The sequence below is a fragment of the Geotrypetes seraphini genome, chromosome 2 (genome assembly GCF_902459505.1).
Source record: "Geotrypetes seraphini chromosome 2, aGeoSer1.1, whole genome shotgun sequence".
Lineage (NCBI taxonomy): Eukaryota > Metazoa > Chordata > Amphibia > Gymnophiona > Dermophiidae > Geotrypetes > Geotrypetes seraphini.
Genome location: NC_047085.1, coordinates 269,411,146 through 270,382,956, shown reverse-complemented (window position 1 = coordinate 270,382,956; position 971,811 = coordinate 269,411,146). Strand labels below are relative to the sequence as shown.

At 43.5% G+C, this 971,811-nt stretch overlaps 3 protein-coding genes across 13 annotated transcripts; 1 reads left to right on the top strand and 2 right to left on the bottom strand.

Moving 5' to 3' along the window:
* Positions 1-26,338: 26,338 nt before the first annotated feature.
* INVS (inversin) lies at positions 26,339-546,166 on the bottom strand. Of its 7 annotated transcripts, XM_033929649.1 has the most exons (19): positions 545,473-545,619; positions 527,495-527,693; positions 474,421-474,556; positions 398,877-399,043; positions 302,775-302,948; positions 300,237-300,404; positions 288,142-288,322; positions 274,254-274,363; positions 263,845-264,016; positions 181,377-181,532; positions 168,875-169,104; positions 158,946-159,052; positions 143,668-143,880; positions 122,242-122,534; positions 89,056-89,848; positions 67,094-67,326; positions 62,877-62,957; positions 49,821-49,874; positions 26,618-26,747 (listed from the first exon to the last, which is right to left on the bottom strand). In XM_033929649.1, the coding sequence occupies exons 3-18, from the start codon at positions 474,524-474,526 to the stop codon at positions 49,864-49,866; spliced, it is 3,195 nt and encodes a 1,064-aa protein (XP_033785540.1). In that variant the 5' UTR covers positions 474,527-474,556; positions 527,495-527,693; positions 545,473-545,619; the 3' UTR covers positions 26,618-26,747; positions 49,821-49,863. The 7 variants fall into 7 exon arrangements, with proteins under 7 accessions (XP_033785536.1, XP_033785537.1, XP_033785539.1 ...); XM_033929645.1 differs by lacking the exons at positions 49,821-49,874; positions 545,473-545,619 and adding an exon at positions 546,042-546,166 and having other exon boundaries at positions 26,339-26,747; XM_033929646.1 differs by lacking the exons at positions 49,821-49,874; positions 545,473-545,619 and adding an exon at positions 545,764-545,826 and having other exon boundaries at positions 26,339-26,747.
* On the top strand, positions 545,813-782,471 carry ERP44 (endoplasmic reticulum protein 44). Of its 3 annotated transcripts, none has more exons than XM_033929651.1 (12): positions 545,813-545,934; positions 591,407-591,479; positions 598,620-598,659; positions 610,798-610,913; positions 637,414-637,595; positions 645,650-645,765; positions 654,696-654,753; positions 661,448-661,564; positions 713,059-713,170; positions 719,454-719,595; positions 731,460-731,562; positions 781,724-782,471. In XM_033929651.1, exons 1-12 carry the CDS (start codon positions 545,890-545,892, stop codon positions 781,826-781,828), a joined length of 1,209 nt encoding a protein of 402 aa, XP_033785542.1. In that variant the 5' UTR covers positions 545,813-545,889; the 3' UTR covers positions 781,829-782,471. The 3 variants fall into 3 exon arrangements, with proteins under 3 accessions (XP_033785542.1, XP_033785541.1, XP_033785543.1); XM_033929650.1 differs by having other exon boundaries at positions 637,411-637,595; XM_033929652.1 differs by lacking the exon at positions 781,724-782,471 and adding an exon at positions 739,032-739,183 and having other exon boundaries at positions 637,411-637,595.
* On the bottom strand, positions 782,209-970,797 carry STX17 (syntaxin 17). 3 transcript variants are annotated; one of them, XM_033929654.1, is made up of 8 exons: positions 970,670-970,797; positions 959,141-959,312; positions 938,456-938,521; positions 866,518-866,743; positions 848,314-848,435; positions 841,044-841,094; positions 783,854-783,940; positions 782,209-783,268 (listed from the first exon to the last, which is right to left on the bottom strand). In XM_033929654.1, the coding sequence occupies exons 2-8, from the start codon at positions 959,261-959,263 to the stop codon at positions 783,029-783,031; spliced, it is 915 nt and encodes a 304-aa protein (XP_033785545.1). In that variant the 5' UTR covers positions 959,264-959,312; positions 970,670-970,797; the 3' UTR covers positions 782,209-783,028. The 3 variants fall into 3 exon arrangements, with proteins under 3 accessions (XP_033785545.1, XP_033785544.1, XP_033785546.1); XM_033929653.1 differs by having other exon boundaries at positions 959,141-959,309; positions 970,670-970,785; XM_033929655.1 differs by lacking the exon at positions 970,670-970,797 and adding an exon at positions 970,348-970,547 and having other exon boundaries at positions 959,141-959,309.
* Positions 970,798-971,811: the final 1,014 nt, after the last annotated feature.

Sequence of the window (971,811 nt, the reverse complement as noted above, 5' to 3'; positions counted from 1 at the left end):
GTCCTTAGTGCCCCCAGTGCCTCCTTCCCATGTCCTTAGTGCCTCTTCCTGTCTTTAGTGCCCCAGTGCCTCCTTCCCATGTCTTTAGTGCCCCCAGTGCCTCCTTCCTATGTCCCCCCTCACTGCCTTCCAGACTTTGTCCCATCACCACCCCCGAAGCCAGCCTGTCTACCTCCCTGGCCAAAGCTAGCCTGCTTGACTGCCTACCACCTTCCCTCCCTGTCACGCAAAAAAAAAAAAAAAAGCCTTTCTCCTTCCTTTCCCTGGTCCGCTGCTATCTTACCACCCTGCTACTGCTAAAGCCTACACGAAGTCTTCTTTCTGACATCAATTCTGACGTCGGAGACGACGTTCTGGGCCAGCTTTAGCAGCAGAGCGGTAAGATAGCAGCGGACCGGGTAAAAGGAAGGAGGGAGGCTCTTTTTTTGTTTTTTTGTGCGACCGGTAGGGACAGGAAATGATCACCTGTCCCGTTGTCCCTGAAAACGGGACAGTTCAGTGTCCCAAAGCTGTGTGTGGAGACATTGGGACAGGAGGTATGAAAACGGGACTTATGGTCACCTTAATCTTGCTGGCCCTGTGTGGACCGGCAGAAATTTCCTGCGGACCGGCGGTTGAAGAACAGTGGTCTAGAGCAGTGATTCCCAACCCTGTCCTGGAGGAACACCAGGCCAATCGGGTTTTCAGGCTAGCCCTAATGAATATGCATGAGAGAGATTTGCATATGATGAAAGTGATAGGCATGCAAATTTGCTTCATGCATATTCATTAGGGCTAGCCTGAAAACCCAATTGGCCTGGTGTTCCTCCAGGACAGGGTTGGGAACCACTGGTCTAGAGAACAGCTCTTCAACCACCGGTCTGCGGACCGATGTCAGTCCGCAGGAAATTTTTGCCGGTCCGCACGGGGCCGGCAAGATTGACTCCCTTCAATTTCCTGCCGGTCCGCGTTGGGCCGGCAAGATCAACAGCTGAAGTCTGCACTGCGCTGCCTTGGAACTAAAGAAAATGGCAAGGTCATTTGATGTAGGTAATGAAAATGAGATAATTGTGTGTATCTGTTTGAATTGAATAGATCATTAACCAACTGAAATAGTCTCTAGAATCAGGAGTGGTACCGGAGGACTGGTGAAGGTCCCTCTCCACAAAAGTGGAAGTAAGGAAGAAGTAGGGAATTAGGCCGGTAAGTCTGACTTCTTTGGTAAGCAAATTAATGGAAACACTTTTAAAACAGAATGGTCAAGTTCTGGAATCCTGTGGCAACATGGATTCACTGGAAGTAGGTCTTGTCAGACAAATCTGATCAATTTCTTTCACTGGGTGACCAGAGAATTGGATAGAGGATGTGCGTTAGATGTGGTGTATTTAGATTTAGCAAAGCCTTTGACAATGTTCCACACAGACATCTAATAAATAACCTGAGTGCCCTCGGGATGGGTCCCAAAGTGACGGGCTGGGTCAAGAAATGGTTGAGTGGAAGGCGACAAAGGGTAGTGATCAATGTAGATTACTCTGAGGAAAGGGATGTTACCAGTGGTGTGCATCAAGGTTCTGTTCTGGGGCCTGTTCTTTTTAACGTTTTTATAAATGATATTGCTGAAGGGTTGGGTAAGATTTGCCTCTTTGCGGATGATACGAAAATCTGCAATAAAGTAGACACACCGGATGGTGTGAATAACATGAAGAAAAACCTGACGAAGCTTGAAGAATGGGCTGAAATTTGACAGCTAAAATTTAATGCTAAGAAATGCAAGGTCGTGCATTTGGGCTGCAAAAACCTGAGGGAAACTGTACAGATTAGGGAGTGAAGAGCTTATGTGCATGACAGAAGATTAGGACTTGGGTGTGATTGTATGTGATAATCTTAAGGTGGCCAAATAGGTTGAAAAGGAGATGGCTAGGTTGCATAGGGAAGAGGTATGGACAGTAGAAAAAAAGAGGTATTGATGCCCCTGTATAAGACTTTGGTGAGACCTCATTTAGAATATTGTGGAATAGGCACGTGGGATCTCTCGGAGAGAAAAAGAGATAATGGTTACTTCGGATGGGCAGACTAGATGGGCCATTTGGTCTTTATCTGCCATCATGTTTCCATGTTTCTTTATTTGGACAACTAGTTCACATTTGCATATTCCAAAATCCCTTCTTGGACCCTTGAGGAAGACTCTGTCAAAACACGGCCTGTGTCGGGTCTGTGCAATGTGGATAAGTTGTCAACATCATTTGAAGATTTTTGCAAGAAATAAAGAGTAAAGTCAAGAACATTGTAGTTTCCACAGTCTTTTTGTGTTTGGATTGCTCCTTCTTCTGTGGAAAATTGGTCTTCTTTTTTCTGATTTACCACTGTGAATATTGCATCAGGTTCTAGAACAGGGGTGTCTAACTTGCGGCCCCGTGAAGTATTTTATGCAGGCTCAGTCGAGGGCGATGCAGTGTTTTCCTCTGCTGTCCCCGGGTATTTACTGTCTTGCCGGCTCCCTCCTCTGTCTTGCTGCAGCGTTTGCGCATTTGTGCGGCCCCAGAAACATTTTTTTCGGCCAATTCGGCCCAGAGAAGCCAAAAGGTTGGACATCCCTGTTCTAGAACATTAATATAATACCTATTGAGTAAACAGAATAGACCTGATGCAAGATTTCTTCACAGAAACACTCCAATTAATAAATTTATAATGAAATATTGTTTTCTACCTTTGTTTGAATATTTTATTTTTCCATTTGCTTTGGCCACAGTTTCTCTTTGGGTTTTCTCTATTTTGTCTTTTGTCTTTGCAGGGTGTCTTGTCCATTTGACATATCTTCTTGTCTACCTTCCATCTTCCTTCTTCATCCCTATCTATCCTGTCTAGCATCTACCCTCTATGTCCTTGTCCCTTTTGTATCCTTGTGACCCCTCTCCATCCAGCATTCTGTCTCTGTGTCTCTGTCCCTGATCTCCCTCCGTACCTAACATCTCTGTGCATCACCTCTATTCTTTTCTGCCCACACACCCCACCCAATACATAAACTCTCTATTCCTTGCTTTCCCCCTGCAATCTGTATCTCTACTTCTTCCCCCAATCCAGTCTCTCTCCTCCATTTCCCTCCCCCAGTTGTAATGTCAACCTTTGTGGTTTTGGTGTTACTGATTCCCTGAAGAAGCTATGGTTGAAACGGGTCCTGTTGGGATCATAATACTCCAACCAAAGATAAGTTGCATATATATTATTTTGATTCAGAGAAATTATGTTCATCCATCTTATAACATGCAAAGAAGATTTTTATGACTCAAGATTACAAAATGACCCATTCACTTGATCAGCTTCAGCTGCCTGACATGATTTGAAGAGTGTATGAGGTCTTTTTCCCTCTTTTTGCAAATTTACAGCCAGGATATATAGTTATAAAGAAGAATTTTATTGTCATTGATGATTTACAATTCTACTTTTGATGTTTATCTGCTGCTAGTTGTCTGTAGAGTTTTTTGTCTATTTTTTGGTTTAGTTTACAATACAATGTCAACACTTAATAGACCAATTGTACCAAATCCAGGAATAATTTCCATGCATATGTGTTGTCAAACAAGTAGAGCAGGCCTGAAACAACATACAGGCTGTAAACTACAGATTCAGCAACAACCTATAGACATTTTATGACATGCATTGTATACTACAGCCAACATCATATGCTTTATTGCTTTCCAAGATTACTTCATGAACTTTATCTATAGTGAATTTTCTATCCATGAAACTACATGACATCATTTCTATTACTACTGAACTGTCAAAATTCAAAGACTGTTTTACTTTCATGGGCATTCACTTTCTGCATTTATGTTACCTACTGAAGCTATATTTACCAGGCTGTATTTCATTATGTCTGACTTTTATGCTTGTTTGCCTACCTGATTTATTACTGTAAAACTATTATTTCTTTTCATATTCAGTACTAGCATTCAATGTATTAGCATTACATTTATCCATTATTTGTTGTTATTTATAGCTGTTATTTTAAGCTGTCGGGGGGTTGGGTGTTTTTTTGTTGTTTTTTTTTAAATCTTATAGACCTAGCGCACACGTATGATATAATTTAGCCAGTTTTAAGATATGAGGTTCCATGGACACCACTCACTTTAAAATATATTTAGTGTGTTACAGACTTTCCCTTATTTCCAATCTATTAATTCTGGCTTGTGATGTCATCAGACTGCACTGTGCTCTATGCTGAAATGCTTACTTTGCACCTAAAAAAAGGCTCTTGGCTGTGACCCTGGTGCTTTCAATCTAGAGCAGTGGTCTCAACTCAAACCCTTTGCAGGGCCATATTTTGGATTTGTAGGTACTTGGAGGGCCTCAGAAAAAATAGTTAATGCCTTATTAAAGAAATGATAATTTTGCATGAGGTAAAACTCTTTATTACATTACATTAGTGATTTCTATTCCATTACCTTGCAATTCAAGGCGGATTACAAAAGACGATATCTGGCAATTTTCAGGGGAGATAAAGAGTAGATCAGGTTGCTTCGGGGAAATGGGAAGGTGCTTGTGGTATTAAGTCGATTTCAGGAATTTTTTGAAAAATAGAGTCTTTATTTCTTTTCTGAACGTTTTGTAGTTTATAAATCTTTCCTTTTGGCTAAGTCTTAATAATATTGTAATTTATAGCGAAGGAGACATGATCAAGAAACTGTTTTATTTTACTTTTGTGATTATGATAAACATACTGAGGGCCTCCAAATAGTACCTGGTGGGCCACATGTGGCCCCTAGGCTGCGGGTTTGAGACTACTGATCTAGAGATACACCTGAATCAATCCTTGGGCAAGGACAATTGCTGAATCAGCCCTGGACCACTTGGTATGACTTTCTTGTGGTCTGCCATAACTACAATAGGTCACAGACCAATCACCTATCATGATGGTATCTATATATGTATAGTTTGCTACAAACAACCCCCCCCCCCAACTAAGTGCAGACTACAATCAAGAGGAGTAGGTATATCTAGAGAAATTACATACCAAGAAACCAACAATAATTTCTCAAAGAACTTAACCAAGTAAGCTTTAACAGGGAATTCTGTTACGTCCCTTCCGGATTCCATACTCTAGGTATTCAATCCCTTCCTGCAAACCAGGAGTTTCAGAAATCCAAACATTTTTCTGAGCATGTGCTCCTTTTACCTCAGAGAGTGAGTTAGAACCCCTTACAGTTTCAATTTCTGCAAGCAATTTGTGCAGAAGTCTTTTGTTCTGCTCTGCATCTTTTTCTTATTTTTCATTTTTTTTGGTGATTCCAGTGCCGTGAGACCCCTTGCAGTGTACTCTTGCCGAGGAAATGATGCAGTCCCACAGAGCTGAACTGCTGCTTCATAGAGAAACCGGTGAATCTGTGGAGCCAGCCTGCTTATGCCACTCTTCTCAGACTAGGGGATCCACTCCCCTGGGAATTTGCTTGCCCTCTGACCCTGTCATGGGTTTAAGCGCAGGCTGAGTAAAATATCCCTCCAGGTTTCAGGGCATAGACTATTTCCCACCCCCCACCCACCCCCCCCAGTCACATGGAGAGTTTCCGTGGGAGCGGAGGATACAGTCGGTGTCTGACTGGCAGTCTGAAGATCAAGTTTGGTCATTTAGAGCAGTTTCTGAGGCATAAAATTTTCTTCAGCTGCAGTGCAACAGAGGTGGCAGGCAGGCACTTCACAGATTGTAAGTACACCCCCATTATTTCCTATGGAAGCTTCAAGGGTGGTCTGTGGAACTCTGTAAAACTTATTTTTCAGAGTTTCTGAGGGTAGAGTTCAGGTTTCCCACCTCCCCAAACCCCCAATTGCTATTTTTTATTTTCAGTTTCTCTTTATTTTTTTCTTTTTGCGCAAGTTTGCTGGCGGTGGCCATCTTGGATTTTAATCAATCTTTTTTTCAAAGCTTTATATCTGCCTTAAAAACTCCCAATTTTGTTGCAAATTGTTAGGGATGGACTCCTCAGCCCCTAATCTGTTGACTGCATGTATGGATTGGGCTAAATTGGTGCCAGAACGTTTGTGTACCGCATGCCAGGGGGAGGGGAGGGAGCTTTGGGCTTCACCGCCTCTGGGTTCTACAGGACTGAGGAGCCAGCCTGGGCCTGTGTTTTGGGCTAAAAGTCTCACCCACTGGCCATTCTGGACACTGGGGATTCTTTTGGCACGGCACAGATACCTTAGTGACTGCGGGGTGTGCATTTTCCCCATATTTTCGTTGACTCTTTTGTAAAGCATGCTTTTTTGATACAGTTATTTGATGGAGCTGGCGGGCGCAGCACCATCTTCCAAGTGTCGGAGGTCCCTGTGCTGGAGTTCTCTCCACCGGCTATGACTCATCTCGATTGCATTAGTTGTTGCACAGATATTATGCCTATCCTGTCTCCTGGCACTGTCTCATTTAGATACTGATGCTGCTACCCTTGCAGGGACTTGTCAGATACTTTGGAGTGTCTGGATTTGGATGAAGACCCCACCATCCACAGACTTTTTAGGTCTATTTCTGTGCATCATTTTATGCTGATGACCTGAAAGGGCTTAAATTGGACTTTCAGCCTTCTACATCTCAGTGTTCGTTCATAGACCATTCTAATGTGCTGTCCTCCTTTTTTTCCGTCCCACCCATCTTTTCCATCTGGTGATGAGCCAGTGGGATTCCAGAAAGCTCTTTCAAACTCTAAAACTCTGGCTACGCTTTCTCCACTAACTCCTGCTGTTCAGCAGTTTTGAGCAGCCAAAGGTGGTTTCTGCCGTGACACAGGTCAAGGCCCTCCCGTGCAGTGAGGGTTTACTGTTTAATAACTCTAAGATCACAGCATGCTCATTATCTTGAAACGGTTTTTTAAGATAGCTTCAGGTATCAAGGCTGCGGCGGCAGCCTCCTTTGTGGTGTGTGCTTGTCTCTTGAGATTGTGCCGTATACCCTCTGTGGTGGAGGATGCCTGTCCCCACATGGTGATGGATGGTGTGAATTATGTGGAGGGCAACCTTTATGATTTCTTCACTATTCTCAGTAAGGTCTCACTTTAACAGGTGTTGGCACGCCAGACTCTTTGGATCTGTAATTGGGCTGGGGATTCTGCCTCCAAGGCAGTAGACTTTACAAAGACAAGCTTCTTTTTGAAAAAGGCTTAAGTGTCCTCCTGGCCAGTGTTGCTGACTGGACTTAGGGAGGGGACCGTGGTACGTTTGTACCTCCCATAACTTTCGTCAGGGATCCTTGGGCTCTTCTGCCCACATATATATTCCCAGGGATACCATCCCTGTTACCACACTTCCAATTCAAGACGTCCTCAGGTATCTGGATCCCGTGCTGCTGCTGTTAACCCCTAATTTTAAAAAAGTCCCAATGATGCCAGAAGTTAGATGGTGCTCCCTCTCTCAGTTTTACCAGGAGTGGCCTCACGTAATCTCAGATCAATGGCTGCTGGACATTGTTCAGGAGGGACACAAGATGGTCTTCTTTTGCTTGCCTCCGGATTTGTTTCTGGACTCTCTGGCAGTTTGGCCGGAGCAGGAGCAGGAGTCAAAAGTCTATTTGTGACAGTTTTTCCTCCTGGTCTCCACTTATGATCTCTTCTGGTTCTGGTACATTGGATGTGTCTTCGCTCGTGAAGACTGACGAGAAGAACTTGTTTAACCTCTCAGCTACCTCTTTCTCCTCCTTTACCACTCCCTTTCTGTCTCCATCATCTAACGGTCCTACTTCCTCTCTCGCTGGTTGCTTCCCTTTAACGTATCTGTTACAATGCTTGGGCTGGATTGTCAACTTCCAGAAGAGCCTGTTGCAGCCATTGCAGACCTTGGAGTATTTGGGCCTTCTCTTTGACACCCTGCAGGGCCATGTGTTTCTTCCCGAGCTACGCAGACAAACTTCAGAAGCAAATCAGAGATCTGGCTCTTCCAGTTACCTCAGCCTGGCATTATTTGCCATGGCAGCCTTCTTGGCAGTGGCCCCTGGGCCAGAGTGCACATTAACCTTCTACAGGAGTCTCTCCTCTTTTGGTGATTTCCACAGCATCATCCCCTTGAGATGTTGCTCCCCTGGATGGAACCAGCTTGCAGCAGTCTCTGCTGGTGGCTTCAGGGGACCGCTTAATTCAGGAGCAATGGACCACATTAGATGCGTTGGTCGATCTTGGGGTGTTAGTGTCTGAAGATCTAAAGGCAAGGAAACAGTGTGACAAGGTGGTGGCTGTTGCCAATAGGATGCTAGACTATATAGAGGTGTAACCAGTAGAAGAAAGAAGGTGTTGTTTCCCCTGTTTAGGTCGTTGGTGAACCTCCACTTGGAATATTGTGTTCAATTTTGGAGACTGTTTCTAGCAAAAGATATAAGACTTGAAGCAGTCCAGAGAAAGGTGATGAAAATGGTAGGAGGTTTGCACAAGAAGACATATGAGAAGAGACTGGAAGCCCTGAATATTTATACCATAGAGCACATGTGTCAAACATAAGGCCCGCAGGCCGAATCTGGCCCGACTGGCCTTTTTATGTGGCCCAGAGCAATGCTCCGGAACTTCCCCTTCTCAGAGCCCAGCGTGCCCTCCCTCCCGCGCCGGTCTGACATTGCCGTCATGTTGGAAAGTCTGTCAGCTTCGGGAGTGTTGTCCATGGCTCCCCCTCCTGCCTTCCATCTGCTGTGGTCCACCCGGATGGAAACAGGAAGTTGCGCATCATTGGAGTCAGACCACGGCAGGAGGAGGAGCCATGTACAACACTCCTGAATCGCTAAGACTGGCAGATTCCTCGGCTTGGTGACATTGGACCAGCGCCTGAGGGAAAGACACGCTGGGCTGTGAGGAGAGAGGGACCAGTGCTGGAGAGAAAGGCATGCTGGGCTGTAAGGAGAGACGGACCAGCGCTGGAGGGAAAGGCAAGCTGGGCTGTAAGGAGAGGGGCTGGTGCTGGAGGAAAAGGCAAGCTGGGCTGTGAGGAGAGTGAGATGAAGGGAGAGAGGTTGGACCTGGGGTAGTGTGGAGAAAGAGGGAAAAAGATACTTGAAGGGAGAACCGTTGGGAAGAGAAAGGGAGAAATGGTGGACCTGGGGGGAAGGAGGGAAGCAGGCAGATGGGGGGGGAGAGAGATGGGATGGGGGCAGTTGGGAAGAGAAAGGGAGAGAAGTTGGATCTGGAGATGGAAGGGAGAGAGAAATGTTAGGCCTAGGGTGGAAGGGAGAGAGATATGCAGCATCTCTTTTTTTTTTTTTCTTTCCATCTCATTTTTCAGCATCAAGAGGGGAGGGAAGAAGAAGAACAGAAAAGAGATGCTCAAGGCCTAGCCCAGCCAAGAGGGAGGATCTTCGGCCACGGCATGTCCTGGGCATTGGTGCTGGTGCCGGTGCCAAAGCAGGGTGAGGGATGGTGTTTGGATGGGTATAGGATAACGGATCGTGGGGGGAGGAATGCCAGTTTGGGGGGGCATTTGCTGGCGGGGGGCGATGCCAGTTCTCGGGGGGGGGGGGGATGTGGATCAGCGCCGGTGACCTCGAGGGTGGTGGGTAAGGAAGCAGCATCAGTGGCCGAGGGGGGGGGAACAAATCAAGTGAGTTTCCATTCATTTCTATGGGGAAACTTGCTTTGATATACAAGTAAATTGGTTTATGAGCATGCTTCTGTAATGATTTATGCTCATAAACTAAGGTTCCACTGTACTTGAAATGTATTAACATAGAACAAAATCTTTTCCAGAGAAAGGAAAATGGTAAATCCAGAGGGCATAATTTGAGGTTGAAGGGCGGTAGACTCAAGAGTAATTTTAGGAAATTCTTTACGGAGAGGGTGGTTGATGTGTGGAATGCACTCCCGAGAGAGGTGGTGGAGAGGAAAATGGTAACAGAATGTACAGTTGGGTAGATTAGATGAACCATTCGGGTCTTTGACTGCTGCCATTTACTATGTTACTATGCTTCGGGCAATTCTGCTGGCATTTTCTTGCTCTCCTGCCCAGTGTGGCAGGGAAAGAAGTGCAAGTGTTCTTCAACAATGCCATGGTGGTGGCTTATGCGAATCGTGAAAGAGGCACTAGAAGCGCTCCCATGGGCCAGGAAGCTTGCATGCTGTTTCGCTGAACAGTGTTGCCTTACGTCTCTCTGCAGCGCACATGGCCAGAGTCAAAACTGTATGGCCAGTCTTTCTCAGACAAGTTCTGAACTGGGAGAATGGTCCCTCTCATTAACAGCATTCCATCTTATCATGCAGCACTGCGGCCCACTGAAAGGCGCATCACTTGCAACCTCCCTTGCATCTTTCCCTAAGTGGCATCTTAACCTCGTTCTGAAGGGCCTTATGGAAGCCCCATTCGAGCTACTGAAGGATGCTTCTCTTCTGGATCTGATGATTGTCTCAGCATGATTATCTCAGCATGGTATGTTTCAGAGCTTTGAACTCTTTCATGCAGTGAACGCTTTCTACAGATCATGGAAGTGAGGGTGGTTCTCTGTACAGTACCTTCTTTTATTTCAAAGGTGATTTCCAATTTCCATGTCACCCAGGAGGTTCATTTGCCTGCGTTTCAGTTTGCGGGATCGGTGTGAAAAATCTTTCACAAATTTGACGTCAGGAGAGTCTTGCTGTACTATTTGGAGAAGACTAAAGGCTTTCGGCTGTCTGATGTTCAAGCCAGGCTGGAAGATTGTACATCAAAGCCAAAAGAATTGCCAGAATGGATTCTCTCTCCCACATGATTGAGCTAGAGACTCCGTTCTGTGAATTCAAATAACAGACGAGGAAAATCCATGTAAAAAACAAATAGATTTTATTGACAGAGCTCCCATTGTCTGGAAGGAGCAAGCCCTCAGAATTTCAGTGCTCTTCAAACAGAGAAAACAAGGCAAACAGATTTATACCCTATGTGACATCATTTGTAATAATTATCATGCTTTAGAATACATAAGAACATGAGAATTGCCGCTGCTGGGTCAGACCAATGGTCCTTCCTGCCCAGCAGTCTGCTCACACGGTGGTCCCTGGGTCAAAGACCAGTGCTCTAAATGAGTCCAGCCTCACCTGCATACGTCCCAGTTTAGCAGGAACTTGTTAAGCTTAGTCTTGAAACCCTGGAGGGTGTTTTCCCCTACAACAGACTCCAGAAGAGCGTTCCAGCTCTCCACCACTCTCTGGGTGAAGAAGAACTTCTTTACGTTTGTACGGAATCTATCCCCTTTCAACTTTAGAGAGTGCCCACTCATTCTCCCTACTTGGAGAGTGTGAACAGTCTGTCTTTATCTATTAAATCTATTCCCTTCAATATTTTGAATGTTTCGATCATGTCTCCTTTCAATCTCCTCTTTTCAAGGGAGAAGAGGCCAAGTTTCTCCAGTCTCTCACTGTACAGAAATTCTTCCAGCCCCTTAACCATTTTAGTCGCTCTTCTCTGGACCCTTTCGTGTACCGTGTCCTTCTTCATGTACGACGACCAGTGCTGGACGCAGTACTCCAGATGAGGGTGCACCATGGCCTGGTACAGTGGCATAATAACGTTCTCTGATCTGTTTGTGATCCCTTTCTTTATCAATGATCACATGACCTCCTTTCCAAAAATGCCTTACATCAATGTTAACATTAAAAGTCCATTCTGTTAAGTTTTTAAACCCAGCAGGTGCAAGTGTTTCACTTTTTCTTTCTAAATCACTTTTGATCTCTGACCTTTTAAAATATCAATCATGTCAGTAAAAAGCCCTACTTCCTGCAGACATATCTTAACTTCTGTATGACCTTCCAATTAGTATTGTATTTTCTAATTTATAAGAAACAGATTCTCTGTAAAACACCCAAATTTCCTGTTCCTCTGAGAACCTTATCCCTATGGATATATATGAAGAATGGTATATAAATCTATGTCTCTTAAGAGACCTTCTGAACTTCCTAGCATTAGCTGAAATGTGGAATCAGCAATTTAGACAGGGGATGCCAATCTGTGAGCTTAATCTCTTTATTACAAGGCCTCAAGGCTGAGTTTCCAATATAATGTTCAGCTACTGTATTTTAATTTATTCACGTAATTTTGAGTCATTCACAATCTCTGTTTTCATATCATCAGTGACAACTATCACACCTGTAAATTCCAGGAATCTTCAACACTGATCATCTATTTACCTGACTATTCTATCTTGGCAAGGAGGGCTGGCTTCTAAGTCCTTGATCATCCATTGGATTTGTATGGCCATTTCTGTGACTTACATCGACCGCGGTAGGCAGCCGCCGGTTTCTCTTTTGGCCCACTCGACTAGACATGTAGGTGGAGTCTTAAGCGATTCATCTAGATGAAAGTTGTAGGGCAGCTACTTGGTCCTCAATTCATACCTTTACCTAGTTTTACCGAGTGGATGTTGAAGCGAACAGAGTCCGTTTCTTGGTCCCAAAACCGCCCTGCCCACACCCTGTCGCCTGGGTACAGATATCCGGAGGCATTCCCCTTAGAAAGAAAGGATATGCAGACAGTGTTCTAAAGAGATTGCCTAATCTTTTATTAGTTTACATCCAGCTTTATACCTTTTTTTTGTACAAGGGTTAGTGGTAACCAACACAGGAAAAGGGGGTTGGACAAGAGAGGGGAGTGGGTGGACGAGCAGGATATGTACTTCATTGTTTAAATCTAAAGGTGTTAAAGCTTCCCTTATCTCTCTCGGTACATGGCAGTGGGGGGGGGGGGGGGGGGGGTGTCGAACCTCCATTGTCTCAAAACAGTTAACTTAATTAACAAGATTAAATGGCCTTTTCCCAGGACATCAAGAGAACAAACACACACACTGTCTGTGTTTTGAGCACCTCCAGCACAGACAGAAACAAAAAACTTATAAGATATATGTGTCCTTTCAAATATGGCTGCTCACTCTGATGCCGTTCTTGGGACCATGGTGTTGTGGGCAGGCTCTTCTGTCCCTCCCTATATGCTGCCATTGCTTTGGTACATCACCTAGAGTATGGAATCCGATAGGGACGTAACAGAATGTAAGATTCGATAATGTTCTTTCGGTTAGTCCCTTTCTGCTAGTCTTTCTCTGCAAGTTCCATTGTTTCGGAATCACCTGCATTTCTTTCTGCCTCTGTAATTCTCCTTAATAGGCTGCAAGATCTTTCAGCAAGTCGACAGATCCTGGGGGCAGTTTGCTCTTCTGTGAGTATGTATCTTGCTGATGACTGTTTCAAGTGGGTGTTCATTGACAGAGCAGGTTCATTCTACATTGTTCCTCAATGTCTTTTCTGTGTTGCTTTTACTGTTTATTACTTGTTTTTATATTTTGCAGAGCTGATCTTAACAAAAATTGTTATCGGAGGTTCCCCTGTACCCTCTTATTTGTCATGAATTGGTTCTGGTATGGTTGCTTGGCTTTGGGACTGAACTATAGGGGGCTCTAACTCACTCTCTAAGGTAGGAGGCACACATGCTCAGAAAAGTGTTTGGATTTCTGCCACTCCCAGATTGCGGGAAGGGATTGAACACTTAGAGTATGGTATCCTACAGTGATTAACAGAAAGAAGATTATCGAAGGTAAAAACTAATCTACGTTTTTGCATTTCTCTTGAAACATCAGGGAACATTTGAATTTTACAACCAAGGAATTCCTTCTGTTTATTCTTAAGAAACAGTCTCAATAACCATGATTTATCAATAGAAAGAACCAATGTAACAACTAATGTTGCCGGTGTTGCCACCTCCGTGTCTGACTTCTCCAGAATCTCAGTGATATTCAATGTTTGCCCTTCAGTAGGTTCAGGTTGCTGTTGATGCGAAGTTTTGCTAGGGAGATAATACACTTGAGAAAATGATGGATGATTCCCCTCCGGGACTTCCAAAATTTCTAATAAATATCTCCTAAGCATATCTCTAGGTGTAACCATAGTTACTCTTGGGGAAATTTATCAGTCTCAGATTGTTAATACACGCCTGGTTCTCTAATGACTCAACTTTTCTTCTAAGATTCAAATTGTCTTTAATTATAGTTTCCTGGATTTGTTTTACTGAAACCATATCCTGCTGAGTCTTTTGAAGTAAGTTTTTGGAAGAAGTCATGTCCAACTTTAATTTTTCTAACTCTTCTGAATGGTGAACCAATTTATTTTCAATTTGTTGAAAATTGGGGCAAATTGTCTTCCCAAAATTTGCTACCAGGTCCCAAAGGGCTTTTAAGGTCACCTCGGCAGGTCTATCCCAAAAAGAAGCTTGTATTGAAGTGCATAGTCTCTCACCTTCTTTGGAATATCTGTGGCTTTGAAGAGGATTCTGTGGGAATTACAACAGCAAGAGGTTTGATCCAGAAGGAACAGAGATTACTCGAACCGGGATCTCCATTTCCAGGCTCCCTGCTGTTATATTGTCTGACTCTGGGAATAGGACCACCCCTTCCTTTGGGGTTTCCTTGCCCCTGTGAGAACTGGCTAACTGTGGTGGAGGAGGTGGTGCCCTAATCTCTGGGCTGAGAGTGGTATCAGGCCCAAGAGAGATCCCGCCGGTCTCGCCCACACCCAGGACCCTCAGCGGGCTAACATCCGGAGCAGATCTTCGATGTTGCCGAGAATTGGCCCTCCCAAGCGCCGCGAGGCACCAGCAGTGCTTCGGCCTCTCATCTTTGGCATTGTGTCCAGGCAAAAGCAGAATTAAGCTGGAAACAGCTGTCACCAGCAAGAAATCAAGTAAGTAGAGAGCTCCAGTCAGATGCGTGTTACCTGATTATATAGGCAGCAGCCATCTTGGATCTGCATAGCCCTATTTTATAAATAGTGCCCAAGTCAGACCACCAATATAGAACAGCACCCAGTGCACATTTTTTTGAGCCCAAATTTGGTCGCTACTTACTGAATTTAGCCATAAGTAAATTTTCTCTCAAATTAATGACCTCTGACCTAAATGTAAGAAGAATGACATTCAACAGCTTATGGCTTGATAACAAAAAGATTTTAAAAGTTTTGCCAATGGTAGTGGAGGATCAAAAAGTCCTTTGAGTACACCGCCCCTCACCTCCCCCCCCCCCCCATACACACACTTTTATCAAGCTGCACTGCTGAGCAATGTGCACTAAATGCCGAGCTGCCCATTCTAATCCTATGGTTGAGAGTGTGGTGTAGTGGTTAAAGCTACAGCCTCAGCACCCCAGGTGTCTTAAGTAGCCTGGTGGATGGACTAATGAGCCATAGAGAGGAGGACCCAAGCCTATAAGACACTAACCACTACGTTTATGGGAGAAAGTGTGAGTCCACCAAAACCCATCAGAGGCTCAGAGATCTCTGAGCCTCTGTACCACAATAGTATCTGATTAAAAGGCAAGGTTAAAAGGACAGGATCAGTGCAGGGTGACTCATCCAGGAGCTGTAGCTGGCTGCTTTGTCTAACTTTCCCACAGGAAAATTTACGAAGAGATCCAGAAGGGGTCAAAAGAATTATAGCTTGTACCCCCTCTTGAATGACAACCAGCACCTAGCAGTCTGAAGAGATCCACATCAACATATGTGAAAACTCTGCCAGCCTGCCCTCCACCCAATGCAGGAGGCTACAGGCCTGGTGTTGGTGATGCTTTTTGGGGGATGCAGTAGAGTGGGATCTGGTGATGTGTGTGGAATTTCATGAATGTCAATGCCAATTTTGAATATTATATAAAACCTACATAACACAAGAGCAGTTTTTTAAGGTGGGAGGGATGGGCACCCCACTTTGAAAGAAATGTAACTTGGATTTTAATTCTTTTTACCACACATTTTGGGGATGCTCAAAAATAAAGCTTTTCTGGAGAATCATCATAAGCTATTTGGAAATTCCGTTCACAGCAGCAGGCCTTCCTTTTGGAAACGCGAGCAGAACAGAAAAGCTCCTACAACTTTGCCAAAAAATAAAATTAATTCAATTGGGCAAAAGTTTTTGTGTTGCAGAGTGGGGGGCAATCATTTTATCCAAAAAGATGATCTTGTTGGTAAAAAAGTTATCTTGACTGCTTTCAGGCTTTCAGGGGTGTCAAAGTCCCTCCTCGGCTGCAATCCAGTCGGGTTTTCAGGATTTCCCTAATGAATATGCATGAGATCTGCTTTCATTGTATGCTAATAGATCTCATGCATATTCATTGGGGAAATCCTGAAAACCCGACTGGATTGGGGTCCTCAAGGAGGGACTTTGACACCCCTGGCTTGGATTAATATAGCTTCCCCTTCATCATGGAGTTGGCACAACAGGTTCTATAATTTGATGTTAATGGAACAAAATGGTACCTGGACAACCCTTAAGAGGAAGAAACATTTTCTTTCTATATGGGGCCATTATATTCAGCCCCTCTCACCCACAGCTTGCAGTTTAATACTCAATTCCCTCTGCTTGAGGCGTGAGTGAAATTCAAGTTTGGATGCATCTGTTTTAAGTTGTTATCTGGTCAAGTACCTAACTATCTTGTAGACTCATTCACTTTTGCAAATTTTATGCATTCCCGAAGTACACATGCCCTATACCAAGCAGCACTATGGGATAAGGATCTTAAGTCTATGTATTGATCTCCAGTTCTTATCAACACTTTAGGAAACAATTGAAAGCTTGTTTGTTTACTAGATTTGGAGGTAATTAATGTATTTCATCTAATTGTACAATTATTCTTTTTTGTAAACTGCATTGAACTTAACAGTATTGTGGTATAGAAATGGATTTTTATGTTATGTTATGATTTTGGTTAAGAAAGGAGAAAATTATTGAAATCAAACTTTTTTGGACTGGCAGAGGAAGCAGTAATGGTGCTGACAGAGCCGTGGTCTCATGCTGCTTCACTGCTCTTTTGTTTAGTTGCCTTTCAGTTACACAAATCGTGTCTGGTTAAAGGGAAAGGTTAAAAGGGCAAGATCAGTGGAAGGTGATTAATTCAGGAAGTGTAACTGACATCAGTTTCGAAGCTAAGCTAACAAAAGGTAACCCAGATTAGAGAATGAAACAGACAAATTTGTCCCCACAGGAAATCATTTCCATATCTCAATTTCCGTATCTCATCCCTGCCCCATTCCCATAAGCTCTACTTTAACTGTACTTATGATTTTAAAGTGTTTGAGACTTCTGTAGATGAGGACAGAGCTTGAAGGAATAGGACAGGGACAGGAAAAGAACTCCCAGGGATGGGGAAAATTTGTCCCCGTGTCATTCTCAAATCTCAACTGCTCCTCGTCCTGAAAAGGTGCTGAGTGAGGATCTGCTAAGGGACAGAAAAATTCCATTTTGGAATATCTTACCTGCTGGTATTCAAACTTTGGAAAAGGTAAACTTGGGTGTCAGTAGGTTATTTGTCTTGCTCTTTTACAGTTCAGTACTCTGTTTTTAAATAGGGTCTCATTTTCAAAAAAGGAAGACGTACACAAAGAGACATAAAGGGGCAGCTGGATGTTTTTCCTTGCTAAATCCCTTTTCTAGATGGATATCTATGCTGTTCATCTAAATCTTAAGAGGGCGTGGTGTAGGCAAGACAAGGGTGAGCTTATGACTGCCATAAATGAACATTTAAGAATACATCCAGGACACAATTTAGTCATTTGGGGCTAGATGTGTTTTAATAAGTGCCAAAAAGGTGCCCAAACTGACCCCCCCCCTCCCCAACACACACACACTCCTGCAGTGGTCACTGACATCCTCAAAGATGTAAATGAAATAGTACAGACCTGCCTGTATGCTAATTAGAAACATAGAACATGACGGCAGAAAAGGGCCACGGCCCATCTAGTCTGCCCACACTAATGGCCCACCCCCTAACTACCTCCATGAAGAGATCCCACATGCCAATCCCATCTTTTCTTAAAATCTGGCACGCTGCTGGCCTCAATTACCTGTTGTGGAAGATTATTCCAGTGCTCAACCATCCTTTCAGTGAAGAAATATTTTCTGGTGTTGCCATGAAATTTCCCACCCCTGATTTTCAATGGATGCCCTCTTGTTGCCTTGGGTCCTTTAAGGAAAAAGAGATCCTCTTCCACCTTGATATGGCCTATGACATATTTGAACGTCTCGATCATGTCTTCCCTCTCTCTGCATCCCTCGAGTACAGCTGCAACTTACCCAGTCGTTCCTCATACGGGAGATCCTTGAGACCTGAGACCATCCTGGTGGCCATTCGCTGAACCGATTCAACTCTACGCACATCTTTTTGATAATGCGGCCTCCAGAATTGTACACAGTATTCCAGATGGGGTCTCACCATGGATCTGTACAATGGCATTATGACCTCGGGCTTACGACTGACAAAACTTCTACAGATACAGTCCATTATTTGTCTAGCCCTGGATGAAACTTTCTCCACTTGATTGGCAGTCTTCATGTTAGAGTAACAAGCAGGTGTCTGGAATAGCCAGGTGGTTAGTACAGTGAACTTTAGAGGAGACCCAGGCCCATATCCTATTCTAACTACTATACTTGTGGTGCAAGGTGTGAGTCCACCAAACACCTACTGTACCATCATATAGGTGATACCTGCAGGCATAAGGGCTATTAGCAGGGCTGGATTAATGGGTAGGCCCAGTAGGCACATGCCTAGGGCCTGAACAGCAACTTACCATGCCAATTTTTTTTTTCAGACAGTGAGCGGCCCCACACAGACATGACAACGGGCCCCCCCCCCCCACCGCATCAACACCGACCCTCCACCCGGCATCGACGGACGGCAACATGGTCTCCCCCCGCATCAATGGCAATGTGGCTGGCTCTGCTCCAGGAAGGTCCCGTGATTACTGTGTCTGCCAGTCCATCCCCCTTTGATGTCACTTCTTTGGGCAGATGCAGTCATTACGGGATCTTCCTGGGGCAGAACCAGCTACGTTGCCGTTGATGCCGGGGGGGGGCCCGTTGCCATGGGGCCATCACTTGCCCTGGGATGGCCATTGCCATTGGGGGGGGGGTGTCACCGTTGCCATGTGGGAAGGGTGGTAGAGGAAGAGAAAGGGGGCAGAAGCTGAGGGAATTGGTGTGCAGGGAAAGGAGAGACACAAGGGGGTAGAATACTGGATGGAATTGGGTTGGAGGGAAAGAAAGGGGGCTTATGCTGATAAAAGTGGGGAGAAGGGAAAGGAGAGAGAAATGCCAGACCATGGGGTTGTGGGAGAGGGAAGGGAAGAAGAGATAAGAGAGATGCCAGACCATTGGAAGAGGAAATGGAAAAAGATGGATGCCAGACCAATGGGGGCGAAGGGAAAGATGGAAGGGGGAGGCATACAGTTTCTGAAAGTGGCATAGAAGGACAGAAGATGCCATATAGAAGGGGCAGACAGTCGAAAGGAAGAGAGTGACAAGAAGATGAGGAAAGCAAAAACCAGAGAAGACAAAGGTAGAAAAAAATTTCTATTTGTTTTTTTAGCTTTAGGGGACATGCATTGTTGTTTCAGTGGTGTTGCATTGTATGCAGAGTTCAGCTTCTTGGTGGTTCAATTTAACCTTTGTCTACGTATTTCTATTTTATCTACCCCTTTTACAAAACTGTAGAGCATTTTTTTACACCAGCTGTGGTGATAACAGCTGTGATGCTCAGAATTCTATGAGCATCTGAGCTGTTACTACCGTGGCTAAAAAACATACTAGTTTTGTAAAAGGAGGAGAGTTTGTGATTACATACTATATTCCATACTAGGCAAAGGTGTTTTCTGTGTTCTGTGTGAAAGACATGGGTTTTTGTTAGCGTTGACTAGCCTTGTTGGCAAAATGCATCAGGCGTGGTTCTTGGGAGCACCTTGAATAAACCTGATTTGAATCTCCTTATTTTCTGCCAATCTTCTTTTGTTTCATGTTGGATTCTTTGGTGGACTGCTTGCCTTGTTTCGATACAAGTTAACATACATGGAGTGGAACATACTAGAGGAGTTACTGATTTGGTTGTTTATACATACATATGGGTTACAGTTGGTTGACGTAGAGTGAGGCAGTTGAGAGGCGTTGTAAATATCTAATATAATAAAACGCTAGGCCGCGCATGCGCAGTTCCATCGCGTGGGTCCGTTTTCCGTGAGATGTACAGCATCTCAGACCGAAACACTCTCTCTCCTCCCCCGAGACGGATGTCGGACACGGCGGCTGTTGGCCCGTGCTGTTTTTTGATCTGCCCTGCTCCTTGCCTGAAGTCCTCTCTCCTTCCCCGAGGCTGATGTCGGACGCGGCGTCTGTCTCCCCCGAGGCGGATGATCTTATGGGAATCAATGTTCTTCGCTCTGCCCTGCTCCTTGCCTTGCTATATTTTTAAGTTGAAAGACCAGGCAGCGGCTCCTCTCAGGATCCCCACCTGCGTCGGAAGTCCAATGCAGTCGGGAATCTTGAGAGGAGTCGCCGCCGCCGTGTCTTTCAACTTAAAAATATACTAAGGCAAGGAGCAGGGCAGAACGATCTTCAAAATGGCGGCAAATCGATCTCCGTTCCTCCGGGGGGGGGGTCTGGGAGGAGAGGGATCGCGGCCACACCGAGGAGCCCAATAACTTTCCGCTGTCCGGGACCCGACTGGCGATTTAAGCAGCGTGTCAGCAGTCTTCACACGCTGCTTCGGGCCCTTCTACTGTCCTGATTTACTCTGGCATGTCCGGAGCAAATCAGGGCAGTAGAAGGGCCCGAAGCAGCGTGTGAAGACTGCTGACACGCTGCTTAAATCGCCAGTCGGGCCCGCGGTAAGGGAAGAGGGGGGGCCGCCAAATGACTCGGGCCCGCGACTGTGGGAAGGGAAAGAGGGTAGAGGAAACGCTAATGCAGGCACAGGGAACTGGTGTGGGGGGAGGGAATGCAGCTTTGCACAGACAGACGGAGGAAGGAAGACAGAAAGACAAGACACAGGGGCAGGTGCACAGGGAACTGGTGTGGGGGGAGGGAATGCAGCTTTGCACAGACAGACAGAGGGAGGAAGGAAGACAGAAAGATAAGAAGAAAGACACAGGGGCAGGTGCACAGGGAACTGGTGGGGGAGGGAATGCTGCTTTGGACAGACAGACGGAGGGAAGGACACAGAAAGACAAGAAGAAAGACACAGGGGCAGGTGCAGGACAGCGGGAGTCGCGTCAGGAGGGGTGTGGGATGCCGCAGAGGGAACTTTTCCAATGGGTGCAACTGGGCGGCTGTCGGGAGCCTCTGATCACGGGCAGAGCAAGGTAAGTGTATCATAGGGATAAAAAGGAGAAGGGGGGGGGAGAAAAAGGAAGGGACGCCTACTGCTGGACAGGGGGAGAAGGAAAGAGGTGCTGATGGACGGGGGAGGGGGTGAAGAAAAAGGAACGGAGGCCTAATGTTGGATAGGGGGAGAAGGAAGGTGCTGCTGGACAGGGGGGAGGTAAAACAAAGGGAGAAGGGCTGCTGCTGCATAAGGAGACCTGTGAAGGGGTGGTGGTGGACACAGGGGAGGTAAAAGGAAGGGAGAATGGACAGGGGGAGCAGGCAAGGGGTGGTGATGGACAGCCAAGGAAAAAGAAAGACAGAAAGAAAGAAAGCGGCTAAGGAGAGAGAGAGAGAGAAAGAAATAAAGAGAGACACACACACATATATTCTAGCACCCGTTAATGTAACGGGCTATAAGACTAGTAGACTTATATTTTGGATAGTATTACTGGTTTACAATATATTTGAACACTTTTATATATGTATGGAAAGAGTTCAAAGTTAAAGTCCTGGGTAAGTAGGTGGGAAGGGAAGGAATGGGGGATTTGTTCAGAGATGTTTGGGGGTTGCATAGAATAAAAACTGTGCACTGGTATGCTAATCTTTGTTTTGAATTAAAAAAAAAGAAATACAAGTGGAAATAAAGAAGTAAATAAGAAAACAGATAAATGGGGCAGGGTGTACTTGTGTGCCTAGGGGCCCTCGAAGAATTAATCCTGCCCTGGCTATTGGTATGGTGTACAGTTGGGTACAATAGATATTTGGATTTTGAAGGGCTCCTTATACACTGTATAAGGGGGTTAAGGTGAAATATATACCTGGGACCCCTTATTTTGAAGTTCACTGCAGTGACCCCTGCAGTGACTGCTGGGATGTCTGTGGCCAGTCTACTACAAATGCTGATCTCTCCTACATTCCAATGACTTCTTTTGTGTGGTTTTCTTTTGGACATTTTTTTTTAATGATCCAGAAAGATAAATGCATATCTGAAAAATGGCCATTTTTTAAGAAACAAGATAGACGTTTTGCAGTTTGAAAATGGACATGTTTAGTACTGGATTTTTGTGCGTCTTTTGCAAAACGTTCAAACTTGGATTTGGACGTCATATTGAAAATGGCCCACATAGCTCATACATTACCTTTATCAAATAGGTACCTTTCTAGAATGTTCACTTAGGCATCCTGTTATAAAATCAAGTCCCATATTCCTGAGTTTTATGATCCTCTATGGAAGTGATTTTGTAGCTAGCTCCAATAGCTAATACAATATTAACATTCATTGTTTAGTCTCTGACAGTTATCTCATATGACAGTTTTAATTAATGTAAAATACGAGGGTCATTTCATAAATAATGCAGATTGGCAACATTGGAGAGTGGATGATGCAATTGCAATAAACCTTGTTTCACTTTCACTTCAGTGTTTGAAGCAGCAGGACGTGTTCTTAGGAGCTCTGTAGTGTACAGAGTGTGATTGTGACAAGTGTAGGAAATGGAGGCTGCAGGTGTCTCGGGTACTATGTCTGTTAACGATCAGAGGTTGTACATTAAGATTGAAACTATTTGGCAAAAACCCGACAGAAATCCATAGTGTATTACGTGAAGTTTGTGGTGAGTTAACAGTGGACCGTAGTACAGTTTCTCAGTGGGCAACTCATTTTTGGAGTGGTTGTGTGAGCATAGATGATGATTCATGACCAGGAAGGCCGAAATCAATAATCGATTAACGATGTGTGAAAATCATGGCTGATGCTCTTGAACAAGATTGTCATGCGACATATGAGGAACTTTCTGAAACCACAGGGATTCCACCGACATCAGTATACGGAATTCTGACAAATGATTTAAAAAAGAGAAAAATTTCTGCACGATGGGTCCCCCACTTCTTGACTGCTGAATAGCAGCAGAGACGCCTGGACAATGCAATTGTGCTGAAACAAAGATTCGACGTTGAAGGTCAGGCATTCTTGAATCATATTTTTGCTATTGATGAAACGTGGGTCAGAGACTTTGAGCCGGAGCTGAAATCACAGTCCAACGAGTGGAGAGCTCCATCTTCCCCACAACCAAAAAAATTTTAATGAGCTCAATCAAAAGTCAAACAAATGATTTTTGCTTATGATCATGAAGGCATCATTATCACAGACAAAGTTCCATGTGGAAGATGTGTCACAGCAGTGTATTATCATGATTTTTTTGCAAAAAAAAATGTGCAGAAAAATGCACAAAACCCGACCTCAGTTGCTTTTAGCTGGGCCACTCATTCTTCACAACGCTTGCCCACACATAGGAAATATCGTCATGCACATAGGAAATATCGTCATTGATAACTACATGGATACTGGGAAGTGTTTACCTTTTGCTCCCCACAGTCCAGATATGAGTCCACCAGACTTCGACCTTTTTCCAAAGTTGAAACAACCTATGCGTGGACATCGTTTTGCATTTCTGGAAGAGCTTTCTTCCACCATTATCTGAGCCATTTGGCAACTGAACAAAAACAATGTCTTGGATGGAATAATGAAGCTTCCTGGACGTCGGAACTCGGTCATTGCAAAACAGGAAGACTATATTGAAGGATTGTAAAGAAATACTTGAAAAAAAATAAAACATGTAAATTATGAAATGACCCTCGTATTTACATATCAACATTTACTAGCAACTATGGACACAATCAAACTCAGACTGATGGTCAGTATTTTTTTAAACAGTGGACCATTTCTGGATACCAGTACAGAATTTCACGATATTCTGTGACCACCAAAAGTTATCAGCATATTGCCAGTTTTTAGTATTGGTACCTGGATAGATATTCAAAAATGTTTTCCTCAGTACTACCTGGATAGTGCAAATGTGGTCTGAGTCAGATGTTATTCAAGAGCCACCAATATTCAACAAAATAGCTGTCCTGACACAATATTCAGTGGCATTATCTGGATAACCAGCTTTGAATATTGATCCCTTCTATTTTGATTTTTCTGTTACATCTCATGCTCTGTAAATGTATACATATTTTTTCAAGCCTCATTTTGTTTCTCCAGCTACCCTGATGTGCTGCTTTACTCATGCAACACCACAATAGCATGAAAGCAGAACACTATTACACAAGATTTGTAACAGAGTAGACACCGAAGAGGGAGTGGAAAAGATGAAAGAGGATCTGCAAAAGTTAGAGGAATGGTCTAATGTCTGGCAACTAAAATTCAATGCAAAGAAATGCAGAGTAATGCATTTGGGGATTAATAATAGGAAGGAACCGTATATGCTGGGAGGAGAGAAGCTGATATGCACGGACGGGGAGAGGGACCTTGGGGTGATAGTGTCAGAAGATCTAAAGGTGAAAAAACAGTGTGACAAGGCAGTGGCTGCTGCCAGAAGGATGCTGGGCTGTATAGAGAGGCGTAGTCAGTAGAAGGAAGAAGATGTTGATGCCCCTGTACAGGTCATTGGTAAGGCCCCACTTGGAATATTGTGTTCAATTTTGGAGACCGTATCTGGCGAAGGACGTAAGAAGACTTGAGGCGGTCCAGAGGAGGGCGACGAAAATGATAGGAGGCTTGCGCCAGAAGACGTATGAGGAGAGACTGGAAGCCCTGAATATGTATACCCTAGAGGAAAGGAGAGACAGGGGAGATATGATTCAGACGTTCAAATACTTGAAGGGTATTAACGTAGAACAAAATCTTTTTCAGAGAAAGGAAAATGGTAAAACCAGAGGACATAATTTGAGGTTGAGGGGTGGTAGATTCAAGAACAATGTTAGGAAATTCTACTTTACGGAGAGGGTGGTGGATGCCTGGAATGCGCTCCCGAGAGAGGTGGTGGAGAGTAAAACTGTGACTGAGTTCAAAGAAGCGTGGGATGAACACAAAGAGTCTAGAATCAAAAAATAAGATTAAACATTGAACTAAGGCCAGTACTGGGCAGACTTGAACGGTTTGTGTCTGTATATGGCCGTTTGGTGGAGGATGGGCTGAGGAGGGCTTCAATGGCTGGGAGGGTATAGATGGGCTGGAGTAAGTCTTAACAGAGATTTCGGCAGTTGGAACCCAAGCACAGTACCGGGTAAAGCTTTGGATTCTTGCCCAGAAATAGCTAAGAAGAAAAAATTTAAAAATTTAAATTGAATCAGGTTGGGCAGACTGGATGGACCATTCGGGTCTTTATCTGCCGTCATCTACTATGTTACTATGTCAATAAAGCACTGATAAAGGACAATCTCTGAAGAGATTTGGAAGGAGATATTTAGAAATTAAATGTGAATTTAACCATAATGAGAGATACACATCTTTTATCTTAAACTGTATGAAATTGTTGAATAAAATCCCTAAAATAAAATCTATTGTAACAAAAAAGAAAGAAAACCTAAGAACAGTACCCAGAAAGGAAGCAACAGTTTTGTATTCTGATCATATCCTATATGCATACTGATTAGAGTCAGCACAGTAACTTAGATTCCAGTTTTCAAAATAGTGGGTGTAGCAAACTATGGGAAGCTCACAAAATGTCTTATTTCTAGTGATCTTTAAGTGGTAACTGTTGCTTTGGGAATATGCTACTTAAAATAAGAATGATTAGAACAGCTCTTCAAAATTAAAATATGGAGTAAACAGGGTGATTTTAATGATTCTTAAGTTCCACCTGAAGCACTTCAACTTTTTTTGGCTAGTACAGCTACATTCACGTTGAATTCTAAAGAACAACTTATCAGCAAAATAACTTGCATTTAGAAAAAAAAAAAAAAAGACAGAAATTTGAAAGCAGGCATCCTCACTCTTGCTAGAAATCTTACAGAGGAAAATCGTGCATTCTTTACTAGTGAGTTGTTGTTAGAAAAATGCTATGATTCTCTTCCATGCCTTGGCACGGCTGCATGTGGCACATCTTGCTGCTGGCAATGGGTTTTACATCAAGAAAATTAGCCTGACATTTTAACAAGTAGAAGAGGGGGAGGTGCAATGCTACAAGAAAATGAAATGACATACTATTTTTGTAAATTAATTTAGTGCTTGTGTGAGATGCCAGATTGACAGTACTGGAAATTGAAGTCTTAGGTTTCTGCTTGGAACAAGTACAGCACATGCAGTGGCAATATCTGTTCCCCCACAGGACTTATTATTTAAAGAAGAACCAAGTTTTATTTGAAGTTTGACTAAATGATTACTGTACTCTCATTCTTCAGTCTGAGAAATATATGTAGGGAGGACAGGGAATAATAAAGATAACTGTATACATATAAAAAGTTACGGTTCTCTGTAAACATGTAGATACACATAATAAACATTTAAATATTATATTTTAGAAGAGACTCAGATGAGCACTTTGCACGATTCTTCTCAAAATTGTATGCCTCCTGTAAACAATCAAGTATTTCAGTAATACATTAAAATACAAATAAAATTTTTAGAGTCCTTGTTTATAACATATTTAAATTGCTAATATAATATTTGTAATCTGGATTTCAGGAATGGCTAAGTTTTGCAGATCCGTAAAGATCAAATAGAAAACCTGTCATCTTTCTGCACAAAATAGAAGCAATTCTCTGCAGTTCAGCTCTTCATCCTACTTCATTTGTTCCTTCTGGTTTTTTGGGTTTGTTTTTTGCAGAACTTGCTGGTCCCATGTTGTAAGAAAACTTTTTTGTTGCCCAAGTCGCATCCAGTAAGTTAATATACCGTAGATTGCTTTCTGAGGAAAACATCAAAAATATTCTCATCAATAAGCTAATATATAATGGATCTCTTTATGTTAGCAATAGTACTGCAGAAAAAGGAATATTTGTTTCCTTGTGTAATAACAATAGAAAACTAGGTTAAATATTTGGGGGTTGATATTCATATTGTGAGAGGCAGCCTGGCTAACTCCTGCTGTCAGCAAACCCAGAAATTCAATTCCAGAGCCATATCTAGCCACTGGCATTCAATTTCTGGTTTAAGTGCTCGTAGCTGGCCAAGCCGATATTCATCAGCCGGCTGGTTGTCACAGTGGCCAAAGGTCTATCTGGCTGCTAGGCTCCTTAGCTGGTCAGCCAAGGAATATTGGCGTTAACTGGCTCTGTAGTGCGATGTAGCCAGTAACTGGGATATTCAGTGGGAGAGAGCCAGCTATCTCCTGCTGAATCTTGGTATTTAGCCAGCTGGGAGCTGTTCCTGACAGGCTAAGTACCACTCAATATTGGGTAGTTTGTTTATAGCAGTAGAGTGCATCAACAGATTAATCTACTACAAGATTTAATACTGTCCCCAGAATTATGTGAAAATCAGCACTAAAAAATTTTGAACCTGGGATAGATGCAAAATATTGTTTCTGTTCCTACAAAAAGACATTTTTCATAAACTATTACAACATACAGAAGGTATTAACCTAGTATCTTTTCTAAATTTATTCACAGCTGAGCAAGTCTCATTGGTCTTTCCTCTGTTCATAAGCCTGTCTTCTCTCTTTTTCATCTAAAAAGTGACCTCAGTATATAGTCCAAATGTTCAAGTCTTTATTCAAGACTTTTCCCTCATACATCTTTACTTCTCCAGATCTAGCTTAGGGGAAAATAAGGGAGAACCCAGTCTCTGGTATCAACTTGGAGGGGCCTCAGGCATCGGAACCAATCAGGGACTTAGACTTCTCCCTGTGCATCACATGATGCACTGAGAAGGGAAGATCCACCATTTAGGATCAGCAGATCTTGAAGGAGGAGAGACTGTGTTTCCCTCCTCCTTCCAACACTAAAAGGTACCAGGGGGTGGGTGGGTTTCAGAAGAGCATCACTCCTGCTTTTTTTTTTTTTTTGGGGGGGGGCCTGAGTTATCAGGGCTGTTTAGAATTAACAAATCTGCATCAGGTTCATTATGAAGAAACAAGAAAATCTGCCTTTTCCCCAGCAGGGCCCGAAGAGTGGACTGCATTGCCCTCGTATATTTAGACCACAAAAAGAGCAAAAGAAATGTAAGAAAATCATTGAAAGGACATCAGTTCTGGCATTCTAGGAGATGCCTAGTTTGAGTGGTTAGTTAGTCAATTTTAACTTATATTTACTATTTTATGATTTAGATCTTGTGCTAAAATAACCCATCTTAGATGAATTCTCCCCTTAGTGAAATATACAAAAATTTTGGACCACTAGAGAAGCAAAAAAAATTGTGTTTGAATTCATCAAATGTGTAAATCTAATATAATAAAATGGTAGGACGCGCATGCGCACTAAAAAAATCGTGTTCCCTGATCCCGTCGCGGAAACACGATTGCGCATGCGCGGCCCCGGTGACGGCTTTCAAATTAAAAAAAAAATTTCCATAGCTGCGGCGGCCTTCCTCACCCCCGGCTCCTCTCTCGAACTGGACGGTCCCCGCGTCTGCCTACCCTTCCCCCCAACACAGCGAATTTTCCCCCCCCCCAACGAATCAATAAATCGAGCCGGGCCGCCCTCCGCAACAGACCAGAGGAGTTCTTTGCCGCTCACCCCCCTTCCCTTGCCGCTGACCCGAATACCTACCCGGCGATTCAAGAAGCCTGTGCAGCAGTCTTCACACGCTGCTTCAGGCCCTTCTACTGCCCTGATTTGCTCGGCAGAGCAAATAAGCGCAGTAGAAGGACCCGAAGCAGCGTGTGAAGACTGCTGCACAGGCTGCTTGAATCGCCGACTTACAAGGGAAGGGAAGGGAAGGGGGGGGCCCAAGGACTCTATCCGAGTCTGCGGCGGCGGCTTTCAAATAAAAAAAAACAGGTACACAACTGTGGCGGCCTTCCTCACCCCTGGCTCCTCTCTCAAACGTAGGCAGCACTATAAACACGCTGCTTCGCGCCCTTCTCTGCCGGGTCTCTTATGACATCATCGGAGACAGACGCGGCAGAGGAAATTGCCAGTTGAAGGCCGCTAAGCAGCGTGTTTAAAGTGCTGCCTACGCGGCTGGAGTCCCGAGGTTTGTCGGCGGTGGGAGGGTCAGGAGCAGGCCGGATCGACAACGGCAGTAAAAGAAGGGGGAGGGGCCGAACGGAGCAGGGAAGAGAAGGGAAGAAAAGGGGGAGTGGCGGAAAATCCTGCTACTGCTTCTACACAGGAAAGGGTGGATAGGAGGGAAATGCTATTGCTGCTGCATAGGGAAATGGGATGGAAATGCTGCTGCACAGGGAAATGGGGAAAATGACAGGGGCAGGGAGAGGGACAGAAAGACAGACAGAGAAAGGGGGCCAGAGAGAGAGTCAGCGGGAGAGGGAAAGGGGGCTGCTTTGGGGGGAGGGGTGTGCTTGGGGCAAACAGCCATGGAGAGACAGGGAGAGGGATATGGGGCTACTTTGGGGGGAGGGGTGTGCTGGGGGGAGACAGAAGGGGCCATGGAGAGATAGGGAAAGGGGACAGACAGCTTTGCTCTGGGGGGGAAGACAGAAGAGGGCCATGGAGAGACATTTGGGAGGGAGGTGGGTGACAGAAAGATACAGACAGCGGCCAAGGAGAGATAAAGAAACACAGACAGACACATCTATTCTAGCACCCGTTAATGTAACGGGCTTGACATAAATGCTGCATAGGGGGCAGAAAGAGAGACAAATAGAAAGAAAGACAAATAATAGGAGGGAGGGAGACAGAAAGAAAAGAAGAAAGACACAAGGGCAGGGAGTGAGACAGAAAGAAAGAAAGACAGACATACATATATTCTAGCACCCGTTAATGTAACGGGCTTAAAGACTAGTAGAATTATAAAATATTAAAGTATTCATTGCAGTCCAGAAACCAGCTCTTCCCACATTCATAGTTGTTACAAAGAATAGCCTTACTGGGTCAGACCAATGGTCCATCAAGCCCAGTAGCCTGTTCTTACGGTGGCCAATCCAGGTCTCTAGTACCTGGCCAAAACCCGAGGAGTAGCAATATTCTATGCTTCCAATCCAGGGCAAGCAGTGGCTTCCCCCCATGTCTCAATAAGAGACTATGGACTTTTCCTCCAGGATATTTTTTTTCCCCCAAAAGTTACTTTTGTGTATTAAATTTAGTAAAACCAGTGAGGAGTAGCCTAATGGTTCGTACAGTGGCCTAAGAACCTGGAGAACCAGGTTCACTTCGCACTGTAGCCCCCTGTGACCCTCAGCAAGTCACTTAATCCTCCACTGACCCAAAGACAAAACTTAGATTGTGAGCCCACTAGGAACAAAGTACCTGCATCTAATAAATGTAAATTGAATTGGTTGTATTCATAGAAAGGCAGCAGATCAAATCCACTTACTTACCATGTTACAGTGCTGAAATGAGTAAGAGACCCTTTTACTAAGCTGCAATAAAAATATGTGCTTTGTGGCCCTTATGCAGGTCTTTCCTGTGTGCTAAGCCCATTTCTTGCAAGTTGTGAAAAAGCCTTTTTTAAATATTTGCTTCATTTATGGCCATGTGCTAATGTTCCAATTAGCTTGTGGTCATTTAAAAAAAAATTAATGCAGGAGTCCTTACTGTCTCCTGAGCTAACCTTGTGGTAACCAGTTAGCATGCGCTAATTTGCACAGGCTTACCAATTATCACTTCCACACCCATTCTCTGCCCATTCTCCTCCCCTGACACACCCACCCCTTTTAAAAACTACAAAAATGAAATAATACACGCATGATGCTTTAGTGTAGGGTTACCATATGGCTCCAGAAAAAGGAGGATAGATTGAGACATCTGGATTTTACTTACATTGCTTTCAATGGAAGTACAACTATTACTATTTAACATTTCTATAGTGATGTACATTTTGACATGAACTGGACAGTCCCTGCTCGAAAGAGCTTACAATCCAACCTGGACAGACAGACATGACATAGAAGGTTGGGGATGCAGAACCCAAGTAAAACCTGGAAGTCTCAATCCGTCCTCCTTTTTCTGGAGCCATATGGTAACCCTACTTTAGTGCATCCTGTGTTAGGCCATTTTTACATAGTGCCTAATGTAGCTTAGTAAAAGGGCTCCTAAGTTAGGAGCTTGTTACAGTGCTGCAGTAGTTTAAGCAATTAAGCAGTTTTATTGTGATAATGATTCTGAGATGAACAGAATGGTAAAGTTTACTTCAGATGGTGCATTAGTGATGCTTGGAAGGAATATAAGAATTGCCGTTGCTGGGTCAGACCAGTGGTCAGTCGTGCCCAGCAGTCCGCTCACGCGGCGGCCCTTAGGTCAGAGACCAGTGCCCTGAGACTAGCCTTACCTGTGTACATTCTGGTTCAGCAGGAACTTGTCTAACTTTGTCTTGAATCCCTGGAGGGTATTTTCCCCTATGACAGACTCTGGAAGAGCGTTTGTTTTCCAATACTCTCTGGGTGAAGAAGAACTTCCTTACGTTCGTACGGAATCTATCCCCTTTTAACTTTAGAGAGTACCCTCTCGTTCTTCCTACCTTGGAGAGGGTAAACAATCTGTCTTTATCTACTAAGTCTATTCCCTTCATTATCTTGAATGTTTCGATCATGTCCCCTCTCAGTCTCCTCTTTTCAAGGGAGATGGGGCCCAGTTTCTCTAATCTCTCACTGTACGGCAACTCCTCCAGCCCTTTAACCATTTTAGTCGCTCTTCTCTGGACCCTGATAAGATTGCTGCAGATCTTATCAGCCCATAATAAAGACCTCATGACAGTTACAATAAGATAGGTTTATTAGCAATAAGCAAAAGGCAACTCACATGAAATAGCAAAGTACAGCATATTGGCTATAAGGATAACATACATACGAAATAGCAATCTGATGTTCTTTTGGGTCTGACTCCTCTCTCTTCTCTCTCCTTCCCCCCCAATGCCATCCAGCATGTCCCTTATATACATTATTTCAGTAGCCTAGGGTACCTCCTAGTTACTCACTTCTCATTGGTTTGTCACGGTCTATACACTTATCATGGAGCCAAAACTGGTGCCAAAACTGATCTTTCTATATTTCCCTGACAAATGCATTCCCAATACTAAGGCTAATAATTCCAGAGAGCAAGCCCCCACCTTCCTGAGTTAAACTGTCCTTTGCTAGTACTTCTTAGGAGGACTTCTTATCATGTACTGTACTGTTCTGAAAAGTCCCAAAACAGTGATGCCACAGTCAGGAGATCTGACTGCTGGTTTCTGGAGCAAAGGTGAATCTGTCTCTTACTGGCAGAGAGGAAAATGACTGCTTAGAAGTTTTAATTCATATGCACAATGTCTCTCTTAGAAATATAACTATTTGGGGTTCTCAGGGGTCTTTGCCTACAATATATGCAGGTCTTATGCTTGCATCTTCTTCCACCTACATTTTCAAGCAGGTCTTACTCCCAATTCTCTCCTAATTTGTCCTCAACCTTTTCTAGCCTGATTTGTCCTCAACCCTTTCGAGTAGTACTGTGTCCTTCATGTATGGCAACCAATGCTGGATGCAGTATTCCAGATGAGGGCGTACCATGGCCTTGTACAGCGGCATGATAACCTTCTCCAATCTGTTCCTGATCCCCTTCTTAATCATTGCTAGCATTTTGTTTGCCCTTTTCGCCACTGCCACGCATTGCCAGATGGCTTCATTGACTTCTCGACCAGTGCTCCCAAGTCTCTTTCCTGGGGGGTCTCTCCAAGTACTGCACCTGACATTCTGTATTTGTGTATAAGATTTTTGATACTGACATGAATCACCTTACACTTATCCACATTAAACCTCATTTGCCATGTCGTGGCCCATTTCTCGAGCGTGTTTATGTCACGTTGCAGGTCTTCGCAATCCCCCGGGGAAAGACTGGAACCTAGACATGCTGCAGTAGGTAGACCAAGTTCCTGGATGCTGTAGGTGATTATTTCCTGGAACAACTTGTCAAGGAAAATATGAGAGGAAACGCAATTCTGGACTTAATTCTAAATGGACTATGGGGACCGATGAAAGGTGTAGAAGTAGAGGGGACGCTGGGAACCAGCGATCACAACATGATCTGCTTCAACCGGGATACAGGGGCAAAACATTGATCTAGAACGACGGCCACGGCACTGACCTTCTGAAAATGGAATTACGAAGGGATGAGACTCATGATGGGGAAGAAGATTAAGAAGAGGATAAACACTGTAAAGACACTAGAGCAAGGACACAGTCACCGAGGCGCAAAATCTGTATATACTGTATATCAACAAAGGATCCAAGAGGAAAAAGAACAAGGAACCAGCATGCCTCACATTAGAAGTGAAGGGAGCGATCAGAGACAAGAAGACTTCGTTTAAGGAATGGAAAAGGTCAAAAATGAACGAAAACTGGAAAAAGCACAAACATCAAAGCAAGTGCCATAAGGCGGTAAGAGGGACCAAAAGAGACTACGAGGAAAAAATAGCCAAGGAGGCAAAAAACTTCAAGGCGTTCTTTCAATATATTAAGGGGAAATGACCCGCGAAGGAAGCAGTGGGGCCATAGGATGACCATGGAATAAAGGGAGTGCTAAAGGAGGATAAAGCCATCGACAACAAACTGAACACATGTTTTGCTTCTGTGTTTACCGAAGAGGATATACACAACATACTGGAAGCCGACAGGCTTTATGCCGGAAACAAAGACAGGAAACTGACAGGGTTGACGGTCAGTCTAGAAGAGGTATGCAGGCAGATTGATAGGCTTAAAAATGATAAATCCCCAGGACCGGATAGCATCCATCTGAGGGTAATCAAGGAACTGAAAGGGGCTATAGCTGAACTACTTCAACTAATAGCCAATATGTCAATCAAATTGGGAAGGATTCTGGAAGACTGGAAGGTGGCAAACGTTACACTGATCTTCAAGAAAGGTTTGAGGGATGATCTGGGGAACTACAGACCAGTGAGTTTGACCTCGGTACCGGGAAAGATGGTAGAGGCACTGATAAAGGACTGCATCATTGAGCACCTTGATGGACACGATCTGTTGAGGACCAGCCAGCATGGCTTCAGCAAAGGAAGATCTTGCTCGACGAACTTGCTGCACTTCTTTGAGGGAGTAAACAGGTGGATAGATAAAGGTGATCTGGTCGACATTGTATATCTGGATTTTCAGAAGGCGTTAGACAAGGTTCCGCATGAACGACTACTTTGAAAAATTGTGAGCCATGGAATCGAGGGTGAAATACTCACGTGGGTTAAAAACTGGCTGGCAGATAAAAAACAGAGTGGGGGTAAATGGACAATACTTGGACTGGAAAAGCGTCACCAGTAGAGTGCCGCAGGGTTCAGTGCTTGGACCCGTGCTCTTCAACATATTTATAAATGATCTGGAAATTGGTACATCGAGTGAGGTGATTGAATAACTTTGTATCATCTTCAAATTTAGAGTAAGGCTTTATATTCTTCCGAGCTTTATTCAAGTAAAGAAAAAGATGGGTTAGAATTCTTAAAGTTAATTCAAGGGCCAAAAATTTTCAAACATATAAAAAATTATCTTGAAGCACCTATATCGCTTAAGGAACTTCAGGCAGCATTGAAGTCCCTCTGAGTTGGGTCCGCTCCGGGTAGCGATGGATTCACTGTGGAGTTTTTCAAATCATTTCAAATTATTCTCATACCTCATCTTCTAAATTTATATCAGGCACAACTAACTAAAGGTTGTATTTCAGGTACTATGGAAGAATCTTTGACTGTTGTTTTGCTGAAGCCAAATAAAGATCCCATGTTGTTCTCAAACTACAGGCCTATTTCTTTAATTAATGTAGATGGAAAACTTCTTGCTAAGCTATTGGCTTTAAGATTAACCAAGGCTTCTTCTGCCTACATTTTCATGCAGGTCTTACTCCCGATTCTCTCCTGATTTATAATAGGTATGCACCAAATGGGGTTCATTGCTCAGAGACATTCCTCAAATAATACCAGATTAGCTTTACATATGTTAAATTTAGCAAAAACAATGGATGATCCAGCCTTCTCTGTTTCACTGGATGCAGAGAAGGTCTTTGATCGGGTGAAATAGACTTTCATGTATGAAGCAATAGATTGGTTCGGTATAGGATCCAGATTTATTCAAATGATTCAAACTTTGTATAGTTTCCCTTCTGCCAGGCTATATTTTGGATGTCCCTTGTCTCCTTTGCTTTTTGATATTGTTCTAGAACCCTTGTTACTGGCTATACGGCAGGCAAAGGAGATACAGGGGATTCCTTTTGCAGGTCGGGAATATAAGATCTCTGCTTATGTAGATGATATTTTGCTTCATTTGAAAAATCCTGAATCCACCATTTCACATTTACTGGAATTGATAGATCGATTTGGTAAATTCTCTAGATACAAAATAAATTGGAGAAAATCGGAGGTTCTTCTACTAAATGTGCATTGTACAAAAGGACTATTTGATTCATTCCCTTTCCTTTGGAATGAAGAGGGTATAAAATATTTAGGTATTATGATTCAGAAAACATTGGAAGACACAGTGACAGTAAATGAAAAATCTTTATTGCTGAAAGTCAAAGAAATGTGTGAGCATTGGAACCCATTACATCTTTCTTGGTGGGGGAGAGTCCAAACTGTAAAAATGATGATTTTGCCTGTAGTTTGTTACCAAATGAGCATGTTGCCAATTTATTTTCAGGGGTCCTTCTATAAAAAATTGAATGGTATTCTCAGGAAATTTATTTGGCTGGGTAAAACTGCTCAAACTGCTTTAGTATCCTTACATAAACCAATTGTGGAGGGTGGGGTACATTTTCCCAATTTTTATAGATCAAGCTTTTATAATGCACCAGGGTATGTACTAGATCCTTCCTGAGATCATGGAACATCTCCCTGATTAGCTTTACTTAGAATGGCAACCTCTGTCTCCATTGCGATTGTGTTATGTCCTACCTAGGTTGTATAAGGACAACAAAATCTTACTATCTACATGGCAGACATTAAAATTTATGAATAACATAACACTATTCCAATTCAATAATCCATATGTCAGTCCTTATGGTCAAAATCCAAGATCCTCTGGAAGCATTGGCTGCAGACGGGCATATGGGAAAATGCTTGACTTTTCACGACTGCAACAATCATTTGGTATTTCAAAGTCTCAAAAATTTAAGTGGTTGCAGTTGAAGCAGGCCATTCAGAAGGGGTTCCCTGATTGGCGAAACATAAAAACTCAGTAGTTTGCCGGGCCTGTGCTTCCAGACCGATTTATTAGGGCATCAGGCCGCCAAGTGGTATAAATTAATTTTGGAATATTGCAATAAGAAACCAAAAACTAGTCTGAGACATTTGGAGCATTTAGACAAAGCAGCATCAGCATCTATGAGACAAACTTGTTTTTTTCTGTTACATAGAGTTTTTTGGACCCCAGTTCGTTTGCAGAAGTTAGATAGTTCCAAATCTAATAGATGCTGGCACTGTCATCTTGAAATAAGGACACTGGATCATTTGTTGTTTTTTTGTCCTTTGATACTCAACTTTTAGAAATCAATATGGGGACAAATCAATTTGATTTTGGAATCTTCAATTCCGCTGTCTTATGAGGTGGTTATTTGTGATATATTGTTGTCACCTATATTTGAACAAATATAAAAGTAGATTATTTTCCATCATGACTGGGATAGCCATGCAAATGGAAACTGGAAAAATTGGGATCAACTTAATTTCTCCTTTTGGTGGGACTCTTTATGTTTATGCTACAAATATGAGAAAATGAATTCAGAAATGTGTAATAATAAGTAATTTAAATTAACATGGAGTCCATTGACAAATTTTGTTAATGATGATTAGCTGGATTATTCTCCTGATTTCTTATTTGATTTACACATTCAGGGTGGGTGGGCGGAGGGGTATTATATTTTGATGTTATCATTGATAAATAAGTTCAATATGATTTTCACTATGGGCTCCTTTTACTAAGCTGCGCTAGCGTTTTTAGCATGCGCTGCAATGCCATGCGCGCTAGGCACTAATGCCTCCATTGAGCTGGCATTAGTTTTTCCGTGTAGCACGGGGGCAGCTCACGCTAATCTGCAGCGCATGCTAAAAACGCTACCGCAGCTTAGTAAAAGGAGCCCTATATGTCTGAAATAATGCATTTTGTTTTTGTTCTTGTATTGGGGTGGGAGAGGGAAATGTTTTTGAAGTATTTCTATGATTGATGTAAATGCAATTTTGAAGTTAATTATATGTATATTTTAATGCATTGTTTTGGAATGAAAAATTAATAAAGATTTATAAAAAATATATATATTTAATATATTGTTTTGCACTGCAGACTCCTGATGCAGGCCACATAGGCCGAAACATGTACGTGTTGAGTCTTTAAGTAAATAAATTGTAGAATACAATTTTTCTTTTTTTTTTTTTTTATTTCTCCGTTGTGAGAAAGAATTTTCTCCTGTGATTGTTGCTCTGCCTTTCTGGAAAACATTTCTGATTACAGTGACTTTGAGGCTTACATCTCAATTTTACTAAATCAGAGGCGTTGGTCTCATCGGAGGAGGCGAAGGGTCAATTGGGGCCTACTTTTCCGCTCTGATGGGTGACTAATTCATTTAGATATCTTGGCATTATTTTAACATTGTCCCCTAGGCATTTGATTGCTGCCAATGTGGAAGTACTCTTGAATCAGACTAAGGACCACATATGCAAAAATGACTTTATAAAATTATTTTCTAAGTGTTTAGGCATAAATTATTAATGTAAACCCATAAAACTTGTGAATATCTGAAATTACAGTCTAAAAAGAATAATATTTGAGTAGACATAACATTTTTCACAGCAACTGTCATCAAACTCTCTGCCTGTCTCATCATAACTTAACCCTCCATTGTTCTGACCGGTTGAGTTAAATGATTTGATTATGGTATCCTGTGGCAAACTTGTCAATGAATGTTTTGTTTTACAAGTCCAATGAATGTTAAAACTCATACTGACAATTATTCTTCACCTTCCTGAATGCACCCCTCTACTCAGTGGCGTACCAAGGGGGGGGCGGGAGGGGCGGTCCGCCCCGGGTACCAAGCCCTGAGGGGGTGCTCCCGGTCCGGTCCAGTTCCCCCCCCTGCGCCGGGTGTCGCGTCTGGAAACAGCCTGCAGCAAGATCGCGATGCCAGAGATCTTTGCCTGCTTCGACTGTTTCCTCCGCCACGGTCCTGCCCCTCCTCTGATGTCATCCCGGGTGCCGCCTTAGGGGGGGGGGTGCACAGCTGGCCCGGTCCCTATTGCGCTTCTACCCTCCCAGCGAAAGCAGCATCGGCGCCATTATCGAAAAAGGTAATGGCGCCAGGCCTTGGAGCACCAAGGCAGACCGCTTCTCCCCCCTCCCAGCCGAAACCCCGCTGACCATCCTATCTCTCCCCCCCCCAAGTGAACCTTTCCGACCCTCCCAGCGAAAGCAGCAAACCTCCCTCCAGTAGCGTCGGCTTTATCCTCCCTCTGCCGCATCACTGATGACGTAATCAGTAACGCGGCAGAGGGAGGAGAAAGCCGCGAAGGAGGTTTGCTGCTCTCGCTGGGAAGGTCGGAAAGGTTCACGGGGGGGGGGGAGATAGGAGGGTCAGCGGGGGTTCGGCTGGGAGGGGAGAGAAGCGGACTGCCTCGGTGCTCCATTACCTTCTTCGGGCAGCAGCAGTGTTTACAATTCGCTGCTGTTGCCGGCTTCAGGCCTTGTTCTCTGCCGGGTCCTGCCTACTTCCAGTTTTCATGAAGACAGGACCCGACAGAGAGGAAGGCCTGAAGCGGGCAACAGCAGTGAATTGTGAATGCTGCTGCTGCCCGATGAAGTTCAGGACATCAGGACATCGGGGAAGGAGCAGGGAGAAATCGGCTGCTGGCTTGGGGGTGAGGGTAGGGAAAGAATCGTGGAAGTGGAGAAATCGGCACGATGGCTTTGTGCGGGCTAAGGGGAGAGAGAAAGAAAGGAAAAAATAAAGAGGGGGGCCAGGAGGAGAGAAAAAGAAAGGCAGAAATAAAGAGGGGTCAGGGGGAGAGAGAAAGAAAGGCAGAAAGAAAGAGGGGGACCAAGGGGAGAGAAAGAAAGGCAGAAATAAAGAGGGGGTCAAGGGGGAGAGAAAGAAAGGCAGAAAGAAAGAGGAGGGCCAGGGGGAGAGAGAAAGAAAGGCAGAAAGAAAGAGAGGGACCAAGGGGAGAGAAAGAAAGGCAGAAATAAAGAGGGGGGTCAAGGGGGCGAGAAAGAAAGGCAGAAAGAAAGAGGGGGGCCAGGAGGAGAGAGAAAGAAAGGCAGAAATAAAGAGGGGAGCCAGGGGGAGAGAGAAAGAAGAAGGACCAGAAGAAGGACCAGAGACTCATGAAATCACCAGACAAAAAAGTAGGAAAAATTATTTTATTTTCAACTTAGTGATCAAAATGTGTCCGTTTTGAAAATTTATATCTGCTGTCTATATTTTGCACTATGGCCCCCTTTTACTAAACCGCAATAGAGTTTTTTAGCGCAGGGAGCCTATGAGCGTCGAGAGCAGCGTGGGGCATTCAGCGCAGCTCCCTACGCTAAAAACCGCTATCGCAGTTTAGTAAAAAGGGAGGGGGAATATTTGTCTATTTTTGTATAGTTGTTACTGAGGTGACATTGCATAAAGTCATCTGCCTTGACCTCTTTGAAAACCCGCGGAATATAAATGATAATTAACATTTTCTCTGCGTACAGCGTGCTTTGTGTTTTTAAAATTTTATTGTTGGTAGATCATTTTGACTTGGCCACAAAGGTAAGGGGGAGGGAGGGAGGGGAACTGCTGAAAGACATCTAGTAATCCTTGCAGGCTTGACTGCAGGGAATTATTTTTGTAAAATCATGTTTTGTTATGTGACTGGCATTATCTAGACTTTAATTTCTATGAATGAATAGAATGAAAATGATATAAAATTACTTGCTTGTTTTTATGTGCGTGCGCTGAAGGAAAGTGGAGAGAGAGTGGGCTGAGGATGCTGAAGGGAAATGGGGAAGAGAGTGGGGAGAAGACGCTGATTTATAAATTGACAATTGTACAGAATATTGTTTCTTTTTATACTTTAATATAAACAATTCAAGGCTTGTGTGGATGAAATCAGGTGGTTTGCGGGGATGGGGACCGAGCTTACAGGGATTAGTCCAATAAAATGGTATTTTTTTATTTCTCATTATTTGTTTTATTTTTATTTATTAATTTATAAAGTGGTGATTGTTATGTATCAGTTTTTTCAAATTTACATCTACTGTCTTTATATTTTGCACTGTATTAGAGGACATGTGTTACTGTTTTTTTGTGGTGTTGCATTGTATCCAGGGTCTGGTTTCTTGGCGGATCAGTTTAACTTTTGTCTACATATTTCTATTTTTAGTTTGTGATTATTCCATTTTGGGCGAGGGTGTATCTCTGTTCTGTGTGTATGAAAAAGACATAGTTTTCAGTTGGCATTGACTACAGGACCAATTGACTGTGCGGGATCTGGCTTGTTTAGTTTTACAATGTATGTGTTGGTGTTCTAGTGCTCACTGCAGTGTTTAAGATGCAGCCTTTTCCTAGGTACACTCTTGTGGTGCGATATGTAGATTGGTACTAAAAATCATATTTTTCATATAGATGGGGGGGGGTGTCAAAAAATGATGGGCCCCGGGTGCCACATACCCTAGGTACGCCACTGCCTCTACTATATTCTGACCTGTCGAAGGCATACCTTCCTCTGGCATACTATATCTGGCATTAGTCACTGACAGCTCTGAACTTTTCAGCCAAACTTCATACTGTCATCCATGAAAGGAGGCAGATGGAAAACATGCTATTGTCTTTAAGCTAAGGCTAAAGTTCCCTAAGCTCCTATTAGGTGAATTAAAGTGAGCTCTGTTTGAAAGGAATCAGGCAAAGGTCCTATCAGGTTTTCTTCATTATTACGATATAAAAGCTAAAGGCTACTCAAAAGTGCAAAAGAATGCTTTCATAATTTGAAAGGAACAAAGGTAAAACTTTTAAAACAAAACATGAAACAATCAAACCCTAAATATAAAGCACCAATAAGACTATTTTATGTAATCATATACATTTGATTTAATCTTAGTATTGTTATTGAATTTTTTTATACAAATTTGGAATTAAAAAGTATGTTTATGTTTATTTGTGTCTGATAAACTGAGTCAAAGCAGTTTACGCGATTAAAAGAGATAAAATTACGAGATGACCTCCAAATTAAAACAGGAAAGGGGCACATTAACAACCAGAAGGGAAAAGGCTAAAATAAAACAGTAAAAATATCAAACTACAACTAAAAGTAAAAGTCTCTTCTGTATGTCCCTGCCCCCCCCCCCAAGTGCTCCCCAGGCTGAATCAGCAAGGGTAAGGAATTGAAGAGACAACTAGATTAGATGGAATATAAAGTCAAGAAGGCCCCGGACCAAATGCTCATTCGAAAAAGTAAGTTTCTAACAAAATCTTACATTTCAAGACACTAGTTTCCAAAAGGATGTGGAAAGGAAGGTCATTCCATGATTTAGGTGCCACAAAAAAAAGAATGCAGCTTTTCTTGTAGATTTGAAATGTGTAGATGTGGTTCTGGAAGTGTCAGATGATTTGCATTGATAATTGAAGTGAAGGGATATAAAGAATGACTAGCTGAGAAAAATAAAGGGTATGACCAGAGTGTAATGTTTTATGAACCAGATATGGAATTTAAAAAAAGAAATCGATATTGGACAGGCAACCAGTGGGAATGTAGAATAGCATCATGCACAAAAAAGAAGACACAGCTGTGTTTTGAAGAGTCTGTAGACGTTTCAACTGAGAAGTTGTTAAACCAACAAATACGGAATTACAATAAGCTAATTTAGATGTAATAAAGGCATGTATGAAACAAAGCAAAGTCAAAGAATGAGTGAAGTGGGCATAACTGACATAATTTGAAGAATCCTGATTTAACAGTTGTTGACACATGCTCAGAAAAAGACAACTGATAATCAAAAATGACCCCTAAATAGTGAAATGAAAGAACTGTTTGATCAAACAAAATTGGGGTTAGGGTTGGTTGAGGGAATGAACCTGTGATCCAGCAAGCATCCATTTTCTCTGGGTTAAGGACAAGCCAATGATTAGTTGACCATGAGGCAAGAGCTGAGAGACAGAACTGTAATGGGGACAGATCAGGATAGAAAGGTGAACATGGATAGACCAGAAGGATGTTTTCTAATGTTAAATAATTGGATATCAGTGGCTAATGGACTGATGAAAAATTTAAAAAAGGATGGGGAAAGTAAGGAGCCCTGAGGAACGCCGCAGAGGAGATTTTGGTTCTTAGAAACTTTAGAACGATTGGAAACTACAAATGAATGTCCGGACAGGAAAGAGGAAAACAAGGTATAAACTATACCCGAGATTCCATTCTCCTCCAGCCAAAATAAAAGTAGACTATGTCTAGAGACACATTGTTTGAGTTACGACCATCATATCTTTCTAACCTGGTGTTGTTTTATGTGCCTAGGCGTTTATTAAGATCTTTGAATGTTCCCCATATTTCAAAGGCTCATCTTGCCTTGACTAGAAATGGTGCATTTTTTTATTTAGTCCCAATATTATGGAACAGTTTGCCGGTGGAATAGAGAAAGGAAGAATCATTCCAAAATTTTAAAAGACATCTAAAGGCACATTTTTTTCAAATGGTCTTTTAAATTGATAAGCTTAATTTGGGACTGTAATCTGCATCTATATAATTTTATATTTTTAAAATCATTTTTATTAATTAATTTTTAGTTTTATTTGTTAATTTGGTTGTAATAGGGTATTATGTATTAGAAATGTTAATTTCAGTTTGCAGGGAGGTGGAGGAGTGGGAGGCAGGGGTACAGGATGGTAAAGGTAGGGGGGGAGGACTTTCTCTCTGTTGATAGGCTCGTGGAATGTTAATGGCTTAAGATTTTGCAAGAGGTGAGGGACACTATTCAGGACTATCTGCAGGTGAATGATACTGGAGCCATGGGGGATGGTGTTCTATGGGATGCCTTGAAAGCAGTGCTCAGGGGCTTTTTGTTAAATGGGGGGCACTTAAAAAAAAAATGAGAGGGCATGGCGATCCTTGGGCTTGTGGGAGCGGTTGTTGGTTTTGGAGCAGAAACATAAAAATGATCCCAACTTTCAGCTTTTTGAGGACCTCCGAAAAACTAAATTGGACCTCCATCAGCTGCAATTTGAGGATCTAGAATTTAAGAAAGCACAACTGAAGCAGGCTTTGTTTGAATCTGGGAATCGCTCTAGTGCAATTATGGCTTGTTTTTTACGGGCAAGGAGGGTATCCAATACTGTGAGGAGTGTATGTAGTGCAGTAGGGGTCCGTTATTGGGTGGATCAAGATATTCACAAGTTGTTTGTACATTATTTTGGGGCTCTGAATAGCCAGGGTCCGTCGGGTAGTATGGCGGAGATACAGGAGTTTTTGGCTTCGATTCATCTTTCTATGTTGTCCTCTTTAGAGAAGGAGTGTTTAGACTTGCCAATCATGGAGGTGGTGGGAGTTATTAAACGACTGAAGGAGGGTAAATCTCTGACTGAAGGGGGTAGATGGCTTATCAAACACTTTTTATAGCATTTTCGGGAGCAGGTGGCTTCGTTGTTGGTGCGGGTCTGTAATGGGGTGAAGAATGGAGGGGACACTTCCCTCCTCCATGGGAGAGGCTGGAATAACGGTGTTGTTAAAACCAGCAAGGATCCAGAGGACAGAGACCAGTGATACCGGTACCATCTCCATCCCGGCGAGGTCCCCAGCTGAAAAGGTTCTGGTCCCAATACTGCCTTACACATATAATCTGTCATCTCTGGACCGATGCAAAAAAAAGAGCGGGGGGAGGGCATCTCATTAGGAAGAAAAGAAAACACATGCAGACTATTACATGGCAAAAGAGATGTGTCTTTATTCAGAACAACAACACATATTTATAGTCCCCCCCCCCCCTTTGTACATGCCCTGTCACAAGCTAATAATGGGTGTAGCTTATGAGGAAAGATAAGTTTCGTTTCTCATGGAAATGGGGAGGGGGAAGGGAAATTCCACAGCAAGTAGTCATAGTTACAGATAACAAAAAGAGACAATGTTTTTATGTGATTTCTTGCATAATAAAATAAGCTTATAAAGAATATACCCTTACAGACATACCACCCTATCTCGTTAAATGTCGACGCCAAAATTTTGGCTAAGGTATTGGGTTTGGGATTGGGAAGGGTACTCCCAGGACTCATCCATATCGACCAGTCGGGGTTTATTCAGCGGTGCCGGGGGGTGGGGGGGATAACATTGGCAGGACTTTACATTTGGTATGAGAAGCACAACAACTTCATAGTAACATGGTGGTGTTATCTATTGACGCTGAAAAAATGTTCAACAAAGTGAGATGGGATTTCTTGTGGGCTGTCATGCATAAGATGGGGTTAGGCGGAGGATGTGGGCAGTGGATTCAGAGTTTCTATGCGGAGCCACAGGCGTGTATTAAGATTAATGGGTCTTATACAGATTTTTCCCCCATAGAGTGAGGCACTAGGCAGGGGTGCCCATTATCTCCCTTACTCTTTGGAATTTATTTGGAACCGTTAGCCTGCTGCATTAGGGAAAGGGGGTGGGGGACGTTTGGGGTATTTTACTGGGGGGGAGGGAACATAAGTTAGCGCTTTTTGCTGATGATATTTTGTTTTACGTGAGGGATCCCGGGCTTACCTTTCCAGTTCTGTTTGAGGTGTTTAAGAAGTTTGGTGAGCTTTCTGGGTTTACAGTCAATATGGACAAATCGGAATTTTTAAATATTTCCTTAGCATTGAGGGGGGTGGAGCTTGGCTGCATTCTAAGATGGCTGTGTGAATCTGCCCTGATATTTTAAAGCTATTTTTGAAGTATTGCAGGAGTTGCCATACAGCTTATTATGAAGAACTGGAAAATTGGGACAGGTTAAACTATAGTTTTTAGTGGGAAATATTGTGCCAAATTTATAAGTTTGAACGTATGAGTGCAATGCATTTGGGACATTATAAGAAGTTCAAGGAAATTTGGGACCCATTAACAAAATTTTGTAACAATTGATTATTAGTTTTGCCCTTTGATTCTGCATATCCAGGATGGGTGGGTGGGAGGGGGTATGTAATTAATTTATTATTTGATTGCAAGGTTGTTTATTTTGATCATTTGCATTATATTAAGTGTTTTACACTTTTATGAAGGGTGGGTGGGGATGGGGAGGGGGGTTATATATTTATTGTATCATTTGAAGGAATTGAGTCCTGTCTATTGTGTTAATTGATTGATAATATGTTGCACTTTGTACTGGTTTTAAAATGAATAAAGATTTAACAACAAAAAATAAATATTTCCTTAGCGGACAGTGAGGAGCAGAGGTTAATGGAGTTTTTTCCCTTTAAGCAGGCGCGAGGACATTTGCGGTATTTGGGCATTCAGATTCCGTGTGATCTTTCTTGCTTGTATGATCTTAACTATTCTAAGATAGTGCGCCCGGTGCAAACTGATTTGTAGAAATGGCAGGGGGTTATGGCTGTCGTGGTGGGGTGCCGCATAGCGGTTATTAAAATGAATGTTTTTCCCTGTTTGTTATTTTTGTTTCAAACCTTACCTCTTGCAGTGCCCCGGGGGATGTTAAAGGCCTTACATAGGGAATTTAGTACTTTTATTTGGCAGGGGAAGCACCCGAACCTTGGTCAACAGATGCTTTGGTCAGCAAGGGAGGAGGGAGGTAGGGCAGTACCCAATCTCTTTTGGTATTATTTGGCGGCGCAGCTTTGCTTTCTATTAGATTGGGCGATAGCAGCATTTAAGCCTGGGATCCAAATAGAACAAAGTTATGTTCTGAATTGCATATTGCAAACTTGGTTATGGGCTTCCTATTCTGATTGGGACTGGCTGCGGGGGATGCATAATCCATTTTTTAGACATTTAATGCAAATCTGGGGGACAGTTTGTAATAGAGACCAGCGACTTAGGGGGCTTTCTACGTTGTCTCTAATTAGAGAGGAGCCACAGTTCCTAGTGGGACAGAACAGGGTGTTTTTCATACATGGGAGGCATAGGGTATAGTTACTTTTTGGGATATGCTCATTGGGGGCGTATACCTACCTTTGATGAGTTTGTTGATTAGGACCCAGGGTTCCCAGGGGATTTCTTTGCGTATATGCAGCTTCACCATTTTATACTTTCGGCAGGCTGGGGTGGGGGGAATCCGCAGGGGAGGGAACACTTGGAAAATTTATGGGTTTTATTGGGTAAGGTGCCTCAGCCAATTTCAGTCCTTTTTAAGTATTTGAGAGGACAGGAGCTGATTCAATATCCTTTTAGGCTCAAATGGGAGCAGGACTTACAGCTGCAGTTTACAGAGAAAGACTGGCTTCAAATTTGTGCTGAGGTACAGAGAGCGTCTCACTGCATATTGGTACAAGAAAATGCATATAAAATTTAACATGATGGTATTTAACCCCAGAGTGCTTACATATTATGTATCCCAATGTACTTAATATTTGCTGGCGGTGCGGGACGGGACCTGGTTCCTTGTTACATATATGGTGGGATTGTGGGAAGATAATACTACTTTAACTCAGTGGCAAATTCTGTCACAGGTCTGTTTGCTAGGGGTTACACAATGTTCGAGGTCTCCCTTGGCAGACTAAGCTTGTGTGTATGGGCTTAGCAGCTGATAAGTATCTGATTGCAAAGTATTGGAAATGTACGGGTGTTCCTACTGGGGAGGAATGGTTGCTTAAGTTTAGCCAACTGGCCCAGTTGGAATATCTTGCTGCGAAGCATTATGGTTATTATGAACAGCAGGAAAGATCCTTTTTCTAATCATTTTTAAAGAAAATTCAGGTTTGAAATAGGATGATAATTGGATGCTACAGTTAGATTTAAAGATGGTTTCTTTGGAAGGGGCCTAACAATTACCCTTTCCCAAATGGAAACTATCTGCCCTAAAGAGAGATTATCATGACTCATCAATGATATATAAGGAAGAAGGCCCTGAGATAGTGAGTTTAGCCAGGAAACTGGTAACACATCAAGGGAACAAAATGTAGGGTGCATATGAAGAGAAGTTAACAAAGGAAGGTTGAAAGTAGTCCAACTAAAAGATCCTGCTGAGTTCTTCCTTGGGGAAGAGTTGGTATGGAAGTCCTGACTTAATAAGCTCCCAACAGGAGAAAGCACAGGAAGAGAATCTCTGAGGTTGAGAACTTTCATTGAAAAGGCTTCAGCTAAATTACTGGCTGAGGGAAGATAACTCTGGTGAAGTGGTTCCAATGGCTGTTGAGTAAAAGATGTGACAAAATGAAATAAACAACAAGGATTGTTGAAAGAACTCATCAACTTAAACAGGAAGCCTTAGCCTGTTTAAGTTGAAAATTAGCACAAAAAAATACAACCCTTTGGACAATGTTGTTGCAAATAATGTCCAAAACACTCTTAATCCCTCGGGGAGAATGTTTGAACTTAAAAAAATATAAAATTATTACAAAAGTACTTTAAATAATGGACATCAGTATGAGCCCTTGGCATGCAAATGAGGGATTATGGGCTTGGGCAGGACCTCATAGGTGGCCAGCACCAGATATAAGTCTAAATGAGAACTGCCCCATACATTCCTTAGCAAACTTTTGGTTTTGGTTCCTTATTTTCTGGAGGGTTTGGTTGTTTATTTTATTGTTTTTTGTTTTTAATGAGCAGAGATAAGGGAGAAGCATCCCTCTTTGTCTGTTCCCTTTTAGTTTTTTTTTTTTGACTAGCTAAACTCAGTGCTGTAAAATATAATCTATGAGGTAAAAGAGACACAGGGGAGAGCTGCGTCCGTTATGATAGCTGAAGAAAAGACTGTCAGAACAGGGGGGGAGGAGCTAGGTAAGTTACAGTGCTGATACATACTCAGTAAGTGAAAAGCTTACTGTAGCTAGGGGAGAGCACTGACACACAGACTCAGTCTGAGGACTTCACCATCAAGTGTTCCTGCATTTCTCCTGCTTGTCTCCGGAGAACAATATTTAGTCCATGTTTTGGCAAAACTATGCCTTCATCAAGGGTCCTTATTGTTGGTTTCTAAAGACTGTCACCAGCCGGTCCCACAAGGAAACTGCGGGGGATCATCTACTGGTGGCAGCACGATCCTGGCGCGGCTTGATTCGATTCATCCTATTGAATTGGTTTTTCAATTCGATTCGATTTTCCTGCCCAATTGGGTGGGTTTTTTTTTTTTTTTTTTCAAACATCCTGGTGGGTTTATTTTACAGCCTCTTCATCCCCTTTGCCTTCTCCTAACCACACTGGTGCTGTGGTGTAAACAAAATAAACAAACAAAAAATACTTTTCCTCTCTCTGTTAAATCCTAGCTCACGTTTGCGGTCTAACACCATCTCTGGCAGGATACAAATTTCAAATCTGACATATTGTAATCACAAAACAGAAAATAAAATTAGTTTTTCTACCTTTTGTTGTCTGGTCATTATTCAAATTTTGTTGGTCTCAGGCTCTAGTTGACTTCTGATAACTTGCTTGCCAGGGTCTCCTTCTTTCTACTTTCTCCCTGCTAACCATCCATCTTCCATCTCTGTCCTCCCCTTCCATTTCTCTTCCCTTCCAAGGAGGTCTGGCATCTTTCCTTTTTTTCGTCTCCCTCCACAGATCCACCTTTTCTTAACTACCTTTCATCCGGCATCTCTCCTTCCTTCCCCACCACCCCAGAGTCCACCATCTCTCCCTTTCTTTTCCCAACTACCCTCCTATCCAGTATCTCTATCCCCCCTTCCACACCATCCTTTGCGTCCAACTTCTCTCCCTTTCTGTTCCTTCCCTCCCTAAATCCCATTGTCCATCATCTTTCTCCCTATCTCCCTCTCCTCTATTTTCAGACCCATTTCTTCCTCCCCAAAGTCCAGCATATGCACATCTCTTTGAACCCCCCTTCCCTCCCTCCGTGTACTTCTATACCTGGACCCCCCTCCCCTGAAGGTCTTTCCCCCCTTGAAGATCTGTCCCCTGCTGAAGGCCTGCACCCCCACCCCTAAAGGCCTGTGCCACCATCCCTGAAGGCCTGTTTCCCCCTTGAAGGCTTGTCCCCCCCTTAAAGGTCTGCATCCCACCCCTGAAGGCCTGCCTGTCCCCTCCCTTGAAGACCTGTCCCCCTTTGAAGCCTGCCTCCCCCCTTGAAGGCTTGTCCCCCCCCCTTGAAAGCCTATCCCACCCCTGAAGGCCTGCCTGTCCCCCCTACAGGCCTGTCCTCCCCCTTTGAAGGCCTGCCTCCCGCCTTGAAGGCTTGTCCCCCCTTGAAAGCCTATCCCACCCCTGAAGGCCTGCCTGACCCCCTAAAGGCCTGTCTCCCCCTGAAGACCTGTCCCCCCCTTTGAAGGCCTGCCTGCCTGTCCCACCCCGAAGGACTGCTCACTCCCCCCCCCAGCGTCCGGCTTCCACCACCCTGGCCTTCTGCTTCCCCCCTGGCCTCCCCGCACTGTTTACCTTCCAGCCGGAACAGCCTGCAAACAAGATCGCGGTGTTAGCGATCTTAGTACCACTTCGGAGCTGGTTCCTCCATTGCAGTCCCACCCCTCCTCTAAAGTCAGATTTGAATCGATTCATCCGAAGTGAATCGGTGAACTGATTCGAATGGTGAATCGGGCAGCACTACTAAACAGTAGTGACGTTCTTTGGCTCTACAATAATAATACTACTAAGCCAACATGTCCTCAGTCTATTGCAGTATCAAAAGGAAAAAACAACAAAAACGATTCCACTGGCTTTTCCTCCTCCAACAAACAGTTCGTAGTAGCCAGATAGTAGTCCTACAAACAAACTTAAGTTTTGTCCCAGGTAAGTAATCATATGTTCAAGGCAATCTCCTGGCAGTTTCACTCAGCTTCAAACTAGAAACAAAACAAAGGAAACACTTTTATACCTCTTCCTAGAGTCCTGGGCTTTCTGTAACACAGTCCTGCTCTTTACCAGGCTCCTGTATAATAAATCACAAAATAAAAGTTCAGAACAATACAGCTTGTAAATTTCTCCTCTCTACGCTGCAGCAACTCTCCAGTCTCTGGAGACTGGGAACAGAATTACTGGGTCTACCTTTTATTATTGGCTTTTTCAAGCACCCGCAAAAATCCCATCCCTAGGTCTTCGGGGAACCCTCCCCAATTCTGTAAGATGCAGCAAACAAAAACACAAAAAGTAAACCACACCAGCTTCCTTCTGGCTCAGTCTCAGCTGGTGTGCAGCAACTTAATTAAGGCTCTACACAGCTCAAGCACCATATCTGCCCAGCCCCCACTGCTGTGCCCAGCCCCCCCCCCAAAAAAAAAATAAAAGATACTCAAAAACAGTTCCTTCAGTACATTGTCCCAACAAAAATCCAAAAAGGGCAAAATAACTTACTGGCAAGAAACTGTCACACTCACATCTATCAGTTCCACTGCTTCAGCTACAGGCACTGCAAACTTAGCTATGTCCATACATTCTCCTGGGACCTCCAGCTCTGTAGTCTCCTGGGGTGCAGAGCCTTCACATTCCATGGGTTCCTGGCTTGTGCCTTGCCTTTGTTTGGCCAGAAGAGCCCTATCTGCCAGGTCTTCCTGTGCTGCCTGCTTTAAAGTCTTTGAGAGCTGTTTTAAGGTGTTCAAGCCACTCCCTAGCTTACATGGCTGGGGCACAGGTTTGAGTGCTCTCTGGCTCCCTCTCAGGTCACTGGGAATATTATTGTTAGGGAACTGATTAAACTTCCTAAGGGAGCTTACTCTCCTAACAGGCTCTGGTTCTAGCATGGATTCCAGCTCGGGGTCAGATTCATGCTCCTCAGGATAGGCAGCCCTGTCTTCAGCAGTCTCTGAGGGACTACCTTTAACTTGTTTCCTGACTCGGGGAACTGGTTTAGTGCATGTCTTACTTCTGACAGGTTGATCATCCCTGGGGATGGAAATGTCACAAGACCTAATGAAAACCAATAGATGTAGATCTTTGAAATGCCTGTGTGAGATGTGAGAAAAATTACTATACGCAATCATGAAAAGAACGCTGGGCTAAAAACATTTTTATTGGCGACCATAGTACAAACATTACAAACAGGTTTGATAATAACATGATAGATAACACATAAAATCTATAGATAATGAAACTGCACTTCATCGCTATTTTTGTATTTAATCAATCCTCCCTTTCCCTCCTTCCACCTCTCCAAATTCCAAACCCTACATTCTTCTTCAAGATTATCATCAACAAGTTAGAAAATGCTGCTAGAAAACTGGAATTCTCTTCCAGAGTCTGTCATAGGGGAAAACACCCTCCAGGAATTCAAGACAAAGTTAGACAAATTCCTGCAGGTAAGGCTAGTCTCAGTTAGGGTGCTAGTCTTTGAACAGAGGGCCGCCGCGTGAGCGGACCTCTGGTCTGATTCAGCAGTGGCACTTCTTATGTTCTTATGGTACAAAACACTTTCTGAACAAAATATTTAATATTACTAGGGAGCTTTGATTATTATAACCCTGTAGGCTGACATCTACCAGCAATTCTCTACTCATTTTCTAAACAGCTTCCCTTCCCCCTCACAACTCTCCACCCCCCCCCCCTCCTCCAGTTCCAAAATTGAAGGATTGTTCAAGACAATTGCCTAAAGACTGGCATAACCTGAAGAAACATGTTGCATGAAAGGGAAATCACTTGAGTATATGACTTCTTACCCCCGCCCTCTATGTTATATCCCTTCCCTCTATCTCATTTCTGCTAAGATTATGTAACTTTTTCCCTACCTCCCCATTTACCCTCACTGTCAGGTCCGTTTGTATGTTTTATATGTTGTTATTTTTCTCACTAATCTTCCTAAATCTCCATTAAATATGTCATTTCTTCCTATTTAAATTTTATTGTTAACCGGCCAGATATTTGTTTTATGGTCGGGATATAAAAAACCAATAAACTTGAAACTTGAAACTTAAATGTAGCCCCCTCCCCCCTACCATACAGGGTAGAAGCACTTCTAGTGTTTAAAAGTAAGGCATGTCTTTCAGAGCTCCAATAAGAGTAGGTCCTACTGCACAAATGCCAATGAGAAGGAACATTCCCTTGTATCCAGTGGTGTAGTATACTTTTTTTCCCCAGTATATAAACCTTCATTACCCAAACTTGACTACCCTTGCCTCTTAATCCCATACTAGAGGTTTGACCCAAAATGATACCCCCAAGAGTAAAATTAATGATTTGTTGGACTATGGGGCTCATTTTCAAAACAGAAAAACATCCAAAAAAGGCATAAAGTGGTATTTGGATGTTTTTCTTACTAAAAGATCCAAATCACTATTTTATAAATCCATATTTTGGATGTTTTTCTAGCTATTCATCTCCTGTTCATCTGAATTCCACAGGGGTGTGTTGAAGATATGTTTTGGGTGGGCTTAGGACTTAGGTGTTTTGCCGTGATAACATTTAACAAGAGGTCCAGGGTGTCATTTAGATGTTTGGGGGTAGACCTGTTTTATAAATGAATAAGGGTCAAAAAGTTGCCCAAACTGACCAAATGACCACCGGAGGGGTTAAGGCATGATCCCTCCTTACTGCCCCCAGTGGTCACCGACCCTTTCCCACCACCCAACGATGTGAAAGAAACAGTACATACTAGCCTGTATTACAGCTTCAGATGGCCACATGAGCAACTCAGCAGAGCTAAGGGGCATTTTATTGGGTACTGCAGTGAACATCACACAAAAAGTCACAGGCACACATGTTATGTGCAATCTTATATCCCACTGAATCCTCATTAATTAGAGTTCTAGGTGAGTTACAGACAACATATTGTTACATAGAATTTTGTACAGAGTTAAATATGTTACAAAGAATTATATATACTATATAAAGTTATCAACTCGTTATCAAATTATACATACAGTCTGAGGTAATATATCATAAATAGCAGCTGTTTACTTTCAGGAGTCCAAGGTAATATAAATTCCAGTGCTTGAAGTTTCAAAAAAAATATAAGATTCCCTGGTTTTAAGTTCAATTATTCAAAAATTTTCCTCTAAATTCTTTCATCTACTATAATAAAACACTAAGCGCGCATGCGCATTCTTACCTGCGTGTTCTCTGATCCCTGATCAGTATGTCTGTGGCAGGTAAGAGTACGCATGCGCACTCAGGGTTCTATTCTAACAACCGGCGGCAGGTAACACGCTGCGATTCCCCCCCCCTGCGCCGACCCTACCCAGCACACCCAAAACCCCTGTTGACCCTCCCACCGCTAGACGGCCGACAAATCTCCCGGCTCCAGCAGTGTCCGAGGCACAGTAAACACGCTGCTTCGCATCCTTCTACTGCCCTAATTTCCTCTGCTGCGTCTCTGATGATGTCATCAGGGACGCGGCAGAGGAAATCAGGCCAGTAGAAGGGGGATGGGAGGCAGGTAGGCAGGCTGGCATCGGGGGGTGGGGGTGGGACAAAGTCTGGAAGATAGTGATGGGGACATAGGAAGGAGGCACTGGGGGCACTAAGGATATAGAAAGGGGTACTGAGGGCACTAAGGACATAGGATGCACTGAGGGCACTAAGCAGGACACAGGCACTGGGGGCACTAAGGACACAGAAAGGAGGCACTGGGGGCACTAAGGACACAGGAAGGAGGTACTGGGGGCACTAAGGATGTAGGAAGGGGTACTAAGGACATGAGAAGGAGGCACTAGGAGCACTAAGGACATAGGAAGGGGTACTAAGGATATAGGAAGGAGGCACTGAGGGCACTAAGGACATAGGGAGAGACCCAGACAGAAAAAATGACAGACAGGTAGCGTCCAAAGAGAGAGCGACAAAGAAAAAAAAAACAGAGAGACAGGGGACAGGGGGAGAGGGGGACCAGGGGAGAGAGAAAGGGTGCTGCTTTGGGGGGAGGGGTGTGCTGGGGGCAGACAGCAATCATCAGGAGGGAAACAGAAGGGGGCCATGGTGCACGCAGGCATGGCACAACAAGGGGAGAGGGAAAGGGTGCTGCTGGGGGGCACAAAACAATCATGCTTTGCTCTGGGAAGGGGGGGAACACAAAAGGGGGCCATGGAGAGACAGACAGGCATGGCTCAACAGAGAAATACAGGTAGGCAGGGGGCCAGGGAGAGACACAGACAGAACGAATGATAGACAGACAGCGTCTCCCCCTGGTCCCCTGTTGTGCCTGCCTGCTCCATGGCCCCCTTCTGTTTCCCCTCCTCCCGTTCTTACCCTCCCTCCATCCATGGTTCCTGGTGTCTTGGCCCACCAGCACGAACCGCTGCCACCGCTGCTGCTCTTCTTCAACAAAGCTCTGCCCACCCCCCAACGTCACAGCCGAGATCCCCCATAAAAGGGGGCAAGGCAGAGGGTCCACATCGCTTAACCAGCCAAGGAGCGCCTTCTGTAATCAAGCACGTGGGGAGCCGAGAGCGGAGAGGATCGGAGGTGCTGTGTATGTGTGTGCTTGATTTCAGGTGCTGAGGGCTGACTTAGCGGGCGGAAAGAGAGGAGCAGAGAGGGCAGGAGAAGCGCAGGAGAGTCGGAGGAGGCCATACAAGGGGGCGGAGAGGAGCGGAGAAGGCAGGAGAAGAAGCAAAGGGAGCGGGCAGAGGCGCGTGGTAGCTCCGCCCACCCCCGACGTCACGGCCGAGATCCCCCATAAAAGGGGGCGAGCCAACGGCGCACAGCTGTTTGGCGCGCAGCCATTCGGCGCACGGCGAAGGTGAGCGGCAAAGGCGCTCGCCTTAGCGGAGCGCCTTTGCGAAGGGCCTCGAGAAGGGCCTCTAGGAGGGGCTCCAGAAAACTGCCAACGTAGAATCCAAATACACATCAAGGCAGAGTACTGATAACTAGCTTATTAACCTTTAACCCAGCTTTTAAGCTTTTAAGCTTTCCCAGCCCCTCTATAACCTTCTATCACTAACTTTCTTAAACTTGCTGCTTAATTTCTAATTTCTTCTTACCAGCAGTAACCCTATCTTCCAACTTGCAACCCACTTAATTGGTAGACCTCCCTAGCCAACTAACAAACAGGCAGTCTTAACTAACAATTAGCTGACACCCTTCATCCTTCTAACCTTCAACTGTCTGACAACTAACGAATATCTGATTAAGTAACTTACAAATATCTTAATAAAAAAATAAAAAAAAAATGGCAGGTAGAACCAGAAGCAACAGGACTACAATCAAGGCAGGCGGTCCAGTCACCAAAGGGATTGAGGGGTTGGCCACGGAAACGGAGGGAGAGCTGGGACAGAGCACAGAGGTCTCTGTACAGACCGAGGCCATCCCCACAAAAATGGCTACAGTTTCTACACAGACAGAAACGACGGATGAACTAGACAACAGCCTTCTACAAGAACTGAATAGCCTGAGAGAGGAGGTCATGCGCTTAAGAAGTATCCGGGACGACGAGGCCTACATCGACGAGGTCATCCAGGAACTGTCCCAGATCACCATACTGGAACCTGGCAGGACCATCTTCGGGACGCCCAAAACCACCAATCCTGCAACCTTGGGACCAACAATCGGAATTCAGGAAGAGGCTGACGACGCTGACTCCTGGCAGCTGGTAACCTCCTCCACAGGCAAATACAGAAAACCTTCCTCATATACTGTCTCTTTTTCTCACACACAGGGTAGTTCTACATCAACCCCGCAAATCCCATTGAGGAACAGATTCCAGCTGCTTCAGGGAGGACCTGACAATGAGGAACAGGAAGATATCCAGCAGGAGGTTCCGGTCCCAGAGACATCAGATCGCCCCCCCCCCCCCCCCAAGAAGCGTAGAGTGGTGGTAATTGGGGATTCAATGCTGAGGGGCACTGAGGGCCCAATCTGCAGACCAGATATTCAATCCAGAGAGGTTTGCTGTTTGCCAGGAGCCAGGATCCGGGATGTAACCACCTGCTTGGACAGACTCATCAGGCCCCAAGACCACTTCCCCATGCTTCTTATCTATGTCAGAACCAACGATACCGCCAGGAACACCCCGGAGAGCATACCTGAGGACTTTGGAGCCCTGGGTGAGAAGCTGAGGAGGTTGGATGCGCAGGTTGTGTTCTCCTCGATCCTTCCAGTAAGGGGCAAGGGAAGAGCCAGAGAGAATTGGATTCAGAAGGCAAACGACTGGCTGCAAGGATGGTGCAAGGAGATGAACTTCGGGTTCCTGAACCAAGGAAAGGCACTACAAGGACTACAGGGACCAGATGGGCTGCACCTGTCCAGCAGAGGGAAGAACGTCTTTGGACACCGATTAGCCTGCCTACTCCATATGGCTTTAAACTAGGTAAGTTGGGGGAGGGTACGGGCACTAATAACCTACCTAACGAAGTAAGCTGCAAATACCATTTAGGGTCTGAGGTATATACACATAGCAATCATGGGTCGGGATCTGAGGCGCTAACACATAGTTCTAAGTATGGGTCTGGGGGGGTGCTCACATTTCCATGTTCGGGGGGGATACTCACATTTTCGAGTCCGGGGTAAGTTCACACTATGTTTCAGGGTCTAAGGAGAATACACACATTGCAAACAATACCAAAGGAGCCGATGGAGCTCAATCGGGAATATCACTAGATAGCCATAACAAACCTAAGATTTGGAAGGCTATGTACGTCAATGCCCACAGTTTGGGCAACAAGATTCTGGAATTGGAGACAGAAATGAGGGACGCCGACCTAGATGTGGTGGCGATATCCGAAACCTGGCTCACGGACTCCCACAGGTGGGACATGGTCATACCGGGTTGCAATTTGTTCCGCCGAGACAGGGAGGGCAAAATGGGAGGTGGGGTAGCACTATATGCCAAAGATGGCATCAAAGTTACCAGAATCACAGACGTTAGGTACACAGGGGAATCCCTTTGGGTAAATTTGGCCAGGGGAAAGGACAAATGCCTGTACCTTGGCATAGAATACAGACCTCCAAGACAACAGGAAGACCGTGATATGGAATTAATCGAGGACATAGAGAATATCACCTTGCGTGGGGACACAGTATTGTTGGGTGACTTCAATATGCCTGATGTGAATTGGAACACAATTTCCTCTGCGACCTGCAGCAGCAGAAGGCTATTAAACTCTATAAAGGGTGCAAGACTCAAGCAAATGGTTTTGGAGCCAACTAGGGATCAGGCAATTCTAGACCTAATACTTACCAACGGAGAAAGTGCCACAGAGGTCTCAGTGGGAGACACGCTGGCGTCCAGTGACCACAACATGACATCATCACATGACCACAACATCAGACCACAACATCACATGACCACAACATCAGAAAAAGGTTTCACCAAATCCAACACATTAACCAAGGTCCTCAGCTTCAAGGACACCAAGTTCGAGAACATGGGGGAATTCATCCATCAGTCGCTGCAAAACCAAGCAGAGACAGATAATGTAGAGGAAATGTGGTCAACACTGAAAGCTATTATATATGTATAAACATACCACTTTATAAGGACAGTGCATCTACTAACATCACTTTTTATAATGTCATATAAGAAATAAACTCAGGAAAAGGCCTCAGAATCAGAGCCTACGCACAGTCCTGATCACAGACTGAGATTGTCAGCATAGTTTTTTTAGCTCCTTAGCTCCAGTCATTGGCCGGGAAAACCTGAGAGTCTGTTTTAAATGTTTTTAAATAATTTTTATAAATATTTTTAAATACTTTTAAATAATTTTTAATAAATATTTTTAAATACTCTAAATGACTAAATATTCTATAGATAGATGCAACTGTTCTTTAGTATTGAAAAACACCAGCAACTGAGCACTTATCTCAATCTCATGTGCTTCAGTATTGCCTCAGCTTCAGATGTTACATTGTTTGCTGTTAAATTGTTGCCACTGGCAATGACATTATAAAAAGTGATGTTAGTAGATGCACTGTCTTTATAAAGTGGTATGTTTATGCATATATAATAGGTTGAATCCTTTGAGCCACTTTGGGTGATATTTTTTGAGCAACACTGAAAGCTACCATACACGAAGCAACAAACCAATTTATAAAATCAGTAAGTAAACGACGAAGAAAAAACAAACCGCAGTGGTTCTCTACGGAGATCTCCAACCTCATAAAAGAGAAGAAAAGAGCATTCATCTCCTTCAAACATTCAGGGAAGCAGGACTCCAGGGAAGACTATCTGGCCAAGTCAAGAGCCGTCAAAACAGCAGTCAGAGAGGCTAAATTGCAGATGGAGGAGAATCTAGCAAAGAACATCAGAAAGGGCGATAAAGCATTCTTTAGGTATATTAGTGATAGAAACAGGAACACAGGAGGGATAGTACGCCTTATGAAACCAGACGGGAACTATGTAGAATCGGACTCCGAGAAGGCTAAACTGTTAAATGAATACTTTTGCTCAGTCTTCACCTGTGAGGCGCCGGGATCCGGCCCTCAGCTACCAACAGGGGATAGCTCGATAGACCCGTTTTTCAACTTCGAGTTTACGCCCAGTAGTGTCTACAGTGAACTATCCAAACTCAAGGTTGACAAAGCTATGGGGCCAGACAACATACACCCCAGAGTACTCAGGGAGTTAAGAGACACCTTGGTGAAACCACTATCAACACTCTTCAATCTCTCCCTTAGCAAGGTAAGAGTCCCGCTAGACTGGAAAACGGCTAATGTCATTCCACTCCACAAAAAAGAATGCAGGACGGAAGCTACGAACTACAGACCAGTGAGTCTCACATCAATAGTGAGCAAACTAATGGAAACTCTAATCAAACACCAATTGGATACGGTCCTGAACGAGGGGAATCTGCGAGATCCCCGTCAACATGGGTTCACAAAGGGGAGGTCTTGTCAATCCAACCTGATTAGCTTCTTTGACTGGGTGACGAGGAAGCTGGATATTGGGGAGTCCCTGGACATCGTGTACTTAGATTTCAGCAAAGCATTCGATAGCATACCACACCGCAGGTTGTTGAGCAAGATGAACTCTATAGGTTTGGGTGATACCTTGACTACATGGGTGGGGGACTGGTTAGGAGGTAGACTTCAGAGGGTGGTGGTGAATGGCTCCCCCTCAGAAATGACAGAGGTGATCAGTGGAGTACCGCAAGGCTCGGTCTTGGGCCCAATCTTATTCAACATCTTCATAAGGGACTTGGCTGAGGGGCTTCAGGGTAAATTAATGTTATTTGCCGATGACGCCAAATTATGCAATATAGTAGACAAGAACACAACAGGACCTGACATCAAATCCAAGACCGATAGTATGGCACATGACCTCCTCCTACTGGAGAATTGGTCCAGGACCTGGCAACTAAATTTCAACGCCAAAAAATGCAAGGTCATGCACCTTGGCAACAAAAATCCATGTAAGACGTACAGTCTTAATGGTGAGATCCTAGAGAGAACTGTAGCGGAACGAGACTTAGGGGTAATCATCAGCGAGGGCATGAAGACTGCTACTCAAGTGGAGAAAGCTTCATCTAAGGCCAGACAAATCATGGGTTGCATACGCAGGAGTTTTGTTAGCCATAAGCCCGAAGTCATAATGCCATTATATAGGTCCATGGTGAGACCCCATTTGGAATACTGTGTGCAATTCTGGAGACCACATTACCGCAAAGATGTGCTGAGACTTGAGTCGGTCCAGCGATTGGCCACACGGATGGTCACAGGGCTCAGGGATCTCCCGTATGAGGAACGGCTGAATAAATTGCAGCTCTACTCCCTAGAGGAACGCAGGGAGAGGGGGGACATGATCAAAACATTCAAATACCTCACGCGCCGTATCGAGGTAGGGGAGGATATCTTCTTCTTCAAGGAACCCACGTCAACACGAGGGCATCCGTGGAAAATCAGGGGAGGGACATTGCATGGCGACACCAGGAAATACTTCTTCACCGAGAGGGTGGTAGATCAATGGAATGGTCTTCTGATACAGGTAATTGAGGCCAGCAGTGTGCCTGATTTTAAAGCTAAATGGGATCGAAAGGTGGGATCTCTTCACAAAGGGAGGTAGGGGAGGGTCATTGGTGTGGGCAGACTTGATGGGCCTTGGCCCTTATCTGCCGTCACTTTCTATGTTTCTAAAGCAGCCTGCTGAGGTTTGCCAGTTGTCTGTAGCGAACCTCGCAGGCCACTCTCCACATCGGTAGCACGTTCCCTCTAACGCGACTGTACAGATCCATGGTGAGGCCTCATCTGGAATATTGTGTACAATTCTGGAGGCCACATTACCAAAAAGATGTACTGAGAGTTGAGTCGGTTCAGAGAATGGCCACCAGGATGGTCTCGGGACTCAAAGACCTCCCGTATGAGGGAAGGCTGAATAAATTGCAGCTATACTCACTCGAAGAACGTAGAGAGAGAGGAGACATGATAGAGACGTTTAAATATATCACCGGTCGTATTGAGGTGGAGGATGATATCTTCTTTTTTAAAGGTCCCTCGGCCACAAGAGGACATCCGCTGAAAATCAGGGGTGGGAAATTTCATGGTGACACCAGGAAGTTCTTCTTCACCGAAAGAGTGGTCAATCGTTGGAATGAACTTCCGCTTCAGGTGATTCAGGCCAGCAGCGTGCCGGATTTTAAAAGGAAATGGGATACACATGTGGGATCTCTAGGGAGGTAATAAAATGTAGAGGGGATACACACGTGGTATCTCTAGGGGGGTAAATTCAGGGGGTGGGGTTGTTAAAGTGGGCAGACTAGATGGGCTATAGCCCTTTTCTGCCGTCATCTTCTATGTTTCTATGTTTCTATGTTCACTACAGCCAGCCGGCGAACCTCAGCATGCTGCTTTGAAGAGGAGCAGCAGGGCTGCTGCGGTTCGTGCCTCTGTGTTCCAAAATGGAATACGGCCAGGAAAGGACACAGCACGCCACAGGAATCACAAAACCCTAAGTGTGCATACGCACTTAGGGTTTTATTATAGAGGATATATCTATAATAATAAAACACTAAGCGCACATGCACACTCTCACCGTGTGTTCCCTGAGATCTGATCTGTCGGGATGTGCCGGCAAGAGTGCGCATGTGCACTTACTACGTATCTGAAGGTGTGCTACAGACATGACAGGCGCATTCGGACATTTAGAGGCAGCCACAGAGGGGGAAAATAAAAGTGTACCATAGTCGTCAGAGGGCACGGGGCAGCAGTCCAGGAGTGACAGAAAAGGAGAAGCGAGAGTTGGTGTCACTCGGAGACGGCCGCCACAGCCCCTGTCACTGCCTAGGCCTCCCGGCTACTCACACGCACCCTCCAAAGGGCTGGGGCACAAAGAGTGCCTCCTGCCCCCCCCACTCCCCGGGATGAACCGAGAAATAGAGCCGGCCCGGCCTCCGCGACAGACCTGAGGAGCCCAGCAACTTTCCGCCCCGGCTCTTGCGCTGACCCCGCCGTCCGGGACCCGAGTCCTTTGCCGCCGCCCCCCCTTCCCTTCCCATGGTCCCGACTACGAACCCGGTGATTCTAGCAGCGTGTGCAACGAACCCGGTGATTCTAGCAGCGTGTGCAGCAGTCTTCACATGCTGCTTCGGGCCCTAATTTGCTCTGCCGCGTCTCTGATGATGTCTGATGATGTCAGGAATGTGCAAAAGTAAATCAGGGCAGTAGAAGGGCCCGAAGCAGCGTGTGAAGACTGCTGCACACGCTGCTGGAATCGCCAGGTTCGTAGTCAGGACCGCGGGAAGGGGGGGGGGGGGGGGTAAGGGACTAAGGAGCCGGACAGACCGCAGGAAGGGAAAGGGGGGTAGAGGAAACGCTACTGCTGCTGCACAGGGAAGTGGTGTGGGGGGAGGGAAATAGAGGGGGAGGGAATGCTGCTTTGGCTGATGCACAGGGAAGTGGTTAGAGAGAAATGCTGCTGCATAGGAGGCAGGGAGAGAGACAGATAGATAGAAAGACAGACAAACAGACAGCAGGAGGAAGGGAGACAGAAAGAAAAGAAGAAAGACACAGGGGCAGGGAGATACACAGAAAGACATACAGACAAAGGGGGCCAGGGACAGAGACAGACAGAAAGAAAGACAGCGGGAGGGAGAAAGAGACAGAAATAAAGACAGACAGACATATATTCTAGCACCCGTTAATGTAATGGGCTAAAATACTAGTATATATAAGTGCTCAGTGCCCAATCTCCTGCATTGTAGCTACAGTAAGATCAATTAGGGACCATCATTACACTTAAGATCTTAATATTGTTCAACCTGATCTATGAAACCACCAGTGCATACTTATAATTCTATGTAAACATTGTTGTTGAAGTAAGTACTTACTTACCCCCTAGAGCAGAGGTTCTCAACACATGATCTGCATACCCCACGGGGTATGCAGCGCTGGCGCTGTATGTCTCCCACCCTTCTTCTGCTGTCACATATCTCCCGCCTTTCTTGTATTCTCTCCCCTGCTGGGGGAGGGGCTGGGGAGGTGTTGCTTTGCAGTGGCGGTGGGAGGGAGTGGGCATCCCTCCCACCGTCTTCGTTTTGGGGTCTTTTTTATTTTAACTTACGAGTATTCTATGCATGTGCCGATCATTATCACCAGTGACAAATCCCATGCAAATTTAGCGACCCTGCATGACTCTGCGAACCTCATTTGCATGCATGTTTTTTTTTAAAGAATGACTTGTCTTGTTTAAATTGTTACAATAGCAGCCTGTCATATTTTACCACAAACATTAGAGAATCTTCCCCTGAGAGTCATCAAGTTTAGGCAATTGTAGGCAAGAGAGATACATACTACTTTCTAATCCCATATCCTCAGAAGGGGCACTCAATCTGGTAAAGAACTCCTTAAATATTTGATTTATGTCTTCTTCTGCTCTATCCAGAGTCCCTGATTTGTTAGCGTGTTTAAACAACTGATAGTACAGTATAGATTTTTTTTAACCCAAGGCATGTATTACCGGTAACTGGTTAAGGGTAGATTGTGAAGCCAAGAGTCTGGCCTGAGTAACACCTCTTTGCTAAATATTTAAAAACATTTTTTCAGTTATAACTTCTACTGTTCTAAAAGGGCTTTCTCTTACCTGAAATCAAATCTCTTGTGAACAGTTTATGCTTTGAAGAATGTCTTGATGGATAACCCCGTTTTCCTTCTTGACAATTCCCTTTAAAAAGATAAATGTTATATGTAGGCAGAATTATTTACATATATTTATCTTATGTATACTATTCATAAGGCCTATTTCGAATCTCTCTGCTGGTCTAGTGGGGTCTACAGGCAGAAGCAATGCCTACTTGCTCCTGGCTGCCATGGCTCCTTTCTTAACATGGCCACTGCATCCCCTATTTAGTACTCCAAGGCTGTTGATAGGGGGCATGGCAGTCATTTTGAGAAAGGAGTGTGTGGGCATCGTTTCTGTCCACAGGACTATGATAAGACCACCAGGGGGAGGGGGAGGGGAAGTGAGAGATAGAGAGGTGAATCAGAGAAAGTGAGGGAATCTGTTCCTACTTATGTGGGTTCCAGATGATATTTTGCTAGAGTACACATAAGTATTATATGTGGCTCTCAGTTGAACACTGGCCGGGACCTGCATGAGCTCTGGCGGCCAGCACATGCAGAATTTACCCTGGATATTCGATGCTTGGGCCCTGACAAAGGCTAATTCTGCCTGCCCACTTGCCAGCATTAAAAAAAAAAAAGCTGACTTCTACCAGATGTCTGGATTTCACCGGACATGTCCTCCCTTTGAGGACATGTCCAGGGATCCGAATGGCTTTTCAAAACCCGGCACTGTCTGGGTTTTGAAAAGCTTCTGGCAACAAGCGACGTCGGAACAGCATGCGCGGATGCAACGTGGTGATGTCACGCGCATGATGTCATCGCGTCATACCAGCGCATGTGCGAATGCTGTCCGACGTCATAGCATTCACATTAATCATGGATTAATTAGCACTGATATCTAGACAATGAGTGGCAATGAATATCCATGCAAAGTAGGGAGTGCTGCAGCTATTCAAAAGACCCACCAGATAAAATTAGGGCAGCTGTTTTCTGTCTTAGCTTTATCTAGGGAATTATCCAGGTAACCATCCCACTTTCCAGATACCTTGCTGCTCTGGCCACACATCACCCTGGCACTATCCAGATAATGTCAAAGTGGCCTTTGTAAGGATATTTAGGGAGGAATTCATCAATGTGTGGTACTGTTAAGATGGGTTATTTTAGCACAAGGTCTAATTGGATAAAATGGGACCCTGTGCTTAAATAGCACGACCTGTGGTAAAATAACCCATCTTCACAGTAGAACAAAATGATGAATTCTCCCCTTAGTGCCACTATCCAGATGTATTCATTTATTTGATTCGATTTCTATCCCGTCCTCCCAGGAGCTCAGAACGGGTTACAAACCAACATTCACAGAAGTTGCATTGGACAGTACATTTGGCGATACAATACAATACAGTCACAAAAGGGCAAGGATGCGCAGAACAGTAACTTGAGGTCATTCATAGGGAATTTCTGGAGGGGCATTACAGAAGATTGATAGTGCTGTTGAATATCCACAGTAGCAGCTGCTGCTGAGAAAAATAAATATCTGAATATTTCCATTTGAATATCAACCAGCTTGCGTGTTCAGCAAAACTATCTGGAAAGTACCATTGAATCTCCCCCACAGCCTGCCTTAGCACTTATCTGCAAAGTGCTAGGGTGATATGGGGTGTTGGAAGAGCAGGAAGTTTTCGGGTTGGCAACAGTAATAGCGCCCCCCCCCTTATTCAGATAACTAACAGGATAAAGGGCTAGACACACTAAATACGATCGTTAAGACCGTGTGGGTCGCTGTGGGCCGATTTTTTGGCCGATTCCAAAACAGCGATCAATGCTCAAACAAGTTTGCTTGCAAATGATTTACACGGAGGTTCGCCATAATCCCCATCCAATCAATTGCTGTGAGAATGACTCTCACGCATGCGCAGAATAGTCCAGTTGATACAGTGACAATGTACACATGCACCAGATTTACTACATCAGCCATAGGTGCCATCATCATTTCCTCTTCCTCCCAGGAAAAGGGCAGCCTGCATAAAGCAGAGCCTACAACCGCCGTCCATAATATTGACTGTTGGAGCACGAAGCACAAAGCATAAGCGGATAACAAATGCTGGTATTTCACATGATTTTAAATAGTACAGCGAGGGCAATCCTTTGATGCTGCACGGAGGGGGCGGAGAGATAGCAGCAGACTATGCAAATGTGGGGCATAAATTAGGGTGGTACTGTATAAAGTTCTGGCCCAGCTCCTACATATTTTAATCATGAGTGGTCGAAAATTTTTGCCTGCTCTCGCTGGCATCCATATTTTTGCAGCCCTCTCTTATATTTTACACTGTTAAAGGGTGCACATAACACAACCTTCAACACACGTGCTCACAAAGTGCATATAACACACATATACTTCCTTATTGCATTGTAAAAATTGTATTTATGGTATAAATCAGTGGTTCCCAAACCTGTCCTGGACGACCCCCAGCCAGTCAGGTTTTCAAGATATCCCTAATGAATATGCATGAGAGAGATTTGCATATAATGGAAGTGACAGGTATGCAAATCTCTCTCATGCATATTCATTAGGGATATCTTGAAAACCTGACTGGCTGGGGGTCCCCCAGGACAGGTTTGGGAACCACTGGTATAAATGTTATAGATACTATTATTTTCAGGGCTGAACAGTTGGTAAAGACGTGTAAGTGACTGGTCTTGACCTGTTGCTTTTTGGGGGATTGCTACAGGTGATCGCTATTTTTGGTGCATGGTTAACCGATGTTAGAGCATCGATTGGTCAGCTACTATGTATGGCATTTTAATATTAACAACCTCATTTGCATGGCTGGATTGGTAAATGAGTGATCACATGGAAAAATACATTTTGTACAGTGCCGTAACAATTGAGTGCAGGACAAAAGTGCTCCGACAACTGTGTGCAAGATGTATGCGTGCCACCGGTCCTGACGCTTTAAAACCTTACTGTTAGCGATGTGAGGGGGATATAGGGGGGAACCTCCCAGTACATGTACAAGTCCTTGTGCTCCCGTTGGGGGGTGGTTTGGGGAGGAACCCCCAAGTACATGGAAAACTTCCATTTTCCTTTTTGGTGGTCAGCAGTTTTTCAGTGTAGTGGGGGGGGTTCCCCCCCCCCTCAACGGGAGCACGAGGACTTGTACATGTAGTGGGGGGTTCACCCCCTCATGCCCCCCTCACAGTGCTAATGGTAAGACTTTAAAACAGCAGGACCGGTAGCGCGCATACAACTTGCACATAATTGTCGGCGTGCCAAAATCCAGCGTGCTTTTGACGGGTCACTGTTTTGTGCATTAGATCGGAAAATACGATCACTTGCTAAACCGGTTTAGTGATGATCGTTAGATGATCAGAGACTTTAGTGTATCTAGCCCAAAGTTAGGACAACAAATACACTGAAAGAATCCAGTTAGTTAACAAGATCAACATTACCCAGATTGTACTGGCACTGCTTGAACTGTACAGATATTCAGTACCAGATAAAGTCCAAATAATGGTGCTTATTATCTGTGCTTTATTTAGTTGTTGCAGCTGGCATTTAGAAACAATTCTGATCTCAGTAGCTGAATAATAATCTGAGAGGTTTTCCCATGGATAAACAGCTGTTTCCTTGAAAGCAAAAACTTGTTGACAATTGTTCCTCATTCTTCCACTGTGTAAAAGCATCCAAACTATTCCACATGCATCACCACTAATAGGTTTTCAAATGAAAGCGTCATGTGGGGTTTCCCTTTGATAATATACTTGAAGGCTGCTGGGTACAAGACATCTGTAAGCATCGTGGACTGTTTAAAACAGGGGTGTCCAACCTTTTGGCTTCCCTGGGCCGCATTGGCTGAAAAAAAAATTTTCTGGAGCCGTACAAACGTGCAAACCCTGCAGCAAGACAGAGGAGGGAGCTGGCAAGACAGTAAACAGCTGGGGGCAACAGAGGAAAACACTGCATCGCCCTTGATCGGGACAGCGCAAAATACTTCACGGGGCTGCATGCATCCCACAGGTTGGACACCCCTGGTTTAAAAAGTACCTCAAAAATTGAACATAGATTTGTGTGTACAGTATTGAAGAAAATGTTTTCCAACTCTGGTGCTCTAATATAGTTTCCCTTTGCCAGCACCAAACCTATTTTAAAACTTAGGAGGTCACTTATGGGCACTGTTTGAAAATGTAATCTATACTCTTGCAATATAAATGCCATGCCATCAGGCAAATATTTACCATATATCTGTTTAAGGGTAGATGGCTGCTTGCTGCCTTTTGTAGAAATGCTCCTATTCATAGGCCTGGGATTCTTGTAGGATGAAACTGATTTTGGGGGGCTGTGATTCAGCTGCTTCTTCCAAATGATCTGTATAAGGAAGGCTAATGCTTCTTGCTTCCACTTGCTGTCCTCATCCTTGCTCTGCTTCTTGGCACTAAGAAGCTGGGAGAGCTCTTGCCGTAGCTGGTATCTATAAAAAATAAAATAGAAATTCTTATTTTAAGGGACCTATCTACATTAATCTTAAAACCTTTTGCCCTGAGCTCGTTGGTATGTAAAGTTAAACCCCATTCTTGCTGATGTGATGACTGAGTGCATGAGGAGTACTGGCCTAATACAACAAAGGAGATCATTTTAGAAGGGGTGCATGTCATCTACACATGTGAATCGTGATATTGAAGATAGGTACATTTAAGCTAGCCTGTGCCAGGCATTTTACATATTTTTGAAGATTTTTGATACATCCCTGCCAAACCCTATTTACTCTATGCTATATCCAGTGCAAATCTGGACTAAATATGATGTATACTTGTCTGAGGAGTCCATCCTACCTAATTTTAAGCAAAATCGAATGTTTTGAGGCAGAGACTTTTCTTTTCCAAATCAGAAAATTCAAAAGAGCCACTGCAGCAGCGATTTTAGTGGGGGGGTCAAAAAATAACAGATTTTAGGATTTTAGAGGTAAGGGATCCTAGCTCTAGTCCCAGAACCAAAAAAAACCCAACAACTTTTCAGGATCCCCTGATTTTTTCCCCAAGCTGTCAGTCTTGTACTCACTATGCCATGCTTGTGCTGGGAGCTGTCTAGGCTGAAACTGTAGTTAGAGAAAGGGAGAACTTCTACCTCAAACAACCATGGAACTGGACTGCTTGCTTCTTCTGACTGCCTCTCCAACTCTCCAACCAGCTGGAGATCTCAACCCCCCACAGGACCCACCAATGCAGCAGGGGGAGGAAATGCAGTCAACCCCAATTCTGGTTTAAAAAAAAACAAACCTCCACAGAGCCACTCAGCTTCTGCTCAAGCCCACTACATACAAAACCTGGGGCAAGCCTTGCTCCCAAATGAATGGTCCTTGAGCTCCTGGACTATTAGTACACATTGGCCAAGTGGATGCACTGCAAAGCAGTCTGCCCCTTGGCAACAGACTTCTGACCTCAGATTCTGAGCTCTCCTATGGTCAGAGATGTCCCAAACAGGACGCTTCTGCAGCATCAACAAAAAGCCTCATGATTGGATGAAAACCCCCCAAATTAAATGAAAAATAAACTTGAGCCGAACAGACATGCTTCTACAATTTTGCTTCTAGAAAGACAAACTGAGGAGGTGCAGGACAGCTCAGAGTGATGGGAGGTGGAGTGAAGAAAATGCTAATGAGGCTCTCTACACAGATCTCGCGGGAAGGGGTTGACTACCCAAAAGTTCAGGAATGATATATGCCTATTGCACTATAATAATAATTATATATCTTTTTTTTTTTTGCTTGTTCTTATTTGGTCTCTTGCTCTGGTCGTTATTAAGGACTTGTAACAATAACCAGAGAGGAGGAAAGGGAGTCCAATGAATACCTCAGCTCATACCCAGAAGTTATATGGGCATTGGCTGATATTTAGTGCTGAAGTCCAGTTAACTCATCATCTAAATTAAAGACAGTTTTCTGCCCAGCCTCCACCCAAGGAGTGGCCCAGTGCTTAGAGCTACACCTTCAGCTCTGTGGAGCCCGACGTGTATGGCAGCTTGAGACTCTTGCTCCTGCTCACCATCAAGAACCAGGCAACTAAGAACTATTAATCCTTTGCTTTCTACTTTCAAACTTATATATTCTGTGCCGGAATACCTGCCCTACCAGCTGCTGATCTTAAAAATTTGTGATGTTTGCCAACAAAGTAGGGAAAAGGCATAAACCAGAGCCTGCCTCTCCCATGAAAACTCCACTTCTGTTGTTGGAGGAAAGTAATGCTAACTCAAAGGCTATAATGGATGAACTGAAATCTTTAAAAGAGCTGTTAATCGACGCGAAGGCTGAAATCAAGGAAGATATAGAGAGTCTCACATTGGAGTTTATATCTTTCAAGACATGTGTCTCTGAGCTTGAAACCAAGATGGATGTCACGACGAACAACGTGGCAGAGCTTCATAAGCATGTTAAGTGCATCAACAAGCTGGAGAAAGAGATGGAAGTTGCCAACTATAGGTCTCGCTGCTGTAATCTTAGAATCCTTGGATTAACTGAAGGGAACAACGATGGTGATTTACTGAATTATCTCACGAATCTCATCCCCAAACTGTTGGATATATCTTTCACAAAAGATTTCGAGATTGAGAGGGCTCATCGAGTGCCCTCCCACCGACGACAAATATCCCCATCCGGTGGTTATTAAATTCCTATGCTACCAACAACTGCTTGAAGTGATGCAAAAGGCAAAGCACAAGGCCCCGATCCTGTATGAAGGCCACTCTCTCCTCTTTGTTCCTGACTTCAGATCATGGCCTGACTTCAGACCACGGCCCGGCGTCGAAAATAACTACTGGAATACTGGCCTCAAATTAAAGCCATGAATGCAAGGTTTGATTTACTTTTCCCCACAAGAATGAGAGTGACGTACAACAATCAAACTAGAGATTTTACTGGAACCGGAGGACCTTGCCATTTTCATAGAACAAGTTTGCCCAACTCCTATTAACAAGGTCTGAATGTTACCTCTGTCTTCTGCTGGCTAGATTGTATGCTTCTCATCCGATGGGATATATTATCCTGCTGCATTTTGCATGACTTATGACGTTTACCCGACATCTTATTCCCTTATACTAGGTCTTCTCAACGGTATGACTTTAAACAAGGTTTGACTTTTGTCTTTGCTTTCCTCTGGCTTTTATGAGTAATTACCTACAACGGGGTATTCTAATTCTCTGCCCTGGCATAATCTGCTTGACTTTTCAAGCCTTACTCGTTGTTCTCCTCCTAAAAAATGATATCAGCGCCAGGTCTCTGATCTACTAAACTTTTAATTTGTCAGGTAATTATTTAAATCATACGGATATGGTTGTCTCAAATACAAATATATATCTGTATTGCTGCCCCCCTATTGGCTGCAGCCTACACAGGTTGTAATCTCTTTCACTATTATAAATGTTTTTGTTATATCTCTTTCCTTTTATATACTCCGAAACGATTTCCAGAATATTTGTGTTTTTCTCCTGCTGGCTGACCTACTGATACTGCTATATTTTGATTACACCTATCCTCAAAGATCAAAAAGCATCAATTGCCCTGAAATCCAACTACAAGCCTATAGTGAGCATCCCACTGTTTACCAAACTCCTGGAGGGATTGGTTAACTTAGAATTAGTGAACTATTTAGATAAATTTAACATCCTCAATGAACATCAATCAGGATTTAGAAAAGGTTTTAGCAGAGAGACAGTTTTAGCTTCAATTTTAAATCATTTGTATGGTTTTTTTAGTACAGGCACTAGTGCCTTAATTTTACAATTGGATTTTAATAGCGCTTTTGATTTGGTTGACCATGAAATAATGCTACATTGCCTGGATGCAATGGGACTCTCGGGAAGAGTCTGGAACTGGTTTCAGGGTTTCCTGACGAAAAGAACATACCGAGTGGTCTGTGATGGGAAAATATTATTGCACTTGGAGTAATCCATCTGGGGTACCTCAGGGTTTCCCGTTGTCTCCAACGTTGTTTAACATCTACATTTCACCCTTGGGACATCTACTACAGAAATTGAACTTACATTTTTTTATATATGCAGATGATATCTCCATTTTAATTCCTCTAAACAACATAACTAATGAAATTTTAGAACAAATTTCTCAAATTATGACCGAAATAGAACAATGGACAATCAACTTAAAATTGAAATGAAATACAGAAAAGACAAAAATTTTTCTAGCAAGTCCAAATGATAAAAGAACTGCACAATCGCTTCATTTAAATGGTCATGATTACCCAATTTCAAAATCTATCGAAATTCTAGGAGTCATAAGCACATAAGCATTGCCTCTGCCGAGTCAGACCATAGGTCCATCATGCCCAGCAGTCCGCTCCCGCGGCGGCCCCCCAGGTCAATGACCTGTAGTGATCTATTACTCTAAAGCATTTTGTACTGTTTAGTAACCCTCTAATTGTACCCCTGGATCCCCTTTTCCTTCAGGAACTCGTCCAGTCCCTTTTTGAAACCCAAAGTCGTACTCTGCTCTACCACCTCCTCTGGAAGCGCATTCCAAGTGTCCACCAAGTGTCCACCACCCTCTGAGTGAAGAAGAACTTCCTAGCATTTGTTCTGAACCTATCTCCCTTCAATTTTTTTGAGTGCCCTCTAGTTTTTGTTGCCCCCGCCAGTCTGAAGAATCTGTCCCTCTCTACCTTCGCTATACCCTTCATGATCTTATAAGTTTCTATCATATCCCCTCTAAGTCTCCACTTTTCCAGGGAAAAGAGCCCCAGCTTCTCCAGCCTCTCAGCATATGAGAGGTTTTTCATGCTGTTTATAATTTTTGTTGTTCTTCTCTGGACCCTCTCAAGTATCGCCATATCCTTCTTAAGGTACGGCGACCAGTACTGAACGCAGTACTCCAGATGCGGTCGCACCATCGCCCTATACAGCGGGAGGATAACTTCCTTGGTTCTGGTAGTGATACCTTTTTTGATAATGTCCAACATTCTGTTCGCCTTTTTTGAGGCCGCTGCTCATTGTGCCGCCGGTTTCATTGTTTTATCCACCAAAACCCCCAAGTCCTTTTCTAGGTTGCCTTCCCCCAGTATTACCCCCCCCCCCATCGTGTAACTGTACATCGGGTTCCCTTTCCCTATGTGCATAACTTTACATTTCTCTACATTGAAGCTCATCTGCCATTTATTTGCCCACTCACTAAGTTTGTTCAGGTCCCTTTGAAGTTCTTTACATTCCTCTACAGATCTAACCTTGCTGGAGAGTTTTGTGTCATCCGCAAATTTTATAACTTCGCACGTTGTCCCTGTTTCCAAGTCATTAATAAATATATTGAATAGCAGTGGTCCCAGCACTGACCCTTGTGGGACGCCACTCGTGACCCCTTTCCAGTCAGAATAGTGTCTCTTTATTCCTACCCTCTGTTTCCTGTTCGCCAGCCAGTTTCTGATCCATCTCTGTATGTCCCCTTCCACCCCGTGGTTCCACAGTTTCCTTAGTAGGCGCTCGTGAGGTACCTTGTCAAAAGGCTTTCTGGAAGTCCAGGTATACTATGTCTATGGGGTCACCTTTGTCCAAATGTTTGCTTATCCCCTTGAAGAAGTGCAGCCGGTTCATTTGGCAAGATCTTCCAGTACAGAAACCATGCTGGCTTGTTCTCATCAGCTTATTTTTTTCTATATGCTCATTGATACTGTCCTTGATTAATGATTCGGCCATCTTCCCCGGAACTGAGGTTAAGCTGACCGGTCTATAATTCCCTGGGTCGCCTCTGGATCCCTTCTTGAAGATAGGTGTAACATTCGCTATCTTCCAGTCTTCCGGTATTACCCCTGTTTTCAAGGATAGGTTGCAAATCTGCTGCAGTAATTCCGCTATTTTGTCTCTAAGTTCTTTTAGTATTCTTGGGTGGATTCCGTCCGGGCCTGGAGATTTGTCAGTTTTTAGCCTATCTATATGCTTGAGTACGTCTTCGTGGCTTACCTCCATGCATGATAATTTTTCCTCTTGGTCCCCCTTGAAGAACTTTTCCGGTTCCGGAACATTGGATGTGTCCTCTTTCGTGAAGACCGACGAGAAGAACGTGTTTAATCTGTCCGCTACTTCCTTTTCCTCCTTTACCACTCCTTTCCTGTCACCCTCATCCAGGGGTCCCACCTCCTCCCTCGCCGGCTGCTTTCCTTTCACATATCGAAAGAAGGGTTTAAAGTTCAGTGCCTCCTTTGCAAGTCTCTCTTCATACTCTCTCTTTGCTGTTCTGACCACGCGGTGACATTCTTTTTGGTGCTTCCTGTGCTCTTTCCAATTTTCGTCGGTTTTATCCTTCTTCCACGTCCTGAATGATTTTTTCTTATCCCCTACCACCTTCTTTACCTCTTTGGTTAACCATGCTGGGTCTTTTGCTTGATTCTTTCTGCAACCTTTTCTAAATCTGGGTATATACCGGTTTTGCACCTCGTTCACCGTGTCTTTGAATAAGGTCCAGGCTTGGTCCACCGTCTGTGCCTTTCTGGAGCTGTTCTTGAGTTTTTTCTTTACCATTTGTCTCATGGCATCATAGTTCCCTTTCCTGAAGTTGAACGTTGTTACAACGGTTCTCCTCCCCTTTGGCATACTTAGTTACGTTTTTACATTTTCGCCTCAACTCGGCTCTCAGTTCTTCATCCATTGCTTTTGTTTGCCCGGGTGGGCGGTAGAACAGTCCCATCTTTATCTCGGTTCCCTTTCTTCCTGGTATTTTAACCCATATTGACTCCAGCTGGCCATTTGTTGTTGCTGCGTCCACACAGGTCAATGGAATGGTATCCCTTACTTAAAGTGCTATTCCTCCTCCTTTCTGATGTGTCCTGTCTCTTCGGTAGAGCTTGTACCCTGGTAGTTCTGTGTCCCATTTGTTGTCCTTGTTTCACCATGTTTCCGTGAGTGCTATGATGTCTAGATTCTCATCTTTGGCCCTGATTTCTAGTTCCACCTTTTGGCCACCTATTTTAAGAAAAAAGAAAACCGTAACCATATTTCTTGCATCCATACCCACTCCAATGATCTCGTGGTGGCTCCTACTGATATAGCTAATTAGTTTCACTCGTTTTATCAAAACCTATACACCACAGAGCTCACAAATGAAACTCTTGACTTCAATAACAGATAATCTCGACCACCCTATTTTAACTCCCTCAGACAATAACATTTTGGATCACCCTATCACACAAGAGGAACTCTTAACTGCTTTAAATAATATGGCTCTAAAAAAGACCCCTGGCCCAAAAGGTCTCATACCTGAATTTTACAAATCCTTCCATTCGGTCATTCTGCCCCATTTCTCACAATTTCTTAACCATATCATTGAGCATGGCCAAATATCAGGATCCTTTACTGAGGCCATGATTATTGTATTATCAAAGCCGGGAAAAGACCCACAATGTGTACAAAACTACAGACCTCGTTCCCTAATTAACACTGATGCCAAATTATATGCTAAATTACTCTCTTCTTGTCTCCAATCTGTTATAAAGAAATTAATCACACCCGATCAATCCGGTTTTATTAATGGCAGATTATCTTTTAATAATACTAGACTCCACTCTAAAATCCTTAACCATCTTCAAACAGATGATCAAAAGCTGGTGGTCATTGGATTGGATGCTGAAAAGGCCTTTGATCGTGTGGAATGGCCTTTTTTATTTCACATCCTTACCTGGTTTGGTTTTCCCTCCGGTTTTATTCGCATGATCAAGGTTCTACATATTTAACATGCTCCCTTTTCCATTGCCCAAATCCTTCTATTCATCTCTTGACTCTATTTTATCAAAATTTCTTTGAAACAAGAAGCAACCACGAATTGGTCTTCACAAACTTAAGGCTAATAAAGTTTCAAGAGGGGTTAATTTTCCTTGCTTTTATTATTATCACATCTCTTTTCTACTTTGCCAATGCTCATTATGGTCGGCTATTACAGGGTTAGAAGACCCACCGTGTTGGTTGCTGATCGAATAACCCGGCCAATGTGCTTAAGGCCCCGCCCACAGGTTCCCTCTTGGGTTCCCTCTTGCCCCGAATGTAGTCGGGGTGCCGCTGGGGCAAGAGGGCTTGGGCTCCCTCTTGCCCCGAACGTAGTCGGGGTGCCGCTGGGGCAAGAGGGCTTGGGTTCCCTCTTACCCCGAACGTAGTTGGGGTGCCTCGGGCCAGGAGGGTTTGGGCTCCCTCCTGCCCTGATCGTTGGGGGAGAAGGGTGGATTGCGGCAGGGTAGATGAGCTATCTCTCCTGCCGCAATCATTGCTGTAGGGGGTAGGCAGGTTGCTGGGGCCGCTGAGCTGATCGCAGCAGCCACGATCAGCTCAGCGGCCCCTTTTCAGCACTTATACCTGTTTTGACTTGGTCTAAGTCAAAACATATAAGTGCTGACTAGACAACCTGTCTAAAGTTTTGGTTATACTTGCTGTACGCCTAGGTGTAGTTCGGCCCACCTCCTGCCCTTTCCCCTCCTCTAAAAACGCCTCTTTTCTCTCTGTACATTTAGAGGCAGGGGAAAGGCCTAAGCTGATTTTAGATACGTCTAAAACCAGCTTTGATTATGGGTACTTGGACGATCAGGCTTTTTGATCGTCCAAGTAGCCATTTAGGCCACTTTTTAGACGTTTTTTTTTATTATGAGCCCCATATTGTCTTCTCTCTTATATTATTTGGTAATCATGAAGCCACTCAAGTGTGTGACTATTCTGATGCCCAGCTCTTTCGCATTCTGACTGCGTTGGCCCTTCAGAATATTCTTCATAATTGGAAGAATTTCAACAATGTAGAGTACAACATTTGGTGGAACTCTGTATGTTTAATTGCTAAATATGAAAAAATTAATGCGGAAAGACGTAATATGTATAATACTTATTGTTGTATATGTAATTCTGACTCCACTATTTGATCTTGATCTGTTAACTATGACACATGAATAATTCAGTTCTGATATTTCCTGACCTTTGTAGGTCCACTCAACAGAGAAGAAAGGCCTTTTTGGCACTTAAACTAGAGAGTTGCGCGGGGACAGAAATCCCACCCGTCCCCACCCGTCCCCGCCAAAGTCTCACCCGTCCCCACCCGTCCCCGTGAGGAATCCCACCCGTCCCCACCCATCCCCATGAGGAATCCCTCCATCCCCACCCGTCCCTGCGAGGAATCCCCTCCGTCCCCACACGTCCCCGTGAGTAATCCCCTCCGTCCCCGCCCATCCCTATAAACTTCAGAAATAGTTATTTCATTTAATTATGCTACTGAATTAAAGGCTCTGGTAGAAACCCATTTACAAATAAGCAAAAAGACTTTATTAATTTGGAAATATTAATTGGGAAGAATACATACTTTGTAAACGGGTTTCTACCAGAGCCTCTTTTGTTTATAAATTTTTATCAACACAACTAATAAACTACTTTATCCTGAAGCAAAAAAAAAAAAAGAAATAGAATTCTTTTCCTACGTTTGTTGCCTGGTTTCTGCTTTCCTCATGTTCTCATTCATTTCCTTCCATCCACTGTCTCTCTTCCTTCTGCGTCTTCCATTTGCTCTGTTACTGTGCCTCTCCCTTTCTCCCCCCTTCCAAATTGATCTGGCACCCATCTTCTTCCCTCTGCTCCCCCCATAGTCTGGCATCTCTGTCTTCTTCCCTGCCAGGGTCTTCTCCCCACTCTCTCTTCTCCATTTCCTTTCAGCGTCCTTCTCCCCCCCCCCCCATCTTCCCCCATGTCCTGTCAGCATCCTTCTTCCCCCTCTGTCTTCCCCATGTCCTTTCAGTGTCCTTCTCCCCCCTCTGTCTTCCCCTTTTGAATTATTTCCTGTCTTTCCAAACATCTTGCCCTAGTTTTCTAATTTCCTGTATAATGAGGTTTAATAGAGTTACTAAATGTTAATTTTGGTTACTATTGATTCTTATTATAATTTTCTTTAATTTGTAACTCTATTTTCATTGTCAAGATATATGCTTGTAAAAAATTGAAAATTTGATAAATAATAAAAAAAAACAACAACAAAAAAACTATGACATGTATTTGTTCCACATGTTTTTAGATTGCTTACATTTGGTAATTAATCTCTATTAATGCTTGCAGCTTGTTATTGTGCCTCATTACATAGTGACTTGAGAGCCATTTTGTGTACAATCTACTGTTATTGTTTCATACTCTTTGTGACATGATTATTATCATTTACTAGTCTTTTAGCCCGTTGCATTAACGGGTTGTAGAATATATGTGTGTGTGTCTCTCTTTATTTTTTTCTCTCTCTCTCCTTAGCCGCTTTCTTTCTTTCTGTCTTTCTTTTTCCTTGGCTGTCCATCACCACCCCTTCCCTGCTCCCCCTGTCCATTCTCCCTTCCTTTTACCTCTCCTGTGTCCACCACCACCCCTTCACTGCTCTCCTTATGCAGCAGCAGCCCTTCTCCCTTTGTTTTACCTCCCCCCTGTCCAGCAGCACCTCTTTCCTTCTCCCCCTGTCCAACATTAGGCCTCCGTTCCTTTTTATTCACACACACCCTGTCCATCAGCACCTCTTTCCTTCTCCCCCTGTCCAGCAGTAGGCGTCCCTTCCTTTTTCTCCCACCCTCCTCCTTCTTATCCCTATGATACATTTACCTTGCTCTGCCCCTGATCAGAGGTTCCCGACAGTCGCCCAGTTGCACCCATTGGAAAAGTTCCCTCTGCCGCATCCCGCCTGACGCGACTCCCGCTGTCTTTCTTTCTGTCTGTCTCTGTCCCCCTTTGTCTGTTTGTCTTTCTGTATATCTCCCTGCCCCTGTGTCTTTCTTCTTTTCTTTCTGTCTCCCTTCCTCCCTCTGTCTGTCTGTCTGTCCGAAGCAGCATTCCCTCCCCCTCAATTTCCCTTCCCCCACACCAGTTCCCTGTGCACCTGCCCCTGTCTTATTTTCTTTCTGTCTCCCTTCCTCCCTCTGTCTGTCTGTCCGAAGCAGCATTCCCTCCCCCTCCATTTCCCTCCCCCCACACCAGTTCCCTGTGCACCTGCCCCTGTGTCTTTCTTCTTTTCTTTGTCTCCCTTCCTCCCTCTGTCTGTCTGTCCAAAGCAGCATTCCCTCCCCCTCACCAGTTCCCTGTGCCTGCATTAGCGTTTCCTCTACCCCTTTCCCTTCCCACAGTCGCGACTACAAACGCGGGCCCGAATCCTTTGCCGCCCCCCCCTTCCCTTCCCGCAGGCCCGACTACACATGGCGATTCAAGCAGCATGTGCAGCAGTCTTCACATGCTACTTCGGGTCCTTCTACTGGCCTGATTTACTCTGGCACGTCCGGAGTAAATCAGGGCAGTAGAAGGGCCCGAAGCAGCTTGTGAAGGCTGCTGCACATGCTGCTTGAATCGCCAGTCGGGCCCGCAGTAAGGGAAGAGGGGGGGGGGGCGGCAAATGACTCGGGTCCCGGGCAGCAGAAAGTTGCTGGGCTCCTCGGTGGGGACGCTGAGTGGTCGTGATCCCTCTCCTCCCAGACCCCCCCCCTCCGCTGGAGGAACGGATATCGGCGGTTACAGCTGCTGGCTTCGGCGTCTTCTATTCACTGCGGCCAACCCTAGCGGAAAGAGGAAGTAGTCAGAGAGGGCGGCCCGCAGTGGATAGAAGACAGCAAAGCCAGCGTTCTCTTCATTTAAAAGCGAGTGAGCCGGCGAGAAGGAGGAGGTGGTGGTTTTGGCAGTGAGTGAGGGCGGGAGGGGGGAGTCGCCGGCTGTGCTGTGCTTTCCCGATCGCAGTGGCGCTGCTGTTGGTGTCAGAGCTCGCCGCCTTCTCCGACCTTCACCGGGCCCTTTGAAAGCAGCGCTAGGTGGAGAGTAGGGAGGCTGTTGTGAGGTAATACGCGCGCATGCGCACTCGTGCGGCCACATCCCGACAGAAAAGGGATCAGGGAACACGCTTGTCGCGAGTTCGCATGCGCGGGCTAGCATTTTATTATTTAAGATTATTGTTGTTCATATTTTCGCCTTGATAAATAAATAAAAGTTTTTGAACTTAAAAAAACCCACTACAGGCAAAAGGTAGATAATCTCAATTCACTCACACAATCCTTTTATATATGTGATTGAAAAAGCTTACAAGCACAACTACCTTATAAAGTAGAGCGGCAGGTTGAAGTCTGAGGCGTTTCCTCCTCTTCTCATGAGTTACAGAGGTTATTTCTCAAGGCATAAACACTTCCTCTTCATGGAGTTCAAAATTACCTTTGCTTATGTTTTTTAATACATTTTTCCTCCTCTTGTCATAAGGTAGTTGGGCCTGTAAACTTTTTCAATCATATATACAAAGGGATTGTGTGAGTGAATTGGGATTAAATGAATTGTCCAGGGTCACAAGGAACAGTGAGGCTGTAGCTTTAACCACTGCGCCACATACTCCCCTTTATTTATCTCAGTAGAACGTGAATGCTTTTCTAATCCAGCATATGCAGTGATTTTTGTCTGGGAGAGTCTGAAACGTAGGATAAAGCACTGGCAATACTATTGCATTGACTGATTAATGTAGAAATCATTTGATAGGAAGGAATAAATAATGCATATTGCACCAGTTTTATTTAATCATTTTTATTGCGCATACATAAGAACTAACAATACAAAAAGAATAGCATTATAAATATCAAATATTAAGCTCAATCAATTTTCAATAACAATCATCAATCCCATCATATCAACCCACTCCCCCACCCATCTAATCCCCCATTACAGATGTATTGAGTATATACAAAATCTAGCAATACAGAAAGAATATCATTGCTAACATCAAATATTAGGCTCAATGCTTCCTACACTTCTGCCCTTATCAACCTACAGAAACTTGGAATCGATTCTAATCAAGTTCTTGTGGAACAATAATACATCCAGAATTGCTCTCCATAAACTGAAACAAGGAAGAAATAGTGGGGGTGTGAATTTTCCCGATCTTTTGGATTACCACCATGCCTTCTTGTCTCGGCAAGGTGTTAGATGGCTGCTTTCTGAAGATTTCACAACTTCTACCAATCGCTGGCTTGAATTTGAAAGAGAAAGATATTCTCCTTACAGATTACAGCTCCTTCCCTTCATGTTGCCGCCTACAACTCCTGTCATTAGGGATCACATTCTGCTATCCATGATTCAGGTCTTTAAAAGGTTAGAATCCTCACTTGATATTAAGTGGTTGGACACAACATCTGCTCCCATTTGGCGCAATAGTTCAATCCGTATTGGTAAAAACATTGTAGATTGGAAGATGTGGCAGTCTGCGGGAGTACACCAAGTAAGCCAGTTGAGGGATGGGGATCAATGGATCTCTTTCGACCAATTAAATGCTACTTATGGTTTAAATAGTTCTCAACAATACCGCTGGCTACAGCTCAAGCAAGCTATTGCGTCTCATCTTAAACTCCAATCACTTCTCAATACAGTGCCACCACTGCTTTCGCTATGTGCGTCTTTTCCCACCCTCAAAAAAGAAGCATCTACATGGTATAAATATGCAAGACAACAGAAAATTCAACATCCCCTTGAAACGGAACACAAATGGTCATTAGATTTTCAAATTTCATTAACTGAAAAACAGTGGGAACATTTATGGTCACGTACTCATACTATTTGTAAATCTGCTTCCTTTCTCCAAACTTCCTTATTTCTCAACCATAGGGCCTATTGGACTCCTAGTCGACTAGCTCGTTTTAAAGCTGGAGAATCAGATAAATGCTGGTCCTGCAAATCATCTCAGGGCACCCTTAAACATATGCTTTTTGACTGTCCGTTGTTACGTCAATTCTGGTCCAGTGTCATAGCCGATATTAACAAGTTACTTCATACCTCCATTCCACTATCATACAATTCTATTATTCTAGGAAGCGTCAATTCCTCTGATGTATTTCACAAAGATGAAGACTGTCTCATTCATATGCTTCTCCTGATTGCTGTCAAGATCATTCTTTCGAACTGGAAGAATCTGGAGCGAGTTTGCTATGACACCTGGTGGAACACTACTTGTTTGACAGTTAAATATGAAAAAATAGCTGCGGAAAGATTAGGCCTGATGCATAAGTTTAGAAGGCTTTGGGGTCCTTTATTACAATATGCTGATTCACCATTTAGCTTTCCAACTTAGCCCTTGTGATTCATGATATAACTACATCAACACGTCCTTTGACTGTACTTGATATTAATCTTCGACACTCATTATTCCTCTATATCTTCTTCTCTCAATGTTTTTGGTACATTATTGTGGTATAGGTTTGCCATCAGATTGGTTACAGACTTTACATCATAGTTTAAGTATAAGTTATACTGATTTGCTTATATTCCCCTTTTTCTTTTCTCCCTCTTCCTGGAAATAACAATCCCTCATATTATCGATCCCGTGTTTTGGGGCATTGTTTTATGGATTTGTTATGTATTAGTATATGTACCAATGCAATGTTTGACTGATGTTCAGCTCTATTACTTTCTGTTCTTTTGTAAAACCTTAATAAAAACTTATTGAACTTAAAAAAAATATTAGGCTCAAACAATTTCCAATGTCAATCTCCAAATCTACCCTACCAACCCACATCCCTCACCAATTTTAAATATTAACTAATTATATGACTAATTTCTTCTACCCTTTTCCCTTCTCAGGATTGAAAAAAAAATATATAAAAAAAAAAATATATATATATATATATACTACTCATAAATTCACCGGCAGTTGAGGCAGATTCAAAAACCCACCATCCAGCATTAGTTAAAATATTCAGCGTCGCTGGGTACGCCAGTGTGAAGCGCATCTCACGCTGCACTAGGTCTGTACAAATCAATGAAAACTGTTGGCGCTTGTCAGTCAGGGAAGAGTAGAACAAACTGATCCGGTTCCCTTCAAATGTAAGTAAATCTTGACGTTGCAAATATTTTTGGAAGAGGGCTACTTCATGTGCATAATTATGCACTTTAGCGATTACTGTTCAAGATCGTTGCTGATTTTCAATCTTGCGGCCCAATCAATGTATTCTTTCAAAACGGATAGGTCCAACGCCTGTGGGGAGTGGTAATTCTTTTTGCAGCCAGTCCTCTAGTTGAGACAGTAGATGAGAATCTAATATAGATTCTGGTAGACCAACAAAGCGAATATTATCCCTGCGGAAGAGATTTTCTAAGTCTTCAAGTCTAGCTGAGCTTTTTTACAAAGTCTAGCTGAGCTAGTCTTCAAGTCTAGCTGAGCTTGTATACAAAGCTGCACCCTCAGGGCTGCCATTGAACCTGAGGTAGTCGTTATATCCTCAACTTCTGCCACAAGGACCTCCAGTTCACCAGTGCGGCGGGTAATTTCTGACAGGAAAGACTTCACTTCTGCTATTTGGTCAGACAGCTGGGTAAATCTTGGCTCCAAAGCTTTCACCACAGCCATAAATCTAGGTTCCAAGGCCTGAACAACTCCTGTTGTTACTTATTGCACTGAAAATTCTGAAAATTGACCAGTATAATCAGCCATGTTGCCAGTCTGTGAGTAAGTTTTCTAACTATTTTCCCCCTTCACAAAGGGCTTCGAGCTCATTGATGTTTCAGATCTTAGCAGATATTTTTCCATGTATCTTAAATGAATTGCTGTTAGGATCCAGAAGATTAATTTGCAGCATTAAGTGCAGTTGAGGCCTGGAGGACAGGAGCTCAGCTCAGATATGTCCTGCTAGGCTCACCAACATTTGGAACTCATTACACCAGTTTTAAAGCAACTTCATTGTTTGTCAGTAAAATGTTGGGTACAGTATAATATACTGATGTTAATTCATCAAACTCAATGGCCAGGTACCTTTTCATTTCCATAAAGAACTATCTTTGTATTTGCCTAATAAATCACTGAGATCGGAATCAGTGATGACATTGATGACTGAATCTGTACATTATATATCAAGAAATCAAGCTACATTTTCAGGATTAAGGAATGCACTGCCAGTAGAGAATGACACGGGGACATATTTTTCCCCGTCCCCGTAGGAACTCATTTTCTCGTCCTGTCCCGGCAAGTTCTTTTCCTGCCCCTGCCCCATTCCTGCAAGCTTTGTCCTCATCTGCACAAGCCTCAAACCCTTTAAAATCATAAGTGTTTGAGGCACGTGCAGTTAAGGCAGAGTTTGCAGGAATGGGGCAGGGACAGTGACAAAACTGGCAGGGATGGGACAGAGAAATTGAGTTCCTGGAGGATGGGGCAAAATTTGTCCCTGTGTCATTCTCTAATTGCCAGGTAGTTTGAAGTAATCAACTAAAATGTAGAGAGAACGAGAGGGCACTCTCTAAAGTTAAAAGGGGATCGATTCCGTACAAACATAACGAAGTTCTTCTTCACCCAGAGAGTAGTGGAAAACTGGAACACTCTTCCGGATGCTGTTATAGGGGAAAACACTCTCCAGGGATTCAAGATAAAGTTAGACAAGTTCCTGCTAAACCAGAACGTACGCAAGTAAAGCTAGTCTCAGTTAGGACACTAGTCTTTGACCAAAGGGCTGCCGCGTGAGCGGACTGCTGGGCACGATGGACCACTGGTCTGATCCAGCAGTGGCAATTCTTATGTTCTTATCTGCAGCCCACTAGAATAATATTCTAGAGTAGTGTGCAAACTGTGTGCCTCCTGAGATTCTAAGTGTGCCACGGCACACTGAGGAAGAAGAGAAGCGCCGGCCAGCTGACTTGCCTAGAGGCCGATCTTGGAACATGTATAGAGTGTTGCATATTGCTCGAAGCTCTAGAAGGTTGATTTGGAGAGTTTTCTCTTGAGGACTCTAGATTCCTTGGGTATGGAGTCTGTCGAGATGGGCTCCCCAGCTGAGCTTGTGATAGAGTATGGGAGGCATTTGGAAAGATTGGTCAATGATGACCACCACTGAAGAGACTGGCAAAGAGCTGAAGTCACTCAGCCTAAAGATTGAGAACGTTGAGGAAAGCACAAAGGAGATCATCTCGAGGTGAATGTCAAATGGAATATCGAAAATGGGTTGATGTACTACATTATTTCAACGATGCCTGCCTCAATGTAAATGTTCAACTTTGAGGCATCTAAGCTCTATGCCTCAATAAAGTCTTAGCTCGGTACTTGGACTGAGCTGAGGCTGGGTGTTCTGGTGCAGGTATAGGCACTGAATGAGACTGCAGCATCCCAGCTAGTTCTTTCTGCAACTGTATGCAGAGCTGTTCCTGCAGAGATTGCGCCGGTTATCCAGATCTAGTTGAAACATAAAGAACGAATGGATGAGTGACCAGAACAGCCAACAGTTCAAGATCCAGTTACAGTCTCAGTGAGTAATGCTGGGGGGCATGATGTTCTCCACTGTAATAAAATAGTCCATTTTGCTAGTAAATTCAATAATGGAGCAGGATATAGACTGTTTTATTAAGTTTATTGAAAAAAGTCATCTAATAGAAAGATCTGAGGTGAATAGGGAAGCTGAAGTCTTAAAATGCTGAATCTTTGCTAGAACCTCTATCCAAAATGTCAGTTTTAGTTTTAATCTACTGTCAGTAAAGCATCAGTACTTGTTACTTTATACATATATTCAATGTTGTTCATTATCTAGATAGCAGCACGGAATATATCTGAATAATTTAAATGTTATGGCTATTGTTTAGAAATATCCAACTGTGGTGTTTAAATATTGATTTGATTATTGTTTGCTCAGTTAATGATGCTAAACAGCCTTCCTTTTATAAATCCTGTTTGGATATGATGGATTAAGTATAGTTTCCAATTTTATTGTAATATTTTGGCTAGGGTTATTATGAAGTTATTAACAATATAGGATGGTATGATTCATACTCTTATCTTTTCCTTGCTTACAACTTATATTATAAGTTATATTGATGTCAAATTGGTTTGGGAATTAGTTGTGTACTTTTGAAAAGGTGAGCATCACAGGTGAAAAGCGAACCAGGAATTTTTTGTACCATTCAATTTAGATAAGTTTCTGGGCCAAGGCATTTACCTGAAAGGAGGCTTGAGGCTGCTTTATATATCTTAAACAGTGTAATAAGACCTGCTGAGGTAGTTCCCTGTTTCTCAATTAAAACTGAGAGCTGGATCTTATTTCAGAACGATTAACTTGGGGAGGGGAAGCATTCTCATGAGACTTCTAGAGCACTGTGTAGAATTATGCAACCACAGTTTCAAAAATACATAAACAGAATGGAGATAATCTAGAGCAGGGGTGCCCAACGCGTCGATCGCGATCGACCAGTAGCTCAGGAAGGCAACGCGAGTCGATCGCGGAGCCTATCCCGGGCTCTGTGATAGACTCGTGTTGCCGTCCTGATCTACGGGCCGATCAGCCTTCCTCTCCAGTTTTCTTTCTCCCTAGGGCCTTTTAGCTGGGCGATCCGCCCAGCTGTCATCTGCCGCTGCTGAACAAAAAACCGGGTCCTGCCTTCGCGGAAACAGAAAGTAGGCAGGACCCGGCAGGAAGAAGAACAAATGCTTGTCTCCCGCATTAGCCCGTAGCGAACGCTTGCTTCAGGGCTCTCAACATGTGCGTGCCGGCTTCTCTTCTCTTCCCTCCGAAACCGGAAGTTATGTACGGGGGGGGGGAGGGGAGAAGGGAAGCCGGCGCGCACATGTTGAGAGCCCTGAAGCAAGCGTTCGCTACGGGCTAATGCGGGAGACAAACATTTGTTCTTCTTCCTGCCGGGTCCTGCCTACTTTCTGTTTCCGCGAAGGCAGGACCCGGCAGCATTTCCCCTAATAGGTCGATCGCGATCTTGGGCTGATCAGCCTTCCTCTTCCCGATGGCAGAATTGACGTCAGGGAGAGGAATGCTGGTTGGCCGAAGCAGGGAGAGCTTGGGGCCTGTTATTGGTGGCGTTTGGGTCCTGGTCCCCGATGGCAGTGGCAGTGGCTTGGGGGAGGGCAGGGAGAAAGAAAGAAAAAGGGCAGGCAGGGAGACAGAAGGAAAGAAGAGAAACAGAAAAAAATGAAAGGGAGGCAGAGAGAAAGAAAGGGCAGGGAAGAGGAAGGAAAAGTTTGGGGAAGGAATGAGGTCTGGAGGAGAGGAAGCATACAGGCTAAAAGAAGGGAAGAAAGATTGTATGCACAGTCAGAAGAAGAAAGTGCAACCAGAGACTCATGAAATCACCAGACAAGGTAGGGAAAATGATTTTATTTTAAATTTTGTGATCAAAATGTGTCTGAATTTATATCTGCTGTCTATATTTTACACTAAGGTCCCCTTTTACTAAACCGCAATAGAGGTTTTTAGCGCAGGGAGCCTAGGAGTGTCGAGAGCAGCGCTGGGCATTCAGCGCAGCTCCCTGCACTAAAAACTGCTAACGTGGTTTAGTAAAAAGGGAGGGAGTATATTTGTCTATTTTTGTATGGTTGTTACTGAAGTGATAGTGCATAGAGTCATCTGCTTTGACCTCTTTGAAAACCCTGGAATAGGAATGATGATTAACATTTTCTATGCGTACAGTGTGCGTTGTGTTTTTTTAAAATTTTATTGTTGGTAGATCATTGTGACTTGGTCATTTAAAAAGTAGCTCGCAAGCCCAAAAAGTGTGGGCACCCCTGATCTAGAGAGTGCTGCTTTAGTAGGACTGGCCATAACATCTGAAGCTGGTATGCACTGTTTCAATCACATCTTTGGAAGTTGGGAGGGGGTCAGTAACCATGGAGGGAGTAACAGGGGTCATGCCTTCAATCAGGCTTTCGGCCTGGTTTTAGCACTGAAACAGTTTTGCATCACTATTAGACTTTCTTCATAGTCTGTTCAGCCAAGGCACAAGCGCTCTAGTTTTGCAATTAGATTTAAGTAGTGTCTTTGATCTAGTTGATCATATTATTCTGCTTGACTGCTTGGAGTCAATTGGAATTTCCGGTAATGTGTTGAAATGATTTCAGGGTTTTTTGGGTAAGCGATCGTATCAAGTCTATAGTGATAATAAGCAATCCCGCAGTTGGGTAAACTTTTGCGGAGTTCCCCTTTATCCCCTACTTTGTTTAACATTTACATTGCCTCTTTAGGGAACTTATTGCAAAGTTTAAAAGTAAAATTTCATATCTATGCGGATGATATAATAATAATAATAACAGTTTATATACCGCAATACTGTTAAGTTCTATGCGGTTTACAATAGATTAAGCGAGGTACAAATTGATTGAATTTAAGAGGGGGGAAAAGGAGAGTTAATAGGACCAAAAATACGTTGTTGAGGAGAAAGAGATTAATAGGACAGAGGAATCACTATGGAGGAGAAAGAAGATAAGTAGGTCAGTTGTCTAGTTGTCAGTTGTCTAGATACTTTACTAACCTGACTTCTGAGATAAAGAATCATTTGTCTTTTATTTTAAAGCAAATTAAATTGTGGATGACTGCATTTAAATTGAAACTCAATTCTGACAAAACCAAATTCTTTCTGGCAAGCCCGAATGACAAAATTAAAGATTTATCAATTTCTTTGAATGATCAGGTCTTCCCAATTGACTATTCCATAAAAATTTTATGAGTGGCATTGGATCGATCCCTGACTTTAGATGAACATACGGATACATTAGTTAGAAAATGCTTCTCGGTATTGTGGAAACTAAGATCTATCAGAAAATATTTTGATGCTGTATCATTCCGTTTATTGGTTCAATCTTCCATTCCAAGTATGCTTGATTACTGTAATATCATTTACTTGGAAACTTTTAAGAAAACCCTTCAACGACTTCAAGTTATTCAAAACTTGGCTGTTAGATTGATCTTTGGTTTGAAAAAATGGGAACATATAAGTCCCTATTTTCAAACATTACACTGGTTGCCCCTGGAAGCAAGAGTTCTGTTCAAATTCTCTTGTCTTTGTTTTAAATCAATATTTGGATTGGCCCCTACGTATCTGGTCTCTCATTTTAAACTGAACTGTTCTAACAGGCCTACTCGTAGAATTCATATGTTCACTTATCCTACAATTAAGGCCTGTCGATATAAAATATTCTTTCCAGGCAGGTAAATTAAATGAATGTTTGGGTAATATCATTATGCATTCCTCACCCTACTTCACTTTTAGAAAATTAGTAAAAACAAAATTTAATCGATTTGTAAGTTAAGGTTTTACTGTTTTTACTTTCACATTGTATTTACGTACTGATGATTTTATATTGTGTTTTATTCCCTGATTGTCCAGCACTTCTTGTTGTAAACCGCCTCGAACTATTATGGCTTTGGCGGTGTATAAGAATAAAATTATTATTATTATTATTATTTTGTGACCTTTTTGGTATTTATTCATTATTAAAACAGGCCCAGCCTCAGACATCCAAGTTTTACCCTGGACATTTTCTGCAATGTTCCATTACTGCAGAAAAATGCCCAAATCATAAATCTGCCCTAATTCCCAACGCACCCCCTGAGATTTAAGGCTCTTTTTACAAAGGTGTTAAAATGCTGCATGCGCTAGCCACTACTGCCTCCTCTTGAGCAGGCGGTAGTTTTTCGGGTAGCGTGCACTATAGCACGCGCTAAAAACGCTAGCGCACCTTTAATAATAATAATAACTTTATTTTTCTATACCGCCACAATCGTGCGACTTCTAGGCAGTTCACATCGAAGAGAGCTGGACAAACAGCGAGTTACAATATGCAGATAGACAGTGAAATTACAGTATGCAGAATCTTAAAAATGCATACAGTTTGTTTAGAATTTCAGAGGGGCCCTTTTAGAAAAAGTAGCGAATTACAGAATACAATTTGTTAGTCTCACTTCAGAAAACAGAATAGAAAAGCATCTATAAAATGTTTTTCGAAAATGACAATTTGGACATTTTAGCAAATAAATCATACATATGCTACTTTATGCTTTTTTAAAAACTTTTTATCTTTTGAAAATTTGCCCTTAACTTCCAGTAAAGAGACAATATTCCAATCCATCTGGGAACCATTTTGGAACTCATTGACACCTGTGGCTATAGCTGCATTTTAAAGTACTAACATTCTATGTAACTTTTCTCTTTATCCTCGCACTGTCCCCATTTAGTCTTCCTATAATGGTAGAGTGAAGGAGAGGACAAACTTATTAAAGCTTTATTAAACTGTTTAAACAGTTTCTGCTTAACATTTGACTCAACAAACATATTTTAAACATAAATTTACCCCTACCAGTATTAACCTAATGGTATAAATCTAAGCAAAAAAAAAAAAAAGTTATATACAGTGTTTTTGTTTGATTGTACAAAGCCTTGTGAAAAGAAAATGGATCAACTATGGAAACAGATTTAACAAAATGAAAGCCCTACATGCTTTACTCACCTTCTCCAAGTCCTCTGAATCACAGTAGCTGCATGGTTCTTTTTTCTGAAGGTTTCTTTCCTCGCTCTTTCCTCCTTTATTATTTGCAGTCTGATCTCTACAGGAATGATTTCAACATTCAGATTCTGACAGATGAGAGGCATATGCAGTTGATCATCTATACTTTGGTACTTCATTCTCTCTGGTTTTCCAGAGTTCAAAGCATCATTAGACAAAGTTTCCATGCTTAGGTTGCCCGACTCAAGGCTTTTACTTTCAGCATCAGTGGAAAGCATAGGAGAGGCACTGCTTTCTAATTCATTCGTTGTCATTTTATGAGCATGTGCTTTATTACTTAAACTACTGGTTTTCAAAAATCCAATTCTGGCACTTCCGGGCCTGCTGGAGCCAGCTGGTGAGCATCGCTCTCCATTTACTTCTTTGCTCATTGCTTTCAGTTGCTTTGGTTTTGATTTACTCTTGCCATTTTTTTCATGGGGCCTGGAATTCCTCAGGTTGCCATCTGAAAAGCTGATGTGCTCTAATTCCTCAATTGTTTTTTCAAAATGGCCACTGCTGTCAGTTTGTGTTTGATCCTGTAAAATCTCCCTAGTAGTACATGATTTACTGCTAGAAATAGAGCTTCTATTTCCACAAGAGCCAGCACTATTTATTTTGTTTACTAAATGCTTGCACTTTTCACCTCTGTTGGTCGAAGACATAAACTCTGAGGTAGCATCTAGAGTTTTCTGTTTGTCATCATCATCTTTGCGCAAAGAAGCTAACTTGCATTTGGAGCACTTCCTGGAGAATTCTTAAAAGAAAAAGAAAGTTATTGATAGCAAGTACAAAGTCAATCTGAAATTTTCATAATGAACATAAATGTGAGTTCAAATGTGGATTGTTCTTTCCCTTTGAAACCTCTGCTATTCTTATGTTTAGATTTGATCTACTGCCTTTAACTCTCTACAGAGGTCAGAGCGGTAAATAATAACAAACAATAAAACAAGGAAATGCATACTATAAAACTGACAGGAAAGTACTCAATCACAACAAGGAAAAGTTACAGGAAGGTAGAAATTGGTAGGAACATTGCAGTCTCTGCATCTGTGACATAACAGTCTTCTGTTCTTAACATAACATAACACATAACATAACATAATAACAAATTTCTAGACCGCATAACCCTAAGTTGAATGCGGTTAACAAAGATTATGCTATGAGAAAACTAAAAAAAAGAAAATGTAATACACAGAGATTAGTTAGTCAAAAATCTGGAAAAAAGAAAAGTCCTCAGAAGTTTTCTATAATGTGTATAAGATGTAGATCTAATCAATAATGGGCAAAAATCTTTATCGTACTGAGCTGCTTGATAAGAAAGACAATTGTTTCTTACTTTTACACCCCTTAACTGAAGGGAATGTAAATAGGGCATGAGATTTTCTACTCTTCTCATGTATAGACTAGAGAATGACACGGGGACCGTTTACCGCGGTAAACCGCAGGTCACCGCAGTAAATCCACAGGAATGGAGACATTTGCAACTGGTTTACCGCGGGAATGGGGACAAGACCTTTTACTGCCCCAAGGGAACGGTGAAAAGTCTTACTCCTGTGGTAAAAAAAATTGCACCCGTGTCAGACTTCTCCTCAGCTCCTCTTGTCCCTATTTTACCTTCAGGAGCCAGCCATGCCACGATGAAGACAGAAGGAACTTAAAACCAAAGCCTGAGACCAATGTGATTTGAAGAATAAAATTACCAGACAACAAAAAGAAAAAAAAAAAATTATTTTATATTTTACATAAGAACATAAGAATTGCCGCTGCTGGGTCAGACCAGTGGTCCATCCTGCCCAGCAGTCTGCTCATGTGGCGGCCCTCAGGTCACTCTAAATGAGTCCAGCCTTACCTGCGTACATTTCAGTTTAGCAGGAACTTGTCCAACTTTGTCTTGAAACCCTGGAGGGTGTTTTCCCCTATAACAGATTCCAGAAGAGCATTCCAGCTTTCCACCACTCTCTGGGTGAATAAGAATTTCCTTATATTTTTACGGAATCTATCCCCTTTTATGATTAGAATATTTCAGATTTGAAATATGTATCCTGCTAGAGCAGGTATTAGACATAACTGGGGACCACAAAGTCCAATCTGTGCTTCTTTAGCTTCCAGCTGGCTTAGGGCTCTCTCTCTGACCAGGGGACAGTTGCCCTAGTTGCACTCCCTTAACATTATTCTTGCCATTCTGTTAGCTTGATTTTTCTATGTAGCCTTCTATAGTAATTTGGTTTGTTCAGTTTTCACAATAACGAAGGGGATATTTGTGAAAGGGAGAGGAGATGGGTTTTGTTGAACCTTGCTCTGTTTTATTTGTGTTTATAAAATTGACAATTTTCAGAGGAGAAGCTTCCGCCCACACACACACGACTGCAGGGCGGCATGGCAGGCTTCGCCAGCATCAGTTTCTTTTCTAAAGCGCCGCGAAGGTAAGGGAGAGGGAGGGAGATAGATTTGGCTGGAGGTAGGGAGGGAGGGAAGTGACCGCATGCCTTCCCTCCCTTAAGTTTTTTTACACCGTGAAGGTAAGGGGGAGGGAGGGAGATTCTCGGGCCGCTGAAGGGCGGTGAGGTGGCGAGAGGGAAGGGTGGATGCTGCGGGGACGGGGCAGTGAAGGGGAAGGCGGGGACGGGGCGGTGAAGGGGACAGATTTTTTTCCCGTGTCATGCTCTAGTATAGACAACCTAACTTAAAAATCACCCGTGCCTCCACTGGGAGCCAATGCAACCTACAGTAATAAGTAGTTACATGGTCGTACTTCCTCAAGCCATAAATCATCCTTACTGCTGTATTTTGAACCAAAGTCAGCCTAGCCAAGATTTTCTTAGTGCTTGTCAAATATACAATGTTACAGTAATCTAAAATTCTCAAAAGTAATGTCTGGACTAAACGCATGAAGGCAGTAGTATTGAAGAAGGATCTGATGGTGCGAAGTTTCCACAAGGTATAGTAACCCTTCTGAACTACTTCATCTATCTGATTTTTCATGGTCAAACATTGGTAAAGACCACTCCTAAGATTTTAAATGTAGAACTTATTGTAAATGATACTGAATTGATCTTAATTAATGGTTCAAAGATAATCCTTTGAGATAACACAAAAAAGAATTTAGTCTTTTCCTGATTTAGTTTCAGCTTGAATTCTTGCATCCAGGATTCCATCATGTTTAACACAGACTCAATAAATTGAGTACTGTTAGATAACATATTACAACAAGGAATAACTATTGTAATATCGTCAGCATAGCTGAACAACCTCAAACCCATTTTACTCATCCAATAGTCCAATGAGAGGAGATACACATTAAAAAGTATAGGAGAAAGTGGGGAGCCCTGCAGGACTCCACACAGATTCTTCCAAATTACTGAAAAAGCATCCTTAAATTTAACCTGATAAAGTCTTGATTCCAAGAATCCTTTAAACCATGAGAGTACTTTACCCTGAATTCCTAAAGAATCCCAAAATTCAAGCACTTTTCAATGATCCACTAAATCAATGGTGCTACTCAAATCAAATTGAAGCACTAGCGCATTACTTCCCTTGCTTAAAAGGATGTTTAAATGGTCCAGAGTGAAGCTAACACCGCCTCTGTACTATAATGAGTTCTAAAACCTGATTGAGAGTCATGTATCAGGGAATGAGATTCCAAATATTTTGTTAATTGAATTTGTACCAACCCCTCCTTGATCTTAATAAAGAAGGGGATGGATGCTATTGGTCTGTAGTTTGATGGTGAAGAAGAGGAATCTTTTTTATTTTTAATAATAGGTGTAACAATTATATTACCCTCTTCTTGCTGAAAAATACCTTTGTGTAGTGAATCAGTGATGCATTCTAATACTTTCATTTTAAATTATGGAGGTGCACAAGACATAAGATTAGCTGGGCAGGATTCCAACATGTAATACGATTTAGAAGATTTGGAATATAATCTGGATCGTCAAAAGAGGACCAGTTAAGATCAGCTGGAACTTCATCTAGTGGCTTCTCCCAATAATTGTTTATACTACCTGGACTTGAAGAACAAAAAGTTTGTAAACTCGCAATTTTAGAACTAAAAAAATTGCCAAGTCATTTGCAGTCAGTAATAAGATTTGAGATAATTGTAGATTTTTTTTGTCGTATCAAAAACCTTATTAATTAAGTTAAATAATTTTGGGATGTTAATACTAATGGTGCCTTATTTGAATATTAGGCTTTTCATTTCTCCTTAATTTTTAATTTATAGTTTCCTACTTCCTTTCGCCATATTTCCTTATCAGTAATTAATTTGGTTTTTGACCATTTTCTTTCAAGTTGTTTAAGTTCTGTTTCAGTTCTAGCAATTCAGCATCATATCATTTATTTCCATCATCTACAAGTCTTTTCATGATATGTTTAGGGGCAATTTCATCTAAGACGGAATTTTGATACAGTTTTCATTCTGATGGAAATTCTTGAATATTCTCCATTGCAGTAACGTCTATATTTTTCCAAAATTCAGTTGCTTCAATTCTCTTTCTTGTTAAGAATTCTTGCTTTTTCGATTTAGGCTTAAGAATATAATTTTTCACCCAATTCAAATTAAAATAATAAATAAAATGATCTGACCAAGGAGTAGAATTTCATCTGCCATTTTTCAACTTAATTTTTGTTGTAATTTCAGATTTGATGGCAAGTGAAACTAAGGGCTTCTTTTACTAAGGTGCGCTAACGTTTCTAACGCATGCAGAATATTACCGTGCGCTACACTGCGCGCTACGTGGCTAGAACTAACGCCAGCTCAATTCAGCGTGTGCTATTCTACACGTTAATGCCCTAAACACAGCTTAGTAGAAGGAGCCCTAAATCTAGATGATGGCCACCTATATAGGATTTGGAAAATGATTGCAACAAATAATCTATATAACCACTAATTCTTATTATATTTTCCTTAAACTCTTGTAAACCGTGTCAAGCTCTATCCTTATAAAGAAGATGCGGTATATAAGCTTAAGGTTTAATTTAGTTTAATCTAAAGAGGTTAAAAAGGCTTTAAAATCATTCACTTCTTGATTATTCTCCAATTCCAAATGGAGATTAATATACTCAATATTATCAATATTATCAATAATAAACTTTGAGAAGTGACAAGAGAATTATATAAATTAAATATAAAATCATAAAAAGATTCCTTGGCCAAAGTCCAATGACCAGGTGGTATATAACAAAGTATACAATTAAGAGAATCGTTTAAATCCTTTCTGTTCAAAGTGCAAGATAGAACTTCCAGATCATTTTTTACCACTGAGTCCAATACTTTAAAATTAAAATCCTCAAGCAATATAATAGCAACTCCTCCCCCTCTTTTATCTTTTTGGCAAAAAGGGATGATTTTATAATGAGGGGTGAGTAGATAATTAAAGATTGGATCTTCCTCAAAGGTGAGCCAGGTTTCAGATAGAGTTTAATAGGTTCTTGTATATCAAGCCATTCTAATATCTACAATAATCATAAAAAGGATTAAAGACTCTCTGATAGGCTTGCATCATTTCTTATATATGTTTTAGTAATTTACAGTATATGTTTTTAATAAATTGATTATTCTTGAGGATAGTGTACTTTTTCTTGTGGTAATTGACCACACCATTAAAAACCAATTATTTTAATTGTTAGTTTGGGTTGCGTGTGGAATACTGTGCAGCACCTAACGATGCCTAAGTCAAGGTCCCCTTGGTTTTATCATTGTAAACCGCTTTGGTTTAAAATTTCTGATAATTGCGGCATATCAAATAAAAATAACTTGTAGTCTGGAGGTTATATTGGGTTCTGTGTTGACAATGAAAATGCAGATAAAGAAGGTGATGATGAATTATAAGTTGCACTTGCTGCCAGTAGCATACCAAGGATGGGGCAGTGGAGCTGGTCTGCCTCGGGCGCAGGGAGTTGGGGAATGCTGGAGTGGTCATGACACTGTGGTCTGCCAGCCCCTGTCCCCCCTGAAGTCCATATCCTGTTACGAGGGGGCCAGCAGAGTCAAAGGCTGCGCACAAGAGGACCATGACTCTGTGACCGCTCCACGCATCCTCTCACTTCCTGGAATAGGGGGAAGTGCTCTGGACAGAGGAGGGGGTGCTCCACCCAGGATTACCACCCTAACAGGTATGTCACTGCTTGATGAACAGACTGAAAATGATGCTGCCTCTTGAGGATTTTGGACTGTGTTACACAGTTTGATTCTAACAAAATTTGATTTCTGTAATTCACATTAAGATCTTGGCAAAAATTGTAGCAATCCTTAATGATAGGAATGTCCTTCTTCCAGTGGCCCACTGTCAAAAGCATTCAGTCCTGGCATTGATAATGGGATGCAGACAAGGCCTTTGATAGATTCAGCTGACTTTTTCTTTGTTAAAACCCTGACTCATCTGGGTTTTTGTGGTTGAAATCTGCATATAACATCCAGGCCGCCTTACTTGTTAATGGAGAGAGAATGACTGCTTTCCCTATTCATTGAGACACTTGTCAGAGCTGCCTTCTCTCCTTTACTGTTTCTTCTATTTTTTTTAGAACCTCTGTTAGGTAAATTTGTATTAAAAAGTACACCTCTGTCACTGGGGGTCATATTTCACACTTCTGAAATTATAGCTCTAGCATTTTCAGAAAATATTTTGCAGGTCTTCTAGGATCTACTAGGATCTAGGATTCTTTTAATAGAGACTTCAATGCAAAGATCTGAAAAAATAAGAGTTAATGTTGAGGACAAATCAGAACATATTGAGAATGAGGATGAAAATGTAATACAAGATGTAAATTTGAAAGTGACGGAGTTTAAAAAAGAAATTAAAGCACGCAAAATGAATAAACTGAAATGTGACATTTCAGATTATCAAAAGGGAAACATATCCATGGTCAAGGTCTAGGATTTAAGCTAGATACAAATAGTCCAGATCTTCTTCAAGGATTAAAAATACTTACAAAACTGTTCCAACTCAATCACAGAACACAAATATCACAAATGAACGTAGACGGAAATGAATTAGAAATTGTTCAGATGACATACAATTTAAAATTTAGAATAATGGGCTACACAAATAGACTTACAGACCGACAAATACACAAGGAAAGAGGGAACAGAACTACAATTCAATGTTTTAAAGTACAGAGGAGAACCATATATGGAGAAAACAATAGGGAGGGAAGAGTGCAATCAAAGAAGGAAACTAATATAAAGTTTAAACATAATTTAAAGATTAAAAGCATCTTTAAAAAGAAAACTTTTAAAATTACTTTTAAAACGACTCAAGTCATTTTCCTCTCTTAAATGCTGAGGCATGGCATTCCAAAGCTGTGGTGCCATCACTGAAAACATATCATTTTGTTGTGTTCCAATAACTTTCAAAGAGGGGACTACTATAAGCTTTTGATTAATAGACCGGAGAGAACGCGAAGTGCTATAAGGGATAAGTAATTTATTAATAAATTGAGGTTCATTAGTAGAAAGGGTTTTGAATACTAAAAGTAAAATTTTAAAGGTAATACAATAGTTAATTGGAAGCCAATGAGATTTAATCAGAAAAGGTGTTACATGATCATATTTTTTACTGTTGTGGATGAGTTTAATGGCAGTATTCTGAATTATCTGAAGGCGCTTTTTTTCTTTTTGTGTAACACTTATTAATAGAGAATTACAGTAGTCGAGTTTTGCAATAATTAAAGAATGGATTAATATATTTAATGATTTGGCTCCAGAAACTTGGAAATTGAGCGAATCATTCGCAGCCTATAAAAGCAGGATTTGATAATACTACTTATGTGTTCGTGATAGGAGAGTTTATCGTCGATGATGGCTCCAAGTATTTTTAATGAAGTTACAAGATGCAAGTGAATATTATCTAGACTAAAAAAGGCACTCAAGTTTATTCCCTTCTTACATGGAAAGAGTAGAGCTTTTATTTTCTGTATGTTTAAGGCTAGCATGTTGGAATTTAGCCATTGTCTAATCCTCGCAAGCTTTTTATTAATCTCAAATATCTCCTCTTTATTTTCTGGATTTAAAGGGTGTAAAAGTTGGATATCATCGGCGTATGTAAAGGTGGTGAAGCCGATAGACTGACAAAGACCTAAAAGGGGTGACAAAAAGATGTTAAACAATAATAGAGACAGAATGGATCCTTGAGGAATTCCATAATTAAGAGTGTAGGGTTTAGAAACAGTATCATTAAAGATAACTTTAGATAATCGATTGGAAAGAAAGGAACTGAACCATTCTAGTATTTGGTCACAGATGCCTATGGACATAAGTCTATCATGAAGTAAGACATGATCAATGGTGTTGAATGCTGCTGACAGATCTAAAGAAAAGAGAATGACAGAGTTATGATGATCTAGGTGATAGAGTATATTTGTGGTCAGACCAATCAGTGAGTACTCTGTAGAGTGATATTTCCTGAACCCTGTCTGATTTGGACGTAAGGCATTAGTAGATTCAACAAAATCTAATAGTTGATCAAATACTATTCTTTCTGTTAGTTTAGCTATAAACGGAATATTAGCAATGGGGCGATAATTTGAAGCATCCTCAAGGCTAGATTTAAAGTCCTTTACTATTGAAAAAATTATGGCAGTTTTCCATGACGATGGCAATGATCCAGATTTAAGGCTATTTAGGATAAGAGTGTGTACAAAGGGACTGAAGCATGGAAAAAAATGTTTTAAGATGAACAGAGGGATGATCTCTGATCGGGAGCCCTTTAAATTGATTCTTTGGAAAAGGCATTAAATGTCAGTATAATGAAGGAAGATTGAAAGTGGAACATTTAGCGAGAGGTAAATGGTAGTCAGCTGGAACACTAGGGGGATCTATAGATGTTCACAGGGGTACTTGGCAGTATCGTTAGTGCCAATGTGGATGAGCAGCATCGGATAGCAGTCATCAGGCTTGATGAGTCTCGGCAAGCTCTCAGTAACATCTTGGATTTTGGCTCCAGGCAGACAGCATACCTCTTGTGATATCATGTCTGGTCTGCAGATTGGACGCTTTTGTACCCTCCAGAAGGGAATTGCCAACTACTACTACATTACGCCTCCTAGTGGTTATGGATCCAGTAGTTTTTGGGATTTCAAGCTCTGATCCTTCCTCTCCTTGGATTGCTCTCATGTCCTCTACTTCCAGGACAGCATACCAGTTCTTCAGTTCAAGGGGGGGGGGGAGTCACAGTACCAATCTTGCAGTGTTCCGTAATCTGAGTCCAGCTGTCTTCCCTCAGCACAGCCTCTTTTTCCCCACTACTGGAAATCTTTGACACCTCATGAACCATTTCATTTATGTACATCTCATTCTCACAGATGCTTCTCAATCTTGCCACTTCCTCTCTCAGTTCTTTTACTTCCTTCATAAGAGATTCAAGCTGAAGACAGCTTGTACATGGAACTACTCCCTCTGTCTGGGTAACATTTTCTGTCTGCACAGAGACAGAAGTTGTAACCTGAACAACAGCTTTGGTGATACGATGTTTCCCAGCCATACTGTGGTGGAGAAGAACTTACACCTAGAAGAAAAAAAAAAGAGAATATGGCAGAAAAATCCTACCAAATTAATGCCCTGTTTCAGAGGCAGACAGTACATAAGAACATAAGAACATAAGAACTGCCATCTCCGGATCAGACCCATGGTCCATCGAGTCCGGCGATCCGCACACGCGGAGGCCCAGTCAGGTATACACCTGATGTAGTTTTAGTCACCCATATCCCTCTATGCCTCTCATAAGGAGATGTGTATCTAATTTGCCTTTGAATCCCAGCACAGTGGATTCCTTAATAACCTCCTTTGGGAGAGCATTCCAGGCGTCTACCACTCGCTGCGTAAAACAGTACTTCCTGACATTTGTCCTGGACTTGTCCCCCCTTAGCTTCAAACCATGTCCTCTTGTCCGTGTCGCGTTGGACAATGTAAATAATTTATTTTCCTGCTCTATTTTATCGATGCCTTTCAGCATTTTGAACGTCTCGATCATGTCCCCTCGCAGCCTCCTCTTCTCAAGGGAGAACAGTCCCAGTTTCTTGAGTCGTTCCTCATATTCCAAGTTCTCCATACCTCTTATTAACTTCGTTGCTCGTCTCTGCACCTTCTCCAACAGTTTTATATCCTTCTTTAGGTTGGGAGACCAATGTTGGACACAGTATTCCAAGTGTGGTCTGACCATTGCTCTATAAAGCGGCATTATGACTTTCTCCGATCTACTCGTGATTCCTTTCTTTATCATGCCTAACATTCTGTTTGCTTTCTTTGCCGCTGCCGCGCATTGTGCCGATGGCTTCAGGGTCCTATCTATCAGTACACCCAGGTCCTTTTCTTGTTCGCTCTTACCCAGAGTTGCGCCTGACATTCTATACTCGTATTCCTTATTTTTACTACCTAAATGCATTACTTTGCATTTCTCTACGTTGAACTTCATCTGCCATTTCTCTGCCCATTTCTCTAACTGATACAAGTCGCTTTGGAGTTCCTCGCTATCCTCCTGCGATCTGATTGCCCGGCATAGCTTTGTGTCGTCTGCAAACTTAATGATCTCACTGGATATTCCGTCTTCCAGGTCATTGATATAAATATTAAATAGGATTGGCCCAAGCACTGAGCCCTGGGGCACACCACTAGTCACTTTCTCCCAGTCTGAGAACTTCCCATTTATGCCCACTCTCTGCTTTCTGTTTTCCAACCATTTGCCTATCCACCTTTGTATATCTCCCTCTATTCCATGGCTTTGTAGTTTCCTGAGAAGCCTTTCATGTGGAACTTTGTCGAATGCTTTCTGGAAGTCCAAATATATTATGTCCACCGGCATTCCACTATCAATTTGCTTGTTCACGGTCTCGAAAAATTGAAGTAAATTCGTTAAACATGATTTCCCTTTCCTGAACCCATGTTGACTGGGTTTCATCAAGTCGTGTGTATCTAGGTGCCGGACTATGCTATCCTTGATCAGTGCTTCAATCATCTTTCCAGGGACAGACGTAAGACTCACAGGTCTGTAGTTGCCCGGTTCCCCTCTCGATCCTTTTTTGAAAATTGGCGTGACATTCGCTATCTTCCAGTCCTCTGGTATCTGTCCAGTTCTGATTGTCAGATTGGCAAGTTTTTGCAATAGCTCTCCGATTTCAACCTTCAATTCCTTTAAAACTCTCGGGTGAATTCCATCCGGTCCAGGGGATTTGTCACTTTTAAGTTTGTCGATCTGGTAGTATATCTGGTCCAACTCCACTTCAACTGTGGTGAGGCTGTCTTCTATTACTCCACTAAACACTTTCACTGCTTCTGGTATTTTAGCGGTATCCTCCTCCATAAAGACGGACGCAAAGAAGGAATTTAGTTTGTCAGCAATTTGTTTATCTTCCTTGATGTACCCTTTTCTTCCCTGGTCGTCCAGGGGTCCCACCGCCTCTTTTGCGGGTTTTTTCCCTTTCACATATCTAAAGAAGGGTTTGAAGTTTTTGGCTTCTTGCGCTATTTTTTCCTCATAGTCCTTTTTGGCATCCCTCACCGCCTTGTGACATTTCTTTTGATCATCTTTATGTATTTTCCATGCTTCGATTGTTTTCATGTGTTTCCATTTTTTGAAAGAGTCCTTCTTTTCTTTTATGGCTACCCTCACCTGTCTGGTAAGCCATGCCGGTTCTCCCTTACCTTTTGTTCTCCCCTCTTTGGAGATCCTTGGAATGTGGAGATTTTGTGCTTCTGTGATAGTATTTTTCAGTAGGGACCATGCCTGGTCTACCGTTTCAAGTTTGTCCACCTTTTTCTTGAGTCGTTGTTTCACCATGGCTCTCATGCGATCGTATTTGCCCTTTTTAAAGTTAAAGGTTTTGGTTAAGGTTTTGGCACGTTTTCTATTCCCGATGTCAAGCTTAAAGTTGATCACATTGTGATCGCTCGTCCCCAGCGGTACCGTAACTTCTACTTCTTTTGTCGGTCCCGTGAGGCCATTTAGTACCAAGTCCAGGGTGGCGTTGCCTCTTGTCGGCTCTTTTACCATTTGTTCCAGGAAGCAATCCCCTAGCACCTCCAGGAACTTGGCCTCCTTGCCGCAGTTGGAGGTTCCTAGTTTCCAGTCTATCCTCGGAAAATTGAAGTCTCCCAATATTATTACATTGCCCGTCTTGCATTCTTGTTTGATTTCCTCTATTATTTCTGAGTCAGTTTCCTCCGCCTGTCCTGGGGGACGATAGTAAAGGCCAATTTTCGTGTCAGCGCTGTTTTGGCCAGGAATCTTGACCCAGAGGGACTCTAGCTTCTCTTTCGTTTCCGTCGTAGCCACTTCAACAGATTCTATTCCTTCCTGAACATATAGGGCAATACCTCCACCTTTCTGCCCTACTCGATCTCTTCTATATAGTTTGTATCCCTGTAGTACGGTGTCCCATTTGTTTTCTTCATTCCACCATGTTTCTGTTATGGCAATGATTTCCAACTTATCATGTCTTGCTATTGTCTCTAGTTCCCCCATTTTGTTTCCTAGACTTCTAGCATTCGTATACATACATTTGAGTTCTCTTCGTGTTACCTTTTTGGACTTTCTACTCTTTGCTGTCCCTACTGTTTCTTTCACGTTATCCTTAACTGCTCCAATGTTGTCTCCCTTGTTTGCTGTGCGGTCATCCCCTCCTGTGTCTGAGTTGTCCCTTCCTGCCTTGTCTTCCTTATTTGCTGTCAGGTCGTCCCCTCCTGTGTATGAGTAGTTGCCCATGGCTCCTTCATCGGGGCATCCTGTCGTCCGTGCCATCAACTGGTGGTCGACTGTCGGCTTTCCCCTATTTGTTAGTTTAAAGCCTTCTCGATGGCCTTCTTCATGTTGCCTGCCAAAACTCTTGCTCCTTCCTTGTTGAGGTGTAGTCCATCATTTCTGTAGTACTTGCTTTTTCCCCAGAACGCCGTCCAGTTGCGCACAAAGTCAAAGCCTTCTTCTTCGCACCATCGTCTCATCCAGGCGTTAATAGCTTGCAATTCCCCTTGTCTCTTTCCATCCGCTCTTGGTACTGGGAGGATCTCGGAGAAGGCCACCTTCACCTCCCTGATCTTCAGCTGTCTTCCAAGTGAGCGGAGCTGGCCCTTCATCTTTTCCCTGTCATACTTCCGTCCGCTCACATCATTTGTTCCCACGTGGATGAGCACAGCAGTATCCTCTCCCCTTGTGCTGTCTATGATCCTGGAGATCCTGTTGGCCACGTCCTTCACTCTTGCTCCAGGCAGACAGGTGACGACTCTGTCCTCTCTTCCTCCTGCAGTGTGGCTGTCCACGTGACGTATAATGGAGTTCACAGGTTGTTATAAGTAAAGAAATGAGCTAGGGGTGAGCCTGCCAGAAACTATTTTTAATGCTGATCCTCTACAACCTCTCTCTTAGAACCAGGCTTACTGAGGGTTAGGCACTAGGCCAGCATTCCTCCCCTCAAGGGTCACCTGTGGAGTCTGATCTCTTAAGAAAGCCCTCAGAATTCAGTCTAATCTAATCTTCCATTTGTGTGTTACAATAACCTAATCAGGCTCAAGGTGACTTAAAAAGAAAAGGAGGGAGAGGAGGAGGAGGAGGAGAGAGGAGGTACAGGGGAAAGGATAGGAAAGGTCCTAAAGCGAGAGAATAAATAGGCAAAAGTATCAGTTGTCAAAAAAAGAGTTTTCAGTTTCTTGCAAAATAATGTGTAGCTGGTTTTCATCCTGATTGCTTCAGGGAGATTGTTCCAAGTTTTCACTCCCAGATATGTCAGCATGGAGTTGAAAATTCATCTGTAGTGGAGGTTTTTTATGGATGGCATGTTTAGTTGAATTTTGTTAAGGATTATACTGGAGGTGAACCAGACCGCTGAAAATAGTTGGATAAGGGGAGCAGCTGAGTTTCCGTGGAATATGTTGTGTAGGATGCAAGATATTTTGAAATTTATCCTCGATGGTATGGGAAGCCAGTGTAATTGTTTGATGAATGCACAGCCAATGTAATTGTTTGATGAATGCACAGACTACATTATTTCCATGGACGTTATGCAACCTGCCCTGAATGTACACCTAGACATTCCCATGCTATATCCAGCAAGGTATAATGTGAGCAATAGGCCTATATTAAAAATTAGGCTGAATTAATTGTATTAGCCTGAAAGTATAACAAGAAATGGTAAAATGTATTTTTTTTGTTAAAATGGTACATGATACATAATTTAAAACGTGATTTTTGCGATCAGCAGTCAAAAATCTGTAAGATACACCCGAAAATGTTGAAGAAGCAAAAACTTTGTTGTCCAGTACTATTATCAATGATCGGGTAGCTTTCAGAATAAATTTTCAAAGGTTTTCAACCTTTTTATTCTGACTTCTCCACCTGAACAAGTATGACCCAGATATCACTTAGCCCTTTCAGCTGGAGGTGGATTTTTCCTAAAAATGCCCATTCTGGGTTGACCTTGCCATTTACACAGCATAATTTCATATATGTTCTACTTGTGTTCCCATAAAGGAAATAATCCAGGAAAGGAGCTAGGGGGATCTATAAGGAAGACATTTTGGCTTTTCTTTCCTGGATCTTGGAACCTAAAAACATAACAATAGCCATATTGGGTCAGACCAATGGTCCATCTAGCCCAGTTTCCTGTTTCTAACAGTAGCCAATTCAGGTCACAATTAGCTAGCAGAAACATTCCATGCTACCAATCTCAGGGCAAGCAGTGGTCTGTCTCATGTCTGTCTCAATAGCAGACTGTGGAATTTTCCTCCAGGATCTTGTCCAAACCTTTTTCAAATCCAGTTATGCTAACCGCTGTTACCACATCCTCTAGCAATGAGTTCCAGAACTTAACTATCTGTTGAGTGAAAAAATATTTCCTTGTAACTTCATTGAGTAGAGTGGAGGAATAGCCTAATGGTTAGTGCAGTGGATGGAGATTCTGGGGAATTGTACTTAAAAAGAAGTAATGAGAAAGGAGGCTTATAATATTTTCTAGAGCTGAGTATACGAGCTGATCTTGCTTATACCGTATCTATGCCCAGTTACACTTGCTGTATACCATCTTGGATGGATTTGTTCAGAAAGGTGATAAATAAATCTTAAAAAATAGATAAATTAATAAATAAAACAAATATCCCATAAACTCCATTTGCATAGCAAATGGCAGAAAATAAAGACCTTAAGACTCATCTCAGATCATTGTATAATACAAAGCAGACCCTGATTGAACTCTAGCTTTCCTTTCATTTCTTCATAGCCAAGAATCCTCTGTGAACATTCTACTCTTTTTTGAATGCTATTAATGGTTTTGTTTCCACTACCTCTACTGGGAGACTATTTATCTACCACCCTTTCTAATGTTAATCCTGATTCTACCCTTTGTGATCCTCATGCAATTAATTTTTTTTCCTAGAATCTCCTTTTCAATGAAGAGCATTACTTCTTGTGCCCTAGTTGTACGTTAGTGATATTTGAATATCTCTAATATATATTTACGTCCCTCTTCTAGGATACATATAATTAGGAGAAAGAAGAGAAGTAATAGTTACTGCTTCTGCTGAGACAGCAAGCATCCCCTCTGTCTCACGTTTCAACTTATAATATATATGCATTATTCTTATTTTATTTGCTTGCATATCTGTATTTCCCTGCAATCTTGCACAGGGCAATACAGATATATAAGCAAATTTAAAAAACAACATATTTGGCAGAATCAAGGTTCAACTCTCTGGCCATTGCAGGTTATCTAGTTGACATCTTTAATTTAAATTAAATTACTATTCTGAAGGTTTCTTAGACTTTACTAAGTTATCTTTAAACTCTCTCGAGCTGCTTATCTGAAATATAAACAAATTAGATTCATAGTTTTTGAATGATATAAAACATATGTTTATATGCTTGTGTGATAAACAAGTCATGCAAAGACATCACTTCAAAAAAACTGTGACAATATTAGAAACTGTAGGTGCAGAAACATAATCAGCACAGACTACTAATGCCTTTACTTCTATTGGAGTTCCAGCAAAATGCATGATTTCAGGGAGACAATTAAAAAATGGGACATAGCCACAATAAATAGTATTTGTCATATTCCAAAAATGCCAGCAATATAAAAAATGTATTGGGAAAATATAAAGGAGGAAAAGAAAATGCAGATGCTATTTTTCAAACACTAGGTAAGTCAAAAAGGCTATAGATTTTTATATCAGTAGCATGCGATATATAGATCCATATCATAATTATAACTCCTTTTCACTTATCTATAAGGGTGGTAATCATTGTTCCCTCTAAGCTGGGCGGGAGTCATCTTCCTACAGTCCTGCTAGTGGATGGTGCTGTTTCACTATCACATTTTTAATAGTGAAGGACAGACAAACTTTGTAGGACTCCAGGGAATCTGCTTGACCCTAGTAATTGAAAGAACAATATTGAAGCACCACTGCAGCCAGAGGACTCCTGCTTAGCTTAGAAGGAACAGTGAGAGCAATTTCATAAATGTTGATAAAAATGACCCATGTCCCCAAGTATTAATACAAGAGCTCAGATTCTGCACACTCAGGCCCAGATTCTCAAAAATTTAACGCCGTCACTAAACTGTTTTCCAACGGTTTAGCCTGCACACATTTTAGCTGCGGATTATCAAAACGGCTTATCTCTGTTTTTAGCGAGGTTTCTAGCAGTCTCTGACACTGACATGCAAATGGGCTCTTCAACATAAAAATGAACAAAAATCAGCGACTGGTCCAGGGGTGCCAGTACAGTGAAAGCACTATTTAAAACCCTGGCATAGCAGTGTTGAAGATTGCTAGAAAAGCTGTTTTGAGAAGCAGCGGGAGAAAATGGGCATCTCTCCCACTGCGGGGGGGGGGGGGGGGGTGCAGGTTGGCAGTGGGAGAGATTGAACATCTCTCCTGCTGTTGTGTTGTTTGCATTTTTTCTGCGCATGTACCCATCACTATTACTAACGATGGGCGCATGCAAATTTTGCGAGTCTTCACTACTCTCCGACAACCTCATTTACATGAGCATTTTTTGGAGAACAGCTGCGATAGCAGCCCATTGTTTTTTCATGCGTTTTTTTAACGAATTTAGACCTCAGTGCTGTCTTTTCGTAATTTCTGTGGCTGGTTGTAGAGGGCCTAGCTATTTTGAGGTGGGTCCCTCCTTGATCACCCACTCCTGGTATTTGAGAACTGGCACCTTTTTTGTTAGAAAAAATGCACTGACTATAGAGGTGTGTTTATCCAGTTAGTGGCTACATATCACTGCTTTCTTTATACTTATAATTTTCTGGCCTGCCTTTGCATCTCCCCTAACATTGCCCACAAATATATGGATAATAACTGTATATTTAGCCATTTAAATTGCCCAATATGTTTTTTTGAAAATATACAGCCTTATTATGTGTTCATTAGCACATGCATAATTGTATTTCAATATCAGTCGAGGCAAAAGAGTGAAGAACAAAATTACTGAACACAAAGACAAACATGATTTACTGGATAGAGTCAATAATGCAAACACATCCATTGTGTCAGGTACCAGAATGTGCTAAAGCACTATCCACTCCTTTCGTAACAATGAGCTCAAAATATCAATGTATAAATATAAATAGCAAGCCATTCAAGAACACAAAAGGAGGAAACAGCCTCAGAACCCAACACTTACCATCCAGTGAATTGGCTAAAATTTCAAAGCAGTAGCGAACCTCCCTGGCATAAAAAAAACCTCCTCTGTTTATGAAAAAGCTCTATGCGGTGCAATAGTTCACAACAAGGTAAGATCAAAATTACTTATCTTGTAAGGAGTTTCAGCACACCAACGGTGGCCAGCGTTTTACACCTTAGGGTGTAAACATTGCCAATCGATCCTACAGTGAGAAAAACATATCGTGAACAAATGAACTCCCTTCAACTTACGCAGAGTGGACAATTAAACAACGTACATGTCTGTGGGAACGTCAAATAAAAGTGTCTCCATGCACTCCAAAGACGGCCGACACATGTACCAGTATGGAGGGGCATAATCAAAAAATATGTCTAAGTCCATTTTGGGCTTAAATCACTAGTCGCCCAAAGTCGGCAGTGTCTAAAGTCCATTCTTGAAAAATATGTCCCCCAATTTTATTTTATTTTTTTGAGAATCATCTAATTATACATCCAGCCGTTTGATCATCCAGACAGCTAAGTCGTCTATCTTTATACTCCATTCTCGACCAAAAATTCATCCAAGTCAAAAACACCTAGAATAAGACCTTTTGGACATGGGAGGGGCCAGCAAAGTGATGAATTGGACACCCAGACATGGCAGCACAGTAGTGGGGCACCTTACAGAACACTGCTGCGAACTTCACAAAAAGGGTGCCACATAAACATCTCACCAGAACTCCCTTATAGGTCATGGTGAGCCCTCCAAAACCTACTAGACCCATCGGTCTACAACCCCAACAGCCCTAGACTACTTAAGCCACCTCTGTGCTGCTCTACTAGGCTTTCCTATGCCAGGTACTGATGTTCTGGAGGTAGGTATGTACATTTTTATTCTGATTTTTATAGTGTTGGGGGGGGGGGGCAGTCTGTGTTCACTTGGGTAGTGGGGGGGGGGGGTCTGTAGTTTGTGTCTGCAGTGGTTATCTGGTCACTTTGGATACCTTCTGGGCACTTAGACCTGTTTTTACATTGCCTAAGTCACAACGTACAAGTTCCGTCTAGGCAGTCTCGTTAAACTTTCAGTTATACTTGCAGTACAACTAAGTCTAGCTCAGCCTACATTCCATTCAAACCCTGCCCTCACCACTCTTCCTAAAACGCCCCTTTCAGCTCTATGCTTACCACAACACTGAAAAGGCCTAAGCTGTTTTTAGATATGTCTAAAACCAGTTTCGATTATCGGCACTTAGATGACTTGTCTTTTGATCATCCAAGTGCTGATTTAGGCAAGATTTTAGACATATTTTCATTTTGATTATGAGCTCCATAAGCTTTAAATCACCACTGTGTGACATCATATCCCAGAAGTAAAACCTGACAAAGTCAAAGAATCAGTTAAACAAAAAACTTTATGTCATTCATAAAACTGTTCAAAAAACTGTGTGACATTCAGAAAAACTGATTCCATTCTACACTTGCCCTCCCCATTCGATGTTTCCCCACTTGCGATTTCACATAATCGTGATTTTTTTTGGGGGGGGGAGGGGGGACCCCCCCCCCATTTTTTTGCCTTCCCCCCGGCATCCCGGCCTTACCTGGTGGTCTAGCAGTCTTTTGGGGCAGGAGCGATCTTCCTACGCTCCTGCTCCGTGCAGATCGCTCACAGGAAATGGCTGTCTTGAGTTCCCATAGTATCTCGAGACTACGACGGGAACTCCCTACAGCCATTTCCTATTGGCGATCCACACAGGGCAGGAGGGTAGGAAGATCGCTCTTGCCCCGAAAGCCCGCTAGACCACCAGGTAAGGCCGGGATGCCGGGGGGAGGCGGGGGTGGGTCAGAGCTGGATATTCGCGGTATTTCCCTATTCGTGGTCCAACTCTGCCCCTATCCCCTGCGAATAATGAGGGAGATGTATAAATTTAAGTTAAGATCGTCAGGCTCTTCACTATGTAAAACATTTCTTCCTGTCATACAAGCTCTCAGATAAACGATCGACAATACAGCAGCAAAACTCTTCAAAACTGTTATTATGTTCTAAATCACAGTTCTTCAACCGCCGGTCCGCGGACCGGTGTCGGTCCGCAAAAAAATGTTGCCGGTCCGAGAAAGATTCGGGTCCCCAGCCACAGCAAAAAGTGCCGGCGTCAGCTGATGTGCAACTTCCTGTTGCCGTCGCTATGCCGACACTCCTGCCTTCCACCTCCTACTCCTGCCGCGTGTCTCCGCACCCCCAGACAAGCAGGGGCAGCTTTTTGTGCTTTTAACTTCGGCACACAGCTGCCCCTAAGCAGTATTTTAGCCGCGGTTTCATGAGGCAGCCTCGGGGCCTTTGGTAGGCCGGCTCGTTTCAATGATGCGATGTGGGCCGGCCTACCAAAGGCCCCGAGGCTGCCTCATGAAACTGCGGCTAAAATACTGCTTAGGGGCAGCTGTGTGCCGAAGTTAAAAGCACACAGAGCTGCCGCTAGCCTACATAGAGGAAACATTTGCTGGAGAGGGAAGGAGGGAAGGGAGTAGAGGTGCTCCTGGACAAGGGAGGGGAAGGGGCTACTGCTGGCAGGGGAGAAGGGAAAGGGAAGGGATGAGAGTTACTGTTGGATAAGAGGAGGAGGAAAGGGAGAAGGGGTACTCCTGGACAAGGGAGGGGAAGGTGCTACTGCTGACAGGGGAGAAGGGGAAAGGATGAGAATTACTGTTGGATAAGGAGAGGAAGAAAGGGAGAAGGTACTGATGGACAGGGGAGGAGGAACATTGGAAGGAAACAGCTGGCAGGGAGATTAGAGGAGGGAAGGAGTCAGGATGGAATGGAGAGATCAGATGAGAGAAAGGGGAGAGACAGAGGAATGACAAAGTAGAAAGAGATTGATGCTGGGAAGGGGGATCAGATGAAAAATAAGGAAAGAGGGACAAAGATGCTAGATCTGGTGTAGGAGAGAGAGGCATAGAAAGAACACAGATACCATATGGAAGGGGGAGGGGTAGAGGGCAGACAGTGGATGGAAGAGGCAGATGCTGGATTGAAGAGACAGAGGGCAGACGCTGGATGGAAGAGAGTGAAAAGAAGATGAAAGCAGAAACCAGAGACGACAAAAGGTAGAAAAAAATAATTTTATTTCTATCTTGTGATTAGAATATATCAGATTTAAAATATGTATCTTGCTAGAGCTGATGTTAGACATAACTGGGGAGTGCAAAGCCCAGGCAGTGCGTCTTTAGCTTCCAGCTGGCTTTAGGGATCTCTCTTACCAGGAGGCAGTTGCCCTAGTTCCACTCCCCTAACACCATTCCTGCCATGTGTGACTGTGGTATTCTGTTAGCATGATATTTGTGTAGCATTCTGTAATAATTTGGCTTATTCAGTTTTCTTGATAATAGAGGGGATATATGTGAAGGGGAGGGGAGACGGGGGTTTTGTTGATCCTTGCTCTGTATTATTTATAAAATGACAATTGTACAGAATATTGTTTCTTTTTATACTTTAATAAAATATGTTCAATATAAAATCATAACTATTTGATGCTTGTGCGGATGGGATCAGATGGTTAATGGGACCGAGCTCGCGGGGATGGGGCGGCAATGGGTTTTTTTAAAATTTCAGTCTTATTAGTTTGCCGGTCCATGAAATAATTATTTTATTTCCGCCGCTCCATAGGTGTAAAAAGGTTGAAGAACACTGTTCTAAACAATGTAACACTAGCAGGGCTTGTAATCTATTGTGCAATAAGCAACTCTTATGTTCAGTAACCCGCGTTTTAAAAGAACGTGTAGTCTGCCCCACATATATTCTTAGGCACAGGCAGATGATGATATAAACCACAAAGGATGTAGTGCAAGATGTTCTATGCATTAATCTAAATTTTTCACCTTTATGTAGTTGAAAGAAATATTCTTCATGTTCTAAAGTGATGTCGCATGTTAAACCCTTCTGACACTTGTGGTGACCCCCTGTATAATACGTGGGAGAAGGTACAGTTTCAGTATCTGAAGGGCTCAAAAGCTCTTTAAAGTTATTTTGTCATGTGAAAGCAATCCTGAAATGTGACTCCCTAAATGTAGGGTGCATTTATATTATGTTCCAATGTTTTCGAAGCACTTTTACCACACTATTGATTTTAGGAGAGTACTGTAAGATGCATGAACCACTTCATCGTCAGAAGTTTTATTGTGAGATGAAAATAAATCTCTGTTAAGGCGTTTCACTCTTTTATATAAGAATAACCTCTTTCAGTTAAACAAGAATATAGTTGTGTTCGAGCAGTGCTTGTTGCTCTTTGTACACTGTTTCAAGTTGACCTAAATAAAGATTAAAAAAAAAAGAATATAGTTGTTTACTTTGTTGTTTAATTCTGCTACATCAGAACATATCATCTGATATCTAAAAAACTGGGACATTGGTAGGCTGTGTTTCAAAGGTAAAGGATGAATACTGGAAAACTCAAGAAATGTATTTCTATCAGTTGTCTTCCTAAACATCGTTGTTTCAGAGCCTTTGGTTACTAGGACATCTAAAATGATATGTTCTGATGTAGCGCAATAAGAACAATTTTGGATTCATGTTTTACATAGTGAAGACTTGGAAACAAACAGGAGAAACTGCCTTCACACCAGTGAACAGCAAACACAACAACAAAGATGACCAATTGATGTTCAGTCTCTTTTATTAAGATGGACTCGACACAATTGTGTTTCGGCCCACACAGGGCCTGCCTCAGGAGTCTTTTTATAATCAAATCATACAAAATCCACCAAAATTCAGCACATTCTATAGAAAACTGCAGTTCAAGTGACTAGCCGCAGTTAATGGCGAGCAGCAGCAAACGCTAATCACTTGAGCTGCAGTTTTCTATAGAATGTGCTGAATTTGGGTGGATTTTGTACGGTTTGATTATAAAAAGACTCCTGAGGCAGGCCCTGTGTGGGCCGAAACACGATTGTGTCGAGTCCATCTTAATAAAAGAGACTGAACATCAATTGGTCACCTTTTTGTTGTGTTTGAAGCTTACATAGTGAAGAGCCTGATGATCTTTACTTAAATTTAGAATGGAATCAGTTTTTCTAAATATCACACAGTTTTTTTAACAGTTTTATGAATGACATACAGTTTTTTGTTTAACTGATTCTTTGACTTTGTCGAGTTTTACTTCTGGGATATGATGTCACACGATGGTGATTTAAAGCCTATGCTGGTATGTGTGTTGGCCGTCTTTGGAGTGCATGGAGATGCTTTTTTTGGCGTTCCCATAGACATGTATGTTGTTTATTTGTCCACTCTGTACAAGTTGAAAGGAGTTCATTTGTTCATAATATGTTTTTCTCACTGTAGGATCAATTGGCAATGTTTATACCCTGAGGCAGCAAGAATTGTGAAATGCTAGCCACCATTGGTGTGCTGATCCTCCTTGCAAGATAAGTAATTTTTTTGTATGTCATTTTGTATCTACACTTCCTTTCTCCATCTCTCTTTAGTAATGTAATTAATTTTTCTTCTTTATGTAATATTAATAATAATAATAATTTATTTCTTATATACCACCAAAGCCGTAATAGTTCTAGGTGGTTTACAATAAAGAAGGGCTGGACAATCAGTGAATGGGTACAATCAGCAGATACAGATACAATTAATATATGTAAGCAAGGAACTGGTACAATAAGGGTCAAAGTAAGGAGATCAGGAAGGAAGGTACGGAGGGAGGTCTTGGGGAGCAAGGGTAGGGTAAGGTGTCATTAGGTTACAAATCGGTTAAATAGATTAGTTTTTAATAATTTTCTGCAGTTTAGGTAGGATGAGGTGTGCAAGAAAATATTGCTCAGCCAATCATTTAGATGACCTGCTTGGAAGGCTAGAGTTCTGTTAATGTATCTTTTGTAACGGCAGGCCTTTAGAGTTGGATGGCTGAAGAGATGAGCTCTACGAGTGGGTCTGATTGGCCCAGGCGCCTTAGGCCCCACCAGTAGGCGGGGCTTTGGTACCGCTGGGCCAATCCGGCCCCATTCTTCGGTGGCCTACATGCCGGACGGACGGGTTTGGCACCCGTCTGTCCAGCCAACGACGAAAAGGTACGGGGAAGGGGGGTGGGGGTGGTCGTCCGGTGGGGTCATGGGTCGGCTGGGGGGCCCGATCGGGGGTTCTGGGGGGGCGGACATTGGGGGGAGGGGGGTTCGTCGAGGGCAGGAGGGCCTGGGATCCCTCCTGCCCATAATGTAGTGGGGGGTGTGGGTAGGGGGGTCGCCTGGGCCAGGAGGACTTGGGCTCCGTCCTGGCCCGAACGTGTCGGGGTGTAGGGGGGTCGCCTGGGCCAGGAGGGGTTGGGCTCCCTCCTGGCCCAAACGTGTCGGGGTGTAGGGGGGGTCGCCTGGGCCAGGAGGGGTTGGGCTCCCTCCTGGCCCAATCGAGTCGGGGGGGGGGGGGGGTCGTGGCTTCAACGGGGCAAGAGGGCTTGGGCTACCTCTTGCCCAGATGTTGTCGGGAGGGGGGGGTCGCAGTTTGCCATGGCAGGAGGGCTTGGCACCCTCCTGCCTGGATGGTTGTGGGGAGGGGAGGATTCTGTAACCGGTGTTGTTTTTGACAGACACCGGTTACAGAATTCAGCTTTTAGGCGAAGGACTGGCTCCTCCTTCGCCTAAAAGCCCTTCTGTTGGACGTTTTTGGCTTAGGTGTTTTTTTGTTTCATTATGGCTTAAAAGTGTAGACGTGCTGTGGGGGTACTTTTAGACGTAGTGGAGATTGGGTGTTTAGGCAGGGGAAGGCCATAATCAAAACATGGACGTTTGTTTTGGTTATGGACACTTTCCCTGCTTCTGGGTTGAACGTTTAGGGACTTAGGCCAAAAGGGGACTTAGACACTTTTTTTGATTATGCCCCTCCACCTCATTTCAGAACTTAGTTAGATCTTTCAAGAGATTCAGTCATTCTTTTGTCTTCAAACTGTTTTTACCCCTAAGGGACGGAAATGCAAGTTTTAATTTTTTTGAGCTTCCAGCAAGATGAGATCTATGCACATTCTAGTCTAGAGGGACTAGGGTGATAAAGATGCCAAATAGAATCTTAAATGCAATACAAACACATTTGAATTGGATTCTAAGATACACTGGAAGCCAATGTAATTTCTTAAGCAATGGGGTTATGTGATCGAATTTACTCTTACCTAAAATAAGCTTAGCAGCAGTATTCTGTATCAATTGAAGCCTCTGCAAACTTACCTTTGAAAGACCCAGATACATTTAGTTAAAGAAATCCAACCTTGACAAGATAATTGACTGAACCAATACCAAAAAGTATTGTTGATGAAAGAGCGCTCTCACTCTTCTCAGGATAGGGAGACTGAAAAAACACTTTTTAACAAGAGAATTTTCCCCAGCTGTTGTAACCCCCAGGCATCCCAAATATTTTCTCCTTTAGTTTTCCCAGCTTTTCTCTTCCCCAAACATCCAGCCCTCTCTAGAAAACTTTATTTATTTTATTTGCTTCGATTTCTAACCCGTCCTCCCAGGAGCTCAGAACAGGGTACAAAAGGACATTCACAATATATAACAATACATTACAAGGACATTTTGAAATCATCATACGTACTTCAGCTTTAATTTTCTTACACACACACCCAGCAAGATTCTCAATTCCTCCTCCTCTTGGAAGTGGTACTGAGACCTTTCCCCTTCCTATTCCTTACCTGGAATGTGGGTAATCCTTGACAGCATCGATGGGAATGCAAACACGCTCAGGACTAGCAGCAGACAAAAAACATGGCAAGATGCTGAAGAAGTTCAATGTTCCAGCATCCGACTCCTCTACCCAAGGCACACTGAGATTGAGTGCCTGAAGAAGCATGTCTTCTGGGTGGCAGTTCCAAAAAGGTCTCTATATCTACCAGAGGCACAACTGACATGGGGGGAGAGAGGGGGATCTAAAACAACCTCTGCATCTACCAGAGGCCCAGTGTGCTGAGGGGGGACAGTCCAAAGCTGCAGAGTGGGGCAGGCATCACTGCAATCCTGATGTAGGCAGGAGAGTCCAAAGCCAGCTCTTAGACTTCTTTTTACCTCCATGTGAAGCTCTAGGCTAACTTAACCTATAGGGCTGGTGACAGAACATGCTTAACATTTTGTGCCCTTTATTTCCATCACCCTGAGCTAGTGCCTCACCTGGTCCATAGGGTAAATCAGTACTTCAGGTTATATAATGTATGCCATGAGGATATGTATATAGGGTCCAAATATGGAAATATGTGCATGGCCAGCCTATACATGTACATAAGAATAGGCTAATTGGGCCAGCCCAATGGTCCATCAAGCCTAGTAGCCCATTCCCACGGTGGCCAATCCAGGTCACTAGTACCTGGCCAAAACCCAAAGAGTAGCAACATTCCATTCTACCAATCCAGGGCAAGCAGAGGCTTCCCCCATGTCTTAATAACAGACTATGGACTTTTCCTCCAGGAATTTGTCCAAACCTTTCTTAAAACCAGCTACGCTTTTACCACAACCTCTAGGCAACACATTCCAGAGTATAAGTATTCTCTGAGTGAAAAAATATTTCCTCCTATTGGTTTAAAAATATTTCCCTGCAATTTCATCGAATGTCCCCTAGTCTTTGTAATTTTTGATGGAGTGAAAAATTGATCCACTTGTACCTGTTCTACTCCACTCAGGATTTTGTAGACTTCAATCATATCTCCCCTCAGCTTTTTCTTTTCCAAGCTGAAGAGCCCTAACCTTTTTAGTCTTTCCTTATACGAGAGGAGTTCCATACCCTTTATCATCATGGTCACTCTTCTCTGAACCTTTTCTAGTACCTCTATATCTTTCTTGAGATAAGTAGATCAGAACTGAACACAATACTTCAGGTGAGGTTGCACCATGAAGCAATATAAAGGCATTATAATATCTTTAGTCTTGTTAACCATCCCTTTTTTAATAATTCCTAGCATCTTGTTTGCTTTTTTGGCCACAGCCACACATTGGGCGGAAGGTTTCATCGTATTGTCTACAATGACACCGAGATCCCTTTCTTGGGCGCTAACCCCCAAGGTGGACCCTAGCATCTGGTTACTGTGATTTGGGTTATTCTTCCCAATATGCATCACTTTGCATTTGTCCACATTAAATTTCATCTGCCACTTGGTCGCCCAGTCTTCCAATTTCCTAAGGTCTGCCTGCAATGTTTCACAATCTACATGCGTTTTAACAACTTTGAACAGTTTAGTGTCATCTGCAAATTTAATCACCTTACTTGTTCTAATTTCTAGATCGTTTATAAATAAGTTAAATAGCACTGGTCCCATTACAGATCCCTGTAACACTCCGCTGTTTACTCTCCTCCATTGAGAAAAATGACCATTTAACCCTACCCTCTGTTTTTTATCCGATAATCAATTCCTAATCCACAACTGAACTTTGCCTCCTATCCCATGACTCTTTAATTTTCTCAGGAGCCTCTCATGAGGAACTTTGTCAAAAACTTTCTGAAAATCTATATACACTATGTCAACTGGCTCAGGCTCACCTTTATTCTCGTGTGTATTCACACCTTCAAAGAAATGAAACAAATTGGTGAGGCAAGATCTCCCTCGGCTGAGCCCATGCTGACTGTCTCATTAAATCATGTTTTTCTACGTGTTCCACAATTTTATCTAATATAATAAAAGCCTAAGCCGCACATGCGCACTCCCACCACATGTTCCGTTTTCCGTGCGCTGTAGGGCACCGCAGGTAGGAGTGCGCATGTGCGCGAATCTCTCTCTCTCTTTCTCTCTTCAAGGTGGATGTAGGCCGCGGCAGCTGTCGGCAGCTGCAGGCCACAGCAGCTGTAGGCCGCGGTGGCTGTCGGTGGCTGCAGGCCGCGGCAGCCGAGCATGTAGCCGGGCCGAAGTTTTTTTTTAACTTCAAAGACACTGCAGTGGCTCCTCTCACGAGCCGCTCCTGCGTCGGAGAATGCGGCGATCGTGAGAGGAGCCGCCGGGAAGTTACACTGCTGGGGGCTCGGGCTGTTAGGTCCGTGCAGGCTCCTCTCGCGGTAAATGGAGGGAGAGGGAATGCTGCGGCTGCTGGACAGGGAAGTAGGGAAGGAGATAGGAAGAAAGACACAGGGACAGGGGCAGGGAGAGAGACAGAAAGACAGACAGACAAAGGGGGCCAGGGAGGGAGAGAGACAGAAAGAAAGACAGACATATATTTTACCACCAGAGGGAGGAAGGGAGACAGAAAGAAAAGAAGAAAGACACAGGGACAGGGAGAGACACTGAAAGACAGACAGACAAAGGGGGCCAGGGAGAGAGACAGACAGAAAGAAAGACAGCAGGACAGAGAGAGAGAGACGGAAATAAAGACAGACAGACATATATTCTAGCACCCGTTAATGTAAAGGGCTAAAATACTAGTTTTTTATAATTGTTTCCACCATTTTGCCCAGTACTGAAGTAAGGCTTACCGGTCTGTAATTTCCTAGATCTCCCCTTGAACACTTTTTAAAAATGGCGTAACATTGGCCACCCTCCAATCTTCAGTTACTACAGACGATTTTAGCAACAGGTTACATATCACTAACGGTATGGCAAAACAAACCAGGAAAAAGATCTCCACAATCCAAGCAGAAACAAACAACAGTGGAGATATGAAGTAATGTTGGTGTGCCATTTATTCAACAATCGTAAAAGTCGGTGCGATGGCTCAGTATGCACGTGTTTTGGCCAATGTGGCCTGCCTCAGGAGCCTTATTCAAAATATTCAGTTACTTGAGTGGTGTAAACTAAAATTAATGAAACACCTCATCCAAGTATTATGAATTTTGAAATTCCAACAAAACACAGGTGAAAAAACAACACTGCCAGGCGCAGGCGCCGATCTCTTGTGAAACTCATATATCGATGTTTTTGAACTGCATTTTCCAAGTTTCATTACCGCTCTTTCCACATTTGACACAAAATTCAATCACATACCTCTGGCTTGCTCTCACAGACATATCTTCCTCATCTGCCATGACAAAACATACAAAGTTCTTCCTCTTACTGTGACCCAACAATGAAGATTACGGCAGACCCAACTGCAGGTTCAGAAACACTGATGTATGAACTTCACAAGAACCAACACAGCGCAGCAACGTCTACTTCTTGGAAAGAAAATCAGAGGCAGTTTCATTACTTTTCAATTAGCCCATGGTATGCATGCATTTAAATTAAATCAAATTGCCACCAATAATTGCTTGTTAAGAAGTCAATTATCAGTGTTAATTGGCTCATTATTCAATTTAGTTGCACATCCAAATTTGTGTGCTCAATTGCAAACACCCTATATAGAATTTAGGAGATAATTCTAGATATAACATAACATAAACATAAAATACAGTTCTGTGCAGTTTAACAAATAAAGAAAACTAGCTGATGCCCCGGCGTTGCACGGGTATTTAATTATAGCAATAACACTGTAAATTGATTCAAATAAAGATACTTTATAGTGGTGAATGAAATTATTTTTTTACAGCTTAATAAAAAGTACAATATTCAAATTATAATGTGAAATATTTGACAAAATGAATACAATACAACTAACGCAAAACGTGATTATAAACAACAATTTTAGTTTCACCTCCTGGAGCAAGAACATATAAATTCTTGGGTGAACCCACCCTTGAGCAAGCAACATAGAGTTGTGGGCCGCGAGACCCCCAGAACATATCACCCCAGGTAGTGAGGGATCTGCATACCAAGTTTCGTTCAAATCGGTCAAGCCGCTTTTGAATTACTGTGAGAATGGCAGCTTTTTACATTTTTTCAATTGACATGAATGGGTGAAATCTGATTTTCTGTTTGTAGCTCCGCCCATGTGTGCAGGTGGGCCGCGAGACCCCCAGAACATATCACCCCAGGTAGTGAGGGATCTGCATACCAAGTTTCGTTCAAATCTGTCAAGCCATTTTTGAATTACTGTGAGAATGGCAGCTTTTTACATATTTTCCATTGACATGAATGGGTGAAATCTGATTTTATGTTTGTAGCTCCACCCACGTGTGCAGGTGGGCCGCGAGACCCCCAGAACATATCATCCCAGGTAGTGAGGGATCTGCATACCAAGTTTCGTTCAAATCGGTCAAGCCGTTTTTGCGGATCGCAGCACATACACACATACTTGGATTTCAGCAAAGCCTTTGATACAGTTCCTCATAGGAGGCTGTTGAACAAACTTGAAGGGCTGAAGTTAGGACCCAAAGTGGTGAACTGGGTCAGAAACTGGCTGTCGGACAGACGCCAGAGGGTGGTGGTTAATGGAAGTCGCTCGAAGGAAGGAAAGGTGACTAGTGGAATCCCTCAGGGTTCGGTGCTGGGGCCAATCCTGTTCAATATGTATGTAAGTGACATTGCTGAAGGGTTAGAAGGAAAAGTGTGCCTTTTTGCAGATGATACCAAGATTTGTAACAGAGTAGACACCGAAGAGGGAGTGGAAAATATGAAAAAGGATCTGCAAAAGTTAGAGGAATGGTCTAATGCCTGGCAACTAAAATTCAATGCAAAGAAATGCAGAGTAATGCATTTGGGGATTAATAATAGGAAGGAACCGTATATGCTGGGAGGAGAGAAGCTGATATGCACGGACGGGGAGAGGGACCTTGGGGTGATAGTGTCCGAAGATCTAAAGGCGAAAAAACAGTGTGACAAGGCAGTGGCTGCTGCCAGAAGGATTCTGGGCTGTATAAAGAGAGGCGTAGTCAGTAGAAGGAAGAAGGTGTTGATGCCCCTGTACAGGTCATTGGTGAGGCTCCACTTGGAGTATTGTGTTCAGTTTTGGAGACCGTATCTGGCGAAAGACATAAGAAGACTTGAGGCGGTCCAGAGGAGGGCGACGAAAATGATAGGAGGCTTGTGCCAGAAGACGTATGAGGAGAGACTGGAAGCCCTGAATATGTATACCCTAGAGGAAAGGAGAGACAGGGGAGATATGATTCAGACGTTCAAATACTTAAAGGGTATTAACGTAGAACAAAATCTTTTCCAGAGAAAGGAAAATGGTAAAACCAGAGGACATAATTTGAGGTTGAGGGGTGGTAGATTCAGGGGCAATGTTAGGAAATTCTACTTTACGGAGAGGGTGGTGGATGCCTGGAATGCGCTCCCGAGAGAGGTGGTGGAGAATAAAACTGTGACTGAGTTCAAAGAAGCGTGGGATGAACACAGAAGATTTAGAATCAGAAAATAATATTAACGATTGAACTAGGCCAGTTACTGGGCAGACTTGTACGGTCTGTGTCTGTGCATGGCCGTTTGGAGGAGGATGGGCAGGGGAGGGCTTCAATGACTGGGAGGGTGTAGATGGGCTGGAGTAAGTCTTAACAGAGATTTCGGCAGTTGGAACCCAAGCACAGTACCGGGTAAAGCTTTGGATTCTCGGCCAGAAATAGCTAAGAAGAAGAAAAAAAAAATTTTTTAAATTGAATCAGGTTGGGCAGACTGGATGGACCATTCGGGTCTTTATCTGCCGTTATCTACTATGTTACTATGTCACACATATATACACACATACATACCTCCGATTTTATATATATAGAAGATTGAAGATCTGCAGTGAAAACAAAAATCAGTCTTTCAGAAACCTCACATACAAATAGGCTTTCAACAGTTTCCTAAAATGTAGATAAGAAGTGGACCTGGATAACAAATTGATGAAAATCATACATGTTGCCCGCAAGCCATACAGTCCCTTTCTCTAACTTCACCTTCCCTTCTCACTTGCTCATTATTTAAAGAGACATTATTAAAGTTTCTCTTTCCTCCTCCTGTTGATGTCTCTTCTTTCCCTTTCTTTAATATTTAAATGTAGTGTAGACAAAAAATACTCGCAGGAGGACAGTGAGGAACTCCAGAGCGATTTGTGTCGGTTAGAAAAATGGGCGGAGAAATGGCAGATGAAGTTCAACGTGGAGAAATGCAAGGTAATGCATTTAGGCAGTAAAAATAAGGAATACGAGTACAGAATGTCAGGTGCAACTCTGGGGAAAAGTGAACAAGAAAGAGATCTGGGTGTACTGATAGATAGGACCCTGAAGCCGTCGGCACAATGCGTGGCAGCGGCAAAGAAGGCAAATAGAATGTTGGGCATGATAAAGAAAGGAATCTCGAGTAGATCGGAGAAAGTTATAATGCCGCTTTATAGGGCAATGGTCAGACCCCACTTGGAATACTGCGTCCAACATTGGTCTCCCTACCTAAAGAAGGATATAAAACTGCTGGAGAGGGTGCAGAGACGAGCAACTAAACTAGTGAAGGGTATGGAGAAACTGGAATATGAGGATCGACTTAAAACACTGGGATTGTTCTCCCTTGAGAAAAGGAGACTGCGTGGGGATATGATCGAGACCTTCAAAATACTGAAAGGAATTGACAAAATAGAGCAGAGAAGATTATTTACAATGTCCAATTTGACACGGACAAGAGGACATGAAATGAAGCTGAGGGGGGGCAAGTTCAGGACTAATGTCAGGAAGTTCTGCTTCACACAGAGAGTGGTTGACATCTGGAATACTCTCCCAGGGGAGATTATTGCGGAATCGACAGTCCTAGGCTTCAAAAGCAAACTAGATGCATATCTCCTTGAGAGAGGCATATAAAGATATGGTTGGCTATAAAATAAGCCAGGTGAATGCCTGGCGGGGCCTCCGCGTGTGCGGATCGCCGGACTTGATGGACCGAAGGTCTGATCCGGAGATGGCGCTTCTTATGTTCTTATGTTCTCCTGCACGCATGGGATAAGGTAGAAGCAATAGGTCAGGAGAAAGAAGCATTTCTACCCACTCCCATGGACTCATTCTCTGTAATGCTAATGCCTGTGGTGCTACTCTGTAGAAAAGTGGAGTGGAAGAAAAATAATTCACTATCATACAGTGTGAGTGACTGGAGCCTAGAGAATGTGACAACTCTCCCAAAGTATGGCTATATTGAAAATTATAGGCATCGTGGAACTTTGTACTTTTGGAGCTTCTGTCAGGTGTTTGTGACCTGGATTGACCATTGTTAAAAGCAGAATATTGGGCTAGATGGATCTTTGGTATGATCCAGTATAACAATTATGTTCTTCAGAACTGCTCATTGATAAATTCTTGAGTGTATTAAATAAATATTTTGTTTACCCAATCACCTCTCTTTACAAAACTGTTCTAGCAGCTGCCACTGTGGAAACTGATCTGAAGCCCATAGGTATTGAAAGGGCTTCGGGGCTTTTGCTGCATAGCAGCCACTAGCTCAGCTTTATAAAAAGTGAAGAAGTTATCAATGTGGACTAACGTTAAGATGTATTATTTTTAGTACACACTAATTCTATTAGTGTGTGCTAAGCTCTATTAAAAGGGCATAAAACAGGACCTGTGCTAAAATAGCACAAGTTAGTGGTAAAATAACAAATCCTAATGACAGCCTACCTTGATAATTATGCCCATAAGTATATTTTTGAATTCTGACTAACAATATTAAAAAGATTGTGCATGAATGGAAACACTGTACTCAAGTTGGAAATTTCACATCTTTGAGCTTCTACCAATTGTATTATATATGAAGCTATTAAACTATAAAATGTACCTTTTTTTCTTTTGCAGTCTTCACTATGCAGCTCTGAAGATTGACACTGGTCCTTTGGAGAGGATTTCTTTTGAGAGAATACAGGTGAGTCTATCTTGTTTCCTTCTGCTTGGCTTTTCAAATTTCCACTATATTCATCACTTGGTTTACCAGCCACAGGAGGTGTATTTGGAAATCTACTGTACTTGTCTCTGTTTTCAAGATGCTGGTGTGCCTCTTGGAAAAGATCCACTTGGCTCTGTATTCCTTTCTGCAATTCTGTTTCTTTCTTCTTGTTTTCTTCTTCTCGTTTCCTATAATTACATCAATATTAGGTATTCTTAAAAAATCAAGCACTGATAAAAAGCTCCAGGTTTCTGTTGTTTGATAATCTTTTTGTGCATAATTTACATGATAAAATGCATTGTTTGAATGCAGCCTTATGCACTTCTGATTGTATAAATAACATTATCTAACACTTTTTTAACATCACCCTATCATACTTGCCACATCAAATGCCATTTTTAGCAAGAGAAAACAAATGTTATGTCACCTAATATCGGGGCATGTTTACTGAGATGTGGTAAGCTGTCAGTGCATGCTAAAACCTGAACTAACACCTACTATATGTTAAAACAGCTTGTGTGGTAAAAGTCGGGTGTGGAATAGGGTAGGGACTGGGCAGGGTATGATAGAGATTGGGTGAGGACTACATATTGCAATCTGTGTGCTTATGTCAGCTGAGGACTTCCTCTGAAGGTGTTTCTTTTGCCAAGTTTGGCAAACAGCAGCAGCGTCCCTGAGTCACAAATGATGTCACATCAGTAGCTCAGGGATGCTGCCAGTGACTACTGCGCTTGGTGGAAGTTCTGGTTGCCTTAGGAGGAGGTTCTCATCTGGCAGTGCTTCGGGATCCTTACCAGCCACAGCAAGGGTTAGCAAGTACTTCAGCACTGGAGAAATAAAATAAAAAATGCATTTCCTTTTCTTTTGAACACAATACAAAGACATTTACTATATACATTTTCCAAAGCTAACATATTTCAGTCAATAAATTCTTTTTTTTGCCTTTGTTGTCTGGAGATTTATTTTTCCATCTATTGTTTCCAGTTTCTATTTTTTCTGCTTTCCTGTCTTCTGCAAATTCTTCTTTGACTTCATGTGGTTGCTGTCCATTGGATCCTCCTATCATGGTCCAGCATTTCTCTCTTCCCCCCATTCCATTGCACAGCATCCTATCCTGGATAATTTTCCCTCTTTTTCCACGCCACACTCCTGAACAGCATTTCTTCCTCTTTCCTCCACCTCCATGCAACATGTCTCCCTCTTTCTCTCACTGTCTAATCTTTCTCTCATTCCCTTTCTTTCTGCAAACGAACTGGGGAAAGAGAGAGAGAGAGGGAGGGGGAGGGATCCAGGGTGAATATCTCCCACCCACTCTACAGCCACATCCAATATTTCTCCCTCTCTCATCCCCTGGACCATGTGCAGCATCTTTTGCCCCTGCCTACCAGCCCCATGCCCACCCTTTCTCCTTCTATCATCTCTCTCTAGCACCATGCCACATCTCTCCCTCCATTCCCTCCATCACTATGTCCAACATTCCTCCCTCTTGCATCCCTTTCAATCTGTTCCCTCTCCATCACCATATCCAACATTTTACCCTCTCATCCTTCTCTTCCCCATGCATCTCTACCTCACTCCCTATGCCCAAAAATTCTCTTCTTCCATCTTTCCCTCTCACTCACACAGTCATGCCCAACAATTTTCCCTTTCTATTCCCTCCTCCACCTTCAACATTTCTATCCCTCTCTCCTATGTCCCAAGTTCATGCCCCTTTCCTCTCACTTCTGTGTCCCAAGTTCATGCCCCCTCCCTCTTTCCTTCCAGCCTTTGTCCCAAATTCGTGCCTCGCTCGTGTCCCAATGTGTTCCTTCCATCCTTTGTCCCACATTCATGTCCCCTCTCTCCCTTACTCAATGCTTCCTTCAGGGCCGTCCAGGTGGCCTCTTCATGCCTTCAGCCACACTTGCTTCTTCGCAGGGTTGTGGGCAGCGGCTCCTGCATTTCGCTGACTTGGAAGCTTTCCCGCTGATGTCAGCTCTGACGTTGCAGGAAAGGCTTCGGCAGTGTGCTGGGAGCCTACATGCATCTCTGTGAAGGGGTGCTTGCGGTTCATGGGCAGGAAGAAGGAGATGCTGCTGAGGCTGCTAGTCTGGGAGAGGTACAGGAGCCAAACTGATGGCCGCAGCGGGAGGATGCGGCAGCGGTGGTACCATTAGCAGCAGCAGGGCAAGAGATGATGGTGCCACATACCCCCTGCCACTGATATGCATAACCCCTGGAGTATGTGTACTGCGTGTTGAGAACCTCTGATCTAAGGAATGCAAAACATTAGGGATCAATTTCCCATAATTCAATTTATACAATGCTTTCAAATTAGCTGAAATTTTGACCCCTAAATATTATATTGCTTTCTTAGACCACATGAAAGGTAACTGAGCTTGCAGACTTAAAATTTGGTCACATGTCAGACTGATATTGAGCACCTCCGACTTGGTAACATTAATTCTGAAACTCAAAATAGTTTCACATAACTGGAGTTCTTCTAAGATACACAGTAGCGTTTGTTCAGGCTTGCCCACTGTTAGCAAATTATCATCCGCAAATAGTGAAATTTTATTTTCCTCCCTACCCATTAAAATACCATGAATTGCAAGGGGTTCTACTTCCAGGGCAAACAAAAGGGATGGGAGTAGGGGGGGAAGAGTGGACACACCTGATGGGTTCCCCTCATTAACTGAAAAACTGCAGAGTATTGCTCATTAACTATTTCTGGCCACCAGGTTCATATAGAGGGCAGAGATCCAAACAGAAAGGTTAGTGCCAAAGCCTATACCTTGTAACATCTGAAGCATAAAGCTCCACTCCACCCGATTAAACACTTCCTCAGTGTCAATAGCCAGAAAAACTATAGGATCTTGCCTATCTTTAGCCTGCATCTTACATTATCCCCTATGGTTCTACCCAGTACAAACCCAGCTTCATCTTCCTGCACTAAGATTTGTGGGTTTAAACCCACGCTGCTCCTTGTGACCCTGGTTAAATCTCTTAATCCCTCCATTGCCCCTGGTACATTAGATAGATTGTGAGCTCGCCAGGACAGTCAGGGAAAATGCTTGAGTACCTGAATAAACTCATGAAAATCATTCTGAGCTATCCTGGGAAAACGGTATAGAAAATTGAATAAATAAATAAATAAATAGGGCAAAACTGAATTAAATCTACCAGCTAAAACTTTAGCTAGAAGTTTCACATCCAGTTTTAGTAACGAGATTGAGCAGTATGAACTGCATAGGATGGGATCATATACTGGTTTAGGAAGCACCATAATTCCCACTTCTAATATGGAGGATGGTAAAGACACTCTGTTAAGAATCAGGGAAAAATAACCTGAGAATTTCTTATAGAATTTAGCCAATAAGCCATCCAGTCCAGGTGATTTGCCTGACTTCAAAGTTGAAATAGTCTTCTTAAGCTCCTGAGCATCAATTTCTATATTTAGTTGCTCCCTTCCCCAATCTCACTAGAAGAATTTGATCTAGTTATGTAGATCTAGAGAGGAAGTATGCAACTTAGATGTATACATTTTATAAAAATTAAGAAAACACTGTTTCATTAGATCAAGATCCTATACAGGCCTTTTCTCCTCATTTTTAATAGTTGTAATTTGAAATTATACCTGTGCAGTTTTAACCTGCTGTGCCACTAGTTTCAAAATATCGTTGATTGATCATATCTAGTTCATATTGTATTTTGTCCACCCACAAACTCTGAAGTTGTCTTCACTGTAAAGGTTTATCATGCTCCTGTTTGCTTGGGGACTTGAAAAGCTCTTATTCACATTGTAATATATCTTGGCGCAGCTGTCTACCCCGCTGAGTATGTCTTTTATGAAGCCTACTAGCCCATTTGACTAAATTCCCTCTAATGTAATCCTTGAAATCATCCCAAATCAAAGCAATGGAAGAATCTGGGTTAGTATTATCTATGAAGTAGTTTGTTATAAGATGCATTAGATCTGCAACTACTTCTTCCTCTTCCAAAAGGCTTTCATTAAATTTCCAAAATTGCAACAACTTGTCCATTTTATAGGAATTCCAGGATGGAGCATGGTCCAACCACACTATGGCTTCATTTTCAGAGTGGGATATGGCTGACATCAATGATTTATCACAAATATATAATCAATATGTGAATGATGTTTATGGGGAGCAGAATAGAAGATAAATTTGCAAGATTTAGGATGAAATTCCCTCCATTAATCCACTAAGCCTAACTGGTGTAGCAGGAACTTAACAGCTATTTTGTCCAATCTGTGATGTTGTACAGGTAATGTATTATCCAAAAGGGGATGCAGAGTGATATTAAAGACACCATTCAAACTCTATGTCCCTTGGCTCAGTTGGAGCAAACGTGTCTCCATAGCCAAATAAAAAACCTTCTGATCTTCACTGGAGGCATACACAGACACTATATTAAAGAAGGAACATTTTCTGAAATACTGCCTATGGAAGGGGTGAGGAAAGACTACAAAATTCAGAAAAGTTAAATAAGTGGCTAAAAACCTGATGGATGGGACAATATTTGGAAAAACAAAAGGCTGTTTTGTTATGATGGCCTCCATCTTTCTGACACAGGTAAAAGTATCCTTAGGGAGAAATACAAGCAATATATTTCTAGGCATTTAAACTGGAAGGTTGGGGTGCCAGATGAACTCCGGAAGTCACCCCCACCAAAACCAACAGCAAGAGAGTGACAACAGTGGAGAGAGAATTAAAATAAACCATTTTAGCAAATCACTTTCAGCAAAAAGGTAGATAGGAAGACTAGGCAGAAGGAAAAACAGATGGTAAGAGGGAAAACAAGTAACTGGAAAGCTATGAGCACAAATGCTCACAGTCTATGTAACAAAGTTCATGATGTGCAAGCCCCGATTTTGCAGGCAGACTTGGATATTGTTTCTATCATGGAAACGTGGTTCAAAGACTCCTATCAATGGGATGCAAACATACTGAGCTATACCTTATTTAGAAAAGACAGAGATGGTCGGAAATGTGGAGGGGTAGCTTTGTAGGTGAAAAACAACATTAAAGCGGCTAAGATGCAGAGGTCCTTGGGGAGAGGAAGAAGCAATGTGGATTGCCTTGGAAAGAGACAATCAAACATCTGTCCATATGGGCTTGTCTAACACACATAGAGAAATTAGACAAAGATTTGATGATAGATATTCAAAAGTTGGGAATGAAGGGGGAAGTGCTGTTACTGGAGGATATCAATCTGCCAGATACAGATTGGACGGTCCCATCTACAGAATAGGAAAGAAGCAGAAAGATTGTAGATGCTTTTCAAAGTGCATTGCTGAGACAAATGGTGATGGAACCCACAAGGGGAGAGGTGACGCTAGATCTTTTGCTCACAAATGGAGACGGTGTGTCCAGTGTCTGGGTAGTTGCCTACCTGGCAAATAGTGATCATCATACCATATGATCTGATCTACGGATTAAAGTGGAAAGTGGCCACATAAAAATTCAAAATTCTGGATTTTAAACATGCTGACTTTGTTAAAATGGAGGAGTACCTGAAGAAAGAGCTGAAAGGTTGAGAGGACCTGTGATTCAAACTGAAGGGAGCTATAAAAATCAACAACAGGTCGATATGCAAGGAAGGTTAACAAGAACAAGAGAAAAAAGAAACTGATATGGTTAACCAAAAAAGTTGCTGACAAAATAAAAGCAAAAAAATGTGGTGTTCATCCTATATAATAAAAGGCTAACTCGCGCATGCGCACTTCTATTTGCGTGTTCCGTGCGCTGTAGGTCTGTGGCCGAAGGAGTGCGCATGCGCGCGAATACGTCACCACCCGATCGCCTCCACAAGCCGGACCGCAGCCAGACGACGATCTCCGTTCCTCCTGCACCATGGCACACCAGGCATGTCCCTGCCTCCCCCGCCGCCGGCCTCGGGTTCCTGGGGGCCGGCGGTGCGAGCCGCCCGGCCGGTGCTGAGGCCCCGCCTCCCCGCTACACAGCGCCGCCAGACGCAACTGCAGCGCATGAGAGGAGCCACGGGGGTGCCTTTTAAAACGGCTCCCTTCTCCGAGTGCCCAGCCCCTCTTCCTTTTTTTGCGATCCATCGAGCGGCTACCCAGCCTTCTTCCACCACCTACCGAGCCTGACCCCGCCTCCACGGTTCCAACCGACACGGCGCCGCCAGACCCGGACAGCTTCAAATAGGAGGAAATAACATTAGGGCCCGACACTCACAGACCCGCGAGCAGGGTTGCCATGGAAACCCAGCCGCCATAACAAGACAGCAAGACCGGTCCTGGAAGAGAAAGGGAAAGCGAGGCAGAAAATGGGTGAGAACAGGAGAGCAAAACAGTGAGAGGGGGCAAAAGGGGAAGGGGAGGAAGAGTGGGAGAAACCCAGGCCAAAACCAAAAATAAAAACAACCACTGCCACAGAGAGGGAAAGGGACGCTTCCATTTGGGCCAGGGAAGGGTGGGGCTTCTCGGTGGATTAATAGGCTCCAGGGACATGGGAGAAAAGGGGGCTGGAAGCTGAAAGGAAAAAGATGGGAGAAGAGGGCTGGGGGGGGCCTAAAAAATGAGTTTGGAGCTGGGGCTGAAAATAGGGGACATGTGAAGGAAGGAGGCTTTAACAGGCTTAAATACTAGAGGGGATCAGGAGTGACATGCACAGCAGGGGCTTAGAGGGCAAGAGAGCTGCAGTTGGAGAGACTGAGGAAGGGAATGTTCAGATAAAGAACAGAGACTGAAGAAGGAATAAAATAAAAAAAAAGAGACACCTACAGGGAAACACAGGATCAGGAGCATACAGAGAAAACAGAAGTTTGAAGGAATCAGGAACATATACAAAAAGGAGAGCAGAGACCCCTGCAAGAAGAGAAAAAGAGCAAAGAGACTGGGGATGAGAAAGAGAGCACAGATGCTTGCAGGGAGAAAAGGCTAAGCAGTAATGTTACAGCTTGAGAGTGCAGACTGAGGAAGAAAGCAGAGACAGCGCTACACAGGGAAATGGAGGGAGGAAAGAGACAGAAAGAAAAAGACAGACATATATTCTAGCACCCGTTAATGTAACGGGCTTAACAACTAGTGAAATATAAAGCAATGCAAGATGAGGAACACAGAAGAGATTACCAGATAAAACTGAAAGAAGTGAAGAGAGACATAAAGCTGGCGAAGGCTCTAGTGGAAGAACAAATATCTAGAAACATAAAGATGGGTGACAAGATTTTTTCAGATATATCAATGAAAGGAGGAAGGCTAGAAATGGAATTGTGAGATTGAAAGACATTATAAACTGCTATGTAGATAGTGATGAGGATAAAGCAGAGGTGCTTAACAAATACTTCTCTTCTGTCTTCACCAAGGAAAATCTGGGAGTAGGACATCTGTTGGCTATTAAAGGTGCATCTAAAATTGAATTTTATTTTATTTATTTATTTTAAAAGTTTCTATACCATCTAATTCCTAGGTGGTTTACAAATGTGCACATATATAATAGCTAAAACAGCACAAGAAAGGAATAAAACATCTAAAATTTAAATACACAGTAATTCCTTAAACAGGAGAAATCAGACCCTATAAAAAAGCATTGACAAACAATTGTGTTTTGAGGAGCTTCCTAAAAGTTCCCCTCTCAGTGCATTTTCCTACCAGTGAATTCCATAATATCACCCACAACAGAAGGTCACAGCGCAAGTTTCAACATATTTTGGATTAACATTAGCTTTTAACAAAGTAGAATTTTCAGAACGTAGCAATCTTTTAGGCTGATAAGTAATCATCTTACTCTTAAAATACTCTGGGATTGTATCATACAAAAACTGATGACAAATCATTGCAGCCTTGCACTGTACTCTAAATACTACTGGCAACCAGTGCAATTTCTGAAGCCAAGGTGTAATGGAAGAAAGTGTTTATGAAACACTTGAAAAACTGAAAGTGGACAAAGCCATATGGCCGGATGGGATCCATCCCAGAATTTTGGGAAACCTCAGAGGGGTTTGGTGGGCTGCTATATTCACGTTACCTCTCTCCTAAAATCACTTAATTGGCTTCCCATCCATTTCTAATCTAGTCTTCGATTTATATACTGGGCCATCTCCCAGTGGAGCTTGACTCGGTTTACAAGTAATTAAAGACAAGTAAAAAAACGAACAAGAGCATAAGAGAAAATAAGTGTTGTAGCGCAATCAATTCATTGAATCTTTAGGTAAACTCTTCAAGTATTGTATAAATAATAAAGTTTTTAGGACTTTACGAAATTGTTGTAACTGATCTATCAATCTGACAGAGTTAGGAAGCCCATTCCACATTTCGACCAGTTTATAAGCGAAAGATTTACTGAGTTTCCCGGCTGATTTAATTCCTTTGAAGGAAGGGAACAGTAGTTTATATCTCTGTGTATTCCTCGAATGGCAAGATCTAAGGGTATTCCAGTATAAAGGGACCAAAGGGCTAAGTATTCCATAGAGAAGCTTAAAAATGACGCAGGCGCATTTAAACTGGATCCTAAAACGGATTGGAAGCCAATGAAGCTTTCTTAACAGAGGAAAGTAATGATCACACTTTCTCTTCTGTATTAACTGAAGCCTTCTTAAACTACCCTTTTTGATACCTAGATATATAGAATTACAATAATCCAACTGGGCAAGTACAATAGACTGTACCAGCACTGAAAAATGATCTTGATGAAATAATGATCTAACTTTTCCTTAACATACGTACATATATCTGAATTTCTGGGTTAAATGTAGCTACTGAAGACAGTCAACCAAGTCAATATTTATCAGCTGGCCAGCTAAGCCATAGCGGCCAAAGCTTTTTAGTGGCCTTCTTCCTGCTTCCGCAAAGGCAGGACCCAGCAAAGAGGAAGTTTCCAAATTTTGACATCAACCCTGGGAGCACCCCCTTATGGTCTGCACCCAGGGCAGACTGCTCCTTCCCCCATTGGTACGCCAATGAGTAGAAGGCAATAAAGTGTTGAAATGAATGGAGTTCACTCTGAGGAAAGGGATGTTAAAGGATAGGTTCTTGGTCTAGTTACTTTTTATTTTTTGTAAGCAAAATTGTGAAAGGATTGTCTGGTAAGGTTTCTTTTTTCAAATGATACCAAAAGCTGCAATATGGTAGATATCTTGAATGATATGGCTAACATTAGGAAGGATGTAGCAAAACTTGAAAAATGGTCCAGAATTTGGCAACTAAGAATTAATGCAGTTGTGTGACAGCTGGAGGGAATATTTTGAGGGTCTGGAAGGAGAGTATTCCACCTTTTAAACAGCCATGCCCTGTTCTTTAACTACTACATTTAACTCGGTCTAGATCTGTAGACTACAGAAGTTGTAACTCCTTTTCCTATAGATATGCATTGGATTATTTTTTTTGAGGGCTTATTTCACTAGAACCCTTAGGGCTCATTTTACGAAGGTGCACTAGGGCCTTAACGCGTGGAATTGTGCACGCTAAATTGCCGCACGTGCTAGCTGCTACCGCCTCCTTTTGAGCAGGTGGTAGATTTTTGGCTAGCGCACACTATAGCGTGCGCTAATCCGGTGCGTGCGCTAAAAACGCTAGCGCACCTTCGTAAAAGGAGCCCTAAGTTATCTGACTCATTTTCAAACTTGTGCCTTCTTTTTTTATTGGTGTTTCCATCATGCCAGTTTCATTCCATGCCATTAAATTTTTTGAGATGTTTTGCATCCAGACAGATAGATAAATAGCTAGATAGCATTCTCAACAACTTTTGTGTAATCCTCTCTATATTGAAAATAATTAAAGATTGAAAGGTAAATTTTTAAATCAAAGTCAAAGGTAATTATCATTCAGTTTTACCGCATGCTGTAGATAAGGTTTATCAAGACAGCAAGAATATTAGTTGGTAATTTGTAGCCATGAGATATGCATTAGCCAAGTTTAACTGAAGTGTAGACAGATGGTGAAAACATAATGTCTCCTTTACTTTATGACAGCGACATAAAATTGTGATTAGATTAAATTGCTATATGTGCCAACAAAGTCCCATATATGCACTCTTGTTTTGCTTCACCACAGTAAGATATCTCCACAGTGCTTAAAGCATTTTTATTCTTTTCAACCCAGCAGAAGTTGGAAAGAATTATACAAAACAAGTCAAGAATATCTCTCTGTCCGGGGGTAAAATAACTCTGAAAATTTAACTTAATATGATAACACTTGTCATATGTGAAAAACTGATTAAAAGACACATCAGGTTCAGAAATGAATCAAATTGGACTGAGGGTTTCTCAGAATAACACCCCCCCCCCCCACACACACACACAAAAAAAAGTCTAATACATTTTTATGGCAGGAGTTCCAGCTTGTGTATCATAGAAACTTACAATATAACAAAGCAGTCTTAGGGACTTCATCCTTTCAAATTGCCTCTCCTTGTTTTCCATTCTCCCAATCCCCCAAACTACTCTGATGCATAAACTGCCCACCACCTAAAATTACCCTATGCAATTGCCAACCCCAGAAGTGCCTGATCTCATAAAATATCCCATAGACTGCTGCCACCTCCAAAACTTTGCTGATAAATTATGAAAGTTGGATGTTTGGTCCTCCAAAGAAATAAATCAGGAAAGTCATGTGAAATGTGGAGCATGTTCTATATTACTGTAGAAGGGTCATTCTTTAATCTGAAAAAAGTTAATCAGACTATATCAATACAGTCTTCTACTAATTGTGATTCTAAGAATGTAAAATATTAAATTGCTGTCCCTGTGATTTAGTATATATTGGTCAAACTTCATGTGCCTTCAAGTAAAAAATGAATGAGTATCAGTACTATGTTAATTCAGCTACAGCCTTTGGTTAAACATTGAAATTACATCATAAATTTAATGACTCGCGCTGTACAGCAATTGCCAAGTTAAAGCTGACTATAAGAGGTGGAAATGTTGGGAATCGCTTGAGACAGTTGGAACAACACTGGATATTTAAATTAGATACTATGGAACTGAATGTCCCAGATGAAGCCATTGAATGGGATGCATTTTTTTAATATCACTGTTTCTTTAAATTTTTACTAAGAGATGATTGTCTATTGTCATGATGGCACTTCTTTGAAAGTCTGCCAAAATCTTGTCTTTTTCAAAGTGGAAATTCCTCCTCCTGATACAGCATTTATGCTAGAGAATGACACAGTGAAAAAATTTGTCTCTGTCACCGCCCCATCTCTATGACCACCGTCCCTGTCACTGTCCCGTCCCCATGACCACTGTCCCTGCCCCATCCCCATCCCCGCCACCACTGTCCCTGCCCTGTCCCCACATCCATACAAGCCTCTGTACTGCAATATTTAGCTTATTCCTTCCTTATAAATCAAAGTTCTGGCTGCTGAACTAGAGAAAGAGATGCTCAGCTGGCAGGGCTTTGTTTATAAATTTTTATCAATACAACTAATATACTACTTTATTCTAAAGCAAAAAAATAAAATAAAATATAATTTTTTTTTTCTTCCTTTGTTGTCTGGTTTCTGCTTTCCTCATCTTCTCCTCATTCAATTCTTTCCATCCAATGTCTGCCTTCTCTCTGAATCTTCCATTTGCTCTGTTACTGTGCCTCTCCCTTCCATCTCTCCCTCCACCTCCCCCAATTGGTCTAGCACCCATCTTCTTCCCTCCGCTCCCCCCATAGTCTGGCATCTCTGTCTTCTTCCCTTCCAGCGTCTTCTCCTCACTCTCTGTTCCCCATTTTCCTTAAGCGCCTTCTCCCCACTCTCTCTTCCCCATTTCCTTTCAGCATCTGTTCCTCCCCACCCACCCTTCCCAGTTCCCTTCAACGTGTTCCTCCCCACCCCACCTTCCCCAGTTTCCTTCAGCGTCTGTTCCTCTCCACCTACCTTTCCTCCCTTTCTCCATCCCTGCCCCTTACCTTCGTGGCGGGCGATTTCTAAATTTCCTTCCTACGAGCAGCTGGAGTGTTGAAGTTGTGTGTGGCAGCTCTTCTCTATGAAACAGATGGAGCGTGTACGGATCATCGGCCTCTGACCCTGGTATCGCATCAAAATCCATATCTAGTTCTCCAGGGAACCCAGCTTGAGCAAGAGAGAGTCCAGGGTTGTAGGTCTGCACTCCTTCCTCTTCCTCCTCATCTAAAACTACCCTGCACCGTTTGGCTCCCTGCTGACCTCCCCCCACCCCAAACAGTGGTCGGGCCAGCGTCTCCTGAGCCAAACTACTCCCTGGATTCCCTCTTGCCCGATCTGAGTTGGCCCTTTGCAACAGAAAAGCTTTGTGAAACAAGAGAACAAATTCCGGGGAAGAAGACATGGGTCCTTCCCGTAAAACATCCAGGTCTGCGTTTCCTTGCGCTTTCACCCCCCACCCCCCCACCCTGCAGCCATGGCTTCTTCTGCCAGAGAGGTCCAATCTTGGACCGGTTCGGCCACATATTTTACTTCCATTACCGTATCATTATTGCGGGAAATGAGCAAGTCCTCTGGCGCTATCACCGTCGTACCCGCGCCCTCCCTAACAAGCGGCAGAACAAACACCCGCCGGTGTTCTTCGCTTCCCACAGTGGGAACACCTCTTAGCCACTTCCACCATGCACAGCGCGCTCCCCCCCCTCGGACAACAGGCCCTGGTCCGACTAAAAAAATTAAACAGTAAATCCTACTCACTTGCTCCTTAATTTAAAAGGCAGAAGGAGTGTTTCCTGCTTGCAGCGCACAACTGTGCCAGCAAACCTCCCTGCCCCTTACCTTCATGGCGGGCGATTTCTAAATTTCCTTCCTATGAGCAACCAGAGCGTTGAAATTGCGTATGGCTACAGGAAAGGTTGTCTCTGATGCAACTTCCGGTTGCATCAGAGATGACCTTTACGGCAGCCACACACAACTTCAACTGCCACCATGTCATTCTCTACTCCTACCCCCTCCCCTTTGTTCTATCCTTCTTTTTTGTTTTCTCTCCTTTACTATACCTTATTGTAGTTCATCCTTAGTCCTTTTGTGCCATGTTGGTCCATTCTGTCTTTGTATGTGATAATATGTATTTTTGTTGTGTACCCCCTGATTTTAAATATTTTGTATAATTGCTTAGTATTACGATAGGCAATATATCAAATAACCATTAATCTTGAAACTTAAAGGAGGAGAGGACGTGCTAAAAGAACAGACTGTGGTGTTATATTGATGTCCAGGGGTTATCATATAAAGTCAGTTTTTCAACATTCTTAATTTGAGGAGAAATCCTGAATAAAGAGATAAGTTTTAAGAAGTGTTTTGAATTTAGAGACTGAAAGCTTAAACCTGAATTCAATAGGAAGAGAATTCCATAGGGTAGATGCTACTACTGTTCTATCCCCATTTTATGTGGGCATTTTCTTAGTTCTTGTATAAATTTATTTTATTTATTTAAAACATTTTTAATCCGCCTTTATGCAAGGTGGCTCATAATATTACATACATATTTCAAGACTTGTACAACATAAAGATCCTCTACATCAGCAAAAATCATAAGATTATACCATCTCAACCTATAAATTACATCTCAACTGTTCATCTAATACATTACTTCAATCAAGCAGCACAAATCTAATAACCTGCAAAAAGAGATGATATTCAGAAAGTAAAAAAATTAACTCAAGAAGCAGAATATTAGCTTAGAAAAGCTTGAACAAACAAATGAGTCTTGAGCAACTTTCTAAACTGCAATAGATTTCTACAAAACTGTAAAGTACCACACATGGATAATTTCCTAAAAGAGAAGTCCATAGGTCATTTTTGAGATGGCTTGGGAATATCCACTGTTTATTCCTTGGATAAGCAGCATAAAATCTGTTTTACTCCTTGGGATCTTGCCAGGTACCCATGACCTGGGTTAGCCAATGTTGGAAACTGGTTACTGGGCTTGATGGACATTTTGTCTGTCCCAATATGGCAATTATTATGTACCCTCACAAAAGCAAGAGGAGGGGCTCAGCAGCCCCAACCCCATACCTCCCACTTCATCAAGAACATCAAGAGTGGCTTGGTGGCCCCAGTGGCGTACCTAGGGTATGTGGCACCCGGGGCCCATCATTTTTTGACACCCCCCCCCCCCATGTAAAAAAATGTTTTGTTTTTTTTTGCAATAACCATGAAATGGAATAAATGGTCAGAATAGAAACAGGCAGTGAAAATTTTCTTTTATTGAACCTCATATATGTAACCATTATTCCAAACATAACAAAACATAAATTATGTCTAAATTGTCATGACATTAGAAGTACATATGGAGTAGTTGCAGGCAGTGGCGTACTTAGGGTATGTGGCACCCAGGGCCCATCATTTTTTGACACCCCCCCCATCTATATGAAAAATATTATTTTTAGTACCAATCTACATATCACACCACAAGAGTGTACCTAGGAAAAGGCTGCATCTTAAACACTGCAGTGAGCACTAGAACACCAACACATACATTGTAAAACTAAACAAGCCAGATCCCGCACAGTCAATTGGTCCTGTAGTCAATGCCAACTGAAAACTATGTCTTTTTCATACACACAGAACAGAGATACACCCTCGCCCAAAATGGAATAATCACAAACTAAAAATAGAAATATGTAGACAAAAGTTAAACTGATCCGCCAAGAAACCAGACCCTGGATACAATGCAACACCACAAAAAACAGTAACACATGTCCTCTAATACAGTGCAAAATATAAAGACAGTAGATGTAAATTTGAAAAAACTGATACATAACAATCACCACTTTATAAATTAACAAATAAAAATAAAACAAATAATGAGATATAAAAAAATACAATTTTATTGGACTAATCCCCATAAGCTCGGTCCCCATCCCCGCAAACCACCTGATTCCATCCACACAAGCCTTGAATTGTTTATATTAAAGTATAAAAAGAAACAATATTCTGTACAATTGTCAATTTATAAATCAGCGTCTTCTCCCCACTCTCTTCCCCATTTCCCTTCAGCATCCTCAGCCCACTCTCTCTCCACTTTCCTTCAGCGCACGCACGTAAAAACAAGCAAGTAATTTTATATCATTTTCATTCTATTCATTCATAGAAATTAAAGTCTAGATAATGCCAGTCACATAACAAAACATGATTTTACAAAAATAATTCCCTGCAGTCAAGCCTGCAAGGATTATTAGATGTCTTTCAGCAGTTCCCCTCCCTCCCTCCCCCTTACCTTTGTGGCCAAGTCAAAATGATCTACCAACAATAAAATTTTAAAAACACAAAGCACGCTGTACGCAGAGAAAATGTTAATTATCATTTATATTCTGCGGGTTTTCAAAGAGGTCAAGGCAGATGACTTTATGCAATGTCACCTCAGTAACAACTATACAAAAATAGACAAATATTCCCCCTCCCTTTTTACTAAACTGCGATAGTGGTTTTTAGCGTAGGGAGCTGCGCTGAATGCCCCACGCTGCTCTCGACGCTCATAGGCTCCCTGCGCTAAAAAACTCTATTGCGGTTTAGTAAAAGGGGGCCATAGTGCAAAATATAGACAGCAGATATAAATTTTCAAAACGGACACATTTTGATCACTAAGTTGAAAATAAAATCATTTTTCCTACTTTTTTGTCTGGTGATTTCATGAGTCTCTGGTCCTTCTTCTGATCCTTCTTCTTTCTCTCTCCCCCTGGCTCCCCTCTTTATTTCTGCCTTTCTTTCTCTCTCCTCCTGGCCCCCCTCTTTCTTTCTGCCTTTCTTTCTCTCCCCCTTGACCCCCCTCTTTATTTCTGCCTTTCTTTCTCTCCCCTTGGTCCCCCTCTTTCTTTCTGCCTTTCTTTCTCTCTCCCCCTGGCCCTCCTCTTTCTTTCTGCCTTTCTTTCTCTCCCCCTTGACCCCCTCTTTATTTCTGCCTTTCTTTCTCTCCCCTTGGTCCCCCTCTTTATTTCTGCCTTTCTTTCTCTCCCCTTGGTCCCCCTCTTTCTTTCTGCCTTTCTTTCTCTCTCCCCCTGGCCCCCCCTCTTTATTTTTTCCTTTCTTTCTCTCTCCCCCTAGCCTGCACAAAGCCATCGTGCCGATTTCTCCACTTCCACGATTCTTTCCCTACCCTCACCCCCAAGCCAGCAGCCGATTTCTCCCTGCTCCTTCCCCGATGTCCTGATGTCCTGAACTTCATCGGGCAGCAGCAGCATTCACAATTCACTGATGTTGCCCGCTTCAGGCCTTCCTCTCTGTCGGGTCCTGTCTTCATGAAAACTGGAAGTAGGCAGGACCCGGCAGAGAACAAGGCCTGAAGCCGGCAACAGCAGCGAATTGTAAACGCTGCTGCTGCCCGAAGAAGGTAATGGAGCACCGAGGCAGTCCGCTTCTCCCCCCTCCCAGCCGAACCCCTGCTGACCCTCCTATCTCCCCCCCCCCCGTGAACCTTTCCGACCTTCCCAGCGAGAGCAGCAAACCTCCTTCGCTGCTTTCTCCTCCCTCTGCCGCGTTACTGATGACGTCATCAGTGATGCGGCAGAGGGAGGATAAAGCCGACGCTACTGGAGGGAGGTTTGCTGCTTTCACTGGGAGGGTCAGAAAGGTTCACTTGGGGGGGGAGAGAGATAGGATGGTCAGCGGGGTTTCGGCTGGGAGAGGGGAGAAGCGGTCTGCCTTGGTGCTCCAAGGCCTGGCGCCATTACCTTTTTCGATAATGGCGCCGATGCTGCTTTCGCTGGGAGGGTAGGAGCGCGATAGGGACCGGGCCAGCTGTGCACCCCCCCTAAGGCGGCACCCGGGATGGACCTCCCCCTCGCCCCCCTTGGTACGCTACTGCCCTGGGGAAACAGCCTGCAACAAGATCGCGCGATGCCAGAGATCTTTGCCTGCTTCGGCTGTTTCCTCCGCCGCGGTCCCGCCCCTCCTCTGACATCAGAGGAGGGGCAGGACCATGGCGGAGGAAACAGTCGAAGCAGGCAAAGATCTCTGGCATCGCGATCTTGCTGCAGGCTGTTTCCAGACGCGACACCCGGCGCAGGGGGGGGTAACTGGACCGGACCGGGAGCACCCCCTCAGGGCTTGGTACCCGGGGCGGACCGCCCCCCCCGCCCCCCCCCTTGGTACGCCACTGGGTGGCCCAAGCATAACAGTTCTTACCCCCAGCAGATATAATGGGACTCGGTGACTCAAAGAAAACAGTTCTCTTTCCCCCTATAAATTGTTTCTAACATCTTCCTCTCCTAATGCACAACTGAACATTGCCTCCTATCCCACGACTCTAATTTTCTCAGGAGCCTCTCATGAGGAACTTTGTCAAAAGCTTTCTGAAAATCTATACTACATCTATATTACATCAACTGGTTCATTTTTATCCACATGTTTAAACACACCTTTAAAGAAATCAAACAAATTTGTGAGGCAAGATCTCCCTTAGCTGAACCCTTGCTGACTCTTTCCCATTAAATGATGTTTGTCTACATGTTCCACAATTTTTTTTTTTATGATTGTTTCCACTATTTTGCCCGGCAGGCTTACCGGTCTGTAATTTCCTGGATCTCCAATGGAACTCTTTTTTTTTTAATCAGCGTAACATTGGCCACCCTCCAATCTATAGGTACTACAGATTGTGACACTATTATTTCTTTACATACTCGGTACTTGCATTACCTATATTAGTATTATATCTATCCATGACTTGCTCTTCTTCATTTATTGTTGTACCGGTGTTTTTAGCTATTATTACTATATCATTTGCTTCTAACACATAAGCACAGTAAAACATTTAGCTAGTTTTAAGATGTGAGGTGACCTTGCCACCTTTCACCTTAAAAAACGGGGAACTATAGGGGGTGATCAGTGTATTATCGACTGTCCCTGAAAGACTTATGCCTTGCCTTACATCTTAGGAGGACTTCTGGCTGTAATCCGAAGGAACTATGTATCCAGTGATATGATATGGATCTATCTCTGGCTCAGTTTGGAGGCATGCAGCTAGCCTTGAACAAGGACAACTGTTTATGCAGTCCCAGACTATTTGGACCCTCGGGGGAGGGGCTTCCTTAATCAAGATAACATCAAGGACATTATTGTGGACATTATTGCAGATTGTCTTATCTACAACAATAGGACACAGACCAATTACCTGTCATGATGGTATCATGATAAGAGATTGTATATAAGATGCACCTGCAAAAGGCATGAGAATGTCAACATCATCATTGTCATAATGACCATGATAGGCACAATAAATCATTACCATCATCTTTTACCTGCTGTTCCAGCTGTTATTGTGAGGAGATGACCTGATATCGACAGACTGAAGTCATATAAATATTTTAAAGTCTGTGATCTCTAACAGCTGAGCTTTTCAAATGGATTTAGCAGGTAAGAGGTGTGTATAATTCCATCTGACTTCTGTTCCTTTCATTATCATCCAAAGTGCTTTCATTAGGGACTTAAATCTGTCCTAAACTTTCCTTCTGCTTATATTTTAATTTTGTACTTTATCTTTGGAAATAAATCTTTTTATTGTTGTTGTTTGCTGTGTGTGGTATATGTGGCTGATCATTGAATAATAGGAGGGAATTCTGATTTTGGGAACTTTAAAATAGACATGTTTTCCTCTAGATTTAGTGGCTTTATTTATGTGTTCATATTGTAACTTCCCTGGGAAAGGGGAGGTTGTCATAGTTGAACCTTCACACAATTCAATGGGAGAACCAGTCCCAACAGTTGCTGTACATACACACTGATTTTTGTATCATAGTGATTAAGAAATTGCATCTTTCAAAATTGCCAGCCCCCTGCTCAACTTCTAATCAAGCTTGCACTCTTATACATATCATAGCAAAAACCCCAAGACAAAATATATTTAAAAGACACCAGCTGCACCCCTAGGTTTTATACTGTCCCCAAAATTCACAAATCTGTGGTCAATCCCCCTGGACGTCCTATCGTCTCCCTCAGAGGGACTGTGTTAGAACCTTTGTATAAATTCATTGATTACTTTTTGAAACCTGAGATAATGAAGGCCAGATCCTATGTTCAAGATACAACCTATTTTTTGCGGATTATTCAACAAACCACGATGCAGCCTACCGATTTGCTGGTGACTATGGACTTGGAAGCTCTTTATAGTAACATTCTTCAGTGTGAAGCCCTGGACATAATTGACAGTACTCTTCAAACAGCGTGTAGCTCTCATAGAGTATCCAAACAATTTCTCTTTCAACTAGATCAGCTGGTACTGCAAAAGAATTATTTTGAGTTTGAGGGCAAATTTTTTCTCCAGAAACACGGAGTGGCTATGGGGACAGCTATGGCCTATAGTGTGGCCAATCTTTATGTCACTCATTTTGAGGATCGACACCTATACACTTCCCTCTGGATGACCCATATTCGTTTATGGGTCAGATACATCAACGATGTATTTCTAATATGGAGTTCCACAGAACAAGTCTTATTTGAGTTCCGGGACTGGTTGAATTCTGTGGACCCTAATCTCAAGTTTATCATGTCTTTCCATATGCAGTCTATTACTTATCTTGATGCCCGGGTTACTAAGCAAGACACGGGGCTAGTAACCACGGTATTCCTTAAGGACACCGATTGGAATACGTATCTTCATTTTTCCAGTTGTCATCCTACTAAATTGAAGCAGGCCTTACCCATCAGCCAGTTTTTGAGGCTTCGCAGGATCTGTACATCCACTATTGAATTTAAGAGACAGGCCAGTGCTATGTGGCATCGTTTTGCTCAAAGTGGTTACCATGAATGGGTTATCAAACAAGCTTACACTCGTGCAAAACATGCTAATCCTAGTCTGTTCTTACAACTGACCAGTAGGCCCCCGATGGAGAAACAGGTTTGTGTCCTTACCTATTCTGATCGTACTGTGGAGGTGGCCAATGTCATCAAAAAATTCTGGGGCATTTTGGCAATGCATGATGTTTTTAAGGATGGTCCATGCATTGCTTTTTCTAGACCCAAAAACCTGTCAAACATGCTTACTTCTCAAGCAGTTCCTCAAACCTATAATCAACTTGGGGGCCATGGTCCATGTGGCACGTGTCAGATGTGTGCCATGTCTCTGCAACTGGATTGCTGGACTCATTCCATTAACCCCAAAAGCTATCGTTTGAGAGCTTATACTACTTGTGTGTCATCTTGGGTCATAAATATTATCATCTGTCCCTGTCAAAAAATCTACGTAGGGCGCACAAGCAGACAGATCAGGACTCGGCTGGTAGAGCATAAAAGTAAAATCAATACTGCTACCCTGACCGCCCCTATGGTGAATCACTGCTTGGAGGTTCAACATGTGTTCACTCAATTAAGTTGATTTCTGATTGAGCAAATTCCTTCAAATTTCCATGGTGATCGGAGTGCTAGGATCCAACTGAGAGAACAATTTTGGATATTTGAGCAGCAGGCTGTGAAACCTCTAGGGCTCAATGACATGATAGAATGGAACTCTATTATTTAACTGCACAGTTTTTTTCATTTTGTAATTATTTCTGTGTTTATGCACTGGGGGCGGTGTTTCCCCTCCTCTCCAGGCCCTGTTAGGGTTTATACCTTGTGAATGCTGTTGTAAGCTCTAATGTGATTATGCTGCTAATTACCTGAGAATTTAAAGTTGTTGCTGTGTCTCCAGTTCCTCTCCCTTTTTGCCTTGCCTGCCTGGAATTACTCTGAGCTATAGTCGTGTTGGCCTGTTCGGTTCCTGAGGAAGGGGCTATTGCCCTGAAACCCTGCTGGGTCAAGCCGTGTTGAAAGAGGACTGCACCTTAACTTTGGTCTTTGATCCAAAAACAGCTGGACTCTCCGTGCTACTATTTGACTATAGCACCTTTATTCAGCTAAGTAACTGGAGGGACAAGTGACTAATTTTTTCATTCTCTGTTCAGTCCAGTGGGTTAGGCATTCGGGGCATTGCAGGACAGTGAACTTTTTGCCTTCCACTTTTATATATATTTATTAATTGCACATTGTTTGCACTTGACTTGCACTTTAAAGCACACAGAAGCACCCAGATGATGGTGTGCGGCTGGCAGTAAGTGGTAATCTCTGCTCAGTGTTTGCTAGCTTTGCTATTCTAAGCACTAGAGCTGCTCTTTGAGTCGCTCTTTAAAGCTTTTAAACTCATGCTGAAGGTGCTCCTCATCTTAAAAATTTAGATTTGAGGTTTATATATTTTTGGTGGAGTCTAGGGAGTTAACTTTCCTGCAATGCCCTAGGGCATGCCCAACTCTTATACATACCAACAGACAAACATGCATGCACATACACAAACATAAACACACACCAGCAAATCCACCCCCTCCAAACACACACACACACATGCATTTAGTTGCAAGAGGGGGTTTGAAAGAATTCCATGAGATATGCTCTGCATACTTCCCCACTTGTTTTACCAGTAGTTAAGAGTCACACTTACTTTGCAGCAGCATCCTTTCTCAACTGTTCATGCTTCATTAGAAGATTTTTTCTTTCTTTAAATGCCTTTCGCACTTTGTATCCCTTATAAACAGCCTGGATTTTTGAAGCTGCAATGTCTTGTATGGCAGCTATAGACAAAGCACCATGCTCTAGCATAAATTGAATCACCTCATGGTGTTCTCCGAGCAGCGCATAATCAAGAGGAGTGTATCTAAAACAAAGAGAAAAAGAGATTAGGTTCTTATCTTGATAATATATTTTCCAGTAGATAGGAATGGCATGCTGAACCTTAGGGTACTCTGTTCATTCTCATGAGCATACTGTAGAAAGATGTCAATCACAGCTTTTGAAACCTCTTCCTTCTCCTAGGAGTCCGCTGCCTGGAGTTCACTTCAAAGCTTGCTAGAACACTAGAGTCAAAGACAGGAGAAGGAAGGATATGGGGAACTCCCCAAAACCAAGGTTCCTTCTGATCCACTCATATAACATTATAACAGTAAATAATTAAACTGTAGTGTATAAATGAATGAACATTACCATTGCACAGTAAAACACATCAAATAAAAGAAACAATATTATCCATTTGGGAACAAATGACCTGGCCAACAGTTCCCCACTTGCAGCTCAGAAAGCGTTTCGGGAGCTAGGGGAGAGCTTAAAACCTTTTGTAAACTCTGATAGGACAGGAAAACAATTTTTTGAGATGTTTAGTAAAATTAATTTTTAAAGAAGTTTAGTAGGTTGTCCTGTAGCATATCATCTGCTGGTGGTAGTACTTGTAACTGTTTTTATATTAAACAAGAGAATAATTTCTCCAGGATCCCTCTGCAGTCTGGAGCTGGCATTTTTAAGAGGCAAAGACTGGAGTAGTACCAGGGTTGATATAGATGCTGAGGTGTACAGTTTGTACTTCAGGAAGCTGTAGGAATTACAGATTGAATCCTGTAATTTAGACTATTCTTCTATAGGATGTGAATCAAAATCAAAGGGAAAGGCTGCACAAGTGTGGATGGATCAAAATGTTGACACTTTCTGATAACTGGATGAGGAGAAAGAGGGCCTTAAGAGGTAATGGAAGTATGCAGCTGAAACAAGGCGTTCGACAAGGTTCTGCATGAATGACTACTTCAGAAAAATGACAGCCATGGAATAGAGGATGAAATACTCACGTGGATTAAAAACTGGCTAGCGGATAGAAAACAGAGAGTGGGGGGTAAATGGACAATACTCAGACTGGAAGAACATCACCAGTGGAGTGCCGCAGGGCTCGGTGCTTGGACCCATACTCTTCAATATATTCATAAACGATCTGGAAATGGGTACGACGAGTGAGGTGATCAAATTTGCGGACGATTCAAAGTTATTCAGAGTAGTGAAGACGCAGGGGGATTATGAAGATCTGCAACGCGATCTGCAATGCTCAAGCAATTGACATCAACATGGCAAATGAGGTTCAATGTGGATAAGTGTAAGGTAATGCATGTCAGTATCAAAAATCCCATACACGAATACAAAAGATGTCCAGGGCGGTACTTGGAGAGACCCCCCCAGGAAAGAGACTTGGGAATACTGGTCAACAGTCGATGAAGCCGTCCGGTAGCGGCGAAAAGGGCAAACAGAATGCTAGTAATGATTAAGAAGGAGATCACGAACAGATTGGAGAAGGTTATCATGCTGCTGTACGGGGCCATGGTACGCCCTCACCTGGAATACTGCATCCAGCACTGGTCACCGTACATGACGAAGGACACGGTATTACTCGAAAGAGTCCAGAGAAGAGCGACTAAAATGGTTAAGGGGTAGGAGGAGTTGCCGTACAGTGAGAGATTAGAGAAGCTGGGCCTATTCTCCCTTGAAAAGAGGAGACCGAGAGGTGACATGATCGAAACATTCAAGATAATGAAGGGAATAGACTTAGTAGATAAAGACACATTGTTCACACTCTCCAAGGTAGAGCGAATGAGAGGGCACTCTCTAAAGTTAAAAGAGGATAGATTCTGTACAAACTTAAGGAAGTTCTTCTTTACCCAGAGAGTTGTAGAGAACTGGAATGCTCTTCTGGAGTCTGTTATAAGGGAAAATACCCTCCAGGGATTCAAGACAAGGTTGGACGAGTTTCTGCTGAACCAGAATGAATGCAGGTAGGGCTGGTCTCAGTTAGGGCACTGGTCTTTGACCTGGGGGCCGCTGCGTAAGCGGACTGCTGGGCGTGATGGACCGCTGGTCTGACCCAGCAGCAGCAATTCTTATGTTCTTATGTAAAGACTGTAGCTTTCTCAGAAGTACTGTCTACATATGGAAAAGGAGGGGAAAGAGTTAAAAACACAGAGGACTTCAATAGGTGGCTCAAAGCCTTGTGTCATCAAGAAGGCTTTAGGTACATAGGAGGATGGAGAAATACATGGAAGAACAAGAAGCTGTATTGTACTGATGAGCTACATATTACTACAGCAGAAAAAAGAATCCTCACAGAGAAATTTAGATGATATGTTTCTAGGCATTTAAACTAGAAGGTGGGGGTGGCATATGTATGAAGGACAATTATAGACGCCACCACAAGCAAAAGACAAGATAGGATGGTAGTAAAGATTGCAACATAAACAATATTAGCAACTCACTTCTTAGCACTGCAACGGGAAGCGAAACAAAACAAAAAACTATATAGAAAAGGAGATTACTACTGAAAAATAGCTAGAAAGCAATAACCACAAACACTTGCAGTCTAAGCAACAAAATTCATGATCTGCAAGCTCTGATGTTAGAGGCAGACCTGAATATTGTTGCTATCACAGAGACATGGTTCAGTGAATCCCATGAACAGGATGCAAACATATCGGGATATCATCTTTTTAGGAAGGACAGAGATGGTCAAAAGGTGGAGGAGTAGCTCTCTATGTAAAGATCGATATCCAAGCTACTGAAATGCAAGGGACCTGGGGAGAGGAAGAAGCAATATGGATAGCTTTGAAAAGAGAAGATGGAACTTCTATCTACATGGGTGTAGTCTCAAGACCTCCGACTCAATTGTAGCAATTTGATAAAGATTTGATTGCGGATATCCAAAAATTTGGAAAGAAAAAGGAGGTGCTGCTGTTGGGAGATTTCAACCTGCTGGATGCGGACTGGAAAGTTCCATCTGTGGAATCGGAAAGAAGTACTACTGTAGGGAGATTCTGGATACCTTTCAAGAGGCTCTGCTCAGACAAATTGTAGGGATAGTTCCGTATTCACATCTGTGGGTTAGGCCTCTATGATGTCACCAAGCCTGAACCATTCTCAAGATATCTTTCTGCTGAGCACATGAAACTTTCCAGCATGAATTTTGCAAGAAGAAAGAAGTATACAGCTTTGCTGTTTCTGCCTGATGCATTATGGGTATGAACCAGAATGTTATACTATACAAGGACGTTCATCTGTGCTTTAATAATAGGACAGTGTGAATCTTGAAGAAATTATCCTGTTCTTATCTGTCTAACGGCCCTGGGTCTTCCAGCCTATATGATACTTTTCTACAGAAAGGCTATTCATCCAAGTCTGTTTCTGGATTGGTCCGAGGAGGTCATCTGATGAGATACAAGAAAGACGGCTAATTAATTAATTAGTTAGTCTGTGATAAGGTCCGGGGAAGCTCAGATCTGCTCACAGATGTTCTATATGTAAACTTTTTCTTTCAATAATTAGACCTGTAAGATACCTCGTGTGACTCTCTGCCTAAGAGAGAGAAATTCAGACATTTATAACGGCTCTGAACTCGGCACGGAACGGGACTTATTTGCAGATGATTTATAGCCTCATCAAGGATTGTCAACACGTGTGCCTTTAACAACCGGATTCCTGACGTCTACCAAAGCTGCCAAGAAGTTTTTCCTTCCACCTAATTTCGTCTGAGAGGCTAATCTTAAGGTGAGATTACGGAATTTACACTCTTATCAGCGGGGTTAGATAAGGATCACTTGTGATAAAGGATAAGGGTTGAAAAGATTCATTGGTGATAATATAATCATTTGCTAATCAGGGATTATTATTATAAGGAATTGTGTAGTGTGTGTTTAACAAGTAAAATTACTCAATTGTCTAACAATTAGATTGTGATAATTATGTACTGGGTTTCATTTGTGTAATCAGATATAACAATACTTAGATTCTGCAGCTGGCTTGTGAATTATATTTTTCTATTTTCATAATAAAGATATTTCTCACTAGCCTGGGTTTTGTGTCGTATAATTAGACCATGATATTTGGACTTGAATAAGAGGTTATGGTTTTCCCTAGACAACTTAACAGAGACGTAACGTGTTTATAATACTGCTAAGTGAACCATAAATCCTTCTACAAAATGGTAATTGAACCCACGAGGGAAAAAGCGATATTGGATCTGGTCCTCACAAATCGGGAGAGTATCTCTAATGTTCGAGTTGGTGCCCACCTCGGAAGTAGCGATCATCAAACGGTTTGGTTTGATATATCAGCTAAAGTGGAGAGCGGCTGAACAAAACTTAAAGTCCTAGATTTCAAACGTACAGACTTTATGACCATCTCTGTCCTTCCTAAAAAGATTATATCCCGGTATGTTTGCATCCCATCCATGTGATTCACTGAACCATGTCTTTGTGATAGCAACAATATCTATTAGAGGCAGATCTAGATATTGTTGCTATCACAGAGACATGGTTCAGTGAATCACATGGATGGGATGCTAACATACCGGGATATAATCTTTTTAGGAAGGACAGAGATGGTCATAAAGGTGGAGGAGTAGCTCTCTATGTAAAGATCAATATCCAAGCGACCGAAATGCAAGGGACCTGGGGAGAGGAAGAAGCGATATGGATTGCTCTGAAAAGAGAAGATGGAACTTCTATCTACGTGGGTGTAGTCTACAGACCTCCGACTTAATCGCAGCAAATTGATAAGGATCTGATTGTGGATATCCAAAAGTTTGGAAGGAAAGAGGAGGTTCTGCTGTTGGGAGATTTCAACCTGCCAGATGCGGACTGGAATGTTCCGTCTGCAGAATCGGAAAGAAGTAGGGAGATTGTGGATGCCTTTCAAGAGCTCTGCTCAGACAAATGGTGACGGAACCCACAAGGGAAAAAGCGATATTGGATCTGGTCCTCACAAATGGAGAGAGTATCTCTAATGTTCGAGTGGGTGCTCCCCTGGGTAGTAGCGATCATCAAACGGTTTGGTTTGATATAACGGCTAAAGTGGAGAGCGGCCGCACGATACTTAAAGTCCTAGATTTCAAAAGTACGGACTTTAATGCAATGGGAAAGTACCTGAAGAAAGAGCTGATAGGATGGGAGGACATAAGAGAAGTGGAAAGACAGTGGTCTAAGCCGAAAGGAGCGATAAAAATGGCTATGGACCTTTATGTGAAGAAAATCAATAAAAACAAGAGAAAAAGGAAGCCAATATGGTTCTCCAACCTAGTGGCTGAGAAAATAAAGGCGAAAGAGTTGGCGTTCATGAAATATTAAAAAACCCAAGAAGAGGAGAGCAGAAAGGACTACAGGGTGAAACTGAAAGAAGCCAAGAGAGAGATACGTTTGGCGAAGGCACAGGCGGAAGAACAAATGGCTAAAAATGTAAAAAAGGGAGATAAAAATTTTTTCAGATATATTAGTGAAAGGAGGAAGATAAAAAATGGAATTGCTAGGCTAAAAGATGCTGGGAACAAATATGTGGAGAGTGATGAGGAGAAAGCAAATGTGCTAAACAAATACTTCTGTTCTGTGTTCACAGAAGAAAATCCTGGAGAAGGACCGAGATTGTCTGGCAAAGTTACACGAGAAAATGGAGTAGATTCTGCGCCGTTCACGGAGGAGGGTGTTTATGAGCAACTTGAAAAACTGAAGGTGGACAAAGCGATGGGACCAGACGGGATCCATCCCAGGATACTAAGGGAGCTCAGAGAGGTTCTGGCGAGTCCTATTAAAGACTTGTTCAACAAATCTCTGGAGACGGGAGTGATTCCTGGGGATTGGAGGAGAGCGGATGTGGTCCCTATTCATAAAAGTGGTCACAGGGATGAAGCAGGAAACTACAGGCCGGTGAGCCTCACTTCAGTTGTTGGAAAAATAATGGAAGTGTTGCTGAAAGAAAGGATAGTGTACTTCCTTGAATCTAATGGGTTAAAGGATCAGAGGCAACATAGCTTTACAAAAGGTAAATAGTGCCAAACGTACCTGATTGAATTTTTTGATTGGGTGACCAGAGAGCTGGATCGAGGACATATTCTAGATGTAATTTACTTGGATTTCAGCAAAGCCTTTGATACAGTTCCTCATAGGAGGCTGTTGAACAAACTTGAAGGGCTGAAGATAGGACCCAAAGTGGTGAACTGGGTCAGAAACTGGCTGTCGGACAGACGCCAGAGGGTGGTGGTTAATGGAAGTCGCTCGAAGGAAGGAAAGGTGACTAGTGGAGTCCCTCAGGGTTCGGTGCTGGGGCCAATCCTGTTCAATATGTAGGTGAGTGACATTGCTGAAGGGTTAGAAGGAAAAGTGTGCCTTTTTGCAGATGATACCAAGATTTGTAACAGAGTAGACACCGAAGAGGGAGTGGAAAATATGAAAAAGGATCTGCAAAAGTTAGAGGAATGGTCTAATGCCTGGCAACTAAAATTCAATGCAAAGAAATGCAGAGTAATGCATTTGGGGATTAATAATAGGAAGGAACCGTATATGCTGGGAGGAGAGAAGCTGATATGCACGGACGGGGAGAGGGACCTTGGGGTGATAGTGTCCGAAGATCTAAAGGCGAAAAAACAGTGTGACAAGGCAGTGGCTGCTGCCAGAAGGATGCTGGGCTGTATAAAGAGAGGTGTAGTCAGTAGAAGGAAGAAGGTGTTGATGCCCCTGTACAGGTCATTGGTGAGGCCCCACTTGGAATATTGTGTTCAGTTTTGGAGACCGTATCTGGCGAAAGACGTAAGAAGACTTGAGGTGGTCCAGAGGAGGGCGACGAAAATGATAGGAGGCTTGCGCCAGAAGACGTATGAGGAGAGACTGGAAGCCCTGAATATGTATACCCTAGAGGAAAGGAGAGACAGGGGAGATATGATTCAGACGTTCAAATACTTGAAGGGTATTAACGTAGAACAAAATCTTTTCCAGAGAAAGGAAAATGGTAAAACCAGAGGACATAATTTGAGGTTGAGGGGTGGTAGATTCAGGGGCAATGTTAGGAAATTCTACTTTACAGAGAGGGTAGTGGATGCCTGGAATGCGCTCCCGAGAAAGGTGGTGGAGAGTAAAACTGTGACTGAGTTCAAAGAAGCATGGGATGAACACAGAAGATTTAGAATCAGAAAATAATATTAAATATTGAACTAGGCCAGTTACTGGGCAGACTTGTACAGTCTGTGTCTGTGTATGGCTGTTTGGTGGAGGATGGGCAGGGGAGGGCTTCAACGGCTGGGAGGGTGTAGATGGGCTGGAGTAAGTCCTAACAGAGATTTTGGCAGTTGGAACCCAAGCACAGTACCGGGTAAAGCTTTGGATTCTTGCCCAGAAATAGCTAAGAAGAAAAAAATTTTAAAAAAAATTTAAATTGAATCAGGTTGGGCAGACTGGATGGACCATTCGGGTCTTTATCTGCCGTCATCTACTATGTTACTATGTTACTAAAATGGGAGAGTACCTGAAAAAAGAGCTGTTAGGATGGGAGGACATAAGAGAAGTGGAAAAACAGTGGTCTAAGCTTAAAGGAGCGATAAAAATGGCTACGGACCTTTATGTGAAGAAAATTAATAAAAACAAGAGAAAAAGGAAACCAATAAAGGCAAAAGAGTTGGCGTTCCAGAAATATATAAAAAATCCAAGAGGAGTACAGAAAGGACTACCAGGTGAAACTGAAAGAAGGCAAGAGAGAGATATGTCTGGCGAAAGTGCAGACAAAAGAACAAATGGCTAAAAATGTAAAAAAGTGAGACAAGAAACTGCAGACTGATATGTACAAGATGCAGGCAATGTTTATTTTACCCAATATTAAATGCGGTAACCAATACCACCATTTTACAAACCAAAAGACCCAACATGGTCCGTGTTTCAGAAAACACGCCTTCTTCAGGGGTCCATTGTAAATAAGGTAAACAATAAACCACAATTTAAAATGGATAAAAAACAACTGCCTGTGTGTGCAGTGGATCGACGATGCAGCGCCAAGTAGTTGGACAATTACTCTGCGCTGCATCGTCGATCCACTGCACACACAGGCCGTGTTGGGTCTTTTGGTTTGTAAAAAGGTGGTATTGGTTACTGCATTTAATATTGGGTAAAATAAACATTGCCTGCATCTTGTACATATCAGTCTGCAGTTTCTTTTTTGTTTTTTGCTTGCTGTTTTTATATTGCAGACACTGTTGGGTTTCTTTTGTTGCTTAAAAAGTGAGACAAAACTTTTTTTCAGATGTATTAGAGATTACCTTTGGAATTATAATGTATATTCTTTATACTATTCATAACTGACATATATGTCAATAAATCTTCCTTTGCCCCAGATACATTGGATAGATTGTGAGATCACTGGGACAGATAGAAAAAAATGACTGAGGGCTCTTTTTACAAAGGTGCACTAGCGTTTTTAGCGCACGCACTGGATTAGCACGCGCTGTAGCGGGTGCTACTCAAAAAATTACCTCCTGCTGAAGAGGAGGCAGTAGCTCGCACTAAAATCACTAGCGCGCCTTTGTAAAAGGAGCCCTGAGAGTACCTGAATGTAAACCACTTTCCCATGTCAGGCAGGGGTAAAGATCTGGAACAATTACTTATGCTCACTAATACTTATGGGGAATTTAGGAGACACCTAAAAACATATCTGTTCCTGAAGTATTTAGGTAACTGATCTGTACAATCTTATTCCACCATAGCTGATTTCTAGAGCTGTTAATCATTAACTTTTAACTTTGTTAACTCTATTCAATTTGTAACAACTTTTAATCATTGTAAACCACATAGAACTTCACGGTCCTGTGGTATATAAACTGTTATAATTATTATTATTATTAGAAAACCTCCATTGATAGATAGTACCGTGTTTCCCCGATGGTAAGACACTGTCTTATTTTTTTTGGAAGGCCAAAATATGCTCTAGGGCTTATTTTCGGGGAGATGCCTTATTTACCCATGAAGAAGACTACAGTACACAGTTAATGTTGAAAAAAAACAGAATTTTATTACCTGTATTGGATGTTCTGGCCGTGAACAAACTCCTGCAGTCTCCGTTAGGGAGGGATGAGGGAAGCTGCCTGTGTTTCCTTGCGCGGAGTCACGTGCGCGCGCTGCAGTCCTGTCACTTCCTCCTCTTCACTTCATGACGAGGCGCGGCACGCAGCCATGGAGGCAAATACGGTAGACGGAGGGACCACACGGAGTCACCCACCGTACCACCTGATTCGGGTAAGCGCAGGTATCGGTGGGTGGCTTATTTGCGGGGGGGTGCCTTATTTTACATTTTTTTCTAAAAAGGGGGGGCTGTCTTATTTGATGGCCCTGCCTTATCATCGTTGAAACACGGTATATAAATAAGTCAGAAAGGGCTAAGTTTGTCCTGTATCTGGTAAAACTTTGACCTCAACGCAACTAGAAATTTTGAAAGGGGTCACAGAAACAGATAAAGGAAGAGTGTGAAGTATTACAGTTACATAGATTGTGAGCCCATTAGGGACAGAGAAAGTACCTGCATATAATATATGTAAATTGCTTTGATTGTACCACAGAGAGGCTGTATATCAAATCTCATTATCCTTTCAGAGGTGGAACAGTCTTCCTTTAAAATTTTATGAAAAATATACAAATTCAGGTTTCTTATTTGTAAAGACCTACTTTTTAATGTTATTCCTGATATTTTATTTCTTTGTGCAATAATTTTTTAAGTAATCCACCGATGAAAACAAAAACTGTGGATACAGATGTTCTGTAGATAATTTCTTAAACACTGGCATATAAAACCATGAAAATTCAATTAAAAAAGTACAATGATAAAAAATACTGTGATAAAAATCCAAACGGACCCTACACAGTCCATGGTACGGCAAACACACCTTCCTCAGAGGTCAAATGATTTGCAAACTCACATATAAAGAATTGGACTGAAAACAGTCTATTGTCTTTAAACTTGTGAGCATTTTTTATTTTTTCTTTTGCTACTTCAGCTTGTCTGTGGTGTTCTTTGCTCAGATGTTTAAAGTCAATAAACTGTTTTCAGTCCAATTCTTTATATGTCAGTTTGCAAACCATTGGACCCCTGAGGAAGACGTGTTCGCCGAAACACAGACCGTGTAGGGTCCGGTTGGATTTTTATCACAGTATTTTTTATCATTGTACTTTTTAAATTGCTAAGTTCACTTGCTTAGCTTATGTGAGCCCCGGCTGAATATTAAACATAGAAACATAGAAATAGACGGCAGATAAGGGCCATGGCCCATCCAGTCTGCCCACCCTAATGACCCTCCCCTATCTTTCCTCTGTGAATAGATCCCACATGTTGATCCCATTTGGCCTTAAAATCAGGCACGCTGCTGGCCTCAGTCACCTGAAGTGGAAGATTATTCCAGCGATCAACCACCCTCTCAGTGAAAAAGAATTTCCTGGTGCGCACATTAGGTCAGCAACTGCATAAGCTTGTTTGTTTTTTTAAAGAACTCCTGAATTCGTTCTGCCCCCCCCCCCCCCCAATGCTCGCTCCCTAGGGTTATCAGATGTCTAGGAAAACCCGGACATGTCCTCTTTTTAGAGGACTTTCAGGATGCCCAGAGGGATTTCCAAAACCTGGCAGTTTTTGCAGGTTTTGGAAGTCCCTGAGCTGGGGGCTGTGCCTGGAGAGCCTCTGCGCATGCACGGACGTTGACGCGATGGCATCACATGCACACACGCATGTGCATGACATTATTGCGTCGCCATCCGCACATGTGCATAGGCCTTCCAGACACGGGGCTGGGGTAGGGCAATGCAGAACTGGCGAGGCAGGGGGCAGAATAGGGTGGGGCCAGGTTTCCTCTTTTTTAAAGATGTAATCTGGTTTCAACTGAATTATGATAAATCTTTGGCATTAGCTACTGCCGAAGCGGTGCGATTGGAGTGGCCGGGGCAGTTTCCATTACGGTGGGCGGATGGTGTGTTCAAATATTTGGGAGTGCAACTCACGAGCTGTGTGGGTCGGATATATCGTGCTAATGTAGATGCTTTGTTGGCCGCTACAGAGGGTAGTTTTGCACAGTGGATGTCTCTGCCTCTTTCTTTTTACGGTAGGGTTCATTTGTATAAGATGGTTATTTTTCCCCGCTGGTTGTATGTACTCCAGTTGCTGCCTCTTTGTCTTCGCCGTAGTGATCTTCAACGGCTTCATAGGCAGCTGACCCGATTCCTCTGGCAGGGCAAGAAGTCTCAGATATCGATCTCTTATTTGTTCGGCTCGGGGAGGATCGGTGGTGTGGGACTCCCGGATATCGGCCTCTATAATCTGGCTTGCTTGCTGCGATTCTTGGGTGACTGGTGATTACGGAGAGATGACTATCTTTTTCGGGACTTTGAAAATGCTCTTTTCTCTCCTTGGCACTTGTTTTTGTTGATTCAGTTGCCTGTTCGTCTCTTGCCCCCCGCGCTCCGATCCAATTTTATTCTTTGGTTGTGGCGTTTTTCTTGGAAGGCCTTGGTCGGGTTGCTGGGGGGGGACCATCAGGTTTCGGATCAGTTGTCTATACGGGGGAATCCGCAGTTCCTGCCTGGCTGTGATAACCCTGTCTTTGTGCGATGGACTGGAGAGGGGTTGCTTCTTCTTGAGCATTTATTGGACGAGGAGGGTGCAATAAGACCTTGGGGGAGATTTTCCCATGCTTCATTCCTTGGGTGTGGGAGGTCTGTTTGCATATCAGCAAACTCATCATTATGTGAGGTCCTTGGCACGCCCGGGCTTACGGTTTCGATTGGGTCACCAATTTCGTCTCTTTTTTGCCCAATTTGATGCTTGTGGCTTGACGGTGTCTGCGTTGCATGGGGCGTTGCGGCAGCTTATTCCTCAGAAGTCTTATACGGCTTTGGAGTACCGCTGGGGTAGAGATTTGGGCATACCTGGTGAGTCCTTGAACTTTCCTTCCCTAATTGGTCGTATCTCTTCTATTTCTATTAGTGCAGAACTGAGGGAATGCCAGTTTCGAGTGGTTTATCGAGCATATTTTTCCCAAGAGCGGGTCCACAAGGTTGGGGGCATTTCTTCTCCAATCTGCCCTAAGTGTACGCTGGGTTGCAACTCCTTTTTTCAAGCATTTTGGGGATGCCCTCAAGTGAAAGTTTTTTGGAGAGCCGTACTCCGCTTCTTGGAGCGGCTTGTTGGTCACGCTATTCCGATGTCTCCGGTAGGCTTGCTTTTGAATAGATATGAATCTTTGCGAGTGCCTGCTCAGAGATATCGGTTGTTGATCCGGAAAGGTGCTGTTATAGGAAAGAAGGTCATTCTTAGCGTTTGGACGCAAGACATAGCACCTGCTTACTGGGCTTGGAGGAATCGATTTCATAATTTGATGCTCTTGGAGCAGCGCCATGCTAGATTATCTGTCAGGCGGTCGAAGATTTTCCTGCAGACCTGGGACCCCTATATTTCCTCGCTTTCCCCTAGGGCCAGAAGTCTGGTCTTAAATTCATTTTGTTGCTGATACCCTATGCTCTTAGCTGTTTCCCCGGGTTGGTTGGTAGGTGTTTGGGTGAGTGTGACTGGAGGGTATGAGTGGTGGGAAGTATGTGGAGTTAGGTGGGTAGGGGGGGATTCCATTCTGTGGGAGGGAGGATGGGATTCGGTTGTTTTGTTTGCTATGTGTTGAGCGGCATAAGAAAACAGCTTGCTCAGCATACTCCTTTCTTGCTGGTTTTTGGGTATGGGTTGGGTTTCATGGTGTGGGTTCGGGTTAGGAGTGGGGGTTTGGGCTTTGGAGTGGAGGGGGTTTGGGGTGGATTCATTGGGTGGGGTGAAAAAGTGTTTGGTGGTACGTTTGGTGTTTGCGACCTTGTTGTACTGTTGTGCTGTAATGTATATTTACTGATAGTGCACCAATAAAACATGATTTATACTAAAGATGTAATCTGGCAACCCTACTCCAGCCTGCAGCAAAACCTCCCCTCCTTGGCCAGGACACCCACCTCTCCTTCTCTAAACAGCTGGTAGTCCAGCGTGGAGCATTGGGTAAAGGAGTGCAATTCCCTCCCTCCTGCCCCTTGCCAGGAACTCTGTAAAATGGGTGCTGTGATCTCTTGCAGCAGCTCACAGTACTTCGTGTAGTAATACCCCCTTCACGGGACCGGCAGGTATTCTGGGCCTACCTGAATACACAGGGGTGGGAGGGCATGGCAGGGGAGGAGGTTTTGCTGAGGGCCATGGGGAAAGTGAATCAGGGGCTCTGTTTTAAATTTTAAATAAAAGTTATGTGGCTGGCCCACTATTCAGTCGGAGCTGCATAACTCTTATGTGGCCCTGGCTGAATATTGACCAGGCCGCCCTAGTTATGCCCTGATATTTAGTGCTGATGTCAGAACATGGCCTGGCACTGAATATCAGGGCATAATTTAGCCAGAAATGATCAGCATGTAAAAATTATCTGTGGTGAGGGGGGGGGAATGCATCTAGAAATGGTGCAGAGAAGTGTGATCAAAATGATAAAGTACGTGCAACAACTCTTTATGAAGAGAGGTTAAAATGTATAGAGAGCTCTGCAGCTTGGAAAATAAAAGGTGAGGTGGAACAGTTTTTATTTATTTACAGATATTTGATATGACCAAATGTTGCTGAGCGGTTTACAAAATGCCGGTTTTTGAAAAGCCGTCCAGACCACGGACAGGTCCTCAAAAGGAGGACATGACCGTGGAAATCCGGACGTCTGATAACCTGGGCAAGTCACTTAATCCCCCATTGCCCCAGGTACATTAGATAGAGTGTGAGCCCACTAGGACAGACAGGGCCAAACGCTTGAGTACCCAAATGTAAACCACTTAGACTATAAGTAGTATATAAATACTACAATAAATAAAATGTTGAGTTTGATTTTCAAGTTTTGATATTCTGTAAAGTAGGGCATAAATATGGGTAATATATTTAACATCTTTCTTCCCATTCAAAAAATTCTGGATTTGACATTAAATACGGTAATAACACAAGTATTTTTAACAATATGACTCAAACCATGCATAATTTTATATAACTGTTTCTACTGGGCTAGCTCCCCCAGTCTGCTGTCTCTTGAGCCTGGGTAGGAATTCACATGTTAGAAAGGCAATGTGCTTACTCTGGAAGAGAGGGAAGGTGATTTTTTTTTTTTTTTTTGGGGGGGGGACTACTACGGTTGTCCTGCAGCACACAGGGAGCCATCCTTTCAGCTTTTCAGGCCTACAACAAATGGGTGAGGTCATTCGGCCATACTACAGAGCATTGGTTCCCAAACCTGGTCTTGGAGGCATCCCAGCTAGTGAGGTTTTCAGGATATCCAGAATGAATATTCATGTGAGTAATCTGCATGCAGTAGGGACAACTGTTGTAGGCGAGGGTGCCAATGCAGCATAGTATCAAAGCAAAAGTCAGAAGCCACAATCCCTCAAGCAAGTCCTGCTACTGTTACCTTTAAGAAACAGGTGTCAGATGTCTTTTTGGGTTTTTAAAAATTATTTATTTATATAGTTTTACATTTTCATCAAGCATAACAATCTTGACAAAGGATCAGAATATGCACAAATAGGAAATAAAAATTAACATATGCATACGCATAAATGTATAAGAAATACAAAACAATTATTTAGTCCACAAATAATGGATTCAAGACATGGAAATAAAAAATAATGATACATTCCACTGTAATAAGAAAATTATCCTAAACAGAGTAACAGCCGATGGTCAGGTCATAAATCAATGGACTAAACCGACCCTTCCTTTAATCCTAAAAAAATCTATTAATTGTTTAGGCTCAAAAAAAAAGAAAATTTTTATTTTGATAGGAAATAAAACATTTCGCTGGAAACTTTAACAAAAAAGTAGCTCCGAGGGCTAGGGTCAGATGCCTTTTTGAAGATTTCACATAGGTGCCCTGTTATAAAATTAGCTCTTCAAACCATATAAACAATTATACATCATTTTATTCCTTTTCTGGACAGTGGCGTTTGGTTTTGTTTTATCATATTTTCCAAATGTAAAACATTGTTCTTTAATTGTATCAAGAAGTAAAGCAGTCTGAAATGTGTATATATAGCATGACAAGCAATTTGTAAGCGGAGTCAGAAACAAGTAAATGTTCTGTACCTTTCTTCACTGTTCTCCATTTGATTCGGGAAAGCGCTGAAGCCCAGCAGTAGCTTCACAGCATCTAGGTATCCATTGTTACAAGACCAATGCAACGCCGTCCTTCCCTAACCGCAAGGGCCAAGAAAATGGACTTTTGAGTAATGATGTATTAGTATTCAAATTTACTATATCCAAATATAATCAGTGAAATCAAAGCTAATATGGAATTGATATAAAACACTTTGGCCCTATTCTATAAAGTCCGCCTAAAGTTAGGCACAGATTCTATAAAACTTAGGGCTCCTTTTACTAAGCTGTGATAGCATTTTTAGTGCGCGCTAAACCTGCGCTACCCAGCTAGAACGTCAGCTCAATGCTGGTGTTAGCATCTAGCGCATGCAGCAATTCTACGCACGCTAAGCGTGCGCTAAAACCGCTATTGTAACGTAGTAAAAGGGGCCTTTAGGCACCCATTATAGAATCATGCTCAGTGTCCTAATATTTAGGCATCCCCAATTTATGCCAGGGTTTTCTATGTCTAAAGTTAGGTGCTGATATCACAGCCTAACAGCACCTGATTCAGAAAGAAACTCCTAACTCAAGAACACGCCCATGATCTGCCCCTAACCATGCCCACTTTTAACATAGGTGCCTTCTTTTTATAGATTACACTTCTCCCTCCGGATTCGCGGGGGATAGGGCAGAGCCGGACCACGAATGGTGAAATACCGCAAATATCTTCTGGTCCAGCTCTGACCCACCCCTGCCTTTCCCCTGGCATCCCGGCCTTACCTGGTGGTCTAGCGGGCTTTCGGGGCAGGAGCGATCTTCCTATGCTCCTGCCCCATGCAGATCGCCAATAGGAAATGGCTGCCGTGAGTTCCCATAGTCTCTCGAGACTAAAACGGGAACTCCCCACAGCCAGAAGTGGTTTTCAAAGGTGATGATGTGGAAGAACTGAAAGAAATCTTGGTGAACCTGAAAGACGTACTGAGCCAAATGAACAAGTTAAAGAGTGAAATATTACCTAGACCAGATAGTATACACCCCAGGGTATTGAAAGAATTCAAACATGAAATTGCTGATCTGCTGTTGTTAAAATCATCTGTAGTACTTGAAGATTGGAGAGTGGCCAATGCTATGCTGATTTTTAAAAAGGATATTACATCCAACAGTTTTATTCCTCACATGGGAATCTTGAATCATAATCCACACTGGGGAATGATCAGAGATAACTGTTGGACCTATAATAGCCTCTAAAGTTTTCCCAAATGTCTTATGATCCAGGAGTATATAATCTAAGTGAGCCTGAGTCAAGTGTACCCGAGGTATATGAGTATAATCATGAACTGTTGGATGTAATGCCCTTTTTAAAAATCAGCATAGCATTGGCCACTCTCCAATCTTCAAGTACTACAGATGATTTTAACAACAGCAGATCAGCAATTTCATGTTTGAATTCTTTCAATACCCTGGGGTGTATACTATCTGGTCTAGGTAATATTTCACTCTTTAACTTGTTCATTTGGCTCAGTACATCTTTCAGGTTCACCAAGATTTCTTTCAGTTCTTCCGCATCATCACCTTTGAAAACCACTTCTGGTTTAGGTAGATCTACATAAGAACATAAGAATTGACATAATGGGACAGACCGAAGGTCCATCAAGCCCAATATCATGTTTCCAACAGCAGCAAACCCGGGTCCCAAGTACCTAGATAGATCCCAAGTAGTAAAACAAATTTTATGCTGCTTATCCTAGGAATAAGCAGTAGATTTCCCCAAGCTATCTCAATAATGGCCTATGGACTTCTTTTTTTAGGAAATATCCAAACCTTTTTTAAACCCTGCTAAGCTAACTGATTTTTTTTTTTTTTTTACCACATTCTCTGGCAACAAATTCCAGAGTTTAATTATATGTTGTGCAAAGAAATATTTTCTCCAGTTTGTTTTAAATCTATTACTTGGGGCTCCTTTTACAAAGGTGCACTAGCGTTTTAAATGCACGCACTGGATTAGTGCGTGCTAGCCAAAAATCTACCACCTGCTCAAAAGGAGGCAGTAGTGGCTAGCGCGCGCTATTCTGCGTGTTAAGGCCCTAGTGCGGCTTTGTAAAAGGAGCCCTTAGTAGCTTCATTGCATGCCCCCTAGTCCTAGTATATTTGGAAAGAGTAAACAAGCGATTCACATGTACCCTTTCCACACCACTCAATATTTCATAGACCTCATAACCCCTGAGCCATCTCTTCTCCAAGCTGAAGAGACCTAGTCACTTTAGCCTTTCCTCACAGGGAAGTCATCCAAACCATTTATCATTTTTGTTGCTTTTTTCTGTACCTTTTCTAATTCCACTTGTATCTTTTTTGAGAAATGGTGACCAGAATTGCATAACGATGTCCACGCATAGGTTGTTTCAACTTTGGAAAAAGGTCAAAGTCTGGTAGACTCATGTCTGGACTGTAAGGAGCATGAGGTAACACCTCCCAGCCATATTTGTGTAGTTTTTCAATGACAACATTCCCTATGTGCGGGCGAGCGTAATCGTGAAGAATGAGTGGCCCAGCCAAGAGCAACTGAAGTTGGGTTTTGTGCATTTTTTACAAAAAAGTCACTGCTGTTACACTTTTTCCACATGGAACTTTGTCTGTGATAATGATGATGCCTTCATGATCATAAGCAAAAATCATCATTTGTTTGTTTTTTGATTGAGCTCATAGAAATTTTTTTGGTCTTGGGGGAAGATGGAGCTCTCCACTCATCATTGAAAAACTACATGAATACGGCTGGGAGGTGTTACCTCATGCTCCCTACAGTCCAGACATGAGTCCACCAGACGTCGATCTTTATCCAAAGTTGAAACAACCTATGTGTGGATATCGTTTTGCATCTCTGGAAGAGCTTTCTTCCACCGGTACCCGAGACATTCGGCAACTGAACAAAAATGGTTTCTTGGATGGAATAATGAAGCTTCCCGGACATTGGGACTCAGTTATTGCAAAGCAGGTAGACTATATTAAAGGATTGCAAAGAAATACTTGAAAAAAAAACAAAAAACCATGTAAATAAAAAAAAAATAGTGTGCATTATTTATGATATGACCCTCGTATTTACTTTCTTAGCCGCCACTGCACACTGAGCTAAGGGTTTCAACGTATCCTCAATGATGAAAATTAGATCCTTTTCCTGCGTGGTGACTGCTAACATGGAAGCCTGTATCATGTAGCTATAGTTTGGGTTCCTCTTTCCCACATGGATTACTTTTCACTACTGTTGTATCTTTCCACTATAATTTTATTAATTATCTGCTTAGCTGCTGTTTTACTTGCTTTAATCTTTTATTTTTCCAGATTGCCTACCTGTTCTCTGCCGCCGGTGTCACGTCGTGGGCCCCGCTCCCAAACCGGTAGATGATAGTTAATTACAAGCTCCTTACGGCGCACGCCTCCTGCTCCTTAATGTGCTCCTTTGTGCGCAGCCTTTCTGTGCTCTTAAATCCTTAACTATTAGATTCATACTAGGCCTGTGTTTAACTGAACTTTTCATTTTTTCTCTTTTCTTAATGTTGTATCCTCTCACCATCTTTACAACAACTTCTCCTAGAATAGGTCCTTCTTCTTCAGAAGCCCTCTCTAATATTTCGTTTTTTGGGGTCATGGACCACCTAATATCCCCAAAACTCCCTCTAATCATTTTTCAACCCGATATGCCCTCCCACGTGTGACTCAAATGTTCCATGTCACCCATACACCACCTGTCTCCCCGGGACCTCAACTAAAAATTGGCTCTCTCAAGACTAAATATCACCATATTAAAGATCTCATTACTCAATACTCTCTTGACATTCTTTGTCTAACTGAGACTTGGCTTTCTGACAGAGAAGAAGCCTACCTCTCCTATTCCTGCCCCCTTGGCTTTTCCTTTCTCTATAATCACCGTACTCATAAATGTGGCGGAGGGGTTGCAATTATTTTCCGTGATGCCCTATCTATTTGCATAGAATGCTTGCCTCCTAATTCCACCATTGAATACCTTCAATTCAAAATTAACTCCACTCCTATAATTGATGCTCTACTTCTCTACCTACCCCCTCCTATTACACGAGATAGTCTATCCAATTTACAATCCCTTCTACTAGACTTCTGTTCATCAACTTAGAATCTTATTCTACTTGGGGACTTCAACATCCACTTTGATGAACCTAACAGTGTTACTACCGCTGAAGTTCTTACCTTTATCAATAATCTTGATTTATCGCCTTTATTAACTGACCCAACACATCAGGCAGGCCACATAATCGATATGATCCTAATACCTACCCGTTCTAAGTACCATCTTGGCCCTAGCTGGCCCCTTCCCTGGTCTGATCACTATCTTGTGTCAATCAATCACACAGCAACACCACCATCTATGAAACCAGAATCAAAAACCATTAAATATCAGGATCTTACTAAACTGTCTATGGAAACAATTGCAGCAACCTTTAACCTAACATTCTCTGACACATCTTCGCTATCTGATCTTTCTATGTGATGGCACGAAGCCACGCATAAATTAATGGACTCCTTAACCCCTATTGCCAACCTGTTTACCTACCCTTCCCCAAAGGGATGCACCTACAAAAGATTCTTCAATAGAACTCTCTCATACCAAGCTGGCAGATGGACAAACTGCCTGACCACCCTCATCTCATCTGCCCCATCTTACTCATCCTTCAGAAAATCTCTCAAATCTCTCCTCTATGACAAATTTCTGGAACCTCCCCCATCACCAAATAATCAAATACTTCCATCCTATAACTGATACTGGTAATCTTCTTGACATTCACCCCCTGGATTGGTTTTTGTACATTACTTTGTTCATTATAATGCCTCTCGCACTGCCTCTCCACTATATATATATCTCTGCTGTATATGTACAGTCTCCTGCATGGTAAACCTACACTGTTCTTTGCTGTATAAACACCTTCACTGAAAATGTACAGTTTGCATTGTATCTTTGCTGTAAATGTACAGTCTCTTACACTGTAAACCACTTTGAACTGTTTGTGGTACTGCGGTATATAAAAATAAAGTTATTATTATTTTATTTTATTTCATCACACAAACTTTATAACCCCTGGTATACTACAGAGCTAACTCTATACAAAAAACAACTTAGAGCTCTAGAAAGACAGTGGAGACGGAATAAAACCCTCACTAACTTGAATAAGTTCAAAGAACATGCAATTTTTTATAAATCCAAAATAATCCAAGCTAAAAAGAAATATTTCACAAAGAAAATCGAATGCGCCAAGAACTCATCAGTCTTATATGCAGTATTAAAATCTATTAGTCCTCAACCTCACATATGCAGCATTGCACATTCAGATCTACCCTCAGCCCAGGATTTTTTGCCGAAAAAGTCAACAATATCAGACAAAATTTGTCCTTAAAAATGTAACCTCTAGATACCGTTTTCTCTGCCTCTACCCTCCCCACTTCTAAATGTGCCAGGTTCAATCTCCCTACCTTAAAGGAGATTGAACGTCACATTCATAATATTAACATCAAGAGCTCCCAGGGTGAACCTATCCCTCCATCTATCCATAAACATTTCTTTACTCTTTTTGGCACCTACATTCACATCATGGTTACAGAAAGCTTACAACAGCGTAGCCTACCCAACTCATGGAAAGCCTCCATCATCAGGCCAATTTTGAAAAATCACAAACATAGCCCACATGACAAATCAAATTACCGGCCCATAGCCAATTTTCCGTTTCTGGCAAAACTAACAGAAAAAATTGTTTTTTTCAAAATTTCATAATTCATCGAAAAGACAAATATATTACACCCTAATCAGACAGGTTTTGGACAACACCATTCGACAGCGCACTCATTAATTGGCATGTCAACAGTTGTCCACTACCATTTGGATCATAATTCTGTTGTTTTAGTGTCTCTTGATTTCTCACCAGAATTTGACACCGTTGATCATGATCTCCTCCTAGGACGACTAGAATCGATCGGGATTATTGACCAAATCTTGGCATGGTTTCGTTCAAACTTTACCGACCGCTCCTCTATAATCTCATTTAACAACACTGTCTCAGAAACTTGCAGTACTAATTTCGGAATCCCTCAAGGTTCAATTCTTTCTCCCCTCTTATTTAATATTTTTCTTCCTCCTCTGATCACTCTCTGCCAGTCGATAGGATTCAGTGCATTTGCCTACGCAGATGACATTTAACTTCTTCATCCCCTTGATCCGGAAAATCCCTCAGAAATTTTTTCCATTAATGAAAAGCTTCTCCAAATTCATCACTGGCTTGATAAAAATAAGTTGTCACTCAACGTCAAAAAAAAAACCCCAACGTAATGCTCTTTCCTTGGAAAGAAGGAATCAAGCTTAACAATCCCATTACATTAGTTGGTACTACTCTTCAAACGGTCACTTCAATCAAGATACTTGGGGTCATTTTTGATCAGAAATTATCCTTTCATGAACACATTAGCAGTGTAGTCAAATCTACATTCTTTAGACTGACAAATCCGTTTGGTTTCCAAATGGTTAGAACCCAAATCGCTCAATATCTTGATCCATTTGCTGGTCATATCTAGAATTGAGTACCGCAATGCTCTGTTCATAGTAATCTCTCAAAAAGAGATTAGACGGTTATAGCTTATTCAAAATGCTTCCATCAAACTTATTTGGAAGGTGAAGAAATTTGACCATATTACCCCACTTCTTGAAAAATCTCATTGGCTTCTAGTAGTACACCGAATAAATTATAAAATCTGCATATTAATTTTTAAATCAATACTTCACAAAACCCCGGCCTTTATTGAGGGTGTCTTAATTCCCTATACTCCCATCCGACACTCAGATCTAATAACCAACACTTGTTGGTCGTTCTTACTTTGAAATACTCAAAGACAATATATTTTTTTCTGTTGTTGCTCCACAACTATGGAATTCATTACCAATATATATAAGGGAAGATCATCTTATCAACAGTTTCAAAAGCAAGTTAAAATGTTTTCTTTTTAAAGATGCGTTTAACTGCTAATTTTTCTCTCTTTTCTTAAAACATTAGTATCTTGTTAATATCAGCTAAACTATTAGTGTTGTCATTCCCCCCCTATCATTCTTTCCCTTTTCGTCTTTCTTTCCTCTCACATATTGTATTTCTTCCCTCATTTTCCCCTCTGGGTCTGTTCATGTTTTTTGTTCAGTGTATATCAATCAGGTTGTCCCCCTGAATTGCAAAATGTTTTTATATGTTTTTAGACTTGTACATCGTTTTGCATTACAATTTAGTGATTCATCAAACTTTTAATAAAACTTGAAAACAATACTATTCATCAATCTAAACCAATTGCTGTGTTTTTTTAATATATACTGTGTTTCCCTGAAAATAAGCCCTACCATGATTTTTGGAGTAGGTCTTAATATAAGCCCTACTCCTAAAATAAGCCCTAGTCCCTGCAAGCCTAACCCAAATGTCCCTGGATTTTCCGGCAGCAGCTCTTACCCCACCCCCCTGCCCCGTCCCTCCCGTCTGAACCCCGCCAACCCTCCAACCGCGAGACCTACAAAGAGCAGCATTGGCAGCACTCTAAACAGGCTGCTTTGCGGCCTTCTCCCGCCGGGGCATTCCCTCTGCCGCATCACTGATGATATCATCAGTAACACCTCACACGGAAGGCCCTGGCGGGAGAAGGTCGTGTAGTAGCCTGTTTAAAGTGTTGCTGACTCTGCTCTTTGGAGGGAAGTAAGTAGGTCTCATGGTCGGCGGGGTTTGGATGGGAGGATGAGATGGAAAGATAGGAGGGTCAGCAGGGGTTCAGCTGCGCGGCGGGGGGGGGGGGTCGTCTGCTCAAGGGTTCTGCTGCACGAGGGATGGGAGGGAGGGAGGGATAGAAAGATGCTGTAAAGAAGGGATAGAGGCTGTGCAAGGGTTCTGCTGCACAAGGGATGGAAGGGAGGGAGAGATAGAAAGATGATGTGCAAAGTGCAAGGGTTCTGCTGCACAGAGGGATGGGAAGGATAGAAAGATGCTGCAGAGGGAAGGCACAAGGGGATAGGTGAGAAGGGAGGAAAGATGCTGCACATGTGGGGGAGAGAAAGGAAAGAGGAAGAATTGGGGTGAACGAGAGGAAGGGATGGTCATGTACATGAAAAAAAATTAAACCTACCCAGAAAATAAGACAGTGTCATATTAATTTTGGGCCCAAAATATGCACTAGGGCTTATTTTCGGGGAAACACGATAGTAGAACAGAGCTTGAAATGGCACTTGTCAGTGGAGGAAAAGTTTCAGAACCCCATTGGAGAGGAAACCCTCACCCAATTTGAAAGGGTAAATAACCTCATCAGCAGAAAAACCTCCATTTGTCAAATTAGACAGTACTAATCAGTTTAAACAATTCTGATAAATATACACAGTATCATAGGAGGGGCCTTATACAACCTGGGCCAATCCAGGTGCACCAGGAAGAGGCCTAAGGCTCTGATTGGCCCGGACGCTTTATGGTAAATAGTGGGGTTCATCAATCTAACAACCAATTGCTGTGTGGTTTTTTTTAATATATAGTAGAACAGAGCTTGAAATGGTGCTTGTCAATGGAGATGACACTAAACTGTTCAAAGTTGTTAAAACCCATACAGATTATGAAAAATTGCAGGCAGACCTTAGGAAATTGGAAGACTGGAAGTCCAAGTGGCAGATGAAATTTAATGTGGACAAATGCAAAGAGAAGAACATTGGGAAGAATAACCCAAATCACAGTTACTGGATGCAAGGGTCCACCTTGGGGTTAAAAACTCCCTTGCTGTATTATAAATTATTTATTATTCTTTTCTTTAAAATTTTTTTAATGATAATTCTGTCATCTTTCATTTTCCATGAATAATTTATCTTAAACCCAGCAAAGGAACTGAGCACGCAGCCTGAACTAGGAGTGACACAGCCAAAAATAGATGCAGCGCCACTATTGAGCCCTTGCAAAAGACATTATAAGGGGCAAAACGGGTCCCATCGAGCTATAGATTTTTGCACCTATTTAAGATAAGTCATTCAGTTCCTTTGCTGGGAATTTTAAAGTAAGGAGGGGGAGGTTTAGAGGATCGATGATTGAAATATGGAACCTGTGAGTCTTGGCTAAGAGGTTTATTTATCAACATCCAAGCTGGTCTCTGATATCCTCAACACCCTTTATAAACACTCTGGCCCTGATTCTCCAAAGTGCATCCCGATTTTAGGCATCCTACAGCTGTCTAATCAGCCAATCAGGATGCACGTTTTTTTAAAAAAAATGCTCCCCAGGCAAGCCTGAAGGCACCTCCGGGAGCCTAGGGAGACCCGCAAGATGCCTAAGCTCGTCTAAGGGCCTTAGGCGGGCCTTAGGCTGAACCTAGGCGGCCCTACGCGTCTCCCTAGTAGAGGAGAAGCTTAAAATGTAGGCCAGCAAAATGCTGGCCTACATTGTAAGTAGACGCGGCCGCTATACTTATCGCGGCAAGGGATCTCTCTGCCGCTATAAGTATAGCGGGCCGCGGCCCCCTGACCAGGAGGGTGCCCAAACCCTCTGCCCGAAGACCCCCCCCCCGACACTACCGACCGCCCCCCCTTACAATATCGATAGCTGGCAGGAGGGTGCCCAATCCCTCCTGTCCGAAGACGCACCCCCCCGGCGCTAACCCCCCCAAACCTCCACTCCACCAAACCTGTTCTTAGAAGGGTCTTGCACGTCTTGAGCCGGCAGGCACGCCTCGTCGAAATGAAGCGGGCCCGCCCCTTCCCGGCCCATCCCGCCGAAGCCTAAGGCCTGATTGGCCCAGGCTCTAGAGGCCTGGACCAAACAGGCCTTAGGCATAGCGGGTCCGCCCATCCCCACTAAGTCTAAGGTCTGATTGGTTTTTAAAGAATCTAGGCCTCAGTGTCAGGAGGAGACAGAAAAATAACATACCTCTTTGTCTTGTATGTTGGGATCAGCTTTATCTTCCATCAGTACTGCCATGCAGTTAATGTAGCCTCCATGAGCAGCACACTGCAGTGGTGTTCTTCCTGCATAATCTTGCACATTAGGATTAATTTTATTTTCTATTAATATTTGGCAGACATTAGCATTTCCTCTCAAAGCTGCCCAATGAAGAGGAGAGTGCCCATCTTGATCAACCAGATCTACTCTTGCTCCACCTGTAAAAGTAAAGTAAGACTTTACCATTACCAATGTATTCAAATCTAATAAGCCATAGCTATGACAGTTTCAGAGCTATATATTTTAAACCTTTTATTTTGAATGTCTTTTTCCATGTGATTAACTAAATGGTCCTGTGATATGTGCTGACATAACTTGCATCATGATGTCTTGCAAGGTTATGTATCTTATTCATGTTTCTCCATACAGTATGAACCAGTACAAAAAATGTGAAAAGGAATGCTGTATTGGATAAACAAGCCATATATTAAAAATATGTATTAATTTTTATGGAGGGGGAGGCAGATTTTAGAAAGGACATTCAAATCAGAATTGACACGCTTAGTCTGGAACGTTTTAAGTTCCTCTAGTATTTTAGAACAGAATCTGTTGATATAGAGCCTATTTTAAAATACAAAGAAGAATAGATGACTATGCACCAGTTATGAGTAGCAGAACCATCCATTTTAGAATCATAAATGTCTAAATTATCACAAGGTCAACATGCAACATAAACATGTATATGCTGGCACATACACATATATGTTCTGAAATACCGAAGTGTGTGTATGTGCTAGAATGTAAACAAAATTATTTAAAAAAAGGAGTGGAGGAAAAAACAAAATAATACTAGACGTTTATATCTGCAACAATGAGGGCAACAGTGGATATATGAATTAGAGACAGAGGCACCAAGAGGTTTAAATTCAAACATAGATTGGTTCTATTTTTATTAGTGATTCTCTTGATTTCATTTTGTGTTTCTTTTTTCTGCCTGACCACTGAGTAAACTCAAACTTGCCATGACTGGAATGCACACTGAATGTGATAGACCGATCCTGCCATTCTACAATGACGTGGCGAAAGGGGATTCATAGCAGTCATAGCAACTCAGGCAGCGAAAATTGACCCCACCATCACCAAACTGATGATCAAAACAACAGACATCAAAGTGTTTCGGAAAGAAATCAAAACATTTCTTTTCAAAAAACACGTCCTTACTTAATATTCCCCTCCCCAATCGCACATGCACTCTCCCCAGCAAATAACACACTAGTCATCCCCTTGAACCTCATTTACGAAAAATATCCAAACTCCTAAATAAGCATCTCCCTTAGGTATCCATTTAACCTTCTCCTAAAAAAGCATCTCCCTTAGGTATCCACTTAACTGATTCCTTCAAAGTTAGGTTTCTTTCTTCAGTTGCCTATATTGTTTTCCCCACTGAACCTTGTAACTACTTGAACCCTGTCAAGTTATTCTATCGATAAATCCAGATATCTTATACTTGTATTTCTATACCACAACATGTAATTTACTTAAATCGTTGTAATGTAATTCTCTCGGTAATGTCCTGATCTCTTTTAACTGTAATCCGCTTAGAACCGCAAGGCACAGGCGGAATAGAAATCACAAATGTAATGTAAAATGTAATGTAATATATTAATTGTTGAGACGCCAAATTGAGAACAGAATGACGGAAGGATCAGAAAACAACGTCAGAGTGAGTACATAATTATTTTGAGTTTAACCACTCTAAAGAGAGCTGGATTTATGATATTAAAACTTTTTGGGTGTTTTACAGTGCTGCTCATGAGAACGTAAAAGTCCGTTTTGCCCTGAGGAAGCGGTTTCAGTACCGTGAAACGTCAGCTTGGGAAAGAAGCGCTTTAAATGGCTTAGCAGTACGAGGAAGCATGATTGCAGCTCCATTTTTGTAGAGAATCTGGGTTCTGTTTAGGATATATTTTGAAGAAAATATTTTTCAAAAGATTTGGTAATACGGTAGTCACTTTTGACAAAATTTTTTATGCCGATGATGTGGGCGGTGGTGGTTGAGCTTATGTACACTCACCAATGACCTGATGCTTTTTCTTTCGTCTTATAGTGACTCCTTGGCATGATAGTGGAGAGCCATTTATTTTGAATGAATATTTTGTGCTAGAATATACACATTTGTAACAGCCATTTAGAAATATACATGTGTATTTTTTAATTTTTTTTTTAACTGCCAGTCTGATATTGCTTTAAGGAGGAAATACACTGAGGGATTAAGGGGAGACCACTGCTCAGAATGAGCTATTTTCTAATACTTTTCCTTCATTGTCAGGAGTGCACTATACGAAGATATTAGAGAACTCAATTTGTTATTAAGCTATTCAACTCTGGTGTTCTTTACCAAAGGAATTAAGAACGTTGGACTCCGACTATTCTTTTTGGAAATGCTTGAAGATTTATCTGTTCAAGAAATGCTTATCATGCTCTCTTTTTTTCTTTTACATATTTTTTTATAATTTTGATTCACTTTGGTCCTTATCGGGAGTTGGCAGAATACAAATGATACATTACATTACATAAAACTAGGACGTCCCAATTAGCAGTTGTAAATTCTGATGTTGCCCGACATAAACATGCATTTCCTTTCTGAAGTAGAGAATACATATGTATCTTTTTATCCTACCCTAGTCCCAAACAAAACCATCCAGACCACAACCCCTTGCCAGATGCCTGTTTTAGATGTGTATATCTGGGTTATCTAAAATCAGTATTTAGACATGTATCCAAAGAATTAATACCTCAAAAATTTCAAAATTATGCACTTAAAAAAATAATACAAATTTATGCAAAAGCAAATACTTTAATTTTACACACACATAAATTAAAAAGAGATTATGTATTTAACCTGCAGTAGGATGAAACAGGGGGGAGTCTGATGGTGTAGAGGGAGACAAGTCAGGAGAGAGAAGTCTGATGTTGGAAGTGGGGGGGGGGGGGGGAATAGAGGTCATGTGATGTCAGTGGGGGTCTGTAGGAAGGTATCTGAAAATGTCAGAGAGTGAGAGACCTTAATCCCACCACCAATCTCTTTACCAAATAGAGTATCTGATCTGGTCTACAATATTCCTGGCTGCAGCAAAGCACAGTGTGAAAGGAGGACAGTGGCATAGTAAGGGTCAGGCGTCATCTTGGTGGGATTACTGGCTCCTCTCCATCTCCCTGTACCTCTTTGGCTCTTCACTGGCATGAGCAGCATCTTCAATCAGCTGCTCGCACCAGCCTCAGCTCTCCTTCTGAAGTCACTTCGTGGTTTTGCAACCCAGGAAGTGACATCAGAGGAAAAGAAGAGGCCAGCATGGGCAGTAAGTTGGAGATGCTGGGAAAGAGTTAAAGAGGTACAGGGAGGAAGGGAAGGTATGTGGCGGGGGGGGGGGGGGAGGGTAGGGGAGTCAGGGCAGGGGCGCCACTGTCCTGGACACCTCCTATCCTCGCTATGCCACTGAATGGGGTGCTTGCTCCTGCATCTCTTTTTAGCTATTTTACAAAAGGCTCTACATTTGTAAAATATGTGGGGAATGGAACACATCCAGATCTAGACAAACTACCTTCAACTGAAAAAGAATAATTGACAACCTAGTAAGAAAAGCACTCCTTATAAAAGTTGATAAGATGTGGAAGACTGTGGTGGACATTTCTAGCATTGGAAGTTCACTGTATGCAAGCATAAAAATAAACTGGGGGAAGGCTGAGAGTCTCTCAAAAGAGCATGGTTGGAAACAAGGTATCTTTAAAAGATATCATAAAAGGAAAGACAGAGCATCCTGATAGTGAGATTGCAATACATGTCGCAATAGACCAGGATTCCTTAAATTTAGAGCAGGCTGATTTTAAAAATTGCAAATTATCTATGCCAACTGCTGAGCAAATTGTAAATAGATATGACAAACACTGTTTGAAATGCCTGTATGCAAATGCCAGAAGCCTAAGAAACAAGATGGGAGAGTTAGAATATATTGCACTAAATGAAAAGATAGGTATAAAAGACATCTCTGAAACCTGGTGGAAGGAAGAAAACCAATAGGACGCTGTCATACCGGGGTACAAACTACAGTGGTGCCTCGCATAACGGCCGCCTCGCACAGCGGACGCTGCGCACAACGAACTTTATGTCGTGATCCGTATAACGTACTTCGTTTCACACAACGAAGTCGCCCGAGCTGCATCCTTCCGGGGTTCCTGCGAGGTTGGATCGCAGCGGGGTTGGTCGAGGGTAGTCTCCTTCTCCTTACCTGCCCTGTCGCAGCACACAGCCGAACGGAAATCTTCCCGATGTCAGCGCTGACGTCGGAGGGAGGGCTTAAGCAAAGCCCTCCCTTCCTCCGACGTCAGCGCTGACATCAGGAAGACTTCCGGTCGGCTGTGTGCGGCTGCGGCAGGGCAGGTAGGAAGAAGGCAATGGCGAACGAAAGAGGGGGGAGGGGGCGGTCCGCCCCGAAGAATGTGCACAGCTGGTCAGGTCCCCCGATCGACCGACAACAGGCCCGGCCGACAAACCTCCCTGCCCTGTAGCCGCGAATCTAAATTACCTCTTACAGCAGCTTCAATAATCCAGCTGCTGTAAGAAGGTAATTTAGATTCGCGGGCTACAGGACAGGGAGATTTGTCCGACCGGGCCTGTTCTGTTGTCGGTCGGGTGCAAAAGCGCCACAAAGGTGGAGGCAGGGAGGGAGGAAAGGTGGAGTGGAGAAGAAAAGACGCTTAAGGGGGGAGAAGGCCGCTGAAAGCACATGTTGGAGCAGGGGATGAGAGGGAGGGAGAGAAGGGGAAATATTGGACAAGGGCAGAAGGGATGCTAAATCATAGGGTGACAGGCAGAGAGAACAACAGGAAAAAGAGTGGAAGCAATCTTGAACCCTGAGGGTGAGGGCAGAGAGAAGTGGTGAGATGATTGATCATGGGGAGAGGGACAAAAGGGAATAGAGATGGGATAGGAAGATAGTGGAAGTAAAAGGACAGGGAGATGTATGTTTTTAGATGTATCTAAATAAAAATAATAACAAAAAATTTATCTTTTTTATGTCATCTTAGCATATTTTATGCTGCAGAACGAATTATTTTTTTTTACATGTATTCCTATGGGAAAACGCGTTTCACATAACGAACGTTTCACATAACAAACTTGCTCCTGGAACCAATTAAGTTCGTTGTGTGAGGCACCACTGTATATTGTAGTGATAGGGTGGATTGAATCGGTGGAGGCATAGCGTTATATGTTAAGAAGGGCCTTGAATCAAATAGACTAAAAATTCTACAGGAGCAGAAACACACCTTGGAATCCTTATGGGTAGAAATTCTGTGTGAAAGGTGGAAAAGGATAGTGATAGGCGTGTACTATCATCCGCCTGACCAGGATGAATGGCCAAATGCTGAAATGTTATCAGAAATTACAGAGGCTAACAAACTGGGTAACACAGTAATAATAGGTGATTTCAACTACTCCGATATTGTCTGGATAAATGTATCATCAAGCCTGCTAGGGAGATAAAATTCCTTGATGAAATCAAGGACTGCTTTATTGAACAGATGGTTCAGGAACTGACAAGAAGTGAAGCAATTCTACATCTAATTCTTAGTGGAGCACATGAATTGGTGAGGGAGGTAACGGTGCTGGGGCCGCTTGATAGCAGGAGGTTCAGAAAAAAACAAAAACCTTATTGGTATACAGGCTAAGAGTATTAAAAATCTATATCCAAAAAAAGAAAACCTACTCTTAGAACATCATAGTATCCTGGCCAGAAAAGCAAAACACAATCAATTCGCCACATTAATGGATTGTAGTGAGTTCTCCAAAGTGTAGGAGTCACTGCCCAGGAAAAAGATCTAGGTGTCATTGTTGAGGATACGTTGAAATCCTCAGCTCAATGTGGGGTGGTGACTAAGAAAGCAAATAGAATGTTAGGAATTATCAGGAAAGGAATGGAAAACAAAAATGAAAATGTTATAATGCCTTTGTATTGCTCTATGGTATGGCCGCACCTTGAATACTGTGTGCAGTTCTGGTCACCATAACTCAAAAAAGATATAGCGGAATTAGAAAAGGTGCAGAGAAGGGAAACAAAGTGATAAAAGGGATGGGACAACTTCCCTATGAGGAAAGGTTAAAGCGGTTAAGGCTCTTCAGCTTGGAGAAGAGACGGCTCAGGGGTGATAAGATAGAGGTCTATAAAATAATGAGTAATGGAAAGGGTTGGTGTGAATCACTTGTTCACTCTTTCCAAAAATACTAGGACTAGGGGACATGTGATAAAGCTACAAAGTAGTAGATTTAAAACAAACTAGAGAAAATATTTATTCAGACAATGTGTAATTAAACTCTGGAATTCATTGCCAGAGAATGTGGTTAGTGAAATCAGTTAGCCTAGTGGGGTTTTAAAAAAGTTTGGATAATTTCCTAAAAGAGAAGTCCACAGGCCATTATTGAGATGATTTGAGGAAATCTGCTTATTCCTAGGAAAAGCAGCATAAAATCTGTTTTACTACTTGGGATCTAGCTAGGAAACAGGATACCGGACTTGATGAACCTTCGGTCTGTCCCAGTATGGCAATTCTTACATTCTTACTGAAATGTCTCGGTTTCTTCGCTGTTGTGAACCGCCTAGAACTACTGGTGGGGCGGTATATAAGAAAATAAATTATTATTATTATTATTAAAATGGAGCTTGAAGTGGTAGAAGCCCCAGAACCTTGCAGCATGGACAGTATTCTCCACAGAAATTTTTTCCATACGGGTGGCATGAAAAAGTAGCTGGGTGGGGCAGGATGGGGAAATTTGGTGGTGGGGAAAATTAAGGGCTCCTTTTACTAAGCTGCAATAGCGTTTTTAGCGTGTGTAGAATTGCCGCCGAACACGGCTAGAACTAACGCCAGCTCAATGCTGGCATTAGCGTCTAGATGTGTGGCAATTCTGCGTGAGCTAAGCGCACGGTAAAACTGGTACCGCAGCTTAGTGAAAGGAGCCCTAAATGTGTACTATTTGTATTAGTTAATTATTATTAGTTATTTTTCAATGCCTTTCTTAAGGTTTCACACTTGTTCTATATTTTTTTATTAAATTTAAGAAGTATCCAGTTCTAGAAGTGAATAATTAGATATTTGCCCTCTTTCAAATGGTATAGAGCAGCGTCTCAAACTTTTTTAACTCCGGCACACTAAACAGAGCAAATGTTTTTTGTGGCATGTAAATGCAGCAAATAGTTTTCATGGCTGGAAAAAATTTCTGGGGAGAACACTGTTGCCGTTAGTTTTCAAGGTCCAATCACGTCAAAGACTGATGCTTATCTGGGCAGTTGTATAATAAAAAGAATGGATAAGATAACACGAGAAGTGAAATTGTCATGAATCAGAGGGATACATACCCTGTAGGTCCTAAAAGCAGGTTTGTGGATTAGATATAAACTATGAAGGCAATGGCGTACCTAGCATATGTGACACCCGAGGCCCATCATTTTTTTACACCCCCCCATCTGTATGAAAAACATAATTTTTAGTAACAATCCACATATCACACAAGAGTATACCTAGGAAAAGGCAGCATCTTAGATACTGCAGGGGGCAGTATATCAATACACCTATTGTAAAACTAAACAAGCCAGACTAGTACAGATCAATCCTACACGGTCAATCCTAACTGAAAACCATGTCTTTCGAACACACCTTCGCCTAGTATGGAATATGTAATCACAAACTAACCCCTCTCCCTTTTACAAAATTGTAATGTGGTTTTTAGCCATGGTGGTAACAGCTCAGACTCTCATAGAATTCTGAGCAATTACCACCATGTCCGGTGCTAAAAAAACGCTCTACAGTTTTGTAAAAGGGGGGATAAAATAGAAAAACGTAGATAAAGGTTAAATTGATCCACCAAGAAGCTGGACTCTGCATACAATGCAACACCACAGAAACAGCGATGCATCTCCCCTAAAGCAAAAAAATAAATAAATAGAATTTTTTTCTACATTGTCTTCTCTAGTTTCTGCTTTCCTCATAGTCTTGTCACTCTCTTCCTTTCATCCACTGTCTACCCTCTCTTTGCCCCTTCTATATGGCATCTTCTCTCTTTGTTATTCCACTTCCATCTCTCCCTTCACCCCTATTATTCTGGCATCCATCTTCTTCCCTTCCCTCCTCCAATGGTTTGGCATCTCTCCTCTTCTTCCCTTCCCTCTCCCACACCCCCCTGGTCTGGCATTTCACTCTCTCCACTCTCTTCCCCCCACTTCCATCAGCATCTGCCCCCTTTCTTTCCCTCCAACCCAATTCCATCCAGTATCCTTCCCCCTTATGTCTCTCTCTCCTTTCCCTGCACACCAATTCCATCAGCATCTGCCCCCTTTCTCTCCCTCCACCACTCTTCCATACCACCCTGACCCCCTTTTTCTCCCTCCACCACCCTTCTATGCTCCTCTCTCCTTCCAAATCAGCAAGGTCCCATGATGACTGTTTCTGTTGCCTCTGCCTCTGGAAGATGTAAGTGACGTTGGAGGGGGTGGGCCAGCAGACGCAGGGAGTTGCAGTAAAGTTCCGCAATGACTGCAGCTGCCGGTCCACCCCTTCCAACGTCATTTACATCTTCTGGAAGCAGAGGCGGCAAATGCAGTCATCGGGGGACCTTCCTGCACTTCAGTGCGGCTGCCAACTCTGCTTCAGAATAAGTTCGGCAGCTCGGAAGGTCCTGGATCCAGCCGGCCGTGTACCCCCCTAGGGCTGGCACCCGGGGCGGTCTGCCACTGTATGAGGGGACAAAAAATAATAGAAAGAATGGATAACTTGACCGATTTAGACATGTCGTACAATTATAACCACAAAAATATGTCATAAAATGTAATTCTAAACTCAAAAGACTCCAGACGAAAAGCAGACTATAGAAAGGAAACCAGAAAAGACCAAACCCATAGTACTTAGATCCAAATGCTAAAATCGAACATGTCCATTATGAAGAGACGTGTGGCTCACCGCTAATTATAACGAGTGAGTCAAAATATGAGACGGTAACGGATAGCCAGACCTTGTGGTCGGAAGTGACAAATACTGGAGCCAAAACCAGAGCACCGTGATGAAACTTGAATGGAAATATGGATACCTATTTATACTTTTGAGTAAAATTGCGATGCAAACATGTCATAGAAAATAATAAATAATGTGTAAACTAAAAACCAAGAACAATATATTGTAACACCGAACTCAGAATTAATGAAAAAACATGCTAAAAGAACTTAACCCCCCCTAAAATAGGGCATATACATACTTAAAATGATGACTGGTTACAAACAGTATGCCTAGACTATATAGACCTAAACAGGGCAAAAGTAAACGTATGAGAAATGAACAGCTGATAATACAGTGTATCTTGAAAACAAAAGCCGATAGTAGCTCAAAGACAAGCCGACCAGGTAGATGAAAAGTGAAACCTGGGAAAGATCTAAATTATTGTTCAAATGAGCTTCTATTAAAACCAAAGAATAAAACCAGAGCACTCGGGAAAGTAAAAAAGGAGAGTAAAATGGACTTACCGAAAAGGTCTCTGCACTGATGAGATAAACTCGTAAGCAGAATAAATGTGAACACGCGACAGTGGGGCTATGATATTTGATCCGTTGAAAGAGGCGCCAAAAAAGTGTCGGCAGTGGATTGGATGCACACTGATAGGGAAAGGGCATCGGGTTGTTAAAAAAAGGCTGCTTTAATAAATAAATGAAAATACTGGTGAAAAACTAAATAAAAAACCAAAACCATGATAAAATGCCAAACCTGACTGCAAGTGGTAGTGAAAGTAGCATAAGGCACCCGTAGTACTGTTAGTGCCAGAGCTGCTTAGAATAAAGAACCGTGCTGTACATGAGGAGATAAGATGTAAAGTGCTGGCCCCTCACTGCACCACTTGATAAAACTAAGGAGCGATGTTCTAGAGCAGGGGTGCCCACACTTTTTGGGCTTGCAAGCTACTTTTAAAATGACCAAGTCAAAATGATCTACCAACAATAAAATAAAAATAAATAAAAAAAAACCAACACAAAGCACACTGTACGCATAGAAAATGTTAATTATCATTCCTATTCCGGGGGGTTTTCAAAGAGGTCAAAGCAGATGACTCTATGCACTATCACCTCAGTAACAACCATACAAAAATAGACAAATATATCCCCTCCCTTTTTACTAAACCACGATAGCAGTTTTTAGCGCAGGGAGCTGCACTGAATGCCCAACGCTGCTATCGACGCTCATAGGCTCCCTGTGCTAAAAACCTCTATTGCGATTTAGTAAAAGGGGACCATAGTGTAAAATATAGACTGAAGATATAAATTCTGACACATTTTGAACACTAAATTTAAAATAAAATCATTTTTCCTACCTTGTTGTCTGGTGATTTCATGAGTCTCTGGTTGCACTTTCTTCTTCTGACTGTGCATCCAATCTTTCTTCCCTTCTTTCAGCCTGTATGCTTCCTTTCCTCCAGACCTCATTCTCTTCCCAAACTTTTTCTTCCTCTCTCCCTACCCTTTCTTTCTTTCTCTCTTCATGCCCCCTTTCTTTTTTTCTGTTTCTCTTCTTTCCTTCTGTCTCCCTGCCTGCCCTTTTTCTTTCTTTCTCTCTGCCCTCCCCCAAGCCACTGCCACTGCCGCTGCCATCGGGGACAGGCCCCAAAGCCACCGCCGCCCCCCAAGCTTTCCCTGCTTCGGGCCAACCAGCATTCCTCTCCCTGATGTCAATTCTGCCATCGGGGAGAGGAAGGCTGATCGGCCCATGATCGCGATCGACCTATTGGGGAAATACTGCCGGGTCCTGCCTTCACGGAAACAGAAAGTAGGCAGGACCCGGCAGCAAGAAGAGCAAATTGTAAGCTTCACTGACCTGTCTCCCGCTTTAGCCCGTAGCGAACACATGCTTCGGGGCTCTAACATGTGCATGCCGGCTTCCCTTCTCTTCTCTCCCACCCCCCACCCCCGGACATAACTTCCAGTTTCGGAGGGAAGAGAAGGGAAGCCGGCATGCACACGCTAGAGCCCCGGAGCATACGTTCGCTATGGGCTAAGGCATGAAATCTCCAAGCCGTTTAATTTTTTTTTTGGTGTTGAGCAGCACCGGCGGCAGCAGCAGAATTCACAGCGGATGATAGCCGGGCCGTCATCTAAATTACCTGGGCGGACCGCCCGGCTAAAAGGCCCTAAGGAGAACACTGATGGAGTTTGCAGAGTGTGGGGGAGTGGTTGACCTAGAAGGCATGGAGGTCAACTAAATGCTGCCATTGCTGGAACAGAGCTTGCTGAAAAGAGAAATAAGTTTTGATGGTTTTTTTTTTCTCTGCTGAAATTATTTATTAGAGCTGATTAAGACCCCGCTATTGTTTTGGTTTTGAACTGTGGTTTTTATTTTCTTCTGTTTTGAAATCTCTGGCTTGAGGAAGAGTTTTTTCCTTTCATGTTTTCCCCCCAAGCACTGGGGCACAGCAGCTGTTACAAGCCATTTATGTTTTGTTTTCCATTGCTCATGATTTACCTGGTTTTCATACATTGGGACAAAGCCAGAAGCAGCAGAAATAATGAATATATTGAATTTTGTATGATATGTTTTGTGCACCATTATTGAAAGTTTATGAAACTATGATAAGTGCTGAACTGTGTAAACCAATAAAGCACCTTAAACACCTGTGTGTTTGCTGCCTTTTCTCCACTCTACCTACTCCAAGCCTCGCCTTACCGCTCAGCCGAGGCCCGTGTGCTCCAGGTTAGGCCACAGCTAGGGCCACGCCCAGTCACAACACGCATTTCAACACTACTGGCACCTCTTGACTTGTCGCTAAATTTGGATCGTTAAAGACCAGCACTTCACTTTGGGCATCATCTGGGCATTGATTAAAGTGCTCAATTTAATATTGATGATCTCGTTGTAATCCATTTACATACGATTATCAAAGGCTGCTACAAACCACAGAAAAGACCGCGATTAGCTATTTTGGGCTGAGCAGGTTAAAACTGGTTTAGATTCGATCGTTAAAGGCACAGTGAGTTTTGAGCATATGGGTCTTAGTCCGAAGCACAGAACGCTGGAACCATCCCTTGTGGTGTCTAACAAAAGAGGGCTAGAAGACTTTATGAGAAACTTCACATCAACAATAGAGTTCATTTTGAGTAGCAACTTTGAGCTCCTTTTACTAAGCTGTGATAGCGGTTTTAGCGCGTGCTTAGCGCACGCAGAATTGCCATGCGTGCTAGATGCTAACGCCAGCCTTGAGCTGGCATTAGTTCTAGCCGTGTAGCGCGAGTTTAGCGTGCGCTAAAAACGCAATCGCAGCTTAGTAAAAGGAGCCCTTTATGCTCTTGAGTACAAATTACATAGGCCTACTATATTTACAGCAACCACTAATGGAGAGTTTAATGAAAATATATATTTTCTGTATTATATAATCTATAACTTTGGTGTTCCAATAGTATCTCACCTTTAATGAGTGTCTGTATAACTTCTCTTTGTCCCATTTCACAGGCTCTGAAAAGTGGGGTATGCTTCATCACATCAGCAGCATCTACCTGAGCTCCATGATGTAGCAGCAACTTTACGGTACTGGCATGGCCAGAAAGGGCAGCAGCATGCAGAGCTTAAATAAAAGGAAGCACAAGAAAAGTGAGCAGTTATAAATTAATATGTGTTGTAAGGTAAACATACTGAAATTTTCAACTGATATCCATCTAATGGTGCTACAAAACTTAAGAATAACTTTTTGGATCATTATAGATAGTAACACTTCATAGAGTAAAATTGCTTTCTTGTGATACTAAGCTTTATGCTATTCAATATTGCATATGCAACAGCATCTCACTTGCATAAATAATATACTGCATATTAATTTGGAGTCCCATCCTCTAAGAAGTTTATGTTTTTCTAGATAATTGATTGGTGTTATTACATCTATTACACAGGTCAAGATAAAACATTTGTTACTCTATAGACCAGTGATAGTCACTATGTTTAAAGCTTTACCTTTGATAATCTTCTTCCTGTTCCTCCCTGTAGGATTCCATATGCTAGGTGTTCAATTCCAACTTGCAATCCGGGAGTTGCAGAAATCCAACACTTTTCTGAGCACATGCTTCTCCCCCTTAGACCTTGAGCTAGAGCGATATCCAGTTGAGTCCCAAAGCCAAGGAACATAAGAACAAATCCAGGAGAATGGAGGTATGGGGACAATCCTCAGCAACACAAACAATTTCTGAACTGGTCTGCTCTGCAAAATATGAAACAAGTAATAAACAGGCACAAAGGCAATCCAGCAAAACATTGAGGAACAATGTAGAACTAACCTGCTGTGTGCAACAAGCACCCATATGAGACAGCCTTCAGTAAAGCATATTCACAAAAGTGGAAAACTGCTCACAAGAGCTGTCAACTGGCTGGAGAGACTTCAAGCCTGCAAGACTGAAAGAAGGCAGGCTAAAAGGCAAAAAGAAGCAGGCTATTCTAAACAATTGAGAATACACAGAGAGGGCAAGTTGTAAGGAATCCTAGAGGGACTAACAGAAAGAAGATTATTGAAGGTAAAAATCTAATATTCCATTCTGTTACGGCCCTTCTGGATTCCATATGCTAGGTGATGTACCAAAGCAATGGTAGCAGGTAGGGAGGGACAGAAGAGCCTGCCCTCAACAAAGAGATTCCAAAAACGGCATCCGAATGAGCCATCACATCAACTTGGTAAAACTGGGAAAGGTGTAAAGAAAGGACCAAGTAGCCACCCTGCCAATTTCATCTGGATGAAATACATGAGACTCCGCCTATGACGCAGCAACTCTTCTAGTCGAATGGGCTATAAGAGAAACCAGTGGCTGCTTGCCGTGGGCTATGTAAGACTCGGAAAATGGACAGTCAAACCTATCAAGGAATTGAACGCTGGACAAATACGGTGAGATGCAGCAGTCAGGATAAATAGGTGATCATACAGTCGGAAATCATTAGTCCTCTCCAAATAGAGGAGCAAGACTCTCCTGACATACAAATTGCACAAGGTCTGATCCTGTTGCTTCGAACCTGAGGAAGGAAATGCAGGCAAATGAACCTCTTGGGTGACTTGGAAGGCGGAAACCACCTTCGGTAGAAAGGAAGGTACAGTACGGAGAACAACTCCTGTATCCAGCATTCGGAGAAAGGGTTCTCTGCAGGAAAAAGCCCAAAGTATCGAAATACACTGTGCTGAGACAATGACAACCAGAAGGACAATGACAACCAGAAGCCCTGAAGAACAACGTTAAGATTCCACAAAGTGAAAGGATGACACAAGGGAGGCCACAAAGTGCCCCTCTCATAAATCTGGTCACAGCTGGATGAGCAGTAAGCAAACTAGAGCCTCTGTGTACTCAGAAGCACGAAATGCCTATACCCTGAACTTCAAGGGAGGCCACTAATATAACCCTCTCTACACCTGCTGGAAGAAAAACCTGGACCAATGAAATGAGAGCCCTCTCAGGGCCCACCTGGTCCTTTGAACACCACTGTGAGAAGCCATAGTAGAGGGCATCTCAAATCACAAAAGTGTTGAAGATTACATCTGAAGAAGTGTGCTATATCAAGGCTGAGCGCTCAAGAACCATGTCAAAAAAGGAAAGCACTGTGGATGTTCCATGGGAACAGGTCCCAGACTGAGAACGTAACGACAAAGAGGGAGTTGGAGCCTCCTGTCCCGCTGAAGATGGATTAAATCCACATACCATAATAATAATAATTTATTTTTATATACCGCCTAACCAGCAGTTCATAGCGGTTTACACAATAGGTACTCAGCATACAATATAATAATAGCATCATAAATAATAAAATTCTAAGTAACTAATACAAGCATTAAAACTAATGAATAAAAAACCCCAATATAAACTAAAATAAGTATAGATAAAAAGATTAAAAGTACATTATAACTACATGATAATATGAAAATCAGTAATCTAATATAATAAAACGATAAGCTGCGCATGCGCACTTCCTATGCGTGCGTCCGTTTTCCGTGAGCTGTAGCACACATAGGAAGTGCACATGCGCGGCTTACGGTCTGGCCTCACGCGAGGCAAGACAAGTGGCATGCGCGCTCTTCCCTGCTCTCCACCGCTGCCGGCCGCTAGCACCCCCTACCCTCTCCAAGCTGGGACCGCAGCCATCCAACGATCGCCTCCACAGCGCGCGAGAGGAGAAGGGAGAGGGCTGACGGTTGTCCCGCTGGCAGCATGGCCCCGATCCCCTTGCGCCGCAGCAGCATTGACGACTCCCACCTCCCGCACCAACTGCTGCCGCTCCTGTTTGAAGCGGCCTGATGAGGTTTGCGGCCGGCTGTAGCGAACCTCGCAGGCCGCTCTCCACATGAAGCACGTTCCCTCTGACACGATCAGGTCTTCTTCAGTCACAGACAAAGCTTTCTGCACTGCAGGTCAGTTATTGTTGGCTAGGTCATTTGTTCAGAGGTGGATAATAATATCAGGGTTCAAATTCTTTGCTTCTTCCCTAATTACAGTATTTGTTTGGCATTTCTGGTAGCTGAGGATTCTGGAAGGCATTTCACTATTTTGAGTTCCCTGTCCTGTGTTCCAAGGTTAATCCCTCTGATGATGGAATCCCCTAGCAGCAATACTTTCCTGGTTTGAGCTTTTTTTATATGTGCTTTGGGGGTGCTTTACTTCACAAGTTATCTTCACTGATTCTAGTTCCTCCTCAGTTCTTTTATCTTGAGCATCATAATGCTCTAAAGGAGCAAAGATGTTCAAAGAATCTAAAATACGCTCTCATACTATAATCAGAAATACAAACTACATGATTCAGCTTAGTCAATTCAGCAAGTTATATTCCATATAGAAGCAGTTGAAACATTCTTATGGATTGCTAGGCACGGTTCTTTCTGAGCTCCATATCAGTTCATCAAATCTTCCTAGAAGGTGTAGATAAGCCCTCCAGGAAAGCTTTATTTGTCTTTAACATCAAAGAAAATACCTTTGATAAGGAAAATAACAATATCCCATTAGGAAATAACACCCATAATATAACATAAACTTGTACTACAATAATAGTCCACAATTAAAGAGAGAGAATCAAGTACAATCAAGGGTAGCTGAATTACAAGGAAAAAGGGGAACATATCAATATACTCATTAGTACAGAGCAAATCAGATGTATTATACTAAACGGTCTGGGCGGTGGTATCAGTAGGCATCTGTGAGGCTACGGAAGCAGCTTTACCCTCCAAGAAAAATTGTAATTGATCAGGTTCATAAAAAGACATATCTATTAGTTTGATAATTAATACTACATTTACATGGAAAGCGCAGCTGAAAGGTAGCTCCTAAAGACAGTACTGATTGACGTAGCATTAGAAATTTTTTCCGACGCAATTGAGTCCATTTAGAAACATCAGGAAAAACAGCTATTTTTGAACCATAAAATTCAACATTCTCGGCTCTAAAGAATAGATAAAGAACTGTAAATAGATAAAGGTCTTGTAAAAAAACAAAGGTTACAAGAAGTGTAGCCCTTATAGAAATTTCCGATTGTGAAGATTCCAAAATATCTGTAATATTTAATTCTGCAGGATGATTTTCCAAATCCTGTTTTGTTTCCTTAGGGATATTTAAATAGTATAATTTCTGCAATGGTGGTATAGATGCCTCCGAATAGTTTAGAACTGAAGTTAGAAACTAATGAAAAAGTTCCTTAGGTGATTGTAACTGGAAACAGGAAAATTAGTTAATCTTAAATTTAAGTTCCTATTTGCATTCTCCAGGATTTCAATCTTCCTGGTCAACAATGCTATGTCCTTAACCTGAAGATTAGAAGAATTCTGTAAATCAGAGACCTGTTTTTCAACCTTGTCTAGTCTTTGGTCGTGATGTTGAATTTTTACTTCTAAATTTTTCAGTAGTAGTGAGGGGGTCTGTGAAGTTGAAATAAAGTGGTAGCATAAATTATGAAGGCTTTTGATAGCCTCCTAGAGTGCCTCCATATCTATCACCGGTGGTTTTTTCAACGGGCTCAGGAGGGAAAAAGGAACCTTTGAAAAAACTCCAACCATTGAATCTATATTGAAAGTTCCACCTCCCGAGGCACCTTGAATTCCATGTCACCCAATCGCTGGCGAATGCTGTTGAAGATCCAGTGAGACTGAAACTGCCTCCGGGATCAAAGGTGAGCTAGACAGCGCCAGTGGGGTTGGAACAGTCCCCACTGCTTCCTGCTGCGCCATCAACGTCCCTGACATCATCCCAGGGCGTGGGGGAACTCCCGGACCAACTGGGCTCAGCGAAACTTTGCTGTCTGAGATCGAGGTCAACACCCCTCGATCAGCAAGAGCGCCCTGTGCAACCGAAACAGCATAAGATGTAATTGCTGTCTGGTGCATTAGCGATATAATAATAATAATAATAATTTTATTTCTTATATACCGCTATACCATGAAGTTCGAAGCAGTTTACAATAAAGATACATTTTGACAGTACATAGGATACAAACAGTTTACAATAAAGATACGTTTAGTCAGTACATGGAATGCAAGTGGTTTACAGTAAAGATACATTTTGACAGTACATGGGATACAAGTGGATTACAATACAAGTGGTTTACTATAAAGATGCTTTTTGTCAGTGCATTGGATACAGGTGGATTACAATAAAGATACACAGTGTTTTCCCTAGGGCCTTTCAGCTGGGCGGTCCGCCCGGGTATTTTAGATGACCACCCAGCTAAATTCTGCTGCCTCCGCTGCTGCTCAACATAACAAAAAAAAAAAGCCGGCTTGAAGATTTCACCTTAGCCGTAGCGAACTTATGCTTCGGCTTTCTTTCTCTTCCCTCCGAAACCGGAAGTTATATCCGTGGGGGGGGGGGGGGCAAGAGAAGGGAAGCCGGCATGCACATGTTAGATCCCCGAAGCATAAATTCGCTACGGGCTAAGGCAGGAGACAGGTCAGTGAAGCTTTCCATTTGCTCTTCTTGCTGCCAGGTCCTGCCTACTTTCAGTTTCCGCGAAGGCAGGACCCGGCAGCATTTTCCCCAGTCGATTGTGATCTTGGGTCGATCAGCCTTCTTCTCCAACGGCAGAATTGACATCGGGGAGATGAATGCTGGTCGGCCCGAAGTAGGGAGAGCTTGGGGGGGGGGCAGCGGCAGCCAGCGGTTTTGAGGCCTGTTCCCCGATGGCAGGGACATTGGCAGTGGCTTGGGGGAGGGCAAGGAGAAAGAAAGTAAGAGGGCAGGAAGAGAAACAGAAAAAAAGAAAGGGGGCATGAAGAGAGAAAGAAAGAAAGGGCAGGAAGAGAGGAAGAAAAAGATGGGGGGAGGGGAATGAGATCAGGAGGAGAGGAAGCATACAGACTGAAAGAAGGGAAGAAAAATTGGATGCACAGTCAGAAGAAGAAAGTGCAACCAGAGACTCATGAAATCACCAGACAATAAGGTAGGAAAAATGATTTTATTTTAAATTTACTGATCAAAATGTGTCTAAATTTATATCTGCTGTCTATATTTTACACTATGGTCCCCTTTTACTAAACCACAATAGCGGTTTTTAGCGCAGGGAGCCTATGAGCGTCAAGAGCAGCGCTGGGCATTCAGCGCAGCTCCCTGCGCTAAAAACTGCTATCGTGGTTTAGTAAAAATGGAGGGGATATATTTGTCTATTTTTGTATGGTTGTTAATGAGGTGACAGTGCATAGAGTCATCTGCTTTGACCTCTTTGAGAAAACCCCGGAATAGGAATGATTATTAACATTTTCTCTGCGTACAGTGTGCTTTGTGGTTTTTAAAAAAAATTTTATTGTTGGTAGATCATTTTGACTTGGTCATTTTAAAAGTAGCTCGCAAGCCCAAAAAGTAGCCAATGGTAGACTTCAGAGGGTGGTGGTTAACGGTACCCTCTCTAAAACGTCAGAAGTGACAAGTGGAGTACTGCAGGGCTCAGTCTTGGGCCCGCTCCTTTTCAACTTATTCATAGGGGACCTGACTCAGGGGCTTCAAGGTAAAATAACACTATTCGCCGACGCCGCCAAACTATGTAACATAGTGAGCGGCTCTGATTTACACGATAGTAAGATGCAGGACCTGTTTTTGTTGGAACGTTGGTCATCTACCTGTCAGCTGGGCTTCAAAGCCAAGAAATGCAAGGTATCCATATTCAAGTTTCATCACGGTGCTCTGGTTTTGGCTCCAGTATTTGTCACTTCCGTTCACCAGGACTGGCTATCCGTTACGTCTCATATTTTAAAGACTCACTCGTTATAATTAGCGGTGATCCACACGTCTCTTCGTAATGGACATGTCCAATTTTAGCATTTGGATCTTAGTACTATGGGTTTGGTCTTTTCTGGTTTCCTTTCTATAGTCTGCTTTTCGTCTGGAGTCTTTTGAGTTTAGAATTACATTTTATGACATACTAGTATTTTAGCCCGTTACATTAACGGGTGCTAGAATATGTCTGTCTGTCTGTTTTTATTTCCGTGTCTCTCTCTCTGTTCTGCTGTCTTTCTTTCTGTCTGTCTCTGTCCCTGGCCCCCTTTGTCTGTCTGTCTTTCTGTGTCTCTCGCTGTCCCTGTGTCTTTCTTCTTTTATTTCTGTCTCCCTTCCTCCCGCTGGCGGTAGAATATATGTCTGTGTTTCTTTGTTTCTCTCCATACTCTCATTCATCTTGTCATCTCCCTTTTGACCTCATACAAATGGCTCACCACTTTCAGAATACCCCTCCCTCTCTCCACTGGTCAGTCTATATCTCCCTGTCCCTTTCTCTTCATCCCCTAGCATCTTCTTATCCCAGCTCTCTGCCCTCCCATGGATTCTTTTTTCCTCCATTTTCTGTTGTTCTTCTTCCTTCCCCCCTTGATGCTGAACAATAAGATGGAGGGGAAAAAAGAGATGCTGCATCTCTCTCCCCTTTCCACCCCCAGACCTAACATTTCTCCCTCCCTTCCATCCCTAGGTCCAACTTCCCTCCCCCAGGTCCACCATCTCTCCCCAATAGTCCTCCCTTCAAGTATCTCTTTCCCCAGATCCAGCTTCTCTCCCTTCAGACCATTACCTACCATCTCTGTTCCTGGCCCCATAAGCTGTCCCCCATGCCCCCTGGCCCCATAAGCAGTCTGGCACTTCTTTTACTACTCTCCCCCTTTGCACTTTATAAAAATTAAAAAAAAGTTAATCCAGGGAATTTCCTAGGCCCAACATGTTCTCCCTCTTCTCTCCATTCCATTCCGATATTGCCTTCACCTTCTGTGTCGCTGAAAAATCCGCTGGCCTTAGCTGTGATTCAGGAACGTTGTCCGTGGCTCCCCTTCCTGCTTTCAATCAGCCGCGGTTCTCCCCCCTCCCCCCCCCGGCGGAATGTTTCTGAATCGCAGCCGAGGGTGGTGGATTTTTCAGCAAAACAGAAGGCGAGGGCGACATCAGACTGGTCCCTTTCTCCTTATCTCCTTCCCTACTTCCCTGTGCAGCAACTGCAGCATTCTCTCTCCCTCCATTAACCGCGAGAGGAGCCTGCACACAGACCTAACAGGCCGAGCCTCCAGCAGTCTAACTTCCCGGCGGCTCCTCTGACGATCGACGCCTTCTCCGACGTAGGAGCGGCTCGTGAGAGGAGCCGCTGCAGCGTCTGTGAAGTTGAAAAAAACTTCGGCCCGTTTCCATGCTCGGCTGCGGCGGGCTACAGGTGCCGCGGTCTTCAGCCGCCGACATCCGTTTTGATTTTTTTTTTTTTAGTTGAAAGACGCGGCGGTGGCTCCTCTCATGATCCCCACCTGCGTCGGAAGTCCGACGCAGGCGGGGATCGTGAAAGTAGCCACCACCGCGTCTTTCAAAGAACCATAAGCCGCGCATGCACACTTCCTATGTGTCGCTACAGCTCACAGAAAAGCGGCGCACACTTAGGAACTGCGCATGTGCGGCTTACCATTTTATTATATTAGATTTTTGTGGTTATAATTGTATGACATGTCTAAATCGGTCAAGTTATCCATTCTTTCTATTATTTTTTGTCCCCTCATACAGTGGCAGACCGCCTCGGGTGCCAGCCCTAGGGGGGTACACAGCCGGCTGGATCCAGAACCTTCCAAGCTGCTCTAAATGGCACCTGAAGCAGAATCGGCAGCTGCACTGAAGTGCAGAAAGGTCCCGCGATGACTGCATTTGCTGCCTCTGCCTCAGGAAGACATAAGTGATGTCGGAAGGGGTGGACCGGCAGTTGCAGTCATTGCGGAACCTTGCTGCAACTCCCTGTGTCTGCCGGCCCACCCCCTCCAACGTCACTTACATCTTCCAGAGCCAGAGGCAACAGAAGCAGTCATCATGGGACCTTGCTGGTTTGGAGGGAGAGAGGAGTATAGAAGGGAGGTGGAGGGAGAAAAAGGAGGTCAGGGTGGTATGGAAGGGTGGTGCAGGAGAGAAAGGGGGCAGAGAGACATAAGGGGGAAGGATACCGGATGGAATTGGGTTGGAGGGAAAGAAAGGGGGCAGATGCTGATGGAAGTGGGGGGAAGGGAGAGATGAGAGTGAAATGCCAGACCATGGGGGTGTGGGAGAGGGAAGGGAAGAAGAGGAGAGAGATGCCAGACCATTGAAGGAGGGAAGAGAAGAAGATGGATGCCAGAATAATAGGGGTGAAGGGAGAGATGGAAGGGGAATAAAAGGAGAGAAGATGCCATATAGAAGGGGCAGAGAGAGGGTAGACAGTGGATGAAAGGAAAAGAGTGTCAAGACTATGAGGAAAGCAGAAACCAGAGAAGACAATGTAGAAAAAAATTCTATTTATTTATTTTTTTGCTTTAGGGGAGATGCATCGCTGTTTCTGTGGTGTTGCGTTGTATGCAGAGTCCAGCTTCTTGGTGGTTCAATATATCCTTTGTCTACGTTTTTCTATTTTATCCCCCCTTTTACAAAACTGTAGAGCATTTTTTTTAGCACCAGCCATGGTGGTAATTGTTCAGAATTCTATGAGAGTCTGAACTGTTACCACCATGGCTAAAAACCACATTACAGTTTTGTAAAAGGGAGAGGGGTTAGTTTGTGATTACATATTCCATACTAGGCGAAGGTTTGTTCGAAAGACATGGTTTTCAGTTGGGATTGACTGTGTAGGATTGATCTGTACTAGTCTGGCTTGTTTAGTTTTACAATGGGTGTATTGATGTACTGCTCACTGCAATATGTAAGATGCTGCCTTTTCCTAGGTACACTCTTGTGTGATGTGTGGATTGTTACTAAAAATCATGTTTTTCATACAGAGGGGGGTGTCAAAAAATGATGGGCCTTGGGTGTCAAATATGCTAGGTACACCACTGCCTTCATAGTTTAGATCTAATCCACAAGCCTGCTGATTCATGACAATTTCACTTCTCATGTTACCTTATCCATTCTTTTTATTATACAACTGCCCAGATAAGCATCATTCTTTGACATGATTGGACCTTGAAAACTAACGGCAACAGTGTTCTCCCCGGAAATGTTTTCCAGCCATGAAAAACATTTGCTGAATTTAGTGTGCCACAAAAAAACATTTGCTCTGTTTGGTGTGCCGGAGTTAAAAAAGTTTGAGAGACACTGCTCTATACCATTTGAAAGAGGGCAAATATCTAATTATTCACTTCTAGAATTGGATACTTCTTAAATTTAATATATATATTATGGAACAAGTGTCAAACCTTGAGAAAGGCAGTCATATTAAGCATTGGAAAATAACTAATAATAATTAACTAATATAAATAGTACACATTTAGGGCTCCTTTTACTAAGCTGCGATAGTGGTTTTACTGCGCACTTAGCTCGCGCAGAATTTCCGCATATGCTAGACGCTAACATTGAGCTGGCGTTAGTTCTAGCCGTGTAGCGTGGCAATTCTGCACGTGCTAAAAACGCTATTGCAGCTTAGTAAAAGGAGCCCTTAATTTTCCCCACCACCAAATTTCCCTGTCCCGCCCCACCCGGCTACTTTTCAGGCCACCTGGCTGGAAAACATTTCTGGCGAGAACACTGATACATTTTGTCAGTATATGGGGTGCAGGTGGATTACAATAAAGATACATTGGCAGAGGAGGCAGGAAGACCACCCCTCTGTTTCCCTCTACGCTTAGGCATAATGAAGAGGAATGCTGAAGAAGGTAGAAGTTTAAATTTACCAGTGTAGGGAGAGCCTCTCGCTATGCGACTGGCTTCGTCGCCATCTCGAAACTTTCAAGCTCCAGGAAAGCTTAGCGTCTCCCAACTTCTCGTAGTCATATGTTTGACCATTATGCAGGATCCAACTGCAAGAATTTGATTTTTGTCTCATAGAGAGCACTGCTTTCTAGTGAAAAGGTCCTCCTTTGCATTTGCACTGTTAGAGAATAATCTTGAAAGCATAGCAACTTTCTATTCTCGTAAGAAAGATGTGTCCGGAGTGAATAGTTTGCAAAATAGTTTGCTTATGGGTGAAATTGAAGATCCGTAAGATAACCACTCAAGGCCTTGCCAAATTATCCTTCCATGAAACTCAAAGTTACATCAAGGAGGGACTTGGCAGAAGAAGGGTCTTGGTACAGGTCTCTAAAGATTCTTCTCCATTGTGTGACTGAGGCTCCTGAAGGTAAAATAGGCTTAAGGGTAGCTGGGGAGGAAGGCTTAGAGATGCCGACCTGCATGGAGGGGGTTGCCACTCCCCTTGCTGTGGTTGCTGGACTTGTGGTGGTGGGGGGAGGAATTCTACCGCTATGACCCTTGAGGTAGGTGCTGGCTGGTTCCAGAGCTGAAGGGAAGAGAGAGAACCTGGGTTGGGGGCTGGGGGGGGAAGGAAGGGAAATAGGTGCTGGCTGGCTGTTTCGAAAATGAAAGAAAATATTTAAACTGTATGGACTCCTATGATAATACAATTGCAACACCACAAAAAGGTGGAGAAAAAGAGAACTCAGAATAAATACACCCATATATTTCAGCATAACAAAGTCATGCAAAAGTGGGGCTAAGTACAGTCATCGGTCTCTCAAAGAAACTCCACACACAACTGGTGGTAAAATAACCCATCTTAACAGTAGCACACATTGATGAATTCCCCTCACTTAATTCATCTAAGACAAAGCTTTTATAGGAATGATTTATTGAAAGTGCTCACATATGTTACCTCTGTGAGCAATTACAAACAGAAAAAACTTCTAGAGTTCTGGGAATTATTTTGGACACTCAGTTGTCAATGGAACCTGAAATAAATCATTTAAGTAAAAAGATATTTTTTAAATTATGTCAGTTGAAAGCAATTAGAACTGCTTTTTTCCTGGAACATTTTCATATATTGCTACAGACTACTATTCTAAGGCCCACTTTTATCCAACCACAGTAGAGCATTTTAGCGCAGGCTGGTGAGGTAAATGCTCTGAAGCTCATATGAATTGAATGAGTATCGGAGCATTTACCTCATCATCTGTGCTATAACGCTATACTGTTGTGGGTTTAATATTTAAAATCTAACATAGTTATTGTTCTTCATCACATATTCAATTAATATCTTTTCCAGTTTTTCTTAAACGTTCTCATTTTCATTTTACAATGCTGCTTGGGTTTCCAACTATTAAGAAGGTTCGCTATAGAAGAATTTGAGTTCTTTTACAGTAAAATTAGGAAATCTATTCCTGATCAAATTCACACTCTTCTAGAACAGTGGTTCTTAAACCTGTCCTGGGGGACCCCTAGCTAGTCAGGTTTTCAAGATATCCCTAATGAATATGCATAACTCAAATTCTTAAAACCAGCTATTAAATATTTAATACAAACAAGTATTATCTGAATCAATTCAATTTTAATCTTATCTCTCACAGTTCATTCATTACAGTACTTTTACAACTTACCAATACTTAATTTATTAATAAATATCAGAATAATTTAGTCAGTGAACCTAATCCCCATCACTCACACTCACACTCACTTCCCAACTTTCACATACATACTACAGTCATTGTGATTACTTTTATCCAAAACTGTATCTTGGTTAGTTCATGAGTTCATTAGTCCATGATCATCTAGTCAGAGAGGCTTCAAACTGAGAGTTGCACAACAGTCTAGCACATGAAAATCACAGATTTGCTCTGCTAGCAATTTGGGTGGGTAGTTTATGGCAATATATTCGTGGAAGCTGGAAAAAATAGAACCCATGCTGCTGGGCAGATTTGGGTTCCTGTTTCTAGATTATAACCCCATAGTAAACTCCAAGTCCTGATTTTCTGTTTTTTGCTTCTTAGGAAAATGAAGGCAGTAAACTATCCAGTAAGGAACACATGGGGTGCATGTAACAATGCAGTAAAAAAAAAAAAGCATTGCTGTGTTAAAATGGCCAGGTTCTTCTCTTCCATCATTCATTCTGACGCAGGCATCTTTGTTCACTGAGTGGGAAACAAGTTTTCTTGTAAGTGAAATTGTCTGTGATGGAGTCACAGTGACCAAAGAGATTCTTCAGCCAGCTACTCACAATAGAAATCTTTGTTCCTCTGACAGTCTGATCACTACCCATCATGCCCAGTCAGCGACAGCAGAGCTATAAAGCTGCCTCTGCAATATGTGTGCTTGTCTAGGACACCAAGGAAAAGGAATTCTACTGTTCTCATTTGCCTACACAATAAAAAAAACCTGTTGATACTCTGTCAAACCTTTCGTTTTAAGCGTGATTTATACAAAGTCCTTAAACCAACACAAAGTTTTCCTTTTTAAGGGAGGGACAGTAGAAATTCAGTGTGCTATCCAGTTTAAACCATTAAGCAAATGCATACATTATTGCCAACTTTGTAAAAAGAATGTGAGAGCCTTTGTATGTTGTTATACTTTTTAAAGGACTAACAAAAAAGAATGGCGAATGTAAGGCTTAAGTTTTCAAGACCCATACACATTTCATTTCAAGGTCACTGCCAAAATCAGGTCCAGAGCTAAAACAATTCCAAATTCTTACCAACTGACAACCACTTAAAACCCTTCAAGTAATGAACTTGGGGACTCAGGCTAATTAATTACAATTGCCATTTGATACCTAAGCAACTCAGAGAATTTAGGGTGTGAACTGGTAAGAAAATTCTTAGAGTGCTTCTCTTGAGGTGAGACAAGGCACTGTGAAGACGTCTCTACTGCTGATGTTCATGTTGCACTTGTTCTGGGGGTAAATAGATTATAAGCCAAACAAAACTACTTTTTACAGTTTTGGCTAAAACCAAAACTGTCTGAAACCTTTTGGCCAAAACCAAAACAGAAAACTCAAGTTTGGTTGTGTGAACTAGTGAGGGCTGCAGGGAATTATGCATCCCAATGCTATCCAAGCCAGAATATAATAATTTAAATACTGAAAGACTATTTTACCTCCAAGCAAAATAGTTTCTATTAGAGAATGACATGGTGACAAAATTCATCACTGTTCCCGTCCCCATGGATAACCGTGGGAAACCATCTTCATGTCATTCTTTAAAGAGAGAGGGAAGAATCAGAGTATGAATGGCCAGAACCACTGACCCACATGCTTTGCTTTGAAGAATGCTGGTGTAGAAGGACTGAGGTTGAAATAGACACTAGAAAATGACATGGGATTATTTCCCGCGGTTATCCGCGGGGACGGGAACAGTGATGAATTTTGTCACCATGTCATTCTCTAGTTTCTATAAACATGGCCTGTAGCTAATGAAAACTGAAACTAAAAGCCATAATGCTTTTAAAGTGGTTGTCTTTGCAGCGCACTTGGAGAGACAGTTGAGATCATAACTCCATGGAGAGGCTAATTTCTAAGGAACTTATCATTAAAATGTATAAACTTAATTTCCTGCTAAAAAGTTGTATCAAAAGCATTTATTTAGAGCTCCCTACCATATAAACTATTGTGCAAAATTATAACTGCATTGCTTGCAATCACAGTATATAAAAAGGTATATAAAGAGTAGCCCCTCTAGATTACCTTACATTCCTTAGTGGTACACAATAGGGTTACCATATAGCTCCAGAAAAGAGAGGATGAATTGAGATATCCGGATTTTACTTTCATTGAAAGCAATGGAAATAAGACAGATGGACAGAGACATCTGGGTTTTACTTCCATTGAAAGCAATGGAGTAAAATCCGGATGTCTCAATCTGTCCTCCTTTTTCTGGAGCCATATGGTAACCCTATACATGGAGTGTGGTCAGCATAGGAGTCATAGACAGCGGAATGCTTTTTTGTTTGGGGAGGGACACAGGTTCCTCCCCAGACCCTGCCCAAACTCTGCCCTGACTCTACCCCTATATTAGTACTAATTGTAATGCCATTTTTTCCATTCATTTTCATATATACACACAATATAATCTTATTAACAATACCTAGTGGTTAACCACAAAATTAAACTATACAAAGCACACTGTATGCTTCTCAACATTCATTCCTACCAGAACACCTGGCCTTGGAAACACATACAGAACACAGATAACCCTATGCAAATACTGGACCACAAACTAAAAATACATAAACGAAACCCTAAGATGACACCAGAGAAATAGAAAGAAATTAATTTCTTCCTGAACAAGAAAATATAGACAGCGTATATAAGTTCTCAAAACTGACACATTCAAGAGCAAGCATGGTTCCATTTTAAGGACATGGTCACCGAGGCGCAAAATCTATATACCGTATTTTCTCCCATATAACGCGCGCGTTATACGTGGTTTTTACGTACCGCGCACACCCTTGCGCGTTATACGCGTGAGCGCGTTGTACAAAAATTTTTTTACATAGTTCCCCCCCACGTCTGATTCACACCCCCCCGCAGGACCGCTCGCACCCCCACCCCGAAGGACCGCTCGCACGCACTCCCACCCGCACCCACACCCCCACCCTGAAGGACCGCTCGCACCCCCACAGCCTCCCGACACCCCCCCATCATGTAGAAGCTCCTACCGGTGTCCTGCTACTTCCTCTTGGCGGTCCCGACACGATCGGGGCAAGAGGGAGCTCAAGCCCTCTTGCCCCAGCCAACCGCGGCACCCCCGACACGATCGGGGCAAGAGGGAGCTCAAGCCCTCTTGCCCCCCTGACTCCCCGACACGATCGGGGCAAAAGGGAGCCCAAGCCCTCTTGCCCCGCCGACTCCCCAACTCCCCGACAATATCGGGCCAGGAGGGAGCCCAAGTCCTCCTGGCCCTGGCGACCCCCCCCCGCTAGTTGTTCGGGCCAGGAGGGAGCCCAAACCCTCCTGGCCACGGTGACCCCCCTACCCCCACCCCGCACTACATTACGGGCAGGAGGGATCCCAGGCCTCCTGTCCTCGACGCAAACCCCCCTCCCCCCAACGACCGCCCCCCCCAAGAACCTCCGACCGCCCCCCCAGTCGACCCGCGACCCCCCTGGCCGACCCCCATGACACCCCCACCCCCTTCCCCGTACCTTTGTATAGTTGGCCGGACAGACGGGAGCCAAACCCGCCTGTCCGGCAGGCAGCCAACGACGGAATGAGGGCGGATTGGCCCATCCGTCCCAAAGCTCCACCTACTGGTGGGGCCTAAGGCGCCTGGGGCCAATCAGAATAGGCCCGGGAGCCTTAGGTCCCACCTGGGGGCGGGGCCTGAGGCACATGGGCTCAACCCGACCATGTGCCCAAGGCCCCGCCCCCAGGAGGGACCTAAGGCTCCCGGGCCTATTCTGATTGGCCCAGGCGCCTTAGGCCCCACCAGTAGGCGGAGCTTTGGGACGGATGGGCCAATCCGGCCTCATTCCGTCGTTGGCTGCCTGCCGGACAGGTGGGTTTGGCTCCCGTCTGTCCGGCCAACTATACAAAGGTACAGGGAAGGGGGGTGGGGGTGTCGTGGGGGTCGGCCAGGGGGGTCGCGGGTCAGCTGGGGGGGCGGTCGGAGGTTCTTGGGGGGGGCGGTCATTGGGGGGAGGGGGGTTTGCGTCGAGGGCAGGAGGGCCTGGGATCCCTCCTGCCCGTAATGTAGTGCGGGGTGGGGGTCGCCGTGGCCAGGAGGGTTTGGGCTCCCTCCTGGCCCGAACAACTAGCGGGGGGGGGGGGTTCGCAAGAGCCAGGAGGACTTGGGCTCCCTCCTGGCCCGATATTGTCGGGGAGTTGGGGAGTCGGCGGGGCAAGAGGGCTTGGGCTCCCTTTTGCCCCGATCGTGTCGGGGAGTCGGGGGGGCAAGAGGGCTTGAGCTCCCTCTTGCCCCGATCGTGTCGGGGGTGCCGCGGTTGGCTGGGGCAAGAGGGCTTGAGCTCCCTCTTGCCCCGATCATGTCAGGGGTGCCGCGGTTGGCTGGGGCAAGAGGGCTTGAGCTCCCTCTTGCCCCGATCGTGTTGGGGAGTCGGGACCGCTAAGAGGAAGCAGCAGGACACCGGTAGGAGCTTCTACATGATGGGGGGGTCGGGAGGCTGTGGGGGTGCGAGTGGTCCTTCAGGGTGGGGGTGCGGGTGAGAGTGCGTGCGAGCGGTCCTTCGGGGTGGGGGTGCATGTGCGTGCGAGCGGTCCTTCGGGGTGGGGGTGCGAGCGGTCCTGGGGGGGGTGAATCGGACGTCGGGGGGGGGCATCAGGCTTTCAGGGTGGGGACAGGACTTCAAGGTGGAGAGGAGAGTCGGGCGGGCGAAAGGAGAGTCGGGGTGGCCAGAGGAGAGTCGGGGCTGGCGAAAGGAGAGTCAGGCGGCGACGGGAGAGTCGGGCAGCATGCGCGGTATACGGGTGTGCGCGGTATATAAAAATTTCTGTACATAAATTTGTGTTTTTTGCGCGCTATACCCGTGTGCGCGTTTTACACGGGTGCGCGTTATCTATGTGAAAATACGGTATACTGTGTATCAACAAGGGATTCAAGAGAAAAAAGAACTAGGAACCAGCGTGGCTCATTGTAGCGGTGAAGGAAGCGATCAGAGACAAGACTTCGTTTAAGGAATGGAAAAGGTCAAAAACAGACAAAAACTGGAAAAAGCACAAACAACATCAAAGCAGATGCCATAAGGTGGTAAGAGGGGCCTAAAGAGACTACGAGGAAAAAAATAGCCAAGGAGGCAAAAAAACTTCAAGCCGTTTTTTCTATATATTAAGGGGAAACGACCCAAGAAGGAAGCAGTTGGGGCCATTGGATGACTATGGAATAAAGGGAGTGCTAAAGGAGGTCCTAGATCAAGAACTTTCTTTTCATGATCAGATTAGCTCAGTAGTTAAAAGCTGTTTCTATAAGTTTCATCTTATCAGATCTTTATCAAAAGTCTTAAAACCAGAAGCTCTTAACATTCTCATACACTCTTTGGTCATTTCTAGGCTTGATTATCGCAACACATTGAATCATGGGATAATCCAGAAAGAAATAAGAAGACTTCAAATTAGACAAAATGCAGCAATAAAAATTATTACTAACTCAAAAAAATATGATCATGTTACACCTCTTCTACAAAAAGCACACTGGTTACCAATTTCGCTTAGAATAATTTATAAAATTGCACTGTTAACATTTAAAATCCCAACAAACTAACGCACCAATATTTCTGGATCGTTTTTTGATACCATATTCTCCAGTTAGGACACTTAGATCAACAGAACAGCATTTGCTGACTATCTCTTCTTTAAAAGTAATAGGTACTAGGAGATCTACTATTTTTTCGGTGATAGCACCCCAGCTCTGGAACAATTTACCAATTTATTTACGTGGAGAATCCTCACCAGAAAAATTTAAAAGCTCATTAAAAAGTTACTTATATAAGGACGCATTTGAGACATAGATAGGATTCATCTATCATTAATGCTTATCCCCTAATTCCTAATTTTAATCAGACTTTATGTATAGGTTGCAATTTCCCTTACCCTCTCTTTTAGGCTTAGCCATGTTTTTAAAATTATTGTTTGTTACCCTCCAGATGTTTTTTCCTTAAATGTACCTTTATCTTCTTTAAAGATTGTAGTTCATCCCTCTCTCCTTTTGTATCGGTAATTATTTGTACGTTACATTGTTCGTTTATTTATATAAAATTGTTTCATTTTTTTGTCTCCTAATTTTAAATTGTCATACGCATTGAAGTAGTTGACATTGCATGTACAACAAACTTTTAATAAACTTGAAACTTGACAAAGCCATCGCCGACAAACTGAACACATTTTTTGCATCTGTATTTACCGAAGAGGATATACACAGCATTCCAGAAGCCAACAGGCTATACGCAGGAAACGAAGACACGAAACTGACAGGGTTGATGGTCAGTCTAGAAGAGGTATGCAGGCAGATTGATAGGCTTAAAAATTATAAATCCCTGAGACCGGATGGCATACATCCGAAGATAATCAAGGAACTGAAAGGGGCTATAGCTGAACTGCTTCAACTAATAACCAATCTGTCGATCAAATCGGGAAGGATTCCGGAAGACTGGAAGGTAGCGAATGTTACGCCGATCTTCAAGAAAGGTTCGAGGGGAGATCTGGGAAACTACAGGCCGATGATTCTGATCTCGGTACTGGGAGAGATGGTAGAGGCGCTGATAAAGGACCACATCATTAATCACCTTGATGGACACAATCTGATGAGGACCAGCTAGCACGGCTTCAGTAAAGGAAGATCTTGGTTGACGAACTTGCTGCACTTCTTCGAGGGAGTAAACAGGCAAATAGACAAGGGTGACCCGGTCGACATTGTATATCTGGATTTTCAGAAGGAGTTCGACAAGGTTTACATGTGAACGACTACTTTGAAAAATTGCGAGCCATGGAATCGAGGGTGAAATACTCACATGGATTAAATACTGGCTGGCGGATAGGAAACAGAGAGTGGGGTTAAATGGACAATACTTGGATTGGAAAAGCATCACGAGTGGAGTGCCACAGGGTTCAGTGCTTGGACCCGTGCTCTTCAACATATTTATAAATGATCTGGAAATTGGTATGATGAGTGAGGTGATTAAATTTGCAGATGACACAAAGTTATTCAGAGTAGTAAAGATGCAGCAGGATTGCGAAGACCTGTAACGTGACATAAACACGCTCGAGAAATGGGTCGTGACATGGCAAATGAGGTGGATAAGTGTAAGGTGATGCATGTCGGTAACAAAAATCTTATACACAAATACAGGATGTCCGGTGCTGTACTTGGAGAGACCCTCCCAGGAAAGAAACTTGGGAGTACTGGTCGACAAATCGATAAAGCTGTTCGCGGAATGTGCGTTGGTGGCAAAAAGGGCAAACAGAATGCTAGGAATGATTAAGAAGGGGATCACGAACAGATAAGAGAAGGTTATCATGCCGCTATACTGGAGAATGGTATGTCCTCACTTGGAATACTGCGTCCAGCACTGGTCGCTGTACATGAAAAAGGACTCGAAAGGGTCCAGAGAAGAGCGACTAAAATGGTTAAGGGGCTGGAGGAGTTGCTGTACAGCCAGAGATTAGAGAAACTGGGCCTCTACTCCCTTGAAAATAGGAGACTGAGAGGGGACATGATCGAAACATTCAAGATAATGAAAGGAGTAGACTTAGTAGATAAAGACAGGTTGTTCACTCTCTCCAAGGTAGAGAGATTAAGAGGGCACTCTCTAAAGCTAAAAGGGGATAGATTCCGTACAAATGTAAGGAAGTTCTTTTTCACCCAGAGAGTGGTAGAAAACTGGAACGCTCTTCTGGAGTCTGTTATAGGGGAAAACACCCTCCAGGAATTCAAGACAAAGTTAAACAAGTTTCTGCTGAACCAGAACGTACGGCTAGTCTCAGTTAGGGCACTGGTCTTTGACCTAATGGCTGCCGTGTGAGCAGACTGCTGGGCATGATGGACCACTGGTCTGACCCAGCAGTGGAAATTCTTATGTTCTTAGGGAAATCTGTACGCCACTAACTGGGAGCGCTATGCTGCACAACTCTTATCTTCTCCCAGTATCTGATTGTACTTAACTGTGTTTCCAGGGCCTTCTTATTTGCTGTTTATCTCTTCTTCTTCACTTTCTGCTCTACATCCATCTTTGGCATTAACTTTTAACATTCAACTTTCTTCCATTTTTCTGCTTGCTTCTCAAAATCTATCTACTTTTCCATATCTTCCCTTCCCATCTATCCATATATACTATTTCCTCCTTCCTATCTATCCATAAGAAACATTTCTTCTACCTCTCTTCCCTTCCACACCCATCACTGGATACACCATCTCCTTCCTCTATCTCCTCTTCCCCTCCATCCCTGTGCACCATCTCCTCCCTCGCTCTCCTTCTCTCCCATGGTCTGACATCTCTGTCTTCCCCCTTTCTCCTTCCTATGGTCTGGCATCTTTATCTTCTCCTTCAAAAGCCTGGCATCTCTCTCCTCTCCCATGGTCTGGCATCTCTCTCTCCTACCCTCCCCCTTCCTGTGGTCCAACATCTCTTTCCTTCCTTCCTCCCTCTTCCCACGGTCTGGTTTCTCTCTCCTCTCTTTCCCACAGTCTGGCATATTGCTCTCCCCTCCTTCCCTTCCAATCCCTAGTCTGGCACCTCTCTCTCCTTCCCCTTCTGGTGGTCTGACATCTCTCTCCCCCTCCTTCCATCATCCTCCAGAATCTGACACCTCTCCCTTGAGTCATCTCTCCTCCCTCCCAGTGTAACAGTTCTTCCTCCCATCCTCCTTTCTGACCCCTGCAGTCCAACATCTTCCCTCCCTTCCTCCTTTCTGATCCCCTCCTAATCCAACATTTCTCCCTCCTTTCCTTCCACAATCCAACATTTTTTTTGTTCTGCCTTCTGCATGATTCCTTTCCTCCTGTGCTCATTCCCTCTCCTAACCAACATCTCTCCCTCACCTTCTCCCTCTCCCTCCATGAGTCTAGCTTTTCATTCTTTGCCCTCTCCCCTTCTCCTGAGTATGACATTTTTATTCTCTCCTTTCTGCCTCCCCATCCATCTCCTGAGTATGACATTTTTCTCCTCTCCTTTCTGTCTCCCCATCCAATATCTCTCCCTCTTTCTCTGAGTCCAACACTCTCTGCCTCCTGCATACTTTCTTTTCTCTCTCTCCTCGCCCCCTTCCCTTGAGTGTAACATTTTTCCCTTCTTCCTGCCCCTCCCCCAGTCCATTTCTCCCTATCTCCTTGCATGCTCTCTCTGACATGGCTCTTCTCTACCCTGCCCCACAATCTACCTTCCTTTGCGGCCCAAAGGAGGTTGCTGGTGACAGCCAATCACATACGCTACCCTACTGCCAGCACTGGCATCTCATCTCTACTACGGGCCTACTTCTGATGAAATGGAAGTTACATCAGAGAGGGCGGATCACAGACATGAGAAGACACTGATGCTGGCAGTGGGGCAGCATAAGCAAATTGGCTGCTGCCAGCGAGATCCTTTGGACTGTAAATGAAGATAAAACTGCCCCTGCCAATCTTTTTCTTGGGGGGGAGCATGGACCGTTCCGACACCTATGATAGCAGTGATGCCCCACTCATGGCAGCCATTTTGATAGCAGAGCCATGATGGGCAGGAGTAACTCTTGACCCAACTATACCCCAAACCACCAGGGATTGTAAGTAGGTTCAAGGGGCCAACCAGTGGGGGAGGAGGTGAAGCACTCAAAGGCCCAGGAGGAAGGTCCTGTTTTGGCAGAGGGCGTGGGGAGGGAGACAAATGAAACAAAGCACAAATTTTTGGTTTTCACCAAAAAATACATAGTCATTTTCAGCCAAAACTGAAAACATGGCTAAAAATTAAAATAGCCTTTCAGCCAAAACTAAAACCAAGCAGAAAAAGGATTTTGGCACTATAACCAAAATTGAGCCCAAAATTCGGTTGGCCTCTAAAACAAATGACTTCAAGTTTCAATGTGTTTCACTAATATTACATTCACTTCAAACATTTTACAGCTTTTGAAAACTTTAACTGACACCTGGTCCTTGCTCTATGCAATTTTTCAAAAGCTATGGGGCTCATAATAAAAAAAAAAAATCTAAAAAGTGGCCTAAATCAGTACTTGGACAATCAAAAAGCCAGATCATCCAAGTACCGATAATCAAAGCTGGTTTTAGACATATCTAAAACAAGCTTAGGCCTTTCCCCTGCCTCTAAACGCATAGAGCAAAAAGAGGCGTTTTTAGAGGAGGGGAAAGGGCGGGAGGGAGGCTGACCTAGACTTAGTCGTACAGCAGGTATAACCAAAACATTTTACAGGTTGCCTAGTTGGCACTTATACGTTTTGACTTAGACCAAGTCAAAACAGGTATAAGTGCCGAAAAGGGGCTGATGAGCTGATCGCGGCTGCCGCGATCAGTTCAGCGGCTCCGGCAACCTGCCCACTGCAAAGATCACAGTAGGAGAGATGCCTCATCTCCCCTGCTGCGATCCTCCCCCCCCCCGAAGTGCCGTGGTTAAGGGGGGTGGGGGATCACCATCGTGGTAGAAGAGATAGCCAATCTCTCCTGCTGAGACGCGACCCCCTCATCCCCCGATCCGATACAGGCAGGAAGGAGCCCAACCTCTCCTGCCCCGGCAACCCCATCCCCCCGATCCGATCCGGGCAGGAGGGAGCCCAACTTCTTCTGCCCTGACGACCCCATCCCCCCGATCCAATACGGGAAGGAGGGAGCCCAACCACTTTCATGGTTTTGTAAAAGTGGGGGTAATTTTACAGTGACATTATTGAAAATTTTATTTTCCAAAGGAAGAGAAATCAAAAGCGGAAGAGACTAGAGATGTCAGATAGGAACTAACAAGTGTGAAGAGAACTTTGTAAATAACTTAATGAGGACTTAATTATGCAAACATGAATAATGACAGATCAGGTTTCAAATTTTATAAAAAAAATGTGATATTTTGTTTATCAAGCTTCTAAGCGGTGTACATAAAAATATATAAAAAATATAAAATTGGGGATACATTGACTAAGATGCATAGACTTACTGGAACAAAAGGGAGGAAGGGGAAGAATTACATTTCATATAGGATAGAATGCCAATTAAGGATAATATACCTCTGGTCTGATATTCTCATCTCTCTTATCTCTCCCAACCCTCACCCCTGGATCAACTTAAAACAGCTCCAGGAGGCCCCATGTTCCAAACTTTTTGTCCATCTCCATCGCTTCGCCTCATCTTTCTGGTCTCCTTTCAACATCCAAATATTCCTTTTCAGAGGGGCCCAGGCGTAGCACACATTCTCACAAGCAGCAGGCGGCTGCCCTAAAGCTTTCCCTCTACTGTAAACTGCCCAAGCAGAAACAGGAAGTTGCGTCAGAGGGGGCGGATCATGGCAGAAGAAAGCTTCGGGGCATCCACCACCAGCTTGTGAGAATGTCTGCCGCGCTGGGCGCCTTTAAAAAGGAACATTTGGATGTTAAAAAGAAGACTGGGAAGGTGAGGGGAAGCGAGGGAGATGGACAGAAGGAAGAGAAGTTGACCGCCAGGAGCTGTGGGGTCGACGGCAGCTACCCTGCTTGACCTTACCTAACGCCAGCCCTGGTCCCTTCAAGGATATGCCTCCAAAGTATGACAGAGACATAAGGGGATTTCCTAATCTCCAAATGCTCATCTTACCCCTAGTGGAGACACATTCTTTTCCAAATGTGCTCCTATGCTGCCAGAGATTTTCTTATGGAGTTTTAGCTTAAAAATATTTCTTTATGTATTCCAATTTCTATTCCATGCAATCTAAATATTTATAATTGGAGCTGCATTTCAATGAAAATTTTTATTGCAATTAATTATGCAATGATATGTTATTTATTTACGTATTTTTGTTCTAACTTCAGCTCCTTATGACTCCTATGAGTGTTGGAGCAGTGCTGGAGCATTTAGTGCTCTGGGCTGTGGTAGAAACCTCTATAACAGCTTAGTAAAAGAAGGCCTAAAATAAATCTAAAACAGCACACAGAATAGCTGTAAACAGCCTTCGTTTTCATAGCCTACTTCAGAAAAGCAAGCCTATTAATAAATAATAAAATAATAATAAAATATATACGGTAAATATTAAATAAAATGAACTTAATACAACGGTGAAAAACCAAGAATTAAGTAACAATAAATAAATATTAGTACATTAGTACATTATTCATACATTAGTACATATTCATGCTTGCTGAAATAAAAATGTATTTGATTGCTTTTACAATTCCTTTCCACTAGAAGAAGAAATTCCACAAAAAGGAATCAGCCAATATAACAGGTTATTTTATGCCACCAATCTGTCACCAACTTGTTACTAAAGTGAGGGGGGAGGGGAAGGAAACAATTAATAAAGATATTCCAGTGAAATCATAAATTCCTTCCAAAATTTTGTGACCATTTAGTGAAGCAGCAAGAATCATACACTATAGTTTTCTATGATCAGCTTCAAAATGTGGTTGCCTTCTTCTTGAGTAAAACATTTGTTACTATGATTGTACACCTGACTACTACATAGTGTGGTCTAGCTTCAAGCTACTCTTTTCCTCTTGCTCCTCAGACAAAACCAAAGCTGCCATGTGCTCTTGGGATTTTCATCTCCTTGTTCTCCTCCAATCACTTCATCCCCTCTTCTTTTATGTTGTGTTCCTCTAGCTGGTGTCTTTATCAGAGCTTACTCCTGTATACCTCTGACCTGATTGCTCTGCTGTGCCCTACCCCACCACCATGAATGCTTTTATCTTCCTGTAGTCTCCTCTCTTTCTCACATTAATATGCATTTAAGACTCCTTTTACAAATCCATGGTAGCGATTTCCCCATGGCAAATGCACTGAAGCCCATTCAATTCCTATGGGCTTTAGTGCTCTGCTATGTGCTGTCCTCCACCGCTGTCCCGCCCCCTCCACTGACGTCAGAGGAGGGGGCGGGTCCGCGGCGGAGGACAGCACAAGCAGATCAAGATCGCTGACATCGCGATCTTGCTGCAGGCTGCTTCTACTCTAAATGGTGCGGGGAGGCCAGAGGGGAAGAACCGGACGTCTGGATGGGGGGTGGGAGGGGGGGCGAGCGGTCCTTTGGGGTGGGGCGAGCAGGCAGGCCTTCAGGGGGAGATGCAGGCCTTAAAGGGGGGGACAAGCCTTCATGGGGGGAGACAGGCTTTTGGGGGGGGACAGGCAGGCAGGCCTTCAAGGGGAGGACAGGCAGGCAGGCCTTTAAGGGGGGGGACAGGGGGTGGGACAGGCCTTCAAGGGGGGGACAGGCCTTCAAGGAGATACAGGCCTTCGGGGGGGGTGCAGGCCTTCAAGGGGAGGGACAAGCCTTCAGGGGGAGATGCAGGCCTTCATGGGGAGGGACAAGCCTTCAGGGGGAGATGCAGGCCTTCATAGGGGGAGACAGGCTTTCAGGGGGGGGACAGGCAGGCAGGCCTTTAAGGGGGGGGGACAGGGGGGTGGGACAGGCCTTTAAGGGGGTGCAGGCCTTCTGGGGGGGTTCAGCCTTTGGGGGGGTGCAGGCCTTCTGGGGGGTGCAGCCTTCGGGGGGGTGCAGGCCTTAAAGGGGGGGGACATGCCTTCATGGGGGGAGACAGGCTTTCGGGGGGGACAGGCAGGCAGGCCTTTAAGGGGGGGACAGGCCTACAAGGGGGTGGGACAGGCCTTCAAAGGGGGGGACAGGCTTTCAAGGGGGTGCAGGCCTTTGGGGGGGTGCAGGCCTTCTGGGGGGGTGAAGGCCTTCAAGGGGGCTGCAGGCCTTCAAGGGGGGGGACAGGCCTTTGGGGGGACCCTGGTGTAGAAGTATACAGAGGGAAGGGGGTGTTCAAAGAAATGTGCATATGCCAGACTTTGGGGGGGAAGAAATAATGGGTCTGAAAATAGAGGAGAGGGAGAGAGATGATGGACCACGGGATTTAGGGAGGGAAGGAACAGAAAGGGAGAGAAATTGGCCACAAGGGATGGTTTGGAGGAGGGATAGAGATACTGGATAGGAGGGTAATTGGGAAAAGAAAGGGAGAGATGGTGGGCCCTGGGGTGGTTGGGAAGGAGGGAGAGATGCCGGATGAAAGGGTAGTTAAGAAAAGGTGGATCTGTGGAGGGAGATGAAAAAAAGGAAAGATACCAGACTTTCTGGGGAGGGAAGGGAAATGGAAAGGGAGGACAGAGATGGCAGATGGATGGTTAGTATGAAGAAAGAAGGAGACCCTGGCAAGCAAGTTATCAGAAGACAACCAGAGCCTGGGACCAACAAGATTTGAAAAATAATCAGACAACAAAAGGTAGAAAAATTAATTTTATTTTCTGTTTTGTGATTACAATATGTCAGATTTGAAATGTGTATCCTGCCAGAGCTGGTGTTAAACCGCAAACGTGAGCTAGGATTTAACAGAGAGAGGAAAAGTCCTTTTAGTTTCTTTATTTTATTTACACCACAGCGCCAGTGTGGTTAGGAGAAGTCAAAGGGGGTGAAAAAGCTATAAAACCCACCAGGATTTTTGAAAAAAATCACCCAACTGGGCAGAAAAATCGAATCGAAAAACCAATTAAATAGGCTGAATCGAAATTTTTCTTCCTGAATCGGGCAGTTTGCGCTACTGTCTCAGACTTTAGGACCTGGGTTTGGGGAGAGATGGCATCCTCAGTACTTTATAATGCAAGTGAAATGAGGATTTGGTCAGACTTTTGAAGGGTCTGCAGAAGAAAAATATTGTATAGGCCGGGGACATGAGACAGCAGGAAATGGGAACTTTTCTTCCTTCTATTTTTGTGAATGGAAAGGCTGAGGATGTCAGAGAGTTCAGTTAAAATATGTACTTTATAAAAAAAATATAATAATGTGTTTTATAAAGTTTATAAGCATTGCTGGCCTACCCAGTGAGGTGTTCCTAGTGGTGGTGGTGGCAGTGTGTCAATGTGTTGAGAGGAAGAGGTGGTCTGGGAAATTCTCCTAAGCAAACTCCGGGCCCATTTCCACCCCCCAGTTAGTCCACTCCACTCAACTGGTTCACACACTGAGTGGGTCTTTGGGTATTGTGCCTAGGTAGTTGTTTTGGGATCTCTTCCAGTGGTTTGTCAGTATCTCCTTGTGGTCCAAGGAAGGAAACTTTGTTAACCTTAGCATTGACCTTTTGTAACAGTGCTGCTTGTGTGGCATTAGGCTATCTAGTGATCGAGAGAAAAAAAACAGACCTTTGCACATTTTTGCACTATAAGTGGGTGTATGAGGAGATTCACATTTCCTGCACAGTTAAGTCCGTGTGAAGTTCCCTTGTGTTGTATTTGCCATCTAGCAAGGTCTCTGTTTGGAAGGAAAGATCTAAGCTTAAAAATGAAGTGGCCAGAAGTTATGGTAAAAGCAGATAGCTTAGCTGGTTTTAAGAAAGATTTGGACACATTCCTGGAGGAAAAGTCCATAGTCTGTAATTAAGACATGGGGAAGTGTCTGCTTGCATGGAATGTTGCTACTCTTTGGGTTTTGTGACCTGGATTGGCTACCATGAGAATGGGCTACTGGGCATGATGGACCATTGGTCTGACCAGTTAGGCTATTGTTATGTTATGTTCTCATCTGTAGGGGCCTTTTGTTTCACTTCTTATTTTAATGTATTTTTTTTCTGGGAACTTATCAGTGTTTTTTTATAATGGGAACAAAAATGGAAGAGAATTAATGTGTGTGGAATGGGGGGGGTAACTAATTTCTTCAGCTAAATAATTAAATCCACCTCAATCAGACATAGGAGAACTCGCACACCATTCACACACCCTCCAACCAAAAACGTCAAAAGAAAAAAAACTGTTCGACAACCTCCTAACACTCGACCCCTAACTCTACAACCTATTGACCTCAACCACAGACTACAAAACCTTCAAAAAAGAAATAAAAACCCTTCTATTCAAAAAACACATAAAACCGAACTAACACAATCAGAACTGTCCCAAGCATCACCTGCAACTACTCCATACGTACTTCTGATGTCATGACAATTCAGACATAATTTATGTTATGTTATGTTTGGAATAATGGTTACATATATGAGGTTCTATAAAAGAATATTTTCACTCCCTGTTTCTATTCTGACCATTTATACCGTTTCATGGTTATTACAAAAAATATTTTTTACATGGAGGGTGGGTGGGGGGGGTGTCAAAAAATGATGGGCCCCGGGTGTCACATACCCTAAGTACGCCACTGACCACAGGTTTGTAAAAGAGGCCCTTATTTATGTATTCAAAATACTGATAGGCTACACAGTCTACAATTCTTGGTAGTGTACAACCCCCCCCAAAAAAAATCCATTATAACAAACATAATAAAACAAACCAAACAAAAATAATAAGAGTAAAATTCAAATTTAAATTAACAGTAGACTCTCGGTTATCCAGCACCCATAGGGATTGGTAGATGCTGGGAAAAAATGTAGTTTCTGGTTGCTTGAGAGTTACTATTAAAAATAGTTTTGTCTCCCTTCCCACCTCACCTTTCTGGTCTGAGTCACTCTCTCTTCCTCTCTCTATTATCCCCCCACCCTCACTTGTAGGGCCAGCATCTTTTCCTCCTTTCTGGTCTGGGTCACTTTCTCAAACACCCCCCCCAAAAAAAAACCAAACATACACATTATGGGTCCAGCATCCATCCATCTCCCATACCCTGACCTTCACCCTGCAGGTCCAGCATCCTTGTCACTTCCTCTCCCCACATACACTTTTGATCCACCTCCCCCCCACCTGGGTCTGCCCTCCCTTCCTCCGCATGGGTAAAGCCGGTAACTGTTACCTCCAGCTCTCCCAAAGCAGCAACAGTGGAAGGTCAGCAAGGGTCACTTCTGACACAGCAGAGGAAAGGCCCTGCTGGGGCGGGCCACAAGCCGCCTGTTTACAGTGCTGCCTCTGCTGACTGGCTGCTGTTGCTGCTTCGGAAGCAGGAGGAAGGGAGGGAGGTTGTTGGGTCAGGACCACCTACCACTGATGCTTTGGGGCTGGAGAAAGGAAGGGAGGGGGGCTGGAGGTTCAGGACTGGCTACCACTGCTGCTGCTTTGGGGGCTGAAGAGAGGGAGGGAAGGAGGTTGTTGGGTCAGGACCAGCTGCTGCTGCTTCCAGGGGTTGGCGAAAGAACAATTTAATTTTTGTCGGTTGGCTGAGTACCAGTTAACTGGGATTCTATTGTATCTGGTTCACATTATATGACAATAAGCTGAAAACTAAGAGCTCATTTTATTAAGGTGCACTAACAGCGCACAATGGTGTCCTTTTACTAAACTACGGTAAGCGCTTGCATGCAGGCTTACCACAGGACACACTATTTGCCTATTTAATTTTCTCTAAGGAAGCGTGTTTAGTAATGGACAGTAGGTATGCAACTCTGCACTGCAAAAGCAGACTGTGCACAATTCTGTGTGGAAAAAGCAGAGTATGTGCAGGCTGGGGAGGTGGGGAATTCTGTGCATATTCTGCACTAGGCATTAGCGCAGATTTTCTCCAGGAGTACCACAACTTTTACACTGACTATATATTTTACTTCATTCTCTTTCAAAACCCTTTACAGGCAATTCTATAATTGGGTGCTTGCACTTAAGTGTGTCTCATGTGTGTAAGTGCACAGAAAAACACCACTTCCACACATATACTGTAGTATGTGCACTATGCACTGTTCTATAAGATATTATGTAAGTGTCATAGTGGCTAACTACAAAGGGGCATACACATGCATAGAGCATGAGAGGGCATGGGTGAGTCTCCAGTTTACGCATGCAACATATAGAATACTATAAGTTGTACACTTTATATGATGCACTTAGGCATGTCCTTTTATGACTGCCATTGTCCTGGTGTAAATGATCACACTTAAATTTAAGCTCACCAATTTGAGTTTAAGCTAATATTCTATAATAGCTTCTTGGTGCACTGATGCCTGATTGGTGCTAGCACATGGCATCAGTACTAGAAGGCCATCTTTGTCTTTGGGTCTTGCGTCCTCAGCTGTTAACCTGCAAGAGAGGGGAGAGCCTTCCAGCCCAAAGGTCCTAGCCATCTAAGCCCAACCAGAGGAAATAGAGATACCTAACTACCCTAGCCAGGACAATCTGTAATGAGAAACCCAGGAGCCTACAGCAGAAACAGCAGCCACTGTTTCCAAGTTTATTTAAAATTTGATAAATTCACTTTTTCAGAATTACAAAGAGATGTACAATAAAAATAGGGGAGAGAAACCATTTATTGGGGAAAACATTGACTTACTTCGAACGATAGGAAAGTAATGGGAGGAACTACAATCAATATAGGAAAGAGAATGAAGGGATAAGACATAGGGGAATTACGTTGATGGTGCCTTGCCTGCAAAAAACAAACAAACATTCAGCTTCCTTAAAAAGCATCTACCACAAGTATCCAACAAACTTTTTCCTTCAATGTTAGGTATCTTCTTCTATTACCTGAACATATTGTTTTTCTCCACTGTATCCTGTAAGTACTTGAATCTTTATATGTAATTTCTCAACTATATTATGTAATGTACAAGAATCACTGTTATATAATTCTCTCGGTAATGTCCAGATATCTTCTAATTTGTAATCCGCTTAGAACCGCAAGGCACAAGCGGAATAGAAATCACTAATGTAATGTAATGTAATTAAGTGTCAATGTCAGACTAAACCTGGGATTAATTACCTGAATAGGTAACTTTTAAATTTCCCTTTAAACTTGTCAAGGGTTTTTTCCTTCCTTACCTGGGCAGGTAGTAAGTTCAAAATTTGAGGAGCTGTAATTGAGAAAAGTGTGTTACGCCTGTTGTTAATTGTTCTCAAGGATGGAATAGTGAGAAGGTTTTTATCCTGTAGTCATGGGACAGTAGGGACAGGGCACTCATTGTACCCACTCTTGAAGCAAGGAGAAATAGAGAATCTGAGCATAGTTGTGTATTTCCAGAGGATGAAGAAGCATGAACCTATTCTCTTCTCAAGAAACACTGTACTGGCCTTCCTGTGTTTTACCTCTATTAATATTTATTTCAAAAGTTCTCAAGTGAGTTTCCCAGCCCTGCTGACCATGACTTTCAGTCTATGGAATTTTTAGAACAAGGCAGTAAACTAACCCTGAGGACAGAGTCTGTATTTATTGAACCATCCAGAAGATATCCTGTGTGGATACATTTCATTTTACTGGCTGCATATGAGAGTTTCACCACTGAGGCAGCTTGTTTAGCCGAAATGTGGCTGCTTCAGCTCATCAAAATTTCATATATAGTCAAGTATTGTTCTATGTTTGGATTATAATACAATCACCTTTTGGGAACTCCTGTGGTATCACTGTCTCTTTCTGTGTTAGCATTGCTTTTTTTATCCCCCATCCTTTTCAGTTGCCTTTTCACCCATTATTTGCGGCGGTAGCAGCGGGATATTTTTTAACTGGAGAACAGAAGAAGAGAGAGAAAAAGACCTGCACTGGACCACCTTCCTTCCTCCTCGTCCTCTTTCTCCTAAGGATATGTGCAGGAGCACCCACCGCCCAGTTTGGCTTGCTCAGAACTCCTGTTTATGAGCACACAGGAGGGGACACTAGAGAGGAGTTTATTTGTTGCGGCTTTCCTACGACCATCAAATCTCAGGGACCCCTGAAGAAGACGTGTTGATCAAAACACAGACCGTGTCGGGTCCCTTGGTTTGTAAATATTATATGCAACAAAAAGATTGTCTAAATAAACATAGCCTGCATCTTGTACAATTGTCTGCAGTTTCTCTTTTGTTTTCCGTTCTTTCACCATTTTTGTGTGTGTGTGTTTCCTCAAACCACAAATTTGTGACTTCTATCAGGCTTCATCATCCCCCTTTAGCATTTTTCAAGAAGCATCACTCAATAGCTATGTTACATGTTCTAAGGCCCGGGGGCCACATGCAGCTCACCAGGTACTATTTTGAGGCCCTCATTATGTTTATCATATTCACAAAAGTAAAATATGTCTCTTTAGCTATAAATGACAATATTATTATTAAGACTGTAAAGAGTTTTACCTCATGCAAAATTCTCATTTCTTTAATAAGACATTAACTATTTTTTCTGAGGCCCTCCAAGTACCAACAAATCCAAAATGTGGCCCTGCAAAGGGTTTGAGTTTGAGACCACTGTTCTAAAGGTCTTGAAATTCATTTTGATGCTTCATTATCTTTCATGTCCCATACTGTTGATCATATATTTATTTACATTTGATTTCACTTGTACAATATAAACTAGGTCCAATTCATATCCTTTTGGATTTTATTCATATCTATGTTTTCCAGGTGCTAAAAATTTCTACTGCACACACTTGTTCTCCATGCTGAGTTGTCTAATTCTACTTTACATTGACTCCCAAGTTCAAGAATGAACAATATTTAAACAGCTTATAAAATAATGTATGGCCTTGATTCTTTCTACTTCACTCATCCTGTTACTTGGTACTGCTTATCCATAGTTTTGTTTTCAATTTCAGTACTTTCTTGATTTCCCCAGGTTGCAGACTCCTTCCTGCTTCCCTTGTTTGGCTGTTTCGGCTTCTAGACTACTTATGTCAAATTCATGACTAATGATGGGCTGCTAGGCAGCCACACATTAATCGATGGGCAGAACTAAAATATTCATCCTCCCTATTCTCCTCATTACAATTAGGAGCCAAATTTACTTTATGCAATTAACCAGTTGAATGTACAATAGATATTACAACATGGACTGCATAGAACTTCCCCATGGGCAGCATGCCACATGTTTGACAAGCCTTTTCTAAACACTGGAACAAATTGGTCCCATTATGTCACAAAGCTGCAACTCTTCTTCAATGTTGTATGCTTGAAGATTGATTTTCTTAAAATTGCATATCTGATGCTCAGATTTTTAAATTGTATTTCCTGCTTTGTCATTTGTTGATAATTCCATGTTTTGACTGCTACACACTGTTGTTATGATGTTCAAGTTTTTGTTAGATGCCCTGATTAAGGGCACCATATAAATGCTGGTAATAAATACATACCTGTCCTCCACCAATTGATAAATACTTTTGCAGCTACATATTTTTCACAGCTTTGATGAATGTTAGCTAGCTGTGTGTGTTGATCTAGTCAAAAGAAGGAGATTAATAACAACAATGCTGCAATTTTTTAAAGAAGGTATAATTTATGAGTGGCTTTATCATTTCAAATTTTGCACTGCTTTAGTCCCCAGGGAACAGCAGTAACACTTTATGTACAAATTCTGCAGCTCTATCTCATTATTGTTATTTATATTGAGTCAAGGATAAAAATCTCAGTAAACTTATATTAACCATAAAATATTTGTATGCACCAGAGCATAATCCACACTATAAAGCTGTATTAGTCTTCTAGAGAGATAAAGACTATATGCAGATATTCTCCACCCTTAATGACTCACAAACCAAGTGAGTGAAAAGTCAGCATTATTTAATATAACAGTGGCTGTGATACAGTACATCACACTACCACCCTTTGCAACTGCATAACCTAATTATTATCAAATAAGCTTCTTATAATGAGAGGAACCCTTAATCTTGATCATATCACTTTTATCTGGTCTTGATGCAGAGCTTCAAGAATCATCAATCCCTCCGATAAGCCATGAAAACTATGCATAGTTTGACTTTTACCTTTTAATAATAAGTCTCATATAAACATTTGGACTAATATTCAAATGAAGATGTAAGCACGCAGGTAGATGTTGAATGTATAACTTCTCTATGTATTTTTTTTTAAATAACAAAAAAAGAATCGGAATGAAAAGATGACAGAATAACTCATGGGCTATGTTTGAGAGTGCAAAGAGGCAGGCTTTAAAATAAACCAGATACTATAATAGTGACTGATACCCAATATTCAGATAACTTATCTGTTTAGCTTCTGTGTGATGAATAGCAGGCCTGAACTAAACGGATAGTGTTGGCACAGTGATTGCATTTATACATATATTCAGCACCATTGTTTATACTGAATATAAAGCAGTTGTTATCCGGGGACAGCAGGCAGATATTCTCACAGATGGGTGACATCATCCACGGAGCCCGGTACGGACATTGCCAAAGTGTACTTTCACTTTAAGTTTAGAAAGCTCAGAGACTGCCCACGCATGTGTGAATGCCTTCCCATCTGCCAGCTCGTGAGGTCGTCAGTTCTATGTCCAAGTGAAGAAGCCAACTAGGGGAGGTGGGCAGGATGTGAGAATATCTACCCGCTGTCCCCGAATAACACCTGTTACGGTAAGTAACTGTGCTTTATCCTTGGACAAGCAGGCAGCATATTCTCACAGATGGGACTTCCTAGCTTAACTGAAGGGGATGGAGGGAGAGTTGGCCTCCAAAGAATACATAAATGGTTAGTGCCACACAACAAAATCAGATATATTGTCAGGAACAAAAATCTCATGCACGAATATAGGATGTCCGGGGCGGTACTAGGAGAGATCTCCCAGGAAAGGGACTTGGGAGTTCTGATCGACAAGTCCATGAAGCCATCTGCACAATGCGCTGCGGCAGCAAAAAGGGCGAACAGAATGCTAGGAATGATCAAGAAGGGGATCACAAACAGATCAGACAAGGTTATCATGCCGCTGTACCAGACCATGGTGCATCCTCATCTGGAGTACTGCGTCCAGCACTGGTCGCTGTACATGAAGAAGGACACGGTACTACTTGAAAGGGTCCAGAGAAGAGCGACTAAAATGGTTAAGGGGAAGGAGGAGTTGCCGTACAGTGAGAGATTGGAGAAGCTGGGCCTCTTCTCCCTTGAAAAGAGGAGACTGTGAGGGGACATGATTGAAATATTCAAAATACTGAAGGGAATAGACTTAGTAGAGAAAGACAAACTGTTCACCCTCTCCAAGGTAGGGAGAATGAGAGGACACTCTCTAAAGTTGAAAGGGGATAGATTTCGTACAAACGTAAGGAAATTCTTCTTCACCCAGAGACTGGTAGAAAATTGGAACGCTCTTCCGGAGTCTGTTTTAGGGGAAAACACCCTCCAGGGACAAAGTTGGACAGGTTCATGCTAAACTGATGAGACTGGACTCATTTGGAGCACTGGTCTTGACCTAGGGGCGTGAGCAGACTGCTGGGCAGGATGGACCATTGGTCTGACCCAGCAGCGACAATTCTTATGTTCTTATGATACAAGTTGGAGGACAGCAAGGGAAGGAAATGAATAGAGGACTAACATGTGACATACAACTGTCCTCAGAAAGAGTGAAAGGGAAGAAACCAACAAACCAATGTGTTTGGAGGCTCTGAATAGTAGCCGACCTAATTGTGGCTGGCATATCTGAGCAGAGGAAAGGGATACACAGGAAAGACGTAGGAAGGAACAGTAGAATGGATACTGAAAAGAGGCATGTTTAAGAGTGACCAGACCAAAATAATATTTGTTGGCATTCTTGTCCTAGGTTTGTCACAAATTGGAAACGAAAGGGAAAGCAAAATAGAATCATGGTTCCCATTAAATAGAGTAATGTTATAGGCAAAATGGAAAAGAAAAGATAAGGAGGAGAGAAAACTCCGTGACTATTGACAGGAGAATGTAGAGAAGTTAGAATGAAAATCTGGCTGACTGGAAGAAAGGCTATATGTCAGCAGTAGAATCCCTGAGGCTGCTTGAGAGCTCTGGTATGTCTTATAAAGAGAAGAGAGCCAGTGCTTGAGGGTTACCAAGCAGAAGTAGCACTTCTTAAAAGATCTGCTGGAAAACAGGGGACTAGCGGAAGCAGGAATAGCTGGAGATCAGAAATACCAAACAAAAGTGAACGGAGGATGGAATTCCCTGAATGCTCTCGTTAATGAAATAAGCAAAGGAAGCTCAGGGAGAGGAATATGGCTGAAAAGCAATATTGAAGGTGAATGTATGCAAAACATTCGGCCTTAGGTTCTGTTGAGATATTGAGCTGGAGAACTGGATTCAGAATCCTGAGGACTAAGAAAGAGAAATTGGACCATTTCCTAGTTAAGCAAATATGGTAGAAAAGGCATAAAGAAGAGAGCAACCATGAATCTGGGTGCAATTGGAAAAGGATTATATAAAGAAGGAACTGTACACCGAAGAAAGCTAATTTCAGAATGACCAGATGGCTTCTAGAAGTAGGTATGAAAGAAGGAAGGAGTCAGACAGACAGTAAAGTCAAAATCCATCTGGATACGAAAGAAAATATTACATGTACTTACTAGAAGTGACCTGGGATGTGAACCTTGAACCTTTGTACCAAATACCAGGACTTTACCTCTGAGCCAAGTTTTCTCAATTGAAGATGATATAAAATGGAACAGCTCAGGAGAAGTAGAATGGAAACAAAGGTTGGGCCACCAATAGAAGAATGATGTTTGCCAGGTAGCAAAAGAAAGTGAGAAACAATCATGCAACCAGAGGTTGAAAAATTTAGGTTATCTAAATTGGAGTAAACATGATGGTATGAGGAATTACATAAAAGTAGAAGATAAAAAGATTGGCGGTGGAACAGAAAGTCCACTAGGCCAGTAGGAAAATAGTGGAAACTTGGTAAGAAAACCATTCCGTGTGCCTTGTAAAAATACAGGTAGAATAAGCAAGGGGGAGAGCGCATACTGCTTGAGGTATGTGATCGGATGATTCAGAGGAAGAATTAGAAAATACATAGTGTGGTAATAAAATATAGTACTACGTAAACCAGAAACCAATAGAGCAGTCGGAACTTCGAGTAAGGTGAACATAGTATTAACTGCATACATGGTAAGTCATAATGTATTAAGGAGGTCATACCGATATCATAATGATAGTAAACAATGGAACTTGAAAGAAATATAACTCATGACAAGGCTAGGAACGTGCAATTGAGAAGGCTCGAGTGAAAGATTAGGTTCTTACCTTTGATAATCTTCTTGTAAATCCTCACTTTATTCCAGGACCATTAGGTTATTTCCCTCCTCCCGCCAGGGATCTGTAGGAAGCCTCAAATCTTTAGAAACTTTTACCCCCTTCCTCTCATACCACATCACTGAGCTTACTCCTGTCCACAGCAGTCAGTCTTAAAGCAGCCAGGAACAACTATAGAGGATAAGAACAAGAGAGAGAGAGAAATGGGGAACTCCCTGGCAAGCAAATCAATTTTGCTCATATAAACAAATGCAACAACAATGCAAAACGAAATAGGTTATAAAACATTGAAAACCTGAGTGACAAAACAGTGCTAAAGGAGGACATAGCCTGCACTGTCAGAAGGGGGCACCTGAACTAAGGACCTCCCCCAAATTAAGTGCTAAACCCGTCTGATGGCACTCTTCTAAAGGCTGATCAGAAAACAGAAATCCAGCTTACCAGTACTTGTAAGGCAGACAATCAGTGCACCAGCAATATAAAGGGTGGGTTCCTGGAATAAAGTGAGGATTTACAAGAAAGAAGATTAGCAAAGGTAGGAACCTAATCTTTCATTCTTGTACAATCCCACTTTATTCTGGGACCAGTGGGACTAACAGAGCAGTCGTGAAAAGTAAGGGGGGGAACTGATGAGCCCGTTGCCAACACAGAGGAACCAAAAGCAGCATCCTGCTTGGCTGCCACATTGATCCTCTAAAACTTGGTGAAGGTATGCAAGGAGGAACAATATGCAACATTACAGAGGAATCTGTAATACGCAGAAAGGGATCCCTGCAGGAAAGAGTCTGAAGCTCTGAAACCCTCCAGGCTGAAGTAATAGCCACAAGAAAGACCGTCTTGATTGTGATATCCATCAGAGACACATGCTCCAAAGGCTCATACAGGGGATGAGCCAGAGAGTGGAGAACCATATTAAGGTTCCAGGTTGGACAGGAAAGGTGCAAGGGAGGCCTCAGTTATAAAATGCCCTGCAGAAAAAAAGCCACATCTGGATGAACTGCCAAGGAGCCCCTCAGGGAAGCCCATACACGAAAGACCAGCATCTGAACTCAGAGCGAAACCACTGCAAGACCCTTCTTCAGGCCAACCTGCACAAACTCCAGAACCTAAGGAATTGATGGAAGAGAAGGGTCCACCTGTCTCAGGGTGCACCAAACCTGGTAACACCTTCAAGCTTTCGCATAGGCCAACACTGTGGACTTATGAAGCAACATGGTAATCACTTCCGAAGAACAGCCCCAGCCAGTCAAGGCCGCGTGCTCAAGACCCATGCCGTAAGACCAAAGCAGTCAGGATTCTTCATTGCAATCGGATCCTGCATGAGGAGGTGAGAATGACAAGGAAACCAGAGCTCCCTATCCTCCTGGAGTCAAACCAGGTTGGCATTTCTTCAATAAAGCCAAGGTAAAAGCTGCTAACTCCTCACTGTTTCACTTCTTTAGCTCTCTTCAATCGCAGTGGTCTTCACCAGGGCCATAAAAATTCTTCTATAACTTGAAGGCCTGTGCTTCAACTAGTTTCTTAGGGAAGAAAGGAAGGAAGAAGAAAAATAAATCCCCTGAGCTTTCAGGCTCTTGAGTTTTTTTAGTACCTACTGTTTTGGAAACCCCTTCCAAGATGACAGCAGGGCCTAGGCACCACAATCCTTCCAATTCTCCAACTTCATAGCCTGTAGAGACTCCTACGTTTCTAACAGAGGACATATTTGAGGGTACCCTTACAGAGGAAATATTGCCTTTAAAAAAATAATTATTGTCAAGTGGTACTACGTACATCAAATCTTGCTTCATTTTGCCTCAGGGAATACCACAATACTTTTTTTTAAAAAACACATTATCTACAGTAAACATGGACACATTCAGTTAATTTTGGGACTAGTAAGGTAATAAGAAACAATTAGCAAACCTTTTCCCCATCTTATTGTACTGTGATAACAGCTGAAAACTGAGAAGTTATGCTATGAAGGATCAGAAAAGGCAAAACAATCAGGATCAATGACCATAATCATAAAGCCTACCTCAAATTTGAATATATGCCTGTTGGCAGGATTTATTATTTTATCATCACTAATTCAGTAATATGAATATAGTTATTGCAGTAAAATTAACAAAGCCCTGAAATCAGGGTCTGTCATTTTTCACAGATCTAATTAATTTTGTATTATTATGATCTGTGAACTCAATCCAATAAACTCTGACAGCATGGAAACAGTTGGCTTAGAGATGGGTGTTTATGATCACAATTATTATTTCAGAATTTAATTTGCCCATTTTTACTAACTGGATAATCATTGTTACCTTAACAGTATAAGAACAGAGGAAGTGAGTTGTCATGTTTACACAGTAAGTCATGGTCAAAGTCCTGGAAGTCTCAGCTTTATTCTTTTTGCTTATACTGACCATTACCCCATCCCATTGCTACACTTTATCTAAAATGTGATCATTTTCAATTTAGATTGTCCAACTTAATTTTAAAATACATTTTTAAAAATCATTCAGGTTTCCTAGGAAATATGGCTCATGATTCCTCACATCCATAAAATAGCATCATCCTAATTAACAATGGGTGACTATAATCTTGACAGCTGGCATCTACCATTTGGATTTTTGGAGTTCTTACTTTTAGAAAGAACTGTAAGAAAGTGAACTAGAACTCTGTGTGTGGGGGGGGGGGGGAGGGGGGCCTGAAAACTATATCATACACAGAATGGTTTAAATAGTACAACATTTCAGCGTATATGTGTATGAAAATGGAAATGATTTAGTTCACAGTTTTCCTGTAGCTCTATATTCCATTTCTTGGCTAGCTTCTCAATCCAGTTGGGTTCACTTAGGGAGTATCACACAGAGCACATGTGCTGACAGGATTCATTTGGGTGAATATATTTTGGCACACAAGACAGCTAAATGAATAAATGAATGTTTAGTTTAGTAAAATTAAGAACTCTACCAAGTGAGCTGCAAAGTTGTCTTATATGTGGAATTTATGACACAGCTTTTCAACCTCGAAAGCATGACTATATTTGGATTGGATTGATTACAGTTTGATATACCGTTTGAACTTAAGTATTAAGAGGTTTACAATACTATATATAGGCATTGAGCTACTCTATCCCGAACAGGCTCACAATCTATTTAAGCATACAAAAGAAGACATCACTAACATTATGGAGATATATATAGTATATTTGGTGGTGATCAATTCATAACCCGATTTTGGAATAGAACTTCCAGTCAGATACTTATGTCTAGATTTAGATTCAGAAAGTAGCACCAGGGTGGCATTGCTAAAAAGCAAGGAGCAGAAAAAACATTGTTAGTTAATTAATCTATTTAGTCAATGATTTTCAGAGGATTGTGTTTGTGAGGAGCTAGCTAAACTAAAGGTAGCAAAGTGAAAGGGCCAGATAGCATACATCTGAGGGTACTGAAGGAACTTAGGGAAGTTCTGGTAGCTCCACTGGCTGAGCTTTTCTAGAGTTAGAACTGGTATCGAAGGACTGGAGAGGAGCAGATGTGGTCCCTCTCCACAAAAACAGAAATAAGAGGTAGGGACTGACTTCTATGGTAAGTAAATTAAAGGAAACATCTTTAAAACTGAGAATAATGAAGTTTCTGGAATCCAATGGATTACAGAACCTGAGACAACATGGTTTCACTAGAGGCAGGTCTTACCAGCCAAATCTGTTCATTTTTTTGACTGGGTGACCAGAGAATTAGATAGAGGGAAAGTGCTAAATGTAGTATATTTAGATTTTAGCAAAGCATTTGACATGGCTCCACAGACATCTAATAAATAAACTGAGTGTCCACAGTAAGTGACAGACTGGGTTAGGATCTGGCTGAGTGGAAGATGACAGAGGATAATGGTAAACAGAGCTCACTGTGAGGAAAGGGATGTTAACAGTGGTGTGCCTCAATGTTCAGTTCTTGTGCCTGGGTTTGTTTGTTTTTTAAACATTTTTATAAGCAATATTGCTGAAGGACTGTTTGGTAAGGTTTGCTTCTTTGTGGATGATACCAAAATCTGTAATAGGGTAGACACCCCTGATGGTGTAGATAAGAGGTAGGAGCTTGCAAAGTTGGAAGAATGGTCTGGAATTTGGCAGTTAAGATTTAATGCTAAGAAATGCAGGGTCATCCATTTGGGCGCAAAACCCTGAGGAAACAGTACAGTTTAGAGGGTGAAGAACTTTTGTATAAAAAAGAGAAGTGGGAGTTGGATGTGATTGTATGCAATGATCTTAAAGTGATGAAATAGGTAGAAAAGGTGACAGAAGGATGCTTGAATGCATAGACAGAGGAATACCCAGTAGGAAAAAGGAGGTAATGATGCCCCTGTATAAGACTTTGGCAAGACCTCATTTAGAATATTGTGTATAATTTTAGAGACAACACATTCAAAGAGATATAAACAGGATGGAATCAGTCTAGAGCAGTGGTTCCCAACCCTCTCCTGGAGGACCACCAGGCCAGTCGGGTTTTCAGGATAGCCCTAATGAATATGCATGAGTGAGCTTTGCATATAATGGAGGTGCCAGGCATGCAAATCTGCTCCATGCATATTCATTAGGGCTATCCTGAAAACCCGACTGGCCTAGTGGTCCTCCAGGACAGGGTTGGGAACCACTGGTCTAGAGGACAGCAATTAAAATGGTCAGTGATCTTCATCATAAAGTATATGAGACAGACTTAAAGATCTTAATATGTATACTGTGGAGGAAAGGTGGAAGAGGGGAGATATGACAGATGTTTCAATACCTATGTAGCATAAATGCATACAAGGCAAGTCTCTTTCAATTGAAAGGAAACTCTGGAATGAGGGAGAATAAGATGAAGTGAAAGGGAACAGAAGTAACCTCAGAAAATATTTTTCATGGAAAGGGTGCTGAATGTGTAGAACGGCCTCCTAATAGAGATGAAAACTGAATTCAAGAAAGCTTGGGATGAGTACATTGGATCTCTAAGGGAGAGGAAGGGATAATAGATGGCATGGATAGGCAGACTAGTAACATAACATATTAGATGACGGCAAATAAAGACCCGAATGGTCCATCCAGTCTGCCCAACCTGATTCAATTTAAATTTTTTTAAATTTTTTTCATCTTACCTATTTCTGGGCAAGAATCCGAATCGCTAACCGGTACTGTGCTTGGGTTCCAACTGCCGAAATCGTCGTCAAAACCTACTCCAGCACATCTACACCCTCCCAGCCTTTGAAGCCCTCTCCAGCCCATCCTCCCCCAAACGGCCATATACAGACACACAGACTGTGCAAGTCAGCCCAGTACTGGCCTTAGTTCAATATTTAATATTATTTTCTGATTCTAGATCCACCGTTTTCCTCTCCACCACCTCTCTCGGGAGCACATTCCAGGTATCCACCACCATCTCCATAAAGTAGAACTTCCTAACATTGCCTCTGAATCTACCACCCCTTAACCTCAAATTATGTCCTCTGGTTTTACCATTTTCCTTTCTCTGGAAAAGATTTTGTTCTACGTTAATACCCTTCAAGTATTTGAATGTCTGAATCATACCTCCCCTATCCCTCCTTTCCTCTAGGGTATACATATTCAGGGCTTCTGGCGCAAGCCTCCTATCATTTTCGTCGCCCTCCTCTGGACTGCTTCAAGTCTTCTTACGTCCTTCGCCAGGTCTCCAAAACTGATCACAATACTCCAAGTGGGGCATCACCAATGACCTGTACAGGGGCATCAACACCTTCCTTCTACTGGCTAAGCCTCTCTTTATACAGCCCAGCATCCTTCTGGCAGCAGCCACCGCCTTGTCACACTGTTTTTTCACCTTTAGATCTTCAGAACACCATCACCCCAAAGTCCCTCTCCCCGTCCGTGCATATCAGCTTCTCACCTCCCAGCATATACGGTTCCTTCTGATTATTAATCTTCAAATGCATTACTCTGCATTTCTTTGCATTGAATTTTAGTTGCCAGGCATTAGACCATTCCTCTAACCTTTGCAGACCCTTTTTCATATTTTCCACTCCCTCTTCGGTGTCTACTCTGTTACAAATCTTGGTGTCATCTGTAAAAAGGCACACTTTTCCTTCTAACCCTTCAGCAATGTCACTCACAAATATATTGAACAGGTTCGGGTCCAGCACTGAACCCTGAGGGTCTCCACTACTCACCTTTCCTTCCTCCGAGTGACTTCCATTAGCCACCACCCTCTGGCGTCTATCCGACAGCCAGTTTCTAACCCAGTTCACCACTTTGGGTCCTAACTTCAGCCCTTCAAATTTGTTCAACAGCCTCCTATGAGGAATTGTATCAAAGGCTTTGCTGAAATCCAAGTAAATTACATCTAGCATATGTCCTCAATCCAGCTCTCTGGTCACCCAATCAAAAAATTCAATTAGGTTCGTTTGGCACGATTTACCTTTTGTAAAGCCATATTGTCTCGGATCCTGTAACCCATTAGATTCAAGGAAGTATACTATCCTTTCTTTCAGCAACACTTCCATTATTTTTCCAACAACCGAAGTGAGGCTCACCAGCCTGTAGTTTCCTTGTAGATAGGCCATATTGTCTTTATCAGTCTTTATTTTTCTATGTTTAAATTTTAATATTCTGGAATGGGTCCCCTGAAATGATAAGTCACATTGACATAAGTTGTAATAAGGAAGAGCATGGCTTAAATTTACTCTGCAACCATAGGTGGTGTTTGCTCACTTTGGGGCTGATGCAGAAAGCTACATATTGGAGCTGTGCATGGAAGTCTAAGGGCCTCTTCTATTAAACTGCGCTAGCAGTTTCTAATGCGAGGAGCGGCGCTGAATGGCCTGCGCTGCTCCCGATGCTCATAGAGTTCCTATGAGCGTCGGGAGCAGTGTTGGCCATTCAGCACGGCTCTCTGAGCTAAAAACTGCTAGTACAGTTTAATACAGCAGTCTCAAACTCGCTGCCCGGGGGCCACATGCGGCCCACCAGATACTATTTTGAGGCCCTCGGTATGTTTATCATAATCACAAAAGCAAAATCAAACAGTCTCTTGATCACATGTTTCTTTAGCTAGAAATGACAATATTATTATTAAGACTTAGAACATAAGAACTGCCGCTGCTGGGTCAGACCAGTGGTTCATCGTACCCAGCACTCCGCTCACGCAGCAGCCCATAGGTCAAAGACCAGTGCCCTAACTGAGACTAGCCATATCTGTGTATGGTGTGGTTCAGCAGGAACTTGTTTAACTCCGTCTTGAATCCCTGGAGGGTGTTTTCCCCTATAACAGCCTTCGGAAGAGCGTTCCAGTTTTCTACCACTCTCTGGGTGAAGAAGAACTTCCTTACGTTCGTACGGAATCTATACCCTTTCAATTTTAGAGAGTGCCCTCTCGTTCTCCCTACCTTGGAGAGGATGAACAACCTGTCCTTATCTACTAAGTTTATTCCCTTCAGTGCCTTGAATGTTTCAATCATGTCCCCCCTCAGTCTCCTCTTTTCAAGGGAGAAGAGGCCCAGTTTCTCTAATCTCTCACTGTACGGCAGCTCCTCCAGCCTCTAAACCATTTTAGTCGCTCTTCTCTAGACCTTTTCGAGTAGTATCATGTCCTTCTTCATGTACGGCGACCAGTGCTGGACATAGTATTCCAGGTGAGGGCGTACCATGGTCCGGTACAGCGGCATGATAACCTTCTCCGATCTGTTCCTGATCCCCTTCTTAATCATTCCTAGCATTCTGTTCGCCCTTTTCACCGCTGCCGCACATTAGGCCCTCTTTAACAAAGGCGTGCTAAGTGTTTTAGCGCAGATTTAGCGCACGCTGAATCAATGCGTGCACTAACCCCTAACACATACATAGGATAACATGCATACGTTAGCGTTTAGCGCATGTTTAGCGAGCGCTAAGAAACTTAGCGCACCTTTGTAAAAGAGGGGGTTGGCCAAAAGGAAAGCTTTATAAAGTTTATAAGTTTCACCTCATGCAAAATTATCATTTTTTTAATAAGACATTAACTATTTTTTTCTGAGACCCTCCAAGTACCTACAAATCCAAATTGTGGCCCTGCAAAGGATTGGAGTTTGAGACCACTGGTTTAATAGAAGAGGGGGTAAGTGTGTAGCTTCAAAATACTGCAGCTAATCAATACATATGGAGTGACTTTTTGTTTGTTTTTGGATTAGGGAGAGGAGGCAGCTCAGCAAAAGCAACAATTTTGGATGTCACAATAATGTGTTTTTGTGGGGTTTTTTTACAGTGTGGTTTGGTGATATATATTATATAGAACCTTTATTACACATAATCCTTTATTTTCACCCCCTTTTCAGCCATCAGTCCATACTAAAGGATTACCAATCTGATTGCTTGCTGCCCTACACAGTGTGGTCCATTCCTATTCATACTCCTCAGCCTCCCTACCACCCCAACCTGATTCCTATACCCACCATGCAGCCTCCTTTCCCCTTCCATCAGAAGCAGGAGAAGCACTCAAAGAAACATCTTCTCCTACAGCTGCTTGACCAGTCTTCCAACAAAATCTGTAATCTCACATCTTTTATTGCAAGAGATGACATCTTATTAAGTGCTTCTCTTGTTGCTGTTGGGAGAGGAAAGAAAGCTTTGTGGTGAGGAAAGGGATTGGGTTAGGATAATAAAGAGATTAAGCTATGGGGTCAGCAGGCTCTGTAGCCACAGGGAGCTCCTGTGATAAGGAATGAGAGGATTTGAGCAGCGGTGGTGCAACCCAGTTAGCGCAGTAAGTACAGTAGTAGGGCGCTGGTATTTGGAGGGTGCCAGTCAGATCTTCAATTAAAGTATCATCACTGCCACCGACGACTGTTCTTGTGGCCTTGTCACTGCCACATTGGGCTTCAGTGGAAGGCTGGGTCACCGATCTCCCTTCTGCTGCTGCTCTTGGTTTAATTTGTGGTTACTATCACCACCACTGGCTTCTCTGCCTCTGTTCTACCTCTGTGGCTGAAAAGCCACAGCAGCACTCAAACTATGAATTATTTGCTTCAGTCTTTACGGAAAAAGAAGAGATCTACCTGTAATGGAAATGGATTTCAAGGGTTATGATGCGGAGGAACTGAAAGAAATCTCAGTGAACCTGGAAGATGTACTGAGCCAAATCGACAAGTTAAAGAGAGATAAATTACCTAGACTGGATGGTATATATCCCAGGATACTAAAAGAACTCAAACATGAAATTGCTGATCCGCTGTTAGTGATCTGTAACCTGTCACTAAAATCATCTATAATACTTGTAGATTGGAGAGTAGTCAGTGTTACACTGATTTTTAAAAAAGATTACAGGGGTTATCCAGGAAATTACAGACTGGCAAGCCTGACTTCAGTGCCAGACAAGATATTGGAAACTATTATAAGCACATAAGCACATAAGCATTGCCTCCACTGGGTCAGACCAGAGGTCCATCATGCCCAGCAGTCCGCACACGCGGAGGCCCATCAGGTCCAGGACCTGTGCAGTAGTCCTCTATCCATACTCTTCTAACCCCTTTTCTTCAGAAAGTTGCCCAATCCCTTCTTGAACCCCAATACTAACTAGAAACGCCTTCACCGGATCAGACTTTAGGTCCATCTATTTTGACGACCCACACACGCGGAGGCCAAGCCAGGTGCTCCCAGATGGAGACCCTGATTACCCATATCCCTCAATGTGATTTGCAAGGAGGTGTGCATCCAACTCACGCTTGAAACCCAGAATGGTAATCTCCGTCACCACCTCCTCTGGGAGAGCATTCCAAGCGTTCACCACTCGCTGTGTGAAATAGAATTTCCTGACATTTGTCCTGAGCCTGCTGCCCCTCAGCCTCAGTCCATGACCTCTTGTCTGTGTCACTTTTGACAATGTGAACAACGGTGTTTCTTGCTCAATTTTATCGAATCCATTCAGTATTTTATAAGTCTCAATCATATCTCCTCGCAGTCTCCTCCTCCCGAGGGTGAACAGTCCCAGTCCCCTAGCCAAAATGATTTAAAGGGACAGAGTCTTATCAATTTGCTTAATTACTTTGTGAAGGCATGAATAAACATGTAGATAAAAGTGAACCAGCTGATGTAGTGTATCTAGATTTCCAGAAGGCTTTCAATGAAGTTCCTCATGAGACTCCTGTAAAAACTAAAAAAATCATGGGATAGGAGGCAATGCTCTATTATGGATTAGGAATTGGTTATTGGACAGAAAACAGAGAGTAGGGTTAAATGACCATTTTTCTCAATGGAGGAAGGTGAATAGTGGAGTGCTGCAGGGACCTGTGCTGGGATCAGTACTATTTAACATATTTATAAATGATCTGGAAATTTGAATGACAAGTGAGGTGATTAAATTTGCAGATGACATGAATCTATTCTAAGTTGTTAAAACACATACAGTTTCAAAGTTGCAACATAAATATGGCCTTAATAAATCACAAAGTTTTAAATGGATGCAACTGAAGCAGGCCATTCAGGTGGGGTTCCTGGAGTGGAAAAATCTAAATAATCAATATAGTTTGGAGTTCTTATGCTTTCATGTGGACTTCCTAGGACACCAGGCTGCTCAGTGGTACAAATTAATATCTGGATTTATGAATAAAAAACCAAAGACTGATCTTAGAGACATTTGGAGCATTGAGATTAAGCATCAAATTACTGCGTCTCAATGGCCACGAATTTGGTCTTGGAGGATGAGATGTACAATGTCTGCATCTATAAGACAAACATGGTTTTTTCTGTTGCATAGAGCATTCTGGACCCCTGTTCGTTTACAAAAATTAGATTGCTCTAAGTCTGATAGATGTTGGCATTTTCATCTTGAAGCAGGGACTTTAGACCATTTATTGTTCTATTGTCCATTTATTATGGATTTTTGGAAATCAATTTGGGGCCAAATTAATAGTTTATTAGAAAATCATGTGGCATTATCGTATGATACAGCACTATTTGGAATGTCTATGAGGGCTAAGAGTCAAATATTTTCCAAAAATAATAAACTCTTACTTATTTTAACAGGAGTTGCCATACAACAAATAACATGCAATTGGAAAAATTGGAACTACAGTTTTTGGTAGAATTCAGTGTGTCATATTTATAAAATGGAAAGAACATTAGCTATTCAGAAAGGAAATTTTAATAACTTTCAAGATGTGTGGGGGCCATTAACAAATTATTTCAATGAATAAGTATTATTTTCCCTGATTTGTACAAATGTAAGAATGGGGTGGGGGGAGGGGGGATTTATTATATGATATAAGCATTATGAGATGTTGAAAGGCTGGGAGGGAAAGGGATAATTCTATTTAATATGAAGAATTGTAGAATTTCAAGTGATATATTTGTTAAAATGGTTAATACCTTTTGATGCACTTGATGTAAGTTATAAAAATGAATAAAGAAGTACAAAAAAACCAACAACACATACAGACTGAAAAATTGCAAGAAGACCTTAGAACTGGAAAACTGGGCATCTAAATGGCAGATAAATTTTAATGGGGAGAAATGTAAAGTAACGGCACATTAGGAAGAATAATCTAAATCATAGCTACCAGATGCTAGACTTCACCTTAGTAAGCAGCCAAGAAAGTGATCTAGGTGTCATTGTAGACAATAAGCTGAAATCTTCTGCCCAGTGTACAGCAGTGGCCAAAAAAGCAAACAGGATGCTAGGAATTATTAGGAAAGGGATGGTAAATAAGATCAAGAATTTTATAATGCCTCTGTACAGCTTGTAACCCTCCACATTTTACTGTAAACTTAACTTTTTCCCTAAAAACAGGGAAAAAGTGAAGTTTTCAGTAAAATGTGGGGGGTTACAACCCCCCACAATGCGGCGCGATGTCTATTAAGTAAAGTGGGGGGGTTCCCCCCCACACCCCCCTGTCGGAGCCCTAAAAACAGTAATATTGAGCGGCGCGCGCCTCCACGCTGAGCTCAATTGTCTGGGCGCGCCTTTGTCCCGGCGCGCTTTTGACCTGACACCGGCTGGCCAGCCACCAATGGGCCCATGAACATGGAACAGTCAGTGCAGAGGCAGTCAGTGGCAGTGAGGCAGCAGTAGTAACCTCAAATTAAGCAAGGGCTAGGTAGCAGTGGTAGTAACCAACCATGAATTAAGGGCTGGGGTGTGAGCAGGACTTCAGAAACAGAGGTCTCAGGTAGACCCAGGCCCTGAGTCAGAGAGAAGCACATGTCAAAGTGGCTGTGAGCCATGAGACCAAAGAGAGTCTTTTTTTGGGAGCTAACAATAATGGGCTCCTCCTGCTTTTTCCTTTATTTTGATTTCTCTGGTACTTGGCAGGCCCGCCATCCACAGGTATACAGCACTGCAGTGGAGGCCGCACTGCAACTTAAGGGCAGCAGCAGGAAAGAAGACACTGGGCCAGGCAGGGTCGGGGACTGGAGCAGAGCAGAGGTATGTATATGAAATCTTTTTTAATGAAAATTTTGCATAGACAAATACCCAATAAACAAACTGCTTGAAATCTGTAACAATCACTCCCCCTAGTAGTCTATAAGATTTTTTTCCCCCAAACAATATATTTTCTTCCTCTTCCCACCCAGCTCCCTGTCTCCATCCAAAACAATCTGACAGTGACACACACAGTACTTATGTTGCTTTTATGACAAACAAGAATGTGCTATCTTATGAGGGAGTATGGATTTTATACTCCCCTATCCTCTAACTCAGTGTTCTTAAATACAAGGTCTGCGAGCCAATAGTGGCCCTTGGTGAACTTTTGGGCAGCTCATGCATTCCTTCTAATTTTTTTGGAGGGGCCGTTGGATACAGACTACTGTGTTTGTACTGAAAAACACTGCCCTCTCTCTCTTGCTCCTTCTCGCGATGCCACTGCTCATTTTGGCTGGCCATCCTCGAGTCTGGTGTCTTACACACTTGATCTTCCTAGCAGCAATTCAAGCAAGCTCTCTCTTGCCAACCCCAGGGGCCTTCTCTCTACATGTCCCTCCTATGCGGCAACCGGAAGTTGCTGCAGAAAGAATGCCCTTGAGGTTGGCCAGAAAGAGCTTGCCTGAATTGCTGCTAGGAAGATGACTATCTGATATTAAAACTGCAGGAGGCAGCCCGGCTATCTCCCGCAGTCCACATCAGTCCCAGATATTCAATGCTGGAGCGGTCTCTGGCCACTGGCATTGAAAATAATGGTCAAAGTTCACTGCTGCAGACTTAGCTGACCAAACTGATATTCATTATCTGGCCAGCTAAGGTCTAGCAGCCAAAGACAGACCTGTCTTTTAGGTGGATCTATCTGGCGGTATGCCTTAGCCAACCAGCCAATGAATATTGGCAATAATGGACTATGTTGCACACCAGCTAATCTGGTGAACCAGATATTCAGTGGAAGATAACTAGCTAAGCAGTATTTAGCTGACTGGGAGCTATTCCCGGCTGGTTAAGTACCACCGAATATTGGGGAGCAAGTGTGTAAGACTGTTGAGTAGTCAGGAGGTAGACAGGCAGGGAAGGATGATGGACATGCAAAGTGGGGAAGGAACAGAGGGTGGGAAAAGATAGTAAAACATCAGACCAGACTGGATGAAAGTGGGGCAGGGGTCAGTTTGGGGAAGATGTTGGACTCAGAAAGGGAGGGCAAGACGAATGATGCTTGACCCGGGGGGGGGGGGGCTGCTTACTTTGGGATGCAGAAGAAGAGAGGAAAGAACTTGGCATGTAAGAGGGGAAAGGGATGCTGAATGGGGAGAAAGCATATTGATAGGGACACAGAGGAGCATTGCTGGACAAGGGGAACAGATAAGGAGACAGAGGAGTAATGTGGGATGCAAGGGAAGCAAAGAGAGAGGGAGGACATGGTGCACATGAATGGTGACGATGGGAAGGGAAGAGAGAGGGAGGAAGTGATGCACATGAATGGAGGAAATGGAAGAGAGAGGGATGAATTGGTGCACATGGATGGAGGGGAAAGGAAAGGAAGACGAGAGGGATGAGATGTTGCACTTGGATGGAAGGGAGAGGAAAGGAAAAGAAGGGATAAGATGATGTACATGGAGGGGAAAAGAAGGGAAGAGAGGGAGGATATGGCACATACAGGAGAAGGGATGAGATGGAAAAGTAGACAGATCTGAAAAGGAGGGAGAAAAAGAAGAAAGTAAATGTAAAAAATCAGTGCCAAAGATAGACATAGTTTCCTAAAAAAAAGGTTCATAGTCAAATGTACGCAAGACAACAGCGTGCGGACAAACGGGCGCAAGACAAGTGCTCAATTGTCTTGCGCGCTGATATATTTGCGCGCCATTATGTTTGCGCTGATTTGTCTTGGCGTTTTTGTCTGCGTTCTTTTGTCTTGCGCTCATTTGACCTGTCACCTTAGAAAAAACCAGGGATCAAAAAGTTTAAGGATAGAAGGCACAAAAGAGTCCAAAACGCCTTCCAGGGATTCAAGACAAAGTTAGACAAGTTCCTGCTGAACCAGAACGTACGCAGGTAAGGCTAGTCTTAGTTAGGGCGCTGGTCTTTGACCTAAGGGCTGCCATGTGAGCGGACTGCTGGGCACGATGGACCACTGGTCTGACCCAGCTGCGGCAATTCTTATGTTCTTAATGTGAATTATCATTAAGCAGGTTATTTTAACACAGATCATATTTTAGTACAGAATTCCATTTTATGCATTGAGGCCCTGTGCTACAATTACCCAACTTAATGGTAGCCCACACTAATAATTTCTTTCTTTAATTACAATTGACATCAGGCTACTTGACAATCACTAAACATTCTAATTCTTGCTATACAAGTGAAGGTATTTCCAACAAAGATTTAGAAAGTAAACAAGAACGTAAGAAGTGCATATTAGTGTTTTTCATGAAATATCTATACATACTGTGAACACCTACCACTGATGATACGAAAGCACAATGTAATGGTTTATAAGAAAAATTAACAAGAAAATTAAAAACTATGTTTTTGGATACATTATTGAAAAAGTAAAGGGATAAAAGACAGACCATTTTCTTGATTCATGAAAAACACAGGGCTTCTGACTGGACATACTTTCCACATTGCATTATGTTCTTTATATGGACTTTCCTCAAGATAAATATTTGATATTGGTGAATGATATAAAGGATATGTAAAAAGTAAGTAGGAGGGTTAGGAAATGTATACAGTTGGCCTTTTGGCAGTTAGAAGGACAATAATGAGTATATGTATCTAGGTTTGGCCTTCAGATAGCTCCCTGAAGATTTTCATTATAATAAACTCAATGGAAATGAGTGTAATTTATGGATATCCAAAGCCAGGAATAAGATGTCTTCATTAAAGTCTGTGGATGATTTGTGGATTGGATCCTGTTAAAAGTGAGGCAGTCTATGCATTGTGCTTCTGATGACATAAATTGGTATGGAAGCTGGACTCAGCCATCAAACACTGTAGCTAGCTGATGTACAATATAATTATGATTTTGCAAGGGGTTAGTATGTTAAACTTCTCCTTGTTCACATTTGTATTGTTCTTCATGTTTATATTAATAAGTGAATTTAAAATATATCCGATAGACGATCATGCTAGAAAAGTCTTGAGTGGGTTGTGAAACATATTACAATTACAATACTATATGGATATTCTGCAATTACCATATAAGTTCACTGCAGATCACAATAAAAACAAGCAGTAAAAAACACACACACAAAAACTGGAACGCTACAACATTGACAGAAATTAAATATTAGTCACCTAAATAAAAAAAATGTTTTCAATTCCTCCTAAAAACTTTCCATAATCTTTTTACTTAATACATAAGAATAGCCTTACTGGGTCAGACCAATGGTCCATCAAGCCCAGTAGCCCGTTCTCACGGTGGCAAATCCAGGTCACTAGTACCTGACCAAAACCCAAGAAGTAGCAATATTCCATGCTACTGATACAGGGCAAGCAGTGGCTTCTCCATGTCTTTATCAATAGCAGACTATGGGCTTTTCCTCCAGGAACTTGTCCAAACCTTTCTTAAAACCAGCTATGCTATCCGCTCTTACCACATCCTCTGGCAACGCGTTCTAGAGCTTAACTATTCTCTGAGTGAAAAAAAAATTTCCTCCAATTGGTTTTAAAAGTATTTCCCTGTAACTTCATTAATTGTCCCCTAGTCTTTGTAATTTTTGACGGAGTGAAAAATCGATCCATTTGTACCCATTCTACTCCAGTCAGGATTTTGTAGACTTTAATCATATCTCCCCTCACCAATTCTTTTCCAAGCTGAAGAGCCCTAACCATTTTAGTCTTTCCATTCATAGAGCAAAGCTTTCTGCCAAATAAGGACAGTACAGACATTATGGTAATTATGTCAATCTATGAATGATATTAATTATTAATATATATAATTTGAATAATGCTCATGCTTCTATTGGCCACCAATGTAATATAATATAATAAAACCCTAAGTGCGAATGCGCACTCTTACTTGCGTGTTCCGTTTTCCGTGAGCTGTAGGGCCCCGCCAGCAAAACTGTGCATGCACGCTTCTACTCTACTTCTACTCTACGCTGTCGTCGCCCCCTCCCCCCCCCCCCGTGCACCCTTTCCTGGTGCACACGAACTCCCATTGACCCTCCCACCGCGATACGCACAAACTTCCCGGCTCCAGCAGCCGCCGCATCACACTAAAGACGCTGCTTCGCAGCCTTCCCATGCTCTGATTTCCTCTGCCGCGTCTCTAACCAGTGCCCATGTCAGTCGTGGGCCGCGTATAGGAGTTGCTGCCTGCGGCTTTGAGAAAGAGAAACAATATCTGAGTTACGTACAAATTTAAATTAAGAATGGTTTAAAAAATGGAAATTGTTCTTAATCTGGGGACTGCACGTATAGACCTTTCTGTACTGCTTCTGTGCATTTTTCCTCAATAAATATATTTAAAAAAGAACATCAGAACATAAAGTGTATGCTAAGTCAAAGCGAGGCCATTAAACCCTGCTGCATCCCAGAACAACAAATTATGGACAAGGTGATTTATAGCAAGCAAGGACTGACAAAACTGGTGCAACAGGCATCTGTAGATTCTGTAAGAAACAGTTGCTTATCTTCACTGGTTGCAAAGTGTTAACGGATGGAAATTTTTATACAGAAAGGCACAAGAAGGAGGCACATCTTATTCATTGGAAGCACTAAGCATTACAGCATCAGTATACCAAAATGGCTCCTAGCTCAAAGAACCAGGGCTGACCTTCCACAGCAATGTACAAGGCTCAAGTGACAGGACGAACTAGATGGGCAGGCCTCCCCTGCTGCCACTGAAAAATCAAAAAAAAGAAAGGGCCCTTGGCCTCACCATGGAGAACATAGCAAACAAAACTCCGACCATGGAACAGTTAGTATATAAACTGTAATCCACCAGGCAGGCAGATCTAGAACGTGTCGTGCAGGCACCAAGAATAAGAATTCATGGTGTGCCACCGTACTTCAAGTGGCAGCAGGATTAGATGCTGAAAGTGGTGGGAGCTTCTTGATGAAAGGTTGAGCTCTGATGGTGATTCCATATAGGAGACTTTGTTATTATAGAAGACTCTGGCTCGTGCAGGGTACAGCAGAGAGATGCGAATATTCCTCTTGAATAGCTCATTGCAATAAGGTGCCATAGCCTTCCATCGGGACGCCACTTGAGGGGAAAAGTCCTAGAAGACCAGAACCTTGTGACCCTCACATAGCAGCTCTTGCCTTCTGCGGTAGATAGAAAGCACCTGTTCTTTAGTAGCAAAGTTGAGAAACTTCGCTATAATTGGGTGCGGTCTCATTTCATCTTCTCATCTCTAACCAACACGATGCACTCATTCTATAATAATGGGAGACGCTGAATCTGATAAGTTCAAAACTTTAGGGAGTCATCCTTCGAGCAATTTACACAAGTCCACATTGCGTACTAAATTCAGGATCCCGATGAATCATAAGTTATTAAGCCTCCCACGATTTTCTTGATCCTCAAATCGATCGCAAAGCTGTTTATATGTGGACTCCAGAGTGCGAATACACTCCTTGAAGTTATCCATGCGTTCCTCTTGCCATGCGATTTGGTCCTTAGCTCTCTGTAAACACCCTGCTTGCGAATTGAGGCCCTCCTTGATTTCCTCCATGAAGGTATGTAACTTTGCCAGCTTGTCCTCCATAACCAAGGTAAGAGAGTGAGCGAGCTCCTACACGGCAGCTTCCTGTAACGTGAACACGGGGATTTCGTGGCCCTCTGCCATCTTAAGATTCTGGGATCTCTGCTTGTCCTTAGATCCTCGTTGTGGTTTGATGGACATACCAGGGTAAAACTCCCAACAAGGCTCACCAACAGAAGCTCTGTGCCAAATACATAACATTACATTGATGTCTTCTATCCCACCAATACTTTTCAGTTCTAGGCAGTTTACAACAAGAAATTAGCCTGGGCATTCCCAGGGAGATTACAAGGTTGATAGCTATAGTATGCATCGGGATCTGGGAATGGTCGATACAGTTTGGTTAGATCATTTGACAAATTTCTTGTATAGTATGGTTTTCAGTTCTTTCCTGAATGTTTTGTAGTTGGGCATCGTGGTCAGCAGATTTGAGAGGTGGCGGTCTATTTTTGTTGCTCTGGTGGCTAGTAGTAGACCGTCATATATTTGTTTTGCTTTGCATGCATTTGATTGAGGGGTGTGTTTGAGTTCTCCTTGGTCCTTGTGTTTTTCCTGATTAGGCGGTTGCTCAAATAGCTTGGTCCATTTACATTTAGGGCTTTGAATAAGGTGCAGTAGAATTTGTGTTGTATGCATGCTTGCTCTGGGAGCCAGTATGAATCTTAGAAAGCTGAGTTAATGTGGTCGTATTTTTTCAGTGATATATTAGTCTTAGGGCTATATTTTGGACTGTTTGTAATTGTTTTAGCATGTTGGCAGGGCATGACAGATAAAGTATGTTACAGCAGTCCAGGAGTCCTAGGATTAGCGCTTGGATGCAGGAATGAAAGACCAACTGAATAGGATTGGATCCTGAAAAAAGAAAATGGCGCGGCCCGGAGCTGCAGAGAGGCATGTCCTTTCAAGGATCCAGTATCACATGACCCCCTCAGACCTTTCTTTCAGTACCTGACTGAACCTATTTTGAATCCTTCTATGTTAGGCACCTTGACCACATCCTTTGGTAACAGATTCCACAACAGCTTAATTATGTGCAATGTGAAAAAATGTTTTTTTTCCTACAATTTGTTTTTAGCCTTCTGGTCATTATGGTAGTTTTATAGTATGTTCTTTTAGTTTGTGTTGTGTAAAAAGGGTAAGCAACTATTCCCTTTTCTACTGTTCTACCTCAGTCATGATTTAATAAACTTATCATATCTGCTTGTCAGTTGGTTTTTCTCTAGCCTAAGGAGTCCTAACCTGTTTAGCCTTTCAGAGTCACCAGGCATGCTATTACAACTGAAGTATGTGTATTGGAATCTAAACCTCTGTTTTCTTCTACAGGTGCTCAGGCAGCTGAACTAATAGCTTTTATTCAGGTGTGCATTCTCTCCCAAGGACAACCTGCTACCATTTAGACAAACTCAAAGTATGCATTTGGAATTTGCCCTGCTAGATGGGTCAGCTCTGAAAGGAGCATGGATATGTGACATCATATTCATCAGCATTTCAAATGCAACAAAAGTAAAAGACTGTCTGAAAGCTATATAGCTTCCTTCTGTATTAGCTATTGTGCACTGTCAAGTTCTTACTGGTGAGGATATGGACATTGCTAGGGGTGGTGGCTAAGGTGGATGCTCTGGCTAAGGCCACTGCTTTGCAACCACTCTGAGACAGTACATCCCCACCCATGACTATTGGTACATCGTGCCATTGATGCAATGCATGTAACAAAGCTTTATAAAATGTTTTCTCATACACGTTCAGAGCAAAGATATTGGATAATAATAAAGGTTGTCTATTTAAAATCACATGAACCAAGTGTGTTTCCTGCAAAAAGGTTAAATCCACTTTATTATGGTTTAAAGTTTGTAATATCTTTTGCCTCTTGATAGGGGAGATCACTCCACTCACGTTTCAAGATACCAATTTAACTGGCTTCTAAACTGACAAGTAGAAAGAGGAAAATAAGTAACCAACCAGTTTGCACCACCAGCCTACAACCCCATCCAAACTGCCAAGAATGAGAGGAAGGAAAGACTCCCCAAAAAGGATTTTCTGCCACCATGCATCCCAAGAACACAAAAGACCACCTCAAAAACACACCAAACAAAAAGAAAATGCAACCAATGTGACAAAAACCCCATACTAACCAAAATTTCAATGTAAAAAATTGAAACCCTCCCCCATCCAATCTCTAAATTCCCCAAAATCCTATGTTGCATGTCCTAATAAGGACTTAGAGAGGTGCTTTGAACTACCCAAACCCCTCCTCAAAAGCCTCTTAAAGCAAATTCATCAAGACTCAAGAAATATCCAAAAACCCAAACACCTCCCAACATATTTAGTAACAATATATGAACTTGGATTCTTACCTAGCTTTGTACCCCCAAAGTGACCAATGTCCTCTCTCCCACACAGACAAAAGTTACATACACACACACACACATCCTGAAGAAAGGCATAAAAAGAAGGTGAGGTGGGAGGAAAGGAGCTGCAGGAACACCCAACATCCAGACAGAGGTATTTCAGCTAAACCCAACAAATTATCTTCAGAAAATAACTCTCTACATACAGCAATAGAGTTCCCGCACTTCCATAAACACTCTCCTCATACACCCCCTAATAGACCAAATAACATATATCCTGGAGAATACAAGCTGGAAAGGTATTAACCAACACCCACTCGCACCAGGCATCAAGACCATACCGTGTAGTAATACTGGGTTCAACCCAAGCATACTCCCAAGAAATAGTCTTGAGGTCTCTCAAATAAAAAGGTTGGGAACGGTGTCCCAATCCCCAACTGATAGAAAACAGGCTATGCTGCTACCTTAAAAAAGATAAAAAGTCCCCAAAGCAACACAGCTCCTATACAGGAAAGCTCTCGTGTTCAAAAGCATAGAGTAGGTGCAGGAAGCACAAGGCCCATGAAATCCTGCCACATTCAGAATGAATGGGGCTCAATTGTTGCAATAAAACCAACAGGACCACTCTCAACGTAAAGTGGTGCAAAGTCAAAACAACTGTCAATATAGAGTGACTTTCCAATCAGACATGCAGAGTTGGATCTAAAACTGAATACCATTAGTTGCCAATATAGATCCACCACATAGACACAACTCCGGATCACCCAGCAAGGCCATAGCCACCCTCTAATCCACCGAAGTGGAGAGGCAGATAGGATGAAAGTAAACAAGAAACAACTCTGGAGAGAAATAATCCCCTATCCACCAAATTGACCTTATTAGAAGAACATCAATATACCTCTCTCTCCCCAAACACAAACACAATAAGAATCATCCATGGGTGGAAAAAACCCCTCAAATGTTCCCAAAACTATACATACCACTCCAATACTCAATCACACTCCATTCATCCACATTATAAATATTGTTAGGCAGAACTGGTAAGGAAGACTACAGAAAGTCTAGTAACTCAATATAGCCAAAGTCTGATAATAGCTCAAGGTCCAGAGCTACTTGTTGAAGGCAAGGCTATCTGGTTGATGAATACTTTGGCCTCATTTGTCTTGTCAAACAAATGAGTTTTACCCTCATAGTAGAACTTCAGCTTAGCCGGGTAGAGAAGAGCAAACTGAATGTGTTTTTTGTAGAGCTCTGCACACACAGAAGCATAGGCTCTGTACAGTGTATAAACTTGGGAAGAATAATCTTGAAAACACACCACCACCTTGTTGACATAAGTGAGAGGCCCTCACGCCCGGATGGCTCAAATAGCCATTTTATGTGCATAATTCAAAAGTTTCAAGATGACTACTTGAGGGTTTTGTGGTTTTTTTTTTTTTTTTGGGGGGGGGGAGGGATTAGACATGTGTACAGTCTTTTTGCAGTTTTACAACCACACTCAATGCAGTTTACATACAGGTACTTCAAGCATTTTCCCTCTCTGTCCTGGTGGGCTCACAGTCTGTCTAATGTACCTGAGGCAGTGGATGATTAAGTGACTTCGGGCCCAACCGATGCGCTCTTTCAATATGCAACGGTCCAGCTGAAGATTGCAGAGCCAATGATTCCATCAGCCAGTTTTCTAAGAAAATAATTAACTCAGCTTCTGCAATAGATTCGGGAAGACCCAAACAGATTTTCCCAAAGGAAACTTTTCAATATCAAGTTTATCCTCCAGAGCACTGAAATTTAACTGGATCTTCATATGGGTAGAATCCAAGCGCTGCACGTCATCTTCCAACACAGAAACTCGCTGAAAGTACACCGAAAATTCCCCAGGCAAGGATTCAAGGCAGCCATCCATCACATCCAGCTTGTCTGTTATACTTTGCAAGTGCTTGTCTAATGACGAGAGAATGGCACTCTTTACTTCAGTCACAATTTCAGTTACCCATGTGGAACTTACTGAAGATCTGTCTGGACCCTCCACATTGGCCATCTTGGATTCAATATGCTGCACTTTGTCCTTTTCTTTCTTTTCTTTTTTTTCTGAGGAATCTGTGCAGCCATGATCTTTTCTGTGGTGATACAGGTAAATTAAAAGTTCAAAGTTTAGCAGTTGTAAGAGTTAGTAGAAAAAAATTCCATATAGAGCCTCAATATAGCTGGCCAAGAGAGATGACCGGGAGCCCAAAGCAAACATGTCTGCACTTTAGCACAGTATCATGTGATTCCCCTGATATTTAAATATAGGTACAAGATCCTTTATCCAAAATCCTTGGTATCGGGCATATTTCGGTTTTCTGAGCGTTTCAGATTTTGGAATAGTAATGTTACATCAGAAAAAGACAGACCATAAGACTATAATACACTGAGTGGAATATGCAGCTTTTTGCCATTTTTCCAGCCCTCTGACTTGAATTGCACAGAGAAAAGGAGAAACACACACACCTGCACTGGTTTCAGCATGTGTCATGTCGGGGAAATTCACTACTTATGGTTCGCGTCAAATATTGGTTTTCAGAATTTTGGATAAAGGATCTTGTAACTATACTTGAAAAATATTAATATAGAAATATTTTCCAGAGAAGGGAAAATGGTAAAACTAGACCAGTATTCTTCAACCACCGGTCCATGGACCAGTGCCGGTCCACAGAAATTTCCTGCCGGTCCACAGGGCAAGCACGTGCATCAGGCCCAAAACAGTGTTCTTCAACCGCCGGTCCACGGTGCAATCGATGCGGCGTTATCTTCGAGTCAGCTCCCTCTTCCTAACTGATTCAGTGCACAAAGCCACGGGCAGTGGCTCCTACGGGCATCCTGCGCCTGAACAGGAAGCCTTCTCTCTGATGTTGCAACGTCAGAGGAAAGGCTTCCAGGTGAGGCCCGGGGCGTGCAAGGTGCAATTAGTACTATTAGGGGGGCGGGGTCTGGGGTGGAGATTGGGTAGAAATGGGCGGGGTCTGGCCCACGACTTAGCCCAGTGTTCTTCAACCATTGGTCCACGGACCGATGCCGGTCCACAGAATAATTTTTTTTTATTTCTGCTGGTCCATAGGTGTAAAAAGGTTGAAAAACACTGAACTAGAGGGTATAAATTGGAGGTTGCTGGGTGGTAGACTTAGGAGTAATGTTAGGAAATTCTTTTTCACAAAGAACATGGTGGATGTCTGAATACCCTCCTGAGGGAGGTGGTAGAGATAAAAAATGGTGATGAAATTCAAAAACATGGGATGAACACAGGAACTAAATGAATGGTATAAATTGAAGAACTAAGACTGGTACTGGGCAAACTTGCTCAGTCTGGGTCCCATATATGGCAATTCGGTTTAGGATGGGCTGGGGAGGGCTTTGATGGGAACTCCAGTAATTTGGAACATGAGGGCGGTACTGGGCAGACTATGTTCTGTATCCTACAAATAACAAGTTCCTGGAGGAAAAGTCCATGGGGGAAGCTACTGCTTGCCCTGTATCGGTAGCATGGAATATTGCTACACCTTGGGTTTTGGCCAGGTACTGGTGACCTGGATTGGCCACCGTGGGAACGGGCTACTGGGCTTGATGGACCATTGGTCTGACCCAGTGAGGTTTTTCTTATGTTCTTACAGTTGGATAGGCTGGAGTGGGCTTCGACGGCAACTCCAGCAGTTGGAACCTAAGGGAAGAACTGGGCGGACTTTACGGTCTATAGCCCAGAAATATCAAAGAAAAATGACAATTTAATTTAATCATGAATTTATAATGTGTGTAACTAATGGGCAGACTGGGTGGATCATTCAGGTCTTTATCTGTCATTTTTCTGTTACTATGTAATAGCCTGTTGACTGTTTTTTCAGCATCAAAACTAATCAGGAGAGATGAAATTATATCTCAATGAATCATTTCCAAAAAGGTCAGAATTTAGCAATGATATGGGGCAATTGAACTCTGGCAAAGAATGATTCTTACCAGGTTTCAGAAAAACCACAATTTATGACAATTATAGGGATTCTGGCACTCTCTTCTGTCACAGTACAAAAGGAAGTGGGAATGGACAATGAACACTCCACTTAAGAACACTGATGTAAAACCAACTTGTTTATTTTAGAAAAGGGCACAAGCAGAAGCTGTGGACCCGACACAGCACTGTGTTTCGGCATATGAGGAACGCCTGCATCAGGGGTAACTGTGGCGTATATGTTCACAGATGACAGGTCTGGGATAAAACAAAGCTCGGCCCAACTAACATGCCAGAGTAACCAAAATCAGTGACCCTTGATGCAGGTGTTCCTCAGACCCTGTAAATTTTATTTATTTATTTTTTCAATTATCTTTATTAACAATTGCAAAGGAACATACAACCATGAGCAGAACAAGCAAAAAACAAAGCATCCAGAAACAGCACGGGAGATAATGACAACAAATGGTGCTCAGTACAAAAACCCATGGGTGGATGCCCATCACAATTGACATTTTGAGATATCAAACCCCTCCAAACAAACACACACAAACTCTAAGCCCTCACCACAGACCACAACAAACACTCCGCACTCGAACCTCTAGACATCCTTACTCCTAAATGCTCACTCCCTCACACACACAGATGCAGCTACCCAGGAAAAGCAAAAACAGAAAGACAAAAGGAAAGAGAGCAACAGCACCCTCTAGAAGAAAAATCAAGGGGAGGATTCCGTGCCCACTGTCTCTAAGCTGGAACAGACCTTCAACGCCCGCTGCCACAGATCTCGATAGCAGCGGTGGGTCAGATTCCCAGATCTAGGGACACGGTGAAGCTCGTACCGCCCCACCTCTACCAAACGAGCCCTCCATTGCGGAAAGGATGCCACAGAATCATCCACCCAATGCTGCAACAGGAGCTTTTTTACCACCAAGACAGCCATGTAGAGAACCCTGCGTTGGGGAAGCGTGAGCCCCCCCCTCAATCAATTCACGTTTATCTCCCAAGAGCAGAAAATCATAAGACCAGGGCACAGCTCGTTGGAGAATGTGCTCCAAAAAAGGGAGAGCTTGCAGCCATAATTCAGAAGAAGGGCATTCCAAAAAATGGCGGGTAAGGGTACCTAAGAAATGATTGCATTTGGTACAAACTGCTTCCTCCCAAAGGCCCATACGAGCTCCCTGAGCCCGAGAAATATAAGCCCGATGCAAATTTTAAATTGCATTTCCCTAAAATCCGTGGAACCCCCCAAGGCGTGCACAGTGGCAAAGAGATCAAGAAAGGCCTTACGATCCAGGGTAGTGCCAAGCTCTGATTGCCACTGGGAAGCCAGTCGATCAATAGGTCCCAGGTCTGATGCGTTCTTCAGAATCCGATACCAGGTAGCTAATTTTTTAGAAGCGGGAGGTACCTGAAAAAATTGAACATCCAAGGGACCACAGAGCCAAGCCTCCCCCCAGCGACGGTCTAAGGAAGGTAAGCCCAGAAGTGAGTCTGAGGCTGTTGCCAGTGAGTCTGCAGCTGGGCATATGAAGGAAAATTACCCCCCCCTGTAAGAATATCCTGAAGAGTTCTACCCCCTCTCTGCTCCTACTGCCGAAACCAGGCATGGCCCACTCCCGAGGGAAAGTCGGTATTTCCATACAACTGTAACAAAAGGGAAGCTACCGGAATCTTCCCCTGCCGATGCAGCCACCACCGCCACGCACGCCGCAGAGGTAAAAGATATGCAAACTTAGCCCCTCCCCCCGGTATAGCCGACAAAGGGGTATGTAGAAGGGACAGGACCGAGTGAGGGGCACCAGGACTCCACCCAACCCTGTGAAGAGAATTTATAACATCCCGACCATCCTTAATGAATAAAGCGAAACAGAGCAGCGACATTATAATAGCGAAGATTGGGAAGGTTCAAACCACCCCTATATTTATCCAAAGCCAAGGTGGCATAGCTAATCCTGGCCTGCTTATGACGCCAAATTAAAGAGGAGATAATTGAACGAAACAGACGCACCTCTTTATCAGTAACCCAAAGTGACACAGCCTGCAACGGATACAAAATCTTGGGGAGAAGTACCATCTTAGTCAAAGCCACCCGCCCCCAAACACCCAGCGGAAGATCTCTCCATTTGTCACACAAGTGCTGAATCGCCTCCAGATGACGTGTCACATTGGATCGGTACAGAAGCTTGAGGTCCGGGCTTAAATATACACCAAGGTAACGCATCGGCCCCTTCACCGGTGGTATCTCGAGACTCGCATGCCAGGACTCCACCTTAGTGGACCGTAAGGGAAGAAATTCTGATTTATCACAGTTAACGCACAGACCAGAAAGATCTCCAAAGGAACGGACTAGAGCGAGGACCCGCCCCAAATCCCGTCTGGGTTGGTCCAAATAAAGGAGAATATCATCGGCAAAAAGATTAATGTGTCTCTCCTTGCCCCCAATACGAATGCCCTGAATATTCGGATCGCCTCGAATCCGAGCAGCCAGTGATTCAATAGCTAACACAAAAAGTAACGGGGACAACGGGCAGCCCTGTCGCGTCCCCCTTCCCAAAGCAAACGGTGCAGTAAACTGACCATTGACTAAAAGTTTAGCCTGCGGCTGTATATATAAGCTACTGATCCATTGATGAATAGAACCCTCTATGCCAAACTGACGCAGAACCCAGAAGAGATATTGCCAAGAGATACTATCAAATGACTTCTCCATGTCCAGGCCTACAATAGCCGATTCGCCCTCCAGCCCACACCTGGAGTGAAGGGCCATCAAAGCTCTGACCAGATTCATCGACGCATATCTGCCCGGTACAAAGCCTGCCTGGTCCTCATGTATCAACAGTGGCAAAAAGGCATTCAATCTATGCGCCAAGATCGCAGCAAAAAGCTTAGCATCCTGATTAAGGAGGGAAATAGGCCGATAAGAACCCACCTGGGCCGGGTCCTTACCAGGCTTAGGCAACAGCTCAACATGGGCCATATTAGGAGTCCCCAATCCCTGACTCTCAGAGAGCGCATTAAACGCCCCCGCCAAAGCAGGAGAGATCTGATCCGACAGAATCTTGTAATACTCAGAGCCAAACCCATCGGGGCCCGGTGCCTTTGTCAACTTAAGCTTCTTAATACCAATCTGTATGTCCTCGGAACTAATAGGGGCATTCAGTTGCTCCAACTGGGCTGCTGTCAACCTAGGGAGCTTGAGCCCCTGAAAGAAAGCATCCCTATCAGCATCCGCGAACGGTCGGTTAGCATACAAAGATTCATAAAAATGAACGAATTGCTGTTGAATCTGCCGTTCCTGCGTGTAACAATTGCCCTTCGGGTCCCAGATGGACAGTATAGCCTGACGGATACGCGGAGGCCGGACCAAATTGGCCAACAATCTCCCTGTCTTACCCCCCCAGGCAAACAATTTATACCGTTGAAAATAGATATCGCGGGAAACCCGCTGCGTCAAGATTGTATCTATCTGCCGCCGGACAGTCAGCAAACAGAGTTTATCATCCGCCGAAAGAGAAGTTCAGTGGCGTGCCCTCAACTGCCAAAGCTCCCCCGATAGAGTCAGTAACTCCACATCCAGTGACTTCCGCTTGCGAGAGAGATAGGCAATAATGAACCCCCGCAGAACCGCCTTGGAAGCCTCCCAATAGGTCACGGGATGAACATCATCAGTGTTATTATGAGAACTATACTCCAACCACTGTTTCCGAAGATATTTATGAAAGTCAAGATCTCTATACAGGTAACACGGAAATTTCCAATGTCGCTCCTCAGGTTCCGGCGTAAACTGAAGCTCCATGACAACAGGTGCGTGGTCCAACAAAGGAACCTCCTCGATAGCTATCCCAGACACCTTGGGGAGCAGAGAGGGCGAAACCAGCATATAATCCAACCTAGCATATACATTGTGGGGGTGGGAATAAAAGGTATAAGTGCGTTCCATGGGATGCAAAATCCTCCAAATGTCCAACTGCAACTGACCAAGCAGAAAATTTACCCCCTTAGCTCCGTGGTCCCCGGCCACTGTCTTTGCCAGGCTACAGTCCAGGGCAGGATCCACAGTAATGTTGAAGTCCCCTCCCACCACCGGTTGGTAAGCAGGATACATGGCTATCTTGGCAAGCAAAGCTGAAAAAATTTATGATTATACACATTAGGAGCATACAAATTGCAGAATAACCAGTTGTGCCCCCATAGTTCCCCCAACACTATAACATAACATCCCTCCGGGTCTTGGAGGACCTTGTGAAGGTGGAAGGGCAGTTGTTTATGAACAAGTATTGCAACCCCTCGTTTCCTAGTACCAAATGAGGAATGATAGACCTCACCCACCCAATCCCTGCGAAGCTTGAGATGTTCTGCCGAGGAAATATGGGTTTCTTGCAAAATGCAATATCTGTTCCCCTCCGTTTGAACCAGGTCAGAACCTTCTTCCTCTTGACAGGAGAGTGGATCCCATCCACATTTAAAGTGGCTATAGTCAACTTAGTCATGTAGGAAAGAGACTTCCAGACTTCATAATAAGAAACCAAACTATAAAGTGGATAGAAAGCCCCCCAGCTAGGCCTCCCACCCAGATGAACTGGGACACCAGCACCCCAAAAAGGCCCCAGTGACTCAGAATCAAAACCAAATCCTCCCAAGGGTGAAGCACCACCACACATCCATTCCTCCCCCCCAGCCCACATGCACACCCACCACTCATACCAGCAGACATACACATCTATCAGCACCCCCCTACACCATTCCCATACTCCCAATCCCCCAGAGAACCCCATCTCCAAAGGCCCCCCCCAAAACTCCAGCCCCCCACATAACAGAAAAAACTAAGAACAAAAAACTGCACTCCCAAAAAAAGGAACATCCTAAAGGCCAGGGCTGAACTCTCATAGACCCACAGTCTCCCACAAAGACAGTCTGCGCCATTTCGGGAGAACGGTCAGCTGTCCCCGAAGCCCCCGCTGATCTCACCAGCAGTCCAGACCCACTAGGAACTAGTCCAAAAATACTTGCAGAAGGCAGAGACTAAAAGCACTGTATCCAGGAGCAGAAAATCCATCTCGCAGGACCAGAAACAAACCAGTGGCCCAAACGGAACACCAGGCCCAGAGCCTGCCAGACAGGGCCACATGCCTCCCGCTCAGGGCAACGAATGCCGATCAGAACTGTCCTCAATGGTCCGACGAGAACCAGGAACTGTCGCACATAGAACAGCGCGGCTGATAACAGATAAATTTAAACAGCTGGATCCGCCGCCTGGGCTCCGCCATTCGCTATTACTGGCAGGGAGTCCATAAAATGCTGTGCTGCAGCTCTGTCAGTGAAAGTTTGTGGCCTCCCATCTCTCCAGATGCGCAGAGACGCCGGGTACACAAGCGCAAACCGCACTCCCCGGCGATGAAGTGTGGAGCACATAAGCACTAAGAACAAAAACTCTGCCGAGTCAGACCATAGGTCCATCATGCCCAGCAGTTCGCTCCTACGGCGGCCCCCCAGGTCAATGACCTGTAGTGATCTATTACTCAAGAGTATTTTGTCTTGTATAGTAACCCTCTAATTGTACCCCTGGATTCCCTTACCCTTTAGGAACTCGTCCAATCCCTTTTTGAAACCCAAAACTGTACTCTGCTCAACTACCCCCTCTGGAAACGCATTCCAGGTGTCCACCACCCTCTGGGTGAAGAAGAACTTCCTAGCATTTGTTCTGAACCTATCTCCCTTCAATTTTTTTGAGTGTCCTCTAGTTTTTGTTGCCCCCGCCAGTCTGAAGAATTTGTCTCTCTCTACCTTCACTATACCCTTCATGACTTTATAAGTTTCTATCATATCCCCTCTAAGTCTCCGCTTTTCCAGGGATAAGAGCCCCAACTTCTCCAGCCTCTCAGCATACGAGAGGTTTTCCATGCCCTTTTATTATTTTTGTTGCTCTTCTCTGGACTCTCTCGAGTATCGCCATATCTTTCTTTAGGTACGGCGACCAGTACTGGACGCAGTACTCCAGATTGAGCAAAGTGGCGCCATTTCCTTGCGAAGGGAAGCCACACGTAAGGAATAATCATTGAACAGCAACATCTTTGTTCCTTCATATTCCAGCTGCCCAGATTTTCTAAAGGCTTGCAGGATAAGCTCTTTGTCCTTCCAATTAAGGTATCTAGCAATCGCTGCTCGAGGACAGTTGTTATCCCCCACGCTCTGGCCCATGCGGTGCGCCCGCTCGCAGGTGAACCCAGCTGCCGGCATCTCCAAACCAAGCCGCGTGGGGAGCCAAACTTGAAAAAAATTATAGAGATCCTGGTCCACCTGTAGCTCAGGCAACCCCACAACGCGTAAATTATTCCGGCGCTGGCGATTCTCCTGGTCATCCAGCCGGTCCATCAGTGTGGCCACCTGGGACTGCAGAGCAATCACACTCGCTCGGTCCTGCAGCGCTACATCCTCCCCATCAGACACCCTCTGCTCCTCCGCCGCTATTCGTCCCGCTTGCGCCTCAAAGCGCTCATGAATGCAGTCTACAGCCGACTGCAATTTATGTAGCCGTGGTCACCATGCGGGATATCTCCTGGGCCCATTCACCCCATTGCGCCGTAGCAGGAGCTGGAGTCGAGGACGCCACCATCTTGGGCAGAGAAACCGCTGTCTTGTGCTTTGGCGTTTTCGCCGATCTTACCGGCATTCCGGGCCGAAAGAAGCTGTCCTCCAGTCCCACACACGCCCTCCCATGCGCGGAACGGGCCGGGAAGCGCAGATTCAGAGGAACAGTCCAAAAAAGGTGAGTTAAGCCGGTGTTTGAAGACTGCGGGTCGGAGAGCTCACAAACTCACGTCTGCTCAAGTCAGACGCATCACGTGACCCCCCCCCCTATAAATTTTATAAAACTCAGCCCAAAGTCCATCTTGTCCTGAAGCCTTTTGGGTTGGGTTCCAACAGATTTGATTTTATCTTTTTTTTAAGTTCAAAATGTTTATTGGTTTTATATAACAAACAGTATATAAGCCTTTCTAGAATTTGTAGAGAATCTTAACATACATATTAGATGATGGCAGATACCTGTTACGGTCCATCTAGTCTGCCCAACAATATAAACTCATAACGTGTGATACGATACTACATATGCTTACTTGATTTTTCCTGCCATTTTCAGGGCATAGACCATAGAAGTCTGCCTGGCACTGGCTTTGCTTTATCTAAAGGTGGAAGATTCAGACTTACTAAATAAGTCTCAATTTCCAACAGTTCATATACAGAAAGGCTGCAAAAAAGTAATATAATATCCTTATTTTCCCCCGTTTACCTCCCCAACAGACTAAGAAATTAATCTAGCGATTCTCCTCCCATTACATAGTCAATTTAGCTAAGAGAGAACCACCCTTGTTACCATGGCAATATAGCTTCTATCTATAGTAAAAATGAATTTAGAGGCTCGTTGATGTAATAAACTGTTTAATGTGGCTTGGGAGACAAGCAAATTGCTCTTTATTAAATTGAGAGGTTACCACCTCATAGGTTTTAGATTGTTGACTAACTAGTCACTCTAATCTTAGAATCTTGTGATCCCTGGCCCTCTTCCTATGAGGCATATAGGCAATTAACTTCCCCCTCAACACTGCTTTGGCTGCTTCCCAGAATAAAGTTGGTGTCTCTCAGTGTTGAACATTAAGTTTCACATATTCCTGCCAAAAAAAAAAAATTTCTATCATGATATGGTGGTATAAATGAGCAGGAAATTTCCAGGACAAAAGCATTGCTACTTAGCATGTTCAATATCATCAAAGTGTTTCCTGCAATAACACTATGGACACTTTACTTCTGTTAAATGCCTGCAGAATCATATTTCATTTGGACAAGGCTATTACCAGGGCTCGAGTATAAATAGTCTGGAATTTGTTGTCGGAGAATGTGGTGAAATCAGTTAGCTTAATGTGGTTTAAAAAAGGTTTGAGCTAAATTCCTAAAAGGGAAGTCCATAGGCCATTATTGAGATGGCTTGGGGAAATCCACTGCTTATTCTTAGGATAAGCAGCATCAAATCTGTTTTATTACTTGGGATCTAGTTAGGTACTTGGGGCCTGGGTTGACCATAGTTGGAAACAGGATACTGGGCTTGATGGACCTCCGGTCTGTCCCAGTATGGCAATTCTTATGTTCTTATGTAACATCCCCTCCTCCCCCCAATCCAGGATACAATCCTAATCACTTTTATGAAACCTTTCAGTACCCTAGATGTATACCATCTGGTCCAGGTGATTTATCACTCTTTAACTTGTCAATTTGGCTTAGTAGGTCTTCCAGGTTCACTGAAATTTCTTTCAATTCCTTTGCATCATCACCCTTGAAAACCATTTCTGGTTCAGGTATATATTACATTTTCTTCTGTAAAGACTGAAGCAAATAATTAATTCATTCTCTCCGCTATGGCCTTACTCTCCCTGAGCACCCCTTTCACTCCTTGATCAGCCAATGGTCTCATGGAATCCCTCACAGGTTTTCTGCTTCTGATGTACCTAAAAAAATTATGAGTTTTTGCCTCTTTGGAAAGTTAGAAACATGATGGCAGATAAAGGCCAAATAGCCATCCAGTCTTCTCTTCCACACGATCCACTATCTCCTTTTCTCCCTAAGAGATCCCACATGCCTGTATCATGCTGTCTTAAATTCAGACACAATCTTTATCTCCACTGCCTTTACTGGGAGACTGTTCCATGCATCTACCACCCTTTTTGTAAAGAACTATTTTCTTACATTACTCCTGAGCCTATCACCTCTTAAAGTCATCCTATGCCCTCTCCTTCTGGAATTTTCCTTCATTTGAAAAAACTTCACCTTATATTAATGCCAGGGAAATATTTAAAAATCTCTATCATATTCCATCTTTCCCTTCTTTCTTCTAGAATATAGAATATTAAGATCTCCAAGTCTGTCCCTATAAGAATTATGACATAGGCCATAAACCAATTTTGAAGCAGCCCTCTGGACCGACTCTATCTTCTTTATATTTTTTTGAAGGTGCAGTCTCCAAAATTGCACACAATATTCCAAATGGGGCCTTATCAGAGACTTATACAACGGCATTATCACCTCCCTTTTCCTACTGGACATTCCTCTCCTTATGTACCCAAGCATCTTCCTGGCTTTGACTGTCGCCTTTTCTACCTGTTTTGCCACCTTGAGATCAACAGACAAAATCAAGTTTCTCGTCAAATTCTTTTTTAGCTTTCTTTGCATCTAACTTGTCACTTCTTATGTCTCTCTTTTTTTCTTCATTTGGATCCTTCCCATTTTTTAAAGGATGTTTCTTAGGCTCTAATAGCCTCTTTCACGTCACCTTTTTAACCCTGCCAGCTCTCGTTTTCTCTTCTTTTCACCTTTGTTAATATGTGAAATCTGGTATGGGCTTCCATGATGCTATTTTTAAATAACATCCATGCCTGGTTTACAGTCTTAAACTTTGCCACCAATTCTTTTAGTTTCTTTTTAACAATTTTCCTCATTTTATCATAGTCACCCTTTCGAAAATTAAATGCCGCTACAGTAGATTTCTTTAGTGACGTCACTCCAAATAGCTCAAATTTGATCACGTTTTGATCACTGTTCCCAGTGGATTCAACATATTTCCTCCTGTACTATGCCCTGCATTCTACTAAGGACCAAATCTAAAATATCATCTGCTCTTGTAGGTTCCTGGACTAGTTGCTCCAAGAAGCAGTGATTTATGACGTCTAGAAATTTTACCTCCCTAGCATGCCCTGATTTAACATTTATCCAGTCAACGTTGGGGTAACTGAAATCATTCACATTAAAAATATATCCAATGTTAGAGTTCACACAAATTCATACTTTGCACACTTTTACACTATCACTTTCACTTGTGGGGAAAAAAGCTTCAGATTGAAAGAGCTCTCAAACCATTAGACCAATGCATGGTACATATAAATGAATGGGCTCACATTCTTTCATAAGTTTAAAAAAAATGTCAAAAAATTCCACATGAATACAGTCTTATATATATATATATATATATATACATACATACACAGTCACATTCTCATGTTAGTATAATCCACAAACCTATTCATGCAAAAAAAGAGTTGTGAAAAAATCTCTTGACATCACAAACCGTTGCTTCAGGTACAAATTATAATGCTTCAAATCCACTGGCATTCTTCTGAAAATATCAAGTGGTTTTTGAACTATGAAATGGAAACCCCATCGGGTGATATTTTGCGACTTGGAGGTGGCAAAATTTGGACAGATAAATGATGATGTTTGATTATGAATGCTGAATATGGAACAGTGTTTTGAACTGAAATTTGCCCTTCCTAAGTGCAAACTTTTATCATACTTCATTCCTGTTTCATGTTTTGTGAGTCTGTATTGATGTGGAAGTTTTTGTTTTTTTTAAACTTTTGAAAAAGAGAGGTCACGTGATGCGGTAAGTCGGGAAGGATGTGAGTTGCCTGAGCTCCTGGGCCCTGGGTCAGAATTGTTAATTTAACCATGCTAAAATATTCTCTGCACTTCTCAATCGGCACGGATCCTGGTGCCCGGTGCATAGACAAATATATCACACGATCCAGCGCAGATATGGCTACCAAATTAAATAAAAAAGATAAAGATTGAAACTGCGCTGGAGAGAACAAGATGGCGCCGGGTGCGGGTGCCGATATCAGCCAGTTTTTGGAGGAAGCCTTGCAGGACATCACTCGCGCAGTAACAATGGTGATGTAACCAGGCTTAGATTGTCTTTCCGAACAATTGCAACATTTAGAATCGCTAATCACAGAGCCTACCTGCCGCACGATAGAATTGGGGATGAGAGTTTCCATGTTGGATGATTGGCAGGCCGGTAGGCGGAAGAGCTTCGAGAGCTGCAGGAGCTAACTAAAGTACAGACTGAGCGCCTTGAAGATTTGGAAAATCGCTCTCACTGCTCCAATCTCCGTATTTTGGGTATTCCAGAGATACTGGCAGATTCTTCATTACTGGAGCAATTGGAGACTTCGTTAACAGATACTTTCCCGCTTCGGGAGGGTTTGGGGCCCCTTCAGCTGGAGTGTGCCCATCGACTGGGGCATTTACAAATGCGGGAAACATGCCCGAGATTGGTCATCATTAAACTTCTAAATTAAAACCATAAGGTGGAGATTCTGAAAAAATATAAAGCGCTCAAGGACAAGTTACAATATGATTCTTCACCTGTCCGTATCTTTCAAGACTACTCAGTGGCGCTGACAGAGAAACACAAGCCCTTTTATACGTTGTGTGGGAAGTTATCAGAGAAGAAGATTCGATTCATGTTCATTTACCCTGCAATACTACGGATCTTTAGTCATGGAGTTTGGAAAACCTTATCTACCTTACATCAATACTCACTTGGAGCAGGGGGACTCTCCCCCTTGAGAATCTTCTTTTACTAGGCCTGAGTGGCCGTTTTGTTTACTATTACAGTGCAGTGCCATAGCGGTGAGTTGAAGGCCACTACTTGGTCAGAGGTTTGACTGTTTTGTTTGTTGTGTTCTACTTGTTTTAGAGCTGTACTATGCTCCTGGTCCACTGTTTCTCTTGACTTATTCTGGGTTTACTTTGAACAGGCAAAAATCTGTGGTGTTAGCCTTACTGGCTACATTGTAGGATTCCTGGGAGAGGGAGTTTCCCTTTTCTTGGGCTACCGCATCTTTGAAATATTTGGGGGTCGTGTTGCCCAGGGATTTGTCCCAGTTATGCGCATAGAATTTTGATGTCCTATTGCGTAACACCTTAACTACGATACGTATTTGGGCATCCTTTCCACTGGTAGGGTGGTCCTTTACAACATGGTTCTCTTTCCATGCTAGTTGTACCGATTTCAGGTGCTACCCCTATTGAATACTCGTAACCAGGAGATGAAACTAATTGCAGGGATCCAGAGGTTTTTATGGGGTGGACGGAGGGCACGGCTCTCTTATGCCCGCTCCTGTATACCCTGAGAGCAAGGGGGTTATGGGTTGCTAAATATAAAATGGTATGCCCTGGCATGTCAAGTGTGACATATTAATGACTGGTTCAGGGGTACTTCTTATTTTTCAGCTACTCTGTTGGAAACCTCTTTACTATACCCTACTCATTTCAGTAGTATGTTGCATGCCACAGCTCTAAGCCTTAGCAAAGTTATTTCTGCATATCTTGTTTTTGCTCTGGCTTGTAGGACCTGGTGTTGGCTATACTGTGCTCTCCATGTTTTCTTTAAATCTTCTCCTTACCTACCTCTTCAAGAGGAACAGGGATTTTGTACCAGGTACCCAATGTCAAGCCTTCAAATCTTGGAAAACTATGGGTTTACAATTTCTATTTCAACTGTTTGATGATGAAGGTACTCTTTACACGTTTGCACAGTTACAAGACATCTATGTGTTACCCAGTTCTGATGTATTTCATTATTTTCAGGTTAGACATTATATACATTCTTTGTTCCCTGAATCAATGACAGAAGCAACTTGGGAGGTGATCTCTGAAATGTTCAGCTTTTTAGCACAAAACATCATCCCACTTTGTTTCCATCATGTTGGCTTATTGGAACGTCAGCTGGGGGCAAACTTTGAGATTCTAGTGGGACTCTGGGCTGAGGACTTACATTGTACACTTTTGGAGCAGCATATTAGTAGAGCTTTGAAGAACACTCTCAAATCGACGACTGATATTACCCATTGAGAACTCCAACATAAATTTTTACTTCGCCTTTATATATCTCCTACACGCGCTTATCGGAAGTGTATCAGTCAGTCCCATTGTTGTCTTAAGTGTTCTACCTCCTAGGTCTCTCTGGGCCATCAATTCTGGTGTTGTCTGAGAGTTTTTGCTTTTTGGATGGCCTTAGGCAGCTATGTCTCGACTTTATGGAATCGCAGCTGGACTCCTATACCAGCATCTTTATTTGGACAATACAAGATCGTGACTCCTAAACCACGGGGAATGACAGCCTTTGTGGACCAAGTCATGCTGCTGGGCAAGAAAGCCATATTGTGCATGTAGTTAACTCCTGAGGCACCACTGGCGTTCTCTGCTGATACTTCAAGCGGCCTTGGAGCGTCGATGTATTTCAGATCTTGATTCCCCATCATGACGCGGTTTTTGTGCGTTGTGGGAACCATTTTGGACTGATCTCATGCCGCAGGCATGCAGCAGAATATTGAATATGTAACACTGATGCCAGGCTAATCTTTTTTCTTTTGCAGGATTGCCACATGGATTGTTGGGTGGGGGGGAAGGTTGGGGAATACCGTGCTACTGGTGGTTGGTTATTTTGGATTCTGTAATGATAGTTTGCTATTTGTGTTTTGTTGATACCAATAAAAAGCATTTAAACATAAACTTATGAAAGAATGTGAGTCCATTCATTTATAAAATAATAATAATAATAATTTTATTCTTATATACCGCCTTACCCAGCGAGTTCTAAGCGGTTCACATCAATTAGGTTAGGATCCGCATTGACATGCAGATTTACAACAATTTATCAGGTTTACAACAAATTTAGCCGAACTTGGCAGATGAAGAAGGAAGAAGGTAGAAGAGAGGGGAGAAAGAAGCGATCGTGAAGGAGGAGATGAGCCGAGCGAAGGGCCAGGCGATGCCGGAAGGGGACGGTTAAGGGTCTTGTTTGCTGAATAGGTGAGTTTTGAGTAGTTTTCTGAAGCCGAGGTAAGTAGGAGCCTCGAGTATCATTTGGGCTAGCCATGGGTTCAGCTTGGCTGCTTGGAAGGCGAAGGTTTTGTCTAGGAATCTTTTGAGATGACACAACTTTAGCGAAGGGAAGGCGAACAGCTGAATTCTGCGGGATTTCTTGTTGGTGCAGTAAAGGTTAAAGTGGGAATTGATGTATCTTGGCGAAAAGCCATTTACCGATTTGTAGCAGAATCATGCGAACTTGAAAAGCACTCTGGATTCAAATGGCAGCCAGTGGAGTTGGTGGTAAAACGGAGTGATATGTTCCCATTTCTTTAGGCCATAGATGAGGTGAATGGCGGTGTTTTGGATCATTTTTAGTCTCCTGGTAGTTTTCTTCGTGGAGTTCAGGTAGATAATATTGCAGTAGTCTAGAATGCTGAGAATGGAGGATTGCACTAGTAGGCGGAAAGAGGTGTCAACAAAGTATTTTTTTATGGTGCGGAGTTTCCAAAGTGCCGAGAAGCATTTCCATGCATTGGTCTAATGGTTTGAAAGCTCTTTCAATCTGAGGCTTTTTTCTCCAAAAGTGAAAGTGTGCAAAGTATGAATTTGTGTGAGCTCTAATGTTGCGTATATATTTATATTTTTTGTGAATGATTAGATATCCAACTTCCTCTATTTCTAAAGAGGAAGTAATTGAAATCACCCATTATTATACTGTTGCCCAATTTCCCAGCTTTCCTAATCTCTGAAAACATTTCTTCATTTGTCTGCTCATTCTTTCCCGGGGAACGGTAGTATAACCCTACCTGTATATTCATTTCCTTCACACATGGAATTTCTATCCCTATGGATTCCACACTGCTATCTATGTCATGCAGAATATTTATTTTGTTTGATTCATTTCCCTCTTTAACATATAGCACAACACCCCCTCCAATTTGATATACTCTATACCAGGGGTGGGCAAACTTTTTGACTCATGGGTCACAATGGGTTCTTAAATTTGACAGAGGGTTGGGTGACCGGGGGGGTGCTTGGTGACCGGGAGAGGGGGGGCAGTGCCCGGGTGACCGGGTTTTGATGCGCTGCAGAATGAAGATGGTAAGAGAAAGGGCTAAGGCAGAAAGAAAGAATCCCCCCCCCCCCAAAAAAAAAAAAGCAGACTGATCTCTGGTTTCTGCTTTCATCTTTTCACTCTCTTCCTTCCAGCATCTTCCCTCTCTTCAATCCAGCATCTGCCCCTTCCATCCACTGTCTTCCCTCTCCCCCTTCCATATGGTATCTGCCTTCTTTCTATGCTCCTCTCTCCTTTCCATTCAGCCTGCGCCTCCCTCTCCTTTTTTCATGATTCATTCCAGCTTCACTGGGCAGTAGCAGATGGGTAGTGTTGGAGGCAGAGGATCGCATTTGATGCGACAACAGTGACAACATCAAATTTATATTGTGCAGAAGAAAGGCCCAGCTATCTACTTCTGTATTCTGCCATGAAAACTTGATGATATCATTAAGGGCTCCTTTTACTAAGGTGCGCTAGCATTTTTAGTGCATGCATGAAATTACCACACACTACACCGCGCGGTACGCTTCTAGAATAACGTCAGCTCAATGCTGGTGTTAAGGTCTAGTGCATGGAAATTTAGCGCACGCTATTCTACGCGTTAAGGCCCTAACACATCTTAGTAAAAGGAGCCCTAAGTTGCTAAGAATTGAACATGAGTCAATGGCACCTAACAACAACAACAATAATAATAATAATTTATTTTCTTGTATACTGCTCCAACAGTTCTGGGCAGTTCACAACAGTAAATTGAAACATTTCAGTTAAAAAAAATACAATTTCAAAAACACACAACAACGGTAAATACCACATCAATTAAAATACAGCATCTAATTAAAAAATTCATTAAAAATACATAGCCTAATAAAAACACCACTATAAGTATATAAATAAGAATCAGCATTATTATTTTTCAAATAAATAAGTTTTCAGTAGTTTCCTAAATGTAAGGTAAGAAGAAGCTTGAGCAATCAACGGGCTCATCCAGGAGTTCATCTTCCCCACCTGATATTCCAATGTCCTGTCCAAAAAAGTCTTGTAACGACAGGCCCTAGTGGTAGAGAAGATGAATATACCTGAATTTCTGGTACGTTTTTTGGAAGTGAACAATTTCAGATAAGCTACCAAATAGGAGGGTAATAAACCAAAAAGAGCCTTATAGCAGATACACCCAAACTTAAAAAACACTGGCCCCAAAAGGCAGTCAATGCAATCTGGCATATAAAGGACTAACATGATCATATTTTTTGAGCTAAAGATCAGGCGAACTGCAGCATTCTGAACTAGATAAAGTCTTAATAAAATCTTTTTTGGTAACCCCCAAATAAACAATATTGCAATAATCCAAGGTAGACAGTACAATAGACTGGACCAACAGCCGGAAGGCCTCCATATCAAAATACTTCTTAATTGTTCTCAACTTCCATAATAGTGCATAACTTTTTTGATTAATAAAAGTTAAGCTGTGATCCAGAATTATTCCCAATATTTTCAAAATTGGCACTAATTCAAAGCTTTGACCCTTCTTTGTGATATAATTTGTAACCAGGTAGCATGGTGTCCTATTGACTGTCCTCCTTCCACCAGGTCTCTGAGATGCCTATTATATGTATTTCATCATTCAGTACTATATACTCTAAATCTCTTATTTTATTTTTTTAGACTTCTAGTATTTGTATACAGACACTTCAAATTGTGTTTTTTTCCTTGTATCTACAGGCTGCTGAGAAAATGACAGGTATAATTTGAGTCCTTTAATCTGCCTTCCTCTTAAACATTCCTGGTCTCTTTCATCATTATTGAAACCTCTCCATTGAGACTCCCAATTATAGTTGAGATGAGATGGCTTCCATTGTAGAAACTTCCTGGACAAGGATGTAAATATTTTTTTATAGTATATATTGGGCACATATACATTACATATCAAAAATCAATATTCTACTATTACTTGTGCCATTATGCCATTATATAATGTCCATCCTTTCAAACCACTGCTTTGTGCTGTTCTAGCATCAGATTCTTATTAACTACTTATTAAACATCCTGCCTTCCTACTGAAATCCAAGGCTGCAAAGCAGTCACCCACTCATCATGTTTTCAACTTGATATTGAACATACAAAGTTGTCTCCTGCAACAACACTATGGACATTCTTTCTGTTAAGTGTCTGCAGAATCGCATTTCATTTGGACAAGGAGAATAATTACAACCCTCCCCCCACTTCACACAAGCATTCCAAGATACAATCTTAATCATTTTTATATAACCCCTCCTACTAAATTTATCCAGATACAAAGCTTGCATCCAATCTTCCTAACTAAAAAGGTAGATATGGGTTCTTATAAACATCCATACACCAAGTTCACGTACCCATCCCCCCATTACTAAATTCGCCTTTGGAATTATACCAACCCAAATCCCTGAAAGAAAAAGGACCCACATTTCCTTCAGCTTAATGAACCCTCCTCCCCTAAATCTAGAATCAAAATTAGGCTCTGGCCACATCCATATATCCCCAATTCTCCACCAACTAGTTCTATTAGGACAATAACAGAAACCCACAGCTTCTCACCCCCAACCTCACTGCACACATCAAACAAGTATTTAGACATATATATCATCCCAAACTACTGATGACAAAGGTACAGTAAGTATTTTAGAATGCACTCTTGCTCAGTTAAAATAGTCTCTACTCCTCCAAAAATTCACTTAAAAGTGAGATCACTACAATTAACAGTTACTTGTAAACTAAAGGACAAGGAACCCCCTAATTATTTACAGATTGGGTTTCCCTGAAGAACAGAGGGCTATCCTCAACTTAGCAAGGAGCCAATTATTATGCCAATTATTCTGTAGCAAGCCAAGTATTCATGCATTAGTAGAAAATGATCCAAAAGAGGTAGCAAAGCCAAATAAATGGCATAAACCAGGGAGTGGTGCAACAAGTCGTATCAAGAACAGCCAAACAAATGCTGTATTCAGTTAGGACATGCACTCCCAAAGCTTGTTTTTATAAACATAGGAGTCCCATAACTACCGTGTTTCCCTGAAAATAAGACAATGTCTTATATTCATTTGGGGGCCAAAAAAAGCATCTAGGTCTTATTTTCGGGGTATGCACATGATCATCTCTCCCTTCCTCGTCACCCCAATTATTCCTCTTTCCTTTCTCTCCCCCACATGTGCAGCATCTTCCCTCCCCTCCCCCTGTGAAACATAAGTTTGCCCAACTTCTATCCTTCCATTCCTCCCATCCCTCGTGCAGCATAATCCTTGCCCAGCTTCTAACCTTCCCACCCTCCCATCCCTCATGCAGCATAACCCTTGCCCAGCTTCTAACCTTCCCACCCTCCCATCCCTCCAGCATAACCTTCCCTCCCTCTCATCCCTTGTGCAGCAGAACCCTTGAGCGGCGGTGGGAGGGGGGGGACGGGTTGAAGAGTTGCCGGTGAATCTCGGGACTAAGGCTAATTTTTGGGGTAGGGCTTATATTAAGACCTACCCCGAAAATGATGCTAGGTCTTATTTTCGGGATAGGTCTTATTTTCAGGGAAACACAGTGTAACATTCTAACAGTGTAAGATTCTAACAATGTGCTAGTACTGTGCCATAGCAGAAAGTCTTCCTGCACATTATTATATAAGGTGAATTCTCCAGAAGTCACTTCCTACATGGGACACACCATTCCTTAAACAGGGGATAGTACAAATACATCCTCAATTTCATTAATGATACTCAAGATCCTCAAAGCTTTGATATCTATTATCCTGCAAACCTGTGTTAGTTAAGGGATTTCATTTCCAACTGGACCCACCAAAATGAAGGCCCTCCCCTCAAACTTTCCTCATCTAGACTCCCACCCCAAACCAAAAGGACTTCCTAGTAGCCAACCCTCTGCTTGAAAGTTTCCTGTCCCCCAACTGAAAATTCATCCCCAAGTCAGAAACGCCCCGTCCACATAGGTTTACCAGATGTCCAGATTTACTCGGACATGTTCTGTTTTTAGAGGGCATGTCCGGGTGCCCTCCCACCCAAGATACCCTCCCGCCCAAGATGAGCAGGCTGAGGGGGGAAGGGGGGCTAGGGATGGGTCTAGGGATCTGGAATTTACCTACGTAAAATCTGGCAACCCTAAGGCCACACAAATGGCTCCCTCCCCTTAGGCCTATGTTAATGAAATGCCTGGTGTCTAGTAGTCTAGACACTAGCAATCTCCAGTTGTTCCTGCCAGCATCTACATCCAAAATGGCACCAGTGAGCCCTTGTAGTTGTTTTACAGTACTACTGATTGGTAGTCTGTTTCTGTGCCTTTATACTGAAACATGACCCACTGCAGTACTACCACAAGAACACTGCTAGGGGTTAACAGCTCCATTTTGAATGAAAGCACTGGTAAGGGCAGGAGTGAATGGGGATTGCTTCTGCCTGGACCATTAGACACTAGGAATTTTACTAAGATAGGCCTGGAGGTCCTTCAGAAGTGTGGAGTGGGGGACTGGAGGGGGGATGCTACTTTAGAAATGGTTTTCGTTTGAGGGAAAGGAACCTTTCGGGTAAGGAGGAGTTGGCTTCTAGGGGGACCTTTCAGGTTGGGAGTCAATTGGGGAGGCACTTGATTTGTGGTGAGACTAAGTGGGGCTTATAGCTTGGGGCATTCTAGCCACTGCGATACTATTACTATTTATCATTTCTATAGCGTTGAAAGGTATATACAGTGCTGTACATTTAACATGTAATACAAGGCCCCTGCTCAAAAGAGCTAACAATTTAATTTTGACAGCAATACAGGACATATAGGGGCTGGGGAGTTTGTTGCAGACAGAATGGTAGGATGGACATAGGTATCGTACGGTGAGTGGGAGTTAGAAGTAAGCTTGGATTTGAAAACTGCTAGAAATGGAGCCTGGTGTAATTAATGATTCAGGCAGTCTGTTCCAGGCATAGGGTGCAGCAAGATAGAACAGATGGAGTCTGGAGCTGACAGTGGAGAAGAGTACAAATAAGAGGGTTTGACCTAATGAATGAAGTTCAAGGGGGGGGAGCATAAGGGAAGATAAGTGAGGAGAGATATTGAAGGGCTGAAGCTACTGTATATTGATCCCTTTAACATGTGGCCCAGGAGCATTATGCCACACCTTGGTGGCCCAATGGAATTATGCGGCTTCTCAGGTGGCTCACAATCAGCATTATCTATTTTTCACAGGAGTCAGCAACCTTCAGTTCTGAAATATCTCAGGTTAGTGACTCCCATGACAAATCAAAGTGAAGTAAAATCTTGCCTTTTATCGCATCTTGATAATTTCCCCCCTACATATTAGCCTAGAGGTTTTTATACTTAACCTATTATGAATTTCCCTTAGGGCCTTTTTTTTAAATCAAGCCGAATAGTGTGGGCTGCTATGGTAAATGCACCAAAGCCCATAGGGATTGGATGGGCTTCAGTGCGTTTACCATGAGGTACTTGCTACAACCACTTGATAAAAGAGAGCCTCAGTTTTTTAAAAATATTTTTTTGATCGACTATCTTTATAAAATAGACATAATATAGGCAAAGATTATTTTGACATTTTCATATAGGTAACCTGTTATAAAATTAACCTCAATAGTGACAGTCAGGATTATTATAGCTTTGAAGATAAAAATACAAAACATTACTAAAATGTAATTTTTCTTAAGTTATAGAATTAGTACAATTAACAGCAACATGGGTCATTTATGTTTCTTCAATTTACATATCCATGATGGTAAAACCATAGAAGAAAGCAAAAAAGCTGATTCAATCACTATAAATGCTGTGATTTCTAGAAGAAATACAGTTCAATTTCTATTTTATAGTCTGAGAAAAAAAGGCTAAACTATTTTATGCTTGAATCTCCTGATTTAATGTGCTTCCTTCGTGCTGCTGCAAAACATTATGCAAATTAAACAAAATAATTTCTTCCTCCAGATGTGCCATCCTGTTGCAGCTAATTCTTTGTTATTTGATTCAAAAATTTTTGAAGCATCGGTGTTTTAAGTAAATATTAGATTCTCCCATTTTATAAACATCGACAATGTTAATTTAAAGAAATTTTGAAGTCTCTAGATATTAACCAATAATTTTGTTTTTCAATTAAATTACAACTAAAAATGTGAAAATTTTATTGCTTTTTGTTGTACCTGTTACCTTACCTGTGCCACCATATTTGTCTGCCATGTTTAGATCAATGTCATGTTTTAAATTCAGCATTGTCCTGATCACATCATTGCTGCCTTTTCCAGCTGCCCACATGAAGGCTGTTCTTCCTTCAAGGTCTGAGTCATCTTTCACTGAGGGGTGTTTCAAGAACACTTTCACTGTTTCCTGCAATAAAATGAATCTAAATAAGAATGCAGTAGGAAATGTATTACAATACTTATTTTGTAAAGATAGAGGCGATCTTCACAGCTAACTTTCTTCTAATGTTTAGTACGCTGAAATTTTATACAGTAATTTGGATAGATTTTAAAATGTATTAAATACAAAACAGTATGGGGCTAATAATAATTAAAAAAAAAAAGTCTAAAAAAGTCTAAAAAAAAAGCCTGATCGTCCAAGTACCCATAATCAAAGCTGGTTTTAGACATATCTAAAACCAGCTGAGGCCTTTCCCCTGCCTCTAAACACAGAGGCGTGTTTAAAGGAGGGGAAAGGGTGGGAGGTGGGCCGACCTACACCTAGGAGTACAGCAGGTATAACCAAAAGTTTAGGCAGGTTGTCTAGTTGGCACTTATACGTTTTGACTTAGACCAAGTCAAAACAGGTATAAGTGCCGAAAAAGGGGCCACTTAGCTGATCGCTGCAACTCAGTGGCCCCAGCATCCTGTCTACCGCCTACTGAAACTATTGTTGCAGGAGAGATGGCTCATCTCTCCTGCCCCGATGGTGATCGCCCACCCCCCTCCGAACCGCGGCACTTCGGGATGAGCATTGCAGCAGGGCATCTCCCCTGCTGGCGATCCTCACCCCGAAGTGCCGCGGTTCAGAGGGGGGTTCGCGATCGCCATCGCAGCAGGAGAGATGAGCCATCTCTCCTGCAGTGATCAGCCCTCCCCCGCGACTACAATTGGGCAGGAGGGAGCCCAAGCCCTCCTGCCCGGCAGCACCCCCACCCCCCCGCCGATTATGATCGGGCAGGAGAGAGCCCAAGCCCTCCTGCCCGGTGGCACCCCCATCCCCTGCCAATTACGATTGGGCAGGAGGGAGCCCAAGCTCTCCTGCCTGGCGATACCCCGAACCCCAGACTACGATCGGGGCAAGAGGGAACCCAAGCCCTCTTGCCCCGGTGACTCCCCACGCGACCCCCCCTACAAGATCGGGCAGGAGGGATCCCAACCCCTCCTGCCCAGGCGAACCCCCTACCCCCACCCCACTAAAATACAGGCAGGAGGGATCCCCCGATCGCCCCGCCAAACCCCCTATCGCCCCCCTACCGACCCACGAGACCCCCCCGCCAACCCCTCGATCCCCCCACCCCCAATCCCCCCCAATCGTTGGCCAGACAGAAAGGTGTCAAGTCCGTCCGTCCAGCAGGCCAGCCATCCCTTCAATGGCTGACCTTAGGGCCTGATTGGCCTAGGTGGCTCAAACCCCGCCCACAGGTAGGCACATGGATAAGGGTGACAACAGGACTAGACAAGAGAACTTATAAGAAGTCACTGTAACTGACAAGAATCATGTCTTGATGCAAATTCTGCTGATATGTGACTATCTTCAGAGAAAGTTGAAGGCCAAGATGGTCCTACATAATAGCGGCAACCAGAAAGTGGCATGCATGTGCAGAGAAGTAGCTTCTTGTAATTACTAAGCTGAAGAAGCTATCTCATAATGGTTCTGTCAGTAGCATCACTCAGGTTCAAAGACTTGCTATGCTGCTTGACCTTGGAGAAAGGACTTTCCGTTATGATAGTTCCCTTCCTTCCATCCATCCTTCCTTCAAAGTGGCTAGATGGTTTCATATGTGCAATCTATGACATCCAGCACTGATGGAAAATGGGCCATTTCATAGAAATTAGTAATTATTTATATATTCTGATGGCAGGTAATATAGTCTAAAATGTGAGTAAGAAAGATCTTTAGGAATCTAGTGGTGCAGATTTGTTGCTCTGGTTGAGGCCTGAAGTGACTGCCTAAACAGACTGGAAAATGCCAATGGCTAAAATGGCAAGGGCTTTTGAGGATCTTTAGATGGGCTGGCATAAGCTGTCCCTTCTGTATGGTATAGTCGATGAGAGGCTTGAACTGCAGAGATGGAAGTTGGCTACCTTGTCAAAGTGGAACCTGATGGGGGCATTGGCCATTTGTGAGGTCTAGAAATTGGGACATGGACTATATATGCTGCCTCCTAGCACTCTTCTGTGCTATGTAAGCCTAGTGCAATATGGCCTAAATAAACCATTTGTTTAAGTCACTCATTCTTGCTTCCTCAGTCCTTGCACCTGTATCCTATATGGTTCTCTAGTGGCATCCAGGTATTCACAATAATAACAGGTCACACTCAGACACATACTCAGTGAGTGAAACACAAGCACACACCACAGGTAGCCCCAGACAGTCATACCTGATTGCATGGTGCCAAACATAGAACTGGGGAGAAGCAAGGCATGGATGGTGGGGGGGCACTGAGGGCATGATTGGGAATGGCTACAAGGGAGTATGAAGAGTTCAAGAAACAGAGCAAAACAATAAAAGGTAGCTAAGCACATAGATGACAATCAGACAATTGAACCACAACTAAATTTCCTTCATCCATCAACACCACAGCTCTAGGCCCAAAAGACAAGTGAGTTTGACATTTGTGTATGATTTATAGCAGGGAATGTGTAACACTTTCTCAAATAACACCCCAAAATGTCACAAATGACAGAGCTGAGTACACCTGTCTGAATGAAAGAAAAAAAACCTCAGGATCTAGGTGAGCAATTATGCCACCTACCTATCACCAACCACATTGGCATAAAAAGCTTTCATTGAAAAGGGTTCAAAGCTACATGTGAAACAAGTAGTGCAAAAATCTATGAAGCAAGTGCAAAAAATGCTACAACTCTTTCCACAGCTCACATGTAATCACTGTTTCACTTAAATATTAATGATTACTGCGGATGGGCAGACTAGATGGGCCATTTGGCCTTTATCTGCCATCATGTTTCTAAGACAGATTCTAAAGCAACTATATATCATTGATATATATCTAACATAGGTCATCTTATACATTTTCAATATGTTAGCCATAGACTACATATATATGTTAAGTGGCAAGAGCGTAGATTTCTGAGATACTCCAAACAGCCTTCTTCACATGATAAATGGCCACACACCTTTACTCTTACATGCCAATTTGACAGAAAAGAATGAAGCCTATCATAGTAGCCCTCACCATTAAAATACTATGATCTGTTGTCTCAAACACTGCAAAAAGATCTAGCAAAATTTATACCAAGGAAGCCCCACATTCTACCACAGACAAAAGTGTCAGATAAAGAGACTAATTCTGCCATGTCAGTCCTAAAATTAGCCAAAATACTGATTGAAACTGATCCAATGAGAGTATTACTAAACATGATCTTGTGTGGTTTGAAATAAACTTGCAGGAAGGTGAGAAAAGGCGATTAAGGGCTCCTTTTACTAAGCTGCGATAGCGGTTTTAGCACGTGCAGAATTGCCCCCGCGCACTAGACGCTAACGCCAGCATTGAGCTTCCGTTAGTTTTAGCCACATAGCGTGGGTTTAGCGCGCGCTAAAATTCTGCACGTGCTAAAAATGCTATCGCAGCTTAGTAAAAGGAGCCCTAAAGCTCTACCCCTGGGGGCATGTCAAGATGGTGGACTGACCTGCTGTCGGCATTCTGAGGAGGAAAACTGTTGTATTTCTTCTTTAGGTTTTCTTGTTTGAAAATGCCTCACTGTGAAAGTGAATCCACTGTTAGCACTCTCTCAGAAGCAATCGCCTCTTCAACAGTCCCTCGACTGCTTTGTGGTTAGGATTTCGAGTTCCACAATGCGAAGGTGCCCAGCTGTTGGAAAAGAAGGAGATTCTGTTCCCTTTGGGCTTGATACATTGTTGTCTCCCCCAGCAGTTCAACATCCACTGTACCCAACATCAACATGGGATTCAACGGTTTTCTCATCTGAGGTGGAAGGAGCTGAGGTTGAGACTCCGAGCGATGGAATCGAGTACTGATTTGGATGGATGAGGGCTGAAAGCAGCTGTTGAATGTCCCGTGGTAGTAACTCGATATGATATAGAAGGCAATTCAAGGTTTGAATGAAACGGTATCATTATTATTAGGTGTTTATATACCGCCTATCAAGGTTATCTAAGCGGTTTTACTATCAGGTACTCAAGCATTTTCTCTATCTGTCCCGGTGGGCTCACAATTTATCTAACGTACCTAAGTCAATTCAAAAAACTGCACTTTTAGTAAGAGTTGATTTATTGTCACAAGCTTTGGAATTCTCTAAACAAGCAGGTGAAAGCTTCTGAACAGTTTATAGGAGATATAAAAGAACTTAAAAAATCTACAATAGCTGTTATGAAGGATAATATAGTGTTACATCAGAAAATTGAGAATATAGAGAACTATAATAGAAGATTAAATTTAAAAGTTCTGAAATTTCCTAGATCTGAGGGAATAACCCCTGTGGATTTCTTTAAAAATATCTTGTGGAAGTTTTGAAACTTTCCTCCTCCTCCAATATTCCTCCATTAAACAAGGTGTATTTGCCTTTTTCCTTAAGAAGTTCAGGGACTCAAACAGGAACAAGAATTCAGACTCAATTGAAAGGAAATATATTACAGAATTTGTCAGCATTATTGGGAGAATCTATTTCTGAGGTCTCTGATAGCGCCACACTCCTTGTATCATTTGTTAATAAAAGTGATCTCATTTTGGCTCTCAAACAATTCTTCTAGAATTCATAAATTTTCTGCAGACAAAAGGTTTGGATTTTCCCGGATTTAACAAAAACTACGCAAGATAAGAGGAATCTGTTCTTAGCTTCAAGAGAAGATATTGGGGCTCTTGGAGCCTCTTTTCTTTTAGTATACCCATGTAAATATACGAGGCTGAAATATGTTTGTTTGGGTGTTTTGAGCCACAACATATAAAAACCTTCCTAGAAATGAAGATCACTGGAGTTAATATATTATCTAAAGTTCATTTATAGCTTCCTGGAGCTATAAAAACCCTGAAGGTTGCGGACAGGGTTTGCCCGACATAAATACAGTAAGCAAACGCCGGAGAAACAAAAAACCACAATGGTTCAGCAAGGAAATTTCGGACCTCATAAAAAAGAAAAAAGAAGCATTTATCACCTACAAACATCTTGAGAAAAGAGAGGCAAAAGAAGACTATCTGGTCAGATCTAAGGCTGTCAAAAAGGCAGTCAGGGAAGCCAAACTTCAAACAGAGGAAGATCTGGCACGGAATATAAAAAAAGGGGACAAATCCTTTTTCAGGTACATTAGCGACAGGAAGAGAAACAAAGATGGGATAGTACGCCTTAGGCAGTCAGACGGAAACTACGCAGAATCAGATTATACCAAGGCAGAACTGCTAAACGAATACTTCTGCTCAGTATTCACCTGTGAAGCGCCAGGAGCTGGTCCGCAACTACAGATAAGAGACATGATTCATGTTTCATGATTACGAGTTTACACCCAGTAGTGTCTACCACGAACTTTCAAGACTCAAAGTAGACAAAGCCATGGGACCTGACAATCTACACCCCAGGGTACTCAGAGAACTGAGTGAAGTTCTGGCTGAACCACTATCCGTGCTCTTCAATCTTTCCATGCGCACGGGAAAAGTACCCCTAGACTGGAAAACAGCTAACGTAATTCCACTCCATAAAAAGGGCTGCAGAACAGAGGCAGAAAATTACAGACCGGTGAGTCTTACATCCATAGTGTGCAAACTCATGGAAACACTGATCAAGCAGAAACTCGACGAGATTCTAGACGAAGAAAATTTACGAGATCCACACCAACATGGATTTACCAGGGGAAGGTCCTGCCAATCTAATCTGATTGACTTCTTTGACTGGGTGACCAGTCGTCTGGATGCCGGGGAGTCCCTGGATGTGATATATTTGGACTTCAGCAAAGCTTTTGATAGCGTCCCACACCGCAGGCTGTTGAACAAACTAAAATCGATGGGATTAGGGGATACATTCACTGCATGGGTAAAGGATTGGTTAGATGGTAGGCTTCAAAGGGTAATGGTAAACGGTACCCCCTCCAAAACATCAGCAGTAACGAGTGGAGTGCCTCAGGGCTACGTCTTAGGGCCGATTCTATTCAATTTATTCATAGGAGATTTGACCCAAGGGCTTAGAGGAAAAGTATCACTGTTTGCCGACGACGCCAAACTATGCAACATAGTAGGCAAAGGCAGTGTTCCTGACTTTATGATGCAAGACCTACAGAAATTGGAACAGTGGTCATCAACTTGGCAGCTAGGCTTCAATGCTAAAAAATGTAAAGTAATGCACCTAGGCAAAAAAAATCCACACAGAACTTACTCACTAAATGGTGAAACCTTGTCCAGGACCACGGTGGAACGTGATTTAGGAGTGATCATTAGCGATGATATGAAGGCTGCCAATCAGGTGGAGAAGGCTTCGTCCAGGGCAAGACAAATGATGGGCTGCATCCGGAGGGGTTTTGTCAGCAGAAAACCTGAAGTCATAATGCCACTGTACAGATCCATGATGAGACCCCATCTCGAGTATTGTGTTCAATTCTGGAGACCACACTACCGGAAAGATGTGTTGAGAGTTGAGTCGGTTCAGCGTATGGCTACCAGGATGGTCTTGGGGCTCAGGGATCTCACGTATGAGGAAAGGTTAAAAAAATTGCGGATGTACTCACTGGAGGAGCGAAGAGAGAGGGGGGACATGATTGAGACCTTTAAGTATATCACAGGGCATATAGAGGTGAAAGATGGTATCTTCAGTCTTACAGGGCCCTCGGTAACCAGAGGGCACTCGCTGAAAATCAGGGGAGGGAAGTTTCAAGGTGATGCTAGGAAGTATTTCTTCACCGAAAGGGTGGTCGATCATTGGAACGAGCTGCCTCAGCAGGTGATTGAGGCCAGCAGCGTGTTGGATTTCAAGAGGAAATGGGATATTCACGTGGGATCTATAAGGGAGTAGAAGTCAGGGAGTGGGTCGTTGGTATGGGCAGACTCGATGGGCTGTGGCCCTTTTCTGCCGTCAATTTCTATGTTTCTATGTTTCTATGTGGTGGGTTTTGAGGGTCTATTTTTGCTCTTTGCTTTGACAAGGGGCTGATTTGATAAATCCACCAATCTTCTGCTCCTTAATTCCTAGAAAGGAGGGAAGATTTTCAGCATTGTGAAATTATAGTTTTTTGTGTTTGGCCCAAAGACTGCTTGAGACTGAACTTGTGCTTTGTTCTGTTGATGCCACTATTTAATAGGACTTACCTGGGACATAAGTTGAACACTCAGGAGTTGATCAGACCAGGCTGGTGAGTGCAGCATTGTTTTTTTGTTACAATTATTGTTGCTGATACCTTTGGACTCTTTTTCCTTTGTATTTTGTGCCAAGACTGGATTTTAAATAAATTTGATTTCATTATTTTGGGTACTTACCTGTGTGGTGCCATTCTGACCATTATCCACGGGGTAAGCTCTCCACAACAGGGACTTCCTCCCTCTTGGGGAAGCACCCTGGGGCTAGATAGTAGTTGTGTGCCAGTCCCTGCCTTGCTTTAAGGGACGGCCATGCTACAATGTCAAAGAGATGCTGCAAAGTAGTGAAAACCTTTGACTCACTTTCCGGCCGATCTTCCAGCAAGTCCAGAAACAAATCCAGAGGTAGGCCCCTCCCGAATGTTGTCCCGCATCCATTTATCTGAGGACATGCAAGTCCACTTCTAGTAAAACCCATAGGAAATAATGGTTTTGCTCACAGTTTCAGCAGTGCCAGCCTGTCAGTAGTTCCACAACAGCTAAATAGAGGAAAAGGATTTTCTGCCTCAGAATAGCTCCAATTTGACCACACTTGAAATCTTCAGACTGTCAGTCAGCGGGATACAAACTGAAATCTCCGCCTCAACTGATCCTCTCCATGTGATCAGGGGCGGGAAACAGAGCCTACACCTTGAAACCCATGGGGGTTTCGCTCTGGACGTATACAGCCTGCACTTAAACTACATGACAAGGTCAGCGGGCAAGCGAACTCCCAGGGGAATGGACCCTGAGTCCAAGAAGGGTGGCACACAGCAGGCTGGCTCCACAGATCCACCAAAGTTTTTCAGTGAAGCAGCAGTCCGGCTCAGCAGGACTGCATCCTTTCCTCCAACAGGGGACCACCGGAAAGGGGTCTCAAGCCACTGAAAAAGTGAAATTCAAGCAAAAAAATAAGAAATAGAAGCAGAGCAATTCAAAAGATCTGCACGGATTGCTTGCAGAAATTGAAACTGGATATAGCTCTAGCTCTCAGTCTAAGGGGAAGGAGCATATGCTCAGAAAAGGGTTGGATTTCTGCAACTCCCAGATTGCGGGTTGGGATTGAACACCTAGCAAATGGAATCTGGAAGGGACGCAACAGAATGTGAAATTCTTGGACCGGTGCAAGATGAACCAAAGCGAAAGCATTTGCAAAGAATGTTTTCATTAATCAAGAACAAAAGTCGGAGGTTCGAAGACAAGTAGATATTGTCATAATTTCAACAATAAACACTGCTGACTAGCGATTTGGCAGCATTATTCCCATGACCCACCGAGCAGCTTCCGGGAAACCAAAGTCTATCTGTGTGGATAGAAGAACTATGTGGGTGGAGTTGGAGCCCCCTAACCAGAGTGAGAGGGGGGGAGAAGTATAAAAGGGCAAAGAGGAGACAAAGCAGAGCTTTTGGTCATCCTGATTCTCCTGCCAGAGCCCTAGTGCAGAGGGAGACTCCTGAAAACGCTGACAGCTTGCAGAGGAAAAGTCCATGTGGGTTTGCTAGAAGAGGAGACAGCAGAATGTTTCAGATTGGCAGGAAAATAGTGTGGTCCTGGACTGAGGAGCAACAGTGGGACCTAGAATGACCCACTGAGGGAGTGAACTGGGATTTTGCATCATCAGGAGAAGACAGAAAAAGAATTGTGTGGACACCCATCTCTGTGGGGAAATGTGAGTTTGAGAGACCCTGTTTACAGCAGAACCTGTGTGGAGTGTTTCAGCTTGCTGGGAAGATAGCACAGTCCCAGACTGAAGGAAGAGGGTGAGATCGGAGTGGCTCAGCGTGTGTACAAAAGAAGTTGTATGGAGAGTTTAGGAAACAGATTGGAGGAAACATTTGTATTTACTGTGTTTTAAAGCTTTTATCATCTGCTATAGTCATTTAAGAATAGAACAGTAAATAGTTTGTGAGTTTTGCACCTGAAATCACGTTTCAAGTAAAGTATCAGTTATCCATTCCACCTTGCTCTTTGTTAAAAGATAAACCCACTCTTTTACTAAGCCCAACAGTGCAGGCCATTGTGGTAAATGCTCTTGACACCCATAGGAATTGAATGTGCATCAGAGCATTTGCCACAGTTTAGTAAAAGGGGGCCAAAGTGTGGTGATTGAGCCTACCAGATTATATCCAGCCCTGACCTACACCCAGCTCAAAACAGAACTTTATTTCTTTTTGTGAAGTCAGTCGTGGGTCTCTGACCTAAATTGCTAGCTGGTGCCCAAAGACTAAGTGTGAGTGAGACCACGGTTACAAGCGTATGAAGTGTGAAGACCTATAGAGCATGTTTATTTCTCTATCTGAAAAAACCTCAAAGAAGGGACATTGTTTGTTATTTTAGACACTTTGGAGACTTTCAGCATACTATAGCTACATCTGCAGCCTATGTGGGAGTGAGTATTTAATTGGACCTGTTAATATTGGAGAGCTCTAATCTATCCACCCAAAGAGCTTGTTTCCAAAATTTTGACTGATGCTTCTACATAGCACTTTATATAGGAATACTAATCTGCATGCAGAGAGGAATTCTGGGCATGTTGCCATTTGTGTACTTCCTGCTATCTGCTGCATTGTTGTGCTGCTTTGCCAACAGGTTTGCTTGAGTCACCACGAGAAGAATTACTAGTGCTATTGACCCAGACCTACCAGCAAGATTCTCAATCTTGCTGTATGCTGGGCTTTGTTTATTTATTTCACTACATGCTGCAAATGTGGCTTGCCTCTGCCGAAGTGAAGGAAAGAAAAGCTAGAGCCAGCATGGGAAGGATTTATTCATCAATCTCAAAGCAAAGAGTACCCTGGAATTAAGCCAACTGACTCTTGTGTCATATGCTGCAAAAGAATGTATATTGCGTTAATTCTTCTTTTGAGAAAAGAGGGTTAGATAAATTTTCCGTATGCTGGTCAATCCATCAGATATTGTGGGAGTTGTATTTTTTAGAGGCCTTTGTAGAACTAACAACCAACCAAAATAAAACTACAGTACTAGGAATTATTTTCTACGCCATTCAAACTCCTTTTTACACAAGAAAGTCCTTACCAGTAGCTTTACTAGTAGGCCATTACAATTGTAAAATACTTGAATACTTACGGCAAAATTGCTTTGTGCTGCATAGTGCAGTGGTGTTGCCCCTTGGCTATCTGATGGAATTGTTCCAGATTTATTCCTTTCTAAAAGGAGATGAACAATCTGTGCATGACCTTGAATGAAATAAAGAACATGACCATCAATTGAATGGTCTGTAAAGCAAACTGCATTGCTCATGCAGTTTCAAAAATATACAAAATGATCATTTGTGTTATTCATACCTTAACAACTACAAATAACGCAAGTGATACATATTTAAAAATTATTTAAAAATGTTCCCATCACTCTCCTGGATTTCTGGGAACATATTAATACTTATGTCTAAATTTATTATACTACTTTTCATTGCAAAATATCAAAGCAGAAGTAGCCTCTACAAGTTTACCTGGAGTATAATGTCACACTCTAAATACTGATACAATCAGATAACGTTGTCAGAGAAAATTTGTAATGCTCTCCAAAATATAGGGCTCCTTTTACAAAGGTGCGTTAGGGCCTTAACGCGTGGAATAGCGCACGCTAAAATGCCGTGTGCACTAGCCGCTACCGCCTCCTCTTGAGCAGGCGGTAGTTTTTCGGGTAGCGTGCGCTATAGCGCGTGAGCTAATCCGGTGCGTGCTCTAAAAACGCTAGCGCACGGAGCCCATAGTTTCTGGAGTGGAAAAGAATGGCAATAAAATGGCTTAAAGAAATATAAAAACCTACTAACTTAGGGCCCCTTTTATCAAGCTGCGCTAGAGGTTTTGGGAGCAATACGGTGGGGTAAATGCTTCGATCAGAGCACTTACCTCACCAGCCTACACTAAAAACTTCTAGCACAGCTTGTTAAAAGGGGCTTTTAATGGGAGTAACAAAGTCTGTTTTACATGTAGAAAAGGGCTTTTATAAAATTGTGCAAATATAAATTTATGTGCACAGAAAGCTTACACCTACTTTCCTAAGATCTATGCATAGACATTCTGGGGGCCTTTTGAGCAGAGCACAGTGGAGTTCAGAAACAGACGCTTTTTAAAATAAAATATGTTTACACATGCATAGAGCAGAGCTTCCCAGACTTTGGGTCACAATGCCTATGAGGTACTTACACACAGGACACATAAACTAACATGCCTTCTTGTCACTGCAAGTATTTTTATAGATGTATACTCAGGGGTAATTTGATAATAGCCGTTTTCCTTGAGTAAAACAGTGTTTACCTGTGGAAAACGTTTTTATAAAATTGCCCCTGCAATAATTGATTTCATAATGGTTAGACATGTTGGCGAAAACAGAAACCAAAGAAAACTGGACAAGATGTTCCTGATGCAGGTCTTTATTCAATCAATGAACACAATAAAAGTCCAAATCCAATAAAAATCCACATATGCATAAAATAAGGACCCAAGGCAAACAACAGGGTCTGCAGCGCAGGAACAGCAAGCAAAAAAAACAAAAGAAAACTGCAGACTAATATGTACAAGATGCAGGCTATGTTTATTATACCAAATATTTAGTGCGGTCACTAATATCACCTTTTTACAAACCAAGGGTCCCGACACAGTCCGTGTTTCAGAAAACACTCCTTCCTCAGGGGTCCATGGTAGATAAGGTTTAAGACAAACCGCAATGCTAAAATGGTAATGAACAAATGCCTGTGTATATAATGAATAGCGAGCCGATGGTGCAAAGCAAAAAACAGATGTCGAAGCCAAGCACAGTATCGGGTAGAGCTTTGGATTCTTGCCCAGAAATAGCTAAGAAGAAAAAATTTAAATTGAATCAGGTTGGGCAGACTGGATGGACCATTCAGGTCTTTATCTGCCGTCATCTACTATGTTACTATAGTCCCATACCAAGAAAAAACACAGTGAAATGGCATTACTAGAGCAAAAATCCCCCCCCCCCCCCCAAGAAGCCAATGGCAGCCTATGATCCAAGTGTTACACTGCCCTCCACTTCCAGGAACATATCCCAGAGATCCTAAAATTGTTGCCAGCGCCATGTTAACAAAGCAGAAAGCCTAAATTTCTCAAAAACCCAACCCAATTTTTCCTTCATCATTAACAAAGTGGGTACCATGGAACTCTTCTAATGAAAGACCAGACGAGCCAGTCTATCCTGAGTGTCAGCCACTCCCCCTATTATCACCTCCAATAATGCAGTTTCTGCGCTAAAGACTATCCTACATTGGAGAAGTTGCCCCACATATCGAAACACCTTAGCCCAATACTTCAGTATCTTGGGACACCCCAACCACATATGGAAAAAGGTACCCTTTTGTCCATACCCTCTCCAACATTTATCCGTACATGAAGCATACATTTTACTAAGCACTGCAGGCGTAATGTACCATCACAATAAGAGCTTAACAGCATTCTTCACCAACTGCTGAGTCACCGCCACATGGTGAATTTGCAAGGCAATCTGTTCCCCTTCCTCCCCCGTATAAGTGATCCTCCAATCTTCCTCCCAAGTCTTCATATAAGAAGTCTTCTGATCAGGAGCAGCATGTAACATTTGATACAGGGCTGAAATATACCCTCGTCGCACTGGATCCCCCAGCAGCGATTCAAACCGGGAACACCAGAAAGCATTAGGGTCTACTACTTTAGTTCACATTCCATAGTTTTTTTACCTGTAAATAGGGAAATAAATCACCCTGCTCCAACTGAAATTGATCCTGAACCTCAGAGAATCCTTTAATATTTTCCCCCTCCAGAATCTGGCCAAAGCATTGCAGCCCCCTGTTTTCCCAGCTTTTAAAAAGTCCCCCCTCTCTACCCGGTTGGAAGTCGGCCGCATACAGAATAGGATGAAAATGTAGCCCCTGAACCTTACCCACTAACTTCTGAGATGCCCACTTCCACACCTGCAACGTTCACCTAGTGAAAGGATTAGAAAGGGCAGCCGGATCCAAGATGAATGCCACTATCTGCTAGCTGAGAGGATGCCTTCGATCTTCATCCCATTTTTCCTGTAAAGTGGTGAGAGGTTTCTCTCTATCCATGCCTAAGAGAAGGGGGAAGAGCGGCAGTGGAGCCTCCCGACGCTCAGAACCATCAACTATAACTATAGACAAATTTCTTAGACGACTTCAACAAGGACAGATGCCGTTGGGGAATCGCCCGCTGGAGCTGCCGGGAATGAGTATTGCCGTGGCGGCTATCCCTGGGCTAGATGTCACGCTGAGCCCCGATCTCAGGACTCCGCCTCTACAACCGACACCGCAAAGAACAAGTTTTCCGCGAGAAGAGACTACCCCGGAAGAGAAAGTTCTCTCAACCTCGGAGGCTAGTATTTCGGAGAGCTTGCCTATGGTACCAACACAGAGAGGTTTTTCCTCTCTGAATGGGAATGCGGTCGGGACATCTTCGGCTAATGAGGCACAAGCGTCTCAGGAGGTAAAACAATCTAAAGAAACTGTACTGTGTTACATCTGCAGTAGCTTTTTCTCCTTCTAAACCACCAAAGGTTACCCTAGACGCCCTTTGGGATTTGGTGGCGAATTTAGGTAACTCTCTTAGTCCACGAATAGAGTTTTTGGATAAAAAAATAAAAACTCAGAAAGAAGAAATAAAGCATTTAAAACAGGACACTGGTAGATAGTAAAAAAAATGGATAAAGAGATAACTACAGTTAGACAAAATCAAGATTTAATCGTAAAAGACAATGTTATGTTGAGGAGGAAGATTGAGGCCCTTGAGAATTGTAATCGTGTTAACAATTTACGTCTGATAAACCTTCCCAAGATTCCCTCAATCACTCCACGTGATATGATTAAACACTACTTCATTGAGGTATTGGAAATACCAGAAAATTCCCTACCTATAAGGGTTTATTATTTACCTATGAAGTCTCAAGAAATTCAGGATCATGACCAGCAAGAAGGTCCTTTGGATGTTTCTGCACTTTTGGAGAAATCCGATACAGAAGTAGCTTTTCCAGCTTCTTTATTGCTGACTGTAGCGTTATCTCCAGATAAAGATTGGATTCTTAAATTGTTCTTTAAAAATAGAACTAAGGACTTTCTGGGGTTTAAAATACAGATTTTCCCCGACGTTTCGGGAGAAACGCAGAAGAGGAGACGAGAATTTCTAATGTTCGAAACCAGGGGTGACCCAATTAGGGGGTATTTTCTTTTTACGGTACCCTTGCAAGTGTATTATCAGATACATTTCTCTTAAATATGTGTTTGTAGATCCTTCTCACTTAGTTAGTTTTCTCTCCCTAAAATGCTTGGAAAAGGATGGTGTAACAACAACTACTGTATAGAATGAATAAGTCCTGTATTTCAGCAGCAGTTATACATATCTTTAGTATAAACATACTTCAGTAATTACTCTTTTTTTTTTCTACTTCTTGGATCACTTATGAGGACTTGAGTGTAATTAAGGAATGTATTATTATTTTTATTTGATGAATTCTGTTCAATTTGTTATGTCTTAGATTATGCTTTATGTACAAGATGTAAAGCTTAGAACATAATTTTGAAAAGTTAATAAAATATATTAAAAGAAAAAGAAAGGGCAGCCCTAATCCCACCCACGGGAGATTCCGTAAGGTGCCAATTCCCCTAGGACCCCTTAACAATTCTTGTTCCATCTGTACCCATAATTTGACTGGAGTGGCATACCAATCTACCACTGCCCTAAGCTGTGCAGCCTTATAATACTGTTCCAAATTGGGAATTCCCAAGCCCCTCTCCACCTTGAATTTAAACATGGCATACCTCACCACTTTGGGATGCCTACCCTTTAGGAATTTCAATAGATAAGATTTGAAAGAGGTACAGAAATTTAGGAAGTACCATCATCCGCACTACCTCCATTCTATCCATCCAAGAAAGATACAATTTATTCCATCTAGCAAAGTCCTAGCATTCTGTTTGCCTTTTTTGCCGCCGCCACACATTGCACGAATGGCTTCATTGACTTGTCTACCAGTACTCCCAAGTCTCTTTCCAGTCTCTGAGTACTTGTCTACCAGTACTCCCAAGTCTCTTTCCAGTCTCTAAGTACTGCACCAGATATCCTGTATTCGTGTATAAGATTTTTTGTTACCAACATATCCACATTAAACCTCATTTGCCATGTTGTGGGCCATTTCTCGAGCGTGTTTATGGCACGTTGCAGGTCTTCGCAATCCTTCTGTGTCTTCACTACTCTGAATAACTTTGTATCATCCACAAATCACCTCGCTCGTTGTACCAATTTCCACGTCGTTTATAAATATGTTGAAGAGCACGGGCCCAACACTGAACCCTGTGGCACTCCACTCTTGACGCTTTTCCAGTCCGAGTATTGTCCATTTATCCCCACTCTCTGTTTCCTATCCACCAACCAGTTTTTAATCCACATGGGTATTTCACCCTCGATTCCATGGCTCACAATTTTTTGAAGTAGTCGTTTATGCGGAAGCTTGTCAAACGCCTTCTGAAAATCCAGATATACAATGTCGACCAGATCACCCTTGTCTATCTGCCTGTTTACTCCCTCAAAGAAGTGCAGTAAGTTTGTCAAGCAAGATCTTCCTGTGCTGAAGCGTGCTGGCTGGTCCTCATCTGATTGTGTCCGTCAAGATGATCAATGATGCGGAGCAGTTCAGCTATAACCCCTTTCAGTTCATTGATTACCCTCGGTTGGATGCCATCCGGTCCCAGGGATTTATCATTTTTAAGCCTATCAATCTGCCTGCATATCTCTTCTAGACTGACCATCAACCCTGTCAGTTTCCCATCTTTATTTCCTGCGTATAGCCTGTCGGCTTCTGCTATATTGTATATATCCTCTTCGGTAAATCCAGATGCAAAAAATGTTTCAGTTTGTCGGCGATGGCTTTGTCCTCCTTTAGTAGTGCCTTTATTCCATGGTCATCCAACGGCCCCACCATTTCCTTCGCGAGTTGTTTCCCTTTAATATATCGAAAGAACGGCTTGAAGTTTTTGGCCTCCTTAGCTATTTTTTCCTCGTAGTCTCTTTTGGACCCTTTTACTATCTTATGGCACCTGCTTTGATGTTGTTTGTGCTTTTTCCAGTTTTTGACCTTTTCCATTTCTTAAACGAATCTTCTTGTCTCTGATCGCTTCCTTCACCGCTACAGTGAGCCACAACGGTTCCTTGCTCTTTTTCCTCTTGGATCCCTTGTTGATAAGTGGTATATGTCTGTGTCCTTAAAAAGGGACCATGTTTGTTCTAACGTTTTTACAGTGCTTATCCTCTACTTAATCTTCTTCCCCACTATAATTCTTATCCCTTCGTAATTCCCTTTTTGGAAGTTCAGGTATCCAAGGCAAGGGGGTGCAAACTACAAGGGTCATTTCATAAATAATGCACACTATCTTTTTTAATTTACATATTTTTTTTTTTTCCAAGTATTTCTTTACAGTCCTTCAATATAGACTCCCTGCTTTGCAATGGCTGAGTCCCAACATCTGGGAAGCTTCATTATGTGGTGCAGTGGTTAAAGCTACAGCCTCAGCACCCTGGGGTTGTGGGTTCAAACCCATGCTGCTCCTTGTGACCCTGAGCAAGTCACTTAATCCTCCCATTGACCCAGGTACATTAGCTAGATTGTGAGCCTGCCGGGACAGATGGGTAGGGGTAGTGACAGGTTACAGATCACTAACAGCAGGTCAGCAATTTCATTTTTGAGCTCTTTTAGTACCCTGGGATGTATACCATCTGGTCCTGGTGATTTATCATTTTATAACTTGTCGATTTGGCTTAGTTCATCTTCCAGATTCACCGAGATTTCTTTCAGTTCCTCCACATCATCACCCTTGAAAACCATTTCCGGTTTAGGTAGATCTCTTACATCTTCCATAAAGACCGAAGCAAAGAATTAATTCAGTCTTTCCATTATGGCCTTATCCTCCCTGAGTACTCTCTGTTTCTGTTACTCAGTTTCAGTCTTCAGTCATTATAAAATCAACTTTGTGAAGTGACTTATAGCAGTTTAGTGTAATTACTTGTTTTTTGATGTTGTAAGTGAAATGATGGAAATAAGGTAAATTTTTAAATCTTGTGAGTTGTCTGTAACGTCATTTTTAGATAGCTTTGAAACATATTAAATTTTGTATAGGCCTAATAGAAACTCACTTCATTCACTTCAATCAGCTGACTGGACTCAAATGGATAAACTTGTTATTTTATAATTCAGCAATGAAGAGGAAGAAAATAGAAAAAAGCAGTAGTGAAAGTGAGAGTGAAAAAGACATGAAGATAAGCCGCGTGTAAATCGATGTTATCACATAGTAATGACACCAGTGAGGGATGTTGTGACAATGATTTGGGAAGATGTGTAGGACGTTCTTCACTAATGACCACAAGTCTAAAGATGGAAATATTAAAACACCTGATGAAAATTACAATTTTTCAGCACCTGATGAAAATGTAATTGTAGCTCAATGTAATTTGCCATTAGTGACTGAATTTTCTTTTTGTAAGGGCTCCTTTTATGAAGCCATGTTAGCGGCTTTATCGCTTGCAATTTTTTAGTGCACGCTAACCCCTGCGCTAGCCGAAAAACTACCGCCTGCTCAAGAGGAGGCAGTAGCAGCTAGCGCAGCCGGCAAATTAGCGCACGGTATTATGTGCGTTAAACCGCTAATGTGGCTTTGTAAAAGGAGCCCTAAATGTTATCCACTCAAAAAGAAAATTCAATCACTTATGGCAAAAAAACCTATGTTCCTTGGCTTGCATATTCAAAACATCTAAAAGGAGCATTGTGCTTATAACTGCGTTGTTTTAACTCCTGCTTCTGTGTCAGTGCAAGGTGCCTTGGATTCCTTCACCATTAAGCCATTCATGTCAAAACTTCTAAAAACCACATAAATGTCATGTTGATTTCTGGCCACAAAAAAATAGTTTAAGAAAATAATAATTTCCACAATCATATTTTGTGCACTCATGATCTCTCCCTTAGAGATAAGGCACAACAACAGGAAAGTAATTTTCAGGATTCATCTAAGAATTGAAGCAGATAATGAAGAGACATTTCAAAAAGGGTAATAGAAATGCTATATGTCACCTCAAGTCCAAAACAAATTAATCAATTTGTGTGGGTTGGTGGATAAAGATGCTATAGTAAGTGATGCAAAAAATAAAAAAAAGTATTCCTACAGCATAATGGCAGATGAAACATGTGACATATCTGGAAAGGAGCAATTGTTGGTTGGTGTTTGATTTTTTGATGAAGAAAAGATGGTCATCTGTAAGGACTTTCTTAGGTTTGTCAAACTGAATTCAATGGATATTCAAACTATAGCGACCAAAATAGTCAAATTTCTGAAAAGTGAAGGTTTCAGTTCAAATAAGTGCATCAGACATGGTTATGATGGATATTCAACCATGGCAGGAAATATTAGTGGGGTTCAGAAGATCTTGCTAGATAAGTATTTTTTAAAGAAAAAACTTTGTTTTTTCATTGTGCCAATCACAAATTGAATTTAATTATGAATGATTTAAACCGTGTATCAGAAATCTGAAACACAATTGCCACAGTAAAGAAAGTGATAAACTTTTTTGTGAATCTGTTGTGCAAAGAAAGTATGTACCCGACATTCCAGCCTTATGTGAGACATGTTGGTCTCAGAAGTACAAAAGTATCAGAATATTCAAACAACATTTTATAAGTATTGTTCATGGGTTGGAAAAGCTATCAAAAGAAGGTAACGCTGCTACTCGAAAAACTGCTTTCCAGCTACATTGTTCCGTGACAAAATCTGAATCTGCGTGGGGTTAATTGCAAAGTATTCGGCTCTGCTAGAACCCGTGGCAAATACTTTACAATCAAAAAATCTGAATATGTTACAATGTGTGAACCACATAGAAATAATTTTAACGGTCGAAAAAGGACATTGTGAAGCAGCAGATTAGAATTATTTATGCAAGGATATTTTGTTATCCACCAATATTGTAGCTCAAAACATTGACATTGAACTACAAATACTGAGAACTGTAAGACTGCAACAACATTGTTCAAATCCTCCAGTGTCAATAACTGATAAGTTTTGGAAAACATCACTAATAATTCCTTATCTAGATTCTTTGATATCATTACTGGATGAAAGATTTTCCATTGACAATTTACCCACATTTTCTTTACTATTATTGCACCGTGCTGTTATATTGGATATGTCAGTTGAAGAATTTAGCAAAAAAGTGCAGTGTTTCTGTGATTTTTATAATTTGGAAAATTTTGATAGTGACGTAGAACTCTGGTACAAGTTTTGGAAAGTGAAGAAAGCAAAGAATGTCAATATGAAGGAGTTGACAATGGAAGAATTGGTGAAAAAGCGGTGACCTTTTTCCCATAAACGAAATATGTTCTCATTTCTTTGTCCCATCCATGTACATGTACTACAAGTACTATTATGTCCTATGAGTACTATTAAGCTCTCATTTTGGGCTTTTACTAAGGTGCGCTAGCGGTTTTAGCGCACGCTGCATTGCCATGCGCGCTAGACACTAACGCCAGCATTGAGCTGGCGTTAGTTCTTGGCGCGGGGTTAGCGTGCACAGCAATGCAGCGCGCGCTAAAAACGCTAGCGCACCTTAGTAAAAGGAGCCCTTAGTACCTTGCACAGAGTGAAAACTTGGTTGCGCTCAACAATGATAAAGGATCGCTTGAATGGGCTGTGTATGTTGAGTGTGCATCAAAAGCTGGTTCAGGAAAGAAGGATAGAAATAGAAAAGGAAGTTCTAGAAAGGTTTAGTGCAGATAGAAGAAAAATTGCTTTAATGTAAGTTGAAGCCTAAGGGGTCCTTTTATCTAGCCGCGCTAGCGGGGTTAGTACGTCGGACATTTCAACACGTGCTAACCCCCGCGGCCGGCTAAAAAACTAATGCCTGCTCAATGCAGGTGTTAGCGGCTACTGCAGCAGGCGGTTTAACGCGCGGTAGTACCTGAAGATTGGAGGGTGGCTAATGTTACGCCGATTTTTAAAAAGGGCTCCAGGGGAGATCCAGGAAATTACAGACCAGTAAGCCTCACTTCGGTGCCGGGCAAAATGGTAGAAATTATTATAAAAAATAAAATTGTGGAACACATAGACAAACATGATTTAATGAGACAGAGACAGCATGGGTTCAGCCGAGGGAGATCTTGCCTCACAAATTTGCTTGACTTCTTTGAAGGTGTGAATAAACATGTAGATAAAGGGCTCCTTTTACTAAGCTGCGTCCATTGAGCTGGCGTTAGTTTCTGGCACATAGCGCGGGGTTAGCGCCCGCGGCAATGTAGTGCGTGCTAAAAACGCTAGCGCACCTTAGTAAAAGGAGCCCATAGTATATCTAAATTTTCAGAAAGCTTTTGATAATGTTCCTCATGAGAGGCTCCTGAGAAAATTAAAGTGTCATGAGAGGTGGCAAAGTTCAGTTGTGAATTAGGAATTGGTTATCGGATAGAAAACAGAGGGTAGGGTTAAATGGTCATTTTTCTCAATGGAGGAGAGTAAACAGTGGAGTGCTGCAGGGGTTTGTCTGTACTGGGATCGGTGCTATTTAACTTATTTATAAATGATCTTGAAATTGGAACGAGTGAGGTGATTAGATTTACAGATGACATTAAACTGTTCAAAGTTGTTAAAACGCATGCGGATTGTGAAAATTTGCAGGCAGGAAATTGGAAGACTGGGCGTCCAAATAATAATAATAATAACAACAGTTTATATACCGCAGGATTGTGAAGTTCTATACATTTTACAATGATTAAGAAGTTACAGATTGAGTAGTACTAACAGAGTTAAGATTTAGAGGTCAGTTATTGCGGGGAAAGATTGTTCAGTGTAGCTGCCTAAGTACTTTAGGAACAAATATTTTTTAGGTGTCTCCTAAATTCCCCATAAGTATTTGCGAGCATGAGTAATTGTTTCAGATCTTTACCCAGATCTTTAACTGCCAAATGACAGATGAAATTTAATGTAGACAAATGCAAAGTGATGCACATTGGGAAGAATAACCTGAATCACAGTTACCGGATGCTAGGGTCCACCTTGGGGGTTAGTGCTCAAGAAAAGGATCTGGGTGTCATCGTAGACAACATGATGAAACTTTCTGCCCAATGTGTGGTGGCGGCCAAAAAGCAAATAGAATGCTAGGAATTATTTAAAAATAATACATTATTGTACCAATACTCACATCTGAGTTATTAGCTTTCTTTACTGTACTCAGTTTTTTCCCACCGCTCCTATTATTTTGTCACACGTCTATGTATGCCTTCAAAATTGATTGTACATGCCTGTAAGATTGTAAAATGTTTTTCTTTCTTGCTGTTTGCTTTTTGTTGTATTATGTTTATAGAAATTCTAATAAACATTATTGAACATAAAAAAAGGATGGTTAATAAGACTAAGAATGTTATAATGCCCCTGTATTGCTCTATGATGGGACCTCATCTGGAGTATTGCGTTCAATTCTGGTCTCCTTATCTCAAGAAAGATATAGTGGCGCTAGAAAAGGTTCAAAGAAGAGCGACCAAGATGGTAAAGAGGATGGAACTCCTCTCGTATGAGGAAATACAAAAACGGTTAGGGCTCTTCAGTTTGGAAAAGAGACGGCTGAGGGGAGATATGATTAAAGTCTACAAAATCCTGAGTGGAGTAGAACGAGTACAAGTAGATCGATTTTTCACTTTGTCAAATTTACAGAGACTAGGGGGCAATCGAGGGGACAAACGATGAAATTACAGGGAAATATTTTTAAAACCAATTGGAGGAAATTTTTTTTCACTCAGAGAATAGTTTAACTCTGGAACGCGTTGCCAGAGGATGTGGTAGCGTAGCTGGTTTTAAGATAGGTTTGGACAAGTTCCTGGAAGAAAAGTCCATAGTCTGTTATTGAGAAAGACACAGGGGAAGCCTCTGCTTGCCCTTTATCAGTAGCATGGACTATTGCTACACCTTGGGTTTTGGCTAGGTACTAGTGACCTGGATTGGCCACCGTGAGAACGGGCTACTGGGCTTGATGGACCATTGGTCTGACCCAGTAAGGCTATTCTTATGTTCTTATGTGCTGGGAGTGATTTTTCTCCAACAGCTGATGATCAGCACAAATAGCATAGCTATTCATGTGGAGCAGTGCCAGTAAAAGGGGAAGAGCATTTGCTAGATACAGCTCCTCCCTATACCTCCTGCCAAATTTCTTGCGGCTCTCCCTGTCCACCAATCAGTGCTAGCAGGACTTCCCAAAGCTGCTGATCAGTAGCTGTCTCAGCTGATCGACTGACAGGGAGAGAAGCAAAGAAAAATAAGTGCCCCCTCCCCCAAGTTCCCCTCATGCAGGCCCCAAGGCCTGACCCCCCCCCCAGCTGAGTCTCCTCTGAAAAAAAAACACCTGATGGTCTTTTGAGCCGCAGCTGCAGCCCTCTGACCCCTCCCCCATAACTTTTAGTTGTAAAAGTTTAGCATGAGGGATGTCCATTCCCTCCTGCCCTCATACCGTATATACTCAAATATAGGATGAGATTTTTAGGCCAAAAAAATGGGGGTCTCGTCCTATATTCGGGTCATTACCCGACCCCCCCCCCTCCCGGACTTGATGCAGGTCTCTGGTAGGCCGGGACAGGAGGGATCCCTCACCGTCCTGGCCGATACTAACAATTTTTTTTACCCCCCCTCTTCCTGCATACCTCTTCTTGCATCCCTGGTGGCCCAGTGGTGTATGGGCAAGAGCAAACTTTCCGTGCTTCTGCCCTGCGCTCCTCCTTCTCACCCTCAGATCTCGCGGCCAGCGGGGCAATGGAATACAGGAGTCAGCTTCTTGAGCTCCCGCCTGGCCTTGCGCCGCTCTCTGAATGGCAGCAGCCATTCAGCGAGCGGTGCAGGGCCAGGCGGGAGCTCGAGAAGCTGGCTCCTGCGTGCTGGTGCACTATTGGCTGCGAGATCGGAGGGCAAGAAGGAGGGGCACAGGGCTGGAGCGCGGAAAGTTCACTCCTGCCCATACACCGCTGGACCGCCATTACATCTACTTTTATACCACATTCTTGACCAAAAATTTGTCCAAGCCCCAAATGCCCAGAAGAAGACCTTTTAGACATGAATTGCCCAGTCCCTCCTGCCAGAACACCCGAAGCCGCCCTCCCCAAACCCCAAATGTCTGCAGCTGGAGGAGTGCAGAATTCCTAATGCCACCATCTCGCCGACACATCCACCCAGCAGGAGGGATGCCAGTCCCTCCTGCCAGAACTCCTGAAGCTGTCCCCCCCCGAATGTCCACGGCAGAAGGAGTGCTGAACTGATCGTGGCAGGGAACCTGTCCATCAATTTAGTACTTCTCCTGCCTACTGGCCGGCAGGCCTGCCTTCACAGAATGGCGGGCTTTCCCCTTTCCGGGTGCATTGTGGAATGAACCAGGCACCTATCAGCCTGAGATTCCTTGTCGCGATCGCAATTTGACCTAAACAGAATTTGACCCTTAGACATGATTTTACATCATCTAAGTCACAATGTATAAATTCTGTCCAGGCAGCCTCCTAAAACTTTCGATTATCCCTGCAGTACGACTAAGTCTAGGTCGGCCCACATTCTGCCCAATTTCACCCTCACCACTCTTTCAAAAATGCCCCTTTCAGCTCTGGGTGCACAGCAGCATTCAGAGGCCTAAAAAGTCTTTGGATACGTTTAAAAACCCGTTTTTATTATCAGCACTTGAACGACCTGTCTTTTAGGTCGCCCAAGTGCAGACGACTTGGGCAGGTTTTTAGACATATTTTTGTTTCGATTATGAACCCCCTAGCGTATGGAATCCAGAAGGGATGTAAAAGAATTTCAATTATAATGTGCTGCAAAAAACATTTGCTGCATTTAGTGTGACAGATAAAAAAAAAAGTGAAAGACATTGGTGTAGAGATTAAACGAACCTGAAGACTCTTTCACAGATACTTTGCTTTCCCAAAAGATCAAAAACCAAATTACCTAATAAAGCTGACCAATGTAAAGGAGTTCGAAATAAGTTGTCATAAGATGTTATGTTGCAACCTTCATAAGAAGTCAGAACATTTACTACTGCTTCATTCCCATCAGCAACAGCAAAATGCAATGGCGTTCGTCCTTCATAATCTTGCCAGTTTAATAAAGATTCAGTAGGTGCAGCATCCTGTGTTCAAGAACATCAAAGAAAAAATATTCAGTATTTTTTGGAAATCATCATCCATTTATAGTAGCATTACTAACTAATATCTTCAAAATATCAAATTACCTTTTTCATAGTTCTATTGCTTACCTTCTGTGTTTAATTTCTAGCCTTTCATAAGATTAGGCTATATAACCTCTTAAAAAAATTCTTCATAGAACCTGTTCTTTAACTGTATGTATGATTCACAGTCCTGGTCATTCACGATATTTTCCGATCACAAATGACCGGGCAGGAGAGGGCAGCCGGAGCGCCGGTGAGTGAAGGAAATCATTCGCAGTATGCTCCGACCGTCTCTTCCTGTGCTAAAGTTGGGCCTCACCAATCAGGAGCTGTGTGTCAAAGCAACTCCTGATTGGTGAGGCCTGACTTTAGTACAGGAAGAGGCGGTCAGAGCATACCGAGAGTCCGTTAAGAGTAATCGGAAATCTTTGTCATGATATGCTGCCTGATATTTCTTACTTTTGCAGCCCTTAACAGAAGGAAACACAAACAGAACATGTGATCTTCTATTATTCTTCTGTGGTAGAATATCAAATCTGTCAACCAGGTATTGTGGGGCAAGTCCAAAAGCTACTTTATAGTAGAAACATCCCAACTTAAAGATTATTTGAGCCTCAACCAGAAACCAGTGCAGTTCGATGTAACAAGGCGTTACGTGGTCAAACTTCCTCAAACCGTAAATCAGTCTTACCGCCGTATTCTGCACCAAGGTCAATTTAGCCAGATTTTTCTTGGTGCTTTTCAAATAGACTATATTACAATAGTCCAATAAGCCCAAAAGTAATGATTGAACAAGAGTTTTGAAAGCAGCAGTCTCAAAGTAGGGTCTAATAGTACGTAACTTCCATAAAGTGTAATATCCTTTCTGGACCACTATGTCAATCTGATAAGTGGTTGAGTTTCAGTCATAAGGAAGTATCTGTTACAGCAGCCAAGGCCCCCAGTTCTTATCAGCCGATGGCATCTTCATTTTTACTTCACTGCACTCCACTCCAGCTGGGCAGCAAGGAGGGCATAGGAAAAGTCTCTTAAAGTGGGCAAAGATAAGGTACAGATACAAGATTCAAAGCAGGATGAAAATTCATACAGACTTTTCTAAAAATTGCATCCAGTAAAACACAATTATTTCAATAGGTTTATCACTGCCTTATCATTTCACAAACTTAGTAATATTTCTAGTAATACATTTCTAGTAAAACATTACTTCATAAGTGCTAAAGAAAAGATTAAAACACTAAAACAAGAAGTCCTTAGTTGCATGAAAAACAAAACAAGCTGAAAACTTTAAGGTTCAGTCTCTTAAATTGTACTCTGCAATTGTAGGCTGGTGATTCTGGTGACAACAGTCAATCCTTTTATGATAGCTAATGAAGAGAAAGTCCTAGTGTGGTATGCTGATCCATGTTAGACCTTAGTACTATGGATATTCTTTCGAGGTTTCGGGCACTTGCTAAGCCACTTTCTCTGTAGCTTGCTCTTCTGTGTGGGGAAGTTCATCCCCCCTTTGGATAAACTGTAAATGGAAGACTTCAACAAATGTTACAAAGATGATTCTATAAAAGTGCATCAAAAGTGCAAACAGCAAAAATTAGTTAACAAACGTCACCATCTTCATCTTCGTTTACAATGTGGGCCTTATACTTGTGCAGGCCACATACCAGACAGTCTGCATCAAGTTTCAAGTTTTATTTATTCTTGATTAAACGCTTAATTAAAGTTTTTCTAAGTGAATTACAATAAATAAAATAACATGTACTTTTAACAAAGTATTAAAAATAAGCAATTTAACAAAATAATTAATTATAAAACAAAACAAATGAACAAAACAGTAAAAAAAAAAAACCTAGATAAAAAATACACAAAAAACAATAGATAATTTCAAGGATAAGGTTAAAAGAAAAGATATAAAAAACACATTCCTTCCCAATGTGTTTAATGTCCTTATTGGCTCTGATAGCAACCCAATAAATTTCATTATACTAACATAGTACATGACGACAGATAACTAATTGGTCCATCCAGTCTGCCAATTAGTTATACCCATTATAAATACATGATTAAATTAACTTGTCTCTTCTTTTATATTTCTGGGTCATAGACTGTAAAGTCCACCTGCTATTGTCTTAGGTTCCAAATGCTGAAGTTGCTGACCAAGCTCACTCCAGCCTATCCAACCATCCTGTTTGCAAGATATCTACCATAAAGTCTGGTCAGCAACATCCTAATGTTCCAAGTTACTGGAGTTCCCATTGATGCCCTTCCCAGCCCATCCTACACCAAATCACCACATATGGGACACAGACCGTACAAGTCTGTCCAGTACCGGCCTTAGTTCTTTAATTTACATATTTCATTTTCTAATTAGAGATCCTCTATGTTTATCCCACGCTTTTTTGAATTCCATCACTGTTTTCCTCTCTACCTCGTCCCTCGGGGGGGGCATTCCAGGCATCTACCACTCTCTCCATGAAAAATAATTTCTTAACATTGCTCCTGAGTCTTCCTCCCTGCAACCTCAAATTATGCCCTCTAGTTTCACAATTTTCTCTTCTCTGGAATAGATTTGGTTCTATATTAATACCTTTAAAGCAGTGTTTTTCAACAAGTTTCAAGTTTCAAGTTTATTAAAATATTTGATTGAACGCTTTTCAGGATACAAAGCGTTTTACAAAGAAATAAAATTGGATATATTAAAATTACAAATACATCGTAAATAAAAATTGTTACTTAAAAAATTAAAAAAACGAACTGGGGTAACAAACACATGGAACAGTAGGAAAGGAGGGAAAAGAAAAAATACAATAAAAAAATAAAAAAAACAAGATGAGTTAATCAGGTTGGGTTAGAACATAAGGATAATGTAAGAAAAGGATTTACAATCTTGAAAATCTAAGAGAAAAGGATTTACAATCTTGAAAATCTAAGAGAAAAAAAAAGGGGTATATACTCAGAGTTTAATACAAAACGATAAAATTAGGAATGAACCGAAAAATAAACTTTTAGTTAAAGGCTTCTTTAAAAAGAAAACACTTTAAACTATTTTTGAATTTATTCAAATCTTGTTCAAGTCTTAAATGAAGAGGAAGGGAGTTCCAAATGGTAGGGGCTGTAACCGAAAAAATAAGGTCACGGCGAGTACCTATGACTTTCAAAGAGGGAACATAAAGGGACGCTTGTGAGGAAGATCTGAGAACTCTAGAGGGGCTGTAGGGGATCAGAAGCCTGTCTATAAATGCAGGTGTATTATTTCTTAATGTCTTAAAGACTAATAGTGCTATTTTATAGGGCAAAGGCACACTTGTTTCATGAAAAAAATCACGAGGCACACCACCATTAGAAAATGTTAAAAAATTTAACTCTCTGCCTATATTGACTATATATAAAGTAATTCTCTTGAATAGGAATCAAATAAACACAAAGAAAGTATTTTATAATTACTTTATTACAAAATAAAAATTATAAAATACTTTATTCAGTGCGAAACCTGGGCCTGTTTGGCTGAACACAAAGCTGATATTCTGGCTGGAATCGAAGAAAGACACACACGTAGCTCTTCGTCAACAGCTCTCAGTCTCTCTCTGTATTTGGTTTTTATAGCATACAAAAATAGACAAATATACCCTCCATCCTTTTTATTAAACCACAATAGCAGTTTTTAGCGCAGGGAGCTGCGCTGAATGTCCAGCGCTGCTCTTGACGCTCATAGGCTCCCTGCGCTAAAAACCACTATTGCGGTTTAGTAAAAGGTGACCATATTGTAAAATATAGACAGCAGATATAAATTCAGAACTGTGCATAGTAAGTGAAGGGAAGTTTTCATCTCTGGGAATTTACCCAGTTAACTATTAAGTTATTTGGGCAAATTCCTTTGAAAACTGTGGTAATACTGCCTCCACTTTGCTAAATTTAAAATAAAATCATTTTTCCTACCTTGTCTGGTGATTTCTGGTTGCACTTTCTTCTTCTGACTGTGCATCCAATCTTTCTTCCCTTCTATCAGCCTGTATGCTTTCTCTCCTCCACACCTCATTCCCTCCCCCAACTTTTTCTTCCTCTCTCCCTGACCTTTCTTTCTTTTTTTCTGTTTCTCTTCTTTCCTTCTGTTTCCCTGCCTGCCCCCTTTCTTTCTTTCTCCCTGCCGTTCCCCAAGCCACTGCCACTGCCGCTGCCATCGGGGAACAGGACCCACCAATGGATAACAGGCCCCAAAGCCGACGCCGACGCATGCTCTCCCTGACGTCAATTCTGCAATTGGAGAGGAAGTTCCGCCCAGCCAGGCAGTGATTGGCTGGCCCGAACTTCCTCTCCGACTGCAGAATTGACGTCGGGGAGAAGAAGACTTATCTGCTCGATAGATTAGATCGCCAAGACAAAGTGAGTCCTGGGTGATAGACTCACTTTGCCTTGGCGAGCTACTGGCGCCCCTGCCTCGGGCCCCCTGTCAGCTCCGGGCCCGGCGGCCCTGCGGCACACCAGGCAACATCTCGCGGCACACTAGTGTGCCACGGAACAGCGGTTGAAAAACACTGCTTTAAAGTATCTAAATGTCTGTATCATATCTCCCCTGTCTCTTCTCACCTCCAGAGTATACATATTTAGGTCTTCCAGTCTCTTCTCATACTTATTTTGATTAAAACCCCTTACCATTTTCATCGCCTTCCTCTAACATAGTAACATAGTAGATGACAGCAGATAAAGACCTGAAGGGGCTATCCAGTCTGCCCAACTGGATTCAATTTAAATTTTTTTCTTCTTAGCTATTTCTGGGCAAGAATCCAAAGCTCTACTCAGTACTGTGCTTGGGTTCCAACTGCTAAAGTCTCCATCAAAGCTCACTCCAGCCCATCTACACCCTCCCAACAATTGAAGCCCTCCCCAGCCCATCCTCAACCAAAAGGCCATATACAGACACATGCCTGCAAGTCTGCCCAGTACTGGCCTTAGTTCTTCAATATTTACTATTATTTTCCGATTCTAGATCCTCTGTGTTCATCTTTGAACTCTGTCACCGTTTTCCTCTCCACCACCTCTCTCGGAAGCGCATTCTAGACATCCAACACCCTCTCTGTAAAGTAGAATTTCTTAACATTGCTCTTGAATCTTGAATAGGCCTGAGTTGGCGCATACTACGCAGAAGCATTAGCAGGGCGTGACAGAGACCTTCCTAGTTCTGATCAGATGGTCTTATATACATGCAAACACCTTTAAAACTTTGAAAAAGTCAGGATAATACAGGTGCTTCATTATCTCCAGGCGTCGGGAGTTGTGGGTGATCTCCGTGGTGGACGGACGCCTTTTGAATTGTTACTGGGCCCGGTCCTAAGGAAGGGTACTTTGTCGGCTTTGTATAGATGCCTTAATGTTCGGGGAGATGCGCTCCTGCCTTATATGACAGCTTGGGAGAGGGATTGGGAGTCGGCTATCCCTTTGGATACTTGGGAGGATATCTGGAGGGAGGTGTCTTCCGCGGGTATTGCAGCTTTTTTGGTTGAAAACGGATATAAGGTTCTTTTTCGGTGGTACTACACCCCTCAAGTTTTGGCTAGGTGGCGTGGGGATGTGAGGGGTCTCTGTTGGCGAGCTTGTGGGGAGGTGGGAATGTAGGAGGGTGAGGGATTTGGGGGATGTGGTTTTCCATCATATTTCTCGGATCCTTGGCAGGCCGATCCAAGTTGACTGGAGACATGCTCTTTTATTTTGGCACCACTTGGATCTGGAATGGGGAGCTGCTCTGTTCTGTAAGCTGGCTTTTACTGCAGCAAGATTGGTCCTAGCCTCCTCTTGGAATCAAGTACAGCCCCTCAAATGGCACTTGGTGGAGAGGCGCTTGCAGAAATGGCAGCTTCTCTACCAACTTACAGCTTTGCAACATGGTAAACGTCATGGCTATGCCTCTATTTGGCGCTGTTTTAGGGAGTCTGTTTTATAGGGCTCCCTGGTGGTGTTTGAGTTGGGGGCTCGGTCCGAACCTGGGTGGGTTGTGGCCCCTTTTTGATGCTGGTCTTCGGGATGTTTCTCTGCTATCCTATTTTCTGTTTTGAGCTTGCTGCCCTCTTCATTTAGTCTAAGGTCTGGGTTGTGGGATCTGTTGGGTCTGTCATTGGGGGAGGGGGGTGGGGGGATGTTTCTGCTGGTGTGGAAGGTGGTTGTTCTTGTACTGTAGGGTTTTTGGGTTGTCTCATTATTCCCTATTGGTGCTACTTTTGCTATTTTGTGTATGTTATTGTTGGCATTTGTTGTTTGCCTTTTTCATTGATTTCTCTAATAAAGCTCTTATTTAAAAAAAAAAAAAAGAAAAAGTCAGGATAATAAACAAAAGATCAGGAAACCGATATATAGAATAGGAAAAGGGGAATTCACTATTTCTGTAAGGTGTTAGGTGGGCCAGAATCATAGAGGAAATCAGGTAAAGAACTCTAATGACTCCATTTTGGGGGCAGTGACTTTCTGTCTGTTCTTTGTTCAGTTATTCTCGCTTTGAGCCTCGTGGGTCTAATTGATAACAGATGGGCTTGAGCTGGGTAGCTTGATTTCACATTCCAATACTGGGCATAGAAGAAAATCTTTCTTGCATTAAATATGAATGAATATATTGTGTGGATCTATGGATGAAAGGGGCCCCGAATGAATGATAGATGCTAAGAATGATGTGAGAAAATGATTTGTACTTATATTTAAAGGTTTTGTATAGATATATATAAGATGCAAGAAACTCTAAGGAGAAATCCTGAGGCAACATCTGGAAATAGTTAGAATCAGAAACGCTGTACTAGTCTCTAGCATAGAAAGGGATCTGGGTCTTCTGTGTGTATGTCAGTGAAACTTGAAACTGCCAGTTATTCAGAGCAGGGGGAACAGCCCCTCCTTTTTTTCTGTGCTAACAGGGACATAAACTTTTCAGAATCTTCACAATTGAAGGCACATGCAGGCTCTCTTGAAACAGATAAGCAGGTTTAGATTTAAAGTTTTCTTTGGCTAAGTTATAAAATGTTTTTGCATATTCAGAAATGAATGTAAACAAAAATATGATTTCTGAAACTTTTATTTCATGTTAAAAGTAAGTTCTTTGTCCAAATTTAAGGACCGCCTCTGTTAATGGATTGGTTGACAAGTAATGATGTCATGCAAAGCAAAAGGTACATATTGGGGAGCAATGAATTATCGGGTTGAGATCTTTGTTAGAAAGGCCAGCATTTGGCAGCTGTAAAGATCTCCCGGTGACGTAATAATCTTTTGAGAATATGAATAATTAATAAAAAATAATATTTTGGAACCTTTTACGTCATGTGCCATTTGTCATGTACTTTTTACCCCCCCCCCCCATGAGCAAACCTGGCTGCTCAAATGGAACCCCAGATGGGACTGCTGCTTAAGAGAGCGCTTGTGTCCAATTACCCTGCTTAATCTACCACCCCTCAACCTCAAATTATGTCCTCTGGTTTTACCATTTTCCTGTCTCTGGAAAAGATTTTGTTTCAAGTATTTGAACGTCTGAATCATATCTCCCCTGTCCCTCCTTTCTTCTAGGGTATACGTATTCAGGGCTTCCAGTCTCTCCTCATATGTCTTCTGGTGCAAACCTCCTATCATTTTCGTCACCCTCTTCTGGACCGTTTCAAGTCTTCTTACATCCTTTGTCAGATACGGTCTCCAAAACTGAACACAATACTCCAAGTGGAGCCTCACCAACGACACGTACAGGGGCATCAACACCTTCTTCCTTCTACTGGCTACGCCTCTCTTTATACAGCCCAGAATCCTTCTGGCAGCAGCCACCACCCTGTCACACTGTTTTTTCACCTTTAGATCTTCGGACACTATCACCCCATGGTCCCTCTCCCCGTTCGTTCATATCAGCCTCTCACCTCCCAGCATATACGGTTCCTTCCGATTATTAATCCCCAAATGCATTACTCATCATTTATTTGCATTGAATTTTAGTTGCCAGATATTAGACCATTCCTCTAACTTTTGTAGATACTTTTTTATATTTTCCTCTCCCTCTTCGGTGTCTACTCTGTTACAAATCTTGGTATCATCCGCAAAAAGGCAAACTTTTCTTTCTAACCCTTCAGCAATATCACTCACAAACATATTGAACAGGATTGGCCCCAGCACCGAACCCTGAGGGACTCCACTACTCACCTTTCCTTCCTCCGAGCAACTTCCATTAACCACCACCCACTGTCCGACAGCCAGTTTCTAATCTAGTTCTCCACTTTGGGTCCTGAGGAAGGGGAGGGAAAGTCCTGTAAGCTCAGGTGAAGACCCCTGAGAATTTCCCTGTTGCAGCAGTAGCAGGCCAAAGCAAGGCCAATATAGCTAAGACCTAAAATGTTTGCTGGAAAAAGCAAAATGTGCTCTCTGACTAGAAACTGTCAACTCTGAAAGACACTTTGTGCTCTCTGACCAGAACCCACTTCTGCTTTTTCTTAGAAGCAGAGGCAACCAGAAGGCGCAGTTAGAGAAAAAACCAATTCTGGTGAAAAATATAAGTAGCATGATAACTTTATGGAAGTTTCACAAGAAGAAAGATGAACCACGAATACGAGTGTACAAGAAGGCTAACCACAGAACTAAAAAGCCGTTAGGCCCTTGTGTTTGAGGGAGGTTCTTGATATATTAAGAGAACACTTATGGGGAAATGAGGGTAGAATTAGATGGAAAAAGGCGTGACACAGTATCACTCAATTATGTTAACCAATCCATAGATTAATAAATGAGATAATGAATATGATTAACCAAATGAAAGTGTGAAGTGTAACATGCACCAACGTGGGCCAGAGCTGTCAGAATCATATAAAAGAAAGCTCTTTGAACCAAGGAGTCAGAACTCTTTGGAAGTTCTCCATCAGCCTGGCCAGCCTGGTGTATGCTCTATTACTCTGTATGCTGTGTGATTTGTTCCTGTAAGCTATTGCTATTTGATTATTAAACTCATATTATTTGTATCAGCATAAAGAGAGTCAAGTGGTCTGTCAGTGGAGGCCGTAATAGCCGGCTCTTCAGTCCTAACTTTAGCCCTTCAAGTATTTTCAAGAGCCTCCTATGAGGAACCGTATCAAAGGCTTTGCTGAAATCTAAGTAAATTACATCTAACATATGTCCTTGATCCAGTTCTCTGGCCACCCAATCAAAAAATTCAAGCATGTTCGTTTGGCATGATTTACCTTTTGTAAAGCCATGTTGCCTCGGATCCTGTAATGTATCAATTTATATATAAATTTCCTTACAATTCTTGCCTCTCCTAACACTCTCACTTCTCTTCTTCCACATATGCACACATTCAGGTCTACTTGTAATTTCTTTCTATAAACACATCTAACATTGTATCTTGCAAACATCAATATTATCCCTGCTCTCACAACAGCAGCTAACAAATTGCATTAAATCACATTTTCCACTAATACAATTTCCTCAGATCACTGTCTTTAAGCCTGCTTGTAATACTATCTCAGCAAAACTCCTATTTACACAATTCTTCACCATAAAATTTCCCCTAGAATGGGGGGGGGGGGGGGGGTTTCACTTTCCAGTCCCTCATCTCCTTTATACAATTCAAAACATAACTTTTAATCTCTGGCATTGTAGCTTTCAAAATTAAACTATGCATCTCACCATATAGATATAACTTATATCCTGGTTAATACTATTATTGCGATCATTCCAACTCCCCCTTCCAAATTCCTTAGATACCATTCATATTTAGAGTTCACAGACTGAAATATAACAATTACACATCCAGAGGTTACCCAAACTGAAGTAGATGACTGCAACAATAACTAGCCAGTGCAGTGTCAGTGCGGCAGTACTTCAGGTTGCAGGTACAGTGTCTAATCTCCTGAAGGAGAGTCAAAAGGAGCAAATGAAGCATTGGAAAGAGGGGTTGTCTAAGTCAGAAGCAAGAACCTAACAGGAATGTGCTTGACTGTTGGAAGAAAATAAACTTCTTACAGAAACTTGCAGAGATACATGTCAGCTCAACACTAAGTTTGTTGTGCTGCAAGAGCACCAGGATAAAGTGCCAGAGCTAAGAGCTACATGTACCACAAGACCAGCTGTCAGTAGAGAAACTCCACTGACTAGGCTATATGAATCCAGGAGGGATACGTTAAAGGAGTTGGAGAAGCTGGCTGTCCACTTCAGGAGAGTCTCCAGCAAGGACTACTCTGGTGAAATACACTGAAGGACTGACTGAAGGATACTAGGAGAAAACTTGAAGAGATCTCTCAAGCATGGGATTCCATGAAGGAAAAAGCCTGTGCTTTAGAGGAACAGCATAAGTAAGCCCAAGTGGTACTGAAGGAGGCAGGCTGTAAGAGTAGTAGCCTGGTTGATACTAAAATGGGTGACTCATCTGATGTTCCAGAGTTGTGAAAGAGTTAATATAGAAATACAATGCCACCATTGAGAGGCTGGTAAAGAGAACCACAGTGGAATTCTCAAGGAGTGGCTGCTCTTTTAAGTTTTGTGTTCAGTTTAACTCTGAACCTAGGAACAAGGGCAGGGCCAATGTCAGGGGAGGGTAAACAGGGCATTTAGAGGCTTGGGATCCTATTGGTTAGTTGCTGCCAAACTCTTACTACTCACCTTTATGATTCCAGCTTTATTTAGAAAGTCTGAAATTAATCGGGGTGGTCGGCTCCTGATGAAACTTTGGTGTGAAATGGAGAAGTTCTGTAGAGCGTACAGCAGTTTGCCCGGATTCCATTATGAAGACTGGATTACAGAGGAAGTTGTTTGAATTGTCATACAAAAGCATCTGGATTAAAGCTAAGTTGACTATTTTTACAAAATGTTTTCAATAAAATCCGCTTCATACTTATTAGATTGTGAGTAGACAAAATAGACCATTTTGGAGGTTTTTCTGACTACTGATAGCTTCTATTAAGAGATTCAAGGCATGATAGCTTTTTCTAAGCCTTGTTTTTGGAGAACCTGAAGTATTTTCCTCCATTTTTGAATAACTGGGTGAATAGTCAATATTTTTGGTTTGTTTGGTCATCAGCACAGGATTCAATTCGTTCGTGTGCATAAACTGCTCCTATACCTGTATGCCTATGAATTAAAGCACATATAATTGATTGTAAACATACAATATGCACCTAAAAATATAAGCAGGTGAAAGAAATTTGAAAAATGCACAAAATTAGGGAAAACATTGTTTAAAAAGGTCGAATTTTAGTCATATACACCCTATGAATTAATAAAGTATGTCTTTATTGCATAGAAAATATTAGAAATGTAATTACATGAAAAAGCCCTAAAATGCCCTAAAATTATAAGAAATTACATCCTGGTGGACTATTTTGCCTTCCTGAAATTAATTAGCAAAGTTAATGCTCCACCTACATACACTAAGGGGTCCTTTTACTAAGGCATTCTAGCCGTTTTAATGCGCGCTAAATATTAGCTCACGCTAAAACACCTTGGGCTCCTTTTACAAAGCGGTGCTAGGGCCTTAACGCGTAGAATAGCATGTGCGGCAATTTAGCTCCTTTTGAGCAGGCGGTAGATTTCTGGCTAACACGTGCTAATCCGGTGCGTGTGTTAAAACCACATACCGTGGCATTTTAAAAGGAGCCCCTAGGGCGCCTTAGTAAAAGGACCCCTAAGACGTGTGTTCATGATTCTTCAAAATTATAAACCATTTTATAATCCCATGCCACTTTCCAGCTGGTATAAGAAAAAAGACTGTCAAGGCGTATTCTTCACTTACTTAACTCCTAACTCATGGCTTATTACTTTTCTTTAATTTGTACATGACATCTACTAAACATTTCTAAAACAAATTTTATTTTTAAAAAGTTATAGCAACAAAACAATGCCAGAAGTAAAATCTTTATCCAGCACAAAGAACCATATATAATCTTACCAGAATACATTTGACTGTGTGAACTGCACTTGGGTCCTTATTGTTAGCTGCCCAGTGAAGTGGGATTTTTCCTTCAATATCAGGAATTCCAATGTTAGAGTCATGTTTAATGAGAAATTTCACATGGTCTGGATGATTGTAATAAGCACTCCAATGTAAAGCAGTCTGCTGTGGGATTAAACAAAATTTGGTAATTTTACCAAAGGAAAACCCCCCAGTAAGCTTAAAGAATTTTTTAAAATTTAGGGCCCCTTTTACAAAACCACAGTAGCAATTCTGCCACTCTAAATGCCCAATTTCTATGGGCTTCAGTGCATTTACCGTGACAGCATTGCTACCGCAGCTTTGTAAAACACCCCCTTATATTACCCCCATGTTTTATACTGACCACCACCTGGTCTATTTAAATAGATTGGCTTAGAAATGTAAAAAGAAAATTACATATTTAGATCTATAGCTAAGCTAACTAGATACAGATATAGATAGAAATATACAGATATATCTCAAGGGCACCTCATAGAATAATCTTACAATTCTACTTCAGACCATCCAAAATGCTATAGGGGAATCTGGTGGGTAGTAATGCAATGGGTTTCTAGTTTAAATATGAAAGAAGAATATTGATGTTTATATTTTTTTTTTTTTATATAGAGGCTGCAGCAGGAATAGTTAGCCCCTAATAATGTGGACTTGATAATATCACTATTTTTATTTTTGATATATTTCCTTTACAGTTGTTAAATTACCTGAACTTGTTATATGTTGTAACAATTAATAAATTCATTAAAAAAAAAAAATAAAGAAAATAAGAGAAAGATATTTTAAATTTCAGGAGAAAGATGGGTTCAAAGGAATATTTAAAAAAAAAAATCTGAGAAAGGGAGAAGGCCTGCCTAGAACAAGATAATAAATATGTGATTCATAGAAGGACCAAGAAAGAATATACCATGAGATGAAGGCATAAAATTAAGAAGGCATAGACCATGGATATATTTAAGAATGGGTTTTTTCCCCCAATAAGAAGAAATGTCCATTTTATACTTAAAACAATGCATTATTTTGTGCTATAGTTGGAAGCAGGGCTGAGATTTGGCACCAAGAATAACTACCCAAAGATTTTTCCAGAAAGTTGACCCTGATCCCTCCGCAAAAGGGGCGCAACAAGAAACAAAAGAACTTGTAGAGAGTTGGTGTCCAAGATGAAGACTTTTATTAAAACAAAATAGATAATCCACATAAAAATGTCTAGGGCCTGAACCACTGGAAACATTGGACCCAACATGGTCTGTGTTTCGACACTATATTCTTCTTCAGGGGTCCTCTGGATAAAGATGTAGGTATGAACTTAAATTTTATCTGAATATATACTATCTTAAAGTGAATTAAAACCAATTCCTAGTGAGAAGGCATAAGTGATATGTGGAAATTTAAACAGATATTTAAGAGAAAATGGTGACTGGTGCCATATCCTAGAGAATGAGTGACCTCTAGAGTGATAGGGGTGGTATAGATGGAAACTGTTGGTGAGTGTGAAGTGTCAAGGGGGTGAATAGACATGATCCAGAGTGCATATATTTAAACATGCCTCAAATAAACAACCCTATGGAATGAGGTAGTGAAAAGTGCTACAGCTGAGAAGAGTATAGATAAAAAGAACCCTGTAAAAAAGAACCCTATAGAATAAGGTAGTGAAAAATGCTACAACAAGGAAAGTATTGATGAAAATGTCTAAAAAAAGCTACATACCCTTTGGGTCCTATAGGCAGGCTATAAATGAACAGAAAACCATAAATAGCAAATAGAACATAACAACTTAATAAAACATAATAAAATGCCACCAAACTTTAATAATTGAGGCTAATGAAACTAAAATTAAGTAATAAAACACATAGCACCATGATGTGATAATGCATCATGAGCATGTGAAAGAGACTGATGGAAAACACTGAACCGTAAAAACACAATAGAGAGATCAAACATTATTAGACCCAAAATTATGACTGCACTATATTAGCCTTAAAGCAATGACAAACAAAAAATAGATCTAAGCCCGTACAAAATTTTCTTAGGCCTGTTCACTGTCGGGTGTGATTGTTTTCGTGATTTGGCTTTTGGTTTAAATTTCTGTTTTCTTCTCTCTTTAATATTTCCAAAATGTATATACATATTTCCTAATTGCATATGCCTACTTTATTTTCTTGCAGTAGTTTAGGTTTGGTTTTAGTTTGTTAGTCTTTACGTTTTTCCCAGTTTGTTATTTCTAGAAGGCTTATACCATACATTGCCTCTGGTAGTTGGTTCAGTTCCAATTTAACTCTGGGCTTAGATCTATTTTTTGTTTGTCATGGCTTTAAGGCTAATATAGTGCAGTTCTTTTTTAACTGATTTTATTTGTGTTTGTAAACAATTTTGTTAATATCCATGAAAGGTGATATATAAAATTTTAATAAACCATAAACCATTTTTCATTTTGTGATTGTGTGAACTCAATTTTATAAATGTAGTTTTCCGTGAACAGACAATATGAGAGCTTGTTACCTTGTTTCTGTCTTGTGTGTCTACCTCTCCAGGTGCCATAACCTTTAGCAGCAAAGCCAGGCACTTTGGATTCTTGTGCCGCGTAGCCAAGTGTAACGGAGTCATTTCTTCTAGATCCTTTTGCATCCAGTCTGCTTTCCGTGCAAGCAAAAGTTTCATGAAGCGATAATTGCCCTACATTCAATAATAATAGTATATTTTAATTTACTTTAAAAATTAAGACAAATTTTAAGTAAATTCTGACCATATAATTTATGTTTGAGAGATGCTATTCAAGAGGTAGCTGAGCTAATATATAGGATTTGCTTTTTACTTGCTATCACAGGGCTGTCAAATTACTTCTAAAAACTGCAGGGTGGGTGGCATGTGCCAAATTTACTAGTCATTTAGATGCAATGTCAAGATAAGTCACAAAGAGACAGAAGCCAATCAAGATTAAACACTATCTACAGCGGGAAATCAGTTCAATCAAACTCTGCCACCATATTTTCAGACTTTTAGCTCTGAATACATGCAGTTTGCTGCCAAATCACCAGTGAATATTGACCCCATTACTGTTTGCAAGTGCACCTTGATTTAAGTTGTGCAAGGAAGCTTCTTATTAGATACATGCTAATCTCATGGTGAAGCATCATGATAAAAATTGTAAATAAATATGAAAATAGCACACCAGTGTCCTGGATCATCTATAAAATTAGCGTTATTGCTCAATTTCTGACCCAGATTGCTAAGTTCAATTCATGCCATTGACATGTATAAATGGGCACACACATACACTAAATAGCAATTTTAGAAAAGTCACTACCTACATGATCATTGCATGGTACGGTTTAATATTAAGATGGGTATAGAGAGGGCTCATTCTAAAGCAAAGGTTCTAGACTTTAAAAAAAACTAACTTTGTTCAGATGGGGGATTACATCAAGGAATTGTCTGGGTGGGAACGTCTGGAAGGAGTGGAAATGCAATGGGTAAAAGTGAAAGGAGTAATTGTAAGAGCGACAAACCTTTTTGTGAGGCAAGTAAGAGGAAAAGAAGGTGCTTTGGTTCTCAAAAGTAGTATCTGAGAAGGTAAAGAATAAGAGGTTAGCTTTCATAAAATATAAAAGATCATAGAAAGAGCACGAAAGGCAAAAATATCTGGAAAAGTTAAGAGAGGCTGGTCATGTAGCCAGGAAAGCAAATATGAAAATGGAAGAAAAGATAGCTGAAACGGTAAAACGGGGAGACAAGATATTTTTTAGATATATTAGTGATAGGAAGAAGTGCAAAAGTGGCATTGTGAGACTGAAAGGTGAAGGGGAGAAATATGTAGAAGCTGATAAAGATAAGGCTGAATTGCTTAACAAATATTTCTGTTCAGTGTTCATGGCTGAAGCACCGGGAGCGGGACCATAGAAGACTTTGGTGAGACCTCATTTAGAATATTGTGTACAATTCTGGAGACTGCACCTTCAAAAAGATATAAAAAGATATAAAAAGGCTACTAAAATGGTGCATGGTCTCCGTCATAAGGCATATGGGGACAGACTTAAAGATCTCAATCTATATACTTTGGAGGAAAGGCGGGAGAGGGGAGATATGATCGAGATGTTTAAATACCTAAGTGATGTAAATGCGCATGAGTCGAGTCTTTCATTTGAAAGGAAGCCCTGGAATGAGAGGGCATAGGATGAAGTTAAGAGGTGATAGGCTCCGGATTAATCTAAGGAAATACTTTTTTACAGAAAGGGTAGTAGATGCATGGCACAGTCTCCCGGAAGAGGTGGTGGAGGCAAAGACTGTGTCTGAATTCAAGAAAGCGTGGGATAGGCATGTGGAATCTCTTAGAGAGAGGAAGAGATAATGGTTACTGTGGATGTTCAGACTGGATGGGCCATTTGGCCTTTATCTGCCATCATGTTTCTATGTTTCTATATAACCTTACAATTTCTAGGATGCATGTTCTGGGTGGATTTTTAAATATATGTGTACTACATATATTTAAAAAGATTTCCAAAACATTTATACCGCCTATGAATTATGCATACTTGTGAGCTAACTGCTCATTTAGACCTGGATTTTCAAGAAATGAGGAGGAAATTAATAGTGTCTTTCTGCTTTTAGAAAGACATCAAAAAGGCAAACTTCAATGTCTAGAATTCTGCTCCTTGACTCTTTTCATAAATGTAGTTTTTTAAAAACTTGACAATTCCATGCATAATACCCTATGTGGATCCAATGTGCTTTTGCACATGATAAAATGACTAGTCCCACTAAGGGGGCAATTCTATAAAAGTTAAGCGCCAAGGTCCAAATTCTATAAATGGTGCCTAATTCAGTAGGCACCTAGAAAAGAGGCACCTACTGTATGTCAATCAATGTTAGGCAATGCTTGTAGAATTATACCTGGCTGCACCTAAATCGACTTAGGCGCTGGTAGGTGTCAATGTTAGGCACCAGTATATTAAGCCAGGGTTTTACAGGGCGTAATATACCAGCGCCTAACTCAATCCATGCACAAACTCCACCCCCTAACCATACCCACTTTCCATGTAGGTGCAAGTAGGTGCCTACTGGCTGATTAATTTTTTAAATATTTTTACTTGATTTTTAATGGCACTTTCAATTATCAGTACCAATTAAATCAATTTTAAAAATTAAGTTAGCTGCCTAGATCAGTAGACGCCCCAATCTAGGTGCCTATTGGTAGACACCTTTTATAGAATTAGTGCCCATGTGTATGCCCCAAAACAGGAGTTAGGTGCCCACTCGTACACCTGTTTTATATAACAAATACACAGTGTTGTGCCAATTACCCATAAAAAGTAATTACAGTTACTTTTACTTCTCAACTTAAAGTAATTAGGTTATAGTAATTAACCCCCTCTTTCAAAAAGTCACATTAGGCTTTTTTATCACCAGCTGTGACAGTATTAGCTCTGACGCTAATAGAATTCCTATGAGCGCCGGAGCTAATACCGCCATAGACGGCGATAAAAAAGTCTAACGTGGCTTCGTAAAAGTGGGGGATATATTACCTATCCAGGAAAGTAGACAATTATTGATTTTAATTACCATTTTTGGGTAACTAATTACTTTTCCTTTACAGATGAACATGACATGAATGCAAAAGTTGCATTCAGTCATATAAACATTGTATAGTCATAAGCTCATGACTCTTGCATAGGCAGCAAAATTGATGTTAAGGTGTGGGTACTGAACACTGAAAATCAGATAATCATATAAATAATATTTAAACAAAAGACTATGGAACAAGTGCATATCAACCCAAAGTAAAATTTTGTCTTCCTTTTATCAATGGTTAGAGCTACAGCCTCAGCACCTCGAGGTCAGGGCCGCCATCAGGGCAGTACCACCAGTCCTGCATTCAGGGGCCCGGAGCTGACAGGGGGCCCGGGCTCCCCCAGGGTCCTAGGTCACAGTCTAGGGGGAGAGGCGGTCCGCCCCACGTGGACAGGAGAGAGCTGGACGGGGGACCCGCGGAGTTCAATACATCTCGAGCCGCGAGGCTCGTCTTCTGTTCCTGCCTGCCCTGCTGCTCACATATAGCCGATCGCAAGTGTTCCCAGATGTCAGCGCTGACGTCGGAGGGAGGGCTTAAGCAAAGCCTGCCCTCCGACATCAGCGCTGACGTCGGAGAATACTTCCGGTTGGCTATTTGTGCGCGGCAGGGCAGACAGGAAGCAGAAGACAAGCCTCGCGGCTCGAGATGTATTGAACTCCGCGGGTCCCCCGTCCAGCTCTCTCCTGTCCACGTGGGGCGGACCGCCCCTCCCCCTAGACTGTGGCCTAGGACCCTGGGGGAGCCTGGGCCCCCTGTCAGCTCCGGGCAGGAAACAGAAGACAAGCCTCGCGGCTTGAGCTTCGTTTTGCTGAGAAAGTTGCAAAGATGGGCTGGGAGGCAAACGCGGAACACAAAAGGGGGGAGGGAGTGCGTTTTGGACACAAGGCATGAACTTGGGAGAGAGGAAGGGAGGGAAAGAGATGCTGAGGTGGGGGAGAGAATGGGTTTTTGGACACAAGGCATGAACTTGGGAGAGAGGAAGGGAGGGAAAGAGATGTTGAGGTGGGGGAGAGAATGGGTTTTTGGACACAAGGCATGAACTTGGGAGAGAGGAAGGGAGGGAAAGAGATGCTGAGGTGGGGGAGAGAATGGGTTTTTGGACACAGAAGGCATGGACTTGGGAGAGAGGAAGGGAGGGAAAGAGATAGTTGTGTACACGGGGAATAGAAAAAAGGAGAATTTTTGGTCATAGGTAGGGAGTGAGGTACAGAAAGTGGCATACCAGGGTGGGGGGGGCAGTCCGCCCCGCCCCGGGTTTACGTCCCAAGGGGGTGCACAGCTGGCCACCCTCCAGTGTTCTCCCTAGGCCGGCAAACTGCGGTTCTTTAGTCACTTGAGTGCCACCGCCGCCATCGGGAACAGGCTGGCGCCAAGTTCTCCCTGCTTTTCCCTGTGGGGCCGGCCAACTCTCGCCACTCGCGTCAATTCTGACGTCGGAGAGGACGTTCTGGGCCAGCCAATCGCTGCCTGGCTGGCCTAGAACGTCCTCTCCGACGTTAGAATTGACGTCGGGTGGCGAGAGTTGGTCGGCCCCACGGGGAAGAGAAGCAGGGCGAACTCGGCGCTGGCCTGTTCCCAATGGCGGCAGTGGCAGCCTATTCCCCAGTGGCGGTGGCAGCATTTTCCCAATGGTGGTGGCATAGGGGAGGGCAGGGAGAAAGAAAGAAAGGGGGGACAGGAAGCCAGAAAGAAAGAAAGGGGGCAGGGTGAAACAAAGAAAAATGGGGCATGGAAAGAGAGAGAGAGAAAGACAGACATACAGGTGTGGAGAGAGAAAGAAGGGGGCAGGGTGAGAGAGAGAAAAACAGACATACAGAAAGAAAGGGGGTATGGAGAGAGAGAAAAAGAAAGAAGGGGCAGGGTGAAACAAAGAAAAAGTTTGGGGAGGGAATGAGGTCTGGAGGAGAGGAAGCATACAGGAGGCTGAAAGAAGGGAAGAAATATTGGATGCACAGTCAGAAGAATAAAGTGCAACCAGAGACTGATGAAATTACCAAAGGTAGGAAAAATGGTTTTATTTTCAATTTAGTGATCAAAATGTGTCTTTGAGAATTTATATATGCTGTCTATATTTTGCACTATGGCCCCCTTTTACTAAACCGCAATAGCGTTTTTTAGCGCAGGGAGCCTATGAGCGTTGAGAGCAGCGTGGGGCATTCAGCGCAGCTCCCTGCGCTAAAAACCGCTATCGCGTTTTAGTAAAAAGGGAGGGGGAATATTTGTCTATTTTTGTATAGTTGTTACTGAGGTGACATTGCATAAAGTCATCTGCCTTGACCTCTTTGAAAACCCGCGGAATATAAATGATAATTAACATTTTCTCTGCGTACAGCGTGCTTTGTGTTTTTAAAATTTTATTGTTGGTAGATCATTTTGACTTGACCACAAAGGTAAAGGGGAGGGAGGGAGGGGAACTGCTGAAAGACATCTAGTAATCCTTGAAGGCTTGACTGTGCAGGGAATTATTTTTGTAAAATCATGTTTTGTTATGTGACTGGCATTATTTAGACTTTAATTTCTATGAATGAATAGAATGAAAATGATATAAATTACTTGCTTGTTTTTATGTGCGTGTGCTGAAGGAAAGTGGAGAGAGAGTGGGCTGAGGACGCTGAAGGGAAATGGGGAAGAGAGAATGGGGAGAAGACGCTGATTTATAAATTGACAATTGTACAGAATATTGTTTCTTTTTTATATTCATCCATAGCTGCATGTTAATGATGTGCTCATATGCACTTATTTATCATCATAACATATACATCATCATTAACATGCAGCTGTGGATGTGTAAGGACAGGCTGAGGAGGATGGATGGGAAGGAAGGAAGGTGCACATATCAACATATCGTACATTTTTAACATGCATGATGCAGCTATAGGCAAGCAGAGGAGGATGGGATCATACAGATGTATATGTTCAGATATGCGCTCAGATGTGTAGTTTTTTTCTGATATATTTATTAAGCTTACAGTATTTATAAAAACACATTTAATACTTGTTACAAAAAATATTGTGCAATTGTGATCTACTTCTGGCCTACAAAGGTCAAAAGAAATCCTTAACTGAGATTTTACATTCAAAAGTGAATTATAGCTACTAGCACTATTATTTATTAGTTATTTATTATGCAGATGTTTGTTAGTTTGTTATTAGTTCAGTATTAGACATATGTTAGTTTAGAATAGATAGGTATAGATTAGTTTAATTTAGGTTAGGTTAGGGCCCTGCTGAAAGAGTCTACCTTGACGTGGTTGCAGGCTTACAAATCTTTTGGTCAAAGAGTGCGGCGACAGAGAAAAGTATGTGTGTATTCGGCCCATGGAAGAAGGGGGGGGAAGGGGTGCGTAGGGGGCCCAATAGGATTGCTCAGTAAGGGGCCCAGAAATTTCTGATGGCGGCCCTGCTCGAGGTTGTGGGTTTGAATCCCACACTGCTCCTTGTGACCCTGGCAAATCACTTAATCCCCTTTTCCCCAGGTACATTAGATAGAGTGGGAGCCTGCCGGGACAATTAGTGAAAAATGTTTGAGTATCTGAATAATCTGTAATCCAAATATAATTGAGGGATATGCGGCATATAAATTATTAAAAATAAAAAATAAAAATTGTGATTACATCTTAAAAATTGTGTAAGTACAAACTGGTTTAGCAGCGTCAATATTTGACAACATCACAATATTTTTTTTTCAGTTTATAACAATGTATAATAATAGTCTTGACTTAAAATTGTTAGAACTTTTTTTTAAAATCCTGGAACAAAGTCAGAAATAGGCATTGTTGTTGGCAGGCCCGTTAAAAACAGCTGAAATCTAAAAGAATCCTTCCACAACGCTATTAATCTGAAAAAAAGGGAAGTTTTTTATTTTCCTAAAGTAAAACCTTGTTCCACTTGCATCAAATACAATTACATTAAATTGTTTTGGAACAGAACACTAACAGTTTGTGGGTATCATTAAATTTATATCTAAGTTTAGTTAGTTGGTTTTTACCATAAATTGAAATCTGTGTTAAATTAAGTAGAACACAGGAGACACCCTCAACCAGTCAGAGTAAATTGCCCACTAACCTCTTAACAATCAAGACAAGAGGGATAGGGACTGGAGGCTGGAATACAGAAGTGACTCCCCATTCTGGGTGATAAGAATTGGAAAATAGTCCAGTCTCTATGGGTCCCTGGAAACAATTCTAGAAGTAAAGAGAATTATTTGCCCTGGCCAGTAAGGGACAATATGGATCATAGTCCCTCTGTCCTGCATAAGTTTCAGTAAGGGTTTTGCTATTAGAGGTGTGGAAGAATCTACATACAGAAGATCTGTCTTCCAAATATGAAGGAAGACATCAAAGCCAATCTTCACTGTGACTTCATTCTGGAGCAGTACTGAGGGACTTTGTTGTTGAAATTAGTGGCAAAGAGTTACATTGAAGGAGTGTCCCCTTCTCAGTAGATCTCTCATGCTAGGCCCATGTTGAGAGACCACTCATGTGGTTGCATCACCCAGCTCAGCCTGTCCACCAGACTGTTGTTCTTTTCAGCCAAGTAGGTGGCCCTGAGCTTCATGCAATTTCAAGTATGCCTCCCTGCTTGTTGGTATAGCATATTGTAACCTGGTTGTATTGAATGACACGGGGACAAATTTTTCCCCATCCCCGCAGGAACTCAATTTTCCCATTCCCGTGAGTTTTGTTGCTGGCCCTTTCCCATTCCTGCAAGTTCTGCCTTATCCACACAAGCTTCGAACACTTATGATTTTAAAGTGTTTGAACACTTATGATTTTAAAGTGTTTGAGGCTTGTACAGATGAAGACAGAACATTGCAGGATTGGGGCAGGGATAGGAAAAGCACTCACCAGGATGGGACGAGAAAATGAGTTCCCAAGGAGAAGGGGAAAAATTTGTCCATTTGCATGAGAACAATTTTGTGTATGAGCTAATCGCTGAAAGCCTTGAGAGCATTTCATATTGCCCATAGTTCCAGGAGATTATGCACAACTGTCTCCTACTGTGTGACCACTGATCTGAGTGTGGAGTCCATTTACATGAGCTCCCCACCCCAGCCTGAATGCATCTGTAGACAAATCTTGAGAGAAGGAGTAATTTGGAATAGAAGTCCCATTGATAAATCGAGTTAACTGTCTGCCACAAAAGAGACTCTTGCAGAGCAGGAGTGACATAGATTACATTGGCCAGGTCCCCCATGACAAATAACCACTGGAAAACTAGAGTCCAATGGACCAATCACATATGGAGATGTGCCATAGATGTCAAATGGATGGAAAAGACCATGTGGCCCAACAATCTCAACATCTGCCAAGCCATGACCTGCTGGCTCTGGTGGGCCTGAAGTACAATTCAGACCAGGGTTTCCACATGTTGATCTAGACCAGGGTTTCTACATGTTGATCTGGGAAAAATACCCAAGCCTGCACTCAGTTTAGCAGTGCTCTTATGAATTCCAATCTTTGAATGAGGAGCAGATGGGAAGTTGATGATGACCCTAGCTTCCAAATAGTTCTGCAAAATGGATATGCCCCTTGTTTTTAACTGCTCTTGTCCATCCAATTGTCCAGATAGGAAAATACATGAATGCCTAATCTGCAAGGTGAAGCTGTGACTACTGCTAAACAATTGGTGAAAACCCTAGGAGCTGATAAGGGCCCAAAAGACAGAATGCAGTATTGGTAGTGATGTTTTCCTACTTTGAATCTTAGGTACTTACTGGGACCGGAATGTAACATAACATAGTAAATGATAGCAGATAAGGACCTTCATTATACATCCAGCCTGCCCCACAGTCACATTTATTATCAAGGCAATATTGAACCAACAATCCAGTATATTATTACATTTTACTTGCTAAGTTGCACTATAAGATGTCTTCTCTTTCTCTGAGATAAGCAAGACCTGTACTCAGATGATACTTGCTCCTGATCCATCCCTGCCATTTTCAAGGTTCAGCCCTGCACTGGCCCTATTTCTCCTGCTATTGAGCCAGCCTTCCTGATCTGTTTTCCCACATATGGGACACAAACCCTAAAAGTCTGACCAGCATGGGTTACACTACACCACTTCTGAAGTTGCCTCAAAGCTAACTCCAGACCATCCTGATCCATCTTGCCATGACACAGACTATGGAAGTCTGTCCAGCATCACCTTCACTTCCCCATGGCTGGAGCTGCTGTCAAAACTAACTCATAGTAACATAGTAGATGACGGCAGATAAAGACCCGAATGGTCCATCCAGTCTGCCCAACCTGATTCAATTTAAAATTTTTTTTTTTTTTTATTATTTTTTTTTTTTCTTCTTAGCTATTTCTGGGCGAGAATCCAAAGCTTTACCCGGTACTGTGCTTGGGTTCCAACTGCCGAAATCTCTTTTAAGACTTACTCCAGCCCATCTACACCCTCCCAGCCATTGAAGCCCTCCCCTGCCCATCCTCCTCCAAACGGCCATACACAGACACAGACCGTACAAGTCTGCCCAGTAACTGGCCTAGTTCAATCTTTAATATTATTTTCTGATTCTAAATCTTCTGTGTTCATCCCACGCTTCTTTGAACTCAGTCACAGTTTTACTCTCCACCACCTCTCTCGGGAGCGCATTCCAGGCATCCACCACCCTCTCCGTAAAGTAGAATTTCCTAACATTGCCCCTGAATCTACCACCCCTCAACCTCAAATTATGTCCTCTGGTTTTACCATTTTCCTTTCTCTGGAAAAGATTTTGTTCTACGTTAATACCCTTTAAGTATTTGAACGTCTGAATCATATCTCCCCTGTCTCTCCTTTCCTCTAGGGTAACTCCAACCCATCTTGATCCATCTTGTCACATAGAAGTCCATCCTTCATCGGCTTCACTTTCTCATTGCTGGAGATGCCATTTAAGCACCATTCCTGCGTGTTATAAACAAAGTTATAGCTGTTGGTCTGTCAAATTATGTTTTCAAAAGTAGGTATAAGCATCCTTTAGATCCAGGGAGCATAGCAAATCTTTTTTCTGAATCACTGGGATTACAGTGCCAAGGGAAACTATCCTAAACTTTTCTTTGTCCAGATATTTGTTCAGGATCCTTAGGTCTAAGAAGGGACAAAATCCTCTTATCTGTTTGGGAACTAGGTAGTACTTGGAGTAAACACCCTACCCTTTTTCCCGAGGTGGAATAGGCTCAACCACATTGACCTGTAAATGGGAAGAGTTCCTGTAGAAGCTGGTGCTGAGAGCTTTTAGACACTCTCAGAGGGAAATATGGCATAGTAACCCATGCATACCATCTGTAGTATCTACTGATCTAAAGCTACAAGGAATCACCTTACCTAAGTAGGCTATATAGCATGGTTACTTTTACTGTGGCTATGCTCTTGTGGAACCAGTCAAAAACTCATCCCCTGCTTTAACTGGAGAGTTGAGTAGACTTTTTCTGACCCCTCTTTTGCCTCGGTCAAGAGTAAGAGCTGTGGGGAGGCAGAAGGAAGACTCCTATGCTTTTGAGAGTAATAGATTCTCTGCTGGCCTATGCTGGAATACCTCCTGGAAGAGAACATCATAGTGTAGGTAGGCTAGGAGAGTGACTTCTTGCTATCAGTTCTTTTCTTGAGGATAGACCAACACTATCTTAGCTGGCAAGGACCCAATACCCCTCTGGCCAATGGTGTTGATGCATGACCAACAAGGAGAGTATAGACTTCCAGGAAAGGCTAGATCAATATCATGTTCGATGTCAACACCCTTGATGCCTTGATACCCCAACTCCTTCTGGAGCATGGCCCAGAACTACTAATTGGAGATAGGCACCGGCAAATATGGTATACCTCAAGGCTCAATTTTAACATCTCTTCTATTCAACATCTTTTTAGCATCACTTCTGACACTGGGTCAATCGATCGGTTTCACGATTTACACATACGCCAACAATGTTTAGCAACTGCACCCAATAATCCTAATAACCCAAATGACATACATGAAATAAGCAAAATGTTTGAGCAAATAGGTAAATGGTTGTGTGACAATATTTTGGCATTAAATACTGCAAAAACTAAAACAATGCTGTTTCCCAACAAAGAAGGACTTTCCTTATCTATTCCAATTTGTTTCAAATCCACACGTTTGGAGATAGTAAGATCCGTCAAAATTTTTGACAATAAGCTAACTTACCATGAACAGATTAGTGCTGTCATACAGAAAAGTTTCAAATTAGTAAGACAAGATCTGCTCTCTATTCTTGAAGCACTATGGGCTCCTTTTACGAAGCTGTGTTAGTGGCTTTAGTGCGTGCTAACCCCCACGCTAGCCAAAAAACTACTGCCTGCTCAAGAGGAGGCGGTAGCGACTAGCGCGTCTGGCAGTACACTTCTCCCTCCGTATTCGCAGTTTCTGCACTCGCGGTTTCGCATATTTGTGATTTTTTGGCAGATGACTCCGCCCCCCAAAATTACATCAAGATTAAAGTTCCTTTACTTATGCTGTACTGTAAAAAAAGTTTAGCATTTACCAATATTCACTCTGCTTCCATGCTTTCTCCTTCAAAATTGAAGTTTCAAAACTTTCACCCTGAAAATCACTGGTTCATATACTGTATAACTTTATTTTCTGTTATTTATTTTCAAATGGTTGGTTACAGACTTACCAACTATATAAGTTCCAAGAAGATCCCAATCCATAATATCCTTCGTTGTTATACATACCCCTCCTTTCCTACACTTACCGTATTCTATTCCTAACAGCTCTATGCGCCCCCCCCCCCCTTGCCTCTGACCAATCAGAGAAGACATGAATGACACTGAAAAGGGAGGAGTGCTTTGAGGTTCAAACCCCTCGTCCCTCTCTCTTTACCCTTGCAATTCAAAAGTCCTGCAATTATTAGCTGTCTTGAAAAGCGATAAACGTCTACCAGCTGTGAACTGTAGGCAATTACAGAACCTCTAGATAAAAAAAGCCAGAACAGAGATGGCAGAGACAGCAGGAACAGCATGAGACTAGGTAAATCTCACCGTCCATTTCCCCAGGAAGAGAAAGATGCAAGAGATGAGCAGTATTTTAGCCTGGTCTTACAGTATGTCATGCTTGCGCCTATAAAGCGTAGCTGAAACCTGCTCTCCGCGCGTCCAGTGCCATTGGCACAAGAGCCAGGGATGCACAGCTAGAATGCATGCGGGATCAACACGGTCTGGCAGGAACAATAGACGGCAGGTCAAGCGCACTGTAGTAGTCTTTTCCAAAAACTATTGTATATGTTATTCGCAGTTTTAATAACAAAGACACTGTCTTTTACAAAAAATCGTGAATAACATATACAATAGTTTTACGATCCTTAGCACAGATGGGCCCTTTCGGTAAATTATTCTGGAAGTGACGCAAGATGCCCTGAAAGAAGCTTCAGTGAAAGACTCTTTTAGGAGTCTTTGAAAAAGTTTGAAAGAACGATATCTCGTATGGGAGCCAGTAATCTGGACAGTGCTAATCAGTATTAACCACTCTGGTCCTGATGAAGCTCTCCCATGATAAATGAGAGCAAAACGGAGATCTTCCGTCATAGTTGTGATCAGAGGGCCGAGTATGAAAATATACACCCGAGCTAAGTATCATCATGTTTGCATTATAAAATTGAAATAAGGATAAAAAAACGAATTTAAGAAATTGTATTATACACGAATAGTATCAAAAAAATACAGACAAAGTAATTGATAAAAAGAAAGAAAAAATTTTCATACACTTTAAATTGAATAATATAAGATGCAAGGACCAATGATAGCTCGCTATTTGTTACGAGACAAGACTAGTTCTGTTAGCTTATAACTGTGAGCGCTTGAGATACCAAATCATCAATTTAATTCAATTTGAATTAAGTGTAAGAATTTTTGGGTCTAACATCAGCCTATTTTTTGGAAGGGAATAGTATATTCCCTCTTTAAGCCATATTAATGCAATGCATTCTACAATTTTTTCAATGACTGCACCTTTACTATGGAACGCAATGCCGACCCAACTAAGGGAAGAAACAATAGTAAATCGCTTTAAATCAAATCTAAAAGCCTTTTTATTTAGGGACACTTTTGATGTATAAATGTTCAATTTCAGAATGCTCAGTCCAAACGTCCTTTACCTGAATCATTCCTACAGATGGGATCCCCTATCCTTATATGTTACTCATTACTGTTCTATAATTTGATATAGTTCTATCCCCCTCTCCCTTTTGTCTCAGTACAGTATATCTGTTCAGTTATATTTTATGTAATACCCTTTTTTAAAAAAAACAAAACTTATATGTACTCTGCTTAGAAATTTGATAAGCGGATAAACAAATTTTAAATAAAACTTGGAAACTCAGTTGAAGTGGTCAGGTTCACAGAAAGTATCTGGCCCAAATAAGAAGACTGGTCCCAGCCCAGAAGAGGCTGGCATATTGGCGCTAAATCCGAGGGGAGCTACCCTTAGAGCACAGGTATTTCTTGGGTACTGGTGGTGCCAATGTCCTAGTGCTCTTGGCATTGTGCTTCAAAGAGAATCATGCAATCCCTGATGCACAGCATCAAAGTCAATCAATGCCAATGAGAACAATTTCAAATCCTTATGGATCCTCAGTGCAGAGTCCAAGGATGTTCGGCCCCAATGGACACTGCTGATGTTGGATGTTGAGGTGACCAGAGACCTCCTCCATACTGATGCAATCCCAATGTCTGATTCAGCACCAGAAGCCATGAGAATCGATGCAACCTAGGCTGATGTTGATGGACCAGAATTGTTGGCACCAAAAATATTTTTTGCACTGTACTTAGTGTTTTCTGATGGTACTTTATGACATCTGCAGATAGAGGTGAGAAGAAAGAGCATCATGATCAGGTCCCAGACATGGCAAGCAGCAATTATGAGTGTTACTACACTGGTGGCATTTTTAAAACTATTAAAAGGTTTCTGGGACATGTCAGGGAAGATATTCTGGGCAGATCTGGATGGTCTGAGTCCTGTATATTGTATTTCAGTTTAGGATGATCTGGAGAGGGCCTCAACGGAAACCAGTAATTTGGAACATAAGAATAGTAACAGGCAGACTTTTACAGTCTATGTCACACAGATAACAAGATGGTTTGGATAGGTTAGCTTGGGTTTCGACTGTAATTCCAGTAGTTGGAACATAACGACAGTGCTGCACGACTTCTACAGTCCATGTTCCAGAAACGCCAAAGAAAATGTAATTATGAATTAATGAGTGTGACTGTTAGACTGGATGGATCATTCAGGTCTTTATTTGCCATCATTTACTATGTTGCTATGTTAGTATGTAAGATATCCAAAGTGAAATCAAATAGCTCAATTGTGAAAAAGAAGAAAATCACCTGATCAGAGTGCTCAGGCCTAAGGGAACCTACAAGCCATGGAAAAACAAAGGAAACTTATAAATGCCTAATAACACTAAAACACTAAAGAGAGGTACAGAGAAAGGAGAAAACTGGTCTTGTGTAGCACTTACAAAGAAAATGTTGACACAAAAGCAACTGGAAAAATACACCTCTTTTATCAGCCCTAGAACATATATAAAGTATCATTGCAAATACTACACCAGTTCCTAAAATAACACAGTTCTTATTAGGAAAACAGAACAAACAGAATCTCAAAACAGAAAATATATGCACATACTACATCTCAATCACATACAAAACCCAAACAGAACTTTGCCAAATACAAAACAAGGGATCACGAATTAGAGATATAAACATGAAGATAAAAATTGAACTGGGAAACCTAAAAAGTTAAACTTGGCATATACTGTAACACTGGAGGAATAAAACCATAAATGCAATTCCCTTCTATAATAAACACAATAGCAATACAAATAAATTTGTGATGCATAGTTCTAAGAGCTACCTACTAAAAACGGCTTAATTTTATAACCATAAAATCTTCACTGGTTGGACAAAACAGTAACAGAAGTCCCAGACCGACATAAATTAAGATAAGTTATATTTATTATATAAAGATAAAAAATTCTAAAACAGATGGGGTTATTGTAAATTTTAAACCTTAAAAGTATTTCTTTTTGACACTGATGAAGATTGTGGAGTATAAATCCCTGTGAATGCTTAACCCTCCTTTTACAAAACCGTAGCACATTTTTTAGTGTTGGTCACAGCAGTAACAGCTCAGACACTCATGAGTATCACAGCTGAGATCTGTTAGATAAGAAGTTTGTTCTGGGATTTTGGACTCATATTTCTAAAAGATAATATATTCCAGGGATTCTTAACCAGGGGTCTGTGGACCGCCTAGGGTGCCATGGATGGGTTTCAGGGGGTCTCTGAGAGTCAGATAAAAATTAACATTTATATTCACCATATAGCCCAGTACTGTTGATTTTTCTCGCAGATAATGAGAGTAGATGTAGTATTAATGGTAATAGAAAACATAGTAATAGTAGATCTGTTTTAATTTGCATATGAGATAATTAAATCTCGATAAATAAAGTACATTATATTCATTGCATGCAAAGTTGTGATTATGTTAATATTTCTGAGGAAGGGGGTCTATAGCTTTCATCAGATTCTGAAGTAGATCATATAACTAGAATCAAAAGATATATCAAAAATATTATACCGCCATAATATTTGAGTTTCAAACTTAGGGCTCCTTTTACTAAGCTGCGCTAGCGGTTTTAGCGCACACTACACGCTAACGCCTCCATATAGCTGGCATTAGTATTTTCCACATAGAGCGGGGGTTAGTGCGCTCTAATCTTCAGTGCGTGCTAAAAACGCTAGCGCATCTTAGTAAAAGGAGCCCTAAATCTTTCATATACATGTTCTAAAGATGGACTAATGAAGAGATGGGTGCCACATGCTTAGTGGCGGTTATTACACCCCCAAGCAGTACGGCTGAAGTCTGTTAAGACATATGAAAGATAACATTTGAACTTCAAATGCAGTGAGTCCCAAAAGTCACCATACACTTTTTTTTTTCTATTTCATTCCTTGTATCATTTGGAGAGACTTGAGGCCATTAGCATAAGAATAAGCCCCGTAACCTGGCACAGCTTGAGGAAAGAATACCCAAGGCCTTCAGCGAGGTCAGGGAAGAGATGCTGTAAAACATCAGAGAGGCTTGTGTCTGAAGGTGGCTGAAAGTTATCGAAAATGGAGGCACTCATGTGGAGGTATATAACTAGTCTTCGAGGTGTTAGAACATGATGGCAAGCCTAGCACGTAAAATTGCAACAACTCTTTTGTTGATGCTAAGAATATGAAGAAACTCAGTTTCTTGTGTAATTTTTAAGAATTTATTAAAAGTGTGTAGTAACTTTTGGGACACCCTGTATTGTGATGGTATTATATGATTATTTGAGGTAGAAGAAAATATTTGCAGTACGAGTGGGATTATTCAAAAATATTTTATGCATTTTCCTTATAATAAGGTGGTTCCAAGAGTGCCCTTTTGTAGTAGAACACCAAGCAGTGATAGCATGCCCAATAAATACTAAGTAGGATAAAATGTCACCAATATAATGCCCCCTCTGGTAAAGCAATCATAGGGAGATCAACAAAAATTCAATAGGGGTGTAGAACATGCCAACAATAATGAATCAATTCCACAAAACAGTTCAATCCACACACATAAAGAAGAAAACAAACCAAAGAATGAGTGTTTTCTCTTCATCCCTGTACTACAATAAGTAATTTCTATTGGCAAAGCAGGCTCAATAATGGGCATTTCTGACACAGGATCTCAAATAACCTCTTGATAATGAATATATTTTCAAACCATTATCCTGCAATTCATAACCCTGTAATGAAGCACAAATATACCACAAACATAAAAATAACGCTGCTGGGAGATTATGCAAAGCAGGAGAAAAAGCTCTTTAAAGAAGTAGATCAATAAACAAGGAAAAACAAATGGTAAATGCATAAATACAGTGGGAAATATAAAGTGTTACTCAAGAACCATAAGTGGATCAAGCCCAGACACAAATGCTTAAGAACAGAAGAAGCAAAGCCTAAAAGGATGAGAGATTGATAAGTGAAGCCCAAGATAACATGCTATAGATGAGATGGTTCACAGTAGGCACAGAAAACCAGGTATAACAGATATCTGTAGATTCTGTAAGAATGAGTTGGAAACTCATCACAAAGCTGGCTGCAAAATGCTACAGTGGAAAATGTATATATGAAAAGGCACAAAAAGGTGGCACATCTCATTCATTGGAAACTCTAAACACTGTACTAGAAAAGCATTGGGATCATGATTCTAAGAAAATTGTGGAAAATGAAGAGGCTATGATAATCTGGAATAACCCCATCCTGACCAATAAGTTGGATGTAAGAATACCAGAAAGAGAAAAACAGTAGAACAGTATTAATCATAGGGGTGTCAGTCTAAAGTGAAAACTCTATGAACTGCCTGGAGGGAAGATCCTTGAGTATCAAGAAATGCAGTCTGAGATCAATTCAGGTCTTTATCTGCTGTCATTTACTATGCTATTTTGTAAATATATTCAAACATTTTAGTGCCATTGGCTTGATAAAAAAAAAAAATTCTTAGCATATCTGAATAGGTTGCCAATGTATATTATTACATCTTATAAACTCCAGGAAGATGCTTTTTGGCACAATGCAAGTTCTCAGTGAGCTTTAACAGTAAATCTGAGTCAGAGACCATACTCCATATACCCTGGCTTAGCAGTGAAGTTCATTCCTGTCAAAGTATGTGCAAAACTAATCCATTTGGAAAAATTGCTCCCAGATGAAAAATTTTAAAGAATGAGAAAGGAAACTCTCATAATGAAGTAAATTATTGCACTCAACATTTATTTAATGTAAGATAGTAGACAGAGCCAGCCCATCTCTCTTTATTACTTTAGTTAGATTGTGAGCCTTCGGGACAGTAAGGGAATATCTAAGTACCTATTTTTCTTATAATTTTAATGTACCCTATTGTCTATTTTTTTCTGTAAACCACTTAGAATCCTAACGGAGTTTAGCGGTATATAAGAAATAAATTATATATATATATAATATATTAGAGAATCTAAAAATTCTAATAATCAGTCAGAATCATATTGTAAGTTAGCATCACAAGAATTTAACCAAGTCGTAAACAAAAACAAACAAAAAAAAACCCCTCATCCAAAGATCCTGTCCAAATACAAAAAAATGTCATCTAAAAATCACTTCTAAAAAATTATTTTCTGGAAAAAATATGAACCTGAGGTTCATAATCATCCATATACTGGGTAGAATTGAGGGCACCAAAGATGTCCCCATTACTATTGCGTGAATCTGCTGGTAAAAATTATATTCATAACAAAAATAGTTCTTTGTGAATACCAAAATCAATAGTTTACGTAAAAAAATCAGCTGATAACTGCAACTTCTCATAAGCTGATTGAAGTGCCCCATCTTGTGGTATTTGTGTATATAGAGATATTAACATCCACAGTAACTACCAAAGAGAAAGCTGCATTATTAGGACTACGAAAATCTACTATCAGTTGAAGCAAATGATATATTTTGAATGTAAGAATCCACTTGAGTAGCCAATGGCTTCAAAAACTTATCCACAAATTTCTATAAGGGCTCAAGCAGAGTGATTCTAGTAGACAAAATCAGATGTCTTGGTGGATTCACCAAATATTTATGCATATTTGGAAGAAAGAAAATAAGGAACTCTGAGATGTTCTTCCACATGAAAAACTTGTTTCTTTTCCTGATAATATACCATAAGCAGAATAAGCATTATCAATTTCAGATTGTATATCTTTTAAAAAAGACATTGTAGAAACTTGTGGTAATTTATAAATAAGAGGAGTCTTTTGATCGATGAATGAAAAAGAAGAATTAGCCTACTGTTGTATTTGAGAGAGCTTAATTTCTGAGGTCCTTTTTCCCTCATTAGAGCATTATTAAAAAGTAGTGAGGTCATATTGAAGATTTTTTGGGTGGCAAAGCTTACACCTGGGATAAGGGTCTTTTTACTAAAAATTAACACAAGTTATCTGCAGCAGGGCCCCATAGGAATAAAGATGAAATAAAAGACTTCCATAGTAAGGCTTTTCATATCCAATTAGAATAATGTAAAGGATCATACCAAGCTACTGGTGGTTTGGTACTCAAAGTGCGTTACAATGAATGAAAGAAAAAAAAAAAAAAAAAGCGCAAATTTATTATTACAATTCAATTGGAAATTTTGTTAGTTGTGTTTTTGGTTTTCTATAATTATATGCCCTTAATTCTAGTTTTCTATTTTGCCGAGAGAGAGAGAAAGAGCTGTATTTTTCTGAGCTTAAACATATTTTTCCTCTTCAGGAAATCAAGTCCATTCTGCCTTAAATCTTGTATGAATGACTTGGAACAGATGGGCAATTTCTCATCACCAGCACATGTACATATCACTTTTAGTCTAATTTGGCAGAGGGCTGTGCGATTAATAAGGACAACTGTTTCATCTCTATTTAGTAAATTTCTGTCTCCCTTCTCTTGAGGGAATTATAATGAGCATTGTTGTAAACATGACTTTTGTGCAACAGTATAACAGCAATATAAACACTCTTCAGAACACACCATTATTCACTGAGAAAATACTGTATACTGCTATCAAAGTGACTACATTAATTGCTCAATATGTTAAACATACAAAGATACAAAGCAGAACTTAAGATCTGGCAAGCAGCTACTGGAATTGGTAGATTTTGTAGGATAACAGTTATATATGGTTACTTTGGTAAAATAATTAGGGAGGTGAGGCAGATGAAGTGGAAGAATAGTGAGAGTCAAATAAAAAAATCTATAGAAGTGTCAACAAATCTTTATGTAAGAAACAAATGAAAGCAAAAGGAAAAAGAAATCAATATGATTCTGTAGCAAAGTAACTGAAAAAATTTAAAAAACTGATTAGCATTTCACCCCCCCACCGCCCCCGAAAAACAATAAAAGAAGGCAGATAAAGACCACCATGTCCATCCTGTCTACTCATCTATATTAGTGATTAAGATCTACAACAACTTCTCCCTACCATTATCTACTTATCCTAAACTTTTTTGAAGATACAGTTCTTGCAATCACCTCCACTAGGAGGCTATTCCATACATCTATTATATTTTTTGTAAAGAAGTATTTCCACAGATTACTCCTGAGTCTATCCCCTTTAACTTCATTCAATAACCTCTTGTTCCTTTCAATTAAAAGAGGACCTCTTCCCAGTGGTATACCAAAGAGGGGGGGGGGGGGCAAGTCCGCCCCAGGTGCAGACCATGAGGGGGTGCTCCCGGAGTCAGTGTCATGGTCCAGGAAATTCACTGCTCTGCCAGTGTTGGGCCTTCCAAGACCTGGCAGACAGGATGGGCAGATGTGGCAGAGCAGTGAGTTAAGGCTGTCAACAATTAGAGAATGGGCTGCTTGTGGCCCACCCCACTGGGGCCTTCCCTTTACCACATCACTGATGCAGCTGAGAGAAACCCTTGTGGAGTAGGCTGCAAACAGCCTGTTTGCAGTGCTGCCTGTCAATTCTCATGGGGGGGATGTGTTGGTTGTGTCCAGAGGTGCTGCACAGGGGGATGGGATGGGAAACTGCTGCACAGGGGGATAGGAGGGAGGGGAAGCTGCTGCACATGGGGGGGGGAGAAGAGAAGAAGAATTGTTGGATAAGGGCTGTAGAAGAGGAAGGGAGAGCTACAACAGAGGTAGAAAGGGGTGAGAGGGACAAATCCTGTAAATGATGGGGAGGGAGACATGCATGGAGAGAGAGAGAGAGAGAGAGAGAAATGTTGAACATAGGGTGGAGGGCAGGGAGAAAGAGAAAAAAAAAAGAAATGTTGCACATGATAATGGAGGGAAGGAAGAGAAAGATGCTGCATGGAGGGGAATAGATTTGACCCCAGGTACAAGGCAGGGAGAGAGAGAGAGAGAGAAGGTCGACTTTGGAAAAGAGATGTTGGATATTGCAGTGGAAGGGGAAGTACAGAGATGGAAGATGAATGGTGAGTACGGAGAAAGAAGAAAACATCAAATGGGCAGGAGACCATGGTGGGCGAGTTAACAGAAGACAAACTTGACCGACATTTATTTATTTAAAAATTTATATATTGCATATTTCCTATGCGGTTTACAAATTACATACTGTGATGGGAAATAGGGTGCTAAGGCGCTGTACTGATCTCCCCACCCCCAACACACACACACACACACACTCACAGTGTCCAGCGTTCACTGGAGTGGCTAAGCAAGCCTCACCCTCAATAAAGCACTATAAACTTTGGATTCAAAGCAAAGGTTTATTTTACTTTTCTTCTGACCCTTGCATTCCAAAATAATCAAGTGGCACAAGCAAACATTGTTCCATATCATGTTGTAGAAAGTAATTCAGAAGATAAACCAAAATGATGCCACAGAATGCTTTCAGGAAAAATCTAAACATTTGCAGAGTGTTGAGCACCTGTAATTACATCAGCTGTTCAATCAGCTCCCGGATGCTGTATGTGAAATGCACAAAAGTTACTATAGCCTTTATAACTTTGCTACAGTGCACTGCTTTTACAGTTCTGGATATTACCATTTCCTTGAGGTTCCCTTTAAAGGTTTGTACCATTCTTAACTTTTAAATAAACTCTGGTTTCTTTAGAAAGACTCCACTAGGAGGTCAGGGAAATGCCCTGCCCCCTCCTTCACAGAAATGCTGAGAAATGTTAGCATTCAGTTTTAGATTCACAGCAGACTTTAGTCAAAAGGATATGTTTCTTCCCAGACCATCTCATACTCTGAATCTGCAGTGTTATTTATATCCTCAAGCCCTGCAATTTCTGAATACATTTCAATATCCTGGCTTACATTTTCTTCATTGGATTGGCAATCATCGCAGCTTTCATTAGCCCCTGTCTCTAGCTTGGAATTAGCTATCTGATTCTCTGTTTCTACACCCCTAGCAGGCAGATAAGATTTTACCTTGCTGGTTGTTTGGAGTGCTGGGCTCCCTTTAGAACAGCCTTCAGCTTGATGAGCTTTAGGGCAGCTAGGAGTTCCCACTTGCCTGACAGATTGCTCCTGTCTTGCCACTAGCCAAGGTATGTGTGGTCCAGAGTCTGGCTTGGGCTTTCTCCAGTGTTCTTTCCAATTGTTCTTCCCTTGGGTTGGTCTCTAGGGTGATCCCTGAGGTGAACTCTGTGGTGATCTCCTGCTGTGTGAATCAGCTCCGTGTTTACCCAGGTGAGTAGAGCCACTCAGCTCTCTGATTGGCTGCCTAGCCAATTGTTCCCTGAGGTCTGACATTACTCTGTGTGAAACTTGCACCTCTCCCCCACTGCTTACTGTAGCTTTAAAAGTGGGTGTAAAACCTTTCCTTGCCTGTTGCACACTGCCCTGTTTATTCAAAGGCAAATGAATCCCTGTTCCTGCCCTTTCTAAGTTTACAGGAACTGTCTCTGTATGGTCAAGGTTTGCAATGCTAGTATTGCAACCAGTGGTAGGGTTGTCATTGACTGGCATACTGGATGTCTTAGCGCTTGGCCCTTTTTGCCTGCCACAATACAAATAATCTTAAACTCCATTTACAAACAACAGAAACAGATGATTTGAATAATAAAATGACCAGACAACAAAAGGTAGAAAAAATAATTTGATTTTATATTTTGTGATTATGATATGTCAGATTTAAAATGTGTATCCTGCCAGAGCTGGTGTTAAACAATGCGCATGAGCTGAGACCTAACTGTGAGAGGAAAAGTCTTTTTTGTTTATTTTGTTTACAACACAGCCCCGGTGTGGGGTTGGAGAGGTTGTAATGTTATATCGTAACACTGTGAATGTTAAACTATAACCCATTTTGAGCTCTCTGAGGAGGACGAGATATAAAACTAACTAAATAAAATTATTAAAAATATTTTTATATGCGAAGGATGTAAAAAAAAAAAATAATAATAATAATTGGCCCCAAGTGTCACATATCTTAGAGGTACTCCACTGCCTCTTCCTGTACATTTATACCATGGAAGTATTTAAATGTTTCTCTATCATATCTTCCTGATAGACTGTTGGTTTGGATGTGCAGACTGGATATGTTATATGGCTTTTCTGCCATCATTTTTTTTTCTTTGTTTGAAACTTTAAAAATGAGCCTTTAATTTTGATGTACTTGAAATATATACACACACAGCTAAAGAGCAAAATAAGTGCTGTGGAAGTAGGTAATAATAATAATAATAATAACTTTATTCTTGTATACCGCAATACCATGGAAGTTCTATGCGGTTAACAAAAGAAGAGACTGTACATATACAGTGATGTTACATATTACAGCATTGTTACATTTGCAGTGATGTTACATATATGGTAGTGAAAAGGCTTATAATAAAGAAGGTACTGTTGTACAACTGGACTCACAATTTTAGGGATCAATTAATCAAACTACTGTAAATGTCTCATGTAGTTTTCACATGTGAGATAATTTCCCTATGAGGTAAAGCAGATAGAAGCAGTGAAAGTGTGGCATTATGGGAGCAATAAGATAGCACAGGCATTAACATTTCCCTGTGTTATTGTATTGCATTTGCAGAAGTTTAGAATAATGACATTTATGCATGTATATATGCAAAAAGGCATGTAGATGCCAAATTTCACATTGGGTATGATCAAGGGAGGTGTACATATGTATGGAACTCCCAACTTACATACTGTAAGTTATATGCATTCTTCAGCACTTGACGTTAACACTTACAGTATAATAGCTCTATGGCTGGCATAAGCTCTCATGCCTGACTATTAGATATACAGTATATAGATCCGATTAGGCTGGTATTCTATAAAGAAAAGCAAGCTCATAAATTCTTTTATAGCACAGGCTCCTATCAGGTGCCCTGTTATAGAACTACATTTTACATTCTATGATAAGGTTCCATAAAATCAAGCAGGAAAGAAATGCTGCAGGAAAACTACACTCCGTAATATCCAGGGCTGTGGAGTCGGAGTCGGAGTCAGAGACGAGGAGTCGGAGTCGGAGCAAATTTCGGGTACCTGGAGTCGGAGTCAGAAGTACAAAAAACTGAGGAGTCGGAGTCGGAACATTTATCTACCAACTCCATTCTTGAACTTGGCATACCAATCACGAGCGATTCTTTCAGCTATAGCACCCACTATATACACAGCACAAATGTTGCGAGCAGCTTCTGCGGCCTTAGAACCTTGATTAAAAGCAAAAAGAAGGTGGTGTCGAAAATGCTCATTTCTCTCAACTTGACATTCCATTTTACGATCTGAAAATTAACCAGTGCTGTGGAGTCGGAGGAAATTTCGGGTACTGGAGTCGGAGTCGGAATCTGAAGTACAAAAAACTGAGGAGTCAGAGTCAGAACATTTATCAACCGACTCCACAGCCCTGGTAATATCTATGGATCCAAATTTCACATGTGATGGAGAGGAGTATAGCAGCTGGTACTACTACCACTTATTTCTATAGTGCTACTAACTAGACCTACTTCACTAGAATGGTGCAGCAGATTGGGAAATGCAAACTGAGACTAGATGAGCTATCACAATTCCAACAAATTCATTTATTTCAATATTTAGTCTATCCTATCAAAGACACCCAGGCAAGGTTACATAAAAACTTTCTTAAAATATAAAGAAAATTATAAACACTCATACACACATACCGTAATTAGCAGAAATAAAATACAATTGGTGCTAGGGAAAATGGCATTTCCAACATTCAATATAGAAAGGGTAAAATTATCAGAACAAACTGCTCTGCCAGAAACTTACGGCCTCTTTTACAAAGCCGCGCTAGGAGCTGCCACGCGGCAACAACCCCGAAGACCTTTAAATCTCTATGGGCTTCGGGGCCGTTAGCGCAGCGCAGCCGCTAGTGCGGCTTTGTAAAAGAGGCCGTTAGTCTTTCTATATTTAAAAAACACACCTTTTTGTAACCCAAATAGCTATTTAATAATTCCTTGCCAATTTCTTCCAGCATTCTATATCAGTCTATCAGTTGAATCCCTAGTCATATAACAAATTCTCTCTGCCCTTTATAGCATTCTTTTCAGTCCTCAAAGCTTTTGGGTGAGCCAAGCAGCCTGTAAAGCCTGCCTAGAATAGATGATCTTCTGGGGGCCAACCTCTTACAAAGTTCTAACAGAAGAACATTGCAGGTTGATGTAATTTTATTTCTTGCTATTATGCATCAACTACTCTACCTGATTAATTTTTTTAAAGAGTATTATTTTATTTTAATTTTAAATTGTTGGCTTAGCTGTCAGTTTTATAGAAAGGGATCAGTTTCTTTTTCTGGTCTGGGGTTTTTTTTCCTAAGAGCTTGGTTTCCTGCTTGCTCTGTAATATTGTTTTATATGTTCCATTTAAAGGGAGAAATGACGTGATTAACACCGGGTTTTACTAAACAGCGCTAGAGTTTTTTTAGTGCGGGCCAGTGAGAGGTAAATGCTCCGATGCTCATATGAATTCTATGAGTGTCAGAGTATTTACCTCGTTAGCCCACACTAAAAACCTCTAGCGTCATTTAATAAAAGGAGCCTTAGCTCTTTGAAATCTCAGCATTTCTGAGGTGTTAGTTCACTCTCTTTCAACCCCAACTCCCACCCACCACTTTGTTCAAATTTTACTATACAGATTGACTCATCATTAACTCAATTAGATAGAAATGTTTGCTATTGGTTGAATGGAAATTTCAGGAAATAAACAATTTTACCCAAGCTGAACTAGAGGATTTTAGCATGGGCCGGTGCGGCAAATGCCCTGATGCTCTTAGCATTCCTATGAGCGTCAGAGCACTTACCTTGCAAGCCTTCGCTATAAACCTCTAGCACAGCTTGATAAAAGAGGGCCTTAATTATCTGTTAAAACAGATAACAAATACTTTAGGCCCCTGCCACTTCCCCTTGCTGGATATTGCTGCTCAGACTCAGAATAAACCTCAGGAAAACCCGGCACTCCCCCTCCTGGCTAAACTGTCTCACAACTAGAGAATGACATGGTGGTAGTTACCCAAGGCTAGCCGCGGGTAACCTGCCGAAACGGTGGGGGCGGAGGGAAAAAAGTGCTCACTGTGAGCACGGGGACAAGACCATCCACTGCCCTGTGCAGCAGTGAATGGCCTTGTCCCCGCAGTTAAGGGAGGGAAGGCGTGCGGTCAACGATCGCGTGCGGCCCCCTCCCTACCTCCGGCAAAATCTATCTCCCTCCCTCCCCCTTACCTTTGCGGCGCTTTATAAAATAAACTGAAGCCGGCGAAGCCTGCCTGTGCCGCCCTGCAGTCGCGTTTGTGTGGATAGAAGCTTCTCCTCTGACGCAACTTCCGGATGCGTCAAGAGGAGAAGTTTCCGCCTACACACGGATAGTAACCCTAATCTTGCTGTTCAACTCAAGCAGCTCAAGAAGAATCCATTCTGAAATCATTTAGCTATTTCACTGTCTAAAACAGAGCAGAAGTTTTAGTAATGCATTAGCAAATTGAGAATCTACAATACTGGCCATAAAAGAGGAATCCCAAAGATCTCCTTGTACACAGTGAGTGTTTTGGGTAGGGGGCAGAAACTTCAGGTGATAATGCTTTGAAGGTTTCAATTTGAAGCAGAAGGGTGCTGTCTGATACTGATGAATTCTCTATCTCTTCTTGATATTTTCTGGTCTATGTCCGTGTTTTCCTGGAGTCATCACCAACGCTAAACCCTGTTGCAACTGCTGGGAACTGCATACTATTAATTTGGAAAGTGTCATTTTTTTTTCTGTATAAGCGATTTCCCTATTGAGAAAATTAACTAAGACAATAAAATGAAACAGGATGTTGAAAAGTCCCAGTAACGAGACGCTCTCATTCTCTCTAGCCCCTCTTTTCTGGATGTCTTTCTTTGAATGTTTCTCCCTACACTCCTTCTTTTCCCTTTCTGGTGTCTCCCTACTGAAGCCGGCGAAGCCTGCCTGTGACGCCCTGCAGTCACGTTTGTGTGGGTGGAAGCTTCACCTCTGACACAACTTCCGGTTGCGTTAGAGGAGCAGCTTCTACCCAACACACACGACTGCAGGGCAGCACAGGCAGGCTTCGCCAGCATCGGTTTATTTTCTAAAGCACCGCGAAGGTAAGGGGGAGGAAGATAGATTTCACCGGAGGTAGGGAGGGAGAGAATGGGCTGCGCACGCGATTGGTGACCGTGCATCTTCCCTCCCTTAAGTTTCTTTATGCCGTGAAGGTAAGGGGGAGGGAGGGAGATTCTAAGGCCGCTGAAGGGTGGTGAGGTGGCGAGAGGGAAGGGTGGATGCTGCGGGGATGGGGACGGGGCAGTTGAAGGTGACGGAGGGGACAGGGTGGTGAAAGGGACAGCAGGTTTGGGGATGGGGCGGTGAAGGAATGGCAGGGACGGGGTGGTGAAGGAAACGGTGGTCCGGTGATGGGGCAGTGACGGGGACAGATTTTTTGCTCCGTGTTATTCTCTACTCACAACCATAGCAGCAATGAGAAATAGTTTTCCTCAGGAAGGGGGGGGAGGGGAAAAATTAGGAAACCAGGAAGTGACTCAGGGGAACTTAAAAGGCTGAGCCAGATCCATGTGGAGAGGTGTGCTAGAGGGAACCTAGTAGCTGGAGAAGCTGATGGGAAGGGCTTGGCACTGACAGAATTTGTAGGAGGTAAGACTCTACTGCATTTAAAAAACTGCCTTTGTTCTAGTGCCTGCTAAGACCCCGGGATCAATGCTGCCTAGAATAAAGACTGTTTGGGCCTGTCACACCCTACGGAGAATGGGATTTGTGTTTGGGAAAAGACTTGGGAAAAGCCTAACTGTTTTCTTTGAAGAACACAAACTTATAGGAGCCTGTGAAGAAATAAGCTCTGCACTACTGTCTAATTAAAGAGTTTTTTCTTGAATGCCCAGAGTGTGGTCTGTCTGTCAGTTTGTGCAACTTCTCCTGAGCAAGCTGCCCCGCTCTATCTAAGTCCACTTTTATCAAGCCACGTAAAGGTTTTTTTTAAATCACAGGTTGTTACAGTAAAAGCTCCAACACTCATAGGAATTCTATGAGCATCGGAGCTTTAACCACAGCGGCCTGCGATTTAAAAAAAATCCTTACGCAGCTTGATAAAAGGGGGCCTTAATTAGCAAAATCTTAAAACTCAGAGGTTAGTCTACAAAAGGAACCGACTAGATTTCTCACATCGGATACATAAAACAAATTTCTGAGGTTTGAACAGATAAGATAAATCATTATGAGGCTCATTTTCAAAAGAGAAAAATGTCCAAAAACTGGCATAAAGTGTCATTTGGATATTTTGTTTGCTAAAATGTCCACATTGCCATTTTTGAAACACATTATTTAGATTGTTTTCTATGCTATATGTCCAAAGTGCATCTAAATCTTAAGGGGGCGTGTTTTGGGCGGGATTAAGGCAGACTTATGATTTGAACATTTTTCTGCAATATGGAGCATTGCAGAAACATCCAGGGCAAAACTTGGACGTTTGAGGCTAGACCTGTTTCAATAATGAATAAGTGTCAAAAGGCAGAATTTACTCCCCCAGTGTTCAATGACCCCCTCCTATACTCCAAAGATGTGAAAGAAACAGTACATACCAGCCTGTACAACAGCTTCAGTTGTTATGGCCAGTCCTATTAAAGCAGCAAGCAGGTTCCTGGAGTAGTCTAATGGTTGGCGCAGCTGACTGCAGAGAAGAGGACCCAGGTCCATTTCCTACTCTAACTAGTATACTCTGGTGGAAAGTGTGAGTCTTCCAAAACCCATCCTAAAACTACTGTACTGACATATAGGTGACACCTGCAGGCATAAGGGCTATGGGTGTAGAATACAGTTCGGGACAGTAGGTTTTGGGTAAGTTTGGAGGGCTCATCATACAATGTTACAGGGTTATGGTGAGATGTGTACCTGAGACTTTTTATGTGAAGTTCACTGCAGTGCCCCCTAGGGTGCCCCACTGCTCTGCTGGGATGTCTGTATGGCCAGTCTGCTAATAATAACAAAATGTAAAATAAAATATCGGATTGCACAACATTTAAGCAATTTTTGCTTCAATAAAGTTGATGCGCCCTTAGTAGCCCACTGGAATCAAATGCAGCATAAGTTGGAGGATTTAAAATTCATAGTGTTAATGACAATTAAATTATGGCGTGGGGGAATGTGTCAGAGATCTTATTAGCCAAGGAACAACAATTGATACACCAATGGGATACTAAGGAACCAGGGTTCCTCAATAAGGAAGTAGAGTGGAATTCATTATGATAATGAGGTGATTGATAAAAAGGAGGAAGATGGATTCTAGGTAAGCACTCTTTGAGTGCAAGATGGTGGAAACAGATCATGTCAGTTAGCTGATACAGCCGATCTCAGGCTGCAAAGGTAGATTTTTAAAAGAGGTTTCATAAGATTGTTGATAATAATGTATTTAAAAGAATGTTGAGAGAAAATGAAAAAGATTATTAGAATTGGGGGTAAGAAGGGTAACAATATTGTTTATGTTATGTAATAGGAGGAGAGACTCTCCCAACTTCAGCTCCTGAAGACGCGTCGATTGCGAAACATAGCACTATGTCGGACTGAAAGCTGGATTAGTTGCGGTTGCTTTTTAAGAGGAACTTGAACAGAACATTGACTTTAGAAAAATATTTATAAACTACAATTGAGATTGGAAGACTGTGGTTTAACAACAAGGCAAATTTTGCATAAAAAGGTTTTTGAACAATGAATGAGCTTTTTCTGAGGGGATTGAAAGAGGAGGGAGAGTTTCATTGATAAATGTTGAGTGATTGATAGTATGTATTTATAATGTGTTAATATTATTAAAAAGTATATATTAAATTAACACATGTTTGAAAATTAATTTATTGGAGTTTTAGTAATAGCGGGTAATGAATGGATATATGGTATATATAGATGGCGCTATTTATATATTATAATTAGCTCAATTCTTAGGTGCTTGATATATTTAGGTATAGTACATATTTCTATGTTCGCGGAGGACTCACATATTTGTACTTTAAAGTGAGAATTGAACTTGGATCCTGTTGTTCAAAGTCCAATGCAATGACCACTACATTATTCCTTACATTTGCTTGCCACTCTATTAGGAATAGACATAATATCTGACGCTGTCATCCAGCCTGGTATCTACTGCTATTATCACTGTCACATCTTGGGGGTGGGAGGGGTCAGTGACTAGTGGGGAATAAGGGGGAGAGGGTCATGCCTTAATTCTGCCAGTGGTCATCTAGTGAATTAGGGCACCATTTTATACCCTAGACGTGATTGAAACAAGTCTAGATAAAAATATTCTTTTTTTGCCCTGGACTTTTCTTCCTGTTACATTATCACTGAAAGATGTTTTAATTTCAGCACTGTCCAAAACACGCCTCCAACATGCCCCCTTGCTATTTGGACATACTGCAGTGAAAAACATCCTAATTCTGCCTTTGCAAAATTACAATTTAGACATTTTCAGCAGAAAAACGTCCTTCTGACCCTTTCAAGATGTTTTTCTGCTTCAAAAATGAGAATCGTATCATCAAAATTGTGGAACAATTTCTGACATTTAGAACATAAGAATAGCCTTACTGGATCAGACAAATGGTCCATTTAGCCCAGTATCCTGTCTTCACAGAGGCCAATCCAAGTCACAACTGCCCGGCTGTGAAAGAATAAGGGATTATCTTCCATTAATGCTACCATTCCACATTCATACAGCAGGGGCTGCTAGCCCAAGACTGAGCAGACTACATGTCCTAGTCTGTACTGGGCTTTACAGCTCAGTACTAAAGCCACCTTAACAGGGTAACCTTGCTGAGTCATGGGGCGGGGTTCAGCAGGGTGATGTTTATCTGCCACAGAGGAGAATCATTGGTGAGAGGTACCTACCAGAGAGAAAAATCTGAGGAATGAAGGAGTCCCAGGGGAGAGAGAAAACTTCCCTTTTCTTAGCTGTAAGCTGAGGGAGCCTTAGAAATATTTGGGACGCATGCAAGAACATCCAGTGGCAACTGGTCTCTACTGAAAAAGGGTAAGTCAAGCCCATAAGAAGAAGAATTGTGGAAGTGACTTAAGGCTATGAAAACTAAGCAATTGCTTGTGCTTTTCCCGAGTCTGTAAAAAAACAGACTCAGGTCTCTAGACAAATAAAAGCTTTCTGGCTGTTGCACCTATGTACAGTGGCTGTCTATGCTGTTTTGAATACATGTGTGCAGGACTCCAGGAAGGTCTGGACTAGACTCTGCCACATTGGCAAAACCCCAAATAGTAGCAGCATTCTAAGCCACCGATCCAGGGCAAGTAGTGGCTTCTCCCATGTCTGTCTCAACAGCAGTTTATGGACTTTTGTTCCAAGAGCATGTCCAAACCTTTTTTTAAACCAGCTACATTAACCACTCTTACCACATCCTCTGGCAATGCATTCCAGAGCTTAACTATTCTCTGAGTGAAAAAATATTTCCTCCTATTGGTTTTAAAAGTATTACTCTGTAACTTCATTGAGTGTCCCCTAGTCTTTGTACATCTTAATGCAGTAAAAATCGATCCACTTGTACCCGTTCTAAACCATTTAGTGTTTTGTAGACTTCGATCATATCTCACCTCAGCCGTCTCTTTTCCAAGCTGAAGAGCCCTAACCTCTTTAGTCTTTCCTCATACGAGAGGAGTTCCATCCCCTTTATCATCTTTGAACCTTTTCTAGTGCCGCTATATCTTTTTTGAGATAAGGAGACCAGAACGGAACGCAATATTCAAGGTGAGGTTGCACCACTGAGCGATACAGAGGCATTATAACATGCTTAATCTTGTTCACCATATCCCTTTTCTAATAATTCCTAGCATCTTGTTTGCTTTCTTGACCACCGCTGCACATTGGGCGGAAGGTTTCAGCGTATTGTCCACGATGTCACCCAGATCTTTTTCTTGAGCACTGACACTCCCCTCCAACAAGGTGGACCCTAGCATCCGGTAACTATGATGATCCGGTAGCTATGATTTGGATTATTTTTCCCAATGTGCATCACTTTGCATTTGCCCATATTAAATTTCACCTTCTATTTGGACGCCCAGTCTTCCAATTTCCTAAGATCTTCCTGCAATTTTTCACAATCAGCAAGCATTTTAACAACGTTGAACAGTTTAGTGTAATCAATTTAATCACCTTATTCATAGTTCCAATCTCCAGATCATTTATAAATAAATTAATTAGCACCGGTCCCAGTACAGATCCTTGCAGCACACCACTATTTATCCTCCTCCATTGAGAAAAATGGCCATTTAACCCTACCCTTTGTTTTCTGTCCAATGACCAATTCTTAATCCACATTTGAACATTGCATCCAATTTATAAAAAAAATGCTTCAGAGTAACATAATGCAAGATAACATTTTAGAATTATTAAAAAGAAAGAATATCCATTTTATTTAGTGCACCGCCAGAGTTGAAGACGTTTGTGTCATTAGTCAAATCATTAAGGGCTCCTTTTATGAAGGTGCGCCAGCGTTTTTAGCGCGTGCTACAAAGCCATGCGCGCTAACCCCGTGCTATGCGGAAAATACTAACGCCAGCTCTATGGAAGTGTTAGCGTGTAGCGCGCGCTAAAAACGGTAGCACACCTTCGTAAAAGGAGCTCTCAGTAGAGTAAACCAATGTAAATTATTCTAAATTACTTTTGGTTAATATTCTTTGGGAATGGGACATATTAAAGTAAAACTCACTTCTGAGATCCTGCTGATGTAAATTATTAAAAAAAAAAAAAAAATCACTTTACACTGCAGTAAAATGCATTGAACATTAGTTATATTAAAAATACAAAATCTTTACTCTCGTGTGCTCTTCTCCATGACAACTTTATTCCTCATCATTAAGGGTCTCCAGTGTACAAGAAGCTCAAAACCTTTTGTCTGGCTAGGAGTAAGTTTAGGTATCAAGGGAACTGAACTGTAAACACTACAACTGGAGGTTCACTGCACTAATGCTTGATGTATTAACTACTGAGCTACAACACTATGAAAATCTTCCATTTTTCTTATATTTTCAGAGCAATGCTTTCATAAAAAATAAACTGTTGTCTATTAAAAATTTCTCAAAGTATCTATGTATATCTTTTAGAACTGGCACCTGTATTAACAATTTTTCCATTTAATTTAAAAATCTCATAAAGTACAGTATTTTGAGAATTTAGCTAGCGGCCTCCCAGATTCCAAGCAAAAACCTCACAGCCTGAATAGAAAGCGTCAAATAATTGAATAGCAAATCTATTCATCAGTTTCCAAGCTTAAGATGTTCATCCATCTGGCAGGGTATCCAAGCAATACATCAGCCAAAACCAGCTCTATTATAGGAGACTGATACTGGCTTTCAAGCTCTTGTTTGCTTGAAAGTGAGGCAGCATCTTTAGTTGCTCTGGGATTGAACTCCTACACGATCTCTCCCTAATGCCTCTTACAACTTTGGCTCTGGATTCTTAGTTTCCATAGAGGCAGACAGAGCTATCAAGTGGCACATAGTCCAAGAGTACAATAGAAAAGAAAACACATCAGTTTTATAAAAACCAAGGGAGACAAGCTTTCTCATTGCATCTAAACAAGAATTGGCTAGTGCCAATGGATTAGGACTAGTGGACTTTGGTAACACAGATATTTGAGATCGCTGTAAGTACATACATGCATTTATTTTGTATATGTTGTAGTTGATCAAAAGAAATACTGAGAACCACAAGAAACATACTGTAGAGGCAAAATGGGAAAATATTAAAGATTACTATTAGTAGATGAATTTATTAAGAATGTTTGATCATTTTTCATTTATACACACAATATAATCTTATTAATAATGCATCGAACACCGCACACCGGCAATTGAAGAACACAGTTTTGGGCCTAATGCACATGCTGGCCCTGTGGACCAGCAGGAAATTTCTGTGGACCGGCACCGGTCCATGGACCGGTGGTTGAAGAACACTGGTCTAATGTACCTAGGGCAGTGGAGGATTAAGTGACTTGTCAAGGGTCACAAGGAGTAGTATGGGGTTTGAACCTACAACCTCAGGGTGCTGAGAAACTAGCTCTACCCACTACGCCACACTCTCCTAACATTCAGACGCACAACACCTACATAAAGAAAGCTTAATTTTGGTTTTAGATTAGTCTCTCCCAACTTTTACAAAGCTAATTTTTCAAATATGTGTAGCATGCTAATCTCTTGCAGAGCAAGCAGTGTGGACATGCAAGAGCATTCATAGAATCAAGAGGAAAGCCAGGGAAGCTCTGAATGCTCTACTAGGGCTGGAAAAACCTCTAAGGTGGAGGCTGAGATGGTATAAGAGGAGGAGATATTGTGTGAAATGAGTGTGCTGCACAAAGCAGGGCCCAGCTATTTGTGCTTTTCAATTTCCACTCTTATATTTATATAGGAAGGCGATATAAGAACATAAGAATTGCCGCTGCTGGGTCCATTGTGCCCAGTATTCCACTCACGCGGCGGCCCCTAGGTCAAAGACCAGAGCTCTAAATGAGTCCAGCCTCACCTGCGTTCAAGTTTAGCAGGTAGACTTCAGAGGGTAGTGGTAAACGGTACCCTCTCCGATACGATGGAGGTGATCAGCGGAGTGCTGCAGGGCTCGGTCTTGGGCCCGATCCTATTTAACATCTTCGTAAGAGATTTGGCTGAGGGACTTCGAGGTAAAATTACATTATTCGCCGATGACGCCAAACTATGCAACATAGTAGGCAACCGCACAACAGATGAAAGCACAGTGCCCGACAAAAGCTCAATGCCCGACAGTATGATGCAGGGCTTACTCCTGCTGGAGCATTGGTCAAAGACTAAGTTTCAATGCCAAAAAATGCAAGGTCATGCTCCTTGGCGGCAGAAATCCATGCAGGACTTACATCCTAAATGGTGAGATCCTAGCAAGGACTGTAGCAGAACGTGACTTGGGGGTGATCATTAGCGAAGACATGAAGACTGCCAATCAAGTGGAGAAAGCTTCATCCAGGGCTAGACAAATCATGGGCTGTATCCGTAGAAGTTTCGTCAGCCTTAAGCCCGAGGTCATAATGCCGTTGTACAAATCCATGGTGAGACCCCATCTGGAATACTGTTTACAACTCTGGAGGCCGCATTATCAAAGAGATGTGCAGAGAGTTGAGTCGGTTCAGCGAATGGCCACCAGGATGGTCTCAGGTCTCAAGGATCTCCCGTATGAGGAACGACTGGGTAAGTTGCAGCTGTACTCACTCCAGGAACGCAGAGAGAGGGGAGACATGATCGAGACGTTCAAATATGTCACAGGCTGTATCAAGGTGGAAGAGGATCTCTTTTTCCTTAAAGGACCCACGGCAACAAGAGGGCATCCGTTGAAAATCAGGGGTGGTAAATTTCATGGCGACACCAGAAAATATTTCTTCACCGAAAGGGTGGTTGATCGCTGGAATAATCTTCCACAACAGGTAATTGAGGCCAGAAGCATGCCAGATTTTAAGAAAAGATGGGATTGGCATGTGGGATCTCTTCATGGAGGTAGTTAGGGGGGTGGGCCATTAGTGAGGGCAGACTAGATGGGCCGTGGCCCTTTTCTGCCGTCATGTTCTATGTTTCTATGAACTTGTTCAACTTTGTCTTGAATCCCTGGAGGGTGTTTTCCCCTATAACAGACTCCGGAAAAGCGTTCCAGTTTTCTACCACTCTCTGGGTAAAGAAGAACTTCCTTACGTTTGTACGGAATCTATCCCCTTTCAACTTTAGAGAGTGCCCTCTCGTTCTCCCTACCTTGGAGAGGGTGAACAATCTGTCTTTATCTGCTAAGCTTATTCCCTTCAGTATTTTGAATGTTTCGATCATGTCCCCTCTAGTCTCCTCTTTTCAAGGGAGAAGAGGCCCAGTTTCTCCAATCTCTCACTGTACGGCAACTCCTCCAGCCCCTTAACCATTTTAGTCGCTCTTCTCTGGACCCTTTCGAGTAGTACCGTGTCCTTCTTCATGTATGGTGACCAGTGCTGGACGCAGTACTCTAGGTGAGGGCGCACCGTGGCCCGGCATGATAACCTTCTCCGATCTGTTCGTGATCTCCTTCTTATTCATTCCTAGCATTCTGTTTGCCCTTTTCACCGCCGCCGCCGCCGCACATTGTGCGGACGGCTTCATCAACTTGTCGATCAGAACTCCCAAGTCTCTTTCCTAGGAAGTCTCTCCAAGTACCGCCCCTGTATTCGTGCATGAGATTTTTGTTACCGACATGCATTACTTTACACTTATCCACGTTGAACCTCATTTGCCACGTCGATGCCCATTTCTCGAGCTTGATTATGCCATGTTGCAGATCTTCGCAATCCCCCTGTGTCTTCACTACTCTGAACAACTTTGTATCGTCTGCAAATTTAATCACCTCGCTCGTCATACCAATGTCCAGATCGTTTATAAAGATGTTGAAGAGCATGGGTCCAAGCACCGAGCCCTGCGACACCCCACTGGTGACGCTCTTCCAGTCCGAGTATTGTCCATTTACTCCCACTCTCTGTTTCCTATGCTCCAGCAAGTTTTTAATCCACATGAGTATTTCACCCTCGATTCCATGACTCGCAATTTGTCGAAGTAGTTGTTCATGTGGAACTTTGTCGAATGCCTTCTGAAAATCCAGATATTCAATGTCGACTGGGTCACCCTTGTCTATCTGCCTGTTTACTCCCTTGAAGAAGTGTAGCAAGTTCATCAAACAAGATCTGCCTTTGCTGAAACCGTGCTGGCTGGTCCTCATCAGACTGTGTCCGTCAAGATGATCAATGATGCGGTCCTTTACCATCTTTTCCGGTACTGAAGTCAGACTCACCAGTCTGTAGTTTCCCGGATCTCCCCTGGAACCTTTTTTGAAGATCAGCATAACATTCGCCACCTTCCAGTCTTCCGGAATCTTTCCCAATTTGATCGACAGATTGGCTATTAATTGAAGCAGTTCAGCTATAGTCCCTTTCAGTTCCTTGATGACCCTCGGATGGATGCCATCCGGTCCTGGGAATTTATCGCTCTTAAGCCTATCGATCTGCCTGCATACCTCTTCTAGACTGACCATCAACCCTTTCAGTTTCCCGTCTTCATTTCCAGCATATAGCCTGATGGGTTCCGGTATGCTGTGTATATCCTCTTTGGTAAATACAGATGCAAAAAAATGTGTTCAGTTTGTCCAGTTTGTGCTTAAGAGCCAAGAACTGATCTGGGTCTGAGCATCAGGCAGTAGTGACCTTCTTCCATGGTGGACCTAATCGGATATGAAAGTACACCAGAGGACAAAAGCATTCCGGTTTGGAAAATGCTATTTTAGATCAAGCTTTTTTATGATTATCCTGTGTCCCATAAGAAATTTAAGATAGCATATGTATCCCCAACATTTCACTTATTATATGTTCCATGCAGTTCATTTTATAAATTATTTGGGAGAGAAGCTATCAAGTTACATTACAGCAACAACCCATGTTATTTATGTAACTTACAAGACACTAATACAGATTGCCTTACCCTAACACAGCAATATTTATGTCACCATGGGTTACATAGTAATGAGATACAAAATGTGCAAATGCATCTATGGAAGCTCATCACTATGTAAATATCATGACCTGGTATAAATGGGTGCATATCACATGTCTCATGCCCCAAAATAGTGGAAAAATGACCCCGGCCTAAATCTGGGTTATTTTATCGCCCTGGAGCATCATGTCATAGACCAGGGGTGTCCAACCTTTTGGCCTCCCTGGGCCACACTGGCTGAAAAAAATGTTTCTGGGGCCGCACAAATGCGCAAACGCTGCAGCAAAACAAAGGAGGGAGCCAGCAAGATGGTAAACACCAGGGGGAAGCAGAGGAAAACACTGTATCGCCCTCGACCAGGGCCGCACAAAATACTTCACGGGACCGCAAGTTGGACACCCCTGCCATAGATCAATGTTCCCAGCCATGATCACAAGGTTTCCCTCCTAATCTCAATCCTACCTGACCAAGATCCCCCAATCCCCAAAGGATCCCACCCCCCTTCCTCCATGGCCATACTTTAATTTCCTGGTGGTCTAGAACACTGGGCAGGAGTGATCCCTGGTACCATACCTCAAAATGTGATTACTTCTAGGGCTCATGTTTCTTACTTCAGAGAGGATCTTGTTGGGGGAGGGGGGGAACCTGGAAGTCATGGCTGGGAGCATTGGGCAATGGCTTGGCAGCCCAATGCTCCAGGCTGCTACAATAATGCTGTTTGCAGGGTGGCTTGCAAGCAGCGTTATTTATTGTGGTAGTCAGTAATGTGCAGGACTATTTTACCATAGGCTGGCGACTATAATGGCAAATGAAGGTGCAGTAAAAGTTCAAATTTCCCTTTCAGTATGTATAAAACCTTCATTTCATGATGTAAATAATTGTTTATATTCCTGTTTATTTCCAAAATTGGCTGGAAAAAAAAATAGGAAGAGATAATGGTTACTACGGATGGGCAGATTGGATGGGTCATTTGGCCTTTATCTACCATCATGTTTCTACGGAGTCGGTCCAGAGAGCTGCTACAAAACTGGTTAGGGGTCTTTGTCATAAATCGAATGGGGACAGACATGGGGGACATTTTCAAAACATATGTCTAAGTCCAATTTTGACGTATGGCACTAGATGTCCAAAGTTGGCAATAGGAAAATGCCTATTTTCAAAAGGCAAACCACCATATGCCTAGATTTTTATTTTTTTTTAATCCTCTATCTGGATGTCCAGGCCATTGGGACGCCCAGACTGCCAGGATGTCTATCTTTATACCACATTTTTGACTAAAATTTTGTCCAAGCCCCAAACACCCAGAACAAGACCATTTGGACGTGGGAGGGATCAGTCCTGTAATGGGGCACCTTACAGGGTACTGCTGTGAACTTCACATAAAGGGTGCCCGATAAACATCTCACTAGAACTCACTATAGATTATGGTGAGCCCCCCCAAACTCACTATACTCACCTTTCTTCAACCCAAATAGCCCTTATGGCTGCAGGTAGTACCTATATGGCAGTAGAGTAGGGTTTAAGGGGGTTTTAGTGGGCTCACATTTTCCATCATGAATGTAGTGGTTAGAGTGGCTTATGAGACTTGCTACTGCTCTCTATGGTTCACTAGTCCACCCACCAGGCTACTTAAGACACCTGTGTGCAGCTCTGCTAGGCTTTTCTATACCGGGTGGTAATGTTCTGGAGATAAGTATGTATGTTTGTTTTCTGATCTTTCTGGGTATGAAGGGGTCCGTGAGCACTGGGGGAGTATGGGGGTGTCTTACCTTGATGCATGCAGAGGTCATCTGGTCAGTTTGGGCACTTTTGTGGCACTTATACCCTTCTAAAATAGGTCTAGTTCCAAACATATAAGTTCTGTCCAGGATGTCTTGCAAAATATTTGATTATCACTGCAAGACGTCCATGTCTAACCCACCCTTGAGACTGCCCAAAGCCCGCTCATAACATGCCTCTACCACATCCATCTCGTGCTCTACACGTACAGAAGTTGGAACACCTCACTAGATGTTGTAGCGTGGTCGTCCATTAGGCTACGGCAGGGACCGGCACACGCCACTGATATAGGCCCGGTATGCTTCCCCAAATAGGAGGAAGTGCCTGTATCGGTGGGCTTACCCAGCTTACAACAGTCAGGATGGCATGAAACAGGTAAGCTTTAAAAAACAAACAGAATTTATTTTGCATTCAGATTTGTCTGAGAATTCATAATAAACTGGGTCCTGGAATACAACCAACAATACAAAAACTCAAAGTTTCTCCTGCCAGCCTGGTCTGGCAAAAACCCTAAGTGCTCAGTCCATGTCCCAGGTAAGTTCTGTTTATTTTCAAACCACAAACAATGAATTAATATAGAACACTTAATATAGAATATATGATACACATTAGTGCTGCCCGATTCACGATTCAAATCGGTTCACCGATTCACTTTTTTAAAATTTCTTTTGACCTCTAAACTTACTTCATTGCCAATTTCTATCTGAGAACCTTCAATCCCTCCCCATTGTTTTTTTCCCTCCCCTTTCAGACCTCTCTTTCTCCCTTTTTAGGGAAAATATTTTTGTAACTTTAAATCCTTATGTTCATTCCATATGTGTCATAGTCTGTCAATATTGTTTTGTGTGTCAAATTCCTTTTAGTTAAAGAAATATTATAATACTGTCATTCTACCCCTTTAGTGTTCAATATTATATAATTTAACGATGATTGTTATACTTTGTTAATCGCTTAGTTTGTAATAAGCGATACATCAAATAAAATTAAACTTGAAACTTGAAACTAAAATCAATTCGAATTGATTTAAAACATAAAAAAATTGGCTTCCTGATTCGGACCCTCCCCCCTAAAGCAGGAGCGGCAGCACTGCTTTTGCTGGCTGGCCGCTGCCACACCTGCTTTAGAGAGCGAGGGGGGAGGGTCAGTCAGGAAGTGCTGGTGTCCAGCTTCCCCCTGGCATTCGGCTTTCCCTCTGACCTCCCGCTGGTGTCCAACTTCCTCCTTGGCCTCCCGTGCACCATTTACCTAATATGAGCAGCCTGCAGAGAAGATTGCGGTGCTAGCGATCTTTGCAAACTGCTTCAGAGCTGTTTCCTCTGCCGCAATCCTGCCTCTGACGTCAGAGGAGGGGCGGGACTGTGGCAAAGGAAACAGATCCAAAACAGTTTGGAAAAATCACTAACACTGCAATCTTCTCTGCAGGCTGCTCATATTAGGTAAAAGGTGCGCGGGAGGCCAGGGGGGAAGCTGGACACTAGCGGGAGGCCAGTGTGAATATGCAGGCTTTTGGGGGGGGGATGCGCATTCCTTCGGGGTGAGCGTGGGGGGTGAAGGCCTTCAAGGGAGGGGACAGGCCTTCAGGGATGGTGGCACAGGCCTTCAGGGGGGAAAGGCAGGCCTTCAGAGGGTGCAGGCCTTCAAGGGGGGGGAAAGGCCTTCAAGGGGGGGGGGATAGGCCTTCAAGGGGGGAGACAGGCCTTCAGGGATGGTGGCACAGACCTTCAGGGGGGACAGGCAGGCCTTTGGGGGGTACAGGCCTTCAAGGGGGTTGCAGGCCTTCAAAGGGGGTGCAGGCCTTCAATAGGGAGACAGGCCTTCAGGGATGGTGGCACAAGCCTTCAGGGGGGACAGGCAGGCCTTCAGGGGTGGGGTGCAGGCCTTCAGGGGAGGGGTCCCTGGTGTAGAAGTACACGGAGGGAGAGAAGGGGGGTTCAAAGAGATGTGCATATGCCGGACTTTGGGGGGAAAATATAATGGGTCTAAAAACAAAAGAGAGGGAGAGAGAAGGTGGACAATGGGATTTAGGGAGGGAAGGAACAGAAAGGGAGAGAAGATGGACACAAGGGATGGTGTGGGGGGGGGGATAAAGATACTGGATAGTCGGGAAAAGAAAGGGAGAGATGGTGGACCCTTGGGTGGTGGGGAGAGATGCTGGATGAAAGGGTAGTTGAGAAAAGGTGGATCTGTGGATGGAGACGAAAAAAAGGAAAGATGCCAGACCTCCGGGGGAGGGAAGGGAAACGGAAGGGGAGGACAGAGATGGCGGATGGTTAGCACGGATAAAGAAGAAAGAAGGAGACCATGGCAAGCAAGTTATCAGAAGATAACCACAGCCTGGGACCAACAAGATTTGAATAATGACCAGGCAACAAAAAGGAGAAAAAATAATTTTATTTTCTGTTTTGTAATTACAATATGTCAGATTTGAAACGTGTATCCTGCCAGAGCTGGTGTTAGACCGCAAATGTGAGCTAGGATTTAACAGAGAGGAAAAGTCTTTTTTTGTTTGTTTTGTTTACACCACAGCGCCAGTGTGGTTAGGAGAAGGCAAAGGGGGTGAAAAGGCTAAAAAAGGGGTGAAGAGGCTATAAAATAAACCCACCAGGATGTTTGAAAAAAACACCCAATTGGGCAGGAAAATCGAATCGAAAAACCGATTCAATAGGCTGAATCGAATCGAATCGAAATTTTTTTTCCTGAATTGGACAGCATTAATGCACATAAATATCCAAAACAGAAGGAAAAAGACCTCAAAGAACCCCAGGAGTCCAATCAATAAGAAGATACCAATTTGGGGTTTGGAGTACTAACACTGGTCAAAACCTCCTTATTTTGAATATAGGATTTTATAGAAAAAATTTTTTTATCTTTTAATTTTTAAATATAAATTTTTAAGATAAATAATTTATAGCATTTTAAGATATTTTCTTCCATCATTGATGAAGAACAGAGAGCTGGCAACTAGAGAAAATGATATTGTAAATAAAGCTGACAATATAATGTTACCAATGCTTCTTCAGGGGAAGTGCTCAAAAAGGTAAGAACCTATATCAGCCAGCGAAAGTTTGCAGATATTTGTTAACACAGTTGCCCTGTACTTGCTCTCCCCTGAAGAAGCCTGACAGCGTGAAATGGTTTTGGCCTGCATTGGGATTTAAAGATAAGTACTTGTTATATTTTGCTCTTGGTAGCATTATATTGCCAGCTTTATTTACAATATCATTTTGTCTGGTTGCCAGCTCTCTGTTCTTCATCAATGCTGGAAGAAAATATCTTAAAATGCTATAAATTACTTATCTAAAAATTTTATATTTAAAAATTATAAATTACAGATTAAAAATTTTTTTTTCTATAAAATCCTACATTCATAATAAGGAGGTTTTGACCAATGATAGTACTCCAAACCCCAAATTGGTATCTTCTTATTGATTGGACTTCTGGGGGTCTTTGAGGTCTTTTTCCTTCTGTTTTGGATATTTATGTGCATCACATGCTATACGTGGAGGGGCATAATCGAAAGGAACGTCTAAGTCTGTTTTCGTCTAAGTCGCAAGTCGTCCAAAGTAAAAAACAGCTTAGGACACATTTTCGAAAAATACATCCAAATTTTTTTTTTGTTTCGAAAATCGTCTAAGTATACGTCCTGCCGATCTGATCATCCAAGTCACTAAATTGTCCATCTTTATACCACATTTTCATCCAACTTTTCGTCCAAGTCAAAAACGCCTAGAACAAGCCCTGTTGGATGTGGGAGAGGTCTGCAAAGTGATGGACTGAACACCTAGACATAGCACCTAAATAGTGGACTACCTTACAGGGCACTGCTGTGAACTTCACAAAAAGGGTGCCATGTCATCATCTCACTACAGCTCCCTTATAGGTCATGGTGAGCCCTCCAATCCACCTCCAGAATCCCCTAGACCCACTTATCTACCACCCCAATAGCCCTTATGGCTGCAGGAGCCATTTATATGCCAGTACAAAAGGGTTTTATGGGGTGTATAGGGGAATGCACATGTTTCAATATCAATGCAGTGATTACAGGGGCTTATGGGCATGGGTCCCTAACCCATCCCCAAGACGGCTTAAGACGTCTGTGTGCAGCACGACTAGGCTTTCCTATGCCAGGCTGCCAGGTGATAATGTTCTGGAGGCATAATTTTCAAGTTGTGATTAATATTTTTATGTTCAAATAATTTTTATTAAAGATTCAAAAAAAGTGCTAGAAATACACACAAGAAAACATAAGTGATATCTTACAAAGGTGCACAAAACAATTCCCTAACCCCAGCCCCCCCCCAAACCCCCAACCCACCCATCCCAAAATCTGAGGTTAAACATCAAATCCAGATCAAGCAACCCAAAAGGAGTACAACATCACAGATTCAGAAGTCAACTTCAAGCATGAGGAGTAAGATCCATCCAGAACTGTTCCCAGATCAAACAGAAGCGGCAGCCTGGTCCTGCATCCAGAGTAGCAAAATGTCTATGTTCCAAGGAGGCATGAACTATCATCAATGAGCATAAGAGGGTGGAGTGGTAGACAACCAGTTAGTAAGTATGGCTTTCTTGCCCATAAGCATCACTCTAGCAAGAAAAGCTGTTATTCCTTTTGGCTTCGGAGACGTTATGGTATAATAGCCAAATAGTGCCCGAGGAGCAGGAGTCCATTGTCGGCCCCAATGTAGAAACATAATGACCCAAGCAGAGCCGAATTGATGAATACGAGGGCAAGACCAAAACATGTGGCCCAAAGAGGCATGGGACTGTGCACATTTGGGGCAAGTATGCACCAGTGTAATTCCCATCTGGTAAGCCCGCATGGGTGATACATATAGTCGCAAAACAATCTTCAGTTGAAGTTCCCAATGAAGAACATTAGTGGACACCCATCGCAAGTTCTTAAGGACTTGTTGTAATTGAGAGGCAGTCAAAGAGCAGTGAACGTCCTCCGCCCAAGAAGTAGCCAACACCTCCAGATTAGGACCAGGTTGAGTATCACGTACGCTCACATGGTGAAAACAAAGAGGTATCGATTGCTGCGCAGATAAACTAAATAGTTCAAAAATGGCCTCTCTACAGTCTTCTGTCAAAGTAGCAGCTGGCAAAGATTTAACATAATGTATAATTTGATAATAAGCAAAAAAAAATCTGCATGCGATAAGTCAAAAGGTACGTTGTAAATCAGAAAAAGAGGCCAAATGTCCCTCATCAGTAAACAAATGAAATAAATATTGTAATCCTTTATCAGCCCATCACTGAAATGTTATATGAGTATGCCAGGCAAGAAGTTACAATTGCCCTGAATCGGCAAGTAGGGAGAAGAAACAGAGGATAATTTCAAACAGCGACAAACCCAGCGCCATGTCCGTCGTGCAGGGGCAAAAATAGGGTAATATGCCACCACTCGATGGAGGGCAGGAGTTGAAACATGCTATAAAAAACTAATATGATAAGGAGGTAACAGCGTTAACTCTATCTGAGTGGCAGTATAACAAGATGTACCTCTAAACCAGTCATTAATATATCGCATCTGACAGGCCAGTGCATACCATCGAACATTTAACATCCTATACCCCCCCCCCCCCCGTTCCCTGGGTAAACACAGCCTAGAAAAAGTCTTACGAGGTCTTTTACATTGCCAAACATAACGCTGTAGGCCTCTGGTAAGTTAAATATTGTGAGTAAAGGGAGAACCTGAAACCTATATAACCATTTGGGAAATAAAACAATGTTAAACAGAGCCACCTTTCCTGCCACCGATAACAGGAAAGTGGACCAAATTTTAAGGGAGTTCAAGGTATCTGCCAATAGGGGATCAATATTACAAGCATATAAAGTGGTGATATCCCGAGGTAACCATATCCCCAAATATTTAATCGAGGTATGGGCCCAAGAAAAGGGAAAATTGCCCTCACAAGTGTCTTGTATGGTAGCAGGACACGCTAACGTGTGAGATTTATGGTAATTTAACGTAAAACCCGAGTAAATCCTAAATTCTTCGAGAGAGTGTAAAATTAAAGTAATAGAAGTACCAGGGTACGTTAAAGTAAAAAGCAGATCATCCGCAAAGGCTAACACCTTTACTGTGTGATTAGTAAATGTGAACCCTGAGATTCCAGGGTCCCGAATGATTGTACACAGGAAAGGTTCCAAATAGAGCAAAAACAAAAGGGGGGGACAAAGGACAACCCTGTCTAGTACCTCGTTCTATTGGAAAACTGGCCGTGATTACATCATTTACCAATAAACACGCCACCGGGGATGCATAGAGAGTACATATCGCCTGAGCATACCAACCCGTCATCCCAAATAGTCCAGCACCTCAAATAGATAGGTCCAGTCCACCTGATCAAAAGCACGGGCTGCATCTAAGCTAAGCATCAACAAAGGGATATCTTGAAAACGAGCATGAGCAAGACTCAAAATTGCCTTATGAACATTATGCACCGCCTGCTGTCCTTTCACAAATCCTACCTGTTCCGACCCAATAAGTCGCAGAAGAATAGAGGAAAGCCGATCTGCCAAAATTTTTACCAAAATTTTAATATCAACATTAAGGAGCGAAATGGGATGATAGGACTCGAGGGTAGTCGCCTCCTTGCCCGGTTTAGGGATCAGTGTAATCAAGGCCTCATTAGCCCCCATAGGGAACTCCTCCTGGTCTATAACTTGATGGTAATAATCGTGCAAGGAGACTCCAAGCTGAGAAGACAACAACTTGTAAAACTCAGCAGTAAAGCCCAGGAGCCGCATAATTCTGTTGAATCAGGGTAACCTTCTGTAATTCTTTAATAGCAATGGGTGTATTCAGATAGTCTATATCCTGGTCTGTCAAAGTCGGCAAACCAGAGTCCTCAATATAATCCTGGGCAAGAGGCCCAGCCCCCGAGACCTCCCTCCTGTACATACCCCCCAAATAATTCAAAAAGATTCCAGCAATTTGCTCTGTGGTATGCTGTAATCTTCCCAAACCATCTTTTAAACCTAAAACAAATCTTTGGCCCTTCGCCCGTTTCGTTAACTGAGCAAGTAATTTCCCCGATCGGTTCCCATAGCGATGGTATTTAAACTTCTGATAAAATAACATCTTAACCGTGCGTTCATGAATGTGGGAGTTAAGAGCCATTTCAATGGAAAGTAAATTTTCCTTCGCAACCAGAGTCGGAAATTTTGTATAATGACGCTTAGCTGCCGCCAAGTCTCGTTCTAGACGAAGAATTCCCTTAGACACTCATCTATTTCTAGCAATAACGTAGGCAATACAATCGCCCCATAGGACAACTTTAGTAGTATTCCAGAATAAAGCAGGGATACAACGATATTGACCATTAAATTCCAAAAACTCGTCCCCTTTAGTTTGCAAAAAAGTTTGAAAGTGGGTAACGTGAAACAAGTAGCTAGGAAAACGCCAACGAGCCGGGCCTCTGAGACCAGAGCCCACATTCACGTCTACCCAAATCAAAGAGTGATCTGAAATAATAGAGGGACCTATAACCGCTGAGTCTACATTTAAAAAAGAATGTCTGGTAGTAAGAATGTAATCTATTCTAGAAAGTGTTCCATGTGCACGCGACCAATGTGTATAATCGCGCTCAGTGGTATGGAGCAAACACCAGGGGTCAACCAAATCCAATGCTGCGCAGAGGTAAGGAATACCTCGAGTCCGTGAACCCCCCTGATTCAATCCAGACAAAGAGCGGTCACAGCCTGGATCTAAGACCAGGTTATAATCTCCAGCTAAAAACACTGGTTCTGTTACCCATTCCAGCAGCAACGCAGTTAAGCGTTCGAAAAAAGAGTGATTATATACATGGGTGCATGCACATTCAAAAGGTAGAATGAATAAGCACCCACCGTCAAATGGAGCAGTAAATAGCGGCCCTGGGGGTCACTATCTATAAGGCGGGCTTTGTAAGGTAGAGATTTATGAATCAAAACAGCTACTCCTGCTCGTTTCTGTGGTGAAGAGGCCACAAAAACTGTACCTACCCAGGTCCTACGCAGCTTGGAATATTCGATATCGGTCAAGCGTGTTTCCTGCAAACAAACAATGTCCGCCCTATGACGTTTTAACTGATTTAAAATTTTTGTTCTCTTAACAGGGGATGTTATACCAGAAACGTTCCATGAAATTATTCTGATCGCATGTGCTGAGATCTTAATAGGGAGTAAATGAACATTATATGTAAGTATACAAGTGAAATGGTCTCATCTCAGGTTCCCAGCCTAACCCAAGATGACAGGAAAAATAGGACCTGGATTACAAAACACAGATATACTATGTGAACAAGAATCAAACACATGCTCTTGGTCCACCAGAAAATATAAAACATCAGACAATCCCCAACCCATTCCCCCCTCCATCCCCTTACCCACCCATCCCCCCTTCCCACACAACCCATCCAGAAAAAACACAACCCCAGACCCACTTGAAAGTGGCTTTGTGGACGTTAGGGCACGAAAAGATGACCCCCCCCCCCCTGGGCCCCAAGTCAAACAAGTGCACTGCAGAGTAAAGTAATCACAGTAGCAAGAGCAACAATATTAGAACCACCTAAAAATAAAAGAACACAAGGCGGCAATATAACAAACAATGAATCCTTCATACAGAATAAGACATATTCCACTCTGAATGTAATCAAGTAAGCGCAGAGGATGGGAGCAGATGGGTATTAAGATAATTGGCTGCCTCCAAAGAAGAATCAAAAGTGTGCCACTGGCCCTGATGGTGGAGGTGCAAAATGGCAGGATATAGGAACAGAAACCGACATTTCTTCTCAGCACAAGTGGAGCATAAAGGGTAAAACAGTTTCCATTTTTCAGTCAATGATGCTGAATAATCTTGAAAAATCCGGACTTCCGAGTCGCCAAATTTAAAGTGTCTCTAAGTTGTTTATATTTACTCAAAATTTTCACTTTATGACAGTAATTGAGCAATTTAACAATGACCATCCGCGGCTACGCTTCCTGTTTCATTTCCCTGCCCAAGCGATGGGCGTGCTCCAAACAAATCTGGTCCATACCCTCCCGCAAAGGAAAAGTGTCTCTCAGCCAACCTTCCTAGGAGTGTAAGTCTCAGGGATTCCTAGGAAACACAGATTAGACCTGCAAGATCTGTTTTCCAGGTCTTCCAATCTCTCAGCCTGCTTACGGGTAAGATCTTGTAGTTCCAACAAAGTTACTGCTTGTACCTCCTGAGTGTCATCCAGACGTGAGACCCGCACTTCCAAATCAGTAGTACAGCGATCGGTGTCCATTAACATGGTCTCCAACTGCTGCTCATTGCCGGGCTGAATCGCTAACGCGACCGCTTGTGTGATCGCATTCAGCGCCTCCAGGGAAAGCTCACTAACCTCGGCCGAGGTCCCCGGCGCCATTTTGTCTGCCACTGGAGACGGGCGGTCCCAATCTTTCTTTGTGGTGTGGGTGGCCATAGTAAGCGCCGGCAATTTCAAAAATTTGTCCATATGCCAGACAAGAACTAGCGCTGTCTCCCGGACGGAGTGGATGTGAGACAAGGCGGCAGAAATAAGTAATTGAAGACTTGGGACCTGGGAGCGCAGTTAAGAAGTGTCCACCCAAGCCTATCGCATCACATGACTCCTGTGATTAATATTTTTATGGGGGGGGGTCGGTGATCACTGGGGTAGTGTGTGGGGGTCTGTAGTTTGTGTCTGCAGTGCTTATCTGGTGACTTTAGGTGGGTTTTTGTGACTTAGACCATGTTTTAAATAATTTTTATGGTCTATGCTGTATTATTATTTCTGGTGGTTTTCAATTGTGCTTTTGATCAATAAACAGTTTTGCAAATTAAATACGTCCAAAACCCGGTTTTATTATCAGTACCTGGATGTTTTTGACTGATGATCATCCAAGTGATGACTTATGCTGGTTTTTGGACGTGTTTCCTTTTGATTATGAGCCCCACAGTGTTCTATATTAATTCATTGCTTTAGTCAAATTTTTTGAACACTAAATCAGTTTTTCCACCTGATTTTGCTCAGTATATACTTTTATTTATTATGCAAATCACAAACAAAACATCACTATCATTCAGTTATTTAGCAGAAAAAAAGAAACGTTCCTGCTCAGGCATTGAGAATTCTCCCTTCTCTCAATGTTAACAAGGAGAGCGAGGTTGGTGGATCTGCCAATTTGGCACTTTGCCAGAACAAAATGCAACCCTCAAAATCCCTCCACAAAGATGACGGGCAAATCCAGCCCCCAACCTCTATGTCTCCAAAGTTCCAAAAAAGCAAAATAAACTTTTCAGGCAAAGATAGTCTTAACCCTGCTTAACTGCAGCAGAGTTCCTGCCTGCAGCGGCAGCCATTTTAAAAGGAAAAAAAAAACCTCCAGCAAAAAAAACCAATCTCACTGGAAAGTTTCAAGGAATAAACTTTCCCCTTCTGAAAGTCCCCACAAGTTCTCAAACATCCCAGTAGAACTCACAGGCAAAAAAACTTCCTTACAGGCCAGCAGTTGTCCCAGCAAACAAAACAACAAAACTCTTGCTCCCCAAAAAAACTTTGCATCTCCTCAGAAAATGGTAACTCAGGCAGGGCATTCCATTCCATGGGCTCTGGCAGATTATCCTCTAGAAGTTCAACTCCTTCCTCGGGTGTCTGCATTTCCACGTCCTCTGGCTGTTGGGACTGTGGAGGCTCCTCCAGCATAGGAGCTTCCCTGGGCTACCTCCTTGACTGTGGTTTCCAGGCCTCTAAATGCTGCAGAGCCACGTCCAGCCCTGCATGGGAGATGGTCCCTGCTCAGCTCTGACTGCCTCTCAGCCTGTTTTGCTAGCAATTCCAAAATGGATGCCCTTAAAGGGGCATAACCCTGTTTTCCATGACTGTGCTTTGTGGAATGTAGTGCAGGCAATATTCTGTGACCTAAGTTTGGTTGGGGCTCAGCCTGATCCCGGTATTCCTGATCAGCCTCAATAGGATTGTTTCTGTGCTTCCTAACTGGCACAAGGCTGGTACAGGAGTCGGGCTTGTGACAATGTACAGAAATGGAAGATTAGGTTTATACCTTCCATAATCTTCTTTCTATTAGAATCTGTAGGATTCCATACGCTAGGTGTTCAATCTGTGGTTTAGTAAAAGGAGCCCCAAGTTATTTAGCAAAAATGTTTAACAATTTAATTATGGACATGTTGCTTCCTCTGAACTATTCAAAAAAATAATTTATAAAGCATAAGGGGTTTACTCTGAAGCAAAACACAGTATATAATAGAACAAAAGGCCTACCTTGCCTTTGATACAAAAAAAAAGTTTAGATAATCCCTTCCTTGGGCTGGAAATACCAAATGTACCTGTCTATACCTCTCCTTGAGCTTAGATTTAGGAAAGGCTACTAATCATCTCTAAATTCTAAATGTATATCAGACAACAAGTATTTAAGAAAAAAATATATTGTTTACCTGACATATTACTGAAGCACAGTGTGTGGGTCAGCACACAGATACATAGATATGGATATAGAAAAATAAAATGTTTATTATTTTAGAAAATATATTGATTGGCACATTGGTGGTTCATTATCCTTAAAATGTAGATAATTCATAAATCTCATAAGTAAAACATCCAGAGATTAATAAATGTGCCAATATCATTAGTTTATGGATTTAGCTTGCCTGAATATCTGTGTTAAATGCTTGAATCTGTTTAGTCAATAATTTAACTGTTTAGAGACACCATATCAAACACTGAAAAGCTAATGCTCCTAAACAGGGTGGTAAAGTTACAAAAATTGAACTGTCAAGAGATTTCGTCTAGTTAAAGCCTTGCAAGTTCAAAACATCCTATCTTGTTTAGTATTGATCCAAATGACAAGCCTAAGCAGCAGATTAAAGATGCTGCAGGCACCTAAATCCAGATTCCTGGGTGACAAAGGAATCAATATTAAAAAACCCAACTAATACATGTGTATAGCTATTATCTAGAACAGACTTATCTAACCTTCTTGTATCAGGGGCCACATATTATATTTTGTAACATTCAGAGGGCCAAAATATGCACATTGAATTTTGCCATATGTTTCGTCAAATAGTGGCAAAATAAGAAAATAAGAATAGCCTTACTGGGTTAGATCAATGGTCCATCAAGCCCAGTAGCCCATTCTCATGGTGGCCAATCCAAGTCCCTAGTACCTGGCTAAAACCCAAGGAATAGCAATATTCCATGCTACCAATCCAGAGCAAACAGTAGCTTCCCCCATGCTTTTCTCAATAATAGACTTTTCCTCCAGGAAATTGTCGAACCCTTTCTTAAAACCAGCTATGCTATTCGCTCTTACCACAACCTCTGGTAACGTGTTCCAGAGCTTAACTATTCTCTGAGTGAAAAAATATTTCCTCCCATTGGTTTTAATAGTATTTCCCTGTAACTTCATCGAGTATCCCCTAGCCTTTGTAATTTTTGACGGAGTGAAAAATTGATCCATTTGTATCCGTTCTACTTCACTCAGGATTTTGTAGACTTCAATCATATCTCCCCTCGGCCTTCTCTTTTCCACGCTGAAGAGCCCTAACCTTTTTAGTCTTTCCTCATACGAGAGGAGTTTCATCCCCTTTATCATCTTGGTAGCTCTTCTTTAAATTTTTTTAGAGCCGCTATATCTTTTTTGAGAAAAGGAGACCAGAATTGAATGCAATACTCCAGAACAGTGTCACATCCCCTTCCAATCAGTCTCTCTCTGTCTCATCTACCCACAGCCTTCATCCAGTCAATCGCTTCTCTCAGTCTCTTTCCCCTCAACTGGTTTCAGTTGCTTGACAAACAATGGGCTTCCTGCTTCCCGACCATGACTGCCTCTGCAAGTCTGAGCTGCAAGGTGCTGGAAGTTCAGGTTAGTCTCATGGCTTCAAGTCTCATGAAACTTGAAACTGCAAGAAGAATCCAAAGTTATATAGATCTGAGTCATGGTGGGGAAGCAGGAATTTTGCAATAAGCACTACATGAATTACCAAGCTTCTGAGGGCCAGAAAAAAGCACATGGAGGGCTCGGTTCTGGCCCCAGGGCCATAGGTTGGACAACCCTGATCTAGAACAAGGTAGCTTAGTAAACAATGTTTAACAAGCACATTTATCTCAAATTACAAATACCTTAATATTACATATTAACAATAGGTTGAAAACCACAAAAAGAACATTGAAAAAATGTGACATAAGAACATAAGAATTGCTGCTGCTGGGTCAAACCAGTGGTCCATCGTGCCCAGCAGTCCGCTCACGCGGTGGCCCCCATGTCAAAGACCAGTACTCTAAATGAGTCCAACCTCACCTACGTACGTTCCAGGGCTCCTAGCATGTTAGTGTGTGCTAATGCTGTTATGTGCATTATCTTAACACATACGTGTCACTACAGGGTGGCATAAATCATCCCAAAATAATAGCTTACCACTCCTTTGTCACCTTTGTCAAGCAGTTGATGTGGCTATGCTGCATAAGACACTTTATGAGTGTAGCCAGAGGAGGGACTCTGAGAAGAAAGTGACTATGCTTTTTAGTTACTGCTGACCGCACCGATGCTTCTTCCTCCTGCATAATTCAGTTAAAGGTCTGAGCCACGTAATGCTCTGTAGATATGGAGTATATGAAGTATTTATGTGGTCAGCAGCAATTGTAAAAACTTAGCCAATTGCTTCTCCAAATTTCTCATCTGGCCTTATGCATGAGGTATTTGATCTAGCATGGTTATTGCTATGCCTACCCTGGAACCATATGTCTGCTGCTGCTTCTCCTGTATCTCCCTTTCATCTAGTGTTTTTCATCTACTCATGGCCCTCAAATTCACCAGTGGATGGCAGGAAGCTGCAGAATTAGATCAGTGCTTGGGGAAGGTCAAGGGACTGAGTGAGTGGTATGATAAGGGATTAGATGAGTACCATATTTTTCACTCCATAAGATGAACTTTTTTCCCCCAAAAAAGTGGGTGGAAATAAGGGTGCGTCTTATGGAGCGAATACCGCCCCCCCCCCCTTTTGTAGTCCCAGCGGTCCAGCGCTTCCACAGGCAGCCTTCCACACTCCCACAGTGCTGAGCATGTAGGAGGACTACCCCCCATTCTGATTGGTTGCTCAGAGGTCAACAGAATTGCAGTTCGGAACAGCCCCTGTCTCGGCAGCCAGCTCCACCAGCCCGACCGCCCAGCGGAGTCATTTCCACCTCAAGCTCCTCATCTGCCTGCCACAAGTCTTGGCTCTTTGCACCAGGCCTTTCTCTTCCCGGTGGGCCCCGTTGTCCAGTCTTTGTCCACTGCCTCCCCTGCACATGCATGACTGAAGCAGATGCTCTAAGGCATTGGTGATCAACGGCAGTGACTGAGTGAGACTCGGGCGGAAGTTGCATGCGGCCGCCCCTGGATTTTGCCTAGCATGTGCTGCTCAGAGAAGGGGACGGCTGGACTACGAGGGTGGCAGGCATGCTGTGGAACAGCACACGGGCTGCTGGACAGCAGATCCCCCGAGCCCACTCTTTCCTTCTGTGCTGGATAGGAGAAAGACGCTGGAGACCCGTGACAGTCGCGCAAGGGCTGTTGGACTGTAGATCCCCGAGCCCGCTCCTTCCTTCCGTGCTGGATAGGAGAAAGACGCTGGAGACCCATGAGAGAGTCGTACTGAGGGAGTTGAGGGGTGGGAAGCAACAGTGCGATATACTAATCCCGGAGGGGGGGGAGGGACAGGGAGACATAAGAGATGGTGGGCATGGAAGAAGAAGGGATAGAGGCACAGGGGGGCAATGCTGTTCAGTGGGGGAGAAGGAGGGACATGGAGAAAGAGGATGAAATGCAGGATAGGACAAGACACACACACAGAAGGGAAATGCTGAATATGAGGGCAGATGTAGAAACAGGAGGGAGGAAAGGAACAGGATATAGAAGGGAGATGTTTGTTACACAGGACAGATAAGGCTGCAGGAGGAAGATGGTGGACATGGCTTTTTCGGGTTTTGAAAAGCTTCCAGCTAAAAGAGATGTCGATACAGCGCTGGACCTGCCACTAGGCCTGCCTGCCCTGCGCCCTTTCCCTACCTGCCCTGTGCCCTGCCCCAGCCTACCACTAAACCACTAGAGGGGGGACAGGGTACAGAGCCTGGCAGGGAGGGGGGACAGGGTGCAGAGCCTGGCAAGGAGTGTGGGATTAGGTGCAGAGCCTGACGGGGAGAATTTGGTTTAGAATGGGGGTTTTCTCCTCTAAATCTAGGGTACGTCTTATGGTCAGGTGCGTCTTATGGATTGAAAAATACAGTATATGGAAGGACTTAGTGATATGGTCAGTGCTTGGAGAAGAGGCTCAGGGCCAGATTCTCAAAACTTTAACACGGTCGATAAACTGGTTTCCAACGATCTTCCTAAGATTTAATAGCAGATATTCAGAATATATCTAAAAAAGAAGAAGTTTTTATAACATGCTGAATGTTATATTGCGGGGTCTTCTACAAGTAGAGAGATCCTGGATTCTCTACAAGGAGAACTGTTCCAGCAGTTGGTAATGGAACCCACATGGGATGGGGTCATACGCAGTGTTCCCTCTAAGCGGGCGGGTGTTGTGAGCAAACTTTTTTCACTGTGAGCTAAAAATATCGGGCGCCAGCAAGTTATGAGCCAAATAAATATGTTGCTTTCTACCACAGAACTTCCTTACGTTTGTATGGAATCTATCCCCTTTCAACTTTAGAGAGTGCCCTCTCGTTCTCCCTGCCTTAGCTACTAAGTCTATTCCCTTCAGTACCTTGAATGTTTCTATCATGTCCCCTCTCAATCTCCTCTGCTCAAGGGAGAAGAGGCCCAGTTTCTCTAATCTTTCGCTGTACGGCAACTCCTCCAGCCCCTTAACCATTTTAGTTGCTCTTCTCTGGATCCTTTCGAGTAGTACCGTGTCCTTCTTAAAGTACCAGTGCTGGACGCAGTACTCCAGGTGAGGGCGTACCATGGCCCGGTACAGCAGCATGATAACCTTCTCTGTCTCTTCAGTCCAGCATCTGCCCCTTCCATTCACTGTCTGTCTTTCCCTGCCATCTCTCCTCCTGCCCCCCCCCACCCCCCAATTTGGTCTAGCATCCATCATCTTCCTTCTGTTCCCCTCATGGTCTGGCATCTCTATCCTTCCCTCCCCCCTGTGGTTTTTAGCATATCTCTCTTCTCATTTCCTCCACTCAGATCTGATCATTCTCTGCTCTCTCTTCCCTTTTCTTCTCTGTTCTTCCTTCTCTATTTTCTGCCTCCATCTAAATTAAATTCTTTCTTACTATTTAGTCCCGTTTCCCTCTTTTCACTGTGTCTACACACAGCTTGTCACCCCTTTCCCTCACCCCTCCATTATCTTACTATTTTCTTCCCCCTTTATTTATCTCCTCCTTCCATCCAGTATGTGTTCTTTCCCCACTTCCATTCAGCATCTGCTCTCCCTTCTCAACTGACATCCATCTGCCTTCTGCTCTCTCTCCCTTCTTCTCACTTCCATCATCTGTCCCCTTCTCTCTCTCTCTCATCTCCTCCATTCCATCATCTGCCCCTTCTCTCTCTCTCCCCCCCCCCCAACTTCCATCATCTGCCCCCCTTCCCCTCACCTTTGTGGGTCACTTTCTTTCCCCTGAGGGTGGCTCATGTCACAGGGGAAGCTTTGGCCGAGCAGAACCGCTTGATTGACAGTGGAACTTACTTGATTGATGTCGATGCTGGGGCCCGTTGCCGTTTGAAGGAAAAAAAAAAAGGTGGAAAAAAGGAACCTGTAAAGGCGAGAGGAAGGGAAACCTCCAGGACAGCTGCTTTTTGCCCTCCTTCAGCGGCCCAAGAGTTCAGACCAGCAGCGGCAGCTCTGTATGCTTTTAACTTCGGCACAGAGCTGCCCCTAATCAATAGTTTAGCGCGGTTTCATGAGGCAGCCTCGGGGCCTTTGATAGCCGGCCCGCTTCGATGATGCGATGTGGGCCGGCCTAGCAAAGGCCCCGAGGCTGCCTTATGAAACCGCGCTAAACTATTGATTAGGGGCAGCTCTGTGCCGAAGTTAAAAGCATACACAGCTGCCGCTGCTGGTCTGGAGGTGCGGAGACAAGGCAGGAGGCAAACGCGGTGGAAGGCAGGAGTCCCGGCACAGCGACTGCAACAGGAAGTTGCAAGTCAGCTGACGCCGGCCTTTCGTTGCGGCGGGGACCGAATCCTTCGCGGACCGGCAAGATTTTGTTTGCGGACCGGCGGTTGAAGAACTGTGCTCTACACTGTGTGCGCTGTGACGAGAAACTTGTGCGCTGCGAGGTAATATTTTGTGCGCGTGCGCACGTCAACGCAGCTTAGCGGGAACACTGGTCATACTGGACTTAGTGCTTACAAATGGGGAAAGTGTTTCATGTTATATTGGGTCATCATCTGGCATCCAGTGATCACTGCATGGTATGGTTTAATATTAAGATGGCTATAGAGAAGGTTCATTCAAAAGAAAATGTTCTAGACTAAAAAAAAACTAACTTTGTTCAGATGGGGGATTATGTCAAGGAATTGTCTAGATGGGAATATCTGGAAGGAGTAGAAATATAGTGGGCAAAATTGAAAGGAGTTATTGTAAGGGTGACAAACTTTTTTATGAGGCAAGTAAGTAAAAGTAAGAGGAAAAAAAGGCTGCTTTGGTTCTCAAAAGTAGTTGCTGAGAAGATAAGGAATAAGAGGTCAGCTTTCATAAACTACAAAAGATCGCAGAAAGAAGAAGATAGACAAAAATATCTGGAAAAGTTAAGAGAGGCTGGTCGAGTAGTCAGAAAAGCATAGATACAAATGGAAGAAAAATAGCTGACATGGTAAAACGGGAAGACAAGACAATTTTTAGATATATCAGTGATAGGAAGAAGTGTAAAAGTGGCATTGTGAGATTCAAAAGTAAAAGGGAGAAATATGTAGAAGCTGATAAAGAAAAGGCTGAATTGCATAATAAATATTTCACAATTTCACCATACAAGCAGTAATATCTATCAAAATCTTAGGTGTAGTGATAGATCAGAAACTCTCTTATCATGATTAGATCAGCATAGTTGTAAAAAAAATTGCTTCTTTAAACTATGGATGATAAGATCTTTATCAAAAGTCCTAGAGCCAGCGGCTCTAAATATCTTAATCCACTCTCTCATGATCTTGAAACTAGGTTACTGCAACTCCTAGTACAAAGGCATATCCCAAAAGGAAACAAAATGTCTACAAATAATCCAAAACATGACAATAAAAATGATTACAAAGGAAATTTGACCATGTCACACCGCTTCTAAAAAAATACTCATTGGTTGCCCATTCCCTACAGAATCGCTTACAAAATAGCCCTCTTAACTTTTACAATTCAACAATCAAAATTACCAATATTCTTGGATAAAGTTCTCACTCCATTCTTGGATAAGCTTCCCACCCCACCCAGGACGCTAAGATCTACAGACCAACATCTTCTTTCAAATCCATCTTTAAAGGTCATAAATACAAGGCGTGCAGTAACCACTCCCCAAATATGGAACCACTTACCAATCTACCTTAGAGAAGAAACAATACAAGAGAGATTTAAAGGTTCCCTTTAAAGCTTTCTGTATACAGACATCTTTGAGAATTAATGTGCTCAGATAAATCAGCTGATTTTTCCTGTACAATCATAGATTTGCAACCTCCCTCATTTAGCCCTATTTTTGGCAGCTTTTAACCCCCTAGCTAAATGTTTTACCCTTATCTATTCTTCTTTCCTAAAAGAAATTGTAGTTCCACCCTTCTTTCCATAAGTCCAAGTAAGTTAAGGTCTACGTATGTCTTTATATAATAATATTAATAATAATGATAATAATTTATTTCTTATATACTGCCAAAGCCGTAGAAGTTCGAGGCGGTTTACAATAAAGAAGGCTGGACAAACAGCGAAATTGGTTCACTTATTCATATGTTCACTTATCCCCATTTTTATCAATGTAAATCGCTTATAAATTTTTATAAGCGTTTTATCAAATTCTGAATGAAACTTGAAACCTTTTCAATGCTTCTTTAGAGTCAGGAGTAGTACTGGAGGCCTGGAGAAGGGCGGATGTGGTCCCTCTACACAAAAATGGAAGGAAGAAATAAGAGAATTACAGGCCAGTAAGTCTGAATTCTGTGGTAAGCAAATTAATGGAAACAGTTTTAAAACAGAGAAAGGTGAAATTTCTGGAATCCTGTGGATTACAGGACCAGATGCAACATGGATTGACTAGAGGTAGGTTATGTCAGATAAATATGATCAATTTCTTTGACAGGGTGACCAGAGAATTGGACAGAGGGAGTGCGCTAGATGGGATGTATTTACATAAGAACATAAGAACTGCCATCTCCGGATCAGACCCATGGTCCATCGAGTCCGGCGATCCGCACACGCGGAGGCCCAGTCAGGTATACACCTGATGTAGTTTTACCACCCATATCCCTCTATGCCTCTCATAAGGAGATGTGCATCTAATTTGCCTTTGAATCCTAGCACAGTGGATTCCTTAATAACCTCCTGTGGAAGAGCATTCCAGGCGTTCACCACTCGCTGCGTAAAGCAGAACCTCCTGACATTTGTCCTGGACTTGTCCCCCCTTAGCTTTAAACCATGTCCTCTTGTCCGTGTCACGTTGGACAGTGTAAATAATTTGTTTTTCTGCTCTATTTTATCGATGTCTTTCAGTATTTTGAACGTCTCTATCATGTCCCCTCGCAGCCTCCTCTTCTCAAGGGAGAACAGTCCTAGTTTCTTGAGTCGTTCCTCATATTCCAAGTTCTCCATACCTCTTATTAGCTTCGTTGCTCGTCTCTGCACCCTCTCCAGCAGTTTTATATCCCTCTTTAGTTTGGGAGACCAATGTTGGACACAGTATTCCAAGTGTGGTCTGACCATTGCTCTATAAAGCGGCATTATGACTTTCTCCGATCTGCTCATGATTCCTTTCTTTATCATTCCTTTTATTATTCATTTTAGCAGTCTTTGACAATCTTCCATACACACGTCTAATAAATAAACTGAGTGCCCTCGGGATGGGCCCCAAAGTGATAGGCTGGGTCAAGAACTGGTTGAGTGTGAGGGTGGTGATCAATTTTGATCGCTCTGAAGAACAGGATATTACCAGTAGTGTGCCTCAAGGTTCTGTTCTTGGGACTGTTCTTTTTAATATTTTTATAAATGATATTGCTGAAGGGCTGTCGGGTCAGATTTGCCTCTTTGTGGATGATACCAAAATCTACAATAAAGTAGACACGCCAGATGGTGTGAATAACATGAAGACCTGGCGAAGCATGAAAAATAGTCTGAAATTTGGCAGCTAAAATTTAATGCTAAGAAATGCAAGGTCATGCATTTGGGCTGCAAAAAACCAAGGGGGTGAAGAACTTATGTGCATGAGAGAAGAGCGGGACATGGGAGTGATTTTATATTATGATCTTAAGGTGCCCAAACAGGTTGTAAAGGTGACGGCGACAGCTAGAAGGATGCTAGGGTGCATAGGGAGAGGTATGGCCATTAGAAAAAAGGAGGTATTGATGCCCCTGTATAAGACTTTGGTGAGACCTCATTTAGAATACTGTGCACAATTCTGGAGGCCGCATCTTCAAAAAGATATAAAAAGGATGGAATCAGTTCAGAGGAAGGCTACTAAAATGGTGTGTGGTCTTTGTCTTAGGTCGTATGGGGACAGACTTAAAGATCTCAATCTGTATACTTTGGAGGAAAGGCGGGAGAGGGAGAGGGGAGATATGATAGAGACGTTCAAATACTTATGTGATGTAAATGCACGAGTCAAGTCTCTTTCATTTGAAAAGCTCTGGAATGAGAAGGCATAGGATGAAATTAAGAGGTGATAGGCTCCGGAGTAATCTAAGGAAATACTGTTTTACAGAAAAGGTTTTAAATGTGTGGCACAGTCTCCCGGAAAAGGAGGTAGAGACAGAGACTGTGTCTGAATTCAAGAAAGCCTGGGATAGGCACATGGGATTTCTTAGACAGGAGGAGATAATGGTTACTGTGGATGGGCAGACTAGATGGGCCTTTATCTGCCATCATGTTTCTAAATGTTCCCCAAGCTCTCCTGGTGTGCTAATTGGGGAAATCCTCCACTTATGAGTAAAATGGATTTCCCTAATTACTGTAAGCTCTGTGCTGCTCTTACTTTTCACACAGCTCTGAAAGCAGTAGTAGCAGCAGCAAATAGAAGCTTTATTCCCTAATAACAGATAAGAGCTAACAGGCTTTCAAAAAAAAGATGAAAACTGGGGTTGCAGGCCCAGGGGTGTCTACACCAGAAGGGGTGCTGGCCAAAGTGGAGATGGAGAAATGGTGACCCACAAGCCTGGGCAAAGTCCCCAGGGGACTGAGCCCAAAGCCATAGCCAGTAGCACTATCAAGTGCATACGGGGGACTGTGAAGCCAAGCTCCATACTTTTCCAGGCATGGAACAAACCTATAATCCTAGGATCGGCCCTTAGGCTCAATTATGCTGTGTGATCATGACCAGCAAATTATGAAGCACTGAACAGCAACCTACCACCTAGGCAAAAATACTGGAATATTCCAGGAGGCATCATAGCTTATCCAGTGATGTCACTAGTAGAACTCAGTCTTTTATCCACCTCCAGCTACAGGTAGGAAGGGATAACCCATTTGTGAAGAATGGTTTCGCTAATTAAAGAAAATTAAAATTATCAGGTAAAGCAAAATTTCTTCTTATTTTTTTAGCACGTGGGTAACTTGCACACATTGGGATTTTACTGTGGGGTACTTCATTGCGCACTGCAGTAGGCCCTTTTAAGCTGCTGTAAGCACACATTAGTGCTTACCACAGCTTGTTAAAAGAACCCCTAAATCTTTATGGTAATTCCATACATTGAGCTGGCATTAGTTTTTCCGCGTAGCGCAGGGGGCAGCGCACGCTAATCTGCAGCGCGCACTAAAAACGCTACCGTAGCTTAGTAAAAGGAGCCCTAAGAGTTCATTTTACAAAGCTGCGGTAGAGGTTTCTACCGCAGGCGGGCAAGGTAAATGCTCCAACACTCTTAGGAATTCTATGAGTGTTGGAGATTTTACCGCAGTGGCTGGTGATAAAAAACCCTAATGCGGTTTGATAAAAGGGGGCCTAAGATGATTAGAATGGTGAGCTAACACTAAGAAAATTTTATTTTTTAGCTGACCAGGCGTGTCTGTAGTAATCAGCACAGCCACATTGCCATGTGCTAATGCAATATCTCGCAAACTTTCTGGCTGGCGGCACACTAAATCCAGTGCCCTGGCCGGAAGGCACCCAAAATGCACTGACGTCGATGTGATGACATCATGCATCGTGTTGACGTCCGTGCATGCGTAGAGGCTCATCTGGCCGCGACCCGCTTTGGTGGAGGATAGACGCCAGCCAGGAGGACAGTCATCTGCATCAGCTGACTGCTTACAGGACGTGCCTCTTGCCGCATGAATAACATATCAAGACAATATTATTTCATCCTTTTACAACATTTTTTAATGTGCCCCTTCAGGTCTTCAGAAATGTTAGTATTAGCCAACTGTTTTCAATGGATAAAATATTTCATTTGCACTGGCCTCATCATCAGACCCAGTTGAATACTTTTTTTTTAGATTTTTTTGAAATAATTATAAAGTGCTACATGCTTTTCATTCAATTAAATGATATTTATAAGTTAAACATATCTTTTCTTTAAAGTTGCTTGTATCAGGAAGGGACCTGTTTCACCGTTAGGCTGTGTCCTGCATGAGGTATGTCCAGTAGGCAGTCAGCCGGTGTGGATGACTCTCCTCCTCGCCAGTGTGTCGTGGCACACCTGAAATCTCAGGAGGCACACTGGTATGCCGCAGCAACAGTTTGCGATACACTGTGCTAATGGATTAGTGCATGATTAGCATGTGAGTCCTTACCACCCACAAAATAAGTGGCAATAAGGGCCAACATACATAGTAACATAGTAGATGACGGCAGATAAAGACCCGAATGGTCCATCCAGTCTGCCCAACCTGATTCAATTTAAATTTAAAAAAAATTTTTTCTTAGCTATTTCTGAGCAAGAATCCAAAGCTCTACCTGGTACTGTGCTTGAGTTCCTACTGCCGATATCTCCGTTAAAACCTATTCCAGCCCATCCTCCCCCAAACAGCCATATACCGACACAGACCATGCAAGTCTGCCCAGTACTGGCCTTAGATCTATTTTTAATATTATTTTCTGATTCTAGAGCCTCTGTGTTCATCCCACGCTTCTTTGAACTCAGTCACAGTTTTACTCTCCACCACCTCTCTCGGGAGTGCATTCCAGGCATCCACCACCCTCTCCGTAAAGTAGAATTTCCTAACATTGCCTTTGAATCTACCACCCCTCAACCTCAAATTATGTCCTCTGGTTTTACCATTTTCCTTTCTCTGGAAAAGATTTTGTTCTACGTTAATACCCTTCAAGTATTTGAACGTCTGAATCATATCTTCCCTGTCTCTCCTTTCCTCTAGGGCATACATATTCAGGGCTTCCAGTCTCTCCTCATACGTCTTCTGGTGCAAGCCTCCTATCATTTTTGTCGTCCTCCTCTGGACCGCTTCAAGTCTTCTTACGTCCTTCGCCAGATATGGTCTCCAAAACTGAACACAATACTCCAAGTGGGGCCTTACCAATGATCTGTACAGGGGCATCAACACCTTCTTCCTTCTACTGACTACGCCTCTCTTTATACAGCCCAGCATCTTTCTGGTAGCAGCCACTGCTTGTCACAATGTTTTTTCACCTTTAGATCTTCGGACACTATCACCCCAAGGTCCCTCTCCCCGTCCGTGCAAATCAGCTTCTCTCCTCCCAGCATATACGGTTCCTTCCGATTATTAATCCCCAAATGCATTACTCTGCATTTCTTTGCATTGAATTTTAGTTGCCAGGTATTAGACCATTCCTCTAATTTTTGCAGATCCTTTTTCTCTGTTACAAATCTTGGTATCATCTGCAAAAAGGCACACTTTTCCTTCTAACCCTTCAGCAATGTCATTCACAAACATATTGAACAGGATCGGCCCCAGCACCGAACCCTGAGGGACTCCACTACTCACCTTTCCTTCCTCCGAGCGACTTCCATTAACCACCACCCTCTAGCGTCTATCCGACAGCCAGTTTCTAACCCAGTTCACCACTTTGGGTCCTAACTTCAGCCCTCATGCTAATGGAAATATTAGTGTGTGGCCATTATTGATGAAAATAGAAAATTAGCCATTTTTTAGCCATAGCAAAAAGTGGCCTCAGCACATAGCAAATACCTATGTAAAGGCACACTAAAGCCACTTTTTATTGTAGCTTTGTAAAAGGGCTCTTCAGTAAACTGAAGGTGAGTGTTATCCTACATTTGCCAAGAATGCTACATTCTGATGACGGAGTGTCATTTAAAATACTACTGCTTGATTTAGTCCAGACACAACAGTAAAGATAACTCTGGCTTTCCTCTTCTTAATATATGCTCAGCGAAATAAAAAATATCTTTTAATTGGCAGATTTTCTTTTTCTCCCCCTCCCCCGAAAGAAGCTGTCATCAAAGAAAGATGCTAAACCTGTGAAACTATTTGGCAAAACAAAATGCACCACAGAAGCAGCAGTAGTTGTTCTAGTTTCTTGATATATCACTATTCAAAAATCAATATCAGAATGGTTTACATAACCAAAATGCATTGAAGAAATAAACATTAGGGGTAGATAGATAGCAGCAGAACAACATTTTTATCAACACAACTAATATATTACTTTATCCTAAAGCAAAAAATAAATAAATAAATATAATTTTTTTTTCTACCTTTGTTGTCTGGTTTCTGCTTTCCACATCTTCTCATTCAATTCCTTCCATCCACTGTGTGTCTTCTCTCTGCGTCTTCCATTTGCTGTTGCTCCCTTCACCCCCCCTCCAAATGGTCTAGCACCCATCTTCTTCCCTCCGCTCCCCCATAGTCTGGCATCTGTCTTCTTCCCTTCCAGCGTCTTCTCCCCACTCTGTCTTCCACATTTCCCTTCAGGGTCTGTTCCTCTCTACCCTCTTTCAATGTCTGTTCTATTCCTTTCCACCACCACCCTTCCCTACCTCCTTTACCATCTGTTCCTTTCTACCACCCTTCAGCTCCTCTCGCATGGCTTATCTATCTACCTCCCTCCCTTTTATTTTCGTGGCACGTTACAATGTAATTTGTGCAAGCCGCTGGAGCCTGCGAGCTCGGTCCCTGTCCCATCCCCACAAACCATCTCACTTCTGTGTTCCTATCTTCCCCATTTCTAATATCTCCCCTATGTATCTGGCATTGACCACCCCCCCGTGTCCATATACCATTCCCATGGCATGTCCCCTTTATGTCTCTGACCCTATGCCCCCATGCACATAATTTCCCCTTTTTCTGTTACCTTCCTGTGTCCAGATTTCCCTTATCTTTCTCTTCCATACCAGTGTGTCTCTTCTTTTCAACCCCATCTAGCTTCTTTCCCTCTTTCTTTCTCCGCCCCCATGCTTCCAGCATCTGGTTCACCTGCCTGTCTACCCTTTCTTTCCTGCTGTGGGTTTCTTTCTTTCCCTCTTCATCCCCTTGGCCCAGAGTCTTTTTCCCTTTCACTCCCTCCTTCCTAGTGTGAGCCAGGAACACGCGCAATTGTACGGTCCAGCAGCCCCCACCCGCCCGATCGCAGCATTCAGCCAGCTCCCTCCACCTCACCTTATATTCTGAGTTTTCTGGCTTTCTTTTTCGCCGAGCCGCACGCTTTCAAAAAGCCGCCAACGCGCGGCTGCTCAGTTGTTCAATCTTCTGCTCTGACGCAACCGGAAACAGGAAGCTACAGCAGAGAAGATTGAACAACTCCAGCAGCCGCGTGTGCGCGACTTTTTGAAAGCGTACGACTTGGCGAAAAAGAAAGCTGGCAAACTCGGAATATAAGGTGAGGTGGAGGGAGCTGGCTGAATGCTGCGATCGGGTGGGGGCTGCTGGACCGCGCGATCCTTCATTGCCTCACTGCGGAGACAAGACCATTCACCGCTCCACGGGGCGGTGAATGGCCTTGTCCCCATCCCCGCAGCGACTACTATTTTTCTTTTCCCGTTTCGGCGGGTTACCCGTGGCTATTCGCGGCTAGCCGCGGGTAACAACCACCGTGTCATTCTCTAATCAGAACATGACATGACTTAGGGCCTGTTTTACAAAGCCGCGCTAGCAGCTGTAGTGCGGTAATGGCCCTGAAGCCCATAGAGATTTAAAGGACTTTGGGGCTGTTGCCACGTGGCAGCCGCTAGCGCGGCTTTGTAAAACAGGCCCTTAGTAGTCCTTTTACTAAGGTGAGGTAGCTGATTTAGCACACGCTAAATGCTAATGCACACTAACGCATCTATAGGATATAATGGACACATTAGCACACGTTAGTGTATAGCGCATGCTAAAATGGCACCTTAGTAAAAGGACCCCTTAATTCTTGTAATTTTACTTTCCCATTTAGACCCTCTTTTACTAAGCGATGTTAGAGGTTTCTACCATGGCCTGGGGCTCTAAATGCTGCAACGCTGCTCCGACACTCAGAGAAATTTCTATGAGCATCGCAGTGTTTAGCTCTCTGTGCTACAATAGAATCCTCTACTTCAGCTTAGTAAAAGGGGGGTTATTTTATTTATTTATTTATTTTGATTCTTGAGGTATTTGGGCCAGCTATGTAAAGAGAACAATTCAGAGTATCAACCAGAGGAAAAGGAAAAAGGTGAAAATAAAATGTGGTTATTAATACCTCACATACTGTATATTTTGATATCTGATATAAATTTTAAAAAATGCCAGCCTGCTAATACAATACTTACATTCCTTGACAAACTAACAAAGGCTTTGTGTGGATCACAATTTATAAAATGATAGCCATTTCCAGCAAATTACAAATATTAAAGAAATTTATGTTTCAACCTAAGAATTTAGAGAACAAAAAAAATCTTCAATAGCTCGCTAAAAATAAATAAGAACTAGTATGCTTGAGACATCGGTTTACATGACAGAAACATATTTTGAGGGATGAGCCATTCCCAAGAGACTCATTTTATAGATGTTAAACTTACTGGAATAAATTCAGAAAAGCTGATATTGGTTTTAAGTATGGCTAAACATTCGTAACTAGGCAAGGTTAGGTTCCTGGAGGAATTCTTTGCTTTTATATACAGAAAGTTTAAAGATCCAAAACGATTGAACACATCTATCAATAAAACAGAATTAGAAATACATCAAAGTTAAATTGGCAAGTAACCTTGGCCTATTAGTCTAGGCTCAGAATTATACAAGATACTGAATAGATCAGTAGCAACAAATATTTGAGGATATCATAGACTAGGTGCATTTTTAATTAAATAAAACCCAAACTGGTGATTTATAAATCAGGATATTAGATATAGGAAGCAATGTTAGAAAAAGACTGATGAAAATGATCCCCCATTTAAAAGTTGAAGATCAAACAGAGTTTGTAGAAAGGGATAGTTCTTTCACTAACAAGATGAAAATGTGCTGCCAATTGTAGAAAACTACTAGGTTGAAATGAAACTAACAATATTTGCAAGTTTCAAATGAAAAGGTATTTGATCAGAAAAACTGGAAATACTTAATCTGAATATTAGAACAAATGGGATTATAAAGAAAGCTCCTGGGTTGGATAAAAGTGATATATTCTCAACCCGATGGTCAATAGAGAGAGGAACTTCAAATTCAGAGAGGCACTAGGCAAGGGAGCCTAATTGTTCCCATTACTAACTGTACTCATCTTGGAGCTTTAATAAGAACATAAGAATTGCCATACTAGGACAGACCAAAGGTCCATCAAGCCCACTATCCTGTTTTCAACAGTGGCCAATCCAGATCCCAAATACCTAGCTAGATCCCAAGTAGTAAACAGATTTTATGCTGCTTATTATAGGAATAAACAGTGGATTTTCCCAAACCATCGCAATAATGGCCTATGGACTTCTCTTTTAGGAAAATATCCAAATCTTTTTTAAACCCCACTAAGCTAACTGATTTCACCATATTCTCTGGCAACAAATTCCAGAGTTTAATTACACATTGTGTGAAGAAATATTTTCTCCAGTTTGTTTTAAATCTACTACTTAGTAGATTCATCGCATGTCCCCTAGTCAAAGTATTTTTAGAAAGAGTGAACAAGCCATTCACTTCCACCCTTTCCACTCCACTCATTATTTTATAGACCTCTATCATATTTTCCAAGCTGAAGAGCCCTAGCTGTTTTAGCCTTTCCTCATAAAGAAGTAATCATATCCCATTTATCATTTTTGTTGCCCTTCTCTGTACCTTTTCTAATTCCGCCATATCTTTTTTGAAATACGGTGACCAGAATTGCATACAGTTTTTGAGGTGTGACCATACCATAGAGCGATACAAGGGCATTACAACATTTTCATCTTTGTTTTCCATTCCTTTCCTGATAATTCCTAACATTTTATTTGCTTTCTTTGCAACTGCTGAACATTGAGCTGAGAGTTTCAACGTATCCTCAACAATGACACCTAGATCCTTTTCCTGGGCAGTGACTCCTAACACAGAACCCAGCATCATATAGCCACAGTTTGGGTTCCTCTTTCCCACATATATCCTTTGCACTTGCTCACATTAAATGTCATCTGTCATTTTCACACCCAGTCTTCCAGTCTCTTGAAATTTTTCATAATCCTCTTGCAATTTAACAACTTTGTGTCATCTGCAAATTTAATGATCTCACTAGTTATTCCCATCTCTAGATCATTGATAAATATGTTAAAAAGCAGTAGACCTAGCACAGATCCTAGGGAACACCACTATTTACCCTTCTCCATTGAGAATATACTGACCATTTAAACTCACTCTCTGTTTCTGTCTTTCAACCAGTTCTCAATCCATAAAAGGACATTACCTCCTATCCCATGACTTTCTAATTTCCTCAGAAGTCTTTCATGAGGTACTTTTCCGAAATGCCTTTTGAAAATCCAAATACACAATATCAACCAGTTCACCTTTATCTACATGTTCATTCACTCCGTCAAAGAAATGCAGTAGACTGGCAAGGCAAGATTTCCCTTGACTAAATCCATGTTGGCTTTCTCTCATTAATCCATGCTTACATATATGTTCTGTCATTTTGTTCTTTATAATAGTTTCTATCATTTTGCCCGGCATCGACCTCAAACTCAGGAGGTATGCCGAATGGGATGGCTGGCCTTAGTGCTGACTGGGCATCACTGAACCAGGATCAGAGGCAGGTTCCCCCTCCCCCAACCTGGAAGTATAATCAATGCAGGAAGAGTTGAAGGTTTCCTCTCCTGGGAGTTTGCAGCAGTTAGCCCTAGAGGAATAGTGGTGAGACAACTCTTAGAGGAGTGCCTTGCTGAAGCTATAAGATCGTGCTACCCTGCATTGAGAGTGGAGGAGAGGCTTCTGGAGGTAATATCTTGCAGTTTGGGGAAATGGTTAAGCTTTTTATTATTAATATGGATGCCCTGGAGAAAGCTATCGAAGTCATGGATTCCAGTCTTACGAAGGCAATTCCAGTGTTGAGAAGTGATTGTGGAACTATTTCCTCCAGTTTGGAAATGCAAAAGGCCTTGTGGATGCATGGAGAGAGAATAGAAAAGCACAATTAAAACAACTAGAATCTAACATTGTTAAAAAAGATCTTTCATTTAAAAAAAAAAAGAATATATTGAAAATTGTCAGAGGAAGAAAAATTTGAGATTTTAGAACTTTCCTAGGTCCCCTATAATTCAGCAGTTTAAATGGTATGGAAATATCTTTGTGGGGTATTATTGATTTCATCTAAAAGTATGCCACCTATAATGAGAGCCAAATACAATACTCCCCCGATATTCACGGGGGTTCCGTTCCAGGGACCCTCGCAAATCTTGAAAAACCGCAAATACGGTTTTTCATGGGGGAGACTGGAGAGGGCAATCAGGAACTGCCCCTTCATCAAGAGTAAGATTGAAAAGCCGTCTTTGAAGTGATCTTCCACGAACTGAATTTACAATTTTGAAAGTGATGTCCATGATAGTCTTTGTATTGAGTCTCTTGCTTGCCAAAACTTGCTGGTGAATGATACAATGGTACGAAAGGAAATCTGGGACATTGTCATGCTGTCTACAGAAGGCTATGAAACCCTTAACCTCATCTGTCATTGCTCTTGCTCCATCAGTAGTGGAAGATTACACTTTGTCACAAACGAATGGAAAGAACTGAATATTTCCTGACCGGTAGTTCTCCCTTTTAAATAAATCATTCCAAGTAGTTCTTCTTTAACACGGATAAAGACTAGTAACTGGGCTATGTCTCTTATGTATGCAGATTCATCCAGTTGGAGTGAGAAAGCAACAGAATTTGAAACATCCTCCAACAATTGTTCAGTTGTGTCTCTATACATCTTTTCTGTTCGCCGCACAATGGTATCTCTTGACAATTGTACATCTTGAATAGCAGCTATAATCTCTTTCTTATTTTTATATCCTTCAAAAAGATTGTCAACTGCTTCAAAAAAACAATCTTTTAACAAATTCCCCTTCAATGAAAGGTTTGCATTTCTATGCAATCAGGTTACTGATCTTGAAGGAGGATATGGTTGCATTGACCAAATGTGACCTTGGCTTCGCCATCAACTGTTGCTGAGTAGCCAATTTTGATTTACGTTCTTTGAGCTTCAGTTTACAGATTTCACTTTTGGGTGGAAAATCAGCATCAAACTTATTGCTATGTAGAGCCTTATAATGATGCTTCAGATTACTCTTTTTGGGCAAGGATACTGGGGCGTTACAAATTAGACAACACATGTCTTTCACCATGATGAAGTAGTCCATTTCCCATTCATCATGAATGTGGTAGATTTTACTCTTCCTTGGAACACTCATCTTCATTACACTGGGGTGGCTGGATGTAAGAAGGCCAAATCTGCTAAGTTAGTATAAACACTGGCTGAATCTGGTCCAAAACTGTCATTGTCTCAAAGTATTAAAGATAAACAGGAACTGAAGTCCTCTGGATGATATGCGATACAAGGACTGGAGATGCCAAAACCACACATGCAGTTCTAAAAGTAAAAATAAGAATGCATCATACTGGCACCAATAATCAAACAACAACAAACAATCATCAAAAAAACTCAAACACCTGTCCAGCAAACCAGATAAAATCAAATACCGCCAAACAAGTTCAAATACCACCACATCCGATTACCCAACGTGGACATCTGGAATGCACTTCCAGAGGGCGTAATAGGGCAGAGTACGGTACTGGGGTTCAAGAAAGGATTGGACAATTTCCTGTTGGAAAAGGGGATAGAGGATTACTGCACAGGTCCTGGACCTGTTGGGCCGCCTCGTGAGCGGATTGCTGGGCACGATGGACCTCAGGTCTGACCCAGCGGAGGCACTGCTTATGTTCTTATGTTCTTAATAAATTCTGCACACAGTGTAGAATCAACGCAAAGGCTAGGCAAAAAAAAAAAAAATTGCAGAGGCAAGCAAGTCACAGTGGTTTGAACCAGTTCAAAGGCAAGGCATAGGCAAGTTAGAACAAAATTGGAAAAGCCCACCAAAAACACCAAATTCTTGACACTTTGTTGTGTCTGCCCGAAAATATTTAATGAAAGCGAACTATAAAGCGACCAAAGACCAGCACACTACACAACTAATACGGTAAGTGTATTCAGGTAAAGCCCGGGTAAATCGATATAAGAACATAAGAATTGCCACTGCTGGGTCAGACCAGTGGTCCATCATGCCCAGCAGTCCGCTCACTCGGCGGCCCTCTGGTCAAAGACCAGCACCCTAACCGAGGCTAGCCCTACCAGTGCACGTTCTTGTTCAGCAGGGACTTGTCTACCTTTGTCTTGAATCCCTGGAGGGTGTTTTCCCCTATAACAGCCTCCGAAAGAGCGTTCCAGCTTTCTACCACTGTCTGGGTAAAGAAGAACTTCCTTACGTTTGTACAAAATCTGTCCCCTTTCAACTTTAGAGGGTGCCCTCTTGTTCTCCCTACCTTGGAGAGGGTGAACAACCTGTCCTTATCTACTAAGTCTATCCCATTCAGTACTTTGAATGTTTCGATCATGTCCCCTCTCAATCGACTCTGTTCGAGGGAGAAGAGGCTCAGTTTCTCTAATCTTTCGCTGTATGGCAGCTCTTCCAACCCCTTAACCATCTTAGTCACTCTTCTCTGGACCCTTTCGAGAAGTACCGTGTCCTTCTTCATGTATGGCAACCAGTGCTGGACGCAGTACTCCAGGTGAGGGCGCACCATGGCTCAGTACAGCGGCATGATAACATTCTCTGATCTGTTCGTGATCTCCTTCTTAATCATTCCTAGCATTCTGTTTGCCCTTTTTGCCGCCGCCGCACATTGCACTTCTTTGAAGGAGTAAACAGGCAGATAGACAAGGGTGACCCGGTCAGCATTGTATATCTGGATTTTCAGAAGGCGTTCAACAAGGCTCCGCATGAACGACTACTTTGAAAAATTATGAGCCATGGAACTGAGGGTGAAATACTCATGTGGATTAAAAATTGGCTGGCAGATAGGAAACAGAGAGTGGGGGTTAAATGGACAATATTCAGACTGGAAAAGCGTCACGAGTGGAGTGCCACAGGGTTCGGTGCTTGGACCCGTGCTCTTCAACATATTTATAAATGACCTAGAAATTGATACAACGAGTGAGGTGATTAAATTTGCAGACGATACAAAGTTATTCAGAGTAGTGAAGACACAGGAGTATTGCGAACATCTGCAATGTGACATAAACATGCTCGAGAAATTGGCAGCGACATGGCAAATGAGGTTTAACATGGATAAGTGTAAGGTGTCGGTAACAAAAATCTTATACACAAATACAGGATGTCCGGTGTAGTACTTGGAGACCCCCCCCCCCCCCCCGGAAAGAGATTTGGGAGTACTGGTCAGCAAGTTAATGAAGCCGTCTCCGCAATGCGTGGCGACAGTGAAAAGAGCAAACAGAATGCTAGGAATGATTAAGAAGGGGATCACGAATAGATCGGAGAAAGTTATCATGCTGCTGTAACGAGCCATGGTACGCCCCCACCTGGAATACTGTGTCCAGCACTGATCGCCATACATGAAGAAAGGGTCCAGAGAAGAGCGACTAAAATGGTTAAAGGGCTGGAGGAGTTGCCGTACAGTGAGAGATTAGAGAAACTGGGCCTCTTCTCCCTTGAAAAGAGGAGACTGAGAGGGGACATGATCGAAATATTCAAGATAATGAAGGGAATAGACTTAGTAGATAAAGACAGGTTGTTCACCCTCTCCAAGGTAGGGACAACGAGAGGGCACTCTCTAAAGTTAAAAGGGGATAGATTCCGTACAAATGTAAGGAAGTTCTTCTTTACCCAGAGAGTGGTAAAAAACTGGAACACTCTTCCGGAGGCTGTTATAGGAGAAAACACCCTCCAGGGATTCAAGACAAAGTTAGACAAGTTCCTGCTGAACCATAACGTACGCAGGTAAGGCTAGTCTCAGTTAGGGCACTGGTCTTTGACCTAAGGGCCGCTGCATGAGCGGACTGCTGGGCATGATGGACCACTGGTCTGACCCAGCAGCGGCAATTCTTATGTTCTTATAAGCATCAAATAGTTCATCCACAAAATAGGGTAGGCAAGAAAAGAAAAAATAAATAATTAAAAAATGGAAAAATAGTATCTGAGGGTCATAAGAACAAAGGTCTTTAGATAGCATATTTTTTTGATGCTGATAAGTTATACATATATTCCTCCTATTTATATGTTTATATGTATCGGCTGGGTGTGTATATATAATGCTATACAGATAACATGCATATAGAACTACCCCTGAACTTTGCTGCATTTACTTATAACATTTTAACTTATCACTGGCCCAACCCAGTCATACTCAAATTTAAATCGCATAACTTTACTCATATAACAACTTTTACAGCCAAGCATTATGCATTCTTGGTCCAAGATTTTAAAACAAGAACAAGACCTTGTATGGTCAAAAACTGAGGCTAACTTTTGAGTATCAGTCCCATACCGTACCGCAGCACCATAATAACTAGATAGAACTAAATGAAGAGTAGTCTTGCAAACTGTCAGTCTAAAGGATCATGGTGTATAAAAATAAGTTTGAATGTGAATATGTTTCTACAGCCAGGAAAAAATTATTCTTTCTGCATTGTTAATGGCCAAGAAGTTGATTTTAAAAGAGTGGATTAAAGACTTGACTGTGCTGGCTGTTTGAACTCAGTGGATGTCGAGGCTGGGTTTGTGTAAATTACACTCACATGTTCATAACACCAGATCTTGGGCAAAGACTTTTATCCTCTTATGGAAAAAATGGTTGAAATTGAATGCACACCAGGAGAAAAGATTGTTGGAGGACCTGAACCATTCTTAAGATGTGGTCAAGTTTTATACATGATCTGGTACACATCTGCCAGAGTGAGGGGGAGGGAGGGAGGTAGTGGTTGAATGGAAGGTGGTTGTATGATTAGCTGTTGTGGGATAGGAGTTTATTTTAATTTTCATCGGAATAGACCAGGGGTCCCCAAAGTCCCTCCTTGAGGGCCGAATCCAGTCGGGTTTCCAGGATTTCCCCAATGAATATGCATTGAAAGCAGTGCATGCACATAGATCTCATGCATATTCATTGGATAAATCCTGAAAGTGACAGGTCAAAAGCGCGCGACGACAAAGACGCGCCAACAACCCAGCACAGACAACTGAGTGCAAGGCGGAAGCGCGCTGAAGAAAAACTGTATTTTAAAGGGCTCCGACGGGGTGTGTGTGTGGGGGGTACCCCCCCACTTTACTTAACAGAGATCGCGCCAGCATTTTGGGGGGTTGTAACCCCCCACATTATACTGAAAACTTCACTTTTTCCCTAAAAAAGAGGGAAAAGTTAAGTTTCCAGTAAATGAAGGGGGTTATAACTCCCCAAACCCCCCACAACGCCCCTTAAAATACTGTTTTTCTTCGGTGTGCTTCCGCCTTGCGCTCAGTTGTCTGCGCTGGGTTGTCGTTGCGCGCTTTTGTCTATTAACCAATCCTGAAAACCCGACTGGATTCGGCCAAGGAGGGATTTTGGGGACCCCTGGAATAGACAATGCATTTGTCTTGGGTCGAAGTTCTTCTGGATGAGTCCACCAGAAGGAATGTTATCAATGTCACTGTCAGGCCTACGCATATGCAGGCCCACTTGTTATGATGTCTGATCATTCTATTTCTTTACTTATGTTACATTGTGCAAAGGTATGGTTTGTTGTTTGTTTGTTTTTTACACATTTAGGGGTAAATTCTCTATACTACGTCTAACTTAGGCGTGCTTTAGACGTCCGGAAAACGCAAGTGTCAATCAAATGGTGCTTAGGCGTCCGGTAGACGTCTCTACAGACGCTGGGCACAGGATAGACGCAGGGTTCTACAGACGCTGGGCACAGGATAGACGCAGGGTTCTGAACCGTCATCTAGACGTCTCCAATGGCCCCTTCCTAGACGCCAGATAGACGTCGGTATGATGTTGTTGTTTTTTTTTTTTAAATTATACTTTTTTATACTCTTTACTGATTTATTATCAGTCATTCAGCATTGTAAGCTTTCACATAATTAACCCAAAGTATAGGATGATGAAAAGGATAATCAAAACACAGTATACCTTTTTGTAAACTATATATTAGTTGATCTGGCAATATCAGTGAGGTAGGGAATGGCAGACAGAGAACACTGCTGTGTTGTATCTTTTTCCTCTAGGATATCAGAATTGTACAGTTTACCATTAATACAAGGAAAAAAAATATGTTATGTTTCAAAGGAGAACTAGAAGATGAAACGTACCGAGTGGGTGTTGAACTTACATTATCAGTATGGAAGGTGGGAACCGGTAGATGTATGCTACACAGAAAGCTGTACAGTAATGTCATACTCACCTCCTATTAGAAGTGGAAAGGATAGGACTTTGAACACCATATAGACTTCTTATAAACTTCGTTTAAGTTCCACAAAGACTGGCAGGAAAGGCACCCTAAGTCATCCAATAAGCTTTCTCTGGATTTCCCAGAGACATTATTTCAGAGAGGATAGTTTAGATAGATATCTTGCTCGAAATAACACTCTCCTGGTCTTAAAACATTGCTACAATCAGCTCATTCTTCAGAACAAATGTAAATCCCATAACTTACACTGGCCCAACTTAGAAACAGAATCAAAACACAGATCAGACCTGAATGTGGCTTCTAGTTCACAAGAAGAGGAAGTAGCCAGCAGCACAATGCTGACCTCATTGTGACATCATCAAGGTGCACCTGGATGGTAGATATGCCACAAGTAAAAGACAAGCCGGGAGTTGAACTCACAACCTACGGATGATCGATACAGCGCTTTTACTCACTGACCTACACCAGCTTTTACACCAGTGTCTCTGGCTCCCCTGTCATAGCATACCTTAGTGATATGCTAAGGTATAATCTACTTATCTATCATCTCACAATCAGTTGAGTCAAAAGACTGGTAGCTCAATGGTGTAAAGCACCGCTGTCACGGATGCAAAACCCATATTCTTAAGTATGGTTCAATAAATGTAATACAGAGTCAAATTATGCTGTTTATTTTATCAAACCCAAGCTCAACTTTGTAATGTATTGTGTATAGTCTTGCTAATGTGTTTGTGATGAAAATGAGATGCAATAGGTCTATATCCTATATAATAAAACCCTAGCCGCGCATGCGCACTTACTTGCGTGCTTCTGTGATCTCTGCTCTGTGATCAGTAGGTCCGTGGCCAGCAGGAGTGCAGATACAGCAGCCAGGCAACTCGTTGACACACAGCACAGCCGGCGACTCCCCCCTCCCGCCCTCACTCACCACCAAAACCACCACCGCCAAAGCCTCCTCCTTCTGCCCAGCCGGGAGGAGGGCTCCGAGTCGCTGAAGACTGTCCCTGATCAGCTTACACGGTCCCTAAAAAATGAACCTTTTCATCTGAGGCGCGAGGCTGCAGTGACCTTCCTCCCCCGGCTCACTAAGGTTCCGTCTTAAGAAATTCAAATGCGTTGTTGAAAATGCAAGTGACTGTTCTCTGTCATCCTAGACACCCCCTGCAACACCCCAACAACACACTCCTGCAGCATAAACCCCTCATGTTATAATCAAGGTGCTTCTGGAAGGTAGATATGCCACAAGTAAAAGACAAGCCAGGAGTTGAACTCACAACCTACGGATGATTGGTATAGCGCTTTTACTCACTGAGCTACTTAACTCTAGCCCTAACCCTAACCCTAAAGTAGCGTCTGACGTCATAGAAGCCGTTAGAATTTTGAAATCATTTTGGACGTTCATTGGGTGTTCTCAGATCAAATACACCTGTAGATACTTGCAATGATTGCCCCTTGTCAAAGCTTGTACCTAAAGCCATTTCTGGAGACTCCCATTCCCAAATCCCCAACATAGCTCAGTGCTTAAAAGCACTGCATGTATCTTCCAAAGGTCAGGGGTTCAAGTCCTGACTAAGGATACCAAAGGCATAATATTCTTTTTTTTCCACCCACCCAAACATGCATAGCTAAGCTAAAATATGTGAACCTCCTGAGATTATGCATATTACTTCCCAGTCTTCATTTATTTCATTTATAACTTGTCATTGTGTTTGTTCAAATGTAGATTGTGTGAACTTAAATACATGGTGGGAGGTGAAGTCCCATCAGGTTTATATGGTAAGCTTCTAAGCGTTCTGTTATCCTTTTTTGAATAACAGCGATATCGGCGTGGTATAGTACATAATGTACAGTGTTGATGTAGCGCGGGGCGGATGCTGCAAGCACGCCCAAGCGGCACAAAAACGTCATCGCGTTTTTTAGCGTTGTGACATCATAGAATCGCCCGTTCTTCATACGCAGTTATTTCTCCTAAAATGGCTGCCAGGAGACAGCCAAACTTTTTCACAGCTGACACCAGACTCTTGGCCAGGCTGTTTCTCCCCCGGGAGCATCACTACTTTGTGGTTCCTGGCCACCGCAGGTCATACCTGCAGTATAGAGAGTCCTGGACCCGCCTGACCCGGCGGTATAACAGAAGAGCCTCATGTCCCAGGGAAGTAAGTATTCCAACTCAGGCCCTCACAAATAATCATGTAAAAAGTAACGATGATGGAAACCTGTCTCAATCAAATTGGTCATGTTTTTGTGGGTAAATCTTGATTCCTTTTTAAAACTACAATTGTGCATAATAAATCTTTTACATTGAATACTGAAATTAAAGCACATCCCAAAGGAGCAGTAGTAGGATTTCAAATGACAAATTCAGCTCCTACAAGGCATCTATTCCATTCACAACATGCACACAAGTAATTTTAGGGTCACGAGCATCGCATTTGTAATAGAAACATCTTGAAATCAACTTTGCCAAAGGAAAACAAATATATTAAAGTGCTCCTATGTCATTTCAAGTACCTACAACTTTCCTTTCCCATATGTATCAATCTGCTGGTCTAGGGAGATAGTGGCATGACGTTTAAAGTGACAGCGTCAGTACCCTGACGTCAGGGGTTTAAAGCCACGCTGCTCCTTCTGATCAAAGTATTTTATTGCCCCTGCTGCATGATTGTAAGCTCACCAGGACAGGAAATATTGCTTGACTAGATTAATAAAGTCATGCAAACTGTAATGTGGGGCAGTGCTGATAGGCTACAGCCTCAGCACCCTGGGGTTGTGAGTTCAATCCCACACTCCTCCTTGTGATGCTGGCCATGTCACCTCACCCCTCCCCCTCTCACTGTCCCAGGTACAGTAGAGAGATAGCGATGCCTCCAGCACAGAAAGGGGAAAATGCTGGAGTACGTGAATACATTCATGTAAAACATGTGGCAGAAGGGGTGGAGGCAGGCTGCAAAGCGGATAGGGGCTCTTGGAGGGCAGCGTACTCCATTTTTATGTGCTTATAGAGGTCAATACTTAAGTAAACATGTTATGCCACAGTGCTAGATGGCACTCATCATATCCCTCCCTCTCCGTTCTTTCTCTCTCTCTCTATTATCCAGGTTGAGGATCTCAGGAAACGGGGTCGGCTGCTGAGGCGCCAGGAGCGGGCCTTCCTTGAGGGGGTGAGGGAGGAATTGCGCGCTGAAGCCGGTGAGTAATGAGTCCAGCGTGTGTTTCTTTGTGATCAGCCTACCAGAATAAATAGATGAAAATGCTTGAGTAGCTATAAACCATTCTTAATCATAAAATCTGCAGTAAAGCTGCTATTGTGATATCATGTCACAATGGCTTTATGGTGTTCTACTTGCCTCACTTACGCTACATTTTGATGTTTACAGTGGAGTAGGCGCTTTGCATCCTGTTATTAGCATTTGAAGAAAATAAAGTAGTAAAGAATGTCATGTTCAAAAGTGTTGTGGACATATCTGAGTGTATCCTGTTTCTCTCTTGTCAAGCAGCAGCGCAGGCACCCCCTCAGGAGGCACCGCAGCTGATGGAGGGAGCCCCATCCTGGTCCTCTGCAGAGGAGGAGGAAGAGGAGAGGGAAGAAGAAGAGGAGGGGGAAGAAGAAGGAGAGGAGGAGGGGGATTATTCTCCTTGGCAGCCCTCAGGACCACCCACACTGCCTGCCCCACCACTGCCCCCTGGACCTCCACCGCCTGCCCCACCACTGCCCCCTGGACTGCCTGCCCCACCACTACCCCCTGGACCCCCACCACTACCTCCAGGACCCCCACCACCATCCCCTGTTGGACCTTCCCCTTCCCCCACCCATAGCCCTTCCCCTCACTCTCCTGCCCTTCCTGTTCCTAATCCCATCCCACCCCCTTTCCTTGCTGTTCCCCCCCAGGAGCAGCCCGACCAGCCTCAGGAGGGGGCGGTCAGGGAGATGGAGCCCTTCTCTGCCCTCTTGGAGGAGATGCAGGTATTGAGAGGGTGTGTGGAGAGGAAGGAACATGCCCTCTTTCGGCTGGTAGCCGAAAGAGGGCATGGTTCCAGCAGCCGTAAACCCTCTCAATGACTGCACCTCTTCCGCCCCCCTCGCCTGAGGTAGCTCAAGCTGCTCTTGGGGGGCACCCACCCTCTTTCCCTGCGTTATATGTTATATGTAAATAGTTATTTTTACAAAAGTTTAAGTTTTTAAAAGTTTTATATATTTTAATAAAAAAATTGGTTTCTACTTACTTTAAACTTTCCTGTGTGGTTTTAGCCTTGTAGCATCATCAGTTTAGTGGACAAGTCCAAGGTAGATAGGGGTTCAGGAGGGACTGCTGAATGGGCCCTTTTCAATATAACAACAAGGTGACATATAGAAAGTTTAACAATCTTTATTGGGGTCTGTCATTCATTCTATTACCTGCTAGCCACTCTGATGTAAAATCATTGCAGAATCTAGGAAAGAAGCAAGTGAGTGTAAGGGTATATGCAACTGTAGGTAGATGATGACATCTCAGCTACGATGTGCAAAGTAAGCCAGTCACTGTTCCAAAGTAAATGGCTACATAAGGAAGAGAATATAAGTCACTGTGGTAGATTTGCTGTTGAGGAATAGGGTTACTGCTAGTAAGAGTTGGCTCCACACCAGGAGAATCCAAATGAGACATGTGGGTTTTTCTTCCTTTCACTGAAGGTGATGGAAGTAAAGGCCAGATACCTCAATCTATCCTCCTGGTTCTTGAGCTGCACTATTTTGGTTAAGCAGGTGTGGAAACCACAAAGATGCTCACAGCTGCACTGCTCTCAGTAATACAAAACTCCATCTGACAATACCACAGGAAGAACTACAGTTGCCTGTCTAGGACACCTGAAAACAGAAAAGAGGAGAAGCTGGTTTACACAAGGTTCACAAACAGGGGGTTCAACCCCCAAGGTCCATATCTGTCCTCCCTTCCCTGAAGCAATGTGTTAACCTCATTTATGTTGAGCTGCTTAGATGTCACCGTGGTATAGTTGTTAAAGCAATAGCCTTAACTCGCTGATGGTGTGAGTTAATATCACCTGTAATCCTCCACTGCTACTGTTTAGAACTCATGTGAGGGAATAGACTAACTGAAAACAAAGTTTGTGTGCATATAACAGCAGGAATGCGTGCCATGGTGTTCTATGAGGCCAACATTATCAATTTACTATTGCTCCTGAAAGTCATCAAGGATACCTGTGTGAAGAGAACAATAGAAGTGTGAAACATGTTAGCTTTGTGAACATTTATTTCACTCATCAGAAGAGTGACTCAAGTGAAGAATAGTAGAGTAAGCAAATAAAGGTTACCATATATCATTCTCACCTACAACTGTTTGGCTAGGTGCAAGCTGGTGTGCTGAGCTGCTCATCTGGTCTCTCTCTGGCAAATACACTGGGGTGATGAGCATAGTTAACCTGAAATGAAGAATAGATAGAAACTGTTAACAAAGACCTATGTCTCCAAAATTAAACACTGAAGTTGTGGCAGAACACACACCTAGAAGTAACAGAAGTGCTAACATACCTTTAGACTCCTTATTAAAAATGGCAGCCATTAGGCACTCATTAGGAGTTTTCCACCTGAACCATGTACACTGATTGGATGTCCACTGAATGGACATAGAGCTCATAGAGCTAAAGTTAATTCTTTGTAGAATCAAATTACAGGCAAGTTAAAATCAGGTGAGGAATGGTTCTGTGTACTAACTCATTGATAAGAATAGGTCGGGTGTTCCCCCCCCCCGACCTATTCTTATCAATGAGTTAGTACACAGAACCATTCCTCACCTGATTTTAACTTGCCTATAATTTGATTCTACAAAGAATTAACTTTAGCTCTATGAGTAAACCCTCTCAGATGTGTGAACACATCCATTTTACTTACATATCCATTTTTCTGCCAGCAAAATTTCTACCAGCATGTTCTTTATCAGTCTTATCAGTCATTTTTGTCAGCCCTGTGGAATGGAGAGTAGGAGATATCAGAAATAAAATAACTATTATAAACAATAGCACACAATGAAAGCCCATAAAGAGAAGTCAGTTTTTGCTGGTTGGTTTCTTTGGTTCTATCATAAGGACACCTAAGTAGCTTACAAAATATCATTCTCACCTGGACTTACTATCTGAGCTGCTTCTAGAAAAGATAAAACAACATATTAGAATGACATGTAGCTTGTTAATGGCTCTGTGGAATAGAGAGAAATGGGAGGCAGATATAGGGAAAAAAATGTAAAAGACTAAGACAGAGTAAAGTCTCAAATGGCTGCATAAGCAATAGGACAGAATAGAAAGGAAACACTGCTCACCTGGACCTTCTTATACCCATGCACGCCTATGTAGCATCTGACGTCAGTATGGTGGGAAAACTTTCTCTATGCCTATTGGGTGCAGTTGCTTGTCCCGCTTCCTAACCATGCCCATCACACCTCATTGGGTGTCCTATGGGGGTGTGTTTGAATGTGTTCTACAAGTAGCCTGAAAAGATGGCTGCACCTTGCAACATGGCTCCAAAACGGAAATCAAATTTCTTGCATGGAGAGTTGCAGATCCTTGTGGCCCAAGTTGAGGCCAACTATGATTCCCTCTTTGGGAGGGAAGCTGATAGGATTGGGACAGAAGGCCAGCATGCTATCTGGAGAAGAATCTGCAGTGACATAGATTCAGTACACCATCAGGGCCGTGATATAGAGGCTCTGAAAAAACGGTGGCGTGCCCTGCGGAGATAGGTCCGGCGGAAGCAGGAACTGATTGATGCAGGGTCCTTGCGGCAACCTCCAACTGACTGTCCTGGAGAGTGAGGTGATGGACATAGTGGGTCCTGGAATAGCACCTGTTGTGGGAGCCATTGATACTTCCCTGAGGCACCAAGGTAAAATCACTTTACATAGAAGCCATTGACTTGTTGGTGTTTTAACTCATATTTTATATCTTTCTAAACTACAACAGTACTATACAACCAATGCAATGTTTTGATACTCTTGGAAGCCTAACATGTGGAATAAGTTGCTAATGTTCCAAATCTTTAAGCATTCCTTTGCTTAAACTTATTTGAGTTGATCCTTAAAATGTTCTCTGTTATCATAGACCCCCCCTCCCCCATCCCAACAACCATGAAAAACAGCAAAGTCCACCATATATATAATACTCCTTTGAGAGCTAATAGGTAGCAGTGCAAAAGAGGGATGGTGAGAGTGGGAGTCGAACCGGTGACCTTTGAGATGTTGGATTGGCGCATTAACCTGTTGAGACAGAAATGCTTTCTTTGAGTTGAGTGTGATATGATAGCTAATGAGCTGATACATAGGCAGCTCAGTCAAGTATGATATGAAAGGGTGGTGAGATGAGCCTAAGTAGAAGCAGCTGTAGCTCTATGTGTTAGGAGCCTGTGCTCCTAACTCACATCCAGAGGTTGTGAGTTCTACACCCAGCACATCTTTTAATTGTGGCATACTACTTTGAAGGTGCAGATTGATGAGGTCACAATGAGGTCAGTTTTGTGCAGCTGAAGACCTCCATTTTGCAATGAGGGAAGCTGAATGTTAAGGTGTGTATCTGTTTATTCTCTTTTTAAGTGCTGATAATGTGTGCAATAATGATATGTGTTTGCTGTTCTTTCTTTACTTTCAAAAGAGAGCCGATTGCAGTGCTGTTTGTTGAGAAAAAAAAGGGGGTTGTAAAAGCCATGTGTAAATTATATTATTGTTTGGGCAGAAATGTGGTTTGTTATCCATGCAATATAATGTGTTCTATTGATATGGTGTCATTATATTTATTAGGACAGAGAAAAGATGAAAATTACCTATTCAAACTCACTATTGGAATTATTGATGAAAAAACACAGCGGACGTCTGCCTCGTGTCTAACAAAGAGCCGCAATTACGAAAGTTGAAACTGCATTGAAATCCAAGTTAGACCAGGGTTTCTTACGCCTACATGATACACGATATTTAGACGCAGTCTGCCGCTCAAGTAGCGCCTATCTAGCGTCTCCATTTGTCACGCCCAGAGCACGCCCACGGAACGCCCACGTCCAGATTTGGAGACGCGACTATACTTTCTACAGACGTCTGTCCGTCGCCTATCTTTTGGGGACGTCTATCTGCCGTCTAGCTACGTGTATCTCTCAATTAACTCTAATTAAGACCCTTAACTCCGTAATTATTCACTTACATCGGACGTCTAAAGCACGCCTAAGTTTAGACGTAGTATAGAGAATTTACCCCATAGGGCCCCATTCTATATGTGACACCTAAAAATTTGGTGCCAAAAAGGACAGTGTTTAGTGAGATTCTATAAAATGCCTCCTAAATTATTCGCAGTTTATAGAATCATGTTAGTGCTTGTATGCCTGACTAACTTTAGGCGCATCCATTTTGGCCAACGAAAACCAGGCCTAAATACCTGTGTCTAAGTTGTGCATGGATTGGGTGTATTCTATACCTAACTTTTAGGAATGCCTATGACCCACCCATTTTCCTCCCCTAGCTGTGCCCAATTTTGAGATTCATGCACTAGAATTTATGTACACCAACTGATAGAATATGCTTAGAAAGTTGTCTGTGCTAATTCTAATTAATGACAATTATTACTTGTTAATTGCCAATTATTGGCACTGATTTAACTTGTTAAACAATTAAGTTGCAATATGCAAAAATTAGTCGCACTATTTATAATCAGATCGTTATTGTTTCCGCTGAATTGAAAAAAGAGTTTCACAAAAGAATATACCGGTATATGTATGTGGATGAAAGGAAGAACGGAAAGTGGGGTGTTGAAGGATGGATTTAAAAAAGAAAAAAGGGAGACACATACACGATCTAAAACAATTTTGTGAAAAGAACATGCAATAGATTTTGGATAAACTATGTACTGTGAATGTGATACCAAGTTGTACAGTAGGCTGCTTATATGTTCAAATTTGATTCCATAAAAAAAAATTATTTAAAAAAAAATATAAAATGAAAAATCCCTTTAGAATCATTTGCTTATGTTACACTTGAAACTAGCAAAGAAATGACAATTATTTATTCTCCAATGCAAATCTTTTTATTTTTCATGTTCCATCATTTTATATAAACAATATAGTACTATCTTTTCAATCACGACTCCCACTGAAATATCATTTAAAGGTTATTCAGAAATATTAACTGCAAAGACATATATAATCAAAACAAAAAAAAATAAAGTAGCATTTCCAACTTTTCAGTCTGTTACTTTTTCATACCTTTTATATTAGTGCCGCCTAGTCTATGAAAGCTAACTATCCCTTCCTTTTAGTCTGAATAAACCTGGCATTTGACAGCTTTACACAGCTGACAGGGTTACCCAATACCCCTCCCTACCTATTCTCAATCCAATTAGACCTCTAATCCTCCAGATGAAAAGCCCAACTACTCACGTTCCTCATGACAAGGACAGCTATTGATTATTTGTCACTACAGCTAACACTTTCTCTGTGGAGCCACACTGACAGAAGCAAACCTCCCAAATTAGACAGCATTTTATCCGCCCTAGAGGCCAAATGGCACAAGAAGTAAAGGCTAATAAATGGTATAAAAATGAACAAATCATAACATTATGACAGGTTGATCGTTGCCAGCAGCTTCACAGCTCAGTTGATGCTCTCTTAGACCCTGCTCCTTCTCTTCTCTCCTTCACTGGTGCTCCAACTTTGACTGAATTAAAGGCCAGAACAATTAAGGCATTTGACCAGCAAAGATAAGCCAGGATGGAAGTATCATCAAGGGACACAAATGTCAATAACAGGCTGCCATTTGTCAATATAACACATTCTACAAGATGTAGATTCTTTGTTTCTGCTCTCCACTAGGCTGCAGTGGCTCCCTTCTGAAAAAAATCATTACAAATAACTTAAAAGTAAAACCTGCCAAGTTAAACCTGAGAAAATCTAGGAAATGTTGCATTGAAACAGAAGTTGTAGACTGAATGCAAAACTAGCTCAATATTCTCAGACCTTTACAAAAATGTAGTGTTTAGCATTCTCTTAAGATAATAACATCAAGATATCAAAACTGCTTTATTTGTAAAGTATGTCATTTACATTATTTTCCATAGCAAAAGCAGAATTAGAATGACAAATAAAAGCAACTCTCGGTTTAATGTGACATAAAAACAAAAGAAAAAACCTAGGAATAGTGAAGACAAAGGATATGTATTCTGTCAATGTAAATTATTCACAGTGAATTTTACTTTGTTCATGCAGGAAAAAAATTAAACATTTTATTGATAAATTTACACTAGTAGTTTTTAAAAGTTTGATATTACTTTGAATCCTTCTCGAGATGCTACAATGCTTTTTTTTATTTTGCATGTAGTAGGAGACCTTTTACCAAAGTGGCTTAAAATTGTGCACTTACCACACAGTAATTAATCAATGCACTGACTGGTAAGTGAAAGCCTGTGTAATAATTATGGCATTCCCAGTATTTTCTCATATGGCTACAGCACAAAAATAACCCTTTACTGTGTGGCAAGTACTACTGCAGAGAGCATGAATGCACCTACTGCTACCCATAATTGTATATCCTGTTAGAAGGCAGTAATATGGCAATTCTAGAAAAGTTAGGCATTATATCGGTGCACAAAAATGGCAATTCTGTGATCAAAATGATGAACATGTGCTAGCAGAATCTTATTACAGCATACCAGAGGCATGCATAGGCAGCATTTCCCAAAAATATACATAACAGAAAAGGTGGTGAGTTTTAGCCAGAGGATGGCTGAGAGGAGAGTGGGATCTATAGGAGCTGCACACTACCTAGGCAGTAGCATGTGAACCACAATTTTATTTATTCTTTCCATTTTCTATACCGTTCTCCCAGAGAAGCGCAGAACAGTTTACATGAATTTATGCAGGTACTCAAGCATATTTTCTTGTCTGTCCCGGTGGGCTCACAATCTATCTAATATACCTGGGGCAATAGGGGGATTAAGTGACTTGCCCAGGATCACAAGAAGCAGCATGGGTTTGAACCCACAACCTCAGGGTGCTGAGGCTGTAGCTTTAACCACTGTACCAATTTGTAAATCAACTACTAATAGTAGCTTCATTAAAGAGAAAGCATCTCTTTTGACGCTGAGGGTTGATTGGTGCATACTACTGGCTTCTAACTTTACTTATCCATTATCTAGTCCTCGCCAACTCACCTTTGCTCTAACACCACTTGCTCTCGCCAAATGATTTTTCCTCTCCTGCTTTTTCACAAAGCTCCAACCCTTTCCCCCATTAACCCCAAACTCTCCTTATCCCATTTTACCCTGTTCCTATTTTTCCCCATGGCCTTGACAACATTTAGGGAGAGGCAAGGTGAGGCAATCGCTGTGCCACAGAGAGTGCTGCAAACTAGAGGAAAGTCTTGGAGATGATGTTTCACTCAACATATCCTTGGGCCCTCCTGGCTTCCCCTTGAAAACCAGGGACGATCAGGGGTTCACAAGGATACAGCTGCAGAGGGGTTAGAAGAGGGTATGCCAGGTGACATGGCTACTTAACCAATTGGAAGAGCAAGGAGGCCAGGGTTTTATTCAGGTCTGGAACTCAGCAGCTATGATGTTTAAGGGATGTAGTAAACTGTTGCTCATAAATGTCCCTGTGGAAGCACCCGACTTCCTCTCTGAGCAAGTTGTTCTCAGAGATGTTACATGTCAGAGATTTATTAAAGTCCTCTTCCTGCTCAGGGTACCAATATCCCATGCTAGCTGGCTTTCCATGTCGGCCTTCTTGAGATGGATATCAGATTGTTCCTCCAGCTGGTATTCCTCTTCCACATTCTCCTTTAGTGATGTCACTTTGCCATGTAGCTTTTCTGATATTGTTCCCTATTCTTCCTCCTCTTCAGGCTCCATGAGTGGAGATGCAGATGCCAATCCTTCTAGGTCAGATCCCACAGCTGCAGAGGGTGGTGGAAGATGTGCTCCTCAATCCTCCTTTGTAGAAGGACTGCCATATCCCACCCATCTGCCCGGTGCAGCATCTGCTGTGATACAGAAGAGCTGGACATTAGTACAGATATTTCAGCTACAATACCAGATTACCTTAAATAACTTTTGATTGCATATGTTCCCTTACATCACCTGCATTCCACCCAATAGGCCCTTCTGTGCTTATCTTCACCTTCATGTGTGAGATTCAACACCACCTGTGATTCAACCTTCATTCTGAAATTTAAAAAACTGATCAAAACCGGACTTTTTTAGCGTGCTTTTGGTGTTGACATTGCTTCTCATTCTTTCTGATCGCTAGACCTGCTCTCATTCTTTCCTCATTTCTCTTGTCTTTCTACTTACTCACTGTTTTAACTGTAAACCACTTAGTATTGGTGGTATATTAAATATTGTTAAATAAATAAAAACAAAGAAATAAATTTCTAGGATATAGTAAAGGTACAATGACGTGGTGATGCCTTGGTCTCAAACCTTTACTTGTAGGAATCTCTAGTGTGTAAGTCTACAGGGTAGATATAACAGTGTGATTGAATACAGACTGGAGTCAAAACCCTGAGAACTACTGCATATCCACATTGATAGATGCTGACAAGGCAGGATGAAGCCATTGGAAAAGTAGCCAGTATACAAGGGCAGAAAGGTATATTTGGGACTATGTGCAAAAACTGTATTTGGCAAGCAGGTCTCACCTTTCTTCCTCCCTCCCTTACCATCCCTCAGTCTATCTTTTTCTCCTTTTCTCACTTGAGTCAAACATCTCTCCCTTCTCCCACTTCCTCCCTGCCGAGTCCAATATCTATCTTCAGGTAGCACTGTTGAGGGAGCAGCAGTTACTGACAGATCTAGACCTGTCATTTTTTTTTCAGCTCAGTATTACTGGTTGCAAAGTTTAGTGCATGCCTTTGCGATGTAAGGCCATCGATCGGATGGCTCATTTTAATATTAATGATCTCATTTATGAAAACCATGCAGTGAGCTGTTTTGTACATCAGGTTGGCAAATTTGGTCAGTCACTAAACCAGTCAAAATGGTTTAACAACTATCGGTAGAGGATCAGAGATTTAGTGCGTCTGGGCCTGTCTTTAGTACAAGGCAATAACAAAAGTACTATACTCCTTCTCCAAACAGAACATCCAAGTATGTACCTTCTTTATTTGCTTAAGGGATAACATACTGCTTTATACTATATTTCAAGTACTGAACAATTTGTTTCTGCTGTCTTGGTATACTATATATTGGTTTAAAACTGAATTGTTAACATTTAACAAATAGTGCTCACAATGACCGTGCTTCTATTCCTATCTGCTGATGTAGGGATAAAACTGTGTATCTCAACACCCCAACTCACCCCCAAGTGGTTTGGGAATGATACGGCAGGAGTGATCCCCACTTGCACCTGTCCTGGAAGCTGCTTATCTCAAAATAGCATAGGCTGACTGCTAGACTACTGCTAGAGGACAACTGGTGCCATTTTGAGAAATGCAACCATGGGAAAGGAGTGAGTGACTATTGCTCCTGCATCCATTGTCACCTGTACCCCATGAGGAAAGTCAGGGTACTGGACCTTTAAATTGGAAGAGTGGTGTTTCGGAAGAGGCAGGGCTTAAGGAAGGAGAGGGCTTTAACACTCGTTAGTCCTGTATTAGGTTAACTAGGCCACCAGGAAGATAAGGTTCTGGTGGCTGCATACCTCAAAATAGCACTGACTGACCATCAACAATAGTCTGGCAGTATTATGTTTATGTTTATTAAAATTTGATATATCGCCAAATCTTAACAGAGTTCTCAGTGTTTACAGAAACATCAACATCAAATGTGTAAATTAAAATAAAAAAGGAATGCCATTTAAAATAGAAAAGCACACAGAGGACAAACAAATTACATATTACTGCTAGATGTTAAACTGCACCTTATTTGGCAATATGAGCTCTAGCAGTAGTACCACCAGACTATTGCTAGAGTTAGTTGGCACCATTCAGAGATAAGTAGCGAGTGGGGACTGCTCCTGCCACTACCCGTGAGAACTTTAGGGTAAGCTGGGGTGCTAAAGGGGGGTGTACTGGGCAGGTCAGTCTTTTATATTGAGAAAAAAATATATTTCAAGAAGGGGCAAAGTTTCTGGCAGGGGATCTTCACCATGTTTTAGCTCCTCATCGGGGCTGGTATCAAGCCACCGGGCCACTGGATGAGGGGTTTTGAACAGATCTCCAATTATGCAGTTGGGCCCTTTTAAATTTTTCACTCTGGCATATGCAGAGAGGCATTTTATCAAATTTTTCACTCATTGCCATAGCCCAGCTTAAAATGAAAAAATGTACACCAATATAAAATAACTTTCTAGCTTTCTTCTTTCATAGCTTAAGTTATCATTTTCTAAAACCCACTATAAAAATTTACCGCAGTATATACATAATTGAAACACATTAATAATTCATGTTTACAAAGAGTTGATAAATTAAGTCAATGCAAGACAGATAGATAACCACCTGCTCATCTTATCTCCAAGTTTAAACCCGCAATGAAAGTCTTGGTAAAAGGAGCATGAAAACAAAATGTAAATAAATATTCTAGTATATATGCTCAACCTTAAAATAAATCACCTCAATAAAGAGTCATAGAGGGCTAACAGCATGCAGCACAATTTTATATTCCCTGTTTCTACCAGTTTATATTCAAAAGACTATCCATACAGCATAATAGCCTGTGATTTTATATATAAATACATATCACTTATATAGCTGAAGTTTTATATCATTTTCACTGTTTGTGAATAATCTGAATAAGTCTAACAAATCATCTGGATTTCTGCAGAAACAAAGTATCCTGTATCCTTTAGTTTTTTTTAATATATGTTTTTTGTAGAACCTAGTTGTATTCTAGGCATGCTTTTCTTAAGTCTACAGTAGTTAAACACATTGAAAAGTACCCAAACAATAATATGAACTGAGCAATAAGCCACTGAGGGGCAAATTCTTTAAAGGATGTCTAAACGTTAGGCATCGTTTAAACGTCCAGGAGCAGAATGCTAAGCGCGATTCTATAATGCATAGACACACTATAGAGAATCACGCTCAGGAGTGCTGAGTGAATCTAAGCGCGTCTATATTTTTAGACGTCCTTTGCAGAATCGCCCTTTAGACGTTACATAGATGTCTTATTAACGTTTATAGTGTTATCATGTGTTATCATTATGACATCATTAGAATGGTGATTTTATGCTGTTTTTTTACATTAAAATTGTATGCAGTAAAATGCTGCCATCACTATTATATTTTACTAGTTTTTAAGCTTGTTAAATTAATGGGTGCTAGCAGTCCTTCTCCCTTACTTTTACCTTCCCTCTGTCTAGCAGCACCCCTTCCCTGCATTTCTTTATTTATTTAATTGCTTTCTTTCTGTATGTTACATTACATTACATTACTGATTTCTATTCCGCCTCAACCTTGCAGTTCTGGGTGGATTACAAAAGAGACATCTGGACATTTCCAGGATGATTACAAAGAGACTTCTGGATTTTTCCAGAAGAGTTACAAGAAGAAGAACATTTCCAGAGGAGTTACAAGAAGAATGGTGTAGTATAGTTTAGGGAATGGGATGCGGCAAGGAGGATTGGGCTATTCCAGTGGCTATACAATTCGGGATGCTGTACAGTTAGGATATAGTGCAGTTTCAGTATATATTCAGTTAGGGAAGCAGTTGACAAGCTTGGGCTTTGAGGGGAAGGGTAACTGGTGAAGAAGGGAGGATGGGGGAAGTCACACTGAGGGGAATCCAGGTTGGAGTTATGACATCTGTATAAATTTTTGGAATAGATGGGTTTTGATTTCTTTGCAAAAAGATTTGAAATCGCTTGTTGTCATCAGCAGGTTGGAGATGGCATGGTCCAATTTTGCTGCTTGCGTCGCTATTAGACTGTCAAACATCTTCTTACACTGGGTGCCTTTGAGTGGGGGGTAGGTAAATGGAGTCTTAGATCTTCTTTGTCTAGCGGCGAGTTTTTGGTTCAGGCGGTTGTTTAGGTAATTGGGGGCTGAGCCATTTATTGCTTTGAATAATAGACAGTATAATTTGAATTGGATTCGCGCTTGTATTGGTAACCAGTGTGAGTCTAGGTAGGCAGTGGTGACGTGGTCAAATTTTCTTAGCGAGTAGATCAGTCTGAGTGCAGTGTTTTGGATTGTCTGTAATTGTTTTATCATTGTTGCAGGGCAAGGCAGGTAGAGGATGTTGCAGTAGTCCAGTAGACCTAGTACTAGGGATTGGACTACGAGCCTATATTGCTCTTTGTCGAAGAATTTTCTGATTTTACGTAAATTGCGCATGGTTAGAAATGCTCTCTGGGTGGTCTTGTTGATATGGGCTTGCATTGTGCAGCATTTGTCTATTGTTACTCCCAGGAGTTTAAGGGTGGGTTGTATATGGTATTTGGTGGAGTTAATTTCTAGTTCTGTGGTGGAGGGGTTCTTATCCTTTTCGAGGAGTAGAAATTTTGTTTTGTCCGTGTTCAGTTTCAGTTTGTGGTCTGTCATCCATTTTTCCACTGCTTGTAAGTTTTTTTCCAATTTTTTCTGTAGAAGTGGGGTCAGGAGAATCGAAGGGTAGAAGTATGGTGATATCATCAGTATAGCTGAAAGAGGTTACATTTAGGTTGTCTAGGGTGGAACCCAGAGAGGATAAAAAGAGGTTGAAGAGAGTAAGTGAGAGTGGTGATCCTTGAGGTACCCTGCAGGGGTTGGACCATGGATCTGATTTAAGATTGTTTGATTTAACTCTATAAGATCTGGTTTTAAGGAATCCTTGGAACCAGTTATATACCCTGCCTGAAATCCCTATGGCTTTTAGTGTCTGTAGTAGGATGGTGTGGTCAACCAGATCGAATGCTGCGGATAGATCAAGTTGAATTATCAGCATCCTTCTGCCTTTGCTGAGGTGCTGTTGGGTGGTTGGATCTGAACCCCGATTGAGAGGGGTGGAGAAGATTGTGGTCTTCCAGGTAATTTGTGAGGTATTGGGCAACAAGTCCTTCTATAATTTTGACATATATTGGTATTGAGGCGATGGGTCTATAGTTAGCGGGGTTATCTATTAGGCCTTTGTGATCCTTCACAATTGGAGTGATTATGATTTCTCCTAGGTGCTGCGGGAATTGACCTTCAGTGAGAGTAATTTGGATCCATTGTATGAGGCTGGCCCTAAATTTGGGGGTGGCGTTAGTTATCAGATATGAGGGGCAGTGGTTCAGGTCGCATGAGGCTTGACTGTATTTTTTGTAGAGTCGATTCATGTCTGTCCAGTTTACTGCAGGGAATTTGGTCCAGATCCTGTCTGCTGCAATGGCTTCTCCTATTGGGGGATTTGTTGTTATCTCGACTAGGTGGGGTCATATGTTATTGAAGATAGTCCTGATTGTTGTGATCTTGTTTTTGAAGTGGTCTGCGAGTTGGGTGGCTGTTGGTGGGTGCTTTCCTTGAGCTGCTAAGTAAGGTTTGGTGTCGGTGAGATTTTTTACTAGGTTGAAAAGTTTTTTGAGTTTATAGACTCCGTGCCTACCAGCTTGGAGTAGTAATCTTTTCTTTTTTAGCTAGTCTTGGAGAATTTTACATCTTAAATCCATTAGGACATCTATCTACAAGTATAGGTCCCTACTTGGCAGTCAACAAACTCTCTCAAAAATATGAAGGAATCCTTTTACTAAGGTGCGCTAGCATTTTTAGCACACACACGAAATTACCACGCAATACGCTTCTAGAATAACGCCAGCTCAATGCTGGTGTTAAGGTCTAGTGCGCTTGGCAATTTTATGCGCGCTATTCCATGCGTTAAGGCCCTAATGCACCTTAGTAGAAGGAGCCCTAAATTAGCAGCCTTCTCTCTTATCAAAAAAAAAAGAGTCAATCATAACCTGTTCTCCCCTTGAATCTTGTCCAGTACAATCAAACTTATTTTCAGAGGTCTTTTTAATGAAGTATTGCAAACTTTACAAAGCTCCAAAAAGGCATTTGACGATACAATGAATTAAATTTACTGTGTCCCTCCAACCACCTATAACACTATAAAAGAGATAACAGCTTTTACCGCACCTTTATAACTACACCCCTAAGTTTATCCTTTCATGTGCCCACAGTGCTTGCATTCCTTCTGTTTATGCCCTGCTCTGGCTCCTGGAGCACACTGCGGGCCTTAGACCCCGCCCCGGTGCATCATGTGATGCACGGGAAAGGGCCTAAGACCATGATTGGATCAAGTGCCTCAGGCTCCTCCCTTGGGCGGAGCCTAAGGCACCTGAGCCAATCAATGACTTCCTTAGGTAGGAGTCTAAGGAAGTCCCTGATTGGCCAAAACAATGGCCAGAACAGAACCTTGAGGCACACTATTGTTAATATCTCTTTCCTCAGAGTGATCTCCATTAACCTCTGTCGCCTTCCACTCAACCAGTTCTTGACCCAATCCAAGGGCACTCAGTTTATTTATTAGACATCTGTGTGAAACACTATCAAAGTCTTTGCTAAAATCTAAATACTCCACATCTAGCACACTCTCTTTATCCAATTCTCTGGTCACCCAGTCAAAGAAATTGATCAGATTTGTCTGACAAAACCTACCTCTAGTGAATCCATGTTGCCTCTGGTCATTTAATCCACAGGATTCCAGAAACTTTACCATTCTCTGTTTTAAAAGCATTTCCATTAATTTGCTTGCCACAGAAGTCAGAGTTACCGACCTGTAATTCCTTACCTCCACTTTTGTGGAGTGGAAACACAACCGCCCTTCTCCAGTCCTCTGGTACCACTCCCGACTCTAGAGACTCATTGAAAGCCACCAGAGCCACCAGAACTTCCTTAAGTTCCTTCAGCACCCTCAGATGTACACCATCCAGCCCCATCACTTTGTCTACCTTTATTTTATTAATAATAATAATAACAACAGTTTATATACCACAGGACCGTGAAGTTTAGCTAGCTATTCATGAACACAACCCTCTGAAAATCGATCAGAGTTTACCACTCCTCCATCAGTATTCACATTTGTCTTCTGCGGTCCTGCTCCCGGCGCTTCAGCCGTGAACACAGAACAGAAATATTTGTTAAGCAATTCTGCCTTTTCTTTATCAGCTTCTACATATTTTCCCCTTCACCTTGGACTCTCACAATGCCACTTTTACACTAATATATCTAAAATATGTTGCCCCATTTTACCATGTCAGCTATTTTTCTTCCATTTGTATCTTTGCCTTCATGACTACACGACCAGCCTCTCTTAAGCTTTCCAGATACTTTTGCCTGTCTTCCTCTTTTTTCGATCTTTTATATTTTATGAAAGCTTAACCTCTTATTCCTTACCTTCTCAGCTACTACTTTTGAGAACCAAAGCAGCCTTCTTTTCCTCTTACTTTTACTTACTTACCTCACGAAAAGGTTTGTTGCTCTTACAATTATTCCTTTCAGTTTTGCCCACTGCATTTCCACTCCTTTCAGACATTCCCATCCAGACAACAATTAATTGACATAATCCCCCATCTGAACAAAGTTCATTTTTCTAAAGTCTAAAACCTTTGCTTTTGAATGAGCCCTCTCTATACCCATCTTAATATTAAACCATACCATGAAGTGATCACTAGATGCCAGATGATCACTCACTGTAACAGCAGAAACACTTTCCCCATTTGTAAGCAGTAAGTCCAGTATGACCCTATTCTGCGTGGGTCCCATTACCAATTGCTGGAACAGTTCTACTTGTAAAGAATTCAGGATCTCCCTACTTCTAGAAGACCCCGCAATAGGGATACCCAATCAACTTCAGGCATGTTAAAATCACCTATTAGTAAAACTTTCCATTTTTTAGATATATTCTAACTGTCTACTATTAAATATCTGTCCACTTCTTCCATCTGTGAAGGAGGCCTGTATAACACACCAATGTAAATATATTCACCATTCCCTCTTTCCAAATTGATCCACAGTGCCTCTTCCTTGCCCTGCAGATCCTGCTCTATGGCAGTTGTCTCATTCTGGTAACATCTGACAATGTCACACTAGTGTGGCCAATTTAGTCTTCGTTATTGATGGAGAACATTTTTTTAATAGTAGAAAGGATCACATATATCATAAAGGTAACAATTACAGTATATTTATAACTGCAACTGCAAACTAAAACAGCCAATAGTTATATAAGAAATCATGTGGATTCATCACCATATGTTACACAAATACCTTCCCTCGAACATGAAAAGTGGAAATAAACTTGTGTTCTCAGGAGTAATTATTTGTTCTTCAGGACAATATATTGTGTTAAAGATCAGTTTAACCTTACATATAGGTGACACAAACCTAGATGCTTATTCACAAGTAAAAAGGATGAATTTTGTCCGTCTAATTGGTAAATTCAGGCTGTCCCTATTAAAAAAATTCCAATCTGTGGATGTGTATTGTACTGGTAAATAGACTTTCTCCCACAGCTAGCATTATTGATGCTGAAGAATAAAAAAGGGACATCCTGTCTAGCTTATGCTTATAATCAAGTTTTAAATTAATTTCCTATGATGTACATACAGTAAAATCAGCTGAAGAACTGCATTAATTCAACAACACCCCCATTCAGCAATACTGTAATACTTCTGTTTCCATTTGCTAATATACCCAAAATATTATGTATTTTTTCTTTTTCAGCTTAATAAAATGAATGATTCTTTTTTCTTTATGATTTAAAGAAATATTTTATTGAAATAGGCCAAGCAACATCTTCTTTTACTACACTTTGTTTAATTGTAGAACTCCGAAGAAGGATAATAATATGAATTTAAATGTTCAGCCAAGAATACTGCCTATGAAGCTTTAAGTATTACACAAACTTAAGCCCTTTATTGAGTCACTTTTTTTCACTGACCTTTTGGGCAGCTAGATGGAGAGCTGTCCTCTGGCTCCGGTCAGCTTTATTAACATTTGCTCCTGCCTTTAGCAGAGTCTCAGCGCAATCCATTCTGTCAGCCAGAACACAGTACATAAGAGGAGTTCGACCAAACTGATCTTCTTTATCTTTCAGATCTGGATTCCCTGCAGACAATAAAAAACCCCTCTTAATTGCAAATCTTGTATTGTCTAAATAAAATACACAGTGCACATGCATTTCCCCCTAGTACATAATAATTCATAGTTCAGTACTCATATGGGGTGGTCAATATTTTTAATAAATGGCTGAATTAAAATTCAGATATGCAGCAGCACTATCTTGATAACATCAGGTGATGAATATCCAGATTCAGCGGTGACCATTGCTGCTATTCAGATAGCAGTGATATTGAGACAGCTATCTGGATAGCAAACCAGCCTGAATAGTTATCTAGAGCTAGTAGACTGATTATGGATAACTATAAACTGTGCCCCAAGACCACACTGGCACTAAGGGGACAATTCTATAACCAGCGCCTAAATTTAGGCATCGGTAGGCGCCCTGCCAATGGTCAGAAAAGGCAGGGTTGAAGCGCCAGAATTGCGGCTTTGGGGAGTCCCTGCTGCTCAGCTGATGGGGGGGGGGGGGGGGGGAATTCCCCTGCAGCTCTCGGCTGTTGCAGTCTAGCAGCCAAGATAAACGGCTGAAATGTAAGCTTGGGTTTTCCAGGCCTACATTTCAGCCATCTATCTTAGCATGATTCTGTAACCGGTGCCCTAGAATGACTGACAGGTATTCAGCAGCTGCTTTTAAGACGGCCACTGACTTGGGCGCTGTTTTCAGAATCCACCCTAAATGGATAGTACTAATGCTATCTGTAAGGAAATTCAGCATAGACCCAGCTAAGCCATTTATTAGATTATGGTGTGATCCCTACCTGGAAAAAAAAAAAAGAGCTTGGAATATTGCCCCATCAGTGATTCATTAGAAAATGTGAGCATCACCTTCACAGAGCTTTTAGCTAGTCCTGTAGAGTCAAAAAATTATTCCTAAACCTAGTATATCTGGGTAGCAGGACATAAGGTTATTCATGAAATTGTACACCTAGCCCTCAGTTATCAATATATCATTTGAAGAATACGAGAACGACTACTTATATAAATCAAGTTTCAAGTTTTATTTAAAATTTGATAAATCGCTTAATCATACTTCAAAGCGATGAACACTGATTAAAAAAATTACAACATTCAGGGGGTACCGTATATCAGACGTACAAACGATGCACAGGACTTACCGTACCAAAAGGAGAGGAGGGGACGAAATACAATATTGAATAGGAAAGAAGACAGATGGGGGAGGACAATAAGATGGGTATCATAAAGTAAGACATTGCTTTTTGAAATACACATCAGTTTAGGATTAAGCATTGAAATGATACCGTACTTGCAAGGGATGGAAGCTGCCTTTGTGAAATGTAGGCTATTGCTACAACCTAGGCTGGCCTCTGCGAAGGAAGAAAATTGCCAGGGAAATGTTGTTAATCAGGCCTGGCTGGCATGAGAGCAAAAGCTCACTTTCTGCAGCTCTACATTCTTTGGAGGGAGCAGGGGGAAGAAAGGAAGTATTGAAAGGGAAAAGACCAAGGGAAAAATTTAGAGGGAGAAACAGAAAGTTGATGGAGACGTCTGATATTGGAAAAGAACAGATACAGAGGAGATATGATGCCTAAGTTAGAGGAAGTCAATTGATATAAAAAGGAGGAAGGTTAGGTTAAGGGGAAGCGGAAAGATGAAGAGCTGTATAAGAACCATCACAACAGGTGTACAATATGTACGAAAGGTAGTGTTGAATTGCTGAGAATCATACTATCTGGATAATTCTGTTTGAATTTTTGATATCAACAGAATATTGTCTACACACAGAAAATAACTGATTTCTTTAAACCCTACCTACACAATACAATATTCAACAAGCTGAACAATAACATTCAGCAAAAAGAAGCAGCATCAGTTGCATTTATTCATATTAAATCAACTATATATTGAACAGTTTTTATTGATAACTGCAGAACAAATTAACAAGAACAAATAGTGTCAATGAGATACAAACAAATCCAAGCAAAAAATGTAATACATACATTCAAGTCATCAAAATTTTCCAAACAGTGTAAGAAACCTCCCTCCTCTTTCCGCCGACTCAGATACAATTGTATGAACGACCAAAAGCAGAAAAACCATGCTGATATACAAAGGAAACCAAAACAGACTACTGATTAAACAAGAATGAACAATCAAATTCCATCCCTCCTCCCTGAACCGAGGTATGAAAGGAAAAACAAAGTGCTGGAGAAATCAGGACGAACTCAAAATTTGGCTGCGCTTTTGAGGTGATAAAGAATTAAGGTAAGGGTCCCAAATAGCTAGAAAGTGTTTTCTACGTTTGTAGGTGCCTCTTGCATCCTTAGCTTCCCATCCCAATAACTCATGAATAACCAGTCTCCAACCCCAAAAAGAGGGAGGGTTCTTCGAGGTCCACTCTTTCCAAATTGCTTTCAAACCCCAAGATACCTAGCTTCCAGACCCACAATCTAGCTCCCTGCCCCCGAACCCCATAGGAGCCCCCAACAGCCCCAAAAGGAACACTTCTGGAGAGAACGCCAGGGACTGTCCCAGTGTTCATCTAATAAAGGCTCCAATGCTATTGCAAAAAGATTGCACAGCTGGACAAAGCCAAAAAACATGAAAGAAAGTGGCATCTTCTAAGTTACATTTCAAACAGAGAAACTGGGGCATATCCCATTCAGTGAAACTGTGAGGATGTTACATATGCCCTGTGTATCACCCGGAAGGTGCATTCTCTTAAGCAGGTACTACGGGTCTCAAAGGGAATACATTTGATGCTAAGCTGAATCTCCCAGGAAGACACCAAACCCACCAAATCACCCTCCCATCTGCCTTGAAGCTGAGAGAAGTCCTTGGCAGGGCTCAACTCCAACAATGCCTTGTGAATAACTGAAATGGACAAAATCCCCACTGATATCAGATCAAAAAATTGGCGTAACCTGTCTCCCAAAGGAAAGCTCATAGCCTTACTATCCAAGGAAAGATAATAATATGAGTTGACAAAAAGCATAACAGTCTCCCCATCTAGCCTCCACTCTGCGAGGGAATTCATCATAAGTGATCAGAGTCTCCGCAGGGTTAGTGAGATGCTCAAGCAGGCTGATTCCGAGCTCCTCCCAGTGTTGAAAAGCTTTATTTTCCCTCCTCAGCAGAAAAGCCACGTTCCCCCTAATGGGCAATAAAGTCGAAATCTGCGGATTGCCCCCAAAATGGGATAACAAAACCTAAATCAACTAAATGAAGGACATGACAGACTTTAGCATTGGAGGTACAGTATATTCTCCAGACAGTTCTGTCACTCAGTGAACATACTGATTACATAAAGATTCACTCCCAAATTTTTCCAAACTACACTTGCTCACATGCTGCATAATACATGTAAAGCACTATAGTGTATCTAGAGTTGAATGGGCTCCAGGCAGAAAAATTAAGATAGGTTCCCTATAATGCTATCTCTTTCAAGGTAAGGGGACCGGGGGGGGGGGGGGGGGGGGTAGGAAGGAGGAATACCTTCAGAGCTCCAGTATATAAAAACTGAAAAAAGAAAACACGTTTGAGTACTATATAGAAAACCTGTCATGGTGATAAGAAACTGAAATGCAAGTTATCAGATATACATTTCCCAAAGCTGACATTACAAATTAATAAATTCAGAAAAATACTTTTATTGTTGTATGTTTTTATATTGTGTTTCTGTATGGTTTTACATCTGTAATCCCGCAAAGATACTGCTGGGTAATACTATACTCTCTAATTCGCTGTATGAAAAACTTCTCTTGATTGTATTTACAGTTTCTTTATGGTAAACCGCTATACTCTCTAATTCGCTGTATGTAAAACTTCTCTTGATTGTATTTACAGTTTAGTTTATTGTAAACCGCCTAGAAGTCGCAAGATTACAGGCGGGATATAAGAATAAAGTTATTATTATTATTATTAAATTCTTAATGAAGTGTCCCAAAGTGATGAACAACTCAAAAAGCAAAAAACAAGGGGCACTGTGGCGGGGTCTAACACGTTTCGCCAATAAGGCTTCTTCAGAGAACCCGCTTTAGATGATTACCATTCAGAAGAAGAGCTGCACACTCTCTTGACTTGGTAATCATCTAAAGCGGGTTCTCTGAAGAAGCCTTATTGGCGATACACGTTAGGCCCCGCCACAGTGAGGCAACTTCTATCACCGCTGTGATTCGGAAATGAGCTAAGTTGAAGTTCATCTTTCAAAGTAGTACAAAGTATTTCAAGAAATTTTGAAGAAACTAATATATATATTTTTTTATGAATACATGTCATCTTTATAGAAACATTCATATGGGAAACCAGTGTCAAAATCATTTGAAATACATCACAGGGTTTTTCCCTGTTCGTGATTTCTATACCAGCTAAAGGTTCTGAGCTCCTCTTGTAAATTTATAAAGTATATTTATGATTTATTGAGTGCCCCTTGTTTTTTGAGTGTTTACATCTGTAATGACATTTATTATGTTTGTTGATTTGTATTTCACTTTGTATAAGGCAAATAATAAATAAACACACAATACAATACAATAAACTAGATTTAGATAAATCAGTTACTCTCTAATGGCCCCTTTTATAAAGCAGTACTAGAGGTTTTTAGAGCGAGCTGGTGTGGTATATGCTCCGACACTCATAGAATTCCTATGAGCGTTGGAGTACTTACCTCGTTGACCTGTGCTAAAAACCTCTAGCACACCTTGATAAAAGGAGGGGTAAATTCTTACCAATTTTATAGACAAAATCCAGAAAATCTTCAGTCAAGTATCTCTTAAATAAATTTTCCTCAAATTTACTTTTAGAACATCAGTTTAGACCTATTTCTTGTAAACCAATTTTCTCTTTTTTTACAGTGTCACAGTGACCAGAAATTCTAATTCCAGGTAAGTGTTTACTGTGTGTATGGATGAGTGTCACAGTCTCTCAAACAGAGTTTAAAATGCCCCCTTTTTCTTCTTTCTTTACTTATCTTTTCTTCAGGCCTCTTTGTCTTCAACTCTTCATCTGTAATCTTCACCCTAAACCTTAGTAAAGGGGAACATAATAGAGAGAGTCTGCCTCCCTGGATGTATGTATCTAAAGTATCAGCCTGCCTGCCTGCTCTGGAAATCTATAGACTGTAAGACAAAATACAGCAAAAATAAAATAAATTTATTTTCCTGACTAATGTCCTGGTCTATACTTATTTATTCTTTTCTCTAAAATAACTAAAAGAGAGCAGGATCTTCTTCTGTACTTCTGATGTCTTCAGTTGTTTCACATAATTCACACAATAATCTATTCTCAAAATTCGTTCATACCAGGCATACTTTAAATTAAAACTGAGCTTCACAGATAAAGCTTCAAATTTAAGACTGCTGCTCTTCACCAGATCTGGGTATTAACCCACCACTTGATAATGAAGTATTCAGGGTTTTTTTTTCTATTTTGCTTTAAAAATTTTAATGCTCTTCCAGTAATTACCTTTTGTGACAGGGTAAGCAATATCTGGCAGCTATTATTTACAGGCTTCTTAAAATATCTTAAAAACCTCCATGTTTCTTCAACATCAAATTTCTTTACCAAAACTAGGCCCCCTTTTATCAAGCCACAATAGGAGATTTTTTTAAATCACTGGCTGCTGTGGTAAAAGCTCTGAGGCAGCTGGTGATAAAAAAAAAACCTAACGTGGCTTGATAAAAGGGGGCCTTAATTCTCATTCTAATATAAAGTAACTTTTACCAATGCGTTGTACAGGTTTTAATGTCGGCAGCGGCAGTAACTGTTCCGACGATGATAGGAATTTTATAAGCGTCAGAGCAGCTGCCGGCGCTAAAACCCGCGCTACGTGTTAGTAAAAGAGGGGGATAATTTGGTTCTCTCTCAAATACCTCCCCCTTTTATAAAACAGTAGCACAGTTTTTAACACCGGCCGTGGCGGTAACAGCTCCAACGCTAATAGGAAATCTATGACTGTTAGAGCCGTTACCGCTGCGGCCAGTGCTAAAAACCACGCTACTGTTTTGTAAAAGGGGGGAAATAGAGATTAATTTAGAAGGCAGATAAAGGCCAAATGGCCCATCCACAAAAGCCATTATTTCTTCCTCTCTCTAAGAGATTCCACATGCCTGTCCTATGCATTCTTGAATTCAGACACAGTCTTATCTCCACCATCTTTATCAGGAGACTATTCTATGCATCTACCACCCTTTCTGTAAAAAAGTATTTCCTTAGATTACTTCTGAGCCTATCACCTCTTAACTTCATCCTATGCCCTCTGATTTCAGAGCTTCCTTTCAAATAAAAGAGACTCGACTCATGCGTATTTATGCCACACTGGTATTTAAATGCCTCTATCATATCTCCCCTTTCCCATCTTTCCTCCAAAATATATATATTGAGATCTTTAAGTCTGTCCCCATACGCCTTATGACGAAGACCACGCACCATTTTAGTCGCCTCTCTCTGGACCGACTCCATCCTTTTTATATCTTTTTGAAGGTGCAGTCTCCAGAATTTTACACAATATTCTAAATGAAGTCTCACCAAAGTCTTATACAGGGGCATCAATACCTCCTTTTTCCTACTGGCCATACCTCTTCCTAAGCACCCTAGCATCCTTCTAGCTATTTTCAACCTGTTTGGCCACCTTAAGATCATCACATATAATCACACCCAAGTCTCGCTCTCCTGTCGTACACATAAGTTCTTCACCCCCTAAACTGTATCATTTTTTCAGGTTTTGTAGCCCAAATGCATGACCTTGCATTTCTTAGCATTAAATTTTAGCTGCCAAATTTTAGACCATTCTTCTCTTCATGTTATTCACACCATCCGGGATGTCTACTCTATTGCAGATTTTGATATCATCCACAAAGAGGCAAATCTTACCTGACAGCGCTTCAGCAATATTGCTTATAAAAATGTTAAAAAGAACAGGCCCAATAACAGAAACTTAAGGCACACCACTGGTAACATCCCTTTCCTCAAAGCGATCTCCATTCATCATTACCCTCTGTCGTCTTACACTCAACCAGTTTCTGATCCAGCCCATCGCTTTGGGTCCCATCTAGCGCAATCCCTCTATTCAATTCTCTGGTCAACCAGTCAAAGAAATTGATCGGATTTATTTGACAAGACCTACCTCTAGTGAATCCATGTTGCCTCTGGTCCTGTAATTCACAGGATTACAGAAACTTCACCATTCTGTTTTGAAAGCATTTCCATTAATTTGCTTATCACAGAAGTCAGACTTACCGGCCTGTAATTCCTTACTTCTTCCTTACTTCCACTTTTGCATAGAGGAACCACATCCGCACTTCTCCAGTCCCTTCAGCACCCTTAGAAGTACACCATCTGGCCCCATCGCTTTATCTATCTTTAATTTAGCCCCACAATAGGGATACCCCAGTCAACATCTGGTATGTTAAAATCACCTATTAGTAAAACTTCCCCTTTTTTAGATATATTCTGAATGTCTACTATTAAATCTTTGTCCACTTCTTCCGTCTGTGAAAGAGGCCTTTATATCACACCAATCTATAATAATAATATGCTAAGCGCGCATGCGCACTCTTATCCCGTGTTCCCCGAGTCCTGATCTGTCGGGATGTGGCCGGCAAGAGTGCGCATGCGCACTTACTATGTCACCAGGACTCCAGGACGTGCGGAGCGGCGGCTGCCGGGAGAGGGCTTCGAGGTGAGGCGGCTGTCAGTGGAGGGCAGACGTGCCCAGGACGGAGAACAGCTGCATCGCTGCCGCTTCCACTTTCGAGCCCGCTGTCGGCGCCTGCAGGCCACGGTGTCGGTTTCAGGTCGGAGCGGTGGCTGCCAGGAGGAGTCGGTTTCAGGCACAAGTGGCAGCTACCAGGAGGAGGCCTTCACAAAGCGGCGCTGGCAGCGGCTGCCTTGGCCCTCCTTCAAGGCAGCACAGCTAAAGCACTCAGGTAGTAAATAAATCCTCTGACGCTGGATCAAAGTGAGGCTGCCCTGACCCGCAGCTATCTTTGCCGCTGAGAGTGAGCGTGAAGTTTGGGCACCGACTGTGTATTTGGGTCCCTTGCCCTGATGCTGCCTATGCAAAAGTAGAGACCTAGCAACAGACACAGTGAACTCGAAAAAGATAAGTTCTTCTTCTAATGCATATCTAGCTATAACGCATATCTATGCTAGAATTTGGATGTGTGAAGTTTTGCAAACACTTTTATATTATGAGTGCAGTGGAGAATTTGAGATAACATGGGTATGCTTGGACATTGAATGTACAACAAGGAGGTTTCTCCTAGGACAAGCAGGATGAGTCAGCCACATATGGATGCGGATAAGCTCTCCAATAGCTCAGAGAGATTTTTTTTTTTTTTTTCTCTGAGCACGTGCAGTGCCCGGGCCCCACTGGGCATGCCCAAGCCCTACCCATTTCCCCCTAATCCCCAGTCTTTAGTTTCCGCCCGTTCCCATCGGTCGGATTTTCTACAGCTCTCCATTACAACTTTTCTACTCATCACCTTGAAGATGCCTGAATCATCTAAAGAAATGACTGGGATGCAGGAGAAGGATGAATACACTGGATCCTCATGAATTGTGCGCCCACTGATTGGATCCGGCGCTCGAGGTTTCCGTGTTGCTTGCATTGTGCGCACATGAGAGGTTTTTTGAGCCAGTGAGATGGTATCCCTTTCCAGTATAGCCTGCAAGTAATTTACTGGCGGCATACGGGAATCTGAGTCTTTTTCCTCCTTTAAAAAGATCTTTATTGATGTTTATTAAAGCCATCAAAAAAAATATATGGAAGGGGGGAGCAGGAAAGAGGTGCTGCTGGACAGGGGAAAAGGTGCTGATGGCCGGGGGGGGGGAAAGGAAGGGAGACCTACTGCTGGACAGGGGGAGCAGGAAAGAAGTGATGATGGACAGGGGGGGAGGTAAAACAAAGGGAGAAGGGCTGCTGTTGGATAAGGGGAGCAGTGAAGGAGTGGTGGTGGACACAGGGGAAGTAAAAGGAAGGGAGAATGGACAGGGGGAGCACGCAAGGGGTGGTGACAGAAAAAAAGAAAGACAGAAATACAGAAAGCGGCTAAGGAGACAGAGAGAGAAAGAAATAAAGACAGACACACATACATATATTCTGGCACCCGTTAATGTAACGGGCTATAAAACTAGTGTAATTATATTACCATTCCCTCTTTCCAAATTGATCCACAGTGCTTCTTCCTTGCCCTGCAGATCCTGCAATTATGTGGCTTTAATATGATCTTTAACATATAACACTACTTCCCCTCCTTTTCTTCCTATCTTGTTTTTCCTGAAGAGATTATAGCACGGTATAACTACATTCTAGTCATGGTTCTCTGTGAACCACGTCTCCATGATCGCCACTATATCCAACTCATCTTCTTCCGTCACAACTTCTAGATCCAGAATTTTGTTTTGCATACTTCGAGCATAAACTGCTTTCCAGACATTGCCCCCTTTTCCCATCCATGTAGAGGTATTAAGTGATTTACTTATTTGAGGGCTTAAACTCACCCAGGGGCTTTGATCACCCTGCCCCATAACTTCTAGTTTAAAGCCCTCTTCAGTAGATTAGCCAGCCTGCTGCCGAAGACACTTCTTCCCTTCTTTGATAGATGGATACCATCCTTGCTCAGTAGTCCTTGGAAAATTATCCCATGGTCAAGGAAGCCAAACCTTCTCGATGGCACCATCTACGTAGCCACACATTCATTTCCAGGATGTGAACTTCTCTGACCTGGCCCTTACCCTTGACATATTTTTACTCATAATTTCAATTCCCAGTTTAGGTTTACCTTTACTATACCTGAAGTTCAGTTTGCTTGAACCATCCAATGCAGCCCTATAGAGAGCAGCAAAAACTCAGAACCACAGTAGTGTTCTATAGTAACAACTTCTTTAAAAGACCATCTTGGGAAACTTGTGGAGGGCCATATTCGAAAAGAACATCTAAGTCTGACTTGGACGTTTCCCGCTAAATGTCGAGTCGGAAGCACAGAAACATCCAATTTTGAACAGGATGTCCAATTTATTTTATTTTGTTTTTAACTGCCTATTTGGACATCTTGGCCGCCAAAATATCTAGACTGCCAGGACATCTAAATTTATTTGCCATTTTTGACCTCAAAAATGTCCAAGTTAGAAATATCCGCATGTTCACCATTTAGACATGGGAGTGGTGACCATTCTAATGAACTGGCCACATAGACATACCAAAAGAGCCAACAGGAAGCTGTGTCAAAAGGGGTGGACTTAGTCAGGGAAAAGCCCCGATGTAAGCTGCAGGCAGCCTTTTTGTATGATTGCCTCTGGTCCGTAGAGCTGAAGACTGGATTTAAAGGCAGGCTAGATGTGGAAGGGAGAGCAGCCGAGTTGAGTCTCGGGGGGAGAGTATTAGGTGCAGTGGGGGAGGGGGGTAAGGAGAGATACCAGACCAAGTGAGGGAACTAAAATAATCAGGCAGGGTCAAGATGAGAGGGGGAATTAGGGAGGGAATTGGGCTGGGGCAAAGGGGCTGAGGAAGATAAGTGGACCTAGGGGGCTGTAGAGGGAGAGAGTTGGAATTGGGGTTAGAGAGAGAGAGAGAGCTGGACCTGGAGGTAAGTAGGTAAGTAAGGAGAGCTATAGATCTGGGGATTCAGGTGGGGGGGAGGAGGGAGACAGGACCTGGAAGTGGGAGAAAGGAAGATATTGGGGGGCACTTGGAGGCCTGAGTTCCCTCCAAAGCTACAGTACCTGTTCAGTGGCTGATGAGGTAGCTGAAGTCCCATCAGCTGAAGAAATATGCTGGCTGAGTCGCCCCTCTCCTCCTCATACTGCCTCAGGAGCAAGGAAGTCAGCAGCAGGTCTCCAGCTACTGCCACTTGTACTCCCCAAACATGCTCAGTTCGTGCATGAACTAAGTATGCTTGGGGAGTGCTGGCATTGGCAGCTGGAGACACCCCACTGATTTACTTGTGCTTTCAGACATCAGATCAAACCTATCAAAAGGGATCAGATGCAATTAAGGGACATTCTTTTTCTGAAGGACAATGCTAGCTCTAGTCCCAAATAAGCCCTGTGAAGTGAAAAGGAAACCACCTTGAGTCAATGGGGGGTGGGGTGGACACAGTGGATTGTCATCTTTGCCTAATGACACAAGTACAATACCCCACCTACATTAGTTGTAAGGCATTGTCTGCAGCCTCTTTTCCCTTCTGAGGATTAAGAACATAAGAATAGCCTTACTGGGTCAGACCAATGGTCCATCAAGCCCAGTAGCACGTTCTCATGGTGGCCAATCCAGGTCACTAGTACCTGGCCAAAACCCAAAGAGTAGCAACATTCCATGCTACTGATCCAGGGCACGCAGAGGCTTCCCTCATGTCTTAATAACAGACTATGGACTTTTCCTCCAGGAATTTGTCCAAACCTTTCTTAAAACCAGCTAAGCTATCCGCTTTTATCACAACCTCTGGCAACTATTCTTCAAGTGAAAAAATACTTCCTCCTATTGGTTTTAAAAGTATTTCCCTGCAGTTTCATTGAGTGTCCCTTAGTCTTTGTAATTTTTAACAGAGTGAAAAATCAATCCACTTGTACCCGTTCTACTCTACTCAGGATTTTGTAGACTTCAGTCATATCTCCCCTCAGCCTTTTCTGTTCCAAGCTGGAGAGCCCTAATCTTTTTAGTCTTTCCTCATACAAGAGAAGTTCCATCCCCTTTATCATCTTGGTTGCTCTTCTTTGAACCTTTTCTAGCGTCACTATATCTTTCTTGAGATAAGGAGACCGTAATTGAATGCATTACTCCAGGTGAGGTCGCACCATGGAATGATACAGAGGCTTTATAATATCTTTAGTCTTGTTAACCATCCCTTATAAAATAATTCCTAGCATCTTTTTTGCTTTTTTGGCCGTCATCACATTGGGTGGAAGATTTCATCGTATTGTCTACAATGACACCCAGATCCTTTCTTGGGCGCTAACTCCCAAGGTGGACCCTAGCATCTGGTAACTGTGATTTGGGTTATTCTTCCCAATACGCATCACTTTGCATTTGTCCTCATTAAATTTAATTTGCCACTTGGATGCCCAGTCTTCCAATTTCCTAAGGTCTGCCTGCAATGTTTCACAATCTGCATGTGTTTTAACAACTTTGAACAGTTTAGTCCCATCTGCAAATTTAATCACCTCATTCGTTGTTCTAATTGCCAGATCGTTTATAAATAAGTTAAATATCACTGGTCTCAGTACAGACCCCTGCGGCACTCCAGTTTACTCTCCTCCATTGAGAAAAATGGCCATTTAACCCTACCCTCTGTTTTCTTTCCAATAACCAATTCCTAATCCACAAATGAACTTTGCCTCCTATCCCAAGACTTTTTAATTTTCTCAGGAGCTCTCATGAGAAACTCTGTCAAAAGCTTTCTGAAAATCTAGATACACTATATCAACTGGCTCACCTTTATCCACATGTGTAGTCACACCTTCAAAGAAGTTGTCTATGTGTTCCACAATTTTATTTTTTATAATTGTTTCCACCATTTTGCCCGGTACTGAAGTCAGGCTTACCGGTCTGTAATTTCCCAGATCTTTCCCGGAACCCTTTTAAAAATCGGCATAACATTGGCCACCTTCCAATCTTCAAGTACTACAAATGATTTTAGCGACAGGTTACAGATCACTAACAGCAGGTCAGCAATCTCACGTCTGAATTCCTTTAGTACCCAGGCTCTCTCCCAGTAATTTGCAACCAGTGTACCCCGAAGGTGATCCCTTCCCCAGCTTCTTCTCCTCTCATCCCAGCATCTACTTTTCTCACCCCCCCCCAAATCTATTTCTATTTTTTTTCTCTCCTGTATCCACTGTATGCATCCCTCTATTTTCTTATCCCTCCCTGCCCATTTGCTCTCTGCTCCATTTCCATCTGTAGCCATCCTTTGCTTCTCTCTGAATGCATTGACCCACCTGGGGTCAGCACATGCCTCTTTCCATCTCTCACACCTCTGCCCAGCATTAGCATCATAACAACTGCAAACTGGCCAGTTTTTATATAGCTAGGCCAGCTGCCAACAGAAGATAAAAACCAGCAATGGAAAAACAATGTCTCGCATTGTGGAGATGGGATCGTGCATTTATGAGGCTGTGAGGTGAAAAGAAAAAAGTAATACAGAATAGCTGTCAGTAGTTAAGTTCTGGTTTTTGCAGAACTCCTCCATGGCTTTAGAGGGCACAAGCAAGTCCAGTTCTGATCTGCTTACCTGTGTGTAGGGCATATGTGGATTGGGTGCACCTGACAGGTTCAGCATCCATGTTTGCTACAATCAGTGTCTCCATGCTGGAGACATGATGTCTTTACTCCTCCTGGCTGTCAGAGAACTACTGGAAAAGATTCAGACCCGAGACGGTACTGTCCCAAACCCCCATGAGGACATATTGATGGTTGTGCACTAGTCACAGCTATTAACTGGGATCCATCCAACTAGCAGCAGTCTCTGACCACCATCACATGGAGCCACTGGGGCATGACCAGATCACAGATACTGTCAAGGCCAGCAAGTCTCATGCTGTGAATCTGTGCTCTGTCCATCCCTCCTGTACTATGCATAATCTCTGTCAATACTGACAAGGCCATTAGATCTGCAGGAACAGGAGAGGCAGAGGAGGTGACAGCAGCGTATGATTTCATTTAGGCTTCCTATCAACTTTGCCCCATCCATCCCATCTAAAGGAACAATACAAGACTGCAGAGCTGGTGCTTGGCCTAATGAAAAAAGCTCTCTTTTTGGCTAACTAGCCCAACACAGGCGAAGATCCTGAAACTGAGTGCTATGGGAGAAGGCATCATGAAGCATAACAGCAAGGGTTTTAAAAAAGTGAATACTGGGGACAAGCATGGGAGAGTTTGTCTAATTGTTGGTGTCAAGAGTGGATAGAGACTATTAAGATAAGAGGGGGGGGGGGGCGAAGGAATGCAGATTTGACACACTGCAAAAAAGAGCAATTAACTGTTGAGGATGAGGGCAGAACAGGAGGCAATCTACATGAGTGTTCCAATTCATTACAAGGATGTGTTTCTTTAAATATTTCACATAAAATAAAATAGCTCTTCTATTCTGAAACAATGTGAGGAGGAGGGATGGATGATGAGTATGAGGAACTCTGAATGATGTGTTATATACAGAAGAATTCATTACACTCATACTTTGGATCAAACAGCTTTGTCTGTGGATGCATGGGATATGGTACAGGAAACTTTATTGCTTAACAGACTGTGGGAGAGTCCAGTCCAGACTCATCCGGAGCACTGCCCACATACACTCAAAATAGCACAAACAACTACTGTAAAAACAAGAAAGCTTTTATTTTTCTAGAGACCTGAGTCTGTTTTCTCACAGACTTCGGAAAGGCACAAACAATTGCTTAGTTTTCATAGCCTTAAGTCACTTCCACATTTATTTTCCTTATACCAGGGGTGGGCAACTCCGGTTCTCGAGGGCCAAAATCCAGTTGGGTTTTCAGGATTTCCCCAATAAATATGAATGAGATCTATTTGCACGCACTGCTTTCAATGCATATTCATTGGGGAAATCCTGAAAACCCGACTGGATTCCAGCTCTCGAGGACCAGAGTTGCCCTCCCCTGCCTTATACGCTTGGCTTATCCTGCTTCAGTAAAAACCAGTTACCCCTGGAGGTTCTTGCACACGTCCCAAACTTTTCCGAGGCTCCCTCAGCCTACAGCTACAGTTTCTCTCTCCCATAGGACTTCTTCCTTCCTCAGAGACTTTTCTCTCTTGTGGGAACCTCTCCCCAATGATTCTCCTCAGTGGCAGATAAACACCTCCCTGTTGAACCTCGCCCCCTGACTCAGCAGGGTTACTTTGTTAAGGTAGCTCAGCACTGAGCTATAAAACCCAGTGCAGTCTGGGACATGTAGTCCGCCCGGTCTTGGGCTGGCAGCCCCTGCTGTATGGATGTGGAATGGTAGCTGTCAGCCTAGAGGCCTATGGGAGATTATATCAATCTGGCTCTGGCATGGGAAGGCAGATAGACCCTTAGTGCAGGGAGACTGTGTTAAGTTTCCCTGATATGGTTTTAAGTTTCCCTGATTGAATCATGACTAGCTAAAAGGTGTTAATGTCTGATTAAGAGGACGCCTTTCACTTAACCCCTACCACCTAACATTGTGGGGATGCGACCATCCTTACATTTTATTAAACTGACATTTTGGGGGCTCTGTCTCGGTCCTTCCTGATGATTTCATTTGGGTAAGTAGAATTCAAGTTTTTTTTTCCCCTCCCTTTTATGCACTGTCCAATAGGATTATGTATAGAAATCAAAAGTCCTTGGAAAACCCTTAGATTGATTGTACATTAGACTGGATGACACACTGTTGAAAAGTTCCAGTAATATTGTGGGGTTTTATACTTGGTGAGATTTTATTTCTATTTTTGATTGATAGACAGAGTGAGATAGAAATCAAAAGTCCTTTTGGAACCCTTAAATTGTATTAGACTGGATGACACAATTGTGAAAAGTTTCAGTAATATTTTGGGTTTTATATTTGGTGAGATTTTACTATCAAAAGTCTTTGTAGTTTACCTGTGCCAGTTTGCATTGTATGATTTGCTATTATATGCTTGCTAGGGTGTTGCATGTAAGAATATTTGAGCTGCTCTGAAGAAAAGCAGGGTTCAAAGTGAAAACAGTCACTCAATTAAGACACGCCACATTCTGTAGTAATAACTTTTACTTTTTTTACCTTGTGCTTTTAATTCTATTTCTTGTCAGTCTCTGCCCTGGTGAAAGGCCCAGTGCACACTGGACTGGAACGGACAGCTGACACCTCTGCTCTTCTAACAGACTTCTTATATTTGTTCCTGCTAAACTTCTGCCTGTAAATTTCAGGTACTAACCAGTGTGGGCAAGTGTAGGCATAAGTGTATTATTTTATGCCAATGACTCTTGCCTAACACGCTTTACCTCGCTTTTCTACCTATTAACTAAAGTCTCCCTCCTTCATAAGTGGGAGCATTTCAATCTCAAAGGCTACACACAGACAGGGACATTTAGAAGCCCATTCTCTCTGCCCACGAACCAAGGCAGACTTCTGCAGCCTCAAATATGAACCCTTTTGATTTTCAAGAACTCACAGATATTGTACACAAATATTTTGACAAGAAAGGGGGTCCATATGAGGGTAATTTTCCAGAACACACATGGCACGATATTCAGAAACAAATGGTTTCTCATTCTCAGGAGTTTAGAAAGAAAACAGATAAAAGAAAATGCCTTTTCATTCAAGGCCTCTGTAGAGGACTTATTAGCCTAAGACAAGATAATACTGACTTGAACACTCAGTGCCATCAGCTGTCCAAAGACTTAGATGAGGCACAAATTAATATATCCATGCTAAGAACCCAAATTGTTCAGGCCACAAATTCCTTTTTAACTGTAAATGAACAATTAGAAGAGGCCAAGGCAGAATTAAAGTATTTAAAGTCAAAATGTGCCTCACAGGGACAGGCTATTCTGCCATCTGCACCTGTGCCACTATCACCATATAATCCATGTAGTCAGAAAACCGTTTTTGTAGCGGGTCAGAGAAAGGGTAAACTAGCTACAGATGTAGAACAGGAAGAAGAACGGACAAACGAAAGTGAGGAAAATTCATTACCAGGCCAGAGCAATACCAATAGTACCCCTATAAGTGACACAGCTCCAGTAACTGCAATGCTGCAGGGACATATGAAGGACAGTGACATTGAAAGAATAGTGGAGAAAGTGGGCCCTATGCCTTTTAACATAAATGAATGGTGCAAATGGGCTATTGACATACTGATTCACTGGGGTCTAGGGAAATACAAAAGGAACAATTCAGATTTTGATAAGCTTATGCACCTAGCCCTGGGCCCACATTATTATAAATTTGGATCTCTTGTTCATCCATACCAATTTGTAAAGATGGGCATCGAACAACTATTTCGCTGCACCTCTTTGCAAGTACTTAGAACTCTTTCACCCCTGCCAAGTGATACACCAGAGTAGTTTGCATATAGAGTGTGGGTAATCAACGCGGTACTTAACGAACATGAACATTGGTCCATTTCCTCAGATTATGGCCAGAGAGAACATAAAGAATTCTTATTAGAATTATTATCTCCCGAGATTACTAAACACCTTCTGTTGTTCTCGGAGGACCCTAAAACTACGCCTTTTGACACTTTACTGCTCAGGATTGGGTCTGTGTGGAAGACCCAGCCAGCTCAAATTATTTCAGTCTCAGAAGCTAGAAGATGGCGTGCTGACGGAGCACCCCAATACAATAAAACACCACACACAGGAAATAGAGGGCATGGCAGAGGTAGTTACAGAAATGTCTCCACTTACATTCCTTTCCATGAGCTCAGGGCACAGACAGAAGCATTACAAAAAGAGAAAATGAAATGGGAACAGGATCGTCACACAATGCAGATAGAATTGGACAGGGTAAAAAGTGATTTGACAGCCAGGAAAAACAGTGCTAGTCCATAGGGATGTCCTGACTCTCTGTATCTGAATGCCAAGGTGACTCAGGCCTTCACAGCCCAGCCAGACTCCTTTCACTTACCTGTGGACTCACTTTTGGAGACGCAGGATAAGGGAAAGAAGTCAGACTCAGAATTCAGCTTGAGGTATGTGGCACCTTTGATTTTGGACACTTCCGACTGCCCCAATGTTAATACTACCATAGAGGGTCAGGATAAATTAACTTTGATTGATACAGGAGCTAGAATCAGTTTCACAGATAGAGCGCCTCCTACTGGAGATCAGAAAAATATGGAAATTTGTGAGATTCAGGGTCTAAATGACAAAGCTTCAAAGTGTGTGTCTATCCCACAAAAGGAACAAATGAAAGACATTGTAGAAACTACTGCCAGCACGAGTGAGAATACAGGCAAAGAAATAATTGAGGTGGCTGGTCTTGTATTAGGTACAGGAATTCCTAATGCTTCTAAACCTTTGGTTCACGAGGTTATTCCTGTTCAGTTAGCCACACAATGTTGCCTGCCAGTGCAGAAGCATGATCATAGTGTAACTCACTCAGAGGCTGCAGATCTTTCAGTTTGGGCACAAGATTGTGGGAAAAGGTACACAGAAATTTTGTTTGAGGGCAAAGATCCTGAACCACAAACACAGCATCCTGTACTTCCTCCAGCAACAGAACTGGTGCCTAAGATGGAGGTCTGAGTGGACCTATCTCTTTAGCATTTGGCTCTCCAGCTTGGTCAGATGCTAAACCAGAGGGCTCTGTTAGGCTCACTATACACTCTCGGGCCCTAACTAAGATTTTAAAGCCTGTAGTGCCAGTGGCTGCCTCTTGCTCTGAAATGACTGTGACATTTAACCCTAAATGTGCATTTTTCTCTGTCCTAGACATGACTAATGATTTTCGGAATTTGCCCCTTGCCTCTGAATGCCAGGACACGACAGTGCAGACAAAAGAAGACAAATCTAGCCTGCACCTGACTTCGGCACCGCAGTGCCCATTCCTCCGAGTGCAGTGGGACCCAGGTGGCAGACATGTGGTCCATGTCGGCCTGAATGGAACATGGACAAAGTTTGCTCTAAGTGACCTTGAGGTTGCTGCTAATTTGAAATGTTTTTTTTTCTTTAGCAGCAGTATTTGCAGAGTTAAATTCAGCCCTGAACACTTGACAGATGGAAGACGCCTAAAAAATTAGTATTTTATGTTGTCTGTGCCATGTGGTCTGTCTTTTGTCTATTTGTTTTAGTTTAGGGGGTACCCCAGGATACATAACATTGGTCATTTCTAGAGCTTTTTTCCCCATTTTTTTTTTAACTAGCCCAATTGCGCAATGTTCTTTTTTCCCTATAATTTGCATATGCTAAATGTAGTTTAGTTAGGGGTTATATTTTTAAGAAAAGGTTTTATTCTATATCTATACCGTGTTTATTCTATGCTCCTCATTAGATTCAGTACACATTTCTGACAATTTTTTTATATATACATTCAGTACAGAATTATGGTCTCTCTGAAGTGCCATAATAGTTATATGCAGCACACAAAAACATATCTTTTTGGAATGTCTGATTAAGAACCTTCAGTACCTGAATATTGTCTGTCTTTTGCCATAACTATACCAAGTAAATGCATTAATATTGTTACATGTTGCCACATTCAGTACAGGCAACTGGTCTCTCTCTCTCTCTCTCTCTCTCTATACATTCAGTACTGGCAACATGGTTTCTCCTCCATTTTCTATCTCTTATTTGGATCACACTGGAGTACAGCTGCTGAATGATATTGGGACTCTTTTCAAATCCCTCCCTGTATGCACAGACATCATTTCATCTCAAGGGTGAATACCACTAGTCTCCAGTGACTGAAAGTTCCAGTGACTGAAAGTTCCTGTGCAAACATCATTTCATCCCAAGTGTGCATCTCACCAGTTTAAAGAGACTGCCGGTTCCTGCTGGACTAATTCATCTTCCTGCACCCTGACTGCAAAGACTTTTACACACATGCTGTACACAATGTTTTCTGTTCATCGGATATAGCCACCTTCCTAAGAACGCTTTGCTGTACAATTCCACCTATTTAACCTATTCTATGGACATTCCAGACTTTATTTCATATGCTGTACATCCACTACCTCTTGGAATGGGGAATGAGACATTCCAAAAGCTGCTGAACTTTACTGAACTCCATACTTACATTGAACAACTTAAGAAAACCTCCAAAAAGTGAATCATACTATCACTTTTTTAAATGGACAGATTGCACAAAATTTAATACGAGACGCTCATGTCTCAGTTTGGGAACTTTTCTTTGGGTATTCACCCACTGCAAACCACGTATTTAATGTTTTAATTCACCCTATCATTATCTTAATTATTGTACAAATTTTGCTATGTATTATTATGATTTTCCTTTGCTGTAAAGTGAAACACATGTACATTTCTTTACAACGCTTATCATACCAAGTTCCTTCTAGCTTTTAAGGCAGTTATACATGTATTTCCAGTATCTTCTCTGACACTTTCTAATTTGGTTCTAATTTGGTTTTAATTTGGCATGGCCTATTGCATTACCATTACCAGGGTCAGACATAATATTTTCCCATATCCCATACTTAGATACTCTCTCTTATGACATCTTGGTACCTTTATACCTGAACCTCCTGGAAAAGCTTCCTGCATCCCTTATGCACCATTCATTCGCTCAACGACGGGTAAGATATAAGCATACTGGGATCCCCGCCCAGATGATGGCCTATACAACCTAAGACAGAGGTTTGAACTCATAATGGGAACTGTTTATCTTCATAGCTTGGAGATTCTGCAGCAAAGGGGACGTACGACTATAATATTGGAGGTAAAAGAAGCATCTGCTAATTGCAGATTGACTGTTTAAAGAAGGGTACCACAAGCTTGCCTTCATTTCAAAGAATAAAAATAAAAATAAAAAAATTATGGGAGATGTCAGCCTAGAGGCCTATGGGAGATTATATCAATCTGGCTCTGGCATGGGAAGGCAGATAGACCCTTAGTACAGGGAGACTGTGTTAAGTTTCCCTGATATGGTTTTAAGTTTCCCTGATTGAATCATGACTAGCTAAAAGGTGTTAATGTCTGATTAAGAGGGTGCTTAGGTCCAAGTGCACAGATCAAGCCAGAGACTTAATCCCATCACCATGCTTGCAGATGTCACACTCTCCTTTGTCAATTAAATTGACCATTGTCTCAAACAGTTTGCAAGTTCTAAACAGAAAGATACTGGGAGATACAATATTTTCTCTAGTCAGAATAAGATTCCAAGGTATAAAAGCCTGCTCTCTGCTCTATCAATCTATCTCTTTTTCTATCAAGCTATCAGGAGAGGGGTCTTGGCCCTCTCTCTCTCTTTCTATCTAGCTATCTCTTGGCTTGGCACTCTGGCTCTCCCTCTCTCTGTCTATCCTTCCCTTTATCTATGGAACACAAAGCTTAGACCATCCCCCGTTTCTCTCCCTCTCTGCCTTTCCCTGCAACTTCATGCTTCCTTCTGGACTCTGTAAGGCAGTGAGACTGCTTTGCTCTCTGCTTAAGTGTAATGCTCTCTGCTTAAGTGTAATGCTCTCTGCTTAAGTGTAATGCTTATAAATATTACTTTTCTGTAAGATTATTTCTATAATATATTCTTTATGCAAACACCTCTGGCTATGCCTTCTTTATTCTACTTTCTGGTGCGTCATCGGTGAGGGAGCTGAACCTGGGACCAGCGTTTGTCAGGACGCCTTTCACTTAACCCCTACCACCTAACATTGTGGGGGTGCGACCATCCTTACATTTTACGAAACTGATAGTAGCATTAGCAGAAGATAACCCCTTATTCTTCCACACAGACCTACAAGAACAAATACCACATTTTTCGGACCATAAGACGCATTTTTTCCACCCCCAAATAGGAGGTGTAAAAGGGGTGCATCTTATGGACCAAATACACTGCGCGCCTCCCCCCGGGTATCTTTTTTAGTGGCGGTGGTCCAGTGCAGTCTCCTGGGTGGCTGCCTTTGTCTTAGAACAGCAACGCACAATGCAGGAGCGTGAACTTTGCGCTTCCTGTCTGGTCACGCCACTCTGTGATTGGATGCAGTGAGTTATTGACGGCAGCCAATCACAAAGCGGCGTGGGACCAGGCAGGAAGCGCAAAGGTCACACTCCTGCGTTGTGCGTCGCTCTTCTAAGACAAAGGCAGCTGTCCAGGAGACCGTGCTAGACCACCACCACTAAAAAAAGTACCGGGGGGATGCGGGCAGCTTTGGGCGGCTGTGGGCAGCTTTGGGCTGTGGGTGGCAGATGGCTTCTTGCAGCTTCGGGCTTTGGGCAGCTGCGGGCAGCAGGCTTTGGGCTTCCCAGCATCAGACGCACCTATGTGTAGAGGAGGAAAACCCAAGAAAAAAAAATTCTGAACCAAATTTTTTTTTCTTGGTTTTTCCTCCTCTACAGGTGGGTACGTCTTATGGTCTGGTGCGTCTTATGGTCTGAAAAATACGGTATTTCCTTTTATACAGTACAATACAACTTCTTGTATCCTGCAATTTTCAACATGTAATCAATGTGGCTCACAGCAAGAGGATGTTACACTGGTGATTCAAGATTTGGAAATAAGCGAATTTAACATTGATGCCTCAGGATAGAGGTAGCAACAGACAAGGAAGGAGATGAAGCCTATGGAACAATATTTAGCAGCTACAAGAGGAAACATAGTAACATAGTAACATAGTAGATGACGGCAGATAAAGACCCGAATGGTCCATCCAGTCTGCCCAACCTGATTCAATTTAAATTTTTTTTATTTTTTTTATTTTTCTTCTTAGCTATTTCTGGGCGAGAATCCAAAGCTTTACCCGGTACTGTGCTTGGGTTCCAACTGCCGAAATCTCTGTTAAGACTTACTCCAGCCCATCTACACCCTCCCAGCCATTGAAGCCCTCCCCTGCCCATCCTCCTCCAAATGGCCATACACAGACACAGACTGTACAAGTTTGCCCAGTAACTGGCCTAGTTCAATATTTAATATTATTTTCTGATTCTAAATCTTCTGTGTTCATCCCACGCTTCTTTGAACTCAGTCACAGTTTTACTCTTCAACTATTTCCTGACATGATTAATAAGAACATAAGAATAGCCCTACTGAGTCATCTAGCCCAGTAGCCCGTCCAATCTAGGTCACCAGTATCTGGCAAAAACCCAAAGAGTAGCAACATTCCATGCTTGTTTGTGGAGGGCTGCTGCAGGCATGTAGGTAGCCTGTTCCAGACGTGTGATCCTAGGAACTCAAAGGTGGAGTCATAAGAACATAAGAATTGCCACTTCTGGATCAGACCAGTGATTCAACGTGCCCAGCAGTCTGCTCACGCAGCGGCTCCCATGTCAAAGACCAGTGCTCTAAATGAGTCCAGCCTCACCTACGTTCCAGTTTAGCAGGAACTTGTCCAACTTTGTCTTGAATCCCTGGAGGGTGATTTCCCCCATAACAGACTCCGGAAGAGCGTTCCAGTTTTCTACCACTCTCTGGGTGAAGAAGAACTTCCTTACGTTTGTATGGAATCTATCCCCTTTCAACTTTAGAAAGTGCCCTCTCTTTCTCCCTACCTTGGAGAGGGTGAACAATCTGTCTTTATCTGCTAAGTCTATTCCCTTCAGTATTTTGAATATTTCAATCATGTCCCCTCTCAGTCTCCTCTTTTCAAGGGAGAAGAGGCCCAGTTTCTCCAATCTCTCACTGTATGGCAACTCCTTCAGCCCCTTAATCATTTTAGACACTCTTCTCTGGACCCTTTTGAGTAGTACTGTGTCCTTCTTCATGTATGGCGACCAGTGCTGGATGCAGTACTCCAGGTGAAGGTGCATCATGGCCCAGTTCAGCGGCATGATAACCTTCTCCGATCTGTTCATGATCCCCTTCTAAATCATTCCTAACATTCTGTTTGCCCTTTTATCCACCGCCGCTGCATTGGGCGGACGGCTTCATCGGCTTGTCAATCAGAACTCCCAAGTCTCTTTCCTGGGAGGTCTCTCCAAGTACTGCCCCGGATATCCTGTATTCGTGCATGAAATTTTTGTTACCGACATGCATCACTTTACACTTATCCACGTTGAACCTCATTTGCCACGTCGATGCCCATTTCTCGAGCTTGATTATGCCACGTTGCAGATCTTCGCAATCCCCCTGTGTCTTCACTACTCTGAATAACTTTGTATCGTCCGCAAATTTAATCACCTCACTCATCGTACCAATGTCCAGATCATTTATAAAGATGTTGAAGAGCACAGGTCCAAGCACCGAGTCCTGCGGCACCTCACTGATGATGCTCTTCTAGTCTGAGTATTGTCCATTTACCCCCACTCTCTGTTTCCTATGTTCCAGCCAGTTTTTAATCCACGTATTTCACCCTCAATTCCATGGCTTGCAATTTTCCGAAGTAGTCGTTCATGTGGAACCTTGTTGAACTCCTTCTGAAAATCTTGATATACAATGTCGACCGGGTCGCCCTTGTCTATCTGCCTGTTTACTCCCTCGAAGTAGTGCAGCAAATTCGTCAAACAAGATCTTCCTTTGCTGAAACCATGTTGGCTGGTCCTCATCAGACCATGTCCATCAAGGTGATCAATGATGCGGTCCTTTATCAGCAGCTCTACCATTTTTCCCAGTACCGAGGTCAGACTCACCGGTCTGCAGTTTCCTGGATCTCCCCTGGAACCTTTTTTGAAGATCGGCGTAACATTCGCCACCTTCCAGTTTTCTGGAATCTTTCCCGATTTGATTGAACAACTGGCGATTAATTGAAGCAGTTCAGCTATGGTCCCTTTCAGTTCCTTGATGACCCTCGGATGGATGCCATCCGGTCCTGGGGATTTATTGCTCTAAAGTCTATCGATTTGCCTGCATACCTCTTCTAGACTGACCGTAACCCTGTCAGTTTCCTGTCTTTGTTTCTAGCATATAGCCTGATGGGTTCCGGTATGCTGTGTATATATCCTCTTTGGTAAATACATGCACAAAAAATGTGTTCGGTTTGTTGGCGATTGCTTTGTCCTCATTTAGCACTCCCTTTATTCCATGGTCATCCAACGGTCCCACCGCTTCCTTCATGGGTCGTTTCCCCTTAATATATCGAAAAAACAGCTTGAAGTTTTTGCCTCCTTGGCTATTTTTCCCTCATAGTCTCTTTTGGCCCCTCTTACTGCTTTATGGTAGAGAATGACACGGTGAAAAAATTGGTCCCCGTCACCGCCCCGTCCCCGTCTCACCATCCCCGTCACCGCCCCGTCCCCGTCTCACCATCCCCGTCACCGCCCCGTCCCCGTCTCACCATCCTCTTCACCGCCCCGTCACCGCCACTGCCACCCCATTCACCGCCCCGTCACCGCCACTGCAATCCCATTCACTTTTCTTTATTTACGTATAAAGGAAACATTCTTTAAAACTTTAAAACTTAGTTAAATATTAGTTAATAACTATACAAAAACAAAACACGCAGAGAAAAAATTAATTAATATAAATTCTCAAAACTGACACATTTTGATCACTAAATTTAAAATAGTTATTTTTCATACAGTTTTTCAATCACTAATCTTCCACCACCCCTGGGGCTAGCAATGCAAAAACAAACACGACATGTACTTTAAATGCTTACAATGTTAGCCTATATGGTAATTAGACGCGGCCGCTGTACCTAATCGCGGCAAAGATCTCCCTGCCGTGATTAGCATAGTGACCGCGGCTACGGCTGCAAGTCTCCCCTCCCCCCAGCGATCACGGCAGGAGGGCACCCAACCCCTCCTGTAGACCCCCCCAACGGCCCTCCCCACAATCGCAGCAGAAGGGTACCCAACCCCTCCTGCCGGTCCTCCCAATGGCCTCCCCTAAGATCGCCGGCAGGAGGGTACCCAACCCCTCCTGCTGGACCCCCCCCCCAACGAACCCTCCCACCCCGGAACCCCCTTAGTCTTACTTTCCAAGTTGGACCGGACGGCTCCTCACACGTATGGCCAGCAGGCTTGCCTCCGTCCAAATGAGGCGGGCCCGCCCCTACCCTGCCCAACCCACAGGATCCTAGGGCCTGATTGGTCTAGGCACCTAAAGCCACTCCCGCTATAGGAGGGGCCTTAGGTGCTTGGGCCAATCAGGCCCTAGGATCCTGTGGGTTAGGCAGGGGAGGGGAGGGGCGGGCCCGCCTCATTTGGACGGAGGCAGGCCTGCTGGCCAGACGAGCGAGGAGCTGTCCGGTCCAACTTGGAAAGTAAGACTAAGGGGGTTCCGGGGTGGGAGGGTTCGTTGGGGGGGGGTCCAGCAGGAGGGGTTGGGTACCCTCCTGCCGGCGATCTTAGGGGAGGCCATTGGGAGGACCGGCAGGAGGGGTTGGGTACCCTTCTGCTGCGATTGGCAGGAAGGGTTGATCTGACAAATGAGGAGCACGGTGAAACACAGGTAAATAGCGGTTCCTAGAAGGGGGTACATTGGCCCGCGGGGACAAACCTGTTCACCGTTTCCGCGGTCGGTGAATGGCCTTGTCCCCGTCACCGCAGCGACTGCTAGTTTTCTTCCCCGTTTTCGGCGGTGACCCGCGGCTTAAATGCGGTGGCCACGGGTAAACCGTCACCGTGTCATTCTCTACTTTATGGCACCTGCATTGATGTTGTTTGTGCTTATTCCAGTTTTCGGCTATTCTTGACCTTTTCCATTCCTTAAGCAAAGTTTTCTTGTCTCTGATCACTTCCTTTACCTCTACAGTGAGCCACGCCGGTTCCTTGTTTTTTTCCCTCTTGGATCCCTTGTTGATAAGCGTTATATATAGATTTTGCGCCTCGGTGACTATGTCCTTAAAAAGGGACCAAACTTGCTCTAGCGTTTTTACAGTGCTTATCCTCTTCTTAATCATCTTCCCCACCATGAGTCTCATCCCCACCATGAGAACTCATTTTCCTGTTCTGTCTCGGTGAGTTCTTATCCTGTCCCTGCCCCATTCCTGCAAGCTCCGTCCTCATCTGCACAAGCCTCAAACACTTTAAAATCGTAAGTGGTCGAGGCCTGTGCAGTTGAGGCAGAGCTTAGAGGAATGGGGCAGGGACAGCGATAAAACTCACGGGGACAGGGTGGGGAAATTGAGTTTTTGCAGGGACAACCCATGGGAACTTACAAAGTTTCAGTAAAAAGATAGGTACCTATCACGTGTCAATCATGCTTAGCCGCCTTTTATCAGTGCCTAACCTAAAACTTAGGCACCTGTAATGTAGGCCACGTTTTGAAAAACCTACATTATAGGTGCCTAAGACCTTTAGAAAACTGTGTCTAGCAGCACTTAAGTCACTCTTCATCCCTTAACACACCTATTTCAGTAGTAGGTACTGGTAGGTGCCATGCAATAGGCACCTAACTTTTGTAGAACCTTGCCTAAGAAGATAGGCAACTAATCACCCAATTAATTTTTATTTTTTTTCAATTATGAGCTTGTTAAAGCTCATAATTGAAGCCAATTTATTAATTGAGATATTTAGGTGCCTCTTATAGAATTTGCCCCATAGGGCCTTGTTAGATATTTGATAGGGTTGAATAAGTTCCACTTCAGCACTCTGGGAATTTGGTTGAGAGAATGAGTGGATGGGTGGAAGGGAGGGATAGAGAGAAAGTGGTTGGGAGGGGGGAGAAGAGTATAACCCATTTTGTTAGATTAAGCTAGTGATTGCAGAGAATGAATAACCTGCAGTCACTGGTTTTCTGTAAATTGTAGAGATTTTAGTTTACCTTTGATGAAAAATACACCACAACGTATATTAGAATGTTGTTATAGCCAAATGTTACTTGTATATTCATATGTGTTATGTAATTCTTTCTGGTGTTAATAAAGAACATTTTAAAAAATGTGGAATATTTAATTTAAATAAAGGTTATATATAGGCTAAGGTTTACAGTATTGTGAATTATTAAATTTTTACAATGAAACATAGTAAAATGCCCCCCATTTTACAAAACCATAGCGCGGTTTTTAGCGCTGGCTGTGGCGGTAACAGCTCCGATGCTCATAGGACTTCTATGAGCATCGGACCTGTTACTGCCATGGCCGGCACTAAAAAATAATAATTGACTAGCATACCAAAATATTTAGGGGACAATCAAACCCTTCCAAGAAGTTAAATAATTTTTTACAAGTGGTAAAGCATGTATATTATTGCCTAACTTGTGCATGGCATTCTTTTGCCTACTGAAGAGGGTCTAGGGAGCAGACTGAAAGCGAGTCAGGAAACAGAGCAAAGGGAAAGCTGGATGCTAAGATTTTCTCTTTCAAAAAAGTTGGTCGTTAATTTCTCCAACATGTTCTTTCCCTCATTACTCTTTGTGGGTCTTCCTTCAGGCTTTTTCTTTCCTTTTCTCTAGTGGATTCTTCAGCTTGTTCTCTGGTGGCTGGGCAGAAGGTCTTCTGACACTGCTATCTTCCTATATCAGCAACAATGGTTGTTTAGCATCTCCAGGATGGCATAATTTCCATGATGGCATGGTTTCTATTTCCAGTTTGCAGCAAACATTTTATTGCCTTATCACAGTGATGCCCTAGAAGGCTTGGAAAAAGAATCGCTTGGGGTGGATAAATGCACTTGAGGATGGCAGAAGCTCACTGTCTGCTGCATACAAAAGACTACCCAGCCACATATCCATGTGCTGTGGCAACTCAGTACTTTCTATTTGATGTAATAAGCAGCAGCAAAAAGACTGTGGTACTTAAAGAAGGATCAAAAAGAATGTATGATAACAGGCACTCTTTTGCTTCTAGATATATCTATCACCCTGTACATAGCATCAGAACAATGGAAGCAGGAGGTAGGAAGGTTTTCCTTTCTTTCTAGGGCAATAAACAGGGAAGACTGAGCCCTGTTACTCCAGGCTGAAATATAGGCTAGGTTATCCAGGTAGCAAACTGTGACTGGAATTTGGAAGTTCTTTTTTTCCTTGCAGTACAGATGACTCCCTAATTAGGATGGAGCTCAAGCTAAATAAGAAGCTGTCTGTTGTCTGAGAAAGACTGTCTTTCTAGCACTAGCTTATGTACTCCAGGAGGTAAACTATATCTATTTGTGTGTGTACACGGCAGTTTGCTTCTTTGACTAACAACTTCAAAAGTACTGACTGAAGAGGGAAGTCAGAAAAATGGTATTTCTGCTCCCTAGGAGAGATCCTATCGTTAGAATCCCCAACAGTATGTGAAAAACCAATTCATTATTGTTTTCTGAAGATATAAAATGAGAGAGAAAGATAGCAACAGAAAACAGTTTCTAGCACACATGTAGGGAGCAAATTTTGAAAGGATTTTCTGTGGGCAAAACTGCTTTGCCCAACCAGTATGGGGGAAAAGTATACAAGCTATTAGAAAGAGAAGATTTTTTTAATTTTTTTAATACTCTGTGCACATCTCTCAAGCATTTATATAGCTGCCGATCCCACTGGGCAAGGCATTTTTTTTTTTTTAAAATTATTTATTTATGATTTTATAAATTTTTGACATTCTCACCAGTCAAAACAAGAAAAATACAGTGTAAACAGAAATATAGCCATACAGTACAAATCACAGTTCTAAATCATAATAAAGGCAAATATTATATTACAGAGTATGATTAGTCCACTATTATATAGAGACAGAGCTGAAGATTAGCTGAAGCTTCATGTTTGAAGTTTATTAAAAAAATTTGTTGTACCCTCAATGTCAAGTACTTCAATGCATATGACAATTTAAAAATAGGAAACAAAAAATAAAACAATTTTAATAATTTTAATAATTACCGATACAAAAGGAGAGGGGAGAAACTACAATCGTTAAAGAAAATAAATAAACATTTAGGGAAAAAACATCTGGAGTGTATTAACCATGAAACAAATAACAAAGGAAAATTTAAAGATGAGACTTGACTGCCCTCGAACTTTCCTCACTTAGCGGATTTAAAAGAAACAAACTCATGAAACAGTTACACATTGCCCTTTAGCTGAAACAAATTTAGATAACTGCTGCGGCTCGTAGAAAACATACCTGTTCTCTCTTTATACCAAAATACACTTACAGGGGTATCTCAAAATAAAAGGTGCCCCTAACTGCACAGCCTGAGGTCTCAAAATAAGAAACTGTTTCCTTTTCTTCTGGGTAGGACGAGAAACATCTGGATACATTCTTATTATACTGCATTTGACAAAAAGGGAACATCTTTATGTTTCAAAAACAATTTAAGCATCCATTCCCTATCTCAGTGTTTTTCAACCTTTTTTGGGCAAAGGCACACTTGTTTCATGAAAAAAATCACGAGGCACACCACCATTAGAAAATGTTAAAAAATTTAACTCTGTGCCTATATTGACTATATATAAAGTAATTCTCTTGAATAGGAATCAAATAAACACAAAGAAAGTATTTTATAATTACTTTATTATGAAATATTAAGTAAACAGAATAGTGAAAAATTATAAAATACTTTATTCAGTGCGAAACCTGGGCCTGTTTGGCTGAACACAAAGCTGATATTCTGGCTGGAATCGAAGAAAGACACACACGTAGCTCTTCGTCAACAGCTCTCAGTCTCTCTCTGTATTTGGTTTTTATAGCATACAAAAATAGACAAATATACCCTCCATCCTTTTTATTAAACCACAATAGCAGTTTTTAGCGCAGGGAGCTGCGCTGAATGCCCAGCGCTGCTCTTGACGCTCATAGGCTCCCTGCGCTAAAAACCACTATTGCGGTTTAGTAAAAGGTGACCATATTGTAAAATATAGACAGCAGATATAAATTCAGAACTGTGCATAGTAAGTGAAGGGAAGTTTTCATCTCTGGGAATTTACCCAGTTAACTATTAAGTTATTTGGGCAAATTCCTTTGAAAACTGTGGTAATACTGCCTCCACTTTGCTAAATTTAAAATAAAATCATTTTTCCTACCTTGTCTGGTGATTTCTGGTTGCACTTTCTTCTTCTGACTGTGCATCCAATCTTTCTTCCCTTCTATCAGCCTGTATGCTTTCTCTCCTCCACACCTCATTCCCTCCCCCAACTTTTTCTTCCTCTCTCCCTGACCTTTCTTTCTTTTTTTCTGTTTCTCTTCTTTCCTTCTGTTTCCCTGCCTGCCCCCTTTCTTTCTTTCTCCCTGCCGTTCCCCAAGCCACTGCCACTGCCGCTGCCATCGGGGAACAGGACCCACCAATGGATAACAGGCCCCAAAGCCGACGCCGACGCATGCTCTCCCTGACGTCAATTCTGCAATCGGAGAGGAAGTTCCGCCCAGCCAGGCAGCGATTGGCTGGCCTGAACTTCCTCTCCGACTGCAGAATTGACGTCGGGGAGAAGAAGACTTATCGGCTCGATAGATTAGATCACCAAGACAAAGTGAGTCCTGGGTGATCGACTCACTTTGCCTTGGCGAGCTGGCGGCCCTGCGGCACACCAGGCAACATCTCGCGGCACACTAGTGTGCCGCGGAACAGCGGTTGAAAAACACTGCCCTATCTGAATCAACAGCAAACTGTACCAATAAAGTGTCAGAAACTTGAGTCTCAGTATCCAACCTCTCAAGGAAATTAGATAAATCCAAGCTATCAGCAGAACGATTCTGCTGATTAGGATTTTGAGATTTACCTCTCCTAGGTAAATAATATATTTTTGAGATAGGTGATTAGGAAGACTCAGGTACTTTCAGAACTTCATTTAGATATCATTTAAACATAACTACTGCAGGTGTAGAAAAGACTTCTGGAAAGTTAATAATCTGCAGATTGCATCTCCTTATTGAATTTTCCACCGGTTCTTGCTTGAACTGAAGACTTGCACTATCTTTGACCCAAGTTAGTGCTTGTATTTCCAAAGTTTTTATCCTGGAGTCAAAATTGTCCGATTTATTTTCCAAACTTAGAACCTTATTTTTTTTAACTCCAAACTTTCTGAAAGTACTGTAGTGCATCATAAGGAAAATTACTACATCTGATTTCTCAGGGAGATTTGTAAATTGGATATAGCCTCCCAAATTGACTCCATATTGAAGACTTTAGGCTTCTGTAGGGGAAAAAACTCATTTCTGGCACCCTCGGTTGAAACAATAGTACCTGTGTGTAGGGCAAGACATTTTTAAAGGAAAACTCATGTGGAAGCTTCCCTTCACAACTATGCAGAAAAGACTAAAAATGTTTCCTCGTAAGGACTAAAGGCTATGAAAGTGAAGTCGCTTACCTGTAATGCAGGTTCTCTGTGAATTGCAGGACAGAACATGAGTCGAAGAGAGAGAATGTGTGCTAACAGAGTCTGTTTGTTCTCATGCAGGAATCGAAACATAGCTATATCGAATACTGATTCTCCTGCACAGCTTGCAAGATAATTTATGAGGGGCTTAAAAATAGATTTTGAAGTTCTGTTGAGAAATTGACAAATTGTGTGAATAATGTTAAGTAGTTACAATATTGCTTTATGGCCATAGGAGGAAGTTACAGTTGGCCATTAGATGCTGGCAGTAAATGTTTGCTAGCAACAGCCACTTCTGAATAGTCCAAGAAAAAGCATGAATTGGTTGGATGTAGAGTTTATTTGATTATTTATTACTTTGGAAATCCTGCATACAAGTTTTTGACCTGCAAATTTGCTGCTTATGTATAGGCATGGCATCAAAAGAGATTCAAGACCCGGTCTCAGCAGCCGCTTAAGCGGCTTTTGAGAATCAAACATGGGTATCCTATACAGAACTGCGTCTGTCCACCTAACTCCGCCTAACCACCCTGACTCTAACCAACATCCATATCACAAGTGCTGTTTAGAGAATTGTGTTGCTGATGGGCTGATCGCGGCAAGGGAATCTCCCTGCAGTGATCAACTAAGCGGCAGAAAACCCCCAAACCCCACTGCAAGTTGTCCAGCAAGAAGGATGCCCACTTCCTCCCACCGCCACCCCAGCCCCCCCACATTATCCAGGGCAGGAGGAATGCCGATTCCCTCCTGCCAGAACCCCCGAAACAACCCCCAGCAGGGGGGATGCCCACTCCCTCCCGGTACCCCCTCAAACACGTAACTCCCCAAAGCCCACCTGGACACCCCCTTACCTTTATTAGCAAGGATGGCCAGAGGTATGCCTACTTCCTCTGGTCCCAAAACCAACTCGGAGAGTAGAATTTCCAATTTGGAAAGGGCCTAAATAAAATTTGTCTAAACAAAATTTAATACAGATCAACTTTTAAATTGTTGTGCAAGATTTTAATTTTAATAATTACCTTAGGAGTGCTCAAAACCCTCAGGTAGAGGAACCGCAAACGGGGACACGCCCCAAAATGCGGCCCCCTTGGTCTGTCACTGCACGTCCACCAGTAAACCCTCTTCTCTTTTTGTTCTACTTTTGTTTTTATTTTTTCATTGATTTTTACTTTTTGCTTATATGCTTTCTATTACTCCATAATGTCAACTTTTCAAATATAAGTTATAAATATAAGTTAAACTTTTTTTTTTAAAAGTCCATTGCTTGGCGGCACAGAAAAGGTCAGCTGTTTTTAACAATGTCAGGTTCTAACGCGTTTTGCCATCCACGGTTGAAACATAGAAAAATGACAGCAGAAAAGGGCCATAGCCCATCAAGTCTGCCCACTCTAATGACCCACCTCCCTCGACTTTACCCCCCTAGAAATCCCACATGCGTGTCTCATTTACTTTTAAAATCTGGCACGCTGCTGGCCTCAATCATCTGCAGTGGAAGTTCATTCCAATGATCAACCACCCTTTCGACAATTAACCACTTCTTGCGGCAATCAAGAGGACACCTCTTAATCTTCCGTTCTTTACCACTGGAGTAAAGACAAGTATTATGAATAACTTATCAGTTAACAGTTTAACATCAAACCACGTGCTCGATGTGGCACTGTTAATCAAACAGGTTTCCATAGACCAAGTCAGAGCTACACAGGTTGTGCCTGTTCACCTGCTAGATAAAGAGAACACTAGAAATGAGGCTGCTGCACAGGGGTCTACATTAGAGAATGGCATGGGGAAAAAATCTGTCCCTGTCTCTGTGAGCTCAGTCCCTGTCCCCGCCCCATCCCCGTGAGCTCAATCCCCATCTCCACCTCATCCTCGCGAACTCAGTCCGAATTTCTGCCCCATCCCCGCAAGCTCCGTCCCCATCTCTGCAAATTGTCTGATCCCATCCGCACAAGCCTCGAACAGTTATGATTTTATAATGAACTTTATTTTATTAAAGTATAAAAAGAAACAATATTCTTTAGAATTGTCATTTTAAAATCACAAATAATACAGAGCAAGGATCAACAAAACCCCTGTCTCCTCTCCCCTACACAAATATCCCCTCCACTATCGAGAAAACTGTATAGGTCAAATTATTACAGAATGCTACACAGAAAAATCATGTGAACAGAATACCGCAGTCACACATGACAGGAATAGTGTTAGGGGAGTGCAACTAGGGCAACTACCCCCTGGTCAGAGAGAGCCCAAAGCCAGCTAGAAACTAAAGCAGCACAGCCAGTTATGTCTAACTCCAGCTCTAGCAGGATACATATTTCAAATCTGATATATTCTAATCACAAAATAAAAAATATTTTTTTTTCTACCTTTTGTTATCTGGTCATTTTATTCTTCACATCACATTGGTCTAAGGCTCTGGTTTCTGTTTCCATCGGTCTACTCTTAACTCACTCCTGACCATTTGACATGTCTTCTTTCTCCATGCTCAACATTCATCTTCCATCTCTGTGTTCCATGTTCAGCAAGAATCTCCCTTCTCTGTGTCCTATACTTCCCTTTCTTTTTTTTTTTTTTTTTAAATATATTTTTATTAACAGTGGTGAAACACAAACAACCATGGATCAACTAGGCAAAAACACAAGAGCAGGTACAACAAGTTATACAAGAGCAGATAACATGTCTGAAACAGGCAATAAAAAGAGAACCCTCATGATATGCCATCACCAGAAAGTACAGGTAAGGCCCGTGCCAGGTGTCGGCGCATTCCCCACCTTTTACATTTTCTCCCAAAGGTCCAAAGAGACTGTCCCCCAGACCCCACTCATATCCCCACTCACACCATCCAAACACAGACCGAATGAATCAACAATCACCTCCCTCCCCCACACATACACACTGCCCCCACATTCATCTCTTCCCACCTATCCATAGACAGGAAAGTCACAAAAAAAAAACAAAAAGATAGAGACAAAAAGCCGCAGAGGAGAAAAAATGGCTCAGGGGAGGAGAGAAAACTCCAACCCTCAAGCAGAAGCCCTAAACCAGGCGAGTAGTTAAGGTACTGGCTTCAAAACGGGAGTAGAGGTCAACAAACTGTCCCATAAGGCAACATAGGGATCCTTTTACGAAGATGCGCTAGCGTTTTTAGCGCGCGCTGAAGATTAGTGCGCGCTAACCCCATGCTACATGAAAAATACTAACACAAGCTCTATGGAGGCATTAGCGTGTAGTGTGTGCAGCAATGTAACACGCACTAAGCGCGCACTAAAACCGCTAGCGCACCTTCGTAAAAGGAGACCATAGTATTTATCGAAGCAGAAGGAGCCTTCATACCACTTTTTTTCAAAATTGGCCAATTCCCGCAATTTAGCATGCCACAGCATGGTAGAGGGATACTCCTCTGAGATCCAACAAGATAATATAAGTTTCTTGACTACTAGGGTGGTGTTATAAATAAAATGCCGTTGGGAGGACGGACAAACCCTGTTTGAGAGGCTCCTTTAGCCCCAGCAGCAAAATTCCATAGTCCCACTCCACAGGCTGATTAATGACAGCCTCCAGCAAGGGCAGCACCTCCCTTCATACAGTCAACTTGGAGCATTCCAGATAGGAATGAAGATAAGCACCAGGCTGACACTTACATTTCACATAAAGGGCATCGTCCTTTAGACCCAAGCTGGCTCCGTTCTGTCGTGTGAGATAATATTGTAGATGGTCTGCTGTGGCAGGGGCGCTTGGGCCAGGCCGGTGTGACCTACCCGGGGTCCTGTGCTACAAGGAATAGAGATTGTTTGTGACCCAGACCCTGCCAGTGGCTCCCAGGCCCACTGGTGTACTCCAACCAAGCTTTTCCACTTAGCACCAGAAAGAAATAAGCCACACTTAGTTTTCTCAAAACACAGCCAGTGCTGGATTTAATTGATCATAGTCAGGTCAGATGGCATAATTGAGCGATTGTACAAAACAGTTGGTGCCTCAGGGTTAAATCTAGTCCTTAAACAAAAAAACAATATTTAAAGCTGTGGCACTTCTTATAACTTCACCAAATTAGAACAAGAACAAAAATAACTTTTGGCTTCAAAACTTCATTTGTCCTTAGAGCTGTGCTAGAAGAGCAGCCCCGCCCTAGTCCAACTGCCCAGGCTGTTTCTCCCAGAAGAAAACGTTAGGCTGAGTAAAGAAACTTTCCCTCCAATCCTGGAGGTCTCAGGTCTGCAGTCTTTTCTAAACAATTCAGCAAGTTAGGCAATATTGAGGTAAACAGTTCTCAACCTTAGAAAACAAACAGCAAAAGAAAAAGGCTTTTTTCTTTCTCTGGAGCCCTCTACAGGGTTCCTCTTTTCCACAGGGCTCAGATTAAAGAGTCCAGTCCGGGTTTTTTAACCCCTTTTTAGGTCACACACTTTCCCTGCAGAGGAAACATAGAAAGAAACAAAAGGCAAATGCCAGAACTCTCCCACTTGTAGTGCAAGCTACATTTCCATGGGATCCTCAGCTGCCAGCTCTGAAGGTGAGCTGCTATTCCACTGCATGGACTCCTCTATGGAAGTTTCTTCCTCAGGGCTCCCTGCCTCTGAGCTAGCCTCTTCCATTTCCCAATCTACCAGCTGGGGTTGGAAAGCATGAGGACTATTTTCCTCCTTGCCTCGTCGGCTTGGCTTTTCTTTCAGCTGTTCCTCCTCGGCCCCCCCTCTCACTGTCCTAGCTTTGCTGGAGGATAAGGGCTCACATGTGTCAGGCCCCTCCCCCTAATTACTAACAATGAGCACAGCAGAAGCTTCCTGGCTTGAAGCCCAGGTAATTTTCTGTCTCTTCTTAAAGGAACAGGATTAAAAGGTGCAGCACAAGTCTGTTTAACTTTCCCCAGCTGCACTGCTCTAGGCTTGAGAATAGACACAGGGGAAAACTTAAAGACACCATCCCCCTCTAACAAGAGTTCCTCCCTGCTCTTTCTTCCTGGCACAGGGAAAAATAGAGGCTCTTGGGAAGTGTAGTTTTCTGTACTGCAATGTTTCTGGTTTAAACCTAGGTTCTGTGGAGGGAATAGGGACTTGCCGGGTGCTTGGCACAGGCTTTCTATCACCCTGCCCGGACTCCCTGCCACACTGCGCATGCCCGTCCGAGCCGCAACATTTTTTTTTCTTTAACTTTTTAGCCCAGCGAGCCCATGGTTTTAACCCGCTTTAAAACCCACGGGTTAAAACCATGGGCTCGCAGTGCAGGAGAGATTCGGAGCAGCAGGCAGGAGAGATCTGGGGACGAGCAGGGCAGTGATTCGGGAACAAGAGATTTGTGTGCTGGAGGAAGGTATGCAGATGTGATTTGAATGTAACAAGTTACTACCTTCCTCCAAGAAAAGTTAATCCTCTGCCCAGAGATGCCTGAGCCTAATTGAAGCTGCAGGAAATAGCAACGCAACAGTGCCTGGAGAAAATGTTTGTAGCCTTACTGGCAAGGTCCTCAAAGCATTAAAAGATATTGGACTTTGGAGGAATTTGGGAGGGCCTGAACAGCTGAGAGCAAAGGGAGGCTTGCTTCCACACAGCCTGCAGTGCACAGCTGTGAAAGTCCATATAGGGGACAGAAGTGCTAGTAAAACAAAAGCAGTGGCAGAGAGGACTTTTTTCTCTGGGTGAAGATTGACTGAAGAAGGGCTGGCACCTGTAGTGCTCAGCCAGAACTGGCAAGAATTGTGGCTAATAGCTGCCAGGAGCCCTAAGGCGGGGAACTTGGGAGAATCTGAGGGACTAAAAATCCTGTTTTGATTATGGTTTACATTCTTGAAGACAAGGACTGTCCAGTCCATTAACTAAAGCACAGACATCCTGCACTGGAGCTAAGTGGTAGAAACTGTAGAACTGGTGACTGTGAGAAACCACTTTATGTTTCGAGTAATTTTTCTTTTACCTTATAATAAACCCAGTGAAGTTATTTTACATTAAATCTGGTGTCTGGGTTTTTCCTTACTTGAGCCATACAAAAGGCGCGTTGAAAATCTTACCTGTGGTCCTAGCTAGGTTTTCCCACTGTCACACCCCGAGTTCCTGCAGGAGCAACAAACCCCGGGCAAAGTGACCCAGACTCCAATCCTACGTGTCCCTTGCTACTAAGGGATCCTCCAGGTCTTACTTTTAGGCATGCATGCAAGGAATACAGGTTTCAGTCAGAATGTACAAAATCAAAAATAGCTTTATTCCAGTAATGGTCACATCATTCAAAACAATTCAGGCCTCAGCCTTGCAGTGCAGTACGCAGTCATAGCACATGACATCAAACTCATAAAAGGGCCATCATAAAATATTCCAAAAAAACCAAAATTTGAATAACACTGTATTACAGACAGTCCCTGCTTCTGGGCTTGCAAGCTTATGAGTCTCAGTACTCTTCACCAGAGAAACAGTGTTTTTAAATCAATATTCTTTTATCCAAGCAGTTCATTTTTATGTTCAAAAATCATTGGTATATCACTAGTCTTCAATAGCACTTGTGCGTTTCCCTTCTCTGCAATGGTGCACTTGGGATTAGCCACAGCTGAGAGAAAAGCAACGTGCTGGCTCAGTTTGGCAATCAGCCAGGAAGTACAAACACACATACAACTTTATATAGTTCAGGGCTTTAAAGAAAACTTCTGTATTAAGCTTTCAGGGAGAGTTTTAAAACTGAAGTATCTAAACTTTCAGATTCCCTAGCAGCTCAGAGGAATAAGCAGCATGAGAAAAAAATCCAGGTTTAAATTCACTGTATTTCCATAGGTAATGGCTGGGTTTCAGTGCATGCCTGGCTTGCCTGGGTGTCCATTGCTTCCTCCTCTGGCTTCTCCCAAGGCTCCCTGATATGAGCCGAATCATCTGCCTCTATCATGGGCCAGTCCGAGAGAGTCTGGCTCTCTCCAGCTTCATACCCTCCTGGGTGTTCCTCTCCCGTATGCCTCGTGAGTCTGGCTTCCCTTGGCTGCTTCCCCCTCTCTGTTCTCAGCAGGCTCATTGTATCCGGTGGAAAACCACTCCCCTTCTGAGAATGTGGAGGAAGGGTTTTCCACCCACTGACTTGTTTCCTGCTTTCACAGACGGGATATTTTCTAGCCCTGGTTTTAACTGGCTGTTCAAATTTCCTGAGATATTTAACAGTGGCAGGATAGGGTTTGCATAGAGTGAAACTTTCAAACTTATCCTGCCCTGTTTCTGCTAACTCCATTTCCATGTCAGAGCTAGAGTCAGCTTGATTCATTAATTGATCAGTCACCTGATCCGCTCTCCTGCAACTAGGTGGCTTGTGCACATTCCTGCTCACTGGGGCAAAACCAGGAACGGATTCGGGTTTATTGTGGGTAAGACCCGAAATGGACCTGGGTTTGTCACACCACTCACCTCAGGTCAGGCCCAGCCACAGGAAGTTGGTTTTAGAAGTGGGATATAGGTTTGTAGAGGAATTGCACCAAAAGGAAAAAAATAAAATAAAATTTTGTTGAATTTTTTGGGGGGTTGGAAAAAGTGTTTGCAATTTTGAGGAGAAGTATTGCAGCTAGATACTATGCAGAGACAGGCAATACCTCGGTATTTGGACTCCAGGTTCTTGGGACAATTTGAGTTTTTGTGGAGAAATCTGGAGTGCTGGAAAACAGTGATTTTGCTGACTGGATTTTAAGCCAGAAGCTTGTGGATTACAAATATCAAGCAGGAAAAGAAAGTCCAACACCAGGAGTGCGTGGTTCAAGCATTGGAAACAAGTAGCAGCATCGAGGTGCCCAGGAGAGCAGTCTGCGGTGGAGTCGAGAGGAGTCTGGCAGTGTTCCCTCTAAGGTGAGCGCATGAGCGATCGCTCACTATTTTCAGTGGCATCGCTCATATGCTTTCTCCTGTCGCTCACTCGAGGGCGGGCAGAGGTGAGAGGAAGCGGCGGCAGCCTGTATTTTAAAGTTGAAAGATGCAGCGGCGGCTCCTCTCAAGATCCCCGACTGCATCGGACTTCCGACGCAAGTGGGGATTCGAGAGAGGAGCCGCTGCCATGTCTTCAGTGTCGTACCAACGGGGAGGGGGGGGGCCGTCCGCCCCGGCTGTGCACCCGCCCTAAGGCTGCAGTCGGAGAGGAAGTTCGGGCCAGCCAATCGCTGCCTGGCTGGGCGGAACTTCCTCTCCGTCGGCAAAATTGATGTCGGGGGATTGCTGGTCGGCCTGGTGGGAAGCAGAGAGAGCTTGGGGCAGCTGCAGCGGTGGCTTTGGGGCCTGTTTCCCCCGATGGTGGCAGCAGTGGCTTTGTGGAGAGTAGGGAGCAAGAAAGGGTGCAGGCAGGGAGACAGAAGGGAAACAGAAAAAAAGAAAGGGGGCATCAAGAGAGAAAAAAGAAAGAAAGAGCAGGGAGAGAGGAAGAAAAAGTTGGGGGAGGGAATGAGGTTTGGAGGAGAGGAAGCCTACAGGCTGAAAGAAGGGAAGAAAGATTGGATGCACAGTCAGAAGATGAAAGTGCAACCAGAGACTCATGAAATCACCAGACAAGGTAGGAAAAATGATTTTATTTTAAATTTAGTGATCAAAATGTGTCTGAATTTATATATGCTGTCTATATTTTGCACTATGGCCCCCCTTTTACTAAACCGCAATAGTGTTTTTTAGCGCAGGGAGCCTATGAGCGTCGAGAGCAGCGCTGGGCATTTAGCGTAGTTCCCTGTGCTAAAAACTGCTATTGTGGTTTAATAAAAAGGAAGGGGGGTATATTTGTCTCCGCCCCCCTGCCGTTCTTTCAAGGCCCTTCAGCCGCCGCGTAGCGGCGGCCCGCTGTGGACTCCGCCCCCCTGCCGTTCTTTCAAGGCCCTTCAGCCGCCGCATAGCGGCGGCCCGCTGTGGACTCCACCCCCCTGCCGGTACATGCTCTATAAAATCAAGCACTTTGCGGCGCACGCTATTGTCACTGAAGGCTGGAATTTCACTGCACTGCACCTTTACCTGCTGTTATTTTACTTTGCTTAGATTTTATTATTTTACTGAAGTGTTTTACCTGTGCATTCATTCTTCTTCTCTACAGTTCTTTCAAGGCCCTTCAGCCGCCGCGTAGCGGCGGCCCGCTGTGGACTCCGCCCCCCTGCCGGTACATGCTCTATAAAATCAAGCACTTTGCGGCGCACGCCGCAAAGGCGCGCGCTTAAGGAGCAGGTCCTGCTCCTTAATGCGCTCCTTTGTGCGTTACTGCAGTGCGTTTTCTATATTCCAACGATTATTCCTTACAGATTCACAAATACTTCCAATTCTAATAATACACCTTACTGCTTTTTTTCTTCTCCTGACCTAAATACTAATGATACATATATTACTCAATACTTAGTTCCTAATTTCCATTCATTTAATATGGATAACTCTATTACTTCTATCCCTGTTTTCTGGGGACATAGGCCTTGCAAAACTGCTAACTTCATAACAAATCCCCATCTGCCTGTACGTTCCGAAATTAATGTATCCTCTCCCAAAAGTACCGAAAATCCGCATCTCAATATAGGATTAATAAATGTTCGATCAGTTAAAACTAAACATCACTTAATTAAAGATTTAATTTCACAACACTCTTTTGATGTCATATGCTTAACCGAAACTTGGCTAGCTGATGGAGAGGAAGCTTACCTCTCCTACAGTTGTCCCTCTGGATTTTCATATTTCTTCAATCATCGTCAGTACAAACGCGGCGGAGGTCTAGCCATCATTTTCCGTACATCATTAATAACAGCTATAGATTACTCTCCGTCTAATTCCCCTATTGAATTTTTACAATTCTCTTTTCATACTAAGCCTAAACTTGACGCTCTACTCCTTTATTTACCTCCCCCAGTTAATAGTGAAAATTTAATTTTGCTACAATCCTTGCTCTTTGACTTCGGTTCCTCTACTTTGAACCCTTTAATCTTAGGAGATTTTAACATCCACTTCGATATTCCTACCGATTCTCAAACTAAAACTATTCTAACACACATTGATCACTTAGACATGCATCCTCTCATATTGGAACCTACACACAATTTAGGGCATACTATTGATATGGCACTCATCCCATCATTTCAAATCGATAACTACACTTTGAATTTCTGCCAACCAGTTCCCTGGTCGGATCATTTCCTGATATCAATGTCATATACTCTTAATTTCAAAACATCCACATCTACCAAAAAAATAATCAAATTCAGAGACTTCAATAATCTTTCTTCTGAAAATATCGCGGCCGCACTTCCGTCAGATTTCTTTGATTTAAATTGTACATCATTAGAAGACTCAATCAAATGTTGGATCAAAAACACCCGTCAACTATTGGATACATTAGCTCCTCAACAATCAAAAATCATCTCTGGAAGAAAATCTATTAATCCCTGGTATACTGCAGAACTCAAACTTATCAAAAAGCAAGTAAGATCTTTGGAGCGTAAATGGAGGAAAGATAAATCTGTAGTTAACTCTGAACTATTTAAAGAACACTCTAAATTCTATAAATCAAAAATAAATCTTGCAAAAACAAAATTTTACTCAGGACTAATTCAGAAAGCCACAAATTCCTCCACTCTTTATCGTATATTAAATTCAATTACTCATTTTAATCAACGTAAAAAGCAAGATACAGAAATTAAACTCACTTCTCAAGAACTCGCTACCTATTTCATCGAAAAAATTGACAATATCAGATCCACATTCACTATAAACTCATCAATTAAATCTGATCAAGTACTAACGGAGCTTAGCTCATTTTCTTCAAAATGTTCTTTATTTAATATTCCTACTTTAGCAGAGATTGAAGCTACTTTAAAAACTATTAATTTAAAAGGTTCCCAAACTGATTCTATTCCTCCCTTCCTCCTTAAGCGATTCTTTAAGACTTTCGGGCCAGCAATTCTTACCCTGGTTAGTAACAGTCTAAAAAAAGGTATCATTCCTACGGTTTGGAAACACTCAATTATTCATCCGATCATTAAAAATCACAAAATTAGTCCTGAAGATATGTCGAACTACAGACCGATAGCCAATATTCCATTTTTATCCAAACTAACTGAGAAGGTGGTGTTTAACCAGATTTCAGATTTTATTGAAAAAACTAATATTCTTCACCCCAATCAGACTGGCTTTAGGCAACATCATTCTACAGAACATTCACTAATAGGCATGACTACCATTATTCACTACTTTCTAGACCATCATCAATCAGTTCTCTTAGTTTCTTTGGATCTTTCGGCGGCTTTCGACACAATTGATCATGAGCTATTACTAACAAGGCTCCAGTCAATTGGTATCACAGACCAAGTTCTATCTTGGTTTCACTCTTACTTTTCTGATCGTTCTTCATCTGTTTTTTTCAATAATTCAACTTCCAATACTTTCCCCTCTTCAAACGGTGTCCCACAAGGTTCTATACTTTCTCCTCTTCTATTTAATATATTTCTTGCTCCTTTGTTAACTTTATGTCAATCTATCGGCTTTAATGTCTTCGCTTATGCCGACGATATTCAACTTCTGCACCCCATTGATACCAATAATCCTTCTGACATATCAGTAATCAATACAAAATTAGAACAAATACATAATTGGTTAAACAATAATAAACTTGCATTGAACATTTCAAAATCTAATGTACTACTTTTTCCCTGGAAGGATAACCCCAAACTAAGCCTCCCAATTTCTATTAAGGGTCATCCTTTACAAGAGGTAAACAATATTAAAATACTCGGAATTACTTTCGATCACTCTCTCTCCTTCCATGACCATATTAGTAATGTTATAAAGTCCTCATTCTTCAGGCTTCGACAAATCCGCTCTGTATCACAGTTCCTTAATGCCAACTCTCTAAATATCCTCATTCATTCACTTGTCATTTCAAAGATAGATTACTGTAATGCCCTGTTCAAAGGTATAGCACAAAAGGAAATAAAACGCTTACAGATTATACAAAATACATCCATCAAACTAATCTACAAAGCAAAAAAATTCGATCACGTAACGCCGCTCCTTAAGGAAGCCCATTGGCTTCCGGTGGGTCATCGAATAATATACAAACTCTGCTTGCTCACCTTTAAATCCCTTCTCTATAAAACTCCGGCTTTCATTCACAAACTGCTTATCCCTTATACAGCTAATAGAACTTTAAGATCTGCTGCACAACATCTTCTAACGATCCCATCACTAAAAATAATAAATACGCGACGTCAGTTTATTTTTTCAGTCACTGCACCCCAGACATGGAATTCTCTACCGAGCTTTATAAGGGAAGAATCTAATTTAGGAAAATTTAAATGTAAACTAAAAACATTCCTATTTAATGACGCATTCTTAAACTAACTATGCTTCTAAGTGTCTTTTTTAAATAATCATGAGAATTTTATAAAGTTTTCTTTCGAGTTTCATTTCCAATTTTACTCTCTTACTAAATTTTATCTTTTTAAAATTATTATCATTATCCCTCCCTTATGTGCTTTCCCTTTATGTTTATTCTTTTTATTTAAAATGTAACTTTTTCCCCATACTTTCCTCTTGTCTCCAGTTTCGTCAAATTTGTTTGTTAACCTTGTGAGTATTATCTTCTATGATTCTGTTTTTACATTGTATTTTATTATATTGTACATCGCTTCGAATTTAGATGAAGCGATTAATCAAAAACATATTAAACTTGAAACTTGAACTTGAAACTTGAAACTTGAGATGACAATGCATAGAGTCATCTGCCTTGACCTCTTTGAATAAAACCCAGAATAGGAATGATAATTAACATTTTCTCAGCGTATAGTGTGCTTTGTGTTTTTTAATTTTATTGTTGGTAGATTATTTTGACTTGGTCATTTTAAAGTAGCTCGCAAGCCCAAAAAGTTTGGGCACCCCTGAGCTAGAGCGTTGAAGCTGTGTATTTCTATTTTATCCCCCTTTTACAAAACTGTGGAGCGTTTTTTAGCGCCAGCCGTGGTGGTAGCAGCTCTGATGCTCAGAATTCTATGAGCGTCAGGGCTGTTACCACTGTGGCTAAAATCCACACTACAGTTTTGTAAAAAGGGGAGGGGTTAGTTTGTGATGACATATTCCATACTAGGCGAAGGTGTTTTGTGTTCGAAAGACATGGTTTTCTGTTAGGATTGACAGTGTAGGATTGATCTGTGCTGGTCTGGCTTGTTTAGTTTTACAATGGGTGTATTGATGTACTGCTCACTGCAATATATAAGATGCTGCCTTTTCCTAGGTACTCATGTGTGACGTGTGGCTTGTTACTAAAAATCATGTTTTTCGTACAGATGGGGGGGGGGGGTGCCAAAAAATGATGGGCCCCGGGTGTTACATATACTAGGTACGCCACTGTATGTTGTGGCCGGGCCAGACCCCAAGTAGGTGGGAAACCCCGGCTCGGATCACAGGTAAGATTTTTAAGAGCGCCTTTTATATGGTTGGTCAAAGGAAAAACCCGGAGACTGGACTTCTAGCATAACCTCTTTGGGTTTATTAACATGCAAGCCCAAAACATCACTGCATGCACATTTGTCACAGGACACAGTCATTGAGTTCACAGTATATTACATAAGTCCCGGGCATACCGGATGTGCCTCTGCCTGTGACTGTCAATCTTCCTCAGTGCATTGAAATCATCATTAAAAAAAAAATTGCTTCTGCAGCTTCTTCACTGCCTCCGTAGCGTCCCCTCTCAGGACTAAGACTTCTCCCCCAACCCAAGCTGGTTTACTAATTCACAGCTGAGCACAACAGGTATCAGCAAGCTTTCCCCTATACTTTGTAGAAGAAAAAAAAAAACGTTTTTGGCTTTTATTATTTTTCCTCTTTCTCTCCTAGTCCCTCCCTTTGAAGGACGTTCACAACCTGAACCCAGGTTGTGCGGGCAAACCTCCCTTATGCTAAAGGTCTTTATCACCCACTCGAACATGCCTCTAACATCCAGAATTTTAATTCAAAGGGCACTCAAGAGAACTGAGGTTCAAGGAATTATTTTGGCATTACTTAATTAGGCACTGCTGCCATGCCTTTTCCAGCTCAAGACTCCATGTCCATGTCTTCCTCAAACATGTATTCTCCAGAGCCTTCCTCACTGAGCATTTCCCAGGCTGGCTCCAGGGGATTAGGGCTCTCTATTAAGTCCTGCACTTCTGCTGGTTCTTCCCATCCCCCTCTTTGAATACCTGCCAGCCCTCTTAAATCATTTTCCCCTTCAGGAACACCCTCTAGCTCCTCACCCCAAAACGTGCTAGGAAAGTTATGGTACAGTGGTGCCTCACACAACGAACTTAATTCGTTCCAGGAGCAAGTTTGTTATGCGAAAAGTTCGTTATGTGAAACGCGTTTTCCCATAACAATACATGTTAAAAAAAATAATTCGTTCTGCAGCATAAAATATGCTAAGATGACATAAAAAAAGATAAATTTGTCAAAATGGTGAAAATGGTGGTCTTGCTGAGGCCAAACTCTTTGACGAGGTCACACTGTTTTACCCCACATTCACTCCTTCTAATTATTTCCCGTTTCATTTCAACAGAAATCACCTTCCTGCTTTTTTTAGAAGCCATGATATATAAAAAATATTGAGTTTATCTTAAAAGGACGACTGTATACAGTGAGAGAGGGCAGTTAAGCGCAGTGACTAACGACTGCCTGCAGTGCCTGCGCGGAAGGATGCAATACATCGGCAGCTCGGGCGACTTCGTTGTGTGAAACGAAGTTCGTTGTGTGAAACGAAGTTCGTTGTGTGAAGTTCGTTGTGTGAAACGAAGTTCGTTGTGTGAATCAAGACATGAAGTTCGTTGTGTGCAGCGTTCGTTGTGTGAGGCGTTCGTTATGCGAGGCACCACTGTACTTCCCTGGAGGTAATCTCTCTCCCCTGGTGGGCTGGTGTCCTGAAAGCTTTCTTGGCTGGCTGGTGGAAGAAGGGAGATAGCAGCTATCTTGGTTTGCTGCTGGGCTCCTACAATCAGGAACAGGTGAGCCTCCTCCTCCTCCCTGATTACTCTGCCTTCTGCCTATTTGAGGTTTGCATGGTTGCAGGGCTCCGTGACCAGCTCCACCCCCTTCTACCTGGATTCCTCTAACCTGGGGAAAGGAGTAATAGGGACTGGCCTGTGGTTTCAAGGCCCTCCCTTCCTGCATCCTGGGCTGACTCCACTCCTGCTTTTCCGCCATGTTATTTGGTTGTGCTACCCTGCTGCTTTTACCAGGAGAAATAGGCTTTATTTTAGAGCTTACAGCCTTAAGGGCAGTGTTTCTGACTGGACCCACAGTCTTTTTACCTGGGACAGGAGCTTCCCTGTCACAATGTAAAGATACCAGAAAGCTGGCGAAGCAAAAACTTTAAGTAAATTGTTATTCTTCTAAGTTTTGAGTATTTAACCCTCCCACAATCTCACAGGCACTCATTTCAAGTTTATTGAGATTTTGATTTAAACGCAATATCAAATATTTTCAATGCATATAACAAATTTGGGGGGCAGACCCAAGTGAAGTATTTGGGGAACCAGGTAGGACAGGGGCATATCCAACCTTTACTGGACAAAATAGGGTGTATCAAAGAGTATCCTCGACCCATTAACAAAAGACAATTGAAAGGATTTTTGGGATTAGTGGGGTCCTATTGGAGGTTTATACCACATTTTTCTAAGATGGCAGCACCCCTCATCGATATGCTAAAGAAAATTTTGCCCAACCAGTTGGCCTGGTCAGACAGGAATTGTTTATGTCGAGACCCTGTAGTGAAAGGGGTGGACTTCGAGAAACCCTTCCTTTTGCAAACCGATGCTTCCCAGGAGGGACTGGGGCAGTTTTATCCCAGTTGCATCAGGATAGGGAGCATCCCACCATGTACCTCAGCAGAAAATTGCTGCCACGGGAGAGGGCTTATTCTACAGTAGAGAAGGAATGCCTGGCCATTAAATGAGCCATTGACACCTTAAGGTACTACCTAGAGGGGAGGGCTTTCACTCTGGTCACGGACCACACCACCCTAACTTGGTTGGAGAAGATGAAGGACAGTAATGCCAGACTAACTAGATGGTATTTAGCTCTCCAACCCTATAACTTTAAGGTGATTCACAGACCAGAAGCCCTTCATAAAAATGCAGATGTCCTGTCACACTTAGGGGAAGGACAGTCAGAAGAACCTTTAAGGGAAAGGACTAATAGTGTCTTGAGTGGGGGGGGGGGGGGTGACAGGGAAGATCCTGTCACGGTTAAAAAGACTGCTAGCCCAGTCAAAAGTACAGCCTTCAAACCATCTCTTCCTAAAAATAAGCCTGTACAGCCTGCCAAAAGCCCAGCTGTCATACAGCCAGGGAATAAGAAGAGAAGGCAGGTGATTTACCAGCCAGGTATTCAGGTAGGGAGGGCACAGAAAACACAATCTATCCTCTATTATTCCTTTCCCAGAGCTAAGGGGAAACATAGCTCGGCAAGCACATCAGATTCAAGCTGGACTGCAGGTGAATAAATTAACTTCAGCTGACTCTATCAAGGAAGGCAGGCACACAGGGAATAGCCCAGAAAACTTCCCTTATCAACAATGCAGGAGTTTTGTTCCAGGTCAGGAAGGAAGGGCAGGAATATTCCCTTTAGAGAGGTATGGTAATACCCCATATAAGCCTTGGGAGGTAGGGCTATAGGTTAGCGCAAGCCAGGAAGAATCCTGCTTTGAATCTGTCCCAAACACCCAGGAAGGGGGATGGGAGGTGGAAAGTGAAACAGGAGACCTAATGATAAAGGGTGGGTGAGGCTGAACAAGAGTTCTGTGTGCTGGAGGAAGGTTTGCAGATGATAAAGGGTGGGTGAGGCTGAACGAGAGTTCTGTGTGCTGGAGGAAGGTTTGCAGATGTGATTTGAATGTAACAAATTACTACCTTCCTCTAAGAAAAGTTAATCCTTTGCCCAGAGATGCCTGAGTCTAATTGAAGCTGCAGGAAAGAGCAAGGCAGCAGTGCCTGAAGGAAAAAATGTTTGTAGCCTTACTGGCAAGGTCCTCAAAGCATAAAAAGATATTGGACTTTGGGGGCATTTGGGAAGGCCTGAACAGCTGAGAGCAAAGGGAGGCTTGCTTCCACACAGCCTGCAGTGTAGAGCTGTGAAAGTCCATATAGGGGACAGAAGTGCTAGTAAAACAAAAGCAGTGGCAGAGAGGACTTTTTTCCTCTGGGTGAAGATTGACTGAAGAAGGGCTGGCACCTGTAGTACTCAGCCAGAGCTGGCAAGAATTGTGGCTAATAGCTGCCAGCAACCCCTAAGGTGGGGAACTTGGGTGAATCCAAGGGACTGAAAATCCTGTTTTGATTTTGGTTTACATTCTTGAGGACAAGGACTGTGCAGTCCATTAACTAAAGCACAGACATCCTGCACTGGAGCTAAGTGGTAGGAACTGTAGAAATGGTGACTGTGAGAAACCACTTTATGTTTTGAATAATTTTTCTTTTACCTTATAATAAACCCAGTGAAATTATTTACATTAAATCTGGTGTCCGGGTTTTTCCTTACACCAGCCATACAAAAGGTGTGCTGAAAATCTTACCAGTGTTCCGAGCCAGGTTTTCCCACTCACCTGGGGTCAGGCCTGGCCACACCATGTAGGGGCCAATCCTATCTGCTTCTCTCCCAAAGAGTTTTTCAAGTTTTTTCAAGTTTTAATAGGTTTTTTGATTAATCGCTTAATCATACTTCTAAACGATGTACAGTCTAAAATTACATTTCTTGGGTAACGATACAGTAAATAAAAAAGACTTGAAAAAGTACAGAATTACAATCAATTTAACATACTCATAACATTAGGTAAGGAGGTATGAAATACAAATCTTTAAAGTAAAGAGAGAACATTAAGGGAAATTACAGAAGGTTAACAAAATAACAAAATATAACAAGATTTATTTTATTGGGTTTGTAGAATATTAAAATTAGTTTTCAAAGGCATCCTTGAAAAGAAATGTTTTTAAATTACTTTTAAATTTTCCGAATTCCTGTTCTTCCCTTAAAAATATAGGAAGGGCAGTAACTGAAAAAATGAATTGTCGTCTTGTATTTATAATTTTCAACGAAGGAATAGTCAATAGGTTTTGTTCATTAGATCTTAAAATTCTCTTTACAGCATAAGGAATTAATAATTTAAATAAGAAAGCGGGAGTCTTATTAAAGAGGGTTTTGAAGGTAATTATACAAAGTTTATACGTAATTCTATGAATAACTGGAAGCCAGTGTGCATTTTTAAGAAGAGGTGTTGGTCAAACTTTCTAGATTTTGTTATAAGCTTAATTGAAGCATTTTATATAATTTGAAGACGTTTTATTTCATGTAACGCAATTCCTTTGAAAAAAGAATTGCAATAGTCGATTTTAGAAATCACCAAAGAGTGAATGAGAATGTTAAGTGATTTGGAACATAGAAATTTAGAAATCGATCGAATTTTACGTAATCTGTAAAAGGTAGTTTTCATAATACTACTAATATGATCGTGAAAATTTAGTTTATTATCAAAAATCACCCCTAAGATTTTAATATTATTAACTAATTGCAGGGGTACATTTTGAATAGAAATTGGAGTAGCAAGAGGAAAACTATCTTTCCATAGAAAAAGCATAACATTAGTTTTTTTAATGTTAAGAGCCAATCTGTTTGTATCCAGCCAGTGATAAATTTGGTCAAGTTTTTCATTAATAGCTAATATTTCAGTAGTGTCATTATTGTTTAATGGATGCAGTAGCTGGATATCATCAGCATAGGCATAAACTTGAAAGCCTACAGATTGGCATAAAGTCATTAGTGGTGCAAGAAAGATATTGAAAAGTAAAGGCGAAAGAATACATCCTTGAGGGACCCCATGTGCAATCTGTGTAAGTTTAGAAGAAGATTCATTGAAAAGAACAGTAGAAGTGCGATCAGTGAAATATGATGTAAACCAAGAAAGAACTTGATCTGTAACACCAATAGATTGAAGTCTACCGAGAAGAAGTTGATGATCAATCGTGTCAAATGCTGCTGAAAGGTCAATGGAAATTAACAGCGCCGAATGATGATGGTCTAAGAAATATTGGATGGAAGTAGTCATGCCAATTAGTGAATGTTCAGTGCTATGGTATTGTCTAAAGCCAGTTTGGTTGGGGTGTAACACGTTAGTTTTTTCTACGAACTCTGAAATTTGGTTGAAAACAACTTTTTCTGTTAATTTTGCTAAAAATGGAATATTAGATATAGGTCTATAGTTGGATGGATCATCATAGCCAATGTTTTTATCTTTGATAATGGGACGAATGTATGATTTTTTCCATGCCATGGGCATAGTATGTTGGGTTAGACTTTCTATAACTAATGTATGAATGAAAGGTCCAAAGATGTCAAAATATTGCTTAAGAATGAATGGTGGAATTTGATCAGCCTTGGAACCTTTGATATTCAGAGATTTCAGAGTAGATTCAATTTCTTTTTGACTAGGTATTTTAAATCTTGAGCATTTAGAAATTAGTGATTATGGATTAACCTGATCAATCTGTAATCTGTAAATTATTTGTAAAAGTTTTCCTAATGTTATTAATTTTTTCAAAAAAATAATCAGCGAGTTCTTGAGCAGTGGGAACGGAACTACTTGATTCAGATTGTTGTTTAATATTTGGTGTTATATTGTTTAGGATGGCATAAAGAAGTGATGGATTTTTAGCTTTAAGTATTTTATCGGAATAGAATTTCATTTTAGTTTGATTTATTTTTGCTTTATAAAATTTCGAATGTTCATTGTATTTTTGTAAATTATTTTGAGCTTTGTCTTTTCTCCACGTACGCTCGAGAGATCTTAATTGTTTTTTGAGAAGTGAGAGTTCAGTAGTGAACCAAGGATTACGAATTTTACGAGTAGAAATGGTTTTATTTTGTACCGGTGCAAGTTTATTTAAGGTTGATTGTATGGCTATATTCCAAAGGTTGATTAAATCATCAATTGAGTAAGTGACTGATTCAGAAAAATCTAATTTAAGCGATGCTTGTATTGATTCTGAAGAAAGATCCTTAAAATTCCTAAAAGCGATTGTTTGTTGCTTAATTTTGGGTTTTATATACGGACTGGTATATGCTAATGAAATTAGATAATGATCTGACCATGGAACTGGAAGGCAACAATTTATAGAAAAGTTGTTTCTTGCGGATACTGTTATTAAAGCAGTGTCAATGGTATGACCAGCTTGATGAGTTGGCTGTGTTATTAATGAACATAAGTCTAATTGTTTTATATGAGAAAGAATTGTTTTAGTGTAATTATTGTAATCATCGAAATGGATATTAAAATCTCCCAAGATTAACGGATTTGAGGTGGAACTGCCAAATTCAAAAAGTAAGGATTGAAGGTGAGTAATATTATCGGAGTTTATTGGAGGAGGTAAGTAAATTAATAGTACATTCGTTTTTAGTTTTGTTTGTAAAGAAAATTGTAAATATTCAATAGATGAGTTACCTGTAGACTTATCCACTTGTGATAATAAAGGTTCTTTAAATATTGCAGCCATACCTCCGCCTCTTTGGCATCTCTTTGGGCATCTCTTTGGGAGAGAAGCAGATAGGACTGGCACAGAAGGCACAGAAGGCCAGCAGACTATATGGAACAGAATCTGCAATGAGATAGATGCCATCCATCATCAACACCATGATGTAGAAGCACTGAAAAAATGTTGGCGGGCAATGCGGAGGCAAATCTGGCAGAAGGCTGAACTCACTGCAGCACAGGGTTCTGGCGGCAATCTCCAACTGAATGCCCTGGAGAGGCAGGTCCTGAAGATAGTTGGGGCTGGAACACCGGCTGGTATGGGAGGCATAGATACTTCTAAGGGATCAATGGAAAAATAGCTTGTTCAACTACTCATGCCATGTGTAACTTGATATAAAAAAAACTGTCAAGCAGCTAATAAATGTGTTTACCAAGACCTCAAACACCCAAGACACCACTTGAACTGATTTTGTGTCCTTACTGGGGTGACATATTCATCATCGGTCTTGTTTGATTTTTTAATGCAGACTATGATACCGTATTATATCTATATGGTGCTGTACATAATAATAAATAATTTAGAAGAGCTCTTACCTTGTAGCCCATTAATTTAGAAGAGCACTTAGCTTGTGGCCCAACGGCTACCCAGCCGTTTACTGATATGTTTCTTCAGGGGCAAAAGCTCTTCTTATCAGTGCTATTTTATACATTATTATAAGTACCTTTACTGCACCTCTGTTGATCCGATATTAGCTGCTTGACAGTTTGTTTATATCAAGTTACATGAGGCATAGATACTTCCCAGAGGTGCACAAGTAAGAAAATATAACATATAGCTATATGGCCATTACCTGTTTTTACACTGGGAATGTGGTGGCCCTCTTGCCAAGCTAACATGGGGAGTATGTGGCACATGTTCCATATCTTAGCCTGCATGATACCTTGTAAATGAAGTTCAACTGGAATATATGGTGCTGAGACCTGTGATGCTAGGATGACCCCCCTAAAGGTCATCCTTGCCAAACTGTTAAACTGATTTTAAAGCCTCCTTATTTACAGATGCTTTTATTTCTTCCCTTCTCCCTTATGAGCCCCAACTATCTCTGCAGCCAATTCCCACTTCCCATTTTCCTCCTTCCAACTTTTCCTGTGGATCCTACATTTTTCTCATATAAAACCCCCTCTCCTCTCTACTTATGATATTCACCCCTCATTTACTTATATTGTTAACTATATGCATGTGATGGGAATAAACAGTATATAATAAATATGAAACTAGATAGGAAAGAGTGTTATAGTCTGCAGTTATGCCAACCATTTTTTGTGCTGCTTAACATGTCTGCCTATATTGATGTCTCTTTTTCTGGCTTTCTGCAGATGCGTCTCGGCCTTCAGCTGCTGCCAGTGAGAAGGGGAGGTTGAAAAAGAAGAAGAGGAGGAAGAGCGTACAGGAACATCACAGGCAGCCCCTCCTCCTCCTCTTTCACAAACACCACCACCACCAACCCTTCCCAACCGGATGGTTCAGAGATCAGGGCAGCAGTAGAGGGGGAAGTGGCTGAGGAGGAGGAAGAGGAGGTGGGTGAGATCAGAGACCTAGGGGAGTTTGAGGAGGAATGCCATCAGGGTGATGAGCTGGGGACCCTTGACCTCTACTGGAACAACTTGCCCCCCACCCAAGATGCAAGCCCAGTGAATTGTGGATATTGGCCACGACATCCACCATTCACAAGGCTAGCTCAGGGCAGAGGTAGCATCATTAGGGCAGAGGGTTAAGGGTCTAGGATAGAGGGTCTCGGGAATTGGGGCATCCGTAGATGCTTTCACCAGGGAGGTGTCACTTATTCAAGAGCTCTTCACCTCCCTGGTGGCTGAGCAGGTTGCCATGCTGTGTGCTCAGGACATATACGGTGTCTTCAGAGACCTTCTCACCCAACTGGTCACCCATGTTCGCTCCCCTGGGGATCCTGGAGTTCAGCCCTCAGGCCTCCTCCAGCCAGGCCTCCACCAGCCAGGGGTCCACCCCTGGTATGTCTGGCAAGTGTCCCTGGGGCTTGGGCTGGGGCCTTGAGCATGGCCAGGGAAATGGAAGGGAACCCCATTAGGGCCATCTATGTTCTCTGCCACCTTCTCCAGGGAATTCATGCCGCCATGGACCCTGTGATTCTGCTGGACTTTCTCCGCATCTCTAAGCCACATCCTCTACATCACGGTGGTCTCATTGCATATCTATGTTCCAGATAGCCACCTGATCTGAGTGCCAGTTCTCATCAGCACTATCTCCCATAAAGGGCATCATAGTTGGAAGGGGGAGGAGGAGGGACTTTGATATCTATTTGCAATCTACAGAATGGACTTTACCATATATTTGCAGTGTACAGAAAGGACTTTGCCATTTATTTAGGGGGGAAGGTGGAGGAATGTACTGTGACCATGAAATGTATGCTTTGCAATATGTCAATAAAAACATTTTTCAAATGGAACTGGCTGTGTGTGTCTCTCTGAATCACTGCTTTAATCACAGGGGCTGTTCCTCAGGTGACTCATTGACCTCAATTGCAGTTTCAAATGCTTTACAGCCTCAAGTATGTGCCACCTCAGGTGCTAACCTAAATTTTGACAAGAGGAGGATACTTTGGCTTAGATTCACTAAGGGCACGGATCGATTCCGATCCATGAGGGATCCGATCCGATCTGTGTCTGGGGGGCTGATTCACGAATCGCCCTCATGCAAATGAGGGTGATAGGAATCACGCCCCCCAACCAACTGCCGGGATTGCTCTGTAGCGATCCTGACACATGCGCAGACCGTCTGTAGACATGCAGCTCCTGATTGGTAAGGAAGAGGTGGTCAGAGCATAGAGCGAGTGATTTCCGGTGATCTCCGGCTGCCCTCTCCTGCCTGGTCATTTGTGATCAGAAAATACCACGAATGACCGGGACCGCTGACCACAAATTCGCGGGGGAGCACTGTATATGCCAAAAATATTGAGATGGATTATATTTCAGATAATAAAAGAAAGACTACTCAATTAATTACCTTCTCCCATTATAACCCTCTCCCATTCCCCTTCCCAAGACTGCATAATGAAAAATTAAGGTCTACCTATTAAAACATGACTTCTAGCAGTGGGTGTCATTGTATTTAAAAAAAAGGTTGCCAAATCTAAGCTGTCTAAGCTCCATTGGCTCCCAGTAATCCCCAGGATCCACTTCAAATGTACGTGTCTGGCCTACAAGATCCTACATGGCATCCTTCCTGCCGTTATCCCTCTATCCTGGAACTCCCCAACCCCTACTTCCTCCAGATCCTCCCAAATTTTTAAACTATCCTTCCCTTCCATAAAAGTTATTTCCCATGTAGGCAAACTTGGGTCATCCCTCCCCTTTAGAATCACTGAGATCTGGAATAACTTCACCTCCCCTCTCCGAACCTCAAGCTCCCTCCAACTCTTCCGCAAACACCTAAAAACCTGGCTATTCTCAAAACTGTAACACTTCCCCCCTCTTAGGCCTCTCACCTTCCCCCTTTACACCTAACTCTTTAATCTCTCCACTGTAGTTCCTCTCTCATCTTTCTTCCTGTAAACCGTGCCGAGCTCCGCATTCGTGGAGATGGTGCGGTATATAAACCCAAGGTTTAGTTTAGTTTAGTTTAGAAATAATCTACCCTGATTCATATCTCAATCAGAGTTAGACATAGCCTCCATGAACACCAAGGGCTCCTTTTACTAAGCTGCGCTAGCAATTTTAGTGCATGCTAAAGATTAGTGTGCGCTAACCCCGCGCTACACAAAAATTACTAACGCCAGCTCTATGGAGGCATTAGCGTATAGCATGCGGAGCAATATAGCGTGCGCTAAAACCGCTAGCGCAGCTTAGTAAAAGGAGCCCCAAATGTGTCATACGAGCTCTCCATTGACCATAAGTCGGACATAATGATCTTAGCCATAAATATGGAATAGCTTTCAAACCCATAAGAATTACTCTTTTCAAAAAACCTTTATGGCCTTTAGGTATTGGGTGTTGAATATCAAAAATCCGAAATAGATTATAACTGTTACAATGCCATTTTACCTGCCACATATTACCGTACTTACTTTGGAAAAGACCTCTGACCAAAAACTGCAAATCAAAAGACATTCCCAAAACATATGGGATAATGTCACTTTGGAGTGATTACATTTTAGACAAACCTATAGATATGATAGTTGCTCTATAAGCTCTCCTAGGTGACATATATAGGCGACAAAGAAATTTATACTCCATCTCAAAATAAGAAATGTCAGGTAATAATTTATGTAATAATTGTAAAAAATGTTTAATATGAGTTCTTTGTAAATTTATTTGTAATTCAACATTCCAAGCATAGGCCACTTTATCATAATCTATGAGGAGAAAATTCCAACAATGAATGTCTAAAATATTTTAAAGGTACTATTAACTGAGCCCCCAACCAAAATACCTCTGATAGTCTCATAAATTTTTGAGCAAAAAAATTTGGAGTTCAATGAGGATACAAAATATTTTAATTGTAAATATGAAAAAATGGCCAAATGAAACCACCCATAATCAGAACGCAGCTGAGAGTAAGTTGGGCAGAGTACCATCATCTCTAAGAATTTGATACAGGTAAGTAATGGTCCCCCTCTTTTCTGCTCTAAAACCAGCTGATAACATACCAGGCTTAAAGAATCCATTACCACTTATGGGTAACGATGGAGTGATTTGACAATTAATTGACAACTTGCCACAAATTTGGTGCAAGTGCTTCTTAAAGGAGCCAGTAAAAAGTAATAAGGGTTTCTTAGGACAGCAGATTCCATTCTAGAGGAATGTAAAAGATAACTAAAATGATAAGGCTTCCAAATACTAAGTTCCATTGGAGTCTATGAAAAATGAGATGTAGCAACAAACCAATCATGTATATGTCTCATATGACAAGACTCCACAAATTGACGTAAAGGTAGTAAACCAAGACCATCTTTGTCTATTGATAAAGCCACCGTATTCAATGGAAGATGAGGCCGACCTCCTTGCCAAAGAAATCCCCAAATAAATTTATTCAATTGTATCTCAATTCTTCGATAAAAAATAAGGAGCATCTGATAAATATACAACTATTGAGGTAATAATGAAATTGGAAAGTGACAAAGCCGCACTAGCGGCTACTGCGAGGTAACGGCCCCGAAGCCCATAGAGATTTAAAGAGCTTCAGGGCTGTTGCCACGCGGCAGCTGCTAGCGCGGCTTTGTAAAACAGGCTCTTAGTCTTATCCAACAAAGGTTGTATATTTACTTCATGAAGCTGAGCAAGAGATCTTGTGGGATTATTATTCCAAGATATGTTACTTTATCAGGTGCCCAGGTTAAAGGAAAAGTACCAATCCATTGAGAAGGCAATGAAGAATGAAAAGGAAGAACCATGGACTTCTAGTAATTTAATTGAAATCCCGAATGAAAAATGAACTCGGCTAATACATCAAGTAAGCGCGATAAAGAGCACTCCGGGTTAGTTAATATAACCATAAGATCATCCGCAAATGCCAGAACTTTCAGCTCTTGACCTGCAATAGATAAACCAGTGATATGAACATCACGATGTAAAGTGCGTAATAATGGCTCCAAATAAATAAGAAAAAGCAATGGAGATAAAGGACAACCGTGGCGAGTTCCTCAAGAAATAACAAAAGGACAGGAACAAGTCCCATTAATAAGAATAGACGTATGTGGGCCAGAATATAGAGTATGCAAACAATCAAGAAACCAGCTTGAGAAACCCATGTTAGTAAGCATTGAAAAAAGAAAAGACCATTCCACTTGGTCAAAGGCTGAGCATCTAAACTAGCCAAAAGTCCAGATATTCCCTGCATCTGACCCTTCATCAATGCCATCAGAACTTTACGAACAAGTAAACCTGATTGGCAACCACAAACAAAACCAACTTGCTCTGGACCAATCAGCATAGGTAAATGAGTAGCTAGCCTATCTGCCAAAACTCTAGCAAAGATTTTGAGGTCAACATTAAGTAGAGAGAAAGGACGGTAGGAATCTACAACTTGTGGGTCTTTCCCAGATTTCAGGATTAAAGTTATTCAAGAATCCGCAACACCAAGAGGAAGGGAACCCTCAGGAGTTAAAATATCGCACCAATGATCCTGGGAGATGTTAAAGCAATAGTTTATAATATTCCGCCGTAAATCCATTAGGTCCAGGTGCTTTGCAAGTTGATAATGATTTAATAACCCGCTGAACTTCCATCACTCGTAATGGGGCATTCAATGAATCTCTCATCTGAGAAGTTAAACTAGGCAATATTGAGTCTTCCAAACATGATTTCACTAAAGAAGGTTGCAAGGAGGAGTCAACAGTATACAGACAGGAGAAATATTAACAAAAAATTTGAGAAATTTGATTAGGGTCATTAGTATAAGTCTGGAAGCCTAATAAAAGAAATTAAATGAGGTCCACTCCATGCTTTAGTAAGATGAGCAAGGTAACAACTAGGTCGATTACCAAAACGGAAAACCCGAAATTTACAATATAGAGGGTTACGTTTGGACTGCTCATGAAGAAGAGTATTTAAAGCCACTTGTGCTGCCAACATACCCTCTTTATGAGCTGAGGTAGGATGACGAAGGTAAGTACTCTTTGTATTTTGAAATTGATGCTCAAGACAGAAAATTTTGGAAGCAATGCAACGATTACATCCCATGGCATAGGCTATAACATCCCCACATTGCACAGCCTTGGAAGTTTCCCAAAAAAGGATCGGATCAACCATGTTTTGAATTAAAATGGGCATAATCTGCCCAATGCTCTTAATGCAGTAGCAGCAGAGCTGACATGCAAAAAATAAATTAAACCTAATGCATAAAAATAATCTAAGGAAAACTAGAGGAGAAGAATATGTAAACTAGAGAAAACCTATAAAAATCACATTTTAGATAAATACCTTAAAGGGAAGTGAGAAGTTCATGAGAAAATAACCACTAAACTCAATCTCTATACAGCCTCCCTCAGCTCTCACCTGAATAAACAAGGCATAACCTCCTACAGCTATGCCGATGACATTACCATTCTCATACCCTTCGATCAACCTGAACTCTCCATGACTAACACAATATACCAAACACTAAAATCTAGAGGTCTGCACGGGAACGGGGATCGCGGGGATCCCGCGGGTCCCGCGGGGATCCCGCGGGTTCCCCCCCTGGCCCACGGGACTCCCACGGGGACGCCCCCTGGCCCACGGGACTCCCACGGGGATGCCCCCCTGACCCACGGGACTCCCACGGGGACGCCCCCTTGCCCACGGGACTCCCACGGGGATGAAAACAACCTACCTAAATTCTGGCGATGCAGCTTACAAGTCTGGCGTCGCGTCGGGAAATAGCCATGTTGAGCAGTGAGCTCAGCACGTACACAGATGAAAGCCTTGCTTGCTGATTGGTCCGGCGGCCCCGCCCCACCGTGCCGCCGGACCAATCAGCAAGCAAGGCTTTCATCTGTGTACGTGCTGAGCTCACTGCTCAGCATGGCTATTTCCCGACGCGGGCATTAGGCTGTTTTTTGTCATTTCGGGTGGGGGATGGCAGCGGCAGCAGCAGCCTGAAAAAGAAATCATCCTGGCCGGGTTCGGTGTCATGCTCCGGAGCTTCTACAGCCTTCCTATCTCCCTCTCCCTTCCCCTGCTCCGCGGCTCTCTTCGGCAACTCAGCAGCAGCTTCTGACGTCGGGGCCTACCCTCTGCGAGTCCCGCTTGTTTCAACTTCCTTTTTCCACAAAGGTGGGACTCGTAGAGGGAAGGCCTCGATGTCGGCAGCTTGTCTTGATCACCGCTGCTGACGAGTTGCTTAAGAGAGCCGCGGAGCAGGGGGGTGTTGCCAGGTGCAGGTAGAAGGGAGAGGGCCAGATGCAGGACTCGTGGGTGAGGGAGGAGAAGAGAGAGGGGAGAGAAACAAAAGGAAATATTTCATACTGGGCTGGGCCGGAGTGGAGAGAGGGTGGAAAGATTCTGGCTACAGGGTGCATTAACAAAGGAAAAGGGGGGAAAGCTGAAAATGGAGATAGTGACACAAAGAAGAGAAAGGGTAAGCAGGACCTTCTGAATAAGGATAGAGATACAGAGGGGACATGAAGAGGAGGTGAAATAGAGACATAGAAGTAATGCTGAAAAAGTGTGTGTGGGGGGGGGGAGAGATAAAGACATTGAAAGGGCAAATGGTGAATATGGGGTAAAGACAAGGACAGAGACAAATGAAGATTCTGAAAAAGTGGTGAGATAGGGATATAGGTGAGATGGACACAAAGAAGGGTGATGCTGGAAAATAGGTGGAATGGTAATTCTGACAGACACAGAAGGGAAATGCTGGATCAAGGAGAGATGGGGCTCAGGCTGGATGGAATGAGGAGAAATGCCTTGTTGGCCCGGAACTTCCTCTCCTACGTCAGAATTGACGTCAGGGAGCGGAATGCTGGTCAGCGCGACGCTTCTGCAGGGAAAGCTTGGGACAGCGGTGGCTTGGGGACTATTCCCCGATGGCGGTGGCAGCAAACCGAGTGGCTTGGGGGAGGGCACGGAGAAAGAAAGAAAGGGGGCAGACAGAGAGACAGAAAGAAGGGGGAACAGGGAGACAGAAAGAAAAAGTTGGGGGAGAGAATGAGGTCTGGAGGAGAGGAAACATACAGGAGGCTGAAAGAAAGGAAGAAAGATTGGATGCACAGTCAGAAGAAGAAAGTGCAACCAGAGACTCATGAAATCACCAAACAGCAAAGATAGGAAAAATAATTTTATTTTCAATTTAGTGATCAAAATGTGTCTGTTTTGAGAATTTATATCTGCTGTCTATATTTTGCACTATGGCTCCCTTTTACTAAACCGCAATATTGTTTTTTAGCGCAGGGAGCCTATGAGCATTGAGAGCAGCGCGAGGCATTCAGCGTAACTCCCTGTGCTAAAACCTACTATTGTGGTTTAGTAAAAAGGGAGGGGGTGTATTTGTCTATTTTTGTATTTTGTTACCGAGGTGACATTGCATAGAGTCATCTGCCTTGGGAAATGTATATGGCAGATATCTTTGTTTTGTGTTCAAAAGAAAAGGAAATGCATTTCTGGTTTTATTTCTACAGTGTTGAAGTACTTGTTGGCCCTTGCTGTGACTGGTGGGGATCCCCAAGCACCGCCAGCAGAGGACCTCCTCTAGAGATGGTCAGAACTCCCCTCCACCAAGCGCAGCAGTCGCTGGCAGCATCCATGAGCCACTGAGGTGCCAGCATCTGTGACTCAGGGACGCTACTGCTGCCTGCCAAGCTTGGCAAAAGGGACCCCAGGCCAACTGCAAAGGAAGTCCTCAGCTGACAGTTTGTGGGTTCTCATCAGCTGAGTATTTATATTTTATATTTACATTAGAGGTTCTGGTAGAAACCCATTTACAAAGTATGTATTCTTCCCAATTAATATTTCCAAATTAATAGTCTCTTTGCTTATTTGTAAATGGGTCTCTACCAGAGCCTTTAATTCAGTAGCATAATTAAATAAAATAACTATTTCTGAAGTTTATAGGGAAGGATGGTGACGGAGGGGATTCCTCGCGGGGACGGGTGGGGACGGAGGGGATTCCTCGCGGGGACGGGTGGGGACGGAGGGGATTCCTCGCGGGGACGGGTGGGGACGGAGGGATTCCTCACGGGGACGGGTGGGGACGGAGGGATTCCTCACGGGGACGGGTGGGGATGGGTGGGATTTTGGCGGGGACGGGTGGGGACGGGTGGGATTTCTGTCCCCGCGCAACTCTCTACTAAAATCATAGCAAATTGGATGAAAGATCACAAACTGAAATTGAACCCAGATAAAACGAAATGCATCCTCCTAGAAAACAACAAAATACCAACCATAACCAATATTGAAATCAACGCAATCAACTACCCCATACAAACCACCCTAAAACTGCTAGGAATAACTATCGACAGATGCTGCACCATGCAACCGCAAATCAATAAAACAATACAAAAGTCATTCTTAGTCATGAAAAACTTAAAGACAAGTTCGGAAATTCTTCGAGAAAACTCAATTCCAGCTCATAGTTCAGTCCTTAATACTAGGCCTACTTGACTACTGTAATATCCTCTACCTCCCATGCCCTACAACCATAACAAAACTACAAACTATCCAAAACACAGCACTAAGACTCATCTACTCATTAAAGAAACATGATCATATTACAGAAGCATATCTCCAATCGCACTGGCTTCCGATCCCAGCAAGAATACAATTTAAATTCTACTGCCTACTATTTAAGACTTTATACGGAGACAGTCTAAACTACCTGAATAACCGCCTCATCCACAACACCGCAACCAGACTTAGGAAAACTCACACCCCATTCTCATACCCCCCAATTAAGGAGGTCAAACGGAAAAAACTATATGATAGCCTCCTGGCCACTCAAGCTGCCAAACTAGACAACCAAATCGCCAATCTACTGACGGCATCCCTCGACTACAAGACTTTTAGAAATTTTAGCTGCGCTTCAGCGACATCATTCTGATATTGCCTGTTTACAAGAAACTCGGCTCACTGATGAGGAACATCTTAAGTTACGGCGTTCTTGGGTGGGGGAGGTTTATTTTGCATCTTCGCCTGGACGTAGTAGGGGTGTTGCGGTGTTGCTTCGGAAATCTTCCCCTCTTGGTGTGCAGGTACTTGATAAATCTCCGGAGGGTCATCATCTGCTTTTGAGAATTTCGTTGGGTGTCCGGAGCTATTTGTTGCTGGTGGTTTATGGCCCTAATTCATCGGAATCTGCCTTTTTGCGTGACCTGGTTGCTCTTCATTCCCGGTATTCGGGTGATCCTTTGCTTTTGGTGGGTGATTTCAATTTGGTTAGTGATCCTGAATTAGATAAGTTGGGGCTTTCTTCCCCCTCTACTTTTGGGACTCGAGGACGTCTTCTTGCTGATTTTTGCGACACTTTATCGGTGGTAGATCCATGGCGCCTCTTGCATCCTGTGACTCGGGACTATACTCATCTTTCTAGAGCTCACAATACATGGTCTCGCATTGATTACATTTTTGTGTCCATGGGTCAGTTTTCCTCCGTTTTGTCCGCGGAGATTGGCTCCTTGGTCATTTCGGATCACACTCCAATTTGGATTGATATAAATTTGGATCCGACATATATTCGTTCTCCTTCTTGGCGATTTCCCTTTTATTTGGCTCAGGATGTGGAGTTTCAAACTTTTCTGGAGACTCAATGGGAAGATTATCTACAACATAATGCACAACATCAGAAAGATCCCATTTTGTTTTGGGAAGCCGCCAAAACCGTACTTCGGGGTCATATTATTTCTTTCCTTTGTGCCAGACACAAACGTATCAATCGAAGTATAATTGCCCTACAAAGGGATCTTGGTGCAGCTAAATGTGCTTTTCAGGCTGCTCCCTCTCCCGCTAATCGGGAACACTATCTGTCCGCTCAGGTTACGCTTAATTCGTTACTCCACTCCCGGTCTATGAAATAGGCGGCTTTCCATAAACATAGATTCCACAGATTTGGTAATCGACCGGGGCGATTATTAGCCCTTCTCGTTGATGCTCGGCTGGGCCGTCGGCCGATTTTGACTCTTAGGAATCCTGGGGGGGGGGGGTCAAGTTACCCAAATGTTGAAAGTGGCAGAGACTCTTTTTAATTTCTTTTCTCGGCTTTATGACACACCAGATGAGATCTCGGGGAACCTCATATCTGACTATTTGCATTCATCAGGTATGCCGCGTTTGGCTGAAGATGCGGTGACTCGTCTTAATGAACCTATTCAAGCATTGGAATTACAGATTGCCATCAAATCTCTGCGGTCGGGTCGGGCCCCTGGTTCGGACGGGTTTTCTGGTAATTTTATCGTATTCTCTCTCACCGTGTTTGCGGTCATTTACTTGACTATTACAATGCGGCTATTAATAGAGGATCATTCCTTCGCTATGCTAATGAGGCTTTGGTTACTTTGTTATTGAAACCAGGCAAGGCGGCAGATGATCCGGTGTCTTATCGCCCGATCTCTTTACTTAATGTTGATTTAAAATTATTTTCTCGCATTTTGGCTAATCGTCTTGCACCGCTTCTCCCTTCTGTTATACATGAAGACCAGGTTGGATTTGTTCGGGGTCGACATTCAGTTCGAAATGTGCGCAAGGTCCTCTTTGCACTGGCTCATTGCCAGGAATTGAACATTGATTCGTTGTTTGTTAGCTTGGATACCTCCAAAGCTTTTGATAGTGTTAATTGGTCCTTTTTGTTTCCTACTCTTGAATATGTGGGGCTGAGGGGATTTTACTTGAGTGCAATCCGTTCCTTATATTCCAATCTGAGGGCGTCTTTATTGGTTAATGATATTCGTACGGATTCCTTTCCTATTCTCCGGGGTACTAGACAAGGTTGTCCTTTATCTCCTCTGCTTTTTCTGCTATTTTTAGAGCCCTTACTTTGTACTTTACGTCACACTGATGAAGTGCGGTGCCTTCGGATTCCGGGTGAGTCCTTGCAAACTCTGGCCTTTGCGGATGATCTCTTTTTAATTTTGACTGATCCGGAGGTTTGTCTGCCTTTGGCATTGGAACTTATATCTGAATTTGGTTTTCATTCTGGCCTCTCTTTGAATCTTGACAAATCTTTGGCTTTGCCCTCTTGTCAGGCGGTTCGTACTTCTTGGCGGGGTTTCTTTCCTTTACGGTGGGCGGAATCTGAATTGCGCTATTTAGGGGTATATATCCCTATGGATCTTACCCGTCTCTACTCTTTAAATGTTAGCTTTTTGTTTTCTGCCCTTGGGCCGCGATTACAGTTGTGGCGGGGTCTTCCCCTTTCTTTGTTGGGCCAAGTGAGTCTTTATAATATGCTTGTTGTATCACAGTGGCTCTATGTTTTTCAGGTTCTTCCCCTTTATCTTTCTTCTCATGATGAAAAGCATCTTGAGCGCATAGTACAGCGGTTCCTCTGGATGGGCAAGCAGGCTCGCATACCTTATAGGAGGGCAGCCTCCCCTTGGTACAAAGGTGGCTTGGGGTTGTTGAATTTACGTCTCTTGACGATTGCTTGTGGCATGCGTCATATTAATGATCTTTTTAGTGGTACCTCAATGTTTACTAATACTTCTTTGGAACTTTCTTGCTTTACCTCTACCCACTTTAGTGCGTTTTTTCACTCTTCTTTGCTTTCCAAATGGAAATCTACACCCAGTGCGTTGTTGCATTGCTCTCTTCGTCGGGTCTGGCACTGGGTTTGTAGGTTTCATTCCCTCAGTCCTACTGTCTCTCCCTTTTTACCATTACGACATAATGCCTGTTTTCCTCCTGGGGTGGACAATGCTAGCTTTATGCGTTGGGAAGCAAAGGGGATTCGTTTTTTGTTTCATTTGGTTGATGATGAGGGTCTGGTCAAACCTTTTGACCTGCTTTGTGAGGAATTTTCTCTACCTCGCACAGATGTCTATGCCTACCTTCAGATTCGTCACTACATTTCCTCTTTGTCGAATATTCATCTTTCGGCTTCCTGTCGAGAATTGTTGATGGAGGCCTTTACATTTGGTTCCCAACAGCCTGTTCCACTGAAATTTTACCATAGACATCTGAAAGACGAATCCCCTATGCTTGATTGTCTGAAATTGCGGGATGCATGGGTGGGAGATTTGAATGTGGAATTTTCTGATGAAGTAATTTTGAATGCTATTAAAAAACTGCCTTTGTATAGTAAATATGCTATCTTTTGGGAACAACACTTTAACTTGACTCTCCGCCTATATATTTCTCCTCGGAGAGCTTTTCTGGCGGGGCTCTGCCCGACTGCGGACTGCCGGCGCTGTGGTGCTCCGGATGCTGGTCTTGGTCACATGTTTTGGTCTTGTTCATCCATACAGACCTTTTGGGGCGCTGTTTTTCTTTTTGTGGATGACATCTGGAACATTACAGTTCGGAGATCAGCCCTGGTGTTATTTGGAGCCTCCTTGCATTTTCATCCTCATCGGCCTGGAGCCTCTGCATTCATTCGTTGGATGGCTGTGATTGCTATCAAGTGCATCTTGCTTAAGTGGATGGAGGCGGAGGCTCCTGACTATTCCCTTTGGTGTAGTCACATGATTACGTTGCTTTCTTGGGAACGGAGAGGTGTTCAGGACATTTCTTCTTTGCCTGGACGGGCCTTTCAACGAATTTGGGAGCCTTTTTGGTCTACATTATCTCTGGTGGCTCGTAGTCGCATTCTGAACTGCTAGGGTACTGGATATTATTCTCTTATTTACCTCACTTTGTTTGGCATCAGTGAGAGGGGGAGGGTGGGTGAGCTACATTGTTGTTTTCTGCTTTTGATTCTGATTGTTGTGCTCAATAAAATATATTTAACGATAAAGACCATACTCTTCAAGAAAACTCTGAAAAAAGAAATAATACCGCAAGTCTCAAACTCCACGTCTCACTAAAGCCAACTACCCCAAACAAATGACCTTACCCATTTCTTACTCTTTTTGAAAATGACCAATTTTTTTCTTTTTTTTTGTAAGTTCTTATTGTAATACATCTTGAATAATTCTTTTGTAATCCGCCTTGAACTGCAAGGTAATGGCGGACTAGAAATCCCTAATGTAATGTAATGTAATGCATGCTTTAATGGGAAAAATATTGCACTGAGAATTTTCAGGAAGCTTTAAGCTTTAAGTTGACAGCTCCACCTTCGGCTCTATCAGATAACATCACCCCATATATGAGGGCTTTATGCCCTGTGAGCCACCAGAAAAACAAGATGCTGCTAGAGAGAAAATAAATAGGAAATCCTTTGTATAAGTCTCAGGGGATGCTAAAAAAATAGCATTTAAAGTTGCAAAATACATTGTATCCTGCTACCAGATCAGAAACATAGTATGAAAAGAAATAACAGTAAACATCATCAAAACCCAATAATTATGCTTGTTATTTCACATTTATGCTTTTAAGTTATTTCCTTTTATCACTTTATGTATCACTTTGACAATATATGTAATACAGAGTTCTAGCTGTCATATTGGTCCTAGTGAAAACTAGAGCCTTTGTAATTTGTTTGGCAATAACATTTCTTGAACATAAATCTATTTCTTCTTGTAAAATCCTATTCCTAGGATCCTCCCACATTAAAGTCTGTGATACATTGCTCTTCCCAACACTCATCATTAGCCTGCACCCAAGAGAGCTGCAACTTGGAATCTCTAACTAGATCAGTGAAGAGAAAAGCTTAAAAAAATGCCCTGTGAACCTGTTTTCAGGAGTGCTGCAATTTGAAGTCCTTAGTTTCACACAATAAAGGGATATAGTGCTTCTGCCCGTAACATAGTAAATAAAGAAAGCAAAGAACAGCAAAAATGATATTTCCTCAAGTTTGCCCAGTTAAAGGTTCATATGGGGATAATTTTATAGATATCTGTCCATGTATAAAACATACTTTACATGCAGAAAATTCCTTTTATACATTTGTGTGGCTATGGATATGTACCGGTATATAAAATATGTGCAATCAATCCTAACTGAATCACAGTTAACATCTAATATATGACGGTGTTCAGAGTACAACCAAAAAGTGTTCAAATTAAAGTGAACCAATAAGATTGTTTGGATGGATCATCATCGCAAACGTTTGTCCTGCCACCCGCCGTTCAGATAGTAAATCATCATAGATGTAATTTTAAATCAAAAAATTATCCAGCAGCTATCTAGCGAAACTCAAGTAGGGAGAGAGACTCGTTTGTTGCAGTTTCAGGACTCTGTATACAGTATATCAGTTTCACAGTTATTTATGGCTGTTTTGGTCTGGACCATCCGAAATTGCTCCCACCAAAGGCATACAGCTAAGTGGTTCATTTTTTTAATTTAAAATTACATCTACAATGATTTACTATCTGAACGGCGAGTGGCAGGACAAACGCTTGAGATGATGGTCCATCCAAACAACCTCACTTTAATTTGAACACTTTTTGGTTGTGGTCTGGGCATCATCTCATATTAGATGATAATTGAAGTTAACTATGATTCAGTTAGGATTATAATTTATTCATCATTATTCCTTTTTATTAGTGTAGCTTTATTGCAATATAAAATATGTGCACCAAAAGATTTGGCATTGTTTTTAAACAGATCATAGCATAGCAAGGCATTCTTGGGGATGTAGTTTGGGTGGAACAGAAGTAGCAGTGTAAGTCAAAAGAAATTGGTGTAAATCCAAAGATAAAAAGGACAAAAGCCCATTGGAAAAAAATACTACATGAGTACAAACTATCAATCCATGATGCAAAAAGACCTACTATTGTAATCTCCTACAGAAATTTTCAAACAGATCAAGGAACCCTTCACACTGGCAAAAAAAACTTGCTCACGGTCTCACAAGGAAATCAAAACACCTACAAACCATCTTCAACAGTGAAACCCTCTCCATCTACTTCCAAGAAAAAAAATCAATCGCATACACATAAATCTTGATTCAACACCTCCAAGCCCAGCAAACACCCAGACCCTCCCCCCGAGAGAACCCAGAACCAAAACCCTCAATCATTTTGAACCGGCATCTCATGACGACCTAGCAAAAACAATCACTGTGCTATGACCCTCTGGATCCATCCTTGACCAGTGCCCACCGAATCTCTTGATAGCCACAAAAGACACCTTCATCAAACCATCTCATGATGACCTTGCAAAAACAATCACTGTGCTATGACCTTCTGGATCCATCCTTGACCAGTGTCCACTGAATCTCTTGATGGCCACAAAAGACACCTTCATCAAACAATCTCATGACGACCTAGCAAAAACAATCACTGTGCTATGACCTTCTGGATCCATCCTTGACCAGTGCCCACCGAATATCTTGATGGCCACAAAAGATGCCTTCATCAAACTGATCCTACCTCTAATAAATTCTTCCCTGCAATCAGGAAAGGTACCGCAAAGCTGGAAATCAGCAATCATCAGGCTGATCTTTAAAAAACTAACGCTGGATATGAACGAACCCAGCAATTACAGACTGGTCTCCAACCTTCCCTTCATCTCCAAGATGCTTGGAAAGACTGTACTATTGCAACTCTAAGAACATAAGCAGTGCCTCTACTGGGTCAGACCAAAAGTCCATCATGCCCAGCAGTCCGCTCACGCGGCCCATCAGGTCCAGGACCTGTATAGTAATCCTCTATCTATACCCTTCTAGGCCTTCATCATCAGACAGAACACCCTCTTCCCTTACCAATCAGAAAATTCCATAGCAGAGAAACGGTCTTAGTGGGCATTATTGATGCCTGCTGTAACATACTAGACAAAGGAAACAATAGGCTATTGGTCCTTCTAAACCTCAGTGCCGCCTTTGATACCATCGATCACCACTGCCTCCTCACCAGACTCTCAAATATTGGAATCAACAATCGAGTGCTACAGTGGTTCTCATCATTCCTGAGTCATAGGACCCAAAGCATCCTACTAAGATCTATTCTTTCATAACATAAACCGATAAAATATGGAGTACCACAGGGCACCCTCCTGTCCCCTCTGCTTTTCAACCTCTATATCAGACCAATGATAAAAATTGGCTTAAAACTACACAATTGCCTCTCGGAAATAAAAAGCTGGATGACCCAAAACAAGCTGCAACTAAATGCAGCGAAAACCGAGTTCCTCTGGATACGGAGAAGTAACCTCGAACTCACCTGCCCATCAATCACTTGGGATTCAGCCACCCTGATGGCCAACACAAAGTATGCAACCTAGGGGTGATTCTGACAGCAACCTTTCACTCTGACCATATCTCCCAAGTAGTATCCACCTCATTGTAGTACCTCTGGCAGCTATGGAAAATCAAATGATACTTCTCAGAACTGAACTTTGCTCAACTACTCTCTGCCTTCATCCTCTCTCATATGGACTACTGCAAAATGCTCCTAAATGGGCTCACTAAAAAAAAACACAAAAAAACATCCATCAACTACAATGAGTACTAAATGCTGCCATTCAACTCATAAAGAATCTTCACATACGAGACCTGATCACCCCAGCATTGCGCGCTACCCACTGGCTGCCGATCAACAAATGATGTATGTTCAAAGGCCTAGTAATGGCCTACAAACTCTTCCATGATATGTTACTGGTTTATATGGCCTCCAAACTTCTGCCCGATGCCCTCGAGAAGAAAACTCAATTACACATGCCCTCAGGATGTGCTCTCTGCCTTGAGACCACCCAGAAAAGATCTTATTCACATTACCTATCGTGCCTCTGGAACAAATTACCCACCCACATAAGATCATTAGAATTTATACTGAACTTCAGGAAGACAATAAAAACGCACCTCTTCCCTTGACCCTCTGAGAATGCACCAATTCAAATTTCTAACTATGCCATATTTTGTCATACTATCACAATTTCCTCACACTTTATTATACTATATGTCATATCTTCCACATTATATTTGCCATACTATGTCTACCATGCTATGATTTCTCATTATGTCTCCTACACAATATTTGGTATTCCATGTCTACCATGATATGTTTTATCATGCTATGTCAAAAAAATAACCAACAAATATTCAGAATAGAGCTGCTAATAGTGGAAAGTAACAGGCTGAAAGGCAAGTAACTAACATGGAGAAAAAGACCTCAGTGTTTCAAGGAAACAACCAAGAAACTATATGTTCAGTTATAAACTGCCATACAAAACACATCCCAGGTCAAAAAACTCCATGGAAAAGATTCATAAAGATACAGTTTAAAATACACAAATTAAACCGCAAAAAACAGCAAAAAGCTATGAAAACTTGCACTTATCTTCCATTCATCTCCCACAAGCAGTGGAATAAAATACCAGTTGCTCCAATACGGAACCAAACACACTTTTCAAAGAATGAACTCAGTATTCCCGACTGGCCCTGTTTCGCCAAGTGGCTGCGTCAGGGGAATATCTGAAAAGACAAAAAAAATAATCAATAATAGAAAATATATAGACGCTTAACGCTTTAAAAGTTAAGGTTACCTTTAGAAAGAGAGCAATAGCTTCAAAAAATCTTCCGCGGGAAAATGGCACCCCGGCGTTAGTCAAAAGCTTTAAATACATAAATGCTGACATAAAGTTAATTGGCAAGGAGGACGGCAAGCACTCGAGGCCCCAATTAACTTTATGTCAGCATTTATGTATTTAAAGCTTTTGACTAATGCCGGGGTGCCATTTTCCCGCGGAAGATTTTTTGAAGCTGTTGCTCTCTTTCTAAAGGTAACCTTAACTTTTAAAGCGTTAAGCGTCTATATATTTTCTATTATTGATTATTTTTTTTGTCTTTTCAGATATTCCCCTGACGCAGCCACTTGGCGAAACAGGGCCTGTCGGGAATACTGAGTTCATTCTTTGAAAAGTGTGTTTGGTTCCATATTGGAGCAACGGATATTTTATTCCACTGCTTATGGGAGATGAATGGAAGATAAGTGAAAGTTTTCATAGCTTTTTGCTGTTTTTTGCAGTTTAATTTGTGTATTTTAAACTGTATCTTTATGAATCTTTTCCATGGAGTTTTTTGACCTGGGATGTGTTTTGTATGGCAGTTTACAACTGAACATATAGTTTCTTGGTTGTTTCCTTGAAACACTGAGGTCTTTTTCTCCATGTTAGTTACTTGCCTTTCAGCCTGTTACCTTCCACTATTAGCAGCTCTATTCTGAATATTTGTTGGTTATTTTTTTGATGTTCTGGATATTCAACTTGTATACTTTTTGATAAATTGTTATCATGCTATGTGCCATACTGTCATGTCATACTAGGTTAGCCATGCTTGTAAAAATATGTTTACCAAGCTAAGTCTCACCATGCCATGTTTCGTAATATTATGTTTTACCATGTTTTGTTAATTATGTTTTGCCATCTTTGTCAGACAATGTTCTGCCATGCCATGTTTGCCATCACTTTGTATAAATACACTTTATTATGCATATAAACTTGTAACACGTTCTGAGCTCTTCTGGAAGGATGGGATATACAGCAAAATAAATAAATAAATAATTTTATCAAATATGATGATATACAAATAGCCCTAATTTTATAAACTTAGCAGAAGAACTGTGAGAAGCAAGTTGCGGTAATCTAGGTGAGAGGTGATGACAGTGTAGATGCGGGTCTTAGCAGTGTGCTCAGAAAGGTAAGGTTGGATTTTAGATATGTTGTTGAGAAAGAAATGACAAGTTTTGGCAGTCTATTGGATAAGTGAAGAGAAGGAGAGAGATGAGTCAAAGATGACCCTGAAGTTGCGAGCTGATGAGTCAGGAAGGATGAGGGCACATAACTCTCAGGCCAAATCACTGTGGCAAAATGCCGCACCAGATCCCTTCTGGACACAAATTAAATTCATATTTTTCAGGAACATTCCACAAGGTCCTCTCCTAACTTGGCAGCATACTGTCTATATATAACTCCTAGGGCCTGAGAATTAAATATAGTTTTCCACCCCAGAGAACCTACTGTGCTCTAGCTACTTCTCTGCCCTGCCACTTCCCTCAGGTACTGTACATTCAGATGCCACTCCCTTGGAGACCTGTTGCCTTGGGGCCTCCCTCACAACTTCTTTGAAAAACTCTTGCCTTGGGGTCTCTCTGATATGTTCTACCTTCCTGCCTGAGCCCTTCTTCTCTGACTCAGCAGGCATAACTCCCATCTATCCTAAGGTGTCTCACTCTCAGTCTCAGTAGGGAGTGATCCTATGGAAACCTGACCATGTACCACCCACTCCCTCACATGGACCATGGAACAGATTATGTTATTTGTGTTATTCCATTTTGTTTTGTATGTTTTGTTGTTACCCACTTAGATAAATAAATAAATCATCCTACTATCTAAATTCTTGCAACCTTTTGAGAATTTATCCCACCAGGTATATTTATAAATTTATACCATCTTTGTTATGGAATGTTATGGAAAGCCAAGGAAGTGTATTTCATCTTCAAACAAAGGAAGCTTTTTCTTTTGATCTGGTCTCTAAATTCAATTGCTGGCCCTAAGAACTCAAAATCTGATTCTGAATAAATTACAGTTATGAAGGATTTTGACTCTATAAGGTTATTTATAAGGTTCAGCTATACTCTTCTCTGGAATGTAGACTTGTAGGTTGAAGCTGGGGAGGGATGTGTTGGAGAGGGAAAGAGATGAGACTGTGGGGAAAGGGGGAATGGAAAAAGTGGTTAGCAAAGTAAGGCCACTTTTCCTAAAAATTGTTTGGTTAGTATAGTTTCATTTAAATAAAATGTAAACTTCTGTTATTGGAGGTTGGAATGTTCAAGTATTGAAACAACTAGATTAATTATCTCTTAAATATCTATTTTTGTTGCTGCTTGGTTTAAAAAAATAATTTACATATACACCACCTCTGAAGCAGGTGTAAATTTGTGCATGCAAATTTGTGTGCTATTGAAGCAGGTACTGAGTGCCTATTTTGTAAAATGAAAAAAAAAAATAGGCACCTTTCTCAGCCTTTTCACCTAGGCATTCTTTTATAAAATAACCCCCAAATGCCCTGGATCGGTAGAATGGAATGTTGCTACTCTTTGGGTTTGGCCAGGTACTAGTGACCTGGATTGGCTACCATGAGAACGGGCTACTTGGCTTGATGGACCATTGGTCTGACCCAGTAAGGCTATTCTTATGTTCTTAATACCAACTTCCCTAGCCCTCATCTCCTTAATTCTTTCCTTACATCTTTTCTTCATATAGTAACATAATGAATGAGGGCATATAAAAGACAAGTATGATCCATCTAGTCTCCTCAATAAAGTGACTACAGTTGTACTTGCCTCTCCATGCAGATTACACTCCTTTATACTTTTGCTTAGGGTTGTATCTGCTGTTCCTCACATTTTTTGAAGTGTAAAATTATTTTTGTTTTGATTCCATTATCTTGTTATAGAGACATCCAAATAAAAAAGTCCATAAGGGAAGATTAAGTACATAACTTGATAATCTTCTTTCTGGAAGACGGACATTTGAGTCATATTGAGACATATTGAGTCATAGGTGATATTCTCATACTCATGAGTTGATTGCAGAAGGATGAAATTTATATTCTTCAGCTCTTCTTCCTTCTCCAGTGCTCTAGAGCCCTCTTCAGTTTGTACCAAAGCAATCAAATAGCATTACAACAGAGAAATAATAAGGAGGAATGGGGAATTTCCCTGCTAAAACATTTCTGTTCTGCTCTGTAAGAAATAATTAACAAGGTTAAAAAAAAACCTTAAACAACATAGGTGGAATGAACAGTATAAGAACATACGAATTGTCATACTGGGACAGATCGAAGGTACATCAAGCCCAGCATCCTGTTTCCAAAAGTGGCCAAACCAAGTCCCAAGTACCTAGCTAGATCCTAAGTAGTAAAACATATTTTATGCTGCTTATTCTTGGAATAAAGAGTGGATTTCCCCAAGCCATCACAATAATGGCCTACGGACTTATCTTTTCGGACAACACTTTGGAAAAAGAATACTAAGAGAGAATTTTAAGAAAATCTATGAATGTAAAACCTTTGAAATTAAAATAATGAAATATTTTTATACCTACCAGACAGGGCTTAACAAAGATCTGGGCTTCCTTTCCCACTCCAAAGACATTTTAAACTGCTTTGTCACCTCTCTGTCTCCTGTTCACCCACCCATCCCTCCCTCTTCCTTTAGCAGCAACAGTATGAAATCCCAGGTACCAGGGTTCAATTTTTGGCAACATGGCAACTTGGTGCCCAGGATTTATCCAGCTAGGGGATATAAATGCGGTTCCCAGATTCTTGACAGAGACCTCAGAGCTAAGCAGGTACATCATATTGCAAAGGATACCAGAATACTTTTGGCATGCACTCTGTATTGACATCCCTGAAAGAAGTTGCATTATCTGTATAACTTGGTATACAGCTTGCCTTCACAGAAATAAACATATACACAAACAAAAACACAGCATATAACAATCAACAGTTAAATACCTAGGAGGTCATTTACTAACAAGTAACGAGCACTAACACTATTAACACATGGTAAATGTTGCCTAGCTTAGTTTTATGCAGCATGCCTTGTAGCAAATAATACATGTTTATGGTGCTCGCACAAACAGTTAGTAAATTACTCCTACAGTATCTAACAAATATTTTGCTATCATTTTTCCATCATCTAAACTGGCAGTATAATTTCTTTTGTAAATTCAATATATCATAGAAAACTGACCTGCTGTCAATTTTTGCAGAGTCCTCTTATTCCCATTTACAGCAGCAGCATGCACCTGAGATGACACTGAAGTGCCACTAAGATGGCTGTTTTCATTACTGGTCATACTCTTGTCAGGTACTAGTGCATATCCATCCTGCGAAAACAGTGGTAATCATAATACAGCAATACTTTAAATTCTGTATAATTTTTTCTCTTCTGCAAATGAAAAGTTTTTGTATTTTTTTTATATATTTTACTGAAAGGACTAGAACATTAGTTCCAAAAGTGGGATCATTCCCTTGCAAGGATCTCAGTTTCATCTACTTAACACTGTGAAGGAGCTGGTGTCTGAAGTATAGCACTGATCTGAGTATCAACCTAATTCAAAGGCATGTGCAAACCTGAGATAGGTAAGAATTAAGTTAAGGGAAGGAAGAAAGGGGTAAAGAGAGACAAGGGGCCTAAATCACTGTGCAGCTTGCTGTAGAGGTGAAATTGTGACTCCTCTTAAGGTCTACTGGTTCATTCTAGAAGATGACAGGAGACATGACCGGCATCAGTTCAACAAACTATTCCCAGATTCATAAACTTAGTTTTGGATAAGTTAGATAACAAGGTAGCATTCAATACCCCTCCATATTTGGGGGGAATCATTTTATCATTATGAATCCATAGCAATATGTCACAGAGAAATGCAACATCATTTAAAGTGATGCTAAAACAATATTTGTTGAGACAAACTTCTTGAACTGCCTTGAAATGTTTACAGAATAATTTATATTTGTTGTTGATCTGTGTTTATGAGTGATGTCTGTATTTCTAATTCATGTGTTTCATTGTAATCTGCCTTGAATAAAGGCGGGATATAAATAAAGAAATAAACATATATAACCACTGCTCTTAGATCCTAATGGACCCATTCCAACCATAAACAAGAAAACATAAGTGGTATCAATAATAATAAAATGTTAAGTGCGCATACGCACTCGAAAGTCGTGTTCCCTGTTCCGTCGCGACGGCACGAGTGTGCATGCGCGCTTAACGTCACAGTCTCCTTTTTTTCAAGCCGCTGCTAGCGACGCGTCGGAGCTGGACCCCCCTGTTTACCCTCCCACAGTTACAAGGCTGACAAACCTGGCAGGAGCAGCAGCGTCGCAGGCACACTAAACGCTGCTTCGGGTCTTCTACTGGCCTAATTTCCTCTGCCGCTTCCCTGATGATGTCATCAGGCCAGTAGAAGACCCGAAGCAGCGTTTAGTGTGCCTGCAACACTGCTGCTCCTGCCGGGTTTGTCAGCCCTGTAGCGGTGGGAGGGTCAATGGGGGTTTCGGTTGTGCCGGGTCGGTGGCGGCGGCGGCGGTGGGGGGGGTCAGGCAGGTGGAAGGGGAATGGGAGGGAGGCAGGCAGGCTGGCATCGGAGGAGGGGTGGGGGGTTCAATGGAAGGCAGACAGCCAGGATGGCTTGGGGGGGGTTCCATGGAAACATGCTGCTCAGGGGAATGGGAGGCAGACTGGCATGGGGGGGTTCGATGGAAGGGGGATGGGAGGCAGGCAGGCTGGCATTGGAGGAGGGTGGGGGGTTCAATGGAAGGCAGGCACGCAGGATGGCATCGGGGGGATTTCCATGGAAATATGATGCTCAGGGGGATAGGAGGCAGGCAGGCTGGCATGGGGGGGTTTCAATGGAAGGGTTATGGGAGGCAACGGAGGGGGTGGGGGGTTTTCAATGGAAGGCAGGCTAGCATCGGAGGAGGGGGAGGAAGGAGGCACTGGGGTCACTAAGGACATAGAAAGGGGCACTATGGACATAGGAAGGAGGCACAGGGAGATTCACAGAAAGAAAAAATGACAGACAGGCAGCATGCAAGGAGAGAGAGACAAAGAAAAAAATACCCAGACAGACATCTACTCTAGCACCCGTTAATGTAACGGGCTTAAAGACTAGTATGAAAATAAAACCATCAACACAGATACCTTATCCTCTCCCTTACTATCACAAATTTATTAACAAAACAATATCAATCAGAATAAGCAAAGAAAATCAACAAAAACCAAAATCTACATCCTAAAAAGCACAGTTACTTACCGTAACAGGTGTTATCCAGGGACAGCAGGCAGATTTTCTTGACTGATGGGTGACGGCACCGACGGAGCCCCGGTACGGACAATTTTAGAGTGATTGCACTCTAAGAACTTGGAAAGTTCTAGTAGGCCGCACCGCGCACGCGCGAGTACCTTCCCGCCCGACAGAGGCGCGCGGTCCCCAGTTAGGATAAGCCAGCTAAGAAGCCAACCCGGGGAGGTGGGAGGGACGCAAGAATATCTGCCTGCTGTCCCTGGATAACACCTGTTACGGTAAGTAACTGTGCTTTATCCCAGGACAAGCAGGCAGCATATTCTTGACTGATGGGTGACCTCCAAGCTAACAAAAAGAGGGATGGAGGGAAGGTTGGCCATTAGGAAAACAAATTTTGCAAAACAGATTGGCCGAAGTGTCCATCCCGTCTGGAGAATGCATCCAGACAATAATGAGATGTAAAAGTATGAACTGAGGACCAAGTAGCAGCTTTGCAGATTTCCTCAAGGGGAGTGGAACGGAGGAAAGCCACAGATGCTGCCATAGCTCGAACTCTATGGGCCGTGACAGAACCTTCCAGTGTCAGTCCGGACTGAGCATAACAAAATGAAATGCACGCTGCAAGCCAATTTGACAACGTACGTTTAGAAACAGGACGTCCCAATTTATTCGGATCAAAGGACAGAAAAAGTTGGGGAGATGATCTGTGGGGCTTAGTACGCTCTAAATAGTAAGCTAGAGCCCGCTTACAGTCCAAAGTATGCAGAGCCTGTTCTCCAGAATGAGAGTGAGGTTTCGGAAAGAAGACAGGCAGAACAATGGATTGGTTGAGATGGAATTCCGAGACAACCTTAGGGAGAAACTTTGGATGTGTACGCAGAACCACCTTGTCATGATGAAAGACTGTAAAAGGTGGATCCGCAACTAGTACATGTAGCTCACTGACCCTCCTGGCAGAGGTTAGAGCAATAAGGAAGACCACTTTCCAAGTGAGAAACTTGAAAGGAGTCGTAGCCAAAGGTTCAAACGGAGGCTTCATTAAGGCGGAGAGAACCACATTGAGATCCCAGACTACAGGGGGTGCTTTAAGAGGTGGTTTCACATTGAAAAGATCCCGCATGAATCTGGAAACCAAGGGATGAGCTGAAAGGAGTTTCCCATGAACTGGCTCATGAAAAGCAGCAATAGCACTGAGGTGGACTCTGATGGAAGTAGACTTGAGGCCAGAGTCAGACAACGAAAGAAGGTAATCCAACAAAGTCTCCACTGCAAGGGACGTAGGATTATGATGATGAAGAAGACACCAGGAAGAAAATCTTGTCCACTTCTGATGGTAACATTGCAGAGTTGCAGGTTTCCTGGAGGCATCCAGAATAGAACGAACGGGCTGAGACAACAGAGTATCATTCGAAGTCAGCCCGAGAGATACCAAGCTGTCAGGTGCAGAGACTGGAGTTTGGGATGCAGAAGGGTCTCCTGATGCTGTGTAAGCAGAGAAGGAAACAATGGAAGAAGAATAGGCTCCCTGGAACTGAGTTGAAGTAGAAGGGAGTACCAATGTTGCCTGGGCCATCGTGGAGCGATGAGAATCATGGTGGCCTGTTCCCTCTTGAGCTTGAACAAGGTTCGCAACATGAGAGGTAGCGGAGGGAAAGCATACAGGAACAGATTGGACCAATCCAGGAGAAATGCATCCGCTGCCAGACGGTGAGGAGAGTAGAGTCTGGAGCAGAAGAGGGGCAGCTGGTGATTGTGAGGAGCTGCAAAGAGGTCTATCTGAGGAGTGCCCCACTGAGCGAAGATGGACTGTAGAGTTAAAGGATCGAGAGTCCACTCGTGAGGTTGGAGAATTCTGCTGAGTTTGTCCGCCAAGGAATTCTGTTCTCCCTGAATGTAGATCGCCTTCAGGAAGAGTTGGTGATCTGTGGCCCAAGCCCAAATCTACTGGGCTTCCTGGCACAAGAGGCGAGAGCCTGTCCCCCCCTGCTTGTTGATGTAGTACATCGCTACCTGATTGTCTGTGCAGAGCAGGAGGACTTGAGGAAAGAGAAGATGTTGGAAGGCCTTGAGGGCATAAAACATCGCTCTGAGTTCCAGAAAATTGATGTGATGTTTCATTTCCTGGGCCGTCCAAAGACCTTGAGTTTGGAATTCGTTCAAATGAGCTCCCCAGGCGTAAGGGGAGGCGTCGGTGGTGATGATAAGTTGATGAGGAGGTAGATGGAACAGAAGACCTCTGGAGAGATTTGAGGATATCAACCACCATTGCAGAGACTGACGAAGAGACGATGTCACAGATATGTGTCGTGAGCAGGGATCCGTCGCTTGGGACCACTGGGTAGCTAGGGTCCATTGAGGAGTGCGCAGGTGAAGACGTGCGAAGGGTATGACATGAACTGTGGAGGCCATGTGACCCAAGAGTATCATCATTTGCTTGGCAGAGATGGAACGTTGTGGAAGTACCTGCTGACATAGAGACTGAAGAGTTTGAAGACGGTTGGACGGCAGGAACGCTCTCATGAGGACTGTATCCAACACCGCTCCAATGAATTGAAGTCTCTGAGTGGGGATGAGATGAGATTTGGGTAGATTGATCTCGAACCCCAGAAGTTGGAGAAACAGGATGGTTTGGTTGGTGGCCAGGAGTACAGTCTGAGATGAAGTGGCCTTGATTAACCAGTCGTCCAGGTAAGGAAAGACCTGAAGGTGGTGAGAGCGTAGAAAGGCAGCAACCACAATCAGACATTTGGTGAACACTCTTGGAGAGGAGGCAAGACCGAAGGGCAGCACCTTGTATTGGTAATGACAATGATGAATCATGAAACGGAGGTACTGTCTGGAGGCCAGATTGACCGGTATGTGAGTATATGCCTCTTTGAGATCGAGGGAGCATAGCCAATCGCCCTGATTGAGAAGAGGGTAAAGAGTGGCCAGAGAAAGCATTCTGAATTTCTCTTTGACCAAGCATTTGTTGAGATCGCGAAGATCTAGGATAAGTCTGAGATCTCCTGTTTTTTTGGGGACTAGAAAATAACGAGAGTAGAATCCCATTCCCTGCTGATCTAGAGGAACCTTCTCTATGGCGTTCAGAAGGAGGAGGGATTGAACCTCTTGAAGAAGGAGGGAAGACTGAGGAGTGTTCAAAGCAGACTCTTTTGGCAGACTTTGGGTAGGCAGAGTCTGAAAGTTGAGAGAGTAGCCGTGGCGGATGATGTTGAGGACCCACTGAACCGAGGTGATATTTTCCCAACGGCTTATTTAATGAGCAAGGCGTCCTCCTATGGGTTGCGGAAGATGGGCAGATGGTAGAATACTGGCTATGTCCTGGAGAACTAAGTCAAAAGGGTTGTGAGGACTTTTGTGGAGGTGGAGGCTTCACCTGTTGTTGCTGTTGTGCTGGTCTAGGGTTTTGCCTCTGTTGTTGCCGCTGACGCCGGGGCTGTTGAGTGGCCGGTGGCAAGGGACGAGCCACAAATCGGCGTTGGTAGGCCGATTGCTGCCGAAAAGGTCTGGTAGGTGGGGTCTTCTTTTTTGTTTTGAGGAGAGTATCGCACCTAGTCTCATGAGCTGAGAGTTTTTGGGTAGTGGAGTCCATGGATTCTCCAAACAGCTCATCCCCCAGGCAAGGTGCATTGGCCAGTCGATCTTGATGATTGACATCAAGTTCTGACACTCTGAGCCATGCCAGTCGACGCATGGCTACCGACATAGCCGTGGCTCTAGAGGTCAGCTCAAAGATGTCATAGATCGACCTGACCATGAACTTACGAAGTTGTAAGAGTGATGAAGAAGTTTGGCGAAAGGTAGATCTTTTGCGGTCAGGGAGGTACTTTTCAAAAGTTGACAAATTCTGAATGAGATGCTTAAGATAGAATGAAAAATGGAAAGCATAAAAATGGAAAGCATAATTCCCTGATCTATTAGCAAGCATCGCATTCTGATATAACCTCTTGCCAAACTTGTCCATGGCCTTACCTTCTCTGCCAGGAGGGACCGAGGCGTACACACTAGCTCCCGTGGATTTTTTTAAAGTGGATTCCACCAATAGAGACTCATGAGGGAGTTGTGGTTTGTCAAAGCCCGGAATGGGTATGACCTTATATAAGGATTCCAGTTTGCGAGGGGCTCCTGGGATGGTCAAGGGCGTCTCCAGATTTTTGTAAAAAGTCTCTCTTAATATATCATGGAGAGGCAATTTTAGAAATTCCCTTGGAGGCTGGTCAAAATCCAGTGCATCGAGAAATGCCTTGGATTTTTTGGATTCAGCCTCCAAGGGAATAGAGAGAGAGTCACACATCTCTTTGAGAAAAGAGGTGAAAGAGGTGGCATCAGGCTTAGAGGACGGATCTAAAACAGAAGGATCCTCGTCCGCCGATGAACACTCCCCCTCAGAGAGAAGAGGCTCTTCGGAGTCACCCCACAGATCAGGATCCCTTATTTGAAAGCTGCGGTCTCGGGACTCCGGTGTGGAGGGTTCCAGGTGTCGAGTTTTATGTGTCGACTTACCCGACCTCTGGGAAACGGTACCGGGAGATATTATGGGTTGTGCCGGTGCCGAAGTTTGTACAGCCTGGTGTAAGGACCTCGGTTCCGGCGCTAAGATCGGCATGGATACCAACGACGCCGAATGTACCGGTACCGACAGAGTGGATGCAGAAAAAAGAGGTTGCTCCACTGCCGGTACCGGTGGCTCAGATCGGACCGGGACTGGAAGGCTCGGTTGCAAAAGAGCAGGAAGGAGCTGCTGTAATTGCTCCTTGAGCTGCACCTGCAGGACGGCGGCAATTCGCTCGTCCAGCGAAGGCACCGGTACCGCTTTTTTCTTCTGCGGTACCTTCGGTGCCTCTCTACACTCCGAAGAGGAACCCGAGGTCGAGGGGCTTACCTTAATCGGTGCGGAGCGCTTCCGCGGGCGCCTCGAGGTCGGCAGGACTGGGCTCGCTGCTACTGAGACCGGAGGACGCTCCAGCGGGGAAGGCTTCTTAGCCGGCTTACCTGGAGGATGCGACGCCGGCGCGGTATCGACAAGGTAGGTGCCGACTGCGTCGGGGCCGATGTCGGGGCCGGTGCTGCCGAATCCGACATATCGGTACCAAACAATAACCGCTGCTGGATCTGTCGGTTTTTTAATGTTCTCTTTTTTAGAGTGGCACAGCGGGTGCAGGTGGACGCCCGATGGTCAGGACCCAGGCACTGTAAGCACCAGTTGTGCGGGTCTGTGAGAGAAATGGGCCTCGCGCACCGCTGGCACTTCTTAAAACCTGGTTGAGGGGGCATGAACATAAAAACGGCTTCTGCCAAATCGAAGGCCGAGGCCTCGATGGTGGCAGCAGGCCCCGCCGGGGCAAACCCGAAAAAAGAAGAAAAAAAGAAAATTCTTTTTTTTTTTTTAATAATAAAATAAGAAAAAGAAAAAAGGGGAATACAAATTCCGAAAAGGTTTACGCGAGCGGGAAGACAAATAAGAAAAAAGTTTTCAACAGCCGTTGAAAGTGCGTCTTCTTAGCTCCGCGGAAACTAAGAAACTGGGGACCGCGTGCCTCTGTCGGGTGGGAAGGCACTCGCGCGTGCAGCCTACTAGAACTTTCCAAGTTCTTAGAGTGCAATCACTCTAAAATTGTCCATACCGGGGCTCCGTCGGTGCCGTCACCCATCAGTCAAGAATATGCTGCCTGCTTGTCCTGGGATAATGGATCTTATCACAATACAGAAGTCTCATTGACATGGGATAAATCAAATTATATTTGTATATATTGGGAAGAGAGTGATCAGATCTTTCAAAAACATGAAATTTAGTCCTTCAGAAGGTAATTTTATATAGTCATTTTTACACATATATCCTAATATACAGTATGCAAGTATAATCTCCTATATATTATATACAATATATATAGGCAGAGCTACTCAGTTCTAGTCCTTGAAGTAGAGAATGGCACGGTGACAAAATTAATCATCGTTCCCATCCCTGCAGATAACCGCAGAAAACCATATCCATGTCATTCTTTAAGGAGAGAGGGAAGAATCAGAGTATGAATGGGCCCAGCCACTGACCCTCAAGCCTTGCATTGAAGAATGCTGTTGTAGGCGGACTGAGGTTGAGATAGACACTAAAGGACAAAACACGGTTATCCACGGGGACAGGAATAGTGATGAATTTTGTCACCGTGTCATTCTCTACACCAGGCTTTTGGGATATTCACAATGAATATGCATGAGAGATTTGCATACCAGGAGGCAGTGCATTCAAATCTCTCTCGTGCATATTCATTGTGAATATCCTAAAAACCTGGCCTGATCTTGAGGACCAAAATTGGGTAGCTCTGATAAGAATGGGAAATTTTATATATGGTGACAAATGTTAGGTGCTACTTTTGTGCCAAAAGCATTCTAACAGAAGCATGGTGCCAAAACAAGGCAGAAATGGCAGATCCATGTGACAACACACAACAAGCCCATTTGTACAATAGTGCTTAAGTCTTTCTGCATGGATCTGCAAAGGTCTTGGGTCAGGGACATTCCCTTAAAATGCATACAGTGTTATAGAATTTCGGATTTACACCTGGTTTTAATTGGTATAACTCTAAACTAAACTAAACCTTGGGTTTATATACCGCATCTTCTCCACAAACGTGGAGCTCGGCACGGTTTACAGGGGTTGGGATAGAAAGGAACTCCAATGGAATTATAGAAGTAAGTATAAAGAGAGGTTAGAGGGCTTAGTGTACCAGAGAGGGAAAGAAAAGTTACATTTTAGAGAATAGCCAAGTTTTCAGATGCTTACGGAATAGTTGAAGGGAGCTCAAGTTACGAAGTGGGGAGGTAAGATTATTCCAAAGCTCAGTGATTCTGAAGGGGAGGGAAGACCCTAGTTTACCAACATGGGATTTTAAAGAGGGGAAGGATAATTTTAGTTTTTGGGCGGATCTGGTGGAATTTGGATTTGAGGAATTCCAGGATAATGGAATAAAAGGAGGAAGGATGCCATGTAGGATCTTGAAGGTTAGGCAGGCACATTTAAAGTGGACCCTGGAGATTACAGGAAGCCAGTGGAGCTTGGACAGGAGTGTTGAGATATGGTCAAATTTACTTTTTGAGAAGATAAGCTTAGCCGCGGTATTCTGGATTAGTTGGAGTCTATGGAGGCTTTTCTTTGTTAGGCTTAAGTAGATAGAGTTGCAATAGTCCAATCTGGAAAGGATGGTGGATTGTACGAGGATGGCAAAGTGTTTTTGATGGAAGCAGGACCTCACTTTCCTCAGCATGTGAAGGCTAGAAAAACATTTTTTTATCAAGGAATTGAGGTGGTCATTGAAGGATAGTGAGGAATCAATGGTGATGCCCAGAACTTTGCTTGAGAACTCCAACTGTAGTGAGGAGCCTGAGGACAATGGGATGCAAGTGGGTAGTTGGTCTAATTTAGGGCCGAGCCAAAGTAGTTTTGTTTTGGACTCGTTCAGTTTCATTTGTACAGTGAGGGCCCAAGATTGGAGGTTCGTTATGCATAAGGAGATGTTCGCTGCGAGATTAGTGAGGTTCGAGTCGGTCTCAAGGAGGACCAGGATGTCATCGGCATAAGTGTAAAGTATTTATAGGGGGGATAGGTGGAGGAGTTTCAGGGAGGACATATAGATGTTGAAAAGAATAGGAGATAGGGGAGAACCTTGCGGGACTCCACATGTTGGTTTCCATGGGGAGGATGAGGTGCCATTCTTGGTAACGGTGTAAGAACGGGAACGTAAGAAATTCGAGAACCAGTCAAGGACTGTAGAGCTAATGCCCAAAGTTAAGCATGGATCCTGGCACTATACTCTGTTCTATAAAGTGTGCCAATCCCAGAATGCCCATTAAAGAATACCATTCAGCACTGATTTTTTTTTTCAGCGACAAATTTTGAATGCCATTTATAGAATTTCCCCTATACTGTCTGAATATTAGGTATAGATATGTTATGGGGCAGAGTTTGGGTGGAATTGCAATTTATGCATTTTCTTTATATTGTGCACACTTCTCTCAAGCAAGTACAAATGTACGTTGATTCATAATTTCTGCAGGATGTAGACACCTGAACAACTATGGGCTCCTTTTACTAAGGTGCGCTAGCGTTTTTAGCGCACGCAGGGAATTACCATGCGCTATGTTTCCAGAACTAACGCCAGCTCAATGCTGGCGGTAAGGTCTAGCGTGCACGGCAATGTAGCGGCAATGTACCGCGCATTAAAGCCCTAGCGCGCTTTAGTAAAAGGAGCCCTATGGGTCATTAGAGAACAGGCTGTAAATAGGCATGCTTTATTCTCTGAATCCAGGTAACCAATTATAAAATTATCATCTCTGTGTCCAATTATTTTCTCCACACCAAAAATTTCCCAAATCTTCTTCATCTGAGAATTCACTATGGAAAGAAGGCAAATCTATATATATATAAAATCGGAGGTATGTATGTGTGTATGTATGTGTGTGTGTATGTGCCGCGATCACACAAAAATGGCTTGACCGATTTGAACGAAACTTGGTATGCAGATCCCTCACTACCTGGGATGATATGTTCTGGGGGTCTCGTGGCCCACCTGCACACGTGGGCGGAGCTACAAACATAATATCAGATTTCACCCATTCATGTCAATGGAAAAAATGTAAAAAGCTGCCATTCTCACAGTAATTCAAAAACGGCTTGACCGATTTGAACGAAACTTGGTATGCAGATCCCTCACTACTTGGGGTGATATGTTCTGGGGGTCTCGCGGCCCACCTGCACACATGGGCGGAGCTACAAACAGAAAATCAGATTTCACCCATTCATGTCAATGGAAAAAATGTAAAAAGCTGCCATTCTCACAGTAATTCAAAAACGGCTTGACCGCTTTGAACGAAACTTGGTATGCAGATCCCTCACTACATGGGGTGATATGTTCTGGGGGTCTCGCGGCCCACCTACACAAGTGGGCGGAGCTACAAACAGAAAATCAGATTTCACCCATTCATGTCAATGGAAAAAATGTAAAAAGCTGCCATTCTCACAGTAATTCAAAAACGGCTTGACCGCTTTGAACGAAACTTGGTATGCAGATCCCTCACTACATGGGGTGATATGTTCTGGGGGTCTCGCGGCCCACCTACACACGTGGGCGGAGCTACAAACAGAAAATCAGATTTCACCCATTCATGTCAATGGAAAAAATGTAAAAAGCTGCCATTCTCACAGTAATTCAAAAACGGCTTGACCGATTTGAACGAAACTTGGTATGCAGATCCCTCACTACCTGGGGTGATATGTCCTGGGGGTCTCTCGGCCCACAACTCTATGTTGCTTGCTCAAGGGTGGGTTCACCCAACAATTTATATGTTCTTGCTCCTGGAGGTGAAACTAAAAATGTTGTTTATAATCAAGTTTTGTGTTAGTTGTATTTTATTCATTTTGTCAAATATTTCACATTATAATTTGAATATTGTACTTTTTATAAAGCTGTAAAAAAATAATTTCATTCACCACTATAAAGTATCTTTTTTTGCTTCCATTTACAGTGTTATTGCTATAATTAAATACCCGTGCAACGCCGGGCCTTCAGCTAGTTGTTTATAAAAGTGAGATATAACTTATTTTGCAGCAAAAAAACCTATATAGACTAAACACAGCATATGTTCGAAGTAATCGTGCTGAAAAACTGAGTCAAGAATGATAACAGATGGGTTGCTTAGTACCATAATCCCTGTAATAGAGCACATAATAGATGTTAAACTTCTGCCAAAGACTTTGCATTTGGAGAAAGGACTACCTACCACTTCTTCAAAATCTCCAATCTGCCCACAGTCTTACCAGCAACACTCCAAACATGTTGGAATCCATATCTTGAGTTTAAGGGAAGTGAGATACACTCTTCTGAAAATGTGTTTGAATTAACATTACACAATAAAATTGAGCACTTAGATGTAGATTTCCACAATGACTCCAAAAAATATTTGTTGGGGGTCTTATGAATATTTTCCATGTTTGCAACATACTTAGGTGATAAAGTACAGACAGTGAGCCTTCGGGACAGTAAGGGAATTTTTCAAGTACCTTTCTTATTTCTAATCTTAATGTATATTTTCTGTAAACCGCTTAGAACCTAACGGATGTAGCGGTATATAAGAAATAAATTACATTACATTACATTACATTACAGTGTTATAGCAAGGGAGGTTGGCGCCTGGGGGGGTGGTGTTCAACTGCCTGGGTGTAACATAGTAACATAGTAGATGACGGCATATAAAGACCTGAATGGTCCATCCAGTCTGCCCAACCTGATTCAATTTAATTATTTTTTTAATTTTTTCCTTCTTAGCTATTTCTGGGCAAAAATCCAAAGCTCTACCTAGTACTGTGCTTGGGTTCCAATTGCTGAAGTCTCGGTCAAAGCTCACTCCAGCCCATCTACACCCTCCCAGCCACTGAAGTCCTCCCCAGCCCATCCTCAATCAAAAGGCCATATACAGACACAGACCATGCAAGTCTGCCCAGTACTGGCCTTAGCTCAATATTTACTATTATTTTCTGATTCTAGATCTTCTATGTTCATCCCACGCTTCTTTGAACTCCATCACAGTTTTCCTCTCCACCACCTCTCTAGGGAGCGCATGCCAGGCATCCACCACCCTCTCCGCAAAGTAGAATTTCGTTAAATTGCTCATCGAATCTTAAATGAAATGCATTGTTTGTACTATCCTTAACTGTTGTGAACCGCCTAGAACTTTCGGGTATGGCGGTATATAAAAATAAATTATTATTATTATTATTGAATCTACCACCCCTCAACCTCAAATTATGTCCTCTGGTTTTACCATTTCCCTTTCTCTTGAAATGTTCATCAACGCGAGCAGCATCTTTCACTTGCTGCTCACGCCAGTGTCAGCTCCCTTCTGATGTCACGTCCTGGCCCACATCCTGGGATCCGACACCAGCAAGAGCAGCAAGTTTTACCAAAGACAAGGCAGCACAAAGAAGGTGCACATGGATAGAGAACTTGTTCACTAGCTTCCGGATTCTATATAGGTCACCCAAAGTTGAGCACAGAGCTCACATGCATGCACAAACTGATTAGTCAATTAGGTGCTAACAATCAATTAATGATGCTAATTGGATTTGATTGGCACTTAATCGATTCTAATTTGGATTGTGTGCACATCTGCCTATGTGCTATTCTATAACACTGTGTGACCAAAGTATCTCACATCCAATCCAAGAGGGGGCAGGGCAGAGACATTTCAAAGATCTAGCTGTAGTTTAATAGAACACGACAGGTTCTTACACCTAAGTTGAGTGTGGGAGCCTGGAACTCCCTTTATAAAATAGCACTTAATGCGGATTCTCCCCAGCGCTTAAATTTGAGCACCTGTGATTTGTTCCTTGCTGGGTTTTTCAGGAATCCTGCACATTCACCCCAAACAGTGCACTTAAATCACTTTAGAAGATGCAACAAATGCTTTTATTGAGATATCTACCTGAATCTATTCCCTCATAAGCTCAGTGAAGGCAAAGATATACCCTTAGAGAGGCATAATAATAATAAAAAAAGGCTAAGTCCGTTTTGGGCCTAGGGCGCTAGTCGCTCAAAGTCAGCAGCGTCTAAAGTCCATTCTCAAAAAATATGTCAAAAATTTTTTTTTCAAGCATCGTCTAATTATTGTCAAATATATTTTATTAAGCTCAAAGCATGAAAATACAAAAGCAGCAAGAAATACAAAAAACATGCTCACTTTTTGTCAGTAATAAACAGCTCAAAGCAACCCCTTAAACTTTCCAACCCCCACTGTCCCCAAAGTATTCCCAACACTAAGAGAAAGTGAGAGAGACCAACAACAAACAGGAAGCATCAACCACCAATGTAAGCTCAAGAAAAATTCAAAGGATATTTCCCCAATCCCCCCCAAACCCTCCCCCTCCCCAGTCCTCCTTCAAGTCAAACCCATATCTTCCAAGCAGAGGAGAAAAGTAAATATATCCAAAACAAGCAACATGTACATAAAGTAGGTCAAAATGATAGATCAACAATTCAGAAGGCGGCTACGTGCCACTGGATTCATAGTGTTCCAAAAGGGCTCCCAGGTACGCTGGAAAATGCATCCGGGGAGGGAAGAAAAGTCCTGCACGTCTCTCTGTTCCCACAGCAAAAGGGTGATCAGGCGACTTCGCCAAAGGGAGTAGTCTGGGCCCTCCCGTTCCAGCCACTTGAACAGAATGCACTTAAGGGCTATCACCACAGTCCACTGGAGAAATGCCACAGTCCCTGGTACTCGTGGTGAAAAATGCAGAGGAACACCAAAAAGAAGCAAAGGGGAACATCGGATAACAACATTCCAAATACTTTCCACAAACAGAAAAATAGCTTCCCAAAAGGACTGGATAACTGGATAGGTTCAGAACATATGTCCCAAACTCACTTCAGGAGCGTCACAGCGGGAACAAGCAACAGACGCTCGAAACCCTGAAAGGTGAGCCCTTTTAGGAGGAACATACAAGCTTAAAACCACTTTGTAATGTTGTTCCCAAAAAGTAGTATATTTACAAAATCCAGGCAATTTGCGTTCAGCGCTGAGAATAACATCATCAGGTAAAACTACCAAGAGATCACGAGCCCAAGTGTCTCTCAGTTTAACATGGTCAAGCATGGGGGACGCATCCTTCAAGTGTTTGTGATGAAATTTAAGGGGAACAGAGAGCTGCGATATAAGAACATAAGAACATAAGCGATGCCTCTGCTGGGTCAGACCTCAGGTCCATCATGCCCAGCAGTCCGTTCACGCGGCGGCCCAACAGGTCCAGGACCTGTGCAGAAATCCTCTATTTATACCCTTCTATCCTCTTTTCCAGCAGGAAACTGTCCAATCCTTTCTTAAATCCAAGGGTAAAAGCCGTGGACAGCAGCTCCTGACAAGAAGCTGCCAAATGGCAGGGCAGCAAGGAAGCAATATAATAATGGATTTGTAAATAAGCAAAGCCATCAGTTTGAGGGATATCAAATTCAAGACATAACGTATCAAAGGACTTAATCTTCCCCTTATCATCCACCAACTGAAACAAATAATGAATCCCCCTTGCTTCCCAGCGCACAAAACTGGCTCCATCCACCCCAAGTAGGAAATTCCCATTAAAGCGTAGAGGCAGGAAAGGGGAGACAGTAGAACTAAGAGTGAAATTTACAAACCCATTGCCAAGCCTTCCGCAAAGGGTAGTGTAAGACTTTGAGAGGTAAGGGAAGTGGCTCAGGGTAAGCCAGAGGCACAGAATGAAAATAGCCACTAAAGTGAATTCTATCAAAACAAGAGAGCTCCAAAGAAGTGTTAGTGACATGGGCAGTACCCCTAAAGAAATCATTGATGTGACGCATGCTGCAAGTGGCAAAGATTCAGAAAGCCTAACTCCCCCTTGTACCAAGGAGTAGCCACCAGTTGATAAGGCAAACGAGCATGCCTACCTACCCAAAGGAATCTCTGAACCATACGTTCCAATCGCCTCTCATCCTTTGAAGTCAAATACAATGGGAGGACCTGAAAAACATATAGCCTGCAGGGAACAACAAGCATGTTATACAAACTCACTCTTCCCAGAAGCGATAACAGAAGTCCCTGCCATAACTGCAAATGAGTTATAAAAGCCTGAAACAACGGTTCAACATTCAAAGAATATAAATGAGAGAGGTCAGGGAGGATGAAAACCCTCAAGTATTTTACACCAGCCTCTGCCCACTGAAGGGGAAACGGTCCCCTCCACTGCATATGTACCTCAGGGCAAGAGGGGAGGGGCACCGACTTGTCTAAATTAAGCGAAAGGCCGGAATAAAACCCTTATTCAGAGAGTAGATCTAAAGTAGCGGGTAAAGCTACCTCCGGTTGAGTAAGAATGAGAAACATATCATCTGCAAGCACCAATGTCTTCAGGTCTCTACCCGCGACACTTAGGCCCCGAACATCGTCGAAGAGACGTAGAGTGCAAAGCAAAGGTTCCAAAGATAGGAGAAAAAGTAAAGGTGAAAGAGGGCAACCTTGTCTGGTGCCCCTAAGAATGGGAAAGAAGTCCGTACGGGTACCATTAACTAACAAGTATGCCCGAGGGTTAGAATATAAGGAACGAATAGCTCGAAGGAAGAATCCTGGTAGCCCAATATATTCAAGAGTACTAAATAAAAAGGACCAATGTACACTATCAAATGCTTTGGAGGCATCTAAACTAACAAATAAGGCAGGGATCTGGTGATGTTGACAATGGTCAAGTGCAAATAGAACTTTCCGAACATTGCAAACCGACTGGCGGCCACGGACAAGGCCCACTTGGTCCTCGTGAATTCCTGTGGAGAAATGTGGGGCCTATTAGTCGGCCAACATGCGTGCAAGAAGCTCTAGATCAATGTTTTATCAGAGATATCGGCCGATAGGACCCAGGCTCAGTAGCCTCCTTACCTGGTTTCAACAATAATGTGATAAGCACCTCATTAGCATAGCGAGGGAAGGATCCACTATCAATAGCAGTATTATAATAAGCCAGATGAGGGGAGAGAAGTTTATAGAACTCAACAGAAAAGCCATCAGGTCCCGGGGCCTTCCCCGAATGCAGGGTCTTAATGGCAGACTGCAATTCACTCGCCTGGAACGAACGATCAAGAGCAGTCACCACATCCTCAGAGAGACGAGCATCCCCGACGAGTGAAGATAATCCTCCAAAAGTTCCGCGGAGGCATCATCCAGAGCAGCATAAAGACGTTCAAAGAAGTCAAACAACACCGCGGACACGTCCGCTGTACGAGACACCCTACCCCCACCGGAGCCCAAAGTATCAAAATTGGTTGCCTAGATGTCTTGACGGCAACCAGGCACGCCGGCAGGTGGCCTGGTTTACAGCCAAATCTTTGGAAGCGATGTTTATGGTAAGCAGCCCACCACTAATAGCGAGAATGAAGCAGAGAATTGAGGGCTCCCTGAATGGAGAGATAGCGTTCCCTCATAATCTCCAAAAGGGCAGAGGAAAAAGCCTTCTTAGCAGCTCATAAGGCCATTTCCAAAGAAAGAATACCATGATGTATATGTTTATTCCGAGCTCTAAGAAAAGAAATCACTTGACCCCGAAGCACCGACTTGGCAGCTTCCCAAAACAGGACAGAGTCGTCCTGATGTTGTGCATTGTTAGTCACATAATCTTCCTACTGAGCCTGAAGAAAACAGCGAAACTCAACGTCATGTTCAAGATAAAAGGGGAAGCGCCAAGGAGAGTGAAGGTACTCTGTATCTAAGTGGACATCGATCCAGATCGGGGAATAATGGTCAGAGATACTAAGTGGATCAATTTCCGCCAGCACAACCAAAGAAAACAGAACCGAAGACACAAAAATGTAATCAATTCTGGGCACGGGAAAGATGAGTGTAATCCCGACATAGTTTCACAAAAATCAGCAAGGAGGCGGCCCTTAGCTCTGAAAGGCAAGACTACGGGGCTAGACTTATCACAGTCTGGGTCATAAACTAGATTAAAATCTCCCACCAGAGGGAGGGGATCTCCCGAATAACGCGAATGTAGACACACCAACTGTTGTAAAAAAGAAGATTCAGATGAGTTCGGCCATAAACTACTAGTAACAAGTAACTTTGGTCCCCCAGAGTAAGGCGTAAAAGAAGGTAACGACCTTCCTAAGAGCTTTCTAACACCTGTATACCCAGTGGTGAGGACTTACGGACCAACACCGCAACACCTCCATGTCGCCCCGACGAAGATGCAAAATAAACTTCCCCCACCCAGGATCTACGCAACTTCAGTCGGGTCTCTTGTAAACAAGCAATGCCAGAGTGATAGTGTTGCAAAGCGGACAGGATTTTGGAGCGCTTAATTACTGAAAACAAGAAAAAGAATAGAAAGAACCCCAGGAGCCCAGCCTCCCCCAGGGCCATAAGTATCAAATGTTGTACAGTGTTGCAACTAACATGGAAAAAATAGAGGAACACAGCAATCCACACCTAAATAGGACTGAAGGAGGAATTTCCCACCCCAACCACATCCCACTCTCCCCCCAAACCCAACCCTCTCCAATCCAAACCCCCCTTCCCCCCCACCCACCCTCATACACCCCAATACAAATATTCGCTCCATCTCGTCAAGCAGGCTGGAGCAATGGAGTCATGAGAGACATGATCGGGGCCCCTAGTCCCCCCAACCCCACCCACCCTTCTCCAAGAAACCAGATCGAATCCCAACATGGTATGGGCCATCCTCACCCCATCCAACCACACAACTCACACACTCAGATACACACACAGCTCCACATACACCAGCCAAAGAGAGGGGGGGGAACAAGGATCCCAAGTCACAGAAATCCACTTGGGACTACCATGTCTACCAATCACCCAACATTGTGTCCCCCTTCCCCCCACAGTCATACTTCCCCTCCCGATATCATCCTCATGCTCACCCATATATATTCATGCTCCCACCCTCAAAACCCCAAGCACTCTAAATGTAGCAGAGACCAACTGAGAGCGCTCAGAGAAACCAGATGCAAGCTGAAAAGAATATTCCAGCCATAACAGTAAGCTGTTCCCCTCACACAAAGCCAACTGATTAACAGCCAATGCCCAGGCGGGCGATCCCCCAATCATATGCAAAACCCCCTTCACACATAGGAAACAAGAAACAACAGGGGATCTCGAGATTAAGCCCCGGACTGCACACAAGGAGGCACTTCCAACAAGAGGGCCAGCAACCAGTCACCAACAAAATATGCACTAGGAAGGCACCAGCACCAGCCACAAGGGCAGTAGAATCAAGAGGCCGAGGAAGGTCCAGACTCTCCAGGGAGAGCATCTAGATAGGCCTGCGCCTCCTCCGTGGTTGCATAGTTCTTCCACCCGGCGGCCGTCCAGATCTTCAAGGTTGCTGGGTAAAGCAACATGAAACGCTGTTTGCGGTCGAATAACGCAGAGCGCACTCTGGAAAAATGCCACTGATGCTCCTGTAACGCAGGGGAGTAGTCCTGAAAAAGGCGGACTGAAGCTCCCTTATAGGAAAGAGTGTTGTGTTTCTGTTTATAGTGCCGCATTAATTCCACTTTGTGGGCTGAATTGTGGACCTTAAGAATGGTAACTCGAGAATGAGTATGATCATCCGTGCATCTACCCAACAGGTGTGCCCGATCCAGTCTCAAAGGTCCCATACCAGCCAGCAGCGGCAACTCAGCCTGGAGCCAAGACTCTAAGGTAGATAACAAATGAGAGTCTGGGATCGCTTCAGATAAACCAACCAGGCGCAGATTGTCCCTGCGCGAGCGGTGTTCAAGATCTTACAGCTTGTCTGCCTGACGTTAAAGTTGTTCTTTCAGGGAGACGAGATCCACCGCCGATGTAGTATGCGCATCCTCGACTAGCGCTACACGTGTCTCCAATTCATTGGTGCGCCTGGTGGTCTCCGTTAAAAGTGTCTCCAGCGAGGTGAGCTGGCCCGACAGTTGATCAAATCGTGCATCTAATGCTCGCGTGGTGGACACGGACAGCGCTGCAATGTGTGCCTCAGATAAGGGGAGTGCGGGGCCCGATTCCACTGCCACCATCTTGGAGTCAGGCTGGGAAGTGCACATCTCTTGTTCCTTAGTAGTTCGCATCGATTTGCCACTCATGACCAGGCTGCTAGGCTGTAGGAACCTTTCCATGTACCACACTAAGTGCAATGGAGGAGATGCCAAGGAAGGTTAGACAGAGCAGAAGGGAACCGGGGGTCCCGGAGCTCGAGCAGTACATGTCTCTCCTTGCTCAGCATATCATGTGACTCTCGCATCGTCTAATTATATGTCCAGCCATTTGATTGTTCAGACCGTCAAATCATCTGTCTTTATACCGCATTCTCATCCACAAAAATTGTCCAAGTCCAAAACGCCTAGAACAAGATCTTTTGGATGTGGGAGGGGTCAGCAAAGTGATGAACTGTCCACCCAGACATGGCAATAGAGTAGTGGGACACCTTACAGGGCACTGCTGTGAACTTCACAAAAAGGGTGCCACATAAACATCGCACCACAACTCCCGTGCAGGCCATGGTGAGCCCCCCAACCCCCACCCCAACTATTATACCCACCTTTCTACCACCTCAATAGCCCTTATGGCTGCAGATGCCACATATATGGCAGTACAGTAGGGGTTTTTTTTTTTTTTGGGGGGGGGGTTGGTGGGCTCACATTTTTCATCATGAATGCAGTGGTTAGAGTGGCTTTTGGGCCTGGGTCCTCCTCTCTATGGTTCACTAGCCCACCCCCAGACTACTTAAACCATCTCTGTGTAGCTCTACTAGGCTTTCCTATGCCAGGTGCTGATGTTCTTGAGGCAGGTCTATGTTTTTATTCCGATTTTTATGGCAGTGTGCAGGTTTTTTGACAGAACTGCCTGTCTTTTTTATTCATTTTGTTTCCATGGCCAATCAGGGCCTTACATCACATGATGTACTGGGGTGGGTCCTAAGGCCCAGCCAGATGCGTCGCTGGAGTCGGAGTAGAAGGAGGGACTGAGCACCCCTCCTGCTCCCAACATAGAGGTACTGAAGTGCTGGGCAAGGCCATGGGTGGGCTGGGGGTGGGAGGCCTATGGAACAGGAGGGACTGACCACTCTCCTGCTCCCAACTTTTTGGTGACGGGGGTGGGCCATGCCGGTTGGGGGTGAGAGCGAGGGACGTGCCAGTCGCAGGGAGGGAGGCCTATGGAGCAGGAGCGACTGAGCATCCTTCCTGCTCCCAACTTTTTTATTTCGGGGATATTGGTTTGGGCTGTGTCGATCAGGGGTGTGTGCCGTGTCGGAGGTGTGTGTGTGTGTGTGTGTGTACTGTGCCGTGCCGGTCAGGAGGCTCTTTTTCATTTTTTTTTAATAGGCCTGATATTTTGCAGCCTATTAAAAAAAAAGAAAAAAAAGAGCTGGCAGAAGCCCTGACATCAGTGACAGGAAGCTCCTTCTCCTGTCACTACTGTTAGGGTCTGCGCATGCTCCAGGATCGCTCTCTAGCAATCCTGGCCGTGGGTGGGGAGCGTGTCAACGATCGTCCCCATTTGCATGTAGGCCTTTTGTGAATTTGTTGGCCTGAATGCAATTGGGAACAGATCGGAGACAGACTTGGGGGTTAGTGAATCTAGCCCATTGAGTTTTCTTCTAGAGTTCTGGGCATTATCCTAGACTCATCACTTACATTCTGTGAACAGATAAATTTGTTAGTGAAAAAGTGATTTTTCAGTCTGCGCATGTTGAAAAAAGTTAGATCACTATGCTATCAGGAACATTTCTCATTGTTAGTGCGACTAGTCCATTGTGCTTGCTCAATTGGACTATTGTAATTCTGTGTATCTGGGTATCAAGCAAGGCAGTCTGCAATGTCTTCAGTTGTTACAAAACACAGTGGCGAAACTTATTTTCGGGAAACAAAAGTTTAATCATGTCTTTCCTTTGCTTAGGAAGCTTCATTGGCTTCCTGTTTGTTTTAGGATCCAATTTAAATGCACAAGCATTATTTTCAAACTTCTTTATGGAATATTTGATCCTTTCCTTTATATTGGAATACTCACAGATCCCACTACTTGAGGAACACACAGAAGTACAAATTATCGTTTCCTTCTTTTAAGGTAATTAAATCAGCTGAGAAACTTTGTCAGTCCTATGCTTTCAAGTTGGTAGAGATTTGGAATGGACTTCCTGGTTCTATTAGAACAATAGACCAATTGAAATTGTTTTGAAAAACCTTAACAACCTTGCTATTCTCACAATACCTAAATAGTTTACCTGCAGAATCTACTAATCGTTAACACTGCAATATCTACTGTTATGAATTAATTTCTACTATCCTTACTTCTCCTTATTGTATGTATAGTCTGGTCTCCTGACTACTTGTAAACCGAGTCGAGCTCCAATGAGAGATGACCCGGTATATAAACCGAAGACTAGATTAGATTAGAAAACAGTGTTTCTCTACCAATGGTACGCGTACTCTAGGGGGGGTACGCAGCCTGGCCGCCAATTCCCACCTGTCAACCCGCCGCTGCTACAACAACCCAGGATCTCACGTTCCTGCCCACCCCCACCCCCCATCGCTCCTGTGACAACCTTCTTAGAGCCGCACTTGCTCCTTCAGTCTTCAGTAGTGCTCCTTGGGGTGGGTGGTGCACACAGCGATTCAGGCGCTGCATGCAAGTAGCTGACTTAGAAGCCTTCTCTTTAACGTCAGAGTTGACATCGGCGAGAAGGCTTCTAGGTCAGCCATGTGCAGCGTGTGGATTGCTGCTTGAGTCATCCATTGTGGGAATGTTGTTGGGGGCTCAGGACCGAAGGAGGAGTGAGTGCAGTTCAGACAAGTAAGGGGGACATGATGTTTTGCGTTACATTGCAGCTGAAGTGGTTTGAAGGAAAAATTATGTTTTTACCTGTTAATTTTCTTTCCCTTAGACGCAGCAGATGAATCCAGAGACCAATGGGATAGCCCACATCTACCAGCAGCGGAGATAGAGAAACTGATTAACAGGTGGTCCTATTGGCTGGCACTCCTCCTGTTTATCCAGTATAGCTCATTGCCCAAGCATCCGTAACCATCAATAGGCATAGCATGTAAAAAACTTCTTTCCCATAACAAATCTCAAAATGCAATAATACAGAAAACAACCTGCCATAATAACAAACTGTGAAAGTTGCAAAAGAAAAAAACCAAGAGATAATATCCAGAAAGGGTGGGGTTATGGATTCATCTGCTGCGTCTAAGGGAAAGAAAATTAACAGGTAAGAACATAATTTTTCCTTCCCTAGCAACAGCAGCAGATGAATCCAGAGACCAAGGGGATGTAGCAAAGCAATCCTCAATCTGGGTGGGAAGCAGACGCCGCCTCCACAACAATCGAAGCACAAAACACCCCTACTGCATATGCCCCCACATCCAAGCAGAAATGCGGAGAGAAAGCACTCTCGGAAGACCAATTAGCTGCGAGACAAATCTCCTCCAAGGAAAAAACCTCTGGGCCGAGCCCCAGAAGTACCCATCGCTCCGGCGGAATGGTCATGAAGTTCTTTCTCCAACCGCTTCCCTGCCAGTAAGCAAGCATAAAGAATGTCCTCCTGGACCCATCGAGCGATGGAGGCTTTGGACGCCGCCATATGTTTGAGGCGTCCCTTGAAGAATACAAAAAGGAGATATAAACAACTAAAAGTCATTAGAAACCGAGCTCACGGAGACCGCTACGTACGTATCAAAAAATGTAGTGAATAAAAGCACTGCTCCCAATTTCTCCTCCCAGGAAGAAGGAAGGAAAAGCGAGCATGACATAAAAGAAAGGATGACACCCCCCTAGAAAGAAATAGTGGTACCATCCAAACTGATACCCCATAGTTTGGAAATGAGAAATAGGAATCCCCGTTGAACAAGGCCTGCAACATAGAAAACTGCAGAGCTGAAGCCATGGCCACAAGAAACCCCCATGTTCAACGGCACAGCCCTTTAGAGTCCCATAAGACAAGGATGAAATGAAGCCTTTGGTAAACTGAGAAGAAGTACGTGAAGATTGTACTCCAAACCGGGCTTTCTAAGAGACACATGAATATACCGCACTCTGTTTAGGAACTGAACTACATGAAGCTGAGAAGTAAGCGAAGAGCAATATACCTAGCCCTTGTAAGAAGCCAAGAATGGCACTAGAAGCTGAAGGGAATTGAACGCTAAGTCCTCAGCAATACACTTGTGCCAAAAAGGAACTCTGGAGTGTTTCAAACGTTAAGAAGCACCCAAGAAAGGACAAACCTCCAAAAGGAAGCAGAAGCCACAGGAGAAGACGTCCGTAGCACCTGAATAAGAGAAGAAACAACCTGCTTCGCATAACCCTTACACGTCAGCCAATATTTTTCAAAAAACTAGGTCGTAATACTAAAGTAGTACAAATATCCATGTTGATTGGACCCTAGGCGAGCAAAGCCGGAGATACCAGGAAACTTCTTAGTCCGGCTGTCGAAAGACTCATCAAATCTGCATAGTAAGGATGGCGCCGCCAATCCAGAGATTCTACAAATACTGTGCCCGGAAAGCGAGCTCAAGATGGCAAATCCAAGCCATCATCAGCCAGCAGAAAACACTGAAAAAGAGAAGGCAGAGGCGAGAAATGAGCCAGGCAGCTACCCCCTCTAACTCCCACTCCCTGGGCCCGCCGAAGAAGCTAGGAAGCTTAGAATTGAGAGACGAGGCCATGAGATCTAGGTCAAGGAGATCTCACGTCCATAAAAAGAGCTAGAACGCCTGAGCCACAAATCTCAATATCCAGGATGCAGAAGATTACACTATTACTAACATGCACACTTTCCAGAGCATACACAGCGCTGTACATTGTAACATACAAGAAATGGGCCATGCTCAGATTCCGCGGAGACAAAGTCTATCCAAACTCTTATCCTGATCCATAAAAGGATCTGCCACAGAAGACGAAGATGAGAGTCCACCCATTGAAGCAGAACAACTTCACCTGCCAACTGAGTACAACACCTACTGCCCAAGATGTAGAGAAATACCCCCATCCTAATACTGACCAAAAGGACCCTCAGCGGCAATCCGGAAGAATGATCTGAAGCTCCAGAAAGGTAGCCTGACCCTGCTCAAGAGTAGAAGAATGAACAAGTACTGAGTCGCCTCTGAAGACCAGACTAAATTTTGTATAGGATACTTGACTTGTCATCAAAGAGCATCCTTAAGTGGACATGACTGACCCTTCCACATAGATTTACAGTACTTGTTAATATTTGTGATATATCAAATGAACTTAACACGACAAAAGAATGTATCCCATTTATTAATGCCATGGTACTAATTAAGTGGCAATGTTTTAAGCAAGACTGCTGAAATGTGCACAGCAAATGTGTACAGCAGTTAAGAACAATAACAAATTCTTCCATAGAAGTTTAGATAGTCCGTAGCAAGGAGGAAAGACCTCAGACCATATGTCCGTTTCACATACCAGCTCAATGGCCGTTAGCCAATACAGACAACAGTTTCAATCACTGGCCTTCCTCCACCACCTCCAATTAATGTGCAAAATCATACGTTATGCTGCTCCGCTGTTGTAAGTGGGTATTCGTTATGGTCTAACTACAATTGGTAATTTATGCCTATGTTATTGTTCCTCAGGATAGGACTTGTTGATTTTTGTTCTTTAGATTACATGGCATTGCTGTTTGTTGTATGCATGTAGTATTATGTGTGTGTGAGTTGTGATAGCCTGACCCGTTAAGGATGTATAGAATTTGCCATTGTTAAATCGTTAATGACAACTTTTTAGAAAGGTTATCAGATGAGGTTATTTTGGTATTGCACTGAGCAGCTGGTTTTTTTTTTTTGGTTTTTTTTAATGTTATAGGTTACGCTGATCTTCAAAAAAGGTTCGAGGGGAGACCCAGGAAACTACAGACTGGTGAGTCTGACCTCGGTACCGGGAAAGATGGTGGAGGTGCTGATAAAGGACCGCATCATTGATCACCTTGATGGAATAAACAGGCAGATAGACAAGGGTGATCCGGTCGACATTGTGTATCTGGATTTTCAAAAGGCGTTTGACAAGGTTCCGCATGAACGACTACTTCGTAAAATTGTGAGCCATGGAATAGAGGGTGAAATACTTACATAGATTAAAAACTGGCTGGAGTATAGGAAACAGAGAGTGGGTGTAAATGGACAATACTCGGACTGAAAGAGCGTCACCAGTGGGGTGCCGCAGGGCTCGGTTCTTGGACCCATACTCTTCACCATCTTTATAAAAGATCTGGACATAGGTACGACGAGTGAGGAGATTAAATTTGCGGACGATACAAAGTTGTTCAGAGTAGTGAAGACACAGGAGGATTGCGAAGATCTGCAACGTGACATAATCAGGCTCGAGGAATGGGCATCGACATGGCAGATGAGGTTCAATGTGGATAAGTGTAAAGTGATGCATGTCGATAACAAAAATCTCATGCACAAATACAGGATGTCCGGGGCGGTACTTGGAGAGACCTCCCAGGAAAGGGACTTGGGAGTTCTGATCGACAAGTCGATGAAGACATCTGCGCAATATGTGGCGGCGGCGGCAAAAAGGGCGAACAGAATGCTAGGAATTATAAAGAAGGGGATCACGAACAGATCGGAGAAGGTTATCATGCCGCTGTTCCGGGCCATGGTGCGCCCTCACCTGGAGTACTGCGTCCAGCACTGGTTGCCATACATGAAGAAGGACATGGTACTACTCGAAAGGGTCCAGAGAAGAGCAACTAAGATGATTATGAGGCTGGAGGAGTTGCCGTACAGCGAAAGATTAGAGAAACTCGTCCTTTTCTCCCTCGAACAGAGGAGATTGAGAGGGGACATGATTGAAACATTCAAGGTACTGAAGGGAATAGACTTGGTGGAAAAGGACAGGTTGTTCACTCTCTCCAAGGTAGGGAGAACGAGAGGGCACTCTCTAAAATTGAAAGGGGAACGTAAGGAAGTTCTTCTTCACCCAGAGAGTGGTAGAAAACTGGAACGCTCTTCCGGAGTCTGTCTTAGGGAAAAACACTCTCCAGGGATTCAAGACCAAGCTCGACAAGTTCGGAATATACACAGGTAGGGCTAGTCTCATGGCGCTGGTCTTTGACCAGAGGGCCACCGTGTGAGTGGACTGTTGGGCATGATGGACCACTGATCTGACACAGCAGCGGCAATTCTTATGTTCTTATATGGGTTGGTAGTATGGGTTAGTTCGTCTGAGGTTGAGTGAAAGTATACTATGATGACTGTGTATTTTTTTGGATTATTTTTAGGTACTTGATGTTTGTTATGATTCTCTGAAGAAGATATTGCGAAACTAGCTCATTAGAAACAGAATGAGTTTCTAGAACGATTTGCCTGATACCACTAAGATAAGTGGATTTTTACATTTGATACTATTTATACATTACAAGCGTGATTTTGCACAGTATAACGTGTGATTTTGCACATAATTGGAGGTGGTGGAGGAAGGCCAGTGATTGAAACTATTGTCCGTATTGGCTGAACGGCCATTGGGCTGGTTTGTGAAACGGATATCTGAGGCCTTACCTCCTTGCCACGGACTCTCTAACCTTCTATGGAAGAATTTGTTATTGCTCTTAACGTCTTGAATATGTTTGATAACTGATATATCTAGTTAGCCTTATATTTTGAGTTTGATTTTTGTTTTGATTTTTGTAACTGTTGGTTGTGGAATTTTTTGGATTTTGTTTTTGGGCTTAGCAAATGTGTGACATGAGTTGTATAATTTGTAAGAGAGATGTTCAGTTTATACCTATTTTAATGGGACATGATAGATATAGTACTACCGTATTTTCACGCAAATAACACGCACCCGTATAAAACGCGCACACGGATATAGCGTGCAGAAATCACGATGATTTGCACAAAAACTTTGATATACCGCGCTCACGGGTATACCGCGCATGCTGCCCGACGCTCCTTTCGCCCGCCCTGACTTTCCGTGCGCTGTCCCGACTCTCCGTTCACCCCCCCTGACTTCCGTGCACTGTCCCCCCTTGAAGGTCTGTCCCCATCCTGAAAGCCTGATGCCCCCCCCCCGACGCCCGATACATCCCTCCCCCCCCCCCGAAGGACCGCCGACTCCCCAACAATATCGGGCCAGGAGGGAGCCCAAATCCTCCTGGCCACGGCGACCCCCTAACCCCACCCCGCACTACATTACGGGCAGGAGGGATCCCAGGCCCTCCTGCCCTCGACGCAAACCCCCCTCCCCCCCCAAGAACCTCCGACCGCCCCCCAGCCGACCCGCGATCCCCCTGGCGACCCCCACGACCCCCCCACCCCCCTTCCCCGTACCTTTGGTAGTTGGGCCAGAAGGGAGCCCAAACCCTCCTGGCCACGGCGACCCCCTAACCCCACCCCGCACTACATTACGGGCAGGAGGGATCCCAGGCCCTCCTGCCCTCGACGCAAACCCCCCTCCCCCCCAAGAACCTCCGACCGCCCCCCAGCCGACCCGCGATCCCCCTGGCGACCCCCACGACCCCCCCACCCCCCTTCCCCGTACCTTTGGTAGTTGGGCCAGAAGGGAGCCCAAACCCTCCTGGCCACGGCGCCCCCCTAACCCCACCCCGCACTACATTACGGGCAGGAGGGATCCCAGGCCCTCCTGCCCTCGACGCAAACCCCCCTCCCCCCCAAGAACCTCCGACCGCCCCCTAGCCGACCCGCGATCCCCCTGGCGACCCCCACGACCCCCCCACCCCCCTTCCCCGTACCTTTAGTAGTTGGCCGGACAGACGGGAGCCAAACCCGCCTGTCCGGCAGGCAGCCAACGAAGGAATGAGGCCGGATTGGCCCATCCATCCTAAAGCTCCGCCTACTGGTGGGACCTAAGGCGCGTGGGCCAATCAGAATAGGCCCTGGAGCCTTAGGTCCCACCTGGGGGCGCGGCCTGAGGCACATGGTCGGGTTGGGCCCATGTGCCTCAGGCCGCGCCCCCAGGTGGGACCTAAGGCTCCAGGGCCTATTCTGATTGGCCCACGCGCCTTAGGCCCCACCAGTAGGCGGAGCTTTAGGATGGATGGGCCAATCCGGCCTCATTCCTTCGTTGGCTGCCTGCCGGACAGGCGGGTTTGGCTCCCGTCTGTCCGGCCAACTACTAAAGGTACGGGGAAGGGGGGTGGGGGGGTCGTGGGGGTCGCCAGGGGGATCGCGGGTCGGCTGGGGGGCGGTCGGAGGTTCTTGGGGGGGAGGGGGGTTTGCGTCGAGGGCAGGAGGGCCTGGGATCCCTCCTGCCCGTAATGTAGTGCGGGGTGGGGTTAGGGGGTCGCCGTGGCCAGGAGGGTTTGGGCTCCCTTCTGGCCCAACTACCAAAGGTACGGGGAAGGGGGGTGGGGGGGTCGTCAGGGGGATCGCGGGTCGGCTGGGAGGCGGTCGGAGGTTCTTGGGGGGGAGGGGGGTTTGCGTCGAGGGCAGGAGGGCCTGGGATCCCTCCTGCCCGTAATGTAGTGCGGGGTGGGGTTAGGGGGTCGCCGTGGCCAGGAGGGTTTGGGCTCCCTTCTGGCCCGATATTGTCGGGAAGTCGGCGGTCGTTCGGGGTGGGGGTGCGAGTGGTCCTGCCGGGGGGGGGGGATGTATCGGACGTCGGGGAGTCGGCCGGGCAAGAGGGCTTGGGCTCCCTCTTGCTCCGATCGTGGATGCGGGTGTGGGTGGGAGCGCGTGCGAGCGGTCATTCGGGGTGGGGGTGCGAGTGGTCCTGCCCGGGGGGGGGGGATGTATCGGACGTCGGAGAGTCGGCCGGGCAAGAGGGCTTGGGCTCCCTCTTGCTCCGATCGTGGATGCGGGTGCGGATGGGAGCGCGTGCGAGCGGTCGTTCGGGGTGGGGGTGCGAGCGGTCCTGCTGGGGGGGGTGAATCGGGCGTCGGGCGGGGTGGGAACTATGTTTTAAAACTTTGGTATACCGCGCTCACGCATATAGCGCGCGAGGGGTATGCGCGGTAGGTAAAAACGCGTATAACGCGCGCGTTATATGCGTGAAAATACGGTAATAAGAAGGTTCTAAATAATCAAAGATGTAATGAAAGAGAGAAAAGATCCTGCCAGGAGTAAGGTATGTCCTATAAAACTGGCTGGTATTGGGATTATTCAGAATGCTGTATTTTATTCAATAGGTTTGGTAAGTGTACTTTTATGAGCAAACCTTGAGTTGCAGACTTTCAGGAATATGGTTTATAGTAGATATCACTAACTGGGAGAGATGCAGTGTATCCCTTATTCAAGCTGGACCCCTAATTATTCAGTTGTGTACACTATCTGAAAAGTTAGAGCAGTCAGACTATTTGTTTAATCATAGAATTGTGTTCACCTGACTATTCAAAGCCCTAATGAGACACTAAACATTTTGGGTCTTATAAACTACTTTCAAAATATCAAGAGAAGCATTTTCGATACTGTGTGTAAATCCGACTTTGGACATTTTCCTGCAAGATGTCCAAATAGTGGGGTGGAAAAACATCCATTTTCAAAACAACTAGATGTCCAATTTTTTTTTAAATTACTTATTTGGATGTCTTGGCCCCTAAGGACGTCTAACTATTTTTGGTCATTTTCGAATACAAAAACATCCATGTTCAAAACATCCTAATCCAGACCATTTGGATGTGGGAGGGACCAGCATTGTAATGGACTGACCACACAGACATCCCAACAGAGCAGTGAACTTCATGAAAAGGGTACCAGATGTATATCTCACCATAACCCCCTTATAATTTATGGTGAGCCCCCAAAACCTACTATACCCACCTGTCTACCTCCCTAATAGCCCTTATGGCTGCAGGTGGCACCTATATGGCAGTATAGATTTCCACTCTGCTTATAAGTAGACAGACAGTTGCTGGTAAACTAGGTGGATGAAACTGTGGTATTGCCTCCTTGGCATAGAATGTTATTCTTGGTCACTATTATTGTGCTCTACTAATTCAGCTGCAGCAGCACCACTCCCATTTTCTGAAGCCTGAGACCCGCCTTGTCCATGTATACCAGGGGTCTCAAACTCAACCTTTCCAGGGCCATATTTTGGGTTTGTAGGTACTTGGAGGGCCACAGAAAAAAATAGTTAATGTCTATAAAAGAAATTACAATTTTGCATGAGGTAAAACTCTTTATAGTTTATAAATATTTCCTTTTAGCTAAGTCTTAATAATAATAATATGGTAATTTATAGCTAAAGAGACATATGATCAAGAAACTATTTTATTTTACTTTTATGATTATGATAAACATGCTGAGAGCCTCAAAATAGTACCTGGTGGGCGCATGTGGCCCCCGGGCTGTGAGTTTGAGACCACTGATGTATACTGTCACCCACCTGGCTTCCGCTGGGTAGCAGTAATGCTGGGACATCCTAAATTTTGTATAGGATACTTGACTTGTCATCAAAGAGCATCCTTAAGTGGACAAGTACAAGAGCATTCCCAAAGGAGACATGACTGACCCTTCCACATAGATTTACAGTACTTGTTAATATTTGTGATATATCAAATAAACTTAACACGACAAAAGAATGTATCCCATTTATTAATGCCATGGTACTAATTAAGTATGTCAGTGACTAGGCCGACATCTGCACACCACTCTAGAGGGAGAATAGACCTTCAGAGTGGAAGTGTTAAAACTGCACAAGTCAGCTTCAACACAAAAATTCAAAGAGTAAAAAAACAACTCTAAATCAGTTCTGATTTTTAAAGGATGAGTTCAGTTTTATTCTATCCCCTTTTCAAAGGGGTGGTGACAATCTCAGGCTTGTTTGCTAAGCAGGCCTCATTACCCTGCCAGCAGAAAGCAAAAACAAAATAACCCTGGCTTTTAAACATTCAGCCAAGCCTTTTGCAAGTCTCACAAAGTTTAGTTCTTTCTGGGCTGCTTCCACAGTCCAAGCAGGCCCAGCAACAAATTATCAGTAAAGCAAAAATAATTCACCAAAAGAAAAGTCCAAACTCTAGAACTGTGTTTTAGGGCTGGCAAAAAGGTCACAGCCCAGCAAGGTGCCTCGACTTCAGTAGTCCAAACTAAGTCCTCTTCACCAGGCCCTTGCATGCACTCTCACAGAAACTTTCAACAAGGTAAATCAGTTTATGGTCACTATACCTACCTCTCACCAACATTGGCAGGTGTTCTGCTCCACAGAGCTAATTGCGGGGCCTAAAGTTGCTGTGTAGCTTTTGATAACTTTTTCATCAGATAACATTTATGAAAAAGAAGCCCACAAAAGTAATATATCCCACCCGGACGACACAGCATACAACCCCCCAACTTTATGCAAAACCCAGCAGTGTGCTTTTGGTTAACAAAAAAAAAACCCCTCAAAAGAAACAGTTTCTTGCTAACAGCAAGATGCAATACTGCTAGCAGCACTAGTCCTTCCAACAGTACCAAAAGGACTCAGTCTTTCTCCCCAAGGCAAGAGAGAAAAAAAAACCCCTCAAAAAGGAAAAATTATGTTCTTACCTGTTAATTTTCTTTCCTTTAGACGCAGCAGATGAATCCAGAAACCAATGGGATAGCACACATCTACCAGCAGGCGGAGATAGAGAAACTGATTAACAGGTGGTCCTATTGGCTGGCACTCCTCCTGTATCTCCAGTATAGCTCCTTGCCCAAGCATCCGTAACCATCAATAGGCATAGCATATAAAAAAAACTTCTTTCCCATAATAAATCTCAAAAGGTAATAATACAGAATACAACCATCAATAACAACAAACTTTGAAAGTTGCAAAAGAAAAAACTGACAGACAATATCCAGAAAGGGTGGGGCTCTGGATTCATCTACTGCGTCTAAAGGAAAGAAAATTAACAGATAAGAACATAATTTTTCCTTCCTTAGCAACAGCAGCAGATGAATCCAGAGACCAATGGGATGTAGCAAAGCAATCCTCAATCTGGGTGGGAAGCAAATGCCGCCTCCACAACAACCGAAGCACTAAACGCATCCACCGCATGCACCCCCACATCCAACCGGTAATGCTGAGATAAAGCACTCTCGGAAGACCAAGTAGCTGTGAGACCAAAACTCTGGACCGAGTCCAAGAAGTAGCCATCGCTCTGGTGGAATGGTCATGAAGTTCTTTCGCCAACCGCTTCCCTGCCATCAAGCAAGTGTAAATAATGTCCACCTGGACCCATCGAACGATGGAGGCTTTGGACGCCACCATACGTTTGAGGCATCCCTTGAAGAATACAAAAAGGTGATTAAACAACTAAAAGTCATTAGAAACCTAGCTTGCGGAGAACGCTATGCACTTTCCAAAAATGCAGTGAATAAAAGCATAGGTCCCCATTTCTCCTCCCAGGAAGAAGGAAGGAAAGTGAGAGTGTCATAAAAGAAAGGATGACACCTCCTTAGAAAGAAATTGTGGTACCGTCCAAACTGACACCCCAGATTTTGTAAATCAGAAATAGGAATCCCCGCCGAACAAGGCCTACAACTCAGAAAACCGCCGAGCTGAAGCCATGGCCACAAGAAACCCCCATGTTCAATGGCACAGCCCTTTAGAGTCTCAAAAGACAAGGAGGAAATGAAGCCTTTGGTAAACTGTGAAGAAGTACCTTAAGACTGTACTCCAGACAGGGCTTTCTGAGAGGTATACGAATATACCGTTCTCCATTTAGGAACTGAACTACATGAAGTTGAGAAGTAAGCGAAGAGCAATATGCCTAGCCCTTGTAACAAGCTAAGGATGGCACTTGAAGCTGAAGGGAATTGAACGCTAAGCCCTTGGCAATACACTTGTGCCAAAAAAGAACTCTGGAAGGGTGCAAATGTTGAGAAGTACCCAAGAAAGGAAAAACCTCCAAAAGGAAAAACCTCCAAAGTAGTACGAATATCCATGTTGATCGGATCCTAGGTGAGCAAATCCGTAGATATCAGGAAACTCAACAGACTCATCAGATCCGCATAGCAAGGATGGCGCAGCCAATCCAGAGATTCTACAAATACTGTGCCCTGAAAGCGAGCTTGAGATGGCAAATCCAAGCCATCATCAGCCAGGGGAAAACACTGAAAAAAGAGAAACCAGAGGGGAGAAAGAAGCCACGCTGCTACCCCCCTGACTCCCACTCCCTGTGCCCACCGAAGAAGCTAGGAAGCTTAGAATTTCGAGACGAGGCCATGAAGTCTAGTTCCAGGAGATCTCACTTCCATAAAACGAGCTGGAACGCCCGAGCCAAAATTCTCAATGTCCAGGATGTAGAAGATTTCACTATTACTAACATTTACACTTTCTAGAGTGTACACAGCGCTGTACACTGTAACATACAATAAATGGGCCATGCTCATATTTTGCAGAGAGAAAGTCTATCCAAACTCATAAAATGATCTGCCAACAGAAGAGGAAGATGAGGGACCTCCCACTGAAGTACAACCACAACTTTGCCCGCCAACTGAATACATCACCTACTGCCCAGGCTGTAGAGAAATACTCCATCATAATACTGACTGAAAAGACCTTCAGTGTCATTCTGGAAGAATGATCTGAAGCTCCAGAAAGGTAGCTTGACCATGCTCCAGAGTAGAAGAATGAACAAGTACTGAGTTGCCTCTTATGACCAGACTCCTGGAGCTGAGGATGGAAGGCACCAAGCCCCCAACCCGACAGCCCGGGTTGTTTGGTGCCCATGAGCTAGTCCAGCAAAGACCAAGGCATGCCTTTGAAAAGAGAAATCTCGCTGAGCCATCAAATCATACAGAGCGATGCTTGAGGAGCCTACCAAATAATTGGATCCCTGAGATACCGGGAACCACTGGAACAAAAGCGACTGCAGTAGCGTTATAATGGGAAAGCAAGCCGAAGTTCCCAGTGGAGTCAGCAACATGGATCCTAGAACCTGTACAGAATCCCATACTCTTGGTCATGGTGACCGAAGAAGAATGCAAACCTGAGACTGTGACCCATCACTCTAGTCTCTAGGAAGAAACACATTTCTCTCCTATATGAATAAAAACATCTCTCCAATATACCTATAAGTAGTACAGGAGAAAAGAGTGCTGTGCAAATTCAAAGATTCATGTCCAAAGAACTGAGGAAAAGAAACCACCCTTTTCGTGTCAGTCAAATGGCCAACTGGAAGACGTCCGAATGAAGCAGTCAGTCAAGAAGAAAGTAGGTGAATCGCCTGGTAGTGCCAAAATGGTACCACTGCCCACATTTTCTAAAATGTTCGTGAAGCCTTGGGTAGGCGAAATGGCATGTGCCAAAACCGAAGCGTTGCTCCAAGAGAGGCAAGCAAACCTAGTGCCGATTCGGAGTCCATAGTGAAAATGTAAATATTCTCCCAGTTTTTCTGCAGAAATGTGTAACCCTGAGAAACTAATTCAGCAGAATGGGATCCAGCCTGCCCAATGCCCCCGTCTTGGGCCCCATGTAGTAAGTGGAACAGCGTCCCTTAGTTCCTGAAGAACTACAAGAACTGCCCTGAGGACCAGTAACACTTAAAAGGGAAACACAAAACATAGAGACTCCAAGAACGAACCGGAAACCTGAGGAGGATGCAAAGTTGCAAGCATCCTGAAAAATGTTCACAGCCCCCTGACCTGATATTATAGCGTCTTTCCCCTCATGAGAAAGCCTGAAGAGTCATTGGAAGAAGTCAAGATCCCCTCAGAATGAAGTGCAGAAGGTCAGGGAATGGCAGGATGAGAACTGTAGGATCTGTAAGAAGAAAGAAATTCTCCTAGGAAAAATCAAGTTTCGCAATGTAAAGAGGAGTATACTGGAACCATGAAAACAGTACTAACTCCATGCAATGTGAGTGAAATAGGTATGTCCTTTAAAGTGAATACGTACTAGACGCAATCAAGATGCTGCATCTACTGCCCTGTGGAAAACAACAGCATCCTAACAGGTATCAGACAAAGCTCACATCGCTAATGAGAGCTTCAGGGATGAGGCTAACAGCCACATAGCGCGTGCTCCTCTGCGGGTTTGATAGAATAGGTAACTGGCTCCTGGTTAGAAGGAGCTGTACAGCCCTTCCTGTCAGGTCGGGGGGTTCGTCTAGCATGTGCCATGAGAAAATGGTGACAGGAGAAACTAGCGTGATAAGCATGGAAATCTGAAGTCCAGGCCCCCTCAGAAATAGAGAAAGAGAGTCCTGCCCGCAGGAAGATGCGAAGTGTCATTATGCCCATAGAGACAGTCCGAACTTGGAAACTATTTGTACTACCTCAAGGCATATATATCCTATGCCACTACTAGACACATGCAGCGCAGCACAGAGGCCCAAATAAGGACAGTTACCAACAGACAAAGGCTCAATCTGCAGAGACCACAAGAGAGACAATGAGATACCCGTGTGAAATACAGGGCACTATCTTACTGCTGATCTCACTGTGCCGTGATTTGCCGTATGTCGACCCAGTCCGGAGACAAACTGAGACTGGGTGACCTAGCACAGGTCAGGGTCTCTCTGGTAATCCCCTTGAGTGCTAACCCCAGAGTCCGATTAAACTAGCAGCTTCCTTCAAGTGAATACAGCAGGAACACAGACATAGACATATAAATCTGCCCAAGCTTGTCCCAAAGCTGGTGAAACAAGTACAACTTGTCTGAACCGGAAAGGAGAGAAGCCGCAACATACCCTGACCAAAGTCAGCTGGAAATAAACTACTGGAATGCTGCAGATCTCCCGCCATTGCTGGAGACCCAAGTGCGCGCCTGATTCTCGCCGACAAGTGGCCACTACATCAACGCTCCTAGAAACATAGTCGGATTCAAGCCCCGCAAAATTTACCCTGCCGTGTTCTGCATAGAAAGAAAATCAGACTTGGGGCATAACTAGAAGAACAGTGCGGTGCTTCTCACAGCACAGGAAAAAACATGTCCCATCTCTGCACGTTGCTATAAACCGGCACCTGCACAATCAGCTGCACATGGCTGCGACAAACACAGATGAAAGAGAGTCTCGGAATAAACAGGACTACTACTGCTGCACTGAAACCCAATGAGGAGAACAAATGCGAGCTTGAAATCGCACCGCTACTGCCGCACTGTAACCAACAAGGAAACCAATGCAAAGGGCGGGAAAGTCCCAGCTCCCTCAACGGATTTCTAGTCATAAAACTTAGCCTCAATAAAATATCCATTCCTTAAACGTACGTTGACCGAACCCACAGTACTAAGACTCCCAAACAGAACCTGAAGTTCAAACAACAGTAAAAAATACATACATACTCATAAGCTTGTTGTTAGGGCCGGTTGAAGCCAGTAAGAGCTGGTTGTGCAGCACTAAAAGGGCAGAATGTAGCAACTGTGGTTTCCTTTTTTTTTTTAACAGAGAAGGGAAAGAAGAAAAAATGGAGACCCAGTCTGACCCTCTAGCAATGGAGGGAGGGTGAGGCAGGGCCCTGGGGGGGGGCCTAGGTGTAACCCCTAAAGCCAGCACCGTTCAGCCGGACACCCCTGTCTCACTGAAGAGAACCCTCAAAAGGAGAAATAAAATTGACATCTCAATGAAGAGAAACCTCAACTGGAGAAATAGAATGGCAGTCTCACTGAAGAGAAACCTCAACAAGAGAAAATAATTTTCCAGTCACAGCCAGAATTCAGGAGCTAGTTGAATAGCGACCATCACCTGCTGGGAGATAGAGCATACTGGAGATACAGGAGGAGTGCCAGCCAATAGGACCACCTGTTAATCAGTTTCTCTATCTCTGCCTGCTGGTAGATGTGTGCTATCCCAATGGTCTCTGGATTCATCTGCTGCTGTTGCTAAGGAATGGCTACTTGCCCACTGTGCAGAGGTTTATCTCCATTTTTTCTGTGAGAGCAGGAGCTGGCTCTGATTCACCAATTTCCATGTTTTCAGCTGCTGTGCATGGCTCTGGAGTCTGAGATTCTTAAGAACCCTGCCATTCCATGGGATCTTCTTCCTGGACTTGCTGCTTAGGCTGGAGAGCTCTTCTCAGCCACCGCTCCTGAACTGCTCTGGATAGCTTCTTCAAGCTAGGCTTAAGTCTGGTAGGGCCACATCCAAACCTAGCTGAGGGAGAAGCCTGCTTCCGCTCCCTCTGGCTCCTCCAGTTGTCACTCAGGAGATTTTCCTCCTCTCTCCTAAAAGGGTTCTGCCTAGGCTCAAATTGTGGATAGGCAGTAGTGTTGCCCGATTTAGGAAAAAAAAATTTGATTCAATTCGATTCAGCCTATTGAATCGAATTTTCGATTCGATTCGAATTTCCTGCCCAATTGGGTGTTTTTTTTTGTTTTTTTTTCAAACATCCTGGTGGGTTTATTTAATAGCTTCTTCTCCCCCTTTGCCCTCTCCTACCCACACTGTCCCTGTGGTGTAAACAAAATAAACAAACAAAACATACTTTTCTTCTCTTTGTTAAATCCTAGCTCACGTTTGTGGTCTAACACCAACTCTGGCAGGATACACGTTTCAAATCTGACATATTATAATCACAAAACAGAAAATAAAATGAATTTTCTACCTTTTGCTGTCTGGTCATTATTCAAATCATGTTGGTCCCAGGCTCTGGTTGTCTTCTGATAACTCGCTTCTTTCTTCTTTCTCCGTGCTAACCATCCATCTTTCATCTGTGTCCTCCCCTTCCATTTCAATTCCTTTTCCCTGGTCTGGCATCCATCTCCTTTCCCCCCCCCCCCCCCCATGACCTGACATCTCTCCCTCCATGATCTAGTATCACCTTTCCTTTCCCTCCCTCCCTCCCATGGTCTTGGCATTTCTCTTTCCTCTCCTCTCCCTTCCTGGTCTTACTTCTTCCTCCTTTCCTCTCTCATAAGAACATAAGCATTGCCGCTGCTGGGTCAGACCAGTGGTCCATCATGCCCAGCAGTCCGCACACGTGGCGGCCCTCTGGTCAAAGACCAGTTTCCCTAACTGACACTAGCCTTACCAGCATACGTCCTTGTTCAGCAGGAACTTGTCTAACTTAGTCTTGAATCCCTGGAGGGTGTGTTCTCCTATGACAGACTCCGGAAGAGTGTTCCAGTTTTCTACTACCCTCTGGGTGAAGAAGAACTTCCTTACGTTTGTGCGAAATCTATCTCCTTTCAATTTTAGAGAGTGCCCTCTCGTTCTCCCCGCCGTCCCGCCCCCAAGGAAGAAGGAAGTTGCATCATCGAATGCGGGACGGCCTAGCAGAGGCCCTGAGGCTGCAGAAGGGAATTGACTCGCTAAAGCTACAGAAGGAGAGAGCGGTGCAACTGCTAATCCAGGCTAGTGTTACGGAGAGGGTTTGAAAAATCGCCTGGTTTTTCGGGATTGTTTTTCTTTTTTACTTTCTTTAGCCGGAGTCAAACACAGAACTTCAGGCTGTGCCGAGTCAGGCCGGGGAATCCACAAGCCGGTGAGAGGGTTTAAAAAAAAAAAAAAATGTTTTGAGTGGCGGCGTCTGTGACAGCAGGATTCATGACCGTGATGACAGCCGGGCAAGGGGAAGAGGGTTGGGCCCCGAATTGGAGAAGCCGATTTTTTAAAACTACACATCGATTCGAATCGATTCACTCAAAGTGAATCGATTTGAATCGGAAATCGGGCAGCACTAATAGGCAGCTCTGGGTGGCTTAAACTGCTTTCTACTATAAGATTGCTTCTTCTTATGGCATGGAAGCACTGTTTCTCTCCTTTCTTGTGTGTCAGAGCTGACTAAAAGGTCTGAACTGTCACAATACATTGGAGAGGAAAGGATTTGAGCATGGAGCAGCCAGAGGCCAAAGGGAAGGAGAGAGAAAAGGAAGCTGATTACTGAGCTGTGAAGACATGGTCTCAAAGAACAGCTGCTGGATTGTCAACAGTAGCAAATGCCATAAATGAGACATCTGAACAACACACATTTGCAGTTACTATATCAAGTGATTATTAAACTTGAAATATTGATTCTATAACACAAATATGATATATTTAAACTTGCTTAACTGTGGCTTGTCAACTGCAGCAAATATCATTAATGAGATATCTGTGTCTGCATATGATTTACCAGAATAGCATAAATGATGGCAGATAAAAGACCAAATCGGTCCATCCAGTCTACCCATTAGTTGTTCTCATTAGAAATACATGATTAAGTTAACTTGTCTCGTCTTTGATATTTCTGGGCCATAGACTAAAGTTCACCTGGTAATGTCCTAGGTTCCAACTGGTTAAGTTGCCATCCAAACCCACGCCAGCCTATCCAACCATCCTGTTGTTTGCAGGATATCTACCGTTAAGTCTGGCCAGTAACGTCCTCATGTTCCAAGTTCCTGGAGCTCCCATTGATGCCCTCCCCAGCCCATCCTACCCAAATCACCTCATACGGAACACAACTTGTACAAGTTTATCCAATTTGCTGCCTTAGTTCTTTAATTTATATCATTTCTTTGTTTTTTAATTAGAGATCCTTTGTATCCCACACTTTTTTGAATTCCATCACCGTTTTCCTCTCCACCACCTCTCTCGGGAGGGCATTCCAGCCAGCCACCACCCGCTCCACGAAAAATAATTTCCTAACATTACTCTTAAGATTTCCTCCCTGGAACCTCAAGTTATGTCCTCTAGTTTTACCATTTTCCCTTCTCTGGAAAATATTTGATTCTATATTAATACCTTTCAAGTATTTAAACATCTATATCATATCTCTCCTGTCCCTTCTCTCCTCTAGACAGTGTTTTTCAACCTTTTTACACCTGTGGACCGGCAGAATAAAAGAATTATTTTGTGGACCAGCAAACTACTAGGACTAAAATTTAAAAACCCCGTTTCCGCCCCATCTCTGCGAGCTCAGTCACCTCAGTAACTATAGAAAAATAGACAAATATAGTGCAAAATATAGACAGCAGATATAAATTCTCAAAACTGACACATTTTGATCATTAAATTGAAAATAAAATCATTTTTCCTACCTTTGCTGTCTGGTGATTTCATGAGTCTCTGGTTGCGTTTCCTTCTGTTTGTGTATCCTTTCTTTCATTTCTTTCTTTCTGCACTCAGGCCCAAGAATTGTCCCTTTCTATTCCCTCCCTCTTTCCTTCCTATGTCCTTAGTGCCCCCGGTGCCTCCTTCCCATGTCTTTAGTGCCTTCAGTGCCTCCTTCCCATGTCCTTAGTGCCCCTTCTTGTCTTTAGTGCCCCCAGTGCATCCTTAATTATGTCTTTAGTGCCCCCAGTGCCTCCTTCCTATGTCCCTCTCACTGCCTTCCAGACTTTGTCCCACCCCCACAGCCAGCCTGCCTGCCTGTCTACCTCCCTTGCCAAAGCCAGCCTGCTTGCCTGCCTACCTCCTTCCCTCCCTGCCGCGCAAAAAAAAAAAAGCCCCCCTTCTTCCTTTCCTTGGTCCGCTGCTATCTTACCGCCCTGCTGTTGCTACTGCTAAAGCCGACACGAAGTCTTCTTTCCGACGTCAATTCTGACGTCGGACAGGACATTCTGGGCCAGCCAGGCAGTGATTGGCTGGCCCAGAACGTCCTCTCCGACGTCAGAATTGACGTCGGAAAGAAGACTTCCTGTTGGCTTTAGCAGCAGCAGCAGGTCGGTAAGATAGCAGCGGACCGGGTGAAAGGAAGGAGGGAGGCTTTTTTTTTTTTTTGCGCGACAGGTAGGGACAGGAAATGATCGCCTGTCCCGTTGTCCCCGAGCACAGCTTCGGGACGCTGTCCCTGAAAACGGGACATTTCAGCGTCCCGAAGCTGTGTGTGTGGACAACAGAACAGGAGGTCTGAAAACGGGACCTATGGTCACCTTAATCTTGCCGGCCCTGCGCGGACCGGCAGAAATTTCCTGCGGACTGGCACCGGTCCGCGGATCGGCGGTTGAAGAACAGTGCTCTTGAGCATACATGTTTAGGTCTTTCAGTCTCTTCTCGTACTTCTTTTGGTTCAAACACCTTACTATTTTCGTCACCTTCCTCTGAACTGCTTCAAGTCTTTTTATATCCTTCGCCAGATAAGGCCACCGAAACTGAACACAATACTCCAAGTGCGGCCTCACCAATGATTTATACAGGGGCATCAACACTTCTCTTCTTCTGCTGGTTATTCCTCTTTCTATAAGCCTAGCTTCCTTCTGGCTACAGCTACCGTCTTATCACACTGTTTAGATGCCTTTAGATCCTCAGACACAATCACCCCAAAGTCCCTCTCTTTGTCTGTGCTTATCAGCCTCTCACCTCCCAGTAAATACAGTTCCCTCATATTTCTACCCCCAAATGCATCACTATCCACTTTTTCGCATTGAATTTTAGTTGCCAGCCGTTAGACCATTCTTCTAACTTTTGAAGATCCTTTTTCATGTTTTTCACTTCTTCGGTGTCTTGGTATCAACCACAAATAGGCTAACATTATCTTCTAACCCTTCAGCAATGTTGCTCACAAACATATTGAACAAAATCAATCCTAGCACCGATCCCTGAGGCACTCCACTACTCACCTTTCCTTCCTCCAAGTGAATTTCATTAACCACCACCCTCTGGCATCTGTCCATCAACCAGTTTCTGATCCAGTTCACTACACTGGGCCCTAACTTCAGCCCATGGAGTTTATTCAAGAGCCTCCTATGAAGAACAGTGTCAAAGGCTTTGCTGAAATCTAAGTAAATTATATCCAGGTCATGTCCTTGATCCAATTCTCTGGTTACCCAGTCAAAGAATTCAATCAGATTCGTTTGGCACGATTTACCTTTGGTAAACTCATGCTGCTTCGGATCTTATAACCATTAGTTTCTAAGAATTTCACTATCCTTTCCTTCAGCAATGTTTCCATTATTTTTAACAGGCTTACCAGCCTGTAGTTTCCTGTTTCATCTCTGCGACCACTTTTGTGAAGAGGGACCACATCTGCTCTTCTCTAGTCCTGCGGAACCTTTCTCATCTCTAAAGATTTATTGAACAAATCTTTAAGAGGACCAACCAGAACCTCTCAGAGCTCCCTCAATATCCTGGGATGGATCCCGTCCGGTCCCATAGCTTTGTCCACCTCCATTCTCAGGTATGACTTTGCTAACTAATTGTGGTCCTTCTCCAGGTTTTTCTTCTGTGAATACCGAAAAGAAGTATTTGTTTAGCATGTTTGCTTTTCCTCATCACTCTCCACATAGTGATTCATACTTTCTTTCAGTCTCATAATTCCATTTTTTGTCTTTTTCCTTTCACTAATATACCTGAAAATATTTTTAGCTCCTTTTTTATATTTCTAGCCATTTGCTCTTCTGCTTTCGCCAGACGTATCTCTCTTCTTTCAGTTTTTTCCGATATTCCTTTCTGTACTCCTCTTCTTGAGTTTTTTTATATTTCATGAATGCCAACTCTTTTGCCTTTATTTTTTCCGCCACTAGTTTGAAGAACCATTTCAGTTTCCTTTTTCTCTTATTTTTATTTATTTTCCTCACATAAAGGTCAGTACTCTTTTTATTGCTCCTTTTAACTTGGACCACTGTTTTTCCACTTCCCTAATATTTTCCCATCCAATCAGCTCTTTCTTCAGGTATTTCCCCATGCTACTGAAGTCTGCACATTTGAAATCCAGGACGTTGAGGTTTGAGTGGCCATCCTCCACTTTGGCTGCTATAAGCAAACCAAACCATATGATGATCGCTACTTCCAAGGTGGGCTCCCATTTGGACATTAGAGACACTTTCCCCATTTGTGAGTACCAGATCCAGTATTGATTTTTCCCTTGTCGATTCTGTCACCATTAGTCTGAGCATTGCTCCTTGAAGGGCATCCACTATCTCTCTACTTCTCTCCGATTCTGCAGACGGAATTTTTCAATTGGCATCCAGCAGGTTGAAATCGCCCAGCAGCAGTACCTCTCCTTTTTTCCCCAGCTTTTGGATGTCTGCAACAAAAACTTCACCAATTTGCTGCGTTTGAGTCGGAGGTCTGTAGACAACACCCACATAGATAGAAGTTCCATCTTCTCTTTTCAAAACTATTAATATTGCTTCTTCTTTACCCCAGACCCCCTGCATTTTAGTCACTTGGATATCAGTCTTCACATAGAGAGCTACTCCTTTTTGACTCTCTCTGTCCTTCCTAAAAAGATTATAGCCTAGTATGTTTGCATCCCATCCATGGAAATCACTGAACCATGTCTCTGTGATCACGATGATATCCAAGTCTGCCTCTAACAGGGCTTGCAGATCATGATTTTGTTGCCTATACTGCAAGCATTTGTGGTCATTGCTTTCCAGCTACTTTTCTGTGGCAATTTCATTTTTTGTCTAGTTTGTTTAGTCTCACTGCCTGTTGCCTTGCTAAGAAGGGTTTTGCTAATATTGTTGTGTACATTGCTATCTTTACTGCTGTCACCTCTTGATCTTTGCTGGGGGTGGCCACCGTAAGTGTCTGATACATATGCCATCCCCCACCTTCTAGTTTAAATGCCCAGAAGCATATTATCTGAATTTCTCAGCAAGGATTCTTTTACCTGTCATAGTAAGATGCAGCCCATCATTACAATATAGTCTCTTGTTTTCCATATATTTCCCCATCCTCCTATGTACCTAAAGCCTTCTTGAGGACAAATCGTGGTTCATTTATTTTGTACATTCGTAACAGACTTAAGAGACTGTTTGCAGTTAGTCTGGTCCTCAGTTTTGATTTTAAAACACTCATAGTTGAACAACTCTGTTCACACAAATAAGTGGATCCAAAACATGAAGAAATGTTTCCTGCATATGCATCTCAATATGAATTCTGACATTTGACTTCTTCTATGTACTTATGTACATATGGCACAAGCATAGTAGGTCCTAAACCTGCCCTATGGTGACTACATATGGTGACCCGTCAAAAGCGCACCGACAATTGCGCGCAAAACGTATGTGCACCACTGGTCCCGCCGCTTTAAAGCTTTACCGTTACATGTAGTAGTGGGGGGAACCCACTACTACATGTACAAGGTCTCACGCTCCTGTTGGGGGGGAACCCCCCTCCTACACTGAAAAACTGAAAGGAAAATGGAAGTTTTCAGTATACCCCCAGCCCCGTCCCATACGAACCTCATCTCGTTTTCCCTGAGCTCGGGTCTGTGTCTGGAGAATCTCTGAGCATGCGTGGACGTCAAAGCGATGACATTGCATGCATGCACAAGACGTCATCATGTCGATGTCCGCTCATGCTTGGAGACCCTCCAGATACGGCCCCGAGCTCAGTGAAAATGAGATGAGGTTTGAGTGGGGGTGGAGAGGATGAGAGACGCCGACACTGGAAGTGACTCAATCCCCTGTGGCATACCCGGAATCTCACCACAGCACACAGATTGTGATTCACCGGTTTAGTGCATACTACATCTTCTCTGGAGTCAAATGCAAGTGAAACCTAAGTCTAAATAAAGCTGTTAAAAGAATATTGTTAAAAATACAGTAGCTATGAAAAATGCAGAATGTATGTTAGATCATTCACACCAGTAGGCAACCTGCAGTTTTGGAAAAGAGTTAAGTTCCACCTGCTCTGGAAGAGCAGAAAAATGGAATCTATTTCCAGAAGACTGCAGATGAATAACATTCTCAGCATCCTGCTGCTATATCCATGCAGTCACACTAGTGTCTCTATTGGAGATAAGATGTTGGAATGGACCCCAGCAGTGACAAAGAAAAAGCAAGAACAATGAATGAAAATATGAAATAAATTGAGTGAACAAAACCTGCAGTATATCAAAACTCACTAGCTTCTGTAAGGTAGAAAATAGGAAACATGCTGTACTGGCATAATTCCCCAAAATATCAATCTGGTCTCATGGCTCTATTCCTTTCTCTTTTAGGACTCTATTCTCTCATAACATTATTTTTTATGGTTTAATTCTTTGTTGATATAAGAGGTTTGCTGCTTTTATTGTGAACATGGTTTCTTTCAGTGTAAACTGTATTTTTAATTAAAAATGGCAACTGTATGCCTGGCTGCCATGCTTTCTTATACAGCTTCAGCATAAATTTTAGACACTACATGCTATATATTTTCTAATTTTAGCTCTTCTCGACTGGCCATACTTCAATCTAGTTACTAAACCTAATCAAATCTTACCCCTCCTTCCTAACCCTGTTCCTTCTTTTAACCCCTTATTCCTAAAACCCATCATTTCAGAAAGACAACCAAAACTATTCTACTCCTTTAACCTTATTGGTTCTCATTTGCTCTATCACGAGCAGATCTGAGAAAGTTATAATGCTGCTTTATAGGGCAATGGTCAGACCACACTTGGAATACTGTGTCCAACATTGGTCTCCTAACCTAAAGAAGGATATAAAACTGCTGGAGATGGTGCAGAGATGAGCAACGAAGCTAATAAAAGGTATGGAGAACTTGGAATATGAGGAACGACTTAAGAGACTGGGATTGTTCTCCCTTGAGAAAAGGAGACTGCGAGGGGATATGATCGAGACTTTCAAAATACTGAAAGGAATTGACAAAATAGAGCAGGAAAAAAATTATTTACAATGTCCAATGTGACACGGACAAGAGGACATGGACTGAAGCTAAGGGGGGACAAGTCCAGGACAAATATCAGGTAGTTCTGCTTCACGCAACAAGTGGTGGACACCTGGAATGCTCTCCCAGAGGAGGTTATTGCGGAATCCACCGTTCTAGGATTTAAAAGCAAACTAGATGCATATCTCCTTACAAGAAGCATAGAGGGATATAGGTGACTAAAATTATGCCAGGTGTACACCTGGCTGGGCCTCCGCGTGTGCAGATTGCCGGACTTGATGGACCAAAGGTCTGATCCGGAGATGGCAGTTCTTATGTTCTTATTTGAAATTGATTGCATCACTCCTTGCCATGGAGAGAATATAGTATCTCCCAGAAAATAAAAATTATTCTTTTTAGTTTGGATGATACTGATGCTACAAGTTTTCCATTTACATTAAATAATGGAAGGTTTTACTTCATTTTCAATGGGAAGGAAGATGTGCTTCCCTCCATACTAGCAGAAATATTTTCCTCCTATTAAGAAGTCCTTCTTAAACATACAGCCTGTTTTACAAAGCCATGCTAGCGGCTGCCGCACGGCAACAGCCCCGAAGCCCTTTAAATCTCTATGGGCTTCGGGGCGTTACCGCGCAGCAGCCGCTAGCACGGCTTTGTAAAACAGGCCCATAATCTTGGCCCTTTACCTCTTACCCCAGTAATGCTGGGATGTCAAAGAAGACATGGACACCGTCCACCTTTAATATTCCTCTTGTTATAAGACTTCCCTCATATACCTCCAAATTATACGCCAAAATATTCTGCACCAGGGAACAAGATCAAAACTAATGGCCCTGCATCTCTATTGCTGTTATTTCAGTTCTGGTATCTCTGAGTCTGTGTAAGTTTGGCTTTAAAAGCACTACGAGAAGCTTGTGAGATACATGCCCTTTTTATTCTTTCCAACTTTATATAAACTGATATACTTGGGGTTCTAAACCCAGCTCTTAGGACACTCTCATCCAGTCAGGCTTTCAGAACACTGAATAGATTTGCATGGATGAAAACTTTTAAAATGCAAATATGCATTCATCTTTACCGGCTTATGATACAGATTCACAAGAAATGTGTCCCCTTTTAGATGTTCATATATTTAAAAGAGGGGACATATTCCTTACAACTCTATATCGTAAGCCAGTGAAGAGGAATGTATATTTCCATTTTAAAAGTTTTCATCTAATACCCTTAAGTCCATTATACCTGTGGGAAAATTTTTACGTCTTTGATGTATTTGCTCTTCTCAGGATGATTTTTGTTTTCTATCTAGGGACTTAATGGTTTGTTTGTTTGGGGGTTTTTTTGAGCAGGGCTATCCATACAATATTATTTGTAGAACCTATTTGCATGCTAAATACTCACAGAGAGACCTGATGTTGCAAGGAACAGGTTGATGGAGACAAATTGACAAGACAAATTGACAGCTGTATTTCCTTATTTTCAATATGATTCTATGATTATTGCTTGCCTCATGAAACATTGCCCTTTATCCATGCTTTGGTGTTTGACCTATTTTTGCATTTTGTAGAAGTATCCAAGTCAACAAAATCCAATAGGGAAACACGTCAGCTCAAGGAAAAAAATATAATCCCCCGTGTATACAGGATTATAAATCTCACTTGATTAACTCATATTTTTGATTAACAAATATTTTTGGTGAACGTGTGTTAACAAAAGCTATGAGAACACCAGACTTTGTTTGAGTTCAAAGGCTTACATATTAAGAAAGTCTGCTGGGTTGACGGTCAGCCTAGAAGAGGTATGCAGGCAGATTGATAGGCTTAAAAACGATAAATCCCCTGGACTGGATGGCATCCATCTGAGGGTAATCAAGGAACTGAAAGGGGTTATAGCTGAATTGCTTCAACTAATAACAAATCTATCTATCAAACTGGGAAGGATTCCAGAAGACTGGAAAGTGAGAAGAAAGGTTCAAGGGGAGATCTGGGAAACTACAGACCGATGAGTCTGACCTCGGTACCAGGAAAGATGGTAGAGGCACCGATAAAGGACCGCATCATTGACCACCTTGACGGACACAATCTGAAGAGGACCAGCCAGCACGGTTTCAGCAAAGGAAGATCTTACTTGACGAACTTGCTGCACTTCTTCGAGGGAGTTAACAGGCAGATAGACAAGGGTGACCCGGTTGACATTGTATATCTGGATTTTCAGAAGCTGTTCGACAAGATCCCGCATGAATGACTACTTTGAAAAGTTGCGAGCCATGGAATCGAGGATGAAATACTCACGTACATTAAAAACTGGTTGGTGGACAGGAAACAGAGAGTGGGGGTAAATTGACAATACTCGGACTGGAAAAGCGGCACGAGTGGAGTGCCGTAGGGTTTGGTACTTGGGCCCGTGCTCTTCAACGTATTTATAAATGACCTGGATATTGGTACAATGAGTGAGGTGATAAAATTTGCAGACGATATGAAGTTATTCAGAGTAGTGAAGACACAGAAGGATTGCGAAGACCTGTAACGTGACATAAACACGCTCGAGAAATGGGCCACGACATGGCAAATGAGGTTTAACGTGGATAAGTGTATGGTGGTGCATGTATGTAAGAAAAATCTTATACATGAATACAGGATGTCTGGTGCAGTACTCGGGAGAGACCCCCAGGAAAGAGACTTGGGAGTACTGGTCAACAAGTCGATGAAGCCGTCCACGCAAACATATCGGAGGTTATCATGCCGCTGTACCAGGCCATGGTACGCCCCCATCTGGAATACTGTATCCAGCACTGTACTTGAAGAAGGATACAGTACTACTCGAAAGGGTCCAGAGAAGAGCAACTAAAATGGTTAAGGGGCTGGAGGAGTTGTCGTACAGTGAGAGATTAGAGAAACTGGGCCTCTTCTCCCTTGAAAAAAAGGAGACTGAGAGGGGACATGATCGAAACATTCAAGATAATGAAGGGAATAGACTTAGTAGATAAAGACAGGTTGTTCACCCTCTCCAAGGTAGGGACAACGAGAGGGCACTCTCTAAGGTTAAAAGGGGATAGATTCCGTACAAACATAAGGAAGTTCTTCTTCACCCAGAGAGTGATGGAAAACTGGAACGCTCTTCCAGAGGTTGTTATAGAGGAAAACACCCTCCAGGGATTCAAGACAAAGTTAGACAAGTTCCTGCTGAATCAGATCGTACACAGGTAAGGCTATACTCAAATAGGGCACTGGTGTTTGACCTAAGGGCCGCCGTGAGAACGGACTGCTCGACACGATGGACCACCGGTTTGAACCAGCAGCAGCAATTCTTATGTTCTTATGCTGAGTGTTATTCCAGTCCTCAGATACACACCATCATGGGTGTATACAATGTGCATTTTTGTTTATAAACAGTGAAATAGTGCAAAATCAATCAGTGAACAAATAAATATATTTGTCCTATAACGACCACATCAACTCCCTAGTAAAAAAATGCTTTTTCAATCTTCATATGCTAAGGAAAGTCAGATCCTGCTTCCACCAACAACATTTCGCTGTCCTTCTCCAATCCATCCTTCTTTCCAGACTTGATTACTGCAACTCCATCTACCTAAGCCTAACAAAGAAAAGTCTTATCAGACTTCAGCGGATTCAGAACACCGCAGCTAAACTAATCTTCGCAAAAGGCAAATTCGACCATGTCTCGCTGCTTCTGTATAAGCTTCACTGGCTCCCAGTCTTCCTCAGGGTTCGCTACAAATGCGCCTGTCTTACCTTCAAATCTCTTCACGGCATCCTTACTCCCCTATTTCCTCTATCTTGGCTCTCGAGTACTCACTCCACCAGATCCACTCAGAAATTCAAACTATCCTTCCCTTCTCTAAATGGCATTTCCCATACAGGAAAACTTGGAACATCCCTCCTCTTCAGGATCACCGAGCTGTGGAACAGCTTTACCGCCCATCTTCAGAGTTCGACCTCCCTCCAACACTTCAGAAAACATCTGAAAACCTGGCTTTTCTCCAAAATGTAACTACCCTCTCCCTCCCCCTCTCTCCTTCCTGTTTACCAAGCCCTCCTTCCTTCCATTGGAGTTCCTTTCTTTGTTTTTAATTCCTGTAAACCGTGTCGAGCTCCACTTCCGTGGAGATGACGCGGTATATAAACTTAAGGTTTAGTTTAGTTTAGTTTAGGTTCCTAATATACCAATACTGAAATAGATTTTGCACAGAGTTAGTACTTTATCTCCAGCACTTCCGGTTTGTTCCTCTGTGGATAGCACAATAGAAACCCAAATAAATGTATATAAATAGTCGTTGTTGCTATTCAAATATAATCATGCTGCTATGGTTCAACCAAGCTTAGTTTTGGGGTAATCCTCCCTTATTCAAGAACCCTCGTAGCACAAAACTGAAGCCAGGAAGACACAGTCAAAAAGATCCACCCTGAAGATTCAATTCTGGAGGGGTTGGTGACGCTGTGTTACCTGAAATGAGAGTGTGCCATGAACCGCTTCAAATATGTTCAGATGATGTCATTTTCAACAAACTTTCTTGTCCAAGTCAAAATGCTTACAAATGAAACTTAGGTACAATCAGCCAAAAGGACCACAGTGAAATGGATGCTCGTAGTTTCTGTCCACTGGAAATCCCAAGGACCACAGTGAAATGGATGCTCGTAGTTTCTGTCCACTGGAAATCCCAAGGGATTGAAATATGAAGTGGATGATGTAAATGTAGAAGCCCCAAATCCAACCCACACAAAATATAAACAAACTATCTAAATAATAGTATTCCATTCAATACTTTTATTCAGACCATTGGGTATAACTATATTCAGTTCAAATATCCAATATTGTTCTCTTAATTGAAATAGAGCCTTCCTGTCTTCTACGTATGAATCTGGAATTTGTTCAATGACAAACCACTTCAAGTCATCAAATATATGGCTCCTGTCTGTGCAACGTGGTACCATTGGAGCCGTGTTAACTGTTGTATATATCCTGCTCTTATGTTCCAATAGCCTGATCTTTACTTGTCTGGTAGTACGACCCACATATATAAAATTATATGGACAGAGTATGACATACCCTATCCACGAGGATTTACATGTCGTCTGATGGTACAATTTATATACTCTGCCATTGTTGGAATGAACAAGACTGTTGCAACTCAAAGAAATTGCACAGACAGAACACTGTTTACAGGGGCTGTGATAGCCCGCCTATGTGGAAACAGGAAATTGCTGCTGAATGAAGATTTCTGGGGCTGGCCAACGGCAGCACACTGAGCTCGTTGACGTAGCCCGAAGGTTTAAAATAACAAACACCGAGGAGGTGGTAAGTGTGGGGGAGTCGGGTGCTAAAGAAAGAGGTTGTGAGGCAGGGTCCCGCTAAGGGGGAAGAAAGGAAAGAATGTGATACACACCGACGATTTAACAGCCAGTGGGGGAGCAGAGCCACTGTCAATTTTTGAAGAGGCCATGGCCCTTGTGCCCCCCCCTCCCCCCTGTTCTGACACCTATGGTATCAACAGTGAGATCACTGCCTCAAGATTCATACTCTAACACTGGAAATTGATGAACAATTAAATGTTCTTACTGATGATCACATGGTTCAGAGAAACTCTGGAGGTGTTGCTGCCATGGATGGGGATGGAGGGAGAGGGAAGTACTAATCCACCCTTGCTCTTTACCAATGTTGCTATGAAACTGTCCCAGATTTATGTGTATCTCTGTCCTTTCTCTCTCCCTTTGTTTTAAAAATTTGGAAGAGACAAAGAGACACAGGTAGAGCTTCCAGTGCTTTACCAGATCTTTCTTTATGCATACAAATTTGTTCCATGTCCACTTTGCTTGAAAAAGTTAGCATTCTGTTTTAATGAACTACTACTAACACATATCAAGTGCTCTAGAGTCCAACTACCCTAGGTAGAGCTTTTAAGAAAAGCCTTTGAGAATTTTTTATCCCCTTAACTAACCAAATCATGGATTTAGAGGGCTAAAGTTGTCCTGCAAACCTCAGCAAACCACTTACAGTAACTTTGGAACTTGCTGGGATCCTGATGCTACAGGATATTTACATAACTACCTTCAACTCCTAAGAATGACAACACATTAGAATAAGATTTTCTACTTGACCACAATACTTAGAAAATATATAGGTACTTAGCTAGAACAAATACCAACTTGAAGTCACACTGTTCTTGTGAAGATGGAACAGAAACAAAAGACAGCAAAATAAAACTAACCTAGTACAGAGTCCTATGGCTCTGTACTAGGACTCGCAAAGCCCTCCCTGCTGGGCACCTCCACACACAACAGCACTGGGAAACCAGCTAAACCCATTCACACATTTATCTACTGTCCAGCCACACTACAACCTAGCCCTCTTACCTTGTGTCCTAACACAGTACCTACAGCTCGCACTGTGCCTTTGGTTCATAGACAAAACCGCGGAAGACAAAGACGAGCGCCGACAACTGAGCGCAAGACGGAGGCATGCGCCGAAGAAAATGACAGTTTTTAGGGGCTCTGACGGGGGGTTTTGTTGGGGAGCCCCCCCACTTTACTTAATACAGATCGCGGCGGCGTTGTGGGTGGTTTGGGGGGGTTGTAACCCCCCTCATTATACTGTAAACTTAACTTTTTCCCTGTTTTTAGGGAAAAAGTGAAGTTTTCAGTAAAATGTGGGGGTTACAACCCCCCAAACCCCCCACAATGCCCCCACAATGCGGCGCGATCTGTATAAAGTAAAGTGGGGGGTTCCCACACACACACACCCCCGTCGGAGCCCCTAAAAACAGTTATTTTCTTCGGCGCGCCTTTGTCTTCCGCGGTTTTGACCTGACACCGTGCTTTTTCTTAGTGCATGCATGCAAGATTTCTCCAGGAAATGGAAAATGCCCAGCTAACCAAGTATCCTGTTTCCATGCCCTTCCCCTGTTACAATAGCAGAAAATTTTTTTCAACAACAGCCTTGGGATCAATTGTACCAAGGGCATTCCCAACAGGTGACTTTTACTAGATCTGTCATTTATCTAAGACAATTAAATCCATTGATTTTTCATATATAATCACAGATTTTTATTTAAAGATACCTATCAAAGTATGTATTTCAGAAAGCAGGGACATTGCCATGCTTACCTTCTGAGGTATGTGTTTTTTTGTGGACGTGCAGGATATGGATCCTCAATTAGTCCCTCTTTTAGTCCCTTGCAGAGCTGGCAAAGAAACTTTCTGTCTTCCTGATCCACACAGCGGGTGTATTTGAGGTGTTTATCTTTGTAATATTTGTATGTGAAGACTTTGCCAACTCTTTCACATTTATAATCTCCTCTTGATTCTGTGAAACATGGGGAAGGGGTAAGAGAAACACCATTAAAACACTGAAGAGATTTCCAAACAGCGATCCCACTTGAGGTCACACTAGGCTCCCAATCAGCATTTCTCTTCTGGATAGTTATACTTTACACTGAAAAGTGTGACTCTCCATATCACAGCCACGATGCTTCCGAAAACTGTCCCCTCTCCCATCCACCATCATATAGTATTGATTCTTCCCAAATTTTGCTTTCTTCTGTATTATGACAAATAAAGCTACCAGAGTGGAAGACTCATTGGCTCCATATAATTTAATTCATCCTGGGCGAAGGACTGCAACAAAGAACTCTTGTTCCGCCGCTTGTGCAGTCAGATGATTCAGTTTCTTGACTGAATCCCTTCAATGCTTTTTTTTAATATGATAAGTTGGGCAGGCTCAGAAATTATGCCAGCCCAACCAATCAAATTAAAACAAAAAAGCTTTAAGGGATTCAACTCCAGGAACAGAATTCCTTGAAGGCATGAATGCTCCTGTACTCTGATGATGGGAGGATGCTAAGGAGGAGGAGCCTGAATGCTGTGCTGGCATGGGATTGATCAGCTTTCAGCTGATGGGGGATTCACTAAGGGTGCTGAATCCCCTGATAGCATGACGTTTGGCTTAGAGGAGGAGCCAGGAGCCTGATGCCACATGCTTCATGCTCATGACATCGTTAAGTAGGATGAGGAGCTTTCTGAATACCCTGAAGGCCCTGATGGCACACCACTGTCTTTTGGTCTAGATTTGCATACTAGCAGAGAGAGAGTTTGAAGTATTGACTCAGGAAGTCTTTTCCTGGCATATGGTACAGCAAGACAGAAGGGACGTAATCTGGAGTTGGCAGTAGAAGATAAACCTAAGAGAGGCTTGTCCGATGAAAGGAGCTCTCAGGGAGGAGTAGGAGGAGAGATACTGTGGAGCTGCAGAGTGAATGCATTTGTAAGTCAATAAGAGGAGTTTGAATAGTATGTGGAAGTAGATAGGAAGCCAATGAGTGACTTGAGGAGAGGTGTAATGTGAGAATAGTGACATTGGTGGAATGTAAGTTGTGCAGCAGAATTTTGAACAGATTGAAGGGGAGAGAGATGGCTTAGTGGAAGACCTGTGAGAAGCAAGATGAAGTAATCTAGGGCAGTGTTCTTCAACCTTTTTACACCTTTGGACCGGTGGAAATAAAATAATTATTTTGTGGACCACCAGCAAACTACTAAGACTGAAATTTAAAAAAAACATTTTTGTGAGCTCGGTCCCTGCAAACCATTTAATCCCATCCGCACAAGCCTCAGTTATAATTTAATATTGAACGTATTTTATTAAAGTATAAAAAGAAACAATATTCTGTACAATTGTCATTTTATAAATACAAATAATACAGAGCAAGGATCAACAAAACCCCTGTCTCCCCTCCCCTTGACATATATCCCCCTCTACTATCAAGAAAACTTAATAAGCCAAATTATTACAGAATGCTACACAGAAATATCATGCTAACAGAATACCGCAGTCACACATGGCAGGAATAGTGTTAGGGAAGTGCAACTAGGGCAACTGCCCCTGGTCAGAGAGAGCCCTAAGCCAGCTGGAAGCTGCAATCCCCAGTTATGTCTAACACCAGCTCAAGCAGGATACATATTTTAAATCTGATATATACTAATCACAAAATAGAAATAAAATTATTTTTTTCTACCTTTGGTTGTCTCTAGTTTCTGCTTTCATCTTCTTTTTACTCTCTTCCTTCCAGCATCTGCCCTCTCTGTCTCTTCAATCCAGCATCTGCCCCTTCCATCCACTGTCTGCCCTCTCCCCCTTCCATATGGTATCTGCCTTCTTTCTATGCTCCTCTCCCCTTTCCATCCAGCCTGTGCCCCATCTCTCCTTTTTACATGATTCATTCCAGCTTCACTGCTCTCTTCATTTTTATCTCTCCTACACCAGCTCTAGCATCTTTTTCCCTCTCTCCTCCACGCCTTATTTATCTGCTGACCCCCTCCCAGCATCAATCTCTCTCTACTTTCTCATTTTTTAGTCTCTCCCGTTTCCCTCATTTGATCTCTCCATTCCAACGACTCTTTCCCCTCCTCTAATCTCCCTGCTGTTTCCTTCCTTTTTTGCTCCTCCCCTCCCAGCAGCATCTCTCCTTCTCCCTCCCTCCAGGTCCAGTAGTAGCTCTCCCTTTATTTTCCCTCGTCCAGCAGCTTCCCACCCTCCAACAGTGGCTTCCTCCCTTTCCCTCCGCTTCCCTCCCGGCAGCTCTCAGTACTTGCCTGCAGCAGCGCAGTGATTCACTTAGGCAGCCTTGGGTCTTTTGATAGGTCACGCCACCTCTGAGGAAAGAGGAAGTTGCATCATCAGAGGCAGCCTCAGCAAAAGCCCCAAGGCTGCCGAAGTAAATCACTGTGCTAGCAAGTACCGTGAGCTGCTGGGAGGGGGCTGCAGTCAGAGGCTCCTCATGATCTCGCCAGCCCTACGTGGACCGGCAGGAATTTTTTGCGGACTGGAACCGGTCTGTGGACCGGCGGTTGAAGTACACTGATCTAGCGAACAAGTGATAAGAGTATGGATAAGGGTTTTGGTAGTTGTGCTCAGACAGGAAAAGTCATATTTTGTAGATATTATATAGGAAGAAATGACAGACTTTAGTGGTCTGTTGAATTTGTGCAGAGAAAGGAGTCGAAGATAACCTGATGAAATAGGGAGGATCCTTTCTCACTATGCTAGGTAATGGTACACAATAGAGGTAGATCAAATGAAGAAAAGTCAACAAAACCATTCATTCACTACAACAACTCCACTACCAAGCAGCCTGACATGGCCGTGCCCCGCCTACTCAAAGAGCTGCAACAGAACCACGTTAGGAAATCATAAAACTAATCTCAAATTGTACAAAAGCAATGTCATACCAAGAAAACTTAAAAAGTGTGAGCACATATGAAATATATTCATCAGATTTAAGCAGGCGTAAGTGCTTGTACCCAAAGTTAAGTGCAGGAAGCACATGTCAAGCCACCATTTTATAAAGAGTGCTCTGTACAAAGAGCCCGTTACGGAAAGCTATCTTAGTGTGGATCATAGCAGCACTTAACGTTGGGCATCATTTACTGAATCTGGTCCCTACAAACATATTCAGCATTATTTTTTATATATAAAATAATATGCAGGCACATAAGGCAACTCATGGAGCAAGCACAGCAAACAATAAAAAAATTAATTCCCCCCAGAATACAGGCGAAGGGAACACAGTAGGCATGACAAAGAAAGTATTGAGAAGATCTGATTTTTTAATGAGAATCCATTTTTGTGTGCAACAAAGCAGCTCCAAAGACTCTTTTCAATGAGAATCCTTTATTGTATGCAATAAGGCAGTTCCAAAGATTTCAACATGGACCATATCACAATACATACATATACAAAGGAAAAATTAGTTCTTACCTAATAATTTTCTTTCCTTTAATCCCAATAGATCAATCCAGAGGCTTGTAAGTTATGTCTATCTACCAGCAGGTGGCAAAAAGAGAAAATGCCAGAGTTATCCCATAAAGGATACTGTGTAGCAACTTCTCACTCAATATTTTGATAACAAAGTAGTATGGAAAATCAAAGGAGAAAATCTCCTGCCTCTTAAACAATTTGGAAGCAAAGATCCTTCAAAAAATACAGAAAGAAATAACCAGCACAAACATTGGTTTGGCCCTCAGTACTAGAAAGATACAAGCTTTTCTTTCTTTTCTTCAAAGCAGCCAAAACCATATTTGCAAGGAAAGCAAACCAAAATCTCATAAGAGAAAGAACATATATACATAACCAACAAACAGAAACAGATTGAAAAGGGAGAGCCTCTGGATTGATCTGTTGAAATTAAAGGAAAGAAAATTATCAGGTAAAAACAAGAGAATGACACAGGGAAAAAATGTATCACTGTTCCCATCCCTGTTCCCATCCCCGTTCTCGTCCCCGTTCCTGCAAGCTCAGTCCATGTCCCTGCGAGCTCAGTCCTCGCCCCCGCCCCATCCCCATGAGCTCGATCCCTGTCCCTGCCCCGTCCCCACGAACTCAGTCCCCGTCCCTGCCCCATCCCCTTGAGCTCAGTCCCTGTCCCCACCTCGCAAGCTCAGTCCCCATCTCCGCCCTGCAAACTGTCAGATCCCACCCGCACAAGCTTCGAATAGTTATGATTTTATACTGAACTTATTTTATTAAAGTATAAAAAGAGACTATTCTGTACAATTGTCATTTTAAAACACAAATAATACAGAGCAAGGATCAACAAAACCCCTGTCTCCCCTCCCTTTCAGAAATATCCCCTCCACTATTGTGAAAACTGAACAAACCACATTACTGCAGAATGCTACATAGAAAAATCAAGCTAACAGAATACTTTAGTCACACATGGCAGGAATAGTGTTAGGAGAGTGTAAAGTGTCGTGCGACGCTCTGTTGAGTGGGACTATGGGTTTCTTCTGTTAGGCCTGAAGACCTCCCTTCAGGATCAGGGCTTTATTATCCCCTAGTGCCGATTTTTTTATAACGCTATCCTCCTTGTTAAGAAACTGATTTTGACTTACTGGATGTCGGAGGATTCGCCTCCGCTGCCTTAATGGAGGAGTAGACTCCGGTGGCCCGGTTTGAGCTTCGGTCCTATGCTGGGTCCCCGCATTTGGCTAAGAGGCAGTATGTTAGCTTGTGGGAGCGACTGAGGGAGTTGGTTACTACATAACTGGCACATCTTCGTCTCTTCCACCCTCTTCCTCTTCTTTTTTCTTTCTCTTTTTCTCTCTTCCTTTTTATTAGGTCAGCTTTTGGTTCTCTGCTTCGCCCTGCTTTAGTTGATATCCTGGGGCTAGGGTGGGTGGAGGGGGGGGTTCTGTTATGTCTGGGGAGTCTGTATGTTCTGATGCAGGGTGTAGCTGGTGGGTTGTGTGTGTGTGATGGTGATTGTAGTGGCTGGTCCTTTTTGGAGCAATCCTATATAATAAAAGACTAAGCGCACATGCGCACTTAGGATTTCGTGTTGCCTGCCGCTGTGGTGTGTGATCCGTGGCAGCTAACCCAGTGGCAGGGAACATTCTGGCCACTCCCCTCCTCCCGCCCTCACTCACCCTGGAAGCCAGGCAAGCTCTCTCCCTGCCCGCGTCCTCGGCAGGGAACACACCTTGGCCCTCACTCGCCGCCGCCGCTGATCCTCCTGTAAAGAGCAGCCTGCGATGGTGGCCGGCTTTAGCGAACCTTGCAGGCCGCTCTCCAACCTCGGTAGCACGTTCCCTCTGACACACGGGATCGCGTCAGAGGGAACGTACTACCGAGTTGGAGAGCGGCCTGCGAGGTTCGCTAAAGCCGGTCACCATCGCAGGCTGCTCTTTACAGGAGGATCAGCCACCGGTACTTTGAAACTTTAAAAAAAAAACTTTAGCCGCAGCAGGCCAGCCCGCAGGAAGGGAAGGGGGAGGGGCTGAACGGAGCAGGACAGCTCACAGTAAGAGAAGGGAATGGGGGGTGGGGGGAAATGCTGCTACTGCTTCAGCAGGGACCTGGAGGGGAAAGGAAATATCACTGCTGCTTCTGCAAAGGAAGTGGGGGGGAAGAGAAGGGAATGGGGGGTGGGGGAAAATGCTGCTACTACTTCACAGGGACCTGGAGGGGAAGGGAAATACTGCTGCTGCTTCTGCAAAGGAAAGTGGGGGGGAGAAGGGAATGGGGGGGTGGGGGAAAATGCTGCTACTACTTCACAGGGACCTGGAGGGGAAGGGAAATACCGCTGCTGCTTCTGCAAAGGAAAGTGGGGGGGAGAAGGGAATGGGGGGGGTGGGGGAAAATGCTGCTACTACTTCACAAGGACCTGGAGGGGAAGGGAAATACCGCTGCTGCTTCTGCAAAGGAAAGTGTGGGGGGGGGGGGAGAGACAGAAAGAAATACAGACAGACAAAGGCGGCCAGGGAGAGAGACAGACAGAAATAAAGACAGACAGGGGACCAGAGAGACAGACAGAAAGAAAGAGACAGACAAAGGGAGAGAGAGAGAAAAATAGCAGGAGGGAGAGAGACAGAAAGAAAGGAAGAAAGAGACAGGAGCAGGGAGAGAGACATAAATAAAGAAAGACAGACAGGCATATATTCTAGCACCCGTTAATGTAACTGGCTTAAACACTAGTTCAATATAAAATGGTGAAAGGTTGCAGCTCTTGCTGTCTGTCATATTGCACTTTCTTGCCCTTTGAACTTCCCCTGGACGAGCTGAGCTTTGCTCCATTTTGCTCTTTTGTTCTTCTGAGACTCTAACTGAGTCCAGGTGCGGGGGTTGCTCTTATTCATATTCTTATTTGTGATTGTGCTATTGTTGTTTATCGCTTGTATCTGTCTGATTTCCTCTTTCTGATGTAAACGGTATGTTATGTTTGGTTGTGACCTTTTTCACTTTCAATAAAAATATGTCTAAAAAAAAAAGGAGAGTGCAACTTACTAGGGCTACTGCCCCCTGGTCAGAGAGAGAGAGAGCCCTAAGCCAGCTGGAAGCTAAAGAAGCACGTGCAGCTTGGGCTTTGCGGTCCCCAGTTATGTCTAATACCAGCTCTAGGAGGATACATATTTCAAATCTGAAATATTCTAATCACAAAATATAAAATAAATTAATTTTTTTCTACCTTTTGTTGTCTGTTAATTTTATTCTTCAAATCACATTGGTCTCAGGCTTTGGGTTCCTTCTGTCTTCATCGTGGCATGGCTGGCTCCTGAAGGTAAAATAGGCACAAGGGGAGCTGGGGAGGAGATGCCGAGTCTGACGGGCGCAATTTTTTTTTACCACACGGGGTGGTGAAAGGTTTTGTCCCCATTCCCGTGGGATGGTGAAAGGTCTTGTCCCCATTCCTGCAACAAATAGTGCGCAAACAGAATACACCACACTAACATATGCCTACATAAACATCAGAACTCTAGGTCCAAAGACAGAACACATAAAAGACTGCATAAAAACCAAAAATCTAGACTGCCTCTTCCTCACTGAAATCTGGCTAACCTCAGACTCGGACCCCAGGATAACAGAAGTTTGCCCATAGGGATACAAGATAACAGTGGTCTGCAGGGAGAAAAAAAAAGAGGAAAAGATCTAGCCATCTTAGTCAGAAACTCCCTAAACTTAAACATACTAGACAAAACATCCACCCCATACATGGATCTACTAGCCTGCCAACTTTCATGCACCACACTAAAAGGATCCATAACCTGCATGCTCTGCTACATAACACCAGGGAATTGGAACACAGCAAGACCAGAATTCGAAGATTTTATATACCGAAACTCACTCCAGGCAATTACAACCTAATCCTAGGAGATCTAAACCTCCATCTCGAAGACCATACCTCTAAGCAAGTAGAAAACCTACTATCTTACCTCAAAGCCTTAACCTACAAGATCTTAAACTCAGAAACCACACATGAGAAAGGTCACCAAGTAGACATTGCAGCCTTCATGACCCAACAGCCCATTCATAGAAACATAGAAACATAGAAATAGACGGCAGATAAGGGCCCACGGCCCATCTAGTCTGCCCACCTTAATGTCCCTCCCCTACCTTTGCCCTGTGAATAGATCCCATGTGCCGATCCCATTTGGCCTTAAAATCAGGCACGCTGCTGGCCTCAATCACCTGTAGTGGAAGACTATTCCAGCGATCAACCACTTTTTCAGTGAAAAAGAATTTCCTGGTGTCACCTCGTAGTTTCCCGCCCCTGATTTTCAACGGATGCCCTCTTGTTGTCGTGGGACCCTTGAAAAAGAAGATATCTTCCTCCGCCTCGATGTGGCCCGTAAGATACTTGAACGTCTCGATCATGTCACCCCTCTCTCTGCGCTCCTCGAGCGAGTATAGCTGTAATTTGTCAAGCCGTTTTTCGTATGGTAGATCCTTGAGTCCCGAGACCATCCGGGTGGCAATTCTTTGCACCGACTCCAGTCTCAGCACATCCTTGCGATAATGCGGCCTCCAGAATTGCACACAGTATTCCAGGTGGGGCCTCACCATGGATCTATACAATGGCATAATGACTTCCGCCTTACGACTGACGAAACCCCTTCGTATGCAGCCCATGATTTGTCTTGCCTTGGACGAAGCCTGCTCCACTTGATTGGCAGACTTCATGTCCTCACTGACGATTACCCCCAAGTCTCGTTCTGCTACCATTTTTGCTAGGATCTCGCCATTAAGGGTATAAGACTTGCATGGATTTTGGCTGCCCAGGTGCATAACTTTGCATTTTTTGGCATTGAAGTTGAATTGCCATGTCCTAGACCATCGCTCCAGTAGGAGTAGGTCGTGCATCATGTTGTCGGGCACTGAATCTTCGTCTGTTGTGCATTTGCCCACTACATTACTCAGTTTGGCGTCATCGGCGTCATTCTACCAGAGATTCAAACCTCAAATGGAAAATGGTCGAGATCAATCTGTTCAGACCATTACACATACACCTTCAATATTAACTGGGCCAAAGGCAAAACCAAACCAAAATCCCAAAGCTTATCTTACAAATGACGTACAGTGGTACCTTGGATTACGAGCATAATCCGTTCCAGGAGCATGCTCGTAATCCAAAATGCTCATTTATCAAAGCGAGTTTCCCCATAGGAAATAATGGAAACTCGTTTTGATAGGTTCCCCCCCCCCCCCCGAGGCTAGCAGCGCTGCTCCCCCCCCCCCCACGAGAATCGGCATTGCTCCCCTGAAGGCCCCCCCGCGAACCAGCACCCTCCCCCCCGCCGCCATTGGGCACCCCCCCCCCCCGCCGTGATCTGAGGTCCTCCCAACCCACCCGAACCCTCTTCTTACTTTGCTGTAGCCTCCGCAGTGGCACCGGCACCAGCATGTCCTGTGCATGGTGCCGGTGCCTGAAGATCTGTTTTCCTGTGCTGGGCCTTGAGAGTTCACGTTCAACAATTCACGCAGTAATAACTTAAGGTTAATTAACTTTCCAAGACTTGAGTTAGTAACACCTAGAGAAATGCTTAAGAGATATCTAGTAGAGAACTTAGAGATACCGGAAGATTCATTACCACCATTTTCACGGGTTTATTATTTGCCTGATAAAGAACAAAATCAACAACTAAAAGAAAAACCTTCAGATCAAGAACTTCCAAATATATCACAGATTTTAGAAACATCTGAGAAGGATCTAGCATCACCAGCCACCATGATTATTACTTTAGCTTTGCCAATTGATAAAACTTGGTTGTTAAAACTTTTCTTTAAAAATAGACAAAAAAGCTTTCTTGGTTATAAAATACAAATGTTCCCAGATTTGGCACGGGAGACGCAAAGGCGTCGCCGTGAATTTCTTCTTTTGAAACCTGGGGTTTTATCTTTGGGAGCAACCTTTTATTTGAGACATCCGTGTAAATGTATTGTATATCACCATACTCTTAAATATATGTTTTTTGAACCATCACAATTGATAAACTTTGTGGCTATGTCTCGCCTGAATGTTAACAATCTTTGAGCCCTATATTTAGGATATTGTGACCTCATCTCAGTGCTATAGTTCTCAGCTTCTTTTATAATTTTCTTTTTAGATAATTTCGCCAATTTTCAATAATTCTTGGATCCTAATTGTGGACTTGAGCATAAATAGTATATTTGTTTAATTTAAGATTTATATTGCTTTGTATTTGATATCTATCCTATTCTTGCTTTCTGTACAAGTGTAATACTTGAAATTTAAGTTGAAAATAATAAATAAATAATAATAAGAAAGTGTGAACCGAGGACCAAGTGGCAGCTATGCAAATTTCCTCAATAGGAGTTGATCTGAGAAAAGCTACAGAAGCCGCCATAGCTCTAACTTTGTGGCCCGTCACTCGACCTTGTAGAGGAAGACCAGCCTGAGCATAGCAGAAAGAAATGCAAGCAGCCATCCAGTTGGAGATAGTACGTTTCGAGACAGGACGTCCCAACCTATTTGGATCAAAAGAAAGGAAAAGTTGAGATGTCCTGTGAGGTTGAGTACGTTGAAGATAAAACGCCAACGCACGCTTACAATCTAAAGTATGTAGAGACGCCTCACCAGGGTGAGAATGCGGTTTAGGAAAAAATACTGGTAGCACAATAGATTGATTGATATGAAAATCAGACACTACTTTAGGTAAGAATTTTGGATGTGTACGAAGAACCACCTTATCATGGTGAAAAACCGTGAAAGGCGGGTCCGAAACTAAAGCTTGCAACTCACTGACTCGACGAGCCGAAGTGAGAGCAATCAAGAAAACAACTTTGCAAGTAAGATATTTAAAATGAGCTGAATCAATAGGCTCAAAAGGAGATTTCATCAGTTGAGCCAGAACAACATTAAGATCCCAAACCACAGGAGGCGGTTTAACCGGTGGATGAAGATTAAAAAGTCCCTTCATAAAGCGAGCAACCAGGGGATGTGCCAAGAGAGGTTTCCCGTCCAAAGGTTGATGAAAAGCAGCAATGGCACTAAGATGAACTCTAATAGAGGTGGATTGGAGACCAGACTGAGATAAATGAAGCAAGTAATCCAGAACTGAAGTCAAAGGGGAAGATTTTGGTTGAAGACTATGATTGGAACACCAAGTCAAGAACCTGGTCCACTTTTGACCATAACATTGACGAGTGGACGGCTTTCTGGACGCCAGAAAGACATCCTGAACCGACTAAGAGAATTGAGAAGGATCAGTCAAGTGGAAAGGAACCAAGCCGTCAAGTGAAGAGACTGCAGGTTGGGATGAAGTAAAGACCCCTGACTCTGAGTGAGCAGAGAAGGAAAAACTGGTAGAAGAAGAGGTTCCCTGATGCTGAGTTGAAGAAGAAGAGAGAACCAAGGTTGACGGGGCCACCGGGGTGCTATGAGAATCATCGTGGCATGGTCCGACTTCAATTTGACCAGAGTTTTGAGAATTAGAGGGAATGGAGGGAATGCATAAAGAAACTGACCCCTCCAGTCCAGAAGGAAAGCATCCGCCTCCAGACGAAGGGGCGAGAAAATGTGGGAACAAAACAGAGGTAGTTTGAAGTTGTTGGGTGACGCAAAGAGATCCACCCGAGGAGTTCCCCATCGAGCAAATACTTGACGAAGTGTAGGGGTGTTGAGCGTCCATTCGTGAGGTAGAAGCAGACGACTCAATTTGTCTGCAAGGCAATTCTGTTGACCCTGAATGTAGACAGTCCGAAGAAGGATGTTGTGAGAAATCGCCCAATGCCACAACCTCAGAGCTTCCTGACAAAGGGAGTGGGAGCCCGTCCCGCCCTGTTTGTTGACATAATACATCGCTACTTGATTGTCCATCCGAACAAGGACTACTTGGTCGTGAAGGAGGTGAAGAAAAGCTTTGAGAGCAAGAAATATCGCTCTGAGTTCCAACAGATTGATGTGACATCGACGATCTGTAGCGGTCCACAACCCTTGCGTACGGAGACCATCTATGTGGGCTCCCCATGCGTATTCGGACGAATCTGTTGTGAGTACTTTCTGATGAGGGAGATGTCGAAACTGCAAACCTCTGGAAAGATTGGAAGAGAGCATCCACCAGCGGAGAGACTTTTTTAATAAAGGCGTCACCGCAATACGACGAGAAGGCGGATCCAGGGCCTGTTGCCACTGAGACGCCAGGGTCCACTGAGGAATGCGAAGGTGGAGTCTTGCAAAGGGAGTCACATGCACTGTTGATGCCATATGCCCGAGAAGGACCATCATTTGGCGAGCCGTGAGAGTCGACATTGAAACTACGCGATGACAAAGGCGTAGAAGAGTGTCTTGACGATTGAGAGGAAGAAAAGCCCTCATGTGAACAGAGTCCAACACGGCGCCAATGAATTGGATCGATTGAGTGGGAACCAACTGCGATTTTGGAAAATTGATATGAAACCCCAGGAAGGAAAGAAATAGTCTGAAGGGTCGTTTGAGTAACCCCTGGAAGAGAAGGAGCTTTGATAAGCCAATCGTCGAGGTAAGGAAAAACCTGAAGGCCTTGAGCACGGAGGGCTGCAGCTACCACAACTAGACACTTGGTAAAGACCCTGGGAGAGGTCGCCAATCCAAACGGAAGAACCCTGTATTGAAGATGAAGGCTCCCCACCTTGAACCGGAGATACTTGCAAAAATTCGAATGGACAGGAATGTGAGTATAAGCCTCTTTGAGGTCCAGTGAGCACATCCAATCTCTCTGATCCATGAGAGAATACAAAACTGGAAGAGAGAGCATGCGAAACTTCTCTTTGACTAGAAATTTGTTGAGAGCACGGAGATCCAGAATGGGTCGCAAATCCCCCGTCTTTTTGGGAACTAGGAAGTATCTGGAATAAAACCCCAGATTGTGTTCGGAAGGAGGAATCTCCTCCACCGCTCGAAGGCGAAGGAGTGCCTGAGCCTCCTGAAGAAGAAGGGGGAGTTGCGAGAGACTGGAAAGACACTCTCCTGGAGGATGATCTGGAGGGACCTGAAGCAGGCGTAGAGAGTATCCCTCGCGGACCTTGAGGACCCAGAGGTCCGATGTAATGGTTTCCCAGACAGATATAAAAAGGGAAATACGGCCTCCGATGGGCAGGGAGGAGTTCGGATGCAAGGCGGTTGGAATGCTCACCACTGGACCGTCAAAAAGACGGAGCGGGTTTGGTTGTAGCAGGCGTCTGGGACTTCTGAGGACGCTGTTGTTGAGGCCTTCTAGGTGGAGGCCTAGAGAAAGCTGGCGTGGACTTCATGGGGTTTCTACGAGCCGGAGGCTTGTAAGCCCTAGATGTAGAAGGTTTTGGTTTAGGGCGAATAAGAGAGGCGAAGGAGCGTTCATGCTCCGAGAGCCGTTTAGTAGCCGCCTCAATCGAGTCATCAAAAAGCTCAGAGCCCTGGCACGGTAGGTTTGCTAACCTATCTTGTAAGTTGGGATCCATGTCCACTATTCTGAGCCAGGCCAGATGTCGCATGGCCACTGCGAACGCCGATACCCGAGAAGAAAGCTCAAATGCATCATAAGATGCCTGCAACATGAAGAGACGCAATTGTGAGAGAGATTGAATAATTTGTTTATACTCAGCAAGGCGTTCTCTGGGCCAGTCTGGGCAAAAGGATGACAACTGCTTCAAAAAATAATTAAAATATGAAGTGAAGACATAGTTATAATTTAGAATTCGGTTAGTCATCATCGAATTTTGATAAAGTCTTCGCCCAAATTTATCCATAGTGCGACCTTCACGCCCTGGTGGAACTGTAGCAGACACTTTAGAAGGATGAGCTTTCTTCAGGGATGATTCCACTACTAAAGATTGGTGAGAAAGTTGTGATTTCTCAAACCCCTTGCAAGGCACAGTACGATATCGAGACTCCAACTTAGATGGGATCGCTGTCACAGAGTAAGGAGTCTCCATATTCCTCAGGAAAGTCTGCTTCAGCACAGGTGTCATGGGCAGACGCAAAGTTTCCTTGGGAGGATGGAAAAGTTCCATATCCGCCAAATACTCAGGTGTGTATTTCGAATCTGAATGCAAGTCGATGTTAAGAGCCTGGCCCATGTCGAAGACAAACTTTGCGAAGGAAGAAGACTTCGACGTAGAGGCTAGGCCTAGGCCTCAATCTCCCAACCCGACGCAAAAAAACAAAAACTAAAAGTTTTACTTTTTTTTTTTTTTTTACTTTTACAATTAGAAACAAATCAAAAAACACACGGGAACTAAGTCGACAAGTCTTCTCAGCTCCGCGGAAAACGTTGAACTGAGGATCCTCACAGGAGATGCGCCCCCTAGTTCGGGCGGGAAGACACGCGCGCATGCGCGATGCAGCACTCGAAAGTTCGAGATCTTCAAGCAAGTTTGCTTTCGAGGCTGTCCGCTGCGGGGCTCCGTTGCTGACGTCACCCATGTGTGGGAATATGCTGCCTGTTTGTCCTGGGATAAAACTGCTTATCCCTTTTGGGCAGCAATCTGGTTCTCTTTTGTTTTTTAGGGGGGGAGGTTGTTTTTAGGCAGGAGATTATTATTCTTTTCCCCTCCTGGGAAATGTCAGCTAAATAATCAAGGGGGAAGGGGAACCTGGAACCAGCAGGTATACTCCAGTCAGATAGGCTGATTCCAGCAACTGAAATTAAGGGAAGGCCAGGAGCAAGCACCACACAGACAGCACCATAGGCTATGTCTATCCCCCTGCTGAGATAAAAATAATAAGTCAGCTCAATACAATGTCAGGGAACAATCACTAATATGAGTGTAGAGATCAAAAGGTTTTACTATATCAACCTAGCGATGATCTCTATTCAAGGGAATAGCCTTATGGCCTCTTTTACAAAGCCACGCTAGCGGCTGCCGCGCAGCAACAGTCCCGAAGCCCTTTAAATCTCTATGGGCTTCGGGGCCGTTAGTGCAGTGCAGCTTTGTAAAAGAGGCCGTTGGTAGATAAAGACAGGTTGTTCACCCTCTCCAAGGTAGGGAGAATGAGAGGGCACTCTCTAAAGTTAAAAGGGGATAGATTCCGTACAAATGTAAGGAAGTTCTTCTTCACCCAGAGAGTGATAGAAAACTGGAACGCTCTTCCGGAGGCTGTTATAGGGGAAAACACCCTCCAGGGATTCAAGACAAAGTTAGACAAGTTCCTGCTAAACCAGAACGTACACAGGTAAGGCTAGACTCAGTTAGGGAACTTGTCTTTGACCTAAGGGCCACTGTGGGAGTGGACTGCTGGGCACGATGGACCACTGGTCTGACCCAGCTGTGGCAATTCTTATGTTCTTATACTGCCCTAACCTGACCTGAGGCAGGAGGTTTTGGCCTCTGAAAGCTAGTCCAAAAATGTATTAGGGTAGTCTAATAAAAAGGTATTATCTTCCATTTTCAAGTGATTAAACTGAGCATACTTAGGAGTGCTGGCGACAGAGGCTGAAGCATGCTACTGACTTCCACACTGCTCAAACAGCATGATAGGAGGCTGGGAAGTGGAGCTCTTTGGTTTGTGGGGCTTGGGAATCTCCACCAATGATTCAATCAGTGCAGCAACGTTGGAGGGGGCTTAATTCCAAAGTGGGGGCGGGGGCCGAGGCCCCAGATGATTATGCCACAGGGAGAATAGATGCTGGATAGGCATGTAATAGACTGCACTGAAAAACTTCCTTTTACTCATCCCTTCTGTCTTTGGTGCAAATAAGGTATTTTTGGGAATGGTCATGGGATTGAGGTGTGTAAGGAGCTGGAGCTATGGGGTAGAGTGGATGGGGTCAAGGCAGAATGGGGCAGAGTGGGGCTGGGGCATGTACTAAAATCGCCCTCTCAAAAATTGAGCTCCCTTAGCAGCTTTGTACATATGTTCTAGGAATTCACAGGGAGATTCACAAAACTCTGGCGCTGTTCCCCTACAGTGCTGGGAAAACTGATCTTTTTTCTGTGACCAATGCTCATCACTAATAGCATGCTAATTATATTCACCAGTGGTTCCCAACCCTGTCCTGGAGGAACACCAGGCCAATTGGGTTTTCAGGCTAGCCCTAATGAATATGCATGAAGCAAATTTGCATGCCTGTCACTTCCATCATATGCAAATCTCTCTCATGCATTTTCATTAGGGCTAGCCTGAAAACCCGATTGGCCTGGTGTTCCTCCAGGACAGGGTTGGGAATCACTGATATACACTATGTTAATGTTGAATATTGGTCGGTAAAATATTCCTATAGCATACCCACAAGAACTGTGTGGTAGGCATAGATCTTGTGCTTATGTCCAGCAGACCCCTCCTGACCGCAACTAAAAAAAAAATATCTCTGGTGGTCCAGCAGACCCCCTACTGACACCCCCTTTCAACAATAAAATAATCCCTGGTGGTACCCTCCCCAGAAAAATTGCCTTGAGGTCTAGTGGGCCCCAGGGCCAGGCCAGGCCAGGCCCAACCCCCTAGTCACCACTGGCTCTGACCATCTCCCAAGATCCTTCCACCTTTGGAAGGAGAAAGTAGGGTTGCTTTCTTCCCCCATGCCTTTGGGTCTGCCCTCTTCAAAATGGCAGCACCCCACTCCTGCCTGGTGCATCCTGGGGTTTGGACTCAGCCCAGGGGCAGCTGGTTTGAGTTGATGGGCCCACTGGACCACCAGGTAATATATATATATTTTTTGTGAGGGATTTGCTAGACCACCAAGGATTTTCTTTAGTTGGGGGAGGGGGGTTTAGGATCTACTGGAGGGTTTTTTTTGTTTGTGGGGAAACTTTGGCTCTGGAAAAGGTCTGAGTAGAGGCGACATGGTGTGCTGCTGTGACTTTCCTCGTACTAGCTGTGAACAACCTATGTATACAATTCTAATTGTCACAAGACCTCAAACACCCAAGACATTACTCATGTAATTTTTCATGCCCTTACTGGGGTTGAATATTTATCATAGGTCTTGTCATTTATTCTATGCAGGCACAATAGCTTTTTAATTATTTGTATGTGGTGAGCTGCTATATTTAAGAAGAGCACTTATCACCACATACAAATAATTAAAAAGCTATTGTGCCTGCATAGAATAAATGACAAGACCGATTATGAATATTCAACCCCAGTAAGGGTATGAAAAATTACATGAGTAATGCCTTGGGTGTTTGAGGTCTTGTGACAATTAGAATTGTACACATAGGTTGTTCACAGCTAGTACAAGGTATATCAGTTGAACAATCTGAGTTTCCTTTTTGCAGTTTGGGCTCTGACTTTCTGAACCAATCAGCCCTCAGGCACAAACAGGAAAGTAAAGCACAGATCAGTTGTCATTATTTTGGCAAGGATGTTTCCATACACTGGTTGTTCTGGGCATTGCTAAGCTGTTTTGATATTACCGAGCTCATTAGCATGGGACTTTTGATCACTGCTTCCATGCACTGTAAAGCACTAGCTGAAAGCCTCTCTGTACATTGGCTGTATCAATAATGTTTGGTATAGGCTCTACATTTTGTGCATCACCCCCTCAATCTTTTAATCCCAATGTAGTTTTTAAGTGCGATACATGATCAGACTCTCAAGTTACACAAGTTCTTAAAGTTTCTGAATGAGCTGATTCTAGGAGTAAAAACTTGGAAAGGCCTTACAGAAACGACCAGAACTGAACCTAGCCACATCATCTTCCGAAGAAAACTGAAAACCCACCTGTTCGACACCTAACCTAACCACTGTATCCTCTCCTCCTCTGTCCCCTCCTACCTAGCCTCCTCCCTATTCTCTCCGCTCTTTAAGTCGTCTTGAGCCTGTATAGGTATGAACGACGCACAAACAGAAGATTCGATTAGATTCTCTTCATATCCCGCCAGTCTTCCACTTTTCTTAAAAACATTTTTCAAAAACAGTTAACTCCTTTTAATTAGGCCTTATGTAACTTCTCTACCAGAGGCCACAGACTCATTTCATGCATTCGTTTGCCATCCGAACTTTGCCTACATGAGCATCTCAAATGTTAACAAGTTGTTCTCTACAGTAGAGTAGACTATACAGAATGGAGCTTGCAAAAGTCACTGCTCATTCAAGCAGCTCCTTCCTACAGCTCTAAAAGGGCAGGGACCCTCCATTTACATACATCAAAATCATACTTGTTCCCAGAAACACTTTTTGTGACATCTGCAGTGCTATCACGATCATCTTAATCGTTACTAATGTAATGTAAGTAATCAGTAGGAGAGTCACGCGCACTCCTTCGCCTGGTTTGACTCTGCTTCGGCTCGGTGGCTCGAGAGAAACCAACAGGGCTCAGAAGAGACACTAGTGGGAAGAGAGGGCGACGGTATACAGTCTATAAACCTGAGAGGAAAATTTACCATTCACTCCTCTTACCTTTGGAGGTGCGGGAGACATCATTGCAAAGAATTATAAATTGTGAGGGGAGAATCCCCCGCAAATTAAATTTGACTCTACAGAATCGCTACAAGAAACTTTCCTGCACCTCGAGAATTCTGGGAATTGTAGTTTGGTCAAGGGGAGGGATTTCAAAGGTACGCTCGAAATACAGTAGCAATAAGTAATCGGAAGTCCCTGGGCTGGCACTGGATTTCGGGATAGGTAGTCTTTCAAGTTTACATAGTCAGAGTAATCTCGGAGCTGCAAGACCACAACTCCCATAACAACCTGTGACATCCGGAAGTGTGTGACTGAGAGCCCTCCCTCTCTCCTCGTTCTCTTAGCTTCCTGAAACCGGGAGTAGCAACAACGACGGTAACATCATCATTAACAGCTTGGACCAAGGCTTCCGCAATGTTCCTCCCCTTATTAGACCCCAACTGTGTTTTGCTGCTGTTGGTGAGTGAATCTTTCATCACATTCTATCTCCGAAGCAAGCGTCGACCAAGGGCCAGGACCTCCTTTTCCCCTTTCCCTGTAATTTGTTGAGGGATTACAAAACATACGTGCGAGACCTCTCTCTATGGCCCTGTGCTGAGCAGTTTTAAAGTTGATTAGCTCGCTAGGGTTTCTGATGTTCCCGTGCCGGCTCTAGGCTTAGTGGTGCCGCTTGAGGAAATGTTCTGTTGTGGCGGAACGTGATTGGTCTGGAAACCCGGAATTGTCTCGCAGGACCGGCAATATTGTACCCGGATGTGGGGGAGGAGGGAAGAAAAAAAGTTTTGTATAGCTTTGTTCTTACTTGCCTTAATTTGTTTTCTATCCCGTTTTCCCCAAAGAGCTCAGAACGGGATGTACAGTTAAAGTTAACATCAATGAAAAGATTTGCCATAGATTCAGTACAAATTTTACCGTACAAGTTTTTAGCCTAACTTGACACATACTAGAGTTCTAATACCAATACAACTTTTTATTCTAATGACATACCAGAATCTAGTACCAATGTACTTTTATTTGGTCATGGGCAGGGGAGTTAGGTGAAGGGGTATATTTTTAAATTGCTTTCCTAAAGTTGAGGAGTACTTCAATGGATCTGATCTGCAGGGGCAGTCAATTCCAGTAGCTCGGTATGAAGTGGGAGTAGGAACTCATTTGGTAGCTTGCAGTTGAAGGACAAGACCAGGGGGCTTTTTGAGTCGTATTTCATCCTGGAAGCGTAGGGAACTGTTCGGCACATATGGAGGGAGCTTGGTCATCATGTAGTTCTTCTTAGGCTTTCTCCTTTCTGCAGACTGTTTGTGTTTATACATGTGTATGTGATATGTGTAAAGACACATGCAAATGCTAACAGTTCTGGGTTTAACCCATTCATTGCAAGAATCTGTAGCTCTGATCTACAGTAATATCTACAGTGGCCTAGTGGTTGCAGGGCTGCCCAAGTGCAGTCCTCGAGATCTACTGGCAGACCAGGTTTTCAGAATATCCACAATGAACATGCATGAGAGAGATTTGCATACCAAGAAGGCAGTGCAGGCAAATCTCTCTCATAAGAACATACATAAGCAATGCCTCCACTGGGTCAGACCTGGGGTCCATCGTGCCCAGCAGCCCGCTCACGCAGCGGCCCAACAGGTCCAGGACCTGTGCAGTAATCCTCTATCTATACCCTTCTATCCCACGCGGTGGCCCAACAGGTCCAGGACCTGTGCAGTAATCCTCTATCTATACCCTTCTATCCCCTTTTCCAGCAGGAAATTGTCCAATCCTTTCTTAAACCCTAGTACCGTACTCTGCCCTATTACATCCTCTGGAAGCACATTCCAGGTGTCCACCACACGTTGGGTAAAGAAGAACTTCCTAACATTCATTTTGAATCTGTCCCCTTTCAATTTTTCCGAATGCCCTCTTGTTCTTTTATTATTTGAAAGTTTGAACAATCTGTCCCTCTCTACTCTCTCTATGCCCTTCATGATCTTGTAAGTCTCTATCATATCCCTCTAAGTCTCCTCTTCTCCAGGGAAAAGAGACCCAGTTTCTCCAATCTCTCAGCGTATGAAAGATTTTCCATCCCTTTAATCAGATGTGTCGCTCTCCTCTGAACTCTCTCGAGTAATGCCATATCCTTCTTAAGGTACGGCGACCAGTATAGGATGCAGTACTCAAGATGCGGACGCACTATCACCCGATACAGCGGCAGGATAACTTCTTTCATTCTGGTTGTAATATCCTTCTTGATTATACCTAGCATTCTATTCGCTCTCTTAGCGGCCGCTGCGCACTGTGCTGTTGGCTTCATTGACTTGTCCACCATTACCCCCAAGTCCCTTTTTTGGGTACTCTCATTCAATAACATCCCTCCCATCGTATAGTTGTACCTCGGGTTTCTGCTTCCCACGTGCAATACTTTACACTTCTCAACGTTGAACTTCATCTGCCATCTCGTCGCCCATTCCCCTAGTTTGTCCAAGTCCCTTTGCAATTCTTTGCAGTCCTCCTTTGTTTGAGCTCCACTAAATAGTTTGGTGTTGTCCGCAAATTTTATTATCTCACGCTTTGTCCCTGTTTCTAGATCATTTATGAATATATTAAATAGCAGCGGCCCGAGCACCGAGCCCTGTGGAACACCACTCGTGACCTTCCTCCAGACCCTTGACAAGTCACTCAATCCTCCATAGCCTCAGGTACGTTAGCTACATTGTGAGCCCAGCAGGACAGATAATAATAATAATAATAACTTTATTCTTCTATACCGCCACAATCTTGCGACTTCTAGGCGGTTTACAGTCAAGGATGCTGGACATTCAGCGAAATACAATATGCAGATATTCAGAGGGAATAAAGAGAGCAGAGACCTTAAGAAGGCAATAGTATAGAATACAATTTGCTGATCAAAATATAAGATGTACATTTTAAGCAACGTAAAATTGTGATTAGATGAAGATAACAGATTATATATATCACAGTGATGCAAAATCAAGGGGATAATTGATGGGGGAGAGAGAGGGGAGAACGGGTCAATTGTTTAGGTATTTCTGGAATAGGTATGTTTTTAGGCGTTTCCTAAATTCCCCGTAAGTAGTGGGCGAGAGCAGTTGGTCTAAGTCTTTGCCCATAAGGCTGCTTGGTGGGAGAGAAGGTGTTCGTGGTGTTTTTTTCATTTTGCAACCTCTAACTGGAGGGGAAATTAATTTTGAGTGTGTTTCTCTTGTGTTTGTTATTAGAAAAGGAGAAAAGGTCGATTATGTACTTGGGGGTAAGGCTGTATAGTACTTTGAAGTAGAGGCAGGCAAATTTAAGCCTTACTCGGGCTTCCGTTGGCAGCCAGTGCAGCTATCGATAGTAAGGTGTCACGTGGTCGAATTTCTTCAGGGATCTCAAAGTCCCTCCTTGAGGGCCACAATCGTAAAACTGCTTAGATAATCTTGTTAGGCGGTATACAAAAACCTAATAAACTTGAATTGGTAAGGCCAGCAAGTTACAAATGACACTTGTCATTTTCAGCCATTTTGTCAGAGGTGCTGTTTTTTGTCTTTTTTTAGTCCAGGAGGAACTGAATAGTGCTGGTCTGATTTGGAAGTCTTGGTCTCAGCCATGATAGAAAAGAAGGGACATTATTTGTTGGTAAATTTGATAGAAAAAATCCAGTTATTTTCTTGTAAAATAATCTCTGTTCACAGGAGTTCTCACACCATGTTTTTGGTGTCTGGGTCAAGCTCTCAAACTCCACCCCAGTGAAATATTTATTGAATGAATGGACCTTAACATACTTTACTACATGCATTATTAATCTCAGTCTGGATTATCAAAATATGGATTATGTGGGAACATTATACAGTAATATTAAGCACATACAAATCTTATGGAATGTAGCACTCGGGATACTTGGAAACATTTGCAAGTATGATCATATTACCCCTCTCTTCAAGAGATGATATTGGTTGCCTGTTCAGTTTAGAATTCATTTTAAAGTCCTTACAGTTACTCACAAATGAATTGCTACAACCTTATTCTGAGTACTCTAGCTATCATAGGGATTTCAGAAATTCAAGATTGGCTTAAAATCACCCTCCTAGAATCCAGCTCTGCACCTGGCTCCAGATTCATTGGCAATATTGACCCAGTCCATGGTTTACCCACTGCCCTCAGATCATTGCATGGCCATAGAATGGTTTTACTACCCATATTTTAGTATGTCATGAGAGACAATACATCTGCATTTTTCTGGTTGACTCCAATGCTCTGGCTTACAATATTCATTTGTGCTGAAATGAATTGGAAAAATGATAGTTCTGTTAAAGACCCACATTTCTCTCTGGTTTTTGACATTTATCCTGAAGAGGAGCAGCGTATAATATTGATGGTGAATGACTAATGTAACGCAAATATCCATTTTCAAAACCTCTAGACATCTATTTAGAGATTTTGGCCCTTAAGACATCCAACCATTTTGGCCATTTTCAAAAAGAAAAACGTCCAAAACCAAGCCATTTGGATGTAGGCAGAGCCATCATTTATACTACACTGGCCACACAAACATGCCAGCAGAGCAGTGGGCACCTTAGGGGCACTGGTGTGAATTTCAGAAAAAAGGTGCCAGGTGCACATCTCACCGGAATCCCCTTATAATGTATGGTGAGCCCTCCAAAACTCCCCCAAAACCTACTGTACCCACCTGCCTACCACCCCAATAGCCCTTATACCTGAAGGTGTCACCTATATGGTCTATCATGTGGCCAAGTCAGAAGCATTAGAAAACTTAAAAAATTAAATTAAATTTTCTACTCCCAAATTAAGTACATGTAGCCCAGGCATTACCACAGGGAGAACACAAGGACCTGTGCATCTCCAAGCAGAAGCAGCAACAGAAAGACTGGTAAGTTTCTCAGGTCCCACTAATGGAAATTAAAGATGATATGAAATAGCGGTGGCTGAAAGTTTAGCTGAGTTTACCTGGCCCTACTCGCTGAAAAGAACATTTGAGAGGGGGATGAATTAGAGGGGAGAAGACTGGCTTGAAAGATATAAAGCAGGGGTCTCAAAGTCCCTCCTTGAGGTCCGCAATCCAGTCGGATTTTCAGGATTTCCCCAATGAATATGCATAAGATCTATGTGCATCTACTGCTATCAGTGCATATTCATTGGGGAAATCCTGAAAATCCGACTGGATTGCGGACCTCAAGGAGGGACTTTGAGATCCCTGATGTAAAGGGAGGCAGAGAGGAGCAGAAAAGGCAACTCCTACAGCTCCCCCACCCCACTCCTCCAGGAGGCTGATTCTGGGTTAAAGATGAATTGGTTATGGATCTTGTAGTATCATGGGAAAGAGAAAAAAAAAACAAAACAGGCATAAAAATCCTCATTGGTACTAAACTATAACTTAGCTTTGTATACTGGGACCTGAATCAAATAAGAAGCTCGACTCGGTTAACAATAATTGAATGCAGAAAAACGAGCTAACCATTTATTCCTCTTCTAGGCTTGCATTAAAATCCCAGTGTTAGAGAACTCTGGGCTCAGTCTTGAGATCTTCTATGTTTATCCAAGCTTTGTAGCTCATGCACAAACTCTTTATTTATTTATTTTTTTTACATTTCGCGCACACAGAATTGTGTGGTAAGCTTGAGCTAACCTGCATGCAAAGCTTAGTGCACTTTATTACATTTCGCTCTTCTGGTTTATAGGCTCCCTCTGTTGTCTGCCAGAGCAGGTTACTTGATCAACTGAATTTCCCTAAAGATTTTAATTGTACTATGACCATATACTGGGCTGGCAATTTCTCTGCTCTGGTGCCTAAAAATCATCTGGAACTTGCTACTTCTCTAGTCCTGATCTAGACACCAATGTGTTGAACATGACTGCTATAGGACTCTAATGTCTCAAAATAATCACTACTGTGGGAGGTCTGGAAATAGTTTAATGCCTTTGCTGTGGAAGCATTGATCTTGAAAAGAATTTAAATGCTACTGTTGTAGGAGGACTGGGAAGAGTTGCATCTTACTATTGCTGCATGAGTTTGGTCCTTCTCCCCTCTCCCTCCCAAAAATATAAATAGAAGCTGCTTCTGCCTGTTCAGACAAGAGAAGAGGAATAGTCTTGAAAGAGTTTAGCAGATTTATAAGAAGGAAGAAAGAGAGAGGAAAAATATTATATGGGAACATTCCTCTACCCATCCTAGATAAACATAAGAATAACCATACTGGGTCAGGCTGATGCTCCATTTAGCCCAGTATTCTGCTTCCAGCAGAGACCAGTCCAGGTCACAAGTTCCTGGCAGAATTCCAGAGTACCAAGAATGTATGTTGCCAGCCTTGGGTATAAGTAGTGGCTTTCCCTGTATCTACCTTAATAGCAGTTTATGAACTTTCCTCTAGGAACTTTTCAAAATTTTTTTTTTTAAAACCCAATTTGTGAACTGCTGTAGTACTAGCAGTAGTTACTATATCCTCTAGCAAAGAGTTCCATGTCCATATTCATTGACTGAAAACATACTGTATTTACTTGAATATAAGCCAGTAATTTGCATCTTCCCCCTCTGCTGCTGCCATCACCGCAAGCCCCCTGAACCAGCAGTCTTCTGCTGCCACGGTCAGTACGTATCCACCCCCCCCCCAACCAGACCAGCAGTGTAGCATTCCCTCCCTCCCTATCTCTCGAACAGACAAGAGTACCCCCCCAGATGTACCTTACTTTCCTGGTGGTCTACTGGCTGGAAGTCTCAGCAGCCATTTTCACTGCAGAAAGCATGGGCAGGAGCGAATAGGAGTCACTCGTGCCCCAACACACCACTAGACCACCAGGAAAGTACACTATTCCTGGGGGTTTACTCATGCCTGTTCAGGAGGGAGAGAATGCTGTACTGCCGGTCCAGTAGAGGCATAGGCATGTGCTGACCGTGGCAACAGATCTGCCGCTTTGGGGGGGGCTAGCTGTGGCGGAGGGGAAGACCAGAAGTCTGCTGGTTTGGGGGGGGGGGTGGCTTTGACACACAGCTCCTGATTGGTGTAGCCTGACTTTAGTACAGGAAAAGGCAGTCAGAGCATACCGCGAATTACTGAGTCTGTGAACTGCGAATTCATGGGAGAACACTATATATAGTATTTTCTCCTGTTAGTTTATGAGAGTATAGTATTACCATGTAACTTCATGGAGTGTTCTTTCTTTGTACTATTTAAAAGAGCAAACAATAGATTCACATCCAGCCTCACTCAGAATTTTGTAGACCTCTATCATATCCCTCTCATCTATCTCTTCTACAAGCTGAAGAACCCTAACCTCTTAATCCTATCTTCGTATGAGGGGAGTTTGTAGCAAGATTTATGGTACACTAATCAGTTACATAAACAAGTTACGTGCCTGTAGTTTTTCTAGGGAATACCATAATATCTCTGCCAGGTCCAAATTTCTTTGTCTATTTATACGACACAAGACCCAGGCTAATGAGAAATACTTTTATTATGAAAATAGAAAAATATACTTCAAGCCAGCAGCAATATCTAAATATTGTTCACAAAATATCTGATTACATATATGAAACTCAGTACATAATTATCACAGCACACTTCTAGATAACTAAGTAAAATTACTTCTTACACACACTAAACAATTCCTTATAATAATAATAATCCCTTATTAGCAGCAATCTATTACAGATTATCACCGAGAGTAGCTTTACAAGCCTTATCTTATATCACAATCGGATGCACTTATCTAACCCCAGCTTAAAGATAATAAGTTCCTTATCTCACCATCTAATTAGGCCTCAGCACAAAATTAGGTGAAATGGAAGACGTCTCTTCAGCTTAGCAGATGTAAAAATCCTATGTTTACAGGAACAAGTGTTCGTCAGCCACTGGTAAAGCTGTAATTTATTGGCAGCAAAAGTTTCCTTGAAGTGATGGAATTCAGATCTGTTTAAGGTCCGATTCACTCTCTCTCAGGTAGAGAGTCACACGAGGTAACTGTTCAGGTCTTAATTATTATGAAAAAGATGCTTGCAGAACACCTGTGATGAGATGTCAGTTTCCTTCCATCCCGGCACAGACTAATTATAATTATCCTTTTCACTTGGATCACGTCAGATGACTTCCTCGGACCAATCCAGAAACAGATAAATAGCCTTTCTGTATAAAGTCTCATACAGGCTGGGAGACACAGGTGCCGTTTGAGAGATAAGCACAGCATAGGAGTATCACTTCCCCAAGATTCACAGGCTAAGCATGAAGGCATAGATGGATGTCCTTGACTAGAATACCATTCTGGTACATACCCAGAATGCATCAGGTAGAAACAGCAAAGATGTGTTCTTCTTTCTCTTCTTGCTAGGTTCAGGCTGGAATGATTTCTTGCAAATAATGGTTCAGGCTTAAATGATGTAGTCTTAAAGGGGGTCAGTAGACTTAAAGGGGTGAGTCAATGGAGTGGGCAGACTTGATGGGCTATAGCCCTTTTCTTCCATCATCTTTCTATGTTTCTATAGAGGCCTAACCTTCAGGTGCAAATAAGGAAACACCCCTACAAGTTCCATCCCTTTTATCATTGTGGTCAACCTTCTTTGAACCTCTTTTTTTTATTTTAATTCTACTATCTTTTCCAAGACACAGCTACCAGAATGGATTATTCTTCTCAGTGTGCATCACTTTGCATTTATCCACATTAAATTTAATTTGCTATTTGAATGCCCAGTTTTCCAATTTCCTGGAAAACTGCAACAGTCCTCCTGCAATTTCTTACAGTCCGCATGTGATTTACAGTAATATATTTGAATAGTTTTATGTCATCTAAAAATTTAATCACCACGCTCATTTGTTCATGTTTCCATATCATTCTTCTTCTTCTATATATATAAAATCAGAGGTATGTATGTGTGTATGTATGTATGTATGTATGTGTGTGTGTGTGTATGTGCCGCGATCACGCAAAAACGGCTTGACCGATTTGAACGAAACTTGGTATGCAGATCCCTCACTACCTGGGGTGATATGTTCTGGGGGTCTCGCGGCCCACCTACACACGTGGGCGGAGCTACAAACAGAAAATAAGATTTCACCCATTCATGTCAATGGAAAAAATGTAAAAAGCTGCCATTCTCACAGTAATTCCAACTACCGGGGGTGATATGTTCTGGGGGTCTCGCGGCCCACCTGCACACGTGGGCGGAGCTACAAACAGAAAATCAGATTTCACCCATTCATGTCAATGGAAAAAAAGTAAAAAGCTGCCATTCTCACAGTAATTCAAAAACGGCTTGACCGATTTCAACGAAACTTGGTATGCAGATCCCTCAGTACCTGGGGTGATATGTTCTGGGGGTCTCGCGGCCCACCTGCACACATGGGCGGAGCTACAAACAGAACATCAGATTTCACCCATTCATGTCAATGGAAAAAATGTTAAAAGCTGCCATTCTCACAGTAATTCAAAAACTGCTTGACCGATTTGAACAAAACTTGGTTTGCAGATCCCTCGCTACCTGGGGTGATATGTTCTGGGGGTCTCGCGGCCCACCTGCACACGTGGGCGGAGCTACAAACAGAAAATCAGATTTCATCCATTCATGTCAATGGAAAAAATGTAAAAAGCTGCCATTCTCACAGTAATTCCAACTACCTGGGGTGATATGTTCTGGGGGTCTCGTGGCCCACCTGCGCACGTGGGCGGAGCTACAAACAGAACATCAGATTTCACCCATCCATGTCAATGGAAAAAAAGTAAAAAGCTGCCATTCTCACAGTAATTCAAAAACGGCTTGACCGATTAGAACGAAACTTGGTATGCAGATCCCTCACTACCTGGGGTGATATGTTCTGGGGGTGTCGCGGCCCACTTGTACACGTGGGCGGAGCTACAAACAGAAAATCAGATTTCACCCATTCATGTCAATGGAAAAAATGTAAAAAGCTGCCATTCTCACAGTAAATCAAAAACGGCTTGACCGATTTCAACGAAACTTTGTATGCAGATCCCTCACTACCTGGGGTGATATGTTCTGGGGGTCTCTTCACCCAAGAATTTATATGTTCTTGCTCCTGGAGGTGAAACTAAAAATGTTGTTTATAATCAAGTTTTGTGTTAGTTGTATTGTATTCATTTTGTCAAATATTTCACATTATAATTTGAATATTGTACTTTTTATAAAGCTGTAAAAAAATAATTTCATTCACCACTATAAAGTATCTTTATTTGAATCCATTTACAGTGTTATTGCTATAATTAAATACCCGTGCAACGCCGGGGCATCAGCTAGTCATTTATAAATAAGGTCTGTTGCACTGATCCCAGTACAGATCCCTGTGGTATTCCATTATTTATCCTCCTTCACGGAGTCAGCATTGAGGAAAAAGGAGATAACAGGTGCACTAGTGAACCTGAAAGAAATTGGAAATTCGTGTTCTAATTTATTAATATATTTTGTAATTAATTTTTGGTGTTTTGTTCCTGCACCATATGTGCTTTGATGTGAAATAGTTTGGAAAACAATACGCATCAGAAATTCAAGCCCATCCAGGGCACCATACAGAACTTTCATAACTGTATATAAGACCAGTCTGTCTCTTTTTCAGACTTCTAGAGAGAGTAACATAATTTATCCCAGGACAAACAGTCAGGTATTCTCACTAATGGGTGAAGTGATCCAACAGAGCCCCGATGCGGACGCCTCAAAAGCAGTCTTGCTTAAAGAAACTCGAAGTTTCGAGTCGCCCGCACCGCGCATTCGCGAGTGCCTTCCAGCCCAGTGCAGGGCGCGTCTCCTCAGTTCTTACTTTTCCGTGGAGCCGAGAAGTCCTTCTCTCTGCGTGAAGTTTTTTCACTTGTGCCTTCTAAAGTCCGTGGTTTTGGGTTCTTTTTCTCTTAATCGCTGATTTTCGTCGTTCTTTATTGTTTTAAAAAAAAAAAAAATTTCTTCCATCCGTTCGACCAGGCAGGCCACGTGGCCGCAGCCTCGCGGCTTCGATCTTGCGGCGGAGCTTTTCCGGCCTATCACCGGTTTTAAAAAGTGTGCCAAGTGCCAGCGCGCGATTTCACTAATGGACCCTCATCGACGCTGACTTCGGTGTCTCGGGCCTCAACACCTTCCGAAATCGTGCCGGTCGTGCTCCACACTCACTGCACGTGCTTTCAAGCATCGTTGCGTCTTGTGGGAGTCGCTGTTCATGGAGTCCTCGGCAGAGCCATCCTCATCGAAAGGCCCCCGCCTTCGACATCATCCACACACCAGTCTCCCACCTCTGCGGCCTCGAGTCTCCTCAAGCCCGCCTCGTTCATGCCGGCTCAGACTCCAGCGCCCGCTGCGATGCCTTCCTCGGTCTCTTCAGGTCAGGTAGCACAGCAGCCCATTCCACCAGTAGTGCTAAAAGTGCCCAAGGCTTCTAAGCCCAAGCACTCACACACTGCCTTGAAGGAGCGCAAGGCCCGTGCAGGTGGTCCCATTGCTGATGCGGATCCATCCTTGCCGGCCTCATTCCAGACCTTACTGGAGAAGCAATTCATTGAGCTCTTCACCACCATGGGGCCTAAGCTTCTCTCCCAAATCCAGCCTGGGCACGCGGAGGCCTCCCGCGAGGTCGAGCCGCCTTCGGTGCCTCAGCGATACACACACTCTCAACAGGGAGCAGAGTCTCTGCGAGTGTCTGGTCTGGCATCGATGCATGCATTGCAAGGAGCAGATTCTTTGCCCATGCCTCCGTTGGAACCGATTCACTTGATGCAAGGAGTAGAGTCTTTGTGAGTGGCTCCATTGGAACCGATTCACTCGATGCAAGGAGCAGAGTCTTTGAGAGTGCCTCCAGCGGAACCAATCCATTTGATGCAAGGAGCAGAGTCTTTGTGAATGCCTCCATTGGAGCCGATTCACCCGATACAAGGGCTTGAGCTTCTATGAGTCCCTCGGGGCGAGCCCAGCCAACCACCTCTGCTTCGATCAACCGCTTCCAGCCCCATCCACTATCTGGGGGCCTCAGCGAAGACCCACTCGCCTCGTCCATCGAGGCCGGTTTCCAAGCACAGTTCGCATCATCGTTCGAGGCATTCATCGAGGCACTCTTCCAGATACGCCTCGCCTCATCGAAAGCAGCCTTTCCTCGAGTATTCTCCACCGGCTACTTCACCCCCTCCAATGCCAGAGCTCGAGGACACACTGGGATCTTTATCACCACCACGATCCCCGTCCTCATTGGATCCAGAGGCCTCGACGTCCTCAAGCCCTTCTCGAGGCCCTGCATTGGCTGACCAACTGTCATTCTCCTCGTTCCTCCGGCAGATGGCAGCTGATTTAGACATACACCTGGACATAGGGTCTAAATTTTCGAAGGAATACCTGGAGACTATGCACCTTCTTCAACCTTCGGCTGAATCCCTCAAGCTTCCCTTACACAAGCTACTGGACCAGACCTTTGTGCAGTGCCTTGAAACACCTTACTCCATTCCCGCTGTGCCGGGAAAATTGGATACCAGGTACCGCACGGTTCACCACAAAGGGTTTGATGGCTCCCAACTCTCCCATCAATCCCTTTTGGTGGAGTCATCACTGAAGCAGTCTCACCCCTCCCAGGTCTACGCCACCGTTCCACCTGGTAGGGAGGGCAAGACCATGGATCGATTTGGCAGGAGAATTTATCAGAACTCCATGATGATCTCCAGAGTTCTGAATTATAACTTCCATTTCATCACATATTTTGAATTCTTCTTGTCTGTACTCCAGAAGTTCATGCCCTATCTGGACCCCAGGGCACAGTTTGAGTACCAGGAGGTTCTGGCCTCGTTGTCCCAACTCCGGCTCCAATTGATGCAGTCCTCCTATGATGCTTTTGAGCTCTCAGCTCGGGCCACAGCATGCTCGGTGGCCATGCGCTGGTTGGCGTGGCTCAGGACCATCAACATGGACCCCAATCTCCAGGACAGTCTAGCCAATGCGCCGCTACCGACCTCTTCGACGAGTCCATCGAGGTGGCAATCAAGAAGCTCTCAGACCACAAAAAGTCTTTTCAGTCCATCCTGCGTCCGATGCCCAAGCCTGCTCCTCCTCGTCCATCATGCCCACCATTGATATACCAGCGGCGTTACCCTCCAAAACAGGCTCTACCCATCCAACAGCCTGTGAAGAGGCAGCATTCCCAAAAGCAGCATCAGAAGCCTCAACCATCAACGGTCCCCAAGGCTCCTCAGCCCTTTTGACTCTCATAGAAGGCATAACATCTGTCGTTCTGCCATTCTCAGTTGCTCCACCGATTTTAACACCACTCTCCATCACTTTTAACACCAATGAACGACTATCACCACCGATCTATGGGTCCTCTCCATCATCAAGGAGGGATACTCTCTTCAGTTCCATCAAGTTCCTCCGGAACATCCTCCAAGAGAGTATCCTTCCAACTTGACCCAGACCGCCCTTCTTCTTCAGGAAGCCCAGGCCTTGTTGCAGCTCGGGGCTGTCAAGCCGGTTCCTTTGTCACAACAGAACAAGGGTTTCTACTCCCGGTACTTCTTTATTCCGAAGAAGACGGGCGATCTGCGCCCCATTTTGGATCTCAGGGTGCTCAACAAATTTCTGGTCAAAGAAAAATTCCGCATGTTGACCCTAGCATCCCTGTACCCCCTTATCGAGCAGAACGACTGGTTATGATCTCTGGATCTCAAGGAGGCCTACACTCACATTCCCATTCACCCGGCCTCCCGTCAATAACTCAGATTCAGAGTGGGACATCTTCACCTTCAATACCGAGTTCTCCCCTTCGGCCTGGCCTCGTCACCCAGAGTCTGAATTATAACTTCCATTTCATCACATATTTTGAATTCTTCTTGTCTGTACTCCAGAAGTTCATGCCCTATCTGGACCCCAGGGCACAGTTTGAGTACCAGGAGGTTCTGGCCTCGTTGTCCCAACTCCAGCTCCAATTGATGCAGTCCTCCTATGATGCTTTTGAGCTCTCAGCTCGGGCCACAGCAGAACGACTGGTTATGATCTCTGGATCTCAAGGAGGCCTACACTCACATTCCCATTCACCCGGCCTCCCGTCAATAACTCAGATTCAGAGTGGGACATCTTCACCTTCAATACCGAGTGCTCCCCTTCGGCCTGGCCTCGTCACCCAGAGTCTTCACCAAGTGCCTGGTAGTAGTGGCCACAGCACTCGGGAACCATGGCCTCCAGGTGTTCCCCTACCTGGACGACTGGCTCATCAAGGATTCAACATCTCAGGGAGTTGTCCTCGCGACCCAGAAGACGATTTGGTTGCTGCAGCATCTGGGATTCGAGATAAAGTTCCCAAAATCCCATCTTCACCCTTCCCAGACTCTCCCCTTCATCGGAGCTGTCCTGGACACTACCCAACTCAGAGCGTTCCTCCCTCCTCCACGCCGGGAAGCTCTCCTCCACCTCTGTCACTCGGTATCCTCTCGCCGTCCATCTCGGCGAGACACATGATGATCTTTCTGGGCTACATGGCCTCTACAGTTCACGTGACTCCTTTTGCCAGACTTCACCTCAGGATTCCTCAGTGGACGCTGGCATCTCAGTGGACGCAGGTGTCCAACCCTCTGTCTCGACACATCCAGGTCACTCCTGCTCTACAACAGTCTCTTCGTTGGTGGATGCTATCCTCCAATCTATCCAGATGTTTACTGTTCACTGCGCCCCGTCACCAGAAAGTCCTCATGACCGACTCGTCGACTTATGCTTGGGGGGCTCATCTGGACAGCCTCCGCACCCAGGGTTACTGGACCAGCACAGACCGCCAGTGCCACATCAATCTCCTGGAACTCAGGGCGATCTTCAACGCTCTCAATGCCTTTCAACATCTGATTCACGACCAGGTTGTCCTCATTCGCACAGACAACCAAGTCGCCATGTACTATATCAAACAGGGAGGGACGGGTTCGGCCTCCCTCTGCCAGGAAGCTCTGAAAGTGTGGGATTGGGCGATTCGCTACAACACCTTCCTCAAAGCTGTCTACATTCAAGGGGCGGACAATGCCTTAGCGGACAACTTGAGTCGCCTTCTGCAACCGCACGAATGGACTCTCCACTCCATGCCACTTCATCAGATCTTCACTCAGTGGGGAACACCTCAGATAGACCTCTTCGCAGCCCCCCACAACTTCAAACTGCCTCAGTTCTGCTCCAGGATCTACACTCCTCAGCGCCTCGAGGCAGATGCCTTTCTTCTGGACTGGACGAATCTCTTCCTATGTACATTTTCTCCATTCCCTCTCATTCTTAAGACTCTAGTCAAACTGAAGTCAGACAGGGCCACCATGATTCTGATTGCTCCACGGTGGCCCAGACAACCCTGGTGCTCCCTTCTCCTTCAACTCAGCACCAGGGAGCCGTATCCTCTACCTGTTTTTCCCTCACAACTTACACAGCATCAGGGATCTCTGCTTCATCCCAACCTGCAGTCCCTACACCTGACAGCTTGGTTCCTCTCAACATAACTCCTCTCCAGTTTTCCCAACCTGTGTGAGACGTCTTGGAAGCTTCACAGAAGCCTGCCACTCGACAATGCTACCACCAAAAGTGGACCAAATTCTCTACTTGGTGTTTCTCTCATCATCATAAGCCACAACACTCCTCCTTGTCTTCGGTTTTGGACTATCTTTTGCACCTGTCTCATTCTGGCCTCAAATCTACATCGATACGAGTCCATCTTAGTGCTTTACATCAGCCGCTTCAAGGGAAACCTCTCTCTGCTCATCCTGTGGTTTCCAGATTCATGAAAGGACTTTTTCATGTCGATCCTCCTCTCAAACCGCCTCCAGTGGTTTGGGACCTCAATGTTGTTCTTTCTCAACTTATGAAACCTCCCTTTGAACCTCTTCACAAGGCTCATCTGAAGTATCTCACTTGGAAAGTTGTCTTCCTCATTGGTCTCACTTCTGCTAGACGAGTCAGTGAGCTCCAAGCCTTGGTAGCTGAGTCAGTGAGCTACAAGCCTTGGTAGCCGATCCATCTTTTACAGTGTTTCATCATGACAAGGTGGTGCTTCGCACTCATCCCAAATTCCTTCCTAAAGTTGTTTCGGAATTTCATCTCAACCAATCCATTGTTCTTCCAGTGTTTTTTCCAAAGCCTCATTCTCACCCTGGAGAATCAGCTCTTCATACTCTGGACTGTAAGCGTGCTTTGGCTTTCTACCTGGAACGCACCAAACCGCACAGAACCGCCCCTCAACTTTTCATCTCCTTTGATCCGAACAAGTTGGGACGTCCTATCTCTAAGCGCACCATCTCCAACTGGATGGCGGCTTGTATCTCTTTCTGCTATGCCCAGGCTGGATTACCCCTTCACAGTAAAGTCACAGCCCACAAGGTCAGAGCAATGGCAGCTTCTGTGGCTTTCCTCAGATCTACACCTATTGAGGAAATTTGTAAGGCTGCCACTTGGTCCTCGGTTCATACCTTCACTTCTTATTATTGTCTGGATACATTCTCCAGACGGGATGGACAGTTTGGTCAAACAGTATTGCAAAATTTATTCTCCTAAGTTGCCAACTCTCTCACTATCCCATTATGGTTAGCTTGGAGGTCACCCATTAGTGAGAATACCTGCCTGCTTGTCCTGGGATAAAGCAATGTTACTTACTGTAACAATTGTTATCCAGGGACAGCAGGCAGCTATTCTCACGTCCCACTCACCTCCCCTGGGTTGGCTTCTCTGCTAGCTATCTGAACTGAGGAGACACGCCCTGCACTGGGCGGGAAGGCACTAGCGCATGCGCGGTGCGGGCGACTCGAAACTTTGAGTTTCTTCAAGCTAGACTGCTTGTGAGGCGTCTGCATCGGGGCTCCGTTGGATCAGGTCACCCATTAGTGAGAATAGCTGCCTGCTGTCTTTGGATAATAACTGTTACGGTAAGTAACATTGCTTTTTAGGCATTTGCTAAGCGCTGTAAGACCTTATGTATACATTTTAGTGTATGAATTAAAGATCCAGAGTAGAGAATAACACAGGGACAAATTTTTCCCCGTCCCCATGGGAACTCATTTTCCTGTCCCGGCGAGTTCTTTTTCTGTCCCTGCCCCATTCCTGCAAGCTCTGTTCTCATCTGCACAAACCTCAAACACTTTAAAATCATAAGTGTTCGAAGCTTGTGCAGTTAAGGCAGAGTTTACAGGAATGGGGCAGGGACAGTGACAAAACTCGTGGGAACGTGATGGGGAAATTGAGTTCCTGTGGGGACGGGAAAAATTTGTCCCTGTGTCATTCTCTAGGTCAGAGTCGAGCTGCAGGATGTTAATTACCACTATCTAGTACTAAACCTAACTTTGTCAGTAGTTCAATAAACAAACTGAAATTTTTACTTCAGATCAATGGGGTCAATAGAAACAACTTAATTGATTTTCATTATGGCTATTTCACCTGCAGATGCATTGGCTTTTATATGGTATTGAGTAGGTTGGTAATTGCTAGTGGGAGCATCTCTATGTGAGCAACTGCAGAGCAATCCATGTTATAAAAGACATCTATTGTGTACAAATATAGGGGGTGGGAGGCTTGCTGTTATCAATCTTCCGCTACATTTCACTATTCATGCTTTTTGTGACCTGGTGGCCTTTTTTGCTCAGTGGTTATGATTAATTTGACAGTAGCTACCTTTAATGTAGACACTATACATTCATCAGTAAAAAGTAAAAAAAATCTTAACGTGGCTTAAGCAACGTCATATTGACATAGCTCACCTTCAGGAATCCACCTCACTGCCCTTCAACATGAGAAGCTGCATAGGGATTGGGTGGGTGACGTATGCTACTCGGCCTATAATGGCAGACAAAGGTGGGTTGCTATCCTAATCCATAAACAGCTGCCGCTGAATCTTCACAAGATCATTCAGGATAAAGAAGAATGCTATGTCATCTTGCTCGGGGAACTTTGGGGTTTCAACTTCCTATTCTGTAATATCTATGCACCCAACATTTACAGTCACAAATTTTATTCTGGGTTATTGGGTGTTCTTGCACAATATCCAACCTATCGGTTGTTCTTGGGCCTGGTATTCTTGTGGTTAGTTTGCTTTATATGTTCTGAGTGTCTTACAGAATTTTGTGTTACTTCACCAGTTGTCTGGCAATGGAAGCAGCGTGTGGTGTTATTTCTGTAGTGATGCAACAATTTGCATTTTTTTGTGCGTTTGGCAAGTTTTAAGTGAAATTATCCTAATGTCATTTTTTGGAAATTTAAACTGAAAATGTATGATTTATAGAGTTAACGTTTTGTCCAGTTTTGTCTAGGATATCTAGACTTCACTCCCATTCAGAATTGGTTGAATAATCCTATCAAATTATTTTGCCAGATGACTAAAATTAACTGGGGTGGATGTTTTTTATGCCTAGAACCCCTTGGATCTTTTTGTGTAGTGTCTTTTATAATTTCTTAAGTGTGTGTGTGTGTGTATAGATGTATATACAGTATATTTTGAGGGAAGGGGTGCTGTAATGTAGTCATGGGCATGATGGAAATGTCACTTTGGCTTTTCCCCTTCTAAATCCATCTTGCCCCTCCTGTCCTCTAATCAGTTATGTCTAGAAATACCACTGGACTTACTCATGCAGTGCTGCTATCTGATACTAAAACTGCTACCTTGCATTGTCACCATCTACCATGCTTTTTTTCCTGCTTCCTGCCAGCAGACCCTGCACCCCAATACCTTTTCCCACAGCAGTAGTTCTCTGATTCTTCACACTTGTAGGGCATGTGTTCCATCTTCTTTTTGCTCTTTCCCTGCATCACTTGGCACCCTCTCCTCTGCCTCTTCTTGTAATTGCTTGAAACACCAATGCCGCTGTATAGAAACTGACCAAATTTTGGGTTCAGTTAACAGTTCCAAAACTGGCCCAAAATCCTTTTTCTGCCTGGTTTCAGTTTCAGCCAAAAGGCAGTAGCCATGGTTTCAGCTTCGGCCTGAACTGTGTAGGTTTTTTAAAATTGTAAGTCAATAATTTGTGTGTTGTCTTGTTTTTCTCTCCCTCTCTCCTTCCTGCCTCCCCTCCAAACAGGGGGCAAACAGGAGTTGCCTTTCCCTCTTGCTCACCTGTAGGGGATCCCCTTGGGCTCATCTTACAATCCTTGGTGTTCTAGAGGTGTAGTCAGGGCAGAAGTGATTCTTGGTGGCTCCTGCATATGCTGGCTCTGCTTTCAAAATGGCTGCCATGACCTCATTATCATGACATTGCCACAAGAAGTCACAGCAACCATTTTGAGAGTAGAGCAGAGCGACATGGGTAAGAGCCACTGGGGTTCACTTCTGCTCTTATACATCTAGACCAGAAAGGGATTGCAATATAGTCTTGAAGCAAGGAGATACTCTTTGCATTCTCTCCTTTTGTGTGTAATTTGATTGGCAAGTAATACTGTTGTGATCTTGCATAATAGCTTGTATAGTAAATATAATGCTCCAAATAAATGCTTTTCATACAAAGGTTTAACAGAAATTTGTCCATAAATTTTGGATGATAAGCCCCTTAGGAATTAGCCTCTTTTGGAGATATGACATCAGCTGTCACTCCAAATATGGTGCAAAGTCAGCAATTATAAAAGGACTATGGCTGATAATCATGTGTGTATTAGACTAGTGCTGCCAGATTTAGGGAAAAAATTTTTGATTTGATTCAGCCCATTGAATTGATTTTTCAATTCGATTCACTTTTTCTGTCCAATTGGGGGATTTTTTTTTTTTTTTTTTGGGGGGGGGAGGTTTCCCCTCAAACGTCCTGGCAGGTTTATTTTGTAGCCTTTCCACCCACCCCCATTTGCCCTCTCCACTCCTCTTTGCCTTTTCCAACCCCAGATTGGTTGTGGTTGGAATGGCAACTCATGTCTCCATTACGCCTTTGCCATGTGCTCAGTATCAAATTGCCTAGTTACAGTAAAGATAATAGAATATTAGCTGATACATGGAAAACATTGCGATATGTAAGTAATTTAACAACTATTCCAATTTACAAATCTACGAATCAATCTATTTGGGTGAACTCCAAGATTCAAATTGGCGGAGAAAGGCTCGTCTGGAAGCATTGGATGATAGCAGGAATACATATATTAGATGACGTTATTTCAAAATGGTAAAATGCTTGAATTTTCACAGTTGCAACATAAATATAATCTTAATAAATCAGAAAGTTTTAGATGGTTGCATCTGAAGCATGCCATTCAGGCGGGGTTCCCTGACTGGAAAAATCTTAATAATCAATATAGTATGGAGTTCCTGTGTTTTCAGGCAGACTTCTTGGGTCACCAGGCCGCCCAGTGGTATAAATTATTAAATGGGTTTATTAAAAATAAATTAAACACTGGTTTAAGAGACATTTGGAGCATTGAGATTAAGCATCAAATTACTGCATCTCAATGGCCACGAATTTGGTCTTGGAGGATGAGATGTACAGTGTCGGCATCTATGAGACAAACTTGATTTTTTTCTGTTACATAGAGCGTTATGGACCCCTGTTCGGTTACAAAAATTAGATAGCTCTTAGTCTAATAAATGTTGGCACTGTCATCTAGAAGCAGGGACTTTAGATCATTTATTATTCTACTAGCTCTTTAAGCCCGTTACATTAACGGGTGCTAGAGACGCTTCCTCCCTTTCCCCTTCCCCTTGCATTTCCCTTTGCATGGTCTCCCTCATGATCAGGAGGGGGCTGCCGGCCGGGGCCAGCGGAGAGGAGCTAGGCGGCTGGAGGAGTAGCAGCAGTTGCTGCCAATCGCAGCCTCCGTCCTACCTGGATTTGCTTTTTTTTCTGCATCGGGAAGGTGGAGAGTGGCCTGCGAGGTTCACTACAGCAGCTGGCGAACCTCAGCAGGCCGCTTTGAAGAGCAGCGGCAGCGGGAGGGAGGAGTCTCTGGAACACGCGCCTCCAGCTAGCGCAGGTGCCTTGAGGTGTGACACAGAAGCACACCTCACGCCACCAGGAATCACGATCTTTGAAAAGCGCATGCGCGCTTAGCCTTTTATTATTATGGATTGTCCATTTATTATGAATTTCTGGACATCAATTTGGGACCAAATTAATTGTTTATTAGATAACCCAGTGGCATTTTCATATGATACTGTGCTATTTGGTATGGCAATGAGAGCAAAAAGTCATATTTCTACAAAAAATAACAAATTATTACTCATAATGACTGGTGTTGCCATTCAACAAATTACGTATAATTGGAAAGATTGGAGTAGATTAAATTATATTTTTTGGTGGAATTCTTTATGTCATGTTTATAAAATGGAGAGATTTATTACAATACAGCGGGGTTGTTTTAGGAAATTTCAGGATGTGTGGGAGCCATTAACAAAGTATTGTACTGATTAGATGAGTTTGTTTCCCTTAAATTTACAAGTTTAGTAGTGAGGGGGGAGGAGGGGTTATTTTTATTATTACATATTCTACAAGATATTTGATCATATGTTAAGAAAGGATGGGAAGAGGGGGGTGATTAAGAGTTTATGATTTGTATCATTGCTGATAATTAAGTGAAGTATTTATTGTTAATTTGTTTGAACATTTGTCACACTTATTCTAAGTTTGAAAATGAATAAAGATTTATTTTTTAAAAAAGATCAGTGCCTGGACTTCTTTATCAATTAGTAAGAATTTATATCATATTTATCCTTTTTCAGTTTCATAACTAAATACAAAAGTGAAACATCTCAATGCTACTTTCTCTTGTTATTTGAGCACAGTTTATTTAGGTAAGCATAAAAAGCCTGGTAATTATGATTTCTTTTTTTTTTTTACAAGGTTACTGTCACAGAAGCTATTTAACTACATCTGTATTGACTTGGGAACCTAAATGTGCCGGACTTGTTGAGAAGTCATTGTTAAAATGGTTCTCCTAGTTGTCAGCCTGTGAGTTTAGCAGAGGACTATTGACTGCAAGCTTTGACAATTCCCAGTGAGTCTCATTGGTTCACATTCATACAACCAAACTTTAGTTTTTGGTTTGGGCAAAGTTGAAAAAAGCAGTTTTGGTTGGCTTTTACCACTGTACTTGTAATTGGATTGACCACCTTTAGAAACAAGGTTCTGGGCTTGATGGACCTTGGTCTGATCTAGTATGGTAATTCTGATGCTCGATACCTCTTTCTGCTGGTAAGAACTGAAGTCTAGAGTTATCTACACTACAGTATCTGTTATGTTCTTTTTTATTGGGTGAAACAATTGGCTTCTGATAATATGCTGGAGAAAGCATAGCACCGAAGGCAGCACCTTTACATTGTGGTCATATGCTACTAGCTCAGTTTAAAAAGTGGGGATAGTCTGCAGAGGGCAAAGCCTCAGTAAATTCTGAGTCTCAGTATATTTATCTTGTACCTGTATCATTTCTTGTACCAGGCTAGGGTTTCACTTTTTTGATACAGCTGCTTGTCTGGAAGGTTAGGCCAACAGCCCTAGTTTTGCATCCATTTTATATATGGTCTCTTTGTTAAGAAATTGAAATTGCATGTCCCCTGTATTCAATGGAATAAAAGAAAGACTGGATCAGCCTCTCCTTAGTCATGTGCTAACCCTTCTCTAGGCTAGTTACACTATCATTCCCATCTTCAGACCACACCACACACAGGTCTGACAACTCACCCTAGTTCGACTGAACAAGTTAATTCAGTACTGGTGTGGCATTGATAGATTTATAGTTCCGATTTTCTCATTGCTGTCAGTTAACAAAACAAGAACTACATATTTGAGTGTTCAGTAGAACAGGAAAATTAAGACTAGATCAGCTGGTTTAGTTCAGTTGACCAGGCAAGTTGGCAGCTCTACAACTGGTGCTCCCACCTGTATCCTGGCTAGACCTGCCCATCCTCATTTGTGCAAATGAAAGCTGTTTATCCCAAGCTGGGCTGTGCAAATGTCCCTGATTTACCACTCTCTCCATAATTCTAAAATCCAGAACATGTCTTTACAGCAGCCTTTCCTGGTCTTTGGGTTCAGGGACACCCTCCTGGTAAGGAATGATTTGAGGAGAAGTTGGTAATCATAGTTTAAAATGAAATAAGCACATGGATTGTGGTGACCTTTCAGAATAGTTGAACATTTTGAATATATGCTGACGGTTCCAAAAATAGGAAAATGTTTTAAATGACTCTTTAGGCTAATATTGTGTAGAATTTAATTCAATGAGATCTGAATACTGTGAATGCTGGGAGCAATATTTGGCGTGATATGCAAGTTTAGTCCTTATTATAACTAGCTTATTTCAGATAGGGCCTGATTTCTTTTTTTTTTTTCCATACAAAAATAATATAGATGGCCCATAATTAGAAATATTAAATTATTTAGGGACCCTTTTATTAAAGCTTAGAGTAACCTAATGGAATTAGTGCACACTAAATGCTAAGAAGCCCATACATAAATGACCTCCATACCATTTAGCATGCATGCACTAGTTTCATTGGCATGCACTAAGCTTTAGTAAATGGGCCCCTTATATTGGAATACCTTCAAATGCTTTTAAAGTCCAGAATGTCTAAAGTACGGTATATTGGTAGATGGAAAGTGATGTCTTTATTGTTTAGTATTTTTTTTATAGCATTTATAGTTTTGAATGAAAAAAATAAAACCTAAGTCAATTACTAGGTGCTAAGAGTGGACAGTTTGCTTTAGTATAGGATTAATGGCTACAAAGAGCCATTCTGCTTTTCAAGTGAAACAAATGGGCACATATAAAAAAGTAGAAAGAATAGCTTGTAGAAATGAAGCAATGGGAAGTAATTTTGGCACAGTTAGGCTTGACAGCAGCTTAGAAATCTCATAGCGGGCAGGTGAGAATTAAAGTAAAAGACGAAGAAATTTCAGGAGACCACACAGGTGGAGTGGGAGCACTGAGTATCAGCCTGTTCTCTGGGATGCAGTGGTACCCATAGCAACTCATTGCACTCCCTGGGCGGCAGAGGCTGAGAGGGCTCACTTTCTTTGCTCAAGAAATACTAATTTTAAGCTCTGCCAAGAAAGCCAGTGTGTCTGACTATGAAGGTGGGAACATTTGCTCTGTTTGTATTTTTTTTTTTTTATAAGTGTGTGTGAAAGCAAAGACAGCTGGAATTTAACAAGTAACAGAAAAAGTTAATTGATAAAAGGCATACTGTCAGCTTCCTGCTGGCGTAGTTTTAGCCCTTTTAAACTGAAGGGGGAGTAGAGTTGGCAGTGTTTGTGGTATAAAATTCAGTTGTGTGTATACTGAGACAAAGCTTTTGTGTTAAACTCCTCAAGGGTTTTTAGCCTGTGGTGCAGTGTCAGGCAGCACAAGAGGCATGCGTATTTGTCGCTGGTCCAACAGACTGAGAAATATTTAGGGGTTTTATTATCAGAAGATGGGAATGAATGGCAGATAGCTCCTGAATATGAGCTACTGTAGCTAGCAGAAAAAAAGCCCAGGAGGCTTTTCTACCCTGCTAAATAAACTTGAATTATAAACAAACTCGTGTCCTCTTGTCTTATTGCAGAATTTGTGATCAATTCCCGCAGTTACCAAGGTTACTGATGTTTGTTTATTAAAATTTTATATTCTGCCTGGCTTCATTAAATCATCACAATTTACAATACAAAACAATAAAATTTTAAAAGAAAAAAACTCCATTAATCAAATAAGAAAAACAGAGTATAACAATAACATTCACACATCACACTCACCAAAAACACTTAAATTTTCTTCTGTTACATATACACAGGAGTCTATACATTAGGTAATCAATCCATGTTCGCCAATCACTTGCAGAAGGGTATCAATCACACCTTGCAGCTCCTTCACCAATGGAGTATAACTCCCTTTTTGGTTTTTCCTTCCGCCATCTTGGATTTAAACAATCTTTTTTTTTTTTTTCTAAAGCATCAATCTGCCTCAAAACTCATCGATTTGGCTCACAATCAACTGGGATGGACTCTTCAGGCTGTTCTAACTCTACATTGTTCCAGTTTTGCACTGGATGGTCAGACGAGGAGCATCCGTGTACCACGTGCCATGGTGCCCACGAGAGAGGTGTGAGAGCCTTGGGCTTAGTCTTCTCACCGACTGGGGGAGGCAGAGGCAATTTTTGTCCCTCACAATGTTCCCACAAATTCTATGCAGGTTCCTCTGCTCAGAGATCTATTGTTTAACCCAATGTTCCATTTTTTTTTTTTTTTTTTTTTAAATCTCAGGGCCTCTGCATTCTGGAGGGAGTGGAACAAATTTCCTTGGACCACTAGGTTTTAGATCTTATTTGAGTGGGTCACAAGATCGAGTTTTATTGCCCTCTTTCAGATCTGTTTATTGGCTCTCCAGCTGGACAGCCAGAAAAAGAGGCAAGGGTTTGAGTGACGGTGCAAAGGTTATTCAACATTCATGCTATAGAACCAGTTTCTGAAAAAGAATCGGAAACTGACAGATACTCCAAATACTTCATAGTGCCCAAGAAAGGTACCAAAGATTGCAGATCAATCCAGTTGTGGTAGTATCATTAATTATACGATTAAGATGAAGTGGTGTTGGTGAATGTACAGTTTGATTAGTCATCTGCTATCTCTGTTGCACTGTACAAGGGGTACTTTTTAATCGCGATTAATCACGTGACTAAAAATTTAATCACGATTAATCAATGTACAGCCCCAATATATTTTTGCTTTCCTGACTTTTATCAACTTCTCTTAGCACTTTCAGATATTGTGGCCTGAATTTTTATTTTTGTGATCTTAGCCTTTATATAAGCTATGCTCTAACTTCTTTTTAATACTTTTAGCTACTATTTTTGAGAACCAAAGTGGTCTTCTTTTCATCTTGTTTTCATTTACAAGTTTTTCCCTTATAAAGAAGGCTTGTTGCCCTTAAACTAGTTCCTTTCAGTTTTGCCTTCTTCTTTCCTCTGTCTTCTAGATATTCTCATCCAGCTATCAACTCCAGGCTTGGGCTGGCAAGCAGGAGGCAGGAAAAGAGAAGGAGAGAAAAGCAGAGCAAAGAACAGAAGAGGGGGAAGAAGGAGCAACAGAAGGCAGGAGAGAGCAAGGGGCATTGGTGAGAGGTAGCTCCGCCCACCCACTGACATCATCCACCGGAGCTCCTTCTTAAAAGGGGAGGGGCCAACGGAGCTCAGTTAAACAGGCTTGGGCAGGCAAGCAGGAGGCAGGAAAAGAGAAGGAGAGAAAAGCAGAGAACAGGAGAGGGGAAGAAGGAGCAACAGAAGGCAGGAGAGAGCAAGGGGCATCGGTGAGAGGTAGCTCTGCCCACCCCCTGACATCATCCACCGGAGCGCCTCCTTAAAAGGGGAAAGGCCAACAGCACTCAGCTGTTCGGCGTGTGTTAAAGGCAAGCGTTAAAGGTGCTCGCCTTAGCAAGAGCGCCTTTGCGAAAGGGCCATGAGAAGGGACGAGCCACCGTTAAAGGAGAGCAGAAGGAGACCACAGCAGACGCAGAGGACACACAACCAGGCAGGCGCAGAGGGCACACAACCAGGCAGGCGCAGAGGGCACACAACCAGGCAGACACAGCAGGCGCAGTGGACACACAAACAGGCAGACACAGCAGGCGCAGAGGACACACAAACAGGCAGACACAGCAGGCGCAGAGGACACACAAACAGGCAGACACAGCAGGTGCAGAGGACACACAACCAGGCAGACATACCAGGTGCAGAGGACACACAACCAGGCAGACACAGAGGACACAGCCGGCGCAGAAGACAGCCACAGCAGACACAGAAGACATCCACAGCAGACCGGCAAGCAGGCAGCAATGGAAGCAGCAGACAGAAGCAGGATGTTGAGTTACTCAGTTTTCTGCACTATCTGCCATATGTATAATTACCTTCCCTCTGGGAGGCAATCTTACATATGCGCTCAATGCGGAGAACAGGAGAGCCTGTAGAAACAAGTCAAACTTCTGGAGGGCAGAATACTGGAATTGTAGGCACTTCAAGTAATGGAGGAGGAAGACAGAGATGCAGAGAATATCAAGACAGAGGACACCATCGAAGAAGAAGTCCGAGAGCTGGAGAAGTTCATAGAAGAGGCATACAGGGAGGCCGTGGAAAATCGCCAGAAATAGTGGAACTGCCGAGATACATCTACAGAGAGTGTGGACCACCCGACAGACAACCACCAGGAAGAAATGGGTGACACAGCAGCGAGATCTGGAAACAGCGAAGGGGACCCTCAAGAAGACGAGTCCAGTGTAAGCCAACGCCAGGATGAGAGAAAATGGATGGGAACGAAGGACATGGACCTACAGCTGGAGAGATAGACATACACCAGGGACTCGGACCTGTGGCTGGAGAATCAAGAGAAGATAGAGAGGACAGCAATCGTGGGGGACTCCATTATCAGACAAGTCGACAGCCACATAGCAGGAAGAAGACTGGATCGGCTGGTGACTTGCCTACCGGGAACCAAGGTAGAAGACATAGTGAGCTGCATCAACAGGATCATCGACAGTGTGGAAGAAGAAGATATGGCGGTGGTGATCTATGTGGTGACGAACAATGTGAGTAACAGGAACTACAACAGGGAAGTACTGAAGGACCAGATCTGGATGCTAGGAAGGAAGCTGAAGACCAGAACGCAGAGGATAGCATTCTCGGAGATCCTGCTGGTACCCAGGGCCGACGAGAAGAGGCAGATGGAGCTGCAAGTAGTCAACACGTGGATGCGGTGCTGGTGTGAGGAAGGAGGATTCCACTTCATGCGCAACTGGACGACGTTCTGGGGGAAGAGCAAGCTATTCAGGAAGGATGGTCTCCACCTCAGCAGAAACGGAAGGAGGCTACTTGCAAGCAACATCAAGAGAGACGTTTTTAAACTAGGAAGAAGGGGAAAGCCGACAGTTGACCGAGAGAGTCGATGGTTCGGGAACCGATATACCCGGAGGATACCATGCAGGAAGATAGAGGGGAAGACTCACCAGATCACAGGGCAAGACAGATCGAAAGGGACACAAGAGTGAAGGAAATGCAAGAAAGGAACAGGCCACAAACTCAAGTATATGTACACGAACGCAAGGAGCCTAAGGAATAAGATGGGTGAATTAGAAGCTGTGGCACAAAAAGATAACGTGGACATCATCGGCATCACGGAAACATGGTGGACTGAGGAAAACGTCTGGGACACTGTGCTACCGGGGTACAAACTATACCGCAGAGACAGAGTGGCTCAAAAAGGTGGGGGCATTGCCATATACGTCAAAGAGGGAATTGAATCTACTGGAGAGAACACGCCACAACAGACAGATAAGTTAGAATCTCTATGGGTCAAAATTCCGGGAACAAATGGACTGGAAATGAAGATCAGCATCTACTACCGACCCCTAGGGCAGTCCAAAGAAATTGATGGAGAAATGACGGACGAGATTAAACGCAACTACAAGGGAGGCAACGCAGTTATCATTGGTGACTTCAACTATCCGGGGATAGACTGGAACCTAGGCACCTAGGCAGATAGACAAGGGCGACCCAGTTGACATTATATATCTGGATTTTCAGAAGGCGTTCGACAAAGTTCCACATGAACAACTACTTCAGAAAATTGCATGCCATGGAATTGAGGGTGAAATACTCACGTGGCTTAAAAACTGGCTGGAGCATAGGAAACAGAGAGTGGGGGTAAATGCACAATACTCAGACAAGAAGAGCGTCACCAGTGGGGTGCAGCAGGGCTCGGTGATTCGACCTGTGCTCTTCAACATCTTTATAAATGATCTGGACATTGATACGATGAGTGAGGTGATTAAATTTTGCAGACAATCCAAAGTTATTCAGAGTAGTTAAGACACAGGGGGATTGCGAAGTCTGCAACGTGACATAATCAAGCTCGAGGAATGGGCATCGGCATGGCAAATGAGGTTCAACGTGGATAAGAGTAAAGTGATGCATGTCAGTAACAAAAATCTCATGGACGAATACAGGATGTCCGGGGCGGTACTTGGAGAGACCTCCCAGGAAAGAGACTTGGGAGTTCCGATTGACAAGTCGATGAAGCCATCTGTGCAATGTGCGGCGGCAGCAAGAAGGGCGAACAGAATGCTAGGAATGATTAAGAAGGGGATCACGAACAGATCAGAGAAGGTTATCATCATGCTGCATTCTCACCTGGAGTACTGCGTTCAGCACTGATCGCCATACATAAAGAAGGTCACGGTACTATTCGAAAGGGTCCAGAGAAGAATGACTAAAATGGTTAAGGGGCTGTAGGAGTTGCCGTACAGTGAAAGATTGGAGAAACTGGGCCTCTTCTCCCTTGAAAAGAGGAGACTGAGAGGGGATATGATCGAAACGTTCAAAATACTGAAGGGAATAGACTTAGCAGATAAAGACAGATTGTTCACCCTCTCCAAGGTAGGGAGAACGTGAGAGCACTCTCTAAAGTTGAAAGGGGATAGATTCCATAAAAAAGTAAGGATGTTCTTCTTCACCCAGAGAGTAGTAGAAAACTGGAATGCTCTTCTGGAGTCTATTATAGGGGAAAACACCCTCCAGGATTCAAGACAAAGTTGGACAAGTTCCTGCTAAACTCGAACGTACGCAGGTGAAGCTGGACTCATTTAGAGCACTGGTCTTTGACCTGGGAGCTGCCACGTAAGTGGACTGCTGGGCATGATGGACCACTGGTCTGACCCAGCAGCAGCAGCAATTCTTATGTTCTTGAGGTATTCCCCCATTTCAGCAAAGTTTTGTTGTTGGGGTTTTTTTTGGTTTTTGGTTTTTTTTTTAATCTAGGACCTTCACTTTTGAATGAATCTTCTGAACACCTGTTTTAATACTGAACCACATCATTTGAAAGTTCAGTTTGGCTCCATCTTACATTGCTGGCTCCTTTACCATTTGCTAGAACAGTTTTCCCTGTAGACAATCCAGGATCTCCCTATTACTGTACTTCTAATCTAGATGACTCCACTTGAGGGATACTCCAATCAACATCTGGCATATTAAAATGAGCTATTAGTAGTACATCCACTTTAATAGCTATATTTTGAATGTTTTCAATTTAAAGCTCTGACCACATCTACCTGTGAAAAAAGCCTGTATATTTACACCAATAAAAATACCTTTTGTTGAGAACAAGCCAGACAACTTATTCAGATGTATGGATGACATCATCCAGAAACATGAGCCTAACACAGAAACTTCCCAGTTTCTTTTCCAGAAGCCTTTGGAAGCCCCCACCGTACATCGAATTTAAGAAAGCTTTGTAAAATTGTTAAACAGCAGGCTGCTGTGTTGAATAGGTAATACAAATGACTTATAGGTTTAACAGATTTTAACTTAAACAGTAACATATAGCAATTGGCTGGCAAAATTACATGTGATAATGGAGTGGATACTGCGCCATTCATGGAAGAAAATGTTTATGAAAATGGAATGTGGACAAAGCCATGGGACCAGACGGGATCAATCCTAGGATATTGAGGGAGCTCAGAGAGGTTTTGGAGAATCCTCTTAAAGATTTGTTCATTTAATCCTAAATCATTAATCTTAATCATTTAAGAGACAGGAGAGGTTCCTTGGGACTGGAGAACGACAGATGTGGTCCCAGATATAACATGACATAAAACTCACTTCTATATCGCAAATACCGTTAAGTTCTGTGCGGTTCATGAAGTCTAGTAATACAAATGAATAAACATCCAATATCTAACTTCCTGAAAAAAATGCGTCTTTAAGGCACGTCAAAATTGTTCATATGAATTTGAGAATGTGAATATTTGAGTTAAATCCTTAGTCCATAAAGCTACCTGAAAAGCCAGCAATCGTTCCTGAAATTTCTTATATTTACATCCTTTTACAGAAGGAAATGAAAATAATGAATGAGATTTTTTTTAGAATGTTTAGAATTTGTAAAATGAAAGAGTCCATAAGATACTCTGGAATTAAACCTGCTAATGCTTTAAAACAAATACAGCCGAGCTTAAATTTAACCCGTGCCTCAAATGGAAGTCAGTGCAATCGGCGATAGAAATCAGTGACATGGTCATACTTCTTTAAACTATGAAGCGGGAAACTACAGGCCAGTAAGCCTCACTTTGATTACTGGAAAAATAATGGAAACATTGTTGAAGGAAAGGATAGTGAATTTCTTAGAATCTAATGAATTACAAGACCTGAGGCAACATAGCTTTACTAAAGGTAAATTGTGCCAAATGACTGATTGAATTATTTGAATGGAAAACCAGAGAATTGGATCGAGGATGTGCACTAGATGTAATTTACTTGGATTTCAGCAAAGCCTTTGACATGGTTTCTTATAGGAGGCTCTTGAATAAACTTGACGGGCTGAAGTAAAGGCCAAAAGTGGTGAACTGGAATAGAAACTGGTTGACAGACGACTCTAGGAGGATGGTGGTTAATGGAATTCACTCAGGGGAGGGAAAGGTGAGTAGCAGAGTGCCTCAATGATCGGTGCTGGGGCCGATTCTGTAAATATGTTTCTGAGTGACATTGCTGAAAGGTTAGAAGGTAAGGTTTGCCTTTTTGCTGATGATGCCAAGATTTGAAACAGTGTGGACACCACGGAGGGAGTGGAAAACATGAAAAAGGATCTGTAAAAGTTAGAAGAATGGTCTAACGTCTGGCAACTAAAATCAATGCGAACAAGTGGAGAGTGATGCTTTTGGGGGGTAGAAATCTGAGGGAACTGTATGTGTTGGGTGAGAGGTTGATAAGCATAGGTGGAAAGAGGGAGCTTGGAGTCAGGGGAGACCCTATAATGAGGCCAACTGAGATGGCGGCTTCAGGCAGCAGTCATAAGGGAGTGACATCATGCTGCCAGCCAGCCTTCCTACTAGTTGGCTCTCTCTGCCGCTCCCCTTCCCAGCATCTAATCTGTGTTTGATAAAAATTTATAAACAGGAAATGGAAATAAGGCAATCTTTATATTGGACTAAACCCCCTTCCTCAGGTCAGGACAGGATACCTTAATAGCAGTATACTGTACTGATCTGAAGAAGGAGGATTTGGCCTCTGAAAGTTAACTGAAAAATTGATTAGTCCAGCAGTCTCAAACTCAAACCCTTTGCAGGCCCACATTTTGGATTTGTAGGTACTTGGAGGACCGCAGGAAACGTAGTTAATGTCTTATTAAAGAAATGACAATTTTGCATGAGGTAAAACTGTTTATAGTTTATAAATCTTATCCCCACCCCCGAAGACCTGCATGTTCCCTTCTTTTTTGCAACATCCTCCAGCTTCTCCCCTTGTCTCCCAGTTTTAGTTTCAGCTAATTACCGCAGCCCGCAGAGAGGATCACTGGTACTGTAGCATTCCTTATAGGCTGCCATTGGCCTCCGCAGCACGTTCCCTCTGCCGTGGTCCCTCCCCTCCTCTTGACATCAGGAGCAGGATTGCAGCAGAGGGAATGTGCTGCTGAGGACGACGGCAGCCTGCAAGGATTGCTACAGTACCAGCAAGCCTTTCTGCAGGCTGTGGTAATTATCTGAAGGTAAGAGTGGGAGGCCAGGGGGGAAGCCGGAGGACACTGCAAAGAGTGGGCAGAACTAGTACAGATAGCACTAGTACAGATCGCGGGCCGCAAAATAGTACCTGGCAGGCTGCATGTGGCCCCCGTGTCGCAAGTTTGTGACCACTGGATTAGTCCAATAAAATGGTATTTTCTTGTTTCCCATTATTTTCTTTATTTCTATTTGTTGATTTTGTAAAGTGATGATTGCTATTTCTCAGTTTTTTCAAATTTACATCCGCTGTCTTTATATTAGGGTAGAACAAAGTGTTTTATTTGGAATTTATTTGGGAAATATTTATTACAAATGTCTTTGTACTGTATTCAGTACAAAATATGGAGCCCCTTTTCAGGTTCTGTAGTTTTACAATGTGCCTGGTAGTGGAGATCTTTGTGTTGCTATTGCTCATATAACATGAAAATCAGGATTATTTTTTTGTATGGTGACCTCCAAAGAGAAATGTAGTTCTGATCTGCAAGTTGTAAGGAGGTAGAATATTAGCTCTCATATAACTTAATTTTATTTTGGTGTGTTAAATTGAGCTTTTCTTTTCTTTTACTTTTTCTCCTTGTTTGCTGAAAAGCAGGTTAAGTATGTGTGGCAAGAAACATGGTTCTTTGAGTTTGGCAGGATCTGTTGTTCTGCTTTAAACATGGGTGACCTGGGCCTAAAAGGAATGGTGTGTGAGGCTCTGCTGTCATTTACTGTGTTACTGAAGCTACTACCCTCTAAGAAGCTGCTTCTATAGGCAGCTGGCCAGTCTTGCCTAATATTGGGGTAGCCCTTGCCCCACCTCTAATTTGGATGCTTGGGGGGGGCACTAGCTCATCTCTCACCTCAGGCAGCAGATTGCCTTGAGCCGCCCCTGCTTGGGGTGATAGTATCTGAGGGTCTGAATGTGATGAAACAGTGTGATAAGGCAGTGGCTGTAGCCAGAAGGATGCTAGGCTTTATACAAAGAGAAGTAACTAGCAGAAGCAGAGAGGGGTTGAAGTCCCTGTATAGGTCATTGGTGTGGCCACATTTGGAGCATTATGTTCAGTTTTAGAGGCAGTATGTGGTGAATGATATAAGAAGACTTAAAGCAGTCCAGAGGAAGGTGATGAAAATGGTAAGGGGTTTGTGCCTAAAGAAGTATGAGAAGAGACGAAGACTTGAATGTGTATACTCTGGAGGAAAGGAGGGACAGGGGAGATATGATACAGACATTTAAATATTTGAAAGTGTTAATATAGAACCAAATCTTTTGCAAAGAAGGGAAAATTGTAAAACTAGAGGGCATAAATCGAGGTTGCGGGGAGGTAGACTTAGGAGTAATGTTGGGAAATTCTTTTTCACCGAGAGGGTGGTTGATACCTGAAATGCCCTCCTGAAGGAGGGTGATGGAAAGGAAAATGGTGATGGAATTCAAAAAATTGTGGTATAAACACAGAGGATCTGTTATTAGAAGGTATAAATTGAAGAGCTGAGGCCTGTACTGGGCAGACTTACATGGTCTGTGTCCAGTATATGGCGATTCGGTGCAGGATGGGCTAGGGAGTGCATTGATGGGAACTGCAGTAACTTGGAACACGAGTACATTGTTGGGCAGAGTTTACAGTATGCATCCCGCAAATGACGAGATGGTTGGATAGGCTGAAGTGAGCTTCAACAGAAACTCCAGTAGTTGGAATCTAAGAACAGCACCGTGTGGGCTTTACAGTCTATGGCCCAGAAATATCAAAGAAAACAGACAATTTAATTTAATCATGATGAATTTATAAGGCGTGTAACTAACGGGCAGCCTGGATGGACCGTTCAGGTCTTTATCTGCTGTCATTTACTATATTATCTGCTGCTATTCTACATATGCCTAAAATAATGTATATTGAAGCTTGTATCACAAAAATGATGTGAAAATAGAAAAATATACTTTTAAGACATTTGTTTGGGCATACTGTAAAAATCTAAATAATTCATATACTAATTTACTTTGGGAGCTTCAATGTATTTATTTGTTCCCTGCAATAAACAGCAAACACATGTTTGCAAAAGTATGCAGGAAAGAGCAGTTTTAAATTGGTTTACCAGGTAAGATATATTTTTTCTTTTTCCCCTTCTCAGAACTCTATGTTCATTATAAGGCTTCCAAATTTATAGTTCTCAAACTGAACTTCAAGGGCTCTTACAGCTCCTGTCAACTTCAGAACCACTCTTTCCCAGAATGACTTGTATCTTCTAACCTCCTGAAGCAGACGGCAAACCAGTGTGCTTCCTGTTGCCTGTCGGCTTAATGAAAATCTCCAAGAAGCAGATTAGAACAGTGCAGAAAGGAAAATGTACCTAGGGACGAAAGGCAGCCACAAGGTCCTGTGGGGCCAGGGCTTCAGGTGGTAGTTCCAATGTGTCAATCTGGATTAGAAAAGAGGATAAAGCTGTTTGCTAGGCACAAAAATAATTTGCTGGTACAGGGGAGAGGCAGTTTGCCACTGGCTTATTAGTATCCTCCAACAGAAAGAACAAGGTAAATGAAAGGGTTAGGAAGAATAAACTAAACTATTAAAGTAGGCTGCCTAGCAGCTGTAATGCTAATTAGAAACATAATGCCATGGGGAGAAAGGATTACTTGCAACCTCCAGACAGCTCACATTGGAAGTGAAGACCTGTATTTTTATGGAATGAATAAAGAGAGTATAGAAATACTAATACACTTGCTAATTTTGTTCACAGCTGAATGGTTCTATAGATACTTGAGAATTGTTTACGGATAGAACCAACAACATATTTGCTGTTTTGTTATGTTTAGACTTAAAACCTGCCGATTCCTCACGAAGCGGAGTTCTAAGCAGATTACAAATAGCATACACATTGCAAAGAGCTTATATACATAACAACGTTATAAAAAGCTTATATATATAGATATATAGATAAAAATAAAAATAGGTAAATCAAAAAGTAAAGGCAAAATTCATTTAATGGCTTTAACAGAGCAATTGAACATATCTCTTTTCCTCATAGTTCCCCATATAAAATGAATCATTTGTTGCATCGTTCAACAAGCTTCTGCATTCCTGCAGAAAAGAAGTTTTTGGGCTGCTCCCAAAGCCAGGCAAGCACCACATCCTTTTCTTTATCATGTTTTATCTCTTGCTTTCCGGGTTGCAGTGATGCACTCATGTCTAATCACCAGTGACAATTCTCTCCAGAATACTCAGATCTTCTTCATACCATCTCAGGAGCTGGGTCACAACTAGAGAGTTGCGCGGGGACAGAAATCCCACCTGTCCCCGTGAGGAATCCCCTCCGTCCCAATAAACTTCAGAAATAGTTATTTCGTTTAATTATGCTACTGAATTAAAGGCTCTGGTAGATACCCATTTACAAATAAGCAAAGACACTTTATTAAATTGGAAATATTAATTGGGAAGAATACATACTTTGTAAACGGGTTTCTACCAGAGCCTCTAATATAAATATAAAATATAAATACTCAGCTGATGAGGACCCCCAAGCTGTCAGCTGAGGACTTCCTCTGCAGTTGGCCGGGGATCCCTTTTGCCAAGTTTGGCAGGCAGCAGTAGTGTCCCTGAGTCACAGATGTTGGCATCTCAGTGGCTCATGGATGCTGCCAGCTTGGTGGAGGGGAGTTCTGGCCGTCTCTAGAGGAGGTCCTCTGCTGGCGGTGCTTGGGGATCCCTACCAGCCACAGCAAGGGTCAGCAAGTACTTCAACACTGTAGAAATAAAACCAGAAATGCATTTCCTTTTCTTTTGAACACAATACAAAGACTATCTGCTATATATATTTCCCAAAGCTAACACATTTTAGTCATTAAATTCTGTATTTTACCTTTGTTATCTGGAGATTATTTTTCCATCAAATTGGTCCCAGTTTCTTTTTTCTGCTTTCCCATCTTCTGTAAATTCTTCTATTGCTGTCCATTGGTACCTCCTACCATGGTCCAGCATTTATCCCTCTCTCATCCCCCGGACCATGTGCAATATCTTTTGCCCTTGCCCACCAACCTTAATGCCCAATATTTCTCCAGCACCATGCCACATCTCTCCCTCCATTCCCTTCACCACTATGTCCAACATTCCTCCCTCTTGCATCCCTTTCAATCTGTCCCACTGTTCCCTTTCCATCACATTTCTCCCTCTCACTGTACCTCACTCCCTCCCTATGACCAAAAATTATCCTTTCTTCCAATCCCCATGTACACAGTCATTTTTCTTTCCCTCTCACTGACACACCCACACCCAATTATCTCTTTCTATTCCCTCCCCCACCTCAGCATCTCTTTCCCTACCTTCCTCCATCCTCTCTCCCAAGTTCATACCTTGAATTTCTGTGTCCCAAAACACACTCCGTCCCCCCCTTCTGTGTCACGCATTTGCCTCCCACATTCGACCCCTTCTGTGTCCTGCGTTTGCGTCCAGATAACAGGGGTTGGAGGCAGCTCGAGCCGAGAGGCTAGTCTTCCTTTCCTGCCTACAGCACGAACATGTAGCCGACCGGAAGTCTTCCCTCAACGTCAGAGCTGACATCGGAGGAAAGGCTTTGTATCAGTCATGTGCAGCGTGCAGGGCCTATTTGGAAATACTGAGCGCCCATGAGCTTGTGTCCTGAAAACTTTCTTTGCATGGCGGATCCATTTGGTGTCCACAAGACACAGTATTGATTTCTCCCCACCCCCCAAAAAATATATATATATATATTTTTTTCTTTTCAGTGATTTTTTTTTTATTTGCTCTGATTCACCCGCCATGCCTGTCCCCGGCATCTGGCATCGTCCGGCCTCTCTACTGCTGCCCTTCCTGAACTGTTGGGTGGCGTGCCAGTTCCTTGGGGAAATGGGCATTTCCATCCAGGACCACGATTTCTGCCAGCCCATCTCCATCCCCCTGTGCATGGACATCACCTACAACCAGACCATCATGGCCCTATATATTGAACATTTTTTCATAACTGGCATCACCAAAATAAAGCAGTAAAAGCCCAAACAAACCAAGTATGGTTGGGTTTTAGGCTAACAAATTCTCTGGTGCCTTTTCAGTACCTGGAAATTAACTGGAACTGCTGGGCCACAAGAACCAGGAAGACACCGGCCTGGAGGTGCACCTGTTCTACCCGCTGGTGAAGGTGCACTGTTCATTGGAGCTCAAGTTTTTCCTCTGCTCCATGTATGCCCTAGTGTGCACGGTGCTGGAGCTGGCCATCCCGCCATGCTGGTCCAGCTACGAACGGGTGCGGCAGGACTGCGAGACTCTGATGAACACATTCGGCTTCCAGTGGGCAGAACCATTCTGAAGACGACGGGGAGGGGGGGTAGGCGCTGCTCTCCACCACCGCTCCCCCGCTCTACGGAGCGCCCAAGTACGCTACCTCTGACCAGCCTTTCCATTGCTCATGGGTGCTTGGAGGAGAAGGACTGCACGGCTCCCCCCCGAGCCGGCCAGAGGCGACAGCTACGTGTTCTTCAGCCAGGAAGAGATCTGCCCACTACCCTGCACGTGATTGAGTGGAGCCTTCTCTCCGACGCCAGTTCTGATGTTGAAAGTTAGACTTCCAGTCGGCTACGTGTGTGTGTGTGTGCTGCATGTAGGAAAAGAAGAGGAGGCTCTCACCTCTCGCTGCCTCCAACCCTGCGGGATCCCCGCGACCTGAGGTGGCATCCCCAGGGGATCCCCACAACCCAAGGTGACATCCCCACGGGATCCCTGTGACCGAAGGGGGAACCCATGGGATCCCCGTCGTTCCTGTTCCTGTGTAGCTCTCTAGTCACAACTTCCACATGCTTTTGCTTGTGCAGATCTGTAAGCTGTTTGGGATCCCATCATGCGCAGATTTTCCTGTATCCCAAGTCTTCATACATTATGGCAAGTGCAGATCCAAGGCTGATATCCAAATTTGTAGCCAATTGAGGCATGATTATGCATCGATCTTCTTTAATCAAGGCATCCGCTCTATTAATGTGCTCTTGTGTGCATGATGTTGATGGGTGACCAGAACGACCTACATCTATTACACCTGTTCTTACCACTTTAAACCTTTTTTATCTATTCATAAATCTTTCGTTGATTTATGGTGCTATGTCCATACTGAGTCAATATCTGGCAGTGAAGGTCTAGGTTTGAAAACAGAGCAGTATACCACAATACAGATATAGAGTCAGCACAGTTTAACTAAGTAATTAAAAATTCAGAGAATAGATATCGGACAGCAACCCCTGTAACCAGACAGATTACAATTATAACAAAATCAAAAGAGCACTTATCAGAGTTGTGGTTCAGGTTTTTCAATGAGAGCACATGGATGACAATTTCTACTCTTTTCGGTTTCCAAATGAACAGGAACCATGAGCTTACATGGAAACCATCTGGAAATTTTTCCTATTTTATAAGATGCTACATGACGTTTTCAATTTAGTGGGGTATCAAGGCCACAACAGTGTTCTCCCTAGCGCTTAGGTGAGCGCCCAGCTGTCATCATGGTCGCGAATCCTGCTGTTGCCGACGACGCCATGCAACCGACTTGGGGATTCCCCGGCTTGATTCGACACAGCCTGAAGTTCTGTGTTCGACTCCAGCCAAAGAAAGTTGAAAAAAGAAAAAAAACCCTGAAAAACTAGGCGATTTTTCAAACCCTCCCCGTAACACTAGCAGGACTAGCACCGCTCTCTCCTTATTGTATTTTGCCTGACAGCTGCAGTAGTGTTATTGAATTGATTCCCTTCTGCAGCCGCGGGGATTGTGCTAGGCCGCCCCACCTCTGATGATGCAACTTCCTTCTTCCTTGGAGGCGGGGCAGCCTAGTAGAGGCCCCGAGGCTGCTGGAGGGAATTGACTCACTAAAACTACGGCAGCAGTCGGGCAAATTACAATAAGGAGAGAGCGGTGCTAGTCCTGCTAGTGTTACGGGGAGGGTTTGAAAAATCGCCTGGTTTTTCGGGGGTGGTTTTGGTTTGTTTGTTTTTTTTACTTTCTTTGGCTGGATTCGAACACAGAACTTCAGGCTGTGCCGAGTCAGGCCGGTGAATCCACAAGCTGGTGAGAACTGATGAGAGCCTGTTAATCGGGAAGGGGCAGTGGTGCCGATGGACCTGGGAGATAAGAGGGAGGGTTGCTGATAGGAGGTGAGGAAAAGAGGAGAGGAGGGATTAGTGCTGCTAGACTTGGGAAGTGAGTGGGTAAGGTACTGCTTCTAGTCAGAAGGGAGGGGAAGGGAGAGGAGGCCTGCTAAAGTCAGAGAGGAGAGGTGCTGCTGGCCCTGGGGGTGGAAAGGTGCTGCAGCTAGTCGGTGGGGGAAACGGAAGTAGAGAGGAGGGGAGGGAGAGGTGCTGTTGGAGCTGAGTGGTGGAGGGAGGTGAGAGGGGGAGGTGTTGCTGGATTGGAAACAGAGGAGAGTGCTGCTGGACTTAAAATGGAAGAGGGAAAGCTGCAGCAGGACTGAGGGGAGAGCAGTGGAGCAGGAGAGTGGATGAGGGAAGAACAGTGGAGGAGGAGAGTGAGAAGGAAAAGGGGAAGAGAAATGCTGCTGCTGCACCCAATTGGGGAGAGAGGGAGAAGGACCAGGAAGGGAGAGGAGAGGAAAGAGAGAGGGAAAGGAAAGGCGATACTAGACCATGGAGGGAGAGATGTCAGGGCATGGAGGGGAGGGAAAGGAGACAGATGCTAGACCAGGGGAAAGGAAGGAGGGAGAGAAAGGAAGGAGAGGAGATGGCAGATAATGGAGGGGGAAGGGGAGAGGAGAGAGATGCCAGGGCAAGGGAGAGGGAAGGGAAACTAAGGAGAGAATGCCAGATCAGAGGGAAAAGGAGAGGAGGTGCCAGAGCAGAGAGGGAGAGTGGAGAGCAATGCCAGGACAAGGGGGGGGGGGAGTGAAGGGAAGGAGATAGAGATACCAAACCATGGGGTGGAGTGGGAAGGAAGGGAAGGAAGAAGATTGAGATGCCAGAGCATATGGAAGGGAGTGGAGACAGAAAAATGGAGAGGGGATGAAGCTGAAATGAATCTGGTACAAAGAAGAGAAAGGGCACAGGATAGGAAGATGCCGTATGGAAGAGAGAGGGTGGACAGTGGATGGAAAGGGCAGAGAGAGGGTGGACAGTAGATGGAAGGGGTAGAGAGAGCAGAGGCTGGGTGGAAGGGGCAAAGATAGAGGGCAGATGTTGCATGGAAGGGAGAGAGGACAAACACCGTATAGAAAGAAAAGAGCAAAGCGAAGATTAAAGTAGAAACTGTAAAAGGTAGAAATAAATTTTTTTATTGCTTTACATAGAATCAAGTAGTATTGTAACTGTATTGCTAAAACTTTATAAATAGGAAATAGAGCAATTTCTTTTGGACTAAACCCCTTTCCTCAGGACCGGACAGGATACCATAACAGCAGTATACTGTACTGTCTTGAAGAAAGATTTGGCCTCTGAAAGCTAATTGAAAAATGGATTAGTCCAATAAAATGGTATTTTCTTATTTCTTGTTATTTGTTTTATTTCTATTTGTTAATTTTTAAAGTGATGATTGTTATGTATCAGTTTTTTTAAATTTACATCTACTGTCTTTATATTTTGCACAGTATTAGGGGACATGTGTCGCTGCTTCTGTGGTGGTGCATTAATTTAACTTTTGTCTACATATTTCTATTTTTAATTTGTGATTATTCCATATTGGGCGAGGGTTTTCTGTTAGCATTGACTGTACAAAATCAATTGACTTGTTAAGTTTTACAATTCGTGTGTTGGTGTTCTAGTGCTCACTGCAGTGTTTAAGATGCTGCCTTTTCCTAGGTGCACCCTTGTTATGTGGCTCATGGATTATTACTAAAAATAACTTTTTTTATATAGAGGAGGGAGTTGTTAAAAAATGATCAGCACTGGCTGTCATATATATTAGGTGCGCCACTGGATTTAATGACCCTATTTTTACCACCAAATTTCCCTGTCCCGCCCAGCTACTTTTTCACTGCACAATAAACTTTAACATTTTTTATTTGCCCTTAACTTAACCTTTTCTGTAACTGAACCAAAGTAATAGATGCCCCAAATGCCCTTTTTGTAGGGGTGGTGGGGAAAAAAACAGGGAATATAAAAATGCATGGGATAAGCACAGGGTATGCATGAACATAAAGAGGATAGAAGCAAAACATGGCTGTTGAGGTGTTATGTTGGTGAAAAGTAATTGGGAACTAAGGTCAAGCAAGGACAGACTTCTATGTTCATTGTGAAACACCAATGTCAAAAGACGGATGAGGATCAAGTCTGCATATTAGTCTTTATTATCTTATGCTATGAGTGAAAATGGTGTACATCTCCAGGGGAGGAGAAGAAGACATCTTAATGTTGAAATTTGCAAGCTAAAAACTGTTAGCAGTACTTTTAGGTTTAACATATATTCTTCAAGACTACATCATATTTAACTGCTTATACATGACAGCATGATGGCAATTTGCCAACTAGTGTTTGATCACGAATGAATAACTATAACCTGCACACAGGGCCGGATTTAGATGAAAAGAGGCCCTAGGCCAGTGATGGCTAACCTTTTTGAGCCCGAGTGCCCAAACTGCCGCACAAAACCAAAGAATTTCCTCAAAGTGCCAGCACGTCAATTAAACCTTAATAACAAGATTTTAGTATCTAAAAACTCTTTATAAAGTTGCCTGAACTATGTAACATCATTTTTAAAGGTTGGAATCTTTGTATTGTCAGAGAATCAATTTGATTCACAATCCTTTGGTTTTCATTTCAATTTATTGGCAATTTATAATGTTTTAATGATTTCATTCATGGGCCGAATACACACATACTTTTCTCTGTCGCACTCTTTGACCAAAAGATTTGTAAGCCTGCAACCACATCAAGGTAGACTCTTTCAGCAGCTTCCCCCGCTCCCCCTTACCTTTGTGGCCAAGTCAAAATGATCTACCAACAATAAAATTTTAAAAACACAAAGCATGCTGTACGCAGAGAAAATGTTAATTATCATTTATATTCCGCGGGTTTTCAAAGAGGTCAAGGCAGATGACTTTATGCAATGTCACCTCAGTAACAACTATACAAAAATAGACAAATATTCCCCCTCCCTTTTTACTAAACCGCGATAGCGGTTTTTAGCGCAGGGACCTGCGCTGAATGCCCCACGCTGCTCTTGAAGCTCATAGGCTCCCTGCGCTAAAAAACGCTATTGCGGTTTAGTAAAAGGGGGCCATAGTGCAAAATATAGACAGCATATATAAATTCTCAAAACGGACACATTTTGATCACTAAATTGAAAATAAAATCATTTTCCTACCTTTGGTAATTTCATCAGTCTCTGGTTGCACTTTATTCTTCTGACTGTGCATCCAGTATTTCTTCCCTTTTTTCAGCCTCCTGTATGCTTTCTCTCCTCCAGACCTCATTCCCTCCCCAAACTTTTTCTTTGTTTCACCCTGCCCCCTTCTTTCTTTTTCTCTCTCTCCATACCCCCTTTCATTCTGTATGTCTGTCTTTCTCTCTCTCTCCGTGCCCCATTTTTCTTTGTTTCACCCAGCCCTCTTTCTTTTTTTTTTTTTTGGCTCCCTGTCCCCCCCCCCTTTCTTTCTTTCTCCTTGCCCTCCCCTATGCCACCACCATTGGGAAAATGCTGCCACCGCCACTGGGGAATAGGCTGCCACTGCCGCTATCGGGAACAGGTTGGCGCCGAATTCGCCCTGCTTCTCTTCCCCACGGGGCCGACCAACTCTCGCCACTCGACGTCAATTCTAACATCGGAGAGGACGTTCTGGGCCAGTCAGGCAGCGATTGGCTGGCCCAGAACGTCCTCTCCAACATCAGAATTGACGCGGGTGGCGAGAGTTGGTCGGCCCCACAGGGAAAAGCAGGGAGAACTTGGCACCGGCCTGTTCCCAATGGCGGCGGTGGCACTCAAGTGGCTAAAGAGATGCAGTTTGCCAGCCTAGGGAGAACACTGGAGGGTGGCCAGCTGTGCACCCCCTTGGGGCGTAAAACCGGGGCAGACTGCCCCCAACCCCACCTTGGTATGCCACTGTCTGTACCTCACTCCCTCCCTATGACCAAAAATTCTCCTTTCTTCTATTCCCCGTGTACACAACTATCTCTTTCCCTCCCTTCCTCTCTCCCAAGTCCTTGCCTTCTGTGTCCAAAAACACATTCCCTCCCCCACCTCAGCATCTCTTTCCCTCCCTTCCTCTCTCCCAAGTCCTTGCCTTCTGTGTCCAAAAACACATTCCCTCCCCCACCTCGGCATCTCTTTCCCTCCGTTCCTCTCTCCCAAGTCCATGCCTTGTGTCCAAAAACCCATTCCCTCCCCCACCTCAGCATCTCTTTCCCTCCCTTCCTCTCTCCCAAGTTCATGCTTTCTGTGTCCAAAAACCCATTCCTTCCCCCACCTCAGCATCTCTTTCCCTCCTTTCCTCTCTCCCAAGTTCATGCCTTCTGTGTCCAAAAACCCATTCCCTCCCCCACCTCAGCATCTCTTTCCCTCCCTTCCTCTCTCCCAAGTCCATGCCTTCTGTGTCCAAAAACCCATTCCCTCCCCCACCTCAGCATCTCTTTCCCTCCTTTCCTCTCTCCCAAGCTCATGCTTTCTGTGTCCAAAAACCCATTCCCTCCCCCACCTCAGCATCTCTTTCCCTCCCTTCCTCTCTCCCAAGTTCATGCCTTCTGTGTCCAAAAACCCATTCCCTCCCCCACCTCAGCATCTATTTCCCTCCCTTCCTCTCTCCCAAGTTCATGCCTTCTGTGTCCAAAAACCCATTCCCTCCCCCACCTCAGCACCTCTTCCCCTCCCTTCCTCTCTCCCAAGTTCATGCCTTCTGTGTCCAAAAACACATTCCCTCCCCCACCTCAGCATCTATTTCCCTCCCTTCCTCTCTCCCAAGTCCATGCCTTCTGTGTCCAAAAACCCATTCCATCCCCCACTTCAGCATCTCTTTCCCTCCCTTCCTTTCTCCCAAGTTCATGCCTTGTGTCCAAAACGCACTCCCTCCCCCTTTTGTGTTCCCCGTTTGTCTCCCAGCCCATCTTAGCATCTTTCTCAGCAAAATGTAGCTCGAGCCGCGTAGGCTTGTCTTCTATTTCCTGCCTGTCCCGCCGCGCACACATAGCCAATCGAAAATCTTCCCCGACTTCAACGCTGACGTCGGAGGGCGGGCTTTGCTTAAGCCCTCCCTCCGACGTCAGCGCTGACGTCGGGGAAGATTTCCGATTGGCTGTGTGAGCGGCAGGGCAGTCGGAGTAGAAGATGAGCCTCGCGGCTCGAGTTATATTTAACCCCGCGGGTCCCCCATCATCCCCATTCAGCTCTCTCTCCTGTGCACCCCCTGGTAGTACTGCCCTGATGGCGGCCCTGCGCGTGCCAGCTGCAAGGCCTTCGCGTGCCACAGTTGGCACGCGTGCCATAGGTTCGCCATCGCTGCCATAGGCTATTCCACTTATGAGGCCCTTTCACCTCCCATTTTTAAGTTTGTAAATTACATGAGAGATAATAAAATACATCATTACTGTGATATATATCAATATGTTAAATGAAACATGTTGTTATTGGTACTAACCTTTATAAAAAATGTGACACGGATAATAAATAAAAAAAAGTCGAGAACACTTATTTGGACATTTATTCTCAGCACCATATATAGTACTTGTAACAATAACTAATCAAACATAACACACAACATTGCCCCTTCCTATGTCCATAGTGCACCCAGTGCATCCTTCCTCACCTCACCCCCCCTCCGATGCCCGCCTGCCTCCCATCCCCCTTCCACTGAAACCCCCCACCCCACCCCCGATGCCAGTCTGGACCGCCCTGTCCTAACGGATCCACGTTTTGCCTCTCCCTGCGGGGCTGGGCTTTGCCCAGCTGTTTCCGGACTGACGTCTTTCCCTCCCCGATCCTCCTCCCAGGGCGAGAAAAAAAAAGGGAGAATCCGAGTTGGCGCCCCGTTGCGGCCAGAGCCTGTTCCGATCCCGAAGCGTAGAATTTCTCCTTATTTTCGGTTCAGTGTTTTAGTGTTCACTGTTTTTAGAATAGTGTAATTTTAATTTTGCTAACAATTTGAATGTAGGCCCCTCTTGATCTTGAGGCCCTAGGCTGAAGCCTAGTTAGCTTATAGGAAAATCCGGTCCTGTCTGCACAGAGTGGCAGGTATAGCTTTAGCTTTAGGCATACTGGATAGCTTTTAGTGTCAATTTATTATGTGGCTGCAGTGTTAATCCTCAAATAGAGGCCAAACACCAAGGTACCTTATGAAACCCTAAAATCATTGACCCCCAAATCTGACTATGAGGTGTTGTAAAATGTAAAATGACTGTGACTCCCTTCCCATCAAGGGTGCCTACTGCTTAAGCCAACATGTACAAGTAGGTTAGAGCTAGGAATTGAACTTGAATACCTGGGCCTTCCCTGTTTTTATTACAGTATTTTAAATTAAGCAGTCCCATATCTTTTTCATCTCGGTAATCGTTTTATTTAATTTGAAAAAAAAAAAAGATGCTCAGTTTGGTTTTGAACAATTCTAGAATTTATGTTGGAATTATTCTTCTCTTTGCAGGCCTCTTGGGTATTCAATCCAGTAAGAAGTGAAATAATAAGCCTTGAGAGTGGAAATATAGATGATATTTTAAGTAAGTATTTTTTATCAACAGGTTGTTGTAATATTTTAGCAAATTAAAAAAAAACCTGTTTTGAAGTCTGTTCATTCAGTTGCTCACTTTTCCTGTTCAGTTGTGAATCTAATTCAAGAAAAGTCACAAGTTTGATTGTGAGGGGGGAGGGGAGGGTAAATTTATTGTTACATATTGTATAAGGTATTGATTGTATGATAAGAAAGGGTGGGAGATAAGAGCATATTATTTGTACCATTGATGATTATTAAGTGTGATATTTATTGTTAATTTGTTTGGATATATTGTTACACTTATTGTAAATTTGAAAATGAATAAAGAATTAAAAAAAAGAAAAGTCAAAATGTTTCCTTTTGAATCCAATGTAAACTGTGGTGGAATTTTTGTTTAGAAGTCTGCTTTCCGTAGTTTTCCTTTGTTGAGCATATTCAGATTTACTGAATTTTTTTCAAGTACTGTGTTTGTCATAATGTTGTCAAACAAGTTGTAGCTGATAGCTTTTTATTGGACTGTGTATCTGTGATTTGTCTAAGCACACCGTTTTTGTAAACAGTGCAGCAGCTACACTGGGTTTAAATTGTATCTGATAATGGGTAGAAACATAATGTCCATATTAAGTCTATATGCTTGTCACAAAAGTGTTCCATCATCTTAATTTCAAATATTGTGCATTTTTGTATACTTCTAAAATTCCCCACGTGTATTCTGATTGTAAAGTTGTGAAAGAAATGAGCTTTCTTAGAGAAATGTTCATGTACCTAGGTGCCACTGTGTTCTGTGAATTTTATATCTGTGAAGGAAATTCTTGTCTTGTATTATTTTGACTGGTTTTGCAGATGTTTCATCTCTGTGCATTTCATATTTTAGTTTATGTATTCTACTTTCACAGAGGAATGTGTTTGAACCCTATAATTTGAGAGGGTGATTTTTTAAAGGCATTTCCAGGTGTTATGCTTTTCAGTATAGTATTTGAAGCTGCTTGTTTTTTGTTGTACATCACATGAAGCAGAGAGATAAGATTTATAAGCAGAACTAAATAAATAAAATGAAAAATTGGTTAAAAAAAGAGATTTATGTGCAGAAGTGTATGTTTGTTGGGGTTTTTTTTATGAGCTATGTCGTTTGTGGCTAAAATTATGCTTATAGGGGCACTATTGAAATTTTATCTGCAGAGAGAATAGGTATTTCTGTTAGTGGAATTGGAGTGGGATTTCTTCTACTACTACTATTAATTATTTCTATAGCATTACCAGAAGCTTGCAGCACTGCACAGTCACAAAGAAAACAGTCTCTGCTCTAAACAGGCAAGACAGACAAACAGGATGTCATTGATACAGTTAAGGGGAACGGTTAATCAGCGGGCTGGGTTGGAGGGCAGAGGAGTAGGGTTAAGGATTTAAGGCTATATTGTCACCCCTATGCGCCTAACCAGCTTGGTTAGTGCATTGGGCTGTGACAGTCTTCTCCCCAGTGCGCCCTTTATAGCTTGAGGGTCCCCTTCAGGATTTTTACCAAACTAGGCAACTGCCTAACAGTGCAGGTGCAGGGAAGTACAGCAGATTTTCTTCCGACAAACAGATACCCAGTCAGAATGGCTTCAAAACCAAAATACAGATTTATTCCAGCCACTGGCCAAACCAGGTTTGTACAAATAAGCAATTGTCATGAGTATTTCCAAAACAGTTCAAATGCAATTCACAGTTCTCAGTCTCTGAACAAAAATGAAACTTGACCAGACTGTCCCAGTTAACTTCACCGGGAAGATCAAGAAGAGTCCAAAAAGTAACACAATAATATAAAGTAAATACTTAACCAAAATTACAATGCTCTGGTTTGTAAATTCCAGCTTGTGTTTGTTGCTGAGCTGGCTTACACACAACTGCTTCAGACAGTCTCTGACGGTTTTTCTTATCAGCACCTCCCCCACACTCAGGCAGTGAAACAGGGGTGCTGAAGGCTTTAGCCACAGTTCTTAATTGGCAGACAAAAGCAGGCAGTATATTTCTTAAGAGTGTTATGATATCCTTAAGCAGCTTTAAACCTCACGTAGATTGACTCATACAGAGAATAGTGGAAAACGTTAGCAGTAAACAGGACAGCATTCAGCTCCCAGCCTGCAGACCTCAATCTGCTACTGGTCTCTGTGACAGCCAATCTGAGCAACACAGCTGAATAGTGTGGGTTTTTCTGAGATGAAAAAACAAATAACTCTGTAAGTGACAACTTTATAGTACAAACAACCTAGGGCAGGATTCACTAAACCTCCAAACTGTGCACGATCCGTTTCCTATTGCATTCCGGCCGACTGATTCAGTAAAGGCCTGCATGCAAATGGAGACGATCGTTAGCACGCCCCCTACCTATGGCCAGAGCGATCCCCTACTCATGCGCACACCCTGACAGTAGTGACAGGAGAAGCAGCCTCCTGTCACTGCTGTCAGGGTTCAGCCCAGCCCAGCTCTCTCTTGCTTGCTCCCAGACTCTCCTGCTCTCTGCCCCCGTTCCCTGCAGTGCAAGCTCATGCTTTTAAAGCGGGTCTGCACTGCGGGGAACGGCGGCAGAGAGCAGGAGAGTCCGGGAGCAGGCAAGAGAGATCTGCCTGACACCCCCCAGACCGCGATCTCTCCTGCCTGCCCTGCTCTGCTCTGCCACGCCCTTCCCCCCGGAGAAAAAAGCAGGAGGGATGCCAACTCCCTCCTGCCATAGTGTTAAAACAAAAAAACATTAAAAAAGAGGTGCGGCACTACCCCCCCCCCCCCCCCGATCAGCACGGCCCACCCCCGACACGGCCCAGCCCACACCCAACTTGACACCAAAGTTGGGAGCAGGAGGGGTGCTTGGTCCCTCCTGCTCCTAGGCCTCCCCCCCCCCCGGGCCCACCCCTGGTTGGCCCAGGTGCTTGGGCCCGGCCCACCCATCCCAGTACCTTTACAATTGTTGGGAGCAGGAGGGGTGCCCGGTCCCTCCGGCTCCTTGGGCAAGGCTCCCGAACATCTTTGGGAGCAGGAGGGGTGCCCGGACCCTCCTGCTCCTACGCACCGCCAAAATCTTCGGGAGAAGGAGCAAACTCCTACTCTGCTGCCCCGCTGCCGCCCAATAGCGGCCTTAGGCCCTGCCCCGACGCATCATCTGATGCATGGGGAGAGGCCTTAGGCACTGATTGGCTGAGACACCTCAGGCTCCTCCCTTTGGAGGGGCCAGGGCACCTCAATCAATCAGGGACTTCCCTGATTGGCCATTGTTTTGGCTTTAAACTCGCGGGTTAAAACCACGGGCTTGCAGGGCGGGGAAGGGCAGTGCAGAGCGGCAGGACTTCGGGGAGATTCGGGGCAGAGAGTAGGACTTTGGGGTGGTGCAGGGCAGCAAGACTTCGGAGAAGGAGATTTGTGCTTGAGTTGGGGCAGAGAGCAAGATATGCAGTTGGAAACCACTGAACGACTGGTCCCCAGCAGTCGCTTCTTCCGTTGATCAGCCAGCCCTGTCTGATGTGATATTTTGTGTAGTGAATCGGATCACTGTCCAATTTGCATGCATTTCTCCTCATTTGCATGCACGGATTAGAAGCGGATCGCAGGAGAGGTAAGTGAATCAGGCTGGAGGGAAATTTGCTCATTAAGGGGTCGCAAACCAATCAGTACACGATTGGTTTGCTTAGTGAATCTAACCCCTAATTTGAAAATGATGCGTGCTTCCACAGGGAGCCAATCCATCTTACGGTACAATGGAGTAACATGATAGTATTTTCTTTGATTGTATTTAATAGCGATATTCTGAATAATATGTAATCTTAAGGTATTCTTTTTGAATTCCGCAAGATATACTACATTACAATAATCAATCTGGCTCAGCAGCAGGGATTGAACCAGAGTTCTAAATGCTGGAGCGTCAAAGTAAGATCTAAGCATGCACAGTTTCCACAGCATAAAGAAACTCTTGCAGACCATCAACTTGCTGCTGTTTCATGGTTAAGTTATAAGTATTTTAATTGTAGGGTGGATCGTATATTGCATAGAATTTACAGATATTAACAAATCATAAAGTGACTGTCGGGTAGATGCAAAAAAAGAATTTTGTTTTCTCAGATTTCAATTTCAATGTGAATTCCGACATCCAAGCCTCAATGATGTCAAAAATGGCTTCAGTAAAAAAGTAGGCAAACTTGAGAGAAAATCATCTGAATATGAAAAAAAGTGGAAGTACTGGGTGCACAAACCCAACTTCTAATAAAAGATAATGATAATATTAACTTTAAAATGGAAATTTTGGAGAACTAAGTACGTAGACAAAACTTGAGACTGATTAATTTTCCCAAATTAACCAGATATGTATATGTTTAAACGCTATCTCTTGGAGGTTCTGAAAATCCCACAAAATTATTTTCCGCCAATTTCAAAAATTTACTATATTCCCTTGGGAAAGAAGAAATCTCTGGAGGATCATCAGGAACCTGCAATAAATATTTTAGATTTGACTAACTTATTAGAGAAGACAGAATCGGAACAGTTAACGACTGCCACATTTTTCTTCAATTAGCTTTAGATTCAGATAGAGATTGGCTCCTAAAGTTATTTTTTAAATATAAAGATGCTTTGTTTCTGAATCAAAAAATAAGAATGTATCCAGATGTTTATAGGATTACACAAAAAAAAGAAAACAGTTTCTGCTCTTGAGACCTCAGGTTTTAAAATTGGAAGCAACATTTATTTGAAGATTTCCATATAAATGTTTGGTTAATTTTAAAGGAGCAAGATATATATATATTTTTTTGACTCTACACAGTTACCTAGATTTATTTTGGATAAGGAGGTGACAACTGCAAGTACCTCTATCAAAAGCCAAGATAATGCTTCCAATTAAGTATTTGGGGATTACTTCAGGCTGCCTGACTATTTCCTGAGAAATTAAGAAGTTAATATAGTCTTCGATTTTTGGACACTCCTCCCTCAATCATTGTGGACTAACTAACAGTTGATAGAATGATTTAATTTTCCTTAATATTTTCTTATACAATTGATATATGATGGATTTTGTTTTATTTCAATATGATTGTGTTGTCATAAAAAAAATTGAAATTCAATAAAGAAAAAATTATAAAACAAAAATGGCCTCAGTAGTGTGAATTATATTTCTCAATGATGTTTTACAAGGGAGGATGAGAGTTATATTGTCAGCATAACTAAACAATTTTGCTCCAAAGGTGGATAGTCTTGATCCAAGAGATGAGAGATAGACGTTAAAAAGTGTCAGGGACAATAGCGATCCCTGAGAGACTCCACATGGATTTTTCCATGAAGCCGAATTAATGTTATTGACTCTGACATGGTATGTACGAGATTCTAGGAAGCCCTGGAACCATGAATAGACTTTTATCATGAATTCTGATGCTGTCCAGACATTCCAGAAGCTTTTCGTGATCTACTAAATCAAAGACGCTACTCGGGTCAAATTGTAATACAAGTGCATTGTGGCCTTTACTAAATAAGTTCTGAAGATAATCTAAGATCGCAGCCATAACAGTTTCAGTACTGAATTGTGATCGAAATCCAGATTGCAAATCATGTAAAAGAGTATGTTGCTCAAGGAATTTTGATAATTGAAGTTGTACCATTCCTTCCATTATTATTATTTTTATTTTTTTTTTTAATTCTTTGATTTTCAATTTGAGTACAAAGTGTAAAAATTTTACAAACAATTAATATATTGAACAGCAATTACATCCAATCAAATAATAATACAAAATATATTCCCCCCTCCATCCTATCCTCCCTGGATGTGTGTGAGAGTCAAGTAGGAATTAAAGGATTATACAATTAATCAGATTTAACAAATTTAGTTAATGGACCCTATGTTGATTTAAATATTTTATTATGTCCCAATATTTCCAAATTCATTTTTTTCATATATATAACATTGAGAAAGCAATAGAAGCAATTGGCCTATAATTAGAGACTTTAGAAGTGGGTTCTTTTGAGTTCTTAACAATAGGTGTAATTATAATATATCCTTCGATGTGTGGGAAGGAACCTATTTCCAAAAGATTAGATAGCCAGTTATATAAATCAGATTTCAGATTTAGTGAGGCTTTTTTCATGAGCATCAGGGAACAGAGGTCTAAGGCACAAAAAAAGTATACGTATTTATTGTACAGTTTGATGAATTGTGTCCAGTCAGGCTTTTCAAATGATTGCTGTAGTTGATCGGCATGAATATTTTTTTGTTGCTCAACTTGTTCAAGGGCAGGATGATCTTAAATTTACTACCTTTGAAGTGAAAAAGTTGGCTAAATCACTAGATGTTGTAATCGATTTATAAAAGGATTGAGTATAGCGAGAAATATTGAAAGCATTATTAACTATCTGAAATAATTTTTTTGTGTTAATGGATACTTTGCCAACTTTAGAAGATTAATAAACCTTTCGCTTTTCCTTAACCAAAATTTTATAATTATGGATCTCTCTGCACCAGTTTTCCCTGTCTAATTTGTTTTTTGTTTTTAACCATTTTCAAGTTTCAAGTTTATTCAAAAATTTATAAACTGCCCAATCGGCTTTCTAGGCGGTAAACATTATATTATAAACATATATGGGGTAACTATACATCCTTTAAAACAATCGCCTTACTACTATCTTCATTGCATGAAAATCTGTGTCATACCATTCTCTGTTGTTATCTAACAGTTTCTTGACATTGTGTTTAGGGGCAATGTCATCTAAAATTATTTTACAGGTATGTTCCCAGTGTGTAAGGAATTTTGTTGCGCTCATGACTGGTTGTAATAGTTCAAATCGCTTCCAAAATTCGGTAGTTCTAATGACAACATCCTGTTTAAGTGTAGTAGATATCCTCTTAGAGATTGATACCCAAGACAAAGTAAAATAATAGAAGAAATGATCTGACCATACCGAGGGGCTCCAGAATCCATTGGTTAAAAGAATCTTGGGTAAGGGAATATTTTTTGTTGAAAGCGTTACTTTTCATGTGATTGAGAGAATTGAGGAATAAATCTAACGATGCTAAAAAAGCTTTTAAATCAGTCATTTATTTTATGAATGCTTTTATGTGCTTGTTTAAAGATTAGTTCTTGCATCAATAACTGAATATAATGTAGCAAGCCAACCTGCTATTTTCTTTTCTTTCTAGACCGGGCAGATGTTGCTTTAGTCAATTTTTATGCAGACTGGTAAGTGCAATCTGTATTTTGTATTATATTATGCTCTTTCTATTCTCTTTCCTTCCATTCCTTCTCCGGTACATGAAGATTTTTTTTTTAAATTGCAAAAGTACTCAACTAACACAGTTTATACTTCTGGGTCACTACATTTCTTAAGCTATGGCTTGATCAATCCTGGTTACTGGGTGACCATGACACCTAGAAATTTCACCCTGGTGCCAAGGATTTTAAGATCCTATGAATTTAACTTTTTTTGCTTTTTCTATTGCTGCTGTTGCAGCTGCTGAAACAGCTACAACAGGGGTGCCCACACTTTTTGGGCTTGCGAGGTACTTTTAAAATGACCAAGTCAAAATGATCTACCAACAATAAAATTTAAAAAACCCATAAAGCACACTGTATGCAGAGAAAATGTTAATTATCATTCATATTCCAGGGTTTTTTCAAAGAGGTCAAGGCAGATGACTCTATGCACTGTCACCTCAGTAACAACCATACAAAAATAGACAAATATACCCCCCTCCATTTTTATTAAACTGCAATAGCAGTTTTTAGCGCAGGGAGCTAAACTAAATGCCCCGCGCTGCTCTCAACACTCAGAGGCTCCCTGCGCTAAAAACTGCTATTGCGGTTTAGTAAAAGGGGGCCATAGTGCAAAATATAGACAACAGATATAAATTCTCAAAACGGACACATTTTGATCACTAAATTGAAAATAAAATCATTTTTCCTACCTTTGTTGTCTGGTAATTTCATGAGTCTCTGGTTGCACTTTCTTCTTCTGACTGTGCATCCAATATTTCTTCCCTTCTTTCAGCCTGTATGCTTTCTCTCCTCCAGACCTCATTCTCTCCCCCAACTTTTTCTTCCTCTCTCCCTGCCCTTTCTTTCTCCCTGCCTCCCTTTCTTTTTTTCTCTCTTCATGCCCCCTTTCTTTCTGTTTCCCTTCTTTCCTTCTGTTTCCCTGCCTGCCCCTTTCTTTCTCCCTGCCTTCCCCTAAGCCACTGCCACCGCCATCGGGTAACAGGCCTCAAAGCCACCGCCACCCCAAGCTCTCCCTGCTTCCCTGCGTCAGGCTGACCAGCATTCCTCTCTGCAACGTCAATTCTGCCGTCAGAGAGGAAGTTCCGGGCCAGCCAGGCAGCGATTGGCTGGCCCAGAACTTTCTCTCCAATGGCAGAATTGATGTCACTGAGAGATAGGCTGATCGGCCTGGTAGATTGTGAAGGCAATGCGAGTCTATCACAGAGCCTGGGATGGGCTCCACAATCAACTCACTTTGCCTTCGTGATCGACGTATTGGGCACCCCTGGTGTTGATTGAACAGGAGCAAACAATGTCTCTTTTTGAGTGATCCAGCTCAATATTGCGAATTCTAGTGCAATAGGGATATGAGTCTTGAACTAGTGGGTTTTGTACCCCTATTTGCGAGTCTTTGTAGAAGGTATCACTTTAAAATCTTTGGCTCTGCCTTCTCTCATTAATCTGTGTTGCTTATTTCATCCTACATGTGAGTTGAAGGTCTTTCATCACTGTGATCTGCTCTGTTTTTCTTTTTGGTGTTTTGGGGATTTTTTTTGTCAATTTTCAAAAGCTTTTTGGTGCTAAAGATGACCCACTTTCCCTGGGTCAACTCTGCCTCTGTGGAGACAGAGGCCCTTGGTAGCAGAGGTCTGTAGCTGGAAGGGGCCACCCTGGTACAGGGCATTAACCTAGCTGGTCTGCATTAATTCCCTTGTGGCTCGGGGACTTGTTCCACTTGGAGTAGTGCTCGCCCCAGCCTGAGTGGTATCTGTGTTTGTCCCTGGGACTTTATCAGGAGCATCCCCCCCCCTCTCTGAAGAGGATTGAGGAGCTGTGGAGTAGAGAATGACACGGTAACAAAATTAATCACCGTTCCCGTGGATAACCGTGGGAAATAATTCCATCTCATTTTCTAGTGTCTATTTCAACCTCGGTCCTTCTACACCAGCATTCTTCAAAGCAAAGCTTGTGGATCAGTGGTTGTGCCCAATTATACTCTGATTCTACCCTCTCTCCTTAAAGAATGACATGAAGATGGTTTCCCGTGGTTATCCGCAGGGATGGGAACGGTGATTATTTTTGTCACCGTGCAACATAGAAACATAGAAGATGACGGCAGATAAGGGCCATAGCCCATCAAGTCTGCCCACTCTACTGACCCACTCCCAAGTCTACTATCCTAGGGATCCCACTCCTGGTGACAGGTTCCCTTGGCTTAACCCTCTAAGGGATCCCACATGGGCATCCCATTTGCTCTTAAATTCTTGCACGCTGTTTGCCTCGATCACCTGCACCGGGAGCTCGTTCCAAGGATCAACCACTCTCTCGGTGAAGAAATATTTCCTGGAGTCGCCATGAAATTTCCCGCCCCTGAGTTTGAGCGGATGCCCTCTTGTGGCTGAGGGTCCTTTGAGAAAGAGAATCTCTCCTTCCATCTCGATACGGCCGGTAATATACTTAAACGTCCCGATCATGTCTCCTTTCTCCCTACGTTCCTCGAGTGAGTACAGCCGCAAATTTTTCAGCCTTTCCTCGTACGATAGATCCTTGAGCCCTGAGACCATCCTAGTGGCCATCCGTTGCACCGACTCTACTCTCAGCACATCTTTTCGGTAGTGTGGCCTCCAGAATTGCACACAGTATTCCAAATGAGGCCTCACCATGGTTCTGTATAATGACATTATGACTTCAGGCTTCCGGCTGACGAAACTCCTGCGGATGCAACCTAACAACTGTCTTGCCTTAGATGAAGCCTTCTCCACATGATCAGCAGTTTTCATGTCTGCGCTGATGATCACTCCCAAGTCTCGTTCTGTTGAAGTTCTAGCTAAGGTCTCACCATTCAAGGTGTAAGTTCTGCACGAATTTCTGCTGCCGAGGTGCATGATCTTGCATTTCTTAGCGTTGAAGCCCAGCTGCCAGGTCGAGGACCAAAGCTCCAACAAATGTAGGTCCTGTGTCATACTATCGGGTGAATTGCCATCTCTCACTATATTGCATAGTTTGGCGTCGTCAGCGAATAACGTTACCTTACCTTGAAGCCCCTGAGTTAGGTCACCTATGAATATGTTGAAAAGGAGCGGGCCCAAGACTGAGCCCTGCGGTACTCCACTGGTCACCTCCGATGTTTGTTTTAGAGAGGGTACCGTTAACTACCACCCTCTGAAGTCTGTCACTCAGCCAGTCATTAACCCATGTAGTTAGTGTTTCTCCCAGCCCCATTGATTTCATCTTGCTCAACAGCTTGCGATGCGGGACACTATCGAAAGCTTTGCTGAAGTCTAGGTATATGACGTCCACAGATTCTCCCAAGTCTAACTGTTTTGTTACCCATTCAAAGAAGCTGATGAGATTGGATTGGCAGGACCTACCCTGGTGAATCCGTGTTGACTGGGATCCCGTAGATTCTCCTCATCCAAGATTGCGTCTAATTTACGTTTGATTAGTGTTTCCATGAGTTTGCATACTATTGATGCGAGACTCACCGGTCTGTAGTTTGCAGCCTCTGCCCTGCAACTCTTTTTGTGCAGTGGAACGATGTTAGCTGTTTTCCAGTCTATGGGGACTCTCCCCGAACTTAGGGAGAGATTGAAGAGTCCTGATAGTGGTTCTGCCAGGACATCATGAAGCTTACTGAGCACTCTGGGGTGTAGATTGTCCGGTCCCATGGCTTTGTTCACCTTGAGTCTTGCCAGCTCGTAGTAGACGTCGCCAGGTGTGAACTCGAAATTCTGAAACGGGTCTTCCACGCTGGGCCTTGCCTGAAACTGCAGACCGTGCCCCGGTGCCTTGCAGGTGAAGACCGTGCAGAAGTATTCATTCAGTAGTTCTGCTTTATCGGAATCTGATTCTGCGCAATTCCCATTTGGTTTTCTAAGGCGTACTATCCCGTCTGTGTTCTTTTTCCTATCACTAATATACCTGAAGAAGGATTTGTCCCCTTTCTTCATGTTCTTTGCCAGAGTCTCTTCCACTCGAAGTTTGGCCTCCCTGACTGCCGTTTTGACCGCTGCAGACCTCGCCCTATGTTCTAGTTTAGCTTCCCTAGTCTCCGTTCGTTTGTAGGAAATAAATGCTTTTTTCTTCTCCTTCACGAGGTGCGAGATTTCTGCGGAGTACCATTGGGGTTTGTTGTTTCTCCGCCGTTTGTGTACTGATTTAATGTAGAGGCTTGTCACTTCATGTATGGTAGAGGCCTGGGCTTTGGGCTCTAACCCAGTCTGAGTAGCAGCCAGCAGAAACAAGCTTTTTTTGTGATTATTTTTTCTGCTATTTTAAAGCTTGTTTGAGGTATTAAATCTCCACATTATTCCAGCCTATGCTCTAGCTGAGAGAGGCAGCGCCAGCAGCACTGTGAGTACTGTGCCATTATATCCTATGGGGCACATTGAGGGCATTTCTGTGACATGAATTCAGGTTCCCCACCTCCAAAAACCCTTTTCCCTTGGGAGTTTTATTTAGTTGCCCTTGGCCATTTTTTTACACCAAACTACTGCCATGGTGGCCATCTTAGATTTTTGATCTGATTTTTAAAAGCTTTTATTTGCCTCAGAATTTAATCAATTGTGATGGACTTCTCAGAACTTTTTACCCCTCATTCATGGTCAATTTGTGCTAGATGACCACCTGAGGAGCATCCTTGTTTCATGTGCTGCGCGGCACATGAGGGGGCGGGGCGCTGAGTGTAGCCCACTCTAGCTCTGCTAGGCATTCAGTCGCAGGTGGCTTGGTTTTGGGGAAAAACCCATCCCTAGAGCCTGCAGACAGCAATTCAGTTTTGTCTGTGAAGCGGTGATCCATGGGAGTGTCTAGGACTTAAGGGAAGTCAGGGAAGTCTTTGGAGGTCAGCACATGTCCACCTTTTATTTATTCAATTTTCTATACCGTTCTCCCAGGAGAGCTCAAAACGGTTTATATGAAGCATTTTTCCCTGTCTGTCCCGGCAGGCTCGCAATCTATCTAATGGGAGGATTAAGTGACTTGCCCAGGGTCACAAGGAGCAGCGTGGGTTTAAACCCACAACCCCAGGGTGCTGAAGCTATAGCTTTAACCACTGCGCCACACTCACCACACTTTTCAGGGCTTTACCCTTGCCTTTGTCTGGCTCATGTTTGATGCATATATGGGTTATCAGGGCCCATCTATCCTCTCTGGGATTCCACCTGCTAACTCTCATGGGGGTTTTACCTCTCAATCAGTGTTTTTCCATGTGGCAGCTCAGTCTCAGAAGCTACAGGTCCAGTCAGAAAAAGACTGGCGGTCTGAGCTGATACCCCTGTTCTCTCTGGCAGAATCCTCGATTTGGGAGAATACAGGTTCCCAAATGGGAGCTCAGAGTCGGGCGTCCCTAATGCCTCTGGACTAGGGGAAAGATCCAGCAGTATGCCATCTGTTTAAGTCAGAATCTTTTAATGGAGGTTATAGCTGAGTCTCTGTGGGTACTGCAGCTGGATCTCCCTCAGACCTCTTCTGCTCAGTGTACAGTGATGAGCAGTACTAAAGCTCAATCTAATTTCTTTCCCTCACACCCAGATATCGCTATAATGCTCACAGAACACTGGGATGCCCCAGAAAGATCCCTGCGGATAGCTTGGACCATGGCTAAGCTGTGTTCGATGGCTCTGGATTTCCAGGAGCTCTCTGTCCCACCGAAAGTGGATTCCTTGGTAGTACAGACATACCTCTATCTATTGAAGGCAGGATGGTCCTTAAGGAGGCTCAAGCTTGCAGGGTAGACTTGGTGCTTTAATATCAGTTTGAAAAGCTGGGTTTAGGGCTTAAAGTGGCAGCAGCAGCTTCTTTTGTAGCCCGAGCCTGCAATGCTCTTTAGTGTTGTACCCCAACTAAGGAGGAGGACGCCTATCCCCAGCTTTTAGTTCTGGGGGTGGATTATGTAGCTAATGCCATCTGTGATACTTTTAGAGTCATGAGCATAGTCTCTGCCTTTTCTATTTCTGCCTGGAAATTGATATGGATTCAACAGTGAACTGGAGATGCTGCATCTAAAGCTATCTTGAGCAGTTTACCTTTTAAAGGTCACATGCTTTTTGGTAAGGGACTGGATGATCATACAGCTATTGTAGCAGATCGTCAGCCTAAGTCACTCCCAGACAGCAGATCATGTGCCCCTGGAGGGACTGGGCTTGGTTCCTTTCAAGGATCTCAATATTTTTGTCAGACTGCCATGGAATCTTACACCCGGAGAGCATTTCAAGCCTCTAGAAAAAATCTTACGGCCAGATGGGCCCAAGGAGTAGCCTTGCATTCTGCAGGGGCTCCCAAAAAGCCACAATGATGCCAGACTAGAAACTGACCTGGCCTGGATAGGACAGCAGCTGTTAGCCCATTGGGAGGCCTTGGCAACTATTTGTTTGAACCAATGGGTGCTGGACATCATTCGAGATGGCTTTCCTGGAGGACGTCCAGAGAAAGCAGTCAGAGTCCAGGCAATAGTACAGTGACTCGTGACTCTGAAAACCATAGTACCAGTTCCGGCAACAGAGTCATGCTTAGGCAGATACCCCATATACTTCATTGTGCCAAAGAGAGACTCAGATAACTCAAATCTGTCAATGCAGCTCTGAGAGTTCCAGGATTCTGCATGGAGATGTTGTGGTCAGTCATCGCCTCCTTGGTGCTGGGGGAGTTTATAGCCTCTCTGGACATTACAGAGACATATCTGTATATCCCCATTTTTCCAGCACACAGGATGTTCTTGAGGTTCCATGTGCTTGAGCAGCACTTTCAATTCTCAGCACTTCCCTTTGGGCTGGCTATGTTGCCTCACACCTTCATCAAGTTAATGGTTGTGGCGGTGCATGTATACTTAACATAGAAACATGATGGCAGATAAAGGCCAAATGGCCCATCCAGTCTGCCCATCCACAGTAACCATTATCTCTTTCTCTCTCTGAGATTCCACATGCCTATCCCAGTCTCTTTTGAATTCAGACACAGTTTCTGTCTCTACCACCTCTTCCAGGAGACTGTTCCATGCATCTACCACCCTTTCTGTAAAAAAGTATTTCCTTAGATTACTCTGAAGCCTATCACCTCTTAACTTCATCCTATGCCCTCTCATTGCAGAGTTTCCTTTCAAATGAAAGAGACTCGACTCATGTGCATTTACATTACGTAGGTATTTAAACATCTCTATCATAGCTCCCCTCCCGCTTTTCCTCCAAAGTATACAGATTGAGATCTTTAAGTCCGTCCCATACCTTTATTAATTTGTGTGGTTTTATTCTTAGTTGTTTTTTATTTTTACCCTGATTTTATTTGTAAATTGCATTGGATTGTGATATTGCGATGAAATCAAACTTTTAAATAAACTTGAAACTTGAATACCATTTTAGTAGCCTTCCTCTGGACTGACGCCATTCTTTTTATACATTTTGAAGGAGGGGGCCTCCAGAATTGTACACAATATTCTAAATGAGGTCTCACCAAAGTCTTATAAAGGGGCATCAATACCTCCTTTTTCCTACTGGCCATACCTCTCCCTATGCAACCTAGCATCCTTCTAGCTTTTGCCATCACCTTTTCAATCTGTTTGGCCATCTTAAGATCATCACATACAATCACACCCAAATCCCGTTCTTCTGTCGTGCACATAAGTTCTTCATAGTTCCCTTGGGCTTTTGCAGCCCAAATGCATGACTTTGCATTTCTTAGCATTAAATTTTAGCTGTCAAATTTCAGACCATTCTTCGAGCTTCGCCAAGTCTTTCTTCATGTTACTCACATTATCCGACATGTCTACTGTATTGCAGATTTTGGTATCATCCGTAAAGAGGCAAATCTTACCCGACAACCCTTCAGCAATATCATTTATAAAAATGTTAAAAAGAACAGGCCCAAGAACAGAACCTTGAGGCACACCACTGGTAACATCTCTTTCCTTAGAGTGATCTCCATTGATCACTACCCTCTGTCGCCTTCCACTCAACCGGTTCTTGACCCAGCCCGTCACTTTGGGACCCATCCCAAGGGCACTCAGTTTATTTATTATATCTGTGTGAAATACTGTCAAAGGCTTTGCGACCTGGCAGTGGCTTTGCGACCTGGCAGTCCAGTTCTTGCAACACCTGGGTTGAGTGATTAACTTTTGAAAAAGTCACCTGGTACCAACGAATTACTTGGGTGTGCACTTCGACACGCCAGATAACCATGTTTTCCTTTCAGAGTAACAGAACCAGGAGGAAAAAAGGGGGGTCCAACCTTGTCTGCAGTGAAAAAACCGACCAGGAACAAACAAACAAAAACTGCAGATATGTACATCGATATAGGCAAAATTTATTGTGACAACCAAAGTATATTAAAAATATGTTAAAAACCTTTTTACCAAACAAGGGACCCAACACGGTCCGTGTTTCGGACAATCTTCATCAGGGGTCCTATTAGGTACAAATGTAACATAAAACACAATATTAAAAACATATACAAGAATATAATAATAAGAGGTAAAAAGATAAAATTAAAATGACAAGATGATCTGATTAGACCATAAACTCAAATATGATATTCTAATAGTTTGAGGACAAGTGTGTATGTTTAAAAAGGTGACAAATACGTTTGCAGTATTAATAGGCTGCATGCAAAGGAGATAACAATAAGTCGGATTTTGATAGTAAACGACTACTAGTGTTAAGTTTAAGTGGACAATAAAGAAACATAAGTCACTATGATTGTGCAAAGAAGAAAGAATAAAGGAGGAAAAGAAACCGTAATAGCGTCAGAAATGAACAAAGTGAAATTTGAGGCACAAACAATGAGAGAAAATATTAAGAAAAGAACAAAAGGAAAAAATAAATTAAATTTGTAGGATACATACCCATGGTAGAAAGGGGAAAAAAACATACAGCTTGGCGGTATCTTCAGGTGCGGGGGTCCATGGAGGTCATTTCTTGGATGAAAGCTCACCTCTGACCTCTTTAAGCAACTCTAATATCCCACTTGCCCATGCAGAACAATTCACTCCAGACGATACCACCTTGGATGCTAGAAGCGTGTAGGAGCATGTATTGGAGGCTTCAACCAGAGTCTCTGTTGAAGGGCCTGCATGATTCTACTACTACTATTTATTATTTCTACAGCGCTGAAAGGAGTACGCAGCGATGTACATTTTAATATACAATAGACAGTCCCTGCTCAGAAGAGCTTACAATCTAATTTAGACAGGACATTTGTAAAGCAGCCACCTGGTCCTCACTTCATACTTTCTCATCCCATTACTGTCTGGAGACTCATTCCAGATGGGATAGTCGGTTCGACCAGCAGTTCTACAAAATCTATTCTCTGTTTAAATGCCAACTTCCTTCCATCTCTTTTGAAGTAGCTAGAGAATCCCATCCGACCTAGTAGACCATGAAATCATGCTACTATGCCTTGATGCAATGGGAATCTCGGGAAAGGTAAATACCGGTAAATGGTTTCAAGAATTCCTAACAAACAGATCTACCGAGTAGCCAGCAACGGAAATCACTCCAACCCATGGAAAAACCTATCAGGGGTACCCCAAGGCTCCCCTCTATCATCTGCATTATCCAACATCTACATAGCATCCTTAGGTCACCGACTACAAAAGCTAAACTTAAAGCACCACATATACGCAGATGATATATCCATCCTAATCCCCTTAAATGACATCTCAACTGAAATTATAGACAACCTCTCACACATTATGATAGAAATCGAAAAATGGACCACCAACTTCAAACTGAAACTAACACAGAGAAAACAAAAGTCTTCTTGGCAAGCCCTAATGACAAAATAACGAGAACATCTCTAAAAATAAACGACCACGAATATCCGATTTCCAAAACCATAAAAATTCTGGGTATCACACTAGACATGCACTTGACCATGGCTGACCACACAAACTTAACTGTGAGGAAATGTTTTTATACACTATGGAAGCTAAGGACTATTAAAAAATACTTTGACATAACATCCTTCGGGTTACTGGTACAATCGCTGATCCTATCTACCCTGGACTACTGCAACATCGTCTACCTGGGTATCCCACAAAAACAATAAAGAAACTGAGATTAGTGCAAAACACTGCAGTTCGCCTAATCTTCGGACTGAGAAGAAATGACCACATCAGCCCATACTACAAAAAACTGCACTGGCTACCAATAGAAGCGCGAATATAGTTCAAATTTGCATGCATCTGCTTCAAACAAATCTGGGGCCTAGCACCTTCCTACCTGCAAACACACTTCACTCTACACAACCCCACACGAACAACCAGAAACTAAAACATCTTCGCCTATCCTAAAATCACTGGCTGCAAATACAAATCCTTCCTTGACAGAATCTTCATGTTCCAAGCTAATAAACAACAATCCTGGCTAGAAAACTACATAAATAAAACCAGACAGACCTACAACGCATTCTGAAAATCAATCAAAACCACTCTGTTTGACAAATTCATCACCTAAACAGACCGACCTTTGCTCACCACGCTTTTCCCCCTACAAACTCGAAGCAATCTCTCAGGCAACCCCTCTCACTTCCCTCCCCTTACAACCCCTCTTACTTTTCCTCCCCTTACTACCCTTTTCTTCTGTAACATTCCCCCTCATGCATTTGTAATTCGCTGAATGTCCAGCCTTCTTTCGATGTGAACCACCTAGAAGTCATCTGACTATGGCGGTATAGAAAAATAAAGTTATTATTATTATTATCTGTAAGAATATGCTGCCTGCTTTTCCTAAGATAGACTGTAACAGGTGTTATCCAGGGACAGCAGGCAGATATTTTCACAACCCTTCCACCTCCCATAGTTGGCTTCTAAGCTTTTTTTTTTTTTTTTTTACTGAACTGATGGTCTTGCAAATTGAGTTGACATCGGGCGAGAAGGCACTCGCTCATGAGCAGTACGAGCGGTCTCAAGACTTCTAAAGAAGTTAACGTGTCAGTACACTTTTGCACTGTCTGTACCGGGGCTTCGTGGATGATGTCACCCATCTGTGAGAATATCTGCCTGCTGTCCCTGGATAACACCTGTTACAAGTAGACATAAATTCATAATTTTGAGAACTGCAAAACTAAGCTTCTGTGATATCTTCTAGATATTGACTGTGACTGTATGAATGGATTAATGGAATTCATTTACCAAAAAATTTAAACATTGCATGAATATACAACCTCATGCTAAAAAATTTAAAACTAATTCTTATTTCATGATGAATAACTTTTAGACTGTAATGTATCTTAAATAGACTATAATGTATCTTAAATAGAAAACATTTTATTTAAAACAATCCAAATTAAATTTTTAAAAATCCAATTGTTTAAAAAATAATTTTAAGTCATTGATTTTTATCCACCCTGATAATTTTGCTATGCATGCACTACCCACGCATTAAAACAATAACATTTATTTTTAGCTCGGGGGATGTGTCAGGGGAGAGCAGAGTGGGCATCTTCTGATCTAATCGGTTAGTGCAAGTTTAATGTGTGGATCCCTACCTCCTCCAAAATAGGTGTCGGTAGGGGTTCACACACTAAGAGCATGGACATTTTACTCCAGTGGTAAAAATGGCCTTAGTGAGTATGAATGACCCATAAGGGTGCTCTAAGGCCACTTTTTACTACTGTTTTGTAAAAGGGCCCCTATGTAATTACTATAACTATGCTATATTACATTTACATTTATAGAACATAGAGTGTTCTATAAATGTGCAGATACCAATAAATGTGCAGATACCAATAAAAGACAAATTCTGTAGATTTTTTTAAAAATCTGTTATAGTTCTGATTTTAGGGGGTTGGGGTGTTGATCTGGATCGTGGAGGACATCAGAGTCCAGTCCTCCGCGGTAGCTGGTTGTTATTGTAAACCTTGTTTTCTGCTATGGTTATACCTGCTGTTGTCACTGCTCAATAAAAAGATTTAAATATAAACTGTTCAAAAATGATTGATACTGTAAAGAAAAATGCCTGAGAGCAGCACACCCATGTAGGGAGAGGAATAACATATTGAGTCTATTGTATTTGGCTCTGATTAATCCTTGTCACTAAAATGAAATGACAATATACGACTGTAAGTATTGCCCTACTGTCAAACTTGAGTCATTGTTTTGCTGACCTGATTTGGTGTTATGACTCCAAACAGGTGTCGGTTCAGTCAGATGTTGCATCCCATCTTTGAAGAAGCCTCCAACATTATTAAAGAAGAATACCCAGACAGCAATCAAGTTGTATTTGCCAGGGTAGACTGTGATCAGCACTGTAAGTAACTGGGGTAGAAGGAAACTATCAAGTATGTTAACTTTCCATGTACATTCTGTGATTTATATGATGAGGGCAATTTTCAAAAATATTTACCCAGCAAAATAAGTTATCTAAACATTGTAGAACCTCAGTCTGGCTGAAAGTATGTACAAGGAGCCATAGTATACATACTTTTCGGCCAGACTAGTAGTACTAGGACGACTACTACTACTACTTATTTCTATAGTGTTACCAGATGCATGCAGCACTGTTCATTAAACACACAAAAGATGGTCCCTGCTCGAAAGAGCTTACAATCTAATTATGACAAACAGGACAAAGAGGGTGAATCTATACATGCTGCTCAGGTAGGGAGTTACAAAGGGAATGATGAGGTGGATAGGGTAGGGGACTATACAGGAAATGACAAACAGATATGGGTTCTTTACAAGTGGGTTGGGTTAGGACTTAAATGCAGCTTCAAAAAGTGGGCTTTTAGCATGGATTTGAATAATGCCAGAGATGCAGCTTGACGTACTGAGTCAGGTAGGTTGTTCAAGGCATACGGCGCAGCAAGGTAGAAGGGATGGACACGGAAGTTGGCAGTAGAGGAGAAGGGTACAGACAAGAGGAGACTTTCCCAATGAATGGAGTTCCTGGGCCAGAGTATAAGGAGAGATACTGAGGAGCTGCACAGTGAATACACTTATAGATTGATAAGAGAGAGGAATTTGAACTGTATGTGGAAATGAACAGGGAGCCAATGAAGAGACTTGAGGAGAAAGGGTAATATGAGAACATAAAAATTGCCGCTGCTGAGTCAGACCAGTGGTCCATCTTGCCCAGCAGTCCGCTCCCACAGCGGCCCTTAGGTCAAAGACCAGTGCCCTAACTGAGACTAGCCTTACCTGCGTACATTCTGATTCAGAAGGAACTTGTCTAACTTTGTCTTGAATCTCTGGAGGGTGTTTTCCCTTATAACAGCGTCCGGAAGAGCGTTCCAGTTTTCTACCACTCTCTGGGTGAAGAAGAACTTTCTTACGTTCTTATAGAATCTATCCCCTTTTAACTTTAGAGAGTGCCCTCTCGTCCCTACCTTGGAGAGGGTGAACAACCTGTCTTTATCTACTAAGTCTATTCCCTTCATTATCTTGAATGTTTCGATCATGTCCCCTCTGTCTCCTTTTTCCAAGGGAGAAGAGGCCCAGTTTCTCTAATCTCTGGCTGTATGGCAACTATTCCAGCCCCTTAACCATTTTAGTTGCTCTTCTCTGGACTCTTTTGAGTAGTACTGTGTCCTTCTTCATGTACGGCAACTAGTGCTGGATGCAGTATTCCAGGTGGGGGCGTACCATGGCCCAGTACAGCGGCATGATAACCTTCTCTGATCTGTTTGTGATCCCTTTCTTAATCATTCCTAGCATTCTATTTGCCCTTTTTGCTGCCGTCGCGTATAACACTGGTTGAATCGAAGACATTCCTTGGGGGTGCTGAACTGGTTTCAACAATAATGTATGTAGCTTGAATTTTCAAAGTTGATTGTAGACAGTTTTGTGTTGTACGAATATGATATGAATTCTTAGAAAAAAAAGTGTTTTATAAATGGAACAGAATAAATGTGTTTGTGGCAAAAAAGCAGGTGCAAAATTCTGTAATTAGTTAGTACATACTCCCCCGATATTCGCGGGGGGTTCCGTTCCAGGAACCACAACGAATGTTGAAAAACCGCGAATACGGTTTTTAGTGGGGGAGACAGGAGAGGGCAGCCGGAGTTCCGGCACATGAAGGAAATCACTTGTGGTATGCTCCGACCGCCTCTTCTTGCGCTAAAGTCGGGCCTCACCAATCAGGAGCTGCGTGTCAAAGCAGCTCCTGATTGGTGAGGCCCGACTTTAGTGCAGGAAGAGGTGGTCAGAGCATACTGCGAGTGATTTCCTTCACCGGCGCTCCGACTGCTCTCTCCTGCCTCTCCGGCTGCCCTGTCCTGCCTGGTCATTCATGATCGGAAAATACCGTGAATGATCGGGAGAGCACTGTACTTTTTCCTTTTGAAATTTGATGCAGTCCATTGTTAAAAATTAATTTAAAATATTCTTCAGGCAACTAAATATCAAATGTCCATAATATACAGTCAAACCTAAAACACTCCAGCAAACTTTGACTCTCAAACCGAGTGTTGCCTTAGTAAACGAGCACTTACCCACGTGTCTATATTTCTTCTCTGTGTATGCAGCGGTGGAACTGGTAGAAAGTGCAGGGCACAGAAGGCAAAGGCTGCTGCGGACAGGGCTCGGCACAGCTCCAGAGACACATGAGCGGCACATGGGGGGGGGGGAGAGTGGAGAGCGCAGGGAGGAAGGGATGGAGGCAAGGCCGGCCCGAACCGCTGCTGTCACTGGAAAATGAAAGGACGGGTCAGAGCATGCTGCGGGTGCCCACATGGCTGACCCCCTTCAGTGAGGGCTGCCGAGCTACTGGCTGTCCACACGAGGCCACTGGAAGCTGCTTGATAGCTGAAGCCAAGCTGTTATAATATGCAGAGACACCGGCACCACCTCAAACGTTGCTGGAGTCTGAGAACGCCAGGGCGGTCACGTGGATTGAGCATGGGTAATTGGACACAAGCGCACTCTTTAAGCAGCAGTTGCCAATTAAGCTGCTAGCTTTCACTCTAGTTGTGTAAAAAGTACATGGAAAATGACACATGATGCAAATTTCATTAAAATAGTTATTTCAGTTTTATAAATTGCCATAATGGACCTCAAAAGGTTGGTTGCGTCATCTGGAAGGTCTTTACAGTTGCCAAACGCTGGCTTTCTGACAAAGATCTCAACTCGATAATTCGTTGTTCCCCAATATGTACCTTTTGTCCTGCATGACATCATTACTTGTCAACCAATCCATTAATAGAGGCTGTCCTTAAATTTGGACAAAGAACTTCCTTTTAACATGAATTAAAAGTTCCAGAAATCATATTTTTGTTTACATTCATCTTTGAATATACATTATTACATATCCAAAGAAACTTTGAATCCAAAACTGTTGAAAAGTTCTTGTCTCTCCCTGTCAGCACAGAAAAGGAGGAGGAGGGATATTCCCCCTGCTCTAAAAAACTGGTTCAGTGTTTCTGATTCTAACTATTTCCAGATGTTGCCTCAGGATTTCTCTTTAAAGTTTCTTGCATCTTTAAACTATATAAAATATTGGAAATTAAGTACACACCATTCTTTCACATATCTTTCATACATCCATCATTCACTTGGGGCCCCTTTCACACATCCAACACACTTAATATATGTTATACTCCATTTTGGGATATGTAATCTAATATGCTCTTCCTAACCGGCCTAAGCACATCTGTTATCAATTTGCCCATGAGGCTTAAGGCGGGAAAACCCTGAACAAAGAACCGGAGAGGACAAAGAACAGCAGAGAACCAAGATGGAGTTCTCAATCCCTCTATGTATATACCTGATGTCCTCTATGATCTGGCTTAATAGCAAAATACATAAAGAGAATATTATTATGCTTTTCCTTAATATTAATCTGTAGTGTGTTTTTCTGGCCTTGGCTACATCCATATTCAGATTTTTATTCACCAACTTTTTGTACGCTTCTATTGGGCGTGGCCTTAACTAACACATATGCTTGTATCTAACTAGAGTTACCCAGAACCATACGAAAAGCAGGTGTTTTTGTAGAAAAACTCCACAAAATACTGCACCATCATGTCCTGCACTGTCCATTCCATTAACGTACCACAGATATCTCCCCCTACAGTCCACGAGACACTATTCAGGATGCCTGTCCTCCTGCTAGTTGCACGTGCGCCTATTCAGCTGCTTTCCACCCAACTGCAAGGCACTGGCAACCAAAAGAGAGCTCGGGGCTGCTGCCATTTCACCATAAACAGGGCAATCTTGCGCTTTCCTGAACTCAGGCGGGTGTTGGGTTGCTAAAAAGGTTACCGCTGACAATAAAGGACACCACTGGAGGACCTGTGTTAGAGGCGGAGATGCTGGCAGCTGGCTAGTGGGTGACGCTTCACGGAGGACTGCTAATTCCTGGACTTCAGGTGACAATGTGCTGGCACTCCACCATGCCACACACAGTGGAGCTCCCGACGCTAGAGAAGCTAGAAGTGAAGGAAGTGAGTCGGGCGACGAGGGAGGTACAGTAGTCGGTCTCGTTTATTCCGGCTCCTTTTGGCTAAGGAATTGGGTTTCATTTCCTCTTCAACTCCTTGGTCACTCTGGGCAAAGTCACTTAACTCTCCCTCTTCTGCGTCTACTTACTATCTGTACCAGTTTTTGGGATGTGGAACAAAAAGTCAGAGTTTCCATTATTTTCTATGGGTACATGTGCTTTGATATACGAGTGCTTTGGATTACGAGCATGCTTCTGGAACGAATTATGCTCGCAAACCAAGGTACCTCTGTATTTATAATTCTATTTATCAGTAACAAGATATCAAAAATAAATGCTATCTTTTGGATGCCAAGATTGTCAGCCCCCTAAGAAGCAGCCACCGATTGTATGTCAATTATACGTTGGCGTCCAAAAAAGAATCACATCTACAATCCTGGTCAGACACCCGAAATGTAGGCCAGCATTTTCAGGCCTACATTTAAGGCATCTGTCTTGTGTATACGTAGACACATAGCGACACGTAAGCACACCCAAGGCCACTTCCGGGTGTTCTTAAGCGTCGCTACACATCTATGTAGATGCACTGCGCGTCTCCATAGATGTGCTCTGGAGGCCTACATGTAGGTGTCCTGCTTTGGATTGGGTTTTTTTTATGTGCGTCCCGATTGGCTGCCAGACAGTACTAGGACGCCTACCACTGCCAGCCATTGGAGCATGCGTTTTCGAGAATTTAAATAAATGGTTATCTGTCTATACAATGTTATATTTAGAAGAATGTATGGCTGATGTGATGATCAACACTGGTGTAATCCTGAGCATATAAATATTTGAGAGAATTGATATTCTAACCTGGGATGCTCATAATACACTGCACCTTAAAGGTTTAGGTTTAATATCCTAACAAGGTTTATTTTCTACCCGAAACGACAACTTAAAATGTGTGCTTTAAATTTTTGTTAGTAGAAAACAGCTATAAAATAGCTTAAGTTACCACAGTGTACAAAAATTTAGGTACCTATATAAATTCAAATGTATATAACCTGCACATTTTTAATATAAAATTGCAAATTATATGCAGGTATTAACATATAGAAAATAATACAATAGCGAATTTCCTTGGCATCCTATTGGACAAGTCCAGATCAATGTGTTCTGTCCATTTACCAGCAGATGGAGACAGAAAATGAAAATGGTTCTCAGGTGATTTGCCCTTTAAGGATATCCTGCAGCATAGAATGTTCTGTATTTCTCTTGTCTTCAAAGCAGATGATTATTCCTGGTGGAATTCTGCATGACTGCGCAATACAGAATTTCTGCAGAATTGCACAGTTGCGCATAATTCCCTTTTACCACGCAGAATCTTGACGGAGTCAGCATCTTCGGGTCACAGTATCGGCAGCAATTCCCACACGCTGCCTGCTGCTAACCCAGAGAGAAGATGGAAATTTGATAGGTAACTGAAAGTGAAAAAGAGAAGAAGGGTAAGAAAGGCAGAAAAGAACTAAAAAGGAATGATCAATATGAAGCAGGTACAGTGAGGGAATAGACAGGAGAGAGTAGAAAAGACAAATGGATAGCAGCCACTTGAAGGAGAATTAGCAGACAACAGGAAAGCAGTAAAAAGAAATTTGAACCAACACGATGAGAAAATAAAACATCCAGACAACAAAGGTAGAAGAAAAACTTTTTAAATTTTTAAAAAGGAATATGGATAATGATTAGCAAAAAATTGTTTAAATTTTGACAAATAAACTTGTGGAATTTGCTAATTTTGAGCGCAGAATTTTTAATTATTTTTTTTTGCACAGAATTCCACCAGGAGTATAGATGATTGTCAGGCTGACAGTCCTGCTCCTGACCCAGTTTCTAATCAGTTTCATTTAAGATTTAACTACCCAAATGTAGCTTTGTGCTCCTAAGCCAGTTTTATGCTGAGTCTCAGTTGTTGGGGATGCCTATTTAGCATGTTCTCCTCACCCAGTCTAATGCCTGTGTTTTAGATGATTTGGGGATGCCTCCTTTGGCATAAGCTCCTATTAAAAAAAAAGAAAGAAAAAAAGAGGCAGCTTGCTGTACTATGGAGCAGAGGTATTACTTAGAGGTCTCTGATAATCTTACCCTCACCAAAACACTGACATCTCATTTGGAAGTCGGCCTACATTTGGTGAGCCTGTTTTGATTTATTTTAACTATTGCAGTGCACTAGTTTTATCTGTGTTTCTGTTCCTTTTTAAACACACACAGAAATCTGCCTTGTTCATTCCTTACTCCAGGTTCTCTCTCCTCCTCATCTGTATGAGTACTGATAAGAAAGTCTTGTTCTTCTGGGGGGGGGGGTTTAAGCAGCCAATATTTCTCTGTGACTGTTTTTACCTACTTCTGTTTCTGTGTCACTTTAAATTCTGTCACAGTTTTTTCCTGCCAGAATACTCTTCCTGTTTCTATCAACTAGGGTTTGTTTGTTTTTTTTAAATCTAATTATACTGCCTGACTATCCTAGCTATATGACTCTCAGTAGGCATTTATTAGCTCTTCTCTCCTTGCATTAAAAAAGAGAGCTCACTAAAGTGCCTGGCGCTTTTATTATTTCTTGGGTGTGGATCTTGAGGTCAGTTAATTCCTAATCTTGTGAGCTGCGTTTGTGAATATGCTGAAACTTCTCTGAGGACAAACTGATATAATATTTTCACATGTAGGTGATGTGATCCATGGAACCTGGTACAGACAGTCAACAAGTATATAGTCCATGGGTAGGTAATTCCGGTCCTCAAGAGCCGGAGCCAGGTCAGGTTTTCAGGATATCCACAATTAATATGCACGAGATGGATTTGCATGCACTGCCTCCTTGAGATGCAAATCTTTCTCATGCATATTTATTGTGGATATCCTGACAACTTGACCTGGCTCTGGCTCTCGAGGACTGGAATTGCCTACATCTGGTATAGTCAGTTAAACTTTAAGGACCACACATGCCAAACGTTGCCTTTTTTTTTTTTTAGTGTCTTCCCTTTATTTTTTCCTTCGGGATTGTCATTGTATATTTTCTTTCAATTCCTTCCTTTCTAGAGTTTTTTAAAACTTTTTTTTCAATTTTTCATTTTCAGGCTTTTGGGCCTCTTGAAGCCTTTATCATTCTGGGAGTATCAAGTCATTTTTGATTTGAGTTTTACTTGAGCTCCCCGGACGAATGAGTCCTTTGACTTTGCATCGGTGGTTTTCCCCTTGATGTCCAAAGCACCTAGCAGCTTCAAGGGGTGCACTCGATGCAACAGGATCATTTTAGGCACTGACCCACGCTGGTGTGTTCAGTGTCTTGGTCCTAATCATTGGAACATTTCTTGTGCCCGCAAACTTCAGTTCAAAAAGCACTTCAGTACTATATCAGGGACCTCGAGCAAGGCCAGGGATTCCAAACCCAGTGCACAACCTACACGGACATTGATGCCTGCTCCAACTGTGTCATCATTGCATCATACAAGTCAGTGCATTTCAGAGATTACACTTCTTTGTTGTCAGTACCACCTGCATTTGGAAAACCACATAAGAAAGCTATGAGGGGAGTGCTGAAAAGTTCTCAGTACAACCTAGAAGAGAATGACATTGATATGGTTCAATCATTGATCTGAAACAATGTCAAAACAGAGAATTTCATGTGGCAAAATATGAGTAATGCTCAGAATTTAGGAAATAGCACAAGCATGTCTCTACCACCAAACATGTTGCGGCATCTTCCCTGGCTTCGACTACCTTGATGCAATCAAGTGTCGCTGCAGGGAGGATTGCTTACCATCCCTCCAGCTGGTGTCTGCTCAGAGGCGTGCCTCCAACATCAAGGTCCTTGACATATCAATACCCAGTGCTCCAAGCACCTTCTCTACTTACATAAGAATTGCCACTGCTGGGTCAGACCAGTGGTCCATCGTGCCCGGCAGTCCGCTCACGTGGCGGCTCTTAGGTCGAAGACCAGTGCCCTAACTGAGACTAGCCTTACCTGAGTATGTTCTGGTTCAGCAGGAACTTGTCTAACTTTGTCTTGGATCCCTGGAGGGTGTTTTCCCTTATAACAGCCTCTGGAAGAGTTTTCTACCACACTCTGGGTGAAGAAGAACTTCCTTACGTTTGTACGGAATCTATCCCTTTTTAACTTTAGAGAGTGCCCTCTCGTTTTATCCCAGGACAAGCAGGCATGATATTCTCACATGTGGGTGACGTCATCTACGGAGCCCCGATGCGGAAGCATTTTCAAGCAAACTTGATTGGAGGTTTAAGTTTGCTCTGCTGCTCCACGCATGCGTGCCTTCCTGCTCCACTAGGGGGTGCATCCCCTCGTGGTCTCCAGTTCAAAATTTTCCGCGAGCCTAGAAGACGTGTTTTTCAGGCTCTGCCCCAACTGCCTTCTAGCACCGCGATTTTTTCTTGTTTTTTCACGATTAAGTCGCTGTGCGCGAATTCCTTACCTTTTTACTTGATTCCTGCTTCGTTTTCAACGACCCGGAGGCTTCCGGGTCCCCGTGGCCGCGTGGCTAATCGAGCCGCGGCTACTTTCGATTTAATGTCCCGGCCTTTGACCGGCTTTAAAAAGTGCACCCGGTGCGAGCGGCTTCTTTCTCTCACAGATCCACATCGCCGGTGCATCCTTTGTCTGGGGGCGGCTCATCCAACCGACTCCTGCCCCCAGTGCGCTATTTTCCAAAACCGGGCCCTCCGCCGAAGAAAAGCCCGCATGGCGGATCTCTTCACCCCGGACCAACCCTCCACCTCGGCCTCGAGGTCGGCCCTGGCCTCGGCCCCGGCCTTGACCTCGGCCCCGGAAACCTCGGCATCGCCTCGAGACTCGACCCCGAAGCCCTCGGGACAACAGAAAGCCTCGGCTCCGGGTAAGTCCCCTCTTCCCTCTTCAGGTTCTGTAATAGCGAAGAAGCCAGCCTCGGGGACAACGGCGACGCATGGCGGAAGCCCCATGCTTACAGCCCCGTCTAAGCCCTCCAAGCCTTCGGGCCGTGCCTCCACCACACGGGAATACTCTGATACGAGGTCGCCCCCGGTGGAGCGCACCGAGGCAGTGGACATGCCTTCGATGCTGTCCGTGCCCGTCTTCCAGGACCTACTCCGAGCGATGATCACTTCGGAGCTGTCCGCTGCAATGGCCCAGTTTCAATCGGCCTCGACCTCGAATGTGCCAGACCAGCCTGAGCCTCATACCGAACAACCTCGAGGAAAGGTGCGCAACCCTCGCCGCATCCCATCCTCCTCGGACTCCTCGCCGAGACGCCCGAGACGTTCCCCCTCTGCGGACCGCCGAGGGGCAAAACGTCGGGCTAGAACGACAGAAACCTCGAACCGCCGTACCTCCAAGAAGGCCCGAGGTTCACCAACCCTACGAGGCCGTTCTCCCACACCTCGTACAGGACCACTAAGGGTGGCTGAGTTATCACTCTCCAACCCGCGCATCCTCTGAACTCCCCCTCGGACGCATTCTCCGAGGGAGTCCGGATCGAGGTCACCAATCCGACATCGATCGGTACCCCTAACCCCGGCATCGTCTCCGAGGGGCTCCTCGAGACGCCGAAGATCGACAACCCCGGAACACTCTCACAGTGCTTCCCCAACCTCGGAGCATGGATCAGAGCATGAACCTCGATACTCGAGGGAAGCCTCCTTATCCTTCTCCACCCGACGAAGGTCTCGTTCCCCGACCCCACACGGGGCCCCGGGGACATCTCGCCCATCCTTCACTCGCTTTGTCCAAGACATGGGCCACGCATTGGACTTAGACCTCCAGTCCAACTCCAGATACTCTAAGGAGTACCTGGCGGAGCTGGATATGCCATCACTGCCCAGAGAGTCCCTTCGCTTACCACCTAACCCGGTACTCCAACAGGCCTTCTTCAGGAACCTGGAGACCCCCTACATGGTCACGGCCGTACCCTCCAAAATGGAGGCCAAGTACCGCACAGTACCTTACCCGGGATTCGAGCAACCACAGCTCTCCCACCAATCGCTGCTAGTGGAATCCTCCTTGAAAAAGGCTCACCCGTCCCGGGTCTCAGCAGCGGTCCCCCCAGGCCGAGAAGGCCGAACCCTGGACAAGTTCGGCAGGAGACTATACCAAAACGCAATGATGGCCTCTAGGGTGCAAAGCTACACTTTCACCTTCACATCATACCTCAAACACCTCATTGGACTATTGAGAGCCTTTGAGACTGACCTACCGGCCTCCCGGCAGGGAACGTTCGGCCTACTCTTAGAGTCCCTCTCCAACCTGCGCCTTCATCTATTCCACGCAGCCTACGATGGCTTCGAACTCTCCTCCAGAGAAGCAGCCTTCGCTATCGCCATGCGCCGACTAGCTTGGCTGCGCCTGGTCGACATGGACCCCAACTTACAGGACCGGTTGGCTAACCTCCCCTGCGTGGGAAAGGAATTGTTCGATGACACTATTGAGACGGCGACAAAACGCCTCTCCGAACATGAACGCTCGTTTGCCGCCCTTGTCCGGCAAAAGCCCAAACCGCCAGCGCCCAGGCCATACAGGGCCCCTCCGCGCCGCTACCCACAAAAGTCCACCCCTGCTTTCTCGCGGCCCCCACCCAGACGTCCGCAAGCCCATCACAGGGCCATGCCCAAGTCTCAACCGCCCGCGACCACCAAACCATCCCCGTCCTTTTGACGGGACACGCGGAAGGGGGCGGGCCCCCTCCGCCATAGCCCCAGGCCGCCTTCCCATCGGAGGTCGACTCAAAGCCTTTTACCCTCGCTGGGAACAACTCACGTCGGACACATGGGTCCTTGGCGTGATCTCATCAGGGTACTCTCTCAACTTTCGGGCCATTCCCCCGGACAATCCCCCAAGGAATTGCCCTCCCAACCAGACTCAGCTACCTCTACTCCTCTCCGAAGCTCGAGACCTGCTTCGCCTGAGAGCAGTGGAGAAGGTCCCCCCCGACCAACGGGGGAAGGGCTTCTACTCCCGTTACTTCCTGGTACCGAAAAAAACGGGAGACCTACGCCCAATACTAGACTTGAGACGCCTCAACAAATTCCTGGTACGGGAAAAGTTTCGGATGCTCTCACTACAAATACTCTACCCCCTGATCGACGAGGGCGACTGGCTCTGCTCCCTCGATCTCAAGGAGGTGTACACACATGTCCCAGTGCACCCCGCTCACCGCAAGTTTTTGCGTTTCCAAGTAGGGGACTGGCACCTACAATACCGAGTCCTCCCCTTCGGACTAGCATCATCACCTCGGGTCTTCACCAAGTGCCTCGTGGTGGTAGCAGCAACCTTACGCTCCCAGGGCCTCCAGGTATTCCCCTACCTGGACGACTGGCTAATCAAAGCCCCGTCCAAAGAAGGGGTTATCTCAGCGACCCAACAGACTATTACCTACCTACAAAGTCTGGGGTTCGAAATAAACTTCCCAAAATCTCAACTACGCCCCTTGCAGTCCCTACAGTTCATCGGGGCCACGCTGGACATGGTTCGCCTCCGTTCCTTCCTCCCCCCTCCGCGCCTGGAGGCGTTAGTAAGTCTGAGCCGAAGGATCTCTCGGCTGACCTCAGTATCAGCCCGACAGATGATGACCCTCCTGGGCCACATGACCTCCACCGTCCATGTCACACCCTTCGCCCGCCTCCATCTGAGAATCCCTCAATGGACCCTGGCGTCTCAATGGCGTCAAGACCGGGACCCGATCGACCACTCCGTGACAGTGACTCCTTCATTGCAACGATCGCTCCGCTGGTGGGCCGACTCTTCAAATCTTTCCAAAGGTTTGCTCTTCCTCACCCCACCCCACAGCAAGGTACTCACCACGGACTCGTCGGAGTACGCTTGGGGAGCCCATCTGGACGGCCTACGCACCCAAGGAATGTGGTCAGCACAAGACCGCCGCTGCCACATCAACGTGCTAGAACTTCGGGCCATCTACCTCGCAGCTGTAGCCTTCCAACATCTGCTCCGCGACCGAGTGGTTCTCATCCGAACCGACAATCAAGTAGCGATGTACTACGTAAACAAACAAGGGGGCACAGGGTCTTGGCCCCTTTGTCGGGAAGCCCTGCGCCTCTGGAAATGGGCAATCTCCAACAACACCTTCCTTCGGGCGGTGTACATACAGGGAGAACAAAACTGCCTGGCAGACAGACTCAGCCGCCTCCTCCAGCCACACGAGTGGTCACTATACTCTCAGGCCCTACGAGGAGTGTTCGAACGGTGGGGGACGCCTCAAATAGACCTGTTCGCGTCCCCTCACAATCACAAGCTGCCTCTCTTCTGCTCCCGGATATACTCCCCGGACCGGCTCGAGGCCGACGCCTTCCTCCTCGATTGGGAGGGAAGGTTCCTGTACGCGTTCCCGCCGTTTCCTCTGATACTGCGGACGCTTGTCCACCTGAAAACAGTACAAGCCACCCTGATCCTGATTGCCCCTCGCTGGCCACGCCAGCCGTGGTTTTCCCTTCTACTTCAACTCAGTGTCAGAGATCCACTGCCTCTGCCTCTGTTTCCCTCTCTACTGTCACAGGGTCAGGGTTCACTGTTACATCCCAATCTTCAATCTCTTCATCTGAATGCTTGGTTTCTCTCCCCCTGACTGCTCTCCCCGTGTCTCAATCAGTCAAGGAGATATTGGAGGCCTCTAGAAAAACCTCGACGAGAACCTGCTACTCCCAAAAGTGGACCAGATTCTCAACCTGTTGCTCCTCCCACAGCCAGGATCCGGTGTCGGTCCCCGTCCCCCTGGTCCTTGACTATCTACTTCAACTATCTCATTCCGGCCTAAAGACCAACTCCATTCGAGTACACCTCAGTGCGATTGCGGCCTTTCATCAGCCCCTGGAAGGGAAAGCCCTCTCGCTCCATCCCTTAGTCACTCGCTTCATGAAGGGCCTGCTGAACGTCCACCCCCCTCTCAAACCTCCCCCGGTGGTTTGGGACCTTAACGTGGTTCTGGCTCAACTAATGAAACCTCCATTTGAGCCCCTAGACAAATGCCATCCAAAATTCCTCACCTGGAAGGTAATTTTCCTACTTGCGCTCACGTCCGCACGGCGGGTTAGTGAGCTACAAGCTCTGGTAGCGGACCCACCCTTCACGGTATTCCATCACGACAAGGTGGTACTCCGCACCCATCCAAAGTTCCTACCTAAAGTAGTGTCTGATTTCCATCTCAATCAGTCCATTGTCTTACCTGTGTTTTTTCCCAAGCCCCACTCTCATCCCGGAGAAGCGGCGCTCCACACTCTTGACTGCAAAAGAGCGTTGGCCTTTTACCTCCAACGCACTCAGCCACACCGGAAAGTCCCACAACTGTTTTTGTCCTTCGACCCAAACCGGTTAGGTCACCCAGTTTCCAAACGCACCTTGTCCAACTGGTTGGCCGATTGCATCTCCTTTTGCTACGCTCAGGCTGGTCTCGCGCTGCATGGTCGAGTAACGGGACACAAAGTCCGAGCGATGGCAGCCTCCGTAGCCTTCCTCAGGTCAACACCTATTGAGGAAATCTGCAAGGCTGCCACATGGTCTTCGGTTCATACCTTCACCTCCCACTACTGTCTGGACTCCCTGTCCAGAAGCGATGGCCGGTTCGGCCAATCGGTGTTGCGAAATCTATTTGCTTAAATTGCCAACTTCCCTCCATCCCTCTTCAGTAAGCTTGGAGGTCACCCACATGTGAGAATATCATGCCTGCTTGTCCTGGGATAAAGCACAGTTACTTACCGTAACAGGTGTTATCCAGGGACAGCAGGCATATATTCTCACAACCCACCCACCTCCCCGAGGTTGGCTTCTTGGCTAGTTAAGTGAACTGGAGACCACGAGGGGATGCACCCCCTAGTGGAGCAGGAAGGCACGCATGCGTAGAGCAGCAGAGCAAACTTAAACCTCCAATCAAGTTTGCTTGAAAATGCTTCCGCATCGGGGCTCCGTAGATGACGTCACCCACATGTGAGAATATATGCCTGCTGTCCCTGGATAACACCTGTTACAGTAAGTAACTGTGCTTTCTCTACCTTGGAGAGGGTGAACAACCTGTCTTTATCTACTAAGTCTATTCCCTTCATTATCTTGAATGTTTCGATCGTGTCTCCTCTTTTCAGGGGAGAAGAGGCCCAGTTTCTCTAATCTCTCACTGTATGGCAACTCCTCCAGCCCCTCAACCATATTAGTCGCTCTTCTCTGGACCCTTTCGAGTAGTACTGTGTCCTTCAAGTATGCTGACCAGTGCTGGATGCAGTATTCCAGGTGCGGACGTACCATGACCCGGTACAGCGGCATGATAACCTTTTCCGATTTGTTCGTGATCCCATTTTTAATCATTCCTAGCATTCTGTTCGCCCTTTTCGCCGTGCATTATGCAGACGGCTTCATTGACTTGTTGACCAGTACTCCCAACTCTTTTTCCACTAATCAGGAAGACGCTACATAAACTTCGCCAAGAGCAAGCTTCAATGATTTTCATAGCACCACATTGGCCATGACAAGCCTGGTTTCCTCTCTTTCTACAGCTCAGCGATCAGGATCACATCCCACTCCAATTATTTCCAAATCTACTAACTCAGAATAAAGGTTCTCTCCCTCATCTCAGTTTACATTAATTGGCACTCACAGTCTGCTATCTGTCTTCCCAGAAACAGATACCATGGTTCCCTGAAAATAAGACCTAGCATAATTTTTGGGGTAGGTCTTAATATAAGCCCTACCCCAAAAATAAGCCCTAGTCGGGATTCGCTGGCAGCACTTCCCCTGCAGCCATCCTTCCCTCCCATCCAACGCAGATTTGGAGGGAGGTACCGATATGTAGGGCTCGCTCACGGTTCGGATGGGAGGGAAGGAAGGCTGTGTGGTGGCGGGGGAGGTGGCATTCTGCTGCACAAGGGATGGGAGCGAGGGAAGGATAGAAGCTGGGAATGGTTCTGAATGATGGATGAGAGGGAGGGAGGGAAGGATGGAAGCTGGGCAAGGATTCTTCATGAGGGATGGGAGGGAGGGAAGGAAGGATAGAAGCTGGGCAAAGGTTCTGCACAGGGGATGGGAGGGAGGGAAGGAAGGATAGAAGCTGAGCAAGGGTTCTGCACAGGGGGATGGGAGGGATAGAAAGATGCTGCAGAGGGAAGGCACAAAGGGATGGGTGAGAGGGAAGGAAAGATGTTGCACATGTGGGGGAGAGAAAGGAACGAGGAAGAATTGGGGTGAAGGAGAGGAAGGGAGAGATGATCTTGTACATACCCTGAAAATAAGACCTAGTGTGTTTTTTGGGGACCAAAATTAATATAAGACACTGTCTTATTTTCGGGGAAACACGGTACCTCTCCCCTTTCGCCTCCAGTCTTGAACATTATTGAAGCATTCAGAAAACTATCTCCTAGATTCTTGTTACTAATTTAAATGGACACGATTTACTATTTAGTGTGATTACTTCTTGAATCAAATCATATGTCCTGAAATATAAAACCCCTCCAAGAAGGAGAGTACAGAAAGGATTATCGGGTGAAACTGAAAGAAGCCAAGAGGGAGATAACGTCTGGCGAAAGTGCAGGCAGAAGAGCAAATGGCTAAAAATGTAAAAAAGGGAGACAAAAATTTTCAGTGAAAGGAGGAAGATGAAAAATGGAATTGCTAAACTAAAAGATGCTGGGAACCGATATATGGAGAGTGATGAGGAAAAAGCAAATGTGCTAAATAAATACTTCTGCTCTGTGTTCACTGAAGAAAATCCTGGAGAAGGACTAAGATTGTCTGGCAAAGTTACATGGGAAAATGGAGTAGATTCTGTGCCGTTCACAGAGGAAAGTGTTTATGAACAACTTGAAAAACTGAAGGTTGACAAAGCGATGGGACCGGACAGAATCCATCCCAGGATTCTGAGGGACCTCTGAGAGGTTCTGGCGGGTCCTATTAAAGACTTGTTCAACAAATCTCTGGAGACAGGAGTGGTTCCTAGGGATTGGAGAAGAGCGGATGTGGTCCCTATTCACAAAAGTGGTCACAGGAATGAAGTGGAAAACTACAGGAAAGCCTCACTTGGGTTGTTGGAAAAATAATGGAAGTGCTGTGAAAGAAAGGATAGTGAACTTCCTAGAATCTAATGGGTTACAGGATCTGAGGCAACATGGCTTTACTAAAGGTAAATCTCGTTAAACGAACCTGATTGAATTTTTTGATTGGGTGACCAGAGAGCTGGATCGAGGACACATGCTAGATGTAATTTACTTAGATTTCAGCAAAGCTTTTGACACGGTTCCTCATAAACTTGAAGGGCTGAAGTTAGGACCCAAAGTGGAGAACTGGATTAGAAACTGGTTGACAGACAGACGCCAGAGGTTGGTGGTTAATGGAAGTTGCTCGGAGGAAGGAAAGGTGAGTAGTGGAGTCCCTCAGGGTCCGGTGCTAGGGTTCGGTGTTCAATATATTTGTGAGTGACATTGCTGAAGGTTACAAGGAAAGGTTTGCCTTTTTGCGGATGATACCAAGATTTGTAACAGAGTAGACACTAATGAGGGAGTGGAAAACATGAAAAAGGAGCTACAGAAGTTAGAGGAATAGTCTAATATCTGGCAACTAAAATTCAATGCAAAGACATGCAGAGTAATACATTTGGGGGATTAATAATTGGAAAGAGCCATATATGCTGGGAGATAAGAGGCTGATATGCACGTATGGGGAGAGGGACCTTGAGGTGATAGTGTCTGAAGATCTAAAGGCAAAAAAACTGCGACAAGGCAGTGGATGCTGCCAGAAGGATGCTGGGCTATATAAAGAGAGGAGTAACCAGTAGAAAAACAGTGTTGATGGCCATGTACAGGTCATTGGTGAGACCCCACTTGGAGTATTGTGTTCAGTTTTGGAGACCATATCTGGCGAAGGACACAAAAAGGCTTGAAGCGGTCCAGAGGAGGGTGACGAAAATGATAGGAGGTTTGCACCAAAAGACATACGAGGAGAGACTGGAAGCCCTGAATATGTATACCTTAGAGGAAAGGAGGGACAGGGGGGAGATATGATTCAGACGTTCAAATACTTGAAAGGTATTAACGTAGAACAAAATCTTTTCCATAGAAAGGAAAATGGTAAAACCAGAGGACATAATTTGAGATTGAGGGGTGGTAGACTCAAGAGCAATGTAAGGAAATTCTTCTTTATGGAAAGGGTGGAGGATGCCTGGAGTGCACTCCCGAGAGAGGAGGTAGAGATGAAAATGGTGACGGAGTTAAAAAAAGTGTGGAATAAACACAGAGGATCTAGAAGCAGAAAATAATAGTAAATATTGAAGAACTAAGGCCAGTACTGGGCAGACTTGCACGGTCTGTGTCTGTATATGGCCGTTTGGTGGGGGAGGGCTTCAGTGGCTGGGAGGGTATAGATGGACTAGAGTGAGCTTTGACAGAGACTTCAGTAGTTGGAACCTAAGAACAGTACCAGGCAGAACTTTGGATTCTTGCCCAGAAATAGCTAAGAAGAAAAAAAACCCAACAAATTTTTAGATTGAATCGAGTTAGGTAGACTAGATGGACCATTCGGGTCTTTATCTGCCGTCATCTACTATGATACTGTGTCATCTACTATGTCTTCTACCGTTTCTGCTTGACTACCTCCTTCATCTTTCCAATTCTGGACTTCAAACTTCTTCTGTTCGTGTCCATCTCAGTGCAATCAGCACTTTTCATACTCAATTGAATAGTAGACCTATCTTGATGCATCCATTACTCCTGGCAGAAAATTGCACAAAAATGTTGAAAATTCTATGCACAATATTTCAAAATTCTGCAAAATTATCCTATCTTGAGGCCTGAAATTCCTTCCTGCCTTTTCCTTTCTCAGGTTCCAGCCTCCTCAGTTTCCTCTCACTCCAACTGCAGTTCTGTCTCCTTCTAAATCCCACCCTTCTCTCACTTGCACCCTGAATCCCTTCCTTGACCCCCATAGTCCTGGAATCTTTCTCTTCATCTCGCCACTGTCTAAGAATCTCTTCCTACCTTCTCATCCCCTTTCTGGTCTTGGTCACTTGCTCTTTATCTCTCTACCATCCCCCCACCCCTCTTGCGGGGCCAGCATCCATTTCCTTTTACCCCACCCATCCACCACCTCTGTTGCTTGCACCCTGAATCCCTTCCCTATGCCCCAAGGTCTGGCATCTCTTTCTCCCTCTCTCTGACACCCACCCACCTCACTCCTGGACCCATTGCAGGCCTACCCCTGCCATAAGCCCAGGTGGCCCAGTAGTAAGCTGAAACCAGAGGGATCCCTCCTGCCTCCTGTCCTGACCGAGACTAAAACATCTCAATTCCCTCCTGCCTCCCAGACCTCTAGAATGCCTACCTTGAAAGCCCTTGTGGTCCAATGGTAAACTGAGGCAGAAGCAACCTTCCTACACTCCTACTCCATGCAAGCCACTATCTAAACTGGCTATCGTGAGTTCATGTGAGTTCCATACTCACGAGGTCTGCTTCAGGAACTTGTGAAAGCCATTTTAGATAGTGGCTCACACGGAGCAGGAGTGTAGAAAAATTGCTAATGTCCCAGTTCACTGCTTGGACCACCAGGACTTTCAAGGTAGGCTTTCTAGAGGTGGGAGGGAGATAGGATGTTTTAAGAGTCAGCCAGAAAAAAATTCCTTCCTTATCAAGTGAGAAACACAAACGACCCAAGTATTTTAAAAATGATACTGTATCAAAAACATGAAAATAATGTTAGTAATTATTGAGTGGGTTTGCATGATTAAAATTAGAGTCAGCCAAGACAGGAGGCGGGAAGGTTCCCTCATGTCCTGTAGGAAGATTTATGGTACACTAAGCAGTTTCATAAACAAGTTACGTCTCTGTTAGTTTAGTCTAGGGAAAACCATAAACTCTGATCCAAGTTCAGCTTTATTGCCTGTTTACACGACACACACCCAGGCTAATGAGAAATACTTTTATTATGAAAATAGAAAAATATAATTCACAAGCCAGTTGCAATATCTAAATATTGTTCACAAAATATCTGATTACATAAATGAAACTCAGTACATAATTACCACAATACATTGGTTAGATAACTACTTGTTACACACACTACACAATTCCTTATAATAATAATAATCCCTGATTAGCAAATGATTATATTATCACCAATGGAGCTTTACAACCTTTGTCCCATGTCACAATCGGATCCTTATCTAACCCAGCTGATAAGAGTGTAAATTCCGTATTCTCACCTTTTGATCAGCCTCTCTCTGGCAAAATTAGGTGGAAGGGAAACTTTCTTGTTATCTGCAGGAGTTGGAAGAAATCCTTGTTAAAGGTACACGTGTTGGTCAGTCCTTGGTAAGGCTATAATTCATCGACAGACAAGTTCCTTTTAATGCTGAATTCAGGGCTGTTTAAAAGTCCGAATCTCTCTCTCTGAGGCAGAGAGTCACACGAGGTAACTTACAGGTCTAATTGCAGAACACCTGTGGGAAGATGTGAGCTCCCCCCCATCTCAACTCAGACTAACTAATTAATTCGCACCTTCTCACTTGGATCTCATCAGATGACTTCCTCGGACCAATCCAGAAACAGAACTTAGATGAATAGCCTTTCTGTGTAAAGTATCATATAGGCTGGTAGACCCAGGGCCGTTAGATAAGAACAGGATAATCTCTCCAAGAATCACACAGTCCCATTATGAAGGCACAGATAGAAGTCCTTGAATAGTATAACATTATCCCAGGACAAGCAGGCAGGTATTCTCACTAGTGGGTGATGTCATCCGACAGAGCCCCGATACGGACATCTTGCAAGCATGTCTTGCTTGAAGAAACTCAGAAGTTTCGAGATGCCCGCACTGCGCATGCGCCAGTGCCTTCCCGCCGGATGCTCCGGGCGTGTCTCCTCAGTTCTTTTTCTTCCGCGGAGCTGAGAAGTCTATCTTCAATTTGCGTCCATTGAATCTCTTTTTTTGCCTTCTATTTTGCCACGGGTTGAGTTCTTTTGGCTCTCCTGTGCATTTATTTCTTTCTTTGATTTCTTTTTTGGAAAAAAAAAAAATTTTTCCTTCCGATACCGGGTCGGCCGCGTGGCTGGGGCCCCGCGCCTTCGACCTTGCGGCGGAGCTTTTCCAGCCTATGTCCCGGCCGATTACCGGTTTTAAAAAGTGTAGCAAGTGCCAGCGCGCGATTTCGCTCACGGACCCTCATCGACGCTGCTTACAGTGTCTGGGACCGGATCATTTCCCGAAATCGTGCCAGCCTTGCTCCACTCTGACGGCGAGAGCGTTTAAGCTGTCTGCTGTGGGAGTCCATGTTCAAGATGGAAGCTTCATCGGATCCTGCAGCTTCGACATCGACATCGACGGGTGCTTCGACTCCTTCCGCGAAGCCATTTGCCTCCCCGGCTGCTTCGGGCCTCCTGAAACCGGCATCCTTCACACTGGTTTCGGCCCCGGCTTCGGCGCCGGCACCTTCCTCCGTCTCCTCGGAGCAGGTATCGACCCCGACAGTTCCACCGGTGGTGCTCAAGGTGCCGAAGACTGGCAAACAGAAGCACGCAGCACCGAAGGAGTGCGGAGACCGTGCGGAAGGGCCCCTTTTTGGTGCGGATCCCTCCATATCGGCTTCGTTGCGGTCCCTTCTGGAGGCTCAGTTCGTGGAGCTCATGCAGACCATGGGGCCTCGACTGATTGCCACCATCCAGGGTGACCTTCCGGCTTCGGCTTCGAGGGGCGGACCGCCCCCTCCTCCTCCTCCTCACCGCACGACCTCGTTGCTCGGCGAGGAGGAGCGGCGAGCGGTGTCCGGGTCCTCGAGGAGGTCCTCCGTTAGCACTATACCTCCTTTGGAACCGATTCCCTCGAGGAGGGCCTCCCTTAGTGATATGCCTCCCTTGGAGCCCATCCCCTCGAGGAAAGCCTCGTTTAGTGACCTGCCTCCCTTGGAACCGATTACTCCGCCCCCATGACTCAGTGTGGCGTCCACCTTCGGGGCCACCCAGTCCTGGGCATAGCAGGAAGCAGGACGAGTTCTTCCGAACCCCCTACCAAACATGGGCGGCGTCGGGAGAGGCGCCGACTCTTCCGCCTCTGCGATCGACGGCATCGAGTCCAATCTGCTCCTTGGCGGCGTCTGAGCCAATTTCTCACAGACGGGCTCGATCCCCTTCCAGGCATCGGGAGGGGCATCGATCCAGACATTCTTCGAAGCATTCCTCTCGGCACTCGACTGTCTCGCCTCAGAAGAAATTGCCTCGGTTAGGGTATGCTGCTTCGACTGGGTCTCCTCCTCCGGGCCCGGAGTTCGAGGACCCTGAGGTTTTCTACTCGTCCTGTTGCTCGCAGGCCTCTCTGGAGCCTGAAGCCTCTTCTTCTTCTAGTCCGTCTCGCAGACCGGCGACGGCGGACCAACTATCCTTTTCATCGTTCCTCAGGCAGATGGCAGATGACATGGACATTACTCTCGATGCTGGGTCTCGATACTCCAAGGAATACCTCGATACCATGCACTTGCCTCGTCCTCCGGCGGAGTCCTTGCGGCTTCCCCTGCACAAGCTCCTCGACCAGACCTTCATGCGATGCTTCGAGTCTCCTTACTCTATCCCTGCGGTCCCTGGCAAATTGGATGCGCGGTACCGCACGGTGCATCATAAGGGCTTCGAGGGTCCTCAGCTTTCTCACCAGTCCCTCCTGGTTGAATCCTCGCTCAAGCGGTCTCATCCTGGCCAGGTCTATGCTTCAGTGCCTCCGGGCCGCGAGGGCAGAACCATGGATAAGTTTGGTCGACGCATCTATCAGAATTCGATGATGGCGTCTCGGGTCCTGAATTACAATTTCCACTTTGCAGCCTACTTGGAATTTTTTCTACCTGTGCTTCGGAAGTTCACACCGTACATCGAGTCCCAGGCTAGGTTTGAGTTTGAGGAAGTGGTTGCTTCGCTGTCCCAACTTCGGCTTCAGTTAATGCAATCTGCCTATGATGCGTTCGAGCTCTCAGCCCGAGCGGCGGCCTGCTCGGTGGCGATGCGCCAGTTGGCCTGGTTGCGGACCATTGATATGGACCCGAATCTTCAGGACTGCCTGGCGAACGTCCTGTGTGCTGGGGCGGATCTTTTTGACGAATCCATCGAGACTGTTACGAAGAAGTTGTCTGACCACGAAAAGTCCTTCCAATCTATCCTTAGGCCGAAGCCTAAGCCTCAGCAGTCTCGACCTTCTCGTCCGCTGTTGATTTATCAGCGGCGTTATCAGCCGAGGCAAACTCCACCTGCGAGGCAAATGGCGAAGCGCCAGCCTCCCCAGAAGGGTCAGCCTAAGTCTCAGTCGCCTGCTGTCCCTAAGACCACTCAGCCTTTTTGACTTTCGTCGGGGGCATAACCAACCTCGTTCTGCCTCCCCCTGTTTTTCCCATCGGAGGGCGCCTCCATCATTTTTATCATCGCTGGGAGTCCATAACAACCGACCTCTGGGTCCTTACTATCATCAAGGAAGGATACTCTCTTCATTTCCATCGGGTCCCTCCGGACCACCCTCCAAGAGAGTATCCTTCCAACTTGACTCAGACCGCCCTTCTTCTCCAGGAAGCTCAGGCTTTGCTCCGGCTTCGTGCCGTGGAGCCGGTCCCAACGGACCAACTGAACCAGGGGTTTTACTCCCGGTACTTCCTTGTTCCGAAGAAGACGGGCGACCTGCGACCCATTTTGGACCTCAGGGCCCTCAACAAATTCCTAGTCAGAGAGAGGTTTCGCATGTTGACACTTGCTTCTCTCTACCCTCTCCTCGAGCAGAACGACTGGATCTCAAGGAGGCCTACACTCACATTCCCATTCATCCGACCTCCCGCAAGTTCCTCAGATTTCGGGTGGGACATCTACATCTGCAGTATCGAGTGCTTCCATTCGGCCTGTCCTCGTCTCCCAGAGTCTTCACGAAGTGTCTGGTGGTGGTGGCCGCTGCACTCCGGAACAGGGGTCTTCAGGTATTTCCATACCTCGACGACTGGCTCATCAAGGCCCCGTCAGCTCCAAAGGTCTTTTCGGCGACCTTGACCACGATCTGCTTCCTGCAGAGCCTGGGCTTCGAGATCAATTTTCCCAAATCTCATCTGCAGCCTACCCAGTCCCTTCCCTTCATCGGGGCGGTACTGGACACCATTCAGCTTCGCGCCTTCCTTCCTCCTCAGCGCATGGATGCTCTTCTTCGTCTCTGCCAATTTGTGTCTTCTCGCCAGTCCATCTCAGTGAGACACATGATGGTCCTCCTGGGCCACATGGCCTCTACAGTTCATGTGACACCCTTTGCCAGGCTCCATCTCAGAATTCCTCAGTGGACCCTAGCTTCTCAATGGACTCAAGTGTCAGACCCGTTGACTCGACACATCATAGTCACTCCTGCTCTTCGGCAGTCTCTACTTTGGTGGATGGCCTCTTTGAATCTATCCAGAGGTTTGCTGTTTCACACTCCTCCTCATCAGAAGGTTCTCACAACCGATTCCTCGACCTATGCCTGGGGGGCTCATCTGAATGGGCTTCGCACTCAGGGATTCTGGACCAGTGCGGACCGCCTCCATCAGATCAATCTTCTGGAGCTCAGAGCCATCTTCTATGCTCTTCGAGCTTTTCAACATCTGCTTCACGACACGGTGGTCCTCATCCGTACAGACAACCAGGTCGCCATGTATTATGTGAACAAGCAGGGGGGCACGGGATCGGCCTCCCTCTGCCAGGAAGCTCTCAGAGTCTGGGATTGGGCAGTTCGCCACAATGCCTTCCTCAAAGCTGTCTACATTCAGGGGACGGACAATGTCTTGGCAGACAACTTGAGTCGTCTCCTCCAGCCTCACGAATGGACTCTCCATTCCAACCTCCTTCATCAGGTCTTTGCACAATGGGGGACGCCTCAAATAGACCTCTTTGCGGCTCCCCACAACTTCAAGCTGCCTCAGTTTTGCTCCAGGATCTACACTCCTCATCGAATCGAGCCAGATGCCTTTCTGCTGGATTGGGGGAATCGATTTCCGTATGCGTTTCCTCCATTTCCTCTCATTCAAAAGACTCTGGTCAAGTTGAAATCAGACCAAGCCACCATGATTCTAATAGCTCCTCAGTGGCCCAGGCAACCTTGGTTCTCCCTTCTACTTCAACTCAGCAGCAGGGAGCCATTCCTTCTTCCAGTGTTTCCTTCACTGCTTACTCAGCATCAGGGATCTCTACTTCATCCCAACCTGCAGTCTCTCCACCTGACAGTTGGTTCCTCTCAACATAACTCCTCGCCAGTTTTCCCAGGCGGTGAAGGAGGTGCTGGAGGCTTCCAGGAAGCCTGCTACTCGTCAATGCTACTCCCAGAAATGGACTAGATTTTCTTCATGGTGTATTTCCAATTCTAAGGAGCCTCAGCGAGCCTCCCTATCCTCTGTGTTGGACTATCTTCTACACCTGTCTCAGTCCGGTCTCAAGTTGGCATCTATACGAGTCCACCTGAGTGCTATTGCGGCTTTCCATCAGCCTCTACAGGGGAAACCTCTCTCTGCTCACTCTGTGGTTTCCAGATTTATGAAAGGACTTTTTCATGTCAATCCTCCTCTCAAACCGCCTCCGGTGGTTTGGGACCTCAATGTTGTCCTTTCTCAGCTTATGAAACCTCCTTTTGAGCCTCTAAGCAAGGCTCCATTAAAGTTTCTCACTTGGAAAGTGGTTTTTCTGGTGGCCCTCACATCTGCTCGCAGGGTCAGTGAGCTTCAGGCCTTGGTGGCGGACCCACCTTTCACAGTTTTCCATCATGACAAGGTGGTCCTCCGCACTCATCCGAAATTCCTACCTAAGGGGTCTCTGAATTTCATCTCAACCAATCCATCGTGCTTCCAGTGTTTTTTTCCAAAGCCTCATTCTCATCCTGGAGAATCAGCTCTGCACACTCTGGACTGTAAACGTGCTTTGGCTTTCTACTTGGATCGCACCAAACCACACAGAACTGCTCCTCAACTTTTCGTCTCCTTTGATCCAAACAAGTTGGGACGACCTGTATCGAAGCGCACCATCTCCAACTGGATGGCGGCTTGTATCTCTTTCTGCTATGCCCAGGCTGGATTACCCCTTCCCTGTAAGGTCACAGCCCATATGGTCAGAGCAATGGCAGCTTCTGTAGCCTTCCTCAGATCGACACCGATTGAGGAGATTTGTAAGGCTGCCACTTGGTCCTCGGTTCATACATTCACCTCTCATTATTGTCTGGATACTTTCTCCAGAAGGGATGGACAGTTTGGCCAAACAGTGTTACAAAATTTATTCTCCTAAGTTGCCAACTCTCCCACCATCCCATTGAGGTTAGCTTGGAGGTCACCCACTAGTGAGAATACCTGCCTGCTTGTCCTGGGATAAAGCAATGTTACTTACCGTAACAGTTGTTATCCAGGGACAGCAGGCAGCTATTCTCACGTCCCACCCACCTCCCCTGGGTTGGCTTCTCTGCTAGCTACCTGAACTGAGGAGACACGCCCGGAGCATCGGGCGGGAAGGCACTGGCGCATGCGCAGTGCGGGCATCTCGAAACTTCTGAGTTTCTTCAAGCAAGACATGCTTGCAAGATGTCCGTATCGGGGCTCTGTCGGATGACATCACCCACTAGTGAGAAAAGCTGCCTGCTGTCCCTGGATAACAACTGTTACGGTAAGTAACATTGCTTTCTGGTACATACCCAAAATGCATCAGGCAGAAACAGCAAAGCTGTGTACTTCTTTCTTCTTGCAAAATTCATGCTGGAATGTTTCTTGCAGACCATGATTTCTTGTAGACAATGGTTCAGGCTTGGTGATGAGGTCAGAGAGGCCTAACCCTCAGGTGCAAATATGGAAACACCCCTACAGTCCCAACTCACCACTAGACCACCAGGGCTTATGGGAGGACCATAGAAAGGCTTGCAAGGCATCAGGGGAGGGAGTAGTAGGTACAGGGTTAAGAGGCTGGCAGAGGAGGGGGGAGTTGGAGCTGGGTGCAGGGCATTTGAATATAACCTTTTTTCCCCTACTTTTTAGGAGAAAAAAAGGTTACCTTAGTTTATATTCGAGTATATACAGTATGTTAACTATTTTTAAGAGTTTGGAAGTCATAAATTTTGAGCAAGAAATTATTATTGAGAGTGTTTATAGACTGCTACTTTAACAGAAAAATATGCATTGAAAAATTTTATTTTGTGGTAATGTGGTTTTTTTAAGGAACAACAATAGTGTTTTAAAATTAGACCCACATTTATGTAATTAGCTCAGGGTGGAATCTTGAAGTGATTTTTAGTATTCTGGGGGAGAATTAAGTGCATTTTTTTTTTCTTCTCTCTCAAACTTCTTGTTTTTATATGTAGGTACCTTTTAAAATGTATTCTTAGGGTGACTAATAGCTTCCTTTTTCTATTTTTTTTTTGTAGCAGACATAGCCCAGAGATATAGGATAAGCAAGTATCCAACCTTAAAACTATTCCGAAATGGAATGATGATGAAGAGAGAATATAGAGGTCAAAGGTCAGTGACAGCACTAGCAGATTATATCCGACAACAGAAAAGTGATCCTGTTCAAGAAATTCTGGATCTGGAAGATATTAAAACTCTTGATGTAAGTCTCAACTGAATACCTTCTTATATTTTCCTGGTTTTTTTTTTTTATTCTGCCTAGATTTATGCAAATAACTGAATATATTTTACAAATACAAAATTAGGCCTAAAGGAAAATGTAGGGTTAATTTTGTAAGAGAGTCCCTAAGGAAAATGAGAAAAAAAATGTGCCTGTATAATAAAGGCCCCATAAACAGGCAGTATCGTTATAATATTTTTACATTATTTTTTTTTTCTAAAAGATGTATTTGAGTACCATTTCACAAGGTCTTCAGAAGTGCCAGTTGCTAGCTGAGTATTTTTATGGCTAAGCAACGATGTCAGATTGGCTTCATCATCATCAGACCTGCTCTTTTTTTATATTTTAGTTTTGTGCTCCGTGCTGTGATTGGAATTGGCACTGCAGTTGGAACAACCAGTCGCTGCTGAATGTTCCTTCATAAGTGACCAGAGGCCACATTCTGCCCCTTTTCCTGATCATCCTGACCTGAGTCGGATTCTGTCAGATGTCTGGGAGACCCCTGAGAGTCCCTTGAAATGTTCTCAAGCCCTGGCATGGTTTTTTCCTTTGGCAGATGGCTTGAACAAGCACTTTCTCCCCTAAAGGGGTATTCTTCAGTGGCGTAGGTCACCAAGCGCATATCTCTCCCCAGCAATGTGGGTGTGGCTTTTGTCCTTATGCGTCTGTTTGATTCGGCAGTGTCTGGTGTTAACGTGGCATCGGCCTCTGTGTGCCAATCCAAGCTACGCCATGATCTTTTTACTGTGGTGCTTTGGATTTTTTTTTTCCCTTCTCTGGAGTGGATTATTTGGATGATGCCTTGTTCGACATTGTGACTTCAGTACCAGGCAAAATGGTGGAAACAATTATAAAAAGTAAAATTGTAGAACACTTAGACAAATATGATTTAATGAGACAGAGTCACCATAGGTTTATTCAACACTGCCTGCATTCAGATCACACAGATTTCAGTCTGCAGCTAACAGGCCAGTCCTTGGTGGTACCTGTCAGCCAGTCTGCATTTACTTTACAGGAGCTCAGGGCCATCCCCATCTTTCTCCTTCTGCCAAACGAGGGTTCAAGAGCAGGCTGTTTGACATCTTTTGGAAACTCAGCAGTGTCTCGCAGGATGCCAACTGTGTATTCTCGCCTCTGCCTGTCCCTGAGTGCATCCATCGGTCTTCAGGGGTGGAGGTACAATCAGGCTGGCAGCCTGAAGATCAGCTTTGCAGAGGCATTCCCAGCACGAAGCAGTGATTTTTTTTTATTCCAGCTACTGACAGCTGAGGCAGGCTGCAGCACATTTCCAGCATAGGTCACAGTGAGTTCAGGCTGTAACAGTCTGTGAGGTGAATTGGGGGAGGTTGGAATTTCAAAGCTTTAAGGATTTCTGCATGTTCCCCCTCCTGAAAAGTCCTAAAATCATCATTTTTTAGGTTTCTTTATTGTGAAAAATAGCACATTTTTGCTGAGATTTGCTTAACAATGGCCATCTTGGATTTTTAGTGATCTTTTTTTACGAAAGCTCCCTGCTTCTCTAAGACTGGAATGAATGGAGTCCTTGGGCTCTTCTGATGTGAATTCTTGCCAGGATTGCACAAATTTGGCACCTGAAGAATGTTCTTGCGCCGCTTGGTATGCCCAGGAGAGGTAGCAGTGTCCAGCTTAGCCCTCTCTCTTGTTGAAGCAGGTGACCAAATGCTTGGCTAGCCCAATGAGGCGGCCTTCTTTATTTTGGGGGCTTGACATGGCTAGTAATTCTGTGTATCTGGCTGTAGACCCTCCACAGCCTAAGAAACACAAAGTTAAGTCATCAAAGGGTGACTCTATACTAGAGAGCTGCATGGGAACGGGGACTCCGTGGGACCCGCGGGTTCCCCTTTCGGGTCACGGGGATCTCGTGGGGATGCCCACTAGGGTCGTGGGGTTCCTGTGGGGTTGGATGTACTCGCGATGCTCGTCTTCTCCCTACCTGCCCTGCCGCAGCACACAGCCAATCGAAAGTCTTCCACGATGTCAGCGCTGATGTCGGAAGGAGGGCTTAAGCAAAGCCCTTCCTCCGACGTCAGTGCTGACATCGGGAAGACTTCTGGTCAGCTGTGTGCTGCGGCAGGGCAGGTAGGGAAAGGCAGTGGTGTACCAAGGGGGGGAGCGGGGAGGGCGGTCTGCGCCGGGTGCAGCCTTTGGGGGGGGTGCACAGCCGGCCAGGTCCCCTTACCTTGTGGTGCTTCCCCCGACCGACCAACAACAGGCCCGGTCCGACAAACCTCCTTGCCCTGTAGCCGCGAATCTAAATTACCTTCTTACAGCAGCTTCAATACTCTAGCTGCTGTAAGAAGGTAATTTAGATTCGCGGCTACAGGGCAGGGAGGTTTGTCGGACTGGGCCTGTTCTGTTGGTCGGGCGGGGAAGCGCCACGAAGGTAAGGGGCAGGGAGAGAGAAAGGGAGCAAAGGTGGAGTGGAGAGGAAAAGACGCTTAAGAGAAATGGGTAAAACTGAGGGGAGAGAAGGACGCTGAAAGCACTGGGGAAGACAAATGGGTGGAGAAGGACGCTGAAAGGACATGGGGAAGACGGGGGGGGGGAGAAGGACGCTGAAAGGACATGGGGAAGACAAAGGGGTAGAGAAGGACGCTGAAAACACATGCGGAAGACAAAAGGGTGGAGAAGGATGCTGAAAGCACATGGGGAAGATGGGGGGGGAGAAGGACGCTGAAAGGACATGGGGAAGACGGGGTGGAGAAAGACGCTGAAAGGACATGGGGAAGACAGAGGGGGGAGAAGGACGCTGAAAGGACATGGGGAAGACAGAGGGGGGGGAAAGACGCTGACAGGACATGGGGAAGATGGGGGGAGAAGGATGCTGAAAGGAAATGGGGAAGAGAGAGTGGGGAGAAGACGCTGGCAGGGAAGAAGACAGAGATGCCAGACTATGGGGGGAGCAGAGAGAAGAAGATGGGTGCCAGACCAATTTGGAAGGGGAGAGAAAGGGAGAGGCACAGTAACAGAGCAAATGGAAGACGCAGAGAGAAGAGAGATAGTGGATGGAAGAAATTGAATGAGAACATGAGGAAAGCAGAAACCAGGCAACAAAGGTAGGAAAAAAATTCGATTTCTTTTTTTTTTTTTTTTTTGCTTCAGGATAAAGTAGTGTATTAGTTGTGTTGATAAAAATTTATAAACATTAGAGGCTCTGGTAGAAACCTGTTTACAAAGTATGTATTCTTCCCAATTAATATTTCCAAATTAATAAAGTCTTTTTGCTTATTTCTAAATGGGTTTCTACCAGAGCCTTTAATTCAGTAGCATAATTAAATGAAATAACTATTTCTGAAGTTTATAGGGACGGGCGGGGACGGAAGGGATTCCTCGTGGGGACGGGTGGGGACGGAGGGGATTCCTCGCGGGGACAGGTGGGGATGGAGGAATTCCTCGCGGGTACGGGTGGGATTCCTCACGGGGGCTGGTGGGATTTTGGCGGGGACGGATGGGATTTCTGTCCCCGCGCAACTCTCTACTCTATACCCCAGGAGCTGGAGGCTTTCTCTAAATATATGAAACATTTGTGGAATGAGTTTCAAAGCCAGTGTTCTTCCTCTGCAAAATCCCACTCTGCCTCAGAGTCATCCATGGACACGTCCTCTCCTCAGTCAGTCGCTGTACCTGCGCTGCCTGATGCTGATCTGGGGGTCCTGATATTGATAACCAGATTGCTGACCTCTTATGTATAGGTGCAGTGCTTCCTGGGATGGGAGATCAGGGACTGTGTGCAGGTTCTGCAGATCCCTCTGTGGTTTGGGAACCTGGTGATGATCCCATAGTTTTGCGTTTATTTAAGTCAGCAGCTTTACCAGATCTTATTTGGAGTCTTGACAGGAGTTGAATTTGTCTCTCAGCCAGCTCCATCCACTTCTTCCTGGCTTTGTGGTGTGCACTCACAGTCTTCCGCCTTTCCCTAGCACTCTGATATGAGCTTTCTGATTTCAGAGCAATTTGATTCTCTGGAAGGTGCTCTTAAGATAGCGAGGTCTATGTTTCATTTGTATTGTCTGGCACAGGAGTGCCAACAGCTGCTGGTTCAGCCTAAGGTGGATTCTTTGGTTGTGCAGGTGACTAAATGCACTTCTCTACCCAGTGAAGGTGGCGTAGTTCTTTAAAGACATGCAGGACTGCTGAGGGGATGTGGTCCTCCGGAGACTTTTTGATGCTGCTACTTTAGGCATGAAGGCTGCTTCAGTGGTGTTTTTTTGTCATACACGCATGTCTCTCTTGACTGCACACGCTGGAGAGTGAGACTGTGAATCCTCCTCCTCAACTTCTTTTGGCTGACGCATTGTATGACCTTATGTGGGTTTTGGTAAAGTTGTCGGCATACTCCATTTCTGCCCGCAGGATGCTTTGGATCAGACAATAGGCTGGTGATTCCACTTCCAAGGCTACTTTGGCTAGACTTCCCTTTAAAGGGCAGTTATTGTTTGGCAAGGGCCTGGATGACCTCATAAATTCAGTGGTGTACCATCACCCTAAGACCCCTGCCTGACAGCAGACCCAGGACTCGGCTCATGATGGTCCTACTCGGTCATATGGCCTCCACGGTTCACGTGACTCCTTTTGCCAGACTTCACCTCCGTATCCCTCAATGGACTCTGGTGTCCAGGATTGGATCCAGGATTGGAATCCTGTCTCTCGACTCATTGTTGTGACTCCTTTGTTGTGACGGTCTCTCCGTTGGTGGATGCACTCTTCCAGTCTTTCCAGAGGTTTTCTGTTTCATGCTCCTCCTCCGCAGAAGGTCCTCACGACAGACTCGTCGACCTATGCTTGGGGGGCTCATCTGGACGGTCTTCGCACTCAGGGTCTTTGGTCCAGTGCTGACCGACTCTGTCACATCAATCTGCTGGAGCTTCGAGCGGTTTTCCTCGCTCTGAAGGCTTTTTGTCACCTGCTTCTGCCAGGTCGCCATGTATTATATCAACAAACAAGGGGGCATGGGGTCCCTGTCCCTGTGCCAGGAGGTGAAGCGGCTCTGGGATTTGGCCATCCGCCGCAACATCTTCCTTTGGGCAGTCTACATTCAGGGCCAGCACAATTGTCTTGCGGACAAGTTGAGTCACCTTCTGCAGCCTCACAAATGCTCTCTCCATTCCTAGACCCTGCATCAGGTGTTTGCTCATTGGGGGACTCCGGACGTCGATCTGTTCTCATCCCTCCTCAATCACAAGTTGCCCCGCTTCTGCTCTAGGGTTTACACCCCTTTCAGGATCGAGGCGGATGCCTTTCTGCTGGATTGGACGAACCTGTTTCTGTATGCATTCCCTCCATTCCCTCTGATTCTGAAGACTCTCATCAAGCTCAAGTTCACATGTGCCACCATGATTCTGATAGCTCCTCGGTGGCCCCGACAGCCGTGGTTCTCCCTGCTGTTGCAACTCAGTTCCAGAGAGCCTCTTCTTCTGCCTATTTTTCCTTCTCTGCTTAAGCAGAGTCGGGGTTCTCTACTCCATCCCAACCTGCAGTCTCTGCACTTAGCGGCTTGTTTCCTCGAGATTTGATGCCCTCGTTCCGGTTCTCCCAGACTGTGCTGGACCTCCTGGAGGCGTCTCGGAAGGAGTCCACTCGCCAATGTTACCATCAGAAGTGGACCCGCTTCGGCGTCTGTTGCTTTCCTCCGCTCGACTCCCATTGAGGAAATCTGTAAGGCTGCCACTTGGTCCTCGTTTCATACGTTCACCTCTCACTACTGTCTGGATGCTTTCTCCAGGTGTGACGGTCATTTTGGCCAGTCAGTTTTTTGCAAAATCTGTTCTCCTAAGTTGCCAACTCTCCCTCCATCCCATTCTAGTTAGCTTAGAGGTCTCCCACATGTTGAGAATATGCTGCCTGCTTGTCCTGGGATAAAGCACACTTACTTACCGTAACAGGTGTTATCCAGGGACAGCAGGCAGATATTCTCGCAACCCACCCACCTCCCCGAGGTTGGCTTTTTTGCTAGCTATCTGAACTGAGGCCACGCTGAGGAGACGCGTGCCCTAGACCGGGCGGGAGGGGCACTCACGCATGCGCGGTCCAATCGCAAGCTTGAAGGTCTTCAAGCAAGTCTGCTTGCGAAAATGTCCGCTAGGGGGCTCCGTCGGTGAAATCACCCACATGTTGAGAATATCTGCCTGCTGTCCCTGGATAACACCTGTTACGGTAAGTAACTGTGCTACATTGCACCAGTATACACTGCAGCTCCTTCACACTAGTTTACTGTCTTACCCCTGCTGCCCTGAAACTGAACATACCAATATGTTGTGTATTTGGTACAGCTACAGCCTAGCAGAATCTGTACTAGTACATTCTCCTCAAGGGCAGGTTGGTAAGGGCTTTGTCAAACAGGCATATGTTAAGCAAACTGATCATTATAATCTTAATGGTTTTAAAATATCTGCTTAACTGCTAAAGAAAATATATATTTTTAATTATTTTCTTATAATTTTTATAAAGTTAAATTAATATCACTGAAGTTTGAAGGAAGTATAACAAATTAAAGGAAAAAAGAAATTATAACTCTCTCCACAAATTTTTTAAATGGATGAGTCACAAACATCAATAAGTGAAATAAATAGATTAATTAAAGGCTGAACCTATTTCTAGAGTGGTCCTGCAGCCATATAACAGTATTTATACTTGTGCAGAAATACCAAAAGTTTTCAATTCCTGTCTGTTCTTTAAAAAAAATCTCAGACCTGTTGGGATTAAAAATAAGTAAGATTTACTCTCAAAAAGAATAGAACAATTACATGGAAATTTTAACAAAAGGCTTAGCACCAAATGTTCCCAGTTTTAAAGCTAAGAATTCCTTCCTCCTGAGAGATGGGCCCTAATCTTCTGCTATATTTATTTTCTGACTTATCTAAGGCAATGCAAAAAATAAGAAAGCATTTCTATATTTTTATGATCCTGAGAGCAGAAGAAATGTTTAATGTTTGTAATTTAGTTGTAGCAATATGTATACAATTTTCCTGTGCTGTATTCTAGTATGATAACACAAACAGAAGCAAAAAAAAGTCTGATGGACCTTCAAAGTAGCTAACTTCTGTCTCGAGCACTGGACTACCAATCATATGCCATATAAATAATATAATTGGAAAAAGGATGGAGTCTCTGTGTGAAGGACCAGCGAAAGGAGAAAAAAACATCTCCAGCACTCACATGCTAAGGTGAAGGTCTAATAACTTCCACCTGCACACCATCATCGAATCCCTCCTGTGTGCACCCACCAACCAAATCAAAAAATAGGGTGAAATAAGGTGAAATTCAACAGTGATAATAATAAATCAGATATTCACAGTGCTGAAACAGAGAAAAGTACTTTGAAGGACCCTCCAGCTGACTCCCAGAATCAAAAAGGAAAACTTAGCTTGCAGGCATGGTCCGTAGATGAAAAACAAAGGCAAGGAGACACTGTAAACTGAATTTCATCTGACTTGGCAGTTTACAGTGTCTCCTTGCCTTTGTTTTTCATCTATGGACCATGCCTGCAAGCTAAGTTTTCATTTTTGATTCTGGGAGTCAGCTGGAGGGACCTTCAAAGTACTTTTCTGTTTCAGCACTGTGAATATCTGATTTATTATTATCACTGTTGAATTTCACCTTATTTCATCCTATTTTTTGATTTGGTTGGTGGGTGCACACAGAAGGGATTCGATGATGGTGTGCAGGTGGAGGCTATTAGACCTTCACCTTAGTATGTGAGTGCTGGGATGTTTTTTTCTCCTTTCGCTGGTCCTTCATAATGAGACTCCCTCCTTTTTTCAATTATATTATTTATATGGCATATGATCGGTAGTCCAGTACTCGAGACAGAAGTCCATCAGACCTTTTTTTGCTGCTGTTTGTGGTTTCTATTTAGTATCGTGTGCAGCTTTTTGCTTAGTGGAGTTAGTTTTTCTAGTATGATACATTCTGAGCTAGGTGGGTAATAGCTGCTATAAGGAATGTCTTGTTTGTAGTGTGAATTGAATACATTTGATAGTCAAAATTAAGAAATGCCCATATGCTTTGTTTTTCAGCGCAGTAAAAGAAATATCATTGGATATTTTGAGCAAAAGGATTCAGACAACTACAGAAATTTTGAAAGAGTAGCAAGTATTTTGCATGATGACTGTGTCTTCCTTGCTGCTTTTGGGTAAGTTCTTAATGCATGAATTATATATACCATTCTCATAAGGGTTCAGACTAGAGAATGACACTGGGACCGTTTACCAAGGTAAACTGCAGGTCACCACACTAAATCCGCAGGAATGAAGACATTTGCAGCTGGTTTGCCGCAGGAATGGGGACAAGACCTTTCACCGCCCTGCGGGAATGGGGACAAGACCTTTTACCGCCCCATGGGAGCGGTGAAAAGTCTTACGCCTGTGGTAAAAAAAAAAATTGCGCCCGTGTCAGACTCGGCATCTTCTCCTCTTGCGCCTATTTTACCTTCAGGAGCCAGCCATGCCACAATGAAGACAGAAGGAACCTAAAACCAAAGCCTGAGACCAATGTGATTTGAAGAATAAAATTACCAGACAACAAAAAGAAAAAAAATAAATTTATTTTATATTTTGTGATTAGAATATTTCAGATTTGAAATACGTATCCTGCTAGAGCTGGTATTAGACATAACTGGGGACCGCAAAGTCAAGGCTGTGCTTCTTTAGCTTCCAGCTGGCTTAGGGCTCTCTCTCTGACCAGGGGGCAGTTGTCCTAGTTGCACTCCCCTAACATTATTCTTGCCATGTGTGACTAAAGTATTCTGTTAGCTTGATTTTTCTATGTAGCATTCTGTAGTAATTTGTTTTTGTTCAGTTTTCACAATAGTGAAGGGGATATTTGTGAAAGGGAGGGGAGATGGGTTTTGTTGAACCTTGCTCTGTTTTATTTGTGTTTATAAAATGACAATTGTCAGAGGAGAAGCTTCCGCCCACACACACGTGACTGTAGGGCGGCACAGGCAGGCTTCGCTGGCATCAATTTCTTTTCTAAAGCGCTGTGAAGGTAAGGGGGAGGGAGGGAGATAGATTTGGCCGGAGGGATGAAAGGAAGGGGCAGCGCGCCTTCCCTCCCTTAAGTTTATTTACGCCGCGAAGATAAGGGGGAGGGAGGGAGATTCTTGGACCGCTGAAGGACAGTGAGATGGCAAGAGGGAAGGGTGGATGCTGTGGGGACGGGGCGGTGAAGGGGACGGCGGGTACGGGGTGGTGAAGGGGACGGTGGTCCGGTGACAGGGACAGATTTTTTCCCTGTGTCATTCTCTAGTTCAAACCAGACAACTTACCTCTCTTAACTTTAAAAAAAGGAAATAAGTTAAATCTGATGGTTAGATCTGGAACTTCTGTATAATTCTGGAGAAATATGGAAATATGAATTTGAGATTCCCATTTGCCATTGACTCTGAATAACCTTAGGAAGCAAAACTGAAAACAAAGTACTGTAATTGTCTTAACAAAGAAAAAAATAAAATTGTTTTAGAATGGAGAAAAATATGTGTTGGATACAGTTGGATATTTTCATGTCGTAGATATGCAATGGCTCTATCACTGATCACCTTAAACAGATAATAAATATACTCTAAGATAATAATACCCTTAGCGCACATGCACACTTCAATTTTTGTGGCTCCGTGCATCCGTCGCTTTGTGGTCGGCAGAGAAATGTTGCAGAGTGTGGCGCATGTGAGGCGCGTGCGCACATTGGGAGCCAACATCGGGGAGAGAAGGAGGCGGTGGCAGTGACCGAGCTACAGAGCTGGGAGAGGGAAGGCTACAACTACTGCCGCTCCGTGGTCGCACAGCCTTCTCCTCTGCCTCCACTCTCCCCTCTGGGTGAATTTCCAGGTCGAGGATGAGGATTTGTTGGAGGCTGGTGGCGCTGCCACAGAGGGGGTAGGATGGGCTGGGGGGCAGTCAAAGGAAGAGGAGCGTGGCGCAAGCAGGGAACGGGAGAGAGGGAAGGAAAGAGACAGACAAGACAGCGGCCAAGGAGAGAGAGAGAGAGAAAGAAATAGACAGATAAGACAGCGGCCAAGGAGAGAGAGAGAGAAAGAGATAGAAAGACAGACAGCTGCCAAAGAGAGAGAGAGACAGAAAGACACACAGGCAGCGGCCAAGGAAAGAGAGAGAGAGAAAAAGACAGATTCATAAACAGACAGCAGCAGCCAAGGAGAGAAAGAGATAGAAAGACAGACAGACACACAGACAGCGGCCAAGGAGATAGAGAGACAGACAGCGGCCAACGAGAGAGAAAGAGACAGAAACATACACAGACAGCGGCCAAGGAGAGAGAGAGAGAAAGAAAGAGACAGAAAGACAGACACACAACGGCCAATGAGAGAGAGAAAGAGACAGAAAGGCACATAAACAGCGGCCAAGGAGAAAGAGAGAGAAAAAGACAGAAACATACACAGACAGAGCCAAAGAGAGAAAGAGATAGAAAGACAGACAGATACACAGACAATGGCCAAGGAGATAGAGAGACAGACAGCAGCCAATGAGAGAGAGAGAGAGAAAGAGACAGAAAGGCACATAAACAGTGGCCAAGGAGAAAGAGCGAGAAAGAGGCAGAAACATACACAGACAGCAGCCAAGGAGAGAGAGAGAGAAAGAGACAGAAAGACAGATAAACAGCGGCCAATGAGAGAGAGAAGGAGACAGAAAGGCACATAAACAGCAGCCAAAAAGAAAGAGAGAGAAAGAGACAGAAACATATACAGAGAGCGAGAGAGAGAGAAAGAAAGAGACTGAAAGACAGACAGACAGCGATCAAGGAGAGAGAGCGAGAGAGACAGAAAGACAGACACACAGAAAGACAGACAGCAGCCAAGGAGAGAGGGAGAGACAGAAAGACACACAGACAGTGGTCAAGGAGAGACACAGAAAGAAAGAAAGACAGACAGCCAGCTGCCAAAGAGAGAGAGAGACAGAAAGAAAGACAGCGGCCAATGAGAGAGAGACAAAGAAAGACAGACAGAGACATCTATTCTAGCACCCGTTAATGTAACGGGCTTAAAGACTAGCATATATAATAAAATTACACTATCAAACTGGCTTCAAAAGGTGCTATTAAGTGAACGCTCAGACCCACAACCTGAACTCTAGTGATTTTCACGGAATTTTTGCCACCATGCAATACAGATAAGTAACAATCTTCTTATCTATGTAGAGTTTTTAGGTGTAATGGGAAGCAGGTGGCAGAGACAGTGAACAAGCTATGATGGTCTCATTTGCAACTGGCTCCGTGAAAAATCACTAGAGTTCAGGTTGTGGGTCTGAGCGTTCACTTAATAGCACCTTTTGAAGCCAGTTTGATAGTGTAATTTTATTATATACATTATATTTATTATTATCTATTTAAGGTGATCAATGATAGAGCTGTTAGTTTATTACCATTGGGTAATTTAAATCTCCCTAGTATATAGTGTAGATATGCAATGACCATAGCAGTTTTCTTTCAGGCAAGAAACAGTTAACTAAAGACATAGATAAGTAGTAGTATTCAATGGCGCCAAAGTTGGGAGAGCATGCTGTGTCAATGGTGGGGGGTGAGGGTGCTTCTAATAATAATTTTAAATGTAGTTTTAATATTCAACATACTGTGCTAAAATAACTCCCTATGCACCCAAGAGGGTTGCCTAATTGTAGAACTTAATAGGTTTCTTAATTGGTTAGATCATCCAACTGTATGTGCGATGCAACATAAGGGGTTAGAAGCAGAGGTTTCTGTTGTAGAATCTAAAAGAAGCTTATTAAGGCTTTGCCACTAAATAAACATCAAGTAATGATGGTCTGCTTGTTGAATTTTATAGGGCCTTTACAAAGCTCTTGATTCCCAAGCTTAAGTGTTCATTTCTAGTTTTAAGCAGCAGGAATTGTCACTACGTACTTTTACTGAGACTTAAATCATTGTTATATGCAAACCTGGCAAGGACCCCAGTTCTAAAGCTAGTTATAGGCCTATATAATTAATACTACTACTACTATTAATTATTTCTATAGCACTACTAGACGCATGCAGCGCTGTACAGAGTCACAAAAAGTAAGAAAACAGTCCCTGCTCGAAAGAGCTTACAATCTAAACAGGTTAAATGTTGATATCAAAATGTATTCTAAGATTTTAGCTTAGAGAGCACATCTTTGCAGTGATAGACAATGAATGGTTTCATGTTTTCTGTATAAAAGTAGTGTACTTTCCTATTTTAATGGCGTTCCTTTTTCCTTTTTAGTTTTATGTGATATATTTTATTGTAAACCGCCTTGAATTGTGCTACAATTAAGGCGGTATATATTAAGTTCAATAAACGACAAACAATTACCCAGATCAGATGAGTTTTATATCTGGTCAAAGGCCTATGCATAATCTGATGCAGTTTTGTAATATATTATAATTGTTACAGAGTGCGTAAACCTCTCTTGTGGTCTTGTCATTAGATGCAGAGAAGACCTTTGACCAGAATGAGTGGTTGCGCCATTTGCAGTTCTCTCATAGTTTGGATTCAATTCTCACTTTATTAACATGATTAAACTGTTATATATTGGCCCTAAGGTTCAAGTTTCTATCAATAGGCTTAAGTATAGGCCTGATTCTGTATATTGCCTAAAAAATAGCCACAGACTAGTGTGGCACTTAGCACAAAAGTTACATACACTGTATAGAATCACGCTTAGCATCACCTCAGTGGCGTTAGGCATGCTAACATTTAAGCACACTATTTATGCCAGGGTTTTCTTATTCTAAATACATGTGCCTAAGTCAAAACCAGACTGTAACTCCAAAACACACCCATGATCTGCCCCTAACCATGCCCACTCTTAGGTAGGCACTTTGGACAAGATGCCTAACTTTTATAGAATCTCACCTACCAATTTAGGCGCCTATCAATTCCAATCAATGTCAATTATGAGATGTTAAGTGCCAGTTATCGGCACTGATTAATTTAGCTCCTCGCCTGTGTCACTGCCAGCACTGCTCCTGAACTACCCACCTTTTAGTTGCTTTGAATGTCAGCCCCATTGTCTCTTCTGCCTTCATTTTTTGATGTTCGTGTTCTCTTCCTTTGCCGCTGAATGGAAGATTAAACCACATGGTTCAAATTTTGTATTCAGCATTGGGCGGTGGAAATGGAGTCTATTACCTGATGCATAGCCTCTCTTCTTTTACTTATGATCCTTGCTGGGCTTGAGACTAGGGTGGAGGGGTGAGTGCATACATAAGTGCCGTGGTGAGAGGGGGGAGGCAGAGTGAAAAGTAGAGAGCTTGCTGTTGATGCTGTTTTCAACTGTAAAGGGGCTGCCCATTGCCAATGGATACTGCTGGCAAAACCTAGACAATAGATCCAATTTTTTTTGCTGGCGTGGTGACCAGGCACTTTGTCAAACCCTGAGTGTTGTGTGAATTTGCCTACTGTTCAATTCTATGTCAAGAAACCTGTATGCAACAAATCGGTCCCAGATTTCTCACAAATAAAATAAGTGAAGTTTAAAACTTCTTTGAGAGAAAAGACAATCTGTGATTTAAAAAGCTGTTCATCACAACATGGTGTGGTTCCACCTCAAGAAAGGAACCACTAGGTCAAATATGCTGACTAAGGTACTAAATTTTAAAGGAACTAACTTTCAGGGCATGGGGGACTACGTCTACAAAGTGCTGCAAAATCAAAGCACGACGGACATTGTAGAGGAACTATGGTCGACTCTGAAATCTACCCTGCTAGAAGCAACCAACATATACATAAAAACCGTGAGCAAACGACGCAGGAACAACAGACCACAGTGGTTCTCCACGGAGATCTCAGAACTAGTAAAAAAAAAAAAAAAAAAAAAAGCGTTCATTACCTACAAACAATCACAGCAACCGGAAGCTAAAGAAACCTATATGGCTAAATCCAGAAAAGTTAAAACAGAGAGGCTAAACTCCGGATGGAAGAAAACATAGCTAGGCAGGTAAAGAAAGGGGAGAAATCTTTTTTTAAATACGTTAGTGACAGGAAGAAGAACACAAGCGGTATTGGGCACCTAAAGAAACCTGACGGCAACTTTACAAACTCAGACACAGACAAAGCAGAAATACTCAATGACTACTGCTCAGTCTTCACCTGCGAAGCGCCAGGATCCGGTCCTCAGATACAGACAAGGGGGGGTTCAGAAGACCCATTCCGGGACATGGAATTTACTGCAAGCGAAGTCTACCGTGAGCTATCAAAAATAAAAGTGAACAAAGCTATGGGCCCGGACAATCTACATCCTAGAGTACTAAGTAACTGGAGGGACAAGTGACTAATTTTTTCATTCTCTGTTCAGGAAAGTGGGTTAGGCATTCGGGGCATTGCAGGACAGTGAACCTTTTGTCTTCCACTTTTATATATATTTATTTATTGCACATTGTTTGCACTTGACTTGCTCTTTAAAGCACACAGGAGCACCCAGATGATGGTATGCGGCTGGCAGTGAGTGGTAATCTCTGCTCAGTGGCCACCCGGATGGTCTCAGGACTCAGGGATCTCCCGTATGAAGAACGGCTGGATAAATTGCAGTTCTACACACTCGAGGAACGCAGAGAGAGGGGAGACATGATCGAGACGTTCAAATACCTCATGGGCCATATCCAGGTGGAGGAAAATATCTTCTTTTTCAAAGGTCCCACGGCAACAAGAGGGCATCCGTGGAAAATCAGAGGCGGGAAATTGCATAGCGACACCAGGAAATACTTCTTCACCGAGAGGGTGGTTGATCGATGGAATAGTCTTCCACTACAGGTAATTGAGGCCAGCAGCGTGCCTGATTTTAAGACTAAATGGGATTGACACTTGGGATCTCTTCACAGAGAAAGGTAAGGGAGGGTCATTGGTGTGGGCAGACTAGATGGGCCGTGGCCCTTATCTGCCGTCACTTTCTATGTTTCTGTTACTTCGAGAATTGAGCGATGTCCTGGCAGAGCCGTTGGCCATGCTCTTCAATCTTTCCCTGAGCAAGGAAAAAGTACCCCTAGACTGGAAAACTGCCAACGTTATCCCGCTTCACAAAAAGGGAGGTAGGCAGAAAATTATAGACCGCTGAGTCTCACATCAATAGTGAGTAAACTCATGGAAAAATTGATTAAGAACAGATTAGACACATTTCTGGATGATGAAAGATTAAGAGATCCCCACCAACATGGCTTTACAAAGGGAAGGTCTTGTCAATCCAATCTGATAAGCTTCTTTGATTGGGTAACAAAAAAACTGGATGAGGGTGAGTCCCTGGACATAGTGTATTTGGACTTTAGTAAGGCTTTTGATAGTGTTCCACACCGTAGGTTATTAAACAAGATGAACTCGTTAGGACTAGGAGAAACACTGACAGCATGGGTACAAGACTGGCTTAGTGGCAGGCTTCAAGAGTAGTGGTAAACGGTATCCCCTCAAAAACATCGAGAGTGACCAGTGGAGTGCCGCAGGGCTCGGTCTTGGGCCCAATGCTGTTTAATATCTTTGTAGGGGATCTGACTCAAGGACTTCGAGGCAAAATTACACTATTTGCCGACGACGCTAAACTATGCAACGTTGTGGGCAGGGCAGCATAACCTGACAGCGCAACCAGGCCCAACACTATGGAGCAAGGCCTGCTTGTATTGGAAAAATGGTCCAGTACTTGGCAACTAAACTTTAATGCCAAGAAATGTAAAGTAATGCACCTTGGGAGCAGAAATCCATGCAAAACATACACCTTGAACGGTGAAAACTTAACAAGAACTACTGCAGAAAGTGACTTGGGAGTTCTCATCCAAGAACTAATCAGGTGGAGAAAGCTGCTAATCAGGTGGAGAAAGCTTCAGCAAAGGCCAGACAAATGCTGGGTTGCATCAGAAGGAGCTTTATCAGCCGGAAGTCATACTACCGTTATAAAGATCCATGGTGAGACCTCACCTGGAGTACTGTGTCCAATTTTGGAGGCCATATTATCAAAAGGATGTGAAGAGAATGGAGTCGATACAGAGAATGGCCACTAGGATGGTCTCAGGATTTAAAGACATCCCATATAAAGAACGCCTGATCAGACTGCGCTTATATTCTCTTGAGGAGCGCAGAGAAAGGGGGGGACATGATAGAAACATTCAAATACATCATGGGTCACATCCAAGTGGAGGAGGAAATCTTTTTTCTAAAGGGTCCCACGGCGACAAGAGGGCATCCACTGAAACTTAAGGGAGGAAGATTTCATGGTGACACCAGGAAATACTTTCACTGAACGGGTGATTGATCGATGGAATGATCTTCCACGCTAGGTGGTCGAGGCCAGTAGCGTGCTCGACTTCAAGAGTCAATGGGACAAACAGGTGGGAGTACTATAGAGTTATGCTCAAACGATAGATACTCCAGGGAAGAAGGGTTCTTGAGTGGGCAGACTTGTTGGGCCGTCGGCCCTTTTCTGCTGTCATACTCTATGTTTCTATAAAACAAAGTAATTCTGTTTAAATGAAATGTTTAGGCTGCAGCGAGTATTCAGCCTCCAGAGTTTTTGACAACATTGACCATTATGAGCAGAACTAGGTTCAGATATTCAGGGCTGGCACCTATCTAGGAACAAGTACTGAATATGCCTGGAAGTTATCTGGATATGGCCAATATTCAGTGCCTTAACTGGATAACTAACCAGGCATAATTAAGACTACATTACATGCATTCCATTATGCCCAGTTAAGTATCTGGGCTCCGACATTAATATCTGTGGTGGCCAGATTTCCTGTTTTTCCCCCAGTTCCACTCCTGTAGTCTCCTGGCACTAATTGAATAGCACCTTAATGGTCAGTGCTAATATTAAGTTGCACTTTCTAATTATATTCCACTGAATATTAGTGGTTGGCTGCCAGGCATGGTTTTAACCAGGCAAAACCCTCTTCTGCCCCCTTAAATCATTTTGAATATTGGGCTGTGAATTGTAGCATTCAGTGTGAGAATATTGCTTGTTTTACGATTGTAGCTGCAAAAATTACCATGAGGCGTTTTAATAACTCTTCTGCTGTAGTATGAATACTGATTTTATGAAAAGCTATCTTCATACCAACATTTGCTCAATCCCCTCCCCTCTTGTCTTGTATTAGGAGTGTTTCAAATCCAGAGAGATTTAGTGGAGATAATATAATCTACAAGCCTGTTGGGGTAAGTCTATTATCTTTATCAAAAAATTATAACCAAATATATACACATTTATTTTTATATTTTTTGTATTCCCAATCCTAATCTATTTTAGTCACAAGTATATTTCAGTAATTTTTTTTTATTTTTTATTTTTGAATCTTCTCATTCTTCTTGTAGTTGGGCTCATTTCTCATTTCTTGAAGCTTTTTAAAAATATAGTTACATAAATGTAAGTCTTAGGTAGTTGTATCCAAAAGTTCACATTTTGTTTGTTGGTATGCCTTAAATCTAGAGTGTTCTAAATTCCATTAATGTATGTTAAACATAAAATTAATATACATTAAGGCACTCATTTTTTTTAAGCATACGGACATCTCAAAAGTCTGAAATTTGCCTCGGTCTGCTTGGAATATCCAAATCCTGTAGGGTGGATAGTTCAGCTGCTAAAATCCACATTCTTGGATGGCAGCATGTGATTGTCATGACCGGCGCATTGTCGTGAAGAAGCAGCACACCTGCTGTGAGTTTTCCTCATCTTTTCTCTTTGATTGACTCCCTCAAAGCGATCATTGTGTTGGCATAACTCTCCCCTGTTATGGTTGTCTTACTTAGCATGAACTCCAGAAGCAAAAGTCCTTCTTGATCCCAGAAGATAGTTGCCATGAATTTGTCTGCAGATTATTTGAGATGTCCACTTTATTGTTATTTTTGCCTGGAAATTTCAGAAAACTTGAATTTGGTTTTTTGTTTTGTTTTTTCTTTCATCCTTTTTTTAAATTTTGTTTTCACCCTTATATTATGGATGAGGTTGTTTTTTGTTTAGGAGTGTATATTTTCTCTCACTGCCCATTGTATTTTCTACTCCAAGAGGTTTATCTTGCATGTAATATTCAAAATAGTAATTGGGTCTCTACCAGAGCCTTTAATTCACTAGCATAATTAAATGAAATAAATACAGGCTGTTTTACAAAGCCGCGCAGCAACAGCCCCAAAGCCCTTTAAATCTCTATGGGCTTCGGGGCCGTTACTGCGCAGCAGCCGCTAGCGCAGCTTTGTAAAACAGGCCCATAGTTATTTCACTTAATTATGCTACTGAATTAAAGGCTCTGGTAGAGACACACTTATAAACAACAAAGACACTTTATTAATTAGTTAGGAAGAATACATACTTTGTAAACAGGTCTCTGCCAGAGCCTCTAATATAAATATAAATACTCCAGCTGATGAGGACCCTCAAGCTTTGTCAGCTGAGGAGTTCCTCTGAAGGTGACCAGGGGTTCCTTTTGCCAATCTTGGCAGGCAACATTAGCATTCCTGAGTCACAGATGCTGGCACCTCAGGGATGCTGCTAGTGACTGCTACACTTGGTGGAGGGGAGTTCTGGCCACCTTTTGGAGAAGGTTCTCAGATGGTGGTGCTTGGGGACCCCCACCAGCCACAGCAAAGGTCAGCAAGTACTTCAACACTGGAGAAATAAAACCAGAAATGTGTTTCCTTTTCTTTTGAACACAATACAAAGACATCTGCTATATACATTTCTCTGACCATCTCATTAAGGTTGCCAAGAGATTGTTGGGGAGGAGGGGGCGATTTTCGCCTCTCAGAGTGCAGTGCCAGGCCCTTTACGCCTGACTTTGTGAACTTACTCTGGAAAGCATATGTTGGCAGCGCTAGCGCATCTTCTGGGTCAGCTGAAGAGCGACCATCTGCACAGCCTTCCCATGGTCCTGCATCTGTTACTCTAAGAAGGCCTGTGTCTCCCTCGACTCCAGCAGTTGGTCAGATGGGGTCACTGGAGAAGATGATCTGGACACTTTTCCTCTTTCCCAGAATGAAGTCTCAGGCAAGGATGATGTGATTCTGTGTGAGGTAGATCAGTGAGCTGCAGACCAGGACGAGGACCCTTCTGTTTGCAGTCTGTTTGTCTGCTACCCTGACAGACCACCTTATTGAGTCTTTGAAGGAGCTCAAAATTGATCCTTCTCGGTCTAGTACCCAGTGGTCTCTTTTTAGGGGGATCCACTCTAGGCCTACTTCCTTTCTATGGCATTTGGATATGAAAGTTCTGATTTCTGAGCATCGGGAGAACCCAGAGTGCTCCCTTAAAGTGGTAAAAGCAATGTCCAAGTTATATCCTATGGACCAGCAGTTCAGCATATGTTTGCTATGCTTGAAGTGGACTCCTTGGTGGTTCAGGTGATAAAGCGCACATCCCTGCCCAGTGAGGGAGGCATGGTGCTCAAGGATCAACAAGATCGCAAGCTTGACATGTTGTTCAAAAGGCAGTTTGAGGCTTTGACTCTTGCAGTTAAGGCTGCTTTGGCAACCTTCTTTGTTGCCAAGCATGCCATTAATGTGATGGAGAAGCGAATTCAGAGCCACTGCCCTAGCTGCTGCTTGTGGGAGTAGACTATGCGGTTATGCTCTGTATGGCCAGCTTTGGGTATTAGGCAAGGTCTCTTCTTATTCTACGTCAGCCTACCAGATTTTGTGGATCAGCCATTGGGCTGGGGACTCCACATCCAAAGCCACTCTCAGCTTCCTTTCAGGGGCAATATTCTATTTGGCCAGGGATTGGATGTTCTCATGGCTAGTGTCCAGAACCGCCATCCGAAATCTCTTTTGGACAGCAGGCCTTGGCTTGTGAAAGGGCAAACCCATGGGGCCTTTCAAGGCTCATGCTGTTCATGCCTGTTCTCTTCTGGATCCCCATCCCTGAAATCCTTTCAGAGTCCACGACAGAGGTTCATCAGGAATAGAAAGTCCCAGGGCTCCACCTCTCGTCCTTGTGGGCAGCCCAAGGAATCTCAATGATGCCAGGCTTTCAGCCCCTCCATACAAAATTAGAGGCAGGCTGCAGGACTTCCTGGAGGCTTGGGAAGCTATCACGACTGACCAATGGGTGCCAGAGGTTATTGGGTTTGGCTACAAGTTAGAGTTCGTCCATCCCATATCTGCCTGGTTTATGGACTCCCAGCGAGCTGACTGGAAAGATTCGCCCAGGTCTAGGCAACCCTAAGCAGATTGCTAGATATTCAGGTGATTAAGCGGATGCCAGATGTGGACTCGGGCTCCGACAGATACTCTATATACTTCATTATACCTAAGAAAGGTTCCAAAGTACATCAACATGGTGCTCAAAGTGCCCTGTTTTCAGATGGAGATGGTTCGGTTGGTCATTGCCTTTGTACAGCCAGAGGAGTTCCTGGCAGCTTTGGACCTGAAGGAGGAGTATCTATACATCCCCATCTTTGCGAATTACAGGTGTTTCCTGTGATTTCATATCTTGGAACAGCATTTTCAGTTCATGGATCTGACATTTGGTCTTGCTACAATGCCGTAGCGTAGACCTTCATCAAGGTGATGGTTGTAGTGGCAACCCACCTCTGCAAAATGGGTTGGTTTGTTCATCCTTACTTGGACGACTAGCTCAAGGGAGGAAGTGGAGAGAGCACTCCAGACTGTCATAGTGACTCTTGTCTGGGCTGAATTGTCAACTTGAAAAAGAGCCAATTGCAGCCAGTTCAGTCGTTGTAGTACCTGGGTGTCATATTCAACACGAAAAAAGGTTGAGTGTTTCTTCCAGAGGCATGCAAACAGAAACTTTGGGACCAAATTTTGGCTCTCGTGGTGCAACAGAATCCTTCTGAGTTTGATGGCTGCCACGATAGAAGTGGAGCCTTGGGAAACAGCACATATACATCCCCTTCAGCACTCCCTTCCGTCTCACTGTTCCCGCAGAGGGATTCTCTACTGCTCTGGACGATGGCTTCCTGCTGCTACCACTCTACACCTAAAATTTCACCTAAAGTCCAAGAAAAAATCTCTGCCTGTTTGGCTGACATTACTGCCTGGATGTCCTGACGTCATCTGACACTAAATATATATGAAAGACCGAGCTGCTCCTTTTTTCTCCTAAACCCTGTGCTCCACCTCCTTTCTCTATCTCGGTAAATATTAATGTCCTTGTTTCAGTCTCCTCTGATCGCAGCCTTGGATTTGTTTTTGATTCTGACCGCTCATTTTCTACACATATCCAACAAGCTGCTAAAATCTGTCACTTCTATCTCTTCAATATCACCAAAATCCGTCCCTTCCTCTCTGAGCACACTACCCGGACCCTTGTCCGTACTCTTGTAACCTCATGCTTAGATTACTGCAACCTACTTCTGAACTGGTCTCCCGCAGTGTCACCTCGCCCACTTGCAATCTGTGCAAAACTCTGCTGCACGACTCATCTTCTACCAACCTCGCTACACTCATGTCACCCCTCTCCTTAAGTCACTTCACTGGCTTCCTCTCTGCCATCCCATACAGTTCAAGCTCCTTTTGCTGACCTACAAGTGTGTTCATTCTGCTGCCCCTCAATATCTCTCCTCTCTTCTTATACATCTCCCAGAGAACTCAGTTCCTCAGATAAGCCGCTCGTAGCTTTACCCTTCTCCTCCACTGCCAATTCCAGACTTTGTTCCTTTCATCTAGTTGCCCCCTGTGCCTGGAATAAATTACATGAGTTTGCCCGACAAGCCCCCTCCCTTCCCTTGACTGAAAACCCACCTTTTTGATATATCCTTTAATCCTTAACCCTACTCCTCTGCTCTCCAACCCAGCCAGCTGATTAACCATTCCCCTTAACTGTATCCATGACATCCTGTTTGTCTGTCTTGGTTGTTTAGATTGTAAGCTCTTCCAAGCAGGGACTGTTTTCTTCTTTGTGACTCTGTACAGTGCTGTGTACATCTGGTAGCGCTGTAGAAATAATTAATAGTAGTAGTAGACTTGCAGGCTTTGTTCTGCAGGGATCCTTACCTCCATATTATGGGTGTGGGGGTCATCTTGTGGACTGACCCTTCTTTCTCACTGAAGGTACTTTTGGCATTCCATATCAACCAGGAGGTTCAGCTTCTGACTTTCCAGCCGTCTGGTTCTAGAAAGAAGGACAAGGTCTTTAAGGTACTGGATGTCCAGAGGCCTATCTTGCGATATCTGGAAGTCACAAATGATTTTCATCTCTTGGACCATCTCTTTGTCTTGACAAATCCAGTGAAGAAGGGGAGGCTGGCTTCCAAGACTGCCATTTCAAGATTGATTAGGTTAGCTATTTCGTCCTCCTACATTGCCTGCGGAAAGCAGCCACCTTTTGCTCTTCGAGAGTATTCAACTAGAGGAGTTGCCTCCTCTTGGGTTGAATCTAGAACAATCCCGTAGGATGAGATTTGTCAAATGGTGACTTGGTTGTCTCTTCACATTTTCACCAAGTTTTATAGGGTGGATATGGTGGAGTTGGAGGACTTCTTGTTTGAAGTCTCTGTTATGCAGGGAGACTTATTTCTCCCACCCGGGGTTTCAGAGACTGCTGAGTTACATCCCTTGATTCAGCATATCATCCCTATTGCACTGGAAAAAAGAGATTAGGTTCTTACCTTGATAATATATTTTCCAGTAGATAGGGATGGTATGCTGAACCCCCCTTCCCATCATTGTCGATGCACTGCCTGGACTGTTTGCTGCCTGGAGGCAGCATCTGAACTTTCTGCCAGCTGTCCTTGTTGTTAAGGATTAACTTTGTTCCTTTCCTCTCCTTGGCCTGTCTGTGAGCATTGTGTTAATTTGTATGATCAGATCAAGTTCCTGTTTTGGGGGGGGGGGTTCTCCCTATTCTCCACCTCTTTTCTGTAGGGCTGCTGTTGGTTTTGAAATTGACGGGACAGCAGAGAACAGGGAGAAGGAGGAGGTGCTGAAAACTCTGATCAGTATCTCTTGCAATTGACTTGTGGGAGCGGATGGAAGACCCTTGGTTCAGTATACCATCCCTATTTACTGGAAAAGTTATTATCAAGGTAAGAACCTAATCTTTCTTTCTATGCTAACTCTTGGATACAGTAGCAGGAAACATAAACCTGAACTAATACTGAACAAATTGTGCTTTTTATTAGTATTATGATTATCCCTTTACAGTTACCCATTGCTTCCCATGCTTTTACTGGTATGAACATATCTATTCCTATATTTTTGTTCTTTCAGTGGTTTGTATTTTTCTTCTGCACTACTTATTTGAAAACAAATTATTAGCTTAAAAGCAGTTTTATTGAATACAAAATATTTATAGGTGAATAGTCACACATTTTATTTTTCCTAATGGACCCAGTTTTTTCGTAAAACCATATATAAATATAGTAAAACCTTGGTTTACGAGCATAATTCATTCCGAAAACATGCTTGTAATCCAAAACACTCATATATCAAAGTGAATTTCCCCATAAGATATAATGGAAACTCAGACAATTCATTCCACAACCCAAAAACTTTAATATAAAATATTGCATGTACTTGTATTGCAAGACTTCGCTCATTTAGAACGGTCACTACACTCCCGCAACGTCAGAGAGAGAAGAATCATTGTCTCAGTTGTGATGATGTGACACGTGTATGTACTGTATTGCAAGACTTTGCTTGTTTAGAACAGTCACTACACTCTTGCAGTGTCAGAGAGAGAATCACCATCAGCTCAGTTCTGATATACTATATGTACTTGTATTGTAAGACATTGCTTGTATATCAAGTTAAAATTTAATAAAATGTTTTGCTTGTCTTGCAAAACACTTGCATACCAAGTTACTTGCAATCCAAGGTTTTACTGTAATGACAAATCAATATTCCGTGTTTGATTATGCATTATTTAACTTGAAAATTACTATTGTGTTTTTCTGTACAGGAACAGTCTCCAGATATGGTGTACTTAGGTTCTCTTACTAATTTTGACTTGTCCTATGCATGGTCACAAGATAAGTGTGTTCCTCTGGTTCGGGAGATCACATTTGAAAATGGAGAGGTATGGAAAATGTTAAGATGTACTAGGCTTTCATTTTTTACATGTTTTTCTGTTGAAATGCACTACTAAATTTAATTTAAAGATTTAAAAAGCACTTCTCTTACTCATACAATCCCTCCAAAGATTTGTAAAATAATAAAAATATAAAAGCAATATAGTTTAAAACAATAAATCCAAGATTCACAGTAATAAATACCAGACACTGCGGTAAAAGCTTCGACGCTCATAGGAATTCTATGAGCATTGGAGCTTTTATCACAGCGGCTAGCGATTTAAAAAAAAAACAAACCAAAAAAACCCAACAACAACAACTCTTAACGTGGCTTGATAAAAGGAGGCCTTAATTTGCATGCCATGTTATGGACCAAGAACTGTCCATCATTACATTCTTCCAGTCAGTGTGTTTACTTGAAATACCTTCATTTCACTAGATCTGATTAGAGGACTCATGTTCTATTTTCAGGTGGCAGGGTCTACATTATGATACTCATTATCTTTGTCTCGCTAGAAAGCTTTAGAAAGTAGCTGAAGGCACATTTCTGTGGAAAAGTCTTTGGATATAGCATTTATTTCTGCCTAGTAAATATACAATTCAGGACTGTTGCGTTGAGGGACCAGCACTGGAAGCTTGTATTTTTCATTGTAATTTATTTGCTATGTTAGAATTTTTAAAAATAGTCTTTGTTTTATGATTTTTTGTTCTTAATACATGTATTTGTTGATTCTGACCCATCCAGAATTGTAGATGGTGTGGGTTATAAGTTTTGTTCTTGTACAATCCCACTTTATTCTGGGACCAGTGGGTTATTTCTGTCTACCCACCAGGACTTTGTAGGAAGCCTCAAATTTCAGAGACTTAAACCCCTCCCCCTCATACCTCATCACTGTCACTGGTTCGGTACACATCAGTCTTTCTTCCTACAGGCCAGGCTGTAGGAGCTTGTCTTTTCTGCTCGTGTTTTATTTTATGTAATTTCAGTCTTTGCATTCGCAGTTTTCACCCTCAAGCTGTGGAGGCTTCCTGTGGGGACAAAAATGACTGCAGGGGATCGCAGACCTTTGGGGAAAGTCTGTTTCTGGAGAGTTCCCTGCTTGTCAGTAAGCCCTCTGGACAGCCTGTACATCAAATTGGGGCTCAGAGACTGTTCCCTTGGGAGTTAGCTTAGCCTAGGTTCATCTGCTAGTGGGTCGAGCGCAGGCTGCATGGTTCCGTGGAGGCACACCTGGGATTGGAGCCAGACTGCATTCCTTCGCCAGGCATGCTGTACGCCATGTCCAAGAGTGGCAGAGGTGACCGGCCATGGAAATCAGGCCGGTGGAGCAGTCAGAAAATTCAAAGTTCAGCTTTCCCTCAAATTGACGCAGAGGATCTTCTTGTGAGCTGTTTTAGCTCCATCTGCAGCATTTCCCTATCAACACATGTTTCTGTGAGTACCAGCTAACAGCTTGATTCAGAGATTTGGGGGGAGCTTTCAAAAGGGGTTTTTAGGTGGTTTTCCTGCATGCCCTACCCCCACCCCTCCTAAAATCTCTGTTTTTGTGGGTTCTATGTGGTTTTCCCTGGCTATTTTTAGTCAAAATAGGCCTTCAGTGGCCATCTTGGATTTTTCCAGATTTGATTTTAAAATTATTTTTTATACTTGCCAGCTTCATTTATGAAAGAAAACCACCTTTGATAACTTCCCCAGGATGTCATGGATTCATACCTCATTTTCAAGTCTTCCCTTACTTGGACGACTGGCTGATCAAAGCTCACTCTCCTCAGGCGGTTCTGCTTGCCACCTACCAGACCATTCACTTTCTTCGGCTGTTGGGTTTCGAAATCAATCTACCCAAGTCGCACCTCATTCTGACCCAGCAACTTCAATTCATTGGAGCCATTCTGGACACTGTTCTGATGCGGGCGTTTCTTCCATCCAACCGCCTTCAGACCATTCTTCATCTCTGTCGACAGGTGTTTCGACAGATTACCATTTCTGCGAATCACATGATGGTGCTATTGGGGCACATGGCTTCGACAGTACATGTCACCCCCTTCGCACGTCTCCACCTGCATACTCCTCAATGGACCCTAGCGAACCAGTGGTCACAAGCGACGGATCTTTGCTCCCACCACATATCTGTGACCTCGTCTCTTCGACAGTCGCTTCTTTGGTGGTTGACATCTTCAAATCTATCCAGAGGTCTACTGTTCCATCTACCTCCTCATCAACTAGTCATCACCACAGATTCCTTCCCCTATGCCTGGGGAGCTCACTTGAACAAGTTCCAAACTCAGGGGTTTTGGACTGCCAGGAAAAGAAACACCATATCAATTTCCTGGAACTCCGAGCGATGTTTTTATGCCCTCAAGGCTTTCCAACATCTTCTCTTTCCTCAAGTACTACTCATTTGCAAAGACAATCAAGTTGCAATGTACTACATCAACAAACAGGGAGGGACGGGCTCTCGCCTGTTGTGTCATGAAGCCCAACGGATTTGGTCTTGGGCGACAGCTCATCACTTATTCCTGACGGCTGTCTACATTCAAGGGGAGCAGAATTCCTTAGCGGACAATCTCAGCAGAATTCTCCAACCTCACGGATGGACTCTCGATTCCACGACTCTTCAGTCCATTTTCACCCAATAGGGCACTCCTCAAGTGGACCTTTTTGCAGCTCTTCACAATCATCAGCTGCCCCTGTTTTGCTCCAGACTCTACTCTCCTCACCGTCTGGCACCCGATGCATTTCTCTTGGATTGGACCAATCTCTTCCTATATGCATTTCCCCCTCTACCGCTCATGCTGCGGACATTGTTCAAGCTCAAGAGGGAACGAGCCACCATGATTCTCATCGCTCCACGGTGGCCCAGGCAACATTGGTTCTCCCTTCTACTTCAACTCAGTTGCAGGGAACCCATACCTCTTCCACTGTTTCCTTCTCTGCTTACTCAGCATCAACAGTCCCTACTGCATCCCAACTTACAGTCTCTGTACCTGACAGCTTGGTTTCTCTCGGGCTGACTTCGGCTCATTCACTCCTTTCTCAGCCTGTCCGTTCTATCATTTATGCTTCCAGGACACCGGCCACGCTTCAGTGTTATCAACAGAAGTGGTCTCGGTTTTCTTCCTGGTGCCTCTTACATCACCATAATCCCATGTCTCTAGCAGTGGGACTGGTGTTGGACTATCTTCTTTCCTTGTCTGACTCTGGCCTTAAATCTACTTCTATCAGAGTTCATCTTAGTGCTATTGCTGCCTTTCATGAGCCAGTTCATGGAAAACCCCTTTCGGCTCATCCTCTGGTTTCTAGATTCATGAGGGGCCTTTTCAATCTAAAACCACCTCTCAAGCCCCCTCCTGTGGTTTGGGATCTCAATGTGGTTCTTTCCGCTTTAATGGAGCCTCCTTTTGAACCTTTGGCCACAGCATATTTCAGATTTCTCACTTGGAAAGTGGTCTTCCTGATAGCTCTCACTTCTGCCAGGAGGGTCAGTGAGTTGCATGCACTAGTGGCTGATCCACCTTTCACTGTTTTTCACCATGATAAGGTGGTTCTACGTACACATCCAAAGTTTCTCCCTAAGGTTGTGTCTGACTTTCATCTTAATCAGTCCATCGTCCTACCTGTATTTTTTCCAAAGCCTCATTCTCATCCAGGTGAACAGGTTTTGCATACCTTGGACTGTAAACGTGCTTTGGCTTACTATCTTGAACGCACGAAACCTCACAGATCATCTCCTCAACTGTTTTTGTCTTTTGATCCTAACAAGTTGGGTCATCCTGTATCTAAACGCACCCTATCCAATTGGCTTGCTGCTTGCGTTTCATTCTGTTATGCTCAGTCGGGCCTGACACTGGAAGGTTCTGTCACGGGCCACAAGGTTAGAGCTATGGCAGCATCTGTAGCTTTCCTCCGTTCCACTCCTATTGAGGAAATCTGCAAGGCTGCTACTTGGTCCTCAGTTCATACTTTCACATCGCATTATTGTCTGGATGCATTCTCCAGACGGGATGGACACTTCGGCCAATCTGTTTTACAAAATTTGTTTTTTTAATGGCCAACCTTCCCTCCATCCCTCTTTTTGTTAGCTTGGAGGTCACCCATCAGTCAAGAATATGCTGCCTGCTTGTCCTGGGATAAAGCACAGTTACTTACCGTAACAGGTGTTATCCAGGGACAGCAGGCAGATATTCTTGCGTCCCACCCACCTCCCCGGGTTGGCTTCTTAGCTGGCTTATCTTAACTGGGGACCGCGCGCCTCTGTCGGGCGGGAAGGCACTCGCGCACCTGCGGTGCGGCCTAGCTAGAACTTTCTAAAGTTCTTAGAGTGCAGTCACTCTAAAATTGTCCGTACTGGGGCTCCGTCGGTGCCGTCACCCATCAGTCAAGAATATCTGCCTGCTGTCCCTGGATAACACCTGTTACGGTAAGTAACTGTGCTTTCTATCCTGCTCATAGATGCACTGGAATAATGATAATTGTACAAATATTTCCAATCAAATATTGTTTATTAAAATTTAACAGAATAATCTTGTTTGAAAAGGCATTTGTACAATGGAGGCACCTTACAGTCGGATATTGTAACTGCAGGTTCTCTGATTTAATGCCCTCAAAGGCCCGGCTCAGGCAAGAGGCGGCAGCTTGCATTCACTCTTACAACCAGCAGAAGAGGTAAGGAGCGTGTTGGAGAGGAAGGGCGGGCGGATGCCGCTTTCAGCATGGGGGTGCGATGCGGTTCTTGCGGGGAGGGGGGTTGCGATGCTGGTTCAGGGGGTACGATGCTGGTTAGAGCGGGGGGGGGGGGGGGGGGTGATGGAGCAGCGCTGGTAACCTCGGGTGGGGGGGGTTGGTGGAATGAATCAAAGCGAGCTTCCATTCATTCCTATGGGGAAATTCGCTTTGATATACGAGTAACTTGATTTACGAGCATGCTTCTGGAACGAATTATGCTCGTAAACCAAGGTTCCACTATATATATATATATATATATATATATATATATATATATATATATATATATATATATAAAATAAAACCATAGAGCGCACATGCACTCTTGAAACTTCGTTATTCCTGGCGCCATGAGATGTGCCTCCGTGCCGAATTCGATTTTCAAACACGGAGGCAGGCCAGAACACAGAGCAACTCCCCCCTCGCCGTCACTCACCGCCAGAGTGCCGCCTCACTGCTGCCGCTGATTCAGAGGGGGGGGGCACAGGTGCACCTGCCAGCATCTTCTTCTCACCCTCCTCCCTCTTGCCTGCTCACCCGCCCGCCGCGGCTCCTCTCTCGAACGGGCCAGGGACCATGGGCAGGCGGCCCGCAGACAGGAGGCTGCCGAAACGCACAAAGCTTCCCTGGAGGGGTGGGGCAAGCGACGGCGAGGAGGGAGTCGGAGCAGGCCGCAGAGGCTGTCGGTGCCTGCAGGCCACGATGGCTTCAGGCAGATGTCGGTGGAGGGCAGAATTGTCGGTGTCGGCTTCAGGCGGATGTCGATGGAGGTAAGGGTTGCTGCTGGACATGGGAAGAGGTGCTGATGGATGGGGGGGCAAAAAAAGGAAGGGAGGCCTACTGCTGGACAAGGGGAGTAGAAAAGAGGTGCTGCTGAATAGGGGGCAGGAAAAGGAAGGGAGGCCTACTGCTGGACAGGGGGAACAGAAAAGAGGTACTGCTGGACAGGGGAAGAGGTGCTGATGGACGGGGGAGGCAAAAAAAGGAAGGGAGGCCTGCTGGACAGGGGGAGTAGAAAAGAAGTGCTAATGGACAAGGGCGGCAGAAAAAGGAAGGGAGGTCTACTGCTGGACAGGGGGAACAGAAAAGAGGTACTGCTGGACAGGGGAGGAGGTGCTGATGGATGGGGGGCAAAAAAAGGAAGGGAGGCCTACTGCTGGACAAGGGGAGTAGAAAAGAGGTGCTGATGGACAGGGGGGGAAGAAAAAGGAAGGGAGGCCTACTGCTGGACAAGGGGAGCAGGAAAGAGGTGCTGCTGGACAGGGTGGAGTTAAAACAAAGGGGGAAGGGCTGCTACTGGATAAGGGGAGCAGTGGTGGTGGACACAGGGGAAGAAAAGGAAAGGAGAATGGACAGGGGGAGCAAGCAAGGGGTGGTGGTGGACAGCCGAGGAAAAAGAAAGACAGAAAGAAAGAAATACAGAAATAGGCTAAGGAGAGAGACAGAGAGAAATAAATACAGACACACACACACATATTCTAGCACCCGTTAATATAATGGGCTTAAAGACTAGTGTATGTATGTGTGTGTATATACATACACACACACACATACCTAATATATGACGACATTTTACTGCCTGCATATAATTGGTCAAGAATATTTGATGCTGTATAAGGCGTTTGCATGCATATTGGGGTAGTGTCTTCCTCCTCGCACAAGGATTTCTAAAAGCTACATTCTAATACTAGCTTACATCATTTATAAAAATACAGAAGAAATAAAGAAAAAGTATTGCAATATACTTACAAAGGAAAATTATCCATACACACAGCTTTAAATCATTCCCTTAAAAGTCAAACTCCTGCTCCCATGTTACTGAGTGATTTTGCAGCGTGCACTGAGAGATCCTTTGTCTCAGTATAAGAGAAGGGGAGTGGCCAACCGACTCCCACAAAATCTATTTTTGTCTATATAAATCCTCCTATACATTTTTGAGGTAAATATATTCTAATCTAAAACGATAATTCCTACATTTGTATTTTAATAGTTTACTAAAATTTAATTCATCATATATGCATTTTTTATATCCAATTAGTGTTTCTAACTTTACTCTGCAAAAAAGGGGAGAGCCCCCTGGAATGTGATCTCTATAACCCACAGTAAAAAGAAAAAGTCCATCTCTATAGCAACCAAGTCAAAGACCAAACCTTATCTGCCACAGGTCTTTGGAGTAATACCCCCGATACCAGACTGGGCACACATTGAAACAATGGAACTCTATAAACCAAGCTACAGCCCCTGGTTTATCTTCTCTGGCCTTCAACAGAGATTATCTATTAATTCTAGTGCTCTGAGAGAATGCCTGCTCTTCTCCTGTTTCCAGTGACCACAGCACAAAGCACATATTTTTTCAGATCGATATGTTATCCCATATTTGTTTACGTGGTTTGTATTCTGGTGTATCCAATTGTGATTTTATATAGCCACTCATAAACCTTCTCCTCTGTTCTTGGATTAAGTCTTTATCTTATCATATATATATTCCCTAACTAGTGAAATCCTGAGCAATGGTAAGAAAGTTTAGTGGCTATTTTTTTATTTCATGCTTGCCCATTCCACCACATACCTGTCCATTTTTAATAGGCTGCCCCCATGCTCATTTGAGCCGAAGGGCCACATCACCTCCCACATGCCCATCTCTCACTTCTTCAATCCATTCAAAATCCTGCTGCATGACTCATATTACATGAGAGCTGCTATTCTCACATTACCCCTCTCAAGTCTCTTCATTGGATCCCCGTCCATCTCCAAATACAATTTAAACTCCTCTTGCTGACTTACAAGTGCATTCGCTCTGAAGCCCCCCAATATCTCTCTTCACTTATCTACCCCTAAGCTCCTCCCTGTGATCTCCGTTCATTGGGCAATCCCCTCTTATCTGTACCCTTCTTTTCCACTGGCAACTTCAGACACCATCCCTTCTTTCTTGCAGCGCCGTATGCCTGGAACAGGCTGCCTGAATCAATACGTTGTGCTCCCTCCCTAGCAGCGTTCAAATCCAAGCTTTCAACTCCAAGCTTTCAAATCCAAACTCCCACTTACTGCTGTCAGATACCTATACCCATTATATCATTTCCTCTACCATAATCTCCCAAACCCCGAAATGTCCTGTCTAAATTAGATTGTAAGCTCTTCTGAGCAGGGAACGTCTATTGTATATTAAAATGTACAGCGCTGCGTATGCCTTTCAGCGCTTTAGAAATAATAAATAGTAGTAGTACAGGCATTAAAGCTGCAGTTTGAGCTGTCTGTCACTGCAGAATGTTCCCTCAAGAATGACCGGAGGTCACAATCTGCCTCTTTTCGTGATCATCCTGACCTCATTTGGATTCATATAGACATTGAAGAGACTCCTGAGGGTTCCTTGTGCTGTTCTCACACAATGGAGCGGCTTTATTCCCTGGCGGATGACTTTAACAAGCGCTTTGCTTCTCCATAGGTGGATTCCTCAGTGGCGCAGGCCACCAAGCGCACTTCTCTCCCCAGTATGGATTTTGGCCTTAAGCGTCTGATTGATTTGGCAGCCGCTGGTTTTCAGGCGGCGGCGGCCTCTTCTTCATGACTCAGGCGCATGCCATTCCACACTGCGCCATGATCCTGACACTATGGTGCTTCGTAACTTAGATTTTATAATCTCGGGAGTGGCTTATATGGCTGATGCCTTCTATGTCATTTTGAAAGTCTTTGCTAAGCTTTCCACCTATTCCGTTTTGGCTCGCAGGATGCCCTAGATCTGGCAGTAGTCTGACAATTCTTCTAAAGTGACCGTGAGTCGGTTGTCTTTTAAGAGACAGCTGCTGTTCGGCCAGGGTCTGGATGACCTTATGGCTAGTGTGCAGGATCGCAGGCCCAAGACGCTGCCTGTGAATAGATTCCATCCTTCCAGGGGTTTGGGGCATCCTAATTTTAGTTCTTTCAGGCACTCTCGGGCTCTTCTATGTGACAATGGTCCTCTTCATCTGCCATACTGTGCTTTGACGGGCCATGACATTAGCCGTCCACAGAGAATATCGGGAGGCTTCTGCAAAAGAAACAGTTCTGACGCCAGGCTGGTGTTTCCTCCCCTGTGGAGCGTGGGAGTTTGTCGGCTTTTTTGGAAGAATGGCAGGCTATTACCTTTGACCGCTGTGTCCTGGAGGTTTTCAAGGATGGATACAAACTGGAGTTTCTCTGTCTTCTGACCGAGTGTTTACTGCATTCACCTGCAGGCCACCTCAAGAAGGTGGTATGGGTGCAGGCCACAGTCTACAAACTTCTGGATATTGTAGCCATGGAACCCATACCAGAGCAAGATGAGGGCTCTGATAGATATTCGGTATACTTCATCATTCCAAAGGAAGGGAAAAACAATTGGAGACCGATTCTGGACCTCAAGGCTGTCAATGTGGCGCTGAAAGTGCCTCGCTTCCGCATGGAGACGGGGTGCTCAGTGATTTGGTGTGCTCAGTGAATTGGTGACGCTGGGGGAATTTCTAGCCTCCTTGGATCTGACAGAGGTGTATCTCCACATTCCCATTTTCCCAGACCATTGGACATATCGGTGGTTCCATGTCTTGGAGCAACATTTCCAATTTGTGGCAATGCCCTTTGGATTGACAACAGCACCCTGGACCTATACCAAAGTGATGGTGGTGGTGGCAGCCAATATTTGCACCCTGGGTGTCCTAGTTCATCCATATCTGGAAGACTAGTTGATCAGAGCTCCCTTGCTATCAGTGGGGCGATAGGCTGTTCATCAGGTGGTACAGTTGCTGCAGCACTTGGGCTGGGTTATCAGCTTCAGGAAGAGTCACCTCGAGCCAACACATGATTTGGTATACCTGAGAGTTCAATTTCACATGGGACAGAACAAAGTGTTTTTGCCTGTTATCCCATCAGGAGAAACATCGATAGCTTGTTAGGGACCTTCTGGCCACTATGGTCATGATGGCATGGAAGTACCTCCAGGTTCTGGGAACCATGGTGTCAACGATTGATGTGGTCCCTTGGGCAGAGAGTCAAACAAAAAAGGCAAGGGGTACCTTTTCAACTAAATAATAAAGTCTTTATTTGAAACAGTAGTCCCAACAAGGATCCCTGTTTCAGCCTGTAAGAAAATGCCTTCCTCAGGGGATACTTTTATGCTTGAAAGATGCTAAAACACAAAACATGTGCAGTCTTTCTGTATGCTTTGCCCTTGGGCCGGAGCCCATCTGCGTCCACTGTAGTATGCTCTGCTTTTGTGCTGGAATCCCCAGCAGGCCCCATTACATGCACCCCCTACCCTAGACTACTGTGGCGTGAAGTCTTGCATGGTGGTTATGACCCCTCTCGCTTTCCAGTGTTTTTCCCATCTGGATCTTGGATTTGGTGATTCTGTCTGTGGATGTGTCTCAGAGTCTGGGGAGTCCCTGTTCAGGATCAGTGGACGCCCTAAGAGCAAGTGGTCAATCAATTGCCTGGAGCTTCGGGCAATTTGGCTGGCTCTTAGCCACTTTGAGGATAGTCTCCATCATCGAGCCATCCCTGTCTTCTTGAACAATGCCACATCAGTGGCTTACGTCAATCGGCAGGGGGGCATGAGGGAGACCCTCCCTGAGCCTAGAGGCTTAGCTTCTCTTCTGCTTGGGGGAGAGACACCTTGTGGTGCTGTTAGCAGTACACGTGGTAGAAGTGGACAACGTTCAAGTAGACTTTTCCATCGTCCGACACTGAACCCCAGAGAGTGGCTCCTATTTCAAACAGCATTCGATTGCATAGTGGCTCAGTAGGGATTGCCCCACGTTCGACCTTATGATGACTGCATCCACAAGAAAGCTGAGCGATTCTTCAGTCATCGTCGAGAGGCCGGCTGCGAAGGCCTGGATGGTCTGGTTCAGCCCTGGCCAAGGGAAAGTCTCCTTTATATCTTCCCTCCTTGGCCCATGATGGGGCCTCTATTGAGGCGGATAGTGACCCATGAGGGTCCAGTGATTCTGGTTGCACCCAATTGGCCAAAGCGACCGTGGTATGCTGACTTGGATCTGTTTCAGCAGGATCGGGGGCTCCAGCTACCTTGTCATTCTTGCTTATTCACATAGGGTCCGACTGGATCTGGACCGCTGTGGACTTATGGCATGGCTTTTGAGCGCACGGCTTTGACTTACCAGGGCTGTTCTTTGGTGGTGGTTGACATATTGCTTCACAGCAAACGGAAGTCCATAGGGGCAGTCTATGTATAGGCTTGGAGTTATTGCCTTGCCTAGTTCACCCTGAGTCAGGTGGACCCATCTATTCCATTGATCCCTCGTGTCCTGGAGTTTCTACAGGATGGTCTGTCTGATGAAGGGCCTAGCGGTAGCTTCGCTCTGGGTGCAGATTGCTTGTCTTTCATGTTTGGGCCTTCTCTTTGCGGGGCTCATTGACAGCTCATCTGGATGTGGCTCGTTTCCTGTGGGGTGGTCTGTGATTTATGCCTCCGTTGCGCCTACCCTGTCCCACCCAAAATCTTACTCTTGTTCTCTGCTCTTTGGCTCATCTGCCGTATGAATCTTTGGAGCAGGCATCCTTTATGGATCTTACGATCAAGGCAGCTTTCCTGGTGGCTATTACCTCGGCCCGTAGAGTTTCAGAGCTTCAGGCTCTCTCCTGCCAGGATCCTTTTATGCATATTGCAGATTTTGGTGTGATGTTGTGCACTCTTTTTTTTTCTTTCTTCCAAAAGTGGTTTCCACTTTTCACGTGAATTGGGAAATCTGACTTCCTGCTTTTGCTTCCTCTGGTTCGAGGGAGCAGGACTGGGTGTTGGGGTCATTGAATGTGCGCAGGTTTTTGTTGCGGTATCTGGAAGTCACCAATGAGTTTCTCCTCTCTGACCACCTGTTTGTTCTAGCGGATCCTGCCCGCAAGGGTAGGCCTGCTTCTAAGGTGGATTTCTAGGTGGATCCATATGGCTGTTTCCACGGTTTATGTTGTGGCCGGAAAGAAGCCCCCCCCCCCTCGCGGTGTGGGCTCATTCTATAAGAGGTATTTCGTATTTTTGGGTAGTCGGCGGCAGTTCCTCTGATTGAGATTTGCAGGGCTGTTATCTGGTCGTCTTTGCATCCATTCACCAAGTTTTACAGGATCGATTTGGCGATAAAACAGGATGCTGCTTTTGGTACTCTGTTTTGGTAGCAGGCTCATCAGTCCCTGATTCTTTGGGACTGCTCTGTTACGTCCCACTGGTCCCAGAATAAAGTGGGATTGTACAAGAATGAAAGATTATGTTCTTACCTTTGCTAATCTTCTGTCTTGTGTTTTTTTTAATATCTTTATTTATTTTGAAGCCAAAAAACAAGTGCAACATAGTATACAATCATATTACACTATAATAGCATTTCAATTGAATCAAAATTGTAATCTATGACAAATATATATATCACCCCGCCCCCCCCCCCCATCTTCATATTCAAAAATTGCACTCAGATTAAAAATTAAAAATATTTTCCATCCCCCACCCTGGACGTGCATGATCAAGGGGCAAACCAATAATCACTCTTTGCAATATTTTGTCAATGGTTCCCAAATATCCAGAAACTTCTTATAATGTCCTTGTTGTATAGCAATTATACATTCCATTTTAAAGATGTGACACAGAGACTCCCACCAAAAGGTATAGTTTAAACGATCCCAGTTTTTCCAATTCCATAAAATAAGCTGTATGGCAACCCCTGTCTTAATAAAGAGGAGTTTGTTATTTTGAGATAATATTTGACTCTTAGCTCTCATTAAAGTGCCAAATAGCATAGTGTCGTATGTTAGTGCCACTGGATTTTCAATTTCTTTGTTCACTTGATCCCAAATGGATCTCCAAAATTGAAGTATCAATCTTCTTTCTTGTAAATCCACACTTTATTCTGGGAACCCACCCTGTATTTTCCTGATTCGCCAATTGTCTGCCTTTCATGTACTGGTAAGCTGGATTTCTATTTTCGGACCAGCCTTTATAGAGTGCCATCTGATTGGGTTTAGCACTCAGTTTTGGGGGGTCCCTAGTTAGGGCACCCCCTTCTGTCAGTGCATGCTGTTTCTAATTATAGCACTGTTATTGTTGTTCAGGTTACTATTATTTGATATCCTGATTCAATTATGTTTACTTGTTGCTGTTTTGCATTCCTAATGGTGAACAGAATACATTTGTCAGGTAGTTTCCCCATTACCCTCTCTCTTGTTACCCTCTATAGATGTTCCTGGCTGCTTTGCTATTTACAGAACTAGTGATAGTGATGAGGGGGAGGGGTTTAAGTCTCTGAAATTTGAGGCTTCCTACAAAGTCCTGGTGGATAGATGGAAATAACCCACTGGTCCTGGAATAAAGTGGATTTACAGTCATGGGAAAAAATTAGGACACTCCATGAAATATTCAGTTCTTTCTTAAGAAATGTTCACATATCGATGTCAACATAAGAATATAAGAACATAAGAAATGCCATTCAACGGATCAGACCCTAGGTCCATCCTGTCCGGCGACCCGCACACACGGAGGCCAATCCCGGTGTTCCATGCCAAAGACCCTGTTTACCCATACCCCTCAATATGTTTTGCAAGAAGGTGTGCATCCAACTTGCCCTTGAATCCTGGAATGGTGGTCTCTGACACAACCTCCTCCGGGAGAGCATTCCAAGCGTCCACCACTCGCTGAGAGAAACAGAACTTTCTGATATTTGTCCTGGGCCTGGTGCCCCTCAGTTTCAGTCCATGACCCCTTGTCCAAGTCACATTTGACAATGTGAATAACGATGTTTTTGCTCTATTTTGTCGAATCTTTTTAGTATTTTGAAAGTCTCTATCATATCCCCTCTCAGCCTTCTCTTCTCGAGGGTGAATAATCCCAGTTTTCCGAGGCGTTCATTGTAGCTCAAATTCTCGAAGCCTTTTTTTATTTATCTCTGAAAAAAGAAGTGATGTAACTGCAGATAAACAACAAAAATTTTCCTTGATTTACTCATGAAACAAAAAATATCCACAAAAATGTATATTGTAACTGAGGAATAAATTAGGACACCCTAATAGCTAGTGCTACCCCCTTTGGCTGAAATAACTGCAGTGAGACGCTTCTTGTAGCCATCTACCAGTCTCTGACATCAGTCTGAGGAAAGTTTGGCCCACTCCTCAAAGCAGAATTCTTTCAGCTGTGAGATGTTTGAGGGGTTTATTGCCTGTACAGCCTGTTTCAAATTACCCCACAGCATTTCAATGGGATTAAAATCAGGGCTTTGACTCGGCCACTCCAGGACTCTCCATTTCTTAGTTTTCAGCCAATCCTTGGTGTATTTACTGGTATGGTTTGGGTCATTACCATGTTGCAGGGTCCAGTTCCGCTTCAGCTTTAATTTTCTTACAGATGGTCTCACATGTTTCTCAAGCACCCTCTGATACATGGTAGAATTCATGGTGGATTCTATGATGGTGAGCTGGCCTGCTGCAGCAAAGCATCCCCAAACCATGACACTTCCACCTCCATGCTTTACAATTGGTATGAGGTTCTTTTCCTGGAATGCTGTATTTGGTGTAAACCAAACATGTCCTCTTTTCTGGTGTCCAAATAATTCAATTTTAGACTTGTCTGTCCATAGAACACTATTCCAGAAGTCCTGGTGTTTGTCTACGTTCTCTTTGGAAACTTCAGTCTGACCTTGATGTTTCTCTTAGAGAGCAAAGATTTCCTCCTTGCACACCTCCCATGCAAGTTAAATTTGTGCAGTCTTTCTGATTGTAGAGGCATACACTTTCACATCAACAGTAGCAAGAGCCTGCTATAGGTCCTGTAATGACATTTTAGGGTTTTTGGAAACTTCTTTTAGCAATTTGCGGTCTCCTGTGGGGGTCAACTTGCTTGGACGGCTAGATCTGGGCATGTTGGCAGTTGTTGGAAAGTCCACTTATAAGCTGCTACAGTCTTTTTTCTGAAGGCCTCAAACAGCTCTTTTGATCTCACCATGGTGTTCACTGCAGCAGTCATGAGCACACCAAATTAAATATCTGAGGTTTAAGTAGGGCAAACCTCTTTCAAAATGTGGAGTAAAGATGTTCTAATCATGTGCACCTGATGTGATACACCTGTGTGTGATTTGAGCCATTTTAAGTGGGAGGATATGTGGGGGTGTCCTAATTTATTCCTCAATTAGAATACACATTTTTGTGGATATCTTTTGTTTCATGAGTAAATCAAGGAAAACCTTTATAGTTTACCTGCAATCACTTTCTTTGCCAGAGATAAATTTTAAAAAAATTGACATTGATATGTGAACATTTCTTAAGAAAGAACTGAATATTTCATGGAGTGTCATAATTTTTTCACATGACTGTACAAGAAAGAAGATTAGCAAAGGTAAGAACCTAATCTTTCATTAACTTAAAATAAAATCAAACTGGATAGGTTATGGGTAGAGAATGGGCATGGTAGGTGCCATCAACTCATGGTTGAATCCTAGTAACTTGATGAATTACATATCTACTATCTCATAAAAAGAAATAGTCTTGTGCTAGTCTGATAAGGTCTTCCGGCATCATCTCCATGGTTGTTTTCAATGTGTCCAGCCATCTGGTTGTAGGTCGCCCTCTTCACCTGGTTCCTTCAATCTTCCCAAACGTGATGTCCTTCTCCAGTGATCTCTCTCTTCTATCGGTGTGACCAAAATAAGACTGTCATAATTTCATCATTTGTGCTTCAACTGACATATCCAGTTTGATCTCCTCCAGAATTGATTTGTTAGTTCTTCTGGAGGTCCACGGTGTGCATAAAATCCTTCTCCAACATCAAAGCTCAAATGAGTCAATCTTCTTTCTGTCTTGTTTCCATAAAGTCCAACTTTCATAACCATAATTGACCATCCAACTTTCACATCCATAGTTGACCACTGAGAAAAATGAGTGCGTGGACAAGACTGATCTTCATTTGGAGTGTTATTTCCTTGCCTTTGAATGCTTTGTTGAGAAAATGGACATATGCAATAGCAAATGCACTAAAAGAACAGTATAGATATTTTCTGTGTGGTAACTGCAGAGCACCTGCTAGGCATGACATTAACAGCTAGTGCACAGCCTTGGCACTTATCTGTTAATATCTGCATAAGAACATAAGAATTGCCGCTGCTAGGTCAGACCAGTAGTCCAACATGCCCAGCAGTCTGCTCACGCGGCGGCCCTCAGGTCAAAGACCAGCGCCCTAACTGAGACTAGTCCTACCTGTGTACGTTCTGGTTCAGCAGGAACTTGTCTAACTTTGTCTTGAATCCCTGGAGGGTGTTCTCCCCTATGACAGACTCCAGAAGAGCGTTCCAGTTTTCCACCACTCTCTGGGTGAAGAAGAACTTCCTTATGTTCATACAGAATCTATCCCCTTTCAATTTTAGAGAGTGCCTTCTCGTTTTCTCTACCTTGGAGAGGGTGAACAACCTGTCCTTATCTACCAAGTCTATTCCCTTCAGTTCCTTGAATGTTTCGATCATGTCCCCTCTCAATCTCCTCTGTTCGAGGGAGAAGAGGCCCAGTTTCTTTAATCTTTCGCTGTACGGCAACTTTTCCAGCCCCTTAACCATGTTAGTCGCTCTTCTCTGGACCCTTTCGAGTAGTACCATGTCCTTCTTCATGTACGGTGACCAGTGCTGGATGCAATATTCCAGGTGAGGGCGCACCATAGCCCGGTACAGTGGCATGATAACCTTCTCCGATGTGTTCATGATCCCCTTCTTTATCATTCCTAGCATTCTGTTCGCCCTTTTCGCCGCCACCGCACATTGCGTGGAAGGCTTCATCGACTTGTCAATCATAACTCCCAAGTCTCTTTCCTGGGAGGTCTCTCCAAGTACCGCCCCGGACATCCTGTATTCGTGCATGAGATTTTTGTTACATACATGCATCACTTTACACTTATCCACATTGAACCTCATCTGCCATGTTGATGTCCATTCCTCGAGCCTGATTATATCACGTTGCAGATCTTCGCAATCTCCCTGTGTCTTCACTACTATGAATAACTTTGTATCGTCCGCAAATTTAATCACCTAAAAATAGTAACATAGAAGATGATGGCAGATAAAGACCCGAATGGTCCAAGTGCAATCAATTTCAACTGACCTCTTCAAGTAATTTCTATTCAGTACTGGTCCCATCAACTTTTTATATTTTTCTTAACGTTAAAACAGGATGCGTTTTCTGGATGGAGTGATTCAAGTTTTATAATGACTTCAATATAAGTGGAAAAAAGTAGTCAATAAACTGGATAATGCATGTAATGTGATGGCCATATTAATCCACCTGTATGCTCAGAAATAAAAGTTAACAAATAAAAACAAAAACTTTATATAAGGTAGTGATACTTTTGTATTGTACAGACTTAATACCTTTTATTGATAAGGCTATTCAATGGAAAATGGAAAACAATCCAAGAAGTAAATGTCTGCTATTTAAATATTGGACATTGTGGAAATGAAAAGAAAGTATTCAATAAATATCTGGACTTATTTTTTTAGTCATTTTGGACCACAACACTCTACTGCCTGTTACCTTTTGATCACCTATCTATCTTCCTCCACCCTTTTCCTTACAAATTATTGTTATCATTAGAGTGATTTTTATGATGACTTATATTTTCTTATGTTTTGCTCATTCTGTTCTGACCTGACAGAGCATTAGATCCCTAAATTCAAGAAATACATTAAGGTGGCAATTCTACAACTGGGCACCTCTAGTTAAATATTGTGAGGATGTATGGTGGGAACCTATTCTGCAATGGCATCTGGTTAATCAGATTCATTTATAAAATACTAGCATATCTCAGTATTATCTTACCTTACATTTATGCACCTATAAATATACTAGCCATGGAATTCACATAAATGCAGCAGGGAGATGCATAACTTACAGTATTCTATAAGTTATACATGTATGTAAGAGCCCCATCCATGCCCTGCCCAGCAGGTACATGCCCCTCCTTGAATAAATGCACTATGCAATTTAGGTCATGGTTACATATCATTGAGGCACCCTGCTGACACTTCTGTGGGTAAGTGTACACATAAAGCACATAAGTGCTAATATTCTATACATTTACTTGCAGAAGAGGTACGTAAATGCAGGCATTGTGGGGGGTTTAAAATATATTTTGTTTGTAGCATTCCTTAAGAATAATAGGAAAAACACTCCAGGGTTGAAATGCTAAATATCAATGACAAACATATTTATTAGCATCATGTATCATCAATTACTTGGCTCCTCCTCTCTAATTTTTTCTCACCCTTCATCCCATCCCCTCCCTCTACCCTTCCTCTCTTCCCTAAATACTAACTATCTGCCTCAGACTTAGTGGAGTTCCTTACAGCCAGGCCAGAGTCTGACTTCATAGTCCCAGTCACAAAGAGGGGCCACAGATATGAAGTGAAGGAAACTATTAGAGCCAAATTACATTTAATGTGAGCAAGTACAAAGTGATGCATGTGGGGAAGAGGAACCTGAACTAGCAAATAGCTAGAAATGTAAAAAAAGGTAACAAAATTTTTTTCAAGTATATTAGTGAAAGGAGGAGGGCAAAAAATGGAATTGTGAGACTAAAAGAAACTACAAACCACTATATGGCATCTGATGAAGAATATCCTGGAGAAGGACCACAATTGGCTGGCAAAGAATGGAGAGGATGAGAATGGAGAATGGAGTGGATACTGCACTGTTTATGCAAGAAAGTGTTTATGAACAACTTGAAAAATTGAAGGTGGACGAAACCTTACTGGACAGCATTCATCCCAGGATATTGAGGGAGCTCAGAGAGGTTCTGGCGGATCCTCTTAAAGAATTTAAACAAAAAAATCGTCCACAAGATCTATTACCATTAGTGCAAGATTTGGCCGACTTCTTTACTGAAAAAATTAGCAACATCCGCAATCAAATTTATAATAAATCAAGGCTAGAGGAAGAGCAAACAGAACTAAATTATGCCTTACTTTAATCAAAATGCTCTAACTTCTCATTACCATCAATCAGTGATATTCAGCGTCTCATACATAGTCTAAATACTAAAGGTTCTAGTGCCAAATTAATACCACCTTCGATTTTAAAACATTTCTTCTCCTATTTTGGTGCATTCATTCACAAAATCATCACACAGAATTTCATTTTGAGGTCTCTTCCAAATTCATGGAAAGAATTACGTATTCACCCAATTCTAAAAGACCCTTCAATCTATCGTCCCATAGCTAACATCCCATTCCTTGCAAAACTAACAGAAGGTTGTTTTCACACAATTAAACGAGTTCATCGAAAACATGAGAGTCTACCCAAATCAGACAAGTTTCTGTAAATACTAGTGCTGCCCGATTCAGGAAAAAAAATTTCGATTCGATTTGATTCAGCCTATTGAATTGGTTTTTCGATTCGATTTGTTTTTCCTGCCAAATTGGGTGTTTTGGTTTTTTTTTTTTTTTTTTTTTTTCAAACATCCTGGTGGGTTTATTTTATAGCGTTTTCACCCCCTTTGGCTTCTCCTAACCACACTGGCGCTGTGGTATAAACAAAATAAAGAAACAAAAATAACTTTTCCTCTCTCTGTTAAATCCTAGCTCACGTTTGCGGTCTAACACCATCTCTGGTAGGATACACTTTTCAAATCTGACATATTGTAATCATAAAACAGAAAATAAAATTATTTTTTCTTCCTTTTGTTGTCTGGTCAATATTCAAATCTTGTTGGTCCCAGGCTCTGGTTGTCTTACTTGCCAAGGCCTTCTTCTTTCTCCTTGCTAACCATCCATCTGCCATCTCTGTCCTCCCATTCCGTTTCCCTTCCCTCCCCCGGAGGTCTGGCATCTTTCCTTTTTTTCGACTCCATCCGCAGATCCACCTTTTCTCAATTACCCTTTCATCCAGCATCTCTCCCTCCTTCCCCACTACCCCAGGGTCCACCATCTCTTCCTAACTACCCTCCTATCCAGTATCTCTATTCCCCCTCCACTCCATCCCTTGTGTCCAACTTCTCTCCCTTTCTGTTCCTTCCCTCCCTAAATCCCATTGTCCATCATCTCTCTCCCTCTCCTATTTTCAGACCCATTATTTCTTCCCCCCCAAAATCCGGCATATGCACGTCACTTTGAACCCCCCTTTCCTCCCTCCCTCCCTCCGTGTACTTCTACATCAGGGCCCCCTTCCCTGAAGGTCTGTCCCCCCCAAAGGCCTGCACCCCACCCCTAAAGGCCTGCCTGTCCCCCCTGAAGGCATGTGCCATCATCCCTGAAGGCCTGCTTCCTCCTTGAAAGCTTTTCCCCTTAAAGGCCTGCATCCCACCCCCGAAGGCCTGTCCCCCCTTGAAGGCCTTCATCCCCCCAAAGGCCTGCCTGCCTGCCTGCCCCCCCCCCCCCCGTGAAGGCCTGCCCCCCTTGAAGGTCTGCATTCCTCCAAAGGCCTTCCTGCCCCTCTTGAAGGTCTATCCCCCTGAAAGCCTGCACCTCCCCCTGAAGGCCTGTCCCCCCCTTGAAGGCCTGCATCCCCCCTGAAGGCCTGCCTGCTTGCCCCCCCCTTGAAGGTCTGTCCCCCCTGAAACCTGAACCTCCCCCTGAAGGCTTGTCTTCTCCCTTTCAAGGCCTGTCCTTCCTAAAAAACCTGCCTGTTCCTCCTGAAGGCCTGCTTACCTGCCTGTCCCCCCTCCCCCCCGAAGGACTGCTCAACCCCCCCCCCCACGGAAGGCCTGCGTGTTCCCCCTGGCCTCCCCTGGTGTCCGCCTTCCCCCCAGGCCTCCCTGCACCGTTTACCTGTGAGGAACAGCCTGCAGATAAGATCGCGATGCTAGTGATCTTTCCACTGCTTCGGAGCTGTTTCCTCTGCCGCGGTCCCGCCCCTCCTCTGACGTCAGAGGCAGGATCGTGGAGGAAACAGCTACAAAGCAGTGGAAAGATCGCTACCATCGCGATCTTATCTGCAGGCTGTTCCTCACAGGTAAACGGTGCGGGGAGGTCAGGGGTGGGGAAGCCGAACGCCAGGGGGTGGAAACGGAGGCCAGGGGGGGGAACCCGACAGCAGCACTTCCCACTGACCCTTGCCCTCTAAAGTAGGTGTGGCAGTGGCCGGCCAGCAAGAGCAGTGCTGCCGCTCCTGCTTTAGGGGGTGAGGGGGGAGGGTCAGCCGAATCGGGAACCGATTTTTTTGTTTGTTTGTTTGTTTCGAATCAATTCGAATCGATTCACCTGAAGTGAATCAGTAAATCAATTCGAATCGTGAATCGGGCAACACTAGTAAATACTATTCAGCCAAACATTCAATGATAGGCCTAACCTCTTCTATTCTTTACTTTTTGGACCATCATCAATCAGCTGTCCCTATTTCTTTGGACCTATTGGCAGCCTTCAATACGATTGACCATCATCTTTTACTAAGAAGGCTAGAGTCTATTGGCATTAGCGGCCAAGTTCTGTAATGGTTCCAATCTTACTTCTCAGAGCGGTCTTCTAGAGTTACTTTCAATAACTCATCTTCAAAAACTTACATCAACAACTATGGTATTCCACAAGGCTCTATACCAGTGGTCCCCAACCCTGTCCTGGAGGGCCACCAGGCCAATCGGGATTTTAGGCTAGCCCTAATGAATATGCATGAAGCAGATTTGCATGCCTGTCACTTCCATTATATGCAAATATCTCTCATGCATATTCATTAGGGCTAGCCTGAAAACCCGATTGGCCTGGTGATCCTCCAGGACAGGGTTGGGGACCATTGCTCTATACGATCTCCTCTCTTATTCAACATCTTCATAGCTCTGCTATTAACTCTGTCAATTCATTGGATCTTCCATTTTTGCTTATGCCGATTACCTTCAGCTTCTTCATCCAGTCAACTCTTAACTCAGTTGAGATTCGTAACATTAGCCAAAAACTAACAAAAATAAATCAATGGCTCCAGAAGAATATGTTATCCTTGAACATCACAAAGATGAAATCCATATTCTTCCCCTGGAAAGACGGACTCAAGCCTCCTGCTACCTCCTGTTTTGATTATACTCCTATCCAAACGGTCGACAAGATAAAAATTTTAGGCATCATCCTTGATCACAAACTCGGCTATCATGATCAAATTAATACAATTGTCAAAAGTTGCTTCTTTAGGTTGCATATGATTAGATCTCTAGTTAACTTTCTTGACGCTCCTTCCTTAAACAATCTAATACACTCCCTGGTAATATCCAAATTGGATTATTGCAATTTACTGTACAAGGGAATCACACAAAAGGAAATTAAAAGATTACAAATACAAAACACTGCAATAAAAATAATTACAAGAAAAAAGAAATTTGACCATGTTATGCCATTACTAAAGAATGCACACTGGCTACCCATCAATCATAGAATCACATACAAACTGGCATTAATAACATTCAAGGTACAACTATTTAAAGCCCCACTATTTTTTGGACACAGTGATTATCCCCTACAATTTGTTTCATACTCTAAGATCAGAGGAAAAAAAACTTCTTACAAATACCATCCTTGAGATCAAACAATACCAAGTGTAACACCCGCTTTTCGGTCACAGCCCCTGAAATTTGGAATCTATTACTGACCCAGGTAAGGGAGGAAAAATCCCTTGATAATTTCAAAGGGAAATAAAAAGGTCACCTTTTCAGGGATGCCTTTGAATAATTACCCTTCTATGTTTAATTTGACTTCGAAACTCAATGCAGGCAAGGCCTTATCTTTGTAATGTTATTCCCTTATGTTTTACTCCTGTGTTGTCCTCTTTCCTATATCGATTGTAGTTCCTCCCATTGTCTTCCTCTCGTCTTACTGTCTACCTTGTCCAAAGTATGTCAGTGTCTCCCTAATAAATATTTTGTCTTCCCCATTTTATTGTACATCACTTTTGAAATTCTGAAAAAGTGATTTTATCAAACTTTTAAACAAACTTGGAAGATTGTTCAATAACTCCTTGGAGACAGGAGAGGCTCTATGGGATTGGGGAAGAACGGATGTGGTCCCTCTTCACAAAAGTGGTTGAAGAGATGAAGCGGAAAGCTACAGGCTAGTAAGCCTCACTTTGGTTGTTGGAAAAATAATGGAAGTTTCGCTGAAGGAAAAGAGAGTGAATTTGCTAGAATCCAGTGGGTTACAAGATCCAAGGCAACATGACTTTACTGAAGTTAAACTGTGCCAAACAATTCTAATTGAATTCTTTGACTGGGCGGCCAGAGAACTGGATCAAAAATGTACACTAGATATAATTTACAGTCAAACCTCGGTTTACGAGTAACCCGGTTTGCGAGTGTTTTGCAAGATGAGCAAAACACTCAGCAAACTTTTGACTCGTAAACCGAGCATTGACTCGATTTGCGAGCCCCCACCCGACCCGACCCGACCGCGGGAACCAACAGTATTGTTCCCCCCGAGGCCACCGGCGCTTCTATCGCCTCTCTCCCCCCTCCCTCCCCGACTGGCCCTGTCCTTACCCCTGCATCGCCGGTGATAAAAGTGCCTGCCGCCGGTCTGCTGCTGAGCCTTGAGCATCTGCGCATGCTCAAGGCCTTCTGGATCTCACCCTCTCCGAGATTCTCATGAGAATCCGGCAGTGAGAGGCAGCCAACAGCAGCAGAGGAGGAGAATTGGAGGAGCCGCGTGGATGGGTCTGTGGCAGAAGCAGGGGTGGAGGCTTCCCTAATGGTAATTAAGTTTTTGGGGATGTGGAACGAATTGTTCAAGTTTCCATTATCTTCTATGGGGAAAGTTGCTTTGATATACGAGTGTTTTGGTTTAAGAGCATGCTTCTGGAACGAATTATGCTCTTAAACCAAGGTACCACTGTACTTAGAATTCAGCAAAGCCTTTGACCTGGTTCTGCATAGGAGGCTCTTGAATAAACTTGATGGGTAGAATTTAGGACACAAAGTGATGAACTGGACTAGAAACTGATTGACAGACAGAAACTAGAGGGTGGTGGTTAATGGAATTCGCTCGGAGGAAAGAAAGGTGAGTAGTGGAATGCCACAAGGATCAGTGTTGGGGCCTATTCAGTTCAATATATTTATGAGTGACATTGCTGAAGGGTTAGAAGGTAAGGTTTGCCTTTTTTGCAGATGATATCAAGATTTGTAATAGAGTGGACACCCAGAGGGAGTGAAAAACATGAAAAAGGATCTGCAAAAGATAGAAGAATGGTCTAATATTTGGCAACTAATATTCAGTGTGAAGAACTGCAAAGTGATGCACTTGAGAAGTAGAAATCTGAGGGAACTGTATGTGCTGGGAGGTGAGAGGCTGATATGCACGGGTGGGGAAAGGGACCTTGGGGTGATAGTGTCTGAGGATCTGAAGGCAACGAAACAGTGTGACAAGGCAGTGGATGTAGCCAGAAGGATTCTAGGATGTATAGAAAGAGGCATAACCAGCAGAAGAAAGAAGGTTTTTATGCCCCTTTACAGGCCATTGGTGAGGCCCCACCTGGGGTACTGTGTTCAGTTTTAGAGGTTGTATCTGGCTAAGGATAATAATAATAATAATTTTATTTCTTATATACCGCCAAAGCCATAGTAGTTCTAGGCGGTTTACAACGAAGAAGGGCTGGACAATCAGCAAAAATGGTACAATGTTATAATCAGAGAAAATTAGGTGGCAGAGAAAAAATGGTACAACAGAGAGATAAAATGGTACAAACAGAAAGAAAGATGGGTACAATTATGGCAATGAAATGGTACAGGGAAGAAGGTCAAGACAATCTGCGTAAAGGACAAAGAGAGATAGAAGGGGCCAGGGTGAGCATAGGGTCTTAGGGTATGAATCGGGTGAAAAGATTAGTTTTTAGTAGCTTCCTGAAGTTTAAGTAGGATGAAGTGTGTGAGATGATGTGGGCCAGCCAGTTATTGTGATGACCTGCTTGGAAGGCAAGAGTTCTATTTAGATATCTTTTGTAACGGCAGGTCCTTAGGGTAGGGTAGCTAAACAGGTGGGTTCTACGTGTGAGTTTAGATGGGCGGTCTATGATAAAATGGGGTACTAAGTAAAGGGGGGCCGAGCCAAGGATGGATTTGTAGCAGAAACAAGCGAATTTGAATAACACTCTTGCTTCTAGGGGTAGCCAGTGAAGTTTGTGGTAGTAGGGAGTTATGTGTTCCCATTTTTTTAGTCCGAAGATCAGTCGGATTGCCGTGTTTTGAATAATTTGCAATCTTTGTGTGGTTTTTTTGAAAGATCCCAGGTAGATGATGTTGCAGTAGTCGACTAGACTTAAGATGGAGGATTGTACAAGTAAGCGGAATGAGGGTAAAAAATGAGGATGTAAAAAGGCTTGAAGTGAACCAGAGAAAACTGATGAAAATGGTATGGGGCTTGTGCCAAAAGACATACAAGAGATTGGAAGACCTGAATATATATACTTTTGTGAATAGGAGAAATAGGGGAGATATCATTCAGACATTTAAATACTTGAAAGGAATTAATATAGAAACAAATCTTTTCCAGAGAAAAGAGAATGGTAAAACTAGAGGGCATGTATTGAGATTGTGGGATGACAGACTTAGGAGTAATGTTAGGAAATTATTTTTCACAAAGAGGGTGATGGATGCCTGGAATGCCCTCCTGAGGGAAGTGGTGGAGTTGAAAATGGTGACATAACTGAAAAGGGTGTGGGATGAACACAGAGGATCTCTAATTAGAAAATAAATGATATAAATCAAATTAAGGCTAGTATTGGGCAAATCTGCATAGTCTGTGTCCCATATAAGGTGATTTGATTTAGGATGAGATAGAGAGGGCTTTGATAGAATTTCCTATGACAGGATGGTTAGGATAGGCTGAAATGGGCATCAATGTTAACTCCAACAATAGGAACCTAAAGACATTACCGGATGGACTTCTGTGGTCTATTGCTTGGAAATATTAAAGAAAATACAATTTAACCCTGAATCTATATATATAAAATCGGAGGTATGTATATGTGTATGTATGTATGTATGTGTGTGTGTATGTGCCGCGATCACGCAAAAACGGCTTGACCGATTTGAACGAAACTTGGTATGCAGATCCCTCACTACCTGGGGTGATATGTTCTGGGGGTCTCTCAGCCCACAACTCTATGTTGCTTGCTCAAGGGTGGGTTCACCCAACAATTTATATGTTCTTGCTCCTGGAAGTGAAACTAAAAATGTTGTTTATAATCACGTTTTGCGTTAGTTGTATTGTATTCATTTTGTCAAATATTTCACATTATAATTTGAATATTGTACTTTTTATTAAGCTGTAAAACAATAATTTCATTCACCACTATAAAGTATCTTTATTTGAATCCATTTACAGTGTTATTGCTATAATTAAATACCCGTGCAACGCCGGTGCATCAGCTAGTGTATAATAAGTGTGACTATTGGACAGACTGAATGGACTATTATCCCAGGACAAGCAGGCAGGTATTCTCACTAATGGGTGACGTGATCCAATGGAGCCTCACTGAAGCGGTCCCATCCCTCCCAGGTCTACGCCTCTGTCCCACCTGGTAGAGAAGGAAAGACCATGGACCGGTTCGGCAGAAAAGTTTACCAGTACTCCATGATGGCCTCGAGAGTTCTGAACTACAACTTCCACTTCACAACATATTTGGAGTTTCTTTTGTCCGTACTCCAGAAGTTTATGCCCTACGTGGATCCTAGGGCTCAGTTTGAGTACCAGGAGGCGCTGGCCTCGTTATCCCAACTTCGGGTACAGCTTATGAAATCGTCATACGATGCCTTCGAGCTGGCGGCTCGGACCGCAGCATGTTCGGTGGCCATGCGCCGGCTGGCCTGGCTGCGAACCATCGACATGGACCCCAACCTCCAGGACAGGCTTACCAGTGTTCCATGCGCCGGCTCCAACCTCTTTGATGAATCCATCGAGGCGGTAACCAAGAAGCTCTCGGACCATGAGAAGTCCTTCCAGTCCATCCTGCATCCGAAGCCCAGGCCTGCACCTCCTCGTCAATCACGCCCACCGTTGATCTACCAGCGGCGTTACCCCCCGAAACAGGCTCCCCCCATCCGACAGCCTGTGAAGAGGCAGCACCCGCAGAAACATCAGCAAAAGCCTCAACCATCTGCTGTTCCTAAGGTTCCTCAGCCCTTTTGACTGTCTCAAAAAGAGCATAACCTCTGTAGTTCTGCCATTTTCAGTGATTCCACCTATCGGAGGTCGTATCCATCATTTTTTCCATCGATAGACGTCTATCACCACCGACCTCTGGGTCCTCTCCATCGTCAAGGAGGGATACTCCCTTCAATTCCACCAGGTCCCTCCGGAACATTCTCCAAGAGAGTATCCTTCCAACTTGACACAGACCGCCCTTCTTCTTCAGGAAGCCCAAGCTTTGCTGCAGCTTGGGGCTGTCGAGCCAGTCCCTCGGGACCAACAGAACAAGGGGTTTTACTCCCGGTACTTCCTTGTTCCGAAAAAGATGGATGATCTGTGACCCATCTTGGACCTCAGGATGCTCAACAAATTTCTGGTCAAAGAAAAGTTTTGCATGTTGACCCTAGCATCCCTGTACCCCCTCATCGAGCAGAACGATTGTTTATGCTCTCTGGATCTGAAGGAAGCCTACACTCACATCCCCATTCATCCAGCCTCCCGCCAATTTCTCAGATTCCGGGTGGGAAATCTTCATCTGCAATACCGAGTGCTCTCCTTCGGCTTGGCCTCATCCCCCAGAGTCTTCACCAAGTGCCTCGTAGTGGTAGCCACTGCACTCAGGAACCACGGCCTCCAGGTGTTCCCTTATCTGGACGACTGGCTCATCAAGGATTCCACGTCTCAAGGAGTCACCCTCGCGACTCAGAAGACAATTTGGTTACTACAACATCTGGGTTTCGAGTTAAATTTTCCAAAATCCCATCTACAGCCTTCCCAGACTCTCCCCTTCATCGGGGCTATTCTGGATACTATCAAATTCCGAGCATTCCTCCCTTCCCCATGCATGGAGGCTCTGCTTCATCTCTGCCACTCAGTGTCCTCTCGCCCGTCCATCCCGGTGAGACAGATGATGGTCCTGCTAGGCCACATGGCCTCTACAGTACACATAATTCCGTTTGCCAGACTTCACTTCAGGACTCCTCAGTGGACCCTGGCATCTCAGTGGTCCCAGACGTCCGACCCTCTGACTCAACATATCTAGGTCACTCCTGCTCTGCAACAGTCTCTTCGCTGGTGGATGCTATCCTCCAATCTCTCCAGAGGTTTGTTGTTCCAAACCCCCCGCCATCAGAAAGTCCTCACGACCGACTCGTCGACTTATGCCTGGGGGGCTCATCTGGACGGCCTCCGCACCCAGGGTTATTGGACCAGCGCAGACTGCCAGTGCCAATCAATCTCCTGGAACTCAGGGCGATCTTCAACGCTCTTGAGACCTTTTAACACCTCCTTCGCAACCAGGTTGTCCTCATTCGCACAGACAACCAGGTCGCCATATACTATGTGAACAAGAAGGGAGGCACAGGATCGGCCTCCCTCTGCCAGGAAGCTCTAAAGGTGTGGGAGTGGGCGACTCGCAACAACACCTTCCTCAGAGCGGTCTACATTCAGGGGGCAGACAATGCCTTAGCAGATAACTTGAGCCATCTCCTGCAACCTCACGAGTGGACTCTCAACTCCACGCCCCTTCATCACATCTTCTCCCTGTGGGGTACGCCTCAGATAGACCTCTTTGCAGCCCTCCACAACTCCAAACTGCCTCACTTCTGCTCCAGGATCTACACCCCTCAGCGCCTCGAGGCAGATGCATTCCTTCTGGACTGGACGAATCGCTTTCTATATGCATTTCTTCCATTTCCTTTCATTCAAAAGACTCTAGTCAAGCTGAAGTCAGACCATGCCACCTTGATCCTGATTGCCCCATGGTGGCCCAGACAACATTGGTACTCCCTTCTACTCCAACTCAGCAGCAGGGAGCCATACCTCCTGCCAGTTTTTCCATCTCTGCTTACACAGCATCAGGGATCTCTGCTTCCCCCCAACGTGCAGTTTCTACTCCTGACAGCTTGGTTCCTCTCAACGTGACCCCTCTACAGTTTTCCCAACAAGTGAGGGACGTCCTAGAAGCTTCATGGAAGCCCGTTACTAGACAATGCTACCACCAGAAACGGACTAGATTTTCTGTTTGGTGTGTCTCTCAGCGCCAGGAGCCTCAACACTCCTCCTAGTCTTCGGTTTTGGACTATCTTTTGCACCTGTCTCATTCTGGCCTCAAGTCTTCCTCGATACGAGTCCATCTCAGTGCAATCGCTGCTTTCCATCAGCCTCTTCAAGGAAAACCTCTATCTGATCATCCTGTAGTTTCCAGATTCATGAAAGGACTGTTCCATGTCAATCCTCCCCTCAAACCGCTTCCAGTGGTTTGGGACCTCAATGTTGTTCTTTCACAACTTATGAAGCCTCCATTTGAGCCTCTTCACAAGGCTCACCTGAAGTATCTCACTTGGAAAGTGGTGTTTCTCATTGGCCTCACTTTTGCCCGAAGAGTCAGTGAGCTACAAGCCTTGGTTGCGGACCCACCTTTTACAGTATTTCATCATGACAAGGTGGTTCTCCGCACGCACCCGAAATTCCTTCCTAAAGTTGTCTCAGAATTTCATCTCAACCAATCCATTGTGCTTCCAGTGTTCTTTCCGAAGCCACATTCTCACCCCGGATACCCTGCATACTCTGGACTGTAAGCGTGCTTTAGCCTTCTACCTAGAACGCACCAAGCCTCACAGAGCTGCTCCTCAACTTTTCATCTCCTTTGATCCGAACAAGTTGGGACGCCCTGTTTCCAAGCATACCATCTCTAACTGGATGGCGGCTTGCATCTCACTCTGCTATGCCCAGGCTGGATTGCCCCTTGACAGAAAAATCACAGCCCATAAGGTCAGAGCGATGCAGCTTCTATAGCCTTCCTCAGATCAATGCCGATTGAGGAGATTTGTAAAGCTGCCACTTGGTCCTCGGTTCATACCTTCATTTCACACTACTGTCTGGATACCTTCTCCAGACGGGTTGGACAATTTGGCCAAACTGTATTGCAAAATTTATTCTCCTAAGTTGCCAACTCTCCCACCATCCCACTCTGGTTAGCTTGGAGGTCACCCATTAGTGAGAATACCTTCCTGCTTGTCCTGGGTTAAAGCAATGCTACTTACCATAACAGTTGTTATCCAGGGACAGCAGGCAGCTATTCTCAAGTCCTACCCACCTCCCCTGGGCTGGCTTCTCTGCTAGCTATCTGAACTGAGAAGACGTGCCCTGGTCTGGGCGGGAAGGCACTCGCGCATGCGCGGTGCGGGCAACTCGAAACTTCGAGTTTTTCTTCAAAGAAGCGTCTGCATCGGGGCTCCTTTGGATCACGTCACCCATTGGTGACGTGCTGTCCCTGGATAACAACTGTTACGGTAAGTAACATTGCTTTCAGGTATTTATCGGCTGTCATGTACTGTGTTACTATGGAATTAGAAATGGTACAGAGAAGTGCGATGAAAATGATAAAAGGGATAGGATGACTTCACTTTGAGGAAAGGCTAAAGCGTCTAGGGCTGTTCAGCTTGGAGAAGAGACGGCTCAGGGATGATATAATAGAGGTCTATAAAATACTGAGTGGAATGGAAAGGGTAGATGTGAATCGGTGGATTACTCTTTATATTACATTACATTAGAGATTTCTATTCTGCCATTACCTCTTTCCAAAAATACTAGGACTCGAGGGCATGCAATGAAGCTACTAAATAGTAGATTTAAAACAAACCAAAGAAAATGTTTCTTCACACAACACGTAATTAAACTCTGGAATCCATTGCTGGAGAATGTGGTAAAATCAGTTAGCTTTGCAGGGTTTAAAAAAAGGTTTGGATAATTTCCTAAAAGAGAATAGGCCATTCTGTTACATCCATTCTGGATTCCATACACTAGGTGTTAAGTCCCAAACCGCAATCTGGGAGTTGCAGAAATCCACAAACTTTTCTGAGCACGTGCTCCACTCCCCTGTAGCCTGAGAGCTATCAAACATATCCAGTTACAATTTATGCAAGCAATCTGTTCATAATTACATTACATTAAAAACATTTCTAGACCGCAATACCTTCCAGATGATGCAGTTTACATCATCAAGAAACTGTACATCACTGTAAAATACAAGAAAAATATAATCTTCCTTACTTTCCTAAGAACTTTACAAAAAGAGATTCTTTAATAGTTTTCAGAAATGCATATATGAAATTGAAGAAGAAACAAAATACACAGTTCCAAATCCCAACTAGCAGCCTGATATGCAATTGTTTGATGCAAAAATTTCTTGTAAACACATCCTTGTACTGGAGGGTACACAAACAATGAAGTTATCCTTAGTGGATGAACTGCCTTAAAAAATGTAAATTATTCTAGTAAATAACCAGGTGCCTGACCATATATGGCTTTATAACAGAGCGTCTTAAATTTAAACCAAACCCTGTCCTCAAAAGGCAACTAATGGAGTTGTCTGTAGTATGGAGTAACATGATCCAATTTTTTCAAATCAAAAATTAGACGCAGAGCCGCAATCTGGATTTTGTGCAATCTGCAAATTTGACTGAAGACCTGCCAAATGAACTGAATTACAGTAGTCCAGCTTACTAAGTACCAGAGATTGAACCAGTATTCTAAATGCAGTGGGATTTAAAAAAGAGTTGAAGCTCCTTTTATGAAGCCGCATTAGCGGGTTTAATGTGCGCAACTTTTCATCACGCGTTAACTCCCGCGCTGGCCGAAAAACTACCGCCTGCTCAAGAAGAGGCAGTACCAGCTAGCATGTCTGGTGGTTTTGTGCTATTACGCATGTTAAACCGCTAATGCGCCTTCATAAAAGGAGCCCTTAATCTTACGTAACTTCCAAAGAGTGAAGAAAGATTTTTTTTACCAAGGCATTTGTAAATGGTTTCATAGTTAAATTCTTATCCAGGTAAACACCCAAAATTTTAATTTCTGGATCGATAGTATAGTTTATCCCATATAAAATCAGTTCTTTTTCTATCATTTTATTAGAAGGGGAGGCATAAAAAATTTTTGTTTTATCAGTATTCAATTTTAATTTATACTCCCTCATCCAATTATTCACTGTAAAAATAATCTCCTGTCTTTGCAGTTGCTCTGATTCATTTTCTTTTTTTTTTTTTTCTCTTAAAGTTAATTTTCTCAGTAGATTCAGTGCCTTGAGACCCCTTCTAGGTGGTCACCTTTGGAGGAAAGGACGCAGTGCCACGGTGCCAGATTTCTGCTTTACAGAGAAACTCTGGTGGATCTGTGGAGCCAGCATGCTGTGTGCCACCTTTTCTAGACTCTGGGTCCCTTCCACTGGGAGTCTGCTTGCCAGTGACCTTGTCACGGGTTTCAAGTGCAGGCTGTATGCATCTGGAGTGAAACCTGGGTTTCAAGGCGCAGGCTTCCTTTTGCACCCCTGACCATGTAGACGAGGATCCATGAGGTCTTAGTCAGTGTCTGGCTGGCTGGCAGTCTGAAGATTTCAAGTCTGGATCCATTTGGAGCTATTTCTGAGACAGAAAATCCTCTATAATGGAAGCTGCGAACCATCAAATCATATTTTGAGCCAATGGCATTTAGATTACTTGTCCAGTCATTGATACTCGGTACTTTGGATTACTGCAATTCAGTTCATATTGCTGGACACCTTACAAATGTACTTAGATTACAAAGAATGCAGAATACCACAGTATGTTTAATTTTTGACTTGAAAAAGTTGGATCATATCACGTTTTACTACAGGGAGCTTCATTGGCTCCCATTTGAGGCCCGTGTGAAGTTCAAATTGGGAATACTCTTTATAAAACCTTATATGGTCAAGCACTTGAGTACCTGTTAGAACTATTTACTTTATTCACAACAAACCGTCCACTGCGTAATACTGTTTTATTTGTTTTCCCCCTCGGTTTGAGGTTGTGTGTATAAAAAGTTCCAGCCACGTTTAATTGCTTTTCAGGCAGCCAGCTGGGATAGGGAGTTATGTTCATTATTTGGCAGGTCCTGTTCTTATATACATTACAGAAAGTTACTGAAATCAGTCTTGTTTGTAAAATTTTTAGAGAATTGAGTTGATTGATGTCTACTTGAGAATGACATGATGGCTGTTACCTGCTGAAAAGGTGGGGGAAAAGCAAATGCTCACCGTGGGTACAGGAACAAGGCCATCCACAGCCCCGTGGAGCAGTGAATGGCCTTGTCTCCGCAGTTAAGGGAGGGAACGCACTGTCACCAATCGTGTGCGGCCCCCCTCCCTCTTGCCTTCCTGCCTACCTACCGACCGATCGCCGCTGCATCTATCTCCCTCCCTTCCCCTTCCCTTCGTGGCACATTTTAATTTAATGTGTTCAAGCAGTCGGAGTCTGCCTGAAGTTGCATGTGTCTATGGAAGCTTCTCCTCTGACGCAACTTCTGGTTGTGTCAGAGGAAAAGCTTCCCCAGACGCATGTGACTTCAGGCAGGCTCCAACTGCTTGAACACATTAAATTAAAATGTGCCACTAAGGGAAGGGGAAGGGAGGGAGATAGATGCAGCGGTGATCGGTTGGTAGGTAAGCAAGAAGGCAAGAGGGAGGGGGGCCACACACGATTGGTGACAGTGCATTCCCTCCCTTAACTGCAGAGACAAGGCCATTCACTGCTCCACGGGGTGGTGGATGGCCTTGTTCCTGTACCCACAGTGAGCACTTGTTTTTCCCCCACCGTTTCAGCAGGTAACAGCTATCATGTCATTCTCAAGTAGACATCAATCAATTCAATTCTCTAAAAATTTTACAAACAAGACTGATTTCAGTAACTTTCTGTAATGTATAGGGGAAGGGGATGAGGGAGATGCTCGGACCATGCGAGAGGTGCTGAAGGGGAATGGAAAAGAGGGAAGGGGATGGAAAGGAACAGACGCTGAAGGGAAATGGGGACCAGAGAGTGGGGAAAAAACACTGAAGGGAAATGGGGAAGAGAGAGATGGGAGAAGACGCTGGAAGGTAAGAAGACAGAGATGCCAGACTTTGGGGGGAGCGGAAGGAAGAAGATGGGTACCAGAACAATTTGAGGAGAGATGGAAGGGAGAGGCACTGTAACAGAGCAAATGGAAGAGGCAGCGAGAAGGCAGACAGTAGATGGAAGGAATTGAATGAGGAGAAGATGAGGAAAGCAAAAACCAGACAACAAACGTAGAAAAAAAAATTATATTTATTTTATTTTTTTTTGCTTTAGGATAAAGTAGTATATTAGTTGTGTTGACAAAAATTTATAAACAAAGCCCTTCCAGCTGAACATCTGTTTCTCTAGTTCAGCAGCCAGAACTTTGATTTATAAAATGATAATTGTACAGAATATTGTTTCTTTTTATACTTTAAGAAAATAAGTTCAGTATAAAACTATTCGAGGCTTGTGTGGATGGGATCAGATGGTTTTCAGGGACCGAGCTCGTGGGGATGGGGACCGAGCTTGCAAGGACGAGCTCACAGGGGATCTGGCGGAGACGGGGACAAATTTTTTCCTTGTGTCATTCTCTAATGTCTACTTTGTAGTTCACTGGGAATGCCCAGTTTTCTATTTTTGTGAACCATATCAATCTGCAAGGTTTTGCGGTCTAGAAATGTAATGTAGACATGGGATGCTGGAATCTGTTCCAGAATATGAATTGAAGCTTAGGCGGATACTCCTTATACTTCATCATACTAGAAAGGCTCAGAGGATTGGATTCTGGATCTAAAGTCAATTACTCGCTTCTTGCAAATTCCTTTTTTCCGAATGGCAATGGAGTACACAGTGATAGCTGCTGTCTCTCCAGGAGAGTTTCTAGTGTCTTTGGATCTCTCAGGGGCCTACTTCCGTATTACAATCTACTCGGAGCATCGCAGGTTTCTGCATTTCCATGTTCGGCAACAGCATTTTCAGTTCGCAGCTCTGACCTTTGGCCTCACAACAGCACCTGCACTTTCGTCACAGTGATGGTAGTTGTGGCGGCTTTCCACCAGCAGGGGGTCCAAGCCCACCCTTCATGGGACAGCAGGTTGATCCAGGCTCCATTTCATCAGGTGTACAAAAGTTTGGTGGACAGTAGTGTCTCTGCTGCAGGCATTGGCAAGTTGAGGAAGAGACACTTGGCATCCTCCCAGTCCCTGGAGTTTCTGGGGCTTCTCTTCGTCTCCAGACAGGGTCATGTATTTCTTCTCAAAGCATGTAGACAGAACCTTTGATAAACAGATCAGAATTCTCCTGAATCATCCTGCTACCTTGGCCTGGTTTTTATCTGCAGGTTCTGGGGTTTTGGACAGCCTTCTTGGAGGCGAACCCCTGGGCCAGAGCACCCATGCACCCTTTATAGGAGTCCTTCCTATCTCGGTGGTCTCCACAGAGTTTTCCCCTTCAGATTCCGCTCCCCTGGATGGTGCCAGCTAGCAGCAACTTAAGCTAGTGCTTTCAGGGGGAGGCTTTCTGCCAGGGTTGGCTTCTTTGGATTTCCAAGTGGATGATTCTTAGGACGGATGCCAGCTTGTTGGGTTGCGGGCTTACTGCAGGGCCTGCTCCAATCAGGGGCAGTGGATTTCTGGTTAAAAACATTGGTTGACCAATTGTCTGGAGCTTTGAGCAATTCAGCTGGCGCTACTTGATCTCCAGCCCCTTCTGAAAGAACCAGTGGTGCAAGTTTCCCTGATGATGTCACAGTGATGGTGTACATACATCACAAGTGAGCTCTAGTTCTCTCTCTCTTGAGCCAGAACGATCATCTGCATTCCACTTGGCGGAAGCACATCTTCTATCTTTCTCGGCGGCCCATGTGGCCGGAGTTGACAATGTTCAAGCAGACTTCCTTGGCCAAAAGTTCCTGGACCCAGGAGCATGGTCCCTCTTGCAGGAGGTGTTCCATCTGATCGTACAGAGCTGTGGTCAGCCCCAGAGGGACTTGTTGGCTTTGACAGACAACTCGAAGGCCAGACAGTTTTTTGATTGATGAACAGCGAGGAAGCTAGGGCCGAACACCTTGGTTTGGCCCTGGCTGACTCACGAGCTCCTGTATGATGTTCCCTCTGTGAGCTTTAGACGGTTAGGTCCTCCACTGGATAGCAACGCATCCTGGCTTGGTGATTCTAGTAGCTTCAGACTTGCCTCGGTGCCCTTCTCAGTCAAGGGCCAGTGCCTATGGAGATCCCACGGCACTGTGGTCTTACGGCATGGCTCTTGAGCGCTCAGTTTGGAGGAAGCGTGGTTTTTCGGTGTGCTAAGAATCACATAGAACGTTGGTCCTGGTTTTTCTTCAGGCAGGTCTAGAAACAGGTTTAGCAGTAGCCTCCCTTACAGTTCAGGTTGCATGACTTTCATGTTTTAGAGCGCGTAGAGGCACTAGTTTGCTTACTGCTCATCCCGCTGTGTCCAGGTTTCTGGGAGGAGCACTTTGTTTATGACCTTCCTTGTGTTTTCTTTTCCCTTTGTGGAATTTTAACATTGTTCTGTAGGGCCTTGGAGATGCCCATTCGAGCCACTGAAGGATGCTTCTCTTCTGGATCTGACAGTCACCATTGTCGCCATTGTCTCAGCATGGCGTATTTTGGGGCTTCAGGCTCTTTCATACAGGTCGTCCTTTATCTGTTTTCCAGACACGGGAGTTTTCTCCATATTGTTCCTTCCTTCCTTTCTACCGAAAGTTGTTTCTGCCTTCCATATCAAACAGAAAGTTCATTTGTCAGCTTTTCCTTCCACAGGTTCAGAGTGAAAGGATCAGATCTTGCGCAAGTTGGCTGTCAGGGGAGTCTTGCTCCACTATTTGGAGAGGGCTAATGTTTTCTGGCTGTCTGATCGCCTATAAATCCTGACTGCTGCACCTCGCCGTGGTCGGCCGGCAGTCAAGGCTTCGATCGCTTAATGGATTCGAATGGCCATTTCTGCCACTTCCATCACCTGAGACAAACAGCCACCAATTTCACTTAACGCCCACTTGACTGGAAGTGTGGCTTTGTCGTAGGCGGAGTCTTGTGTGATTCATCCTGAGGAACTTTGCAGGGTGGCTACTTGGTCCTCTCTCCCTACTTTTACCTGGTTTTAACCAAGTGGATGCAGCGGCTTTTAATGCTGCTTTTTGGGACCTTGGTGTTGAGGGCAGACTCTTCTGTCCCGCCCTAGATGTTGCCATTGCTTTGGTATGTCACCTTGCGTATGGAATCCTGAAGGGACGTAACAGAATAGAAGATTTATACCTTCGATAATCTTCTTTCTGTTAGTCCCTGTAGGAGTCCATACGAACCACCCTCTTTGTGCACACTCAGTTATTTGGAATAGCCTGCTTCTTAACATAGTAAGTGACAGCAGATAAAGACCTGAACGGTCCATCCAGTCTGCCCATTAGTTATACCCATTAAAAATACATGATTAAATTAACTTGTCTCTTCTTTGATATTTCTGGGTCATAGACTGTAAAGGCCACCTTATATTATCCTAGGTTCCAAATGCTGAAGTTGCCGACCAAGCTCATTCCAGCCTATCCAGCCATCCAGTTTGCAGGATATCGACCATAAAGTCTGGCCAGTAACATCCTCATGTTCCAAATTAGTGAAGCTCCCATTGATACCCTCCACAGCCCAATCCTATACCAAATCATCACATATGGGACACAGACCATGCAAGTCTGTCCAGTACTGACCTTAGTTCTTTAATTTACATTCTTCATTTTCTAATTAGAGAGCCTCTATGTTTATCCCATGCTCTTTTGAATTCCATCACTGTTTTCCTCTCCACCACTTCCCTCGGGATGGCATCCAAGGCATCTACCACCCTCTCTGTGAAAAAGAATTTCTTAACATTACTCCTGAGTCTTCCTCCTTGCAACCTCAAATTATGCCCTCTAGTTTTACCATTTCTCTTCTCTGGAAAGATTTGGTTCTATATTAATACCTTTCAAATATATATATATATATATATATATATATATAAAGAATATATATAAATAAAGAAATATATATATATATATAATTCTTTATTTATTCTGTTATAAACATACTTAAACAGTATGTATATATATATATGGAAAAAGAGACTTTACATACAAATTAAATGTATTAAGCAAAAACAATTATATCTCAATATAATTTCACAGTCTCTCAAAAAGTCCACAATATGCGAGAAGCAATTCTCATTCTATCATGGGAACTGATATTTATCAAGGAAACAAAGACAATTAATTAGTGGAGTGTAACATCTACTTTACTTAAGGACCTACATCACTGTGGAGGCACTGGAAGGAAAGACTCATTTCCCCTCTAGAAAAAACCATAACTGAGAGGGGTCAAAAAAGATGTATGAATGCTGATCCAAAAGGATCAAACATTTACAGGGATATCTAAGTTGAAATTTAGCCCCCAAAGAGAGTATGGACTGTCTCAATTGCAGGAATCCTTTCCTTCTGGTCTGAGTTAACTTTGATACATCTGGGAACATGGAGATCTTAGAATCCATAAAGGTCTTTCCTTAAGCCTAAACAATAGCCTAAGAAATGCCTCTTTGTCTTGTTGAAAGACAAAAGTCACCAGAAGTATAGAATGCGAGATGATGTCTTCCTCAGAGGTTTCTAATATTCTTGTTAAGTCCATTGGACTTGCTAGATCAGATGATGACCTCAGGCTGAGAAGCCTTCTTAGATACTGGAAGATAATATATTTTATGCATAGGTGGAAGGCCAGCCTCTGGGTATTTAAATATTTCCTTAAGAAATGTATAAAATAAATCTCTAGGAGAAATTGCTAGAACTTTAGAAAAGTTAAGTATTCTCAAATTCAACATTTTCATATAATTTTCCATATTTTCTACTTTCCTAGCAATAGTTTATCTTGCATTAAAGTAGTTTGAGTAAACCTTAAACCTATAGGTCTTTAGTAAACCTTGAACCTATAGGTCCAAGCGGTCCACCTTTTCCCCCTGAGACTTTATTCCATCTTGAAGAAAGTCAATCCTTTATTCCTGAATATTAACCTGAGGTAGAGTTCCTGCACAATTTGTAAACTGAGCCTAAAGCCGTCCAGATAGACTCCAAAGTAAACTCTGGTAGCCTTACCAACAGGGGAACCGCTGGAATCTGTCCACCAACTGCCGGGACCATCTCTGCCTTTTCCAGTTAATATTCTCAGCCTGAGAATCCAGGGAAGCCGGTAAGCCCTCCAGTTCAGCAAGGGAGACTGCACCCTGTCCCTTCTGAACCGCCGTAGTTTCCCTCTCTCGCGGCTGCTGGGGAGGCATAGGTCCTGCAGGGCTGAGCAAAATCTCTCTTCCAAACGCTGAGACTTCCCGCTGACTCGGCAAAGCCGGTTCGTCCCTTGCCTTCACAGGGTAAGTTCAGGTAGCCGGTCTGTGGCAGCCGCCCTTCCTCTTCTTTTAGGCATTAGGGTAAATTGAACCCGATACAAAGAAAAGGAAAAGTTTTTGGCAAGAGGACAGGTTGTAAGCGTCTATATTAATACCTTTCAAATATTTAAAAGTCTGTATCATATCTCCCCTGTCCCTCCTCTCCTCCAGAGTATACATATTTAGATCTTCCAGTCTCTTCTCATACTTCTTTTGGTTCAAACCCCTTACCATGTTTGTTGCCTTCCTTTGGACCGCTTCAAGTGTTTTTTATATCTTTCACCAGATATGGCCTCCAAAACTGAACACAATACTCCAAGTGCAGCCTCACCAGTGACCTATACAAGGGCATCAACACCTCCCTTCTTCTGCTGATTATTCCTCTTTCTATACAGCCTAGCATCCTTCTGGCTACAGCCATTGCCTTATCACACTGTTTAGATGCCTTTAGATCCTCAGACACAGTCATCCCAAGTCCCTCTCTCTGTCAGTGCTTATCAACCTATCACCTCCCAGCACTTATGATTTCCTCAGATTTCTACCCCCCTCCCAAATGCATCACTCTGCACTTCTTCATATTGAATTTTAGTTGCCAGACGTTAGACCATTCTTCTAATTTTTGCAGATCCTTTTTCATGTTTTCCACTCCCTCTGGGGTGTCCACTCTGTTACAAATCTTGGTATCATCCGCAAAAAGGCTAACCTTACCTTCTAACCCCTCAGCAGTGTCGCTCACAAACATATTAAACGGAATCGGTCCCAGCACCAATCCCTGAGGCACTCCACTAGTCACCTTTCCTTCCTCCAAACGAATTCCATTAACCACCACCCTCTAGCGTCTATCCGTCAACCAGCTTCTAATCCAGTTTACGACTTTGGGCCCTAACTTCAGCCCATGTAGTTTGTTTAAGAGCCTCCTATGATTCTCCTTACAGGCTTGAACGCTTTCCAGCCAGTTGACAGATCCTGTGGGGAGTTTTCTGTGAGTATGCATTACCGAAGGCCTTTCTTGAGGTGCTTGTTGCTCACAGCAGGTTAGTTCTACATTGTTCCTCAAAGTTTCTGTGTTGCCTTTGTGCCTGTTTATCGCTTGTTAATATTTTGCAGAGCAAACCAGTTCAAGAATTACTTATGTTGCTGGGGATCCTCCCCATACCCCTTTGTTATGGATTTATCCAGGTATGTTGCTTGGCTTTGGGACTTATCTGGATATGTTTGCTAGCTCTCAGGCTAAGGGGGTGGAGCGTGTGCTCAGAAAAGTTTATGGATTTCCTCAACTTCGGGTTGGGATTGAACACCTAGCATATGGAATCCTACAGGGACTAACAGAAAGAAGATTATCGAAGGTATAAACTTAATCTTCCATTATTGAGATGGCTTGGGGAAATCCACTGCTTATTCCTAGGATAAGCAGCATAAATCTGTTTTAATACTTGGGACCTCTCTAGGCACTTGGGACCTGGGTTGGCCACTGTTGGAAACCTGATACTGGGCTTGATGGACCTTCAGCTTGTCCCAATATGGCAGGTCTTATGTTCAATTTCCAGCTTTTTGCTTTAAGTGGCATGATCAACAATACTGGTTTCCAACTTTTTTAAGTATTTAATCCATCTTGATGGATGAGTCTATCCTGCTCTATGGTGCTCCATCACCATCATTGCATGCAAGAAATTTAGCCATTGTGTCAGTGTTGAGAGAGTTTTCACTTCATCATTGCAACAAGAATGTTTTCCTGACTAAAAGAAATATAGGGCTCCTTTTACTAAGGTGTGTTAACAGTTTTAGCGCGCTACAATGCCATGCGTGCTAGACGCTATTGCCTCCATAGAGCTTGCGTTAGTATTTTTCGTTTAGCGCATGGTTTGCTCGCGCTAATCTTCAGCGTATGCTAAAATCGCTAGCGCACCTTAGTAAAAGGAGCCCATAGTATAATAGATGTTTTTCTTTTTTTTTTTTTCAATAATTTATTAAATATTATAAGTAATATACAAAAAGCAGTTCAAATACATAAAAATTGAATAAAAAATAATGATGTATAAACAAAAGAAACCATAATTGCATTCATTTGCATATAACAGATTAGTAAGAAGAATTCAGAGTATTTGAAACTGCTAAGAAAAGAAATAGAAAGGGTAAAGAAGCAGAGATGATGAAGTAAAAGAAAAAAGAGAGATAGAGAAAGAGAGAGAGAAAGAGATAGAGGCAGAAGTGTCTACGAGGCAGAGTGAACATATGAATCTAATAGATGTTTTTCAACAGCAGTGATATGCTCCAATCCAGACTATTCAGTAAATAGGAAAAGCTGTTGAAGAAATGTAAGGTACATCTACAGAATACTAAATATGATGTTAGCTTTTGCCTGTCAAAAAAAAAATTGGAGCACAGGGCATGCCTAAAGTTACAATCTAAAGTTGCTCCTCTTTCTGCCCACATAACTTGTTGGCTATTCTTTGCTATACCTATTTTTAAAGCTCTGTGGGGAGATATACAGTATATGCTCTAAATAAGAACTTGTAAATGCAAGCATCTAGTTTATAGAACTGCCCTTAGGGTGTAATTTTTATAATATGTTGTCTAACTTATGAAGCAGGTATGCCCATAAACTACACCAGTTTTTAAAGGTAAAATGTACATGTACTTTTCCTTTGAAAATTGTACATAGAAAGAAAATTAACAGGTATAAGTTCAATTTATTTGATATACTGCAGATTTCAAAAAAAGAAAGTGGTTTACTTTGCAATATCTAAAATGAATGGGGGAGAAAAGGAAAAATCACAATATCAGATGACAAAAACAAAATACATAAGGAAAAGGAAATGGGAAAAGGAACATTTGCTTATTCACAAGGTAGGGAAAGGAATTACAATAGAAGGCTTGGCGTTGTCGCATTCATATGCCTGAAATCAGAATATTATGCAGTAAAATTAGGAATCGGGTATAAGAACATAAGAAGTTGCCTCCGCTGAGGCAGACCAGAGGTCCATCTCGCCCAGCGGTCCGTTCCCGCGGTGGCCCATCAGGCCCATTGCCTGAGCAATGGTCCCAGACTATCCCTATAACCTACCGCTACTCCTATCTGTACCCCACAATTCCTTTATCCTCTAGGAACCTATCCAAACCTTCTTTGAAGCCTTGTAACGTGCTCCGGCCTATCACAGCCTCCGGAAGCGCGTTCCAAGTATCCACCACCCTCTGGGTGAAAAAGAACTTTCTGGCATTTGTTCTAAATCTGTCCCCTTTTAATTTCTCCGAGTGTCCCCTTGTACTTGTGGTTCCCCATAATCTGAAAAATCTGTCCCTGTCTACCTTTTCTATACCCTTCAGGATCTTGAAGGTTTCTATCATGTCTCCTCTAAGTCTCCGCTTTTCCAGGGAGAACAGCCCCAGCTTTTTCAGTCTGTCAGTATATGAGAGGTTTTCCATACCCCTTATCAGTTTAGTTGCTCTTCTCTGGACTCCCTCAAGTACCGCCATGTCCTTCTTGAGGTACGGCGACCAGTACTGGACACAGTACTCCAGATGCGGTCGCACCATTGCACGATACAGTGGTAGGATGACCTCCTTTGTCCTGGTCGTGATACCCTTCTTAATGATACCCAACATTTTGTTTGCTTTTCTTGAGGCTGTGGCGTACTGTGCCGACACCTTCAAAGATGTGTCTACCATCACTCCCAGGTCTCTTTCAAGGTTACTTACCCCTAGCAGTGATCCCCCCCATTTTATAGCTGAACATTGGGTTCTTTTTCCCTACATGCATGACCTTGCATTTCCCTACGTTAAAGCTCATTTGCCATTTCTTGGCCCATTCTTCTAGCGTCGTTAGGTCCCTTTGCAGATCTTCGCGGTCTTCCATGGTTTCAACCCTGCGGTAGAGTTTGGTGTCATCCGCAAATTTAATAACTTCACAATTTGTTCCCGCCTCCAGGTCATTAATAAATATATTGAACAGGAGCGGTCCCAGCACCGACCCCTGCGGAACTCCGCTTGTGACCCAATGCCAGTCTGAGTAATGGCCCTTTACTCCAACCCTCTGTTTCCTGTCTGCCAGCCAGTTTTTGATCCATCGGTGGACCTCCCCTTGCACCCTGTGTTTCCACAGCTTTTTAAGCAGTCTTTCGTGCGGTACCTTGTCGAAGGCTTTTTGAAAGTCAAGGTAAATGATGTCAATGGATTCCCCTTTATCCACCTGGCTGTTTACCCCCTCAAAGAAGTACAATAAGTTTGTGAGGCATGACCTACCCTTGCAGAAGCCGTGCTGGCTCGACTTTAGCTGTCCATTGTTTTCTATGTGTTCACAGATACTGTCCTTAATCATTGCTTCTATCATCTTTCCTGGGACCGAGGTCAAGCTCACCGGCCTGTAGTTTCCCGGGTCCCCCCTTGAACCCTTCTTGAAGATGGGCGTGACATTTGCAATTTTCCAATCCTCCGGGATCTCTCCAGTTTTTAAGGATAGGTTACATATTTGGCGAAGTGGCTCTGCTATTTCGTTCCTTAGTTCCTTGAGTACCCTTGGGTGAATGCCGTCCGGACCTGGCGATTTGTCGCTCTTTAGTCTGTCTATCTGCCTGAGGACATCCTCTTGGCTTACCTCTAGTTGGACCAGCTTTTCATCCCGATCCCCATTTACGATGTCCTCCGGTTCCGGAATATTGGATGTGTCCTCCCTCGTGAAGACTGACGTGAAGAACTTATTTAGCCTGTCAGCTATCTATTTTTCCTCCTTTACCACTCCTTTTTTGTCTCCATCATCCATCATCCAAAGTTCCAACTACAGGAAAGAGGCTGGGGATTCTACTCAAAAGTATTTCCTATGAGGCCTAAACAAATTCCTATGAGGCCTAAACAAATACCTGTGGAAGGAGAAATTTTGCATGGTCTGTCTGGGAATCCTCCTGCCCCTACTGGAGAAAGGAAATTGGCTTTGCTCTCTAGATGAGGCATACACTCTTAATTCTAACCTGTCTGCACATAGGAAGTACCTGATGCAACTGGGGCTCTGATTGGCTCAGACGCATAAGGCCCCATCCATAGGGGAGGGGCTTTAACTCCTATGGATGCACCAGGGAGGGGAAGGCCCGCCATTTTGAAGAGGCAGGTCTGGCTGGAGGGAGTAGGCATACCTCCGGTCAGTCATCTGATTAAAAGGTAAGAGGGTGAGATCGGGGATCGTCTGAGGCCCAGGGAAGGTTTGCCTGATGGAGCATGGGCAACTCTCCCACTGACAAGGGGAGTTGGATGGGGTGTTGGTTGGCGGTGGGAGCGATTGGGTATATCTCCCGCTGTGGCGGGGTGGGGGGTGTTGGGCAGGAGAGCATGGGCAACTCTCCCGCTGCTGAGTGGAGTTGGGGGTGTTAGTTGGTGGAGGGAGAGATTGGGCATCTCTCCTGCTGCGGGAGTGGGTATTGGTTGGGCAGGAGAGTGTGGGCAACTTTCCTGCTGCCGAGGGGAGTTGGTGGGGGTGTCGGTGGGCGGTGACTTCGCAGGAGAGAGAGAGAGAGGGAATCTCTCCCGCTGAACTTCAATTTGGAATTTTTTTTTCAAAACACATGCCAGAGATGTTTTTCACAGTGCTGCACTGTACCGGCACCCCTGGACCAGTCGCTGATTTTTGTTGCCAAAAGCCAATGCCACTCTTGGAGAATGGCTCGGCTATATTTAAGAATCCACCAGAGTGCTCGTTTGAATACTGAAGAGCTCGTTTGCATGGAGGTGTCAGAAACTGCTACAAAGTTCGCAAAAGACCACCATAAGCTGTTTGATAATCTGCTGCTAAAATGCATGCAGGCTAAACCGTCGGAAACCAATTTAGCGACCGCGTTAAATGCTGATTTTATTTTTGAGAATCTGGGCCAGATATCTTTAAGTCTGTCCTTATGACATAGACCATCCACCATCTTAGTTGCCTTCCTGTTTATATGTTTTTGAAAGTATAGTTTCCAGAATTGTACATTATATTCTAAATGAGATCTCACCAGAGTCTTATACAGGGGCATCAGTACCTCTATTTTTCTTACTGGCAATTCCTCTCCCTAGCAGAAGGAAAACAACGAAGATGACTGAATGGTGTTCAGTCTTGTTTATTGAATAGAAAGACTCAACACGATTGTGTTTTGGCCCTAGACGGGCCTGCCTCAGGAGTCTGAATTTATGTTGAGATGATATTAGTGTAAATGTTCAGTCTTCAAAACTTATTTCTGTATTACAATCTGTAATTGTGGGGGGGGGGGGAGGTGTCACGTGATGGCAGAGCAGTAACTAGACGTCTCGAGCTCCGCTCTTTTTCCTCTCTAAACCGCCCCAAACTTGTGCCTGTCTGCATTGAATGCAGCACTAAATAGCACAGTCCGTATCGGAACTGCTCCCGACTTGCTGGGGAGGGTTTGCCGTCTTCCAACCTAACTCCCTTCGGCGGTAATGCCAATAAAGTCGGCACAGCCTGGAAAAGAAAAGCTCACCAAAACTCTCAGCATGATGGCCCCTAGCCCTACGCCAAGCAACACGCCCGCACACGACGACAGCATGCAAGTCTCCGTCCGCTATCTTTCCCAACTACTGGACGAAAAACTGTCTAAACTGCATGCTGTCCTGGAGGAAGAGAAGGACAGCATTGCTGTGCATGCAGCTCGCATCCAGCACACGTAGGAGCGAATCTCGGCCCAGGAGGATTGGGCAGAGGCGGCGGACCAGCACATCACCTCATTGGAAGCTCAGGTAAAACTACTGGAAGACCGGGCTGAGGACGCTGACAACAGGGGCCGACGAAATAATCTCCGGCTCATTTGCGTGCCCGAATCGGTTCTGGACCAAGAACTGGGTGATCTGGTGGCGAGTTGGCTGCCCCAAACGCTGGGTTTGGTGGCCTCCCTGGGCACTGTTCATGTGGAATGGGCCCACCGCATCGGGGCCCCGACCACGGCCCGTGATAGCTCGCTTTCTCAATTACACGGCGAAAGCGAAGATCTTGGAGGCTTACTGGCAGGCTAGGTCCCTGGACTACCAGGGTGCCAAAATCCTACTCTTTCAGGATTTTTCAGTCAAACTAGCAGAACGCCGGTGGGCATTGGCCCCTTATTGCACTCAGCTCCAGGATCAAGTTCGCGGTCCAATATCCAGCCCGGGTTCGCATCCTCCATAACAACGGGACCGTCACTCTGGACAACCCTGCGGTTCTCCGTGCCTTTTTGGACACCTTATTTACCTTATAATACTTGAATATAAATAGAGATTTTTGAGCCAATAAAATGGCGTAAAAATGGGGGTCTTGGTTTATATTCAGGTCAGCGCTGACCCACCCCCCTCCCGAACCCATTGCAGGCCTCTACCGGGCCTGCTGTAAGACCTGATGGGCCAGCAATGGGCCAGAACAGGTGGAATCCCTCCTTTCTCTTGCCTCAGCTAACTTTAACAATTTTTATCTCCCTCCCGCTACCCCCTCCCCCCGTGTACCTTTTAAATTCCTGGTGGTCCAGCGGTGGGACAGGAGGGATCCCTCCTGCCTCCTTTCCTGGCCGACTCTAAGAACTCGCAGCAACCAATCAGCTAGCAGCTTTGCACAGGCAGCAGCGAAGGAAGGTTGCTTCTGTTGCAGTTCACTGCTGGACCATCAGGGATTTGAAAAGATACATGGGGGAGGGAGGTAAAACCTCTTAGAGGCGATGGGAAAGGAAGAGGGAGGGATCCCTCCTGTCCTGGCCCACCATGGATTTTAACAGGTACAACCTGGGGTGGGGGGGAGAGGTAGATGAAAGTTGTTTAAAGTTGGCTGGGACAGGAGACGGGAAGGATCCCTCCTGTCGTGGCCCACCACTGGATAAACAGGTCTTACGGCAGACATGGTGGAGGTCTGTAAGGCATTGGGAGGGAGGGGGGGACAGGAAACAGAACCAGGCAGGGAAGGAGTGGAGCTGGGTGCAGAAACTGGCAGGGTAGGGGATGGAGTGAGGAAAGGGGTTGGATGCAGAGCCTGGCAGAGCAGGGAAGGAGGGGGAAATGGTGCACAGTCTGGCAGGGCACTGCACTTGAATATTAAACTCCCACCCCCCCCCCCACACAGTTTATATTTGAGGCAACCTTTTTTCCTCCTTTTTTTTTGGGGGGGTGAAGGTTACCTCAGTTTATATTTGGGTCAGTTTATAGTCAAGTATATATGGTAAATGTCTGTATCATATCTCCCCTGTCCCTCCTTTGCTCTAGAGTACTCCAAGTGGGGCCTCACAGTGAACTGTGTAGGGGCATCAACACCTCCTTTCTTCTGCTGGTTATGCCTCTATACAGCCCAGGTCCTTCTGGTTGCAGCCACCATCTTGTCACACTGTTTCTTCTTAAGATACTCAGACTCTATTACCCCAAGGTCTCTCTCCCTATCCATGCATATCAGCCTCTCGCCTTCTAGCACATTCTGCTCCCTTGGATTTCTACTCAATTGCGTCACGCTGCACTTCTTTGCAGTGAATTTTAGTTGCCAAACATTAGACCATTCTTCTAACTTTTGCAGATTCTTTTTCATGTTTTCCATTCCCTCTGGGGTATCCACTCTTACAAATCTTGGTATCATCTGCAAAAGGCAAATCTTACCTTCTTAACCCTTCAGCTATGTTGCTCACAAATATATTGAACAGAATCTGCCCCAGTACTGATCCTTGTGATACTTCACTACTCACCTTTCTGTCCTCCAAGCAGATTCCAATAACCAGCTCCCTCTGTCATCTCTCCGTCATCTACTTTCTAATCTAGTTCACCACTTTGGGTCCTAAATTCAGCCGTCAAGTTTATTTAAGAGCATACTATTAGGAACTGTGTGAAAAGCTTTACTGAAATCTAAGTAAATTACATTTAGTGCACATTCTTGATCCTATTCTCTGGTCACCTAATCAAAGAATTCAATCAGATTTGCTTGGTATGATTTACCTTTAGTAAAACCATGTTGCTTTGAGTCTTTTACCCATTGGATTCTAGGAAGTCTACTAGCCTTCCCTTCAGCAACACTTCCATTATTTTTCCAATAACCAATGTGAGCCTTATTGGCCTGTAGTTTCCCGCTTCATCAGTTGGTGGTGATCTGAAAGAGAAGATTGTGCTCAACTAAGGGCATTGTGCTTGCTTTCATTTAAGTATTAGACTTGAGAATCATAGGAATTTTAGGAACCTTTATTGCTTCTATTGTGCGAAATAACCTAATATGCCTCATATACTCCTGATGGTCCATTTTTCTTATCAATAAATGGATTGTTGAGCCTTAGGCTATATCATTGCTGTGATCCAGGAAATTACAGACCGGTAAGCCTCACTTTACTGCTGTGCAAAATGGTAGAAACGATTATAAAAAATAAAATTGTGGAACACGTAAACTAACATGATTTAATGAGATGGAGTCAGCATGGGTTCAGCCGAGGAAGATCTTGCCTCACAAATTTGCTTGACTTCTTTGAAGATGTGAATAAACATGTGGATAAAGGTGAGCCGGTTAATATAGTGTATCTAGATTTTCAGAAAGCTTTTGATAAAGTTCCTTATGAGAGGCTCCTGAGAAAATTAAAGTGTCTTGGGATAGGTGGCAAAGTTCAGTTGTGGATTAGAAATTGGTTATCGAATAGAAAACAGAGGGAAGGGTTAAATTGTCATTTTTCTCAGTTGAGATTAAATAGTGGAGTGCCACAGGGCTCTGTACTGGGACCGGTGCTATTTAACTTATTTATAAATGATCTGGAAATTGGAACGACGAGTGAGTTGATTAAATTTGCAGATGACACTAAACTGTTCAAAGTTGTTGAAACATAGGCGGATTGTGAGAAATTGCAGGTGGACCTTAGGAAATTGGAAAACTGGGCGTCCAAATGGCAGATGAAATTTAATGTGGACAATTGCAAAGTGATGCACATTGGGAAGAATAACCTGAATCACAGTTACCGGATGCTAGGGTCCACCTTGTGGATTAGCGCCAAAGAAAAGGATCTGGGTATCATTGTAGACAATACGATGAAACCTTCTGTCCAATGTGCAGTGGCGGCCAAAAAAACAAACAGGATGCTGGGAATTATTAAAAAAGGGATGGTTAACAAGACTAAGAATGTCATAATGCCCCTGTATCGCTCCATGGTGTGACCTCATCTGGAGTATTGCATTAAATTCTGGTCTCCTTATCTCAAGAAAGATATAGTGGCGCTAGAAAAAATTCAAAGAAGAGCGACTAAGATGGTAAAGGAGATGGAACTCCTCTCGTATGAGGAAAGACTAAAATGGTTGGGGCTCTTCAGCTTGGAAAAGAGACGGCTGAGGGGAGATATGATTGATGTCTACAAAATCCTGAGTGGGATAGAAGTACAAGTGGATCAATTTTTCACTCCGTCAAAAATTACAAAGACTAGGGGGAAGTTACAGTGAAATACTTTTAAAACCAATAGGAGGAAATTTTTTTTCATTCAGAGAATAGTTAAGCTCTGGAACGTGTTGCCAGAGGATGTGGTAAGAGCGGATAGCGTAGCTGGCTTTAAGAAAGGTTTGGACAAGTTCCTGGAGGAAAAGTCCATAGTCTGTTATTGAGAAAGAAATGGGGGAAGCCACTGTTTGCCCTGTATTGGTAGCATGGAATGTTGCTACTCCTTTGGTTTTAGCCAGGTACTAGTGACCTGGATTGGCCACTGGGTTTGATGGACCATTGGTTTGACCCAGTAAGGCTATTATGTTCTTACTAGTCTTACAGCCCGTTACATTAACGGGTTCTAGAATATATGTGTGTGTCTCTCTTTATTTCTTTCTCTCTCTCTCCTTAGCCACTTTCTTTCTTTCTGTCTTTCTTTTTCCTTGGCTGTCCATCACCACCCCTTGCCTGCTCGCCCTGTCCATTCTCCCTTCCTTTTACCTCCCCTGTTTCCACCACCACCCCTTCATTGCTCTCCTTATGCAGCAGCAGCCCTTCTCCCTTTGTTTTACCTCCCCCCTGTCCATCAGCACCTCTTTCCTTCTCCCCCTGTCCAGCAGTAGGCGTCCCTTCCTTTTTCTCCCACCCTCCTCCTTCTTATCCCTATGATACACTTACCTTGCTCTGCCCCTGATCAGAGGTTCCTGACAGTCGCCCAGTTGCACCCATTGGAAAAGTTCCTTCTGCCGCATCCCGCACCCCTCCTGACACGACTCCCGCTGTCTTTCTTTCTGTCTGTCTCTGTCCCTGGCCCCCTTTGTCTGTTTATCTTTCTGTATATCTCCCTGCCCCTGTGTCTTTCTTCTTTTCTTTCTGTCTCCCTTCCTCCCTCTGTCTGTCTGTCCAAAGCAGCATTCCCTTCCCCACACCAGTTCCCTGTGCCTGCATTAGCGTTTCCTCTACCCCCTTTCCCTTCCCACAGTCGCGACTACAAACGCGGGCCCGAGTCCTTTGCCGCCCCCCCCCCCTTCCCTTCCCGCAGGCCCGACTACACATGGCGATTCAAGCAGCATGTGCAGCAGTCTTCACATGCTGCTTTGGGTGCTTCTACTGCCCTGATTTACTCTGGCACGTCCAGAGCAAATCAGGGCAGTAGAAGGGCCCGAAGCAGCGTGTGAAGACTGCTGGACACGCTGCTTAAATCGCCAGTCGGGCCCGCGGTAAGGGAAGAGGGGGGGCGGCAAATGAGTCGGGTCCCGGGCAGCGGAAAGTTGCTGGGCTCCTCGGTGGGGGCGCTGAGTGGCCGCGATCCCTCTCCTCCCAGACACCCCCCCTCCGCTGGAGGAACGGATATCGGCGGTTACAACCGCTGGCTTCAGCGTCTTCTATCCACTGCGGCCAACCCTAGTGGAAAGAGGAAGTAGTCAGAGAGGGCGGCCCGCAGTGGACAGAAGACAGCAAAGCCAGCGTTCTCTTCATTTAAAAGCGGGTGAGCCGGCGAGAAGGAAGAGGTGGTGGTTTTGGCAGTGAGTGAGAGCGGGAGGGGGGAGTCGCCGGCTGTGCTGTGCTTTCTCGATCGCAGTGGCACTACTGTTGGTGTCTGAGCTCGCCGTCTTCTCCGACCATCACCGGGCCCTTTGAAAGCAGCGCTAGGTGGAGAGTAGGGAGGCAGTTGTGAGGTAATACGCGCGCATGCGCACTCGTGCGGCCACATCCCGACAGAAAAGGGATCAGGGAACACGGTTGTTGCGAGTGCACATGCGCGGGCTAGCATTTTATTATATAGATGACCCTAGACACGTGATTTATTATGTACATCACGAAAATGTAACACTCCTACACTTCTCATGTTCCTGAAAGTGCTTACTAAGACATTTAAAATTATGGAATTTGATTCGCATGTGTGTCACATTTGTGTGACTGGTCTTCAGGTTCTACTTGTTAATAGTAAAACACTTCATTATTTTAGATTTAAGTTGTCTATCACAGAATGCAATGTCTGTTCTGTAAATGAAAGCAATAGAAGCCTGTTTGAATAATGAGGAGAATTTAGGTCTTTTTTTTTTTTTTTTTTTTGTAGCTTTCTAATATACTTTTTATCCCTTTATAGGAATTAACAGAAGAAGGGCTACCATTTCTTATACTTTTCCATATGAAGGATGATACACAGAGTTTAGAAAATTTCCAGCAGGAAGTTGCTCGGCAGTTAATAAGCGAAAAAGGTAACATTCAGTTTGTTCCATTATCCTTCTTAACCTATTTTACCTTAATATACTTATATAGTGGTTCATTTTTACTAATATGTTCTAACTTAATGGATCAGTTTAATTTATATGCAAGCTGTTGATCATAATATGTTACGAATTATATGAAGAATTCTATAAAGTATAATTTTACATTTTTTAAAATAATTCTTAGTATTAAGATGTGTAAAATAATCTCTGGAGTTTAAATGGTGTGTAAATTAGTTTCTTGGCTATAAGCTGTCAGAGCTACTTAGCTTGCAAGAAAGATGTTTTTTGGGTATGCAAAATAAATATTTTTATGTAATCTGTTCAATAGTGCCTTGCTAATTCCATATCCTGCTGTCAGCCAATGAAACTCACTTTAGTCTTCGTCTGAAATTCCTCTAACCATGTTCCAGCTTTACCTGTAATTGTTAATCATGGCTTATCAGAACCTGCTCATTATCTTGGTTATTTCCTCCATTATTTTATTACTTTCACTCCCATTGTTACAAATAGCTGTAGGATTGGCTTTTCCCCTCTATTTCTTTGTATTGTGATACTGTCTCTTAGCTGTTGAGCATAATTTTATGGTCCTGGATCAATGGCCCACCGCTGTTTCTAAGAATAGTATATTGCTAGAACTCTAAGGGATGCACAATGCTCCAACACCATGGTAAAAAATACCATGGTGGGAGCAATTTTTCTTTATCGGCTGATGCTTTGCATAAATAGCATGCAAATTATATGCATGGAATTTGTGCAGAGCAGCCCCAGTAAAAGGGGAAGGAACTGTGCCTGGCACTTGCTCAGAACAGTAGACACTAGCACAACAGCTGTGCCCGTTAAAACGGAGGAGAGCAGGCAACATGCCTCAATACAGGGAGGAGAGCAGGCAGAAGAAGTGAGCACAAACCACCAGAGACAGCCAGGGGACAGCCAACTCCAGAGCTGCCGGAAAAGATCAATTCTAAACGGGAGGGCATTTCCTTCTATGTATTGCAGAGAGAGCTCATTTAAATACTAATGAACTCCTTGCAATGCATTTGCATACAAGGTTCTCGGTGGCTGCTACAAGAATCTGTAGCAGCCAGGAAGAACACCTTTGAACATCGGGAGGAAGGTCTCTGGGCATGGAAACCTTTTGTTCAAGTGGGACTAAAACTATGAAATTGACTATGTAATTGACACTAGAAACTTTTGGTTACATAACGTATGTGGTAAAGATTTTGAAGATCAATTCCCAGTTCCCTCTATATGAGGCAAACAGTTGAAGATTGTCTTTACTTTGCGGCTGCTAACAAAATTTGATATGGCTAAATACTGTACAGTGCCTCTGTATATTGATAAGAAAAAGAACAGATCATCTAATACATCTCAGGATAAGAGCCCAGGGGAAGGGAGAGGGAATTTAGAAGTAGCTTATGCCTTTTTCATTTGTAGCTTAAGGCAAGTTACATTTAGGTACAGTAGGTATTTTCATTTTCCTGGTGGACTTGCAATCTGAGCTTGTATCTGAAGCAATAGAGGGGTTGAATGACATGCCCAAGATTATAAGGAGTTGTAGTAGGATTTGAACTAGATTTCCCTGGTTTTCAGCCCTCTCCATGAACCATTAGACAACTCCTTCTCTAGGGATGTTCTCTGCAGAAAAAAAAGATGATTATCAGAAGCTTCATTGGTTGCCTGTGGAGGCTTATGTACTTTTTAAATTTGGCTGCTTCTTGTATAAGGTATTGTATGGTCAGGTTCCTGGTTATTTTTTGGCCCATTTTGATTTCTAGGTATCTTGTTTAGCCAATCCTTTTGCATACCCAATTATTAAGGGTAGGAAACAATTTTCTGCAGTGGAGTGTTTGCTTGCATTTCAAGCAACCCGTTTTTTTAAAACCAGATTTTATCCCTACGATTGTTGCTTCCTCCTCTTTTATGTATGTTAGATGTAAGCTGAAGACTTATTTGTTTAGTATCCCCTCCCCCTCCATTTTATGAAGCCAGATTAGGTTTTTTTTATCACTGGCCGCGGCAGTATTAGCTCCAATGCTCATAGGAATTCTACAAGCATCGGAGCTAATATCATCGCGGTTGGCAATAAAAAAAAGCCTAACGTGGTTTAATAAAAGGAGCCCTGAGTTTCATACTCCTTGATCTATTTTTGAGTGTTTTGTAATTCGCTGGGGTTGTCCAGCTTTCTTTGTTTTTGTAAACCACATTGAACTGTGAGATATATGCAGTATATAACAAAATTATGTTATTAATATTACATTACATTGATGTCTTCTATCCCACCAATACCTTTCAGTTCTAGGCGGTTTACAACAAGAGTTGGCCTGGGCATTCCCAGGGAGAAATACATAGTTAATAGATGTAGTATGCGTTGGGATCTGTGGAGGGTCAATCAGGTTTAGTTAGATCATTTGACATATTTCTTGAATAGAAAAGTCTTAAGTTCTTTCCTGAATGTTTTGTAGTTGGGCATCATAGTCAGCAGATTGGAGAGGTGGTGGTCTAGTTTCGCTGCTCTGGTGGCTAAGAGTCCATCGTATATATTTTTGCTTTGTATGCCTTTGATTGGGAGGTGGGTAAAGTGTGCATGAGTTCTCCTTGGTCTGGATGTGTTTCTCCTTATTAGGGACTGTAGTAATAATAAAAAATAATAAATGAATATTTTAATAGTCTATACAGTATATAGATTTTTCTTTTCATGGACTACTAAAGCTGAATGGAACTGATAAATCAGAGGGATGTGGGTCAGGACTAATCAAGGATAAAATTTAAATTACAAGTAGAAAGTATAAAAGTCTAAACAACTTACTTTAAACCCTCCCTCTCACATGCATGATTTTGAAAAGATGTTTTGTCCTTCCCCCATTCTACCCCAAATAGCTAAAAATCTTTAAAAAGCCTGATTCTACTCTCACTAATGGACTCACTTTCACACAGTCTGATAGAATTAGATCCATACATCTGAAAGTTAGAGGCGAGGAAGAACACAGACATTTCTTCTTTTTTTTAATTATATTTTTCAAACAGTTCTTATGCAAAACAGTAAAGAATGGAATTTTAAACAATATAATCATATAGAAAATTATTTTATCAACAATGATTTCAATTTCCATCTAGTCCACATTTAGAAAGAAGTTACCTGAAGTTTCAAAAATATAAGAAAGAAAATAATCAGGATCGTTAGATAAGTAATTAAAAAGAAAAAAAAAATAGTAAAGAAGAAAAACAAATAAATATAACTAAACTACGATTTTGAGTGCCGATTTTCTGCAGGCACCTGTGGAGACAGCTGGCCCACGTCATCGGGGTCCTTCACTTTAAAGTAAAAAAGACACCACGACTGAGCTTCAGTGGAGAAGTTACCTGTTTCTGGTGGTGAGAGGGATTGTTTCCTGCTGCTGTGGGACTCAGCGCTCTGATTGTCAGCTTCAGAGGTGCCGATTTTGGGTGCTGATTTCCTGCGGGCACCTGTGGAAACAGTCGGCCCACATCATCGGGGTCCTTCACTTTGAAGTAAAAAAAGACGCTGCAACTGCGGCGCGTGGCCAAAGGGGCATGCCCTAAGGGGCACGCTAGGTCCCTTGGGAGCCACAAGGAGCCAGCAAGAGCTAAGAGGGCCTTTGATTGAGCTAGGTAAGACTGTTTTAGTTTTCCTCTCCTGGTTAGACAGTAGTAGGTCACCTACGCCGCCTACAGTCGGGACGCCGTTTATAGAATTTGGCCCTAAATGCTGTTGCATCCATAGGAATAGCGGCTGCATGTTAGCACAAGCTAAGGTTTAGTAAACCTGATCCTAAGGGGTTTTCTCCTTTCTTTGGCTATAGAGAAAAAAGCTTAGTAAATTGGGCCATATAAGACACACCTGAAATAGATAATTTTGTAAAACAGCTATATTAAAACAAAAAGGATTTGAATATGAGATCCATTAGAAATCCTGAGTAATATGATAGCTGTTTCCAGAGCCATTGATGTCTAACACTACAATAAAACAATAGTCTCTGGATGTCACAGGAACCGTTGGTAAAGGAAATTTTATTTAAATAAAGTATCCAAATATAAAAATATATCACAGCTCAGTATATCAGAGGTACATAATTCACTAATTGCTCATAGAGATGGCAAACAAATAAATAAACATATACCAACACAGTTCTGTTTCGGCATCTTAGCCTTCATCAGGGGTCCTTTAGAAGGAAAAGAGAATCGAACTCTTCCCACCCGGTATGGTTTGGAGTCGGTTGCTGGCGGAAGAGGCAGACTCCTTTTTTTTTTCTCTCTCTCTCTCTCTCCTTTTCCTTTTCTTGTTTTTGGGATTTGTTTATGTTTTGGGACTTCTGTGACCCTTTGCTTCCCTCCTTCCAGAGCTGGGGTCTTTAAGGAACAAGGGCCTTGGCTACTTCTCATTTGCTGTAACCTGCTGGTCTATTGTCATGGAAGAGAGGGGATTGGAGGGGATTTTCTTTTTGTTCAAAGGGGGTGGGAATTATTGAAGTGGATGTGTGGTTCAAAATTTGTTGATATTCCTATAGTTATTTGCAGTTCTTGTTAACGTTCTTGTTTTGATATGTGCTTCTCAGCTGTTTTTATGATTGTATTTTTGTATCATCAATAAAAATTGTTTGAAACTGAAAAAGAGAATCAAATAAAATATTAGAAGAAATATATGTTAATATCCAAAAGGGTGTGGTAATATTATAAAATGAAAAAGGTGTGATTATGATTGATGAATGGTGTGCCTTAATGTAACCAATTACCAAAATGGACCAACAACGAAAAGTATGTTTGTCTACTTTGGCCTTTTGATTACATTAGGGTACACCATTCATCAATCATGATCACACCTTTTTCATTTTCAAATATTACTCTATCTTTTTGAATATTTTCATTTTATAACATTACCACACCCTTTTGGATATTATCATATTTCTTCTAATTTTTTATTTGATACACTTTTCCTTTTAAAGAGACCCCTGATGAAGGCTAAAACGAATATGTTGCCATCTCTATAAGCAATTGTTGGTTTGTATACCTCTGATATATTGAGTTTAATCCTATATAATAAAACCCTAAACGTGCATGCACACTTAGAGTTTCGTGTTCCCTGCCACTATGGTGTGTGATCCGTGGCCGTGTTCCATTTTAGAACCTGGCGGCAGGGAACATTCTGGCCACTCCCGCCCTCACTCACCATTTGGAAGCGCAGGCAAGCTCTCTCCCTGCCCGCGTCCTCGGCAGGGAACACACCTCCTGCCCTCAATCGCCGCTGCTGCTGCCACTGATCCTCTTCTTCAGAGCAGCCTGTCCCGCCCTCACTCGCTGCTGCCACCGCCACCGCTGATCCTCCTCTTCAGAGCAGCCTGTGATGGTGGCCGGCTTTAAAGAACCTTGCAGGCCGCTCTCCAACCTCAGTAGCACGTTCCCTCTGACGCACGAGATTGCGTCAGAGGGAACGTGCTACCGAGTTGGAGAGCGGCCTGCGAGGTTCGCTAAAGCCGGCCACCACGATCGCAGGCTGCTTTGAAGAGGAGCAGGCCAGAAGACGCCGGGATGGAGGGAGGGTAAAAAGCGGATCAATACCGTGGGCCAGGGGGAGAGGGAAAGGTGGCTGCTTTGGGGGGGGGGGAAGGGTGTGCTGGGGGAGACAAAGGGGCAATGGAGAAATAGGGAAAGGGGGCTGCTTTGGGGGGCAGGTGTGCTGGGGACAGACAGCTTTGCTCTGGGGGAAGACAGAAGGGGCCATGGAGAGACAGGGAGAGGGAAAGGGGACTGCTTTAGGGGGAGGGGTGTGCTGGGGACAGACAGCTTTGCTCTGGGGGAAGACAGAAGGGGCCATGGAGAGACAGGGGAGGGAAAGGGGGCTGATTTGGGGGGAGGGGTGTGCTGGGGACAGACATCTTTTCTCGGGGGGGGGGGGGAAGACAGAAGGACACAGACAGCGGCCAAGGAAAGAGAGAGAAAGAAACACAGACAGACAGACATATCTATTCTAGCACCCGTTAATGTAACGGGCTTAAAGACTAGTGTTTTTATATTTGGATACTTTATCTAAATAAACTTTTTACTTACCAATGGTTTCTGTGACATTCTGTTTTGGGCTTACCAGTGTTTTTGGAACAAAGGTCTTCTCTTTGTTTTGTTGTTGCTGACACTGCAATAAGTCAGGACTATCATGTGTTTAAATCATTATAACTGCTTTACAATCTATGCTTGAAATGTGAAGAGAACTTGTAATCTGTATTTTCACAATGACTTCCTTTTTTGTTTGTTTTTAAAGGTACAATAAACTTTTTACATGCTGACTGTGATAAGTTCAGGCACCCGCTCCTGCACATACAAAAGTCTCCTGCAGACTGTCCTGTTATAGCCATTGATAGCTTTAGACATATGTATGTCTTCCCAGAATTCAGTGATGTAACGTGAGTAATTTGTTTCTCTTCCCTTTTTGCGTTAATACTACTAATATGTAAAATGAAGTTACTTGCCTGTAGCAGGAGTTCTTTAAGGACAGAAGAAAAAGTATTCTCACATATGGGTGATGTCGCTGACAGAGCCCTGATGCAGACTCCGTAAATTCTAGAAGCCTTTGGTAGGCTCCCAATATGCATACGTGCATGCCTTCTCACCTGCCCAAGTAGTGTGGGGACAAGGCAGTAAGTTAAAAAAATAAAAAAATGCATTAAAAATGCAACTGCTAGGAAAGGTGGGAGTGTATGTGAGAATACTTATATGCTGTCCTCGGAGAACACCTACTACAGATGAGTAACTTTGCTTTCTTCAAAGACAAGCAGGACATAGATTCTCACACAGGCTCACTGAAAATAAGTCAATAGGAACTTGCAACAGCAAGGCCAGTCAGAACCAATAACACTAACAACAAAAGCAGCCCTGTTTTGAAGGTTTAGCCTGGAACAGAAAAGAATGGGCCTAAGAGAGTGGAGTTGGATTCTAGACTCCAAAGAAATTGTGCAGTACTATCTGACCAAACTGGCTGTTATATGAACTGTTCTGCTGAAGGCAAAAATGAGAGGACTGAAGACCATATTTCAGCACTACAAATGGAAGCTGACCTTAAGTGGGCTTCTGAAGCCATCAAGATTCTAACAATGTGAGCCATGACATGACCCTCTTGAGTCAGTGCAGTCTGTTAGATAAAGTATGTTTACGATGACTGCCTTCATCCAGTTTGGGTCAAATAAACAAAAAGCCAGATAGACCACAGTTCTTCAACCGCCGGTCCGCGGACCGGTGTCGGTCCGCAGGAAATTTTTGCCGGTCCGCACAGGGCCGGCAGGACTGACTGACTTCATCTTCCTGCCGGTCCGCGCAGGGCCGGCAAGATCAACATCCGAAGTCTGCGCTGGGACGGAGAGATCTTGGGGAGCCTCCAACAGTGGCTTTCTCCCCTCTCTGCAGCTCTCCTTTACTTCCCAGCGCAGCGATTCACGAAGGAAGCCTCGGGGCTTTTGCTGAGTCGCGGCTGCCTCTGATGATGCAACTTCCTCTTTCCTCAGAGGTGGCGCGACCCAACAAAGGACCCGAGGCTGCCTTTGTGAATCGCTGCGCTGGGAAGTAAGAAGAGCTGCTGGGAGGGGAGAAAACCACTATCAGAGTCTGGGAAGCTGCTGGGCAGGGGGGGAAAAGGGACAGCTGCTACTGGAGAGGGAGAAGGAGAGATGCTTCTGGGAGGGGAGGAGGGAAAGGAATCTGGGAAGCTGCTGGGCAAGGAAAAAAGAGACAGCTGCTACTGGAGAGGGAGAAGGAGAAGGAGAGATGCTTCTGGGAAGGGAGGAGGGAAAGGGATCTGGGAAGCTGCTGGGCAAGGAAAAAAAGGGACAGCTGCTACTGGAGAGGGAGAAGGAGAGATGCTGCTGGGAGGGGAGGGAATAGAATTACTGCTGGACAGGAGGAGGAGGGAAGGGAGAATGAAAAAAGGAAGGAAACAGCTGGCAGAGAGATTAGAGGAGGGGAAGGGGAGACACAGGCATGAGAAAGTAGAGAGATTGGTGATAGGAAGGGGTCAGCAGAAAAATAAGCAGAGAGGGACAATGATGATAGATCTGGTGTAGGAGAGATAAAAATGAAGAGCAGTGAAGCTGGAATGAATCATGTAAAAAGGAGAGAGGGGGCACAAGCTGGATGGAAAGGGGAGAAGGGCATAGAAAGAAGACAGATACCATATGGAAGGGGGAGAGGACAGACAGTGGATGGAAGGGGCAGATGCTGGATTGAAGAGACAGAGAGGGCAGATGCTGGAAGGAAGAGAGTGAAAAGAAGATTGAAAGCAGAAACCAGAGACGACAAAAGGTAGAAAAAAATAATTTTATTTCTATTTTGTGATTAGAATATATCAGATTTGAAATATATATCCTGCTAGAGCTGGTGTTAGACATAACTGGGGACTGCAAAACCCAGGCAGTGCTTCTTTAGCTTCCAGCTGGCTTAGGGCGCTCTCTGACCAGGGGGCAGTTGCCCTAGTTGCACTCCCCTAAAACTATTCCTGTCATGTGTGACTGCAGTATTCTGTTAGCATGATATTTCTGTGTAGCATTCTGTAATAATTTGGCTTGTTCAGTTTTCTTGATAGTAGAGGGGATATATGTGAAGAGGAGGGGAGACAGGGGTTTTGTTGATCCTGCTCTTAATTATTTGTATTTATAAAATGACAATTGTACAGAATATTGTTTCTTTTTATACTTTAATAAAATACATTCAATATAAAATCATAACTGAGGCTTATGTGGATGGGATCAGATGATTTGTGGGGACCAAGCTCACGGAGATGGGGCGGAAATGGGGTTTTTAAATTTTAGTCCTAGTAGTTTGCCGGTCCACAAAATAATTCTTTTTTTTCTGCCGGTCTACGGGTGTAAAAAGGTTGAAGAACACTGAGATAGACTATGTATGAGTTTTAGTCCAGTCCAAGTAGGAGGCCAGGGCTTGCTCACAGTTCAAGGATGAGCATGAGGTTTCAGGAAAAATGTTCAAAGAACAATTGACTGGTTAAGATGAAATTTTGACACTATCTCAGGAAGGAATTTAGAATATGTGTAGAAAACTAGTCTGTTATAATGAAATTTTGTGTGAGGTGGATCAGATGCAAGGGCCTGAAGCTCACTGACTCTGTGAGCTGAAGTGACTGCCACCAAAAATAAGATCTTCCAGGTCAGGTACTTCAGGTCAGAATAGGACTTAAGGGCTCAAAAGGAGCTTTCATCAGCTGGGTGAGAACGATGTAGAGCTCCCATGATATAGTCAGAAGTCTGATGGGGGGGGTGGGTCTCTGTTAATAAAAAAAATAACATCACACGAATCAAACAACTAGAGGCTGTACAAAGATGGGCTCACTTTCTACAAGGTAATGGTAAGTAGTAATTGCACTGAGGTGTGAACCCTTAAGAGTTGGTATTTAGACTACACTCAAAAAGGTATATAAAGTACTTAAAAAGTTTTTGTGTAGGACTAGACAGTGGATCTATGGCTCTGTCCTCACACCTCCTCCACTTAAAAATATAGCACCTCTTGGTAGAATCCTTCCTGGAAGCTAGCTGGTTTCTGGAGTCACCCTCAGATAGTTGAAGGGATGTGGATTCTATGCTCTCAACATCCAGGCCATGAGGGCCAAGGACTGGCAGTTGGAATGCAGAAGAGACCCCTCATTCTGTGTGATTAGGGTTGGAAAACATTCCAGTATCTAAGGAATTTTGGGGATAACTCCAGATGAAGAGGGAACCATATCTGCCTTGGCCAGTAAGTTACAATCAGGATCAAGGTGCCTTGGTCCTGCTTCAGTTTCAAAAAAGTCCTCCCGATAGGAGGAATGGGAGGATACTTATACAGGAAGTCTTTTCCATAATCCAGGAAAAAGGCATCTGACACAAGACATCTTTTGACCTGAGTTTGGAACAGTACTGAGGGACTTTGTTGTCTAAATGAGTGTCAGAAAGACCCACTAATGGAGTGCCCCACGCTTGGAAAATCTTGTGGGTAATTGTTATACTGAGAGTTCACTTATATAGTTTTTTCACTGTGCTCAGTTTATCCACTAGACCAGGGATAGGCAATTCCAGTCCTTGAGAGCCACAGACAGGTCAGGTTTTCAGGATATCCACAATGAATATGTATGAGTGGATTTGCATGCACTGCCTCCTTGAGATGCAAATCTATCTCATGCATATTTATTGATCAAAGAACGGTCAAGCTAACTTCTCCTTCTGATCTCCTTTCTCCATCCCCTTCCACAATATTTATCCCTTGTCTCCCTATCCTATTATAAAATGTGGTTCTTCCCTCTTTCCACTTGGATCATGTACATTGTAAAGTCTTTGTGAGTTTTCATGTAGCTTGTAGGTAGGTTAAACCTTTTTATAATATGTATATCACTTAGAAACTGGATAGGCGATTTATCAAATTTTAATAAAAACTTGAAACTTATTGTGGATATCTTGAAAACCTAACCTGCCTGTGGCTCTCGAGGACCAGAATTGCCTACCCCTGCACTAGACTACTGTTCTTGCCCACCAGGTATATGGCCCTGATTACCATCCCATGGTGGGGAGGCCCATTGACACATCCTGATGGCTTCCTGACATGTGGGGTAGCTGCCTGTATCCCCCTACTTATTGACATAGTACATGGCAACCTGAGTGGGTTAGAACAGTTTGATTCATTAGCCTTTAGAGTGTTCCAAACTGCCCTTAGCTCAAAGAAATGGATATGAAACTGAGTGTCTTGATTAGACCAACGCCCTTGGATGTGAAGCCTATCTATATGAGTATCCCGTTCCAGATTGGATGTATCTGTGGTTAGAATTGTTCATGGAAGAATTTGGAATGGAAGTCCTAGAGTCAAATTGCTTCAAGTTGTCCACCCAGAGTAGCAACTGAGCTCATTCAGGGGTGACAGGGAAGGCATTCACTAGATTCCTCCTGGTCTGACACCACTGGGAAGCTAGGGTCCAATGGGCATCTTGCAAATGGAGGTGAACCCATAGGCGTGGCATGTACTGTAAAGGCCATATGACCCAATAACCTCAACATCTGAGACCCACTGGCTGTACCAAACCTGAGTAATGAAACTAAACCATATCTAGCAGAGCTCCAGTGTTTTCCAATTGTTGTACTGGGAGCAGGTGGAACTTGAGTTTGTGATCAACTACCCCTAATAGCTCCAATACCTGAATGGTTTGGAGATATTTTTTTTTGGGGGGGGGGCTTTGCATTGATTCATGATCACCTTCCTTTGATATGCTCTTTATTAACTAGTCATTCAAGTAAGGAAACAGCTGAACTCCCAGTTTGGGTATGGATGTGAGGCCAAATGGCACGATGTGTTACTGGTAGTGGTGTTTCCCTACTCGAAAGCTGAGATACTCTTGTGACTTGGATGTGGGTGTAAGTATCTTTTAAGTCCATAGAGTATAGCCAATCGTTTCCTTGAATCCTGGGAAGAAGGGTGCCCAGAGAAATCATCCTGAACTTTTCATTGACCAGGTATTTGTTCAGGGTCCTTAGGTGTAAAACGGGACAAAATCCTACACCTTCCTCTCCCCAGTCCTTTGGGCACAAGGAAGTACTTGGAATAGAATCCTTTTCCTTCATCTCCTGGTAGAACAGGTTTGACCACTTGGGTCTTTAGAAAGGAGGAGAGTCCTTTTGTGAGCACTTCATAGTGCTGAGAGCTGAATTTTTTCCCTCTTGGTGTGCAGTTTGAAGGAGGCTGATGCCAGCTGAGTATGTAAGAAAAGAGGAAAACAAAACAAGAAGATCCAGATTGCCACAGGATAAAAAGCAAAGCAAAAACAAACAAAACTGTGGAAATCACAATGTTCTGGACCTCTGTTTTATTTCTTCCGACAACAGTCTTTGGGACTTTGTCTACATCTATACTGGCAGATCCGACATGGGCCGTGTTTCGGAAAAAACACCTTCCTTGGGTGTCCTAGAAATGTTTATCAGAAAAACATATATCATATAGGTGTCATAAGTAGCAACATAGATGGTGCCAAACCGGATTATAGTTATGCTGAAAGTGTGATCACGAAGATTTACTAGTGATAGGAACCAAATGAATTATGACGGTGATTATATAAGAGTGACTATCGTGTTTCACTAATGAGATGAAGAAAGTAAAACAAAATGTCGAACAATGTGAATGAACCCTTTATATATGCAAAATTATGTCAGCTGTGCATGAGTTTTAAAGCCCTATGAATACTAAGGACTATATGCAACAAATGCATTATGCAACTAACTGCACTTCATTCATAAATTTTGCTCAACAATCGTTCATCAATAACCATATATCGAACTTGTTCACTTTTCGAGACAGGTCCCAAAGATTGACAGCTAGATCCTCAGATGCACCACTCCACGTTCAATTCAATTTCATAACGTTAAGCTTAATGTGCATTGTCTTCACCGGATCCAGTTTTATAAATACATTTAATACTCCATGTTTAACTTTATAAATATATAGATTTAATTTTTAAATTTTAACTTATCTTTTAGTTCGTGGTCTCTCTTAGGGACTTCCTTTTGCCAACATGTTTCGCTGAAGAGAGCTTTTTCAAGACACCAGAAACAAGAAGAGGCAAAAATACAGCAAACAACAACTAACATAAACAAACAGCTAACAATAAAAATACCCGTACATCCAAGTACGATCCTCCTGTTCTCAACAATAAAAAGAAAAGGAAAAAAAACCCCAATCCAGTACTAGACATCCAAACAATCGCAGAAGGTCTAGTGCAGGGGTGTCCAACCTTTTGGCTTCCCTGGGCCACATTGGCAGAAAAAATTGTTTTTGGGGCCACACAAATGTGCAAACGCTGCAGCAAGACAGAGGAAGGAGCCGGTAAGATGGGGCATCACCCTCAACCGGGGCCACACAAAATACTTCATCATCACAGTGCTCTGTGTGCTCAACGAAGGAAGTTGCTTCTCCCGTACCCCTCCTGATGAAGCCAATCGGTGAAACCTGGGGGGGGGGTCAGTGAACATGCATTTTGTGCAGTTGTGGTGATTAAGGATGTACCCGGAGTAGCTGTAAAGACGACACCTTACTAAGTACCACCTTACTAAGATAAGTAGTTGTTGTTCCTAGTTCAGGAGCTGTGGATGCAGTTAAGATCTAATGTTATATGTAATGGTTGGAGAGACTGTGAACAAGCAATGATGGTCTCTTTACACAGCTTCTCCATGATATTTCACTGGGATATAGTTGTTGGTCTGAGCGTTCACTATTAAGCATGTATTATACTGTGTGGTCATTTTATATAAAAAGAGATTTACAGATTTGGCATGGGTGACTAATTAAAGCAGTGGTTTATCTCTACGTCATACTTTGATGGAATCACAGTTTTGGAAACCCTATCATTTCAGTTCTCTTGCATACTCCTCGAGTTGTGGCTGCTGTCCTGGAGAACCCCTATTATTTTTTTCTCGCTCCATTGAGATCCACCTGGCGCCAAGTGTGTGCTCAGTTGAAATTAGATTTTCAGATTATACCTTTCTTGCCCATTTGTGGAAATGGTTCCTTTCTACCAGGGATGACAGTTGCCGGTTTTCTGGTGGACACGAGGGGAACCATATCCTATTTGTATCACTTTACCAACACTTTCCCAGTTGCGCACTGCTCATGGCTGGAATAGATTGGATGTATTTTCTTACCTCCAACTTAGACATTATGGGGCTAATAATAAAATTTAAATAACGTTCATAAAGTGGCCTAAATCAGTACTTAGATGATCAAAAAGACAGATCGTCCGAGTACTGATAATCAAAGCTGGTTTTAGACGTATCTAAACCAGCTTAGGCTTTTACCTCTTAATGCCTAGAGTGAAAAGAGGCATGTTTAAGAGGAGGGGAAAGGGCAGGAGGTGGGCCAACCTAGACTTAGTCGTACTGCAAGTATAACCAAAAGTCTAGGAGATCGCCCAGTCGTAACTTATACGCTTTGACCAAGTCAAAACAGGTATAAGTTCCGAATAGGGGCCGCTGAACTGATCGCTGCTGCTGTGATTAGCTCAGCAGCCCTGGCAACCTGCCCACCGCAACGATTACGGCAAGAGAGATGCTTAATCTCTCCTGTCGCAATTGCGATCCCCTCCCGACAAAACCACGAACCAGCAGGAGGAAGCCTAGGCCCTCCAGCTGAAGATTGCATCCCGACACCCCCCCCCCAACGAATACTAGCAGGATCCCAAGCCCTCCTGCCGAAGATGACCCCCCACCCCTCCCGAACCCCCCCACTAACCTTTTCAGTTGGCCTCAGAATGGCGGGCCTAGCCCCATTGTGGAATGCACCAGGGAAGAGTCTAGGGCCTGATTAACCCAGGCGCCTAAGACCCACCCATAGAAGGGGCCTTAGGCAACTGGGTCAACCGGAATTGGACCAGTTGCCTGAGGCCCCTCCTATGGGCGGGGCCTTAGGCACATGGGCCAACTCATCCCATATGCCTAGAGCCCCGCCCATAGGAGGGGCCGCAGGCAACTGGGCCAATTCCGGTGAGTCCAGTTGCCTAGGGCCCCTCCTATAGGCGGGCCTTAGGTGCCTGGGCCAATCAGGCCCTAGGCTCCTCCCCATGCATCCCACAATGCACTGGGAAGGGGCTGGCCAGACCAGGAACCCATCCGTCCGTCCAACTGAAAATGGTAGTGGGAGGGTTGGGTTAGTTGGGGAAGCGGTCGGGGGAGGCCGCCTTCGGCGGGAGAGCTTGGGATCCCTCCTGCCGGTATTCATGGAGGTGTGTCGGGGGGCCATCTTTGGCAGGAGGATTTGGGATCCCAAATGCCGGTATTGTCGGGGGGGAGGGGATTGCGATCGTGGCAGGAGAGATTAGGCATCTCTCCTGCCACGATCGTTACGGGGGGGGGCAGTTACAGGATTTTGTAACCGGTGTTGTTTTTTGACAGACACTGGTTACTGGTTTGGGCGTTTGGGACTTGGGCTATTTTTTGGTGGTGAATGTGGTGTAGGGATAGACGTAGTGGCTGTCTGGGCGAGTAGATTGCTGAACGTGCAGGTAGGCCATTCTCAAAAAAAAAACCTCATTTTGGATGTTTTTTGCTTTTTTTTGAGAATGGACATTTCCCTGCTGTCAATGACCCACAGGCAGGCTGAGACTCAGCCTGGATTCATGTAGAGATATCTGGTGTAGAGTAGATCTGGGAATCATCTGAATCATACTGAAAATCATGGGAAGAGATCAGTACACCGCTTGAGTAGGTAATACACTAAATGGAGAAAAAAAAGTTCCTAACACAAAGCTCTGAAGTATACCAATTGACAGCGAAATAGCAGTGGAGGAGGATCCCCCTCTGTATACACTTTAAGCGTGATGAGGAGATAAGATGAAAACCAGAAGAGAACAGATCCCTGGAATCCCAGCGAGGACAGTGAATCAAGGAGTATGTGGTGATCAACAGTATTGAAGGCAGCAAATAGATCGAGAAGAATGAGGATAAAGTAGAGGCCATTGGATCTGGCCAGGCAATTAAATAAATATAATTTAAAGCTTGCAATCTCTCAACCAACTTGATGTTTACAGAATATGCCCCTTTTCATAATCATGTTTTAGTTATTAAGCTTACTAGCTTCATTATATTCTAAAACTAGATTATGGAAAATACATAAAATCGCATTTGAATTACAGATATCTTTTTGTCTAAGCTTTAGTTTATTAAAGCAATAATTAAGCTGTGAGTGGCCATAAATTAAAAATTGACATTTTTGTTGTTAATCCTTCATATTAAATCATACTGGGGACTATGTAACTGTTCATCAGTAATGGATTTTTCTAATATGAGTTGCTGAAAATCAGTCAAACAGCTCAGTGTAAGTTTTAACTTGTTAGTTGCATTTCTCTGTTGTACAGAGGGAGGGTAATTTTCAAAAGCATTTCTCTGAGTAAATGATTGCTTCACATACAGAAATGGGCTTTTCTAAAACTGCCTGCTTATGTGGGTTTAATGTATATTTATACAGTGTCACTGGAGGTATTCTTGGGACTGGAATTAAGAGGAAGTTTGCATTTGAAACTGTAATTGTTTGTGTAAATTAATACTGAAAATTTGTGTACATTAAAGGGTACATGTAATGTATATGCGTGGAGGGGCATTTTCAATAGGATGTTTAAGTCCAACTTTGGATGATTCTGCAAGGACGTCCAAAAATGGGGTTGGGGAAATGACCATTTTTTAAGCCGCAAGGTATCTTTTTTTTTTAATGGCACATCTAGACGTTCTGGCCCTTAGGACATCTCTCTTTTTTGCCCATTTTGAAAATTAAACCATCCAAAACAAGCTCATTTGGATATGGAACAGGCCAACATTTTAATAGACTGGCCACACACATGACAACAGAGCAGTGGGAACCTTAGGGGGGGCTCTGCTGTGAACTTCACATAAAAGGTGCCATTTTCATATTTCACCTGTGTATTGTGAGCCTTCCAAAACTCCCCCAAAAGCTACTATACCCACCTGTCCATTACCCCAATAGCCCTTATGGCTGCAGGTGTCACCTATATAATATGGCAGTAGTTTTGGGGTGAGTTTTGGTAGCCTCTCACTTTCCACCATAAATGTAGAGGGTAGGGTGGGATATGGGCCTGATCCTCCTCTCTGTGGTTCACTGTACCACCATCATGCTGCTTCAGACACCTGCTTGCTGCTGTACTAGGATTTCCCATAATGTCTTCAGCTGTCATAGAAACTGGTATGTACTTTTTCTTTCACATCTTTGTGGTGGGGGAGAGGTCATGCCTTCAAGCATCCAGTGGTCACCTCTATCATGCCCCCTCAAGATTTAGATGTACTGGAGGGCAAATGACCTGCAAAATGTCTAATTAGTCAGTTTCAGAAATTGGCATTTGGCGATTAAAACATCCAAATGCCATTTTTTGGGACATCTTTGTTTTGAAACTGAGCCCCTTAGAATAATTTTCAAAGAAGACATACACATGTACTTTAGCTTTGAAAATCTGGCTGTCTGTATAGAGAAAGGGTGTGTATCCTAAGGAAAATTCTGTTGGTCATGTAAGGATACAATTGGAACATTGGAATGTATGCTGTTTAAGTGTCATGGCTTCTTATTGGGGTAAAATTTGGTCAACAATTTCAACCTTGCTTTCTATAACAGAGCCAGTAACATACCCAATAATTATATTGGGGGGGGTTGGGGTTAAAATCTGCATTAAGTTCTTACAAAACAGAATTATTGAAGAACTTAATTATGATAACAATAAGAAATAATTTTAATTCATTGGAAGGATTTTTCTAAATTGGAATATAATATGTGGTGGAATATGGAAAAAATCTATCCAATTAAATGTGGTAATCTGAGGAAATTTAGGAAAGTATGGGATTGCTTATTTGAGTTCAAAGATTGTTATTATATTTAGTTTGTATTATATGTTATGACACCCTATGATTTATTTTATTTTTCTAATATTGTGTTGGTATTTTTGTTTGTGATGTTTTTCTTCAAAATTTCAATAAAATATTTAAAGAAAAAACAAACTGCCCTGTATGTATATGCAGAAGTATGTAAAGTTTGTCCCTGCTTTAGAAAATATTTTCAATACAAATTGTGTTCTCTTTTTCCCTTCCAATAATTAGCATTTTATTTGGATAGTTAAGGAGCTAATTGTACTCTATTAATTAGTATGTCTTCTGCAAGTTTTGATCATTTATGAGTTGCTGCTTGCAATGTTCATTCACAATGTGTTGGGTGTGATCTAATCTTTTGAACTTTTGGGGCCAGCTAGTTGTGGATTTCATCTTGAGCATTATAGCACATTTGACATTTCATAGAATTGATTGCAGTATTTCAACACTTTGCTGTGGGTGACAGTAGATGATCTTAGATGAAATGTAAATTGATCTCTGGTCAGAGTTTATCTCTAGTGTATATGCAATTAGTTTAGGACTGGAGGACCTTTTACAGGCATTCTGTCAATATAGCTACCTGACAGTTTATATTTGTAAACGCTTGCATTTGGCACCTGCTGCCATCTGTTGTGTGTCTAGTGGGGAGCTGAGACAGTTAAAATGAGATTATTGCTTGGTATATCACTGTGAGAGCTGTTGAGAGATAGAAACAGCACTTGCTGTGTCCTTAGGACATTGTGGGGATGAAAATAAATTGGTGAGACTTTTATCATTCATATAATTGAAATGTGACATATCTAATGAAGCTTGCAACAGTAGTCTTGGAAACTGAATAAAATCTGAATGAAGTTTTCTTAAAAAGAAAAATGTTAACGTGGCTTATTTGGTTGTAGAATTCCTGGAAAGCTGAAACAGTTTGTATTAGATCTGCATTCTGGGAAATTACACAGAGAATTCCACCATGGACCTGATCCAACTGATGTAGCTCCTGGCCAGGTACAATTGACTTGAATGCATTATTTATTTATTATGCTATATAAGAATAAAAAACAGCAATGTTTTATCAATGCAGTTAACAATTAATATATAACAACCCTACTCACTGCATCAACTAATAGGAAAAGTTCCCATCACAAATCCTCTGACTCACTGACCATTAGCAGTCTATCCCCCACTTCTGGAAAAAGCCAGGTCTTTACATCTTTATGGATCTTATTGTACTGAATTGAATGTGACTGTTGGGCAGGCTGAATGGACCACACAGATCTTTCTTTATCTGCCATCATTTACATATGTTACATTTCTCCCTCCGTATTCGCGGTTTTGCAAGCTGACTCCGCCCCCCCCAATTATGTCATGAGTAAAATTCCTTTTCTTTTACTGTACCGATAAAAAAGTTTAGCGCTTACCAACATTCATTCTGAAAATCGCTGCTTACATGCTTTCTCCCACAAAATCGCTGGTTCAAATTACTGTACTGTACGTACACTACTGTATTGTGCAATAAATATTGTTATTCCCCCAAAATTGCAAATTTCAGTAGTAATAATAGTGGCTATTTCTTAAAACTGCGAATAACTGTTGAAACGTTATTTGCGGTTTCAATACTAAAAACACTAACTTTTACAAAAACCACGAATAACATAAAAAGTTATTTGCGTTTTTTTCATATTCACGGCTATGTCCCGCCCGCATTCACCACGAATACAGAGGGAGAAGTGTACTATGAATTAGCTATCACTTCAGACAACAAGACTGAGCTAAAACATTCACTTGTGGTACATTAATTCTTGTTAAACTAATAATTAAACCAACAATAGCTTCCCATAAGACGTCCAAGGTAAACACAGTGGGTTTAGTCAGTAACATAGGAGAAATAGATTAAAAAAAACCTGGTGGTAGTCTCAATTCTGACCCAGAATCCCAAGTAGCCCCAAACAATACCTACATGGATTCACCAGGGAATCTCACTTCTTCCTTTGCTGCAACTTGCACTAGTCTCTGAATTCTCCATCTGCATGATGAATTGTAATCTCCTGTCTTGCGGTTAAATTTGCCTGAATCAATGTAGAATATACAGAGCCTATTGAGACCAGTGAACTGAGTCTTGAGAATGTTTGAACTTGAATGGTTGAATTTCCTGACTTTTAATTCAGTTGGCATTCCTCTCAACACTGTTTTATTAGAATTGTCAACTGCTTTAAACTGGTGTCAGAAAAGGCAGTGTTTCAAATTTGCTAATAAACAAACTTCTCCTCATTGTCCCACCAGACATCACTTACCTGCTTTGCAGATCAGGGATCTCAGCAACTCACTTCTCAGAGTGAAATGGAAATCCTACTGTAAAACAGAGCAATAGCTTGTCCCTCCAGAAGTAACACAGACAAGCTTTTCTGTTCCTGTTAAATCCTAAAAAAATGTCGAGAGTTTTCTATGCCACTATTGGATTTGAAGGATCTAAACAGGTTCAAGATGAATTTTTTTTTAATGATTCTTCTCCTAATACAGGAGAAGGATTGTTTGCTGGACCTGAAAAATGCATAAACTTACTTTCCTACACACCATCTACATGCCAGACTCCTGCTGTTTAACCTGGTAGCAAGCTCAAGATTGATCACTGAATACATAGTAATAGCTGCAGCCTACCTCAGAAAGCAAATAATTTTTGTATTCCTCTGTCTGGGTTAGGAGCTGGTTGACCGGAAGGCAACAAAGAGTAGTGGTAAATGGAGCTCACTGTGAAGAAAGGGATGTTACCCGATTCTTTTTAACATTTTTGTAAGTGATAATGACAAAGGGTTGTCTGGCAAGGTTTAGCTCTTTGTGGATGATACCAAAATCTGCAAAAGGGTAGATATTGCTGATGATATAGATAACATGAGGAGGGAAATCACTTGACAGTCTCTCTCATGCAAAGAATAACCAGCCCACTTTCTGGATCACCCCACCACCACCACCAGGGTAGAACAATCAGCAGATATCATAGAGGCCAGGCATGCAAAGACAAATAACATGGTCAGAAGGGGTCCAAGGAGGGCCCATGGAGCATAAACTATTCCTTAGGTGCACCTGTATCACAACCTCTGCCGTTATAGGCCATTCAAATAAGATCCTGGAAGTGATGTCATTTCCAGGATCTTATTCGAATGGCCTATAACGGCAGGGGTTGTGATGCAGGTGCACCTAAGGAATAGTTTCACCTCTATCAGGAGGGTTCAAGATCAAACACTACACAGAGATGAACAGTAGCAATCTGCAAGCACAGAAAAACAACACATACAGAAGCCCAAAGAGTACATGTTTTACCAGATGAATGTGATTAAATTCTTTGATGGAGTGACCAAAGAGTTGGATCAAGGGAAAACACTACATATTGTTTTCTTCAATTTCAGCAAAGGCTTTTACGTGGTGATTTATAAATAGGCTATAGACATAAGAACATAAGAATTGCCGCTGCAGGGGCAGACTAGTGGTCCATCGTGCCCAGCAGTCCATTCCCGCAGCGGCCCTTAGGTCAAAGACCAGTGCCCTAACTGAGTCTAACCTTACCTGTGTACATTCTGGTTCAGACTTTTTTGTAAGCGATATTACTGAAGGGCTCTCTGGTAAGGTTTGCCTATTTATGGATGATACCAACATTTACAATATGGTAGGCATCCCTGATGGTGTAGATAACATGAGAGAAGGACCTATCAAAGCTTGAAGAATGTTCCATAATTTGGCAACTAAGACTTAATACTAAAAATGCAGGGTCATACATTTGGGCTGCAAAAACCTAAGGGTACGTACGGTACAGTTTAGGGGATGAAGAATTTTTATGCACAGAGGAGGAGTGGGACTTGGTTGTGATTGTATGTGATGATCTTTAAAAAGTAGCCAAACGGGTAACAAAGGTGACCACAAAAGCTAGTAAGATGCTTGGGTGTATAGGGAGAGGAATGGCCAGCAGAAAAAAAGGAGGCAATAATGCCTCTGTATAAGTCTTTAATAAGATCTTATTTGGAGTACTGTACAATTCTGGAGACCACAGCTTCAAAAAGATGTAAGCAGGTTAGAGTCGATCCAGAAGATGGGTACTAAAATAGTCAGTGGTCTTCATCATAAAGCATATAAAGACAGATTTAAAGATCTCTATATTATACTTTGGAAGAAAGGTGGGAAGGGGAAGTAAAATAGAGATGTTTAAATACCTTTGTAGCATAAGTGCACAGGAGGCAAATCTCAGTTGAAAGGAAGCACTGGAATGAGGGGGCATAAAATGAAAGTGAAAAGGGGATAGACTCAGGAATAACCTGAGGAAATATTTCTTCACAGATAAGGTAGTGAATTTGTGGAACTTCCTGCTGGTGGAGATGGTACTACTACTACTATTTATCAAGTTTCAAGTTTTATTAAAATTTAATATAATCGCCTATCAGAAATTTCTAGGTGAAATACAGAAATAAAAAACTATATGATTTTAAAACCACATATATATAATTCCAATTTGAACTAACATACAGAAAATTGGAGGGAAGATGGGGAGGAGCTACATTCGTTATAGGATAGAGAGTCAATTAAGGTAAAAATATCTAAGTAAGGATAAGGAGAAAAAGAAGATCTTTGAAATTGGTTATGGGTGTTTAGGAAAGTAGAGGTTATAATAAGAAAGCATCTTTGACTAGGTGGCTTTTCAGTTTACTTTTGAAACAGTCAAGTATTTTTTCATCCCTTAAATCTAGGAGTAGTGCGTTCCACAGCTGAGGAGATGTGACAGAAAAGATCTCTAAGCATCTTGTACCGATTATTTTTAGGGAAGGAACGGTTAGTAATTGCTGATCCATGGATCTGAGTACGCGTGATGGTGTGTTACGGTATCAATAGGTTATGTATAAATTCAGGCGCTTTTGATGTAATCATTTTAAATGTCAGCAGTATTATTTTATATGCGATCCTATGTACAACCGGGAGCCAATGAGCTTTTTCTAAGAGTGGTGATGCATGATCAAATTTTTTGGCATTTTAAATTAGTTTTATTGCCAAGTTTTGGATTATTTGGAGGCACCTTATTTCCTTTTGAGTTATCCTTATGAGTAATGAGTTACAGTAATCTAACTTTGATATCACTAATGAGTGAATTAAGATATTTAAGGATTTTGGTTCAAAGGAATTTTGATATCAACCGAATCATATGGAGCTTGTAAAAGCAAGGTTTAGCTACGCTGCTGATATGCTCATGGTATAATAATAATAATAATAATAATAACTTTATTTTTCTATACCGCCATAGTCAGGCGACTTCTAGGCGGTTTACAATGTAAGAAGGCTGGACATTCAGCGAATAACAATGGTAATACAATACAATAAGTCCACATATAATACAATACAGTGAGTCTAAATACAATACTATACAATAAGTTTAAATACAGTACCGAACAAAGAGTCTAGATGCCGTACAATAGTCTAAATGGTAAACTTACATATTAATTGGAGATCTAAGGGTAATGAGTGTCTGAAAGATTTAGAACATCCATGAGGGGGGTCTTAGTGGGGGAGGGGACCGTTTTAGTCAATGAATTTAGCGAATAGGGTGGTTTTGATCGATTTGCGGAGTGCATTATAAGTCATATTTGGTTCGTTTATGTGGTTTTTCAGCCAGGTTTGCTGTCTGTTCGCTTGGAACTTAAAGGTTCTGTCCAAGAAGGATTTGTATCTGCAGCCTGTAGTCTTTGGGTTTGCAAAGATGTTTTTGTTTCTGGTCGTTCTTGTGGGGTTGTGTAGGGTGAAGTGAGTTTGTAGGTATGAAGGTGCTAGTCCCCAGGCTTGTTTGAAACAGGTGCAAGCGAATTTGAATAGAATTCGCGCTTCTATTGGAAGCCAGTGCAGCTTTTTATAGTAGGGGCTGATGTGGTCGTTTTTTCTAAGTCCGAAAATTAGGCGAACGGCGGTGTTTTGTATTAATCTTAGTTTTTTTATTGTTTTTTGTGGGATGCCTAGGTAGATGATGTTGCAGTAGTCAAGAAGGGATAGGATCAGTGCCTGTACCAGCAACTTGAATGATGAAGGGTCAAAGAATTTTTTTATGGTTCTTAGTTTCCATAGCGTATAAAAGCATTTTTTCACTAGTGAGTTTGTGTGGTCAGTCATAGTTAGGTGAGTGTCAAGAGTGATACCCAGTATTTTTATGTTTTTGGAAATTGGGTATTCGTGGTTGTTTATTTTTATCGATGTTTTCGTAATTTTGTCATTGGGACTAGCCAGAAAGACTTTTGTTTTCTCTGCGTTTAGTTTTAGTTTGAAATTAGTGGTCCATTTATCGATTTCGGTCATTGTGTTTGAGAGATTATCTACAGTTTCTTTTGTGATGTCGTTTAAGGGTATAAGGATGGATATGTCGTCCGCATAGATGTAGTATATTAAATTTAGTTTTTGTAGTAGGTGACCTAAGGAGGCGATATAGATATTGAAAAGTGTGGGGGATAGGGGGGAACCTTGAGGCACGCCTGAAGGGTTTTTCCATGGTTTAGAGTAGTTTCCATTACTGATTACTCGGTAGGATCTGTTTGTTAGGAACTCTTGGAACCATTTCTTTGCCTTTCCCGAGATTCCCATTGCTTCAAGGCACAGTAGCATGATTTCGTGGTCTACCAGGTCGAACGCGCTGCTGAGATCTAATTGTAGGATCAGTGCGCTTTTGCCTTTGCTAAAGAGATCATAAAGATGGTTCAGCAAGGAGGTTAGGACAGTTTCTGTGTTGTATCCTTTTCTGAATCCTGATTGGTGTTCGCTAAGGAGGTTAAATTTGTCCAGGTAATTGACTAGTTGAAGGTTGACCAATCCTTCCTGTATCTTTGTGAAGAGGGGAATGCTTGCTATGGGTCTGAAATTGGGTGTCAGTGCTGAGGAGGCTTTCTGATCTTTGGGGATTGGAGTGATTAGTATATGTCCCATTTTTTTGTTTAGTGTTCCGTTTGCAAGGGCGGATGTTAGCCATGCAAAAAGTTCCTTTTTAAATTCTAGGGGGGCAATTGTCATGATTTTAGGGGGACATGCGTCAAGTAGGCAGTTAGATTTGGTGTACTTGTTAAATAAATTTAGGAATTGCTGCCAGTTTGGGTATTCGAGGTGGTCCCATAGCATGTCTACTCTGGTGTCTTGGTCATGGGGGTCCAGGAATTGAAGAGCATTTGTTGTGGATGTGGGTAGAGTTGCTCTTAATTCGGTGATTTTGTTTTGAAAGAAGTTGGCTAGGGTTTGTGCCGATGGAGTGGGCTCAGTGTCCTTTTTCAGTATTTGTGTTGTATCGGTTATAGTTTTTACTAGTTTGAATAATTCTTTGCTGTTTATTTTTGAAGTACCGATTTTATTTGCATAATGCTTAGTGCGTTTTTCTTTGATCAGATTTTTGTATATTTTCATTTTTTGTTTCCAGTTTGACTTGTCTGAATCATTGTTTGTTTTTTGCCAGATTCTCTCCAGTTTTCTTAGTTCCTGTTTGGTGGTTAGAAGTTCACCGTCAAACCATTCGTTTGGTGGTCTATTTTTCTTTTTGTATGTTTTATATGGTGCTATTTGATCTAAGAGTTCTTTGCTGTAGATTTCCCATGTTGCGGGGAAATCCTGAATTTCATTGTTTATGGGTTGTAACTCGTAGTGGGTCCAGAATTCGGTTGGGTTAATAATGCCACGGGTGGTTACTGTGTTCATATTTGCGTTTTTGTGTTTTTGTTGTGTATTCTGTTTTTGCCAATGTAGATTGAACTTGCCAATGAAATGGTCTGACCAGATACATTTTTCCCAGGGGCTTGAGTGATATTGTATTTTGGGGGCTAGTATTTCTTTGTGGGAGAAGGTGATTAGGTCTAGTTTGTGTCCTTTTTCGTGGGTTATTTCTGTGTCTGGGTGTGGAAAGTCCAGTGACATAAGGAGGTTGGCGATTTCAGTTATTTCTGGTTTTGTCTTTTGTTCTAGGTGAGTGTTTATGTCTCCCAGAAGCAGGTTGTATGAACCTTTTAGGTTAGATAAGGTAAGGAATTCGGCGAATTCCTCTTTTGCGCTTGACCATTTTTTGGGTGGGATGTAAAATAGAGTTGTGGTTAATGATTCTTCTAACTGAGAGTTTGATGTCGAAAATGACTCCTAAAATTTTTAAGGATGTTACTTCTTGTAGAGGGCTGTTTGTAATAGAGATCGGGACGCATATGTTTACTCCTTTCCTAGAAAACAACATTATTTTCGTTTTAGCAATGTTTAGGGCTAGCATATTGTCACCTAACCAAACTCTGATGTGTTCTAGTTTTTGATTTATTACTTGTAGTTCGTTAAAAATTTCTAGGTCCAATGGATGTAGAAGCTATATATTATCAGCGTAAGCAAATATTGTAAAGCCAATAGACTGGCATAACATTAGAAGTGGGAAGAGAAAGATGTTAAAAAGCAAGGGTGATAAGATGGAGCCTTGAGGGATTCCTTGTTTGTTTGTATAGGTTATGGATATTGTATTATTAAATGAACGGTCTGAGAAGGACTGGAACCATTCAAGAACTTGGCTTGAGATGCCAATCGATGAGAGTCTCTGAAGAAGAAGAAGAGCTTGATATATTGTATGAAACGCCTCTGATAAATCTATGGAAATAAGAATGACCAATTTATGGTGATCTAAATGGTAAAGTATGAAAGTTGTCATACCTAACAAAGAGTATTCAGTAGAATGGTATTTCCTAAATCCAGTTTGATTGAGGTGAAGTATGTATGCTTTGATAAATTCTGAAACTTGATCAAATACTATTTTTTCCGTTATAGAGCTGAAAGGTGTACACAATGCTGCACATTTAACATATAATAGATGTTCAAATATGTTACTGGCCGTATTGAGGTGGAAGAAGACATCTTTTTCCTCGCAGGACCTACGGCGACAAAAGGGCATCCGCTAAAAATCAGGGGTGGGAGATTTCATGGTGACACTAGGAAGTATTTCTTCACCGAAAGGGTGGTTGATCGATGGAATGATCTTCCACTTCAGGTAGTAGAGGCCAACAACGTGCTCAATTTTAAGAATAAATGGGATAAACATGTGGGTTCACTTCAAGGAAGTGCTTAGGGGGGTGGGTTATTCGAGTGGGCAGACTTGTTGGGCCGACAGCCCCTTTCTGCCGTCATACTCTATGTTTCTATGTCTCTGCTTAGTAGAACTTACAATCTAATTTACATAGACAGATTGGACATATAGAGGTTGGGAACTTTCTTGCAGAGAGAATGGTAGGATGGACATAGGTATTACGGTGAGTAGGAGTTAGGAGTTGAAAGCAGCCTTGAAAAAGTAAGCCTGACATAATGACTCCAGCAGTCTGTTTCAGGCATACGATGCAGCAAGACAGAAGGGACAGTCTGGAGTTGGCAGTGGAGGAGAAGGAGTTCACGGGGGGGTGGAGGGAGATAAGTGAGGAGAAATATGGGGGGGCTGCAGAGTGAATGCACTTGTAAGTGAATAAGAGGAGTTTGAACTGTATTCTGAAATACATGAGGAGCCAATGAAGTGACTTGAGGAGAAGGGTAATGTAAGTATGACAGCTCTGGTGGAATATATAATAAGTCGTGCAGCAGAATTTTGAATGGTTTGAAGGGGAAAGAGATGGTTGAACGGAAGACCTGAGAGAAGCAAGGTGCAGTAATCTAAGCAAGAAGTAATGAGAGTGTGGATAAAGGTTTTGGTAGTGTGCTTGGAGAAGAGAAGTCGGAGTTTGGTAATATTATAGAGCAGTGTCTCTCAAACTTTTTCGAGTCGGAGCACACTAAAGATAGTGGCCATGGCTCAAGGCACCTAGAAGTGCGCAGACTTCGCCGTGATGACATCACGTGCATGCTTCACATTATCACGATGACATCCACGCATGCAGAGTTCTTCCAGACAGGCCTTGAAATGCCAATAGGGCGTGCCAGCAGGGAAGTCTAACAAATATCAACTGAGTACCCCCAACCACAGACCTCCCAAACTCCACCCTAGACCCACTTAAGCTTTTCCCCAGATCCCACCCCCTTTACTAATTATAAAGTAATTTTTTTCCATTCATTTTTCATATACACAGTAGATATAAATTTTCAAAACTGACACATTTCAATCACTATATATAAAATAATTTTCCCTACCTTTGTTGTCTGGTGACTTTATTTTTCTGTGCTTTTAACTATGTTTCCAGGGCCTTCTTATCCATTGACTGTTTTTCTCTCCGTCTTCATTTTTTGCCTTGTATCCATCATTGGCATTAACTTAACATTCAATATTTCCATTTTTTTGCTTTCTTCTCTAAATCTACTATCTCTCTCTCCTTCCCCCAGTGGTCTGACGATATCTCTCGCTTTCCTTTCCCCCCTTCTCAGTCTGACATCTTTCTCCTCTCCTTCCCATAACCTGGCATCTCTGCTACAGTACTATTATTATTATTTCTCTAGTGCTACTAGATTCCCCTCCTTCCCTTCTATTCCCTGGTCTGATATCTCTCCCTTCCTTTAGTCATCTCTCCTCCCCCCCCCCCAGTGTAACATTTATCTTTCCCTTCTTCCTTTCTGCCCCCTGCAGTCCATCGCCCTTCCCTTCCTCCTTTCTGGCCCCCCTCCCAGTCCAAGATTTCTCCCTCCTTTCCACCAGTCCAATATTTTTCTCTCTTCCTCCTGCTTCTCCTCTAGTCCTCCTTCATTCTCCCACCCAACATCTCTTTCTCTCCCTCCATGAGTCCAACTTTTCACTCTCTGCCCTCTCCCCCTTCCCCAGAGTAACATTTCTCTTTCCCTCCTTTCTGTCCTCCCCATCCATCTTGCCCTCTCCATGAGTCCAATACTTTCTCCCTCCTGCACGCTTTCTCTCTCTGTCCTTGCCTCTTTCCTCGAGTGGCATCCCTCTTTCCCACCCCCCAACCCAACATGCTTTCTCCCCATGCACCATCTCACCCTCCCCTCCAGTGTGTATCACCTTTCCTTTCCCTCCCTTTCTGCCAGGTCCAGCAGCACTTCTTCTCCCTTCCTTTTATCTCACCCCTGTCTAGCAGTACCCCTTCCCTGCTCCCCATGTCCAGCAGTACCTCTTCGCCCTTCCCCCTCCTCCCTTGTCCAGCATTACTACTTCTCCCTTCCCTTGTTGTAAAAGAACTCGGTCATAATCTGGGAAGAAAGTGAAAGTGGATTGGAGGTGAGGGTACTTTGAATAAAGAGTTTAGTGTGGCAAAGAGACGGTAAGGGTTAGAGCTAAGAGGGTTAGTTAAATGGGCATAGTACAGTGGTGCCTCACACAACGAACTTAATTCGTTCCAGGAGCAAGTTTGTTATGCGAAAAGTTCGTTATGTGAAACGCGTTTTCCCATAACAATACATGTTAAAAAAAATAATTCGTTCTGTAGCATAAAATATGCTAAGATGACATAAAAAAAGATAAATTTATCTTGTTAGAGCTGGTGTTAGACACAACTGGGGACTGCAAAGTCCAGGCAGAGGCTTACGGCTTTCTTTGACCAGGGGGGACAGTTGCCCTAGTTGCACTACCCTAACCCTATTCCTGCTATTTTATGACTGTGGTATTCTGTTAGCATGATATAGAGGGGATATATGTGAAGGGGAGGGGAGACAGGGGTTTTGTTGATCCTTGCTGTGTATTATAATCACCCCCCACATACTCCCCAGTACCTTTTTTAATTCCTCCCATCTTTCCCAGCCAGTGGCGTACAGGCCAGAAGCGCAGAGATCAGGAGCAATTCCTCTGCACGCCTGTGTGGGCCCATGCCGATCTCCGAATGGCTGCAGTTAGTTCTTGTGAGTCCCGCGAGAGCTGGCTGCAGTTAGTTCTTGTGAGTCCCGCGAGAGCTGACTGCAGCCATTCAGAGATCAGCGCAGGCCCAGGCAGTAGCACAGAAGGCTTGCTCTTGATCTCTGTCTGCGCTTCTGGCTGGGAAATTTGCTAGACCACCAGTTCGAGTGAGCGGGTGAGATTAAAGTTGCAGCAGTGGTGGCTTTTTAAAAAAAATATGTGGTGGCGGGGGGAGGTTTAAAAATATGCGGTGGCGACAGAGGCTTAAAAATATGCAGCAGCGGCGGCAGGGGGGTTTAAAATATGTAGCGCCACTGCACAGGGAGCCAGGCGGAGAGAGGGCAGTTAAGCGATGCAGCTCGGGCGACTTCGTTGTGTGAAACGAAGTTCGTTGTGGGAAGCAAGACCTGAAGTTCGTTGTGCGCAGCGTTCGCTGTGCGAGGCGTCCGTTATGCGAGGCACCACTGTATTCTTATTTGGCAAGTGAGAGGGCAGACTGGAAGGATGTCTGCTGGAATTTGAAGTAATGTAATGTAATGTAATTTATTTCTTATATACCGCTACATCCGTTAGGTTCTAAGCGGTTTACAGAAAATATACATTAAGATTAGAAATAAGAAAGGTACTTGGAAAATTCCCTTACTGTCCCGAAGGCTCACAATCTAACTAAAGTACCTGGAGGGTAATAGTGAAGTGAAAAGTAGAGTTAGAGGAAAAATAAAAATAAAATAAACATTTTAAAAAGACAGCATTGATCTAAATACTTTGGAAGGTAGAAGAGAGGAGAGAAAGGAATAGAAGCAGAATGGGTCAGCGTCAGTGATGAAGTGGAGCAAGTAAGTTTAGGAGGAGCGATTGACGTATCCAGAAAGGGCTTCTTCTGGCCGACAGTCCCAGGATGCCTATGTCTCCTCCCCTGCGATGTTCTCCCATCCATGCATTCCCTCCCAGACACACTGCCCGTGCCCCAGCCGCTCCAAGGAGGCTGCCCCAGATGAGGTCCACGGTGAATGCAGGATTCTCTCCTCTGCGGGAAAGCCGCCCGGAACCGACAGTCGATCTTCTTAGCGGATTGCAGGGGGGGAAGAGTTCACACTCTTGGTAGGATCGGGTCTGAGTGCTCTCGGTGGTTGTGGCTGGTCTCATTGCTGCTTAGATGTAAAAGCAGTTGATCTCCACTGCTGCTGATATTTAAAAGCAGGCAGATTGATCTCTCCAATGGACTGCAGGGGGAGGAGTTCACGCTCCTGGCAGGATCGGGTCTGTGGGCTCTTGGTGGTTGCGGATGTACCCGCTGCTGCTTAGGTGTAAAAGCAGTTGTTTTCCCAATGCTGCTGATATTTAAAAGCAGGCAGATTGATCTCTCCAACAAATTGTATGGTGACGAGCACACACGTCTGGCTGGATTGGGACAAAGGCTCTCGATAGTGGCGGCTGGTCTTGGTGCTGCTTAGGTGTAAAAGCAGTTGATCTCCTACTTCTGATGATATTTAAAAGCAAGCATATTGAAGTGTATGAAGTCAGCATGTGCGCGGGATTTAAGCCAAAGACGTTCAGCAAATTGGGCACAGGCGCGCAGATAGCTGATGTTGGTCAGCCAGGACTGGGGTTTTATGAACCTTACAGGACGTGAAATGGGAGGAGCGAGGATATTACATTACATTACATTACATTAGGGATTTCTATTCCGCCATTACCTTGCAGTTCAAGGCGGATTACAAAAGAATTATCCAAGATGTATTACAACAAGAAATTACATTACATTACATTAGTGATTTCTATTCCGCTTGTGCCTTGCGGTTCTAAGCGGATTACAAGTTAGAAGACTGGACATTTCCAGTAGCATTGTAGTACATGTAATCAAGAATGCGTCAAGTTACAATTGTTATTCTGGACTTTTCCAGGAGAAATTGATAGCAGATAGTAGATAGTGATAGGTTGTTTAGACGAATAGAGATAATATTGTCCGGATTCTGTTGTTTAGACGAATAGAGATAATACTGTCCGGATTCAAGGTGTTGCTGGTGGTGGTGGTAGGGTGGTCATGAGAGCATTTTCTAATACTTTTGTGAGGTTATGATGATGGGAAGTGTTTTTTGAAGAGATGAGTTTTGATTTCTTTTCGGAATACTTTAGTGTCTATTGATTTGGTCAGTAGATTGGTGATGGTAGTATCGATCTTTGCTGCCTGTGTCGCTAGAAGGCTGTCATATAGTTTCTTTCGTCGTGTTCCTTTGAGAGGGGGGTGAGTGAATAGGCTCTGAGTTCTCCTTAATCTGTGTGAGAGGTTACGGTGTCTTCTGTTGTTTAGGTAGCTGGGTGCTGTTCCATGTATTACTTTGTATAGAAGACAGTAGAATTTGAACTGGGATCTTGCTTTTATTGGTAGCCAGTGTGAGTCTAGGTATGCTTTGGTGATGTGGTCATATTTGCCTAGTGAGTAGATGATTCTGAGGGCTGTATTCTGAACTGTCTGTAATTGTTTTATCATGTAGTTTGGGCATGATAGGTATAGGCTGTTACAGTAATCTACAATACTCAGTACTAGGGATTGTACTAATAGCTTGTATTGATCTTTGTTGAAGAATTTTCTTATTTTTCTTAGGTTACGTATTGTGAAGAAAGCTCTTTGGATGATTTTGTGGATTTGAGACTGCATTGTGCAGTTTCTGTCTAGTTGTATTCCCAGGATCTTGAGTGTATTTTGCATTGGGTACTTGATTGTATTTACTTCTAGTTCTGTGAGAGATGGGTTTTTTTCCTTTTCTAGTAGTAGGAATTTAGTTTTTTCCGAGTTCAGTTTTAATTTATGACTTGACATCCATTTTTCTACCGTTTCCATTATTATTTTCAGGTGGTTTGTGGATAAGGGGTCTTGAATATTAAAGGGGAGGAGGATAGTTATATCATCTGCGTAGCTGAATGATACTGTGTTTAGGGCGTCTAGGGTTATGCCTAGGGATGCTATGAAGAGGTTAAATAATATGGGTGATAATGGTGATCCTTGTGGTACTCCACATGGGTTTGACCATGGGTCGGATATGTGCTCTTTTGATTTGACTTTGTATGTTCATGTTTTGAGGAAGCTTTGGAACCATTTGTGAACATTACCTGAGATTCCTATTGCGTCTAATGTCTGGAGTAGTGTGTGATGGTCAACTAGGTCGAATGCCGCAGAAAGATCGAGTTGAATGAGAAGCAGCTTGTTTCCTTTGCTGAGGTGTTGTCGGGCAATGTCTAATAGTGATACCAGTAGAGTTTCTGTGCTATGGTTGGATCTGAATCCAGATTGTGATGGATGTAGTTTAATTACAAAAATAAAAATAAAAATGGGTCATTTTCAAAGAGAGTAAGAAATGGGTAAGGTTAATTGTTTTCTAGAATAGAGAAGAGAACTGAGTTATAGGAGAAGATAGCTTCATTGATAGACTTGTATGACGTAGTAGTAGAAAGGATAGATGAGAGTAGTGGAGAGTAGTGCTGCCTGAGTTCCGATTTAAATCGATTCACCAATTCATTTCGGGTGAATCGATTTTTTTTTTTTTTTTTTTTTTTTAATTCGGCCTCGCTGATTCAGTGACCAGCCCTCCTCCCCGTGCCTTCAGGTCTCCTAAAGCAGGAACGGCAGCGCTGCTTCTTGCTGGCTGTCTGCTGCCGCTCCTGCTTTAGGGGGGGAGGGTCAGTCAGAAAGTGCTGCAATATCCCCTAGCTTCCCCCCTGGCCTCCCACTCTCACCTTCAGATAATACGGCAGCCTGCAGAGAGGATTGCCGGTGCAGTAGCGATCCTTGCAGGCTGCCATCGTCCTCAGCAGCATGTTCCATCTGCCGCAATCCTGTCAGAGGAGGGGAGGGACTGCGGCAGAGGGAACATGCTACGGAGGCCGATGGCAGCCTGCAAGGATCGCTACAGCACCGGCGAGCCTCTCTACAGGCTTCTTTATTATTTAAAGGTAAGAGCTGGAGGCCGGGGGGAATCCAGAGGATGCTGCAAAGAAGGGGGGAATATGCAGGCTTTCGGGGGGAGGGGGCCCTGGTGTAGAAGTACATGGAGGGAGGGAAGGAAGGGGGGCATAAAAGAGATGTGCATACACCGGACTGGGGGGGAAGAAATGGGTCTAAAAACAGAGAAGAGGGAGAGAGATGGGATTTAGGGAGGGAAGGAACAGAAAGGGAGAGAAGTTGGACACAAGGGATGGTGTGGAGGGGGGTTGGAGGATAGAGATACTGGGTAGGAGGGTAGTTTGGAAGTGAAAGGGAGAGCTTGTGGACCCTGAGGTGGTGAGTAAGGAGGGATTGATGCTGGATGAAAGGATAGTTGACAAAAGGAGCTGCAGGGATGGAGATGAAAAAAAGGAAAGATGCCAGACCTCTGGGTGAGGGAAGGGAAATGGAAGAGGAGGACAGAGATGGAAGATGGATGGTTAGCATGAAGAAAGAAGGAAACGACAAATGGGCAGGAGACCCTGGCAAGCTCTTGGGACCAACATGATTTAAATAATGACCAGACAACAAAAGGTAGAAAAAAAAATTTTATTTTCTGTTTTGTGATTACAATATGTCAGATTTGAAATGTGTATCCTGCCAGAGCTAGTGTTAGACCGTGAACGTGAGCTAGGATTTAACAGAGAGAGGAAAAGTCTTTTTTGCTTGTTTATTTTGTTTACCGCTTTGAACTGCTTGTGGTAAAGCGGTATACAAAAATAAAGTTATTATTATTACACCACAGCGCCAGTGTGGGTAGGAGAGGGCAAAGGGGGTGAAGAGGCTATAAAATAAACCCACCAGGATGTTTGAAAAAAACACCCAATTGGGCAAGAAAATCGAATCGAAAATCGATTCAATAGGCTGAATCTAATAAAAAAAAATTTTTTCCTGAATCATGCAGCACTAGTGAAGAGAGTGCCAGGATCAATAGCCTGAAGTTTCCTAAACATATTGGTAGTTATTGGCCGAGTCGGAGGAGAGGGGGGTTGAATTGTAAATGTTAACAGATGATAGTCAGAGAGGGGAAAAGCTGAGGTGCAGAAATTGGTGGTAGAGCAGTTGAAGGAGAAGACAAGGTCAAGGCCGTGGCCATTCTGGTGCATAGGGGTGGAGAAGCACAGCTGGAAATTGAATGAGGATGTAAAAGTGAGAAATCTGGATGTGTAAGAGTATGGATGTTGAAGTCACCAAGGATGAGGGAAGGAGATGAGGGTTCGAGAAAGGAGAGCCAGGAGTCAGTCAGTGAGGAAGGAAGAAAGGGTCTTATCAGGGGATCAGTTAAACTACTGCTACTTGGAGAGGTAGAGGAGTGAATTTACAGATGCAGTGGACTTCAAAGGCGGGAAAGCAGTGAGATTGAGGTGGAAGAAGGGGTTGATACCTAAAAGTTGGCAGGAGTAACAGCCCAGTACCACCTCTATGACCAACTGGGCAAGAAGTATGTGAGATGTAGCCTCCATGACACAGGGCAGCAGTAGAAGCAATCTTCAGGGCAGATCAAGGTCTTGGTTAGTGCCAGCAGGTGGAGAGTTTGAGGGATAAATAGATCATGGATGAAGGTAAGCTTGTTGGAGACAAAGTGAGCATTCCACAGGGAGCATGAGAAGGGGGGGGAGAGGAACAGAAATAAAATTGGTTACATTGCAGTGTGATCTGCATGAGTAGGATGAGGGTTGATTGGGAGGAGGAGGATTGGGCTTGATGTTCCCGACAGAGGGCAATAGAAAGAGTAAGAGAATATGGAAGAGTGTGAGAGAGGCAGGGGACAGGGGCCACGCTGCAGTTGAGATGCACACAGGAAGAATAGGGATGGCTGGGTGAGAGGGAGAAAGTGTTGAAGCTGTAGGGCTGAGAAGAGAATGGAGGACAGAAGGGAGGATGAGATGCTGAATTCAAACAGTGAGTTAAGTGGTTTGGGGTGAAGAGAGAGAGTGGAAAAAATTAGTATTAGGAGGGAGAAGGGGAGGGAATAGAATGGGATGATTTAGTGCGGCTGTTTCAGACTAGAGAATCCCACAATTGTATGCACAATAATACAGTCTATGGCACGCAAGGTCTGCTGTTGGCAGTTCTATGTTTTACAACTTAATACAGACAATTTCATCTAGTTTGAAACCACCCTCCCCCCATGCTGACCCAGCAGAGGTCACTACCCCTGCCCTTTACACTACAAGATAAGACTACGTCAAAGGAGAGGAACAAGAGACTAGAAATGGAAACAGTTTCATTACTGTCAAAAGATTCAATCCCTTCCCATACCCCAGCTAAGGGAGCAAACCCCAAAACACCATTAATCTTGGACTAATTGGATCTTAGAAGGATCCAAAAGGATTGTTACCTTTGGCAGAGAGACTTGGCTACAAATTCTGCACATTTCTCATACCTGGTACGTGAACGGCACATTTGCCATTGCACCCAAATTGCCCATGTCTTTATCATCCTGGCGAAGAGTTATGGGGGCGTACATCTGGTGACTGGATCCGAAATTGCTTCCTGTAGTTGACTTCTTCGCCGGATTGTTTTCCATAAAACTTCAGTTTTGTCTTGCTATTTCATTGTTGCATTTTTATGACAAAATTGTCGATTACTTTAATAAGGTGCTGCCTGTAGTTGACTTGCATTTTTTTACACAATTGTCACCCTATAGGTGACTTCTTAGAGGTATGGGGGCATACATCAGATGACTGGATCCAAAGATGCTACCTGTAGTTGACTACTTCTTCTCTGGATTGATTTATTGCACATTTGTGGCATTTCCAAATTTCACTTACTGTATTTTTTCACTAAAAGACGCACATGACCATAAGACGCGCCTAGGTTTAGAGGAGGAGAACAAGAAAAAAAATATTCTGACCCAAATGATGTACTAATATATTTAATAAAATATAGCAGAATAATATTTCAACCATGTAAAGTCAACAGTGGTATTAAGAACTATCATCACTGTCATTAACAGAAAGCCTGAGAACCCGCCTTGACAGGCGACTTTTAACACGGAGCTGGGAGGCCCGTGAGGACGCCCACCGGGGTGGGGCCTGGAGAAGTTGGTACGGGTTAGGGTCAGAAGGGTAGGAGTGAGATTTTCCCACCGCGGGAAAGACTCAGGATTGAGGGACCAATGGGAGGGGGATAAGAGATGGAGCTCGGAGGACCCAAATGGTTACCAGGTCCTCCAAGGCAGCTTACCCACCCACCCGCCCCCAATAAAGTTTGGGGGGGATGGATAGCTTGGGGGCGGTATCCCAAGCTACTGGCTGCTGGGTTCATCAAAGGATGAGCGGTGGGCTGGCAGGGAGCCATGTCTGGTGGGTTGGATGACTCTGGACAATGGAGCATGTGGAGACATGCTACCCCTCGGACCCTTGCTAGCATGGCAGGGTTGGGGGCCATTTAAGAGATAAATTCATAGGATCAATTCTTGAAACAAGTAAGATATCATCAGCATAGCAGTAGATCTTGATCCCAAGTTCTTCCACTAAAAAAGATTGAATAAAATTGGAGATAATGCAGAACCTTTTTAAAGCCAGCGACGTTAACCGCTCTTACTACATCCTCTGGCAATTCATTCCAGAGCTTAACTATTCTCGAGTAAAAAGTTGTTTCCTCCTATTGGTTTTAAATGTATCTCCCTGTAACTTCATCAGGTGCTCCCTAGTCTTTGTAATTTTGATGGAGTAAAACATTGATCCACTTATATCAGTTCTACACCACTCAGGATTTTTGTAGATTTCAATCATATCTCCCCTCAGATGTCTCTTTTCCAAGCTGAGAAGCCCTAACCTCCCCCAAGGGCTGTATCTTAGATGTTAAAACCCATTGAAATACAGATTACATAACATTGTCAAAAGGCAAAGCAGGAGGGAACAGTTTAATCAGACCAGCGAGATAGGCTTGAAGGTCTGTGGTGAAATCTAAACACTTTGAGGCAAGGTGCATAAAAACCTGCTGTTCTAACTCTTGCCAAGAAAGTGATGTGGGCTGCCCAGATTCAGCCATGACAATAACTAAACAAAATGAAAATCAAGAACAGAAAGACCGTTACGGGCTCCCAAACTGTTTCAAAGTAAATAGTGCTATAAACTAATTATCAGTAATTAGTTCTAAGTTATATGGCTCTCGTGTGTCTAGGGAAAAGCACTAAATTACAAAAGGCTAGATTCACTAACCCTCCTATCTGTGTAAGATCTGTGTGCGATTGGAGGCAGGCCGACCAATTCACCAACCATCTGCATGCAAATGGGGCGATCGGAGGCACACCCCCAACCAACTGCATGGATTGCTAAAGCCCTGACAGGAGAAATAGCCTCTTGTCACTACTGTCAGTGCTTCTGCTGGCTTTTAAATTTTTTTTTTAATCGGGCAGATATTTTGCGTGTTTTACATGTGCAAAATATCAGCCCAATTTAAAAAAAATTAACCCCCCTCCCTCTCCCGACAAGTGCCCCTTCCCCTCTCCCTCCCCGAACCAAAAAATTGACCCGACACAAGGGTCCCACTCCCGACCGGCCCACCCATAGTCGGGCCTGCCTGCCTGTCTGGACCCGCCGGCCTCCCTCCCCTTACCTTGAAAATAGTTGGGAGCAGGAGGGGTGCCCGGTCCCTCCTGCTCCTTAGGCCTCCTTCATCGCATCTTCGGGAGCAGGAGGAAGCGCAAAGTCCTCCTGCTGCTCGCCAATGCCACTACGCAATACAGGCTTTAGGCCACGCCCTGGTGCATCATGTGATATATGGGGAGGGGCCTAAGGCCCTGATTGGCTGAGGTGCCTCGGGATCCTCAGCCAATCAGGGACTTCCTTAGGGAGTCTAAGGGTTACAAGCCCCCAACCCCCCCCCAACGTCAGCGCGATCCCTATTAAGTAAAGTGGGGGGTTCCCCACCAACACCCCTGTCGGAGCCCTTTAAAAGAAGATTTTCCTGCGGTGTGCTGATGTCTTGCGCTGAATTGTGGGCGCTCGTTTGTCTCGCGCGCTTAAGACTATAAACTGTGATCTATGCCCACTCTCTACAATGTAAATATCAATTTTTTGGGATCCTCGTAATTTAGCGCAGTAATCCTTCACATATTGTTTGGAAAGCTGCTTAAATCATCATTGATCCTTAATTTATTCTTTTTAACTATTTATTTTAATACTTCAATAATTTATAACTTAGTTTAATACTTAAATAATTTCTAAAAGATTTCCTTTTGAAAAAATTTTTAAGCCCTTATCTTTTCATTGAAGCTATGTCAGCTGGGGACTGCTGCTGACATGTTTCACCACTCAGGCTTTTTCAAGACTCTCACCTATACATAAAAGAAAACGATGTTATTCCTGTTTCTAGTTAAACTACAACTTCAGGTCTTCGTTTATTTTAAAGTTTACTGCTTCTAAATTACCTAATGAAAACTGTTACAATGTAACAGTTTGCAGTGTTCCCCCGGTCGTTCACGGTCGGTGGTTCGCTGTCCCGGTCATTTGTGGTATTTTCCGACCGCAAACTGCCGACAAGGAGAGGACAGCTGGAGAGGCAGGAGAGAGCAGCCGGAGCACCAGCGAGTGCACGAAATCACTCGCTGTATGCTCCAACTGCCTCTTCCTGCACTAAGTTGGGCCTTATCCAATCAAGAGCTGCTTTGACACGCGAGTGCAGTGATTTCCTGCACTCGCCGGTGCTCTGGCTGCTTTCTCCTGCTGCCCTTTCCAGTCTCCCCCATGAAAAACCATATTTGCGGTTTTTCAAGATTCGTGGGGGTTCCTGGAACGGAACCCCCGTGAATATCAGGAGAGTACTGTATCATTCAATAGTTACTTTCTCACTTAACTTTTACTTTCGCTATCTCCCATCTAGTCTATTTGTTTTTTTGACAAGATGGCGGTGGCGTTTTTTTTTACCTTCTCTTATTCAAAGTTGTCAGTGATGTCATTAGAATCTTGCTTTTTCATTTGTCCATATACTTCACTTCTTTTTTTTATTTTATTTATCATTTCAAGTTATCATTACATCACAATGATAAGGAAATACAATACAATACAATCATTGCTAGCTGATCTAAGCAAAAAGTTAACACAAAAGTAATATTTCATCTCACATAGTCCACAATAGGAGGAGACAAGAAGAAAACAAACCCTTGGGGCAGGAATATATTAAACTAAACTTTAGGGGAAAGAGCAGTTAACAACCTTCCATTATTTTAACACCACAACCATCCTGATTCAATCCGGCTGCGTAGAGATACCCTTTACCTTCTAAAAAGAAACCTAATTGGACAGGTTCAAAAAAACCCCACATATTTACTTCCCTGAAGGGAAACCACACATTTACAGGGAACTCTTAACTGAAAAACTGCCCCTAGTGTAATCACTTTCAGATGGTAACATAGAAATTCTTTTCTTCTAGATTGCGTCCATTTTGAGACATCAGGAAACATGTATACCCTTTCTCCCAAATAGGATAAAATGTTGTTCCTGAGGAAGATTGAAAACTTGAAAAATCAACAGAAAAGCTTGAATATGAGACTTTTAAACTTTCCAGTAGTTTGTCACCCCGAGAAATTTTTAGAAATTTCATGTTAACTACATTAAAGATATCAGAATCTGATCTCCCCCCACTACAAAAAATGTATTACTTTAAAAAAAAAATTTAATCAAAGAAGGAGAATTAGGTAGAGGTAGGGATCTGATGGATTTATCAGATATATTACAATCATCTGATATTGAAATAGAGGTACAGGCTACTTTATTAGTCTCTCTTGTGTTTCATCAGGACAAGGAAATGTTGCTGAAATTGTACTTTAATTTGAAACAAGTATCATATACTTCACTTCTATTTTTTTCTTACTATGGAATTATTTTCAGTTGTTTCACAAACTGCCTAGATCTTTATTTGTGTTTTTTTCATAATAGGGTTGTCCATTCAATTTCCAAATTTGGTGTTACAGTATTCAACATGAAAATCCTCCAGACACTCATATATACTTCCTACGTTCCACATCACACTCTCCATTGTGCCACCCATTGTTTTGATTTCTGTAATTCATGTTGACAAAATCATTGCATAACCTGTGCTGCAAATGAGCTCTTGCTTACTTTCTGAAAATAATGCAACCCTAACTTCAATGTACTCTTATTTATCTCCTTCAACACAGTATCCAAGTGCACTCTGTCATCTTGGTTAGGAGACTAAACAATCTATTTAGATTTAGCTTGAGTCCTTTCATCAGTAGCTTAAGGCACATTACATTCAGGTATTGTGGTATTTCCCTGTGCACTAATATGTTATTTGTACACTGAGAGCTCTCCTTGTGTCAATCTGTTAAACACATCAAGGAGCATTCTGGAAATTCTTGAAACCAGTGCCTTACTTATCAGTTATGATAAATGATGCAGTCAAAAGCTGAACTTTTTAACAAAACGCATACTGAAAGAAAAAAAGCAACTCTGCTTACACCCTATGGTGCTCATTTATATAAGAGAAAAAGTCTCAAAAGTGGTATAAAGCTACAGATAAATGTTTTCTTGTAAAACCGTCTGTCACGATGTTCAAAACTCAGAATTGGGATGTTTTACTCTGCAGTAGAGAATGACAAGGGGACAAATTTTTCCCCGTCCCCAGCGGGAACTCATTTTCCCATCCCCTTGACTTCTTTTCCTGTCCCTGCCCCATTCCTGCAAGCTCTGTCCTCATCTGCACAAGCCTCAAACACTTTAAAATAATAAGCATTTGAGGCTTGTGCAGTTAAAGCAGAGCTTATAGGAATGAGGCAGGGACAGTGACAAAACTCACAGGGATGAGTAAATTGAGTTCCTGCGGGGACGAGGACAAATTTGTCCCCATGTCATTCCTCTACTCTGCAGTCTAAATCACAAGGATATTCTTTGGGAGCAACATGGGCAGGCTTAAAATCTGGACATTTTTCAACAATAATGAAACAGAAAAAAGGTCTAGGCACAAAACAGAATTATGTTTTTATCTAGACCTGTTTCAGTCGCAGCTAAATCAGATAAAGGTGCCTTAACTGACCAGCTGAACACTGAAGGGATTAAGGCATGATCCCCCAGTAGTCACTGATCCTCTGCCACCCACTCCCAAAGATGTTAGTGACAGTAGATGCCAGGCTGTATGACTGCTTCAGAATTATGGCCATTCTTAAGAAAAAGCAGCAATCAAGTGGATGGGGAAGCTTAGTGGTCAGTGCAGTGAACAATGGGGCCCAGGTTTAATTCACACTTTAATTTCAGCTAATTTCAGCCCTCCTGAATTCTAGAAATACCACCTATACTTAAATATATATGTGAATTGCAAGTCTGAGGGCTATTATATTGGTGGACCTTTAAGTTTTCTCTGTTTTGAAGGGCACACAATACAATATGAAGGGGTTTAGCTGGGATTTGTACCAATCCCTTTGTGACATCCACTGTGCTGCTGGGATGTCTGTGTCTCTAGTTTAATCTAATCTAATCTAATCTTCCATTTGTGTGTCACTCATACCTATACAGGCTCTATGCGACTTACAGAGGGAGGGGAGGACGAGGGGCTAGAAAGGAGGGTGAGGAGAGAAGCATGCAAGTTCTGTAGTCGAAGGGAAGAGTTTTACAGTTTCTTCCGATGTGGAGGTGCCGTTTGTCTTTTTTTTCTGAGAGAAGCTTGTAGGTTCAGTTGTCAAGGAGGAAGGTTTTCAACTTCTTCCGGAATAGGGTGTGACTAGTTTCTGTTTGGATCATTTCTGGTAGGGTGTTCTAAGTTTTTACGCCCAAATAGACATCCCTTATGGCTTGTTTTTCTACATTTTTCCCTGGGATGTTTTTCTTCAAAAATGGTATTTACAGATGTGTTGAGCATAAAAACGTCTAGCTCAAAGAAATAATCAAACCAGAAATTTTGACATTTTTCTACTCCGATTATGACTGTGAGCTAGACATTTTTTTAAAATATTTTCAGCAAAATGTCTCAATTCGGACTTAAGTCATATCAAAAATGCACCTCCATGCTGTCTGTTGAGACATTTTATTGTGTTGACATTGTAAATAGCATACTATGCCATAATGTATACCTTTATTTGAATATTTTTACTGCTGTAATAATCCATTGCTTATTTCAATTTATTTTTACTCTAGTCTACCTTGAATTTTTTTTCTAAAAGGCAGTAAATAAATCATAAATAATTGCAAATCTTGCTCAGTAGAACTGCAATCACAAATGAAACTGAGATAATAATAATAAAAACAAAACTTGAATTACCACCTAAAAGCATTGTCTCTGATAGTGATCATTCTAGGTCACTAGGATACCTTGAAGAATCCAATTATTTTCTTGTAGTTCCCTCTCAGGGATAAGAAGTCACTTTCTGAGGTTTACTTGGCTAATAATATATATGAACTTCTCTAGGAATTAATCTGAACCTATGAAACTAATTCCACAACCTGATTGTTTTCTTAAAAAAAAAAAAAAAATGCTTTCTTCAGTTAGGTTTAAACCAGCTATCTCTTAATCTCACAGAGTCCCTTTTCTCTGGTACAAATTACCATCCCCTATTTATTTGTTTCTCATTCTTAATTTTGTAAAACCCTTTAACATTCCTGTTCAGTCATCTTTTCTCCAAGCCGAAGAGACCTGATCTGTTCGTCCTTTCTTTATAAGGGAGCTGTTTCTACCTCTTTTATCATGCTCCTCTGAGCTTTCTTTCATTGGTGCTATGTTTTTGAGATAGAGTAACCAGAGCTACACAAAGTATTCAAAATGTGTAATTGCAACACTGATGTATATTTGAAACATTATAATAATTTACAAGGACAAGCAGGCAGCATATTCTCAAATGTGGGTATGTCACCAACGGAGCCCCGGTACGGACACTTTAAAAGTGCATCGCTATTTTAAGACTTTGAAAAGTTCCCGATAGCCTGCACCACGTATGCACGAGTGCCTTCCTGCCCGAAGTAGGTACGCGGTCCCTCAGTTTCTTAGTTTCCGTGGAGCTAAGAAGTCGCGATTCAATGGCTGTTGACTCTTTTTTGACATATTTTACTTTTTGGACATATTTTACTTTCTTTCTTTTTTTCCCTTTGTTCTAAATAAACTTTAAAAACAACAACTTTACTTTATTTTTTGCCGTTTTCAGGTTTTTGGCCTGACAGGGCCTTTTTGCCTCTTCAGCCATCGATTTCGATTTGGCTACAGCGATCTTCTCGTCCATGTCACGCTCGCTGATAGGATTCAAAAAGTGCGGTCGCTATGCTCACGCCCAAGAACCGTGTCAAGATGTGTAAGCGCTGCTCCTCTTTACAAAAGAGAACTATTAAAAATCGTCTCTTGCAACAACAGAAATTGTTCGGTGTCAGCATGGATGGGGAGTCAGTGTCAACACAGACATCGAAGACCTCCACATTGATGACACAGAAGACCACACCGACACTGACCTCGGTGTCGCAGTACACTGTCCCATTGGGTAAGCCGGCCAAGAAGCCTTCCCCTTGCCCCTCAGGGATGCAGGTCATTCGAGCATCGAGTCAAGTCATGCCGACCTTGCATCAGTCCCGTAAGTGCACGGTTCCTTTTCAAGGAGTGCCTCGCCATCGGCCTCTTGTACCAGCAAAAACGCCTTCCTTGAAGCAAAAAAAATCGATGCTTTGCTTCGAGAGGAGCTTAGGGAACATTTTTCAATGTTAATACGGGAAATCTGGGTCTCCAATAAGGAGCACCTAACTGGGCCTCCACATGTGCGGATCGCCGGACTAGATGGACCTAGGTCTGATCCGGCGAAGGCGTTTCTTATGTTCTTATGTTAATCCTGACGTAGACTCTCCCGGTGTCGACACTGACTTCTTCGGTGCAGGTCCAGTCTGAGCATCTCACGACACCAACCACTGGCACCCTCGATGTTGCATCGATCCAGCGTAAGGACACCGTATGCCGTTTCAGGTCTTCGACACGGGTGTCAAAGCATTCTTCTCGACATCGCTCTTCATCTGCCCAATGACACACCTCTTCATCTAGATATGCGATGCCACTTAAAAGTCCGGTAAGGTCTCTTGCAAACGGAAGCACTCCAAGACTCCGACACCGGATCGACATCAATCCCAAAATTGTTCTCCATTGATGTTGCATGATTTGGACTTGTTGGGAGATTCTGATCCTGCATCTCAATCTACTACTGAGGCTGAAGACTCTTCTATGTTAGGCTCTTCACATCACTCTCCCATCAGGGCCTCTTCCCCCATGGAGAAACTTTTCCAAGTTCATCCGCCAGATGGGGAAGGACCTCTCTGCAGTTGGAGGCTGATTCTAAATATAGCAAAGAATACCTAGAAACCCTTGACTACGACCAGCCTCCTAGAGAGAAGCTAAAGTTACCCTTGCATGACATCTTACTGGAAACCTTTTATAAAAACCTGGAATCTCCTCTTTCAGTACCAGTAGCACCAAGCAAACTGGAGTTTCTCTATAAGGTTGTGGCTCTCACAGGCTTTGATAAACCCTGAACTGCCTCATCAATCCCTGGTTGTAGAGTCCACCTTAAAGACGTCGGTTTCCGCTAATGTATACACCTCTGTCCCTCCTGGTAGAGAGGGCTGTACCATGGATAAGTTTGGACAGAGACTCTACCAAAACTCTATGTTGGCTAACTGGTCCCTCAATTACAATTTTCACTTCTCTTGTTACCTCAAACATCTCGTGAAGCAATTTCCGGCTTACCAGAAATATATCCCTGCCCGCAAGGCTAAAGGTTTTCAACAGTTTGTCTCATCTGTCCTCCAGTTGCGTAAATACATGGTATGCTATGCATATGACACTTTTTAACTTACCTCCAGAGTATCGGCCATGTCGGTAGCCATGCAAAGGCTTGCTTGGCTATGAGTGCCCGACATGGATATCAATCACCAAGATCGTCTCACCAATGTTCCATGTCTAGGGGACAAACTTTTCGGTGATTCAGTGGACACGGCTACTCAAAAGCTTTCTGCCCAGAAGACTCGCAGGGACACTTTGGTCAAACCAAAGAAGAAAACCTCCTTCTCAACCTTTCAAGCCTGCTTCCTCATACCAACGCAGGTTTGCTGCTAAAGCTCCACCAGCCAGGCCCCCTCAAAAGAAGCATAAACAGCAATCACGTACGCCAGAAACTCAGCCTTCTGTTCAGCCTAAATCTTCACAGCCTTTTTGACGTGTTGAAAGAGAGTCTGCTTCCAACCTTCTGCAGTCCACTCTTCTTCAGGAAGTTCAATCCCTACTTCTCAAAGCCATTGAGGAAGTTCTGCTCAATCAACAGAACCAGGGGTTTTACTCCCAGTACTTTTTAGTGCCGAAGAAGACAGTGGGAGCTGCGCCCGATCTTGGATCTCAGAGCCCTCAAGTTTCTCATCAGAGAAAAATTTTGGATGCTATCTCTGGCGACTCTGTATCCCCTCTTGGCTATGCTCTCTGGATCTCAAGGAAACCTAAACTCATACCAATTCATCAGGCTTCCCGAAAATACTTCTGATTTCAAGTGAATCATCGTCAATACCAGTACAAGGTCCTTCCCTTTGTCCTTGCTTCTTCTCCAAGGGTCTTCACGAAGTGCCTGGTTGTAGTAGCAGCAGCCTTGAGATCTCACAGTCCCCTGGTCTTCCCTTACCTGGACGACTGGCTGATCAAGGATCATTTTTCTCAGGCTGTTACCTTGGTGACGAATCACACCATCTCGTTCCTTCAAATCTTAGGCTTCGAGATCAACTTTCCCAAATCAAAACTTCACCCTTCTCAAATTCTGCAGTTCATTGGGGCCATACTAGACACCACTCTCATGAGAGCGTTTCTTCTACCAGATCGACAAGCCATTTTAATTCAGCTTTGTCAGTGAGTACTTTCTTTACGGACCATCTCAGCCAGACACATAATGGTTCTCTTGAGCCACATGGCATCTACGGTCCATGTTACACCACTCACCAGACTCCATCTCAGAAATCTTCAATGGGTCCTTGTTTCTCAGTGGTCTCAAGTGGCAGATCGTCTCAGCACATTTCTATGACATCGTCTCTTCAACAGTTGCTTCAGTGGTGGATGATTTCCTCCAATCTATCCAGGGGTCTACTGTTCCACATGCCTCCTCCTTGAAAGATGATGACAACGGATGCATCAACTTATGCCTGGGGGGCACATCTGGATGGGCTTCAGACTCAAGGTCACTGTTCCATCAGGAAACGCAACTTCCACATAAATCTCCTAGAACTAAGAGCGATTTATTATACTCTCAAGGCTTTCCAACATGCCCTAGGCAATTAACTCCTCCCAATTCACATGGACAATCAGGTAGCGAAGTACTACATCAGCAAGCAAGGAGGAACGGGATCTCTCCTTCTTTGTCAAGAGGCTCAAAAAATTTGGTTTTGGGCGACTGTTCAAAATATTTTTCTGAAAACAGTCCACATTCAGGGGAAACAGAATTTGCAAGCAGACAATCTCAGCAGAATTCTTCAGCCTCATGAGTGGACCCTCAACTCTGCAGCTTTTCGTCCCATTTTTTCTCAGTGGGGCATTCCTCAAGTGGACTTGTTTGCATCGCCCCACAACCACAAGTTGCCCCAATACTGTTCCACATTGCACTCACCTCACCGCCTGGAGGCAGATGCATTCCTCTTGGATTGGACGCAAATGTTTCTCTATGCATGTCCACCCACTCCTCTCATCTTAAAGACTCTTTTCAAACTCAAGCATGAATCAGCCACCATGATTCTTATAGCTTCTCAGTGGCCAAGGTTTTCCCTTCTACTTCAGCTCAGTGCCAGGGAACCAATACTCTGCCCATCTTTCCTACTCTACTTACACAGAATCAAGGATCTCTTCTTCACCCCAGCCTTCAATCATTACATCTGACAGCTTGGTTTCTCTCAGCCTGAATGCGTCCTCTCTCAGCCTGTCAGATGCATTATAGATGCCTCTAGGAAACCGGCCACTCAGCAATGTTACTAGCAAAATTGGACGCGGTTTTCTTCTACATTATTATAACCCATCTTCCCTTTCAGTTGAGCTGGTATTGGATTATCTTCTCCATTTGTCAGACTCGGGACTCAAATCTACTTCTATTAGAGACCATCTTAGTGCCAATACAGCTTTTCATAAACCAGTTGATGGAAAACCTCTCACTGCGCATCCTTTGTCTCCAAGTTTATGAAGAGACTTTTCAATGTAAAACCACCTCTCAAGCCTCCTCCAATTGTCTGGAACCTTAATGTAGTTCTTTCAAGATTAATGAAGCCTCCATTTGAACCAATGGCTACAGCCCATCTCAAGTTTCTCACCTGGAAAGTTGTTTTTCTCATCGCACTCACTTCTGCAAAGAGAGTCCGTGAACTTCAAGCCCTGGTGGCAGATCCACCATGACAAAGTGGTTCTCTGCACACATCCTAAATTTCTGCCAAAAGTTGTCACTGACTTCCATCTTAATCAGTCGATTGTCCTTCCAGTTTTTTTCCCTAAGCCTCATTCTCATACTGGAAAAATGGTTCTTCACATGCTAGACTACAAACGTGCTTTGGCCTATTACATCGACAGGATGAAACCTCACAGATCTTCTCCCAACTTTTCATCTCATTTGATCCTAACAAGTTGGGGCATCCTATTTCCAAAAGAACGATTTCTTATTGGTTGGCTTCCTGCATCTGGAGAGTCACAGCCCATAAAGTTAAAGCTATGGCAGCTTCTGTAGCTTTCCTTAGGTCTACTCTCATTGAGGAAATCTGTAAAGCTGCCACCTGGTCCTCAGCTCATACCATCACATCACACTACTGTCTGGAGTCCTTTTCCAGGCGGGATGAGCACTTTGGCCAGTCTGTATTACAAAATTTATTTTCCTAAACGCCAAAATTCCCACCATCCCATTCTGGTTAGCTTGGCGGTCACCCACATATGAGAATATGCTGCCTACTTGTCCTGGGATAAAGCACAGTTACTTACCATAACAGGTGTTATCCAGGGACAGCAGGCAGATATTCTCACAACCCACCCACCTTCCCAGGTTAGCTTCTTAGCTGGCTTACTGAACTGAGGGACTGCGTGCCTACATCAGGCGAGAAGGCACTTGTGCATGCGCGGGGTGGGCTATCGCAAATTTTCTAAAGTCTTAAAGTGGCGATGCACTTTTAAAGTGTCTGTACCGGGGCTATATCAGTGACATCACCCACGTGTGAGAATATCTGCCTGCTGTCCCTGGATAACACCTGTTACGGTAAATAACTATGCTTTTTATTATTTATATCCCATTCTATTTATACTTCTGAGTTTGGCAACTCTAGAAGTTGGGACCGAAGGACAGTACTGGGTGGACTTTACAGTCTATGGCCCAAAAATATCAAAGAAAAAAGGACAATTTAATTTAATTATGAACTTATAATGCATATAACTAATGGGCAGAGTGGATGGACCATTCAGGTCTTTATCTGCTGTCATTTACTATGTTAACTAAAATATACAAAATAAAACAAAAATGTAAAAAAAAACTCATTAATACTTTCAAACAATAAACCATTTACATGAGGCACTATCAATAGACATTAAGACAAACAGTCACTGATGCCTTGATGCATTAAGCCTACTGTGCCTTTAACAATCAACACTAAATCAGATCTAAGCAGTTTAGCGTCAAAATTTCCAGCTATTGATGTACAAAATGGCTAATCACAGTCTTTTCCATGATTTGTAACAGCCTCTGATAATCATATGTAAATGTATTACAATGAGACCCTCAATATTAAAATGAGCACTCTGGGCGATGACCTAACATTGCCTGACGATGCATGAAATGGAGCACTGCTGGCCTTTAACAATCCAAAATTAGCAACAGGTAAGGCTGGTCTGGGCCGCTGATTGCATGTGGAAATTCATAAAAATACTGATTATGGAGTTGGGGGACCATATAATATATGTGTGTGTAAAAAGTGTGTCTCGTGCATATGTGTTAAAGGCGCTTCTCATGTGTGTCTGTTAAAAGCATATACCAACTGGTCTGGGGCTGCTAACTGCATATGTCCTGCTGAAGCAATGTAGAAAAAAGCATATACAGTCAAACCTCGGTTTGCGAGTGTTTTGCAAGACGAGCAAAACACTCCCGCAAATCATGCCTCGCAAAACGAGCTCGCAGATATGGTGCAAGGACACGTGCATGCTTGTACTTGTTGCGCACGTTGTCGGGGCGGCGACCGGCTTGGCTCGGGAGCTGAGAGATCGTGCGCATGCTTGTACAGGATGGCAGCCGGCTTGAATCAGGACCTGGGAGGAGCTGGCGGAAGGCAGAGGCCGAATTGGGAGGGCAACCACACCGGGACACTGAGGGAAGGAAGCCACCCTGCTGAAGGGGCTGTGGCACCCACAGGCAGGTACCCACCCCTGGACCACCATAGCAAACTGGTTATGGAACGAATCGTCTGTGTTTGCATTATGGTCTATGGGGAACTTTGCTTTGATATATGAGTGCTTTGGCTTACAACAGGGGTGTCCAATGTCAGTCCTCGAGGGCTGCAATCCAGTCAGGTTTTCAGGATTTCCCCAATGAATATGCATGAGATCTATTAGCATACAATGAAAGCAGTGCATGCAAATAGACCTCATGTATATTCATTGGGGAAATCCTGAAAATCCGACTGGACTGCGGCCCTCGAGGACCGACATTGGACACCCCTGGCTTACAAGCATGCTTCTGGAAAGAATTATGCTTGTAAACCAAAGTACCACCTTCTGTCAGCATAGCTCGTTTTCAAATTGGACAATTTACTGGCACCACAGAGATCCATAGGATTTTAATGGTGAGTTCAGAGCATTAAGGCCTGAGGCTTATCACAATCTCAGAGGTAATCCAGGATACAAACATTAAGGCAATCAAGAACATGTTGTAGGTCATTTGATAGATTCCTCCCTTACCCCCCACCACCAATGCTTTGATCAAGATTGATATCAATTCTTCTGAGCCTCCACTTCATGCTAAATATTGAGAGCTTTGGTATTGATAAAACAAGAATGAGTCCTTCCTCTTCAGGCAGGAATCAATTGATGATAGTCCATTGAAGTCATTGGGAATGAACTGTCAACACTTGGTGGTAATTAATATATTCTTGACATCGATGTATCCCCAGCTTAGTGTTTGCTGCTCCCGAACCTCTTGATATTGATGATCTAGAGGTGGAAGTGGTTTGAGGAGAAGATGCAGGTAGGACATAAGAATAGCCTTACTGGGTCAGACCAATGGCCCATCTAGCCAGTATCCTATCTTCATGGAGGCCAATCTAAGTCACAAGTACCTGGCAAAAACCCAAATAGTAGCAGCATTCCAGGGCAAGCAGTGGCTTCCCCCATGTCTGTCTCAACAGCAGACTATGGACTTTTCCTCCAGGAACTTGTCCAAACCTTTTTTTAAACCAACTCTTACCACATCCTCTGGCAATTCATTCCAGAGCTTAACTATTCTCTGAGTGAAATACTATTTCCTCATAATGGTGTTAAAAAAGTATTTGCTAAAGGGATTTACATGCAAATATGGCTCTTAAAAGCGGAAGTCCATTGGCCCAGAATCCTTTCTATAGCAATAGCCAGTTCAGGTCACTTAGAAGTTCCTCTCAGATCCAAAATGGGAAAGTTTTTTTTGCATTGATCTCTCACAAAAGCAGGAGGTAAAGATATCTATCAGTAGTACATACATCTAGTAGGGCTATACCAATAAGTAATAGCTATCTAGCTGAATAGTAGTTCTAGTAATTGTCGTGTTTGTCAGGACTCCAGCTGGGACAAACACAGCCTTCAAATTTTGGGTCCCTTTAGGAAATGACAAAGTCCATGGAGTACCTTGAAGGCAAGTTTAATGACAGTATGGCTTGGAAACATCGTATCACCAAAGCTTCTGCTCAGGTTACAACTTCTGTCTCTGCAGACAGAAAATGTTACCCAGGCAGAGGGAGTGGTTCCATCGGCAAGCTGTCTTCAGCTTGAATCTCTCATGAAGGAGGTAAAGGAACTGAGAGAGCAGGTGGCAAAATTGAGAAGCATCCGTGAGGAGAATGAGAGGTACATCGATGAAATGGTTCATGAGGCATCAAAGATTTCCAGCAGTGGGGAAGAAGAGGCTATGCTGAGGGAAGACAGCTGGACTCAGATTACGGAATACTGCAAGATTGGTACTGTGACTTCCCCCCCGCCCTTGAACTGAAGAACTGGTATGCTGTCCTGGAAGTGGAGTAGATGAGAGCATCCCAAGGAGAGGAAGGAGCAAAGCTTGAAATCCCAAAAATTATTGAATCCGTGACCACTAGAAAGCATAAGGTAGTGGTAGTTGGTGATTCCCTTCTGAGGCGAACAGAAGCATCCATCTGCAGACCAGAAATGATGTCATAAGAGGTATGCTGTCTGCCTGGTGCCAAAATCCAAGATTTTACGGAGAGCTTGCCAAGACTCATCAAGCCTAATGACTATTATCCAATGCTGCTAGTCCACATTGGCACTAACAATGCAGGTACCCCTGCAAACGTATCAAAAGCAACATTGTGGCTCTGGGAGAGAAGGTCAAGCAGTCAGGTGCGCAGGTGGTATTCTTGTCCAATCTCCCTGTTGAGGGTAAAGGCCAGGGCAGAGAAGCTCACATTTTGGAGATGAATGCGTGGCTATGTGGATGATGTCATTGAGAGTGTTTTGGCTATCCGAACCATGGGATGATTTTCCAAGGGCTGCTGAGCAGGGATGGTGTGCATCTATCAAAGAAGGGAAAAAGTGTCTTCAGCAGTAGGCTAGCTAATCTACTGAAGAGGGCTTTAAGCTAGAAGTGATGGGGGCAGGGTGATCAAATCCCTCAGGTGAGTATAAGCCGTCAGGTAAGTAAATCACTGAATACCTCTACACAGATGGGGAAAGGGGGCAATGTCTGGAAAGCAATATATACTAATGCTTGAAGTATGGGAAACAAGATTCTGGATCTAGAAGCTGTGATGGAAAAAGATGAGTTGGATATAGTGGCGATCACAGAGACGTGGTTCACGGAGAACCATGACTGGGATGTAGTTATACCAGGCTACAATCTGTTCAGGAAAGACAGGGTAGGAAGAAAAGGAGGGGGACTAGCATTATATGTTAAAGATCATATCAAAGAGAGAAAACAAAAGAAAAAATCCAACAGAAACTGCAGTGAAAATAGCTCAACAAACAAAAACAAAAAGGACTGCAGACAAAATGTACAAGATGCAGGCTATGTTTATTATATCAAGTATAAATGTGGTCAGTGTTATCACCCTTCAAACAAACCTAAGGACCCGAAACGGTCTGTGTTTCAGTAAACACGCTTTCCTCAGGGGTCCAGGGTTGATAGGGTTTGAATTAAACTGCAATATAAAATGATAATAAACTTAGGCCAAGTGTATTGGTGCGCAATCTCTCCAGAGCTCTCACAGGTCTAAGTTTATTATCATTTTATATTGGGGTTTAATTGAAACCCTATCAACCCTGGACCCCTGAGGAAAGCATGTTTACTGAAACACGGACCATGTCGGGTCCTTAGGTTTGTTTGAAGGGTGGTAACACTGACCACATTTATACTTGACATAATAAACATAGCCTGCATCTTGTCCAAAGATCATATCAAAGCCACACAATTACAGGATCTGCAGGGCAAAGAAGAGGCACTGTGGATCAATCAGGGAAGAGGGAATGGTGAATAGACTCGTATTTACATTGGTGTGATATATAGGCCTCCTTCACAGACGGAAGAAGTAGACATTCAGAATATATCTTAAAAAGAGGGAAGTTTTACTAATAGGTGATTTTAACATGCCGACTGTTGATTGGGGTATCCCTATTGCTGGGTCTTCTAGAAGTAGGGAGATCTGGATTCTCTACAAGGAGTACTGTTCTAGCAGTTGGTAATGGAACCCACGTGGAATGGGGTCATACTGGACTTAGTGCTTACAAACGAGGAAAGTGTTTCTGATGTTACATTGGGTTATCATCTGGCATCCAGTGATCACTGCATGGTATGGTTTAATATTAATGGGTATAGAGAGGGCTCATTCAAAAGCAAATGTTCATTAAAAGCAAGGGCTCATTCAAAGCAAAAGGCTCATTCAAAGCAAAAGCAAGGGCTCATTCAAAAGCAAAGGTTCAATTGTCGATCAAATTGGGAAATATTCCAGAAGACTGGAAGGTGGCAAATGTTATGCCAATCTTCAAAAAAGGTTTGAGGAGAGATCCAAGAAACTACAGACCGGTGAATCTGACTTTGGTACCGGGAAAGACGGTAGAGGTGCTGATAAAGGACCAGCCAGCACGGTTTCAGCAAAGGAAAATCTTGTTTGATGAACTTGCTGCACTTCATCGAGGGAGTAAACAGGCAGATAGACAAGGGCGACCCAGTCGACATTGTATATCTGGATTTTCAGAAGGCATTCGACAAGGTTCCACATGAACGACTACTTTGGAAAATTGCGAGCCATGGAATCGAGGGTGAAATACTCACGTGGATTAAAAACTGTCTGGAGCATAGGAAACAGAGAGTGGGGGTAAATGGACAATACTTGGACTGGAAGAACATCACCAATGGGGGTGCCGCAGGGCTCGGTGCTTGGACCCAGGCTCTTCAACATCTTTATAAATGATCTGGACGTTGGTACGACGAGCGAGGTGATTAAATTTGCGGATGATACGAAGTTATTCAGAGTAGTGAAGACACAGGGGGGATTGCGAAGATCTGCAACATGACATAATCAAGCTCGAGAAATGGGCATTGGCATGGCAAATGAGGTTCAATGTGGATAAGTGTAAAGTGATGCATGTCGGTAACAAAAATCTCATGCACGAATACAGGATGTCTGGGGCGGTACTTGGAGATACCTCCCAATGAAGCTGTCCGAGCAATGCGCAGTGGCGGCGAAAAGGCAAACAGAATGCTAGGAATGATTAATAAGGGGATCACAAACAGATCGGAGAAGGTTATCATGCCGCTGTACTGGGCCATGGTGCACCCTCACCTAGAGTACTGCATCCAGCAGTGGTCGCCATACATGAAGAAGGACACGGTACTAATTGAAAGGGTCCAAAGAAGAGTGACTAAAATGGTTAAGGAGCTGGAGGAGTTGCCATACAGTGAGAGATTGGAGAAACTGAGCCTTTTCTCCCTTGAAAAGAGGAGACTAAGAGGGAACATGATCAAAACATTCAAAATACTGAAGGGAATAGACTTGGCAGATAAAGACAGGTTGTTCACCCTCTCCAAGGTAGAGATAACGAGAGGGCACTCTCTAAAGTTGAAAGGGCATAGATTCCTTACAAACATAAGGAAATTCTTCTTCACCCACAGAGTGGTAGAAAACTGGAACGCTCTTCCAGAGTCTGTTATAGGGGAAAACATCCTCCAGGGATTCAAGACAGTTAGACAAGTTCCTGCTGAGCAAGGACGTAAGCTGATAGGGCTAGTCTCAGTTAGTGCACTGGTCTTTGACCAGAGGGCTGCCGCATGAGCGGACTGATGGGCACGATGGACCACTGGTCTGACCCAACAGCGGCAATTCTTATGTTCTTATGACTTTTAAAAAACTAACTTTGTTCGGATGGGGGATTACGTCAAGAAATTGTTGTCTGGATGGGAATGTCTGGAAGGAGTGGAAATGCAGTGGGCAAAACTGAAAGGACAAAGCTTTTTGTGAGGCAAGTAAGTAAAATAAGAGGAAAAGAAGGCTACTTTGGTTCTCAAAAATAGTAGCTGAGACTGTAAGGAATAATAGGTTAGCTTTTGTACAAAAGATCACAGAAAGAGGAAGACAGGCAAAAATATCTGGAAAGGTAAGAGAAGGCTAGTTGCGTAGTCAGGAAAGCAAAGATGCAAATGGAAGAAAAAAATAGCTGACACGGTAAAATGGGGAGACAAGACATTTTTTAGATATATTAGTGATAGGAAGAAGTGAAAAAGTGGCATTGTGAGACTCAAACGTGAAGGGGAGAAATATGTAGAAGCTGATAAAGAAAAGGCTGAATTGCTTAACAAATATTTCTGTTCTGTGTTTACGGCTGAAGCGCTGGGAATGGGTCCACAGAAGACAAACATGAATAAGGATTTTTAGAGGGCTGTGTTTATGAGGAGCTAGCTAAATTAAAGGTAGACAATGCGATGGGGCCAGATGGTGTACATCCGAGTGTGCTGAAGGAACTTAGTTAAGTTCTGGTGGCTCCGCTGACTGACTTTTTCAATGCTTGTCTAGAGTCAGAAGTGGTACCGGAGGACTGGAGAAGGGCGGATGTAGTCCCTCTCCACAAAAGTAGAAGTAAGGAAGAAGTAGGGAATAGCAGGCCAGTAAGTCTGACTTCTGTGGTAAGCAAATTAATGGAAACACTTTTAAAACAGAGAATAGTGAAATTTCTGGAATCCTGTGGATTACAGAACTGGAGACAACATGGATTCACTAGAGGCAGGTCTTGTCAGACAAATCTGATCAATTTCTTTGACTGGGTGACCAGCAAATTGGATAGAGGCAGTGCGCTAGATATGGTGTATTTAGATTTTGCGAAGCCTTTGACAGTGTTTCACATATACGTTTAATAAATAAACTGAGTGCCATCGGGATAGGTCTCAAAGTGACGGGCTGGGTCAAGAACTAGTTGAGTGGAAGATGACAGAGGGTAGTGATCAATGGAGATCAATCTGAGGAAAGGGATGTTACCAGTGATGTGCCTCAAGGTTCTTGGGCCTGTTCTTTTTAACTTTTTTATAAATGTTATTGCTACAGGGCTGTTGGGTAAGATTTGCCTCTTTGGAGATAAAGCACAGCTACTTACCTTAACAGGTGTTATCCAGGGACAGCAGGCAGATATTCTTGACTGATGGGTGACGGCACCGACGGAGCCCCGGTACGGACAATTTTAGAGTGCTTGCACTCTAAGAACTTGGAAAGTTCTAGCAGGCCGCACCGCGCACGCGCGAGTGCCTTCCCGCCCGACAGAGGCGTGCGGTTCCCAGTTAGGATAAGCCAGCTAAGAAGCCAACCCGGGGAGGTGGGTGGGACGCAAGAATATCTGCCTGCTGTCCCTGGATAACACCTGTTACGGTAAGTAACTGTGCTTTATCCCAGGACAAGCAGGCAGCATATTCTTGACTGATGGGTGACCTCCAAGCTAACAAAAAGAGGGATGGAGGGAAGGTTGGCCATTAGGAAAACAAATTTTGCAAAACAGATTGGCCGAAGTGTCCATCCCGTCTGGAGAATGCATCCAGACAATAGTGAGATGTAAAAGTGTGAACTGAGGACCATGTAGCAGCCTTGCAGATTTCCTCAATAGGCGTGGAACGGAGGAAAGCCACAGATGCTGCCATAGCTCTAACTCTATGGGCCGTGACAGAACCTTCCAGTGTCAGTCCGGACTGAGCATAACAAAATGAAATGCACGCTGCAAGCCAATTGGACAACGTACGTTTAGTAACAGGACGTCCTAATTTATTCGGATCAAAGGACAGAAAGAGTTGGGGAGATGATCTGTGGGGCTTAGTACGCTCTAAATAGTAAGCTAGAGCCCGCTTACAGTCCAAAGTATGGAGAGCCTGTTCTCCAGAATGCGAGTGAGGTTTCGGAAAGAAGACAGGCAGAACAATAGATTGGTTGAGATGGAATTCAGAGACAACCTTAGGGAGAAACTTTGGATGTGTACGCAGAACCACCTTGTCATGATGAAAGACAGTAAAAGGTGGATCTGCAACTAGTGCATGTAGCTCACTGACCCTCCTGGCAGAGGTAAGAGCAATAAGGAAAAGTACGTTCCAAGTGAGAAACTTGAAAGAAGCGGTAGCCAAAGGTTCAAATGGAGGCTTCATTAAAGCGGAAAGAACTACATTGAGATCCCAGAGAACAGGAGGGGCTTTAAGAGGTGGTTTCACATTGAAAAGACCCCGCATGAATCTGGACACCAAGGGATGAGCTGAAAGGAGTTTTCCATGAACTGGCTCATGAAAAGCCGCAATAGCACTGAGGTGGACTATGATGGAAGTAGACTTGAGGCCAGAGTCAGACAAAGAAAGAAGATAATCCAACAACGTCTCCACTGCGAGGGAAGTGGGATCAAAATGATGAAGAAGACACCAGGAAGAAAATCGAATCCACTTCTGATGGTAACATTGCAGAGTGGCCGGTTTCCTGGATGCGTCCAGAATGGAGCGAACGGGCTGAGACAAAAGAGTATCATTCGAAGTCAGCCCGAGAGATATCAAGCTGTCAGGTGCAGAGACTGGAGGTTGGGATGCAGAAGGGTCTCCTGATGTTGCATAAGCAGAGACGGAAACAGTGGAAGAAGAAAAGGCTCCCTGGAACTGAGTTGAATTAGAAGGGAGAACCAATATTGCCTGGGCCACCATGGAGCAATCAGAATCATGGTGGCTCGTTCCCTCTTGAGCTTGAACAAGGTTCTTAACATGAGAGGCAGAGGAGGGAAAGCGTACAGGAACAGATTGGACCAATCGAGGAGAAATGCATCCGCTGTCAGACGGTGAGGAGAGTAGAGTCTGGAGCAGAAGAGGGGCAGCTGGTGATTGTGAGGAGCTGCAAAGAGGAGTGCCCCACTGAGCGAAGATGGACTGAAGAGTCAAAGGATCGAGTGTCCACTCGTGAGGCTGGAGAATTCTGCTGAGCTTGTCTGCTAAGGAATTCTGTTCTCCCTGGATGTAGATAGCTTTCAGGAATAGTTGGTGATCTGTGGCCCAAGCCCAAATCTTCTGGGCTTCCTGGCACAAGAGGCGAGAGCCTGTCCCACCCTGCTTGTTGATGTAGTACATCACAACTTGATTGTCTGTGCACAGCAGGAGGACCTGAGGAAAGAGAAGATGTTGGAAGGCCTTGAGGGCATAAAACATCGCTCTGAGTTCCAGGAAATTGATGTGATGTTTCATTTCCTGGGCTGTCCAAAGTCCTTGAGTTTGGAATTCGTTCAAATGAGCTCCCCAGGCATAAGGGGAGGCGTCGGTGGTGATAACAAGTTGATGCGGAGGTAGATGAAATAGAAGACCTCTGGAGAGATTTGAGGATATCAACCACCATTGTAGAGACTGACGAAGAGATGATGTCACAGATATGTGTCGCTTGGGACCACTGGGTAGCTAGGGTCCATTGAGGAGTGCGCAGGTGAAGACGTGCGAGGGGTGTGACATGAACTGTGGAGTCCATGTGACCCAAGAGTATCATCATTTGCTTGGCAGAGATGGAACTTTGTGGAAGCACCTGCTGACATAGAGATTGAAGAGTTTGAAGACAGTTGGACGGCAGGAATGCTCTCATGAGGACTGTGTCCAGCACCGCTCCAATGAATTGAAGTTTCTGAGTGGGGATGAGATGAGATTTGGGTAGATTGATCTCGAACCCCAGAAGTTGTAGAAACAGGATGGTTTGGGTGGTGGCCAGGAGCACTGTTTGAGATGAATTGGCCTTGATTAACCAATCGTCCAGATAAGGAAAGACTTGAAGGTGGTGAGAGCGTAGAAAGGCAGCCACCACAATTAGACATTTGGTGAATACTCTTGGAGAGGAGGCAAGACCGAAGGGCAGCACCTTGTATTGGTAATGACAATGATTGATCATGAAGCGGAGGTACTGTCTGGAGGCCAGATTGACCGGAATGTGAGTGTATGCCTCTTTGAGATCGAGGGAGCATAGCCAGTCGCCCTGATAGAGAAGAGGGTAAAGAGTGGCCAGAGAAAGCATTCTGAATTTTTCTTTGACCAAGCATTTGTTGAGATCGCGAAGATCTAGAATGGGTCCGAGATCTCCTGTTTTTTTGGGGACCAGAAAATAACGGGAGTAGAATCCCTGCCCCTTCTGATCTAGAGGAACTTCCTCTATGGCGTTCAGGAGGAGGAGGGATTGAACCTCCTGAAGAAGGAGAGAAGACTGAGAGGTGTTCAAAGCAGACTCTCTTGGCAGACTTTGTGCAGGACGTGTCTGAAAGTTGAGAGAGTAGCCGTGGTGGATGATGTTGAGGACCCACTGATCCGATGTGATGTTCTCCCAACGGCTGATGTAACAAGAAAGACGTCCTCCTATGGGTCGAGGGAGATGGGCAGATGGTGGAATACTGGCTATGCCCTGGAGAATCACGTCAAAAGGGTTGGGTAGACTTTTGTGGTGGAGGAGGCTTCACCTGTTGCTGCTGGGCTGGCCTAGGTGGTTGTCGCTGTTGCTGGCGCTGACGTCTAGGCTGTTGAGTAGCCGTTGGCAAGGGACGGGCAGCATAGCGGCGCTGGTAGGCAGATGGATGGCGAAAAGGCCGAGCAGGAGGGGTCTTTTTCTTAGTCTTCAGGAGAGTATCCCACCGAGTCTCATGGGCAGATAGCTTTTGTGTAGTGGAATCCATGGACTCTCCGAAGAGCTCATCCCCCAAGCAGGGAGCATTTGCTAGGCGGTCTTGATGATTTACATCGAGTTCTGAGACTCTGAGCCATGCCAACCGACGCATGGCAACAGACATAGCCATGGCCCTAGAAGTCAATTCAAAAGTGTCATAAATTGACCGAACTAGGAACTTGCGTAACTGGAGAAGAGAGGAAGAACAGGCATGAAAAGCAGATTTCTTGTGGTCAGGGAGGTACTTTTCAAAAGTAGCCATGTTTTGAATGAGGTGCTTTAAATAAAATGAAAAATGAAAAGCGTAGTTCCCTGATCTATTGGCTAACATGGCATTCTGATATAAACGTTTGCCAAATTTGTCCATGGCTTTTCCTTCTCTGCCAGGAGGGACTGAGGCATACATACTAGCTCCCGCTGATTTCTTAAGTGTGGATTCTACCAACAGAGACTCATGCGGGAGCTGAGGTTTGTCAAAACCAGGAATAGGGATAACCTTGTATAAGGAGTCCAATTTACGAGGAGCTCCTGGTACAATCAGGGGAGTCTCTAAATTCTTATAAAAAGTCTCTCGTAAGATGTCATGGAGAGGAAGTTTGAGAAATTCCCTTGGAGGCTGGTCAAAGTCCAGAGCATCAAGGAATGCCTTGGATTTCTTCGACTCAGCCTCCAAGGGAATAGAAAGAGATTCACACATTTCTTTTAAGAAAGAGGTAAAAGATGTGGAATCCTGTTTAGAAGAGGGATCAGCAACAAGTTGATCCTCTTCATCAGAGGAACACTCACCCTCAGACAGAAAGGGCTCTTCAGAGTCACCCCACAAATCAGGGTCCCGAATCTGAGAGCCACGGTCTCGAGACTCCGGAGTGAAGGGTTCCAGGTGTCGGGTTTTGCGCGCCGACTTACCCGACCTCATAGACACGGTACCAGGAGATGTGACATGCTGCGTCGGTACCGAAGTCTGCACCGCCTGGTGTTGAGCTCTCGATTCCGGTGCTAAGATTGGCATCGAAGTCGAGGAAGCAGTGTGAACCGGTACCGACAAAGTGGATGCCGATAAAAGAGGGCGCTCCACTGTCGGTACCGGTGGCTCAGACCGGACCGGGACTGGAAGGCTCGGTGTCAAAAGTGCGGGAAGGAGTTGTTGCAACTGCTGCTTAAGTTGCACTTGCAGGACAGCAGCAATTCGTTCGTCCAGCGAAGGCACCGGTACCGCCTTTTTCTTCTGCGGTACCTGTGGTGCCGCTCTACGCTCCGAGGATGAGGAACCCGATGTCGAGGGGCTCACCTCAATAGGAGCGGAGCGCTTCCGTGGGCGCCTCGAGGTCGGCAGGATTGGACTCGCTGCTACTGAGACCAGAGGATGCTCCAACGGGGAAGGCTTCTTAGCCGGCTTACCTGCGGGGTGCGACACCGGCGCGGTATCGCGCGGTGTCGACAAAGTAGGTGCTGACTGAGATGGGGCCGATGTCGGTGCCGGTGCTGCGGAATCAGACATCTTGGCGCCAAATAACAACCGCTGTTGGATCTGGCGGTTTTTTAGAGTTCTCTTCTTTAAAGTCGCACAGCGGGTGCAGGTGGACGCTCGATGGTCAGGACCAAGACACTGCAGACACCAGTTGTGCGGGTCTGCCAGTGAAATTGGTCGAGCGCATCGCTGGCATTTTTTAAACCCGGGTTGAGGGGGCATGAAAGTGAAAACGGCTTCTGCCAAATCTAAGGCCGAGGCCTCGATGATGGCAACAGGCCCCGCCGGGACGAACCGAAAGAAATGAAGAAAAAACTAAGTTTTTGTTTTTTTTTATAAACTAAAGAAAAGAAAAGAAATAAAGGAAACTTTATTTCCAAAAGGGTTTACGCGAGCGGGAAGGCAATTACAAAAAAATCTTTCAACAGCCGTTGAAAGAGACACGTCTTCTTAGCTCCGCGGAAACTAAGAAACTGGGGACCGCGTGCCTCTGTCGGGCGGGAAGGCACTCGCGCGTGCGCGGTGCGGCCTGCTAGAAGTTTCCAAGTTCTTAGAGTGCAATCACTCTAAAATTGTCCGTACCGGGGCTCCGTCAGTGCCGTCACCCATCAGTCAAGAATATGCTACCTGCTTGTCCTGGGATAATACCAAAATCTGCAGTAGAGTAGACACCCAGGATGGTGTGAATAACATGAAGAAAATCTTGACAGAGCTTGAAGAATGGTCTAAAATTTGGCAATTAAAATTTAATGCTAAGAAATGCAAGGTCATGTATTCGAGCTGCAAAAATCTGAGGGAATAGAACAGTTTAGGGTGTGAAGAACTTGTGTGCACGACAGAAGAGCAGAACTTGGGTGTGATTGCATGTGATGATCTTAAGGTGGCGAAACAGGTTGAAAAGGTGACGACGACAGCTAGAAGGATGCTAGGGTGCATAGGGAGAGGTATGGCCAGTAGGAAAAAGGAGGTATTGATGCCCCTGTATAAGACTTTGGTGAGATCTCATTTAGAATATTGTATACAATTCTGGAGGCTGCACCTTCAAAAAGATATAAAAAGGATGGAGTCGATCCAGAGGAAGGCTACTAAAATGGTGAGTGATCTTCGTCGTAAGGTGTATGGGCAGTGGCGTACCAAGGGGGGGGCGGGAGGGGCGGTCCGCCCCGGGTACCAAGCCCTGAGGGGGTGCTCCCGGTCCGGTCCAGTTTCTCCCCCCTGCGCCGGGTGTCGCGTCTGGAAACAGCCTGCAGCAAGATCGCGATGCCAGAGATCTTTGCCTGCTTCGACTGTTTCCTCGCCACGGTCCTGCCCCTCCTCTGATGTCAGAGGAGGGGCGGGACCGCGGCGGAGGAAACAGCCGAAGCAGGCAAAGATCTCTGGCATCGCGCGATCTTGTTGCAGGCTGTTTCCCCAGGGCAGTAGCGTACCAAGGGGGGCGAGGGGGAGGTCCATCCCGGGTGCCGCCTTAGGGGGGGGGGTGCACAGCTGGCCCGGTCCCTATCGCGCTCCTACCCTCCCAGCGAAAGCAGCATCGGCGCCATTATCGAAAAAGGTAATGGCGCCAGGCCTTGGAGCACCAAGGCAGACCGCTTCTCCCCCCTCCCAGCCGAAACCCCGCTGACCATCCTATCTCTCCCCCCCAAGTGAACCTTTCCGACCCTCCCAGCGAAAGCAGCAAACCTCCCTCCAGTAGCGTCGGCTTTATCCTCCCTCTGCCGCATCACTGATGACGTCATCAGTAACGCGGCAGAGGGAGGAGAAAGCCGCGAAGGAGGTTTGCTGCTCTCGCTGGGAAGGTCGGAAAGGTTCACGGGGGGGGGGAGATAGGAGGGTCAGCGGGGGTTCGGCTGGGAGGGGGGAGAAGCGGACTGCCTCGGTGCTCCATTACCTTCTTCGGGCAGCAGCAGCGTTTACAATTCGCTGCTGTTGCCGGCTTCAGGCCTTGTTCTCTGCCGGGTCCTGCCTACTTCCAGTTTTCATGAAGACAGGACCCGACAGAGAGGAAGGCCTGAAGCGGGCAACAGCAGTGAATTGTGAATGCTGCTGCTGCCCGATGAAGTTCAGGACATCAGGACATCGGGGAAGGAGCAGGGAGAAATCGGCTGCTGGCTTGGGGGTGAGGGTAGGGAAAGAATCGTGGAAGTGGAGAAATCGGCACGATGGTTTTGTGCGAGCTAGGGGGAGAGAGAAAGAAAGGAAAAACTAAAGAGGGGGGGCCAGGGGGAGAGAGAAAGAAAGGCAGAAATAAAGAGGGGTCAGGGGGAGAGAGAAAGAAAGGCAGAAAGAAAGAGGGGGACCAAGGGGAGAGAAAGAAAGGCAGAAATAAAGAGGGGGTCAAGGGGGAGAGAAAGAAAGGCAGAAAGAAAGAGGAGGGCCAGGGGGAGAGAGAAAGAAAGGCAGAAAGAAAGAGGGGGACAAAGGGGAGAGAAAGAAAGGCAGAAATAAAGAGGGGGGTCAAGGGGGAGAGAAAGAAAGGCAGAAAGAAAGAGGGGGGCCAGGAGGAGAGAGAAAGAAAGGCAGAAATAAAGAGGGGAGCCAGGGGGAGAGAGAAAGAAGAAGGACCAGAAGAAGGACCAGAGACTCATGAAATCACCAGACAAAAAAGTAGGAAAAATGATTTTATTTTCAACTTAGTGATCAAAAGGTGTCCGTTTTGAAAATTTATATCTGCTGTCTATATTTTGCACTATGGCCCCCCTTTTACTAAACCGCAATAGAGTTTTTTAGCGCAGGGAGCCTATGAGCGTCGAGAGCAGCGTGGGGCATTCAGCGCAGCTCCCTACGCTAAAAACCGCTATCGCAGTTTAGTAAAAAGGGAGGGGGAATATTTGTCTATTTTTGTATAGTTGTTACTGAGGTGACATTGCATAAAGTTATCTGCCTTGACCTCTTTGAAACCCCGCGGAATATAAATGATAATTAACATTTTCTCTGCGTACAGCGTGCTTTGTGTTTTTAAAATTTTATTGTTGGTAGATCATTTTGACTTGGCCACAAAGGTAAGGGGGAGGGAGGGAGGGGAACTGCTGAAAGACATCTAGTAATCCTTGCAGGCTTGACTGCAGGGAATTATTTTTGTAAAATCATGTTTTGTTATGTGACTGGCATTATCTAGACTTTAATTTCTATGAATGAATAGAATGAAAATGATATAAAATTACTTGCTTGTTTTTATGTGCGTGCGCTGAAGGAAAGTGGAGAGAGAGTGGGCTGAGGATGCTGAAGGGAAATGGGGAAGAGAGTGGGGAGAAGATGCTGATTTATAAATTGACAATTGTACAGAATATTGTTTCTTTTTATACTTTAATATAAACAATTCAAGGCTTGTGTGGATGGAATCAGGTGGTTTGCGGGGATGGGGACCGAGCTTACGGGGATTAGTCCAATAAAATGGTATTTTTTTATTTCTCATTATTTGTTTTATTTTTATTTGTTAATTTATAAAGTGGTGATTGTTATGTATCAGTTTTTTCAAATTTACATCTACTGTCTTTATATTTTGCACTGTATTAGAGGACATGTGTTACTGTTTTTTGTGGTGTTGCATTGTATCCAGGGTCTGGTTTCTTGGCGGATCAGTTTAACTTTTGTCTACATATTTCTATTTTTAGTTTGTGATTATTCCATTTTGGGCGAGGGTGTATCTCTGTTCTGTGTGTTCTGAAAAAGACATAGTTTTCAGTTGGCATTGACTACAGGACCAATTGACTGTGCGGGATCTGGCTTGTTTAGTTTTACAATGTATGTGTTGGTGTTCTAGTGCTCACTGCAGTGTTTAAGATGCAGCCTTTTCCTAGGTACACTCTTGTGGTGCGATATGTAGATTGGTACTAAAAATCATATTTTTCATATAGATGGGGGGGGGGTGTCAAAAAATGATGGGCCCCGGGTGCCACATACCCTAGGTACGCCACTGTGTATGGGGAAAAACTTAAAGATCTCAATCTGTATACATTGGAGGAAAAGTAGGAGAGAGGAGATAAGACATTTAAATACCAAGGTGATGTAAATGCACATGATTCAAGTCTCTTTCATTTGAAAGGAAACTCTGGAATGAGAGGGCATAGGATGAAGTTAAGCGGTGAAAGACTCAGGAGTAATCTAAGGACTCTTTTTTTTTTTACAGACTAAGGGTAAAGGGTGGTAGATGCCTAGAACAGTCTCCGGTAGAGGTTTTATTATAGAGGATTTCTAATTTATCTATGAATCACAGAAAGGGTGGTAGATGCCTAGAACAGTCTCCGGTAGAGGTGGTAGAGACAGAGACTGTGTCTGAATTCAAGAAAGCCTGGGATAGGCACATGGGATCTCATAGAGAGAGAAATAGATAATGGTTACTGCGGATGGGCAGACTAGATGGGCCATTTGGCCTTTATCTTCCATCATGTTTCTATGTGACATGCTATTCTCAATATAACAAGGCATGTGAAACAGCTTTTCATTTTTAGTATGTAGCAAAGCAATTTTAACAACACTTTACCTTGTAGCATGACATGAACAAGTCTCAAACAAGGAAAAACATAAGTAGGCACACACAACAAGATAATATTCAAGGATAGGAATAGAATCTAAGAAATAGGAAAAAGACAAAAAGAAGGAACAATCATCCAGCAGGTAACAAAACCCAGATACAAGTCAGAAATACCTTGAATTTTCAGGGCTGGACTCTACAGTATAAATAAAAGCACAGAAATACAAAACTAAGAGCAGATACAGCCAGCAATTGACTGTGGACCCCCAGCACTAACAAGGCCACCGTGGTAGGCAGATTTGGTGAACTTTTGTTAGCCAAATAAACATGAAACAACACATTAATAAAATATGGGGGAAAACTTTGCCTTTGAGAGGCAGAGGCCCCCTCTCAACCCTGCTTAGAGTTCTTGGAGATTTTGCAGGCTTTCAACATGGAATCATGGCTGCATTTTGCCAGAGTCACACTTATGCTGCTCCCTGGCCCTAATTTGGACTTTTTAGACAGCCCTTGGATGATGGTGTCTCCGTGCTAGAACCCGCACAAGGGGCCAAAGCCAATGCCCCCTCCACCCGGCACATTGAACACAGATGTTAGCCCGACAGCCATCCACCACAACTAGGGCATAATCTGAAATATTCTGCCCTGAGGAGTCCATCTGACCTGTTTTCTTTAAAAAATGAATGTTTTGAGGCAAAAAATGGAAAAAAAAAACAAAATCAAATTGAGAAAATCCAAGTTGGCCTTGGAATGATTTTAGCGCTAAAATGGCCCAGGAAATTCACACCGAAAATGTTTAAAATGGTGATTTTAAATTTTTTGGGTAGGGGACCTAGGACTAACCTCCAAACCACCCAAATCCTGATTGTAGAGACACCCCCCCCCCCCCAATTGATATCACAGGCTATCAGCCTGTTACTGTGCCATGCTATGTGCTGGGAGCTACAAGATGGAAGCTGAAAAGCTTACACGGAGATACTCTGCCTCAACAAGCCTTGGAACCTGGCCAGCCAGTATCTTCTGACTGCCTCTCGGACCCCAAAACACCTGCAAATTACTAATCACACATACTCCTATAGTACTAGTCATGTATAGCCATGTACTGTGCCACTGTATCTCTGAGACTAAAATCTACTTACTACATAATTTATTCATTAGTGACTGCATCAAAATAGAAAAACAGGATACATCTGCACAGCACAGGCCTTTAGTAAAAGGTCATAATAATGTTAAGCAATACTGTACCAATACCTTAATCTCTTATAATTCAAACTTTATCCATGTAAGTACTGCACAATTACTACATATATTCTCATATCATAACAAATCACAGTAGGCTCAAGTTCCAAGCCTTTTAATTAATTTCCCCCAATTAAATGCCCCCAAGTTTTGCCAGAGTCTTCCTGTAGGTACTACAGATATTCAGTATAAAAGTCAAACCAGAGCAGAGACTTGCACAACTATGACAAACCCAGAGATCAAGCAAGAGTGTAAGCTTTTAAAACATGTATTTATTTGGCCAAAGTCTGTCTGCCTTCCCAGTAGTAAAAGATAAAACTAAACAGGCAGCACTAAACATAGAGTGGGACCCCCTTGATACAGTATACCTCAAAAAGGGGAATTATTACAAAGCTCTTAATTGTTACATGGCTCAAAAAGACGCACACAAAAAAGACTAATTTAATCATGTATTTACATATAATACATGTAACTATTGGGCAGACTGCATGGGACAGCTGTTCTGTTTTTTTCCAGCATCATTTGGCTCTTGAGTTTGTTCTGCATGGTGTCCAAACTCTTCACTGTTCACACAGGCTCACAAAAATAGGGTGGGTGTTTGTATGCTGTATAACTCAAACTTGCTGAAAACTATACAACCTAAAGGAAAGCAGAGCAATTGTTCTGGAGACCATACCAGCAGAAAGCCTCTGGACAATGTTGGAGAAAATATGTACAGTGTTCCTCCACGAATTCAGGGTTCACGAATCGTGGACTCCCTCATTCGCATTTTAAAGTCAGGTTACACCAATCAGGAGCTGCGTGTCAAAGCAGCTCCTGATTGGTGTAGCCCGACTTAAAGTTTTTTCTACATTACCTCCCATCCACCCTTCATGTGGGTTCAATAACCCGCCATTTGATATCCTGCTGCATTTACTGGTCGGGGGGTGAGAAGAGGCATCCCAGCAGTGCAGGAGTCAAACCGCTGCTGAAATCGCTGTCGCAAGCCGCCCCATGCGCTGGAAATGGAATTCGGCACGGAGGGACACAGCACGGTGGCAGGGATCACAAAACCCTAAGTGTGCATGCGCGCTTAGGGTTTTATTATAGAGGATTTCTAATTTATCTATGAATTACAGTAAATATGAAATGATAAAGCACTTTACACTTTAATAAAACAATTAAGATTTAGATTAAAAGAAAAGAGCCGATGTGGAAATTACCACATAAAGCTCCGGCTATGAAAGATATTTGATGCAGTGGAGTGGTTGGGCTGAGGCTCATAATTTTCTTGAAATGAAAAATATTTGGGGGTTGCTTGGAGTGTATAATAATAATAAACATACAACTTGTATATGCATAAGATTTCCTGACAAGTCAGAGGCTTTCCCAGAGTTGTGGAATGGGCAGTATTTGCACTTTTGTTTATCTTAATGAATCACTGGGTAAAATGAAATGGCAAATTTACATATGCCTCAGAGCAGGTGTAAATATGTGCATATATTTCTTCTGGAGTAATTTTAAAAGGGAATTTGTGGGTTATGTATGTGTCACATAAAGGGTCGTTATAAATTATTCTAAATATAAGTTAATTTTAATACATTATGAATCAATATATATATATATATATAATGTAATTATATGTTGCATTTATTTGTTGTACATCTGCTCTGAGCAAATTATGAGTGATTTACAAATATGAAAAAAAGTATTTAAAACTGGATTTAAAATTGCAGATGAATTTAAAACAAAACAAAACGATTTAAAACGAAGGGCAGACTATTGACAACATATCTACTCAAACCTGAGTAACCTTTTTATATTAAAAGTCTGAATGCAAATAATGCAGTATAGTTAGGTTTGCAATGAAGAGTTACGCAGCATTTTTAAGTGAATGGTGATTTATTAAGATATCAGTATAATGTATATTTGTGTTTTATTACAGGAAAGTCAAGACATAGCAAGCAGTCCACCAGAGAGTTCATTCCAGAAGTTAGCACCTAGTGAATACAGATATACTATATTGAAAAGGGATCGAGATGAGCTATAAATACAGTAATAATATTGCAAGCCTTTAAAACAACATTGACTTCTGTGTGGTGGAAAAGTAAACCTATATTTTCATAATTCTGTTTATTTTTTATTTGGGGATAAACTGATAAAGCTATGAAATTGTTTATTTCTTCCCCTAATCTGTACAAACATTTTTGTTTTGAGGGTCACTATGGATGGGTGTCTGATTAATTAACTCATGTTATTTGCAGCAGAGCCCACAGGAAAAAAAATGGGCCCTGTGGCTGAGACCTTTCTATGTTTCTGATTATACAACAAAGAGATAAGGCCTATTTCTATTTCTGATCACACATTAATTTGTTTTATAAACCAGATGAAGGTGTCATTACCAGAAATATGCTGTTAACTTGCACTACCCCATTTAAATAAGACTTTATGGATATTCTAATAGGAGATTTTTTTTTTTTACTCTCCATGGGTGCTTGCAATTAGTGAGTTTCAAAACAAAAAGTACATGCATATTTTCATTTTGAAAATTGGTGCAAAGTCCATGAGGGGAAAAATACCTATGAGCTTCATCCCATTGAGCACAGTTTTGATGATATCTATTGTCATGGTTCTCATAATTAAGAGGGGTATATTCTGGGAACTTTCAGTGGGGAATAAAGAATTGTTTCATAGTGTTTTGTTTTACTGATTTTTTTATTTTTTTTTCTCGGGTGAAATGAGTAGCAGACTTTTGTGCAACATATTGGATAAGTTTCAAACATATAAGCTATCATCTATTATAATTTTATTGGTTCGAACATGAATTTTGCCCCTGTATTTAGACACCTTTTTATTTTGGGTTTTTTTAATAGAAAATATTTGTAGACTTTATACAAGGCTAGAAAAGAAGTCTTGTTTTGAATATAAATAATTGATTTTATTGTACATGTAAATAAAACAATGTCTATACAAGAAGTTTATTTAATGTGAAACACTTATGAAGGTTCTGTTCTGATTGCTGACATTTAAAAAGGCACTAAACTGTTAAGAAAATTTCAGTCGCTGCTCTAATGGCCTAATTTAAGTACTATGCATTTAAAGAAACATAAGGGCATTGTTCTTTATAAGCATGATTTGCAGACCTAGTATAGAAATTAAAAAGTCATCCTTTTTTAAGCAAAAACGTACAATTAAGTAATCATGACAATATTGTAAGCCTGGTGCTCCAGTTGTAGATACTGATCTTTCCTTAGTCTGTTTTTTTTTCATCTTGGCTGTGAAGCTCTGGGCAGCTGGAAGAATGCTCCTTGATCATTTTCTCTTTCTTTTTTTGTATCAATTTTCCACCTGTGAAGCCCAACACCCCACCACCAAGTGCAGCTGCAATTCCTGCCACTTTGAAGCCTGCCAGGAGGCCAATAGGACCCCCTACCACTCCACCAATGAGTGCACCTGCCACAGGCAGAACTGCCAACTTGTATTTCACAGCCTGTGAAGGGGAAAAGATTTTAGAAAGCATTAACATATGCTTTTTTATGCTGTTTTTTCTTATACAGTATATTTATTAAATGTTGATAATTTAGTAAAAATGTTCATACAGACTGCTTTTACATTAAACATTTTAAACAAGTATGTAAGGCAATCAAAAGCTTTTATGCAAGTATTTCTAAGTTGAAAATGCAAGTTCTTGGGTGCTGTAATTGCTAGTGCCACAAATGTAATACAGTATTACATATAATTATGTATCATCTGTTTACTCTCACCATCATTATATTCTAGTTAACCAATCATTTAGCTATGTACTAAAAGGGTATCTCACTAACAGCAAAAACATGTTAGGATTACTAAGTTCAGCATACCATTCTTCTAACAAAAATTTGCTCCTGCCAGAATAGATGTGAAAGAATATCACAGCAGAGGCTGATTTTTTCCCCCTCTACCCATGTGTTATTTCTTCCTTATTTCCTTAATTGCTGGTTCCCTCAGCACTAAAGACGACAAATCAATTGGGTTAATACAGAAAATTGCTGGCAGTCAGAGTACCATTGATTCACCAGCAGGAGCAGATCCCTACCTTCCCTAGGTTTTTGGTTCCCTCTTCAACATTCACAGCAGCAGTGTTGACATGGTCTTCAATGCTGTCAATCTTCTCCTGCTGAGACTAGATGCAAAGGAATTATGAGTGAGGTTTCCTGCTGCGAAGCAGCAGTGAGCCAATGCACACTATTTTAATTCTTGTAATCAGTACCCTGCAGCAACTTTCAGTTGCTATGCGGTGTAGCCATGCAGCCTTAATTGCAGTTGCTAATAGCACCTGAAAAACAATGCTGTAAAAATGAAATTACTTTTAAAATAATAAATTTAGCCTATTAAATTATAAAATAACTAAGCTGTTTCAGAAAGCTATGCTGTTGCAAATTACATTATTAAAGCACATTCTTATTTAAACTCCCAGACTGTCATATCAAAGAATGAACCTTCTGTAAGATACTTGGAAAAAGAATTTAGCACATGTGTTGTAGTAATGTGCAAAACCATCCTTTTCCCATAAAACCTTGGTTTAAAATAATTCAATAATGTATTTAGTGGTTTCATTTGAAATGTCACAAATTGAAATGAAAAGATCAGTACTGTAGAATGTAGTTTTGCCTTAAGTACTGTATTTAATAACTGAACAATTTAATATAACAATGTGTTAAGAGGCGGGGTTTTTTTACCTTTATCGTGTCTCAAAGTTTCACCATTTGGCTATAGCAATGACAGCTCTGAAGGTTCTGAGCAATATTCCCTTTAAGGACTGAGTTCATGTAAACAAAAACTTTATTTTTTGTGAGCAAATATTTTCCATGACATTGTATGTATGGGAAGGTCCTGCAGCTGCTGTTTCAGTTTGCTGCTGCTTTGGAAAAGCAGCAGCAGCAGAAGGTGGGAGAGTTGTGAGGGAGAAGGTGTTGGTCCTGACCCCACTGACTACATAGTGGGGCTGAATGGCTTTGTGACCTGCTAAAAGATATGTGGACATGTAGTCTAGCAGGAATGTTTCCTTAAATCACTATAAATTATCTCAGTTACTGCAACAGTTTTTCACTCAATAAATAGTTAAGCTCTGGAACTTGTTGCCAGAGGATGTGGTAACAACAGTTATCCTAGGACAAGCAGGCAGCAAATTCTCACATATGGGTGACATCATCCACAGATCCCGGTATGAACAGTTTGGCAAGTGAACTGTCACTTTATGTTGAAAAACTTTGTGACTGCCCGTACCACACATGTGCGAGTGCCTTCCCGCCCAACGCTAGCTGGTGCCCCTCAATTCTTCAATTTCCATGCAGGAAAGAAGTTTGTTTACACTGAACTCCGTTCAGTTTTTGTTGCCTTTATGCTTTGCATCTTTTTTATTTTCTATTCTGGTTTTCTTTAACAAACAAAAAAAAAAAAAAGAAAGAGAACTTTTCCATCAAAGGCCACTTCCATCCGTGGTGATGGCTTGTGAAGCAGTAGTTACATTTTTTGGTTGCTGGCCTTTTTCAAAGGTTGGCAGCTTTCTACTGTAACATCTCTATAATTTACTTCTTTAAAATAATTTCTTTCTTTTACGCCCCTTTTTTTCTGTCAAGAGCAGTTATTCGGCACGAGCATGGACTGTGCCAGGTCTTCGCAGCCTTTGATGTTGAAAGTATCGACATCGACATCATCATCAGCATCGCAGGACATTTCCGGCATCGGGGAAGCCAGCTAAGAAGCCATCCGCTTCCCAACAAGCGTCATAGGTCTCTATAGCATCGAGTCACTCAATGCAGACCAAACGATGCCATCGCTCCCAAGCTTCATAGGTTGTCTCTCCTTCACGGTGTGCTCCTCATCAAGGTCACCCATACAGAGACAACCTGCTGCACTGATGGTACTGGCTGTTGAGCCTATAGTGCTGGGGCATACTTCAGGTGCATACAGCATTGAGTCAGTCAGTGCAATCCACGTATCGGCACCATCGCGCCCCAGCTTTGCAGGTTCTCTCCATGTTGTGCATTGAGTTTGACCATTCTGGGATAACCTGCTGCACCAATGGTACCAGCTGTCAAGCCTAAAGTACTGGTGCATACTTCATCTTATTAGTAAGCATCACAGGTCGCTACAGCATCGAGTCAGTCAATGCAGACTGCTTATTGATGATGACGCTCCCCAGCTTTGCAGATTGTCTCTCCTCCATGGTGTGCATCAAGGTCAACCATTCTGTGACAACCAGCTGCACTGATGGTACCAGCTGTAGAGCCTTTAGTACTGGTGCATACTTCAAGCTGTTGAAGGTCTCAGCAGCATCGAGTCTTCAAGCAGACCACACATTGATGCCATTGCATTCCAGCTTCACAAGTTGACTTTTCTCTTCGGTATGTATCCTTATTGAAGTCATCCACTCCGAGTCAACCTGCTGCATCAAGGGTACTGCCTGCTCAGCCATTACTACTGGTGCATACTTCAGCATCCAGTTATTTGATGCAGACCACTCAACAACACCACTGTTTCTTCAGCTTTCTATGTGCATCGAGACATCCTTCTGCACCAATGGTACTGAATATTTGCTTACTGATACATGTTTCAGGACAAGCTTACATGAGTCCTACAGAAGAAAGTTTGGTACACCATGCTGAGGCTAGCAGGCTAGCATAAACTCCCTTGGTACCAGGCCGCTCCAATTCCCAGTACAAGACCTCGAAGTACCGGTGTTAGCTATCCATCAGAGCTTCTTACTACTCATGGATCTACTCATCAATCCTCGTCATCCTATTTTACTCAAAGACTGGACTTTTTAACATTCATTCAGGCTTTACCTATGCCTGAATCTTCCAACATTCCTTTAGAACTGCCTTTACTATTACTATTATTTCTATAGCACTACCAGACACATACAGCACTGCACAGAGTCACAACAAATAAGAAAAAACAGTCCCTGCTTGAAAGAGCTTACAATCTAAACAGGCAAGACAGACAAATAGGATGTCACTGATACAGTTAAGGGGAACGGTTAATCAGCGGGCTGGGTTGGAGGGCAAAGGAGAAGGGTTAAGGATTGAAAGCTATATCAAAAAGGTAGGTTTTCAGTCTGCTTTTAAACAAGGGAAGGGATTGCTTCCTAGGACCAGATGTTCTTCAGTAGATCTTTTCTTTCCTAGGTATATGACAAGCTCAGCACAGTTCTTCTTTAAGTTTAAAGCTCTTACTGACTCACTTCCTGAGCATGTTTGAAATAACACTTCAATTTCTTTTTGGAATTGGGGCACACTTTTACATATTACGGTTTCCCCATGAGCACTAGACTCCTTGTACAGGCAAATTCCTATCTGTGGACTCACATACATTCTTGCAAGGTTGCACCTATGGCTCAGTGGTTAAAGGCACTGCTTCTATCTTCCAACGTTTGTGAGTTCAAATCTGCACAACTCCTAGTACCTTAACAACTTTGTCGCCATTATCAAAAATTTATGCCTCTAACCAGTACATATCTTCAGGGCACCTTCTATAGTATCAAATTCATAGACTGGAAGTTGCATATTAAGGTCAACCACTGCTGCTCATCTATAGCATCTGCTATGTTGCAAGCTCTGAGACGTCTAGTTGCTGAGAGTCTCTCTTACCATTGAGGTGACCACGTTTAATTTTAACATGGAAGGAGTTGGAATACATTGAATAACATACAGTTTCCTTTCTATTTGAGTCACGGGCAAGACTGGGCTCTTGCTGCAAAACCAGAAAATCTAGCAACAGCCTCAGAAAATTCACATAGCACCTCTTTCTAATATGCTCAGCCGTTTTTCATTTGCCTCTGCCGAGCATAGTAGATTTCTCTCTGCTCTTCCTCAACCTATTTGTTGGCATTAGAGGTACTAGATGTTTGGTCTTTGTTCACCTGATCTTTGGGACTTACAACTGCATTGGCAGATGAACCACCAACAATTTTATGTTCAAATCTGTTTTATTATGCAAAACAACAGAAAGCACAACTGCGATAGTAAAACATGGTATACAATGTCACCTAACAACAGCCACAGAGGACTGGACTCTGATGTCCCCCGCGATTGAACACCACCCCCACCCCACAGAAAGAACCCCCCCCCAGCTCCCCCCACCCCCCCCAATGAACATACAACTCTCAATTAGGGTACAGCAATGGTGAAGAGAGGAACGGACTCACAGATGGAGCCTATTCAATACGCGGCTACGACTTTCAGGGGTCAAAATGTTCAAATATGGAGTCCAAGTTTGAACAAAGTCTCTGCTCCGGCGACGAGAAGAACAGGCCAAACGGGCCTCCCAGCCCAGAAGTTCGTGAAGCCGATTCCTCCAATGCCAAAAGGAGGGGGGCTCAAGAGAAAGCCAGCAACATAAAATACATTTCTTCCCCAAAATAAAACATTTACTGAGAAACAATTTTTCAGAAGTATACATAGACAGGAAAGAGAATTGGGCAAACAACATTGAAAGCACTGGCACAGGTGTTTTCAACAAGCCCTGTAAAAAGGAGGCCAGCGCCTTCCAAAATGCCTGTGTCCCCTCGCAGCTCCAAATACCATGAAAGTAAGTATTAACCTCCCCCGAACAGCGGAGGCATAATTGAGTACCAACACACCCCATATAGTAAGCCTGACTCTGGGAAGCATAGGCCCGCAGGACAGTGCGATAATGACATTCACGTAATTCCGCACTATGTACTAAACCCGAAGTACGTTTCAGGACGTTCAACAAGAAATGGTCCCCCAAATCCCTGCCCAAGTCCCGCTTCCAGGCAGCCAAAACACCAGGAAAAACCCTCGGGGGGCGAAGAGCCATTATCTGACAGTGAAAAAAAGAGATAGAGACCCTAGTATCAGAGTCAGCAGTCAAAAAAGAACAAAGCTGGGTCCCAAAATCCCCTTGCAGGGAACTCCCCGGGAGAGAAGCCACGTAATGGCTAAGTTGACAATAGGCAAAGGGGAGACCAATCTCTGGTACCCCCCTTCCCACTAACTCAGCACATGAGAGGAGAGACCCATCATCCTGCAGAACATGCCTCAACTGCTCCACCCCCCGAGCCCTCCAGCGACCAAAAACTGAGGGGCCAACCCCCGGAGGAAAAGCCAGGTTCCCCACCAAAGGCAATAGGGCACTAGTATGGGAATCCTGATTCCATAACCCAAGGAGTTGATGCCACACTGTCCACAAAGATCGGAACAGAAGGCTACACTTACAAGATCTCGGCAATTTGGACAATGGGGCATGAAGGAGATACAAAAGATGAAGAGGATAGAAATGATCCCTCTCCATAGAAAGATCCGTATAAAACGAGGTGCCCATCACCCAATCACCCACATGACGTAGCAAACAAGCCTGGTTATAAGCCCTGATGTCAGGCACCCCCATACCACCCCTGGAAGCGGGCCCCACCAACAAGGACCATCTCCGCCCTCCCCAACAAAACCGGGACAGCATGGAGTAGAGGGATCGAATATCCCTCTGCAACAAGGAAAGAGGAAGAGTCTGGAGCACGTAAAGCCACCTCGGGAACACAACCATACGAAATAAATGAATTCTACCCAACAAAGACAGCGGCAGCGCCTGCCATTTGGCCAGTAACAATTTAGTGTCGGCAAGGAGTTTATCTATGTTAAGGCGATACAAGTGGGCTACCTCCATAGTCAGCCGGATCCCCAAGTAACGAAACGAGGAATCAGCCCAGCGCAATGGAAAGCGATCCCCCCAAAACCGCCGAAGATGAGCTGAGGAGGCCAAAGCCTCAGATTTCGCAAAGTTCAAAACGAAGCCGGAGAAATCCCCGTATTCCCACAAACTTTCCAGCAATATGGGCAAGGAACGCTGCGGGTCCGTTAAAAAGACCAAGAGATCATCCGCAAACGCCGCAAGTTTAAAATGGGAATCTCCCAATACCATTCCCCGAATATCCGCATTAGCCTGAATCTCCCGGAGTAATGGATCCAAAGAAAGCACGAACAATAGCGGCGACAGGGGGCAGCCCTGGCGAGTCCCCCGGTGAATATTAAAATAGCCCGAAAGAGTCCCATTAACCGAAATCCGTGCAGCTGGATCACTATATAACGCCTGTATGGCCCCATAAAAGAAAGGGCCCAAACCGTACGTCCTAAGTACCGCGAAAAGGTAACCCCACCGCACCTTGTCAAAAGCCTTCTCAGCGTCAAAACTAATAAGCATGGAGGGGCCACCTCCCTGTCCCGCTCTTTCCAAAGCCAACACGATACGCCGGATATTCTTAGCTACAGGGCGATCCCGCACAAACCCCACCTGAGAGTCCGAGATCACTGAGGGCAGGACGCGCGCCAGGCGGGTAGCTAGAATTTTAGCTAAAAGCTTCGCCTCGTAATTCAACAGTGAAATAGGACGGTACGATTCAGGTAAAAGAGGGTCCTTGCCGGGCTTCGGGAGAACTATAATAGTCGCCAAATTCACGTAATGTGGTAAAAAGCCCTTAGCAACACTCAGATTATAGACTTCAGCCAGCACAGGCGCTATCTCCGTCACCAACAATTTGTAGTACTCATTCCTGTGCCCATCCGGGCCCGGCGCCTTTCCCAACGGACTGACCCCTATCGCCCATTCTACCTCCTCAACTGCTATGGGAAGATCCAAAGCGGCAGCATCTCGCTGAGAGATACAGGGCAAATCGAGGCTATCTAAATAAAGTTGCCCATCCAAAATCTCTGAGCCAGGATCCGTATACACCTCAGCAAAAAACTCCCGCATCAACTCACAAATCTCCACCGGCCGATGATGCAGCACCCCATAGGAGTCCCGAAGTGCGGAGACACTCTCCGGTCCGCTCCGCGGGCGCGCCATGCGGGCCAACAGCCTGCTACTCTTATTCGCAAACCGAAATAATCGAAACTTAAAATACGCCCGCGTCCGTAGAGCCCAGACGTGCAATAATTCGTTCAATTCCTGCTGGACCTCCAAAAGCTGCGTACGAAGCAGGAAGGAGGGTGTCCTACTGTACTGCTTCCTCAGCACAGTCGCCTTTCGTTCCAAAGCCAAAACCGTCCTGAACCTAAGCTTCGACTCTCGGGCCACATATGCAATGATATCCCCCCTTAATACAGCCTTTGCCGTCTCCCAATAGAGAATGGGATCCTCACGATGCTGCTGATTAGTGAGTTGAAAATCTTGCCAACGCTTCACCAGATATTCCGGAAAACGAGCCTCCCTAAACAAATAACACGGAAACCGCCAGGGCCCTCTAGGGCATGCAGACTCGCCCCAGGTCCACCGCAATCCCACCCATGCATGGTCAGAAACTTCAATGGGCCCCAGATCCACCCCCAACACCCGGGGAAGCAGGTCGCGGGAAATGAGAATAAAATCAATTCGGGAAAGCGTCCCGTGCGCTCTGGATATGTGGGAGTAATCCCTCTCCAATGGGTGGAGCACCCGCCACACATCCAGCACCCCTAGGGTAGATTCCAAGAGCTGGGCACCAGTGTAAAGTTTAGAGGTCTCTCTGCCCGAAGAAGCAGAGCGATCTAACTTAGGATCCGACACCTCGTTAAAATCCCCGCCCACCAGCATGGAAACGTCACCAAACTGCAAAAGCTGATTGCGAAACCCCCGAAAGAACCTGCCCGATGGATTGTTAGGAGCATAGATATTACACAGCAAAAGGGGCCTATTATCTAGTAACACTAAGGCAACGATGTAACGCCCACGCGGATCACGGAGCACTCTCTGGGTTTGAAGACGAAGACCCTTTCGGATCAAAATAATAACACCTCCCTTTCCCCCCACTGCGGGCGCCTCCAAATGGGAACCCACCCACCAGGTACAGAGCTTAGCATGTTCCACTGAGGATAAACGGGTCTCCTGTAAAAAGGCTATGGAGGTTTTTAGAGCAATTCAGACGCTGCAACATTTTTGAGCGTTTAATAGGGGAATGAATCCCCCCAACGTTCCAAGAAGTTAGAGTATATTCCAGAGTTGCCCACTTAGTGGAAAAAGAAAACATAGAGAAGAAACCAGTAAAGCACCAGAGAAGCGTCCCAGCCACCACTTCTCCAGCATCAAGCAGCCGCCTGCCCCAAAAGGCGAGCCATACCCCCGTCGCCAATCCAGACCCAGATCAAACAGCCCCCCCACCCCACTCCCACCAGAATCTACAAGTACCCCAACCGCCGAATCCCCAAACCCCTGCTCAACCTCCCCCCACCCCCCAACCCCTCCCCTCCCCTCCCTCCCCCTGCCACAACCAACCCTCACCCAACTCACACCCCAGACACCCCAAAAAGGGCATCACTTCCAGAAAACCTTGACCACCCTCCCACGGGATCACTGACCAAGAGCCCCCGGGCTTCAGTCCCCAACTATAAAAAGTCCAAAAAGCAACTCCAGCAACCAAAGCTACCCCGAGCACTCAAACACACCCCACCCCTCACCGCTCCCTACCACCACATCTCCCACATGCTGCCACACTCTTCCAGCAAAGACCCCAATGAATACAGCACAAGATTGACCAGGAACAGGCCAAACACCACTGGGAGACCTCCTGGATCAGAAAAAAGAAGAAACGAAGAAACACACAAACCAAGAGACCCCTTCGCCGGACACCGGCAGGACCAACGTGTCAGTCTCCCCTCCAACCACACTCACACCAACCTCATCACACTTAGAGGGACCCATAGGTTCCAAGCAGACCAAGTGTAAAAAGAAAGGAAAAACAGGCCACCAGTCCAAACATAAACTACAGGACAGTCCACAGAAGAAAGGGCTCCTCAATCCCCGACAGCTCTCTGCGCCTGTTCTTCTGGCATCATCTCCGTCACGAACTGCTGCGCTGCCTCCAAGGTGTCAAAGTGATGTACCCTTCCCAGATGAGTCAACCGCAAGCGAGCCGGATACTGCAAAGAAAAGGCAATGTGGCGTTGGATGAGACGGGTGCACAAAGGTGAAAACCGGCGCCGTGCCTGAGAGACTTCCGCTGAGTAGTCCTGAAAGCAAAGAATGGGTCTGTTGTCATACAAGAGTTTCTTGCCCTGCCGCAACGCACGCAAAATCTCCATCTTATGATGATAATTCAGGATACGGCAGATAACCACTCGGGGCCGGTCAGCATTCTCTCGCCGCTGCCCCAAGCAATGCGCCCTCTCCACCCGCAAGGGGCCCGAGGAGGAAGATAAAGATAAGGTCTCCGGCAGCCAGCGTTCCAACAGCGCTCCCAGCTCCACATCTCGCACCGACTCTGGCAAACCCACAAAACGAAGGTTATTCCTGCGGGACCGGTTCTCGAGGTCATCCACCTTGGCTCTCAATGCAGCCAGAGAGGCAGCCTGGGCAGACTGCTCCTGGGTAAGCCGCTGGACAGTATCCTCGGTAGCACTCACTCTTTGCTGGGTCTCTTTCACCTCCGAGGTAAGGAAAGCAGAACGCTGATCTAAACTGTCCAATTTGTCCAGGATGCGCTGCAGCTTGTCTCCAAGGGAACTTTCAAGCGCTGCCTGGACCTCCGCAGACACCGCCGACACCCAGGAGGAGTGAGGAGCCTCCGGCGACGGGGGAGCCACGAGGTCCGCCATTTTGGATTCAGGCGGCTTGCACCTCTCCCACTCCTTACGGACCGTCTTCGTGGCCATCACAGCGCGCCGAACCGTGCAAACTGCCCGCACACCTCCAGGTAACACTCCACCTCTGTGGGGGGACCGAGCCCGATGATCAAAATGCGGTGAATTTGCCGAGCCGCGGTCGGGTGGTACGGAGCTGTAGCTACACGCGGTCTACAGCTCCATGTTTCCGCCGGAAGTCTCCAACAATTTTAATACATAGTTCTACCCTTCAACTTAACTTCCTCCAGGAGGCTTCATCAAGGGTTGCATTCTGATGGCAGCAACTTTAATGCCAAGCCATTTTTTCCCTATCTCGACGATTGGCTACTATAGGATGCCTCTCAGGAATGTTTTCAGACATTCAAGTTTGTAGTTAGCTTTTTGACATCTCAGCTTTAATCCTCTTAACCACTACAATTCATAACAGCCCTGCTCGACACAATTATACTCAGAGCTTTCCTACTTCAGCAACAATAGGACCACCTGTTTCAACTCTCCACTTGTCTTTCATCTTCTGTCTATCTCAGCTAGACAACTGAAGGCACTCTTGGATCACATGGCGTCTTCAGTCCATATTACTCTCTTCATGAGACTTCATTTTTGAACTGCCCAGTAGTCTCTGGCATCTACATGGTCTTCAGTTTTCGATCCTTTTTCACAGACACTTTCATCACTGTGTTACTCTTTTCCAGGGGGATTACTTTGTCCACTCTTTCCAAACAGCTGCTGCTTCAGATGCCTCCAGATCAGCCAATTCTGACCACATACTCTAAGTATTCTTGCAAACCTCACCTGGACTGTATTAACACACAGGCCTGCTCTGCCAAGAGCAGACGTTTATATACATATGTCAAGACTTAAGTGAGTTGGAATATTCTCAAGATTTTCATCACAGCATATTTAATCAACTCCTCTTACTATGCATGAGCAATCAATTTGTATTCTACTGCATAATCAAGCATGATGGTATCAATTTTTCTATTTTCTGGTAGAAAGCCAAGAGTATTTGGAACTACTCAATTCCTTGACACACATTTCTAATCCTTGTCTGTGTTCAAGAAGCAACAAATACTCTTGCTGACAAACTCAGCTGATTTCTTCGGTAACACCAGTGGATGCTCACCTTCTTAGTTTTGCATCACATTTTCTCTCTTTCTGAGAATCCTCAGATAGTCCTATCCTGTTTCAGACACTATGTTAGGGATCCAATATTCTAGATCTTGCCATCTCTTTTACATCCCATTCTACAGTTGTCTCATCTGACATTTCTATTCAGGATGGACCTCATCTGATTCTGATCTTCTGCTCTTTCAGAATCAGGATTCAGAATGCCTCCAGAAATCCCTTCTACATGACAGAGATCCCAACAAAATATGGTTTTCAGTGTAGTGTAGTATTCATCATCAAGATGGTTTATCACCCTCCATATCTTCAGTTTTGGAATATTTTTTCCGTTTATCCAACTCATGGCTTAAAACCACTTCAGTCAGACTTCACCTCACAATTTTTAGTGTTTTCCATGTTTGTTTTACTGTTAAAGTTCTGACTATTCATCTTCTTGACTTTATGAAAGCACTTGTCAACATCAGACCATTTCTCAAACCTCCTTTACTGGTTTTGAATCTGTGGTTCTCTCCAGTCTGCTACAGCCTCCATTTCAACCAATGGCCTACGCTCTTCTTAACTTCCTTTCTTAGGAACTGGAATTTTCTTTTCACCTCCACCACTTCTGACTTACTTCTGTCAAACACCTTTTTTACCATGATAAGGTGTTTCTCCGCACTTTTCCACAGCTAGCCTTGGATTTTCATTTCCATCAATTTGTGTCACCAGTTTTCTTTCTGAAACCTATTTCTCATTCTGCCAGACAGATCTTAATACCTTCTACTGTAAATGAGCCTTAGCTTGTTACTTACAAAGGTCTCAGTCTTATAAAGCATCACTTCAACTACTTCTTTTCATAGTAACAACTTGAGCTGGTCTGCTACCAAAAGAACTATTTCCACATGGCTTGCAGCCTGTATTTCTTTTTGCTATGCTCAGAATGGGCTGCAATTCGGAGATCTTATAACAACACATGGGATCATGCAGCTTTAGTTGCTTTCTTATGTTCCACTTCCATTGCTGAAATCTGTAAAGCAGCTACTTGGTCCTCAGTTCACATGTTAGTTCAGCCAAGCAGTATTATAATTTTTATTCTCTTATCTGGCCAACTCTACATCCATTACAGCAAGCTAGGGAGTCCCATATGTGAGAATATGCTGCCTGCTTGTCCTAAGATAAAGCACAGTTACTTACTGTAACAGGTGTTATCCGGGGGCAGCAGGCAGATATTTTCACATTCCACCCATCTCCCCTGGTTGGCTTCTTAGCTTGCTTATGGAACTGAGGGGCAGGAGCTGGCGTCAGGTGGGAAGGCAGTCGCAAAGTTTTTCAACTTAGAGACAGTTCACATATCAAACTGTCCGAACCAGGCTCTGTGAATGATGTCACCCATTATGTGAAAATATCTGCCTGCTGTCCCTGGATAACACCTATTACGGTAAGTAACTGTGCTTTAGCACATCTGCATTTAAAAAAAGTTTGGACAAGTGCTGTTCCTTGCGCCCCTGGGCAAATCACTTAATCCTCCACTGCCCCAAGTACAAAATAAGTACCTATATATATGTAAACCATTTTGAATGTATAACCACAAAAAAGTGGTATACAAGTCCCATTCCCTTTCCTTTTCTAGAGGAAAAATCCACAGTTTGCTATTGAGATAGACAAGGGGGAAGCCACTGCTTGACCTAGGATCAGTAGCATGGAATGTTGCTACTATTTTAATTTCTGCCAAGTATTTATGACCTGGGTTGGCCACTGTTGGAAACAGGATACTGGGCTAGATGGACCAGTGGTTTGAAGCAGTATGGCTATTCTTAGCAGCCTTCATCCCCCCCCCCAAAAAAAAAAAGGATTGTTTTAACTGCCTCAAAAATCATGATCTAACAGTCTTCCATCCAAATGCAACTCAAAGTATGTACCAATGGTTCTTACTCCCCTCTCTCAGTGCTTATAATTTTGACATGGCTGCATCTACCCCCACTCCCCTTAAACTGCTACCCTAGGTAACCACTGATCTCCTCAGAGTCAAGGAATGTTTCAAATATTTCATTGGCTTCTATGTTAATGAACTGGCAGTTACTCCTGTAAGCCAAGGATATCTTTATCAGCCCTAAATTGAAGGCAGTAGCCACAGAGGAAAGGCAAATAATGATCACCAAGTCAAACAGTAAGGGCTGGGAGGGAAGAGTATCTAGACAAGCTATTCATCCAGTTATAAGCGCAATAGCACAGCATTCCGGAACAGTGTTCTAGTCACCCTACCTCATACAACACCACCACTTTTTTTTTTTTTTTTTTGGGGGGGGAGGAAAGGAGAAAACTAAGGGTGTCTCGATATTGATTGCTGAAGCTAGGAGAGAAGGGGGCAGAGTACTGTAAACATGGGCAGCAGGAGAAGACTTACAGGGGCCTCAACTACTAGTACATATTTGAGCCTCAACTGCGGAATGTACATATTTGAGGTTAAGCCTATAAAATGTTTTCTTCTATTTGGAAGTATTACACTGGTCAACAAAAAAAAAGTTTTTCTTTGCTACTGAAAATTTAAGAAGTGTTCTTAGGTAATGTAATGACGCTGATTTCAGATCTGTAATTGAAAATCAGCTAGCACGTCAGGTTTCCGAGATACACATTACTGATTTTTTAGACAGTTTGCTACATTGCAAGTACAATACTGCAAGTATGAACTTTGTCCCACCAAACTTGTGTTAAGGAGTTTACTCTGAAAACAAACACGAAGACAATGAGACATGTTACCGCCTCTCTTAACTCACACAAAAGTGATGTCAGCATGTTCAGAAATGTTTGAGATGCTTGCTTTTACTGTACATTTAATAATAATTTTATTCTTATATACCGCCAGATCAAAGTGGTTCTAGGCGGTTCACAACAAATGAAGCTGGTACATACAAAGCAGGTAAAAGTACATCAAATTATGAATATAAAGGACTCAGGGAGGAGTGTGTGGCACAGTGGTTGGATCTACAGCCTCAGCACTCTGGGGTTGTGGGTTCAAAACCCCGCACTGCTCCTTGTGACCCTGGGCAAGTCACTTAATCCTCCATAGCCCCAGGTACGTTAGATAGATTGTGAGCCCACCGGGACAGATAGGGAAAATGTTTGAGTACCTGATTGTTAAACCGCTTAGATAACCTTGATAGGCGGTATATAAAAACCTAATAAACTTGAAACTTGACTCAATTAGAAAATCAAACATGAAATATTATGATACAAACCTGTCAAATAGTTGTGTCTTTAAGAATTTTCTAAAATCAAAATAAGAAGGGACCTCTAACATAATTTTATCAAGAACCAACAATAGTCTCCCATCATACTGGAATTGAACTTTCCCGATCTGCTTTCCATACCTTGATATTTTGATGAAATCTTTCCCCATGCTCATCGCTGACATCACCAAGATTGGGTGAGAAGTCGTCGAGGTGAGAATGTAAAAAGTGCATTTTAAGTGACATTCTGACACCCATTAGCTTATATGCTGTCAGCATGTTCTCCACAAGTTCAGCAAGCTAAGCAAAATTCTCATCTGTGATTACCAAGAAAATTCTGAACAACCAAGCACAAATGCTTCCCTTACTGCTGATTCAGCTAGAATCCGCTTCTGTTTTAACAAATCATCAAGGATCAGTTCATGAACTTTGGGTCCAACAAAAACACCTTCCTTGATTTTGGCTTCACTTTTCTAGAAACCAAATGTACTTTTTAGGTGCTGAAACGCATCACCATTTCTGTCCATTGCCTTGACAAAATGTTTCAGCAGACCCAGTTTTATGTGAAGTGCTGGAAGATAGATTTTCTCACATGTACTAATGGCAGTTGCTTCACACTGTATCTGTCTGTACAGATTCATCTCAGTTTGGCCATTGTTTCTGCCTGTAGTGATTGGCATCATCACGACTGTTCCAAAGTCACAAGAAGCATATGTATTTGGTGTACCCCAGTTGCAGACCCATTGTTTTTTTGAAAATAATTTTTATTAGTTGTAGTGAGTCAACAAAAGAGAAACAAGCAGAACACAAGAGAACAATAAGCAAACAATGGCAATCAGGGAAAAAGAATAACAAGCAGCACGAGATTGGCTGCCTTTGTTTCTTGGACAGTTCTGCAGTGTCATGTTGTATATTCCATTTTTAAACTAAGATGTGAGCTGCTCGCATGTTATAAGACTCCTGAAGAAGTTGTTAGGCGAAATGGGTCCCCGTTGGACTAATAAAACCGCTATCATGAAAGCTGAACCAGTCTTGAATATATAAGTGCAGGTGCATTGTACACTCTTTAATTACACATTGAATGTGGTTGATTTTTTCACGTGTTTGATTTTGGAGTTCGATGAAAAAAAAGCTCAACTTGCTTAAAACTGACAGTCTTGATTGATGTATATCGGTGCAGGCACTCTGAGATCTCCTCCTCTCATTAGTAGTACAACACTGAGATCACCACAGAGGTTCCGCTGGTGATCTGCATAGCTTGTGAGTTTTAAAAGTGTCTTCATCGACTCGTATGTTTCCTTCAACCCAACTGCATGAGCAACAGGAACAGATGGCTTCTGGTTTCCATTGTGTAAGAGTACTACTTTAAGGTTTGCTTTTCTTGAATCAATGAATAGTCTCCATTCGTCAGAAACATGTTTATATCCCAGTTCACGTATGAACATTAATATCAGTACAGAAACAAATGTTTCCTTCCATTTGGTAAAAGGAAGCCAGAATGGTGTGACGATCACAGAAAAAAGATTATTTTAGTGTCCTGCCTTGAACCCAACAAATTCTGCTTTCTCCTTTGACAGTGGCAAGTCTCTAATCCAGGGATGCCCACACTTTTTGGGCTTGCAAGCTACTTTTAAAATGACCAAGTCAAAATGATCTACCAACAATAAAATTTTAAAAAACACAAAGCACATTGTACGCAGAGAAAATGTTAATTATTTATATTCTGGGGCTTTTTCAAAGAGGTCAAGGCAGATGACTTTATGCAATGTCACCTCAGTAATAACTATACAAAAATAGACAAATATACCCCCTCCCTTTTTACTAAACCATGATAGCATTTTTTAGCTAAGGGAGCTGTACTGAATGCCCTGCGCTGCTCTCGATGCTCATAGGATCCTTGCGCTAAAAAAGCATTATTGCAGTTTAGTAAAAGGGGGACATAGTGCAAAATATAGACAGCAGATATAAATTCTCAAAACGGACACATTTTGATCACTAACTTGAAAATAAAATCAGTTTTCCTACCTTTTTTGTCTGATGATTTCATGAGTCTCTAGTTGCACTTTCTTCTTCTGACTGTGTATCCAATATTTCTTCCCGCCTCCTGTTTGCTTCCTCTCCTCCAGACCTCATTCCCTCCCCCAACTTTTTCTTCCTCTCCCTGCCCCCTCCCCTTTTTCTTTCACCCTGCCCCCTTCTTTCTTTCTGTCTGCCTATCACCTAAAAACTAGGCTATTCACAAAAATGTAATGCTCTCTTCCCCCCTATACTCAACCTTCAACCCCATTATGCTGTTCCTTCCTTACATTAAGCTCTTGTAAACTGCGCCGAGCTCCATAATTATGGAGAGGATGCGGTATATAAATTAAAGGTTTAGTTTAGTCTTTCTCTCTCCATGCCCCCTTTCTTTCTGTTTCCCTACACCGTAAAGAGGATGCAGGAGCGCCGGGCCGAGCAGCCTTCCCCACCCGACGGCAATGCTAACGTCGGAGAGGAAGTTCCAGGCCAGCCAGGCAGTGATTGGCTAGCCCAGAACTTCCTCTCCGATGTCAGACATTGAAGGGTGCGGAAGGCTGCACCGCCCGGCGCTTCTGCATCCTCTTTACGGTGTGGAAGCAGTTAGAATGCGAAGGCAATGTGAGTCCATCATGGGGCCCTGGATGGCCTCCGCAATCAACTTGCGTTGCCTTCACGATCTACTGGTCAATCGTGATCTACCTTTTGGGCACCCCTGCTCTAACCAGATCATTAACATTTTCTTGAGTTAGCAGGTGAGGTTGTTTTTCATCCACTTCAGGTTCATATAATTCTTCCACAGCAGCAAAGGCACAAGCAGGTGAGGTTGTTTTTCATCCACTTCAGGTTCATACAATTCTTCCACAGCAGCAAAGGCACATTCTTCTTCTGAACTTTTGACACATTGTGCTGCAGATGTGGAAGGAAAAATTGGAACTGGATTCTCCGAGTCATGAGGAACTAGTTTAATTGCCAATGGGCAATCAGGATACACAATTTTTGATTGATTCCTCTTTGTGTATCGACCAATTTTTGTCATGCAAAAATAACAGTCTGAGTGATGATTTGTTGGTTCATGCCACACCATGGGTACAACGAAAGGCATCTTCTTCCATTTCCCATTCAGCCACTGAGTTAATCCGGAATATCAGACAGTGCAGCACACATGAGATGCCCACACTTTATCTTGGTCGCCAACTTTACAGCCAAAATAATGCTTGTATGCACTTTGAAGTCTGCTGGACAGATTCTTTCACTGACTTTGTGCAGTAAATTGTCTGCAGACATAACAGAAAAGCACAGTTACTTACCGTAACAGGTGTTATCCAGGGACAGCAGGCAGATATTCTCACGAATGGATGACGTCACCGATGGAGCCCTGGTATGGACCACTTTAAAAGTGCATCGCCACTTTAAGTCTTTAGAAAGTTTGCGATAGCCCGAACCGCGCATGCGCGAGTGCCTTCCTGCCCGACGTAGGGTGCGTAGTCCCAGGCAGCATATTCTCACGAATAGGTGACCTCCAAGCTAACAGAAATGGGATGGTGGGAGAACTGGCCTAAGAAAATAAATTTTGTAATACAGATTGGCCGAAGTGCCCATCCCACCTGTAGAAAGACTCCAGACAGTAGTGAGAAAGCACAGTTACTTACCGTAACAGGTGTTATCCAGGGACAGCAGGCAGATATTCTTAACGCATGGGTGACGTCACCGACGGAGCCCCGGTAAGGACACTTTTAACTAGAAAGTTCTAGTTGGCCGCACTGCGCATGCGCGGGTGCCTTCCCGCTCGACGGAGGAGAGCGTGGTCCCCAGTTAAGATAAGCCAGCTAAGAAGCCAACCCGGGGAGGAGGGTGGGTCGTAAGAATATCTGCCTGCTGTCCCTGGATAACACCTATTACGGTAAGTAACTGTGCTTTATCCCAGGACAAGCAGGCAGCATATTCTTAACGCATGGGTGACCTCCAAGCTAACAGAGAGGGAGGAGGGATGGTTGGCCATTAGGAAAACAAATTTTGTAACACAGATTGGCCGAAGTGCCCATCCCGTCTGGAGAAGGTATCCAGACAGTAGTGAGAAGTGAATGTGTGAACTGAGGACCAAGTGGCAGCTTTGCAGATCTCCTCGATGGGCGTGGAGCGGAGGAAAGCCACAGAAGCAGCCATAGCTCTGACCCTGTGGGCCGTGACAGCACCTTCCAGTGAGAGACCGGCCCGAGCATAACAGAACGCAATGCAGGCAGCAAGCCAGTTAGAAAGCGTCCGTTTAGAGACAGGGTGACCTAGACCAGTGTTCTTCAACCTTTTTACACCCGTGGACCGGCAGAAATAAAAGAATTATTTTGTGGACCGGCAAACTAATAAGACCGAAATTAAAAAAACACATTTTCGCCCCATCTCCGCAAGCTCGGTCCCCACAAACCATCTGATCCCATCTGCACAAGCCTCAGTTATGATTTTATATTGAACGTATTTTATTAAAGTATAAAAAGAAACAATATTCTGTACAATTGTCATTTTATAAATATAAATATTCAGAGCAAGGACCAACAAAACCCCTGTCTCCCCTCCCCTTCACATATATCCCTTCTACTATCAAGAAAACTGAACAAGCCAAATTATTACAGAATGCTACACAGAAATATCATGCTAACAGAATACTGCAGTTATACATGATAGGAATAGTGTTAGGTTTTGCAGTCCCCAGTTATGTCTCTAGCAGGATATATATTTCAAATCTGATATATTGTAATGACAAAATAGAAAGAAAATGATTTTTTTCTACCTTTTATGGTCTCTGCTTTCATCTTCTTTCCACTCTTCCTTTCAGTGTCTGCCCTTTCCATCCACTGTCTGGCCTCTCCCCCTTCCGTATGTATCTGACTTCTTTCTATGCCCCTCTCCCCTTTCCATCCAGCCTGTGCCTCCTCTCTCCTTTTTACATCATTCATTCCAGCTTCACTGCTTTCTTCATTTTTATCTCTCCTACACCAGATCTAGCATCTTTATCCCTCTCTCATTTCTCTGCTGACCCCCTTTCCAGCATCAATCTCTCTCTACTTTCTCATTCCTCTGTCTCGCCCTTTTCCCTCATCTGATCTCCATTCCACCCTGACCCCTTCCCCTCCTGTAATCTCCCTGCCAGCTGTTTCTTTCCTTTTTCCCTTCTCCCTTCCCTCCTTCCCCCTATCCAACATTAACTCTCTTCCTATCCCTTTCCCTCCTCCCCTCCCAGTAGCATCTCTCCTTCTACCTCCCTCCAGGTCCAGTAGTAGCTCTCCCTTTATCCAGCAGCTTCCTAGCTTCCAATAGTGGCTTCCTCTCCTTCCAGCAGCTCTCAGTACTTGCCTGCAGCAGTGATTTACTTAGGCAGGCTTGGGTCCGTTGCCACCTCTGAGGAAAGAGGAAGTTGCCAAAGTGAATCACTGCCCTGGTAAGTACAGAGCTGCTAGGAGAGGAGACAGCCACTGTTGAAGGCTCCCTGCACATTCGCGACCCCCCCCCCCCCAAGCCGGCAAAAACAGCTTTGCATCGCAGGCCCTGCCGCCCAAGACGAGCAGGAGGCCCCTACCTGCCGCATCCTGCACGTGGGCAGACTCTCAGCACAAACGCTGCTGATGGCCCCAATCGAAACGCTGACCTCCCCGCGCACGCTGACCATCTCCTCTCTGCCTGCACTTTCCCCACGGCCCTCTTCGGCAACTCGGCAGGAGCAGCGATCAAGACAGGCTGCCGACGTCGGGCATTCCCTCGCTGAGTCCCGCCTATTTTGTTTCAACTTCCTGTTTCCGCATAGGCGAGACTCACAGAGGGAATGGCCGACGTCGGCAACCTGTCTTGATCGCCCGAGGCTGGGAGGAACAGAAGATTTCCGCGAACACCACCGGGGCAGGAAATTTAACAGCGTCCATCTCGCCGGTCCTGCACGGTCCGGCAGGAATTTTCTGCGGACCGACACCGGTCCGCGGACCGGCGGTTGAAGAACTGTGACCTAGACGGTTAGGGTCGAAGGACAAAAAGAGCTATGGGGACGAGCGGTGAGCCCTGGTACGGTCAAGGTAGTATGCAAGGACACGCTTACAGTCCAGCGTGTGTAATGCCTGTTCCCCAGGATGAGAATGGGGCTTAGGGAAAAAGACAGGTAACACAATGGATTGGTTGAGGTGGAAGTCCGAGACCACCTTGGGAAGAAATTTAGGATGGGTACGCAGAACTACCTTGACATGGTGAAAAACCGTGAAAGGTGGGTCAGCAACCAGTGCATGTAGCTCACTAACCCTCCTGGCAGAGGTGATGGCAATGAGGAAAAGCACCTTCCATGTCAGAAATTTGAGTGAAGTTGTGGCAAGAGGCTCAAATGGAGGTTTCATGAGGGCGGAGAACCACGTTCAGGTCCCAGACGACTGGAGGAGGCTTCAGCGGTGGTTTGACATTGAAGAGGCCTCTCATGAACCGGGAAACCAGGGGATGAGCCGTGAGAGGTTTTCCGAGGATAGGCTCATGAAACGCAGTTATGGCACTGAGGTGGACTCTGATTGAGGTAGATTTGAGGCCAGCGTCGGAGAGAGAAAGCAAATAGTCCAGTATAGTTTCTACCGCCAATGAGGCGGGATCGTGATGATGAAGTAGACACCAAGAGGAGAACCGGGTCCATTTCTGATGGTAACATTGGAGGGTGGCCGGTTTCCTGGAGGCATCCAAAATACGACGGACAGGCTGAGACAGGTTCTCTGGAGAGGTCAGCCCGAGAGAAACCAAGCTGTCAGGTGGAGCGAGGACAGATTGGGATGCAGTAGAGACTGATGCTGCTGTGTAAGTAGAGTAGGAAACACAGGAAGAGGAATGGGCTCCCTGGAGCTGAGCTGGAGCAGGAGGGAGAACCAGTGTTGGCGAGGCCACCGAGGAGCGATGAGAATCATGGTGGCTCTGTCCCTGCGGAGTTTGAACAATGTCCGCAACATCAGAGGTAGTGGAGGAAAGGCATAGAGGAACCGATCCGTCCAGTCGAGCAGGAATGCATCCGGGGCCAGACGGTGAGGAGAGAAGAGTCTGGAACAGAACTGGGGCAGCTGATGGTTGTGAGGAGCTGCAAAGAGGTCCACTTGCGGAGTGCCCCAGCGCGCAAAGATGGAGCGGAGTGTGGGAGGATCCAGAGTCCACTCGTGAGGTTGAAGGATGCGGCTGAGATTGTCGGCCAGGGAGTTCTGTTCGCCCTGGATATATACAGCCTTGAGGAAGAGACTGTGGGCCGTGGCCCAGGACCAGATGCGGATGGCCTCCTGACAGAGGAGGGGAGATCCGGTGCCGCCTTGCTTGTTTATGTAGTACATGGCGACCTGGTTGTCTGTGCACAGAAGGACCTGAGGGTAGAGAAGGTGCTGGAAGGCTTTGAGAGCATAGAACATGGCTCTGAGTTCCAGGAAATTGATGTGATGTAGACGCTCCTGAGGGGTCCAGAGACCCTGAGTGCGAAGATCTCCCAGGTGAGCTCCCCACGCATAGGGGGAGGCATCCGTGGTGATGGTCATGGAGTGAGGGGGCAGATGAAAGAGTAGACCCCTGGAAAGATTTGAGGAGTTCAACCACCATTGAAGAGATTGCAGAAGAGACGATGTCACAGAGATGGGATGAGAAAGAGGATCCGAGGTCTGTGACCATTGGTTGGCTAGAGTCCACTGAGATGTCTTGAGGTGGAGTCGTGCCAGAGGAAGTACATGGACCGTCGAGGCCATGTGGCCTAGGAGGACCATCATCTGCCGAGCTGGGATGGACTGATGAAGGAGCACCTGACGACAGAGATGGAGCAGGGTCCGTTGTCGGTCGGCGGGAAGAAACACCCTCATCAGAGTGGTGTCCAGAACTGCTCCAATGAATTGAAGTCGCTGTGTGGGAAGCAGATGCGACTTGGGGTAGTTGATCTCGAACCCCAGGAGATGGAGGAAAGAGATGGTGTGTTGTGTAGCTTGCAGCACAAGCGGATTCGTAGGAGCTTTCACCAACCAATCGTCCAAGTACGGGAACACCTGGAGGTTGTGAGACCTGAGGAAGGCCGCCACCACAATAAGGCACTTGGTGAACACCCTGGGTGATGATGCGAGGCCAAAGGGTAGCACTTTGTACTGATAGTGGCAGTGCTGTACCTGAAATCGGAGGTAGCGACGTGAAGTCAGATGGATTGGAATGCGAGTGTAGGCCTCTTTGAGGTCTAGGGAACATAGCCAGTCGTGTTGAGAGAGAAGCGGGCAAAGCGTGGCAAGGGAGAGCATTCTGAACTTTTCCTTGACCAGACACTTGTTGAGGTTCCGGAGATCGAGGATGGGACGGAGGTCTCCTGTCTTCTTGGGAACCAGGAAGTATCGGGAGTAGAATCCCCGACCCCTTTGGTCTGGGGGTACCTCTTCGATGGCATTGAGAAGAAGGAGAGATTGGACCTCCCTCAGGAGGAGGGGGGATTGAGAGGAGTGAGAAACAGACTCTATGGGAGGATTGTCCGGTGGAAGAGTCTGGAAATTGAGAGAGTAGCCGTGGCGAATGATGTTGAGGACCCACAGGTCTGATGTGATGACCTCCCAACGGTTGAGGAAGAGTTGAAGACGTCCTCCTATCGGCTGAGGAAGAGGCAAGGATGGTGGGAGACTGGCTATGCCCTGGAGAAAAGAGTCAAAAGGGCTGAGATGGTTTTGACTGCGGGAGAGGCTTGGTCGGTGGGTGAGACTGTGAACGTGCCTGAGTCTGGTGCTGCTGACGAGGCCGGCGAGACTGTTGTTGTTGAGGCGGGTTGAGAGGTCTGGCTGAGAACCTGCATTGATAGGAAGACTGCTGTTTGTAGGGGCGAGCAGGAGGAATTTTCTTCTTAGGTTTGATCAGGGTATCCCACCTGGTCTCGTGTGCCGAGAGTTTCTGGGTAGTTGAGTCCAGGGACTCCCCAAAGAGTTCATCACCAAGACAAGGTGCGTTGGCTAGGCGGTCTTGGTGATTAATATCGAGGTCAGAAACTCTCAGCCAGGCCAAGCGCCTCATGGCAACAGCCATGGCAGATGCTCGAGAGGTCAGCTCAAAAGAGTCATAAATGGAGCGCACCATAAATTTCCTGAGTTGGAGCAAACTGGAAAGTTGTTGTTGAAAAACCGGGACCTTGCGTTCAGGGATGTACTTTTGGAAGGAAGAGAGTTGTTGCACCAAATGCTTCATATAGAAGGAGAAGTGGAAGGTGTAATTATTAGCTCTGTTGGCAAGCATGGAATTCTGATAAAGGCGCTTGCCAAATTTATCCATCGTTCTGCCCTCTCTGCCAGGAGGAGTAGAGGCATAAACACTGGAGCCCTGGGTTTTCTTTAAAGTGGACTCCACTAGAAGGGATTCATGGGGTAGTTGAGGTTTGTCGAACCCCGGGATAGGAATGACCCTATATAAACTATCCAGTTTTCGAGGTGCACCCGGTACCGTGAGAGGGTTTTCCCAATTTTTGTAAAAAGTTTCCCGTAAGATGTCGTGGACGGGTAACTTTAAAAATTCTTGGGGGGTTGTTCGAAGTCCAGGGCGTCAAGGAAAGCCTGGGACTTCTTAGAGTCGGACTCCTAAGGGATAGACAGAGCTGCCGACATTTCTCGTAGAAATTTTGTGAATGAGGACTGTTCAGGTTTGGTACCGGGTGGGGATTCTTCCCATAAGTCCGGGTCCCTGACGTCGGTATGCGCGGGACGGGACGGTGGTGCGGATGGCTCAGTATGGCGAGTCTTAGAGAGGGATTTGCCAGAGCGCATCGAGACGGTACCGGGGGAGGAAGATCGGTGCCGGTCCTGGTCTCGGGGGGACTGGTGTCTGTCTCGATGTCGGGGAGGGTCGGCATCAGAGCGTGGTTGCACCGGAGGATGAAGTGGTTCAGCCGCGAGTACCGGCATGGAGGTGTTCAACGGTACCGATGGTGTCGACACCGGTGGTGTGGTGCGAGGCTTGGGCCGGTCCGGCACCGAAAGAAGTGGGGCCAACAGTGTGGGCAACAAGTGCTGGAGTTGTTGTTGTAGTTGCTCCTGCAGTTGGGTTTGGAGTATGGCCGCAATGCGGTCGTCCAGAGAGGGCACCGGTACCGCTTTTTTCTTTTTCGGTACTATAGGTGCCGCTCCATGCCCCGGCGATGAGGAGGCCGATGACGAGGCACTCACCGAAATCGGGGTGGAGCGTTTGCGGGGTCGGCGTGATGCCGGGAGGACCGGCGTCGCCGGTGTGGCAGGAGGGCGCTCAAGGGAAGTGGAAGGCTTCTTAGCCGGCTTACCTGATGCCAGCGACCCCGAGGAAGGATCAGGCGGTGTCGAAGTAGTCTGTGCCGACTTTTGCGATGCCGTTGACGGCGCGGCTGATTCCATGGCAGATCCGGTGCCGAAAAGAATATTTTGTTGGATCTGTCTATTTTTTAATGTACGTTTTTTAAGAGTAGCACAGCGGGTGCAGGTGTCAGCCCGATGCTCTGGACCCAGGCACTGTAGGCACCAATTGTGCGGGTCAGTGAGAGATATCGGGCGTGCACACCGCTGGCACTTCTTAAAGCCCGGCTGAGGGGGCATGAAGGGAAACACGGCCTCCGCAAAATCAAAACCGGAGGCCTGTATGGTGACAACAGGCCCCGCCGGGGCCGGTTCGAAAAATAAAGAGAAAACAAAGTTTTTTGTTTTTGTTTTTGTTTTTTTTTGGAATTTAAAACGAAAAAGAAACCCGAAGGTAAAAGAAGAAAAAGGAAGACAAAAACGCGAGCGGGAAGGCAAAATCCGATATTTCAACGGCCGTTGAAAAATACATGCGTCTTCTTCGCTCCGCGGAAACGAAGAAACTGGGGACCACGCTCTCCTCCGTCGAGCGGGAAGGCACCCGCGCATGCGCGGTGCGGCCAACTAGAACTTTCTAGTTAAAAGTGTCCGTACCGGGGCTCCGTCGGTGACATCACCCATGCGTTAAGAATATGCTGCCTGCTTGTCCTGGGATAAATGAAAGTATGAACTGCGGACCAGGTGGCAGCTTTACAGATTTCCTCAATGGGTGTAAATGTCAGGAAAGCAACAGAAGCTGCCATAGCTCTAATTTTGTGGGCTGTGACATGACTCTCCAGTGCCAGTCCAGTCTGAGCATAACAGAACGAGATGCAGGCGGCCAGCCAGTTGGAAATCGTTCACTTGGATACAGGGTGCCCCAACTTGTTTGGATCAAAAGAAATGAAAAGTTGGGGAGAAGTTCGCTGTGGCTTTGTCTGGTCAATGTAGTAGGCCAAAGCCCGCTTACAGTCCAAAGTATGCAAGGCAGTCTCTCCAGCATGAGAATGAGGTTTAGGGAAAAACACTGGAAGAACAATTGACTGAACTTTTGGAAGAAACTTTGGATGTGTACGCAGAACCACCTTGTCATGATGAAAAACTGTGAAGGGTGGATTTGCTACTAATGCTTGTAACTCACTGACCCTCCTGGCAGAGGTGAGAGCAATAAGAAAGACCACTTTCCAGGTAAGAAACTTGGTTCAAATGGTGGCTTCATCAAACTGGAAAGAACCATATTACATTGAAAAGTCCTTTCATAAACCTAGAGACCAAAGGACGAGCAGTAAGAGGGTTTCCCTCGACTGGCATGTGAAAAGCTGTAACAGCACTGAGATGGACTCTGATAGATGTAGATTTGAGACCAGAGTCAAGACAGATGACACCAATTCCACTGCCAAGGATGTTGGATCGTGTTGATGAAGAAGACACCAGGAAGACCACTTTTGTTAACATTACCGAGTGGCTGGTTTCCTGGATGCTTCCAGAATGTGACGAAGAAGGCAGATGGATTCAGCCCAAGAGAAACCAAGCTGTCAGGTGTAGAGATTGCAGGTTGGAATGAAGAAGTGATTCTTAATTCTGAGTGAGCAGAGCAGGAAATATTGGAAGAGGTATGGGCTTCCTGGAGCTGAGTTGAAGTAGAAGAGAGAACCAATGTTGCCCAGGCCACCGTGGAGCAATGAGTATCATGGTGCCTGCTTCTCTCTTGACCTTGAATAAAGTTCTCAACATGAGAGGAAGTGGAGAGAATGCATATAGAAACAGACCCGTCCAATCCAGAAGAAAGGCATCTGCTGCCAGACGGCAAGGAGAGTAAAGTCTGGAACAAAACTGGGGCAACTGGTGCTTGTGAGCAGCCGCAAACAAGTCTACTTAAGGAATGCCCCATTGAGCAAAGATTGATTGGAAAGTTGTAGGGTCGAGAGTCCATTCGTGAGGTTGAAGAATTCTGCTGAGGTTGTCAGCTAGGGAATTCTGGTGATGGGATAATTGTGCGCCAGACACCAGCGTGTCGACAATCCAGCACTGACAATTTGGCGCAAGAAAGAAGTGCGCCGCGAGAAAACTTATTTTTAAAGAGCTTTGACGGGGTGTGTGTGGGGAACCCCCCCCCCCCCACACACACACACACATTATAAAGAAAACGGAAAAAGTTCCGTTTTCTCTATAATGGAGGGTTCCAACCCCCCAAATGCCCCCCCCCCAAAAAAAAAATAAGCTTTCCCACGGTGCGTTTCTTTCTTGCGCCGAATTGTCAGCACTGGATTGTCGGCGCGCTGGTGTCTCACGCACCACTGACTATGAACCGGAATTCTTCTCCCCTTGAATGTAACCTTCTTCAAGGACAGATTGTGAGCTGTCACCCAAGACCAGATTTTCTAGGCCTCCTGACACAACAGGAGAGAGCCCGTACCTCCTTGTTTGTTGATATAGTACATTGCTACTTGATTGTCCGTGCAGAGGAGGACTTGAGGGCAAAGAGGATGATGAAAAGCCTTGAGGGCATAAAATATCGCTCTGACTGCTAAGAAATTGATGTGAAATTTCCGCTCCCTGGCGATCCAGAAACCCGGAGTCTGCAGATCATCCTTATGAGCTCCCCAGGCATAAGGGGAAGCGTCTGTCGTGATGATCTTGTGATGAGGAGGTAAGTGGAAAAGAGATCTTTGGAAAGATTGGAAGAGGTCATCCACCATTGAAGCAACCGCAGAAGAGATGTCACAGATATATATTGTGAGAGACGATCCGTCGCCTGAGACCACTGGGAAGCCAGGGTCCACTGAGGAGTGAGAAGATGTAGTCTTGCCAGTGGTGTAACATGGACAGTTGAAGCCATGTGACCTAGAAGAACCATTATATGTCTGGCAGAGATGGTTTGAAGAGGAAACAATTGCTGACAGTCGGATTAGAGTCTGAAGGTGATCTGGAGGAAGAAACGCTCTCAAGAGAGTGGTGTCTAGGATTGCCCCAATGAATTGCAGATGTTGGGTCAGAATGAGATGCGATTTGGGGAAGTTGACTTCGAATCCTAGAATCTGGAGAAAAGAGATGGTCTGAGATGTTGCTTGAACCACTTCCTGAGAGGAGACAGCTTTGATCAACCAGTGAGGAAATACTTGAAGGCCGTGTGATCGGAGAGAGGCGGCCACCACAATTAGGCACTTCGTGAAGACTCTGGGAGAAGATGCCAGGCCAAAGGGAAGTACCTTGTATTGGTAATGACAGCGATTGATTTGAAAACGGAGATACTTCCTGGACGCTGGATGAATCAGGATATGTGTGTAGGCTTCCTTGAGGTCCAAGGAGCATAGCCAGTTGTTCTGATTGAGGAGAGGATAAAGCAGGGCGAGGGATAACATCCTGAATTTCTCCTTGACTAGAAATTTGTTGAGAGCTCTGAGATCCAGAATGGGTCTCAGTCCTCCGGTCTTCTTGGGGACTAAGAAGTAACGGGAGTAGAATCCCTGGGTCTGCTGATTGAGGGGAACTTCATCAATGGCATTCAGCAGAAGAAGGGATTCCACTGAGTGGGGTCCAAAGCAGATTCTCTTGGAAGATTGTCTGGTGGAAGAAACTGAAAATGTAGAGAGTAACCCTGACGAATGATGTTGAGGACCCCATAGGTCCGATGTGAGGAGTTCCCAACGACTGATGAAAAGTTGAAGATGACCTCCGATGGGCTGAGGCAAAGGTTGAGAAATGTTGAGATTGGCTATGCTGCTGAAAAACAGGTCAAAAAGGCTGTGTATATTTAGGTGGTACAGCTTGCTGTTTTTGCTTTGGTTGACAGGGTTGCTGCTGTTACTGTCTCTGCCTCTGAGGTTGAGACTGAGGTGGCTGCAAAGACTTTGCAGCAAAATGACGCTGATATAAAGACTGTTGTCTGAAAGGGTGAACAGGTGGAGTTTTTTTCCTTGTTTTTAACCAGAGTATCCCACCTGGTTTCGTGAACTGATAACTTTTGGGTGGTTGTATCTAAAAAAGCTCCAAAAAGTTCATCACCCAAACAAGGAGCATTAGCAAGCCGATCTTGGTGGTTAACATCAAGCTCCGAGACTCTGAGCCAGGCTAGGCTTCGCATAGCCACAGACATAGCCGCAGGATGAGATGTTAGCTCAAAAGTGTCACAGATAGAGCGTATTTGCGCAGCTGTAGCAAGTCAGAAATGTAATTTTGAAAAGCGGGTAATTTGCGATTAGGTATTTCTGAAAAGTGGCCACTTGGGTAACTAAATGCTTGAGATTGAAAGAGAAATGGAAAGCATAGTTTCCAGATCGGTTGGCAAGCATGGCATTTTGATATAATCGTTTCCCAAAGTGGTCCATTGCTTATCTGCCAGGAGGTACAGAAGCATAGAAACTGGCTCCAACAGATTTTTTAAGTATGGACTCCACAAGGAGAGATTCATGGGGGAGCTGAGACTTGTCAAAGCTCGGAATGGGTACCACCCTATAGCACAGTTACTTACCGTAACAGGTGTTATCCAGGGACAGCAGGCAGATAATATCTACATGTGGGTGACGTCATCCACGGAGCCCCATAGCGGACAGCCTCGCAAGCGAACTTGCTTGAAGATCTTCAAAGTTTGTGAGTGCTGCACCGCGCATGTGCGAGTGCCTTCCCGCTCGAGTCAGGGCGCGCGTGTCCTCAGCGTGGCCTCAGTTCAGATAGCTAGCAAAGAAGCCAACCAGGGGACGTGGATGGGTTGCGAGGATATCTGCCTGCTTTCCCTGGATAACCCCTGTTACAGTAAGTATCACTGTGCTTTATCCCAGGACAAGCAGGCAGCATATTCTCTACATATGGGTGACCTCCAAGCTAACCAGAATGGGACGGTGGGAGAGTTGGCAATTTAGGAGAACAGATTTTGCAAAACGGACTGGCCAAAATTGCCATCACATCTGAAAAAAGTATCCAGACAGAAGTGAGAGGTGAATGTATGAACCGAGGACCAAGTGGCAGCTTTGCAGATTTCCTCAATAGGAGTTGATCTGAGGAAAGCTACAGACGCCGCCATCGCTCTGACCTTATGCCCCATGACTCGACCCTGCAGAGGGAGACTAGTCTGAGCATAGCAGAAAGAGATACAAGCAGCCAACCAGTTAAAAATGGTTTGCTTAGAAACAGGATGCCCCAACCTATTTGAATCAAAAGATATGAAAAGTTGAGTCCGATGAGCTTGAGTGCATTGCAAGTAGAAAGCCAACGCACGCTTACAGTCCAGAATATGAAGCGACACTTCTCCAGGATGAGAATGAAGCTTTGGAAAGAACAATGGATTGGTTGAGGTAGAAATCCAAAACCACTTTAGGCAAGAATTTAGGATGTGTACGGAGTACCACCTTATCATGATGGAAAACGGTGAAAGGTGGATCCGTAACCAACGCTTGCAGCTCACTGACCCTGCGAGCAGACGTAAGGGCAATAAGAAACACTACTTTCCAAGTGGAGATACTTCAAATGAGCCCTATCAATTGGCTCAAATAGAGGTTTCATTAACTGAGCAAGGACAACATTGAAATCCCAAATCACCGGAGGATGGACATTGAAAAGATCCTTCATAAACCGGGAAACCACAAGATGAATAAAGAGAGGTTTTCCACCAATCGGCGGATGAAAAGCAGCAATGGCATTAAGGTGGACTCGAATAGATGTTGATTTGAGACCAGCACGAGACAGGTGCAGCAGATAATCCAGCACGGAAGACAAGGAGGCAGATTGCGGCTCCATGCAAAACGAAGCACACCAAGAAGAAAATCTAGTCCATTTTTGCATATAACACTGTCTAGTGGACTGTTTTCTAGAAGCCTCGAAAACTTCCTGTACAGACTGTGAAAACTGGAACGAGGCTATCAGGTTGCGAGGAACCAAGCTGTTAAGTGCAGAGACTGCAGGTTGGGATGAAGCAGAGATCCTTGACTCTGAGTAAGCAGAGGAGGAAAAACTGGTAGAAGCAGAGGCTCCCTGGCACTGAGTTGAAGTAGAAGGGAAAAACCACGGTTGTCTGGGCCACAGAGGAGCTATCAGAATCATGGTGGCAAGGGCTGACTTGAGCATGACGGGAGTCTTCAGAATCAGAGGGAATGGAGGGAACACATAGAAACAGGTTCGTCCAATCCAGAAGGAAAGCATCCGCTTCAAGTTGGTGAGGAGAGTAAATTCTTGAGCAGAAACAAGGCAACTTGTGGTTGAGGGGGGATGCAAACAGATCACCGAGCAAACACCTGACACAGAGTCGAGGAATTGAGTGTCCATTTGTGAGGTTGCAGAAAGCGGCTCAATTTGTCTGCCAGACAGTTTTGCTGGCCCTGAATGTAGACCGCTCTGAGAAAGATGTTGTGACGATATCGTCCAATCCCAAATCTTCAGAGCTTCCTGGCAAAGAGACAGGGATCCCGTACCTCCCTGTAATACATGGCCACTTGGTTGTCCGTCCGAACTAGGACCACGTGGTCGCGAAGCAGATGATGAAAGGCTTTTAGAGCGTTGAAAATGGCTCGGCGCTCCAACAGATTGATGTGACAGCGACAGTCTGTGCTGGACCAATGGCCTTGAGTATGGAGACCGTCGAGTTGAGCTCCCCACGCATAGGTGAAAGAGTCTGTCATAAGGACCTTCTGCGGAGGGGGCGCGTGAAACAAAACCTCTAGAAAGAATGGAAGAGAGCATCCACTAGCAGAGAGACTGTCTCAACAAAGGAGTCACTGCAATATGTTGAGAGACGGAATCTCGATCCTGCTGCCACTGCGATGCCCGGGTCCACTGAGGAACTCAGAGGTGAAGTCTGGCAAAAGGAGTCGCATGAACTGTGGAGGCCATGTGTCCCAGCAGGACCATCATGTGCCTGGCTGAAACTGTCGAAAGAAGAGACACCCTCTAGCAAAGGTGAATGAAAGCATCCTGACGAAGTCGAGGCAGGAATGATTGGAGTCGAAGCGTGTCCAGCACCGCTCCGATGAACTGGAGAGATTGAGAAGGACACAACTGGGACTTGGGGGAGTTGACTTTGAAGCCCAGACTTTGGAGGAACGTAATAGTCTGTTGGGTCGCTGCAATAACCTCCTGCTGAGACGACGCTTTGATGAGCCAATTGTCGAGGTATGGAAACACCTGAAGGCCCTGCGTCTGCAGGGCTTCAGCCACCACAATGAGGCACTTCATGAAGACACTTGGGGATGAGGCGAGTCCGAAAGGGAGAACTCGGTACTGTAGATGGAGATTCCCCATCCGAAATCTCAGAAATCTGTGAGAGGCTGGATAATCGGGATATTAGTGTAAGCCTCTTTGAGATCAAGTGAGCATAACCAATCCCCCTCATCCATCAGGGGGTACAATGTGGGAAGAGAGAGCATACAAAACTTTTCTTTGACAAGAAATTTGTTGAGGGCTCTTAGATCCAGAATAGGACGCAAGTCCCCGGTCTTCTTAGAAACCAGAAAATAATGGGAATAAAACCCCATGTTCCATTGACACAAAGGAACCTCCTTGACCGCTCGGAGGCGAAGGAGAGCCTGAGCCTCCTGAAGAAGAAGGGGAAGTTGCAACCTATTGGAAGGACACTCTCTTGGAGGAAGATCTGGTGGTACTTGCAGGAATTGAAGTGAGTGCCCCTCCCAAATGATGATGAGAACCCAGAGGTCCGATTTAATCAGCTCCCACTGATGATAAAAGTGATGGAGATGACCTCCTATGGGCAGGAGAGAAGGCTGCTGGACATAAGGGGGCATTATGCTCTGACTAGGATTGTCAAAAAGATGGCGCTGGTTTAGCCGCAGCAGGGGTCTGAGGTTTTTGGGAAAGCTGAGCAGCTGCTGACGTCTGGGCGGAAAACACTGGCGTAGACTTCTGTGGATAGTGCCGTGGAGGTAGCTTATACGGTTTAGCAGGAGGAGCCTTTGCCTTAGGCCGCACCAGGGAGGCGAAGGACCGCTCGTGCTCTGAGAGACGTTTGGTAGCCGCCTCGATGGAGTCATCAAACAGCTCATTCCTCAAACAAGGGAGATTGACCAGACGATCTTGCAAGTTGGGATCCATATCCATGATGCGCAGCCAGGCCAAGTGGTGCATAGCCACCGCAAAGGCCATAACCCTAGAGGACAACTCAAAGGCATCATACGTGGCCTGGAGTATAAAGAGACGAATCTGAGTCTCCTGAAACTGATAGAACTCCAGCAGGCAGTGAGCAGCCAAATCAGAATTGTAAAACGGCATGGTCTTAATGCAGTGTTTGAAGTAGGACGTAACATTGAAGTTATAATTGAGGACCCTATTGGCCATCATCGAATTCTGGTAAAGTCGACGGCCAAACTTGTCCATGGTACATCCCTCCCTGCCTGGGGGGACAGCAGCGTAAACCTTGGATGGGTTGGATTCCACAACCAAGGACTGATGGGACAGCTGCGCTTTCTAAAACCCCTTGCAAGGAACCGTCCGATAGCGAGATTCCATCTTGGAATAGATAGCAGGAATGGCATAAGGGGTCTCCAGATTCCTGAAGAAAGTCTGTTTCAAGACCGGATTCAGCGGGAGATGCAGATATTCCCTGGGCAGATGAGGAAGCTCCATCTCCGCCAAATATTCCGGGGTATATCTGGATTCAGACTGGAGATCCAGCTGAAGAGCCTTACCCATGTCAAAGACGAACTTGGTAAAGGAAGAAGCCTTGGAAGAGGAGGACTGCTCTGGAGGTGAAGAGGATCTAGACCTCGGAGCAGCAAAGGAAGGAGAAGCCTTTCTAGAATATTGAGCAGGCATATCCGTGTCCAGTAACAGGGACACCGAGGAGTCAGAGTGCCTACATTTGAGCAGCCTCGAAGGAGAAGACCCAGGAGTCTGAGGTATGGAGACCCGCAGGGCGTGCCTCAGAGAGCCCGAAAGGCTTTGAGGAGGGGGTCCTCGACCTCGATTTGCCTCGACTCGGAGACCCATGCCCAGGCTGCACAGAGGCCTCGACAGACCTCAAAACCCGAGGCACTGGAGACCGTCCCCTCTGAGGAGGGGAGTCCTTCGGCCTCTTAGAAGGCAGGTGCTTCGAGGACGAGGCAAGCTTAGTATGGTGCCTTGATCGAGGCTTAACGGCCGGCGACTCAGGCCTGGAAGGATGAGGGGAAGAGTCACTCGAGAACAACCAGGAAGACCGATGAAGCTTGTCCCGAGGAGCCTCGGTAGGATGCTCAGGCTGGCTCACAGGAAGCAGGGTCGAGGCAGGGGCAAGCTGGGCCAAGACAGATGAAATTTGCATGGTCAGGATGGCCTTCAGCATGTCCTTGAACATGGGCACCGATACCAGTGGATCTGGTCTTTAAGGTCCAGCAGTGCGCTCCAATGAGGGTGACCTCGAGGAAGAGTATTCCCTATGTTTGGAGGCACGCTTGGAGGGAGGTCTCGTAGAGGCTGGCATGACTGCACTCGTTGCCTGGACTGCCTCAGACTCCGTGGAAGGCTTCGGTAGCATACCTGAAAGAGGAAGAGGAGACTTACCCGAGAACAGGGCCTTAGGCACGGCTAACGGGGCCTTAAAGGCTGGGGGCGACTTGATCGAGGTCCTAGCCCTTGAGGCCGAGGGTGAAGTCGAGGTCTTATCCTCCAGCTGCTCCATAGCGCTGAAGAGCTTGAGGATCTGTGCACGCCGCCTGCGAAGAGCCCGCGGCTGAAGAGTGGCACAGCGCGGGCAGGACTCGGTCTGATGGTTGGAGCCCAGGCACTGAATGCACCAACGATGAGGGTCGGTAATGGAGATCACCCAACCACACTGTATACACTTCTTAAACCCGGTAACAGGCCGGGACATAGGTGAGGACAGCCATGGCCAAACAAGGCCAGGCGGCCTGGTCGAAACCAGGGGGCCCCTGGGCTGAAGCAATGGAAGAAAATAATAAAAGTTGTTTGTTTTTTTAAGACGCGCAGCACAGCGACTAACCGACAAAGCAAGCCAGGGTGCAAGGCATTTAGTAAGCACGCAGAGCTGAGAGATAGGGCTTCTTGTCTCCGCGGAAAACTAAGAACTGAGGCCACGCTGAGGAGACGCGCGCCCTGACTCGGGCAGGTAGGCACTCGTGCATGAGCGGTGCAGCACTCACAAACTTTGAAGATCTTCAAGCAAGTTTGCTTGCAAAGCTGTCCGCAACGGGGCTCCGTGGATGACATCACCCACATCTAGAGAATATGCTGCTTGCTTGTCCTGGGATAAATAACGAATCAAGCTTGTGAGGAGCCACAGGGATGGTCAAAGGAGTTTCTAAGTTCTTGTAAAAAGTCTCCCACAAGATGTCATGAAGGGGACTGCTCATAATCTAATGCATCCAAAAGTTGTTTAGATTTTTTTTGAGTCAGCTTCAAGGGGTATAGAAAGAGTCTCTGCTATGTCTTTCAAAAATTTTGAGAAAGAAGACTTTTCCGTTTGTTGAGTAGGTTCTTGAGAAGATGGAAGTTGAGAATCTTCATCTGAAGAGACATCCTCATCAGACAGAACAGGCTCTTCAGAATCACCCCAGACGTCCGATTCTCATGTGGGTGGAATGCGGAGTTGAGCACTGGGTGTCAATGGTTCCGTACATTTCATCTTCCTCAAAGCCTTACCCAATTTAACCGATATCGTCTTGGGAGATGTTTGGGAAGAATGGTGCCGACCTGTCTCTGACATCAAGTGTTTAGCCAACTCAGACGGCACCAAGGGAGATTTTTGCAATGTCGACACCAAGGCTGCAACTATCAGTGCCGATATGGAAGACTCAGACCGTACTGGCACTGGAGGAGCCGGCATCGCCATAACAGTGAGTAAGAGCTCTAACTGCTCCCTTAACTCCTCCCGCAGCAGTTCTTGAATTTGCTGCTTTAGGTTGGGCACCAGTACCGCTGGCTTTTTTGCTGGTACCTTTGGTGCGGATCTGAGCTCCGGCGATAAGGAGGCCAATGTCGAGGCACGCACCGCAATAGGAGCCCGAAGTGGTGGGGGAAGCTTCTTAGCCAGCTTACCCACTGCATGCGACACCGAAGATGAATCCATCGACGTCGGATGTTGCGATGTCAACTTCGGTGCGGACCCTGACATCGGTGCTGGTGTCGAATCACCCTCTATAGCAGAACCAAAGAGGAGACGTTGTTGAATCAGATGATTTTTAAGGGTCCTCTTCTGGTGTGAGGAACAACGAGTGCAAGATTCAGCCTTATGCTCCAGCCCCAAACACTGGAGGCACCAGCGATGCGGATCTGTGATGGAAACAGGGCGAGCACACCATCCACACTTCTTAAAACCCGTTTGAGGACAGAACATGGAGGGAAAAATGGCCTCAGCAAAATCAAAAGTCTAGGCGCAAGGAGGGAGACAGGCCCCAGGGGGGGGGGGAAGGGAAGGGAATTTTTATGAATGATTTCATGAAGGTTTGATTTGATTGTATGCTTGATGGAAGGGGGAAAGTTACTTTGTTGCAGTAATATTTGAAAGTTCGCTGCGCTTATTTTACAATTGTACATATAAGTAATTTATTTATGGCACATTTGTAGTTTGAAAATCAAAGAATTTAAAAAAAAAAAATTTTTTTTTTTAACTATAAAAAAGAAAGAAAAGAAGAAAGAAAACAAATTCTGACTAAAAAGTAAAAAAATAAGCCGCGTGAGCAGGAAGGCAGTTAAAAAATATCAACAGCCATTGATGAGCGACTTCTTAGCTCCACGGAAACTAAGAAACTGAGGGACCGCACACCCTATGTCGGGTGGGAAGGCACTCGTGCATGCGCGGTTTGGGCTATCACGAACTTTCTAAAGACTTAAAGTGATGATGCACTTTTAAAGTGGTCCGTACCAGGGCTCCGTCGATGACGTGACCCATTCATGAGAATATGCTGCCTGCTTGTCCTGGAATAATTATCATTTTGGTTAACACAACCTTGTCTGTTCATAATAATTATAATATCTTAGACAAAAAACAAACAAGATATCAAAATTCACAGGTAGAAAAAGCAGCACAATCACTTTTTCATATAAACTTTCAAATTACTGGTTTATGTGATTGATAAGCTGTCCTAAAATGCAATATTGTGTTACAGAAACAGTAAAATACTGACATTTCACAGTAGCGTTATTGATGAAAATGATATAAGCACAAACTGACGCCTAATTTAAAACCAGGATGTGATAGATGAAAACTGTTTTCAGATTTAGAGCTAGCATGTAACCCTTGTTAAGGTACAGGTGTCAGAACTCCAGTAGCAAAATGCTTGTTGACCAGTGTTATAGATGCCTAACCTAACCTAACTAGTGTCACGTTGCAACAAAAAGAAATAGCCCCTCCCCCATTAGCTTGTACCTTAAAGCTATATTCACTAAGAAAAAAAACCCCACCATGTTTCAGCAACCCTTGAAAAAATGTTGAAACAGAATAGCAAGTAAAATGAGTCATTGGTGTGTCTGTTGCACAAAAAGTGGCAACTCCTCACAGAGGTCATAAGAATAAAGCTTTATTTCCGGCAGAATTAAAACTCTCAAGAGACGGGAGAATTTTAAATTAACAAATTATCAAAGGAAATGTAATGTAATGTAATGTAATGTAATTTATTTCTTATATACCGCTACATCCGTTAGGTTCTAAGCGGTTTACAGAAAATATACATTAAGATTAGAAATAAGAAAGGTACTTGAAAAATTCCCTTACTGTCCCGAAGGCTCACAATCTAACTAAAGTACCTGGAGGGTAATAGAGAAGTGAAAAGTAGAGTTAGAGGAAAAATAAAAATAAAATAAACATTTTAACAAGACAGCATTGATCTAAATACTTTGGAAGGTAGAAGAGAGGAGAGAAAGGAATAGAAGCAGAAGGGGGAGCCGTTGAACAGTAGAATTCTGGAGAAATTTAAATGATAGAAATAGAACAAAACAAAGACAAAAGGCAAAACAATAGATAAGATTAAAGATAAATCATAAGCTGGAAAGAAAAATAAAATAAAACTTTGTCTTCAATCCACGGTTTCAGCGTCAGTGATGAAGTGGAGCAAGTAAGTTTAGGAGGAGCGATTGACGTTTCCAGAAAGGGCTTCTTCAGGGAAGAGACTTGGCAGACAGTCCCAGGATGCCTATGTCTCCTCCCCTGCGATGTTCTCCCATCCATGCATTCCCTCCCAGACACACTGCCCGTGTGTTAATAATAATTTCATATGGAGAACTAAAACTACAATTTCAAAGCAACAGGAAAGGATCCCCTGTGCCCCTCTCACACACACAATGATACATTCTAATATTACCGTATTTTCACGCAAATAACACGCACCCGTATAAAACGCGCACACGTGTATAGCGCGCAGAAATCACGATGATAAGCACAAAAACTTTGGTATAACGCGCTCACGATTATACCGCGCATGCTGCCCGACTCTCCGTTCACCCCCCTGACTTCCGTGCACTGCCCCGCCTCTCCGTGCGCTGTCCCGACTCTCCGTTCACCCCCCCCTGACTTCCGTGCACTGCCCCGACTTTCCGTGCGCTGTCCCGACTCTCCGTTCACCCCCCCTGACTTCCGTGCACTGTCCCCCCTTGAAGGTCTGTCCCCATCCTGAAAGCCTGATGCCCCCCCCCGACGTCCGATACATCCCTCCCCCCGAAGGACCGCCGATTCCCCAACAATATCGGGCCAGGAGGGAGCCCAAATCCTCCTGGCCACGGCGACCCCCTAACCCCACCCCGCACTACATTACGGGCAGGAGGGATCCCAGGCCCTCCTGCCCTCGACGCAAACCCCCCTCCCCCCAACGACCGCCCCCCCAGCCGACCCGCGACCACCCTGGCGACCCCCACGACCCCCCCACCCCCCTTCCCCGTACCTTTGGTAGTTGGGCCAGAAGGGAGCCCAAACCCTCCTGGCCACGGCGACCCCCTAACCCCACCCCGCACTACATTACGGGCAGGAGGGATCCCAGGCCCTCCTGCCCTCGACGCAAACCCCCCTCCCCCCCAACGACCGCCCCCCCCAAGAACCTCCGACCGCCCCCCCAGCCGACCCGCGACCCCCCTGGCGACCCCCACGACCCCCCCACCCCCCTTCCCCGTACCTTTGGTAGTTGGCCGGACAGACGGGAGCCAAACTCGCCTGTCCGGCAGGCAGCCAACGAAGGAATGAGGCCGGATTGGCCCATCCATCCTAAAGCTCCGCCTACTGGTGGGGCCTAAGGCGCGTGGGCCAATCAGAATAGGCCCTGGAGCCTTAGGTCCCACCTGGGGGCGCGGCCTGAGGCACATGGGCCCAACCCGACCATGTGCCTCAGGCCGCGCCCCCAGGTGGGACCTAAGGCTCCAGGGCCTATTCTGATTGGCCCACGCGCCTTAGGCCCCACCAGTAGGCGGAGCTTTAGGATGGATGGGCCAATCCGGCCTCATTCCTTCGTTGGCTGCCTGCCGGACAGGCGGGTTTGGCTCCCGTCTGTCCGGCCAACTACCAAAGGTACGGGGAAGGGGGGGGGGGGGGTCGGGGGGGTCGCCAGGGGGATCGCGGGTCGGCTGGGGGGCGGGCGGAGGTTCTTGGGGGGGGACGGTCGTTGGGGGGGAGGGGGGTTTGCGTCGAGGGCAGGAGGGCCTGGGATCCCTCCTGCCCGTAATGTAGTGCGGGGTGGGGTTAGGGGGTCGCCGTGGCCAGGAGGGTTTGGGCTCCCTTCTGGCCCGATATTGTCAGGAAGTCGGCGGTCCTTCGGGGTGGGGGTGCGAGTGGTCCTGCCGGGGGGGGGGGATGTATCGGACGTCGGGGAGTCGGCCGGGCAAGAGGGCTTGGGCTCCCTCTTGCTCCGATCGTGGATGCGGGTGCGGGTGGGAGCGCGTGCGAGCGGTCGTTCGGGGTGGGGGTGCGAGTGGTCCTGCCGGGGGGGGGGATGTATCGGACGTCGGGGAGTCGGCCGGGCAAGAGGGCTTGGGCTCCCTCTTGCTCCGATCGTGGATGCGGGTGCGGGTGGGAGCGCGTGCGAGTGGTCGTTCGGGGTGGGGGTGCGAGTGGTCCTGCTGGGAGGGTGAATCGGGCGTCGGGCGGGGTGGGAACTATGTTTTAAAACTTTTGTATACCGCGCTCACGCATATAACGCGCGAGGGGTATGCGCGGTAGGTAAAAACGCGTATAACGCGCGCGTTATATGCGTGAAAATACGGTAATAGTACAAAGATGTCCAAACTATGCTGTGATATTACATCACCACCATCAATCCTTAAGATCGAAGAGTACAATGCATTTATCTGTTGATGAATTACAGCATGTGAGATATGTTAGTACCAGAGCCATTGCTATTTTGGTGGCAGGGGTAAAGTTTTGGAATAATCTGGTTGGACAATAGAAATGAATAATAACTTTCAGAGTTTTAGAAAATGATTAGAAACAAAATCTCAAAGCTTAACCTACAAGTCACATACATATATTGACCCCTCCAAATTCTGGAATAAAACAAGAAGCTACAATCCAAGAGTGTGACCCCAAAGACTTCATCTCACAATGGTGCAAGCCCAGGACAAATGTCAGGAAGTTCTGTTTCACACAGCGAGTGGTGGACGCTTGGAATGCTCTACCAGAGGAGGTTGTGACGGAGACCACCATTCTAGGATTCAAGGGCAAGTTGGATGCACATCTTCTTGCAAATCACATTGAGGGATACAAGTAAACAAGGTCTTCATCAAGGAACACCTACATAGCCTCCGCGTGTGCGGGTCGCCGGACTAGATGGACCTATGGTTTGATCCGGTGAAGGCATTTCTTATGTTACCCCTAGACAAGTTAGCCCCAATACAAACAAAAAACAGAATCAGCAGACGATCAGACAAATGGTTCGACAACGAACTACTCCTACTCAAAAGACAATGCAGACGACTAGAAAGAAAATGGAGAAAAAGTAATCAAGAATACACAAGAGCAGCATGGAAAAAACTAAACCAACAATACAATCTAAAACTAAAAGAAAAAAAGAAAGACATACTACACAAACCAAATAGACATAGAAGCAAGCCCAAGACACCAAAAAAACCCAAACTATTCCAATTACTAAAAGAACTCAGACACCAAATCCTACCTAGCCAAAAACGACAACCCTCCCCCTTCAGCCACCCTTTTAGCTGAATACTTTAAAAAGAAAATTACAACTGCGCAGGAACCCCAACCTACCTAGAAGAGATCACAATGCCCACCCAGAAAAAGAATCAGCTGTAGCAGATAGAACCTGGTCCCACTTCTCCACAATACAATGGTCCGACCGTAACAAACTCTATAAAAAATACAGCCATGCAGCTTGCGACCTAACCATACCTATTAAAAACCTCCAGCCTAAAATTCCGAACTTTCCTCATGCAATGGATACAAACCATGCTCACAGATGGCCTTTTCCCACAAGAACTCTCCGAAATCATCATCACTCCGATCTTGACTTAAAAGAAGCAACAGATCAACCATCCAACTACAGACCCATAGCCTCAATTCCACTATATGTTGAGCTAATGGAAACCCTCATAGCTAAACTCACCAACTACTTTACCTAGAAAACCACAATTTGCTCCACCCTACACATTCTGGATTCAAAACCAACTTCAGCACAGGCAAAAAAAATGCTGATTATTCAACTAGATCTCACCGCAGCATTTGACCTGGTAGACCACGACATCCTGCTACAAATACTAGATACAATAGGAATCGCAGACAAAGTACACACATGGTTTCAAGGATTCCTACAATCCAGGACCTTTTCAGTAAAGACAAACAAAGAAAAATCAGAACCATGGTCCAACCCATGTGGCGTACCCCAAGGATCGCCATTATCCCCAACACTCTTCAATCTCTACATTGCATCCCTCGTCACCTGCCTAGACAAAATAGGCTTAACCTCCTATAGCTATGCAGACGACATCACCATTCTCCTTCCTTTTGATCAGCCAACGCCCACCATGACAGATACACTACACAAAACTCTAGAAACAGTGGCAACATGGATGAAAGACCACAAACTAAAACTGAACCCAGACAAAACAAAATTCATACTTCTCGAAAAAAATAAAACCCCAACCATAACAAACCTAGTAATAAACTCAATCACATACCCCATTCAGCCCACTCTAAAACTTCTGGGAATGATGATAGACAGATGCTGCACCATGCAACCACAAATCAACAAAACAATACAGAAATCATTTGCGGTCATGAGAAACCTAAGGCAAGTTCGAAAATTCTTTGACAAAAAACAATTCCAGCTCATGGTCCAGTCCTTAGTCCTAGATCTCCTTCACTACTGCAACATCCTATATCTCCCCTGCCCCGCAACAATGATAAAACAACTACAAACAGTATAAAACACAGCCCTGAGACTAATCTATTCACTAAGAAAACACAACCACATCACCGAGGCATACCTCGACTCACACTGGCTCCCAATTCAAGCAAGAATACTATATTTATTTTTTTTTTTTTTAAATAAGATTTTCAATTTTTAATACAAGCATTGCATTTGCAAATTGCTACAGATCCAGAAATTATATTCAATAAAATATATAAAAGAAATATTAACTATCTCTTATTTAGTCCACAAAAATGAGGATCAAGAAAAGAAATAAACTTCCCATCAGAAATAACAAAAATTAATAACTATTTAAATTCTACTGTCTATTATTTAAATCCATAAATGGTGACAGCCCAGCCTACTTGAACAACCGCCTAATCTAAACTACCACAACCAGACACAGGAGAACCCAGACACCATTCACATACCCTCCAATCAGAGACATCAAACGGAAAATGGCTTCCGTGAGTACCCCCTGGTCAGAGAGAGCCCTAAGCCAGCTAGAAGCTAAAGAAACATGGCCTAGGTTTTGCAGTCCCCAGTTATGTCTAACACCAGCTCTAGCAGAATACATATTTCAAATCTGATATAATCTAGTCACAAAATAGAAAATAAAATTATTTTTCTACCTGGTTATTTTATTCTCCAAATCACATTGGTCGCAAGCTCTGGTTTCTATTTCCTTCTGTCTACTCTTGCTCACCAGGGTTTCCTTGCCATTTAACATTTCTTCTTTCCCCATGCTCGCCATACATTTTCAGCTCAGTGTATGTTTTTCACTATGTTCAGCATCTCCCTTCTCTGTCTCCAATACTTCCCTTTCTAGTATTTCCCCTGTGCCCAACTCCCTGCCTTCATCACTATTCTGTGTCCCTACGTCCAGCATCTGTGTTCCTATTCTCCCTCAAGTCTAGCCCTCTTGCCTCTATCCATATACCCACCTATGTCTGGCATTGCCCCTACTGTGTCCGCATTCCACCCCCATGTAGCATTCCCCTTTGTGTCCCTGTCCCTTTGCTTCCATCCATGCCCACTAACGCCCCACTTTTTGTATATCTTCCTGTGTCCAGCTTCTCTACTCTTACACCAATATGTGTCTCACCATCTCTTTCCTCCCTCCACTGTATTAAATACAGTGGTGCCTCACACAACGGACGCCTCGCACAGCGCACGCTGCGCACAACGAACTTTATGTCTTGATTCGTACAACGAACTTCGTTTCACACAACGAAGTCGCCCGAGCTGCATCCTTCCGCGCAGGCACTGCGCTTAACTGCCCTCTCTCCGCCTGGCTCCCTCTTGCCCCCCCGACTCCCCGACACAATCGGGGCAAAAAGGAGCCCAAGCCCTCTTGCCCCGCCGATTCCCCAACTCCCCGACAATATCGGGCCAGGAGGGAGCCCAAGTCCTCCTGGCCACGGCGACCCCCTAACCCCACCCTGCAATACATTACGGGCAGGAGGGATCCCAGGCCCTCCTGCCCTCGACGCAAACCCCCCCTCCCCCCAACGACCGCCCCCCCCAAGAACCTCCGACCGCCCCCCCAGCCGACCCGCGACCCCCCTGGCCGACCCCCACAACCCCCTTCCCCGTACCTTTCTGTAGTTGGCCGGACAGACGGGAGCCAAACCCGCCTGTCCGGCAGGCAGCCAACGACGGAATGAGGCCGGATTGGCCCATCCGTCCCAAAGCTCCGCCTACTGGTGGGGCCTAAGGCGCCTGGGCCAATCAGAATAGGCCCGGGAGCCTTAGGTCCCTCCTGGGGGCGGGGCCTGAGGCACATGGGCCCAACCCGACCATGGGCTCCCTTTTGCCCCGATCGTGTCGGGGAGTCGGGGGGGCAAGAGGGCTTGAGCTCCCTCTTGCCCCGATCGTGTCGGGGAGTCAGGGGGGCAAGAGGGCTTGAGCTCCCTCTTGCCCCGATCGTGTCGGGGAGTCGGGGGGGCAAGAGGGCTTGAGCTCCCTCTTGCCCCGATCGTGTCGGGGAGTCGGGGGGGCAAGAGGGCTTGAGCTCCCTCTTGCCCCGATCGTGTCGGGGGTGCCAGGGACCACACGGAGTCACCCACCGTACCACCCGATTCGGGTAAGCGCAGGTATCGGTGGGTGGCTTATTTGCGGGGGGGTGCCTTATTTTACATTTTTTTCTAAAAAGGGGGGGCTGTCTTATTTGATGGCCCTGCCTTATCATCGGGGAAACACGGTAGAAAAAAAAAAAAAAATGAACAGTTAAGTCCCAGTTTTTGCCGCTGAGACTCTGCCCTCTCTCACTGTAAAATTAGACTCTACTTAGTCTGTCTTTAAATTTAAAAAATGTGTGTTGTTTTAAAAAACAATTATGTTTTTAGATGTATCTAAATAAAAATAATAACCAAAAATTTATCTTTTTTTATGTCATCTTAGCATATTTTATGCTACAGAACGAATTATTTTTTTTATGTTTAAATCTGTTTATTAATTTTTGAACACAGCGAGGAAACAAACATATTAGGAACAGTACACAGGAACAATCATCACATGTATTGTTATGGGAAAACGCGTTTCACATAACGAACTTTTCGCATAACAAACTTGCTCCTGGAACGAATTAAGTTCGTTGTGTGAGGCACCACTGTATTTCACTCCTTTCATCACCTTGGTTCAGCATCTCTCATTCCCTTCTCTCTCCTCCCTTCCTTGAACTTTCCAGGCATCCAGCACATCTCTCCCTTCCCTCTAGACCTCCCTCCCATGGGTTCATCTTTCTCCCTTCCCTCTAGGCTCCAGCTCTCAGCTGCAAATTGGGTACCTCTCTTTTCCCTCCAGCTCCTAGCTGTGGGCCCGGCACCTCTCCCTTCGTTTCAGCTCCTGTACCTCCCAGCCCTCCCTCCTCCACCCCCAATAGGTCTAACACCTCTTGCCCCTAGCCCAGATCCAGCGCTGGAGCCAGGCAGCATCTCTTCCCCAGCTTTCCTTGTGCCTATGTTACCTGAAGGAGTGAGCCTTCTGTCAAGACCCCTTTTGACATAACTTTGTTTCATGAAACTGGGTCTCATCAGAGGAGGAAGGCCTCAAAGCCCTGAAGATTTTTCATTGTGGCGCAACTGGCTCCTGCAGATAAAACTACCATGATGAAAAATCTTCAGAGGCCTGCTCCAATGCCTTCCTTCTGCTAATGAGCCCCCTCCTTGATGTAACCTCTCATTTTGCGAAATCAGAAGTTACATCAAAGAGGGGCTCGTAGCAGAAGGAAGGCCTTGGAGCATGCCTCTGAAGATTTTTCATCATGGCGTAGCTGACTCCTTCAGGTAACATAGGCACAAGGGAAGCTGGGAAGCAGAGGCTAACTCATTAGGGGGGGAAGGGTTGCCACTGCCATTTTACCCGAGTCTGACTGCAATTTTTTATTTTTTTGCCATGACAGTAAAGCTTGGGCCCTGCTCCCATTCTTCTGGTAAACCGCCAGCAATTTTTCACATTTCCATAGACTTACAGCGGTTTACCACAGGAACCTGTCCCTATGTCATTCTTTAGTACAGACAAGTAGGTTGTCTCACTTCCCAACCAGCGAGAATTCGCGGGAGCCATTAAGGAAGCCGCTCAGTACTGAGCAACAGCGCCAAATCGCATGCCTGCTCATGCTTCTCAGCGGCTGAAGGCACGGCAGCCAGTTAGCAGCGGGGCAGGAACTTGGAAAGTTTGCTCCTGCCCGCTGCACCTTCACAGGGGATCGGCAGAAGATGTATGAGGGGGGGGCAGGGGGCAGAGCCTGGGAGGGGGGCAAGGTGCAGAGCCTGGGAGGGAGGGAGGGTGCAGAGTCTGACGGGAGAGGGAAGAAAGGTTGCTGGGTACAGAGTCTGACGGGAGGGAAGGAAGGAAGGGGGCTCGGTGCAATGCCTGACAGGGGATGAGGGAGGGAAGGAAGGGTGCTGACAGGGGAGGAAGGGAGAAAGGGAAGGGAGGGTGCTGGGTGCAGAGTCTGACAGGGGAGGGAGAGAAGGGAGCTGGGTGCAGAGTCTGGAAGAAAGGGAGCTGGTGTAGCCCCCTTCCCTCCCAACCCCTGTCAGACTCTTCACCTGCAGGATCAGCTTTCTTCTGCCGCTCAGCAGCAATGAGTGGGAACATGCTTTGGCGCTCCTGCTCGGCACTGAACAGCTTGTTCACTGGCTCCCGCAAAAAAATTTTTCCTGCCTCAATTATCTTAAATAAACCAGTTAAGAGTTGTGGTACTTTCTACATTTTTTGTCCCCAATATCACCTATGCTGCAAGTCTTTTTTTCCCCCAGTGCTTTCTTTATAATCTAGAACAGTGGTTCCCAAACCTGTCCTGGAGAACCACCAGGCCAATCGGGTTTTCAGGCTAGCCCTAATGAATATGCATGAGAAATATTTGCATATAATGGAAGTGACAGACATGTAAATCTCCATGCATATTCATTAGGGCTATCCTGAAAACCCAATTGGCCTAGGGGTCCTCCAGGACAGGGTTGGGAACCACTGATCTAGAATGGTTCTGTGTTGGCCTAAATTTTGGGAGTAAGTTTAATTAATTGCTTTAACTAATTTTCTTTCCATGGCACTGATAAGGATAAGGACTTTAAAAGATGTCCATAGTAGATTAGTACAAAGATTGCACTTAGTCTCTGGGGCAAGACCATATATATCTATAGCTGCAGTGTTTGTACCAAGATATCGCTTAAAGCCATCAATTCCAAAGTCTTAAGTTGATCCATTTTTTGGTTCATCTGCAAAATCAGGTGTCCCATTACCATCAGACTGGATAGTCTATACAGGTCTTTATCGGCCATCAACTTTGTAAAAGATCAGGGAACCACACGGCAACTAAGAGGCTCATTGGCACAAATTATATTATAGGTCACGGCACTAAAATATAGGAAGACATCCAGGAGCAGGGAGCCACCCCCACTCCTCAAAGGAGTAGGATTTCTCTGCATTGAGGTCAACCACAAAAGGTCCATCAAAGTGCAAAGCCAAGAGCTTGGCCATAAGCACTACAACCATTCTTGCTCCAAAGCAATAGCAACAGGTAATAGTTTCATTGCTCAAAAATCACATCAGGGTCCAGAGTTCTCTGATCACCAAGGATGATGACGACTTCATCTCCCACTACTAGCATCAAACTACATGTAGGAACATGTATCAATATTTCTGGTACAGTTTTGCAATGGTTCTCGTCTTACTTTCAGGACCGAAACTATAAAGTCAGTTTCAATAACTTATGTCTACCCATCTGTATCGACTCCTCTCCAATTCAAACAGATAGTAAAGTTAAACTTCTCGGAGTCATTCTAGACAACGACCTCACTTTTCATCAACAAGTTAGTGCAGTTGTGCAGAAATGTTTTCATAAGCTTAGGCTCATCTGTTCTATTTCTTCTTTTCTTTATCCCTTCTCAATTAATATCCTGATTCACTCCCTAGTAATTTCAACAGATTACTGTTATGCCCTTTATCAAGGTATAACCCAGAAAGAAATCCGTCTTCTACAACTATTGCAAAACATTGCTGTTAAATTAATCTATCATGCAAAAAAAATTTGACCTTGTCACCCCTCTCCTCCACAAAGCACATTGGCTACCTATTACTCATCATCTCTCCTATAAATTACTCCTCCTCACTTTTAAAACAAAAAACTCTAACCGGCGTTTATAGATAAACTTTTGATCCCTTATTCATCATTCAAGACCCTCCGATCAAATAATCAAAATTTACTCTCCATACCATCAATACAGGAACTATTTTATGATACTACTCGCAAATCCATCTTTTCAGTTACCGCCCCCCTCTCTGTGGAATGCCCTCCCATTAGACGTTCAATTAAAGAACTCGCTTGAAAAATTTAAAGCCAAACTTAAAACCTTCCTCTTTAAAGAAGCCTTTATTCTTTAGTATTAGCTCAGGGGTCTCAAAGTCCCTCCTTGAGGGCCGCAATCCAGTCGGGTTTTCAGGATTTCCCCAATGAATATGCATTGAAAGTAGTGCATGTACATCGATCTCATGCATATTCATTGGGGAAATCCTGAAAACCCGACTGGATTGCGGCCCTCAAGGAGGGATTTTGAGACCCCTGAAGCCTCTTAATTCCTTGATTCATGTGAAGCTTTGAAACATCTAATACTTCTTTTGAAAGGATTTCCCTCCTAATGTTTTTGCCACTCCCCATTTACCATCCTTTATTTTATTAATTTTACTTCGATGTATTTTAAATAACCTTTCCCTCCCCTACTTTCCTTCCGTCTCATGTACGTTAATCCAAATTCGTCTAGTATTTTTAATATTTGATAAAATATTGCTTTTATTTACCTATTTTAATTGTCCCTTACAATCTTTTTATATTGTACACCGTCTAGGCATTTGTTTTGATAGAAGGTATATCAAAAATAAAGAAACTTGAAACTGGATCTCAGTGGGAACTTGCAAGAAAACCCTTAGAAGACTTCGAGTTATTCAAAATTCAGCAGTTCGATTGATTTTTGGTTTGAAAAAATGGGAGCTTATTAGTCCTTATTTTTAAAAATTGTATTGGTTGCCAATAGAGGCAAGAGTTTTATTCAAATTTACTTGCATCTGTTTCAAATCAATATTTGATATGGCTCCTGCTTATTTGGTTTCGCAGGGTTTTTTTAGACTGTCGAATTAATTTGTTTATCTACCCAACAGTAAAAGCTTGTAGGTACAAGAGATATCTGGATAGAACTCTCGCTTTTCAAGTTGGTAGAATGAATGATTGGTTTGGTAAAATTTTTATGCATGCTTCCTCTTACCTTATTTTAGAAAACTAGTAAAAACCCAGCTGTTCAATCGATTCATAACTTAAGGGTTTACTGTTTTATTTTAATCTTAATTGTATTTCTGACAATTTGTAATTTTCTACTGATTGTCCAGTACTTCTTACTGTAAACCGCCTTGAACTTTTATGGCTAGGCAGTATATAAGAATAAATTATTATTATTATTATCATTCTCAGTCAAGATGTTGGCACATACACCTAGATTTCATCTGTGCCACCGATAAATATCCTTGGAACACATGGCCTAGCACTAGATAAACCGGTTCCAACGCCAATATGTCACTGCCTTTCAGTAACAGTGCTGCCCACACTACATATAAATCATTCATTATGGGAAAGGAAAGCCTCTCTTCTACATTTCAACACTCTGTTCTAAGGTCACAGCATTTTCATTGGTAGTCTTCCCAAGAATAAGATAACTAGAAGGGCAGACTAGATGGGTCATTTGGCCTTTATCTGCCATCATGTTTCTGTGTTTCTTAGTATCTCCTCAGGTTTCAGAGACTCATTTCTAATAAGAATCCAAGGCAGGAAGAAAAAAACAACAAGGCAACAGAGTAGGACGCGCTGTGAGAAGCATCTGCACTACCGGCATTTATCCTCTCTATTTAGTGTATATTACCTGTCTTCAGTACTGTTTTTTTGTGGTGAAAATACCTAAATGCAGAGGAAGACAGAGGAGTGATCTTCCTACCTCTGCTTCAACGACAACGCGCCAGACAGCCATCACCACCTTTGCTGTCCCTTTTGGGTCGGGCGGATCCGCGTTCAGAGGGGGGCTGACCTCTGAAATGGGCAGCGATCTTTCGCTGAGCCCTATTGGGCCCGCTGATTTCACCTCTGACCCCGGAGGCAATTCAATCCTTGCCGGCTTGTTCTCAAGCGGCAACAGAAGGCCTTGAAAACTAGAAGGCCTTGAGCATATGCAGATGCTCAAGGCCCAGCACAAGCAAGAGGGAGGATCTTCGGGCACCGGCATGTCCTGTGCGTTGCTGCTGGTGTCGGTGCCAAATCGGGGTAAGAGATTGTGTTTGGGTGGGGGATGCTGGATCTCAGGGGGTGGGGGGTAAGGTGTAGCAGCGCCGGTGGCCTCGGGGGGGGGGGGGAACGAATCATGCGAATTTCCCTTACTTCCTTTGGAGAAACTTGCTTTGATATACAAGTAAATTGTTTTACGAGTATGCTTCTGGAACGAATTATGCTTGTAAACCAAGATTCCACTGTATTAAAAAGGTACTCAAATAAACTTAAGCAGGAATTGGATACAATTAAAGCAGCTTCCATCACTCCACAGAATCATACCAATTTATCAGCATTGCCTCAAAGATTAAAACAACGCAGGCATAGATGGGTCACAGTTGGCTTAAATAAACTAAGATATATGACACAAAATACCCACCCTCACAATTGTTGCATCTACAGAATTCCATCGCTCCATTAATGCATTATGATGTGCCAGAAAAAAGAACTGAGGTGGAACTAGAACCAATGAATATAGATCAAGAAGTAAAGCACCTCCACAGCACAAATAGAAAAGTTCACGCTAAATCAGAAAAATTATTGAAGCTAGGCATTAACAAGTTCAAGTTTCAAGTTTTATTGAATTTGATAAATCGCTTATTTCATACTAAGCGAGCAACAATTTAATAAAAGGATGCTGTACATAGCTTTAAAAGAGGTACAAAAATACTTATGACAGACAGTACAGACAAACTAGAAAAACAATGGGAAGGGGTAAAGTAGGTTAAAGTTACATAGTACATTTCTCGGAAGAGAAGAAAGTGAAAATATGATAGAGGAAAAAACATTAGGATTGGGGGTTAAGAAAAATTAACCTTGGAATCAGTGGTTTAGCAAGGGTGAGAGACACCCTTCCCCAACCTCTTCTCCACGCACATGCACCCCTTCCCTACCCGTACCTCTTTCAACTTCCACCAACTCAATGCTCGCATCGGCTCTCTCTCTGATGTCATTTCCTAGGTGCAGGACCCAAAAGTGTCCTCAAACAGAGAGCCGATGCTGGCACGAGCAGCAGGTTGAAATTGCTGCTTGTGCCAGCGAAGAAATAGAGGTACGGTGGGTAGGAAGTGAAGGTGTGTGCATGTTGGGGGGGAGGATGGAGTAGGAAGGAGCAGGGGGAACGGAGAGGAAAAGGGGTGCTGGTATCCTCACCAAGACGGCACCTGGGAAGGTCCACCCCCTCCTTACTACACCACTGCTTGGAGTGTAGTTTGTGTCCAAAATAGTGAATTAAAAAAGAACCTAAGGATTCTAACACTGATGTTGTTATCTACCTGGGAACAAATGACCTGGCCAACAATACCCTGCTTGGAGTGCAGAAAGCTTTATGGAAGCTGGGGGAGGGTTAAAACCTTTTGTAAAGACTGTAGCCTTTCATAAGTACTGCCTACTTATGGAAAGGGAGAGGAAAGATTACAAATGTTGGGCAGACTAGATGGACCATTTGGGTCTTTATCTGCTGTCATTTACTATGTTACTAGATATTTAAACTAGAAGGTGGGGGTGACATACGGATGCAGGTCACTTCTTGAGGTTACCCTCAGTAAAAGACAAGATTTCATAGTAGTAAAGATAGCAATGTAAACAAAAATCTTAGTAATTCACTTCTTAGCAATGCAGTAAGAAGTAAGACTTAATAAAAAAACTATGCAAAAAATGAGAGCGCCACTGAAAGGTAGCTGGAATACAATAACCACAAATTCTTGAAGTCTAAGCAACAAAGTTCATGATCTGCAGGCCCTGATATAGAGGCAGGCTTAGATATTGTTGCAGTCACAAAGACATGGTTCAGTGATTCCCATGGATGGGATGCTAACATACCAAGCTATAATCTTTTTAGGAAGAACAGGGATGACTGAAAAGGTAGAGGAGTAGCTCTTTATGTGAAGAACAATATCCAAGCGACTGAAATGTAAGGGGCCTGGGGAAAGGTGAAAGCGATATAGATAGTTTTGAAAAGAGAAGATGGAACTTATATCTACATGGGAGTTGTTTACAGACCTCCGCCACATTTGGAGCAACTTGATAAAGATCTGGTTGCAAATATCTAGAAGTCAGGAAAGAAAGGGGAGCTGCTACTGCTGGATGATTTCAACCTGCCAGATGTGGACTGGAAAGTTCTGTCTGCAGAATTGAAAAATGGCAGAGATCGTGGATGCCTTTCAAAGTGCTTTCCTCAGGCAAAAGCTGACAAAATCCACAAGGAAAAAAGTGATGCTGGATCTGGTAAATGTGTATCTAGTGTCCAAGTTGATGCCCACCTGAGTGGTAGTGATCATCAAACAGTTTGGTTTGATATAACAGCTAAAGTGGAGGGCGGCCACACAAAACTCAAAGTCCTTGATTTCAAGAATGCAGACTTTAGTAAAATGAGGGAGTACCTGAAGAAAGAGCTGATAGGATGGGAGTATATAAGAAAACAAGAAAAAAGTGGTCCAAGCTGAAAGGAGCAATAAAATTGGCCATCGACCTTTATGTGAGGAAAATAAAAACAAGAGAAAACCAGATATGGTTTTCCAAAAAAGTGACAGAGAAAATAAAGGCAAAAGAGCTGGCATTTGTGAAATACAAAAAAAACTCCAGAAAAGGAGCCTTGGGACTAGACGGCATCCATCCCAGGATATTGTGGGATCTCAGAGAGGTTCTGGCGGGTCTTCTTAAAGATTTGTTCAATAACACCTTGGAGACAGGAGAGGTTCAGTTGGATTGGAAAATAGCAGATATAGTCTCTCTTCACAAAAGTAGTTGCATAGATGAAGCTGGAAACTACAGGTAAGCCTCACTTCAGTTGTTGCAAAAATAATGGAAGTGTTGCTGAAGGAAAGGATAGTGAATTTCTTTAGAATCCAATGGGTTCCAAGATCCAAAGCAACATGCCAAACAAATCATGCCAAACTTTGACTGGGCGACCAGAGAACTGGATCAATAATGTGCGCTAATTGTAATTTATTTAGATTTCAGCAAAGCCTTTGACATGATTCCACATACGCGCTTGAATAAACTTGACGGGCAGAATTTAGGACCCAAAGTGGTGAATTGGATTAGAAGCCAGATGGTGGTGGCTAATGGAATTCGCTTGGACAAAAGAAAGGTGGGTAATGGAGTGCTACAAGAATCAGTGTCTTCCCCCTGCTCCAGGGCTACTGCCACTATCATGCAAAGAACCAGACTGCCAACTAGAGAGTTGCGCGGGGACAGAAATCCCGCCCGTCCCCACCCGTCCCCGCCAAAATCCCACCCGTCCCCGTGAGGAATCCCTCCGTCCCCACCCGTCCCCGTGAGGAATCCCTCCGTCCCCACCCGTCCCCACGAGGAATCCCCTCCGTCCCCACCCATCCCCGCGAGGAATCCCCTCCGTCACCATCCTTCCCCGCGAGGAATCCCCTCCGTCACCATCCTTCCCTATAAACTTCAGAAATAGTTATTTTATTTAATTATGCTACTGAATTAAAGGCTCTGGTAGAGACCCATTTACAAATAAGCAAAGAGACTTTATTAATTTGGAAATATTAATTGGGAAGAATACATACTTTGTAAATGGGTTTCTACCAGAACCTCTAATGTAAATATAAAATATAAATACTCAGCTGATGAGAACCCACAAACTGTCAGCTGAGGACTTCCTTTGCAGTTGGCCGGGGGTCCCTTTTGCCAAGCTTGGCAGGCAGCAGTAGCGTCCCTGAGTCACAGATGCTGGTACCTCAGTGGCTCATGGATGCTGCCAGCGACTGCTGCGCTTGGTGGAGGGGAGTTCTGGCCATCTCTAGAGGAGGTCCTCTGCTGGCGGTGCTTGGGGATCCCCACCAGTCACAGCAAGGGTCAACAAGTACTTCAACACTGTAGAAATAAAACCAGAAATGCATTTCCTTTTCTTTTGAACACAAAACAAAGACATCTGCCATATAAATTTCCCAAAGCTAACATATTTTAGTCAATAAATTCCGTTTTTTACCTTCGTTGTCTGGAGACTCATTTTTCCATAAAGTTGGTCCCAGTTTCTTTTTTCCGCTTTCCCATCTTCTGTAAATTCTTCTGTTGCTGTCCATTGGTTCCCCCTACCATGGTCCAGCATTTATCTCTTTCTCATCTTTCGTGCCTGCCCACCAGCCCCATGCCCAGCATTTCTCCTTCTATCACCCCTCTCCAACACTATGCCACATCTCTCCCTCCATTCCCTTCACCACTGTCCAATATTCCTCCCTCTTGCATCCCTTTCAATCTGTCCCATTGTTCCCTTGCCACATTTCTCACTCTCATCTTTTTCTTCCCTATCACATTCTGTACCTTCCTCCCTACGACCAAAAATTCTCCTCTTTCTTCCATTTGCCGTGTGTGTGCCGTGAGGGAGGTCTGGTGCCCCAGAGTAAGAGCAGGGGTGCCCACACTTTATGGGCTTGCGAGCTACTTTATAATGACTAAGTCAAAATGATCTACCAACAATAAAATTTAAAAAAAACACAAAGCACAATGAAAGGCAGAGAAAATGTTAATTATTCATATTCCGGGTTTTTTTCAAAGAGGTCACGGCAGATGACTCTATGCAATGTCACCTCGGTAACAAAATACAAAAATAGACAAATACACCCCCTCCCTTTTTACTAAACCACAATAGTAGGTTTTAGCACAGGGAGTTACGCTGAATGCCTCGCGCTGCTCTCAATGCTCATAGGCTCCCTGCGCTAAAAAACGATATTGCGGTTTAGTAAAAGGGAGCCAGAGTGCAAAATATAGACAGCAGATATAAATTCTCAAAACAGACACATTTTGATCACTAAATTGAAAATAAAATCATTTTTCCTACCTTTGCTGTTTGGTGATTTCATGAGTCTCTGGTTGCACTTTCTTCTTCTGACTGTGCATCCAATCTTTCTTCCTTTCTTTCAGCCTCCTGTATGTTTCCTCTCCTCCAGACCTCATTCTCTCCCCCAACTTTTTCTTTCTGTCTCCCTGTTCCTCCTTCTTTCTGTCTCCCTGTCTGCCCCCTTTCTTTCTTTCTCCGTGCCCTCCCCCAAGCCATTCGGTTTGCTGCCACCGCCATCGGGGAATAGCCCCCAAGCCACCGCTGTCCCAAGCTTTCCCTGCAGAAGCATCGCGCTGACCAGCATTCCGCTCCCTGACGTCAATTCTGACGTAGGAGATGAAGTTCCGGGCCAACAAGGCATTTCTCCTCATTCCATCCAGCCTGAGCCCCATCTCCCCTTGATCCAGCATTTCCCTTCTGTGTTTGTCAGAATTACCATTCCACCTATTTTCCAGCATCACCCTTCTTTGTGTCCATCTCACCTATATCCCTATCTCACCACTTTTTCAGAATCTTCATTTGTCTCTGTCCTTGTCTTTACCCCATGTTCACCATTTGCCCTTTCAATGTCTTTATCTCCCCCCCCCCCACTTTTTCAGCATTACTTATATGTCTCTATTTCACCACCTCTTCATGTCCCCCCTGTATCTCTATCCTTATTCAGTAGGTCCTGCTTACTCTTTCTCTTCTTTGTGTCACTATCTCCATTTTCAGCTTTCCCCCCTTTTCCTTTGTTACTGCACCCGGTAGCCAGAATCTTTCCCCCCTCCCTCCACTCCGGCTCAGCCCAGTATGAAATATTTCCTTTTGTTTCCCTCCCCTCTCTCTTTCTCTCTCTCTTCTCCTCCCTCACCCACGAGTCCTGCATCTGGCCCTCTCCCTTCTACCTGCACCTGGCAACACCCCCCTGCTCCGCGGCTCTCTTCAGCAACTCGTCAGCAGCGGTGATCAAGACAAGCTGCCGACATCGAGGCCTTCCCTCTACGAGTCCCGCCTTTGTGGAAAAAGGAAGTTGAAACAAGCGGGACTCGCAGAGGGTAGGCCCCGACGTCAGAAGCTTGTGTCGATCGCTGCTGCTGAGTTGCCGAAGAGAGCCGCGGAGCAGGGGGTGTGGCCGGAAGCAGGTAGAAGGGAGAGGGAGATAGGAAGGCTGTAGAAGCCCCGGAGCATGACACCGACCCCAGCCAGGATGATTTCTTTTTCAGGCGTGCAGCTTACAAGTCCGGCGTCGCAGCGGGAAATAGCCATGCTAAGCAGTGAGCTCAGCACGTACACAGATGAAAGCCCTGCTTGCTGATTGGTCCGGCGGCACGGTGGGGCGGGGCCGCCGGACCAATCAGAAAGCAAGGCTTTCATCTGTGTACGTGCTGAGCTCACTGCTCAGCATGGCTATTTCCCGCCACGATGCCGGACTTGTAAGCTGCACACCTGCATCGCCAGAATTTAGGTTGGCTGTTTTCATCCCTATGGGAGTCCCGTGGGCTAGGGGGCGTCCCCGTGGGAGTCCCGTGGGTCAGGGGGGCATCCCCGTGGGAGTCCCGTGGGCCAAGGGGCGTCCCCGTGGGCCAAGGGGCGTCCCCGTGGGAGTCCTGTGGGCCAGGGGGGGAACCCGCGGGATCCCCGCGATCCCCGTTCCCGTGCAGACCTCTACTGCCAACTTCATCCTGGGACAACTGGCAAAGAAAAGGATTTTCTATCCTCCCAATCTACATCAGACTTAACCTCCTGGTCTAAAGCCTGAGGGGAGCTCCCCTGCACCACCGCTTCTGGTGTGCTGCAAGCAGATGCTGAGGACATTTGGCGGTTCAAATGGATGTTCCACATGAGGCTTAGAAAGTCTGGGGTGAACCCTTGAACTGGGATTTTCAAAGACCGTGGCAGGGATCCCCCGCTGGTCCTCCCCGCATGAACTCACTTCCCATACCATCAAGTTCTTTTCCTGTCCCTGCCCCATTCCTGCAAGCTCCGTCCTCATCTGCACAAGCTTCACACTTTAAAATCATAAGTGTTCGAGATTTGTGTGGTTAAAGCAAAGCTTACAGGAATGGGACAGGGACAGGAACAGCAACAAAACTTGTAGGGACGGGGAAATTGAGTTTCTGTGGGTTTGGGGAAAAATTTGTCCCCATGTCATTCACTAGCAGATGGAGGCTTTAGATAAAGAGATAGTTTAAAATCCAAGATGGCCACCACCAGCAAAATCACACCCAAAACTACCCAGGGAGACTTTCCAGAAGAACAAAAAACACAGGAAATGGGACCTAGGATCTAGGAATAGAAACCTTCAAATTCAACTTCTGAAGACTCTCCTGATTTTCCCCATAGGCTATAATAGCCTTATTCATTGTGCCATGTGGTGCCTGCATTTTTCAGCATAGGAATTCAGCTAGAAGAAATCTGTCTCACAGATTCACTGGACAAACCTGGTCTTCGGGCCGCCAGTCGAACCGGGGTTGGACTAAGCCTCAACCCCCTGGAAAACCTCATTTAGAAGGGAAGGAGGACCACACAGCCAGTCCACTATTAATCTCGACTGAGCAGAGAAGAAGCCAAACAGTCTGCAGTCAAGCTAAATAAATCAGGGATGTGGGCAGCTACGCAGGGTAAAGCCCATGAGCATCTAAAATACAAAAGCTAACTAGATATCCCTAAGGGCTGATCCTGCTAGCAACAGACTTCAGCAGTGCAAGTCTGCATCTTCTCCCAGGCAGAGTCCCAACAAGTGGGAACCTCTGGGCATAGAGCCTCCAAGAGAAGACATAGAAAATATCTGAAAATAATAAAACCGAAGAACAGAAACACTTCTGAGCAATTTGCTTGCAGAAAACAAACTGAGGGGGCAGGAGCAGCTCCCTTGGAAGGAGGTAGAGTTGAAAAGATGATTGACAGTTTCTGTAAGCAATTTGCAGGTTCAGGACCACTAGACATATTGCACTAGAACAGGTCTATGCTATTACTGCTTTTCATTCTACACATAAAGCAATCTGGAGTATGTAATATGATACACATATAAACAAAATATAAGAACATTCAATAATTTTAGACAAACTTGCATTTTTTAAAATAAACAAAAGCAGTTGAAGTGAACTCTAATAATGTACCACATTATAGAAATGAGATTTGAAATACTCACATGTAACACATCAGCAAACTGAGTCACAAGACTATTGAGTTCAATCAAATTCTGAAAGTGAAAGAAAATTCATGTTACCTAAGATACTTGAATATAAACTGATCCAAATATCAACAACATGGGAGTTGTCAACAGACCTCCAACACATTCGGAGCAACTTGATAAAGATCTGGTTGCAGATATCAGATGAATCCTTCCCCTTCCCCCCAAAAAAAAGGGAGGGGGAAAGGTTGACTCAAATATAAACCAAGGTTAGAAATTTGGGTTATCATGGTGAGCCATGTATAAGGACTGCTCACCCTTCCTGCCCCCCATCAGTTATCTCATAAGTCACTAAACATAATAAAAATCTGTGATGCATATATTCCAAAGCTAACATATTCAAAACAAGGATCCTACATAGGAACACACAACTACAAATAACCACAAACAACTAAATGTAAACAAAAATCAAACTTAAACCTCAAGAAGACATACATTGTATGCAGCTCAACACCAGAGAAAGAGAAACAGCATTCTACACTTTGGAAAATAAAAAGAAAGCAGTGTAAATTTACTATAAAACTGTTCATGAAATGTCTGGCCATTTTATTCACTTTTATCCCAGTTTCTGCTTTTTCTATCTTTTCTTAATTTTCTTTTCAGGGTCTTCACTTTCTCTCCTACATCCATCTCTGACTTTAACCTTTTCCTTTCAGTTTTCCTCCATTTATTTTTCTGCAACTCCATCTAAATTCCACTTACAGATTTCCATCTCCCTCATCCTATTATTCTCCAGTTTGTTTGTTTTTTTTGCTAACTCTCCCCTCTCTCCCCCTTCCAGCATCTTCTTACCCCCCTCTAATTTCACTCCTCTAACCAGTATCTCTGATCTTGCCCCCTCCATCCATCCCCTTTCCTCCAACAAATCTCTCTCTCTTTCTACCTCCATCCAAGATCTCTCCCTTCACCTTTTACCCTTTGTCTCTTCCAACACTACCTACCTGGGTGTCTGGCTGTGGGGAATGTCGTCACAGGTCAGGGGCAGGCCCAACATGTGAGGCAGGCAGCTGATTCCTCCCAACAGCAGCAACGGCGATCATCCATGCTGTTTGCCGGCTGCCAGCAGAAAGGGGATGGAGTGAATCGTCAGCCGCACATCCTGATTTCAATCAGTCTTGCTAAACCAGCTGGCAATAATGAAGCCAAAAGTCACGGGGGCCTTCTCTCTTGACAGGTCACTATAGACTATGCCGGTCTCAATCCCGCCCCTCAAAAACAGAAAGTATCTTCAGAGAGGGGCAGGATTGAGACCGGCAGAGCCTATAGTGACTTGGCAAGAGGGAAGGTCCCCGCGACTTTTGACTTCATTATTGCCAGCTGGTTTAGCGGGACCAGAACCGAAGGCAGGGCTGTCTCCTCACGACAGCCGGCAAACAGTATGGACAACCGCTGTGGCCACTACTGGGAGGAATCAGCTGCCTTCCTCATGTGTTGGGCCTGCCCCTGATCTGCGACGCCAATTCCCACAGCCAGACCCCCAGGTAGGTTTAAATTTTAATATTTTAAACTGGTTACAGAAATACTCATGCATAGACTTGAATATAAACAGATCCCTTCATTTTAGGGCCATTTTTGGCCCCAAAATCTCAGTTTATATTCGAGTATATATGATACTTTATTTTCCATTAAATCAAAGTGTGAAACCAAAATGCTGATCTGTTTTAGCAAATAACTGTTCCCACATATGAACAAATGCACACTTTTGATTCACAAACTAGTTTTCTTTTGTAATATAAGTCCTGTTCAATGGTCAGACCATTTTCTAGCTGAATTCATATTAAACATTTTACTAGGTCACATTCTGTAAATTGTAATAATAAAGGGAAAATTGATAAGGATAAATTTTGGTCATGAGTTGCCTTCAGTTAACTTAAGAGGGATTTGATTCAAAAACAATAGTTATCAGACTGTAACAATTCTGTTTTAAATACAATGAATGATATTGCACCTCTGATTATTAGAAAATCACATAGGTTCCTCAAGCTATCTCAGTAGTGGCTTGTGGCCTGTGTTTTAGGAAATTAGCCAAACATTATTTAAACCCTGCTAAGCTAACTGCTTTTACCACATTCTCTGGCAACAAATTCCAGAGTTTAATTAAGAACATAAGATTAGCCTTACTGGGTAAGACCAAAGGTCCATCAAGCCCAGTAGCCCGTTGTCTTGGTGGTCAATCCAGGTCACTAGTACCTGACCAAAACCCAAAGAGTAGCAACATTCCATGCTACCAATCCAGGGCAAGCAGTGGCTTGCCCTGTCTTTCTTAATAACAGACTAAGGACTTTTCCTCCAGGAAATTGTCCAAACCTTCTTAAAACCAGCTACCCTATCCGCTCTTACCACAAATTCTGGAAATACATTCCAGAGCTTAACTATTCTGAGTGAAAAAATATTTCCTCCGATTGGTTTTAAAAGTATTTTCCTAGCCTTTGTAATTTTTGACAGGGTGAAAAATGATCCACTTGTACCCGTTCTACTCCACTCAGGATTTTGTAGACTTAAATCATATCTCCCCTCAGCCGTCTCTTTTCCAAGCTGAAGAGCCCTAACCTTTTTAGTTTTTCCTCATACAAATGGAGTTCTATCCCCTTTATCATCTTGGTCACTCTTCTTTGAACCTTTTCTCGTACCACTATATCTTTCTTGAGATAAGGAGACCAGAATTGAACACAATATTCTAGGTGAGGTTGCAGAGGCATTATAACATTCTTAGTCTTGTTAACCATCCCTTTTTTAATAATTCCTAGCATCTTGTTTGCTTTTTTTGGGCAGAAGGTTTCATCAAATTGTCTACAATGACACCCAGATCCTTTTCTTGGGCGCTAATCCCCAAGGTGGATCCTAGCATCCGGTGACTGTGATTTGGGTTATTCTTCCCAATACGCATCACTTTGCACTGGTCTGCAATTTCCCGGATCTCCCCTGGAACCCTTTTAAAAAATAGGCGTAACATTGGCTACCCTCCAATCTTCAGGTACTACAGAATAGGGTTGCAAAGTAATGTTCTCTTGTGGTTCAAAGGGTTCCTTGGATCGAAACTCTATCACGTTAAGTCTACCAATCAGCTTTCCGTAGCTTGGAAAAACCCTTGCGGGTCCTTCAGGGTTCCCCTCTCTCCCCCACATTATTTAGTGTGTATCTATCTTCTCTGGGGTTTCATTTGAATAAACTGGGCTGTAGACTGTTTAGTTATGCCGATGACATTACGATCATCATTCCTTGTAATACAGCTATATCTCATATTACTCAAATAATTGAGTCTATACTGAAACTGATGGAATCATGAATGCAAGAATTTAAATTCAAACTATATCATGATAAGATCAAATTCTTTGTTGCGTCTCCACCTAGAATTTTACATGAACCATCAATTCCTATAGACTCAACACTCTATAAGATCAATCCAACAATTAAAATATCGGGAATTGTTATGGATCAGCACTTGACCATGAAAAGGCAAGTAGATGCTGTGGTGCAGAAGGGTTATTACACATTGTGGAAGCTGCGTACCATAAAAACATATTTTGAGTTTCTGGCCTTTAAACTTTTAGTTCAGTCGTTACTTCTAAGTCTTCTTGACTATTGTAACAGTGTCTATTTGACATGTACCAAGAAAGAGATGGCTAGGATTAGACTGATTCAAAATATGGGGGTCAAATTAATTTATGGTCTAAAGCACAGGTGTCAAACTCAAGGCCCACGGGCCAAATCCGGCCTGCCTGGTCATTTTATGGGGCCCGATGTCCCCAGTGTTAGCTTGTGGCCTGCTCCCTCCTCCTCACAGCCGTAGTGTGCACAGAGCCACATGCAGTGGCTCCTCGCGCTTCCCACACCTCATCCAGAAGCATTCCCTCTAACGTTGCAACATCAGAGAGAAGGCTTCTGGTTCAGGTGCAGGGTGCATGCGGCTCCATGCACACTGTGGCTGTGAGGAGGAGGCCACAAGATGACACCAGGGGGCATCGGACCGTGGGTCGTATAAAACAGCCAGGTTGGAGCCAGCCAGAAGGTTAGACACCCGCCGGAGAGAGGCACAGCATGGAGGGAGGGAGACAACAAAGGTTGGGGGAATGATTTTATTTTCAAGTTAGCAGATTAAAATGCTCAAAATTGACACAATTCAAACACTATCTTTTGCACTGCCCAGGAAGAAATACATTTGTTTCTTTTTCTCTGGGGGTTCTACTGCATACAGAATCTTGAATCTTAGGGTGGTTTTTCAAAAAAATATATTAGTACTTTTAGTTTTTGGTCCCGTATTTGCAAAGGGGTTATCTGTGTTCTGGTAGGAATGAATGTTGAGAAGCATACAGTGTGTTTTGTGTAGTTTAATTTTGTGGTTAACCATTACCATTATGTGTTAATAAGATTATATTGTGTGTGTATATATGAAAAATGAAAGGAAAAAATGGTGTTATGATTATTATGGGGGCGGGGTCTGGGGTGGAGATTGGGCGAGGTTTGGCCCGCGACTTAGCCTGTGTTTTGGATTTCGGCCCTTTAATGTGATTGAGTTTGACACCCCTGGTCTAAAGAAATATGATCATGTGACACCTTTCTACCGTGAGTTGCATTGACTTCCTGTGGAGGCACGTGTTTTGTTTAAGTTGGGTTGTCTTTGTTACAAAGTTGCGTATGGTATTGCGCCAAGATATATGACCGATAGATTTCTCATAGCATTCCATAAACATAGGAGAGAATCACATGCATTGTTTAATTTTCCGTCTGCTCAAGGTTGTAAGAGCAAGAAATCCTTAGAACATACACTAGCATTTCAGGCTGCTTTCTATGACAGGGAATTTAGGCCACTGTTGCGCAGTGCTTGCTCTTACAAGCACTTTAGAACTCAATTGAAAACACATCTTTTTTCAAAATATTTAGCGATCTAATTTAAATCATCCTTATGTTATTTTTAATCTTTTGTTCACCGCATTGAACTTATGGTTATGCGATTTATAAGTACAATGTTATGTTATGTTAATAGTAGTAGTAGGTTATGGATCACTAACAGGCCAGCAATTTCATGTTTGAGTACTTTTAGCACCCTTGGATGTATACCATACGGTCCAGGCAATTTATCACTTTTTAACTTGTCGATTTGGCTTAGTACATCTTCCAGATTCACCAAGATTTCTTTCAGTTCCTCCGCATCATCACCCTTGAAAACCATTTCCGGTTCAGGTAAATCTCTTGCATCTTCTTCCCTAAAGACCGAAGCAAAGAATTCATTCAGGCTTTCTGTAATGGCCTTATCCTCCCAGAGCACCCCTTTTTCTCCTTGATCATCCAATGGTCCCACAGATTCCCTCACAAGTTTTCTGCTTTTGATGTACCTAAAAAAAATTGTTATGAGTTTTTGCCTCTTTTGCAACTTTCTCTTCATATTCTTTCTTAGCTTTATTTATCAATGCTTTGCATCTAACTTGCCAGAGCTTGTGTCTCCTTATTTTCTTAATTTGGATCCTTTTTCCATTCTTTAAAGGATTTTTTTGGCTCTAATAGCCTCTTTCACTTTACCTTTTAACCATGCCGGCTCTCGTTTCCTCTTCTTTCCACCTTTGCTGATACGTGAAATGCATCTGGTCTGGGCTTACATGATGATAAGTGAAGAAATATTTTCTCCGGTTTGTTTTAAATCTACTACTTAGTAGCTTCATCGCATGCCCCCTAGTCCTAGCTTTTTCACTACACTCAGTATTTTATAAACCTGGGCAGATATTTTGCGTGTGTAATATACGCAAAATATCTGTGCCATTAAAAAAATGTTTTTTAGTTTTATAAATCTTTATTCATTTTCTTATGTTACAACAAGTGTTTCAAATAAATTCATTATAAACTTGAATAATCACACTTGATTAACTTACAGATTAATATCAAATTTAAAATTTCTTTAGAAAATCAATATTTTATAAAGTTATAATATTATGTAAGAAATCTAAATTAATATAATTATTATTGAATATAATAATCTCCCCTCCCTCTCTCCCTCCCTATCAATATTGAATGAGAAATCTTTATTCATTTTCATATGTTACATCAACAATATAAATTCATACTAATATTTCAGAAAACTAAATTTATATAATTCTTATTAATATAATAATATCCCATCCCCTCCCCCCTCCCTTCTATTCAGTAATATATGAATAAAATTTTTAAATGTTATTTTATCCATATTTCATATTATAAATCTAGTATTAATATATTATATAATATTTAGAGATATGATCTCTTTTTCTTCTAATCAAATTCTATACATGGGAAAATTAATCATTCTTTACAATATTCAGTTAATGGTCTCCATATTTTTTGAAATTTATCTACATGTCCTTTTTGTGTTGCTATAGTGAGCTCCATTTTGTATATATGACATACAGAATTCCACCAGAATGTATAATTTAATCTGTCATGTTTTTTCCAATTGAATGTGATTTGTTGTATTACTATTCCAGTTAAAATAAAAAGAAGTTTGTTATTACTTGATGATATTTGACTTTTTGCTCTCATAGTTGTTCCAAATAATATGGTATCATATGTCAAGGCTACCGGATTTTCTAACATCCTATTTATTTGGGGCCAGATTGATTTCCAGAATGTTAAGATGAATGGACAATAGAATAAAAGATGATCTAATGTCCCAATTTCAACATGACAGTGCCAGCATCTATTTGACCTAGAGCTATCTATTTTTTGTAATCGAACAGGGGTCCAGAAAGCTCTATGTAAAAGAAAAAACCAAGTTTGTCTCATAGATGCTGATACCATACATTTTAGCCTCCAAGACCAATCCAAGAAAAAAACCCCGGCAGAATCCCTGACAGTCATGACAGGAGGCTGCTTCTCCTGTCAGGGCTCTGAACTGACTCAATCGCTCACTGAGCGATTGAGTCAGTGAGTTTGCATGCAAACTTGATAGAGAATAAATCGCTATTTGAAAATCGGCCAGAGAATCAGCCAACAGTGAATGAGTCACTATCTTTAGTGAATCTGGACCTAAGTGAGTTAAGTGAGTACTAGAAAGCTCTCTCTTATACTAGGCAGCTTCTATTTGGGTTAGTTTGCCCATATGCATTAGACAACAATCAAACTTTTTCAGAAAACAAATTAATAATTGCTTGATTCCCTCCCTCCCCCAGTATCTGTTTTTTTGTTTGTTTGTTTTTTTGGAATCCACCTTGGACCTTTTTTAGATGGCATCAGACTAGAAATACATAAGATAAGATAGTACCTCTTCTAAAATTTCCCAAGATTCAGCAGCATTTTGATCCTGAGGAATTTCTGGGAGTGGAGAAAAGCTCTGGGAAAAACTCTGGAAGCTGTCACCATCATCTTCAACATCATAAGATTGCTCTGGGGAAAAACAATACTGTTACAGAATTGTAATTTAAAATTAATGTGCAGACTTCTTTAAAGCATATTTAACTGTACCCAACAAAGAGGACAGACTGGCCAAAATATTATAATGATGAGTTGAAGTCTATAATTTAACTTCAGTAAGATAACAGAATTTCATCTTTCATTTTAGATTTTTTTCTAGTCAAAGGGGACCATAACAGTGACATGCACTACTTACACACAAGTGTGGCTTTGGTGCATAATTTTGTGGCTGCACTTTGCATGAATGAGTTTTGCACACAAGCTACTGTGTTTCCCCGAAAATAAGACACTGTCTTGTATTAATTTTGGGCGCAAAAAAGGCACTAGGTCTTATTTTCGGTGATGTCTTATTTTTTTCGTGTACAATGAAAATCTCTCCCTCCCTCTCCTCCACCCCAATTCTTCCTATTTCCTTTCTCTCCCCCACATGTGCAGCATCTTTCCTCCCCTCTCACCCATCCCCTTGTGCAGCAGAACCCTTAGCTTGTATCCCCCCTCCCATCCCTTGCAGCTTCTATTCCTCCCTTCCTCCCATCTCCCCCTTGTAGCATCTTTCTAAGCCCCCCCCCCATCTCTCCCTCTGACCGCGTGACAGAAAGAAATGTACCTTATTACAAACCGACAGAGTCAGCAGCAACCTAGACAGGCTCCTTCATGGCCTGGGTCATTCCTCTGCCGTGTTGCTGATGATGTCATCAGCGATGCAGCAGAGGAACGGCCCAGGCCACAAAGGAGAGCCTGTCTAGCTTGCTGCCGACACTGCTGGTTTGTTATAAGGTACATTTCTTTCTGTCTTGCGATCAGAGGGAGAGATGGGTTGGTGGGGGGAGGGAGCGCTGCTGCTGCCTGTGACTAGGGCTTATTTTTGGGGTAGGGCTTATATTAAGACCTACCCTGAAAATCATGCTAGGGCTTATTTTCGGGGAAACACGGTAATAGTGCACAAAACCTTGAATAGGCTCCAGTGCAAAGATTCTGTAACCGACGCCCAAGTTGATGGCCGCCTTAAAAGCGGCCGTCGATCACCTGTCAATCATTCCAGGGCACCGGTTACAGAATCGCACCATGATAGGCGGCTGAAATATAGTCCCGGAAAACCCAGGCCTACATTTCAGTCACTTATCTTTGCCGCAGCAGCTCATCGCGGCAGGGGAATTCCTCCTCCTCCCCCCTATCAGCTGAACATCAGTGACTAAGCTGCGATTCTGTAATCGGTGCCTAAGTTTGGGCGCCGGTTACAGAATCGCAGCTTTGGGGAGTCCCTGCCGCTCAGCTTATGGGAAGGGGGAAATTTCCCTGCTACGATCGGCTGTGAACGGCTGAAATAGAGAATCCCCGAACCCTATCACAAGTCAACTGGCAGGAGAGCTTCCCATTCCCTCCTACCAGCACTCCTCCCCCCCACACACTAACTTCAACTGGCACCTCCTCTGAACATCCCCAGCAGAAGAGTGTGTCCAACATTAAAGTGGCTACCATCCCTAGTCAATTCTTTACCAGCCCTGCACCATCCCCATCATATTGTTACTGTCCCCTCACCATCCCTACAGTTTTCTTTTCCATTCCTATACCCATCTCACATTTAAAAGATCTCGAATATTCAAACAAAACAAACTATATCCTATAACTTATTAAAATTTAACACAAAATAGGCATAATTTTGTTTAAAAAAACATTTATTAACATGGACTGTGAGAAAACAATTTCAAACAATGTAAAAATAAACCATCTCTAGAGCCAGAGCTCAGTTCTGTTCTTTACATTCTTGCAACTGAAAAAGGAATATTCTGATATACTAATGTCAGGATTGCCAAGTAGGAAATGGGCAACAAGTGTCAGTGTTGGTCACATATGGGACCTCTGTTGTCAGCAGGTAATAGAGATGAGCAGAATTCTTTGTCCAAGATAAATATGGGTTCATAGACAAAAGCGCGCGCTGACAACCCAGCGCAGACAACTGAGCGCAAGGCGGAAGCGCACCGAAGGAAAACAGTATTTTAAGGGGCTTCGTCGGGGGTGTTGGTGGGGAACCCCCCCCACTTTACTTAATACAAATCGCGCCGGCGTTGTGGGGGGTTTGGGGGGTTGTAACCCACCTCATTTATTGGAAACTTAACTTTTTCCCTCTTTTTTAGGGAAAAAGTAAAGTTTTCAGTATAATGTGGGGGGTTACAATCCCCCAAACCCCCCACAACGCTGGCGCGATATCTGTTAATGTTCATGAGAAGCTAGCTAAACCTAAGGTAGGCAAAATGATGCGATTGGATGAGATACATCTGAGGGTACTGAAGGAACTTAGGGAATTCCTGGTGGTTCTACTGTCAGACCTTTTCAATGCTTTTGTAGAATCAGGAGTAGTTTGAAAGAACTGGCGAAAAGTGCATTTGCTTCCTCTCCATAAAAGCAGAATAAAGGAGGAGAATAGGAGCTACAGGCTGTCAGCATAGCTATCGCTACCATTCAGCATCTTCCTAAGAACGCTTTGCTGTACAATTCCACCTATTTAATCTATTCTATGGACATTCCAGACTTTATTTCATATGCTGTGCATCCACTACCTCTTGGCATGGGGAATGAGACATTTCAAAAGCTGCTAAACTTTACTGAACTCCATACTTACATTGAACATCTTAAGAAAACCTCCAAAGAAGTGAATCATACTATCACTTTTGAAAATGGACAGATTGCACAAAATTTGCTACGAGACGCTCATGTCTCAGTTTGGGAACTTTTCTTTGGGTATTCGCCCACTGCAAACCACGTATTTAATGTTTTAATTCACCCTATCATTATCTTAATTATTGTACAAATTTTGTTATGTATTATTATGATTTTCCTTTGCTGTAAAGTGAAACACATACATTTCTTTACAACGCATATCATACAAAGTTCCTTCTAGCTTTTAAGGCAGTTATACATGTATTTCCAGTATCTTCTCTGACACTTGCTAATTTAGAAAACTGGTAAAAACAAGTTTGTTCAATTGGTTTGTAAACTAAGAATTTTTATACCTCTGCTAATTCAACTAGTAACTTTAAGATCTATATAGCTTTCCACTTCTTCCATTATGTAAGATTGCATTGATGACTTTGAGAAACTTTTCTTCCGTTATGTATATTGTATTGACGACTTTGAATTGTGACCTCTTCGCTGATTGTCCAGCGCTTCTTGCTGTAAACTGCCTCGAACTTTCATGGCTTTGGCGGTATATAAGAATAAAATTATTATTATTTAGTGTATTTTATATGTTGTTGATATTCATGAATATTTGTTATTTAATTGTAACAAATAATGATAAAGATTAAAAAAAAAAAAAGAATGATCATAAATAATAATAAAAGGAAAATGTTTATATATTCAATCATAAGGAACAAAAAATCTAGATTACACAAAACAGAGTATCTGATATCAGCAACAAGCGCAGCCATGTTTAAAGGATAAACACTTTAAAGCCTTTTAAACAATTCAAGAAAGTAACCAGGTTTTTGAACCACTGAGTCTGTGGTGATGCCAATGGCGAAGTCAGTGTTTCACAGTGAAGGTGGTTAACGAGACAGCTGAGCGAGATGTTAAATTGATAACTGACTTTGCGACTGATATCACCACAGACCCAGTGTAGTGTGAATGCTTGTTGCAGAGAGTTGAACAGCATTGCATGTGTTACTACAATTAATTATTTCTATAGCGCTACCAGGCGCACGCAGCGCTGCACAGTCTCTGCTCGAAAGAGCTTACAATCTAAACAGGCAAACAGGATGTCATGGTTACAGTTAAGGGGACCGGTTAATCGCTGGCTGGGTTGGAGGGCAGAGGAGTAGATTTAAGGACTGAAAGCTATAACAAAAGGTGGGTTTTCAGTCTGCTTTTAAACAAGGGAAAGGGCTTGAAGGTGTTAACTTGACTATCTCAAGAAGACAATGCTTGAGTGTATGAGTGTTAGCAAATTTTTAGAAAAACAGAGCTTTGTTTAATCAGTGACTTTGAGAGATCCCAGGAAGGACTTAAAAAAATTAAAAATAAAATTATTTTCTGATCAAGCAAAATCAAATACATGGTAAAATCTTAAATTAACAGTTTTTCCATCTTTAGTTTTTTCTGGACAACCCTCCCACATGTCACACACTTTCAAACATATATATTAGATTTCCAGTGTTAGTGCATTTTTGAGAGAAAAAAAACTAGTTGCCAGGACTTACGAATCAACTCTCATAAATTCTCAGGGTCTGATTCTGTATAGGACAGTGGCCACCTAAGAAGCAGCCAAGAATCGCGTGTCAATCATGCACCAGTGTTCCATACTGAATCACGTCTAAGTTGATACTCAGACGCCTAAACCCCCCCCCCCCCCCCCCCACACACACACACACACACACACCTGATTCTCTAACCAGTACTGGACCAGTACTGGTTAGAGAATTGTGTCTGATCACATAGATAGACGACTGAAATGTAGGCTGGAAAACCATGGTCTACATTTCAGCCACCTATCTTTGCCGAGGGGAGATCCTGATCTAGACCGCCACTTGCCATCAGCTGATTGCAGCATGGGAATCCCCGATCAGTTGAGCTGGCAGGACATCCCAAAGCTGCAGGCATGTACTTGAACAGAATTCGCACCTCCAGGGGCAGCCAATGGAGTTTTTGATAACAGGGGCTTATGTGTTCCCATTTCTTCAGCCCAAAGATCAGTCGAACTGCCGAATTTTGAATGACTCTGAGTCTTATAATGTTTTTTTTGAAGGATCCCAGGTAGATGATGTTGCAATAATCGAGCATGCTCAGAATGGAAGACTGAACCAGTAAGCGGAAAGATACTGCATCAAAGTATTTTCTGATGGTTCTGAGTTTTCATAGTAATGATAAGCATTTTTTAACCAATAAATCTGTGTGAGCATTTAGAGTAAGTTGGCAGTCCAGAGTCACTCCCAGAATTTTTATGGAGTGGTCAACAGAGAAGACCTGATCATTCAAGGAGATCGATGAGTCTTTGATTTTGTCGTTAGTACTTGCCCTAAAAAAATTTAGTTTTATCTGTGTTGAGCTTCAATTTGAATTTAGTCATCCATAGTTCAATTTGCTTTAGAATGGATGATAGATGAATCTTTGTCTCGGAGGTCAGGGTAGTAAGGGGAATAACTATGGTGATATCTTCAGCATAGATATAAAATTTAACTTTTAAGCTTTGTAGTAAGTTCCCCAAAGAGGCAAGGTAGATGTTGAACAATGTGGGGGATAAAGGAGAACCCTGCGGGACTCCGCAGGAGTTTACCCAACTATAGGATTTTTTATTGTCACTATAGACTTGACATAACCGTTTGCTCAAAAAAACCCAAAACCATTTTAACAAGTTACCTGAAAGACCAATTGACTCTAAACAGTCAATCAGAATGGCATGGTCAACCAGATCAAAGGCACTACTAAGGTCTAGCTGCAGAATTAGGGCACTGGTACCTTGACTGAATAAAGTATGAAGGAAATCCAGCAGTGATGCAATGACAGTTTCAGTGCTGAACCCAGAGTGAAAACCTGACTGATTGTCTTGCAGTGAGCTAAATTTGTCCAAATACATTACTAGTTCCTGGTTGACCAAGCCTTCCATCAGCTTAATGAACAAGTGAGTGCTCGCAATTGGTCTGTAATTGGATGTCAGATTGGTGGATTCGATCGGAGTGATCAGAATCTGGCCTAAATCCTCAGGAAAGGTACCGGTTAGTAAAAGAGAGGAGAGCCAGTTGTATAACTTGGCTTTAAAAGTGACTGGAGCCACTTTCATTATATTTGGGGGGCAGCAGTCTAATCTGCAGTAGGAATCAGCGTATTTCATGTAGTATTTGGAGAATTGTTGCTAGGATGGAGTAGTGAAATTATTCCAGGCCATATCTACTCTAGGTTCATCTTTGTGTTGGGCAACTGGGGAGTTCAAATGGTTGTTTGTGGAGCCTATTAGTTTGGATCTCAAATTGTTGATTTTGTTGTTGAAAAATTCAGCCAGGTCATCTGCAGATGGTGGGGAATCTAGGGTAGAACATGAGAAGGCCTGTATATTGTAGAGATTGTTGACTAATTCAAAGAGATTTCTACTGTTGGTGTTCGGTGATCCAATTTTTTGGGCGTAAAAGTTAGTGCACTTCTTTATTATTAGTTTTTTATATTCGTTTAATTTTTGACTACCATTTAACCTCCCTACACTGTCCCCTGATTTCAACCATTGTTTTTCGAGTTTCCGTAACTCCCGTTTCACATTTCCTAACTCGGTATCGTTCCAGCCATCCAGATTCTTATTTTTCTAAGTTTAGTGGGGGCCATGTTGTTTAATATCTGCGTACTCATGTTGGTCCAAGAGTACGCCGAAAAGGAGTCAGAGTCTGAACTAGAAGTTATGTCATAGTGTAACCAGAATTCTACTGGGTTCACCATGCCTCTGCTAGCTACCATTTTCTTAGGTCCTTTTGCCTCTTTGGATTTGGTTGGGGAGCGTCTTACTTGCCAGCTAAATTGGAAACTACATAAACGGTGGTCTGACCATAGAGAGTCAGTCCAAATGGCTTGGTTCCAGTAAATCTTGGAACAGACTGGTGCTTTGGAGGAAAAGGTGACTAGATCTAGTTGGTGGCCTTTTTGATGGGTCTTTTCAGGGGGCGGCACAAAGAAGTCTAGTGAAGAAATGAAGGATAGTAAATCTTTGGAGTCACCCTGCTCTGCCTGCTCTAGGTGAATATTTAGATCACTTGTCAGTAGGTAGTGTGGGCCTAGTGTAGAGTTTGTAAGGAGGATATCGTAAAAAAATGTTTTTGGTTGCGGTCCATTTCTTAGGCATAAAGAAATTAGTCATCAGTGATCTAGTCCCCATTATAAAGGTCGCCAGTTCCCAGTCCAAGTAATTAAATCAAAATAATTAATCATTACCATCATGGACAGGCATAGTTTGTGCCTTACTTACTATGTCACACAGAAACCTCCTAAACAAATAAAGATGAAAACTTAAACTTTCAGCATAGGTTTATCCTTAATAAAATCTTCCAATTGGACTGGATCAATAAACACATATTTCTCACTTCCATACGAAATTTTAAAAAGAAGGACGCTCCAACTGCCAAGACCTTCGGCTTTAGCAGTAGGAACTGCCTTCTTTTAAATTGGGTCCGTCAAGAGACATCAGGAAAAATTATTACCCGTTGACCACAAAACAGATCTTGCTTTTTCTACAAAGTATAGCTTCAAAATAGCCTGTTTCTCTAACTCTATCCAGGAGTGTTGCCTGTTTATCTATTATGTCTTTAAAAGATTCAAGAAACTGTGATACATTCAAACTATCAAGTGAAACTAATTTATCCATTTCACCTTCTTCTACCATTTCCTTAGCAGCTCTTGGGATGTAATAAAGGTTATCCAGTTCAAAAGTTTCCACATTAGAATATTGCAATATTTCCCTCAAATACATTCTCAAGAGTTCTAATGGAGAAAGATAATGTGTAATAGGAAAGTTTAAAAAGCAAAGGTTCTTAGCTCTTAGTGAATTCTCCAGTTTCTCTATTTTAGCATGAACCATCATACTATCTTTGATGTTAGAAGTAGCATTAACATGTAAAGTACTCACAGCTTGATCTAATTTTTCTAACTTATTAGTTGTATCTCCTAATTTACATTCCTGCTCATTAATGTTTTTACAGTTAAATCAGATGAAAATTGACATAAATTAAAAACGATTTTCTGTAATGAAGACTCAATTCTATTAACACTTAGCCATACATCGTTTAAAGTGATAACTTTATCTTTAGGGAGAATATTGGAGTCTGGCTCCATAGCCATCTGCACAGGAGTCAGGCCCTTAACTCCTGATAAAGACTGTCCTGAAACCTCCAGTCCAGATAGAATAGACAAATGTAAGAGTGAGACAGCTCCCTCCTGTAAGGGGGAAGATTCTACTTTCCCAACAAGATGTAGTGGTTGAGGAGGTGGTGACAGTTCCCCTGAGAATAATGAGGCAGCTTGAATATCTAAAGTTACCTGCTCTTCTACATATGGTAAAACGGGAGCCAAAAGATGACGATCCATCGGCCCGTCATTGAAGTAGCTGTAACAACTTTGGCCTTACTTTTGCCCATAGTATTAGGAATCGATAATACCTGCTCCCTGCTCTTCTTGGGCTCCAAAGGGGCATGTCCTGCCCCTTTGGCCATGCCCCTTCGGACTCATGGCCCGAGGCTCACAACCGCGGGCCATGTACCGCGGCTTCGCAGCAATTAAAGAGCCCAGCAAGGGCCCTTCTCCAGCTGACTGGGGCTCAGTCTGCTGCGGGACTGCCTGTCCCATTGGTATTGTGCTAACCAGCACTGGCGGCCTATTTATGAGCATTCTACATACAGTTTATTTCACAAACAGCTTTCCCCTAATTTACCCCTTTTACAAAGCCACATTAGGATTTTTTTTATCGCCAGCTGCAGCAGTGTTAGTTCCAATGCTCATCCTATCCTATATAATAAAACCCTAGCCGCACATGCGCACTCCTACCTGCATGTTCCATTTTCCCTGATCCGTGAGATGTAAGTCTGTGGCAGCAGGAGTGTGCATGTGCAAGTCCCCAGCCTTACAGCACCTAACTACACTCGTGGCAGGACTGGCCGCCAGCGCTGGACTCCCTGCTCTCTCGCGGCAAAAAAACAGTAAGTTTTTCGCAGTCTGACCCTCCCATCCCTTACCGACATCTGACCAGCCCCCCCCTTCATTCCCACGGTCCAGACCCCAAACCTGTCTGCAGCACTCTACACACGCTGCTTCGGGGCCTTCTCCTGCTCTGATTTGCTGTGCCGCATCTCTGATGATGTCATCAGGGACGTGCCAGAGTAAATCAGGACAGAAGGCCATGAAGCAGCATGTGTAGAGTGCTGCAGACGCTACTAGTTGGCAGGTTTGTTGGGACCGCGGGAAGGGAAGGAGGGGGGGCAAGGGACTAAGGGAGCCGGAGAGACTTCTAGCACCCGTTAATGTAACGGGCTAAAATACTAGTAGCTAATATATTACATTACATTAGTGAATTTTATTCCGCCATTACCTTGCGATACAAGGCGGATTACATAAGAGGTTATCTGGACATTTCCAGAAGTGTTACAGAGTAGAGTGAGTTGCTTCAGGGGATTGAAATGCTTCCTGCAGTGTTAGTTTGTCTTAACTTTCGAAAACTACAAGAACGAGAGGGCATTCGGAAAAATTAAAAGGGGACAGATTCAGAACCAATGCTAGGACGTTCTTCTTCACCCAAACGGTGGTGGACACCTGGAATGCGCTTCCGGAGGGTGTGATAGGACAGAGTACGGTATTGGGGTTCAAGAAAGAATTAGATAATTTCCTGAAGGAAAAGGGGATAGAAGGGTATAGATAGAGGATTACCGTATTTTCGCGGATATAACGCGCACCCGTGTAAAACGCGCACACGGGTATAGCGCGCAGAAATCACGATGATATGTACAAAAACTTTTGTATACCGCGCTCACGGGTATACCGCGCATGATGCCCGACGCTCCTTTCGCCCGCCCTGACTTTCCGTGCGCTGTCCCGACTCTCCGTTCACCTCCCCTGACTTCCGTGCACTGCCCTGACTTTCCGTGCGCTGTCCCGACTCTCCGTTCACCCCCCTGACTTCCGTGCACTGCCCTGACTTTCCGTGCGCTGTCCCGACTCTCCGTTCACCCCCCTGACTTTCCGTGCACTGTCCCCCCTTGAAGTCCTGTCCCCCCTTGAAGGTCTGTCCCCATCCTGAAAGCCTGATGCCCCCCCCCCGACGTCCGATACATCCCCCCCCCCGGCAGGACCACTCGCACCCCCACCCCGAAGGACCGCCGACTCCCCAACAATATCGGGCCAGGAGGGAGCCCAAACCCTCCTGGCCACGGCGACCCCCTAACCCCACCCCGCACTACATTACGGGCAGGAGGGATCCCAGGCCCTCCTGCCCTCGACGCAAACCCCCTCCCCCCAACGACCGCCCCCCCCCCAAGAACCTCCGCCCGTCCCCCAGCCGACCCGCGACCCCCCTGGCCGACCCCCACGACACCCCCACCCGCCTTCCCCGTACCTTTGTGTAGTTGGGCCAGAAGGGAGCCCAAACCCTCCTGGCCACGGCAACCCCCTAACCCCACCCCGCACTACATTACGGGCAGGAGGGATCCCAGGCCCTCCTGCCCTCGACGCAAACCCCCCTCCCCCCCCAACGACCGCCCCCCCCAAGAACCTCCGACCCCCCCCCCAGCCGACCCGCGACCCCCACGACCCCCCCACCCCCCTTCCCCGTACCTTTGGTAGTTGGCCGGACAGACGGGAGCCAAACCCGCCTGTCCGGCAGGCAGCCAACAAAGGAATGAGGCCGGATTGGCCCATCCGTCCTAAAGCTCCGCCTACTGGTGGGGCCTAAGGCACGTGGGCCAATCAGAATAGGCCCTGGAGCCTTAGGTCCCACCTGGGGGCGCGGCCTGAGGCACATGGTCGGGTTGGGCCCATGTGCCTCAGGCCGCGCCCCCAGGTGGGACCTAAGGCTCCAGGGCCTATTCTGATTGGCCCACGCGCCTTAGGCCCCACCAGTAGGCGGAGCTTTAGGATGGATGGGCCAATCCGGCCTCATTCCTTCGTTGGCTGCCTGCCGGACAGGCGGGTTTGGCTCCCGTCTGTCCGGCCAACTACCAAAGGTACGGGGAAGGGGGGTGGGGGGGTCGTGGGGGTCGGCCAGGGGGGTCGCGGGTCGGCTGGGGGGGCGGTCGGAGGTTCTTGGGGGGGGCGGTCGTTGGGGGGGGAGGGGGGTTTGCGTCGAGGGCAGGAGGGCCTGGGATCCCTCCTGCCCGTAATGTAGTGCGGGGTGGGGTTAGGGGGTCGCCGTGGCCAGGAGGGTTTGGGCTCCCTTCTGGCCCGATATTGTCGGGAAGTCGGCGGTCCTTCGGGGTGGGGGTGCGAGTGGTCCTGCCGGGGGGGGGATGTATCGGACGTCGGGGAGTCGGCCGGGCAAGAGGGCTTGGGCTCCCTCTTGCTCCGATCGTGGATGCGGGTGCGGGTGGGAGCGCGTGCGAGCGGTCGTTCGGGGTGGGGGTGCGAGCGGTCCTGCTGGGGGGGTGAATCGGGCGTCGGGCGGGGTGGGAACTATGTTTAAAAACTTTTGTATACCGCGCTCAGGCATATAACGCGCGAGGGGTATGCGCGGTAGGTAAAAACGCGTATAACGCGCGCGTTATATCCGCGAAAATACGGTAATATACAGGTCCTGGACCTGATGGCTGCCGCCTGAGCAGACTGCTGGGCATGATGGTCTGACCCAGCACAGGCACTGCTTATGTGCTTTATGGTTTTCTTGAATAGCAGGGTTTTTATTTCTTTTCTGAAAGTTTTGTAGTCTGGTGTCATGATCAGTAGGTTGGAGAATTGGTGGTCTAGTTTCGCTACCTGTGTGGCCAGTGGGCTATCATACATTTTTTGTGTTTGACGCCTCTGATTGGAGGGTGCATGAATGGTTTCTGGGTTCTCCTTTGCCTGGTTGTGGTAGTTTGGATTAGGCGGTTGTTCAAGTAGGCTGGGCTGTCTCCATTTATGGCTTTAAAGAGAAGACAGTAGAATTTGAATAGTATTCTTGCTTGTATTGGGAGCCAATGTGAGTCGAGGTATGCGGCGGTAATGTGGTCGTATTTCTTCAGTGAATAGATCAATCTCAGAGCTGTATTTGGTACTGTTTGTGGTTGTTTTATCATGACTGCAGGGCAGGGGAGATAGAGGATGTTGCAGTAGTCTAGAAGTCCTAGGACTAGGGATTGGACCATGAACTGGAATTGTTCTGTCGAAGAATTTTCAGATTTGCCTTAATGTTTCGCCGGCAATAAAAAAGCCTAATGTAGCTTCGTAACAGGGGGGTTAATTATTAATGTTTTGTTTTCTATGTTTATGATCATGTCCTCATCAATAATTTCATAGTTTGAGTGCTGTTGTTATACTACTACTTATCCTGTATTATGCTACAATAATTGGTTTTACTCTATTTATACATCAGTTGTATTGTGTTTAAAATATTTGATCTTGTCTGTTCTTTGTGTCTAAGAGATTCATTATTTTCATCTAATGTTTATTTTAGTATGACAGACACTCTATTCCTGAACCTGTGGGGAGTAGCCAGCCTCTTCTTGTGAGAACTATTGTAGGGAGTTTCATTTGCGAACCAATAAGAGCTTGTCTTTTCTAATCATATTTATTTTCATTTAAATTTATTTTTTATTTCACTAAGTTTGCAAAGCTTTCAGTACTGCAGAGGATCCCCTTTGTGGGACAGCTCTGGTTGCAAAAGAGTGCAGGCTCTGTGTTCAAGGGTCTGCTTCCAAGGGGCAGACTGCTTTGTAGTGCATCCATTTGTTCAGCCTGCACTAACAGTTTGGGGGCTCAGGGACTGTTCACTTGGAAGCCTCTGCAAGGCTCACCCCAGGTTCATCTGCAGTTTTGTAGCAGCTTTTTCCAGGATCAGGGCCGACTGCATTCCTCCCCCCATTTGTGTGAGGTCTCTGGATGGTTCGCTGGGCTCAAGAGGCAGTCAGAAGACACAAGCAGTCTGGATTCCAGGCTTGTTGAGGCAGAGGTTCTCCCTGTAAGCTGTTTGCAGCTTCCATTCTTGCAGCTCCCAGCACACAGCATGGTACAGTAACGGCTGACAGCCTGACAAACCAAATTTTTTTTGGGGGGGGGGTCCTTAAAGTTGATTTTTGAGAGATTCTGGGGTTGTAGATAAGATTCCCCCACCTCTAAAATCCCCAAATTGCTATTTTTTATTTTTCAGTGTAGCTCCTCCAGGCCGTTTTTAGCACTAAAATCGCTGCTACTACAACAGACATCTTGGATTTCTCAATTTGAATTTAAAAGCCTCTATCTGCCTCAAAACACCTCATTTTTGCTTTAAAACAGGTGGGATGGATTCCTCAGGCCAGGATACTTCGGATTCATGCCCCATTTGTAGTGGATGGCAGTCTGAATAGCATCTGTGTTTCACATGCCACACTGCAAGTAAGGGGGGAGAGTTGTTGCCTTAGCCCCTCTGGTCTCTCGGGGACTGTTAGTACCCAGTCGGTCCGAGGAACAGGAAAAAAGTAGTGTAAGTACAACCCCAGTGAAATGCATCCACAATACGACGGAAGAACCCCAAAAATGAATTAAACAGCACCCATAGAGGTTGTCTGTATGTCATGGTTTCCCTTGAATTTATTAATATGATGCTTGAAGCTTATATGATTAACAAGGGCCACATAGAACCCTCTGGAATCATGGCCCTGTTAGTGCCGGGGGGTTTTCTCCCCCCCAAAGAGCGCAACTCCCCAGCAACAGTGCCATGTGCAGATTGGGGATCTCGGTCTGATGACAAAGCAGATGAAAATAATTCTGTTTTAATGCATTTGCTCTCCCAGTCAGAGTTAAAGTGAAGATATTCTTCCCAGTGACCCTGCAAATAAGTAGTAAATTGTTTGTCATTATGTAAATATGATGGAAACCGTCACCCTGTCCCCAATCCCAGCTGCCCTCCCAAGGTCCAATCCCAGCTGCCTTCCCAAGGTCCAATCCTAGCCTCTTCAACCTTCACGAACAGGGGCTCAGAAATCAGGATATAGTCTATCCTCAAAAAGGTATGGTGAGTGTAATCATCCTCTGTTGGGTGCAATAATCGCCAGGGGTCTACAAGCCCCAAGGAGCGACAAATATAGGGGATGCCCTTACTCAACGATGCACCTCAACCAGGGTGAGATCTATCAATCGTTGGATCCAGGACTTGATTAAAATCCCCAGCGACTATCAGCGGTAGGTCAAGATCTTTAATGCAGAGGTTCACCAAGTTTTGAAAATAGATGTGTGAGTAAGCATTTGGACCATATAATACTAGAAGATAAAATGTATGTCCCCGCACCATTACATGAGACAGACGATATCTCCCCTGTGAGTCCTGCCACTTGACCAAGACCTTACGTACCAGCAATGTGATCCCAGCTTTTTCCCCGTGGAGGAGGAGTAATAGACCTCCCCCATCCAGCTCCGCCAAATTTTTGATGTTCATTATCTGTGAGGTGTGTATGTATAACTTATGGTGCTTTAGTTGTGTATTTTTGTTCTCTTAATTGGGGATGTTATGCCTGACACATTCCAGGATATGAATCTAATGGGTCAGTCACTCAGGGCACCCCAGGACACACACTTGCAGCCATGTCAAATGCAAGAATCTCCCTGGGCACCCAGCCTCACCTGGGGGCTATGTACTGTGGACATTAAGAACATTAAAAAAAAACAAAAACAGAAGTCCCATAGCAACATAAAAAATAGCTATCTCCCCAGCCCAGCAACCACTCTCACATTTAGGAATCCCCCATTGTGTCTACCAATCCCCCTTGCTGCTGTTCCCAACACATCCAAACACCATGCCCCCCATCCCACACAATCTTCCCACATATCCTCCCGGGACAGGATACCATAAGAGGCACTAACAGACACTACAAAAATAGGGCATCCCCCTCCATTCACAGGATAAAATGTCATAGCTACCCCACTGAGGGAAGTACACAGACTCAAACTGTGGTCCATCCGTGCCCCTATGCACACAGTAAGAAACTTGTATCAAGAAGTCCAGTTATATCCAACCATCAGGGTGTAGTAGAAGTTGCAGCCCCCCAAGGAGTCAATAAAGTCCCCTGCAGTCTCTGGCATAGTAAAAGCTTGCCACACACCGTTATGGTGGATCTTCAATATTGCTGGACATAAAAATTGGAAACAAGTGTTTAAAATTCACTAACTTTGTGCAAAGTGGGTAGTATGGCTTCCTTTTCTCAGTTAGTGCTGCAGAGTAATCCTGACTAATGCGGATTGGGGTGCCATCATATTTCAAAGCATCTTTTTTCAGACGGTACCGGTGTAATAATTCCACTTTGTGGTGATAATTGAGTACTTTTATAATCATAACTCGAGGTCAAGTTTCCCTACCAGACTGTGGACCCATGCAGTGGGCGCGTTCCAGGCGCACCGGGCCTAGAGCCAACAGCAGAGGAAGTTCATCGGTCAGCCAACATTCCAAGAGCTCCAACAGCCGTCACTCTGGAATCATTTCTGGCAAACCCAGAAAACGCAAGTTCAAGTGACGGGACCGGTTTTCTAAGTCCTCTAATTTCGCTGACTGCGCTCGAACCAGTTCCTGCATAGTAACATAGTAACATAGTAACATAGTAGATGACGGCAGATAAAGACCCGAATGGTCCATCCAGTCTGCCCAACCTGATTCAATTTAAAAAAAATTTTTTTTTTTTTCTTCTTAGCTATTTCTGGGCGAGAATCCAAAGCTTTACCCGGTACTGTGCTTGGGTTCCAACTGCCGAAATCTCTGTTAAGACTTACTCCAGCCCATCTACACCCTCCCAGCCATTGAAGCCCTCCCCTGCCCATCCTGCCCCTCCCCTGCCCATCCTGCATGGCGGCTATGTCCGTCATGTGTGTGGTAGTGCTATCCTCCATTGTGGAAACTTGTTGTTCCAAGTCAGTAGTGCACGTCACCGCTTCAGATAAAATCTGCTCCAGGTGAGTAATTTGTGAGGAGAGGTGCTTAAGATCGAGCTCGAGGACCTGAGATACCACAACTTTAAGATCACTCAGTGCCGCTCAGTAAACTGAGTCACCGCCGCCAGTGTCACTGCCATTTTGTTTTCAGCAGGCCCGATCTTTTTTAGCTGCTTTCATAGTCATAGAAGCTTGCAATCGGGTTACAAAGTGGTCCATATACTCCCAGAGTTGTCCCGATAAATTGGCACCAGTCAGAGAGGTCTTTCAATCAGCTAGTTTGTCCTGCATGGAAGGGTAGCCCCGGAACTAGTAGAAACCTGTCCTTACTAGCGCATCGCGTCACGTGACCCCCTCACCAGACTTTTTTATACAAAGACTTACTTATGGCTTTCAAATAATTTTTTTTAAAATTTTTCATTGTTTTAATTTTTCCTGCATCTATCCAGGTACCATTTTTTATTCAGTCATTTTTTTGCATCTCTTTTTGTGGATTCTTTATTTTCCCTCTTTTGATTGCTAAGTGTTTAGACTACACCAAAGTGTACATGATTAGCTATTAGCGACGTATGTTAAATTTCTGTTATTTTTCACAATAAAGTACAGATATTGAAGGTTAAATTAGTAAAATAGTGCTAGATTTTTTGCATGTCTTTTTTTCAATGTATTAATTGCTGAGTGTGAAAACATAAAAGTTATAGCTATAATACCAATAAATTTGCTCCATCAAACAAAAGTAGCACATTTTAAGAAAAACAAAGCTTTGTATAATCAGTGGCTTTGAGGGACCCCAGGATGGGCTTTAAAAAATGTTTTTTTAATTATTTTCTGATCAAGCGCAATCAAATTCATGCAGAAAACTTCAATTTGCACAGTTCTTCCAACTTTAGGTTTTTCTGGACAACCCTAGTATAGTTGTCTCTGGTAAGGGAGAAGCAAAAAGCATGATATTTGAAATCATTGTTTTATTACCAATAAGTAATACATGTTAGCTGTTTCACTAAACTAAGCACACAATCAACTTAAGAGTAAGTATGTTTAACTTAATATCCTTCAAAGCATTGTCTTGTAGGATTATGGCGTTGTGCAACAGCTCTAGGCGATTTTCCCATACTGCACAAATAACGTGTAACACTGTGCATACACAGTGTGTGTCCCTTACGAACTGGTGACAAAGAAGACAACCTTGGAGACTACTTTGAAGGATGTTAACAGTTGAACAATTTGTATTTGTACTTTGTTATTCATGTGGTGCGCTGTATGCCATAATAAAACAATGATTTCAAATGTCATGTTTTTTGCTTCATTCCTATCATAGACTGCTACACTCATCTCTCATCTATTATACTTGACAATTAATTCTCTGTATCTTCGCTGTATATGTACAGTCTCTTGCATTGTGAACCGCTCTGAACTGTTTGTGGTATTGCGGTATACAAAAATAAAGTTGTTATTATTATTATTATTATTATCTAGTGGCAACATTAAGAAGTACATATCACACACTTTCAAACGAACAAGGGTAAATCAAAAATTAAAGGCAAAATATATTTAATGGCTTTAATAGAAGTAACTGTGAGTAATTGAACATATCACTTTTCCACAGTGTCCCCATGCAAGACGATGCATTAGTTGTATCATTCAACTAGTTTCTATATTCCTGCAGAGAAGTTTTTCGGCTGATCCCGAAGCCAGGTGAGCACCGCTTCCTTTGTTTCATCATGCTTTGTCATTTACTCTCCAGGTCACAGTGATGCACATCTCGTCACCAGTGACCATTCTCTCTAGAATACTCAGATCTTCATACCATCTCAGGAACCAGGTCGCAACCTCCACAAGCTGTTGCTTGTGCAGATCAGTAAGCTGTTTGGGAACCCATAGTGCACAGACTTTCCTATATCCCAAGTCATCATGTATTATGGCAAATGCAGATCCATGGCTGATATACAAATTTGCAGCCACCTGAGACACCGTTATCAGTCAGTCTTCTCCAATCAAAGCATCTACTCTGTCAATGTACTCCTGTGTGTGCAATGTTGATGACCAGAATGACCTTCGTCGGTTACACCTGTTCTTCCTGCTTTAAACCTTTTTACCCATTCATAAATCTTTCATTGATTTATAGTACTATGTCCATATTGAGTCAATATCAGATGGTGAATTTCCACAGGTTTCACTCCCTCTGCCCACAGAAAGTACACTACTGCTCATTGTTCTTCGATGGTGCAATCTTGCAATGGAGTTGACACATGACTAAAGGCCGAGTGCTGCATTATGCATGAACAAACTATCCAACAAGCAATGTACAAGTACATATGTTACATTTCCAGTTCCAGTTATTGTGTAATTTACCTTTAAGTTTTGATTTGCCCTCATATATTAGATTTCCAGTGTTGGCACGTTTTCAAGAGAAAAAAATATAGTTGCCATGACTCATGAATCAACCTCATACAAACAACACTATATGTCATGAACATACGATAAGAAAGCTTATAAAGTTCTGCTCTCTTACCTCCTGTAATTGTAGACCTTGTTAAAGGAGTTGATTGATTTGTATTCTGTTCATTATATTGTTTCTTTAGCTCTTCTACAGATTTAGAATGAAGGTGCAAAAACTCTGTTACTGCAACTGAAGCATTTTTCTTAACTGGGTTTATCATTGTTCCAAGAATTTGAGCATCTTCCTTTCTAACCCGCAAACAGAGCTGCTCCATTTCTCGTATGTTGGCTCGCAGTTGCTGGAGAGAAGCAAATTTAAATAGCATAAGCTTATGTTTATTTTTAATCCATCCCTTACCATTCCTACTGTGCATCAGCTCAATCTATTCATAAATCTATGGTTGAAATGCCACACTACATATTTAAATGTTAGTCTGTAAAAACTACGGGATCAAAATATCCAATGAAAGATACCAGGAAGGAGCAGCTTCTAACTGGCTATGTCTTAATGCCTGGACCCTGACATGATATTCAGTAACACCTAATCAGACAGTGCTGCTGAATATCATGTCCGATTGCTGCAGCACCATTTGATTAAAGGGCAATTCTATAAATCTAAGTGCATACAATTACACATCTCTTGTATGTATTTATGTACAGAATATCAGCACCTACATGTGTAAATATACACTTATCTGCAAAAGTGCCAGCAGGGCAACTAAGTGCTATTCCCCAAATACTCAGTTTACAAAGTGCAATTTGAATAAGGGCATATACATGGACAGTGCATGGGAAAGTTTCCCAATTAGCAAAGATACTTACCTATAACAGGTATTCTCTGAAGAGAGCAGGTATATAGTCTCATCTGTGGATAACGTAATTGTTTATTGGAAGCTTATATACAGTTACTAATGACTGGGGAGTCAATTCAGAGCAGTTTGTAATGGTGTTACAATACATGAGCTACGACATACGAGCTTTAGTAATGGTGTTACTATACAGAGTTACAGTGTTTCTGTGATGGTTATCTATACCTGAGCTTCAGATGGTGTTCGCTGTTGGTTTTGGTGTATTTGGGCATCATGGTATGGTGCATTTACATATCCTTTACTTTCAATCTTTCTCTTGACTGAATAGGTGGCACCTGCAGCCATAAGGGTTATTGGGGTTGTAGACAAGTGGGTATAGTGGGTTTTGGGTGGCTCACCATATCCTATAAGGGAGTTCTGGTGAGATATTTATATGAAGTTCACAGTAGTGCCCTGTATGGTGCCCCACTACTCTGTTGCCATATCTGGGTGGCTGGTCTATTACAAGATTGGCCCTTCCCAGGCCCAAATTTTGGTTGAAAATGTGGTATAAAGATAGATGTACTGGCGGTCTGGGCAAACAACAGCCTGGATATACAGATAGATGATTAAAAAAAAAAAAAAAATTCTAGATGTATTTTAGTGCCATACGACCAAATTCAACTTAGACGTTTGTTTTGATTATGTCCCTACACAGGTATGGCTATTCTTATGTTGCTAGAGTCTCTGTTTTCTAATCCGAAAGGTTTAAAAGAGCACACATCAGAGACACATAGCTGGTTTTAGAAAGGTTTGGACAAATTCCTGGAGGAGAAGTCCATGGTCTGTTATTAAGACATGGGGGAAGCCTCTGCTTGCCCTGGATCGGTAGCATGGAATGTTGCTACTCTTTGGGTTTTGGCCAGGTACTAGTGATCTGAATTGGCCACCGTGAGAACAGGCTACTGGGCTTGATGGACGATTGGGCTGACCCAGTAAGGCTATTCTTATGTTCTTAGTATCTTACATCTTGGGTTGGTCTATAGATTCTCGTGATAGCAATAAGACCCACAAAGGAAACACATCATACAATATTTTAAAAACAACAAAGCACTTTTTAAATTTATCCTCCATGCAATTGTATTAATGTAATTGTGTTAAAACTGGAGTAATATGTTTTATTCTTGCGCTTTTCCATATTCCCATAGAACATCTATTAAAAGAACATAAGAAGTTGCCTCTGCTGGGTCAGACCAGAGGTCCATCGCGCCCAGCATTCCGCTCCCGCGGCGGCCCATCAGATCCATGACCTGTAAGGTGATCCTTTGTCTAAAACCCTTCAATCCCCTTTATCCTTCTATCTATATCCTTTCATAATCCTATCTCTACCTCTATCTGTATCCCTCAATCCCCGTATCCTTCCGGAATTTATCCAATCCTTTGAAACCCCGTAATGTACTCTGTCCTATCACAACCTCCAGAAGTGCATTCCAGGTGCCCACCACCCTCTGAGTGAAAAAGAATTTCCTAGCATTGGTTCTAAATCTGTCCCCTTTCAATTTCTCCAAGTGCCCCCTTGTTCTTGTGGTTCCCAATAGGCTGAAGAATCTGTCCCTCTCCACCTTCTCTATGCCCTTCATGATCTTGTAAGTCTCTATCATGTCTCCTCTGAGTCTCCGCTTCTCCAGAGAGAAGAGCCCCAGCCTTTCTAACCTGTCTGCGTATGAAAGGTTTTCCATACCTTTTATCATTCTTGTCGCTCTTCTCTGAACCCTCTCAAGTATCGCTATGTCCTTCTTAAGGTACGGTGACCAATATTGGACACAGTACTCCAGATGCGGGTGCACCATCGCAAGATACAGCGGCATGATGACTTCCTTCGTTCTCGTTATAATACCCTTCTTAATAATATGAGATTATTGGGGTTACTTATATTTATTATTTATTTTTCTCCCAACCATGGTAAGCATTTCAAATCCCTAATACCTTCTATCCCTTCTAACATTTCTTGTTCTACCCTCATCTATAATTTAAGTGGATATGAATGCCATTCAACTATCGCTCTCAACTGAGCAGCTCAGTAATAATTCTACAAATGAGGTAAGCCTAATCCTCCTTCCGCCTTAAACTTAAACATTGCTTAACTTCCAACCCTTGGACGCTTTCCTCCCCAAATAAATCTCATTATCCCAGGACAAGCAGGCAGCATATTCTCACATGTGGGTGACGTCATCTATGGAGCCCCAGCGCGGACAGCTTTTCAAGCAAACTTGATTGAAGTTTCAAGCTTGCTATGCTGCACCACGCATGTGCATGCCTTCCTGCCCACTAGAGGGCGCATCCTCACCTCGTGGTCCTCAGTTCAGTTTTTTCCGCGGAGCCAGAAGCCCTGTGGAATTTGTACTCCGTGCCTTTTGCCTTCTGACACCGCGGCTGGGTTTGTTTTCTCGGTCGCTGTGCTTGATTTATTGTTTTTGTTCGTTCGTGTGTTCGAAATCGTCAAAAAAAAAAGTTTTTCATTCCGGCTCCGGGGGCTCCCGGTAGCCGCGGCCACGGGACCTCGATTGTTCCCGGCCGTTTTTCGTGTTCATGTCCCATCCTTTGACGGGCTTTAAAAGTGCACCCGGTGTGATCGGCTGCTTTCCATCACCGATCCGCACCGGAGGTGCCTTGTTTGCCTGGGTGCGGATCACCCGACTGATTTCTGCACTCGGTGCTCGACTTTTCAGCCTCGAGCGCTCCGCCGTCGGCGCGCCCGCATGGCGGAGCTCTTTAGTGTTGACCCTGCGGCGGGGAAGGCCTCGACCTCGGCCTCGGCCCCGGCTTTGACCTCGGCCTCGACTCCCTCGACCTCGCCACGGAGATCTTCTTCGTCGAAGCCTGCCTCCTCGACCCCGAAGTCCACTGTGGGTAAGTCCTCATTTCCTTCTACTCCAGGGTCTTCAAAGAAGCCATCCTCGGGCTCCTCGACGGGGGCGGGGGGGTTGTCCTCGGCCCCGCCCCGGGCGTCGAAGTCGGGTGCTCCAAGGGAATACTCCTCGCCGAGGTCGCCCTCGAGAGAGCACCCGCCGTCTTCGGACATGCAATCTATGATGGCTGTACCGGTCTTCCAGGACATGCTCCGAGCGCTTATTGCCTCGGAGCTATCCTGTGCCATGGCCCACCTGCAGTCGTCCTCGACTGTAGCTCCGACCTCGGCCCCGACCTCGGCTCCGGTGGTAGTCCCGGCCTCGACCCCGACCTCGACCCCGGCGGTGGACCAGCCTGGGCAGAGTGTGCGACCTCGGGACAAGGTGCACCGGGTCCGCAGGATTTCTTCCTCCTCCTCGTCGAGGTCCTCCCGCGGGTCCTCGTCCTAGGGTCGGCCCCGGGCGAAGCACCGGTCCCGGAAACCCAAACGTCCTCGGGTGTCTCCGCGGAGGCGCGGTCGCACCTCGCCGACCCGGGAGACGCACCTCGGGGTTTCGGAACTCCGCCTTGATAATCCGAGGCTTCTGCGTTCCCCTACGGGGAAGGGATCCAGGGACTCCTCCCCGAGGAGGAGGGGGCGGACCTCGGTGCCTCGGACCCCGGGGACTTCCCCGAGGGGCTCCTCGGGTCGTCGGAGATCTCCGACTCCGACGAAGTCCCTTGGTGCAGTTTCCTGGGGTTCAGAATCTGGCACCGGGCAGGAACCCAGATACTCCCGAGAGGCTTCTCCGTCCTTCATGGCAGCTGGGGCCTCGCGCTCCTCTTCCCCACCCTCGAGGCCCTCTTCATTCTCGAGGTTCGTGGTGGACATGGGGAAGGCCTTGGACCTCGACCTGTTTTCGGGGTCTCAATATACGAAGGACTTTTTGGAGGAACAGAATTTGCCCTCTCCTCAGCGGGAAGCTCCGCGCTTGCCTTTGCACAAGATCCTCCATCATACGTTCTTACGCAATTTGGAGTCCCCTTATGCGGTCACGGCTGTCCCTTCGAAGATGGAATCGAAGTACCGCACGGTTCCCTCTAAGGGCTTCGAGAAGGCGCAATTGTCCCACCAATCTTTGCTGGTGGAATCCTCGTTGAAGAAATCCCAGCCTTCTCGCATCTCTGCAGCGGTTCCGCCCGGGTGTGAGGGGCGGACGCTTGATAAGTTTGGGCGCCGCCTCTACCACAATTCTATGATGGCCAATAGAGTGCTCAACTACGCCTTCGCCTTCTCTTCTTATCTGCGGCGCCTAGTCAAATCTATGCCCCGTTATCACGGGGTCCTGCCTGACTCCCATAAGGAGGACTTTAGTGAGCTTATTGATACTTTGTCCCAGCTGCGTCTCTTCCTGTTTCATGCAGTCTACGACGCCTTTGAGTTTTCGTCCCGGGTCTGCGCCTTTGCCATGGCCATGCGCCGTCTTGCGTGGCTGCGCATTGTCGATATGGACCCGAATTTACAAGAACGCCTGGCAAATTTGCCGTGCGTGGGGTCGGAACTGTTTGATGAGTCCCTGGAAGCGGCTACCAAGCGCCTGTCCGATCATGAGCGTTCCTTTGCCTCGTTGGTCCGCCCCAAGGCCAAAGTGGCCACTCCGAGGCCTTACCGACCTCCCCCGCGGCGTTACCCTCAAAAGTCCACGCCGGCTTTTTCTAGGCCTCCTCCTCGACGACCCCCTCAGCAGGCCAGGGCGTCCCACCAGAAGCCTCAGGCGCAAGCGGCGTCCAAACCGGCGCCGTCTTTTTGACGCTCTGAGTGGATGGGGGCGGGCCCCCTCCGCGCTGTCGCCGTCCCTGCTTCCAATCGGGGGCCGGCTACGAGCTTTCCATTCGACCTGGACTCAGATCACATCCGATGCTTAGGTGCTCCGTGTCATCTCGGAGGGTTACTCCCTCAACTTCATGGAGGCTCCTCCGGACAGCCCTCCTGGCGCGTGTCCTTTCAACCGGACACAACTTCCCCTTCTCCTCTCGGAGGCCAGGGCCTTGTTGAGTCTCCGGGCAGTCGAGCGGGTGCCCCCCAACCAACGGGGTCAGGGGTTTTACTCCCGTTATTTTTTGGTCCCGAAAAAGACCGGGGACTTGTGCCCCATTTTGGACCTCCGGAGGCTCAACAAGTTCCTTGTCCGGGAGAAATTCCATATGTTGTCACTTCCGGTCCTGTACCCACTGTTGGAGGAAGGGGATTGGATGTGCTCCCTGGACCTGAAGGAAGCTTATACACATGTTCCGGTGCATCCCGCCTTCCGCAAGTTTCTACGGTTCCAGGTGGGAGAGTTGCACCTTCAATACTGGGTCCTCCCCTTTGGCTTGGCTTCATCCCCTCGAGTCTTCACGAAGTGCATGGTAGTTGTTGCGGCGGCCCTGCAATCTCAGGGTCTGCAGGTCTTTCCCTACCTGGACGATTGGCTGATCAAGGCCCCTTCCAGGGAGGGGGTTATCTCAGCGACCCGACAGACTATCATCTTCCTTCAACGTCTGGGGTTCGAAGTGAACTTTCCCAAGTCTCAGTTGTGCTCGGCTCAATCCCTTCAGTTTATCGGGGCCGTGCTGGACACGGTTCGCCTCCGTTCGTTCCTCCCCCCTCCTCGGTTGGAGGCCCTGCTTCGACTGAGCCGCCAGATTGCGCTGCAGCCCTCTGTATCAGCTCAGAGTCTGATGATTCTACTCGGCCACATGGCGTCGACAGTTCATGTCATGCCGTTCGCCCGCTTGCACCTGAGGCTTCCTCAGTGGACCCTGGCCTCCCAGTGGCGTCAGGATCGGGACCCGGTCTCCAGTCCTGTAACAGTGACTCCTTCCTTGAGACGCTCGCTCCGTTGGTGGACCAACTCTTCCAATCTTTCCGGGGGTTTGCTCTTTCTCGTCCCTCTACATCGCAAGGTCCTGACCACGGACTCTTCGGAGTACACGTGGGGGGTTCATCTCGACGGTCTGCGGACTCAAGGTCTATGGTCGGCGGAGGACCGTCTTTGTCACATCAATGTGTTGGAGCTTCGTGCCATTTTTCTGGCTGCTCGAGCGTTTTGCCACCTGCTGCACGATCAGGTAGTCCTCGTGCGGACGGACAACCAAGTGGCAATGTACTATGTGAACAAGCAAGGGGGAACAGGCTCTTGGTCCCTGTGCCGGGAAGCCCTGCGCCAACATCTTCCTCCGGGCGGTTTACATTCAGGGAGAGAGGAACTGTCTGGCCGACAAACTCAGTCGTCTGCTACAGCCGCACGAGTGGTCGCTAAACTCCAGAGTTCTGCACGAGGTCTTCGACCGCTGGGGGACTCCTCAGGTGGATCTGTTTGCCTCCCCAGAGACTCACAAGCTGCCCCTCTATTGTTCTCAGATGTACTCCCCGGACCGTCTCGAGGCCGATGCCTTTCTTCTCGACTGGGGAGGGAGGTTCCTGTATGCGTTTCCTCCTTTCCCTCTGATCTTGAGAACGTTGGTACATCTCAAATCGACCAGAGCCACTATGATTCTCGTTGCGCCTCGTTGGCCTCGTCAGCACTGGTTCTCCCTACTTCTTCAACTCAGTGTCAGGGAGCCTCTGCTACTGCCTGTTTTTCCCTCTCTGCTGTCTCAGAGTCGGGGGTCACTGTTGCATCCCAATCTTCAGTCCTTACATCTGACGGCTTGGTTCCTTTCCCCTTGACTTCGCTTCCCGTTTCTCAGTCTATACGGGACGTGTTGGAGGCCTCGCGTAAGGTTTCGACTCAGCTTTGTTATTCTCAGAAATGGACAAGATTTTCCTCCTGGTGTTCTTCGCACCATCTGGATCCGGGTTCGGTCCCGGTGTCTTCGGTTCTGGAATATTTGTTGCATTTGTCACAATCCGGGCTGAAGACGACTTCCATTCGGGTGCATCTCAGCGCTATTGCTGCTTTCCATCGGCATCTCGAGGGTCGGTCTCTCTCTCTTCATCCTCTGGTTGCTCGTTTCATGAGGGGACTTGTGAATGTTCATCCTCCTCTGAAACCTCCTCCTGTAGTTTGGGATCGTAATGTGGTTTTGGCTCAGCTGATGAAGCCTCCTTTTGAGCCTATTGACAAATCTCATCTTAAGTTTCTCACTTGGAAGGTGATCTTTTTGCTTGCTCTCACGTCCGCTCATCGGATTAGTGAGTTGCAAGCTTTGGTTGCGGACCCGCCTTTTACTGTGTTCCATCATGACAAGGTGGTTCTTCGCACTCATCCTAAATTTTTACCTAAAGTTGTGTCTGATATCCACCTCAATCAGTCCATTGTTCTTCCGGTGTTTTTTCCGAAGCCTCACTCTCATCCTGGCGAGGTGGCGCTTCACACGCTTGACTGTAAGAGGGCGTTGGCCTTTTATCTTCAGCGCACTAAGTCTCATCGGAAGGTTCCTCAATTGTTTTTGTCCTTCGATCCTAATCGGTTGGGACGTCCTGTTTCCAAGCGCACCTTGTCCAACTGGTTAGCTGCTTGTATCTCTTTTTGCTACGCTCAGGCTGGTCTCACGCTCCATGGTCGAGTCAAGGGGCATAAGGTCCGAGCTATGGCAGCTTCTGTGGCTTTTCTCCGGTCTACGCCGGTCGAGGACATCTGTAAGGCTGCCACTTGGTCTTCGGTTCATACTTTCACCTCCCATTATTGTCTGGATACGTTGTCCAGAAGCGACGGCCGGTTTGGCCAGTCGGTTTTGCGTAACCTGTTTTCCTAAATTGCCATTCTCCCACCTGCCCTTTTTTGGTTGGCTTGGAGGTCATCCACATGTGAGAATATGCTGCCTGCTTGTCCTGGGATAAAGCACAGTTACTTACCGTAACAGGTGTTATCCAGGGACAGCAGGCAGATATTCTCACAACCCGCCCTCCTCCCCGGGGATGGCTTCTTTGCTGGCTATGGAACTGAGGACCACAAGGTGAGGATGCGCCCTCTAGTGGGCAGGAAGGCATGCACATGCGTGGTGCAGCATAGCAAGCTTGAAACTTCAATCAAGTTTGATTGAAAAGCTGTCCGTGCTGGGGCTCCGTAGATGACGTCACCCACATGTGAGAATATCTGCCTGCTGTCCCTGGATAACATCTGTTACGGTAAGTAACTGTGCTTTATCATACTATTCCATTTTTGGAAATACAATTTTGGATTTTCTATCAGCAGTACTTGAAATAGATACAAAAACCTAGGAAGAATCATCATCTTTACCACTTCCATAAGTCCTAGCCATGAGATAAACATCTTATTCCACCTTTCTAAATCTTTCTGAATATCTGCTACTAGTGGTACATAGTTCTGCTGAAACAAGAGTGTCCAATCTGCTCCAAAAATTATTCCTAAATTGCGAATGGGTCCCTTTACCCATCTTAAAGGCACTGATCTCTGTAATTCCTTAACCTTCGCCATGGATGCTGATATATTCATCATTTCCATCTTGAACAGATTAGCTTTAAATCCTGAAAGCTGACTATATTCACCCATAATATCTTTAAGAGCAGTCAAGGACAATTCCGAAGCCTCAACAATAACCAATATATCATCAGCAAACAGAGACAACTTTTGTTCTTCTCCCGTCACCCTCAGACCTTTTATCTGTTGGGACTGTCTAATTCTCTGTACCAGAAGTTCAATAATTAATGTGAAAATCAGAGGGGACAACGGGCACCTTTGCCTTGTCCCTCTCTGGAGTTCAAATGTAGGGGAATAAAGCCAATTTATTTTAACACATGCTAATGGACTATTATATAATGTAAATATCCAATCTATAAACCTTTTCCCAAAACCCATACATCCCAACACTGCTGCCATAAATTTCCATTCAACTTGGTAAAATGCTTTTTCAGCATCGACTGAGATTGCCACTCATTCTGTTCCCTCCCTTCTAGCCCTCCAAACCAAATCTAATACCTTCCTCATCCCATCAGCCGCCTGCCTCCCACTGATAATACCCACTTGGTCTGGATAAATAAATGTTGGCATGTATGGTGACGAACAGCAAGGACTCTAGCCATAATTTTTTGTACCTATTCCTAATAAGGAGATAGGTCTGTAACTGGCACAGTATGTACTGTCTTTCCCTGGTTTAGGTAAAATTGTAATTCCTGCTAATCTCATAAAATATGGTAATTGTTCCCTGTCTTTTAAATTATTAAACAATCTTGCCAAGAGAGGGGTTACAAAGGATATAAACTTTTATAAAACAATCTCATAAATCCATCCATTCCTGGAGATTTACATATCTTAATACGATGTATCACCCCTTGTATATCATCCTCTGTTATATCCTCGCCCAATCCTTGAGTCTTCGATTCTTGCAGCTTCTTTAAATCTAATTGAGACAGAGAAACCTCCTTTCCTTGATATTCTGATGTATATAATTCCTTATACAATTCTAAAAACGTTTCATAAATATCCTTCGCTTTTGTCAAGATATCTCCATATTTGGAACGTATACTCATATTACCATGCAAATGTTGTACCTTAATACGGTGTGCTAATAATTTCCCTGCCCAATTCCCAGATTCGTAATGTTTAAGTCTAAGGCAGTCTAGATTAAATTGAAAAGGTTCATCTTCCATTTTTCACAAGGCCATATGAATCTCTTATTTGAGTCCTGATTAGCGCACTGGGCAACGCACTGCTAAACTGTTCACCACCACACCCTTTCTATGTTGTATTACCAATCCCATCAATTTCTCTCTCAATTTTTTTTCCTCCTTTTCTCAGGTCTTTTTCTTATGAGAGGTCGTAGAATTTAGCTCTCCCCTTAAAACAGTTTTTAGGGATTCCCAAATTGTAATGGGTGAATATTGATCGACACTATTATTATCCAAAAAATTTCTAATAATCTGTTCTATCTTCTGAACTACCTTAGGGTCTTTTAACAGATTATCATTTAATTTCCAATATCGTGTCCCTATCTTAGAATGTCCCCATGTTAAGTCCACCCATATTGGGGCATGATCTGCCCAACTGGTTTCCTCTATTTTGGCATCTATTAATTTACCTCCCAAAACTTTATCCAAACAAATCATGTGGGAATAAATGCGGGAATAAATTTTATGGGGGGAAGAGTAATAAGTATAATCTCTTCCTAATATATGTAAATCTCACCACCAATCTGAAAGGTTTAATATTTCTAAAAAAAAATGTATCACCTTTATTACTCACAGAGTCCCAGCGAGGATCCAAGACCAAATTAAAATCCCCTCCCACCAATAATAATCCTTCTTGATTTTTCAGAATTATACTCAAAAGTTCTTCAAAGAATTTCCCTTGGTTAATATTAGGAGCCAAAGTCACCTTTTCCCCATTCAGCTCTCCTACTCATATGATCCATCTCCCTTCATCATCCTTCCATTCAGCCTTTGTAAAGACTTTCAATTTTTTATCAAATAATGTCCCCACCCCTGCTTTCTTTTTCTCCTTCTTATTGGAAGCCCAAATTCACATCGGGTAATCTTTAAAATGAATCATCCTTTCTCCCATTTTTTGTAAATGTGTTTCTTATACATATGTCAGCATAGCTATCGCTAGCAATCAGCATTTTCAGTTGGCATAACTAATGTCAGCAAAGGCCTATGGGAAATTATATCAATCTGACTCTGGGATGTTGATGCAGATAGATCACATACTGTAAGCATCCAGGCAGATTGTTTCATACAGCCCTAAAGACAGTTTCAAATAGCCCTAATTAAATCATGATTACAAACCAACTTGCAGCTAAGAGGGGCGAAGAGGTGCTAACCTTTTCATTTTATTCTCGTCAACCTTCCTATCCTTACAGATCTTACCATTTTTTCCAGGTCCTCCTTAATTTCCCGACCCCTCCTCTCCACCCAATCCCCTCCACCCTCCCTTTCCCAACTTCCCATTCCCCCATTCTTCTCTTCCCACAAGACTTCATGTGATTCTCTCACCCACCTCAATATAACTTATCAAACTTCAATCTTCTCCCCCCTCCCTCTCAACATTCACACATCCCAATCACTTTCTTCACAATTATGCCTTATATTCATTGCTTCATCTAAATTATTTAAATGAAGAACTTATCATTAACTTATTTTCAGTTAACTACTTTATAGCATAGTCATTAATCTTGCATCAGTCTATCCATCAAGCAGAGGCCAAAGCACCCTTAGATTTCTGCCCCAGCTCCAATTGCTGTTCTTCCTGTTGCCTTTTCTTAGATCTAGCAGTAGACTCCTGCCAATGATACTTTTCCAATTTTTGTAATACTGTTGAACCAGTAGCCGGCCCAGTCGATTCCATCAGGCCCTCCTTACATAAATAATCCTCTGCTTCAATTACAGTTATAACTTTCTTATGAGTACCAATGATTATTATCAAAAGGCCAAATGGAAACAACCATTTATAACACAAATTCTTCTGTTTCAAAACTGTTAGAATTGGGCGAAATTCCCCCCTCTTTTGCAAAGTAATAGCAGATAAATCCTGAAATATCTCAATGTTGTAAGTCTGTCAGGTTACCGTACCCATTCTCTGGCCTTACGGATCAATCGCTCTTTATCCAAAAAATTATGCAAGCATACAATTATATCCCGAGGCTTTTCAGACATTCTGGAACCTGCCATCCTGTGAGCCCTGTCTATTTTCACTGTGGCTAGAGAAGATTCTTCTGCACTCTCAGATGTTAACATAAAGGCAAATATTTCCTGTGCCACTTTCACAGCGTCTTTATATACCTTGGAGTCAGGGACCCCTCATATCCGCAAATTCTGCCGCCAAGATCTAATCTCCAAATCTTCTATATGATTCACACAATCTTTCAATTGCTTTTGGGTGTCCCCCACCTAGCCACCTATTGTCTTCAACATTATGTCTTGCTCACCAACTTGCCGCTTAGTTTCTTCCACTCTTCCCAGCAGGTCCGCCAAATCTTGCCTTATTTCTTTTACAGCGTCTTTAATTTTCCCCTTCACCGCAGCCACTTCACTCTTTATTTCCAGGGCCCACTGCTGAAGTTCTTCCTTTATAGCTGAAACCGCTGGATCTCCATGTCTCCTCCGGGGCAGAAACATTCGTTCTATCTCCTCCTCTGACGCACTCTCTCTGACGCACTCTCTCCCAACTCACATGGCATCTCATGGGCGGTTCCTGGTCCACGCCGAAGGCCACCTTTCTCCTGCCCTCTTTCCTGAGAGCGATTCTCCTCAGGTTTTTTTTTTCCGCTGGCATCTTTTCTCCCAGTTCTCCAAAGAATCTTCAAATACTGCCTTCTTTTCTTTCCGCTTAAACTTCACATAGAGGGGGGTTCAGAGCCGCCAAGGTCAGCGCTCCCTCCTTAGCCCTCAGCCCGCCATCAAGGTTAGTGATGAGAGGTGTTAATGATTCTAACTGAAAATATGCCGCAGTTGTAACGGCACAATATCATAATATTAGTAGTGGGCTGGTGAGCTACACTGACTGAAATAGCAAGATCTACTCCAGGAGAGATGAATTTGTAAGCTTTTCTAGAAAGCTCCATGACATTTGCATTAGAATATGATAAGGACTATGGGCTAGATACAAAAAACATGATTGCTAAGACCGTGTGGGTCGCTGGGGGAGGGGGGCCGAATTTTTGGCTGATTCTGAAATAGCGATCGATGATCCAACAATGCAATGTATCCTCCCCATCTACCCTTACGCAGCATTGTATTGTTTATGTAAGTCTGTTAACTACCTGCTTTATATTTTTTAATATTTTTTTATATAAATTTCTGTATAATTGTAAACTGCTTTGCATTTTAAAGCAGTATATCAAAACTAAATAAACTTGAAATTTGAAGTTTGCATTCAAATGATTTTCACAGAGGTTTGCAGTAATCCTGTCAAATCGGTCACTGTGAGAGTGACTGACACATGCATAGAGCCAGTTTGGGCAAGCCCAAACAGCTGAGTAGCAGGGGAAGCCAAAAAGCCGACTCTTGTCACTGGAGCTATTTTTCTTTTTTTTTCATGACATTGATGTTGTTCGTATGTTACACACACACACACACACACACGTGTCCCCATTTTTTAAAAAGTGAGCCCTGCCCAATGATTATCCCCCCATGATCCCTCCAAAAAACCCTAGAACTAAAATAGAGGCAGGAAGCATGCCCACTCTTCTCCTGCCACCGTGCCCCCCTCCTGAACTGACCCCCCCCCATACCAGGAACCCTCCAAACCAACCCCTCCCCTTCCTCACTTTTCCAAAAATCGGCAGAAGTGATGACCACTCCCTCCTGCCACCAGATGCTTCCTTGGCCCCCCCTGAACAACCCCCCCAAACCTCCCCATACCTCTAAATTATGACAGCAGAAAGGACGCCTAGTCCCTCCTGCATGCAGGCCCGCCACTCCAAAATGGTGGGCCTTCCTCTTCCCGGTACATCCTTGAATGCATTGGGAGGGGCCTAAGGTCTTGATTGGCTCAGATGCATAAGGCCCTTCCCAGTGGAGGGGCCTTAGGTGTTTAAGCCCACCTGCAGCCCATCCCATGGGAGGGGCTTTAGGTGTCTGAGCCAATCAGGACCTTAGGCTCATCCCTCTGTATTCCAAGATGCATCGGGGCAGGGAGGGTCTAAGGCCCAGATTGGCTCAGATGCTTAAGGCCCTTCCCAGGTGCATCTGAGCCAGTCAAGACCTTAGGCCCCTACCATGCATCCCAGGATACATCAATAAGGGGAAGGCCCACCATTCTGGAGTGGCAGGCCTGCGAGCAGGAGAGACTGGACATCCCTCCTGCTGTCATTGTAATTTAGAGGTACGGGAAGGTTCAGGGGTGTGGTGGGTAGTTCATGGAGGCTAAGAGGGGCATTCGGTGGCAGGAGGGAGTAGACATCCCTCCTATCAATTTCTGGTAAAGTGGGGAATGGGAGGGGAGGGGTTGGTTTGGGGAGGGGTCTTCGCTAGGGGAATTTGCAGTGGCAGGAGAGAGTAGGCATCCCTAGACCTGTCGTTGTTTTTGGGTGGATATTTCCAATCCAATTATGGCATGCAATGTTAGGCCCATCAATCAGATGGCTAGTTTTAATATTAATGACCTCATTTTAATAGTAATGAGACTGTTTGCATGCCAGAATCGGAGAATGTACGACTGCATGGAAAACCATGCAGTGAGTCGTTTTCAACATCGGGTCGGCATATTCCAACAGTCGCTATTTAGCAGCCATCAGCATCCAATTGAAGCATTTAGTGGCTGGCTCCCTCCTCCTTCCAGCCAGTCATTTCTCTATAAAAAGCCCCGGGCAGTGGCTCCTACACGCATCCCGCAGCTGAGCCAGAAGTCTTCCCTCTGACGTCTCAGCTGCAGGGCATGCATAGGAGCCGCTGCCCACAGCTTTGTGCAGAGAGACTACTGCAGCCGGAAGGAAGAGGGAGCCGGCCAGAAGGTAAATACCCACCCAAGGGAGGCAAGTACTTGGAGCACAGAATGGAGGGAGGGAGGGAGAGAGAGGAGTGTGTTGGGACTCAGGAGGGAGGGGGAGGGGCATGTTGGGACACTGAAAGTAGAGCAGGACCCCATTCGTAAGTACGAGTCTGACATAAGTCGGATGTTCGTAAAATGGGGACTGCCTATACAGAATTTCAATATACAGAAAAAGCTTCATTGCATAAAAATATCTATTCTGTATATTGAGGGACTGCTGTAGTTTTTCATTGATATTACTAATAGCTGTGTTTAACTGCATTCAGCCTAAATGTACATGTTAACAGCACGATGACTGATAGGTTTCAAAATAATTGGACCCTTTTTATTTTTCTCTGTAATAAATAAATGCCTAGCTGTACAATAAAACTTGGTTCACATATAGGCCTATGATAGAACTATAAAATGATCTTGTAACAAATCTGTAGCATGATAAATATTCTTTTCAAACTTCACATAAAAATGTTGCATACAAATTAAAATGATAACTGAACTCTAAGAACATTATGCTCTAAATCAATTTGCAAGCATACAGTAAATTTGCCAAATTTAAGTTATTTGCACTGACAGTTTAAAGTGCATGCTGAAAACATATTTGTATGGAGTAGGTCTGTGACTTAATACCAGATCTTTACCTTGGTCAATGAGATTGGCGTTACATGTATTTTGGAGTTTTCAATCTACCAAGTGACTACTGTTTTTCAGGCAACATTTTGTAAAGAAACTTTTTTTACTCCATAACATTTCAATTGTCTCAGAAATTGTATTATGTGCTTATTTTCTAGTGAAAAGTCCATGTATACCAAATATAAATTATGACATCATAATTTCATTATGATTTGCAAAGACTATATCTGTTGTATGATCTTTTATAGCTCTATCATCAGCTTATTTGTGAACTAAGTTTTATTATTGTACACCCAGCCATTTGTTATGTGGAATACAAGAACTGAACAACGGCATGACACAGAAACCCCTTGATGAAAAGCACACTGGCACAGGGTACTGGGTACTATTCTTCATGGATAAAGGACTTTTGTTTTGGAACCTATGTAAGCCTGTAATTTTTAATGTTCCAAACTAAGTTACTGCTAATTTCTTTGTCTCACTGACTTTTATTCTGCATGGTTTAAAGTGACCAGTTCTCCCATTTCTTTTCTTCTTTGTTTGCAGCACTCAGCACTGTGACATTTAATGGATCACATTTTCTGCACCAGCACCTGGATATCTGCCATGAGTGAGAGCAACAGAATCAACTTCTTGGTAACCAACTGCAAAAATATGTGTGCTTACTTATTTCACTCAGGGAAAGCACGTGGCATATTCTGGAACACATCCAAAGGAATTTTACAAAAGCCCTACCAAAGAGTAGTCAAATCAAGATGCTGCAACCAGGCAGAACATCACCTTTGAGAGGGAAATAGAGCCAAGGAAGCCTGTATTGAGCTATGTGAAGATTTAACCCATTGATATGAAAGGGACAGCAACCCTGCCCAGCATTCCCTGCCCAGTGGCAAAGAGTTTAACTTGGATTTAACTTAAACCATTTCATTAGTAACTATTACATTCAGGTACAATAAGAGGACTCCCAATCCAAGTGAAAATCCTGATTTAAGCATAGAAACCATCTGAGAACAATACTCGTCAAATCTATGATGACAATACTTCATGAACAAAGATTTTTACACAACATTAAACAAAAACTAACAGAAATACAGACAAAATTGGGTCAGTATCCATGCAAGCCATTTCATATATTAAGCTGAACAGGATTGCTCCCTGATGAATCTGCTCCTTCCTGCACCTGAAGAAATATGGATACTGCATTCTGCCATGAGGTTGAAGTGAGAAATGCCCAAGCAATGTACTAGGATCTGAAAGGCCAAGAGACTTGACTCCCACTCCCCTGCATCCAGGGAGTGCTTACTGAGAAAATCCACCTGAACATTGTCTACTCCCACTATGTGAGATGGTAAAGCACAGTTACTTACCGTAACAGGTGTTATCCAGGAACAGAAGGCAGATAGTCTCACACATAGGTAACGACACCGACGGAGCCCCGGTACGGACACTTGAAAGTTCGCGATCAGCCCGCACCGCGCATGCGCAAGTGCCTTCTCACCCGACGTAGGCGCACATGGTTCCTCAGTTAAGATATGCCAGCTAAGAAGCCAACCAGGGGAGATGGGAGGGTTGTGAGAATATCTGCCTGCTGTCCCCGGATAACACCTGTTACAGTAAGTAACTGTGCTTTATCCTAGGACAAGCAGGCAGTATATTCTCACACATGGGTGACCTCCAAGCTAACTAGAATGGGATGGTGGGAGTGTTGGCCTTCAAGAAAATAAATTTTGTAATACTGACTGGCCGCAAGTGCCCATCCTGTCTGGAGAAAGACTCCAGACAATAATGCGAGGTGAACGTATGAACTGAGGACTAGGTGGCAGCTTTACTAAACTAAACTAAACTAAACCTTAGGTTTGTATACCGCGCCATCTCCACAAGCGTAGAGCTCGGCACGGTTTACAGGGTTAGGTTGAAAAGGAGCTACAATGTAGGGTTATAGGAAAGGAGCTAGAAAGATAAAGAGGGACAGGGAACCAAAAAGCGGGAAGTGTTAGATTTTTGAAAAGAGCCAAGTTTTCAAAAGATTGGAGGGAACTTGAAATTCTGAGCGGGGATGTGAGATTATTCCAGAGTTCTGTGGTTCTAAAGGGGAGGGATGTTCCTAGTTTTCCTACGCGGGATATACCTTTTGTAGAGGGGAATGATAGTTTCAGTTTTTGGGAGGATCTAGTGGAATTAGGGTTAGAGGAATTCCAGAAGAGTGGGATAACGGGAGGGAGGATGCCATGTAGGATCTTGAAGGCTAAACAAGCACATTTAAAGAGGACTCTGGAGTGAACTGGGAGCCAGTGAAGTTTGGACAGGAGTGGGGAGACGTGGTCGAACTTGCCTTTTGCGAAAATAAGCTTGGCCGCAGCGTTCTGGATTAGCTGAAGTCTATGGAGTTTTTTTTTAGTTAGGCTTAAATAGATGGAGTTGCAAAAATCCAGTCTAGAGAGGATGGTGGATTGAACAAGGACGATGAAGTGAGAATGATGAAAGTACGATCTCACTTTCCTCAGCATATGAAGACTAAAGAAGCATTTTTTTTACTAAGAAGTCTATGATGATGCTAAGGACTTTGCTTGAAAACTCAAGCTGAAGAGTGGAGCCGGAATATAATGGGATGGAGGTGGGTAAATGATCTAATATTGGGCCGAGCCAAAGTAATTTTGTTTTGGACTCATTCAATTTCATTTGTACAGAATGTGCCCAGGAATGGAGGTTCATTATACATGCGGATATGTTCTCAGCGAGATTAGTGAGGTTCAAGTCGGTCTCGAGGAGGATGAGGATATCGTCAGCATAGGTGTAGAGAGTTTCCAGGGGGGATAGGTGAAGAAGTTTCATAGAGGACATATAAATATTGAAAAGGATAGGGGTGAGCCTTGCGGGACTTCACATATCGGCTTCCAGGGAGGGGATGAGGTACCGTTTATGTTAACGGTGTAGGAGCGTAAGTGTAGGAATTTTGAGACCCAGTCTAGGACTGTGGAACTATTTCAGAGAGTTTACAGATTTCTTCAATAGAAGTAGATCTAAGGAAAGTTACAGAAGCTGCCATAGCTCGGCCTTTGTGAGCTGTGACACGACTCTCCAGGTGCAGTCCAGTTTGAGCATAGCAGAACAATATATAGGCAGCTACCCAGTTGGAAACCATTCTCTTGGAAACAGGATGCCCCAATTTGTTAGAATCAAATGAGATGAAGAGTTGCGGAGAAGTACGGTGTAGCTTTGTCCTGTCGATGTAATAGGCCAAAGCACGCTTACAGTCCACAATGTGCAGCGCCATTTCTCCTGCATGAGAACATAACATAACATCGGACTTATAAACCGCATAACCGTAAGTTCAATGTGGTGAACAAAAGATTTAAAATAACATAACCTAAGGATGATTTAAATTAATTTGCTAAATATTTTGAAAAAAGATGAGGTTCCAATAGTTCTAAAGTGCTTGTAAGAGCAAGCGCTACGCAACAGTGGCCTAAATTCCCTGTCATAGAAAGCAGCCTGAAATGCTAGTGTATGTTCCAAGGATTTCTTGCTCTTACAACCTTGAGCAGACAGAAAATTAAACAATGCATGTTTATGTTTATGGAATGCTATGAGAAATCTATCGGTCATATAGTTTGGAGTAGAGAATGACACAGTGGCTATTACCCACCCGCAGGTAACCCGCTGAAACGGTGAGGGGGGAAAAAGTGCTCACTGCGGGTACGGGGACAAGGCCATCCACCGCCCCGTGGAGTGGTGAATAGCCTTGTCCCCACAATTAAGGGAGGGAATGCGCGCGGCCCCTTCCCTCCTTCCTACCTACCAGAATCTATCTCCCTCCCTCCCCCTTACCTTCACGGCGCGTTTTGAGTAACTTCTTCACAAAGCCGTCGGAGCCTGTAAGCAGTAGCATGCGTGTGTGGGAAAAAGCTTCTCCTCTGACGAAACTTCCGGTTGCGTCGGAAGAGAAACTTCCAGTTGCGTCAGAAGAGAAACTTCCGGTTGCGTCGGAAGAGAAACTTCCATCTACACACGCACGCTACTGCTTGCAGGCTCCGACGGCTTTGAAGAAGTTACTCAAAACGCACTGCAAAGATAAAGGGGAGGGAGGGAGATAGATTTGGGTAGGTAGGAAGGAGGGAGGGGGCCGCGCGAAGGGTGCCGATGGGCGGTGAGGTGGCGAGAGGGAAGGGTGGTGGAGGAAAGGAACAGATGCTGAAGGAGGATGGAGAGGAACAGATGCTGAAAGGACATGGGGAAGACAGAGTGGGGAGAAGATGCTGAAGGGAAATGGGGAAGAGAGATTGGGAGAAGACGCTGAAGAGAAATGGAGAACAGAGTGGGGAGAAGACGCTGAAAGGAAATGGGGAAGACAGAGTGGGGGAGAAGACGCTGAAGGGAAATGGAGAACAGAGTGGGGAGAAGACGCTGAAGGGAAATGGAGAACAGAGTGGGGAGAAGACGCTGAAGGGAAATGGGGAAGAGAGATTGGGAGAAGACGCTGAAGGGAAATGGGGAAGAGAGATTGGGAGAAGACGCTGAAGAGAAATGGAGAACAGAGTGGGGAGAAGACGCTGAAAGGACATGGGGAAGACAGAGTAGGGAGAAGACGCTGAAGGGAAATGGGGAAGACAGAGTGGGCAGAAGACGCTGAAGGGAAATAGGGAAGACAGAGTGGGCAGGACGCTGAAGGGAAATGGAGAAGACAGAGTGGGCAGAAGACGCTGAAGGGAAATGGGGAAGACAGTGTGGGCAGAAGACGCTGAAGGGAAATGGTAAAGGCAGAGTGGGGAGAAGACGCTGAAGGGAAATGGGGAAGACAGTGTTGGCAGAAGACGCTGAAGGGAAATGGGGAAGACAGTGTTGGCAGAAGACGCTGAAGGGAAATGGGGAAGACAGTGTTGGCAGAAGACGCTGAAGGGAAATGGGGAAGACAGTGTTGGCAGAAGACGCTGAAGGGAAATGGGGAAGACAGTGTTGGCAGAAGACGCTGAAGGGAAATGGGGAAGACAGTGTGGGCAGAAGACGCTGAAGGGAAATGGGGAAGACAGACTGGGGAGAAGACACTGAAGGGAAATGGAGAACAGAGTGGGGAGAAGACGCTGAAAGTACATGGGGAAGACAGAGTGGGGAGAAGACGCTGAAGGGAAATGGGGAAGACAGAGTGGGCAGAAGACGCTGAAGGGAAATGGGGAAGACAGAGTGGGGAGAAGACGCTGAAGGGAAATGGGGAACTGAGAATGGGGAGAAGACACTGAAGGGAAATGGGGAACTGAGAGTGGGGAGTAGATGCTGAAGGGAAATGGGGATGACAGAGTGAGCAGAAGACGCTGAAGGGAAATGGGGAACTGAGAATGGGGAGAAGACACTGAAGGGAAATGGGGAACTGAGAGTGGGGAGAAGATGCTGAAGGGAAATGGGGATGACAGAGTGAGCAGAAGACACTGAAGGGAATGGGGAAGAGAGAGTGGGGAGAAGACGCTGGAAGGGAAGAAGACAGATGCCAGACTATGGGAAAGTGGAGGGAAGAAGATAGGTGCCAGACCAATTTGGAGGGGGGGGGGTGAAGGGAAAGGCACAGTAACAGAGCAAATGGAAGACGCAGAGAGAATTGACAGTGGATGGAAGGAATTGAATGAGAAGATGAGGGAAACAGAAACCAGACAACAAAGGTAGAAAAAAAATTCTATTTATTTATTTTCTTTTTTTTAATTTTGCTTTAGGATAAAATAGTACATTAGTTGTTTATAAAAATTTATAAACAAAGCTCTGCCAGCTTAACATCTCTTTCTCTAATTCAGCAGCTAGAACTTTGATTTATAAGGAAGGAATAAGCTAAATATTGCAGTACTGAGGCTTGTATGGATGCTGCAGGGATAATAGTCGTGGGGACAGGGTGGGGACAGTGGTCGCAGGGACATGTATGGAGCAGGGACAATGGTCGCGGAGATGGGGCGATGACAGGGACGGTTGTCGCGGGGATGGGGCGGTGGCGGGGACAAATTTTTTCCCCGTGTCATTCTCTAGTTTGGAGCAATACCATACGCAACTTTGAAAGAACATAACATAATATAAGAACATCGTGCCCAGCAGCCTGCTCACACGGCGGCCCTTAGGTCAAAGAAATTTGTCTAACTTTATCTTGAATCCCTGTTTTCCCAGGAGAGCGTTCCAGTTTTCCCAGGAGAGCATTCCAGTTTTCTACCACTCTCTGGGTGAAGAAGAAATTCCTTACATTTGTACGCAATCTATCCCCTTTTAACTTTAGAGAGTGCCCTCTCGTTCTCTCTACCTTGGAGAGGGTGAACAAACTGTCTTTATCTACTAAGTCTATTCCCTTCATTATCTTAAATGTTTCGATCATGTCCCCTCTCAGTCTCCTCTTTTCAAGGGAGAAGAGGCCCAGTTTCTCTAATCTCTTACTGCCCCTTAACCATTTTAGTCGCTCTTCTCTGGACCCTTTTGAATAGTACTGTGTTCTTCTTCATGTACAGCAACCAATGCTGTAAGCGGTATTCCAGGTGAGGGCGTACCATGGCCCGGTACAGCAGCATGATAACCTTTTCCGTTCTGTTCGTGATCCACTTCTTAATCATTCCTAGCATTCTGTTCGCCCTTTTCGCCACTGCCGCGCATTGCATGGACAACCAGTACTCCCAAGTCTCTTTCCTAGGAGTTATCTCCAAGTACTGCACCGGACATCCTGTATTCGTGTATAGGATTTTTGTTATCAACACTTATCCATGTTAAACCTCATTTGCAATGTCGCAGCCCATTTCTCGAGCGTGTTTATGTCACGTTGCAGGTCTTTGCAATCCTCCTGCATCTTTACTACTCTGAATAACTTTGTATCATCTGCAAATTTAATCGCCTCACTCATTGTACCTCCCGCCCTTTCCCCTCCTCTAAAAACACCTTTTTTCGCTCTAGGCGTTCAGAGGCAGGGTAAAGACACATCTAAAACCAGCTTTGATTAAAAGTAACAACTGCTTACTAAGCAAATGATAGATAAAATGATTGAAAACTTAGAAAACCAACAAAAAACTCTGAATTTATGGATTCTTAATTTTCTGGTTGCTAAGTTTATGCTGCCACAAGAACTTTTTAAGAATTTTATGTTGACTGCTTTAAATGTTTCAGAAGTAAGTCTCCCCCCCGGTACAAAAAATTTATTATTTAAAACAAATGCAAAAGGAAAAAGCTGTAGCAGTTGAAAATACACAGTTGGATGTTTCTGCTATTTTGTAATCTTCTGATATTGAAATCCAGGGGCGAGCGACATTATTGGTCTCATTTGTGTTCTTACAAGATAAAGAAATGCTGTTGAAATTATATTTTAATTTAAAACAGATCACCTATTTAGGTGAAAGGGTATATATATTTCCATATGTCTCAAAGTGGACACAATCCAGGAGGAAAGAATTTTTGACTTTTCGACCAAAGGGGATTGCTTTGGGGGCAGTGTTCCAGTTGAGATTTCCGTGTAAATGTTTTGTCTCTTATCAAGGGAGTAAATATATTTTCTTTGAACCTGCCCAATTAGGTTTTTTCCTAGAGGGTAAAGGAATCTCGACACAGTCTGATTGAAACAGGTTATTAATGCGGTATTTAATTAATGGATAGGATAATATCTTAATACTGCTCTATTTCCTAATTTCTGATTTTCTTTTGTATATGTCCCCTTTCCCAAGGGCTTTTATTATTTTGTCTCTTCTTCTCAGGTTGTGGACTGTATTAGATGATTGTTTCATTGTTTATTTTCTGGTCCTTAGTCCTATAACTAAGTGAGTTTATACTTTTGTATTGCCTCTAACATCTTTGTAAAAGGGATGTATTAAAATGATAAATAAATAAAAAATAAATAAATAAACAGCTTTGATTATCAGTACTTGGACGATCTGTCTTTCTGATTGTCCAAGTACTGATTTAGGCCACTTTTTGAATGTTTTTTAAAAAATTATTATTATGGGCCCCATAGAGTTTTGACAAGCATTTGGACTATTTACATGCTTATAATTTGCTCTAGTAGATTTTGTTACTAGATGTGCTTGTAAGACTAACCCCCTCTTCTATTAAACTGCGTCTATGAGCGTTGGGAGCAGCGCGAGGCATTCAGCGTGGCTCCCGGTGCTAAAAACTGCTAGCACAGTTTAATAAAAGGAGGCCTAAATGCTATGAATCTGAATCCCCGCTGTAGTGAAAAAATTTTAAGACATAATATGGAGCGTTTGAGTCATTAGTGCTATTTTGACTATAAGGCTAATTGATATATTTTCTTGTAGTTAAAGAAATATAGAAAGAACATAAAGAGATCTTTTGTAATGTGAATGAGAAGGGTTAGAAATTAAAGGGTAATGACTTAAGTGATATATTAGAAGGGATATATATAATGAATCCAGTAATATAGATTGGTTGGTTTTTTGTTTTTTTTTATATATATAATATTTCTTTATTGAGCAAACCAGTACACACATAACATAACAGAGTAAAGGGACATCCATCAATCCAGAAAAAAAACCGCCCTACCGGACATACAGAGAAAAGGTCATAAAAACAACCAAGATCAGATGTCTCAGGAACAAGAGGTGCTCAATACAATTTTCCATGTAAAACCCTCTGAAAACCTCCGCCCAACCCTCCCCACCCACTCCTACTCCCGACCTGTAAAATATATATATGAAATACACAAAATAGACAAAATGGGGAGGAAAACTAGGTCAAAAAGGGAATAAAAAGAGGAAAAAATAAAGAGAAAGAGAAATGAACCCCATAAGAGAATCCAAGTAAAAATGAGTCTGAAGAGGGAGAGTACAGAAGAGGACAGAAGACCCCAGTAGATGCTAACAGTTCAATAGTAGACTCCTCTCGCGATGGGGAAGGGACAGCCAATACTCCTCCCATACATCCTGAAATCGAGACCACCTTCGTTCATCCTGAGTGCCCGCAGCCCGTCTTTCCAAGAGAGCTAAATCATAAAAGGGGAATGGGCGACGAGATGGCAGATGAAGTTCAACGTTGAGAAATGTAAAGTACTACATGTGGGTAGCAGAAACCCAAGGTGCAGCTATACGATGGGAGGGATATTATTGAAGGAGAGTACCCAAGAAAGGGACTTGGGGGTAATGGTGGACATGACAATGAAGCCGACGGCACAGTGCGCAGCGGCCGCTAAGAAGGCGAATAGAATGCTAGGCATAATCAAGAAGGGTATTACAACCAGAACAAAAGAAGTTATCCTGCCGTTGTATCGGGCGATGGTGCATCCTCATCTGGAGTACTGCGTCCAATATTGGTCGCCGTACCTTAAGAAAGATATGGCGTTACTCGAGAGGGTTCAGAGAAGAGCGACACGTCTAATAAAAGGGATAGAAAACCTTTCATACGCTGAGAGATTAGAAAAACTGGGACTCTTTTCCCTGGAGAAGAGGAGACTTAGAGGGGATATGATAGAGACTTACAAGATCATGAAGGGCATAGAGAGAGTGGAGAGGGACAGATTCTTCAAACTTTCGAATAATAAAAGAACAAGAGGGCACTCGGAAAAGTTGAAAGGGGACAGATTCAGAACGAATGCTAGGAAGTTCTTCTTTACCCAACGTGTGGTGGACACTTGGAATGCGCTTCCAGAGAACGTAATAGGGCAGAGTACGGTACTGGGGTTCAAGAAAGGATTGGACAATTTCCTGTTGGAAAAGGGGATAGAGGGGTATAGATAGAGGATTACAGTTCAGGTCCTGGACCTGATGGGCCACCGCGTGTGCGGACTGCTGGGCACGATGGACCTCTGGTCTGACCCAGCGGAGGCACTGCTTATGTTCTTATGTTCTTATAAAGAGACCCCTGCCATCGAGAGAAAGGGAGCATGCGGCTCTCGCCAAAAAGTCAAAATGGCTTTCTTAGCCAGCAAAAGGGCCTTAGAAATCAACTGCCGCTGCCCAACAGTGCAACCATGAAGCTCCGCCTCCTGGTAAAAAAGAGCTACACAGGGGTTACAGCTCGGGAGCCCATGAACCAAAGAGGACAAGTAAGTCCAAACACGCTGCCAAAAAGCTCACACAGAAGGGCACTCCCAAAACATATGCCCCAGGGAAGCAGGATTTACGGGACATCTGGGGCACCCCGCATGAGCTGCAATACCAGCCCGGTGTGCTCTGTGAGGGGAAATAAAAGCTCTGTGAAGGAATTTATATTCTTGTTCCCTATGTAACATGTTACATGATATGGTGCGCAAATGGACAAAGCAGCGAGAGATCAATGCAGACGGAACTATGCAGCTCAAGTCAGCACTCCATGCCCCTGCCAACCAATCAGCCCGTTCGGTCTGTAGGGGGGGGGCCCAGAGCATCAACATAATAGCGAAGACGTGGAGCTGTATCCTCCCCCAACGCCAAACACCTCCCAAGATCCCGTGCCACAGACCCGCTCAACCGATCCCCAGAGAAACTGCGGACATAATGTCGGAGCTGGAAGTAGCCGAAAGCGTCCACCCTATCCAGCCCATACAGCGACCCCAATTCGGCAGAGGAAAGGAGATCGCCCCCATTGGAGAGAGCATCCCCTATTCTACGAACTCCATGTGCATGCCAAATCCTAAACACCTTGCTGTCACTGCCCGGTTTAAAATGCAAATTACCCATCAGTGGGAGAAGAGGAGTTATGTTAGAGTTGATGCCCAGATGCTTACAAAGTAATTTCCAAATGTGTCTCATATAAGACCAAACGACATGTCCCCGGTAGACGGAATCCAACTGGGCAGCTGGAGCATGTAACAAAAACAAACCAGAGATAGGGTGTAAAAAATCCCTGTTCACGGAAAACATTAAAAAAGAGGAGCTCTCCATACACCAGTCCTGAATCAATCTAGTCCCACATGCCAGATTATAGGCGCGAATGTCTAGCAGTCCAACTCAGGCAACATCAAAATACGAAGAGATAGCCGAGGCCGGTGCCCACGCCACAAGAAAGTCCTCAAAGCACTATACAACATATCTAAGTCCCTGGTCCGCATCCACAGCGGAAAAGTTTGAAACAGATAAAGCCACCAAGGGACAATCATCATATTGTACAAAAATATACGCCCCACAAGGGATACCGGCAAATCACCCCACAAGCGGAGGAGCTCAACCGTGCTCCGGAGCAGGGGCTTCACATTGATCTCATAGAGTCGCGTGAGGGATGACGGTATCAGAACCCCCAGATATTTTACCTGCTGTGGTGCTTCCCGAAGCGGGAAATCAGCCCACGCATGCGAGATACTAATATGAAGAGGAAGCGCCTCCGATTTAGACACATTGAGTTTTAGGCCCGAGATTTCCCCAAACCGGTGAAACATCTCCAACAATCTAGGGAGGCCTGAAACCGGGTCAGTCAACATTACCATAATATCATCGGCAAAAGCCATGCAACGCAAAGAGGAATTCCCCAGCTCTACTCCAGCTATCTGAGGATGGCATCGAAGGGAAATCAACAAAGGCTCGAAAAACAATATATAAAGCAGAGGGGACAAGGGGCAGCCCTGGCGAGTGCCCCGCTGGAGCACAAAGTCCGGAGAAGCTACCCCATTAACCAATACGGCCGCCACTGGGTGAGAATAAAGGGCCCCAAGAGCTCTCATAAAGAACCCTTCAAACCCATAATATCGCAACAAGGGGAATAAAAAAGCCCACTCTACTCTATCAAAGGCTTTTTCGGAGTCAAAACTAATAGCCAGCGCTGGTTGCTGCCGAGAAACACAATGGGCCAAAGCAAGGATGAGCTTCCTAACATTATGACCTGCTAATCGCCCCCGCACAAAACCTACCTGATCTGCACCCACCAAAGAGGGAACAAACTGGGCCAAACGGTTAGCCAGAACCCGAGCTAAAATTTTTAGGTCAACATTAATAAGCGAGATAGGTCTATAGGATCCCACAAGCAAGGGGTCTTTTCCCGGTTTAGGCAATACAGTAATCAGCGCTCGATTCGCTACAAGAGGAAACTGCCCTACCTCTGCCGCGCTTTCAAAGTAGCCCCGTAACGGATCAGCCACATACCCCTGAAGAAGATGATAGAATTCCCCCCCAAAGCCGTCTGGGCTTGGAGATTTACAAAGAGGTAGATGCTTGAGAATACCCAGCACCTCCTCTCGGGTTATAGGGGAAGCCAAGACCTTCGAGTCCGGCGCTGATAGTTTTGGTAAGGGCAAAGATTCCAAAAATGCCCAAATCTGAGATTCCCGACCTACTACTTCTGCAGTATATAGAGAGCTATAAAAGGTGACAAATAGCTGTTCCATCTGAGACTGATCCGTGACCAACCTTCCCCCATCATCTTTAAGCGAGGTAATCAAATTGGCACCTCGCCGTGCCTTAGTCATCTGGGCCAACATTCTACCTGGCCTATTACCAAAACGATGTAGTCGGTACTTATAATAGAAAAGGGATTTGTGGGCTCTCTCATGAAGAAGTGGATGGAGTGCTGACTGGGCCGTCTGAAAAGCATGTTTATGAGACAGGGTAGGATTCTGAAGGACCAAAAGTCTACTATCCCGCACCTTGCGTTCAAGAACCAAGATTTTTTCTGCTAGCATTTTCTTACGTCGCGCGCAGTAAGCTATCACAGCTCCTCAGAGCACTGCCTTGGCAGCCTCCCAAAACAAAGTTCCATTATCCACATGGTCCCCATTAAATTCCACATAGTCCCGCCACTGCTGCTCCAAGTAAGATTTAAAGCCGGGTCCAAATAAAGCGCTATCGGGAATCGCCAGTGCTTCCCTCCCCCCAGGGCGCTAGCCGAGAAGCTGATGTTCATCCACACCATGGTATGGTCCGAGAGAGCCAGTACTCCAATCTCAGCCGCATGAACCGCATAAAAGGAGGAGTGCAAGAGGAAAATATAATCTATTCTAGAGGAGGAATTATGCACTTTAGACGTATGAGTGAAATCCCACTCCCCTGGGTGTAGGGTCCGCCAGACATCCACTAGATCCAAAGCCTCCAACCAAGCGGCAAGCCCATTATCGGACCTACTGGAGGTGTGAGTTGATCCCTTAGAGGAATCCAGAAGCGGATCTAGTATAGAGTTAAAATCCCCCAAAAAGATTTTCTGAGACTCATGGATTTGTGATACAGACAGCAGTACCCCCAATAGTGTCCTATAAAAGGACCGCTGTGCACTGTTGGGTGCGTATATGGACATCAAAATTACAGGGTGCTGATTAAGAGAACCCTGGACAATAACATAGTGTCCCTCTGGATCTGAGAGGACCCTAGATGCAGTAAAAGACACCGATTTGCGGATCAACAGTGCCACCCCAGCCCTAGTTTTGGAGGAAGAGGCCGAGTAACACTGCCCCACCCAGGATTGACACAATTTACCATGTTCCCGTTCAGTGAGCTTAGTCTCCTGCAGTCCAGCTACATCAGCCTGATGTCTGGCTAGGCTCTGCAAGATCTTAGTTCTCTTGATAGGAGAATTGATACCAGATACATTCCATGACACACACCTCAAACCCTTCTTAACAGGCATAAGAAAGAAAAAAGAACCAGATATACCAAAAGAGAAAAAGAGCACAAAACAGCTGCCGAGAGTCCCAGCCCATCCCCCAGCAGCCCAGTCTCCACATCACTTCCTCACATGAATCAACAACATACACACAGGTCAGGAGCCTCCCCCCTCCTCCCCCTCCTGAACTCCCCACTCCCTCCTCCCACCCAACCCCCCCCCCAACAGTCCAAAAACCACCACACCAAGAAGGACTCCATGTGGCCAGAAGCCCCCCCTCACAGCCCCTGAAAAACAGAGCCCAAGCTTCCAAGAAGGAAAGAAATTAAAGACAATGTTTGAAATAGAACAGTATATATCAAAAAACAGTTCCCCACCCCCACTGAGTCCATGTCAGTGTAGAGGATACATAGCCAATGCAAGCAGGGGAGCAGAAATAAAGAAATAAAAATGTCAATAAGAAGGCAAACCGCTGCAGCAGCAGCAAGACAAAAATGTCACATCAAACCTGCATAAACTGGAACAAGTAAACATAGTTCAGGCCCCAAACCGGATTCCCCAAGTAGAAGTCTCCATCACTCTCCAGGGTCTCCGAGTCAAATGTGCATACCCTCCGCAGAGACAAAAAAGGCTGATCAAGCTCCCGGCATCAGGTCAGGGAACCACGTGGTCAGCTGGGTTCTGGCCGCCGCACATGTTTCAAACACCACCGGTGTGCCATTGTGGATAACCCGGAGCTTAGCAGGGAATTGCAATGTGAATCGAATCTTCTTCTCCATGAGGGCAGTGCAGATTGGCGAAAAGCCTCGTCGAAGAGCAGCCACCTGTGCTGAGTAATCTTGGAAAAGCAGGATACGATGGTTTTGAAACTGAAGATCTTTTCGCTGGCGGAAATTTTTAAGGAGCAGATCTTTTATGGCAAAATTCAATATACGAACTATCACCACTCGTGGTTTTGCCATCCTCTTCTGCTTCCTGCCCAGTCTATGGGCCCTCTCAATGCGAAGCGGGCCAAAAGCAGGGGAAACCAGTAATTCCTCAGCCAGCCATTTCTCCAGGGCAGGCAGGAGATCCGCATTTGAAATGGTTTCTGGGATACCCACCAGACGCAAATTATTGCACATTGAGCGGTTCTCTAAATCATCCAGTTTGTCGGTGGCACTCACCACCGTGCTTTTAAGCTGGCGTAGCTCCTCCTGCACCTGGGTAATCGCGTCCTCCGCAGTGCCCACACGGTGTTCTACCTCAGTCACTCGTGTGTTAAAATCAGCCACAGAAGCAGAGAGCGTCTCCAACGATTCCTGAACTTTATCAAGCCAGGAACCCAGAGCTAGAACCAAGGCATCCGTGAGCCGTGATACCATATCCTCACCCATGAAGGCTGGTGCTTCTGCTTGGCCCGCCATCTTGCCATCAGGCCCTGGGCCCGATTTTAGCCGTTCCCGCTCCTTCCTTCCACTTTTTGTTGCCATATCAGTGCTGTTTTTGAGCACAAATTTGTCCATAGACCCGAGGGCAGCAGTGGTCTAGCGCTTGGGTAAATCTGCTCATAGAATTTAGTTCAAAAGGGCTGATTTGGAGGGAGAACTTCGGAGCTCAGAGAGAACACGTCTTCCCTGTGCTCTGCACAGCCACGCCCCCCCCCCCCCCCCCATAGATTGGTTTTTAAAATTGAAGTATTAAATGTATTGAATGTGAGAGATTTTGAATGATTAGAATGAACTGTAGTCTTAAGATGTACTGAATGTGAGAATGAGTTTTAATATAGATTTATATTTATTTCAGTGACATGCAGTGAACCCTTGAAAAAGCCAGTTAATATTGGAGAAACGGGTCCTGTCGGGCTATGAATTCCTGCACTTTTAAGATAAGTGATTAATCTCTATTATTTTGGAGATATTTGCTTACACAAAAAAATTTTTAAAGAAGAAAACAGAATAAAGTGAAATTAGATTAGTGGAAGCAAAAAAATGTTGATTATAAGGAGGGGGAGGATTAGAGGATCGATGATTGAAACTGGGAATCAGTCAGTCTTGGCTAAAGGTTTATTCACCATTGCTTAAGCAGGTTTCTGAGATCCTCATTCTCCCATTACTCGCATACTTTGCAAAATACAGTGGGATTTTCATATACAGTTGGATTGTTTTCTTTTGAATCTCACTCTCCATCTATTGTTACTATCAGTTGGCAAATGTGTCCTAATATTTTCACATGACTGTATATTCTACTAATTACTTTTTGTATTTCAGTTTTGTAATGGCGCTGAATGTCCCTATCTCTTTCAGGAGTTTTATTGCCGATTTGAAATCACTGCCAAGAGAGAGTGGTCACGTGATCACTAAGTATGCAAGCACGTTTGAATCTTTGAAGATAAATCAAGGGATCAAGTGGCTTTCACACTGAAAGAGCGCGCATAAAGAGCAAGTTCTCCTTAGGCTTGCTCCTTTAAATATTAAAATATTGAAATGCATTTTGACGGCAACTTTAAGGTAGGTCATCGATCGGTTGGTTGTGCTGTATGGTTTAATGTTATTATCGTTCACTATTGGGAGTCAGACGGGTCAATCAATTCTAGTTATATTAGGCAAGAGACCCGTTAAAATACAGAGTTGTTTGAGAGGATCTAATTCGGAAAATTTAATTCGGCTTGTTAGCACCACAAATCAGAGGGAAATACCATCATTTAAATCCTTATGCTGTGGGCTACTTAACTGTCGGGAATTGAAGGGTAAAATCACGTTAATTAGGAATGTCATTATTTCTAATAGGCTTAAATTGTTAAGCTTTAGAGAAATATGGTTGAGGACAAGAGGAGAGTTATTTGATTGATATGGTACTGAATGGATATAATTTTTACTCAAAATCGCAGGGCCTATGATTCGATTTTAGAATACTTCTCTATTTGGCACTTTTTTATTGCCCTCCTAATTTGCCCAACGAAGTGTGGGTATATGATAAGATTTATTTCACATTAACCCATTTGGCAGTGCAATACTCAAATTTAATAGCTACAGGGGATTTTAATATTCATTATGCTGCAGCCAATAATGGGCATGCTTCCTTTTTCAAGCAACTTCTTAAAGATTATGAGTTTAAACAATGGATTGATCTCCCAATACATAATGCGAGGCATATTTTGGACTTACTTTTGTCTAGATTCGCGGGAAACTTTGGCTTATTAGGATTTGGGTATTGAGAATTATCATGGACAGATCATAAACTAATTACTTGTGATCTGTCCATTGAAAATTGGATGGAATCTCTAAAGAATGAGGAAAAAGTCATTCTTTCCTGTAACTTGAAAAAAATTGATCCAGAGACCATTTCTCTAATTGGTGCATCTTTTCCTCATAATTTTTTGTTAACTTTCTCTGGTACTTCAGGCCCAAATTTGGAGTACCACTATTCAAGAAACAATGAATTAGCATACACCTTTTCACTGAATATGAATCGCCCAAGAATAGACTTGAGTCTCGATGCCTCAATAAACGAGGTCTGTCTCGAGAAGACCTGGGCCTCGATGAATGCCTCGACAAATGATGTGAAGAGGAACTATGTCTCGAATCACAGGCCCGTGATCGAGTCGAATCCAGCCTCGATGAGGAATGTCGAGGAGTCCTCGCCCTATGCCTCGAAGAAGGCAATGCCTTATGTGTAGAGGTAGGACTGGAGGCTGGAGATCGAAGTTGAAACACTGATAAGGACTCAGCTCCTTGAGCAGATGTATCTCGAGGTACTCTCAAGGACTCGACTCCTTGAATAGAGTGGTCAGGTTGAACTAGAGGCACTCTCAAGGACTCGACTCCTTGTATTATTGCTGAGTGCTCAGGCTGGACTACAGGAAACAGGGTCGAGGCAGGAGTCAATTTGGCAAGCATATTACCAAACTCCTGATGCAGAATAGTTTCCAACATATTCTACATGGAACAGAATAGTTCCATGGAACAGAATAGTTTCCAACATATTCTGCATGGGACATGGAATGAAACACGGTCATGGCTAAATCGAAGCCCACAGGCTGAGGCCGCAGAACAGGCCCCGCCGTGACACAACCGAAAAAATTAAACAAAGACCTTTTTTTTTGACATGCGTAACACAGCGACCCTGTAAATAAAAAGAACATACACGAACTGCGGTGAGAGAAGGCACGAGAAGAACTAACTATTGCGCAGAGCCTTGAAACGAGGGCTTCGCAGCTCCGCGGAAAACTTAGAGCTGAGGAGGCATGCGCCCTGCATCGGGCAGGAAGACACTGACGCTTCTGCGTCTCATGTGTAAGATCAGGGAAAGTCTGTATTTTACAACCAAGAAAATTTTTTTGTCTTAACAACCATGTTTTCTCTAGCAGAAGCGCAACAGTTATAATCAAAGTTGCTGGTGAAGCTAAATCTTTGTCAGAGGTCTCTAATAGTTCTGAAACATTTAGTTTGTTGAACCAAATTTTTTTGCTGCTCTTCACGAGCTTTAACAGGTAAATAATAAACACGTGAAAATGGTGGTAACATTTCCTCTGATACTTCTAAAATTTTCACTAAGTATCTCTTAAGCATATCTCTGAGAGTTACCATCTCAAGCCTAGGAAAATTAATTAACCTTAAAAATTGTTACTACGAGAATTGTTCTCATAGAAACATAAGAACATAAGAACATAAGAACATAAGAAGCGCCATCTCCGGATCAGACCTTCGGTCCATCAAGTCCGGCGATCCGCACACGCGGAGGCCCTGCTAGGTATACACCTGGCTTATTTTATAGCCAACCATATCTTTATATGCCTCTCTCAAGGAGATATGCATCTAGTTTGCTTTTGAAGCCTAGGACTGTCGATTCCGCAATAATCTCCCCTGGGAGAGTATTCCAGATGTCAACCACTCTCTGTGTGAAGCAGAACTTCCTGATATTAGTCCTGAACTTGCCCCCCCTTAGCTTCATTTCATGTCCTCTTGTCCGTGTCAAATTGGACAATGTAAATAGTTTTTTCTGCTCTATTTTGTCGATTCCTTTCAGTATTTTGAAGGTTTCGATCATATCCCCACGCAGTCTCCTTTTCTCAAGGGAGAACAATCCCAGTGTTTTAAGTCGATCCTCATATTCCAGTTTCTCCATACCCTTCACTAGTTTAGTTGCTCGTCTCTGCACCCTCTCCAGCAGTTTTATATCCTTCTTTAAGTAGGGAGACCAATGTTGGACGCAGTATTCCAAGTGGGGTCTGACCATTGCCCTATAAAGCGGCATTATAACTTTCTCCGATCTACTCGAGATTCCTTTCTTTATCATGCCCAACATTCTATTTGCCTTATTTGCCGCTGCCGCGCATTGTGCCGACGGCTTCAGGGTCCTATCTATCAGTACACCCAGATCCCTTTCTTGTTCACTTTTTCCCAGAGTTGCACCTGACATTCTGTACTCGTATTCCTTATTTTTACTGCCTAAATGCATTACCTTGCATTTCTCCACATTGAACTTCATCTGCCATTTCTCCGCCCATTTTTCTAACCGACACAAGTCGCTCTGGAGTTCCTCACTGTCCTCCTGCGATCTGATTGCCCGGCAGAGTTTTGTGTCGTCTGCAAACTTGATGATCTCACTGGATGTTCCGTTTTCCAGGTCATTGATATAAATATTAAAAAGGATCGGCCCAAGTACCGAGCCTTGGGGTACACCACTAGTCACTTTCTCCCAGTCGGAGAACTTCCCATTTATGCCCACTCTCTGCTTCCTGTTTTCCAGCCATTTGCCTATCCATCTTTGTATATCTCCCTCTATGCCATGGCTTTGTAGTTTCCTAAGAAGTCTTTTGTGTGGAACTTTGTCAAATGCTTTCTGGAAGTCCAAGTATATTATGTCCACCGGCTTTCCACTATCAATTTGCTCGTTCACGGTCTCAAAGAATTGGAGTAAATTCGTCAAACACGATTTCCCTTTCCTGAATCCATGTTGACTGGGTTTCATCAAGTCATGTGTGTCCAAGTGCTGAACTATGCTATCCTTGATCAGTGATTCAATCATCTTGCCGGGGACAGATGTAAGACTCACAGGTCTATAGTTGCCCGGTTCTCCTCTCGATCCTTTTTTGAAAATTGGCGTGACGTTCGCTTTCCTCCAGTCGTCTGGTATCTGACCAGTTCTGATTGACAGGTTTGCAAGTTTTTGCAGTAACTCTCCGATTTCGACCTTCAATTCCTTCAAGACTCTCGGGTGAATTTCATCCGGTCCAGGGGATTTGTCACTTTTAAGTTTGTCGATCTGGTAGTATATCTGATCTAAGTTCACTTCAACTGTGGTGAGGCTGTCCTTTATTTCTCCTGTAAACAGTTTCTCCACTTCAGGTATTGTTGAGGTGTCCTCCTTCGTAAAGACAGACGCAAAGAAGGAATTTAGTTTGTCTGCGATTTGTTTATCTTCCTTGATGTACCCTTTTCTTCCCATGTCGTCCATAGAACATAGAAAGATGACGGCAGAAAGGGCCACAGCCCATCAAGTCTGCCCACCCTACTGACCCACCCCATTAAGTCTGAATGCTGATGACCTAGTTCCTTAACTCTCGTAGGGATCCCACGTGGATGTCCCATTTATTCTTAAAGTCGAGCACGTTGGTGGCCTTGACCACCTGCACTGGAAGTCTGTTCCAGTGATCCACCACCCTTTCTGTGAAAAAATACTTCCTGGTGTCGCCATTAAATTTCCCTCCTCTGAGTTTGAGCGGGTGCCCCCTTGTGACCGAGGGTCCTTTGGGAAAGAATAAGTTGTTTTCCACTTCGACACGACCTGTGATGTACTTAAACGTCTCAATCATGTCACCCCTTTCCCTGTGCTCCTCCAGAGTATAGAGCTGCAACTTGCCCAGTCTTTCTTCGTATGAGAGACCCTTGAGTCCGGAGACCATCCTAGTGGCCATCCGCTGGACCGACTCAGCCCGAAGCACATCTTTACGGTAATGTGGTCTCCAGAATTGCACACAGTACTCCAGATGAGGTCTCACCATGGTTCTGTAAAGTGGCATTATGACTTCAGGTTTGCGGCTAATGAAACTTCTTTTGATACATCCCATCATTTGCCTTGCCTTAGATGAGGCCTTCTCTACTTGTTTGGCAGCCTTCATGTCTGCACTGATGATTACTCCTAAGTCCCGTTCTTCTGAAGTCTTAGCCAGTGTTTCTCCATTCAAGGTATAAGTTCTGCATGGATTTCTGGTACCAAGATGCATGACCTTACATTTCTTAGCGTTGAAGCCCAGCTGCCACGTCGAGACGATAAGCTTTTCTGTACTGAATTCCAGCCATGTTGTAAGACACAGCTCTGCCTCCGTACGAACATAAGAATAGCTTTAATGGGTCAGATCAATGGTCCATCTAGTCCTTCTTCACAACGGCCCAGATAGTAGCAACACTCTATGCTACCAATCCAGGGCAAGCAATGGCTTCCCCCAAGCCTGTCTCAATAACAGAGAATGTCCACTCTGCACAAATCCCAGGAAATCCAACGAAGGAGCAGAGTAAGCCAGGCCTTCAAATGAACCACACTTTCATGGCAGCCAATATAGCATGCACAAAGTATTATCTAGATCAGTGTCTCTCAAAACTGTGTGCCAAGGCACAGGGGTGTACCCTGAGAGGGAAAAGAGGATGAGACGAAGAAGAAGTCCTGGTGAGATACAGGTGAAGCAAGATAAGTCCTTTGGATAAAGGTGAAGTAACCAGACCTCACAAGAGAAAAAACCCCTCCCCTCCCTCTTGCTCTAATAAATCAGTATATTAACTGTGAAAGATATTTCATAACCCACTTGCCAGCTGGCCTATAGTGATTGAGAAATATTCTGTTTCTGAGTTAGCTATGGTAAGCAAAAACTTGTAAGAAGCAAGACTTAAATTCCGATGCATGGCACCTGGCCGGATATTATGCAAAGAGGAACACAGCTCATGGTCAGAAAAACAGAGTACTCAGGAACATTATTTAGCAAGATATATCATGTGTTACCACAGCAGAGAAGGAATTTTGGACTCGGAATTGCATATATGGTAAAGGGAAAAGGGCATTTGCAGGAAAAGGTTAGGCCTTTCGGCAAACTGAACAGACGTATAAGATGACACAAATAGATAAGCCAATAAATGAATCTACTTATGTATTGACGTATAAGGAAAATAACCAATAAAAATGTATCATGTGATTTAGGCTAACGTGGTATTGACCACCAAGAAATGTATAAAACCAGGCCTATAAGCAGAAGTAATTAGAACAGACATCAGAGGACCCTCAGGCCTGAGGATCACATCTGTTACATTATATGCTGAATCATTTATTCTTGTAAGCTGTTACTGATTTGCTAATAAATGTATACCTATTGAAACCAGTATATAGTGTGTGGAGTCTCCATTCCGAGGTAGGCCTAGACAGCGGCCTACTTCAATGGTGACCCACGACTGTGTAGGACACGAGCCTTAAACGACCTCACTGGATTGCAGGCATAAAATCTGCTTGTCAGATTGCCTCTCCATTACTTTTGGCCAAAAGTTTGATTCTGGGTTTTATTTCTGTACTTATGCATTGTTTTCAACTGAACTTCCTTATTTTACAGAGTTGCTGTGTTGCCTTCTTTATCTTGTTCCCCTTTTTTATGCCGCACTTCTCCTTCATTTCCTTTTTACACCAGCAATTGAATATGTTCTGCCTTATATTTTCTTTTTCAGCACTAATTTTTTTTTTGTTTTTTTTTACGTAGGACTCACTGGTGTCAAATTTGGATGGTCCCGGACCCTGGAGCGGTTTTTCTGCATTGCCTTGCCCGGGACCGGGTTCCCATCCTCAATTGTCCTATTGGTCCTTCACACTACAGTTAGTGAAAACAAGAACTAGGGGGTAACGCAGCGTAGTATAAGGACTGGCGTTAGAGTAGCCAGCGTAGTATAAAGACTGGCGTTAGAGTAGCCAACGTAGTATAAAGACTGGCGTTAGAGTAGCCAGCGTAGTATAAAGACTGGCGTTAGAGTAGCCAGCGTAGTATAAAGACTGGCGTTAGAGTAGCCAGCGTAGTATAAGGACTGGCGCTAGAGTAGCCAGCGTAGTATAAGGACTGGTGCTAGAGTAGCCAGCATAGCATAAGGGACTGGTGTTAGAGTAGCCAGCATAGCATAAGGGACTGGTGTTAGAGTAGCCAGCATAGCATAAGGGACTGGTGTTAGAGTAGCCAGCATAGCATAAGGGACTGGTGTTAGAGTAGCCAGCATAGCATAAGAGACTGGTGTTAGAGTAGCCAGCATAGCATAAGGACTGGTGCTAGAGTAGCCAGCATAGCATAAGGACTGGTGCTAGAGTAGCCAGCATAGCATAAAGACTGGTGAGAAAAGAAGCCAGGATAGCATATATAGTGGAGCAATATTTACGGCCGTTATTATTTTATCTCTGTGTAAATCTTATGTTTACTTCTTCTCCAAACTCTTTCCTTGGTACAGACACTGATTCAATTGCTGGTTGAATTCTTTCCTCTGCTCAGATAACGTCTGGCCTTCCATTTTTCTGTCCACAGGTTAACCATTTTGTAATATTACATTGTATAGTGATATTGTATTTTGATGCTTCTATGAATCCACTGTCTTACATTTTGATGTTTCTCTGCATCCGCATCGTTAGTGCCATCGTTGGTGCCATCGTTGGTGCCATGTGAAATCAGTCACCTATATATATGCTAGGAAGTTCTTCTTTACCCAACGTGTGGTGGACACCTGGAATGTGCTTCCAGAGGACGTAATAGGGCAGAGTACGGTAATGGGGTTTAAGAAAGGATTGGACAATTACCTACTGGAAAAGGGGATAGAGGGGTATAGATAGAGGATTACTGCACAGGTACTGGACCTGTTGGGCCGCCGCGAGAGCGGACTGCTGGGCATGATGGACCTCAGGTCTGACCCAGCAGAGGCATTGCTTATGTGCTTATGTGCTTATCTCTTTGGTAAATAATCTCTAAATCTGACCTATTACTGTTATCTATATATATATCCATTTTCTGTCAGCATGCATCTTTGTGAACCCTCATTATCATAAGTGTTGGGGAACTGATGCCTGACTTCTTTTATCTCGTTCTTCCTAAATTTTCCTCCTGGTACCGGCTGGTGCATACTTGGTGTTCAGGCATATTTTTGAGGGCGGTCTTTATGCCAGTAATCTCTACTGAACGCCCATGAAATATATGTCTTCAAATCTATCTTTCTCAGCCTCTCTTCTCCATGAGAGTCCTGGTATCTTTTCCCCGGGTCATTGCACATGACCTACAGGGGTTCGGGGACACACATCGTTGTTCGTCTGTGATCACAACCAGACACTGACTCATACACTAACTTCCTGTGTCAGCGTCTCACTGGTGATCTGCTCCACATCCTAATTTCTTATCTATTCCTGTAGTCTAATAAGCCTCTAAAGGGAATCCAGAGGAGAAGCGCCCCATGGCTATAAACCCCTCTTACACATACATTATTTGTCTGACCTACAAACAAGCTCCTCCGTTCCTGTTACCATCACAATCTCTCCCTGTAGATTTGTATATTATTGACCACCCAGAGGGGTGGGCTGCCCAGAGAGGTGGACTGTGGGGGCTTGCCAAACTAACCACACCATTTGCTATCTCTTAGGTTATTTCACAACTGTAGGTCATGAGCTCCATTTCAACAGCTGTGAAGAGGGGGGTGAATAAAGGTGACATTATTTTTGTTTTTTGATCACAGAAGGATTTCGCATACACTATAAACAGATTACTGGAGATCAGAGAAAGATAATGCACGAAGAAAGCAGAAACTGTATTTGCACAAGAAATAAATATATGTCCAATTAATAGACAAGGTGACAATGCAAGGGAAAAAAAAAAAACAACCCCTTTTGTCTTTATAGGTCCAGGATTTTAATATTGCCACCTACGTTTCTTTCTTTTTACTAATGACTATTTTGTTTCCTAGAGTCAGGGAAAACTGCAGTGTTCCTGTCTCGGGAAACCACATCTTGAACAGGCATGCCCATTATGTCTGATTTCTCCCGCTACTCTTGCTGACATTAGGAATCCCCCTGTTTTATTCTTCTCTGGCTGCCAGTGCTAGCCATGATTATTTGTCTTGTGCCTCTAGCCCTAGTTTTTCTTTCTCTTGCCTGTTTCCTCTTGATTCCATCTGCCGTTGGTTTTTCACCGATCTTCTGTTAAGCCGTTGCTTAGACAATCCTGTTCCTCCTTCTGCCCCCATATTTCCTACCATGGTTGAGCCGAAAGTATACACCTCTTCTCTGCATTGTGCTTTGTGTTACCTAGCCCCTTATGATGTCACCATACTGCTTGCTTATGACGTTGCTTTCCCTGACATACCATCTTACCTTGCCAAGCTTTCTTTATTTACACTTGATATGTTGTCTTCCTGGATTTTATTAGTGTAAGTGGTATTATCATGTATGGTCACTATTTTGTATGGGTTTTGGCTTATTAGTTCTGTTTTTATGGGTTTTTTTTTTTTTTGCTACTGACAAGAGAGGGTCTTCTAGCCTTAGTACAGCTCTGAGTCTGTGTTTTACTGTAATATTTTCAGCTTGTCATGCTTTCTTTGTTCTTCCGTTTATGCTGTTTGCTTTACATTTTAGCTGTCGCTTGTGTACTGGCCTGTGTAATAGATGGCACTTTATGGGAAAGCGAAAGCATTGCTCTCGTGGGTTTTGTTTCCTGTTCTTTTGTGGTCACGAACCAGAAAAAAAAATAAAAAACTGGGGGGAGTGAGGGGGATGAGATTGAATGAGACTGAAAGGGGAAGTATATATTTTAACTGTGTTTCAATGTTACCATAAGCTTTCATTAAAACAATTATTTATTTCATATAAGTTTGCTGGATTATAAAGGATTGTTTTTGAGAAAGAGAAGAACAAAATTACAGAAAAGATTTGAGATCACTATTGTTTTTATATTTATAAAGACAAACAGTGTTGGAAAGAAGGGATAAGAGACAAATACCGGAAGTCAATAGAAAGTGTTATGTTAGATTGGCAATGAAGTGAATATATAAGCAGATTATTGAAGTTCATAGAAAGATAGTGTACGTAGATAGGAAGTATACATGACAAGTGATTATGTCTAACCAAATACCTGACAGGCATTAAGTATGATAACTGGCAATGTAAAAATAAACGCACCCTTTGTCTTTCTAGGTCTGGGATTTTTAATATGGGCGTTTCCCATCACCTCGCTTTTTCCCATTACTAACGATTATTTGTTTTCTAGAGTTAGGGGAAAAACAGTACACTTTAAGAGAACACCTAATGATTTTTATTGAGTACTCTAAAAAAAAAAAATAATAAATAAATAAATAAATAAAAAATTATACAAGAGGGGCGCTACCTTAATACTTGCTAGCAATTAATGTCGGTCCGTTTTCCAGTACATGAGTTATTATTTGTTGTATTATGTCATATGTCAACTTCAGTGTTTTTGGAAATATGGGTGGATTTCCATTTATGAGCGCTCACTATAATTACCAATATAAAGAAAGAAGATTTATTTTTTCACTACTCACCACAACGATTTCAAACCTTATTCTTTGTCTGTGATCAAAGTTTAAGAAATGAGTTATGCTTCTTCTTTTTCCGTTACATAAACATACATAGTTACTTCCTGGTTGATGTGTCTGTATTTAGGGACACTGGGAAATGTAGTGCTCTATTTCTTTAACTTGAAATTATCAGCAGCTATTTTCTTTTTGTTTTTTTCATTATTCATGTCTCTACAATAATTGGAACATATTGCATAGGGTTCTTATGATCCACTCCTATCCCAAATGGTAATATTAATTAATGTTGTGCTAACATACCGAAGTGAGAATAACTTCTGCTTTTTATTTCTTAAGCCCCAAGCCAAGTTTTTGAGTGTTCCAACAAAGAAACATATTCTATAATATTAACCCATTAAAGGTTGTTCACTTCTTGTTAGAGAAATTATTTGTCTAGCTTTAAGCAATGTGTATTGTTCTGTTTGGTTTTTTTCCCTTAATGAAATATATTATGAGCTAAACAACTATGACTTTGCTAGATTTCCATTTATGAGTACTCAATATAATTAGCAATATAAAAGGAAAAACTATTGTTCCTTTACTTATCATAACAGTTTTGAAAAACTTCCAGCAGTCTTTCTCTCTCTGCCTTTTCTTGGAACTTGTAAAAGAAATGTTACTTCCTCTTTTTCTTATATATTCTCTGATACACGCAGGAATACTTTCTGGTTTAATACAATACAATCAGCGTTTGGCTTTATTTAAAAAAATGGTTCTAACTGTTGCTTAAGAACTTTTCTAATAAGTTGCTGAAGGAAATGTCCAGTCCTATTGATTGGAATTCAAAAATATTGTAGTTTAGGTCTTTTTGCTGATTGAATATTAGTGAAAGTCAATATTAGTGAGTCAAACAAAATTGAACCCATGATTCGATAGAATCCCATGGGAAGGACATTTCTCCCATAAATCCTATTTTATTTTAATTTTTAGGGTTTATCATCTTTATTTTAGTATGTTTCAATGTAACCTATGTGTTAATATGTCTAAGGCTATAGCTTAGCCATCCTTTTGCTTGGGTTTGACTCTTTGCTAATTCATATTTATGTTTAGCATATTACTCCTGTCCTTTGAACATCATATGCCATTGTAACTATAATTCCCTTAGGCTGACAAATATAATTCAGCCATTACATATATTAGACCTTAGTCTATTTGAATTAAAGCAGATAAGTTTTTGTTTTCTTTTGTATGTCATCTTTTAACGCTGTACCTATCCTGTTAGTAATTTTGCTCAGGTATTGTTGGAAACAAGTTAGATGATATATACAGTACAGATATTTCTGCCTTATTAATTGTGTATCACTTCACAAAGACAATTGCCATATCAGAGGAAGCTGTATGCTACATGAGAATCCGTGTTTACACCCTTTTAATTAATTAATGACTTATTTACATAATTATGGACTAATGCTATTTGAAATATCATCGATGAAAAATTTTCAGCCGTATGAAACCCTGATGACGGATGAGCTCCAAAGGAAGGATCGTGCTACCAGAGAAAGCGCCTAGACTTACCAGCAAAGACTTCCTGACTGTTGCTACAAAGATAGGATGACCTTTATGACCTTGAACTTCTACATCTTTAATTATGGACATATTAATTTGCACTTTAACTCTTTTATGGACTCATGCAGTATTAGTATATATATTTTTTCATGTGTTGGTAATTATTTCTAACAGCCCTATTGCAAGATTTGTGTGTTTTTCTTGATTGTGACTTTATGCATTTTCATCCTGTTTTGACTCCCACAATAGCTCCCTAGTTATTTTCTCTTCCAGTTAGATTCTTTCCATCCCCTTTCTTGCTGCTAAGCTGAGGAGAAGTGCAGTGAAGAAGAAGTAATGAGCCCAGCTGAAGGATGATGACGTAAGATTTGATGTGGTTACCTGGACTTTCACCCCTGGTGTCTGGACCCAGCCGAGTCTGCACTGATCCCAGCTATTTTGGAAGAGCATGGAAATAATCTAACTTGTTAATTTATCCCTCCATCCCTTTTGGATGTAGTATGCTCATAACAGGATGAAGCCATAAAAGGAGAATATATTAAAACGTATCAGATTAAATTATGAACCCCTGCAGATGCCTAGTTGCTCGAACTATCCCAAATGTTGAAATAGAGACCCCTATACAGACCCATCCACAACATTTTTGATAATCTTGACTTGGCTGATTTTGATGTACCTCCCTATGAAACACCAACAGCTGATTTCCCCTCTCAAGAGCCTCCACCTGTCGCCACCGCGTCAGTACTTTATTCTGATGTTTCTAACACACTAGTGTAAGCTCTGCAGTCATGCCTACCTGACTTTTCCGTTGCATATTATCCTAGTTATTGATCGCATGTTATCACATTGTACTAATAATTTTATTGTGACATGTTATGCTGTTCTGTTCCGGGTTAGTATAGTATGGGTGGGCACTTGTCCTTTTCATTTTTACCATATACAATTTCAAGTACGTGGCCCTATACCTGTGCTGTATGATCACTGACACAATCTACCTTCTGACCGAATATCCGGATGTCAAAGCCACCTGAAGGGGCTTTGAAGAGGGGATGAGAGGGAAAAGAGGATGAGACGAAGAAGAAGTCCTGGTGAGATACAGGTGAAGCAAGATAAGTCCTTTGGATAAAGGTGAAGTAACCAGACCTCACAAGAGAAAAAACCCCTCCCCTCCCTCTTGCTCTAATAAATCAGTATATTAACTGTGAAAGATATTTCATAACCCACTTGCCAGCTGGCCTATAGTGATTGAGAAATATTCTGTTTCTGAGTTAGCTATGGTAAGCAAAAACTTGTAAGAAGCAAGACTTAAATTCCGATGCATGGCACCTGGCCGGATATTATGCAAAGAGGAACACAGCTCATGGTCAGAAAAACAGAGTACTCAGGAACATTATTTAGCAAGATATATCATGTGTTACCACAGCAGAGAAGGAATTTTGGACTCGGAATTGCATATATGGTAAAGGGAAAAGGGCATTTGCAGGAAAAGGTTAGGCCTTACGGCAAACTGAACAGACGTATAAGATGACACAAATAGATAAGCCAATAAATGAATCTACTTATGTACTGACGTATAAGGAAAATAACCAATAAAAATGTATCATGTGATTTAGGCTAACGTGGTATTGACCACCAAGAAATGTATAAAACCAGGCCTATAAGCAGAAGTAATTAGAACAGACATCAGAGGACCCTCAGGCCTGAGGATCACATCTGTTACATTATATGCTGAATCATTTATTCTTGTAAGCTGTTACTGATTTGCTAATAAATGTATACCTATTGAAACCAGTATATAGTGTGTGGAGTCTCCATTCCGAGGTAGGCCTAGACAGCGGCCTACTTCAACCCCGAAGAGATTCCGGGCGTGCCAGGAGAGATTCCATAATATTTTTTTTTTTACTTTATTTTTAAAACTTCCCTTCATAAGTATACACTAGAATATACGTCATAGAAACATAGAAACATAGAAATAGACGGCAGATAAGGGCCACGGCCCATCTAGTCTGCCCACCCTAATGACCCTCCCCTACCTTTGCCTAGTGAATAGAGCCCACGTGTCGATCCCATTTGGCCTTAAAATCAGGCACGCTGCTGGCCTCAATCACCTGCAGTGGAAGATTATTCCAGCGATCAACCACCCTTTCAGTGAAAAAGAATTTCCTGGTGTCACCTCGTAGTTTCCCGCCTCTGATTTTCCGCGGATGCCCTCTTGTTGCCGTGGGTCCCTTGAAAAAGAAGATATCTTCTTCCGCTACGATGCGGCCCGTGAGATACTTGAACGTCTCGATCATGTCCCCCCTCTCTCTGCGCTCCTCAAGCGAGTATAGCTGCAGTTTGTCTAACCTTTCTTCGTACGGGAGATCTTTGAGTCCCGAGACCATCCGGGTGGCCATTCTCTGAACCGACTCCAATCTCAGCACATCTTTGCGATAATGTGGTCTCCAGAATTGCACACAGTATTCCAGGTGGGGCCTCACCATGGATCTATACAATGGCATAATGACTTCTGGCTTACGGCTGACGAAACCCCTGCGTATGCAACCTAGGATCTGTCTTGCCTTGGATGAGGCCTGCTCTACCTGACTGGCAGCCTTCATGTCCTCACTGACGATCACCCCCAAGTCCCGTTCTGCTACCGTTCTTGTTAGGATCTCACCATTAAGAGTATAAGTCTTGTATGGATTATGGTTGCCTAGGTGCATGACTTTGCATTTTTTGGCATTGAAGCTGAGTTGCCAGGTCCTAGACCAGCGCTCCAGTAGGAGTAGGTCGTGCATCATGTTGTCGGGCATTGAATCTTCGTCCGTTGTGCATTTTCCCACTACATTACTTAGTTTGGCGTCATCGGCGAATAAGACTATTTTACCTCGAAGCCCTTCTGCCAAGTCTCTTATAAAGATGTTGAATAGGGTCGGTCCCAAGACCGAACCCTGTGGCACTCCACTGATCACCTCCGTCATTTCTGAGGGGGTGCCGTTCACCACTACCCTTTGAAGCCTACCACCAAGCCAGTTCCTAACCCATTTCGTCAATGTGTCACCTAATCCTATAGAACTCATCTTGTTCAGCAACCTGCGGTGTGGTACGCTATCGAATGCTTTGCTAAAGTCCAGGTACACGATGTCCAGGGACTCCCCAACATCCAGCTTCCCCGTCACCCAGTCAAAGAAGCTGATCAGGTTGGATTGACATGATCTCCCCTTAGTAAATCCATGTTGACGGGGGTCCCGTAGATTTTCCTCATCCAGGATCTTATCCAATTGTCGTTTGATCAGAGTTTCCATAAGTTTGCTCACTATAGATGTTAGACTCACTGGTCTGTAGTTTGCTGTCTCCATCTTTGAGCCTTTCTTGTGGAGTGGAATGACGTTAGCCGTCCTCCAGTCCAACGGGACGCTTCCTGTACTAAGGGAGAGGTTGAAGAGTGCCGACAGTGGCTCTGCCAAGACATCACTCAACTCCCTAAGCACCCTGGGGTGTAGGTTGTCAGGCCCCATTGCCTTGTTAACCTTGAGTTTTGACAGCTCATCGTAGACACTGCTGGGCGTGAATTCGAAGTTACTAAATGGGTCAACTGAGTCTGCCCTTGTCTGTAGTTGAGGGCCAAGCCCCGGCGCTTCACGGGTGAAGACTGAGCTGAAGTATTCATTTAATAGCTGGGCTTTTTCGGAATCCTTTTCCACATAGTCTCTGTTTGGTTTCCTAAGACGTACAATCCCGCCAGAGTTTTTACTTCTATCACTGATATACCTGAAGAAGGATTTATCTCTCTTCTGGATGTTCTTTGCCAGAGACTCCTCCGTGTGAAATTTAGCCTCCCTGACTGCTGTTTTGACTGCTTTTGACTTGGTCAGGTAGTCTGCCCTAGAGTCTTGTTTCCCCGATTGTTTGTAAGAGATGAATGCTTTTTTCTTTTCCTTGATGAGGTCCGAGATCTCCGCAGTGAACCATTGCGGCTTGTTGTTTCTTCGCCGCTTACTTACTAATTTAACATAGCGGTTTGTCGCTTCTTGTATGGTGGCTTTCAAAGTCGACCACATTTCTTCCACGCTATCGGTTTTTGCTTGGCTTTGTAGCGCCTGGTGAACAAAGGAACCCATGTCTTGGAAGTTTGTGTCTTGAATTTGAGGACCTTGGTCAGCGTGTTAGATTTAGTGAAACCTTTCCTAAGATTGAACCATACCATGTTGTGGTCACTGGAGGCCAATGTGTCGCCCACCGAGACCTCTGTGACACTTTCTCCATTGGTAAGTAATAGGTCCAGTATTGCCTGATCCCTTGTTGGGTCCAACACCAGTTGCTTCAGACCAGCTCCCTTCATAGAGTTTAATAGCCTCCTGTTGCTGCCAGAATCGGAGGTTAGTGTATCCCAATCCACATCAGGCATGTTGAAGTCACCTAACAATACTGTGTCCCCACGCAAGGTGATATTTTCTATATCCCCGATTATTTCCATATCCAGGTCAACCTGTTGTCTTGGGGGTCTGTAAATTACGCCAAGATACAAGCATTTGTCCTTCCCTCTGGCCAAATTAACCCAAAGGGATTCTCCAGTGTATTGGACATCTGAGATTCTTGTGACCTTAATGTCATCTTTAGTATATAATGCTACACCTCCTCCCAATCTGCCTTCTCTGTCCCGGCGAAGCAAGTTGTAACCCGGTATGACCATGTCCCACCCATGGGAGTCTGTGAGCCAGGTCTCAGATATCGCCACCACATCCAGGTCGGCATTCCTTATTTCTGTTTCCAACTCCAGGATCTTGTTTCCCAAACTGTGTGCGTTGACGTACATAGCCCTCCATGTTGTATTTTTGTTACATATCAGTGGGGATATACCTGCTTGAGCTACCTGAACACCCACAGCATAATTTGCGTTATATATGTTCCCCCCAGACCCAGCAATCTTTGCGTTGTATATGTTCCCCCTGGAACCAGAACTACAATGTGTATTCCCCACAGACCCAGATCTACAATGTGTATTCCCCAAAGACTCAGAATTACAATGTGTACTCCCCCTAGACCTGGAATTACAATGTGGCCCATACTTCTCAAGCATTTCAACTTTCCTTCTCAAGTTGGTATTATCTTTAACTAAAGTCTCTTGAAGTTCTTTAGACATGCAGATTTCATTTTCAAATTTCTGTATAGATGCATTTGAATTAGTCATTTCCTTTCTTAAATCATTCAGTTCTTTGGTATGTTCTGTAATTTTCCCTTCCAAATATTGAAATTTAGGACTAATAGACTTTGCAAAGCCAGCAATAAGATCCCATAAGGAATCTAAGGTTACTTCAGCAGGTTTAACCAAAGAAATTGAAGCGTATAATATAGTAAAGTGCTCACCATTCTGTGGATATTCTTCAGGGCATGACTCCTGGCCATCGCCCCCATGTAAAGTTGAATTATCCCCATTAGGGCTCCTTGACTGTGAGCCCCAACCTCCAGACTTTCTCCTGGATCTAAATTTGCTTCTGAGGAAGAGAATACCATGGGCTCCGGGGTTTCCCCATCCCTGGGAGAGCTGGTGACCTGAGGTTGTGGGGGCAGTGCCCTTGCATCGGGGCTCAGCGTAACATCATGCCCAGGAGGAACAACTACGGGTTCACCTCCCTGTGTCCTCAGCAGGCCGCCATCCGATGTCCGTGAGACCTCCTGCATTCACCTCAGGAGTTCCTCTATATTACCAAGAGGAGGAACTTTGGTACGCCGTGAGGCAGCAGCAGCGCTCCGGCCTCTTCTCTTAGGCATAATGGTAAGTGTGCGACGCAAACAGCTCAGCGCGTCTAGCTTGCAGCAGCCATCTTGGATCCCTCCTGAAATCTAGGACTTTAAGTATTGTGCGGCCGTTCACCACTTTAGCTGTTATATCAAACCAAACTGTTTGATGATCGCTACTTACCAGGTAAGCACCCACTCGAACATTAGAGATACTCTCCCCATTTGTGAGGACCAGATCCAATATCGCTTTTTCCCCCATGGGTTTCACCACCATTTGTCTGAGCAGGGCCTCTTGAAAGGCATCCACAATCTCCCTACTTCTTTCCGATTCCACAGACGGAACTTTCCAATCCGCATCCGGCAGGTTGAAATCTCCCAATAGCAGCACCTCTTCTTTCTTTCCAAACTTTTGGATATCCGCAATCAGTTCTTCATCAATTTGCTGCGATTGAGTCGGAGGTCTGTAGACTACATCCACTTATAGAAATTCTATCTTCTCTTTTCAGAGCGATCCATATTGCTTCTTCCTCTCCCCAGGTCACTTGGATATCGATCTTTACATAGAGAGCAACTCTTCCACCTTTTTGACCATCTCTGTCCTTCCTAAAAAGATTATATCCTGGTATGTTTGCATCCCATTCATTGATTCACTGAACCATGTCTCTGTGATAGCGACAAAATCCAGATGTGCCTCTAACAGATGGGCTTGCAGATCATGAACTTTGTTGCTTAGACTGAGTATTTGTGGTCATTGTTTTCCAGCTATTTTTCAGCGGTAATCTCCTCTTTCATATAGTTTTTTGTTTCGTTTCACTTCCCATTGCAATGCTAAGAAGTGAGTTGCTGATATTGTTTATGTTGCAATCTTTACTACCATCACATTCCAGCCCACGCCGCCGGAGACCGAGGACGACCATCGGACCTGCCTGCAGGTCTAGAGAGCCCGCTCCGACTCCTCCCCACTACCTGCCGGGAGAGGAGACTTTTGCAGCCATCAAGTCTCACCGAGTTTCGGTGAGATCCTGAGGGATTCCAGCCCATGCCGCCGGAGACCGAGGACGACCATCGGACCTGCCTGCAGGTCTAGAGAGCCCGCTCCGACTCCTCCCCACTGCCTGCCGGGAGAGGAGACTTTTGCAGCCATCAAGTCTTACCGAGTTTCGGTGAGATCCTGAGGGATTCCAGCCCACGCCGCCGGAGACCGAGGACGACCATCGGACCTGCCTGCAGGTCTAGAGAGCCCGCTCCGACTCCTCCCCACTGCCTGCCGGGAGAGGAGACTTTTGCAGCCATCAAGTCTCACCGAGTTTCGGTGAGATCCTGAGGGATTCCAGCCCACGCCGCTGGAGACCGAGGATGACCATCGGACCTGCCTGCAGGTCTAGAGAGCCCGCTCCGACTCCTCCCCACTGCCTGCCGGGAGAGGAGACTTTTGCAGCCATCAAGTCTCACCGAGTTTCGGTGAGATCCTGAGGGATTCCAGCCCACGCCGCCGGAGACCGAGGATGACCATCGGACCTGCCTGCAGGTCTAGAGAGCCCGCTCCGACTCCTCCCCACTGCCTGCCGGGAAAGGAGACTTTTGCAGCCATCAAGTCTCACCGAGTTTCGGTGAGATCCTGAGGGATTCCAGCCCATGCCGCCAGAGACCAAGGACGACCATCGGACCTGCCTGCAGGTCTAGAGAGCCCGCTCCGACTCCTCCCCACTGCCTGCCGGGAGAGGAGACTTTTTTAGTCCCCCTAGTTTCTACTCTTGATCCCTGACCCAAGCCACTCACCCCCACTAAGCAAAATGGCACCCTCCACTACCAAACTCCTATGCATCCTGTTACTGCTCTCCCTACTCTCAACAAACTGGAAAACAGCAGGCTACCACTTTTCAACAATTCCAATAGTGACAACAACACACAGACAGACACATCCACACAAGAAACTTCAGATAGGAAACCTGATAGAATGCACAACAACCACACAAGAAAGCATCCCAACCACATGGGGACGAAAACCACCCCACAACACAAAGAAGTCAGATCACAAACTCTCCCATACATCCAAGAACCTCCTTCACCCACAGGTTATTCCCAACATCCACAAGAATCATATCACAATCCCCTGTGCGTACATGAACATAAGATCAATCAGCCCAAAGGCAGACCTATTAAAAGACTGGATAGTTAAAGAACAGTTAGGCTGCCTTTTCCTAACCGAAACCTGGCTATCCTCCGACTCGGACCCTAGCATTACAGAATTCTGCCCTAAGGGATACAAACTCGAATTAGTCTGCCGAGAAAAAAAGCGAGGGGGCGGTCTGGCCATCCTAGTGAAAAACAACCTTACCATTACAGTCCTAGACAAACATTCCACCCCCCAATCAGACCTGCTTGCCTGTCAACTCTCCAGTAACTCACTCAAAGATACCCTAACTTGCATCCTCTGTTACATCGCTCCAGGAAAATGGAATGCCACAAAACATGATCTTGAAGATTTCATCTTCCGGAACTCATTAACCTCAACACACAACCTGCTTCTCGGCGACATAAATCTCCACCTAGAAGACAGCTCCTCCAAACAAGCTGAAGGCATAATCTCATACCTCAATGCACTCTCCTACCAAATTCTGTATCCTCAACCCACACACGAAAAAGGCCACCAACTCGATATTGCAACTTACATGGCCCAACACCCCCATACACCTAACATTCATATCTCCAATGGGGCCTGGCACCCCTCTCTATGTTCAGACCACTTCAAATTCACCTTCAACATCAACTGGACACAAAGCACAAGCAAACACGAAACCCACAAAACCTTCTTCAAAACCCGACGAAAAATCGACCCCTCTACATTCTGGACCACAGTAGACCCCGCAATCGCCTCCATAGACCACAATGTATTCATTCGCCAGTGGCGCTCCCTGAGCGAAACAACCCTGAATGGACTAGCCCCAGAAAAGACAAAACACAAACTCTGCAGATCCTCAGACAAATGGTTCGACACAGAACTTCTTCAACTAAAAAGACACTGCAGACAACTCGAAAGAGTATGGCAAAAAAAGAACCAAGAACTAACCAAAGTAGCTTGGAGAAACCTAATAAAACAATACAAAGCCAAACTTAAAGAAAAACAAAGAGCTTACTACTCCAAACTAATCGGCACAGAATCCATAGACACAAAGAAACTCTTCCAACTTGTGAAGAACCTCACAGACACTCAGCCATTCCTAGCCACTCAAGGAATCCACCCTCCAACGGCCACCCAACTAGCAGACCACTTCAAGAACAAGATCGCTACCATCAGAGCCTCCTTCTCCAATTCACCGACCCTCCTAGACGAGATCATAATAAACCCCACAACTGATGAAGCCACTGCAGCCGACAGACACTGCTCCAACTTTACAAAGGTGCAATGGTGGGACTTTAACCAACTCTACAATAAATATAGTCGAGCGTCATGCGACCTGAATAATTGCCCCTCATATTTACTAACAAATGCCTCCCCCAAATTTAGAGCTTGCCTATTGCAATGGATCCAAACAACGCTCACGGAAGGCCAATTCCCACAAGACCTAGGAGAAATCATAGTCACTCCAATACTGAAAGATCACAAAGGACCAATAGACACCCCTTCCAACTACCGACCCATAGCCTCTATTCCATTATATGTTAAACTAATAGAAGGTCTGGTTGCCCAATACCTCACCAACTACCTTGAAGACCACAACCTACTCCACCCAACCCAATCAAGGTTCAGATCCAACCACAGCACTGAGACACTGCTAGTCTCCCTTCTAGATACAGCCCGACAACACCTTAGCAAAGGAAGAAGGATGCTGATAATTCAACTAGACCTCTCAGCCGCATTTGACCTGGTTGACCACAGTATACTTCTTCAGATATTAGAAGCAATAGGGATCTCAGGCGGAGTATACAACTGGTTCCAAGGATTCCTCAAAACAAAAACATACAGAGTAAAAACAAAAGATCTAATATCGGAAACCTGGACCAATCCCTGTGGAGTACCTCAAGGTTCACCACTCTCACCCATGCTCTTCAATGTCTTCATTTCCTCCCTTGGTACCCTATTAGACAAACTCGAAGTAACCTCATTCAGTTATGCAGACGATATAACCATACTCCTCCCCTTTGACTCACAAGACCCCACTACAACAGATAACCTGGTAAAAACCCTAGAAACAGTGGAAAAATGGATGACAGAACACAAACTGAAGCTCAATCCAGACAAAACTAAATTTCTACTGCTTGAAAAAGACAAAACCCCTTCGATAACAGAACTAGAAATAAAAACCACCAAATATCCTATACAGCCCACTCTCAAACTCCTTGGAGTAACAGTAGATAGATGTTGCACTCTTCAGGTGCAAATCAACAAAATCACACAAAAAGCATTCTTTACCATGCGCAACCTTCGCAAAATTAGAAAATTCTTCGGCAAAGAACAATACAGACTCATAGTTCAATCCCTAGTCCTAAGTCTATTGGACTATTGCAATATCCTCTACCTTCCTTGTCACACCTACTTAATAAAACAACTACAGACCGTCCAGAACACTGCCCTCAGACTGATCTATTCCCTTCGAAAATTTGACCACATCACCAACGCCTTCCTAGATTCACACTGGCTTCCAATACAAGCCCGCATCCAATTCAAGCTATATTGCATATTATTCAAAACATTAAACGGAACGGCACCCTCCCACTTAAACAACCGCCTAAATAGGAACCTCTCTTCCAGACAAAGGAGAACCCAGTCCCCTTTCTCCTACCCCCCTTATAAAGGAACTAAGCGCAAAAAGATGTACGACAACCTACTAGCAACACTTGCAGCTAAATTGGACCCCTCCATCACCAACCTACTGACAGCTTCAACTGACCTCAAAGCTTTTCGAAAAGAAATCAAAACCATACTATTCAAGAAATTCATCCTAATTTCCTAACCCCACTCTTCTCCCCTCTCTCCCCCTCTTAGGATCCTCCCTTCAAAATGTGATTTAGATCTAACGCCTTTAACTGTATTCCTCTTCCTGAAAACGTCCAGCTATCGTTTTGATGTATCAGGCCCAACGTCTTTAATTGTATTCCTCTTCCTGGAAATGTCCACTTATCTTTTTGTTGTAATCCGCTTAGAACTGCAAGGTACAGGCGGAATAGAGGTCATTAATGTAATGTAATGTAATCTTGTCTTTTGCTGGGGGTTGCCTCTATAATTGTCCTTCATACATACGCGACCCCCACCTTCTAGTTTAAATGCCTAGAAACGTGGAGGATAAACCACAAAAGTTGACCCCAAGAATTCCACAGAGAAGAAAATCCAAGAGAAACCAAGAATACACTGTGAAGTGACGATGGTCCTGAAAAGAACTTTAATAAAAAGAAACAAAGTTCCAAATATACAATAAAACAATTCACATGAAAATGAAATAATCCACATAAAAACCTAAAGGACCCAGTCCGCTGGTAGCACAGGACCCAACACGGTCTGGATTTCGACAAAATGAGATAGCAAATCTCTATTGTCGCAATTCTCCCCTCCCCCCGATCGGATCGGGCAGGAGGGAGCCCAGGCCCTTCTGCCTGGCAACTCCCCTCCCCTCCCGACACGATCGGGGCAGGAGGGAGCCCAAGCCCTCCAGCCCCGGCGAGCTGCGACCCCCTCCCCCGACACAATCGGGGCAGGAGGGAGCCTAAGCCCTCCTGCCCTGGCAAAACCCCCTACCCCTCACTATCTTTAAGATATGGGCAGGAGGGATCCCAGGCCCACCTGCCCTCATCACCCCCCCGAGCCCCTGCTCAGCCCCCCTGAACCCCGCGGACCCCCTCATCCAGCGACCCCCACTCCCCACATCCCCTCAATACCTTAGGTTGGCCATACGGATGGGTTTGAAGCCCGGCCAGCAGGCCCACCATCCTCAGAATGGCGGGCCTTAAGGCCTGATTGGCGCAGGCGCCTCAAGCCCCGCCCACAGGTGGGGTCTGAGGCACTGGAGCCAAACAAATAGGCCCAGTTGCCTTAGGCCCCTCCTGAGGTTGGCGGGCCTGCCAGCTGGCCAGGCTTGGAACCCATCCGTCCGTCCAACTTTCTTAAGGTACTGGGGGAGTGTGGGGTCAGGCGGGGGTTCAGGGGAGGGCGATCGTGGGGGTGTGCAACAAGGGCAGGAGGGCCTGGGATCCCTCCTACCCATATCTTAGAGGGGGAGGGGGTTGGGGGTTTCACCAGGGCAGGAGGGCTTGGGCTCCCTCCTGCCCTGATCGTGTCGGGAGGGTCACGGCTCACCAAGGCAGGAGGGCTTGGGCTGCCTCCTGCCCCGATCCTGTCGGGAGGGGGAGGGGAGTTGCCAGGCAGGGGGGCCTGGGCTCCCTCCTGCCCGATCCGATCGAGGGGGAGAGGTGGATAACGGCAAGAGAGATTAGCTATCTCTCCTGCCACGACTTGGATGATCAGGCTTTTTGATCGTCCAAGTACCCATTTAGGCCACTTTTTAGACTTTTTTTGTTTTGATTATGAGTCCCATATTGTTTAAATTTCTCCGCAAGGATTCTTTTCCTGCTGTAGTAATATGTAGCTCATCCGTAGAATAAAGTTTCTTGTCCTTCCATGTATTACCCCATCCTCCTATGTACCTAAAGCCTTCTTGATGCACCAGGCTTTGAGTCATCTATTAAAGTCCTCTATGTTTTTTACTCTTTGCTCTCCCTTTCCATATGCAGTCAGTTCTTCTGTAAGTCTCCTCTAAGTACTTCTCTGTCTCCCTCAGCTCCTCCAAGTCTGCTACTCTAGCCTCAAGGGAATGTACTCATTCTCGAAAAGCAAGGAGCTCTTTGCAGCAAGCACAGACATATAACTTCTCGCTAACCAGGAGAAAATCATACATGTGACACTCAATGCAAAAGACTGGATAGCAACCCTCTTGCTGCTGGACTACTATCTGCATCTTGTTATTGAGCTGATTAATTAATTAACCTTATTAAGCTACTAGGAATATTAGACTAGTATAGAGAGCCTTAGGATTTTATTATATGCTTTATTTAGTATTTGGTTTTTTTTATAGTCTTAGGGTTATATTGCATGCTCCCCCTGTCCGTTCTCCCTTCCTTTTACCTCCCCTGTGTCCTCCACCACCCCATCACTGCTCACCTTATCTAGCAGCAGCCCTTCTCCCTTTGTTTTACCTCCCCCTGTCCATCATCACCTCCTTCTTGCTCCCCCTTGTCCAGCAGTAGAACTGCCTTCATTTTTCTGCCCCCCCTGTCCATCAGCACCTCTTCCTCTGTCTCTGTCCATCAACCCCTTTTTCCTGCTCCCCCTGACCAGCAGTACGCCTCCCTTCCTTTTTCTGCCTCGCCATTTCCGTGTGCTGCAGCATTTCCCTCCCACCCCACTTCCCTGTGCAGCATTTTCCTCCCCTCCCCATACCTTCCTCCTTACCTCCATGCCCTACCATTCTCTCCCCCTCTGCTCCCTTTCCTCCTTCAAATTCATCGGGCAGCATGAAAACATGAAGTAGACAGGACCCGCCAGAGAGGAAGGCCTGAAGCCAGCAACAGCAGTGAATTTTAAACACTGCTGCTGCCCGAAGAAGCCAGGCCTTAACCACGAAGCTGGGGGGAGGGTGGAAGGTTTTAAAAGGTACAGCGGCAGCGGTGGTGGGGGAGTTTGAAAAGCCATCCTTTAAAAACTTGCCTATTTTATTTTTAAATGCCGTCCGGGCTCAGCCGCCGCAGCCAGCAGCCACCGCAGCCTGCAACCGCCAACAGCTTCCGCGGTCGACATCCGCTTCGGGCCGCCGACAGCCACCCTGGCCGACAACCGCCTCGGGGGGGAGGGAGAGAGAGAGCTTTGCGCGCATGCGCACTCCTACCCGCGGTGCCCTACAGCTCACAGAAAACGGGCGCATGCAGGTGGGAGTGCACATGCGCGGCTTAGGGTTTTATTATATTAGATAATAAATATAATATAAAAAATAATAAAATATAAAAAATTTATCAAGAAATCATAACACATCTCTATGTCTATCCCCACTCTTGTAAATTTCCCATCAAAGTCTCAACCATGTAAACAGCACCCTAATTTGTAATTTTCCTGGAAATGTCCAGTTATCTTCTTTTGTAATCCGCCTAGAACTGCAAGGTACTGGCGGAATAGAAGTCACTAATGTAATGTAATGTAAAGAGTTCTCCTGTTGTCCTAATTAGAATAATTGGCAATAAATTAAGGCTATAAGTAAAGAAATGAGCTAGGGGTGGGTGGGAGAAGGGAGGGCGGGAGGTAATGGAGACTAAGCCAGACCCTGTTCTGCCGGCCAGAAATTATCTCTAGCAGCAGGTTCAAGCTTACAAAACTGAAGAACTATAAAAGGCTATTATCCTATGGAGACTAGCTAAGTAAAGTTTGCTCTTTTAAAATCTAAACTATAGAAGGGAACCTACAATTGAGCTTTTCTCCCCAAACCCATCAAAGCTCAGAGCAAAATAAGATAAGTCTTCTACTCTTCTCCTCTCAGAAAGAGAATGTTCTCTTCCCTCTTCTCTGCATAAGAAAAATGGTACTCCTTCCTCGTAGCAATTTTGATACTCTCTGAGATAGGCCCACTAGTGGCCATTGTGTTACATGGGACTATGTGGCTGGTCATGTCATGTGCCTGGGAAGCACAGCACTACATGTATTCCACATGTTTATCAGATCCAAAATGGCAGCTTATAGGTGGATGCTGCCCTTGCCATGTCAATTTTCCATATATAAATGGGGCCCAAAGGGAAAAATACATGTGCATATCCTCCCTTTCTTCCCAAGTCTCAGAAGTATCCAAATTCCTCTCTCCATCATTCCTAGACCCCACCCCAGTAATATCGATACCCCACACTCCATCTCATACCAGCAATGCTGTGGCACCAAAATCTACATAAAAGTTCTCCCTCTCATATAGGCTCAGCCTCTGAATAATGAAGAACCACAGGTGGGTCCTAAAACAGCAATAGAGTATCAATGGTTAACAGCCTACAATACAGTGTAGAAAATTTGGTTCACATTAAAAAAAAATCATATTTTTTTTCTCCAAACACTTGTGATACACATTTTACTTAGATTTTTAAAACAGAACATATTTCTAGAAAAAAGGTTTGTGTACCAAATCACAATGCACCCCAGAATATTCACAGAGCTTCCTTGCTTCCTTTCTAGAGCATCTTACTTCACCATACTACGATAGTTAATACAGTCGACTCCGCTTAATTGCATGCCCTTCGGACCGGGTCACTACGTGCACTTAATAGGAGTACCATTTGTTAGTCATTAAAAATCACAGTATGCTGTAGTCAAATGCAATTAAACTTTTATTCAACCAAAAACACACCGAATACAATGTAATACAGTACAGTTGTAGAAACAGTACTGTTCGGTCTAATGCAATAAACCTTTTTTTAAACCAACATTCTACTGAAATAATCAAGTCACTGTTTTCTACACGCAGATTGCACGATTCAGGCTGTGTATCTGACTATTGATGTTGTAAAACTGTCCATAGTCATGACAGCCATTTATCTCCAGATAACAACGCAGCGTCTGTAGGGACTTCAGCGAGTCCAAGAAGGAAACAATCTCTGCAGGTGGTTTATTAGTCGTGATGAAAGATTATCCCTTGGTCCATCGGCTGGATCAAAGAGGTCGTGTTTGGCGGCAGAAACACAAGTTTGATGTTGGTTAGTGCTGTGCTGTGTGCTGCACAGTTATCACACAGTAGAGAATGACACGGTGACAAAATTCATCACCGTTCCCGTCCCCACGGATAACCGCGGGAAACCATCTTCATGTCATTCTTTAAGGAGAGAGGGAAGAATCAGAGTATGAATGGCCACAACCACTGACCTGCAAGCTTTGCTTTGAAGAATGCTGGTGTAGATGGACTGAGGTTGAAATAGACACTAGAAAATGACATGGGATTATTTCCCGCGGTTATCCGCGGGGACGGGAACGGTGATGAATTTTGTCACCGTGTCATTCTCTATCACACAGCATTACAATGTGCCTACTATGCCTTCTCATCAGCTTGTCAAGCTTCTGCAACCATTCAATCCACAGTGTCACCGTCATCCATGCGTTTTTGTTGCTTTCATATTCAACAAGCAGGCATTTAATGTTTTTGAAGCACTGAGGATTTTGATTCTTCCCAATCACCAGTGGCTCGAGCTTTTCACTACCATCCATATTGCAACAGAGCTGGAATGTCAATGATTCCTGTGGCACCTTGAAGCCAACAGCTTCGCTGCATTTGAAAGCCAATGTTCCATCAGGGATGGCACGCCAGTAGAGGCACGTCTCATCGACACTGAACACGTCACATGGTTCATATCCACCAATTACTGATGGCAACACTTCAATGACCTATCTTTCTGCATCAAACTCATCCGTGTCTTGTTTTTTTGCCATGCTGCTTCTTAAATTTTATGCCATTATGAACTTTCCACCTCTCTAACCATCTGTTTGTCACTTTGAAGTCTGTAGCCACCCTGCAGCCCTTGGCTGGGACTCTGCAGTGCCTCTAGTGGCCACCAACAACAGTACATTAGCGTGTGACTCAGACTGGAGTCACCCTGCAGGATTTTCAAAGGAACTTAATCAAAACACAAACACAGTTGTTTGTATGGCAATAATGCAAAATTTACTGTAAAATAAAGTTCAGAATGGTATAAAGTTCAAAGCAACAAACAAATGTTCAAAACTGGAAACAAGAAAAAAAAGAAGGCCAGAGGAAAATTCTGGCAGTCTTCAGGATTTCTATTCCTAATGAAACAGTTCTCTCTGTGATTTGCACTCTCAAAGAGCAGCTTTACAATATATCTTCCTTTTCCCTCAAGTCTGCTCCTCAGCAGAGCTCAGGTAAGTTCACAGCATTCAAAACAATTCCCAGAGATATGCCTTTTCACTCTAAGGTAAACACATCCAAATAAAGCCTCCAGCCTAAAATTGTAGCAGGGCTGGGTACAGAGGAGTCCACTAAGTTTGCTTTTCAAAAGCACACAGAACAGCTTTCAAAATTCCCACCCAGTTGGTAGCAAACTTCTCCCCACTCACTCTTAGCTAATCAAACAATTGTACAGTCCAGAAAAGTCTTTGAAAGTGACTAGGAACAGGAAAAGAACCCAGCCACAAAATAAGAGTTTAAAAAAACAAAAACTCACAGTGGTTCAGCTCAGGCTTGGAAACAGGAGCTGCCAATCCTCTTGGCTTTCCTTGCAGCTTTATCACACACCAACTGGCTCGTGCTGCAAATGGGGTGTGGATCCCAGCTTCTTTCACACCCGGGTCTAAGGCATTACCCTAGCTTGCCAGAAATGTCCTACTTGGAAAGAGCCTCTTGTCTTCCCTCTCACCTCTCCCACCAAGAGCAAACTACTGCCTTTTAATGAAGAGCCACACCCTGCTCTAACTGAACCTGATCTCACCTTGGTTCCTCTCTGACTCCCCCGGTGGGCATTAATGACAACACAGGGACCAAGGCAGGCACAGAGCCTGACTGGTCAGAAGTCTACACCCAGTTCTTCAGATAACTGTGCTGCTTTCTCCATCAGCAGAGGTCCACTGACTGGCAGTTGTCGACTTCTAGCTTCATCAAACCATCGCAGCAACGTCTGTTCAATGTCTCCAGCCTTCCCAATTCTTTTCTGTTTTCTGGTAGGATTGCTGTGGTTTTGCCAGTCTTTCAATATTGCTTGCTTTTTTTTGTAAATCCAAGAAATCTGGCTAGGATGAATGCTGTAATGTTTTGCAATAGAGACCTGACTCTCCCTTTGGTCAAGTCTCTTTAACACATCGACATGTTCAGCCAAAGACAATGATTTTTGTCTATGCGATACCATGGTACAGTTCCGAAAGTTCGAACATCTGGCCAGGCCTGGGCTGCAGTTCCGAAAAACATGGCTCATCCATGTCACAACATGTGATTGCATTTAACCAAAGTAAATGTTACGTGAGAGAATGGCGGTTGGACCTATAACATCTGTGCGCATAAGCGGATTGTGTGATTGCAATTATCCAAAGTTTACATCCATTGACTTTAATGTAAAAAAAAAAAAAAAAATTGGGGCCGTGGTGGTCATGTGCGGATAACCAAAGCGAGTGCTTAACCAAACTGCACTTAGGTGGAGTCAAATGTACGTTATATCATGTTGTTTAGACATGTCTATGTTATATGTGATAATCATAGGGAAAGATTTTATGTATGCGATATGGAATGCGGTATATAAATTTTTTAATAAATAAATAAAATCATAAATTTTACTGTTAACTGTATGAAAAATGGCAAACATTTTACATTCATATTCTTGACATTGTTAATTCTAATTCTGTTTATCAAGTTATAATAAAGATCTAGACCTACAGTTAAATGTCCTTTCTTGCTACAGTTAAAGAACACAAGTTAATTATTCTTACTAAATTAAAAATTCTGAGCAATGGTTATGTGAACATGGATTAAATGTAGAGTTGCTGTGCATATATTTGCTTAGCTGATGCCTTGGGTCAATATTGACTTAGGTATTCCTAATGTATTTTTACAATATCTAATTTTGAGAGTAAAGTATCCACTGCATAGAACATTTGGAATCACAATAATTAATCAGAATTTTTTGGAAACAAACAGAACACAAGTCCATTGGTAAACATTTAAATAGCTTACAGCAAACACATTCAGGATGTCACATAATTTATTATCAAGCACGTCTTTCACTTAATTAATTAATTAAAACAAAGATCTAGGACAGGTTTTTTTTTAATTACATTATATACCCTTTTTTTCTTTTGTCAATATCAAGTCTTCTACTAGTTTAACATATAATATTCCTTCGGCATTAAAATTAAAAGGCAGCTAAAGCTGTTGAAACCCATTTGCTTGTCTTTGTAAGTCAGCAAGACTAGCCAGAAATGTCCAGCTGAAGCAAACCAGAAGACAACATTTTGAAAAGCAAGATTGATAGTAGCAATAAAGAAAATACGTTTTAATTGTGTCTGCAGGTTCAGAGCTTTATTTGACTTACACATTCTGACAGTCAGTCAGAGATCTGAATGAAATTCTGCAGACTGTTCAGCAACAAAAATCTCAAAAGACTTTTTTTTAGCCCAGTAAAGCAAGACAAAAGAGAAAAAAGAATTAAAATATACATTTATGAAAATCTCACTACAAAAAAAATTCAAGATGAAAATAAAACAAAATGGCAAAAAATGTGAACAGAAAAACTATAAAGATTCCATAACATCATTGTATCAAACAATATGGAGGTAATTTTATAACTGTTTTTCCACATGTATCGGTTGCCTTACACATGGAAAAGGCCTTTTATAAAATTACTCCACAATATACGTGTGTACGTATATCTGCATCACATGTAGGTCTTTCTAGAGACAGTTTCAGCACAGGAGAAGTGGAGATTCAATGTAACTGCATATTTTATAAAATAAGCAAGTATATACATGAACAGCAATTCTATAAGATAGTGCCTAATGGTAGGTGCAATAACTGAAATTACTGCCACAAAGTTAGTGCTTTACAATACATCCACTCTTGGCTGCACTAACAAAATGTACTGAAATCTTATTAAATCTTTTTATATAGAACTATGTAATGCTCGCTCATTGACAGCAGCCCCACATATATAGATAAGAAATTTTCCATTTTTTTGTATGGACCTTCAGAATGCAGCTAGGCATTTCATACTACTAGCTGCTAAAAGTCTTTGTCGGTCCAATCTTTTATTAATTTTCATTAAAAAGCTGATAGCTTCACTACTTATTACTTCATTGTAAATCTTATTTGAATTCATTTATCTTTTTAACTTTTATTCCTCTATTATTCTTAATCAAAACGGCTATTTAGCTTGAAAATAGAGGCTCAAATTTCATCAGTACCACCTCTCCCGACATTCATGTTTCAAAGATAAATTTTCTTCAGGGTTGAGGGGAATGATTGAGGGAGCAGTGATCTGTTGCAACGTTCCCCTCGACCCTGAAGAAAATTTCTCTTTGAAACATGCATGTCGGGAGAGGTGGTACTGACGAAATTTGAGCCTCTATTTTCAAGCTAAATAGCCATTTTGATTAAGAATAATAGAGGAATCAGGGGCATGGCTTGGAGTAGCAGACGGATGGTCGGGTGAGGATCGAGCTCTGCAGTTACAGGCTTTCTGAAAGAAGAATTAAGCTATTAAATTTGTTTCTTTAAGTGATAATTGGGAGATTAGTTTCAATAATGGCTTCGAGCAAACAGACGAAGAATGAAGTGGCTGGCATAGAGTCGGGGAGTGCTAAAAGATCAAAGATAGACTCGTGACTCCTTCGAAAGTGCCGTTGCCCAAAGAAGATAACGGTGACATTTTAGCACAGCTGAAACTAATCACAGATATAGTTTCGGACAATGCTCAAAAGCTGAAGGAGGTAAAGGACAAAGTTAGAATCCTCACAGCACGTATGAAACAGATCGAAATAAAAATAGATCAGATGGAAAAAAGAACGGCAGCAAATGAAACTGAAATACGGGTATGCAAATCATATAGGGAGAAAGTGGATACTCTCTCAAGAGAGTTGGAGGATTGTATTAACAGGGGGAAAAGGAACAATTTAAGAATAATTGGGCTCCCGGAGGGAGTTGAAAATAATGATGCAATCTCTTTTCTTGAAAACTTTCTCCCAAAGAACCTGCCTCTCAAGACAAAGTATCCATTACAATTTGAGAGGGCTCACAGGATCCCTACAAGAAGAACAAGTAAAGATTTGAGGCCATGTCCACTTATTTTTAAACTTTTAAGGCATCAGCAAGTCATAGAAATTATCCAGCTGGCAAAAGAAAATAAAAACTTGAAGTGTCAAGATTCAAAAATTCATATAGTGCCAGATTTCGCTAAGGCCACCGCTGATAAAAGGAAAAAATTACTAGATTTACGGCCGCAAATGAGACATCTAGGGGCCAAATATGGCTTGCTATACCTTGCTCTAATGAGGGTTACCTATGCCAATAAGACAATGAGTTTTGAGGATCCTGTAAAGTTAAAGGTCTTTTTTGGAAGCTTGTGAACAACCGATGATTTCATGGGAAACCCCCCCCCCCCCAAAACTGTCACTTACTTTTAATATCTTATTTTCTTGATTGATTTTTAAGATTTTATTTAAACGTAGTTGAGATTGGTACATAAGGACTTGCAAAGAATGAAAGTTGGAATCTTTTTTGAATTAACTGTTATAACCGTCCTGGATGCATAGTATTAATAGATGAAATTCTATTCAGAATACTTTAAAAGAAGGCTCGTGAGGATAAGCAAAATAAATGGTCTCCATGGCTTGTAGATTCTATCTAATATTTATTCCAGACTTGGACCAAAAACATGAGCTTGTGCCAAATCAATGAGGCAGAAAAAGGTTATATATTAGATTGGAAAAAGAATCTGAGTTGCAGAAGATCTGATTTGAATTATGGCTTCATCAGCACACTGCGAAAATGACTGACAGATAATGATTGTCTTTATAAGTGCTCATACCTCCTCACCTCAGATGCAAATGAAATTGGGGAAAATGAACACTCAAACTATGGAAGAGGAAGAGGATTAGCAAGTGAAAGCACAATAGTTTTGTGGAAAACCCAGAGCCGGCTTGAGAGGTGGTTTACGTCATTAAAGTCGGAATGCTCCATGGAGGCGAGTGTATAAAGTGTGTTCGGTAGGGAAAAACAATGGAAGGCTTTCAAAATAATAATAATAATAATCCTAACAGTTTATATACCACAAGACCGTGAAGTTCTATGCGGTTTACAATGATTAAAAGGTATTACAGATTGAGTGGAATAAACAAAGTTCAGAGTTAGTGAATAACAGTTCTAAAGATCATTTGTTGAGGACTAAGATTGTATAGGTCAGTTACCTAAGTACTTCAGGAACAGATGTGGTTTTAGGCGTTTCCTGAATTCCCTATAAGTAGTAGGCACGAGCAGTTGTTCCAGATCTTTACCCCCATAATGCTGCTTGATGTGAGAAAAGATGTTGGTGATGACTTTTAAATTTACAACCAGAAGACACTGCTTCGTTAATTCTGAAAGTACTTTATAAGATTTTGAATATTAGTTTGGACTACCTACAGTAATAGCAGAAAAGGTTTTCATTTGGTCAGAATGCCAGGCACGGCATAGCATATACAACAGAGGTTTGTGCTGAGGTTTGCATAACGATGGATGACAAAGGAGTCATAGGACTGTTAAGGTCAGATAGTCGGGTCTCTTAGAAGATTGCAAAGGGAAAATCAGAGTGTCTTTCTCACTTAGAGCCAGGACCAGCAAGCCTTCTCCACAGTGCTACGCTTATAGAAGCACCAAAATCGGCCAAATGTACATTGTCAACAGCTATCAGCACTATAACTATAACCACCTCAGGAGCTTATCAGCTCAGTCACCACTGTGAGTGGATGCAGAGAGGATGACATTGTTGTGGAGTCTGGGGCCTGTGACCTAATTGACAGCTACTTAGATTTTTTTCGTAGTCTTTTTGACAATGAGCTGGGTAGGGCTCCATACTTTGTTAATGGTTTCAGCCCCAGCCAGCTGCTGTCCTTCTGGGCTAAAGGAAACATAGGAACAGCCCATACGCCGGGGAAAACCAGTCCTAACATGAAGGAACATTTCGCTGTGAAGCATGAGAAGATGCGGTGTGAGTTACTAAACTTCTTCTTGAAGACGCATGAATATGGGATATACTCGCAAGATATTGAGTTCCAGAACATGATTCTGCATCTGAGGACACGGGGTCGCATTATGTATCAGGCTGCTCTCACTCCCTGTCGGTTCTTAGTCTGGAATTACTATGCAGACCTACAAATAGATTTGCTGAAACTAACCCAACACCCAGAAAATTGGACTGTCCAGGCCTGCTGGTGGAAGATAGGTCTACCCCTCCTTGTCCTCAAGTTGCATTTCTACAAGAGGGTCAAGTCTAATTTGTACAGGACTTATTATGCATATTCCACCTTCTATGTGGGGCCTGACTGACTGTTATACCGACATAAGGTTGATAAGCTAATACCAGCACAGCCCCCTAGGACTAGGGTGAAGCGTTTCATGTAAAAGAAGGATCTTGTGTAGATAAACTATGTTCTCATATTCTGTTATTGTGAGGGAAGGAATTTTTGTTTAGATTCATATATAGCCTGATCATAAATGAATTAGAAAATATTTTATTGATTTATAAATTTGATTGATGATATTTATTATTTGTCATTATCAAAATAATTATGATAGTATGTAAGATGATATAATCCAGCATTGAGATATAAAATTTATGAAATATGATTTTCCTGTACATAAATATAAATGATGATAGTAGAATAAAAAGGGGGGAAAAAATTAATTAAATTGGATAATACTAAATTTTAGGATAGATAGACATAGAAACATAGAATATGACGGCAGAAAAGGGCTGTAGCCCATCAAGTCTGCCCACGCTAATGACCCACCCCCAGACTTCACCCGGCTAGAGATCCCACATACATATCCCATTTCTTTTTAAAATCGAGCACGCTGCTGGCGTTAATCACCTGCAATGGAAGTTCATTCCAATGATCGACCACCCTTTCGGTGAAGAAATACTTCCTGACGTCGCCATGAAACTGCCCGCCTTTGATTTTCAGCGGATGACCTCTTGTGGTCGAAGGTCCTTTAAGAAAGAAGATATCGTCTTCCACCTCGATGTGGCCCGTGATATATTTAAAAGTCTCAATCAAGTCCCATCTCTCTCTACGTTCGAGCGAATACAGCTGCAGTTTATTCAGTCTTTCCTCGTATGGGAGGTTCTTGAGTCCCGAGACCATCCTGGTGGTCATACGCTGAACCGACTCGATTCTCCGCACATCTTTTTGATAATGTGGTCTCCAGAATTGAACACAATACTCAAGATGAGGTCTCACCATGGATCTGTACAGGGGCATTATGACTTCGGGCCTCCTGTTGACAAAACCTCTACGGATGCATCCCACCATTTGTCTAGCCTTGGATGCAGCTTTCTCCACCTGCTTTTCAGTTTTCATGTCTTCACTAATGATTACTCCCAAATCACGTTCTGCCCTAGTCCTAGCTAAGGTCTCACCATTTAGAGTGTAAGTTCTGCACGGGTTTCTGCTGCCAAGGTGCATGTCCTTACATTTTTTAGCATTGAAGCCTAGCTGCCAAGTCGAGGACCAATGTTCCAATAAGAGCAGGTCTTGTTTCATACTGTCGGGCAAGGTGCTGTTATCTACTATGTTGCATAGTTTGGCGTCGTCGGCGAATAGTGTTATTTTGCCTTGAAGCCCTTGAGTCAGGTCTCTTATGTATATGTTGAAAAGGATCGGTCCCACTCCACTGGTTACTTCCGATGTATTGGAGGGGGTACCGTTAACCACTACCCTCTGGAGTCTACCGCTTAACCAGTCATTGACCCATGTCGTCAATGTCGCTCCCAATCCCATCGAAGTCATCTTGCTCAACAATCTGCGGTGCGGGACGCTATCAAAAGCTTTGCTGAAGTCCAAGTACACGACGTCCAGAGACTTCCCCATATCCAGTTTCCTTGTAACCCAGTCAAAGAAGCTGATCAGATTGGATTGACAGGACCTTCCCTTTGTGAATCCATGCTGGTGGGGATCCTGTAGATTCTCCTCAGTCAGGATCGTATCTAATTCTTGAGTTTGCACACTATTGAGGTGAGACTCACCGGTCTGTAATTCGCAGCCTCCGTTCTGCAACCTTTTTTGTGCAATGGAATGACGTTAGCTGTTTTCCAGTCCATGGGGACTTTTCCAGTACTTAGGGAAAGACTGAACAGCACGGATAGCGGTTCCGCCAGGACATCACACAACTCCCTAAGAATCCTGGGGTGTAGATTGTCCGGTCCCATGGCTTTGTTCACCTTGAGTTTTGATAATTCGTCATGGACGCTGCTGGGGAACTATCGTTCTTGACGCATTGGTGGGAGACTGTGGTTATCAATGGGAGAGGGAGCCTTGATAAAGCCCTGTGAAGTACACGGGCGAAACATGTTGGATGATTGATGTTTCTACCCTCCCAACTAGTGTCTAATACAAGCTAAGTACTTTTAGCATATTTATACTTAAATTAATGAAGGTAAAATTAATATTTATGAAAAACGCATAGAAAACCTATGGGTCCAGTGACGAAAGGGTGCATAAAGCCCCGCACAATGAGATGAGTTGAGTGCGTGGTAGCCCGCTGAGGACCTAAAAATAACATTTAACTGTACTGAATGAAGTTTGGCAAAGCAGTGAGGTAACATCTTGCTGAAACTGACTGGTATATGCATGTTGACATGAGCATGGGAATCACTACAATGGCGCTTTTCAATGTTTATGCCCCGAATTCGAACCAAAATGAATTTTTTAAATCTCTACAATTGGTACTACCACTGGCTGGTTCTAATTTAGTAGTGGCTGGGGATTTTAATGCTGTTATGGATCCTCCGTTAGATTTTAAAAAACCTAGTAAAATTATTAAATCATTAGGATTAGATAATTTCGTATATTCTTGTGATTTAAGAGATATATGGCGAATACTTCATTTTGATGGTCGGGAATTTTCTTTTTGTTCCCATGTTCATAAATCCTTCTCAAGAATAGACTACACTTTTGTTTCAAATCAGTTAGTACAACAGATCCTCCATAGATCCAATTATTTGTCTGATCATGGAGGTGTGTGGATTGAACTCAAAATTGTTGATCAAGATAATAGTAGACCTTTATGGAGATTTGATAATGCATTGCTTGCGGATTCAAAATTTTGTGATGATTTTCAATTAAAAATGAATGACTATTTCCAACTTAATGCCACAGAAGAAATTTCTATGGAAACCTTATGGGATGCTTTTAAGGCAACCATAAAAGGACAAATTATTTCTTATTCGGCATATCTTAAGGAAACAGGTCAAAATACAATTTTTCAATCTAGAGCAGGAAATTAAGCTTTTAGAGTCAAAATTGATTGATAAATGGGAGTATTCTACGTTGCAGGCTCTTTTAAAAGCAAAATGTAAATTTAATGAGATTTCTTCTAAATTGGTAAAGAAAGATTTATTTTCTCAACAAGCCTTGTATTATGGAAACTCAAATAAGGCGGGACAAATTATCTTAAAGCAAAAAAAAGGAAGACAAAAATTATTGCCATTAAAGATGAGAAAGGTAACACTTATACTCAAGTTGAGCAGATTTTAAAACAATTTTTAAAGTTTTATAAAGTTCTTTATTCTTCTGAGCCTTATTTAGATAAAGAAAAAGATGGATTTGAGTTTTTAAAATTATTAGAGGGACCTAAAATTCCTGAACATATAAAAGAAAGTCTTGAAGAACCTATATCACTAAAAGAATTGCAAACAGCGTTGAAATCCCTTAGAGTTGGGTCCGCTCCAGGTGGTGATGGTTTTACGGTAGAGTTTCACAAATCATTTCAAATTACCCTATTACCTCATCTATTAAATTTATATCAGGTTCAACTAAATAAAGGTTGCATTACAGGTACTATGGCAGAATCGTTAACTATAGTTTTGCCAAAGCCAAATAAAGATCCCACATTGGTTTCAAACTTCAGGCCTATTTCATTAATAAATGTAGATGGAAAACTTTTGGCTCTACGTTTGGCTAAAGCTCTCCCTTATATAATTGGTATGCACCAAACAGGGTTTGTTGCTCAGAGACATTCTTCTAATAATACCAAGTTGGCTTTTCATATGTTATATTTAACAAAAGCCATGAAGGATCCAGCCTTTTCTGTATCTTTGGATGCAGAGAAGGCCTTTGATCAGGTGGAATGGGCCTTCATGTATCAAGAAATGGATTGGTTTGGTATAGGTTCAGGATTTATACAAATGATCCAAACATTGTATAGCTCCCCTGTTATTAGATTATATATTTATAATAATTTTTCGTAATGTTTCAATCTGCAAAGGGGGGTTAGACAAGGATGTCCCTTGTCTCCTTTACTTTTCGATATTGTTTTAGAACCCTTGTTATTAGTTATTCAGCAAATGAAGAAGATACAGGGTATTCCTCATACTAACTGGGAATATAAGGTCTCTACTTATGCAGATGATATATTGCTTCATTTGAGGAATCCTGAAACAACTATTCCATGCTTGCTTGAACTGATAGAGAAGTTTGGGAAATTTTCAGGATATAAAATAAACTGGAGCAAATCAGAAGTTCTTCCACTCAATGTGCACTATACAAAAGGTTTATTTGATTCATTTACTTTTATCTGGAAGGAGGAGGGAATAAAATATTTAGGTATTTGGATAAAAAATACGCTGGAAGAAACAATGAAATTGAATGAAAATTTTTTATTAAAGAGGGTAACAGAATTATGTGAACAATGGAATCCTTTACATTTGTCTTGGTGGGGGAGAGTCCAAACTATTAAGATGATTTTGCCTGTAGTTTGTTACCAAATGGGTATGATACCAGTTTTTTTTCAGGGGTCTTTTTATAAAAAGTTAAATAGTATTCTTACAAAATTTATTTGGCTGGGTAAAATTGCTAGAATTGCCTTAGTGTCTTTACAAAAGCCAATTGCTGAGGGTGGGGTAAATTTTCCTAATTTCTATAGGTATCATCAATCCTATATTATGCGCCAGGGTAAGTATTGGGTCCTCCCAGAGCTCATTGATAAGCTCCCAGATTGGTTAAAGTTGGAATGGCAACTTTTGTTTCCTCTCAGGCTCTCCCATGTTCTTGGTATTAAAATGCCTAGAGTGTATAAAGAAAACAGAATATTAATAGATACATGGAGAACTATAAGATATGTCAATAATTTAACACCTCTTCCAATAAAAAAACCAAAAACCAAGGACTATATTTAATGTGGGGATGGGAAGGTATGTTATGTGATTTAATGGGTTTATTCCTGATGAATGGGATGGGTGGGGGAGAGGTCTTTTTTATATGCATTTGACAATAATTGTTAGAATGTCAAGTGATTAGTACGAATTATCTGATTGAATATTGTACACTTGTTGCAAGAGTTAAAACTGAATAAAGAATTTTTTTAAAAAAAATTTATATGTCTGAACTCCAAGATTCAAATTGGCGGGTTTAAGGTCGTCTGGAAGTATTGGATTATAGCAGGTATACATATTTTAGATGATGTTATATCTAATGGCAAACTGCTTGATTTTTCACAGATGCAACAAAATTCGGACTTGATAAATCACAAAGTTACAGATGGTTGCAATTGAAGCAGGCCATTCAGGCAGGGTTCCCTGAATGGAAAAATCTTAATAATCAATATAGTTTAGAATTCTTGTGCTTTCAGGTAGAGAATGACACGGGGAAAAAATCTGTCCCCGTCACTGCACCGTCCCCGGCCCACCATCCTCTGCACCTCCCCGTCACCGCCGTTCCCTTCACCGCCCCATCACCGTCACCGCCATCCCATTCACCGCCCCATCACCATCCCCGCAGCATCCATATAAGCCTCAGTACTGCGAAACACCATGAAGACAGACGAGAGTCCTGCCACTACTACTACTGCATTGAGAATCTGTTTCAGTGCCTCTGCCCTGTAGTAAAAACAGAACATAAAATAAATCAATTGACTTGTCCTCCCTTGCAATGACGTGTCCCCCATGTTCACCTATAGCTCAAATCAGGTCAATTGTGCACACTAAAAATGCAGGAGGATCTGGAACGTGAGCACAGGCAGGCAGTGATACAAAAACAGCGTTCCGCCATCTCCCTCCCTCCACCTCACCTTAGATGTAGAGTATGCCGGCTTTCTTTTTCGCCCAGCCGCACGCGTGGCTGCTCATTTGTTCAATATTCTCCTCTGACGCAACCGGAAACAGGAAGTTGCAAGAGAGGAGAAGATTGAACAACTCGAGCAGCCGTGCGTGCGGCTGGGCGAAAATAAATTCCTGATAAAATTCTTATTGTACCAGTCAATACGAAGCATAAAGCAATTTTGAATAAAATGTTCAACAAAACTCTGTAAAACAGTACTTACCTGGACAGTACGCCCAGCATTGATGTGCTCTTCGTGTAACCTGTCCCATAATCTGCACCTCTGATACTATAAAAAGAAAAATTCCACTTTAGAACCAGATAATTACAATGACTTTCTCCACAAAGGGATATGTAATTTATATAACAAAAGCTTCAGCATATAATGCATGCTTAAAAAATTATGGTACATAAAGTATACAAAATAGGTGCAGAGACATGTAGGGGGATAATTTTATAGCAGGATGCCTAGACAAGAAGACACAAGCACATATATAGCCAATATATGTCATATGTGTCCTCATAAAATAGCATGCCCAAAAATTTGACACAAATAGCATCTGCTTCATGTTTATAAAATATGTGCATAGTATAAACTGGAAATTTGTGTATAACAAATAGTAGATGTAAACATGAGCATGTACCTTCAGTTGGATAATTTTCAAAAGAAGAGTGAAGTTTTTTTTTCCCCTTTGAAAACTGGTGTTAACATATGCATAGTTACCACACCTCCATGATGATCTAATTACAGCTCGTAGGATAGGGGACATGGGCCTAGATTCACTAAAGTCAATGATCGTTGCTAAACCTGTTTTCACAGGTTCAACAACGATCGCTGCTAACTGACCCGATTCCCAAAATGGCCCACCGTGTGTTTTTCTCCTCAATAGTCCATTTTCTGATCCGGCCATGCAAATCAGTTAAACCTCATGCAAAATAGCCAAGTGATTGATTCACATACATTGCTTGGCTATTTAGCATCAGGTTTTACCGATCCTAAAACCTGATTGCTGTAGATATGTCGGTAACTGTGTTACCAACAGGACTGCCTGGGTTTTTTTCATTTTTTTGCAATGGCACAGATATTTTGCATGCAAAATATCTGACCAATAAAATAAAAGAAAAAAAAGCCTCCCAACAGCGCCCCCCCACCCCAACAAAGTGCCCCTCCCTCCCTTCCCGAACCCAAAAAAATGGCAGGAGGTATGCCCACTCCCTCCTACCACCAGACACTCCTCCCACACCGAACTTTAAATATGGCAGAAGTGATGCCCACTCCCTCCTGCCATCGGACCTCCCCCATACCTTTAAGTCAGGAGTAGGAGGGGTGCTCAGTCAGTCCCTCCTGCTCCTCCACTGGCCGCTATCTGTAATGCGGGTCTTAGGCCCTTCCCCGGTGTATCAGATGATGCACAGGGAGGGGCCTAAGGCTCAGGAGTATTGGCTCAGGAGTATTAAGCGCCTGAGCTAATCAGGGACTCCCTTAGGCTCCCTCTGTATCCTAGATACAAGGGGAGGAGCCTAAGCCTAAAGTGCCTCCCCCTTGTATTCAGGATACAGACGGAGCCTAAGGGAGTCCCTGATAGGCTCAGGCCTAAGGGAGTCCCTGATTGGCAAGGCATCTGAGCCAATCAGGGGCTTAGGCCCCTCCCCGTGATGCACTGGAGAAGGGCCTAAGGCCCACACAGATAGCGTCTGGCGGAGGAGTAGGAGGGACTGACTGAGCACCCCTCCTGCTCCCGATTTAAAGGTACTGGGGGGAGCCGACGGGTGGGGGGGCCCAATGGCAGGAGGGAGTGGGCATCTCTCCTGCCATATTTAAGTTCGGCGCAGGGGAGAGAGCATCGGGGTCAGTGTCTGGTGGCAGGAGAAAGTGGGCATCCCTCTTGCCATTTTTTTTGGTTCAGGGAGGGAGGGAGGAGTTATTGTTGGTGGAGAGGGCGCTGTCGGGAGGCTTTTGGGTTTTTTTAATTGGGCAGATATTTTACATGTACACCTCCGGGCAAATCATTTGCAAGCAAACTTAATAGTGAATCAATCGCTGTTTGAAAATTGGCAAGAGAATCGGCCAACAGCAATTGAGTCACTATTGTTAGTGAATCTAGCCCATGCACAAGTTTGTGAGAATATATCCTGGTGTCCTCCCGTTACAGGTGTGTTGCTTTACTTTTTCTGAGGGCAAGCAGAACAGCATTTTTTCACAGATGGAAATCCCTAGCTATCAGGCTGTCCAAAATAAAAAAGGGAACAGGGCCTGCAACAGGCTAAGGCCTAGAAACTTTTTTTTTTTTTAATGTTTTTCAATTTTGGGGGGAACAGTTTGGAATAGAAACAAATGGGTTGGGGTGGAGTGAAATTGGATTCTAGACCCCCCAAATAGATTCTGAGAGATAGACTGGCCAAACCGATTAGCATATCAGGAGTCTCACTCTAGGTAGTAATGAGATGTGAAAGTATAGAACAATGACCAAGCTGCAGATCTGTAAATCTCCTGTACAGAGGCTGACCTTAACCCTTTCAGGACCAAGGGACATATTTGTCCCATAACTTTAAAATCCTATAAATTTTGATTGGGATAGTCTACAGTTCTAAATTTGATATGTACGGATTCCATATGATACTGCCTTTATGTAAACAAACTGGTTCCGACATTCATTCATTAGCGTCGTTGCCAGATTGACGAGAAGATTCACTTGCCACACTGTCCATAAGCCAGAAGTGTGATTTTTTTAAATAAAAATAATGATATTTCACAAAAAAAATCAATTTTTTGGCATCTGCAAGCCCTTTTTACCATAAAAATGTCGTCAAAACCACAAAAATTGGCCTACGATCCTTATGGTCCTGAAAGGGTTAAGTGTGCTACTGGCACAGCCATGGCTCTGACATTTATGAGCTAGGACATATCTACAGACGGCCTAGTCTGGGCACAAATAAAGGAGACGCAGTCTGCTAGCCAATTGAATAAAGTGCATTTACCAATGGCTGTCTCAATCCTGTTAGGGTCAAAATAACCCCAAAGCTTGGTGGACTGTTCATTCCACATAAAAGGCCAAGGTTCTCTTGAAGTTCAAAAGTATACAGTATGCTTTCGCAGGATGGGCACAGAGCTTAGGAAAGAATGTTGGAAGAACAACTGATTGGTTAAGATGGAACTCCAACACTACCTTAGGATGTGTGCAGAGAACTACCCTGTTGTGATGACATCTTATGTAGGGTAGAAACTAAGTTCACTTAGGGGCAAATTCTGTAAAGGACGTCTAACTTTAGGCATCCACAATGTGGATGTCCATCGATTTAGGCATCCAAATAAAGTGGATAATAAGCCCAATTAATGACTTTAACAAGCATTAATTTCGTGGACGCCCATCAGAAAAAATCACGCCTAACAGGATAGGCGTGGGTATGGCTTCGAAATAGACATGCATTTATAGAATAGCATGCCACTGAGCATGCTAATGAATCTACCTAACGTCTAAAATGTAGGCGTTTAAAAACAGGTCTACTTTTGAGCGTGAGCTGGGCGCTAGGTAGACGCGAGTTAGGTGGATGAGACTTAGGCATCAGTTAGACGTGCCAGAGGCATCCACATATAGGCGAACGGGGCTTTATTTTTTGGGCTAAAGAGGACTCCAGTTTGATATAAAGGTCAAAATATGTTTAATAATGCATTACTTAAGAAAAGCAAATGAATATATACATATTCCAAAAGGTGAATATTTATCCTAATACATGAGCTCACCATGTGGCTATTACTCTCACACAAACTGTAGGCATTGGCAGCTGCCAGACTCTCTTCTCAGGGATCCAGCACACATTTCACAGCTGGAAACTCAGCTTCGGTATTTCTTTTTTTTTTTTTTTTAGCTTAATGATACCCCCGGAATATCAGCCTTCACACTCTGGGAAACCTTAAAAGTAGTTAAGAGAGGGTACCTCACTGCCTTAAAAGCACATGTTGCATGGACTAAACAAGAAGCTGAAATGAACCCAAGGGCATAAGTATTCTCCTTAGATCGGGCTTGTAAAGGCCCAGAAGGGTATTCCCGAGCTGCAAGCCCAATTACATAAAACTACCGTATTTTCACGCATATAACGCGCGCGTTATACGCGTTTTTACCTACCGCGCATACCCCTCGCGCGTTATACGCGTGAGCGCAGTATACAAAATTTTTTTTACATAGTTCCCACCCCGCCCGACGCCCGATTCACCCCCCCCAGCAGGACCGCTCGCACCCCCACCCTGAACGACCGCTCGCTCGCACGCACTCCCACCCGCACCCGCATCCACGATCGGAGCAAGAGGGAGCCCAAGCCCTCTTGCCCGGCCGACTCCCCAACTCCCCGACAATATCGGGCCAGGAGGGAGCCCAAACCCTCCTGGCCACGGCGACCCCCCACCCCACATTACGGGCAGGAGGGATCCCAGGCCCTCCTGCCCTCGACGCAAACCCCCCTCCCTCCAACGCCCGCCCCCCCCCAAGAACCTCCGACCGCCCCCCCAGCCGACCCGCGACCCCCCTGGCCGACCCCCACGACACCCCCACCCCCCTTCCCCGTACCTTTGTTAGTTGGCCGGACAGACGGGAGCCAAACCCGCCTGTCCGGCAGGCAGCCAACGACGGAATGAGGCCGGATTGGCCCATCCGTCCCAAAGCTCCGCCTACTGGTGGGGCCTAAGGCGCGTGGGCCAATCAGAATAGGCCCTGGAGCCTTAGGTCCCACCTGGGGGCGCAGCCCAACCCGACCCGACCCAACCCGACCATGTGCCTCAGGCCGCGCCCCCAGGTGGGACCTAAGGCTCCAGGGCGGGTGAACGGAGAGTCGGGACAGCGCACGGAGAGTCGGGGCAGTGCACGGAAAGTCAGGGCGGGTGAACGGAGAGTCGGGACAGCGCACGGAGAGGCGGGGCAGTGCACGGAAAGTCAGGGAGGGTGAACGGAGAGTCGGGACAGCGCACGGAGAGGCGGGGCAGTGCACGGAAAGTCAGGGAGGGTGAACGGAGAGTCGGGACAGCGCACAGAGAGTCGGGGCAGTGCACGGAAAGTCAGGGAGGGTGAACGGAGAGTCGGGACAGCGCACGGAGAGTCGGGGAGGGCGAAAGGAGAGTCGGGGTGGCCAGAGGAGAGTCGGGGCGGGCGAAAGGACAGTCGGGCTGCATGCGCGTTATACGCGTGAGCGCGGTATACAAAAGTTTTTGTACATAAAATCGTGGTTTCTGCGCGCTATACCCGTGTGCGCGTTTTACACGGGTGTGTGTTATCTGCGTGAAAATACGGTACTTTACAATTGCATGAACTGGAATTAGCGGATATTGCAGAACAACTCAATAGAGTGAACAGGAGCATTTTGAATTTGATAGGACTAGCTGATTAATGGCTCACAAACTGAAAAAACATCAAGCTTGACATTGTATTACTGTGCTTTGAGATGAAGCTGGGACTCTCCTCACTAATGAGAGTGAGATCGTATCCAATTTTTTAAAATATTGGATAATTAAACTCTAGAATTCATTGCCAGAGCATTTGGTGAAACCAGTTAGCTTAGCGGGGTTTAAAAATGGTTGGATAATTTCCTAAAAGAGAAAATTCATAGACCATTATTGAGATGGCTTGGGGAAATCCACTGCTTATTCCTAGGATAAGCAGCATAAAATCTATTTTACTATTTGGGATCTAGCTAGGTACTTGGGGCCTGGATTGGCCATTGTTGGAAACAGGATACTAGGCTTTATGGACCTTTGGTCTGTCCCAGTATGGCAATTCTTATGTTCTTAAATCATTTCACTGTTTGAAGATAGTTTGACTTATATATTTTGCAGTCCTTTCAATGCCTTGACGCAGCTGCGAGGTAAAATGCTGGTCATCGGGGAGAGAGAGCACACTTTTGAGGTGTCTGCTGTTAGAGCGAGGGGCTTTTCTTGCCTATTACCTGCTGCTTCCCTGTCTTCCCAGCGTTTTAAAGGTCCAAACAGTGCTACAAATCGGGCAGGCACTGAGAGGGGTATACCATCAGCGAGACCCCTGCCATCGGTCTCAAAAACGCTGCAGCCTCTGTGGCACGCAGCCACAGGGCGTGCCCTAAGGGGCACGCCAGGCTCCTTGGGAGCTCCTTGGAGCCACTTGGAGACAGTTGGAGTGAGGTTAGTGACTGAAGTCCCCTTTTGATTTATGTCTGTATAATGATATTGCAAAAACTTTCTTCTAATGGGGAAACGTAAAGCGAAAGTTAAAGTCTCGACTCCTGTATCTTCAGGCCCAATGGATAAGCATTTGACATCTACTGAGATTAATACTAAACAGACTAAGAGATTAAAACAATTTTCAGGAGCCTCACTTAGCTCTCCTGAAAGAACTCCTCCTCTCCCTCCTTTAAATCTGGTTCAACTGGCACCTGAAGTTGGTACTAGTGCTTCTAAGGAAGCCTCAGAGCCCCAGACTGTCCAGGTAGCATCCTATGAAAAAATGTCTCAGATCATACCATTGGTTGAAGATCTGGAAGGCTCTGAAGAAAATAAACAGGAAGTGACTCTAAAATACTTGTGGCAAATTAATATTAGGATGGAGAAAATGTTGAAATCAGTCATGACTCAGTCTCAGGATTTTTCAAAGGAGGTGGTAGGAAAACCAATGAATGTTGATTCTAATATTAAAGTTTTGGATGAACGCACAATTAAGATAGAGAAGCAAGTTTCTAACCTACAAGCATCTTCCATGTCAGCAATAAAGGATTCACAATCTATACATGTTAAACTAGAAATAATGGAAAATGCTACAAGGGCAAGAAACTTGCAACTGATTAATTTTCCTGAAACACGTTTGATCTCTCCTAAGATTCTTTTTCGAAAGTATCTCAGAGAGGTTTTGGGGTTAACTAACTCTGAATCAGAACCTATTTCTACACTCTATTATATACCTAAAAAACAAAAAATTACCATGGAACAAGGACTAGACCAATTGGCTTCTATTGATATGAATATGACGGAATTTCTTGAAGACTCACAAGATACAATACAAACCAGGTCTACCCTTTTAGTTTCATGCACAAATGAGAGTGATAAGGTACAGGCAATGTTTTGTGGGGCTAGAATCCAAATATTTCCAGATGTGGAAAGAGTAACCCAACTTAGATGAAAAGCTTTTTTAGCTTTGAAATCTAAGGTAGTGGAATCCGGTGCCACATTTTTTCTGAAATTTCCGTGTAAGTGTTTGGTAACTTTTCATGATAAAGATTACGTATTTTTTGATCCTATTCAATTAGAGTATTTTCTTGAACATTCTTAGTAACCTCCTTTTTTGTAAGTTGGGGTAGAATTTCCCTTTCTTGGTTATGATAATTTCAATGAAAATAGGAGTTTAAATAGTTAAATGCCTCTATAAAATTAAGGGTATGGTTATCCCTTATTGATTACTAAATTTTATGTTGTTATGTAATGCAATTCTTTATCCTCAATGATGTGGGCTTGATGGGATTTCTGATTTTCTATGACTAATTTAAGTTGTATTAAGAAATAATATTTCTATATATTTTTTTGGTGTGTGTAAAGTCCCATATCCTGTATACTTGTTTGGATACGTTAAAAAAATTTCAATTAAAAAAAAAAAAGATGGTCATCATCAGCCGGGCTAAGAGCTTGTTTGCTTTACACACTAAAGATAAAGTCTAAAAGTTTTTGTGATTTGCTATTATGAGAATTGATTTAACAATGGAGGTTTTTTGCCTATGAAGTTACCAGCCCTCTCTAGTTAGATAGTTTACTCTCTGACGGGATTCTGAGGCTTCTTCCTCCATGTTGAAAATCTATTGGCTCTTGTCTATTGATATTTTACAGCTTTTTGCATGCTTTGGATATCTGATTTTGTGAGCTGTGGGGTTTTGTTTGTCAATTGAACCCCATTATTTACCCTTCTCCATTGAGAAGATAGCCTAAGTGAAATCAAACAACTTAATTGTTAAAAAGAGCTGCAGAAAAACCAAAGGAAATTTATAAATGGAAAAAAAAACAAAAAACTAAAGAGAAGTTCAGAGAAAGGGAAAAATTGGACCCTCACAGCATTTACAAAGAAAAAGATGTCACAAAGGCAAATAGAAAAATACAGCTACAATGTGTGACAGAGACATGAGAACACATCTGCACTGCTCCATGAATGAAGAAAGACTGTCTGGTGACACATGTGCACGGTGCAGAGGTGACACATGTGCATGGTGCAGCCTTCTAAACATGCCAAGCTCCGTTGTATGTCACCCATATGTGAGAATATGCTGTCCTGCTTGTCCTCAGAGAAATAGAGAATCCTTATTTAACAAGAGATGGACTCAAAATATAGGGCATTTTCATTCAAAACATAAATGATTTTCACATTTAAAAAAAAAGTATACAGCAGAATAACAATCCTAAGCACCTTACTGGGCAGAATAGATGAGCCATGCTGATCTTTATCTGCCATCATTTACTATGTTACAACTTTTACATCATACAGTTCAAAGCTGAAAATATCTTTCTTCAATTTTTAAAACATCAGTATCTGAAATTTGTTTTACAGAATCCAAATAATAAAAACAGTGAACATGGCAGGTGCAAAAGTTTGGATAGCCTTTCAGTTAGTGCTTTGCAACACCTCCTTTGGCTGAAATAACAGCTTCCAAATACCTCCCGTAGCTAGCTAAAAGTCTTTCCAGTCAATATTCAGCCAACTGCTGTGAGCATTTTTTAAATGCTTACTATCACCAACTATGTTAGACCTGGATATTCAATGCTGGGCCATCTGTGGGCACCAGCACTGTGTTGACCAGATAGGAATGAGCTGTCAGTACTTATGCAGTTCCTGGCTGATATTTAAACAGGGTACCCATAAAACACTTATTTGAGAGATAGGTGAATAAGACCTGGACCTGCATAATGGTTTCTGGTCAACCTCACCCCCCCCCCCACACCAAACCATTCCACCCCCCCCCCCCCTTAAGAGTAATGACCTCTCTGAATCTGATTCCACCTCCCTCCTTATCCCTCAAATCAGATTCTCCCGCTCCATCTGACATATGCATTTAGCCTCTTCTCTAACTCACATGCCTAAATGCATTTGCTATAGGCTGCTCCCCACCCCCATGGTCTGGCAACTTTCTCTCCCTCCCTTTTATTTGCCCCCTTCTGTGGCCTGCCATCTCTCTCTTCAGCCCACCCCACACCACACCCAGTGCCACATGAACCTTGCCTTTGTGTCAAAAGAGGTAAGACGCAGTAGAGGGAAGAGGGTCTGCACCAACTGAAGACAGTATGTCTTCATTGGTGCTGATCACACAGGTAAGGTTCATAGTCCATGCTGCACCAGAAAAGGAAGGGGGGGGGAATGGATGGGGAGTGAGAGAGGCCAGGCCACAGGACAGGGGGAGCTATATCGGGACTTTAGGGGGTAGGAAGTAGATTGAAGCTGGTCCTGTAGGGGGAGGGCGCAACAGGAGTAAGGGAAGAGAGAGAGATTTGCTTGACCCCCAGAGAAGGAGGCAGGAAGAAAGGAAGAAATAGGGAGAGAAATTGGTCCTGGTGGAGAGGGGAGGCAAGAGGGAAAGAATACAAGAATAGCCAAACTGAGTCAGACCAATGGTCTATCTAGCCCAGTATCCTGTTTCCAGCAGTGGCCTATCCAGGTCACAAGTACCTGGTAGAAACCCAAATAGTAGTAACATTCTATGCTACCGATCCTAGGGCAAGCAGTGGCTTCCCCAGTGTCTGTCTCAATAGGAGACAATGGACTATTCCTTCTGAACTTGTACAAACTTTTTTTAAACCCAGCTATGCTAACCACTATTAACAACATTCCCTCCAGACATGGCTCCAAGTTCGGGGCCTTCTAAAACCTGACAGACTGCCAGGTTTTGAAAATCCATCCGTCACCTGGACAGTACTCTAAAAAAGGACATGTTTGGGTTTCCCCGGACGTCTGGTAACCCTATTGATTATATACTTGGCTGTTCCCTTTGTAGAACTGATTGAAGAAACCCGAAGAGGGTTTAAGGAGGAAACTTTTATTCTTATGCCTGTCTGATAAGCTGAACCTACCCAACAGAGGCAAGCTGAAAGAAATGTGTTTGGGTGGGGAAGCTTCTAAGTCTAAAGCAAGTTTGCTCCCAGTTATTTTGTTCTATCCCACGTTTCCATGGACTTGAGGAACCTCAAACTATAATTTGAAGTTTGTGAGGCACCAGAGTATAACCCAGGAGAGGAATAAACCTTTTTCCGTGAGCACATTTTTATTTGTAGTTTATCTGTGTGATTGAATCCTCTCCTGCCAGCTGTGAAAGGCTGTCACAGAGTGATCCATCTAGAATGGAAAAGATAGATCAGACTATTATTTTTTTAAGTTAAAATTTTGGAAATATATAAATAAGACTTGAAGCGACCCAGAGGAAGGCAATGAAAATGATATCTGGATTGCAAGGTGGTAGACTTAGGAGTAACATCAGGGTGATGGATACCTGGAATGCCTCCTCGTGGAAGTGGTGAAGACAAAATTTCACAAATGGATGGGAGCAGAGCTGCCAGCTCTGTGGGTGACCGAGCACCCCCAATATTTTGGGGACCTCATGTGACATATTACCCTCAGCCCCGTGGCTTTAGGGGCCCCCTCTCCAAAGGCCAGCATACTTCCCCTTTCTCTCCACCGTCTCCACCTCCCGATCTCTTTAAAAACTAATTACGGCCTGCAGAAAATTACCGGTGCTGTAGCAATTCTATCAGGCTGCTGGCGACCTCCGCTGCACATTCCCTCTGTCTAAACTAAACTAAACTAAATCTTAAGTTTATATACCGCATCATCCCCACGGAAGTAGAGCTCGGCATAGTTTACAAGAACTTAAAATGAGAAAGGGTAGGAAAAGGTTTACATAAGTTTATAAATCGAGTGGAAAAGTAAGGGAAAAGAAATTACATGTTAGAGAAGAGCCAGGTTTTTAGTTGCTTGCGGAATAAATGGATGGAGCTCAGGTTCCGCAGCGGGATAGTAAGGTCATTCCAGAGACCTGTGATTTTGAAAAGAAGTGATTTTCCTAGTTTACCTGGAGAATACCATGAAGGGAGGGGAAGGATAGTTTTAATTTATGGGCGGTCCTGGTGGAGTAAGGGCACGAGGAGTTAAAAGAAAGTGGGATTAAGGAAGGAAGGATGCCGTGAATAATCTTAAAAGCCAGGCAAGAGCATTTGAATTGGACTCTGGAGATCACTGGGAGCCAGTGAAGATTGGCCAGGAGTGGGGAGACGTGGTCAGATTTACGTTTTGCAAAAATCAGCTTGGCTGACGTGTTCTGAATAATCTGGAGTCTTTGGAGGCTTTTTTTTGTTAAGCAAAGGTAAATGGCATTACAATAGTCAAGTTTGGAGAGGATGACAAGGATGGCGAAATGTTTTTGGCGGAAGAAGGGTCTTGCTTTCCTTAGCATGTGGAGGCTGAAAAAGCACGATTTTGTCAAGGAGTTGAGGTGGTCGTTGAGAGAGAGAGAGGAATCGATAATGATGCCGAGGACCTTGCTTGAGAACTCAAGGTGTAAGGCAGAGCCTGAGGGCAGTGCGGTCCATCCCAGACCTAAACAGGACATTATATCAGAGAAGGGCTGGGACCGTGGCAGAGGGGGCCAGCAGCCTGCTAGAATCACTACAGCACTAGCGGTTCTCTGCAGTAGATTCAGGTGTTTTTGCAACAAAAGAAAAAAGTCATTGCTCGGCTTCCTGAAGTAACATTGGCAAAACACAGCTCATGTTGAGGCCTGGGTCAACTTTGGTTCATCATTCACGAAGTTAAGTGTGTACTTTGTGGTTCACTTACATAAGTAGCACAGTACTAGATATTTTTTATGTAAGCAAGCCACTTGAAGCCTGTGTACTATGATTAGAATATGACAAGCGCCACTGGTAACAATGTTTTACTACATGGTGCCCTGTGAATCACTGATCCATGAGCACATAAAGATTATTAATTTATATTAAGAGTTGGTTTATCAAGTTTTGTATAATTGGCAATATCAGACTGAGGGTCTTTTTGAAGTGTGTATTTCCCTGCCTACCCTGGTTTGTTATTACAGTTTTTCATAGTAACTGGATTCCTCGGTGAACTGCTAGGTGTCCCTCAAATTCGGATTGGGCCCTGATTAGCCAATCGTCCAGATATGGTTGGATTTGTATGTCCATTCTGCTCAGGTGTGCTGTGACCACCACCACCATTACCTTGGTGAAGGTCAGAGGTGCAGTAGCTAATCCAAAAGGCAAAGCTGCAAACTGGCAGCACTGCTCCAATACATGCAATCTCAAATATTTTATATGGTCTGGGAATATGCAGAGGCATCCGTTAAATCCAGGAAGGCCAGAAATACCCCTAGCGTCACCAACACAATCACCATTACCATTCAGAACCGTGGGATTTGGAGGGCCACATTTATCCCTTTGAGGTCCAGAATTGGTCTCCCATTCTTGGTGCCTTCCTCTGGGACAGTCTCTGTGGCTTCTATATCCAGCAATCTCTGTACTATTACATTGACCATACCGCTTTTTCTGGTTTCCCCGCTGAGAAATCCAGAAAAAGACCTGGGAGGGAACGATAGCATATACCCCTCCCACAGGATGTGCAGTATCCAGAGATCTGTGGTGATTAACTACTCCCCCAAAATTTATGAGGCATGGCCTAGTTATATAGCTGCTGCCTCAGGCTATGGGATCAAACCCCAGTGCTGCTCCTTGAGACCCTGGGCAAGTCACAATCCTCCATTCCCCGTGTACAAAATAACTACCTATATAAATGTAAACCGCTTTGAATATATAACTACAAAAAGGCAGTATATAAGTCCCATTCCCTTTCCCTCCCTCCAAAGCGTGGAGGCTTGGCTACCAGCCTGACATAATTGCTTCTTTAGGGCTGTGGCGGAGCGGGCTCCCGATGCTTCATAGCGCCTATCCTCCAAATCTTTGCCTGGGGTTTGAAATGGTCTCTGGCCCAAGGGACCTCCAGAACATTGATGGTACTGCCTGGAGGTCTGAAAAGTGCTGCAGTCAGAATCCCGAGAGCCTCGAGGTCTGATGTTTGGTAAGGATTTCGGTTTTGAACCCTGGCCATAAGATCAACCAGGCCTTTAACAAAAGTAACTGCCTGTTAAATAGCAGTTTATTTAGGGTTGCCTTAGAGGAAAAATCACCTGCCCACTGTCTAATCCACAGCATTCTGCGGGCAGAGACAGAATAAGTAGACAGCTTGCTCACAACCCTGAAAAAGTCATACAGGGCATTAGCCTAGTAATTCACACCAGTCATCAGAAACTGGAGTTACTTATCTACAATAGCATCAGGATCATGACAAGCTTGGACAACAAGATGCTGCCGTGGCTGCTTTCATAACAGAGGCCACAGAGTCAAAAAGTCTTCAGAGTATAAAATTTATTCTGTGGTCTTGGGCATCCTTTAATACCAAACTTCCTTCACTGGGAAGAGAGGTGTGCTTGGTAACCCGCACCACCAGAGAATCCACTTTTGGTGAAACGAAAAGCTAGGTAAATGTAGCATCTATCAGACAGAGCTTAAACATTGCCTTGGACAACTGCAGGGACCCTCTTCTGGCACCTCCCAGTGATCAGTAAGCATCTTTGTGATGTCTGAATGTGACTGAAAACAGGAAGTCTGCAGCTTAGTGTTGCTCATAAGCGAGCATTGCATAGATGAAACCTGAGGAACCACTAGCTTCAATTTCTGGAGGGATTCAGAGATTATTCCCATCAGTGCTGACGGTTTAAACAGCCTGCGAATAGTTGGGTTCTCACCAAGATCCAGCGCATCCTCCAGATCTGGATCCCATAATTCCAGGAGTTTCACCCAATGTAGAGATTCCTGACAGGGAAAGCAAAGGCATCAAAACAGAATCTTGATCATCTGAATTGTCCACTGGCGGATTATTCCAAACCTGCACATGGCACTACTGCTAGGGACTGGCACTCCTGAGGGAAGAAACACCTGGCACTAGCAGTGCTGCAATTCCAGAGAGATTCTTGGGACCTTTGGTTATCATATAGACCTGAAACATCATAGTTATAAATTCAGGGGAGAATCCCTGCCCCTAAAGCACAGATGGCCCCCTGCAGCCCTTGCTTTGACCCTTTCCATGATTTTCCAGCCAAACTATGGCTGTGCTTTGCCAAGATGAACTTGTGCTGCTCCCCAGCTCAAATTTTTGACTTGTGACTCTTTCCTTGGGCCAACTGGATGCCAGTACCATCCAATGGGATGGGGGGGGGTCTAAAACAGTGATTCCTGCCCCCCAAATAGGGCATGAATCTGAAGTATCCTGGCCTGAGGAATCCATCCCACCCACTTTTAAGCAAAAAAATGAGGTGTTTTGAGGCAGATAGAGGCTTTTATTTCCATGGCAGAGAAAACTAAAAAATAGCAATTTTAGGATTTTTGAGGTGGAGGGAATCTAGAACTAACCCACCTAAAATTAATTTTGGAGACCTCCCCAAATCGATCTGCCAGGCTATCAGCCTGTTACTCACTGTGCCATGCTGTGTGCTGGGAGCTGCAAGATGGAAGCTAGAGAAGCTTACAGGGATAGCCTCTGCCTCCAGAAACTTAGATAGCATGGAATATTGCTATTCCTTGGGTTTTGGCCAGGTACTAGTGACCTGGATAAGCCACCATGAGAACGGGCTACTGGGCTTGATGGACCATTAGTCTGACCCAATAAGGTTATTCTGATGTTTCAGAGCCCACACATGTAAATGGGGGGCGGAACGTAGTCAGCCCCGATCCTGGATAAATCACCACACAACCTGTGCTCAAACACACTAGTGGACGAAGCTGGGGTGAGCTATGCTCCCAAGGGAACGATCTCTGAGCTCTTCAAACTATTAGTGCAGACTGTCCAGATGAGTGCACTACAAAGCAGCCTACCCCCTGAAAACGGACTCTCTGACTCAGACTCTGTGTTCTTCCACAGCCAGAGCTGTCCTACAAGGGGATCCTCTACAGTATGAAAAATAAGCCTTGCAAATGAATCTCAGAAAAAGACTGAATTTTAAAGAAAATAAACATAAGCAGAAAAGACAAGTTCCTAATGTCTAGCTTGTAGGAAGATGACAACAGAGGAGCTGAAGGACAGCCCAGAGGTGAGGAACAAAAGTATGCAAATGAAGCTTCCTACAAGAATTCTCACAAGAGGGATTGACTACCTGAAGGTTCAGGAATAGAATGTAGTTTTTACAAGAAATAATACAGATTGTTTAAATTATTAACCACCCATCCCTTTTTTACAAAGCCACGCTAGCGGCCGCCACTGTGGTAACTGCCTCGAAGTCCGTAGAGATTTAAAGAGCTTTGGGGCTTTTGCCATGTGGCTTTGTAAAAGAGTGGGGCAAGCCAGAAGCTGCAGCACTCTCTGATCGTGAGGCTGTAACACCGGGGAGCCAGCAAGGGGAAGTCTCTATGGCTTTGCTAAGCCCAGAGATAGTTCCAGCGGATAGAGCAGAAGGAGGAGAAAATCCAGACCAACAGACAGAAGGCAGTCAAAGTGAGCCATTTTCAACTTTACATGAGACTTTCTTTAAACATGAAAAACCAGCTGAAGTGACTCTTGACTCAATTTGGGACTTAGTTTCCAAACTGGGAGACTCACTAACTAAACAAATTAAAGAAGGCGAAAAGAATATAAAAATTCAAAAACAGACAATAGAGGAAAATAAACAGGAAATTTCAAATATTAAAGAAAAAGTGGGAGAAATTGAAAATGAAGTGAAAATGATTAAACAAGTTCAATCTACAATAATAAAAGATAATCAAATTATTAGAAGAAAATTGGAGACTATGGAAAATAACTATCGGACTAATAACCTACGATTGCTGAATTTTCCTAAAATTCTATCTATAAACCCGAGAGAGATGATAAAAAGGTATTTTATTGAGATACTTAATATTCCTGAGGAATTATTGCCTCCTCTCACTCGAGCATACTATTTGCCTATTAAAGTAAGGGATCAACAATCAGAGGATAAGAAACAGGAAATACAAGACCTTCAACAAGATTTGACAGCAATCCTGGAAACATCAGATAAAGATTTGGCTAAACCAGCAACTCTTTTGTTATCTGTGGCGTTGTTGCCGGACAAGGATTGGATACTAAAGATGTTTTTTAGGAACAAGAATAAAGAGTTTTTGGGTTTGAAAATTCAAATGTTTCCAGACGTTAGTAGAGAAACTCAGAACCGCAGGCGTCAGTTTCTTATGATGAAAGCAGGAGTTACACAGCTGGGTGGTATTTTCTTTTTACGTTTTCCATGTAAATGCATAATAAGGTATCGAGATAATAAATATGTGTTTTTTGAACCATCTCAACTTACAGCTTTCCTGACACTGAAACGTCTGGAAAAAAGAAGGAACAACAGCAACTACAATAACAACAATGCAATAGTAACAACAAATTGGATTTGATAATAGAATAATTCCTCAAGCCAGGCACACGATACTGTTTCTTTTGTATAGAATTAATAAATTGATTTCCTTAAGTTCATTCATATAAATCTTGGATCACATTATAGAGGACTTGAGATTGTTCGATTAGAATTTTTCAATACTATGTAAACGATTTCTTATTATTTTATGTTTGATCTGACAATCTTTCTGTACAAAATGTTTTGATTTTGTTAAATATCTTAAAATGATAAATAAAGAATTAAAAAAAAAAAAAAAAAGAGGGGGGCAAATAAATACAAAACTGTTTTCAGAGACGGGGAAACTGAAGAACTATAGAGCAGGAATTGAGGCTGCTGGGGGATAAACATAAAAGTAACATCAGAAATATTTTTTTACTGAAATATTGGTGGATGCCTGGAATGCTCTCCCAGTGGAGGTGGCAAGGACAAAAATAGTGATGGAATTCAAAAAAGCATTAAAAACAGAGGCTCCTTCTATAGAAAGAGGATGGAATCAAAGCAAAACATAAATGACTTCCACACTTTAAACAAAAGCATAGAGAGGTGTAGCCAGCAAAGAGTACCAAATACAACTCTAGCCACTTTATTGGACATTCTAAATGGACCATGTAGGTGTTTTATGTGCCATCATTTACTATGTTATAAGGACTGTCTAGACTCTAGAGAATGATATAGAAACATAGAAACATAGAAAGATGACGGCAGATAAGGGCTACAGCCCATCAAGTCTGCCCACACCATCGATCCTCCCTTTTAAGTCTAATGTCCCCTTTAAGTAGAATTGTAATAATGCCATTCTACTGACCCGCTCTTTCAAGTCTATACCCTAGTGATCCTGTCCTTTGGCTGACCCTCGTAGGGATCCTACATAGGTATCCCATTTATTCTTGAAGTCTGGGACGCTGTGTGCCTCTATCACCTGCATTGGAAGCTTGTTCCAATGCTCAATCACTCTCTCCGTGAAGAAGTACTTCCTGGCATCTCCACGAAACTTCCCTCCCCTGAGTTTGAGCGGATGACCTCTTGTGGTCGAGAGTCCCTTCAGGAGAAAGATATCATCTTCCACCTCAACCCGTCCCGTGATGTACTTAAATGTCTCAATCATGTCTCCCCTCTCCCTACGCTCCTCGAGAGAGTAGAGCTGTAACTTGCTCAGTCTTTCCTCGTACAGGAGACCCTTTAGCCCCGAGACCATCCTGGTGGCCATCCGCTGAACCGATTCAACTCTGAGCACATCTTTACAGTAATGTGGCCTCCAAAATTGCACACAGTATTCCAGATGAGGTCTCACCATGGCTCTGTACAATGGCATCATGACTTCAGGCTTCCTGCTGACGAAGCTTCTCCTGATACAACCTATCATCTGCCGTGCTTTAGATGAAGCCTTCTCCACTTGAGTGGCAGCTTTCATATCAGCACTGATGATTACTCCTAAGTCTCGTTCTGCCGTAGTTCTGGTTAAAGTTTCTCCATTCAGGGTGTAAGTTCTGCAAGGATTTCTGTTTCCGAGATGCATGACCTTACATTTCTTGGCGTTGAAGCCCAGCTGCCAGATCGAGGACCAGCTTTCTAAAGTACGCAGGTCTTGCTCCATAGCATCCTTTAGATTATAGTCGTTTACTATATTGCATAGTTTGGCATCATCAGCGAATAAGGTTACCTTGCCTTGAAGCCCTTGAGTCAGATCCCCAATGAATATGTTGAAGAGGAGAGGGCCCAGGACTGAACCCTGTGGCACTCCGCTAGTCACTTCCGACATTTTAGAGAGAGTACCATTAACCACTACCCTCTGAAGTCTGCCACTAAGCCAATCTTTGACCCATGTAGTTAGAGTCTCTCCCAACCCCATTGATTTCATCTTGTTCAGCAGCCTGCGGTGTGGGACGCTGTCAAACGCTTTGCTGAAGTCCAGGTACACGACGTCCAAGGACTCCAGTCTTTTTGTTACCCAGTCAAAGAAGCTGATAAGATTGGTCTGGCATGACCTACCCTTGGTGAATCCATGTTGACTGGGATCCCGGAGATTTTCCTCGTTTAGGATCGTATCCAATCTATACTTAACCAGTGTCTCCATGAGTTTACACACTATTGAGGTGAGGCTTACCGGTCTATAGTTCGCAGCCTCAGCCTTGCAACCCTTTTTATGTAGAGGAACGACGTTGGCAGTTTTCCAGTCCAACGGTACTTTCCCCGTACTTAGTGAAAGATTGAAGAGCACTGCCAACGGTTCCGCCAGAACATCTCTCAATTCTCTGAGCACTCTTGGGTGTAGATTATCCGGTCCCATGGCTTTGCTCACCTTGAGTCTTGCCAGTTCGTTGTAGACGTCCCCAGGTGTGAACTCAAAATTCTGAAACAGGTCATCCACGTCTTGTTTCTCTTTCAACTGTGGTCCATGTCCTGGTGCCTCGCAGGTGAAGACTGAGCAGAAATATTCATTTAGTAGTTCTGCTTTCTTGGAGTCCGCTACTGCGTAGTTTCCGTCCGGTTGTCTAAGGCGTACTATACCGTCTGTGTTCCTTTTCCTATCACTGATATACCTAAAGAAGGATTTGTCCCCCTTTTTAATGTTTTTTGCCAGAGTTTCTTCCACTCGAAGTTTGGCCTCCCTAACTGCTGTTTTGACTGCTGCAGATCTGGTCTTATATTCTACTTTATTTTCTTTTTTTTGAGTACGTTTGTAGGAAAGAAATGCTTTTTTCTTTTCCTTAATGAGGTGCGAGATCTCTCCAGTGAACCATTGGGGTTTGTTGTTTCTTTGCCGTTTATCTACTGATTTTATGTAGCGATTAGTTGCTTCGTGTATGGATGATTTCAGGTACGACCACATAGTTTCCACATTGCCGGTCTCTGTTTGGTCCTGCAGCGTCTGATGAACGAAATCTCCCATGCGTGTGAAGTCGGTGCCCCGGAAATTGAGTACCTTTGTTTTTGTAATTGATTTAGGGGATCCTTTCCCAAGGTTGAACCATATCATGTTATGGTCGCTGGAGGCTAGTGTATCTCCTACTGAAACCTCTGAGATGCTTTCCCCGTTGGTGAGTACCAGGTCTAGGATCGCCTGGTCCCTAGTGGGCTCCGTTACCATCTGTCTGAGATGTACTCCTTTTATGGAGGTCAAAAGCTTCCTGCTGCTGCTGGTTGTTGCTGAAAATGTGTTCCAATCTGCATCAGGCATGTTGAAGTCCCCTAGCAGTACAGTGTCGCCCCGTAGAGTTATGTTCTCTATGTCTTCAATTAATTCTGCATCCATGTTTTCTGGTTGTCTTGGAGGTCTGTACACCACACCAAGATACAGGCATTTTTTGCCACCTCTTGCCAGGTTTACCCAGAGGGACTCCCCGGTGTACTTGACATCAGTGATCCTGGTGGTTTTGATGTCCTCTTTAATGTATAGTGCTACCCCTCCTCCTAACCTGCCCTCTCTGTCCTGACGAAGTAGATTGTACCCCGGTATGGCCATATCCCACCCATGTGCGTCTGTGAACCAAGTCTCGGATATTGCCACCACGTCCAGGTTGGCATCTCCTATTTCAGTTTCCAGTTCTAGAATTTTATTACCTAAACTGTGTGCATTAACATACATGGCCCTCCACTCTTTGTGTTTGCTAAGTCCCTGTAAGGCTATTCCTGTCTGAGTCTGTGTGGCTCCTAGAGAACTGTTTGCAAAGTGGGTCCTTACCTTAGAAACAGAGTGTCGATCCGTCCCATCAGGATAGTTCCTTTCCCTCCCAGTATATGAGTAGGTCCCCTCCCCCAACTTACCTAGTTATGATACGGTGACAGAATTTGCCACCATCTCCATCCCCGCAGATAATCACAGGAAACCATCCCATGTTATTGTTTAGTGTCAATCTCAACCTCAGTCCTTATACACCAGCATTCTTAAATGCAAGGCTTGAAGAATAGTGGCTGTGCCCGTTCATAACCCGATTCTTCCCTCTCTCCTTAAAGAATGACATGGGATGGTTTCCCGTGGTTATCCACGGGTCAGAGACAGTGACAAATTCTGTCACCGTGTCATTCTCTACTCTCTACTAAGAATTAGCTCAAAGGATGTGAAGACTTGAAGAAACAAATTACGAATAAGGAACCACCAGAAAGTTACTTTTGGATATTTCTTTAATTGTTTTTTTCTATCTTGAAAGTGCACAGTAACATAGTAGATGACGGCAGATAAAGGCCCGAATGGTCCATCCAGTCTGCTCAACCTGATTCAGAGTATACTGAGTGAGTAAAACAACTCCTATTTTAATGCATTTTGAATTCATTTTTTTAGACAGCAGAATATGAAAAGTGTGCAAAAGCTTTTACAAGGCACTGAAAACAGACTGCATAACTGAATTCACTATAAGTAACTATAGTATTTTATTTGAGTTGCTTCATTACACATGACAGAAATCTTGCCAACAGATAGGCACATTTATTTACTTACAGAGGTATAATAACTTACTTTCTCAATATTTATCTGGTGCTTTCTCAGTCTCTCCAGATCAATTGGGATTGCCAGCTTGACAAACTTCTGGATAGCTGGCTCAATACGACGGAGAGGGAGCTTTCCTTCATCATCAGCCATTCTCTCTGTGTTCAAGTCACCTCATCAATGTCAAATCTTCTATATTCTGCTAGACAAATAAACACAATAGAGATTAGAAAGGGTAAAGGGGATAGGACTTGTATACCACTTTTTCTGTGTGTGGTGGTTTACACAATCATAGCAGTTCATGTATTTTAGACAGGTACTTACTTTTTACCTGGGGCAATGAAGTGAGAATCGAATTCACAACATAACAAAAATGTATTTATATATCACAAAACCTTACAGTTCTATGCAGTGAACAAATAAAGAGAACTGAATAATTACACTGAAGTACAAAGATCAATCTTCCAAGAATCTTTCAAACAAACAAATAAGCCTTCAAAAATTTCCTAAAATGTAAGTAGGAAGTGACGTGAGCCAATAATATATTTCTATAAACAACCCCTTGCTATTGGAAAAGCAAACAAATATTTTGAACTTGCAAATATGAAATGATCCACAAGATAACTTGGTACAAGCATCCAAATTTAAAAAATACTCTAGCTTCAACAGGAAGCCAGTGTAACTCTTGGTAATAAGGTGTCACATGGTCTGTCTTCAAGTTAAATATTAATCAAATAGCAGTATTTTGTATTATGCGTATTCTGCATAGATTTTTATGATAACCTGCCAAATGAACTATGTTACAATAGTCTAAAATACTCAAGACTAAAGGCTGCACTAATAACCTACATGGAATGGTATAAAAATAAGATCTAATTGCTCACAATCTGCAGAGTATTAAAAATCCTTTCTGAACCAGAGCATCAACATGAGCGCTCACTGATAAGTTCTTACCCAAATGTACCGCTAACATTTTAATAGTTGAATTAATGGGGTAAAAAGTCCCATTCAGTATTAAATTATCTTCATTACATTTAGTTGGAGAAGCAAAAAAAAAAAATTGTTTTATCTAAATTAAGTTTCAATTTAAAATCCTTCATCCACTGATTGAAATTACAGTAGCTATAAACTATGTGGCCAGGGATGGTATAGAAAAAAATTGGATCGCAATAGTTATATCATCAGCAAAACTGTAAAGTTTTATCATTAAATCTGCTAATCTTGATCTTCAAAGAGGCCAGATAAATGTTAAAAAGCAATAGAGAAAGAGGGGACCCCTGTGAAACTCTGCAAGGATTACTCCAAATTTTGGAACAAAGTCTCCATAGTGAACTTGATAAGTGCAGGTTTGTAAAAAAAAAAAACAACACCCTGAAACCATCGAAATACTTTACCAGGGATACCTATGGCATCTAAATAGTTAAGCAATATTTTATGATCCACAAGATCAAAACCACTGCTCAAATCAAATTGTAGTAAAGCTCCTATGCCATTAATAAACAAAGCATGAAGGTAGTCCAAAAATGAAGCAATCACTGTCTCAGTACTATATAATGATTTCATTTAAAAATAATCTGTAAAGTATCAATAGCAATCTACAACAAACTCACAAAATTTTTAATAGTGAAAATTTAATATACTTATATTTTATAAAATAATTAACATACTACAATTTTCATTGCTACTCATAAATACATACACCCAATGTCCAGAGAACAACCCTATATCTCAAATGCAAGTGGTTTATCATACCTTTGAATTCCTGCCAAAAGATTTAGGACTAGATTCACTAAGGGCACGGATCGGATACGATCTTTGTCCGGGGGGCTGATTCACGAATCGCCCTCATGCAAATGAGGGTGATCAGAATCACACCCCAACCCCTGTCCAGATCGCTCAATAGCGATCCCAACACATGCGCAGACCATCTGTAGATGGTCTGCGCATGCGCTGGCCCTCCGAGCCCGGCAGAGCTAAATTTTACTTTTTTTAACTGGTTTTAACTGAGCAGGCGGTAGTTTTTCAGCCAGCACAGGGGTTAGCGCGTGATTAAAAGTCGCACGCATTAAACCCGCTAGCGTGGCTTTGTAAAAGGAGTCCTATGAGCATCGAGAGCAGCGCAGGGCATTCAGTGCAGCTCCCTGCGCTAAAAAACGTTATCACGGTTTAGTAAAAAGGGAGAGGGTATATTTGTCTATTTTTGTATAATTGGTACTGAGGTGACATTGCATAGTCATCTGCCTTGACCTCATTGAAAACCCGCGGAATATAAATGATAATTAACATTTTCTCTGCGTACAGTGTGCTTTGTGTGTTTTAAAATTTTATTGTTGGTAGACCATTTTGACTTAGCCACAAAGGTGAGGGGGAGGGGGAAAGGGAGGGAAGCTGCTGAAACACATCTAGTAATCCTTGCAGGCTTGACTGTGCAGGGAATAATTTGTGTAAAATTACATTACATTACTGATTTCTATTCCGCCTCAACCTTAATCATGTTTTGTTATGTGACTGGCATTATTTAGACTTTAATGTCTATGAATGAATAGAATGAAAATGATATAAAATTGCTTGCTTGTTTTTATGTGTGTGCGCTGAAGGGAAGTGGAGAAGAGAGTGTGCTGAGGACGCTGAAGGGAAATGGAGAAGAGAGAGTTGGGAGAAGACTCTGATTTATAAATTGACAATTGTACAGAATATTGCTTCTTTTTATACTTTAATATAATAAGTTCAGTATAAAACTATTCGAGGCTTGTGTGGATGGGATCAGGTGGTTTGCCAGGATGGGGACTGAGCTCACGGGGACTGAGACAAATTTTTTCCCTGTGTCATTCTCTAGGCTCTGCCATGAATCGATTTTGACTACATGCGGGCGAGCGGGGTGTCAGTCGGGTTGATGTAGCTGTCGTAGTGCAAGCAGTCACGGGGTATGGCTCTCAAAAATAATCTTAATCATTGTACTGCTGATTTTGGCTCTTTTGACTAATGAGTTTGCCTACCACTGGGTTAGAGGATACAAACTTAAAAAATATCAACATCTTTTTTCGTATCAGGCAGTATTATGGGGTAAAGATTTTGAAAAACTTTTTTTTGCTTACTAATACTTATAAGGAATTTAGGAGACATCTAAAAACATATTTGTTCCTGAAGCACTTAGGTAGTTGATTTCAAAATTTTATACGATTGATCTTTAAGGTTTTAGTTATAAGCTTTTAGCTTTGTACATTTTATTCAATCTGTAGCATTTTTAATTATTGCAAACCGCATAGAACAGTCCTGCGGTATATAAACTTTTTTATTATTATTATAACATTGGTCTAACTCTAGATAGAACCCTCATTTGCAGAAATGCTCCCTTAATCACATGCATTATATGATTCTCCATTGACAAATGGCTATCAAGGTAAACCCCAGTAATCTCATACAAAGGGCTCCTTTTACAAAGTTGTGTTAGGGCCTTAATGCATGGAATAGCATTCGCTAGCCACTACCGCCTCCTCTTGAACTAAAAACAATAGCGCACCTTTGTAAAAGGAGCCCAAAATTGGTGGTTACAGCAGGTATTTCGTAAATCAACATGTTTTACCCTCAGTAACTCTTCATCATGCCTTATAAACATAAATTCTGTTTTCTGAATATTTAAGTTAAGCGCATTTTCAACCATTTATTCCTTTATCTTATCCTTGCATTCTATCAAGTTTTTTTTGCACATAATCAATCCCTGATTCAGCAGAAAAAAAATTTTTGTCTGCATAAATACAATAATGGACTTACAGCTCAAACAGAACTTTTCCAAATGATGCAATATACACATTGAACAGCAGAGCTGAAAGTGCTGAACCCTGCAGTACACACCTCTCTTTGCTGGAAATGTTGCAGATATATTCTCTCCATTTTTCACTACAAACTTATGATCCGTTAGTAATGATCGAAACTATTTTATAACTGTACCTCCTATACCACTTTTCTACAATTTATTCAACAGGATCATAGGAACGAAAGCTGATTAAATATCTAACGATACCATACAATATGTTTTCCCCTTATCCATATCTCTCCAAAGCACATCAAAAGTTGACAATAATAAAGTTTCCACCCCGTGGCCTTTCCTAAACCCATACTGATGTACATCCAAACTACTATTTTCCTCTATAAATTCCTCAAGTTTCGCAGTAGATAGTAGATGATGGCAGATAAAGACCCAAATGGTCCATCCAGTCTGCCCAACCTGATTCAATTTAATTTTAATTTTTTTTTTCTTCTTCTTAGCTATTTCTGGGCAAGAATCCAAGCTCTGCCTAGTACTGTGCTTAGGTTCCATCTACTGAAATCTCCATCAAAGCTCACTCCAGCCCATCTAAACCATCCCAGCTATCGAAGCCCTCCCCAGCCCATCCTCAACCAAACGGCCATAAACGGACACAGACCGTGCAAGTCTGCCCAGTACTGGCCTTAGTTCTTCAATATATGCTATTATTTTCTGATTCTAGATCCTCTGTATTCATACAATCCATTCAATTGTTTTTAATATAACAGGCATAACTGAGATAGGTGTATAATTAGCCATATTCTCTCAATCCATGTTCTGTCTCTTTAGAACAGGCTTACAGGTAATTGTCGCAACCCTGCAGGAGTCGGGCACTATTCCTTGCTTTAGAGACTTATTAACAATCTTAGTTAATGGTATAGTTGTATCGTCAATTATTGTTTTTATCAATGCTGATGAGCAAGCGTCCCAAATTAATCTTCTCCCTCATGTCTAGCCATCTTCTGTGCCCATATATCCTCCTGTGTCTGGCATTGCTCCAATGACTGTATCCATATACCACCCCCATAGAGCATTCCCCTTTGTGTCCCTGTTCCTATGCTCCCATCCATGCCCACATCTCTTTTCGTATATCTCCACGTCCAGCTTCTCCTCAAAGTGTCACTCACCCTTTCTTTCCTCCCTCCCTCCACTGAGTCTTAGAATGGTTTTTTTGAAGAATTCCAGGTAGATGATGTTGCAATAATCGAGCATGCTCAAGATGGAAGACTGAACCAGTAAGTGGAAAGATGCTGCATCAAAGTATTTTCTGATGGTTCTGAGTTTCCATAGTAACGAGAAGCATTTTTAACCAATAAATCTGGGTGAGCATTTAGAGTAAGTTGGCGGACCAGAGCCACTCCCAGAATTTTTATGGAGTGATCAATAGGGAAGACCTGACCATTCAAGGAGATCAATGAGTCTTTGATTTTGTCGTTAGGACTTGCCAGGAAAAATTTAGTTTTATCTGTGTTGAGCTTCAATTTGAATTCAATCATCCATAGTTCAATTTGCTTTAGAATGGATGATAGATGAATCTTTGTCTCAGAGGTCAGGGTAGTAAGGAGAATAACTATGGTGATATCATCAGCATAGATATAAAATGTAACTTTTAAGCTTTGTAGTAAGTTCCCCAAAGAGGCAAGGTAGATGTTGAACAGTGTGGGGGATAGAGGAGAACCCTGCGGGACTCCGCAGGAGTTTACCCAACTATAGGATTTTTTATTGTCACTGTAGACTTGATATGACCGTTTGCTCAAAAAACCCCAAAACCATTTTAACACGTTACCTGAAAGACCAATTGACTCCAAACAGTCAATCAGAATGGCATGGTCAACCAGATCGAAGGCACTACTAAGGTCTAGCTGCAGAATTAGGGCACTGGTACCCTGACTGAATAAGGTATGAAGGAAATCCAGCAGTGATGCAATGACAGTTTCAGTGCTGAACCCAGAGCGAAAACCTGACTGATTGTTTTGCAGTACGCTAACTTTGTCCAAATACATTACTAGTTCCTGGTTGACCAAGCCTTCCATCAGCTTAATGAACAAGGGAGTGCTCACAATTGGTCTGTAATTGGATGTCAAATTGGTGGATTCTCTAGGATTTTTGATGATCGGAGTGATCAGAATCTGACCTAAATCCTCAGGAAAAGTACTGGTTAGTAAAAGAGAGGAGAGCCAGTTGTATAACTTAGCTTTAAAAGTGACTCGAGCCACTTTCATTATATTTGGGGGGGGGGCAGCAGTCTAATCTGCAGTAGGAATCAGCGTATTTCATGTAGTATTTGGAGAATTGTTGACAGGATGGAGTAGTAAAATTATTCCAGGCCATATCTACCCTATCTTTGTGTTGGGCAACTAGGTAGTTCAAGTGGTGGTTTGTGGAGCCCGTTAGTTTGGATCTCAAATTGTTGATTTTGTTGTTGAAAAATTCAGCCAGGTCATCTGCAGACGGTGGAGAATCTAGGGTAGAACATGAAAAGGCCTGTATATCGTAGAGATTGTTGACTAATTCAGAGATTTCTACTGTTGGTGTTCGGTGATTCAATTTTTTGGGCGTAAAAGTTAGTGCGCTTCTTTATTATTAGTTTTTTGTATTCGTTTAATTTTTGTCTACAATTTAACCTCCCTACACTGTCCTCTGATTTCAGCCATTGTTTTTCAAGTTTCCATAACTCCTGTTTCACATTTCCTAACTCGGTATCGTACCAGCCATCCAGATTCTTATTTCTTATTTTTCTAAGTTTAGTGGGGGCCATTTTGTTTAATATCTGCGTACTCATGTTGGACCAAGAGTCCGTCGAAAAGGAGTCTGAGTATGAACTAGAAGTTATGTCATAGTAAGACCAGAATTCTACTGGGTTCACCATGCCTCTGCTAGCTACCATTTTCTTAGGTCTTTTTGCCTCTTTGGATTTGGTTGGGGAACATCTTACTTGCCAGCTAAATTGGAAACTACATAAATGGTGGTCTGACCATAGAGAGTCAGTCCAAATGGCTTGGTTCCAGTAAATCTTGGGATAGACTGGTTATTTGGAGGAAAAGGTGACTAGATCTAGTTGGAGGCCTTTTTGATGGGTCTTTTCGGGGGGCGGCACAAAGAAGTCTAGTGAAGAAATAAAGGATAGTAGATCTTTGGAGTCACCCTGCTCTGCCTGCTCTAGGTGAATATTTAGATCACCTGTCAGTAGGTTGTATGGGTCTAGTATAGAGTTTGTAAGGAGGAATTCGTAAAAAAAATTTATTTGGCTGCGGGCCATTTCTTAGGAGGGATGTAGAATAGGGTGATTATTAGAGCATCTTCAGCAGATCTGTCCAGAGTTTACAGGAAAGGATTTCAAGGTCCGCTGAGGAATTTGAAGCTAGGATTGTGGACTCGAATGATTCTTTTAAGATAATAGCTAATCCTCCCCCTTTACTTCTGCTTCTAGGTAGAGATATAATTTTAAACCCAGGAGGCAGATAGTCACGTATGATAATGTCGTTATCTGAGACCAATCAAGTTTCAGTAAGAAGAACAAAATCGGAGTTGGCTTCTTCCAGCCAGTCTTTGACCAGCTGTGATTTGTTCCTAATAGAACATATATTTAAGTAGAAACCGTGAAGATTTTGATGGTAAGGGGCGTTGGTGGTTACAGAGTAGGTAATCTTTCTCAATATCCGCTGTCTTTTACAGTAGGGACTGCTAGGTTTTCGTGAGGGAGGTACAACCGGGATGTGGAAGGGACCCCATTCTGAACAGTCGTACAGAGAAGGATTAACAGCTCTAAGATGTTCTGAATTAGTTGAGCGAGACCTTATAAGTACTGGAATAGGAATAGCATAAAATGCAGCGACTGACTTGCTTTTGTAGCAGATCCAATAGGCCATAAGGACCCAAATCAGATAATTAGTAATGAGCGCCATCCTGTACAGCGTGGTCAACAGAGACTGAAAAGGCTTAAGAGAAGTAAAGCTAGTGGACTAAATCATGCAGAGATTACGATAGAAGTTGTCCGGGGTAATCATGCAAATATTTATGTGGAAAAGTCATGCAATTATTTTTTTGTTTTGCAGGTCTTGGGCCTGTGGGGGTCTTCCAAGATAGGGAGAAGAGATCACTCAGGCAGGCATATGTTGCTGAGGAGAACTTGTGGAGGTGTAGAGAAGTTTTCCTGTTAGCAGTTCCTGAGTAGCTAGGAGGAGGAGGTAGCGGCGGAGTAGGATCGTTCGCCCATTGTTTGGTCTTGCCAGGCTGCAGGTGAGGTGCTGTGGTGCAGGAAACTTGATTATGCTCCACTAAGTCGCTTTGCAAAGGTGCGTGTCTTTGTCGTGCGCCTTAGCCGGCGCACCTTAGCTGGCGCGCTGAACGGCTAAGCGCCATTCCCTCAGCCAAATTTGAATGCTCCCGGCTAGTCAGGAGGGGTGGAGCAAGCTCGCTCGCCCGGCTGGGGGGAAGGAGGCTGCAGCGAAGCTCCGTGCAGGAGATGGCCCGAACTTCGGTGAGGTGTTGGACTGTTGAGGGGGAGCTCCCTTGGCCAAATCTGAATGCTCCCAGCTAGTCAGGAGGGGCGTCCCACGCCCGGCTGGGGAGAAGGGGCTGCAGCGAGGCTCCGTGCAGGAGCTGGCCCGAACTTCGGTGAGGTGAAGCGCTCGACTATCGAGGGGGAGCTCCCTTGGCCGAATTTGAATGCTCCCGGCTAGTCGGTAGGGGCGGAGCAAGCTCGCACGCCCGACTGGGGGGAAGGGAACCGAAGCGAGGCTCCGTGCAGGAGCTGGCCCAAACTTCGGTGAGGTGAGGGGCTGGACTGGAAGCACGAGTTCTGTTTAAATTTTTCTGTCTTTGTTATAAATCAATATTTGGTCCGGCCCCCACGTACCTGGTTTCTCAATTTAATCTGGATAGTTATATTAGATCCACGCATAGAATTCATCTGTTCACCTATCCGACAATTAAGGCCTGCCACTACAAAAGATTCCTGGACAGAACTTTCTCCTTCTAGGCAGGCAAATGGAACAATTGGCTGGGTAACATTATCATGCGTTACTCATCCTACCTCAATTTTAGAAAATCTGTAAAAACAAAATTTGTTTAATCGATTTGTAACCTAAGAATCTTATAACCTTCCACTTCTTCCACTCTGTAAGCTTGTATTCAATGTCTTTGTATTGTGGCCTCTTCGCTGTTTGTCCAGCACCTTTCGTTGTAAACTGCCTCGAAACATCATGACTTATATTCGATAACTCTTATTGTAACCACTTCGCTGATTGTCCAGCTCATCTTGTTGTAAACCGCCTCAAACTATCATGGCTTTGGCGGGTATACAAGAATAAAATTATTATTATTATTACCCATCTCTTTTCCCTTCAATTCCAGTCCCCCCTCTACATGAGTACCTCTCTCTCTTCCCTCCAGCCTCAACCCCCGCATTGGTCCAACAACTCTCTTCCTCCCAGCCCAAATCCAGCACCGTCCTTCAGCTCCAGCTTTCTCCCCCATCAATATCGGCAAGTGACATCCCCCACCATAGGTCAGCATCTCTTCCCCAGCTCCCCTCACATCTACTACCCGAATGAGCCAGCCAAGCCACACCAAAAAATTTTGAGAAGCCTGCTCTGAGGCCTTACTTTAGCCGAAGAGCCCCTCCTTGATGTAATTTCTGGTTTTGCGACAGAAGGAAGGCTTTGGAACAGGCCTCTGAAGATTTTTCATCATTGGCGTGACTAGCTCCTTCAGGTAAAACCACCGCCACACTAAAAAATCTTCACAGGCCTGCTCCAAGCTTTTCTTCAGCCAGAAGTCACATCAAGGAGGGGCTTGTTGGCTAAAGGAAGGTCTCGGCACAGCCTTCTCAAGACTTTTCAGCATGGCGCGGCTGACTCGATTAGGTAAGGTAGACGCAAGGGAACTGGGGAGTAGATGCTGAGCTGAGGGGATGTTGCTGCGTTGACCCTGGTGCAATTTTTGCTGCAGGAACAAGGTCGTCTACCGCTCTAGCGAGGCAGTGGAAGACCTTGTTCCCGTTCCCACTGTAAATTGGCTACATTTTTTCCCATTCAGCGAGCAGCTCAACACCTTGCAGGAGCGAGGAAAGGTCGCTCTTGCCCAGTACACCGCTGGGTCAAAGAACTTGAGGTGGTCATTTAGGGAGGCGCTCAGCGTGGGGCAGGAGCGCAGAAAGCTCACTCCTGCCCGATACACTGCTAGACCACCAGAAATTCAAAAAAGTATGCGGGTGGAAGCGGGAGGGAGGTAAAAAAATTGGTAGAGTCAGCCGGGATAAGAGATGGGCGGGATCTTTCCTGTTCCAGCCTACCATGAATACGACAGGCCTGGTGGAGGACTGCAGGATATAGGGAGAGGGGGAGGGCTGGGTGCAGAGCCTGGCAGGGAAGGAGGGGAGACAGGGTGGAGAGCCTGGCAGGACTGGGCAGGGAGGAGGGCTGGGTGCAGAGCCAAGCAGGGAGGGAGTGAAGGGGGATAGGGCACAGATCCTGGCAGGGCACATGACTATTTAACACTCCACCTCCATCTTATATTTGAGTCAACCTTTTTCCTCCTTTTGGGGGGAGGGGGAGCAGGGCACATGAATATTTAACACTCCACCTCCATCTTATATTTGAGTCAACCTTTTTCCTCCTTTTGGGGGGGAAGGGTGCCTCATCTTATACTCAGATCAACTTATATTTGACTATATACAATAAGTGGAATACGCTATATAAAGAAAACACAGCACATCACCTTGCTCACACCATCCCTACAGTAAATCACAGTGGTGGCTACTTTATTTTGTGAGTATACTTCATATAACAGGTAAGAATGAGACTTGTGAAAATTAAGGAAAATATGGATGGTGCTAATTACAAATCCTGGAGGAAAATGCCAGCAATAAACAAAATGGATTAGCTCTTTAAAAAAAAAAAAGTGAAAGTCCCCAAGTGTTGAAAGCCAAGTCCAGACCTGAATCTAATAGAAAGTCTGTGGTAAATGCTAGAGAAAGTTTATGTACTGCAGGCTTCAAATGGAAAGTTCTTGAGCTATGCTGCAAAGGAAAAGATGTTGAAAACTACATCATCTTTCCGTGTAAAGTCAGTAGACAATTTTAACCAAAAGAAATACAGCTATTAATGCTACATAGGAGCTTCCACCAATCACTAAGTCAAGTGGTAACTTATGGAATCAAGAGACGTTTTGGTTTCCTATCCTTAACTGCTTTCTAAACATTAATTGTTAATGCAATGGGCTGAGAACCTGGGGAACTGGGTTCGCTTCCTACTTAAGCTCCTTGCGACTCTGGGCACTGCTCCAGATACAAAAACTTCCATTGTGAAGGTCAGAGAGAATGCCTGTATATAATAAAAATGTTATATCACCTCTTCTATGGTATAGCCCAAACAGTTTCTCAAATCCACGACCCCTTCTTTCAAGTTACATACGTGAAACAAAGTCCTACCTCAATGGTTTATCTTTAGTAGAACGTGAAAAATGTAGACAGGTGTGAAGACTTTTGGAAAGCACAACACCCTGCTCCTAAACCAGCCCCGCTCCGGAATCTGGGAGCAGGGGGGGATTTAAGATTTAGCCCATACCATTTTAAACAGTTAAAACTACCCAGAAATACCATCTCGCGCGCATTTAACTGCCCTCACTCCCCGCCCCCTTCAAGGACCAAACAGCCTCCCGCGCTCAGGCATATCTTCCTCTCTCTTCCTGGCCCGTGTCTCCCCGTCATCCCTCTCTCTCTCTGATTCTCAGTCCCCACTCCAGCATCCTACCTTCATGTCTTCCGAGTCATCAGCAGCGGCAACAATTCACACGAGTTGCCTTACACCAATCCCAACGCTTTCCTTCTCCAGCGTCCCTCCCACTCTGACGCGACTTCCTGTTTCCGGGAGGACGAGACGGGGAGGAAAGAAAGACGTTGCGTCTGTGGGAATGGGATGTTAAAAGAAAGGAAGCTCTTGAGTTGGTTGTTAGTAATTTCTTTGAATTGTTGTCTCGTCTGACGACCTCAAAGACAAGTTTGAAGGTAGGGGAGCCCCAGATATGCCAGACCGAGGGGGGGGGTTTCGGTTTCAGTTTCAGTTTCAGTTTGAGAGAGATGGAGAGACGTTTGAGTGTCTGCTTCGACTTTGAAAACATCAGGCTGGCTCTAGGGTTACCATATGGCAACAGAAAACGTTGGATAGATGGAGATATCCGGGTTTTACTTCTACTGAAAGCAATGGAAGTAAAGGATGTCTCAATCCGCCTCTTTTCTCTGGAGCCATATGGTAACCCTGCTTCAACCTTATATGCACTGCACCCTCTCACACTTATTGCCTTTGAATCAATAAATGCAAGCAAGACCTTTATTTGCCCAATACTCTATGCTTATGGAAAAATAATTTCTATTTAACCACTTTAAATATAATTTCATAAAACATTTTCTGTGTGTAAGGCAGTGGTATATAGCAAGGGGTCTTGGGCTCAGACTCAGCCTTCCTTCAAAACTGCTGCATCTCTACCTTTGCTGAAGGTGATACCAAAGCCCTGCCAGCCAAATAAATACAATGCCACTGCCCTTCCTTATAATGGACTTCAAGGGACCTGGAAAAACAGTCCGTTATATCCAGAGGTGCATTTTGTTTTACTTTATTTAGGTCAACTGAAACAGCATACACTCAATAAACAAGTCACTGCAAACATCAATACTGTAACAAAACTCAGTAAAACATTGGTATGGCCCAAAATGATTGCAAAACCAGAACACTAAAAGATGGTCTATTCTAAAGCATTATGTCGCGCTGTTCTGAAAACAAAAATAATCTGTCATTTTCTTCTGGGCTGCATTTCTTTCATATGTGTTAGTGATGTACGCATCAAGTTTTCCAATGCAATACATCAGTACGTCTGCTTCAACAGCATCATTAGCGTT

Bases quoted from the DNA above. Each gene is read 5' to 3' on its own strand.
- STX17 (XM_033929654.1), bottom strand. From the start codon at position 959,263: ATGGCTGATGATGAAGGAAAGCTCCCTCTCCGTCGTATTGAGCCAGCT. The intron at 938,522-959,140 runs GTAAGTTATTAT...TTCTTTTTATAG, and splicing joins ACCAGATAAATATTGAGAAA to TATCAGAGGTGCAGATTATG. The intron at 841,095-848,313 runs GTACTATCTTAT...TTTCACTTTCAG, and splicing joins CTTGGGAAATTTTAGAAGAG to AATTTGATTGAACTCAATAG.
- ERP44 (XM_033929650.1), top strand. From the start codon at position 545,890: ATGTTCCTCCCCTTATTAGACCCCAACTGTGTTTTGCTGCTGTTG. The intron at 713,171-719,453 runs GTAACATTCAGT...TTGTTTTTAAAG, and splicing joins GCAGTTAATAAGCGAAAAAG to GTACAATAAACTTTTTACAT. The intron at 719,596-731,459 runs GTGAGTAATTTG...ATTTGGTTGTAG, and splicing joins CCAGAATTCAGTGATGTAAC to AATTCCTGGAAAGCTGAAAC.
- INVS (XM_033929645.1), bottom strand. From the start codon at position 474,526: ATGACCAGTAATGAAAACAGCCATCTTAGTGGCACTTCAGTGTCATCT. The intron at 181,533-263,844 runs GTAAGGTAACAG...CTTTTATTTAAG, and splicing joins AGACAAATATGGTGGCACAG to CTCTGCATGCTGCTGCCCTT. The intron at 89,849-122,241 runs GTACATTTTATA...TTTTCTTTTAAG, and splicing joins AGACTGCAAAAGAAAAAAAG to AATTCTCCAGGAAGTGCTCC.